Here is a 1,124,103-nt window from a genome sequence, read left to right on the forward strand (position 1 = left end):
CAAATCATTGGTCATAATTTTGCGCACACTACTTGACTGCCTGTCTCATCTTAGATTGCACGTCACTATGTGTATAAGTCGGCCCATATATTTACATCTAAGATCAAATGAGTGGAGAAAAACCACCTATTTTTACCAATTTGCTTGAACAAGTGTGAAGACAAGCACCTATTCAACAGCATCTTTCCTTAGTGGAAAAGTTGCTCTTTTCATGACACCTATCGAAGTACCCAAGCCCTAATGAAGCCATCAAGATAGAAATAAGCATAAGCTATTTGACACAGCCAGTATTTCTACTGCGTAGTTCTACTGTTGTAGCACAGTGCAAATGCATTCAAGGACACTTAACTTCTTACAGGGAAAAAACAGGACTTCTTTTCCATAAATAAAAACTCACACAGACAATTAGCTCCCCACCAAAATAAGGTGATACATATCACCTTACAAAGTGGAAGTGTAATGCAGAACCTAAGCTAATACGTTTTGTTGAATGGTGCAGTATTCATTCCACAGTGGCCAGACCAAGTAAAAGCAAAGGATCGGAAGGCATGCTAATAGCATGGGCTATCCCAGGGCTGGGAAAGAGCACAAGGGGAAGGGGGAAAAAAAAAAGGGGGGAAAAAAAAGGGCAGGGCAAAAAAAATCCCTCCAAAAAACCACATTGAAACCCACAACACACCATGAAAAGGGAAATACCGAGTAACTCCTGCCTCCTGATATCAACTCTCACAAAATTTCTGCAAAAGAGACTCTCTTTTCCGTCCCCTAAATCTTAAAATTATACCTCTTATACGGGTTTAAAGCTGTTTAAGTTTTTTGCTCATCTTAATTCTTAATTACATCCTCTCCTAACCCACCAAATCCACTGCTGTGTCCCACAATAATTAAACAAGCTTTGCACTTAATTTGCATGGTGCTAAGAAAAGCTATGAAAGTTAAATTAAATTGGGCATTAGTTCCAAAGCAGAATACTCTAAAACCTATTGATCTCATATGAAAAGTAATACATAGATACTGTTCTCACCCAGCCAAAAAAGGGAGGCTCTCTGTCTCAAAATTATTAAAAAAGCATGTTCTGCTAATACAATCTTCAAAATCCACATCATGTTATTAAAAAACTCCCATGTCTTTTTTTTTTTAAGGTGTTCTTCCTCATGGAATTCTATACAGCAGCATATTCATGAAACAAGCCAATAGCTTTCCAAGATTAGACAAAAAAAGACAAATTACTGGGGAAACAGCACATTCCTTAAATTAGTTCACATTTTCTTTTTTCTTTCTAATTTATTCCACAACAGATCAAACAGAGAGAACAGAAATTTATGTATGCCATACATCAGAGAGATCAATCCCTTCATCCAAACAATCTGAAATTTCCCTGTATTTTGGAAAATCCTCCATTTTTGGTATTTTTGATGAATCTCTATAATCACTCAGAATTTATTTCATGTTGCATTATATAATATTCCATGTTGCATTAAAGTGATTTCTCATCAAGGCAGAAGAAAATAACAATGTAATCATTTCTCATTCTTGCTTTTTCAACACCTGGGATGAAACCTACTCACTCAATGTGGCAATACTATGAACTTTCACTTAAAGATTATTATTAGAAAAATACTGTCCTGCATGTCTGTAAAAACAACAACAACAACAAAAAAAATCAAGATAATGATATGCAATTCATAATGCAGTACTTCCTTAGCCTCCTCAGATCTAAAACAGGAGCAATTTTTTCTTGCTTTCCCTTTTTTCCAACGTGCTGATAGACTTAATTTTATTTACTAGATTGTGGGCTTTTTTGTTTTGCTTTTAATGCTTAGGATATGCAACTGTGAATGTATAAAAACCTTACAAAAGCCAAGCAGTCAAAATGAATTTTGTATTTTTATCTTTGTAGGACAATTAATTGTTTAACCGTTCTTATTTTTCCCAGAAATGAAAGCCTTTGATGAAGCTCATTTTTCAGTCCCCACGTTCTGCTTGCAAGTCTCTTACCTCAGTGCTTCTTCAAGAAAGCTTGTAAGACAGTCAAAACTATACCCAAAGAAACTATAAGTCCTTCAAATACTTCAGGTCTAACATATGGCAGACTGCAAGATCAAAAGAGAAACTGCGAAAAGAATTCTTACAGACTACAAAGTTTCGTGGCAAGATGCCTAACAAACATTATTCCAGCTACCCACCCCTGTAGTTATAAAGAGCAGAATCAATAGAGAGGTGAGCATCTGGAACAACTTTCTGGATGCAGGCCTTTTTTTTTATTTTTAGGTTCCTACTGTGACGGAATGGACAATGGTACAAAATACTTATTCCTTTATCAGGGCTGAACCTGCTCATCTGACTCTATTATCTTTAGTTCTTGATTTTCAGTTACAATAGAATCAATACAATCTAGGCATACTTTAGCCTCTTCTTCAGTGCTGTGTTCAAAGATCTCTGGCCTAAGGGGATGCATTTACACAGTTTTCTGAAAAAGGCTGTCACACTTATAACCAGCTTTTATTCAAAAGGTATATAAAGCAAGGCATAGCAGAAACTTCTCCCACTCTTTATCCTGTCTTAAGCCTTACCCCACTCAATTCTCTGACACATATATGACCAGCTACTCAATAGTCACACTATCATCTGTATTTCAAATTACAAGAGATACTGGGAAAGCCTCAGCCCAATAAGATCAGTTACTGCCCTCCAAGCCATGCTACAACCTGAACTGAAATTCTTTAAAAGTGGCAGTAAAGCATCACTTGCATTACTAGGTATGGATTATGAGAGTCTTTAGCAAGCAAACAGTCTGAAATATTCTATGATAAACAAGAGTAATTTCCACGTGCAAGATATGTAAAGATGCAATTTTACATTTACCTTGGAGCTTTTCAAATATGATTTTATGTGATTTGGAACCACATTCAAAAATTTCACCTCAGTGTCACCTGTTGGGAGCCACTATCGTAAGAATAGCTTCAGTGTGAATGACAAATCCCAACTTAAGCAATTAAGAGTAATCAGAACTGTTGAAATAAAGGCATATGTTGCATCAAAAGCAACAGTTTAATGGAATACCCAGTGTGACTTCGCATTTGCAAGAAAATACAATAGGGTATGAAATCCAAAAAAGCCAAGTCAGTAGTTTTGGTAATTATTACCTATTTCATTGCTTCTCTTCAAAATCTCAAGAAAGATCAGTTTTACTGGAAACTGTCCTAACTATGACAAGAAAAAATATCTCTAGCTAGATTATACTACATTTGAGAAGAATTCCTATACAACCCCTATCTATTTTGTTAATTCAAAATGCACTGGATGCAACTAGATAAGCAAACTAAAGAAATCAACAAAATGTATTTTTTGTACTACTGCTATTAAAATAAATAGCAACTACATAAAATTCACAAATAAGGCAAAGCACTAGATAAGGTGCTACTGCTAAGCAATTCCACTGGCCACAGGACAGTTGCACTGCTGATTTTTAAGGGCTGAAACAAAACAGGAAACACAAAGGAGGCAAAATTTAAAAGCTAGCAGGAATATATACATTGCAGTAGCAACAAAAAAAATAGGTAGCTGTATCATTGATCGGGCAAATTATCAGGGGAAAAAAAAAATCAGCAACAGTCTCCTTCTCTTGAAGAAAAAAAATAAAAAAGGACTGACTGGTTGCCAAATAGAGATCACGAGTACAGCATGTATCCATTAGCATTTTTGTGCCCCGAACTGCATCAGATGCTCCAAACATTCTCTGCTTATTTATAAAATATAAAAGGGCACATGTTCACTCAGAGACAATGAAAGTTTAATAGTAACATAGCTTAGATGAATTCTAAAATATCCAATTCCTAGAAGCAAAGTTCAAATCTTGGTAATGTCAATATAAAGTTTTATTTTTCCAAAGCAGATAGACCAGGCTCCTATACCATTCACCATATTTGCCCAGCAGCTTTTTGGCAGGAAAATTTTTTTGGATAAGACTTCAAAAACTAAAGTCTTATTTGTTTTATGTTGATTTAATGTTTTCATTTCTTTTCTTCAAGAAACGATAGTTGGCCTGATGCCTCTGACTTAAATTGCCATTCTCTTTCTAAAGCTGGTAGTTTCTTTCCATCAAATAGGTCCTGCACAACAACCATAGACTACACTAACCAAACCTGTTGGAAAAACAAAGAATATTCATCAGTAATACAATCACAGTAGACTTTTAGCATGCTTTAACATCCAAGTTGCAGATACAATGTGAAAAATGAATGTGAAAATTCTCTTGTGCTGTATCACAAAAGCAAGATGATGATAAACTGAGACACAGAATATATTAACATAGGAAAGGGCACTTGAGATGCCAAGGTAAAAGTAAAAAAAAAAAAAACCCACGATTTTTCATGTAAGACCTAAAAGTAGCTGATTCACCCAGCAAGGCAGAGAAGTGCAGGAAGCAACTGGCAACAGCAACAAAGACAGCTCTTCCAATAGAGTCACATGGAAGGAGTGGGACTGATTCATAGTGAAGGAGAATCTGTGAAGATGCCTGAAGCAGATTTCTAAAAGTCACAATTCTCAACTACATCATAAAATGAATGTGAAGTTGAAGAAGTTTGAGGATAAAGGAAGTAGATTGGGAGAGGAGAGGGCAGAACGGAGGAAAAGAGAACATGCAAGAGATGGAAACAGTCTCAGTAGAAAGCAGGAAGTAGGAGTGACAGCCAAAACTTTTCCTGACAAAACAAAAAACAGAAAGCATAAACAATATTCTGTATCTGTCTACAGGCTGAGAAGGAGATGAATTAAGCAATATATTGTGGCAGGCTGTTGATTCAAATCTTAAAATTTAAATTGAGGGAACAGATCAAAGGAAGACTAATTAAAACAAAAATCAAATATGGGGTGTGCAATTCCTCTCCTTAATTACTCCAACTGTAAACCCCAGGGCTTCACTAAGTACTTCACATTAGCTCACTTCTTCCACAGCTGAGCTGTTCCAAAGGCAGCAGCAAAGGGATGGTTGCCTGGAATTAAAATGAAATGCCTGCGAGTTCCAGTATGGTCTTTGTAAGTGGATGTGGGCTTTCTCCAACTGGCAAAGCAAAAAGGCACCTCCTGCTGGGGAGACTCAATCAAAGAGGAAGAAGCTGGCTTCTTGGAAGGAAAAAAATGACTAGCTGCTAAAAGGATTTAATTACTCTCTAACGTGAATAGAGCATCCTGAATTAAGGACAGATGCAGCTACAACATAGAGGACTTGTCCTAATCATGAGATGAAGAGACCATGCTAGCAAGCAGCTATAATAATTTACACCCTCAAATAAAATTCCTGACACTTTTCTATTTCAGTCCAGTACATATCCATACAATCAGTCAGAAAGAGCAGTACTGAGAGATGAAACTCACTGGCAAATACTCAAAGCAAAACAAACCAAGAGGTAAGCTCCCTGCAAGCCACTTTGTTCAAACTCCATGCCAGGTAACACCTACCTAACATGCAGCATTTTTTTTCAAAGTATAGTGACAATCACATAAACATTAGTAAAGCATACATAAATGTCTCTATCTACTTGACAAACATGGTTCAAACAAAAATGAAAGATAAAGTTAGAACTCTGTCCTCTAGTAAAGAAATATCCTTTTTTGGCATTCAAACAGTTTTATGAATCCTAAAACCTGGAACAGGCGGAGTGATAAAACACCATAGGAAGACAACATAAATGAAGCTCATTTCTAGGTTCAAGTCCAACACCATCCTTGTTAAAATGAATATTATAAGAGCATCAGAAGAAAGAACGAACTGTGAACTATCATTCTGACAGGATATTATTGGAGAAGTTTGTATTGCTGCTCCAGTTCTGAGGACTGTCAGTCCATTACCTAATGCTAGTATTGAAAATGTTGAGAATAAACAAATGACTAAACTGTACTGTCTAAGGGTACAGCATCGAACACAGCATAAGGCAATTGCTTTGGAATACCCTGAATCAAATGTTTATATTTTGATTAGCAAAACTACCAACCTTGGTTATCAAACTTCGCTACAGTAAGGAGTGTGGTATTCAAATTGTTCTGATAATAAGACGATATTGTTAGACATCCACTTTGTTGGCAGATTTTTATCTTTCACCTGCTATCAGATGTCACATCACAAATGTTCTGATGGAGTAAGCAAAACTAGAAGAAAATAAATAAAGAACTTCTATTAGAGAATATGCTGTAAACAACAGATTACAAAACCAAACATTGGCAACACGTTTGAAGGGAATCTGGCACTATATATTTATGATTCAGACTGATCATGTCCTGCCCAGTTGTCTTTACAAAACGTCAACAAACTCAAAGACTTGGAGATGGCCTGCTTGTACTGAAAAAGATTTTGTGCATGTTTTCCTTTCTTTTTCTAGGAGTATTTAACTGAAAGCACAGCTCTGAAGATGCTCTTTCAATAAAATGTGCCTATTGCTACAGGCAGCTAACTCCATAACTGAGTTTGGCTTTCTTGCCTACATCATAAAATTAATGACTCAAGTGTCATCTACTGTGTCTGTACTCAAGTGGAATGGAAGACAGTGCCAAAAACATCATACAGAAATAACTCATCAATTTTATGCCAAATTTGATATCATATCTTGAAGTACTGTCCTCCATGAGATTAACAAACATACTATGCTCAGAGGACTAGACAGTCACCTTTGAGGTATGGAATTCAAGTTAATATAATGATCTAAACCAGATCTTCATATTTGCAATTAAATTAAAAACAGAACAAACAAAACCCACAAATAATTAGCCTAGCTTTCCTCTCATCTTGATTATGCTCTTAAAACTTTCTGTTTTATTTCACAAGATCAAGGTAATCAGTATGGGGGAAAAAAACTTACAGCGTGAAAATAATACTGCATTTCGCTACACAGGGGCTTGGAACAGAAGACACATGATATTTCAAAAATCCCTGGATTATCAATCTTCTAAGTGTACTGTTTTATTAGGGGAGAATTCCAACATTTCCCTTGAAGGAAAGCTTCTTAGAGAAGAAAAACACAAGGAGAATATTACAGGAAAAAATATAGCTTGGAGTTATTCACACAACACACAGCATTAACTATCTCATACAATATCTGCTATTTCATGACCTACAGAACTTTGCATCAAAATTACTGCTTCAGCAGTCAAAATACTCAAGACAGGTGTCCTTGCAATGCTGCAATAAAGTCTGCTGGTGGATTCCTTTCAGCTTTCTGTTACACCCTTTTCCATCACATTCTATTAAAAGACAGTTCATGGAAACTCACGCTCTTTTTCTCCACAGCATTCAGAGGAAGATGAGATTTGGGGCTAGAATTACCACCACATGCACTATTAACCGCAGACCATGGGAGTAGTTTCGCTGGGATGTTAGGGGTATATGGCAGGATGTGAGGAGTAGCAAACCCCCTTCTTACACTTGCTTACTATGCTGTAAATGCAGACATGCGGGAAGCAAACAAAATAAGGCCAGGGCTACAGAGCTGTAACCTCCCTCTGCAAACACAGCTCCCTTCACTTGTAGCAGACGGAAGAAAAAAATATAAAAAGACTTTCCTCTAATGTGGATGTTGCTCTTTCCAGAAGAGCTCCCTCTCCAGCTTCACTGGAACATAAAGAGAAATGATACACAACCCTTTAAAAACAAAATAGCCACTCTATCACTATCACCACAGTGAACCATAAACACCCAAAGAGTTTAGTGTCCAACAGAATCCAAACCCAGAGTGAATGAGAGGCTGCATTCAAGTGCCATATGTGTTTCAGCTTTCCGTTGAATATCAACTTTTTTTTAGTTTAAACTTATATGTGGTTATCAAGTAACAGGGAGAATTCATCCAAACTAATAAAATATAAAAGGTTGCCTCCTACTTATTGGTTCCAAAATAAACACCACAATCAGTATGTGTGATTAAACTTTGCTTCCAAACTAAACACTGTGTCATGCACACAATTCAGGGTTTAAAATACCGCAAATATTCTGAAGGGGTCACAAGGTACATAAAGACAAACATAAGACGAATTTACAGCAGGAAATTTGGCAGAGAGGTATAAGGGAAATGGAGGGGTGAAGGCTCACTATTCTGGAGGAAAACTGGTACAATATGGTGCACACCTGGTTCTCCTTCAGCACTCATTACCACTGTAACTGAAAGCGCACAGAGCTAGGAGGAGGACCCTGCACAGATCTCAAAACCAAATTATTCTGATGTACTCCAATGTCTGTAAAAGCACCATGCTATGAATACTCAAGTGTTCAGTCTGAGCTGACAACAGCCCTTTCCCTATCAGCTGTGTTTTGGATTTCATGCTCATTGCCAGAGGGTTCACAGCTGGGAATTACATATAGGTCATGTGAAAAACTCTATAATACTTCTGTTCTCAGGTCTTATTCTGCAATAGAGAACAATATTTCAGAACACTTTCCAGCTGCTCCATATTCAATTGAATTCACCTTACAAAGATAATCTATTATGTAACTAGAAGAGAATTGCCAATGCTATGCCAGTTCCCCTTCACCCACCCCCACAGCACTTGCCTAAACTACTGCACATGCTTCCATTTTCAAGCTCCTGCATAATTACAACAGACCTGAGCCTGACAGAAAAATTGTTGTCATTATAGGCATGATTTCACCAGATTCTCTGGCAGCATACATCCTCCCTGACCTGTACAACTTCGGTATTTCAGGGCAAACCTTTTCATGATTCAGCCAACATGGCTCAATTTTGACTTCTAAGCCACTGCCTTTCTTTTCTAGTTCTCAACCTCTGAGCATCACAGTCAGCCTGCAACCACAAAAGCTGGAAAAAAAACAGAGAATCACAGTGTTCACTTTATATTCAGGGAGAAAAGGATACACTCACCTCAGTATCTGAATTTCCCATTTCTGCCAAGCAACAGGCCAAAAGCCAACACAACTTTGTAAAGAGAAGTTCCTCTCCCTTTTGGTGATGAAAAGGCACCACCTTGTGGATGTTGCTCTCTAAGAAAGGCTTCACTAACTGGCAGAAAAAATTCCAGTAGAGCCAATATTGTCAGTGGGAGCATCGAAGGTTTGCATAAAGAAAAAAATCACCACTGAATAACAAATATCAGCACATATTTCAGCCAAGAAAGTACTCTGTCTAACCCAGGTATGTAATTAAGGCTTCCTTGTATTTAATCTCAAAGGCAATACTGAAGTTCTTGAGCTAAACCAACTACATAAAATCTTAACAAGGGAAGGAATTTAACTTACGACATACAAAAGTAAGCTTCTTCACTATTCTACCTATATTTATTATTTCTCCAGCAACCACTGATTAGACATTTATTGTAAGAATCTAAATTAACATAATTGATTTGCTTGTAAAAATACCATTTTTCCATAAGCAATAGCCAAACATCAATCACAGTCAAAAGCAAATTTAATCAGGCACTGTACAAAATACATGGTTGCTACCTTTGTCTCTGAAATAAAATACCCAAAGCCACTACAGGGCAGTATGTTGGACATTAAAGTATGAATATTGTACTCACTTCAGTCATTGAGCAAACAGTATTTGCCACAGAGAGAATTCTTCATCCACAGGCCTTTTCATTAAAGCTTCTTTTTCCTTTGCATGTCAAACTTGGACCAGGGGAGATACCAGACAACACAGCTAAGAACATATCCAAACAACTTCTAGTTCAATGTCTAGCTACTAGAACTTATGTTTTCCTATCAAAAGGCCATAAACATCTTCTGAAAAGCAATTGATGGAATACAAAATTAATGACAATGGGCTGATGCAATACAAAATAAATAGAAGAATACAATTCAGAATATCAATATATTTGGTATTCAGAAATATAGAAAACAGAAAATGCCCGTGATGGCTCTTTTAAAAGGTAGTCAGCTCCTTTTTATATCATCTCCATATTCTACCAACATTGCCAGAGCGTTTATGCAATTTACACAGAATGATCAACCAAATAACCCATAAGAATATAAAATCTGCTTCCAGTTCTTGAAAGTATTTCTATGGTTAATATTTTAATATAAATGCTAATATTTCAGTGTCTAAAAATATGAAGAAAAAATGGATTGCAATGACTTCTAGCACAGGGATTTAATTCTATCTTTTAAGTTCCGGAGCCAGTACCCATAGTTTCAGTATAATTAGCAACCCTTGATAAAATTATTTCTTGCAAATCACCTGCCATCCCTGTATTATATTATCTTAGTAGAGGAAACCCATCTGAGAGGAATTAGTACATTTAAGTTTAGTCTTAACCCATACAGCTGACAAACACATCTGTTGTCTAATTAATGCTCTAATTGAAGTGAGAGGAACAAATAAACCACAGCAAAACATTCAGTAGCAGCACTAAAAGTCCCCTGCACTTCCTGCTAAATGCTTGTGCATGAGGGCCATAAATGGAAGGAACTGACTACAATGGGACAGCATTAGCCTTCAAGAAGGTCTCAAAAGACTGGAGAAATACTTGCAAAAATAAAAAAGTGGCAGGGAAGAGATGAATTCAAGAAAGCCCAAGCTGCTACAAGGTTAACTAAGTTTAAAGATAAAGATCAGCTAGCAAAATGGCTGTTCTTTACAAAAGGGTGTAGGAACTACAGCAGAATACAAGCGAACAAGTCAAAATACAAATATATTGCATCCTTGCATCCAGGTGAAAAGGTTTTTCAGCAAAAAACCTGAAAGATCACTTTTCAGCTGGATCAGTTACCCACTCCAATTCACTATATAGCTGCACAAATGCTTCTGTAGGAACAAAAAAGGTAACATAAGGTGCATATTTGTGTATAATTACATATATATATATGCATATACAAAAGTCCACAGCATTGTCAAAAAAATTATGAGTTACGTTTTGCCTTCAGACTCACTAATATTTTATATGTGTGGTCAAGTCTGTTGAGCACAGCCTGAATTTTTCAGCCACACGTATTTTCATCCTAACTCGCCAGGACAACATGGTTGTGCTTATTTCAGAAAACAAAAAAATCCAAGAAATTCAACCATGACTAAATAGGCACTGTAAAACAATGGCTGATGTAAAAGCTGGCTAACAGCTCTTCAGCCTTGAACAGATAAAATGAAGAATGTAAAAAGGGGAGTAGAAAAAAGAAGACTAACAAGAAAATCACACAAAGGGGTGTACTTTAATTTATGCTGCCACTTTCATCACCATTTCCAAGAAAAACTTGCTCTTGATATTGAAATTAGATTTAATATTGTGACTGGTGTAACAAGATGGTAGATTTCAAGGTGCCTTTAAACCGGAATTTAGAGGGGATAAGAGAAAGGAACAAACCAATAAAAGAAACAAACCAATAAAAGACATTTATCTGCAAAACAGGACTCTATTTGGAGATACCTCTCTGAGGTACATACTGAAGCAAAGGAAAAAGAAAACCTTTAGGAGTAAGACAGATGTTCTCACTGGTACATACAACAGATGAAGCACATACACACCATGTAATGACAGCAAAAATACACACCAACCATGTAATGACAGCAAAAACCCAGAAAGGTCTCAGTGTCAGTTTTCAACTCCAATTGCTTTAAAATTTGGTGCAGGGAAGGGGAGAAGTGTCAGCTTTCTGCTTCCATTTCAGTGCCATCAAAACAAACGATGAACTGCTGTTCTACAAAATTACTTACACGTATTTCTATTTAAGAAAAAAAATTCCTTTATCTTTATTCTTCTGCTAGAACTTCCACATGCCTACACTAGGAGAATGGATACCAAAGGAAATTCATTCATGCCAAATGATTAAGCATATCAGCACTATGTGCTTTACTAGATTACTCACATACAAAGGGATACAAGCATTTGGTGTCTTACAGAGTATTACAAGCCTACAATTTAAACACAAATGAAATTTTCAGATTATATGACACAGCAAAACTAGGAAAGCTTAATGTCACTGCTCATCAGTAACTCCACAGAGTCTAAACTAGATGAAGGAATATTTACAGGCAGAAATATTCTCCTTTATTAGACCAACCAACAAGTAGGTTTTCCAAAGCCCCTCTTCAGATTTCTAATGAAGAGCTCTCCCTTTTCCTGACTGCATCAATTGAGCTAATAAAAAAAACTTTCACATCACTTCCTATTAGTAACTGGTCAGTATCACACACAAAGTACTTTGGTAGTCTACATACATTCTACTTTCTACATCAATAGCTATTTTTGCTGCAAACAATATACATCTTCATCCCCATTTTAATAGAGTGTCTCAAAACAAAAAAACCCACACATACTACCCATAGACCCATTCTTTTCAAATCAGACCTCTCTAGGGGCTCTGCCTTCAGATCAAATCAGCAATTGTAATTTGCAGAAAACGTTCTTAAAAATAGAACGACAAAATACAGGACTTCAACAGCTACATACAAAACTTCTAATGAGATTAAACAAACCACTATTACTCAAAACAACTGCTACAAACAATGCAGTTCAAACAAAAGAAAGAGCAGGAAAGTACTGCACGCCAAGTAAGTAAAATCAAGATCACAGACTTTCAAGTAGACTTGAACTTACAGTCTTGGACAATTTAGTAAGTTCTCTGTAAAATTTCCTCTCACTAGTAGACAAAACCCAGGAACTGTAGATAACTACATTATACAGACTTTTAAAGCAGCAGCTGCAAAAACTTTGCTAATAGTTTAACCATAGCATGCTGACAGATGGATATGAAACTATTAATAATGAAGGAACACAAGCAGGTTATGAACTGTACCAGCTTTTATGGGTTGTTATACATTTCATTCTGAATTTTAGCACAGGAAGAAATACTGTGGTTTGAAAATCTACTATTCAGCATTTCTGATCTCAGCTATAATTCATTATGGGTGGATAACTCAAAATACAGCATATTATGATGCATTTTAAAACCAGAATGTGCAGATTAAAACCAGGACACTGACCTAACGATACACTAGAGCCCTAAGCAATGTAAGGACAGGCTGTATGCAACCAGGCATTTGCTCACCTTCAGTCAAATTACAAAGTATCATAATAATGGTGCGTAAAACAGTCCTTCCTAGTTTAAAGAACGTTCCAAGCACCTAACATACTTTTTCTCTGCTCATTCGGAGTAGTAACCTGGCCATCATCTTTACTCATACTACCCTTTTTACTGAATATGTAGTTTTACATCCAAAATCTTTGCTGCTGCCAGAAACCACACGTTCCTACCACTTCTTTCTGCCTACCTTAGTGCCTGTTCAGCCGCACAATTGACCACTGCATTTTTTAATTCTGGTTTGGTTTTCTTTAACTGGTTTACATCCTTGTTCAGGCTCATCAGCAAGCATAAACCAGTAGCAAACTTGATAGTGAAATCAAGTACAAGGCAGGTAGAAAAGAAAAAAGCATGCATTATTCCCTTTTTGCTGTTTCATCTCTGTCATTGATTGACCACCTCTTGATTTTGGACTACTCACACTTTCTGTAAGCAGGCTCAATTAACCTACTACCCACACGGCACTTGTGATTTCAAGCAATAATTTATTTTGCTTGCAGCTTGTATCTGGTGGCCTTTCTTTCCTAGGGACAACTTCAGAATGACAACTGAAGTTCAGTGGATTTCCAGGCAGCAGCTTCATCACTTGGCTAGTGGTAGCTCTACTGTGACTCCCTTAAGTCATTTGGAAAAGGAGACATGGCAGTAAGCGTTGCTGCCAAACCCAAACAATATCTCTAGCCAGTAACTATCTCCTTTACTATTGTCAATCTGCTCTTCCAAAATATGACAAGCAGGAGCAGGCTTCACAAAATGTTGCAGCAGCCTCTTTTTGCTTCTAGCGGCTCCATTCAGCTTCCATCACAAAAGCTGAAGAATAGAGCATACCTCCTCCAATACACAGTATACTAGTCCTGTGCATATGCTCTGTACCTCCTCAAAAACTTTGTACTCACTGCCCAAGTATGACTGTTTTCATTACAATGCCAGGAGGAGCTGTGACATGGAGCTCTTCCATGCAACCAGAGAAAGTTAGACTGGCCCAACACATGCCAGCTTAAGGAGATGCAAAAATCTAAGACTGATAGAGAAAAACACATCGCCTTATATATAACTTCTAATTATCCAGTTGTACCTTGCTAGTATTGTTTATAAGCTTTACAGGCAAATAACTTTAGTTTTTTATTTTGAACTGCCAACATCTGAAGCCAGTTTCCTTAAACTAGTGTTCTTGAGAAGTACCCAGAGCACCAGCATGTGCCTGCGCCCTTAAGAAAGCCTCCCTTTTCCCTAGGGGAGACCTTTATGAAGTTACAAAAAGCATCTAAGCAGTAAGCAATTCTAATTCTCTCAAGAACTAAGGGGTTTTGCAAGAAAAAACAGTGTTTAGTTCATCTATTTAAACTGGTCTTGCTAACCAGCATATCATGAAAAACATAATACCACAGACTGCAGGGAATCCAGTCAACCTCAGATATCGTTGAAAAGTACTCTCTGCCTAGGTCAGAAGTACAAGATATACTAAATACAAAAGTAAAGTATGGAAAATACTGGAATCTGAAGACAAATAAAGTGATTTTTATGCTGGAGTGGGCAATGCAGCTCATCCAAATTAGATTATCCAAATATTGAGGGGGAAAGAGATACCATCTTACTAAAATTCAGATGTAGTCTCACTAACAAAACCAGCATCTCATTCATTCCTATCTAATTAAAACTTTGCAGATGACTGCTCAGTCGTATTCAATAAAAACCTCTAAATCTAATTTGTTTACCTAGTATATTACAACAGAAATACTATATTCTCAAATGTGAGATAGCTATGCATTTAGTAAGAGGAAACGTGACGGTTTTGATGAGGTTACTGAAATCATGTAGACTCTCACTGGGATCCATATTTGGAATGGATCTCCCTCAGTTTGATTATATCAAACTTCTGCCAAACGAATAAAAATGCTTGGTGTTAAAATGATGGATTTTCTTCTTTAAAGAGAAAATTAGGGTGAATAAATCAAAACATAGTTGAAACTTCAAAGAAAAATGACATAAAACATACTTGTTCTCAATAGAGAAGATAGAGTCTTCTTGTAGAAAAATCAGAAGGAAGTTGCTCAGGATATCATATGTTATAGCTCAGAGATTCCAATTCCAAACAAAACCAAGTAGCGAAACCAGAGCAAAACATACAACTCTTCTAATGCACAAGAGCCTCAAAAGTAGAAGAAAAAGTGCAGTGAAAAGCTTGTTCTGTAAACCTAGATACTCCTGTTTTCAAGGCAGCACAGGATCATCAACCACCTAGCTGCAACAGTTTTTAGTCTGTCTGTTATTACCATCCAACTACAAGTGGAAAAAGAGAGAATTCTGCAGACTGCAAAAGGTAGGTTCTGTAGTTAACAGCAGCAAGCAGATTGCTTCCAGATTATAACGCATCAAAATGCAGTCCCAACAGCGTACCTGGTTCCACACAACTGCAATACTCTCACAAAGCAGTCCTGTAAACAACACAAAGAGGGAATTGGTACCATCATCTCTACCACCAGTTTCCAAGAAAGTAAGGTTTTACTTTTGATCTCTGGGCACATTTATATTGTAAGAGACATATGCATTGCTCAATCTTAATTTTGTTTTACCCCCATTCCTTTATGCCTCAGGGGGACTGGTACAATATTATTTAGGAGTAACAATTGCAGAGCAGGTCTTCATTATTCCCAGAAACCTTGGGGCTGAGTAACCATAAAGCAAACAAACCCTAGGGAATCTGGAACTCAAATCACTCAGCTTGTACAGGTAAGATTTTTCTAACAACTTGTAATCTGGTCAACTATTCTTTGCACTGCTATCCTGTCTAAAGACTAGAATCACTTTCAGCTACACATTACACAAATGCAGAAATATTCCTAAAGAACGTATAGTTTAAATAAAATCAAAGGACAATGAGGTAGCACATGAAAAAATACAGAAGATTTGAATACTCAAAATATAACTACTTTTCTGCAGAGCCACAAATAAATTATTGGCCTAAAGGTTCAGGCAGTTTTTCATACAGTCAAAACAGTACATCTTGTCAAACCCTAAACTCCCAATACAAGGCATAAAAAGACAAAAGACACAAGAAAGAAACTGTTTATTTATTTTGGAAGAAGTCTTTCAGAAATTCAAGTCAAGGCAGATATTAGGAAAAGTGTCTGCCCTCCTTTATAGCAAGTATTGTACATAATCATATAACAGATCAAAACCAAATCTGGTAATAAAATCTCACTCCTCTCAAGTCCCTCTCCTATGTTAATCCTGGTCCATTCCTTCTACATAATTTCATATGTGCAATTGTGCAGAATGATAGCTTTTGGCAAAGTCACTTGCACTGTAAAATGGAAAAAGTGAAATACTTAAAAAGAAAAAGCAAACTGAATTCAAGTATCATATACCTTTAAACTACCTCCTTTTCTATACTTCACCACCACATGAAAACAGGAAACATTGCTCTACCATTTCTCATTCCTTTTCCTCAGCAGTATTAAACATTTTATGAGCACAGATGGTCCAAAAGGAACACTGTATTGGGCCATAAACTGCAGCAACATATATTCTCCAGACACACATAAAATAGAACACAAATGGCAGCAGTACTGAAGACAGTTAAAATTATGTTTTAAAGTCATTTTAAACTAAAACAAAGTTGTGGCTTATTGATGGAGGGGTATAAACATAAGGCATACAGGCCAATGTGGTCAGCCATATGTTCCATTTATTATTTAATTAAGTCAACTTTTATACAGTTTAGTTTGTTTGGGGCACATGCTTACAACAAGGTGATTGGATAGCTCAGACTGTACACGCGTCTCATGTCTCCAGTTCATTGGACCTGATGTTCTGTCCACGCGATCTGAAGTCATAGTTGGAATGTAGAGGCCTTCCTAATTAGGAACTTTCTGAAATCTGCAGGTGCACCCTTATCTATACTTTCTCAAGGCTTTCTTGCTCTAAACATACTATGTTCTCAAACCTTATAATTAGACACACAGCTAACAAGTATAAACATTGCATATTTTCACACAGTCTATAAGCATAAACATTACAGCTTACAGCTTCTAGTCATGTCAAGCAAGGCCTACAGAAATGCAATGGAAATTGTTCACAATTTGAACCCTGCAACAGTGGCTTCCGAAGATAATTTTTAACAAATATATAATAATGGCCAGTCTTCGCGAACGAAGATTTTGGGAAAGGTCTTTTACCTTTCCAGCCTGCGCAATGGATTTTTTAGGTGAGACACAGCCTGCGCTGAACTGAGCCCACCCTTTAATCCTAAGGTTCATCTGCCGGGGCCAAGCGAGCTTGGACAATGGCAGTGAGGTCCTCAGGACGTAGGTTTGTTTAGAGTGACCTTCTCATAGATGGATGGCCTCACAGGGCTAACGGGCTCCATCTGCCCGGGGGACTGGGATCAGAACCTGGGTCGCAGCGGTGAGAGTCCCGCATGCTAACCACTAGGCCACCAGGGGTCCCACTAACAAATATACAAAAAGACAAAACCATCTAACTTTGCCACTCTAATAGCACTTAACAGTTGAATTAACTCCCTTTTATCCAAAGTATTTTTTGCTCAGTACTGCAGAGTGGAAGGATAATTGAAACACAAACAGTCTGCCAAGAGAAAGTGGGTTTATAAAGTTTTAGCAAGGGCAAAGAAAGAATGCTACTCTATAAGTCCCCTTTAACCATTTTGGTTTCCCAAGTAAACAACAACAAAAATTTAAATTCATTCCAAATCACACTTTACAAACAGCAGTGTTCAAATGTATGTGAAATTCTGACACTTATTTTTTAAGCCAGTATTTGTAAGAAAACAAAGGGTAACACTATAATATTTAATTAAAAACCCCAAAGCTATAGACTCAGTTCTGGGCATGAAAGTACTGCTAAGTATAACATGGCAGGAAATCTTAACATAGAATGGTTTGGGTTGGAATGGACCTTAAAAAATCACCTAGTTCCAACTCGCCTGCCAGGGGCAGGGACACCTTCCATTAGATCAGCTTGCTCCTGCAACCTGACCTTGAACACTTACAGAGAGGGGGCATTGCAACTACTCCGGGTAACCTGCTCCAGTGCCTCACCACATTCATTTCAGAGACTATTTGTTATTTAAACTGATGAAGCACACTGAACAAGGTTAGGTTTTATACCAAAATACTGTGTGTTTGAAAGCAAAAATTCTGATACAGCTAGCACAAACAATTTTCTAATGTTGTTAAGTTCACCACTTAATGAGGACATGAACACCAACACGAATTTTGGTGTGGGGAAAGCGAAACATCTTCAAGAGAACAAGCATTGTCTTTTATAGAAGAAAGTTAGTTTTGAAAGTAATCTCCCTGACTTAGGAAACAAATTAATTGCTGTTTTCCATGGCTTAAAACAAAGTTAGGGCTACTCAAAGATTCTTTGTTTCATACAGAGAATAAAGTCAGCAAATTCTGCAATATCTACCTTATTCTAAATATTTATGCTTCTGTAGATAATGTTCACAGTATGATTAGCATAAGACAATTGTATCTTTTCATCCTATTGAGTTGATCAGAGATAACTCAGTTTCTCCAAGAAGCAAGTGAATTATCTTAATAAAATTCAAAAGCTCTGTGTATTCTAATCAGTCACATACTGTTTTAACTTTCATGCTGCTCCCTAGAGAAATATAAAAACTTCATGAAAAAAAAAGCATAAAAGTTACTCATATGGAAGGGAGGAGCAAAGGAACAAGTAGCAGTCCCAGACTGAAAGGAGAATTACATTATCACGTAAACCTCAAGCTTTCACAGCAAGCAGATGGCCAGGAGTTCAGTGTGATTAAGTAGAAACAAAAAGATGCTTCTATTAGCAGTTGGGGAGGGTATTCAAGTTCACACACATACAAACACAAGATACACTTGAAACTTGAGTGACAAGACACCATACATAAACATCAGCAGCTTAACAGAAAAGGATCTAGACTTTCCACTGAATTCTTACCACTAGAAATGGTTTGAACCACATCTGGTCTAAGTATGGCTAGTAAAATTCTGGTAACTCAGTTCCAAAATGTTTTCTTCTGTTAAGGTTAGCTTCTCATTAAAGAAACACATGTTTCAATGTGGCACAACATAGAAGAGATTTCTCTTTTTAGAAAACTTCAAAATGGAACATTTTGTTTGTGCTAAGTTCTCTAAGCTTTGCAAATAAGTTTCTCTTATTCTAGATTTAAAAACCTTGCAAAGATAATTCAATTACTGTTTCTCTAACACTCAAACATACCTTTTAATAGCAAAGTATAAAAATGAATTTTGCATTTCAGCAGCTTACAGTCCAGACAAATTCATCTGAAAGTCGAATGTATCCCCATAGTTTTGGAAAAGTCAGCATATGGTGTTGTTACACATGTAAAAAATCAACCATCCATTTTTTCAAACTATCTACATATTTATTACCAATTGAAAGGGAATTGGTATCTAAACAACTTTTCTTCAGAAATCTTTCATTTTTGAATGTGTTTAGCTCTCCATAAACTAATATTTTCAAATATCAGAACAGCAATAGCAAAGGTGCAAAGAAACCATCTATGTGAAAACAGAATAAAATAGAAACAAGAATGAGGCCATATGGGAGAAAATAACAATTTGAGCATTCCCTCTGTGCCAAAAGCAGCACTTCAATCAAGGGACACTTTATTGCAGGAAGCTGAGACAATGCAATTAAACACACTTAAACAAAGACAGTAGAAAAGGCACTGCAGAAGTCAAGTAATTTGTACATATTAACAGATTTTGAGAAGAGAAGGAAAAACTTACTCAACCCAAAACCAAATATACATTTAGCTAACTGTCCGGCTTTCTAAAGTAAATGGAAACATTGGGGATAAAGTTTACAGAGTACAATGTGTAAGTGACTGTGAAGCACTGAAACTAAAAAAATATGAGATACGAGTATGAAAAGAAAATTGACTGTGACAGATTTAATTGCTGTCATATTAAAAATATCAAGTAAATTTTTAGTTTTTAAATGGAGCATGTGGCATCTAAAGGGGGAAAAATATTACCTGTGGAACTTGTAGGCTTCTTGACTTTTTTAGCATAGAAAATAAAAGCACTGAAGAGTAAAAGAAAGTTAATTTTGTTTGATTAACTATCAAGCTGTCCTTCTCAATTTCTAGCAGTCGCTTTTGATCTGACTGGTTAGTTCCAGCCAAACCTGGCAGAAATAAAAGTATGTTTTGGTCACAGCTCTTTGCAGGAAAAGGGAAAACGGGACATTCCTACATAGTGCCCCATGGAGGCAGAAGCTTCAGTGACTGTTCAGTCATCAGTATGGCTGCCTGGTCGCCTGTCAATAGACCATAAGTGATCCAAACCCCGTGCTGCCTCTTGCTCTGGCATCATTTATAATGCCTCGGATGAAAGCAGGCTTACTGCTAAGTTACATGGAAAAAAAAAAAACAAACAAAAAAGGAGATCAGGCATTATACTTCACTTTTTGAGAAACAGCTTATGCTTTACTAATGTCCATACACCACAACAACAACAAAAAAAAGCTTTGTTTTTCTTTGCACTTTACAAACAAAACAAAACAAAAAAAACCCCCAAAACCAAAAACATTAAGTCAAACAAAAAATGAAAAACACATACCACTTTCACTGGCTTCATTGACTGGCTAAGATGGTACCATTCAATTAATATGTTTAATATTTTTTTATCTCAAAAGATGGATTAAGGTTTAATTTACTACAACTTATTTAAATTTTACACTGAGGATGGCAATTGCTACTTTCCAATGACCATCTGTATCTTGTTCCTGGACTCGGTACAAGTGCTTTCTCACTAGTAATGACTCTATCCTCACAGTATCCTCTCAATAAACAGCTCTGTTATTCCATTTTACAAACTGAAAATAGAGGTGCAGAGAGATTACTGAACAGTGACCATCAGTTTTGATGCAATTAAGGTCAACTTTTCTCCAAATATTGCAGACCAGACAGAGCTACTTGGGTTTGAAACAGCTCCCCTTGAGTTGGTAAAAACTATGAGTGCTAGTCACTTTTGCAGGTCAAATTCTATAACCTCACATCATAAAATATGATATCTGTATGACATGAAATATACATAATCATAAACAGATTTTATAACACCAACAGAAAGAACAGCACTGAAATCCTCTGAACTCCAGCACAACATGGTAGCACAGGGTTTCCCCAAATTTAACTCTACTTGAACCCATTTTCTTAAGAAATGCAGGAAGGGAAATGCCCACAAAAAAATACTCAGTGATAAGCAGCTATTTATGTGTAGTAATGCATTCCAATGATTAATTAGTCCAGTAAGAACACACCCATTATTTGAAGTCTGAACTTGCTTAATTCACCTTCCAACCACAGAACTGTGGTACACCTGTGTCAGCTGAAGAGATGCTTTTATCAAATACCTCTTTGCCAAGTAGGTGCACATTGACTAATGAAGAAACCCTTACCATTTCCTTAGCTAAGCTAAACAAAGTAAGTACCTTATGTCTTTATTACTAAGACCGATCTCCCCCAGCCATTTTCAAGACTGTTCTCCGGAAGCTGATTTTTCACCATCCTTCCTGGTCTGTCAGCACCAGATGTACTGCTCCAGTGACAGTTATAGCTGATACCTCCTAATTCAATTCCCTTGCTCAACTACTCAAAATTTTTTACCACACCTTTAGCTACAGCCAAAAGGATTGACTTCAAGTTCAAATCCAAATCCTATAATTCATCAACTCCAAACTTGTTGCCCAACTTAGTATTTAGTTGCACTGATTCTGCTATGAAGTTATGTGTCCAATTTATTAATTATCTAAATCACTTTGCGACCTTACTAATGTTCTTAAGTCCCAAATTTATGATTTTCTAGGTAGGTAAAAACATCTGAAATAATTCCGACACAGTTATTTACAATGAGAACCTCCGAGACTCTGTTGCAATGTATGCAACAGCAGACTGATTTGTAGTATGTGCCAACATCTGCAGATGCATAACACTCTGACACTGGATTTTGCAGGTTAGTCATACACAGCCTCACTTAGGGAACCATGTTTGCAAGAGCGCAAATCTCTAGCCAAGGCTCTCCTGGAATTCTCAACTAATAGGACTTAGATTTTATTTTGTAACATAAAATTTAGCAAATCTTTAAAATACTCCAGAACCAACCAACAAGCAATGTTTATTAAAGATGATGATGATGATGATAAATGAAAATAGAGTTGGGTTTTCATTAAATAAATTGATAAATCTAATCAACAGGTGCTTTAAAAATATACAAGCTTTCCATCTGTGTATTTACATGTCATTATACAGCTCTATAAAGATTTTATTTAAAAGGCAAGACCTTTCAGGGACCAGTTCAAAAAGATGAAGGCTGTGACCACAGCACAAGTTCTTGCCCAAAATTCCAGAACTCCTTACCAAAGTGTTCACAGTCAAAAATAGTAACAGACCAGCACATCAGGTACTGCAGATGTCTTAAAGCAAACATATCAGCTCTAACATAATGGAAGCCTTTAGATGTTCAAGGTTTATTTTCTTCTTACATAGGGAAAATTAGGATCACAGTCTCAGGCTACTCCATACCGTCCAATTTTAAGACTTTTGTGCATATCAACACTGTCACTCTGACTAAGCAGGACAGCAGCCTGAACTGTCAGACATTCCAATCCAGCTCAGCTTCACCATTTCTGTGAAGGCGGAGGGAGGGGCAGGGGTTGTCTAAAGGAGAAGAAAATACAGAAATAGAGAAAAAAGTATCTTCTTATAAAATTTCTCCCCTTTTTCAAAGCACTGCTTAACATTTTCTCAAAACATCAGAGTGCACATACTTACACACAACTTCTTCCTGGCTTTTTAAAGCATTGACTAGGAAGCTATCTTTTGTTCCTGAACCTTAAAGGCACTTACACAGGGTTTAATCTTCTCCATCAAAAGTCTTCAGAAATCATATGGCAGAAGGAAATCTATTCCTCTTAAACTACATCAGCCAGTTCCACACCTCCTATTTCTGGTGTCATAGTTTCTGTGACCTCAGGAGTGTCAGAGTGAAAAGGCCCTACCAGTCTTACTCACATTCCTACCTCAGTTTCTCTCTTACACTGGAGTGATGAGTAGGTTACCCATGCCAGGAAATACTTGTCCCTTATTTGAAGTCCTAAATTTAAAAAAACAAACAACAAAACAAACAAAACCCCACACAAAAAAACCAAGAAGCAAAACCGTTACTGTTCTTCCATTTCCCAACTATTTTTCAACTGGTACCTGTCAGAGACTGAAACAGTTAATGATTTATGAGTTCTAGGATTGCCAGGAGACTTTTGCAGGCTTTTGAAGGACTTTTGCATTATACCTATGATGGGCACTGGGTCCATCTCCCCCTCCAGTGCTGCTGAAGGTGTCAAGCCCTGAAAAGGCGAGAAGAGCCGTGTTTACCATGCCCTCCACATGAACTCTGCGCTGGGCTGTCTGAGATATTGGAGGTTCATGGCATGACCCATCAAAGCCCATCCTCCCTCTCTGCCAATCTTGAAAGGCGGGAAAAACCCTTTTACCAGGCCCCACACAGGGACTCTGAGCAGGCCCAGGAGACTTTGGAAGCTCGTGGTATGGCCCGGGACACTATCCATGGATGTAATAACTCATAACTTCTTTGAGTGTGGGGGCTTCCCTCCCTCACCCTCAATGGATTAAGGCCACCACTTCAACAAACAGACATGGAAGCTGCAACTACCAAGTTTCATCGCTGGACCCTGTGGGCGGTGACTATATACATCTTTCCACTCTCATCTTTTCTTTCCCTCACTCTCCCTTACCCTTATCCTGTTTTTCCTTCTCTCCCTTTTGCATTTTCCCTTAAGGTTATCTTTATGCCATATTGCTGTAAGTGATAGGTATAGATGATAACACCCAAAATGCTAACATACCTGTTTACCTTTGAAACAAAACTGTTCTAAAATAAACACTACATATATATGTTTTCAAACACGGATTATTCAGTGTCGTTTCACTCTAATCCATCCCAAGGTATTTATTAATAAGAACCTGGGTAACCCCCCACTTTTCTGGGGCAGGTTGTAACAGTACCTGCTTGAAGATTTCTGCTAGAATAGTTTTCTGGTTGTCATCTTCCTGTCATTTTCATTCTTTTCCAATTTTATGACTTCATAGTTTAAGGTAAAAACTTAAGCAAGGAGGAAGAACTTACTGGTATTGAGAACTCCTCTGCCAAATACTTCAACACTGATGCTCCTCTAGTCAAAAAGTTACTTCTCTCTGCCAGATTGCCTTGAAGTTTTGTGTCAAACTCCTTTCTGACAACTGAAGCAACAGAGTCAATTATTATGAGTTTAACTTTCTTTGAAATAATTTCTTCTTCCAAAGACATAATCCTAAAAAAAGAAAAAAAGAAAGTCACTGATAGCGTTATTTACACAACAGAACCATTTTATAACTCTGAAATTGTTTAAATAAAAGGATTCCTCTAATAAGCTGAAAGTCAGCCCTTCTTTTTCCCTCCTCACACACCACCTCCATTAACATCTACATGTATTGAAGAGATTTGGAAAGGAATCTGAGGCTCACTGGTCCACATAACTCAAGGCAGAATCTCTCCAAAAGAGAGGATTTATAAGAATGTCTAGTTAGCAAGACTATGCTGTACCACCCCTGAATGGCAGATGGCAAGTGGACGTGGAAACTGTGCCTTTTAGCTCACAGTATATGCATCCCATGGTCCACTCCAGATTCCTTGGTGTCTATGTATGCAGAAGGTCAAATGCATTTTCACATAACTCCAAACCTAATTTGTTAATAAGGATGGATGCCATCCAGAGGGACCTGGACAAACTTGAGAAGTGGGCCTGTGAGAACCTAACGAAGTTAAACAACTCCAAGTGCAAGGAGCTGCACCTGGATCAGGGTGGTCCCAGAGACAAGTAAAGACTGGAAGAAAGTGTAATTGAGAGCAGCTCTGCAGAGGACTTGGAGGTCTGCAGACAAAAAGCTGGGCATGAGCCGGCAGTGTGCGCTTGCAGCACAGAAAGCCAACCATATCCTGGGTTGCAGCGAGAGGTGTGGCCAGCAGGTCAAGGAAAGTGATTCTCCCCCTCTAACCTGCTCTCATGAGACCCCACCTACAGTACTGCATTCGGCTCTGGGGTCCTCACAAGAAAGACATGGACCAGAGGAAGGGCTACAGTGATGATCAAAGGGCCAGAGCACATCTCCTACAAAGACATGCTGAGAGAGCTGGGGCTTCTTCAGCCTGGAGAGAAGGCGGCTCCAGGGAGACCTCATTGCAGCCTTCCAGTACTTAAAGGGAGCTTATTTACAAGAGGCAGAGCGACTTTTTACATGAGCAGGTAGTGACAGGACAAGGGGAAATGGTTTCAAACTAAAAGAAGGGAGATTTAGATTAGTTATTAGGAAGAAATTCTTTACTCAGAGGGTAGTGAGGCACTGGCACAGGTTACCCAGAAGAGTTGTGGATGGCCCACGCCTGGAAGTGTTCAAGGCCAGGCTGGACAGGACCCTGAGCAACCTGATCTAGTGGGTGGTGTTCCTCACCATTGTAGGGGGTTGGAAGTAGATGATCTTTAAGGTACCTTTCAACCCAAGACATTCCATGTTTCTACAATATGCTACTAGCTGTTCTTTGATAAAGCTGTATTAGAAGATAAAAGTATCCTTAGAATAATTCTCTCACTAACATCAAACACACAGTATGATGCTAAAATATAACTTAATTAATTTTCATTGCAAAATATGTTCACAAATTAACATAAGGTAACAGCATGACAATATAACACTGCCAACAACAGGATTCAGGCTGATGACTCTTAAACAATTCCTTCCTCCCACAGCTGGAAGGGTTCCTGTCTTCCTGGAAGGCAACTGTACTTTGGAGGAACAAGATCCTCTTTGATGGACAATACAACTCTTATACTATGGTCCCTCCACAATCCAAGAGACAACCTGTCTCATGAACATCTCCTTTAAAGGCTTACGGGGATCAGATGACATAGAAATTGTCTATCAGAAATTTAAAATCATCAACCAGATTAGTCACACGCTATGAAATGAAAAGAGCAATGTCAATCTTTCTGCAGTGCTACTTTGCTGGAGACCATGCTGTTATCCACATGAAAAGGTCTCAAATAAATTAATTACTCTTCATAAAACTTTGATATAAAACCAATATTATTATAGACAAGTCAAAGTGGTGTTGTATTTTTATTTTAAAATCTGGAAAAGAATACCTCTGCAGTACACTGCAACAGGTCAGTTCTCGATAGAGGTGAATGCTACGGGTCATGCAGAACACCTTTTCATCAGAGTCAAAATAAGTAGGGAATCTGTTTCCTGCTATCTCAATCAACCTATTAAAAAAAAAAAAGGCAAAAGCAGAAGGTATATCCCAGCAAAAAGAATACTGTAGGATAATAAGTCATCAAATATTCATGAAGCAAACACAGCAAACCTCTGAACTATAAGCAGATACCAAGTAATACTGGAAAGCTTTTAAAAAGGAAAAGCATACTTTATCAGTCCGACTGAAATACTGGAAGTCAGAACAGTTAGGTTCTCTTCTCAGTGATGCTCAGTCAGTGGTACACAAGGGAAAGACATAACATGTCTGTAAACAAAGAAAGAGAATATCTCCTCTAGAAGGAAACTGCAAAGTTTAGTTACTCAATGCAAAGTTCTTCAAATTTTATACAACAGGTTCCACTCAATGATCAAACATTATCCTATTCTAATTATTGTATCTGAATACTATTTTCATTTAAACAATAGTACTCTCCAACTCAAACCATCTTCCCTTTCACCTTTATCTTGCGGTGAAATCATAAAGTGTCACCACAGAAATTTAACAAGCTGGTAAGAAACAGAAGATCCAGCCAATGTGGAAGCAGGACTGTAAAGAACAGAGCCAGGTTCGACTTCAAGTACTTATGCAAGCAGTACATATATGGAAAGTTTATTTGACAAAGTGAAAATCTCTCCTTAAAAACACAAATAAGGTCATTTGGATGGGTGACTGTTTCTGTTTTACCAGTTACCTATTTGTAAAAATGGCTCAAAAAATGTTACAAAAATCTACTTTTTAGAACATTGCAAAAAAACCAGAAACCAAACAGCATTGTGTCACAAAGTGACTGAGGCTCCAGCTGTCCGGCAACTACAACTGAACCTCTATCCACTCAGATACCACAGGTACAAATGGCATGACTTGATACAACAAAATTACTAGAGCATTTAAGTGTCTGCTTTACTGATAGAACTCAATGTGGGATTCCGTGATTAAATGTTCTCCATTACCTTATTAGCAAATTCAGAAGCCTTCAAAACCTTGAATTACAGTTGCTAAGCATACCACTGTTTATTATCAGAGTAGACTAAAGAAGTATATCAGATAACTGATAACACTGAAAGCAAGTCAGAGGAAGTTGGATTTTTATTATTTGTTGTCAAAATACTTTAATATTCAGAAATTATGACTTGAAAAAAATCTCATGGATGTAAAACTAAACAATTTTCAGTTAAATTGTATTTTATACACAAAATCATTGAGGAAACTAAATGGCATGCATTTTAGAAATGCTGACTGCCTACAAACTCCTACGAAGCCATTGGAAAGAAGTTCCACTCCTCTGAACACAAGGCAATTTTATCTCGGTCCTTAAAGAGATGATCCAAGAATTTAACTTCGAAACTCATAGTTATAATCTGCACACTGAAATTTTTTTCCATAATGAAAGTTTTATTTTTTAATAACAGAAAATGCTTAATTGTTTGTATTTTAAGCAGACATATCCCACTACCTATAGCTTGAGTGGCTTCTAGTGGATTATACTTGTGGGCACAACTTACTGTTATTATCTCAATGCTTTTGATTTAGACCCCTTTCATTAAAATATGTAATGTTAAAGCTATTTTAGGAAAAAAAAATTAAAATCCATTTTATTTGGTTTAAAAACAAAAGCACTAAGCTTGAGTGTTAATATACCTACCCTGAGCAAACAATTTCATTTTAATAGCTTGATTCTCATTCATTAAATACATTACTTATTACACATAAACTTGTCCTGCAGAACTTCCAGAGACAGAATTTTGTCTGCCCACCTGCACAATTAATTATGCAAACCATTTGGGCAACAGTGAGTAGCCATTCAACAGTCTGCAAGAAATGAGATTCCACTGTGCTGTCTAACAAGTGCACATCACAAAGAACATCGTTATACCAAACAACATAAAGCGATACATGAAAATCTTGCCAAGATTGCAGCACTACTCTTAAGAGTTCCATGTGGGTTTAAAGTTCTTTAATATCTAAATCCTGTTTGTCATGATGAGACAAAAATCTCCACAGAACATGTTTTCTGCAATCAGAGCAGATCTATTACCTATCCAGATAATCTGTTCTCAGCTTTGGTTCACAGAAATTTGTACCTACTGTTTTTCACAAGCAATAAGTATGAGTAGCAAAAAAAGCCAACCTAACAAATTCTTTTCAGACTTTCTGAGTATGTCTGGTTTGTTTTCAGTTAATAGCTGGCTACTACAAAACTGATGACAACAATTAGTAATAATGTTATTTTCATCACATTTCCATTCTATGTAATATTGCATTTTCAGCAGTTTCATTTTCATGTTCACCTGATTTCCTTTTCTTTAGCATTCACTTCTAAACAACAAGTCTTAACTCACTCGTTGGGTCCTACACTTTTTTACTATTTACATTTCAGGGATCTGAAATGAAATCTAAGTGCTATATAAGGGGGGAAGCACCATATTTTGCAGAGCCATTGCTTGAAGCTTTTTTTCTTTGACATATTACACTTCAAACTTTTGTGAAATTAACTTGATAAAAAACAGGGTTAGAAACCAAACTTTCTCATCCATAACTTCAAATGAATAAACAATGCAAACAGGTTTGCTTTGATACTCCAGATTCAGGCCATGGCTATAATTACAAAATCATCTGAAATATCTTAATTCTTTCAAAGAATATTTTTCTGCCCATTTTTCTACACAAACAAGCATGTGACTACTATACTTCTTGTCCTTTACCAGACCCTTATGAACTTTTGAACTTGCTCATTCCAAACAACAGGGAAAAAGGAATAGAAATTTCAAAAAATATTAAATCCTCATTGTTTAGAAACATTGGTAGTTAAGTAAAGTAAATTAGAGCTACCTTTAATGAAACACTGCAGGATTATTTCAACAGTTAATCACTCAGTCAACATGGGGAAGAGTGGCAACCAATACATGCATACATCTGTTCTCTCAAGCAAATACAGCACATAGTGTCTCCTGTCCATTCAGAACACACTGTAAGTACACAGCTGAGCAGTTTCGGTCACATGGGCCAAACAGGAGATATCAGAAAAATCAGAGATGTTATAGAGGTAAGGTAGTACAGCATGGCTGCTAAGGATAGAGGAAAAATGCGAGCGAGCTCAGAAGGAAACCAGAAGTGCAGAAGGACACAAGGTCCCACTAAACAGAAGTATGAAAGAAATCTGAAGGAAAACTAGCTATGTCAGTCCTACTGTTCACCAAAAAATCTCCATTTCCTTTGTAGTCAAAATGATGGGCCTTTACACCCTCAAAACCTTCCCCTTAACTCCACAAACTAAATTGCGAAGAAAGATTTCAGGTACAAGACTGATAATAACATCTATAAATTGAAGAGCACGCCATCCACCTTGCCATACCAGAAATTGTAATCTGCAACATCATTCAAATTAGGAAGGTGAGCAAACCATTCTATTAAATTAACTTCAACATCTATAATAACTGCATATACCAGAAGAATGGTTAATAACTACCATAGGTATCGAAAAATACATCATTATTGCTCAGAATAATTGAAGGCTCCAAGATAAAAGGTCCTAAGAAGTGCGTACTTCAGATTTTTGCATCTTACCTTTCAGCACTGAATGCAGACTCTGTGTCAATGTATATAACCGCCCCATCTAGTCCTCCCATGCTTAGAGGCAGTGTAGCCAGAACACTCAGCATAATACAAAATTGAGTTTTGCCACAACCTGGTGGGCTAGTTATCTGGAAGAAAAAAGATTAGTAACATAACATTCATTTTACATAATTGTACTTTTATCTTCAACGCATCAGACCATACTCAAATTTTGCTCCTTCAGCTACCACAAGAGGAGACAGACATGAAAAGATAGAATGCAGCCCACAAAGAGCAACTTCGAGTTACTGCTTTGCAGTCAGACTCATCCACTGAAGAATAAACAGCTTTACGGACCCGGCATTATGCTTGCACTTTATTTTTTTTGACATCATTATTACTTTTCAAATTTGTGGTCCTCTACTCTCTCCCTCACTCACAAGATCTTCCCTAGAAACACTTCATTCTCTTCCATCTCTGTGCTACCTTCTAAAATAGAGAAGAATTAGAAGATTCACAGTTGACATTCACGTGTCACCAATGGCCTTTAGAGCTGAAAACAAAGTCCAGAGCTAATGAGCTCACAGATGTAAATGACTGCTTAGGAATCATCATTACTTTGGTTAAACCAGGTCTCCCTTGGAAATCACAAGGATAATTGCTTATATCTGGTAAAGACTGAATGTTCAGTGTGAACCACACATATACATAAAACAGATTTTATCTGCCCCAGAGACTACACTCTGCTCTGTAGTATGTATTCTTTCATTGGTGTTAACTCCCTATTACCATATTTCAACACCAACACCATTCAATGATCCAGACCAGCTTGCCAATTCTAAGCTTTCACCTGTGCTCACTGAAAGCCCCCTGTGGTAAAGGTTCCAGTACAATTTTAATTGAAGAGAAAAACCACAGGGATCCAAAGAACACATTGTTTGATGAGATCACTAGTTTCTGAGAACAATATTTTTCTACTAGAGATGGCAGTCTGCTGTTCTTTATCCACTGTAGATTTTGCAGAGATTGTAAATGAATGCTGGGCTCTGTGTTCAGATAATTGTAAGTTCATTACTACTATGGCGAGTCTTTAAATACAATCCCACATTGCAACTGCTTCTGGGAAGGGAGATGATGAAATCTTAAATACTAAGAGTGAAAAACAGCTGAGTGACTTTAGGCACTAGAAACAGAACGATGGGTTCATTCTGATGCTAGTAAGTAAAAGCAAGCCTCTCCAGGGAAATTAAACTCCAAAATGAAGCATACCTCCTCAAAACACCTAGTATTGCAAAAAAGAAACCTTAAAACAGAGAGACACTCAAAATTAAACTGATTTTTGAGACTACACACACTAGAGTTTGGTTTTAAGCACAGACACCCTTTAACCACTAGGTATTACAATATTGCTATGGTTTTAAGTAGCAGCAGCATGAGTTGAAGCACAGAAAATTTACACGGAAAGACTGCATTAGCTACAGTTAACAGTTGGTTAAAATCCCTTTAATCACCTTTGTCTTTAAGCAAGGCCTGAAAGCCAAGCCATATCAGTCAATCTACTTGAAGCTTTGATGCAACAGAAGCTTTAGATGATTTTTGTTTAGAAGCACACATTGCATTTAGAGAATGAGAGATCAGGAATCATCATATTCATGCAATTATCTGTCCTTCAGCCAGTGCACTTAAATTACAGAATATCATATCAACAATGGCCACTACATTTTATTCTAAACCCAAAGCATATATAAAAAATGCAGAGGCAATACACATTCCTTAGACTGTGATGGCCAAGGAATCTCACCAGCTGTTTCTGGTTAAAAAGAAGACTTGAAATGAATGAGGGGAGGGCATCAATCCAATTGTTAAAATAAAATGTTTAGATGTGAGGATACTCTGTAAAAATGCTTGTAATTTCAGCCTTGCCTGGGAGGTGCACTGGAATCAACGTTTCAGTGGCTGATGCAGGAACTAATTTAGCAGAGTTGCTATAAAAATGTCTGAGGATATGAGCATCATATCAGAGAAAGAGAAGGAACTTTGCAGGACAAGCTAGTATACGGAAGCAAGCCAATTGAGCAGGAGAGCATTTCTATTCCAAAAACAATACTTCATCTTTCATCAGCATTCCTTTAAAGGGCATTAAAACAGACTTTCAAATAATCCACAGTAAACAGTTTTAAAAAACTACAATTTATTGTAGTTACTACAGGTTCAGCAAGTGTTTTTGAACACTAGCATCCTAATTAAAATTCCTCTAATATAATTTAAATTGAATGTCAGCAAAAAGTTTGCTTGGTTTGTTTCACTCTGAATTTGCTCAGGAAAAAAAAATCAACCAAATAGAAATGTGAAGACTACAACAGTTTTTAATTTATCTCTGCCTAATAAAATATACTTTTATTTTTCAATAAGCTATATATTATTTTCTCTGGCACACCTGGAGGGTTTGGATGAAGTCACAAGGAGCTAATTCTTCTTCAGCTACCAGGAGATTAAATTCTTCAATATTCACAAAGTAATTAATTTAATTTTTCCTCAGATGAGTTGGCCTAAAGTTCTGACATTTGACCACAGAATTTCAGCTATGATTTAATTTCCTACTTAAAATCTCATAGTGGTTTGGAAAAAAAAATGGTCTGAGACAGTGTAACACAAATCAAATCAAATCTCTCTGGTACTCAAAACACAAGCAGCTTTGGCTGTAGAAGACACCACCACAAGTCTTAATCTTGTGGCTCATGTACTCAAATTCCAAGTTTCCAGCCACCATTACTGCTGGGTAAACCAACAGGAAGACAATGATTTAGCCACACCAGTCAGGAAGTAAATGCTGCACCAGCATACTTTTGAACAGAACTTTCTACATTTAATACCTGAAAAGCAAATAATTTTTTTAGACCCCTCTAATCTCTTGAGTTATTCATCTAATTCCTGGAGTCTACCTAGTTCTCCATATGATATTTCTGACTAAATAGTTATTACGTATCAGTATTGTCAACCAAGCCCAAGGTACAGGTGAAAGAGCGCAGTGCTGGCAGTTCTTGTACAGACATCTACATCGCTGTCCATCAGCAAGATCCCCCATTGAAGAGAACTGCACCAGGCAGGTCTTCTCATTCTTAACCAAAACATGTTAGAATACAAAATACATTCAAAAGCTTTTTTTGCAGAAGAAAACTTAAAGTGAAACACCTTTCCTGGTGCAGTGCTTTTCGTTTACAATTAGATAGAAGTTCAGCCTATCTTTGAATATATTAATTTCCCCCAACTAATTTTAAATACAATGATACACAGAGAGTATGACCATTGTTAAAACAGAGATTAGCAAGTTTCCCAGATTTCCTCATATCTAAAGAGATAAGTATTTTAAGGAAACACTGAGGTTAAAATATTAAAATTGGGTATTGTGAAAATCAACCAGGCCACAAAGTAGTATGAAATACACAGCGCTGCAAAATTAAGCATTCGTATTAACTTCCTGTAAAGCATTATTTTATACCATCTCAGGAAAATTATATTTGACATCCACAGTTTAAGATCAACTGCTTGGTTAGCTTACTTCAAAATAAAATTAACAAAAAGGAAAAAAGAAAAAAACACCAACACAAAACCTAGAAGTCAAAGGTTAGCTAAGCTCCCCTAAAACTCCCAGCATGTCAACCACTGCTTTTCCCAGATCTCCCTCTGAAGCAATGCCAAGAACGTGGCAATCAGCAAGCCTGAATTCTGTTATGCTCCAGAGACATTCTACCTGGTCTTCATGCAAGAACATGCCAGATACACGGCACTGATTGCTGAATGATAGCTCCAATTTAGGATTAAAAACAAAGACAAATATTCATCACAGCAGCCTGGTAAAATAACTGTGTGGCTCTGTGGACCCAAAATCACATCAACTTGGTTTTTAAGCAGAAAAAAATATTCTATATTCAGTACTCCAAATATTTGGGCACCACTCATGAGCCAGTCAGTCCTATCACAGAAAAGACACACCTCTATTCTATTTTTTTTCTCCCACTTGCACAGCAGTGGCCCTGCATTTCAACTAAAGCACAATTCAGACGTTTAAGCAACATAAGCATGTGAACAGCCATTCTCTGCCTTCAGAAAAAAAAGGTTAGTAGACCACATGGAAATCCTGGAAATCCACATCCTAGCTGAAAGCGAGCATCATTTCATTTCAAACATGGACTATGCTATTTCATCAGTTCACTGGATGAACAATAACAGATAGGAAAAGACATCAAAGTACACCTAGTGTAGTCACTGCTTTGCTGATAAAAATATTTTCAGGAACCAAAAACTCATCTCCTGCTGAAGGCACTATCCTCAACAGCAGTACAGTTACAACGTCAGGACCATGCATACCACACTACTACATACAGGAACAGCTCTTTCTTCTTCAATTAAACAGACTTCCAGTGTTGATCTTAAGTTCTTCTGATCCAAATTTCTTATAGTAAATTGACAACAAAGTTAGGCCTAGATATGAGAGATCAATATAAGTTCTTAATCAGTATGTGTTCTTAAACATTTTTATGACCTGAATGGTGTATATTCCTGTACATCATATACAAAAAGAAAGACTCAGAATCTTTAAAAACTAATATCCCCTCATTACATAAGAGTTTACTAGAGCAGAAACTGTTTAGTCTAAACTAAGTGTTGCTTAAACACTAGTATGTTTTAAGTCACTATCTGTTTTCATAAGTCATTTCTACCTGAGATCAAAATCAATCTAGCTTGATTATAAGGTGTGGAAAAAATTTATTTTCTTCACAGTATGATTTTCATAACTTCTCACTTTTAGTCCTCTACAAAAAAAAGCACTTGTTAAGGACTGTTAAAGTGCTCAAGGGAAAAAATTGTTTCAACTTGTCTATATTCAGAGCATGACTCACACAATATATAGGTCTCCTACAGGGCAAAGCTGACTTCAGAACTTTAAGACAGCAAGTACGGCCACACTGCATAAAAGTGCTAGCTCTGGATTTGTCGCTAACAAGAACCTGCAACAGATAGGTAGGGAAATAACCTAGGAGCAGGGCACACATATAATGATACTCCCTCCAATATATGTTTCTCCAACTCCATTTGCAGGTCAGCAAATTCCTAAGCCAGAGATTGTATCTTTGTATTTTTATAATACTCTCTGACTCCTACGAGCATCTACACAAATCCCACCTTTCCGGATTATAGAAACTATGCACGTTATCACTTTCCGTGAGACCATAGAGAAATCCAGATACTAGAACAATTTAATTGTAAATAAAATTTAAAGAAAAAAAAGTAGCATTATCCAAAGTCTAGAGAGTAACAGTTACAGATAGAGAGATATGTAATCTGTAGTTCTGCAACTTTCCCACTGCAAAATCCAGCCAACAATTCTCCCAAATTTCCTGTGAAAATTTTCACTTTTTTTAAAGGATGAAGTGAAGGAGTGATTTTTGACTTCTAGGTGGAATGTTCAACTGAAGTAACATATATTAAACAAGTTACCTCTGTGAGGGACCCACAAGGTACTCCACCATGCAAGACTCTATCCAAACTATGCAGCGTGGTGGATAAAAAGGCTGAAGAGGGACTGACAGACTTCCTTAGTTTCATTTCATAAGCCTACGGAAGGAGGAAGGAAAAAACAAAAGAGAACAAACAAATCAGAAAATGCCTTTTTTTAATGGAAATAGGAAACTTGTACTTGCTTTCATCAACCTGGTATGACAACAGTTGCCAATGAGCAAAGTACTCCTATCTTCAACTATAGTCTGTTTAGTTCATCACACTTACATCCCATTTATATCTCACAGAGTAAACTTTAAAGTCTTTTTTATTTCCCTCACCACAATATTAAATAATAAGCCTTTAATAACGGAATGACAGAAGTTTTCTCTGCTCCTATTCAAAAAGGTTTGCTTTTAACCCATAAAAATCCAAATTCTAAATAAGTAAACAGTATATGTATGGTTAGTGACCATTATGAAACCCTCACATGAAATCTAAAAACAAAAACTCCCTCATCGACATTCATTACCAATTTGAAACTACGTGAGTTGAAGGAAAGTTTTGCTAAAGAGTCCCAAGTCTTTGAATAAGCCTGTGTAGGTACTCTAACCATTCATCATTTTCCACTTTGCCAAAAGAAAATCCAGCCACTGCCTTGCAGCTAATGTGCTTCCTTCTTGCACTCCCCCCAGTTAGACTACCCATAAGAGTAAGGCACACTACAGCTCATTAGAAAAAATCCTCAAGAAATTATTTTCAGGATCACTTCACTTCTTGGCACAACTTTTATACCTAAAACCAGTTCATACTGAAATTCTTAGTCTTTTTCTGTATTAAACAACTTGTTATTTTTTTAGTTGCAGGATCCAAACTAGAAGCAATTTTTACATGCTGGATAGAAAGATAGGATAATATATTTCCCTCCTGCACTCAGAACAGATGCTGCAAGCCTGAACAATCTCTTGAGGCTATAGTACCTAATAAATGTAACTGCATCAAACTAAAGTGTGTCAGAGATCTAAATTTGAAACCAAAAATATTACTTCATTGTGCAATAAAACCAAGACGCTCTATCTAAAAAGATGAGTGACAAGGTTCAGGTTTTTCCCAGATATTGTATCAAAAACAGTATCAACACAAGTATACTTACTGTCTGCATTTTGGGAGCACAAGCTCGGCTGACTTTACAAAGAAGCTTCTGCACTTCATAATAGCTCTGTCCCGTCACTTTCATTAGCTCCAAGAGGGAAAGACATAAAAAGTCCTGAAAGATAATAAAGCAGTTCAGAGAGCTCAACCTAGGAATCCAGGCTGGGGACTAAACTGATGCAATCTATATACAACTGGTACCCATTCCACAGGTTTACCAACTCTGCCACGTTATACACTATTATGATGTATCTCTCCTACCTTTTCCTCATACAGTATACTAAAAGAAATTGTATTCATATTTTAAAAGACATGGAATAAGATCTGTGTGATGGAACTGCAACAAGATAGCACCTTTTTGCCCACCCGAAACACATTAAAAACACATTTAAGTCTTCCAAATTGCAGTGCTAGGCAGAGATTCTGTATATATGATGCATATTGCTGAAATACATAGGGCCTCTTGGCTCACGGACAGCTTCTTGTCCACCAAGGCCCCCAGGTTCTTCTCTGCAGAGCTGTTTCCACAGCTTCCCTACCTCCACAGGGGTAGTAAGTCCATAAAAGTTTAAATGTTTTAGTTAGGCATCTACCATTTTAAAGCTCCATTTTTACAAGGCAGTAGGCCAGATGGTGTCTGAAATGCCCCCTACTTCACAGAAAGTAAAGCTTCCTGTTTAATTACAAAAAAGTGAACACGATGTGCATTAAAACAACACAAACACACACAAAAAAACCACCACTAAAATAAAAACCAACCACAAAACAAACACACCCTGTAAACAAAATAACGCTTTCACCTGACAGGTAGTGATCTGACAGCGACCCAGCCTCTCACACAGCTTCTGAGACAACTGTGCTCTTCTTAGTTTCTTAGCAGCCATGCTCCTCAACCTGCATAGCAAAGAAAAAAAAAATTTTGAAAGATGATTTGAATGTGACTGTGCAATTTTACTCACTCCTTGCTAAAGAACATGAAAGTGGGCACACGTGTGCATATATATAAATTATACAATGTGACACAGATTTCCCCTGTAAGTCTGCATCACATTAAGTTATATTACCACTCTGAAACCACTTCTGTTAAATTACATCTCCTCATATTTGACCATGTATGAGATCATGCCAATCAGAATGGAAGAGTCAGCAATGTTTATAGGGCAGATGTTTCTGGGATGTAAGAAAGCTGGAAATTACTCAGTCGTGAGCTGAACAAGAACTCCTCATGCTATACTGCACTGGAAAGAAATAAGTTATCTTTGGATGCCTGAACATGAATTGTAGCGTAACCACAGTAAGCATTCAGTCCTAGAACACACACTCGGTTCTGGTGACCCAGGATTCATGACTGGTGTTAAAAGAACAGAAAGCTTGAAGGGCTGGAAACATATTTAGAATGTGTGGCAGTTTGAGCCACGTTAGAAATCTAAAATCCAATTTTCAGGCTTTCCCCACCCCTTCCCACAATTATCCTAACACCGGAGAGAAACTTTCAGATCAGAGGCTTCTGTAGGGGAAAGGGGAAGTATATACATTTATTTACACAAATAAATAATATACAAACTAAAGACAACTATGCCAACAGTTCCGGTGCTGTGATATATGATTTTTTAGCAGAAGTGAACAACATGAATGGTGATTGGCCCTCTAGGGAACACTGCCCTGGCACCCAATCACCCCTGAGCCCCTCAAACTCTCAAGGGGGGCCAATTTCAAACCATGACAGCATGCAAGAGTTAAGATGATCAGTCAAACTCATCTCGTAATGTTCTATGTAGAGCTTACAAACCAAACACACTCAATAAAGAATTCTTTAATTTAGCCAAATATGTAAAAGAAACCAGAGGCCAAAGCTGAGCATATGAAGAAGATAACTACAACATTATTTATTCAAAAAGTGAACAAAAATACCACTGCACCAAGACAGCAAAAATTGTGGTATATTGTGATTGAGACCTAAGCAAATTGCATTTCTGAGATTCCTGCTTAAAGAGTATCTGATTATCTCAGATTAAGACTATTTTATGTAGCAGGTAAGACTATTCTGCAGCTATGGATCCTTCTCCCCCTCAGTTATGTACATTTGTCCTCTTTTTTTTGTCATTCCATTCTACTGAACAAAACCCCACAGGATGGTGTTTGGCTCAGTACAACCCAAAACACACATATACGTATGTTTGAGCACATCGCTGTTTCACACATACTCTTTAGACAACATTCCTAGTATTAATACAATTAATACAGACATTTAGGCAAGACGAAAGGTTTCATAATGCAGTAAGTGCAAAAACTGTAAATATTTGCCATGATGCAAAACTATTACAACTTCGCAGACGCACAGGCCTCCACATCTTCACAAGAAGGAAACTTCATTGCCCCCTCTGCAGAAAATGCTCCCTAAACAGGAGGAAACCCAACCGTCTGACGCACCCCGGCCGCCCAGCCCAGCGGGCTCCGGCGCCCGCCCGCCCCATCGGCCGGGACCCCGGGATGCGCCTGCAGCCGGAGACCCAGCTCAACCCTCTCTCGCGCCGGGCAGCACCGCGAGCACCAGAAAACCCGCTCCCGCCGCAAACCAGCCTCACCCCCGCGACTCGGGGGCGTCCCGGCGGGCCCCGCTAAGCCGTAACAAACCCGCCCGCCCGCCCGCCCTGCCGGGGCGCAGCGCGGGCCCCGCGCACCTGAGAACTTTTTCAAAGCTTCCCCGCGGCGGGCGCGAGGAGGCGGAGCCTCCGGGCCAGACCCATGCTCTCGATTGGTTGAGCTCCCGCCAGTCCCCGCGCAGCGCTGGCGGCAGGCGGCGCGCGGGGCATGCCGGAAGCGGTAGTTTCGGGGGCGGGCGCGAAGGCGGGAGTCTGACCCTGTGATGGCGGCGGCTCTGGCCGGGCAGCGCCCTACTGCACCCGCTCCTCTGGGGGGAAGGAGAGGCGCAAGGGCTGTTCACTGTTCATTCCGCCCGTGAAATTGAGCGCCTCCCCCGAGGCAGGAGCCTTGCACGGCGCTTCCGTGCTGTACCCTAGATATTCCTGCCATCCTTTGCGCAGAAAGCATCAATAAACCCCGGAAGTCTCTCGTATGGAGAATGCCGTGCGTGCGTTCAGTTGCTAGTAAAGAATATTGGATTAGTGGTTCTCGTCTTGAAACTGAGGGCTTACAGACACCTGGTGAGCTACCCGCTGTGGGAGAAATGCCTTTGGCGCTGAGGAAACTATTGCCCTGTAGTGTGAATCGGAATCAATTAGGTAGGAAAAGACCTCTTGAGATCATCGAGTGCAACCTATGACTGAACACCACCATGTCAACTAGACCATGGCACTAAGTGCCACATCGAGTCTTTCCTTAAACACCTCCAGGGATGGTGACTCCACCACCTCCCTGGACAGCCCATTCCAATATCTAATCACCCTTTCAGTGAAGAAATTCTTCCTGAGGTCCAGCCTAAACCTCCCTGGCACACCTTGAGGCTGTCCTCCCCTGTCACTAGTTGCCTGGGAGAAGAGACCACCCCCATCTAGCTACAACCTGCTTTCAGGTGTTTGTAGAGATCGATAAGGTCTCCCCTGACACTCCTTTTTTCCAGGCTGAACAACCCCAGGTCCCTCAACCGCTCCTCATCTAATTGACTCTCTAGACCCTTTACCAGCTTCATTACCCTTCTCTGGACTTGCTCCAGCACCTCAATGTCCTTCCTGAATTGAGGGGCCCAAAACTGGACACAGTACTCAAGGTGTGGCATCGCCAGCGCCAAGTAGAAGGAAAGAATCACTTCCCTAGTCCTGCTGGCCACGCTATTTCTGGGAATGTCTGAGTGTAACAGGTAGAAGCAATCATAAAACATGACTGACGTGAGTGGCTATGGGGTGAGTCCAATTCAATACTAGAAAGTATTGAAGTTAGTACTGTGTGCATATGTTATCTGCATAATCTTTACAAGTCTACAAATTAAACTTAATTGAAGAAAAAAAATGGGCCAATGTTATCTTGGGTATCTACTGAGAAACTGCGCATTGGGAACTGCATGGCCCAGGTTTTGTCTGTTCTGAAAAAGAAATGCCACAGCAAAGCTGCAAAACAGAACATTTCAGTCACTTTTCTAAATGAGTGATCAGGAGAAACAGGAAGAAGCTATCATGAAATGCCCAAAAACTGTCAGCGGAATCACTGTTTTTTTCATACCCTGAAGGGGGCTTACATACCCAAAAGAAATTCAGAGGATATAAGAAGCTAGACAGATATAAGAAACAGCCCATACAAAAGCAACTCAGAGCTTTAGTGAATAGGTAGCTGAACGGGGAGAGATGGCATAGAGGAAGAGCTCCTCCTAGTGTAGTTGACCTTTAAATGTTGACTTGAAAAATGTAAGTCACAATAGAGAAAAGCTGTCTGAGGAAAGAGAAAGGATGTCTGTTGCTGCAGTTTAGTTTCCATGTAAACAGGAGGACATGACCATGGTATAACTCATCATGAACTACTCGTGGACTATTTCCTCCTCAACACAGCAGTAGCAGGAGCCTGACCTTCTCACCTGAGGTGCAAGAAAAAGGAGGATTGCCTTGATGACTTTTTTCCTCCCACAAATGCATTGGGGCTTGCCATTCAGCTCCAGGTCAACAGGCTTCCTTTCCACTTTCTACAAAAACAGAATACCTGAATTAAACCAGAGAACTGTTCTGGGATGTTGAGCAAGGGAAGCAAATCTTAGTAGCCAAGTAGTTAAAAAAATTCATGAGCAAAATCAGTATACCCTGGTAGCTCTCCTGCAAGTGCTTTAAATCTCATTTCTCGCTGGTGTCATGACTGTTCAACTCTCTGCTTCTCAGATCTGCAGATACACTTTTAAACCTACTGGCAAATAACTGTGCACCGTCTTCTCTGTGTAAATTGAGAGAAATAATATTCAGAGGATAATCAGAGACGTGTTCACATACACAGCAACACAGCAGGCAGCTCCACAGCTTCCATATATTTGACTAGGATAGTAGTTGCTAGGGAATCAGGGCCCTCTGCAAACAGCTCTGCTGTGTGACCTTGGTCAAGCCCCTTCACGATAGGTATCTGTTTTCCTTCTCAGTTTTGCTTTTACCTATTTAGTCTGCAAACAGAGTAAGTAGTGCCAACCCAATAGACTTAAGTGTCAGGCATGATACAGCAGAGAACTGCTCTAGTCTAAGCCTTTTGCTGCTTCTGGAACTTATAATAAGAAGGGATTAAAAAGCTAAGATATAATTACTTTGTAAGAACTGAGTTTCACCACATTAATTTAAGAAGGTCATTTAAACTGGCAACACTGGAGAAAGACATACAGAAAGGCGAAGCATAACAGCACCAACAAGCTAAGTCTCATAAAAACAGAGTGATCTAACATCAAGCACACCAATTAAAATAAAAAAGGGAATGGTGATTAGCTTTCTAAGGAGCAAGCAAAAAGGGACCGAGTCTGATTTGAAGGGCGCATGATGAAATACTTATCAGTTTTTACCCAAATAAATACTCAGCAGTTAGGAATTCTGCAAGTCTAGAATTGAAAAGATAATGGCAAGATTTTTGCTTTCTGGAACAGAATCCATGGAAAAGTTTCTTCCTCAAACCCAAGACAGCCTTTTGTGGGCATTTTCAGATAATAGTTTGCATTCTGGAACATTTCAGGTGATTCATATAATTACTAACACAATATCAGCTCGCTGATACTGACTGCAATCCTCAGGTTTATTACTATTTTCCAGCTATCAATTCTTGCCTTAAAATTAGCAATGTTCCCCTACCCCGTGAAAGTGTCTCCCCAAAAGAGTTTACTTTAAGAGAATATAGCTGAGAATATAACAATTCTGACTCACAAGGGTAATCCAGATATTCAGAGCAATTCCCCACCTTATGCTTGCTGACTAGTGTCTAATTAGTCTAATATATTCTTATTCCTTGGGGTTATCTATGTGATGCCTACTACATTCTTTATTAGAAAAAAAATTACTCATGAGCTCCTGAGATTGGAAAACAGTTATAGATCAGTCCCTGCTTTCCTGGGATTAAGGTCCCAAGAGGTTGCTCAATGACAATACACAAAGGAACCTCCAATGAAGTATACTCTCCATTGCTGTCTCCCCAAGGGAGTTGGAGATTTACTTCCAATCCTTTGAGGTTCCTCCATCTCAAAAAAAGAAATTCAAAGGATCTCATAAGGAGGCCTGCACCCTGGTTAAAAATGGTTTATATTCCATGCTGTCCATACGAACACAGCTTTAGCAAAGCTCCTTCAGCTTGAGATTTTGCCAGCCACATCTGTTTCAGGGGTGGGATGGAGGGAAGGGAAACCATCTTTCTGTTGTTTCTACAAGCTGTTCAGCAGAACCCTGCTGTCATCATCAGCTATAATAAACAAATCAAGAACAACAGACCTGTGAAAAAGTAGACCATCTTTTTATTCTGTCTTATTATCCCCCTCCCCCAGTCCTCTGAACAGTCGATGGACCAGATAAATGCTTCTCTCAGAAAATTAACCTTTTTCCTCCTGCTCAGGAGGAAAACCCAATTATAATGAATCCCCTCAGGTATTAGTGAAGACCTGTCTCACCACACACCTTTACACCCAGAAAAAAGAATATTTTTTTTCTCAGGACAGGCAGAAGACATTTCTCTGTTTTCTGCCTCTTCACGCATCCTCCTCTGAATCCAGAATTATTCATCACCCCCAAAACTATTTCAGAAATATTCAGCAGCAATGTAGAATTTTTTTGAAAGGGAGCGTCTGTACCTCCTACCCTTTTTACAGAAAAGGAGACTAGCCACATTCACTGCTATTGCAGGCAGAAGGGCAGACCCACCTGCACACTATAGCTTTGAAAAATTCAGCTGCATTTGCTTTCGGTCCAAACTACTACAAACGAAATGAGACTTCAGGGATTATTCCACTTTTAGCCTGTACTCATCTAAGAAGATTACCTTCCAAGATCAGCTTCCTACTTCATTTAGCTTTTTCTTGTTAGAGCAACAGCAGGAGTCATTCAAGTCTTTGGGCTTTTTATATTTCCCATTAAGTTTCTGTTAGATGAGAAGCCCATGAACTGGTACAGCAGCAACCTAATAATCTATGTGGAGTTGTTTTTACCACTGTTTCGACGGTGCCTTACTCTTTTCTGCTGCCTTGTCTTGAGTTTCCATTTACTGAGGTTGCTGCAATTGTCCCAGTAGCGCTCTCTGCAATCATCAGGCCCTGCCACTCTTGGCACAGAATTTCCTGCAGCTTTCCCTGTGATGCTGAGATAGACCAAAAAGCGACAAATATCACAGTAGCAGGCCTTTAGGAGCATTGCACAAAGCAGGTTATATCTGACTGAGGTAATCCTTAGGTTCCCCACTGCAGCTTTTTGTTTCTGAAGCATGGAAAAACTGCACCATACTCTATTACTCAGAAACTGGACCTAAAGTTTTAGACTTTTGTCCTGTGAAGCAGATCTGTTTCATTGTGACCAGCTATGGAAGCAAACAGTAGCTCAGCCCTTTGATCAGACCAGTTCTCTGGGGACATGCGCATCCAGCATGTCACCCTGTGATGCTTTACAGCAGCCAGCCTCTACTGAGAAGCTGCAACTAGACTAGAAAAATCCAGTGACCAGTAGTGAAAGTGCACTGTGTACTCCTTGTCATCACACTCTGAGTCAAACACCATGAAATTAGCACTGACAGTGGCTGGTTTTAGCAGTTAGGGTAGGACATCTGCTGCTTTCAGGTACAGCCCTTGCTCTATATGCAGAATTCTTCAGTGGAGAAAAGAGACAATGGAAGCCAGTGGACTTTCACAGAATCACAGAATCTGACAAGTTGGAAGGGACCCACAAGGATCATTGAGTCTAACCCTTAGCCCTGCACAGGACCATCCCCAAGAGTCACACCATGTGCCCAAGAGTATTGTGCAAACACTTCCTGAACTCTGTCAGGCTTGGTGCTGTGACCACTTCCCTGAGGAGCCTGTTTCAGTGCCCAACCACCCTCTGCATGAAGAACCTCTTTCTAATATCCAACCTAAACCTCCCCTGACATAACTTCAGGCCATTCCCTCAGGTCCTGTCACTGGTCACCACAGAGATCAGTGCCTGCCCCTCCTCTTCCCTTCACAAGGAAGTTGTAGACTGCAATGAGGTCTCTCCTCAGTCTCCTCTTCTCCAGAATGAACAGACCAAGTGACCTCAGCCACTCCTCACATGGCTTCCCCTCAAGGCCCTTCACCATCTTCATTGCCCTCCTTTGGAGGGCTCTCTAAGAGCTTAATATCTTTCTTACATTGTGGTGCCCAAAACTGCACACAACATTCAAGGTAAGGCCACACCAGTGCAGAGCAGAGCAGGACAATCCCCTCCCTCCACCAGCTGGCGATGCTTTGCCTGATGCCCCCCAGGACATGGTTGGCCCTCCTGGCTGCCAGGGCACTGCTGACTCATATTCAACATGCCAACGACCAGGGCCCCCAGGTCCCTTTCGATGGCACTGCTTTCCAGGATCTCATTGCCCAGTCTGTCCATATATCCAGGGTTGCCACATCCCAGGTGCAGAATCTGGCACTTCCTGTTGTTGAACATGATATGGTTGGTGATTGCCCAGTCCTCTAATTTGCTGAGGTCCCTCTGCAGGGCCTCCCTGCCTTCGAGGGATTCAACAGTTCCTCCCAGTTTTGTGTTGTCTGCAAACTTGCTTAGTATCCCTTCCAGTTCTGTGTCCAAGTCATTTATGAAGATGTTGAAGAGCACAGGCCCTAAGATGGAGCCCTGTGGAACCCCACTAGTGACAGGTCACCAGTCTGATGTCACCCCATTCACTATTACCCTTTGTGCTTGACCCACGAGCCCATTGCTCACCCACCACATGATGTGTTTATCCAGCCATGGGCTGGACACTTTGTCCAGAAGGATTCTCTGAGAGACAGTATTGAAAGCCTTACTGAAGTCCAAAAAGATTGCATCAACTGGCTTCCCTTGATCAGCTAGGTGGTTACCTTGTCATAAAACTTTACTGAGTTGAGCTTTTTTTGCCTGGACAACACCAGCAGAGAAGGGTAGATCCCAGACATTCATCTCTATGCAGTTGCCAGAAATGTGGGAAAAGGAGTTTTCATTTTGTGATGCTACAGATTAATCACCCTGATAACCCAGCAGCTGAACTGAGCCCAATAGCTCTTATTTCAAACAACAAACACACAAACCAGCAAGCAAACAAAGCCTGGAACATTTCATTCCTTAAATTGTTTCAGTCTGGGGCCTTTGGCTGTTGCATGCTTTTCATTCTACTAATTTTTAAAGCAATGGATGAGATCCCTATGGCTGGGACTGCAAAAGAAACTGCTCCAGACATCCTCATCATCCTCCCCAGAAGATGTTGCTAAACTGTTTCCAGAGGTGGCTGAGTGGCCTGGAAGACAGAAGAAACCACCAAACGTGGGCAGAGAAAGCAGGGAAAGGTCTCCACTCCAACGGCGTTTGTGCCTTAGAGTTTTCTGCTTGCCCCCAAAAGAATGGGACATCTTCATGCCCTGCAATTGAATGTTACTCGGTCTTACACACCACCTATAAGGAACTCAGCAGTCTCAAACAAGATCAAACCACAGACCCAGTGTCCTGTGTCTTAGCAGTGTTGGTGAACAGATGGAAGAGATATCCTAGTGGATAATTATAGAAGAATTTAACCCCAGAGGAAAGAAGAGATCAAGTTAATTCTGTGGTGATTATTTTTTATCTTGAAGCATGGTGCTTCTTATCTACACAGCAATAATATATTCAAATATCACCCCAAGACTGCACTACTACAAACTTAATTACTAGAGAGAGTATTAAGGCAAGCGTGTTTGTTATTCACTGTTTGGGCATCATGCCATAGCTATGACCACATTATCCTTACCCTTAGTTGACTGCCCATGACAAATTGATTTCACAGAGCCATATCTATTTTTTAAATAAATCACTACAGCAAATTATATTAAATTAGCTATGCAGGAAATTAATCCTATACTTAATTGAAGTAAAATAGGACATTTGTACAGCAAGAAGCTGAATGCATGATTAGCTGTTTTGCTGAACCAGGGTCCTGTTAATTGTCTGACAACCAAACTTCTGTTTCAGTGGTCTTTAGGATATAGGCTTATAAATCTGCATGAAGCATCAGAGTCCAATCCAATTCAGTCATTGCAGGAATATTTTCCCAAACCTCAGGAGTTTTCACACCCAAGAGGGAAAGAACATGAAATGAGAACACTCCCATTTATTGCAAAATAAAATGCACCATAAGTAAAGGTGCCACTGAGATTGACAGAAGATAGAGCCATCCTGCACTCATCACTGACTTTTATCATAGGTGTGCTGTCATGGCATCAGGAGGGACAGCTGCATCCTGGGCTGTGTGACTCAGTAGCTGTATAGTACCAAAGGTTTGATTCAACTGGCTCTCATTTGGCTTCTACTGGGAACTGCATGTTTCCATGACCTCACAGCAGGGACTCACCAACTCATATACAAAGTCCAAATGACTTTTAAAAGCCTCTGATATGAGCTGGCTTGATTTTAGGGCTTCCAGCTTGAAATACTTTCAGCCCAGGTATTGCACAGCTGACATATTTCTAACTGGAGTCATCTGAAGAAAATCAGGATAGAGATGTCCCAGCCTGGTAAAACTTGAGTCACTCTAATCTCTGGTCACTTGTCAAATATCTGGGCTTGAATGATAAGATCAGGAATACAGACAAGTCATCAGGGCTCGGAAATGGGCAGATGAGCATGAGACCTGTTTGTCTTAACACTCAATGTCATGTTTAAAACAAATACTCTTTCAATATATCAGTTGAGTTCCTTGTTACATTGGTAACAATGTAACAATGGTTACAATAAGGTCAGTGAAATTAATAAAGCTTCGCAAAGCAAGAATAAGAACAGAGGTTTGGGTATTAAAAATACAGACCATAAACACATAGTTTTGGTTGTTTCTTTCTCTCTGCCTTTAATCTGACAAGGGGAAAAAAGAAGCTGGGAGTATGAATGAATGTCAAATGTGAAGAAAATCTTTGGGCTTTCAATTCTCTATTATAAACCAAGACTGGAATTGTAAAAAGCAGGAGAGGTCAGAAATGAGTCAAAAAGCAGTATACACACTCTTATTCCTGGAATAATGAAAAAAGACTCTGGGAGAGAAAAGCCAGAAATAGCAGAAGGGCAAGATTTGTACTAGATCTACGTATGGTTCACTCTGAGGTTTTGTAGCTCCAATTCTGAGAGCCTGGCATCTGCCACCCCACACCATAGTCTCCTACCTAAACCACGGAGCAAGTGCACATGCTCTGCTTTGTCTTCTGGGAAAAGTTAGAAGACGAAGAACAGTTCTGGAGCCACCCATAAGCCAAGACCTCTGTCTCCATCCCAGAGTACCCAAGATGGGTAGACGTTTCATTTCTGTTGGATTAAGCTTTTGGCTGGAGATTAAGCTTTGTTGTGGGTTAGCTGCTCATCTTAACTGGATAGCTTGCCTTCCTCTCTGCCAAACATGCCTAGAGTAACACACCAGCTCTTTTCACCCAGACTGTCAACAATTGAAGTCAACACATAACTTCAAAACTACATATTTTAAAAGAAACGGAAAAAGTAATTTGGGACGGGCATGAATTCTCTCAGTCTCTCCTCCCCACTGCTAACGTCCCCTGCTTACAAGTGCCTCTACTTCCTTCTGCCCATTTAAAATGTGGAGCAAAAAGGAAATTGCTGCCACCACTTCAGCCACAAAAGTGTGGAGGAAATCCAAGAGGAGCAAGACTTTGTTCATGTACACCAAGGCAGGAGGACTGATGACTTGGTAAAATGAAATTTATTATTACATTGTTTCTCAATAACAGGCATACCCCTCAGAAACTCATTTACTCCTGAGCCTGAAAAAGATTAAGTCTAGATCAGATGTCATGGCCAAATGTGGCTTTTGTATCTGGTTTGCTGACAGAGGAAGCTCAGAGAATTAGCACAGACCTCCTGTTCCTCTAGGAGATGTCACAGGGATGTCCTGACCCCTCTGTCTGCTGAGGCTGACTACTGCAGTACTGCTGATCCCTAGCAAAGGGGTGGGCTAGGTGCCAGGAAAACACATTCTGACAGGCATCCTGAACCATCCTTTTTCATTACTAGATTTATTCCCCTGCAAGGGGACTATAGCACATGGCAGCTGAATGCAGGGTAAAGAGAAAAATCAGGGATAGTTGTGACATTTATTTAAGGGCTCTTTTATATATATGAAGCCTCTCTTGTGATCACTTCTTTATCTAACCATAGTTTCTACATTCCACAGCAGAAACACCTCCTGACATTTACCGTTTCTGGCACCATTAAACGCTGTGCATGAGGGTTGGGGGAACATATGGGGCAATTCATGTTTGTAGGCCAGCAGCACTACAAAGCCATACCGATGCCTCAAATGGCTCTGTGGGCTCTAGAGAGCACCTGTTAAAACCAGCTCCTTGTGCAAGTTTCAGCACTTGAAGTAAATCCTGGCATCCTTGGTTAATGTTTTTTCCTTAGGAAAACACTCATGAAAATTTGAAGCAGCTTTGTCTGAGGCAGGATTTAGTAATGAGGTCTATGTTCCCTTTGCTTCTCATCCAGTGCTGTTACTCATTTCACCATTCAGTGAGCACAAAACATTCCATTTGTGATTTAGTAGCATTTTACACTCAGCCTGCAAGCTATGAGTGACTGCATGAAACACAGAACAATGGAGAAATTAGTCCGGACTGAGGACACCATGTTTTCCTCTTTTTGAGTAACCAGTTGTGGGAAGGCCCATGTCTGTATGCTTTTGTCTTGCAGACGGCTGGGCTGCACAAGCACTCCCTGTTGGGATAGTCCACCTTCAGCATTTGCTGGAACCTGGGTGAGTACCCCTGCATGTGCAGGGCCAGGCTGGTGCCAGAGGCTCCTGAGCACTTTGGCTGCGAGCTGGCACTCTGGAGTGCCTGTATCTGCACTTGAATTGTACTGATAGTTACAAATATTCTCAGGACTGGATTTTAGAGGGGTTGGTGTCAAGGTTTGGATTGCTAAATCCTGTGGAAATTCCTATGTTAGCAGGGCTTGCTCAGACTTAATCCTACAATATACAGAGCAGATAAATTAACTGTCACATGAGATTGGGAGTAGGAAGAGGCAGCTTCTTTGTAAAGCCTCGTTAAAATATCTCTGTCTTGTCAGTGTGTACAGTGAGAACCCCATGGAGGCTTTTGTTGCATCTTTGGACATAATTGTCTCCCTTGCATGGTCTTCTGAGCTAGCCAGCTGATGATTTCATTGGCCAAGATATCTGCATTTCAAAAACACCATACTGTGACGAAGGGCCCATTTCTGCCTGTCTTTACAGAGGCAGACAGTTTTTCCATACACAAGAAACCTTTTAACAGTTCAATGAGTGACTGCTGCTCCTCTGTTTAGGCTTAGCCCCGATACTCGGCCTGCAAGGTGTGGTGGTAATGGGGATATTTGATCAACTGCTATTATTATAATAAAAGCTATCCCTGACATAGCTGTAGGTAAAATCTCTCTTGGGAGCAGCATTTCCTGCTGACTCCATATAGAAGGCTTGGCAGAATGCCCTGCGCTTTACAGATAGTTTTTGCTGGTAACAGAAAAATCCTCCTGCAGGGCTGTAGGGCTGGCCCCCTAAAGCCCTTGACCCTGAATGTGTAATCTCCCTGGAGACCCAATGCACATGAAGAAATATAATCTTCTTGGAGCATCTGCTGTCTGTGTTGTGTTAAAATACGACAGGGATGCAACTGCCAAATCTCCAGCTCACTCATTGCAGAATCCTTTACAGGACAATAAAATATCCCAGCCTAATCTGAAAGAAGCTCTTGCGAACAAAAGGATCTCTCTCTATTGCTTTAAGGAGGGATATTTTATCACAGCTGCAGCCTGAGAGATTTCTTTGGTATCTGACAGACATTTCACATGCTTTTGTGTCATGGGAAGGTAATAGCACACAACAGATGGGAAATGGAGCCATTTCAGGAGGTCACTGTAGTGGCATCACGTGCGAATCCTTTGCCCACTGGGACCCGTATGGCACATGAGCTGTGCTGAGGAAGTCAGAAAGAGCTTTCCTACTCACACAGTGGCATTCAGCAAGGAGGCCTGGGAGGGCTGCCTTGGCAAATGGATCGGTCTGACAGATCAGCTTTCCCACTGGGAGTGAAAGGGAAGGAGAGGCGTCTCTTTTCACAGAAGACACAGAGAAAAGGGTGTATCCTGTTTTTTCTTTATACATTTTTCTGAGCCAGTTGGAAGATTTGGTCTCTGCTCTAAAGACACAGGTGCAGGGAGCAGGAAAAAGTGAGTGCTTAAATACAGAACTAGCAAGGAAATAACATCAGTGTGGCTTGCCAACGATACTCTGATCTGCTCTTGTTTCAGTTTCCTATATTTTTTTCAACATTGTAAACTCATCTCCTTGAAATCTATCCTGACCTTGCTCTCAGTCTTCCCCCCCCCTTCCCTTTACTGCTGGTGTCCTCATTTCCCCTTATGTACATATGACCCTTTCACTATGCAGGGATTAGTATCTTGCTCATAAATATGTGAAATAGATACGCAGATGATTTAATTTGCTGGGTTTTGTAGGGTTGGCAAGACAGACTGTCATGGGAAAAGGGCACATTCTAGCAGGTCAGCTGAAGAAAACATCTTGTGTATGGGAGGAGTAATGTGAAACACGTATACAGAACACCAGCACCAGTCCAGCAGGGAGACCTCAAGGGGACAGGGACAAGGTGGTAAGACATAAAGGCCAGGCAAAGATGGAAGAGCAGAAGACAAGGTCAAAGATGTCTCTGCCTCTCCCACTTGTTATATGTCTGCCAGGGAAAAAAGCAGGAAACATGAGAAGCCAAATGGGACCGGAAATCCAGCGAGGCTATGGCAGTTTGAGTTGTTGGTAACTCATTCAGGAAGAGATGCCAGAGGAGCTGAGAAAAATGCTGGTCTAGAGAGATCATGGCAAGCTAAGAGGGAGGCAGAGGTCTGAGACATGGAGAGGAGATGGCAGTAAAAGCTGTGTAACTCAATGTGTGTGCCCAGATGGGGGACACAGCTGAGCTGAACAGGGATTCCCAAGGAGGAGGAGAGACAACAGAGTGGCTGTGAGAAAGAGACAATAAAGAGCTGGAGATAACTGTGCTGGGAAGCCCCAGTCAAGAAAAAAGTATCAAGTGGCAAAGATTAAGTCACCAGATCTAAACTAGGAAATTGAGATGAACACCGAGGCCCTAACAGACAATAAGGCCTTGCCAGAAGGCAGCTGGTGAGGCAGAGAGGAAGGACAGGAAGGGCAATAGAAGTTAAAGCAGAGAAATAGGGTTTAATAAACCATACATGACAGCAGCCAAGGCCAGGCTTACTGCTGGCTTTGCCAGCAGCTGTAAGGTCACAGGCAGCCTTGCTGGGACAGTATAGTGGCAACACCACTTTCACCACAAGCTTCATGCTGGGTGCATGCCTCACTCTTGCCCAGAGTGGCCAGGACAACTGCAGCCTATGCTGGCGTTTGGAGGTGTTTGTGCTACTTTCAGCAGTCATGCTGCACAAAGCCCCACGATAAGCACACTGCGGAGCACCGTGCTACATTTACTGCGAGATCAAAGGGCGGCTGTGCTTTGCCATCACACTTGTCAACCAAAATATCATTATCATTACCAGGCTAACTCCAATCAGCCTCTTATGAAGAGCCAGCTGATCATCCAATAACATTAAAAATCTTTTTTGCTAGAGCATGCCATCATCTGGCTAGTGTGGACACCTGTGTGTCATCTGAAGAGGAGTCTCAGGGAGGAGACTCCAAGTTTGCCACTATGCTCCACTCTACTGGCATTCCTGGCATGCTGAAGTCATTGGCAGCAATTTGCCTTTCTGCATGACGCTGGCAGACAAGGCTGGATGGAAATGGACAACAGAGGTGCCACTCGGACATTTTGGCCAAGCTGTTTTATTAGTGGAACAGAGCTGGGATGTTTACTCTTATCCTTGAAAATTTCAAGAAACTTTTTTTAATGCTTACTATGATATCATAGCAATTACAGATCCTGTTGGGGACATGCTCACATCAATGTGACAACCAAAAAGCAAGGCCTGGCCTGGAGAATTTGCAACATGGCTGAGATTAGAGACAGCAGATAGGTATCAATGGCCAACAGATGGAGCAGCAGCAGAACAGGACGTCTAAGATCAGCATTGCAGCCTGGGTGGGAGGGAGTACTTTCGGTGCTTTAGCTGAGGAAGAGGAGTGGATGGGGTGGCTTTGACAGGCTGCTCTCATTAGCAATAACAGAGTGCATACAGAGTGGAAGCCAAACCCTAGCAAAGACACCAGAAGATCCCCAAGTGGTAACTCCCTTTCTTTTAAAGATGAAGCAGGATAGTATGAGATGTTTGCCTTAGACATGGTCTGGAAGGTACAGCAAATGCACTGAACAGTAATGGCAAACTTGCTGCTATACTTGTGCCTGGAGGCAAGTGTGTAAAATGTTTTCTGCCTTCCAAAGCACCGACAACTGCAGCTGTTGTGGGCTTCAATGGAAGATACAGCTCATCAGCAAACATTTAACACAGCATTTGTGTTAGAATTGCCTAAGATGGGGTTCAGATAGGAGGCTTAGGATACCTGTCATTGCAGCATGGGTTTCCAGTGGGGGTAAAGCATGGAGAAGGACAGAATACCCCAAAGGAGATGACAGAGAAAGAGGAGCGATAAGAAGGGCTACAGTATCAGATGAGAGGTCTGACAACAGAAACAGCATAATAGGTAAGCTCTGCAGTAACTGCAACAACACAAGCTGGTAGAGCAGATGGTCACCTCAGTTTAGCCTTTAACATAGCTTGTTGTCCCTAGCAATATTTACCCAAAAGTACTCTACTGATGGAGATGGGATTATGTAACAGACAGAGGGAAATCAGTCCTATTTTATACAAGATAGAATCAGGCTGCCTATCGGCTCCGACAGTCCCTTCATGTACTGGCTTTAACTTGGGCAGAAAGAACAATGTGATCATTTCTGGGACTGCTGTAGATGGTGGAAACCAGGTAGCACTTTCCCAATTTCCCAACTTTCTTGGTACTTTATTAACTCACTCCTCAAATTTGGAAACTTGGTTAACAGGTCAAGTGTTAAAACTCCCTGTCCCAGGACTGAAATGACCATCTGGGAACTGTCAGGACATTTTCATCAGCTCCATCAGTGCTGTGTCAGAATATTTTCATCAGCTCCTGGTCAGTGCTGTTTGGGGTTAATTCTGACCTACTTCACTAATTCTTCAGAAGTAAGAATTATTTCACTAGTTTGTGAAAAGCACTTAAAAGATCCTTCAGTGAAAAGTGAAAAATGCACTATAGCATTAAAGCAGGACAGCATGCCACACAACAGTATAAACAAACAGCATCACCAGATACTTAAGGGTCTTTAGCTCCTAAATTGACTAAAGCATAAATACAAACTGACGTCAAGCATTTGGGATTACCATTTAAAAATTGGTATTTTCTGAGACACTAATGAAGGACATTCATATCAGAAAATCCAGTGGCTACAAAAGGAGGAGTGAGCCACCCAGACTCCGGAGTAAGGAGTCAAGGAAATAGTCTGCATCTCTTAAAATAAAAAACATGCCAGTTTGCTTTAGACCTGTGAGAAGTGCCAAATAGAATAGGGAAGAGCTTCTTCCAACCTGTCCAGCTCTTGAAGATTTGGGAATGCAGACATCACTACGAGTCCTTGCTCTGCCACCATTACCAGCAGCATTTTTATCACCCCCTCTACTCCTCACAGTCCTTGTATGGTGGAAGCCCATCCTGCCTGTGCATTGGAGCTGCACAGCACACCCTGTGCAATGCAGTGCACAGCTGTGTGATACTAGTGACATGCTCCAGAGCTCTACCAATTCACTTTCCACAGCTGGTCTCCAGGGTCTCAATTAAGTAGCTGAAACTTTAAACATAAGCAGTAATGAAGCTTATATAGGATCTCAGTCTTTCTCCCTCTTAAGCATGGAATTAAGAGTACATTCTATAAGGCAAAATGCATTCCTGAGTAGGTGTTTGTACTAATTCAGGTGCTGAACTGGTATAGGCAAATGGCAGCACACCTGAGGACCAAGGTATTCTGCTTTTCAGCATGATTAACTTAGCAGGATGGAGCACAGCGCTGTATGGCTTTTAGTACCTATACTGGCTTAATGAGCATTAGCTTACATATCCCTACGTGATGTATTTTGCCACAAAGTTGTAAGTTGGGAAGTGCCCAAAGAGAAAGAGGACTAGAGATTTAAAGCATTCCTTCTACTTCAGACTAAGTTCAAGCAATCATACACTTTGGGGCAAGCAAACAACACTTGAGTTGCTGCAGGTAGTGAAGATCTCAGTGGGAAAGCACAACTGTGTACTGGAAGAAGTGGTGCCCTTGGACACAAAATAACCAGTGCATCCCCAGCCCCTCCCTAGGACTTCTATCAAAACAGCACTTTTTCCTTTGGCATCTGTTCTAGCTGCCCAGGGCCAAAAGTAGAGCAGGTACTGGGGGCACCACCTGCTTCTGTAACTTCACTCTTGTTCACAAAGCAGTGAACTAAGTAGCCAAACCCTTGATGGAGCAAATATTTGCCATCCTAGAAGTAAGCCATTCCACATGGTACAGATTCACTGTCAGACCTGAGGGAGACTTGCTAGTGATGAGCCAGAAGACCAGCGCCTTGCAGCTCTTAAAATCAATGTTCCCCTGCCCAAGTGGAAACAGACCTGTGTTAGCTTAAAACCTTGAGTGGTGCCAAGGCCCCCCAGTAGCAGCAGAGCTTGCTCTGTTCCCTGGGGCAGAAGGTGAAAGGAAGAGAAAGTCCCTTCCCCAGTGGCTGACTCAGGACACTGCAAGGGGCATAAGGGAAGATAGATTCAAGTGAAGGCCATTTGCCAAAGAAGGACGACACTCATCCATTCTCACCTGCTGTGTGATCCGACTTGATCACTAGGTGCCAAAGCAGCTGGGTGAGGTGATGCATACTACTAAGAGTGTCTGGTTTAGCAAGGAGCTGGACCAGAAGATAAATTTCCTTCTACAACAGGGGATGGACCACAGAGGGATTTGGTAGCTGCTGATGTGCTGGAAGGAAGGGGAAGAGAGTACTGTCCCCTTCAGGTGGTTCAGCTCCAGTCTGCAGGCAGAAGGACTGGAGGAAAAGAACTCAGGTCTGCAAGCCCCCCCCTTGAATACGGGGCATATTCCATGTATTCAGGGCCTAGGATAAACTAAAATAGAAAAACATTTGGTTTCAGTTCACATCTTAGTGGTGGCTCATGTTTTATTTACAGAAAGGGCAGAAGTTTCCATAAGCAAAGAAATCCCCTTTCTTTCTGTGCAGGTTTTAGAAAACCAGTCAGCAGCAGAGCAACGCTACTGAACACAAGATTTCAGTCACCTGCCTCCTAATTTTCAAAACAGCTAAAGCCCTGCAGTCTTTTTTACCTTTTATAGTCACAGGACTAGTCAAGCAAACCCTTGATTGGATTATTCTGCTTTAATTACAAAATGCACTCAGACCAAAGGCGCAGTAGTACCTGGTACATATGTACACATTTCTCTCAATTATAACACCAAAGACCAAAATGCCATCTGGTCCTGCTGTAAATCAAACATTTCCCTCTGGCAAGATATTTGGAGTATGAATAGGCATCGCAGTAATGCTTGAACTGCCTCTTCTGTGCAGGACACCAGACTCTGTATTTATTTATCATTACTTTGAGATCCTTTAGGGTGGACCGTACAGGAGATAAGCAAGAGAACAGACGCAAAACTGGAACCCTTGGGTAATTAGAGTCCATATCCTACCACCCCCTGGAAAAGAAAGGCAGAGATGGGTCACTCTCTGCTTGCTGCAGTTAGGACAAGGTAGATAAATCACAAGGGTTTTTTATTGCTGGTGAACTCAAAACAGGCAACTTTAATCTACTGAGGAAGATACACATACAACAAATGTTAGGCCTTGTGCGTTTTTTTCTTCTTAATGTAAATGTCTCTTCAACTTCAGTCCAGCTCCGAAGCTCTCACTGAGCTGCCACCAAAATCCTGGTAATGTGCTCTGAGCAATTCTGCAAGATGTTGTAAGAAGCATCACGTGTATTAAAAAGGGAGATTTTGCAGAAAAGACGAAGCTCTGACTGCAGCCATGTTGCTCAGAACGGAGAAGTCTGGCTAATCCTGCTGCATTAGGTATGTGGTGTTATACATAATTAATTGATTTAAGAATTTGCCGGGTCCTTTTCTGTTTCTGGTGTGCAAGCTGCAAGTAAAGTGCACTTCTGGGTATAAATTACCACTCTATAAAGATGCAATAGCTGGGTGGTACACGTCAGACATCAGTGGAAAGCAGACAAAACAGTTGTTACAATGACACAGGCAATAAGGAATTATCCTCTAGATACTAGATGCTGCTAGGAAACCCCTCCATAGTTTGAGCATCTAAATATTACCCCACTGAGCAAAACCAGTGTCATTTAGTTGGGACCTTCTAAAGTACAGACAATAACAGACACATAGCTGTTATTGTGTACCAGGTCAGCTCTGTGGACAGCCACTCCTCCAAACCACACTGCTAACTCCTTTTAACCTTTCTAAAAAGTTTTCTAACAGCTAAGGAGAAAGCAGGGATCATAAGGATGTTTCTATGAGGCTGAGGGTTTTACATGATGTGGGGGTGATGTAGGAGGCAGCACAACACCACACTTCAGCTATGCTATGAGAGGACAACCCAGCTTTAGACACTGTGTTTGATAACCTTGACAGAACCAGGGCCAAAATGGTGAGATCCCACTCTCATCTGCACCTTGCAATTCTTGTTCTGCTCCAGTACAGCTCATCTACATTATCCCATGCACAAATCTCTTTTTTTAACTCCATGTACAGTGTCAGGTGACTATTTTGCCTGGGTCTATATGCCTGAGACCAACAAGGCTGACAAACTACATACTGTTCTTCTTATTTCATAATACTGGCATCACAGCATCAGAAGAACTATGTGTTCAGTGTTTGTTCTCTTTTAATTTAATGAACTATAAAAAGGAGACTCTAAATACCCACCTAAGTATTCTCAGTGCTTCAGGAGACATTGCATACCCAGGGCAGATTTGATTAACTCCTTGCACCACTGTTTTCCTGTGTCCATTGCCAGCAATGGATGCCACATGAGAAAGGGGAGGGGAGGAATAAAATAATTGCTCTCTGTGTGATACAAAAAAGGATTAACACTGCCTTCATAAGAGCAGAACCAAGAAACAATTCAACTCACAGGGCCAACAGTGCTTTTCCTCTCAGGAATGGCTGCCGCAGGGCAAGAAGCAGGTTCACAGCTGAGCACCCCCTTCCAGAGACAAGGGACCTACACAGAAATAGCCCAACTACTTCCAAAACAAGAGTGGAATCCTACAACACATTTGCGTTTCAAGCCAAATTGATCCCTGGTACAGCTCTGCTGACTATGGTGGAAGAACACAAAAAATTAATCTGGCCCTACAGGGCAACTACAGCAAACCTTCCCCATAACCCAGCTCAGGAGTGAGACATCTGACAGCTGGAAGCTCTGTGTTTGTTGCCAACTTCAAAAGCCAAGACTTGCCTGAGTGAACTGTGAACTTTTGGCTGCCACTATCAAAAACCTTCCCTGTACCACAATTGTCCTTGTACTCCATAGATGTTCCCAATAGATTAAATTTCAAACTGTCCCCAGTGCAGGTAGTTCCACAGTGAAGCCACAGCACTCTCTTCTGCTCCACCTCTCTACTGCTGCTCTTGTACGCTAACTCAAAGTCTCATTCAAGCAGACCATGAAGAATTAAGTGCTCTTCAGAGAAGGGTTTTTTGCTTTCTTTTTTTTTTTAATAAATGTATCAGGCAGCATGGTATATCTCTTGCTGCCTCCAATCATTGTCATGACAATATTGTTGTGGTTATTTAAAGCAGAATTTGGGAAGAAAAAGCAAATCCACTTGATATACTGAGGAGAAAACTGTGCAGAACTGAGCCAAGGCCTGCCAGTGCTGAAGGGACATGAGAGTCAGTGCCAGAGGACCAAATCCCAGATACATTAGCCATACGAAGGTTTTGACCTCCAAATACAATGGGCTGCAGCCAGAATAAGTCACCGACATTACCAGAAACAGAGAAGTCCCTGGAAAGGAAGGCAGAAAACTCTTGTGGCCTGTATAGTCTCTACAAGGTTTGCATGGATGAGATGGGAGCTGGAATCTGAAGCAGACTGTTAGGCAAGGTCTGCTTTGGGAGTACAGAGGAGATGGGAAGACTTGCACTATTTCTTGCGCCTTTTGCCAAGATTCAGATTGCACAGATTATGGTAAAATTCACTTGGCAAAAAAGACCTTCATTAAAAAAAAAAGAAAAAAAGAAAAAATTTCTAGTAAGTATCAGGACTGAGATTTCAAAAAGTACAAGATCTGTATAAATTCAGCAAGATGTCCAGCACCAGATTATTTCATGGTGCAAAAAAGAACCTGGGGAGAGGCCAATGGGACCTGGCGAGGGTAACACCATCTACCTCCCCAGCAACTGCCAGTCTTAGGTTCTTCTCAACAGCAGATGGATTTTCCTTGTTCCTGCAGCATCTCAGGTCCCACAGGAGGTATTGGTTGCAAGCAAGCACCTGAATATTGCCTAATGGAGTAAGCCAATCACTAACTCAGCTGGCGTGTCCATGACCATCAAATAATTCGGTGTTTTTGGACGCACTTCCACCGTAGCATCTCTTTTTCTTCTTTCTCCACGTTAAAGTGTAAGCAAAAGGACTGCTTTCATCTGTAATAAGTTAAAATCAGAAATGACCTAACTAACAGGTAACTGATATTGGTCCTTGGAGCCCAAAGAGTAAAATCCATAGAAAATCTACTGGTTCCATTTTTTCTGGTATATCCCATGCACACCCCCATTAGAAAAATGGGGTTTATGAATCTTATCATACAGCAAGGAGCAGTACCTCGGAGCCAGAGCTGACAGTCCGTGGTAGCGGTCTGGGCTCTCCCAGATTGCTAAGTGTGATTCTAAGTCACTGCTCAATCTGTCTTCACGTGGCCATTGGCCAAGGCAACGGGGACGGTGGGAGCCCCTGGCTCAGCAGTCTCATCAAATCGTAAGCGCAGCGTGTTTCTGATCACCAGCTGTTCCATGATGAAAGAAGCACAAAACCATGGGATGGCATATTCCAGAGTGATCAGGCCCATGAAGTCAAAATCAAACTGGGAATAGTCCCATGGGCAGGCATTAAACTGGCGTAGGATGAGGCCAGTGGTGAACTCCCAGAGGTATGTCCAAAGTGTGTAAATGAAGCAGCGCACTAAAATGTTACATTTGTCTTTGAGATATAGATACATCTTCTCCACAATAAGGATGGAGGTGCCATAGATGAATAGTGCCCACACACTGGTAACGCCTGGGAACTTCCAGTTGAAGTTGACCACAAACTCCCAGGCAGCTGTGAACATCACCTCACAGAAATAGCCATGGATGGCATAGAGGTACCATCGGGAGAAAGCGGTCAGAGGTTCTGCCGCAGCCATTCTTCTGCACTCACCCCAGCAGCACTCTGAAATGAAGAGGGAGAGAGAGAGAGAGGAGTCAACAAGGGTGTCACAAGTCCTTATCCCCCAGATGGCAACACAGAAACTCGTAACACCCCCAAAGGATAAATATGAGAAATAAGTGAATTTTAAATTGTCTAATTTTTACCACAGCACATTTTAAGTCCTGGGGGAAAGTGGCACCGTATAAGACTCCATGACTTAGAATGGGCCTGAACAACGTAAACTGCTCTGCCTGAGAAATAGGATGCCACTGGTATTGCATTGGTGGTAAGGAGAGAGTTGACAGGTACAGGGTCTTTGTCAGGAGTGAGGCTGCCAAAGAATTTACTGGTTGCAAGTCAGTAGAAAAACACAGTCATCTCACAAGGAGCACACACCACCTGTTTGCTCTTTTCAAGAAACAGCATTGTCCCTTACTTTTCTGATTCCAATATGGAATAGATTAGATGAACACAACATTGAAAACCTGGGCCTTTCCAGCTGTCACCTACAGTCTCTATACCCAAAATGTTTGCTGTAGTGAAAAACAGAGCTTTGATGGGAGCTACAGCAAGGGAACTGGAGTGGCAAATTTCAGAGATTTTACACCTTCAGACACCACATCTTGCACCCATTATTCAGCTGAACTTTTACTTTGTCTGTTGAAGAACTCATGCACTGTATGGCTAGCATTTGGAAAATAATTTTCTTATGGTGTCAGACTGCCTGATACCAAGTTAAAAAGCACAGCAGAGCCATTGAAATCCATTCAGATTTAGCTTCAGGACAGCAAAACACAAAGGAGGAGAAAAAAAAAAGAACAGCTGAGCCTAGAGAGAGGTAGTCATGATAAATAGGAAATGAGAACAAACTCTAATTGCGTATACAGGAAGAAATTTGGTGAAGAGATTTTGAAAAGGCACAGTTTGCTTATGACTGAACTGTTTCAGCACAATTAGTTTTACTTTTTGTAGAGATTTACAAGTCTGCCATGGTACAGTCACTGACACAAGGTGATTATAAGCATTATTTTACTGAAGCCTTACAGATTTACATTACAGGGTGAATTTGCCCTCTTTCATTCTTAGAAACTTATGCTTTCAAGTTGAGTTTCTCTTGACTCTTTATCAGGCACTATTTAACTTGGCTCTGCACTTGTCAGTTCTGTGGCACAATGTGCTAGGAAAGGACCACATTAACTTTATGCGCAGTCATTCCATGCCATCTGGAAAGAGACTGTTCCCACCCTGCCCTGTAAACACAGTGCCCCTCTGAACAAAGTATTAACATGCAGTATGATTGGAATTCTGATAGGAGATGAAATAAGAGAAACTTCTATAAGGGAAAAAGGAACTATAATAACGAACACAAAGAAGACATGCACAGGGGAATACTGAAAGTGGAAAGGACAGAGCTGTATCCACAAACTGTTCACTCCTCTCTTAAATGGACACACAGCCAACCAAAGCCTTGGCAGTTCATGTGATGTGGGTGCTTGAGCAAAGACCCATTTTCTAACGGCACAATCCATTTTACACAGGACACTGAGCCATCATCAGATGCTACAGATATAGGTCAACAGCACAGTGTCAGTTTGGAGGTGAAAGACTAAAGAATTGCTGAGGATTCCCTCTTGTCTCCTAACAGCTCAGTTCCAAGAGACCCTGCAAGACAGCAGAGGAGGTAGCACATGAGAAATATACAGGAGGTGTATCTCCACATAGTCCACAAGAAGCTGATGTGTAAGGGCACTGCCAACTGAGGAGAATGAGTTAGTGTAATGTTAGTTGGTTAGTTTTGCCAGCACAGTTGTTAAGCTTAGGAGTTTGAATCCTCGTATCCTTCCTCCATTCTCACATAATTTCAAGAACAAGTCAAAAGTGAGAGGTACAGAATTAAAGGAAAGCAGTAAGAAGGTGCCATGGTTTAACACCAGCCAGCAACTAAGTGCTACACAACCAGTCACTCACTGCTCTCCAATGAGATGGGGAAGAGAATCAGGGGAAAAAAACAGTGAAACTCATGGGTTGAGATAAGAACAGTTTAATAATTCAAACAAAGTAAAATGTAATAATAATGTAATACATAATGTCATTGTCCATAGAAGAAAATTATTGTAAAGATTTCACCAAGCTGCCAAGGGATTGTATAGTTTTTCTCTCTTTTCTATAAGGCTTTCTAACTTTTTTGCTTGTGCTCCTTAGTCCTTGTACTTCCCTCTACAGCTTTACATGAAATGTATTTGAACTGTTAGCTGGGAGCATTCACAGCATGCAGTGCTATCTCTATAAGGTTTGCCTTGTAATTTTGAAAATCTCTTCACAAAGTTGAATCAAATACGCAGAAGGTCCTTCCATCTCAGTCCCTCCCTTCCTATTCCAAGGATCACCTCACCAATTATTTCCATTGCCTTACACCTCCCTACAAAAGCCAAAGACTCACAGAAACAGTCAACAATCCACATCTGGTTCTACCCTACATTATTTCCTCTGTTCAAAGAAGATTTCTCTCTCCTAGTTCTATAGCATATACTTAATAAAAATCTATTTATTCTCTGTTTCTTTTTTACTGTTTGGAAAATATCTAGTCACTACACTAGAAGTCTAGTAACCGAGTCTAGATCAGGTCTGGGACATTACAGTAAAAATTAACCAATTGCAAAGACCACTGTTGACTTCTTTTGAATTCCATGACTTTCACCACAACTGCAAAGAGGCAAACATAAATGCACTGGCACTGTCTCAATATTTGCCTTCTGTCATGTGCCCAGTTGGCCCAATTCCGATGGTAATTACTTCTTACAATATGCTTGAAAGTCCTCACAGGCATCCTGGTGATTAAGAGCATCCCAAGAAAGGGCAGATGCCAAACTGTGACAGTCCAAACATAAAATGGTTCCACTGTGCTAGGCACTAAGCAAATCCACAAATCACAGTTCCTCCTATAAAATATTTCATCCAAAATAAAACAAAAAGTACATAGTAAGACACAGAAGGGAATGGAGGATACACTTAGGGGGGCTACCACAAGCCACAGCACATCACTGCATAAGCTGGGGACTATACAATCTAATGTTTACAAGTCACTTGAGTATTTATAAAACAATTAAAACTGCGGCTTTTCCAAAGCATCTTATTTCCCAGCCACACCAAACTGTTTGGTGTCTGGTAGGCAATACTGCATAAGAAGGTCTCACGAGGGATGTAAAGGAGAAAAGTGTAGTTTATTGGGCAGCAATTCATGATAAAAGGATCAAGCTGAAAAGCAGTTGCATGACATTTACTGGGAGAAGCATCCAAACAGAAGGCCAAGACTGGATTCAGTAAGAAATGCAGATTTGTGAAAAGCCTCAAGTAGATAAGTGAACTTGGTGATGCAAGACTTTTAATGCAGTGACAGTAATACGGACCTAAAGGCTCTGAATGTATGATTGCTATTCAGTCTCCTGAGGAAAACAAATGACATTTACCACTGAGGTACTTAGAGTGGGATGGGCAACGGCTTCCTGAAAACCAGAAACACAGCTGCCACCTATGCAATTGTCTCAGCAGAGAGCAAACAAGTCATGAAGACTGCACGTGGATGGCCATGCTTGCACTGAGGCTTCTCACACTGCTGCTTTGGGGAAAATAGGGAGATTCTAAATTCAAAGTTTTGAAAATGCTTTCCATCATCAGCAAATTATATTTTAAATAGCTAAAGTAGAAATAGATCCTCTAATCTGATGTTATCAGGAAGCCTGAGGTAGGCCAGCACAAAATTTTCCCCTCTTTCTCTAGGAGGACCTTCTTTTCTAGCTTGCTCAGAGAAGAAAAAAGGCAAGTCTATGGAAACCACACACGGGACATCTCTGAGGAACATGCAGTCCTTCCCCCAGTTGCCCTGTCTGTGTGGATAGCTCTGCTGGCAACGAAGGGGCCAAGAGTTCCCTCTACCTACAGAAAACAAGCACAGGCCTAACAGGGGGAAGTATATGAAGGACTGAGTTTATCTGAGAAATCTGGTTCAGAGCATGAAGTTGCAGAGTGCCTCCTCAGCAGTTCACTGATGACAAAAAGCTGGTAAGAGTGGGTGATCCTCCAGAGTGCTGTGCAGCCTTTCAAAAGGACCTTGACAGGTTCAAGAGATGGGCAGAGAACTGTCTGAAATTCAACAAAGGCAAATGCAGGGTCCTGCACCTGAAGCAGAATAACCCCATGCAAGGACAAGAAGCAACAGACAGAAACTGATGCACAGGAAGTTCCACCTGAACATGAAGAAGAACGTTACTGTTTGAGTGACTGTGCACAGGAAGAGATTGCCCAGAGAAGTTGTTGAGTCTTCCTCACTGGAGATACTCAACATGTCTGGACACCATCCTGTGCAATGTGCCATAGGATGACCCTGCTTGAGCAGCAAGGTTGGACCAGATGACCCACTGTGGTCCCTTACAACCTTACCCACTCTGTGATTCTGTGATCAGGGCAGGAGTTTGACTTACAGCGGTAAGAAAATAATACTGTAACAGCATCAAGATTACATTTTATATTTTAGAATTTCAACTCTGAAATAGATATTAATAATCCCCTAGGTTGAGGTAAGATACAGATAAGCCTGATGCACTAGACCAAGCAAGGAGAAAGGACTAACATCCCAGACTGCCCCACTTCACATGTTAAACCCTGCTGTGCAAGGGGAAGCACCTCCATACTCACATTTGGTTTTGCAGGTGATGCAGCCCAGGCAGGCAAGAGGGAAGTGATTCAAAAATGGGCTGATGGTAGACCAAGAAATAACGGCAGATTTGTCTCACACAAGCACTGCAGGGGAGACATCAGTGGATGTAGTATTCATGAGCGCTGCCTGGCTCATTTTTTTCCAAGCTCTCCTTTGCAGCGGCTTTCTGCCCATTTCCCTGCTACCAAGCCAAACTGCTTTAAAAAGTCCTCACAGATTGTCTTTATTCCCTCTAATCCAGCAGAATTATTTAGACTCACAGCCTCTGGATGGGTGTAATGAGACTCATCAAGAAACTCTGAATTAACTCTGAAGTGCCAATAAAAGAAAAACACAAAAAACCTCCATGAGACAATTTCCCTTCTTGGTGATGTCCTGAGGCTATAAGTTCTGTCAGCTACTTGATCCACCGCAGGTGAACTTGAACTACTGCTGCAAGTTCTTTACTTGTAGTGCCTAGTTATTTCTGGAAGTTAAAAAATTAGGGCACAGTATTATTTTACAAATTCATATTTGAAGTATTTAGTTCCATAACATGCATGTTCATATTTCTAAGAAATGCCTTACATACATCTGTAACCCTATTTACATGTCATAATTACTTTGAAATTTGAAAGAGTAACTGCAAAGGAGGCACATATGTAGTAGGATACTTCACTCTTTCCAAATGACAGGACTGCGAGCAGCAGACAGTGCTGAAGTAAAGGGCACCTGCCACTCCCTGCCCATAAGCTCTACTGCTTGTATTCTCCTGCCTCAGACCCTTATTACCCAAACAGTACTTTTGTAAAACTAACTGTTCTTCATGACTTTTAATTACTTTCATTGGCGTATCATTGTAGCTACTGTGTTCTTCCTTAAGACTGGGAGAATCAGACGCATATCTGCTTTTATGTTTTAGCAAAGATTACAGTAGATACAAGGATGTTTTGGTGCAAACTGATATGCATTTTTGGGCAATACCTTTTTTAATTTAATTATTCTTATTTTGCCTTTTCCCTGTGAGTAAACACCATACAAGCATGCCTTTGCAACCATGGGCAACATTCAATGAATATGCTGCAAATCTGGCTTAAACATTTTCATAGAAAATCTTACTCAAGCCCCTAGGAGTGAAGATTTACAGAACGCTAAATGTGTACAGAACACTAAGTGCTAGATTTGGCCGCAAGACATTAGTTCATCAGTGTTTAAAGATTTATACAGTAAAGTCTTAGTGGTACTTATGTGCTGAAGTCATAACTCTGAGGAGATATTCATCCTTCAGGTAACTGAGAGCCTCAATTAACTGTGGCTCAGAAAACAGAATTTCAACTGTACTGGTGTGGAATAGTTCCAGCAGATCGATTAATCAAGCCCTGCAATGAAGATAAAAGCATTCCACAGACGTCTCCAAATACAGACTCTCAGTGCTTTCAGGATGGATCTTGAGCCCTGGGACTTTGGTCAGTTCTGAATGTACGAGTCATCTGGTTTTGCTGCTTCTCTGTCTGGACTCTACCTCCATCAGGATGCACATTGTCTCCCTTCCAGGTACTGTGGGTAAGAAAGCACGGTCTATTTCTTATCTGCATTTCCCCCTCATTTTGTCTCTTTCCCATAGAAGGCACATCATTTCCCTGCCACTCCTTGTTTCCTTGTTCCCTTGCCCAGTTCACTCCGTACCTGCAGGGAGCCTCTGATCCCCGTCTATCTTTCAAATCTGTTCCAAAGAGAATTGGAATACAGTAAAAAAGAATGACGACAAAAGGAGATTAAATTAATCCAATTACCAGACTAAGCCAAAGGGATGGGGAAGCGTAGTTCTTACCGGTAATGCCTGTGTGTGGGCTGCCCAGAAGCACCATTTCACAATGGGAAGGAGAAAGGTAGGGTTTTCTTGGCAGGGAGTTTAGGGGGGGGGGATTTCAGAGAACAAAGAGAAAAGATGAAGGCATTGTTTGTTTAAAGAACAGTTTTCCAACTAATGTGATCTCATGAATGGCATCTGAAGTGCAGAAAGCGGAGACTTCCCATGGCCTGCCTCACACAAAGCATCATGTTACCCAAACACACTTACCCACAGTGACCACTCCAACCTGAGAACAAATTAAGACAGCACCTCTCTACTTACAGTGACCAAGAGGGATGTTTCCTTTGATCCTGATGAAAGTTAAGACTCCCAAGAGTCACACAAGTAGCAGATTGAAAGACAAATCTATGAAAAATGACTGAGTCCAAACTTTACATCTAGAAGTATTAACCCCAAATCACCCCAGCATCTCTTTCAAGTACAGTCATGTCCTTCTCCAAGCCTGTCGCTGTAAGACTCTTGTACCTTACCTGCTGCCCTTCCCTGTTTGGAAAAGCTGCCCTGAGTTCCCAGCATTTGCTGATACTACAGTTCTCAAACAAGCAAGTGTCCAGCAAGGGCCCAAGTGCCACTGAAGTTGCTCCAGCACAAAGCAGAGACTTTGAAGCCAGGACTCTGCTGTAGGAGCAGGCAGAGCTCTCCATTACCACTGTAGAGGAGGGAGCCAGCATTATAGAAGTTTCTCCCACTAATGCCCATCAATTAGCATAGCATGGGTATTAATCATGCTATCACTGGCTTGCACAGTATGTAATCAGCAGTGAAAATATATTGTATGTGCAAATAAATTAGCGCTGAGTTTTGTACTCTATTGTTCAGATTTATTTCAATTCAGAAAAAACAAGCAGCAGCCTGTAAGCACATCAAGTTGGGTAAATCTGTCTTCGTAGACTAGTCAAGTTTCTCTGGCCTGAATAACAAGTCAACAAAAACTTTGGTTTTCAGGCTTAGGTCCTACACAGCAAACATACCGCCTCCACTGTGTTGGGTACTTCCATTGTTATTTACATCTTTGCAAAAGAAGGCTTACATTTTTAGCACTGTTATTTCCTCAAGGTATCAGGAAGCTTAGCATTCAGGTTAAAAACACAAAGACAACATCTTCATGTTTTATGCACACCTGTCATTTTTCTCTTTTGTAAATCTGAAGCATCAGATCTGCCATAAACCCCTAATGTTCAGCTGCTTATGAGTCCCCTTTGAGTCAGATTCATTAATCTGATTATGTGCTGTGTGTCCCAAGAAGGAAGCACAAGAGCTTTCCCACAGGGGAATGTGACTGAAACTCAGTCTTCTGAAAAGTAGCAAGTTGAACACTCACAAGCTTTTTTAAAAAAAAAACAATAACTCAACATTTGTGCCCCACACAGAACTGGTATTTGCCAGGATATTTCTCCCTGCCTTTCAAGGAAGCTTCTTATCTCTTCAGACATTGATTTCTTAACTCAGCATTGGTCCATAAGCTTTTACTGCTGCATCCTACAGCTCCCTTCTTTTCTAATCAGTCAGCTTAGGAAGGTAATGTTCCAGGAGTGTTTCCCAGTGCTGTTCTTCCAGCTGTAACATGTGCTCCTGGCTGCAGCTTCATGCACTCCAGCTCATGAGCCAGGCAGCTGGGTCATAAGGATGCTCCATATCACCTCTGAGCTGATGTCACCTTGGTTCTTTTCCAACTCTTTCTGAGCTTCTTACTACCTCTCTCCCAAATCACAGAACTGGACTGTTCTCTGATGCTCTGGTTTGCACTGCACCACAGATAACTGCTTTAATGAAGGCAAATCAAACTGATACATCCACATAATTTTAATTCTATCCACAGATGTACAGATGTATAAAGATATAGAGACAACTTTATACGTTGTCCTTATTGATTTGCCGATTTGCCCTCTCTTCCCCTCTACTTGAAGGGGATAGGTTTTTTTTCCCCCTATAATTGCTTCTTCTGACTTTGTTCATTTTTGTGCTGAGGTGACATTTTACAAACACTACAACCACTACTACTGGATTTAGCCTGCCAATTATGTATCACAACTTTAGAGTATGCTCACTTCCAGCCTTTACAGAGCCCCGCTGAAAGTGGATCCATTTCATATTATGTTTATAACCTTCTTTCACATTTCCTTTTGTGACTGCAGTGTGTCCAAATGACCATGCCCTACCAAACAGTCTCCACAATAAAACCAATAGATTCATTGCTCCAATATAGGAAAGCATTTTCAAAACTTGTCTGTATTTATTAGTCTACATAAGTGTAAGACTTTGGGTTCCTTAAGACAGAAAAGTCAATATATATGTGCAGAGTTGCTTCAGATTATTCTAAATGCCTGAAGTCCAGGAATTTATCTGTAATAGTACAGCCCAGATCATGAAATAACACAATACCACAGCTTTGGACTGCTTTATAGATCTATCACTTTATGGCTGAGACCCCACTCCTATTCAAACCTTTTCTCAGATCCTACATATTCAGCCTTCTAAAAAATTCTAAATCTAAACCATCTCTTGCGAGTAACAGCTAACATGCATCTGCTTCAGGACTCATGGAATTTAACTGCATCATGTTAATACCACCTACTTGCTAAATACCTGAAAAGGAATTAAGCTTCCACCTTAGAAAAGAAAATCCTTAAGAACTGCTAACTCTAATCCTAAACTCAGCTAGGAGGTAAAAATACCACTCACCTCTTCACTTAATTGTCAATCTGCACAGAAGACATTTACCACTCAGCTGCAGAAAGATAGCACAGTTGCAAAAGGTCAAAGCACAATGATAAAAGGACACTTGAATTTGAGTCCACACACAGAGCTACTGCAGTAGAAGGCAGAGCAATTTTCTTGCTTGGGTCTTAAAATTACTACCATATTTGCGTGGGCTTCTATAGGACCCAGTGAGCCAAAGCACAGAAAGAGAGAAAAAGCTGGCAGGAATTTATTTGGGAAAAAGAACCTGGCTTTGAGAACAGAATATGGAGTTAAAAGAAATAGGATAGAAAGACCCTGGAGTATTTGTAGAATAGAGGGAAACACAGAAGAATGGACAAGTAAAATTTTAAGTGTATTAGTAGCAGAAGACTAGTAGGGGCTAGATATCAGGGAAGTAAACTCATCACTGTTTCCTAATCATTAACATCACCTAAGCAGATAATAATGAAGATCCATAGATTTACACAGCTACTACAGTGACAAGATAAAATCTGGATACATCATTCCATATTTCTTCTGATGACAAACCCCAGTTTAACAGACTCCTTCAAACCAGCCTGGCTGGGAACCATAACAGGGTTGGAAAATGGCCTGGAAAAGGTAGGTTATTTTCCTCTCATTGTTAAGCAGCTGAGCAATCGCTGAGAAAAGGCAACATTCAGGTGTGGGCAAGACATCTGAAGTCAAGAGATTGGGAAGGCACCTAAAAACACTCTCTCTGTGGCCAAATATGGCAACAGACTTAGGAAAGTTACATCGGAGCAGATGAACCACATCATCTTCCTGCACCAGTGCTTGTAGAATCAGTGCAGCTGGAAAAAACAATCAGTTTTGCTCAGTGGCCAGGCTAAACTGGCAGTATAGATCCACACTTGGCTAAGGAGAGATGCTCTGAGAGACTAGCTTGGAAGCTGCTCCAATATAGAATAATGGGAAGAGGAAAATGAGAGGCTATGGACCAAAAAGCTACTCTGGGATGATAAACAACCTTGAGAGCACTGGGAGAAAAGTTAAGGTTATGACTCATGACTGCATATGCTGAGACCACTGACAATAACAGATGCGAAGGTAAACCAAGACTGTTTCTCTGTAGATGACTCTGCTTAGAGGGCTACATTAGTAATAGCTTCTCTTGATATAAGACACAATTTTAGTTTTACTAAAGTAAATTTACTCTGCTTTGCAGTCAGGAGCTCCCTGTGCTTTTTTACTTCAGCATTCTCTTCTGTCTGAAGCCAAGCAGCTGCTGCATGCAGAGGGAAAATGACAGCATATAGCCAGACTATCTGCACTGCCCAGTGTCTCTGTCCAGCTGGGATTGTGATATGCACAATCTTTCCCCACTGCTGGGATCCACAAAAACTGCTTATGCCAGGAATAATTAGGACTGCAGATCCAGACTATGTTTTCAGTAACTTTGATCTTACTACTTTGGTCAGATCAGAGACAGAAGCATGATACTCAACTTGAAACAGTTTCAAGCCCAAGATGGCCTGAGTATCTGTAACTTATTGCCTCCCTTCTACCTCCCTTACAATATCAGTTGATTCAGCAAAACAGATTACATCTCCTTAGAAAACTATATTGCATTTATTCTTTGCAGAGAAGGGAATACGGAGCTAAACAGACTTCACCTGGTTCCCAGAAGAGGCTTTTTGAGGTTACATGGCAGCCTAGCAGCTGAATGCTATGAAACACAGGACACTCTCAGCTGAAACACTGGGGCCTAGCAAGCACAACCAGAAAGGAAAACAACCAGGGCTGTGCCATACTCTGCAGCATGGAGGCAAACCTGCCATTCTGGAGTCTCATCCAAAGGCAGTAGAGGACTTTTAATGGATGGTCAATTCAACTGGCTTCCTTTCATTGATCTGTAACCTAAGGCTTTACCCCAGCTACCATGTAATTGTCCTTTCGTATTTAGACAGCGGGGACAAGAATCACAGAATCTCAGAATGGTTTGGGTTGGAAGGGACCCCAAAGATCATCCAGTTCCAACCCACTCACCATCAGAAGGGACACCTTCCACTAGATCAGGTTTCTCAGGGCCCCATCCAACCTGGCCTTGAACACTTCCAGGGATGGAGCATCCACAACTTCTCTGGGCAACCTGTTCCAGTGCCTCATCACGCTCACAGTGAGGAACTTCTTCCTAATATCCAATCTAAACCTACTCTCTTTCAGTTTCAAGCCATTACTCCTTGGCCTATCACTACATGCCCTTGTAAAAAATTCCCTCTCCAGCTCTCTTTAGATACTGGAAGGTGCTATAAGATTACCTTCTCAGAACCTTCTCTTCTCCAGGCTCAACTACCCCAGCTCTCTCAGCCTGTCTTTATAGGAGAGGTGGTCCTGCCCTTGGATCGTCTTTGTGGTCTTTCTCTGGACTCGTTCCAACAGGTCCCTGTCCTTCTTGTGCTGAGGACCCCAGATGCAGTACTCCAGGTGGGGTCTCACGAGGGCAGAGTATAGCACTGGTCCCAATATGGACTCCTGAGGGACACCACTTGTTCCTTGAAGTCCATAGGGCCTCTGAGCCATTGACCACTACCCTCTGGATGTGACCATCCAACCAGTTTCTTAACCACCAAACAGTCTACCCATCAAATCCACGTCACTCCAATTTAGGAAGAAGGATGTTGTGGGAGACCATGTCAAAGGCTTTCCAGAAGTCCAGATAAATGACATCTGCAGCCCTTCCCTTGTCCACTGATGGAGTCACTCCGTCATAGAGGGCCCCTAGGTTGGTCAGGCAGGACTTGTCCCTGGTCAAGCTGTGCTGGCTGTCCTGAATCACACAAGAGCATCCTGCCCTTTTAATGATTGGCCACAGAGCTTCCAAACAGGCAGGACATTCCCAGGGTTACACTATTTACTGGCAGGGACTTTCTGCCCAGATCTTCATTTGTGATGCCTTTAATTCTCAACTTATGTTTTTAGCTTTCATTCTGCCATCTCATGAAAAGTTTAAAGATATACTCTAAACAACTGGTTGTTATTTTAGGAGGCACAGTTGTTAGTAAAGCAGTGAGGAGCTGATCCCCCCTTTGAGCAGACACTGAGCTCTCACTGACTGAAATGCAACTCGGACAGTGACTTGTTTGCTGAGATTCAGCCTCCAGTGATCTGTCTTACACTACTGCTGGAATATGATACCATTCTAACAAATTAATTATTTGCATGACACAGTTTTACTAGCTTTTGAATTTCATATAAACATATTATGCACACACACACACACATGCAGAGGCCCAAATTAATTTCAGGCACTTAACAAAGGTAACTTCATTACAAGCTTGTCTCCCTAGAGGCTCCCATTTGTAGTTACTAGATCCTGTGAAGGTAGCTAGAGATGGGCACATCCTGAAGACAAAAGTGGAGTTTGAGCATTCCTGATGCTACCTTTCCCGCATTTTTCCAGTGACTACTCAGAGGTGCTTAAAGCACTCTACACTAAAACAGTGATTTATTCACCTTGGTGAAATATTTGAGGTTACATAGGGTAATTTCAGGTCTTATCAAACAAGATTTTTTTCTTTATCTTGCTTTCCTTCAGGGCAACAATAAGTACCTCACACCTCTGGGCAAAACGCCAGCTGACAGAGATGCCAGTTCTCATCTGTGTGTTGGGAACTGTCTTGTGATAAGACTAGAAAAGAAGTCCTCCGTTTTAAGTAAAATGGTTTGATACTGCTCACACTGGCCATCAAAAAATAACCCTCTCCAAAAACCCCAAACCCTAAATTCTTTTTAAACCATTTTTAAAATCTGCTCAACAAACAGAACATCAGGTGGCCCATAGCAAATGGAACCAGAGAGGCACCATATATTATCTTGTCCCTGTTTATGTAAGATGCTTAAGAGCTGTCATTTCACGCCTGAATTGTGCATCTACTATTGGTAGTCCTGGAGCTACACATTCTGGTCAGCTTGTCCATTCCTTTTTAGAGGTACACAAACCTGCAGCATGCAAGGACTTCTATGACAATCACAAGGTATGAAGCAATATACTGTTGGCAGGATGAGTAAGAATTTACATTTTTATCTCCTGCCATGAGTAAAGCAATCTAAATATCCTTCCATAATAACTAGTCATGACACATGGAACAACAAACCCATCACATTACACATAAGCTTCTATTTGCACAACAGTTCATAGCAATGCCGAGGTGTTCAAAGTGTTAATATTTTAAGCATGCTCATTGTGCATAGGCTTGTACTAACTTAGAACCTACTGCAGCTAACCAATTTGCTTTATTGTACCTTCACTGTCTCTCAGAGTTCCCACAGCTGTAAAGACATGCAAAGTTAACTTAAATGCTACATATGCAAAGTGAACTTTTAAATGAACATGCCTCAGCCAAGACAGTGCTGCATATGTGGAGCACAGATACAAGTTCTAGCAGTCCACATCTGTTCCTGAAGAGTAATGGAGGGTAACTATTATCAGCATGGGATGGCAAAGTCTTCTTTTCAGAGTCACCTACACTAATGACACTTAAACAGCACAGTACAACATATGAAGTTTTGCACTGCATCCACAACATTGACAGATCTTCCTTCCTTCTCCTACTGTAGACCTACTGGTCTATAATGATCAGTATATAAAAGCATAAGGAGCATTTTCTTATGGAAGCGGCATCATTCAGCAGGCTTCCCCCACCATTTTCCCTGGTAGAGCCACCGTGTGTAAAGAATTCCAAGAGTCTGGCTAAGAGCAGATTCAGGAATTGGACTGGACATCAGGGGATGCTACAAAAAAGCAAAGCTCTTCTGCAGAGCTTCATGAAGGCTTAGCACTCAAAAAGCAAGGAAAGTTAGAGATCCACCCCAACTCTCATCCTGGGAGTACTAAAACATCATCTAGAATATAGTAGCTCTCCCAGGGCAATTCTAAAAGGCACTGAGATTTCTACAACAAAGGGTGAAAAAAAGGAGTGAAGCAACTAGAAGCCAGGACTCAGATGGAGAAGCAAAAGGACCTTCCTGAGACAGTGCCAAGGTAGATACATGGATGGGGTTGTTGAGCAGCTGTGCTGCCTCATGAAGCCATATCCAAACTGATGCAAGTCTTGTGAGCTTTGCTGGCCCTAAGAGAGGCACAAGGAGCCAAACAGTGCAGTGCACTAACACAGGACTGACAAAACCTCTGCTTTATTACTAGGTTTGTCGTGATCTGCAACATGACCTTGGACAAGTCACTCCACCTCTATGTGCTTCTGGCTACCATCTGGATAATTAGACTAAACTATTTAGTGTGAGGGCTGCATCTAATTATAGATTGGTTTGGCAAGTGGCACAATTGGTTACCGATACTGACAAAAGTCATCAAGCAAAACTGGAATACAAAGAGCAACTGCAGCCAGTCACTTACAGAAGCACAAAATTGACACCGAGTCAAAAGGCTGCATGACTAGGCAGCTCTCAGCACCAGTCTCATTTGCTCAGTCATCTGTGTCACACGGATTCCCAAGCTGACCAAAGTATTTCTTTCTGGGAGCCTGAAGGAGCATCTCTAAGCCAGATACAAGAATTTGTACTTAACAGCATATTCAATAAGCTTCTCTGTACAGCACTTAAGAGTGAGTAATTAAAGGTAATATTGCTGCAGTAGAGCTTCTCATTAGCAACCTAATTAGCCTTCTGAAAATAATTAACGTTCCTTTCTATAAAGGGAACAGATGACCCATTATATCCATTAGACAAGCAAAACAAATGCTGAAGGTAAGGGAGATTTGTTCAGGGAGACAGCAAGAGAAGCGTCCAGCAACACTACAAGTAAAATGGAAGAAGACAAGGCACAAATGCCCATGAACCACGAAGACTAGACTATGTAAGTGGGTATGCAGGACTAGCATACACCTAACTGTCTGATGTATGCATCCAGCATTCACATTGAGCATTTTCATTCCTCTACCTCTAAGATTACCACTGGTAATCTCATCACTAAGAAACTGAAAAATTCCACCTCCAGCTTGTTTTGAAAGCCAGAATTAAAGGCTCTTAAATTCAACCATTCACAGTCACAAACAGCTGTCTCCATATGCAAATATTCCCCAAGGGTCATGTATTTTGACTATTAAAACACGCTCAAAATGGCCATTAAAATAAAGCATGATTTAATGTCAGATAACAGGAACAAGCGAGTTGATAGCTAAGAACAGCATGAAGTACACTTCTGCAAGTTTCACAGGGTTTCACAGGTACTCTGATCAGTTAGCATGCCCTGAAAGAGTTAGGTATACATTTCCTGACCAGTGCTTGTGTGAAATCAGTGTGGGTGCAGAGTCACAGGCATCAGTGTTCTGGGATGTGTGTGAAAGTATGGGAGAGAAAGCAAAGGACAAAGGTCAACTTATCACTGCCTGCTGCAGCAAGAACTGTGGTATCAATATAGTTTGATGCACTGTTTCAGATAAAGAAGAAATAAGCTGAGCTTCTGAACATGCACATATTCAGATAACATAGCAAACATAACAAATCATGAAGATGCAGTTGCATTTTCAGCCACTGACGTGTTTGATGTATATTTACATTTCCCTGAACACTCATAGCCTTCAAGTGTGACTGCAGTGAGGGCAAAGCTCAGCCATACAAAAGCTTCCACAGCTACATCACTATGGAAACCACAGATCCATTGCCTGCTCTGTTTGTCTACTTCTTTCACTGATTAAAAACAAAATAAAAATGTATGCTTCCAGTTTATCACCTTCTTACTTTGGTCAAGACCACAGGACAACAAACACCTTTTACCTGCTTCAGAGACAAGCCTTTCGTCCTTGACAGCCCTCTTTGTGAAACCTACGCAACCTCTCAACCCAGCTCAGCAGTCTTCCCCCTGGATGCTTTCACCACTTCTTTCAGTGAGGCTCTTCAAACGCAGTCTGGGATTTTATCTTAGCCTCCACACCTTCCCTCAGCTTCTGGACTAGGACAACTCCAAAGGTGACTCACTCTAGGGCAAATCCATCTAGCTGACATAATGAGAAGCTGAAAACTGTTCTGAACACAAGTTACGGTGTCTTATTTTGACTAGAGTTACATTTTCTTCCTTTCTGCGAAGCTCTTAAGAACATTTGAAGTGCTCTCAAAATGGAGTAGGGCACATTACAAGACAGCTGTAAATGCAAGAGTTACATTTTTCCTTTAAGAAGCCCATCATTTCTACAGTTGTTGCTAGTTACAGGTAGCTTTTCCTGCACTAAAAATCTGAACACCTCTCAGCAAAAGCCTAATAGCCAAGAGCAACTCTGAAAACTGTAGAAGGAAAATAGGGAAAAATGCTCAAAAATCTGCAGTATGGCATGCATGATACAGCTTGGGCATGTGAAGTGGCTGAAGGAATCTTCATACCAATCACTAGGAAGGAAAAAGCAAAAAATACTCAAAACTCCTCTGCATCTAAGTATGTGCATTTTATGCTGAAGAACAGCCTCTGAACAAACCATCAGCAACACCTTCTCTCACACTGGGCACCTCTTACCTGAGCTCAGAGCAGTTCATGGAAGAGTTGGAGGAGAATTTAGTCTCTGCAGCTTCATAAGTCCTCGGTGCCTCTCACATTCAGCTGCCAATTGACAACCATTACACAGAAAAATGCCCACTAGTCAATGAGTTGAGAAAAACTAAGCGTTTCACAGATGTTCCCAAACAGACATAAAAATACACTCCTCTCCACTAAAGCACTCTGCATGGACAGAAAAATCCCGCCTGTCCTCAGGGAACTTTTAGCAGAGGACACTTTGGCTTCTCAGCAAGACAGAGCTAGGAACAAAGTGACATAGTATAAGTTCACTTAGAAAACCCAAAGCAATACTACACAAAAGATGCAGCTCTCCTACCTCCCTTTTGCATAATGGGCCAGAGCAGGTAGGGCTTCCATCTTGGTCCTTACTCATTGCCCTCACCTCACAGACAATTCCAGGCTGGCATTACCAGATGCGTCCCACATTCACTGGTGTTACAAGAATTCCTACCAACAGCCCATGGGATGCTCAAAGGTTACTTCTATGTCCTTATGGATGTCACAATGCCCAAGCCAGTTTCATCAAGCACAAGCTGAATGGAGTGGTGATCACAGTCTGCAGGGTCATGCCCCCATGACTTTGGCAGCAGATCTGTCTGCAACTCCAGCAGACAGCATCCTGAACAGCCTGAGTAGATGGAACATACAGGAGGCATTGGAGGAATGAATAATTCATAGTCTTGTTCTGCTGCCAATGGATCTATGTTTTCTATGTGCCCATATGGCACTCTGTTTTTTGTTTTAACAGTAATAGGAGACTTCTGCACTTTCTTTGATGGTTCCTGAGGGCAGGCAAGAAGCAGCATTTGCTCTACTCACAGCATTAGTACCACACAGCAGAGCGCTTGCCAGACACAGCTTTCTTCAGAAATACTCATGACTGCATCACTGACAAAACTGCTGGACTCATACAAGGCTCGGTTAATCACCAGCAGCCTTCTCGGGAAGCTGCTGACACTTGCTTTGTCATAACCTTGCAGCACTGGTCTGGACTTTACTGCTCAACAGATGACACTTGATGAACAACTGAAGCCCTGTATTCAGCTGCACAATGGGCAGCGAAATCACAGCTGGAGCTCGAGGCAGCAGCTGACCCTGCTTATCCACACCGTTAGCACTGCCACAATTAAGTCTGCTGCTTTCCTTCAGCAGCTGACTGGGTCTCCTTCCCAGTCTCAGAGAGGGACAGGGGTCTATCAGCAAGAATACCCACAACAGTCGAACAACAGAATACCCCAATGCAGCATCTCTTGGGCACTACCACAAGAGAGGGTAATGAGACACCCGAGACAGGACAGGCTGAGGGAGGAAGGTGCTACATGTATCTGAATTTTATACATGTAGCACCTATATATTCAAAGCAAGTTCCCAGTTAAAGTACTGTGCACAACCTACCCATGAAACCTTATCTACAATAGGGAAAACAATACAGTAGCCTGAACCCTTGCATGCTGTATCAGAGCACGATTAACATCCTGCGAGGGCACCACTCCACATACTGCAGACACACAGAGCGTGCAAAAAATGCTGCAGGGTCTGGAGATTGTTGTTCTGGTCCCACAATGTCCAGCTCATTTACCAGAATCAATATCAAGTTTTCTCGTCCTTTCAATTTGATAGCATTTTACATGCAGTCTGTGCAAACGTAACAGACTGCCACAGCACTCAGGAGAGTGGCAAGATGAGGCTAAAAAGATTAGTAGAGTAACACACTGGCGAATCAGGTGCAGAGACTACACTGCTTGTTAGGGCCAGGAATAGATTCCTCATCATCCGACTCACACCTGTGCTTTTACAGGAGAGAACAACCCTCAGTTCTTTACCTACTGCTCTGGTTTAGCTCAGAGATACTGCTCCACTGTCCTGATTGTTTTCACTGCCTAAGGCTAACAGAGTGTGAGGTTTTTAAAGAGACAATAACACTGAAAAGTTTGGCAGCATGAACTACAAGCAATCAGAATGATGTGACTCAAAGTAAACAGAAAACAAGGGTGATGTATGCAAATGGAGATTTTACACCTCCAGAAAACAACTTGAGTCTAAACCAAAGGAAATAACTTCACAGTCTACATACTTAAATTTCAAAGTCCCATCTACAATGCAGTCAGCTCTGTACTCAGAGAACTGCTCTGTTCTTCTGGTCTACAAGTGCAGTCCAACCAGTTTTACCCTCCAGGCCTTACCTTTTCCAGGGAAGGATCCTGGAGCTCTCCCACTTTTTCGTCAGCTCCTAGTTCACAGCATCCACAGGTAGACTAGGTTGCCTTCGGCAAGTCCAAGGTGTTTCAGACGCCAGTCGCTTTCAGACCAAGTGTATGTGACCAACAGCTAACACACCAACCAGACAGCCTTCCTAAACCAAAGAAGTACAGTTTAATCTTAACATAGCACAATGCAAGGGAGGCTTTAAACTCTGAAAGAGCTATGGGTACGGACAGCTTAGCTCCAATACTTTGGGCTCTGGAAGACCTGACTTCTTCAGAGCCTGCAGACGAGCACCTGTACCTGCCCCTTGCCCAGGGCAGCTCCCTGACAGCTGCCTCTCCTCTGGTGAGGCTGAGCCTTTCTACTCTTCACTTCAGCCACAGCAGACACATGGAGCAACTTCACTGGAGCCAGTGACCAAAGGTTCACTGCTACCCCATGTCAGCCAAGGTCTCAGTAAACCCTTGAAGAGTCTGCCAGAAATTACTTTATCTCTATTTTCCCAGCCAATCCCCCAATTTTTTAAGTAAGACTCACTGTTTACTCCTTTTCACCCCATCCTCTCTCTCCTGACTTTGCCTCCCTAAAATCCAAGTACTTGTCTATACATAGCATTTTTCTGGATTAATTGCATATGAAGAAGTTAAAGCAAGGACACTCGTGTCAGACTGTGTAACAAATGAGCTCTTCACACTATCTTACGGAATCTCAGAGGTTTTGAGCACCAAAGTCCAAGAGGAATTCAAGAGAAATGTTTTCTTAAAAAAAAAAACACAACAAAACAAAAACCACACCTACACTGTTTTTACTCACATGACACTACTACAAAAACACTCCAATTAAAAATGCAGATTAAATAACTAATCCTCCTAAAAAAACCTTCCCACCAAGATTAACAGAGCAATGAATAGCATAAAACCACTAATTAAATCAATGTAACTTGGGTATTATAGAGACACATTTAGCACCTTCTGTCTATGCACCAAGGCTTGCATCTACTTTGGAGTCTCTCTTATCATGAGAATTAGTTTCTACTTCAACAGCTAGGTATTTGTATATCAAACTGGGAAAGAACTTGTTTGTTATCTAGCTTTGCTATAAATTACTGTCATTTTGATGTTCCTAAAAATTATTTGCATGTTATCTATTTTCATTATATGCATTTTGTCACCATTGGATATAGGTTTCTACTGAACTCTTTATCAGATACATGCAAACAAAATTTTAAAAAGCATTTGCCTAGAATCACAAGAACATTGAGAATGTTTTTTACATAGTCAGATATACATGTATATAATTTGATACGTAAAAGACTGAGGAACAAACTCATACAAAATAAGCAACTGCAACACACTCCCAACTCCTTCAACAAGAAATATGAACATTACAAAATGTTTCAGGCCAATCTAACATTAGGACAATGCAGTCCCACTCAATTCACCCCTTTTCCTGGCACAGGCACTCAGGCCATCCATGGGGCTTCACCTGGAACCAGATCAAGGAACTCATCAGCCATCTGAACACTACACCCATGCTACCCTAATGCCTGTTAGTTCTCAGCTGTATCACCTCCCAGATTTGGCTCACAGCACACCACTTAGCAGCAAGAAGTTCCTCTTTCACAAAATACTTCATTTCTATGAACTCCAAGTATTGATAAACTATACTTTTAGCCACACATGTATCTGCACTTGAAAGAAAATACTCATTGAAGAAAATCTTCATTAGCAAAGACTATGTCATAACACACATGAGCAGAGCAGTAGAGCTGAAGAGAAAGGTTCAACCTTAAAGCTCGCATGATTAATACAAAGCTTAAGCTGTTCAGAAAAGGAGATTTGTTTTTCATTTTGTATATAAATGAACTTTCTGTGTAAAAATACTAATGATTAAAAATGTGTAATGTTTATAGTAGAGGGAAAAAAACAAACAAACCCCCAACAACGGCAGTGTGACCATTCAATTAGCTATATAAAAAGAGTTAAAATCTAAAACCTCAGGCTTCCCAAAACTTGCCCCTGTTCTGACTGTTCCTCTGACATAGACACCAACATTCGTCGTGTCAGCAGGCTGGGGACTGCACATGAGCATAATTTAGCAGTAGTGCTCATCAAATGAGAATACAAAGAACAAACAAACAAAAAGGAAAGCAAATTCCTGACTGGAAATCGGTTAGTAGTGCGTCCCTTCAACTGTCTATTTTAGTATTTACACTTCTTCATTATTTCCACAGGGCTCTAAAAAGATAGGTCGGGTCCATGCAACTATCCGGCGATAAACTGTTTAACAAAGAAACCAAGTCACAACATTTCTCCATGACTTATCTGGGATTCTTCTGGGAAAAAAGTGCCAAATTTGGAAATAGAAAGTGAGCATGTGTCTTCTCAGAAACTCACCCTGCTCTGGCAGGACTTGCATGGAGGGTGATGCAGATTTCCCTTTCAAATGAAGTCTCACCATGTCTTTTGATGAGACCTTTTGAACCTGTTCCTACACTGGACTGAACTGCCTCAGAGGGACACCTGGGGCACGCACTGCTACACAGTCCCCCACCTCTTGAAATGAAAACGTCTTTTGTTCCTTCTGGAACAACAACAACAAAATAATTGGAAAACCAACTCTGGAAAGCAAAAACTTGCAGTCACTCAAGGAAAACAAGTGATTTCCAAGGTTATGTGCATCCTTTCCCAGATACATCCAGGTGGGTCCCCTGTCTCTACTCCAAACTTCTGTCAAAGCCCTGAGAAGCACACTAGACCTCCAGAGGTTCAGATTTCTTTTAAAAGCCATGCCACTACCCAGTAGTTGAAGAGGCTTGGGCAGATGCTGGCATCCCCATACAACTACAGTATCTGCAAATGCTTCTGTGGCTATTTATTGCCGAAAGCCAAAATACATTTAAAATAACTGCAAAGAATCTTTATTTTTTGTTGCCATCTTGCAACCTGTTTAAAAAAAAATTAAACTCAGGTTTCAAACAAACACACAATCCAATTCCCTCATGCTGCTGGATCTGTCTGACATTATTAGTCTCACTTTTTCTTTTCCTCTGTGTACACTCATCCCTGCTTATGTTTCTTTCATTCTGCTCCTGCTAAGGTAATCAAAATGAACCAGCTGGGTTTACATTCATGTTTTCATGCATTACCACAGCTCTCAACATTTTTGGGCCAATGGGCCACTCTGAACATTTTAAGACTTCTCACAGCTCGCCATGTATTCCATCTACCTTTTAACATAAATCTCTTGTGCATTTTCTTATTTTTCATGGTCCCAAGGATGAGCTATGGGAGGGGATGGTTATTTACTCATATTTATTCACATACCTTTCATTATCTTTAAGAGCTCATCTAACTTGTTGTTGTTGTTGATTTCAGGTTCTGTGAATATCTTTCTATAAAACTGGTGTCAAATCTGATCTTGCAATACGGCAGGTTAAGCAGGAGATGTGTTAAAAAGGAGCAACTCTTACAAAACTCCACCTACACTTTCTTTATGAAGAAGTAGAGAGCACATGTTACATCATAAAAGCACACTCATTGGCTTTTTGGTAATTGAAGGCAGGGTACTGTTGCCTGGCAACTTATCTGATTACCATTTTTTCAAGTATCACATGCACACTTAGATATGTTGCATAATAATATCTCACTTTTATGCAGCCTAACCCAATGGGAAAAAAAGGGGGGAGAAAAAAGCTACCAAAATTAATTCCTTGAGTCTATTTTCTGGCAAAAAAAAAAAAAAGAAAGTACAAGATTGTACCTCAAAAACAAGTTGAAACATTAGTAGTCCTGATTTTTATTCCTGCCTTTTTCTGGCTTGCTCAATGTGCTTATACAAGCATTTTATATCTACTTGTCTTCAAAATGACACTAATAATACCAGCCTTACAGAGACACAGTGAAAATTTATTAAGAATAGAGAGATTCTCAAATGAAAGATGCAGTGGAAGTGCTGGTGTTAGCACTTACAGCTTTTTAATACCCCAAATGTTGCTAAGCCCTGGTCCAAAGCATAGCAAATTTTCATCATTGTCATGGCATTGTCCAGTCCTTGTTTCTCAAACAAGGATCTCAAACCAAGAAAACTACATTTTTTGCATCAGAATGGGACACTTTCCCACCTTCTGTGTCTGATATATAGCTGGGAAAAGAAAAAAAGAAAACAAAAACCTACTCCCACCACCCCACATGCAAGGTAGCATACCCCAACTTGAAGTTGGAGTACTAAGCATTATTGCAGCTCTTGGAGTTTGTACCATAAAAATCAGAGGGAAATCAGAAAATGTGCATGCATGGCCTTTTTAGAAATCAACATGCTCTAGTTATTGATCTGATCTTTGAAAACTAATTACACTCTAGCTAATCTATGAAAAAGTAAGCGTTTAATTGCCTTTATGGTAAGCAGTAATGCCTTATAATAAAAACACTAAAGTGAGGCATTGTTTCCAAAAGGCTATCATTATATAACAGGAGGACTTAGATTCTAGAAGTAAACCTTTTGTAAATCCACAGGTTATATGGCAATACAATATAACATAATGAACTGCCTTCTTTATATATGCACCTGAGTGTTCCATTGCACAGAATGGAAAGTGCTTAGCTGCTCAGGGTGCTCTTAAATACCATGCTAACCTCTGTCAGCTCAAGTGGCTGAGGCTGATGTTTTGGAAACTCAATATCTCATCTCCATGGTAAAGTATTAAGAGGCAAAGGAAAACCAAAAGCAACAATGGTCAAGCTCAACATTGCTAAAGAATCATTACATTACCTTCACAGCAGCTCCTCTCTTCATAGTAGACATTTGGGCATTTTTATAAACTGTGCCCTACATCCTGCAGCTCTTGTGCAAGTCCACTTCCAATTAAAAGATTAATTGTGAGATCTGCCTTGGAAAGAACTGCTGGATCAAAATAAACCAAATCACATGGTATGTATCATGCCACTAGGGGAAACTGTACACATCTTGAAAACACCAGAAATGACAAAAAGAAATAACTCTTTCTCTAGAACTTACTGGAAGCATCCTTACCATAAACCTCTGCTGATAAAAAATACAAAGAAAATACATGGGTCAAAGTGTCCCATGTGTTACGCAAGTGTCTCGGCTTTCCCATGTTGGTTAGCAAGAGAGGAAACAGCCAAATATACCACTATCAGCAGGCACACTCTGCCGTAAGCAGAGACGAACAATTTCACCGAGAGCTCTGAATAGACACAGCCACAGCCAAGACTTAGCCCAGACTAGGCTGCTGGAGCCAAATGAGTTTGGCTCCACCAGCATATGCATGTATTCACAATGAAAAAAATCAAAACAGACTCCCCATCCCCAGAAGGCACTTGGCAGTACACACAGCACTATGCCACAGCTACCCATACTAAAGAGAGAGCTTGCCCCTTCAGAAGTACTTCATCATCCTCATGCTCCCAGCGGAATCAGAGAAAACAGGACAGAAAGGTACTTCAGAGAAGTTTTTCATACAGGCTACCTTCAGTATACAGCACACCTGAGAGCAAAGATCCAGCAAGGAAGGAGTCAAACAGCAGCTTCACCAGGCTATGATATAAACACTTACCTAGTGACTACTAATGCTTGGATCTTATGCAATGAAAGCAAGACAGCAGCATTTGTGGTAGGGAAGATTCCCTCAGTCATTTAATCCAGCTTTGACAGAAGCATGTGAGGGCGGGGGAGTTTTGAAATAAGGTTGTGGTGAACTCTTATGCACTGACACCAATAAAAATCCAGAACAAAAGAAAAGGTAACATAAAACACTTCCCTCTTTTATGCAATGATTAGACACCTCTGACCTAGTAACTGATAGGTATGCTCATGCAGATATGCCTACAAACAAACCTCTAAAGCAGTCTAACTGCCTCCAAGGACATGTTAAAGAGCAGCATGCACCTGCAAAGTCTTTTACACTCATTTTAGCTGGACTGTGAGGTGCATAGGCTCTGGCTCACACTAGACATTATTGGGTGTATCATTTACAACCAGGAATGTAGGGCTCTGACTAACCAGAAAGAAAGCGTTGTTCCAAATTGGCACAGATGTTGGTAATCTGTTCCTGCAGAGCCAAAGCCTTTGCCCAGTCTGGCTTTCTTTCAAGACTCCTTGTAGTCGCCTGCACAACCACCCTACCTAGGAGCTCAGGAACCATCTGCATACTCCTGCCTCACGTATCATCACAGAAATGTGAGAAGCAGACCAGTTTATTTCTGACGTACAAGGCTAACCAGCCCTCTGCTCCCCCACCCAGTCTATACCTGAGCCTGTAGAGCTAAGGGCAAGCAACATGGTCAGGTGATAAAGTCATCAGAGAATACTAAAACACATACAGGAAGCAGATCTGGGAAGCAAAAAGGGATCATTTACAAACCTGTACCAAGCAAGCCACAAGCAGGTAATACCTTCTGTGTTGGAAAACATTAGCTAACTAGATGATCAAACTTCTTTCAAAAGAAGCAAGGAAATATGCCATACTTCACCTTTCACCTTAAGCAAATTTTGTTTTGAATCAGAACTCCCACTTGTATTGTTCAACTTCACCTCTTTCACCTCAGGAACAACCCAGGAACACTTGGACACTGCTTCATTTGCAGCTATACAGGCACACACAGGACAGAAGGGGCAACATACAAGTTTGCTCAGGCGCCATTTCCCCATCTGCAGGACACGGCTCTGACATCTGAAAGCTTAGAAAGGTACTGCAACTGCTATGGAGGTAGGCAGTGCTTCCCACAAAAGGAAGGTGAGGAGTGGGAATAAAGGCTTTTCCTGCCTCCTGTTGGCAAACAATTTCTCTAAGTAATTGACCCATTTTCTACAGAATAAAAAGCTCTAAGGAATGAAGCACTGCTGCCCTTTAATTAGCCACGTCATTACCTCTCCTCTTACCATGTAATAGCAGGCTGCTTGAGACTGAAAAAAGAAACAAAACAAAACAACACAACAACTTAATTTCGTTTTCTTAAACATGGCATTTGTTGAAGACAAAGGTACAATTTGCAACAATAACATCTCCCATTATTTCTATGATTTCATCATCAGAACAAAAAGGTCTCCTCTATGCCACCACTCTTTAAGCCTCCCCAATATATTAAGCTTTTCCTTTTTAGAAGCTTTTTCAGGATGCTTTCCAATCACCTTCTATGAGGAAAAATTTCTATTCACTGTCAGTTTAAGAACAGAAAGGACTCCTTTGCCTAAAACCTAGTCAAACCTCCTGCATATCATTTTATTAAAATGTCATGCAGTTTTTTGCAACACAGCTCAGCAACTTGGATAAGGACAGAAGTCCTTTAGTCTAAGGAGATTAGATGTGCATACCATGAACAAAGAGCACAAAAAACCACACCACAGCTATGGTGGCAAGTCTAAAACTGGCAAAGGACTGTTCAAATGAGTGTCACACAGATGACCCTTAGTGACTGATCCCATGCTGCGAAGAGAAAACCTACAAAGCCTGGCCCCAGATTCTGCAATAGCTACAATTCTGAGGATGAAAACAAAACATGTGAAGATAGTAAAAAGTTGGGGGTCTTCCCCTGACCTGGGAAGAGTGCATAGTCTTCTCTCCCTCTCCCCCACTTTCCCCCCAGATGTCCTTCTTCCTGGTATGCTTCACAGAGCTGTTACCACCTTGCCTGCAAAAAAAATCAGCTCCTGCAGGGATTGCTTTTTTTTCAGAATTAAGAGGGAAACAGGACAAACCTGTCAAACAAACGATGCCAGAGAACAATATGAAGTATTTCACATAACAGAGTTTTACCGCGTCTGCTGTGTAATTAGGAGGCTTAACAAGTTTGTACATCCCCAGTAGTTTTGGACCAGCAATATGAAACGCTCTCTAGGAAGTCCCAGTGTAATGCTCCAGCTCAAGATGAGTGAGACAGAGCAGCCTCCCAGGATCCCTGCTCCTAAGCAGCCTAGAGACAATTTTCAAAACCCCAGCGTAAATGGTGGACAGGAGAAATCAAATTTTCCATTTCGCCAAAATTCAGCTATTCTGAATATTTTTCCCAAAAATTGAATAACAGCGAACATCCTGAAACTAAATTTAAAAAAAAAGGAAAAACTCTCATTTTTTAGCTGATTGTATTATCTGTATCCCTGATCTCTGGGCTTTACGCACAGGAGTCATTCACAAGGTTGCTGGTAAGTCACTGAACGGACCAGAGCCAGCCCCCACCTCCCAGTTTTGCTCTGCAAACGCTGGGCTGCCTCAGAGCTATTTCCCCTTTCCCAGAATAAAGTTTTGCTGCAGTCAACACAAAAAGATGTTTCGAGACATTCCTTTTGTCAAAAAAGGCACTTTCCAGTGAAAAGCACCTTCGATTTCAACAACCCTTCCACCCTGCTCCCCCAGAGCCCCGAGAACTTCGCAGCCGGGGCCGGGGGCTCCCAAGCAGAACCCCCGCGACACGCACCGCGCCCCCGCCCCGAGGGGCTGTGGGGGCGGCAGGGCCCGGCCTGCGGGAGCGGTGCCGCTCCCGAAGAGGGGGCGACACGGCGATGCCCGGTGTCCCCGCGGGGCCCGCCGGCGGCGGGGAGGCCGGTGCTTCTCCGCCCGCCTTTGTCTCGCTCCGGCCGGCGCCCGCCCGGCGGGGGCGGCACGGCCCTGCCGCCGCAAGAAACCGAAACCAACGGCGCCGGGCGCCATCCCCGCCCTCTGCCCCGGGCAGCGCATCCCCCGCGCCGCTCGGCTTGCGGGGAGGCCGCCGCGGGCCCCGCGCACCCACCGGCGGGGCGGCCGTAAGATCAGCGGCGGCCGCGGGCAGCTGCCGGTGCCGCCGCTCGGCCCCCCGGCCGGCCGGCCGCGCCGCGGCTCGTGGCCTCACCGGTGTCCATGGGTGCCCCGCGGCCGGCGGGAGGTGAAGTGTGCCAGTGACACTCGCCCGTAGTATGGATGCGGTTTCAATCTGCACATGCTCGCTCCCGACAGCCAGCCTGCCCCGCCACCTTCCCTTAACTCTTTCCGCACTGCCTCGCACTGCCTCCCCCGCGCTGGCCTCGCGCCCGCCAGCCGGGGTGCAGCCGGTCCTCTCGGTCCGCACGCCCGGGGCCCCTCCTGAGGCCAGTGCGGGGGAGAGAGCCCGAACACGGCGGGGACCCACGGGAGGGACCCGTCTCCCCGAGAGAACCGGACCCTGTCGGTGTGTGCTCAGGTGCGTGTCCGGAACACCCTGCCCAAAAAGCTCCCCAAACGCATGAAGCGTTTGCTGCGGCTGAGGACACGATGTCGCACAGCGCTCCTTGACTGGTGAGCCTGCGGTACGGGTTCTTCATACGTACTCCTCTAAAGAAATCCGTAACAAAAAAGCAAATAACCACCGCACTCCACCCCCACCCCTTTTAGCTGAGGGATGTAATGCGCTTGTTGTTGGATCTGGACGCTGACAGGACATCCCTGCAGTGAAGGAAATCAAATATAGGCATCAAAGGAAGTATTTGTCTGCAGCTTCACTATTAAAATAGTGAAACATAATCTCAGCAAAATGTGTTTTTCCACCCAGAAGGACCTCTTCAGATTCAGAAAATTGCCCGAGGAAGAGGATTGAGAAAATAAAGCATAAGCAGTAAAAATAAACTAAAATCCCTTCTCTGGCTACATTAACTCTTCGGCAGCACAAGAACACAAGAAAAAAATGGCTTTCTTTGGCATTAGTAATCAGGAGATTGCAGTCCTGAACCACGGTTTGCAAGCAAACCAATGACTCCTCTGTACCTCTGGCTTCCCTCTGAAAAAATGGAGGTAAAAGCACCTCTCTGCAGTGAGGAGTAGCTGGCTAGTGCCTCTGAAGTGCCCTATAGTCTTCAGACAGAAGTGAGGGAGGTTTTTGTTTCTGTCCCTTTACAGAGAGAGAAATTAACATATCCTGGGGTAAAATGGTAACCTGAAGTGACACCAACTCAGAAATGGCAATTGATCCTGAGCCCAGAGACCCATCTTTAACCAGCATCCTGCTTTTTCTAAGGAGCTACTGGCTTTGGGCTCTTCTCTGGTCTTCCCAGGCCCTTGATGCAGTCCACATTTTCTTTCTCACAAGCACAAGGATTCCTGGTTCTCTCTTGCCTTCTGTAGTACCAGAAATGATGAGCTAATGTTTTTAGCAGAATAAGGGTGTTTTTATGACCTCTGTTTAATGACTCAGCATTTGTGGTATCAATAATAAATGGTCCAAATGATGAGGCAACGTCAGATCTGTGCAGGCCCCAAGGCAATTATAATGAAGAATTCTCAAGATGTCTGGCCACAGTGACTCTGTCAAAGGCAGGTATTCTCTTGAGAGGCTGCTCCTTCAGCCCCAGAATGCCAGGGCCAGCAGACGCTGCACAAAAGCAGCCCAAAGCCTCCCGCGGCTGTGCATAGCTCTGCATAACCCGGGAGCGCCCGGGCTGCTGTCTGGCGTTCCCTCTGCACTTGCCCGGGAAGGTCTGTGTACAAACCTCTGTAGCTGCTCCAAGGATGCCACAATGCAGCAAACCAGCCTGTCACCAAGTCACCTGATTCCACAATCTCACTGTGAGAGCTGGAGATTCAGAAAGATGGAGCGTTTTAAAGGGGAAATGGAGCATAACACACAGCTAGCCCTACCTCAGCAACCGAGCTGTGCAAGCTAGGGCAGCACTGCATGTGCTGGTGACCTCAAGCTGGATGAAAAAAAAACCACAATTACTTTATATAAATTTCAACAGAGCTGAGAAGGAAAATGCTAAGATAACTAAGGCATCTTTGATGTTCTAAGAAGCACCTTTAAAATACCATATCAGAATAGGCAGTTAGAGAAGACAGCAGCCTGATGCAGTGCTTATGTATTTATTGTGAAGTAGCATCCTTTAGAATGCACTGAAGACTGTGCTAGAGATATAGGCAAGGGAGAGCATGAGAGAGATCATTTCACAGTATGAGACAGCATGAACGTTTCACAGCATGAGAGGAGAGAATGCTTTACAAGGAGCAGAGAAAAGGTCAAAGAGAGAGGAAGAAGAGAGCTAAGAGATACTCACCTACAAGAAGAAGAAATCAACAACCAAAGATGGACTGGAGAAAATGAGAACCACGTCTAGGGAATACACAAATCTGTATTCTCCTGTCTAGTCACAGCATGCAGAGAGAGGAAGGAGGAGGTAAGGAGAAAGGAGAGGGCTCCCAGAATGAGGAAGGACGAGGCAGCGAGGCAGGGTGAGGGGAATGAAGACAAACACTGTACTGTGCTGAGGGGACACACAGGAGAGTGAAATGCCAGAGCAAGCACCTGGTAGTGGTGTTTTACACCTGAGAGCTTGTTCAACTCTCCCCAGCTGTAGTAGCTGCTCCAGCCTTGTTTCTTTTAGCCTGAGCTAGTAACAGAAGAGGAAAAAAAAATGAAGTTGAGATTGTAATACAGTGAAAATGGGAGTAGGATGAAACCTGGGGACAAAGGAGAAACAATTTCTAGAAGTGCCCTTTTGTCAGGCATTCACCAGGGGGCTTGAGCTCTCCAAGGCCTGGTGCTGGGAGAGAGCACCATTCTCTGCAGAGTATCCAGGCTTGTGCACAGAAAACTGGCTCCAAGATGAAAAGAGTTTGTGGTGACTTAAGTATGCTCTAGCCTCTCTGCAGCCACTTTTAAACAGGCACAGGAGATGCAGCTGATCTTCTTAACGGTCTCATAATTCCTTCATGTGTGTGTTGCCTTTTTCTGAAATTACAGAGATCATATATAACACCTGATCTAGGTCCTCTGTATGTGTGCCCCAAACCAGCTCAGATGTCTCTGCACCAGCCTGGCTGGTTCTGGAAGGATTTCTCCATTTGGGTCCAGCATAACACCTGACTGTATAGAGACATCTTGGAAAGTAGCATAATCATTTTTTTTCTGCTTTATTCTTGTATTTGGGCACAATAAGGAGTGCAGTGCAGCAATACCCAAGCTAGTTCCTCACTTATCCATTTTTGTGTTTTATTTGTGGCATATTCTTACACTGAAAAAAAAATGACTTAGATCTTCAGGAATGCTTTAATGTGGTCATTACACTGGTATCTGAGTGCAGCACAAGCATCGCTGCCACTGTAGTCATTCCCAGTGAGGTAAGATCTCATTCTGCAGACTGGGCTTTGAAGTTCAGACATGTTTCAGTTACAGGGAATCCTAAATTTTAGATTCATAGCATCTCTCTTCCCCCAGAGAATTTAGTTTTATATGGCTCCTTGTATTTAAATTCCAATTGTGGATGCTCATCCCTTCTGGAAATCCAGTCCCCGTCTAGAAAAAGGAGCACCTGGAAATTAATCTTACCAATTTAGTTCAAGTGGTTTGTCTGACACTGCTTAGGAACTAATAAGGAATGGGATTCATCTCTCCAGAGCAGAGTTTAACTATCTGGCTTATTAAGTCATCCTTAGCCTAATTTCGTGACTCACTTTCTACATGCTAACAGGTTCTGTAGCAAATGAAATGAGAATCTTGCCCTATAACACTCCTTGCTCTCTACCCAGGCCTGGTTCAGTATGACTTAGGCCAGCCAGTGCATTGAAGGAAACACTTTCATGAAAACTTCATCACAATTATTTAAAACCTCTCAAGCTTAAGTCAGGGTTTTTCCCTCCTTGGGGAAGTTTGGCTCTTTCTTTGCTGTTTGCCTGAGGAGGCCCTGCAACTGGGAATTAGGAATTTCATCTCCTTGGGTATATAGAATAGAGAGGAGATGCTGTGTGTTTATTTAATAACCCCATACCCACACAAATGTACAACCAAAACATGGGCTTCTCTGACAGGAAACTGAGGAACAAAGAGCAGTCTTGAGGCTTGCAAGGAAATCAAAGAAGGAACTAAATTTTTTTTTTCTGAGGGGACCACAGTCACTGTGGTGACAAATGTTAGTCAAATCCACGGAGTAGGAAGTGAATTTTGAAGAACACCAAAAATCACGTGCTGTCTCAGATCAGCTTGCATAGGTCTTCATGCAATAGCATGGAAATTGCTTCCTTTGTCTCTTTTTGCTTTTGGTGCTGGTAGAAAAAAATACAAGCTATGGATTTTTACTGCCTTCACTCATCTGGTGAGTTTATTGGAGAAAACATGAAGGAAATTTTCAAACATGATTCCTTCAAGCTGGAGTAAATTCCCTAGTCTGATGGTCCCTCTCCTCCTCTTTCTTTTGCATGTATCAGGCGCTTGGGTTCTTTCTGTGGCTTCAGGCACTAGCGCCATATTCATCAATTCTGAAAAAACACAACAAGACGCAGGAGTTAAGTCCACAAAGGTTCTTGACTTATCTCTGCCCAAAATTGAAGGCGTTTAAACATTTGTTCGTTTAACCATGTGTGTGCCGGTCTCTGCCAGTAAGGTGCTGTTCTTGGGATCAACCTCAAATGTTAAAGCCTAGGTAGCAATCCACAAGGAACCCAGAGCTATTTTTGAAAACTCTGGCCTTTCTCTCTAGGATTGGTGAAATCATTCCCTTACTCAGAACATTTTCTTTCCTCTAGATATAGATTATAATAGTAAAGTTTGCATGAGTATTTAGTTCTGCTTTCCTTCAAGGCATTTTTCTGTAATGGATACCTGCCATGTCTTATGGGTTGGTGAGAGCCTGGCTCTGAAATAAAACACTGCAGATAGGAAACTTTTACTCCTAACAGATGTGACTGAAGTGCCATGCAGCAAAACATCTTTTACTGTCACAGTACCCTGTTTAGGAAAGCCCTCTCCAGGGCTGTTCTGTTCAAGGTATCCATGGGAAAGAATATTAGTAAGACATTATTTTATAGACACTGTCAAAGCTGTTGTTCAGGGATCATCTCTTTGGACTGATGGAAAAATTGCTCAGCAGAGTCCTCCGCTGCCTTCTGCCATCTTTGCCACCATGTGGATTAGATGCCAGAAAAGTCTTTCAGAACAGAGCAGCCTGAAACTCCTAGAACAAGCAGCAGGCAAGATTTACCTGAGATGTGACTGATGTCTGGCTAAGTAAGCCTGTGTTTGCTTGAATTTTTAATGAAAATAAATAGAAGAATCCCTCATGGTTTCTATTCTGGATTCAGGGGCAGAAGAAAAGCAAATACTATATATGTAGAAATTACAAATCCCAAAGCGTTTGGAGGTAACTCTGTTTCTGTTATTTTGCCACGTTTAACAAAACATAGTTTTGGGGAGAGACAAGCCACTTTACAAACCTGCACATGTGCAGTTCAACTTGATCCAATAACCTGTTTTGGGGAGATGTGTTTCCCATTAAAAATGCCAGGAGATGGGAGGTTTGGGCTTTTGTTGTGTTCACAGACAGGCTTCAGGCCTTCTCAATGTCCTCAAGTTCACCTCTCTATTTTCCTGTTTGCTCAGCTGTGAAAGAGGAAAGACATTTCCTTTGCTAGAAGGCTTTGAGACAAGCCAATGGAAAACAGGATAAACAAAGAGGTGTTACATTTGAAGAGTTTCTGGAATGTCAAACAACCCGATGCTCGAACTTCACTGACACATCTTGTAACTCTGAACCAGCCAAGAAACTGAGACAGAGAATAGAAAAGGCACATGATTTACCTAAAATGCTTTTGAATGTCATTGCCAGAGATGGGATAATTATGATAAATAATTTTATTTCATACAATGTCTCTGTTTCATATTATACTGCAAAATATAACTGAGAGACTAAATATTTCTAAACCTGTTGTTTTATTTACACAACACAACATGTGCAAAGTGATCAATAGTAAACTGACAAGTGTCTGCTCTAAGTCACAATGCAGTTCTCAAACATCAGTCAAGTAGTGATAATAAACCAGAGAGAGGAGGGGAATGAGTAAGAGGAAGTGATGGAAAAGACAAGGTTACAATATAAAAAAGAGGATAAATGAAGAAGGTTGAGAGAAATGACATAATATGAAGGAAATTGAAAAAGTGTTCCTCTGAGATTTGAAATTATTGGAGAGTGGATGTGTCAAAGGAATTCATAAAAGTGATTCAGAGCTAAAAATCATGGTTCAACTCTCTACTTTCACATTTCAAATATCCACAATGAGCTGCTCAAGAACATTCCACACGCCAGGAGCTTTTTGAATAACAAAAACATCTGAGATTAACAAAAAACATTCACAAACAGTGCTGAAGCAGCAAGAGTGGTGGCTAAATCTGTCAGATAGGCTATCTACTATAAATGCAGGTTATCTACCCTGCTTTCTCCATTCACAGAATTTTCCTATCTCATTAGTGATTACATTCTTCAGTTCCCTTCTTTAACTGCTGTTCTGAAATGCTGTGCACTGTGAGTATCACCCATGCTTTGCACTAGAGCCATGGAGGCCTCTAAAGTGCTTTGGGATTATATAGAATGAAAGTTCCCATAGGCCTGCTTCTTAAAAGCATTTAGACACCCAAATATAGAGGTTGCTACTACCGGGTTTACCAAGATAAATTAGCAACAATTCATGCCTCTTTGTTTTGGTGATCCAAACATCAAATGTCACTTTGGCAATGGAGGTTCCCATGTTCAAACATAGAAATAATGTCAAAAACATTGTCTTCTCTGGCAATCTTTCTGGGTTATGTTTTTTTACTTTTTTGAGTAAGCACTTAGTTTTAGCATCCCTACTTTCATTCATGTCTTCAAAAAAAATACTTTGGCTATTTTTGTTAATACAATGTGTGCATGAGGCTTATTATAGGTGCATGTCACAGCCAAAGAGAGAAGTTTCTGGACAGAGGAACAAAGAAGGGGAAAGGAAGTCACCCAGTAACTTATATTTCCAGTGTATTATGCCACTCCAGTTGGTAAAGTGACCACACGCTGGAATGTCTAAAGAGAGAAAATCAATCATGGACTTTTACAGTCCTCCAGTTTCCTTTATTAGTTATCTTGGCTACCTTAATTCATTTTGTTATCATTAAAGGTAGTACTTAAAGGGCAGAACAGAGAGAAAGTTGCATGTTTAGCTTATTGACATAATCATAATAATTTATAAATATATATCTCTCCTACAGCTTAATGGAATCTCAGATATTACTATCACCTAGAATGACCTCTTAGATATCATAGAACATTAATTTTCATGGACATATTCCAGTATCAAAAGCTACAACTCATGCTTGACAATTTGCAGTTGGCTGTAGGACAATAAAAAATGTCTTCATTTTGGTGAAGACATAAGTAGATGAAGAATTCACTACATTAGCCTGTTCTAGTAGTTTATAATTTTCTGTGTCTCATTCTTCACTTGAATTTGTCTGGCTTAATAATTCCTCCACTCAGTCCTCAGTATGACTTAGTCTGCTCAGAGCACTTTCCTGCTAGTATTTTATGCCTCCAATAGTACCAATTCATTAATCAAGCTATAAATCAAGTCATCTCCTTTTCAGTAAGTCAGACAGGTTGAGCACTGTAAGGTTTCTAAAATAAGGCACTTTCTTTAGATCTTGAATAATTACCAAGCTTCTTTTGCACCTTCCCCAGCTTTTCAACAACCTTTGAAAATAAATATCCTGCATATGATTAGTCCCATGAGTACCACCACAAAGGGAAGAAAAACAACTTGGTACTTCTACCCACAATTCCCATGTTTATGTATTCAAGGATGGATTTCACCCTTTTTACCACAGTATCTCATTAGAGTGAAACTGCTCCATACTCTGATGACCCTGATCCTTTTCAGAGCGCTGTTTTCCAGGGTAGAGTTTCTGATTACACCTCTGCTAATCTGCTATCTGGTTCCCACATGCATAACTTTGCATTTGGCTGGAGTAAAAGGCTTTTTGCTTGAACATGTCTGATCTGCTAGGTGATCCAGCCTGCCCTATATAAATGCTCATCATTGCCATTCCACCAGGCTTCGTAATACCTGCATATTTTATCAGCAGTGAGTTTCTATTTACTTCTAGGGCAATGATGGAAATGCTGAATAGTACTGAACCTAATACCTGGCTTTTGCAAAGCACAGGTGACATGGCTTTATTCTGTTCCATGTCCAGCAGACAAACTTACCTGGACTGTTTTCCCTGTGCTTCAGCCATCCTGTGTCCTCTGTTTTTCTCTGAGAATGGGAGCCATTCAGGTACAATTGTGCAGTGTTGCTCCTGATCCGGATTCAGTGACAAAACATTTTAAGAAATAAAATCAAGCAGAATTCACAACCCATACATGTATTCAGTCCTGTCCAGTGAGGACTCTCTGTTGGTTACCATGTTATTTATTTATGGAACTACATAAGGTAGGGCTAGAAAGACCTTTAAGAGCAACTCTAGTCATCTTCCTGCTCATGGCAGGATGCTTAAATTATTCTTTTGTTTGGTTGGTTGGTTGGTTTGTTGGTTGTTTTTTTGTTTTTTCAAGATTATTGTCATGCTGGGAAGTACATACCTGCATTTTCTTATTCTTCGTCAAAGAATTCTCTTTTGGTTGATTTTTTTTTTCTATGAACTGCCATTAGCGTTGCTGGCGCACATCTATTGTGATTGTTGACTTTGCCGTTTTTCTAATATTGCCATAGGACAGACACTCCTTTAGTATTCTGCTATTTTCTTGCTATTAGAGGATTTAGAATATATCAATATCAACAGGCTAGAGAATCAGTTAAATAAGCTCTATTAGTATTCCCATGTAAGCCATCCAGACCTGCTGATTTTAAAATATTTACCCCCAATACATACTTTACATTCCTCCTGATCACTGATAGAGTGGAAAATTTTTCATCAGCCCATGTGATATAAATTCATCATCTTTCTTCTTTTCAAATGTACAACAGAAATATGTCTAGAATATTTGCCTTTTGTGCAACATTATAATTTCATCATCTGCATCAAGCAGCAGCATGTACCCTTGTTAAGACTTCTGTTGTTCTTAATATACTCTTAACTCATTTTAGTGCCTTAAGGCCTGCCAGCCGATGATTTTCCTCTCCTGTCTTTTTTATTTTGTCTATTTTTATATTCTATAACTTCTAATTTATATTGATTGCTAAATATTTCCCATTTAACCATTTGCTATGTAGACTTTTTATTTTCTAACTATGCCTTCACTTCATACATTGATCCATGATGGCATTTTAAACAATATTGTTCTCTATTATGCTTATGAAATTGCAACCTTTTTAAAATCCAGTGACTCTTAAACAGCTTTTGTTTATCTGCCATATTTTTCAACCTGAGTTTCTATTCCTCAGCTTTGATGTGTTTTGTCCTGTTCTCTAATCTGATTCAGTGGTCTCTGAGGGACTCTTCTTCCACAATAGTGTCTTCTGTTTTGTTATTATTTAGTATGTTAAGCCATTATGCACATCAAAGCACCTGTGGGTCTGAGTTACTAATAATTCCAAAATACTCAAAGGTTGTACTTAAGAGAGAGCATATCCTCTTTATGCTCACTTTTTCATTGTAGACAAACTAAACCAAGAAATTTTACTGTATAAATTATTACAGCAGTTTTCAGAATGCTGGTTCAATTAATTTTCTTCTTAACAATGAATATATGAATGTCTTTCTTCTTAAGAATTAACATCAATTAATATTCTTCTTAACAATGAATATATGAGTTATACAACAGTTTCACTACAAGCAGAGTCCTTTTGCAGCGTTCATTGAATACATTAGCTGATATTTCACTGTTATCTTATTTTTATGTCACTTTCCAAATGCATTACTTAGGAATATTTTTCCCATTCAACCAGATAGTCTCAGGCCCAGAGAATTATGAAGTTCATCACACAAGACTGAAGATAATATCCAGAAACCTGGACAAGCAGCCACCTAATCTCATCCTGTATTTCAGCTGCCATATGCATGCATATGATGAAGAATACACAAAAATGATACACAGGGAGTTTACTGCACTATTTTAAAAAGTAGCTTTTTCCTTTCCTTCCTTTGCTTTCAGATCTTGTCACTGTGCTGGTAGCAGTCCCACAATAAGCACGTGATCCCAACAAATGTCAACATGTCAGGAGGGGTAGGAGTCAAATGGTCCCAAATCTCTTTGATTACTAAGAAAAGTCACATGATAAAGACCATCTCTCTCCACAGATATGCTAAATAAATAATTACTTCATCAAATATTCATCTGTATCTTATACAGCAAAGCTCCCCATTGATAGCATAGACTGCATAGGGAAGGCCATGATATTGTCTAAAAAGTAAATTTTCATTTTGGAAAGTTATTAAGGAGACTTTTTGTGTAAAATTTAATGAGATTAAAGAAATACATCGTCCTGTAGAATATTTAGTTCATAATATGTCCAAAAGAAATTAGATTTTCTGTCATATTGTAATCTGCAATTATCAGATATGACACTGACTATGAATGCTAGCTTAACAATATTCAGTCCAGTTATCTTTAAGCTCATAATTTATAGGACTTTCTATACTAGAAGAGACCAGAAATGATGCTCCAGATACCAAATAATCCTAGTTATCCTGCAAAACTTCCAGTTACAACTAGTATAACTGATGTTGGTAATGAGAAATCAACCTCAGAAATATAAGCACAGAATCAGATCAAGTGAGCTGAACATGAGCAAAGGTCCTGATGCACCTTTGAGGTCCCCAGCTGTGAAAATCATCTGCACAATTAATTCTGACTCTTCATCTATGGACTAATCCAGTTGTTAACAGTACTGCTGTAATTCCCTATTTACTCAGTCGTGAGAACTGGACACTTCTGGATGATGATGCACTCCATCCTAAAGAGAGTAAACAAGTTCATCTATCCCCACTGATGATAGATGGAGCCAGATGAGGAGTTCAGGCCCATTTCTTGGCTTCTGGGTAGCTGAAGTCAGGCAGAATAATCCCAAACTGACAGTCAAACTATGTACATTCTGTTTCATAACATCTTGATTGACTACATGGGACAGGTCCTAAACTGGTCAAATGAGAGTCAGAAAGAAGCCCAAATTAGGCTCTGATGCATAAGTAAATCTCACTTTCATAATTTGACCTCTGTCATGTCAACCATGCTTTCAGAAGTTTGTCTCATAGTTGTCTTTGCAAATGGGAACTAAATGTCCTCTTTTACATCCTTCCAAAGGAAAAATACAAGCTAAGAGAGGAGTAATTTGAGAGTAAAAGTGTCAGGACTGAATTTCGCTTTTTCAGAAAAAAAATCCATAGTTGCTTTTTGGTTCAAAGCCATTTTAAATTTTGTTGTAATATTGGGCATGCTATTAGGCAGAAATATTCTATCATACTTTAACACAGCCAAAGATGATATCAGCTTATAAAATCCATTTGGAGTCAGCTACATTATCAGTAAGCTTTTTTCTTAAGGGATATCTATCCTAATACAAGCAATTAAGGATTCTTTATTAGCCAGTCCCAGAGGTACAGACTTCACCATCAATTGATGTTCTTCTCAACCCCCTAATAAGACCAGAGGACAAAGAAATAGTACATCTTCCCCAAATAAGCTGTTTCTCTAGCATAATCCGAGACACGAGCCAGCACTACTAACTGTATCGCACCGCCTATAAAACATTTATGTGCTCATAATTCTGTGAACATTTAGCTGTTACTTGCAAACGTCACTGCACCACAAATAAAACTTGGATAAACTAGGAAATCACAGGCCCCGCTTCTTTTTCCTTACGCTTAAACAGGTCTATTACCTTTCTGCCAATTTTTACATTTCCTGTATTCTCACTGCCCTTGCCTCATGATCAGGACAGGGAAAAATGACCAAAGCTCATTACCAGGTGAGCATCTCAGCAGTCAACACCTTCTGGCAAAGCAACTTCACTAGACTTGTGCTAATTATCTTCTTTTAGGGCATTTTTGGCACGTCTGTACGATGCCTTCTGGATGTCCCAAGAAGCTATGTTTACAGAATTAAACTTAAAAATGTCTAAAACTGATGTGCACACAATCAGTGAAAAGATGCAGCCAGATGAGTCATTGTCCAAGCTGCCCCCTCCTGCTGACAGCAGTCCTGTAACCCCAGCTGGCAACTCCAAGGTGCAGCAGGCATTAGTGAGCTTCCTGTGTCCCTTTGTTGTGACCCGTGAATATTGACACTCTGACATCCAACACCTTTTTTTCCGGGAGAGTAAAAAGATGGCTCTGTGTTCCCTGAGACTGGCAGATGCCTGTATAAAAATTAGAGCAACTGGATATGCCCTGAATTGTGCACAAGCAGACCAGGCATTCTCAGGGAACCATACACCCAGTAACCCTATATTTCACTGGTTTTGTTGGTCTTCTCCCACCTGCTGGATGGCAGAGGGAGAAAAAATTATCTGCAGAAAGTTCTTAGTGTCAGAACAGCAATCTGTGGCTTTTGTCCATGCTGATATCTGGTATCCAAAGGTAATAATTAAAAAAAAAAGTACATGTTACGAGGCTGAGTAACAAATACAAACTCTATCACTGACAGAAGCTAATAAAGATTTCTGCATGACATTGAATAATTTCCAGCAATCTTATCTGGAAGCAACTCCATCGGCTAGCCCTTAGTCAGACTCCAGAGTTGGCTAAGTACATGGTCTTTTAGCTCTATCGTCTGAGGAAAACAACAGTTCTGCAGAGCTGTCTGCGTCCCCATGGAGCAGGAGGTCAATGCACTGATAAATGCTTCATGTGTGCACTCAGTGAGTTTAAAAGACCAAAACATGCTGGAATTATCTCAACAAATTTCAGCCCCTGACTCCAGGGCTTTATGGGCACTGGGATCTGAAAAAGGAAGCTTTGCTGGATGTTATATTACAGGACCAAGACCAATCCAATTTACAGTGACTAAAACCTGCAGCCTTAGGTTTATCTGAGCAAAGCTTTTTGAGGAAAATTTTTTTCCAGGTTGCTTTATACTTACCTACAGTAGTTGGAATGTGTCATATAACAGTGGAGTTTTTCTTTTAAAATAGGCACCAAACCCATTTCAAGGAGTGTTTCTTTTGTTCACTTTAAAAGATATGAAGACTTCTTTCAAAGAATGTGAACACATTGGTTGCACAACTTTACAATGTACAGAAAATTATGGAATTCTATATAATGATAAAATATTAGAACTCAAAGCAAATAGACCAATTTGGGGTCATCATACAGTCTTCATTACTGTGAATAACATTGTCATGCAGAGTAAATTTGTGAGATGGAAATGAGGTCAAAGTTTCAAGGATAGTAAGTGAAACAGATTGTAACAAGCTTTCTTGAAAGGATGAAAAGAAAAAAAGCTTGGCCTTGTCACTCTGTGTATCATCAGATGGCACCAGGAAAGAAACTTGAATCCAGGGACTATCCTGTGAGGAAAATATTTATAATAGCATAAAAAAGTACACTATGCAAAACCACATTTGAATGATCATCATTAGCCTTTGGCACTTATGGTGGGCAGAGCTGCGTGTGTCATCCTGTACATTTTTCATTCTAGAGAGGTAGATAGGTCTTGATGCTTTCTGCAAGTGATTCTCCAGGCCTGCAATAAAATAAATAAATAAATAAATAAATAAATAAATAAATAAATAAATAAATAATAAATGCTAGCCCTATATGTTCAGATGGTCAGTTATGTCAATATTTGTAAGGTTTCAGTGTGAAGTCTGTTATTTTTTTCTCTTTGACATTCGTTTGCCTGTCCATATGTTCATGAACAGTTCCTAACAATGGACCTATTAAACAGTCATATGGGGAAGTTTTGTCATCAGAAAATACACTGATATTGCAGTGAGACATGAAAGGGCAGCTGTTTGAGGTATAGGGTCATGTGTGCCAAAACCTTGCTTCTTTTCGAAGAGTTGTCTAGTTTTAAATAGAGCTACTTTTGATACTAAAAGTCTTGGGAAGTTTTGGAAATGTTGATGCAAATGCAGAAGATGGCTTATTTGTATGTGTGAGTTGCTCTATTTCATATATGCTCACTGACTCCCCAGTGAGTAAATGATTCACATTTTTCTCTCCAGCTGAGTGTCAAATTGAAAGGAATTATACCACCTGACCACTTATGCTCAAGTTTCATGTCTAGAACGCACCATTTATGTTGAATTTATGGCACTGCTGAATTTTCAGAACTTCTTACAGCGGTTTTGTGTGCTTACACTGGGCTATCTTTGGTTAATAGTTTTTAATTTTTTGAGTGTCACTTCTACTTATATGGAGTTGGTCGGGTTTAACACACAGGACTACTTTCAACTTAAAAAAAAATTAAATTTCACAGAAAGAGGCTTGAATTGCATTGAGCTTGAGATAAAATGCTCCCCTCCTCTGTAGCCCCAGAATAGAAGGAGCTTAGCATTCTGAGAGTGGTACAAAGTGGTATTGTTTAACAGTAGCTAATTAGGATTGGATTTCATGTTGCTAAGAGCTAAGTCTTTGGTATGCAAGAGAGCCAAACAGCAAGGGCAAAGTGTAACTATTTAAGGGTGAAGTTTGCTATTTAAAGGAAAATGTTCATCCTTGCCCTAGCGTTTGTTGCAATCAGGAAAGTGTTTCTGTTCCAATGACAAGATGATGGGCTGTCACGATTCCACCCAGTCAGTCCAGATCAAATGTGCTCAGGATATAAGCCAAGAGATTATTTTTTTCCAACCTGCCAGCATCAAAAGCACCATCTGTGATTGATTTTGTGATAATGGTGTAAGCAGCTACTGGAAATTCAGGGCAGTTCCCAGAGATTTTGGTCTCTGGGAGGAACTAATATGAACTTTCAGGAGTAGCATAGCTGGTGCTATCCAAAACATGCTGTCTCTTCTGCAGAGGTTGTAAGACATGACCCTGCAGAGGTTGTAAGACGTGACCCAGTCACAAATCCATGTGAACATAACATCTTGCAAGCAGGTGGATGTTGCTTGAACCGGTGCAAGCAAAGTGGTGGAAGATGTCCTGAATCCTCTCTCCTTTTATGCCTACATGGCTACAATTCACACAGTATTTTTTATGGCAGCAGGCTTACCTTAAACATAAATCTAATCAATATAAGCCCAGGTAGAAAACTGTGGGCACTGATTTCAGACAAGATTATAGAAATCTGGAGTCAGTATTCTGCATTTCTGTAAGGCTTCTTTGCAGAGGGAATGTAAAGTTAGCAGTACAGGCTCAAAAGCTGTCCTAGATTTAAAAGCAAAAGCAACCCTTCCTTGTGGTAATGGTGGCATTATTTTGCTTATTAGAAGAATGACATTATAATTTTGATCCAGCACAAAAATATTTTGTTAAAGTTCTTAACTTATAAAAGGTTTAATATAAGCCTTTTTATTTCTGTGATGTCTTCTGAGAAGCTAAATAATCTTTGGGCAAATATAAATGGTAATGGCTTATGTCAATTTGCCCTTATGAGAAAAAAAATCAAGGCTGAGAGGAGACAAGTGGCTTGTACAGGAGCATCAGGCTTGAATTTTGACCTGTTGTAAGAGTGGAAGTGGGTCCAACTGTAATGAAAATCAGGAAAAAAAGAGTCTTAAGGTGCTTTGCATATTTGCATCAAAGAGAAAAAGGTTCTTTGAACTAATCCCTGAACTGAATATAGCTAGTGCATGCAATCATTGACTTAGGAACAGCTTTTCAATTCCCCTACGAAGTCCCGTATGTTTATCTGGTAAAACAATTCCATGGTTATCTGCTTTTTAGGAATAATTACCCGGGTGCCTGCTAAATCAAGATTATGTGTTAGCATGTGCATCCAACATATCAGAGACGTGGTTTGGGCTAAGTCTTAGCACCCCTCCAACAGAGAGCCCATAACATAACAAATTATGGCCCTTTCTCCTCAGAGCTCTATCTCCATGATGCTCCCTAGGAACAGCCTGAGTGTTTGTCTGATCCAAGGTTTCTACTTATTCCAGATGAAGAAAGATCTCTATTAGATATAATTAACAGAGCTTGTGTTTATGTCTGTCAGAGGGCAATGCTTTACTTTCTCACTGGGAAGTTTGTTTCCCTGGTAAGGCAGAAACCAGCCAAAGGCATTGCCCACTCTCAGAACCCTCGTTTTTGGGGAGTGCCCTCGGTAGACCAAAACTAAACACGCCGGAGACCCGCCCGCCGTGCTGCCTCCCGCCCCCAGGTGGCGCCGGAGCACAGCGCCCGGCCCCTCGGCAGCGGGCGGGGCCGCAGCGGGATCCTGCCGCTCCTCGCTGTTGTGGGCTCACATCGTACTACTGCTGATTTTAAAGAGAAGTCACTGCTGCTCCAAAAATGGTCTCTTCCAGGGCTTAATTTGATGATATCCCATAGCTTTTTTCTACAAGGTTTTCTTTGCAAGATACATAGCTGGTTTCTTAAAACTGCCCTGCTTTCACTGTTAACTTGCTATATCAGTCCTCATTACTCATGATTTATGTAATAGCTGATATTATGATGATATAATTGGAATAGCCCAATAGGAATTCCATGCTGCCATGAGTACACTTAGTGCTGCAACATATGAGCCGCTTTGCCGTTATACAGATAATGTGTGATATGTATGCAGCATAGGTACATTATTACACATAAATGCAAACACAGATACATAAAATTATCAGTATATTTTATAATAGCTGCAAATTTTAAAGACACTTCTGACAAAAAGAAAACCCCAAAAGGGAAAGGTTGAATTGAACACCCCCAATTTAGACACCTAGAGCAAGCCCTTGCCTGTGGGACTGTGGTGCCCATGCCTTGGGAGGGTGGCTGTGCAGCCAGGAAGGTGTGGCTAAGATCTCTCCAGTGCAGAGGGGTCCCAAGGCGCCCACTAACCCCCTCGGTGGCTCCCCAGATGAGCTTCTTTTAGTTCTTGTTCTCCTCCTCCTTCTGGTCCAGAAAAAAATCCCCGGAGTTTCACTCACCTGCTGTGAATGAAACTGCCATCATGACAGCCAAGTGTAAATCCCCCTCCTTCTCCTGCTCCTCGACTGGTGTTTCCAAAATGGCTGGGGAACTCGCACTTCATAGCCAACTGAGCATTTGCAGGCTGAGTTCTGACCTCCTACTGTGTGCAATTAACACTAATTAAACAAATAATTAAAAATTACCCATGACATTCTCTGCAGAAGGTCCTAACTCAGTTTTGTGTTGGAGCTGCTCGAGCTGTTTTAATTAGCTGTCTGTCTAGAGCTGCATCCTGGCATGGGCTTCTGAGGGCGCAGGGAGACACAGTACTCGTTTACACCAGGACTGAGATTACAGGGCTGCCCCAGAGCACGGGAGGCAATCACGGACAGAGGGAGAGGCCAGGCAATGACCTCAACTTCAGAAGCTCCTTTGCAGACTCACAGGATTCTGGGCAAGGGAGCACAGCATGAGGAAATCAGTGGGAGTCTCTTACATCTCTTACATGCAGTCAGTGCAATGAAATCCAAGCACCAGTGAAATCTACAGTTAAGGTACCATTTCTCTTACAAGGATTTCTGCCTCAGACAGCACATAAAGACAAGTACTAGATCAATCCCTGAGTATCCCAAGGAGTGTTCATTGATAGGAAATTACAAAATTTAAAAAAATAAAATTAAGATAACATTTTCAAAAATGGCACCTTTTCCAGGTCACCCTGTTGCAGGCACCCTGAGATGGGTTTTCAGAGATACCCAACCCTTGAATTTCCCAGCACCTTTGAAACCAAGCCAAGAACATTTTGCCCAGAGGCAGAGGCACACAAAATTAGGTTTCCTTTTTAAGATGCATGTTGGCGGTATTTGAAAGCCATATTATCCTTTATAACTTTTACCCCTACCCTTCTCCAGAATTTTCTGGAAACTGTAAACTGCATCACAAAAATGATGCAGATCAGAAAAGCTACCCATCCACCCATTCCCTCCATGTCCTTTCATCCAGGCAGCTGTGCTGTTTGGCAGTTGTTGCTGCATGCAAGGGGGTGGGTGGGGGGTATCAGACAGGCAGGCACCTCCAAACTGCATGGGGAAGAGTGTGCTCACTAACACTTACTGCTTCTGTAATGAAGCTGAGGGCAGGGTGAGACCTTGAGGGCAGTGGCTGAAGTCTTGGTGGCATGATACTGTGGTAATAAGACTGTGAATTTGTTCTTGCATTTGGATAGTTTCTCTCTATGACCAAGAAGAAAGGTTTGAGATTTTGTCCATGTACTTTTAGACATGACAGGAGACAGGGCAGAGTGCAGGTTTTCTCTTTCGGTTGACAGGTATGTCATAGAATCATAGAATCATAGAATCAGCTGGGTTGGAAAGGACCTCTGAGATCATACCTGTGTATGTGCTTGCATGCTGGGCCCTGTTGTGGTACATCTTGGGCTCCTCATCAGCACTTCCTGCTAACCCCAACCAATCCAAATACTATCAGACACTGCTCATTTGGGCTGCCTGCTGACATCATTTGCCAGTGCTGTCCATTAAAATCAATTTGAAATACCATTTGAACCTGCCTATGGCAGCTTGCGACACCTACAAGTGGGAGCTACTGCTTTGAGCCCTTTGGGAAGGGTACAGAAATGCTTTCTTTGACAACTCGGGGAGGTAGGGAGGCAAGTCCCAGAACTGATCCCAGAACTCAGTTGACAGTATGAAAGGGGGGCTATTTCCTCTCCCCAGGCATATGCACTATCACATTGTGTTATTTGTCTTCCAAAAGAGATCTGTGCTTTTCTGCTGGTTTGTTGGATCACCATGGAAACTGCCAGGAACAGAGTCATGCCAGAGAAGCTCAGCAACTGTTGCTCTGAGAGTGCATTGTCCAGGGGTCTCATCTGTAGAGAGAGAGAACCCTCTCCAAGGCTCCTTCCCTGGAAGTGACCCATCCTGGGAGAAGCAGGCAGAGGGATCTTTCTAGGGCTGTTGACATTTCCACTCCCCATGTGGAAGTGAAATAATTCCTTCCTTTATGCAATGCCTTGACAAACCTGAAAGATCCCAGAGCAGAGATCACAAACATCTGGAAGCTGTGTGCCTGGCTCTGGTGTGAGACCAGGAACAGAGCCAAAAACCTCTCCAGCTAATGCAGCCTCCCTCCTGCTCTCCCATGGAGGACAGCCTGCCTGCTGGTTTCAGCAACATAGGCTCTGCAAGTAGGAGTCCTGGGGCAGGGAACCGTGTTCCTCTCCACACCCCATCCTGACATCTGGCAGCTGTAGGCATGACTTCAGTGCAAGACTTGGAACACAGACAAAACCCTTCCCACAGACCAGCGCCATCTTTTACTAGTGTCTTCTGTCCCCCACTCCCAGCCAGTACAGGCCAACCTACTGGTTGTGGAGATGCAGGGATCCTCCATCAGAGGCTGTCTTTTGCAGCCTCTTCTCCTCTGACCACAGAGTTGCCCCAGGTGCCCAACAAAGTCAGCACCCAAGCAGAGGGCAAGCTGGGACCTACTTTCCTCTTTACTGAGAGTATTGATTTAACAATTTTTGAAATGGTATTTCCCCCAGCTCTGCCATGGGCAAGGACAACCCCTTCTCCTGGCCTACCCAAGCCTCTTCCATCCAGCAACTCTTTTCACAAGTCTAGTGAGGATCAGACACACAAGTTCACTCCCCATGATCTTTTCTTGTCTTAAGTTTTTGTTCTGAGAAGCTATTTGCAATGATGGGTCAATGCAGAACTGTAATGAACAACAGCAGTAATACAGGTCTATGTTATACCATGGAGCTCCTCTGGTGACCTGCAGCACACACTATTGCCTCCTCAGCACTCACTCCTTATAAACATGTGCCTCAGACAGGTGATGTTTAAGAACTGGGCTGAGATGACCAGTCTGTCCATACATCGGTCACTGCTGCTGCATGTCAGAGGGTAGCTGACCAGAGGATATTTCTTTTACTTGGCTTGAATTCAAACCAGTAATCTATAACCAGTTCCTTGCTCCCCTATTTTGTTTGGGTCTCTTTCTCTGGTGCAGCTTTTTGCACTGTGCTTCCAGAGACAACTCTGTAAATAGGTATTTGCCTATTTACATTTCACAGGATACCTGGGGAAGCAAAATTACCATAGGCTGCTGCCTACTTTGCCTGAGCTTCCCTCCCTCTGGAAAGGGAAGGACCTGTTGCTGCCTCTCAAGGAAGGGCTGAGGGATATGGACTCTCTCCTGCAGCAGAACTGTGGCCATCCCTCACATCACTGGGGCTGCCAGAGCTACAGGTGCAACTCTCCAGGGCTCCTCACAATTCCTTCCAGCACCTTGTCACAGCTCCACCACCCTCTTTCGATGCCTTCTTTACCTCAGCATGAGCAGCCGGGCCCCTCAACCTTAGAGCAGCAACATTCAGTTTTGTGAGTGTTGTTGAGCCATCTCTATCTGCATAGTTGCAGCATCTGGACGTGATACAGTTTACCTGTGACATACATCATGTACAGCACCAGTTGCACAGCAGTTACTGCTGTAGGCTGTAGACTCAGAAACAGATTCAAAGAGTGCTGTGGTATGTGGGAACCTTTTGGGCTGCATACCAGCCAATGCCAGGCACAAAAAGACCACACAAAACAAATACACTTGCAAGGACTGTTTTCCTTCTCCTCAGCTTGAAGACTCCCACATGCTATCCTTCTTTCTTTCCCGCTCTGAAACAGGAGTTGAACACACCAGCATGCTGATAACAATCCCAAACTGACTTTTTAAGCACCAGTTGTCTAATCTATGTTCTAGATAAACCTATGAGAATACAAGCATTAGAAAACAATAATTATTTTGAGAGATGTTATATCTGTGTATTTTTATAGAAGAGAAAGTTAAGTTTTTTATCACAGGCTGCTTTAATGATAGTTGATGGCTTCTTATTCTATTGGGAAAAGACATAATGAAATCTGGTATGTGGAAGCCGAAACTGGAGAAATCCAGAGATGAAACAAGGAGAGAGCTATTAATACTGAGAATAACACTGAAGTTGCCCCTGGGATGACTCCCTAAGGAAAATGGGAATTTTCCATTGTTTTGCTCTGTGCCAGTCAAGACTGTATATATAAAACATATGCTCTTGCTCAAGTTCTGGCTTGAATAGTAGACATAAGTGTCTTTGTGTGTGAAGTGTGACAAGATGACCATAATGCAATGAAAACCAACTGACAAAGTACCTGAGGGCAATGGTTTCCTGGCCCTCCCACTGGGTCCTCCCACGAGCAACTAGTTTATGCAGTGAGGTGATCCACAGCTGCCAGTCTCTTATTTTTCTGCTGCATGAGCTTGTCACTGCTGATTAGAAGGGAAGCAAGGCAGGGGGTTGCAAGTCTGTGTTCTGTCTGTCAGCACACTGCAAGCCCAGGAGAAAGAGAGTAAAGGAATTAGGCACAAAGGCTATTTTCAACATCTTTAAGCCTGTAACATCGGTGGAATTCAGAGAACTACAGTATGAAGCCTAAGTTGCCTGTGAAGAGAGACAAGTACCTCAAACAGGTGTTTCAAGGTCCTGTCTTGTTTTTGTGCAAGTTTTTTTCCCACATGGGATTGAGCCTTCTGTGGAGCTCTGACGCATGGACTTCTGGTCTGGCTGGTGTCCTTGCCCCTTTGGTAAGTTTTCAGCAGTGCTGTGTCTGGAACGCAATGCTCTCTCCCACCTGCAGAACTATGACAATTTTGCTTACTAAGAGAAAAAGTTTCTTCTGCTCTCATCTTCTGACATCTCGTTCTCATTTATCTCTTTGTCCTTCTATTTAGGTATCTTGGATATGGTCCTCTTAACAAAGCAGCCTGTGCTTGAGTTGTGATAATGATAGTCTAACAGTGCCAAGCTAGTTCTATTGGATCTGCCAGCGAATTTGTTTTGTTAGTAAGATATTTGCTGTTTATAGTAAATTTTATTTTTTGCTGAATGATATGTCTGCAAATTGGAAAGACCTGATATACAGTGCTTGAGCAGCCATATTAAAGATAACTGCCAAAGGAAATCACTTGGGAACGATGAGATACTACTGGCTCTTCTTAAAATCTTCTCCCTCTGAAAACTGGTTTTCTATTTGCATTGTTTAATGGAAGCCACAATTTTATTTTTTTTAATAATAATTTTTTAAAATACTTTAACAGAAGCAACAGAAGACATAAGGAGGCACAACTTTGAAGAATAATTGCATTAAATACATGGCAGCAGGTTGTGTGAGTGCCAATGTGGTTCTGGGCCTTCAGGGGTTAAAGCAAGGTGTGTGCAGGCAATTCTTGGGGAGGTACTTTGTATAAAGTTCAGTGGCTGAGGAATGTCCTGGCAGTCAAGCTTCATTGCCTGGGAAAAACACAAGGCCAGATTGACATTTCAGTAAGTGATACGATCTGGTTGGCTTTGCTGGTGCAAATGAGAGAACTTGACCAGTGCCTTTAAAGGAAGAATAAAAATACCTCATAAAATTCAGATTAAGAAGTATTGTGGTTGCATGCTGTGGCTGAAAGGAGCAGGAATAGGATGGGGAACATGAAGGGAATAGCTGCTTTTCCCACTTTGTCTTTGGTCAGCCTCAGTTCAGGAGGGGATTCTGTAAAGGGTGAAGTTAGCTTTTGCTCTCTGAAATACCTAAAGGGAGATACAATTTGTGCTGCTTCTGGTTATTTATTATAATTCTTTGATCACTGGGAATAATGATTAATACAGGCTCACACTCAACATACAGACTGTAGGCAGCTGGAGTCCCTTCCACTGGGAATTGGCAGAGAAATCTCTTTTGGTGATACTGTCCCAACAGCCAGCTCCATCTCTGGCTGTATTCCTGCCTGTCCTTGCTCAGCTGGCCAAATGAGAGAGCTCCTCACCAGATGCCTATTTCTTTTCAGTTCTTTGCCTGTCTCCATTTGGCTCTCCAGCCACCTCTTTATAGTGCTATCCTGCTCCCTGCCTGAACCAGCTCCATAATGTATGCTTTGTCTTTTAGCTAGAAAGGAACAGGCAACTTCATTCAACCAAATTCCCATGAAACTGGAAATGGATGAGAAATCTAAAGCGAAAGCATCTTTAGGAAACTGCAGGGTCCTCAGAGTCTTTGGAAATCTGACTACTTATTTGGATAATGAGGTGTAGATTTCAGAGTCTGCCTTTATTCACTCCAGTGTCCAAATCTTGACCTTATGTTTTTAGTTATATTTTTATATTTTAACCATTTATTCACATCAATCTTTTCATTTGTGCACAGTAAGTGATTTGGTACCCACTGTTTCTCTGCTGAGATATCAGTGAAAGCACACTATCAACACAAGGAAAGAATTTACAGTGCAAATTTAATAAACAGAACAATTAAGATCTTGTTTAACCAAGACTAGTGAATAGTGTTGCTTACGGTACTAGGAGATACTTTTGTTCAGTTCTCCTGCCTCTTCCTCCACAGATTGTTGAAGCCTGTTTATTTCAGCCTGCCTTGTTTTGTGAGAGCTCATTTGCGTGAGCTCTCAACAGAAGCCGAGGTACAGTTTCAGAGCATTCGTGAATCTCTCATAATCGCTCAAGACATCATCATTCTGGTGCAGCCCTTCCCGAACAGGCAGCGAGATTACCAGCTCTTTGTATAAAACACGTAATATAAATTCCTGTAAGTCACTATATATTCATATAAGGGATTGCTGCATGTGAAGTAGCTCTATAAGTGGTGGCCTGATGACTGAATAAAATATTCTGTGTGCAGGCAACTATCATTAGAAATGCTTGAGGCCCTGGACCTGTTTGTTTGAGCCATTTCATATGGGAGATGGCACAAGTACGTGGGGCAGGATGGTGTCCTCTGGTCAGGAGAGGCGTCATTACACTACTTGGGTTTTAACCTCTATCCCGGCACCAACCTCATGCCCTGGGACTGCCTACAAGCAGTGAAGGGTGCTTCAGCTGGAGCCTGGAACGAGCCACCAGCCCCTCAGGGCTGCAGTAGACCGCAAGGGCAGCGTGCTGGCGTGGATGCCAGCTCCCTGCCCGGCTGCTCCACGAAAAAACATCACAGCTCTGGCGGTCTGGGGACAGTTTGGGAACATCGGCTCGGAGGGCTGGAAGGTAACTGCAAGGGGGATCTCAGGAGACTCGGTGGCAGCCCCTGAGGGTGTAGGGTGGGCGGAGAGGGCCATGTCTCCGCCCGCGGCAGAGCGTGGCTGCCGCTCTTCTCCTCCGGGCCGGGCCGCCCCGGCACCCGACGCCGCCCGCCCCACCTGCCTCGCCGCCGAGCCCGAGAAGGGGTTAAAAGCCTGGGGCGGGTGATGTCAGTTCCTGTGCTCCTCGGGAGGGCCGGCTCTGATATTTGAGCCGGGCTCTCCCGTTCGAGGGAAATCAAGGAGGGAATGGCAAAGTGCTGAATGGGACAGGAGTCGTGCCGGGCACCTGCCTGCCGCCCGGCGCCGCGCAGCCGCCGCGCCCAGGGCCGGCCCCGCCGCCCCGCGGGCCGGGAGCCCCGTGAGGCCGCCGGCTGCGCCCCCAGCGCCCTGCCCCGCCGGCACGGACCCCGCGCCGGCCAAGGTGAGCGCGGGCGGGGGGGCGCCCCGAGCGGGGAGAGGGCGGCCGAGTGCTCTGGAGGGCGGGTCTGTGCGGGACTGGCTGTCACAGCCTTTCTTCCCCTTCTTATCTTTCTTCGAAGGTGATGGTAAGGGGACTGGCGGGAGCGTTCTGGAGGTGATGTTGTGTCATCTCTGTTAACCGAGGTTTGCCTTCGGGTCTGGGACTTGGGCCCTAAAGAGGCGTGGAAGAGATGGGGGAGGGGGGAGAGGAATGGCCACACGAGGGGTAAAACGCAGCTCAAGTGTAAATGTGTTTAAGTCCTGCGGTTTCTTCTGCCTTTCCGGTAAGCCTCGGTGTACGGGGCAAGACCTCCGCAGGTAAAATGGCACAACCGGGAGCCCCTGTTCCTGCCTCCTGGCACTTTTAGTAGCCAAGCCACCTGCACTGATGTAGAGGGGAAATTATTCCCCGCTCTCCACCCCCCGGCTCGCGACAAGCCTTGCCCTTCTCACGGCTTTTTGTGTTTGTTTTTTTTTTTCCCTTCCATGCTCTGCGCATCCCAGGCCGCACTCCTGAACGGGAAATGACTGTGTGGCTGAACAATTCCAAAGGCCTCAGGGCTAAAAAGCTGGGGGGCGAAACTGGTTATGAAGTGGAAAATGAAGTGGCTGCGGACAGAGAGTTGATTAATAGTACGGGACTTCTCCACTGAGTTTTGCCCGTACTGCTGACCCCTTTGGTGTTGATGCAGTGGCACGGGAGGAAACCTCTCTTCCTTCATGTGTTACATTTACCACATTTCTACTGATTCTTTTATAGTAAGATGGTAGCTAAAAGTTAGACCAATATTCAGGTCTGGTGTTCAGGCAGGATCTGGTGCATATTACTGGCAGGTGCTCAGAACTGCAGTCCTCCTGTGCTGACTGAATCCCCTATGACAGCCTGGATAAACTGATTGCTGAGCTGAGGAGACACTTGTATTTGAAATATGGAAATAGTGTTTCACTTGTCTTCTTTGTTTGCACTGAATGAACAAAGTGCAAACACTTTACTTGCATTTATATCTGCAACTGAAAGTCTTCATGTTGATTAATTGTTTTTATTCTTAAAGGGCATTTCAGGTGGAAATATACAAAGTCTCTGAAGTGTTGTGAATTCTAGTCTGGATCCACCTACATCTGGGAAATCACTTGATCCTGGTCTAAAAACAAACAAAAAAACGAACCTCAGAAAAACCTCAAAAACCCAAAAAACAGCCGTGTGGCATCTTGGTATAAATTTTAGCTTCATCAGAATTACAACTGGATATGGGCACTCCAAATAAATATTTATTTTGTATATTACATTTAGTGTCAGAACTGTTTCTGATGTTGGTCAAAACATACAGATATATGCATGATACTTATAGTTTTGACTGCATTTAGCAGTTGGCTCAGTCGTTTTCCCCCCACTGAGTTCTAAGGACTTCGTAGCTCCCATTATCTTCACTGACAGTTTAATATGTTTGATACTTAGAACTGAAAATCAAGCTGCTCTTTAAGAAGCAGCTGTATGCATTTAAGAATGAAGTTTTGAAAATCTCAGCTTGTTTGAACAAAGTGGCTGCTTCCTATTTTCCAAGTTCCTAAAGTAAGAGTACTGCATCTGAAAATATCTGACTCCCAACTTATTCATATGCCTAGGGGAAAAAAGAACCAGTTTTATATAAATGTATAACCATAAATATATAAATATGGTTTAGATAACCATATAAATTCTTTATCTGATATGAAAAGGACCAATATCTGTGAGAGGCAGGGGAATCAAAGAATGTAGTGAATAAAGACTGTTAAGAATTATGAAAAAAGGCATGTGAAATGGCAGATCCAATAGAAAGGATTTAAAGTCAGTCTATCAAAATAAAGTTGATACTGTAATTCAGAGAGTGAGACAAACTGCTTACGTTTAGGAGAATGGGGGAGAAGGAACAATGTATTTTAACAGTAAAAGAAGTTTCAGAATAAATTTTGTAAATAAAGTTGTAATTTAGGGCTAAATATCAGACATTGTGATACAAAATCTTTTTCTGAAAAAGCATAAGGTTTTTGCTAGAGGGGAAAAGCTGTAATTCTAGTCTCTAGCCTTCAGAAATAATTTGGTATGATGACACATGGGGAAGTTATTAGCTTAAGTGGAGGAGATGGGGATTAATAGAAGAATGGTAAGACAGACAAATGACAAAAGAGAATGTGACAACACAGTGGTGAAGAGGGTTCTGTTGGATGGTAGGTATTTTACTAGAAGAGTTGACTGACAGAGGGGATTAATCTAATGACTCAAAGTAAAATTGTGCATTAGAAGTAGTAATAAAGTGGGCATAAAACCTGGAAGAGCACTCTTTAAAATCAGCAGAGGAGGAAAAGATATGGTTATACTAATCGATCACAGGGTAACCATGGGCCTGTTGAATTTTGCAGTCAGTTGGTAAGGTTGGAAGGGACCACAGTGGGTCATCTGATCTGATCTCCCTGCTCAAGCAAGGTCATTCTATAGCACATTACACAGGATTGCATCCAGATGGTTCTTCAATATCTCCAGTGGGCGAAACTCCATACAGTAAAGAAGTTTTTCCTCATGTCTAGATGGAACTTCCTGTGCATCAGTTTCTGCCCATTGTCTCTTGTCCTTTTGTGTGATACCACAATGGCCAGTAGTACAGAGAATATTGATCTTTTAGAGATCTGACTCAGACATGAGCTTTATTAATCTGTTCTAGTGCCATTGTAATTACCCTCCTGCACTCTGAAGTCTGGCATTTGCAAAGGAAAAGCCCGCTGAGATTCTTCTGCTCCAGTTGTGTCAATTTGTCTGTGAATGTTGACCACCAGTGTAATATGGTGGAAAGTGCTAAATGCCTTTACACAAGGCTTTGGTATGGGTGCACACTGCCTTTCAGATGCAGTTGTGGTCACCCATGACTGTGAAGGGGAGGGAGAAAGATAAAACCTGGCCCTTTTATATGATGTGCTCTGAAGCTGTAACAGGTGCAGAGCGAGAGTGGTGAGCTTTTCTTAGGAGACTAGAGGAGCCCCTTATCTCTAGCCTTGCAAAGTCAGGTCTCTAAGGGGAAGCTTTTGATCTTTACAAACACATCAAGGGGTAAATATGAGGGAGGGGAAAAAAACTAACTAAGCTGAAGGGTACTAATCTACAAGAATGAACAGATACAGGCTGATTATGATTATATTTATGCTGGTAACTGGAAGGCAGCTCGTTAGAGGGGTGAGGTTCTAGAACACAGGAACAGTGGGAGCAAAACTGCATGCACAGTTCTAGGGAAGAGAGTGTTCATTTATGAAAGGGTTTATATGATGCAGTTGTCCATAGTGATAAGGAACAAGGTGTAATGATTTAGGATATCTATCCCAGTCTTAGACTTCCTATTCAGAATAGGGTATTTTAGTTTGACCAAAAGTTATGGACTATATGGGAAAATTACTTTTGCTCTGGCATAAGCTGTGTGGTACATCAGTTTCATTTTGCTTTGTGCCATTAGAGTTCATCCCATTCATTTATATGTCCTTTTTGAACTTAAGCTTTACGAATAAAGACTAAAATCTCTTTATGCTTGTATGAAAGAGAACAAAATTTCATTTGAGAGCTGAATTATTATGTACAAAACAGAGTTAGCTGTAAACAAACTTATGGTGATGTAGCCTCCTTCCATGACTTAGTGCCCTCTTTTGGCTTGGGAAAGACTGATAGCAGTACCTTAGAGGGAAACCCTACAGTGTTGTGATGTGTACCAAAGGTAACCTGGTTAAATGCATGGCAAGGAGCTAGGGCTAGAGATTAGATCAATGTGCTGGATGGGCTGTGGAAAAGGATGGCCTTTGCTTCTGTAAAACTGTAGGTGTGCTGCTTGTAGAATAGTGGTTTTCTTTCCTATTGCAGAATGTTTTCAGTGATGCAGTGCTGGACACATGAGTGTGCCTTTGCCTTGTTTTACTTAAACCTGCCTTCTGACCTGGAGTAGTATTCCATAATTCATTGGAAAGGTAGGCAACTTGCTGTTCTATTACTGAACAAAGCAACCTGTCCATAAAATAACTTGCAGGTAGTGTTTGTAGCTAAAGGGTATAAAATGTGTCTTCCTTAAATCGGAACATCAGAGATAAAACTGAATAGAGTGGCTTGCTGTGTTATATATGCTCACACTATTATATATTCTCAGGGTAACTTGAATCTCAAGTCTTAGCAGCAAATGACAAGTGGGTACAACTAGAGGGACATCTTAAACTTTTCCACTCTGCAAAGGCAGATGTAGAGGCAATGAGGCTGAATGACTTCATTGCTCTCTCTCAAGTCTTGGTCTGTTCCTTGGTCTGTCACAGCCTGTGACTTGCAAGTTGGTCTATGAGCAGGTGAGAAGCTCCTTTAACAAGTAAGGATTTAATTGTTTTGATGAAGTTGAACTAATAGCTGTTCTGGCTATGTAAACATTCGTTATTGTAGAATAATATAGCTGACCGCTGGACTACACACACTGAGTTGATCTTAAAAACCTTTTTGTTCACAAATGCCTTATTACCTACATTTTATGTATCTTTTACAATAAGCACAAAGTATCTGAGATGTCTAAACAGTTACTGAGTGGGAAAATAAAACAACTTCACAAACTACAGCTTTCTCCACTTTCTGGATTTGTATATATCACTTGATGTCTACAAGGACTTAAGTAGAGCAGCATGTTTTGTCTTAAGCTTTAACTTATTCCTGGATGGGTTCTCTTTATGTTTTAACAGAGCAATTGTTTAGATATTGGGGCACTTCCACTCTTACTGTGGACTGACTGTATCAAGTAGTTAGGGATTGGGAACAGTGTTGCATAATCCATCACATCATCTTAACACAGTCTGCATGAGATAAGGCACTGGTGCCCCTAGTTAAAAATATGTGTGTTGCGTGTGTGATATGTGAGTTACATTTAGGAAGTTTTAATGACTTGAGAGTTTATAGCCAATGTGAGTTACATTTAGGAAGTTTTAATGACTTGAGAGTTTATAGCCATACTGGTACTAAGAAGCCAGAAGTAAAACTACTAATCTCTGGGTAGAAGCTGACCAAGACTGTAAGGGTAGCGGTAAGGCTGTTTCTGGAATATACAGTATGATGCATTAGTAAATTATTTACTCACTCTACGGGTAAAAGTTTATCCATTAAAAGTAACCTCTGCCAGAGGGCAATATCAATAACTCAGGATAGTACCACTTCATCTTCTGCTTGGGGAAGAAATGGCCTTTGTTACCAGTTCTGTAAGATGGACCAAGGAAGACTAGACACAGGGGGTGATAAGTTTGTCCTTCTAAAATACATATTTTTTTTCCTTTCTATATTGTAGGTTTTTTGGAGCACCTCAGATGACATCCTAAATGGATGATTAACTTCACAATGGCAGAACTCACACTGGAAAATGGCAGCTATATGGACTGGCAAAAGCGATGCCTTGTGTTGGAGTCCCAGCTCTTCAAATTCCGCTTGCAGGCAAGCAAGATCCGAGAGCTGTTAGCTGAGAAGGTGAGGCAGTGGTGATGACTTCTACTTTGCAATAAGTTATGACATGAAAGCAAAAAGTCTGTAAGTGCTGAGCTATCCAACAGAACTGTTACTTGCAGTAATGATTTCTTCCTTGATTACAGTATGTTTTTGCACTCTGCTTATTACTCAAGATGCAGAGACGTGCCTGAGTGACCCAGGTGTGGCATTAGTGAAAATAAGAATTTGGCCTTGTTTACTGCAAAATCACCAAGTATTTGGACTCTGGTGGAAAACAGTATATCAGCAAGATTCTGGATGTCTAAAGTGACTGAGGCAGCTGCAGAGCAAAGATGGATGCTGTGGGTTAGAACAGCAGTATTGGGACTTGGCTGGCAACAGAAAAGCTTATAAGAGTGCAAATTATGCTATAATGTTAAAAAACTGGACAGGGGTACATGTATTGCCATAGTGTTAGAATAACATTTTATATCCAGTCAAAACATTCTGGGGATACTGAGGAGCAGGTTCAGATATTTTGAGATCTGAATGTTAGAAACTTGCATAGCATCTGTGGTTTTAGAGGTATCTCCTACTAATCTCTTTCAAGTGTACTCAGTGAATTTGTTTACATCCTAGGGGAGAGGACTGGCAAGATTTGAGGGTTTTGTTGGAGTTTTCTCTTTTGTTTGTCTTCATCATGGTGTGAATTTTTTGTGTTTTTTCTTTACCTTAGATTGAGTTGTTTTTCAATTTGAATGAAAGCTTTTTTACTAAATTTGTATAAAATCCAAGTTTGTAGGTTGCTGTGGAGTTCCTTCTTTTTTTTCCAAATGTGGCTTACATTATCACAGTCCAGTCCAAGATTGCTCAGATATTGCTCAAATATTTACTGCTGGAAAGTGAGAACAGATTCTTTCAGTCACAGTTTACTAATGATATTAAAATCTGTACAACTAGCTGCAGTTTACTGTAGCTGATGACAGATATGTTCTAAACTCACTTTTGCCCTATTTTGTATTATGTAACTTCTGTGTATATTCTTGTTTGTTGATTTTTGGATGTAAAAACGTCAAAATGTCAGCTACTTCAGAGTGGAGTAATTTTCATCCCTGCTTTCACTGTAATTGCATTTTTAGTAATGCCATATAGTGCATGAGACATTCATTCTACCCATCATATTTTAATAAATTATGCAATTTTAATCACTCTTTTCATCTCTTCAAGGTAGCTTCTGAGGTGGACCTTGGTGATTACTTACCTTGAAAAACATTGAAAGTAGCTGTAAAGTCCATTTAGATAAAGGCACATTAAAAAAATAATTTATAGATGTGGCCCAGGTCTGGTAAAGAGAATCAGCATTCATTTGCTGTGTTATGGAATCTGTGTCCTTGTGCTTTCTTAATATCTGTTTTGAGAAACTTCCTGACCACCCACACACAAAAAAAAACCTATGTAGAAGACTTTCTTTCTGGAGAACAGACTTGCTAGATATCTTTTGACTATTTCTTTAGGGAGGGGCTCCATGGCAGCGAATGAAACTTTCATCTTCTTCAGGGGGCTCCTCAAGGAAGGGACCTGATTGCCACTAATCCAGCCTCTCAGTCAAAGCAATGTTCCCTTTGTTAAAATTAAGGAGTAGCTTGGTTCAGTGATCAGGTTATTCTATAACTACCTGTACAGAACTGTTGTAGGCTTACTTGAAGGTTCAAAGAGCTAGCAGGCTTGCAATTCCCTACTCTGAATGTCATGTGGGAAGGGGAGAGCCTCGGGGACTGTGGGGCAGCTCCAGCAGGCCCTCCTGCTGCAGGTGGACTCAAGGCACCAGAGCAGTTGGTCTGCACACAATGCTCATGCTGAACACTGTTGTTGGGAAGTGTCCTCTGCCTCAGGTTCCCAAGTGGTCTGAAACAACTTGCTCAGAGATCCTCCTTCCCTTCTCAGTCACCACAGGGCTCCCCAGCAGTCACAGCAACAGGGGCTTGTGTCTGTGCTGCATCCTTCTCCCGCTCGGGTGGCCAGTGGTGCAAAACTGAAGGAGGTACATGGTTTATGATAGTGATGCCAGCTTTAGGGATTTTTATCATAGATTTTTATCATAGATTTTTATAGCAACTGTGATTTTTAATCTTTTTTTCTCACTGTTCTATCTGAGAGAATCAAGAGATTCAGACTTATTTGAGAGTACTGCATTTCAAAAAAGGTTTTTTTGAGGTAATGTGGGGGGGATGATTTTGGAGAAGTGTGTAGTGGGCACAGTTTGAATCTGTGTTGCCAACCTGTGGTGAACATTGTCCTGAGATCCTCTCAATATGGTTTGTAGCAACAGGAAAATTATTTTTTAAAAAAGTTATTTAGATGGTGAAAGTGAAGAACAATGTTAACAGTGGTGTGATACTTGCTCACCAGCCAGGTTGTCTCAAGGGTTTGGAAGTTACTGATTGAAAGGCTTGGAAACCTGATCCCCGTTTAAAATTTAAATTTAATAATTTAAATTATTCTTTATAACTAATTTTATTACTTAAAGACAAATTTTACTATTTGAACTCACAAAAAACCCCAACCACTCATGCCTGGCATTGGTAGTACAATGTGCTCCAACAGTTTAAGTACTTGAGATTTTTAAAATCCGCTTAGATTGAATAATCTAGATCGCAGTTCAGAACATGAGGAATTTAAAACCCAGTGGTTTAACTGCCAGTGCCCTAGTTCACATGGTGTGAAATTCCACATTTATAACCTAGTCTCAGCTATCGAACAGAGCTGCCCAAGCTGGGCAGAGCCTGGCTGTTGGTCAGTACGGCAGAAAGACCCCAGCCCCTGATCTCCCAGACAGAGCCCTGCCATCCTGCTGGACCCCCATAGGGCACAAGACCCCTGGGTCCTACCTTGTTGTGGACATTAGCAGGGATCTATTCTCTTTGGAAACAGGCAGTTGTTTTCACTCTGACTGTCTTGTACACACACACTGAAAAGGGATACTCCTCTGTTGGTGAGCGGCATAGAAGATCATTGCCTTGGCAGCAAGTTGGCCTGGTTAGGAGTGAGCACTGGAACAGAACAACAGGAGGAAAAGGAAGCTGAGAGATGCAGGACTTTTTTTCACTCAATTTTATGTAGCCTCTTCTGAGCCATCAGGAGAGGGAAAGCCTCTGTGAATGGTTGATCGGAGGATCTTTTGCAGCTTTTAGAAGGGCCATCTGGGTAACATTTAACCTGCTTCTATCTTACTTCAATAAACAATGAACATTTGGAAAAAGGCTCTTTTGTGTCATTCAAGCATGGCTATTCAACTAGTCCTGTTTCTCCCATACAAACTGTCTGGGCTGATGTTTGGGAGAAGAGTTTCATGAATTTGGCTTGATCACTAAGTTGTTTATATGACCTGGGTCATGTTGCTTAGTAGCATTTGTCAAATTATAAAGCATTTTGAATGGAAGGACCCATGTAAGTACCAAGCATTATTATTAATTCATTGGGGGATTTGAAAGAGCCTTACAAGCATGGGTGTATTAAATCTGAATGTGCTCCAGTGAGACTGCTGACACAGGGGATGAGCAAAATAATAATTTTGTGTACATGAGAAACACAGTTCGTAGTAGTAGGACGACCCAACAATGTAGTACAGGAAGTTAAGAAAAGTACAAGTTCATTTAAGGCTACAGAGGGAATTAGGGTGACAAAAGTAATTGATTTGACTGGAACTTAGCCAAGTCATCCTGGTTGCAAAAGAACTTTTTAGTGATCAGGGATGGTCCCAACATACATTCTCTATCCTGATCAGGATCTAGAACTGCTAGCAATGCAAAGCAAACTGTCATGAGGCTGGGACAACAATGAGTTTTTCAGTCAGAACAGTGCTGTCTTAAAATAACCCGAGTCTTTCATGGAGATTGCCCACCTTTGGAAAAAGGCTCAGAGTTCCGTCTGTGCAACTAACGGAGATCATTGATTCTGAAGCTACTGTCTTAAACAGCTCTTGTTTCACAAAGTGTATTATGTCTCCATAATAGTTATGTTGGCATCTGTCTTTTGCCGATGTATTTTGCTGCTACCTATCTGTGGTGATGACTATCCAGAGACTAACAGGTAAATGCATGGGTACATCACTGTTCCTAAGGGACACATACTCGTGTTGTAGCACAGACCACTGCTCTCAGTGTTAGATTGCCTTGAGCTCAGTCTCCTCCAAGACTAATAGTCTTTGGTTAGAGCGGTGTTGTCTGTGCAATGTTCTGTGGCATCTCTCTGATCCTCTGCCAAGCAAGCATCCTTAATTTGGATATTAAGCTACATAGACTGTGATATCCTTAATTGCTGTACTGAAAAAGTAAACCTGAGAGGTATCATCCTAAATGTGTCACTTTCTGATCTTCATGGTTTGAATTTGTCATTGCTTTTTTAGTTACATGACTACTGAGATGTCTGCATATATGTACCTTTCTGGTATGTTTGTTGATGGGTGTCAGTCTGCTCTTATGATCAATGGGTGCAAATAGAAAGAAGAGTTGTTGCTGTCTGCAGGAAGGGAAATGGAAAGGCAGGAATGCTGCCACATCCATTCTGGGTGATCAACCCAAGAGGAACAAGTCTCAGAAGTACTGGTTTGGTCCTTTTAGTGACCAACCTGAATACTTTACTCCAGTGCATTATCAAGAACCATAAAACACATTGGAGAGAAAAGGAGCTCAGTTCCCTTTATAGTTAGTTTTCTTCTTGAAGCTTGATTCTTTTAATCTTCTGAAGGTGCTTCTGTGTCATTCTTTCTGTAGTAAAATACAAGTAGGTGCTGGAAACTCCATGAAGCATTCTTCAAATTTTGCAGCTTAGTGGATGGTACTTAGTGTCACTGATTTCATAATACTGGGCATAAATCTGAGACCCGTCGAAGCAGGGCAGATGGTGAAAGATGACCTTGAAAGCACCAAATTAGATAGTAGGTTGCTTTAAAAAAAAAAAGAACACCCTAAAAAATGGGCTCTAGTGGTAAATTATTAGAGGAACCCCAGGTATGGGAGGTATCTACATTTCATGAGAGTGAAGTGGTTTATGTACACTTAGGATAAAATTCTATTCAGTGTCTTTTGACTTCAATAGCACCAATGCTCAGATGTCAAATTGTCAGTTTGCAAAGCTGTTTAAAGTGCAGAGAAGCATAGGAAAGTTAAGATCATTGTTAATCTTATGAGTTATGAGCCTATGATGCTTTTGAAGGCAATGCAAAATATTCATATGTTATAATGTGGCATCATAGAGAATCTGCCGTGAGCTTTCCAAGATGTATTAATTTTTATTTACCATTGTGAATGAATCCTAGCTAAAATAAAATCAGGGAAGAATGGTGCACTGTAGACAGGCTTCTTGCAGGGACAGCCCATGGTGTGTAAATTGTAGAGTTGAGGTCAAGACTTTGGGGCTATTCCTTTGACCCATGTAATGAATGATGAAGTTCACTAATGAGACAACAGTTCCGGTAAATTCAAAGTAGAGTAGAAGACTGGGAAAGATCAAAGGCTTTTTTTTTTTCCCCTTGGTCAAAGCTGTCCAGTTAACCCAAAAGATGCCGAAGAAGATCTGTAGACTTGCACAAGAAATGGTAGATTCCTGAGTAAAACAGGTGAATTTTCAGGTGATGTTAATTTCTTTTTTTTCTCTCCCCCTCTTCCATCTTCTCTTCTGGCTCTGAAGATGCAGGAATTGGAGCAGAGAGTGATAGAAGCAGAGCAAAGAGCCGAAGAGGCAGAGAAACAGGTAAGAGATTTTTTTATGGTTGCTTTGGTACAAGTCCACCAGTAACTTCCTCTTAAGTTCCTTCTGGCCTGGCATACAGACAGCACTCTGCCGTGCTATGCCCTGCTAGGGAAACATTGATTTACAGTAGTGAATGCATTTTCTGGTCTACTTGCCAGTCTTTGAGCCTTAGCTGTGACCAGGTGCCTGAATATGTTGAACCCTAAGTGAAAAGTAGCACCTTAGATCTGCCTCTCAGCATCACAGCCTTTATCCCCTAGTCTGTGGTAGGCATGCTTGGTTATGGAAAAGGAAGAGGATGTTGTATCTCAGGATAAAGCACAAAGATAGAGCTACCTGGCAGGTCCTCAGAAAACAAATACTTAAGAGTACTGGTAAGGACTTGTCTACAAGTAGAGAAGGTTCTATGAAAGAAGTAGGTTTTGCAGACACACCCTTATCACTTATTTTGGACATTCTTTATAGTTAATTATGCTCTGGCTTAGGAGCCCATGGAGAAAAACAGTGAGTTGGATTCATTGCCTGTTACTGGAACCATCTACAAAATTAGGCATATTGTCTAAGCTAGTCCTTCTGTGCTTCTTGAATAATGGAGAAGGGCAGAGACAGCAAGACTTCATCTTGTGAACAGGCTATAAAGAACAAGGGACCTTTGGGAAGCAGACTGTTGTACTGTAAGGAGTATTATAGAAACAAAAGAGCCAAGAAGGGTGGTCTGGGCTCTTGCATCACTGCAGAACACTGCTGAAGAGAAGGTTTGAAGTGAAGCAGCTCCCTCCAGCTGGACAAGGCTGCAGGACTGAGCATTGAGTCAGAGATTAAAGCACAGAACTAAAAGCCGCACAGGATGGCCGAGAATGGCTGTCAAAGATGACTTCAATAGTGAAGGACTGAATAGGCAGTGTTATAAGCACTGGGAAACATATTGCCTAGGAATCAAGAACTTGAAGTACTGGGAAAGGTATTCTGCAGAACATACTTTTTCATGCCAGTTTGATATTGACATCAAGATTTTTTTACTGACCATTTTAATTATAGGAAAGATGCTATGTCTAGACACCACACTGTTGGCTTCTATGCTAGATCAGCAACTGCCAACCAAGAACAAGAATTGAGAGTGGTATCAGTAAGTTCACACCCAACCAAGACAGGCAAAGGTAACATAATACAGACAAAAATGACAGCTGTGACAGCACTAGCAAGAAATACAGTTATTACCACAGGCCAGTGAAGAAGGTTTCATACTAGCAGACACCTCAATGATCGGAGTACAGTGTCCATGATATGGTAAGATGCAATGACAGCAAGGGAGAAGATGGAGAGCAAGTCAAATCCAGGTCCAAGAATGGGCAAGAAAGGGAGAACTTGTCTGGGAAGGTGTAGCAGAAATGAGGGTTGCCTTCACTCACCTGCCACCTGCAGAAATGAGGGTTGCCTTCACTCACCTGCCACCAGCAGTTCTGTAGCCATATGTTGGCAGGTCCTAAAGACTAGCAACCCTCAGTGTTTGCCTTTACAGCAGCCTTATCCACATCCAGAGATAAGTGTTCCTAGAGAAATACTTCATTGCTTCCTGACAGCCTGAAGAAGTGACAACATAAGAGCAGGACTATTCCCTTTCACTAATGAGTACATTCACCATGAATGAGAAGCAGCTGACAAATGAGAGGGCTCCACATCAAGTGCAAAATCCCTTGTTATCTTTCTCTCCAGGAGTCTGGGGGGTTGGATTTATTAATTCAATGGACTCCCTGTAGCTGCCAACCTCAATTAAGGAAATCACATGTTTGCAGTCCCCTTGCTGAGCCTCTAGTACAGAGTCAGCATTTGGGCATCAGACAGAAAGGAGGGGCCACTTCTTTTTACTGTAATCACCCTAAACTCTAATGAAAACACATCCGACTCAGCAGGCTTAGTTTTCTGGCTCAGATATTGGGCGCCTACCTTTCTGATTTAATATGAGGAAGAGGCAGTTGGTTTCTCTGCCTAATACAGGCAGACAGGAGGACAAAACACAGCTTCTGCAAGTATGAAGTGTAGGCTGCTCAGCAGAGCATGAGTAACTCTCTTGCACAGACTCTGTGAAGTGCTCAGATTTCTGCCTGCATTTTGTCTTTCTGGTTCTAAATTCATGTTAAATTAATGGTATCTGGAGTTGGTTTCTTTACAGATTTAGCTTCTTTGGGAAGAAGCTGGTGTTGGAACCAGATATTTTCCCATCATCAAATTCTGCAATTAGCACATTTGAGTTAAGTTAAGGGGATTCTGTTTATCTTTAGAAATGAAGTCTTTTAATCCTTTGCAACAGAATGAAGTAACGGTAAAATGAAGTGACATTACTGAGAGACATAGGTTTTGAAGAAAGCAAAGAGCTTTTAAAAATTTTCTGAAAACCTGAAATGCTTCAACAGCAACTAGATTTTAGTGCATTGAAACTTTGTAGTGAAGGAGCATTACAATGGTGTTTCTCTTGCTGAGATGAAAAAGTGTTGGCACTGGCAGGAGCTCAAAGATAGGCAGATCTTCTGAAATATCTAGCATGGTAACTCCTTAGTAGGTCTGGAGAAAACACTTGTCAGAAAGATGGGAATTGCTGAAACACTTTTGGTTTGTTGAAACACATTGGTTTGTTTTTTGTTGTTTTGTTTGGTTTTTTTAATCTCCTTCTGATTATTATTATAGGTCAGAGTTATGGAAGAGAAGATAAAACTAGCCAATGTGAAGACTTGTGAATCAGACAGCACCCTGTACAGGAAATACCAAGACCTGATGGGCACAGTGCAAGGAAAAGAGGATCTGATCAGCAGACTGGAGACACAGCTAGCAAAACAGGTAGGAATATTTTCTAGAGGGAGACCTGCAGCTTTCATGAGTTAGAGAGATTCTGTAATGTGTGGTTCAAAGGTATGGATTATATGTTTTTGCACATTAGCCTCTCAGTTGCATTCAGATCAGCTCTACATTGATGCCTGCTGAGTACAAGATCCTTTCTTCCTTTTCACACAGAACATCCGCTCTGCTTCAGTAGTCCATGTCTCTTCATTACAGGAGATCGGTCAATGTGTTTAAAGGGCTTCCGTATGTTAGTGTTGAGACCCTAAATTGTAATGCTATTGTCTGGTCACAGTGTTTCTCTAGCTTCCTAGCATATAGATTGCTTTAAAAAAATCATTATGTAGCCCATCTCTGACTCTGTTTATGCTGTTTCTTGGGAAGGGTCTTTTCCCAGTCTTCAGCAATCCTTTAGCATAGTTCATCTTGGAAGAAGCATACCCTGGGAAACAACCCTTGGAAACAAGGGGGTCCAGGAGGGATGGATGTGCTTTAAGCAGGAAGTTTTGAGTGCACAGGAACAGGCTGTACCGGTGTGCCGAAAGGCAAGCCGGCGGGGAAGACAACCAGCTTGGTTAAACAGGGAGATTCTAAAGGAAATCAGGGATAAAAAGAGAGTTTACCGACTATGAAAGAAAGGGCAGGCTACTTACGAAGAATTCAGGAAGACAGCTAGATCATGCAGAAAGAAAATCAGGGATACAAAAGCACAATTTGAAGTTAAATTAGCCACTTCTGTTAGGGATAATAAAAAGTCCTTCTACAAATACATTAATAACAAAAGGAGAGGCAAAGAAAACCTCCATTCTTTGAGGGACTTGGAGGGAAACATAGTTAATAAAGATGAGGAGAAGGCTGAGGTACTTAACACCTACTTTGCCTCAGTTTTTACCAGTAGGACAGGTGGCCCTCAAGGCAACTGGCCTCTGGAGCTGGTAGACAGAGATAGGAAACCAAATAGTCCCCTTGTATTCCAGGAGGAAATAGTTACTGACTTACTGAGTCATCTGGATCCTCACAAGTCTATGGGACCAGACGGGATCCATCCTAGGGTAATGAGGGAGCTGGCAGAAGAGCTTGCCAAGCCGCTCTCCATCATCTTCCAACAATCCTGGCTCACTGGGGAGGTCCCATATGACTGGAAGTTGGCAAATATCACCCCAATCCATAAAAAAGGCTGCAAGGCTGACCCGGGTAACTACAGGCCTGTCAGCCTGACCTCGGTGCCTGGCAGAGTTATGGAGCAGATTATCCTGTGTGAAATCACACAGCAGCTACAGGACGGACAAGGGATCAGACCCAGCCAACATGGGTTTAGGAGGGGCAGATCTTGTTTGACCAACCTGATCTCCTTTTACGATCAGGTGACCCACCTGGTGGACGAGGGAAAGGCTGTGGATGTGGTCTATCTGGACTTCAGCAAAGCCTTTGACACTGTCTCCCATAGCATACTCCTGGAAAAGCTGGCAGCCCACGGCTTAGACAGGGGCACTCTCTGCTGGGTCAGGAACTGGCTCGAGGGCCGGGCCCAGAGAGTGCTGGTGAACGGAGCTGCATCCAGTTGGCAGCCGGTCACCAGTGGTGTTCCCCAGGGGTCAGTGCTGGGCCCAGTCCTTTTTAACATCTTTATCGATGATTTAGATGAGGGGATTGAGTCCATCATCAGCAAATTTGCAGATGACACCAAGTTGGGAGGGAGTGTCGACCTGCCGGAAGGCAGGAGGGCTCTGCAGAGGGATCTGGATAGACTGGAGAGATGGGCAAACTCCAATGGAATGAAGTTCAACAAGGCCAAGTGCCGGGTCCTGCACTTTGGCCACAACAACCCCCTGCAGCGCTACAGACTGGGGACAGAGTGGCTGGAGAGCAGCCAGGCAGAAAGGGACTTGGGGGTGCTGATCAACAGGAGGCTGAACATGAGCCAGCAGTGTGCTCAGGTGGCCAAGAAGGCCAATGGCATCCTGGCCTGCATCAGGAACAGTGTGGCCAGCAGGAGCAGGGAAGTGATCCTTCCCCTGTACTCTGCATTGGTGAGGCCACACCTTGAGTATTGTGTTCAGCTCTGGGCCCCTCAGTTCAGGAAGGACATTGAGGTGCTGGAGCGGGTCCAGAGAAGAGCAACGAGGCTGGTGACGGGACTTGAGCACAAGTCCTATGAAGAGAGGCTGAGGGAGCTGGGGTTGTTTAGTCTGGAGAAGAGAAGGCTTAGAGGCGACCTCATCACTCTCTTCAACTACCTGAAGGGAGGTTATAGCCAGGCGGGGGTTGGTCTCTTCTCCCGGGCAACCAACAATAGGACAAGGGGACATGGGCTCAAGCTCTGCCAGGGGAGGTTTAGGTTAGATGTTAGGAAGAAATTCTTTACAGAGAGGGTTATCGGGCATTGGAACGGCCTACCCAGAGAGGTGGTGGATTCACCATCCCTGGAGGTTTTTAAAAAGAGATTGGACGTGGCCCTTAGTGCCATGATATAGTAATTGGAGTTGGATCAGGGGTTGGACTTGATGATCTTGGAGGTCTCTTCCAACCCTACCTATTCTATGATTCTATGATTCTATGATTCTAAGTTCTTTAGGGAGAGTGATTGGTCACTGGAATGGGCTGCCCAGGGAGGTCGTGGAGTCACTGTCCCTGGAGGCATTTAAGAAGAGACTGGATGTGGCACTTTTTGCCATGGTCTAGTAGACAAGGTGGTATTGGGTCAAAGGTTGGACTCAGTGGTCTCAGAGGTCTTTTCCAACCTAGTTGATTCTGTGATCTCTCGTCAGATGTCTTCATTGTAAAAGAGCAGCTGTTTCCCAATATGGATACTTCTTAGTCTCTTCCATTTTCAGTTGGTTGAAGGAAGGAGCTAGTTCTACAGCAGGGTTTCTCTTTTGGCTCTGGTAAAGGCTTTCCCCTGTGGTTTTTATAACATGAGGAATGAGGTATGTGTTGCTAAGTAAATTACTTTTAAATAGAAATAGCTCAGTAGAATTTTAAACCAAACAAAAAATGGCCATTTGAGTTACATTTAACTAATTTACACCATTTCAAGGATTGTTAGTAGAAATCTTCCTGTCCCAGCAACAAGAGGCAAAATGGGATTCTAGAAATGAAAGCCAAAGCTTGACAATTCCAGAGAAGAAGCACTCTTTGTCAGAGTCACTGGTTTAGTTTCAGAATGGGATGAGATGGTGGCAATGCTAGAAGGTCACTAAGGATCCCTGTAAGGCATCCTATTTGTTTTCACTGGGATAGGAAAAGCTGTGGAGTTCAGAGTGTTATTAAGGGAACACTGAGGTCATGTCTGGACCACACAATAGTGTGGGACACAAAGAATCTCTAATTGCCTTTGGATCTTAAAGCACAATAACTGCTATGGGTGCTGTGTCTCAGTGAATTGGTTCTGCTTAGAAGCAGGGCTTACTAAGCTTGGTGACAATGATGGTGTCATACCGCTATTCTACTTTAGGACCCTAAATAAAATCTTGGCATTGCACTTTGCCATGTAGCACAGTAATATTCTGAATGTTTTACCTCTTAGACCCTGATTTGAGACAAGTCCAGGTCATTAGGAATTCAAAGCCATTTCCCATGTGATGGATATTCAGAGATGGTAGGTCTACTGTATGTGCCAGATCATTTCAGACCTGTAGGCACATCTAGTATTCTGACTCCAGCAGAGGTTGAGACCTGATGATTAGGAATGCACACAGTCATATAAAAGGGAAAAAAGCTTTTATTTCATTATGCTCAACTACAAATGTTACTGCTACCTATAATGTTGCTAAGGCCTGTTTTAAAGTCAGCAAACATACTTGAATAGGAACATTTAAATGTGCAGTTGTGGTGATAAATAGCATGTAGTGATTAAAAGTGATGTGAAGATCTGGGGAATTTTGCACAGTCTACTGTGTATTTATATGGTATTCATCATTTTGAAAAACTTAAAGTGGGGGGATGCACTGACATTTTTATTATCATAATTACTAGTATTTTTTCACATCAGAAAAAACAATCTAGCAGGGAAACCACCAAGTGCTACCAAAAGTCTTTGCCCATTAACTGGAGAAACCACAGCTGAATGTGCTATGTAGCATATATTCCTCCTCCCTCCCTCCCTTGCTCCTGGAATTGATTTCTTCTTGCAGATGTTTAAATCATTATGTAGATAGGAGAGCTTTCAGTGATGTTGCTTCTGATGAAGCTACACAGGAGATAAACAGAAGGCTTCAGATGTTCATGGTTTTAATCCAGCATCTTTCAAAGGAAATTTCCAGAAAAGTTAAAAACATGGCTGAGAAAACACAGCTGCGAAAATGATGTAGCAATATTGCACAAGCAGATATTTGGGGGGAAAATGTTCATTGTGCAAACAAACAGTATTGCCATAACACCTCTGTGTGGACTAGAACCTGTTTTAATGGGTGTGTAAACGTACAACCACTTACACCATCTGAAAACCTCCTAGCAGGTCTTAGTGTTTCAAGGTCAAGTTTTGGAGCTGGGTTTTTTGTTGTTTTTTTTTCTTCCCCCTAGTTTACTTTCTCAATGAAAATATTGTGTGTGTGCATGTTAAATACATTGTTGGTATTAGTTTCCATCTTGTGTATCTTGAAAGTCTGTGCCCTGCACCTGTGCTTACAGCAATTGAATCCCTTTTACTTGGAATGATTAGATTTTATAAAACACTTATAAGTATTGCTTAATTCTTATTAACTGTGGGCAATAATGTGTGTGTAGGTTGGGGTAACACTACAGATGTCAATAGCAAACAGCAACATTGCAAAACCATCTAAAACAGAAAAAGTTGCAGATTATACTCAAACTCTGGTAGGTGAGCAATCATTACCTGAGCTGGATTTTGCTATTCCAGAACAAACTCTTGAAACTCTCTGAATGTAACTCCAGAGACCATGTAAGACAACTTAGAGCTTGATTTTTTCCAAAGGCCAGCTAAATAATAATATCCAATTAACAGTCTTAAATCTTATATCTGGAATGGGAGTGTCAGTGTTTCAGTCACTCCCGGTGCAGTAACTTACTGAGAACAGTTAGTTGTACTCTCCTAATGTGTGTAATGTTGATTTTGGTTTTTTGGCACAGAAACAGTTGAGGACTGAAGAAGCCAAAATTGTTCAAGAGAAAGCTGCCAAGATCAAAGAATGGGTAACATTTAAGCTCAGGGAGGTAAGTCTAGCTTGCTGCCAAGTTTCAAGGCCTGTGAGTAGGTACAGTGGCTGCACTGCCAGTGGGCTCCTGTGTAGGACAGTACTTTGAGGACAGTCAGTCTACCACAGAGGCTCTCTGCTTGCTTGGCCCTACGCATACTCTGTTGTAGAGCTAGGGTCATCACTCTTAGGTGAGGGCTATTGACTTTATTGGGCAAACTATAAATGACTGTGAAGTCACCAGTGCCCAAAAGCAGTCTCTGAAGAAGATTTAGTAGTCACAAGTGGCTTTCACCTCGCTTTCCTCTGCCTTTCCCTTTTTTCTCTGGGTGCAGTTTCTGTCTTTCTGACAAACCAGCTGTAACACAAACATGTCCTTTGCTCTGCCTTAATTTACCATCTCTGACTAATGGTGTTTTCCTACTGCCCAGTATTTTCTCATCTCTATCCTTTCTGTCCTATCCATCCTATGGACTTGTGCCTCTATCTGGGCCTACCCTCTAGAAAAACAAAGATAGCAGTGGGTCAGCGTGCAGTTTTGCAGATGCAGTAATAGTTTACAACTGGGAGTGGGGCTATCTGGTCTTTTATTCCAAGTTAAAGACATGTATTTCCCAGTTTATGCGAGAAAGGGAATTTCTTGAAGTTGGAAGAAGCAGTCTTTGTGGGCACTAATTATGTTATGATGGGACTTTGTAATATCATTGAATTGCCTAGATATTTCACCAAGCTGCTGGGCTGCTTCTCTTTCATTTTGCTGTATGAGATAACTTAAGGTGCATTTACATTACTGACTGGTGCAGCACAAAGAAGGAAGCACAGGGGTTAATTTGGTGTTGTCTGCTATGAATCCAGGACCATACATTCACATTATGTCTTTACTGCCAACGAAGTTTGTTCCACATGCTGATTCGAGGTGCGTACCATGCAAAAGTGGAGCACTGCCAATTGGAGAACTTGGAGTCTGTGTTGCAAATGGGTTACTCTAGACAGCACCACTGGTGTGGTTTCAACTTTGCCATCAAGAAGGAAGCCTGTCTGGGTGCACCACTGCTGTGTTTATGAATGGATGCTGAGACACTTAAAATAAAGGCATAAGGCAAATTTGCAAAGAATCTCTCATGCCCTAGCTGGAAATGTAAATGCACCCTTAATGTTTGTTGGCTTTTTTCTTTGGTCCCCTTCTTTACTATATACAGGATGAGATGGAAAAATGCTCCTTCAGGGTAATGCTTTTTTTTATTCTCTCTTTCATGACAGTTATTTCTGCAACAGGAGTAAATGATAAACAATATCATGGAAGTAAATTAAAAGACCTATTTGAGAAGTGCAATAGTACATACAGAGGCTGTTTGAGAAAGCACAGCAAAATGTTTAAGTGGGTTGTCCAGTGCAGCTGCTGAGTAGAAGGATTTCAAGGTGACTGGTAGACTCACGCATCATTTTTTTCCTTGTTAAGACACTTGAATGTGATAAAGATGAAGACGTTCTGTATAGTGGATCACTTGCACACACTGTTTTGCATTATGTTTCAGTTTTTATTATTGTCATTTCATAGCTTGAGCTAGAGAATTACCACCTGAAAACCTGTAATCAGAGGCTGATGGAGCAAATTGAAGCCCTTCAGGATACATTGCAAGGTAAATGTGTTCACCTGGCATTGTAGCCTAGTAACCAATACAAGAGTGGAAGTTAGCATTCCTAGATTGTATTCTTAATTTTGTAAGAAATTAACACTTGTAACAGCAAGCAGTGGAATTGCTCTGTTCCTCAGTGGATCTGTTTTTAAGATGGGAATACCATGCTTACCTGCCTTAAACTCTTAATTGTTTTCCCACTAATGATCGAACACAGAACCCTTTTTTTAAAATCTGCTTTTGCCATTAAAATAAACCACTGAGCTCCTGAATTAGAAGCATTCATTGAAGTACATAGTAAAACTCTCCATTCACTTCAGTGCTGGAGGGGAGAAGTCCCTAAGTATTTCACTTTACTTCCACATGAGTCATTCTCATCCCCACAGAACCTCTGCTGGCATGTGAGCTGTGTACTTGAATAATCCAAGGCAGCAGATGTCTGGTCTGCCTTTTGGAAGCTGGGATCCTCTGTGCTATCAGGTTGGATTGGATAAAGCTGCTTATGGTGTTTGGGCTTTTGCAGTTCTTCTCTGGTGGACAGATGGAAAAATTTAGTCTCCAGGGCTTGTATTCAGCACCTTTCATTGCAACACACTTTGCAGAGGAAATTCTCTCTTAACTATTTTCTTCCATTTAGTTTTTCATGAGCTTGGTTTTGTCACAGTAAGATGGCTGGTTACCAGAACTTCACTGGGCATGTGGGCAGGGGGCATTTCTTTCCTGCAGAAGTCTTTCTGGCATTCCTATCACTCCACACAGCAAGGGAATAGGGCAAAATTCCTTCTAAATCCTGCCATGTTTCTAGTGAAATGCTTTATGACTGGGTTTTTCTCATCCCCTCTGGCTCTGACTGTTCACAAAAGGAGAATGCCTGGTAAGCTGCATTAATAATCTGGTATTAAGTGTTCCCTGGATCCCAACTCTCTGGGCAGTAAACAGCACTGCCCTCTCTTCTTATGCCTCACTAGTCTCGCTATGCCAGGCTGAAGTCAGAGGCCTCTGCAGAGAGACAAATCTCTTCTTGCTTGCTATGCTAATAGTAACAGCTTCCTCTTCTTAATCTCCTGTCACATTTAGGAGGCTGCAGAAATACCAGCAATATTTAAAATGAATGGCCTCTTTTTAGTCTACACTAATGATTTTCCTCAGGGTCAGGGGAAATGTGTGCCAAGATTTGTGTGTGCTAGTGGTATGTGTTAGCTTTGTTAACATTCAGTTCCTTGTGACTCAAGTGCCAGGGTCTCATGGTTCTCTTTTTCTCAGCAGGTTTCATCCTCTCCACTGTCAACAGTAATGTATTCTACTGTTTGCTCTTCCCTCTGTCATTTTGTGTCTTCAGTTTGTTTCTACTTCCTAATTCCTTAACCACTGCTGGTTAAGCAATACCCATAGAGTTTGATTTTAAGGCAGCGTTTTCAGCAGAGTCACGCTCACCCATATTTTGCAATTTCCAAAGCATCTGATGATTTGGTGCTTTTTCAGTCAGGCAGTATATAAATGCCAACATCAATCAAACATCCTCTGCCACTCCAAGTTTTATCACACTTTCTCATACCCTAAAGCTACTATTCAGAAGAAATTGTAGAACTGAGATAGTCTTTAAATCTGGTGATTATGGAAAAGAAGTACAAGAATTATAAAGCATAGGTACTAAATAGAAAAAGGACAATGGAAGCTATCTAGGATCTATTTTTTATGTCATCTTCTAATATAGCAACTGAAAGGGCAGAGAAAGAACTAAGGAAAAAAAAGATTTTACAGCAAAATCATGTAAGAAACTATTATAAAACTTTGTGACAAAAAGCACTGCGTGGGTCATATAGCACAAAAGGATAGCAAAAAGCTCTAGGGAAATTTTTGAAAAGAGAGTAACCTCACTGATTGGTGTGATGCTTAAGAAGATCTCCATACCTTTCCTGGAAGTCTCATGTAGCCCTTGGGAAGGGTGGAATCATACCATCTTATTTGATGACTTAAATCACTGTAGGTCCACTAAAGCAAAAGCAATGCTAAGCAGTGTTCTGGCCACTTGGATGTTTTTTGACAGTATTATGTGGGTAAGTGCACTTCCTTCTCATGGCTGTTTTAAGAGAAGAGACATAATTTTATATAGGTAAGAGTAAAAACTGTTATATTGCATTAGACTGAAAGCTTGCCTAGGCCTGTATCCCATCTCCTGGCTGGCTGTGGATGTTTCAGGAAAGAGTGTAGGAAATACTGCAAGTAAACCTGTCCTCCTCTCCATATACCCTTCCAGTTTCTGCTGTCAGTAGTTTAGGAAGTTTCTAGGCCAGAGCTTCCGTACTACTGATATATTAGTTTTCTGGCATATCTGCAGCATTGTATTTCCTTTTTTATCTGGAAAAAACCCTTCCTTCTGTAAATTTCAAATGTGCTGCTTGATAATTTCATTAGGCACCCCTTAATTGTACTTTTGTAAGAAACAGTGATTAATCATTTCCTGCTCATCTCCTCTATGCTATTCCCAGTTATAAATGTATAGCACTTTTGTTTTAACTGTGCCCAGCAATTTCTTTCCTGTTCTGTATAGTCCTAACCAGGCCTGGGGTGTTATTGAAATACAACTGGCGTGAACATACACTAGGAAGCAACAATTAAAACATTAAAGCATTTGAATGCCCTAACCATATGTTCTCCTCCCTTGTAGATATGACCAGCATTCCTCCCTTTGAATCTCTTTGGTGCTGTAATTCCCTGAAGCCTAGAGCATCACAAGCCTCTTTTGCTGAGAAGACAGACCAAGAATCTGTGCTCCTTGCACCTGGTTTCAGAGAGCTGCGTCAGACAGGACCTACCAAGCATGTCCTTTCTTCAGCAAATACAGTCCTTGCCAATGACACCTTTACTGAGAATGGAGAGGATAAATCTCTGCTTTCCCAGAGTAAGCTGAAGCTCATGTGTGACCCATCAAGCTGGAATCTCTCCACAGAGAACGATGTATTCCCAGCCATAGGTTCTGAACACGGTTTAGGGTGCTCTGATCCTGTATCAGTGGATCCTCCAGCTGAGACCACAAGAATTCTTGAGGCTTTGACCTTCCAGTCATCTTTGAAAGAAAACTGTAGTGCTGTGAGCACCTTGAAAAAAGTGGGTTTCGATGGCAGCCACTTCTCTGATGATCTGAGTGCCAGATTCCACTCCCACCGACTGGATTCCTCTTCCTCAGGAGAAATAATGAGCATGCTTGAGGGCCGTCTCCAAACTGCTGAACCACCCCTTGTTGTGTCAACATCAACTGTTACAGCACATTCCTCCTGTGCAGGGAGGGAATGCAGTCTTGGGACTAGTATGACCTTTCCAAAAATACGAACACCCAATACACCAAGAGACAGTATTCAACTGGCCAAGAGACATCACAGCCAACCACAGCCAGGGGCTAATTCTTTCCATTGTGTAATGCACCTAGAGACTAGCACTTTCCAGCCCATAACAGACCCTCCCGTCTGCCATGGGCTCGTGGAGGAGACAGATATTGATGATGATGGAGTATTGGAGAAGATGGATACAGAATGTGGACTGCTGAGGGAAGAAGCTGGAGCATGTGAGGAAATGTACCACTTACCTGCAGGGCAGAGAGAAGCTGTGAGTTCTGAGGCTGGCATACTTGACCCAGGAGGTAAACCTCCAACACCACCGCTGCACAGATTCCCATCATGGGTAAGAAATGCAAGGACAACAGGCTGAGAAGTGCTGCTTATCTTTGAGTAGTGCCCAGTAGTTAGGCTACAACAGCTCAAGCAGTTGTTACCTGTGGACATCACAGGTTACATTCTTGAACCACCAAGTCTGACAGTTCCAGCATGACAGGGGCATGCTGGTTCCACTGACAATTTTTTCTTCTTTTTTCTTTATAAGGGGAAAAAAATTCATGGAAAAAACCAGTGCTCAAGAAACACAGGAATATAAAGGAAAGTCAAGAGGTGCTGCATTGTGGTTTATCATTATGGGTCATCAAAAGTTAGTCCTTAGTTCTGTTGTCACATGTGTAAGATAGAAAAATGACTCATAAATGCAGTGGACCAGACAAGATAGCTCCAGAGTGAGAAAAATCTGTGAATACTAGAATAAATAAATGGATTAGATCTCAGCATTCCTAGCTCATGGTATGCTTCTGCTATTAGGAAAATTTTGTGAAAACCTTTGGTGGTATACATGTCCTGTTGCTTACAGTACGTGAGAAAGGGGTTTGTTGTTCTTGCTTTCAGTTGCTTGTTAGCTGGATTGTTTGCTAGTCATAGAATTGTTTAGGTTGGAAAAAAGAAAAGGACTTCCCCTCAACCACTGACCAGGTTACCTTGTCACAGAAGATCAGGTTGGTCATGCAGGACTTGTCTTTCATAAACCCATGCCAGCTGGGCCTGATCAATTGGTTGTCCTGTACATGCTGTGTGATGGCACTCAAGATGATCTGCTCTATGACCTTCTCTAGCACTGAGGTCAGACTGACAGGTCTGTAGTTCCTCAGATCCTCCTCTGGCCCTTCTTATAGATGGGTGTCACATTTACCAACTTCCAGTCACCTTTGACCTTCCCGGTCGACCAAGACTGCTGGTAAATGATGGACAGTGGCTCAGTGACCTCTTCAGCCAGCTCCCTCAGAACCCTCCTGTGGATCCCACCTGGCCCCATTGACTTGTGTGTGTTTAAGTGATGTTAGCAGGTGAGTGAGCATTTTTCCTTGGATTGTGGGGGCTTCATTCTGCTCCCTGTCCATATCTTCCAGCTCGGAGGGCTGGGTACCTGAAAAACAACTGCTTTGCTATGAAAGACTGAAGCAAAGAAGGCATTAAGGGCCTCTCTTATTTCCTTATTGTTTGTCACTGTGTTTCCTACCATATCCAATAAAGGATTATTATTCTTCTTTTGTTTCTCATGTATTTATAGAAATCTTTTAGTGTCTTTTACTGCAGTAGCCAAGTGAAATTCTAGTTGGACTTTGGCCCTTCTAATTTTCTCCCTGTATAACCTGCCTGTAGTCCTTCTAAGTTGCCTGCCCCTTCTTCTAGAGGTCATAAACTCCCCTTTTTTTACTGGGTTAAGCCAAAGCTCTCTGTTCAGCCAGGTCGGTCCTCCTCACTGTCTCATCTTTCAGCACATGGGGACGGCCTGCTCCTGTACCTTTAAGATTTCCTTCTTGAAGAATGTTCAGTTTTGCTGGACCCCTTTGCCCTTCAGGACTGACTCCCAAGGGACTCTGTCAACTTTGGCTCCTACAGAGGCCAAAGTCTGCGTTAGTCTAACCTGGTGGAAATCAATGTAGTATCAAAAGAGATGATTTTGTTGTTTTTATTTGCTGCATAGGCAAACAAGTGATTTATTGAAGGTGCAAAGTCAAACACTCGTTAATTCTTATGTTTTATAAATTTATTTTCAAGGAAAACTAAATGTTAATTGTGGTCTTTGGCTGTATCCTTTATGATACCAATTTAAAACCCAGTATAATCACATCTGCTTTTCCAAAGGAATTTCTTTTCTTTCAGTCCATAATATGGAACTGTGCTGGGAGTGTGGTGGATAGTGTGGTAAAAGAAACTGCAATTTCTCAAGATGTTTGTTTCATTCACTGCAGAAGTCAGAAAGGTGTTAATGAACTCACTTGGAAGAAGGGAAATATGACTCAGAGATTGGCTACTATTCCCGTCTCTGATCTAGAGTTCCCATATAAAGTTCTTCTAGTCTCTTAAGCTTGATTTTTCACAGGTGATTGTCAGCTCCACACACATCCTTCTGAATGTCTAACTTGAATTTGGCAACTAGATTTGTTTACAGAAGCGCTGATTACTTCTCTGCTGCAACTGTATTAATTTGTTTTCATTACAATGTTATATGATGCTAAATTCTCAAAAAGTCACATCTTGGACATCTTGAAATGGGTACTCCAAATTATTGAATACTTCAAAGAACTTATGTCTGAGTTCTTCTGAAAAACGCTGATAGCGCCCATCACTGTCCCTCCCAGGATTAATGTAAATTTTTTTATTAATTTTTGTGAAGCATTACATTATTATTGTCAGTATCACATGAGAAATTCAGTATTTTTTCTTCAGACCAGAGTCAAGTAAATGTATCCAAGTAGGGCAAATTTAAGTATATCAAACAGTAAGTCATGAATAGAATAATAAATAGTAGCATAATCAGTAAGAAATATCCATTACATTCCCTGAATAGGAATTGTCTGGGGAAAAAGATTCACATAGTGTTTCATTAGAAACTAAACTTCAATGCAAATACATACAGAAAATACTTATTCTGTAATTTCTTTTTTTTTTTGTGTGTGTACTTGACTTCGAAGTCTTAGGTACTTTCATATGTATGTATCATGTGCTATTTCATAGTGATTGGTTTGTATGCTTTTAGGAGCAGCAAGAGGTTTCCTAGCTTTGGATTTTATCCATTTCAGAGTGGTTAATGTCTTAGTCACAATACTGCATTTAGATACAGATTTGGGTTTTCCCACTGGAATTGTTACCAATTCATGAAGCACTTGGAGATCCTTTGAACTGAAAGCTCTGTATGTTTTTATAACTGAGACACAGGCTTATTGAGATCATTCCAGGCATTTCTTTCATTCCCTTATCAGAGAATGGGCATCCTTGCAGGTGGTGACTCAATACATTGTCCTGGTTTGTGGCAGTTCTTTATTCATTTTAATGCATTGTTTATAAAGTGGAAAACTGCCATCTTTTTCCAAGCTGTGATTTAGTAATTTATTGATAATTGCATGTAGGTGTTCCAGTCTGTGATATCATCTCTGTAGCTGGGGATTCACACAGAGTAACATGCTTCCACTAATGGTCATTCACACAACATAGGGTGGAATACAGCAATCTCAGAGAGCCCCTCCTTCCTGCCCAAAGGTGTGACTGTGGTGTGATTCTGTGACATGAGCATTTCTTTCTGCAAGAATCACATTTTTGTCTGATCACTGTTGTTCGTGGTATTATTGTTTCAGGAGAGCCGAATCTATGCTGTGGCCAAGTCTGGCATGAGGTTGTCTGAAGTGGCCATGGTGAATGATACTTCCAGATGCTGTAAGTTCTAGACAAGATCCATCCTTAGGGGGGTTTATGGTGACAGTGTGGTACCTGGGCTTCTGGCTGTTCACATGTCTTCATTTCCTTCTCTGTTTTCAAAGTAAATTTGATCTCATAGATAGCCATGATAAAGAAAGGACTGGAGGAGGACACATCTGATCTCAGTAATGGTGTGTGCTGGGCTGTTTGTGCCTCTACGTTCCATGACATGTTCAGGGATTCCATTATCTCCTTTGTCACTTCTGTAGCCACTCTTCTGCCTCTGCATGTCTGTGGCCTGCTTTTAGTCTTATTCACCATCACTGTCCCCTGTTAGGGCTTTTATCTGTTTGGACATGGGGCACCAGATTGCCATTGTACCATGGAGTGGGTAAGAGGTCTTACAGGCTAAATGGAGAGAACTTTGCAGCTCTCTGTGGGAGTTGTATGTATTTAATAACACATTCCTTGGCCTTTTTGAGGCCAGATTGTCCAGGATGGCAATCCTTGATATGCTTCTCCATTAAAACCTTCACTTTTTCACCAGTTTGTATTATTTGCTCTCTTGCTTTCTCTCTGAATTTTTCCAGTTTCCAATTTCTCATGTTCAACTGCTGGGCCATTTACCTGTCTCATCTACAGAAACGTCACTGTGCCAGTCTACACTACACTGAAGGGGGTAAGGAGTTACCTCACTTTTCCTGTTATGAAAAGCATGGTCCAGGCCTGCTAGTAATTTCAGAGAAAACAGGATGAAGTTGTGCAGCAAAGGAAAGAAAATTAGAGAATCTCAGGAAGCACTGGACAGCAAAAGAATGCTGAAGGAGTAGCAAATGATAAATGTGTTTAGGAATACAGAACACTGCAGCAGTTTTGGTCCAGGAAGCTGCAGTGTGCACTATGAGGCTGAAGAAACCTAGAGGTGATGGTGGGTGCAGCCTAAAGAATGAAATGGAGCACAGGGCTTGTGGAACAGTATGAGGGTGTAACCAGAGGAGACCCGAACAGATGGGACTAGACAGTCCAGCATGGAAATTCTCAGACCAGAAGGGGAGGAAATGAAGAACCCCGGGGCAGAAGTGGGCAAGGTGGTGTGAAAATGAAGGGCATTGATTGCTCTGCCTCCTTACTGAGCAGGGATTGTCCTGAAGAAACTCTTCTCTCACACGCTAACCAATACACGTCTATTTTCCAGAAAGCCACACAGATCAGCAATGTGCCTTTCTTAGACGAATCTTCAGGATCTGACGATGACTGTGGCTCCCATGCCAGCTTAAGGACTTCTACTGCTGGATCCGAGAACAGGAAAGCTAGCATGCCAGGCAGCCCTCGTGCAGTGAAAAGAGGTAAAGTGGGAGCATTGCTACTGAGCAGGATGAACTCTTGTCATGACAGGAGAGGCAAGATGCCCTGAACAGCATCATCAGTGACAGGCAAATGCTCAGCCATAGTGATGCTACTAAGGAGTTCTCCCAGAATGTGTGCAGACATCAACAGCTACTCGGTAGAAATCTGTTCTCTTAGGTGGTTTTTACTGCTGATAGATTTCCATTCAGGCAATTGCTAAACTTAGATTGTGGAAAGGATTGTGTCTCAAATTCATCACATATTCAGTCGTCTGTACCTTTTCTGTGACTTTTCCTTGAAAGTAAGCTAGTACTGGCAGAGTAAAGAAAATGCTTTTTTTGTCTTTGTCACTGGCTGGTAATTTCTTGACCAATAAGGAAATCTTTCCCATCTTTGAGAGGCATCAGGTACTTTGCATACTGCCTAGGACATTTTTTCTTACCTGCTGGGAAGGCTAAACTGGATCTTTGAATGGAATTTTCATTATAATTGGTAGTCAGTAAAATAGAATCATATTTCATGTAGTCTTAACGTCTGTTGTGATGCATTGGCTGATGTATCTCTGCATTGCCATGGACCAGTGGTGGAAGATTCACAGAAAGCAAAGCCTTGTTTTTAGTGACGGAGCCTTTTCCTTAGTTGGAATCTGAGGGGCTTTAGACTTTCTAATGTATGTTTAGAGCTGAAAACAATCTGTCTGTCCTTTAGATAACAAGTCTGTTGATTTTTTTTTTAATTTTTTTTATTCTGTCTTTATTCAACAATAAATTTATTTCACTGTCAGTGTCCAAAACTCACTTTCACTACTCATCTTCCTAGGGAAAAAGAGTTCTCAGAAGTCTAGTTAGTGGGGTTTGAGTTTCCAAAGTCTGATCTGATTTCTTCTTGAACAAAAAAAGCCTTAGTGGTGAACTCAGAAACTTTTTCAGAGTGGGAAAATGTTCAGTGCATGCCTCTGTCTAGCCATGATTCTCATTCCTTCCTTTATTTTAAACAGGTGTATCTATGTCCTCATTGAGCTCTGAGAGTGACTATGCCATCCCTCCTGATGCCTATTCCTTGGATGATGACTATTCAGAGCCAGAACATAAGCTACAGCGAACATCTTCCTATTCCACTGATGGTGGAATCTGCACTGTAAGTCTTGCTACATTACAGATGTAAAGGAATGCAAACAGAGCCTTGGCCTTGAAAAAGCATAACTACAATATATTGAGTTATCCCCTGCAAAGTGATGCTCTGACAGACTGGGCTGTTGGTCCAGCTGATAGGTATCAAAAGACACTATCTGATGTTTCAGAAGAAGGTGCAATTTCTCTTATGTGATTAGATTAAAGTATGCGCCTCAAGGGCTGTATTCTTTTCTGATGGCCTGTATTGATTTCCTGTAGTCATATTCTACTTTAATGATGGCCTTACACTTTTGGGACAAAACAAGTTTGGAAATTCAGAGGAAGGAATGAGACAGGATGTAATATTTTGGCCTAGAAAAAAACCTCAAACACGGGTAGCATTAAATTCTGTACTCTTGAATGTAAGAGATCAAGCAGACAAGGAACAGGAGTCTAATCATGGCATAGAGACAGCCTTCACTTTTATTTGGAAAATCAGTGCTTTGGTAGAAAGACAAGTAAGTTTACAATGCATCAAACAACCAGTGAAATTATCTTCAGATGCCTTCTTTACTAAAGCAGCACAAAGTGGTATTTGCAGCTACACAGATAGTTTAGGTCTCTCTCCAAGCTGACCTTTGATGGCTGCTACTAAACAAAGCAGAAAATGATGGAGATGCAGAAAACGTCTGGGCTTGACTTCAGCACACTTTCATTTGTATTTTGAGAGGTGCAGGATAATCTCCCCTCCCCCTTGTTTTTTGCCCTCCAGGAACCCATGGAGAAATCAGGTTACTTGCTGAAAATGGGCAGCCAAGTAAAGATGTGGAAGAGACGATGGTTTGTTCTTAGAAACAGACAAATCATGTACTACAAGTCTCCGGTAAGTCACTGGGATACATTTATTATTCTCTGGAGGCACAGAGAAATACTCATCAGTCAGTACATGAGGTTCTGAGGAAAACTACAGCTTCCATGGGGAAGAAAGCTAGATTCTTTCATTTTTCACCCTGGACATGGAAGTACTAGAAAACTAGGGTAAAATTGAAAATAAGCTTTCATGCAGACAAAATTTGTATGTACGATAAAATACTGCTATTGTTTGCCTTCATTATTCTGCTGTATTTAGCTACATTACAGAGAATTATACTTACGGATGTTCACCTTCCACAATCTTTTCTTCTGGACAGTAATTTCCTCCATACCTGCATAATTACACAGTATTTCTGTGTTTATACACATCTTTGCTTACAAGTCAAGAATATTGAGAAGATTGATTTTCAACTTTTTCATTTTCTCAGTTGTCATATTCTAACAAGAAAAAATACATCCTAGGGGACAGGGCATCTTTATTTCTGACACTGGGTTTATCCATCAGAATGCACAAGCAGATTATACATATATATTATATTCATATATATATACCATATTCATATATATATATATAAATAATTTAATAAATATTTAGAATTTAGACTGTTGTTGGAAGTGATTTCTGGAAGACCCTCGTCCAACTAACACATTGAAGAAGGACTGTCATCAGCTGTAGATGGTTTTGTCCCAAACCAATGGTTTTGTCTAGCCCAATCTTGAAAACTTCTAAAGGTGGAAATTCAGCCACCATCTTGGTACGTGTTTGGTACTGTATTGCCTTCCCAGTGAGAAAGGCTTTAGTCTGTTGGTGGTTTGGATTTTTTTTCTAATGTCCAATTTGAACTTCATAAGACAGTATTTGTCACCATTACCCTTGTTATATTGTCTGCCACTACTGAGGAGACTTGCGTCATTGTTGCAGTGGGATAGTCAACCTGGCAGGCTTCCGCTGTCCTTTCCATCTCATGAATGCAGACTCCGACCTGCACATGCATATTATGCTGTATATAAGTACTCTAAGATCCATTTGGGGTTTCCTGCTGAAAAAACTGCTTTTCTTTCCTCAGAGCGATGTTATCCGCAAACCACAAGGGCAGATGGAGCTGAATTCCTCATGCCAAATTGTCAGAGGTGAAGGGTCCCAAACATTCCAGGTAGGCATTGCTTTTTATCCTGCAGATAACCATCACTCAGTGGCCGTGTGAGATAGTACCTAGGATCTCCTCTTTTTGAAAAACTCTTATAAGATCTCTAGCGTGATTTTACATGCCTGGAGGATCTGAAGAAACATCTAAAGTGTTGAATTTCTACTTTTGAAGTACTAGAAGTTAGCCCATCAGTGGATTCAGTTTTACATCATTATGTTAGGGGACTTTATAATAAAGGCAGCAGTTTCTCTCATACTCTGAAAGGCACATGACCTGACCTGTGAGCTACCTTCTGCTCTTATGGAATTGAAGTTGCTAAGACTTAATGCTATTAAATTCGTTGCATCTTTCCTTTCAGAGTCACAAGGTAGTGAATGCAGAATGCAATACAAAGTGAAGGCAGCAAAAACCCCACATTTATGTAGACACCTTTAAAGTGAAAAATTAGCAGCAGCACTGAGAAACAAGAAAAGATGAGAGAGGACATAAAGCCTCAATATCCAAGAGAAACAGCAAGAGAGTTCATGAGAATTTGATTGATTTGTTTCATTTCTTTCACTTGGGCTTTGAGGATGAGCACCTTTTTTCTTACTCTCAAAAAATCCCTCCTGAATAACCAAAAAAAAAATCTGTATGGGATAAAGAAACTCAGCAGCTGAAGAAAAGATTTGTAGCTGTGCAGATTTATATTTTCTCGCTCCTTTTCCTTCCAGCTTGTGACAGAAAAGCGGACCTACTTCCTGACAGCAGACTCGCCCAACATCCTGGAGGAATGGATTCACGTCCTACAGAGTATCCTGAGAGTACAAGTGACCAGTCCTGTTGGTGTTCCTCATAGTGATGATAAACCTACTGTGAAAGGTTGGCTAACCAAGGTAAAATAATATTTCGTACTTTATTCAGTTTAGATCGGCATTGACAGTGTACCAGCTTCTTGGTTTGTACAGTAAATGTGAGCAAGAAATTAGTATTTCAATACTCCTTATAAGAGTAGGGGAAGAAAGAAAAGTGGCAGTAGATTTCTGCATTTCAAAGCAAAACATTTATATAAATGATAAGGAATGGGACAAACAAGGCTACTGAAAGATACCAACTTTGTCAAATAGTAAGTAATAACAAATATCTAGCTTATGTATGCTTTTCTTCAACAGAATTCACAGCATATCACAGCAAAAAAATCAGGAAACTGTTAAATGTCACGTTTCATTGGTCTGTAACTTGGAGAGTTCCAAGGAAATGGCTTGTATGGTTCTAGGTTAGCATTTATTCCAGTCATAACAGACTGCATGTACATTAGTGCAAAGTACAAAGGGTGAGAATTCTTATGCTTTATACCGTTTCCATAGATTAGTTTTGCATTGCAAGTTACTATGAATATTTTAATATATTTCTGATCAACTTCTAAGATGGCTAAAGACAACCTGCATCTGAAGGTTGTTTGTCTGCAACACAGGTTGCTCCCCACTCTACAGGTTGACTGGTCTTTTCCTGATGAGATGAACTGATTTGGTTTTATAATTTTAAATAGTTAATTCTTCATATTGTATCTCAGAATACAGAAATTCTTCATATTGTATTTCAGAAATGATAAGTTATTACGAATGAGTAAAATACTTCACAAAATCTTAGATCCATTTCCATAAGCACCTATGTCCCATCTACTTAGATGTACTTTCCTGCTTTTGGAAGTGGTGCCCTGTATGTTTGGAAAGAAGCTTTATATTAGCATAAGACAAATAACATATGCAAGGTTTTAAGGGAGAGTTGAATTGGAAGTTGAAATTCTAGAAAATTGTTCCAGCACAACTGCTGATGTTTAAAAAAGCGTGTATTTCTTTGTCCTCCTTACAGGTCAAGCATGGTCACTCTAAGCTGGTCTGGTGTGCACTGATTGGAAAAACTTTCTACTACTATCGAAATCATGAAGATAAAGTAATTCCTTTTTCCCTTTTTATTTCTGAACTCTCTTTTCCCATTTCTCATGAATCTTTCTTTCCTTTTACTGCTTCTGTGTCTCATGCTTCGTGCTCTTCCTTGGTTGTACTTTTCCTCTTCTAACAGCATCTGTTCCACAAAGAGAATCAATATTTTCTCTGATTTTATTTTTTTTAAACTAGAATGACAGCAGACTTAAAAGGTAAGTGATTGAACTTTCTCACATCACTGTGTGTTTCTCACTTTCTTTATTTGGTCTTGTCAAGCCTTTAGAGCAGACTTTAATACAGCAGCTGACATATCTGCATACTGTCATGAAAATTAATAGCAACAATATGGGAAAAGGGGGGTCATTTAATTAGTATAATGTGCTTCCCTTTCTGGAAGCTTGGGCCAATAGTACATTGCTTTGTCCTGGTGATCTCAAAACCCAAGTTTTAGAATATCAAGAAATACTGTTCACACTTGGGATTGACCTCCAAAGTTAGCACAGCAGATATCTTCTCTTTGTCTGAATCTACTTACTTATGTAATTTTAGAAGTACTTATTTTCCATTAGCAAGCAGAAAGTCTGACCAGGATCAGAAAACAGTGGTTCAAGATACCAAGTAACTGACATCAAGTGGAATGGGAAGAAAACAGTACCTTATGGGAGAAGCCATCATTTTATTTGCATATTCTCATTCTGACCTGTAGATGCTCTCCCAAGAAAAATAATAAAAGTAGTGGCATACTTTCTAAGTGTCACACTTTATGAAAGAGAAGAGATTCTATAGAAATGCAAGATTACATTAGCTAAACACTGAATTTATTATTTATTCCTTACATTTTACAGAACTGCCAACATTTTGATCTGGCTTTTCTTTCCCAGTATTCCCTGTCTATACTGGAAGATTAGCTATACTTACCTAACTCGCTTCTGCTCCTTATAGTGTCCCCTAGGGCATCTGCCTATGCGTGAGTCCAAAGTGGAAGAAGTAGACCGTTCCTGTGACTCTGATGAGGATTATGAAGCCACTGGTGGAGGATTTCTCTCATCCCACTGTACACTGGTGATTCACCCACAGGACCAGAGTCCCACATACTTACTCATCCGCACCAAACAGGAGAAGGTATAAAAGACAGTCTTTTTTTTTTGGAGAGAAGAGTCTGTTTGGTAATAGTGAACAAAGGGGTCATACAGGCTGAACCTGTTTGTAGAAAAGAGGTCTGAATTGATCCACACTGTTCTCATCCTTATGCCTAGAATACCTGGCTGTACCATCTGACCGTTGCAGCTGGTAGCAGAAATGCCACAGTGGGCACATCGTACGAGCAACTCATTGGAAAACTATTGGATGCAGAGGGAGACCCTAGTAAGTAGAAACCACAAACTCTTCCATGGTAGCAAAGTATTAAGACGAGTAATTTCAACTTTCAGTTTTAATCCAGCCAAAGGTAAGGGAAGGGGATTTCAGTAGTACATCATATTATATAGTGTCCTTCTCCCCTAGTTCCCAGACAAGTCCATCTCATTTGTCACATCATTTATCAAAGCCTCTGAAATGTGTGTAATGTTAATTCAAATGAACATAAAGAACTGGAGGGGTTTTTTTCCTGGTTTTGTTGGTCTTGATTTTCCTTTCCAGGGAATCTTGACCATACAAACACATGGTCTTTCCTCTAAATACACTCACACACAATTACCTTCACATCTGTTTGTCTGCATGTATAAACCCTTACGCATACATCCATGTTTGTCTGTTCCTCCTCATCTTTGATACGTGCTCATGCATGTATGTTTATGCACCATGTTCTCAAATATGGATTAACCTATGCATTCCTACTTAATCCTCTTTTCCTGCACACTCACGTATTCCTGGACCTATATGTGAACCTTGCTTACTGTTGAACAGTGACTTGCACTAAAAAAGAACAACACCAGCAGGCAGCTGCCCTGGCAGGCTTTGTGTCTCTGGTTTGAACACACAGCTGAACAGCTTCTTACCAGAAGAGCTGATGAGAAGCTCTGATGTAGCACAGTTGAGGATGGCAATACTTTCTGCTGATGGCTAATGCTGCCGGTGACTCCTTATCTATGACAGGCTTTGCTGAAAGCAGTGAAGTGTCACCAAAGATAACATGGCCTAGTGCAGTGCTGCTTCCTTGGGTGCTCTGCCATTTCAGCAAGGCTCCTCGTCAACATGGGCACTGTTGTCTTTCTTCTGACACTGCATGTTTTTGCCCATCTCCTACCTCAGATTCTCCTCTGTGGAAACATCCTATGTTGTGCTACAGTAAAGACGGGTTGCACACATCCCTCACCACTCTGCCATCAGAGGCTCTGCAGACTGAAGCTCTGAAACTTTTTAAGGTATTTAAAGGGACATTGCATGATTTTCAGTTATTTTGCTCTGTTGTTGGGGCAACAACAGTATTTGGTCATGTTTTCACATTTACTGTCGCTATTGGTTGCTTTAAATAAGCCTGCTGGGTTATTTAATTACAATAGGACAGTTGAATATTAGGTGTCATTCATTCTTTGGAGGTTTAATTTTTTTTGTGCGTAATCTGGATTTAGGAGTACTGTCCCCCACAAACTTTATCCTTCAAAGTTAGCTTTATCTTCCTCTTTCCTCTCCAGTAGTTGAATTGAAGGAAATAGAAACAGTTTACTGGCAAACTCAGTAAGACCAGTGGTGAAGCCACTGGAGATTGCATTTTTGCACTCTACAAGTGTAAGATCAGCAGTAGGACTGGACAGTGTGAGCAAGGTAAAGCATGGAAGGCAGAAAGCACATTTTCCCCTTGATTCTCTTGCTGACTTGTAAATTCTTCAGACTAGGGGAGGTTGAGTGAATTTTCTAGTTGCCATAATTGAAGAGGTAGGAATAGGAATTAAGTATTGATTCTTCTTCCTCCTCTCAAGGTTATTTATTAATTGTCTGTAATGCATCTGAAGAAGCTGGCCTGGAAAGTACCAGAGAAGAGTTGCTGTATTCATGGCATTGACTAACTTCCATTCTTTTACAGTCCTGTCAGCTGTTCATCAACGTTCCCGTGGAGGCATCCTCTATTGATTACCACGTGTCGCTTGCCCAGACAGCACTGCAGGTCTGCTTGACCCATACTGAGCTGCAGAATGAAATTTACTGTCAGCTTGTTAAACAGACCAGCTGCCGACAACCCCAGAACCACTCAGTCATTCAGGTCAGTTCCTCTTCTGTTACTTCCACTCTGCAAATACTTGTTTTTAATAATTAGCAGTGGGACTGGTTCTCACAAAACTGTGCTAGTGCTAAAGGTGTGCTAGAGGAAGGAAAATCTCGGCACTGGTGTGCACAGAAAAACACTAAGAATGTAACCATGTGCAAAATAAGTTTTAGTTTAAATGTAACCATTTACCCGTTGCAAATGGTTTGTTCAGACCATATTCAGAATCGAAATTCATAGCTTGTGTTGGCTAGCTATAACTGTCACATGGTATTAATTTTGTCTTCCATTTTAGATAATCAACAGCACACAAATCATGAATATTACTATTAAGAATGAAATCTGAATTTTGCACTATAATTACTGGATAAACTAAATAAATAAGTTACAGTATGAATGGACATACTCAATTATAATATTCTCAGCTCAAATGAGAAATTAAAATCAGGTTAAAGAATAATGGGTCTAATTTGAAGCAAAATAAGGATGATATCCAGTTTTATGTTCACAGTGCTGGCAACTCCTTGCTTTATGTGCTCCTCTATTCCTGCCTCAACATCACTTCCTCTGGTACATCAAACAGCATTTGCAGCGACATGCAGACCCCAGGTAAGGACTGCAACAGCATTTTCTTCTGCTAAGCCGACTGCCTTTTGCGTCCACAACAAACAAAGAGGGAAGCATTTGTAACACACACCTGCAAAAACATGTTGAGAGAGAGGACAGGTTTCCAGTGGTATAAAGCTGTGTCCCTTCAGTCATTCACATTAATTCGTTGCCTAGATTAAGCTAGTTCACAAAACAGAGTGACCTATATTAGCAAAAGAACTTTTTGCAGATATAATTGGAGCTACATAGGGAGATGTTTTCCTAATGCAGCAACTTTCTTTTGTTGATAAAAGACAGACCAAAGTAATTATTTAGAATGAATTATTCAAATTTTAGGTGATAATACACTGCTGTCAGGTTAGCAGGCATACTGACAGAACAAAAGTGAGGCAGAAGACATCTCAGGAAACTGTAAAAATTTAGGAAAAACTAACAAAACTGAAATAAATGCTAGTAATGTTTTCTGTTGCCTCTTTGGCATGTAACATTTTCCCCTGAAAGAAAACAGTACTAGATCTACAGTAAGGGCAGTAACTTTTTCTCCATTGTTCATACTGTGCTCTTGGTTTGTTTCCATACTGATCTCATCTTCAACATATCTCACTGTGTCCTTATGGGGAAGGTCACAGCTAGAGATGTCTAGTTGTCTGTTGCAACAATATACTGTTGTTAAGCCATAGGTAAAAGAGTTGTTTCCTTTGAAACAAATATTCATATTCTAATAATAATTCTAAGTCTGCCTTGGAACTCAAGCCACAAGTTTCCTGGCACTGCAAAGAAATCTGTGTCCTCCTATCAAGTCTTTTTTATTTTCTTATATGCTGCCTCACATTTGCAATTTCTTCTCAAAAGTGAAAATATGGATATCAGGCACTCCTCAATGTTCAGGTTCTCTCTCTGTTTGCTAAGACAACATGTTAGGGATCTTTTGTGTAGGATTAGAAACCATCTCTTCAAACCTGTGTGCATTACCAGCTCCCAGACTGGCCCATTCAATCCAGTAGTGAAGCTGCTGTGGGGGACTGTTGAATTTCATAAGGATGTGCTGGACTCTGTGAAACTGATCTGTTTAATCAGTTTCAAACATTACTATGCTGATGGTCTACCAGGTTCTTAGCCCAAAAGTACCTTTATCAGCAAATATACTCTAAGCAGAAGCAAAGAGGAAATTTATTTACACAATACAGCTATGAAACAATTATTAGGGCTAGAAAAAAACAGAAATTACATGAAAACGTGTCTATATTCATCTGTAGTTTACATTAGATTTAGAGCAGTTGCTAAGTATGACTCAGCTTGGTTCCTTCTGCCTAGCTCTAGGAATACATATGTCTCTTTGGCTGTTTCTTGACTAGTTAAATAGATATACTTTCCCTGTTTCACACAGCAAAGCAAGATACTCGAATGTTTACACTGCATAATGTTTATGGTCTAGATTTATACTAGATCTTAATTCTAGGTATTGTTTTTCATGAAAGGTGACCTTAGAGTATATCCAGTCTCTTAAAGAGGAAGCAAAGTGGGGCAGAGTTCTAGGTGAGAAGACAACAGGGCTCAGGAGCATTTGGAAGCCAGATACAACAGGTTCTTGTTGAAGCAAGATTCTCTATTTGAAAATTGTCCAAACGTATTACTGGGGAGGTAAGCAATATATTGCTGCAGTGAAAAGCCAGAACGCCTGACTTCCATGTTGCTTGCAGGGATTTAACCAGAGGTTTAATCATGTACTGAGCTGCTAAGGGCATCTTGAATGGGATTAGTTTCCCCTGCAAAGTGATAGCACGATTATAAATCTATATAAGTCCTTCCATTTCAAAAGTTATTCAATATATACATTCTTAACATTTTTTAAAAGGTATAATTGATCATTCCTTCTTGGCTTTAGAGGCACATTTTTTTGGTGCTGTTCAATGGAGCACTCTCTTTAGTAGGCGGTAAACTATAGCTATCCTTTATTGAACTATCAACAAATCTAAGCTTGCTTTGGATCTCTGTCAAGTCTCTTGACTGGCAGATAGGGTTAATACATGGAACTTATAATTTGTATAAAAATGTAAATTGATAAATACAACTTGTGTAATCCTGTGAGACTAATGCATTACAATCTATTATTAATATTTACCAGGACTTGATGTGATAGTAACTAAATTCCACTGGCATGACAGCAAGTTGGAGGGTGAACAAGTCTTGGCTTAGTGGATACTATGATGGCAACAGGGTACAGAAGAGAATATTCCTATACTATGTCCAGTCCACCTAGAAGTAGGGAATGCTCTTGAGCTTCCTGGAGAGTCCGTTGTCTACCTTAATTTTACAGGTCCTTGGAGCTCAGGTTTGTGTTGTAGCTTTTCACTTGAGCTGTTAGTCTGTTGAGATGAACAATACACCTGCACAGAGATATATCTTTGCTTGAGAAAAAGCCTGAGGGAGGAATGCTTTGTCATGGCATGGGAAATTGAAGAGGACATGGCACTTAGAGCATGTTCATGTTTTTCTCCACCTCTTCACCTAGGAGTGAAATAGGCAAGTATGCCATCTACTGCCAGAGATCAGTAGACCGCACGGTGCAGGCTGGAGAGCGGGAAGCCAAGCCCTCCCGGATGGAGATTGTGTCCATCCTGCTAAGAAATCCCTACCACCACTCACTCCCCTTCAGCATCCCAGTGCACTTCATGAATGGAACCTACCAGGTGAGCCACCACAGCTGCCTTTCTTCTGGGCACTGGAGGACTGCACCATAACCTGCCTCCTTCATATGGGTGGAACCATGGTAATTACACATATCAGATACTGGGAGATAGACACTACTTCTCCTCCATGTCATTTTAGCTGTTTTCCCTGAGAAAATGAAAGGAATCCAGCCCCAGCTCTACAGGTCTTAGGAAGAAAAGATAGCTGGGGTAAATGGACAGATGTCAAAAGTGTCTCAATATGGGAAAGAATGCAGTGTGAAGGGAGACAATATGCAAGTGCTGTCACTGGAGCTGGCAGTTAATCCTGAGACATTAATCTGTAGAAAACCAGCCTTCATTAGTTGTGATACCCATCAGTGTCATGTTTCTTGAATTTTTCTTGTATCCTCAGTTAATTCCTCTTTCATTGCAGGTTATAGGTTTTGATGGTTCTTCAACAGTTGATGAATTCATCCAGCGACTCAACCAGGAGACAGGAATGAGGAAGCCATCCCACATGGGATTTTCTCTCTTCACAGATGATCCTTCTGGCAGGAATCTGGAACATTATTTGCAGGGCAACATGAAGGTATTTATTTTTCCCCTCCGCTACCTTCGGTATACATCTTTGAAGAATTGCCGAATGGTTAATAAACTGCTAAATAGCTAATAATTTTTTCTTAATGAATCAAGATCAAATAAAGTTGGATACGTCTATCAAGATTTATATTAACAGATGAGATACTAATTCCTGCACTTGGGTCACAACAAACCCATGCAACCCTACAGGCTTGGGGAAGAGTGGCTTGGAAAGCTGCCCAGAGGAAGAGGGTCTGGGGGTCTTGGTCAATGGCCAGCTGAACGTGATCCAGCAGAGTGCCCAGGTGGCCAAGAAGGCCAATGGCATCCTGGCCTGTGTCATAAATAGTGTGGCCAGCAGGACCAGGGAAGAGATTATTCCTGTGTACTTGGCACTGGGGAGGCTGCACCTCAAGTACTCTGCTCGGTTTTGGGCCCCTCATTACAAGAAAGACATTGAAGTGCTGGAGTGTGTCCAGAGAAGGGCAATGGAGCTGGTGAAGGGTCTGGAGAGTAAGTCATATGACAAGTGGCTGAGGGCGCTGTGGTCATTTAGCCTGGAGAAAAGGTTTAAGGGGGGACCTTACTGCTCTCTACAACTACCTGAAAGGAGGCTGTAGGGAGGAGGGGGATGGTCTCTTCTCCCAAGTAACAAGTGACAGGATGAGGAAATGGCCTCAAGTTGCTCCAGGGGAGGTTTAGATTGGCTATTAGGCAAAACTTCTCCGTGAAAGAGTTGTCAAGCATTGGAACAGGCTGCCCAGGGAAGTGGTGGTATTTGGAGGAATTTGAAAGACATGTAGATGTGGCACTTGGGGACATGGTTAAGTGGTGGACTTGGCAGTGCTAGATTAATGGTTGGACTTGCAGATCTTAAAGGTCTTTTCCAATCTAAATGATCCGGTGATCCTATAATTAGCTCAGTCTAATCTGATATACTCCTTAATACAAAGCAAGTTCTAATTTTAGTAGATGATAAATTGGTCAATTTTAAAAAAGACTTTAACTCAGATTTTAGCACATATTAAAGTTTAATTTGTCCTGATGGCAAAATTGAAATATGACTGACCTAGTCAGCATGAGCGTGATATCACAACCGACATCAAATGTGACACTCTTAATTGAGACAAATTTATGTTAGGCTGTGAGTCTTTTGGCATGTCTACATAAATTCCATGTATTGGATTATGAAGTATCTCCTTGCTGTCTCCAGATAACTCAAGCTTTCACTGTTGATGAGTGTACTTAGCAGAGAAAGCTCTACTGAGTATGGCTTAAGAGTAGAGTGCCTCCGATCAAGAAAAAAGCAAAGCAGATAAAGTATTAACATCTGTGTCTTTTATATGGAGATTTTTACCCATGCTGCAGCTGAATGACTGCCTTAATTGAGTAGGCTACCCACCATGAATGAGACATCAGATTTTGGTACAAATCTGGGAGAATAATTTGTCATACAGAATTGATGGAAGAATAGTTGTAGTGGCAACTTTGAATAGACTCTGATACCTCTATGGAACTTAAACAATCACTGTTACACAGTGTAAAATTTCACATTAGGCAACAGAGGGAGAAGATACCAATAACTTTGAATTAGATGATTTGAAAAGGAAACTGCCACAGACAGTGCCAAATTATATAGTTTGCTTTCGTGGCCTGATATAGATCAGATAATCTGGAGCTTTGCTTGTAATTGGACCACCATTTAAAGAGATGAGGTATCAGAGTAAACAAAGGAGCTTGAGACAATCAAAGGCATCACTTTTACTAGTTATTATTTACTTGCCAAGGCAATCTCAATAGCTTCTTAAGAGAGGTTTAGAGATCTGATTATGTATTTCATGTAGATTCTTATGTTCACATTCCTTTTATTGAGATGCCATCAAAAGAGAAGTAGGGGTCTTCATTAGACCACTTATAAAAGGACTGGAATAACCAATAGGAGCTGAATGGAACTGAACAAATTAACCATGTTATTACTAAAAATATGTCTGAGTTACAAAATTGGAATCCAGGACCAAAGTTTGGACATTTGCATCCAAGGGTTTGGTTTAGCCATGCGTGTAGACAGCTACTGTTCAGAGGATACATTAGTGCTTTAGTCTGGCTTGGGAGGGCACTTCTGAGGCAAACCTACCAATCATTCCTATTAACCACGCTTTGACTCACATTAAGGAGTAACCTGAGAGCATGAAATTGATTCCTTTTATGTGAAATATGAACTGGAAGGTGTGACCCAAAATACTAGTGAGCTTTCAGGTCACTTAATCAGACTAAAGCTGATCCAGTGGAAACCCCTTTAAAACTCATATAGTGTGGGCATAGAGATTTAGGAATGGGTATTTCTCTGTGTGTATCTGCTCCTCCTGAGCTTTGCTATTTGCTAATGTAGACATAACCACAAGAGTTACTACCAGACCAGAATTCATTTAAACATGCCCCCCTGCACATAAGAACTGGAGTTTTCAGTTGGAATGCTTTAATTTTTACATATTGGGTAACAGAAAAAAGTGTTTTGTCACTTTTGGTTGTGTTTATGTTGATCCAGTCTGTTTCTTCAATCTTCTGTGTTCCACAACACTTCATTCACGTACTTTCCCCTCAAGCCTTAGCTATACATCTCATCTCAGTTTGTGTCTCCTCTCTCCTTCATATTTTTTAAAGATCTGTGATGTCATTTCTAAATGGGAACAAGCCTTAAAAGAATTGCACCCTGGGAAATACGAAGGTGGCACAAGAATTGTGAAGTTGACCTATAAGAACAGGTACTGTCGTTTGTTAGGTGGCCTCACTACTGCTGTTAATAAAATATTCTAGACTGCATATATCTCTGTAGATATATCTCTGACCAGTAACTTATAGTATTGTTAGTGCCAAAACTATTTTAGCTAAGATGCATTTAAAACCTACATGAGATGTGATGACTCTTGTGTGTTACATATACAAAAGCTTATGGCCTAGAGGTAAAACCCAAAACACTTTGCAATAGCAGAATAGACTTAAAAAGAGTTAAGAACTGGCTCTAGTACTATAAGACATACTTGGACAATTTCATTTGCCTAGATCCTAAAACATAATTAAATAATGTGTGTTAGGTGAGAGGAAGAGAGACCTAGAGGAAAAATCACCAGTGAAAACAAATATGCTGAAACTTGCAATTAAGTGAACAATCACAAAGATGAAAAAGATACAAGAACATGTTCTAAATCACATGAGCTGTAGAAGCGACATAGTAGCAGTGCCCAAACTTTATAAAGAAAGAAATGTTAAAAGTTAGATGATGAAAGACAGTAGAGAAGGGAAGTACAAGACAAAGATCTAAATAAAAAACTGGAACAAGTTCATCACTTATAATACAGAGAAGAATTCTGAATTACAGTGAATCAAGAACTGTACGAGAACAAGGAATGGCGTTCTGCATGTGAATTCTCTGTGCAGGCAAAACAAAGGCTACTCCAAAACTGAAAAGAGACAAAGTTCTGTATTGAACATATGAAGATTTTGTTGACTGTAAAAGTGGAAACAAATTTCTGTCAACTTTGTTCGTTGGTATAATAGAGGTGGAAGCAGAAATTACTGCTTTTGACCTAGAAGGCAGTATTTGTTTCAGGCGTGAAACAAATATTATTTTGTTGGACTGAAATGTGCCCAGACTGGACGGCAAGGATGTTTTGATATGTTATTTCCAAGGTTGGGCTGTTCTAACACCAAAGACTCTGATAAGAAATGTGTCAGGTCAATATGGTCCTAATGGTGTTGTTAATCTCAAAGTGACATAAAAATAAACAAACTGATCCACTGGAATTAATATCTCATGCAGTATTGTGGAATAGATAGCCATAGATGCAGCTTTAAATTAATATTTGAATTAGGTGGTATGCACTGTAAGTTGGCATGCATAAGTAATGGTTCTGGGAAGCATTCTCCAAACTGGTGTCTTAACCCCCATTAGTAATCTTGCTATACCACATCAAAAAAATTGCAAGTGTGGATGGAATAAAAAATAGTAGGAAACTTTGATGTACAAGCATGTTTCTATAAGTTTTGAAATAAAGCCTGCTGAGTCTCTTATTTCCTGCTGAAGCAAACAGAAGACTTATTAAAAAAGTCTTCAGTGTAAGTGGTCAAATCCAAGCTGGCAAGTCTACAAGGCTGTCTTGTAGAAACTTATACATGTAGAGCAGAGCTAGTTCTCTTTTCTGTGATAAGCACAGAAGGCCATAACTTAAAGATCGCCTGTCAGTGCTTGATGGGGACCAATGGACACTGGTTTAGCTGTGTTTAATAAGGGTTCACTGTCTAGAAGTGGTTGGCTTACAGAATTCAAAGAGCTTCCAAAGCTAGAAAGGCTGTTTCAAGCCTCCTTGCCCAAATCTTGCTCATAATGTAAGCATCTCAGCTTCCAAATCTGTCCAGTACCCCCTCAATAAAAAAAAAAGAATAACCCACTTAAATTTTGCCTCCCCTTGATTAAAGTTCCCAGCTGTACTTTCAGTTCACTATATCTTTGTACCTTTACAATCATCTCTACTTTTTAGACTATATTTTCGGAGCCAGGCCAAAGGTGAGACAGACCGTGAGCGGTTGCTACTGGCCTTCCAAGTCAGCAATGAAATAGCCAATGGAAGGTTTCCTGTTAATAAGGAATTAGCTCTGGAAATGGTGGCTCTGATAGCTCAGGTGAGTATGGCTGTGGGCAGAAATCCTCTCTTTTGTCTTCCTTCAGCTGTACACTGTGTATCTTTGACTAAGCAGCTACCTTTTACATCAAAAGTGCTTCTTCTTACCACACATACAGAGGTGCACCATGCCAAATACATTATACCAGTATACATATGTTAGAACACCTTTTGCTGTAGGGAAATTTAGTCTAGGAGTGCCTGTCCTTTACTTCTCAAGAAAAATATCGGAAAAAACAGCGAGGCTGGAATATCACCCAAACTGCTCCAATTAGTACCTTAGCAGAGATCTGGAAATAGTACCACTCCTAGAATACCACTACTAGAATTCCATTAAGAGTAAAAACTTTCCCTGTTGCACTGCCAATACCCTCTTGCTCAGGATGAGCATGTTGTAGGATCCTCCATTAGACCTCTAGGTTTGCATTTAGCATTTTACCACATAAAACACACAATATGGGTTGTGGCCATGATAAGCAGGATAATATTTTCTTACTGAGCTGAAACTGATTGTTGTATTTGTTGAAGCATTGTAAACTGAGATGAATAACCTGGGCATGGGGTCCAAATATGCTGTTGTTTTAATTGGCCAATTGAAATTAACCCTCAAAGCCTGGCAGTTATACAGATGTGTCTCCTTACAAGTATCTGGCTGAGATCTTGTTTCACTTTCTTAGATCAGTAAATAATTCCTTGGGCAGTCATGTTCCCAGTAGTTCTCTTTTGTATATATTTACTATGGTAAATCTGTAGACAAAATTCCCCAGCCTAACTATGTCTTTTTGCATGACTAAATAAACACAGTAGTTATTGGTATGGGAATTCATGGAATGTTCTAGTGCATTAAAAACACCATAGTTCTGTTGCACTATAAATAATAATGTTGTCTTAGGTGGAATATGGGGATTTGGATCGATCAGGATCTTCAAGTCCTGGGGGAACATCACAATTAAAAATGCAGCATCTTCTCCATCAGGTCTTAGATAAATTCTACCCCAAACACTACAAGCAAAACATTACTCCTGAACGGCTCAGGTAAATTGTTGGTTCTTCAAAACTTTGCGCTGCTTTTACTTGCAAAATTCTGTCTTATATTTAAGTAGTTTCAAGGAGCCCTGTCAGGATTATTTGATGTAGAAACTTAAACAAAACACAAGTGTCAGGAAAAGGTTCCCTTAAAAGAAAAACTAATATAAAAATAGCCAAATCACCAACTAATTTTCCCCTAGACAAGAAGTTTAGGTCTTTCACTTCCAAATTAGGCATCTCAGTTCCAACAAATTAACCTAAGCCTAAGATGAATTCTCTTCCTGAGCTTTTGTTTTACCTTTTCCCCAAGTGTCAATTGAATCCAGATGCCTAACGTTTGCAATGAGTTATAATGCCAGCACATATGAGTTGCTTCAGGCCATGCAGTAATTCTGGTAGGACATATTTTGGTAGGGCTTTTTGATGTTCTGACTTGGAAATTCTCACACACAATGCAGAGAGCTCAAGTACAGAATTCAGATGCTGCCACGGATCTTGGATTTTTCTGTTTTAAAGTGAGAGAATGGTTTTATTCCAGAACCTAAGCTACTTAGGAATGCAGTGGTGTAGCTAACACAGTTACCTCCTTTTGGGAGCAAATTCCATCTGCATGTAAGCGAGGTAGCTGCCAAACCACACTAGTGAGCCAAATCAAGAGTGAGTTAATATATATTGCCATTCCATATAGAGCATAGTTAATATATATTGCCATCCCATACAGAGCATACTACAGCAAGGTATGAGGAAGGCAAGAGTATAACTGAATATGAAGACAAGCTCCGCAGGGTTTTACTATAACACCTGACCCAGTGTTTGTAGTTAAAGTTATTTAATATATACACCAGTGAGCAACCCATATGTGAGTAGGATTCCTGGGCATTACAGTACAACTAGTAATAAAATAATTATGAAAGTAGAGAAAATGCTAAAATAAACTCATATTGTACAATCCTTTGAACTGATAGTGCTAAGAGCCTTGTCTGTAAGAGCTGTGTAGAACAGCCCTTTTGGAGTAAAGAGGTACATCTATTAACTGTTATAATTTTACACACCTTTCCTTGGAAAACATTAGTAAATAATACTGTCTTGTATCTTGGATTCTGAAAGGCAACTGTCAGACAGGCTGGCAATGAAGTGGATGGTGCTGCAGGGATGCTCTCCACCAGAATGCGTTCGAATTTATTTGACGGTGGCCCGGAAGTGGCCTCTCTTTGGAACCAAAATATTTGCTGCTAAGGTAACTGGACCATACCTTTTTCTGTTGCCAAGAGTGAACTACTTGAGCAGAAATATACCTACAATCTCTGGTTACATGGGTTGAAAATGCTGATACTTCAGGAAAGGAAAAAACTGAACAATACCCTGTTCTGAACAAACAGCCCTGGTACCACATAGGTTGAAAAAGAAGGCAGGCAAGTATGTTCTAAACACTAGGGGTTGCTAGCGTTCAGTAAATAAATACTGAAGGTTCTGTGGCTGTGTCAGTTGATCGTGATAGAGTACTACCTGTCCTTACAAACCTTGCCAAAGCTTGCTTAGGCAGGAATTTTCCTGGTCAGCACAGCTGCAGTGATAGTTTAAAAAATACTATTTACATACCACCATGGGGGTGGAAGGGAAGAGTCCCCCATAAGTCACACCTGGCAGCTGATGCTAGCTGTAAGGACAATGGGTATTCCAGTCCTGTTCTCTGCTTGACACAGAGCTGAATGCTTTCTTTGCCATATGAGAGAGGCAAGCACTGCTAGTGTCCTGCTGCAGAAACAAAAGCTGAAGCATGTATTGGGTAAGCTGCCAGCCCACAGGCATCAGTAGGAGAGCAAAGAATATCTGGAGAGAATACTTCTCCCAGGAGCTTGTACCATCCCTCAGTCAATCCCAGGCTAGAGCTCTGTACCCATCACCCTTGCCTGATGTCTTAGCACATGACAGCTGTCTGAGAAATCTTATTCTGGCATTAACTATCTTCCCCGTCCCAGCAGAAACTTCCCCTGTTGAAAGCTTGAGCTAGGTCTTCTTCATGGTTACATATCTCTTGCTTTGAAGTCAAGGCTGCTGTAGTTATGGAATAAAGTCTAAGGATGAAATGGACCTCTTGAGTAAACATACAAAAAGTTTTTTAAAAGATAATTATTTCCACTGTCAGAAGTAAAAGCAGAAGTAGTTACTGGTATTTAAAGTTATGGATGCTGAAGAGTCAGAATATAGAATAGTTCCACCCACAGTTTAAATAATGTTGGTATTTCTGACGATCAGCATATTTTATAACTTTTCAACAGTTAAGCAGCAAAGCCTATGGCAATAGCCATGTAATTGCTGATTCCTAGGAAAGAATTATGTCATTAGCCATAATAATTGAGATCTTTAACAGATAATTGATGCACATTTGTCTGTAAGACTCTGTAAGAAATGAAATTGCATTGATGTGATGGTACTGGGTGCACTGGTGTTTACAGAAACCAACAGGCTTCACTGCCTGCCTGACCGACAGGAGCAGTATAAAAACATGTGCAGAGCAGAGCTGCATTTTATTGCTCTGTCCTAGCATTTCCCTCCATTTTAACTACACCAATGGAATCTAATTAATCTCAAGGCCTTTGTTATCCTTGTATCTTTTGTGCTACTACTCTGAAAATTGTATGTAAATCTGAAAATATTATTCCAGATTTTGAGAAAAGCCCTCTTAAAAATCAAACCAGGTCACACCAGTAAGCCTATAGGATTCTTTCTCATCATCACTTTATCCTTAGAATCCAGCATTTATGTCAGAAACATCATTCTGTGGTCATCAAGAAATACCTGAATTAATAATTTTCATTCTGTCTAGCCTATTTTGCCTTCCTCATTGGAAGACTGTCCAGTCTGGATAGCTGTGAATGAAGATGGTATCAGCATACTGGATTATAACACAATGGTATGTTGAGGAACACTGTTTAAGAAAAATACCTTACCCCGCCCTGGAAAGACATTCCCGAGTCCACTGAAAGTCTCTAAAAGTTTGTCTTTAATTTCAAATGGATCCAGAAGCTAATTTCTAAAAGTCAGATGATGGAAGTCAGTGCTATGTTTGAACACTGCATACACAAAGGAAAATTACAGCTGCAGTGTAAGGCAGGCTAGCAAACATGCTCATACATCTTTGCAAAATCTCAGTAATGTGTGTTTTACTACTACCATCTGGGATATAACAAAATTTGGACTATGAAGCAGTGAGGTATCGAGCAAGCCAGGAGAAAATGAGAAATGCAATTGTTACTTGAGCTTTTTCTGCCAGCTGTTACCCATAGAGCCTGTAGTGCCTGTTACTGCTGGAGATCTGGTGTTCTTGCAGGAAGCAGCAATATAAATTAATATATTATTATAAGGTGGGCATTTTGGTTTTTTTACAGAACTATGACTTTTTCAAATTCTCTACCTGCAGCATTTGAAGGTCTCTTATTCATACTCCTCTGTGCTGACCTTTGGAGGCTGTCGAGATGACTTCATGATTGTAGTCAGTCAAATGAAAGAAAACAGTTCTGGAAAAAACAGCACTGAAAAACTCCTCTTCACAATGGCAGTTCCTAAGGTAATTACAAAATGAAAAGCGAGTTTCTTTCCAGCTGGCAGCATCAGAGCTGGGTGTTTTGTATAAGCCCTGGGGACTGGTACTTGTGGGTGCTGCACTAGCTATACACATTCAACAAATCCCTTGTAAGCTGGAACCTTTGACCACGAGACTTATTTTACGTAACTCTTAGAGACAGATTTTTAATTTCAAAACTGAACAATTCCATGTGAGAAAGCTATTTATAAAAGTTAGGCAGTCAAATAGGTTCTAAAATTCAAAGGGCACTTTTACCTCTAGTTGACTTACAGTTAATCATTTTCTTTTTTCCCCAGATTGTTGAAGCAACACTTCTTATTGCCAGCTACATTAACTACCGCTCGTCACCTTCACTCCTGTCTTCTACACAGCCCTCCCAAAGCAAAACACCTGCTAAAAAGCTCTGGGAGACTGAAAATCGGTGCTTTTTATCTTCCATGCCCCGAAGCACTAAGGGACCCACCCTGCTCTGAGGGCTCATTCCAAATGAGCTATGATTCTTCTGGTTACACACCACTACTTTAATGTGGACTCTGATTCTTTTTCCATAATAATAGACAAAGTTCCTTAGAGGTAGAGGCAGTGTCCTTTCTCTTGGGCGGGAGAGGGGAAGTTATTTTGGGGGACTGTGCAGGAGTTTCCTTTTCATGACACACTCCATCCAAAATACCATGCCTCAGGTCATTTACCTGCACAGTGCTCCAGTAACATTACATCTGCTCTCTTTCCTTATACTGATTATTCCATCTCGTACCTTTCTGCTTTGCCTTAAAAACACATACATTTTCTTTGATCCCTCACATTTGCAGCTTGCAGAAGACAGTAACTTTCCAAGTCCTTGCTCCAGACATGAAAAAAGACATTATTGAGAAAGAAGAGGAACTAAACTGACAAGAATAATTCCAATGCAAGTCAAGGGTGATTTTAAACCTGAAATAGGGAGTACAGAATTAGAGTTCAGTGGTACTTAAGAATGTTTTCAACTTTAAATGAAAGTGGAATCCTAGTGTCTTTAGATGTTGAGGACTCAGAACAACTGAGACTAGAACAGCATCAGAGCATGTCAGCTCCTGCAGGACTGATGCATTTCAGAAGCTGACACTGTTCTACACAATAGAGGAACATTGATGCTGCAGGGCTGAATGTGTCCCATGCTCCACTGTCAGACAAGCACTTTCAAAGACTTTCTGCTAATCACTGTTGTAGATGTGTTTGCACATTATCTCAGACAAGGGAAGATAAGACAAGCAAATGTTGTACTTTTTCTGTCTTTCAGCAACTAGAACAGATCTTGTGCCCAAATAAGCTCTGCCATTCTGACTTGACAGAAGCTACTCCTTTCAAACTCCTGCTTCCTTCATGCTACCATAAGCAAGGAGGAGGTAGTCAGCAAATGTGTACTCAAGTACTGTTCTTCTGACTTTCCTAAAGAATTGTGGTAGATTTAATTTTTTTATCTGTTTCAAAGGGACTTTGTTTTGAGAAGGTTATTGAAGTTTAAACAAGTAAAAGAAAAATAGCAATTCTTCATGAAAAATCTAAATCTATATAGCTTGAGTTCAGCTCTTTTGATAGGCATTCTAAAAAAGCTAAGGAAAAATAACTGTACTTTCAAAAGTACCATGTGCAACTTCATAATAATTACGCATTCCTGGGCAACTTTCCCAAATTAAAACAGTGTGAACCCAACCACTAGAATGAATTCAGTAATAGCAAACCAAAGCTACGAACAAAGCAAATGAACAAACTAACCATACCAGTGTACCTGCAGTGTACCTGCAGTGTAACCATACCAGTGGCAGTGTACCTGCCACCAACCTTGAAACATCCAACTAATGCACACAAGGGAGCTGATACATCAAGCTGATACATTTTTGTTTCATGCTTAGGTGGGGGCAAAGCCACAAATTAGGAATATGGGACAGACAAAAATTGTTCTTTGTAATATAAAACAAAAAAAAAATAAATAAAAATCCCCAAACAACCAAAAACCAACCCCAAACCACCCCATGGTGGGTTATGGAAACACTATAGCAGACATAAGACAGGAAAAGATTGTATGAACAGTGACCTGATTTGCACATACTGTAATGTAGCCACTTGTTATGAATTTAAAGACCATCCCTTGAAGGTACAGAAAAGGGTAGCTTTCTGAGCCGAAAATAATTTTAAGAAGGTATTTAGTCTTTTTTGTTTTCCCTTTGATACTTTTGACTATATATCCTGATAGTAGTTTGTATTTCCTCTCTCTCTCACACACACACACATACACACAGTGATATCAGTATAGTTATGTCAGTTTGAATACATGAAGTATTACTCTTCCTCACTCAATCACCTGTGCCTAACAAGTTCTCCTGTAATTGAAGGTCTTTTTGGCAGTCTGCTTCTGGTATCCCACCAGTGACAAAGCTGCTTTAGAATAGGCTGAAGTCATGTGATGTCCCAGCTGTCATCAGTGCTGGAGATGCTCAAGGCATAGAAGTCTCCAGTTCACAGTTCAGAGGCTGTATTTCCTTATAGTGTTAAGTCATGTCCTCAGAGACTTGTACTAGGGTAAACAGGAAGCAGAGATGTTAAATAAACAGGAGCTGTCCTGAGCTCATTATTTTCTGCCATAACTGCACTTTAAACTGAGAAGCATGACATATAGAACTTCTTTTTCTTCCTTATTTCTTAAAAATATTCATCAATACTTGAGTATTTCAGGGACCACTCCACTCTGATGGTTGCACATACCCCTCCTATTTATAAGCTTACCTGTCTTCAAACAAACAACCCACCCTGTGTAGATGTCTATTTTGTATGATTCTTTGGTAGAGAAAACAGTTTTTTATTTTAATCAATGCTTTTGACTATTGATGCAGCATAGAATGAGATGACAAAAGCCTTTGTTTTCCTAACTGCTGTGTGTATATGAAAGGCTGCCTGGAATATACTGTGAGATTTCTGTTTGTTCTTAATAAAATGCAGCTATCATGAATTAAACTGTATTATTCTCAGAATGAAAGAAACTATTTTAAAAGCCAAAATATTTTCAATGTAAACAAAAATGAACAAAGATTGTGTTTGGTATCCAGGCATATACCTAGTGCAAACCTGCCCTAGTCTGATTCCTGTTTCTCTCTGCTGATTTCTCAGCTTCAGTGGATGACTAAACTATGGGCACAGGATATTCACTCCTTCAAAAGATTGCTAAAGCAATCTTTCAGACTTCCTCCTGTGACACAGCTTCTTGGTAATTTCTTCAGTGCACATTCTGAGGACTTCATGGGATTTTTATAGCATAGTCAGCATTCACTGTACACTCTTAAGCCTAAGACTCTGTTCATTCTGTTAAGACATCATTTATTTTCTGACACAAAAGCCAGTGGCACATCCCCAAGCTGCTGCCTTTCACTTGGACAACCAGAATACTTCCTGTGACATGAGCTAACCTGTGTCTTTCAAACTTCATGGCACCACAAAAAAACCAAATCACCTTATCTCTACCCTATTGCATGATGGTATGTTGACACATGCTTTTATTTACAGATAATGTAGACAAGCACAATACAGCATTGTATGCAAATGAAGCATGACCCCAGGCTCCTGCCAACTTGTGGGTTTAGCTCAGTTATATTACTAAGGAGTCATGGAAAAAAAAAAAAAGAGAAAAATACCAGTTAAGGGTTACAGTGACTTTTAGCTTACCAACAAAGAAGAATTTCCCAACTTTAAGTTACTCCCAAGAGCACAGATCAATAAAGCTTTATTCACATTGTCATTACCATGATTTTCAACAACACATCTGCCTCCAAGCTGCCTCATATTCTTGGAGTAATTGATGTGGCCCTTTTAATGCCACATCTTTTCCATGTTCTGTGTCACCAGGTCCCTGCCCCATTCAGCAATGGGTTCACATTTTGCCTGTATTTCTTTTGATACTTAAGTACTTACTGAAGCCATCCTTGTTGCTTTTGACATCCCTCAACAGATTCATCCCCAGACAGTCTTTAACTGTCCTAACCACATCTTGAACAGTGTTGCTGTATTCCTCCTAAGTTACCTATCCCTAATTCCATATTCTGTATACTTCCTTTTTGTGTTCCAAGTTTTGCCAGGAGCAACTTGCTCATCCATGCAGGCTTCCTGGCATTTCTGCTCGACTTCCTGCTCATTGGGATGGACGTTCTTGAGCTTAGAAGAAATGATCCTTAATTATCAGTCAGCTTTCTTTGACCCCTCTTGCCTCTAGGGCCCCATCCCATGGGACTCTTTCAAGCAGATCCCTGAAGAGGTAAGTCTGCTCTTTTATTTCATTAAACGTAACTGAATGCAACAATATGTTTTCATTTTCTGTAACTGTCCTTATGAAATTCTCCCGTGATCAGGAATTTCCCATCCCAGCCCACACAACAGCTTTGGTATTTAGAGTGTTTTTTTCAAACAAAGGGTTAAATAGGAACCAAAGAATGCATCTTTTTGGCAGTCCAGCCAAAGTTACATTACGATTTTAGCATAATTTTCAGATGCACAAAAAAGTAAACAATCAATGCATTTTTTGTCTTCCTCTGCCCCATTTCTCCATAATTCTTTTCTGTCTAAGCCTAAAAAGTTCTGCTCACCTGTCTTCATAGCAGAGGATTTCAAGGTTCACTTCTGTGCTTGAGCTGACATTTTCTCTAACAATTCTATGAAGCTCTGCAGGCCTTTAGTCCTAACATCACTGCACCACTTTCTACTCATCTAATAAATAAAAGCCATGAGGTGGTTTTGCTTGCTTTTCCATGGGTCCCTCTGAGTTCTGCTGAAAGTCTGCTGCCTTGTTTGGGGTTTTTTTCAGCTATTTTATTCCACTTGACTGTGGAGCTGTCTTCCTCTGCTCCAGGATTTCTTGACAACTTTTATACACTTCTATCAAGCAGTCCAGACGTGGCTTGGAGCTCTAGAAGTCAAACAACAGAGAATCAGGTTCTGGACTGGCTGTAAAAGAACTGGAAAGCTTGTAACTTCCCACTAGTGAGACAGGCAGAGGTAGGAATGTGGAGACAGCCGACAAAGCTAGCAGAAGGGTGTATGTGTAAGGAGTGCAACAGTAACACGCCTGTAGCTCCTTAGCTTTCTCACATCGAGTCAATGGAGACTTGTACATGTTCATTGAGAAATAATCCAGACCTCCGGGAGGTGTCTGATGTAAGCTGGTGATATAGGAATGCAAGGTCATTCCATAAGCCATACCTGCTCTGTGATGAAAAACACCAGTCCCTAAAGTTGTCAGGTCAAGACATGCAGCACCATTCTGCAGTTAGCCTGAATCTCTCACCAAATCTGAAAGCCGCTCCTTTCTCAGCTCAGAGTTCACAGTGACAGCATGGAAGAACATCCACACTTTCCCACCCATGACCCTATCTGTTAGGCCATACTCCCTCTAGAGACTAAAGAACAGCAGATTTCCATACATTGGATCTACCATCCTATAAGACCTCCACCCTCAAAAATCCACCTTCAGGACAGGGAGTTTAGACACCTGACCCTTGGCCTCTGCTAGTACTGTCAACATAAGGACAATGGAAGGTTAACTGAAAACATCAATTAATTTTACACAAACAGCAAGTGGTGGTCAAAGGATAATAATTTTTCATCAATTCTAAACTGCACTAGATTAAAACCAGCAAGGAGGTGAAAGTTTCACAGTTCCACAGTCCCTATGATCCCATGACTTCGGAGCTCCCAAAACAGCATTACTGTGTAAAGTCCATCAAATGCCTCCTTGCAAGTGTTTCTTAAGAGAACAAAAGGTCGATTCAGTGCAGAAGGGCCCTGGGCTCAGTGACACGGGAAATTGTATTTTTGAAAGCTGACATAACTTACATGAACCTAATGAAGGTGACACAATACAGCCAAATAATCATTGCTTCTTCAAAACTAAGTAACATACTAACTTGCACGTTAAAGTAAGAATTACAGACAGGTACTGAATCGCAAACTACCACAGTTCTGTAGCTCCTTTGCTGGTGAAGTCAACTCTAGCAGTACTAAGATGTTTCCATGAAAATAAAACTCTTCAGAGTTGAGATAGAAAAAAAAAAAGAAACTATGCAGATGCCAGGCAGCCTCTTTGAAGCTGGAAATGAGCATATCTAACTAAAACCAGGTTCCTGAATGCAGCTCTCTGGAATTTATTAGTTGTTGATTTCCAGCAAATCCCTTCTTTCCCTTGTCTATGTGTGAAATATTTAATTTATATTACTGTTAGTAACATAGTCTTTACAATTGTGGGACTGAGTTAGCAGCAAGAATCAATGGAATAGCCTATTTATACCTGTAAGTTTTTAGAAGAAGACTAACTGTATCCAATCATAAACTGTATGTAGATTACAAAATGATAGTCACTAACAGCAGATGAATTAAGGACAGAGAGGGCTATACGGCTCAGTGGTCTAAAAAGTGAAGTACCTCTGTACTGCTTACCACCACTCACGGTTCAGGGCATTCTTGTGTTAGGCATGAACACACACAAAGAAATTCCATCCCAAAAATGGGATTATAAACAGTCAGAAAACAGAAGAGAAAGGGGAGATGGGGTAACAGTAACACAAACAAGTTATTATACATTAAGCAAATTGGTCACGGCTTGTCCTGTGATCTTTGTCAATGGATAAGACAGGGGAAGTCATTCCAATGCCAAGGAGGCTTTATGAACACTTTTGGCACACCGAGCTGAGAGAAAAATCAACTGCAGCACAGTGCCATAGGCCAATCGGTGGGATGAAGATCGCAGCAGAAAGCACCATACTATTCTGTAACACAAGCCAAATAAAGGCAGACCTCTGGTCTTACAATTATTTGAACACAGCTTTAAAGAAAGTAAAATTAAAATTGCACAGTAAATTATAAAAGAATAAAGGATGGTAACACTGAGCACAGGACTACACAGAAAGCTGTATGAGTCCTCAGTACCCTACATGAGCCAAAGACTTCTAGTTCATGCAAACTCCTGGCTGGGTTCAGATTGACACAACTCCCTGTTCTTTGAATGGAGAGCAAATGAAAAAAACATCCCCAGTACATAGTTCTATGAGGCTTCTAATACCACCCACCCTGACAGCCCAGCCAGGGAAAGGCAATAGTAATCAGCTACCTGTAGTGGAATAAAGATGTGCTTGGACAACTGGTGTGCACACACAGACCACAGATCTGGATTTTTCCACCATTCAGTCAAACTCACCTGAAAGAGTGGCACGACCTCAGATACTCCCTGAGGATCTTCAGGGTCCTGGAGGAGGATACACAGGTAGTAGATAACTTTTTGCTACAAGACAAACAGACACAATCATTGGAGTTTGAAAAAGCTATCAAACTGCCTGGAGTTAGCACAGAAAGAGGAACTGTTTCAACTCACTGGGCTGAAAGCCAATCATCCCAGGCCACAGTCAAGTCTACCAATTTATATCTATAGCTTTCACACAATAAAAAAATAACTTTACCTGGGTTTTTTTCTATTCAATTTTTAACCTGAAAAGAACACACATATGCTGGAAGGGTAAGGTCTGCTCTTCTACAGGAGCTTTGCAGAAAACCCCAGCAATGGGAAAAATCATCATTTGTGCCTTCTACCTCCTCATCTCTGTCTTGACTACATACAGAGTTGGCCATCAGGATTTGTGAGAACAGCATAACATAAAGAACTAAAACCATTAGCTCAATGTCAGTGGCATTGTCTAAGGGATGGATTTGGCTTTTTGAGGTTTTTCCTTTGGTTTGAGTTCTCGTTTAAAGGTGAGAGAACAGATCAGAAAATAAAGAGGGAAATCCGAAACAAAGCTCTTGATGTCAGTAAAGCTATGGATGGTGCTGTGTTTAATTGCTCTGGTAAACCATGCTCATGAAAATACAATGGATGTGAGTGTGCCCACAGAGACAAGAAGAAAGGCTGTGTATGATTACCATATGGATGGCTTCGTTGATAACCACATCCTTCACCCGACCCATCTCAATGAAGGTTGTGCTCTCTTTTCCTGAAGCGTAGGATGAAGTCACCTGAATGCCGAGTGAGCCAATGACCAACAGGGATTCCTGGTCAATTTTGATGAAGTGCAGGTATACGATCAGGCCAATCAGTGAGATGAAGATGGCAGCAGAAAGCACCACACTATTCTGTAACATAAGCCAAGCAAAGGCCGAGCTCTAGTCTTAAAATTAATTGAACATAGCTTTAGCGAAAGTAGAATTGCACAGTAAATTAAAACATTAAAGCTACAGTTACAAAGCAATTTTAAGTGGAGTCAGCCCTTTTATTCACCGGGCTGGCTGACACATGTGTAATGAAATTTAAATCAGTCTTCACAGTATGGACTGAAAGAATTGGGAATTGAAATTGAAAACTGCGAGAAAATTCTATTCTCGTAAATTTAGTGCAGAAATCTCAACCAACACAAGCTAGTTATATCAATGACTGTGTATTATACCAATGTCTATAGGGATGATGTCATTGACAAATAAGTGTTGTGAAAGAACCGAAGGTGGATTCTCAAAGGGGAAGAACCCTCCTCCAGGAAAAACCACTGACATGGTGGTTTTCTTCTTACGAACTGCAAGTCTAAACTTGTTCAAACCTCACTGTCTTCCTGCCTTAAACACCAATCTAAGGAACATTTGCATTCCCCTGTGCTTTGTCTCAGGACAAATGTCTTTTGCATGCTGCAATCTTGGGATTGCTGTTACATTTTAATATATAACTGATGAAACTATAGTCACCAGTAAGTCATCTGAAGACCTTGTAATAAATTCTCAAGGTCTGCAACGTACAATCTATTTCTGGGACATGTTTTAGAGAGCTCCAGGCCACATATATATGAATCAAAGTTCTAACTGACACTTCCTGAAGGACCAGAACTGCACAGCCCTACCACTCAAGCTGGGCCTGGACCACCATGTGAGCTAAGGAAGCCATGGCTTTGGAAAACATACAGGACTCCAAAAGTTTGTTATCATGGAAAAAGAAACCCATCATGAACTACAGACACCAAAATCCACACAAAGAGAGAGACACCTTCAGACTTTCTGATCTGGTTCCTAGTGAAAGGAAGAATTGCAGTCACTTGCATATAGGCTGCATGAGCATGTGTTCAGCCAAGCAGCAGGAGAGTGGGTGGTAATCACTGGTTGGGGTATATGCTTTTGTAAAATATGAAACTGGAACAGAGGTTCTCTTCCAGGAAGAGGAACATGAACCATCTTTTCATATCTGATGCCTGCTAACTGACTCACATTGCAATCTCTGTCTTCATTGCTTGGGAAAGATTACTGAAAAAATGTGCAACAGTCAAAGCACAGGTCAAAGTGACCAGCTTCTTTGGTCAAGCTACCGACTTCAGTCTGGAGATAACTGGTCTGGGTCCAATTTTTGATAAATCCAAAGGTATTAGTTCAGATAGCAGCAGCTTTTGAAATCTGTACTGCCAACATCCTTCCCTCAGCTGTGAAATGTGATGACATTCACGGTGCAGTGCTCTCTGAGTCACTCTGGAAAATTCCTTTTGGGAATTAACAATCACCTTCTTCAACACACCCTTTATTCCTGATTCCCACAACTTGTCTCTTCAAATAGCCATTACTTGTTACGTGGACTCACAGGCGTGCGCCAGGCATCACTCAGCACCCATTCGCACATGTACCCTTATCTATCAAGAGGCTACAAACCAACAGAGGCACTCGAGAAGCCCCTAGAGGCTGGCGGGTGGCAGCCCGCCGCCCTCAGGCTGGCAACAGCTCTCTCTTTTTCATCATGCAACCATCACGCCCGGCGTTCCCAGGGCGCGGGGAAATGCCCAGGAAACGCGATGACCGCGTTCCCACCTCTCCGGCTGCCCTCCATCTCCCGGGCGCCGCTTGGCGAAGGCTGCGCGGCTCCCCCAGCCCGGCGGGATCTGGGGACACGCGCGGCCGCCGAGGCCCCCGGGTGCCCCTGACCGCCCCGGTGTGCCAGCGGGACGGCGGCTCCGGGGTGCAGCCGAGTCACCGCTCGGTGCCTGATCCGCGGAGGGGTCCGAGGGCGGCGGGCAGGGGTCGGTACCTCGCTCAGCGCGAAGAGCCCGTAGGCCGCCAGCCAGACGGCGGAGGTGGCGGCGCTGAGCGAGCGGAGCTGCAGGCGGGGCCCGCGCACGGCCAGCTCCCGGCAGGACGCGCTGTGCTGGCGTTGCCGCAGCGCGATGGGCGCCCCACAGGCCGAGCGGAACTGCCGCTCCTCCGCCATGGCGGGAAGGGGGAGCCGAGGCCGCGGGGGCCGATCCCGCCGAGCCTGGCCCTGCGGAGCGGAGCCTTGGAGTTACCGCGGCCGTGCGGGAGGAGCGTGAGCCGAGGGAAGCCCTGCAGGCCCGGCGCTCTCTCCCCGGCCGCCTCCCGAGCAGCGCCCGCCCCGCCGCGCCCGGCCCCCCTCTGCCTCCAGGGTGGTGCCGAGGGATTGTCTCGCTTGGTTGAGCCTCGCTAGGCGTCCTTCCTTAATCCCGATGACATCAGAAGTTTCCGCGCTTTGCACATGTTGATAATTCACTGCGTGCTTCCCTCTGTCTTTTGAATATCAGTTTTAAAGGACACAGGTTTTAGTGGTGCTGTGTGTGTCTCTTGCTGCGATGAAGAGACGGAGGTTTTCATAGAATCATAGAATGTTAAGGGGTTGGAATGGACCTTAAAGATCATGGAGTTCCAACCCTCCTGGCATGGGCAGGGGCACCTTTCACTAGACCAGGTTGCTCAGGGCCTTATCCACTCTGGCCTTGGAACACTGCCAGGGATGGGGCATCCACAACCTCTCCAGGCAACCTGTTCCAGTGTCTCACCACCCCCACAGTAAAAAAATTTCTTCCTAATATCTAACCTAAATTTCCCCTTTTGAGATTTGTACCCATTACTCCTTGTCCCATCACTACAGTTCCTGACAAAGAGTCCCTCTCCAGCTTCCCTATAGGCCTGCTTCAGATACTGGAAAGTTGCTATGAGGTTTCCTCGCAACCTTCTCCTCTCCAGAAGATTCTCTTTCCCCCGTTCATCTTTACCATTTGTGACTACATAAATGTATTTTCTTGTCTGTACCATGCTTAGCTACAAGCTCTTTTGAGTGGTTTTTTTCAGTAATTTTTTTTTCAAAGTTTAAAGCAGTGTTTTCTGGTTCCTTCCCAAGTACATAATGAATTGGAGACTTGGCTTTGCGTACACAGACTTAATGAGTCTTTGTATTGTGTTCTCTATAATGCATTTCGGTTATTACTTCATGTGACTTACCTGGCAGTGATATAAAGCTACACCTCTGTACTTCCAAACTGCCGTCCTGACTCCCTTGGTCTTTTTATTATTTCCCTTCTCTCATGGTTTTGGAGTGAGTCTTAGCTTTAATTGCAGGTGCCATCTTTCTGTGAGCAATTTTCTTCATTCACAGTATCTTCAGAGATCTTGGGTAGATACTATGTATAAAAACCTATTAACTTGTTCTTGTAGGGGCAGCAAAGGAGTCTTTAAGAGACATGAGAAACCAAGGGGCATTGAAGAATTACTACCAAGGTTTTTGCTTGGTCTGGAGGAGTGGGTGATGGTTGGCATTAGTGGGACACTCATGCCGTACGTCCAGGATCTCACTGTGACACAAGAGACCAGGTAGAAGGATGGGCTGGAACTCTGAAGAGGAAAGGTGAGCTGAAGGGGGAAAAAATAACAGCAGGCAATGAACTGCAAAAATGAAGGAGAAAATGTTGAAGTTCAAAAGAGGGTGAAAGAAGTTGATAGATGGAGTGAAAGGGGAAAAAAGTAATAAATTGAAAACTGTTATAATTTTTTAGAAGAGGGAAGAAAGACGAGAAGGACTGAAATAAATAAGCTCTGGTATGACAGCCTCAGAGATGGGGACAGGGAGAAGGGGAAAGAGAAATCAGAGTACAGGGTAGAAGAGATAAAAGCAGTGTGAGGAGCAAGGTCATTGATAGAAGGAAAAAGAAACATGAGCTCCTGGAGGAGCCGTAATGGTAATTCACAATAGTGACAACACATGGGGAATTACTGAGATACAGAGGCAGGGAGAGGACTTGGAAATCTTAAGAGGAAAAAGCAAAAGTTTGCTTGGATTTTTTTTTTGTGTCAGTGGCAAGTCCCAGTTTAACCACGTTTGTGCCCTGTCATCTCATGAACACTGTCAGCTTTTCTTTCAAGTGTGTACGTAAGACTGCACATTTGTCAGCGGGAGGCCTGTTGCCTTGTCACAAAAGGAAAAAAAGGGGGCCTTTACTCGTTTTGAAATAATTTGTTAACCATCGTTGAAATATGCCGTGAATAGGAACAGTTGGAGCTTTCAGACTTGAGAATCGTCTCAGGCCACAACCCCCCTGAGACGAGATACTCGAGGCAGGTGCTGGAGAGGTGGCTCTTCACTGTGTTATCAAGGTCATCAGATGAGGAGCGTCACCCCGGTTTTCCTTCAGTAAAGCCACGGAGCAGCGTTCCCGCACGAAAGCTCTCGGGAGTTCTGCGTGGCCGAGATCCCGCTTATCCTCCGAGCCCTCACCGCGGATGCCCCCTGTCCCGCTCCCTGCCTGTTCCCCCGGCAGCGCGAGAGGCGCCGGTATCGCACCTGCACCACCGATGGGGCTGCGGGGGGAGCCAAAGGCACCGCCGTCCCGCGAGGGCCTGGCAGCCCTGCCCGCACCGGCAGCGTGATGAGGCGGCTGGGAGTGGAAAAACCCCGGGAGCAGCAGGAGGAGCAGGACGAGCCGCGTGCGCCGCGGGGGGGGGCGGGACACACCTCCGGGCGCGCGCGCTGCCGTTGGCCGGGCGGTGCGGGGGTCTAGGGGGCGGGGCCGCGGCGCGCGCGGAGAGGGGGGGGCACAGTGAAAGGAGCGGCGCGCGGGCGGCGCGCGGCAGCATCGCCCGGCACCGGTGGGCAGCGCGCGCCATGTCCCTGCGCGGCGGCCTCGCGCGGCTCCTGCGCACGCGGGCGGACGCGGCGCCGCAGCCGCCCCGGCGCGCGCGCTCCGTGGCGCTGGTGGGAGCGCCGCTGTCCCGGGGGCAGGTGGGCACCGCGGGGCGGGGGGCGCCTGGCTGCGGGCAGCGCCTGGCTGCGGGCAGCGCTGTCTGACGCGTTCCCCTTCTCTTTGTCTCGCAGAAGCGGCGGGGAGTGGACCACGGCCCCGCGACCCTCCGCGCCGCGGGGCTGGTGGAGCGGCTGGCCGGGCTCGGTGAGGCACCGCGCGGCGCGGCGGGGCGGGGTGGCGGCGGGGACTGCGGGGATGTCCGCATCGCCCCCCTCCCCTTTCGGGAAAGCGTGACTTAGCCGCTCGCTGCGGGGTGCGGGGAGACGGGTCCTGCTTCCAGTCCCCCTGGGAACCCGCCCTGCCCTGGGGCCGGCGATGCCCGCAGCCTGGCCGCGGTTCCGGGAGGGAGAGGCTTGTCGCATTCCGCACCCGGCGGAGTCGCGTCGGGGCCTCGCGGGGTCCCCTAGAACAAAGAGAGGCCGATGCTCCAGCTCCCCGAGCGATGCGCTCCGGCTGCTCGGGAGCAGCGGGGAGCCGGGAGCGGCTGTGCCGCACAGCGAGCGCTGCTCCGGCACGTGGGGCGTGTGCTGTTCCCGTGGTGACTCCGGGAAAGCTGGAGAAGCCAGAGGCCATTCGAAACGCTCTGTGCATCCAGCCAAGTAACCCTTGACGAGATCCTCGGTTTCTCACACTGTATGGGTGGGGGGTTTGGGATTTTCTTTCGTTGTTGTTTTTTTTTTTTTCTCTCCCATGTACCTTACCAACTACGTGGCTTGTTCCTAAAATGCTTGTGTGCTTTCGGGTGATGAAATTCAGAGCTTTCTGGAGAAATCTGCAGTTTTGTGTATGAGGTCTTGCCTGTACCTTTACTTTGAAAACTTGCAAATACCACTTTGTGAATGGAGAGTTTCTGGCCTTTTTGTGCCAGGAAACCCATGCACTTATTTGTGATTCAACTTCTCCATCTGTTCCTTCTACGAGCTGAGACCTGCAGAACACTGTATCACAGTTATTAGAAACAGGACATGAGGGATAGAAACTTGTAAAGCCAAACTCTGTCTTGGAGAATCTTTAACCTAGGAAGTGTTAACTGAAAACAGTATGATGGGGATGGATTGCAGGGCTGGACCACAGAAAGAACTGTTATCTGCTCTCTGTGTGGTTAGTCAGTGGAGTTAAGATGCATACAGAGATAATCGCCTAATAATCCTCTAGAAATTTTATTCTGAATTTTAAGATCTTTTCAAAACAAAAGCAATTATTCTGTGTAGTCCTTATTCTGGTAAGTCCTGTAGGCTTATCCTGCATATCTTGTGATTCATAAGTTGAAAAGTCCCAATTTGCAATGAGGTGAGTAGGCATTCTCTTCCTGTCTTGTTTTGTGCAAAGTAGAGACACATGCTGTCCTTGGCAATATTTGAATTCTACTGAGCATGGTATGTAAGCTCAGAAAATGTTGAAGAGGGCATCTAAAAGAAGTTTTATATACTGGAATAGTTACTGAGCTTAGAGTTTATTTAAAACTAGCAAGTTACCAGATTTGAAAGGAGGATGTTACTCAAAATAAGACTGTAGGCAACAGTTTATTTCATATTAATAACAGACTTTTATAATGGAAGGCTTGGAGTTCTCTTTCAAGTGGTTCAGAGCTAATATTTCCATTTTGTAAGAATTCTTTAGCAGAAAAAAAAAAAGGAAAAACCACAAAACCTGACAAATTTAAGAACTGGGAGAAAAAGCCCTCTCACTTGCATGACATAAGCTCACTTCAAAGGAACTTGTAGAAGATAGAAAAAAAAGAGAATTCAAGTTTTTTTCTGGATTCCAGTGACAAAATGTTGTGGGGATAGAAATGAAGCAAGCTAAACTGAAAAAAAAAAGGGGGAAGGTGAAAAATACTTTGACCGTTTAGTTGCTTATAGACTGTTTGCTCATCAATCAGTAATGCTCATGGAGGTATTTTGTTGCTGTTCCCTTACAATTTCTTCCTTCTGCAATTGCAGTTTCCTATTGCTGGCATGTTCTTCCACTAGGGTAGGGTTGGTCTGTTTTTGTCAGTCGGGGTTGGTTTACTGCTGCTTAAATCTCTGCAGCTCTTTAAAGAACAGGTTCTACTGTGAGGACCCATCCTGAAACAATGGCAGTCACCAGCATGCACAGAGGAGTGGTTTACAGAGCAAAGACAATTTGCTTGAGGGTAGGGTGGTAGATAGAGGAGGACACTACCATGTAGCCTTTTCTATTGTACACATATGTTGTTCATGGAAACTTACTTAACAAATGCTTGGTTTTGTGTGGGGGCTGTTTATTTTTCTTTCTTGGGTTGGCAGCATAGCTTTGGCTGTAGTACTGTGATGATAGTGCCATTACTTGGAGTCCTGTGGTATGCTGAAGTGGCAGTAAAACTTTAACTGCTTTGTCTTTCTAACACTATATTTTTCTTCTCATACTTTGAAGAAGGCAATGGAGCCACAGTATTATTCTCATTATTAACTTGAATGTTCTATTTATCTGTTTTGTTACAAGAGTTAATAATTTTCATGAGATCTTGATTGTTTTCCAGGAACAGGCAAATTATACTGCAGCAGACCATGTTTCTCCACTAAAAAGAAATAACATTTATCTAAGATAGAGGTCTTTGTCAAATTGGCTGATTTTGAAGCATTTGTGACCATAGGGTCTATGGTGTGTGTATGTGCATGTGGAAAGTGTTTGTCGTTGCATGCCCTCATTCCCTCCTCAGATGTGAGAGAATGCTGTAACTTTGATTTTCCTTGTCATTACAAGTTTGGAACCAGGCGTGAGGTCAGATGTGGAATGATGCTTCCCAGTAGAAGAGCAAGGGTGGATTCTGGGTAGTCTAAAGAAGTATAGATGGAGGAAACAGGCAGTGTTCCTGTAATGAAAACTCTGTATTAACAGTAACTGTCAAAATTGCTCTTGCCTTGTTTGAAGTGGAAGAGATTTCTGGTGACCAGACTCTTCTGTTTGCCTGGAATTTTAAAGTTTGGTTTATTAATTTTCCATTCGTAATTCAAGTTCAATTCAACCTGTATAAAATGAATGTGCTCTGGAGTGTCCTCTAAAAGGTAGCATTCAGATAGTGAGATGTATGTACTGTGTTTGTTCCTTTGAATATGGAGCAGCCACATGGCTTTTCATATCCATGTGTGCCTGATTCAGTGGCTTCAGTTTATAGTGCTCAAGCCACATCAGAGAGAGATATTTCTGTTTCCTCTTTTTGCATTGTTTTGCACTTTGATTTCACTGGCTGGTGTATTTGGGAGACAATTTTGTTGTTCCTTTCATCCTATCCTAATTTCTGTTCTTTCATAGTCTTATTGCAGTGTTCTGAGCTCTATTCTGTTTTTGGGGGGTGGGGGGATCCCTCCCTTGAAAGATTGTGTGACTATACTTACATGGTATGGTAACTTCTTCACTGCCTCAAGTAGTGACTGCCTATGAATGGCTTGTTTATGCTTAGGCTGAAATACGAGGAGGGAGCTCAGAGGCAGATGTTATCATTAGTCTGCACCAGACTGTCAGAGATGAATCTGAGCCACCAACTTGACTTTCATCCCCTTGTTAGAAGCAGAGAGAACACTGTTACGTGTTGGTAGTAGCTGGAGGTGTACTCGGGAAGAGAGTTACTGTAGCAGGAGTCCAGCTCCCAAGCCAAAAACAGTGAGTGTGCAAGTCTAGCAGGGATAATTTAAGATATAACTGACTATGCCTGTGGGGATTTTTATTCACCTTGGTGGTGTTTGTCTGTTGGCTTTGTTCTTCTCCTAAGGGAAGCTAAAATATTATCACCTTAAAGGACCCTTCCATCTTGCCAAAGAAGTAAAAGTGCTACGTGGAAATAGAGACCCATAACTCCTTGGCATGGGGGAGAAAAGCATGTAGGGCTGTGTATTGCTCTGACAGTAAACAGAAATAGGTGCAGTATGTGGAGTCTCTTGGACTTTTGGTGGGAAGGAGTGGGGAAGATAAGTAACAGATGCACTTGACCTAAGCTATAGAAAGTGCTAAGTATGAAGGTTTTTAAAGTGAGAATTTCTTGGACCTCTCCTGTTTGCTGCAGATTAGGCAGAGTATCTAATCAAACTTTAATCCAGGGTGTTGCCTAGTCCTCTTACTTGAAGGAAAGAAGGATCTTTCTCAAATTTTTTTAAAAAATGGATAGCTGCTGTGTCTTCTGTAGCACCTGATGTGACTTAAAGCACCTCTGCTCTTGCTAACATGGGAACAACTTTAGTATGATTTCTTCCCAAGTATTCATTCTTGTTGACTGTTGTTGATTGTTGGATTAAATTTTTTTTCTTTATTTAGAGCTGGATACAGCTGGGTTGCTGAGTTTAGTCAGGCTTGGATTACTATAGAATTGATTAACAAAGTTTGGATCTGAGTTGCTGGCTTGACAAGTTGGTGGACTGCAGAGACATGGCTTACACACAGAGTAGAACTGGATTTGTCACAGAGAATGAACGTCATCTCACTATTCTTTTGTTTGACCAGAAAAAGTTCTTCAGCGATAGGTTTCATGAGGTCAGAATAGTGACTCAGAAAGGAGTAACCTCCTCTAAAAGAGGAGTGGAGCTGCTAATCCCCATATCACTGGAGTTATGCTCCTGCTTTGCCCAAAACCATTGGACTCCTATTGACATCTGCTGCCAAAAATAGAATTCAACTTTGCTGTCTCATCAGCATAGCCCATATGGTTAGTTTCAGTCTTACCAATAAATCATGAAGCAGCTTATTCTACATATATCTCCTCTTTTTCCACCTAAATCTTCTTGAGTGAAGAGTTTAGGAGGAAGATAAGCAGTTTTTTGATTATGTACCAACTATGCATACAGGTACTGGGGTTCAGCACATGTGCAGTGGCAAGAGTCACAGCTGCATTTTTGGGAAAATAACTTTCATCAGTCCATCCAGTAAATATGTGTTTAAAGAGTTGCCTGTATCCCTGAAGAATTTGATAATTGTATTATTCTGCTTGCCTATATTTGAGTTAAGATTGCATTTACAGTCTGTAGTTTGACAAAGACCCATTTATGTTAGAAACAAGATCTGTCAGGAATGCAGTGTTCTTGGATTAGATTCTAGTTTAGCACTAGCTCTTACCTCAACTGTTTCTCTTAAAACCTTAGTATTTTAGGCTCGTAAAGACATTAGTCAAATATCTCTAATCTGTAGAATTCCAATAAAGTCTAAATTCATTGTATAGATGGCATCAAGATCTGGCTCTTTTAGACTGTCCTCACATTTTCTGCTGTTGATAAAGTTGAAATGGGAGACAGACAAAATTTTAAACAACTGCTGGCACTTAAGCAACATGTTGTTTAGTTAGATCTCTGCATTGCTGAGATAAGAAATGCTACTGCTGGTGATTTTGTTTGGGTTTTTTTTGTTTGTTTTTTTTTTTTCTGATTGCATCTGGTGTCAGTACTATCAAAGCTAAGTATTCATTTGCTAGGGACATTCTCTGGGAAAAATGATTTTGGATATAGCATGAAGAGGTTAGACTAACAGCTAAGTCTTCTGCCCTACAAAGCAGAAATAGGAATGCACTTTTTTTACCCAGGCATGCTCTCTCCCCCCCCACTTTTTCCCCCTGAAACAGAATGGGTAAATGGCAGTCCTCTTTCCTTTCTTTCCCTTAGACACAAGCATGCCTAAACACTTCTGTTTAATAATAGCAGTGAAACATGCTTATGTAGTACTGTAGCATATTTTTGGAACTAGAATAAATTACTTTTTTTTTTCATATACAGGGATAGATAAAGATCCAAGACACTCTTATTCTTGTTTACTTCTCAAACATGGACTAGCCATGATTGGTTAGCTTCAAAGACCAGTGGTTTGACAAAAATCAAAGCACAGCCAAATGGGCTGGTTGTAACTGGCATTTGCAATGAATCTTTGAAATTATGCCAGTTGTCAGAATGCATCAGGGCAGGTGCTGCTCCATTCCATGAGGGAAGGCAGCCAGGAACCAGCTCTGATGACCAGGCAGGCAGAAGGAGCCCTGCTGGGGTTTTGGAGGAGAGCTGTTTAGGAAAGCCTCTACCGAGGCTGTTTTTAGGTTACTGCTTCTCCACAGACCTCATCTGCTAGCTTGCCTTGAGCATGAGAGGCTGAGCTTCTAGAGCTGGAGAAGTGTGCTCTGACAGCAGTTATGGTTTACCCTTTGGAATGCTGTACCTCTTGATATTTGCAACTAGCCTTGGAAGTTACAAGAAAAATGCCAACAGTGAAAATGTGTAGAGTCAGCAGTCCTTGCAGTAGGTTGATTCTGATTATCTTCCCTTCCCCACACTGAGGGAGTGTAAATCTGCTTGGTTTTGCTTTGGAACAAAAAGCTTTGTGTCAGTCATTGATTTGATGTTTGTTTTTCCCTCTTCCACTTGGCTGATGCACAGTCGAGGTTATGAATTATCTATGAAGTTGGCTTTAAAAGAAACTTTGTTAATTTGGGGTAAATGTCACTTGGTGCTTTAACTGTAATTGTTTCATGCATCAGTTTAATTAAAAAATTAAGCTATGCTGATGAAGATCAGGGAATCTGAACTAATTATTTCTTTCTAATTTTTCAATAAAGGGAGACTAGATTCAAGGACCAATGAACAGAGCTCTTGGGGGTTTATGTTGATGCCCTTCAGCCTTGATATTTTTATATTATAAAATTAGTTTTAATACATGACAGCTGAATTTCTGCACATATATAATTCTCTCTGGATTGGAGTAAATTCAGATCACATGCTGTTTTATTTTTACTACTATGAATGGTATTGAAGGAGTGGAGTTATTGGGGAGGGGCACGAAGGGAGATGACAGAGGGAAAACTTAGGTAATGAGTTAAGTTTCATTTGAATAGGAAGAAGTGATTAGATTAGTGGTTAGTTTCTTGCAGCTGGAAGAAGGCAACTTCAGCAACCTCTGATATATTCTACTCTCCCTTCCTCTCAAGTGTTACCTGTCTGGGTTAACTAATATAATAACTACTTAATTCTGTAGCAACCTAAAGCACAAGGTGCTTGTTGCTGAGGAAAGTTGTTTTGGCATTATGATTCCCTGTGGCTGTAAGTCTCCCACTGTGCTCTAGTTATCAGGAACTGCTTCTGGGTTAAGCTTATTTGAGGGAATTAGAACTTGTGCAGGGTTTGGTTATGTGGCAGACGCAATAGCTACACCCTTCTCTCTGATGCAAGCCACAGTGCAAATGTTTCCCAACACCCGATACTGACGTTTTTGAAGACCTCTTCAGGTCAAATGTACTGGATTTCATAAGAGATTGAAGTTACAAGCAGTTTTCAAAGGGAAATGAGGTGGCTGCTCGATTTGGGGTTGGCAAAATACTTTTTTTTCCTCATTTCAAACAAGGGACAACCTGAGACTAGAGGCTTATGGTAGCAGTTGGAATTGGGTTTGCTTGTTGCTGTTTTATGAGCTGAAGCCTTTAAAATCATACACTACAGAAACTTTGTCTTAAACCAGACCTTTCAAAATTCCAAATGGGTGGGAATTGCTCAGACAAGAACTTGCCTTTTAGGAAGTGAAATTTTAGAGATGACGGAAACTTATTTAACCAATGTCTGTATCCAGTAGGAGATTTCTTCCAGCAGATACATATTCAGTTTAAAGAGAATTAGATGCTGTGTAATGAACTTCCAAGCAAGAAGGTTATGATTAAACTAGGCTGCTGAACTCTGAGTCTCTTGTAGTAAGAACCTTGCTAACCTAGTTGCTAGCCTAACTTTGCACTTTGTTTGTATAGTTTTAACACACACACCCCCTGGATAATGCTGGATGGTTAAAACTGTCTTTAAAAAAACTCTTCGGAATGCACTGCTCATAATGAATTGAGCCATTTGTTTGCTGTTGTGTAACATTTTGACAGTGTCTCTGAGAAAGGATTATAGAATCTGCACCATAAGCCAATAGACTTATACTACTGAAAAGGATGTTAACTTTGTTTTGTTCACGGGAAGTAAAATGTTAAGTTTGTCTATAAACATTGTTCATGATAGCCATTGCTTCTGAAAAAGCCTTTCTGTATCTGGTGATTTGATAAATGGGTCTATAATCTGAGAAAACAGTTTGCAGGAGTGGTGCTTTCATGTAAACAGCTTTATATAACACATAGTATGAAGTAAGCTCTATTACCTGAGATTTCCAGATTCTTTTGAAGTAGTTCACCCTGAAGAGGAAAGATTTACTTTTCCCATTAATTTAGGACTTTTTAAAATGTCCAGCGTACAAAGATCCAGTGTAAACTGGCAGTGTTGGGAGACCATTTCTATATCATGTTCCATGTAGTTTTGTTCCAGTTCCCATTTGCTGCCTTGTAGAGCTGTAATATTTGTTATAGGAGAGTGCCATGGGGCAATGTCAGCAGACAGCCTGGATTTGGAAAGCTGAATCTTCTACTGTCAGTTTGCTGCTTCTATCACCGGTGCAGTTTCCTAGTAGAGGAGGACTGGAGGGGAGGCTTTCCCTGCTGCTGCCCAGATGTTTTCCAGTTAAATGCCACCTGTTTTTACAGAAGAAAGTTGTCTCTAAATCTGTGCAGGGAAATTACTGTAGTAACTGCTGCCTACTGTGTGTATTTTGCTTAAGATGATAGGAAGTGATCTTTAGCCTTGCCTTTTAGCAAAGCTATATGACATCTTATGCCGCTGTTATAAGCATCGAGTTGAGCCCGAGTACTACATCAGTAACTTATTTGAAAAGGCATGCAGGGAACTTTATTTTCTTAAGTATGTTTTTAATTAGTATTTCTACCTTTTTTTTTTCTTTAAGTCTGAATAAGGCTTCTAAGTAGCAAAAATGTGGATTTCTTTTACCTGGTACAGGTAAGGTTCTGGTTCTGGCTGTGCATGCCGGATAAATGACTGCTGTCCATCCCCTGGTCTGCTGGTTGAATGCCTGCGTGACCTTTCCCTAACCTATACTGGTCAAAAGAAGTTAACCTAGGAATCTAGGTTAACAGGATCTACTGTACAAACTATTTCAAGTGAATTTATTAATTTTTGGCTGAAATACGCTGCCAGGCAGCGCTGTTGATGAAACTCAGTCAGAGGGGGGATTGCACTCCTAAGCCGTAGAAGAGAGGGTGCTGCCTTTACAAGCTGGTCATTCATACTGACAGGACTGTTGTGTATATGTGCATCTTAGTTATGGAACTATACTGTGTTCATACTCAGATTGCACCTTTATCTCCCTGATATCTTTCACGCTCCTGTAACAGAAACAGACTATTCAGGCCTGCTTTTTTGTTTCTCTCACTTCAAAAAGGGAAAGGGATCTCCTCTTAAGCTAGAATGCTGATGGAGCTGACTTGTATGGATTTGGTTGTTATAAATTTTCTGTGTTATAAATTATGTGCTGTTGATAATTGACTAATGGATCAAACAGAATATACTTTTCATTTGAATGTAATTTCTGTTACAGCTTGAAAGTGTGAACAAAAGACTTTTGATCACATTTAATTTCATATTATTTAGTTACTAGCAAAATGTCTGTAGTGTTTACTCCGTAAGTACTGTATGGTAGTTTCATTTTAAAAGAACTTCAATTCTGGCTAGACCTAATCTGTTTTACTGACAAATGGTGTGGATGCTGTGCTTTCTAATGAATGTAAGGAAGCTGGCTTTTCTATCTGCCCACAGCTTTCCCTAGCTTTCAGGACTTGCATCTACTGTCTTTTAAAAGGCCCCATATATTCTTCATCTTAACTTTCTGTGCTGATTTAGAAAGCTGTTAATTTATAAGTGTTAGTATCTTATTGCCCCAACTACAAAGAAAGTAAGAGGATATTGCTTGGTCAGGTACATCATAAAGTCTTTCACTGATGGCCAAATAACAGCAAGATCCACGACATTGCAGTGCACTACAGCATGTCTGTTCATTGAGCAATTTCTGTGTTGCGCAAAATAATGTAGTTGAGAAAGTTTAAGTTTTTTATTTCTTAAATCAAAACTACATGCAAGCAGGCAGATGAAATGGAAAACAATTCAGGTCTTTAAGTTTTGGACTAATATCTGAGAGTGTAAATAGAAGCTAAGGAATACGTCAATAATTAATAATTTGACATTAACTATTTTTCTTTGTTTGGTAAGCATTAAGACCAAAGTCCATGTTGATTTCATCTCTTTATTATCTGATCAGACAAAAAAAATTCACCGTATGTGGTTAAACCATGTATCCCAAACTGATCAGAAGTGTGTATGCACGTGTGCACATTTTTTTTGTTTGTATACTATCTATTCACTAAGCTTTCCCTTTGCCCTAAGGTCATTTAATTTTAGATTTCAAAACACTAGGCACAATTAAAACAAATAGTAGGAAGAGAAGATATTAATGTTTGAGTATTGGATTAGCATGTACTTCTGAAATTAACTGTATCTTAATCAGATAGCCTTTGGATAGTTGACTGAAAACATTCATCTCCCTGGGAAACTTGAGCTGTCCTCTGCAAGCACATAAAAACAGTGGGCCTAAAGAAGAGGGATGCACAAAACTGAGAAAAGAAACTGCTACAAAGTTTATGAACCCTAAGATAGTAACAAAATAGTAGATAGTAGTAAAGAAGATAGTAACAAAACCTGAAGGCATCTAATGTCTTTAACAGACATTAGGCTTTTCTATAAAAATAATTAGAGGAAGTTATGAAAGTACCATGTGTACAAAAAGTGGACAAGATCATAGAATTTTGGACCCCAAAATTCTGTCCATCTATCTCTACCATAGCCACATGTTAAGGTATATGAACCTGATGTGATCCTAGGAAACTAATGGCTTTTTTTATTCAGAAGCTGAACAAAGTCTTTTTGCCCTACAATGGGAACAGGGAGGATGGCAGGGTAAAGTAGAAAGAAACTCTTGAACACTTGATACTTCTCTAAACACACTTGCTAGAATCTGCTGTGTGTGGCCTGCCTTTAAAGTTTTAACCAATTCTTTAAAGTGCAATGACAGATGGCATGGTTGGGTCTTTGTTTTACACTAATCTGAAGATGGAGCTTCATGATACAATTGCCTGGATTTTTTTGGGCCTTGAAAATGGAAGATAACTGTTAGGACTTGGATGTAGTTAGTGAAACGTGTAGTCCTAAGCATCTTTGAGCAGCTGAGCTCATTTAAGGCTGTATACTATCTAAATGGGAAGGAAGATGGCAATACAAACTGTAATTTTTCATGTTAAAAATGGCCAAGAAATAATTAAAAACCCCCAAACTGTTTTTCTAAGTGACTTTTTATGACTGGCATAGCTTAGCTTATCGCTAAATTAAAGTGATAACGTTGTCTTAAGCTTTCTAATCTATAAAGCTGTGACAGTTTGCAAGGGCATGCAAAGAGTCAAATGGATCCATTCCCTTCCTGTTGTTCCTTTCATACTTTGCCAACTGATTTTCTCATTTTGAACATTTTTCTGGGAACTTACCTGAGTAACTCACTTTCTCCTTTTGCTGCTGTGTTCCCAGGATGCCAAGTGCATGACTTTGGAGATTTGGATTTCACTCAAGTTCCCAACGATGAACTGTACAACAACCTGGTTTTGTATCCCCGGTCGGTGGGTTTGGCCAGCCAGGTACTGGCTGATGCTGTCAGCAGAGCAGTAGCTGCTGGACACAGATGTGTGACGCTAGGAGGTGATCACAGGTGAGCTGAACTAAAAGCAAGTAGTGGTTCATGCTGCAGGTTGACATTTGGAGTGTAAGAACTTAATTAAAAAGAAGGAGACTTACAATTTGAGGTAATTTCCTGGCAGTATCATAGAGTATGGGCTTTTAGGGTGGAACATAGAAGACAGTTACAAAAACCTGACCTTCTAAGACAGTTCTGCTTAGTTCTAGACTGGTCAGTGATCTGCAGACATACAAATGAGATTTTCCTGTTTGGGAAGGTTTGTGTCATCAGGTTTCTTTATAGCAACTGCTTTAGTTTCTTTACTGTTGAATATTTTGTGACGTCTCTTTTGCCCATCAGCTCTTAGGATAGGTTTGTAATGCCTGCACACAGACAATTTTGTTATAGATCTTATAACATGTGAATCTTTTTCCTCTTTTTCACTAACCTTTGGCCTGAGAATTAGTTGAAGAAGGTAGGGCATGTAAGAATGAATTGTGGGCAGAGGTGTCATGACTAGAATGAAAAATGGGTGAATAGCAGACTAGATTTTCTAGATCATTTGGATCTAGAGCAGGTGAAAATTAAGAGTGTGGGAAGGCTGACAGCAGCAGAGCTAAGAGCTCTGTCTTATCAGTCACTACAAGTATAGTCCCATAGAGTTACTTGGGAGTCTCCTGGAATCATGATAGTCGCGTGCCATGCAGTTTGTATGGGATGCATCTTTTATTGTCACACCTGTCTGATGTATGGAAACATGACAATATGGCTGAAGTTGCAGAGACTTCCCAGTTTTTCTGAAGGAGAAATGGTGACTAAAGACTTTGCTACTGTACTTCTAGCTTGGCACTTGGTTCCGTCAGTGGCCATGCACGGCAGTGCCCACACCTTGGAGTGATCTGGGTGGATGCACATGCTGATATCAACACGCCTCTCACAACTCAGTCTGGAAGCCTCCATGGACAACCTCTCTCATTTCTTTTGAGAGAGCTTCAAGATAAAGTAAGTATCCTGGTTGTACAGTTAGCCTGTATGGCATCCTCATAACACTTTACCATTTCTGGTGTGAGATACTTTCTTACCTGCTGCAAATGCAGACCTTTTCTATCTGAGCACAACAAAAAACATGTATTATTGTGTGTGTATATGTGCACATGCATGCACACATATACACAAGTGCCACACACACATGTAAATATAGATACACACACTTAGAAACAAGAATAAGAAAAAGCTTTCCTGCATGTTGTCCCCCTTGTGGGCTGTACAGTGAGCCAGAGTTCATACCAGCTGTATGCAGCAGCTGACTGTGGTGTTGCTTCTACATAATGAGGGGGGTTGTTGCCCAGGCTGGGCAACGGCAGCACTGCTACCAAATGAGCAGGAACCTCCCCCCAGGCCAGCCTGTGAGAACTGTGCTGAGCTCACCTCCAGTGACAGCTGGTTCCCGTATACCTGGCATGCTGCTTTTGCTTAGTTTGGCTTCTCCATGTTTTGACAACCTTGGGGCCTGAAAAGGGCGGCTCCTGCATGATCTAGTCCCTGGTGTTGGCTCGACTGGCAAATATTACAAATCAGAACAGCTGTACCTGCTTACAGTGTGCTTTTAAAGAGATAGTCTGGGAAAGAGATCAAATTTATCAAAAAGAGCTGTTTACTGGGACACGTGGAATGTGCACAGCCTGTTTTTACTGCTGTCGAGATGCTTAACAGTAGGTTGACCTATGGCCTGTGAACCCTTTCTGGCTTGGCTGTATTGCCCCGTTCAGGAACCTGTTCAGAACAGCATCTACTGAAGATGTGGCAGTGGCAGCCAGGGCCTTTGTAGTAGGGACTTAAATACAACAATCTGCTTCTGCTGAAGCTTAGGCTGGAGAGTGGGAGCAGGATCAGGAATTGCATATTGAGAATGGATGCTGCAGAAAACCTGGCCACTTTATTCTGGCACTCTGGATTGCTAGTTATTACTGTTAGATTTCTCTTTTCTCTCTGATAAATTTTGGGGGTGCTGTGTTGCTGAAAGTATGCTGCTTCCAAACAAGATCAAGCATGTTTAAAATCTTTATGGCTACTAAAGATACCGCTGTGTTAGTACCTGTTCAGCATGGCAATACTGCAGTTGTATACTAAAGCTCTTCTGCTCTTCTCCTGCAGATTCTTTTGAATGATTTCCATCCACAAGTCAATAGAGTCACTTGGTGTTTTTACATACCTTCCTCTTTCTAGTAATTCTTGTGTGGTCTATACAATTTGGAATTCCCAAAGTAATGCAAAATTAATGGGGCTTTTTGGAATACCCCCAGAACATGAGAAAGTTAATATAAAAGGTTACTGTATTTCTAGTTTCTTGCCCATAAGTTAAAGGGGGTGATTTTTTTCTTTTTGGCAACTATACCCACTTTTGCAGGAGACAAAGGAAGAGCAAGAGAAAATTTTGTGAATTTTGGAGCTCACCTAAGGTGAACAGTTTGGTGAGAACAGAACAAAACTGTTCTCTGATAGCTGAGAAGGAGGAGAAATTGGCTTCCTCTGTATCCATTACTGATCTCTGGTGTGCTGAGCTCCAGTTCTTGAGCAACACAGAAAAGCAGTAATTTTTTTTTATATTTCCCCTTGCCCCCCAACATGCTAAAAGATTACTGTGAGCTTTCTGGGGTCAGTGGGGGAGCAGGACTCTTGCCAGTGGCAGCAGTAAACAAAGAGTAAGATTGGGCTATGCTTAAAGACAAGCTACTCAGGCATGGTGCTGGTTCTGAGATCTTGTCACAAGTCCACCTAAGTTCTAGCAGTCAGGATGCTGTGCAGAAGCATCTGACACAAGCCCCTTGACCTGGGTGTGCAGCTACACAAACGTGTGTGCACTCAGTCAGGGGGTTTTCTTACCCTCTTTAGAGGAAGGAAAACCAACATATATCCTGCTGGTACCACAAGGCTTCTACAACAACATAAATTTTTAAACAACTGTTTAGCAGTAGCAGAATGTGCCTCGGCTTGTCTGGTCAGTCATTTGCCTATAGTCTGCCCAATAGTTTGTCTGGCTAATACTTGCCTTGACTTTCTGGAGTGAACCATGATATGTGTGCACAAGTGCATGTGGCTCACTCTCATGTAGTAGAGCAGCTAAGTCGATAATGGGACAAAAAAATTGACTGTCCTCCTTTCCTGACTGCTTCAGGGCTCCTGGAACCATTCAAACTCACAAACTGCTATTAATGCCTTACCATGAAAATGCCTGCACCTTTGGTTTTACTACCAGCAACTCCTTTTCTACTGCAACAAAGCAAAAACACAGCCTGCCAAAGGCAGTTAAGGCAGTTTTATTTATGTACAGTCAAAGAGGTGTACTTAAAATTGGCAGTATTAAATCTGCTGAATCATTGATACTAGAGAGTATCTGACAATATTATCAATACTATGCTCAGTTTATGGTATGGTGATGGGTTTTGCAGTTGTTCATTTTGGAAACCTGAATTATTTTTCGTAGCAGTCTCCATTTATCCTTCTTCTGAATTCATAGGTCATTGCCCCAGAGTAACAAATACTTTCATAATCTGTGCCAATTTAATCCCAATGTAACTAAATATAGCTATGTGTGTGTTAGCCTTCAAAAACAAATCCAGTATTGTAACTAGAATAAAATTAGTAATTGAGAAGTATAAGAGGGAAACAAAACTGCCTTGCTGCATGACAGCTGTGTTGGCTGTAGCCATTTTCAGAGCAGGGAGAAGAAGAGAAACATGAGTTAATTTAAAGCACTCCTAAACTTAGTAGATATTACTAACTGAATGATTTTTATATTGCATAACATGACTACTTAATTACCAAAGCTGAAAAATGGTGATTTCATAATCTTTCAGTTGCTGTCCTAGATGTGCTCTCTTCAGTTCTGTTTTAAAACCAGTATGACGTAGCCCACTGTGGAGGCCCAATGTCGTGTCCTGCTCTTTTTTTTAATCTTTTTTGTTTTTAACTTCCTACTTTGAATTTGTCCATTCTTAATACTGGTTTTGGAACAAAGTTTCCATAACTTTGGTGGTTCTCCTAAAAAGATACAGGTGCCTTGGTTTTCATTTTTCCATTTAAGCCTGATGTACTGGGTAAGTTACACATCACTGCCATTAAATGCACTGGGTAAGTGATCTGTATCTGGGTATCTAGTTTCTTATCATTCCCCCTTACACTCACTGATGATAATTACTTACTGCTTGTGGATTTGGGCTTTTTATTCCTCCTCTTCAAACTGGAGAATGTAGAAGAGTTAAAAACTTCATCCATTAACATTCAACTCAGGTAAAGTTGTACCACTTTACCTGAGTTGAAAGGACGGACTGATTACATCAGGATGCCACTCTCAAGTTTCTCTGTTTAGAGAAAGGATGTTATAAATAAATACCAAGTTCTGAGGGAAGCATTAAATACAGTTTTGTTGTATATGTCATTAAACTAACATAATACCAAACCATTGCTTTCAGGTACCACAACTTCCTGGCTTTTCCTGGATAAAGCCCTGTCTTTCAGCATCTGATATTGTGTACATTGGTTTGAGGGATGTGGATCCTGCTGAATAGTAAGTTGGTTTAGATTAAAGGGTTTTTTGTAAAGGCTGAAATCATGAGCTTGAAATCATGTTCACAAGCACTGCTAGATTTAAGCTTAGACTAGTAACAATTGTTTTTAAAAAATTATTTTAACAGCTATATTTTGAAGAACTATGACATCCAATATTTTTCCATGAGGGATATTGATCACCTTGGAATTCGGAAAGTTATGGAAAGAACATTTGAACAACTGATGGGCAGGTAACAAACTATTATCTGATTTAAACTGCTCTTGTTGAATATCTACTTTCCTGAAAGTTATTTAAGTGAAGGTCACTTGATGTCAGGCAGCTGTACAGAACTGTGACAATGTCCAGTAAATTGCGAAGTCTTAGTACTGACTTTAGTCCTTGACTTCCACATCTTGACCTGCAACCATTTCACAGTGTTTGGCAAAAAGCTATGAGACAGGTGACATTAGTCAGTACAGTTGTGGCTCTGTTTTAAACATTTTGGTTCTGTTTTTTAAGGAATTCTGCATTTTTCTGCAGTTTGATGTTTGAATCAACTCAGAGTCCAGGATACCCACTACACTTTAAAAAATAATATAGCAACTTGACAGTAACTTGAATTCAGCTGTTAGTGTGTGAGGTGGAAGCATTTAAAGGCTTCCTCCTTAGACTGTGCTCACCCATGCTGTCCTGGTGGTGGCTGCTACTTTCAGTGCAGCTGGTAAAGTTCACTGTAACCACTCCCTTACTGCAGTTCACTACTGCTGTCTCTGCTAACCTTGTTCAAGTTTGGGGAACTCAGTCAGGGAGCATATCACGATAGTCAAGGAACAGGGAGAGGGTCAGAGTTAGAAAGGGTAACCTCTCACCACAGGTTAGGACCTGTACTGCATGCTGTTGTTTTCTAAAGGTGTACTCACCTTTCCTAGCTGCAGCTGTGCCAAGTAAAAAAGATGCTAATCCAGATGCTTCTCCCTACTGAGCATCTGCAGTAAGTTGGAAGTACACAGTCTACCGCTTAAATAACTCGTGCCAAGCAGTGTCCAATTTATTAAGCTGTCAGCAGTTGGCAGACTTGATATAGTAACTAACATTTTAGGTTAGAAATTATCCTTTATTTCTTTATCAACTAGGCTACATGGTATGGTTTGGAGGCAGTCTTCAACTATGGACCTGAAAAATGCTCAACTTGCTGAGCCGTTAGTGAAATCCTCAAGCTTGGTGCTTCCTCCATCCTAGGTGCCATGCACATCAGTGGTTCAGCCTTTCACCCTAGCCTTCTGTACAAAAGGAGAAAAGGCTGGATTGTATCATACATTTCTCTACATTTTTCCAACTAAGGAGACAAATATCAGATAAAGTGGTTAGAACTAAAGTACTTATCTTCAACGAAATCACACCTGAGCAGATGCTCAGTCAAGCTAGAAAGATGAATTTCAGTTTTCCCGATGTGTACTGAGCTAAGAGATGTTTCAGAGTCCAAAGATATTTAAAAAAAAGAATCCTTCTAAATGTATATGAGACATGGTATAGGGCATAGGGGAAGCCTTTAGCATCACGGAGCTCAACGCTACTTTGCTGATCAGCCTGGACAGTAGGAAATGCATGTAGAAAAAGTTAAGGTTCTGAGATTGCTTTTCTTGTTTTATTCTGTCTCAGGAGACAGAGACCAATTCACCTGAGTTTTGACATTGATGCTTTTGATCCCTCACTGGCTCCAGCAACGGGGACTCCTGTTCTAGGTGGATTAACTTACAGAGAAGGCATGTACATCACAGAGGAAATACACAACACAGGTAGGAGCTGACCAGCAGTATGGGGCTAAGCAAGGACAGGACAAGATACATAGAGCTCATATTGGTTGTTTTTCCTGCTTAACTAGATAAGATAAATGTAGTCAAAGCAAAGGTGCCTGTAAAGTCAATTCAGCCTTTAGTAAGGACGAAAGTAGTCCAATGGTTGAGCAATACCCTTGGTGTTGGAAGCAGCTTAACCATCAACAACTTCAACTTACAAAAAGGAAATAAAATACACAATATATTAACAACTAATGTCAAAAGTGTGTAATACTGTTCCCTAATCCTAAAGACGTAAGATGTAAAAATGGGGATCCAGAATAAAAAAATGGGTGCAAACAATTTTAAACAATCTGAAGTTCCATTCTAGGATTCAAGGCTAACAAATCAAGCTTTCACAAAATATACTGCAGTTGACTCGATACATGAGGACTTTTCATCTTATGCCATGGAGATTTTACTTAATGTGTTTAAACAATGTTATTTGTAGTAAAAGACACTAGAGTCAATAGAATCATGAATAGGATGGCAAAAGAATACTAGGTGAGATTTTTTTTTATATCCCCTCATTTTTGGACTGGGAGAAAACAAGATTAAAAAACATTTCTCTCATAAATGTGTATGGAACAAACTTAGTTTTCCTGAATGCTAAAAGCATGAATGAATGAGGTAGTGGTGATGTAAGAAAGAACCAAGTTAAAAACACAAACTTGCATCTGAGAACAATAACCTCATCCCTCACTTCAGAGCCAATCTTACTTGTCCAAGGAGTAGAGTAGGTCACAAGCCCAAATACCAGACTTGCTGCAATGAATAAAAGGCTACTAAAGAGACCTTGCAGGATGTTGTACCCTCTGTCAGAGTAACAAAGCTGTGAATCACTTTCACAGGAATGCTTTCAGCTGTAGACATGGTTGAAGTCAATCCATTGCTTGGAGCTTCTCAAGAAGCAGTAAATGCAACTGCTAGTCTTGCAGTTGATGTGATAGCATCGTGCTTTGGGCAGACAAGGGAAGGAGCACACACCGCTTTTGATGGACTCCCAACACCCAATTCTCCAGATGAATCTGACAGTGAAGAGCAAGTGAGGATTTAAGAACCCAAAGCAGTGGGTATACTGGACATTGCAGAGCTCGGCTGAGGCACTTCAGTGGACAGATTGTCAACACTTGGCAAATACTGTTAACTTCCCAATTTTTAAATAAACTAGCTTTTCCATTGATTGGTGGCTACTTTATTACATACCAAAATTTATTCATTTAGTTAAGTATATACAAAATGAGACAATAAAATATTTATTACCTTCTTCTTAATCTTACCAGTAGTTCAAGTCTATCTCTGCATTTTCCTTTTACTCCCATTCTCTGTCTTTTTAGTGTCAGTACAGTTTCAGGTGAATGTGCTGTCTCACCACTCAGTTCAATCCTCAGACAATCAAAGGGAACAGACAGCCCATCCTGTTCCTCAACAGTGGAAAAGTTCATCTCCATCATGAAGATTCATCTGCTGCGGAAGAATTTGTAGTAGACCACACCTCCTAGGATGGCCAGTTCCAGGATGATGATAATTGACAGCAACAACTTATTAGTGGTTACTCTAGAGTTAAAAAATAATTAAAAAAAAATCAATAAAAATCCAAGATAGCTTCCCCCCCCCTTGTTTATGAAAGTAGATTCTAGATCTAGATCACCATCTTACCTTCTGTAAGTATACTGCCTGTTTCAGCTAGACCCCACAGTGCTTTTCAAATAGCTCTTAACAAGCAGAAGGGGACAAACAGCAATTTACTACTCATGTTTTCCTGGAAATTGTTTAAATCTATTTCAACAGTAGCAGTTCTGTCCCTCTTCCCCTGCCCCACAAAAGATAAATAACTGCTCTATCTGTGCCTACTCATTCAATTAGGCAAAGAGGAAAACAACAATTGAAGTCTTTAATGTCACTTAAATGCTAAATCCTTTAATGTCACATAAAGTCACTTAAATACTAAATCCTTTAATGTCATGTAAAGTCGCTTAAATGCTAAAACCCTCATTGTGGTGCTTTTCCCTGGAACTATGTGGTTGAAGTAAAACTAAAATATAAAAATAATAATGTGCTTTTACTATTGAAAATTATACAATTATCGTAACTTCCTTCAGCAATGGCTGTAAAGGAAAGCTTGTTAGGGGATAAGTACCTACTGGAAATATAAACCAGTTCATGGATTGTAAGGCCAACTGAACAATATAGTTAAGAAACTGCAAATCCACTTAAGCATCCAAGGCTTTAGTCATCAAAATAGTATATGATGAGACTCAGAGTGTCTCATAGGATAGCCTAGCTACTCCAGGGCAGTGCTGTGGCCTAAACAGATTTGTCTGTGTCATCAGACATCTAACTCGCTTAATGCTGCAGTGATTTATGGCACAATTTTTCCAACCTGAATAAGGAGGAGTTGCACCTAAAGTCACCATTAGCAATTCACTGTAACTTGTGTCCTCACCACAGTTTGGATGGTTAAAGATTTCACATTATCCTGACTGAGCAGCATAATTCAGTAGTGTTCAACTGCCTGTAAGTAACTACCAGGGAGGAAAACACACAAATTAGCATCTGCATGTGGGCACACATATTTACACATTCCCTAAAACCTCCCTGCAGTTCCAGCTGACACTTACACTTACTTTTTTCCCTCTAAAACCAGCAGGCAATAATGCTCCATGCGGCTGTCAGCCATGCTACTCACCTCCTGGACATCGAACGTAGAATCTTGCGGCTCTTGCTCAAGTTCTCACTTGTATTCACCAACTAAGCAGAGACAGAAGTTACTTGAACAGGACAGAAATCAGCTGAACAAACATACACCAGCTCTATAAAAATGCACCTGAAAGCAGCTGGTGTTGAAATGTTGCAATTAATAATGGGACCAAGCATAACCATATACTCTCAAAATTCTGAGACAACATTGCTTTCTACACACAACACCATCTGGAATCATTGCCTCTTTTCTAAGGAGGAAGTAAGACTTCTGTGTATACTTTCTGTGAGATACATACAAAGATATGCAATTTAGGACCTCTTTCTGCCCCTTTAGTTAATCTAGAAATATCAGAAATTAGCTCCTTTCATTAAATTTCATTTCATTATTCTAGTTGAAAAATAAGAAAATTATACTGACATGTTCCCTCCCAGCGCATATCGATCTGCTTTGAAATGCCTTTCAGTTTCTAGCAAAGAAAGAACTGTGTTGCATTGACAGGTCTAAGTGACCCAATAGCAGCTCTAGCTGTTAACAGATGATCCATTTCAACTTTGTAATGCTCAGAAATTAACTGTCTAGTGTATCCAGTCAGCTATTAAGAAGCACGTAATTAAGTGAGGTTATAGCCAACTAAAAAAGGTGTTGCCTCACAGACAGAGGCAGGATCCATGATGTGTGGTCTCCAGGTAAGATTTTACTATTCCACTTCCAAACCTAGGGAAGTGAAAGAGTAAGCTAGGTCTTACATTGCAGACACCTGCCTGCACAACTCCTCTGTGGTTTAAACTATTGCCCTCAACTGGAAAACTGGCCCTGCACATATGTTGCTTTGCACTGAGACGGACTGGATGAAGCTGGGAAGAAAACTACCAAGTCCATTCAGAGCTTAGTAGATTTCCAGTCTTCACTATGAAAGAACAAACAAGAAGAAAGTCTGCTTCCAGCTGAAACGTGTAGTTCACACAATTTAGCAACACATTGCCTAAAAGGGTCACAACAGTTTCGTGAAGAACACAGCAGTGCTGGGTTAATGGCTGGACTTGATCTTTTCCAACCTAAACAATTCCATGCTTCTATGAGCAATCTGTTGGTAGACTGAGACCCTTGAAGGACATAATATTTTTTATTAGAAAAAGGACAAAAACTATACCTACAAATCTTAGGATAAACTTCCTTTCCTGCTCTCCAACCCAAATTTGGGAACAGGACAAATCAAATTCTGACTGAAATGACAGATGAAAAAGCTACAAGCTTTGTTGAAATGAGTAGAGAGAACTCCTAAGAAAAGGGGTATGCTTTTTGTTTTGGCTGAGTGTGCTTACTTGCCAAACTCAGTCATCCCCCTACAAGTCACTCACCTAAAAGCTTTACACTCAGGATCCCTTGTACACACAGAAATTCCCATCAGCTTGTTACTTCAAAAATCAAATTTTCAGTTTTGCATATATGTGTAAACAAAACAAGTGAACTAGTTTTTGAAGCTTTCTTGAAGCAGAGTCTTGAACCAAGGATGAGGAACAGGCATCTTGTCTGACACCACTTTCTCCCTCCCTACAAATATTGGAAGGATAGTAATTAAGTAATTATGCTTCTAATAAATTTAATTTAATTACAAAAACTTGCTAAATTTGCTTCCTAGATTTAAATTTTTACTAGTAGTCTAGTGGTGGGCAACTCCTTAGCAATTTTTTAATCTGTAATATTTTCAGTAATGCTATTTTTTTTTTAGCAGGTTTAAAGGGCTTATATCTAATCTTGTACAGGCACAGCAGCAGCATTTGACCACCATGCTTTGGGCCCTTCTACAGTAATTATTTTCCTTTTAATGAGGACAGCACAGAAATGTGGCAGTCTGGATTTGGTCTGTAGAAACATCCCATTGGATTACTATGTCTAGGGGAGTGTCTCAGAGTAATTATTGGCATACACTTCCCCCAAAACTACCATCAGGTTGTTTCAAAGCAGTGCCAACAGTTTCCCTGCTTACTCTGCTCTTGGTGCGTTCCAGCTGCTCCCGCTGCTCCCCAAGTTCTTCGATTATATCGGTGCCAATCTGATCTGTTTCAGCAGCAATTCGGTGCGAGCGCTCAATGCTCTGACTGGCTCGGTTCAGACTGTCTGTTCCCTGGAGAAGCAGCACCCTCTGTGACTGCAGATTAGTCTGAAAAATAAAGTATGATTAACTATTAAGCACAAAGACAGAAGTATTAGGCTTCTGACATATTAAAAAGTTAGCATGTGACTCCATAGGCCATTCATTTGTATTAGTTGTACATGCTTCTTATGTTAAATGATGTGACCCAGTTAATTTTGACACAGCCTTGTTTATATGGTAGGATTATGGCCAAATCTGGTTAAATCTCAAAAAAGGATATGCTTCTAAAGAGTTAAAACAGTTACAAAAAATTGCCTTTGCAACAATTTACTTTTCCATCAAAGAACATTTACATGAGAATAGTATCTTTCTTTCCAGATGCTACCTTGTCCTTCCATTCATATCTTAAAGTCAGCCTTATTTGTGAATTCACAGTTGGTTGCCAGGGAGATCAGTAAGAGTTTACAGTCAAAAGGATTAGAAACAAACAGCACTAACAGATGGACTGCTAAGTAACAAAGATCTTCTTTTCATGCCAGTAGCCTGGGCTAGAGGATAAGGAATATTTGCTGACCTTGGGATCAAAAGGTAGCTCAAAATACAGTACTTTCTTAAGCTTCAGAAAGCTACCACCCTGCTCTCAAGTTTTAGGGGATTCAGTCAAGAGGGATGAAATGCAAAAATTTACCAAGCTACCGCAGAAGGAAATACTAAGGAAAAAGCCTCCCTCAAACCTTCCTTATCTAGGGCAGACAAACAAAAAGCCAACCTCCATGAACTTTCTGTACAGATCACAGCACTTTGAAAACAATGAGGAGATTCAGTCTCACTAGCTCAGATATCTCTATGCATATCTGGTAAACAAAGAAATTGGTATATTTCTTGCACTGTAGCAGCAAAACCACAGTGAAAAAAGCACTAAGAGGATCAAGAGTTCTTATATTTTCTTAAAATTACTTACACTGAGATTGCTTAAAAGAGAATTTTACCAAAGAACCTATACAATGCATGATTCACACTTTGCTAGTTTTGGAGACTAAAACTAGGTAAGTTAACCTTTTTTTTCAGTCAGTAGCATCACTTTTATGTTTTCACTTCTTTAGGGGATAATTAAATGAAGCATTTCAGTACAGAATGTTGTGCAAGTTACTAACTGCATGGCTTTCAGGGAATTCCATTTTGATTATACTCCTATCTTTGTTTTAGAACAGCAAAACTCTCCTCTGAGTTCCAGGTGTTCTTTCTCCTGCCTGAGATATTCATGTTACATGCAGAGAGATATACGGGGAGTTATAAAAGCACAGAAGTGGTTTAAAGTAGAAAAACTGTAAACAATACATCTGCAATATTGTTTTTAAACAATCACAGCAAAGTTAAATAAAATTTACATCTAATCCTCACACTTTGTTCATTTTCTGTGGAGAAGATTCCATATTTTATATTGCCTTGACTTCCATGGCCCAGTCCCAAATCTGTGCTTCTCATCTCTCTCTGGAACATGGACAAGTCTCTTCTGTACGCTCGGATTTTGCTCATCATTTGGTTGCGGAAAGGCAGGGGAGCATACTTCAGTTCTTCCTCCATTTCACGCAGCTTTAACAAAAGAAAGTATGTTTATTTTTTAAAGCACCAAATCTATTCTCAGCAGCAGCTATACTCAGAACTCACCATCAGATGAAGGGATTCATATGTTTTTATTGGACTGGGTGAGGGGGATTAACCTGAAACCCTATACCTCTATCTAGTAACAAGGACAACAACGCCCACATGGATTTTCAGACACAGAACACCTCAAGAAAAAAAAAAAGTTGCCAAGCTTAAGTGCTTGAATTTTTTTCCCTGAAACATCACTCTAAACTTCAAAATTTGCAGTTCTCACTTTCTTATAGTTTAAGCATTTATACAATGTGGGATCAAGCTCAGCCAGATGCACCTGGATTCAGTTGATTAGAACTGAAAGGGACTATTTTGGCTTTGGAGCTGAGAAGAAGTGCGTGAATCAAAACACTGAGTTTGCAAAAAGTCCTGGGAATTCTAGTTAACTGAATAGCAACACCAGGTGCTGTTTACCCAAAGAGGTTAATAAAGGGGGAATGCAGTGAGGGCTCCGCAGAGAATCCCGAAAACCAAATAATGGTGTGTACAGCCTCATTTCTTCTGTGCTCATAATACAGTGGGTATCAGCTTTGTATCATATCTGTGCAACACAGATAGAATCACAGAATGGTTTTTGTTGGAAGAGACCTTAAAGATCATTTAGTTCCAATCCCTACGCCATGGGCAGGGACACCTTCCACTAGACCAGGTTGCTCAGAGCCCCATCCAAACTGGCCTTGAACACTTCCAGGGATGGGGCATCCACCACTTCTCTGGGAAACCTGTTCCACTGCCTCATTACCCTCCAAGTAAAAAATTTCTTCCTAATATCCAATCTAAACCTATGCTCTGTCAGTTTAAAGTCATTACCCCTTGTCCTATCACTACATGCTCTTGTAAAAAGTCCCTTTCCAGCTCTCTTGTAGCCCCCTTTAGGTACTGAAAGGCTGCAATAAGGCCATCCCAGAGTCTCCTCTTCTCCAGGCTGAACAATCCCAATTCTCTCAGCCCTTCCTCATAGCAGAGGTGCTCCATCCCTCTAATCACCTTCATGGCCCTCCTCTGGGCTCATTCCAACAGGTCAATGTCCTTCCTGTGCTGGGGACCCCATATCTGGATGCAGAATCCCAGGTGGGGTCTCACAAGGGTAGAGTGGAGGGGGAGAATCCTCTCCCTCGCCCTGCTGGCCACGCTGCTTTTGATGCAGCCCAGGATACAAGTCACTTTCTGGGCTGCATGTCCAGCTTCTCATCTACCAGCACCCCCAAGTCCTTTCTGGCAGGGCTGCTCTCCATCTGTTCATCTCCCAGCCTGTTCTGATACCAGGGGTTGCTCCGACCCAGGGGCAGCACCTTGCACTTGGTCTTATTAAACCCCATGAGATTCCCAGAGGCCCACTTCTCAAGTTTGTCCAGGTCCCTCTGGATGGCATCCTGTTCTTCAAGTGTGTCAAGTGCACCACTCATCTTGGTGTTGTCTGCAAATCTCCTGAGGGTGCACTTGATCCTACTGTCTATGTCTTTAATGAAGACTGGTCCCAATATGGACCCCTGAGGGACACCACTTGTCCCTGATGTCCATCGGGACTCTGAGCCATTGACCACTACCCTCTGAATATAACCATCCAACCAATTCCTTATCCATCTATAGTCCGCCCATCAAATCCATTTTTCTCCAATTTAGAGAGAAGGATGTAGTGGGGGACCATGTCAAAGGCTTTACAGAAGTCCAGATAAATGACGTCTGTAGCCCTTCCCTTGTCCACTGAGGGAATCACTGCTCACAAGAAGACCAGTGGGTTGGTCAGGCGGGACTTTCCCTTGGTGAAGCTGTACTGGCTGTTTCAAATCATCTCCCTGTCCTCCATGTGCTTTAGCATAACTTCTAGGAAGATCTGTTCCATGACCTTCCCAGACACAGAGGTGAGGATGACAGGTCAGCAGTTTCCAGGGTCCTCCTTTCTACCTTTTTTAAAGATGGGTGCAATGTTTCTCCTTTTCCAGTCACCTGGCACTTCCCCGACTGCCATGACTTTTTCAAATACATGGAGAGTGGCTTAACACAGCAGCCAATTCCCTCAGGACTCTGGGATGCATCTCATCAGGTCCCATAGACTTATGCACATTCAGGTTTCTTAGGCGGTCATGAACCTGGTCATGCCCTAAAGGAAGGACTTTGCTCCCCCAATCCTCATCTTGCAGTCCACTCATTCGAGAGGCGTGGGAAGACGAGGCTGCCATTCAAGACTGGGGTAAACAAGTTATTGAGTACCTCAGCCTTCTCCTCATTTGGATCCATTGCACAGGTAGCCATGCCACTGAATTCACACTTTGACCATCCAAGCTTGGCAACTGGAGCTAGGATTTCCAAATCCTGAGATTTTGGATGCACGAATTTTCACATCAGCTTCTAGTGACAGCTATAACAAATTCACAGTGCTTAAAGCTGTATGCCAACATGAGCTCTCTCATAGTATGAGCTCCATGACTCATACATCACCTACACAGATACCCGTCAATAAGCCCCAGAAGTTAGGGGAATGAAGCATCATGTTCAGCGGTGACTCAAAAACAACCCAACAAATAGTACCTGAATATGAAAAGAAAGCTTAATCCATAATGTCTGGTTTAAAAAGACAAGTCACATGGTTGCTTTGGTGCTCCTTCGCATCACCTGCTGTCCAGCAAGCATATACAACAGAGGTTTCAAATATTCAAGGTCCCTGATACTTAACTATCAGACTAGTTTAGAAAGATCAGATGGGCTAAAACCAACATTAGGGGGAAAAAAATCCAAGCAGCAGATTCTCTACATGCTTGCCCTACAATCTCTAGGAACTTCAACTGCACCTCCATCATTCTCCTTTGTTCAACAAAGCAAAGGTGCTATCAAAACCAAGTACTCAAAAACTCCTCAAAATGCACGTAAGAATATTTGTCATATTTATGTATCTATATAGTTACATACAACAGTCTTGATGAACAGACACACCTATCTGAGCAATTAATCAAACATTAAAAAAATAAAACATCTGCCTGCCAGAATAGAACCCCAAAAAATTAACATTTGGAAGTACTGTCCTTTTAGGGCCACAGTATTTCCACTGTCAGGAAGGCCGGAAGCCCAGTCTTACACTTACTGTCTCATTGGCTTCGCGCTGTTTATCGTCAAATTCTCGAACCAGTTTTTTCTTCTCCTCTGTGAAAGAAAAAGAAGTATATCAGATAAACTACACAGAAATGACAACAGAGCTCCAACTCAATCCATTAAAAACAAGGAAGCTGCTACAGGTGGCTGATTACAGAGACATCAAGTCAAAATTTAACTCAAACAGGAACAGCCTGTTCTTATGACAACTTTCCAAAAGAGAGTGGAGCAAGACAGCAGCAACCACTCTTCCAAATGCTGGCCACTACCTCTGGTAGACAAAAGAAGTAATTTTCCAAACTTGAAATATTTTTCTGACCTACTGTCCCCCAATGTCCACTGACAGAATTGTGTGTTGAAAAATATTTAGTGTGGAAGAATAGCAAACAGAACACATTGGTGAACAGCTCATAAATATTTATCATTTTTTGCAAGTATTTGGCAAGATTACTGAAGGCTGAAACTATAATTTGGATTTGAACAGAACATCAAGTCAATCTACATTTCCAAGTGAGCCCTGAAGTTCCCGGCAGACCCAGTACTCTGCATTCTCACGGTCATAAGGTACCTAAGTACATGCAGTAAGCATTCTAGACTTCTCTAAGATAAAAGATGCCATCAAGATATCACCTCAGGTTCATGGATTAAAGCCCAAAGGCCTCCCTCTTCTGGAATGACATTAGTTGTTTGGATCAGCCAACAAAACTATACATTTTAGTTGTTTGAGACAGTCATTTACTAAGATCCATGTGCCTAGGGCTTTGGAGACCAAAGAATGGGTTTCACTGCTGTTACTCTATTTTTAAACAAAACCTTAAGACTTGTATTTTTCATGTGTTAAAAATCTACCATATCTCTCTAGCATCCATGATCAATGAAAGTATAAATCTGAAAATTCCCTTATCTCAATGGAGACAAAACAAGTTCTGTAAGCTTTTGCAAAAAAATTGAAGATGAACACCAGAAGACTCTTGTAGAGTACTGCAAATGAAACCAAATTTTATCAGGAGTCTGACAAATATCCACCTAGCTTAATTCATCTCTCTCTCAGAAGAGTATAATCAAGTCTTAAGTAAAATTTTGGGTACTAAAACATGTAGACTGTCATCTTGGTAAAACTCCTCTAATTTGATTAAAGGCAAAATTAAATACAACATTACAAAAACTTCATTGCGGTAAAAAAACTTATTTGATAATACCTTTTGGTAAACACAGTCCTCTGCAAAAGAAGGAGTTTTTAAAACACTGAGCTCTCAACAGAAAATAGGAAAAAATTTGAAGTGATCAGAACATGGTTATATAGCTCCTCTCACATACACAACACGCCTAAGCTGTAGGCTTTCCTTCTCAGTTCAAATTCATATTAAGCCCCAGAATTTGAACTGTAGAGAGCTTAAGACAGAATTAAAAACCATAATCTAAGAAGAAGTTATGCTCTCACTTGGCACAAGGAATTATTACAGACTAAGCTACATCAGGACACCAACTGGTATCAGGAAATACAGTTTCACATCCCAGTTTATTCAGGAGGAAATGCTGACTTATAAGGTTCCTAAATACACTCTCCTCAACTTCTTCCATACGCAATTGTGCTGATGCCCTTGTTTGTGTAGCTGGGTTGCAAGCGAAATCATGAAGTGCAGACAAACAGCCTTCGAAAGTCAATAATTTGTTCCATACAGGTCATTTCACTAATCCAATTTAAGCAGTGCTCTCTTAAACCCACTGCTGCCTCAAACTTGTGGAAACCCGACGCAGAACTGGAAAAGCAGCATTTCCTCGTTTCGTGTCCCCTGCGCGGACCAAGAAGATGCTGCACTTATGAACATGCAGCCAAAGAAATGCCAGCTTCCAAAAGGGATAGCATCACCGAGTGGTTTAGGTAAGCCGAGCAGCAACAGCTCGAAACTTTTTTGTTTATAAGCCAACAAGAAATCTGGCAATGTAGCTTGAAGCATTCCACTGGATCTGTCCAGTGCACAGAAATGGTGAAACACACTGAAGGGTTCAGTTCCCACCCCTCCGGATTGAACTGTGACTCAAAGTGCACAGACAGATGCAGCAAAAGTACCCACTCCACAGCAGTGCTATCCACATGGCCATCAACATTCACCTGATTCATTTCCAATCAGTTAGAAACAGATTCAGTTGTAAAGTACAGCGAACTGAAATAATTTAGAGGAAAATATCTGTATTTGAAATGATTCAGGCTGTTCAAAATGCTTCTTACAAATTTAGAAGGAAAAAAAAAGTGTTTCTAAAGTTAGGAATTTGTCATCTTGTTTATATAGAGTGAAACAGCATTTCCAAACCTTTGATCCTCAAAGACATCCCAAGGACTACAGATTCTGTCTTCCCTCAAGTTTTGGACTGTGTCAATCATCTTAAAAGAGTATTCCAAGGTACCTTTTATCATCTCCTGAATATTTCAGGATCAGATAACTCAAAAAATAAAGATATACTTCCCTTCCCATAAGTAAAAGAAGCAAACTAAACACATTAGGAGAGTGGAATGCCTACACCAGATAGACAAATTCCTGATTTATCTTAAACTCTCCTAGAAACACTTTCAAAAAATATTATCAGGATTTTTGCAGGAACAAATTTAAAGAGCAGAACAGTCATAGTAAAATTCCTTAGCATGTCTAAAAGTTGAGCTTGCAATTACTTGGAATCTGTTGGGAAAAAAAATAACAAAAAAAAGCATTACAAAACCTGTTGCCTGCAAATACTGCACTTAAGCCAATGGCTCAGAATTCATTGCTCAAGACTACCCCAGTTCCAAGGAGACAAAGTTTTATTTCACCAAGAAACTGACCATTCCCTGTTCTACAGGGAAATAGGGATTTCTACCAGAAAGGGTATTTCTTCTCTTACGCTTTTTATCCTGGTGAAATTAAGTCAGTTTTGAAATTATTTGCAGGTTTGAACACCTTTCTTGCACCAAACTTTCTGGAAATGCTGATGACAAGGATTGTGACCCTGAATTTAACTCATTAAACAGAAAGCCAGGTAAGAAACAGGATATTAAGCTTTTCATAGCCTGTGTTATCTAGCACAGCCTGGTATATTCTGGATAACCATTTTTATGATTCTACACAAAATTCATCAACTGTGGGAGAATGAGATGAGAGAGCACAGCATGGATGACAGACCCTACCCATTGCTGGGGTACAAAACCCGAGCTGAGCTACAGCAGCGCATGACAGCCACGTATCCTGTCTCTCATAAGAAGGGTTTAACCAGAGGCATTCAGTAACATTGGTAAAATTCTTCTTGTCAGATCACTTCCCTTTTCAGTTCTCAGAACACTCCAAATATCGAGAACTGAATCAGAAGCATAAAGCCTTACAGAGAAGTGTTCTGCCACTGGTGTGATATAAAGAGTACCCAAAAAATCAGGTTGTGCTTCCAATACCACTTTGAGTGGCTAGATACATAGATTTTTTCTATTTTGTGGATAGGAAGTGCACAAACCAGACTTTTAAAAGAGTAATTTAAAATGTAAACCTTCTTCAGTAAAGAAATGCTCTACAGATGCTTGTGGGCACTTGTGATAGTAAAAACTAATTTTAATTCTGTCGATGAGATTTTAAACATGAGCCCAACACACATACACACACAAAAAGGAAAAAACTCCAAAACCAAAACCCCAAGGGCACTGCAGTTGTTACAAAACCAATTAGGTTGGAAAAGACCTCTGAGATGATTGAGTCCAACCTATGAGTGAACACCACCATGGCAACTAGATCCAGTGCCACATCCAGTCTTTCCTTAAACACCTCCAGGAACAGTGACTCCACCTCCTCCCTGGGCAGTCCATTCCAATATCTAATCACCTTTTCTGTGAAGAAAGTATTCCTGATGTCCAACCTGCACCTCCCCTGGCACAGCTTGAGGCCAGGTCTTCTTGTCCTGCCGCTTGTTACCTTGTGGAAGAGATCAACCCCCACCTGGCCACAGCCTCCTTTCAGACAGTTGTAGAGAGTGAGAAGGTTATGCCTGAGCCTCCTCTTCTCCAGGTTAAACAACTCCAGTTCAACTAGAAACAGCACAAAACAACATCCAAATAACACCACCTCCTCAGAGGTGATGCTTTGAGCCCAGCACGGCTGCGCTTGGCTCTGGGGTTGAAATTTGCCAGCCCAGAGGAGCTGCTCCAGGGCAGTAAAGCCACACACCTGCAAAGCCACCAGGACACGGCAGCAGCTGAAAACAACACATGGCGAGGCCAGACCTGGCATGGCCACCCGCCCCCTCCAAGCAGGCGCTACCGAAAGCGAGGTCCCGAATCCCTGCGATTGCAAATCTCCCCGCACACAGGGTGTCTCGGAGGGACTTTGCCCCCCCGCGGCTACACAGACACGTCTGTCTGACGAGCAGCACCCGAACGACCCCGACAGGGCCTCGCAGCCAGCGAGGCCGCCCCGGTTGGAGGGACCGCGGCCCCGGCGACAGGGACCGGGGCGGTCGTGTCAAGGGAGCGGCCGAGCCCCGCTCCCGGGGCAGCCCCGCCCGTTCCCGTGCCCTCACCCCGGCCCCGTGGGACGGCCGCCCTCTCCCACCGCCTCACCGGCCGCGCTGCCCCGCAGCCGCTCGGGGACGCCCCTCAGGTCTCCGTGCAGCCCGCGGAAGATCTCGTGCAGCCGCTCCAGGTGCTCCGAGGAGCCCGTCCCGCGGCCCGCCATGGCCCCGCTGCCCCGGACGGTCCCTCGCCCCGCCCGGCGCTTCCGGCACCAGGGGCGCCCCGCGCTGCCTGCCGGGAGCTCCAGTCCCGGGGGGAGTGCCCGCCCCGCGCGGGGGCGCTCCTGCGCCGCCAACACCGCACCGGCACCAAGAGCCGGCACCGGGAGCCGGCACCGCCCTGCTGCTCCCGGGCCTCGGCCCTGCCTGCGTGGGCATCACTGCTTGCGCTCTGCGAGAGGGAATAACAGAAACCTCAGCAGGGGGTGTGAAAAAGGTGTTCCCAGCGCCGCTGCCGACAGCCGCCGCTGCGCTGCCTCCGCAGACACTTCGCGGCTTAGTAACTGCGGAGTGCGAGTATGACGGCGGCTTCAGGATGAACACAGGGACGCGGGTCGGAGCCGTGCTCTGCCCGGGGTAAAGAGCAGCGGGCTGCTGGCGTGAAGCCGGCCGGCCTCCCGCTGCGCGCGGGTACTCCCGGCAGGGGCACTCCTGCACCGGGGAGCGCGCCCCGCCGAGTGCCCGGCGCCGGAGGCCCCGGGAACATCTGGCGCGGCCGGCTCGTTCAGGAGCGCTCCGCGTGCCGCGAGGGGCGTGTCCCGAGGTGTCGTGGGCGTGCCCCGGGCGGGCGGTGCCGGGCGGGGCGGGGCAGGGCGGTGGTGCGGCCGCGGAGCGCCGGGCGCCAGCAGAGCGCGGGTAGCGGCGGCAGCAATGCTCAACTGCTGGGGAGCTGCACTGGGCGCCGCCGTCTCCGTCCCCGTCCTCCTTTACGTGGCAGCGCCCTACATCAGGTGCGTCTTACCGAGCGCGGCCCCGAGTCTTCGCGCGCGCTCGGCCCCGCGGAGCGGCGGCGGGTGCTGAGGGGCGCGGAGGCGGCGCGCGTCGCGTCTGAGGGCGGCCGGGTGTGCCCGCCCGTGTGAGTCAGTGTGTGCGCGTGTGCGTGTGCGTGTGGCGGGAGTGCGTTCTCCAGCCGGGAGAACGGGAATCACGTTCTTCAGCCCGCGCTGCGCTCAGGAATCATTCAGGCTTCCCCAGCTTCAGTGCTCCGGTGCCACTGACGCGCTCACGGCAGGAGCTGGGATGCTCGGGGGACGGGGCTCAGCCCTGGCAGCCAGAGCCCCCCCCCCCGCCCCGCACGGCGCTCCCCTGAGTCTGTCCCGGCCCCGCACCGGCGGCGCTCGCGGAGGGGCATCGGGGGGCGGGGCCCGTGTTCTCCTTAGGGCGCGGCGGCGCAGCCCATTGGACAAAAGGCCCGGAGCGCGCGGCCGCAGCCAATGGGAGCCGTGGTCCCACTTGACGCACGGGCGGGGCCGGAGGGCAGGGCCTGGCTCTTCAAAGCGGGGGGCTCGGGGCGCGCTCCTGATGCCCCGGTCGCGACATGGCCGTGACCGGCCTCCCCAGGTGACGACGCCCGTGAACCCCCGGGGCCCTGAGCGCAGCGGTGAGCCCCAGTGTTGGGGCGAACGCCGCGGCTCTGGGCGCTTAGCCCCGGCCCTAGCGCCCTAAGGATGCTGAGGTGACAGGTGCCGTCCCCTCTTGCAGGAGGTATGTCGCTGGAGGACGGTGTAAGTCGACAGCAAAGATGGAGGGGAAGGTGGTGATAATCACAGGAGCCAACACAGGCATCGGGAAGGAGACTGCCAGAGACCTCGCACGGAGAGGCAAGTCACAGTTCATCAGCAGGAATCCCTGTGCAGCTGGGGTGGCTGTGCCTGTGTGCCAGTAGTCCCTTTTCTGGACCTAAGGGAGGAGTGTTTCATGCTTACATTGAAGTCAATTTGATTCCACAGTTATTGCAGATGAGCCCAAGTGTTGGTCTTCCAGAGGCTGTAACTACTGAGGTGCAAGTCCCCAGTTCCTCAACTGGTTTCATTGCTTGAACTCCAAAAATGTACCTTGGGTACATGAAAATGCTCTGCACTGCAACTGGTTTGACAGGACTGGGGAGGTTCTGCTTGTCATCATCATGGCTGGGCTTCGCGAACAAAGATTTGGGAAGGGCTCTACCCACGTTTGTTGCAAGCGCGTTGGTGGCTAAAAAGGCCAATATGAGATAGGCACGTCTGGTTGCAAAAGGCACAGCAGAAAGACGCCTTAAGTGGTATATTCTGCAAGGCACGATTCTTTCTGCGTTGTCTTTTCTCCTTGAGAGTGATCAGTTCTGCTTGTATGAAGCTGGGAAATGCTACAGGTCCACTGCTGTATGCTTTACTTATTCACGTTTCAAGCTAATTTGGTTTTTTGGGTAACTGATAAGAAGATTAAACTACCTGTTCACAATCCGTTTAGAAATTACGCTGGTATCCAAGTACCTTTATGTGCCCCTGATTTGACATTCTCATTATAGGGGCAGATTAACCCTCTCATACCAGTGTTGTGGTACGTACTCTTGACCTGGAAGAACCTGCACAGAGGCACTTCAGATGTTTCTTCTTGGTCTGAAAGCATCCTTTGGATAAATCGTAGCTTACCATATAGTAGGAAAGGCTTTGTCCCTTCCAGCTGCTCCCCTGACTGATGCCAGTTCCCCAAAGAAAAAATATATTGTTCGTAATGCTGTGCATAGTCAGCCTGCTTGTTGTAGCCTTGATCATCCAGCGTGCTCCAGTGATCTGTTTCTGTTCTTGTTGTTCTCCCCTCCCCTCCTTGCAGGTGCAAGGGTGATCATTGCTTGCAGAGACATTGCAAAGGCAGAAGCTGCAGCCAGTGAAATCCGAGCTGAGACAGGGAACCAGCAAGTCATTGTGAAAAAGCTGGACTTGGCTGATACGAAGTCCATCCGGGAGTTTGCTGAGAAATTTCTAGCAGGTACAGTCTCTAGATCATTCTTTTCAGTGAAAATATTTTACCAAGGACTGCCATCTGCTCTTCTAGCCAATGCTGAATCCCTGCCCTGTGTATCTCTGTACCATGCTGGGTACTGTGGTTCACAGCAGGGGCAGGTCAGAGGCCATGAGCTAGTTTGTGGTAGGAGACTTATCCTTTTTTTTTTTATGGCGATGTGGCTGCAACTCAGACAGCAAGACGTTTTTTGGCTGACTTGTGCTGTCTGTCTTCATTCTCTGTTTCCCTGATTAAGGATGTCTGTTGTTTCTTGCAGAGGAGAAGGAACTCCATATTCTCATTAATAATGCTGGGGTAATGTTATGCCCTTATTCCAAGACTGCTGATGGCTTTGAGATGCATATGGGAGTCAATCATCTTGGTAAGGCCAGTGGAATCATGTTTATACTCAATATGGAATCACAGAATGGTTTGGGTTGGAAAGGACCTAAAAGATTGTCATCTTTCAACACCAATATCTGTGGCAAAATTCCAAAGGAAAATCCTGCTTTCAGATTTTCTCTTTCTTATTCTTCCTTCTTGGGGAAGGATGGAAGGCCAGAATTAGAGTTCCGGAGATGCAGTGTGGTGTATTTGCTTATCATGGATCCAGTTTAAGTATCTGTACATGTTACTTGGGACATTTTGAAATGTATGACAGCTCCAACTTTTTGAAGATGAGGAGCAGAACTTGAAGGCCCCCAAAAAGTTTAGCTGTTAATTCCAGGGGGTTTTGTTTTTCCTGGTCTTGAAATGAGGGCAGCAGTAAGATACAACATATAAACAAGCAGGGGGACCCTTCAGAGGATGACCTTTCGTCTCACCCTTAGGTCATTTTCTCTTGACTTTCCTCCTGCTGGAGCGTCTGAAGCAGTCTGCCCCAGCCCGCATAGTGAACGTGTCCTCACTGGCTCATCATGGAGGCCGAATCCGCTTCCATGATCTCCATGGTGAGAAGAGCTACAATCGTGGCCTCGCCTACTGTCACAGCAAATTGGCTAATGTGCTCTTCACCCGGGAGCTGGCGAGGCGGCTGCAAGGCAAGTTCCAGAGCCAAGTGGAGTGTTTTTCTGCTTGGGTTTTTGTACACCGTGGATGGGGAGAGTGGATTGAAGAGAGGTCCGGAAATCAACTATGCAGAAATTGAGTGGTTTTAGGCAAGTGTCACTGAGAGCTTTTTGCAGGAAGAAAGTATCTCCCATCTGTGGAACCAGGAGACTTCGAACACTAATTGTCTTTACAACAACAGGACAGAAGAGTTTAGTAGCTTGGCACAGTTGAATGTATGTCCTTTTTCTTTGGTGCTTGTCAAAAACTAGCTGCATCCATGCAGACAGTTGTGGTATGTGAGTGGAAGCTGAAAACAGAACTACAACTGCAGTCTCCAAATAGAAAAGCTAATGCACACTCAGTTGCCTTAAATGTTGGTGGGTGGTAGAACAAGCATAAGACTAGACAGTACCTCTTAAGTCACAGCATCTGTCACAGTCATGTCATTCGCTCATCAACTTAAGTAGTATTTATTTACTAAAACAGAAGCAGTGTTTTCCCTAGGAAATTACTATTAGAGTAAATCAAAAGAAACAGGTGTTCTCAAAAGCCTGATGGAAACTGCTGCTGTTTTAGCACTTGGGCCCTCTAGCACTTTGTTTTGCAGAAGGCATGTAGTGACTGCAGTGTTTGGAAGGGAACGAGGGGATGCTCCAGTGTCACAGATGAGTGATTTAGAACGCTTAAAGAATCACCATCAAAGGTATTAGCAAAAGTGGTTTTAACATGATGTCATAAAAGTATGACTTAACAAAGTTCGATGGCAAGGTTCACTCTATTACTCACTACGTGGAAGAAATTTATTAAGAAAAGTTGAGTTAGAATGATTCACACAGGTCTAGAAACACAAAGGGTAAGGAAGACCCTCCTGTTGAGTCATGAAGTTCAGATTGGACCCCCTGGCTTTCTAAACTCCTTAGGGAGCCTAGATGCGGCTAGGTCCAGTCTTAGTCTCAGACTTGGACAATGATTTATGTCTAATGGAATTATTTATACAAAGTTTATAGTAATTATTACTGAGTAGCTATATGGATTAGTAATGTTTCCTCAGTATTAATTCAGCATGCCATCAGTCACTTACTGAGGATCTGTTGCAAGCAAGGGTCTCTCTGCCTGGGTAAGGAAGGCTTTCTTAGTCTCAGGTAAGGAATCTCTAAACCTTGAGAGGCACCCATGCTCAAGGGGAGGGTCACCTGGTGTGCAGTCCAGTTGCAGTTTGGGCTCAGCTCCAGATGGGCTCATCCAAAGGTATGCTGTTACGAAAAGGTCTCTGCCTTGAGGAGCAACCTGGAGAAGTGACTCAGCTCAAGGGGAGATCGTCACCATGCAGTCACACTGTCTGGTAGGGAGAGCTCAGAGAAGGCTCACTTTGGCTGTCATACTCGTGGAATAAAGTGGTTGGCTTGTAGTCAAATTGCATACAGTGGGAAAGGTACACATGAGACTCATATCCACAACTCTCTTTGTTCCTTGATAAATCAGTCTTGGAAAAGCCACATGCTACTTGTGTTAACTGCATGATGCTCTTCCAAATTCCTGTGCACTAATGCTCACTGTCCTCTTTGTGGGTTTTCTAGAGGAGTTCTTGGCCCAGATAGGGCTCAGGCCTTTACCAAACTACTGCTGGTTTGGTTAAAAGGTCAAGTGTATCCATGACATTCAGCAAGCAGTAACTACAGAGGACTTCCCTTAGCTCTCTCTGTATCCAAGTCTGGACTCCTCCTTTAAGTTACAGAATATCTGCAGGTAGAATTGAGGAGTATATATATATATATCTTTTTAAAGACACTTTGATGCATATAGATTTGTCCTGAACTACTTTATTTTGCCATAGGCACTAAAGTCACAGCAAATGCTCTCCATCCTGGTTCTGTCTATTCTGAGTTGGTCCGGCATTCATGTCTAATGACTTGGCTGTGGAAGATATTCTCCTTCTTCTTGAAGACACCTTGGGAAGGAGCTCAGACCAGTGTCTACTGTGCAGTAGCTGAGGAACTAGACTCTGTGACAGGACAGTATTTCAGGTGGGTGCAAGCTGAAGTAGTGATACGCTGTGGAAGGCTACCTTGTTGGCTGGGCAATATGAGAGTTACTCTCATTCTTCATTAAAAAGGGACTGGGTATGAGGCTGTCTGGTAAGACTGAGGGTGACGGATACTAGAACATTACTCCTGCCAGCTCTGTTGCAATTGTGTTAGAAAAAATCCCTGACCTGTGTAACACCTCACGCAATAGCAGGTCCTTTAGTGCCAGGAATATCAATGTACTCAAAGTACAGGAACGGCTGTCACATGCTCAGAGCTTTAATCTGATCTGAGACTTGGGAAAAATCACTTTTCTGTAGAACTGTTCAGTTAATGAGGTCACTTGAGTCAATTCTGGAAAGACCACTTCGGTTCTCTTTGTAGTTTCACCCCACTGGAGCAGAAGGGGCCTGTGCTCCCAGGTAGCTGTGAGGGCTGATGGAGCTGTAGAGCTAAGAGGTGAGATTTTCAGGTCTGGCATGTGACAAAATAACTTGATTCTGCAGTGTGACAGACCCATGAGCTGGCAGGGACTCCTGCTGGGACACTTGTCACTCTATCCTGAAAATGGTCTTGTGTAGCTCCCACTACAAAACCTGTTATTTCTTGGCTACTTTGACTTACTCCAGGACCCTGCACAGCCATGGCTTTTCCCATCACCAAAGCTACAGCCTGGAGCAGTTCCAAATCATCATCATCCTAGATTTGAAGACTGCCATTTGAACAAATTCATGCAGATATGTCTGTCAACTTCCCACTGGGTGCAGAGAACTGTAACAATCTCATTTTTTGGGAAATGAATGTGAAAATTTTTCTGTCTTCCCCTCACCCCCCTCCCATGGATGCCTTTGGAGCCTTTGTGTCTTTGCAGAGCTTTCCTCTTGTGATTCGTGACCAGATTAGTCTCTGTAATGACTTTGCCTGATCTTTATTTGGGAGTTTGTAGTATCTTAATCAGACTTGAACATATAAATAGATGTCTTAATCTTCCCTGAATGACTGTCCATCCCAGGATAAAAATGTAGCATTTATGTGCTGGAGTACAGAAAACTCTGATGGATTTTAAACTCAGAAAAAAAGGGAGTTTTGGACTTGGTGGGAAATTAGTAGCTTCAACAGTAATTCACAATTACCATTGGACTAGCCTAAAATCATTTTCACTTTCCAGGCAACAGAGTATAAAGCACAAGTACAGACATTAAGAAAGGAATTTGCATGCTACAAGAAGAGAGGTGGAGTCCACCAGAGTCATTTCAGGAACATCAAAGACTGTGCACTTGGAGTTCTGAAAACACTGGGCTGAATGGAAACCTTACAAGATGCCATTTCCTCTGTGCTCTGAAACTCCCACTTATTGCACAATCTAGCATTACAGATGAGAACACAGGATCTCTATTCCAGACAGAGTGCTGAGAAGAAAGGAGCCACAGTTCAGAGGATAATGGAAAAGGGGATAACCATGCATGGTTATTACAGTGTGATTATTCTTGGGCATATCATGAGATGAATAGGATGGGATAAATAGTTTAGAATGCAGGACTGTTTGAATGGCTTTTTTGTAGTGTTTGCTAGAAAAGGTGCCCTGAAGAAGCTGGGTTAGCATTAATAGCCCATTTTAGTGGTATTAATGAGAATGTAAACTAAAGAGATTTCTTTAAGAGTTAAAACAACAGATAAAATTAGACTTGTTCGTCAGTTCTTGGTGCTGTTGGGAGAGATTCTTCCTTAAAAGCTTTCTCATGATGGCTTAGCACCAACCCTTGCTCATTTGCTGTATAGCTTCCCACCGTTCTTCAACTGGTCTTGAATTAAACTGATAGAAAGCAACTCCCTTATTTTAACACAGACATTTCAGTGTGCTAATGCAGATGAAGATCTTTGACTTAACAAATTAAAAGAATGTTCCTCTTACAGTGATTGCCAGCCAGCATACATATCTCCACGTGGCCGGGATGATGAGACAGCAAGGAAGCTCTGGAACGTGAGCTGTGAGCTCCTTGGCATCCAGTGGGACTGAGCAGCGCAGACCTCCTGTGTACCTGGCTGAATCCAGTGAAGCTTCTCTGGGGAAGAGCACTGATGAGAGACCTCAGGAGTAGAATGCTGTAATTCAGCTGCCCCAATGATGGCTCTGTGGGCACAACCTACTTTGAATTTCTGGAATACTACACTTAAGAATTGAGATTTGTAAGCAATCACTCCCTCTTCCTAGCTGGAGAATTAAAGCACTGATACAGGGAGCAACCTTTGCTTGGTATCTCACACAACAGCCCAAGACTATTGTCCTCTGGCTTTAGAATAGAAAGGGAGGTTGCAGTCTTAGGTTTAGATTGTGAAGAAAAAAAAATCACCTTAAATAAAGTTTGGTTGTGTTTTCTTTCCTAACAGCAATAGTAAAAAGGTAGGACTCTAAACTTATGATCTAAGGTTATGTTCAGTTCCTACAGTTTGACTTGGCAGAGTGAAAGTACTCTAGGATATTGAATTTTCTGGCAAGTAAATGCAATACAAATGCTCTCAAGCACACAGGAACAGGTGTGGGCCTTTCTGTGCCAAGCAATAGGTAAAGTTTCTAAGTGGAATAATTTTTCTCTCTAAGTAGCTGGACTCTAGCCACTGAGGTATCTTGGCCCTAAGTGCCCACTAATTGCATTAAGTTCACTGAGGGCTGGGCATATCTTCTGAGAACTCAGGTCTCAATGCAGGTGACTGGGAGGTTAAAAGTTGCAGGAGCGCTGGAATTGTGCATGGCCACGTTATCTTACTAAAGAAATCAGCATCTCTCCTGTGAAACACTGAGCAAAGATGGTGTAAAAATTGTCACAGTAAACCCCCCAGCTGCACTTCAAAGGACTATAGAACCTAGAAAAGACAGCGAGTAAAAAACATCTGAACCATGTTAAAAAATATTAAACAACTTCAGCTGAGACTTGAGCTTTAAATGACACCAAACTGCTGAGCTAAATAGCTGAAGCAGGAGTTGGGACTATCTTGGTATTATGGTTGAGCTAGCTACAGCACAGGAAGGTAAGATATACAGAAATCCTGGCATTTGTCTGCCCAGCAGTTACTGGCCTTGGCTGGCCTTGGCTGGCAGTCTGCCTGAGCAGGACCACACAGCTTGCACTTCCACAGGGCAGCTGGGTCAGTCCACATAGCAATGGGATTGCTCCCTTGGACCTCTAGTGCTACTTGGGTGCAAATTGCTAGAGTCTGATCCATAATCAGAGATTATTTCTGAAAGAGTTAAGCAGTCAGAAACCAAGTGCCACATCTCATTGGATTATCTTCTGCTTCTGAAAAGAAGTCTGGAAATTTTTGGACTTGCATATGAGCCTGCGACTCTGACCAACTGCCAGTTTTGGGAAACAAATGCTAATTCTAATTTTTTCTGTCTGGATGTTATCTATGCAGATCAGTCCTGTGCTACCTCTGAGCAATACTAAATAAAGCTATTTTCCTTTTACAACAGGAGACCGTATCTTCTTTCAGAAATGTTGAATCAGTTTATTTGGTGTTGCTATTATCTGCGCCTGCCTTACTAATGTAGAGAACTCAGTTCAGGTAACATTTCAGAGTCCATTTGTGTTTCTCCCTGTCACTCTTTTTTCCCTCTCTCTTTCTGCTTCACCCCGATTATGAAGCTAAATCCACAACTACAGTGTAGCAGTAGAATGCTTCCTAGCATTGGAGACTAGGCTTCCTTTCTCTGTGTGATTCTCTGATCTTGAAAGTAGTTTTCAGGAGCAAGAGAAACCATTTTTTAAAAAGCAGAAAGTGTCTCTAGCGTGAAATATTTTTGCCCTTGCAGGTCAATGCTCTTCGCAAAGAAGTCTAATTGTGGATTTAACTTAAGACATATTAAATTACACATTTCCATAGAGAGACACCCACTCATTTTGACCTTGAGCAAGTCATTTATACATCTCAGCTGATCTGTAAAAAAATGAGGGAACTAAAGCTCATTTAGTTGTGTCAAAGGGAAGCTTGTAAGGAAGAGTTAGATTAACTAGCAAAGCTCTCTGAAGAGGATTACTAAGTACACGTATGAGGCTGAACTAGCTACCTAGCTACTGGGAGGACTTCTAAAGGTGTGACGTTCCAATTGATCTAAATGTTGAGGACACTGTAGCAGATTTGGCACAACAGAAAAATTATCCCCCTTCTAATTACTTTGCTAAGCCTAGGCAAAAGCAAAATGCAGATCAAGAAAGAGACCCCCAGCTATGCTGAGATAAAAATTAAATAGGAGATACATTAACAGTCACAATACTTTATTCTCTTTTATCATTGTAAACAAACCTTAGTCATTAACAGAGAAGTTCTTTTTAACTGGCAGTAGTCAATCCCTTTTTGCTGACAAAAATTCAAACCCCCTTGATAATTGCACTACTCGTGACACAAGGCAGCTAGTCAGGATCAAAATTCCAGGTTCTGCTGGTATGAGAAAGATCCCTATGATTCTGGGTTAAGAACATCAAATTACAGCAAACACTATATAAAGTGCATCAGGTACAGTGCAAAGAGGTCAGGAAGAAAGGCAGGTATGGAACTGACAGGTCTGCACAGCAAACTCCACTCTCTGTGCTCTGTACAGCTGAAGGAACTCGAGCAGAAAAGGTGTTACAGAAATGCAGATCTGGATACCCACAAACAGTAAAACCTCCTCCCCATAATTAGAGATTTAAAAACGATTGAAGACATAGGTAGTGTCACGTTTTAGGATTAGCCTAACGGCTGTAAGCTGATGGAAAGCTACGTCAGTCTGGCCAAGGAAGCAAAAGCTTTCATTAGTACTGCTCACTAATGGGATAATGTAAATCTGTGGTCAAGGGATTCTGAAAGCTCCATGTGGTCATTTCTGACTGCTTTACTCAGACATTTCTAGCTCTGTTCTAGTGAGCAGAGTGCCTCCAAAGAGAGGTGTTTGTGTCAGTGGGGCACTGCTCTTGAAACCCTGAAGATGGACCAAATCCTTTCCAATACCATGAAAGTCTGTTCTTTCATTACAGTGAGCTTGGGGTTAGTGCAAAACTCTTACTTGACAGTCTCAATTATTTTATGTAATAAAACTATTTACAATTCAGTTACACTTCAGAAAACCTGTCATTTCTTTTGAAGTAAACAACTTTTTAACAAAAAAGTGAATTAGTTTTCCTACTTCTGCTGAAATATATGTAAACAGTGAACACAAACTGTTGTGTTTTGTTCTGGTTTTCTTTTTTTTGAAGGTCATACTACTGTCTACCACACTTCTGCTAATTTTTCATGTCCCAGTCACAGTTGCAGGGAAGCAGCTGCTTTTTTCAGCATCCCTCATTACACAGCCATTATATGAAGACTGCTGCTTTTTTCATAAAACTGATTAACCTAACACTTCCAGAGCAAAGCCTGTCTATACAGTAGGTCCAGTTTGGTGTTCTATTGTACTTAACAGGGACAGATTATTCTGGTAATAAATAAATAAATCCCTGTGCGACAGGGATAGAAGACCACCTGTTGAATTTTGCCACAGCTTGCTTTATCCAATATTCTCTGCTATACCTGATGAAAAACTGTGGAAGTTTACTGTCAACTACTCAGTCATAAAGCTGCATGACAACAATTTTTTGGGTATTGCCATAGCAAAGAAAGAGGTACGTGATTTTTCAGATATTTTAAAGGCTTATTTTCCCTTTGTACTCCCCTTACAGCATATGTCTTTTATAGCTTCATTCAACTAGTGAGGACTGAAGTGCCATATGTGTGGCACACATCACACAGTGTGACTGGTAAGTACAAACCTGCTATAAAGAATCAGTTCCTACCTTTTCAAACAAACTAAAGAAACTGGGTACATTGTACTAGTAGAGGGAATAATAAAAAAAAAAGAAGTAGCAATGGTTTGTATAGAGGCTTAAAAAAAAAATCTCTGAATTTTAGTCTTTGTAACAGAAGATCTCTCCAATCTTGAAAAATTTTACAGGAAACCCATAATCAGAAAGTTTATCCTCTAGGCTACATTGAGTTGATAAAATTTTTCTGTCCTCTCTACATGTTTTCTGGATAAAAAATAAACCCCATATTATTAAGTTCAGTGCTTTTCAAAAAATATCAACCCCCCCAAAAAAATTAAAAACTAACAAAAAACCAAAAGCCAAAATCAGAAACAGAAAGAGAAGTGCTCTCTTCATACACCTAAATCCTTGCCTGTTCAGTTTGAAACTGCCCCCCCCACCTCTGTCAGAAAAAGAGCCAAAAAACACCCTGAGGTAGCGACTGTGTCAAAATACAGGACTGGCACTTGTAATTTAGTTCCCTCCCCACCAAAGGCACATTAGCAGCACCCATTTCCCACCAACATGAGTCAAGAGACTTCCATTTTACCAAGAAGTACTGAACCAGACACCTTTGAGCTGTCTTGAAGCCTTCTCCTCCTGTATGATGGTGAATGTCAATTACTTATTACTTCCTGGTGCCCTGTGCAAGCCGATTTTTCATCTTGGGCTGGTGCACGGAGAGCCACTGGGCACAGATGGCCTTCACAACGTCGTCGCCGCTGCTCTCGGCCAGCTGCCGCACGTGCTGCACCAGCTGCACCGCTCTGGCCTTCTCCTGCCTCACCGAGACCAGATATGCAGAGCGCAGCTTGTTACACATCACGTAGGCCTGGATCTGAAGCAGAAGAGGCAATCAGACCTTGGTTAGAAATCTGTAGTAAAGTAACTGAACAAGCCTAAGCAAGGATTCATGGGAAATACCCAGTTCAGAAGTCTGTATTACAAGGTGGTAGTAGTACCATATTACCAAACAGATTTGGCATGAAGCAAATCCCAATGAAAAAGGCAGACAGACAGCTGTATGTTATTACGTTTGTGTCTTGTAGAAATTCCTTTATTGTAAGACCTTGAAAATAGCATCACAAATCCTATCTTGTGCATTAATTTACCATATCCTCATAGCAAGGAGTCTAAACCTGTCATTTTCTTCCATTGCTGTTTCTAGAACAGCTCCCATCTTCCAGGTGATAGATCTTACAGAAAGGCACAATTAAAAGCCCATTTGTAGTAGGACAGAGGACAGTCACAAATCTTAAGATTTCATTCCCAGCTATGCCAGGATCTACAAGAATCCACAAACGCTGAGCCACAGCCACCTCTATAAACATGTATCTATATTTCACATATTTATGTGTGACTCTCCAGTGGCTTGGCCGGCTGCTATGAAAGCTAGCAAAGAAACAAAGTAGTTTAGGCCTCACTTCCTCTAAGAGAAAAAAAATATCAGAATTGAAGAAGTTTTACCATCTAACTCTTGATCACCATAAAACAGTGTAATCCTGAAACAGTAAGATGAAATGGTCATCATTAGCTGTCTGCTGTTACTAGAAACTTACATGCACCTATGTGAAAAGTTGAGTAACAAAACCAAAACCCCCACCAATGTGCCTCTCTGAAATACTTTTCCTCTCACTATAGCAAATGCCTAGCTCTCACTCTGAGGACTCTGAAGTTGCTAACAAGGATAGTACCAGTTGTTACCTTCATGTCACAGCTCTACAGTCACAAACGCCAGGGCCTTGAGGAATTCACTATGATCTCTACAATTTAGGAAGTAGCCTTCAAAAATCTGGCTTGCATGAAGATGAGAAAGAAGATCGTGAAAGAGAACCCACAGGCTGTAGACCAAGACTTGGCTGTTCAGCTCTTGCTAAAAGAGTTCCTCTACTGTACTTTTACTTACCTTGTTTTCATCACTGTCCATATCCTGAATCAGATTATCGAGATCCTGTATCCAAAGAAGGGAAAAGGTGTTCACATTTAAAGTGACAATAGTCTGCAAATCCCCATCAGGGATCAAACCCCTGTGAACAGAAAGGGCTGCTGAGATCACAGCAGGCAGTTACGCTGTCCCAACTGCAAAGGCTGCAGATGTAGAAAATACAAAAAAATACAAATTCCAGTTCTTCCCTCTACCACAGCTTCTCCTGCCTTCCATGTCTATGGGGTATCTCTAGAGAATGCTATGAGCCTGGGAGTCCCCCAGGGACATGGCTCATGTTACATGAAATGAATTTGCAGGTTCTCTGCACCCCAGCAGGAGTTGGGCCCCATGGCCCACCCTGACCCAAAGGGTGGATTGTGTCCCCTAACCTAATTAATAGAACAGTAGAGTGCGGCACTTTCCTTCACTGTGATGGGAAAAAAACTGTGGTAGGCAAAGGGAATCATAAAATTGTCTCCTATGGAGGCAGAAGGTTTCTGCCTTGACACATTCTCTGTGTTAGCCAGGGAAGCTTCATTGAAGGGAACACCTCCCACTCCAAACAGCAGCATTTGGCAGGATGTTGTGAAGCAAAGGTTCTCTCCCTACCATGGGTATTCATTTGGGAAGTGCAGGGTAGGAGCATGATGCAGCTACTTCTTGTTTCCTCTCGGTGTACCTTGTATAAGGCAAACCACGCACTCCCACCTTTAAGCTATGCACAAAGTACGGAGCCAGAAGATCTGAAAAACTCATTAGAAGAGCAGCACAGCAGTACCAAATTTCCCTGCAGGCAGTATTGTATATACCCATTTTACTTCAAAAGGGACACAATCCAGGATGGAATTACCTCAGCAGGAATGTTCTTGAACTCATTTAGACAGTTTAGGATAATGTTATCCCCATCATTTTTTGCTGCCACTCCAGACTCATTGACACACTTCAGGAGCTGCCGGATCTCACTGTACTTCTGCTGCTTCACCAGCTGCTTGGCCACTTTGCTGTACACTTCTGTAGCCTCCAGCTGGAAGTCCTAGAGGTAGTTGGAATATTAGAGCAATACGTTTAATGTTCTCAGCAGGTTTTCTCACAGGGAGTCTATACAACTGAGACAATCTCTCCTAAAGACAAAATAGCACACCATGCTCCAAAAAGTCAAAGCTGTTTTGGGGGCCTCTGGTCTTCCAGTCACTAATGCTCAGGGTTGGCTGAAAGGTTTTCTATAACCAGACTGGTAAAAATCAATTTTGCTTAAGAACAAGAGCGCTGTTAACACTTTCTTTTCAGGGTGGCAAAAAATCAGTTTTATTTCTTCTGGCAAAAGATCTTTCCTAGGTCCCTACCCACCTCTCCCTCATTTAGTATGTTCCCACTACATTTCTCCAGCCACTGACCAGCAGTCACCCTTTGTGTACTCCAAGCAACAGGAGGCAACTGACCATTGTACATATGAACTGACCAGCTCCCATATGAAGGAAGAGATGATAAAAATTGTGGACTGATCCTGCCATGAATAAGGCAAGAAAAAAAGGATGGAAACAGAAGCTATGCTGGGCAGCTAGATTCGCTGCTCCATTTTTACTGGGGAGTAGCGACTGCTGCTGCTAAGAAGTGCTATTTTTCTAAGGCTCTTCATCTCGCTACAAACAGGTGTTCTGCCTTGTACATCGTGACCTGAAAGAAGGAGCAGGGCCTGCCACATCCATAAATACTCTTTCAGTGTGCCACCTCTGTCCAAAAGTGGCCCTCCTCTACCATCCTACCATATGGATAAGAAAAACTCTGAGAACTTTTGAGGCTCATGAGCTATGCTGACTGATAAGTACCTCAATTTCTACCCAGACATGAGGAAGGAGAGGTCCCCAGAGAGTTTCCAGTTAATTAGCTTTGCTGTCTCAAATCAGGAGAATAGTACAGGGATAGCCCTGGCCTTATGTACTCATTGTGTCTTTGCATGGCTCTCATGAACTGCAGAGAGCTACTACGTCAGAGCTCCCCACACATGTCTATGACTGTGGTTTGCCAGTGTTAAGGCACTGAACAAGGTGCACAGCAAAGGAAAAGCTGTACTTAATTCCTTTGTAGGACCTAATTAGTTTGGACATGTCCTACTGAAGCAGCATCTTAATTTCCTTACCAAGTTTCCTCCAAATACATGGACATGTAAGACTTGAACTTGTGACTTTTCTTCACAAGAGGTTTTTCATTTTGGGGTTTAAAATACATTTTGGGGGAAAGAAAAAAGGGCTTTTGTTTAAACAATTGCTACTTGCAGGAGTTACTTTGTAATAATATTGCTTGTTATATCAAGCTTTTCCATACCTGGAGAACTCTAAATGCAATCCCAAACCCCTCCTCAATGTTTTTGCCTTCCAATATGACCTGAAAAGAGAGGTACAGACAAGTCTGGGGATGCACATGCCTTTTTCATCACATGCAGTTAAATAATATTAATGCAAATTCAGATTTTGCCCAGAGGTCAAAAGACAATGCATTACTTCAACAGGAAACAGCACCATCCCAACAAGTACAGCAAATATGGGGTCTGTTGTCACACACTGATTGATTCCCTGTGGGATATTAGGTAACTTAGAGATGGAGATGAGCTAAAGTTAAGAATGGTTAGAATAGCGGCAGTATTTGCCTTGCTTCAGAACACAATAGGATGTATAGTGAAAAGGCATATTACTATTTGTATTTGGGATCCTCTGCCTCTGACAACTGGAACTTTGAGGAGAGGAGCTCCAAGTTCTCATGTTCTCTGCTACTTTCAGGAAAATCATGAGCTTTTCATAAATGATGGGTTGCATGCATGCATAAGTAACCTGCCCATGAAAAACACAACTGGCTGCCCCAGCCATCAAATGCTTCAACCCTCATATCAAGTTAGTATTGTTGATGAAAAATAGAGCTGTCTTTAAAACAGCAATAAGTACCTTGCAAGCAACATCCATTTTCATGTTATTGTTTCCAAAGAGTGTGGGCAAGGAGGAACCTGTCATTTGAGATGTTCCTGAGCTCTCACACTGATGCAGGAATTTTGTTACTTCCATCTGCAGATCAACTGTATTGATGTGCCTAGAGAGTGAGAAAATTCTGACTTTATTTTGCAATAGAGAAAGTGTCAATTATTATTTCTGTGAACTTACTAATTTTTTCAAGAAACTTCAAAAGAAGATATAAAGAATTATTTTAGTTATTTTTTGACTTTGTCTTTTGTGCAGCCAAGTCTGCAGCAATGAGATTACCTTTCAGATCTGTGTGCTTAACATGCACGACAAGCTGAAGTTAAGCAATTGTTCACATTATTTCAAAGAAGTGAGCCAGAGAATCTGGATTCCAAATAAATATCCACACCCACTTTTTCATCTCATCACACACACTCCCCCCCAAGTTTAAGTGAGTGTCTAGCCTAAAAAAAGAAAGAAAAAAGCCCCTAAGAAAACCAAGATATAAACCCCCAAGAACGTGAGAGATTTGGCTAAATTTACACTTTAATTTTTGAATACAGGGATTCTATTATCTCTAGCACCTATAACTTGTGCATAGTTGAATGTTGTGAGTTAACTCCAGTAGACAGCGAAGCACATAAAGCTGCTTGCTTTTTGGAGAGGAAAGGAAGAGGAAAAGAAAAAAAACTTGTGGATTAATGTATAATTGTCTATGCACTGTAGGGTTTCTGGTTTTTAAATTAAAGGAAGATAATCTGATACACAGACATATTTTTAGTAGAAACAATCAACAACCTCCTGGGTTGGGTTGTTGGGGGAAAAAGTGATGGGAATCCTATACTTATAACTACATAGAAGTCATAGAGTGATAGAGCATTTTGGTCAGGCACAACCAGCATATGTTAGCTAGAGCCAACTTATTAAAAAAATAGATAAATTTGCAACCAATAAAAAAAAAAGAGTCTAAAGCCTGAATTTCCCCTCTCCTATAACTGAACTTTTTGTTTATAGATACCTCGACACATCTGTAGCAGACATTTTCTTCCGAAAAGTGAATGCCATTTTTTTCCTTCCTGAACTTCTTGAGACCTCCTGCAGGTAGACTTTGAGGTGGTCCTTGATCTTTAGAAGCCATGTCTGTTTTCCTCCCAGTTCAGTGTAAGACTTTGCTCCATGAGTGAAAAATCTAATGCAGGTCATTGCAGCACGGACATGATCCTAGAAAAAATGTACTGAAGATCAGATGGACCAAACTAATCGTTGTCTGTACTAAAGCACTCACACAAAGCAGGTAATGCTCTGTTTTCTTCTAAGCACAGTTAAGTTACTGCAATGTGTCAGATCTATGACACAAACAGCAGGTCAGCTTCAGTGAGGCTCAGCCTTTCTATCTGTTTTTTAGGACCGTAAAGTAGCAAAAATATACTTGTCCAACATGGAGATTTCCACCAAAGTAAATCACCCAAAGTCTGACAGTATTCAACATTTCACTGAAAAAGATGGCGCTGTCCCTCAACTTACCTTCATGAACTGTTGCAGCTCATACAGAATATGGTAATAGTTCTTTCTTTGCAAGTGTTTGCAGGCTGCAATCAAGTAAACTCCCCAGCTCTCCAATCCTGGATCAATGGTTTCCAGCAAGTTCTCCAGCATATGCAGTTTTCCACTTTCATAACTTGGAATGAAGATCCCTTCAATAAACACTTCTGATGGGGATTCCTACACAAACGAAAATTAGCTTGAAGCATAGCCACTGTAGCTTATTTTCCTTATGTAACATAAAGGAATATTAAGTGACAGAGATCATAAAATTAATAACTAATTTATATTGAAAGGAGTCTCTCGAGGTAATTTTGTTCAAAACACCACTCAAAGAATGACTTCCAAGTTAGGTCACATTGTTCTTGGACCTGTCCAGTTATTTTCTGAGCATGACAAAGTAGGGTGATTCAACAGCCTCTTTGCAGCCCAGTTCCCATGTCTAAATACACGCACTGAAAAAAACCTTAAAAGTTTTCTTTATATCCAGTTGGAATTTCCCTTGCTTCAGACTGTGTCCACTGTCTCTTACCCTTTTACTGGGCGCATGTGAGATAAGCATGGCTCTATTTTCCCTCTAATCACCCACTTGGTAGCTGAAAACAGCACATAGATCTCCTCTTGCCTCCTTCCACCTGGAAAAACCTGGCTCTATCACTCTCCTCTTACATCATGTGCTTCAGGCCCCTAGCCATTGGTGGCCTTCCATTAAACTTGCTCCACATTGACAGTGTCTGTTTTGTACTTCAGAACCCACAACTGGGCACAGTAGTCCAGATGAAACCCCACAAGTAGTGAGCTGAGGGGGATATTTACTTCCCTTGTTCTCTTGACTATGGTCTTGCGAATGCAGCCTCACATATGCTTCTTTTCATAGTAACATTAATATGTGTCAACATGGCCTGCATATATGTTTTAAAGACTTGATATGAAATTTTTTGATTTTTTTGTTTTAAATCTCAGAATAAGATACAAGTATACAAATAAAATGTTTCCAACCAACTGCAAAATGTTTCATCAGAAGCTCAGTACCTTACAGCTTCAGGGTAACATACTCTGCTCTCTAGTTTGCATGATCACTACCAGTTTCCTTGCCAAAAATTACCCATCAAATTGTATGTCTAGAGAATTTTCTAAGTCTACTACTTAACCAGTGAAATTATGTCACTAACATTGCAAAAATATGCAATTTTTTTAAAAAGCAAATTTAAACTGGTATAAAGGACATATTTGAAAGGCAAATTTTCCATGTCCTCAGAACTGTATGACAACAGTCCCATGTTTTCAGCTTTTTAGAAAAAAAAGACAAAGTGCTGTTGATGCAGAACATCTATGAAAAAAAAAAGAAGCAGTGTTTTCTCCTCTCTAGAAACTCCTGTTTCAACACAATGTGGAAGAGAGATTAAACACAAGATATAAATATCAAAGTTGTTTTTTCATGTGATTGAACTGTCAGTCACTGGATGGTTTGTATAACAACATTCAGGACCTCAGAAAACTCCTGTGCAGAAAACCACCCAGAACACTACATGATGCTCATTACCATTTTTCAAATTTCAGTTTCAGTGATGGCAAATAAAATTACTCACCTTATTTAACAAGTGAAGCAGTGCTTCTCTCATACAGTCATGCCTCATATAAAAGCTTATTATCGCCAGATTAGTGCCATAACTATGTAAATAGAACAAGCACTCCTGATAGTAGCTGTTGTGTTGAATCTTCCCCTCACACATCATCTCCAGAGACAGACTTCTCGTTCTCAGTGTTGCTTCAAGTTCCCTCAATGTGGCAAAGTAATCATCATCCTGCCGTTAACACAGAGAATCAATGAGAGGTGGTAAGAGGAAAATTCTCTTCTCGGTTAGGTCTTGTCACTCAGCCCTAAAGCATTTCTGTTATTGTTGTTTTTAAAATATGTATCATTTTAGAGGGATAAGAATCCAGTAATGCTTTTTCTAAACACTAGATTGGAACCTTGCTATCAACAGAGGTGCTGAATGTTGCTGTAGCCAGCATGGCTGTTTCCAAGGACAAGCAGAAGGCTTATTTAAACACAATTCCACTGCCTACAGCTACTTAATAGCCCAGTTCAAACTGGCTTTTTCATTCTCCTAAAATATGTGCTACTAAGTGGTCTTAAATCATTATGATTCTGCAGTTACTTAGACCCTAAAAGTAATTTTTCGGTCCCTAATCCGAATTTCCAGAGCTAATTCCAAACCATGTAATAGTAGTTTTTCATGAGAAAAGAAGAGTGGACAGCATTTGAAATTCTCCTTCGGATTCCTGCAAAGTTATCAGAGTTTCAGTAGAAATTGTAGAATCACAATATGTTGCAGGGATTGAGTTTAGCTTCCTCAAACTGTAGTAATAACATGTTAAGCAGTACAGCTTCTTTCCCCTCCACAAAGTATGCCCCAAATTACTATCAAATCCTGTGATGAAACACCTAACAAATTTTTCAACAATATTCAGTTTGCGATATGCAATCATGACAAAGAAGGAAAAAAACCCTAACACCTGATATTGCAACATGCATTGCTATAAGATGTGTATTAAAACATCATTACTTGGTTTTGCTATAGCCCTTCAGAGCAGACAGAAGATTCTTACTGCAATGAGTATTGGTTTCACTGTGGCCTCCAGGTACTGTATCACATCCTGGAGAAGCCTTGAACCATGGTTCAGCTGGTTTAGGTCCATAGGTGGCTTTAAACATCGGTTAAACTTCTCTCTTGCTGAACTTAAATTTCCAGCTTTAAGGCAAGCCATGCCCCAGGCATGCCATGCTCCACCTGGATCCAATCCAGATTTCGTAGAAACCTAAAATCAAAATAATTTGTTATTGCAAATGATGTAAAAATGTAATGCAACACAGTCCCACTACAGAAAATAGGAAAACTGGCTTATCATACAGTCTGTGATTGTGACTTTTAATTTCCCATTAAAAACAAACAACAACTAAAAAAACACATGAAAAACTCGTGCTGATTATTACCATATTACTGACACAAAAGGCCAACTACCAAAACACTCATGATCTCCAAATGTGGAAGTATTTTTTATCGTACAAGTTTAAACTACTGTTTATCCGGGAATTTCAGTTCATCAGTTTTAAAACATGACATTTTCACACGTGCTTTTCTAAAGCAGCTGATTTCTACAGAGCAGAATTCATCAGGTTTGTGGTTTTAAAAAGAGCAACAGAAGATGCTTCACGAACCGCCAGGATATTTTTTATTTCATACAACTTTGCTGATAAAATTTATTCCTGATTTTTTTCAGTAGACCAGCTGCTTTTAAACATGAACAATTTTTATTCATATAGGTCATCTATTTGTTAATATTTTTTATTCATATAGGTCATCTGTTTATTACCCCTTAAAAAATCATAATCCTGTTTGTAGTATCATAATCCTGTACTTAACAAATTGCAATGCCATCACACAGGATTACAAAATCCTGGGAGTAGGAGTAAGACAGAATATGATAAACTACACCAGATGAGCTCTGATGCACTGATTTGTCAACATTGCTGATTTCCAAGTAAACACTCAGGAAAGGTGCCTTACTTTTGTCTGCTGTGGGATTATAGACAAAATCAAACATACAAGCTTCAGATAAAGTCCTGCCACAAAGGATGTCTCATCCCTTCTACTGGATGCAAAATTCCTCCATTTAATTACTTCCTTGCAGTTAGTCCATTCCAACCTTAACTGTACCAAGCAAGGTCGCTACCTTTCCCTTCTGCAGCTTGCTCCACAGCAGGACTTTCCCTTCTCAGAAATTTTTTCTCCTGTCCAGATAATTATTTCTTCCTTGTCTACAAACTTAATCTCAGTTTGTAACTGTTTAAATATTGTCCATTCACACATCACATCCATCTGAATTCAGGAGGGAGAAGAACAGAAGCCAGTACAGAGGCATTAACACTCACATCACTCCATTGGCATTACCTCTACAGCTAGTTGATAGTACTCTGCTTCCAGAAGCTGATTTCTTAATCTTGTTACTGCTGCTGGGAGAAGAATCTGATCCAAAGACGGTATAGGACGGTAGGCAGCAGCAACCAAAATATTCAACACATCCACTTTGCTGATGTAGCTAGAGGTTAAACAAATACATACACTTTCACTATTATCATACAGTAAAGAACTTTGTGTCAATGACATCTCTTAGAACAGTGGTTCCTAATCACCAGTGTACCAGGTTTCTCTATCCATCATACTATCCCATTCAAACCACTTGTTATTGTTTGGGGGTTTTTGCCCATTCAGTGTAACGTGCTAATTGCAGACACCATCTATATCTTACCAAATCAAAACAGTACATGTGAAATTTATGTATTACACCTGCCACCTCAAGTTCTGTAGGACAAAACTTGAAGAAGTGTAAAATGTTCATTCATAGGAAGCACAGGTTTAAAATCCTGTATTGAAATATAGACTGAAAGCAGATACACAATATCAGAAGTGAAATATTTACCTTAGTCTTTGTGAATCATTTCTTCCAAGTCAGAGAATTTCCTCAGTAATTATTGAGTGGTCATATTACTTGAATTTCTACTATTTGAACTCTTATATTATTATTACATTATGAACTTCTTGTTTAAAATGTCCACAGTACAAACACAAAACAACCCTCCCACCCTCCACTCCAGTAAAAAAGGATAATGCTCTCAACAGTATCTCAATACATCCTAGTGAACAACTGATTAAGTCACCTGTCACAGAGAGCTAGATCCTGGCTCCTTCCAGCTTTTACAAACATCATTTTGGCACTGAAGAGCAGTTGTTTCATGATGTCCATAAGGAGACCAGTATCCACCTCAGGATTAGTGAGCCCCTGGGACAACTTGCAGCAGTGTTCTATCAGTTGGTGGCCACACGCTATGCTGTCACTGTGCAGGCTAAGGATGGCAATGCACAAGGAAGAGCTGGGAGCCTGACAATTTGAGGAAAGACAGACAAATATAGGTATCGAGGTAGTTCTCCAGGGAACTGCTTATACTGCATTCTCTTTCTCACCTGTTCATAATAAAATTCACTGCGTACAATTTCATTCTCCTCTTCATTCAGGGAAAAAATCCATTCAAGCTCAGTTGCCTTGGGTGTTCGCACCACTGTGGAATATTCATTATTAGAAGTTTCTGCAGCAAAAAAGAAAACACCAGGTAAAATCCTTGTACAAGAAGTAAGAAACCTGGCTAAGGGCACATAATGCAGAGTATTCCTACACTGTCCTGCAACTGCTGTCTATAATCCTCTCATTGTGTCACTTCCTACCAGCATCACATGTCCAGCACACAGATTACAGAAATATTTCCATTCCTCAGCAGGCTGCCAAATTGTACCTAAACTTGCTATAACTGTTACCAAAACCTGGTTCCAGTAACACATCTTCAAATGATTATCAAACTCTTATCCTACTGGGCATCAAGCACAGGAAACTCCACTCTTTAGCCTTCCCCTCAGACAACTCATTAAATATTTCTGAGGAGGCAAGTGGAAATATGAGAGCTGTGGGTTTTGGCTCAAAAGGGAAACAGAAAAACCAGTTGTAAGAGAAAGGCTAAATTGACTTAAAACTGCTTTTATCTTCTATAATTCAGGTTATTTGAACATATAGTCCAGGAGCTTTAAGCCAAAAGATTGTGAGAAGATGACCTAACTTCTAATGTTAGATTTTCATATAAAACAGTACTGCAGAAAATTGGAGTTTTGACCAAATGATTCAAGATGTTTAATTTCCATGAAAAGTCATTTTCTTTCCTGCAGATTAAAGAAAAAATCTGTTTTGAAATTCATAACCCAGAATAGCTTCAAATCAAATACTGTCTGTCATCTGAGTGTAGGTGAGAATGCACATGCCCTCTGATGCTTAAGTTTGTGACCGTGGTTCCAAAAAAACAATGGCTAATCTCACAATGCCAAGAAATGGCGAATAATGCCAATTTGCCCTGATCAACTTCCTCTGGGGGAAAAAGAAATGGAAAAAAAAAGAAAAAAAAAAAGAAAAAAAAAGAAAAAAAAGAAAAAAGAAAAAAGAAAAAAAAGACAAAAAAAGGAAAAAAAGGAAGTCTCAAAATTTACAGATCTAGATTTCACATAACTTTTTAGAGTGTTGAGTAACTCTAAAACCGCAGGGTGAATAAAAATAAACAAACAAGCCCCAATCCAAAAGCCAGCATCCCCCCACCCATTTCTAAACTTTCTTCACAATGTCATCAGATAAGTCAGAAAAGCAAAATAAAACTCCTTCCCTCTTAAATCTGAGGATTTCCACATTGTTCTTATTCACTCTTATTGAATGGATCTTATAGGTCCAGTAATGTGTAGAAATGCTGCAAGCTAAGAGACAGATCTAACTAGAAGCAACAGCTAAAAAACTGCATTTTAGCTGTTTCAGACTTGAAACAAAGGTAGCAGTAATGCAAACTTCCATCAACAGCAGGGGAAAAAAATGCTCAAATAGCCCATCATACTTAAAAAAGGAACAAGTGAGGAAAAATATTCTCATTTGCTTTGTAGCACACACGCGAATGCAGATTTTGCACCATGTTTCATGTCACTGTTATAACTTCAAATAACTATATCTTGTTCTGACAGAATTTCACATCAGTGTAGGAAAATTTTGCAGACTGACCTCAAACACTAGAACAAGGAAAAAATACAGTAAATACCTTCTGGTATGGCAGAGAAAAAGTCAATTAAATTTTGTTATTATTCCTGACACTTTATGATATTAGATGTGGAAACAGACATTGAAGAAAAATTACTATATTCACACAACCAGCACAAGAAATGGAACTCAGGACCCAACCAGACCCATGAGAGGGGCCTCATTCTGTGCGACGTCCAGCCAGCATGGGGTATAAAACACCACAGTACACTGCAGTAGTATTCAGAATTGTACTGTCATGGTTTGTAAAAAGAGAACCACTCAGCTCTATAGTGGGATAATTAATTCCTACTCATACCACAGCCTCTGACTGTTTCTAGAATGCAAAGTGCATACTCCAACTGCTGTTTTTCAGTTCCTTTCTTTTACACCCATCCAACACATTCAATATTGGCTCAGACATCTCTGCTAAACCTCAATTTACAGAAGTTTGGAATGCTCCTTTCCATCTGTACATGCAAAAATCATCAGTGATATTATGTAACTGAAGTTTTGATCACCCTTCAGCTGCAACTAGATATTTCTAGGTGTATCAGCTTCCAGTTTCTAACTCCTAATGAGGAGCTTTAAAATATAGAGGTTTAACAGTACTCCATTCCTTACCTTCCACTTGGTCCTGATCTTCTGTTCTGCTGCAATAAAATGACAGAAAGAACCATCATGCCTACTTCAGCACACTGGGGGAAACATAGTTTTAAAAGACATCACTGTGGCTAGCCTTTTCAGAACACTGTTGTGTAAAAATCTAACATCTATTCCTCCCTGTCCTCTCCAACCCACTGCCCTGCCACTACCCCTTCTGTCTGGAAATCTAAGATCCCGCCTCTGCAACTGCACTTAGTAACTGGCTCTTATGACCTTCTGTAGGAATAGTACTATAGCTACACACATCATAAAAAAGGAGACACTGCAAATGAGAACTGCACAGTATCAGGATACGTCAAAGCTAAAATGAAGTCTTTGGCATCCAGGTCTCTGTCTTTAAGATGTAGTTGGTTTTGATACACAAATAAGGTGAATGTAAAAAAGCCCAGGCATTAATGAATTAAAACATGAAGGTGGCATTCAAGCTCACAGCTAGGCTCTGCTGACCTAATCTGGCAGCATAAGCAACTGTTCTGATGCAAACTGGTTCAGCTAGAAGTGACTCCTTGTTTTTTTACAGGTTTCTCTTCAGATCTGCACAGTATTGATCTTTTCCTAGGAAGCCAGCCGATACTGCCATAGTGGTTACTGCAGGCTTGCTAGGAAAAGAGGAAATGCACCTGAAAGCATGGCTGGAAAGAGTAAATCTTACTCTGTGACCTTGTCAAGCCTGCTCAAAGTCACAGAGAGTAAAACTCTTTTCAGTTGCACTTCTCAGCAGCTGACCTACGTACACACAACGAATTTCAGTCCAATCCTCAGCTTAAAGCAACCACATCATAAAAATATGTCATCACAGCTGTCCCTTTTAATAAAGGCAGTTTCAAAGCCTATCTAATCACGAACTTGCTTTTTAATCCCCAAGGGTTCAAGGAGTCAAAATCAAGGGATTAAGGAATAACACTAAAACACTGATATGTTCAGCAGAGCTTGTCAACATGCAATGTTAATCCAGGAACGAAGTATACCACAAGAAACTTTGTCACACTGTAGCAGTATGCACTATGTTTTGCATCAAAGCATTCAATTCTTAGGTTAATAATTAATTGATGCTTGAAAAATTCAAGACTTGTCTTGCTCTCCAGTGTCCTTTCTAACATGAAAAGTAAACTTAGGCATAAGGAACATTCCCACGCCTATTAAACCTGGAAATCCCAACAGCTGGAGGCCAAAAAACTGATGTTATTATATTATCCAGATAAACCAAATGCTTATGCCTCTCTCATTCCATTCACGTACTCTGCTGTGTACATGTAATTGAGGAGAACTAGAGCAGAAGGACTCACCGGCTTGTGTCTTGCACCAAGCCAGGCAGACCTTCTCTGTTGTAGTAGCCATAGCACTGATCACACACACGAGACAGACTTTCTCTGCAAGCTTCTACTGCCATTTTCTTGGTGGAGCAAGAGCTGCACACCAGCCTCCCACAGCGCCTGCAGTGATGGCGCCTGTTAAACTAAGCAAAAGAGGTTATGGATGAGACACAAAAAATTTACTGAAGTCCCCTCCTGTATCTATCTCCACTCATGAGTAAACTTACTCCATTTGAAGAGAGGAAACACCATGCAGGATAAGGCTTTTCAGAACTACACAATGATTGATTCTCCCTGTTACAATTCCTTTCTGAAGAGGACATGGCAAAGGAAAAAAACCAAAACCCAAAGGCCAGTATTTAAAATACGTTTGCTGCAGTCTTGGGCTTTCCATTATTTAAATTGTCCCAATTTTTATCATAATCAGATCATCTCTTGGAAAAGTTAGAAAGCTGTAGGCTGTTTTTCTGATACCATCTTAGTAGTTTCAAAATTCAGATGCAACAGCTACTTTGAGAAAACAGTACTGTTTCTAAGCAGTAGAAGATAACAGACTGCCTGCAAAATTAAAAATTAATCTTCTCCCTTAAAGCACCAATGCAGTTGCTTAAATACTCTGAAACAGTACGTTTTAGAAAAGTTCAACCAACAGCAAAGATTTAATTTTCTATATTGGTAATCTGAATTATATGATGATCATGGTACTTCTTACCAGCACAGTCAACTAGACAGCCTTCTGAAATATTAATACTGCTGTTGTTACACATTTTTGAGATCTCATAGTTGTCTCCTCTCTGATGACCAGATCCTCTTTAGGTTCTATCATTTCACAGAACTCTACAAGGAGCTAACTGTTGCCAGTCTCCTCAAATACACTAAATTGAAACAAAAGGTTGAATATCAAAGGACTGGTAATCTTATCAGGCCTATGGTGATGCAGATAACCTTGCTTAAACTAGCCAGTGTCTCTTAAGAGAGATTAGAGAAAGTGTTCATATTAAGGTCACAGTTCTAGGATTGTCTGTATTTTGTTTTTGTGCCTTACCATAGTAAAGCGTTCAGTTTTGCAAACCATACATATCGTTTCAGTGTCATCAGGTATCCATTGCTGCCTTGGTGGTGGCTTCTCAGGAGGCACAAATTCTTGAGGAAACAAATTCTGCTGCAGACTCCTGTCTCTGGGACTTGCAGATATGGTTACACCTGAAAATGAGCCAGGCCATGAAAAGCATGGAATGGGATTTAAGCTGTGTGATGGTGTCTTGAGTACCAGAAAACACTACAGACTTACTGAGGCTCTAAGATCTTTCTGGCTCACAAGATGACTACCATCATCTTTCAGCTAGGCATGGTAGAGTAACATTGTGTAAGCAATACATACGCTTTAATCTAAGACTGTAAATTTACAGTGCTTCAATACTGATAAGCAAGAGTACAAACTTATTAAGAGAGCTTTACCATAACAATTAGAGAAGACAACTTGTCAACATCTATTCTTGTATAACAAGCAGGGACTTAGAGTGGGAAGAAAAAAAACACCATGGTCATTTGATACCTAAAAACAATATAGCATAAAATAGAATCTGAAGTATACCCAGTGTTGACATTCCTGAAGACTGAGAGTTTCCTTTGTAATCTCAGGAGAGATGTGGTATGGCTAGCAACAGCACATGCCTCCCTATTCTGGTCTTTTCAATCTATTGTGAAGAAATCAGTTCAGACAGGCAAGAGTTTAAGCCTTTGGCCTTTGGGATCTTTGACCCCGACAATTAAATACTCACTGAATCAAGTTTAGAAGCTTTTAGTTTATATGATATGAGTCAGTCACATGAGAGGCTAATTAAAAAGTGCAACATGTCATTGCAGCCCTACAAGCCACCTTCTGTGTACATGAATACTAAACCAAAAGAGAACAAAAATGTCCATTCCACAAAAGCTAATTCATGCTCCTCCAAGTAGATACCACATTGCAAATAAACATTTAAGGATGACAATGCATTCAAGTTTTGTAACAGCATACAGATACTAAGCTGACCATTACAAAAAAAATGAAGAGGTACGCAGGCCAATCCAAGACACTGCTGTCACTTAACGTAGGCAAGAAGAGTCTTCAGTTCAGGATACAGACCAGGAAATAGTTCAGACACCCTCAACTGTAGATCAGGTTATCACAGTGCAGTTCTAATTCAGGCCCATCACTTGCTGAGAATGATCAGCCCTGGAGGTCTGAGGACATTCTTTGCTAGCCTTTCTCTGGGAGCACACACTTTGCATCTCTTACAAAGAGAGCATCTCTTGCATTAGATGCTGAACAGAACCTACAGAAGAATTTGTGGTTGTTTCCTAGCTACAAATATTCTTCAGTTGTTTTGGCTTAAATTGTTTAAGTTTATATTTCTTTGTGCATAAGAACTGTGAGTGGAGCCTCTCAGAAAAAACAAGGTGTGCTATTTTCCTCAGGTCACAGAAAAAAACTAAATTTAAGGACCATAGAACAACATCCCCAGTATATGAACTAGGGAAAATTTGCTAGGAGGGGCTGATCACTGCTGGGGAATGGGCTGGGCATTGGCCAGCAGGTGGTGGGCAATTGTATTTTGCAGCACCTGTTTTTCTTGGGTTTTATTCCTCACTTTCTTATATCCCTTTTCATCATCAGTATCTTCATCATTATTGTTATTGTATTTAACTTAATTTCAGTTATTAAATTGTCCTTATCTCAACCCACAGGTTTTACTCTTTTCCAATTTTCCTTCACATCCCACTTGTGAAGGGGCTGGTGGGGGGAGTGAGTGAGCAGCTGTGTGATACTTAGGTGCTGCTGAGGTTAAACCATGATGGGCACCAAGGTCTTTATCTTACCAGTAAAGCTGACAGGGGATAGTTCCGATGATCCCGACTTAGACGATGCTTCACACTCCAATACCTGATTGAGACTTTCTTGGATACGTATCAGAGAATCTAGGACAAAGGGAAGAAAGGAAAAAAAATTAGGACAATACTGGCCAATACATCTACCTGTTTTCAAGATTAGAGGAATCCATTCACAGGAGTACATAAGAATGTCAGCACAAAACAAGACTATTTATGTAATTAAAAATTACTGTTTTCATGAAAATGAGTCCACAGCAATTAATGCAAAATTATATTAATTTCAATTACCTAAAAAACAAAGAAAGGAATCTTTATCAAAGCAATGAGTACTGATAGGTACAAGAATAATGCAGCAGAGAATAAATCTCAGATGTAAAAACAATTGGTTGACACAAGATACTCATGGCAAAAAATGCTTCATATTGCAGTGGAAGGAACGTACATACTTTCAAAGTTATGGGTCATTTGGCAGGAAGAGATAGATAATTCTGATGCTTTTATGTTAGAAACAGCTGCATCTTTAAATCACAAAATGAAGTCAACATTCGGAAACTGGCATAATGCAAGTTGGTACCATATCTGTAGGTATAAATAGATACAGATAGGTACACACATCGTTTTTACACTTAAAGCACTGGCCTGGATCTGCAGCACCCTCTGCTGTTCCAATTCTAAAACCTTAATAGGAGCCAAATGCAGGAGAACCAAAGACAACCTGGATGAAAAGGGATTGGCAAACCAGAAGGAAGAACCATATTGAGAATGTTAAACAGAATTACAAGTTTAAAAGTCTTCTATATGAGAAAAAGGAATAGGACTGGGGTAAGAGAAAATACTACAGAAGATTCAATCCCCATTCTACTTGAGGGAAGGTGCAGTTGGCTGCAGGTTTTAGAACTGCTTAAGTCATCAGTGACTTCACTTTAAACAGGAATAAAATAAAATTGATCAGTATTGTGCAATAAAAGAAAACCCCAAGAAGGAGCAACAGAGGAAAAGTCCAAGAAATTGCTGAAGCTGTTGGTCCTTGAAAATATCTGTTTACAAGAAAGGCAAAGACTTGAAGAACATGATCTGAGATAGAGGGAGACTGGAGGCACACATCTAAAAATGTTGTGGCATGACTGCTGAAATGATTCTGGGGGGATATTGGCCCTTCTTTCCAAAATGAAAAACAGCATTCTGATAGGCAGTCACCTGATCTCTTTTCTTTTAATGTGAAAGGGAAGTTGAGAGCTTTTTCTGCATACTTGGAAAGCAAATTGTTAATGTCTTCTACAGTAAAACCAATTTCCTGCCCAGCCAAGAGCTGATGCAGTGTCTGCACAGCGACAGCTACCAAGTCCACCTTCATATTCATGAGGAGCTGTTCCAGCATGAGCAGTGGCCTTGAAGAGAGGTGGAAGTAGTTAACACGGGAGAGCTCAGGTAGAGTCAGCAGCACCTGAGACACAAGAAAAAAGTGTATGACAAAACTTCAAATCTGTGTTGACAAGAAACTAGCACAGTAGCTTATGCAGAGAATGGAATAACAGCTGGAGGCTAAAAAAAAAAAGGAGGTGGGACTTCTCAGACCCATTCCTACTTCTGTTACAAATTATTGAGTGGATTTGCAGAAATTACTTAGTTTCCACTTTCTGTTCTATAAAACACTGCCTCATTTCAGAGGATATTGAAGAGTAGAAAACCTTTTGTGACCCTGTGACAAGTATGTTGTAGCAGAGTACAGCACATTTTCTTACTAAAATAAGCTTATAAAAAGCATATTAGCTGAATCCTTATCCTTCCATCATTTGAGGAAATGTTAAGAGGAGAAAATAAGAGCAATTCTCCTCTAGATAGACAGTTAATATGAATACTTTTCAAATTAAATAATATCTTCAAAAGGAACAAGTAAGGACACAGGAAGCCCAGCAGAATACTGTTGTGGCACACACTGGAGCAAGTTGCTATTTGTTGTCCTACACCAAAACAGACATTACACTATATTTTGTTTACATGTAAAGCATTCAACTAAGGTAATGTACTGATTAATGCATCTATTCCCAGGTTGAGCACAGAATCTGCAAAGACAATGGCCATCCAGAAAAAGGAGTGATACTGTCTGCCTCTGGAAGGCACTTGGGAGAAACATGACATGTCAAAGACACCATACAGGTGGGCATATGTAGGACACTTGGTGTTTCTGACACAGAAAGTAAGCTGAGGATACTTTTTTCTTCACTTGGGACAAAGATAGCAACTGTTCTGATAAACACCACAATTTTATTTTATTCCACCCTACCCTCTTTCAGCCTGTGTGTTCTTCTACCCCCTACAACTCAAACGCAAGACTGCTCTGTTCCTACTGGGAGTTAGAACCACCTCATAATATGGAACTGCAAAGATGGAGAAGGGGAAGAGAAGTTTTAAGGCATCTCTAACTTTCCTTTGGATTCTGAGACTCAGGACCTTAGACCTGATATGGTGAGAATGCTCTGGTAATACCTACAGACTTTTTATATTATGACAATATTATGCATTATAAAATTACTTATACAATTCTATACTGCCATTAATCCCACAGTGCAAGAGTGTTACTCACCTTGGATCCTATGTAGAGCGCCTGGATTTCATTGCGGCGTGCTGTTGTCAAACTTGCGTAGAAGTAAGCTGTGAGGTAATCAGCCAAGAAGTGAGAGGCTGCCAAGTTTGGATGCTGGTCAAGGGACTGTTCACTGATGGCAAGGCAAATACCAGGGTCTTCAATTCTTTGTAAAAGCTACAAAAGCAAACAAAATACATTGAAACTCTATAACATTCCTGGAAGGCAGCCTTATAAAGGCAGTCCATGACACATTATTATCCTACAATGTTCCAGCAAGCAAATTAATTGGTACAAGTGTCTTATAAACGTAAGGATGATTTTAAAAATCCATTTATAGACTACTCACTGCCTATTTTCTCCATTTATTAATCAAAATACTTTTAAAATTAAAGGAAGAAAAAAATTATGCAAGGAACAGGACAGAAGGAGTAGTGATGAGAAGTCTTCACTTTGCTTTGAGAGTATTTTCAAAGCTATGTAGGCTGAGAGAGCATTCACTTTATTTTACACACTCTGTTATAAGTGACAGCTTCATGATTACTAAAACCAAAAGAATTCACATTTCACTAATTTGGGCACTGAAGCACAACCGAGAAATTCATGTAATTAGTTTCACTCCTGGTTCTTCTACTTAAGCAGCATAGACATTTTTCATTATTATTTTTCAAATAAAAGAAGCCTTGTATTTCCACTTACATCCATTGTAAGTGACACTAAGCTATAAGGTCCAAGAATTAGATTGCCGAGCTCAATTTTCACTTAAGCAGAACAGGGGAAAGCCAGGATCCTGAAAGCGTATCTAAGCAAATAGTATCTCTTAAGGGTGGAACCAAAAAGATCATGAAAACACACACAAAGAAGGCAAGGAAAACAGTTGTCAACTTATCTGACCTGTGGATATAACACTGAGAGAGTATTACTATTACCTGCAATGCTTTTTCCATGTCTCCCATCTCCAGTAAGTGGAGAAGGTGCTCATGGTGCAGGTTGATCAAGTCTTCTCTTGGGACAGGATACAAGTGTCCCCATTCCTCACACAACTCGTAATCCTAAAGAATTAAGAAAAAAAAAAGGTAAAAAATAAAAATAAAAGGACAAACTCTGCCCTTCCTGATCGGCTGTTTCTCCCAGAGTTCTGATGAACTCCAAGAAATTCTGTAGCTTAGACTCCTCTACCACATGCAGAAAGTAAATAATTACATTGACAAGGGGGAGAAGATGATAGTCAATTTTGTCAGCCACAGCCTGCATTGAAAATACCTTCTCATCTCATGGTAAGCAAGTTGGTTTTTTAGAGAGACACTTTTAAAGCCTGCCAGATTTGCAGTGTTAGCATTTACCTAATAATCAAGGCTGTATTATGCCCATAGTAACGCTATTTTAAAATCTGCAAAATTGTATAAGAAAATAACAGGTTTTATCTCAGAGTAAGAGTTACAACTTAAGAATTATTCGGTACATGTAAATCTTGACATTAAACAAAGATCTGCATTTGTTTCTGTAGCACAGAACTGAGTAAAGAAATCCTTCCTCCCAAGGTAATCTCCACTGATCCATGTTTTAAGATGCTATTTCAATGAATTCATCTACTCAAAGTTTAATGTATTCTAATCCAAAAAAATTCACTTAATGATGCCTAACCTTTGCTTTCAGAATGATATTCATGACAGTCTGGGGGTCATCACTGCAGGCTTTTTTCAGATCCTGCCAGTCATTCCACAATGGTTCGTTTTGCACATTCAAAATCTGAAAAAGTTAATATTAGAGTAGCACAAATTTTAAAAGTTTAATCTACAGCAATCAATAGCCTATGAAAACAGCTGACCTGATCACTTCAAGAGCTGCTTCATAGAAAGAAAAAGTCAAAAAGGAGACCCACATTGATCTTTAGCCCTTTTCAGGGATGATGAAATGCCCTTGTACTCCAAAAAAACCATGCAATTGTCTCAGAGGCACGAGTCTACAAAGCACATTTATAAGGGAAGTTTTTTCTAAGATTATATGGCAATAATTATGGATGTAAAAGTACACGTACACTGCAGACATTGCTGGTACTAACAGAGAGACAACTGAGCTGTCAGCAGAATCCCCACTAGACACAGCTCAGCAAGGATGATTCCTCTTTTTGCTCTGTTTGGCTTCTCAGTCTATGCTGAACTCCAGCCCAGCCTGTCTGACTCAACTTGGGTATCTGCACTACCCTGCAGTGAGAAGAACTGACTGCAATACAAACTCATTCATTGGACCACTAGTCTTGTATACCGTCTGCACGTCTCTTATAAAATTATGAGTTGCCATGGAAAGCTTCTAGAGGCTGTAGCATTTGTATAGAATGAAAAAACAAATACTTTGCAAAACAAGCAGACTCACATAAATGTTTACATATAATCACGTTTGCAGACCTGAATGTTAATGGGAGAGTGGGACAGTTATGAAGGAAAAAGCTGAGTGTTAATTGGATACTTCATTACTTAACATGAACTGTTTTGGATGAAAGACTTGAAAAACTATCATGATCTAAAACAAACGAAGGGCTAAAACTTTTCAGAGGGCAAGCATATTAGCTTCCTGCTGCCTATTTCATCTCACTGGTTACCTGAACAATGACTTTGTACCTTTTGATAAACCTGAAGCTCTTTCTTCCTGCTCTGCAGGCTGGCTTTCAGTTCATTGGTTACACCCTGGTCAGAGATGCAATAAGCTAGGATTTCCAAACAGGCATCAAGGGGCCATTTGTCCAGACAGCGCAGGGCCAGCCTACTTCTCAACATGGCATTTTTTACTGGGAACAAGTATTGCCAACCATCCTTATCTGTGGAGGAAACAAAACACTAGTTTGAAATTCAGTTTCTATAATTTGGAAAATAAAAATAAATCCCTATCCTTGCTGGATCACACCACCAAAACAGTACGGGGCTGAAAAATTTACGTAAGAGTCATCCCAAGCATCAGATTCATGGGAAGTAACCAAAGTTAGCATCAGACACTTACTATTCAGACTCCAAAAGGCACGTCCTTTCACAGGACACATCACCCATGCATGACAATGACACTGCTGTAAGAGGTGTTCCATTAACAGTACAATGATCACTGTCTCCCGATGTTTTCAGCTCTTCACATAAAAATAACACCACAGATGCATTCCAGTTCTCTCGTACTAAATTGGTCAGGATTTGCACATTTGCAAAACAGAAAGTACACCATCAGAGAAAGAAAATTCAGGACAAAGGAAGGAAAAGGATCTATTTCCATCTCTGGATTTGCCCAAGGACCACTACTTTAGTTTCTGCATTCTTCATTAAAAAGAAAAAAGATGAAGGTAAAAAAAGTCTGACTTAATCCTTCTTACCTTCAGCAGCTGCACAGCTCAGCACAGCATCCTTCACATTGATTACTTCCTCCACATCTTGACTATACAGATCCAAGACCTTCAGAGCCCTGTCCCAATCCTTCGCAGCGAGAGCTTGTTCAAAGACTTCCGCTAATACTTTAACAGCTGTAGTGGAATGTAATCCTAGGAGAACCAGAGATATGTATATCTTGCCAGAGAATACAGTAGCCAAACTATTACCTTCCTCTTGATTCTGAAGGGGCTCGATCATAGCAAAAAAAAATCGTTCCAATATTGGGAACTTCTTCAACAATGTCTCACACTCCCTGGAAATCTGTTCCAAACCTAAGGGCACCTCCCGTTTGCCCCGAAACTCCATCCAAGACAAACTTGATTTGTGAATTTTCTGTATATTAGATGCACTTAGACATGCCACTGTGGCCATTAGCTTCGACTGAGACTTTAGGAAGTCCAGGGAGGAGGCAGTCAGTGTGTGCTGGCTCAAGTCATTCAGAGAGGATGGGGCCTGAGTGGAGATATCCTCAGAGGTCACTGCAGAATTGTGAATAGGTATTTCAACATCTGGCAGGCACTGGTAGGCACAATGGTGTGCCAAGTTGCTGATGTTCGTCAGAAGAGACTTTGCCTGGCTGTTTTGCCTTGCACTGCACAAGGACAGATGTTCACAGCAACAGTTAACAATAACCTGCTGCACATTCAAGTTCAACTCTTCTTTAGCCAGGAGAGAAGAAAGTCTGTAGGATTGAAAACAGAACTGGCTTACCCAGCACAATTTACACTTACATATTTTCATAAATATTTTAAATGCTTTGAGAAACAAGCCCCCTAATATTCTTCCCAGGTACGTACAGAGAAAGATTACATATCCCATTTTTACTCAGTATGAAAAAATTGCGTAGAGCACAATATCGATAACTAAGGGCTTATGCTGACATTCCTTTACAGAAAAGGAACTTACTCCTCAAACACTGACTTTTACCAACGCAAACCAGGGCAAGAGTCATGCCTGGTATTCTTAATAAGCCCTACTGGTCTATTTTATTTTATTACATTGCTAAGCTGCAAGGGCACTCCTCTGAACTGTCACGCATTCGGTTAAAAAAAATCCACATAAATGCATCCTCACTTCACAACAGACAGTAATTGTTAAAAATATGGAGCCACTGTTTTCCCTATCAAAAAATCTTCAGGTAGGTGGAGAAGCCAGTGACTAAGCCCTTCCCTACACACTAATCCTTGCAGCATCAAGTGATGAGGTGGTGGGACACAGTAGGCTGTACCTGTACTACCTGTGATAAGTAGCCAGAGAAGAATTTAATCACGTTTGAGGTACAAAGTCAAGAACACCAAAATAACCTACAGAAGTATATTATCTGAAAAGCACCAACCTGTCAGGATGAACTTGCCTCTCAAAAACAAGATGGGAAAGCAGCTGAGATGGACTCTGCTGCAACAGTATGAAAGGGTTCCCCACTTTAACTTCTGAAGATATATCTTAAAAAAAAATCAGAATATTTATTATAATACAAATACATTAGCTTAATACATTAACCAACTCTTATTTTAGAAACATAAATTTTAAGAGCCTGAGTCTGAAACCACTTTGAATAAATTCACAGAGGTCTAAATTCACATTAGAGTGGTAAAATGCAGAGTAAATTGCAAGGCATTTATGATTATGATATGCCTCTCAAATGTAGCACCACTGGTTCACATTTTACTGGACCTATTACCAAAACAGGCAGAGTGGAGATTCTTTGGAGTGCCTTTAAGCAAGATCTAGATTCAAACAGTTTAGCAACTCTACTTCAAACTTGCACAAAAATATATTTCTGGTGAGAGGTAGAGAATGTGCGGAATTAGTTTCTGAGGAGTCTCTGGATGTAGATTAATGAGACCATGCTCTATTCAAGTCAGTTAGCAAAGGCAGAGGGAATCACAGGTGTACAGCTACTTTTACAAAAGGAGTGAAACCCTGGCCACAATTGCTAAAAAGCATTTGTATCCTCTACCAAGTTATGTCAAGTAACTCTGAACATATTCTCATAAGTTACCTTTTATCTTCCAGTACAATAAAATTTCCCCCAAACTCACCCAGTCCCTAAATATTGTGCAATTTTTTGCTTTGGCAATTAGTCAGTGAGGACTGAATTATGTCCAGGCAGAAGTTACAGTTGGCACGGCAGTGATCTGAACTGAACCAGCATGGCTGTAAATGGATCTTCACCCTTTCTCCTTATTCTCTTGGGAAGGTATTCTCTGAAATCAGTACTGTGGTATTTTACAGTAGTGCAGCTCAATTACTGTCAATTTTAAAAAACAGACAAGCATTTTTTCTCCTAGCACAGTAAGTTGTTCCGTTCTTCTGACAGCTTTAAGTGCTAATGGTGCATTCCTTTTCATGGACAACCATCATCTGCTGATTCTATGAAAAAATTCTGCCTAGTTACCTCTGCATGGCCTTCTGCACATTCTTTGCTTATCCCTGTGGAGCAGAAGGGCACTTGCTGCCTCTAAGGGAGCTGTAAAGTGTACAGTATGCTGATCCACTGCACGTGAAAATCAATCTCGCCTTACAGGGTAGTGCTAAGAATTTTTGGAGGTCAGGGGTTGTTTGTTTTGTCTAAATGGAGTGCAGAATCTGTTCTCATTTTCCTGCTGCCATCGGCTATTTTTATCTGAGCTGTGGGTGTCCTAGATGTTAAGAAACAAACTTGAAAAAATGTAATAATCAGTGGAAATCAAAAGATCTGACTATGCACAGGTAGCAGGCATGTTTGGCAAGGAACAGTTTTTGCACAATTACCTTCCAGAATCAGGCCAGTCTGGGTACCTGCACCTCAGCTCAGACTTTTCTGTAGAAACCTCTTACCTAGCTCTGCATTCAGGCTTCGTAGCACAACAGCAGCCAGTGTACTGATGTAGTCAAGGAAGGCCTTCACAAAATTTGTCTGTGTGTTGCTCTCTGGCATGGTTTGGGCATGTTGGTCAAGAGTTCTCAGCAGAAGCTGTGTTTGATTCCAAACAAGGTGCTTCTCCAGCTCCACAGGTTTGAGAGAGCCCTGGTCCACCAAGGTGCCAAGAAGACTCCCTTTAGAGTCTGGTTGAAGAGAACAGATGTACATCCAACATTCAAGGATTAAATGTCAAGAAGGGGGGGAGGGAGTTTGGGGAGAAAGAGAGAGAAATGCTTTAGGTTAATTTTCTCTCTGCAATTATAGATCTCAGTACAGGCATTATAATTTAATTGAAAGCAAGAGAAGTTTTCACAGCAGAATAAATCTGTAGTTCATCTAAATTGGTAACCATGACCCAAAATATATCTAGTTCTGTGTTGTTAACACTTATTTTAAAACATAAGTGTTGACCAGTCCTTGTGCTCCATAACATTTAGCTCTTAGAGCTCACTTAAATTTTTTTCTTCAAATATTTTAAAAACACCAAAAAGCCATTTAGAAATTTGGTGAATGGGGGAAAAACAATGGAAAAAAACCACCAGCACTATATAGTGAAGAGAGGCATGAGAAAAAGCAACTGTGGAAGAGTTCTTCTGAAAAGTTTTATGAAAGCTCTATGAAAATTAGAAGGTATTACGATATTACAAAGGTTTTATAAGTTTATTTCCATTTTCTTTTTAAAAAAAAAGAAAAAAACAACAGTAAGGATACACCTATTTATCTATAAGTTGCTGTATTAAAATACACTTAAAGAATTCCTTGCTAGGACTGAAGAGAAATAGGACAAATAATAACTTCTCTGACAAGTTCAGAACTTTAGCTTTGAAAACTAATGCTCAGAATATAAGAATTACAGATAAATTTTACACTTTGCATTTCTGATTTTTAAAATATATATTCATGCATATGTCAAAGAGCATTACTACCAGATTTATTGTTATCTGGAAAGGCCAAAGCAAAAATTTAGAGCCATATATCAGTCTTCATGATCACAAAAATAACTCACCCACAGAACATTCAACACATGTCAGTGCTTTTAGGATTTGATCCAGATTTTGTGATAAAACAATTTCATTAGTAATACTTTCTTCAGTCAAGGCAGGGTAGCAAGCTTGGAGAAGGTCTACAATACTGCATCGAAAATGACTCCCTATTTTCTCATCTGAGAACTCTACAAAGAGGGAGAAAGAAATGGCAACTGTAACAAAGAAAGAAGTATGTTTTGCATAGAAAAAGGCCCACAGAACCAAAACTGTATTATGATACAACAAATTCAAAGCATTTCAAAGTTTATTCAGACTTGAGCTTGGGTCATGGTCATCTCCCCCCTCTGTTTTTTATTTTAAATGTTAAGCTAAAAAATGGAAAGTTCGAATATCCATTGCAACAGAAGGCAAAAATTTGATTTAAGCACATTTCAGCAGAAAGCCTTATCAGTAAAGTATACTACCTGGCTTGGATTGACCTTGCGATGTGCAGGAATAGTTGAGAATTTTACTTATTTGCTGGAGAACTGCTGGGAAACCTTTTACACCTTCAGAGTGCAGTAAGACAAAGTCAGGTCGGTGGCCTGGAACAGTCATTGTGCAAAAGTAGACAAAGTTAAAGTTAGGAGTGGAAAAAGGAGAAGCTAACATGAAAGTACAAAATGAGATTTAATTAAAACTTGTGTTAGCACAAACGATGCAGCACAGAGAGACACTTTCTGTTCCCAGGCCCATATTGATAAACACAAAAATCAAAAGCCTACCCCGAGTTTCCAGGCTGTGGTACAGTCTTCTTTCTGCTGTCTCCAAAAGTTGTTTGCATGTCTTCCAAAGATGGCACTGAGTACAAGCTAGGTCAAACGCTGCCATTGCTGAAGGACTGAGGTCCTCGAGGGCTTCCCGCAGAGGATCAGTATGCTCCAGCTGGATGTTCCTGATCCAGAAGTTTTCTTGGAAAGCAGGGGCAAGACTTCCAGAAGTTGCAAGCAATTTATCAGTAACATCCGAGATGGAATAAAATACCATACCTACATGTGTCATCAAAATACACAATCACTAATTAAACAGCATAATTATCTCAGATCCTCTCATGGGTAACTATTTTTTAATGATTATAGAAAATAATTCCATAGGTGGCCTGCTTCATGGACCAAACACCATAGAATGGATACAATTAATTTGGCATCAACAGCGAGTTTCAGCATCCTTAGTCTCCTTTTGACTCAAAGAACCAGCACATACTCTTCTGAACAAACACTACTTATTTTGAAAGTATTTAAATTGCTTTCTCCTGTTTTCCACTTCTCCTTCACCTTTTATGAGAACAACTGAAAAAGGCCTGTCCTTACCAGCTGCTGCTGCATTCCCAATAGCTTGCAGAGTTGAACGGCCACCGCCAGATTTCCTGATGCCTCCAGTGCCATCTGATACTTGATTCTCAATATTGTGCTCCACTCTTGCCATTTCTCGTACTGCCTCTTGGTAGCGCTCCATGAAAACTAATTCACCATAGCAAGGGGAAGTATCCAGATTAAACATCAAAGCCACCTTACAAAAACAACAATAGATATAATTACGGAGCATGTCAAAAGAAGTTTTCACAGGTCAGAAAGCTTTGGTGGGTTTTAGAGATGAAGGAATAAAATAAAACAGGTACTTTAACTGAAAAATGTCCCCATAGACACAACAAGCTGAAATGGTGGGGTTTTTTTCTAGAGAGTTTTAAAAAGGACCTTAGAGACATTTTTCAATTATTTTTATAAAGCTCAGCTATTATTTGCTGCAGGGCTAGTGCTGAATTAATTTCCATAAACCACAGCTTTCAGAACGACTCTTCACGATTTCAATACACTATGTAACAAGAGAAATCTATTAAGTTTGCCCTCCAAAGTAAACTATTTTAAACAAATTCTTATTCAGCAAGGAATACCTTCTAGAAATTTAAACACAGAGTAGCTAGGCAGAGCTGTGCAAGTTCCTGTTACCAAAACAACAGAACGCAAACCAAGCTTAAATTCTTTATCATCAGCGATACTGAAAATCAAGGCAACAAAGCAAAACAAAAAGTTTCTTTGGCCCTGCAAGTAGGGAAAAGATGAAGTGGCAGGCTTGGCATCAAACAGAACTAATAGGTTGAGCACTAAGCTGATGTTAATGCAATGCTTAAATGATCTTAACTGCTCTGATATGGCTATCTGAAACTTAGCCATGTCACTGCTTTTTGCAGAAGATCCAATCATTTATGCACATCAAGATGTTTCTTCAGAGCATCAACCCAAAAGCCACACAGACAAAGGTATGTTGTCAAGGAACAAAGAACTACAAATGTGCAGACTGTCAATTTCAGTTTTCAATACCACGAATTTAGCCTCAAAACATACCTCTGTCAAATAAATGTAATCACCACTTTGGCTCTGCTTTGGGTGAGGAATACATTTGCATGTTTCTGCCAAGCTTACAAGTGGCAGAACGTCGTGGTTTTGAATCACTGACTAACAAAAGCAGTTCAGATGCTGCTTTCTCATGAGGCTTTACACGAGCTCTTTGTGTTCTTCATTCAGCTGAAACACTGTGCTTGGTTAGCTCTCATCAAGCATATGCATGCTTTGAGAACCCAGGTTTAGAGAAAAGTATTTTTATATAATAAGGCAAAAGAACACCTGAATCCTTGGGATGTTGGTTTGCAATATCTTTGTTCCTTTTACTTGCTTCTACTTCTGAAGTGATTCTTTCATTTGGAATGCAGATGCTTCAGCCCTTTGCTTGCTAAATGCAGAAGAAGCAGGAACTTCATTCAAAAATCAAAATAGACATGCAACTCATTTACCTGATGGGCTTCTAAGAAGTTTCCTCTCAAAACACAAGAAACTAACAGTGATTCTGGAGGGGAAAGCATCATAGGAATGAGGGGGTTCTGCTGATGTGGTCTAGCCCTGCTTTCCAAATCACTCGAGCCAGACACACTACTGGTACTTCCCTCTGCAAGAGAGAATTAATCAGTACATAGCAAGGAAAACACATTTCACTGGATAACAGCAACCTATTAGATAACAGCATTTCATATATTTAACACAAAAATATAGGAGCAGTTACAAGCAAGTTTTAGGGTAAAGAGGTCAACATCTTGTTAAAAATTCTCATAATATTTCACTATTTGGTCAGAACTTCCAGTTTAGATCTCAGCCCAATGGTAACATTGTTCAGCAGTTACATAACATGCATGCAGTGCTAGGGCACTGGTTCAATCTGGATAAAGGGAGAAGTCTAAAGTATGGGACCTATTAAATCAATCCAGCATGCCTAAGCATGTTTTAGGTTACATGGTTGTGGCAATGGATGTTTGGAAAGAGTCCTGCCAAAGGTGGATTGATGAATCAGAAGTTTTTAATGTTGTTTAAACTCATGTTAAGAGGGCTCTTTACAGAGCCACTGCGTTTTCCCCTATACCTCCACTGTAAATCCCTTATCTCTTGGGCAGGAGTGTCCTGGGAAGATGTCCCAAGGTGTTCTCATTGGTCCTTTGTTAACCCCTTCCTTATTGGCTGTAAACCCCTTACCTTGATTGTGACCCCTCACCTGTGATTGGTCCCCAAGGGCTATATATATAGCCCCCTCCCACATTAAACTTCCTCTTTGGTCCTTCCCTCCCTGGTGGTCTGTGTGTGCTCCGTGCGGGGTCACAGGGCCATGTGGTGGGGGGAGGGTGGAAGGGCATACTCCTTCCAGGTGATGGACTGAAACAAGGCCTGAAGGATCTCTCCCATCCAACAATCTACCGTTACATGGTTACCAGTCCACTAACTTTTTTGATGGTCTGCACATCACTACATTGCATACTGTTTCCTGCAAGCCAAAGATTGCAAGAAAAATCTAATTTTTTTATTCCAGAAGAAGATATATATTATTCTAACTAGAAAAAGTCAGCCAAAAATGGGAGCTCTGAGAAGTGAAAAGTTATAATTCTGTCCTGTACAGAGCAGTAATTCACATTAACTAGTCAAGCAAATACTTCATCGTGCACATTGACAAGACAAAGAAATACTACTTTTGTGGGTTAATACCTGAGGTACTGGTGCTTAGCTCACTACTTGTACCTTCTAATGATGGACTGGAAATTCCCTCTTTCCCATCTAAAATGCAAACAAATCAAAACCAGCATATTAAATGCACTTTTTCTAGAAAAGGTAATTAAAACTTACTGCAAATAACAGATCGGGCAACCTCAAGAGATATTCAAGAGTACCTCACAAATCAGCCACCACTGATGTCTATGGTAAATGCAAAAACTGCTGATTTGAAGAAAATGCTGGGCAAGAGACTATGTTGGGGTGGTCCATCTGACTCACGTCAGGTACTTTAAAGCTTCTTATTTTGGAACATGCCACTCCAAAACCAGATATGCCTTTTAAAGGCTAAATAGAGAAACGGTGAGGAACACAACTTTCTCCTGAGGCTGCCAATTTACACCACAAACTCCTGCAAATTCACATCCTAGATAATACTGTGACAGGAAAGAAAATATACCAAACAGTCATTGGACATAGTGGAGAAAGGGAAAAATTGGTACTGCAGTTGAAATCCTCCCCTGCCCCAAATCAGACTATGTATGGAAGAAATTATTTAAACAGGTGAGTTTTAGGAAAACAATCTCAATCCAAGTGGGACTGGACTAAGATACTTCAAACCAGTCAGAAAACCAACAGGAATAAATCTAGTTCTCTACTCCTCGGTCATTAAATCTAATTGCATTCAGCTGTGAGCCCAGCAAAATTATGTGCGTTTCAGAGATGTCTTCTCCAAGTCACTTTTTCAACCCACCTGCCTTGTACCTTCGAGATCTACTCCGTTTCTTAAGGCTGGAGCGCCTGATTAAAGAGCAGTATCTCCTGGAGGCTGCAAGTTGATGTTCTGTGAAAGATTTAAGCAAAAACATTACCAAATGGCCAACAACTGTTATTTGTCTGTCTTAAAGAATCTAGCAGCACATCTACATAGGTAGAACTCTGATGGTAAATCTCCAAAGGAAACACAGTTATCTCAGCTAAGAGCTCTTCTGCAGTAAAGTTTAAACCAGCACCTTGATGTAATTTTGATGCGATTCAACCAACAGTGTATTTTTCACATTCACATCCAAAGTTGCTTGGAACATACTCTACCTTCTACACATCCTTCATGAGTACTAACGGGCTTTTCCAACTTAAATGATTCTAACTATACAGAAAAATATCTATAGTCTAAGTATATAAGGAGCTAGAAACAAAGCAAAAATTATAAGAATTATAACAGTAAAAGAGAGAGTTTGACTTGTTTTGCTGAAACAACGGGGTTCTTCAGTAATGCAGGGTAGTATGAACCCCGACCCAGGCAACAACTCTGCTACATGTTCCTAAAATTTCCAGACTAGGTTAAATCAACACTGTCCAGAAATGAGCTGAGACTATTTGGCTTGCACTAGATCCAACACCACCATGTGTCTTCATATCACTGCACTGTGACTTGTGACAAAGAAGTGGGAGAAAGACAGGCAAACAGAAGCAGTGTGTCCACAAAGAGGAGGGAAAACAGAAAACCCAAACTTCTGATTGGCATAGAGATTGCTCCTGTTGGAGAATGGTACAAGAACCTAGTGATCTTCAACTAGGTCACTCTCCCAGTATCTGCCAGAATGTGCTTTCTCAGTAAGATGCTCAGGAAATTTAGTCTCTGAATGAGATCACTGCCTGGACAGTTGTAAAAGAACAGTGTTGATATATTAGAAAGTGCAAAATAGAAAGCCTACCTGCATTTCTGTTACTCATCACCACCTTGAATCGCCAGTGAGCTTCAGAAAGGTATTTGGAAAACTGTAACATGCGACTTCCAAAGGTATCTCTGCTTGCAGAAAGGTTCAAGCACTCAGTAAGCTCCAGTTCTTCACGAAGCACATTACTGGAGTCCCATGGGAGAGAACTCTGAATTTCTTCCAGATGGTTGAGAAGCAATGTGAGGAAGGCATCCATGGCCACATCATCCACTAAAAATCCAGTAACATCATTGGTGAAGTGTTTCAGATCCAGGTAGCTCAGCTTAAAGGTTTCACAGCTTTTGCCACCTAACATCGAGTCACAAAGATCTCGGGTATCTGTGTGAACTGTCTGTGCAGCCAGCAGGTGCCCCTCTAACTTCTTTTCAGCCTCTATTAGGTGTTGTGGACTTTCTGAGGTGGAAGACCAACAACTAGCACTGCCTTCTACAGTCCTAGTAGTACTCTTTTTGTCAAGGTCTTCATCCTCTGCATAGTCCTCAGGTAGAAGAGTCTCAGTATAGAGGTCACTGTAGGAAATAAAAAGTAAGGAGAAAATATTCTCCAAAACCTCCAGGCGCAGAGGAGCAGGAACGCTCCTTAAGAACTGCTGACACTTCAAAATGTACTGAGGAAATACTGAAGACCAATCTGTATAATTAAAAAAAAAAGAAAAGAACATTTACTACATTTTTCAGGGGTTCCTTTTAAGAAAATCCTAGAAGAGGAAAGTGTCCCAGTGGCTCAGACCAAATCACTCCTCCACAAACCAAGTAAATATATGTCCAATATTTTACATTTAAAAAGGTAGTGTGCCTCCTCCCTCTGAGTAATGCCAATTATCACTTTGTTCAATGATGTGCAAATTCAGATTACACCCATTTTAGCTATTGAATCAGTTTCAGCTCTAGGAAATCAAAACCTCTTACAAAAGCATCCCTGCCACTACCATCCTATGTCTAATATCACTTTCTTTTTGCACTGTAGTTTTTGGACAATTACCTTAAATGTTTTAAAACAAGGCAGGTAGCTTATTTATATCTGTTATTACTAAAGATAACAACACCTCAAAGAAATGCCACTATGCTTGTTTGCAAAGCATCCATAGCCCACTGAATAAAAACACCGTATGTACACAAGGTGCAACATTATTCCAATTCAGAGCCCAGCAATTGGAGAAGCACAAGCTACTGAACCTGAGAAAGGAGGCCAATCACCTGCTGGTTCCCCAGAAGTTGCATCCTCAGGGATATGACCAAAAAGGCTGCGTATGCAATCCTTGCACTTGGAATGCTTATGTGAATTCACACAGAGAGCATAGATAGCATACTTCATGGCACAAAACGCTCGGAAGAGCGCCAGATTGCGCTGCTGACTCAGGGTGTTAGCGAGTGTTGCTGCTGTGGAGGGAAATCAGAGCAGTGAGGCGGTAGGACGTAGACAAGAAAAGTTAATTTTCTCCTGCAGTTCCTGCACAGCAATATTTATCCAGTCTTTCTTCCTCAGTGTCACTTCCACCTCATCTTTGATCTATCTCACTGTTAATTTTGGAAAAAAGACCAAACAACCCAACCCACAACAGATGGGCACAGAAAAGTCAGGTCTGGATCCCTTTCTAAAAAGAAAATTTTCTCTGCATTTGTGTAACAGGGCCTGGCTACAGCACAGAATGACCAAAATCTGCTCATAACGTGTCTCATTAGAAGTATGTGGTTAAGCTATACCGCTTCATTTACAACAGAGGGACAAACCCTCTGTCATTTCAGCATCTCAGAATTCTGTGTTCTAGTACACAGTAGATAAGTAGGGAGACAGTGTAGACTGGCTATGATCATTGTGAGAATAGAGTACCACCACTGCTACAGATTTGTGCTAATAAATAGGTATCGCAGTTGATTCTACCCACGATTCAAGAAAAAGTACAGTCCCACAAGTCTCCTTCATACATTTATGCTAAAAGTGACTTAGAGAAGTACTGCACTTCTCCCTTTTTTTTAGGAAACGTATCACATGCCAGAGACATGATCCCTTAGTACAACAGAACAGCAGAACTGCAAATTATGTAAATTCACATCATCATCCCCTTCACCCAGTCACACAATGTTGTGTCATATGTTCTGTTATGAATTATCCAACTACTGTACAAAGGTTAAAAAAGACAAAAAGCCCACAACAGACAAACAAACAAAAGACAACCACACACAATCACACAGGGTGTTAAATTAGTGCTTGCAATCCACTCTCCTGTATGCTTATACAAGGGGTAGACTGTCCCTCTGCCTACTGTCATACAGGGAAAGCATTAGCCAAGTTTTTTAAATGAAGCACGAGTACGAAGCACAATGTACTGATAATGTCCGCATCCAAACCCTGGGACTGAACAGCATTACTTAACCTAGAAAGTGTTTCAGCACTGTCCTCCACAAGGTTTGAACATGATTGCAAAAAAAAGCACCAGCCTGAACTCTTCTGAAAACTACAGAGCAGCCAAGACAAAATGACTGAGAGCACAGTTGGAAACCACTATTCCCTATCACTGTCATTCTAAACAGCAACAACAGTGGAAAGTATAGACAGAACTGAGGAAACACCCAAGTACGAATCCTTTGCAGAACTCACATGGCCATGGAAATGCCACAGTTCACCAGCAGCTTGACACTGATATGTAGACACCCAAAAAGCTCTCAATACCACTGTCTTAAGAGGACTTCAGGCAGGTAAAGCCTGAGATTTGACAATCCTCTGAAACAGAGAAATAGCTAGCTGGAGATACTACAAGATACACACTGGTAATAAAAAATAAGTTTAATACACTCTTGCTTCGCATGTGGAAAGACTTGGATGCAGTGAGTCTCTGTCAGTATCTCCATCTAAATGAATCCTTTTCATTGTACCAATACTGAAGAATTATTCTTTAATGATAAATATTTTTCTTCCTATGCCAGAAACCTTATTCTAGAATACTGTAACTCATGAGGAAATTGCTATCCACCATTTCTTTTGTTAGTGTGACTGATCAAAGCCAGTGTTACCCATGGCCTGAACGCAAGTGTCTACCAATACCACTACTTTGGTTACAGTAATGCAGCTGACAGATGTCTATGAGAAAGAAGGGGAAAAAGAGGAAGTATGTGGGGTGAGGGGAGGAGGCCTGTTAACACTACCATGTCAGATGAATCAAAACTTTATGACTCCTCTCTTCCTTCTAAGTTTCGAAATAGATTATTCTAAAGGAGATTCTAATAGACTGTGTTTATAGAATTATCTGAATTTTGCAATAATCACTGAGTTGAAAAGAGAAGGAGGACTTATCTTCCATTAATTAGTTCCATAAATTACTGTGATACAAAAAAAAAGAAGAGAAACCGCAGCCAGAGTTATTTTGCTACAGTCATGCAGTTCCCAGAAGATATGATGGGACTGCCTCTTCCTGTTTTTGAAGTTTTGACAGAATTTAAGCAGAAGAGAAATAAAATGTAAGAACTGGTTAAAAGAACCCAAAACCAACACCAGCAGCAACAAAACAATTTCAGAAAGCAGGACACTGAAAATTAAGATCTATATAGAGTCTCAATAATTACATCTTTTGAGACTATTCAAGACAACTGTTGTGATATTTTTAACACCAAAACCTGTAAAAGTAGAACTGGGAACCAACATCACAATATGATACTGGAAGGAGACAAAACTGCTTCCCACTAGGCAACCTGGAAAAATCTGTGCAAGATCCATCACTGAGAGCTCTCCACACAACTTAGGTTGAAATTACACATGTACAAATTCCAAACTATAGAAGGAATAAGGCACAAAAAATTGCAGCTTCTTAGGTTCTAGTACACACAGGAAGACTGAGCTTCTACATCATTATTCAGAGGCCCTAAGAGAAAACAGCCTTAAAATAGCAGCAGCTGAACATGGACACGGGCTGCAATCAAGAGTGTCCAGGGAGAGTCACTTCTAAGTGAACTGATGTGTTTAGTAATCTCAGGTATTTTAGGCACCCAAGTAAAACACGGGAAGGTGAGAGAAGTGAGGCAGGAGTTATGTAAACACAGCCTGTAGGTACACCTTACTGATTTAAATATTGGAGTAAAGTTGGTAGCACTTATTATTAGAAGAAAGAAAAAACAATTTGTACCTTTCAAAAATGAAAATGTTGTAGTATGAGATATTGTCTATTTCATCTGGTTTTGCCCTTTGATTTTAAATTTAAGTGCAGAGGTGACTGAAATCCAAACCATACACATACACTTCAAACTAAGGGTATTACACAGTACAGAAGTTACAATGAGCAGCACATTTTAGGAACATGTACAAAGTCTTGTTACCATTTTGAAGCACTTTCAGAGATCTCTGAGATGCACAACTCCTTCTTGGGAGACAATTTACTCCCTAAAAGAATTCTAAAATAATTTCCACATACTCTCTAGATTTCTTCCCCAAAACAGCTGACAAGCAGTATCTTACACAGTCACAGAAGCAGGTCAAAAGAACAGATTCTTCCTGGCAGAAATACTGAGCATACACACTCGATGGATCAGGAGTTTTCTGTGTTCTCACGACCCTACACATTTACCCTGCATCTGTTGGTCTCTAGCAGGAACCTTTTGAAGAAGCTCAATAACATCGTCTTCATTCAGTGCCAGAAGATTAGTGAGATGATGCAGAGAGTACACTGCAGTGTGGCAATCCAGAGTGTGCAAGTGTTGCAAAAGAACATTCCTTGGGACAGTAATACTACAAGAGAGAACAAAGAGGTGGCACAGATTTAGATCTCAGTCAAGTTTAAAGATGTAACTACCACTCTAATTCTGACTGAACCAAACTACTGCAGTTAAAAAGAAAAACAAAGAACATAACTGCAGCCCATGAAGCAATTTCGAGCCTTTGTGATATACGGTCACTGTCAGATGATTAGCCAAGAAAATAACACCTTTCCTATTTGCATACATAAACTAAGAGGTAGATTTGGCAAGACAGTTTGGAAAAAGTCTTTCTGATCACTTTACCTGTTTTGCTGCATGCACCATTCAAGAACTTCCACATGAGCCCACAGCCCATCACAAAAATCTTTCAATACTGAATCATTGCACAGATCCTAAATGGAAAGACAAATAAAAGAACCTCTTTACAACAAATCCCTCAATCAGACAGCAGAACCCAGCCTGTGTCACATATGGTATGTTCCTAAGACTTCTTTACCCAGATAATAACTTTCAAATACAGAAAATTACCAGTTTTATTACAAAGCCAGCAAAGAAGGGTTATTCTGATGGAACATAGAGGTCAGTCAGCCTCCCCCTGACACATCTACAGACCACGGAAAGGTGGCTACATCTGTTTTCGAGATGAGTTTTTGAAATGCAAATTAATGCTTCTTAGTAACAATCCAAAAACTCTAGAACTAATCATGTACTAGAACAGATGACATACTGGGTAGCAGACAGTTATTCTCCTTTTCCATGTGCTTTTCTATTAAAGATGACTGCCTGCTAAAATCAGATCTCAGAGTTTCACTTTGTGGAGGCTACTGAATAGACAATAACTCCCTTAAGGCAATATCAGTCTCAAGCTGCACTATGATCCAGCAGTACAAGGCTCATCATTTCCACACTTCTGCCATCTAAGCCACTTGCCAGCCAGAAGACATCACCTGAAGTGCAACTACACCCTCAGAGCTGGAACCCTCTCTTCTGCACAGATGAAGGCTGTCCCTAAACAAGGCGGATCTTCCACTCACAACTCTTGTAATTTATCGTTTCACTGTGAGAATAAGTATGGGGAATTTCCAAGCTACTCTGTTGCTGAACTCAGGCTAGCTGTGACCAGAATTAGCCACTATCCAAGGATGACTCACTGGAGGAAATTACACAAAACAAAGACCCCCAGGTCTTTTCAAAACATCAATAACCATTGCTGTTTTTCTTTCTTTGTTAACAGCAAAAGCTGTAGAGTTTATGCATGAGAAACTTTCAGAGTCTCCTGTGCAATCACACTCCCTTCACAGCTGACCAGTAAGAAGGAAGGAAAGTGTCCAGTTATGTTACCTACACATAACTGTAGCATCTTAGCTTTCTAAAATCCCATTTTGAGAAAGACCAACATTCTCACTGAAGACTCTCTGGTTTTACTTATTTTTGCAAACAAATTGCATTATCTGGACTCAGACTGGGATACTGTCACTTTCTTTCACCTGAGTTTTGTGTAGAGTCCTTAGCAATGCTTTTGCTGATTCCAAGCTTTGACAATGAGTCCATCCTAGCAACACTAAGAGGCGGCTAAGGGGGTTGAATTCTCTCCTCAACAAACTGTTCAGGCTTGAGTAGTCTTCTCTTTTCAGTAAAGTTAATGCAGTCACCTAGAAAACAAAAGGAATAAGTATTTATTTTTCCAAAATGTAGAGACCCATAGTACTGGCAGACTATGTAAGCAAGTAGCCATTTCAATATTAGCTTCATTAAAATAGTGAAGTTCTGCATCTGGACGTTCCCTGAACTTACATTTTCCAAACCATCAGATTACTCATCAGTAAAGTTGTCTTAAGGAAAAAAACATCATTTCAAATGCTTACTAAAGAGCCAACTCACACTCACTCTACATTATCTTTACATTCCTCCTAGTGATTATGTCTCTGTCAAGGGCATTATGTAGGAGACTTCTATGACCATATTACTTAAGAGTGGAAATATGTTCAACCTTCAAAACTCTCATTTTAATAGTGACCACCTCTCTGCATTTTACTTTTTGTATCTATGTAAATACATTCAAATCAATAAATTTCAAACACTATTTTTCATCAGGTCTTCAAGTTCTTTAAAACATAAATTTTTAAACATAATTTATTAACATAAATTAAAACATAATCTACCATGCAAACTAATCTCACACCACCCCCAAGTCTAACAGCATCAGAAAAGCAAAGCAACAAGTTCAAGGTAATGAGGTAAATTGAGTATCCAACAAAATTACAAGCAGAACATGGGACTTCTTAAATCCTGAAGACTTAATCTTCAGTCTGCACGAAGATGAGCTCTTCCCAAAATCTCACTAGCTGTTTTATGTTCATCACACAGCTGCAAGTCGGGGAGTTAACACCAGTAACCCCCTTGTTCCAATTAGTCATAACCCCTGGTAAACACTGTATGAATACAGAATGCTTCTGTGCACCACCAAGATATGATCAATACGGGGACTGACTTTGGCCTCCATTGGGTTTCCCTGTTAATGATTTTATGGCTGTACCAGAATCTGTTCCAGAAAGTGCTTGCTGCTGCTCAAGCAGTAGAAATAGGCTGTCTTCCAAGAAGAAGCTTCTATGGGATCTGAGAACAAACTCATCACAGTTCGCTCTGTATCCAGCTGCTCAGATGAACCTAAAAAACATCACAACAAGATGTTTCCAGTAGAGAGGGGTACCTTTAACAGAGGCATAATTGCTACTGATTTAAACTGAGAAACACTCAACATTTTCTCAAACACTAATCAGCTGTTATATGTTAACAGCTAAGATTCTCAAGTATTGTTACTGGATAAGAAGAAGGCCAAGCAGAAAAATTTGATAAAAAGGTCAGACTGGAAACCAGGAAACTGTCTGGACAGTCATTAACATAGCAAGAGCCTGCTGAGCACACAGATTGTTTGCATCAGCTCAGATCACCCTGCCTGACTTTGTTTAGCCATACACATATTCTCTGTATGTTTCATGAATTCTCTCTTGTGCTCTGAGATGCTGTGCTGCTTTGCAGGGCCTTAGCAAGGACTTGTGCAGCACAGGAACTTCTCAGATCTGTGCAAAGTGAGAGTGAAGGTATGTGGATCTCCATTTCTCTTCCCCCACGAGGAAGCACGAACTGTAGTTATTACCAGAAATGCTGGAGTTGGCCACACTAGCCCGAACTTCCCTTCAGGAATCCCTATGAGGGAAGGGAGAAGAGAGGATACAAACCCCAATGACTTACACCTCCGTGTACAGAGGCGAGCAAAAGAGGGTAGGCATTCTAGTTCTTCCTCCTTGCACACTTACTTGCCACTTTACTGTCAAGATCATGGGCATCACTTGCCATTCAGTTTCAGCTGAGATCCTCATAGAATATGCTGAGTTGGAAGGGACCCATCAGGATCATCGAGTTACAACTAAATGTACCAGTCATAGGGAGCTAGATAAAGGTTGTGAAGTTATGGCTGGTACAAAACCAACAGCTGGGCTCTGGCAAGTGAGCAGGTAATCAAACTGCATCTTCTTTCCAGATGGGATATCAGCCCACTCCACATCTCCTTCCACTTTCAGAAGTTTACTTTTCCAGTATTAAGGGGTTTGAACATTTTGAGATTACTGAGGTAACTGAACTGTTATTGGCCAGAAACAGAACATCCTCCAACACGGATGACCCTGAGCTGGAGTCATACTTTACATACCTAAGGACTGTCAATCTTCTTACAAGCAAGGTCTTCATCAAGAGAAATGCTGAGCAGATTGAAACAGAGGGGTGGTAAAGGAAGTGATCAGAAAAGAAGATAGCATAGACTGCAGAAATGTAGAGAGAGAACCGGTGTTCCTATGCCAATTCCTTGCTTTAAGGATCATTTTAGCATCAACTTTCACAAGACCCTGCGGTTTATTAAGGCACCTTAGCAAGAACACTGTCTGACTTCATGACAACTTGCCTGTTGTATGCCTTAATGGTTTTGTTAAACAGGAAATTAAAACAAAGCAAAAAGTGAAACAAACCTTTTTGTATAGATTTTGACAACAAAAACTTCTCTCTTGTTCTTTCTGTGAGAACACTGCTATAAAGGCTTAACAGGCCATGGCTCTGTTTCCTCAGCATACAGCCTAGTAGCTTCTCCTCCCTCAGTGGGCTTCCCTCAGCCCAGCACACATCCAAGAGCTCCCTGAATAGGTGCCTTACTTCATCTGCCTGATGTTCCACATCAAAAGTCACTATACTGAGAGCAGCATAAATTGTATCTACTAGTTCTCTTTGATCTAGTTTGACTGAAATCTCAGAACTGCCCTGGAGCCTCTGCAGAGATTTCAAGGAGTCAGAAAGAAATTCAACAAATATGTTCTGTAGAGAGCGATACTGCTGGAGTGAAGAGCTGTGTGTGCCTTGTTCCTCCTGGAAGAACTCCAGCAGGGCTTTTGCCCTTTGGGGAGCCCGCAGCAAAAGCTTCCGGAGAGCTGAAACAACATCCAAACTGAATTTGTGAGAACAGTCATCTCTTCTTTTGCTGTCTGTGATGTGCTTGTTCTGGGTGCACTCAAATGCTTCAAACAGTTCCTGGTAGGGAAATAATAAAAGAGTAAGCCTTTTAGACTCCATTAATATATGAAATTAATTATTTAAAAAAATAAAAGAAACTTGAAAGCAAACAGATAAATCAATTTGGAAACACCGTACTACCTAGGAAATCCATTATTTATGGTCCACCTTATCCAATATCCTTCCTAGAAGAGTGGATATGTCTGAATATGTAACAAAATATAAAGAATCCTATAACACACAAGTACACTATAAGGACCATGTGCAAGCAAGATACCATAGTTCACAGGCAGTCCCTATGGGGTGGCTGAGGCACCTCTTAGCAATATACTGATGTAACTTCACAAGCCACTAAGAGCATAATGATTAGTGGGTTTTTTTTAATCCTACTTTTTCAGATTCATACTATCTACCAACCACATCATTCTCATCAATTTTCCCAACTTGTTTAAAACTGACCAACAGATTCAGAAGCCACTTCTTTCTTAAGCAACAATAATTTTTCTTCCTAACAGAAGCACATCTACAATCCAGAACAAGGAATGGGAAAACAAGCACAAACAAAAAAAATCCCAGTTAGCTCTCCCAGTAACGGGTGGGAAGGTGAGGGACAAGCCAGTTAAATAGCACTTAAGCAGCACTTGTGGCACTACTGGGGAGAGGTGGTTGGTGTGCATAAAAAAAATGAGAAGTCCACAACACCCATTTTTTTCATTTGCTGGATCACAACATAGCTCTACCTACCAACATGCCTCTGACAGTAACTGTGACAAAGAGGTGGCTGAATCTCATGTTTCTGTGCAACACTGGTGGACAGTGTGGACAATGGTGGAATCATTCATGACCTTGTAGGTTAGATGGCAACATGCACAGACTTCATTACTCATTAACAGACTTCCAGGAGATTTACTTAAATCAACATTCAAGTTTACCTTGATTGTTTTCATCCTGTAATTGCTAATTCTGTATCTTTAGGAAAATATTGAATATCTTTTCTTTATTCATATTTAAAAGTTGCCAAGAGCTTCTGAATATAATAACTTTCCATTTTCCTCTTAAAAATGGCAAACAAAAAAAAAATCTTTAAAGAGTTAGAATCTATAGGACTAGAAGCAACATCTTATGACATTTCACACACCATGTCAGGTCTAAATCTGTTGTAACTAACACCAAATTAGGGCAGTTCTATAATTAGTAACTTTCCTGATTTTCTGCTCTATACTTTTTTTTGATATTAATCCGTCTTTGCATATTTCCATGCATTTCTCAAATAAATCAGTCCACATGTATTAATTAGTAATGGAAAAATGGGTTGTGGACCTCAGAGCACACATCATACCAATTACCAAAAAACACCAGTGATAACAGTAGAGCATTCAAAAACTTCCAGGAACAGGGCAAAGGGGTGTACAGGAGATGAAAATTAAGATCTCAGGAGGAAAAAAAAAGAAAATAGACATAATTTTAAAATGTGCTTGCTGACTATAATTTATTTTCGCTCACAGGTGTCTATAGATATAAAACTGTGGCAAGTAGTTGCAGTCAGGACTGATGTGTGTTAGAGATACCATGTAGAAAAACCTGTGCTGCCTGCCTGCAGCCTCCACTCTGACCAGAAAAATCACTTGCAGGCACACTGGATTAACCTCAGAAAGGGATCTGAATTACAGTCTCTTTCAATTGCCTGGAAGATTATTAACACATTAACCTCTCAGGCAGCCAAATAAGCAAGAAGCATTAACTTCGATCCCACATTCTGCATAACTGGACATTCTACATAACTAACAAGAAGAAATATGGCACAGAAGTAGCTCACCTTTAAGACTTCCTCAGAAATATCCTTCTGTAGTTCTTCCAAGAACACTAAAAATTCAGTTTCTCTCTGAAGAACAACTGGAACAGTTTTCTGAAACCATATATGAGTATGGGAAAGATGTTAGTCAATAAAGCTTTTATTTATCTACATTACCATATAAACCTATCTTAGCTATTTCATTAACATTGTGAGGTAGACTGAAATATTGCTCTGAAGATACCTTATTCTCAGTTAAAGGCTATTCCACAATTAGGTTCTGCTTTGACACCACCTGATTTTATTCATCCATACGTTTGGAAACAGAGATAAGTGTCACTTTGTCAAGAATTACAAACCCATCAGTTCCTCAGAACGTAAAGAAAAAATGCAAGCCTAAGTAGTGACAAGGACAAATTAATTTTAAAAAAAGTACGCACATCCCTCACCATCTAAAACTTATAAAGAATTGTCTGATGCCTGAGCTATTTCACTGTTAATGTAAGAAGGGTGCTACACAAATGCAGAAGTTGATACACTCATGCTTTTCTTTTGTATGAATGCTCAAAGCTAAAACGCCAAGTTCCAATATCTTGAAAAAAAAACCAAAACAATTTTTCTCTCCTATGTGAAGATTAACAGTTGTTTCTTGACAAATTTGTTAAATGTAAAAGCAATGCACATCTCCAGATACCTTGAGAACTTAGTTCCATTATAAGCAACTGGGCAGACATTTTGCACTTGGAAGTCAGCTACAAGTCAGAGCTATACACTGCATCTGCAAGTCAGCTAGATGTTTCTGTACCTGATTCCTGGCAAGCCATTTTTCCAGCACAAGAAGCCAAAGCCACGCTGTTCTCCATGGGCTAGAATTCTGTCCCCATCTACAAAAGCAAGAAGTACATACACTGGATTATACAAGGTCCAAGATCCAGGAAAACACTGTCAGAGATCATTTTGATTTTTGTATTTCTTTGTGCAAAATAAAACCAAAGATGACTGAAAAGCTGAAAACAAGTGAGACAGAAAAGAATGAAGAGGAACCAGAATATTGGTGCTGCTTGCACATTAACTCAGTGATTTCTGCTGTGCAAATAACTGCTTTTAGATTGGTCAAATACCACAAGCATAGTTCTTCAAAACAATTAAATTTATTTCTGGTCTAAAGTTCAGTCTGTATAGTCCTCTTTGAGCACTTCAGCAGATTTCTCTGAAATGTGACCACTTGCCAGGCACTGCTATTTCTATTTCCTGTTTTGTCTACTTCTACCCGAAAAACTGAAACTAAGTTTTAGGTCATAGCAGCCCAAGTGTAGCTCTATGCCCAAACTAAAAGTGAAGCAATGTACCAATTAAACAAAGAATCCCTCTAATTTTCTTCAGCTTTTCAAGTGCTCTAGTATTTATATACACATCCCAAAGTCTATACAGTTAGGAAACATATTCAGTACTGTCAAAGGGACTAGAAAAAAGAAAAAGCACAATATATTTTACTGTTCTTTAAAAATCTCAGCACTACTAACTAAAACCTTTAGATGTGATAGCCTATCTGTCAAAGATAAAAAGATTGAAAATGCTTATAGCTCACATGGCTATTAGCAATATTCATCCAACTATGTGCACACCTTCCTCCAGACTCTTTAACTGCTGTTAATGTAAATTGTTTCTTGGAACCTTTACCAAAATGTTACACAAACTTAAACGTGAAGAAGTATAATCATCTGATTGTACAGGGGGAATACCAATGTTCTCTGAAGTGCCAGAAAGTCACCCTTCATATGCATCTACTTGAAAAGCAATGATAAAACGTAACTAGGATTGAGTAAAACAAATAGCATTTCAAATTCTGGTGTGAGAAAAACAGCACAATTTGAGGTTTTTAGAGTTTACATTTTTAGAAACTGTGAGGTTTTTCAAGAGCTGGAAACAAGAGAACATTTTAAATAACTACAGGGTTCATCTTGGTGGTTCCACTTCTAAATTAACCAAAGCTCAGTGTCAAAGGAATGTAATTTCAAGAGCTGTTTCTTTCTCCTTCAATAAAATCTAACAAAATCAGTTCTGAAATGCTTACAAGTAGTTTTAAGCTTGTCTCAATCATCATGTCAGCCACATAAATGAACACAGCTCGTTATCCCAGTGGGCTGGGAAGCCTGCTAAGTTCTTGGTCAGTGATAATGTGTCAACGTTCACATAACAGCACCACTAGACACACCGAAGGCACCTCAGCACTGAAATAGGTGCTGCTTCCCAGATCCTACCTGGCTCCCCACAGTCAACACTAAGCTAACTGCTCCTCCTCACTTCACACTCAAGTCTGCTGAGCCAGAGCAGTACTTTACTTACCTCAACCCCACGGGGCAAGCTACCAGAGCCTGAAGAATTGCCTCCACCTTCCCAGGGCCATCGCCGTGCCCCTGGCTCAGCTGGGGCACACAGGCCTGCGCCAGCTCCCAGTGCCCATGCCGCACGCACTCACAGAAGAACCCAAAGAGATGCTCCAGCGAGACCGCTTCTTCGCTCCCAAAAGAATGCATCTTTCCTGGACGAGGGGCAGGGGTGACACAGGCGCAGGCGATGCCGCGTTCCCTGCAGGGGCAGGGCGCGGCCGCCCCGGCGGCGCTGGGTTCTACTGCACAGCCCTGGCACCGCCGCCCCAGAGCGCCACCATCTTGGCCGCCGCCATCTTGGCCGCCGCCTCAGCTGACCGCGCCGCCGGGCGGGCGGTCCATTGGCCGCGCCGCGGAGGGATGTAAATAAACCGCCATCTTTCTTTGGGGCGCCTGACGCCGCCGCAGGAGCCCGAGCAGCGCCAGCCCCGCCCTTCCCCGCTAACCGCGCCCCTCTCCGCCCACCGTCACACGCGCCAGCTCTGCCCCGGGCTCGGGCCTCGCGTGACTCTGATTGGCTCCCCCCCCCCCCGAAGCTCCGCCCCGTGGCTGGGACGCGGGGGTCCGCGAGGGGGCGGAGGGGCTCCGGCGGGTTTTCTGAGTGCTCCGTCGTGGGGAGATGCGTGTGGGGGTGTACAGCTCTGTGTACGTGTGTACAACTGTACACACCGACACAGAGAGAGAGGTGCGCATACAGGGGTATATACACGTCTGTGCGCGTACATTTATCCCTTGTGTAACTGTCTAACCGTGTAGGTATACTGTATGTATACTTCACTCTGGTAAATACATATACATATATATATATATAGACACACGCATATCTATACCCACATATATACACCTATACATATATGTACCTATACATATATATAGGTGTATATACCTACAGCGTATGCACCCATATATAGGTGTTTATATACGATGTACCCACCTAGACCTGTATAGGTGTATACATCTGTATATAGGTGTGTATATATAGCCCTGCAAGTTCTGTATAAATTTTTATTATTATTATTTTTAGCCCATTTGAGAGAAGACAGAACTGGTATCAATAAATAAATGACTTGGGGTTTATATGTATTACATATACAAATACAGTATGTTATGCACACACACACACAGAATTTTAAATAGTTGTGTAAAAACGTGTAGGTACAGGTGCAGACACAGCTCCAGCCATGGCTGGCCAGGCGCTCCCATGCAGGGCGGCCGGGCCCCCTGCCTTCTCACCCTGTTATTTGTGAGCTCCCCCAGTGGGACGAGGTGCAGAGGGCCGTGACTCAGCTGCTGGGCTGGGTGGTGTCCAGCCGGTGTTTAGCAGAGATAAGACCCCCCCCCAGCATCCTCCCTTTATTCCGGCTTTTTGTTTGCTTTTGTCCTGACGCACAAAACAAAAACTCCTCCGTGGAGTGCTGCGGCGAGGCAAGTGTAAGAGGCAGAGCGGTGATGACAGAGGAGAGGTGTGCCAAAGTAAGTGACTGAGCGAGTCCCCAGGGCTCCTGAACGGAAAATACGGGAAGGGAGCTATGTCCATGTGCATATGCTGGGACCCACCAATAAACCGCATAAGATGCTGCAGGAGTTCGTACCATTACCTCCTACAGCTCCTGAGTATTTTTCACCTGTACTGTCAACTCCACATCAGCAGATAAATGGTGTGTGGGCAGTCATGCCTCTGAACTTTCTCCAGCCATGCCAGACGAGCTGTAACTTATGAGACCACGTCGTTGTCGTTCAATCTATTGAGTTCTTATACCCTGTGCCTTTAATGATGGTGCTTACTATGGCACAGCTCTGCACAAGCAATTTCTCAACCTATACCTTCAGTCTGGGGTATTATTTTGTATCTTGTCTCTTCTCTAGGCAAGGAAGGAGCTTTAGCGGGACATGGAACCTGTATGAGGATGGACTTCATTTATACTGGGATCTTTTATGCTTATTACCCACTCTAATTGATTTATCCAGACTCCTTCCTTGACAAGCTGCTTCCTTGTGTTAGACATGTCAGGTGCTTGATGCTTTTATTTTTTTTTAAAGTTCAAAACATACCCGCAGGAGTCACCTGCCCACTTCTGCAAGGGTAAATGTACATTATTAACAGTCAGCAGTACTACTGTCATTTTTGAAAGTATTTTTTAATTAATTGCTTCCAATATTGTTCTTGTTAGGAATTAGAGGTTTATTAATATATCTGTGAAGCTGTAAAGGTAGCTGGACGTAAATATCAAAGCGGGAAAATAAATTGCATAAGGTCATCTTAGCAGAAGATACAACTAGTATATTGAAATTAGGAAATGAGGTATAGGCAAGACGTTTTTTGTCTTGAATTTACGTGTGCTTGTTGTGCAGGTCTTCTAGCAAAACTATCTGAATTTTTACCTTGGAACACTAGAACGATAAAGCTCTTTTTATCTAAAACACGGTCTGTTGTGCATTGCCTTGGAATATTATCAATGTTACGCAAGTTGCTAATAACGTTTAGTGTTTCATAGCAGCTTCTTTCTAAGTGAATCTGCATAAGGAGTGATTACATGCTGCAGTGTGGTATTCTGACATTTACATTTGAAAGCCATTTCTGAAACTGAAGTCTCAAAATGTCCCTATCACTTGTTTCCAAGCTTTCTCTTTAATATTTCCGTGTCAGCTATGGCCTGTATTATTTCCTCCACTGACCATCAAAGCTGTTAGAGAATTACTTGAAAAAAGTGAACGTAGCTCAGATGTTTGGGTGGAGTTTGCAGCTACAGGTCTCTGTGAAATGGACAAAAGTAGATCCACCAAGAAGCCATTTTCTGCCTTTGAAAGAGTACAATTTTCAGTCACCTGTGAGGGTGTGGTGAACATGCAGCAGCGGGGCAGCATCTCTGTTGGACTTGCACTTTTATGGTGGAGCACAGAGGCTGCCTGGCCCGGTGTAAAGCCTGCTGGTGCCAAGTTAGCCCACCAAAATCTGGTAACGAATTTGAGCTGGCACACTAAGTTCATGCAGTCTGTGCTTTGCATCATGCTGCCACAATGCTTTTCATCTGCTGCATGGAGCACTGCAACGAGTTTTATTGTGTCATCAGACCATAGCAGCCATTGCCATCTCATCCCAGGTGTGCCAGCCATCTGGGTCCCATCCCTCGTGAGGCACACGGGCCACCGCGGTTCCTGCAGTACCTGCTCTGGTCTTGGGGAGTGGCATCAGTCACCTGAAGGCAGTCCTGGCTGTTTCCAGAGCCGTGCCTCCAGGAGCCTCTGTCACACAGGTCACTCAGGTAGAGCAAGGACAGCAGACACTCCCCTTGCTGACAGCAGTTTTGGTCGGACACTGCCCAGGGGGGCCGGCAGTCCTGTCAGGCAGCCAGTGCCTTGTCACCAGGCACTCAGTTATGGCAGCCCTCTTGCTTCCCTCAGATACCAGAATACAGAATTTATACTGAGAGTGCAAGAAGTACTTCAGGCCAGAAATATTTTTGAATTCTTTTGTACATGTAAAAAGAAAACCAATCTATATCAAGTGACCAAAGCAGCCGTTAAAGCTTCTTTACCTGCATCACCAACTGCAGCCATTTTTTTTCACTGTTCCCTGCAGGTGGAGCAGTATGTTGGTGAAATTAAAGGTGGCCTGAGACCAGCCATGAAACTCACAGTCATAGGGATGGTACACTCCAACCCAAAGAGGTAGGTGAAGGTACTGGTGGGGGTTTCACCATGTCATACATGCTCTTACCTATTTTCTAAATTCAGAAGCTTTCTTGGAGGTCTGTGCTCTTTGGAGGAAGAAAATCAAACAGGTTAATAATTTATGGCTTTACTTAGTTTTCCTGCACTTAGATTAAAGGTCAAGGAGGAGTTTACTCTTTGACCTTTCTGGCTGCCCTGACAGGATTTTCTACTCCTTGCCCTTATCTAATGTGAACTGGAAGGGAGCACACAAGTGGCATTTCTCCTCCAGGAAGAGGTGCAATTCTCAACCTGCATCTTGGTTGTCTGCTGGGGGTTGGAATCAACACCATTTAAAAACCAGTCTGACATGAAATCAACAGCTGTCTGTAGTCTTTAAAAGCATCTGTCATGTTCACCATGTCCTTTAACATGTCTGAAAGTTCCAGTCATTTAACTGGTTTTTTTTCAGTTTTTCAGTGACTCTGCTCTGTGATCCAGTGGATGCAAACAAAGATGTTGGGCTGTTATTTACAGTTAACTTCAGTGAGAAATCCATCACCCGAAATGCACGCATTGGTGGGAAATGGGGAAGAGAAGAGAAGACTATTCCCTACTTTCCATTTACAGCAGGTGATACATTCAAGGTAATTTTTAGGCTACTATGAATACAGTAGAGAAAAGGAGGGGAGAAAGGCTGAAGGCTATGTGACCACAAATAGCTAACTACTGACACTGCCAGGTTAACTAGTCTAGTGTGGCACAGACAGCAACAGTTCAAGCCCCGATGGGAGAGATGCATTCCTTTCTCTAATCTTAGTGAGAGTACTCCTTGCAAGGAGCTTTGCAGTATCATCTCAGCAGAGGGTAAGTTATTTATTAGGGGATTTCAGAAGAAATGGTAGACTTTGTGCTTCACTCTCCCCATAACAATTGGATCTAAGTCCATGCTGGTGAAATCAACCCTGCTGCTGACCTCTAACACCCTCCCCTGTCATTTTCCATTGCAGATGGAGCTCTTATGTGAACACCAGCAAATAAGAGTCCTGCTTGATGGACGGCAGCTCTGTGACTTCACTCACCGCATTCATCCTCTGAACTTGGTTAAAGCTCTGCAGATCTCAGGGGACATCAAGCTTACCAAAGTGGCTTGAAAATAGGAGACCTCAATATCACCAGGGGACAGAGGAAAATGTACTTTTTCTTGTCTGAGAAATGTTTTATCTCTTTCCTCTGGTTGATTCTGGAGAGTGGGAACTATATTTTTTTAATTTGCTGATGTGTTTGAGATATAAGCTTTTTTTTCTCATACACAGTCAGCAATTGCAGAGCTATGGCTGGTCTGGGTAAATCTGAGACTTGTTGCTGAGATACACTTTTGGCCTCCCAAACTGCAAGATTTGCGATGCTGTGCAGTATCTCACATCCTTATGATTCCTTAACCTCCCACGCATGCCAGGTGACAGAGCTCAGTCCTCTATGGTGGGGTGGCTGTTAGCCTTGTGACTAGAACTGGGCATTATGCAGGTAATGGGACTGAGAAAAGAGAAGCAGGAGATTTTCTTGTAAGTCAATAAGGGAATCTGATGGGCCCCAGCAAGGCTCACATTGTCAGGAGGGAACTGTTTTTTCTGGAAGCTCTGCTCAATCAACACAAAGCCATCTGGGCTTCCAAGTACAGAGCAATAAATTCCTTACCAACATCCCTGTCTCTTCCAGGTAGCTTTTCCCGAGTTGACGGGTTTCAACAGCTGTGGATTTCACAGTCTTCTCTGGACCAGGCCTAGGAAATGTGTCTGTAGCTGAAACTGCATTGCCCAATTTATATCTAATTAAAACTGCATCTTTGCTGGCAAACTTCTTTAAATAAACTCTGTTAAGTATTTGAACACATGTAAGCATTGCTGTTATTTCATTGCTGTAGCTTTTGAAGAAAGTCCTACATACATGGCTATTCTAATAAATATATAAGCATATATCATATGCTGCCTTTGGTGATGAGACTTTTTTTTAGTACACAACTTGGAGAACATAAAATCTGCAAAGAGATGGATCTATGGACAGAGTCATTCCTCTATGACTTCAGGGAAGATATAGCATGTTGCCTTCAGAGGGCTTTTGAAGGCTCTGAAGAGTTTGGCTGTCAGATACAGGTACTCAGATAAAACAAGGAATTTTATGAAAATAGTATATCAGGTGTTTTAATAATTTCCTACATTCCATTTTACCCTCTGGTGTCTCAGTTTATGTATAAATCTAAAATTACAGTGAATGAAACCATTATTTTTCATATACTCAAACTGCCCTCTGAGAAAAATCATATCTCTAAAGAGCACAGGATATTCAAATGCACTGGTTTTGGGGTTTGGTTGTTTGGTTTTTTTTAATATTTAATGATATCAAAGACAAATAATGGAAGAAGTAATGACCTAAGATAGAAAAAGCAATAGCCATATCTGCTACTGTAATTCTCAGTCCAAATGGTTCTCCAACATTAATGAACTTATGGTGATAATCGAAGAAAAGTCTTGCTTTTATAGCTGAGTGATTTCTTCCCATATATTCAGCACCAGCAATTGTCTGGAACTGCCACTGGTCTGATTTGATACTCAGGATCCTGTACTGCTCTGGTATCATTACCAGCACAAGAGCAATCTATATAGTGGAGAGGAAGATGCTTTGGGTTTTTTCAAGTCTAACAGAGAGCCAAATAATAAAGCAGATGGATGGACAGACAGATCCCTTGTTTGTTTTGCAGTACTGATTATCCTGGCAGCTGGATTGTGGCTTAGCACAAGATTCGTGTGGTATACCAAGAAAGGCAGCCTCAGACACCAGCACCTTTCATGACTTTGATGTTTCAGTCTTAACTAATTAATTTATGAGCCCCTTTATAAAGGGGAAATGAGCAAGATATTTCTGCTTTAAGATAAATCACAATGTGGATCTGTCAGGTATAAACTGAATACTTGTACAAAAGATTCTTTTCTTCCATCTTGGAATATTGTGTCTCATCATTTCATTGTAAAGCCCCATTTGTCTGTATCCACCTATTGTCTTTTGTCTCTTTGTTAGACAGTAAATTCTTGATGGAGAATTATTCTGGATCTAAATGACTTTAAGACACCTAGGCTGCTGGTCTACCAGGAATCGCTAAGTGTTATGGTAATTCAAATAACAGAAATAGACTATCAAGGGGATAACAATACTCCCAGAAAATGAGAGCAGAAAACTTGGTCACAAATGTGATTTGTCATTTGGCATGGAGTCCATGTTACTCATGTCAGCGGTTTAATTGCCTCAATCCACTGCACTCGCTCAGCCTTGGAGCTGGCCTGGATATAATAATGAATGTCATTTTTGGTGATGATTTTGAAGAGATTGCCTTGCACATTGCCTTTCACTCCTGCAGAGAAAAAAAAAATCAGGACAGTGCGCAGAGAAAGATTTTCTGGCAGATATGAAGCTTCATAGGGAAGAATTTAAATTTAGTGAATTATGCAATCAAATCTTTCCTTTTTGTTATGGATAAGACCTCTAAAGCTCTTGCATCTTTGATTTTCTTTCTGCAAAATCCCTGGAAGTGTTCAAGGCCAGGTTGGATAGGGTTTTGAGCAAACTGCTCTAGAGGAAGGTGACCTCGTCCGTGGCAGGGGAGTTGGAACAAGATGATTGCTGGGGTCCTTCCAACCCCAACTATTTGATGATTCTGTGATTCTATGAAAACAAAGATATAGTACAGACATTCCTGCCATAGATTGTATGAGCTACTGTGCACTAGGCAACATATATATAGTAGTCTCTCTTTAGATGGAGACTATTACTCGAGTTATACACTGGAGGGATGAACTCCCTACCAGTTTGTACAGTAGATAGATTTGCTCCTGCCCATATTTGGGTTTCTCCTAGCAGGGAAATCTGTTGTCTATCATGTCCCCCTGCTCCAGACCAAAGCTTTTTTAGACCTTCTCTTTAAAAGATGTTCAGTATTTGAGATCCACATATTGTACTTGCTCTCATAAAATAAATTGCTTTCACAGCAGAAACACTCATCTGAGAGGCCAAGGTTTTAGACAAATGCCTAAGCTAAGCATATGCTCTCGCAGAACTGTTTTTTCTATTGCTCTATTTATGTCTCCCCTACATTTGGATTCTAGCAGATCAAAAAGGAAGAGGTAATAGCATAAGCAGAGAGAACATGCAGAAAAGCGATGGCATCAGAGGATGCCTCAAAACTTTGAGTTAAACAACATCAAAAATGAAGGTGTTTCCTCTTTGTTTGTTAACTCTGAAATATTAATCAGTGTCTTAGGACTGTCTCAGAGGTCATATAACTAAGAAAAGCCCATAAAAAGCCCATAAAACCTTGGGAACACCCAAGGTATGTGGAAATAATGCTAAAAAAAGTCCCCTTTGGTGTGGACAACTCAGCAGCACAGGGATTTGTGACATGCCTCTTCTCCTGCTTGTGAAGGGAAATTAAGGGCCAGCACACTTTTGCATACAAACAGCCATACACACAAACCCATACCTAAAGACTGTATTGCTGTATCACAAATATGTATGTACAAAAGTTTAGAGGCTTGTGCTTACCTGCTGGGACTCCATTGTCCTCTAGAGCTGAGACAAGACAGCCTCGGAGGGAGAATCCACCGACTGGCTTGTTTTCTTCCTGCAAAGAAAAGGGAGACAAGACTTAGCTGGAAAATATCATTAGAATAACTTCCCAGAGCACATACATTATTTTTAGGAAGTTTGGGATGTAATGCCAATCCTAACACGTATGACACATCCATGTCACAAACAAAGTCAATTAGAACATATAATTAAATGTATTACTATATTCTTTTAATCTTAGATGTTTATCTGATGTAGCTGGGCATGGTGGAGATCAGTTAAAAGCACAAGGGTAGGTAATCACATTTCAAATTTATGTATAGTTTTATCAACAACACACATTGAATATTATATATATTTCTGCAAGTTTTTAGCTTGCTGCTTTTTGCTAAGACTGTATGGGAAAAATCTGACTGTTTTCACTAGTTGGCTGGTGCTCTTGTTTCTTGCCTTCAGGTTCTGCAATTTGAGTTTATAGTACGATAAGGGTGAGTTCCAGTGGGAAAAAAAACAACACAAAGGAACAGGCAGTGTAGTACCCTGTGCATCTGGGTTGCTCATATTGATTATTATATCCATGAAAATGAATTCTACTATTCCATGAGCAAGTTTAAAACTGAGTAGTAGAAATTCCTATAAATACTTTGTCATCAAGGAGACCCTATTCAATGTTAGAATGTAAAAAATCCCGGTACCAGTATGACCCTCAAGTGGTGGGATATCAGCCCAGAAAGATCACATCCCAGGAAAAATCCCTGCAGGACCATGGTCCCAGACTGTGTGGGTGCAGCAAAAGACCAATTCCAAGAAGACTTCTGCCCCTTGGCTAAAGAAAAGGAATCTCACTGTGAAAAAGACAGGATGGAAGATGTAGGATACAAAATCCTACAAGGTCAACCTCCTAGGGTAAGGCCAGAGAGGTCTAATTCTCCAGGAAATGGACAGAGGAACCCAGAAAGAGATCTGTGTGAGAGAAATATTTACAGCATAACTGTATTTTCATTATAATATTTAGGTCTTCAAGAGGATTTCTAGGGGTGGTAACTTCCCACTCACGTACCTTAGTGGGGTCATAGTAGTGCAAAAAAGCAGGATCAGCTCTCAAAACAAATCTCCTCACCTTCCAGTTTTTCCTCTTGTGCCCCTGAAAAATGGAAGAATTAAAGTTACCACCTCCTGAAATGACCATTTTCCTGCAGGCTGTAGGGGAGACATAAATATGTACCAAAAAAAGAGCTTTTGGAGCCAACAGAGAAAAATCTTTCCTGACATCTTGGTAGTTCCCAGAATTTTCTCCTTATCTTCCTTCTTCACACATTGATAATTCCTTCCTCTCTTCCTTCCCTGTGCTGAGAACTAAGAAAGCAAAGTGACAGGACCAAATGAATATATCCCTGATTCCCACTTTTAATATTAAATATGGGTCTCAGATTGAAAACTCATGCCGTGCATGCTCTGAAGGGATTATGTCAGATCCTTTGGCAGCTCTGGTTTTGAGGTTCTGGGGGCTGCTCCTTGCTGCTGCTCACCACGGGAAGAAGCTCCTGGACAGTTCTCATGTCCTGTGGTGATGGAGGGGCTGCCCTGGCAACCTGTGAGGATCCCCCAGTGCCCCACCAACCCTTGTGGCACCCTGGCAGCTGGAGGAGGGAGGGTTGGGAAGCATCTGGTGATCCAGTTTGCACAACACCTAGGTCAGAGCTCTGGGTACAAAGCTCCAGAGTAGGAATGTGGCCATACAGTGCAGGTAGGGTTCTGTTTGCAGGTGGTTGTGTTATGCTTTGAAACAGCATGATTGCCCCTCATCTTGTTCACAGCAAGGGTCAGAAATTAAATCTTGCAGACCAATCCTTTAAACAATTTTTGCCAACAGATTTCACCGCCACCAGAGCACCCACATGGACATGAGTGACTGTCCACAGGTAAATGTCCACTTCATAGCAAAGTCAAACTACTCAGCTTTGAAATTTGTCTGTGGCCAGCAAAGAATCGTCACTGCTCACACTACCCAGATGGGATATGTTAAACCAGAGGAACAGTGCCTCTGCTTCTACCTCTGGTAGGATTTGGAGTTTATGTGGGACTTTTGCTTCTGATACTGTTTTGTACCTTTCGGTATACACTCAATACATACAGAATATCCAATTAATCTTGCCTGAGCAGCAAGTTCCGTAGCTCACTTCTTTAAAACTAGATCCTCTTCACTGCATTATCTCTAGTAGTAGTTCTGACAGGCAAGCTAGTTCTACTGGCCACTACTCTTCAGCCCTGCTTGTGTAAATCACATTTATTCTCTAAGAAACTCTACTAGCTGTCATTTTTTCTGTTTCCTAGTGCAGGTTCAAAGACTGTGCTTACCTGTTTCACTAAGAATCCTTGCTTCACAATTGTGCCGCTTAATTCAGAGATGTTAAATTGTACCTCTTCCTTGGAACTGGTATTTTTCTTACTGTTCTCAGCCTGCAAATAGGGTAAAGATGGTTTCATTTTTTTTTAATCTAAACACACTTTTAAGTACAAAATTCTGCATTTTATTTTCCTTGAGCTGTTTTTAGCCCACATTTCCTGAGTGAATTCTACTCCATAGCTCTGCTGCTAAGCCTTGTAGTCCCAAGATTAACAAGCACGTGTACATGTATTGTGACCCTGAGTCGAAGCAGAACTGCAGCATGGCCTCCAATACGTGCAGACACAGCACTGCACTCCAGGGACACACCCCTTTTAATGCCCAATTATGTAATTTGTAGATCTCTCCATAACCATGTAGCTACTTGCCTCCAGCAAATGTACCAGTGTTAGTACTACTAACAGCCTAGAGATGATCCTTCTGCATATTTACTTTCTCAGCCTGCATATTTTGCCTTTGATTGCAAGCTTTGTGTGTCCTCTTCACCACTGTCCCAAATCAAGCATGTGACAGGGGGCAGAGGATGTGCTTCTGTTGGCACTTGCATCACTTACAAACATGTACAGTGCGGTGGAGTCGTCAAGGAATTTCTCCGAGGGGTCGCTGAAGCGCATGGCCTCAGTGCTGCGGGTTCCCACAGGCCTGATGAAGTTCTCATCCATCAGCATGGATGCCAAGGTGACAGCCTCGAATCGTGACACAGCAAAGCTATTGGAAATGAGCCAGTCTACCAGGGCAGAACCTGCAGAAAGAAAGGCAGCTCTCATAGCAACACAGTGTGCTCTTCTGAGGCAAGGCAGATGGTCTCCTGCCCCACGTTTTCACTTGCTGAAACATTTTGACACCATCACAAAGGCTGTCAATGAAGTGCGAGGTTGACCTTGTGTGGGGTCCTATGAGTGCTTCCATATATCCAAAGAGCCAGAGAGAAAGGTGGTGGAGAGCTTGGCTGCACCACCGGGCCACAACTGATCCCACTATGAAAGGCAGGATAGTAGTTCCCTTGCCTCCATAGTGTGGCATGTCAGATGTGAGGTGGTTCTTTGCCTGCAGTAGATGTACCTGTGAAGGTCTCTTTATATCTGTTGCCTTGATCCAAGTTGCGGGTCAGCTTAATTCCAGTATTGCTGTCATACATTCTCTCCACTATGTCACTGTAAGCGAGAGCACAGCATATCAGTAGATGAGAAAGACAGGCAGAAATTGCCATGTACTTCTGTCAGCTCCTCATAATTACTCGTATAAAGATGAGAAGCATTCTAGGTGCTCCCCTAGAATATTTGTCCTAAACAAGTTCTAAGAAAACTTCATTCTCCCAACAGCAGCACTAAACAAGATGCCTCACAAAGTATTTTACAATTTAAAGTACTTCAAACTGATCTATAGTCAGCCTTGATTTACCTGCTCAAGACAAATAAAATTAATGAAATTTTTCTATTTCCTAATCAGTTCTCTGTTTCCTCTTGTTTAACATGAAATCTTAGCCTGGATTCCAGCTACCAGTTTTGAAAGCTCACCAACATGGCATGAACAGTGTCACTACCCAGTCTTTCCCTGATAATTCATCTTCAAAGGTAATACATCTCCCCAGTGAGAACATTTGCAGCTGACTAGGAAGGTCTCCAAGCCAGCAGTGAGGTGTTGGTGCAGAATCCACCTACTCCCAAAAGATGATGGTCGGGAAAATGTGCATTCCCTGGCAAAAGCATGTGCAAACCTGTGACAGGGCAGCCAGTTTAGAGCATCCTGGCCACATGGGAATGGATCAGTGCAGAGTGGAGCTTCCCTTGACCCTCCCCATCCATCAGCTCAGGTGCTTTGTGAACTAGAGCAATAGAAGGAGAAATGGCATACACTTACTGGAGGCTGATATTATCTAGCAGTTTGAAAGAGTTCTTCATTCTGTGAAGTTCTTGTACCTGTACTGGGTGACCAGCATGAATAGCTCCAGTGATGTCCAAAGCCCAGGAGTCACGCTCCTCCCTGGAGCAACATTCAAGGAAATAGTCTGTATTGGTTTTTGTCTTTAGTTTGATGAGTAGCTATGGAGAAAGAAGTGCAAAGCAATAACATTGTTTTAGCTATTTCCCTCCTCTTGCATTTTGCTTCTTTTAGCACTGGCCAAAGAGACACAAAGAAGTCTGATCCCGCCTGAGCAGTTCAGAGCAATTCTTGTTCAGAAGGATTGTGGGCACAACTCTGGGTTAGGGTTTTTTTGTGTGTTTTTGCTACCATCCCCCTCAAATCCCCGGATTTTCAATTCCAAGCATGGTTGGCATCCATGGAGGTCGCAGTACTTAAGAGAGCAGACCACAGAATGGATTACTGGAGTGTGCTGCTGACTGTGGAGCTTTTCACATCCAGGTCTCAACAACTACAAACCACCACTAGGCTCTTTCTGCTATGAGAAGTCCTGAAATAATCAGCACTTCCAGTCATTTCCGTTCTGGCCCCATGCAGAGGAAGTCTGTATTGCCGCTACCCATGGGCAAGCAGAGAAGCACAGGAGGTACTTTCCATTCCAGAGCCCTCTTGCTGTAAAATTTCTACAGCAGCAATGTGCCATTGATGAAGGAAAAGGGAGATTGATCTGCCTGCCTGGGGGCACCCCATGGATACAGCCATGTTTTAAGGCAACTACCATAGATAATGTTTCCCCCTTTTTCCCATCCTCAACTTTTACTGAACTGTTCATATCCTGTCTCTGCACACTGTTGGGCTGATGCATTTGCATTTTTTCAATGAACTGTGTGCACAGGAGTAGTGATTTTTTTTTTTTTTTTGTTAATGACTGTGACTCACATTTGGGCACATGGAAGAGCAAAGACATAAAGAGAGGTTTCATTGCCTGTCCGGGTTACATTGCTAATGGTAGCTTGCTTTTAGCTGGACCAAATTCTGAAAGCACCCCAGTGGTATAGTTGCAGTAATCAAAGAAGTCAGGAGGAGAGGAAGAGACTAGTGAGAAGTTAGAAAGTGAGTGACATTGAGAAGAGATACATATTTTCAGTCATACCGGTCTGTTCTCATATTCCAGGCATGGACAGGTAATAGTGCAGCCATCCAAAAGGATCCTGCCCTTTGGAGAAGGCTCCTTCTTGCCTCCTTCAATTTTGTAATACAGCAGCTTATCCTGAAGCAGGACAAACCATCTCACTTTCCAGTTACGAACAACATGTCCCTAGAAAGGAAGAAATGCGTATAGCTAACTTTAATATGAGCATAGAGAAATTACCATATTTTCTTTTTTCCCCTTCTTTTTGTTTTGTTGTGAAAATACCATGAACTAATAGGAAACTGTATGAAAACAAACACAAAAAGTCACCATGAGTCCTGTTCTCCCTGAAATATACTTATTTAGTAACAAAATAGAACAACTCCATCACTATAAAATCACAGAGCAATAGAAAAGTGCTTTGCTCTTTTTTCAGCAAGGAAAACTTCTTTGATGGCAAGAATTGTTTCTTGCAAAACTCACATGAATTATGAAGAGCTGTCATTTAGGTACACACCTGCCTGCTGACAGTACAGGCAGGAACAGGGCTAAATACAAAATGTGTGAGGGCTCTTGACAACCAATTCCTCTTTTACAGTGACCCTGGGGGAAGTCTTTTTTTTCTTCATTTTGTTGTGACTCTAGATGCCAAGTGGTTTTGCAAATGGTTTGCTTGATGAATTAGCTTTTCCTTACCTACCCTCTTACTACTAATAAGTAGTTGATTTCTATCCTACCTGCCTCCAATCTCCTGGGCTAAAACATTCCCTGTGCTACTGTTTCCTGCAAAAGAAATATGTTTTTTACTGACAAAAGACTGAATAAATGCTGCTGTTGAATGCCCCCGGAGTGATATCAAAATACAGACAAAACCTCCTATTTCCTCTCTGTAAACAGCCCCCAGCTCTCTCTAATCTGGCTAAAGGATGAGCAAAACCAGTGGGGGCTGGCACTAGCAGGCTCAGTCTTGTCAGATGGTGTCAGGTCCAGCTTTGCCATGTGAGGACCTGACTTGTGTTTCTACAGGCAGTGGAATATTACAGTCAGCAGGCAAAGCATGAGGTAGGGAAATCTCTGACACCTGGGAGAGGGTGGGCATAGATAGAAGAAAGGAAAATGTAAGGTCCAGTTGTGGCAGGAGTCAAAGGTCATTAATTCTCTGTGAATGAAGGGGAAACTCAGCCATTTCCAAGTAAAGGTGGGGTAATGAGTATCTAAAATCCAGGGCATTTTAGATCCAATGTCTTCTAGTCTATACTAAATACAATTTATCTAACTTGGGTTTGTTCTCCTTCCCTTTGCATCCTGTGCTGTAAAGTCCCTTGGACATTTTTCCTGTATGTTCTTTGCTATGGCTCTTTTTTTTCCTTCTTGGAGATGTTCTCTGTTTCAAGAGGCTGCCTTACTTTTTTTGCTTTATCTTTGTCTGACTTCCACACATTTAATTTGTATTTATAATGCATTACAATACATAATTCAGTAATTTATTATCCATTTAGATCATCTCCTTGCTTCTGCTCTCTTCTTAAGAAAGCTCTATTTTCTTTACCTGATCCCACTCCTTCCTCCTTTTTTCTCTCTGGATCCCTGGATACCTTCTCCCTCAGTTCCCTTAGTTGCTTTCTTTGGGGTGTCTGTCCTATCAAACTGTATGTCTCAGTGATGTTGTACAGACTGCTGGCAGTCACAGTTCAGTGTGCTGTGATAACCTATTCCTCTCATGCGCTTGGTGCCTTGGCTTCCCATCTTGAATTCAGTAGTCACTTAAGAGCCAAAAAATACAACTATAGCTCAGAAAAGAGACCAAGACCTGGGTCTGCTCTGCCCTTTCTGCAGAAGGGAGGAAGGGGAATAGCCCCTTCTCCACATAGAGCATGGCTTCATGTGGCCAGTGACTGGCTGGCTGACTGGCTGGGAGCCCTGCCAGGAGAGCTCCTGACCAGGATTACCTTCATGTTAGCACCAGAAACGCTGCCACGTACTGTAGAAAAGCATTTCCCAAGGTGTGGCAATGCTTTGAACAAACCTCTGAATCACATTTTTTGTATGAAATCAAGGACCATATTAATCATTGAGACAGGGTCATGGTACTAAGAGCAGTTTATGTCACTTCCTAAATTGCCTTCTTGTGTCCCAGCTATGACTGACTTGATCTTACGGGGAGAAACATTGGAAGATTGAAATCCGTGACACCATCTTTCAGCTCTTTTCACCACGTTTTGGCTTGAGGTTATGGAAGAAAGAAGTTATTTCAAATGCATTTTTATGTTTGCATTGCTCTGAGCCCCTTCAAAAAGGATAATCTATTCTCCATTCTCTCATATGAAATGGGAAACCTTGCTCAGCTGGATCACTAAAGAAGGCACAAGCTATCTTAAGAGACTGTCAAAACATCTCCCCTCTCTCAGTCCTCCCATGGTCGCTCCCACTGCTGCTGCGTATGTGCTCTTTGCAGAGGTGTGGGCGAGGTGCAGACATGTTGGCTTTCTAACACCTGAGCAATCCTGATAGCTAATTCACTTTCCTCTGGGTAAATGCCAACACAGGGAAACTTGAGGGTGGGTAGTGAACACCTGCAGTTCATGCAGCTCCCCTGGCAAGCATCTGCACAAACCTGGAGGAGTTCCTTTCCCAGGAGAAGGCAGGAGCCCCTCAAACCCAGCACCCAACAGGTTACCTTGCCATGAGTCCTGGCTCGATCCAGTCCCTGCTCAGGGGTTGCTTCCGCATTTGAGTAGAACCACACGAAGGGGAACCGGAGCACTTACCCGTTTGACAAGGAAGCCCTCCTTCAGGACTCCAGCTTCTTCCTGCATCATGGCCAGCAGGGAAGAGAGCAGAGCCACTGCAGAGGATTGCCTGGCAGCCTGTCCCTCTGCACATGATTTGTTTAAGAAAGCTCATTTTTCTTTGCTCTCCTCCTCCTTCAATGTGACGTACTCTCCCTACCCTGTTTTTTCCCTCCCTCCCTACCTGTGAGACATTAGTTAAGCAGTGAGCTGGCTCATACATTACCTGCCCCCTGGGAAGTAAAACAAAGGGATGTCTAAAAAAAACCTTGAAAGAATTTCACAGAATTTAGTAGACAAAAGCCCACACAGAATGCGCTGGCCAATATAAGTAGCCACATGATGACAAATCAGGTATTGCATGGGAAGGAAAAGTAGAATTATAAAATAGCATCTCTCAAAACTTCAGACTAATCAACTTGCTTAAAATTTCTCATCTAAAAAACACATCTCACAGGAGTTCTGCAGATCAGCATGCTGTATAACATATGGAATATTAAGATTACAAGGAGACTTTTACAAACCTTACAGTAACTTCTTCTGCTAGAAATTTATTTTACAGAAGAAGGACCAAAGCACCTAAAAGCCCGCTCTAATTTCAGTGACCTCTGAGCATATAAACCAAGACTCTCAACCTAATATCCTAAATCCGTACATAACTGGGCTTTCTGTAAGGCAGTCTGATTCATGAACACTGTGCAGTGACCTCTTGTACCTCCTGAGCACCTCTGAAACAGAGTGCCTTTGTGTGTCTGAATACAAGCTTAGATGTTTATTGCATTTTTGAAGACTTTGTCTTTTGTCCTGATGAAATAAACCAGTATTAGTATTTCAGACAGCGCTGCTATTCAGAAATAATTTGTTGTACTGTTAGCATTCCCTGACTTGTACTAAAATTAAGGTGATATATGTGGGCAGAGCTATGGCTGTGATAAGAAGTACAATGTAGAGTATAACAAATAAACAAAAGCACTTGTTGCTATGTAAAGAGTCCAAAGGTCAGTAAGACAAAGTGACTCAAATATTATGAGGCACACTTTCATGCACTGAGGAAACGGAACAAACAAATAATCTCTTTATCTCTATGCTATTTTTATAATTTTTAGGAATAGCAAGACACAGAAGAATTGAAACTAACATTGTACAGGACACAACCCAGAGAACAGTTCTGCAGAGATCATGAGAACATGAGTGACTGAACACTACTTGAAGTTAGGAAAAAAAAAACATGCTGGCTGAGTTTTCAAAAGCAGGGTGATCCATATGGAAGTTACCTACACAGCTCCTACTGTACACCCTTTGCCTCTTGGGAAAAAAGCAGTCAGCCACAACGAAACTGGCTCCATAAGTCATTGCCCAGTATGTTTGTTCTTCAGTCCACCTAAAGTAAGTACAGTAAGTTTAATAGAATACTTAGAAGAGTATTTTTTGCTGCTGGTATGTAGTATTTTAAAAGTTACCAATGGAAATTTTTGTAATTAAAAAAATATTATTTTGCCTTAAAATAAAGCAGAAATTAACTGAATGAATTTATTTTAATTGAATATCTCTGTGTGTGTGTATATATATATGTGTGTATGTAAAAAGTTGTATTCAGAAGCAGAATTTTGGAAAAAAACCCCAATGCAGTAAGCAGAGAACATAAAGAAGATTATTTTCAGCTCACAATGTTCAGTACATCAGAATTAAACTGGAGAAAAAAAAGAAGAAAACTTGAGTCTAGGTATACAAGAGACATTACTGCTGCATGCATTTCCTGGACATGCACTCTTTATATAACCTGCTCCAGGAATACTGTGTTCCACAGTTTGGTATTTGAGGTTTGAATTACATTGTTCAACTTGTTACTGCAGGCGATTTATTACAAAGTGCTATTTCATACTAGAGAGGGCAGGTAGGAGCTTGCAGGGGGCTCTCACTCAGACAGTGATCTCAGAATTGTTCCATAACCAGTCGTTGCTGAGGATCTGACAAGCTCTTTTTCTCCAGCATGCAGACCACCCACAGCCCTGCAGACGGATCTTGGCAAAACTAAAATTAGTAACAAAGAATTCTATTGTCAAACTGGTGGTGAATGGTGAAGCAAACATTGCTTTAGCTGGTCATTAAACAATAGGTTTTGTATCAACTACTTTTTATTATCTAGAGCCTTCACTTCTTTCAATACCTCAAAGTATTTCTTCAACACTTTGCATATTTATCATACATACATCCCTTCCCCCTTCTCATTCTGTACTTAATCAAGGTTGAAAAACTGCCCTTATATTGCTCCCTGAGGCTGAGTAAACACAGATCTTGCAAGGTCATACAGTGTAAAATGAGTCAGTAGATCTGGACTGCCGTATTCACACATGGGCTAGGGAGGCAAGTTCTGGCATTGAACTCCTCTGGTGGAAAAGGACATGATTCATTCCATCTGTATAAACCTAGGGAGCTCGATATCTGTCGCAAGGGGGTAACTGTCGTGGGGTCTTGGTCCAGTGGGGGAAGAAAGACGCACAAGACACACAAGACACACAAGGATGGTGAGACGAGATGTCTGTCAGCTCAGAGCAGCAGGCAGCCTTTTATTGAGTTAACTAACTTCTACTTTCTCACACTCAGAACATAAACATATTCCCACAACAACACCCAGGAATCCAAGCACCTGCACATTATCAAACCGTCTTAACCTTGTACTCCCTGCAACCCAAGGCCGTGTCCATGGAAACCATCTAACCAGCTCCACTGCTTGCATGGAACACGGCCTCAAACTTTAATTGTGGGGCTTCACCCCACAGATATCAGGTCTTCTGTGGGACTTAAAGTCATTGAAGGAGGAGTACCCATGTCCTCAGATCCATTTTAGAGTGTTTTCCACATGTCCATGTACCATTATAATAACATGAACAGTTGAGTGCTTGACATTTTCTTCCATTCAAAGTGACCCCAAAATACTTTGTATACTATAGAATATGCATCAGAATGGCCAGGAAGAGCCAGCCAGCTTCAAGACCACAGGAAGCTAGTCAGGGTTCCAGAGGAGGGCAGGAGCAGCCAGCTCCTGAGTGCAGACTACGCTATTTCAGCTGACTGACCTGGCAGACATTGCTGGTACCTCCCAGGCAGTCCTTCAAGAAGCCACAAACAGATGATTAAGAGAACCTGGCCAAAGGAAACCTCCGTCGCACGCTCTGCAATGCTCTGTGTCCAGCATCGTGTCACATGGGGCATTGCATATACCAGCTTTTTCAAACCAGCTTCTTAAGGTGCTAGGACTTTGCCCTCCAGTGTAAACTCCATTAAATATTTAGTTCCTTAGTGGATTAGGGGTGAAAGATGATGAAAACAAACCACATCAAAACAAAGAATGATGAAACATTTCTAGATAAAAGTGAAAGAAAACAAGCATTCAAAAGAATTCTGATGTAACAGCACTTTTAAAATCAACTGTAGAAAGGTGGAGTGTTTGGAAACAGTGGTTTAATTGTCTAGGCTCTGGAACAAACAAACAAAAAAAACCTATCAGAAATTAAACCCCAAAGTTCAGATTCTGCTATGAAGCACAACATGCCAGCTCCACTGCACCTAAGGAAAAAAACCCAAGGGCCAGAATCAGAGAGAAAAAAGCAAGGAATTGTCACTGTATTAAAAAACAGACAAACCACAACAGCCACAAGCAAGCAGGGCACCCCTTCTTCAGCCACTTTTTCCCCTCACCAGAAACAGGATACTGGGCTATGTGTTACTGGACTGTGAGCTGGTAACCCTGTTTAGGGTTTTTTTTTATTAATGAGTCCTTATTAGATGCTGTAAGTAAAACTCTTCCCAAGCTGTCAATCTTACAAAATTAATTTGGGGTATGAAAGTCAAGCTGAGGTCCTTACAATTAACACATCAAGCCAAGCCCTGTCCACAGGTATACCTGTACTTTTCCATTGACTAGTCCATTGTCTACACGAGTGCAAGTGGAGATGTTGGCCTTATGATTAAAACTGAGTCAACAGCACAGCAGCTAATGAGCAGCAGGAATGTGCTACCCAGCTTTAGCAACTCAACAAAGGCATTCACATAAAACCCAGACCCTTATTTTAAGCACTTGGTAAGCAAAGGCAGTTCCACAAATAGAAAAGAGACAGGCTGAGATAGAAGGTATCATCTCAGCAACTCTACTGTCCTTAGGTGATGGAGCACAGATGACCCCCAGCACTCCGTTGTGCACCCCTTACTGAAAGGCCTCCAGAACACCCACCTTACACCTCCTCCTTCAAGCTTCTGCAACGCATGAGGAGGATTCACCAGGTTGTCTTTTGTATTATTTAAGCTTCTTGGTTAAAATCTGCTCAGGAGAGCAAATCAGGAGAGCCTGGTTTTATCTGTCAGGATAGTGAGTGATTGAAATGCATTCAGTTGAATCTGCTTTGTTATTGCCCCCACCATCTTGGTAATTTTTTTCAGGCACTCAAACCTGACACAGAATTGTGCCCACCAGAGTGCTCCAGCTCTAACCAAAAAGGCTCTGGTAGCCACTGAAAAAAATTTAGCAAACTTCTGCATAAGTTACTGACAGAAACAGTGCTCATCTACTGACACACTGAAACAGCTCTCAGAAATTGTAACAATTGTAATCCCTTGACAGCACTCCTTCCTCCCTTGGAGCACGTGCAGCTGGTTTTTCAGTGCTTTTCTTTACAGCATTATTTTGCCATGCAGATCATATGGTGACAAAGTTTTAAAATACCTTGCTATTTAGTCCGAGTACCCACCTATTGTGTTTAATGGAAGTCAAATCACTATTTTAGCAAATGGGCACAGTTTGGAAGAGCTGTTCAAACAGGAAACTTACATTATCACAACAAGGCTGTCATACACAGCAGCTGAAAACACAATTTGAGAAAATAACCATTAAAAAATATTTGTTACTTCATTCTGTGATGGCACATTCAAGTATTTTCCCATATTCTGCAAAGACTGAAAGTTATTTGACCTTCTTGGCTTTGCATTACTTTTAAGAGTTGGGTACACGTGAATTTTCCTGATATCCCAGTATGGATTGCAATATATATGCCCTTTGGGAATGCCTTTTGTTACCAACACCACAGAGCAATTATATTGTTTGTACTGTGGCAATATTAAAAATTCCTACTTAGGGCTCAAAGCCTAATTTTTTGTGCATTTTCCTCTAGCAGCACAAAATATTAAGAAAAAAAGGAGATGGGTAATATGCAACATGACAATAAAAAAATATATGAACGTGTTTAAAAATTTAGCAATTTGGAAAGGTTACTTAAACAAGCCCAACACTTCCACCTCAATTACCACTGACAAGGAAAACAGAATTTTTTTTAATTCCAATTTAGAAAGCACATCTTGTTTCTCTTCTTCAGAGAAGACAAACAGGTTGTTTTTAGAGTGAACAGCTCAGTCCAGTATAAATGGGATTTAGGGTAGGTAGAACTGAAGGTCACGCAGCAGTGAGGTCACAAGACAGTGCTGCCCATTTTGAAGTATCAGTAAGTTCATTAAAGTTCCTGCTATATTCAGCTATAGGATCAAAGTGCAAGTTTACGTAACTTTTCATTTATTAGCTATGTTTATTGGAATGATAACAAGCTATTTTCAAACTTTTCAAGTTCTCAGTCCATAAATGCAGATGATGAACAAAGGAAATGCTCATTTAAACAAGTCTGTATCAACAAACTTGCAAGACAAACGTTTTGTACCACTCATTCTTGGCTTGATTTAAAGCAAACAAAAGACCTTTCAATGTTAAGAGGGAGTCACTCATTGATTATACTGTTCCAGGTTTTATATTCATACCACTCTAGGCCATGTGACAAAAGAGGAGAAAAATTGCCAAAACCTTAGAGTTACATAGCCCAGAAATTTATTGAATATTTGCTGAAATACATTTTGAATAGAACTGTTCAGCTCGTTTGTTTTTGCTGCTCCCATGACAGATCATTAACAGATGCACTGAGCTGTAATCACCAATTAGGAATTTTTACGTATGCAAGTGTTAAGCATGAGATTGCAAACTCCTTCTGGACAGATCTGTGACTAGGAACCTTCCTTTCACAGGATTCAATTTGTGTAAGTTTTTGCATCAAAGGTTATTTAGAAGAGCCTTTTACATTTTGGTCTTTTTAAAACGGTAAAACACTTCAAGTATTTGTATTTGAAGTTTTCAATACTGTAAAACATTTAGTCCAGAGTGTTTGCAACGGGGTTTCTAATTTTTCATGAGGTCTCTCTTCTAAGTATTCCAGAACATTTAGTCTTCAGTTTTGGCTTCCATTTCCTCGGCATCATCATCCCCATCCACTTCAGCATTTTCCCTCTCCAGTCTTTCCAACTGCCTTGCAAGCTCAGTCTCATCTGTGTCAGTAACCACCTTAGGCTGAAAAAAACCAAACCAAAACACGTGGTAAACAGTCAAAGAAACGTCACATGTATTTGTAGACTCTGATTCTACATAAAGAGCAAGAGATAAAATATATCCTGAAGTCATACAATAAAACTCAGAAAGTTAGAATTTTTGGCCATTTGTTTATTTAAGGAATATGGAAGTTCAGGTTTGTTTTTTTCTTTAATACCTTTTCGCTAAAATTTCTTATAGAGTTACTGATCTTGCTCTACTTTAGAAATATTTCAAGGAAAAAAAATTATATTTTAGAATGTAATTTGTTCTTACCTCCATCTGCACGTTAAAGACTCCTCTCTTCTCCTCAATTTTTTCTTTAATTACAGCCATGGCTTGATTCAGAACAGACAGTCCTTCAGTTCTCTCCAGTGTTGTAGTAGTCATCACATAACGAGGAGGGGCTATCAGATTAATCTATCACGTTGTAGGGATTGAAGGAAAAAAGCAAACTCAGTAACAAAGCCAAAGATGATATGCTGATATGTCTATTTAGATAAAACAATTAAAGGTGTTACAACACGTACTATTTCTTATGACGACTGAATAAGTAAACTTTTTCTTTTGTTACAAGAAACTATTATAAGAAATAATTTTCAAAGAAGGGAGTACTTTCAAGTTTTTTTAAAAACACTTATTCAGTAATACACTTAATTTCCTCAAATTGTTGGGGAAGAAAAACCAGGCCTGGCTACAGTAGCCATTCTATCAACAGTCAAACATAAGTGGAGCAAACTTTCATTTTCTTACACAATCTTATACCTGAAAATAAAATGCATTGCTTCCTACTTAAGGCTGCATAAAGGAATAGGAGGTATGTAGTGTGCCAATACTAGACTTCGACAAATTGAACAGAATAAATACAGTTTCTGGAACCTTGAAAGCCACTGCACAGTTATAGGAACAACTGTCAGCACACAGCTGAAAGGAAGTGTGTTACAGACCTGCTAGAGAAGACCTGGAAAGCAGGCTCATGGCTCCCCAGGCTCACTTAGGTGATTGAGATAAGAGCAATTGCATGCTACTGGTACCTGAGGGCATCAGAAAACTTTGCTTTTAATTCCATTATTAAGATTGGCACTTACTTTAATGGGCATGTTCTCCGTGGAACAGTTCAAGCCTGCTCTCAAAGCTTCTTTTACTGCATCTATGCCTTCATAACCATAACAGGCCACCTCAATATCTAGGACAGAGAAATACAAATAATGAAACTTTAAGGTTACCAAAAGCTGTAAAATCTTTAAAGCTTTTTAACTTTAAATCTTTTTAGCAACCAGTGTTTATCCACAATGAGAGCCTCAGTAGCTCCCAAATCTGAGGAAGGTATTACACTTCCTTGATTCGTAAGTTGAGGTAAAGGTCTTCATAAATTCTTCAGACATATAACATTTTACATTGTGCTTTGAAAAGCCAGGATACAAAATTATACACCCACATTCAGTCACTTCTCATCCAATATATTCAACAGGAATGATTACGTATTTCACATAGAGAGATGAAGATATAAAAGCAATAAATACCAGCGAAAATGAAAGATCAAGAAAAGTGAAACTTGAAAAGGAACACATGTACAAGTTTATGGAATTCTCTCAGCAATTACAACAGAAGTAGAGAGGCATCACTCAAGGAGCATTAAAATTTCTTTTTAAAAGGTAAGTTATATTAACACACAGTTACAATCATAATTGGCTATGGCTTTTTGTAGATATTTGGAAATTTTTATCTGTAATACCATGAGCAGTGTAAAGACAAAGATTTCTTTACCCATGTAGCAATGGTACAAGGCTAAGCTACAAAGAAGTTGGTCTCAGTTCCAGGTGACTCACAGCAACCTGCTAATTCTCAGCTATCAGAAACAAGTTCACAGAGGTGTATTCCAATCAGCCTTAGGATGAGAACAGAAGCCAATGGCAAATTTCTACACTTGTCTTGATGACAAAATGAACAATGACTTAGACCATCACAACAAAATAGGCACCACGAAGGAAGTATGAACACATGCTCATCAAGTAACTTGATTTTCAAAACTAATGAAGGGCTATTCATGTTAGCAATTTCATTCTTCAGGGCAGTCAAATCCTACTTACATTTTTGAAGCCTATGTTAAGTCCTGGCAGTCTAAAGTAATAGGGAATTTTTCATGACCTTACTTTTTGTACTCCCTTCTTGACTTCAGTGTCATGTGGATAAGGCTTATCTTTTCTCTCCACAGCAATCAACGAGTGTTAATGCTCTTCAATATATCCTTGCAGAGCAGAGGCAATTTCACAATCTGGTTAAAAATGTGACTCTGATACACTGACTATCTGTTTAACAGCAAGTGGCTGTTCAGCCAGATTTACAGTTTTGAAGTATGTCTTCCTAAGTAATGCAGTCCTGTGCTTTTTCTGCCCATACTGAATTATTAAGAGACACAATTAGCTCATATGCTTTATGAATACATCAGAGGTGTGCTAGGCTTGAGCTGATACATCCCGCTGAATGATTTGCAATCAACCAGCTAGAAATACCATTTTCATATGTCCATGGACAAGTGGCTAAAATATATGCTGTAGCTGTGCTGACAGAGATCAATCATACTGTCAGGGAATCAATTCATTTAAAACTCTGAATAACAAAAAAGAATATTGCAGATGCAGCAATAACTATAAAATATTTAAGTTCATTGTGTGCCAATGCAATATGAAAACTGCATTATATGTCATGACTACCACTTTGTGTCCCAAGGAATCCACAGTTCCGGAGGAAAAATAAAAAAGCCAAACCACCTTGTACTTTGGGGTAGAACCCACAGAGACATTTTGAAAGCAATCCTTGATTAAGATGTCTTAATTCTGAACAGTTCCACTCAAATATCAGCATTACAAACCATTAGTTTTAACTGAATTTATAGTTTGCGACAAGATACATTAAGTGTCAAGATGTGTTCAATGAGCATCTGGGAAGAACTCACCAGCTCGGATTTTGACTGCTTGTGGTGTCAGACGTCTGTTAATATTGTCAATCAATACACGTCTCTCTTCCTCTGTCAGATCCAGGCTATCCAGGATTGCAGGGTCTCTGAGCCAAGCAAAGCAATGTTACAGAAGTTATACTGAAGTGGAATATAACACAACATTAACTTCAGGTACTATTTCTATATTTTTGCAAATAATCCTAGATATCTGCTAGGCAAACAAAACAGGGAAGTTTCTAAAGAGCTCATTGAAACACTGGAAGAAAATAAATACATCTAATTTCAAAATATTTTCTATTGGGAAACAAAGCAGATAAGTACCCTATTCAATCTGTTCCTGGAAGGAATAATCTGAATGATTTTTAAGTTTTTTTTTAAAGCAAAGGAATGACTTCTGTCCACCTCCATTTGTATATGATACATGGAATGAGACAAGTATCTATTGATACTCGATATTTAAGTTTCCTCCAATATGAAGATAAACTCGTATCACATGAAAGCGAATCCATGATAAATTTGGGAGTTTGAATTTTTTTAATGTTTCAAACACAAGATTTTTGTAATTCTACAAAGTAACCTATACTCACTCCATGTTATTCTGTACTCCTTTTTAACAGTAACTGGATCACAGACAGATACTTAACTGCTGGCTACATTCTTGGCTAAAGAAAGGACAAAGGCTCTTTAAATTGCAAGCTAATAGTTTAAAATTCGGAGACCACAGAAGCAAACTCCTCTGCTGTTCACCAATATAAATTAGCAGTTCTTGTTTGAAGAAGTGGTGTCAATTTTCTATTGCTGTATTTAACTTATCCCAAATATATCTGAAACCGAGAACATAACCAAAAAACTCCTCACTAAAACTGTTGCTGTTCTGCAGAGACAAGAGTGGCAGTTTTCTGAAAAAAACACCAGACCACCTACAATATTACCAGCAGGCAAACATGAAACAAAACAGCCCAAAACCCAGATGCAGTAATGGAGATTGGTCTCTGCTGCTAATACAACATCATCTTTCATGCTTTTGTATACTCAATAGAGATAGTAGAAGGGCAAAACAAGCAAACAGAACCAAAAAATATGACAGGTTTAACACATCAAAATATGAACCTGTATGGAAGAAGTGATTTATGTGACATACAAATTCTGCTTTATTTACAAACTATCCTGTTAAATCTTCAAGTTACTTTTCATAAGCTTGGTAGGCTTTCACCAAATAGGTTCCCAGTGTTTAATTTTTTACTAATCAGAAGGTAAATATACTTTCCAATTTTTGCTGTCTAAAACCCCCAAACACTAATCCTCATGAAAGGAACAGTAAGTCAAATTCTTAGAGGGAACACTCACGCAGCACTTCAGCAAGAATAAGAAGGCACCAATATCCACATTTCTCTGCTCTATTGTTATAGGTTTATGTAGGAGCACAACATGAACAAATAAAAATTGCAGTCCATTGTCAGAAACCTTAAGGCATTATTGATGGAAAGATGTTTTGAGAACAGACAGTTTCAGAAGTTTGTGCTCCAAAGTGAATAGCAAATGAGCAACAAAAGGCCTGTGCTCAGGAATTTTCCTGAGTACAAGAAAACCTAAAACAGCCAGTGTAACTATAGGGTGGGTTTGTTTTCTTCCAGTATAGGTGCTTAACTAAGAATTTATCAGGTAAGAGTTATCTGGAATTCCTTTTACAGCACTGTATCCAGATTTGCCCTTTACCAATAAATTTGTTCTCATCAGAAAATTATTATTATATGAAACAAAACACAGTCTAAACAAGGATAGAAGCTGTCTCTTCCTCCAAAACATAGAGATGGTTTTGAGCTATTTAAAAATACTATCAAGCGCCCTCCTACTTCCTAAAGTCAATACAATTTCTGAAACTTTTATTACTGCCATCTAGCGTTCAACTCCAACTCATGTGGCATAAAAGAGTAAAACTAAAAATGTTTATTGAGAAATCTAGTTTTGGATTGACAATTTCACAACAGATTATTTAGAGGGAAACCAAATACTTTAATTCTGAAAGAAAATTACAATATCAGACTATTAAAAATATAAAAGCAATCTATCTCAGTATATATTTCCTTAGCATCACAATTTACATCTCTTTCTGTTAAAATTTCCATTTCTAAGTTCGTGATCCCACTCTTTAAGTTTGGAAGTGTAGAGAAGTAATGAGCCAGTTTGTTGCATTTAAAAAAAAAATTGTCACTCTTCCACCACACAGGCAGTGGAAGAGTGACAATCAGCCCTGAGTAGAAATATCTTCAGACACAGAGCTAGATATTTCTGATAAAATCTGCTTGGGACAGACAAATTCTGACAGACAAACCAAAATCAGTGCTTTTTCCTGTTAGAACTTTCACAAACTCATCTGTAGCAATAAAAATCAGGAATTTGAAAAAAATCAGTAAGACAGAGAAACCTACAATAAGCAACTGGAAGACTGATACAAAAATTTACTAGATTTACTTGATCAGTATATTCTCAATACTGACTCTGGGAAAGGAACCCAAACAAAATAACCCAAAAGAATGTGATGATAGTTCTATTTCAGGAAACACTTCTCTGCAATTTGAAATAAGCCCCTAGAAGTATAAAAGTTGTCCTTACGAGACTGCATGCTTGAATGCATCATAAGCACCATATCCCGGTCTTTTGTACTTGTCATCAAATACCCAGGCAGTTCTCTGGAACAGACTCTCAAGCTGCTCATCCTTAGTGTACTCCAAGACTTCAGCAACATGGCGAAGGATGCTGTAAACCTGGAACACAGGAGTGTTACAAAAACCAAAACAAACACTGAAAACAGACAAAAATTTCTGCTCAGAAATGCTTAGACCATACAGCAGTAAGGATGGAAGCCTGAAACTATGTGCGTGTCTTTTTAATAAACAGTTGCCCACAGCGTGCTAAACCAGCATATACTTTCGGGTTTAAATAAAATCATTTAAATACACCCCTTTAAATCATAAATTTTCAACTGACATCTTTCTTGATCTATTCATTAATTAAGAAGCAGTTTACCAAAGAACTCATGAACAGATGAACTGGTTATATATCCTTGCATGGGTAAATGAAAATTAGAGTATGCCTAATACACAAGAACAATACTTTATTTTCATATTATCTTATGTCTGTGCATTTTGGTCATTCAAGAAAGAAACTGGAAATACATAGTGCCTGAATACAGACACGCAACTTACAGTCTTTGATTTTGTGAATTTGTCTTCACATTTGATTGCCTCCTCTGGAGATACTCTTCTTTTTGACAAGTCAATATAACCTATTGAGGAAGATGATTTTGAAAGTGTCAGCCATAGTGCAAATTAAGTCTGACTGCTTCAAGAGAAACTCATAAACACTCTGGCTCAGGATTTGCCCCTTGCCTACACTATCCCTATATGTTTCTACAGAAAGTAACAAGACCAAATCTCAATGGATTTGAACTAATTGTGATCCAAACTAGGATATAAAATTTTTCTTTCAACTTCAAATACTTAAAATAGCAAATACTTTGTATGGTGTTTCTTTAAATTACTGCCTTAATGTTTTCTCTGCAGACTTTGAACAAATTTTCATAGTATCTCAGCAGTCTGTGATCCATTTGTATGTTGCTGTACACAGTTTGGGAAAAAAAAACATAGCAGCATACAAAGAAGCAAGTTTAATGCATATTTTTGTAGTGTTCAATGTAATTTCAATCAAGGCTGGCACTCCACCTGTTTAGCTCTGAACGGTTTCCTAATAAAATAGGCTTGGCCTGAAATTCTGACTCTAATTTCTTGGATACCCTTTTGGGGGAAATGCCCGTGTAAAAAATTCTTTTGAACCACCTCTTCTAAATTTGAAAGGGCTTTCACTTATTTCTCACAAATTATAGGTTCCTCAATATATTCAATAAAAGACCACTAGGTGAGTTCCAGATGTGTTTCTCTGTTAGTATGAGAAAAAAATTAACTTGTAAAAGGAAGTATTCTCTCATTAGAGATGCGGGGAAACTTATTTCACTTCAGATCTATCTCAAATAAGTTTATGTTTGTCTTTCTTTCCTCTCTGCTTTTCCTCATCCTGTCATTTATTACTGAATTTCAGAGTTAACTGCTGTTTCAGAAGTATTCTAGAAAAGCCTATTACTTGAGAAACATCATACCAACAGTAACACTTCTGGGAGATGTGCTCAGCCTTTATTATTTCTTTATATCTAGATACAGATTTTAGAGATTGCATGGAACAGTATTATCAAAATCTAACATCTTCTAAATATAAAATATATTTAAAATTTTTTTCAAAGATTCAAACGTTTGAAAGATAGGAAGAGACAAAGTTGCCTGTACAATATCAGCTTGCAGCCTACAGAGGTAATGTGGCACAATAATTACATACTTGCCATCTATTTTATTGACAAGGTTTGAAACTTGTTAATGAACAGGACAGACTGTGAACATTAAATGCTTAGCATCTACATTTTTATCTCTACAGCATATGATCCTTCTCTTCGGTTAAGACTTGAAGATATCAAAAGAAAATTCCACTTCACTTTGGTTCATTTACTGAGCTGGTGAGGACCCACTTGAGCAAATCTTTACTGACATGAATCATCTTCATTAACCCAATTCCCAAAGAACACAGAGGAACAGAAGAATGATCATAGGTATCAGATGGCACAATGATGGTCTATTTTGCTTAAGTGCCCTAAAAATAAGTAGCCCTGGTAAAACCCACAAATACCTAAACTGCTTAGTTTATCTGCATTTCTCTCTATGAATTCAATCTTGATATACCCACAATATCACCAAATACCTTTCTCTTTGTCAACCCTGATGACCACAACACATTCATTCCTCCCGATGCGGATGAGTTTGTTAATGGAACGAATACGTCTCCTGGACAGCTCACTGAGGAGGATCATGCCTTCAATGTTGTTGTATTCCAGTAGGCTGACATAGGCGCCCATTTCAGCAATGGACCGGACGTTGACCATCACTACATCTTCCACCTCTGGAAATTTATGTTGGTAGAATCTACAGCTTAGTCCCGGCATTCTGGAATTCAAGCACAAAACCCAAAGATTTTATTTCACAGCACATTACTGCCTTCTCCTACAAACATGGCAACAAATCAGCAAGGACTGGGGAGGACAGAGAACAACGCTGACACAAAAGATTGTGAATTAGGATAAGGCTTGTGCCCAGGTTTTAACAGAAATTACATAATAAATTAACTAGTATTTTAAGTAGTATTACCACAATCATTTGCTAAGATGCCAATTTTTTTGCACTAAAGTAGAAAAAGTTTTCTACCCAGACCTCATTATCCACTTCAACTGTTGTACTACCTAAACACAGCACACTGGAGAGGCTTCAAGTGGTGGAAAGGTGGCACTTGCACTCATCTAAATTCACAAGGTTGTGTAACATTTTCTATTGGCTTGTAAGATCAGGAGGACATGGGAGAGAAGAAGGCTGCAGTGCTCATGAAGGTTTTTGTGTGCACATAATAAGACAGCATGAGAGGCTAAGAAAATAAGAGGCAGAGGGAAGTTCCTGTAGTACTGAGGAGGAGCAGACTCCAGAGGATGACTTTCTACACTCAGATAATCCTGTAAGACCTGCTCCAGTGGCCAACTGTCAGCAAAGCAAACAAAGGCATTAATCAGAACAGAACTAGCCTAGCCTGAATGTAGCACTAAAAAACAAAAAAAAGCACCCCACCAACAGACTGCAAGTCAGGAGGGAAGAAAAAAACCGCCAAAACTATATGAAAAAAACCCAGATTCCTTCATTATACTTTCAAAAAAAAAGTGCAGAAATAAAACTTCATAACCAAGTAGTGGTAAGAAGGAAAGCTTAAACTGCTTCACTTTTCTGATGATGAATCCACATGCTTTTAAACTTCTAACAAGGTTAGTTCAATTTCTTTTGTCTATGCCTTGAAGTTTCACACAGAAAATTTTCTACAGCAGTAGGAGCCTGAGATGCAGAGTCAAATGCATCATTCCTTCAGGTTTGTTGTAGTCACCATTTTGAAGTTTTAGTCCTGATCTTTACAGCAGTACCAATGCTTTCTAGCTATACAAAAGTTTAAAAACAGAGTAGGATGGTAATGCCACATGCTACATACACACAGCCACAAAATTCAGAACACTGTCCACTCTTATTTCCATTCTTAACTTTCAGAAAAGTGAAATACAGACTGGCAAAGGATTATAAAAACACTCCTCTAAAGGTTTTGTATAACTTTATGTAATGGGAAGTTGAACATGGAACTCCAATGGTACAAACAAAAACTTTCCAGTTCTCTTCTCAAGTGAGAAGTGCAGTGCAGCTCTGCTCAATCCTACAGGTACTTATAGGATGCATAAGGAAGCGGCGCTGCAAAGAACAACCCCGGGCCACAAAGAGCGGACAAGCACGGCCCTGCACACACAGCACTCTCCACAGTCACAGTTACTCCTCTCTCCAGTCACAAGGTTTTTATTTTGGCCTTCTGTGGAAGATTCCCAGGAACAGCACTGCGCCCACCGCGCCGGAGCCGGAAATCATCTTTCCTCGAGATTGGACACGCCTCGGCCGAGGCTTCGGCCCTGGCGGCCGAGCCACTCCTGCGGGAACGGAGCCAGCCGTGCCCAGCGCCGCCGACTCGGGCGCTGCCCCATGGCTGCCGCACCGGAGAGGGGGCCGGGCAATGCCCCTCGCCGGCACGGCGCGGGCGGGAGGCGAGGGACACGCGGCCCCGCCCGCTGCAGGGCTCGCGGGCGCGGTGCCGGTCCTGTCCCGCCGGGCCGGGCTCTGAACTGCGCGGGTCCCAGCCCGTCCCCGCCCGGGCGGTGCCGCGGTGCGGCGCGGGCGGTGCCCGTGTACGGTGCCCGCGGGCGGTACCTGTGACTGCGGCCCGGGGGGTCCCGCGCTGGCCCCGCTCCTGCCGCCGCGTGCTCCCGTTCCCCGCCGCACCACTACGCAGGCGCTACAGCCGGGGCCACGGCAACAAGCCGGAAGGGCCGAGCGCCGTCGAGCGCCCCCGCGCGGTGGGCGGAGCGGGAGACTCAGCCAATCGCACCCCCTCCTCGTCGTTCCCGGGGGACACGTGACGGCCGGCGGCGCGCGCGGGACCGCGCGGGTATCCGGGTCTGCTGCCCTGCGCGCGGGGGCGGGGCCGCGTCACGTGACGACGGCGGCGACACCGGAGCGGCCCCAGCGGCGACAGCCGTGACAGCCGGACCGGGCTCCGCCACCGTCATGTCGGGCAAGGACCGCATCGAAATCTTCCCCTCGCGGATGTGAGTGTCCGCCGGGCCGGGCCGGGATAGCGCCGAGCGGGAGGCGGCGGGGGCGCGGGGCCTGGCCCGGGGCAGCGCCGGGGCCCGGGGCGGCTCGCGGGGCTCTCAGGGCTTCTCTTCCCGTCAGGGCTCGGCGCTGGCCGTCGTTCCGCCCGTTGTGTGTCCGCTTCCCCCGCGGTGCTGTGACGGAGCACTCGGAGGCCGCCCTTAGTTCTCTCCTTCAGGTTCTGTTTTTGGGCTCCACATCAGCTCTGTCGGCCCTCAGAGGGCCGTGGCGGGGTCCGGCACAAACATGCCCGGTGTGGAATTTAAAATCATGCCATTACGCAAACCTGACTTAAAAAGGAACATTTTGTAAAATGTGTGGGTAAGGGGAAAATGGACAAATCGAGCCATAGCTTCCCTTAACTTTGCAACAGACGATACTGCTGTGCGAGAGGTTGGCCATAAAGCGTTAAAAAAGAAGAAGGAAGTAAAATGCTCAAAGTGTAGTGGACAGTCAGGTAATTTTCCAGATCCTAACAGCAGACTATTTGTCATTAGATCATATGTCTCCTGACAAGGCTTACAAAGCTGCCAACATTGGAACAAACACAAACAATTGAACAAAATTGCTGTTTTAAAAATGCTGTTCAGTTTCTCTTTAGAACCCTCCAGGGCAGAAAGACTTTGCTTTAAGATGAAAGGCTGTTTCAAATCTTGCATAAAAGTGGGTTGATGCCTGCATGTAATCTTTATAAAAGCATGCCTTGCAGGACAGAAAACCTCAAATGTAGAATAATAATTATTCCCCCATGTGTGAGCTCAGGACAGTTTATATGGAAAGATTAATACATTACATGGTAAAGGTTCTGTTTTGAAACTTAGTTCAGGAATAAACTGTTACATACACAGAAATGAATTATTGCATACACTTAAGTCATCTGGCCTCACTCCCGCTCTTTGGTAGCACTCTTTTCATTCAGTTTACATGTCCAAGAGGGGGCACTTCAGTCGCTTTTAAAAAGTATCTGGTTTTGTGGGCTGATATGCCACTGTGGCAGGAGGGTGGTCATGTAGAAAGGCTTAATATTTACAAGCATTGCTTCAAAGGAGGTAATAGACCAATAATGTGGCTAGTGTTTCCAGAGGAATGTAAGTTAGAATGGTAAAATAAAGATGGCCTGTGTTTGCAACAATTAATTTTGTTAACTGACAGAAGAGAATTTCACAAGGTTTGCTTTTTTTGTTGTTGGTTTTTTTTCTTGTTGTTTTTTTTTAATCTTTATGAAGTTGCTTGCTGATATGAGCCTCTTCTGTGCTGGATATCATCAGTTCAGAAACTGCTCAGTTTCTTTGAGAGTAAACGAGATGTTGTTTAGTGCACTCTCGGAGCCGGTGAAATCTTGCTCAAACTAGAAGGTCAGCCAGTCTCTGGCAGGTGGTGAACAGAAGGAACAAGTTAGTTCAAGGTTAGTTCAAGACAGCTGCTGGTTGGAAAAGTAAAGTTGCCTTTTTACTCTGAGTGTTTTTAATCATAAACATTCATAAAGTATTTGTGATTTTCAGTTATAAGTATTTGGTAGATGGTAATGGAGCTATTCTCATCACATGCCAGTAGATGTGGACAGTAATGTGTAGATAGAATCTTAGTCATACTTACTTTTTCCAAGGTCAGAGTGGAAGTAAGGACTTGAGTGTTGTCCTTTGTGCACAGTGGCTGCACAATGGTAGCTTAAGTTAGCACAGCTTGTCCTTTTTGTAGTATAACTCCTGCTATTCTAGTTAACTTAAATAAAAAAGATTCTTCAGATTAAAAGATACTGTAGAGCAGAGAGGGAAGCAAGGTTTGGATTCTTCTTCAGTGCATAATTTCATACAAGGAACCTTCAAGAGTGCTACTGATAGTAAAGGATATACAAACTACAGATAACTCACTAATATACCTCTTCCTGTTATGGAAGTGCTGAAAAATGTCTCATCAATTTTCCATGATCTTTGACTTTACAGATAACAACCTTGTAGTTCTCATTGATGATGGAGATAAATATAATCAATTCCCTTGATTTTAAACGAGAATGTGAAACCCTATCCTGAAGTGGCCAACCTGCTCTGCTGCAATGATGTTTCTTGATTGCTTCATAATTTCAGTCACATCCACGTCAGAAAACTTTGCATAAATTTTTTCCTAATCCCTTCAGATGATGCAGAACATTTTTATTTATTCCTCTGTTTAACAGGGCTCAGACCATCATGAAGGCTCGTTTAAAAGGAGCCCAAACAGGTCGTAACCTCTTGAAAAAAAAATCTGATGCTTTGACACTTCGATTCAGGCAGATCCTTAAGAAAATTATTGAGGTAGGTAAATCAGAATTTTCCTTTGTTTGGCTTGCTTTATTTGAAATCTGTCTGTTCTTTCAGTTTTGCATTCCTGTTCTGCTGACTTCATTAGCTAGGCTGGAACATAGGACAACTTTTGGATAACCTGTTTTTTGTAAGCGAGACTACTGAGGACTCACGAGCAGAATTATGTTTTTTTTGGCTGCAGTGGTATAGAAACTTTGGAAGAGTTAATATTCTTCACCTCTTTCCAGACAGTCGTAGGTTCTGCTTTGGTTTGTGTTCCAAGTTCCTTATCATCTCTTCTACATTACGGGGACTTTGCTCTGATGCTGCCAAATAGTTTAGGAGTGGTTTTAACATGTTCTGTAGCCCCATTTTTGTTGCTTTATCCAACTTAAGAGTATACTGCAGATCTATAATGTTTCCTGCATGACTAGGTACACTAGCAAGCAGAAGTTTTGTCCAGATTGAACTTGCTCCTTTATGAGGAAACAGAGCCCTGCTTCTTCCTCTGCAACACGGATGACAAATCTAAGATACACAGTTGAGCCTAATATGTCTTGTGTTCCATCATGCCAGACCAGATGGGTTTTAGCTGTACTGTTTTGGCTGCAACTGCTACAATATCCATGGTTAGCAGTAGTGCTTTGTTGCCATGCTGTAGGCAAGCTCTCAGCACTCTTTATATCATTGTTTCCTACAGATTGTCTAACACACAAAGGCTGCTGTTTCTCAATAGCATGTTTTTTAACTACAAGGACTACAAATCTGTAAAAATTGGGAAAAAATGGAGTAGGAGGAGAGTGTAGCTTCACAAAGCCGCATACATCTGTATGTTGAAAAACAGCTTCACCTGTCTCATAGTATTCCATGCAATGTGAAAGAAGAGTGTTTTCCTAATGAGCCACTTTACTGTTGTGATTTAACCCCCATGTAATAGAATTTTATGATTATGAAGACAGGCAAGTCTTTTGCTGGATCAGTGAAATAGCTGAAATATTATTTTTTTTTGCCAGTCACCTGGGAATTACAATTTGCAGTTTAAGAGTAAGCTATCTATACAGAATTTTCTCACTCTCTTCAATTTCTTTCAGTTTTCTTCTTGTTATGCTGTTAGTTATTTATGCTGGAAAAGGAGTAATGATATGCCTTGTATTTGCTTCCTTTTTATTTTTTTTTTCATTTTTTTAAACAGACTAAGATGCTGATGGGTGAGGTGATGAGAGAAGCTGCCTTTTCACTTGCTGAGGCAAAGTTTACAGCAGGAGACTTCAGGTGAGGATTGCTGAGCTTGTAGATGTCATACCCATGGGAAAGAGCAATTGACGAATTATTATTTTCTCTTTTGGAAAAAGTAAAGTTCTTAAATGCACTTTAAAAAGAAAAAAAAGACAGTGGACAAGGTAGGACAGGATGAACTGAATTCCCTTAGCTAAAGGTGGGAGACATCACTGCAGGAGAGAAATAAGTTGCGTGATGAAAACATAGACTCCATTGGAAGCTAAACAAAGTGGAAAGACTAACTGAATTTACCTAAAAGTCTTTGATTTGAGAAGGTGTTGAATTCTGCAGCTTGGAATCAAATAGGCAGGGAAGTGAGAATTTATAGCAGAATATTGGAGTATTTGTTAATTTGGTTTTGCTTGTGAATTTGAGGGGCAGGTGTAATGTGTGTTCTTTTCTCCCAGAAAGTCACACAGTGATTTTACCAGTTGTTCTAATCTCCTGTCTCATTGACCTCTTGTCTCACTAGGGCTCATGAGGGCTGTATGCCATGAGGGGAAACAAATCTTTTTCCTCCAGTAGGATATTTTTAATTGTATATAAATAAATTTCAGTTCTGTCCAGGGTGTTTGTGTAATTCATTCAAGGGTGCATAGACCTTGTGAAATAAAGTTGGAGAAGTGTTAATGATTCAGCTGATGGTACTACCAACTAATGGAGAAGAAGTGAGTGATCAGACACAGGAGTAATCTGTGTGCTGCTGAAGAAAAGTCTTTTTGGCCTTTCATTTGGATGTGATGCTGTTCTGTTTCCTGTCCTAACTAGTCACAGTGTTTAGCTGTAAACTGTAGTCAGATTCCACCCTGTAAAGTAAACTGGACTTAGGCAGAAGAGTTAGCCACAGTGACGCATTCTCGGAAGACCTTGAGATACTTCAGAATTTTTCAAGATGAATTGTTGTACAAGCACAAGTTTATTAATGTCCTAGTCAGTGGGTAAACATACTCACTGATGTTCTGAAAGAACAAATACATACAAACTAAAATGAATAAAGTGTTGTGGCCTTGGTCTGCATTAAAGCCTTGAAATTTCTTGACTTTTATTGGGAAAAAAGTCTCACAGGTTGATTAGACTCAATGTTATTAAAATAATTTGCCAGATAACTGACTAGTTTTAGCTATGCTTTATATACTTGGTCTAAGATATTTTTAAAGTTACATTCACAGACTCCGTGTCTTTTACATTTCCAGACATTGCTGGAAACCTATTTCTTTCAAAGCTTCTGTGTTAGCTTCAAAGTCTGTGCAATGAATTGCATAGAGAACTGAGCTGCCAACAATTTCCAGCTCTTTACAGCTATTTGGTAACTGCTTCATCTTGTATATAATGATGACTTAATGAACTACTTCAGCTTTCCTGTATGTTTTCTTCCTTACAGTACCACTGTGATCCAAAATGTGAACAAAGCACAAGTCAAGATCAGAGCTAAAAAAGACAATGTAGCAGGTGACTTTTCCAGGCCATGAGTGTTTTGACTCAAGGGAATTGTGGAAGGACACTTGGAAATATGCAGGAATGTATCCAAACGCTGTCTACTCGTCTTTATTTCTCTTATTTATCTAACAGTAGGAACACTTGTAAATGGTTAGGGGTTTTTTCACATACAGTGTATGATTTTTATATTTAGTTATTTACCTCTCATAAAATTAAATGAATGTGTGTAAACTGCAGTCCAATTTCTAGATCTTTGGACAAAGTATAAGTTCCATAGAGCTTTACTGAAAAATAGATTGGGAAATTAAGTACCAAAATTAAATAAATTTCAGGCAATTAAATACCAGTAATTGTCTATGAAGAAAAAACAAAAAAGATGACTGAATGCTTAAAATATTCCTTAAGTAAAGGGAATACATTACCAAACAGAAAGGTAATAAAACTGAACAAACTGGAATACTTCCCTGAATTTTTCAGGGTCTAGATCTCTGTGATCTCAACACAATTCAGAAGTTCCGTGTTATATGTGAGCACCAGCATGACCTAATTGTTTCAAGCTATATAGGAAGATTTTGAAAAATAATCTTACATAATTGGAAGCAAATGGGTGTAAAAGTGATTTGTACTTAACAAATCTGTAGCCCTTTATGTCTCTTACATTTTTGTTCACTCCTGTCAGGTGTAACCTTGCCAGTTTTTGAGCATTACCAGGAAGGAGGGGACAGTAAGTACAAACCAAGTGTTTTTTTGTCTTGCACAAACTTACACAATTCCATGCTAATACAAAAATACTTGTCATGTCTTGATGGTGGTAAGTCAGTTTACATCATAGGCATGGCTTTACTTCCTTCCTTTAATGCTTTGCCCTGTTTCTGTGACGTGGAAGGATTATTAAGGACTACAGTGGGTTTTACTTTTCTAAATCAGTGAGTTTTTCAGATGAGGAGAAGACTTGTCTTTAGGTACCAGATTTTGAGACTGCTAAGTCTTACTGTGGACATGCACAACAATGATCTGTAGTAACATAAACCACTATAAAGATAATTTGTTAATAGGTAAAGGCTTTAGCTTCTGTGGTGGTGAAAAAAAGTGTTTTTCCCCCTGGAGTTAAAAAAATGGTAACCCCCGAGGGGGTGGTGTCTTGATGTTGACCCAATCAGCGCCCCTGCAAAATTTAAACATATCACACCAGACCGGAAAAGAAGGATGATGAGGTAGTTGGAGAAGTGGCCATGTTGTGAAGCCACGAGGGGAGAAGGGGCAGGAGCCCCGCTGGGGGGGTCACAGCCCCCCAGCCCCCAGCTGGAGCTGCAGAAACTGGGAAACAGTGTTAAACTAGACCAAGTACTGTAGCTAAGGGCTGGGGGAAGTTTCCTTGATGTGAGTGGACAGCCAGAGATACTGAAAGCGGCAGCGGAGCAGCAGTGAACGGAGAACTATGGCTGAAAGCCAAGAAGATAAGAAACAAGCAGCAAAGATGGCATACAGCTAAGCAGGGAGACACAGAAATGTCTGATGGGGAGAGAGAGAATGGACTAAACTCAACAAAGACAGTTTTGGGGTAAGAACTGGATCAAATCCCCCCAAAAACCCCTTTGAGACCCCTCCTAGGAGGAGGGGGTGGACTCCTACTTGATGGAAGTCCTAAAATGCAACATGCAGCAGAGAGAGAGAGGAGCTAAGAGCTCAGAGACGTCCTGAAAGCTGGACTGGGACGGCCGGATTGGAATGTGGAGGAGGTGGCCTTGCCCCCCTGCTGCTGCTGCCACACTGGCAGTTTTGAGACAGAGCAAAGGAGCTCTGATAGAACGCTTAGAGCAAGGACTGAACTGAAAGCTGCCCTAAACGTTCTGACTTGGGGGTAAATCCCCTGAGAAGGGACTGTCACGATGATCCCTGCACTTCGTGATATGATGTGGTGAGGCGAACCTTTGTCCTGGTTATCGCAGTCCACAGGAGAGAGACCTTTGCTTGGAGTAAAAGGGCTGAGAGGGGTGAGAGAAGACCCCCTTGTGTGTAATGGAAAGAGATCCAGCTACAACTCCAGCTACAACTGCTGCATTGAAGAAGAGAGAGACTGTTGCCCTGAAAGTGGAAAGGATCTTTCCTTCTTCCCTTCTGGACTTTTATTGGAGGGAAAAGAGATTTGATCCAATGTAAATACTGCTTTATCATAGGAGAGAGAGTTAGGATTATGTATATAATGTATTATAATATTTATTTGTGTAATAATTGTAATATAATTCCCTTCCCCCCATATTGAGCCTTGCATTGTGTCTGGAAAACCCCTCTCACACTGGGATGAGTTGTGGGAGGGGGGCTTGGACTCGGAAATTGGATTTTTGGGGATCTCAAACCACCACAGCTTCTCACTTGCTGAGCTGTTTGTATTGCTGTAAAGTATTAAATTTTATCTAGTAAAAAACCACTATAGTAGCAATAGTAACAAAAGTTATTTTTTTTCAGGCTATGAGCTGACTGGCTTGGCCAGAGGTGGAGAACAGCTGGCTAAGCTGAAGAGGAACTACGCCAAAGCTGTGGAGCTGCTTGTGGAACTGGCCTCCTTACAGGTTGGTGGGAAGAAAAAAAGAAAGGCATCATTAATTTCTCACTTTTCTGAAAAGAAAGTAACATGTCTCAGTAATTGTAGCATAGTCTCAGTGCTGTACAAAGTTGCAAACCTTTTTCAGCCATAAAACAATTACCACTTCAAAGAAGGCCTTATTCCTTAATACTAGGAAGAAACTTTCTTTGGAGAGTGGGTAACTGCTGATGTGCAGTTAAAAAATTCTGCTTCTCTCAAGGACATAGTCTGTAAAGCTACATTACAGACTTGGCTTTCAAGTGCCGTTCAGTTTTCCATGAAGAATTGATTGAAATGCTGAATTTTTCTTGTTATGTATTAATTATTTAATCCTATTCCATCAGACATCCTTTATTACTTTGGATGAAGCCATTAAAATAACAAACAGACGTGTGAATGCAATTGAACATGGTGAGTATTTTCCATTTGGGATGCAAAACATTTTTCTGTCTCCATGCAAAATGAGGATCAGGGTCAGGGAAGCCACTCATTTGACCTCTTGATTATTAGTAGAATTTCTAAGCAGTTCAAGAACTCTTTTTAGAAAGCATTACAATGAAACATATTGCAAGAAAGAAAAAAATGAAAAGCCCAGTAGAATGGAGTACACAGAGATAAATGAATATGCAAACATAAAAAAGTAATCAGGAAACTGTATTGAGAACTTGAAGGACAAAAGTTTCACAAACAAATTCTGGAATCTCTGCTAATGACTTTGATTTAATTGGTCAGATCTGTTGACTAGAGGCAAAAGATATGTTTCTAAGTGTTAAGATTTTCCAATAGCTAGCATAATAAACTTTAAATAAGTTCAAAATAGATTTAACTTTAAATCACTTTAATAAACTTTAAAATTGTAATAGTGTTGCCCAGTGAGGAGCTGTTGACTTTTTTTTTCATTTTGGATGGAACAGTCCTTATGTCAATACCCTGGTATTTTTCTTTGATGTGAATTCTTTATCCTTACTGTTCTTGTTTGTAAATTTAATTCTTGTCATTTCTTAAGTACTACTTCAACCAGAATATTGCTGTGATTCCTTTTGCTGCAGTGTTTGATTATTTCAAGTTCCTTTCTGAGTTTTTGATAGCTTAGATTTAATCATCTTTGCATGTATGCAATAACTTATTTCAGTCTGTGTTTCTAAACCGTCCTTTTCAATACTGTTTTCCATAGACTGGTTCCTTTGAACATGCAGGCCTTAACTGCAGCTTATCATCACTCTTGAGAATTTTACTTAGAAAAGGTTTCCTCTGCAGCCTTCCAAATAACACTGGTAGTGCTGATAACAGCTTTCTCCTTTCAAAAAGGGATTCTGACACATAGCTTGTCCAGTTGGGTGTTAAAGCTGTGTTTAGTGTCTTATCTCTTCCCCTGTGATAGTGTTATATTTGAATATTTGTTTTCATGATGGCCTTTTTAAACCTAGATAATTCTGTGAGTAAAAGTGCTATACTGAACAGAAGTTTCTCAAAGAATGTGATGGGAAAAACAAACCTTACTAACAACCAGGGATCAGTGCTTACTGAGTCCATTGCATTTTTAAAAGAACATGCTGTGGGAGATTTTATGATGTTCAGAGTCCTAGCTTAGTCCTGGACTTACTAAAGAAAACAATTCTGTGTACTTGCCCATCAGAAAATAGTATGATTTTCCACAAAAGACATAAATTTCCCCTTGTCAAAATAATTAGTAGATTGACTTCAAACAACATCTGTGCACTCTGTTATATAACTTCCTGGCTAATATAACAGCAGTCCAAAAACTTCTTTATTTATGTTTTTAGTGATTATTCCCAGGATCGAGCGTACTCTTTCTTATATCATCACAGAACTGGATGAACGAGAACGAGAGGAGTTCTACAGGTAAACATCTAGACTAGACTGGTCTCCTTCTGAAATAGACCATTCCTCAGAAGGGACTTAGGAGAACTATTCACCAAATCTGGCAACAAACATTGTTAAACACGACCTCATTCTTACTGCATTTTGAGTTTCCTGAGCTGGGCACTTGGGCATCTGCAATTATTTGTCTGAAACTTGTAAATGAATCCCTACCACTAAGTTGCACATAGCTGTCATCATTCTTCCAGAGGGAATGATGTGATACAGTACACTGAGGTGTTCTGCCTTAAAGACACCTCTGCTATAGAGGTCAGCGTTCTGGGCTGCCTGAAGCAAATAATGTCAAACCTGAAATGAACGAAAGAGGAATTAACTTCATTAAAGACAAACAGAGTGGTGTTTAGGGTCAAGAATATAATTTATAGTTTGGATGAAGTTTCTCAATTAGATCAGCTAGCAATAAAAGCCTTGTATTTTGCCATTTTGCCAAATTTGCCATTTGTTACAGAATTTTTATTTCCCAGAGAACTTTTCCAGGCAGCTTTATCATATCCAGGTTGTGTGGCACCTTTATTGCCAGCCTGTTTTATGAAAACATATTTGTTTTACAGATAAGCCGCATTTCTCTTCACAGGCTGAAGAAGATCCAGGAAAAGAAAAAAGTATTGAAAGAAAAATCTGATCAAGAACGGGAGCTGCGGAGGGCTGCTGGTGGGGAAGTTGAACCAGCCAATCTCTTAGCAGAAGAGAAGGACGAAGACCTTCTCTTTGAGTAACCCTGCACAGTTGCTGTGTATGGAGCAGGGGGCCCAGAATACAGAATGTCCAACTACAATATAATTCAAGACATGTTGCCTACAAGATACTTATGTGGCTTCTCATTTGGTGTCCAAGTCTTGAGTTGAATGGATTGTGGATTTCTCCTGGGAGATTAGAAATCTGGGAACTTGACTACAGCATAGGAGGAAAAGGAGAAATGTGTCAGATGCTTTACTATCATCCAGGCAAGCCTTCTATGGTCAGCCTGTTTCTTCACTTAGTAACAATGACTTTTGATAGCTATATATTTTGCAGGATGGGGCTGGATTTGCCTAATCAGATTCCTCTTAAATTGCTCCCCTTCCTCATACAAGAGGAGGAAAATGTTGCTTAGGGTGGGAGAAGCACGTAATATTCTTTACTGCTGAACTGTTAATGTTCAAGTTGCTTAAAGCCAGTATTGGCACAGCTGAAGTCAAATGCCAGTAAAGGAAACTCTAGTTTTCTAACCTGTTGATGAAATCCACAGTCTTCTGTTATATATTTTTGTTGCACGATTGCTACCATTGGCCTAAAACATTTAAGTTTTTAATTAGAGGTTCTGCCAACTAGTGTACTGTCTGTGCTAGAAACAAGTGTAAATTTTAAATGTTAAAATACCCGGTGTCTGGCCCAAGTTGCTAAAAGGTGGTGGTCTTAAAAGCTTGTTGTGTTGATTTCAAAATAAAACTTCTGCTCAGTTTGAAGGGGTGTTTTCCTAAAGAAAATCACAGAATCATTTAGGTTGAAAAAGACCTCTAAAATCACCGAGTCCAACTTTTGACTGATCACCACCTTACCAGCTAGTCCATAGCACTAAGGGCCATGTCCAGTTATTTCTTGAACACAAATGGTTGGGTTCTTTGTTCTGAAAGACATTGCTTTGCAATCAGCAAACCGAACACACACCCCAGAGCTAACACTAGTATATTCTCTAGTACTACCAGTCTGTTCAAGGTAAGCATCTTGTTTTAAACATGATCCAGCACTTAACTGCAGATGCAGGGTAAGTGCAAGGAAATGAATTTCTACTAACACCTTTAAAAGTCATTGTAAAACTGTATGAAGCACAAGGCCTCTTCTTTTTGGAAGCTGAACACAGCACAGCTGAACAGTAAGTCCATACTCTGTTGTAAGATACAGATTAGTTTCAAAGAAAGACGTGTTGGACATGTTGTTACCTCTCCCATGGGATGGATGGTGTCAGAAGGAGCACAGGACATCCCCTAGGGCACTGATGGGTCACAGCATATTTCATACATTCAGCACAGTGGCAGAAAGAAGACTCCCAAGATCCGGTACGAGAAATAAAATTGTACAGTGATTTATTTTAAATCTAGAAATATTTTACATTTTTACATTAGTGTGCAGTTCATGATGTCTCAAAATACAGAGTGCAGATACATGTATAAAAGTACAAGTGGGGCTAACCACAGGTCTCAGTAAAGTTACCTTAATTATTTAAGGCATGAACCCCCCTATGTAATATTTTGAAAAGTCACATTTAATTACATTCAAAAATTCTTTTATGCAATTCAGCTAACATTTATTTTTAATTAAATCTGGACTGGTAAAAATGCAGATACCCTCATTTCAGTCTGATACAGCTCACTACATAACCTGTGATAAAGTCAGAGTTTCACCAGTGAAGTCTGCATATTTTCTTTTACTCTCGAGGGAACTAGCACACATTCTTCATTAAAGACAATGATTTCTTACACAAGGTAGTTCCAGGTCCAAACTGACAGCAGATTGACAGTACGTATTTCAGTGCTGCTCAAACCCCTCCTTTCAGCAGGAGACATACCTAACACTAGTTATAAACTATCATAGCACCTCTCTACATGGATGTCAGCAAGTACTGTGTGCCTTGGGAATTAAGAGAGTAAAGCTGAACTTCAAGCAATATGCTTTAAGTCTACATTCAAAAGCTCATTTGTAAAAAAACATTCTGTACAACATTTCAGAAAAACTGGGGAGACAAACATTGGTGAAATAACATTAACAGCATGATTTACTGAGACTGATGCTGCCTATGAACACAATACCTACGGGACTTCAGCAACCACCTTGAGCTGATTGGGACTGCAAGAATTTGGACAGCACCTATGTAACTTGAGCTAGGTTACCCTTACTCAACACACATTTTACTGCTTCTCACCTTCTTGTCCACCTATGAAACAGTCAATACCCAGAAGCCTAATACATCTGACAATCATCTTTCTTAATGGGTAGAATCAATAAAGTATATCCAATATACCTGAACATTGTAGTTCTCATAAACTATGGATGAAACTGAGAACATGCCTGCAATGTGAGGCAAAAAGCCATTATTTTGAATATCCATTGTTATTTCTAACACTAACTTGAACTAAAGATATTCAAGTTTGCACCTCCTTTTCTTTCTGAAGGGTCATTACTAATCCCCACTAATTGCTTAATTGCCTTTCAGCCATAAATACTAATTAAACTAGCAAATCAATTTGCTTTCTAACAAGATAGGAGTACACTCTATCCTTCCATTTTTCAATACAAAAATGTACTGAATATTTGTTCAGTACCTAGGATAGTTATCTGACAATTTCTTTATATCTGCTCTACACTCTGAGCTCTCTAACTACAGGTGTGAATTTGTTCCATTAACGTTTGAAGAAAGAATACATGCAAGATAGAATGGAAAACATTAACTACTTTTTCATCCTTTAACATGAGACAGGAGTGAACTACACACTGACATAACTCCAGTGTTTTACCTGTAGGAACAAGGAAACACTATGGCTAAAATGAAAAGATATTCACAGTTAAGGTTCTTTGTGCTACCCAAAACCCAAATAGCCAAGATACTACTATTCAGTTAGGGTCAGCAACAACAGCCCTACTGCAGACTTAGTAGTTAAACCTTCACAGCCAGAATAATTTGAGGATGCAGAGATGTTCCCATCTGCTTTGCAGAATGCACCAGGATACAGACAGACCTTGCCTTTTGTTCCCTTGTTTCAAGTTGGTTTTTTTTGTTTGAACCATTAAAAATATTCCCCTTTCTTGTGACTTCTCAGTCAGTTACCAGTGTTTTACACATATTTTCACTGCAGTACTGAGCAAATGCAGACAATAAGTTGGCTAGTGAATTACAATACTCATAACATAGTAGCTACATTCAGCTATTTTACTTCCAGTTAGTTGTCCATTAGTCCAACAGCCACAACATGAACCATTTGCAGAGATTAAAAAACCACACTGTCTTCCAATGTTCAGCACATCAGTCTATTTTAGTCAGTATTCTGTTATAAAACATGAGAATTTCAGTTGACTTTCAAGTAGCGTGTCTTATACTCTCCCTTTTCACAAAAATATAACCTCTGCCTTTCTAAATATCTCTACAGATCTGTGGAAAACAGTGGCTCCAATCAGTCAGTGTTTTAAAGAAAATACCATAAAAATATCACATCTAAAAGATCAATATAACAGTCATCTTTGGACCTAAAATTACTGCGCAGTCAAATCTGATTTTTAAAGTCTGACTAAAAAGATGCAAGGATTGAAACATTTACATTATACACATTTTCCAATTACAGTGCTATTAGAAAGCGGAATGTCTGAGAATTAAAATATTAACTCAAGCCTCACAGGGCAGCCCCAGATCAGAGCAGCATCTTCATTCTGTGTATTTTTTGAACAGGAGAGGTTTCTCATTAATATTAACATTTTTCACATGTAGATGATATCTCTGCCCAGTGATCTGTAGAATGCTCTTGAACTAGCATCATGTCCCACAAAGTCATTAAGTGTTAAATAATATTCATATTTATAACTATGTGACAGCATGGACTATATATATATACACACAAACACACTTAAAATCTTTGTTGTAAGGGTGACTCTAGGTTAAAAAAGGTGGACTTATGTATAAAAGTAGCTGCTAGAAAAATCTATCTAAAGCCTTAGAATTTAGTATTGACACAGTCTCCATTTCTAGACCACAGAGAAAGAAAACTTGGACAATCTTTAGATCAGTTAAATTGGCTCACAAGCTGAGTAGCGTATTTTTCGTTAATACGCAATTTCACTGGCAAAGGATATGCAGCCACTGAGGTCGAGAGCTCACAGCTCACATGCATTTATACTAGAATTGGGCAGGCCTACACGCAATCTCCTTGGAAAGATAACTAGATTAAAGTCCACTTGTCCCTTGGAACTGCTCTCATCGTAGCCAGGTAGAGGGCACCCACTGGGGTTCTGTGTCAAGCTTGTTTATTAACCGAAGTAATTCTTGATAGGCCTTATCAAGGTCAGAATTCACAATTGCTGTATCAAAGTAGTGGCCATTGTTCTGTTCCATCTCCCTTGTCTTCTCTATGATTTCTCTCAGCTCTTCTGGCTGCAATCAAAAACAGAGAATTAGTGTAGGTGTGCAAGCCTCTCACAGTAACAGAGTAGGGAAAGGTAACAACTCAACTTTTTTACACAAATTCTCATGGTGTTGCTATTGGCTATGGAAAAGTTTACAGGAACACTGAACCATGATATGTATTTGAAAGCTAAGGACATTCAAGACAATCCTGTTTGATTTGCCATAAGTGGCAAACTGTAAATAACTGCCCCAGGCTGAGGAAAATGAGGAAGATCCAGCACTGCTCATTGCACAACACTGATCTTACTGAGGTTCTTAAATCATGTTTCTGAAAAATAAGTGAGGTTGCTAAGCTCATTATCCTTTCTGAAAAAGGCTGGAGATGGCAGAGACAGTGTGAGAGAAAGACTGAATGGTGCAGAACAAGACAACATTCCTCTGAAGGTGCAGCATTACAAACGCCAACAGCCGAAGGCAACAGCTGTCATTGGTGAAAACTGCTCAACGAACAGCAATGAGAACCACAGGGAGAGTTATATGTTTAAGCTGACCAAATCACCATAACATCCGGTGAATAACATTGCAGAAAAATGAAAACCACCATTTGGGAGCTGGAAGGGACTATGTCAAAAGCAAGAATATTGCAGATGTAGATAAATGATACAAAGGGAGAAGCAGAAATGTTTTGCTTTACTTCAGATTTTTTTTTTTACAATTAGCTACTAGAAGTGTGTTTATTTTCCTCTTCTGCAACTTAGTTTTCTATTGTATAAAGGAATATTCAGGTAAAATTTTTGAGTTAATTTTCTAGAAAGGATAATTTCAAAAGGGACTTCAGGCCTTCAAGATTTTTTTCTTAGTCATTATATACTCTTGATAAAATCAAATTAACATACAGGCATACATGCATTTTCTTTATTGGGGAGGGGGTTTAACATGAGAACATGTACCCCCTTGAAATAAATACAACTCCAATACAATTAATCAGAGAGAAAACAGGCATTCTTTAACACCAAGAAATGTATTCCTTTTTATTGCAAATGGATTCCTTGACTACTGCAGTAAGAATCCAGAACCTACATAAGACGCAATGTTTATATAAAATAAAGTTTCATTAGTTGCATAAACATGAAGGAGGAAACACACCCATTTAAAGACTATGATTCCATTTGACTTAGGGGTGAGGGGGGAAGGAAAAGAGAAAAATCCCTCTCTTTTAACACTTGGATTTTAATGGACTTCTAGGTCTTGCATCCAAGTAAGCAAAACAACACAGCCACAGAACACAGTGAGGTTTGATCCCTGACCAACAGCCATGTCAGGAGTCCCTCTGAGTTATGCTGGGAAGACTGTTTTTCCTCAGTATGAACCACATTATGCTCAGTAAGTACTCTGAAGATCATTATCATCATGGCTAGGCTTCGCGAATGAAGATTTGGGGAGGGTTCTACCCACGTTTGTTACAAGTGTGTTGGTGGCTAAAAAGGCCAATACAAGATAGACACGTCCAGTTGCAAGTACTCTAAAGATACTGTGGTAGCAAAGGGCTCCCACCAACCACCGCAGGATAGAACTCAGTTGAAAAGCTGATGATGAACCTACTTCATTGTCCTAGCAATAAGCCCTTTGTATATCATAAGCTGATAAAGACATTTTCTGAGCTTTCAGATGTCCTGGTTTAATCTATGGCTTTTGAGTCCATTCTGCAGAACTACATTCTCAGTAACTAAACTGGATCTTAACTGGATAAGCTCAAATCTTGGATATGTCTCTGGCTGAACATGAAAAGTGATCCTACAGGATCAAGCATTAAAATAATTTTATCTGAAGAGTTTCAAATTTTCAAGCAAATGCTTTCCCAAGGGCAGGTAAATTCTCAAAAGAAAAACAGTATTCCTTTGCCCGACAGAATTACTCCCAGGTTTACTTGAGGAAAAAGCTGGGTTTTCTACAGTTTTGAAATAAAAGTTCATATTTTTGTACCCAAATGCAGGGATCCCAATGCAGAGACCTTGTCCCCCAGGATTACTGATTTAGCAGTGCATTTTCGTTTCTAATACCTCTTGCATCACATTGGACAAAAGCATCCTGAACCCTTCCTTTAGTATGGTCTGCCTACTAACCTGGAACACACAGATCCCAACCACACTGCTTCACTGCAGTGGTAATTGTCAGGATCATTACTGGGTCCCAATTCCAAAGAAAGTGCACGCATTTACCAAAGCCAACATGGTTTCAGAAGATGTGTAGGACATCTTACCTTTGGGTTTTTCCCTTCTTTGGCCAATAAAGCTCGTAGTCTTTCTTGTGAAGGTGGTGCAACAAATATAATATATGGCTTCAAGTCAGAGTTACGTAGTGTCTTCAATGACTGCAGAAATAGGATTTATTAAATATTTAACAATTCCACCCATGAAAAGGGCATTTAACGATGCATTATTCATGTTATAATTGATAATATACTCTTCAAACACGAAAATTGTACAATATATTAACAGCAATATAATTAATTAACAGTATTATCATCACCACTCACAGTTAAGCCACCTTTTCCTACAAAATTGATATTCCAACATTTTTCAGCCTCATGGAACTGAAACATTTACTTTTGTTCAAGAATATTCTTCTTAACTAAACTGAAGGAACGGATCTTTTGGTATCCAAAAGCAAAGAAAAAGTCATCTGCATTGAGGTAAGTGTCCTTAGAATGCTAAGGAATGTTATGAGCTTTGAACAGAGAGAAGAGTCTTTAAATACTACAGTTTACTTGAAAGACTATAGTTCAACCTTTTCTGTTTGAAGATTAAAATACAAGTATCAGATACACTACTACTGTATGCATAGCATTTTGTTTTGTCAGGTTACATTTATATTGAGAGACAGGAAGTAAAGAAATACAAACTGTCATTTGGTTTTTCCAAAAGGCCTACTCTCTGGGTCTCAGGACAAACAACTTGTCTCTGAAATAGATTTTTTAGCCACAGAATTTAACAAATTTTTAAAGAGTTGTGAATTTTCACTTTATGACATGCTTTGACAAGGTATTCTAGTAAAGTATCACATGGTCCCAACTGGTGATGACTAATTATAGCTTCAATACTACCAGACTTTACTAATGTGTCTGAGTTTTAGAGGTTCTTATGCAGATCTACAACAGCAGCAGACCTCACACAGATCGTGTGCATCAGAAAATGGGCTGTGTTCCAGAACTCTGCCTCTTCCTATGATTGAATAAATTTCCAAGTTGAGGTCTGCAAGCATAGTTTTCCTCTCCATAACGAAAAGGTCACAGCTAAACAGTTTTTCAATATTAATGATGTCATATACTTTAATCCTGAACTGGATTTGGAAACTGCATTAACAGTCCCAAAAAACACTTTCCAAGTATAATCTCAAACAATTTCCTCTCCATCTTCAAAAACCTCAGAGCTCACAGAATAATTGGAGGACTGAGAGACACAAATCTTATTTGAATTCATCTTCTTAATTCAGATGGTTTCCAGATACTTAAAGCTGGTGAAAAGGCCCCTATTACCTGTAGCGGATAAAGATGTGCACATTTACAAACAAGGAACAAGAAGGCTGTATAACACACTGTACAGTCAACTGAACAACACTGAAAGAAAACTTGGAATAAATATGAATATGGACCTTGAAAACACACTCATTTTATATATAAACCAAATAGAGCTCTGTAGGTTCTTACAGCAGCTTCTACAATTAAAACATGAGGCAACATTTTTGCCATACCTGGGTATGAAGATTTAAAAGGCATATCTTGCCTGAGTTGATTACTTGGCGCACGGAGTCTATGCTAGTACCATAGAGGTTCTTTTCAAACTCTCCATACTCAATGAACTTCCCTGCAGCTATGTCACTCTCAAATGCCTGTCGAGAAACAAAATGGTAATCCCTGCCAGCTGCTTCAGTCTCTCGCCTACTCCGAGTAGTATCTACAAGCGAGAGCAACAAAAAAAGACATTGAGAGAGTGATACACCTGTAGAACTGAAGAAAAGCAATCAGCATTTCTCTTAGGAGAAATGTTGCTAATCAAGCAAAAAAAAACCCCCACCAACATATGAAATATCCAAGAAATCCATGTATTTTATTTTATACAATAAATGTCTATGGTCAGATTAAGTTGTCAGACTTAATTTGAAGATTTCACTTACACTACCTAGAGGGCAAAAAAATAGTAAACTACGAAAGGAATAGTTTTAACTGTGCAGCTGTGATCTGAATGTAAAAACAGCCATTAGTTGTTTATAACAATATATATTGCTAAGCTGTTTGTAAACATAATCTAGGGTACATGAGACATTAAAAATATAATCGTCACTGAAATATAAGTAGTTTGGAAAGGCACTAAAGCCACCTAAACTTAAATTTATGCAGGACATTTGGTTAAAAATTCTTTGCCCTATATACCAGTTTCTTTTTTAAACTTCTCTAACTCCCTCCAGTTTTATGCAAACTGGAATAAATGCATGCCTTATAATGCCTTTATAACACTGTGTTGGGACACTGGATTTGCATTAACTTACCAAAGCTATTTTTTGCCATACAAGAGGTCACTTTCCTTGCCCATTTTTTAAGAGCTCAATATATGCTGCTCAAAGCTCCCAGGATCCTAATTACTATTTTCAACACAACAGGGTTTGTCTGCAGACAACGTTTAGAATACAGAATCTTATCTGCCTGTCAAACTTACGTGGAACTGCAGAGGCAAAGCGATCCACTTCATTATTCATAAGTCTCTGCCGCAGCTCATTTTGGCCGCAGTTCTGCGGGCCAATCAGGACAATGGGCCGCTTCCTATTTGCTGGTTGATGATACAGTGACATTTCCTCGTAGGTCAAAATTTCTTCATTGTCATAATCTTGACAGAGAACAATAAAACAGTCACAAATACTTTGCTAACAGTTGCACGTACTGCCTGTCATGCAGTATAAAGTTTCAGGCAGTTCCTGAACTCTCTGCCCAGCATCTCTGAGTCACCGAAGCAACAGAACCCCAAAGATCATCACTTGCCCAGTACGATCAGACTTCTTTTTCTCCCTTTCTTGGGAAAGAAAATGTGTCTTCACTTACTATTACTCATATAAGTAGTAGCATAAATTCAGGAAACAACTTTCTTGCCAAGGAACAAGTATCTAGTATAAGAATAACACTTTATACCCAATAACAACAATCATCCCAATCCCAAAGTACTTGTGTAAGAATATAGTATAAATAGCCTATAAAATCTTTGTGGAGAAGGTTTTTGTTTACTAAATTATGGAGAATGAGATGACATTACAAAACCATAACAAATTAGTTCACCATTGTAAAATTATGAGTGCTTCCATGCCTAAAAAGCTATCTATTTTTTACTCCTATAATCTGGCCTTTATTAAAGACGCTAAATGACCCTACATATCCTGTCACCTCTTTTACATCTTTCACTAAATGCTATAACAAAACATATTACTGCTCTCACACAGAACTTCATCAGCTATTATTTCTAACATCATATCCTGAATTTAAGCATTGTTTTCACAAGGCTAGTTATGGAATCTTTTATAGTTCTTCTAAGTACACATATTCTGGAAAACATGTTACTCACCATCATTTTTATTTGCATTGTATAAAATCTTTTTCCGTTTCTTTTTGTTCTTCTTCGCACACCAGAGTTTTCCTGAAAATTTTATTTCCAAAATAAAAATCACCATAATCAAACACCCATACAGTAAAAATCCTCCTATTCTACCCACTATCTGGATCTTTAAAGCAGAGAATTTATTCTGCAGTTTTGAAAAGGCATAATATCCTTCTGCTGATTACAGTGGTCTGGTGTATTAAGCAAATGTTCATGTCAAGAACTTCAACTGAGTCATGGCAGATAAAATTCTTTAAGAAAAAAGGGGCTTTCCAAATTCCCTACATCATCCTAATTACATTGCACAGTTACAAAAAATCCCACGTGATTTATACAACTAAGTGCTAAATTCAGACCCATAATTACATGAAGACTTTCAAATAATCATCCCACTTGTATTACAAAAAAACAGAATAATTTTCTACAACTCCACAATGACAAGGTTCCATATATATCACTAATTAGCACCTCCATAAAGGATTTTTTTTCCCTTGGAAAACATATATCCAACCTGATTTTTCAGGCTCCTTGTCTTCTTCTATGGTTTGCTTCATTGCTTCTCTTTGTTGCTGAAAACTTTTTCCTTGATGCATTAAAAAAAACCAAAAAAGCACAAGAGCCATTAACATTTAGAAACCATTTCCATGCTTTTTCATAATGACTTACTCATTTGACTTTTTCCTAAGCTTTTACATCTCTGAAGGTTCCAGCAGAATAAAACATACAAAAGAAATTTTAAAGGAGAAATTAAAATTTAAAAGGAGAAACTAAAATTACTACAAAACTTAATACTTAAAATAAGTATTAATCAAGAAAGACTTGCAGAGCATTTGCAGCCTGGAAAGATTACATTTTCCCACTATGATGCTATGGTTTTCTAATTATTTTTGTATGTCAAATGTGTTCTATTTATATGAAATATTTTGAACTTCAGTTTAAAAATATTAGCCTATATTTAAATCAGCGTTTCTCTCAACTTATTCAAACATCATAAAGTAACAGTGGGATATTTTATGGAATTTGAAAAGTCTCTTGTTCGCTGTGTTTAACAGATCAGCAGATCTTAAATGGACTAGAGCACAATAATATTGCAATGCAAAAATTATAAACTGACTTGAAGTCAAAACTCTGAGAACCCTGTTACTTGAAGGCCCCCAACAAAGAGAAAGAAAGCCTGACTGTTACAAGCAACTAAAGCCCTTTGGTAAGTGAAAACATGCAGAAAAGTCACCACAAAAAAAGATACTGTACCAAGTAGTTTATTTGAACAAAGTAAGAAACCTCACAGCTGCACCCATCTCCAGAGAACTGGGTTACAGTCCCCTGTCTCTGCTGCAGCCAGAGGGAACTCTGAATCCAGAGTCCCCACAGGGTGGAGGAATAAAGGAAGAGGACATTAGCTGTTGAGAGGTGACCTGCAGTGGCAGCAGCAGCCTTACTGTGGTTTAACAGCGATACACAGTGATGCCTTTAAAAGGTCAACTTTTAAGTGACTTACATAACCAGCAGTAGGCTCTGTTGCAAAAGGTTCAGTGCCTCAGACATTTGAGGCAACGGATATTTAAGGGTATACAAGTCTTTGAAAACCTGACAGCTCCTGTGGCTATGAGAACTGTCAAGCTTTTTCTAGAGCTTTACTTACCAGGGATAAGGCCTGCCAATGGCTGGTTATCTTCATCTCCATCTCTGTAAGCCTGCCACCAGTTTGGATCTTCTTGACTGATCACATGGAGAATGTCGCCTTTTTGAAAAGACAGGCCTAACTCTCGGCAGGGGACATAAGGGTCATCAGAGGGATCATAGTCAAAATGCGCTTTCACATGTATCTGTGGGAGATCAAATGTAAAATCAGAAGAAAAACACCCCAGTGACTTCTGAAGAATTACATCCCCTCTTCCTTGACTGCACTGGAGCTCCAATATATTAAAACCTCCAATATTCTATAAAATGCAAACTTTATCTGGGGCATACAGGAGTACTGGAATGAAAACATTACCTAGGTTAGCAATGGAAAAGACACACTTCTGCTACGTTGGACATAAAGGCTTGAATTTAACTCTTGGTAATTCTAAAGTCCATGAAATTGCCTCACCATTTCAGGAGGCAACCTCCCCCTCACCCCAACCTACTGATTTTAAGTTCTTTGCATTCAAAAATTATCAGAGATATTCTGATTGGCTAAAATACCTAATAAACACACAGACTGAAACCAATATCCTGGGCTTTAAAGTGAAGTTTCACTTGTACAGTATTTTGTCACCAATCACTAATGTCTGGGCATTTTTTCTTCAAACTGTTAAAACCATCTCAAGAAAAGTATGTTAGACAAAAAGAGAATAAACAAAGCTTCCAGTATACAAACTTTTCCTCCCAAAGCATATTTGCAAGTTCCATTGATACATTTTCTTTTAATACATACATGCATATATATATATATAAAATAAAGAAATTCGTAAATTCAAAATAAATTCAGAATCACACAAAGTTCTACTTTTACAATTTCTTGCTATTTTAGAAACTCAGTTAAAATCATACTAAGAGTTTCAGCTTAAGACATCAATAATTTTCAACAGTTAATTCAGGTGTCAGTCTGGTAACAAATCAATTTAAATGTTTAAGTTTTGGTTTTGTTCCACAATGTAAATGACCTAGTGAAGAACTTTCTACACATTACTGGTAAAATAAATTATGTGTCACCAAGCACAAGAACACACTACTTACAACTGTCTCCTTCACAGGAGGTGGCTTGCTCTGCTGACTGGGAATCAATACAAAGGTCAGAGTACCGTGCATGTCGGCCTGAGAGGAAAAATACACTCTTCATATACAGTATCAAAATATGGTTTAACCTTAGGAATTTTAATAAATAATGTATTTTAGGAAATGCTTTAAAAACCCCCATAAAGGGTTGCTCCTAACAGCGCATCATCTATCCCTTAACTGGTTTACAATGCATAGTACAGATACAGATGCAGTGATTCTGTCAGGCTAGAAAGCCAAATGCTGATACTCAGATTTTAAAAGCCTGGCATTCTGCTTCTATTTGAAATGGTGAAGCTGGAATTCTGTCAAGCAGAGACTCAGGAGAAATGGATAACAATATTCTCTTGTTCTGTTCAAAAATACCAACAAGTGGATCTACACTGGGAAGAAAAAAAATATATTAAAAATATTATTTTTCTAGACTTATTTAAATGGAACAGTATATTCAAATCTAAACATTTCTACTACGACTTTATGCTGTTAGCATTATTAAAGAGCGCAAAACACTGTTTAAAAAATTAACTAATATACTCAAATCCTGCATATGTGAAGTACTTCATATCAACATTGTAGTCACCCTTGCAAATGCATGTATCTCAAAAAATTCAGACCTAAGGCTTAAAAAAAGTAAATGTAACTAAACATAACATGATGAGGCTGCTGGAAAGGAAAATCCACAATTTTCAGTCAGCATGCACATTTCCACGAGGAATGTATATAATCTCACAGTGATCATGTGAAGAGTCTAAAGTCACATGTAGTTTATTATCATTTGACTAGCAAGTAATGAGGCAAAACTAAGGAGGTCAGTAATTTCCTTCTCCAGTGCTTAAGTATTCTGGGGGGTCTAAAGTGTTTTAAAACTTTATTTCTACATTAAAAAATAAAAGTGACAACATATAAAGAATTAAAAGTATTATTTTAAATTAATTGTATTAAAATATATTTAAAGAAATATAAACATAAGGTTATATTTATTTTTTTTAATTTTCAGCAAGTAATTTTCTCTTTTGCTAATGTATTGTGGCTTGAAATCTTTTATTCTTTAACCCTAGGTTGCAGGAGCTGCTCAGGAGCAGAATAAGCTCTCTGCAGAGAACTTAACTGCCAGAGTTGAATTACCTGTTAATCACCTACACAACACTATTTTCAGAAGTATAGGACATAGCTAAATATGGCTTGAAAAAAACCCAAACAGATGGAAACAGAGACAATTACAGAATATAAAGAATCTCAGATATCTCTGATCCAAAAAACACATGGACATTGAAGGCTTTTCAAAGAACTGTAAGAATCTTTCTAAACAGCATAAAAATTAAAAACAATATAACAAAACCCTCCAAACTCCACACATTTCTTCCTCTGCTTCCTTCCACTTGAGCTCATTGCATGAATCAGCTGAAAAATTCTATCAGCAAATTTCAGAAAAAAGTCCAACTGAAGATGAAAATTGTCCATTAAAAACTAGTGTCTTAGTGTACCATAAGACAATTTCATCTATGGATATTGCTGCCTGTTCTTCCTACAATGACACAACTTAGAGCAGAACCCAAGTCTTTTCCTGATTCTGTATGCCTGTAGAACATAAATCAACTAAGTAATGTGAAGACTTACTAAATGTATTTTTCGTCTCTTTTTTCCCCCCAAAGAACCCTATTAAATAAGTGCTTGTTCATATTTCCAATGTTTTGTGTCAAAGTCATAAATTAACTTCAAAAAGAATTGTCATTTGCATCTGTTTTCACTTGGACAGAATGGTCTTGCCTGCTGCCAATTGAACAACAGATTCCTAGTTAAGTTCCAGGTGTCCCATCTTGGACACTGATCCATAGTAGGTGCCAGGGAAAACAGAAAGCAAGTGCAACTGGGCAACAGAAAACACTGGTAATTGCCAGCTTTTGACATTCTGTCTCACAGGACCTTTTTGAAAACAAGTACCTCTGCATTTACTGATTCCTGACTGATTTCTTGCCTGCTGCTTTTCAACTGAATTCTTGTCATGAATGGTGTAATAAACAGAAAAATGTCTATGTTAGCAAACTGCTAGACAAAAGGGCTTTTATCAGGAGGGAAAGAATAAGAAGTCTAGTCATGTAAAGATCCCATGTGATACAATTTGTGGTGGGTTAAGTCTGGTCTGGCTTGCAACTTAAGCATTTATCAGCTCCTAATGCACTCCCGCTTCTCAGCAGGATGGGCAGAGAATCGGAAGATCAAATGCAAGAAAGAAACCTCATGGGTCAAGGTAAAGACAGTTTAACAAGTGAAGCAGAAAAACCCCAACTCAACTAGTGATGAAAAAGCAGTCACTCACCACCCAGTTTTTACTGCTCAGCATGAAATAATGTGGCAAGATACATCACTGTGGTCAATTTGGGTCAGCTGTTCCAGTATGTCCCCTCCCAGCCTTGTGCTCACCCCAGCCTACTTGTAGGCAGGGCATAGACTGAGAAACAGAGAAGGCCTTGACACTGTGCAAGCACTGTTCAGCAATAGCTAAAACACTGGTGCTTATCAACACTGTTTCAGTCTAAAACCAGCCTAAAACACAGCATCATATAAGGTGCTATGAAGAAAATTACCTCCATCCCAGCCACACACTACCACAATCACACAGCTACACATTTATTAACTGTGGACTCAACCAGAGACAAAGATGAAAAGTCATGGCTTTTCAGAGCTAAACAAAGGTTTTCTTAGAAATCATTTTAAGCAAGTCTAAAGATAATAGCTTGGTTCTTCCACACTTGTGGGTTTCACTTTTGCAGATAATTGCCATTATACTTATCAAAATCATCTTATGCATCAGAAAGAAAACTTGAAATGGCCCTATATGTATGAACACCAGCTACTAGAATGACAATATTTTTGAAGCTAAATATGAGTAAAATGACAAGTAGAGCGAACAGGCATTAGACTTATGAAATGACTATTTGTTACAGAGAAAACAAGAAGTGTTTCAACTTACCAGCAAGTCAAAAACTTCATTGACATCTTTTCCACGAATCTCAATGCCATTGATCTCCAGAACTTCATCCCCTTCATGTAACAGCCCACTCTTCTCTGCAGCACCTCCTTTCACTATTCGACTAATGATAACAGAATCCATTTCATTGCGAACAGTAGCACCCTGTGTAGTAGCAACACATTCTGAATTTATTATATATATGAAACTCAAAGCCATCTATTGTATATATTCCAAGACAGTGAAGGAACTATGCTGAAAGAAAATGCAAGTTAACAGCTCAGATGTATACACCCAATGCTCCAATTCAAAAAAACACTGCTTAACTCCTTCAAGCTACACTAAAAACTGAAGAATTTAATTGCTCCACACCATAAGATTATTTTTTTTTAAGAAACGTAGTCCTAAGGAAACATTTGAAAGATGCAAATAGGAGATGATATCACTAAAAAAAACACCAAACCAAAACCAGAAACCAATCAACCATAAAAACTCACACCCAATTGGCACAAGGCTCTAAGCTCCCCTTCAGCCAAGCTCGGTATAGTGACTCACGTCAAGAAGATCTGTCCAAATCCAAGCTGACAGAAGTTGAACAGATTTTACATGTTCATATGGCTACTGCTAAATGAAGTTAAACACAGGTTTACCGTCTGTGCTGTTTCTCATTTTGGAGGGAAGGAGAGAGAGTGTTTACAAGTTAAACATTGCCTTCACATTCAAATTCCAAAAGTTTCATAGCAATCTGAAAAGGATAAAAAAAGCTTACTTCCTTTACATATAACTTAGTGAGTACCAGTACTTACCAATGGAATATCCCGGGCTTTCTCAATGCGAACTATTTTAACCGTCTCCCCTCCGTACACACCAACATTCTCATAAATTTTTTCATCTGTCATAGGCTCTGGTTGCATTTCTTGTTCTGCAACTTTATCATGAGCCAGTAAAAGTGCCTGGTGTTAAACAAAATCAACTCAATTACAGAAAATGTCACACTTGATATGTATACAAAACAGTACAGTTCAACGAAATTCTGCAATTTCAATAGTCTCTGCAGGTTATAGAATACTGCAAACTGACTCAAGCAACAAAAAAAAAAATTATCACAGCTATGTAGCACCTACTGCTTTTCAAAACTTTTCTTTCAAATTGGAAAATAATAAAAAAGCAATTTTGAACACAACTATGACTGCACTTCTAGCTTCTCTGTACTAAAAAAAAAACAGACACTAGTTTACTATGTATGTGACTGCAGATTCAGACATAATAAGTTTTGCAGTGAAAACCAGCTACATCACCACCCCAGGACAAAATTCCCTTTACGCATCCTATGGTAAGCATGAAACAGCTGTCAAAGGTGAAAACATAGATAAGCAAAGCAGCTCATGTGTTGCCCTGCTGCTACTGATCAACTGCTACATTGTTTATGTGCAAATTACCCTGTAAAACTTGTAGACTGTAGCAAGGGCTAAATATAATAATAAACTACACTTGATTAGAAATTTTCATTGGTTTCTGGAAATAGGAAACTCCTCATCCTGGAAAAATTAAGGTTGAAGCATAAAATTCATCCTTGCCCAGTCGGCCCAAGACAGTATAACTTATTTTTTTGCAAATGAGAACAGCAACAAGAAATACATCCATTAGATTAGAAGTTTCATTTTGTTTCACCTGCATGTGAGGGGCATTCAGCAAAGCATTAAGCTCTTGTCCATCCTTATGGTGGCTGGGTTTCAAAACACACTGTACCTAAAAAGAAATCAAGTAGTAAAACTCTTAATCTACCCAGTGATTCATCAACCCTCCCTTGTCTACTCAAGCACAACCCTCTACTTGCCATTACTCATTTCACTGAAAATAAAGTATATCCGTGTAGTTACACTGGCTGCAGACTGAAGTTAATCTGGTACACATCAGGAAAACATGCAATGACACCACAGGACTAATCCAGCACATCTTGCTTCAGTAATTATCTACCAAATCTAAGCTGGTACCCAGTATATCACACAGATTTGTCAATACCAGAGACTGGCAATGAACTCAGGTATCACAAAAATGCACACAAAAACAATTAAACTCTAGAAAGTTAGTGAAAGTTAGTGATTTCATGTTAGTGGAATCAATCACAATGTGGTATGTGAATATGCTGGGCTTTTAACCTGGAGTAATTTCTTAAGGTGACAAGCCTGTCTCTTCCTTAAAAGAAGACTATGATATCCTTATTACACAAACTATTTCCACCAACATCAAGGCCAAAGATTCTAAGACAGGTTTTGCAATGCATCCAGAGCTCCTGTCTCAGGAAGTGTACAAATCAAAACTTCAAGAAGTCCCTCCCTGAAAATCTGGTTTCTTCAGCTGGTTCCAAAATCATCTACCTTAACACAAGTACAGGTTTTGCTCAAGCAGCTTCCATTGCCAAAACAGGTTTTCTGTCTCATACAGTTACCAAACAAGCCTTGCCATCATCTCTTGCAAATACTGGTATGCTCATAGAGAAAGCCAGGAGCAGGGAAGTCCTCCTTATGCAAAGGTGAGGCTGAAGAAGATACTTTCCTCTGGCTTAATCTGACCAAAGGCACACAAGTCCAACAGCACAAATGAATACAGACACATCAAGAGCAGATTATACATATCAGCGCAGCAGCTTTCAGAGAGATAGAAAACTTTTTGTTCAAGAGCTTTTTACTCTTACAGATGAGGTAACGTGCCATCAGAGAATCGAGAAACTAAAAGTTTCAAAGAGAAAAATAAAGCATTTTGTATGATCTAACAACATCCGAGGGAAAGCCTCTAGCCTAGGAGCAATTATCTACATAAGTGCTAACAACTCTCTTGGATGCAACTAGATGGCAGTACTGAGAAAAGTCAAGAAAATTTTAAATTCTAGCAAAAGCCTCTAAATGAACTGTTTCCATGGAGCAGGATCCTCACACAGCCAACCAAACACTGCTACATGAAACAAGTTCCCATGCTTAGCAATAAACCTGGCATAACCTCCTAATGCCTTCCTTTTGACATCCCTACAGCATATCTCATGGTGAATGTAGTATACCTCAGAACAGCCAAACAAGAAGACAGATTTAAATTATTTTTAAGTGATTTCTTTAAAATCCTAGAGAACAGAAAGAAGTCAGTTTCACAGAGGCCTGACTTCAGTCATACCTCTGAATTAGCCAGGAAGCTAGTACGCCTGGCTTAGAGTAAATTTTAGAGTGTCATATAGCAGACAGAGCTCTGTAAAGGACATATTTCACTAACAAGTTCTTCTGTGTAAACAGAAAACATTCTTCTATACAACAGACTTTCTCAAAGAGGCTTATTTAAGGTCTCTTAACTTTCAAAGGACTTCAAATTCCTTTATTGAAGAAGACACAAGAAGCTTTAAAGCCTTTTTTATCCAATCTTTATGACCTTTTTACAGGAAAGCCTACTCAGAAAGCAACTTGGAAGTCTTGCAAGCAAGACAACCTTCCGAATGCAAGGTCAGAGGCTGGGAATTTGGCAGTGGAAAAGAAAGCAACCTGGTCCAACCAGTTATTCTGTTTGTGGTGAACATCCCTTATTCAAGTTGAATTTCGTCTTTGAATAATTTGATTATTCAAAACTTTATTGCCTCCTCCCTGCTTTAAGAGAAAGATACATCTCTTATTTATTTAATGAAGCGCCAGGAAAGCTTCAGGCTGCCAAATACACCACCTATTACACCAGTATTGCTGCATGTCAGAGTCCTTTGTAACTCATGGTAATGAATCCCACAGCTTTATCAGACTAAGAAATTTGAAGTAGCCTGTCATTCCAGAAGTGAAACACTAAAAAAAGCATGAATTGCACTGAATATGTGGCAATAATTGTATTTTCTTAACTCTTCAGACTAGTTTTCATTGTTAATTATGTTAACTTTAGTTCAAGCAGCCCTCCAAAAGCTATCAATTTGGTTTCATTATACACACCACAGTTTGGAGGCATGTATGGTGGAGGCATGTGCTGGAGTGATATTAAACATTCAAAATTTAACTGCACCTGCAAAATCCTGTTTTTGTTTACTCTCAGGTGAGCAGGACTGTCAGATGGAATGTACATACACATCCTAGTGCACTTACACCAGAAGTTACAAGCTTCCAGTACATCCCCTCAAAAGTACTGATCTGGTTTATTTGCCTGAATTTGCAGAAGCAACAGTAACAAATCCAAAACATTTAGAAATATAGCCTATATAAACTGAACCTATTATGTACACTTAATAGCAAGAACATCTTTAAGGTATTTGGTATGTCCTGTTACAGGCCAAAAATTATAAACTGTCTTGAATGTTGCATCAAATATTCTCACAAGGTCAAGATTCAGACCATGTTCCCATAATCCTTGCCCCCATCTTGGTCAAGTTTAAATGGATTTAAAATTAATTTAATTACACTTGATGTTTACTGGCTATTTTTATTTAAGATTTCGACTACACCCCATTACATGAAGATAAGCTTTCTCAAATAAATTCTTTAAGCTCAAGTGCTTCATTCCACCTTTTTAATTCAATTAAAGTTTCTTTAAAAAAAAAAAGGAAAAGTCTTGAGCTATTTCTGTCTGGTTATCAGAATTGGTGGGAAAAGTTAACTGTACAGGTGTACTACTAATTTTAAGTATTTTCAAAAGAGCAATAGAAATTTTTTTTTAAAAAGTACACTTACGTAACTAATATTACTTCTGTTTTAAAAGCAATGATGCTTCATGTTGCCTTCTGAAATTGTGTTGCAAACTGTCTTTGCCTGTTAGAGCTCTTCTCTTCCACAGCATATAGCCTCAAACAAAATATGTCTGTAGCTTTAAATGAGGGCACACACTCCAAAACAGTTTCAGAGTTACACACTGTCACTGATGACCTGCGTACTAAAATATGCATACTAGCACTACCTGCCATTTAAAATTCATGTCATGCATGTATCTGCTATTTTTCCTCCTTGTAATGTCTTGTGGCTTATCATGAAGATGTTAGTATCTTAAATCCAGGCTTCTGCAAATGTCTTTTCAAAAACACTCTGAAGTAAGTAAATGAATTGCTTTCTGGGGGAGCCTCCCATACCCATGCTTAGGGATGGAAAAAGCAAAAGACAACAAAAAAATCAGAGTACAAGAAAAAACTTGGGCACACAAGACAGACACGTTGTCAGGGTTAAAAAAACCCCCACACCAACAACAAACCCCAATACAACAAAACAAAAACACCACCAACTTTTTCTAAAGCAGAAATAATTTCCTCCCATACTGCTACCATAACAAATACAGAAGCCTTTCCAAAATGAATAAAAGATCTGAAAAGCAAACATAAGATCTTCTATTCAGACAAGACAAGGAAATATAGAATGATGCGAATGAAGGCCTCAAGGTGTTCCTCCTCTCGAGACACTTCTGTCAGACACAGAAATATTTGTCCTGAATTTCTGGCTCTATCATTTTAGGATGTTATTTAACATATTGCAAAATACAAGTCACTTAAATACATGAGAAGCTGAATCACTAGGAAACTAGATTACATCTGAAAACGGGCACAGACATATGCAAAATATTGACTTTTCAGGAATTTCAAGGCTGGACAAGACAGATGGGAGATGAAGAATCAAAATGAGTGCAGTGATATGTTTGCCTTTTATGTAATAGTCTTGCAGGTGATGATCAAATTGTGTTGGTTTAAAAACTTTGGATTAATGAAATATTTTCTTTTTGCTTAACCTTCTTCATGGACTGGTAAGAGACACAAAACTGGCTTTGCACCACCTTCTGATTTTAGGATTTACCAAATCACCTGAAAAAAAGAGAAGAATATGTTGGGAAGGTAAGGAGTAGTGAAAAATGGGGAGGAATGTGAAATTTTGAAAACAGACCTAGAGTCCTCCTAGGCATATTTTCTTCTTGGAAACTTCTATTAAGTAGCAAATAAACAGACATCATATTCACAAAGGGGAAAAAACAGCTTTCTTAAGAGTTAAATCTTTCTTAAGAGTTAACCCTTAAGAATTAAATCTGTAATTACAAAAGGCGGTTCAAAAATTCTGGCTTGTATTGAATGAAATCCCAAACTAGGCCTAAGTATAGTGGATGTTTGGGGAAGTAGCTTACAAACAGAAGTTAACTGAAAAGGTTCCTTCAGACTTACAGACACTGAAGAAGCCTAATGAGGATTCTGAAGCAGCCTACAGGCTGATGAATAAGATGGAGGGAAGCTCATACGTAAAATACTCCCACCTGGTTTTGGCACAGTCTTACTGACAAACCTAAACAGGAAAATCCTAAGCTGCAGTTTAATCAGCAAGTGCAGCTTTAGGTAGCATTTAAATGATGTCCCTCAAGAATCAGTAATTTCTTCCGCAAAAGAACTTCAAGCTTGCTACAATACTATTGACTTACAAGGCTAAAGTCTAGAAAAAGGAAGGAGAGTGGAAAAATCTGTTGAAAAAAAATGCCTCAGGCAGAAAGAAAACCAGACACTAAAACAAACAAAACCAAAACCACCCACCAACACCCACAATCTGCTGCCATACCGAAATACCCTCACCAGTGTACATGAGTCAGTTTGGTTCACTGGGTGCTAAATGCTGGAGACTTTATCCAGCCTTGAGATCTGGTTTTGCTGAATTACAGTGCTAGACTTGCACTGATACTGGTATTTAAGCTACCTAGTTCAAAGTTAACAAACAGATATTCATCTCAGATGTAGCCACACTTCACTGCAATATATACGTGAACCAGGAAAATTGTGACAAAAGTTACTGAGCAATCCCTCAGAATATTTTAACAATTTCTAAAAAACATCAAAACTTATAAAAGAGCTGTCATCTGTCAGACAAAAAATTAAGTGTAATCTGACCATCACAGCAGTAATTAAAACACTGAAATTAAGTATGTTGCTCACTTTAAAGCAGAATGCTTGTTTCCAGTGTGGTTGTATTTTCAGAGATGCTTCCCCATCTAAGAACCATGGTTCAATTCAGAGGAAAGCCACAGTAAGAGAGAACTGTAACTCAATCCCTGAACGTTTGAAACAAAGAATATCGATGGTAAGAGAGTTAGATTTTCACAACCGCTCCTTTTTCCTATGTTTAAACATAGTACCTTCTCTGTTACATATCTATCCATGCTAAAAATGGAGTCCCTATCCCCCAAATATTTTTCTGGTTACTGTTTGGAAATCTGGAAAAACCAGATAACAGCAATCAGTGACTATTATAATTCCTTTCATATTCAACATTCAGTAACTCAGACAAGCTTGACGAGTACATATTTCAACAGCAGCTATGATTATAGGTTTCACATATATCACAGGGATGCATACTGTACATACCTCTTGTGCTAGTTCATGTGCATTGGAGATGAGAGGATATGGAGGACTGGCTTTGTTCATGTGCACAGTAACAGCATTGTGTATCTTAAATGCATTCTGAAAATCGCTATTTTGGACAAGCTGTAAAATGAGCGAGATGTCCTCTTGGCTCTGAGGGTCTACCAAAACATGCTGGATATGCTTAAGAGAAGTTAGCAGTTCTTCCACTTCTAGGTAAGAAATAACAAAATACAAATAGGATATGAGTTATCAAGATAAATAATTAAGGAATGTTTATATTAAGATTTATACTGCTGTTCAGTTTTTAAATCAGTAGTGATGTATACAAGTTTATTAGTTATCCATATTCACTCTAATGTTTGGTAGCAGAATGTAACTGAATTTAAAAAGTAGGAAAAAAAACAAACAAAAAACCCTCAAGTCAGTAAGAGAAGAGAGAAAAAAGCTGATACACTGCTCAAATTTAAATTTCTATTGCAGGAGCAGTTCTTCCACAAAAGAAACTGCTGATACGTGAAAGATCCCATAACTGCAGCTCACGTATAGCTAAATGTGAAAGAGGGACTACACTGCAATACCAAAATAACCACTTTGCTAAACTAATCTTGATGCACTGAATACTCACTGATCCACCTTTCCATTTGCATCTGCCATATGTGGTAGATATGTATGTATCTCAACCAAATATTGCCTACTTATAAAATGTGTGTTTGATAAGTTAACTACATTCAATTTATAAACATAAAATTATGCTCAGTCTTAGCACATTAAAATAAAAACAATGAAAAAATATCATGTATGAACATCTATGAGTTTTGAAAGTTATCTACACCAGAAGAAAGTCCATATCTTTTACCTGCAAGAGTATGGGTTCTGCTGGGGTAATAAAATATTTTAACATTTTAATAACCAGTTTCTATATGTTTGTAAATACTACACATGTACTACATTCTTGAGTTTCAAGAACTGATCTGATGCTTTACAGGTGCTTTTCAAAGACTTCTATATTTTTTTAAACCAATCCAAACTTCTGCAAAGTATGTCACTTCTCAATATTAAGTACTTGAGAAACTACCTGACACAAGGAATATGAATCAAACCCAGGTGAAAAATCCTCAAGCAGACCCAAAAAACAGTGGATGTTTTGAGCCTGAAATAACATACATGTTTTCACACATTATCTGAAAAAAACCTGTTCAGCCACAAGAGGCTGGTCAGCTATCTTATATTTTAATAAATGCAAGTAAGTTTGAACTTTTGAATATTGGTGGTTTTAAAAAATTAACAACAAAGGAAATCCCAAATTTTGACCTCAGTATCAACTGAGAATTTTCATCTCCCTTACTGATATCAAAATATCAGCTTTGAGAATGATTTAAGTTTTAGCAATCTTCATTTATTCATTATGAGCTAATAAAATTAGGAATGCTAAGACATCAGCTAAGTTGCTTTTTACATGAAAAAATCATAGTAGATTCTGTTAACTCACATGAATACTGTTAAGAAGTTTCCCTTACATATTTTTAACCTCGAATTCATCAGTCCACTGAACACAAGCCTAGATTCAAAACTGTTGAGAACAAGATGAAAAATGGTTGATAAATGGGCACATGAAAACCATATGACCTAATAAAATATGTATTTCAAACAAGTTTAATGGTTTTTATTTCGGACAAACCATACCTACATATCTGTTGCCAATTCTGAGTCTGCAAGTTAGTCTTCTGTATTATAAGAGGAAACAAACAAGCCAGAGCTACTACTCTTTACTGTCTGCAGGACAACAAAAAAAAGTAATAAAAACCCCTCCAAAACCATTTCACACACGCTAAAAACATCCTACCCACCAAAGGTCAAGGGCTTCTTCCTGTAACCACCAAGGGAACAAAGGGCAGTAGTTGCACAGAAAGCTTGGATACCAGCTGTGCAGGATATTCCACAGGTGAAATTCAGTACAACTCACAACACTAATTAAGGTAGCCAATGTCTCACCAGGAAATTGTGTACACAATATACTGCCTACCACATGGGGAGAAATACCATTTGCAGAGAAGGATAAAGAACACTCTACAAGTCAGAATATTTGCTAAATAGGATGATGTCAGCTGGCAAAAATTCTCATCTAGTGGAGTATGCAGAGAACTAAAGCATCTCTGCAACTCATTCTCTCGAGTCTGAGGAAGGGCGCTATTTTCAAGCATTAAGAAAAAAAGGTGTGTAAACCAGACGTTACTGTATAGCTCCCATTGATACCTATTCAATTAATAAACATATCAACTCAAAGTTCTGTTATTTGTTACTTTTGCTGGATTCAAAAAGCAGTAAGGTGCTAGAGAAGAAACTGACTTTTTTAACTCATCCTGCAATTGTTATTTTATTCCATTATTTCTGAATTTTCTCTCCTTCCTTATATATCTGAAAATTCAAATACATACCATATACACACACAGTTCTTTCTAATACATATATAAGATATAAATTCATATAGAAAGACATATTACACTGTATCTACAACAAAGACATCCTGTTCCTAGATACCTTTATATATTCTCTTTTCAGCACTTTGCTAGTTCCTTCTGTGCTGCCCTTTCTTACAAACTACCACAGTACTCTCTTCACCATATAATTCCTTTCTATAGTGAGGCTTCACCTGCTGGATGCCAAAGCCTTATACCAAGTGATTTCCCACCACCACAAAAAAGCAAACAAATTACCCCCTCAGTACAATTATAAAAGAGAAATAATGCTTGAAAGGAGTGAAATTAAATATTCCTCAAAAGATAGCAATTTCCTAGTCACTTGTTTAATTAAAAAAACATACACATAAAACCACATACAAATCTGGCTTTATGCATGCCTAATTCTCTCTAGGTTCCTGTTTCTAAATTCTAGATTACAGACTAGATTTTGGTGCAGGGTTTGGTTTTCTTTGTTGGTTTTGGCCTTTTTAAAATAACAATAATTTAAAAAAAAAAAAAAGCCAGGTAATAAAAGACTCCATCTCTAGCTATTTCCTGTTGAAAGGTTGTCTTGAGGAAAAAAAAAGTTCAGTAAAAGACTAACATCTGCATTTACTCACAGAAAAGTCAGGGTTCTTTTGCAGAATTCCATTTTTTAATCGTAGATCAATTAGCAATCAAATACTGATTTTTGTCAAGTCTTCTTTTACAAGAAGTGTTGCAGCCTTTTTTCCATTAGACTATGAAATGGCTGGAATGTGACTGAGCACTGTGCAATATACGCATTAATCAAAGACTGCCAGGGCAGAAGTATGCAACTGCAGGGGAGGACCCGCGGTTACAGCTTAACATGTTAGATTAGAAAATAAGGAAAAGAAAATAAATGTTGTTTATCACCCAAAACAATAAGTTAGGAACAGCAAGCTTAGAAGATAGGTTTTATTATATGTCAGCACCAATATCTTCATTCCCAAGCCTTTTTATAGATCTCTAGAGTACTCTATGTGCTGGTGCCATCACTTTAATTCTCCAAATATAACTTGAATCATGGGGCTAAGAAAAAGGAGGTTTGGATAAAACAATATTTCTGAAAGTCTACTTATAACATATTTATAAATAAGTTTCGGCCAAGGTATAAAAGCAAAAAAATAGCTGGCTTTTCCCCTAAAAAAAAATTCACTGAAGTCAGAAAGGATTTACTTATGTGAAATGTCAGTTACTCATTTAACTAAGGTACCTGAATGAACTGTAGCAAACAAAAAGAGTCTACATTTTACAGAAGCATACTGCTGTGAAAAAGTCTGTTAAATACTTATATGCACATGTTCTAGGTGCACAGAATGTTATTTCCATTGAGACAGCTGTCTAAATCATATACTGTTTTGATAATAAACATGCCCTTTAAAATTACTTTGATTAAGTGCCCTCCTTTTTGTAAATAAAATCTGATTTGTTTAATCTAGTCTGCTTTTTTTTTTTATTAAGAAAACATTAAAGACTTGGCAAAGATCTGCCAAATTAGACATTGGCACTTAACAAATGTTTTTAAAATTAAAAATACAGACACACAGGTCAATATTCTTACCTAAAAGACGTATCTTCAGAAGAAGTTCTATGGATTAACACACATACGCATGCACAAAATAAAATCAGTATTTTAAAAAATACTGAACAAGGGTAGTTTAGCACCTCTATAACTCACTAGCACCTGTCCAGGCTTATTTGGGGTTTTCTAATCAAGCTCAGAGATTTGTGAAAGTGACTAAGCACTCTAACCTGGACATCAAAACTGGAAAGAGGGAAAGAGCAGGAACAGTGTAGATCAGAAATTCAGTAAAACCAAAGAGACAACTACAAAAAATTTCACATGCTAGCAGTTGTTTTTTTAATAAAGTCATAAGCTAGTAAGTTCCTTAGAGACCAAAAAGTTGTATATGTAAATTTAAAAAAATCTGGTCTAATTCAGGTTTTGAATAAAAAAGCAAAAGTATTAACAATGATAGACTCAAATCCCCTCTATGATTCTGTATTATTCTGTGAGTGTATGTGTATATAAATACATATGCAGAAGACAATATCCCTAGCCTTGATACTAATCAGAAACAGACATCTTTCCGGGGGAAAAAAAAAAGTACTCTTCCTTTGAAATTCAGCATTAGTGTCAGATGTTAGAAAGATTACTCCAGAAACTGGACATGCTTAATAGTAGAGGAAAATTTTGAAAGAGTTCCAGCTACTGCACAAGCACTTTGCTAAATTTAAAATTTAACCTAGTTTTCATTCTTTAGGGACTATAGATGTTAGAAGACTGCAGTGTTTTACTTACAACTATTTTCTCCTATGTTTGCAACAACTCAACATCACAGTTGAGTATAATCAAAAGCACCACTCTTAATCACAGAATCACAGAGTGGGTCATTTGGTCCAACCTCCCTGCTCAAGCAGGGTCATCCTAGAGCACATGGTACAGGATTGCATCCAGACAGTTCTTGAATATCTCCAGTGAGGGAGACTCCACAACCTCTCTGGGCAACCTGTTCCAGCGCTCAGTCACCTGCACAGTAAAGAAGTTCTTCCTCATGTTCAGGTGGAACTTCCTGTGCATCAGTTTCTGCCCAATGCCTCTTATCCTATTGCTTGGCATCACTGAGAAGAGCTTGGATCCATCCTCTTGTCACCCTCCCTTCAGATACTCATAGACATTGATGAGGTCCCCTCTCAGTCATCTCTTCTAAAAGCTGAACAGGTTCAGGTTCCTCAGCCTTTCCCCGTGAGAGGTGTTCCAGTGCCTTAATTATCTTTGTTGCCCTCCACTGGATCCACTCCAGGAGCTCCATGTCTCTTTAGTACTGAGGAACCCAGAACTGGACACAGCGCTCCAAATGAGGCCTCACCAAGGCTGAGCAGAAGAACTGGATCACCTCCCTTGACCTGCCGGCCATGTTCTTCCTGATGCACTCCAGGGTACTACTGGCCTTCTTGGCCATAGGGGCACACTGCTGGCTCACAGAGCGCTAAACTATAAATCCTCTCTTCTTCAATCTTAAGACTATCCGATCCAAACAATGACAAGAACCAAACTTTAATTCCAAAAGCAGAATTTTTTCTTGTGGACAAAAATCATATAGTCATTTTCCTTCAGGATGCATCCTATATCATATATTGCTATTTCCTAATTTACCTCTTTCCACATACACACCTCTGTATTCTTCCTGTCTCCAGTGTTTGGTGTTTCTCTTTTCTTACATCAAGTATTCACAGAATCCTACTTTGATTCACAGCAATCTCTCCCCTTCTACACTTGCTGAGCCAAAACTAGTTTCCTCCTTCCAGCTTTTCACAAATACTTTCTCTGACAATCCCTCAGCTTCTTCTGCAGCCTGTACCCTTTTTAACACCTCACTGAAAGATTTTAAAACCAATCTTTCATCATCACAGTTATTTCTTCACCATTATCTCTTCTGTTCAAACAGCTTCAGTCTATTGCAACTCCTTACTGGTTCTCAAGCATATCAGACCCATACATATTACTCCTTTCTCATCCCTACCAGCTTCCATGGCTAGCTGTTTTGCCCACTGGTTTGCCCGCTAGCCCTCCCTCCAAGTTCTCAGCATCTCAGCCATGAAAGCTAGCCCCAGCTTTATAATTCCAAATTACTCTTTCCTTCCTTTTGCAGTTCCAATTTCCAATTCCTCCAGCAGTAAGTCTTCAGAGCTTTTGAGCTTGATTAGAAAACCCCAAATAAGCCTGGACAGGTGCTAGTGAATTACAGAGATGCTAAACTACCCTTGTTCAGTACTTTTTACAATACTGATTTTATTTTGTGTGCGTGTGTGTGTTAATCCATAGAACTTCTTCTGAAGATATGTCTTTTAGGTAAGAATATTGACCTGTGTGTCTGTGGCTAAGCAAGTCCCAGCTGAAGTCACTTCTACTGTTTGATGTCCATCTTTGCATTTTCTGCTTCGTGTTCCCTCTAAGAAGCAAATTTCACAATCGAATACCTAACATTTTCCAAAGTTAATGAGGGAATCTGCTTCTTGCAAAGAGATGTCTCAGAGAGAAGTTGACAAGCTGTGCACTAAAACAAGGCACACCTGCCTTGTTTGTAACTGACCCTGCTTTCCACAGGAGGTTGAACGGGATGACTTCCTGATGACCCTTTTAATCTAAATTTTCCTAAAGAGGGATTTGTACAATAAGGATTACCAGAGGCTATGGAGCTGAGACATGTCTTTAACAGAAGTGTTGCTTGAGCACACAAATAGATGAAGTAAAAAAAATAGACTGGCAATTTCATAGCTATTTTTCACTCTGTGTTCTCAACTACTGGCCAATAGGAAAAAAATTGCAAGAATGTTTAGTGCAGCCCAAAGAAAGGGCTGCCTTTTTAAAGCAGTCTGGATCTCCAAGCAGGTATAGATTTGGAAATCTGAACTGGACTTCTACAAACTCCAAATGCCTCTTTTTCACTCCGGTGACACAACATATTTTATTTTAATAGATACTTACGTTTGAGGAAGAAACGTTAGAAACATTTTCTACACAAGCACAGTTAAAACAATGACAGATATGAAATGGAAAGTTTCAGCATCTACTTCTTAAAAAATTATTGACATTACATTTTCATCTATGTCTAAGGGCCAAGGTAAGCAGATTTTCATTAGCAACTTTAAGAGAAGTATTGGTATGACATTTATATTAGATGACAATTGACAATATAACAGAGTGAAAAAAAAAACACCAGCATGTTTCTCTTTAAAATATTAAAACCACTTGTATTTTTATTTTAAATGACAATCTGTGTTTATTTATTGCTTATTCTGGTCTGTGGTTCATCCAATGCCACAAAAGTGGGTATTACTTGCATTGTTTTCCCCAGCCTTAAGAAGATAAAGACATCAACTGAATTCATTAGTTATCTACAAGGTATTTGTTTCCTGAACGCATCAGTTTTGAATAGCCCCTTTGCTGAGGCACATAGTCTGATGTTTGACTAAATAAAAAAATGCAAGCCACCAAAAATCCAAAGGACCAGACTTTAAATCTGTATAGGAAAAATTAGCTGACTTAGGTTTTCAGTGGCCTAAAAGAACATTAATATCAACTAAATATTTATTCCATTAGCCCACTCACTGCATTTTACCTACCTAGTGTCTTCACAGTGTAATGAGGACTCTCCAAAACAATTCCTTCCTCTGTGTCAAATATGGGATTATCTATACCAGTTTTAGGAGGAATTTGTGCCAGTTTCTTTAGCCTCATGGAAGCAGTAAGGTCCAGTTCTTGCTTCTTTCCCTCTTCTTCTCGTCTGCGCCTTATGTCCTCCTGTTGCTGACGGATTCGCTCAAGTTGAGCACTCCGCCGCGTGGGCATCATCCTGGAGCCCAAGTCCCCAGGGCAATCAACAGCCATTTCTCTGTGCTTCTGAGGTTCCTCAAGAGATGTAAGATCCACATTTTTTGTCTCACTGTCAGAATCTTCTGTGATATGTCCATTCATATGAGAAGTTGTCATGATTATTTGTAATTACGCTTATGCTCTTCAAACACAAATGCTGCTATTTGGCCAGTTTTCGTTAGGATGTTGTGTGAAATCCATCATAAATTCAAAAATGTTTCCCTTCCATCACAAGATGCTTGAGAAACATCCGGGAGGAAAATCTAATGAAAGATATTCAAAAGAAGTTAATGAGTAACTGGATTAATAAGAAAACACCTAAGGTCTCCCAGGCATCAGGACAATGGAACTTTTCGTCCATATTTACATAGCACTTCTTCTCCTACTAAGAACTACAGAATCCTTATAAATCTTTTTCACACATTTTAGTAAACTTCATGTGCCAATGTTAGAAAAGGAACACTGTTTAAACTAATATTAAAGCCTCTTACATTCCCCAGTGAAAGCAGTGGCGATTCTGAACTTAACACAATTGCAAACCAGCAGTTTTCTGAGCGTTCCCACCCAGTTTGAATTTATTCTTTCATTCTTAAAAATTCTAAAACAAACCATGCTTACAATCCTAGAAACACTAAATATGAAAAACTTGTTATAAACAACATACTCATAAGTAGTTTAGGATGTTACACACAAGTAAAGATATTTGCATTTACTGTTACACAAATTTTTATGTAAACATTGCTTTCCAGGTTCAGAGAAGACAGGTCTGGCAGAAAGTTCTTCCAAAAGATACTATATAAAGCGGTCTGGAACTGCACTTACACATTTCCAAATAAAGTCCTAGGAAAAGGGTTGGGCAGTCCTGGTTACCAGCTACTCTTAATACTTCCTATAGGTACACATTAAAGCAGGAAGAATTAAATACAAGAGTAAAAATCCTTGTGTGGGTGTAGGGATGTACAGATTTGACAGAGAATAACAATTAGTTTCCACAGTCAAGTAGTGATGGTCCACTATACCCCATTCATCTTAATCTGGTTTCTTATTTCTGATGATTCAGGCTAAAGAACTTAAGTGTCTTGATAAATTCAGCTCCTGAATATACTACATATAACAGTGAGTCTTGTTCCACATCGCCTTTCTGTATTACAAAGCCAGTGATTCAATTAGACTGAGGATAATGTAACGTCATAAAATTAATAGATAGTTGTGCACCATATTAGCAATATACTTAATTTTCCAAGTTACCCTTAATTTTTTTTTTTAAGTTACTGAAAGGAAATACTAGAAAATATCTCAAAGTTTTATTATACACTAGATACACTGGAAGCACCGAGACACAAAACCCCCCAAAACAACCACCAACTTTCTTAAACTAAATGTTTGTGTTTGGAGGAGTAAGAGAAAGATACCTATGTTGTAATTAAGTTAAAAATTAAATATCTGTAGTAATGTTTTGGAGGAGCAGCAATAGAAACTCCTACACAAATTTCTGCCAGCTTGCAATTCTAAGTAAGTACAGCTTCTCATTTTCAGAAGGAGAAGCACACAGCTACATACAGCAACATTGAAACAATTTCCTGTATTTGTTTCCTGTCTAGGCAATACTGAAATAGTTATTACTAAAATCTTCGAAGAAGAAAATTAAATTAAAACATTGTATGGTAGTAAAAAATCCCTTTTTGGCCATTAAAAGACACTTAATTGTACTGCACTGATATGTTCAACATTCCCACATTCAGGAAAAAACCCCCAACAAAGAAGTCAATCAAAACCTGCATGGTACTGGGGCCAGCATTGCATGTACTTCACAATTATTTAGTGCCTATACAGCTTTCAGATAGTGTCCAACTTAAAAAGAACAGCTTTTCCAAGAATAATGTCACAAAGTTAGCATTCAGATAGGGTTAATATAAAGCACCACGTTTAAAAAAAACAGTCTCAAATTCAGAGAAAGGCAGATAACAATTAAGCAAAATGATCCTCGGAAAGCCACATTTCCCCTTCTGAAAGGGCAACTTCACTGTACAGAAATACCAATCCCCAAAAAGGAAGTCTCATTAGGTACAATAAAATTGCAAAGAACTCTAATTTAACTGTGGGTGGAAGATTAATTCAAATTCTTTTTCATCCGCATTGTACTGGTCGTAGCTTGTCTGAAGACTGAGCCTTTTCAAAGTTACACTCATCTCTTTTCAACTCTGACAAGCTGAGAGAAAACTCACATTCCTCAGTCTATATGGTACAACCAACAGGTGTTGAAACAATTTGAGGGAATGAATAATATCCATTTAATCAGCACTAAAAAAGTCAAAACCAATATCTGAGGATATGCAGTAAGTAAAATGCAACTTTACACTCAATCATGTGTAAGCTAAATGACGTCACTCACTAAAGAATCTTAATCAGAAAGAATCATCAGAAAATTAAGTGGATGGCAAATATTTAATAACTGATCAAAAATATTTACAGTGAGATTAGCTACATCTCCTCCATCAAATTTAAAAGTACCAGCTAAAAAAGGGCACACTTAAACCTCAAATATTTGTATATAGCATGAGAAGATTTAAAACCTCTTTAGTTTAGTAATAAGCACTGAAGAAAAGAGAAACAAAAATATAGTCTGAAGTAAATATTAATAGGCAACCTTAGTAACATTGCTTACACTTAAGTATAACCTGCATGCAAGACACAAAGGGTATATAAATTCTTGGAACAGGGTAACCAAGACATTTAAGTGGCCTGTAATAATAGCTGCTTACTTTCGGTATTTAAGATCTGAGTCAATCAGGTAAGAAAGAAACAAAAGTTACAGAAAATTAGAGCTCTCCTGTAGTCACACTTTTACAGCAATAGTCAGAAAACCACAATAAAAATTTAAGAGAGTTTTAGAATATAAATACTAAGTATTTTAGATATCCTAGAAAGCCAGATACCTCCGAAACAAGCAATAAACAGTACAGCAAAAAAACCGCTCTGATAATACAACAGATGATACAAAATATCACAGATCAGGCAGCCTAAAATTTGATGTTACTGAAACATCAAACCAACTACATAAAAACCAGATCCCCCAAATATAACCAGTTGGTAATCCATAAAAGCATAGGCATGCTGCAAGTCTGGAATGTTGAACAACTTCCTTTAATCAAAGAACTTTTGAAAACAGGTGACCCCTTCCAAGCCTAAGCCCATTCTTCCTTCTACTGTCTCAAGTCTGCGTCAGACATCACAAAGCCTCATCTCCAAGAGTTTTGGAAAAATACTACTGCCCAACTGTGACAAATGCAATAAGCACATAAGGAAAAAAATTCAGATCATCTCCGAAGTCCCTCTCTACAATGGTCCTAAGAATGTAAAATGTAAAATATAAGACATGACAATGATAAAATGTTAACCTGGTCCTCAAATTAAGGGTGTGGTGTAGCTGAGGTTAAAAATAAGATTCAGCTTAAGGCAGGTACCAGGAACATAAAATTTTATTCTAAGCAATAAGCATGGCATCAAAAGTCTTACTATGAATAATTTCAGAAACTCTTGGCTTTTCTTTCTGAAGGTTTCTTTTGCAATTTTAAAATTTCCATGATAGCAACGATAAGGGAAGGTTGTTATACCAAGTCTGTTCTCTGTAAGTTGTGGATCATCCAATAAAACAGCTTTTCAGGCCAAGAGAGGCTTATTTTGCTAAATTAATACTTAGAACTATGGAGGACAATTTACAGACATATTCAATAATACAATTTTTACTACTTTATATGTACAATCTATATAACAACATTTGTAATTAAGAGAATTCCTTTCCACTTTAGAACTTGGTAGTAACAGTTTCTATGTTTTCTAGATATGTACAAGTCTCTATTACACAGAGTTTGGTTGCTCAAAGTTTAATAGGGTTAAATCGTGGTTTTGACCATCTTCCTTTGAACTGCTGATATCTAACTGGGGAATCAGGGTTTCCACATGACATGTAGAGCTTTCCAAACAAAGCAGATTTATGACTCTCTCTGTCCAACTTCATATCACAAGTCTTACCAACACAGTCCTGGAGAGCACATGTGAAAGTTTCTTCTTCACAGATTACTTTTACTTTTGGCTTACAGAGGAGGGTTTTTATAAACTGATAATGTTAGTACAGCCGTTGAGAAAGAGCACTTCAGTCACTCTGATCACCATCAGGCATCACATTCTGACTATGAAGTAATATCATCATCAGATTCTGACTATGAAGTAATTATGAACAGCAAACAAACCATATTTCTGATGAAAGTTCAAACCAGCAAAATTAAAGAAAAAACCCACAACTACTGTCTAGCTAAGTATACCTGGTGCTCTCAAAAATACTGTATTTTACAATCCACCAATCATTCTTCATGCTGAATCCTATCAATGTCAGGTTTCTATCATCTTTTTAAACACCCTGAATATACAAAACAAAGCAAAGACCCTGAAAGCTCTGTCAAAGAACAAACATACATAACTGTGATCACCTTGGTGTGCAACGTAGATGCTGGTATAAAATACACACTGACAGGGACAGCAACAGAAGTGCTGTAAAGTGGTTTACATTTTCACTTGCTTCCTGGGGACTGTGGCTGGTGTGCATAGCAATCCTAATTGCTTTAACAACTAAATTCTGTACAGTAAAATTAAATTTGTTTTGCTTCAGCAATTTCCAAAGAGCAAAAATGACATTTTCTGGAGGCTGAGGTTTTGTGTTACATTTCAGTGGTGTTTAAAATTCTTTCAGTGCTAGGAGTATGATTAGATCTGATAGTTCCCTTTGTAAAATTCATTAAAGCTACAAATTCTGAACAACTGCAAGGAAGTTCAGTGCTTACCTCCAACTGAATGTCATTAGTTATGGCACAGATTACAGTATAAAAGCCCAGTCTACATCTGTAATTATAATATAAACACAAGAAATATATATTTAACATCAGCACAGTGCAAAAGATTTATCATCAACTTAAAGCCATATACTATGAGAGACATGGTATATTAAAACATTAATTAAAAACAACTGGAAGATGAATCCTAGGCTGCTGAAGTGAATTAGAAGTTAGATTAAAATCACATACAAGATGTTTCCTGATATCCGAATTACTAATAAAATATGAGCATAAAATTATGCTACAGATTTCTGCCATGTATTATATTAATGGCTCACATAATGGTGTGCCTTTTGGTATTTTTACTCAGTATTTCAGATTTCTAAGGAAGCAAAACCTAAGTCATAAAAATTACAAAATAACAAAGTAAAACACCTCCACAAATTGAAGCTCAGTGTAGAAACAAAAAATAATTCCCAGCTTTCCTTGCATCATCTCCCATGCACCATTTTTTCTTCAGTGGTGAATTTTTTTCTTCAAATGAATCTCCAAAAATAAGAGCCTTGGAAGCCAATTACATAAATCAAAACACAACACAAACCACGTTGCACAGCATAAAATTAATCAGTATTTGATGAGAGTTAAAATTGGACTTTATGATACAAAATACTTCAATATTTCCTATGAAGCTTAGTAGTACCTGAAATAACTGGTACAGACTGGAGCAGCCTGATGTTTTTCAAAAACAAGTTACAAAATCTCTGACAACTTGATACTTTTTTCTTTAATTTAAAAAATAAAAATTTAATGGAAAAAATAATTATCTTTACACTAGCTCTGCAACACATTCAAGAATGTGACTTCTGGTGCAGGTTGGTTTTTTCAGTCTACTATTATTATTTAGACTATTCTTTCCTGTAATTAGATGTTCTAGCATAGACTTGGTATTGGAAGAAAACTCTTCCTTTAATATCCAGCTGACTCTTAGTTCTAGTAATTTCAGAACAGAGATCACTATAACACCTGTCAAGCACAGTAACTCCATACAAGGTGAATTTCAAAGGGCTTTCAGACATGCCAAGAGGTTTTAACATTCCATGCTCACTTACATGTGCAAGATACGTGGATCAACAGCAAAAAGGGCTAATGCCTCAAAATGAACATAATTTTCATCGTTAGCACTTTCTAAATAACAAAGCACTTTCAAAATAGGAATATTAACTTACAACATTAAAGCACAAAGAAATTGATGAAACTGAAAACTGAGATTCTAAGATTAGATTCCACTTTCATAAATTTTATAAACAAATTGCTCAACATGCAAGCCTGGGAAATTATAAGCACATTTTTGTATCACACTGGTATTACATTTAACAACTGTGGTCTATTTAGACATTTAATTTTATTAGGTTTGTTTATTTGTTAAGGCAGTGACACCAATCAAAAAAGTAACAGCTCAAGAACTGGACAGTCTACATTATCAACTTCAAAAGACACAGGTCTACTCCCTACAAAAGACATATGAACAGTGTTTTCATGAAAAAACATGCATTGATAGGAGAAGTACATCATGTCAATCAACATCCACATCTCTGGGACCTCTCTACAGCAACTGCACCTTTGCAGTAGAACAGATGCAAGATACTTTTGCAGCAGTCATATGAAGAGGAATGAACAATTAAAGCTTATTTAAATTCTTGCTAATCTCTCTGTGAAAAACATATGCTGCACACTCTATTAGCAGCAACCTTCCTTGGTTAGTATTGCAATAGTGAGCTCCTTTAATCAGTTAAAAGTGATAGCACAGATCAAACAGGAAGCTTTCTTTACTTGTAACAAATCCGACTTTCTACTGCATTTATCAATGCTTTTTTTTTCAGTTACATGAATAACTAAAATGATTCCAAAGTTGACTGAGATTAAAAACTGCTGAAAACACTAAGAATAAACATTTTACATGCCATAATTCCTTTTTCGTTTAAAATATACACAACCACTTACACATCATTAATTTCTGCTTTTTAGACCAAATGAAAGATAGACAGCAAGAGGAATAAAGTTTCAGCTGGGCTGAGAGGGAATGACAATAGAAACAAATTTGAGCAGGCCTCAAGGAGGTTATTACTAAAAATCACAGCTAGACAGAAAAACTTAAAGACTCTTGCCAAGGTCATTTAAGCATATTTTACAATTCAGTAATATAGTATTTAAGTTCTGTACATATTTTGCCATCTGTTTTCTCAATAGAGCCCTGACATAGTCGAACACTTAGGTGCTGACAAGCCCTAAACTGTTGTGAGGAGCACAGCAGAGGGCAGTCTCTGCAGCAATTAATGAGAACCTGAGAAAAAAAGAACAAAGCTATTTCAAAAAGGAGCTCACAGAAACATCCAAACTACAGCTCATTAAATGGTCTGACACCCACATCACCCCAAAACAGCACACAGATACGCCACTCTAGCATCCCACTATGGCTTAGATTAATAGGCTACAACTATGCATACTTTTGAATACCCATATCTAATCAAGTCTTTAGCAACAACAATCCCTGTGACAAGAAGCAATTATTTTATACATAGATATGAGTAGATAAGATGGATGTCTGCAGGCTGCAGTGAAAAGACGACAGAACAGTGAAAATAAAAAGGAATTACCTTAATTTAGCAGTTACTTAAAATGTTTAGAAACCTTCAAGCATAACAAATGAAGACTAAAGAAATTCCTAGAATTCCAGGGATTGTTAACAGATCTCACAGGACAGCAAGAAGCATGATAACAAGACAGTCATTTCTTATCACCTATTCACAGTTTAGACTTCAGCTTTCATTGTCTTAAAAGTAAATATGCCTGTCCTTGCTTTAAATAGGGATTATACTCTCTGTGAAATTAAAAATATTGCTGCTATTTTAGTTCTCTAGTAAGATTCCCCTACCCCCTTCAAACTGTATCCTTGTTCACTCAGGCTCTTGCACTCTGTATTTTTAGCAAGTTATTTTTAATGCCAATGCTTGCCACTGCTTCAGTAGTAAGAGTAAACATTCATGGGTACTAGTATGTATATGACACTTTCACTTCAAAGAGGTGACTGAACCGAAACTAAACTAATCCCAAATTAAACTGAAGATACAATTGAAGTTCCATAATTTCCATCTCATCTGACATTTAAATTCATACAAAACGGTTTTAGTTTAGTCCTCCATAGCAAGTTATCCTTAAGCTGTATTTACAATACTCTAAAGAAAGATAAATTTCTTCCTTATCTGTTTTAATATTCCAGTACCCACTGAATTCAATAAACATATTTAGAAACATAATCTAAAGAAAATGGGAACATAGCTACTTCTCTAAAGCTTTCACCCAAAACCTCCAAAACATTAGCTATCTAATTCAACAGTCTTCAGAGAGTATACAGGGATCAAGACTGTCTTCTAATTTTATATGATTGAGCTATAGGCTTTGCAAGTTCAAAAAAACAGTCTCCCACCATTATGTAACGAAGATTCACGTGCTAGCTTCTTTCATGTGGTCATCCTCCTCAGGCTCTTTTCAACTCTATTTTGCAATATTAACAGAATGTGTGTCAGCAGTGATTTTTAAGTTTTTTTTAAATTCTCCCTAATGATTTAACCTGATTAGCCCTGTCATTATACTATTCATAGGTATGTGGGAGGGGAGAGGACAAGGATCTTCTCTTTTTTTTCTGACCATGAAAGTAAGTTGAGACTTCTAGAGATTGACATTATGAAAAACAGAACATAAATCACAAAATTATACAACTGATGATCTCTGCACTTCACAGAACTCACAGTCACTTACATACCACAAACACAGAACAACCACATTTCATTTGAGCTCTTCTCTCGTTATTTATAGGATAGAAAACGCTAAACCACAAACTATTTTTGCTACTTAGGTCTCTGATGTCCCAAGTTTTTCATTCCTAAGCTCATCTGAGATAATGGTGACTGCTTCAATGAGCAAATCCCTAAAAAACTGCTGCATAAATTTTAAAATTTTCCTTCTGAAGTATTTTCTCTTCATGGACATAATTCCCTAAGGTTTTCTCTTTCTAATTAATATAATCTGTAGTTGATTTTTCAGGAAGACACTTTAAGCAAGGCATACCAGCCATGCATGTTGATTTTTTTCCTATGATATCTGTTTCGACATTACAACTATGATGAGGTGTCCTGTAAGACAAAGACGACAAAAGCCCTTGCTACTACAGAAGAAAGAAACCATCCTCAATCAGAATAAGTTGAATGGATAACTATGGCAAATATATCCCCCAAAGAACCAACTCGTGACAGTCAAAGTTTGCAGAGGATTATGCTTAACTGAATCTGTGCCCATGAAACCTGCTGGGATTCTTCTCACTCCTGAGAAGACAAGCAGCAAAGTCAGAACTCAGAATTTTGCAGACTGAAACAACTACTCAGAATTTGCAGTGCTGTAGTTTCTTAACACTGTGTCAGTCACATTGCAAACATTTTAGTAATTTCTTGAGGGAACTCACATAATTCATGTTTGTGCGCAGCTAACTCCCCGACTGCTAGAACAGAACAAAGCTGAGTAGGCTTTCAAGTGTGCCCTACTTTTGCATCCTTCCAAACAGAATTCATAGTTCATGAATTTATGACAAGAACCAAAAAAGAGACTGTCAGTATGATTGTTTGGACTGTTAAGCTGTGCTAGTTTGCTGCTGCTAAAGGCTTGCAGTCTCATACCTCCTGACTGTTTCCTTACCCTCTCCACTTTTGGGCTGTACAGCCAATACCTTCTCTCATAGCTTCGAAGCCTGTCAAATCCATCACTAAGTCATTTTAATTCAACAAGACTGCAGAATGTCATAAAATACTTTTGTTTGTTCGGTTTTGTTCAAATTTGCATGCTAAACCAGATCATAATAATCTGGAAGGTGAAAAGACTGACACAAGGGTTAGGAGCAAGTGGTTGAGACCAGTGAGGTAAAAAGGTGAGGACAGAGGCAAGCAGCAACTCCTCACCCCAGCCGCAGAGGGACAACTCCAAATGGGACTGCACCTCATGGAACCATATTCTGTGAGTTCATCCACTTCCCCTCACCCCTCAAAAAATCTCAAACAATTACCCATTCTTTTCATCCTAAAAAACACAAACAAAATCCACAAAAAAACCCCACCACAGAAAAGTAACCACACACCTATATTTGCATCTCTTCCTGATGATGTGAACAGAACAGTTAAAAGAAAGTATTGGTTTCTCTTCAAAAGCATACTCTGAAACACTGTGGGTGTAAAGCACCACAAAACTTGCATTTCTCTTTGAGGATATTTCCTCTCAAATAAAAATGATAAATTAAACACCCAAGTGTTTAACATGGTGAGTTCAACAGCTGAACGTCTCTGCACATTCATTACTTTAAGATACTCAACTAGTATTCTCAATCTATTACCTTTGTGTAAATAGTATAAACACACTAGATGAGAATCCAGGACTCAGAAGCAAATGCCTTTTTTTTTTTCCAGTGGACAGCAATAACAGATAAATCTTAATTTTCTGGGTACTTGAAGCAGAAGGCATAAAAGCACACCTACTAGATGAACACTAACAGAAATAAAAAATACTACCTCAGGCATAAAATAGAATTTATATATGGAAAACAACTTGGGAATGGACAAAAATTAAAAATCACTCTTTCCAGCATTTATCCCAATGAGCTGTTAAACTTGAATGAACAATTTCAACCACGACCAAAGAACTTGGTACTGATTTCTTGGTCACACTATAAGGCAAGGCTGATGAACAAACTTATACCATCCAGTAACTTAAAACACAGATCACAAGGAAAACCCATAGAAAAATACTTTATGTAGAATATTACAAAAACTTCACTATAGGATGTGAAAATCAAATACTCTGTAAATAACCTACATTACTAGAGCTCATAATAAAAATGCATGAGAAAGCTTCACAAGGCTATAAAGACATAACATTGTAGAGACCTTCTGTGCCTTATAAAAACAGTCTCTTTCCTATTAAATCTAAGTGGACTCTTGGGCCCAATGTTAGCAATCCGTTACACAAATTAAGATAAAATTCTGACAGGAACGAATTCACTTCCGCAAACTCAATTCAAGAACATAAGCACTGTGGCTGCAGAGCTCTTTCATGGTTCCAGTCTTTCACTAAATCAAAGAAAGTACATTTGGTTTCTAAAACCTTGTTAAAGCATAGGTTCTTTTTATTAAGAAAACATTAGAAATTTGTGATAAATTCACAAGAATGTAAAACTCCTTTTTATGTGAAGGTAGACAAATTTTTTTAGTACGTATTGGTGCAATAATCCTGTCCAGAAAACCGTGTCATCACTTGAGCTGTTGAACTAATATATATTAAACATCACTATGCAAGTCAGGGAAAAACACTGGCAAGCTAAGTGATCCAAGTCCCTCCTCAGAACTCTCAAGTCATGGTAAGAAACAAAGATTCAACACTTAGGAAAGTGCAATTCAGCTGAAACATTTCTTTGCCTAAGATCATGGAGTGAATCTTTTAGCGTAATGAACTTCCATTTGAACTCAATTCTTACAGTAATCAACCTGAAGATGACTCTTCAAACAGTGGTGGTGTAAACTCTGTTTAAAACCTTTTCTTTCCTTGGTAGCATCTTTAAAGCCTTCTTCTCCTCACCAACTTGAGTGTTGAAAGCTGAATACTGCATTTTGTTTCTTATACAAAAAAAAATTCTCAGTTATCTTTAATATTCTGTGCCAGTGAAATGGATAAACAGTGAAATGTATGTTAACCCATACTATACACTTGCTTGTATTAACAAGCACACAGTAACTCACTAGAAAACAAAGACAAAAGCAAAACCCCAAAAAATCTCAAAACTCAACATAAATTTTGTCGCATCATTAGAACTCTATAAAGTAGTTTGACAACTAAAGTTATCAGACATAGTCTGACAACTAAAACTTGTTCCATAAACTCATATTATCTACTACTACCCACTGTAATAAAGAAAATGGTAACAGCAAGAGAAAATGGAAATCTCAATCCAGAAACAGTCTTCCTAGTTTTATGTACAAGTTCAAAATTCTTCTTCTCACTTTATCTTTCATGCATTTTTGTTGTGTCACCCCTGAAACAAGTTTCTCAACAGAAAAGTAGAAAACAGATAAGTTATTTGGATGTTGCTTTGAAATGAGTGTGCATAAAAATTAAGCTGAATCAAAATCTAATGGATGCAAGATAAGAAAGCTCCTCTACAACAGTTTTACTCCTGGTGCTAATATCAGAACTCAGCAATTCAAATAATGTGTAACAGGAAAATAGGAAGAGAGGTAAGACCACCTTCAACTGACGAATGCAGGATATCTTTGCATTTTACCACTGAGTAAATTGCTTAGGTATTATACAAAAGGGCACTAAACATTAAGAATACATTCAAAACATTTACGGAGCAATACTTGGAAGAATCCATCACACACCCAACTGCTTAAACAAACACCTAAAGATTAAGCTTGTACAAGTTAACGCATACCAGTGACGCAAACACATTTATAAGCATTACACCAACACAGCTGATAAATCTCTTTAAAGAAAACAGCACAACACTTTACTACCCCAATATTTATAACTTGGTCATCAGGTACTTCTGAATCAGAAGGAACTCAGTGTCCCAAATCCTGAAGATGTGAACTGTAAACTGTCTCATTTATAGCTACTTTAGATGGCAGCGACTTAATCATTATTTAGTTTCATTCCAGAATCACTGTAATCTAGACTCCTTTGGAACACACTTACTAGAAGTTTGAGCTTCGTAAGAACATAATGATGCCACCCAACTGAACACAAACTGCTATTAAATTCAAAACTCTAGAGCCAAATTTCCCTAATAAAGCTTATCTAAGAATGTAAGCAGCATATTTGGCAGTTCTCCTTTGGGTTAAATAATAAAGTCTTCAGTAAATTAGTCTTTAACAGGTTTTACTATACTAATCTTTTGAATAAAAAGAACTGTAACGCTGGGCATAAGGTATTTCTTTCTTAAATTCACATTTACGTAACTGTAAAAATATGAACTTTTGAGTTAAAGTATTACTTAAGTCCTTCAGCAAAATGAGAATCCTGGATGCTGCCCTCTCATGCTGACACCACACAGACAGGTGTTTTCCTCTAGAGATGGAGACAAATCAGTAACCTAACACCAGTCTTATGTACAAGGCTGCACTGGTACTATGATACCGAAGGATTCCGGAAACTGTTACAATTATGAAGTTATCCTATCATTACTAAAATATGCCACAAATACTGGCATTCACCATCAATAACAGTCAGGACAGCTTGAAATATTCTTAGTGCTTCTGACCCAAAAGTGGCAGCCTTGCCCTATTGCAAAACCAGGTGTCAGGACTTCAATTGCTGCTCCAGACCACCACCAGAAGCTGCACACAATATGAAATGCTAAGGAGGACCCATCTTGTTTTTCCCTGAGAGAAGCCAGAGAAAAGAATGAAAATGCAGGGAAGAAAATGGGGAGAAAAAAGGGAAGAGTCTAGAACCAAATTATATAGAGAGCAGCTCATTATTGAAGAAACCAGAGTAATTTTTCATTTAAGCAATAATCAAAAGAATAGCAAAGCGGAAGTACTCTAGATTCCCTGCTTATATAAAAAGCAGAATCCAGTGTCAAAGGGCAAGGCTAAGATGACAGAACAGACAGCAAGAACACTAACTGGATATGGGGCTCAGGGCCAATATCAGCATTTCAGTATGCTGCTTGGGAAGCTGCCACTGTCTTTACACAAAGTTTTTCAGATCAAAGAGGTCAGCCAAACGGTAACAGAAAAGAGTGAAAGCTGTAGTCCACTGGAAGATATAAACTCTGTTTCCTCTCTATGACAGGGGAGTAGAAAGAAAGAAATAAAGCATATATTCTCTGATTTAGGTATGAATCAGAAATGTGATGAAAAGTAAACTGAAAAGGTTATGTATGTAGAAATTAAAACTACCCACTCTGGTGCATTTACCTTGTAAGTAATAAGAAAAAGCAACAAATTTTGAAGACAAAACTCCGAATATCACTGTGAAGCACTAGAGCCGTAACAACAGCACAACACTCTTACACCTTCACTGCAGTGCCCCTAGGAAAGAGACAGGTTTATCCAGACCCTAACCATAGCATCTGACAGGCTGCAAGTACTCTAGTTACTACTTGTCTGTGCATTCGTGACTGCTGTCAGTGACATTTTCTTAAACGTTCTAGGTCACATTATGAGGAAAATACTTGATCCTTTCATCTAAAAAAAGAAACTAGACTAGTTTCCATTTAATTTCATCTATCCATTAAGATAAATGAATCAATATAATTTATAGAAGATAGGGAACACTTCAGTTCTGTCTTATGTAAGGAAACAATGCACACCTTTCACCCAGAATAGGTTTTGCTTATTTTCTTAAAAGAACCAGAAGGGTCTAAAGATTAGTAGTGTAAATTAGAAAGACACAACAAGATTTACACACAAAACAAAAGAAATACACAAATGGATGTACAGATAATGAACAGCCTACAGAAGTTAATTCATGCATTTTTAATTAAAACGTTATTCGACAAATGTTAAGAGCAAAAAAGTGGTTTGCTTACAAAAGTCATTAAGATTTTATTAAGGGCAGTGCACAAAAGGAACCAAATAGTTGTGTGAACTGAAAAAGACATGTAAATATAATAATTTTAGTCAAGCCACCACATAACTGTAGCAGATAAACAGTATTGTTAGGGTAATGCTGCTGGCTCTCTTCATCCCTCATGTCAAGGGGAAGGGTGTCAGGACCCCAGACTGTCTCAACAATTATTTTTTTTTTAACCAGTAAATTTTTTTCACCACAGGACTGAGGGAGTATAGTCAAGAGGACTGACATGACCACAAGTCAATTAAAAACAGTTTGCTAGCACAATTTTCAAAGTTAACTTAATGGCCAGTCTTCGCGAACGAAGATTTGGGGAAAGGTCTTTTACCTTTCCAGCCTGCGCAATGGATTTTTTAGGTGAGACACAGCCTGCGCTGAACTGAGCCCACCCTTTAATCCTAAGGTTCATCTGCCGGGGCCAAGCAAGCTTGGACAATGGCAGTGAGGTCCTCAGGACGTAGGTTTGTTTAGAGTGACCTTCTCATAGATGGATGGCCTCACAGGGCTAACGAGCTACCATCTGCCCGGGGGACCGAGGAATTGAACCGGGGTCGCAGCAGTGAGAGTCCTGCATGCTAACCACTAGGCCACCAGGGGTCCCAATTTTCAAAGTACCACTCAGTATAATGGCTGAAACAAAATCCATTTTAAATCTAAAATAAAAATATTGTAGTGAATTTAGAGGACTAAAATCAAGTGATACTGGGAAGTTCTTGGGTCAAGCACAAATGACCATGGCCTAAAATTAATAAACCATGCTAAATTTAATTTCTGTCCCTGCTATGCTAACTAGGCTCTCCAAGTTCTTAACAACTTATTAGCTCAGGCACCTGCATTTTAATCACAAGGGCTCTCAGAAAATAGACTGCTCCCTCCCTGGCACTTCAGTACATCCGGCACTATGGTTCTGCAGGGTGCTGGCCAGGTGACAGGTTACTGTCTGGGCACCAACTTTAAATTCCTTTATTCACTAGAACACGCAACTGTTGTTTCTACAGACACCAAACAGTCCAATTATAAAGCCACTGAATACGGTCTTTCAGGCAAAGTTGGGTAGTCTGAAAATACTAACAAAGAATTTTAACTGAGATTTGAAATGCCACATAGGAGGCCAGTAAAATCAGTTCAGGAATTATTTTGTCACAATAAGAAAGTTCCAAAGTAACAACAGATGCTATGGTTTTATATTTTCCATTTCTGTTCTTGAACAGGCAGCAATCACAAGTATTGAGGTCATGCTACTGAGAACGCAGCTGCGTTGGGCAGGGCATGTCTCCAGGATGAAGGACCACCGCCTCCCTAAGATCTTGCTTTATGGTGAACTTGCCACTGGTTGCCTCAAGAGAGGAGCCCCGAAGAAAAGATACAAGGACTCCCTGAAGCAACAACTCAGCCTCGGGCATATTGACCACCATAACTGGTCTACTCTGGCCTCCAATCGGGAGGCCTGGAGACAGACCATCTATAATGCTGCTGATGCTTTTGAGAAAGCACGCAAAATCACTCTTGAGGAGACAAGACAACGCAGAAAGAATTGAGCCTTGCAGAATATACCACCTGAGGAGTCTTTCTGCTGTGCCTTTTGCAACCGGACTTGCCTATCTTGTATTGGCCTTTTTAGCCACCAACGGGCTTGCAAGAAACGTGGGTAGAGCCCTTCCCAAATCTTCGTTCGTGAAGCCTAGACATGATGATGATGATGTCAGACGTACAATAGCAAATCTTTGTGGCTTAGGGTTCCTCATGAGAGGGTAGCAGAAATATGAAGCAGTATGTTTTCTCAAAAGCCCAACAGGTTAGCCCAACTTCTAACCCAGCATGCACACTGTGAACAGCACCGGTACCTTACTTGAAAGCAGCTCCTCTGATGATTGTCCTAATGCCTCACAGACAGACATTTTTCACTAACAGTTTTGCATATTACTTTCTTTTTCAGCACCCCTTTTGAGCACTTGTTACATGCACTCTGTGTGATACTACGAAAAAAAAGCAAGGTTCCAAGACTACACTTTATAAATTTTGCAGTCAGAACATGGGTACTTATCCTAAGGAAGTATTTAATACTGATAATTTTTCATAGATGGAAAAAACAGAAAAAGCCCCAAAACCATCTACTTTTTCCAAAGAAGCCAGGAACACTATGGTGACTTCACCATTTTGTCTGGAACTTGAGCATATAAAATAGTAGGCACTTTTTCAAATAATGTCAGAAGAATACTGGCCTCCTGAACAAGAGATGCAACACTGTTCATATGGCAATTACTCAGAGGGGCAGGCTCCGATCTCTTCTCTTTGGTCACCAGTGACGGGACCCAAGGCAATGGTATGAAGCTGTTGCCAGGGGAGGTTTAGGTTGCATATTAGGAAAAGGTTCTTCATCCAGAGAGTGACTGGGCACTGGAACACGCTCCCCAGAGTGGTCACAGCACCAGCCTGTCGGAGTTCAAGAAGCATCTGGACAACACTCTTAGGCACATGTTGTGATTCTTGGGGTGTCCTGTATAGGATCAGGAGTTGAACTCAGTGCTCCTCATGGATTCCTTCCAACTCAGGATACTCTCTGATTCTATACTCAGAACAACCAACTGGCAAGACTGGTCAATGGGTTTAATCTTTAGAGCCAAATCAACCAACTGTGTTAGTGAGGCAAATCAAAGCAGGTATATCTGAGTCTTGATGGAATTTCTAAACTTTATCGTTACTTTTTACGATCAGCTACTAAGGAAACTAATTTTGGAATGTAAATCAGCTATTATTCATTATTTCTGTTTTGTCACTTCAAACACTTATTACGATGCATTTTAGGTCAGATTAAAACCTTAAATCCACTTGAAAATTTGAAAATGATCAATGCAACAGCCATTGATGATTATCACTGGAAACAACAGACTAATCACCAAGGAAACTTGGTGATTACAATAATGCCTTCAATTTTTCAAGAGATGTCTACAATTTTTTGCTTCAAACCTGCAGAAATTAACATTTTTGAAATCAAATCAACCATTTTATCTTTATGACACATCTGTTTACCAGAGACATTCTGTTAATAAAATGGTTTTATCCCACTCAATTTAAAGAAAGCATTTGAGAGCAGTTGTAGTTCTCCCCAGAGACTGCAAATCATCTCAGTAATGCAGGCAGAGGCTTTTGTTCCAGCACTATCAAGGCTAGAATGCCTGCAATAACAAAATTTTTGAAAAGCAGAAATAACAAAGCAAAATTAGGAAGGTTTAGATATGCCACAATTTGGTAAGTTTTAGGTAACCCCACAGGCAGTCCACCACTTCCAGGAGTTTTGAAACTTGAACCAAAAGCTCATATGCCTTTTTCCAATTGACCAATTTGTGGAAAGATATTTGTCTGTCTGAGATGTATTTACTACCTGAAGTTCACATTTTATATTAGAAAATTATTTAGTCAGATTTATCTACAGAACTTCCAACAGTCAGCATTCATAATTTTTTTTATTCTTGAATTCTAAATCTATGAAAAGAGACATCATTATTTCCAGATACTTAGTTATCATTCACAGATTAAAAACATGATTACTTACAGAAAAAACCATGTTACAAATTAAGTATTGAAATCAGAACGTATTATTTGAGGTCAATGAGATTTATGAATACCTTCATGCTCCACTAACTCAAATCATTCTAAGTATGCACCTATACTCTTTCAAGACCAGTTCTGGAATTCTGAATACAAACAAGGGGAACTTATTAGAGAACTTTCAGTTTTAACAAGCTAAACCCATGAACATACTTTTAATGCTTTCTTATTCCTCTAAACTTGAAGCACCTATTCACATAGCTCCCATGCACAATATTTCAGTCAGAGAGTAGTATGTCTTAAACTTTTTTACCCATGTCTCTATTTGGCTTTTGGTTCTCCACACCCTACGGTTCTGTATACTGAATTGATACAGTGCATTTCTAGATGGTTTACCTGTTAAAAAAAATTTTCAGAAACATACCTGTACAAATATATTAATATAATGACATATGAATCTGTGCTACCTAAAATGGTGTAATGGTCAGCAGTAATATGCTTGCTTATGGGTTTCTCAAAGTACAGGTCAGAAGCTTTTGTTGTGGACTTTGTTGTGAAGAGATTATAAAATAAGGTAAATTATTATATCTCCTTGCCTTATTTTTTTTCAATAAAGAAGAAAATAAAACTTCATAAGGGACTGAACTAAAAGAACAGCGAACTTAAATTAAACATGCTGATAGACAAGCTCTAGCAAATCTTGTTGTAGCAGATTAAGTTACTATCCTCAGCTGTAGACTGCTCCCATCAGAAGTCACTGATACCAAAAGTAGAATTGTCAGGAGGAAACATGTGCTGACACCTCAGCCACCTCAGTGCTAAGACTGGCATCGTATTTTCAGTCGGACAACACAGTATGAACTGTAATGACCAAGGAAAAAGCAACTCTGTTAACTCTGCAAATGAACTGGAGCAGAGGAGTTGTGCAGAGAAAGGCATAAAACTGACATCACCAAATCAGATTTCCCAGAGCTATAGTTGGAATCTAAATTTTTTCTGAAGTAGCCAGAATCAGCTGTGCCAATTGTCACAAATCCATTCCAGAATAAAAAACACGCTCTTGCCAAAAAGTGTCAGAAGCACAATGTGAACTGTTAAACAATTAGTTATTAAGTTTAACAGGCAGCAATTAGTCATGTTATGTACTTAAAAGGCTAAATATTCAATTTCAAATCAGCCTTAAGGAATTAAGAACTGAAGATCTGTACGGAATTTTTTTATCACATGAAGTCCCAACTACAAAATTTTTAGGGACCACTAAAACATGCAATACCAAATGAACAGCATTAAATATCTTTGCAAGATTTGACAAGAGTGTGACTTAAGAGGGAACACAAACTAGCCTACATTTACTACCCAACCATTTAGGTATGCAGCTGCATTCATTAAATATTTGTATAGAAAAGACTTTAAAAATATTGACATAAGGAGAAATTGTATGAAGTTCTCACCAACAGAAGTTAGAGACTGGCTTAGGGGACAAAGTATACATAAATTCAAGTTTTCAACTCAAGTTGTTAAATTTAAAAAAAATATATGCAAATATTTAATCCTCTCCCACTACAGATGTCCTATTGCAGATTTTATACAACCCAATAAGTAAAATTCTTATTGCCTTAGTAGCTTTTATTAAAATGAAACACATACAACGTTTACTTCACATAAGATTTATAAATTATGAACCACTACTAATTAGCCATGAAAAACACACTCGAAGCTTCAAAAAGAGCTGAGTACACAATAAGCAGGCCTAACAATTTCTGCAGATTGCCCCATCCCAACTTTAACTGAGGTATTTAGCTCCTAAGACTGCTTTTTCAAACAAGTGCATCATACAGATTCGAAGTTCAGCATTATGCAGATTCATTTATAACACGAGGCCCTACCCTCCTTTGCACACTTGCCACTGATCAAAACTGAGCCATCAACACAGAATCCTAAATATGACATTTCATTTTAGCAGAAAAGAATCCACAGTTATTGCATTATTATATTGTTGTTGTATTGTTTTGTTAATCTCCTATTGAGATTTTCCAGCTCTTCACTTCCCCCCTTTTTGAAAACTAACCAACCTAAAAAAAAAAAAAAAAAAAAAGCAGCTTGTTACAATCTTGTAGTCCAGCACAGCACAGCATCTAGGTGAGATAATCTACCATATTTTTATGGGACAAATTTCAGCAAGGTATAAAACATGGTTTCTAGTAACAACATAGAACCCCCATGGTGTGTCAGACCAATGGTCAATCAAGCCCCAAAGTCTCCATCTGACAGTGGCAACCAGACGTTGTTTAGGGATAACTCATGCATCCAGAAGTTCAATTATTGCAGGACGTCCCTGCATGGTGCTACATCCCTGCCTACTCAATTATGAATGATTAAATATATCTGTCAGTGGATCTGCTTGTCTGGAAATCTGTATAACCCCATTTTTAAACTTGTTGATATTGGTTACCTCCACAAATTTCTGTGACAACAAATGTCAGTAGTTCCACACTCAGTATGTGAGGTAACAGCTTTGAAGAGCACCTGTTCCAAACCTATGATTTTAATCAACTGCATCCTGCATTTTTAAGATCCACCGCCTCCACGGCTTTTTTGTTTGTTTTCTCTAAAATCTCACTCACATACCCTTTGAACGGAAGGGTTCCCATCTTTCTAGTCTGTTCTTGCAAGGCTCCACCCCTTGACTGGTTTTGTTGCCCTTTTTTATCTTTTTTACTTCTCCTGCGTATTCCTTTAAATGCAGAGACCTGAACTGTACACAAGAATGAGGACAGCAGGGTTTTGCATAGCTGCAATATGATGGCTTCTGTCATCTTAATGCCTTTCCTGATACATTTAGCATTATGTTAGCTTTATGGCTGTCACACTACATAAAGCACAACAAACAGACAGTAGAGTTAAAGATAACTTTCTTGACAGTTCTACAAAAGCAAGGAGTTTGGTTCAATTTTATTGCACTTCACAAATATCAAACCATCGCACCACTCACTAAAATTATTTCTTGAACTCCTAGCACTGAACTACTCTGCTTTGCACAGCACTAGATAACACTCATCATTATGTCCCATTAAAACCAGTATTTCTGCTTAATGTCATTCTTATTACAGAAAAAAATTCCCACTGAAACAGAACAGGTATCTGAATATATCAAAGCTGTAATGAGAGGTAAGAGAACACAAGCACTGGAAGATCAAAAGGAGAACCAGGACTGCAGAAGGAAAGAAATGCTAAGTATAGGTATTGTTTTACAAGCCAATCCATCCCGAAGACACAAGGCAATAACACGATGAGAAAGAGAAAGCAAAAGATCATAAGACTTAACAGAGTACAGAAATTACGTGACCCACACACAGAATCTTTTTTTCCTTCCCAATATTGTCCATCTTCCCTATTTGGAGAGAGGAGACTGAGAGAGACTCATGTTTGGAGGTCTGCAGAAGGAAAGAATGCATGAAGATGAGCAACAGATAATGTGCCAAAAAAAGCAGCATCAAAAATATAAGTTCACACTAAACCAGGAAAGATCTAAGAAAAACAGTACATCATGACTCTTCAAAACTGATCACATGACTAATCACTAATTGCAGTAGGTTTACTAGTCTGGATAAAAAAGACATCAAAAAGGAAAGTTTAACCTAAAAAATACTTCATAATCTATAAACAAAAAATAACTGCTGCTTCAAAGTATCATATAATTAGATGTCCTCTTTTTCAGTCAAGAAAAAACAGCTCTCCATTGCACTTCATTTTTACCTCTCCTTACTTAGCAAAAGCTTAAAGATAGTAATGACCTACAAATTATGCCAAAATAACCAGTCTTTAGCTGAATAGCTTTTTGCCTGTTTTATGTTATCCTAAAATCCAGGATTTTTTCTTTTGGGAGGAAGGACAAGTGACATTTACTTTTTCAATTCCCAGCTTTCCTTGAGATACACTTTCAGTCCTTAATATTTACATCTTGCTTGATGAGTTCAAGAAGAAAGAAGAAATTTAAGTAAGCTAAAAGGCAGTAAAGTGTCTACTCAACTGTAGAATCCTCAGATTTCCACTCTCCTTCTCTTTCCACTGAAGCCAGGTAACTTGCCTCTTCTGAGTTCTCATCTAGCCCTTATCATACCAGTTGAAGCAACACACTTCACCACAAAGTGGTTGATGACAATAGGTAAAGTCTTGAGAGAAGATCCCAACTCACACTAAATTAATATTCTATGAACAAGCAAAAATTAAATTGATAATTCAGTAGAAAAAAGTCTAAAAAATCTGAAAAGAATTTAGGCTTACATGGATTTTTAGTGCTGTTTATACTCTTAAAAAAATAAATGTGCGCAACAGACTATTCCACTTGTCAAAAACAAAATCAACGCTGCTGGACTCATAAGTCATTTAGTCAGGCAGCCCAAGAAGACAATGTCAAGCTGATCAGCTTTTACCTCACTTTATGCTAAGACACTGTGGTAATTCCTCCCTGTAAGTAATTAGGTTACTAATTTAGAACATATCTTGATTACTGAAAAAAAAATGGTAAGAGCTTGTCTTATATTCTTGTACAATAACCACCACCTTCAAGTACATATATCCAGTTCCATTGCAACCCAATTTCCTTACCTCCTGCATTTGACGACTTCTAATACCATTCAAACAAAATATAAATGCCACTGCATAGAGGCACTAAGCAACTCCAGCACCACTTGATCCTACAGGAACTGATCCTGCAGAACGCACGTGATGCCCACTAATGCTATATTGTCCCATTAACAGAGGACTAAGTTTGTCTGCTGACATCACACAGCCTTTCAGACACCAGGAAGAAGAGATTTGCTCTCTGAAAACAAGGATATACGTCCATAAGAAGTACAACCAAAATGATACACACCTAAACAATCCAAACCCTCATCTGTTTGAAAGCTTGATACTTAACCCAAAAGCTTGAGCTTGCCTTCAGAGATGAGAGAATCTTTAGAAAGATATACCAGAGGAATTAGAAACATGCTCTCTTAGCCAATACAAGATGCAGTTAATTTCTACAGCACACAATGCAGTTATCTGTAACACAGTTTTTCTACAAAACCAACTTGAATTTTCTTAGCCAAGGTACACTGAATTAATCTATGATTAATCTACCTCAAGTTTCACTAACAGTAGCTGACAAGTAAATGGCAATTTGAAAAACAAAACAAACAAGGACAATCAAGTTCTCAATCACAACACTGCAGGAACACAGCATGTAAGGTGAGGCCTTAGCTTTATACACAAAGGCATCACATTCTAAAGAAGTTGCCATGGTACCTGCTATGCTAAAGAATTTAACTCAGTACTACAAACACCATGCAGAAAAATAGGCTTCTCTCCCTAGTTTTCTCCTCTGCCACACTGAAGACCACTTTCTAAATAAGTGATTAACAGAGAAGGCATTACCAAAGCATACTACCTTCATTGACCTTAACTGTGAAGATCATCCCAGTCAAGAGAACACTTGGGTTTACATTTGAATATTCAGATGAGGGCTGACTTGCTGATCTCTGCCACCCAAACCAAGATCAAAATTTGGCTCCAGGGAAACATCAAAAGTAATTTCTCTCCATAGTGTTTTCACCAAGATGTCATGCCAGTTATATTTTACCTGCCTTCAGCCTTGAACAAGGTGAACTTTCTAAAGTTCCTCTCTAGTATACACCTCAATAAACACAAGTTACTTCTGTGGCATCATACTGCTAACAACCGCTCTGATATGTATCACTTGCATTCTTCATAATATACTGTTAATATGAGAAGTGACTTTTAGGGATTGGCATACCTGGTCCTCCTTTGAGCTCACACACTTGTACTTGGAACTCCACTCAACACTACTGGTACCTAAATGAATACTTTTCCAGTATTTCCTTCCTGCCTATAAAAATACACACTTATCCTCGGAAAAAGACTCTGAATGCATACAGTCACCTCCCAGCACCACTGCCAGGTCAAAGAGCAGATGCTGAGGTTGCACTGGCACTTTGCAGTTATCAAAGGTTTATGGTTTTGCTGAATTGAACTTTCTCCAGTGCTTGAAGAAACCACTGAACAACCTCACACTACACAAATAAGACAATTCACACTGACTATTCAGTTAATTCATGTACACAGGTCGATACTTTAGATGCTAACATACTGACTACTGCCACATTTGAGTACTCATAATGCCTTTTGTAAAGGATCACTTCACTGTCTGAATATATCCTTGCCAGAAATCATTCCTAGCTTTAAACTGCTTTTCCCCAAAAAACTCCCAGATTTGAATCTTCTAAATTATCTCTTATGGCCAAATAATCAAGAATGGCCTTTCAACAGCTTGCCCAGAAGATGAATCCTGATACGAGAATGAAATTTAGGGTTTGGTTTCTGTTTCATTTTTCTGAAGAATTATCTTTTCCCAGAATTTCTACCTAACATCTATTCTTCTGTTAGACCTCTGCAAGACATGACGAGTTTACTGTCTATGCTGGTAAAGTATAGTGAATTCAATAAGAACCATGAGCTCCATGGTCACATGTATTAACTTTCAAGGCTTTTCTCTAACCCTAGGGTCGAAATTTTAAACATAAAACACTAGGGGCAAAATCAAGTATTAAAAATGATAACATAAAATCACATTAACTATTTCTTACTCATTATTTTTTCTGTAGAAGACAATTATGGTCAACCAGAACAGATACATGATGCAACAGGCAAATCACTTAAGGAAACACAAGACACTGAGGTAACCTTAATACAACAGATGATAAGCATAGGTATGTCGAAACAATTACATTTCTCTGTCCAATTATTTGGCATCTTATAAGAAAGCAGAATTAGATCCACAAGAGAATCTAAATGTTATGCCACCTACTAGACTCCACAATCCACAGATAAGCAACCAAGCTCCGCCCTACAATGAAAAGGGCATGTTATAGGTGCTGTTCAAATATCTAATATTCAACATTAGTAGGAATTGGCCAAGTTAGCCAAGAATAAACAAAGATCAGAGATTTAAGTCTCCAGAATTTCATGTCATGCTGGGGAGATAAAAAAAAAAACATTACCAAGAAGAATCTCTTTCATTTGCTCTTTCTACACTTTGCCTGTAACAAGGAAATCTGTGTCCATATCATTGATTTGTACTTGATCAAGCCACTCCCTGGGCTACACATGCCATTCACTCTTTTCCTAAGTGAATATTACGAATAAAACTGCCTGGTGTATAAAAGCACTTCACACCCAAACATCCAGTGACCTGGCAGTTTAGGCATTCCCTTTGGGAACTGGCAGCTCCCTCCAAAAGCAGGAGGATTTGAACCCAAATCTCAACATGTTGGGCAGGTACTTAAACCATTTATGCACCTGTAAAGAAATGCAACATCCTTTTTCTGCCAAAAGATAAGTGTGCACGATTAGGCCTTTCTGTGTTTCCTGCTTCACAGAAGTATTCCTTGCAGAAGTGTGCATTACCAATGGTAGTGCTGTTTGCTTTCTAACTTAACTGATGCAAGCCTTAAGTTATAGCATTTTTTCTTCCCACACAGCTATGTGTTAGTGTGCAATTAGACACTCCAGCAGTATAAAACAAGTTGTTACCAACAGACACACACACCTGATTACCTCTGATTAAAAAAACACCAAACCCCAAAAACTCACTTTATAATATTCTGCAATATAAACTACTTATTCAGTTATAACTTCCTTTTTCTCCTGCTTCATACTTTATCCTGAACTGTACCCAAGACATTTTGTGTAGCTTGTCTAGCTATACTAGGAGGGCAGGAAGTAGAAGGTGTACATAAAATTCTCCTGCTGTCAGAATAGCTGTATTGAAGAAAGCTGCGAAGTAGATAACTACACTAGAAAAGTAATTCTGCCAGCATAACTGATGTTAAACCATCACGTAAACTGTTTCCACTGAGTCTTCTATTGCAGACATGGCTGCAAACCTTTTCAAATATACAAATGCCTCTCTTTACCCACTAATAAAAGGAAAACAGCACTATTTAATTAATATTTACAAAAAGTCTTGAGGTTTCCAAATGCATGACCAAGGCAGTAATTAAGTCTTCCAAATACCGTAATGTCAAGCCCTTCTGCAACAATCCCTGTCACGCTGAGAAAGTACTTAAAATAGTCAGTTGACAGAACATTTAAAAATTTTAAAAGACACATGAACACAAAAATAAATCCTGTTATCTAAGAAGTAGCAGACTGTTTGAAATTTTATCCTTCAGCATTCTAAAAGGCTAACTCTGTAAAAGGAAAGTACTTAAAAGTGAAAATTGGGAAAAAACAAATGGTAGCTGAAACAGGTAGTTACAACTGTTAGCATGTGATGTTAAGTCCCAACCTTAGATGATACATCATAACAGAATTTGCATCCAAAAATGGTGCAGGTTTTTTAAAAGCCTGCAACTTCAAATTATAGCAGATTTTAATTAAAAAGCAGCAAATGGAGGTGTTAGGAAAATGTAACTATTTACATGTGAAAATAAATGGATGCATATGAACTTCAGACTACATTAAACTTTCTGTGTCCATAGCCCTTGGTATGAATGCTAACCTCTACATCGCATTTCCACAGTTTTTAAGTCACATAAAGCTGCGGTACTTAAAGATGCCTGTCATCCCTCAATGGCCTGAGAAACTCCTGCAGATTCCTAAGGCAGATAAATCAGTCTAGTGAAAAAATATCTTGATGTTCATTTCTAAGTTCAGAACTTTTGAGAAGAAATTTAATAAAAACTAAGTAAAATTACAGTCTTTACCATCACCTAATTCTATACAGAAAAAATTACCATTCACTGTTATTCCATACATTGCAAGGCAACATGACACACATTGGAAGGATGTAAAATCTGAAAGAACAACTTTGAAAAGAGTTCAGTGATCATGTATTAACATTTAACTTTGTGTAAGTTTATTAACAGTAATGTAAATTAAATTTAACCTTCTGCTACACTGCTTCAAAGTGCTGTAATGTTTGTGATGCCTTGTTAAAAGTATCTACTATACTATTAGCTGAGCTTTAATGTGTAAAATATTGATTTTTTTTTGATCACAGTACATTGGAAAAGAGCTTACATCTGCATAAACCAGCCAGACACTAAAGTGTTTGACATTCAGATTTCTAATAACAGTTCTAATATGATCTTAAGAAAAAAATGTCTACTGCATGTGAAAGTTGTGATGACAGATTAAAACCAAAAGCTTGTGGACTCAGATGTCTAAAGACAATACAAAGATATCCTATTTTTTACAAAGTCAGTAAAAACACCTCAATCCTCCAAAAAGGCAGAGAGGTCTCTTTAAGGCATAGGAAGCTGTACACTGAAGCAGCAAACACATAAAAAAGATCACCAGTTACTTGGTAGAAGTCTGACTGCAGTCACTGATATATCATCATGTACAAAAAACCCTCACAGCATTGGTTGATATTTACCCCTTGTAATATTCCTCATTAAGTTATTTTTCGTGGATCTGTTTCATGGGAGACATCTAAGAACATTCTTATAAATATTATTCAAAAAGGTCAACTACAAGTTAATTTAGTCTTCTCATGCGGTCTGTCTCACTAAGCTCACAGTCACCGCGTTCTTTGTTGCTTGTCTGTGGAGTCTCTCCCACCACACCGCCTCGGTCCAGCCGTAAGGAAAACACCAGCACCGCCAGGGCATTATCACTACAGCCTTTCGGAAAAGCTGTTCCGAGCCGGGATAACTCTAACTACTGCTGACTATAAAATACGCACTGGAAGTCGCCCATGTTCAAACTGTTTTAACTTAGCCCTTCATAAACCAAAATGAAGCCACCTATTTACAGAGGCACCATTTCCGAACACAGAGCTGCCAAGGGATCAGAAGCAGGGGCCCTCAAGTTTCCCCCCTCGCTAAAACACTCCCTATAACCACGCAGAGAGAATGCACAGCTAGGTGCGGGAGGTTTCCTTACACCTCCCGGGCCTAAGCTCCCGGGAGGCACCCGAGGGTGGAAGGGAGGGAGCCGCTCTCGAGAGGCCGGCTGGGCGCCCCCCGCACTCGGGCAGCGCCGCCGGCACCTGTAGCCGCCGCGGCCGGGCCGCCCCGCCCGGCTGGGACTCGCGGCCGGGACACAGCCCGGGCCGTCACCAGCGGGGAGCGGCGCCGTGCCCCGAGAGCCACCGAGCGCAGCTCTGCCCCGCCGTCGGTCCTGGCCGCGGCCCGGCCGGACCCCCGGGCCTGCGCGGGCGCCGTGGCCGCGGGGAGGCTCCGGCCAGCCCAGACTCGCGGCCCCGCGGCGGGACCTGTTGCTCGCACGCCGGGCGCAGGCACGGGCGCTGCGCTCACCGTCCGTCCGTCGCCGCCGCTGACACGCTCCAACCCGGCCGCCCGCTGGAACTCGGGGTCTCCCGCGCCTCGCGCCGTCCCCTCGGAGTCGCCCGACCACAGCCCCAGCCCCGAACACAGCCACAGCCCCCGCCCCGCTGCGCAGCCGCCGCCCAGTCCGGCCCGGCCCGGCCCGGTTCGTCCCCGCGCCCGCCCCTGCGCCACCGCCCCGCCCCGTCCCGCCGCGCACGCGCGTGGCCGCCGCGCTGCCGCCACAGCCGGGCAGGGCGTGCATGGCTGTCCGCGGCGGCTGCCGCAGGGCAGGGGGCAGGCGGGGGGTGCCCTCGGCTGAAGCGGACACAGGAGACGTGGCACTGCTGCCGTATCTCCTTCCTCACGGACTCACAGAATCAGCTAGATTGGAAAGGACCTCTGAAATTGTCGGGTTCAACCTATGACCGAACACCACCATGTCAACTGGACCACGGCACTGAGCGCCCTATACAGTCTTCCCTTAAACACCTACAGGGACGGTAACTCCACCACCTCCCTGGGCAGCCCATTGCAGTCCAGTCTGTTCCCTCCGCCGTCTCCCACCTCCCTAGCACGGCGCTCTCTGCCGCCTCCTTCTCGCCGCAGCTGTCCCGTGTCCCGGGGCTGCGCCAGGCCACTGCAGCCCCCTTTTCTTCCACACTCCTTATCATCGCCCCGCTCCCCTTGTACTCCTGCTGCAGCCGCAGCCCAGGCTTGAATGCCTCAGCCAGGCTGGAGCCTGCTGTGGGAGAAAAAGTGTTTAATCTCTTCCGAGAGTCCAGTCTGCCTTCGGGAAGCTGAAGCATAGAAGGCACCCATGACAGTGTCTGGAAGAATTAAGGGAACAGGAGGTTAAAAGTAGTTTTACCGGGTTGTTTGTATCCATAGCTGCGCTGTACAGAAACAGGGAAACATATTTTCAGCGTGCTGCAGTTTAGTTTGACTTAGAGCTGCAAAGTGCATTCACTCCTGGTTTTTCAGTCTGGCCCACCCAGATCATTGCCTGAGGCTAGATCATTGCCTGAGGCATTAGAAGAAATGTTCCATATAACAAGACAAGTAAAAAAAGGCTTTCTTAGATCACTAAAAAGTCCTAAAGAGATACTTATTTAGTCCATCTCTCCTTTCTTCAGTGTAACCATATTTAAATTTGTGTCATTTAACTCTGTGTCATTCTTCCCAGTGAAATCCAGACTTTCTGTAGTTATACCCTATACTATGTTTTCTTTTGGATCCGTTCTAAAGACAGACACAAAGGCCAATTTTATAATTTTATGGTTTTCTTATTGCGTGGAAAGGCCAGCTGAACCTGACACTGAGGTACATCCTATCCATCTATCTGCAAAAGAAACTGAAAGTGTTCTACCTTTTCATATCGTGGGTTAAACTCCCCAGGATATATTTTTGTTTGCTGTTTACAGGGCAGCAATGCCTTATAACTGCTTTTAACCAGCTGTTTCTGTTCTGATCAATAATGGGGGTCTTTTTGTCAAGTGAGCACAAGTGCAGCACTGCAGGAAATACAAATTTTGGACTGCAGAATTATTTACTTGGGAAATAGAAAGGGAGGGAAAATATGGCACTGGTAAGTCATGGGTGAGCAGCACCAAGCATGGTTCTTTTCACCTTCATATGAAAATGGTGAAAGTTCACGTGAATCTTTTTTTCAAACCACTTTGTCAAAAGACATGAGAACCAGAGGAATTTTTCAAAATGTGATACTTGCCTAGAAGTTATAATGAGTGCAAGAAGTAGGTAGGTTCATCAGTTGCCTCTTTACTGTTGTCATCCTCATCCTAACTGACCACTAGTTTAACTTTCTTTTCTACATCCAAGGTTGGGATGATCAGACAAAAAAAGCCTGATTGCAGTTTCCCTCACTGACAGCATTTGTACTTCCTCACACAAAAAATCTCATTGCCTCCAATTTGCATGTTGTCCAGTAGCCGGTTTTCAAACCAGGATAAGGGAATTTTCTTCAATATTGTGTGTAATTTGTCATAGAGCAGAGAAGGATTCACATCAGTTCTAGAATTTCCATTCCCTCCTTTACTGTCTTACATCTGTAGCTGAAGTGGGGTTTTTTGCCAGAAGGGGTTATCAGACCAGGTTAAGACTGAGCTTGGGATAACTCTTGGATATATCTGCTTAAAGATCTGTTTGTTTCTTTGGTAACCAATCTCCTCCCTCTGGCCTCCACAAACCCTAATATTAGCCCTTGCCCAGCTGGCAAATCCATTCATAAGGTACTTGAATGAGGCGTGCTTGGCTAATTCTATCCAACAGATTAAAATACTCTGTCAGGCCAAGAAGTTGTCATACCTGAAAACAATTCACAATAGAGCACAGGATCAGCAGCATTATTTGTAAAGACACAGTTAACCTTTCTGTGTTGAATCATTTAAATAGACAGCTCTGATGGTTCATTTTGCCTTGTGGGTGCTATTTGGTGGTATGCTGAGAACACAAACATTACTGTGAGAAAATCAACATTTTTGCTGGAATTTAACAAAATCTGCAAATAAAACAGAAAAGATACAGATAAAGAAAGTGAATGGGAGGATGAGGAAGAACAATGGAAAGATGATTGGTAAGATCAAAGTTTTTAGTTTTCCTTTGTTTTGTCTTAGCTGATTAATCTTTCCTATGAGGATCTACTAAGACAGCTTTTAAAAGAACTGAGAAAATTACTTACCAAAGTACTATAAGGCTTTCTATTCCATCTCTTGTTGAATGTTTTCAATTATTATTTTTAAGCAAAAAGGAACTGAAAAGAAATATTAAAGTGGTACCTTTTGTGAGCTTGGATCTTTGAACATTTTGGTTTTAACCAACATTTTTCTATTATTTTACTATTTGGGATTATGGAAACATTAAAGCATGCTTGCAGCTACAGAACCAATGTATTTAGGTAACTTTATTTATTATAAAAGAACCTTCTTTTTAAGATTGATGCATTCATTCTACAGACAAATTTTTTTAACAAAGAAAATGTTCATCTTTGATGAATTGAATTTGACATGAATTAGTGTGACTGTTTGCGAGCAAGGTGCAGATATAACTGTTTATCAATCTAAATCTGTCCGATTGCAATCAATAGAAAAGAAAAAAATCGATTCTGACTCAAGCTGAGGCATCGGCCAAACATTGGACAAAATGTTTTCTTTGAAACCATTGCCCTCTGGAGGGGAAATGAAAAATCACTGAAGGATCAGGTAAAAATTCCTTTTTATCTTACTGTGAACTGAATTCATGCTTTACAGCCCAAGAATGGTTGTACAGAGAGACAGAAAAAAGGAATTCTATCAGAAGAGCCACACTGGACACAGTGCTTATGTCAGTGGGCTGGAGAAGTAATCCCCATCTGTCTGCCCCATTACTCTCCTCCCCTTTATCTCTAAACTCTTTATCTCTAAACTCACTGAACATCCATTCTACGGCAGATGTACTTTCTCTTCCATCTCGTCTTGGATACCTTCCAAGCAGGTGTCATCCCTCTTTATTTGCCAAAATATTTTTTATGCAAACCCTAAAGCATTCTTGTCTGCTTGATGGCAGAGTCTGTATTCCATCCTCTTTCTTGACCTTTCTGCTATTTGGTTGCTTGGTTGTTTTATTATCTTGGTTACTCTTCTAGATCTTTTATTCTTGCACAGTTTTGGGAAAGTGTGTTCTCTTCTCTTTATCTCTCTACTTTCATGTCTGACATCTACCTGATTAGACTATTTTCCTCCTGTCTCTGAGAACTTCACAGGAATTTTTCCATTGGCCTTTAGGCATTGATGGCTTATACCTTGGTTAATCACATTTAAATGTCACCTTTAACTGAATATGAGTGAAAGTGAGCTCCTTCCTGCTCAGACTTTGTCTATATATTCTTCATGTGTTTCAGGAGAAGTGACAGCATCTCCCAATGAACTTTCCAGTTTGATTTATAGCAATCTGATACCTCCTGTTTTAACCCTAAGTAGGACACATGCATCAGCCATCTGAAAAAATATAACAGGAGCACTAGTCCACCTGTAGAGCTGGTTGTATCTGGTGTTTCAAAGAAGAGTGCAAAACACAAAAGTTCATAAGCCAAATTCTGCATTAAGCAAGGAGAAATCCCTAAAAATTCTTGGCCTCTACAACCGAGCAACAGAAACCCTGAATTTTGAAATTAAAACAGCAATCCAGTTTCGTTTCAGCCTTCCTTGAACTAGGACAACAAATACTAAGTATTCAAACATAGTTAGGTTTGTCTCCTTGATAGCATCTAGAACTATTCCTTACTTCCTATCCAATAATCTCATTCTGTATTCACTTTCATCTGGGTGGCCAAAACATCTTCCTCTCTAGTATCTAGTGTCCTCTGCCACTCCTTAATCCTTCAAATCCAAAACTGTACAACTCTAAGTAAGGTCACAGTATTTACAAATAGGGTCATAAAGCCAGCAGAAGTTCAGCTGTAGAAAAAAGTTAATCTCCAGAAGAGAGGTCTCAACTCTGAGAATACTATTCATCTCTCAATGCAGGGTCTCAACCCTGAAAATAGGAATCATTCCCAGAAGATGGGTGCCTCCAATAAAAACTAGAAATGAGACTGTTAATGTAACAGTTTGGGGCCCTATTTTTAATCCAGACAAATAATGGGTAATAAAAATTATCTTTCTTCCACTGTTTTCACTTCCCCTATTAAGTTATACTCAAATTAGTGATTACCTTATCTGTCTCTTTGTATCTGTTTATTGATTCTTGTTCTTTCTATATTTGTGAAGAAATAAAAACCTATGAGATAAATCAGACATCTGTGATAAAATAGGGGAAGAACCAACAAAAAGAACCAACAAAAAGGTTGATACTGCCTAAGGAAAATATTTAGGTGGTAAATCCTATTGAAGTAAGACATTTGTGGTTTTTAGGTTCTCCCCATGTGTGATCATCTTTCCTGAAAGGCAGCATAGTAGTGGTAATTATGTTAAAGACAAGACCTTCTGATCTGATAATGCTGCACTGTATAGCTTGAGCTTTATATATTTATCAACCAAAACTGTGACAATACAGTATATTGTTCACATATACTATAAACCTGAAATGCAATAAATCTTTCTCTTGAAAGCAAACTAGATGTACAGTTAAACAGCTGTAAGATACTGTAAAACATACATAAACAACATCATTTTCCTTCTTGTTCTCTTTTTCTAAGTTTTCACTGACATAATCTTGCATGCTATGCTTTATTTAACAGTCTTATTTGGCATAGGTTTTTAGTTTGTGCATCTCTGTGAGACAACCCTCCCTTAAGGGTTGTCACATCCCTCTTATATTTTAATAACTGACACAAGAAGATTTGTGGCTATTCTCTGTTGTACCTTTAACAATATGAATGTCTGAATCATGAAAGGCAGAATCACTTTCAAAATTATTCTTCTTAAAACCCTTGTTCAAATATTCACCTAGTTTTTGAACTTCCTTTCAGCAGATTATAAATAATATCTGGGGCAGTTAACTGCCAGCCAGCAAGTCTGTTGTTCCTCAGTGTTTGGATTGTTGCTTAAAATCTGTTTTATTTGGATCTATAACTGTGTAAGTTTTATTGGAAATATTCTGAAACTGGGACCAACTTTTTTCCTTTGAGAAACATGCTCAGAAAAATCCTTCTTGTGTCATTTCCTCTTATGCATAAAGCTTGAGTGTCATGGCAGAGACGAAATTCAGGTATGTCATCCAGATCCTCTGTAGGAGTCCATGCTGACCCCTACATAATATCTTCCTTATAAGATGCCAACAGGTTTCCATTAACACCTCTTGAGCCATAGAGGCATAGCTGCTTGATTTGTGAGAGTGAATTATGGAAGATAAATATGTTTGTGATATGTTGCCATAAGCAAAGCTGGTATACTTAATTACCTTTAAGAAAGCAATAGCAGCTACACAATCGTGTTTAAGGAAGGAAGAAATTGTTTTGATAGTAACAGAATAATTATTTCCACATAGCCATGTGGAGCTATATGGTTGGATGGTCTTCATTATCCTTGGATAAATCTGTAAGCTGCAGTGCCAATTCTTTACCATTCTCATGAGCCTGCATCTTGATAGAAAGTTGCAAAAACTGATTTGGATTATATTGCATGAATACAGCTCTATTTCGCAGTATTTCCTGAAAAGCCTAGTCAAACACATTATGCTTGGTAGCTCTCCTGCTTGCAGGACCTTCAATGGCTGTCACTCTCCCAGCAGTAATTTTTCTTTCACAGGAGCTGATAGACTATTGGCTCAGTGAGCCAACACTGCATACCAGTCTACTGACTCAGCTCAGTATAAGACTGTTTTGGTGTGTAACCCAGCAAGCATCCATGCTGAGTTATTTTTCTTTGCTCCAGGCACAGCAATTAAGAGGTGTTTTTTACTGCACTTGCAATGCAGGCAATTCATCCTTCCCACTGTTGTAGTCTGGGAAACACAAAAATCTGAAGTTCTTTGTTCTTTGCAGTATTGCCTGAAAGCATTTTAGATGGGATTCCAGTAAACTGAGGCTGAATAGTAGTTCCATTTGCATGGTGCAGCAGTCCTTTGTCACACCCTGTCTCTTCAAGCTCTGTCAACATCACCACATATTAAGGTGATGTAATGCATGTAAGAGTGACAATGTTTGGCAGCACAGTATATTCTCAGACTAATCCTGGTTTCTGCAGGCAAAGGACGATTTCTACCTGGCCAGTCAGACAAGAGAAACAATGCTCAAGAGTAGTTATTCTAGTCTTGCTTTGCCACATCAATGACTTCTGAACAAATGTCCTGATCTTTGTGGGCACCTTTGTCTCATTTACCACAGCATAAGGTAAATCTTTTTGGAAGTATTTTGTTAGTTCTTCAGTCCTGGGTCATCAGTTTATCTTCTGTTGTGACAAGTGCTTGTAATTGGGACAAATGCGTTTACTTAGCAGCAATTCAGCTCTGAGAATTCAGAAGACTATATCTCAATAATGTTGTTTCCCATCTGAAAATCACTCTTCTCAAAATGTGCCTGGGTATCTGATCCCTGTATTTTGATGGATTTAAACATTTTCCTTAGGACGAGGTTATTTTTGATGGCCTTAGTGTTTGCATCCAGACAGGTTGTTTGAATGCAAACTAAATGTATCATTGTAGGTAGTGTGCAATGCTTCTCCAGATGTGGCATTTAGCTTATGAGGGAGGTATTCCTAATTAAATATTTAATTTATTGCATTCCATTTTATTAGTTAGTATATATAGCATATCTTCATACATTATTCAGTTTTTATCTCTGTGCTGGCAACATTATTGTTCTGATTAATACAAACTGCTTTACTCTATCTAAGAATATTCAAAATTTGTATCATCAATTTACCGGCATTGTACAATTTTCATTTCACCTTCACTTCTGGTGTGTAAGTTTAGTGTGAATTCACTGTTGGTAAGCATCTGCACCCAGTCTGTGTGTAGATGACAGTGAAAATACAGTTACAGATCTGTATTTTTGGAATATTTTAAACTTGTTCTTGTATTGCACAGCAGCACTTCACAAGTCATGTGTCATTCAAGTACTTACTGCTCCTGGAGCAGAAAATATGCTGTACAACCATTTTGTCAGGGACTGCCTGAAAGTTTCTACCTTGTACTTTGCTCTTTCAGTAAACAGAGTCTAGATTTTTTTTCCCCCATGGGACATAATGTTGGAATTTCCAGTTATGTTGAATAGTATTTCATTGTTGTTCACAGTAAGGGTGCTATCTAGAATTGGAATTTGCCACCACTTGTTTCTTACAGCATCTTAGACTGGAATCTGATTACACGTGAGCTGCCCTCAGAGTATTAAGTTAATTTATATTCTCAAGGAACTTTAGATTGACATTTGTCTCCTCAGAAATTGTGAATTATGTATACCTTCTGTGCTCATTTGTAGGAAAGCATACTGCATCTTCCAACTCCTATACTTTGCTGTGTGTGTGCAGAACTTACACTTCAAAACTTCAGTAAAATACTGCACATGCTGTGAACTACACAGAAATGTCCCAGTGATGGGTAGCAAGAGCAGCAGCATATACTTAGTTTGGATTCTAGTTCTGGATCTTGACTTTAGTATGTGGAATCAGTAGTAACATTGCCTGTACACTCAGGAGCTGAGATTCATGTCAGGTCAGTTTATGTCCTGAAATTGGTACAAGGATCTAATCTTTGGCAATAGAAGAATGGTGGCTCTGTAGGTATACTTGAAGCAGGAAAAGATCAATTAAGAAATTTTATAAATACCATACTTACTTTCTCACAATCTGTACTTCTTTCTCTTAACCAGAGATGTGTCTGTACTGATTTTTCAGTCAAATCTGAGTCTGACACTTTCTGTAAGTGTAACCTGAATGTACTAGTTTTCCCTCTACATTTTCTTCAGTTGTCCCTTTACCTCATCATTGATTTTTCTTGAAAGAATAATTGTCACAGTTCTGTCCTCTTCCAAAATTATATTTTTCTAGTTCCCTCATATTTTTTCTGCTGTATGTGCACAGAGTTATTCCTTCTCTCTGCTACCCATGGCCAGGGAGAAGATGGGAGCTCCTGAGTGCACAGAAAACAAGTACATGTAGCACTGAGCATTGACCATGTGATTTTGGTTTTTTCTTCTCCCTGAGGATATGCCTCTGCTCAGAGGAGAGCTGAGTTGGCTTAAGTGGGAACTAAAGACCAATTAATGCCTGTGCTGACAAAATGCTTGCTTGGAACTTAGGGGAAATAACTTTAGATAATGTTGAGTAGCATCGTTAACCATCCATTTTCCTTTCTAACTGTGACTTTAAGATAAGAGGTCCCTTTTGACTTTTAGTGAAATATCTGTGTGTGCTGTTCTCCTCAGGACTTCCTGAAGCATTTTTGCTGACCCTCACCGTTCTCCTTGTGTCTCAGCTACAGCAAACAGCCTTCTGCCTGTCTGACTGCTTAGTGTAGCATTTACCTCAAGAGCTTTCTCTTTGTGTCCTTTGAATGGATCAAATGACTTTGTCCTCTTCACTTATTAGTTGTCTGTCCCTGCATGGTCTGTGCCATGTCTTTCTTTCTCTGCATTTTTCCAGTGGGTTTTGGAACTCAGTCAAAAAGAACCATTTAAGAACATAACCCCAACCAGGAGGGAAAACTAAACACCGAGGAATAAGTAATATGTTATTTATTGATTTGTAAAAATTTATCAGGGCTATGGTGTGACTAGCATCCTCACTCCCATTGCCCTGAAATTCTGTAGGGAGTTTGCAAGTCAGCTTTTTTTTTTTTTTTTTTATCTTCGTTCGCAAAGCCTGGCCATGATTTTGATAAACAGAAGTGTAGCTCCTTCAAAGCACGCAAAACCTTTGACTTGAGAGATATCAGCACAAGTGATACTTTCTAATTCGTCAACTTGAACTCCTTATATCTATTTGCTAAAAACTTGCATTTCTTGATGGGTTGTTGGGGCTGGCAGCTTTCTTGTGACAATTGCCAAAATTATTGCATTCTGCATTGACTTCAATATTGCTGGTATTTTCTGGGGATCTCAAGAGAGAGATGAGCTTCAGCCAGAGCTGGAATAGGCATTGTTGGTGCTCTGGCAGGGCACAGAGCTCTAAATAATAGGAATGGCAATTTAGTAGTTTTAACTTGAGGCAATGCTTATCTCTGCTGTGAACAGAGTTCCACAAGGTTCAAGGAGAGCCTCTATCTGATTCTGGAAGAAATGCTGGTCAGCAGTGCACAGAACAGAGGCAAAGGACATTGGCTTCTCTACAATGCCTTTATTCCACTGTCTTATTCCCTTAGAATCCTATACTCCCAATCTTGCTACCAGATTTTAGCTTCTGATATATTTAGAAAAAAGTTTATTAAGTATTCATAGCCACTACCTGTCTATACACATGTGGGTAGCATTGGCCTGAAGGACCAAAAGGTGTGTACTTGAAATTTGTTTCTCCCAGCTTTATGATGTTAGTGCTGAGACAAAGAGCCAGTGCAAATATGAGGTCTGTTAATAAACTGAACCTTAAAAGAAGAAAAACATTGTATGGAAATGGAAAATACATTCATATTTTTAATTTACTCTTCAGAGAAATATTTAACCCTTCTCAGTGCTAACTCACCTGGTAAGTTCTAGATGTTTCCTGTGGGATGGCTGCTGTGAGAGTTTCCAGAAGTTTGTCATGCTTTCCTGTGGGGACATGGGCATCTGGTGTACTATCAGCATCACACTGAGCACTGGGGAACAGGGATTGACAGCACGAGGCCAATGATCACACAGTTGGGTTGGTTATGGATAGAAATTGATTTCCCTTTTCGATTAACCTGAACAAAAAAAAAAAAAAGCCCCTTCAGTGCTGACATTTGCCATATGATCTGTCAGAGAATATGTTACTGATACATTTTGTGGTGTTTTGGCTAGGTGGACTAGAGCTTGTGTACTGTGTTGGTGAGGAGAGAGGGGAATGTGGAATAAGGAGACAGGAATATGTATAAATGAAAAGAAGGGAAAGAACTTGAAAAATAATAAAGGAGGACTGGATATCACTTGTTCTTGTGTAATCAGAATCATGGGATATCTAATTGCTGTGGTCAGAAACCTCTTAAGTATCATTATCATAAATTTCTCTTAGTGTAAAGGTGATAGAAGAGACAGTTCTGATGATTTACTGTCTTTGTCAGCGTTACTGTGATGTTAATGGGACCTGGTTATGAACCCGAATCCTGCTAGATGCTATACTAAAACAGACCAGAGAAAGATCCCAGGTAATTTATGTGTAAGAAATGAAATTACAGAGAGAGAAAAACAAAAAATACAAGAAGGTGAGAATAAGCTGATAAGTATAATTGAATCACGTTATGTACCATTTTCAGGGTTTGGTTTTGACAGGCATCAGGAAAAAATGTGATCTAGAGAAGGAATTTGAGGGAGAACAGTGCAGTAAATTTGTGGATGTCTATTAGAATCTCCTCCAAAATGTGAGAGACAGCATGTAAAAAAGGAACAAAGGCTATTTTTTAATTTTATTCTAATGTAGATGAGTCAGTGATGGAGTTATTTTCTTGGATTGATTGGTTAAAGCAACTATCTCCTTTGTAGTAAATTAGGTCTGATAAATAAAGCAGGGATAAATCATAAAGTACCCTGAAAATGGAGACTCATAGCTCATTAACATTCTGCATGTGTACCAACAATGCAAGGTTTAATTAATCAAGCCAAGACCAAAGGATGTTGCAATTATCACTAAGTAAGGTAATGAAACCCTATGAAAAACACTGTTGAGATTCTTCATGTAAATAGAATTCATATATTTTAGACACACTGTGAATGTGGAATAGCAGGAGTGTAGACTGTTGCCAGAGTCCTGCATGGTTCTTTGGCCAGTGCTTAAGGTGACAGGGAGGGTCGTGATAGTCCCTGCAAGGATATTAGAAATTACAAGTGGTGGGAGATTGCCCAGGAAAGACTGGCTTTGATTTTGACTGGGTTGAGTTGACATTGATGGCTAAAAACCTTAATGAGGTAGCACAGAACCATACATTTTTCTGTCCTAGCTGAAAAAATTTTCAGTCCTAGCTGCTGCTACAGGAGAGTAGGGACAAGGGCGAGTGAAAACATAACTCTTTGTCCTTCTCTAATTTGCAGCACTGCTGCTGCTGCTGGGTTTCTGAACTATTGCCTTTAAAGTGTGAACAGAATAAGTCTATACAGAGAAGGGAAATATGTCCATACATGTGTAGTAAACAGAGAACAATACTAGTGAGAGAACAAAACAGAGAACAGTAATAGTAAGAATAAATGAATGAGTAATCCCTGTTGAGCTGAGGGAGAAAAAGAAAAAGGGTAATATTCTCCTGGTTAAGAAGTCTCTGAAGATGTTCTTCAAATCAAACTTGCTATCCTATCCACAAAACAAAAATAAATTTAAAAGTTAAAGGCAATAAAAATAAAAAAGCTTATATGTTAAAAAAACCAAACATCCCCCCTCCAATGATTATTAAAAGAAACAAGCATAATGCTTCCTCTTAGGCTTTATTATACTATGAAACAGCAGAACCTCTTCCCACAAAACACACATTTTTAAGAACATGCAATCTCAAGAGCAAAAGGGAACTTTGTAAGGCTTTCTAACAGCTCTCAACTCCTCTTTTACTATTTATTTAAAGAAAAAGGGCCTGTGAATCTACAGACATACTTTGCATATGCTATTCTATACTTCAGTATATTCTTTTTGTTCATAAGTATTCTTATATAGTTTTGACAGTTAAGGCAATGTATTTTTTACAATAGTATAGTGACATACTTTGCAAATAACAGTACAAACACTTGGACTATTCTCAATGTTAGATGGTGACTTTTGTCTTTGGATCACATATGTTTTTGCCAGGCATCAAGAAGAGGGCAGGACTCAAGCAACGCTCTGAAGTTGGAATTCTCTAGCAGCTAATCAAGCTGACTTTAACACAAAAGCTGGAGAACAAGTAACAAAATTAATTCCCTCTCTGGGGGAAACAAAACCATTCAAAGCTAATAATTAATTACATTTCATAAATCTTTATTAAACAGCTAGTTTCTATTAACCTAAGTGATGGAATGCCAAGGAGAATAGAAATAATTCACCTCTAGTCTTTTTAAAAGAACAGATGTAGTAGATGTCTGCTTCCCAATCATACCTTGTTTCACTGAGGTCCACTCATTTCTTTTGCAGGGGATAAGAAAAGAGGACACAAGTGCGCTAGTCCTTTCTGCAGAGACCACTGGAGTTCTCCCAGTATACAAACTCACAATTGGCAGCATCATCAGGCACTGTCTTAATGATATGGTTTCCCTGGTTGCATTTATGTAAGTGATGATGTGAAGAGAAGTGGTGCTTGAGTGCATGTACACGAGGCAGCAAGTTTTATCAGGCAGGGTGGTTTGGAAGAACTCAGACCAGTCACTGCTGATGTTGTAAAGCATCACGCACTTTATGTTCTCACAATTCCATTTCTTGGTTGTATCAGGGCATAGTGGTAACAGGTAGCTCATATTCATCTTCAACATGAGGATGTTAAGGGCATGATAACATCAGAGGTTTTTACACAGGTGTTGTCCAGGTGTTGCAGGTTGCCAGAGAACAGCAAGATTCGGTCTGCTCCACAAGGGATGATGAGCTAGGAGCCAAGGAGGGCCTCAGCAGAGTCATTGTTTTGAACAGTCAAGGCACGGTCCTCCAGTACTGCAGAATTCCAAGGGAATGGGCTAAGGATGGTGGTAACAGGATCTGCTGGCAGGCACAGACAAGACAAGATACAGAATCAGATCTGGAGTCTATCCTGAGACTCTGCTTCAGGAGTCCAGTTAGGAGTAGCAGGAGGCAGGACTGAAGACAGAACTGTTATGTTTATCTAAGAAAGTCCAAACAGGACTCAGGGCTGACTATAGATACAGCTATAGCCTCTCTCCAGCAAGGACTAGGTACCAAGCTGGGGCCAAAGTGTAGCTCCCAGCCCCATGGTAGAGGGTATGGGGTGGAGATCCCAGGTGATGCTGGTCAGAGGCCTATTAAGGCCTATTGGGGCACTGAGGGCCCTGGCCTGAGAGTTAACAAGCCAATTTAAAATGGAGCTTGTAGTCGTATGTCTTGCTCTGGATATACAGCACTCACACAAACACAGACAGCACCAATGGCATCATCCTCCTCTAACTGATCAAGATGGAGAGTAATGGAGATCCATTACTGGGAAATACAAGCATGTATACAATGTGTAGTCCATCAGCAGCTGAGCTCAAACAGTCTGTCCAGTATCTGGCCTCTGGTTACCAGTCTCCCCAGCTGCTGGCATCTGGATGAGCCCCTGAGACTGCAATCCCACTCTTGTTGCTGATACTGACCCCTCACTCAGACACACACACACACAAGTGCACATGTGATGGGCTGATGGCTTCTGTGATGGGCCTGGGGAAAGCTGGGACAGTGTTATTCAGGTTTGCCCACCCACCACCCCCTGTGATCCTTTGTATATCTGCTTTTTATCCTACCTCTTAACAGAGGTTTGGGGCTTTTTGGTGTGGGTTTTGTTTGTTTGGTTGGTTTTTTTTGTTTTAATCTAACCCTTGTCACCACCTCATAGAAAAACCAGTTAATGGAGAAGACTGCAGCCTGACTCCTTAGCAACACATCGCCAACAGCATATTAAATCCTATTTTCTGCTCTGTTCTCTGGCTTTTCATAGCACATTGGGCAAATTGATTGGATTTGGCCATTAGGGAGTAAATTACAGAAAGTCAGTCATGGATGTACAGTGCCCGCTAACTATCTTTTATTTAGATAGGCTCAAATATCATTGCACCTGCATGTGTACCTCTCCCCCCATGAAAGACTAGCAGATAAATAGCTCTTAGGCCATTTTTATTTTCATTATTCAATACTTTATTGAGGAATAGCTACCTAGCTTTAAACCAAAAGTTCTGGCAGGCTGTGCTTGCAGAAAAACAGAGTATACTACAACTGACCTGCTGTAATCAGCAGTGGCTCCAGTTGACTCACCTACATGTTCCTGTGAGCTAAATCCTTTGAGTGCAGCATATGCCCCTAACCATGGAACTCTGCAGAGCCACATCCCAAAAGACTGACTGCCAGTCTTCACCATGAACAAGCCTGTTCCAGCAGCCTCACCCAAATATAAGAAAGCTAATGGGACCCCTGGTGGCCTAGTGGTTAGCATGCGGGACTCTCACCGCTGCAACCCAGGTTCAAATCCCAGTCCCCCCGGGCAGATGGAGCCCGTTAGCCCTGTGAGGCCATCCATCTATGAGAAGGTCACTCTAAACAAACCTACGTCCTGAGGACCTCACTGCCATTGTCCAAGCTTGCTTGGCCCCGGCAGATGAACCTTAGGATTAAAGGGTGGGCTCAGTTCAGCGCATGCTGTGTCTCACCTAAAAAATCCATTGCGCAGGCTGGAAAGGTAAAAGACCTTTCCCAAAATCTTCGTTCGTGAAGACTGGCCATTATTATAGGAAAATATTAAGCTCAGTTCTTTACTCTGCAGCATCTCCATGTATGTGTGAGGATGGTCTTGGTCATCTGGCAGTTCTCCAAAGCAATGCAACAGCATCCTAAAATGAGCACAGCTGAAGAGGCTGTCAGCAGCTGTGAGCAATCCAGCTGACATTTAATCACAAGAAAAGATCAGGCATAATAAGGTAAAGTATCAATATTACAGCATAGCTGTCAAGCCACCAAAACAGGTCTTTTCACACAATATAGAACAGATCCTCAGCTGAGGTAATCAATGCAGTCTCCATTACCAGATTGAACTAAAATCAACTAAATTACAGGAAGATACCTATTTACCAGGACCAAGAACTGCAGACATCATTCAAAATTGGATGGAAGTGAATTAAAACAGCTAAGGAAATTCAACACAGATAAAAGTAAAATGACGCATATGTGGAGAATATTTTATTAAACTGTAATTATAATTACTGTTCCTAGGTTGACTACTACCAATAAACCATGAGAATTTAATGTTATCTGTAATTTAAGATACATAAAATCACATTGATTACAGGCACTGAAGAACAAAAATTGTTAGGAAGTAGAGAACAAACAGAAGTCATCATTATGTGGTTACACGAGATAGTCGCCTTTTAATATGTATGCAGTTCTGATCTCGTTTCAGACAGAATATAGTAAACCTGAAGAGGGTGCAAAGAGGAGCAACAAGAATGGTTGATATGGTGTAAATGGTTTAGGGGTTACAGAGATAGTGCTGGGTTGATGATTGAACTTAATGATTTTAAAGGTCTCTTCCAACCTTGATGATTCTATGATTCTATAACAGAGATCATCCAATCTACAGACCCTTGGATATGGACTGTAACCACAAAGGGCAGACTACATAGATTAGGACTTTTAATTCAGATGATAGCCATCTATAAAACTGTGGGTGGCAAAGTGAGGGTGACTTCTCTTTATCTACTCTAACACAAAAGCTGAGAGGCATCAAACAGAACTAGGAGGTGGCAGATTCAGAATAAAGCAGAGGCGATGCTGCATCACACCGTGAAAATGTGGGATTTCTTGCCACAAACACTGTGGTAGTATTTGAAAGATGGATAATTATCTACTTGCCATGCATTTATACTTCTCTTGAGAGAAGTATTGTCAACTATTGGCCACTTTTTTGCACAGGGCTAATTTAAAAAAAAAAACAACTAAAAAAATAAATTACCCCCCCCCAAAAAAAAAAAAATTGAAAGGTGCACAGGCCACAAAGTGCAGGGATGTTTCTAGCATTATGTTGTTTCCTTCTCAGTAATTTCTTAAGTAGTCCCCTTCTGTTAGTACCAGCCATTGCAAGTGTAGAAATGTGTGTGTGCAAACATCTGTGTTGGCTTCCCCTTGGCCAAGTGTCTGGTCTGCCCAACATTGCAAAATTGGGTCCCCCTTAGTGGTCCATCCAGCACAATGTTTCAAAATGATGAAGTCACCGATTACAGTTAGGAAATGCTCTTGTCAGATACGTAATATTGTGTTGTTTTTTAAAAGCTTTTCATCCTTGATGTGCTGTTATTTGTCCTGTTGATCTTTCCAATTTTTGTTTGGCAATGGCATCCTTTCAGACCATCTTGGAACACAGTAGAACACGTGAGAATGATAGGTACCAACAAAAATCAATTCTTCCTTGTCAGTCTGGTGGGACAGATTTTCCTGTGCTAGTGGCTGGTAATATATAAGTGTTGCAATATCACTTTTTTTTTTTAAGGGAAGCAAATGCATTTGGTAGATTTTGCACATATATATATATATTTATCTATATACACACCTTCCATTTTCTCTTATACTTTTCTTGAAATTACTTTACTTTACTTTTGAATCCCTGGTTATCAAGATCATGACAGTAGATTTGCTTTCTTTGGTATGCTTAGATTATCTGTGGAGTTACTAGTGTACAGTAAGGTTTCAGTTTTGCTTGTGAATTAACTCTGCAAAAATTAAGTAGTTGCCTGTATTTTTAAACCTAAACTGGGTCCATGGAAATGCAGTTCTTGCATAGGGACAGAGCAGTCTGGATGTTGCTGAACAGTGCTGGGATGGAGCAAGTCATCCGAGCCAGACCAGTCTAACAACCAGAGAGCTACTGAGCCTCTGTGCATCCCCCTTTTGAAGGTTTTATATTGCAAGGGCTTTACCAGCTTGTGTACAATATGGCACAAATGCACAGAGCAAGTCTTAATCTAGTGCTGAATGAGTCACTAAGCCCTTTCAGAAAACATGCAATTAGCAGCAGCTCACGAGGGTGTAACATTTGCAAAATGTGCAGGCTTTTTCTCCCCACGAATTACCCAAGATTTGTCTGCATTTCAATGCTGAGTTTAAATCTGGCGTGGTGACTCATCTTTCTGAGTGGAGGCTGGGATAGATTTAATAGAAAACAACAGTCAAGTTTGAAAAAAAACAACAACCAAACACACACCAAAAAAAAAATCCATAAAAGAAAACACAGAAGAAACAGCAGTGTGAATTTTTTCAGTCTGAGTAAATATAGAAGTCCAGCTGCTTACAGTATCATACTGAAAGGGTGTAAATGCTGTGCTTTGTTTTTTGAGACTGGCTGGCACTAGGAAGGCGAAGGGGTTACAGTTAATAGAGATCACATTCTTCATCTTGAGGCTAAGGCACTTCATTGTGATTTATGGACCAAATACTGCTATGGGAAACTATACCTTGTTCTACAGATTGTTGCTGTAATGATCACCAGCTGCTACAACTGTTCTCCCCACTGCAAACCCTTTGTCTTCATAAATAGCTGTGACTTTGACCACCTTGTTGTCCTCTTCTAGAAGTGTCTCTGTTTTCTTTGACTACATGCATAAATGCCCTTCCATGTCTAATCTGTAATCCCAGAGTTCAGCTTTTTCATGGGAAACACAAGCCGGCTTTAGCTTCAGGAAGGAAACTATCATAGATATAATGCATTTAAGCGAGGAATTTCTTACCTGGAATTTTGGGAAATGTGCAAAATAACCTCACAAAAGAAATATTAGGTTGGAAATATACTTCTGAGTTTATTTGGGATGAAAGTCTATTAGAAATGTTTGTAAAGTGTCAGCAAAAATGACAGATGATTTTCATGGGTTTTTTTTTTCCCTTTATACATAACATTGTGCCAACTGTTCTCAGCAACATTTGTAAATGTAAACCAAACCTAAGAATTTTCTGGCTAGGTTTCCTCACATCTCTCTTTTATCTTTATCTAACATCTTCAATTGCATGAACAATCTTCCCTCAGGTTGTTGTTACTGGTGTCCTTATAATTTTCTGATTTTCATTACATATGCTGCCTATAATAACCCTTAACTATATAATAATATTAATCCTTTGAATTATAATAGGCAGTCTTCTGCATTATTTCTCAGAGATGACTTAATTCTCCTCTCTCTTCCTTCTTCTGTGGTTTACAACTTTGCTATGGTAAACACAGGCATACATGAATTTAATTTGGTATCATCCTGCTGCTACGTAGAGTGATCACAAATGTGGACATGTAGTCCAGAACAAAGAAATATGATGAACAAGCTGTCTTACTATTTTTCTGAACAATCAGTCCCTGGATTGCCTTCAAACACACCTGACTTCAACCTTTGCAATGGCCTGTGCAGGGAGTATTCAGGCTGTTTCACTGCAAACAAAGAGTTTCGTTTTAAAACCAGCCTCAGGGATGCCCTGATGCAGTTATAATAGAACTACAGCTCTGGTCCACTGTGGCAGTCAAGATTTAAACCCAGTTTTCTGTGTTCTCCTTAACTAAGTCTTCAAAAAATACTATAGACAAATGTTCTGGCTTCATGAATGGAGATGATGGGATAGCATTTTACCCAAGAACTCCATGAAGTAAGTATGTTGTAGGGCACTGCTATGGTCTTAATCCCAGATGAAACGTGAAATTACCAAAATATAATCTGGGGAGATCTGAAAAGTCTGTATCTCATGGGGGGAAAAAAGAAAGAGGAAAAGAACTCTTTATCAAATTCCACACAGTGCAGCACAAGGGCTGTTTGCAATTGCTATGCAATTTAGATGGGAAAAAGAAAGTATTCTCCATCTTTGACTAGTCCGATTGTAAATCCTACCCAGCAAACACTGCTTCCATTTTGTTCCTTGGGAGGTGAGTGAGAGAGAGCTCACTCTGTAGTTTTAATTCACCCGTGATAATGTACATGAAGTAAGGCCCCAGATTGCACATACTATTTCTTTTCCTTCCTGTCCTCTTCCCCCACCCCAAATACCCTCTTAAATCACTACTTTTTTGTTTCAAACAAAAAGGCTGAACAGGTGAAATTTTAAATAATGATTGAGGATTTTTTTATTCATTTAAGTTTCAATATCATTACAGAAAATGTTATGGTACAGAGTTGTGTAACATTAGTTTTATTTCTTTGCTCATTTAATTTCCACATGAATGCTGGTAACACTAATATCTGTACAAGATCAGTCTTTGATTTTTTTTAGTTTTTAGTTCTGTACATTTTTAAATGTATTGGTTAAAAAGGCTGTCAGCACTTAAGGAAGCAATTTTTTTGTTTGTTGAAATAAAAGGTATCCAGTTACTGCCCAAGAGTACTGAGCTGGGTGGCTGCTGGGACAAGAGAGATCCCTGAACGCACAGCGAGGTGAGAAAACCTCGGGGCTTCATTGGGTTCCCAGTGCAGCCACTCTGCTTTTGGCACTGTGCACATCAACACGAGATACAAGATAAAGAACAAGCAGAAGCTCTCTGTGAAGCGGTTATGAAGCATACTAATAAGGGAAATCCAAGTGTTGTCTACGCTAGTATAAATAAGCAGACAGCCTTGTTTTAAGAGCATAAGTAGTTGTATCTTAAAGATGAGAAAAAACACAAGTTCTGCAGGCACCTACTGCTGTCTACTAAAAGCTACCGCTATTAGAACTAGCATTGAACACACAAAGCAATTGCAAGGAAAGGAAAAAGTTGCTTTGATATAATCAGAATAAATTTCTTTGTTAAGATTTGTTTTAAAGTTTTTTTTAAAAGGTATTTATTTAAATTCCATTTGAAATATATTTCAAGATGTTGACTATACTGATCAACTTTTATCCAAATCAGAAAAACTAGCTGTGCCATTGCATATTACAGGATACAGTCAATGATATGTGGACATGCATCAAAGCTTCGCTCTTGCTGGTGACATCATAGCCTTCCAATGACCATGACATCCACCACCTCCCCCTTGTGAAGCTCCACATACTGCTCTGTCTTTGGAGGTAGCATCAACAGTCCATTGGCACTGCGCATACTCATCAGACGACTGCTCATCTGATTCCCTACAGGAGATAGAGAACAATTTCAGTTATGTCTTCAGTTAGTTCCAAATGCTGTAACACATCACACAACAAACAAAAGCTTTTATTACGAAGACATTTATGTGGCTAACTTATTCATAGAGCTGAGATCTTCCTGTTCCAAGGTGAATGGAAACAGAGAGCTCTGTGGAGAATTAGTCAGCTTCTCATTGGACTAGCTCTCAAAATCATCACTCCCTTTGCTGATTGCTTTCCTATCTAGCCTTCCACATTATCTGTACATGTATCTTGTCCTAATAAATTGCTTTTCTGTTCGAATTTCTAATCTTATTAAAATTAGTTTTCTACTTGTATACCTAAATCCAGCTGTACAAACATTAAAATCATCACAGTCTAGAATATTTTTAATATATTGTTATAGAATAAGTTTGATTAACTTTATTCTCTCTGATTAGAATCATCTAGATTGGAAAATACCTCCAAGATCATTGAGTCCAACCTTTAACTGAACACCACCATTTCAACTAAACCACAGCACTAAGTGCCATGTCCAGTCGTTTCTTGAATACCTCCCGGGACGGTGACTCCACTTCCCTGGGCAGTCCATTCCAAGGCTTAACCACCCATTTAGTGAAGAAATTCTTCCTGATGTCCAACCTGAACCTCCCCTGGTGCAGCTTGAGGCCATTTCCTCTTATCCTGATGCTAGTTGCCTGGGAGAAGAGACTGACTCCCACCTTGCTACAACCTCCTTTCAGTTGTAGCGAGTGATAAGGTCTCCCTTGAGCCTCCTTTTCTCCAGGCTAAACAACCCCAAAGCTGCTTCTCATAGGACTTGTGATCCAGATCCTTCACCACCTCCATTGCCCTTCTCTGGACACGCTCCAGCACCTCAATGTCTTTCTCATAGTGAGGGGCCCAGAACTGGACACAGTACTCCAGGTGCGGCCTCACCAGCGCTGAGTACAGGGGGACAACCACTGTCCTGGTCCTGCTGGCCAAACTATTGCTGATACAAACCAGGATGCCATTGGCCTTCTTGGCCACCTGGGCACACTGCTGGCTCATGTTCAGCCAGCTGTTGACTGGCACCCCCAGGTCCTTTTCTGCTGGGCTGCAGAATACTCCTGTTTAGCATCAGTAGCTTAGCACTAGTAGCTAAAATAGTTGAAGAGCTATTATAGTTGAAGAGAGTAAACTTTTCAATAAAATCAATGCTGCTAGCACAGAACTAGCTGAATCTGGCAGATACGAGCAGAATGGAGAAGGTAAGGATCAAGGAACCAATTCCATGAGAATAAGGTAACTTCAGAAAAAGGCCAAGCCAGCAATGAAGAAAATCAATAAGAAATCAAGAGGCCACTGACCAGAATTAAGTGATTGGATTTTGGGATCAAGTGCTGGATGGTACAAGTATAACTGGAGGGTGCGATCTGGTGTAGGAGTCCCTCTCCAGAGACACCCAGCTCAAGCTGGACCCTGAGAACCACCTCAGAAGAACTGGGCTTCACAACATATCCTGAATATGAACAGTATCATATTGGTTGTACTGACAAAACCCAAAAATGCAATAAGAAGTCATTCCCTTTAGTTTCTTAGTTTTCAGACTTCCAGACTGACAGAGATATTATTCCATACTGTCTGTTTGTATAGGGAAAGAACTGATGCACAACAAAACAGAGATAAACCAAACACAGCATTGTAGATCTAAGTAATAACTTGACTTATAGCTGGAAATGTGTTGGAGGCTGTGTGATGGAATCAATAGTAAGAACTTTATCTGCGTAAACAATCAGGAACTAATATTTTCCCTGTGGAGACATATATAGAGCTTTGTATTAAACAATTTCGATGTACCAAAAAGACAATTAGTTGTTTAAGGACCTGAATCTCTTGTGAAACTGTCAGTCAGCCTTCTAGCAGTACACAGCTAACAAAATATTAAAATCTAGTATTTACCTCAACTGCAGCTGAGTATCCTGAAGTATCACTAGGTGGCAAACAACTAATAAGGCCTTGGTCTACTTTAAGAGAACATATACAGTCTCTGCTATCTCTTCTATTTTTCCAGTTCAGCTAGAATCACATTTCTGTTATTTATATTGCTCCTACATATGCCCCAACTTGTGTTTGTTTAGTACATGCACAACAGCACTAGGAAGCAAATGTGCCTGAGTGCAAGTAAGCATGGTGGTTGTTTATAAAAAGGAATTTGTGCACATATGCAAGCATACAGATATAGTGTGTGTGTGTGTGTGTGTAAAGACAGGTTTATTCAAATAAAGGAAGTTTTAATGGTTAGGTTCGCAAGTCATATCATGACTGAATTTTGTACTAATACACATGTATGGGTGCACAAGTATGTCAGTAAAACAGTCTGCATAACTAAGGTTATATGAAAAAACATGTGCCCAGGTTTGGTTGTTTTGAGATATATGGGTAGGAAGGCAAGGACCTGTGTGAGTGTCTGTCAGTCTGTGTGACAGGGCACTAACCTGTACTCTGTGCCCAAGGTAGTGGTTCTTGGTGATGCCAAGTCAGTATACACCGATGATATTCTGGGCGGGGGTCCAATTTTACATCACATGATAACTGCAGAAATAAAAAAGAAAGGATGAACATGTCATGCATTCACATTGCAGCGTCTAAGATAGTGGAACAATCTGTTCAGTTGTTTTTCCTTAAAAAAAACTTGCGTTTTGAGGTCTGATGGTATCTAGTGCAAAATTAGAAGCTGTACAAGGCACAGACTGCAGTATTTAAGGAAAACACAACTGTGATATTATAATATCAAAGTTTGTGATGGAGTATACATGCATTAAGTGGAATATTCCAAGACTGTTCCTTTACTGGGAGTTTACAGATAGTTTTTCTCCTGAAAAAAGCATTTCTGATCTCTGGATTACATTATCTGGATTAAAGATAACAACGTTAGTCACATTGAAAATCCTGCTAGCTCTGACAAAAGGGAAATGGCCAATCTTTGAAATGAAGAGACATACAGGAAATGGCTCACAATGGAATTTAATGGAACACATTGGAAAATGAATGCAAAAGTGAAGGTCACTACAAATTGCTTTCTGTTTTAGAATATTTTAGCTGTGAGGTAAAGAAAAATCTGGATGCTTGAGGAAGCACAAAAGAGAGACATGGGATAAGCAGTAAGACAAAAGAGCATAGCCAAGAACACTAGGAAAACTCCAAAACATGACGTGTTCCTTCGTGTATTATTTGAATCAAAAATAGAAGAAAAATACATTATAATAACATGCCTTGCATCTAGATTAAATAGAATTACAGTATTCATGATTTCTTAGAAGAGTGAATAGTTTAAGGGATTTACATTGCTTAGGGTGGGGGTCATGCGGGTTACTTATACAGATAACAGAAAGGCTTTAAAGTTTGTATTTTCTATCATTAATGCAGAACTATCCAACTCTAGGTATTCACAGATTACTCTGCATTTTTTTACCACAAGTTACAACAAACACTTTTTTTAAACAGAAAAGTGTCCTTCCCACTTGACTGTCAAATGTCTGTCTCTGCATCTGTATATCTCGCTCCATTAGATGGCCATCTAACTCTCAGAAGTTATGGGACTGATTATTACAATTAACAGAGATTGAGAATGTATCTTTGTGTGAACTTCCTTCAACTGCCAGAACTAGTCTAGGGCTCAGATTACCCAAACACGGCAGTCTTTCAAAGCCTAAAGAGCTGTGCTTCAACATCTTGAGAGAATTTTTTAATAGAGGACAAGCTTCTTACCCTGGCTTTGATGATGGTGGGCCGAGGATCCAGGATACCCTGCATTTTCCTCAGTGCAGGAACAACAAAGAGATTGCAGGTGACGACAGCTGACACAGGGTTGCCTGTAGAATAAAGAACAGTTGGTGGTGACTCCCTCTTGATTTACTCTGTGAATTGCTAAAAGTGAACTCATGTTTTTATACCAATTTCACTCTAAAGAACCCTACAGGGCTTTTCACGCTATGTACAGGAAATGTTTCATTCAAGACTGCAGTGGCATGTGACAAGTACAGCGGTTGAAAGCTACACTCTGGATGATGGTGTGCTGAAATCCTGCTCTGACCAGAATTGCCCCATGTTACTCAGGCCCCACCATTTGCCTCTTTTCTTCCATGGCCTTTGTCCTATGCCTAGATTTGTCTGGGGCTGGGGCAGGGTTTATTGTGCACAGGTATTGGTTCTATCTCACAGGGCTCTTGATGCATGACTAATGGTTCCCAGACACATGGAAAAATTTCAATTCCCTAACAGAGTGGAAAAATGGTATAAATACAAATTCTGAGGAGAATTCTACTGATTTATATGTTTTCTGTTGACTCACCACAGAGGTTTATGACCACCTGTCAAACACCACTGTCTTACACATCTGGACCTCCCCAGATGACAGTTTTAAAGTAAATACTATGATTAAACAGAGGCTCCATTGATCTCTCCCCTGTAAGAACATGTACTACAGCAACTAAAGCAAGAGAGGGTAAAACCACTAGAGATACATCTGAAAACCACCAGCTTATCAAGAACATGATTCTTTGTGTATTTCTGTGTCAAAATTCGTGGAAAGCCAGAGAGATACGAATAAAATAAATTCCTCCTGATCAGCTGTGCTGCCCTCTTTTGGTTCCACAGTAGGAGCATGATAAACAAAAATATTCTGTGACATGTTCCTTGGCACTCTCTCACTTTTGTCTGTTTTCAGTACATCAGAGTGGATGCAATGACTTACACACACACAGAGGATATTTACTGCAAAGGTGGAGGAAGCTAGAGGAAAAAAACACCCTTATAAAAAAAACCAAGGAAACTGTTGGATGGAAGAAATAAGACCTGTACACCAGCAAATTCTGAGGACAGGAATAAAAGAGAACTCCTTAGTACATTCCTGTAAGTCCATTTCTTCTGTAAATTTCTGAGAAAATCTTACAAGTACCTTCCTTAGGGATGGCAACACCAGGCACAGGTACTGTGTGATGTCACTATTCTGTTTCATGTCTGTCATCTCTGCACAGCAACAAAAGTAATCCACAAAACATCTTACCTGGGAGCGCAAAGATTATTTTTCTTACGCCATCAATATCCAGAGTTGCAAAAGTTGTTGGCAAGCTATGGAAAAGGAAAGTTATTTAATATCTGCATTAGACTTTGACTTAACATTATTATATCATATAAAACATTTGGAAAAGAAAACAAAACAGAATATCTCTCTCTCAGCAGTTCACTAGCACCTTCTGCTTATTCCACACTGGAGGTATAATCCTCTCTTTGAAGTGACAGAACAATTAGTTTTTCTTGGTATTCAGCTATGAAGTTTTAAGTAGATGAGTTTGCTTCTGGAGAGGAAACATTTAAAGGAGATGAACTAGTAATCAAAAACCTAATTCTAGCATTGTCTTCATGCTAGAAGCCAATCAATAAAGAAGTAATACTGAAATTATGCAATAACAGAGCTGTGTTTGTTTTCCATACAAGAGTCTCCAAATTTTTACAACATTAGTGACTCCAATTCTCTTACTCCAGTCTCTACAGCAGTAGTGACAATAGAACAGTATTTCTGACAGCAAATGCTAGCTAGTCTGCAGATGAACAAATTCAGATCCACAGCCAGAGCTGCAACCAGGTAAGACCCAGGTCTATCAGTGGAGAGTTTTGTTTGCCTTTCAGAGCTGCCTCCGAGTCATCTTTAGCATGTCGTTATGAGGGCTATTACAGTTATACAAATAGAAGAGTAATGTTGACTCAAGAATGTGGCTGATAAAGAAAAGAGACTCATCATGAAAACAGAATTCTACACACCTGTGTTAATGAAATCATTTTAAACATTAGAAATGATACCTTACAGGAGCAATAGCTAGGCTGGGTTCCTTGGCTTCATCTTGAGCTGACCAATTTCACCTGGTCAGCAGATGGTAGCTGATGACCAGAAGCAACTTTGGAGATTTGCCACACTTTGGTCATTACCAACTAGTTATGTATGTGCTAAGACTGATCAATATCCTATTTTACCAAGGGAAGTTAATGTTTGATGTTTCTGTTTCAAAATGTTTCTAACATGATGGGAACCAGACCGGTGGTCTGGTATCAGACTGCCAACTCTTATAACCAGTGCACAAACCAAGGTACAAAAAAATCTAATTGCTAATTCATATTTACTAGAAACTCTGAATTCTCATATGAGATTTCAACACCATCATTGGTAAAGTCTTCCACTACTTTCTTCTGGCAGTGCTGCTAGGCAAGACATAACTTTACACGAACTCAGCAACTTTCAGATCAAGTGGATGGATGGTAAATCCCAGGCCCTAGTCTACATTCATGTAGCACATCAAAATATAGGCATACAACAAATTCTGACTTTGCTCTTGGAACTTACTTAAGGGATTTTTTCCCAACTCACAACTCATATCTAAGGTCTTTTATGACACAGTTAATAAAACTCAAGACACATTATTTGCTATTGCACTACAGACAATGAAAATGAGAGTGCTTAGATTAAGAACTGATGACCAAATGTTTTGGTAGCAGTAAAAAATATCTTTCTTGTGGCATAAAATGAAAATGAATATTTGGGGGAAAAAAGATTTCTTGAAGGTTTTTTAGCTAGTTATTGAAAGTTTATTGCTACAAGCCTACAGAGGGCTCACTAGAAGAAAGAATTATGCTCGCTTTCAGATAACCCAGAACTAGAATTTAGTATTTTGAATTCTCTAAATCAGGTTATCCATTCCCATCAGCAGCAGAGGCTAGAGTGCAGATCCCAATTCAGGGACTTCGCTACACCAATTGTAGGAGTATGACAGAAGCAGTGAGCAATTTCCATGCCTGGGCTACATCCACCATGGGAAGAAACACGCTTCCAGCTCACTCATTCCTGTTAGGGAAGGGAGATGGTGGCAGTAGCAGCACAAGCACTAAGTCCACATGCAGGATTGTATGCAAAGGCACTAAAAGTATTTATCTGTTTTCACAGCAAACACTCACTTTCAGTTCTGCTCCCTGGCAACAGTTATGGACTAGAGGGAATCATTTCTCAAAGCTGTGCTTGGTCTTGTGTTGCTGGACCATGCCAACCTAGCTTGCAAACAAACTGCACTCCAAAGCGAGTGAGGTAGAGCTGCAGACATCTTTTCACTACTGCACTGTGAAAGGAAACTATTTTCAATATATGTAGTTTTCATTTCCTCTATAAAGCAGACTCATTAATGAGCAGTACTACGGCAAAGGAAAGCAATGCTGAAACAGTTTCCTGAGGTGAACTAAACACATAAAGGATTGTGCTTACTTTAAAATTACTATGCTCAATATGCCAATTAGACAAAGCTTTGTAAATTAGCTGTCATTCCACCTCTCTCAAGGAATTGCTTGTTTGTAGGAAGATAATTTATATGAATTCTGAAGTGAAATAAGATACTCTTTAAGCAAACTAGCAGTTTAATGTCCTTATATTTCCTGGCTATCTCATAACAACGTCAGTGTGAGCTCTGTGATCACACTGAAGACCGTGGCAATGTTTATACCATGCTGGTATACCACCAATCCCCAAACCTGATTTGCAACAGTTATCAGAGAAGTATCGCTTACTGATAAAAAGCAATTTCTTTGTTCCAGTTAATTTCACCCATAAGGATGATAACTAATCTGAATAGCACTGATTTTGCTTATTTTTCCATATATATCTATTCTGTGGTTTTTAGTATATCTGGAAAACTGAAATCTACTGAAGCACTTCATTAGGATGTTTGACCCAATATAGCCTCCATTTAGGCTGCCTAAACAAAAAGATTTCTTACCCTGGTTTCATAAAAACTCTGCCAAAGTGAATCTGTGCGTGAAGATCAATATCCAGTACCTGTTTAAGATAGTCCTGTTTAAATTAAAAAAAAAAATCAATTAAGTAACATCAAAGTAGCTTTACATCATCCAAGCATTCATAGCAATTAATTAATATCAAGTGAAGATGAAAGACTTTCCATATCCTCAAAGTGCTACAGTCCAGTGGGGAATTTCCAGTATTTGAAAGCAAGTGTTTTCAAAAAGAAGAGGTAAAGTATAGACTCATTTTAGGTGCCAAACCAGACTCCACAAGGACACAGTAACATATTTACTTAAAAGTCACCTGCAACATCAGAATCTTAGAGGACCCCACAAATACCTAAAACATTTTCTATGTCAAAGATGGAAAAAAACCTTTATGGTTCAAAATTAGGACTTAAAATCATCAAGTTATTTAACTTTTGCCATGGAACCTATTTAGCAGTAGATTCAGAGATCTCCTAGTACTTTTGAAATCAGTACTGTACTGTACTGTAGAAATCATAGTTTTCCAGGATACTGTAATTATTGTAATTTTCTGGGGACATGGTGTAATTCACGGTGGTTGTATTTAACATTCCTTAGAAAGGAAAAACTGTGGGTGACTTGTATGTGAGTTAAGTTAAATGATTTTGCATAAACACAATCGATCCAGTTATTAAAACAAAGTGAATTACTTGTTTAGTCTTTATTGAAAATGGCTGTGCTTAAAGATGTAGTACCCTATCTGTTGTGTTTAGTGAGGTTAAAGACACAGACTGTAACAGTCATCTGTTTTCCCACCTTTTTTTTTTCTTGATGTGTGTGTGTTCAAATACTTGGAAAGCAGCAATTCATTTCAGCCAGGCATGAAATCTCAATTATTGATTGCATGAACCCCATTTTTATTTTCTATTTACTTTTTGGATGTTCACAGTTATTTGATTAGAACTCAGTAGAAAGAGAGTAGAAAGCTCAGTATCAGAGGGGAGACCACCAGTGGAATATAGAGCCTATTGATTTTATGCTGTTGCCTCAAATTCAGACTGGGGAGAAATCAGTCAGAAGGCATGAATGTCTGTCCAGTCACGTTCTAGTGTTCCTATCTCTGTACTATGTCACTACATTCCCAGTTTAAAGACTAGCACTTGTCCTTGGTTATTTTTCTAAAAATACTGAAAACAACTGGAGTAATTGAAAGTGGTTGGCACTGGTTTAACTAATTACCCATTTTCATGATGTAGTCAACAATAACATTTCTACTCAAAAAAGTGACAAAAACTCATGTTTGCCATCTCCTAATGACCGTCTTTAGTATTTGTTAGTTATAAAAGGAGAGATGTTTCTTTTACCTGCCAAACTCATAGATTCAGCCTGAGACCAAAAAGGAATTTGAGTTTTCCTTCACATAAGTCATGATTAATAAATGTCCCGAAGGTTCATTTATGCCCCACCAGCATCCATGTATCCCTATTTTCTTTGATGGTTTTGGCACAGGGATTACCAACAGGAACTCAAACAACAATTATGTTAATGATTCAAAAGGCAAATATATCCACTCACTAGGTCTCATATGTATTGCCTCTGTAGGCCTATCAGGTGCAAAATGTGCTAAAACTATTTTTGTAGTTTTTGGCATATTCAGGAAACAGGTGTGCTGAGTAAAAAAGAGCTTTTTATATACTCAGGTTGCTTTTCCAAGTACTTTTAAAGTATCTTAATTCAATCTACATTTTACCTACTCTAAGAACAAAAAGAAGTCTGTTGCCTGCATGTGCTATTAACCAAGCACCTTCCTCATCAAAACTACACAAATCATTCCTTAAATAAAAACACATTTGTAAATCACATTAAGAATTAAAATCTTCTCTGTTGTACTGTGTCTACTATAGTACAGTAACAAGAACAAAGGGAACAAGGATAGCATTGAAGACTATTTTCTTAATTAATTCACATATAAGTGTTCCAAGAAAAGTAGGATCCCTTTTTAATAAACATTACACAAAGGCAGTAGCTCTGATGACAGACTCCGGCTTGAAATTCTTACATATATTGTAGCAAGTCATACTTAAATTTAGCATACCTTTTCCCCCATGGATACGCCTCCTGATGTAATGATCACATCAGCACGGCTGATACCCTCATTCAGTGCATTCAGTAAATCATCTGGGCTACAGAAAAGAACAGGCAATCAGATTAGTGGCATGGAACTATTATGAGTTGTAATGTAAATGAGTGTCTGTGTGCACACATACAGATGCATTTATACACGTGTCTTAGGAAAGAGATACTGGCTCTAGAATAATACAAGATATTTTCCTTCTTAAGGCTCCACACTGTTCAATTGAAGTCAAGAACTGCAATCTCATTCAGTGAACGCCACACCGTTTGGCACCTTTTTGTCTAGGAGCTTTGCAACAGGAACAGTGGGATACTTTAGATCAGGACTGAAGAGTGCTAATACAAGTGTCTAAGAGTATTCAATTGGCACAGTAGGTAGCAATACAAATGATGATTTAGATGAACTGACAGGGCTATATAAAGGGACTTGACATATGAAAATTACTGGCCACCAAGCAGCCTGCAGTACTACCTGTCTAGCTTACTTGATATGTGCAAAAATGGGGAAAGGCTCCACTTCAAACTTCTACCACCGAAAGAATGGGAGTAAGTCCTTTGTTTATCTTCTCTGTTAGAGGGCTGTGCAGCAAATTCAGCTGTACACTCACTTCATCTTGAAAAAGCACAATCCATCCTGTTCAGGAGTCTATTCACCTTCATGAAAAACAGTGTAAGGGGAGCTATGATGATCCTCCATACAAAGAGTATAACTATGAAGGTGAAGGATGTTGGTGTCCTAACTCCTTTCTATTTTAGATCTAAATGGGAAACTTTGAACTGGGCATTAGACATCTAAGAGCAGTACTGATGCTAATACAGAGGTTCAAGGCACGCAGTGGAGAAACTCAGTAATATAACTCACACAAGGCCAAAGGAATCCAAAGGAATTTCCATTTTATTAAATGTGTACTTTGCATTTAACGTTTGTGAACGACCAGAAGTTGACCAATTGCTATGACCGCGTGTAATGTTTCTTCAACAGTATGTTTTCACTTCAATGATCCTGAACATTTTTCATGAGAGGCTGTTCCTACTTAGAATGCAATTGAAAGAATGGGCAATAATGCTAGTGACTGTATGAAGGACTTCACCTGGAATACAGCATCTCAGATAAATGGCACACTACAATTACAAAATGTCATTATGGGTTATCAAGGCTTTGCGGGCTGAAAATAGCATGTGGGCTATCCTTCTAGAACTTTGTCTATATTTCACTAAAAGTAGAACCACTGCAGTTGTTTTGGAGTTTGATCTCAAAATAGTAAAACTAGAAATATTATGCAAGTCCTAGTTGACCTTTTACAGACTAGCAGAAATTGTATGTTTCAAAAGGTCTCAAAAAGAAAAATTCTTTCTTCTGAGCATCCTTTCTTTGCCCATGGTTTAGTGAAATGTAAGCAGCAGTTAGCATGTCATGGTGCTCTGTGCACTACAATTTATGTGACACAAGAATGACTGCACTCCCTCACTGAGTAGATATCTTAAGTGCATGCAACTCTGCACACTCCTCATCTCACTAGAAGCCCTCAGGTGTCCTCTACCCTGGTTATGCCTTACAGGTAGAAAGACTCAAGACCCTTTTCCCACTATGTCCAGTGACTGAAGCAGTATCCTCTTTGGCATGATAGTGTGGTTATCCTGCAAACTGTTATTATTTGTGTTGGGTTACATCCACTCTTTAGGGTCATATTGCTTTGTAAGAGGCAGGCAACAAGCTACAGCAGAAAGAAGAGCAGATTGCTGGTGCTATAGACTGTTATCAATAAGACAGAATTACACACTACCCCTTTTTTAAAGAGAACAGTGGCTGCAAATATTGTGGCATGCCATCATCACTGTTGTTTAGGGTACTGGGTATCTTGGATACTTTTAATGGCCTATAATGAATGGCTAAACTGTTTTCTTTGGGAGAAAACATAAAACATACAGACTCAAGCAAAACCATCTCCTTTATTCTTTAGGAAACAAAGACACTTTATCAGCTGCCCCTTCTGAAATCTTAAGATCATTTTCTCCAAAATGCAGCACAAATTATTGAAGGAAAGGAGAAAGAAGCAAGTCTGCTGTTGGCTACTGTCAGTATTTTCTTCAGAACCAATTCTTTCATGTCGATTGTCTAAGTATTATCTGTATGTAATAAGATACTGTTTCAGAATATTATGGAGTTTGTAATAGGAAGTCTCTCAAGGTATAAGTATTCCTTAATCCTTGCCAATGAGAGTGCAGATTGGAATGCAGCAAGGAATACATATTCATTGCACATACTGGCATTTCTTAAGCTCAACAGTCAGAGACTAATGCCACTATTACTAGCCTAAGACTGCTTTCAGTACATTTTACTTTCATGTCTATCTCATATTGGCCTTAGCCACCAATGTGCTTGTAACAAATGTGGATAGAGCCTTTCCCAAATCTTCGTTCGCGAAGCCTAGCCATGATGATGAATGTCATTTAGTGTCCACATGTCCTGTCCATTGGTCACTTAGTGTAGCATGGCTTGGGTAAAGGGGGGTAAAAGGAGCTGGCACTTATTAGGTGGTGATGGAGTTGAGGACCTTATCTGGAGCTTGCCCCAGGCTGGTTCTTTCATTTTATCTTGTTAAATTATTTCGAAGTTATTCATAGGTAGCAAGACCACCTGTCTGTGGACACGCTAATTCTGGATTATGAAGTGTGCTTGCTTTTCGTTGTGGTTTGAGAATAATAGAAGGAAAGTAAAAAGCAAACAAGTATATATTTAACTGTTGTTAAAGTTAAATAGAATGGAAGTGCTGCTACTTACATCCTGAACTTATCTATGTGTTTGTATATTATAAAACTACTTAACAAAGAAAAAAAGAAATTAAACTTTCCTCCCCCCCCTGAAAATAAGCCCAAACTCAAACCAGATGAGGACTCCTATTCTCACCTTTCTTTATGAGGGTAGCATATCACTGGAGTAGTTCATCATTCAGTTTTTTATTACATCACGTAAAAAGTTGAATATTACTGGACTTGGTACATTTTTTAGCATTTCCAGTAAATGATCTGTATAATATACCCTTTTCTTTATCATCTGCATAATGCAAGACATTTAAAAATTCTACCCCTAAAACTTTATCAAACTAATAGCACTGCATATCATTTTTAGATAGTTGCAAAATGCATTTAATTCTTCCAAAACAAAAGATGTGATAGAAATTTTGTTGTAATAAACTGAATGATTATGTTAGTTTGATTTTTATTCTGAAGAAAGGAGACATTTACAGAATTCCCTCCCTTATATTTGTTCTTTTTGCCATTTTTGGCAGCCTCCGTTTTGTCACTCAGGTCTGCCTGACTTTATGAGGTACTTCAGGCTGGTAGTTTCATGACTCTGCAATTAGCACGAAGCACTCCTTATAGGAGTCATCTGTTGCAATCTTCAATCAACACTGTATAAACATTTTCATTTCCTTCAGTGGATTTAATGCAGTTATTGCTCAAATTGCATATTAACACTAATTTGATATAATCACATAACAAGATACTATTTGTTTCATTTGTTGTGTAACAGTGAGCAGCTTCTCCTTTGGATTGACATGGAAAGGGAATAAATAATGAAAAACAATAAAATTCTGAAAGAATAGACAAGATAACTTTGGCATCTGAGCATAACACAACATGATAGTTCTAAATGGCATGTGACAAATCACCATGAAGCTGAGAAATAACAGTGTCTGAGCAGGTACAAATCAGAAGCTGTATTCTGAAGCCCTAGACATTGCTAGGGGCAGGATACTGGACTAGCTAGACTAATGGTCTAATTTACCATGATAAATCCTTTAAAATGTCTTGTCAAAGTGCTATTCTTGGATTTTTTTCCTTCATGGACAGAACTGTAATAGGTGCTCAAATATAATGGTAAATACTTTAATCAATGTAAAGTAGATTTTGATGGGAAGTCTCATTTCCAGATGGGAAAACTATTCTGTTTCATTTGGTGATTTTCAAAGTCAGAGTGACATTGTGCACAAAAAGGAAGTGTGCTTATCTAACATGCTGCAACTTTAAAAAAGTTATACTCTCTATGTTTCAGATCACATCTGAGCATCTTCTGTAAATACCTCGAAGTATTTATTCTATATTCTATAGTATTTATTCTATTTGTTCTATAAGGACTGCATAGAGTTTATGAAACTATTCGTATAGATAAATAAGGACAAATCCAAACTTTCTCTAAACATCTAGAGCAGATTGTGTCTGCAGAAATATTATGTGTACTGTACATACCTTTTTTAAACTGCAGACATAATAATTTGTATAAAGAGTGCATGTATTTTTAAGTATATCTTTATATTCTCTGCTAATTTTGCTAGTTTGATAAACAGAGTATCTACTTTACTATCACAATTTCCTGACCCTCTTTGTTCAGTTTCATGGAACAGAATGAGCATTACAATCTGGAAATTAGTTGGAAGGTAACTTGTATAATGGCAGCAGCATGCATCCAGTAAGCAGATGCATGACATTGCAGTTGACATGCCACCTGATTTCATTAATTTCAAGAGAGGACTTGCAGGATGGCAATATAGCAGAACAGGGACACCTTATGGTTTCATAAAAAATTCTGATTATCAAAGCTACTTTGCGGAAAACTTATGCAACATTTGATTACTGAGCCTTTGAACTGAAAAGATACACAGGAAAGCTTAAGAGCTTGAACAAGAAAATAATGCAAGCCTCATTAAAATACACATCAGCCATGTAGATTTTTTCCTTTTCACTCTCAAAAGAAATAGCTATGTTAGAGTAAAGACCAAAGAATCCTCTATGTTTTAAGTGCCATTTTGAAGTACCCTAAATTACAGTGTAATTTTCTCTTTCAAATAGAAATCAACATCTGTTAATTCACTTTAGTTGATCCTATTGTTGTGCTTCACTGTCATTAATTATAAATCTGTCAGCTTTTCCTGTGATACAACCCTTAACAGCAGAAGTTTGATACATGAAATTAAACTTCTCAGTTTTAAACTTTAATTTAGAAAACAAATAACAGCAAATGGTGTTCTGCATCACCTACCATTCTGGAATAAAACGAGCGATCCCTGTTAAAATTGAACTGCAACCTTTAGTTAGGACTGACTTATGAAGCCATTGTCACAGTACAAAATCATAGTTCATTACTAATTTCCAGGACCATTTCCATCATGTTCTTTGCCACAGTACTCTCATTCATTCAAATTGACCTCATTACCTGACAGTCATTTCCAGTCCTTGCTGTCCATTGTCATATACAGCTATTACTATTGGGTGGCTAATCAAAACACTTGTGATTTTTGTATTTTCCTATGCAGCCAGCCTGGGTTTTTATATACATAGGTCTTCTGGAAACCCGTACTTGCAAAATTTGTGCATGCAAACCATCACAGTTAGCACCTTAAAACTGTGTGCTTTACAGATATATTGGACACGGACACAGAAAGATACACATGCACCATAATGCACCAGATGCATGCAGAAGTGTCTATTGTGAGTTCAAAAGCTCAAAAGCAGACCTGGGCAACCTTTCTTGCCTACTGTTTTACTTTATTTGAAAGTATCTCAAGTATTTCAGTTATATGCTGAAAGATATGATCCTTCATAGATTCAGAGATGCTACAGATTCCTGGACACACAGTGAAAACTGAAGTGCTAGCAGTGATCCTACATCAATCACACCAAAAACCGAAGTAGACCAGCTGCTCCTCAAAACTACAGTAGTTAACTGTAAACTTCAAAAGACTATGTGCCATCTGGAGGTGCCCTGAGTTCAGCACATTCTGGCCATGTCCCCACAAACTGAGGACAGTGGTTTGTATTAGTTTTTGTCTTATGAGATCTCTTTTCTGCTAAACAGGAGGCCCTAAAGAAGAAAAGGTTTAACTGAGGTACAAGGACCTGCCAGAAATTCCCCTTACATGCAAAGATTCCTTTCAAGCTTCTAGTTTGACATCAGAAAAAAACCCTCCACCTCCAAAAAACCAAGGAATTTACCAAAGAAAAACTTCTGCCAAATAACCAAGAGACTGTACTTATTGTACTCATATAGAGATCTCATCATGCTCAATGACATTTCTTTTTGAGGAAAGATGGGATAGGGATTTGATCTTTTATGATTAACTCTCATTTTTCTTCTTCTGCTCATCCAGTTGAGGTGACAGATTTCAAACTGAATAGATAAATGCAGCTAGGCATAAAGACAAAGTCTGTCACCCACTTCTCACCTCATGGCCAAGAGCAATATTTTACATATCAGTAATTTGCAGGATGCAGAATGGTGAATAGATGCCATATTAGGTTTAGCCAACTAAAATCCAACTTCTGTAGAATGTAATACTGAATGTAAATCGATGAATATATTTCAATAAATGTAATTCAATGAATGAATATTTGAATGCAATAGGAATTCCGTGTTTTGACTAGTATGGGTTCTGAACGAAGAACAAAATCCAATTTTGATGGTGTACGTAGTAATATACGGACACTCTTGTGAAACTGTATTTGTTTCAAAATTCTCAAGTGTATTTCATCACGTTCTCATAATGTTTCTTCCTTCTACCTTCTGTGGTATTTCCCTGGATCACTTTGAATAGATGCAATGTTTTCCCTAGGAATATAGGTCAGCTTGTGAGGAAAGCTGGAATAATTACAGCAGCTTTTGGCTTGTTCAACATGACTGTGTAAGTTTTGTCTATTTGATAGCAACATAAAAGAGTCTGTCTTCGGTACTTTTTGCTGCTCCTTTAATTGTTGCTGCTATAAATAAGAATGATATTTGCAGAGTATTCTTTTTTATGTTACATTTATGAACTCAAGAGATTTTGCTTAGAGGTCTTCATTGGAGGTCTTCAACTCTTTTGCTGACGTTACCATGAGATCTGTCTAGTGCTTCAATGTTTTCTCTGTATCTGGATAACATCTTTTTCTCCATTGTTTCCATTAACTGTTTCAGAAAACTCCCACTCATATATATGCCAGAATGACAAAAGACCGGGGAGATCAGAAAAAGAGATAGCCATGGGAATGCTACAGGAAAAAGTCTCATGCTGTAGAATCTAGGTTTTATGTACTATGGAGCACATTCCTACACGAAGGGTCCTGTATCACATTCTTGTCTGCTACTTGCGTATATTCATCTGCAAACATTTGCTTTTGAACTGTAGTGAATTTTTCCACCAGTGCTGAAAGAACAGGACCAAAGCTTTGATAACAGTCATCTTCAGGTGCTGTGCTGTCGTAGTAACCCATGAGCACTTTATTCACTCTAAATCCAGGATAGTGTATGTCTCCTTTAAATGTAAGAAGCAGCCTGAGAACTGCTGGTTTCTACTAATTAAAAAATTATCTCTGGCTATTTTACTGTCTGAGGACAATGAACCTTATCACTATACTTACCAGAAATCCATTAGTTTTTCCAATAAATTGCATGGGACTACACTGATAAAGATTTTTATTTTATCTTCCTTCTTACAAAGGAAGTAAATCAATATGGATTCATTGAAAAGTTTGCACTTTTGGAATGGAAAATATTCAACAGTTGTAGCTGGGTTGTAACAATATAACTGAAGATTACACCACACAATACAATAATCAATGTCAAAGACATGTCAGTGCACTGCTGAGTCTGAAGGGTAATTGTGGTTCTCCAATTATTTCACTCATGAAATATGAGAATTGGCTTATACTGATGTCCTAGTTAGAGCAGCCGGGAGACTGAAATAACTGAAGTTAAAATAATATGATGGATGTAATTAGTGGCAGTCATTTATGTAAAGCAAATAGTATTGCTTTATGCCAAATTTATTGCCAAATCTGACATATGGTAAAATGGTATTGTTACCATGTAATTTCTTACCATTTCATTTTAATTTAGCCTCAATTGTAAGTAAGAGTAAATTTTAAATAAATTTGAAGTGAATTTTAAGAAAATTCATCCCCCATGTAAACTAGTGTAACTGCTACTGGACTACAATATAGATGTCTCTATGACAGGTAGAAATGGAGTCCCTAAAAGCAATGCCTCAAAATGAAGGCTTTCTTTAGAAAGCTCTACCTTTTACACAACCATAACTTAGCCACATGAAAAAATGTCTGTCTCCAGGAGAAAAATGACTTGGAAGCCACAGGTCAGAGACAATATACAAAGACCTTTTAAAATTCCCTGTCATCAGCTGTGTCCTAAAACAAACAGCTATTTTTTAGAAAATGTGAAATGAAATAATGACATTGATTTTTGTTTATTGAAATATACAAGTTTCCCAAGAAGAGTAAACTACAGTATTAGAAATTAATGAAGAGAAGGAACTGAGAAACTTAGCCTGTTTGAGACCAGCAACTCAACTGGCCAAAATAGCCCCATGCAGTGCTACAGGCTTCCAGAGTGGCTGGAAAGTGGCCCAGCAGAAAAGGACCTGGGGGTGCTGGTCAACAGCCATCTGAACATGATCCAGCAGTGTGCCCAGGTGGCCAAGAAGGCCAATGGCATCCTGGCCTGTATCAGCAATAGTGTGGCCAGCAGGAATCAGCAATAGTGTGGCCAGCAGGACCAGGGCAGTAATTGTCTGAGGCCACGCCTCAAGTCCTGTGTTCAGTTCTGGGCCCCTCACTACAAGAAGGACATTGAGGTGCTGGTGTGTGGCCAGAGAAGGGCAATGGAGCTGGTGAAGGGTCTGAAGCAAAGCCCTATGAGGAGTGGCTGAGGAAGCTCCAGTTCTTTAGCCTGGAGAGAAAGAGGCTCAGGGGAGCCCTATCACTCTCTACAACTACCTGAAGGAGGTTGTAGCCAGGTGGGGGTTGGTCTCTTCTCCCAGGAAACCAGTAACAGGACAAGAGGCCATTGTCTTAAGCTGTACCAGGGGAGGTTCAGGTTGGACATTAGGAAGAAATTCTTCACAGAAAGGATGATTAGATTTTGGAATGGGCTGCCCAGGGAGCTGGTGGAATCACTGTCCCTGGACATGTTTAAGGAAAGACTGGATGTTGCACGTAGTGCCAGGGTCTAGTTGATATGGTGATGTTCTGTGATAGGTTGGATGATCCCAGAGGTCTTTTCCAACCTAATTGATTCTGTGATTCTGTAATTTTTTTGACAGCTGTTAATCAATGGAAGGAAATTTCATTTGTCTGTACAATACTGGACTCTATTCCTTAAAGTACAAAGATGTTTTTAGTGTAAGAAAATGCCCATTGCATCTTTTTGTGCTTTGGGAGCCGAAGCATTTTCTTATTGCTCATGCTCTGGGTAGCAAGGCTTATTTTTAGGGGCTGTTTTTGATTGATGCTTGACCCAGCACTGCTTAGAAGAGCCAGAAGGCTCACTTAATGTTTCAGGCTGCTACCAATGATGTGTGAATTGACTTGCATGAGAAATTTCAAGTTGGTCACCTGCTGGTAAATTCCAGCTTCTAAGCAATTTCAGATAACGCAGACAGTCTACATCATGTTCTTCACATTAATCTAAAACGTTTTAAAGACTACAGGTTCTTTTAAATTAATTGCAATTAAGTTTTTTGGGATGTGTAGAGTATAGCAAAAGATTCGAGTGGGTTGATCTCTAGACAATTTCATGAGGAAAACCTAGATTTATGACAACCTGGCTTCAGTGTGAACAACCAATTGTTAAACAAGAACCAGTTTTTTGAGAGCTAAGGATATAGCAGATGGATTCAGTAACGAGAACAGAAACTTGTTTTTACAGCATGCAAAGTGAACGTTAAGCTATAAGCCAGTCTTCCAACCTTGTTATAAAAATAGGTCCACTTACCCCAGTGAGGATCCTCATGTTTAAATTTTCAGGCACTAGGCTTCTATAGGATTTTCATTACTTTTCTACCTATTTTTAATTCCTACAAGAATGAAACTGTAGAAACTTTTTTTTCCTGTTTATTAATGGAGGAAACAACAGGTGGTTTACTTTCCCTCTGTTATCACTCCTGCCCCTTTGGCCTGTCTGTGTTAGAGGGCAAGGTCTGTAAATTAATCTATATTATTAACCATCTCCCTAAATAAGACGTGTTATATAATTGTACATGTATTTTGGAAAAAATGCATAGTGGATAGTTTAGAGATTTCATGAATATTCCAGTTAGCCTGCTTTAGAGACGATCAGCATAGTAGTGGAAAACGAAGTCTGAGTATCATAGAATCGCAAAATATCCTGAGTTGGAAGGGACCCACGAGGATCATTGAAGTCCAACTCTTGCTATGACTGAAGTCATAACAGTGACTTCCCTGGAGTTGTACTCCACTACTACCTTTAAACAGCTTTTTTCCTAATTTGCTCTATTTTTAGAAAGGAAAAGTCTTGGTGGATAAAGATGTTTGCTGCTACTGACGAGTAATGTAAACATTCTTGATACTAACAGAATTTAAAATTTTTCAATATCATGGAGCCATGTAAGTCTACAGTGCACTGGTGCATAAGAACTTAACTGACAAGGCAGTGTTACTTAATGGACAGAATAAAACACCATTTGCTTCTGTATGGCAACCATTGGTAGAATCCATGCTCCAAGCTCTGCACTGACAGACACCCAGCTGAGCCTGTCTGTGAGCATGCATGTGCCTCAACGTCCCAAGTGTTTTAAAAACAGTGCTCACCAATCTGGTAGGCCTGTCTCCGCAGTGTTCTGGAAGCTCTGTGTCCCTTCTTCTTTAAAAACATCTGGCTTCCTGAGGGTAAAGGAAGCAGAAGGGGTATAATAAAGAGCCAGGGAAGGAGAGAGTCTCCTGGGGTCAAAGGGAAGCTCTGTGCCCAGCTGTGTCCCCTTGGTGGCTCTGAATATTCAAAATCCACCATGGGAAATGCTTCCTCTTTGCAAGACCAGCCAATGGGAGAGAAAGGGATTGCATGGGAACATATTTCTATTACAGTTTGGACAGGCTTCTCATAAGGATTGAAAAGTGAAGTTAAGGAAGGATTTAGGCTCAAATGGGCATGCCAATAATGCATAGTTCATTTTTCCTTGCAGAGTCTATGGAGAAATTTCTTTACTCTTTACTTCCAAACAACACAAAATGAAGTGTTAAACAACTTGACATTTTGGAAGGAGGATCACAGATAATGGGAAAATATTTGGAGATGGGCCCCACTGAAACATTTTTACTCACACTTTTAGCTTCTTATTCAGGAAATAGGTCTCAAGGCATAATACCTGTCACCTTCTTGACTACAAGGGGGAAAGAGCTATTTATCCTAATTTTATAACTCCATAGTCAATAAAGATGCCACTTCATTCATGAGAAGCTTCATACCCAGCAATCCTTTTGCAAGAGGCAGGATCAGAAAAAATGTCCAAAACTGAGAAAGTTACTCCTATCATGACCTTATGTTAAACAATTAATGTTTTGCTATGAATTCCCATTTTATGAAGGCAGCATTATTTTTTACATATCTTTCCTCCAAGTTAGTTTTACTGTAAAAAAACTATTTTTAGATAGTGCACTTTGTAACAGAAATATAAAATTAATAGAAATCTATGTTTTTATACTCTAAAATGTAGGACAATTAAATGTAACACATAAAAAATCTTCATTTGACATGAAGATATATAGATATACCTTTTTTAAAAAACTAAAATACGATATTAAAGATTGAAATGGACCATGTCATGAATCATCATTGTGCAACTCTTGAATCCATTTTTCTTATCAGCTGTCTGGACTGTTAACAACGAAGTCAACATTCCTCCCCAGTTCCCAGCCCAGACTCAGCTGTTCCTGCACAGAGCAGCTTCAGTCTGGCATTTCAAAGATCACTTCTGGGCACACACAAGTCCTGTCTGACTGCAGAATGAGAGGATAAGACTGGGTCAATGCCCCTGCACTACTGTTATAATGTTACACGTGCACAGGGTCATTGCTAACGTGAAATCTAAAATCCTCTTTTATCACCTTGTAAATCCCTGCCAAGCTTCTTCTCATATGTCATCACAGAAAGCGTCTGTGAGATCAGATGCATACTAATGTTGCTTGGAAGTCATGGAAAAATACTAAAACTATTCAGGTTATAAGTTCAGATATCCATTCCTTTCTGACAAGTTTCCCAAGACAGGCATTTCCTAAAATGGCTTCAGTCCCTCATTTGTTCTTCTATTCATTGCCAGAGAATAAAGTCAATCTTTATTTCTCAAAATAGGGTCACTGTGTCAGGAAGTGACTCAGAAAAGATTTTCAAGTTTCATAAATAATCCCACCTTCTGGTTTACTCATCAACACTATGGACAGCAGTTTCAAAAATCCAAACCTTTTTCCAGCTCTATTGTGTTATTTCTGCTGGCACTGGTCTTCTGAGTTTGTGCTTCTACATATTGTCCATTACTATAACATGAAAATTAACTTAATTTTCTGAAATAAGACTTAAGAGATTACTTGCAACCAGAGGAATTAATTTTCATTTTTATGACTTTTATTTAGGATAGTCTGAGAACCTTCCTGAACTTGCTTCTGTTTGAACTGTAAATATATATCCAATCTCACTTGGAAATGAGTATCTATCAAAGCATTTGATACAGTTTCCTAATTATTATTCTTGTTAAAATCGTTCTTTACTTACAGTCTGAATTAGTCTAACTTGAATATATAGGCATTGCTGCTGAAATAGAAACTTTATTCAGTTTATTCTCCATGTGGCTCAGTATTATTGGAATGTAATCAAGTCATCTTGTAAGAATATCCTGTTAAACTAAACAGCCTGAGTTCTAATACTTTGGAGTACACAGTCCATCTTTCAAGCATGTAAGAAATTCAATGGTTCTTGTCCTGGGAATACACAGGTAAGGTAAAAAACAATCTTCGAATTCTATAGGAGACAGCTCTTTATATATATGTTAGAATTTGTATTTAGACGATTCTCAAATCTTTTCCTAAATCTCTACTTCTCAGGATATAATCCTCCATCCTGTAAATTTTACTTACATTCTTCAGTCCTATATATGTGAATTCATACTTGGCTGTATTAACATTATACTTAAACCAGTTTTCTAACTGATTCCTATCACTGACACAGTGACCCATCTTCAATGTTCATCACTTCTATGATTGGTCTGTATCTACTGCCTTTATTAGTTTTAGTTATTTTCTTCTAGGGTATTAATAGTAAAATTTCAATCCTCAGAAATTTCTCAGTGACTTGGGAACCCAAATTCCTATATATACTCTAGGTATTAAGGAAGTCATTTAAGTGAATGGTATTTTGACCTCTAGAAGCTGAAGCTCTCTTGAAAACAGAACTTATGAGGAGAACTTATGTCTCCAAGTATATTTAAAATAGTTAATAAATGCCTCTAAAATAGGCCACAGTAAGTTTTCTTTCCCTCCAACAAATATATTCCCTCTGTTTTCAGACAGGATTTTCATAGTATTCTATCCTCTTTACTATTTGCTGTTTAGCATCATATTCTACTACTGGGCTGCAATTCTATAAATACTAATTCAGGAAGAAGTCCATGCTTGTGTTGAAGACAGTTAGGAAAATGACACAGTGTTGTGTATTAGCTTTGCAACTGCCACTTCTACAACATGAAATTTTATAACCTGTCACACTACGTAGCTTCCTACTAGTACAGAAGATTCCCTGGGATTTTCACTGCCCCGTTTTGCAAGTTCTTTTTTCACCCCTGTTTTGGCTCAGATGTTTCTTTGTGTTTTCGGAATATGCGCATTAGACTAGATGACTTGTCAATAAGACAACTTACTTGAAGTTTTCCCTAATGATTACCAAGAGTTGTTGTGACAGATATTAAACATTTCTGCTTGAAAAGGAGAATATTCTTGACAGGGCACAATGAAGGAGACGAACTCCACATCTGAATCACCTGCAAACCATTACCCTGTGTCCCTGTGTTCATTAGTCTACGATCACACTATAACACCATCATTCTGTAAGCAGATCTAGAACTGAAGTCACTTTAGCAAAAACTAATATTGTGAGATTTAAGGCCTTTAACAAGCGTTTTCTTGCAGTCATTTTTAAAATGATACTACTACTACTACTATTGTTCACAGCATATTTGATTGTACCCAAGCTGGTGCAGGGAGAGGCTAGGATTCTGTGCCTGAATTCTGCCTGTAACTCATATTCTAACTCATATGATGATATATGTCAGGCTGATATTGCACGAGAAATTCTAGTGTTGGAGCAGTTTCTCTGCTTTTCTCCCTCCACTCCAGATGTTCCATCAGAATTATAATACTGGTAATTACATGCAACCCACACAAGTACAAAAGATTTAAACCTTTTTTGTTGGATGGCAAACATTCAAGAGGACTAAACCCTTGAATAAGATCTCAGTATCCCTTCCAAAATACGAAGGGACTCCTTCAAAGCCTTTATTTTAGAGATATTATAGAGTGATGCTGTCACAATAGCAAGGGTGATGTACCTGTCATTTAGAAGCTCTTTGTCAAGCAATATGTCAAAAAGGGGAGGTATATAAATAAAAGACTAAACACTTCTAATGTAGAAAAGCTCTCATTTTAGGATTTATCTCATACGATTTAGTAACTATTTGCATAAATTTTTAAAGCAAGTGAGCAGATAATGTGAATTTCCTAAATTTTTCTCCTAAGGAGAGAGAGATTCTTTCTCTCTTCACTGTGAAATCACAGGCTCATAAATGAAAATGCCGCTGGAAGCAGCTAATGTTATACATGTCTCTGAGAAAAATGATAAGGGAATTAGAAAATAGGGAAATGAACATAGAGAAGGGGGAAATGCACTCATGTAAACAAAGGTAAAAAGAGAGGAAACTGAATTCATTACATATGCAATCAAAATTCTTTAGCAAGTTTAATAAGAGAGTCTCTCATAGAAGAAAAGCCATCAAAATGGAAGATGACTTTCTAGAACAGAGGCCCAGAGCAGATTTTGCTAGGGCTAAACTATACACTTCAAACAAACAGTGGATAAAAAGAACAACACAAATGAAATAATCAGACACAAAAATATCCTGATAATTAGACTTCTATAAGTCAGATCAAAGTCTTGTTCTTATCAATGGATTTTAAAAAAACAAATAATTTAATAGACTATAGGCAAAGGAAATTAAATTAAAAGCCTTTTTAACTTGGTCTTGTTATTAGGAGGCAACACTCAAAAGTACATTGGAATACGAGCTTTAACTGGCCAGTTGTTTTTTTAATTTTTTAGCAAGTATTCTGAGATTCAGACAAAAATGTAAGACACAACAGTAAGAACAACAGGAGAATGGTTCTTCCTTTTCTTGGTTTTGCATTTGTTTCTTGTGTTTGGAGTAGTTCTAGAAATGGATATATCTTCCATTTCTACTCAGAGATGTGTGCTTTTCAAACAGCTTGGGTTTACTTGCTAAGAACACAAGAGAGAGAATTTTGGCTTCTAGCCAGACATAACTTCATGTATTGCATTTCCAGGTCTGTTCTTTTGTCCTACTGCTTTCTTCTAGGATTCCAACGCTATCTATGTGTTTTGGAATTGCTGTTTTTAATTTTTGAATGTTGAGTCATATACAATTTATGAGAACAGAAGCAAACAATGATAGAAATCATTAAAATGCTCCCAAAAGAAATAAAATATTGGTTTCAAAAGAAAATACACCTGTAGGCTAGGTGACACTCGAATGGTCAGTTCAAAATGTAACTTCACATATGATTAATATGCAAAAGTACTTTTAAAATGTTTCTAACAACTCTTCAGAAACCCACAGACATTCTGTGTGCTTCCCTATCCTTTCATATTCCCTCTTGGAATGTGTTTACATGTATCACAATCCTGGGCTTTGAAGCAGCTGGAAAAGCTATTTTTCTACCTAACCACCTCTGAGTGATTCATATGCTGAAATGACATATAAGAATACTGATCTCTAAGTTTGTCTTTGCAAATATTACTCTAAAACAATTTTCATGCTTGAATATTAGATCTGCAAATATGAACAGGATTCATTAAAAAAAAAAAGGAAAAAAACACTCTAAATCTAAAGTATGGGAAGGAAGAAATACATTACCAGGATACAATTAAAAAAAGAAAGTACAAGTTTTTAATTTTTCCTTCGGAAAAATATGTTTGCCAGTATTTTTACTGCACCCGTAGGTATTGCAGGCATTGCAGGCATATAAAATCTTTCTGTTTTTCAATTTCTGGATACATTTTATACATACAAAATGCACATATACATGAGTACACACAAACACACATAATCTATGGTTTAACTTCAGTAAACCATAAAACAGACACTGAAGGCTTGTTCATCTTTCCTACAAACATGTTAACTAAAGTGTCAAAATTTTACCCTTTGTAACATCTCTCTGTAAGTCTACTGCATTTGTTCAAGTGCCATGGTACTCCATCAAATCAGTCACGTTAGTGCAAAAGATATATACTGAAATATCCGTATGGGCAACATTCTGTTAAGTAGCTTTATTATGTAATGAAATAATGCCATACTTCTTACCAAACTAATTTACAGAATCAGATCTTCCTTTCAACTGAAACAGAACTGCAGATGCATTTAGCTGTATATATATGGATTGGGCATGTGAGTGTGGAAGAACTTTTAAGCAGAAGACTTTTAAGACTAAATCCTAGTATCAGGTGCAGAAGACTTTTGGCTAGGACAACAGTACTGAATAATTCTTTCAAAACTTACTGCAAAGTACAAAAGCACTCTAGAATTGGAGGCTCATTATGTCTATTCCATGAGCTAAAGTAACTACCTCTGGAGAAGTGATTCTGGAAGCATAAAACTAAAAAAAGCATGAAAGCAAAAGTTTAAAAAGAACTCTTACTACCTTTGCCAATGTAATACTATCTCAAGACTCAGAGATCATCTTAATAGTGAGGATTCAAAAGCATCAACTTCTTTCATAACTGAAAGCAAAGCTGCAGACATTGCTTTTGACTGATATATATGATTGCTGTCTGGTTTCCAGCTAGCATCTGACAAGTAAAAAAGGGTCACAAAACATATTTGTGAAAAACCAGAAAAGTAAAAAATTTCTCTTGGGCCTTAAATCTCACTACAAGAAAGACATTCTAAAGCTGGTGAATGGTCTGGAGCACAACTCCTATGAGAAGCAGCTGAGGGAGCTGGGGTTGTTTAGCCTGGAGAAAAGGAGGCTCAGGGGAGCTTTACTGCTCTCTACAACTACCTGAAAGAAGGTTGTGGACAGGTGGGGGTCGGTCTCTTCTCTAAGTAACTTGCGACAGGATGAGAGGAAGTGGCCTCAAGTTGCACCAGGGGAGGTTTAGATTGGATATTAGAAAAATGTCTTCATCAAAAGGATTATCAAGCATTGGAACAGGGTGCCCAGGGAAGTGATGGAATTTCCATCCCTGGAGGTATTTAAAGATGGCACTTTGGGATATAGTTTAGTGATGGACTTGGCAGTGCTGGGTTGGACTTGACGACCTGAAAGGTCTTCTTCAACCTAAATGATTGAATGATTCTAAAATTGGTTGCTATCTAGTACTGAGAGCTTTCAAGATTATTTATCTTCACAAACGCTCCATGCCTAGGAGGTCATAGAAAAAATTTCTGCAGGCAATGTAGTACAGTTTTGCACAATGACCTTAAGTTAAAATCTCCATTTGATAGTGTTGACTTTATAGCAAAGTTGAGACTATACTTATTTGATCACGACAAGGCCATAAAGAACAAACATGTTCACACTCCTATTGTTCCAGAGGGGACGACCAGGGAAAGCATCTTTTCCATTGGAATAACACATTATTAATGACAGTATGTAAGTTGTCATTGATGACAATATTCATAACAGTAGCTGTTACTTTTGGTCCTGAAGGTGGTAAAAAGTTCCACCTACAGTATTTTGCTGACTATCCTTCTTTTACATGTAGATAACTCTCAGGAGCTGAGAGCCTTTTCATGGCTTTTTTTTTTTTCTCAGCTATGCAAATCTAGAATCCATATATAACAGTTTTATTTGAAAACTTCACTACCTATGTTTTAAAGTTTAAAATGGTCCTTATAATATAGAAAACACTCTAGAGATTCAGGACATTCAGATACCATTCCTGGAAAGAGCAGTCTCACAAGTTTAGACTCTGTATGAAATTCCCACCTGAAATTGGAAGCATTCACGGGCAGGAGGTTTTTGATATTTATTGCTCTTTGGAACAGCAATGATGTTCTGCTAGGCCAGAAAAGCAAAAATGATGCCTGGATATAGCGAGAGTATCCAGAAGGGTTTGCTTTCCCTAAGATCACAACAACAATTGCCAGTTGTTGTTTATCACATTCCCTGTATGAATACCTCAAATACACCTGTATTTCCTGCAGCCACTAGACAGGTTAGTTAAACTACTGTAAAACCATGCAGTGGTTGGCTCATTCATATACTTTCTGTCAAGCTAGTGATGTTTTGGATTGAATATTGCACTAGGAAAGACTGGTTTTGAAATGACCTGCTCCCTTGCAGTAACCTTGTCTCCCTGGTTGGGACTTTGTCATCAATCACTGTGAAATGTGGGTGCTGAAATTCACTATCTCCCTTCTTTTTTTTTTTCATTTTGAACTACCCAGAAGGACAACCTGAAAAACTCCCTATCAGACCAAGTCTATCAGTTGGTTTGATACCCAAATTGAGAAACAAGAAAGCCTGTTTAAAGCCTCTAGGGCTAACAGATTGAGGAAATATGCTGAGGAACTCAAGTCATGGATGGCAGGCACTGCAGAGTCTTGCAAAGGACAAAAAACTGAACACTTCAATCACTTATCCTAGAGCTCTCAAGATAGGACTTCACTACCACTGGGAAACAAGGAGCAATCACTGTCAGATGAACAGAAAGACTGATCAGTAGGGTGCTACTCTGTGGCAATCAAAGTAAAGAGACCAGTAACTTTTTTTTTTTTTAAAAAAGCTCCTTTTAAATTCTTCCACATATTTCTGGAAATGTCAAGCAACATGCAGCAGTGGGGCCTTCCTGAAAACACAGTTACTCAGAATCTGACAAAATTTTATACTAAGTTAATTTTGGCATGGAAAATAAACTTGGAGAGAAACTTTCCTTCTCTGTTTATTGGATTAGAAAAAAAAGCATAGCTGCTGTAGAATTGTCTCATCTTATGTGTATTAAGTACAGTGCTTGGAATCATACTGCAGCAATAAATTCAAATTGCAGCAGTAATAGATATCTGTGTCAACAAACAGAAGGCAAAACAAAATAAACAATATTAAATAAAAACTTCTTCAAATGATTTGTCTTGATATTAGAAAAGACTTACTTATTTCTCTAACAAAAAGGGTGAAACACCTTCTCCAAGATGTGCCCTGTCACACCACTGTGACACTAGCAATGAGTGACATTTTCTCTGGTATTCCTTTTTTCCATGGATGCCATAAAGTGCATCGCATGAATATGAAGTGACATCTTTACTAACATGTGGTACTTACTTATCACCCACAATTCCCAAGTTGATTGTTGGATAGCCATGTTCTTGGATTGTAGCTAGGAGAGTTGAACGGTTACTGTCCCGAATCTTTCCTGGTAAGAGGTCATCTTCAGGATTCAGTAGCTATAAAACCAGAAACAGTCTTAGTCAATCTCCTTGGAATACTGTGCTTTTACACAAGTGAGAATTTTCTTTTTCAGATTGGACAGGATATTTTTAGACACACACATATCATAAAATATATGTAGAAAGTAATTTAGTGAATTTAAATTAATAATAATTAATATGTAAAGTACTTGTTTAGTCCAATCATCCATGTTGTTTCTTTCCTTCCTCTTGGTTCATGTCGGCAAAACCTTCTTTCTCATTATGAATACCTGGCTTCTAATCTCAAACATTAGCAATCAAAACAAAACAAAACAAGTTCCCAAGTTATTGCTTCTCTTTAAATAGTTTTAAAGGAACCTCATTGATGTTGCTAACTAGATTTAAAGGTATTAAAGGAAATTTTGAAGTTAATTGTCTACTTACCAATATGTTTTTTAAATACAACAATCTGCATTAACAGAGAGAAGCTTAAAGCTTAGTTCTTATATCAATTACTGTTTTGGAGGAAAAACTTTCTCTCAAGATGGTATCATGGCAATTGCCTTACATGTGTCATGTATTTTGGAAGCTACACTACAAAACATAGATATGTAAACATATGTTTTATATATATTAGGAACTCTTTTGTAGGACATAGAAGTACAATATTGACAGGAGATAAACAATAATACTACTAATAAGAATGTATCTGTCAAAATTACAGCCATAACATCATGTAGTAAGGTAAGAATACCCAAAGGCGGAGCAAGGCTAAATTTTATGTTTTGGCTAGCAGCTCTGTTTCTGTGCAGACTTTCATAGAATGTTTAAGAAACCCACTGTGCAGGATCTTTTTTAATATGAAACAAAAGAGAATGCCCACAAGGTAAAGGACCCTTTGATGACATATAAGAATCTACAATCATACAGAAGTTACTAATCAGCAAATCACCATCTCATCTCTAATCCTTGTAGCTCTGTGGATTTGTTCTTTAGTTAGCCTTATGTTTCCTGCATGCCAAACCCTGTCTATGCTACAAAAGCTGGCAAGATTCTGTCCCAGCAAAGCTGGCCTCAGCCACCCACAGTCACCTTCACTGGGATTGTGGAAGTTGTAAGGACATGGCCAGATGACAAAATTCAATATATCAGAAGTTTTCAAAATCTTTCAAAATTCAATATATTCCTGCTTTATGAGAATACAGCTATTGAGTTAATGTTTGTGTCTGTATTTCCAAAAGTTTGTCTCAAAGGACAGTCAAAACTTCACGCTGTCTTTAAACTTCAAGCTGACTTTACCTCAAATCACATGTTGTTTTGGTTTTGCCCTTCTATTCTTTCTCTGCCCTGCTGCGGGAAGGATTGAGCAGGCACAGTTGCTGGCCTGGGTCAACACACAACATATGTAAAAGTAGTAAATTAAGTTAATCTTGAACCTGATTTTTCTGATGTAGTTAAGACAAACCAATTAGAAAGCTGGTCTGGAGTTCTATCAACAGGAGAGAGTCTGAATTTCAACATATGCTACTTAGAAAAAATATTACGGCACAATACTACAGCAAGACATTTGGTAGTACTATTCAGTTTTTAAAGACAGGTTATCTGCCATTTGCACTACAGGTACAGAGGAGCGCTGCTCAAAAGAAACTACTCTTCCATCATGACTGACAGTATGAATTAAAACCCTGACTACTCCACAGGTTTTCCCTTGCTGGCAGGAGGAAAGCAGCTGGCACATGTTTGGATACATTATCAAAATTTTGGCAAAGATAGTGGGTGAGAACTGTGAGGGAGAAAACACAAGCAGCTGATCATGGCTTGATCCCCCACAGAAGTATCTCATGTCAGCATGAATTGCAGTTCAAAAAGTGAGTTTGCTTGGGAATAGGGTGGAAGTCACTATCCAAAACACTGTCCCAAAGAAGACATATTATTTCAGACCATAATTCTAAACAAACTTTTTTTACCTCATTCCCCGTTGACATTACTGCAACCACTGGAAACTTGTTAACTTCTACTTCGGTTACTCCAACAGTTGCTAAGAGACCAATCTCAGATGGACCCATGTGGGTTCCTTTAGCCAGCACACATTCACCTCTTTTAATGTCATGTCCTATAGGTCTGAAAATCATAGCACAGAAAAAAAACATGAAAGAGAAACAGAATGAGATTCAAAGTATCTTTCCTTGATTGGTCTTGCTCCAGGTGAGGAGTGTCCATGGATGTTCATTAGTCAGATTGTCAAAATATCTGTACTATTCATTAGAAAATGAGCTTAAAAATCAATAGCCTTTCTATTCCTTACAGAGATATTTTATTGTTTACGAATACAGACCTGATATCTTGGCCTGGTCGAGCTTGCACCAGGATTCGAACCTCTAGTTCTTCAGTGCCCTACAAAGACAAGGACATCAAATAGAGTCAGCTGAGCTATTCAAAGAAGATTAATGTTTAATTTGTCACAAGTCTACACAGCTTAAAGCACTCGTTACACTGAGACTTCATGGTTTAAGCATCATATTTCTCTCCTGATTTGTCTGTCAAGATTGTAATACAATGTATGCTAAAACTGAACAGCATTATAAGAAATTCTCTCTTTAATGAGCTCACCATGGAAGGGCCAGCACTGAGTATGTAGTTTTAGCTTCCTTTTTTTTTTTAATGATACTTGTGTGGGAAGAAGCTATATGATTTAGCTCTTTCAGGATTTTCATGTAGATTCCTGTAGCGGAAACTCCTATTTGAGAGCCTTGTACAAATCATAAAGAGGCTTATTCATCTTGTTTATTTACTGTGAACCAGAGACAGTGGCCTGAAAAGTGTGATGCATTTACTTCTTCAGAATGTCAATGGTCTCGTGATTCATTCAATACCAATAAATGGCATATGACCTATATTGTTAATATTTAATTTTAAGCCCTGCAAGTGGGTTGATGATATATACACTCAGCTTTGAGATAGTGCCAGACTGTCAGTAGCACTAAATCTAAACAGATTTTGTTTTTACATTATCATGTAGTGCTTCATATTTAAATACCTCAAAGTTATAAATCAGACACTAACATTAGAAGACAAACTAAGCATGTCAGAGTAATTTAGAATTTTTAGAGGTACAATAGTGTTGTATAGGACACTGGGACTTGTATCTTTTCTTAAAGGTTATATGGACAGCATTTTCTGAGTTCAAACTAAGTGCTTTAAACTTAAGTACCCAAAGTTCAAGTTAATAAATCTTTTATTACAGATTGTGATTCTGTTTACCTACTGTGAAAATTTAAACCCCTGAAAACCAGAAAATTACTAATTTAAAAAATTCTTACTTTATCCCAATATTTTCAAAATATGCTTTTATTGTAAATTCTGTTTCTTTAAACCTGCTCTTCTTGCATAAGAGAAGAGATGATTTTTGGCTCTGAGTGTTTAAAATGGCGTGCTGGTGCCCAGGATGGCCTTTTATCCCCCTTATTGCCATCTGAGGCTGTAAAAGCTCGTGATGAAAATTTGGGGCAATGGTTAGTCCAAGAATGATTTTATTTTTATGACACTCTGGAATGGTTGTCCAGTCATGAAGATTTGAAATTTCCATATCTTTGATAACATTTAAAGATAGATAGGAAGATTTTAAGGGAATCAAGAGGAGAGCCAATGATACATTTGAGTAATATAAAAGGTCCTATTTAGGACTCCTGGATTAGGGGAAACAAGAAAATAAAGGCTTCTGAGAAATTCAGTAATCCCAGGTTTGAAAAGCACCATGGAAAGTGTGACTGTGGACAATATGTTGACGTGCAGAGACTGTTATTTATGGAACTGATGGATATCTGAGAATCCTTAAGGAATATGAGACAACTCAAGGTGGCTAAAGATAGGGCTTGCAGAGAGGTATGGCATTTTGCTGAGACCATCTTTCATTTGGTGTGTGTCAGGTAGCTTTCTTCTTGCTGTGTATTAATATATTTTGAACTATGTCTGAGTGGTTTGTTCTGATGGTTGTTAACAGTCAGCATCCATAGTGACGCTTGGTCTTTTTCTGGTTGATCACACTGGACTCCTTTCTCCTACAAGGTGACATAAAACCTCAAAATGAAAAGGATGTAGATATGTTTCTCAATTATTGTGCATTTGGCAAGCTGATGAGAATTTTTCTACTTGATGGATAATTGTAATTCCTTTCAAGCCTATGACTTCTACAGTCATTTGGGGAATGCTTGCTATGAAATTTAAGTACTGGTACCACAACCAGAAGTGAAGGAGTTCCTTTTAAAAATAATCTCTTTTCATAAGAACATTTTTTAAATATTAGAGATTTAATTTCAGTTAAATCCCAGCCCTGAAGGAGTTCTTAACACTAAAAAGAAAAATATTCTTGGTGCAGCCACCCAGACATGAAAAGGGAGAGAAAAAAATAACATATTAATTAAACTATACTAATTATTATGAGCGGGATTAGCAGAGTGGCATATTCAAAGACAAGCTGAAACTGAAGAATTCTACCTCACACTTAGATGCAGAAAAAAGTTGAAAGTGGCTGACCATTCATGAAAAAATTCAGAGTTTAAGCACATAGCCAGATAACCTGTTCTCACATGCAGAGGAGAACACGTACATAAGAAGTGGAAGACAAGACAGAGACATCCAAAGAAGTAGAAAATACCAGGTTATCATGTATGTTGTTCTGCAATGTGATAGTCCTCTCATGATGAGGTGGGCAATGGCCACAAAAAACTTGCTCACTAAGGCTAATGGAATGAGTAATAAGCAGTGAAGGCAATGGTGTACTTTACAGGATGATATAATCTATACAAACACATCTGTAACCTCAGAGCAGGACTGACTCAATAATTTCTCTGACAAGAAGAAGGACAGCCTAGACAGCTTGCTGAGTTCATTAGATGTAAAGATATATACTATATTTATACTATATATATATACTATACATTTATAATGATAAGGCATGAGAAAGGATCATGAGAGTATGTTTCAGTTTTTGCTGTCTTCATCAGCTCTGAACACTAGAATTCATCTGCTTATAGCCCGGCTGCAATCAAAAGATAGCACAGAGATATGGTGAAATGGAACACCTTGTCAGAACAGCAGCAGAAGAGCAAAGACTGATTTGAGCAGAGAACCATACACATAGTTCATTCCAAAACTGAACTTGGAAGTTGTGCCAATAAGAGACATATCTTGCCTTAAAATCTCTCAGAGGGCAGCAAACGTGATGATGGTATCCTGAAATCACAGCTGGGTAAGTGAAAGTAATGATTCAGAAAGAATTCTCTGAACACAAAGGAAGTCCAAGATGGACTCTTTGCAATAACGGTGTTTATAGAGAGCTCCTGGGTTTCGTAAAAAGCACAATTTACTTTGTTAAGACAACTGTGCATACAGAATTAGTACTACATATTTTTTCTGTGGTATTTTGCAGCATCTGTAAGGTAGTGCACTAATATGATTTACAGGTATACTGGAAAATCTGTTCAAGTCAAATAGAGTTAAGTTTACATTCTGGGGGCATATGCACCTTACCCACTTCCTGAAGATTTTCCTTCATTTTCAGAGGTCTTAAATTTATCAATTTTCTCATTTTAAAGGAGCACAAAGGTCTATTTAAAAAAATTAGTTGTGGTTTAAAAAAATTTGGGAGACACTTACTTCCCCTGTTTCATAAGAAAACCCCTTATTCTAAACAGATGCCTTGGAAGGTATGCATACAAGACATTCTCCCAAATCCACCAAATTCACCTTTGTTGAAATAAGACCAATTCTGATAATACAGAATTATCTTCATAACATAGTTCAAAAGAACTGAAGTCATCCCATGGATTTTGCAGCACTTAAAACAGTTCACTTTCCCACAGAAAACCATATTCAGCTTTAATTACAGCAGCAGTATTGCTGCACTGTAATATTTCAATGTATTATTCTGGGATCAATATGTAATTTAAGAAAACTTTTCCCCTTCTTGCTTGGTGAGATTGCCACTACTCTGTATTTTAAAATGTGAATACAGTAGGCACTCAAATTGGACTGTAGTCATGAATCTCCAGAAGGCATTTGCCTTTCACTCAAATCATGCTCCCAAGTGTTTTGGTGTCAGCATTTTTTTGATGAAAAATCAGTCTGAACAGGTAGGTCTGTGGCACTGTTATCACAGCCTGAAAAAGTGAGAATTGCCACTAGGAACCCATGCAAAAATCCTCAAACTTCTGAGACTATTGAAGAGCTTTTCTGTAGAACAATCTTTCATATTTACAGGATTGTATCGTGAGCCATTTTCTGCTGAACACAAAAGAAAAATGAGGTTTTTAACTTGTGACTCACATCATCTGATTCCCTGATGAGCTCTGTATCTTCCACTTGCACCACTGCATCAGCACCGCACGGAATTGGAGCACCGGTTGTAACGCGCATTACCTGACCAGGCATCACAGTCTGTGTTGGCTGAAAAATAAAAAACCAGAAACTAATCTACTTCTGAAAAGAACACTTTCAAACCACTTGAATTTTATGCAAATAATCTGAAAGACTAGAATTCTCACTTGCAGCATGACTTGATATACTGCGAGTGGTATCAACAGGTATAATAAACTCCAATGTATTTAAAGATCATTAGGTCTTTGCTTCACATCTGGCTTTATTTATGTGGTAGTATATTAGGTGGCTTCAGTTTTTTCCCCTTAGATTTCTATCACAAGAATAACTTTCAGAAGAAGCAAGATACTGATACTCTGGTTGGCTCAGAAAAATAACTGGCTCAGAAATTTAGCAGTAGATTCCTCCTTGAAACTTAGATGTGGAAAAACCTAGTAATTCTCTGTGCATATATATGTTTTGTAGAGTACTCTAGTCCCCAGGGTTGAAATTTATGTGCTTTGGTTTGGTTGGGTTTTTGGTCTGTTTTGTTTTACCAGCACACTGTATATGAAAAACCAACCAACCATAGCAATGTAACCAGTTGCTTCATTTTTAAGCAGATTTCTTCACACTGAGAGACAGCTCAATACTAGTTCACAGAGAATATCTATCTTTGTCAGGGTCAGTTTAGCAGAGCATAAAATTGATAATGTTCTACAATTATATGAAGTCACAGAACATTAAAAATTTCAGCAGAAGCAATGCAAAGAATAGAAAAACATCAGAACAACATGATAAAACAAATGACTTGTTTTTAATAATATTTCTCACCAGGCAAACTATTTTAACATACACTTTTAAAAATCCAGAGTAAAACTGTAATTTGACAATAACTACTTAATAAATAAATAAATAAATAAAAGAAAAATTTCTAAAAAAATGCATTTAAAGAAGCTGATATGATGACAGCACTGCTGGCTCCCCATGGCACTGTAAGTAAGCCTGACTTGTTTAGGCTTTACTGTTATTAGTGAACATGTGCTACACACAGACCTACACAGCTGTGATCAAAGCACATATAATTCATGTGCAGATTGACTCTATATTCCATATGCAGCATTGGAATATATCCAGGCCTTCTCAAACTGTGATTAGCACATATTTGACAGCAATCCACAGGCCTGCAGGCAGTACTGCCCAAGTACTGTTACCTGTCCTGCCCAGCAGTTCTTTACTCCATGACTTTTGACAGGAGGCTATTGACACCTGCAAACTCTAGATCACTGGCCAATATTTCAGCTGCGTAAAGCTGTTTGCCTTGCCCATTCTTCTACTCCACTTTAGCATTGTCATAGCCTCTAAAAGGTATTACTTAGAAATGTGTGTATTTCAAAGACTATTTATTGGGACAGAAGCCCTAGGAAAGGGCTGGGAATGGTCTGTACCTGGCTTACCACAGATCACAGTGACCTATGTATCCCAAGAAACAACTGAGCCTGGAGCTGATTGAATCTTGACTCTTTTCTACAGGCAATGTAAATCTAACATCCTTCAAGAACATAAATCAAATGCTAAAATAAATTTTTAAAAAATCACACTTGCCATATGTCATGGTTAGTGTGTTTTTAGGGCAAGATTCATGCTATCCTAAAGTAGATATCCAAACCAGATGACATAAAAATCCTACTTTTTAAAAATAGTATTTATTTCCCACCACAGACTATGCAAGGAGCTGTGGATGGATAGCAGATACCACCATTTATGCTGAGGCTGCTTAAAAGGGAAAATAATGTTGTCTAGTGTGTTATTTTGATTTTTATGAAAAGAAATGTTGCAAAAGGCAAAGCTTATGCCTTCGATTATGGGAGCTGTTCTGCATATTGTTGTAGATATAATCTAAAGATTTATTACAAATAGGTTATATTGGTTTGAACTAAGTATCGCTGACTGGTGACAATTTTCAGAGGAACAATGTATTACATAAAAAATGTCTCCCATTTAAAAAGCGCCACAAAGAATACAAAATGTCTACACTTACTGCCACAAATCAGTGCCTATGGTGATAAAATGTGATGTAACTAACTGTGTTTTTGGAGTTTACTATTAGATGAGTTAATTTTTTGAGATGCAATGATGTGATACATTTAAACAAATTTATGATACAATAACAATTGCTGTTAGAATTAGTTATGTTGCTTATATATTTAATTTCCTTTTTGCCCACTGGGAATTTGATCAGATTAACTTTATGAACAAAATTCAACCATCATATTTGCGTGTGAATCTCCAGGGCTGTGTTATTCTGTGCTAGAGACTATGAAGATAAAGAAATGATTGCTTCTTAGAAATTAATATACAACAATTTCACAGAAGCTCGTTTAAAGGCCTTTGAGATCTCGCTTTTACCTGGAATAGGGCAATACTGGTTTCTGCCCTTTGCCTTCATCAGTGATAATCTACTCAATTTTAGTCACTGAATAAAACCCAGAAATAATCTACTAAGCACAGCCTCCATCTCAGGCATTTTCTCTTACATGATTACACCTCTCCTGTGTGATTTACAATGAGCCACGCTCCTTTCTGTAAAAACATACAAGTCGGTGGAACCAGGGAAAATGTCTGTTTTTCATCCTGTATTGTAACTGCCTAGTCACAGTGCCTCTTACAAACATCTTTAGAAAGTCTCGCAGGAAATGTTATGCTCCAACTATGTAAGTCTATAGGAAGAAAACCAATCTTCCCCATCTGTTTCAAAGGCTGTGTGGATGGCTTGTCACTAGTCATCTCAAGTGTGCCCTAATCTTCCCAAAGCAGGATAGTGTCTGAAAGTTTTCCTTGATACAAAATAAAAAATGGTTGTTAACATGAACATGATCACCTGGAAATGGAATTCAGAAAACAGTACATAATTTAAAAACTGATACAGAAATGTCCAACTTGGCTATATGGCCTCCCAGCAGTTCTCAGTCCCATTTTTTTCATTTTTACTTAGTACTTACATAACCTTTTTCCCTACAGGAGGAGCCAAACCTAAAACCATTTTGAACTCCCTGCTGTGAATCATTCTGTTAATTGGTCTGTAACATGAAAGGCAGAATGTTGCTGCTGACAGTGGCTGAAGGGTGAAATGAGACTGAGGAGCCTTTCAAGGCTATAAATAATTTCTTCCGAAGGAGATGAACCTGAAGATGTGTTGGCCCAAGAAAAAAACTTTGACCAATTATTCAGAGGTCAACAGCCTCGTTTTTCTAACTTGCCACTGCTATTTCCAGAAATACGCTCTCTCTGCATGCTTCCTCCCACCCAATTTTTGTTCCTTGCCAGAGAGGTTTCCTATTCCCAGTAATCTGGGAGGACAGACTGTCCCTGAAGAGGGACATTTGTGAGCTCTTGAACTTTGTAGGAGGGAAGCAAGTTCCCATTTGCCCTTTTATCTTTTGTACAAACCTGCTGAACTGATTAGGACACTGAAACACTTTAGACCTCTAATGGGCAGTCCTCCCCACTAGAGACAGCTTCAACAGTACTGCTTTCAAGCACCACTGTGCTGTGATAATATAATGGCCAGTCTTCGCGAACGAAGATCTGGGGAAAGGTCTTTTACCTTTCCAGCCTGCGCAATGGATTTTTTAGGTGAGACACAGCCTGTGCTGAACTGAGCCCACCCTTTAATCCTAAGGTTCATCTGCCGGGGCCAAGCAAGCTTGGACAATGGCAGTGAGGTCCTCAGGACGTAGGTTTGTTTAGAGTGACCTTCTCATAGATGGATGGCCTCACAGGGCTAACGGGTTCCATCTGCCCGGGAGACCGAGGAATCGAACCCGGGTCGCAGCAGTGAGAGTCCTGCATGCTAACCACTAGGCCACCAGGGGTCTCCCTGTGCTGTGATATTTAACTAGCAAAATGATGATATTGATGACAGGGGAATAATGATAGGAGTGATAATTCAGCGGGTTGCTCTGCTGGTTCTTGCTATTTTATAGTGTCCATAGAAAGGGTTTCTGGACTAATGCTTGAAAATGCAGTCAAGAAGGGTTAAAAATACAAGGCAGGTTAAAAAAATTCTGAATTCATTAGTTTGCCCATTTTTTTTTTTTTTTTAGAATTTAAAGTAGTTTTTACATATTTTGTACTACAGATTCATTAATCCAAGTTCACATGAATATCAGTATTGAGAAGGTGTCTGTTATACCAAAGTATAATTCATGATGACGGATGGGACTTAAAGCAAAAATAATTTTCACAGTTCTCTGTATCTGTCATGATTAGCCAAATTAAAAGTCTGTTACACATACAGAGGCAGTTCAGCTCCATTTAAAAAAAATTGAATAATCCTGCAACTGGTAATACTTCTAAAACCTGACACAACTTTTGAAATATGTCAATTGTACTTGGATTTTTTTTGTTTAGAAGTCAAAATGGACACACTAAAATCCTCATTAAAACCAATCAATCCTTTGTTTTGCCTTCTACTTTTCCCCTTTCTCCATCATTTCACATACAGCACACAGAATTATAAACGGGGACTTGAAATAGCTGGAGAAATATTTTAGATTAACTTCTGCTTTCCTAAACAGAAGGTGGCAGGTAGGATTAAATTGACAGAATAACAGTGGTTGAACATAACTGATTTTTTTCCTATTACCCCAGTATTAATACAGGAATTTCATGAAATGTAGTCTTGAGTTTGAGAGCAAATTACAAATTGTGTCTATATATGTATATTTGTAGAGCACAGCAGGTCACAAATGGGTCCTGCCTCAACTTGCTCTTGAAATCAATCCACACATCTGCTAAGGTGCACAAACACTCTTCTCAAACCAATCTCAAACAAGGCTGCTGCCAGGCTTCCTCAAGATTGTTCTGATCATTATTTATCCTTAGAAACTTCATGCTAAATTTTTACACTTCATTTTGCAGGTATCAGTGTGGAACATGCAAGCATCTTATGGAAACAGTTATTGGGCTGACACCCTTTAAAAATCTGTCAGCAAGAAGAGGTTAAATTAGGCTTTTCTGTGTTCATGAATAGTTCAGCAACTAGAAATCTTATGTCCCCAAACATTGTACTAGGGCAGACCATTACTCTGTGCACTCCTATCAGACATGTCAGCACAATGCTCTGAAGTATTTTGGGATATCCTTGTTAGTTCCTTACGTAACTGTACTACCTCACTTTCTGAAATCACGTCCCAAGGCACATAGCAGGAGGGTCAGTACAGCTGTGTCCTAGTTCATGCCACATCCAAGAATACTGAATTTTGGAGCACTAGGAAGACTTGTAAAAAGACAAAGCAAAATATTACAGAAGAAAAATATATAAAAAAGAAAGAAAAAGGAAACTGTGCTCACCTGCTCACCGGCCTGGGATTCCCCTATGATGAATCGATCTCCCGGGCCATCAGCAGCTGTTAAGATGGACAATACAAATGGTAAAAGATGAACCAAAACAAATGATGACATTATAAATTAAGAATGGGAGAAATAAAGATGATTTAAGATTCAGTTCTTCAGTGTCAGCATGACTAAGGTTATAGAAGTTTTGAAAACATTTTACATTTTAGGTCCTTTGAGTTGTATTTATTATTTTGAAAATTACAGGTTCTAGAGAACAGAGTATTTTTAACTAAAAAATTTCTGGGCAATATGGGGTCAAGTAAATGAAGATTAGGAGGAATTACATTAATAACAAAGATTTAAGAGTGTTCATGAGATTATTTTTATAAAAATTTCCACCGTGAGCAAATCTTTTTTAAATGAAAGCAACACAGGGGAATCACATGTTTCGCAAGTGTATTATGCACTTCTTTTTCTAGACAACAATGGAATATTGACATTTCTAGATTCTATCTCTATCTTTGGAGGAAAATATGGAAAAGTGCAATGATTACAGACTGCATAGATCACCACACAGTCGTGAAGAGGAATAGGGCTAAGATAATGCAATCTGGACTGACACATTAGAACTTTGAGTCCTGTTTCTTTCTGTAACTTCAGATTAGCACTGATCTAGCTACCTTACACTTCTCATTGAAGCAATACTGAAAATTAGGAGTCAGAGATCACTGATTTAACAAGTCTCCAGGACTTCCAATTTAGCAAATCTGTACTTTTACAGGGACAAAAAAGGCACTATTACTTATGAAATTTAAACTCCTGACTGCCTCAAAGGTCTTTCAGGAAGTTGCATTCATGGTATTACAGGCTTTACGATGATGTAAAGCATGTATGAAGCACAAGCAACTTTGGCTTTCCAAGCACAGCTGTCATGCTGCCAAGAGTGGTCAGAAAACCTGGGTTTGTATGATCACAAATATGTATTATTATTAATTTTAAATCTGTAGCTGTCAAAAGTTGATTTACCAGAGATGAAGTCTTATCAGTGACAACCGTTATCTTAATACGTTCTGTTTTACTTCAAGAGCCCTGAATATACACCTAGATAACCTTATATTGAGAAGAACTGCTTTCAGGAAGGATGCTCATTCAGCCTGCATAATGATTTATCACATTTGTACTCAGGCACTGGCTGCAGCTTTGCAGATAATTATCTATGGTACTTAGTCATGTTTGAAGACTAATAATTAACGTAACTTTAAAAGCCTATCAAACATACCAATCTATGAGCTTTAGAACAAAATCTAAAATAAGAAAGTAGAAAAGCACTTTTCAACTAGTTGTCCTTGAATAATGCATTTAATACTAGTGAAAACAGTTGTCAGACCTTCACTGAAAAAAATGCACTTGGATGATCCAGCAAAAGAAGAGAAAGAAATCCCTAATAGCAAAATTATTTTAAATCTGATAAAATACTACTGAATTAGATTTTATTTCCCCACTGGTAATAATATGAAGACAAAGTTTGTAGATGATGTACAACTGACATAACTTGAAAAAAGGACAAGGTTTTGGGCAGACAGGTTTATGTCACTGAAAGTTAATCCTTAATTTTTTTGTACGAAATATCCAATAGTTAATATTGTATTTAATATTGTCTCTGCCTACAAGCGTTTTTTTTCATATCCTAAGATAACAGGTCACCCTCTAGAAAGTCTTTTCCAGTGTTTGACCACCCTCTTGGTAAAGAAATGTTTCCCAGTGTCAAGTCTAAAGCTCCCCTGGCACAGCTTTGAACTGTTTCCACACATCCTGTCACTGGACACCAGCAAGAAGAGATCAACACCTCCCTCTCCCACTCCTCAGGAAGCTGTAGAGAGCTGTGAGGTCACCTCTGAGCCTCCTTTTCTTCAAACTAGACAAACCCAAACTCCTCAGCTGCTCCTCATAGGACATTTCTTCCAATCCTTTCACTCAGCTCTGGACACACTCAAATATTTCAGTTTTACTCTACTTGAATCCACTGCAAAAATTAGGGTCCTGTGTGTTGTTTCTGACAGTTGTTGAAGACAGTGTTCACGATCATTCTGTTCATTCTGCATGTTTACTCAGATTGTACTTGTGCTTTCCCTTACCCTGCAGCAATCAGGTTGCAAGACAGCATTTGCTTGATCCCAAGGCCCTTGTCACTCAGCGTTCTACTCAGAGCTCACCCTCTGAGCTTTTTTCAGTGTCACATAACCTGTATTTCTCTGGCTACATCTGCACTCCCATTTTGGTCTGCCTGTCTCTCACACATAGACCACAGACAGCTGCAAACTCATCTTGTAGACCTCAAATTTTATTTTTATATCAAATCTACGTGGAAGCTATTGGACTACATCCATTGCCTGCGTTTTCAGACTATTTCATGGACAGTTGCTTTCCACTGTTTCAGCTGCCAGCAACAAAAAGGATATTTTAATGTCCCCAGAAGGAAGTTGGGTATTGTGTACAAATTTCAACACGGTGTTACAACGATTCGACTGCTACCACGATTAAATCACTACTAGTATAATGTTCAATCCTGTATATTTTAAATTTTCTTCATAGATATCTGAGGTGAGCATCATTAGTGTTACTTTACAAAGAAAAAAACTGATGCACAGAGAAGCAACTGGCTCAAAATGATGCAGCACTTCGTGGCAAAGCACAGTATGAATTCAGGTCTCCTGGGAAACCATATTCACTGCTTGCAATGAGTAAAGTCACGCTACTCATTTTCACAGAATACTTCACTGAATATTCTGAGTTGGAAGGGACCCACAAGGATCGTCGAGTTCAGCTCTTAAGTGGCCCATACAGAGATCAAACCCACAACTTTAGTGTTATTAGCACCATGTTCTAACCAACTGAGCTAATCTCAGGGTCATATATGGCAGCTGCAATATTTTTAAAGTAAAAATCAGTTCTTCTTTTGAGGTGTGTCCATAAAAGAACATTCTTGTAAGTTTTTTAAAAAATTCTCTAATGCAATCAATAAAATATTCACTAATAGGAAGTTGGATCTGTAATAGTTCAAGAAAGTAACAGATATGTAAGAAAATCCCCATTAAATCAACAACAGAAGAATACAAAAAGAATCTGTAATTCAGAAACAGATGTTCCATTAATCTCCTGAATTCTTAAGGAAAGGCAAGAAATGTACTAGCAACAGAGCTAGTCTATGAGCACACATGGATGTACATTTGCTTGTGGACATATATATCCACTTAAAAGATCTGAACTCAGCTTTATGGCCTTCCTTCAAGACAGTTGCATTCTATGTAACTGTGACTTCAGCAACAATCTGAATCAAATCTAAAGGAAAATAACCATTGCTGGATCCAAAACAGGTGAACTAACATGTTACAAAGTGGTTTTCCAGACACTGTCTACAAAGTGAGTGTTTACCTCTGACAGCGTAGCCATCTTTTACTGATGCTGGAAATGGTGGTAGATTATCTTTTGCATATACATCTTGAGCAAGGACTCGGCCCATTCCATCTAGAAAAGAGAAAAGACCATGCTCCATGTCATTACAGCTAGTGAAAGGGGGAAAAAAGTTAACAGCCATGTGCTCTGATAGGTGAAATGCGTATGTATGGGACACATAGATCTCTCCGGCTTTTGATTTTTGCCTCTACATAAAAGAAAAAAGACTGGAGTCTGAAAGTACTGATAAAGGATTTGTTCAGTAAGTCTGTGCTCCTGGTTATGGTTAAATTGCTCATAGTAGATTTGAATGCCAAGTATCCAAACCCAAAGGTTTGGATAAAAGCTCTGATGTAGGGTCAGACAGAAAAACAAGTATTTCCTTCTTTAAGACAAGTTTTTCTCCTGAGATCTTTTAAAATTATGTATTTTCCTTTATTTAAATTTTTATAAAATTTCTTTTTTAAAAGCTTTTAAAATGACATTTCAGAAATGAATCTTGTGTGCAAAAGGTGAGAGGTGATGGATTGAGGACTCGACAGTAACAATGGACAAGTTTTCATAAATTGACAAAAGTTTTGCAATAGACTAGCTTTGCCTAATTGCTGAGAGCATTTCTGCTTAATGGAGGGTGAGTGAACATAAGTGTCAGGATTATTTATGTAAATTTACACTGTTATAGTTCTAAATATTTTAATAGCTGTTTCAAACAGACTCTTTCCCTTCACTTAGTGACTATGGCTGATGAGTTGTAATTTGGCTCAGCTTCCCTGTAGAGACTGATATGAATTACTTCACCCTCAGTCAAGTGGCTGGTACTTTTATGGCACCAGCAAGAGCCTTTTTTTAGTGTAATGTGGAACAGAATGGAAAATATGTAACTTACCCCTTCATACAATGTAAGCATGAAAAAGCATATTTATTACATGTGTGATTAGATGGATTGGAAAGGGGTATATGGGTCAGAACTACTGAGATCGGCTTGATTCTGGTATGTCTAAGTAGAAGAAGGGAAGCTCAGCTCATAATAGAGGCCACTGTTCCTAGGGTGCACAGGAAGGCAATATCCAGCTGAAAGTATGAAGGAATGAGAGGATGCATGAATATTTCTACCAGGAGAATTTGCATGGGTATGTGCTTTAGAGATTATGGTCTTTGAGACACACCGAAAAAGAGACATGCATGAAGTATGTTTCTTATTTTACAGACAGGGAAATCAATGTGGTTCTAGATTCCTTGGGAAGGCAGAAGGCTTAACACTGCACACTAAATGGACAGGTTCTGTTAAAAAGTGCACATACTCGATTTGAAAGTGTTCAGCTCCAGTGAAGTGGTATTATAATGAAGATTTTACGTATTAATACAAAGTGATTTAGCTAGCAATTAATTATCATAACTATAACATCATTGTGTTCACATCCATATGTATTAACTTTCAGCCTGAATTTAATATTCACGTTGCATTTCTGAAATAAGTATTGCCATGAAAATGCTGATAAAACCTGTTAAAGCAACTAGAAAAGCACCTTTGTGATGGACATTAATTCACCTGTGCATTACTGCGTATCACTGCCTGTGATACACAGTATACAAGTTATTAAAAGTTCACAAAAGCTCATACACTTACACTGAATAGAAGAATGCAGAAACAGACATTTAAATAAAAGCACAGAAAAGGCAGCTATCAAAGGCCTAGTAAAAACACCCTTTGTTCCAAGATGCATGAAATCTCATACAAAAGTGATACTTCTAATTTTAGCAGGCATGTTGTGTCTTCCTTTTGCTTCTTGTCTGCATGCAAAATCACACCAATTAGATCAAAGTTGAACAGTATGTTCTTGGCAGAATGCCAAGAAAGGAATAAATGGGCAGCCAGTAATGGGAATGAATTTCATTACAGGGAGAAAAATGTTAGAATTACTTGGTGAAGCAGCCTTAGGCATTTAAAAATGAAGCAAGTCAGCAACTTGGACAATCTGAAAAGTACCTCTGTACTCTCTTTTACTTAAGCAATTATTCTAAAAATACAGTTTGACCTTATTTTGATTAACTGTAATTCAAAAAGATGTTCTGAATTATTTTAATGTCATCAAACTACCCCTTGTGATGCCCATAGCTTTTAACATAAAATGGAGAACTACATTAAACTCACTTTTCAAATGTGGCTATTTGCTAAAGCTTAGGTGATGGCACTGGTACAGTTCTGCAAAAAACTTTGGTTTCTCAGGGTATTGATACTGGGGCACAGCAAATAGACAGATCTTGTACTAAAGGTGATGGATTTTGTAAATACTGCCCTGGTAGCACTTCACTGTGATATGAAAAGTCAATGCTATAAAAAAAATCAGCTAGGCTCTTGGACTAGACCTGCTCTGTTCTCAGGCTTAAGCTTATGCTTAAGCTCAAAAAGTGTAGATTGCTTCTGCACTGCACTTTTATTATCAATTAAACTTCTGTATCTTCTTAGTTTCAGAAGAATAATCATAATCATGTTGTCTAAAAGCTTATATGTGTACAGAGCTATGCTCAGGTAACTAAATTTAGTTGAAATAAAAGGCTAATTGGGGGCTTCATACCAGATATCAATGATGGCAGGTGGGAAATATGCTTCAGATGCCTTTGGTTTATGGCAGTTCTGTAAAATGTTTTAGGACTGTCCATTTTTTATTTTAATATGAAAGAGGTTAAATGATCTATTGAGTCACTGAGCAACACATTTACCAATGTGAAAGTCATGTTTAAAAGATTACTTATCCTCCCCCTCATGTTAGGAGAGAATAGATAGATTTGAGAGACTGCAGCATACTTTGACTTAATCAATAATAAAATCAGGACTTTACTGACTATTTGTACAGAATAACATTTGGCAGCTTTATTTATAAGGATGAATGATATACACTATGTTTAGTAATGTAACTGAATCAGGTTAAATTAATTCGGCAATTTGCAATCCTAGAACTTTATACATTTCACTTTCCTTACAGAGAGATTGTGCTCCTGAAAGATAGTTTTGAGGTGCTCAGTGTTAATTCAAGACACAAAAACATACAGAAAACAAACACAGCACAATAGTGCTTTTCTGAGTACAGTTTAAGACCTCCAGGACTACATTTCTATTATTTTCCAAAATTAGAGGTATATGAACTGAAAAATAAATGAATCCATAACTAAATGAAAAACTCAATCTTAATTCATTGCATTCTTCAAAATTAACATCAACCATACATGTGCGTACACACATGCACACATGCACACATACACACACGTACACACACACACACACACATATATATGCCTATACAAAATAATCCTATATCCTTGTCTGTATAACATTATGGCGATCACTTAAGAACTTCTGAAAATGAGTTTTTATCTTGAGATTTTTATCCACAGATTAAGGGAACTGAATTTGCAGCATCACAGACACAGATATGTCCTTTAGGATGTCTCCTATAGGCTAGATCCTGAAATTTCATACGATATACTTGAAAATCTTACAGTGCTAAAAAAAGCGTATACTTCTTGAAAAATAGTGAGATACAATTTTGCACTACACTGCAAAAATATGAAGGAATATGTCTTTGTTAATATCTTCATTATTGGTACATTTATGTGAACATGAAATCAGACTCTATCTCTGAAGCTAACAGGTGTGATAATACATACAGTCTGCTAAATCAGTATGTCAATATGAAGATATCTTGAAAGTTTGTGGCAGCACAAAGATTTGGTGAAGAGTATGAAAACTTTGAACTTTCAAGCCAGAAGACAGAACATTCCATTCAGAAATCATTTGGACCTCTCTGCTATCTGCAGTCCACCAATGTCCTAAACCGTTTGCCTCTTGAGGCTCATAGTTCCACTATCTCTTTGCTCACAACCTTACCTTTGGACAATCTGGAAGAATCCCTGGAGGAGGTTTCCTCTCCCCTACCTACTTTAGGTTTACTTGTCAGCACGCTTCCAGTCACGGTTTTGTGCCAAGAACATTCTCCCAGATAATGGACAGGCTTGGGGTAAGGGATAGCAGAAGCAAGGGAAGCACCTAATAGGCATTATGAACACCCTACTTCAGGACGGAGGATAGTTAGCTGAATAAACATGAGAGGTGCCCTGCTAATTCCTTTTAAGGCCAGAAAATGGCTTCACCTATCCCTACTTACTTATGAGTATAGACACAGTCACAAAGTCTGTTATTTTACCTGCTGTTTGATGTCTTTGTTTATTATAAAGACTGTATAAATCAAAACCAGTTACCCTTTAATTACAAAGTTTTGATAAATTAAACATTAAAAGGAAGTAAGAAAATGATCAAATGTAGTGGTAGAATAGAAAAAGAATTGTTGTGTTTATGAGAAGAAGGGGAAAATTCTGTAATGTGTAGTAGGGTAAGTAGAAACTGGAAAAACAGACTGAGGCGAACTGTTAAAGATATAGACATGGAAAAAAGTGACCTGGAATCAATAATCACTTTCCTTTGATCATTAATCTCAGATTGGAAAGGGGTTTAGTGAGAATCTCCCATAGTAAAAGAACAGAGAAGCCAATCACCGTACAACTTGGAGCTACTTGGCATGTACAAAAGTCCAGTGTTAACTCAACCACTGAGGCAAATTATGGTTGAGTATAATATGTTTGCTGCATATAACACAAACCAGAAGACAATTCATTTACACATTTTATTAGAGTTCCATTACAGACTCCTTCAGGGAGCAGCACTGAGGTCAGTTGACATTCTCCTTACTTTGAAAGGAGATTTCCCATATTATTGGCATTTTCTAAAGCAGCTTCTCCTGGAGAAAGCGTTGTTTCATATACCTCACAAAATTAGTAAAAGAGAAAGTTGTCAAATATGGAAATAACCACCCTAATCCTCACAAAATATCCAACTTAAAATACCTCTGTAATTGATGATTTCTGTTCCAAGCACTGGGGTCATCTCCAGAACTGTGATGAAGGCCTTGTCCATAGATGTCAATGGGAATGGAGACATGCGGTGTCTTCTTGCTACCTTGGTAATGTCAACAGCACTGTGACCTGCAATGAGAAAGAACCAAGTTTACGTATGCTACAATGTGCAGATTCACATAGTGATGTTAATTTAAACCACTTTACTGAAACTAATCTGGCACTTTGGAGTAAATGAAATTAGTTAGTTATCATCATTGAGCATTCATGTCAGACACTGGGAAAGCACTGTATTCAAGTAGAATCAACAGAGATTTAAAACAAACTGCAATTTACAATTGAAAAAGTTCACAGAAGTGTATATCCTTATTTATAATGAAAAACATACCAGAAGTCTTGATGAGCACAAAAGGATTGGTTAATCCAAAACAGAAACCCTTCAAGATGGTTCAGTATTTTACATTGAGGATGATAATCTGAGACTAATTCAGAACTATGAACTCAGGACGATTCACTCCATTCTGTTCTCCACAAATACATCTCAATATGCTCTGTGCCATGCACAGATAAAACATATAAATGGACATTGTGCCAGTCTGTAATCCAAGAGTGAGATGGGAATCAAAAGGTTTGAAAGGAGGATAGAGAGAGCTCAATGAAATCACTGGGCAGTCAGCACAGCAGACAGTGTTTCCAGCTAGTGGGCATCTTACCTATTGTCAAGATTTTGTAGTCACCATAGCAAAGTGTTGTTTAAATGTATAATTTGAGTGAAGGCAGCAAGACAACTTAATGGAAGCTTACTTTTCCCAACTATGAGGGACAGGCAGGGAGAAAATATCACAGAAGTTGTTTGAAAATGAAGCCAGCAGCATGTTTGATTTCATGATACTTACTGAGAGAGTAAACAAGGAGACAACAAACTTTGAAGGATTTTGGAAGTGAAGATAAGCAACTGAAGAGAACTATTGCACGACTACATAAACTAGAGTAACAGATACAAACCAAAAGATTAAGACAATTACAGTTGCAGAATATCTTGAAAGGATTTACCTAGAACAAGAAGGTATTTTTGAGAGCCAAAGTGGATGATGTTCTACATGTGATATGTAATGATATTCCTAAAGCAACATAAATTATAATAAGAAAGCACTAACAAATAATAGGAACTAATTGATAATTACATGATTTTGCTTTGCAGTAGCTACCTAAATATCCCATTTGCTGCTGCACATGCCTTCAAATTCTGGAAAAAAATAGATTATTGTTTTAAGTGCAGTCTTCTAATAAAAAATAACTAAAAAATAGTAAAACAATCACACAATATAAGTTCTTCCTTCAGAAGAGAAGGTTTCCTAATTAATCTGTATATCTGATACTTCTTTCAGCACTAACACATGCTTGCCTTTTTATGTGGTAAATTGTTCATTGACTATTTTTTGCTGTCAACACAGTAACTATCTTTCAGAGGAAAAAGTAGAGACAAGGAAAACTGCCCACCTAATTTTCCTAAGAAAGATTCTAGAAGAAACTATTTTAACAATCTCTGTATGTATTTAGAAGATACATGACCATAAAACCACGCACTGTGAATTTGTCAATAACAAATAATTTTTAATTGACTAAATTCCTGTCCTTAAGATTGCAGTTGGCATTCTGTGGAAGACAAAAACAGCCAGTGAGGTATATTCTAACTATATTAAGACTTTACACACTCTTACACCTTACTTTCTCATTCGCAAACTAGGGAGAAGTGATCCAAATTTAACTATTGTAAGATAAAAGTGTAACTAATGGAAAAAACTGCACTCCTGGTTCTAACAACAGGGATCTTCCTAGCAAGCTTGCATTTCCAATTATTATGCCTGTATTTTGTTAACAACCTCATTAAAAAGGAAAAGGAAAGGGAAGCATTTGTCATATATAGTCAAACTTCCCATACCCTTCTCTGTATAGAAAAAGAAACCCTGCTTAGCAGCGCTGTAAATCCTGCAGGTCCAGCAGATTCCACACATTTTCCTAATGCTTTCTTGTAAGTTGGGAAAAATGAAGGAAGATGCTAGGAAAAAATATGTGTGGCGGCGAACAACCTTGATGCTGCAGCCATTAGATGCTTTTGTGTTTTAGTGCTACCTAAAACTCACTGTAAGCTACTTCAGAGACTATTATTTTACTTCTTTAACCCTTAAAAAGTGAATGAATTCAGAGGTTTTGAATGCTTTGAATGGTGCCCAGAGTACTACCTTCAGATTCGCAAGGCTGTCCCTAATACATCATCATTTGCTTAAACCAATGGTTCTGTTAAAATTTGAGAAATCTCAGAGAAATCTCTGACAAATCTGTCTTCTTCAACATAGATAAAGTTTCCTAATCTCTGACACCTTTGTTCCAACACCAAAAGTAAACCCCATTATTACTTCAAGAGAGGCCAAGAAAATAAAGCATCTCTAGGTTTAACACTAGCATGAATAACCTTAATGAAGAAAGGAAGAAAGATGCAGGTGTAACTACTAACCCTTCTCTCTCCCTATTTATTCCTACAAACAAATGCTAACTCTTCTATTAGAGGTATCAGACATTTAAACAGATCCAAGAGACAAACAAATAATGATTTTTTAAATTCTAAAATTACTAAATGGTACTTTTTACTTACAAGTAAGTGACATTAAACAACTCCTCACACTTTCCCAAGTTATCTTTCACTAATGTGAAATGTCAGATGGCTCTAAAAATAACTACTTACATTAAGCTGCATTTTGTATGACAAAATAATCCTCTAGCTTAGAAGTGGCTAAGTCAATTGGTTGCATAAGGTAGAAAATTCCTGACATCCTTCTCTTTTATCACCAAAACAACTTCCTATTGGTGTCATTACACATATATGTATACACACACACGCGCGCACGCGCACACGTATATGGTGGATCAAATTTTACACTAGAATAATTCCCATAAAACAAAGGAAAAGAATTGTGCAAATTAAAGAACACATCATTTGGATAAATCTGAATTCTTAATCTTTGCATTTTTTTGTTTGGTTTTATGATCCAACATTCAAATTAATCCTCATGAAAATAAAACTCATGTATAGTCAATTTGGAAATTTCCATTTTCATTGTCTTTGAGTATTGATTCTTGTCCATAAAACCTGAACACGCATGATCATTTACAACAATACATCACCACAAACAACACAGACCTCCATGTCATTAGAAAAACAACTTGGAAGAATAAATTAAAAGATGATGCTCCATCAATACATGAACAATGGGAGCCGTTTACACTTTTATCTTTGGACTGAATTTCACTGTCTTAAGTCATTAAATTTCATCTACAAACCCACTTATGTCCCAACCATATACTTCTGATCTGATTATCATTTGCTGCCTCCTGAGCAGTCTTAGTTTCTCAGTAGAGCTATGAAGTTTCAGTACGTACTTGCTCTGAGGATGTTCTCCTTGCTGCTGCACCTAGACTGGACCTGCAGAGAGAGCACAGATTCTATGAGCTACAGAAGTTAACAAGAATGCAAAATACAGAGATAAAATGGGCAAGCTCCTGGGATCTAAGACAGAGGCTATACATATTTTCAGCAACATTCTTACATATTTTGCATGAAATAAGTATATTTATGCAGAACAGTAGTAGCTGATGGTCAGAATCTGATACAACCAATTTGATTCCACACCCTTCTCATATGAAACAACATGGCCTAAGGACAGTAATAGGGAAAAATCAAAGAACAGAGTGTTTAAAGTCATGTCTTAAGCTCCAGTTTTCACCAAAAAAATCCACATTTTCTTATACAGTTGTAATTACAGTAGCTCTGAATCTAGGTCCTATGATTAGACAGAACAGTAACATAACTAACATATATTATTATGACTTAACATTCTATTGTTGATATATTCAGGTACTATAGAAAGAGTTTAAAGTATTCAATATTCAATTTCAATTGTGTTGATTCTGAAAATGTTTAATAAGAATTCTTCACAATTGGATAAGCAACTCACAATTGTATAAACAGCTCCTGGCTGGAGCCAGATAAATTTACTCAGCTGTTCCTGTTTGGTTAAAAGAAATGCTATGTTCAGTATAAATTTTACAGTGCAATTCTAGTTTAAAAAGTAACTTGTGTGAGAACGGCAAATGGTTTCTCAATAAATTCCTTGATGCTTAGCTGCCACTGTGCTATTCCAGATAGTCTGATTTCAGGGAAATTTGACAATTCATATTGGTCTAATACTGTAGTAAAACTGGACATTTAAAGTTCCATCTGCTTACCAGGAAGATTTAAAAAAGAATTGTTTTTTTGAAGAGTATCAGCACTGCAAACACAAGACAGTATAAATATTATCTATACTGAGGCATCAGCTCTTGTTAATTCTTCTCAGGTTGGGAAAGATAGCACAATGTATAATAATCCTGAATCTGCAAGATTTTGGATGAACTACTGGCAGGCCAGCTGACTGAACTGGCAGCATTTGAATAATAAACATTTTGCGTGGACAAAACCCCAGCTAAAGTAAACTTCACAAGAAAACCTCTGAGATAGTAAGAATGGAATCCTTCTCTTTTTTACTTTACTGACAAAGGTATTTTAAATTTCAGTGAGAGTATTAATAAAGTAAAACTGTGTACATGTGGTGAAAGAAGTGGAACAGCACAGGTGATGCTGAGGGTGTAATTTCCCAGCAGAACATTTGTCTCTGCTGAAAGAGCAAAGGAGTGAATCCAGATTATCTTTCAGACCTCACCTGGAATTTGCAGTTACAGAAAAATTGCCTAGAAAGTGAATAGGTATAATCTAACAACTGATGAAGAATAGTACACGCTTAACCCCCCAAAAGCTGTCTTCAGAAAGGAACAACCATGAAAGGTTGAAACCAACTGTGCCCCAGCTTCTAAACCTCTTTCTGTTCCACAGCAGCTTGCCCCAAATGTATATTCACATAAAAAGATTGGATTCTACAGCGCAACACAGTCTACTTATTGTAATGGAATAACTTATGGAAAGTAATGTTGCAACTTAGAGTGGGTTATGGTGTCCTTCCCTGAAAAAAACTCTTGTTTAACAAAAACAAACAGAAAAAACCCAAGCCCTCCCCCCTTCCCACCAAAAATACTATACAAGAAAACTGCAAACAAAATATTAATGATGTCCAAATTTGGCCCAGAGTTGTTTTACCAGATTTTAAAGACATAATATGAACTCTCTCTGGAAGAAGTAAATATTTACCTATAATTTACCAAAGGACAATTCTGGACCAAAAAGATGATATAATGGTAGGAAAGAAAGCACAAAAAAAAGAGAAGCACAGATTAAGAGAGAGAGGGAGAGAGAGAAATAGAGAAGCAGGATGGAGGTGGGAAGGCAGAAGATGGTGTATGCAAAAGGAGACATGGGTCTATGAGTGTAAGACTACTGTTTAAAATGGAAGAGGCTCTCTTATTTCTCACTGAAAAACATATGAAAAGAGAAAATGAGGAAGGGGCCTGCTGCAAAATAATCAAGCGATTCAGCAAACTGTGGAATGAAACTCAGTGAGATAACACAGTCCTAAAGAAAAAGGCAAAAAAACCAAAAAATACAAAACACAAACATTTGAAACAATCTACTAAAACAAACTAAGTAAAATATGTGATCCAAAGGACACAGATAAAAGCTACTAGAGAAGGAGGAAAAATGTTAGCAGACAAAGACAGTGCTAAAGAAGTAAAATGGAAGTCAAGAGAGAGTCTTCAACAAAGTGGAGGAACAGAAGGAGCCCAAACCCATAGCGCAAAGCAATGTTTGCGAATGGAAAACAGCTCCTTTGAGCAGTAATAGTTACTCTCGAGTTGTAGCCTCTATTCCTCCTCAGTTCATCTTTAAGCCCTTCCAACCTATAGTGGAGCTAGTGTATGGACAAAAACAAGAGATTTATAATGAACAGAGCAGCTGAGATTTGCAGATCAAATCTTCTAATATAAAAAACGTGTTGACAAAGTTTTGCTCTACAATGTCCAAATGACAATGGCAACAAAAGACAGCTGGCTTCACATACAGCCTCTTACAGGTCATTTTTTTAATTCTGTGCACACAGAGGACTTTATATTTACTTTTTGATTTCTTACACCCAGCCTACAGTTTCCACATTATCACTCACCTGATGGGCAACATATGCAGTATGAGAAATAATTTGCTTCCCACAAATTTAAAAGCAGCTGTGGAAGAGGAATCCATGATAATAAAATAAAAGGCTTGATCAGCTAGACTTGATCGTTTCCCAACCTATGCTCACAGCTGCAGAATACAAACCATGTTTTAACATAACTGACATCAAAATTAGTCATTACATAATACTTCTGTTTACTATGACTTGCACATTCTTATCCTAAATGTTATTTTTAATCAAAACTCCAGTAAAATGATTTTGAATAAAACCCACCAATTTCCTAACACACACAGTTTTAGCAGCAATGGAGCTTTGTATAAATGGGGTCATGTGCTTTAATAAGTGCCTTTTATCATATTCATTATTTGTATGTTTTACTACTTTGCTATTTGTGACATTTACAAAAAATCTGTATTCTTTTCACAGCTACTGTTAAGTGAAGAATCCATATTATATTACATATAGTACCATGACTAACAAGGGAGAGTTATTATTAGTAGTATTTACTATAATTCTTCTCATTCACAGGCAGTTACAGAAATAACAACCTATGGTTGTCTTTCCTTTCACAGGGAAAGTATAGATTTATTGTTTGTCCACTCTACAGTCTCTTTGCTCACAATCTATCTTGGCAGAAGATACACTGGGCTACCAGCCAGTATCATTTTCCTGCGTAGTTCAGACAGAATGTAATCAAACCCAAAGCATTCAGTTCACATTACTCTGTTTTTTAAGCAAATTGGATTTTATGTTCTTGAAGATAAAACTTCATCATGCGGAATGTAGAGTAAGCTTTCTCCCATAGGCTGAAGTAATAAACAGAATGTGAAATAAAGTACTCAAAAATAAATTAAGGGAATGGTAAAACAAAGAGTTCTGCTGACAGCTTCTATCTATCAGTCATGATTGATCTGAAAAACGAAGTCAATGACTATACTAAATTGGATTCATTTAAATTTACGTGATATGTTTTGCTGCAAATAAAAATCTGTCCACAAAAAAATTTTTTACAAGTAAAATAGAAAAAGACACAAAGAAAATTTCATGCTACAAGTGAAAAATTAATGTGAAAAAAAATGAAAAAAGAGAACTGAGAAACCCTTTAACACTTTACTGTTAGGAATTGTTAGAGAAATTACTTACCTTTTTAAAGTCATAACAAGATTAGCACAGAGTATTAAGTCAGCTCTTCATTATGGGAGGTACAATTAAAAGCCATTGGTTATAATAAAACAAATTGCTACACGAAGATGAAGATTTTCCAGCCCAATATGAAAAGCTAACTCTTATGGGAGTACATTTCAACTCAATATTACAACACGAAGAACATTTCGGAACAGTGACATCAAAACATGATTTATCACCAACAGAAAGAGCCCATTTCTCAGGAACACAGAGCCTATAGGAGGCTGACCCATAACCTTTAGCATTTATGGGAAAGCACATTGCTCCACTTTGAGGAAAGCATGCAGAATGTGGAACCACCAGCAGAAATCCAAATCTACACAGAGGACTCAGGTACAGCAAAGGGAATGAGTTCGCCAAGCTGTAATGAAGGAAGCAGGGAATGCAAAGCACAGCAGCCGTTAACAATTTAAGAACTGTATTCCTCTCAGTGTCTCATGAACACCAGGCATGTTTATGAGGTATTGCACCTACTACACTTACTGCTGGTGAGAATGTGCATTAACTCATACAACCTTTCCTTGAAACTTCAGCAGCTTTATGAAGACAACTTATTCTCTATGATGTGGGAAAGTATGCTGCTGCTGTTTTTTTCTCTGCATGTGCTTTATTACTAATTACATCATCTGAGTTCTGTACAATATACAGTGGCACATGCCATTTCCATGGTCTCTGAAATATCTGCCTGCTTTAAATAGATTTCAAATCACATGTGATCTGATTTTTTAGCTGTGGGGTTTGCACAGTATCTTTTGCCTAAAATACCTTTCATCCTCTAACAGTGCAACATACATTATTCAGTGTCTTTAAATAAACACATAAGAGAAAACTAAACCATGAACCAATAGCTCAAACTGGTTATAAAACAATACTTCAAGAATTGATTTTGGCCTGTTATTCTAACTAAGACCAAATAAAAAAATGCAATGAAATACATTGGTTAATTAATTAACCAATTAAATTAAAAGAATATTTTAAATCTAATCTGAAGAACAGAGAGAACTGCTTTAATTGAATTAATAGGGAATATATTAATGAAGTTATTAAAAAAAGATTCACAGGAATGGCTTGGGTTGGAAGGGACCTTAAAGATGATCCAGTTCCAGAAAAAAAAAAGTATCTGGAATTATGCACTTCAGAAAATGTTCAATAAGGTATTTAAGGATTAAATAATCCCATTACAACATGCCATCTTCCTATTTCAGAAATGCATTCTTATTCAAACAGCACTTTTACACTGAGCTCGTGAACACACAAGGTCTTAAGAGAATATTTTATGGCCATCTGAATTAGGACTAAAGTCAGTTCAAAACAACAGAATAATTTTTCTTGTTATACTGAGACCACCTCTGAAAGGGAAAGAAATATGATATCCCCAGACATTACTCATTAACACAATTTTTAAAACAAACAGCAGTGATGGTGGGATTCACCTCACCAAAATTTAAAGACGACTAATGTAGTATTCCACACAGGGAATCACTCATTTGGAGTCAGCTCTTTTGGGAAGAAAAAAACAAAAAATCATTTGAAGCCAAAATCATTTTAGGAGCAGATTTTTACCACTTCTTAAGTGTTATGCTTATTAAGTGTTACTGGACACCGAACAAAAGTAATTTTCAGATTTTGAATATGTCGTTACGTCTTCATCCATACATTACTGAGTTCTCTTTTCTCAGTTTTTCTCTAGTCACCCACACTTTACATACAGATTTTTTTAATTTTGATAATTGTTTCCCAGTAGACTATGAACACATATATGGAGTACTATGGTCAGATTATGATTAATCCTAACTACTGTTCAAACAGGATGATGGAAGTGATTGATGAATACACTGCAGAAACATGAGGCCTGAATTGGTTCCTTTTACAGGAGCAGTATAAAAGAAAGATATTATTCAATATTTGGAACAATACAGAATGAAAAGGCAAAGGGTAGTTTTCTGGGATTAGTCATCTCTCAATGGAAACTGACTTTGTCCTGGAGAGGCAAAATCAAAACATTTATTACTAGAAGAGGATTCAAATAAATTTTACACAGCAACTAAAATCGCAAGCTGAACACCTCACTGAATGAGAAAACAGGAAGATCTATCAGCAAAAAAAAGGAGACAAAATAGCAGGTCAGTAAGCTAATGGGAAAGCAAACTGGCTCCTCCAAACTGGTAGTGTAGGTTTAATAGTGGAGAATAAAAAGAGGCAAAGAGGGATTTATTTTCTTCGTAATTTTAATGAAATGTTTACATTTATATGAGAAAAAAAATGAGCTGAATTTTGTGTTCTTCAGAGCATGGGACAGCATACAGGCATGCCATATGAATAATACTGGAAAGACGGCACATTTCTGTAATGTTTTAGGGACTATTCACAGCTTATTTAATATCAGAGTCTTTTTGTTCAGAGAAGCTGCATTAATTAAAATACCCAAATATGAAGAGGTTGTGCACCTTGTATAAGCTAAAGCCCACATTAAATCAAGCCATAAGCTTGACTTCATTTTTGCCAAATTTGTGCACAAACTCCAACTGATGCTACGAAAATTCAAGTGGGATTTGTAAGACACAAGAAAACTCTAGGAACACTGCACTCAGAAAAATCAGAAGTTCTGCTCCTTGCATTATTAGGTATGAACAAGATCTTTTATTTGTTTGAATGAAAATCTTCAACATTCCCCAAATGCCTCAGAAATATTCTCCAGTTTGAGAAGTAGATAGTGTAAATAAAGGCAAAGAGAATAGGTTGTATTTGCGAAGAGATACAAGGGAAAGAATTCCCATTGTCCTTGTTGTTTGCCATAGAAAGGGTTTGACTGACAAACCATTTAGCCTTACAAGTATATATTAGATGCCTGACTTATAGTCCATCTGGCCAGCATTAAGACTTTTTAAACTATTTTAAAAGACATTTTTGTCCATTCCATATTAACCAGTCTTTTAAGCTACTGTCAATCAAATGTCAATTAGATACATAAGAGATGGATAGAAATTCTTGTCTTCAAGCACACTATAAATTACTCTCTAACCCTTCATATACACTAGTAAGGTTGACATTTTAAAAAGCTTCATTTGTATTACAAGTATTTTGCTTTTCAATGAAATTTCAACTAGTTTCACATTTCTATTTCTTCACCCAGCAACAGCCAATTTCAATGAAGCATTAAAACAATGAAATATCCATACTACTGCAAAAAAATGGAAACTTGAATTGCATGACCCTCTAAATAAAATTTTAAAATAAAATCTTCATTCAAATATAGTCAAGGAAAATTGGCAAGTTTAAGTGAAACAGCTTTTAGGACAGATCAACGTCATGTGTGCAACTCTTATTTTTACTTTGACAGGTAAGCATTGTGATTTCATCATAATAATTTTCAGCATGGCTTCTCATAAGACCAGATAAGGCTATTTCATTTTAATCTCCCTGCTCAAAGAGTAATTTCATGTTTTACTTACTAAATGTTATCCAAACCATCTTGTATATGGGGAATAATTTAGTTCTTTATAGATTCCTCTCTTGTGCTTGGTTCTACAACATGAAACACTGTAATACACATGAAGGAATTTATTTTTACAAAATCTTTGTGAAGCAGAGCCATGACTTGATTTTACAAATGGGAAACTGAGACCCAGAGACATCTAGACTAAATTTAATTTGACGTGCCTACAAGACAATCCAGTTGGATTACAGATATTTGATCATCAGCTGCCATTTATTTCAACTACATTTGGAGTGCTCAGCATAGAATTCTAGAATTGTTTGCATTGGAAGGGACCTTAAAGATCATCTAGTTCCAACCTCCCTGCCATGGGCAGAGAACCTTCCACTAGACCACGTTGCTCAAGCACCATCCAGCCTGGCCGTGAATACTTCCAGGGATAGGGAGCCCACAACTTCTCTGGGCAACCTGTTTCAGTGCCTGACCACCCTCACAGTAGTTTCTTCCTAACATCTAATCTAAACCTACCCTCTTTCAGCTTAAAGCCATTCACCCTTATCCTATTACTACTAGCCCATGTAAAATGTACCTCTCCAGCCTTCCTGTAGCCTTTAGGTACTGGAAGGCTGCAGTGAGATCTCCTTGGAGACTCCTCCAGGCTGAACAATCCCAACTCTCTCAGCCTGTCTTCACAGGAGAGGTGCTCCAGGCCTCTGATCATCTCATGGCCCTCCCTGGATTCTCTCCAGCAGGTCCATGTCCTTCCTGTGCTCAGGACTCCAGACCAGGCCACAGTACTCCAGGTGGGGTCTCACTAGAGCAGAGTAGAGGGACAGAATCCTCTCCCTTGACCTGCTGTCCACACTGCTTTTGATGCAGCTCAGGATACATTTGGCTTTCTGGGCTGTGAGCGCACATTGCTGGCTGTGGTGTGACATGAACATTACATAATATGTAACTCAAAAACGACACACAGAAAATGAGTAGTCCCGAAAATGGTGCAAGACGTTTTTCCAGCATGAAAAGTGAAGTCAGCACTAATATGGAGAGAAAATATGGCATAAGTTTCCTTGGTACCCATTCAGGCCTTCCTGCTACAGCACTGTGCTTTCTGTTCCACCACCATTCAACCCAGCTGGAAAACACAATTCCCTCCTGGGAAACACAATTCAGTTCTCTTAATATCTAGTAATTGTCAATATCTGAATAAAGGTTGGTGGGGAAGAGGCAAGAGGCCAGTTTTGAAATTTTAGCATTACTGTTTTTGCTCTTATCTGCTCCTAGGCCTGCGGGCCTCCATCCCTTTAATCTAAGGTCTGTGGAGTGAAAACCATCTCTCCACTGATGTTTGAAGGAGTCTGACTCAAACTTGTAACTGCTAACAAAGTCTACAACCCATATTTCATGCTTACAGTCTTATCTTCCAGGAAGCTGACCAAACAGGTAACATTACTTGCACTTCTATGTGAAAGGAATATGAACACACACAAACAGAAACAAAAAAATCAAAGACTGTAGCTTCAAAAGCCACCAATCAAGTGAACAGTTCACCTTCAGGCCCAAAAAGTCAACAAAAGGCCATCACCCAATTTCTTATATTTTTAAATCATCTTTAATTTTCACCTTTTTCTGCTGGTGTTTACCAGCAGTTTTGGTTGGAGATTTTTATAGTTATTCTAAAGCAAATAGCTGGACTACTTTTTAAACTACATGAGGAGGAACAAAACATGTTTCCCCATGTGGTATGATCATAAGTTCTGCACTAGCATAACTCCAAAGCAGTTATTTTAGTTAAGCTTAATATTTTTATTTGAGCTGGGAGCATCAAATTTGAAAGGCTTCAAGTACAAGAGCTAAAACTAGTAAACACAGGGAACAATAATCTTATATATGGTGTATATTATAATCACTGACATATACAATATTCAACCAAAATCTCAGACTTTCAAGTAAAAATGAATAAAGTTCTTTTAAGTTAAGCTTCAAACAAGTGTACAGGTGTACTTGAAGCCCTTCAAATTTGATGCTCCTAGCTCAAGTAAAAATATTGACCTTAACTAAAATAAGGAAGTTGTTTCCATGTTACAAAACTGCATTTGAAAAACTGGAAAAAAAGGAAGATAACATAGGGAGCACTGATGGGAACCCACTGACATTTGAGCTATGCATTACTGATACTGACACTGCTGTGTATATCTGATTTCCATGTATTAAAACAGACACTGCCCACTAGAGATACATGTAAATTAGATCGCATGTACAGCATTTCATATCAGTGATTACTTCAAAAGCCGTAACAGCAATGTAATAAAAGCTTTGCTCTACTTTGATTCATTGCTATTTCAGAATCTAGACTAATTTTTCCACAGATTCTGTTACTGAAGCTGACTGAAGATTTAGATTGCTTTGGGAGCTGAACCTAGAGCACAGTTGCATTAAGTGTTATTACTAGTGTAATAGAATGCAAAATAATGTCTGGCTTTTCAAACAAGCTGATTTAAGTAGTAAACAAGTAAATTCTAAACACTACATGCTGGTGAACAGTTTAATACTGGATTTTAAAAGAAAACAGAGGTTGTCTAGAAAAGAAATCTCACAGTTATATCTAATCAAGTCAATTTTATTGCCATACAGTCAAAAAAATGGTACAGCACAAGAAAATGGAAAAAGTCCTCTGCATAAATGGATGCATCTTTAGTGAAATAATGACAAGACTGACTTTGGAAAATGTGAAGGAGTCTAAGCTATAATCAGTCAAAAGGAAAATGACATTCATAGCTTTCTAGCTTGATCTAATTTGTTTCATAAAGGACTGCACATCTCTAGCAGGGTGAAATGTGTCCCTATTTTGTGGTACAAGAAGCAAGGGGAAGAATTTATTAAAAACTGAAACATAAAGATTTGTCTTGAAACAAAAAGTAAGGAACTTTAAAGTTCCAAATGGGGAAGGATGGAAATTATTTCTGAATTACTTGGGTTTTAGAATATAGAAATGTATATTACATTATCTGGAAAATAGTTGTGATTTTATCATTCAACTTCTTAGTGCCTATGCTTCCTAATAAGCACTTTAAACTTTATTTGTTCTTTCTCTGATAAATGCAGAGCTGGGAAGTATTTTACTATAATGAAAATCAATCAAACTATTGCAATTTTGTTAAGTTGAATAGGTAAGGGTTAAGCCAAAATCTGTAAAATGAAATGAGATGCCATTCAAAACCCCTTCTTTTACCACTCTCCCAAGTGTTAAATAGTTCTTTGTAAATGAACTTAGTGCTTGAATTGAACTTACTAGAAGAGAACAAAATAAGTCCAAAGGATTAATATGAAGGGATAATTTTATTTGGCAGAAGTCACAAGGTAAGTACCATGCACAGAGAAAATGTAGGGTTAAGCACAATTTTGCTTCTATTTTGAATGTATGAACTAATAATGGATCTAATTAGGAGATTCAGCAATGGGTAAACAAAGATAAATAGTATTTAAAGTACAAATACAGCAATATTTCTTAATTACTTTTAAAATATTTATTATCTAAGATGTCATTAATCAAAGCTATTAATGTATACTTTGATAAATTACTGCAATAACATACTTTCCTTCCTAATGTAACTCGGAAGTTTTGCCATACTTTGTTGTCGTATGGCAGAAAGAATGCTAGAGAAGATACTAATGCTAATCCTAAACTAATCCTAATATCATGAATGAAGATAGAACTAGCGAAACTATTTTCTATGAATAAAGAAACTAGATATTGTTTTCTCATAAATTTTTGCACTTTAATGTGCACATGTTTCTCTAAAAGTAAGAATTTTAATTCATTCATTTTCTTAAGCCTAGAGTAAGGTGGTACTATTAGCAAAGCAAAATGCAATCCTTTAAATGGCAATTGCCAAATAGAAAGCTCTGACCTGTTGTTAATGTTTAAAAGAGAAATACCTATAAATTCTAATTTTACTTAAAAACTCATTATTCTATTAGCAACTGCAAAAAAAACCCCAAAACCTAAAAACTCAAAAAACCGAAACCACAGAAACCCAGGACTAGATTGTTCCAGCATAGTTGGACAAATCCCAGTTGATTGGTGGATCCTTACTGGCTCTGTTGGGTTCATTTATTTCTTGGAAAAACATTCCAAATTTCGAAAAGCCTCTCTACAAAGTATATGGTGTTCCTAAGGCAACAAGATAGGCAATCTCAATTTAATGAAGGAATTTTTGTTCAATGGCTCAGTATACTTATGTCAGATGTAAGGAACCAAATTCTCTATCTGCTGGACTTCTGCATGAAATCAGAGCAGAAAACACAAACTGCTTATATTTACTTTACTTTTGCTATGTAGAGCAGATTTACAACAGATATCAACAGTGAACTTAACATCCTGTACCTAAAACTGAATTCTAGGTTCCGTGCTGGTGGTAAACATGTGAAAGTCAGCGTTGCAGTTCCTGGTCTTTCAGCACTGCCTTCTATTCAATCTAGCCTAAATAGGAGAACCAGTCTCTTACCTGTCTTTAGACCTGTTCTTTTACAGAATAAGATTCAGTTATTAGCAACATTTTGTAAGGTATACTATATAAAATAGTTTAACCTAGAGCACTTAAAAATCTTCATGTGGTCTCTGAACGGTCTTCTGAAGTCAACTACCTGCTGCAGGAAACAGTATTGACTCTTGTTTTCTGAATACTGCAACTTAATTCCCTGTACTGGTTACCCCGTATAATTAGATAAGACAATACAGGTCTTTGTTGTTTTATTAACAGTGCTAAGTGTACAACCAAATCAATAAGTATGCAGCCAATATATATTCTAAAACTATTTTTATGGAAATAATTACATTTTGTAGGAGAGAAAAGTAATATTTTGCAGATCTTTCACAATAAAAGGCATCATGTTCTAACCACTCAATGAGGCTAAATAAAACATATGACAAGCTACAGACCTGCGTGTCTTCCTCTTTGAAAAACTTAATTTGTTTAGAAAGTAGGAATAGCACTGCAGTAAACATTTTGTTGCCACTGTCCTTCCAACAAGCAGATCAACAGGTTTCCTTCATTACGCTTTTAGCCAAACACAAAGCGCATGCAAAAGCCAGAGGACAGGGAGAGAGAGGGAGACAGAGGGGGAAAGAAACTGATGTTGGTAATAGAAAGTCTGAGACACAAATGAGAATAAAAAATGGGGCCATTGCATAACACTACCTAAGTGTAATTTTATACATTAGGAGACTATGGACCTTCATTGGACAATCTGTTCAATTTACATTGTGTGTGACATTTTTAAGATACAAGTTGATGTCAGAGTACTTCTAAAAATGTAAGTGAAGTCAATTTGATGCAATAATTTCTTAAGTGAACTACTGCTAATTAAAAATAAATTACTATGTTTTGTGACAACTGGATAATAAGTAAATTACAGATATATTATACATATACTATACTTCACAACTGCTAAGTCATTATTAGTTCTAATTAATAATTTTACTCTTAGGCAAATCATTTAAGTACCCCTGCTAACATTCACAAAAATTACAGGCATTAAGCTAACTGGTTTTCATCAAGGGTGAAAAGCTTTATTGCATGCTGTGAAATTTAAAGATAATATGAACGTATATTTTATCATTATAGCATTTTAGAGCATTAAAGCTTTACTTCTCTTGTCACAAGGAAATCACTATTTAAAGAAACTCACTTCAATTTCACTGAATTGAACCAAAGACAACATCTGATTCTAGACAAGTAGAATTGTTAAGGTGCTGACTGGGGCTAAATAGGTATATAATACTACTATCCTGTAATGCCTGGAGCTCAACAAACCAGGAAAACCTTTCTGTACCTAAAAGCAAGCATAAGTTTCTAAAATCTTTCTGCCCATTCCTCTCAAATAGGCATCAGTTGACCACATCTACAGTTTCATCCATGCAACTGGTGACAACAAAAAGGAACAGGTGAAAAGTTTTTTCTCGTTTTAGATTTAGATGCAAAATAGCCTCTACAAGAACATTTTCTATGAAAAAACATAGGCAGCAAAATCTGCCTTAAATTCTTCACAATGCAGAATATGCAGGTACTGTTTCTCTTCTGCTGGAAGATCTTCTACTTCTTTAATCAAAGACCTCCTATGTGACAGCAAATCCTCGATAGTACACTCACTTTCCTTTTTGGCAATCTGAGCTGTACCAGTGCCAATTAATCCAATTCCAGAGCTTTTCTTAACAACGAAAATTGTGAGGAAATTTTTTGTGATTAATCTAATACATCTATTTCCTAAAAACAGAATTCAGATACCATTTATATGAGCTTCTCCCTTTTATCTTTTGTTGTATCTTTGTCAGAAGGCACATTCAGCTGAATTCCCACAGCACTGATTCCATTTCTCTCGTCACTGTGTTCCTGATATCATCTGAAGGTCCAAAGCTATTTGGTGATGACTTGGACAAAGAAAAGTAAGAATCTCCAAACCTGGTGCTTTAAGAATTAGCTTAAGAAAAATATTTTCTTGGAATAAGAACCACAGAAATAGGTGTGGACATAAGAAACAACCTTGAGATCCTATCAAAAATGTGGTTCTTTTTTCCCTCCTGCATATGAGACATTATACAATACAATATTACTCATTTTCTTCCCCTGATCAAAACTGCTGGCAGGTTTTCGGACTTGATTTAACAATACTTCAGTTTGGGAGATTTCCTATCATGTCATTTAGAGGCCAAGATGTTGTTTACTCATAGCAACCTTTCCCATTTTCCAAAATAATAGCAGATGACACTGAGCATTGCTTGATATGCATCCTGACATTAAGTTGTATTTCCAAATGAAGAGTCTCTCACAAAGATAGAAATGAGACTACAAATCCTTTACAGACCCCAGAGAACCTCCAATCCCTTCCTGCCTCTTCAAATAGCTACAACTGCCACAAAGATCTTAAATTTCAACTGATTTGTTCCTTTGGATCTGTCACTGGCTCGAATGGCCTATTCAAAAATACACAGGGTGCTATCCTGCCACCAGAGAATAATGTATCTGTATTTTTTTTAAACCTTCAGTTTGCAGTTTAAACAGGGCTGTTTAGGTCTTGCACTGTGTGTTCCATGAGTATAAAATTCTGATTAGCTAGAAACTGCATCACAAGATCTGGTTCACCAGATGCCTGCATTTTAGATAGGAAGATCTTGCCCTTGGACAGAGTATAAAGGATGAATTGCTTTCACAGTCTTGCAGTGCCATCTTGATACTTCAGCTAGCAGAGTCTTTTCTACAAATTGCAAATAAGTGATAGCTTCGGAGAAGGCAAAAAAGTTTTTGGAATCTGATCAAGGAGGAGACCCATACATGTTGACTAGTCACCAGTTGCAATACCCTAGTTTGTATTTCTTTCAAAGACAGCGATCCCTCCATAAAGTGGAGGGGAGGACCAATTACTAAAGTTGCAGGCAAAGCATGAAGAGTCCAGTTTCCTGAAACTGACTTATTGATTCATAATCTCTAAGAGCACGTTCACCATTTTTGCTGATGGTGATCCACTGCTTTTCCCTAATTTCATACAGATCATTCCGAAGAACGGAGTGAGGATGGCTTCTGTCTTGCATCTGTAAGCACTAAACTTAATTTCTTGCTCCTGTATTAGCTCAGAAAAAAGTGTCTTTGTATGCACATTAATTTAGTATAATTTATTTATTCTGTATTGGTGTTTTGATGATAATGATAAAAACAATGAGGCTTTCATACAATACAGTAATGAGTTACAATAAACTGCAGAATACATATCAGGTGCTTTTAAGAACACATACTTGATTATTTTTAGAATTACTTGTCTTCTGGTGCAGCCAGACAACAACTATTGATCCATTACAGAAAAACTGGTAAGCATCTTTCTTCTTCAGAACTGTTCTATTATATCTTCTGCCTATTCATTCACTGAAACTAGGAAAAAACTTTCTATTACTAAGGATAAGGAAGTGCTAGAAATGATTGCTTGAGAAGCTGAAGATTCTGAGAACAAATTACACATCAGCAAGGTACTGGTTACACACAGATCTTTCTGTTTAGGGACAAACTGATCGAGTAGGTGAGCTCTTGATGTTTGCATTTTGTATAATTTTCATGAATAGAACATTCAGATCAGGTCTAGAACTTGGCCTACAGTGTGAGGTAGAGCGAACTGTTAACTTTTTATGAGATCTTGTCAACTTTAAGGGATTATTTTAAAATACAGAATAAATAACTATGTCTGCTCAAGACTGATTCAGTATAGAAGAAAACTTCAAGTCCATCTTTTTGATATTCTTCTATTTATCAATTATAATAATATGCTGAAGCCTAATCTTTACACAGCAGGTAATGGTGTTAATTTGACAGTATTTTATAAACTCTGTTTCTATCCCATGATATTGTGAATTCTAGTTTATCTTAACATACTTCTTTTCTCTCCATTCTAATTACAGTTGAAAGTATTTTTATTTTCAAGTCCTGTTAAGATGGTACTATACCTCATTGTAGAAGATGATCATGAAGCTGATACAGAAGTATTTAAAATGGTATATGCATTTTGGCAGGCCGTGACCCAAGCCAGAGCTTTGTGAATTAATAATGAACTTCAGATATAATGAACACACCTATATCTAGACAGGTAATTAGTAATTATAACTTGATGGCCATCTTTACATAGTCTTTCCAGTTCCACTATCTGAAAAGGGGTCAGATTAACCAGTGCAGCATTTGGCATTTTGTTATTTTTATTTTAACGTAAGAGATAACTAAGGATGCTTTATCATACAATTTCAGCTCGTGTGCTATGTAGCAGATGCCTAGCTAGACTATACATCATGGTGGCCCCGGACTGGTACAGTGATTTTAAAACCACGCTGAACATGGTTGCAGATTGATCATGCAAAATCTGCCCCCCAAGCTGATTTTTCCCCACTTGTGCACAGTGCAATGCAAAAAAAAAAAAGGAATAAAAGTAAATGAAATCAAAAAAGTGTGATGGGTGAGCAGGTCGACTGTGTGAGAGAACACGTGCAAAGTATACCTCAGAAACACTATAGGTGGATGAGCACGAAGGGAGTCGAGCCTGGTTGTGCAGTGGGGAAAAGAAAACATTGTTAAAAAAGAAATGGTGGCACAGTAAGGGTCTCAGAAAGTTTTCTGTATAGGTGGTTCCAGCACTGAGATAGTAACAGGGGGTTCATAAAGTTTCCATGACCAGCTATTTCATAGACTCCAAATTTATGCCTTTTAAGGTGGAAGCTTCTTAAAAGAAAAAAAAAGTGTTGTATTTGAAAAATAATTAAAACTAATGATGAATCTGAAGACAACTATCAATCCTTCCTTCTCTAAATAACTGACAACACTATCCTTAGGACAATAAGGTGTTCCAGGATGAAACCTTACTAATCTCTTTAATTTAAAACTATTAGTTTTATTCTAACTCTGCAAAGGCTACAGTGTGAAAACCCATTTGAGGTCCTGTATATCTTTATGTGTTGACGTACTCAGAACCAGCATTTTAACAGTGGAGGTTTTTCTTCAATCTCACTGCCCCAAAAACCAGAATAACTTGCAAAGTTCAATGACTAGTGGACAAATATAGGTTGGTAGAAAACTGCAGATTATGCCTCTATGCAACGTAAAGTCTGTGATTCTTGAGGGACTCTGTCCACTATCAGAAGCTTGCAGTACAAACACAAGTCAATTGGTAACAGTAGTTTTACTGATTGCTTAAGACACATTTTGTTTATATGGGATAGCCAATACTCTAAACTATTAATCACCCAGACATAAATCAAGTATTAAAAAAGGACTCTCCAGTAGTTTATAGGAAAATCCTTTCTTTGGGTGAAAATATTTCATGTTTCACTGTCTGTGAAGAATGAGTAAAAGCAGCCTAATAAGTGAAAATTAAAAAGACGTGGTTCTTATAAATGCACTAAAAATCCCCTCTTGATTTTTTTTCTGGGGGGGAAATATTAATTATGAGAAGCCTTAGCAAAACTTCCTTAGACTTAAAAAACTGTACAGCAGTTTAGATATATTTGTGGTAAAGATGAATACAGCAAGAATTTCCACATAAGTTATTAGTGACCACTTGCTGACTTAGATATAATGGACTGAGCAGAGAACATGGTATTCATAAGAAGTCTTTGAAGAATATTCTTCAGTCTCAAATGTGTATTCCATATTTTTTCATTGAAATATAAAATATCACTTCTACAGTCACATTGGTCTGTGTTAAATTATGCCTCCATTATATGTTTCTATACAATTGATTTTTCCTCCTTGAAAAGTTTTTAATACTCTGAAAGTATTTTTGTTCCTTTCTTGCATTGTGCATTTCATTTGCTCTTCCAGATAACACTACCAAGAAAATTTGAATCACTTCACATCATCTTAAATATTCACATCGTCAGCACTTTCTTAAACTGATGAAATGTTTTTTTTATGTTGAAATGATTTGCAGAAGGATTAAGACAAAACCAGAAAATTCCTTCAGACAAATAGCAAGAGCAAACCCCACAGTTTTAAGAAATCAATTATTATTCTTAAACAGTCTATTTTATAATTAAAGAAAAAAAGAAAAAAGAGAGAGCCTCTTCTGACAGAGCAAAAACTGTTCCTAGAAACATTGCTTTGAAATCTTTCTAAGAAAGACAGGTGTGCTTTTGCTCAGAACACGGGTGTGGCTATTCACCTAAGACTTTTGGATGAGTTTCTAATTAAGATTCTCATAAATAATGTCCAGCCATTGTTCCCATGGTTTGTCTTTCAACAGCATGGAAAAAAACATTAGCTTGGGCTTTGCAGGTGAGAATCCAAAGTATGCAGTAATAGCAAGAATCATCACAGCATCAGTTTTTAAAGTCTGAGCAACTAGATTAACAAAACCAACAATGGTGAGGAAGTTTGGAACTATACTCCATAAAGATCTCACCCTGTCTACTCCTCACAGCAATTTACAAGGGGTATGGTAGAGACTTGTGTACTTTAATCTTCTCTTAGACAACTACTACAAGTAGAATACTATTACTTTCCTTGCCAAAGTATCCCGTAATCTAATTATCCATATTTTCATTAATAATGAAACCATTTAACTTCATTTTTATTCCAATTAGAATTTAATAACTGCAAGTAATTTTATAGTTTCTTTTTTGTAGTTCTAATTCTATAGAAGCAATGGTAATATTCCTTTCAGCAAGATACCAGTATATTTTATTTCTTCCTATGCTAAAAAACATACACACACACAATTTTCCTTAATCTCCTAATCTTACTCCAAAATTCATTTTTTCTTATGTATAGCCTCTCAATGTACTCATTTAATTTTCTCATAATGATGAAATCAAAGGTATACTGAAGTGTTCTAGTCTCAAAATGACCTAATGTTCGTGAGGAAAGGATTATGCTCACAGCACACTCCTGCACATGGGGATTGCTGTGTGTTTTATCTTCAACTGGATCACACAATGTGACTGTTTAATCTGCTGCAGACTTACAATTTTGTGATCATTTCTATGTGTTGCTTTCTTGCTAACTAGTCTCCATTTTTAAGCATCTGCCCAATTCCAAGATTTTGTAAGCTTCTGTGCTATTAAAATTAAATGTCAGTCCTTTTCCAAGCTCCTTGGATGTTTCTGCAATCTATCACCAACTCTACTTAAAATTTGTTGTCATATATGAACTTAAGTGATTGTTTCTTCCAGTTTGACAGAGGGGGCAGCTCTCCTTATTTTGCATGCTACCAGACAACCCCTACATATTATGCTAGGTGAAGCTAATGTGCTAAAATGTGCTCTTTTCCCCCCATGAACATTCAATTTAAGGGCCAAATTATCAGTCAAAGAAATTCCCCACCATGAGAATGATTTAAGAAGAGCTATGCCTATTTACATCAACTGAGAACCTGGTTCCAATGCTGCAAGAGCAATTTGTTGTCAGTTGGAAGGCCTTATTGGCTTGACTCAGATCTTTAATAATGGAATATTAGGATCAAGAACAAAAATCATGTAAATGTAATCCTTCATCATGGTCAAAGAAGGTGGGTACTTAAAGTCAGACAGAAAATGCATGCAGGAGACTGTAGACTCTGAGAGACACATGCCTGTCTGAGAAATTATTATCCTGGTTTCATTTAACATCATCTATTGACAGTATTTGGCCTCTGCTATGAATTCTGAGAATGTTTTTCCTGAACAATCCAGAATCTCTAACTTGGAACCATACTGGTTAAAAGCCACAAAAAATTGTTTGGCATATCACTTGGGAACTGTGTAGAACTTCTATATTTAGATTTAAATTTTTTTCTGATGGGCTTTCCATAATATTTTTCTGCAGAAATTAAACTTGCATTTAAAATTCTTAGCCTGCACAATTACAAAAAAAAAAAAAACAACCCAAAAAATCTCCAAAGCACAGACTGAAGCATTATTGTTCTGCTGAATTTCAGAGTAATTCCACACTTTCATAAGGTTATCGGTTTTAGCAGGTATTATGAATTCTAAAATATAAACCAGTCAACTCTTTCACTGTTGATCATGTCAGTAGCAAATACACTTGCTACATTAATTTGAACAGTGGGGGAATGCTAACATATCCAAGTGACAGAACGCTATTTTTTCTCAACAGTTCAGTGTCAAACTGGTCTCTGGGAGGGGCCAGAGGATTAAGGAATGAAAATAACTTCAACATGAATGAATTTCTCAAGAAGAAATGCAAACCCAAATCTTAGGCCAGGATTAATTTTTTGTAAATGGTTATGTGTTACTGCTGATATTAAAAGATATCAAAAATGAAAACTACTCAACCTCCAAAATTGCTTAATTAACTCAAATTTTCATGCATTTTTTCAGTGCAATTTTATTTCAAATATCTGGCAGGCTTTCTAAACTTTTGGTGGCATCAGGGATATTCTGCAGAATTCCAATGTTTCCTACATATTTCCAATAGCCTTTGAATTTAATCCGAAAGCATGTCTTTGCAATTCATTCTGGAACAAAGGTTCCACCTTAATGGTATTTTGCAATACACAACTGTGCAATAGCATTTCATTTTCACTTACGGAGCTGGTCATCAGATACTACATGCTTCCCCTCCCACACCATTCAATAGTTTTGCCATGTTGTAGGAGTATCAGTAACTTACATCTAAAACCCTTTCCAAAAGCATATGGAAAAGATGAAAATTATTTTAACAATGAATTATTAACAGATTCCTAATTTTTTTTTCTCCAATTCTCCCCTATTGAGAACTGTCCAATATTTCTTTCCTTTCATCAGTAATTTGTATATTGTTTTTTAAAATGCTGTCCTGTCTAAAATATCCATTATTACTGCATGAGTCAGAGCAGCAGTGACAAAGCAGTAAATTTTAGCAATGTGCTCTGCTTGTTTTAAGAAACTTAAAGGCGTATGCAGAATATGTGTAACATTTCTTTGTTTAATTACTTACATTCTTTACTGACTGACTGACTTAGATCACGTAGGGTATGGTCACGAAATAGTAGATAAATTGGCACAGAGGAACAGGACAATTTCATGACAACTCATGTAGTCATGTTGTCATGGCTAATGTAGTCACAGCTTTTAATCTGAAATCTTTCCCCATGTGACAATCAATGAAATAATGTGTGATTAGAACATCTTTTTTGTAGTACAAGATTTCACGACACAATTTTTTTTCCTGGTTTTATATTTATTCTTAAGCATTAAATCACAAATTTAAGAATGAGTAGTTTAAAATAAAGGAACTTGCTTTGTCTTGATTGTGACTAATAAATATGAGTTGCCACCAAATCTGAAATATGGCACAGTTTATTCCCCTCAAAACTGGATTCTTAAAAGATTTGCCAGGAAAAAGATACTGTCCTTTAATCAAATTTATTTTATAGAAACTGCAAAATATTAGCAGTTCAATTTTCTTGTATTTGACCTGCAAAAGATTATAAACTCAAGAACTTGTATTTGACAATAAGCAGTAATCATCTTTATGTCAGATACATAGCTGGATAAGCAAAAGCACCCAAAGGGGTAAAAATTATCAAATCATTATAATTACCAAAATTATCTTGCACTGTATAACCTTAGTGGATTATGCATTAGAATGATAGTGCTGAGAATGACAACAATCATAGTATATGGAAGACAAACAGGACATGAATCCAAAGAAATTATTCAGAGAACCTTCAGTGAATGGATGTGCAAAGGGATAAAGGGTTACTAAGTTTCACATCTACTATGCTAAGTGTCATTTTTTCCTAATTTTCATTATACACAAAATTATGTGGCTTAAAGTCACTTCCACAGAATTGCTGAAAAGCTGATCTTAATTTATGAGTTGAACTACTAAACATGAGGTACTGCTGTCTGTAGTGTTATGCTGGTTTTAACTTGCTTTATTAAATATTTCTGTGAAAAATGTGCAACTTTATAGGGTGTCATAACATACACTAGATTCTAATTATTTTTCACATTTTTTTTCATTAAGGAATAAATGTAATGCATAGGAAATATGCTGCAGAATTTTATGCATTAGTCTGCTAAAAAAAACAAGCAACGAAATATTCACAGCTGTCATTCAGCCAAATATTAACCTAACCCAAAAAGACTGAAGCTAAAGACAGAGGTACATGTGAACCTATATGCTTTTGGGTTACCTTATATTAGCCACAGTTTTTGGTTCAGGTAGGACTATCAATCACTGGCAGAAGAATTATCCTTTTAATTAAGGGCATCTGTTCTATTTACTGCTAAGTTTAATATTCAGGAAACTTTTAAATATGCAACTTTGATTTTGGAAGTTTTAGATATGCAACTTTGATTTTGGAAAGGGATTTTTTTTTTAGTTTCTGTAAAGCCAGGCAGTTTGATTAGCAATGATTAAAATGCAGTAGGATATCCTTTTAAACAAGCTGTCAATTAGATCAGGTTTCTCATACACAATAAAATGAAGCCCCAGTTAGAAAAGAAAGAAAACACAAAGGGAGAAAGAGAGGTAGAAAGGAAAAAGATGGGGATGAGAGGACAAACCAATCATATTTGGTGTTACCAGCCAGCAGAAGTTTTAAAAAAATCAGATGACCGAGTGAAATCGTACATTTACTCGGAGAGAGCATCCTTTGACATTGCCGTCTAGGTGATCTCTGAGCTCCTTCCGCTTTCGACGGAGCTACATGTAAACATCAGGAAATGAATTGAAAAAGCAACCTGTTCTCATAATTGTTTTTTTTTTCTTCATTTTTATTTTGTTCTTTTTTTCGTGTTTTATTTTGTTTTTAATAAATCATAGCTTAACGCATTTCTCACTGCCTCTGCCAAAACATTTCAAGACATCAAAGTGCTTTGAACAACATGGACATACAAGCTCAGTAAACTTGGAATCTGGAAGCAAGACATCTTTGCTTAACATGGCTACAGGAAAAAATATTGAAAAATCAAGAGAACTATCATTCTAAAGCTACTGAATTTCTGCTACACTGTTTATTATGTACGTATTTATTTATTTGCTTGTTTATTAGTAAGGCTGTGTCTAGAATTTATTTCCATAAAGAATAATTTTTAGAGGTGAATTTTCATGTTTGGGAACCTCAACTAGGGTTTCCCATTTTCTATAAGGAAGATTTTGTGTCTAAACATGTATTTTGGGTCATAGAATTAAATCCTAGGCAATCAGATACAGAAATATTCATCCAAAATTAGGTATCATTGGGTGTCCATAAAAATAATAGGTGAAATCCACCACATAAATAAGCTACATCTTCTGCATATATACATGCATTACAAATCTAGAATTGTATGTGATGACCCAAGCCTTAAAACGTGCAGGTTACATACACAATTTTCAAAAACAGCATAGAAACTGTGCTGTCTTTTATTTTCCTCTATGTGAATTCAGTGGTCTGAATGTCTCCCACTGAAACAGTGCCTCATTCATACACAGTGCTCTTCTCATCTACACTGTAATTAAAACCACTTCCCAAATCACAAGATGAAAAGGTAAAGCCTCACAGACAGTGAGGAATGCTACACATGCCTCTAGCTAGAACTTGTATAAACAAGTAGCAACTGCCTTCTTTTTCTATGTTGAGATCAATTAAGTGGTGGCATTACTGGAAAAAGGTACATAATTAACCTTTTCCCTCCCCTTCTTTGTGCTCAGTGAAATAACATTTTCACAAAGAGCAGCTGTAGAACAGTGTTAGAGAACAGAGAGGATGGCTTGTCCTGGAACAAAGGCAATACATTCATATACAAAACCAAAACCAAAACAGCGGTAAAAAAACAAGAAGGCAGAAAAGGCAAGGAGAATGTACAAGAAAGAAAAAAATAGTGCTTGAGAAAGTGCTAAAAGGAATTAAAGTAGGGAAAAGTGAAAAATTGGATAGTTGAAATACAGACAACTCTTGAAAAGGAACCTAAACAAAATGGCTTGGACTGTATATGATCAGCATCTTGGTTCTAAACCATTTATCAGGGTGTAACACTACGCATGGTGGGTACTGGTTTAGATATCTGCCTGTTCTGTTAAGCAATCTAAATATTTGGGCATGTTTATACAAACATCAAAAGGCAGAAGATACTAATTATCAGCAAAACAGTGGCTCCATTCATAGACTCTTGTGAATCTCTCATTTCATCTTTATTTACTCTGGTATTTTTTTCTAATTTAAAGGCTACATATATATGAAATATTCAACTATCATGTAATGGTGTTTTGCAGAATTAAATGCAAAAAGTGTCAACACTATAAAAGTTTAATTATGTTTGAAGATGGGAAGCGGTAGTTTGAAGATGAGTAAGCCACTTCTCCACGTAACAGGCAACAAACAACACAGATCAGAGAAGTGGTTTAATCATGAGCACCAAATTACAGGCACTTCAAGAAAGTTGTTACTATCTCTTATTTGTAGTGACATCCAAAGCTACCTAACTGGCAGCCTGCCTTCAGTAGGTTGTTCTATGTGTAGCACAGAAACAAACAAAATGTGACCCAACAGCAATAAGAATACTGAAATAAAAATGATGGGATGGTGAGAAATGGAAAAGCCCTTTCCCTCCCTCCCCTCACCTCCCCCTTCAAAAGGAAAAGTGTAAGCTATAGAAGAAAACTTGCAAAATAAATGTTAGAAACATATTTACTTTGAGGGATCCAACTCTACTAGCAACTCCTTTGCTTTCATCCGGCCGTCTAATTTGCTACAATGGGGGAAGATGGGTAAAAAAGACAGAAGAATAAAGAAAAAGTGAACTTAAAAAAATTTCCACACAATCAGTTAGCAGTACATGCAAGACATCAATTTGACTCTCTGAGACACCTCTAGAGGACAAAGACACAGACTCTTAATTTCTGAAATAAATGATGCTTTATCATGGCATTTTAAACTTCCTTTGTTGATCACTTTTATCTCAATGTATTACCAATCCGGCACACATGTTGCATGCTAAATTCACTAACATTTCTGAAAGAATACGTGTTACTTATCTGATTTGGATATTAAGAATAACAAAGCTCTTAAACTCTCACCAAAGAAAAAGCACCCTATAGGTTCTACAAATCATATGATCAGAGTATGCTATAACTGAGAGCCTGCAAGTATCATGACTGATACTTGACAGAATGCAATACAGATTCCTACTGACCCAGGTCTTGAGATTTTAGCCACTGCTATCAAGATTCCCAGTTAAAAATTATGCTGCCCAACCAGAAAATTTTAATGCCAGACCAACATTAGATTTTTATTTTAAATATTTAAATATACCACATATATAATCTCCAACATCTTCTACCTGATTACTTCTTTATTATATACATTTTTTCCTATATGATTCATAGTATGGAAGAAACAAATCAGGTAGATTCTCAAAAGGATTCATAGTTTTAGAAGCATAAAACACTCATTTACAGCAAAAGTTCTTTTCAGAATTGCTGAATCTGGTAAACAAATGTCTTTTACTGATAGATTGAACTTGTGTCATCTGAAACAGAGAAGATGACAATAAAAATTACTTTAGCAATATCCTTCTAGTCTGAGTCAAGACTGAATTTAAAATTTTTATTATTTGATGGTTGTTTCATAGCTTAAGTAAAACAAAATCCCACACAACTGAGGTGAACCCTTTCAAACCACACTAATTGTTTTTTCTTTAAGAAATATCATCAAGGAAGCCAAAGATTGAAGGAACCATGGAAATTCAGTGATGCCTTATGCTCTCTGGAGGACACTAGCAGAGGCACAAGTTAAATTGTCCTGTTTCTTTTTACCTGACCCATGTAAAATGAAGAAATTCTTACTCAAAACTCAGTCAACAGAATTTTTTTTTTTTTAACTTGCATTTGATTTTCAAGAAAACAATGCAACTAAACAATATATTAACAATTTAAGTATTTAGTTCTGATAGAGAGTCCATTAGAAAAATACACTGGAAATACTTATGTTAATCGTTGCTTTCCTTCCCTGGTCTTACGGCATTAAAATAACATCTGATTTGAACTCTCAAGTGAAACACCCACATTACTGTTATCATGGGAGTCCAAGTAAATCTCCAATCAATTCTAATATACTAAGAAGAAACTGTCATTCTTAAATAAAATATGTCTCCTTTAGAAGACATATTCAATTAAAATATATGCAGTTATAACCTAGTTGCTATATATTTCCTAACTAAGGAAAAGGAAACCTCATTTGGGAAAAAAAGATCATTATCTGAAAAGAAAACATCAGGATCTAGAGCAAAGATACTTTCCCCAATATCCTGGTTGAGATACTACCAGTTCCAGGAAATAAGACATAATCTAGCAGAACCCTAATTCATCTTACCAATTTAAACTTTTTTCAAAAATAATAAATTTAGTGTTGTTTGGAAAAATGAGAAATAGGAAAAAAATAAATGCTTATGATCTCACATGGAATGCTTATAATCTCACATCGAACTAGATCATTAAGAAAAATGTTACATAACACAGAAACCTGAGGAAAAGTTCTAAGTGGCAACAATATGCATTGCACTTCAGGGAAAAAGTTTTTCTTGAATTACTCACCAATATGGGTATTGTGGCTGCTCAAGTTGTGGTGAAGGGTTAGGATTCAGTCAGAAATGAGATTGGAGATACTACAGGTGCATATAACTGATATTACTTACTCTTTCTTTCTTCAAAATATATATAGAAATGCATACACAATGTGTACACTACAAGCAACGAAGTTATAAATGCTTGGACATATGAATTACAAGGAGATAGCCTAAGGTCAACTCTTGTTTTACATCCATGGCACTGTTAATATACATGACAATGTGTTTTCTACAGGAACCTTGCAGAGTGCAACTTGAATACTTCTCAAGGGATGAATCAGTGTTATATGAGTATTGGACAAGCTACACTACATATGTCCTGGGAATTAAATAGCGTACTACTAGGAAGGCAAGGGACAGTAGGAATAAAAAAACCACATTTTTTTTTTCTCGGCAAATACCACAGAAAGGAATGCAGGTATATTCTTATCTTTCTCTGGTAAACTCCTGTATGATGATCTAGAATTTGACAGATAAAATACTAATTCAGAAAATGGCATGGATTATACACTCCTTGTTTTTCAGAAACTCAGACACAAGAACCCCATCACAGATGAACACTTGTAGCTATAAAAGATTACGATGAAAGGTGTGTAAGTGTTCTAAATCAAAAGTATCTATACCATAACACAAGCTAAATAAGTGGATTAAGAGATGAGGCAGGAGCAACACCAAGTAGTTATTGGCAAAATGCTACCTAAATGACATGAAGGTTTTGGAACACTGAAGGTGGTGAATTAAGATACTCAATGTGATGAAGAAAGAAAGGTGCTGTGTAGGCAACATTCCAGGAAACTAGCAAGGTATAATGCACTGACAGTTAAGATAAATGCATTATATTTACAACCCTTTCTTATCACAAGGCAATAACAGTAGGATTTAATAGCTAAAGATTAGCCACAGGTGTCCCTATCCTGATATCTGAAGAACAAGGTGGAGTTACAGTTGGAGCAGAATGAGATAGGAAGCCACTGGAAGAAAACTTAGGAAGCAGGGAAACCAGAACCAAACAGTTAGCAAAGAGGAATGCTCAAATATACTTAATGAACTTGTTAGAAGATGAGTGAACAGAAAATGTTTTCAAAGCAGAAGTCTTGCATATGGTTTCATTATTATTCCTCTACCTTCTACTTAATAAAGCACATGAGAAATGTACCTGTTTATCTTCATCCTAAATTTTACTTCAGAAAAAAGAATTTAAAATATCTAACCTTAAACACATATCTAGACTAGCAGTTATACTTGTCATAAAGAAAGAACAGCTCTGAACAACTAGCTAATCTGAGACTCTGCCTTTTGTTGGATTATTTAAAGGAAGAGTTCCATGACAGGAGAAACAGCCTCAAATATTTAGCACTATCCATCTTAGACTCCTTCCCCTTTCTGATAATATACTCTGTGTGGGCTACTCTAAAGTTTCCCTGCTTACACTCTGACAAAGAAATTGGAATGTTGCCAGATATAAAGCTTTCAGAAATGTGTTCTCCCATCCACATTCACCAAAAAGCTAAACTTCTGTCAGACTTTTTTTTGAAATCCTGGCCAATACATGCATGGTTCATAATGACAATAACTTTTTGATATGATCAATTTACTTAATTCTGAAATTGAATAAATGCAACACTCACAATGGAAACTCTTTACAGCAGTAGTTTAAAAAGATGTCAAGCACCTCATTCCATGGTTTGGGCATGCAATATTGGAATCACAATAATCAAGAGATTATACTACATAGCATCCAAAACAAGTTCAGATTATTTGCTGTACACATAAGAAAAACATAACTGTTCTCCCACTTGATTACTACACAGAGATCAACGATGAACAGTGAGTAAAGACAAAATATAGAAGAAAAACAAGGGCATGAGTTTCCAGTCCAGGTTAAAGAGATATTCTGTGAAAGGTAGGTGGATGTATAAAAAACAAAGAGCTTAATATATTTTTAATGTTGCAGCAAATCAATTTCTTTCAACTTAAAAAATGCATTATGCATAACTTTTACATTCATGCACGAAAAATAGACTTGCACTTGAAAGTATTTTTACTTCTGCACTTTTAGGTCAGACAAACACCAATTAGATGGGGCTTCCTAAATAAGCAGGGAGTATTTTCAAACAAAGGGAATACAGGCTTCTATAAAAGAGACATATATTCTCAACCAATAAACATACTCCTGCCTGTGCATTATACTGCAGTATGGTATAAAAGTTTTATTATCATTGCTGCACTTCATAGATAATGGTAAATCTACAAAAGCATAATGTACATGAATGTTAATGAATGCCAATAAAACATCATTATCAAACTATCACAAATTTTGCTCACACTACCCACATTTTTTTTAAATGGGCACTACTCCTCACACTGTTCCATGTGCAGACAAGGGAATAAACACAGTGCAGCTGGAACAATCAGTGGTAGAAAGCAATGTAATTTTGTTGCAGTATTGAAGTATCATCACTAGATCAAATGCTTTGTTAACAAATATAGTGGCAAAGATAATGTAACCATGTCCTTATACAAAAGACTTGGTAATACACTGGTTATTTTACACCAACATGTGGCAGCCTAGTTCTTCAAAAATATCTAGTGACTTAAGTGAAATTTAATGGTCAGAAATCAAATCTAAAAGTTGGTAGGTAAAATGCACAGCCAGGGAAAGACAGACTACAATAAATACAAACATTATACAGTTTGTCTCTATTTGTAGTTTGCAACTGGACGTGTCTATCTCACATTGGCCTCTTTAGCCACCAGCGCGCCTGTAGCAAATGTGGGTAGAGCCCTCCCCAAATCTTCGTTCGTGAAGCCTGGCCATGATGATGATTTGTAGTGACTTCATGTCCTAAGTCTCATTTAAACTGGAGATCTGGGCATATGAGAGCTGGGTCCTCACTTTCATCATGCAGTTAACAGTTGCACAACCCTCCTGTCACATAGCTGAAGGTTCGCAAACCCTTCTACCAGCTCAAGGCTGCCTTCCTCCCAGCTCTTCCTGACCACAGCCCTTTCTTTTCTCATAATGCTATTGCTGCCTCCCACATCCAAGCTACTTCCTACTCTTCTTCAAACCTCTCTAAGCCCTGCAGCCTCATCACTCAAGAGCCACAAATACTGCTTTGCTTCATTGTAGACCTTTACCACACAACCTTTACATTCAATTTCACATCAATTCAATATTTTAAATCATTGCATTTCAGAACTGCTTGAACATTTTTTACTGTCTGCTGGCACATTTTGTTCCCCACCTATGCCTGCAGCCTCATTTATTCTCTTGCTTTCCCCACAAAGGAAAGCAAAATTTGCACCTCATTCTCCTAGTAGAGCTTTTCAAAATCCAAACATCTGTTGCATATATCAGAGATCTGTCTTGGCAAGCAGAAAGGTCATATTTAAGGAAAAAATAAAGACATGTTAAGTCCTAGGTGGAGAAGTTTTGCATTCTTTTTGCATACCTTTCCCAAAATGACAATTCACTTATGAGTGTGCTGCTATTTTGCCTTGTTGTCCTAAACTGAAGTTCTAAAAGCTGCAGCACATACAGAACTATAGCACATCTAGTGGAGGATAGAGTCCTTTAAACATTTTTAGACACTAAGCTAGCTCCTATCAGAGATACCTTGGTGGTCACGGTGAAAACTGTTGCACCAATGAAGTCACTTAGAAGTGACCTGATGGTGCAACAGGCAGGTTATAAAGCAAATCAGCTCTCTGGTAGGGTTATAAAGCAAATATTTGCTCTCTTTGTCCGCTTGTAGTAGCAAAATTAAGGGAGTGGTGTTCACACTGGGGCTCAGTGTAACAAGGAGGATCTCGTCTTTTTGAAAACATATGGGCCAGTGGGACTTTAAAAGGAAGAGTAAACCTGTTTGAGGACAAGTGCATTTAAGATTTGTTCTCAAATATCTGTTACAGCCAAGTATCTGTTACTTTTGACTAGACAGGGCTGTGTTTAGAAAATCTGTATAAAGCTTCTTGTCCCATGTATTTCCTCACATTTACATGTCCTGAGGAGTTCAACTGTAAAAGAGGAGCGGAAGGGTTGGTAAGGATACTGGAAAAGGGTGTAGCCACTAAAGCCATAGGAAACAATTAAAGCAGTGAGAGGACCTTGGAAGACGAAGTTAAGGTGGAAAGATCTGGGACTCAATTCACTTTGCAGAAACTTAAAACAATATGACCTTTAAGTGGCTAACTACTAGCAATAACCTGGGAAGCGACTAAGGTCACTTTGCCCATACTGACAGTGCTGTTGAGTGAAACCATTGTCCAAGGAGGCTGCATAGAAAACTTAAAGCAAACCAAGTGTTGCAAAGAACTGCTGTGCCAATGCATATGAACTCCTTGCTCAAAGGCACTCCCCACATTTTGTAAAAGTATTTATAAAAGAAAAAAGCAGTCTTAAAAAATAAACTGCAATGAATGGTGCAAATTTGAAAATAGCCAACAGCTGTTTTGAAATCTTGCCAAACCTGTCACTGTTTCTTACAGAATAAATCTACTGTAGGGTAATCAAGTGGGAAGCCCCATTTCCAACAAAGTCATTGAAGAGAAATATGTTTCAAACGTAAGCGCTTTGAACGACTCACCTTCAGGACCCCTAATTTGTCATAGATTTTTTTCATAAATACATTCCTATAGTCTCCAGTATTGCTAGTTTAAATAAAAACCGACATACTGAAATGTATGCAGGTTTCAGTAAATGTAAATATCAATAAATGCCTACAGAAATTCTTGTCCAGTAATACGCAATGATAGTGTGAAAGGGATCAGAAATAGAAAGAACACTTCCATTCCTTTCAAACAAGCAAACATACTGTTGAAATCTAATTGAAGAAATCAAATTCTACCCTATTCATAAATGCCCCTTTTAAAGAGATTATACATATTTTGCCTTTTAAAATTAAACTAAATTGGTAAGCAAAATAGAGGCAATTAATTTCAGATATTAAAGATGATTTTGAGTGTAATAAAAATGGGGATTCATTTGGATAGTTGCCATCACTAATAATCATCAGAACACATTCTAACACCAAATCTTGAGGCATCAGCAAATGGAATAATATGGTCATACAATTTTGAACTTGCATTTTAACATGTCATCAGGGTTTTGTCATAATTTGTACTGCTACAGTTTATTAATTTTTCAAAGGCAGAAATCTAGAAAAAAATTAAATACTATTTTCTTACATAATCTCTTCAGGAAGCAAACAGAATGAGTTTGCTCAACTAGTCGCTGATATTCAAAATGGGACAATTCCCTGAAGCACTATAGTGCCTTCTCCCTTTTCCTGTTGTAGAAAATTAAAACAGGAAGAACAATCTTTGATTAATATTTTACTAAACAAAAAGTGGCACAACTAAATAAAAATTTTCTCAAACACAGGCAATGCACTTGGCACATGCTAAATACTCTTTGCAGATCCAGGATACAGAATTGGATAAGCATTGACCTAAGCCTTACACGGTTTTATTTACAAAATAAAGGGCTTCTAACTTCCATTGTGAGAAGGGAGGTAATTAGAGTGGTAAGCAGACAAAGAAGTTGAATTTAACAGGGTGAACTGTATTAACAAATTTAGAATGGTTGTTTATGAGGAGGCTGGACAAGCGATTGCAACAAATGTTCTTTTGATTCTAAAAACCATTACCTTTTCCATCACATTTTCCTCTCATTTCCTACCCCTGTTTATTGATGCTTAGTGATTGTTACAATTTAACAGGATTATTTAATGGAATGGACTTGGTATGCTAGGGATTACAATAATGCTTTCAAAGCTTTCCAGATAAATTTATTTCATTTAATTGCTTAATAATCACTGTTCACTTCAGGTACTCTAAACTGTCATCTATTGCACTTAGAACAGATAGAGTAGGACCACACCAAAGAAATATAGCAGCATTAACTTAGTAAATCCATCTTCCTCTGGTATGGTTACACAGTAGACTGTAAACATGTGCATAGATTTTTTTTTTTTTTAAACAATCATCCTGAGGAATAGCGAGGCACAGATTGAGGTAGAAGTGAGAACATTAAGCCACATACCAAGTTCTCCTTTTCCAGCCAGGAAATAAGGCACAGGAACTTGGCAGAAGAACGCTAAAGAGAAAGCATCTTGTCCATTTTTCTAAAAACCTTGTGGGGAAACACTTGCTAAATATAGCTACAGTACAAAAACTTGGATAATCAAGATGATGTAAGTATCTTCTTGACAAATGAAACTCTCAAATGCTGCTAGCAATTGCTCAGGCTAAGTCCTAAAAGAAAATGCCTTGCCTTGTTTATCTTGGGTAAAAAAAAAAGATGAATGACTATATTCACACTTGATGCATTGCTGTACCGACCTACAGATGCAAGGGCAACATGATTCTGAGAACTAGCTTTTGTAAAAGTGAAAGCTTATCTGCTTCGGTAAAAAAGACACCAGAAATGAGACTTTGATATGAAAGAGTTATTACAAAAAAATTCTCAAAATTGAGATAAGGTTTATATTTCCTATGCCTTGTAGAAGGTACATTGTAAGTGCCACACAAAACCATATGATGACACACATATTCTAGAGTAAATCATCTATATGAGCCTTGCATTATATCTGGTTTCAGATAAACAATTTTTAGATAAACTTTTTTTTTAGATAAGCTAGCTTTTTGGAGAGTTGCTTTTCTTACCACATCAGATCAAGAATGACTTCACATACTGTAATGAAATTGCCTGATTGCTTGACTACATGAAGATAGACTTGCTCTGGAAGAGGAAGTATTTTTAATATGGATTCAACAAATTCCAAGTGAACACGTACTCAATTCAAACAAGACTGATCTTGAAAAATACATTTTTCTGTATGGAGATAAAAGTTTTATCCACCACGGGCAACAAATGACCACCTTTCATCACCCTTTTTCAAAAGTACCACTCTGACTTCAGTTCACAGCACTTCATGCAGCTTCTGGGGATACCCCATCAGTAAGAGAAGACAACCTAAAATGGTTTACGGAGCAAAATAAAGAACTGAGCCACTGAGAGATACATGTTGGAATGATAAAAAGCAGGTTTAGATAAAGAGAACACAGTACAGTAAGAAAATCTAACATATTCAAGAGGTGCGGCCAGATGGAGAGACAAATACCCCCTTAACTGTCAGCTCCTAAAGAGTATAAAGGGTAGATTCAACACCACCTTAATGGATACTGGCATAAGAAGGATGCTAGAGAAGCTGTGGAGAACATTGTAGCTGGTGTCACACGTCCTCTCCATCATTTCGGGTAATCCTGACCAGAGCAGGTGGGTACACACTTACGAACCCTGGACAGACAGTGGAATGTATGTATTTTTGTGCTCTTGAGTACATATATATATGAAAGGGTGAATGAAATCCTTTTTGTTTTAAAATACATCACCTATCTCTCCTATAATACCTGGCATCGAACTCTGCTACAGCATCATTAAATTATTTGCTCTAATAAGAAAGAAACAACTAGAAAAAGATTGTTGTTTATCCTTACAGGTACATTTTTAAAATTTCTGATTATTTTATCAAAAAAGAACACAGCAGTAAGTGATGTGGACTATTTATTATGTCAATAGTCAGTGAAGAAACAGAAGCAAGCCTTCCCGTACCTGAGCTATTGATTAAGATCAGGCTAATGTATGAATGGACTAACACACTAAAGAAGAAGAGTAGAAGAAAACCAAATTCCTACAAACAGAACATATGATTATATGAAAATACAGCCTATAAGATGCATAGTTTTACTCCTGAAATCGTTCTCTATAAACAAGATTAAGTCAATTGGCCTAGGTAACAGGAACTAATATCCCCAATGAAAAAAGAATGAATGGAGATTGGAAGTCAATATTCCTCCTCCAAGAGGCCAACTCCAAAAGGCATCAAAATGATCACCAAGCACCAACAAACTCAACAAGCATTGGTGAAAAAACAGAACTAGATATATTGAAAATGGAGCTTGAAACAATTCTGTAGAGGTGCATTCAGAGTAATTTCTAATTGAAGACACTGGATGAAAGACACATTGCTGTTGTGAAAAAGCCAAAATCATCAAACAAACCCAAAAAACCTCATCTTGCATTATATCAGAATTCAAACCAGAGATTTGCTTTGGATAGGTACTCAAAAGGTGTAGGTAACGAAACTAATGTGAGAAGGATGCACATCTTTTTCTTAAGGAAATGACAAACTGAAGTTATGAGAATTTGAAAAAAACACTTGGCCTTCAAAGACAGTATAGTAAGAAATGAAAACTCTTGATCCCAAGACTAATTGAAAAAAACATTTCAAGGAGGAACTGACAAGTTGATGCAACATAAGTATACATGCAATGCATGTGTGAGCCAGGATGTATGTACTGAAAGATTATTCTCTTCTGAAGGGACACACATGCAGAATAGTTACAACGTGAAAAAAATAATTTTTTCCATGGAAAGCCTGAGAAACTTTTTTCTGACATGTTTGGAAGTTTCACTGGGCTCAGGAAAAGAATGAAGTTCTGTAACTTAATAAAATACCAACTGATTACTAAGAAAGAGAAATGTAGGGATATTTTGCACATTAGAGCTTCTTTGTATGATTCAATATATAACAGGTGTGAAAAGTAGCTGATTCTATGAATGCAAGAATTGTTCTGGAACTTCTGGACCTGATGCCAGTTCCCAACTACTCTAACATCCTTCTTTAGTTCTGTTATAAGCAGTTCTTCAGCATGAGTAAGAGAAGGGAACTAGATTTTGGCACTGCTATACTATTTATCAATATTATTATTATCAATATTACTACTTTTATCAATAAATATAGCACTACTTGAAGCACAGATATTCAATAAATAAAGCTAAGTCAAATAAGTACTTCCACTGAAATTCAATGTTCAGCTTGCACTTGATCCCAGTCTTGATTCTTCCTCTCCAGAGACTTCTTGATGGGTCTATTTTGGTACAAACAAAAAAACCCTAAAAGCCTACCCCTGTAGTTTTGACCTTCCTACAAAGTGAATCTTTGATTTTAGAGAGGATTTTAGTAACTTTGTTTTTATTATTTATGATGTATTTGAAGGTTTTTTCATATCCCAAGCACACCAAGCTGCTTCTTAGTTACAATGTCTCACTTTTGAAGCTGGAGCAGGTTGTTAACTAACAACCAGGGTTTGTAACCAAAATGTAAACTAAAAATAATACCTGCTAGGGCTCAATTATCCACATGTTTTGCCAGGACAATACACTCTAAACAATAAGGGGAAAAGGCAGTGATTATATGAAAATATGCTAATATCTTAATTAGTAATTGATTTGAAAACCACTGCTGCACCGTATTGAGAAGAACCCAGGGGGATATAGTAGTTTAGTAGCATTAGTAAGCAGGATTCCTCATCTTGAGGCAACTCTGGCTACTTTCTGCTCCAATATACATTCTCTCAGCATCTCTTTTTACTAAATATAATTTTCTGTAATCCTGGAATGTGCATTAAAAACATTTTAGAGAAAATTAAACCCAGAAATAATCATGAAAACATCAGAATTTTTAGCAGGATCAAGTAACTAACTATGCCTGTTTGTATTTTTACAAGAAAAACCAAGAAATGCTTGCAGTGCTTGGGGTGTGATTTCTTCTATGTAGATGATCCTAACAATTTAAAACATCCTTTGCACTTTCCTATGGTCCTCAACCATATCACAGATAAAGAGCTGTGCCAAAGCACTTGCTACTTATCCGAGCAAGTTCCATGCAAACTTAATAAATAAAAAGGAAACAAACCTCACTTGGAAATTTAGTGTTTGTGTTCCAGCTTTAAAATACATTCACATACTTGCCCTATTGCTCTCACCTTGATGATCACCTTAAGAAGAAATAATAAGAATCAAGATGAAAAAAAAATTATGCACTCAAATGTATGAAAAACATCTCATCATCATCATGGCTAGGCTTCGCGAATGAAGATTTGGGAAGGGTTTTACCCACGTTTGTTACAAGTGCACTGGTGGCTAAATAGGCCAATACGAGACAGGCATGTCCGGTTGCAAAAGGCACAGCAGAAAGACTCCTTTTCTCCTCGAGAGTGATTCTGTGTGCTTTCTCAAAAGCATCATCAGCATTACAGATAGTGTGTCTCCAGACCTCCCGGTTGGAGGCCAGAGTAGACCAGTTATGAAGATCAATATGGCCAAGGCTGAGATGTTGTTTCAGGGAGTCCTTGTATCTTCTCTTCAGGGCTCCTCTCTTGCAGCAGCCGGTGGCAAGTTCACCATAAAGCAAGATCTTAGGGAGGCGGTGGTCCTTCAGCCTTGAGACGTGCCCTGCCCAGTGCAGCTGTGTTCTCAGCAACATGGCCTCAATACTTGTGATTGCTGCTTGTTTAAGAACAGATGTATTGGTCACATGATCTGACCAGTGGATGTTTAGGATTGTACAGAGGCAGCGTTGATGGAAGCATTCTAAGAGTCGCAGTGGTGGCGGTAGATGACCCATGATTCAGATCCATATAAGAGAGTAGACAGCACTATGGCTCTGTAAACACTGACCTTTGTGATTTTCTTCAAGTGTTTATTTCACCAAACTCTTTTATGAAACTTTCCAAAGGCACTATATGCCTTTGCTAACCTGTTATCTATCTCCCCGTCAATCTTACCATTCAAGAAGATGAGGCTACCTAGGTAATTAAACTGCTGGACTGATTTGAGTTCTGATTGGTCAGTGGTGATGTGGGGATGACGGGGGACTTCCTGAGGTGCCAGTTGATAGAGAACTTCTGTCTTCTCTAAGCTGACTTCCAGCCCAAAGAGCTCAGCAGCATCTGCAAAGCAGGATGTTAAACGCTGCAGAGCTGCTTCTGTGTGAGCGACAAGGGCGGCATCATCAGCATAAAGCAGCTCCTGGACAAGATGGTTTAAGGTCTTAGTATGGGCCTTCAAGTCGCCTTATAAAAAACATCCACACTACGGATAAAACTACAGCTTGCCAAAACATGTCTTGAACAGCTGCTTATTATTAACTAACAATTTCTGATAAGCATCCCGCTCTTCCTTCTACTGAAAAATACTGAATATTTCTACTGAAAAAATAGTAACAACAATTGACAAAAACACCTTCCCAACTCCACCTGCTCCCATCTGCTAATTTCAACATAGCAGTTGTATATTGAAAGTCAAACACTAGACTGAAAACATAAATCATATTTAGGTTTAATATAAATCCATAGCTCATTTGACTGTGTGGATGTCAATGTACACATTCAAACATTAAATCTGTGGCTCATGACAGGTGTTCTAAGCATCATCTTTCATTGGAAGCAAGCATAAGAAATTACTAAAATAATAAGATATTTTTTGTCACTGAAATAACTCTCATCAGCCTTTTATTTTTTTAAAAAAAGTTTAATGTATTTTTTCTAGGCTATCTAATTTCAGAAATTCTCTGCAACTGAAACATGTACATAAATTACAAGTATCACACTTTTTACATTGAGAATATTAGGTCTTTAGGTGAATGTCAACTTCTCAATGATAAAGATAAGAGTTCTTCAAAGGAGGCACTAAGCTACAGAAAGTGATCAACTAGCAGAATTAAATGCACTGTGCTACAAAGAAGGTGGGATGGCTGGAGTGGTGGACAAATGAGATGACCTGTGACTGGAGTGCCCTGTTGGATGGTTTCAGGCTCTTCAGGAGGGATAGGCAGGGCAGAAGAGGTGGAGGGGTGGCACTGTATGTAATAGAAGGGATAGAATCTAGGGAGCTCACGATTGGCAATGGCACAGTTGAGAGCCTCTGGGTAAGAATCAAGGGGCAAACAAATGATGTGGATGTCACTGTGGGAGTCTGCTATAGACCTCCCAGCCACAGAAAGGCACCTGGGGGCCCTGGTTGATGGCAAGTTGAATGTGAGTCAGCAGTGCCCTGGCAGCCAGGAGGGCCAACCCTGTCCTGGGGGGCATCAGGCAAAGCATCGCCAGCCGGTCAAGGGAGGGGATTGTCCCTCTCTGCTCTGCACTGGTGCGGTCTCACCTTGAATATTGTGTGCAGTTTTGGGCACCACAATATAAGGAAGATATTAAGCTGTTAGAGAGTGTCCAAAGGAGGGAAACAAAGATGGTGAAGGGTCTGGAGGGGAAGCTGTAAGGAGAGGCTGAGTTCACTTGTTCTGTTCAGCCTGGAGAAGAGGAGACTGAGGGGAGACCTCATTGCAGTCTACAACTTCCTTGTGAGGGGAAGAGGAGGGGCAGCCACTGATCTCTCCTCTGTGGTGACCAGTGACAGAACTTGAGGGAACGGTCTGAAGTTGTGTCAGGGGAAGGTTAGGTTGGGTATTAGACAAAGGTTCTTCACCAGAGGGTGGCTGGGCACTGGAACAGGCTCCCCAGGGAAGTTGTCACAGCGCCAAGCCTGACAGAGTTCAGGAAGGGTTTGGACAATGCTCTTGGGCACATGGTGTGACTCTCGGGAATCGTCCTGTGCAGGGCTAAGTGTTGGACTCTATTGTCCTTGTGGGTCCCTTCCAACTCAGCATATTCTTTGATTCTGTGACTGTTTTGTTAGACTTGAAAAAACTTCTGAAAAGTAGCCTTGCTTGCTCATTTTAGCTGTAAGATAGAGCCTATATACTTACATAGGAATCAAAAGCCATCTATCACAACTACAAATATGTAAGGATCTAACTTATCACCAAAGGTTTTGTCTGGTTCAGTGTAACTAAAAAATGGATAGCTAGGGATGGGACAGTGTAGTAGTTTGAACCAGGTTTTCCCCCTGAAACTAAGAAAGTGGTAACCCCCAGGGGGTGGTGACCCTTGGGGCTTGACCAATCAGTGCTCCTGCAAAATATAAACATATCTCTGGAGACCGGAAGAGAAGCAGTGGTACTTGTTGTGAGAAGAAGAGGTGGCCATGTTGTAGAGGCCACGAGGAGAAGGGGCTCTGGCCCCTTGGGGGCCTCTGCCCCCCCCAGCCCCCAGTTGGGGGGCTGCAGGGACTTGGAACAGTGTCAGACTGGACTGAGTGCCTGTGGCTAGGAACTGGGGGAGTTTTCTCCCCTGTAAGTAGAAGTGGGAGACGCTGGGAGCAGCGACGGAGCAGCAGCGGAGACAGCAGCGTCCGAAGAGCAGTGACAAAGAGCCAACTGATAAGGACCAAAAGGAGCAACACAAGCCGGTATGTAGCTAAGACAGACACAGAGGTGTCTGAGGAGAAGGAAAAGCAGCAACAAGACAAGAGAACCAAGCCAGCAGCAGGAACAGAGTTTCGCGGGGTAAGAACTGGATAAACCAAAACCCCCAAACTCGCTAGAGACCCCTCCGAGAAAGAGGAGGGGGTGGTGGACTGAGAGGAGTCCTAAAGTGCAGTATGCACTGCTGAGAGGAGCTAGGAAGCTCATGGCCTCCTGAGAGATAAGCCAGGACGGCCGAAGGAATGTGTGTGTGGGGGGGTGACCTTGGCCCCCCCCCCTGCTCCAGCTTCAGAGAAGCTGGCAGCCATCTTTGAAGCAGAGCACAGAAGCTCTGTGAAGGGGCTTGATTTCCCCTGAAGATACCAGACTGTCACGAAGACCCCCGTGTTTCGTGATATGACCGTGGTGGAACGACCTTGTCTGGGGTTACGTAGTCCACGGAAAGACCCTTCGTTTGGCGTCGAGGGGCCGAGAGGGGCTTGGAGACCCCCCTCGTGTGTATTGACATAGGATCCAGCTGCAACTGCTGCCTGAAAGAGAAGAAGAAAGCCTACTGCCTAGAGAGAGACCTGTTGCTCAGAGACTGGAAGGGGTCTTTTCTTCTTCTTCTCTCCTGGACTTTTATTTGGAGAGAGAAGAGATTTGGCCCACTGTAAATATTATTGTCATGGTAGAGATAGATATAGAGTTAAGATTGTATGCAGTGTATTATAGTATTTATTTATGTGTATAGTCTTTGTAATATATATTCCTTCCCCATATTGAATCTCGTGTTTTTGTCTGGAAAACCCATCTCACATGGGGTTGAGATGTGGGTGGGGGGCTAGGAATCAGAATTGGATTTTGGGCCTGCTCAAACCATGACAGACAGAAAACCAGCAAGTAAACTAGAGAGAGACTTTTTCTTATGCAGAATATAAGAAGTTATGGCACAGAAGTAGCAAGATGGAAAAAGAAAAACATACTCTCATCTTAAAAGTACTATTACAAGTTCCTTAGGATCCTTTGGGATAACACTGAAAGAAACTTTGCACGTTGAAGTGGAAGAATTGAACATCACTGAGACTGATGATCTTGCGAAGTGAAATCCTTTGAACACTGAAATGTCACTGAAATGAATTCCTGGCAATAATTTAAAATCTGTCCTTGGTCTTCTAAATCTGCTTCATTTGACTTCGACACACAACATTGCCAAAAATTAAATATTGATTACTCCATTTATATAGAAAAGTGAAGACTTCAACTTGAAAACTGTAATTTTCTTTTATACCAACATCATCTCCCTAAGAGGAGAACAAAATTAGAAGTTTGAAATAATGACTCAGTCATTTGCTCTGGATATATTCTTCTAAGTTATCTGAAGTTATAGATATAAAATTTTATACTGTAAGCATAAAAAAACCCAAGCGTCAACACAAATGGAAATATTAAAAAAAAAAAGACACTAGGTAGTGTATTGCTTTTGCGTCTGAAAAGAACATTGCATTTTACTTGATGAAAACGCCAACCACAAACACACACAAAAATATACTAAGATTTTAGAATCTGAGCAGCTACTGGAAATAACAAGAAAAATTTGCAAGTCACACTGTGTCATCCTAAACTTTTGTCATGCGAGTATTCTGAAAAATCATCTAACCTTGTTAAGAAAGCAGTAAAACTTTCAAAAGATCAAAACTATATTGTAGAAAATAAAAATATCTGTCACAATCAGTATCAACTTTATGGTTGAATGACTCAAAAAGGGAAGACTGCTAGTGCAGTTTTCCTCTGAGTAAAACTTAGATTGCCTCTATATGTGAATCCATCTACTATGAATATGGTTTAAATGCTCTTTGAGCAGTGGTCGATTTTGTTTGAACCTCAAATACAATTTAGAGAACAAGAAAGGTGTTCTACAGAGATTTACTAAAAGCTAACAAAAGCTACTTTGCTTAGTCTTGGGGATGTACCTAATGATAGGCAGAGTAGTCCCAATGGCAATTTGTCTTGAGAAGTTTCAACCTCCCAAGAGGCTAAAGTGAAAAATATATCATACAAATCATACAATAGCTTGAGTTGGAAGGGACCTTTTAAAGGCCATCTAAGTCCAACCCCCTGCAATAAGTAAGGACATCTTCAGCTATAGCCAGGTGTTCAGAGCCCCATCCAAGCTGACCTTGAACACTTCCAGGGATGGGGCATCCACAGCTCCTCTTGCAACCTGTGCCAGTGCCTCACCACCCTCACAGTAAGGAATTTCTTCCTAATGTCTAAATTGACCCTCCTTCAGTTTAATACCATTCTCCCTTGTCCTATTGCATCAGATCCTGCTAAAAAGTTTGTTCTCATAATTACTTCTTTTACCAGGAAATTACATTTTTGAAGACCGATTGAAATATCAAGGTTCAAACTCAATATTCATCATTTAGTACTTTGTTAGAAACAGATTTTCAGAAAACATGGACAATTAAGTGTAAACAGTAAAACAAATTTAAAATTAAATGTTGTATTTTGTCTACATGATCTGTTTTATATATAAACACTAGTTTTCCAAAATACCATTATGAAAAGGTAAAGACTTCTCCTAACAGATCAATCAGGAGCATTAGTAATGCATTCTCCCACACCTTCTCTCCAATACCCTCATGCATTAGTAACCTGCTACTTACATTCATTTAATAGAGGTGCTCCCGTTATTGCAGAAGCTTGATTTTTTTTCTGAGGCACACACAATTTTCTGCTATTCACCAAATTCAGTAAGAGAAATGTAAGGTATTATATACTTAGGACAAAAAAACCACATGAAAATAGTACAACAAAATAAACTGGAATACATAGTTGACAAAGAAATATAGTGCCACTAGCTTTGTGGCTAGACCACCACTCCAAACATATGTATAATCAAAGAAATAATTTTTTTCCACTGACACTTCTTCATTTTTGTTTCACCTTGTAAATACACATTTTGGAGCCCTGAAATGAGTTCCTAAACTAGCAAATGAGAATATTGAAAAGATATACATTTGCAGATTAAAGAAGAAAAAAAAAAGCACCCTGTAATATCAACTGGATGCTGAAGTACAATTTACCTTTATTTTCATTATTGTGTGGATCAAGAAGTCCAGTGTGAACTTAATTTATATTGCATTATTAGAATGCCAGGATCCTGAAGGAAAAACTCACTAAGTGAAGACATTTAGACATATTGATAATCTTGAAGAATATGAATGACCCATATTTCTTGACGAATTCAGATATGTTTGAGAACTTGAGGGTACTGAAAAGGGCTGAACGAAAAGATATAGTGTAGTTTCTTTGGTTTTTTAAAAGTAATATGTAAAATGAGCAAAGAGCTCTCTAAGTGGCAAAGAAGCTTACAGTTTTGTGCAAAATCCAACCTCTAGGCAATAGGAACAGGTGACATCACCTTTCAAGTTTATTTTCCAGTTGGGCTTTTCTTTATCTTTGCCTATATCAGCTTGTACCACCCACCTTTGAAAGACACCACAGAAAATCTAGACTAGCTAGATGTTGCATGGAGATTCCTATTATAAAAGTGGTGTGGTCTCACACATTTTGAGCAAAATCTATTTTTCAGTAATACATGAAAATCAGGTCTCAACATGAAATACCAAAGCATGATCTGATTATGAAATGAGCTCATCTCACCTAGTTTCCCAAACACAGTTTCAGTTTTTTAGTCTGTTTCAAAGTTCTTGTAGATTCCTTCTGTATTCTCTGAATCTTTGAAGACAGTCTAGAGGAGTACATTCTGCTTCATAACAGATAAGCTTTACTCCTTTCCACTGTGATAAACTTCCTGAAAACACATAGGCTTCATGTAGAGCTATTTCTCAGCGGAGCTGTCTCTTATTTATGCCTGTTACTGGTTTTCTTTGGACACTCTCATTTTGTCAACAGGCATAAAACTCAGTGCAGGTTCTCTGCTTTGTATTGCTCTTCTGCTCCAGATTTTTATTTTTAAGTCATTAGACAAGACACAATTTTTTAGAAAACAAATGAAGGAGGCACTTACAGATAGAATTCACTGAACAATCTTAAGAAAAGTAGACTATATAATGAAGCTCAAGTTTGCTGGCTATCAGAATAATTTTGATTCTATTACACTGAAGGTGAGTACTGCATAAAACAATCCCATAGTTTAAACCAAAATATTTATATGGGTGGTTGCCAATAAATCTTGTTTGCTGATAGAAAAGAATGAGACAGCAGGAAAGAAGAACTAGCAGATGCTGGGCAATCATTTTAGCAAGCAGAATAATCCTCAAGGATCACGAATTAGATAAGGAAGAATGTTATTATTTGCCATCTGCTACTGGTCTATTAGTATGTCAGCATCTGGTGCCACAGAAAGATCTTTGTGATGTGAACACACAAAGCGAATGCAGACAATTTTCTTCTGCTGAAAGGAATTCTGCCGAAGGTAAACATTACAGGCCTTGCCACTGGTCAATTTGCTTAGTTTTTCATGTATGCTATTTAAAGTTTGATAAAAAGAGCATATTAATAGAGTTCACCTCAACGATTAAACAGTATAGTGTAATCAGTAAGAATTGAATAATAATCCCACAAGGTTGGCATTAAAACTTTCTTTCTATTCAATTTAGGCTGGTTTTTGTTTCCAAATGTCAGGCAGCAAATATCTAAGTTTGAGCAAAGCCAGTTGGTTTGAAAGTGTCTTAAACTGATCAATAATAAAGTGGGGCACAGATCTGCCCCATCTCAGGCTAGAAATTTGCCCATATATTTTGTCCACAAAATACTACTTGCTCAATGTTGCTACTCAGTGGCAGGATTATCTATGGTCCTGGGGATACTAAAGCATATTAAATACATTCAAGGTGCTAACAATTTCATATTCATGACAGATATTGCAAGAGAAAACATGAAACTTCAGTAACCATAAGGTGTTGGTGGATCCACATATTAAATTGTGCAACAGTATACGTGGAACAAGCTATACTGTCTTGCGTTTATCTATTATGTAGAATGACACAACCTTGCATGCGAACCAACCTTGTTCAGCAGAGGCAATACATTAACCTGATAGATCATATGGCCGAGCATGGAGCTTGCAAGGCATAAGTGTACTTACTTTTGGTGTTGGGCAGGATGCAGTGGAGAGACGAGAGGTGGCCTGGGCACGAGGAGATTCTGAAGGAGTAGTACTGAGGGAGGCTGTATCACGTGGGAGAACCTGAACACCACGAGAAATGATGGAATCTGGAATCTTAAAAAGAAGAGAGATAGACTTAATAGTAAAAAAATATACTGTATGTAAAACTTACTCAAAACCTTACATCAAAAACATAGGAATACCCCACTCCTCCATTTGCGTACCTCCTCATACTCAGTTCTTGGCAGTGGTTAATGGCATTTTCTCCTAATTTCAGTAACAAATTCCTAGCAAATATATAAGATCATACTCTAACTGAAGTAGTACAAAACATATTATTTGCCCTGAAAAACCTATGAATCAGACAACAGCAAATAATAAGAAAATAATAGTTTTCCTCTTAAGCCTCTGTTTCAAACTCAACAATGACCAAGAGTGATTTCTGCTGTGGCATGAAGGGAGGTAAACTTTCCATTCTCTAACTATGGGATAATATTCTGAAAAGAAAACCACTTGTTAGCAATGACTGAAACCCTCTAAAGAAATGTCATGCAGTGAGAAAATTTCTCACAAGAAATCTCATGCAGTGCGTAAATACTCTTTATTCCATGAAGACTTTATTTCAGCTACAAAAATTCTTGATCTAAGGTTTGTGCTGCAAAAGCTGCAGGCCTCTCTGGAGGGAATAAACTCAAAGCCAATACTTGCTTTAAAATACATCCTGAGGCAAAAAATAAAAATTCAATCTTTTTTCTTTTCCCCACATAATATATTAGAGTGCCAGTTAGGAAAGCATATCCCCTGTGATGAACATCTGGCAAACTGATGAGGAGAAGGTTGAGGCACTCAACAATTTTTGTCTCAGTTGTCACTGGCAACCTCTTTTCCCACACTTCTTGAGTGGATTGCCCTTAAGCCAGGGATTGGGGGAGCAAAGATGTGTGGACTGTTATGTGGATGAGGAATTGGTTGGATGGTTGCATCCAGAAGGTAGTGGTCAAAGGCACAAAGTCCTGATGGACATCAGGGACAACTGGTGTCCTTCAAATGTCTGCATTGGGACCAATGTCATTTAATGTCTTTATCGATGACACAGACAAAAGGATCAAGTGCACCCTCAGCAGATTTGCAGACAACATCAAGATGAGTGGTGCACTTGAGACACTTGAAGGACGGGATGCCATCCAGAGGGACTTGGACCAACTTGAGAAGTGGGCCTGTGGGAATCTCATGAGATTTAATAAGACTAAGTGCAAGGTGCTGCCCCTGGGTCAGGGTAACCACTGGTATCAATACAGACTGGAGATGAACAGATGGAGAGGAGCCCCGCTGAGAAGGACTTGGGGGTGCTGGTAGATGAGAGGCTGGACATGAGCCAGAAATGTGCACCTGTAGCCCAGAAAAGCCAATTGTATCCTGGGTTGCATCAAAAGCAGTGCGGCCAGCAGGGCAAGGAAGGGGGTTCTCCCCCTCTACGCCGCCCTTGTGAGATCCCACCTGTAATACTGTGCCTAGCTCTCACGTCTTCAGCATGGAAAGATATGAACCTGTTGGAGAGAGTCCAGAGGAGGGCCACAAAAGTGATCAGATGGAACACCTCTCCTATGAAGACAGGCTGAAAGAGTGGGGATTGTTTAGCCTGGAGGAAAGAAGGCTCCAGGGAGACCTTATTGTGGCCTTTCAATACTTAAAGGGGGCTATAAGAAAGATGGGGACAAACTTTTTAGCAGGGCCTGCGGTGATAGGACAAGGGGTAATGGCTTTAAACGAAAAGAGGGTAGATACAGACTAGATATAAGGAAGACTTTTTTTACAATGATGGTGGTGAAACACTGGAATAGGTTGCCCAGACAGGTTGTGGAAGCCTGATCCCTGGAAACATTTAAGGTCAGGTTGGATGGGGCTCTGAACAACCAAACATAGTTGAAGATGTCCCTGATCATTTGTAGGCGTTTGGACGAGATGGCCTTTAAAAGTTCATTCCAAACCAAGCTATTCTATGGTTATATTTCTAAGCTTGAATTTTAGTGACAGATCCTTTAGTTGGTGAAAAAATTGAAATTACACCAACTTACAACAGTGAGAAAGCATTCTTATTTTCAGTTATAAAAGTGAATCTATCATTACTTTTTATTTCTGTCCCTTCTGTTCAGCTTTAAAGAAAAGAGATAGAGGAATGAATTTGAGAATAAAGCTTTCTTAAACTTTATATGCTGAGTCTTAGAAAGTTTGTTGGCTTTTATTACTGTAGTATTTGGGTCCAGTCATGTAGCTATCACACCAGCTTTATAATTGACTAGTTTACTACTTTAACATAATGATTTATTTATTTATTTATTTAGTGTAAAATGTTAAGACATGGAAATTATAAATACCTCAGATAGGAGAAGTGATCTCTAACATTAATTCTACAACTCAAAATGCAATAGATTCTACTACAATACACTGTTTACAAAGGGTTATTCTGATTTTGTTTTCATTATTCTAACCCCTTCCTTTTTCAGAAGCAGCAATTCTACCAGATCACTTTGCTCTTATTTCCAGCAATTCACTTCTCTGTCACAACAAACCAGAAAGTGTAGACATTCAGATCTTTGAGGGTATATACACACACATATCTTAAGATCTTTCTCCTCATTAAGAATTTCTGAGTTCAGCCTGATGTTGAAGATCCAAGTGAACCACCAAAAGAACCCCCGTGTTTGGGGAAAACGGCAGTAGCAGACAATAAAAGGAAGGAAGAAATGAAGATCCAGTGACAAGCTAAATCACTAATGTTGGGTATTTCCAGATGGGATTTTTTTTAAATGGATATGCTGTTATGAGTCTGCATCTAGGCATTTTGAGCATTCTTGCCTTGTAAGACTTGAGGGCACACAGAGGCCAGGAAGAAGCTTGAATCCTAGCTTGAATCCTTTATCTGTTGCATACTTAGGACATTAAGACAGCTTTGTTGCTTGTCTCGGTGTAGTTAAAATAACCCATCTTAATACTCACATCATTAAATACTTTTCTTTTAATGTCATTTCCCACTCCCTCAACTTCCTTGGTTCCCATCTATAAATAATGACTATGTCTAACTTAGCAACTTTGACTTAGACATAATGGGTTATACCTAGGAGATTTCACCATATACCCTCCTCCACATATTAAGAGTTTCTCATGTTTATAACCTGTTCATAAGTTGTGTGAAAACAGATCTTGTTCACAGTGTGCCACCAACTGCCTCGTTTCTGCTCTACTGCTGTGTTTCTAGACTAACAGTGGTTTTTTTGATTAGAGTCAATTTCTTTCAGCATTTAAAAATCTTAGTGATGTACTTAAGAGGTTAACAAGTTCAATGATATTCTGAACATTCAAACAGTTTGTAGTCAGAAGTACAATTTGCCTTCTGTTCACTTTTTCTCCTGAAATCTCATCTTAAATTTGTTAAACCCAAAAATAGGCTGGCATCCCTAAGTTTTATACTGGCATAGATACTACCTACAACTTTCAATGCTTCCTTTTAATCTCCATGCCTAAGGATAATACAGCAAAAAATTATATCTTGAGAAAGGTATAAAATAAAAAAAAGTCAGTAAAAGAACAGTTTTAAGTCTTTAAATAAGACACCTTTTCTTTACACTCCTTTGATACAAAGCTGCACACATGTTGAGATGATTGTGTATGATCCATTACCCTCTTGTACACTCCAAGACCCCAAAACACAAATAACAATACTGTTTTTGCAAAAGATACCAGGATCCAGTTCTCTCGAGTTCACTCTGGTTACTCTAGAGTAACCAGATATTTCACATTGTCTCATGCTCTTCAGGAAAGAAAAGGGTTTTTTTTTATTTTCCACCATATTGATCAATTATTGCTTCTAAAATTTTATTTGATATAACTTTTTTCATAATAAAAAACCTCTCTCTTTAACAAAGTGCCTGAGACAACCCCAGTTTCTACTGAACTGCCTGTGTAATACTGGTTTTTGCCTGTGAAAAAATTAAAGTTTAAGTAAAATTTCAGTCAGGACATTAATCAGAAAAGGAAGCTGAAGATAAAGGGAAAAGATGATCACAGGTATTTAATTCCAATGAGAATTATTGCCTAATCACTACCTTTACATAAAATACAATCCCTAGAAAACAATTAATATATAAACCTGTCTAGAACTCTAAGTTCTAGAAAAAAATTTCACTGAGAGAATTAAGTTAGTTCACAGTTACAAATTTTGCTCTTTTTCTAATATGATAGTGGAATGTGCTGTATTGCTAAAAGGAGAACTAATATTCTCTTTAAATCACTACAACCTGCTGTATTCAGAGAAGGTACTATTATGTACACTGCATAAACAGAAATATATAAAATTATAATGTGATACGGGGAGTTTCTGCTTTTTCTCACCTATATTTAGTTTTTTTTCCTTTAAAAATTAACAAATTAAATTTAGGCAATCTAAGTCTCTAATCAAGGCAACTTCTTGCTAACCCTGTTAAAGAGGTTAATGAACCCATAAGAAATTTCTGTGCTTCCTGGAGCATGGAAACCTGCAATAAAGAAGGGCAGGAATATTATTGCATTTTGGATAGACTTTTTTTTTAACTTTCACAAAGTCACACTGAGCATTTATAATGTCTCTCTCTAAAAGTTTTTACTCATTTTCCAGTTTCAAATAATTTAATTGAGGGTAGAGATCTCAAAACCCTAAGGAAGGTACAAAAAGCCTCTTCATTCAGTGAAAATAGTTTCTGTTTGCACTAGCTGGGGTGGAAAACCTGTTGTAACGTACTGATGAAGAGAGAAATGAATGAGAAATGAATGAAGTGACAGAGAAAGACATTCAGTTTATCCATCAGTTACTGCTTCCACACGTTTAATCTGACCTGGCCTTTCTGTGAAATACTTCTATATTGGTTTAAATATTTGCGTTTTCAGATTAGAGAACTAAACATTGACAAGAAGGGAAAAAAGGAAAATATATGAGTTCTTTATTCTCTTCTGCCCAGCACTGGAACAAAGATTGACAGTGCTGGTGAGGTAAGAAAATAATCAAGTAGATGGTAATTACTATGACTGCTATACAAGAGGAAAAAATATCTTAATAACATAGAGAAAGGACAGCTTAAAAAACCCCAATAACCTGCAAAAAAACTAGCCACCTTCTGCTGAGTTTCAAGATCTGATTTGGATTATAGAATGCACAATATAATAGCTCAAGAGTAATCTGCAAAAGGGCACATAAACGTGGATGACATCTTAACAGCATGCTTCAGAGAGGTTAAAATCACCTTCCTACTGATACTGAAGAATACGGTGCAAATTCTAGTTTAGTAACCTCAACTAAAAAAAATGAACTATTGCAATAAATGAGTGTATGTATGTATGCATGTATATGTATGACAAAGCTATGTATATAGCTTTATAATCAGGTGTGTGAACTTTAAAGTCTTCCCATTTCCTAAGTGACTTTTCAAGAGACATAGAATCATGTTTTAAATACAGAAGTATTAGGCGATCTGACTGATGGTTTAAATTACTATTTGCCTAGGGGAACAGGTCCTTTCTACCGTTCATTGAAATAGTTGTCTATTATTCACTAAAATCCAGTAATTTATATTAAGACCACTGTATCCTGACTCCTGAAGTCTTCTGTTTTTGAGAAATTCTACTTCTAAACAGAAAATAAAAATGAAGGAGAAACTGCAAGTGATGAAAGCAAATTACGAACATACAGTGCAAATGCTGTATTGTGTTGACAAAAAATCTATTGAGAGAAAAGCAGCAAAGCAAGGCAAACAAAGGGGAAAAAGTTACAATTTCATAGCTCTAAAGCAGTGATTTTACGAGATTATTTTAATTATATTAAATTACTGAGTATAGTAGATGATAAAGCCTATGACTAATCAGAAACATAGGCTTTATAGCAATTATTATCTCAGCAGCTGAATGATTCAAACTGACAAAACACATGAACTTTACCTTGTTTAGCCCTATATCTTAAACAGATATTTTCTGTAGCAGGTGCTCTAAAAGATAGCACTAATGTGTCTTTGTTAGAAGAAAATAACTAACACTGTCTGTTCACACATAGACTAGGAGGCAGGCAGTGTATTTTTAGCTAGAGTGTTAGTGCAAAAGCCTCTTGGAAGTGTCTCTTACCAGTTCTCCTGCACTGCCTGCTGCGTGATGGCAATAACTGATGAGACCAGGGATGGGCTGTTCACCTTTTGCCATGATAACAGCTGAACTGGTGTAGGATGGATGCTTCTAATGCACAACACATAACAGCTATGAATACAGTGACACGAAAACATGAAACTATACAAGCAAATGACCAAAAAGGAATGAGGTGAAAACGAGTGTGACACTGAAATGCCAAGTTATGTGAACATAGCCAGTTTAGATCTCAGGTATTTTCTGCCATTAAAAATGGCACATATTATTTGTCTTTGCCTATATCACAAGAAATTAAACAATTTAAAGTTTGCATTAATAAAAACTGATACTTGCAAGTGATAATTACCTTAATTCATCCCTGTAAAGACATATGTAATCAGGATTTCCTGTATATTGGGAGATGATCTCCAGCTGCAGCTGTCTTAGAAATGTCAAGATGTCTCAGACCTGAATTCACATTTCTGGAGTTAGAATGTTGCTGCTTTATTTTAAAAATTGTTTAATATAATTTTGAGTTAGTTAGACTTTCAATTCGCATAATAGGAATTAAAAGCACAATTTGTGGAGTAAATATAGAACAAAGCAGTTTGGAAAAAACCTTTCCAAACACATAGGGATACACTGTCTTTTCACTTGAAAACTGAAGATATAAAACTGAGATAAATATTTATATATTGCTTCAAATAATACAGTAATTATTTGGAAAACATTTAAAATTTGAACAGAAATTATTTACAGGTGTTTTCTCCTTTTTTTTTTTGGAGTCTCCAATTTATTATTTTAGTTTGAGTAATGCAAGGCTATAAAGACAATATGATGATATTTAGTTTGTTGGCAGAATTTCACATCTCTTATGTGGGCATGCACGCTGGAATACAGTAATCTGGATAGCTTATTACTTAATCTGCTACCTATCTGTCATACTTTTTATCAATGTTTTCAGAAATCAACATTTTAATTTCAAATTAGATATTACGGGTTAGAAAATTTTGTTGCGATTCCTTAACATGCCATCTAATGGACTTTGCATGTTCAGGTGTGTGAGTACTTTGAATTAAAAAAAAACCACTAAAACCCATCTGTCACATCAGAACAGTATCATAAAAACATATGCTAACATCAAGATAATAAATCATATATCTCCCAGTAAAATTTGAAATCACCTACTGAAACAGAATCCTTATATTTTTGAGATGTTATATTTCTACAAAACGTACCTAAAATACATCTGTTTGACCACAGAGATCTCAATATACAGTCTTAACATGCAAATGAATATTGGTGGAAAGTACCTGAGATAGAAACGAAAGGGGTCTCTTAGGGAAACAAGTCAGACTCACCTTAGCTGCGATAGCTGCTGCTGTTATATGTGAAGAAGAACTGTCCTCTGTTGAGGCAACTCCACTATCCTTCTTCTCTTCCTCCTCTTCCTCACACTGTACTCCTTTGTCTTCTGTCTGTTTGTGAGGGCTGGTGGTTGGAGGAGGAGAAAGAGGAGGTGGTGGTGAAGGTAGATCTTCAAGCTCATCGTGTACCTCCTTTACTTTTACAATGGCGTCCCGCAAAAGATCAATGGCGTGAGGTAGGGCTGGCAGTATAAACTGAAAGCATTCCTATGCACAACAAGAAGAGAAATGACTATGAAAAGTTACCTGCAGAAGTAAATAAGGATCTTTCAGATTTACTCTTAAAATATATTTGGGACTTAGATGCATCTTTTCACCCAGTCGTAAATAAAACCTTACCTGTCCAATACAATTGATCATAGAGGGTAAAAAAAATAAACTCAGAATGAGACCTGCTGACTATTCTGTATATTTTTGCCTTTTTTTATGCAAATAGAGTAAATTGCACAACAAGGCTACTGTAATTAAGCTACTATTGTATTAAAACTTCAGAAAACAAGAGTTAAATTTTTGTGAATATGTAATGCAGAAAACAGTTCACAGCAGCTGGCAGAATGCTACAAAAATGCAGAATAAAAACATTAGCTATATCCCTACAGGGATATTAGCTTCAAATCATTCCTATTATGCTCCTTCACAATTAGAGAACAATTCATAAGGGTTTCCATAATTAAACTTTTATACAATTATATCCTTTTTTATTCATGGACTTATCCTATATAGTGGAAGAATTACAAACTACACTGATGTTATTATAATGCTGTGTAACTCAGAAAAAATAGTTCATAAATAATCTATTTTTCAAACCTCTCTTTGCTTTATGATCTTAAAAACAATTAGAAGGTTTATTTTATATGGCTGGAGAAAGCAAAAATGCAGACACTGTGCAATTTTCTCATTCCATAACGGGCATACACATATATAGCTACCTATGCTGCTAAAATATGCTGGCATTTCATCAAATCAAAGAGGAACCCCAGGATGTCATGCTCTGCAGCTGCCTGCTCAGATCAGGGTCAATATGAAATTGAGACAGGCTTCTTAGGGCTTTGTTCAGTCAAGTCTTGAAAAAAAATCAAAGACTCTACAATTCTTCTTGACAACCTGTTCTAATCCTTAATTAGTGTTTTTGTTGGGTTTTTTTGTTTGTTTGATTGGGTTTTGTTTCATTTTGGTTTGGTTTTCCATTTCTTTTTATCCAGCTGGATGCTACCTTCTTCAATTTATGACTAATGTCTCTCATTCTCCTGCCAGGCGCCTCGGTAAAAAGTTTTCTTCATGTCATTTGAGGAGACTGCATATAAACATTAAATTATTGGAAAATAATGGCAGGATCACAAGAATGAATTGCCATAGTGATACAGTCAGTTGACAGGCAAAGCTGGCAATTATTCCTTGTGTTGCACTTCATTTTCAGTTTTGTTTCAAGCATAAGGAAGATTTTAAAAAATGTATTCTGAAATTTTAGAGTATCTAGAAAATAAATAATGATAAAATTTTATAAATAGATATTGAAATAAATTCTTTTCAATAAATAAAAATGACTATATAAACAAAATAAAGAGCAAAGCATCCATCAGAAATTACTGGAGTTTATATAAGCCACTTTGTAAGTAAAATATGACTCACAAACACTATTTCCTCAAAGCTTCTAAATAAGAACACATCTTTCAGTTACTCCTTTAAGAGTAATGAATGATGTCAGACCACTTCACAGATTTATAAATTCTTTAAAGGTTCAGTTTGGTGCTGTGAAGAATTGGAGTAAACTGGATTATTATAAGATGCTGTATAAAATTAATATATATTAAAACATATTTGTAAAGATAATAAAAATTATGACTTATAATCTAATTGCAAACCACAGTTATTATGCCACCTTAGTATTACTTTTAAAATGGTTTAAAATAACGAAACATACAACCACCATTACTTCAGCAAAAACACAGACCTCAAGTAAGTGAAAAACAAGGACAACAACCTCTGAACTGACCAATAATTGTGAAAAAGTACATTAATAATTGACTCATTAGAGAATCACGTTCCCCACTCCTACCACTGAAATAGAACCTTGTTGGCTTGATTGTTGATGCAATGGTTCTCAGTAAGTACTCTAAAAGCTCATGTTATTTGTGAAACTCATTGTGTTAGGCAATTGTTACTACACTTATGAAAACTGCCATAGACCAAATGATTTTAAGAAGCACCTGGCAATTTCACACTTTACCCTCTTTCATAACATTAGCTATCTTTTGCAAGGCCAAAGGAAAAAAAAGAGACCAGAAAAAATGGAAGTATTCTATAGATCTGGATTCAGTGGTACATGCCACAAAAATGTTCTCTGGAGAAAACACATTTGGCATGCGGTTAGTTTTTGAGATTAAGCATTTACACTGCTGCCATTAATATTTTAATATCTTATTAAAGTAATATGTATATTGCTGCAATTTCATAGTTTCATATAAGTTTCTTATATAATTATATTTATACAGTGGAATGGAAATCAGTAAGTCATAACAGAGAAAAATGAGAGAAATTCCTGGTAACAATCTGTCCTTTTTGGTTCTTGAGAGTCAGCCTGTTAGGGAACAATTTTTTCTACTATTCATCTTAAAAATCTTTGCTGAAATCTGATACTTTAAAGATGCTTTGTACTAAAATAAACTGTGACAGGATAGAGTATCATCATGACAGGAGCAAATAAAACATCAGTTTATCAAAAGCTTGCTTGTATAATGCAATCATATGACATTTTTTTCCTTTCCAGCAGAATTTCCTTTTTTTATTACTTACTCTATATTAAACTATTGTTAAAATACTTATTAACACTTTTTCATTTCTTTTCTTCATTTCTGCAATTTATCTGTCTTCACAGTCTGATTGCCTCAGGACAGAAAATGACAACTGCTTCTGTACCTAACATGTCAGTAGTGCTACTGAACACAATAAAAACCATTACAGATTGTAGGCTATTTAATCTCCTTCATAATTCAACAAAAGAAGTACTCACTTCTGAAATAATCTTCTTACTGGTGTACCAGTTCTTTAACATGTGTGGGCCATTGGTATGTTAAATACATGTACATCCCTATGACTTCCCACTCATACCCACTTCAAGAAGGTATACTTCACTTCTACCTTAGCATCCTTCAACTCCTGTTGCATGATTTGAAGACTTCTAAATTTCTTTTTAATTCCAGTCTCATTAGATTTCCTAATAAGGGTCTAAGGAATGGTAGAATCATGAGGGCTTACTGAGTCCTTCAACTGAAACATGTTGAAAATGTATCTGAAAACCTAAGGTGGCTTCTTGAGATCATAGCATTCAAAACATTTCCTCTTCAACTTCCAGATGACAGCCCACATAAACGCTGTTTACTTATCTCCAGAGACAAGTCTTTCAAAAAACAGTGACTTCAGGGCTGTGCTGCTAAACACATTAGTACTGTCTCCTCTGTGACTGGGTGTTACTGGTTCAGAAAAAGTCTACCAGATATGCATTTGTTAGAGGTCAGAGGTACAGACATTTTTTAATAAGGCCACTGATATAGTCTGAGCCCTGAAGAAATAGCTTCTTGTGATGGGACAATCTACCTTAGCAGTTTTGTATCAGGTTGTACAGCCCACTATTCAGCTTGGCAGTATTTGTGTGAAGACTGTTTTCCTATCAGTGAACAACACAGAAATGAGTGAAAGATCTAGCCTTGCTAACTCACACACACACATACACAAAAATTCCTGCTGAAATTTGTGTTACTGTCAAAAAGGAAGAACAAATAAAAACATAAAGCCTAACATCTCTGTCCAAACTAAGCAAAATGCAGGAAGAAAACAAACTGTATAAAGGGTGAAAAGTCAGACAGCCATATTGAGAAGATTTTAAAAAATCCTCAAATGCTCAAAAATTATGTTCCCTTTCTTCCCTCTTGCTGATCAAAACTGGGAATGTTCCTCATACTCCAGCAAGTTCTACTGTTCTGCCTTCCTCTTATTTCTGTGTGAAAAAGAATGCTTTCTTGCTGTAGACAACCCAGAGATCAGGTACAGGCTAACTACAGAAGAAGGAGGAAGTGTAAGAGACTATTATAGTCTTCATTAGTACTGCCTGCTAGAGTGAGTGGTTGCTTCCACTACATGTAACACTGTCCTGGTCACACAGTACCTTCAATCAGATTGGAATTGTACCATCCCTGGCTGAGGGTGATGGTGTGTTCACTTACACGAATATGCATTTCAATTCACTTTTGTAAAATTTGTTGTAGTGGGCGCTTTCTACCATTCAGGACAATGAGAAGTACTCATCATGGTTCCTCACTAGCAGATCAGTAAGAACACTTCTTACCTGTGACCCTTTCTTGCTACCTGGTAGATTAATTATGAGAGTTTTCCCTCTGATTCCACACACAGGTCTGAAAAAAAAGAAACACAGACTGAAATTCTTGCATGCAACTATCTCCACTGTCAAAACAAAACCAAAGTATTTAAGATACATTCAATGATTTATCAGATTTTGTAAACCTAATTTTCAATATATTTGCTGATAATGTTCTCATAAAAGAAGTGAGCAGAAGCTAAACTGAGAAAGCATCAAACAAGGCTGACAGCATCTAACATTGAATTGATAGTATAAAGACTAGACAGATTTCCATCTTTATTTAGATCTGTGTATCTCGCTTAATCCTATTGTTTACTTGTATCCAAAAAACTATTTGATATAATCCCTATTTGATCATACACATGTTCCTTTGCAATGTAATTGATGGTGTCAAACACTATGTCCCTGGCCAAGTAAAAATACTAAGTCATGCTTGTTGCATTAATTCAAATATGTCCTTTTTTTTAAAAAAAAAAAGCAACATAGGAAATGCGAAGAGGCAGTAATTATCGAGTGAAAATTGCACTTATACAATTCAAATCTAATTCTTCCTAACAGTTTTTCCCTCAAGAAAAGACAAAACTAACTATCAAAGATGGAAGTTTTTATTTCACTTTTTTTGTCTTTAGGGAATTCCTTTGGTGTTCATGGAAGACTGAACTTAAACACTCCAGCACCAAATGCTTTCTGTTGTTTAGTTTGACTCTTCAACAATTTATTTAAATATTTAAAAAAAAAAATTAAAATTACTGAGTTTTGTCTTGAGGTTGTAAAGAGTGTTTCTGCTGTTTATGAAACCAGTGGTGAAAAACACAGGGCTGGGATATAAGGATAAGAAAAAAGTAAACCAAACCACAAAGACACAGAGGTTACAGTTAAGAGAAACTGTGACAATCACTTTACTGAACAAAAAACGAGTTACAAGTGAAGATGGAATAGAAGAGAAAATAATTTCCAGTTATGGCATAACCAAAAGTTTTGAGCCAAAGGACATGGTTTGTTGGGTAGCCAACTTCTCTGGATTCCTTCTTATACAAATAATTCTCAGTGATGAAAGTCATTTAGTGGTAACATGGCATTTTTTATCAGGGTAGCAAGTATTTCCAAGACAGCTGTCATAATGCTCACAAGTAAATAGCAGGGAGATCATTTTTGTGCCACAAAATAAACTTCTGATATCACAATCAAGCTAGCCTGAAGAGAAGCCTTACTTTCAACTGGCAGTTTGAATATTGCCTGACTCCTAGCTTCTGTTTTCTCATATTCACTTCTTTCACACTACGTACACTCAGCTCAGAAAGAATACCTGCTAGCTGAGGAATGCTCTACTGCAGCACAAAGATGAAGAGCCTGAGTTAAAGAAATGTCTTCATTTATTCTTGTTGCAGTTGTCAAGCCTACAGAGCACAAACTCAGTCTAGCAATAAGCCATCCTATATATGGCTTATAGTTTATGACAGATTTAAAACAAAGGAAATAGGAATTGTCCACAGAGAAATAAAAATGAGGTGGAATTGTGTTTGGCAGATAGCTCCTTTAATAGTCTTCTCGGCTCTTCTGTTCCGCTTTAAATAATTTTGAACATTATAAGCTAAATAACCAGTACAATCAACTGATAATAAAAAAGGGATTAAAACAGCTGAAAACTGGTTTCTCCTGAAAACTGCAAGTTTTGGCTGCCAATAATCAGATCTAATGGCTCAAGAGAGAAATGAAGCTGACAAAAATTTATCAAGAGAGCATGCAAAAGTAAGTAAAAGTACCTAGGAAATGCATGGCTTGCAAAAAAATATTATGCGTGCTCACAACAAAAGCACACAAAATGTGAATGCATTCTGGATACTTTGAGAGATAAATTAGTGATATTCCTCCAAATGTAGACCAGTTGAGGGGGATGATGTGGATCTCATTCTCAACCTTGTGGTGCAGTGGACAGAAATTTTAAGAAAAAACATAGAAGACTCAGAAAAAAGAATATGAATAGAAGCAAGGGAATGGTAGGAAAAACTGGGTGTGGGAGAAAAGAAATGCAGGCTGAGAATGAGAGTGTCGCTGTCCCTCATTTGCGCCCCACCCAGCCTACAAAATAACTTGCCAATGCGGGCCCTAAGGCAGAAAGACAGCCTATAACTTGTAACAAGTTTTAAAAGTTCATGTGATAAAATTCAACACGACTGACCTAACATTTCCAAACCTGCAGGTGATTTATAGATGTGTCAGCTTAATGTTATGCAACGGAACTTCTGCTTTTGTTTTTTTATTTGAAAAGTCAAAGAAATTACAGGCAGAATTATCCATTAGGACTTCATTTCAAAATGAAGTCAGTGTAGGCTTAGGGTAAGTGACATTTAATGTTATATACTTGAAAAAATTAGGACTTACATTTCCCTAACTCGGTACCTAAAATTAGTGTAAGTTCCTGACCTCTCTTACTGTGTGCCTTAATTTTCATTGTAAGAGGGGATTACAGCATTACCTCAATTTGCAGAAAGTATATGAAAATATATATTAACAATTTGGGTCTTCAAATAACAATTGATGTAAGAAAAATACCAGAGAAAGTGTGCCTGCATTCAGAGAAGATTCTGAATAAAGAGCACCAATACTCATAGTATTACACACAGGACAACAAACAAGAGAGAAGTAAATTTCCTTTCCCCATCTTAAGCATTTGCACAGGAATTCTACAAAAAATTCTAATCATAATAAACACTGCATTCACGCTGAAGTGAGATTGCACAAGAAATCACAATGCTGTAATTTTGTGTACTTAACTTTATGACCTGAACAGTGTTATAAAAATAATGGCCTTTTGTATGCTGATTGCTTTTAGGCCTGTTCACTGGGAATTTTTTTAAGGCCTGATTGCATGCAGCATCTTCGCAATGTTATCTCCCATCATTCTCATTAATAACTACTGAAAGAGGCTGTAGTTTAAGGGTCATTTTCTGTCTATATGTACAGAAGAGCCAGGACGCAATCCAGCATTTTGGTTCCACTGCCATTACAATATCCATTCAGCCACCCTGATCACACCACATCCTAGATCAAACTTGGTAGTGGCTATCCTTTTCTTGGTCAGAAACAGAACAGCTAAATTAGCCTTTCTCTCTTTGAGTAGCATTCTGTTATCCTTTCCCTTCAAATAAATATAAACTGATATAAAAAATTTTATCAGATAAAAAAGTGAAAATACTTTTTAATTGGGACAGAATTTGAAGGCGTTAACTTGGTAATGTTGCCCTTTCAGATATGTGATACAGGGTATGGAAAGTTTTAAAATACCTTGTTGAACCATTAAACCTCATCTAAATGTCCTTTAAAAATGCAACTATCTGAATACAAACTTGTATTTTTAAAAGTTTCTTCTTTATTTCTTATATAATTATTTTCTTGTTATACCCTCATTATATGAGAAATCAAAAACCTGTAACAGCCATTGTTTCTTACTTACCTTGAAATAATGTGTAAGTGCAAATTAACTTATGAAGGGTATTGATATTACTGTCTATCTAGGTAAAATGAAGCAAATTGACAGAATAAAATAAAAATCAACTCCAGAATAAAATACAGAATAAGAGGTATCACTTATAAAAAAACAGAATAACTAAAGGCAGAGAAACAGTCACTAGTTATTTAGCAGGAAATACTAAACTCTAGGAATTAAAGTACAATATCTGAAAACATAGGACAAAATACCATTTACCTTCTACAGAGAGCTTCTCCTGCTACTGGAATAAAAGCAATATCAAAATAATACATTTGCCTTTATCAAAGATTTGGGGTTTTTTTGCCAAACAAGGCATTTTAGTACTTGATGAACAACATAGAGAAAAATTCTTCACTCACCACCCAAATGCCACAGTTCTAGAATGAAAAGACAGCTATTTAACAGTGTTCATCAATATTACAAATAACATGGATCAGAAAATACAGGAAGATACAGTTTCTAATAGAGACAACTAAGGGAATTAAAAGAGAAAATGCAATTATCATTCTTGGAATTTGGCAACTTCTCTGAAATTAAGACTTTTAGTCTTGATAACAATGGTAATATTCAGGAATTTGTGCATTGAATAACAATGTGTATTTCTAAGGAAAGAGTTCACCTTCTATTTTTAAGGAAATAGTCTTACCTGGAGAGCATGCCCAGAGGAGTAACATTAAGTGATCCCATCAGCATTGCCAGGGCCATCCCTGGGGCTTCTCGCTCTATTACTTCTTTAGTGGCCTGCAATCAAAGATTAAATAGCAAAGTGAATGACAAAGGACAAGGACGAGAAAAAAAATGTATAATACTGGATAAAAATTGGGTAAGAATATCTCCTTATTTTGTTCTGTCAAAAAATGTTGCTGCTAAATTTTCAACACTGAAATGCACTATAGAATTTTCTCTTGGTTGTATAAAATAGGGAAAGACCAGGGAGTTGGGAAGTAGTACTGTTAGCTGACTGTGAAGATTCCTATAGAAAATTATAAAAGTCAGGACCCTATAAATACAGAAAGCGTTAACCAACACCACAGAAATAACAACTGCCTCAAACAGAAAGGAAAAAGTGTTTGAGAATAAGCAAAGACAAGACTGCCTTCTCTTCCTCATCAATCTTGTGCATTTTCCTGTTGAATTTTCCCAGGCATGAGAAGGGTAAATCAGACTGTGAGACAAAAAAAAAATTTGCGAAGGGAAGCCCATGTAGCAGGCAGGAAAATATTAAAATGGTAATGATAGTGGCCAGAGGCTGAGGCCTTCCCTTTCAACCATGTCAGTAAAACAGTGTTTCCAAATAAGCTGATGGCTTTTATTCACAAGCAGTCCATATGCAGTGGGCACGGAGAGTCTGGAAACAGAGTCTGAAAATTCTTGTCTTTTTAGTCAAGATTTAGGGAATCAGATGGAAAATCATGCACAACATTATGTCCTTACTTCCTAACACAAATTTTCTTGAACACACAATGCGTCCAGTCTCCCAACTTCCAACTTTAGTTAGTACACAACATCTTAAAGACTGCTTACAGTCCCACCCTCTCTTCATTTCCCCCACAGTAGTTGCTGTTCAGTGGATCACACCATTTCATGTTCTGAAACAAGATTCTAACTTATTTGGCATAACTAAACTGGTAGCAATGATCATAAAACTGTGAAATCCGTGGTATAACAGACAGTCAAACTACAACACTTGGATGGTACAGCTATCAAAATAGAAATAGAAAAGAGCATCTTAAATATAAGGATATGCCGAATAAGCTGAATTTTCTTGGCAGTTTGATATAGCAAAATAATAAAATGGAAAAAAACCAGGCAAAATATTTTGTGGGAGAGATTCAATTATAAATCGCATCTTTGTATTTTTGTAAGTTTTTAGTTTACAAATGAAAAACCAAAGTCCTAGAGAAGGAAAATGACAGAATTAACCCAATCTAGGCATCCCTATAAGAAGGATCCAGAAGTCCTATAGTAGTTATATGGATAAAACGCTTGCAGGAGGCAATAAATAAAACAGAAAAAAAAAATCCTTGAACAGTGCAGATATTCATGTGTCCACATTCTCAAACACTGTCACTAACATTTAACATGTTTTAAAGGAATATGCCAGTATCAGAAGACATCAGACACAGCTATCATGTAAACCTTTGGGTATTTTATTAATAAGCAAACTGGTTATGTGCTCAGTTCTGGGAAGCTGGAACTTTGGTTTATACAAAACCAGCCAATTTCAATTCAGTAGCTGACACCAAAGCCTCTTTTATTTGAAGCATAGCATGTTGATTTTAGTATCTGCCATCCTATACTCAGAAACAGAAAAGCCGTATAAATAAAACCCAGTGACAGTGCTTCTACACAGGGGAAATGAGAAGAAGTGGTCTTGGAATGATGTAGACAAAACTAAAACCTCTCCATGGAGGAAGATTACCTGAAGGATAGCCTGAAGACGGATACCTGCTGAGGTATCAAATTATCAATCACATTAAAAATTCTTAAGACTATCCACAGACCTGATGATTTTTATAATATGGAAGAAAAAGGCATTGCAATGGTGAAGAGACACTGCTGACAATGAAGAAGTTGGTGAAACATGGAATTCTCTCTGTGTGCATGTATAGGAAGTCTGTATCTATGCCTTTTATTTTCAGCTAATACCAAGCTTCAAAGCTATTCAAAACCGGTTTTAAAGTGCATTTTGAAATTTATTTTTTGCCCTTGAGCACAGTGACACTTTGAAGATATCATTAGTTAAAATTCTAAACAGGCTTCAAAGGTAGTACAAGATGCAAGAGAGTTCCATAAACAACAATCCTGCAGCTCAGGGAGTCCTTCAATGAAATTCAAGTCCATTCTCCAACTTCACAAGAAAAATGACCTTCACAAAATGTCACTGCAAGCAGGCAATATGATTATTAAAAATATATAGACTAAGCAACAAAATCTGAAAGGGCACGAAGTCCAAACAGCAGTACATTCCTCAACAGAAGTTTCTAAAAATACTTGTTTCAAAATATATATGCTTATATTTATTTCTGTAGGCAGACCTCTGAAAACATGGGAATGCTTCTGGTTTTCATATTTGCAGCCTTACTGCATAGATGTTAAAAAAACTGCTGCTGCTAAGTAAACCACTTTTACAGTGACATCTGCTCTTGAAATCAGTCACTGGACAGCCCACTTTTGGGATGCCCTCAAATAACACAACTTAAAATGTGCAGTGTACAGGAACTGAAATAACCATCACGCTGGGAAGGATGCTCTTAATTAGCTATACATATATGAATGAAATTAACAGTGCTGCAATGATTGACAGATAACTTGTGTCTATCTGTTACAACCCTTTGTTTCACCTAACAATATACCAAAGTGCTAGTGGCCAGGTTTTCTAATATTTCTTTCAGTATTTTTCCTTTGAAAGAAGGGTGGAGGAGAGATGTCAAACCTAGATTTTCATCTGTGTCCAGTTCACGAGTTAACTGTCTGGTACCAGTACCTGCCTGCATGGAAACGAATAAAGAACTAGTGATTCAGCACCTTCACATTTTACTAGTACTCTAGCAAGGCTGAATTAAGACTGTTCAGCCTTGTTTCATGGGCAATGTTGTTGTTGGTAGTCCAGCCAGCTGTTGCCTGCTGCAGGGGCCATAGTGTTGGCACAGAATGAATCACAGATAAGGCTGTTGACACTGGCTCTCTTACAACAGCGATGACGACACTGCCGGGCACAAGCAGGAAAAAATGAAGGTATTTCATTCAGAGCTGTCACACTGATGCCTTAACTGGGACTGAAGGTATATACTGATTTTCAAACCCAAGGCTGATGACTATATAAAAGGTAGGTGAAAAATACTGGAGTAAAATTGCATAAAATACTAAAATGACAGCAAAGAAGTGTACCCAGTTTCTCAAGCATAAGGTGGTAATGCAAAAAAGACAAATGCATACGAGAGGGACGTAGGTGGAAGAGAGGGTTTCCACAGAAGCAGAAGCACTTGAAAATAAAAGCAAGAGTTCAGGAGACAGACAGAAATGCAGAAAATCCAGTTTGGAGGTTGCAAAGAAAGGCAAGGTTTGTAGTTTAGATAGGAGAAGGGAACACGGGAAGAAGGAAGCTAAAGTGGAAAGGCAGAATTGTGGAGAGGAAGTCCCAGCAGTAGGATTGTCAGAAGGGCAGAAATGGGAGTAGAATGAGAGCAAGTGAGTGAAGTGAGTGGGATGGAAAATAGCAGGGGAGGTTGGTGATGATATTTAAGGTCTCTTCCAACCTAAACCATTCTATAATTCTACAAAGGAGGACTGCACAAGGTGGCCTGGACAGACAATACATGAGGGAAAAACTCAGATGAAGCAAAAAGTAAGGCAGAACATGACAGAAGTGTCAGGCTGTGGGGGAACCATGGAGATAGACAATGGGACTGAAATAAAATGCTAGTTTCTACTCCAGAGAGGAGAAGCAGGGACAAACAATTTAATTATTCAGGATTTACTAACAATGTCTATGAGAGCAGTACTTCTTATATTTCATTGCTATATGAATAAATCCAACTGATTTTAAAGCACATTTTTGATTGTTTACAAAATGCCTTTTTATTGGAGTTAGGGCATTATGTTCCCAAACCAACTGATATATTTTTAGATATCTTTGACGTAGTTGCTGTTGCTTAACAGATGGCTCGCTGCCAACTGGTTTCACAGAGTTCTCTGCTGCTTCACTGCCTTTCTTTGCCTCCACATAAATTAAGTTAGTTCAGTTCCTAACCTGTGGAAGCCCTCCCAGGCAGTTTTTGGAGGAAATACCCACTGCAGAGTGATTTAATTAAAAAACCTAGGACTACTCTTCTTGAAATGTTCAGAAACTCCTTATCTTTGTCTTTCAGGTACTAAACATAGCAAAGTTTGACCTCAATAGTAAGTAATCATTTGAGACATTTCATATACTCTTCAGCAGTTTTTGGACAGTAATATAGTTTTATTTCTTCAACTAAAAGGCAAATATGAGACTCAGAAGTCATAATAAATTCAATTAAATTAAGATGACAGAGACTGCCTCTGTGGAAAATATTATTTCTGTAGAAAAAGTTAAAATCTATGACTCTGCATAGCATATCATAGAGCTATATATGCAAATTAATGGACAAGTTTGCAGATAATTTATGTTTAACAGACTATAGAATTGACACTGATAAAATTTGAGCTTTTCACTGAAAGCTGAAATCTTGGAAGGGCCTAACGAAAGAAATACTTATATATCCTCTGCAACACAGCTCGCAGACCACAGTCAAAATTCAGAACAGCACAGAAAGGACTAGAGAGACAGATCAGTCAAATATGCAACAAAAAGGTCAGTCATGTCTGTCAACCAGTTGTGTAAGTGTATACTCTTGGAATAAAAATTGTATCTCTCAGCCTGGAGACAAGATGCTTTTTTCAAGGTTATTCGGAATATGTGTGCTGGAGAAAACACATGTGCCGGTAATTTTTATTCACAAGTTAGCTATTTCAGCTTATTGCCTACTTCCCTATTCTTATTTTGCAGGGGAAAAAATAGAGCTTACATGGAGCTAGACTGATCAGAGCTTCTTCCCTAAAAAACACTTATCTATTTCTTCTCCATGTACAATACGAAATACAAGTTTCAGCAGTTGGTTTCTTTTAACATACTGAAAAGTTTTTGGATAAGGATCAGTTTTGAGTAAACTCATTCTCACCATCTTGCTGTCTTTCCTTGAGTTCTTCCTATTCCCTGCCACCAATAACCTGTGTGATGATAATCTGTGTCTTTTTTTTAAGGATGTAAGGCTTGACAGGAACTGTGCTCTTTGGTGTTTTCCAAAATCAAATTTCTTTGGCTAATTGCTCAGTTAACTTGACAAGTGGATAAAACCGATCACATATGCTATTGCTGCAAAACAACCAAAATCAAGTAGGTTTGTAAAAGTCTCTCTTGTCATCAAAGTTAGCAATCTTCTAACAACATAGTGGCCCTAACACTTTAGAGTACTGCAGTAAGAGATACACTATGCAATGGCTGTTTTTTCATATGTATGCAATTAGCATTATCATTGATTTAGCAACGTCAAATTATACAGATCCATATAAGTCAAGAGGGCAATGTATAGCTGCTTGGAAGTAGGTGTTTGTTGTCATTTTAGAGCTTTTGACAGATTCACACCCACACCAATGAACCACATGCACCTTAAAAAGGTAATAGCCCGACAGTTGTAATTTCCTCTAACAATAAATTATCCATTAGTGCTAATGATTTGGGCCTGTAAAAACCCATCAGCAGCTGTATAGTCCCAGGGTAGAGAGAACAACTGATGTAAAGCTAAATTAAGCAGCAATCACTATGTTTGGGCTCACAGGATGGACTGGTGGTGGCTAGGCAGACATCAGTCCAGTGCTGACCCTGATGTGTGTGTTTTTCCTCCTCATGAAGTGATTATCAGCTTCTGTCTATTTAACTGGACAGTAAGAAACTCAGTCTGAGATTGAGATTCTATTTTGATGTTCCTGTTCGGTATTTTTGATTTTAAATGCAGTTATCTGTGTCAGACACACACAGACACATACTGAGAGCACTCTAAGCATTTTATATATATTTTTAATGTAAAATAAAACAAAACATGTCTAATCATATTAGGGTGGCTTACTCTACCACCTTTACCTCTTATCAATAGTGAGCTTGATACATACTCCTCCAATAACTGACCTGATTCCATGTTCTTTTTCCTCTTCTTCTCCCAACTTCACAGCCAAAGGTGAATTAAACCCTGATTAATGTAGCTGGCTAAAAATGAACTCTACAAACTGGTGTATCTGCCCACACCAATAATGCACCGACAATAATTCTGCAGCACAAGAATACTGCTTGCACTCTCAGCATATTTGCAGTGATTCTGCTGCTACCAAGAACCTAAATATCACAGAACGGCCCTACAAAATTTATCTGGGCAAGGAACAAAAATGTGACAGCAATAACTGCTGTTAGATTAAACATAGGCTCTGTTTTCTCTATTTCTGCCTATATCCATGATTCTGCCTGCAAATTGCCTGCTCCAAATTCCCTCACTGCCTTCACTGGGACCCATCAAATCATTTATTGTAGCCTAATGCCTAGGGCATGAGACTCAGGCGTCGGGAGCTAATTCAGTGCCCTCCATGTTTATAAACTGGTATCAGTGAACTATTTTATCAGCACAATTCCACTGTGTATATGACTGGAGGTACCTCTGACAATACGCAGTGACTTATGCACGACCAAGCCATGAATATATCTAATTCTCAATAGTTGGACTCCATTGATACTTATTTTTGTAAACAAATAATTATATATTATTATTATAAATAAAATATAAATAATATTAGTTAATAAAAATCTTAGTATTTATTGTAACTTTCCTTAAAAGCTCATTCTCTTCAACTGAAATCAAACTAACCAAAATATTTACTTAATAACACTGTTTCTTTTTTACTTAGAGGTTGCAAAACATTTGGGGGAAGATGTTTGACACTTTATACACAATAGAGAAGCCGAAAGTTTAAATTAATATACTAGAAAAAACAACATTGTTTAATTTGTAAATTGTTCCTTCACTTCAGCAGATCTATATCTAAATTTTGAGCTAAACCTGGTTGCATCTGATTTACATAAACTTCTTATATCAGTGATTTGTCTGCCCCATTTGCGTAATTGAAATGTTAATGAAATTGATGTATTTGGGCATTTTTAAAATATCACTTCTAATATATATTAAGTGTTAATTTTTTTTTATTCCTGATTGCTAAAGGAAGTTTTAAGATCATAAATGTGTATAAAATATTTACCATAAAACCTGATCTTAATTTTATGACACTGCCTAGCCCCATACATTGCCATAAACCCACTGGAACAATCATTTTTACTAGCTGTTAAGCAAACAAACAGGACACTAAATGCTTTTCTGCACTATAAGAAATGCAATTAGGGTCTACAAAGTTGCATACAGCCCACCAGATGCATATGTTACAGCTGCCTAATGGTGTGTGTTGAGCCAGTGTCAAAAGGCAGATTATTTGCAATGGTGGAGAGGTTAGGAGGATTAGCTTGTTAAAACAACAGCTGGAAACAAACCACTGCACTTAGTACAAAGAAGGGTCAGGTGTCTACTTCCTTTTTCAGCTCTCTTTCATGTGCGAACTGCTGTACTTCCCACTTGAACTCCACTTTGTGCAAGAACAAATCATTTTCTGTTCAGTAAAAATAGTACAGTTGAAGACTTCCCAGTAAAGACAGTAATACCATTCTGCTATTACAAAAACTGTTAAAATTTTAGCTATTAACAATTACTATTCGTTTAAGTTCTCCCTCAGTTACTTCAAACTGCTTTATATTTAATACAAAATGTAAAAACCTAAGAAATCTAGCCTGACTTTCACATAATTCTTTAAAATTTGAAGAAACGAAACAAAACCTGAGAAGTGGAAAATTTTGTTCTCTGCAGATCATGGAGTCATGCAGCAGAAATGAGAGAAGTATGGGTATCTACACTATGTCAATAAGAATTCTACATGACTGAACTGTAGAATGTAGGTCATTCAGATTCTCATGAATGTAATGAGCTTTAACTAATAGTCTAACAACTAGGAAGAACTGTCTCATAAAAAAGTAGCCTGGACAGTGCTTCTGATTATGTATACTATCTTCTAGACTATATATCTATACCAGAGTGGAGTCAGGGTACAGTTAGCTACATTTCAAAACTAGTGCCAAACTTAGATTCTTCTATACAGGGGAGGGAGGGCGTGTTTGTGTGTCGGGGAAGTATACTAAGCAATGAAGTCTAGAACTACTGTGATATTAGGAAAAGAATAGGCACTATTCCTTAGAGATTCTCATCAGTACACATAAAGAATGAGGTCACCACGTAGAAATGCACACTGCTTTCTTTCAAGAACTTGCCCAGTCTCTTGGTCAGTGAAAGAACCAAAAGTTTTTACTTGCAATTTCACTGCTGTAAACAAATAATTTTGAAATGCTTCAGCTCTAGCACATTAGTTACTGAAACTGAGATGTGGAACTCCTTTCTTTTGAGAATATTGTCTGATGTTTCCTAACATATACTACCTTCCGCCAAGAAGAACATGGCATACGAAATTTTGCACTTCTAAATCTCCAGTTTCTGCCACAGGTAAAGCAGCTCCTCCAAACAATTTCAGATTTCAAATCATCAGTGTTGCAGATTTAATAAAAACCAACACTTCCTGAAATACACCTTCTACACTACAAAGGATGGACTAATGAGCGATGATTTTTCAATAACACACTATGGCAACACAAGAATTACAAAAAGTACTTTACTTTCTCTTAAGGTTCTCTTACACAGTATCTTTACTTTCCAAGTAAATGATAAAGCATCTCTAATAACAGCAGCTTTAAAGTACTTCTGCCATAACCTAAAAATTCTTAAAAAGGATTCTTTTGTGACATCCACTGATGCAATTCATGTGTTCAGAGTCTGAACAGTTGTCAATTTTGGCACACATAAATGATGCTTTTATTAGAACTGAACAACTAAACAGATTTTGAATGACCTACTGTGCATTTTGTCAAACAACTTCCTATACAGGATTATTTAACTTCTGGCACAAATTACATTTTTTTCCTCCAAGATTCTCATGGAAACAACTGAATGAAAACGTTTCTCAAAGAAGATGGAAAGTACCTTGTTGAGACTGCTGCAGCACACAGCACTGAAATAGAAGACAGCATTCCTAATCTATACTGAGTGAAGAAAATTAAATACATGGAGTTAACCTTTTCCTCTGGAATTTGATTTTACTATTTAATTAATGGTTTACAATACTTTACAGTAATAGTTAACAATATAAAAAAACCCCCAACCCAGTATAGAATATATTCCCTTTTTTACATGGCTACTAAGATGTTTACTATACGTATTTTCAAAACTCCAGTTTCTTACAGTTTTAGAAGACGTTAAAGTATCTTTCATACCCTAGGTAAAATCAGTTCAAACATTTATTGACACTACTCAGCTGTGACAGAGCAATGCTTTTATTACAACTTCACATTGTATAGACATATTATGCCAGTTTACTTCCCAACTGCACACTCTTAATTTTGAAACCCGGAAGTTGTTATAATGTACCCACCTTTCCATTGATATAGCAACACAGGTATATAAGCACCTCCCCTCACATACACTTCTGCTGTGCTTGAAGCAGCAGACCATGTTGTGCTGAAAAATCTTTTTGCTTTTTAATAAAATTCACTTGGTGTCCAAACTTTTTCAGCAAACTGATTTTTATACCAGCAGTGTGCAAGTAGATCACTGAGAAAAGGGAGTAGCTTTTAGAGAACTGGTAAGGCAAAGGAGATCCTCAGATAGGCACAGTGCACAAGTTAGCTCTTGCTCCGTGTACTCAAAATATAGACAGGACTGGACTCTTGCAATGAATGCTAAGCATCTCACTACCACAGCAAGTTTCTCTGCAGTGTCAGGGCAGGGTATTCAGCATGCTGGGTAGGGAAAGTGGGTGAGAACCTGCTGGTGAATAGCCTGAGGCCCTGCTGGAAACTGAGAGAAGAGGAGAGAGAGGTTTGGGGCAGGGGAGGAAGGAGAGAAGAGCAGTAACTCAGTGAGCATCCCCCTTGGAGGTGTCTGCCCACTCTCCCCACCCCAGGGAGCGGTTGTGGTCCAGATGGCAGGTACACACCAGCCCTGAGGGACATCCCAGAGCTCACCTCACGCAGCTGGCGGGGCTGGGGTGAGCTTTTATCAGCACTAAGGGGACACCATGTCCAGGCCTGCCATAGTCCTAACATCCCTCAGGGCACATGGGTAAGCCCAGGGGGTGCTAGTGGAGACACTGTGTTTCCATATAAGATATACGGGTGATGGAAGACAATAATTCGGAATAACGAAGAAATCAGATGCGCCTAAGGTTAGCTGCCCAATACTATCTATCTGACTAAATGAATTATATTTTCAAAAGTCCTCTTTTAAAAAAAAGGTTAACAAGGAAAAGTTAACAGAGACACAAAATATCTCTGGAGAAAATATTAGACCGTCTAAACAGTGTTAAAGCTATTAATTGAGAAAACCCCACAGCTCTAGCTAGGTTAAAAATCCATCTTTCTTATCCTTAAGAAAGGTCAAAAGAAAGCATATTCTTGCCAGCAAATGGTAACGATGAGATAATACCAGCTTCTCATTAAGATGCTGTGGGAAACAAAATTCTTAGGAGACAAACGCATCTAAAAGAACTTTGAGCCTTTCTCTGTTGTTCTCATCCAGGAACAACCAATGCTGACCAGCAGAAATCAGTAAAATATGCATGATTCATAGGAGATCTTGAAAGAGACCATAGTGTTAGGCCTTACTGTTCATGGGTTAATTCTGTATACCACTTGATACATAAGTATTATCTGGTTTTAAAGGAAGAACTGGTCAGCTCATTGTAGGAAGTGGCAATAACCCTATCATTTTTCACTCTTGAAAAGGGAGCTGTAGCTCAAAAACTCAGCCAAAATAAAAGGTGCAATGTATAGCTTTCATTCAGCTTTGAAATCTGCAAAATCCTCCACTTGAGTGATGTATGTGATTGCAACACTACACAAAATAAAGCTTATTTCCTACTCAGTCTATCTGCAAAAAGGTTACAAGAAAAAAGTCTACTGAACTTGTACAAATATTTCCTGAAAGCAAATAGTGAGGGTGGAAAAGATTGACTAGTGTTGCTATGATGTTCTATGAAAGCAGTGAAGGCCAAACCAAACAAAAGCTTAGGCGCAGTCTCAGATAAAATTTCCCAACCATTACATAAATCTGACTTCATCAAACTACCAAATGAAATGAAAGAAGCTCCAGCAAATCATACAATAGCTTGAGTTGGAAGGGACCTTTTAAAGGCCATCTAAGTCCAATCCCTCTGCAATGAGTAAGGACATCTTCAGCTATAGCCAGTTGTTTGGAGCCCCATCCAAGCTGACCTTGAATATTTCCAGGGATGGGGCACCCACAGCTTCTCTTGCAATCTGTGCCAGTGCCTCACCACCCTCACAGTAAGGAATTTCTTCCTAATATCTAAATTGACCCTCCTTCAGTTTAATACCATTCCCCCTTGTCCTATTGCATCAGATCCTGCTAAAAAGTTTGTTCCCATCTTTTTTATAGTCCTCCTTTAAGTACTGAAAGGCCACAATAAGGTCTCCCTGGAGCCTTCTCTTCTCTAGGATGAACCTAAAACCTGTCTGGGCAGAACAGCAGCAAAATGTATTGGGGGGAACAACTCTGCAACAGTCACTGATACACTACTTTGCGTATCCATCTGTAGGAATAAGGCCTAAAGCCATGAGATATGCGGTGAGATACGTGGTAAAGGAATTATTGTGGGCATGATGGCCTGCTGATGGAGGTGTGATACCCCTCATTTATATACACAGTGGCTGCCCTCCACTTATATGATGACAGCAACAGGATATTTGATTATAATCTCATCTCCACTTCTCCCAAAAGTATAAATTTTGCATTTGAAATCATCTTTGGCAGAGGATGAGAATACAACCCCATTCCGCAGACAAGTCAACAGGCTTGGTCCTCTCTCCTCCCCAAAGATGAGATGCCTCTTCCTAAGATTTGTGCCTCTGACTCCATCGGAGCACATCCGGGAAGACTTGTACATAGCACTATACATTTACATTTTGTAGATCTAGTGCATTTATCACAGTCAATTTACCAAGAATCTATAACATGTTGCTTCCATGAACTACACTACTTGTGAATCTGTGCTTGTGAAAGTACTTATCGAACACAACCAGACTTATGGTACCAAACTGGTGGCAGTCAGAAAGTAAGCTGGCTGCACCTAGCCCCTCTGATCTCTAGGGAACAGCTGGAAATCAAGGGGATTTATTCTCTGCCAAATTTCTACACTCTTAATGCAACATCATGTCCTCATTTTTACAACAAAAGCTATTTACCTGCTAAGTAAAGAGGTAACACAAGAGAGACACTTGAACTTACTCAGTATCAAAATTCATTCAGCAAACTGTTACATGAGTTGTAACATCAAAAGCCTTTGTCCATGATGACAATGCACAAACCAAAAGGTATATATGTTCTTTAGCACAAGTTTCATCTAAGACATTCTTGTCTAAAATTAACCAAATAAATTTTTCAGACTGAATCCAGAAGCAATATACAGACTTAAGAAAATTTGAAGTTGATTCCAAGTTGATATGAGTGTTAGACACACTCACTGTCAGACACATTATTTTTCAAAGAATAGAAAACTTCAACTGAAACTGAAGGCAGTAATTAAGTGGATCAGGGCAATGAAACATCTCCTGGAAATTCCAAGGGTAAGAAAATAATGATACACCTATCTTTCTTTTTGAGTGCAAAAGGCCTGTATTAGTCAGGAAGTTGGTTTTTTTTTTTCAGAAACAACTGAAGAAATTAGTTGCTTAGAGGCTGCAATGTTGCTATAATCAGAAAGTATTCCTTTAGAAAACAGAGAAGAATAAAGAAAGTGAATGGTAAAAAAAATAAATGGAAATTAAAAACTAAACCAAAGGGAAGAAGATATACGAAAAGCAGTCTCTCTCCTGACAAATGATTTGTAGGATTTAGATATTGTAGTTCAGGAAATGACTATGAGAACTGTAACAGGTTTTTTTTTAATCAGAGATAATAAGGAAGGAAAAGAGTCTAACGAGGAATAAAACCGAGATACAATTAGGCTGAAAACAGGAAATTTAGTTATCCTGGAAAGGGAAACTCTATGAGCTGGAAAGACTTGTAAGTCTTCATGACTGTTCCAAAAGCTAATTTTTGGTTGAAAAGTGCAGGATAGACTAAAGAATACCTTGGGAAAAAAACCCAGAAAACAATAACAACAAAAGATCAATCCCCCACACCCACCCTATTAAAAAAAAAAAAAGTTGTATATCACTGTTACAGGGATTTGATAGAGAAGACTCTACTCCCAGGGCTTTGTGTGCAAATTTTTCATTGCTTCTTTAACCAAATGTCGACTCGTTTATAAGACAAAACCTGTAGTGTATTCTTTCAACTTACCACAGATATTTTTTAAAACTTATATTTGTACCATGGTCACCACCAAGTGACCATTTGATTACTTCAGATGGAAAATTGATTTATCTTGATATGTTACAGTGAAGCTGCCTGAGACAGTATTGCATCAATGCCCTGGTAGGTATAGTTTTCAACTAAGAAAATTACACATATTCAAGAAAAAGCATTGTGTTGATTTTACTCCAGTTTCTGCTGCTTTTCTGCATGTGGAATTTATGTACCCTGAATACTACTTGAAAAAAATTCCCGCATTTTTCTGAGATAACACTAAGTTTTAACAAACTATATTCAAATAACTAAAATGATACATTAAAAAATTACTTATGGTTCTTGGGATAGGAAATGAGTTCTAGCAGCATCCTGCAGCCCTGCAGTACTAGAGTGAATATTCCTCCTCCTTTCCAGCACCTGATACACCTCTCAAACAACAGCCTAGGGAAGCATCACAGCAACATTGTGACTTAAAGCTTGGAGAAAGATTTACCGCTGAGATCTGTTCTTGTCACCACACCCTTCAACAGCATGAAGCTGGTGGGAAGTGAGAGACTGCCAGCCTACCATCTTTAAGAGTTTGTGAAGTTGTGAAAAATATATGCTCGAAGAAGCAAGGGAGGGTTGGGAAGGCTGAGAAGAGAGAGGACAGAAGAGCCTATGAGACTGTAAAGGAGTAAAGGTGGACATTCATGTCTCCTGGTTCCTTGGAGCAGAATACAAGTTTACTGGCTTCTAGAGGTTAATGTGAAAACTGGGAGAAGGATCCTACTAGCTCTTACTAAGAATATTGTCAGCTGTCCTGGGAGCCATCCTCCACAGCAGTAAGCTGCTGTTGGGAGTATGGGAACAAGGTGCTCTCCCACAGTCTTCCTCTGATTCCACAGCTGGTCTCGCACTTGGTGAAGGAGGCTACTAACTCAAGGGTGCTGCCCTGCGTCTATGCTTAGACATAATTTCACATATTTAAGGTACCTTTGAAGATAGCAAAAGCAGTATTAATATATCTGAAGAGATTAAAATCTAGAGTTAAAAGAATATTACATGAAATTTATTTAAGTGTAGTAAGAATTTATTATGAAATTATGACAGGATTCATTACGACAGAATATTTTCTCCAGTTCCTAGTTGGTACTGGAATCAAAAGCGCAATTAAACCCACACATAACAAGCTAGAAACTGTGGCAGAGCTACAAAAAGACAGGTCAAATAAGCTGAATTAAAAGAAGAGGCAGGAAATCCTGCTTCTTCTTCTAAGATGTGACAATGATTGATTCCCTTACTATGGACCTTACTGATATAGTCAAGTCCTTGTTCTTAATATGTGAGAGAGTGGTAAAAGGTTTCTGTAAACTGGCAATTGACCATTCTCCCAATACAGAAAGAGTGGGAAGCAGCAAGTAGGATACACTGTGGTTTGACAATACTGTACTGATCCAATGGCTTCTTTAGATTAGCTGCAACCCTTTGTTTTAAATTAAGAAGTCTGTAAAATTTCTTACTTAGCTCCTTTGATCCACTGTGTTTAATGAACATAGCTCTACATTCAAACCTTAACCTTTCTGAGCCTCAGCAACAGATTGTTTTTTCCCCCTGTTATTACCTACCTTCCATGGATTCTGAGAATTACTGTGGGTAATATTAGCATTGTAGTAATTATTTAGTATTGAATTTAATACTGAATACGGTATTACTGAACAGTAATACACCAATCAAATAAAGTGATGGAAGCAAAGACTAATAAAATTCAGGCTTTTTGCATTTGGTTTCTTTTTTTTGTAAGGTCAAAAGGGTTTTGAGCAGTTCAATGAAAAAGCTGAATGCTGGTACTGAGATCAGTTTTTGGTTGGTATGTTAAACTGAATCAGATCATGAAGGAGCCAGACAATATTTTTTCCCCATTCCTTACAATTCTTCTTAATCTTTTCAGACTGGTACATATTTAGAAATAAAATCTAGGCAGATGGGCAGGACAATGTGATAGAAATGCCAGGCATAAAAGCAAGTGGACAGGACAGCAGAAGAGCAAGTATCAGTGAGTAAGCAGACCCAAAGAGCAGCAAAGGGACACTGCATTCAAGGATCAGGTGAAAAGGCAGAAGGAAAATGCCAAACATTCAGCAAATTGCTAAAGCAGTACCAAACAGTCAGCATGTGTGCCAAGCAGCAAAGAGCAATTTCACTCAGCAGAAAGGCAATGCCAGGCACTTGGAGCAGGAGACAGGGCAGCAGAAGGCCAATGCCCGTGTACAGTCAGACTGAAAGGACAGTAAGGAGGCGATACATGCCGTTCAACAGATGGACGGGGCAGTAGGTAGTCAGTGTCAAGCAATTAGCTGGCCAAGAGGCAATGCCAGACAGTCAGGCAAAGGGCCAAGACTTCAGGAGGACTATGCCACACAGCCAGCAGGTAGAGAGAATAAAAGACAGTAGTAAATGCCAGGCAGTCCCCAGACAGACAAGTCAGAAAAAGACCAAAGCCCACAAATAATCAGATGCAACTTTCGGCAAGGACAAAACATAAGCTTGCCAAATGATCAACAGGGCAGCAGGGTGGCAGTGCTTTTTGAATAACTTAGGATACCATGAGTGAAAGAGTCCCAACAATCCAGACGCTCACCCTTTGGTAATATCATTTGATCAGAGTGAACCATGAAAATCCACAGGAGAATAGCACACAAATGGAAACAGCAAATGAGTCTGACCCTAGCACTTGGGGAGGCCATGGGACCTTCCTATAAAACAAAAATATGAGAATCCACAAGAAAATCAAACAAATGGGAAAAATGTGGCTAAAAATTGTTTCTGATGATGATTAAAAAAGCAAAAAAATACTAGCAAAGAATTAGTCTGGAAATGATTGGGTGGGATTGAAGATGTTGCTTACCCCTCTCTGGAGCCCACATAATGGGAATGTTGGGAATTTCTGCAGCAGAAAAACAGAAGAGAAAAGGGATTTCTGACTCCCAGTTCAAGGAAAGCATGTCATTTTAGGACTGGGTAATCTCTTTGGGCAAAAAATAAGAATTCAACTGAATCTTTGCCCATCCCCAGATACATGCCTTTATTGAGGTTTGTGAAAAATTTAAGAAGACCACATCACTTTCATCTCATGACCTCCCACCCTTGATCCCCAAAACCCCACTTACCTCTAGCACCTCTAATATAAGAGGGGAAAGGGGATGGTCTTGTGAGCTCATTCCCACAGCCACTGCAAAATAGGTTGTGAAGTTGAACAGGAGTACCCATTAGCCACTGTTGGCCATTTGTGAGATAAACTGGAGTCATCATTAGCTGTTACTCATTATTAGGGTATGATGGTGTTTGAATTTGGCTTAGATACATCCACACTCTAATGAAAAGAATTAGTCTTATGAATCTTGTAGGGTAACCTTTTTCTAAGCGAGAAACTTAGAAGCACCTTTTTGTTACCTTGAATATCCTCTTCTCTTTAACTTAAACACTCTGTTATTTAACATGGTTGTTTTTTAAAACAAATTAAACTATATTTCAAAATCTTAGCTGCTGCTCTATTTCAGAAACATGTAATGAAGTCTGAAATGTAAGAACTGAGAAAATCCCAGCAGTAATAAAGTTCAGTAATTTGACTCATCTGTCATTTCAGTCATGAGTCTTTTTATTTAGTAAGTATGTTCCTAGTAACTAAAAGTCAACCAACCAGAAATCAAACTTCACTATTTCTGTCCAATTTGAAGTCCACATTGTGTGTGCATTTATTCACCTGCACATTAACTTTTTACTGGCAACACTAAAAACCTACATTCCACTTTGACAAGGTAGTAATATGCAACAAGAAGCCAACTCTTCCCTCTTCTGCAAACTGTAGAGAACCCTAGATAATATAAAGGCATCATTAGCTCTGGTATGCCCTGCTGAATCAGGATTTGGAAAGGTCACAGAGAGAATCTGTATGAACTTGCCATGCACTCATACCCAACAAAGATCTTAAGGAATACAGTAGCGACAGGCTAAGCTGATGGAACAGTATTTATACTGATCCTCTGGGTATCACCCACTCATTCTTCTTCCAGCTGAGCAAGGTACAAGAATAATACAGGTTAATACAACTTCAAATTTAGAAATCAGGGTCATAGAAAAGGAATTTTTCCCATATCCAAACCTTCCTGTGTCAAACACTATTATTTGGGCTTACAACAAAATGGTAGGATATTTAGGCAGAGAAGACCAAGAGACTTCCATCATATGATTAGAAATGGCATAAGCCAGCCAGGAATTGCAAACAAAAATTAGACCATGAAGTAATTATAAAATCTTGTGATTTTGTGGCCAGCAGCAACTACAATTAGCTGCACCACATCAAGAACAAAATTGCTATCACCTTCTCTCTGAAGGAAGATCTTTCAAGCTCAGTGAAAATGAACTATGACAAACTGATCTCAGCATACCATAAGAAAATGTTTATTTGTGGAGGAAAATCTGGAGATTTTTAAATCCAGTGAAAGTTTAAATGCCAACAATTAGTAACAGTAGATTATGCACCTCACTATTAATTTAGGTATTCCAATTAAAAAATAACTGAGAAAAGAATATATGCATGAAGGGACAAGAAGCTAGAATACAGTCTAAATTAAGATAAAAAAAATAATTTTCTTGTCCATAATAAGATAAGACTTTCAAGCCTGAGTGCAACAATAGTCATTTTGGTTTTGTATTTTGGTACTTATACTGAGTCAACATTTTGCTAAAGCTTCACTGCTCCACGTGGTAACAATTAGCAAAAGCAGGTGAAGGACTAGTTATAATCCTAAGAATAACTCCTGAAGCCAGCTGCTTTCCAAAACTCTTCTAGTTTCTTTTCACTTAGTGGCTGGAAAGGCTCCTACACAGCAGGCAAGCAGCAAATGAGAAATTCTCTATTCTTTAATAAGTATTAGTTTTAATGATCAACTATGTTAATAGTGAGTCATTTTGCTATTCTGGTGTGCTTATGTCAAAAGGACTAACTCACTCAATTTTTCACACATCTTAAATCCAAACTAGTATTTGCCCTCTAGTTATCATGTCTTTAAGCTGCCGTCACAAAGAAGTGTTCCTAACATGTCTATACAATTTTTTTATTAATTTTCCCCATATTAAGCTTTTACTCTTTGCAATAGACCATGACCAGAAAAAAATGACACATTAAGGGCAAAAATTGTGTAATTACAGGCCTGACAATGTTTTCAAGATTATTTTGCCTTAACTTGATGCTTAATTTTTTTTTTCAGTTTCCTATTATCTTCTCTGAAGTGATGCTTTAATGGAAACTATTTTTAGAAATGCTTAAGAGAGAAAAAATTCCAAAAGTTCCAAATTTAAAATTTATTATGCAGAAGTCCTATGGCAGGCCTATTTTTCTTTCCACAGTTACAGAAAGGACTGCAAAATATATTCACTGTTGTGGCTACATTCCTAATAGGAGACAAGCCAGTTAACAGAGACAGCTGTGGGCTCTACAGTGAAAACATGGCTAAAAGGCATCAGTAATACCAAGAAGAGGAGAACTCTTCTCTTTAACTCAATAAAAAAGCAAACTATAATCATATTGTTCTTCTGGCTGTATTTTTGGAAGTATTTGAGTTCACTGGGATAGGAACCATTTGTCTATTCGCAGGACATGCCAGCCCTCTTCCAACTTCCATTCTGAAATTACCTTGGAATAAAAAACTTATTTTCAAAATTTAAGAATAAAAAAGTGAGGTTTCCTGGCTCATTTTATGGAACATTCAAATCCCTCACTACTGTTTTACTATTCTTTTCAACAGAGCTTGCAAATATTTCATACATGTTTGAGAGTCAGAAAACAGAACTTCTATTTGCTATTCAAGAGTATCAAGGACAGCTAAAATAAAGCAAATAAAAGTTGATCCTTAAATGGGCAAAAATATCCAAAGGTGCAAGAGGAATTCTATTAGCTTTATGATATGATGGTCAGACAACTTTACACAGAAGGTTAATACATTAGTTAAGTAATTTAAAAGTTATTTGTCCCAGCATCCTCAGTCAGTATTTTCAGGGTTTTGCATTTTCAAAAAAGAGGCAGAAGCAATTAATGTGATCCTTTTGAATTCATGAAATAAAATTGCTTAATTATTAATTTCAGGATCCATTTTAGTCAAACTATCTTCTCATCTAACACACACAGAACATAAAGCCAGAATCTAGTTTGGCCTTCCATGCAGGATAATTCATTCAACATCATCCATGACTTCTGTACAGAGTACAAGATAACTTGAATTCTATAAGACATTTCTCCCACTATCAAATACTTTTGATTTGACAGAATTAAAATGAAGAATACAGGTCTTCTTTAGGGAATTTGTTTGTGTGATTAATCTCCTAAACAAGCAAACCAACCTCAACACATAAAAACCTTCCACTATTTTCTTATTAGATTTTTCTGGCTCAAGCTCTCTATCACCAGCTATTTTTACAATTCTCTTAAGTAGGCAAAGAAAGCCTTTGGTACCTTATAAAGCCTTTAGTGCTGTATGTTATTATTTCCCAAAGAAAGTACAGGTAAAACCCAAGATACTTCCCAGTTTTCTTTATGATAAACTAAACAGACTGAGTTGCATAACTCTCACAGAAAGCCATCATATATTTTTTTGACCTTTTTCTGTATCCACTGTGACATCTGAAACTTTTTAAAAGGGAATGTCAGAAAAAATATGCAGCTTTGCATTTTAGACACATCAATCCCATATACAGACAAGTATCCTCTGTATTACAACACTTCTATTTTCCCCATATTCTTCATAATTGTCTATTTTGGAAAATCTAGACACAAATAAGTTGAGAGACACACATTCTTTCAATCTAGTATCTCAGCTGGATTGACACAGACAAAGAAACAAGTCAAAACCCGCTGTTTATGCAGCAGAATATCAAGAATTTACCAAGCCCTCTTTATTTATCAAAATAACCATTCTCCAGGAACACACTCTCTGCATCTATTTTCTTCATCCTTTAGGGGTTTTTTGTTTATTTGGTTGGGTTTTTTTGGTTTTATGGGGTTTTTTTGTTTGTTTTGTTTGGTGGTCTTATTTTTTGAGTAACCTCTGATATTTGAGTAAATGAAGCTGAAATGGGATCAGGCTTTCTTCTCCCTCACATTTCTCACTATAGGTGCCCTGGCAGCTTGCAGGTGTTCCCATGCAGTGACTGCAGTTGATGATAGCAACCAAGCCCTTCAGCAATGATGGTGTGTTACCAAGCTTCCCTGAGAAACTCAAACAAGAGAAGAGAAAGGCACTTTTTAGCCCTTCGTAGGTCAGCTAAATCAGTGTGGAATTTCTCAAGACACAGGTACTTTTGTAATCTGTGTAGTGCAAATAATTTGTATATTGCTTCTCGAAGAAACTGGTAATAGTTGTAAGTGAAAAGTATTCTGCAACTAAATATATCAATTCTGTTATAATAGCTTGCCTTCCAAAGAGAGATTTAAAATCTAAATAAAGAATTCTTAATTAAATTATTAAGGCACATAAATATGGATTTTTGTAACACCAAATACAGCTTTTCAAACAAAACATTTGAAAAATTAAAGCAGATAGGATAAAGGTCTAATCATACAAGCTAAGAACTGTCTGGAGGACTAAGAAAAAGGCAATGGTACTTTATAGAGTTGCTGCTAAACTTCTAACAGAGTAGTACAGAATTTGGAGAAGTGTGTCACAGAGCAATCTACTCCATTTAAGCACGTTTGTTGCTTAGATGCACGTGGCAAGGTTTTCTAATTCAGACCCTTTAGGAGCAAGCTGGGTTGGAAACAATTTTCTAAGAAATATGAAGGCCTCAAAAGGTCTGATGGCAAGTTACAGGATCAGACATCATCCATACACAGCATACTTCATTATATAATAGCTCAACCTAGGAATCAAACAATGTGGAGCAAGACCTCCATTAAGAAATATGGAAAGCTACAGTCTTTAATATAGACTACAAAAATATATATATGATGAAAAAGGCTATTAAATTGGAGGGTACCTGGAATATTGAAGGGTGAAAGATTGAAACAACAGCCTGGGTAATTAGAGGTCGTAAATTTCATATTATTCCTACCACAAAATTACTTATGTCCCATGTGAGATGAAGGCTCCATTCCTCCTCAATATGGAGCCATGCTGAAGTGACAATTTGTAAAAAGAAAATCCATTTCTTTTGTTCCAGTGACAACACTAAAATACTGCTGAAGAAGAATAGAAGCACTCCTACATCCACAACAAACAATAGTAGAAATCCTGCTGCTCTGAACCAGGGAGGACAACCCCCTCTCCATCCCCAATATATTATTTCTAGTTTAAATTATTGCCTATTAAATGGAAATTGTTATTTGAAAGTTTAAGTCTCAGTGGATTTGGGTTAATCTGAGGGGAACACCTGTTGCTGTGAGAGCATGTTGTGTCACAAGCATCTTATTTCATTAACAGCGTTAAAGGGAAAGTAAACAAACAGACAAAACACACAAAATGACAAATAATAGAGATTAAGAGGGTTGCCAACACTACTTGAGACAGAGAAATTGGAAGATACAGATATTAAAATAGTCTGTGGAAATAAAATGGAATTTGAAGAAAAATCCTGAGAGACACCTTAGAGAATGGGGGAAAGCCAGGTGATCGAAAATTTGCAATTGGTAACAATTATAAAAATGCTGTTGCAATTTTGAAGTGAATATACAAAGACTTATATCACAGCAGAACTGGAACCTTCTTCCCTCCAAACATGGCTTCTGTGTGGCTATGTTTGGAGCCTTTTGTTCATTCTGAGCATGGTTTTTTCAGAAAAATGCTGACAAATGGAAGGGAGTTCCAGACAACAATGAGCTCTTTTCATGGACTAGAGAACTCTGATGAAAGAATAAACAAATATGCATACATTGTCAGATTAAATGAAAACAAGAATGTATCTAAATACACTTAAAACCAGTCTATAAGTATTGAAGAATATGAACAGCAAGAACCAAAAGAAGCATTCATAAATTTTCCAGAATGCTGGAAAAGGAGGAAGCCTATAAGGAAACACCTGTCTGCTTTTACATGCTGGAAAAGAGCTCTTCTGCGTTTCTTCTAAAGTATTATCGTAAAATTTAAGGACTGAAAATTATCTGCAGTGTGGATGAACTATTTGTGAATACACATAGCAACACAGCTCAAGAATGTATAGCATCAGTTGAGGCACAATAAGTTGTTTTCTACTGCTATTACCTAAGTACATAAAATTAGTCTCATAGCTGGGCTAACAAGACTTGCACAGAATCATACTAGAGACAGAGGATTAAAAAAAAAGCTAGAAGGGAGGCAGACGTGACTTTTTTAGAAGTGCACTTTTGCAAAAGAGGAAATGTAAAAGTAGAGAAGACAGAAGACAGAAACTGAGCAGAGCACCTGTATACATGAGATTTTTCCTTTCCCTTTTGTACTAACCAACAGCAACAGAGAAAATACATTTCTATCTCAGAAGGATACATAGTGATTGATAAAAATGCTGCAATAGTATTTAAATTTTTTCACAAAAGTTAACATATATTATTATCAACGTTCTTTAAGAACTACCACTAAAATATTGTAGTTCAAAGGAAAAAATGTTTGCACCAAGAAATGCTATATGTAAGTTCTGATATCTGTCCTGCAACAAAGACTTTTAAATCAAGAAGCAGACTGTATGTGCAGTTCCAGCAGAGACTTAAAGACTATCTCCATAAATTATATGTAAAATAAGACTGGAAAAAAAATTTGGCTGTATCTACAAAATTAAGCCTACACTTCAGCTTTAGTCCAAATGCAAACTACCACCAACTGCCATAATAAAGAATTCCAGCATTCACTAATAACATCTATAACACAGTTACTTTCAAATTCAGCCATCCATTGAGTGCATTGGTTTTTTAAATACCCACATGCATTTCATAATTTCTAGTCATGTAGTCAAGAAAGTGAAGGATATTCACACTGCTTAATTAAACTGACCTTCAACCCTCAAAATGTGAATTGTAGGACTAATTCAAAAGCTTCTCTCCACCCACTGACTAGACCAAGGCTACAAATTTAGGGAACAGAGACAGGTAAGGAAAATCAGATATTGCAAATATACCTAAAATCGGTTATTTCTGGTACAAGAAAAAACGTCATTACACATGATGGAAACAACTGCAATAACCTGGTTCTGATATAGTGTTCAAAAGGCAAAGTGAGTGGGGAAACTACTAATTTTTTTTGAAACCTAATGATACATTTCTGAGGTATCAAGAAGCTATTTTTAGCTACATTTTGCTAGGCACTGAATTTCAATTTTATCAATAATTACAAAATTCAATTAACATTAAGTCTTTGGCCTGTAAATACTCTTGGGAACAACCTTTATCGTATATGTACAATAGCAATTATATATCTATAGTCAGAAAAGAAAGCAGGAAAACATGCTTTCTAATCCAAATTACAGGAGAATCAGAGAGAAGCAGGACGGAAACATACCAGCTGAAATATGACCCATGGGACTACTCTCCCTATTCTCAGGAAAAATACTAAAACATCTTCCATTATCAGATTGAATTCTTAACAGTTTTAAAATCACATCTTAAAGATGACATCTCAGTAACACAATGCCATGATCACACCCTTTCATTATTAGTTCAGCAATGACAGCATGCTGGACCAATATCTCACAAAGAAGAGATTAAAACCACTTCCTGCATCAACTCAAGTTTTCCTAAAGGCTTGTTATTGCACATTTCATGTTGACATAACGAATTTTCCATTTTGAATTGGCTTTCTCATTGACCCAGGACATAAATTATGGGAAGAAAACTTATGCTTCTTAATATGTTTTTGGTATGACACCTACTGCCAAACTGATTTTCTTCTCTTAAAGAATTTGTTTGAAAGAATGATCTAATAAATGCTATCATACAAATGACCCTTATCATTGCCACTTTGTAATAAAACCTGGGATTCAATCTCTCCACTGTGATTTAAATTTAGTACTGCAAATTGATTCAACTTAATTGAGTGAAAAGTGAGTAAATACTCTTCTATGAAAATTCTTTTTAAGTATGGGAATAATTTGACAGTCAGAACACCCGATTCTGTTATGACCAGCCCAAGTCTTGCATATCTGTTACTTTTAAAAACAATGCAGTTTTTCTACAGCACAAGTCATTAATTATTTTTATATCAATGTGTTTTTATTATATAAAGACACATTAACAACTCAGATTAACTTTCAAAACTCATCAACTCATCAAAACTGATCAAACAAGTCACCCCCACCTGTCTTCATTAGTTTCAGTAACAGCAACGCAGTGTAAGGAAAATACTGGGTGTTTATGTGCAGAGTTCTCATTTGTTTATTTCTTGTCCCAAATGCTGCTTGAGAATCTGTGGCTAATTTTTGGCACTGGCTACAATGCTTTCTCTGGCACTACTGCCTAGGCTCATCCCTGCACAAAGGAAAACTGAAGAAAAAATTCAGTCATCCTTCTACACAGTCCTCTTACTACAACCTTCAAAATCATTAAGTTAGTTTGCAAGCAAGATACAAATTTAACCTACGCACTTTTCACTTTTGGTGGCTTTAGCACAGTGAATAATCTGCAAAATCAGTTTCACTAGCTAGCACACTGTGGTCATCTTACACTGTTCCCATATTCTGATAAAGAGACCCCAAAGTTTTACTTACTCAAGATTTCTAGTATATAATCTAAAAACAACAGAAGTAATGAACAGGAGTATTTTGGTTACATGTTTCTTTAGTTACAGAAATTTTATACAATAAATTAAAAAATGTTCATAGATTTCTAATGGGAAAAAAATTAAACTGCAGTCATGTGACAGAACACATTTGTAAGTAAAAAGCATTGTAGATATGCTATAAAGAACTCAAATCAACTCCAACATGGAAGTCTAAGCAATTTAAAACTTATATGAATACTTAAGAGAAACCTAGATCTGTTACATTATGCAAATATACACTTCAGGCACTCAATCTTAATTCTGCCCTTTAGTGAACATAAGCAAATCAAATAAAGTATGTAATTTTAAAAGTTCATATTAATCTAATTTGGAACCATAAATACCAAAATACTTCAATTGCAATCACACAGTAATTTCATATGACAACTCAAAGCCATGAGGTCATTAGGTTCAATTTCCCTTTTTTCCTCTTTACTTCAGCTCTGTATAAGTGGAATGTAATCAGATTTCCTGTGCAACATTTACTGGTGCAGGTTGCCTCCATCTCTGTGCCTGTTTAGGTTTTTTTTGACAATGTGGTATCAAGCAGATCAATGGTAGCTTTGCATGGAATTTTTTCCCCCTACTATCTGCATCTCACACTCCAACCTATAATGCAGTATTCTGCAAGGGAGAATTAAAGGATCTCTCTTATCCCACTTTTCCTTGTGGACATAACAAGATTTTGCTTAGCAGTGTTGTACTGCAGCGCTAAGGAAAATTACATCAAAATGCCATCAGAATTTTGTTTTGTAAGGGGACTAGAAAACTATTATGCTATACCACATTTTAGTTGGAAAATTGTTTTGGGTCAGAACCCAAGGTCAGAGTTATTCTCTTATGCTATACTCTCTATTGCTTTTTTCTGCTTCTAAGTTGTGTATCCCTTGACCTGTCCACAGATACTGCAAAGTGAAGTTACAGAGGAAAGTAAAAAAAAATCCGCCCCCCGCCTCCTCCAGAGTCATACATTTCTACACCAAAGGGCAGATTTTTCTATTCCAGGACTATCTCACCTCTGGAGTGACATCTCGTGGTGCAAACCCAGTTCCTCCAGTTGTTAAAATCAAATTAAGTTCCTTTTCATCACACCAATCTATCAGCGTCTCCTGAAAGAGAACATGAATCCTGTCAGATCTAGCAAGCAGTATGTGGGATGCAGTTATCTCAGAAAATACCCAAAGACTTGAAATGTCTTAAAAACAGAGGCACACACAATAAATACAGGGAATTGTAAAATCACTCATGCTTTTTACACAAACATTTTAAACCACTATTTATAACCAAGATAAGACAGAATAATGCAAGTATCCACACAGTATTTTTTTTGGAAATGGAAATTGAAATTCTGTTCTCCATCTCTTGACCTGAAATGGAAAACAAGAATTCACAGTTACTAATTTCTATCACTGTTTATTTTGATATATAAATATAATATCCTTTGACACATGCTAAGAGAGTACGTGCATTTAATTCAGATTACATTGTTGATTCTTGTCTCAGTAACTTTGGTTTCCATGCTGCACTTTTTATTAGCCTGAAAAAAGCAAGAACCACATATTTGTAAGCTTATCTACTACAAGATGCAATAATGCATCTGATGCAGCAACACAAAAAGATGATCTATAATCACCTTTTCTACATTCCCTGCACCATCTCAACAGGAGTGTGTTTACATATTCCAAGGCTGGACTAAAAAAATCTGTCATGTAAAATGACTTGCAATACTGGATAACTCGTGAAACTAGAGAACTGTTTAATTTTATTTGCATTCATTTTTCAAATGACTTTTTAAACAAGGACTCAAGCTGTGATAAAAATTTGACATAAGCAGAAAATTTATTTAATCTCAATGTGATTATATCACTTATCCTTCATACTCTACTGTGTGTTAGCACAGCAGCAGCATATCTGCTTGGAGTGCAAAATTAGCTGTGTTGCCTGAAGTACACTCACGTATTACACAGTAAAGTATCCATCTGCACAAATCAGATCAATTACTTAGAGAACTATCCTTCTTACAGCAAAGAAACATCATTCTTTGAAAAAGTTTATGGCACATTTAAGTTTCTGGAGTACTATATTGGGGAGCAATGAATAATATTGGTGACTGTTGGCTTGAAGCTTCTTATTTATCATAAAATTAGCTCTAAGAAATATACTGATATTAAAAGCTTGAAATAAAACTGTCCAGATCATTTTAAAAAGTATTACCAATTTAGATTAATCCTCAGCTGTATTTTCTGAGGGGTTAGTACTGCTATGTAACTTCCATTTAACAGAAGGCTCATATACAGATGCTTCCAAATTGCAGCTAGAATACACTTGTGTCTGCCTGCAAGCCCCATCATGCAAAAGTATCCAAGGATTACTTGAAGAAGTGGCAAAGCCAAAGGTTCTGTGTTTATTTCTTCTTTCTTTACACATCCTTCCACTTTCTCTTTTGCGTTCTCCCTTGTCTTTGTTAAAATCACATTTGTCTTTTTACTCTATCCCTTTGGAGGATGGCACTCTAACGGGGCTGTAGATTACCAGAAGTTCGTTACATGAACATTTCAAATAAGAGAAAGGAACACAGATAATGTCTCAAACCCATACATAATTGAACCACTAAGTCAGGCTTCTAACTTACATTTTGAAAAATATGTGAATTATGGTAGTAAAAAGCATTTTAAGTGTTAAAACTGTTTGTTTCAAGAACATAGATACAGATCAGAAAACTTATTTTAAAGAGGTTGCATCTTCTCTGTTTTATCATCTAGAAATGTATTTGTCTTGACTTCAAATAGGTAGAAATTTCAGAGAATATTTCAGAGAAGTTCACTGGCAAAGTTAGACTTTAATACTGCATGTATTTGAAAAATTATTACAATCAGGAAAAAATTCTCAGTATGAAACAGGAGGGATATACTTTGGTGGTTTTGTGTTTTTTTTTTTAATGAAGCATTTATCTTTAGATAAAATAAAACCTGCCAAACTCCAACTGGTTTTACAGAGAAAATAAAAAAAAAAATCCTTCCTCTGTTCTCATTTTGCTACAGTTCAGTAATACTCTGGTTAATAAGGGGGAAAAGAGCAACGTAACACCCTACAATAAATTAAAGAAATCAGCACCCTAACTCCTTAATTAACTGAGCAACAAGTGCCTTTTCTTGCTACTCCATCAGTGTACTTAGGCAGACAGAATTCTCTATCAAGTTCATGTTATAGTCCAGCATCTTTCAGCCTTTCAGGAAGAATACCTTTCACTATAAGGCAGTAAGTTTGGGTTTCATTATATTTTAGAAGTGCAAATTTATAACTTAAATATTTTAAAACCACAGAAAAATACCTGAGACTGATATTCAGCTTATTTACTTTTTCTCTAGCCCACAAAACTGTTCCACAAAATATTCTCATTGATGTTTTAAGTATTTAAAAAAGGAAGCCCCGCACAATTGTGGACAAATAGTGGACTCATATTCACTTTGCTGCTGACGGCAGCCCAGCTAGATTCTCCACTGGCTTTGTAGAAAACTGAATTTTCTATGTCCTCAAACGAGAATTTCTCTATGCCAGTGACCTGATATTTGGCTTCACTGAAGCTATATAAGCAAAATTATTATATAACATCTCAACCAAAGAAAAATTCATTTAATAATTTTTATGCATATTTCCATCCCTTCTATTGTTTCACTAATGATAAGCTTTCAAGAGAAAATGAGACTAGGTCAACAGATTATGTAAATCACTGTCATTTCATTCAAGTCAATGGAATGGAGCTGATGGATACAAAATACGGTATCTGGCTCTGAAAACTGCTGTAAAATCACCAGCAAATCTTAAAAAGCCAGAACAAAACTACAGACCTCCAGAAGAAAAACCTTGTCTCATTCTTTCTCTGAGTTCTTAGTCCTTCATATGTAAATTTATTGATTTTAAGACCAATAAAGATCATTTCCTCATGGAAAAAATGCCTACAAGTGTATGGCACAGTGGAGAGACCCTTTGTTTATCACAGACCCATGCTTCCAAATTCATATAGGCACTGTCACACTAAATCCAAATTCTTCTGGCACCACACCTAAACTAGTTCTACCTGACATTTCAGTCACTGAATGCCTAGAACACTTACAGACATATTTCCTTCTGCATAGGTAACTTAAGCATCTCAATGTCCAAGATGCAAAACTACCTTTAGTCTAAAAGGCAATGGGCATGTCACAGAATTCTGGTCAGTTCCTTCTGTATTTAAAACAAATTCTAGGACTCAGGCTCTTCAACTAACCACCCAGCCTTGATCTGGAGGGTTCAAGACAGAAAAAATACATAATAATTTAATTTGGTAGGGTTTTCTAGCAGCTATTCATGATTATCTTGAATATTGTTGTGTTTCTAGTAACTCTTCCTTACTAATAATTTCTGTGGGATAATGCTCCACCATGATACATAAGAAACCTGCTCACAGAATGCACAATAACAGTGGTGCTATTTTGTAACTCCATTAATGAACTATCCTCTAATTTCTATTAGTAAGTGAACAGGAAAAACAAACAAGGATTCCTTACTGAAATGAAAGGAACAATTCCCTGATCTTTGGAGATAAATGAAGTTTATAGATTACTTATTTTAGTAAATTTTTGGAGTCTCATACAATAAAGCCTTATTATAATAATGGACACTCTACATTTATGTCCTTGAGTGTTGCTTCACTTAAATAATGGAGTAGAGCAGTTGTATATGTGTATGAATTATTTCCTTTTCAGATTGACAGAGGTCACACATTCATTGACACGATATCATAAACCATGGTGTTAGTCACAAATTTAAACTTGAGACAGGTTGCAAGACTGCTTGAGTTCTCTTATCACTACTGTATGGTGGTCTTCCACACAGATATTGAGACTATAACCCTTATCTGGAGCAGAGGTACTAAAAAGCACACAAAAATGGTCATTGGGGATCAGACTAAATGCCTGCACAGAAGAGCTGAGGTCCTCAGGGCTGTTCTTTTTCTTTGATGCTACAGTCCACGGTGTTTCTTGTCTTTTTTTTCTGTCCTATTTTTGCCATCACTTTGCTGAGAGTGTGATAACACTCCCACGTGTTTATGCTTCCAAAATTACTAGAATGCATTCTTTCAAGTCAGTACTCTGGTGCTTATCACTTAGATGCTATGTGCTACATGTATAACTTTTTCTTATCAATACATAATTTACTTCACAATACAAAGATTGTAAAAATAATTATCAATACATATGCATATTTTCATACACTTGAGCCACTAGAATAAGACATGTACACCACTACAATTTAAAACATCCAGAAAGAATAGGGGAATGCTAAAAACAATATGAACATGTGGGTTTTCATAAAGAATCCATACAGAATTCTTTCATTCTATATTCAGTATTCAAATTGGTTAAGCAATTCCATAGTTAATGAAGATGTTTGGTATTTTGGCACATGCTAAATTTTTCTAGCACGGTGCAAATTTGAAGTTATTTCACCTTATATGTAACACTAATCACATATTAAGGACCATTTAAAATATGCAAAAATTTAACTGAAATTGCAGAACAAATATTAATGTTAAATATGAAGTTTAATTATGAAACACTATACATTAATTTACATTGGACTTCGAAACACAAGTAAATTAGTACAAGCTGGTTTATAGACATGCACACTATCCAGAAGTTCTCAAAACAACTTCAAGTGACTTAAAAGACCATTGTGGCTTCCAGGAAAAAATTACTGATAGTGTTTAGAGACACAGAAGTCTGTGTTCCCCAGAACAATCTCAAAACTACAAGCTTTGTAAAGTTATGTAAATCCTATATTTGCAAGTAAATCCTGTTTACTCTAGGAAAGCATATTTCAAAATGCAAGGACGAACATAGAACAATATGTTCCTAAAACTATAATGATGACTTTCCTTAGAAATCCAAGTTGAATAAGGAAAATTCTTATATAAAAAGCCATACTAAATATCAATTTAACTTTCTTTCAAAATTTTTGGGCTCAAGCTAAAAGAGTGTCCGAGATAAATTTCATTTAGGATGATTTAATATCATTATGATGAAAAAAATTATAATGAATGACTATACAGAAAAATGTATCAAAAAAGAGAAAGTCTGTATAGTCACAGATTTGCTAAGAGAACTGGATGTCATTTTGACCACTGAGTTTCAGGAATACAGGAACTGGCACATTAAGATCTCATAACAACCTTTACCTAGTCACGTGGCTTGAATTACTCCAGACCCCAGCTCACTAAAGATTAAGCCTGGTACTACGGCATGAGAGAGCATATATAACTGAATGAATCAGAAATTCATGTCACAGCACATGAAGCAGGAGAAATGAAAAACGAAAGGTAAAAGTAACCCAATTGTTCCTAACTGTTACATTATTTAGGAGTTTGAATCTTCTCTATTCAGTGGACCATGGCTTGTCTATTAATTTTAATAGATGCTTGATGTTTTCTTTTATTTCCATCCTTTTTTTCCTTCCCCCACAAGCAAAAGGCAGAAAGTAAGAGAAATGTTAGGATTATGTTCAGAGTGTAATCACTGCAGTAAAGAGACTTGGTTGAAATGCAAGTACATATCTCAATGTGCCTATGGACCTTTTCATATTTTGAGGTTTTACAGAACATAGTAAGTAGTCTTCTGAAGATTCTACAGATATATTTGCAGCTTCCAGTATCACACAAATTTCGCAGTTGTTTTTCTAAATAAAGCTAATGTATTAGCAGATGTCATAAAAATGCAACTGTTCTACTGAAATGCAATACTAAAGGAGGAAAGTAACAAAAATGTACTCTATAAATGGCTTACTTCTTAAATGGAAATTTAATTAAAGGCATTTTCCATTTAATGTAAATTGCAGCTATCGAATATTTCAAGGTTCAACAGACCTATGCAGTCTGTAACATAACCTTTTTTCAAAAAGTAGTTCACATCTTCTAAAACCTACTATTCATGATAACTATTCCAAAAACAGGGGAAAAAAAGTAGGCAATGCTCAACAGAAGTCATCTATCCAAATGAGTAGAGAAAAGTCAAGCAGAGAGATGTGCAAACACTGAAGTGCTTCATCAAACCACCAGATTGAGAGTGCCAGCACTTTTAAGGGCTGGGACTGACATAAGAATTTCGAACTATTATGATGGAGAAAGATAAAGAGAGACAAACAAGACTTGACTTCACAAAAAAAAGGTGTGGTTTTAAGTGCCTTGTGCTGATTTCCTCTCAGAAAGACAAAGGAAGCATTCTGAATTCAAGCTAACTACCTTGACATATTAGTCTTAGCACATTTAAGAAAACCAGTGAATTTATTGTATGATTTAATAAATTGCACAAAAAACTACAAGGAGGTCTAGGTCAGAAGCAAACCATGCGTCTACATGTGCACCAAGGCACAAGACTTATTTACTTCTGTAGAAAGTCTGTTCCCATCTAATGTTGGTACCAGTGGTGCCCTCCTAGAGTGTGTGCTAAGGTCTTGAAATGGCTACTCACATGAAAGGATCGGGCACTGTAGCATAACAGTTTTCTTCAGATGCCTGGAGGAAGGGATGGAACTTAGAGCTGTCAGAAGAGTCAGAATTAGATATTTTCCAAACATGTCTGTTTTTTGAAACAACTTTCCTGAAGACTCTGAATTTGGCAGATATATATGTATGTGTGGGCCTATGTGCACATGTGCTCACCTTTACATAATAAAAATGTATTAGCAAAAGCACTGAAGTTCAACATCTCTCATTTCTGTCATGTGTAAAAGGCCTCTCTAAAATTTAATGTTCACTTGCTAAAATAAATATTACAGAGTTATAAAAATTCCATTTTTCTTAAGAATTTATTTGAAAACAAAAATTTAAGAAAAACATAATGCCTCCTTGCCAGTATTATTTTTCCTAGTGAGAATCTTGTAATCTAATATATATGTCTTTAATTATTCCTACAACAATACAAGTTAAAACAACAACTGGAATGAAAAGGGGGAAAAAAAAGCATAAACCCAATTAAATTAATCCAATACTGCTCACTAACAATAGATAAAGAGAAACTTTCTCTCTGCTTTTTTTTTTTTAAATTTAAGCAGCACTTCAAAGACCTTTTTCACAAAATATAAATGCTTGGTTTTATAGCCATAAACTTCAAATTAATTGTGCAGAACAAGATGGCTTTTTCCACATTTTCTTCCCATTTGCATACATTAGTGTTCATCTAAGGTTGTTTAAAAAACTGTTTACTTCGGGTTTTCTTCTCAGAATGTGAAAAGGCAGCTTGGTATTACACAAGTCAGTAACTTTCTAAAACTAGAGCTCTTCATAATATTTTATCTATGTGTACCAACATCTACAGCACACGTATCTCATGCACCACAGATCAGAAGTTTCACCAAACTTTAACTGGCTGTAAGCTCAGAAAAGTTACATCTTAATCTTACAGAAATGGCAAAGGGGCAGAATACCAACCATAAATTTCTTTGAGCTGCCAAGACAACACTAACTGCTTCAACCCTAAGAAACTGTTAAAAGCACGTCCACCATACTGGCAAAGGTGATAGGTCTCAGAGAACTCTAAGTACAAGCACCTCAGACTCATATTTCCGTAATAGCCCTCAACTCATATAACCTGCACTTCTTAGAAACTATACTTGAAAATAATCACTTGCAGAATTTGCAAGTACGTATTTGCACACAGGGACAACTACAACTCCAGTTTAAGCCAGGTTATACCCCACATCTACTTGTTTAATTGGCAGGAAGTGCAGTGAATTAAAAAATTACTACAAGGCTTCTGTGATTAAAAAGAAAAAAAAACACATGAGGAAGCCAGCTGTGGAAAAAATGTTTAAATTCAAATGCTGGTTTTTCTGCAACTACAAAGTTTTAAAGAAAAATATTCTGGTAAAAATATAATTTGATTCTTACAGAACCCAGTTCAGTTTCTAGCTTCACTTTCTAATAGTAAATACAATCTTACATGTTACTTTCTGCACTTAGCTACAATTGTGTAAGACATTTCCTTTTATTTTTTAAATAATATTACAACTTATATGATCTCAATTTTTGGTGTAGTTTTCAGTGGAAATGACAAATTGAACAGAGCGAAAATATTCAAATATCTAAAAATGTTAGGATAGGGGGGAAAGACAAGAGTTGAAATCATTAGCGAGACAGGGAGCTACTCAGTGTAATGCAGTTTGTGGCATAAATTTCCCCCCATGTGTATCGTTCATGCATATCATCCATAGAGTCAATGAACGAAACTGTTTTTAAAAGAAATTCTACTGCTTTACCTGTGAGAATACAGTAAAGAAAATTTACCTACCAACGAACAGCTGCAGTACTTTGAGACACTTAGTCCATACATATACTCTAAGACTGAGTGGGCGCGTGGCCTGCCCTGGAGTGTCCCGGGAGGGGCACTCTCACTCCTCCCCTCTTCCTGCTTGAGGCATTGACACACAGGGCAGAGTGCATCCGCCACCACTGCAGTTCCTCTTAAATGCACAATCAAACCTGAAAGAGATCCAGAAAGAGGGGAAAGGCAGGTAGGAGACTAATGTACATGCAGACTGTACCTCTCAAAGAACACCAGTTACTGACAAGTAACCTTTCTTCTTTGAGTCTGCATGTACATTCCCACAACGACTCGCTCTGATCAATTAACTTTGCCTTTTCCCATCCAGGAGAAGGCCTGAGGACTCCCACAAACAACTGCATCATCACTCCACTGAAGGCTGAAACAGCCCTGGATACAATTAGTCTAATACAATGCTGGAAAAAGCAAAGAGAGAATTCCAGTGGCCTTAGCAAATGCCTAAATACCATACAATACAAATACTAAGTTTGCCCAGAGATCTAACAGAATTTCAAACAGTGCAACAAGCAAAGAAACAAAGTAGAAGATTTGGACTTTTGAAGAGAAATTATGAAGGCCTTATGAAATGAAGAAAGTAAAGCATAAAATTCAATCAAAGAAACATAAGATCTGGAAATTATTACTGAAGGACTAATTTCCTAGCTACTCTGTAACTTTGGCATCACTTCAAGAAGGACTTCTGGATGACTGAAGAAGACACACTCCGCCCATATACAGGTAGTATGTAAAATAAAAACCATAAGGACCCATATACTTCAGTAGTTGGCTGAGAAAACTTTCATAGACCCAACCAGAAGGAGTAGGCAGAAGTAAGAATTTTAGAGCTCAAAAGGGGAGAAGGAACCACTGTAATTAGTGGTTTTGCACTGCATGAACAGTGGAAAACTGTCATCAGTCATGAACAATTCAATACATCAGCTGTTAGGAAGATGTGAGTTGTGACACATGTGAACATCAGTGTACTCAATCAGGAAGAGCAACCTGGTACCCTCACCAAAGTACAGAAAGAAATCAAAGGAACAACATGGAACAAATATTCTGAAAGGGCTGAGATCAAAGCAGCAAAAAACACACCATACAAACAATACTGTTTTCTCATACAGTATGCACGTCTAGATTATACTTTCACGATACTGGCTCTGCTCATAACTCTGGAGAGTAGCAAAAACTGACTACCCTAGAGATTGATTAATGTTTCTACTTGGAGGATCCTAAGATTGACACAGATTGAAGAAAAGCCAGGGAAGAGCTGAAACACAACGTGTATGGAGACTATGAAAGAAATCTGACATAGCTGCCTATGACTACACCCACTACCAGAACGTGGTAACTTACTGAATACTTCTCTGTATGTGTGCCAATCATGGTAACTTACAATCAATACATCATAAAAGAAGAACCATTTTGAAAGTCTAATCCAAACAAAATTGCTGCATGGCTCTATTAAGTCAGGCATCTGCATGAGACGCCAAAACAATGAGTATATTTTAGCAGAAGCACCGGCAGTATTGCAAAGAACAGACTTAAGTCCTCTAAAGAATACCCCTAAATGAAACAGCAAGGTCAACTGTTTCCTCACAGAAATTTCCTTGGGAAAGTCTAGTTTATCAAATTTTAAAGAATATACTAAAATGGGCCTGGATGGAATCTCAGTTGTTCTCTCTCTCTGTCCAGTTTAGGATTATATTGTCATCCCCAATAGACATCTGTCTTCAGAACATACTCTTAAAGATCAGTAAATGTTTTACTTTTGGACAAATGACCAGTGGAAGAGCAGGTGAATAAATTGGTTTAAACAAAAATCCAAACTTTTGGAAGGAATGTAGATATTTGGTCTAAAGTATCATATCTATCTTCCAAAGGACTGTAAAGAGAGCCAAAGCCACTTATAGCAGGGGTCACTGCCTTATGTATGCAACAAAGAACATTGTTATGTCAAACAAATAGCACTCTGAAGAATCACATTAATATTCCAAACTTGAGTTAACTCCTCTACTTTAAATGGAAGTCTGATAATCAGCACAGGATTAATACAGTTTACATGCAACCAAACTGGTGGATGAAGTGTGGAAAGAACTGCTGGATGTATACTAGGCTCGCGAGTTTCCAATAACTCTAATATTCTAGAGTACTGAGAAACAAGGCCTTCACAGATAATGGATTCTCCCTGAGGTGAAACCATTGCCATTTTGTAGCATATGTAAAGGTCATGGACTCTTTTGTACCCAAAATATGTTTATTTTGTTTAAATAGTCAAATATGTTATTACACTTCAGTGTATGAAAATTGAGGCCTCAGTAATGCATGAGTCTATTGGTCTGAATGACCAATGTGAGGAAAAAGGAGCAGAAGGACTATAATAGATGCTCACAAGCTCCTGAATTTCAGGTACTGATACTGTTCAAGTCAGAATGGAGTCATTGTAGTGACTTGGGCACTGCTTTTTCTTAACCACAATAGAATAAGGATACTGGTAGATAAGCACTGATCTGAAATGCATGAAAATGAAAAGGTATCTCCCTACCAACTCAGATGTTCTTTCCCTCTAGATATCTTTTAATTTCTTAATGTTATCATAGATTAATTAGTCTTTGGTGAATAATACTGGCAATACTATTGCCTATTTATATTTAGAGAAGTAGCTGTTAAGAAGATGTGGAAGCATATTTTGAAGATCCTGAAGATAATGGATTGTAACAATTATATTAAGTCAAGCACATCAGTTCCATAGAGGAATAATTACATAATAGATGGATCTAGCACCTCCATGTTTGCTCACATAGTGCACTATGATGGTGCCATTCACTCAAAAAACATTGTTCTGCTCATCGGTGTATGGATACAGAACAGCACTCTGATATTGCCTAGTAACATTTACTAGAATTACAGAATATCCTAAAGATGTTCCTCTTGTGCAATAAAGAAGCCAGCCTAACTGACACCTCTACATATTTGTAGTGGATCCTTCTATCAGCTGAGAGATTTTGAAATTACTACCTATCAGCTGTATTAATTCTCTGACATATAATTATAATGCAAAAATGAAATGTAAGATGTTTCAAGTCAACTAGTGTATGTACAGGCCATATGACCTAACAACTAAAGGTATGATCTTATTGTGATCTATGATAGTACCAATTTTAGATGGTAAATGACCTTCCAGGTCTAATAATCAATGTTAGATTTAGCTTCCAGAAGATAAACCACCAGTAAAGAAGCCCCTTCATCCAAAACAAAGCAGTGTTGTTCAGTTCTCTAAATATAAGGAAGATGTGGACATCCTGCTCTGATATATTCTTGTGATAAGGTATACAAACAGTGAAGAGAAAGGTATATGCAAGAAAAAAAAGAAGACTAGAGTATTCTGGAACTGATTACACTGTCTGCACTTCTCTATTATCTGTTGAGTAGGAGTAATCCTGGAGACTCTGCAAATGATTCTCAAAAGCAATAAGGAAAGGATAAAAATCAGTTCAGATTCATTGATGGTTCTTAATGCAAAGAATATATTGACAGCTGTTGAAGGTAATGAAAAATAAATAACTGTGATCATTACAGAAAAAAGCTTTTTCCCTATGAGCCTTTATTGGTTTGTTTTTTTAATAAAGATAGAGTAGAATAAAAGAATAACAGAATGAACTAGTAATAGGTTGCCTTGCTGATTAGGTTACTGTTTATTCTTAAGTGAGTATAAGCATACAAAGAGTAAAATGTAGTGAAAAAACTTTTGGTACTTATAAAACAATCCATTACTGAACTGAAAAGGCCATTCTCTTCAAAGGGAAGACCTTTTCAGGATTCAGTCCCTGCAGAATCTCTCTTATATGCCCAAAGGATTATAACTATTACATAATACTGGGTGAAAGCTGTTACCATAGAATTTGATGAGCCATCATCTGCTACCATTGCAGCTTGCAGAGGTGTCTTAGCATTAGATGATCCCCCTGCAATACAACTATTTTACTTGGGAGAAAAATTATGCAGAACAACTCACATTAGAAAGACTTCTTCCCCTAAGAGCTGAAACTTTCTGGTCATTTCTCTTTTGATATGTTTTTAAAAGATGCTAATTTTTTCTTGATACATCCTAACAACAAAATTACTTGGAGTCAGGTGGCAATAAAAGCATTCAAAATCTTAAAGAGATTTCAAAATCACCCTCCAACTGTTTCTGCGGCTGGTATAAAGGAAACTAAAATCTGCCAGGGTACTAAGGTTGTTAAAACATGCCTTTTTGGTGTTGGAAATCTCTCAGGCAAAATAATATACAAAATATCAAAAAACCTCCAGCACTTTTACAAAATTCTTTGTAGTCCAATCTCCATTGTTTCTAAGGTCCTAAATTATTGGAAACTATTTTGTGCTACAAAGAAACATACACTATCACTATTTTTATGTTAAAGATTATAGGTATGTAAAAATAAAATATGTATATCTTTCTGAGCCAAGTAAACTGGAGATAACTTTGTAAGAAGTCTTCCTAATTTGATAAAGTAGCTGAAAATGGGCAAACAGAAGCTCAACTGCTTCACAGAAGAAGCTCAACCCAGTCTCAAAATGCTATAGTTGACTAGGACATAAAGTTCAAAGAAATACATAAAAGGAGTCAGAAAGGACAATTCTAAGCAGAATCACTTGTCATTTCTTGTTCTTCTAAGGACATATGCCAAACTTCACTTACTAAATGATAAAAGAAATACTAATCAGTAGTATCAGAATGAGAGAAGTATAGAATGCTTTCTCCTTACAAATGTTTGCAGTGATTGTATCAAGTCTCTTGACTGCTGTAGAGATATTCAAGAACTGCCTGGATACAATCCTGGGCAAGGGAGGGCGATTCCACAACCTCTCTGTTCCAGTGCATGGTACCCGCACAGTAAAGAAGTTCTTCCTCATGTTCAGGTGGAACTTCCTGTGCATCAGTTTCTCCCCAGTGCCTCTTGTCCTATTGCTTGGCACCACCGAGAAGAGCCGGGCTCCATCCTCAACACCCTCCCTTCAGATACTTACAGACATTGATGAGGTCCCTTCTCAGTCATATCTTCTTGAAGCTGAATAGGTCCAGCTTGCTCAGCCTTTCCTTGTAAGAGAGATGTTCCAGTGCCTTAATCATCTTTGTTGCCCTCCTCTGGACCCACTCCAGGAGCTCCATGTCTCTTTTGTATTGAGGAGCTCAGAACTGGACACAATACTCCAGGTGAGGCCTCACCAGGGCTGAGTAGAGGGGCAGGATTACCTCCCTTGGCCTGCTGGCCATGCTCTTCCTAATGCACTCCAGGATACCATCGGCCTTCTTGGCTACAAGGACACACTTCTGGCTCATGGACAGCTTGTTGTCCACCAGCACCTCCAGGTCCTTCTCCACAGAGTTGCTTTCCAGCAATTTGGTCCTCAGCCTGTACTGGTGCCCAGGGTTATTCTTCCCCAGGTGCAGGACCCTGTACTTGCCTTTGTTGAATTTCAGACAGCTCTTCTCTGCCCATCTCTCCAACCTGTCGAGGTCCTTCTGAAGGGCTGCACAGCACTCTGGGCTATTGGCCACTCCTCCCAGCTTCGTATTATCAGTGAACTTGCTGAGGAGGTATCTGCCCCTTCATCCAGGTTATTGATGAATAATTTAAAGAATACTGAGCCCAGTATTGCACACCGCTAGTGACAAGCCTCCAAATAGACCCTGTGCCACTGATCAGAACCCTTCTTGCTTAAGCATGAGTCATTTCTAGAGTTGTGAAACCACAAAAAGCCCTCTGGACTAGGAAGTACTTGTTTGTTATTTTAAATAATATATATCTTACATTGTAGCAAATGTGGGTAGAGTCCTTCCCAAATCTTCATTCGCGAAGCCTAGCCATGATGATGATGATGATGATGATATCTTACATTAAATACAATTTAAGAAGACACACGGAGTAACCTTTACAAGAATCCAGAGTTATTTATATAGTTCAAAGAAGAGTTGCATAAGAAATAATGAGTCTTTTCAACTGTGTATCTCCTGCTTTATATACCATTATTCTAACATATGGTCCGTTACATGAAAAAGTTTATATAAGTAGTTTTTGGTTTTTTAATTGCAAAACTTACCTTTCTGGACAAGTTCAATTCACATTACAGTTAACTGCTCAATGCAACTTAGAATAAAGGCATCATCTCAATAATTAAAAATACCATATTGCCCCTTTCAAAGAGTTGTCTCATCTCCCACACATTCTACTTTGAGGATTATGATGCATGCAGTATATATTATCTCTGGACTACTGCTTTCTCTTGTAGAGACAATTGCCACTTTAGTGCTGGAGAGTGATGAAGAGCCTACACAGGCAGCACAGTCATTCAGATAGTATTTTCAGTAAGAGAGAGTAGGTGGCATTAGTGGATGAGGAAGATATGTAATACATTTTATCTGTGAGCAACAACTGGGCAACACCCTCTCGAAATTAGGGACCACACAATGTTCTGTTTATAACACTTCTAATATTGTAGTGCTCCTGACCAGGAGACCATTGTACATCAAGGAGTTAGCATTCCACATAACAGTTCCCCAGAAGTTCCCACAGAAGGCTGCCCTGAGCACTATGCCCAGTGTGGTCTTCAAGGATGTGTCATGCTGCACAAACCCCTTTGACCAAAGGACAGACTCGTCCACCTCAATGCAAGAGCGCTCCCACTCAGTACTGGTGATTACACCACCAGCATGGGTTTCCTTTACCTAAAAGTGTAGTAAGAATTTCTCAGGAGTAGAGAAATCTATCCACAGATTGTTTTGATGCTGCACGAACACACAGTTCCCAGCATCTGAAGGGAGTAAGATTTATCTGCTATCTATATTCCTCCTCTTATTCTGCTTTACAAAAGCAGGTATTTTATTCAGCTATTTGTTGTCAGGCCTTTCTTACTGAGATCCAGAACACACCTGGCACGTCCCTCTCTCACCTTCCTGCCCCAGTATAGCACAAACACACACACACAGAGAATTTCCTTTCCATTTCAACACTCATCCCTTCTGACTACAGAAGGAGAAGCCCTTGCTTTTTCCTTGCAATTACTACCCAAGTCTTTTCTGTCCTCTAAGTTTTCTCTCTGGGGCCAGTAATACCTATGATATTTGAAGACATTAAAAAACAACCAAAGATTTTTTTTCTTCTTCTAACAGTTATAAATTTGTGGTTAAATATCAGGCCTACCAGGAATCCAATAACTATAGCAGCAATCTTCCAAGAGGCTTCACATTTGTACCCATGAATCTAAGCACAGTATTTTGGTTTTGCAGCTGTAACCATCCATAGCGATCAAATCTAAAAAATTAAGCCAATTTCCAAGCCACTATAGCTATTCCTTCTTAAATGTCACAGATCATTCAGTAGTCCCTTAGGTCTTTAGCCGCTGTTTCAGCTTCCACTTCTGTTTAACTCCAGAAGTAGAAATATTTTTAGTAGGAAACTAAGCATTTTTTGTCTGTCACTCAAATTTAAAAATATCACCAAGAAAACATTATAAGACATTGGATACACTAAATATATTTCATTTGAATGAGAAGCATATAGCTTTCTACCCTAAAAAACAACAGCGATAAAACATTTTTTTTGTCAGACAGCTCCTTGTCTTCCATATTTTTGAAATTGGGAAATTTGAAATTCATGTATTTTATGTAAAACTAATAATAACCATGATAAAACTAAGGCACAGGAAAATAGACTACCACTTCAATTAAATATACTCAATTGAATGTGTTAATTAGCAAGTTAACATCTGGCCATCCTAATTTACAGTAATGACAAAAGAATACTATTTTGCTCAGGAAATAATTGCAGGCTAACAAAATAAACATGCTTCATGCTTTTAGGCTCCTTCTATTATAATGATGCTTTTGTAGGGAGATATTAAATTTCTCACTGACCTACTTGTAGAAAAAATTTCATCAGTAATCTCTGTTCTTTGGATAGATTTCAGTGTTTGACTGAGGTTTGATAGGAAAATGTTTAATTCTTTTGCAACTCTGTACTTTGGATGTTACCTTCAGTTCCCGGCAGATAATCTATGACGGAGAAGAGAGAGAAATATGGTTTTCATGGAGAGTTTTTGTATGAGAGAAATAGCAGTGATCTAGAGAACCATTTTAAATTAACTGCTTATACCACTGTTTCAATTTTAAATTGATTTTGTTATTTTTATTTTTTACTGGCATTGGTAAGCTATTATCCACCCTCTCTGTAAAGTAAACTTGTTTTTGTTGGTGGGCTTGATGCATTGAATCTTATTCCTGATTTTGAAACCTACAAGTTGAAGTGATTTAAGCGTAATGTTAGGTGTGCAGTCAGAGAAAAACTTGTGCCCAATGTGTTAATTTTGAAGAACCGATGATGTGAGACAGATAACAAAGCTAGTGAAGGGTCTGGAGCACAAGTCTTATGAGGAGCAGCTGAGGGAACTGGGCCTGTATAGCCTCGAAAAAAAGGAGGCTAAGGGGGAACCTTATTGTTCTCTACAACTACCTGAAAGGAGGCTGTAGTGAGGTGGCGTTTGGTCGATTTTTGCAAGTAACAAGGAGTAAATAATAAATAAATAGGACAGGAGGAAATGGCCTCAAGTTGTGCTGGGGGGTTTAGATCAGATATTAGGAAAAATTTCTTCACCAAAAGGGTTATCAAGCATTGGAACAGGCTGCCCAGGGAAGTTGTAGAGTCACTGTCCCTGCTGGTATTTAAAAGACATGTAGATGTGGCACTTGGGGACATGGTTTAGTGGTGGATTTGGCAGTGATGTTTACACTTTGACACGATGATCGTACAGGTCTTTTCCAAACTAAATGATTCTACGACAGAACAGATTCTTAATTTCAGACAACAAAAGGGGATAAAATTTGAAGATGGCTGATCACATGTTAATTTCATGTTTCATATCTATTCAAAATGCATTCAATATTCAAAAGGACAGTTAGAATATTTCCTCTGGTTTTCTTTCCCTACTATTTAGCTACCCTCAGAAGGCAACATAAGTGCTCAAATATGTCCAGTATTGTTTTCACTGGTAGAGATCTAGCAGACTGAATTCAAAAATCTTTTCGATAAAAGCTAGTCTGAAATTCGCTGTTTATTCCATCAGAGAGGATCTCCCTTTTTTTTTCAGTCTATATATTATGAGATTGCCATGGTGTTAGATGAACTACACATAATTAGCTCAGTTTTTGCTGTTGCAATACTACAACTCTGCAAAAATACTATTTGTCCAAATATAGGATTGTTTTTTAAACAGTTTAAGATATTAAAATTGTGCAACAAAATACTGAAAAACAGAATATTCTGAAAGTGCACGCACAAATATCACATTAAAATCTGTATGTTGTTTCATATAAAACATTTCAATATAAAAACACACGGTAAAAGTGCCCGGGTGCCAAAATACATGAGGTGTAGCTCAGTTGTTTTAATTAAAACAAAAGGGCAAATGTAGGGAACTGTGTCATTATGAATAAAGCCTGATGCCTGTTTATGGACTATTGGCTGAAAGGCCAGAATGCTTGTTGCAAGCACTTTCCATGGTTAGGTCTGCAGAAAAGACTTCATCCTAAGAAAACTCATAATTTTCCATTATCTGTGAGCTTTGATTTCTTATTTCTTTTGCTGGGTCTCTCAGAAGTCAGCTAAGGGTATCATGTATGTAAAAGCTTTAATTACACTTAGAGCATAACACACAAATACTCACTTTTTTTTATTTTTAAAACACAACCATCCCTTTCGATTTCTCACCAACAGAAGCATTCACAGTTTGGAACAATACTTAGAGGCATTTGAAGCTTTTGTATGTAAAGCAGTTCTTTACAATTTCCTGATTTTAGTCATCTTTCCTTCAAAACAGCCTGAGGATAATTGTGTGCTGTCATTTAGAGCCTCAAGATACTCTGTAAAACTCAAGTGTTAGCTTCAGTGTCCCAAATGACAGTCAGCTTTATTTTTACACACTGCCTGTTTTACCTAGCATTTATTCCCTAGAAATACTTTGAAAAATGTAGAACACATTCCTTGCTCCAAATACATAAAGAAGGGTTATTTGCTGCTTTATCAAAGAAGGACAAGAATTTTAAAACATCTCGATGTTAAGCTCTTATCTTCATAAGATACCCTCAGATACTTAGTTTCATATTCCAGAATGATAAATCTTAGGTAATTCTCACTCATTTTAAATTATGTTCAACTACCAAGAATGGTAAGAATGCAGAAGAACCTTTTAAAATGACAGGACTGAGCAGTAAAAATTTCCATAGGGGATTAGCCTAATAGAGAGGTTTATGTCATCATGCTCCTGAGGTAACACAGTTGAAATATTATAGTATTTGTAATTTTAAAATCAAGGATATTTTGATAGAGTATAACAACAATAATGAAGCAGGTTATAAATAATAAGAGAAAATAGAAATGTCATTCTATGCAGAAATGGTGAAAGTGAATATATGTGTTACCTTTGCAATCTTAGCATTCCACCTAATCTTGTCATAATGATGATGCAGCTGAAATTGAACACAAACGTTTCTGACAGAACAATCCTGGAAATCTTTGTGTAAAACTCTGCAACAACTCCACCCCTACTGAACTCTGATGATTCAATGGCATTGTCTCCCTTATACATTTCCCTGATGACAATTAAGTCACAGAATTTCTGAAATCCTACAATAATTGAAAAATACAGAATTACAGTAAACAATATCAAAATGCTAGCTATTTTATCATGGAGGAATCCAGAAAAAGAACATATCAAAACCACAGGGGAAATGAAAAGGAGAGACATTGAAAATTAACCTTACATATCTGTTTAATTTGAAAAGAATTGTTTTTCTTGCCTAGGTAGGTGCATGCTAAGAAATACTTCAGTAAGGAGCTCAAAGATAATCCAGGAGAGTAAATATTGTGACTTCAGCCACAACAAATTACATTATATGTATTGTATTATTAAAACATTCTGTTTAGCAAAATACATAATCTTGCATCCAAAGATATATATTATTGTTGTCCGGTCAAAAACATAATCAGTGTTGTCTCCACACACCACAGCAAAAACAATTGGCTTTTGTTACAATCATAGCTCTCTGAGATTTGTGCATATAAACCCCATTTCCTTAGGAATCTGATGCTTCCACCCAAGATGCAGCCTGCTCTTACATCTGTCGTCTTCTTACCTGGTGGCATCACTTCTTATTTCCTTTATGTAAAAGCCATGAAGAGAAATAGCTCCGCAAACTGTAGATCACACAAACTAAACAGCAGATAAAATACAGTGGTTATCAATGTTAATTAACACAATAAGACTTTATATCTTAGAAAAAAACCCCAAACAAACAAAACAACAAAAAAACAGAGGAAGCTCTTGGGAAACCTTCTTTATTATGTCACAGAAGCAGACTTCAAAGGAAGAATTCCTTTCATCCTGTTAAGAGCTGGACCTCCTTACTTAAAACTGTTGCGATACAATATTTTAAATGTGGAGTAGACCTCTTCCTACCTTTTTTCCTGGATCCTTTTAATAACCTACGGTTTAGGGGATTTCCGTGAAGATCCTAATGTTCAAGTAACATTTCTGTGGGTTTTTTTGCAATTTTATAAATACCTCACATGAAATTTTGAATGCTGTGATTTTCAGTAAACTATGACAGGCTGTATTGGGTTTGTATGGCCAGGTTTTGGTAGCAGGAGGACCTAAAAGGTGGTTTCTATGAGAAGTTGCCAGCTTTCCCCATGTCTGGTGGAGCCAATGCCAGCTGGTTCCAAGATGGACGTGCCACTGACGAAGGCTGGGCCAGGAATGATAGTAACACCTCTGTGACAACATATTTAAGAAAAAAAAAGTTATTGTGCTGATGTAATTGTGGCCAGAGAAGAGAGGCGTGAGAATATGTGAGAGGAACAACCCTGCAGACACCAAGGTCAGTGGAGAAGGATGGAGAGAAGGTGCTCCAGGTGCTGGAGCTGAAATTCCCCTGCAGCCCGTGGTGAAGACCATGGTAAGGCAGCTGTGCCCCTGAAGCACATGGAGTTCCACCAGGGTGCAGAGATCCATCTGCTCTGGCATGGGTCTCTTCTATGGACTGCAGCCCAAGAGAGAAGTTGTGAACCTGTGGAAAGCCCATGCTGAAGCAGGCTCCTGGGAGGGACCTGCGGACCTGTGGAGAGAGGAGCTCACGCTGGAGCATGTTTCCTGGTAGGACTTGTGACCCTGAGGGGGGCCCATGATGGAGCAGGGGAAGGACTATTCTCCTGAAGCAGCAGCAGGAACAATATGTGTTGAACTGACCCTAAACCCCATTTCCCTGTGCTGCCAAAGGGGGAAGAGGTAGAGCTGAAAAGGAGAGAGGGGTGGGGGAAGGTGTTTTTAAGATCTGTTTTAACTTCTCATTGCTCCTCCTCTGATTTTGTTAGTAATAAATTCTACTAATATCTCCAATTTGAGTCTGTTTTGTGATGATATTTGGTGAGTGAACTATCCCATGAACCCTACATTACATTTTCTCTCCCCTGTTCAGTTGCAGAGGGAAGTGACAGAGTAGCTTTGGTGGGTGCCTGGCATTCAGACAGGATCAACCCGCTACACAGGCACAGAAGAAAATAACTTCACTCAAAATCAAAGTTATGTAAACCAAAAATATGGGAGAAATTAAAATGCCTCTTAAGAATTCTATTATCTACAGAGTGATTAGTACTGAACAATCCAGAAAACAGCTAATCAGGGTGTGTTTTCATTATTTACTGTTGTGATGCTCCCGGAACCAGTAAATCATTTCAGTAGTCTAGACTAGTGGTCTCCAAAGTGGGCTGCATGCAGGATGACAACTAACCTGATCTCCTTCTATGACAAGACGATCCACTCAGTGGATGAGGAAAACACTGAGGATGTCATCTACCTGGACTTCAGCAAACCCTTTGACACTTTCCCACAGCATTGTCCTAGAGAAACTGGCTGCTCATGGCTTGGACGGTGCACTCTTCACTGGTAGAGGGATCTGTACAGGCTGGATTGATGGGCTGAGGTGTGAGGTTCAATGAGGTGAAGTGCTGGGTCCTGCACTTGGGTGACAACAATCCCAGGCAGTGCTACAGGCTGGGGACAGAGTGGCTGGAAAGCTCCCCAGCAGAAAAGGACCTGGGGTGCTGATCAACAGCTGGCTGAACATGAGCCAGCAGTGTGCTCAGGTGGCCAAGAAGGCCAATGGCATCCTGGCCTGTATCAGCAATAGTGTGGCCAGCAAGACCAGGGCAGTGATTGTCCCCCTGTACTCAGCACTGGTGAGGCCACTCCTTGAATCCTGTGTCCAATTACGGGCCCCTCAGTTCAGGAAGGATATTGAGGTGCTGGAGTGGATCTAGAGAAGGGCAACGGAGCTGGTGAAGGGTCTGGAGCACAAGTCCTATGAGGAGAGGCTGAGGGAACGGGGTTGTTTAGCCTGGAGAAAAGGAGGCTCAGGGGTGACCTTATCGGTCGCTACAACTACCTGAAAGGAGGTTGTAGTGAGGTGGAGGTCGGCTTCTTCTCTCAGGTAACAAGTGACAGGACAAGAGAAAAAGGCGTCAGACTGAGCCAGGGGAGGTTTATATTGGATACTAGGAAAAATTTCTTCACCAACAGGGTTATCAAGCACTGGAATAGGCTGCTCAGGAAAGTGGTGGAATCACCATCCATGGAGGTATTTAAAAGATGTTTACATGTGGCAATTAGGGAATTGATTTGACGATGGACTTGGCAGTGCTGGGTTGACAGCTGGACTGGATGATCTCTGAGGTCTTTTTCAACCTAAACGATTCTATGATCCACTGTGGTGCAGCGAGATGTACTGATGTAGTACATGATCAAAAAGTTTGGAGACCACTGGTCTAGATGACCTTTTTTTTTCCTTTTAATAGTCTGCCAGGAGGGATGGGCACTTTTTAATTACTTAGCTCAGACAACAGTGTTTCACTGGTAACGACGGTACTATATTATTAATTTCATATTTGTAACCTTTATTTATTGTATTACGAGAATACATGTGCTGGAGGCTTGGGACTGTCATGGTTTGAAAAGGCCCAAAATCCAATTCTGATTCCTAGCCCCCCTCCCACAGTCTCAACCCCATGTGAGATGGGTTTTCCAGACAAAAACACAAGACTCAATATGGGGGGAAAGGAATATATTACCAGACTATACAAATAAATATTTATACTATAATACATTACATATTATCTTAACTCTATATCTATCTCTACCATGACAATAATATTTACAATGGGCCAAATCTCTTCTCCCTCCAAATAAAAGTCCAGGAGAGAAGAAGAAGAAAAGACCCTTTCCAGTCTCTGAGCAGCAGGTCTCTCTCTAGGCAGCAGGCTTTCTTCTTCTCTTCCAGGCAGCAGTAGTAGTTGCTGGCTCTCTGCCAGCACACACGAGGGAGGTCTCCAAGCCTCTCTCGGCCCCTGTCTTCAAACGGGGGTCTTTCCGTGGACTGCGTTTCCCAGGACAAAGGGCGCGTCACCACGGTCATATAGCGAAGCACAGGGGTCTTCGCGACAGTCCTTATCCTCAGGGGACTCAAGCCCCTTCACAGAGCTCCCATGCTCTGACTCAAAGATGGCTGCCAGCTTCTCTGAAGCTGGAGCCGGGGGGGGGCCAAGGTCACCCCACACAAAGACACATTCCTTCGGCCGTCCTGGCTTATCTCTCAGGAGGCCATGAGCTTCCTAGCTCCTCTCAGCAGTGCATACTGCACTTTAGGACTCCTCTCAGTCCACCACCCCCTCCTCTTTCTCGGAGGGGTCTCTCTAGGGAGTTTGGGGGTTTTGGTTATCCAGCTCTTACCCCCGGAACTCTGTCTGTGCCGTGGTCTCGATTCTCTTCCTGCTTCAACTTTCCCTTTTCCTCAGACACCTCTGTGTCTGCTTCGGTTTGCATGCCGGCTTCTGCTGCTCCTTTGGTCCTTATCAGTTGGCTCTTTGCCACTGCTCTTCGGACGCTGCTGTCTCCGCTGCTGCTCCCAGCGTCTCCCACTGCTCCTACCAGGGAGAAACTCCCCCAGCTCCTAGCCACAGGTACTCAGTCCAGTCTGACACTGTTCCGAGTCCCTGCAGCCCCCAACCGGGGGCTGAGGGGGGGGGGCAAAGCCCCCAGGGCTTCTGCCCTGGCTCCTCGTGGCCTCTACAACATGGCCACCCCTTCTTCTTCTCACAACAAGAACCACCAGTACCACCTCTTCTCTTCCGGTGGAGAGATATGTTTATATTTTGCAGGAGCACTGATTGGGTCAAACCCCAAGGGTCACCACCCCCTGGGGGTTACCACTTTCTGAGTTTCAGGGGGAAAAACCTGGCTCAAACCACTACAGGACATATCTACCATAGCCTGTTAGTTCAAAACAGCACTGCACTTTTATATAGCCCTCTGCTTACCAGGCTTTGGCTCATATTGCAAAGTAGCCTTTGAGCATATGAACTGAAATCCTTTCAATTAAAACTTATTTGGAAAATGGACATGCAGAACATGGAATCCACTCCAGCTGTTAAGAGGCACACAGAATAATGCTAGAAGCTGTTTGAAATAAAACATACCGAAGTACATACTATGTGGATGCTGTATCTCCAGCACCACATGCTTTACTTTATAGATAGATGCATTTTATTGCTTTGCATAACTTGGTAACACAGACATGATTCAAGATAATTCAGTTCTTAGCACCAGGGATGTGGTGGCTAGGACTAAGGCAGGCATTTTTAAAATTTGTCTCTACACACCTTGCTCTGGTTTTGTTTAGCTAGAAGACACCCATTTGTGGAAGCCTTTAGGACATCACTTAACATTCTAGCTCTGTGCACTGTCAGAGATGAAAAGAGCCACTTAAACAACATATTCAATAAAACATAGAATCCACTTAAAACTTTCCATTTCACATTTGTGCTCAGATACAGCCCATCAGCACGAAATCTCATCTAGACCAATTTTGTGCATCTGATAAGAGAAAGCATCTGAGCAAATAAAATGCCTCTAGCCACATGGTTCAATATGTCAATACTATTTTACATCATTCCTTTATGTCTCCTTGAAGGAGGTTTTTGGTTGGTTTTCTGTTAAAAACATATCGTCTTTCATATTCTGTTTTAGACAGTGGACCTTACGTATGACAGTCACTAATAGGATTAGGACACCACAAAACACAATTAATCATCCGAGAAGTTTAATTAGGTCTAATCACACAGTGAAGTACTAAGCATCACTCTATTAACACAGTTTGCAAGATTGCATATCACAGGAAGGCTTGTGTAATTTTTGTTGTCTTACTACTGTGGTTTCCAATCAAGACATTAAAATACAACATTAAAAAATATCTAGAAAACATACTATGAAAGCAAAATAAACTACACTACTCTAGTGGAATTATCTGCAGTCTACCAGTTAAAAATTTTTTTCAGAAAAATACAGTTTATTAAGCTGGTTTCTGATAGAGACATGACTGCTGTGCTTTGTGTGTTTTTTTTTTTTTTTCTTACAATCAGTACATTATCAACCAATGGAACACATATAATCAAAACTTTGACGCCTGCTTTCAGGCAGTCTTACAATTTGCATAAATTAAGTATGAGAGTTAATTTTAAAAGTGCAGTAGAAATAAGTAAGAATGTTGCTGAAATGCAACCAAATGTGCCACTTGTGGACGCTTCTGTCTCAATCTCTTTATCTGTTCCTCATACAGAAGTGCTTCTATAAATTAGATAATTTTTATAATCTGACTCCAAATGTTTTTCAGTCCTACTGTGTCATTTTTGTAATTAGGGGATCAGCCCTTTACACGCCATTGTATATGGTCTGGCACCAGAGGCTCATACATAACAGAAAAGATTTACCGTTCTGGTCTTGGTTCCTTTCCTAATAATCCCTCAGTCTTTCCCCCCCGCTCCCACGCCCCCACCCTTTCAGTTGCTCCTGCACACTGACCTAATAGTAACCACCTCAGCACACTTCTCAGGATCATTCTTGGATCACAGAAGTCTAATTAGAGACTTCTATTTTATATGCAAATTGGGGATTTTTCTATGTCTCCTACACACATTACTTAACATTAACCTTCCCTGAATTTCATCAGATGGTTTGTCAACCAATTAGCATTTCAATGTCCTTATGTGCATTAATACTTCATTTCTCTACAAATAAAAATTTTCATAATTCACTAAGACACTACCTGTGAATAGCTGTAAAACCTGGATGTTATTTAAAAAAACACCACAGACAAACAAAGAAAAAAACCCCCCCAAGCCCAAACAACAACACGACTGATCTCTTTTTTCCCCTATATACAAAGGACCAGCACGTAGAACCTGAGAGGTTTTTAAAAAGGGTTTTTAGAAAGATAAACAAAACCAAGAAAACCTGATCTCCTTTTTTTCCTATATATACAGGACCAGCATTCACCTATTGTGACAATCATAAAGAAAAAAACTTCCAGAAATCTATTTACCACAAGGAAAGATCATACTGTAGATCTCAAACTCAGTCAAGCCCTTAACCAACTATGACATTATCACGTATGATAGGACAACATTAAATTTCCTTCATAGATCCCAAAAAAGAATCATCAGAAAACATTCTTATAAGCTAAATATAACCAAACAAAACTTAATGTAACAGGTCACATGGAAAATTATTAGGGCTTTTATACAAACTTGATTTACTTATATACTTGCCAAAAGCTATTTGCTGCTTAATGAAGCTGAGTTATGTTTCCTCCTCTCATTCAGTCTAAGTGACATTGCATTTAAGAAGTGACTTTTCCAGTGAGAACAAAAGGCACTGAAAACATTTCCCAGCATATGGGGTCAGATGAAAAGTAAAAAAGTCTGTGTTAGAGCTGGTCAGAAGATGCCCCAAGAACTAACTGGGTTTCAGGTGATGGCTAGTACAGAGATATGTAGTTAGCAAAAATCGAAAATGAAAGAAAGCCAGGAGGAAGTTAGACAAATTGGTTACTATGGTCACAGGCAGAGATATTTTCTATGCTGGAAAACAAGAAGAAATTTAAAATCCTGTTTCTAATGTATTTAATGAAGAAAGACTGACTAGACAAACAGGACTGTGGTAATGAAAAATCTGATACACATTATTATCTCCTCTTAAATGCAAGGTAATCAGAAATGCCTGAAGGATGAGCAATATATTGGTCTGTCTTGTAAATTAGCTTTCAGCTATTTTTCTTCTCTCTTTATGGGAGAACTAAAGAACTATTCTGTTTGCTTTAGAAAGTAAATAATAGCATTACTGAAACGATACTATGTCATTATCACGGCATTTCAACTTAAATGGATGGACTATCTTCCTGCCCTTCCCTTCTCCATGCTGCAATATTCCATGATCTGCACAAGCTGAACTTCTGTATGTTCATAAGACTAAATTACACAATAAAACATAAAATACATTTGTTTAAATTCTTCTCACATTAGAACAGGAATTAATAACAGTGTTTCAGCATTGTCTATATTCAAGACAGCTTGTAAGAGTAAGGTAGCTTGGTGAGGTGGTCTCATCTGCCATTTCTAGAGCCACTAAGTCTGTGAGCCCATGAAATGTAAGATGGAAGACAGCAAGAAAACAAGAAGTGACAATTCCTATTTTCATGGAGAAAGTTAGTGAGTACACTTTTTCATCCAGAGAGTCTAGGCATTTGATGCCCTTGCCAGAAGGGCAGAGGAATGCTCTTGATACATTCAGCAGTCCTAATAAAGATCAGAGTTAAATCAGTAACAGATGTAAAGAAATTTGGGCCACCCCCACATATCTCTTCTAAAGAAAGAAAAGTCAATTGGCCTCTTCAGTGCCATATGTCAAAAAGAGCAGATACTCAGCTTCCCTGCTCAGTTACTTGGTTTACATCACCCACATCTCTCAAAACAGTAAAGAAGCAGTAAGGCAGAGAAGAATAGAGTATATCTGTAATACTGGTAATGTCAGCAACTGCCCGGACCTAAAAGAAATCCCAACAAATGCCCGGAAACATCCACAAGGGCAGAGCTGAATCCTGTTGTCCAATAATCAGGGAACAGTGATAGACATTTCAGTCATCTCTCATTTTACATTCTTTTGTAAAGATTTTTTTTTGGTTGAGGGTCTGTAATTGCATCATCCCTGGAAGATGAGAGAAAAAGATGAAAAGCCCCTTCAGTGAGTACTCCCTAAGGATTTTCTATACAAAAACTTGAGATAGCAATAGCTACAGTATTGAGAAGAGTCATGTCCTTCAAGCAAAAACAGTCTCAAACCTATCAGAGCGGAAAAAACCCAGAAGTCAAAACTGATATTCACAACTACTAATGGTTTCATAGGTGGGAAAAAAAATCCCACAATAGAAAAGACAGTCTTATGAAACACTCATATTTAACTGGTGTGAGAGTGTGCCTGTATAGTGGTTCATACTTGCACAGCCAGGCTTGGCACCAAAAACCTAGACCCAGAACCCTGTGTAATACAGACTGCACCTTCCAGAAAAAGGGGCAAAATCAGTCTTAGAAGAAACAAAACTAACTTAGATCAACAAAGGACTAGAAGAAAAACTGACACAGCACAACAGACAATGAAATCACAGTCAACTAGAAGCAATATGATACAATATAATAAATATAAATATAATATAAATATAAGGCTATAGACAAGAACTTAAAAGAATGAAGCACAAATACATGGCTAAGAGTACATTAACAATACTGCAAGGGGTGAAAATCTCTAGCTTGTAGCATGAATGCATACACATGGAGAGACATTAAAGGAAAGTAATTTTTTGTTTTATATAAAGTTTTTGACAATTTGTCAAATCATCTCACACACAAGCCTTTAATTCTCTCCAGTATGGAAACAACAAAATCTGTAACATCATTTACGGATTTATACAGCAAGTAAAAAACTCAGAGTTCTTTCTCTCATTTAAATGACGTAATTTACACTTTTTTTGTCATATGTAGCTTGGAAAAGAATACTAGTCAGTGATTGACTCTGCTAATACAGGATTTGGAAACGAACTCAGGAAGAAATCTACATGTACATTAGGTGAACTTTAATTGCAGGGAAATATGATGAGACAAAGTTGTTTTAACTTAACACATTTCACTTCTTAATTGTCCTTGTTGGATTCATGGCCATAAGAAACTCTCAATCATGAAAACCCAAGAGGGAGGAGATCCAAATCTGCAAGTTTATCAGGGACTTCATACACTAAATTGAGATCTCAGTGTCAATTTTTTGTTACTAGTTAGGGCATTTGCAAAAGCTTCTAGAAACTTTCTTTTCCTGGATCCAGGAGCACAATGAAACTGTCTACTGGACAGTCAGATTCTGAGTGCATATTAAGAGAGTTAAAAGATAAGCTCTCAGTTTTAATGAACTCACAGTCCAGCATGACTAGCAATCTAATCATAGAATAACACATGACCATAACAAATTGCCTTTAAATCTTTCTCAACTTGTATCTGTAAGCTTTAGAGTCTATGGAGATGCTACTCACTAGACATTCAATTGATAATACACTTTCATGTCATGCTAATTAATAAGGTCTCTTGTGCCGTGAGTTAGTAATTATAATCTGAGAAGGGGGAAAACACTGGGATGTATATACTTTAAACAGCTTGAGTCTCTTCAAAAAACTCTTATTCTGAGAGGGAAACCTATTTTTTGTTTGTGCTGGATCCAAACAGATAAATAGAGCAATAATCTCAGTATTATTACCAAATTCCAGTGCCTCCCATGGTAAACCTTGGGGAAACCTTGTGTGAAGATCCTCAGCCAATGCTGATACACTTAGCAGATGAACTACAGGACTACAAACCAGCACTTGTTGACAAATTACTACTTATTTTTGGCACACATTGGCAAACATGAAAATATTTTGAAGGATCAAGGCCAGTGTCTCTTGGCTGCACACAAAGGTTGCATGAGTTTCATCAGCTACTGTCACTGGCAAAAAGATTCTGGGATGCAGTATTATGCAGGTATATGACACCATAAAGTTAAAAAAACAAATAATTTCGAGAAAGTCTCTGAATAGACTGATTTTATTCATAATCATTTTAAAGATACATATTTTTGATGGCAGAGAGTCTAGTTTTGCTCTGAAATACAGCTGATAGTGAAATCAGCTTACTTTGTTCACAAGATGTTCCTAAATATGACTATGTGGAAAAGTAAAAATCTCATGAATTCCTAAGTCATTTAGAGCAACTCAACTCTAAGTAGACACAGTGTTCCCCATTTCCCTTCTGGTTACTTCTCTCTCCCTCATAGTTTTTATCTTTTTTTACTCTTCGATCTTTATCAATGGAGTCTGTTGCCTCACAGATCAAAGACAATCTAAGAAGAATGCATTTCAGCTATTCATGGAAATAATTTTCATCTATTAAACTAGTAACACATACTTCAAAACAAAAAAGAGAGCTATCCTATCGCTATTCAGGGGAAAAGCTGTGTCTTACATGTAGTCTTTAATACTTTATGCATATACTTTCATTTAAAGAGCACCTACAGAAGAATTACAGGTGTTCTTTGAGGAGCATAAAGTGTGACTCTGTGAGAAAGGGTGCATAATGGAACCAAAAAAATTCCCATCTTCCTCCAGAACTGCTTTACATCTAAATTTACAATTTACAATCAGTACTAAGAAAATATTTCTAACAAGATTTCTTAAAATTAACTACCACAGGAGGCAACCATTGAACCTTTTTCTCTACTCTGGAATATCTGTCTCATGCCACAAATATTATAGGCATGAAATAAAATGGCAATGTCTTTCTTTTGCATATTACTTTCATGAATTGAACACCTGCTACAAAATTAATTTCTGGTCTTGAGATGATGAGATGCATGCATATGCCTATATGAAAAGCATGTGGGAAAGCACATAAAAAACCGCAAGACAAAACAATTCAATTCCTTTTTGCTGTTGACTTGCAAATCCTAGCAAACCAAGTATTTTTTTAGAAATCTGTTAATGAGTGGACTTCTCACTCATTGAGTCTTCCTCTAGAACAATAATCCTTCACTATATCATGTATTTCCTTTCTAATGACAGAATGCTGCAATCAAAAAGACCATTTCTTACCGTAAGACACTACTGCTGACATAAAACTATCTACAGGCACACCATGCAAACTTTCCCTAATCAGTCACAAATTGCTCGTTACTCTTGAGAAAAATTTCCATACTGTAAGCAAAATTGTATTTTGTCATGAATGTCATTTACTAGAAATAAAGAAACGTTAAGGTTGCTGCTTTTCATTTTCTTTTGAATGTAACTGCTTTAATTTCCAACCAGATGATGTTCTTCAAAACCAGTGTTGCCTGATATGCTCACCAGGCCCTATGCACACAAAATCATTTGGCTTAGAAGACCTCTCTTTTAGGCACAACATACTACTACAGTGGGTGAGGAGCACGGCTGAAATCTGACAGTGCATTTTTGCAAGTTTGAAAAGCTTCTTGCTTACAGGACTAAATAACTCTGATGAGAACAGAAGTCTAGAGAAAGTCGAAACAGTGACACCTTCTTAGAAATGTGTTGCAATTTCCATATTTACTGTCTTCGTCAGTTCCAGAAGTATTTTAAAACCAGCAGGTACTGAAAATGAAGTGACATTGTTTTAACCGGTATAGAGGAATGACAAGAATGCAGATGGTAGTACATCCATTTAGGCATTCACTCAGGTGTTCCTCCTCTGAAAGCTTCTCTTACTGAAGCATGGGTCCTGAAGATCCTGATAGAAGGTGACAGAAGACGCATCTACCTTCTAGAAGAGTTTTCAGCGGAGAAACCTGTGATGGTATCTTAATAAAGCTACCTGTTGAGTGCTCTCACTTTGGAAACCTAAGCACCTACGACAAAAATTTAGGCATGGTAAGTTTCATGACACTTCATTTCACACTGATAGAGATGCTGAGGAACTGTAGTGGTGATTGGTTCCACACAATTCTTCCTAACCTTGGTATGATGCATGAGGGTAGTTAGGGTATATGCTATCACTTCTGCCATATATACTCCTCATCCATATGCCTATAAGATGCCACACATCACTTAATTTTGGCAAGTGAGATCCACTGCTTCAGTTATACCCAACACTCATTCAAGGAAATAGGTACACGTATGTACAGGCAATATTCTAGACACATAAACCATATAAAGTCTCATAGTACATATATACACAGAGTGAAATCACACTCATATGCAAAAATAAATACATTCTAAACACTCCAGAGTAAAAACATTATAAACACATGTTAAAATTTGTGTAGTACTGCAATACAGACAAATAAATTCCCACAGATAAAATACAGGATATTTGAAAATTACTAATACTAATAAACATTCACTTCATTAATCTTCAAATGATACTTTTCCGTCGACAGATATATTAAGGCTTGCAGAATTTTTCCTCTTCCATAAACTCAGAGATACAGCCTCTGCTTACAATGATGTTCTACCTAAGATGTAATTACATGAATTAACAAAATAATAAATCGGTTTTCCTCATAAGTCATTTTGAGCTGTAGAAGAGGTTAATCTACCACCTTTCCTGCACAGACACTACCTAAGAGACTTCTTTTTATTTGCCTCAGAAATTATTGCTCTCTGTCTGATAAAGTACCCTCCTTTGCCATTTAAGCAAGCAGTTTACTTTGTAAGGACTATCAGAAAACATAAATATTACAATTCCTATAAATATAATTCAGCAACCCATCAAGTTAAATCAGATTTGAAAAATGGAGCTATTCTTTTTGCATATTTCATCAAATTACCCCCTTAAGATTTCATGTTTAAATAGAGGAGAGATAGTTGTGAGGCAAAATAACAGAACTATTGTGCATGGAATAAGATTATGTTCTCTCTAGAAGTAATAAGCTCATTTGCCTTCTATTTCTCCTCTCTTCTTTTTCTACTCAAATCTGCTGGGAAAATCTTTCAGAAGGTAAGACTACTCCCTATATTTACTGCAAGGACACTTAGTCTCCCAGCCTTTCAGCTTCCATTTAAAATACGTATATGCAAAATAATACTTTTCCATATTCAGTATATGTTTGTCCATTATTCTCACTGCTGGTGTGTCTTAGCATCATCCAGCACTGCCTTGTTTCATATGAATAACACCTTTTGTATTGCAGCTTAAGAAGTTCAATCATCTAAGGTGTGAGAGGTGGGCTGACCTAAGTCACATCATCAAAAACCCATTACCCGAACAAGAGAAGACAGCTACCAGGAACAAGTAAAGGAAGGGATTTTTCCCCAACACTTTAAATAGCTCTGACTTAGAATAATACAATCCTTCCTCCACACTTATTTGCTGGCACAACTGAGACTAATGAGTAACCTGTCCTTTGCTGTTTCGAAGGATCTCAAGCACTTAAACATCAGCTGAGTAAGAAAAAGCTGAAAATTCAGAAGAAGTATCCTCAGGAGGTTCAGGTAAAACCACATTCCTGTGACTACTGATCTTGCATTAAGTTCCTAAAAGTAAAATTATTTCTTATTTTCCAACATTCCATTTTTCTTTGTTCATTGAACTCAGTTTAGACAATGAAGCCAGAAATATGAGCTTTCTTTATCTTCAACATTAGCAAAATGTCAGTGGGATTGGATTCCCCATATTATAAAAACAAGATTGTGGTTTAGGGTCTTTGTCATTTTTTAAAGAGTTTTGGAGAGTACTCTGAACATCATGGAAATACTATGTAACTCTAACAAATTTTGAAAACCTTCTTTCTTTCTGTCCAAGACCAAAGTCTGAACATTGGATCTATCCTAATAAATCATGTTCCCCTTGAAAATTCAGGATAAGGGAGTCCATGCATCTTGAAGGAGAAAAAAAATTTTGATCACAATGGTGTGATAACTTTGACTGATGCAGATACAGGCAGTCAGTGTTTTTCCTTGCAGTGCATTTGATTCTAATTGAGGAGGAATAAATTCTCACCACTTTACACACTGCAAAGTCATGTCTACATCAGATATTACGTAATCACTTCCCTTTACAAGATTTTAAAACTACTCTTAATTCTCTTTGCACAGCTGAAAATGAGTATATGAAACAGCACAACAGGTTAAGCAATCACAGTGAGCAAGCAATATGTCAGACTGACCTACTAATAGTCAAACAAAGAACCAGCTACACAAACCATGCAATCAGATCTAAGCCAAATTCCCACCCAGTACCCATCTTTCACCCCACTGAAAAACAAAACTGACACAAATTGCTGATGCACTTTCCACAAGTAGACTTGGCTAAAGTGAGTTTTGTTATAATGAACATTACATTGGAAGTAAACTTCACAACTTATTGTTGTCATTACTCAAAATCAAAGAGCTTGTAATGATTTTGAGTACCAATGACTTCATACTATTGCCTTAAGACTATTGAAAAATACGGATGTGCTTTTGATCTCAAAAGCAGACAGACACTATGATTATTTTTGTTATGAAAATATAACTCAGTGTTCACCAGAGTTTTGTTACCAGAAGAGTCCTGCCTCTCTCTTCTGGTAACAAAACAGAAATATGTTGAATTATGCAAGTTTCTGGCATTAAAAATCCTGCTGAAATCAACTTAAGGCTGAAGGTAAACTGTACTGGTAGAAATTACTAAAATTCTATTTTAGATTTGTAAATATGGATCTAACAACTTTACTTTAGACAATTTCCCCTCTCCCCCATAATACACTTCAAAATAAAAAATCATATGGCTTTTTAATGTAACCTTTCTGTAATTTTTCAAACAAAGAAATTCAGTGTTGAAATGCAATAATACTGTACCTTGATTTCTTCTATTTCGTCTGGCACTATCTTGTATGCAGATATAGTCCCACCCAACCTGAAATAAGGAGAAGAAAAATGTTCTCAAAATCAGTAACAGAAAATGCAACGTGTTAATGGTGTCATGACTTGTTCCAAAACACAAATATTCCTTCTACCAATTTAGAGGCAAAACCCACTAAGCCCCAAATCAAGAACAAAAACCTCCCTCTCTTTATCCAACAAAAAACCTTTATGTTATTAACATAAACACTAGAAACAAGGTGTCCTTCACCTTAACAATTAGGTCGACCAAGCAGAATTACCATTACCGGGATGGTATTCTTTATATTAACAGCCATCAATCATCATATTCTATGATTTCTTGTTTGTGGCCTAAGGCATATGGATGAGTTTAAATATTTGAAGCCTGATGTGCTTTGTGCTCAGTATTTCACTAAGCTGCTATATAGTCTTAAAAGCATCCAAATACAATTCTAGAAATTGAATTTTTTAAATTAAATGTGCATGTACAGACCTCACAAATCACACAGGCTCTATGGCCTCCATGTTTGAAAAGTCTCTGCAGTTCATGACTGGTAATAAAAAGTGGGTGATGCGCAATACCTGGCACTGATGGAGAAAAATAGGAGGTTTTGTTCCACATTGAACTCATTGAAATTACTTTTTTAAATCCTGCAAAAATCCTGGTACAGAATAGTTTACATACAGAAGATGCATGAACAACATGTACTATAAATAGTGATAATATTACATTTTCCCCAGAGACATGCAGATATGGTTTCTTTCATTTCATGAAGCAGTATTACTGATAGTGACAATTCAGACCTAAAAATGTAATTGCAATTAATGACCTTCTGCTGGCTCTGCACAACAACACTACTCTTCTGAGTCCTACAGAAATGGAAATCACACAAGAAACTATTTATTGTAAAGCAGTAGACAGCTATCAAATGCACATTTGTATTATTCTCCCTATTATTGAAAATTTTCCTTCCAATTGTCAGCGTTTCTACACAGATCTATTTCCTTATATTATATCTTGAAATTATTACACATACTATTTACTCAACTGAAAAAGGGGAGAAGAGAGTAATACAGAAAATGCATTAAGATTTTCTGCATAAGGCCTGCCTTTCCATATCTCTACGAGTAAATCACTCTCATAAATGAACTGTTGAAGGCTTTAGACAGAAGATAAAGTCTGCATAGGAAAAGTCAAGTCTGAAGTCCATCACTGCTCCAAGTAACATCAAGTATGATTTCTGAGTACAGATAGGGTTCAGATATTACAGCGTTCAAATTCATCATGAATGATGAGTATACTAATTGCTTTCTCCTCTGCAATTTCCATTGCTGCCAGTCATTAATTGAGCTTAAAAGTTGGAGAGAACTGAAACTTTTCTTTGCCAGTGCAAGTACAAACATGAGCTTTTATTTTTCATAACCTTTGTTCAACTGGTGTTTCTAGGGATAGCTACAGGAAATTGTTTTTAACATCATGATGAAGGATTACTTCATCAAACTGTGACATGAGATGGCTCAGATGAATGTATGTTAACATTGCACATGACCAGCCCTATAGTTGCTGGAATGAGGACCATAAGATACAAATTTTTATTGAGTTCTTTCAGATCCATTCTTGCCTGCATTATGGAGTACTCAAAAAAATAACTTCATTGACCTTCTACCCTCTAGCAGAAGGGGAGGACAGAGCCTCTGCTGCCAGTAGTCCAGCAACAGGGAATTCCACCTGGCAGATTTCATTACTGGCCACCCTCAACGCAACTATTAAGCACTTTCTTGGAATATATTTGAGAAAAAAAAAGAAAAAAATTGACTCAGTAAACTCATCTGGCTTGCTTAAACCTTTAGTTAACATCACTTTATGCAAATACTTCTGTAAAGTTTTGTGTCAAGAGTTTAACACTGAATCTGCTAAGTTGCAGTCCACAATTACACATTTTTGAAAGAGAAAGATATATTACAAGTTACGTTACTGCTTAAATAAAATCTCTCACTGATAGCTCCAGCTCACATATCTCTTAATATGTTTACAATCCTACACTGACATATTTAGCTTAAAAATCCAGACCACAAACATAAATAATAACAAACTTGAAGCCGAAAGAGAATCATAGACACAATAATCTACAATTTTATAAATGCCTAAGAGTTGAAATGAAGTTTTTAAGGAAGTCTATATTTTCTTCATTTCAGAACATTAGATTTCATTCTATCTTATAACTTCCAAAAGAGAGATCCACCACACATTATAGTACCAGATTTAACGGACAAAGGACATAATAAACACATTTGACTTCGTGTATAAAGTTTAGCTGTGAGTTTCACAGAAGTTTAAAGTCATCACACACTCTGGGAGGATGCAGTTAACACAGCCTGAACTCTTCTACTGGTCATAAGTGTGATATATAAGAAATAGAATTTTTGTTTTTACTATGCAATAATGTATCTATAAGAAAAAAAGGATTTAATCTGCCTATTTGGTAGGCTGTGAGTAATGAAAATGAACATATAGATACAATTTAAAAGCATTATGCTTTTTTGACTGATAAAATGTTTTGATTAGCTTCAATGTCATGCAAAAACTATTATGCTATACAATTTACTCGCAAAACAAACTAAAGAGGCAGAATCTGCTGTGAAACATGGTGCATACTCTTCCCTTAAAGACCATAAACACCAGCTTATTGCTACTTCAAAGCAAATACTCTGAGAAATTTGAAAGCATTTAGTTTGGTGTTACCACATCACTATTACAAATCTCCCACAGTCAGGTTAAGTTCAAAGTGTAAGGGACTAGACAATGTTACACACACACAAGTTACTGAGAAAAACAAAAACATTGTGATGAGTGGTAAGAAAAAACAGTGAATCAAGGCAAACAGAAAATCAATGTGTTAATTGATATGTCCAACTTGAAGAAAACTTTATATTTCAAGTATTTCTCTGAATGGCATTTAAGTGTCAATATCACTTGTGGCCTGTCTAGAAGTTTATTTGTTATTTTGCAAGTCCTTGATTTGATTACTGACATCATAAAGAACAGAGACCAGACAATTACACGCAGGAGACTTCAGCTACAGGATGACATAGACTCTGACAGAGGACTCGCACTTGGCATGTTTTTTCACTTCCTTGTGAACAACCTCTCTGTGCAGGCTGGTATTTTTAGAACATTTTACACTAAAATTTTTAATCACAATGTTGCAAGCAGTAATTGCACTGCAATGAGAAAAGCAAAGGACCAGGTAGCATGAGGGAGTACACATTAACTACTATGGGCGCTGTACGCTAGAATATAATGCAGCAAAGAACATGTTAGAACGGCCAGAACTCAGATCACTACAGACCCAATTTTTGTGCAGATTCACTCATCTTTCACACATTTTAGTTTTATTACAGACTTTAATTATACTTCTCTCCAGCTGAACAACACAACATCCAGCATCCTCCAATGTAAATGGCATTTCTCTCAGAAAATATACAACCAACCAAAACCAAAGCTAAATATACAGTCAGCTACTTCCAGTACACTGAAAAGACAGTCACAAACTTCATCTAGAGAGACCTAATGTGCAAAGGCTTTCTCTCCCAAACTGCAGTATTTTCACACTATAGCAAGCCACATTATTAAATAGTGAAATTATTTTAAATACTAGTTAGCTTTAATATTTTACGTGTAAATGTAAGAGATAATCTCAAAGGTCCTGGAACTTATATTCAAATTCTGATAGACATCATCAGCTCTGTATCAGACCCTGCATGTAATAGAGACACCCCAGTTTTTGCAGAAGACAAGTGAAATTATTAGTAGATGTAGAAATTAGCGCTGACACAATAATAATGAAGAACCACACCTTTAATGGGCTAAACTGGTGAAGGTCTTTGAGGAGAGAATCAGAAAAGGTAAGATAGAAATTTCATAAAAATAATCAGGAAATAATAAATATCACATAAGTATTTGTGCAGGGGTTTTAAAAATAGTAGAAGCTTTGTATCTTTATTTTTTTACACTGGGTTCACAGAAAGTTCACAAAAAGGATTCAGGAGAATGTGAAAAACAAGGTTTCTATAGCAACCTAAGAAATTAGTAAAATACTGGAAATAAACTGAAGTAAGGCCAACACAGTTGTATTGGAACAGATGGAAGCTTTACTATTTCACAAATTAAAGCACAACATCACTGAAGAGGGAAAAGTAACTCCATCCAAATTAAGGAAAGTTAAAACCAGGAAGATCTGTGCTCAAATGGAGGCAAGAAAAAATGAACCACGGCTCAAATTGAGAACTCAAGACAAAACTAAAAGAGAAATAAATTACAACTCTGTTACAACAGCAAACCATCCTTTATTTTAATAAGCTATCCTTTTATGACCTGTTTGCTGTTTAACACTCTATCTAAAACAGAAACTTAATTTCTCATTTTTAAAACATTAATTCTGGATATAAGGTCAAAATTATCACAGCGTTACTTTCTATATATTGGAAGTTGGACTTCTGATTGATTTTCCCCTGTGCCCCTATATATAAGCATGTTCAGATGGACTCACTGGATTATTACCGCATAGCTACATCTTGTGCAAGACACTTGCACACTTGGCCTGAATCAATATGGGTCAGCTTTTATAATTTGAATTCTGACCAAAGATATGAACACAGTCTTTATATACAGTTCCATATTCAGTGATTGCAAAGAAGTTATTGCTTCATCTGTTGACTTAATAAATGAATCATACCAAACAAATGAAGTCAATTTTCTAAAAATAGCTTGTAGCCAGTTTGGCTGCTGTCATCTGCTGAAGTACTCCAATGCCACTTTAATTAACATTAATCTTTCTTCAGATAGATCACTGTCTAAACAATATCAATTTGTCACTAAACCTCCCAGTGAAACTCTCCTTCATCTTTTAATGGAAGCAAAACTCAAAATCCTCCACTTGACATTTTTTTTCCAGATCCATCTCACAAATATATTTCTTATCTGCATCAGGATATTCTACCTTTTGACTGAATTATAAACCAAGCAGATTATTCAAGAGAGACTGTTCTTAGGAGCAGATCAAATGACTAGAAGCCAGAGTGGCTATTTCTAAGGGCGTGTTCATTTTATCACAGGCTACTGAATGAATACTTGCTACAATATTTCTCCTGCCAGTGCAAACTGACCAAATCAGCATTTTTAGCCAATTCAACTGGACTAGATTAATGCTGACTGCTGTGACATCAACAAATCAACTCGCCTTGGATCCTCACACACAGCCAAAACTTCACAAAATATTCCAGGGAAAGAGGTAGGAGGACGGCATTTGAAAGCAACTTTATTCTCTACTACCTGAAAGAGCATACATTAAAAGCAGACACAGACCTACGATAATTGATAACTAGTTTCTACTGACCTTTGAGAAATTGTTAAAGCACCCTGAGGGAGGCAATAAGAAGGCGTTCTATTTTGGGTACCCTTCCTACACAACAGAACACTGGCAGCTAGAGCAAGCTGGGCTGCAGCTCCTATTGCCAGCAAGGAACTGTGCAAAACAGCTTGCAAAGTGGATCCCGACAACCGTCTCACTCAGTGTAGAATTATGTGATGAAGATCCACCTCATTTTTTTTTCTTTTTGGAGTTGCTTTTGGAGGCTGGGTTTTTTTTTATAATTTTTTAAATGGATTCTATAATTAGATGCTTGAAAACTTACTTCCCTTCCTGCCCCCATCCCCCATTAATCTTAGGCTAATTTCAACATGCTGTACTCAAAAACTTCACAGAAATCAAATTATTGCAGACATGCCCTCTGTCAGTTCTGTCAGTTCATGTATGTCATGAACAACAGCTCTGAGATTAAGACATCAAACTTACAGGACTCTTCCTCACTGTGTCTCAAAGATTTTGTGCACACACAAAACAACGAAGGAGGAGGATTAACGCAATGTTTTAAGATTAACCCTACCTTCTTACTGTTTTAAGAGTCACAAGTATACCACATCTTTCACTGTCTTCTGCCTTTTTTTTTTAATCAACCAAAGCAACAAACTACATGAAAACATTATTTTTAAGGAGGAAAACCATGTTATTTTTCTCTTTCACTCCTCAGAGTTTATTTGGGGTTTTTTGTTTGGTTGGTTTTGGTTTGTTTGGGTTTTTTTAATTTTACTACAGGAAAAGCAAGAACAAATCAGAAGAGGATAATTTTTCAGACACCTCCAGCAAGAAAATACTATCACCTCAACAATCTGTTATTTGAAAAGACCACAACATGGGTATTTGTTCTCAATATATGTCAGAAATTCAGGATGCGGTCACATGAAGGTCACTTGGCAATCACATGACCAGGAGCCACTCTCCCCTTCTAGCAGAATAAATCTGACTTGATTTAATTTTGGGGAGGAAAGTTGGAACAGTTATGACATAAAGAATATGAACTTAAAATACACACCTCTGTATAGCTATCAAACATGAGTTCGGAGCTTTGCATAGTTTTCTAGGGGGTATCTTTGGTTTAACTCAGTGCATGGGACACACCTATGTATGACAGTTTGGGGTATCACCACTGCCAGCCAAAACAGAACTCTCTCCCCTCTTGAAAATGTTTATCAGTTTGCTTACTGCCTAATAAAGACACAGAAGGGGAGCAGGGAAGGCACCATCCCCAAGAATTTTTGGGCTTGCAGGCACTGGTACCCAAAAGAAACAAAATGGATGAAGAGGACACTGAAAACACATGGACTTTTCAGTGGCGCAATTTTTTATTTTTTTTTTTTAATCTCAGTATGGGGAGGAGCTCTCTGTGCAAAATTAGGAGGAATGCTGAACTTTCATGAGAAGCAAAAACTCCTTAAGTTTTGATTGCCATTAAACAAATTAATTAATAATTGCTCAAAAGTCCTATCATTAATGCTTGTATGCTTCATGGCAAGGGTTTGAAGCATGCAAACAGCAAACATTTAAATATTTTTTAATAAAAAGAAATTAAATATAAACAATATGGATATTTATAACTTCAGCTTTTTTTACGGATTTTAGCATTTAACTGCTAAATAAATACTTCGTTATTTGTAATAGACTAGTTCTACCAGATTATAACAGAGAGGGGCACTGCAACTGAAATGAGCTGAGAATAAAGTACTGAAGACTAATTCTGCACTCCGAATTTTCATTACAGATTAAAAATTTTATTTCTAATTAAAACTGACTTATAAAGTCTTCCCAAATGCCAGCAGAATCTGAAAATGCTCTTGCCATGTGGACCAACAGCAAAAAAAAGCCCACTTCCATGCGGGATGCATGCATGTTTATAGCGCAGTGGAATGATTGTACTATGCTCCATCTGATTGGTAATCTAAATATGGAAATCATACATTAAATCAAACAGACAGAAATGTCAGCTAGATTTAAGTAAAAATGTGTTCAGTGACTTTGAAAGTTCCCACCGGGGCATCAGATGCTTGACCAGCCAGCTCATTAAACAACATAAGCAAGATTGGAAATTTCCTGAGAGAAGAAATATGCAGAAGCAGACAAAAACCATTATCACAAAACCAGTAAAAGTCTCACCATTTAGACAAAGATATATATATTTAATATCCATGTTGGGATTTAGTTGGTAGACTGAAGACTTTAAAACACTGTATGAAAAGTATTTATAGTAAGTGCCAAGGCAATAATAAATGTTGATCTTACTTTGTCCTATAGGAAATACCATAGTAGGGCAAAGTATGTATTTGCATTTTTTCCAGCAAGTACATACCTAGGAGAGATACAGAGCATTTGCATATATATTGCTAGCAATTGCCTGTCAAAAAATCCTCACCTACCTCAACTGAAAGCAGAATTTTGGGGTGCTAAAGAGTGACCTTTTCCCTACCTTGGAAGGCATTGCAAATTAAAGGATTTAGGCAATATGATAAGGATTGCAATGATCCGCCTGGAAACGAGAGATTTCACTGGTAAATTACCATAGCAGCTTGTAGAAACCTATACAGGCAGATACAGCTATTTTTGCTGACACTCCTATCATTTCAGTTGAGCTTTATTTGCTTCTACCCAAATGTAAAAGAGAGACCATCTGAATCAAATATTAAGAAAAAGAAGATTCCTCCTAGGAGAATAAGTTGACCCAGAACTAGTACAAATGATAAAGCTAAATCTTGTATAAATTAACACTGTCTACTACCCTACAGACTTATCCAATAAGAAATGGATTTTAAAAGTATGGCACTTCCCCATGAACCCTTCAGTTTTTTACCATGTATGTTTCTCACATCCCACTACAATACCATAATTTTCTTTTCAATAACTTCAGTGTATATTTGCTCTTCCATTTTAAGATGCTCGAGCACGTGCACATTCTTGTGAAGCATGCTTAGACACACAAAGTCCATGTGCCAGCTTATGCCAAGGTTAAAAAATATTATGTGTTTATTTTAAGACAGGAAGTTTTGACCAAGATACGTAAAATCAGAAGATGGAATATCAGCAACACAGTAACACCTATGTTGGAGAACAGGCTGGAATGAATTGCAGACCACAGGTTGAAAAGACCAACCATAGTATTTTCTATGATTAGGCAAAAAGACATTCAGAAAAAAATCTTCATTCCAAAAAATACCAATAAGATCTAACAGCGAGAGCAGGATTACTCAAACTAGGGAATAATAAACTTTGGAGAATATGTGGGAATGGTCTGATCACTCCAGATTCTAGAACAAATTTGTTCTTTTCAATTTAAATCACAGGGCTTATGGAGGACCATCAGAAGTTTTAAATAACATTTTGAAAAAAAAATAAAATCCTACAATACTGATATTACAAGAATGATAGAGGAGTCTCAGAGACAAACAGCATCCAGAAAGGCTACCACACTAGTTCATACAATTCTGCACCTTCTGAAGGCTCTAATGACTTGTTTTTCTCCACCACATTCCAGAGAGATGTAAAGTATGAATACAATCCAATATACAATTAATGACAGTCTTGTTATGTCTATATTTCTCCAGACAGTAAATTTCAGAGTCAGAATTTGCTGGTTTTCTTTTTCCTTTGTACTTTAGTGTCTATGCATATATATACATATATTGCCCTGTGTGGCCTAAATAGGTAAATTAAATTGTGTTTAAAATAGTGATCTGACTCAAATGGGGTTTTCTTACTGTATGCTATGTGCTGGGGAATATGAAACGGAAAAAGAAAAATCTGTTTAGCTACAGAATGGAGTCATAGGAATAAAACAACTCCACGTTTGATCTCTCTCTCTTCATACCTAGAAGGAACTTCCTATAGACAAATAGTATTTCTGATGATACTGCAAGTAAGATTTTATTCCATGTCTCAGATAATTATCTCTACTCCAGATAATTCACGGTTACTTGTAAAGTTGTCATCATCCATACTTTACACTTGCTTGTAAAATACATCTACAGGATTCAAAATCAAGATATTGAAAAACACTTCATTGTTTTTCATATATTATTAGCTATATGGGTTTTTTAGAATTAATTATTGTTTTCTGTAGTTGTCACTCCCTTTTTTCTCTGCATATGATCATTTAAATGTCAACAAAAAAGTTTCTAGGTGAATTTAAAAACTACTGAACTTCTGATGTATTGTCACTATCACAACACATTACATCCTGACTCATTATTCAAATACAGGGTAGGCTGGAGACATGTGGATCTCAAACAACTTAAAAGGTCTTTGATTAAGTGTATTTATGAATTTTGTTCCATTCAGGTTTTAAAAATAATTATTACTTTTAATTTCTAAATAGCTTGCACAAACATAATCCATTGGCAAAATTTAACTATTAACTTCTCCTTACTTGCATCATTAATTCACCTTGTAACTCACTATCAGCTATGTTCTCTTTCCATCTATTCTGTATAATGTCCTCTTAGAAGCAAAAATAATAGATAGAACAATCCCTTCTGTTTCCATTTTCTGAAACCCTTCCCCTTTTTATTTCTCCCCCTGTAAGTATGACATGTAGGAAGAGTAACCCACCTCATGGTAACCGAAGACTTCTTTTTTTTTAAAATATGACTGCACAAGGCTGCTGAATACACTACAGTACTTATTATAATCCTTTGGGCAACAGTGACCACAACATGCCCCATAACTTCAAAATGCCTCCAGTAATCCCTGAGTTGAAGAACTCAGTAATCCCTGAGTTAAGAAGAGATTCAATCCCTTCCTCAGTTTCTGCTTCAGCACAGGAGTGAAAACAGGTAAGGTGAATCCTGGAGTTTACATTTCTGTAAAATAACTTCCTTGAGTGCTGTCATGTATATTCCATGTCAGTGAGCCCAAGTCAATTTCCCTAGATAAATATAGCAAAAGTGACAGGAGGGCATCTTGTCCAAAGCAGAAATTTAGTCTAGAAGTCTCTGCCACTTACAAATGTATTTGGAAATTATAACCTCACAGAAGTGGGGGTTTTTTTTAATTAAATAGTAGAGATCTTTCATTTTTCAGTATGCCTGTGTTGGTCTCCATTGTCTCACAATCAATCAATTTCATATATCTGGAGAACAGTCCTGAAAAATGTTCAACCTACAATCCCACCAGCAAATAAAGATAACTTAGAAGTGTTTCTAGGCATCTGAAACAGACACTATGTAGATTATAATCATAGATTCACATTGTAAAAGATTAACCACTATAGATTTTGCTTACACTGTACACCCAGAACCACCTTATACTAATTAAAGGGCTAAACTCCTGACTATGAACAGACATATGACTAAGGTGACCAACACTAACATTGCCAATACTTCTGAAGTACTTCCTGAGCCATGGTGCAGAAAGGAAATCAAAGATGGTTAGGGCAAGTCTATCTGCAAACTGTTAGTGAGGACAGTACAGCATATGCATGACACTGATATCCAAAAAAATATGAGATTTGTGTACAGAGATACCAGGGCTTTATGAATAAAACACTGTAAGAAACTGCCATTTTCTTGCCAAATCACAACTTACTGTTTTACTCCAAACAAGCACTTATTATTATGTAACCTGCCTTTTCCATCCAAGACTGGCACCCTCACCCTTTACACAGTAACAGTAACAACCACAAAAAGCTAGTTATAAGAGCGAAGAAATAATCCCAACCTGTACTGAAAAGAGTTTAAGTGGCACCTAAACTAAGGAACTGAGCTAAACTGCAGCATTACATTAAGAAGGAACATTTAAAGAACCGGAAGGATCAGAATTTAAAGAACTAATAGAAAAACCATGTAGATAATGTGAGTAGAATACATTTTAGGACCTTAACTTCTGGTTAAACTGCAAGATCATATTTTGCTAACAATGCCACAAGATAATTGCTTTACAAGGTTTTGCTTTATTTTGGAATTGCATTTGTGATCAAAGAGCTTAGAGGCAGGTGGATAGTGCCATCAGGTCAAGCAATGAAAGAACAAAAGCCCTATCCTGAGAAGTACTGAGGTTCAGTACAAATCCAAAAACCATTAAACTAATACACATATCTCTTTCATTTAAAATGTAAAAACTGGATATAGAAAGCAAGTGGACTAAAGACCATTTATAAATTACGAGAAAACTCTAGATTTTGTATCTTATATTTCCCCTCCAACCCCTCCAACAGAATATCATGGGTAGATTTTACTAGATTATTTTAACATAAACTCTGTTGTCAACTATATTTTCATCCAAAACATGTCAGGACAAATAGTGGTGCTATCCCTCCACAACAACAGTCAATGCTTTAGCTCCGATTTCCTCCAGCCATATCACCTGACTTTAAAAGCTCATTGATGCATAACATTACCCTAGATAAGTGTCAAGATACATTTCATAGCTGCAGTGCCTCTATACTTTAAGCTGCTAAGAAGGCATGTGCAGTGGGTTGACCCTGGCTGTATGCCAGGTACCCACTAAAGCCACTCTATCGCTCCCCTCTGCAATTGGACAGGGGAGAGAAAATATAATGTAGGGCTCATGGATTGAGATAAGGTCCAAGAGAGAGATCATTCACCAGATACCATCATGGGCGAAACAGACTCGAAATGGGGATATAAACGGAATTTATCACTAACAAAATCAGAGCAGGATAATGAGAAGTAAAAGAAATCTTAAAAATGTCTTCTCCCACCCCTCCTTCCTTACCAAGCTCTACCTCCTCTCCCCCAGCAGCTCAGGGAGACAGGGAACATGGGTTAGTCAGTTCTTCACAGGTTGATTCTGCCACTGCTCAGAGAGAGGAGTCCTTCCTCCGCTCCAGTGTGGGGCCCTCACAGGAGACAGTCCTCCATGAACTTCTCCAATATGAGTCCATCCCCCAGGCAACAGTTCTCCATGAACTGCTGCAACGTGGGTCACTTTTCCATGGGGTGCAGTCCTTCAGGCACAGGCTGCTCCAGCGTGCGTCCCCCACAGGGCCACAAGTCCTTACCAGGAAACCTGCTCCACTGCGGGCTCCTCTCTCCATGGGTCAGCAGGTCCCTGACAGGACCCTGCTCCAGCACAGGCCTCCCACAGGGTCACAGCCTCCTTTGGGCATCCACCTGCTCTGGCATAGGTCTCCTCCAGGGGTTGCAGGTGGATCTCTGTGCCCTCGTGGTCCTCTGTGGGCTGCAGGGGCACAGCTGCCTCACCATGGTCTGCACCACGGGCTGCAGGGGAACCTCAGCTCTGGCACCTGGAGCACCTCCTGTCCTTCCTTCTCCACTGACCTTCGTGTCTGCAGAGCTGTTTATATGTTCTAACTCTGCTCTTCTCTGGCTGCAATTTTCATCTCTGCAATAACTATTTTTTTCTTCTTAAATATGTTATCACAGAGGCATTACTATCATTCCTAATTGGCTCAGCCTCGGCCAGCAGTGGGTCCAGCCTGGAACCAGTTGGCATTGGCTCTGTCGGACATGGGGAAACTTGTGGTAACTACTCGCAGAAGTCACCCCTGTAGCTCCCCCGCTACAGCATGCTTCTCCAAATTCAGTAGTGTTCTTCAAACCTGATTACCAGTGCACATTTACTTGTCTCCATAAATCAGACAATAATTATAGTAAATGGCTTTTTAAAAAAAGGAGAGTTCTCATGCTCTAAAGTTTAGATTACAGATGTTTTAGTATGAAGAACAGAATATCCTCTTTCATCTTACTTAAGGAAAAATAAACATTCAGTAGAAGCATCTCCCCACTGATTCAACTTTTCAAGTATCTTATATGATAACTTGTCCAAAACCTACTTGTAGTGAATTCAAAACCATTTGTAATGAAGAAATAAAATGTGGTAGAATCCTTTTACAAATGAAAGTCAAAGTTGAGTATCTGATACACACAAATGTTCATTCCAAGGTTTTCTTTCTGTCTCATTTATTGATTAGCTCACAGTTCAGCTGATCTTTACTCCACAGTGGGCAAATCTTTACAGTGGAGCATAGTGACTCCACTTCTGCCATATATGCCACTAAGACATAAAACTCTGAATTTCACATTGAGTTTACACTAATACATTAATATTGTAGATTTATTGACCTTTCTACTTTTGCCTCAGCTCTGTTTCATCCTCAGAACTACACTGATACGTGCATGAACACAAACGCAGAATAAAGGTTTTCTAGTCCTCCCCATTCCCCCCCCCCAGTCTTTCCCCCTTCTAAAATTAGCTGAGTAAGTAGCTATAATATAAAAATACTTTAGGGAGCTTGCATATTATTGGAGAGTTCTGTTTTACAGAACAGTTCAATCATGACACAGTTTTGCATTAAATTGCCTTGAAGAAAGTACAAGGCACTAGAAGTCTTCTCATTTTAAAATAAATTTAAATGATAACCCTAACTCTGAACAATCGCTAGTGACAGATACTTGAATGACGCACCATAATGCAAGCTAGCTGCTTGTTTCTTAAAATGTTTACTACCACTTCTGCCAGAATTCTCAGAGCTTTTATTAACAACTGAACTATTAAACATAGCAGATGAAGGAAACAAAAAAACCCAAAACCTTGAGTCTGTCTATCTGTTATTTTCAGGGAGCTATACCAGCATCCCACATGAGATCACAGCCAACACTGTACCACAGTTAGAGTGGCACTGAGCCACAACTAATAAACCATGCTGAGAGGGAAAGCATGTTGGCTTGTACTCAGCAATGTGCTGCAGACATCTATATTATAACCAGCCAGCTAAGAGTCCAGAGTACTTGCTTGTTCTTATTTGTCAAAAGCTATTAACAAGGCAATATGTAAATGATATTAATTATCTGAATATAAAATGTATTAAATATGTAGCATTTTATAACAGTGTAATTAGAAACAGTGTGCTGTTCCATGAGAATGATTTAAGTGAACAACTGTTAGTAGCAAATATGGCTCATTTATACCAGTTTATACCATCTATACCAGTTTCATATAAAACTTGGTTAAGAGCTACTTGACAAATGTTCAGTGAATCTTTTTCACCTAAACATGTAATTCAATTAAAATCAAAAAGTTGTGCATCGTAACATTCCATCAAAGTTCCTCACTGAAAGGCTTTATGAACACTTTGACCTGAAATCAAGTTTTATGTTTTTTGGTTTTGCCAGTTTAATTTTGTGTTCAACATTTCACTGATTTCAATCATTACTGGCCAAGTACAAAATATTTATTGCTTAGTTCATCTGCTTTCCTCTTCCTCATGAACTTAAGGGCTTGCTTGTGTTTTCTTGGTATTTTTAGCCGCACTTGATCACACTGGCATATTAAATTTAACACTTAAGTTATTCATTCAGTATTTCTCCCTTAATCCACACCCCTCAACCCACTCCACTATTAGACTTTTATATTAATAGCAGTTGTAAAGGAAAAAAATTGCCTTATTCCTTGACATAACTTTCCTTTCACAAACTAATCAACAGTATCGGTCAAAGTTTTATTTTCTGCTGCTTGAAAACATGAACTATAGCTGTGAAACTGAGTGTTTAGGAAGGCTCTCGATTATTACATTCTGGTCAGAATGACTAATTTTTAGTATTTTCCCCAAGACCAGTCTGTCTGCGCAGCACAAAACCCTTTAAACATAATCTTCCTTTTCTCAATGCTGAGGAACATACATATACATATGACCCTTTCTTCCAGTGGTTGTGAGATTTTCCTCCTGTAGCTAGCTACTGCAGGAGATGGCTTATTTTATCCCATAAGATTGTTACAAAAGCACTCTCAAAAGAAGGAAAAGAGGCTGACCCACTGCTGAGCTGAACACAGGAATAACACACACTAATGATCAATAACTTCAGTTAGTATTTTCTTCTATGTGCTTTACTTCCATGAAGTAGCTGTAAAATCTGAATAGTGCAGATATATATGAATGCATTATTTAATCATTCATTCCTGTTCTAGTATAATAGAATATCAAAAGATTTTCTGATAAAGTCTTTCCTCAAGAGCAGCTTTTGCTGAGAGAGAAAGGGCACATACCAGCATAGAGTCCAACTCTGCTGAAGGAAGGCACATCACTTCTGGAAGCACTCAAATGTGTACAAACCTCCTTGTCATAAAGCTGTCAGTAGTTTGATCTTTCCCATTACTCAGTATTCCTTAAAAATGTCTTAAGAAATACACATTGCTTTGTAACACTGTAATTGCAGGAAACTACAGATGCCTACTTCCTTGTACATATACTTACAGTCACAGTTCTTGTCCAAATACGTTGTTTCCAAACTTGCCCTTAGTGAGCCTGATTAATGATTACCAGCATTTCATCAATCTCTTCTTTCTTCTTCAGTGATAATTCTGACATAAGACTTCTGTAAACTGGCTGAATAGTATTACAGAGGGCAGGGTAACACAAAAGCTTGCTATTAGGGTAGTTAATAATCTGGGAATGAGACCCCTGGTGGCCTAGTGGTTAGCGTGCAGGACTTTCACTGCTGCGACCACGGGTTCAAATCCCGGTCTCCTGGCCTGATGGAGGTCGTTAGCCCTGTGTGGCCATCCATCTATGAGAAGGACACTCTAAACAAACCTACGTCCTGAGGACCTCACTGCCATTGTCCAAGCTTGCTTGGCCCCGGCAGATGAACCTTAGGATTAAAGGGTGGGCTCAGTTCAGCGCAGGCTGTGTCTCACCTAAAAAATCCATTGCGCAGGCTGGAAAGGTAAAAGACCTTTCCCCAAATCTTCGTTCGCGAAGATGGGCCATTAATCTGGGAATCTAAGTTCTGTTAAAACTATTCAGCTTGTGTTCTGTCTTGTGCAGAAGAACAGAAATAGTACAAAGAAACCACCACTTCACATGCCAAAGCAGCACCAAAAATTCCTGGTCTTGAGAAAGCTCTGTATATATAGACCACTGCCTCAAATGAAGAGGAACACTGAGGCAGAGAAAGACAGAAAGAAAAGATGTGAAAAATAAAGATCCCTCTGATAAAATAAGGAACTCCATTAATGAGGATGGGCAGCTCTCATCTGTCTGTTTTTTCACATAACTTGAGGTTTTCAACAGAGACAGTTCTAACTCATCTGAAGTTAAAGAGTCAAAAAGTTCTAACTCATCTGAAGTTAAAAATGGAAGTACAAATCAGTTCTTTGTAGGGGAATGAAAGTGATAGCAATCTTCAGCTAAGATGCCACTGAAACAAATTTTAAGAAAAGTCATTGCTGCATTAGAGAAATAAAAAGAAAAAAAACATTTCAAAGTACTGCTAGCTTGCTAGCTTTGTCACAGATTACTGCTGTCCCTTCACAGTAAGTCAGTGTATTAAGCTATGCAAAAATATCCATGTAATATAAGAATACTATCTGACTTTTAAAAATAGCTTGTGTATATACATGCTGCAGTCATCTCACTTTTGACATAATGTTTGCTTCCTCATTTACATAATGAAAATAATAGTACCAAATCAAAGATGATAAAACCAGTGGCTGACAAAAAGGGGTTTCAATCCAAAGACAACTGAACTTATATTAGAGGTCTTGAGCACAGTAAGCATTCACAAGCTCTAAAAAAAACATAAGCAAACCCTGTTGTTTAGCACAAACAATAAACTGGCTAAAGATATTAAAAGGCTGGGGAGTGTGAGAGTTACAGTGCTGGCTGGAGCATGTGCAGGAGAAGACAGAACAGGAGGAATTCCTAAAGGAAGATGAAGAAAAAAACTCATCCTCCTAAATGTAGAATTCACTGCTATTACTAGGATTTCTGAACAAAACCTTGAGCTGATAATGTCTTTTTCTACTAGATTAAGAAAAACTTGGGGGTGTTTTTGTTTCACATATATATCTTCAAAATGTTCTGCTCAGCCATGCAGACAGAAGCAAACACACTTCTCACCGTGTCTGAGACACTAGCAAAAAGGGGAGTTTTCTCAGTTTTAACTTCTTTAAAACACACTTCTCAAAATTCTTTCACAATATAAAACTGAATTATTTGCATAAATGCAAAATATTAGAGTTAAAAATATAAAATTGTTCTGAAATCTCGAAATCTTTACTAGTTCATCTATTACTAAGGCCTATATAAGCACTAGCAAATAATGAAATACTCCATCTATTTGAACATAAAAATTACCTTTAATTCTTACTCAGCTTTTGGTCACAAATTCACTCCTTGAGGATATATTTTTAAGGTTGTTAGCTTTAAAAACATGAACCAATCTGTCATGCACAAGAGTACTGCTTCATCCCCCCACACACAGAATGGCCCTTGAGAAGCTATCTGCCTAAGGGTTATGGCAAGCAGCATTCCTTCTTAATCCAGGAAGAAGTAGTAAAAAAAAAATTAAAATTAACCATATTTCCTTGCATTTTTCTGGCAAATTCCTGTTTTCATAAGGGATGCAATGCTAAAAGATTCTGAAAAAATGCATTTTAAAGTAAATTGCACCCAAAGAATACTGACTGACTACAGTACAGTTAACTTTCTTATAAACCTACAATACTTCATTGTAACTATACTTATGTCCGTTTTGAAAGTAAAGATTCTGAGAACCATTTAGATGGATTTTGGGTAAAGGTATTTATTGTAGGTTGGTGGAAGGCAAATTTTACAATTGCTTATACACACAAAACCAAGATGATCCACCAGTAGATAGGGAGGACTGGATGAGCATCATCCCACAAGGGATGAACATTTTTTGCTTTTTGTTGCTTATTCTGTGTAAAAATGGACCTCAGAATTTTAATGTTTCAAGATTATTGAAAACTCAAATACCTTTTTCTTTTTTTACTGGTTCTCACTCTGCAACAGAAACCTGAAATACTACAGGATGACACTCCTGAAGCCTCTGATTTTCCCCTGAAATTCATGCAGGTTTAGATGAAGACGAGGTTCTAAACTGTATGGAAGTGTTATGATAAATTGATCAACACTTGTTCAAATCTTGTTGCCTAATTTTCACAGCATTGCAAATACTGTAGAGTAGGCACAATACAGAGTTTCCCGAACAAAATGCAGACAATATGGGTACAGTTAGAGCTCCAGGCACAAAAGACACAACAGCTGCTCATGGTACCATACACTGCTTCTCGGTCCTGAATCCAGTAGCCATTCCAGAACTACAGTGGTAAATATCTCGCAGTCATATTGTATTCTCTTTTATGTGAAAATGAAAACAAATTTACATATTAATGTATTTGCTGGATTATTCACAATCTATATAGTGAATGACTGTTAGAATGATGGAGTTTTTTATGTTAGTAGAAAAAAAAGAAAGAATCAATTAAAATTATCTTTACTTTCAAGCACATTTGCATCTTTTAGTGCACCTTTTGGAAAAACGGAACACAATAGACTAAAAATCACTACCTCGTAAGTTTGGGGTTTTTTTAATTACAGAAGCAAATTAAATATGTTTTTTTAAAATGGAGAAGACTACACATTCCAGTTTTGCATTCCCACAGTCCCCCCACAACCTACTCTGTTGTTGAACACTTACCATTGATCATTTCGACATACTATACTGAGCTATAGAGCACATTCGTTGTGCAGAATGCTTGCGACAATGAGAGAAAAATACTAAATGAAGGAGGGTTAAGGAAAAAAACGAGCTCTTAATGTGCATTTTTTAAATATGTGTTACAATCAAAATGACATTCCAGAGCAACCTGTTTTTTCTGAAACAATCACCTACCTAAAAATGACACCAATAACAAATTTAAAAAGGAAGAACTGTATTTCCAATAAAAATATGGACAAGATAAATTCTTGTATCTGAAATTAAATAACAAATAAAAATAAATTTCATTAGAGTAAAAATTTTTATTATAATACAATGAAGGGGATAAAACTGGAGGTAAGAAGAGAGATGCTGTAGCTAAAGAAAAAGCAAAAAGTTTTAACTAGAATTAGTAAAGGTATAAAGGGAAGCATTTACTGTTGTAGTAAAAGTGTGTTTCTGACATAACTATAGTGGAAAATCACATGAGGTAATTTTTGAACCCTTAATATCTCAGTTTGAACTTCAATGCTGTCATCATCCATAGAAAATATACTTAAGTCTTGGTTATGCTCTTGTGATGTTTATATGTTAGCATGGATAATTGGAAAAAGTGAAGAATCCACGGTAAAATTCAAATTACAGTGAAAGAAGATGAGAAAATTGTACATGAAAACAACACAAGAATTACTGTGGAATAACTACACTTCTGTCTTAAGCCACCATCTGTATAGATTTCTGCTGTACACTGCAAGAAAGTGATTATAAAAGTCTCCCAGAACAAATTATGACAGGACAATTCTAATAAAGAAAGCAAACTAGAATTTAAGTGCAGTGAGTAGGATTGCATAAAAGCATGAAAACATCTGTTTATAGCAATTTTCTGTATCTCAGTGTCAGAAGCATTCCTAAGAATGCAGCAAATGCTTCCTTTACACTTCTGTTCTATTACAATATTTCAGTAGCAGATTATCCAATTTCCCTGATAACTTAACCTATGCTGCAAATAAGTATACAAATTTCATAGAACTCTTCTCTTAATAAGGCACTCTTTCAAGTATTTATACCTTTGACAAAATGTAGCCTCTCCTACAAAGACAATCACATCCAGGACTCAGCTCACAAGTGATTTTCAGAGCATTTCAGAAGAGCATTTAGTAATCTTAATAGCGAGATTAGAGGAGAGGTGTTTTTTTAATGTGTAATAAATTATCCAAATCCATTTGTTGAGAGGCTTTTATCCCTCCAATACTGGGAGTTCCAAATTTAAGTTTAGCCATGTAGGGAAGCCCACTCTACTTTGAAGGACAAGTTAGTTCACTCAATGGAAAAGCTTTTTGAGTTTGTGGCTGCTCGACTACTTACGAAAGTACAATTTATAAAACAAGTGTATAAAAACTGCCATAACAGCTCAGTCTAAATGTGCACACAACTCAGTATGATTTTTCTGGTGCTAAGAAACAAATGCTTAGGGAATAAACAGATGACTTAGAACATGATTTGTTTCCTGTTACACACTTACTACCTCTTGCCATCCTCATTTCAGGAGCTTTGCTTACCTAGATCCTGCATGCAGATCATCAGCTTTAATGGCCTAGTAGGTCCATCACTCTAATTCCTTTTTTCGTATCTATCATTTATACTCCAGCTGCCATATGATGTTACACCAATTATGAAATATTCAGTTCTGTTACACTTGAACAAGTATGTATTGTTATTAATTTTAAACCTGCTGCTTGATTTTTTTCCTGTCACAATTGCTCATCTGTGAAAAAAACAGTGAATAACTGCCTCCAACCTTTTTCCCTAATGCTATTCATTCTGTATACCTCCACCATACCTTGTTTCTTGGTTAAAATGAAAAATTCTAGTCTATTTATTTTCCCTTTGTGTGGAAGCTGTTCCAAATCTCTGCTTAATATTATCATCCATACCATACCCCTATTAGAAGTTAATACAGAAGTCAAGATGTAAGCACATCTGAGGTTTATATAGTCATATAAAAAAGTCTTCTGTTTTATTCTTGATTTTTAGTAAGTCTTTATCTCATATTTTCTCTTCTGAATATGCAGAAACACACTTAACACACTGCTGAGCATTAAGAGAATCTTTTCAGAGAATTATCTGAACCACTGCAGGTTAAGCTAAGTTAAGCACTGGACCATCTCTCTCCTGTAGATACATATATTTTTCTTTCCAATATTTAAACGCTGTGAGAAGATAGCCCCTTTAAATACCCAGAAAAAGATTTAAATACAAACAGAAACAAAGACTAGAGTTAGAAAGAATGAGGTCAGGTGAAACGTCAGGGTAGTTGAGATTTGGATGATGCTTAGAGGTGGCAAAATGGGCCTAGAAGAGGTTGTTTGAGTTCTGGGAGACACAGATCCTCAGAGAGTGGAAAGCTGATGAAAATAACAAATGCAATGAAAACACCCCTTCAAAAAAGCCTGAAATTAGAAGATCAAGAAAGGTAAGATAAAGTCACCAAGGTATGACTAGAGAGTACTACTACAAGCTGCAGTGAATCTGGGTTGGATGAGAAGACAAAATGCAAAGCCAGAGAGATGTACAACATAATCCCTCAAGGAAGTCCCTAGCATTACACATTAAGATTTTAAAAATAATTTGGTCTGTGATTTTAAAAAATAGAACATTGACCAGGAAGCTGGGTATGCTATTAAATTCCAAAGCAAATGATGGGCTGTAAAATTATATTCAATCAAAAGAACACTTTATATTCTACTCAAATCTATTCTTATTAATTATTTGTGCAAATGATTACAGAAAAAAGTCTTCTGGTACTTAATTCTGAGACTGTGACAGTACTTGGTACATACTCAATTTTCATACTTCTTCTCTACAAGTCATTTTGGCCTGATCCTTAATATACTCAGACACACAGAAGGCTTGTCTATATTCCTTCCAAATGCAAAAGGAAAACCAGCACAACTGTAGTATTACTTACATGTGTACTATGTCTGGATGGGATGGAGTTGACTTTCTTCACAGCAGCTGGTATGTTAGAGTGTTTTGGATTTGTGATTGAACAGTGTTGACTACACACACCAATGTTTTAACTACGGCTGAACAGTGCTTGTATAGCATCAAGGCCTCTTCTTTCCCAGTTCTGCCACCCCAGCAATGGGGTATTAAGATAATGGGATTTAAAAAATTACAACTGGAAAAATAAAAAACTGGCATGAATTCCAAGTCACAAGCAGAGTGGACAATTTTAAAATAAAGGTATTAAACACACATAGAGACAACTTTTAATCAGTTTTGTGAAACTGCCTAGATATAAACTTGTTCAAGATTTCTGAACCTGTGTCCTATGTATTTTTTTTCAGACATCAGATAACAAATATAGTGAAACAGAGCAAAAAGAGCATAGCTTTTCTTTAGAACCTTTAAAAAATATTTTCTAAAGATTTCTAAAAATAACCAACTTTAACTCTGAAAATGAAGGATCTAGTAAATCTCCATAACCAGTGATGAAGTTTCTTATTTCAACAAACATCATATCCATTTACAGCTGCTAGTTCCAAAACAAGCCAGAAAAAACCAAACATTTCTTAAGAAAGCCCCTTAAGAGACTGTGTTTCACATGTACTAAATTTAAAACTTCATAACAACAAGGAGGATCCCTCATTACAGATTCCATAAGTACAGAAATTCCCTAAACACATTTAGATAGAGGTCTCTTGCTAACAAGCTTCCAGCAGTACATCCCTGCACCACAGAGAAGTACAAGAACTAATTCATAAACTAGTACTAGAACTGAAAAGCCAGATGGAACACCCAAGCTCATCTGCCATGCAAATGAACAACACTTTCCCCTCAGCAACACCTACCAGCCCAGACACAGCACTGGGGCTGCGCAGCCTCTGGTTCTAGAACAACTTTTTCAGTTGCTTGATTAGCTCAAAAATTTCTTAATTGCAAGGTACCACAGGGCATTGCAAGAGCAAAAGGAAGAAAACTCCTAAGAATTTGAAAGCTGTATGATGACAGAAGACATGATTGTTCTGACATGATTGTTGGTAGATAAAGCTGACATGGAGCTTTAAAGAGGTTACAAGAGACTGCTTTGGGCCAGGAGGTAAAAATTATTAGAGTTGAAAGTTACTAAGTGCTTAAGGAAGACATTTTCTTATGTTCTGCTTTGCCACTGTCTACTCGTAAGGGTTTGCTTCAGACAGAGGAGGTTGTTCCTATGAGTTTATGAGTCACTATGCCTAAACGGCCAAAGGACACATGCAATATTAGCAATTTTTGCTATAAACTGCCAAGGAATCTCGTACATTGAGAAAATTCTTTACTTGAAGTGCAAGTAACAGAGAAAACATTTAGGGACTTGTTTATATGATTGTAGATTAAAATTATTTGGCAAATGAAAAGGAGAACCACCTCTGTGATACATTTAATGTAGGTGGGTTGGACTATGGAGAAGCCAAGCAAGGAAACCGGCCTGAAAAGAAACCTTGGCCACTTAAGCATATTTTAATTGTCTTGAAGGGGGGGCAAAACCAATTTTTTCAGGCACATGCAAACTCTGCTTGCAGTTGAAGCAGATAAAGTTTGTTTCACTCAATCCCCCAGATCCATGAGAAACCATCAGGTTAGCATGAAGCCACTTCCACATATATCAACTTTGAGAAGTGCTTATTAGATTAGACTCATCATCATGAATTCCTTTAGGTAAGTGTCAGACCTTTGGAAGTTTGTCAGGTACAACTTTTTCATTAGATGCAATACTTAAAATAGGCAGCACTTCTGTAATGCTCAGCACTTCTGCGTAACAGAATACTCTGGGCTACCAGAGACAGTCCTCCAAAGATGATCTTTGGAGGACTAAAAAAGATCACCTGATAAAATCCTTTCATGCTTACAGATGAACTCAGGAGAAAGAGAAGCACAGAAGTATTTTTGTAAGCCAGGCGTATTAGGGAAAACACATGCTAACGGACAAACAACTGAGCATGCACTCCCACTAGAATGCTGCTGCAAAACAAGATAACAGCAGACACAATTACAGAAAAAATGTTTCCTCTCTATGCAGTATTACTGAGACTGGCAGTTAAATAAAAGAAAAAGGCTCGACATTCATATATTATAACAGGCACTATAAAACTAGAAAGGCTGCACAAAGAGAAGAGGGAAAGAACTGGTGTCATCACCATGTTGGATTTGTAACCTTTAGCGAGACAGTTACTGATTTTCAAACGATGAGCAAAACCCAGAAAGTATAAACTCCAATACTTCCAGTTATGCTAAAAAACTGATAGACAGGTTCCTCCATGTGAAGATAGAAACTGAAATTTTACATCCACAGACTTATTAGTGCGTTTATCAAGTCTTCAATCACAGAATGGGTCAGGTTGGAAGGGATCACAGTGGATCATCTTAAGAGCACATTGCACAGGATTGCATCCAAACAATTCTTGAATATCTCCAGTGAGGAAGACTCCACAACCTCTCTGGGCAATCTGATCCAGTGCTCAGTCACTCACACAGGAAAGAAGTTCTTCCTCATATTCAGGTAGAACTTCCTGTGCATCAGTTTCGGTCTGTTGCCTCTTATCCTATTGCTTGGCATCACCGAGAAGAGTTGGGGTCCATCCTCTTGACACCCTCCCTTCAGATACTTACAGACATTGATGAGGTCCCTTCTCAGTTGTCTCTTCTAAAAGCTGAATAGGTCCAGCTCGCTCACCCTTTCCTTGTAAGAGAGATGTTCCAGTGCCTTAAACATCTTTGTTGCCCTCCTCTGGACCTACTCCGGGAGCTCCATGTCTCTTTTGTATTGAGGAGCCCAGAACAGGACACAGCACTCCAGGTGAGGTCTCATCAGGGCTGAGTAGAGGGGCAGGGTCACCTCCTTGACCTGCTGGACATGCTCCCCTTGATGCATCCCAGGGTACCATTGGCCTTGGCTACAAGGACACACTTCTGGCTCATGGACAGCTTGTTGTCCACCAGCACCTCCAGGTCCTTCTCCACAGAGTTGCTTTCCAGCAATTTGGCCCTCAGCCTGTACTGGTGCCCAGGGTTATTCTTCCCCAGGTGCAGGACTCTGCACTTGTCTTTGTTGAATTTCAGACAGCTCTTCTCTGCCCATCTCTCTGACACAGGTCCTTCTGAAGGGCTGCACAGCACTCTGGGCTATTTGCCACTCCTCCCAGCTTTGTCATCAATGAACTTGCTGAGGAGGTATCTGCCCCTTCTTCCAAGTCACTGATGAATTAAGGTAAAGACTTCTGAGCCCAGTACTGAATCTTGGGGGACAACATTAATGACAGGCCTCCAACTAAACCCTGTGCCACTGAGATCTGTCGTTCAGCCAGTTCTCAATCCACCTCATTGTGCATTCATCCAGTCCAGACTTCCTGAATTTGCCTATAAGGATGTTGTGAAAGACAGTGTCGAAAGCCTTGCTGAAACTGAGGCAGATAATATCCACTGCTCTTCCTTCGTCCAACCAGGTAGTTGTTTCATCCTACAGTATAGCTTGTGTACTCAGTAAGCTAAAAAAAAAAATAAAAAAATCGGAGCTCCTCAAGAATTCCTTCATCTTCAGTCCTTAAGTAACAAATTCTAAAAGTGTCATGACTGTTTCCCAGAGAATTACCTAGCTGCTCCTTCTAAGGTTGTAAAACACAACATGGCAGTAATAAAGATGACTTCTGTCAGACTTCTATCTCCTGTCATGGACAAATGAAATTCAGAGTTAATCCATGCATTTCTAACACAGACCTATTAACATTTTGGTTGTCTCTGTAATACAATTACATGGAGGGCAAATAACATTTTCTTCTCACAACATTTACAGAAAAAAAGCTCTATTACACACTTATTAAAACAACTTCCTATTTCCTGTCAGAAGTTACCTGTGCCTTTAAGATTTATCTATTCCCTCATAACTGAAGTCAGTCTGAGGGAGACATGAAACACAGTTTAGATGTGACGTGATTTTGCCTAGAAAGAAGTTATTGAGAATCTCTCGGATATTAAGTTTATCTCGGCTCTGAAAATGTTTCCAAAACAAATGTGTATCAGTGATTATGTGCAGCTGCAGCTACTGAATTGCACAGAAAGATTAAAAGCATACTCCTTTCTGTCTAGACAAGTTATAAACTTTATGTCTATATACAGACTAGGGCTGAAAGGAACATCTTATGAAGTGATGCTAAGAACTAAAACTTAGGAATGTCTATACACAGAACTTCTGCTTGAAGTAGGTGGACATTTACCTAACCTTCTAATGATCTGACGGTTCACTCTTCACAGGTGTATTTAAATAACTTTTAAATAAAGTCAGTAGTAAAGAACCTAGAAGGAGTTTCAGGTGATAGTCATGTTGAATACTATCTAACCCATTTTTCTGCTGAGCACAGACTGGATATTGAGGGTGGAGACAGAACAAGAAAGAGGGTAGCATTCAGTCTGCTCACGAACAAGGGATCAGATGAACTGATCAATATTTTTATCCTTCCTTGAGCACCAGCTTAAGAAATTTTGCCTTGCTACAGAGCCTCAAAGATTTCCCAACGAAAGCACCTCAAGCTAGCATTTTAGCTCAGCTGCATATAGTCTGAACAACATCTGTGCCATGATCTAAGAACCAACCACTAGCCTAGTTCCTCCAATGACAATTCATGGAAAAACACCTATAGTCTTCTCATGGAGATCAATCTCCTCTGTAGAACGCAACATTTTTTTATATCTTTTATGTGTTACTGGAATGGTAGGCAGGGCTGAAGTTGGAGCTTCATCTAAACCAAATAATAGGATTTGAATATTCATAGCCACATTAAGTTACCTTTATAGGAATACAATAAACTCCACCTGGGTTTTGGTCATATTAATTACATGGATGCCAAACCAGAATGCATACACTTTCATAGAAGAAAAAGAAAGAAAGGAGAGAAAAAAAAAAGTTTGCCCTTTCAGCTCTCTTCACTTACATGATGAAACACTTAGACAGGATCCAATATGTAGACTGTAATCTGCAGAGCTCTCCCTGATATTCTTAGATACAGATTCTAGTTTCTTCACTACACTGACATTTAGAATTTTTTCAAACTACCCAATCAATCTTGTCTGCCATAAATTGAACCAATTCTTTCTCATCAGCCAAAAAGAACAAACCCCTTCATCTTTTATATACTGTAGACAACTCATACTTCCTCTCTTCTGCTGCTGTTTCCTAAATTAATTAACACCTGTCACACATTGCACTTTCTAACTGCCTTCTGCTCTTGCTGTTCTCTTACACACCTCTAGATCTCTAAGTTTTGTGTCCCAAACTGTACACTGTATGTAGCAGACACATCACTGGGCTCTGGGCAATCTGAGGTAATTGAAGACATCCCCGCTCACCGCAGGAGGGTTGGACCAAAGGAGCTTTAAAGGACCTTTCCCACCCAAACTATTCTATGATTAGCTGAAATGAATAAAGAACAGCACTTAACTCTCAAACCATCTTTACAGTTGAATCTCCAATCAACTTTTTGCAGAAATTAAATTTTTCTGTAATTAACCACAAAATGAAATTTAATTTTAAAGTTGCTGCATATTTCCTTCTCCCACAGTCTATAACCCCTTACTTCAGGTTTATTTGATATGCTTGGTGTTTTGTTTTTTTTTTCCCTTAAGCAGCATTTCCATTTTTATTGACAGAGTAAAACACATAAAAGTATAGATGATCAAACTTCTGATTTGAGCAGCAGAGCTTTTATTAGTAATGATGAGAGAACTGAAAGCAGATCAAGTTTACAGATAGCTCCATCTGGGAAATCAGCTGGGGAAAAAAGACTACTCTAACAATTAGGCATACTTGATATAAATCAGACACTAATCAAAAAACCAACAAAGCTATCTATTTTATAGAGTTTCATTTCAAAGTAAAGACACACTTTCAGCCCTCCAAAAAAAAGCCTTCTGCAATAACAAGAGAGAAGTTGTCTGTGACAGAGCCAAGAGTGGCAAACAATAAGGGAGAGAGCATTTTGCAGAGAAAGAATTAGAATTTTTTTATGTAAATCTAATGTTTGTATCTGATATTAGATTACAAAGAAAAGAGGCAGTTCACCTACAGTCAACATAAACAAGCACCAAAGAAATCCTAAACTTTAAATATTAAACTGGTAAGAGGATGAACCAAATGTTATTTTGCTATTTCAGGTATTATTACAGGCAACAATCTTCACAGAATCACAAAATATGCTGAGTTGGAAGGGACCCACAAGGATCATTGAATCCAACTCTTAGCTCTGCACAGGACCATCCCCAAGAGTCACACTATGTGCCTGAGTGTGCCATCCAAATGCTTCTTGAACTCTGTCAGGCTTGGTGTTCTGACCACTTCCCTGGGAAGCCTGTTCCACTGCCCAACCACCCTCTGTCTAATATCCAACCTAAACCTCCTGACACAGCTTCAGGCCATTTCCTCAGGTCCTGTCACTGGTCACCACAGAGAAGAGACCAGTGCCTGCCCCTCCTCTTCCCCTCACAAGGAAGTTGTAGACTGCAATGAGGCCTCCCCTCAGTCTCCTCTTCTCCAGAATGAACAGACCAAGTGACCTCAGCTGCTCCTCATATGGCTTCCCCTCAAGGCCCTTCACCATCTTTGTTTCCCTCCTTTGGACACTCTCTAACAGCTTAATATCTTCCTTATATTGTGGTGCCCAAAACTGCACACAATATTCAAGGTGAGGCCGCACCAGGGCAGAGCAGACCGGGACAGTCATCCCCCTTGACTGGCTGGGGATGCTTTGCCTGATGCCCCCCAGGACAGGGTTGGCTCTTCTGGCTGCCAGGGCGCTGCTGACTCATATTCAATTTGCCATCAACCAGAACCCCCAGGTGCCTTTCTGTGGCGCTGCTTTCCAGCAACTCATTCCTCAGTTTGTATGTATGTCCAGGGTAGCCCCATCCCAGGTGCAGAATCCAGAACTTTCCTGTTGTTGAACTGCAGGGCCTCCCTGCCTTCAAGGGAGTCAACAGCTCCTCTCAGTTTTGTGTCATCTGCAAACTTGCTTAGTATCCCTTCCAGTTCTGTGTCCAAGTCATTTATGAAGATGTTGAAGAGCACAGGGCCTAAGATGGAGCCCTGTGGAACCCCACTAGTGACAGGTCACCAATCTGACGTCACCCCATTCATTATTACCCTCTGTGATTGACCTGTGAGCCAATTGCTCACCCAGCTCACGATGTCTTTATCCAGCTGTGTGTTGGACATTTTGTCCAGAAGGATCCTGTGAGAGACAGTATTGAAAGCTTTACTGAAATTCAGAAAGATTACATCAACTGGCTTCCCTTGATCCACTAGGTGGGTTACCTTGTCATAAAAGGAAATCAGGTTGGATAAGGAGGACTTTCCTCTACTGAAGTCGTGCTGACTCTGACTGATGACTACGTTGTCTTGCAGGTGTTTTTCAATGCCTCCCAGAACAGTCTTCTTCATAACTTTACCAGACACTGGAGTGAGACTGACAGGCCTGTAGTTTCCAGGGTTCTCCTTCTTGCCCTTCTTGAAAATCAGGACATTTGCCAGCTTCCAGTCAGCTGGGACCTCTCCAGATTCCCAAGACTGCTCAAAAACCATCAACAGAGGTTTTGAGACGACATCAGCAGTTCTTTGAGGATTCTGAGATGAATCCCATCAGGCCCCAGAGATTTGTAAAAATCCAGCTGGAGCAACAGATCCTGCGCAATTTCAAGATCAACTGGGGGTTGATCATTCTCACAGTCCTGGTCCTCCAGCTCAGGGCAGAGAGACCCCCTTGGTCCGTCATCCATGTTGCAGACAGAGGCAAAGAAAGTGTTAAACACCTCTGCCTTGTCTCTGTCCCTGTTTGTGAGGTGACCATTCTCACCTTGTGAGGTGACCATCCTCACCCTGTAATGGGCTGATGGTATTTCTACACTGCCTATTGCCATTAATATATTTGCAAAAACTCTTTTTACTGTCCCCCACATTTCTGGCCGGCTTCAACTCCAGCTGAGCTTTGGCCACACGGATTTTCTCCCTACAGCAGCAAGCAGAACCTCTGCATTTTCATGTCAAGAAATACTCTCCAGATTTTAATTAAACTTTATTCTTACTTCAAAAAAGGTTAAAACATCTCTTTGGTTGGCACTCTCGTGCTTCATCCCCATGCTGTCCTTTGCATGACAAAGAATGAAGATCTCATGGGACTTCAACAGTCACCTACAAAAGGCTAGATTGTTTCTCCATTTTGGAGATTCACTCACACTATTACACATTTTGCAAGAACTCTTAAGACGCACTTGGTCATAAAACTGTAAGAATATCAATTTGGAAAGACAAACTCAAGCCTGTACATTCCTATCATTAGGCAGAAAAGAGACTTCTTGCACTATAATCTGTCATACAACAAAGTATCATAAGCAGTCCTTGAAACCTAAGAGATGTATTGAGACTTTATTCAGTTTTTCAAAGTGACAGAAATGGCTACATTGCAGTCATTTACGCTTGTTATGCTATAAGCAATAGAAATAAATTAATTTCTTTTGAATGTTACAATAATTTATTACAATATTCAACATGTAAGTTACAGTCAAGGAAGAAAACTAGATTTCATCACTTTCAGTAAACAGAAAGGAAAATGATCATTTCACAACAAAGACAATTCAACTTTTCTGAAAGTAAACTCCAGAGGTACAAACCCAAAACTATATGTAGCACACAAGCATACCTGCAGCTCCAAAAACTATACAATCCTGAACCCCCCCCAAACAAACAAACAAAAAAACAACCAACAAACAACAACAGAAATCTCACACTGCCAACAGACAAATTTTGGTTGACAATTAAGATCTTTGCACAACACTTATATAGTTATTGTTAAAAATTTACCTACTGCATTCATTCTGTGCATCTCGAGCAACAATTACACCTGCCCCTGTATCTCTATAATTTCAGATGTATAAATCATCAACTGCATATATTATGTCAAAATTTTCCAAGAATGCACGTATATATGCATGTCACTTACTTGTAGCAACGTGACAAAGCAAATTCTGTATCTACTTCATTACTAAAAATCCCCTGTAACTGAAAAAGATGTCAAATACACCCTATTTTTTTCACTACTTCTCAACCAACACCGAAAAATCTGCTCTGTCAGTATCAAGTCCCATCACATTAGAACCCACTGTGGAATGCAGCATCATTCATTTTAAAAACATGTGATTTTTTTCCTTCTTTCCCTTCCCTTATACCAAGTGGTACAGTCACACACTAGCAAGAGCATTTGCAGCTAGTACTGAAGTTAACTGAACAGAAAAAAAACACAACAAAAAAACCCAACCAAGCAAAAAATCAAGCAACAAAGAAGGTTTGATACAATGTCAAGTATGGCTCAGAGCTCACAAAATTGAATTTTATTTTAAAGAAAGATACAACACTGACAAAGACCAGCAGTCTTTCCATGAAGCAAAATTTAGATCATCTGCTCAGACACTTGAATCAAAACAGGTAGTAGAGGAAGAAGTAAATATGAGCTGTATGAAATCAGATAAAAAGAAAACAGATTCTACACATTAAGATAACTGACAATAACAGTTATCCAGTAACCTCCTAATTTATATGCAGTTCCTCCTTAAAAAATGAGGGGCAACAATATGCATACAAATCCTCCACAGAAATACCAGCATGCACCATCTGCTACCTCTGATGACTTTTTCACCCTTTACCATATGTGGTATCTGGATGTTAGTTCATAAACAGAATTACACTAAAAACAAGGTGGTATTAATAATATTTGCCTGTATTGAAGACTAACAACTTGGCAAGCATATTACCACTAAAGCACTATGTGTACTTCGTCATACTACTTCTTTATATAATTACAAAACTACTCACAAGGATATCAGGAAGAAGCTTTTCTTTGCTTAGCAATAAGAGCCAGATACTCACAAAGAAGGGTCTTGGACCAGATCTTTAAGGTTTATCCCACTACGATCCTCGGCAAGGTTCCTGAAGCAACTGTCACTCACTAAAAAAAATAGAAATAAAATTAAAACAAAAAAAACCTAAAAAAACAAGGAGAAAAAGAGGTAGAAATTTAAGAACGGAACACAGTTCTTCTGATTAACTAAAAATGCTTTTTGGTGTTGGGTGGAATTCTGAACATTCATATATAGAATCTGATTTTCACTGAGGTCTCACCAAATTCAAAGATAAATCAAATAAATGGAAAATGATAAATACAGTATCACAGCTTAAGTGGAAACAGTTTCAGCTGGTGTCCCTACTACTTGTCCACCTGGGACTAGAGGAAGTCAAATACAAATGGTGGATGCACAGGTATACACAGATATCGATACACTTAACAGTAGAATCTTTAATCATGCACTGGTCACCATACCTAAATAGAAACAATGAGAGCTGCTATGTATTTAAGTTCATAGTTGTTCATGGGTTAGCAAAAATGTTTAATATGAGCAATAACCAAAACAAGTCCATTAAGAGTAAAAATTTATTCCAACAACCTAATAATTAACTTATAAAGTGCATGTAATGTAGCTAGTTACTGTAATAACTGAAATTACAGTAAATTTCACAGACATTTAAAAGAGTATTAGTGTGCTTTTGTTTTCTTCACTACTATAAAAAAAAACAAACAAGAAAAAAGATATATTTAAACCTGAAACTCCAAATTTGTTCTCTTGTCTCTCAGCACATGTACCCCAATCCTACAAACCATCTCATTCCTCTTTAACCTCTTTAATAACACCATAGTCAATTTGAGAGGTGGGAAAAAAGTAGTGGCACAAATACTTTTTAAAAAACCCAGCATCGGTTTAGAGGAATTAGAGTTATATCTGACTGCAGCAAACTTTCTGAAGGACACAGGGGTTGTGATATGGAAAAATCAGTGTAAGGATAAATTTGCCACAACTAGCAAGGTAATCTGTCAGATAAAACAGAAGAGAGTTTATAGAGAAATGCATTATTGCTCATCTTCCAACACAGAACACAGCCTCATATTTAGTGAAAGGGGATGTGTTTAAAATCATCTGCAAAAGGAAGTGTTCCTACTTCTTTCTCTCTACATGCAAAATACTCTCTTTAATTTACATCTCTAAGTATTCATATGCATCACCAGCATCAAGAAAATGCAAATCATTCCCAAAATATATTGTTTTCACAGATTACAACACATACAGTGACAGACCTACCTAACACACTATGAAACTGCAAAATGTTTCTACTAGTACCCCTTATTGCCAATGCATTCACAAGCTTGAAGACTGTTAAGTCTGCTGGGAAAGACAAGTATTGGAAGAAAGCATCCCAGAAGAGGAGTCTCGGGTACTGATGGAACAGGTACTGGCCCCAGCTCACAGGCAAAACCTGACAGACTATGACAGTAAAGGCAGTATTTGTCAAGTGCTGAAAACATTAAGAGGTTTACCTGCTTTGCACCTCAACATTGTAATAACCAGTTGATATCCTAGGTCTCTCTTATCCACTGTCTCTGAAAACAGTACCTAACAGTTGCTGGTTACGCACGATCCCTGAAAGCCAGTCAGTATATCCCTAGGAGGCTCTTGTTTTGAGGTACTTGACACGGATCTTTAGTTTAAACAGCAGCTATTTGTGCTAACTAAGCCCAGAACTCTTGGCTTGTTCCTCACATGACAATTTAATCACTGTCTGTATAAGTTTGTTAACTGAAAGTTACCTGTACTGAGTTCACAAGCACTGCCCACATTTCCAGGGAAGCTCTCCCTGAGCACCTTGAGCCTTAAGAAATTTTTTATTTCCATGCTCATCTATTGCATTTAACCCAAGACCCTTGAGGGGATGTCTTTACTCTTGAGTTAAAGCAATAATTCCAAGATCAGCAGACTCACAAACAACCTACACTCTAGATTTTATGGGAGAAAAAATTACCACCTAGAGTTGATATTTTATAGTTTATATTTGCCTCTTGTCAAGTTTGGCAACAAAATAGCAAACAGAACATTTAATCTACTGTCTCATCAGAAATCCTACACTACTGATATATCAATATATCTCCTACATTAACACAAAACATCATGAATAAAAATTACAGTCAATACTATTTTTTCACTACTAACAGATCAAACATTTCTTAAGCATTAAATATTTAATCTAAAGATGCAGCATTTCTTCTACTGTCTTCTCCAATCTCCTCATTGAAAGTAATCACAATGAAGTATCAAGCAAACTACCACGACTGTCTCAAAACTTTTTTAAAGGGAAAACGAAAAATGACAACATAAAACTATCTCATCAGTAAAAGTGGCCATTATTTGTCTGTGTGTAACTCATGTTGTTTAAAAAACAAAATGTGTTTCAAATAAGTGTTTAGAATGAATGTCTAGATATGCCAGAGACAACCTATGTCTTATTTGTCTCAACATAACTCTAACATTATAATACTCTTGAATTTTAAAACTGCAAACCTTCCTTCTAGTTAGCAGAGCTCGGCAATACAAGCTTTAGCTAAAAAAAGCTAATTCTACATCAAATATCTAGAAACTCTGAAAAAGTTATCAACCTTGTCTCCCTGGTTTTCTTCTTTGGTTGTAGGAGAGCTAGAAAACTGCAAAGCTGCAAATTTGTAAGCAAGCCTCTTCTTAAGTTACCGTTCTAGCCAGATTCAGAAAACAGAGAATTGAAATAAATGTGAAAAATTTCAAACTCAGTTTTAACAACCAAGAATTCCAATAGTTTAGTTAATACTAACATTTTGCAATAACTGTCAATTAAATGACTAGCATTCATAGGAATAGGAGTTTCCAGTGAGAGGAAATCATTCAGTTGAATAGGGTGGAATAAGACCTTGACCTGCACACAAGCACAGCCATGGTCCTTCACATCTGTGCAACCTCTCACCACAAACAAATAAAAGAAATGTTCAACAATAAATATAGGGTGGAAGCAATCAAGCAGAGCAGGTACTATATTTCTCACAGCTTAGAAAACCCTAAATCAACACTGCACATATTTTTAAAAAACCTATACTCTGACTGAAATGCAAGCTATTTATTTTAAACAGGAGATAGGAGCATGAAACTTTGTTTGAAGGTATGACAGAAATACCAGGGTGATCAATGGTGCTTTAAGGTTGAGAGAAGAAAAGACAGAAGAAAACTTTGCATCACAGCCATAAATCATACTACATACACAATGGCCATGCCTAATTTCTCTTTAAAGCACAACCAAGGGATACTTTTGCATTGGACATCTATATGAACACAATTCCCATACAAGATTTTATTGTCTTGCTTCAAAATTAAATTTTTATTTTTTTTAACCCTCCAAAAGCTTATAAAAGCTAGTATTTTAAGCATTGTTGAGTGAATGGTTTATGGAGAGATACAGAATTGTTAGCTGCTCCCTTCTACATAAACTCCAAGTGGCTGAGCCTCTGATCTGCATTACACCCCCCAGATGTACTTCCTTGAAGACAAGGCAAATGACAAGAAAAAATAGCTCCCTAAAGCACATTTCCTTCATGGAGTATTGCACAGTCAGTGACAGTCTGTAAGGTACTAGAAATGGTTTTAAGAAACCAAATATTGGCACAAATATCACAGGCATTGACTAAACAAAATACATAGCCTAAAAAACATCACACTAAGAAGACATCCTTAAACATCCCTTAAACAGTTTGACTTCCAAGTGAGCTGTTACATGTATCAAAAGCAAACAGGATTTAGCAATAGCTCCAATTTTCCCAACATTCGCCCTACTTTCAGCTTCTGGTTTCTATCACTGATGTTCTGTTTTTGACTCCTGTCTAGTCTTATGCCTAGGAAGCAACAGAGGTGGGAAGCTAATAGGGGAATATAGTTCTCACCTGTCAATTACACAGCATACCAAATTCCCCACAGAAAGGTTAAAATCAGTATTCACACTCTTATGTGCAAACATCCAATTTACAACAGTTGTGAAGCCTTCCCACTTGGCATTTGTGAACTTCTAAATTTGTCCATATGATTTTTTTTCCTTTGCTTTCTTTAGCAGTTTTAAATGAGACCATACTGAAGAAAAACCCATTATTAGCCTGTTGATTTCCAAAATGAGAAGTTCTTTTAACTCTGAAGGTAAACTAATATTTTCTTCAAGTATAGGCAGGACATAATCTACTGTGAAATTTATCCTTTTTTTTCTTTTTTTTTTAAATATCCTAAAATTTGAAAACCATGTAGTTCTTTAAACATGTCACATAATCTCTTACCCCACACAGTGTATTCCCAGTAAAAAAAAAAACAAAACCCTCTCTTTAGATCCAAGCACTTCCAAATCCATAGCTGTTAACTGTCATTTTAATGGCATATGCTTTAGACAAAATGCAATAACTGCCCTCAAAAAATGAAGGAATATCTACAGTTTGGTAAAGCAAACTAATAATAAAGTTTACATCCCCCATACGTAAATATGCAATTCCAGAAAACTACTGTTACCTGCCAGATTTTCCTCTTGGTTCCCAGAATTCAGAACTGCTTTTAGATTAGTTGTGACTACCTGTTTATAAAAATCACCTTGACAACAAAAATGCTACACTCACGAAGATAGCCACTCATAGTGATACGGTATTAGTTTGAAAATACATGGACTACTACAACATTGAACACTATGTACTGAAGAAAAAGATATCAATGTCTTCTATTTTTGTCTTTTAGTGATAACATTTCCTAAGTTCAGTTCTTTTTCTTAGGACCTCTTCATCTGTCTGTAGTATTTTTGCAGATCTCTCTTCCTTATCCCTCTTTTTATAGGATTATTTATATATTTAGGTTTTATAACGGATTCATTCAGCAGATAATAAATATAAAACATATCTAGTACACTTGGGATGTTCTGAAAAGTACTGGACTGACACAGCATTGTATTCTAGCCTGGTTTTGCTTGCAATAAAACATTATTCAGAAATCTCATTTCAGATTCAGGTAGTCCTGTTCCATGTGATGCATGCAAACACAGCAGGATTCAAGTATTTTGCTTTTACAGGCCCAACCTTATACACATGGCAGCAAGCACATTCTTTTACCTGTTGTTGACTTCACAACATAAGAAACTCTGTTAAGGAAGCTTAAGATTTAGGATATAAGAAGGTAACAATTTTTTCTCAAATCTCAAAACATCTCTCTATAAAAGCCTATTCTCCTGAAAACACAGAGTTCCTGTCCTATAGGCATACTTTACAGAAGGCAAAGGAATGAGATAGTACCAGAAGATTGATTTTCTTAATATTAAAATAATTTTAAGGTATTTTATAGGTTCCATGAACAGTAACAGAGATAAATATCCTGCCTTTTTTCTCTGCTACTGTCACATTTTTCAAGTGAGTGCATGTCAACCAGAAAACACACATAAAACAGATGGCACATTACAGAAATTTTGTAGCACCTTCTCCAGATCTATCAAAAAAGACAGCAAATTAATTTTAAGTGCACCACTTATGGTATTTGCATATCTGCACACAAATCTCTGATGTATTTGCAGATTAAAAAGAACTACAAGTCTGCATGCAAACTGCAAATACTTATAACTACTAAGGAAATATACTGTCTGTGAGTAGCAGAAATAAGGCAGGCTGGTTTCCTAAGAACTTGTGATCTAAACACCATTTGCTATCACCATGATAAATCCAGATTCCCTTTGATACCCACATAAGGAAGAGAGCTAAAGCTAATACAAAGCCATGCATGTGAAAGCATCTGTCAACACCAATCTGCCTTCTCCTCAGTGGGACTAATAATCTGAGTCTCCTCTTTGCCTGGCTGCTAATGTTCACTAATTTATAGATAACTTCAAAATTTTCTTTTTGTTACATTGTGTTTGCTTTCCTATTACACTGTTATTACATTTTTCATATGTGGGTTAAACCAGTTTACCAGGGGGAACCCAACAGACTGATGGAAAGACACTGTCTTTTGATCATATAAACCTTGTTCTCCTATGGCAGATAATCTAAAAAACATTTTCAGAATTGCAAGACATTGATGTACATCAACTTAAGAGAATGAAATCATAAAATGGCAACACTTTTAGTTTTAACCCACAATTATTTAACAACAAAAATAGTTGCAGCACTGCAATATAGTTATTAACAGGTTGTGCATTATTTGCACTGTGACAACACATCACAGTGGAAACAATTTTAAAAATTGGGTTAGAGCATGGTGGCATTTGCAGCACACAAATAAAGAACACTCAAGGACTTGCTTTGGTGTGACCAGGGTCAGGTGACAGAAAACATGCCATCCCCTCCACAGGTTCACATATTCTGACCAGAGAGCTGTGCAAAAAATGATAAAACGTTTTATTTAAATGGAGCATTAAAAGAGCTAAAATAGCTACATGAAGAAAAAAGTGTCTCTTTTATACATATTGTATTTTAACAAGTTCAAAACATTGTCCTGCTGAAAATAAGTTGTGCAGGACACACAGTATCAGAGATGGCTAACGCTCTTCATGTAAGTCCAGATTCAAATACTTTTTTTTTAAACCCACGAGAACAAAAAATCACATTCCAGAAATAAGTGCAGCATTCCTAAGTCAGTGTTGAATCCTTTTAATTTACATAACCTCTTATTTTCTACTGCCAAAGAAGGTGTCACAAACAGTAGCAGTTCCAGAAAAGTGAAAGTAGCTGAGAAGGTCCTGATCACATCACTGTTTGAGATCATTTTCCTTTTATCTTTGAAATGTTTGTCATCAGAAATACAAAGGCTGAGGTACAACAGTTTAGAACAAGTTATAGAATGTATCTACCAATGGGAATTTTTATTGTAAGAAGCAATGTAAAAATCTCATACAAAACCAAAGGTTGCTTCTGCAAGCTATCAGATGAAACTTCCAGATCAAAGAAAGCTCACTCTTGAGATTAACCCATCTGAAATAAAAGAACAAACCAGTAACTTCAACTTACACAATAAAATTTATTTTCATTGGGCATTCAGAGTTAGTCATAGTATCATAGTATCATATTAGTATTACAGTATTTAAACTGTAGTTTAAATTCTTATATAATAATTCACTCCCAAATATAAGTTCTCAGTAGACAAGAGCAAGAATACATTTATTTTATTCCACCTATTTTGATTCACCAAGATCCCATAAGTGGGCACTTTCTCATCCACCCAGTGAGAACCTTCTGTTTCCTTATCTCATCAGAAAATATCAACGCAATGTATTTGTCCCTATTCTCTCTGACAAGGTAAAGGCTGACACAGTATACAAGCTATCAGCTTCACAGATCTTGAAGACAAGACTGCAGTGAATAGTTTGACCCCCTGCATATAGCTGCCCTGCACGCCCGATTAACATTTCTGATATTTGCTTTGTTTTTGTCATTATACTAAAGCATATAGAACTTCTAAGTTTATTTATTCAAGACAATAAAATTTAACATCCACCTTTATGAACGTCCCATAGCAAGTTTTTCAATATGTTTTACTGGATTTCATACCAGAGCAAATCTTCTCTCCCTTTCCCTTCAGACAAAGTGTTATGAAGTGCAAGAATGGTATCCTCAAAGAATGACAAAGGAGTACTACTATGAAAAAGGAGATAATCCACTGGAATGACAGAAGGGAAAGGTTCTGGTGACCTACTGAAAAATAGGGTGATCATCAACAAGAAATACAAGTCAGACATGTGAATTTATGATTTTTGCTAGAAAACACAGGGAAGCACTTGTAACCCAGAGGTAAAGGAGAGCTATTGCAGTGATAAAGAAAAGTAAGACATATTTTCACTTTCTTGATTAGCTTAGCAAAAAAGAAAGCATTAGATGGTTGCTGTTGGTGTGTTTATATAAATACACCAGCAAAACAAACATCAGAGGGAGAGAAGATTAAAAAATAGCATAGCACAAAAAAATAACTGTGAGGAAATCATAAGAAACAGAGCACAAGTTTCCCAAGACTTAGAGAGGTGAACCCTCACAAATAATCCTTCTGTAAGAACAGTGAGGGCAAGGAAAGTGCATAGACTGGTTCTCAAGAGATTTAAGAATTGACACAGAAATAGTTCTTGAAGACCTGAAGCATTCTGTACCACAGTTGCTAATGTTGTAAAATTTATGTTAGAGCTTCTCTGAAGGCCATGAACTTCTAAATCACCCCCCAGCTCTCTCACATTTTCTAACAGCAATTAAATCTGAGCCTTTTTTTTCTGTGTATCCATTAGTCTAATGGGTTATGCCTCTCTCAAATGATTTATCATTTGAATTTTACAATATTTGTGTGGCCTTAGGCTACAAATTCTATACTGGTTTTAATCTAATATTCTAACAAGCTTGAGTTTCAACTCAGTCACACTGTCAGTGTGATCACTACAGTGATCAGGTGAACTTCAGACAAAAAAAAGAATCAAGCCATTAAAGACATTCAATTCTTTGGAGATGTAGCATTAGCAATTTGTTTGTACCCAATAAAAAAATTAAGTTCCTTGAAGCTATGAATTCTAAACACTTGATGGAATTTTTCTTTGGGCTCTTGTTATCGCAGATAATAAATTTGTGTTTTGTGTGAGTTTTTTTACTATCAAGTATTTCCTCTAAGAAGTTTTAGTTTTATTTTCTTTCACTATAAAACCATAAAAAAATCCAGGGTGGGAAGGAAAAGCACATCCAACAGAAGGGAAGAGTTAAAACAACAACAAAAAGCTAAGTACCTTTGAAAATTATTACCTCGTTTTAGACTTCTCTGAAATTATTAGTTCTATCACAGGTTACAACAGCTGTACTTAGAGCAGATGCCAAGAACCATTCCTTTAAAGGGCAGTCTTTACAAGGAGGTCTTGATTTACAGCAGGCCCAGTTTGACAGCTTACATGGATCCTTGACTGCAGTGTACACTAAGCAAGTCTACAATCCATTTCAGCTAGATGCACTTTCATATATGACAAAGTATGCCTATGCAAGATGCTAACACATTTCACATCTTATCTGCCAGCCTGATTAAAATCCACAAGAATCACGTGAAAATCAATACTCTGTTTTCCTAATGATATATTCTATCTATAAACACTGCATTTCTTTTGTAAACCACTTCAGTGACCTCTCCAATATTATGGACGTGTGACCCCAGGTTTGCATCACCAAATAACGATAGGATTTAAGAAACTCAGCCTTACACTATGGCTTGGAACAACACCCCTCTTTGCATTGCTGCGTTGCTGCATAGCTAAATGCATACAGACCTGCTAATACACAGATAATCCTCCAGGACTAACCCACAGACCCCAGGGCCTCAGTGTCCTGTCTTCCCTCTGCTCATACAGCCCCAGACACCAGAAATCAGGTAACTTGTCATCCTTAAGGAAACAGGTATTTTCTGCACTGTTCAACACAGCCTGCCAAACACTGTTAAAAGAAGCCATCTCAAAAACCCATAGTAAAAAAGGAAAGGGAAAAAAAAAAAAGAAGGTACTTTGTTTATGATATTCAGGTCATTGTCCAGTGTTGTCCAGTACCTGAAGTGCCTAAAATGTCATAGCTTTAAGCAAAAACCACAAACTTGAGGATTCAAGGTCAGAGGAGGTGTATCCCCCGATATACTATGCTGGAAAACTAGTAACAACAGATGAGGAGAAGGCTGAGACACTCAACAACTTTTTTGCCTCAGTCTCCAACGACAGCCTCTCTTCCCACACCTCTCAGTGGATGGACACCAGGATGGGGACTGGGGCAGCATCCCACTGTAAGTAAAGATCTGGTTCATGGCCACCTGAAGAACCTGAACACAGATAAGTCTATGGGACCTGATGAGGTATATCCCAGAGTCCTGAGGGACTTGGTTTATGTAGTTGCTAAGCCACTCTCCATGGCACTTGAAAAAGTCATGGCAGACAGGGGAAGTCCCAGGTGACTAGAAAAAAAGGAAACACTGCACCCACCTCTAAAAGGAGTAGAAAGGGGGACCCCAGGAACTACTAACCTGTCAGCCTCACCTTTGTGCCTGGGAAGGTCATGGAACAGATCCTCCTAGAAGCTAGAGTAAGGCACATGAAGGACAGGGAGGTGATTTGAGACATCCCTGGTGAAGCCATGCTGGCTAAGTCCTGCCTGACCAACCCACTGGCCTTCTACAATGGAAGTGTACAAGCGAAGGGTTACAGATGTCATTTATCTGACTTCTGTAAAGCCTTTGACACAGTTCCTCACAACATCCTTCTCTCTAAATTAGAGAAAGATGGATTTGATGGGTGGACTGTTCGGTGGATAAGAACGTGGGTGGATGGTCACATCCAAAGGGCAGTGGTCAACAGCTCAGAATTCCAAATGGCTTCAGTGACCACTGGTTTCCCTCAAAGGTCTGTATAGGGACCAGTGCTATTTAAGATCTTCATTAAAGAAACAGATGAAGGGATCAAGGGCACTCTCAGCAACTTTGTAGATGACACCAAGCTGAGTGGTCCAGTTGTCACACCTGAAAGATGGGATGCCATCCAGAGGGACCTGGACAAGCTTGAGAAGTGGGCCTGGAGGAAATCTCATGAGGTTTAATAAGACTAAGTGCAAGGTCCTGCACCTGGGTCGGGACAACCCCCCATAATCAATACAGGCTGGGGGATGAAGACATTGAGAGCAACCCTGCCAAGAAGAACTTGGGGGTGCTGGTGGATGAGAGGCTGGACATGAGCTGACAATGTGTACTTGCAGCCCAGAAAGCGAGTTGTATCCTGGGCTGCATCAAAAGCAGCATGGCCAGCAGGTCAAGGGAGGGGATTCTCCCCTGCTACTCCACTCTGGAGAGACTCCACCTGGACTTCTGCATCCAGCTCCTGGGCTCCCAGCACAGGAAGGACATCAACCTGTTGCAAGTCCAGAGGAGCCCATGAAGATGACTGGAGGGATGGAGCACCTCCCTGATGAGGAAAGGCTGAGAGAATTGGGTTTGTTTAGCCTGGAAAAGAGAAGGCTTTGGGGTGACCTAATTGTGGCCTTCCAGTACCTGAAGGGAGCCTAGAAGAAAGAAGGAGAGGGACGTTTTTCAAGAGCATGTAGTGACAGGACAAGACGGAATGGCTTTAAACTGAGAGTAGGTTTGGATTAGATATTACAAAGAAATTCTTTACCGTGAAGGCAGTGAGACACTGGACCTGGTTGCCCAGAGAAGCTGTGAATGCCCCACCCCTGGAAGTGTTCAAGGCCAGGTTGGATGGGGCTCTGAGCAACCTGGCCTAGTGGGTGGTGTCCCTGGTCATGGCAGGGAGGTTGGAACTAGATAATCTTTAAGGTCCCTTCCAACTCAAAACATTCCGTGATTCTATGGTTCCCCTAGTCATTGTATCTATGGTTTGAGAAGATGTCTTCCCTGAATCCAGACCTACAACTATGTACTACAGGACTTTCATGGAAGGACAGTATGAATTTTAGATTACAGGAAGGCACAAGGGAAACACAAAGACAAGGTATGGAGCTGGAGGAGATCCAGGATCAGATCACAAAGCCAGATGTCTGAGTATTATGAGTTCGTCTTCTGAGCAAGTGAAAGCTAAAAGCCACCCACAGTACTGGACCAGGGGAGTGACACAAGCCAAGATTAACAGAAATTAGGAGAAAGCCGAACACTAAACATGTTAATGAGCTAATAAAATTGAAAAAATCCCAATGACAATCAAGTGCAACTCCAAACTGAATGGAGAGTGTTAAATCATAAGCAGCCGTAAGACTTCAAACCCTGAAGCGGTAATCATAGCAAAACAGTGCCAATTACCACACAAACCAGAAAATAAACATGTATTGTGGACAAACAACTTCACTACAGGCAAGGACTTGAAGAAAAAGACATTCCCTCCTTTATTTTTTTAGACAAAATTAGCACCTGAGTCCAGTCTGGTGTATCTGTCCCCTTTAGTTTGCATGTTGATGGAATCACCTGGGACAATTACATAATAACCATTTATTTGTCATAACTCTACATGCAAGGCTCTGAACTGGGGCCTTGCAAACACCATACTGAGCTACAAAAGGCATTATTTTCTTCTGGTAGCAGAGATGATGAAAAGACGTTGAGATGAAAATTCAGTTGTAGCTATTTATTTATTGGATATAAGGGTGTCTATTCATGAAAAGGCATCTTTAAACTATTCCCTTTCATAATTAGAAGACTAATTATTTAAAGAAATCTATATAATTTAATAACAAAATGAGAATATGAGTTTAAAATAAAATTTAATAAAGCTACTCCAAGTATGTCTCACTTTGAGACAATTTGACAGGGTTGAGACCTCGGACAGAAGTCTTCTCCCTTGGATTTAATACCCCTGGTTTCTCCAATACAAAGAGAGAGACCAAATATACCTGGATGCAAGCAAAAAAATAACTCTTTACCAAGAAGAAATGCTAAAAACAATACTGATAAAATTGGGTTAAACCAACTGATGAGGAGAAACTTCCCAAGCCCTGCCCACCAAACCAAATCGAGATGGCAGCTGGCTTCCCCCACCTGGATAAAACACACATGGCCACAGGACAGAGACAGGATGGCTGCCCTTCCACATGGTTCGCCGCCCCCAAGCCTGGAAAACCTTACAGGAACAGCTGGAGAGTCAGCGGTGGCAGGAAACAGCTGGCAGGAAACAGCAGATAGCTGGGATTCAATACTGACAGATGCTTGTGTGGGGCTGGAATGAGGCTGTGGTGTTGGTACAGGCAGTCGGAGCAGGGCTGCGGACCCCCCAGGGGTGACTGGAAGGATGCACAAGACACCCACTGGATCCAGCGATGAGACTTGGTTGTTGCAATTTCGTTCTTTGTTGGTCAAAGTGGTGGCTGTAGTCCCGTTGGAGTGGTGGTCACAGTCCAGATCCGTTGATGTGATGGAGAAAGCCTCAGGTGAGGGAAGCCCCGAAACTCAGAGGTATATACGCTCAGGTTCAGGTGGGAACACCTCCAGTACCTCCCCTGGGGCGGGGAGCTTTTCACTGGATGATGTAGTACTGTGAGTCACCGGATACTTTGGGAGTCTTTGACACCTTCTAAGATGTTGCACCTGCGTCTTGTGTCAGTGCAGCTGAATCCATTATGGCCTATTGTGGCTCATCAACAAGAGATCAATACCACCAGGCTGGGTGTGAATGTTTAGGGAGTTATCACAGCTGACTCATCTCTGTAAGGAAAAAGAAACACTACCCCACTTTGCAGGTTTGCCTCTTTCCTTATCTTGTTTAACACCCAACTTGTAGCCTGAGGTGTTGGATGTGCAGCCTTCAGCCCCTGGCCTGAGGGGCCACTCTGCACATTGTTACCGAAGCACTGATGATTGAGCCACGAGCACCAACAGTCCAGTCTCTGACAGCACCTGGGTGGTCACTGCAGGTGGTCAAATGTTTGAGTCATCACAGCAGTTCAGTCTCTTTAAAGAAGGCAAAACCCCAAAAAGGCATATTTGGAGAAAAGACATAAGAAAAGGTAGATACCAGAATTTTTCTGTAACTCACAACAAGATACTAGTTATCTAGTATAAATAAATACTGTTAAGATGGTAATACAGCTGTTTTACTTTTACTACATCTTATTATGAAGTAAATTATATCCACATATTTTCAATTCTCTGAATGTGAATTTTTGATAGTTTATGGGAAAATTCTCCATGGAAGTGGGAAAAACAGTAGTACTGAAAGTCCTTGCAATAATCCTTAAAAATAGGACAGTTCCTCTTTGTCTAAAACTTAAGTATTTTCTTTAGATATCTTTTTTGTACTAGGACTCTTAAGCTTTCTTAGAACTAGTGCTAGTACAAAACAGACTGTTTCAAAAAATAAATATTTTAACGAGTAATTTTAAACTCTATCTACAAAAAAAAAAGAAAACAAACACCCAATAGCAGAAGTGGTCAAGAAAAATAAAGTGAATTAAGATAAAACCTTGCAGCTTGTTTAACAAGCAACTACCACTCTATTGTTTTCTTTTTATAATCAACTTTCCATTATCAGAAGTAAAATGAGTAAAAATTCTTCCTCAGATAACGGAAGAAAAATCCCCTGCAGACAGTTATAACTGAGCATGCAGTATAACACATTAATCGACACAGCCCATTCTGTTCACTGGGTTCAACCCAGGCTATCACACACTGTTTCTGGTAGGTCTTACTTGCCCAGATGCAGCACTGCATAGGGACTTATTTAATTGGCAAGAGCTCTGATCTGAGGAGCCTTGCTAAATCTGGACCATAAGGCAGAGGCATCACATTAGTAACACCAGCACTTGGATACAGCAGGACTAGCACTGAGGCACATATATTAAATCCTGATCAACCTTCACTGACTTTATACACTCTAATGCCACTATATAAGCTAGGTCGGGAAACACCAAGACAGATACACCTAAGCTAATGTTATATGGTGCCAACTCAGCCACGACTGGGTTTATCAGCTAAGATTTGCAGCGGTGTAAAGGCATCAAAAGTACCCTCAAGCTCTTGGAAGAAATATAGTCACACTGACACAGAGGTGAACTAGTCACTAGTCACTAATCACAAGCAATGGGAAACTGTTTCTTCATGATGATCTGGAAATGCACCACAGGTCTTTCCAGAACAGTGAGCTGCCATTCTGGAATTGCTAAGAGATCCAGCTACATTCATCCCTGAAAAACTACTGATAGCAAATCCTATAAAGGGAAGTTCTAAACCCTAGAATTTTCAATATTCTTTACATTTATTTCACTGCTGTCTCTACTGATGGCAGTCATGAAGACCTCAGCGGGGCAAGTTCCACTCACGTATCATGGGACAAGAGGATATCTCACAAGAAAGCCTATATTTCCTGAAACAAAGAACTCTATAGGAAACAAAGATTTATCCATTACCCCCAATCTCTAAATCAAAGAAAATGAAAAGTTTTAAACTTTTTTCCAATGTTTTGTTTATTTTAATGTTATGCTTATAAACTGTGCCTATTCTAATAGCTCTGGAGCTGACTACTTTTCAGTGAACTGGCTCATAGTACTGGCATTATTGATTCTTCATCTCAGTGTTGTTTCCACATGTCTGTTCCTAATGCTTATGAATAAACTTTGAAAGCAGGAACCAATGCCTCATCATTTCTTTCAACTGGAAAGATCCTGAAAAAGCTTTAAATAGTTGCAACTGAGCCAATTATCTCAGTGAGCTGTGATAAGCCTGAAAATCAGTCTTAAAGCCAAGTTTTTCCATCACTCACTCATTTAACTAATTATTAAAATTACAATCTCAAATGATTCCAGAGTACTACAAGTCATGCCTCATATAACACCTGAAACACACACTCCATCAAACCTGAAATATAGAAAATAAAGACAGGGAGATTAAAAATAAGCTAAGAAATTATGCCAGGAGTGAACTTTACAATTGTGCACCTTTATTTATGCTCACTTACTGAGTTTCAACATTCAAGACTATGGAGTCTTGATTCCCAGTCCCTGATTTCAGGTCCTGATTATAGGGTGAAAATAGAAGCTCTATCTCAGTTTACTGTCCATTCCCTTTCTTCAATCTTGCTATGCTCTTACAATCAGATATTTTAAACAACAATTGTAACCGGCAAATCACGAACTGCATATAAAATATTTTATTAGTTCAAAATTTACTTACTTTAATAGTAGGTGTAAGGCAGTAAACAGAATTGCTTTCTAGCCCTATGCAGCCCTCATCTGACATGAGCCCACAGAACTCTAGCCCAGTGATTCCTCATATGGACATTCCTCCAAGCATTTAAGCATGTTCGCTCCCAACATTCTATCTGTGCTGGATTCTTTTTTCAGCTACTGTATTTCAGCCATGCTCAAAATTGCATTCCTTATTAGTTACAATGAAATGGGAATTACTGATGTGGTATGTAGCCTAAATTATTTCTGCTGTTTGTTTTAGCTACCTAAACATGATTTTTGACATAATCTTGTTGCTGATTTACCTAACTTACTTTGTCTTTCAGGGACTCACAGTCATTTCTATTCCTAAACACCTTTGCAACATGCAAATGTTCTTATCTTACTGCTGTCCCTGTTTGTTTAATGTGAATAAATATATAATATTTTTCTTTGCCCGAACAGAGAAAAATTTAGATATTCTAGAAATAATCTTGTCACGCAATTGCTTACTCTTAACTGTTAGTTCCCTCTCTTTGCTGATTCCAAATATTTAACTATATTCAACTCTAAGCCTACAGCAAGCAACAAAATGGGAGATGTCTTTAAAGCCTATACAGCCTGTCATCTCTCATATGTTTGCTTATCCAGGCAATGAATCAAATCAATCAATCAGCTGTCAGGACCATACCAAGCCATTCTGGCATTTGTAGGAGAATGACACCCCATATGAATACTTTCTTCACTTCATTTAAATTTCTTGCAGCTCATAAGAAACCCAGCAGTTGCCACATTTGTAACATGGCAAGGGTTCTCCCTCACTACCTTCTGCACCCAGCCAAGACAACAGTCCTGGAAAGGAGACAAACAGAGCAGCAGAATACTGAGAGGTTCCCATTGACAGAGCCCACAGAAATAGTATTCCCTGGCAATCACAGACCCCCCCTCCTGCCTGACTCACTGGGTTTGTTGTCTCTGCCTGCTGGCATGCTACAGCACTTGGCGTTACAGGTTCTGATAGAGTCTCAGGTCGTGTGTATGTGTGGCTGTCTCGGCTAGGAAGGGTAAATAGGTTATGTTCCATTTCTTACCACCTCTTACAGCCCTACCAAGAATAACATGTTCTTGTGGGCCTTCTGAAACTCCAAGTCCTATATATATACTGGTTTTCCTTATTTGCTCTGAATCCTCCCTGCTTGATCAACAACGAGGGGAAGGATGACTAGAATGATAGCATTATCTTCATTATTATTTACTGCACCTTTAGCAATCCTCATGGTTCACAAATGGCCAAGAAAAATAGATGCAAATGGTATATGCCAATGAAAAGTTTGGTGTATTTTCTATCATTATAGAATTACTTTTGTTCTTAATGAAACCTTTGGGCTATCATGTTTTAAAACAGCCATTTGAAGATTATAAAAACGGAAATGGATATCAAGGTTAATTTAATTGAGAAAGAAGAAAACACTTCTCCACCAAACGCTTTTTTTTCTTTTTTTTTTTCCCACAGTGTATTCTGAGATCTGCAATAGTGTTAATAGTAATATCATTCCTCCTTAAATGAGCTGCTGAGTGGATGGAAGACTGAACGGATTGTGCAATTTCCTAGTGGATTCTGGAATTTCTCTCCTTGAAATCAGTAGCCATAAAAAAAAAAAGGTCTTAAAATTTATAGGTATGCATGGTATGCATGTTTGCCATGCAGTTTTTCTGAATTCCACTACTAACTTCTGTATATTTACAGAAGTATATTAATATAGCATAACATATTAAAAATGTTCCTAAGTACCTGAAAAAAAAATCTCAATGTCTTACTGAAAACTATCAATATAATCACTATTAAACAACGAAAGCCCACATTTGCAACTTGACCAGTTCATTGAGAAAGGCCATTTTGCTCACTCAAAGAACTGTTACATAGATACGGAGCAGACAAGCAACTAAACTTTTAAAAGCGTCAACACTTATAATTTTCTAAAGTGCATAAAGCTTTCAGCATTGCTGTGATAGAAAAAAATCTGACTGCCAGACTTACATGCTAAACACATGTTTTTTAAATTCTTCAGTAAAGATATCTGCTTTTGCCTATAAAAATTACTTAAATGCTGTCCATCCTTCTCTCTGTGCTCAACTCCCTTTTCTCCTTCCCTCGTGTTTCCTTCCAATTATTGTTTTTTTTAACCTGACGATCAACTTCAAGTGAATTTTACAAAATTAGAACTGTCAAAGCTTCTAAGTCATTATAGAAAACTAGAGACATCAAAGACAGTATGATAGAAAGCATGGCAAATCAATGGTTGGAGAGTTGAAAGGCCAATTAGTACCCCTTCAAAGACAGGGCTCTTATCCATTCTAGTCCCTCACCAGTCCAGCAGTGGTCAATCATGCAAAACATATACAGCCTTGAATCACTGCAAACATAGGATGAATCCGGAATTACCTACTGTGTGACTTTGTGGTACCACTTTTCAGCTTGCTAAACGATTTATAATTTAGTATTTGCCTAGTTCCTAATGAAGTAATACTTAGAACAATGCAAAAAAATTAAGCAAATAGAAAACACTCAAACCCAAGAACTATTTCTAATGTTTAACATTCCAAAACAAGTTGGTGTAATTATGAATGTCAGTGTTGGTGTTCAACTACTTAATGTATACATATTCAGCAGCATATTAAAAAACTCGGTATCAAAATGAGTATCATTCAAAGGGAAGTTAAAATGTATTATGGATAATAAGAAAAGTTCTAAATTGAGACACAAGCAGTGCTATTTTAGGAAGTGAACAGATGGCTACAGAAGAGCAGACCTAGAAATCAAGAACAATGTAGGGAGTCAGAGCGGTGGGGCTGGGATAACGTATAACTGGAGAACTTGCTTTTCTAATTTTACTACATACACTTCCTGACAAACTCAAGATACTACAAATCTACAACAGAAAAGACATGAATTACATTTACAGGACTGGTTATTTTGTTCCTCCTCTCTATACATACAAAAATTCATACGCAACCATTTAGAAAATCTCACTACTTTGCAAAACTTCATATACTTTTTCTATGATTGCAGAAGTATCAGGGAAACTATTCAGGTTCAAAATGTTGTTTATTTGCTTTAAAACATTTCTATACAAATATTTGTACTATAAACTTCTAAAGAACTTGCTAAAGCCAAAACAGTGCATACAACCTTTTCAAAGAATACCAAATTTCTATCTCACTGTCAAATCTGTAATTATAATCCTTTAAAATTGGTAAAAGCTAGGAATACCAATTAAATGTGCAAAAAGTCCCATAGCTCAATAATATCACCTTACATTTCCAAGAGAAAAAGGCAGCACTTCCTCTTCTTCCCAAATATGAGGTGCTTTAGAGTACAGGATATCTCAACGGATTGAACTAAAAAACCCACTAATTCAAATTTGCTTTTCCTGAGGAAAGGAAACAATCGTTGTTGTCTTAGTTATTACTGTAACCTTAAGAATAACTTCTTTGTTCATATTTGTCAAATGGAAACATGAAGTATTTTAAGAGTTGCATTAGACTGAAGAAAATTCTTATACAAAACCAGTAGGTCTTGGCTTCAGAGACAAGTTGGCTGGCTTATTTCTCCAGTCGTTTACGGTCCTTCTGGATGACAGCATGACCCTCTTACATATCTGCCATTCATCCCAGTTTTGTGCCATCTGCAAACCTGCAGATGAAGATGTTAAACAGGGCTGGACCCAGTACTGACACCCTGAGTACACCACTAGCCTCCAACTAGACTTCAGGCCACTGATCACTACCATCTGCAGCCAGCCATTCAGCCAGTAACTTCCATATATTAAGGACAGTAGTTTCTGTGTTCCCATTTTAACTGTGGGTGAGGAGAGCTTATACAAATCTTCACTTGTCTTCTAAACATCTTATTTATTTTATTTTTTTTTTAAAAACAAGAACAGAAGCAAAATAACATGGCTGTTGCCAAAAGAGAGGTAAGAAATTTATTCAAACATATATTTTTAGGTGACTAAATGGAAAACTGCTTCTGGCGCACAGATCCAAAATCACTAATCCTAATCCATGATTCATGATCAGTAAAGAATAAAATTAACCTATAATCTGGAAAAGAAACAACCGAAGCTCTGTATGATGCAGGAGGAGGTTAGGAAGCCTACTTAACTTTCTGAAAGATATCTTCTGAAGCCATTGACAGTCTACAGCATGTTACATACTCCATAGAGAAGAAGGGTTTTTCCTTATGATTCTGAAGAAGTTTAATTATTCAAAAAAATTGCATGTAATGACACACTAAACAAGCTAAAAGATTACATTTTTGCACTGACAGACTCTGGAGTTCTAAAGCAGTGCATAAAGGATTAAACTAGCTCCCTGTTGATAATTTAAAAATCAAATAGAAAAGACTAACAAATGTATATGACCACCTATACAAACATGTTTTACTCATACTTTGAACTGGACAGACAGAAACCAGACTTCGTCCAAAAGCCAGCCAGATCCACTGAAGAGGTGCTATGCCTGTGTTGAGCTGACAGGTCTGCCAAGGTCAGCTCTGGAACTACCTACCACGTTAACACTGACATCAGCTACCTAGACTGAAGAATGGGCAAAGCAACTGAGGTTTGTCTACAAATAAAAACCTAAATATATCCAGCACAAATATTCAGAATTAGAGTGACACTAATTGGATATCTGTTTCATAATTCTAAATTGTTATATTTCCCATCCAGCAATTTTCTTACAAAACAACACATTTCTCTTTGTGTTGTAGAAACAAATAATGTTTATCTCAGCCTTGTGATTTCAGTGGCACATTCATACCTAGAAAAAATCACCTCTACTTATTATCCATCTATGCATTTTCAGTTTTAAGGGTTTCATGCCTATCAGCCTTTTTCTTTGTTTTAAGTACAGAACTGTAAGAAAAAACCTAACAGATTTACTTCTTCAGCACAGTTATCAGAATTACCATGGTCTTGACATTTCTTGATGCTTATGGTTAGCTGAAAAGCCAGTACTATACAGGACAAGTAGTTAAAAAGCTCTTACAGCAGGCATTGGCAGGCATTTATGTGGGAGACAACTGTGCTCAGCATCCCAGCTGATGCCCCTAAGCAGCAGGGAGCAGACAGTGGCTGCCAGAGGAAGCTCTCGCTGAAGAGACACCATTCTGAGACCAAACCTAACAAAGTTCTGCCATTAAGCAGAGCTGAAAGAAAATGCTAAGCCGAGGAGACAGCTTCTGGCTTTTCCCATTTATTTTATGAGGGCTCCTCGGCCTCTAGGGCCAAAGGCAAGGTGATTGCAGCATGCTGTGAAGCCAGACACCCTGGGAAGCATGAAATCATTAAAACACTCATTTAGACAGAAGGAGAAAAGATGAGTGAGTACAAATTCTAAGCTGGAAAAAAAAATCCTCTTTGTATAACATCTTGATTACTGTAACACCTAGTCACCTTTCAAAAGTCAATTCAGTAACATGCTTTAGATTCTTCCTCTTTTGATCCATATTTTCTTTTTTCACCCCAGATATTACGTGGCTTTAACTATTTTTTTTTAAGACCAGTGTGTTCCTCGTACTCCTCCCCCCCACTTCCATTACAAAAGAAAGAAAAATACCTTCCAGTTAAGAGAATGGAGATGTTCATTTTTGCTGCTCTCATTTGAGATCCTGCTTCACACCCTTGGATAAGCACCAGAGAAAACCCTGTGCACTCAAATAGATTTTATCCTTGCACTGGACACTCCACTGTGTCAAAGGAACAGTTATTGACCACCCACATCATCTCTAAACTTCAGGTGACAAGCTAGGTATGCTGAGCTCATTCCGTCCAGCATCTTCAAGTTGTTAAAGACCTTTTTATTTGAAGATTTATATAGAGAATAGACTGAAAAGAATGACTGACCTTCACAGCCCTCACTGCATTACTACAATTCTTTAAAGTAAACTTTCTTAAGGGTTTATGTCTAACTTGCTCATACATTATTAATGCAATATTATTATTTAGCTGAAAGGTAAGAATTCTACAAAAGGCACATTCCTGGTTTCCAGGACTGAGCAGTTTTCTTAATAGTGTGATATGCTAAACAACATTAACAGGAGATAACAGAACAGAAATCACTAATAAGAAATTCTAATACTTCCAACCTCGAACACTTAATGAGTTCTGTATGTAGAATTCAATCAGTAGCAACTCTGTTCCAGATGCAGGCTCCCAAAAGGTTTGCTGCTGTCAGCTTTTATATCGCCACCTTTTCTGCACTTTTTTTAGCCTGCTGCTAGTTTTCTGTAATCATATCTCTACCATAATGAATTAGCTGTTTTCTTAAAATGTGAGGTAAAGGAGGAAAACCAGAGACACTGAAACTGCTACAACACTGAAAAAGTTGTGTAACGGAAAAAAAATGCCATAGTGGTTGCTTGGATTTAATAGGTATACATCAGATATATCTTTAGTAAATTATTTTGCATGGTTTGAAATATTGCCTCTGTACCGTCTGAAGAGCAGAAGCAGTCACATTTTACTAGGACTTTAAATTCACCAGAGCTTTCAGAAGTGCAAGTTCTCAAAAACAGTTTAGCAAATATAAGACAGGAAACAGTTAACTGCTTGCCTGGATGAATGCACAAGTAATGAATGCAGCACATCCCTCCTTCAGCTAGATGTCTACAGACTGGTCTAAGGATCAGACACTAAAATAAAATAAATTGGGTGAGCCACATCACACAGTCAGTGACCTGGTACTCTTTGTTTTGGACTAAGTCACCAAACTTGCAGACAAGTTTTGTTCAAATCTGTATAAAGTTAAAATAATACATATACCTGGCAGACAGGCCTGAAGTTATTGCATCTGCTCCCAGCTGTATCTCAGTAGCAGCAAGGGAAAGCTACTCTAAAGGGCCAACAGAGGCTTTTTCATTCTCTTATCAACAAATCTCTAATCCACTGCAAAATTAAAACTCAAACTACATTAGAATTGTCTAGTTGCACCAAGATTTTCACTTGGAAAACTATCACTGGGTCTTTTCCCCGTACTTATCCCCACTCAGAACAGAGCATCCTCTTGCCCATGCCAAGACACTGTGTTGGGAGCCCTGTGGAAGACACCGTGCTTGAGGATTTAGGGATCTTGAACTGGCAATGCACACTCTGTTGGGCCTTGTACTTAAGTCTCGAGAAGGCCATATGTCAGAGCATGAGCAGCACTGTAAGGGAACCTGCTGGCACGCCCCAGGTGGTACTGGTGGATGATATGACAGAAATGCCATGCCAGGCTCTCAGGAGAAATGACTGTTTATTACACAAAATAAAAGGCACTATGAGAGGGAAGAGGAATCTCTCCACAGAGAGCATCTGCATAGCACGTCATGGGAAAGTCCACGGAGGGTCAACCTGAGGCTGCATAACCGATAGGATCCCAATCTCTGAAGAGACATAAGATTTAATCACTATGTTCCTCTTTTTATTCTTCCTTATTAATAGGGCTATTCTATCATGCTGTTCACTGGCCAGTCTTAGTGAGATCCAGAAAGAACTCTGCACCATCTCCCTGTCTGCCCTGGTGAAGAATTAATGCAAAAAGCGAACAAAAAGAAAAATAGCTGAGCTACGTGGCCTCCATGTCAGCTGTTTCAATATTTTCATTACCTTTTTTCCCCCACTCTGCATTTGTCTTACAGTTTCTGGGCTCTCAATACAATTTTAGATACTCTACATAATCTTTATATAAGCTATACAGTTTAATATGTATATATACAGTTTAATATATTGTTGGTTGGATCCTCCTGTATTATGGAAAAATATTTTTTTTTAATTCTACCAATGAATATAATGAAGTTGGAAACAGCAACTCAATCACCCAAATCACTCAAAATTAATATTGCTTTAAATTGGTATTGATTTAAATGTTCTCTAAAACCATAAAAAATAAAATATTATAATAAAACTGTTTTGCTAATAGAGAGACTTGCAATGATATTCAACTGTTAATTAAATCTAAGTCCAAAGTCATCATGTAACCCAACAACTCACAAAGAGCACACATTCTGCCAAGACATCCAGACTATGATCAACGAAAGGGTAAATCCAACACAGCACTGTAGCACTTCACAGCCAGAATTCCAACACTCTGTTCTCCTCCTGTAAACACAAATGTTGCAAACAACTACTCTCAATATCATATGTAAACAAATTTTTGAGAGTAATCTGAAATCAAGATGTTTATTCAATGCTCTGCAGCTAATTGGAGACAACTGGTGATTACAAACAAATTTAGTTTTCTTAACTTAAGAATGCTCATCAGAAGATCTGAAACACCTACCATGATAGCAAAACATCTAAAATATTTGTGGAAGGGAGGAATCAGCGCTTGTGTTTAATTATTACAAAAAACCCTGAACATACCACAAAAGACAAATAAATTCCAGCAGAACCACAGTTGTAAAAGTAAGGGACATATCTCAGAATAAAATAGGTTTCAGGATTTACAGGCTCTTCAAATATTAAGCTGTTAAAGCTAACACTGCACTTTCAAACCTGACAGAAGTGAAATCTGCAACTAGAACTATGGTTACAATCTGTGTCATGAAAACTAATGGAACACAATTTCCAGGAAAATAATGAATACTTATACACCCTATAATCTCATTAAAAAAAAAAAAAGGCAGTAAGCAAGTTTCTAAAAAAACACCAGTGAGAAAAGATGGAGATAGAGGAAAGAAAGGAAAAAGAAGTAAAAAGTGGGTAAATCAATATTAAAGGCTGTTTTAGCAGAGAAGTCTCTCCCTTCTAAAGCTCCTCATCTTAAAATAACATCAGAGCTGTTTTTATCACTTATACCATATATGAATGACAACACTTATAATCTTCATTTACAGGAACTACCCCTCCGAAGCCAATGGTAACTGCTTGACTTCACTCTGTAAGATGACTCACAAAACTTGGTATTATTATAGGTTGATATTTATGATTACTCAAAAAGAGACTAAGGATTCACACAGACACACTTTCACCAATGCTCTAGAAATGAACAAGTCCCACCTCCATAGTATATTTCTCTTCTAATTTTACAGTCTTAATTTCTTAGAACTTGGCAGGAAAAAAGGGGTAGATGTTTCCCGTCTCTCATTTAGTTACAATCAGTGTACACATCCACAGTCATACTGCTGGCAAGACCACTCAGTCTGCTCCCACCCAGGCAGTACGTATTGTCCTCAACTGAAAAACCTCAATGGAACAGCTCTAGAACATTCACGAAGAGCCTGAAATAATGGTAACAACACAAAGTTTTTAAGTATGACCAAAATAACATATGATTGATTCAGAAGCAGAAGTTAACTTGATTTAAAGTGTAAATGTAAAACAGAATTATGGATAAATCATGAGGAAAGAAGGATTCTGACTGCATTGATAGCCACCTCATAAAGCTTGAATACAGTAGAAAGTAAATTACTGGTGTGCAGTAATGCTAGGCAAAAACTCCAATAAATACTGCAGGCAAAGTCAATCCTGCCTACTTGTTCTGAAAAAGAACAAAAAGCTTCTTCCAGGAATTCCATTCCTTCCTTGTCCTCCACCCACCTATTGTTAATTGCTTCTATTTCTGGTACTTTCTTGCCTAGGAGAGATCATGAAGAGGACAAAGGACTCAGTCCCCGAATAAACAGTCACAATCCTGACTGCGACACTAAGGCTGCCTGCTTCAGAGCGACTGCGTTAACAGCCCAACAGTAATCCCAGCAGACCCAAGGCCAGTGATGCAGCCCCTCAGCACTTAATTATTCAAACTTGCCACTCCTCATCCTCCTTCATTTGTTTGTTTGTTTGTTAATTACAAATACTAACATTTCGTTGGAGTTTGAGCTCTTTGGGCTTTATATTTTCATTATTTTCTTCATAATATTATCATCATATCATATCATCATGGCTAGGCTTCAGGAACGAAGATTTGGGAAGGGCTCCACCCACGTTTCTTACAAGCACGTTGGTGGCTAAAAAGGCCAATACGAGATAGACAAGTCTCGTTGCAAAAAGGCACAGCAGAAAGACTCCTTAGGTGGTATATTCTGCAAGACACGATTCTTTCTGCATTGTCTTTTCTCCTCAAGAGTGATCCTGCGTGCATTCTCAAAGGCATCAGCAGTGTTAAAGACAGTGTGTCTCCAGACCTCCCGGTTGGAGGCCAGAGTAGACCAGTAATGATGATCAATATGGCCAAGACTGAGATGTTGTTTCAGGGAGTCCTTGAATCTTCTTTTTGGGGCTCCTCTCTTGCGGCAGCCGGCGGCAAGTTCACCATAAAGCATGATCTTAGGGAGGCGGTGGTCCTTCATCCTTGAGACGTGCCCTGCCCAGCGCAGCTGTGTTCTCAGCAACATGGCCTCAATACTTGTGACTGCTGCTTGTTCTAGAACAGACGTGTTAGTCACATGATCTGACCAGTGGATGTTTAGGATTGTATGGAGACAGCGTTGATGGAAGCGTTCTAAGAGTCGCAGGTGGTGGCAGTAGATGACCCATGATAATATTAATAACTAGAAATATTGCAACTTAACAGATGCCTCTGTAATAACACAACTCCAGACTTAGGTAGTTAGAGAAGAAAATTTCAGTATTTAAACAGTTTATTGCATGGAGTGTAATACCCGATGTCCAGCATTCAGTGTAATAACACAACCACAAAATAAACTAAATCAATCCAAAATTTAATAAACTTATTATGCTCCTTTAATTTAAAATTAATCTGTTTCTGTCTTACTGTTTCTAATCTTTTCATATAAGCCCCAATAACTAACCAATCAGGAAAGCAATTTATCAGACCCAGATATTGGCCCACATAGCATCATCTCCAAATTACAGTGAAATTAATGCCTCTACACCAAACAGAATGCAAAAAAGTATATGTGCAATTGTTTTAGCTGCACTGTAGTTCTCAGTATTTCATAATGAAAATGTTTTCATTTTTAGCCTTCAGTCTGTATATTCATATGCTTGTAAAAAAAGTCTACCTTGATTTTGTCTTTTAAAAGAGAACAACAGCAAACTTTAGTTATAATTGAAATCTTTTGACTAGCAGTACTAACTCCTTAAGAATTAAGATCAGCTGATAAGTTATTAAGAGGTAAGCCTATTAAGAGTAACAATTATTAAAGTTAACAGATACATCAGACTATCTCCAGCTATCTGATAAAGTTATTCAGGTAGCAAAGGTTAAAAACAAATAGTCTACAAACCAAACTAATAAAAACATGGTTACTGCTCAAAGAAAATTAATTATTTATTCCAGATGTATTGTAAATACAGTTTAGGAAGTACATCTTTCTAATACACCAATTTGAAACAATACATACAATTTTGTTGGCAATACAAATTTTTTTCCAATTTCAGTATTTGGAATATATCTTTGTTATTAAAAATGAATGCTATTCCTAGCAGAGTGTTTGTAAGGACTGGCACAAATTTTCTGCAGGAATGAGAGAAGAAGCAAGCAGCAGAGTTTGACTTAGAGAATTCATATATGAACAGGAGATAAAATTATTTTCAATCATGGCAACAGCTAACTTTATGTGCATTGTTTAGTGCTGTTAAAAAAATATGCCTGTTTCTCATAACCTTGTCCATAATGAGGTATCTGATGATTCCACATATTTATTTTAAATTCAGATTTAAAGAAAAAAAAATCTAAAAATTACACTTTCATACAAGAGTCTTAAAAATTTTAGCAGGTAGGCAAAGATCACATAAGAATGGAGGTTCAATGCAGAAATACATCACAGAAAAAAACCCCTCCAACATATAGCTTTTTCAGTTCCTGTTGTAGGATACTGCATAACTGCAGGTACATCATAATCTTTGAGCAATAGGAATATGCATTATGGGGAAAGGAAATCCAAGAGCAATAGAAGTTAAAAACGTTTGTTTCAATGGTAGTGGTAGATAATTGTCACTGCAGGTCCTTTACTCACAAGCTTATCTACATCACTGTGAGTTCAAGCAATTCAGTTTCCTGAGTACTCAGTGAAACACTGTAATAAACAGAACTAATTTTGATTACGTTAACAATTTTTTTCCAAGCTTTGAAATAATTTATCTTTTTGATTCACATTAAGGTACATACTTTTAAAAAACAAGGAAGTCGTGAAGTATTTTTAAAAAACTTTCTGCAAAACCAAGACATGTCTGTCTCTCTTATGACTTCACTATACATGGCAGTGATTTTGCAAGAAATAACAAGAAGAGAAAATTTTTTCCAATATGTATTCTACATCTAGAAATCACACCAGAAGAGGGCATACAGTAATGAGAGCTATATTAGGAAAGCAAAAATGAGAGCTTCTTCCTAACCTTAAAATACAAAATGTTCCTACAGTTTAACAGGACTGATGGACAAAGTTCATATCTTCCAGTTACTCATCTCAGTCTTCCTTTTAATCTTGGCTTGCCACAGATTATTTTGTGTACATAGCAGTAGCCGTAATGTGCTAGTATTTTCCAGCCATTCAAAAAAGGGATGGTCCATGCTCCTGGGAGCTCACACTCTGAAGACAGGCAGGCAGGTAGACAGAAGTCAGGAAAAACAAAATTAAAAAGTCAAACAAAACAACTACATTCACTATTGGTATCACAACAAAATTGACCTGTAAGCTGAGAAGGTGACAAGCTGAAAGGGTGATGGCTGGAGGGGAAGAACGACCAGACGAATTCTGCTAGATTGTGCAGTGCACTGATGCTGCAGAGCAAAAAGCAAAATTGAGTCTGAAAAAAGCCAACAAACAAGCAAGTAGGAAGTTTGACAAGAGAAGTGTAAGCAGAAAGTGATAGTTATATATTGTCTTTCATGTTCTAGTTTAACTTCTGTCCCTTCTTAACTTGTAAGTAATTCCTTTAATAAAGCCCTAGTAACATAAATCAAAATCACTTGGGCTCTGTCAACATTCTTGAAACATTAGTTTCTTATATCTCACCCACACAAAAATAGTTATTTCAACAGAAAGGCCATTCTGTTATCTTCATTGAGGATATCTATCGAAGAATGTGCTGGACTTGAAATGCAGTCCTTCCTGTAAGACTGGAAATCCAAATCAAATTTGTATCTTATTTTTCTGAACCATTTTTTCAAATTTAATAGGTTGAGTGTACAAGCATTCTTATAATTCTGCATACTGAATGACATAACACACCAGGTTTTCACAAAGCAAACCAACTGTCCAAGACTCTCAGAGAACTAGTAGAAGGGAGTCGCATGAATACCAGGTTTGTGTCACAAGTATAGTCTCCCTGTTTCTGTCCTTAATTTTTCCTCCTTACTTGCCAATGAATCACGACTAAAGTCTGCTAACACTTTTTTTGTAAGTTTGCTTTTAAAAAAATTAAATATTTAGCAGTACGATCAAGGCTCTGATCCAAAAATCTCTAAAAGCTGTTCAGATTTCCACAGTATTAAAAATGTTGTCGTAAGAACTTACTGTTTGAATGACCTACAGAAGATTTTTATGATATGATAGAATGTCTGAGGCTGGAAGGGATCCCTGGAGGTCACCAGGGCCAACCCACCTTGCCTCAAGCTGGGCCACCTAGAGCCCAGGACCATGTCCAGACTGCTTTTGACTCTCTCCAAGGATGGAGACTCCAAAACCTGCCAGGGTAACCTGTGCCAGTGCTCAGTTTCCTGATGTTCAGAGGGAACCTCCTGCATTAGAGTTTGTGCCAATTGCCTCTGGTCCCATCACTGGGCACCAGTAAGAAGTAAGGTTTGGACTTCTTTGCACAGTTCCTTCAGATATTTATATACTTTGAGCCTTCTCTTCTACAGGCTATATAGTCCCAGCTCTCAGCCTTTCCTTCCATAAGAGATGCTCAAGTTCTGTACTCATCTTTTTGACCTTTGTTGGACATTCTCCAGTATGTTCATGTCTCTCTTCTACTGCAGAGCCCAGGACCGAAAACTGGACACCAGGTTTGGCCTCAGAAGTGCTGAGTAGAGGGGAAGGATGACCTCCTTCAACTTGCTGGCAATTCTTTGCCCAGTACAGCCCAGGCACCACTCATCATCTTTATCACAAGGTGCACTGCTGGTATATTTCAACTTGATGCCCACCAGGATCTTCACGTCCTTCCTGCAAAGGTGCTTTCCAATTGACTGTGGTTGTTCCTCCCCAGCTGCAGGACTTTACACTTCCCCTTGTTAACTTCATGAGGTTCCTGTGGGCTCCTTTCTCCAGTCAAGGTCCTTTTGGATGGCAGCACAACCCTTTGGTGTATCAGCCACTCCTCCCAGTTTTGTGTCAGCTGCAAACTTCCTGAGGGTACACTCTGCCCCATCCTCCAGATTACTAATGAAGATATTAAACAGGGCTCAACCCAGTATTGACTCCTGTGGTACACTGCCAGTTACTGGCCTCCAACCAGACTTCATGCCACTGATCACTGACTGTTCTACCAGTTTTCAACCCAGCCATTTAGTCACAGAAGTTTATTACTGGTCAAGCATTACTTCCCCTTGGTGAATCCATCTTGACTACTCCTGATGACCTTCTTGTCTTTCATATGCCTGGAAATTTCAACTCTTTACAGACCCTCTTTCCAGGCAGTCAATGCAGTTGGAATATTAATGTACACTATATACCTGTGAAGCTCTATCTTTAGAGCAGCCAAGTGAAAGAAGCATCACACATTGGGATGCAGTGAGCAATCTTAATGCCATGCTCTGAATTTCAAAGGATAACATTTGATAACAGGTAGCTGGGCTGCAGTATTTGTTCAAATCTGACCAACGTGTTAGAATTACAGACTTCTAACCAAGATTATAAGTAAGCAGGTATGTTCATATTCAAAAAATCCATTTTCCAAAGGCAGTAAGCTAACAAGAGCTGCTCTTAGGAAAAAACATGTTTCTACATAAAAAGGAAGTTAGACCCTTTATGTAGACTTAGTTCTCTTGCCGGCTGTACTTCAGGTCTCCTGTAGTCACTAGTAAGACATCTCCCTGTTCTCTGGCTTGGCTTCCCACACCCTACTACTACCATTCTATCTATTTTCAATGTAAGCTCTTCCATCAGAGATCATGTGCCATGAAAAGTTCATTCCCGATCTTAATTTGAACCACTAGGTGCTGCTGCAACACAGGCAATAAAGAATTGCAGCATAAACTGTCCCATAAAATTACCTGGGATCTACACTCTATGTGACAAAACTGACCTTAGGACACTACACGAGAACTTCAAGTAATGTCATCCTTTTGACGTGCTGAAACAGAAAATGAGCAGTTTCCAGCCTGGGGACTGATCTTCTGTTTTTCTTGCACTACAAGGTTTACTCACTGATCTGAATCTTTATTCACTGATTCAAAAGCCAGACATGAAAACACAGCATAGATCAGTCTGTCTGCCATTGTGCTCTCCTTCTAAGCTAAGTATATAATGGCCGGAAACATGCCAAAGCTCACTCTCTGAAGTGAATTTTCCAGCAGAGCATGTAGCAAGTAGTATACTTGCTAGTCAAGGTAAAACACCGGCAGCCTGGCCATCAGACAGGGCCTTTCCTTTGGACCTCCAATCTCTGAGAAACTCTAGTTATCCAACTCTTACCTAACAGAATATTTATCAGCAGTACTAGCTTATCACAGCTCCCAGGACAAGGAGTCACAGGATGAAGAGCTCTTCTATTTGCATTCCCGCAAGCCATATCAGGTCTATCTGGTAGTTAGCAAGTTGAAAAATTTAACAAATGGAGAATGGGCTGCCCCTACCAGACTGGTCTCTCCAAGAAATTGATATGATTTGACAGAAATGTTATGACACTAATATAACAGGTATGTAAATATGATTTTGAAGAACAAATATAGTTGTAACCATAAGACTTTGCTCAAATAGACAATGCAAACTACTAGTTTTAAATTTCTGCTTTTGTTTTTGCCAGGATTTTAATTCCAAATAGAATTTGAAATAAAACTGATGTCTTCTGTGGGATACAAATTACAGATTTTAAGTTGACTCTTTCAGTTTCACGATGAAAGTGCTGACACTTTCCAGAGGTCATTTCTTCTCCAAACAGAAAATCCAAGAAAGGGAAAATACAGACTTCCATTCTACATTCTTTTTAGAATGACAAATACAACGACACCACTAATTTTAAGAGCTGTTGCCTTAACAATCACAAATATTTCTAATGTTCTAAGTACTTATTTGTGAGCACATAAACAGTGTATAGAAAAAGTCCATCATAATATAGCTGACAGTCATCAGTGTTAAATTATTTTTATTGCGCAATTTTGATTGAATCTCTGGAGGTCTAGGATGAAACAGTTTTCAACGTGGGCAAGAGTATCTTAATTTCCTCCTAATATCATGGACTAAATGAATTTCTTTTTTAGGAGGGCTTAAACTTTTCACTGCTGCTACCAAGAAACTCAAAATCATTCCTGTAGGAAAAGGGAAACACTAGCGGATTTTGCTTAGAAACCTCTTCTATTCCAGTGAAAAAGTGCACAGTCATATAATCACACTGTCAAAATCCCTGCCAGTCTCCCTACAGGAAAGGGAAGGTAGGAAAATCATTAGTAAGAGGCAGTTGACTGACTACACTGAGATGTAGCATACAGCTTTTGGGTTAGCAGCCCTGCCAAGAAGGACTTCAGGGTGCTGGTGGATGAGAAGCTTGACGTGACCAGTTAGTGCATGCTTGCAGCCCAGAAAGCCAGCAGTGTCCTGGGCTGCATCAAAATCACTGTGACCAGCAGGTGGATTCTGGTGATTCAGGTGGAAGGTGATTCTGCCTCTCTACTCTGCTCTCATGAGACCCCACCTGGAGCACAGTGTACAGTTCTGGCACTTTCAACATAAGAAAGACACCAACCTGCTGGAGCAAGTCCAGAGGAAGGCCATGAAGATGATCCAAGGGCTGGAGCACCTCTCCTATGACAACAGGCAGAGAGTTGGGGTTGTTCAGCCTTGTAGAACAGAAGACTGACTAGTTTGAAGAATCTGGTACAAAGCTTTCTTCCCAGAACAGATAGGGAACAGTTGTTTCAATAATGATAAATGTAGCCTGAAAAAAATTAAAATTTTCTCCTGTATCCTCAGTCTGGCCCTTATGGCTGCCGAAGGACCATGCTTTCAGTGGAGATACCTACCCTCTTCTCAGGAGTCCTGACAAAATTTTTTCCAACTGCCAATTACCCCAAGTCTTCTGCATCTCATTCTGGAAACAGATTTGTCTGGCATTTGTTTATATAGACTCCTGATCCACAGTTTATCTCTTTATAAAGGAATCCTGGAAAGGAATCTGGAAATACTGATCCAGGAGGACCTGACTACCATGCTCAGTGTAACTGTCAACTGTCTGGTTTTGGGTTTGGAGTTGGGCCTTCTTCCTTCCAAGATCACGGGACAAAATAAACAGTGGTGACCTTAAGCAGACTATTTCTCAAGGTTTTAAAAAAAGACTCACCACAACCTAATTTTTTAAGTTTCTTTTTCTTAGTTACATCACACTGACAGCCTACACGTACTCAGTTAATACGTACTCAGTTCTCAAACTCACTCTTCTATGCCATTTTCAGCTGATAGAAGAAAACTTATTGCAACATTTTTCTAGATATCAAGTACATAAATCCGCATTATGCATCATCTTAACTTTTTATGTTAGTCCAGGAGGACTCACTTTCTTCTACATAGTATTTTGCCCTGTATCAGTGATGTTTTCCAGCTATTATTGTCCCAGTGACAACACTGTTATTAGGCAGAACTAGAAGTATATTCTCCCAATGTTCCAATCTCTTCTACTTGTGTCATGTTTAAATAGTTTTCTACAGAACAAGATAAACCCTACAAACACATTCAAGTCATCATATAAAATGTAAAGACACTACAACCAAGGAATTCTGCAGGGTAAGTACCAGTGGTCTAAACCTAACCAATTTAACCAAGTTCCCATGTACAACCATTATTGCTTGTTCGATTGAAGATCAGCCAAGTTAAATCTAGATTTACTTTGCGGGACAAAGAAAATCTGTACAACTTAACAAAAGAAAATCTTAATAAAATCTACTTGTCAATGCTGAGTTTCATGCTCCTTTCTGTTTGCCTCTCTATTTTGAATTATTCTGTCATTAATATTTGAATATGACTGCCCTTTAGTCAAACTAAAACACCTAGTTATTCCATCCCTAGCTAAAGGCAGGCATAAAAATTTATTATTTTGTAGTTATATGGCTATATGCCCCAACTTATTTAAAATCCTTGCTACCTATATACAATACTGGACTATGCAGAAAAACAGATTCTTTCTCTACTCCACTTCAAAGGAAACTCCTGATATAAAATTCATACGCTTATGCTGCAGATTGCAATCAACATTTGGGTCTTAAGTGTCTCCTTCATCACCTTCTTTATTTTTGTCTAATATAGTAAGCTTCTAAATGCGAATCAACATCACTTCAATGTGCAGAAGAGCTCTCCTGGATCACAGAACAATTTGATTCCTCAGAGCATTCATTTCTACTCTTGCCACCAATTTGTTACAAATCACTGGACCAAGTCCCTTCCACATGTGGTGCCTGACATGGGCATCCCTGTAAACCAGTCCTAATTGGCCATGCCCTTCCAACAGCTACAGTCATCAAGGCACACTGGAGAAAGTAAATATGCTACAACTATGAAGAATTTAGAAAACTAGGAGGTCTCAAGGCAAACAAAACAACATGACACTTTTGACTAGACAAACTTTAAATCTCCACTTCTCCATTTTCCATTTGCGGAAAGGAGTAGTACTTCCCTACATCAGAGAAGATAAACAAATTCCATTTTCATACAAACTGATATGCTGAGATGACAAATCATAGAAAATCTGCAAAACTCATTTCTTTTTACCACTATACTCCTGGAATGGTGAAGAAGGCTTATTGTGCACAAAAACTGATAACGTTATAAAGAAATGCATAGCTATGCATTCGCAGCATTGATGAATGAAGTTCACCGGAGAACGGAAAAAAATTGGTAATTACAGACTAACACGATGTTCAAGCTTAAGAAGATGGGCATTTTAAATCCAGACGCTTACTGAATTTGATGTGCTGAGGTTTATAATTACAACATTTAACATAGCCTTTAAATGCATAATTAAAGTCTGAATAAGGTTCCTAGATTCAGTAATACTTGGTGGAACTGCATGAACATTAAGTTTTACAGCATATTTTTTTTCTGTAATTAAGAAAATATACTTTGCATTATCTTTTGATGTTATAAACACAAAGTAATCCAAAGAAGCCTCATTGGGTTTGACTAACATTCTTCTCGGTAAATATATTTCTGGCATCTAGTATAAATTTTACTTTTATGGACACTCCTTGTAATATGTTCTATAGCAACACTCCCATTCATATTGTCCTGATAAAAATTTTAATTTAATATTCAATTTCACATTATCTGTAAGAACTGTATTCTGCTTTATAAATCAATTAACATGACTTTTGGAGAGGCAGGAAAACCAGACTGGGTAGCCTTAGTACAAAAATTCCTGTTTGCAGTTTACAAAAGACAGCTGAATGAACAGCAAATGGAAAAAAAAAATTACTAAATTAAAAGTATTTGCTAAACACCTGTTATATATCACCATGCTATTATTTTCCCCATATGGCTACACATCTCTTAGAATGAATATTAGAAATTAATATTTCCCAGAGCACAAATTTTCTAAGTACCTATCCACGTCTTAAAAGAGATGTTCATATCAAAAGAACAATAATTAAAAGCTATTGTTACAAACTGGCAAAAACATATTCCCTATTATCTTCCAAAATCTTTAAGAGTTTCTCTTTTTCCCTAAGAGAAACGACCAGAATCTTTTGTTCCAAGAGAACTCTACTTATCAGCTCCATCACTGTAACTAGCAACTTTGCGCAGCTCTACTTTTATTTCATGCCTACATCCCTGGAGAACAGTACTGCAAAGGCAAACATTCCAAGAGCAGTGCAGTATTTTTGTTTTAAGAACAACTGCATCAGGATTTCCCCCAAAAACCATACTGTCCTGCCTGAAAACAGTGTAAATACAAGTCAAACATTTACTTGCAATACTCCAAATAAAAACAACCCCAATCCTATGGGTTACAAAGAAAGATTAACAGAAATTTTAGAAAGATGCTCACATCTCTGAGGTCTGTGAGATCAGATTTAAGACTGTTCCTAATCTTAAATATCATTCTTTCTTTATATCATTTCTTTCCATAATGAATCAGATGTCAAGACATTTGCCATCCATGGAACCCATGAGCCTTTCCTATGCAAGACTTGCACCCTCGTATTAGCTGAGGATTTGAGGGATTGTGATAAACATACACAAGTCTGCCTTCTTTTTCATTTGAATTTAAACCCTCACTCTCCTTTTCCCCCCTCAAAATTACTGATCACCAGCTTTTTTAGAAAGCAGTTTCAAAATGCCTGTCCTGGATTATTCAGTGACTCAACCATTCGGGAAAGAATAATTGCCTTTTGGAAGTCTACATGCAATTGCCTCCTGTCGCAACAGCTACCAGAATCTTTTAATATATATCTTGACATCCAACTACATGAAGATATCAGTAAACAATGGTTTTGCACTGAAAGAAAACAGTTTACTTTTATACTGTGGCAATATTCAAAACTCAGCACAAAGTTTTTCCACGTTACAATTCCTAAAATTTGATTTATTTCATGTCTGTATTTCATATAAAAGTTTGCACTTTAAATTAAGAACCACACTTCATTCAACCTACACATGGGATTAATGTATGCAGCTTATCAATGGATTTTAATTTGGGCCAATTACCAGGAAAATCCATAACTTTTAGTTAGTAAAGCAGAAATAGGCTCAAGATGATGTAACAGACATGAATATCTACCTTTGAAAGAAGGAGAAAGAACTTGAAATGTCTTTTAACTGTTTGTATGTTTTCAAAATGCTTTACTAAAAATAAATAAATAATCACAGGCCCACATAAAAGCACACACTGAGAATTTAAAATTCTATTCAGCAATACTGAACAATCTCAGATATAAAACTTGCTATGACCAGTTACTGAGCCTTCAAAAAATGCATGAGAGTAACATCTCAGTCAGCTAAGACATCTCCTTTGGTTTAAAGAGTAAACATTCTTCTAATGTAGAATATGTGCTCTACAATAGGAAAATTCTAAGAAAGCATCATTTTTTATTATGTATTGTGGTATTACTGTGGAAGAACACAAACACCAACCACTATTATTCAAAATAACATAATTCAAAAAATTATTTCAAATGTTTTCCCCCTGCAAACTCTTATTTCAAAATACAATGGGTATTGAAAGACTGACTCTTTGAGATGATAAACAGATTTTTTTTTCAATCAGAAGAGAAGCCAGCACCTACAAAAGTCTCATCTTTTTAAAAATCCTGTTCACTTCAAATGGAGCTGTTTTCAGAAAATTAATAAAAGTCAATTGTAAAAGCAAGGTATCAGTTTCAAAACACCACACATGCTACTATAAAAACAGTTCTTGGCAACATCAGAATGCTCTGAAGGAGATGGCTGAGAATGGAGAGTTCTTAGAGAGGAAGAATTACAAATAAACAATAACCTTCTCTAAGGAAACACAACCAAAAAGTCACTTGTCCAGAAACTTTGCAAAGTTTCTTCAGCTAAAAGAGGTATGAAAAAACAATGCCCCACAGGAAGTAAATATTTCTGAAAAGCAGGACATTATTTCCATTTTCTTTGCCTAGGTTTGCTTCCATGGTACAATGGCTCAAAAATCAAACCCTCACTGAAGTGTGGAGTGCACGTGCATAACAGTGTCCTCCTCAATCTATGAAACACAAATAAATGACTGTGTCCTGTTAAGTGACAACCATCAGCTAGGGGAAAACACTAATTTTTTTACCTCCTATATATTTACACCCTAGTTTAATTTACACCAAGAGGAACTTTGTGAATAAAATATCCTATCAGCTATGAGAATGTCACTCAGCAGGGTGAAAGAAATACAGCTGTCTAGTTATGGAGTAGCTAAAACCCTGGCAAAATGTTCCATCCCAAATTCCACTGAGCACCTGCACATCACGGTAAGGCACATATGAACCCATTCAGAGACTTGGATGTACATATGCAAATTTTCTTTTAAATCATGTAAAAAAAGTGTTGTGAACATTCAGGGAAAAAAGTATCACCCCAACAGTTTTAAATACGTAACAGAGATAAAGGAATGGCAAGACTACCCTGAATAGTAGAATGCAGAGGGTCAGAGATAATCTACTACTAACTAATATTATTACTATTAATATACTATTAAAAAATAGTAGATGACTCCACCATCCACCTCCTCATCAATATTTTTAAGTATTGATGATGTTTGAGTGGGGTCTGCCAAACTGTGCATACGCTGTGTTTTCTGACTAGAAGAAACAGAAGGAAGATCATTGCCTTTTGATGTTTCTTAAACAATAAGAGTACTTCAGAACAATGGAAGTAAGACTTGTTTGCAAAGGGTTCAGCTATGTTCACAATACATTTTATTTCTCTTTGACATATGAACAAAAAGAAAAACTACGATCAGAAAGATTAACGTGGCTTTACTCCTTCTTCTACGGTCTGACTAGTGCTCCTCCTACCTAGGGAAAAATATTGAAAATTAAATCAATTAAAATTAATTTTTAAACTACTAGATTTAGGGTGTGATCCCACTCTTGAAATCACCCAAGCAGAGTTAGATAGCAAACTTCTTTCCAAGTTTACATTTACATAAAGGACACATGAACTATATCCAACTGTTTCTCCTGGGTAGGTCAAGCCTTAAAGGACAAAACAGAAAAAGTAAAAGCATGGATTTCAAATGAAAAACTATGTTGTTGGAAGCATATTTCAAGAAAACTCAAGTTCCACTTCAAATAGAACTGTATCTTCACCGGTAGGTTGACTGAAAATTATATCTCTCCTTTTCTCATTTATCTTCTTTATTATGGCTTTTTCTTGCTTTTCAAATGTTTGGCCATGTAAACCAGACATTATTTGTAGGAGCATAGCAAAAGCTACAAATGTTTACTTCTGATGGAGACTAGTTATCTTGAAACAAATGCTGCCTCATTTGTGCCTTATTCTTGTACCTATTATTCCAGACAAAAAAACAGTTTAGTAATAGGTTACTCTAAAATTTAAAAATTTCAAGATTTTTTACCACTGCACAGATAGAAAACATTGTGGAAAAAAGCACTGGGGAAAAAAAATCCCCGCAAGTGATCAGGAAGAATGTGAAGTGGCTCCCTAGCCAATTCTGCATGTCATCTCTTCATTATCTGTCACAGTGTTGTAACTGATCAGAATGTAAGATCATTACCTACTAGATGCAGGGGGGAAAAAATCAATTGCTGTTGCTAAATGAACTGTACTGAGAATAGTATGATAATGATAGTGATTGATAACTTTTTTCTTCTCTAACATCACATCAAGAGCATTCCATAACATCAATGCCATTGCTCTTCCCCACATATTTAAGTAATCTTACATTAAGAACAGAAGAATGATTGTGCTGGGTCAGACAAATATGTGTTGAGCTCGGGCTCTCTAACAGTGGCAAACAGAAGACACGTAAGAAACATTTAGCCCAGCATGCAGTGATATTGCTACAGACAGCTCTGTCAGGTCCCAACTTGATGGAGACTCCAAAGACCTGAAGCAGTATTTATACTTATTTTCTCCAGTGAATGTTTCTTCCATCAAGTTCTTGAACATAAAACATTAAATATCCACAACACTGTACAGCAAGAAGCTACATACTACACTGCATGCTGAGAACCATCTCCATTTGTTTGGGCATGCTAAATACTCCTTTTATTTGATGGTCCCCACTTCTTGAGGTGAAAGTCAGGCAGTGCAATGACCTCTCCAACCAGGGCACAATCCCATCACACCCAAGTTAGAGCAGAGCATGTCAGGGTCAGCAACCAGGGGCAGTTGCAATCCAGCAATGTGTATCCAGCCCAGCTGGCCTTGACCACAGGCAGCCATGCCTGGAGTGTCTTCATTTGCATGTGCTTTCCATGATGCTGATGCAAGAAACTCTTTAATAGACAATTATGAAAAACACTGGAGATCAAAAGATTTCTATGGAGCTAGTACTGACTAGTTCTTGAGCAGAGGAATTTTTTTAAATTTATTTTAATGTTGTATGAACAATCATATAATTTACAGAAGTGGTTGCAGAACCCAGTCTTAAAGCTGGGGCTCCAGCACCAGAAGCAGCAGCAAGATCACTTTCCTGCATTACTGAGAAATCATCAGGAAACAGTATAGCAAATTGGCAGCCTGAAATAAAATGATTATAGTTCAAAGGAGCCAGGAGAACATAATTAGTATGCATGGGGTTTAATGCTGAACTAAAAGAATAATTATTTAAACACTCCAAATTACAATTCCTTTTATTGATTTATTTAAAATAAAACTTGTATATTCTGTGTGTTAAGAGGGGAAATTCTCACCTACAGGACCCAAATACGCTTTCCAAATGCTACAAATACAGAGACCTTATACATCAGGTGGAAGACTGTCTTCCGGGAAAACAAGAGGATAATTAATCCTCAAAACCCATGATATGAAAAAGCAGAAACTCCTTGAGACCCCAAAAAGGTAGAAGGCTAGGCATCATTGTTAAAAACTTGTTAAAAACCTGCTGAAAACTTCAAGACAAAGCAACAAGCACCACAGATGGAAGAGGTATGCCTTAAACACTTTCTCTTTTGACTGATCTACACCATGTTACTCCTGGTAATAGCATTATTAAGGAAAGAACTGCAGGTGAGAAACCACTAGGTAAATAAACTCCAATACAAGATTACATTCAGTCCACATGTTTTATAATCAACTTCACCACATCATTTCCAAGCAGCAATGCTAAAGCAAGCGTATGAAGCAAACTCATGATATGAAGCTTTTTTGTTCCCCAGAAGGAAATCACTTCCTTGCATAGAATATTCCAAAGGCATTAGCATTTTTCTTAGTCCTTCCAATATTCATCTCTATACAGTAAGCAATACTAGCTTACAGAGACAGGGAAATTATCCTGTTTGAATTGTAAAGTCAGGAAGAAAACTAGAGGAAGTATTTGACACCACCCAACAAAATCAGAAGTTTTCACTTAAACCAAAGCAGTACCCTGAGCTTCAGATATTTAAGCAATTTTTGAGGAGGAATTTTAAAAAGTGAAGGTAATGACTAGATTTTCTTTCCATGCATAATTTGTCAGCAGATAAAATATAATAAAGTGTTTGAGCAAGAATCTGACAGTTGAACAGTAAAAACCAGTAAGGTGGCACAAACAACATGGGAGTATCAGAATAAACTGCAATAGAAGGAGACATGAACCCCAAATCTGTTATGAAAACTATGTACATGAGATGATTTTGCTTATACAGTGATATGTTTCAGAAATGTTTGTTTTCCGCAGCATAATACTCTTGAAAATCTGATTTTCTTTTTTGGCTATATATTATGAAAAGTATAACAATTAGCTAGAAATAGTCTGCTTTTATTTTGTTTTTTGCTTAAATAACTTGTGACTTTTCGTAAAAATTTTAGTGAAACTCGTCATCAGTCAAACGTAGCAACAGTAACATGTTAATTAATATTATCTAACCTTTCTCTTACCTGTCAAGACCTTAAGCATGTTTAAAATGATAACTAGACAGCCACAGAGAGATTAGAGGCACTGGGTTTGGCTTAGATGAAGGAGTCGGTTCATCACTAACGAAGTATTTTAAAAACTAGCAGCAGAAAGATAATTGTAACAGATATTTATTTCAATGTTCTCCCTGCCATTGTCTAAGATCAGACCTTGTGAAGAGGAAAAAAAATAAAAGAAAAATACATGAAGTAAAAGCACCAACAAATCACCTACAATCACATTACAAAAGCAAATGAAGGGCAACAGTTCAGAAAGTAGAAAAATATCACAAGATACAGAGAGCTCACGGACAAGAAAGGGGTTGAAATTTCACAGAAAAGAGCCCAGAGTTTTTGAGCAAATTGTTAGCAGAATTGCTTTCACAATTTCCAATGCCTAAGCAATTGCTAGCGAAATTTTGCAGGATAACTGACTGATTTTTGATTAGTTAAAAAGCTAAAGGAATTAAGTAAATTCCTCTTTCACATAAAGAAGTGGAACAGTACATTTGGGAATTTTTTTTTTCTGCTTTAAGTGTTTTACAAAGGCTGCTTTTTCAGTCAAGAGCCACTAAATGCATATGAAAGACTTCTGCCTTTACTAACAAGGCAGAGCATCTGCTACAACAGAGATTCCTTTCCCTGCAGTGAAATTTTAAAGATTTCTTCTTCAAAACCAGCAAGATGACTAATTAGGAAACTTCTCAGTATAAATGCTAAACAGAAAACGTTAACACTGTTATGTAAACACTGTTACAATGGTTAACACTTCACTCCCAATAGGGTGTTAAAAAATACCCCAAAAACAACACCCCACAAAAACAAAACCCAACCAAAAATTGGCTTAACAGATGCAAGATGGATCTTCTCTTCTTACGACACAGCTGTGACTTCTGGCAACTGAGTTACACAACAAATGTATACTGGAGTTTTGTTCCAGACCCTGAACAGAACATGTTTGAGAGAGGCAGCTGTTCACCGTGACAGCTACCACATCATCCAAAGAAAGGCAACGAGCTAAAGCTAAGATACACAAGGACACATATGATACTCACTGAAAATGCGCAAAAAACTTGGATAGCAACTAGACTTGGAATCTAGCTGAGATTAAATCCACTTTAAAAATAGATAGACAGGAATAAACAATTTGAGAGTTTCAACATTTGTTACTCTAAAGAATCTGGTGAAAAAAAGCCTCTGAACTGCAATAGCAGGACCACAAGTCAGTCAACACTTTGAGATAAAACTTTCAGAATTTTCTCCCTGAAATGAGAATAACAAAACCACAGCAAGAGGTCTGCATCTATACAGCTTTCTTTTTCTAGGAAAATAAAACTGTAACAAGGAAGCTTTGAAATAAGGAATCTCAGATCTGCTGGATAAAACATAATAAAAGCAAAGGGTTTGAAAACAAAATCATAACCTGTGCCTTTGAGGGGATGGGATCTTCCTTTCAGGCTTCCTCTCAGTTTGGCAATTTTCTGGATTGAAACAAACACCACATGGTTCCCTGAGATGCTCTGGAAATTCATCACATCTTAGCAGCCAAGCTAAGATTTGAGGTATTTTCTAAGCCACACGAGCCATCACTCATTAGTTTGCAGCTATTCACTGCAATAAATAAATTGGTAGTGGCATTCTCAGATCTCCTGCAGCAAACAAGTATGCAAGCATCTCATATGTTGCTGGATTCTGAGCTGCACATTTATGAGGTTATCCCTTCACTTCAATCTAGCACAGCAAGATCCACTTCAGTTCCATGACTATCCAGATGGAGCACTTAAGGACTTGAAAACAAACTATTTCAATAATAAATAAAAACATACACACACAGCATCTCCCCACTACCAGCAAATTTCATCTAGGCATGAGGGGAGTCAAAATAAACGAGAATACAATTATTCCTTAACTATTCCTTAGCTACTATTAATAGAATAATGCATTACAATTGAGATCATAAAATTTAATGAGGCATAAACACTGATGACATAATATGCAGAATAGCAATATTTACTTCATCATTATTCTTTTCATGAAATGTTCGTAACTTAACACTGGTGCCTGTAAACTTGTTACTCAGAATTCACAGTTCACAGTGCTCTAGTATCAATTGTTCACTCCACCACAAAACCAATTTATTAGCAGAACTCAAATACTACAAAAAGCTTTCTGCAGGTGCTGACAAGGTTCAAAATAAATAAGGAAAAAATCTCTTTGATCTCTAGTTGTTTCCTTCTTAAATGTCACCATAACTAAAACTGCTCCAGTTAACAGATACTAGAACTGTTACAATTCTCAATGAAACATTGAACTGTTTTCCAAATGGCAGTTTTGACTAGTGAAAAAAGAGAAAAAAACACAAGGAATTTCCTTTTCTCCTAATGGGAATGAGTTTTTTACTCAAACTCAATAGGCAATAAAACATAAAAGCACAGAGTCATTTGCTGTAGAACAGTATACTAACTTGTTCCCATATTAGAATCACTAGTTAAGACTGCATTTTTTGGAAACTCAATTATTTCAGCTACCAGCTCCTTGTGATAAATCCTATCTTTGCTGAACCCCCCCAAAAAAAAAAAAAAATTGTGCCTAAAATCCAATGCACCTTCAATATGATTGAAACAGCTATATTCCATAAATGAACACCGTATGATGCACAATTTGCATTTCGAACACAAAAACATACCTGTTAAATTGAACAAGTCTGCAAACCAGCAGGCTTCCTTTCCAAATCCTGACAGAATTTTTAAATTTTAGAATTCATGTACCATTTGTGGCCCTAGGCACGGGAGGCAAATGATACAGCCAAGGAAAGATTTTTTTCTTCTTTAAATATCAGCTTGCATTAGGAGTAAAAGTCAGTTCATATTTCAGCTATCGTCACCCCTTCACAAATATCTGAATTGTCCAATTCACCAGTCTTCCTGAAATAAAGAAACTACATCAGGCATTTTTCTGGACAAAAATTTTGATGAAATGCCATTCATAACTGACACTTATTATCCAAATTATCATCATTCTTACTAGAATCACCCCCTATTTCACCTTACTGTTGGTGTATATGATTGAGAAGTCTGCCTTCCTGCACTCTTCCCTACAAAGTACAAAAAAGGAAGGGGAAAGAGAGAGCATATCTGTAAGGCACATTTACTGACAGTTTGGTGTTCTGAATGAAATGTTGAATTATGGGGTACAGTGGAAACATTTATATTACTGTCTAGTCTTTAACTCTCGCAACTACACTTCATCTTAAAATTTTCTTTGGTCACAATTTACTCCAGGTCTCTACACTGTATATTTTGTTTAAAATACTGCACAGCCAAAAGGAAGGCTGTATGTTTATTGTGTCTTGCTTGCTGTACTCTGGCTCAATTCCAGCCTCTCTAAGAAGACCTGGGCCTGGTAAGCTCCTCAGGAGCTTCTCAGCAGGGGAGGAGAGCTACAGGGCAGCTAAAGGGAGAGTCTACATGCCTGCGAGGAGCCAAGCAGGGTGCCTGCAGCACGTACACAGACTGGAAGGCTTGCAAGAGGAGAAGGCTGTTCAGCAATCGCCCAGAAGCATACTGAATTACAGTGCTCATGCAACCATAGCCTCCAGCCTCCATCACAGCATGATTTCTTTACTAAGAATAGCTGCAGTGAGCAGAGCAAAGGCTTGTCTGTGATTCTGTGTTATTATATGGCTCCTCAGACCCTCACCAATAACAAATGTCTAGGAAGCTGTGAATACCGAGACCACTCAGACCTTTCCAAGGGTACTCCTGTACCTCCTGTCAGGGCTGCAGGAAAACAGCCAGGCTGCCAACCAGGCCCAGGCTGGAGCTTAAGCTAACTGAGCAGGACACAAGAAACTGCTGGGTGTCAGAGTCAACAATGTGAGAAGTGACAGAAATCGCAGATGGTGCCATGAGGAACAGCTGGATTTCACATCCAGTTACATGAGAAACAGCCAAGATTCTCATCTAACTGAGGGGGAGAACTGGGGACCTTTCGAGGAGTAGCATCTTGCCAGGACAGCAGTTGCTACCTAGAAGTAGTACCATACAAACATGAACTTCCCTTGGAAACGGTATCAAGGCCCATGAAAAAAAAAATGAGGAGAAAGTAATTAGGGGTGAGTTCTTAACTTGGAAGAAGCCTGGATTAGACAAAGAGGTAATGAAGAAGTTAAATGAAGGGCCAGAAAACTGGAAAATTTGTATCAAGGCATGTAAATTATATGATCACTGCTGTCCAGTAATATATGCTGGATGGCTCTGCATTTGAACACCACAGTCTCAACTGGGACAAACCAAACCTGTTGTCCTGACTATTCCATGTGTCGTGAAACCTGCTTCTGTAGTCAGGAAGGAGGGAACAGTTTTCCCTGTTTGGCAGGGTGGATCAAGCATCTCAGTGGCAGTCTTCATGCCATACCTCCGAGAGTGTCTACCCACCACATCCACACACTTCCAAGACCACTCTCCCAGCTTCCCAACCTTCTGCTTTAGGGACTTCCTGAGCAAGAAGTGACACCTGTGTATTTAACTGCACTCAGGGATTTTTCTTCCATTCATTTTTCTAATGATGTCTCAATGTAGCAGATGTAACATTGTATGGCAAAAACCCACCAAGATCTACAAAAGCATCCTTAAATCTCTAAGCAAGCAAGGTGAAACCAACATGAGTGCTGATGAGTGCAATGCATTATCCATAGAGCAGACAGACTGAAAGAATAGTTTGTCCTTCTAATCTGTGCAAATGCCAAGCCTACTTAAGAAATGTTTTACAGGATTCCATGTATATGGTGTTGACAATCATCTGTGGAAACTGACAACTAGTCACCTGGGAACACCAGTCCTGTAGTGCTGGAAATACAAATCCTCCTTATCTGTTTTACATTCCACCTCTGCTAAACTCTTCCTCCACAGAAAAATGGATATAAGTACAACCTCTTAAAAATTATTCCTCCTAAAAATAGTTACAAATGTTTATCTACAGATTGGTGAAATGGTTCTACTGTACAGTCCAGCTTGCAAAAATAACTTCTGATATGGCTTGAAAGATCTTGACTAGTAGGTGAAAATATAAGTATGATATTTAGAAACCAATTCTAGTATTCTGAGCAGTATAGACTAGGTTCAGGTTTTAGACATTGCATAAATTGCTAATTTAGGAATTGCTAGGCATTCAGCTAAGGCCTGAAAACTGTACTTAGTCTGCATAACTGGAAAACACATGAAGAAAAGAGGCTGACAGCCCTAGTTTTTCACAAGTGTTAAAGCTAGGGTGGCTAAACATCAAAAGAAGACTTGAAATTGCCCTATTAGTTTTCCTCCCTAGTCCCCCAGCTCCTCTCACAGTGAATTAGTGACAATATCAATACAAGTTTCATGCTCAATAACCCAGCCACTTGCAGGGCCAACAAATTTACACAGAGTATTGTGGGTCAGGTTTTAGTCACACCAGCAAGAATGAAAAAAAGGAAATGTCAGGAAAGAACGAGAGAACCAATCACTCTAATGTTTCAACACAATGACATTAAGATTCATGATTTCAGTTTCCCATTAATCATGCCAAACAAGATGTAAAAGTGAGTGCTCTCCCTCTAAACTCACCACAAATTTCCCATTTCTTTTGCTGAGTACTGTCACCATTCATCTCCATGGAAACAGCTGTAATGGGAAAAACTCACTGGTATACTGTATCACCAAGTGAATCAGACAAGACTAATTAAAGGCAACTCTTTCTAAATATACACACAGCCTGCAAGCCAGGAATACTAAGAAAATATTATCAAAATGGTCTTATAGGCACAGTTTAACTAATACTAGTAAGACAGTTTCATGGACAGATGCACAGAGTTACATTACAGGGTACACCTATCAAAAACCCCCTTTACTTAAAACAGTTCAAAACCTCTTGCTGATACAACATCTATATATATAATCTTTTAAAAAGACAGCTGGCAATTAATACCTATTAACCACTGCAAACTTGTAAATAATTATATATACAATGTACTTTGCAAACTCTCCACATACAATGAGAGTCATACATTTTTTTCCAATGCTGGAAGACATCCCATGACATTTATCACTAATAGAAATTGCAAATATACTGTAGAAACACACTCACAAACAGGAAACAGGCCCTGGGTGTACCTTTTTGTGATTACAAGAGAAAGCTGCCATGACATGCCCTCCATACAGCCATCCTGGCTTTTCTCTTGGATATTTTCACAGCTACCTGTTCTTTAAGCCACCCACCATTTCCTGTGGTATTCATATACATTCATAAAACTCATCAAATACGAAAGGGCATGAACTAAATCCAAAAAACCACTGTGGAATTCTCCTATTGCAGTATCTCATTTTCAGCTGAAGTAGTCACTCAACATTAAGGGTTTACTTAAGGATGAAAGATATTCCACAATTTCAAGCTGACAATCAATTACCAAACAGCTTCACAAGCTTTCAGCTCCTATTTTTCTTTCCATATTAATTAGGCCAAATTAAAAAACAATATAAATCACAAATTTTATTTTTTTCTTTAATGAATATAAGCATTAATGTAGAGCAAGGAAAAAAATCTTTATTTAAATTGAAAATTACATCAAAGTTAGATGACACTTCAAGGTCCAAAAAGTAATGCATAAACTTAGAAGAGAGAGAAGGTGTCTGAATGCAGTAGGACTTTGACAGAGTCTCTTCAAACACAACCTGTTATCTCTTCAGGAAAGGGCTTCTTATCTCAGGCACAGACTCACCCTAATGTAACTGTACTATTCCCATGCCCTGTGCTATCTCAGACTCACCTCTTCTGCCACCTCCCACACCACATTTCATTGTACAACATAAATATGTCCTTACACACCTGTAGAAATTTTTAGACACATTCTAAGAAAACCAAGTATTTTACATTAATGCATTCATAGTAGCAAAATCAAGTGCCACCTCCAATTCAAATTATGTGCTAACAAAATGCATTTTTGTGCTTCATATTAATAAAGATGATACCACAGGATATAGTATTTATTGACAAATTTATAGTATTTGGAATCTTGACATATTAGTTGGATGCAAGACACTAAATTTTCATATGTACAGCTGCATGACACAAATTTCATGTAAATGTAAGCAAGTTGTTCAAGTAATAAGTGTTTCAAATTTGACAACCAGAAGAAAAGACTACTGATTTTTTTCATGCTACCATGTCAGAAGGGATTTAAACCTTTTCTGCATGACTTACTGTCTTCTCCATTCAACATGTTCAATTCCATTAATTTAAATGGCTTTTTATCAGCTCCAATGTATGCACTCTTTACAAATAATGCAATGTACATACATTTATGCAAAATAAAATAGCTGATTTCATAGCTGAAAAAAAAGTCAAAGCAATTAACAATGACAAGTGCAACTATTTTTCTTGCAACACCAGCATAAACTTGTCCTTTTCAGATGCTTCTTAAAAACTATGCATAGGCTATCTACGCAAAAATGAAGATCTAGTTATTGAAAAGGAAATTAATACACCTAGATGTGAACAAAAAGATAACAGAATAACTGGCACCTCAGGTGCTTCCCATTCAGTGCAAAACAAGACATAAGACATATTCAGGAAGACAGAAAATTTGTAAGCACACAAAAGAAACATATCAGAATGCAGTGTGATGTAAGTGTGCAAAATCTCACAGCCAGGTACCACTAACCAAAAAAGAAAAGCAATCCAAAAGTAGTTTTTCTTGTAACACTCAGTTAGTATATAGATCTCAAAATTAACACAAGTAATTTTGGAAGATGTTTGATATGGGACATTCCAAAATATATGCAAATGTCCTATAAAAAGATCAAGTTTGCAAGGGAGTAAACAACCTTCCAGCTTTGGAACACTTCTGCTGATTTCTCGAACACTTGTAATTAGTCACTATCAGGATCAGCACAGTAAAGTAGAAGGATGTAAGATTTGATAAAATATGACAATTCTATGTTCTTATTTAATATCAAATTATGACCAACAGTAGTTTTACATGAACTAACAAAATTAGTTCATTTAATTCTGATTTCTGTATTTTCTAACTTTTCTAACATTAAATATTATGCATATTTACCATGCCTTACAATTTAACATGAATGCATGGCTCAAAAGAGTTGGCTGGTATTCTTAGAAACAAAGTTCTTGAAGATTATTCAATTTCACAATGAAATATGAGCACAAAACAAACAATTAACAAAAAAAACCCCAAAACACCGAACTCCAACCAATGAACAACAGTAAGCAGAAAGCTGTTTATGACTTTACTATGCTACCAGAAGGCATCTATTTTGGATGCTTATGCAAATGCATCATATTTCTAAGAAAGTACATAAAAACACTAACAACACGAGAGTCACCTTTTGCTTGACAGAAGTATGTATTCATATAAAAATTAAAGATCCTTCACTTTACAACCCTAATATTTATTTTTCCACATACCTTAAGCATTTTGACAGGAAATTCTCCTTGCAAAAAACTTTTCAAATTTTTTTATATACCTGAATTGCTAATGCTCAGGAAAAAAAAAAAAAAAAAGAAAAACAGAACCAACTACGTTAGAAGCCATGCACAATACAAGGTAATGATGTGTCACTGTGTCTTTAATAATGAGACTCATCAACAGTAGCGCTCATAAACATTTTAGCTGTTCAACAGTATTTGTAGGGAGTTCCATTTTTGGTAAACACTCGCATAAATCAACAGATTGAAAATCAGAAGTTTGAGGAAGAAAAGCAGCAAATTCTAATCAAATGTATCTGAACCGATTTTTAAAAAAATTAATCATTTCCTGCAGGTTCAGAAGTTAAAGATAGATTACTGTAACTCCAAAACCTAGGAGTTAATTTAGAACACACAGCAGTGACTTTCAAGGAAAATAACTGTGGTCAGCCAGTGAATTGTCTCCTTCTCTCTCCTTGAAAATCTTGAAGCAGTTTGCCCACATAAGAAGTAGGCCCTACGAGATTAGCAGTTATAGTAGGCCAGTGCAATGCCAAACAGTTCTGAAACATGCTTTGGTAAGATGGTGCAAAAGCAAACCAAAACAAAACCACATCCAAACTTTTTGTAGTAATCTTATAGGTTGTGGCCCCTTAACCTCATTCAAAACTGATGCCAACATACATATTGCTTGCTCAAAAAAAAATTCTACAGATTACAGGGAAGTAGAGATGGATGACCAAAAAGTTTAGCAATGAAATAAAAAATGATGACAGTAAATAAACTACACAGGAAATAAGACTTATCTGTCATTTCCTTCAATTCCAGTTCTGAACTGGTTTAAGGGGGAGAAAACCATATTAACTTCCTCTTGAGACCATCCGCCCCAAAAAACAGTCAGCCAATGAACCCCTATTATGGCCACAGAATGGAGAGAAAATGGTGCCCGAATGGGTGGTTTTGGCAGTACTCAGGAGCAAAGGTTTCATTTCCCCAATTCTTATAAAAAAAGTGCTACCAAAGTGAAAGCACCTTTCAGTTCTAGGGATCAGAGAGGTTCAGGAAAACAAAGCAATGATGAAAACTAGACACACTAGAAGGAAGTAACATAATCTAATGAAATACTTTTTCCTCAGAGGAATCCTTGAGTAAGGCAACAGATCCAAAACAACGTCCTGGTTTTGTAGAGATGAACAAAGCGAAGAAGTCACGAAGAATACAAACTTCTACTCGCAACATTAGGCCTTGCCTTGAGTGGAAAGAAGGGAAGAATCAAGCCTGATTATGTGAACAAACAGCTAAACCAGTTTCTAGGATATCAGACTAAAAAGACTTATCTCAGAAGTGAATTTAGAAGAGTAGACAGGAAATGTCTTAACATCAAAAAGCTTCCATGGGATGCAGACAGAAACGCACATGGGCAGCTATGTTTTTCTTTGGCAGATGTTCTCAAACATCAAGGTATCTACAAATAAAGTATTTAGTGTTTTGTGAAAAACCTGTTAAAGACAAATTTCTGGCATCAACTTAATTAATTTGCAATTTTTTATTATAGCTTGTTTCTGCTCTGCTTCAAAATCACTTGTTCCTGATAAAAAGCCTTCAGATCCAGCATGCTGATTTATGTGGAATACATACCCTTGAAAAAATTACCAAGTATCCAGAGCTTACAGACAGCAACTACCTACACTTGTATCCAACAGAATAGAATAGTTTACATACATATTTTTCCCATTTACAGCTCAAAGATGGTTTACCTTTGGTGGGCAGCAGATCTGACACTTTAGCACATTTTTCTGACAGAAAAAAAGGAGAGGATTGCAACTGCTGTTTTAATAAAGACAAAATTTGTCACACACTGTGAGATCTCTACATACCGAAAACGTTCCCAGGATTCACCATCACTAATAAATTAGTGAACATTATTCCACAGTGGAGGTTTTCAAAATTATCTCAACAGAGACTTCACTTGTCTTTATTCCAGATCTAAGAGGGAGACAAGGCACCATATATTTAGACAAAGTTTTACAAGGTACATTTCTAAAATAAACTTCTCAATGTGTAATTGACTTTTTTTAATAATCTCAGTCCAACTTTCAAGCTTGACGCTATTGGCCTATGACTAATTATTTAGCCATACCATTTGCTACTCACTTTTCTATTTACTTCTATTTACTATTATCTTGAAACTTATAACTTGAAATTAAGGTGTAAAAGTGCTTCCCCAAAGAGAAAACAAGAAACCTTCAAAAACTATTTTAGCTTCCGAATAAGCAGTTTGTTTTAAACATATTTTTATTACTGTACCTCTACTCATTGTAAGCAGCCCCGATTAACTGACAGAAGCCTACAGGTGTCAATACTTCACCTGTTCCACATGAAAAGAGAAGACAATAGTGGGGAAAAATATCCATTATACATCAAGACAGGCAACAGCCACTACAGACCTTGTACCAAGTCACATAACAAAGCATCAGTTCTTAGCACAACTCAAGAAGCAATTTTGATGCATCCTGGGACTGACATGTATTTTCAGCAGCTAGGCATTGCTAGGACACAGTAATCTCAGGTATATTCCTCAAATGCAGAGAGAAAAGTAGGAAACAGAAGACAATAGAGACTTTTTAGGACAGAATTTCCTGCAAGGAGATTCTCTCTTCCTGTCAGATAATGCAGATTCTAACAGTTTTGTCAAGGTATCCACCCAGAAGGGTGGAAGGAACACCAGCATTCCAAATACAGAGACACTCTTCTGACATGCTTTTCATGTCTGCATTAACAAACAAGATTCAGGTAACAGATTAGGGGATTCATGATAGTCAGGCACACACCAGACTGATGTGAAACTTCATATCATATACATACCATAGACCTCAAATAATTTTCTCTCAGGATAAGTGTAGAAAAAAAGGTTTTTAAAAACTTGATCAGATGAAGGAAGTTCTGTGGAGCTCTGGGGTTTCCGGAGCCAGTTCTTTTCTCCGTTAGTTTGAAGTAATGGCTTTCAAAGCTGAAGAATAAAGTCTTAAGTGCACTACGTTACTTAACTTCAGCAGAAATGTCAGCTTACAGCTTCAAATTCTTGCCCCTTGCTCCCACCCTGACTGTCCCTTTGGCTGTGCCAGCAGAACAATTTATGCAGCAATTTTATAAACAGTTGACAAGCCAAACACAGTCATTAAACAGTCAAAAAAAAAAAAGTCAGAAAAGATGCACTAATCCAACTTACACTGCAGCTCCACAAACTGCTGTGCTGGCACAAACAGGAAGTGGCCTGGGTATGGGAACAAATATCCAATAAAGGAGGGGGAAAACAACAATTGCTACAAAAGGAAACAAATTTCATGGTTTCATGTTTAATCTTTGCGATTTTAATGCTGCTGATCTTCTGAGACAACTCCTTATCAAATTGCAAGCAAGAAAGGATATATTTTAATGAATAAGTAATATAGGATACAGACAATAGTCCATAATTCTTGTAATTAGAAAAAAATAATATGGAGTTCTAAAGCTGACTTATACACTGTGGGATGCAAGAAGTAGGGTGTAATATTAAAATATGACTCACTAACCCAGGGGATATTCTGTATAAGGTGTGCCATGTATGCCTGGCAATTCAGAGCAGAAATATTAATCTCTATACTAACATTAACCATGCCTGGTTCATAACCCTGTTGTATTATTTATAGAAGCACTGCCATTAAAAAATAAAGTCATGTCTCTAGAACAGTTTTGGAGGTTGTGAAGACTAATTTACTATCTGTAATTAGAGTTTTGCCGAAGTTACCAAGATGTAACACCAGGCATAGACAAATTATCTGGAATAGAAAGCTTTACTTGTAAAGATCTCTGGAACAAAAAGACCCACTTAGAATATTACATAAGAGAAAGCAACATCTGTAAAAACCATAGTTACTTCAGAAAAAAGCCAATCTGAACATGTTGGAGAATGTAGCAAAGTCTGCTCTGGACTCTCAACAACTCCCTTGAGTCTAACGTTCAACAGCCACTCTTGTCTCTGCTCCAGCCAAAGTAATGCTCCACAAATCAGAAGTCCTTTTCTGTCCTTGCCAACAATTCAATGAATGAAAAATCAAAATATCTGGACTCATTATATTTTTCTTAACATTAGAAATTGAGAAACAGACCTAAAGGAGTCTTTCTGTTACAGAAGTCAAGTCTGGGAATTGCAATGTTTGAAGTATACCAAGAACAGTACAAGAGACAGGCAAAACATAGCAACAATAAAGATGACAGAAACATGTCAGAAACAAAAGCTATTTGACAGGAGGGGAAAGGTCCTTATTCAAAAATTATTTATATCATGAAGGCAAATGCATATGTAAATGTAAACCATCCAATGGCATACTACTAAAACTAAGACTTCATCAGTAGAAAATTTAATTGCCTGGCCATAAGTGTCATTACATAGCTACTCAGCATAACAAACTCATTTTACAGGGGATTTAAGAACTTCATTACAGTAAACTAACTCCCTGAAAATAACTTCTTCTTTCACTTTGTGAAATTGAAACTAAAACTCTCTCAAAGCTTGCCCTTTGAGGGCTACACATATGACTGTCTTTCATACATAATTGAAAGAACTTTTCAACTCAACAAGTTGATATCTTATTTTTCTCTCACAAAAAGGTATACAGATATCACTAGTGGGACTTAAGCAGTAGAGGGTACTGAGGAAGGCAAAATTCAACATAAATTCTATGTTGAGAAAGAAAGAACTACTACTGCTGCTGATAACTGTAAAGTTATCTTTAAATAACCTCTCTGCGGGAAAAAAGATCAAAGGATTTGTGTTGTTAGTGTTGTTTTTGAAAGACAGCACACTTTCAGCACTCCTAATTTTCTTCCATATAATGTATTTTCTGGCCATGTAAATACCATGGCTCCTAGGGGCACTGTTCAATTTCTGGTTGGGTAGATCTTTTTATCTACCTAGAAAATATCAATTCCCCTGAGACTTCCTTGTCCACTGCTGACAGACAGCACAAAACAAATAGAAGAGCTTCAGTTTGGTCCAATGAAAGTTTCTAGCGCTCTCACATCTAAAATATGCTTGTTCTATGGGTGCTTCAGGCATGGACACATAGTAGGCAATAGTCATAACAGGAACACAAAGTCCACTTTGGAAAACAAAGATCTAGATGCCTACTGTTATGTTGTAGAAAGACAATTCAGTAGTAAGTATTCCAGTTTTTCTAAAGGATAGACAACAGCTGTATATAAGGGGAGGATTTATGCTTTTAAGGTCACACATTTCCGTTCTCAGAAGACTGAATACTGAAGTCCTTGATCCTGAAATAGGATTCAACGAACAAAGAATATTTAGATTTTATTAAGAGGCATTGATACATTGCCACTTAAAGCTGAAACTTCCTCCATAATTGATTTTTCTCAACTACCATGTTTTAAAGTCTAATGATTATTGGTACTATTCAGCTCAAATAATAAATTCGGATTTCTCCTAGTTAGCAGAGGTAAAATGATGTTCATGACAGACTAGAAACACAGGTGTAAAAAGCTGCTTAAAACATGCTTTGCAAGCCTTGTACATTGATAGGAGTTACATGGTTTACTGGAGATACTTTTATGAATCCCTTTTATTTTGGCACATTTTGCTTAATTATAGACAAGCAATATAAAAACTGTGTCACTAAGAGTTCTATTAACAAAGCAAATGGTGAAAACATTCTCCCCTCTGCTCCTCACAGAAGTCTGAAACCTGCTTGTCCATACAGTTAGGGATAGAGTGCTCTCTTTCTACAAGAAGATGACAAGAGTGGAACATACAAGCAGAAACAAGAACAGGCAACAAAGGAGGAGAATAAAAGCATCACTCAGTGACAAGAATTGGGAAGACTTTTGTTTTGCTGAACATAAACGAAAACAAGAAAATAATCTATGGGTATTGTTAGTAAAAAAGGAAGTTCAGGAAAACAAGAGTCTTCCGGTGGATGCTCTCTTTTGTCCTGTTCCATACAGACAAGGCATGCTCGCAGATGACTGCAGGTACCAATATGGCTTGGGAAAGAGCAGGGAAACCAACAGTACAGGACCAACAGTTTTGGAATACTTAGTGCAGCTGTATTCAAACCCTTGGACCTAGATGGCATTCACCTAAGGGAGCTGAAAAGGTTGGCCAATGCGATTATGAGATTGCTACCAGCTACCAAAAATTCTAACAGTTGAGGTACTAGAGAGGTTCTAAGGATTAAAAAAAGGTTAATCCCTAAGAAAGGCAGATAAGAGACCCATAGAAAACCAGGCCAGACAATCTGAACTAGAAAATACCAAGGAAGACTGTATGGAGCATGTCCTCCTAGAGTCCATTTCCAAACACAAGATGGACAAGAAAGTAACCACAAACAGCCAACGTTGTTTTACCACTGTCCAATTACACCTGAACAACCTGACTAACTACTTTAATGACATGACTACTTACATAGCTAAGGGGAAAGCTACGGGTTTCATGTAACCAAATCTCAATGAGTTTTTTGGTACTATCTCACACAGCATTGTTTGGAAGCTGAGAAGCACAGGATGGAGGAGTAAACTGTTAGCTAGATCGAAAATTAGGCAGACTGCCTAGATCAAAAAGTAACAATAAATGACTTAACATTCACGTAGCAGCTTGTAAAGACCAGAATACCAAAGGGGTTAATAATGGGCCCTAATGGTTAATTTTAAATTGTTTTCCGTTCTTTTGTTTGCCTTTTCTTTTTTTTTTCTTAAATCAGAATGATAAGACAGCCTAACTCCAAGAAATTTGCAGAGAGCAACCCAAGAAACTTTAGGACTAAGCAAAATAGGAAGGGTGCCCAGCAGATCTAGGCAAGTTACTGCTCCTTTCTGCTCTGCACTTGTGACCCTGCACCTGGAACAGTGTGCTCAGTTTTGGATCCCTAGCTTAAGAGCACTGTTGAAAAATTAGAGAGAGTCCAATAGGGAGCACCAAGATGGTCAGGGAGCCAGAGCACATGCACAAAGAAGACAGATTGTGGGAGTTGATCTTATTCAGTCTTGCAAAGAGGAAGCTAAGACTTTACCCAATAGCAACATAAAACTACCCAAAATGGAATTACAAATTTGATTGGGCAATGACAATATAAATGTGGCTTGGCTGTTCAGATTGAACACAGACTGAACCAGAGAATCTATCCAAACAATTTCTATTATTCCATATAGTGGCCTATTGTTCTACAAATTCTAGAGACAATAATGACTCATTTTTAAAGACATACTTGTATATAAGTTACTTACAAAATGCTCCCACTGTTAAGGAACTCAGTCATCCTAGGTAAATATCTTAACGAGACTTGAGCTCAGGAGGATGTTTGAGCATCCTTGAGCAAAGAAGGATGTTTGTTATATTTCTCTTGTTAAGAGTTATTATATATCTCCTGGCTTCATCTGGAATAGAGTTAATTTTCTTCTTAGTAACGGTACAGTGCTGTGTTTTGCATTTAGTATGAAAATAATGTTGATAACACACTAATATTTTAGCTGTTACTAAGTAGTGCTTACTCTAAGTCAAGAATTTTTCAGTTCCTATGCTCTACCAGTGAGAAGAGGCACAAAAGCTGGGAGGAAACCTATAGCCAGGACAGCTGACCCAAATGGCCAAAGGAATATTCTATACCATAGAAGGTCATGCCCAGTATATGAACATGGGGGAGTCATCTGGGAGGGGTTGATCACTGCTACGAAACAGGATGGGCATCAGTGTGGTGAACAAAAAAGTACTGTGCAACACTTGGTTCTCTTGGGTTTTATTCCTCTTGGAATAAATGTGAATTTGCTCCTATTGGGCCGAATAATACAGGAGGGTTGATGGTTTTTTGGGGGTTCCTGTAATTGAGATTTGACAACAATGGTTTTTCAGGCCACCATAGGTATTAGATAAAGGCCAAGTAGGAATTATTATGGCATATTTTGTGCTTTTCTTGTCTTTGTGTTTTGTTTTGCGAGGATTGGCAGTTGCATCCAATCTTGCACCTTATTAGGGGGTAGTGGGTTTGGTGTTGGTGTCTGGTGCACGGTGCAGAAGGCTGTTGAGTTTGAGCATCTCTTTTGTATCATTAGTGTTATTTATGGGGTTTTTGGGTGCGATATTGGTGGGTTTTGTTTACTCTGTCTCTTTAGCAGTAGAGCTCTTTCCTGAGACTTGGGGGGATTGACGGGTTATCTCTCTCTCTCTTTCTTTACTATTATTACCATTGTTATAATTAGTATTATTATATTTTATTTTGTTTCAGTTATCAACCTGTTCTTATCCCAACTTTTTTTTTAGATTCTCCTCCCCTGTATTGGGTCTGGCTTAGCTGGAGTTCATTTCCCCACAGTAGCTCTCACAGTGCTGTGCTTTGCATTGGCAGCTGGAAAGGTGTTGATAACACACTGGTGTTTTGGCTGCTGCTGAGCACAACACCAACACTGTAACATTCCTTCCTTAGTTGAGGGCAAGATCCTGGGAGGGAACCCAAGTAGGCCAGCTGACCCAAACTGACCAAAGGGATGTTCCATACCATATGATGTCAGCTCAGATATAAAAGCTGAGGCACGGAGCAGGAGGGTGGGCATTCATTGTCTAATGGCTGCCTGCTAAGAAACCATCATGCGCACCGAAGCCCTGCTTCTCAGGAGTGGCAGACCACCGCTGCTCGTGGGAAGTTAGAGAATAAAACCTCCTATCTTTCACTTCTGCGAGCGCAAGCTTCACTTTGCTTTTTGCTTTAAATAAACTGTCTTATCTCAACCCACAAGTTGTTTTCTTTTTTCCCACGTTACTTGCTCCCCGTCCCTCTGGGAAGGGGAGTGATAGAGCAGTTGGGTGGGCACCTGGCGTCCAGCCAAGGTCAACCCACCACATCCCCACAGAAGGGAAGGTGAAGGGAGGGGAAGTGAGTGAGCAGATGTGTGGCTACTTAGTTGCTGGCAGGGGTTAAACCACAACAATGATGCACTTCATTAGATAGCCAAGCCTGAGATCTCCAGGAAGTGTATGTTGTGCTACAGCATGACCAAATTCCACTGAGACCTTTTCATAACCATTGACCTTAAAATGACTTTCAAACATGCAAAACCATGTTACAGCAAAAAAATATAACTTCATTAACAATGCAGAAGAGTTACTCAGCACATTTAGACAGGCTTTTCCATAATTTACAGCAATCAATTGTTGTACTTTAGAAGAATTTACTTACAAATCACTGGTGAGTATTGTGTCAATTGGTCAGAGTGACAACAATCAAGAGGTCTGAGCAAAAAGCAAGCACTATTGCATTCCTGGAGCAACAAGATATCCTCCTTCGCAAGGAAGAGCTACTGAAAACAACATGCAGTTCTACATTCGTAACTCTAAGAAAGGTGAAGAAATAAAGTAACAGAAATGTACAACTACCACCTGTTCTTTCTTACAGACAGTATTATACCTTTGTGTCTTGTCACCTTTAAAATATTTTGATATATACTTTTATATATAGAATTTTTATTTCAAAAATTACCGCTTCAAAAATCTAAAACCTGATAAGGCATGCTTAGCATTGTAAGAAAAAGTTTTACATTTTATACATGCACATCTCTCAAAACTGTCTTTTGATATCATCTCTCAGACTAACTCTAAAATTCTAAGCAGAAACTGAGCAGAACAACAGGTGTTTTTTAAACCAATGCCCTTCATTATCTGTAGAGCACAGATCCGAATTCTCACAAAAAGCTACACAAGCAAGTTACAGTGTCCAAACTGCCTCTCATGAAATATGAATACATTTTTGAGGTCAAGAAAGCATAGGTGTTTCTCTGACTATACATACTCTAGACCTGTTCTTTGCATTCAAGTTGTCTATGGCAGCACTACCCCACAATGGTAATGAAAAAAACAGCAAAATAAACCCAAACCTTTAAAACAGACCGTAAAGCAAAATGAACATTATTAGTCAGTGGCTTGCACAGAACTTTCTTGAAAAACATCAGCTTCCTTTTCACAAAACTACCCACAGCCTGCCAAATTTATGATGGCAAAATTTCTTACAAAATAAAAACCAGACAAACTTTGCTATTTCAGAAGGGAAAAGCATACCTCGACAAGCAAGCTGAATCGATGGGATTCTGGAGAACAACGTTCAAGTAAAAAATGATGGAGTTTTTTTTATAAAATGTTAATTTTGAAAATACTTAAACCTGCTGCACATTGAATAATTGCTATCTACTATAAGAATTTTTTTCCCATGCCTAGAGACCAAAACTGTAGTAGAATAATGGCTATACAAAGCACAGGAAGCTTAAGTTGCCAAAATCTCAAGGCCAAGATTGGAAGTAGGGGAATGGGCATCAAGAATACTGCCAAGCCTTGTATCCATCTATTAATTTCTACTACTTGAAGAAAATAAAACTGAGCTCTTTTACTTTCTTGCCAAAATTCGGGTGAAGTCTGTATCAGAAGGCAAGAAGCCAGTGTTTACAGGTGGCCAACATGCTGTGCAACCCTGTTTTGGTTAAGATCTGCATTTTCCTGCACAACCCTATGAAAGAATGATGTTACACTGATGGACTGCATGAGCCAAAGTCTACCCTAGAGTTCTGAAATGCACAGCTAAAACAAATACGGTAGTTCAGGTTATTATTTATTTACCAGTATTTCAGATCACGTGAAAATTATAATGGTCTGAGATTGCTGAATACACACCATGCACACACCATCCTGTACCCCAGGTCTTTCACCAGACCCAAGTGAGTCAAATGCCTTATCAGTATTTCACATTTAGGCCAGTTATGGCACAGATTCTACCTTCATCTCAGAAGGCAAAAGCAATTGTGGGTGATGCAGGTGATACTTTTTTTGTATCCATCATTGTCACACTCCATTCTCACACGGATTGCACTTTTTTCCCCACCTCTACTGAAAAGAATTTAATATTCAAATCAAATATTTTGTTTGTGCAACACAGCTGCCAGGTTCAAAGCTGTTCTGCAGCCAGGAATGCTTTTGGTTTGCTACTCCTGTTTTGACTCTGATACATGACTGGTATACACATGCATACTTTTAATTCATAAATATTACTGAACATAAGTGCTATCAATACCAATCATAAGCAAGTAGCACGTAATATGACAGCAAAGGAGAACTATGAAAAATTAGCATACTAAGTAAATGAAACAAAAGAGTTTACAAATTTCTAATCTGAAAATAGCTCACTGCTGAAATACTTTCAGACTTTCATGTAATTCTCAGTAGGTTTTAAAACATCAACAAAACCCTAGACTTTGCAGCTAATGTTACACATTTGTCTTTGTACTGAATTCAGAAAATATATGTCTGTTATAATCTGAAACTAAACTCTATTTACCATTTAAGGTGCAAAGATGCTGGCTGTTTGCTCTGTTGGTCCAGCGATGCACACAGATTACTTGCATGCTCTCACCACCGACAATTATAGTGGCCAATATGTGCTGTTACTTTGTGCTCTGCCAACTGTGTTCACTTGTTCCCTCACCACTTACAGCTCAATCCTGTGAACACTTAGATATTCATTTCCCCTGAAAGCACCAACATGTTTAATTGAAGTTAATGGGAAAATTCACAACAAAATGCTAAATACGTACTAAGTCCTCACAAAGCTCTTCCACTCCTAAATTTAGGACATTTAAGCAGCATTTTTTCTTGTGTAAATACAGTTATAACAGTATTTAAGCATCTTTAAAACAAATTAGACAGTGATAGTGCTTCCAAATTGTAAATATGACTTGCATTGCAATAGCAGTCAGTTGTCCCAACTTAGATTAGGATTTGCACTCTAAAAAACCAGACGACATAGATAGACAATTAAGCAAAAAGGGTTATATTACATAAATAAGACTGAATAAAGAGTGTGATGTTTTGCATTCATATCAACTCCAATCTGGGGACAGTAACAGTTGGTGTTTATTACGAGGTTCTTTTGCAAGGAGCTTAGACATTAACATAATAACATTCACCATTTATTTCCTCCCAAGTCCTTGGATTCTATTTCTGTCTTTGACTGGCACCAAGTATGCAGCCTATTCTTATATAGAAACACGCCCAGTGATTCCGACAATCCTAGGAAAGTGAACCACATTCACAAATAAAGACAAAAAAGGTACAACTGTTTCCAACCTAGTCTGTTAAACAACTCCTACCTAACGCCGAAGCAATAACCCTGAGTTTAAAACTAGGACTACCAGTAAGACCATGGAGCTTTTGGAATCATTAAGAACAATGGGAAATTCTCAGTTTTAGTGGCAATCAATAGCAAATGTATTTTACAGAGTAAAAAATTGTTTTCAGGATTTCAAAAAGAAACCAGCAGAACCCTAAAATACCTGCCATTTGCTGATTTCTTTTTTTCATACTCCAGCAAATACATGTGCTAATTTCTATAAAATTATGTAAACATAAAAAAGGTATATGCAACTCTGATTCTAAAAATGGCAAGCAAAGTCTCCTGACAGCTACTATAAAAAATTAATTGATCACTACTACATACTATTACTATGGAGACTAAAAGTACAAATTTTATCTGAGTACAAGTTAACTTTGAAGACATTGCAATGATATGTATAACTAAAATTACTAACCCATAATTTCACTTATGCCTTCTACTACTTGCAATACAAGAAGCAGTAAGCAGAACAGAAGCTGTTTTGTGTTATCTTATGTTAACAGTGACAGCCTGCAGAGCTCATCCCTACCTAATTCTGTCTGTAAATGCTTCTACTGAGAAGTATGACAATTTATTCCTATACTTTTCTAATTATTAACTGACTATTAAGAAGTGGAAGGACTTTGTTTCTTATTGCAGGACACTTTAATTTCTTCAAGAGCTGTTTGAAGCATTTTGAAAATGCAAATTTGTAATATCATATCCCTCATATTGAAGGCATCATGAGACATTTAAAAAACCCTCCAGCAGACTGGGCAGAATTAACCTCAGGGAAAGCTTCCCCAATGTACTAGCAGACATGCTGAAAATGTATTAGCTTCTTTTATAGCTTGTGAAGAGTGCTCAATGCAGAATTCAGATTTCCTGGTCTGAAGTTGTTATAATGACCAGAAGTATTCCCTTAAAAAAAATGACCAAACACTTCCTTTCAGAGTTCTGTTACTTCAGAATCAGTAACTTTTGTGAAAAACCTTCAAGGTGAAATTAACATCATGTTAAAACAATAAAAACAAAAAACCCCCACACGCTTTAAAATAGTAAGCTCCTTTAACATAGTAAGCTACAAAGAATACATTGAACTTTTACATGATGGTTTTATTTCCCTCAACTGCTACTTTTATGTCTTGATCATTACTGATCCCACCAACACTGATAAACTTTCAGCTCCCTGATATACATAAGCAATAGTTATTATTAGGCATTATGCCATTAGCAAGTTGATTCACAACAGTCTTTTTTGGACTTGTCCTCTTATTTTTGTATTTAACTTCATAGTCTCTCTGATCTATTTTCCTCCTTTCTATTACATCTTTTTATTACTAACAACTTCCTTTCTCCTGAAGTTTCAACATGTCACTTTTTATTTTCTGGTCTTCTGATACTGTATCAAAGCCCAGGGAAACAGAGGAGTACTTTGTAGTTCTTAAAGAGTGGCTCTTATGATGGCTACTTACCAGTTCCATACTGGGGGAAACAGGACCTCTGCACACCTTCACAGCTTGGTTTCCACAGAATGCAAATAAAGGTACACAGGCTAAATGGGAGATGCAGGGCACAGTAATGGTCTTCTGATCTAGATAAAACTGAGACTAATACATTGTGCCATTCAAAGTAGCTGGAGGTCAGCTAATTGAAGCCTTTCCTTTTGCAGCCCATGCTCCAATTCTGAGTCTCATACAATGACTTTAGACAGACTGCACAGTATCACTGCACAGTATCATTCAGCTGCTCTTTCTGACTTCCCTTTAGCTAGCTGCCTCACTTCTATATATGCTCACTCTGATTTTTTTTGGTTTTTCCCCTTTTATGCAAGCTGAACTTGACTAAAAATTACAGAGTACACCTTCTGTACTTAGTAGATTCTAAGTGAAATGTTATTTCTCCTCCTACAGTTCGACAAACTACTTTTTCCTAGAAGTACTCATTTCAGCATCTAGAATTTTGGTCCTTGTATTCTGCACCAATGTAATCTTAACTTAGATTCCATGGGAGTAATATATTTTTCCCTTATAACTACCTTTTCTGCATTTTTTTCCCCAAGAGTAACTGCAGTGGGTGAGGAAGAGGATGTGAGTGAAATGGCAATCACAATTTTTGGGGTTGGGTTAGGGACAGAATAACAGATGCGAGCATGGAAGTGACTGGAAGAAGGAATTACAATGAAGAAGGAAGAAAAGCAAGATAAAAGCAGAAAATGTTATCACTCTTGTTTAATGTTATGAAACTTCTAGAACACTTTTTAGAATACTGAGGGTTTTTCAGAAGGTCACCTACAGAGAATATGACATTATGAACGGCATATTAAGCAGCTCTTTGACATCTGCCAGCTGCTATTCAGTCTCTACTTAATTTTTGACCATGGACATTATATGGAAAACGAAAGTTAAGAAGTGTTAGTTACAAAAATAAAATATGTTTGTCATAGTAACAAGAACAGTAAATTAAGAAAGACAAACCTTGAGTCATTATTTCAAGGTTTTTAAGTGCAATATATTGGGAGAGAAAAAGTGTCAGTTCCATATTTTGGCAACTTGAAAAAAAAAACATACATAACTTGTGCAAGGAGAGACAAGAGCTAGAACACAAGGAGTATAACCCTGTATTTGCTCATTAAGTTTCCTTAAAATAAGAAAAATAAATAAAACTTTAAAAAATTTTTTAAAACTCTTTTTTTTTTTAATTTAAGTTTTACAACTTGTGTAGAGACCTTGTTACCTCTTCCTTTATGGTGCAATGTCATCTCAGTTACAACTCACTTTCCTTTCTCATTCTACACCGCAAACTGATGAGATGCATTCAGTTCCAGTCATGTATCTTTTGACAGCAAAGTGTCCTGCAACTCAATGTCCGATTACAAAATAACAATTGACAGAATGTGCCACAGAGATCAAGAGTTTAGCAGGACTGAAATAGGCAAGCCATTCCTATGAATAAAGGGAGCAAAACTACATAAAATATTGAATGCGCACACTTACGCCCTGCACCAATTTACTGTACTTCAGAAGAATATTTTTTCTGGAGGTGAACCGGCAGTAACTTTGAAACGTTTTGTACTGGCCACTGTCAACAAGTAAATTATAAAAAATATTTATATAGCTTTACATGAGGTCCCAACAAGAAGCAAGCAAATACGTATTTGAATCATCTGTGTTTCACTCAGTTCATTCACTAAAAAGAATTTCCATGGGTGATGGAATAAATCAAACGCCATTTGCCTTCACGGGGCAAGTAGGGAAGAACTCACACAGAAGTCTTCTCCTTGCTGGATATTCCTTCTACCAAGTAAGACATCTTATGGGTGCCTAAAATTTTCAATACTGCTATTCCTCTATCAAATTTGATTGAAAAAAACCAAAGAGCTCAAAAATAAGGTAACAGCTCCTGATTGCAAAACTCCTCCACAGGAAATACAAACTGAAAAAAGGGAAGACATGCTGCTAAGTAGACATATAGCAAAATATTTTTTTTAAATATATACATTTGAAGTCTCCTAATTAATCAAAACATTACTTTCGAAACACCATTAAATGAAATTATGGCTATAAAAGTGTTAAAATTACACAGAACTATAAAGGTAAGATCTAAACTCTAATCCATAAATATTTGTGCAGTTTTATCAGAATAAAAGCCTTCAATGAAATAGCAGAAAATCTGTTCGTAGGAATTTGTTTATAATATACAAGATGGAGGGTTTCAAAATAACTTCCAGGTTAAATCCTATAGAAAAAAATTTAAATGCTATTTCTGGCATTGTTACAAATACTACTTTACATGCAATTTTCTAATTAAAGGTGATCAAGAAACATCAAAGTAAGGGCAATAACAGAACAACTAAATTTGACTAAAAAAAAAATCTTGAAAATAAATGTCTTGTTTGTGTTTCAATAAGAAGTGAAGCTGACATGCAAGAAAGGGAAAAATAAAAATACTAAGTAACTAACCCTAATGCCTATTATAAGATGGTATTACACCAAATGGATTCTAGTCTAAGACAGAACTGTAATTACATTTTCCTACAGAACGTAAAGGAAGACAGGAAAAATAAGTATTATCTGACCCTGGATATTAATTTTATTTTTCTAATCTAAGTAGAGAAACAGAAAACTTGTCACATGCATGTTAAACCATGCCAGGACCACCTGATGAGAAGATTACCTTTATTATTCACTTTAGAAATGGCAGGTTGGAAAATTGGTATTTATCCTATTAGTGGAAACTGAAACAGCAAGTTGAAATGCATACTCAATTTTTTTTAAATGAAAAGTGAGACTTGTCAAAAGGCAGTATTCTCTTTCACATTAAAAAACTGTAAATAGAAGATCACTGACTAATTGCCATTTGATATTAGTACAGAAATGACGCTAAAAGATGTTCATATTCTTCATACAACCTAATGAGCCAGTATCTACCTTTTAACCCCTCAAATGAGTCCTAATTCAGATACGCACTGGTAAAAAAACCAACAACAACAACAAAAACCCAACAACAAAATCCACACAAAAACAAAACCCAAAACAAACCAAAACCCAAAACAAACAAAGAAACAAACAAAAAAACAAAAAACCACCTCTGTTATGCAATTATTTTTCAAGAAAATAATATGATGGATTCAGGATATATTAGACAAAAATCAAATTTTTGTCCCCATCTGTCATTTCAGGAGGCAGCACACACCTATCCAAGTAGAAACCACTGGGGGCTGGGCAAGCACAGTTATCCCAGCCTGGCAACTGTGGCACACGTAGTGGCTTTTTATCAGTCTACTTTCTCCTCGAAGAGAACAGATCCTTCATTACTTCCATTCAGTCATTACTTTAGAGTTGAGACCTTTACGTGATTTTTATTAATTCTAAGGAAAAAAAAATCATAAAAACCAAGCAGACTACAGAAATTGCCGACAAATTACATTGTAAAGATTGAATTCCCAATATCCCAACCTTCAAAAGCTAAAGTTAAGAAAAACATTTAAAAAAACAAACAAAAACCCAAACCAACAAATAAAAAAAAAACAACAACAAAAAAAAACCCCAACTTAATGTGTCTGTGGAGACATGTAACTCACACAGACCTGTTGTTGGTTTGGGTTTTTTTCTGGCACACCAGCAAAGTAGCCAATACTGCAACCACAATACAGCTGATTTAGCACTTCTGAATCAGCTTAACTATTGTTAAGGAGAGGTAAGTTTAAAAATCTTGGAGGTGAATTTCAGTCAGTTAAAATGTGTGCTATTGGCTTTAGAAATCATAGTGCAGTATTCCAGAACTGTTTCATTTTTAATTAAACTCTTTTCTATACACAACATTTACAGAACAGTGAAAGCAATACAACCACTACTAAACAAATTCAAAAACACAGAAGAATATAAGAAACTCTGAAATAGGGTGGACCAAAAAGGGCACGGCTTGACTGAGATCCATAGAATCAGGCAAACGGTACTATTAACTCACATTTCAAGCAACCAATTCAACAGGTACAGGGTAACAGGCTGATCTCAGAAGGATTCACTAGCTCCTGATAGGTCCCATTTTACACTACAGTCCATCACACAATACTCAGATTTATCTGAAACTGAGCTTCAGAAACATACCCCCACAAACACTGTCAGCAAACAAGCAAAGTTCCTCAAGCTACACTGGTACTGAAAATCAAAACAAGGACATATCCATCCCTCAAGTAAACTTTGATGGACTAACTGCTTCACTGAACAAAAAACAATATTAAGCACATTAAAGAAAGCAAGTTATTGCACTTACTTAATGTTTTCTTCAAAACATTACCTCCAATATGCTTTCATTTGTGTTCTGCTCACATGAAATGCCCTATTAGTCATGCAGGAAATGTTCCTCTTCATGTTTTTTCTGGGTTTTTTGGGGTTTTTTTTCTCCTTTGAACCTGTGAAGTGAGTGTGTGTACAATGCATCTTTCAACAGAAACACAAGAAATAGCCTACAGGGTACCTGCCCACAAAAAAAATAGCATGACTAAACACTACACTGTTTTGAGAAACTGCATCTTCTGAGTAATTTTTAATTTCTTGATTGGATTTGAATCAGTAGACTACCTCCACCAGAATTACTCTTAACATGTCAAACCTGCTGCTAGGAAGGACCTCTCCACAAAAATATTCCTGCAAAATGCAGAATTCCAGTACTTACAGAGAGATGATTTTATCACATGCATAGAACAGAATGCTTTGCAAAACTGTTACATCTACTTCCAAAGAAAGACCTCCTTTTCACTCACAGCAGATCCCCACTAATTAAACCTTAAAAACGCAACATTGCTTTAGGAAGTTGCTATGTTCCTCAAAAACAGTTATTTTCATGTGTCAAAGGCTCAAAGCCTCTGATACTCTGTGGTGATAGCCTTTTAAACTTATCATAGCAAATTATTTAATCATTCAATTCTGGCTACACACATATTCACTGCACTCATTCATTAAATACAGTGTCCTAATTTTGTAACAGAAGACTGCAGAGACCTAAAGATTTCTTACCTACATTTTGTTAATGTAAAAATAAGCAAGCTAGGTGAAGTCAGTCCCCTCTGTGCTCCATTTTCCAAATTTTCATTATTCCCACAGGTCACTTCAGAAATAGTGATGTGTTCATAACACACTAGAATTAATTATATTCAGGTAACGGGAAGCACGTAGGAAAGCAGCATAGAAAGAAGGTAAAAATACCCTAGTCCACCAGAAGATGTTATGGCTCATGACTTAAAATATTTAGCTTAGTACTAGGCTTTTCTTCTTGTATTAGTACTAATCTGTATTATGGTAGTACACAGCTATCCTGTTTTCTAAGTGCAATATAAAGCTAGAACAAAATGGTTTTTACACTCAACTTACAGTGTATGTAGCTGAGTGTTAAAGATCTTCATTCAAGTTAGCTGTTCAAATACAGCTAATCTGAACTAACAGGTGTATAAAAACCTGTGCTCACCTTATTGTGGTCCAGTCAATACACATTAACTGTGCAGAGTATCCTCAAACACTTTCAGGATCCTTGCATTCTGGGAAAATACAGAGTTGTCCAGGAGCAGCATACTAAAGAGTTTTCATCTTAAAACTTGCCCCTTACAACTATTGTGCTCAAATGAAATATATTTTCTTGACAAACTGAAACCAGTGTCAAAATAGGAATGTTCAGCGAAGTGATCGCATGCTCAGAAGATTTGATCATAAATTTCCATAACACATGCTGCAATTTCTAACAGCCATTACAGTGTTAAACTTGGAATAGTCTTTGAAAGTTCTGCCTAACTAGGTGGGCCACAAGTTTGTTTGAGGAAGTCTTGAGTGTTTCTTTTGTTGTATGAACCTGTTATGTGGACAAACATACAGACAAATATGAAAAAGAGAGATTATGCTATTGGGGTTTTTTTGCTGCTAAGGTTTTTTTCTTCCTATTATGCAGATTAAATAATTACTTTTTCATTAGTTCTGTTTTGATCTCCAGAACGTCATTACTTTGTAGACTTTCTTCACTCCAATCCAGTATTTTTGAGTACAAGATTAATTATAAGAAAGTGCTTCTGTCCTTTCTTAAAATAGATTCTGAGTGGGAGCACATGCCATCATGATGCTGTAACTCATCAGGAAATTATGACGCAGTACCATCTTATTCTAAAGGCACCTGCTAGCTTAGATATGGACAAGGTCATGTCAGCACTTCTTATGTTTTTCAGAACTACTTTCCTTACCAGCTTAAAAGAAGTCCAGCAAGCAAGAAAAGACACGGTGCACTTTTTCTAGAATAAACAAACAAACAAGCAAAAAAGCAACCAAAAACCTCAAACCAAAACCTTGACACCAATCACTTTGAGTAACTTCCATTCCGATTTTGCATAGATGCTCCACTACCAAAAAAATTAATAACTGCAAAAACACTAAGTGTATGTAATTAAAAAATACAATTAACTACACCAAGGATTTATTTAACTACACCAAGGATTTATTTATCTAGGAAAGCAACAAACTGAGGGGAGGAGAACAGATTTCAAATTATACTTTCTATCTTCTTTTTTTAATTGTATGGCACATAAATAAGGGTTTGGGGAAGACTGTCAGGGAGAGCTCCCCTCAACTTATTTTCCTGCTTGTTACAATCTTCTTAAGGCACAGACAAATCATTTGTGTTAAGGGAAGACACTGAACAAGACTGCATCAGAGAAACCATGAAAGAAAAATGTTTCTAAGAAAAACAGGCAGTTATTTTTCTTTTCTTTAAAAAAATATTTCTTCTTATTTAACTTAAACAACTGAAAGGAAAATCTGATTGTCCAGCAACTTAATTCCTTCAGGTGTGTTAATAAAGCATACAGGCTGGGTGATCCCAGAACTTTCTGAATGCTAAGATATTTTTATTTAAATGGCAACAAAAAACAGTGCTCCTATTATTACCATATTCAAATATTTCATAAACATTCTTGATGTTTTCTCATCATCTGCATGGCTTCTGAATCCATGGTAGCATGTAATAAGTGTGGTTTTGCATAGAAGTAAAACTCAGGCCCTGAAGTTCTATGCAAAGCAATCCAACAAACACCACAGGATTTCCCTACACACAGAGATAATACATGCACTTAATTTTTCTGGTGGAAACTTTACAGAAGGCTAAAGTCCACCAAGACACATGCCAAGAAGCTCATATGCAAGGTAACACAGAGATTACACCTGAGGCAGCACACACATACCCTGTGAAAGGATGGTAGTAGGTGCTGTGTAAAAGCACTGCACAAGGGCCTACAAATGGCTTGGGCTCATCAACCCAGGACTTTTTCTGTAGATCCATACTGGATTACAGCAAATACCACAGAGGCAAGGAACTTGGGTTTAATTCCCTGTTAACATACGGGGATCCAAAACCACTCAATAATTTCCCAGAAGAGTACTTCAATTAAGAAACTAAAAGGATGGATGGTAACAAGCTTCTTATCTGCTAAAGCTAGGTAACTACCCAGTTAAAAATTAAAATGCTATGGTATCTGGACAATCAACAAGAATCACACCATAGCCTTATAGCTGGGGTGCTCAACTGGGAGAGAAGACCTAGATTCTAGTCCCTGTTCCATGTACTATTTCTGTTTAGTTACTTGCCCTTGAACACGAAAAGAAAATGCAACAATAGTTTAAAATGCAAATATTTGAACCCTGTTCTCTTCCCTCCCACTGTGTCATCCAAACTATTAAGTTTAAAAGACTGAAGCATCACCGCACCTATGTCTCTCTTTGGAACTGGCCTATGAGGTGTTACAGATACTTGTTTTTGATTGACTACTTATCTCTCTCTTCAGAAATACAAGATTTCTTAGAATTTGGGTATGTCTTCAGCCATGAAGCCTTTCTAATTTCACAAGTGTGTGGCTAGGGATGTAGCTCTTAATAGCACTGCTCCACAGAGAGAATAAAGGCAATGCATTCCATTTTAAAGAATATTTAAAGCTGCTTCTACTTTTAATACAGCATTCATTGGAGCAATGAAAATATTCCCAAATCAGTATTTGCAGAACTGGATCAACAGAATATTCTCTGCTCAGGAGCATACAAACTCTAGTAGATCCACCTCACAAGTCTAAAACAATGACTTAACACCCTCCTCTGCCCCCGACATCCATCATCACACTGTATGTTAACGTTAACCACCTTCTTGTGTCAACTGCAGCTTTTCTTTCTCTTTTTTTTTTCCCAACTTGCATCTGGTGGATCATGTACTATTTTTTATTTGTCTTCATTCAAAAATCTTCAATCTACCCTTAAGACACAAAAGAAAGGTAATGTTCACATAGATTAATCAATATGACAAATTAATTGTGAAATGTTTGTTCATTCTTTTAGAAATTATTATATACTTTTATTAAGTTAAAACTAGTGGTGCTTCTTCAACTTCTCATCTCAAATTCTTATTCCCTGAAGCAAGGAGGGATGCAGTCAGAAGTAAAAGCTCAGATGTAAAAGGAAGGCAAAACGTATCATTCCATGTATGTCATTTCCAGTAGACTAGTAGTGCCTCAGTAAATTAAGAGGTTTGTAAACCTTAATTATTAAAGAAATATATAGTTATTACTCTTAGAATACTATTTTTTTATTTCAAGTCTTTCCTTTAGTTTAATGACTGCACTTTAGGCCTCATCCAAAAAGGGTAAAAAATTGGTAATATTGATTATGACAGACTATGAGGAAAAATCCAAAGCCTCTTGACTCTGTTATAGCAAAGTATACAACAAAAATATACATTATGTAATTCTAATATACAGAATTATACTTCTGTGGACTAGCTAATATGAACAGACTAGTGAGTTCATATGGGCATTTCTTTAATACAGAGCAGACAAACTATTTCTACAGAATTTTAGCTATTCAGCTAACAAATTCTATATTAAAGTATGCTGCAAAAAATGAGAAACTAAAGAGAATGAGACCAAGGACAAAGCTGTGTCCATGTAATGCTTTCAAGACATCTGATCCTGTTTACTTGATGTGAAAAGGCTTAGTAAGAAACAATATTCAGGTACAGAAAAATCCGAAAAAACCACTGTTTCAAAACAGAAGAACATACATTATTATGTATGTTCTAAGACCATCTCTGAACTGCTACATTTTGTTTTTGTAAATATTTAATAAATGATATCTCATTTAATACTCAAATTGACTGTGGCCTCGAGGGATGTCTTAACTTATATATTACAGTATACTAGTTCTCTCAGAAATTCTTAAATACCCAAGAAGTGTGTTTTACTAATAAACCATATTTCAAAAGTCAGGATAGAATAGCCAAAGTTAACTAGGCAAAGTTAATTATGAGAGTGAATCCAAGTTAAAACAAAAATCAAAGTTTATTCAAGGACCTCTCATATCAGTTTACTACTGCGTCTTGTCCTCCAAAACTTACAAAACCTTTTTTTTTTTTGCAAGTAGCCTATCTGGCATGTAAGTTTCAAGACTTCCTTTTTACCTGAGAATTCGGAAAGTACTTATGTAAATACAAGAAATGTACAAAATGTATAAATAATAAATAATGTATTTTGGCAGAAAGAACTTCATACACAGAGAACAATGCTATCAGCCACAATGCAGTATCTAAAATTACATCGAATATAGAATAAATCACAGAACAGTGTTATGTTGTGCAGTACTGTGAGCTTTAAACATCTTTAAAGCCATCCTTATTCAAATGATCTCATCTGAGCAGCCAATGAAAGAATTTACTTCAATTACATTCAAACACATTCACATGCATAGTTTAAAAAAATATCTGTATCTCAAGAAGCATCATCAACACAGTAATTGACATTAGACAGTTGTGTAACAGCCCGGGGACCATTGCAAATGTATTACATTGACTCAAATGGAACTAACAGTTACAATGTATACTTTTCATTGTCTTTACGAAAGAAACCCCTTGAAAGTATGGAAGCTGAATTTCCATTTCTGATTCCAGTGAAGGGACTAGAAAAATAGATGTATCTCCAAAGGTTTATCAACAGCTACAAAAAACTAACATGAGAGAAGCAGAAATGCTACTCACCAATCGTAGAAAAACCATTAGCCAACAATGCAAACAGATAAAAGATGTTCATAAAAGTCTTTACAGGATGTGTACCAGATGGCAAAGCCATACAGTGGACAATTCAATTGTCTTGCCTCCTTGCACTGACCTATAAACTGCCCGTATTCCTGAAGAAAGGGGGCAGATAGATTAGTAGAACAAGCTATAAAATTTCTTATAGGTGCTCTCCATCTGGAAGAAGGCCACATACAAAGGAAAACTATACTTTTCTACCTGTCTGACTAACAGCAGAACACAGAGTTCAGCCTAACAAAATCTACTTTCTACAAGGAAATGACTGGCTTGGTAGACAGAGCAGTGGATATTGTCTACCTTGATCTCAGTAAGGTACACACCTTTCCTTCACTTACTAAACTGATTATCTCAACCAATGGGTTTCCTCAGTTTTGCTTTTCTGATTCTGTCCCTCATCCTGCTTGGGGGCAGTGAGTGAGCCTCTAGGTGGGGGCTTAGCTGCTGGATGGGGTCAACCCACACAATCACCTTCAGTGATTTCTTTCAATTACTTCCTTTGTACCACATTAAAGAAGTACATTCTGCAGATATATCCTCCTGGACAAGAGACTAGTAAAAAGCTCACTGGTTGCAAAATGAAATAAACACAGGAAAAAAATTAAAGTCTTGAAAGAATCAACATTAACACCATGGTCAAAAGTGGTAATATTTACAAGCAGTTTTATACAGGAAAACACATCCTTCTCAGAGCTATGCTAATACAAGAAAGATGGAGTTTGGGAAATAGAAGTATTTCATTGAGTTGCCTAAGAAGACATTCAAGAATGTGAGGTAAAGTGGGAGATATGCCTTGCCATCTCTTAGATTAAAAAAAAAAAGGAAACAATAAATTGAGAAAACAAATATAATTATGACTATGGACCTGATAACCTGATAATGAAATCCTGAGATTCTAGGAGATGTCAATTCAAAGCAGTTACAAACAAAAAAGTTCCGAGAAAAGAAGCACTTCACATTTAGTAGAAATTCTATAAGAAAGCCTTCAATCTAGTTGCATTCAAGAGGTTGACTTTTTCTTCTAACACCAAAAATAATTTCAGTGAGATATATGATGTATTTGATCACCAAACTGTATCAAGTCATGCCCAAATGAAAATAAAATTAAACAAAAAAACCCCAATACTGTTAAGAAAGATTTCAGTATAGCTTGTCATGTCACAGGCAACAAAAGATATTAGTCAGTCCCAAAGGAAGTATGCCTTTGTCAATTCACAAAAGAGTAAGACTTACACAAGAACAGAAATAACAGTAACTGAAGAGTATTTCCAATGCAAAAATAGCAGGAAAGCACTGAAAAGCCATTTCCAGAATTTAGCCACCACAATTTAAACCAAATGCAAAGATTAAAAGTCAGACATGGAAGAAAATGACAGTAAAGGAATCTGTTGGCCTTACTTTTTTATTTTCCATTGTTTTTAAAGAAGAGCTAAGGCTATTAATGCTTTATTATCTTGCAATCAATAAGAGTAGTAGTATGCTCAAGCATTTTGCTCCACGGTGAGAAGGTGAAGTGAAAAAGGAACTGCTGAAAATCTTGGGAGTACTTCCGTATGCCCCGCCTTTTTTGTAACAGTTGTAATAGGAGCCATAATTAAATTCTGAAACCTCAGCAAACACTCAATAGTTCTATACAGGTTAACAAAGATAAGTAATTAAAATAAACAGAATCTAATGTTCTTGTGAAGGAAGACATTAGTAAAGTAGGAGCAGATTCACAGATCAACCAGACACCACCAGAAGTATCACAATTACTTCCAAACCAGGAAGCCAAACATTTTTTATCCAAAAAAGAGAGAAATATCCCACAAACTCAAAACCAGCATATGCTTCTGTGAGCATGATTAAGCGAATGACAGTTCTGGACTACTATAGGCAGCCTCAGGTCACCCACTCTGAAATTGCTATCAGTGGCCAATGGGTGGTGCACAAGGCTACCAGATGTAATGGTATCCATTCAATCTTTTTGAAGAATGTAACTTCTGATTTTGGTAGAAGTGCACTACAGTAATAATACAAGTTTTGAAGGCCTGGTAACAGTATATTCCCCAAGAACATGGGCCACTAATGTCTTGGTCAAAGACTAGTTTTTCTCATGCATTATTAGCACAAGAAAAAACCCCTACCTTCTTTCTACTGGCAGCAACTTGTTCCCATCTCTGCTGTGTGGGCACAAGCATTTACTCATAGTAAACTGAAAGAAATTCACTGAAAACTAGCTTGGCAAAATACTATCATCTACATCAGTTCACATTTCATTCACCATATATAGGAACAATATGGGATAAATGAGAGCTCATGGACACATGACAGCTCTAAATGGGATTAATTTCGCCATTAATAAAATGGAGTAAAAGACGAATTTATAAAGAATTGCTGAAAGATTCAATATTTGTCAGCTTCAAGTAAGGCTCAGTAAGGGATTTTTAAGGAGAGACTATTGGGATTACAAGCCTCTGGTATATATGTTTATTACTCTATTCTTATAAAAACAATTTCCTAATTTTGCCCTTGTTAAACTTTTCTAGTGAATGGGACACTTGTAGATACCTACAGAGGCATAATCTACCTACAGAGCACACAAATCTTTTCCCCCTGTTAGCTGGTCTGCTGTCCGTTAACAGCCTTTATGCCTCATTTGTATAACCTCGGTCTCTACATTCTTTGCTAGAGGCTATTATTTATGATATGGTTTTGATTTATAAAATGTGGCTATCAATTTCCTCTATAGTTTCTTTTTCTCACACTTCCCATAAAATTCCATTTTTATTATTAATCTATAACTTTTTTTTAGACAAAGTGGTTTTTTATGTTATGATTGCTTTTTCAGTGACTATAGCATTTTAGTATTTTCTGCTATTTTTAAAACCACACTTCCACTATAGATGTACCTTAATGCTGAAGATGCTGCTTAGATTGCAACTCAGTTTAGCTAGCTGCCTTTATCTCCAAACACTGCCTTTCAATACCAAAACCACAGTCTGTACACAACAGCCATGGAGGCAACGGAAACATACAATATCGGACAAATGCATAGACCAGCAGGCTTTTGAGTTGCATCAAATGCACATGGTCCACAGACCACAGTTATACAACTAAACTATCCTCCTTCTTCATCCCAATCCCTCCCCCTTTTTAAGGAAATATCAAGAATCCCAAAGCCTAACTTACTCACCTAGCTGATGCCTTTGACTGGCTGTTCCAGTTACCTCCATCACATGGTTAACAGTCCACTCAAAAGAAAGGTAATGATTCTGCTCAAGTCAGCAAGAAGAAGGCACGCAAGACAAAAGTGAAATTAGAAGATGATCTTGCATGCAGATGTTTTATATAGTTGGTGTACAGATAGATGCCCAACAAAAAAATAAGTCAACAGCATATCAACTGCCATTTAGTACATATCAGGTTAGCAGCCTCAAAGTTTGCATAATAGTTAATTTGATTGGTAAAGACATGCTTAGAAAAACTATATACAAAGAAGTCCCTCAAGCAGAAGGCAAATTAGATCTGGTAAAGATGGGTAATGTTTCATTTTTTTTTAATTATTGATACATACTATAATAAATGTTTATGTGCATATCTATACTAATTATATGTATATAGTCTTCAAATTAGTTCTGTCAGGAGTACTATAGTCAATAAGTTAGAAAAACGAAATTAGAAGTTTTGACTATTAAAAATTAACACATTCATAAAAAGAGACCCTACTTGCCTGTAAATGTATAACACAGTGTTCACCTTTTCCCAAATTTAATACCGCAGAAGTCTAATGTTCAGCTTTTCTAGTTACCTAACATATGCAAGTTCCCAGATGTTCAGTTCTTCGTTAAGCACAAATGCCTAGCACAGCCTTCATACTCACCTAGTTACTACTCACAGGAATCAAAGACGTTTACATACAAAACAGGAAAATACATCTTGACTACACCCTCCTCAAAAAAATTTCCTATAATGCACAAAGCCCATGGTCTTCATGAGCTTTGAGGTCCTTTCCAGCCCAGGCCATTCCATGATTCTATGATGCATCTATCTGATGCTCCTATTCCTGACAAGTAGATGGGAAAATCTAGACCAGGTGAAGCCAATCAGGTGTCCAAGCTGGTTCCTGGGGTAATAATGGCAGAACAGAGCATTAAACACACCTTCCCAGCTCCAGAAGGCCACTTCGATCGAGGCTGAACTCGATGATCTTGGAAGTCTATTCCAACTTCAATTATTCTGCAAAATCCTTCCCTTCCTTCACTATGGTTTTTTTTAACTGCTTATTATTCAGCAGAGGCTTTGATCACAAAAAGCTAGTAAATATCATCAAGAGAACACATGGCCTGACAAAGCAATACTTGCAAGAAAGGAGACAACACAGCCAGATAAAGGAATATTAAGACTACCTTCAAAACTGACGCAAGTGAACTGCACAAAACAGATTACATCTGTTTGAGCTGTGTTCAGAAAGCAGAAGTCCTATCTCCTACATTTACCTATCCCACCTGTGCAAGCCAGCTCCTCCCTCAAACTGGCACTCCTGAGGTCCCTTGCTGAGTTGATTCAGTTTGTTCAGGCTGCAGAAAACTAATCTCTCAAAGAATAGTTTTCCACTAGCTTAGCCAGTTAAATTTCTTTTGCATAGAGGGAAAAATGGCAGGATAGAAGAGTACTAAGAAAGAACAGAAATGAAAAAAAATTGACAACAGAGGTAAAATATTGCCAGCCTTGCGCACCATCCACCTACTGGAGCAAAAGTCTGCAGAGCTCAGTGTTGAACCAGATCACACAGCTGATTCAGCTCAAAAGGATCCTTTTTTTTCTGGCAGATTCAGTTTTAGCTGTTTCAGTTCCCTGCCTGCACAGCCACATAAAAGGTTATGCCAGCACAGCACAGCATGGCAGTGAAGAAGCAGCACTGATGATATAACCATTGCCAAAATTCCATATGGCATAAGATTAAACCTGGACAGAGCCCTGTTGGGCTCTAAAGCTGTGACCATAGCAGACTGCATGGTACACCTGAAGAAAATTATCTCTGAATAACTCACCTTGAGATGTAGTGAATGCAGGAAGATAAAATCCCTGACAAGGTGCTGCATGTATTTTCCTAACAGATGAGGCAGGGAGGGCCTGTTCAAACTAAATATTAGTGTAAACACGCTTCTTCTGTCATTTCTTCATCTGTAGCTTTGATAACAATTTGTAATTCTATGGCTAATTTTGGTCATTTGAAATACTTTTACGTACTAGTGAACTTAATTTCAGGCTAGTTTAAGTTAAGAGTAATTTCAAGGCTAGTTTAAAAAATGCATGTCTCACTTTCTCCAGAGTATCCAAAGGTTATGCCCTAATCCACATCCCTTTCACAAAGGAACAGTTCAAGAGTCAGTATCTTTCTGGTCACTTTCCACCCTTAGGAAAGTCTCCTCTGTGCTGCCCACTGGAAGATGTCTCTGGCATGCACAAGAATTCTAAGAGGTACACACAATCCTGTGGAGGCAAAAAATAGCAAATAGTGTGTATATATTAGCTCTTGTGCTTGTGGTTCAAGAGTGTGGCTTTCGAGCTACTCCTGACAGTCCCCGGTCAGCACACTTTGATTCACAGTAAAGAGAAGAATCAAAGTAAAAACACTGAATTCATTTTGAACAAAACTAAATGAGATGTACTCCAAGAGTGCACCTAATGCACTCCAACAATGACTGATGTCACTTCATGGGTTTTGAGCTAGCGTGAGGCACAACATCCTGAACAGTGCGAATGTGAAACTCCCAGTACAAAGATCTGCTTCTCTATGGCAGCACTACTTGCTAACATAGACTTTACTTAAATTGAATGAAATCACAAAATTAACTTAGCAAATTACAGTCAAAAGACTTACATAGGTACAGCACAAAATACTTTATTTTTTTTAAAATTGCCTACTTATCGTTGCAGAATTGAGAGTACCTAATTATCCAAATATAAAGAATTTCTGCATTTGCCTGGGCTTTTTTTTTTCCTGCAATGGCTGCTACTTGTAACGTCAGCATCTAAGGGGTGTTAAGTTTAAATTTATACTTTGAAGGAATTACAATATATATTTTACTGTTGCATCAAATGGCTCCAGGCTCATGTTTTCACAACATCTTAAAACATCGAAAAAGCTCCTGAATGTGCCCCAATCATTCCATACTTTCTAGATGCTAATAAGATCTCGACCATTCATTTTAAAGTAATTTTTCTCCACATATTTTTTCATACCCACAGCTGAATTTGCTTTCTGGAGGCTGTAGCACAGGTAAAACATTTTTAGCAGGTGTTTGTCCAGTGCAGAAAAAGTATCCTAGGAATAATCTGAAGACTTGCTAAAATTATTCTGGAGTGTACTAGAAGCTGCTGCTATTCTGGTAAGAAATACTGAAAATTATTATTATTGCACATCTAAAATCTCCCTTATCATTTGATGAGTCCTCACAGCAACTTACACATAACAATAATGAAATACAAGACACGCTATCAAGGAATTAAGAGATTTTTCTAATACTAAAGATAATCCATGATGTCCCAGTTTAATGCTATACAGAAATTTGCCTCAGATGCCTTTTCCAGAAAGATGTTCCGTTCATCAAAGGACTCAAAAAAAGTCTACTTGAACCCTTTTCTGACAAAACAATGGTGAAATGACAACTAGTATTTTCACTAATTCTCTTTGATCAACTGCCAAGCCAAAGAGAAAAGTCATGTACTGAAACCATTGTGCATGAACTAGAGTTATACCCTTCGGAATAAAGAAATAGGAACAGGCAGGTGAGCTTCCTTGAAGCTTAATGATCACAGGAAATTCTTCATCAGTTGCTTTTTTCAGCAGTTGCTTTTAACATGAACTTCAGAATTTCCATTTTGATCTTTGATGCTTAGGAAAAAAGCCTGAGTCTCATGCAGATAAGAAGGTCCTGCACACTGGAGACACCAGTAATAGCTTTAATTCTTACCATGCTGGAATTTAACTGGCAAGATCAGACCTAAAGATTTGACAGCTTACCTAGGAAGAGGGCACATTTCTAAAAAATAGATGTCAGAACAGTATTAGATTCTGAAACAGTTCAGGTATACTCAACCTGAAACACATCCATGTTACTGACGTGACCATTTCCAACTTTTTGAATCTCTGTGCTTGCCATCCGTCCAAAGAACTATGTCATACAGCACTACCCTACAGTCACATTACTCGAAAAAGTTCTAAGTTTTCTCTCAAAAAAATCTCAACATGCCTCCTAAGACTCCTGGCTTATTCTACATATTCTACTGGTTTGTTCTTTTCTTTATTTTGTTAAAAGAATGTCAGAACAAATGTCTGGATGACCAGAATGGGAATGGTTTGGAATCCCTCACAATGGCAGGTTAGGAGGGAAAGCAATTCCCCCTGCAGCCTTTTCAGTCTGTTTGATTACAGTGATCATTAAAAAAGCCTATCATCAAGTATATTTTACAATAACTAGAAGTACTTTGATTTAGATTTAGCTAAAGCTAGTAGCTCAAGAGTTATACCTCACTGATCTACTACATCTATCAAGGCAAAGGAACACCATTAGAGTAACCATCTAAGAAAGAATTCTTTTAGGACAGCATAAAAACAGTAGGAGAAAAACTTGGAGATTACAAAAACATTCCCCAAAAACTCCACTTTATATCCTATTTGTCTCATAATATTCTCTCGAATTTTTTCAAAGTGTGAAATCAGAGTACACCAGCCATAATAAAGTTTTAATGAGCAGGAGTTACACACATAAGAACACCTGTTAAAACTTTATCTCAGCATCCCTGGAGTTTTCTGAGCATTATCTACAGAAACACTTTGCCCCTGCCCTATCTTTAAAGATATGTTTCGCAACTTTTTTCCTCAGTATGCTTAATTTACAGCTTATTTCTCCAAGGAAGCTGATTTTGAGAATCCTTCATTTGCTGTAGGCTTATTTAATGCCTCCCCTTGAGTATTCACACAACTAAAAAGGGAAATTAAGCTAAAAAAAGAGGAAATGAGAAGTACGTATTCCCTTTAATCTTACAGGGGGTTTTTGCCTTTTTTTTTTTCTGGAAACAAGCATTTTTCTTAACAGATACGTACTTACTTTAGGCATTTTGCTGCTTTCTCCCAGTTTTTTTCCTGAGGTGAAGTTTCTGACAGGGAGTACATAGTAAGCCTTTGGCTTCTCACCGTCTACATTGCTATGCCACCACTCAACAGCATATGAAAGGACCACGTACGTGGGAAACTACCTAATACCTGTCTGAATACCTGGAAACCTTCTTCCAGAAACATACTGCCACGCCACACTTTCCTAGGACAAGATTTGCAGGTACCTGGGTAAAAGGATACATACCTGCCCAACAATAATGTCTTCTCCTTTGCAGTCTGCTTTGTCTTCCTAAACCCATGAGAACTGTCTCAAGAAGGGGTTAGAAACAGCAGAGTAGAAGTGTATTGGTTTGCAGAATTCCTAACTAGTACCACATTCAATGTTTCTTCAACAATTATCAAATGAAGACTTTACAGACTTCATCTCACGTCTTGCTATCAATTCCCTCCCAAGTGGTCTATCCTGGGACATTAAGAGCAGCTTGCTAAGAGAAAAGGGGATTTTTCTTTTTAATGGCAAGCATCATTTGCAGAGGTCCTAGAAACCTTTCCCTTCTGATGTAGATCTGCAGGACACTTTACTGCAATTAATTTTAATTCCTGACATATGCATATTATTTTCCATTCATACAACTTCCCATAAGATGATTCTGAATAAACAATTCACTTCCTAGATTTCAGTATGAATATAAATCCTCTCCACCATACATTTACCAAAAAAAAAAAAAAGAAAAAAAAAAAAACCAAAAAACCTCCCCCCCCCCAAAAAACCCACAAAAAAAAAAAAAAAAAAAAAAAAAAAAAGCCAATAATCCTCTCTCCCCCCAAAAAACCCCAAAACTCTAAACTAAAAAACCAGGAAAAAAACCAACAAAAACCCCGACACCATATACTTTAACATATACTTCCCACTTTTAACTCTCAAAAGTCATATATGATAGCAAGGAAAACCAAAAAATACATGCAAGAAAGATTATTCAAAGGAAAAATATTCCACATAGATTTTAAATTCCCTACAATACACAGGACAATGAAGAAAACTAACAATTTCATAACTACACAGTAAGTACTAAAAAGCCCCAGAAGTATTATAGTTCAAAGCCCACATGTATTCTGCTTCTTCGCTTTATTACATAATAAGTGATGTAATTTAATTAGAAAAAGTATTTCTGAGAAACATGTATTTCTACAGCTGTGATCCTAAATACATAAGCAATACTTAATATATTTATTATATTGGTCTACGTATACAATTTGTATGTTGAATACATAATGAAGTGTCATAATACATATAAAACTATTAAAGATTACTGCTCTAGGTAACTCGCATATGGAGCTAAATTAATGTTGAGTCAGTTCTTTCAGGTCTTGCTATATATCAAAAAACACTTTACTGCTCAAAATAGATTTTCTTATACACAGCTATTCCCTAATCATTGAAGTCAGACAGTGGAACTCTGGTTTATCTCATAGTAGAAGGAACAGACAACACATTTTATTCCCTACAAAATATCATTCACCCACATTGTAACAGTGGGATAGAGCCCTGTTTTACCAGATTTTGCAAAATGTACACAGAATATTATTCTTAAGGGATTATGATATTTTTTTTTCCACTTGACAAGTCAGGCATAAAATAGGCCTCAGTAAATTAGTATGAAAACAAAACAAGTAAACAAAACATCACATACAAATCTCTTACTTGCAAAAGGAGATTTTCTAAGATAACTGCCAAATTAAGTCTATTTTTCCCAAGCATTTTTCCATGCAATTATTGTTCCTTTTAAATTTTAACTTATTTTTCTCAATTATTTTTCTTGAGATTTAACAACAAAAAAAACCCAACCAAACACAAAAACCACACACAACCACAAACCTGAAAGGCTGTTCTACTTTTTAATTAATTAAAAACATTCCACAGGAAAAAGGTTGCTCCCTGATCATTTACTTTATGATTATTATCCTCCAATTCTCTAGGGACAGTTTTTTCAGGCATTCTGCTAAACTTTCAAGAAGAATTCTGTCATACGCAACACTACTAATACAAAACCATTTCAATTTAAGCAGTAAAGAGTTGCATACTACATCTGCATATAGGAACAGAATGTAAATTATTTCTTTTACTTAATCCACATTCCAAGACCTTATAAATATTTAACAAGAACTAAAATTTGTTCTCATTTTTATTAATCATGTCCTCCTGTTGCATAACAATCTCATAAATTGCAGACAACAGAAGTTATACTTGCTTATCTACAAAAAAAATAAATTTAAACCCTCTCAGCAGAACTGTTTCAACCATCAGAATATGAAAAGAGATTTTCCCACATACTGAAAATGAACTTTTTTAGCTGTTAAAGTTAAAAATAAAGCAAAGTTAAAATCTTAACTTTTACTTCACAAAGGCACTGCACAGCAAACTTCTTTGCTTTTGAAGTGTAATAAATTTCAAGATAGACATTTTCAGAAAAGCTGTGGGTGAAATCCTAATATAATATAAAAGTTCCTCTCAACAAAGATGCACTACTCTCTCACTTGAAAAACAAACAACCAGACAGATATGACTAAATCAACATTAAAGGTGGAATACTATGTCTGCATATCAGGCTTTTGTAAGCTAGACTCTCCAAAACATGGCCTGATGATCACATATTCTGTTATTGTCCAGCTAACAAGGCCAGCACACCAACTAAAGGTTTTCCCAGAACTAAGCCAGTTCTCATGAAATTCACAATCACTAACTTTTAAGGAAAATAACACGGAAAGTTTTCCTGCAGTACCAGAAAAGGAGACAAATACAAACCCAGAAAAGTAAATGAAAACACAATGTAATGGGTATGCTCTGTGCTGCTAAATATGAACTACAGATATGGAGCATGGGTGAAGATGGAAGTCTTTCAACTGTATATGGATAAGTAAAGTCCAAATCAAGAAACACTGAGTACACAAGACTTTTTACCCCTGTTCTATAAAAACACATAAACCTCCAAATTAATTGCCATTTCTTACATAAGTAGGTATTAATTATTTCCCAACTACACAGGGATGTTTTAATCTCTTGCTTTAGATGCTCTTAATTTCAGTGTTTCCATTTCTTCCCATTCAAAAGAAACAGTATTGTAGCAAACAAACTAAACTAAGTACAAGAGTTTGCTGTATCAGTGGGATTTCAGTCACTTATTTTTGTTCCACACTGCACATTAAAAAAAACAGAGGGAAAAAGCCAGGACTTTCTTCCTCTTTTAGTTTAAAAGGTAAAGCACAGATAAAATATAAAATGGAAACTGGGTAATTTTATGGATCACATTCATGAGACATTAAAGCTTATCATCACAGTCATATCAAAAATCAGAAAGAAATGCTTTTGTGACGTACGGCTACAAACGACAAAGAGGGAGATCTAGTGTCTACAGACAAACTCAACATCATGACAGCCTTATAGCTGAGAAAGATGAAAATCAATGTTGCCCCGAATCCAGAATGTTTTACTCTTAATGGAAGTGCAGCATTTCTCTATGTCCAGAATTTTCCTGCTGTGCTGAACTAAGCTTTTGGAAGAAAACTAAGGCTTCCAGGAAAACCTGTTGCCTTTAATCTGTTTTGAAGATGAGTGCCCAACAAGGCATAATTTTGGAGAGAAAGTCAGATCACAAGCAAAAAATTAAGTAACTTTGATTTAGACAATTAGACAGTAAGTCCCAGCAAACCTACTGTCAGTCCTCACCCTCCCACACACACCTCTATAAAAAAGTTTATCACAAATTCCAATGCATGTCCAAAACATGACTAGCATCACCACTGAGAAAAGATCTTGCAACTTGCATGTTATTAATAAAGAGTCTTGGAGGAAAGTCATGAGAACGTACCTCATAAAATAGGAGACAGGCATATGACTTTTTAGTTAGAAAACAGACAGCATACATATTTCTAAAACAGTCTGACCAACATAAAGTGACATTCTCAGTATATTGTTCCCCATGTTTCTCAAAGATAATGTTTACAAAACACTCATATCAGTGAACTTCAAATCTGCCCAAGTAACTTCTTTGGGTGAGGTTGTCAAGTAGACAACACCCTCACCATCTGAGAAGCGAGTTTGCTTCAAAGTGATGCATTCAGATACCATGTCCACACTGTATCATTTCAAAAAGCTAAGCGGTCTCAGACCCATGTCATCTTTCACACTGCAGCGTGAAGAGAACAAATAAGGTCTGAGGTTACACATTCACTAATATTTGCTTTATTGTCTAGGCCTATGGCAACAGCTATCCTTCAAAATATTCTAATCTTTACACAGAGGAAGAAAGGAAAAACAATATACCTTAAGAAGAAACCATTAGTGAAGGGTTGCGTTTCGCCAAAACCCCTTACTCCCTGTATAAAATATTTTTAGAACCAAAGGTGAAAGGCTGTACCACTATATGAATGAAGTGTTATTAGCCAACACAAAATTTGACAAATTTTTATCAGGAATATTCGGGGGGGGGGAACAAAACAAGAAAAACATGTAACAAAACCTCAAGTTTTGACCAGCTACATTAGATGCTTACTGGAAAGAAAACAAGAAGAGAGGTAAATAAGAAGAAAATGGGGATGGAGAGGAAAAAAAAGGCAAAATAAGAGCAACCAGGGAGAAACAGAGTATGGTTTTTTCCATCAGGCTAGTGGAGATGGCAACATCATTTAGATCTCTCTGGATGGTTCTAGTCAAGGGTCTGCTTTAGCCTCTCAAAACGAGAAAGGTCACAGATTATGCAACTTTTACCAATGTCACCACCAGTGAAGGTGGACCTAATACTGATTCAACTCTGGGCACAGCACCTTTTCTCCCCTTTTGTAGCCAAATTCAGCATTACAAAATTCTGTACTTACTAATCCAGGTTCAATAACCTGACACCACTAGTAACTGATTAACAACTGTTCTGTTTGAGATATTCCAAACATAAAAGGCTTGCAAGGGGCTAACCAGAATAATTCAGATTTATATTTTACTAAGGAAGCACTGGTGCACAACAGCACATACAGAGCATACATATAATCCAACCTTTACCATAAATGCATACATGTCTCCTCTTTTTCATTTGTTTATCTACCCCACATTTCTTGTCACTCTGTATATGTTTCTTTTTTAAAAGAAGGTATCAAGAACATTTAAATGACAAAGCTTTGGCCATTGTTAGCCCAACTCTGTTACTCCATTACAAAAAAAAATCTCCCAATCTGACATTTAGCATTGCAGCCCTTTTAAAATCTATTTTAACCTCATAACAACATAACACTGAAGCTTTATTATTCGCTCACGTGCCTGCACTACATATCAAAGGTAGGAGACAGAAAACCTAGGTTTGGAACCTAAGTGAGCAGTATCTTTAATTTGAACACTTCATTAAACACTGGGGCTGAGTATGACAATTCCACAGTTGCACTCTTTTCACAAATTGCAAAACTTCTTAAAACAATACCACACAAATACTGGAACGCAATTTTCTACCCACAAACTAGTGAGACTTCCTATTCAGATAAGACATAACCCTCTAGTTTACAAGTTTCACAGCTTTGCAATCTGTCGTTTTGATATTTCCTACGGTTTCAGTAAAGAAGCTTAACTCTACAACTTTCCGTATAGCAACTCAAAAATAAATATGAACGACATTTGCAAATCCATAGATGCTGTATACACTAAAGTACTTTTCCTGATTTCAGGAAGATAGTTGAGAAAAATGTCCTAATTATGGACTCTATTCTTATCATTGACTCATAATTAAGAGACCTTGACAGTTTGGATATAAGAGAAGTTAACAAGCAATATTTGTAAAAAAACTCAAGATGCTACATTCTATATAATTTGACCACAGTAAGTTACTTTGGGTAAACAATAAACAAAATTTCTATTTCTCTAGTCCCTTGTAGTGGCCTTAATTTGTCACAAGTGAAAAAAGTTTGTTTCTAGATGGAAAGTAGCAATACACACATAAACACAGAGGTCTACCAACCACAAAGAAATACAGTAACTTACCCCAAACAAAACTGAATGCAATGAAACTAAGCTACATGGCAAACTTTACTCACTCTGTATTAATATACTCTGGAGCCATGTGCATCAAGCTCTACAACAGACAAGACTAACAATGTGCCCAAATAATTTTTTATAAGTCGTCATTTAAAATTAAACACAGAAATTTACTCCAAATTAATTAAACAGAGTTGCTTCTAAGTAAATTTAAATTCCATCTGCAAATGACCATAAGGTGCAGTAATGATTTTCTAAACTGCGTATACCAGATCCAACAGGAACGTAAATCTGTATGCCTGTGCTGGTAAGACCACAAGTATATACTGCTAAGAAAACAAACATATGGCTATGATCTTAATTTGAAAAGCTAAAAGATTCATGTTATTTATCTAATTTCTGATCACTAATCTATTCTAAATGATAAAATAAAAAAACCCAGTTTGGATACCTAATCTTTCCATTTCCACACCTATTCCTCCACACCAGCCAAGAAGCAATTATTAGTTCATTTCTATGAGAAAAATTCAGAAGAGTGAATTTTTTAATTTGCTGTCTTTCCACAGCTGAAAAAGCACAAACAGCTAGGGGGTCCAAACCCTCCAAAGTACAAATGTTCTCTTTCGGGGTTAAAGGAAATGCCAGAGTGAAAAATAATTAAGGTTAGTCCAATGTATGCTATTAAAGTAACACATTTATATAAAATTTTATTTCATGTCTAAAAACATACAGAAAAAGGGGGCTAGGAAGATTGTTAGAAACCAAGGTGAGCCCTTTCAAAATGGTAAAATAATTCTTTGCAAAAATGTTCAGCCTGGAATTCAAAACAATTACATTAAGGGGAAAAGAGTTGAAACTGTTCTGTTTGGTTATGACTTTTGGTTTTCCTTTAAAAACAAAAAATTAAAATCAGGCCACAAGCTCTTCTCAATGGAATTGCAAATTATGACACAAAGTTGAAAGAGTTTAACAGTCATCAAACAGGATTTATAGTACAAAGTAAAAAACAATATATTCTGAAAGATTATCTGAATCTATTGCAAGATTTAATCGTTATTTAAATTATTATAACACTATATGTATCTGGTATTGCATTCTGAGAACAATTACATGTGAAAATTATTACAACTCATTGATCAAAAGAAAATAATAATCCACGTTACAGAACATCAAGTTGTACAAAACGTGCAAAGAGCATTCTGTCAGCAGGTACTCCATTCTCACTTTAACTTTTACAGTAGTAGATAGCGGCAGGCATGTCCTAGCCTTCAGGAACAAAGGGAACAAACCCCCTCCCGTCTGACTTTTGCATCTGGTCCAATCCACTCTGTCCTTATTAAGGATCTGACTGCCTGGAACTTGAAAGCAACGCTAAGGATTTCCACTTGTATCATACCCTGCTTTTCTAGCAGTTTACTGTCAAAATCATCCTGCGGCCAAGCGCTTCTCAGGGAAGGGAAGGAAGGAAGGGCACCATCCCTCCGGCACACCTCGCACTCCCGGCGGCGGGATCAGCACCCGGCAGGGGAACAGCGCCGGGGGTTCCCGCGGGCACGGGCGGTTCCGAATGTGCCGCTCGGGTTAAACACTGACAGCGGTAACAAATAACTCTCGGGTTAAATCCAGGCCTCCTCTCCCATGAACGTACCCCCTTTTCACTCCGAACATCCTCCGACTCCTAAGCGAGCTCACAACGCCTCTTTCCATGAACAGTCATGTCTTCCCAGGCTCCCGGTGAAACCTTCCGAGCTTGACGCCCAAAAATCTCGCTAAAATCTCTCGCGCCTTCCTCGCACAGGAACGCTATTTACGCCCTGATACTCTGGAACCCCCCGGGGCTCCGCTTCTGAGCGCAACGCGCGCCCCCCGGAGCGCCGAGCGCTGCGAGGCACCGAGATACCCGCAAAGGCCCCCCAAAGAGACTCCCCGGCCTGCAACACACGTACTGGCTCCGGGAGCCCCTCTGTGCAGCCACAGCAGGTCATGCGCCAGGGGTTTATTAAAGGATCATCCGTGCGCTATGAGAAGCAGCATCATAAATGCCCTCCTCCCCCTCCCAACAGGGAGCACACAGGCATCCCCCTCGCCCAAAGAAAAGGCCAGAGAGGGGGAGGGGAAGGAGCCATCCCAAAGGAGCTGTCGTGCGGAGCGTGCCGCGCTCGGGTATTCCCGCAGCCGGGAGCTCAGGCCGCCTCCCGCCCGGAGAAGGCAGGCCCGACACCTGCCGGCCCGCAGCCGGCGCCAGCCAAGGGCTCCCTTCTCCAGCGCTTTCGCACTCACGGCTCCGCCGCGTTCGGAGGCAGCACTGCCGCGTCCCGGCCCCTCCGGCAGTCGCCCACCAGCGCGCCCCGTCCCCTCGGCGCGGTTACCCCGGGGCAGTCCCGGGGCTGCGGCGCCCGCCCGCCTGCGGCAGCGCTACCCAGCACCGCCCGGCCCCGCGTTCACGCTGCCGCCGGCGGCCGGAGCGCCGCCCCCACGCCCCGACCTCGGCCCCGGGCCTCGGGTACCGCGCGCACGGCGGAGCGGCGCTCCCTGCGAGGCGGCGGCGGCGGCGCCACGGGAGAGAAAGGCGGCCGGCTGGGCACCCCGCAGGGCGGCCCGAGGCGCGCACCGACCCGCGACCGCCCCTCTTGTGCCCCCGGCGCCGCGGCCGGCGCGGGCCGTACCTGTGAGGACGCCGACGCGGATCTGGTGGTCGTGGTTGGTGAGGATGATGCCCTCGGACGCCATGTTCGCGGCGCAGCTCCGCACTGCCGGGGGGGGAACGGCGCGGGCGCAGAGGGGGCGGGGCGGGGGCGGGGCCAGCGGGCACAACGGCGCGGGCGAGGGGAGCGCGCGACCCGCGCGCTGCGCCCGGCGCAGGCAGCACCAATCCAGTGCCGAGAGGGCCGGCCCCCAGAAGCGCCGTCTAGTTACGCGGAGCTGAGAATTAAATTCCTCAGACCTCGGATAGTGGGAAAAGATCGGCAGCAAGGAGGGTCATCATCCTGGCTTTTGGCTAGCATGAAATCACAGAATCCCGGAATCAGTTAGGCTGGAAAAGACCTCTGAGATCATCGAGTCCAACCTATGACCGAACACCACCCTGTCAACTACGCCATGGCACTGAGTGCCACATCCAGTCATTTCTTGAATACGTCCAGGGATTGTGACTCCACCACCTCCCTGGGCAGTCCATTCCAATGTCTAATCGCCCTTTTTGTGAAGAAATTCCTCCTGATGTCCCATCTAAACCTCCCCTGGTGCAGCTTGAGGCCATTTCTTCTTGTCCTGCCGCTTGTAACCTGGGAGAAGAGACCGACTCCCACCTGCCGCAGCCTCTTTTCAGGGAGTTGTAGGAGTGAGAAGGTGTCCCATGAGCCTCCTTTTCTCCGGGTGAGAAATACAGAGACACAAAGTTTTTCCACCAACTTTTGAGTCCCCTTGGGCTCAGCCAGGTGTTTTTGGAACTTTCTCAGGCCTCTTTCCTTCCCTCACCTGTGAGACCTTCCCCTTTCCTCTGAGATTAAAGCTAAAGCAACAGTTGTTTAGATAAAGCAACTTATTGTCATAGCAAGTATCTTTTTTTGTCTTACTGTATGACAGTGGAAACTCTCAAAAAGCAAATATTTAAACTCATTTTGGATGTGTAGGCAAATGTCTTCCACATTTAACAACAACATCATCAACTGCAAATGACAACTCACTGTCAAAATTCAAGCCCTCTTACTTCAGCAGGTATTTATATTTTAGGATATTCCAGTTGAGTTTTCAAGGCTACCTTGTTAATAGACTCCGTATTAGTCTCCTTTTGACTGCATACTAACAAGCAATTATTGAAAGAATTTGTAATTTGCGTAGGCATAAATGAACCATTTCAGGAGTTTTCTCTAGCATATAATTTTCTTAGATGGACAACTAGCACAAAGGAAAACCAAAGGGCTGAAGAAATATCCTATATCTCAGGGAAAGTCACACTAGTAGCACTTTGATGGGGTGGTGCACCAGCACACGATATCAGTATTTCTATATTGGCACAGCAGCTACAGTGTGTGCAGCCATAGAGACTAAGAATTCAGGCTCCAGGGATCTCTGGTTATGCAATGGTATAATACAACATATGTGGGTGGGTGTAAGCCTGAACCCAAAACATCATGGCTACTGAAGATATACTGCATCGCTGGTGCTCATACTGCTGTTCCCTCACGGGTTCAGTCACTATGTGTTGAATATTCTGCCTTAGACAAGGAAAAAAGATTTTTTTTTTTTTTTGCAAACGTATCTGAAATTATCTAAAGTACAAGCAAATAGCTTGACATTTTGTAGCTTCCTGCAGAGGATTCTCACACCCTACACTAAAAACAGTATTGTTTATTCAGAGCATCTCACAGTCTCCCCGTGTAGCCTGTTGATTTGTTGCTCTTGTGGATGGTAAGAAGGAGGGACAGAATTCAGATTTCACTGACAACATTAGGTTTATTACTTTCTGGCTTATAAATGCCTACTAGTGTGATTTGTATTAGATTTTTTTGTATAGAGATGTAGTAGATGATTGTATTAACATAAAGTAAGTTTACAAATTTTTTGAAGACTGAATAAAGAAGAAGCTGGGATTGATAATGGGGGTTTGTTACTGTGATGTGAAAAGATGGTTAATATAATGGATCCATAATAGCTCAAGAGAATGGAATGATGTCCTGCAGTCAGATTTGTGACAGAGTAAGGAAACAAGTGTGTGTGATGCAGAAACCTTTTACTGCAGGGAGAAATTCTAGGAAATATGCTGGCAATCCACACCAGAGTTCACGTTGACTGTCCAGAGAAAAACAAGTTTTCATCATCAAAGTCAATATACAGCTGATAGTCACATTTTGTCCCGGTCATGTCAAAGTATAACTCAACTTTGTAACATTTCAGCAAACTTTTTACCTTACTTTACCCACCAGCTGTTAATTATCAATACCTCTCCAATAACTAAACCAACACCCTTTCATTAAGCTGGCTCTGCCAGACATGTTTATTGCATGTAGTCTTAGTCTACTGGCCAACATCAAGGCCTTTCTTATTTTATGAGCACTACAGAATGACATATTTTAATTACTCCTTTGGCTGTAACAGTTTTGGCATACAGGAAGCACTTCCTTAGTTACCTGTAGAAATCTTAATTAAAAAAAAAATAGACTTCAGTATGATTACAAGAAGATACCAGTTTGTTCTCTTGATTACAATGTGGGCAAGGATGATTTAAAAACTCATTGACAGTTCATATTTAGAATAGGTGTTCAATATAATTTCCATAGTTTTGTTGTCACATAGGTTCGATTTTTTTTTTCAATGGCTCCTTAAATGTAATTTATTAACTCTATTCTTTTTTATTTTCAACTGGTTGGCTAGCTGGATCAGCAGTGGAACATGGTTCTTCAACTGTGTGCCATTGGTACAAATCCTACTGAAGTCATGAAATACCTGGCTTAATGAATCATTAATCAAATTCAAACCATTTTATTTCTGTGCCATTTTATTTCTGGTGCAAATCCAAATAAGATTAAGAGACTAGCTAGCTCAGTGGTTAAGTAATAGGAAACAGTACTAGGAAACCCCCAGCTTATTAATGTGAGTCTATAAAGGGTCAGAAAACTAAGTTTTGAGACATTAAAATACAAAGATTTTCCAATGCAGCCATTGTTTTAAAGTAGTCTACTACAGGTTATTAGTTTCTGATACATTTAAATAGTCCATATTGATCTATAAATTCTGAAAAAGAATAGTATAAACATTTTATGTGTAGCCACTGATATAGCACAATATTCATCACTCTAAAAGAAGGTACAAGAGGTGATTTCTCCAAACAGTTCCTTCCCTTGGGAAAGCATCTAGGGAATATACAGAACATGCACAACATATTAGCTATGTAAGGTTAAAAAACCATCTGAATGTCCTAGTGGCCCATACCATAGTCCATCCTTGACACCCCACCTTTTCCAGAGGCCTCCTGAGAACCCTCTCTGGGTTTACACTTCCAGTCATGAGTAGGAACCCAAATTCAGTGATTGTCTTAACTATTGTAGGAGGGAAATGTGTTTTGTTTATGGTAAAAGTGCATTATTGTTTGCACTGCACCAACATTTGCTAGGTCAAATTTGTCCATTAAGCAAATAGCCTATGTCTGTGAGATTACAAAATGAGAGAAGCTGTTAACTCTTTCACTTGGTAACAAACTACATAACAACTTAGCTTAACAATTTGCAATATGGGCATTTGCAGCAATGACAGGCATGTGGAAAACTCTGAAGGAAAGGTGGCCTTGACAGACATCCATGCATACAGCTTCTTTCCCTCCCTGCCTCTTCCTATTCAGCTGCCTACTGTGGTGTAACTTTTGAAATGGCACCATATGCTCAGGGATACAACCTCACATATATTCTTAGGAAAAAGAAAACATCTGGAAGATTGAAGCTTACTGAGCTTATATGGTATGACTTTGGTGGCTCTGCGGTAGTGATAACCACTTGAGTTGCCTCCAATCCAAATACATTGCAGCCTTTTGGTTTTTTACTCTCATAGCTGGTCAGACCAAAATAGTGAAACAAGAGCCAGGCCTAAAAGAGTTAACTGAGATATCTTGGCCTGCTAAGAAACTCCAATACCTGTGTTACTGGAAGAACATTTTAGGAGCACTGGTTAATACCATGTTCTGTTCTGCTCACTGGACCAAAGAATAGAAAGAATAGAAGTAATACACACACAGTAATAAATTAGGTAAACTAGACGTTTGAATAAGATCTAGAAGGCCCAGAGCCAGGATTTTGCAAGCTTGAAGAATTCAGGTCACCTAATTAAAGAGGTCAAATTGAGGAAGACATCCATGGTGACCACCAGAGGGATTAAGGCTTGAGGAGAAGACCCCCAACAGTAGAAGACTGCACATGTCTGGAAAGACTCTGCCCAGAGACTAGCCTACTTATTAATATGTATAATAAATGATGTAACCATGTATCTAAAGTGTATAAAATACCTTGCTTTTGCACTTTCAAGTTGAGCAAGTTTATCCAGCGCGAGCTGGCTTGCTCCCAACGTTGAATAAACAAATACCTTGCTGCTTAAAGATAAAAAAACGTCTCTGAGCAGTCTTTTGGGCTGATTTTTTGGATTCAATAGCAAAAGCTCTTCCTTCCCCATCATCCTTCCCATGATAAAGGTTTTAGTAAAACCATATCTTCTCATTATTTAATGCACGAAGTAGATCTACCCAGCTTGTCTTTTCTTTATCTGAGATTTCAGATTTTGCTGTTTTGCTTTTCAGTTGAAGAAATGTTTCTGTTTCCATGAGTCTTTGGAAAAGAATGTTCTGTAGATCTGTGTCCAGGGCATGTTGGACTAGTGTGGTTTTTTGCATTATGCAAACATACAAATTTCTGTCCAGACTTTCCCTGACAGAATTCAAGAAGTGCCAGGCAGGGAAGTTCCAAATTGAAGTATACCCTCAGCTTGGTAACAAGGGCTTGAATCCATCACTAAGGAGAAGTGGAGATCCTGCGATAAGGATTATCTTTTGATTCACCATCATTACCATTTTGTTCATCATTCATTGAGCTGCTCCTACAAGTCTTCTTTCTCGGTCCCACCTTAAAGAAGATACACCGGATATTTTGCTATAGTTATTCTAATCTGTTCTGGGCTTTTCTTGAAGAACAGCCCTCTAAAAAAGGGTTTCCTTTCTTTCAGAATAATTTGGAAATGGGGCCAGCCAAAGGCAATCTTGATGCTCCCAGGTGCCAGTTCTTCTGGGTCACTGCAGCCCTTACTGCAGTGTACAACCCATCTGAGAGCCGAACTAAGGTTTTGAGATAGATATGGAATATGTGTGACATCTGACTACAAATGCAGTGCCGTTGATTCACTACTAGTATGGGTTCCTGACAAAAATAAATGAATCTTAGTGTGACTCCACATGAGTGGTGTTGACACATTCAATTGTCTGTGCTTCGTTTGCTGCAAAACAGTAGCTATTTTAGAAAAGCAGTTGATGAGTTTAGCATACACAAAGAGTAGACAGATTTAAAAGACATCTTACTGGAACATTCTATTTTTGAGATTTCACTTTGACAAAACTGCCTCATTAAGGTCTTGGATATGAAAAGCAGGAAAATGCTTTTGTATCTCATGTAAACTAAATTCAGAATTCTGATGAGCTGAATCAATTCTTTCCATACATTATTTTCCTTTATCTGTATTTCCCCTTGTTTCCTTGTAAGAGATGATATAAAACTTTAAGGAATCATTATCTTGTTTAATAAGGAAGACAACTCCAAACTGTATGAAGTAAGGCAGAAAGAGAAAAGAGAAGGTAAGTATTTTGAACCCAAATTAAATTATAATATTTTGGAATGAACTAACCACAAATGGTCATCACGTACTGTGGCCAAAAGTGAAAAACTGTCAGCTTGCTTCTGCAGGAAACCATGCCATATTGTTTGCTTTGACTTAATAGAAGCATTAAAACTACTAGAATAGATCCACTAAGAAAGAGAAGGATACTATGTGGTGAAGGGCAGCTGCAGCCTCCTGCCAGCTTGACTGAAGGCAAATTTGCCAACATTCATTGTCCAATATTGTGTTTCAGGTCTGAACTATGTGACAGTGACTTTCAAAGGGTTTGTCCACCTTCAGGCATATGTAACTGTATCAACAAATAAAATTCAGGCAAAAAGCAAGTAGCCATGGCTTCTCCAATGTTGTCAACCCTGATTTAGGACATTAATGTCATATTTATGGTATGGACTGATTGGCTTGTAGTGAAATTGCATACAATGGGAAGCAAGAGACTCCTTGTACCCACAACTTCCTTTGTTTCTTGATAAATGAGTCTTGGAAAAGACATCCATTATTCATGGGCATACACATGATCCATGTCCCAAGCTTATGTACATCATGCTCACTGGGTCACTCTGCTCCTTTGTAGGTGTGTCTTCTAAAGGAGTTCTTGGCCCAGCTATGGCTCAGGCCTTTACCTTCTTTGGAGCCTGTACTAAACTACTGTTGGTATTTCACACCCAGAAATATTTTTTGTTGTGATTCATAGACTATATCTATAAAACTAATTGTGTGCACTATCTTTAAGGCCTAGTCAATGATGGTATGAGAAGATTTGATACCTGTTCCTTTTCTTTGAGTTTTCTTGGTTTTCTGCTTTTCAAGATCTTGATCCGTACCTTATTTGCTGTTTCTGCTTATACATCTTTGCACAGTAGACCAGTAGAAGAGGCTTGCCACCTATGTGACTACGAAATTACCAAATGACACAAATGACATAGCACATTTACGAGCCATTTTATGTAGTCACATTAAATGCGAGAAGATTTTAATACACATCCTGTGTGTACTATTAGGGTTTCATATATTTTTGGTTTAGATGGGGCTAAAAATCATTGGATACACTTTGTAGTAGTTTATTTAGTCTTGCTCCAGAACTCTTTCTTGCCTCAGCTTCATCTCAGATACTTCTTTAATTTCCAATATAGTCAGGCTGTTGGTATCAGTAATCTACCTCTTCCACAGTTAATCAAAGTTCAAGCAGAAAAACAAAGAAAAATAAGCTTTCCAGTAAGAAACCTTTCTTTGTGTCTTTGCATTTCCATGGCACACTTAAGTCCTGTATGGGCTTACCTGTCCTTCTTCACTGCTTATTTGAAATGCTGATATTAAGTCATTGCTTGAGTGTCCAGATATATCACAATCAATGTACTTATCCTGATGAAAGATTAGCCACTACTACTCTGGTTTTATAGAGAGGAGGGTAACAGAGGTGCTGGCTGCATCACAACCAACTTGCTGATGGACGCTGTGATGTTATGGTTTCCTGATTAACAACTTGTCACAGTCTTCTTGGCTGCAGCTGAAGCAGCATACGGACACACACTTGGATTTCACCTTCATAGAAAGGCAAACCTGGACAGGGCATTCAGCTGGGACCTGAAAGTTAAAAAGTATTTCAGCTCTCCAGTCAAATATTGGCTGAAATCTGGATTTAAATCTACACCTCCAAGTGTTCTAGAGAGCAAGTTCTGGAAGCTGTTCTGGTTTCAATCCTTCTTGTTTACAGGGTTTGTACTTTGAGTAAGTAAATAATTATTCTTAAGCCAGAAGGTGAATACCCAAGTGTGACTGATTAATTGAGATATTAAAGAACTCACCTGGGAAAAGGGAGACCTGGGTTCTAATCACAATTTTAATCGACTTCTAATCTAAAACTGGAATAGAGACTGGAAGTGAGGTGTTTCTGTTTCCAGATCCTCGCTTCTAAGATAATCATATTCATGACCTAAATCAATTTTTCTCTCTCCCCCACTTAACTGAAATCCTTCTTGTCCCTTTTTACTCCACCTGTCAATACTGAAGTTTTAAGTCCAACCTATATAAATTTATGTACATTAAATATTACTGTCATTAATTAAGACAGTTAAATAAATTAAGCTAACCATTCTCACAGAATCAATCCCATCTGAAAAAAAATCCAAAAATGTTTTAATACATTATTGGACAAATGCAGAAGTTTCTGAGCAAAATAAGAAATACTAAAAAGTTATTTTGTACTGAATATTCAGTTCAACCACAAATGAAATATTGTTTTTCTCTTTGATTTTAATTTAGATCTTATTTGATTGACTTTTATTAAGCCATACTGGCAATTTCCAAAGAGGAAATAAAATATGGTGAAAAGAAAGATTAAAATGTCTTTTGAAAATTTTAGCATTTCAGGTCCTAGTGTTGCTATACCTAAGAGAGGGGATTTAAAGTTGCAGGTGAATCACTGCATCATCCTATTCCACTCTTCTTGCCCCCCACACCCTCTCTCCACACCTGATCCTTACTCCTCTCTGGCACTGCACTCATCAGACTCCTCCATCAGCCAATGCATTTCACTCCTATGGCAGAAATCTGTGCAGGATTTAATACGGTCTGGCAGGAAACTCACTCACAGATGGGTCTGAGGAGTGCCAGAGACAGCACAGCAATTAGTATGAATGGGAGGCAGGGACCAGTTGAAACTTGGAAAAGGCACAGGTCCTTCCTCTTTGGTTTCTTTCACTGGCTTGGCACACTTCATGAAATGGCATCTCAAAGGACAATAACTGTGGAAAAGAGGTAGTATTTCTAACTATACCAGCAGTTTGTATGGTCAAACTCTTGTTCTTTTTAGCCAGTTTTATTAGAAAAATGGATATTTTACCACTTCATACAAACCTGGTCTCATATTTAATTGCAATATTTCTAAATTTTTGTCTATTTTTCTGGGACTGTAACTGCTTATCAGCTTTGAAACACAGTGATCACTTCAAATTATATTTTACAACAAGTAACTTATTCATCTAGAAATGGGAATTACAAGTAGTTAGGTAAGAATGTGCATATTTATTTTTATTGTATAATTCTGACATATCAATCTTTGCTTGTATGTTTTGAATTACTTGGAAATTGAGATCTGTCACCCATCTTTCCTAGATTAAGAAACTTAATCAAAACTACATGTGTCCAGAAATCTTCAATCCCAGTTCAGTAGCTGCTTAGGCTGACTCTAATAAACCACTTAGAGAAGTTCAGAATTACATATATAGGAGCCCCCGAATACAATTATAGGTTCACATAATTAAAGTATCTTACACGTATACAATTTTTAATAATCTGTATTTTACCATCCTCTTGGGTTCTACCATTCTACCATTAGGTGTACCTAAATTTGTGAGTCTGAGTATTACTCCATGCTCAGGCATGGGTTCACCTCTACACTACATATAGAGCTGTTCCCCTAAACAGTAGCATAGTGATTTAGTGTATGCTCATTTTATGGAACTACTTGAGTGAGAAAACAAAGTAATTTTATTTCATCAGTTTTCCAGTAACTCCATTTAGAGTAGGTGACATTAAGGTATTCTTGAAGTAACTTTAGATCAGTGTTTATAATTTATAACTTGGCAGCACAAATACACTTTTTACTGACCTTGTTCCTAACTTTGTATGATTTACATACTTTTTCTAGGATATTAGCTACTCTGCCTCAGGAAAACATGTTAACCAGTGACAGAGTAGCAAGGACAAACTGGTATTGGATAACACCATTTTCCATGTATTCTACTGTTCTCTGTTATTAACTTGATTTCTTCATATTAAAATATAATTATTTTCAATGTATAGCTCATAAGTAGGCAATAGATTCATACTAGGAGGACTTTTCATATTTGTCTTATTCTCAAACTAAATCAAAAATACAGCACTGTATCAACTACTAAGAGGAAAATTAACTCTATTCCAGCTGCAACCAGGACATTATTTTACAAAATTGTCTCTCTGAAATCAAAGAAACTGCAATGTCATGTCAATTTCCATTTTGGATAAAAATAATTCATTGGGAGACTTACATGCTGTCAAAATAAAGCATTTTCTTAGTTCTCAACAGCAGAAAGCTCAGCCTGTCTTACAACTTTGGTCCTGCAATTTCAAAATATTTACTCTGCAGCAATGTAGTCTGCTTTTGCCAGGTAGCTTCCTCTCTGATTACAGTATTAGCATCCCAACACCCATCAATCTAGCAGATCAGTCTCCTAGAGCAAGAAATCTTCACTTTATTTCTATGTTGGATATGGACCTTCTTATTCCCTAAAAGAGCTGTGCAGGAGCTCTGCTTAATTGGTTTGGCATTATTTCTTAACTGTTGCAGAATTTGAATTGTCATCACAAAACCCCCCTAGATTCCCATTCAGGCGACTTTACATTTTTAATGTTCATAGCTTACAACACAAGATCTTGGAAGTCCTAAATTTGGATTGCACAGACCAATCTGTCACACTGTTGGACAACTACTTAGAAAGTCCTTTTTTATCTAGCTGACCTTTTGACGTTTGACATAGGTGACAAATAAACTTGTTGTGGGGGCATGATATCCTTTTACTTTCCTCGCTGTTTTTAGACTATACTCAGATTTCAAATGTCAATCACTTCAAGGGTGTGTACCTTGAGCAGTAATGCAGATGTTTTCTCCCATATACTACAAAAAAATTGCATTACTTTTTTAAATGACAATAATTTCATGAAATATGAAATACTATGTTGAGGGCTCAAACCTCTTCATTTGGGACAGTGTCTCTCTGTATATGTAGATATGTCTAAAAACATGAATATGTATGTTCATGTGTGTGTATTCCAAAATTATTTTTCATTTCTTTTATTGTTGATTGTACAAATAATGAACCTGAGGAGTCAGGAACTGTGGTAAAAATGCCAGTGACTGTTACCAGTTTGATCGCCCTAAAACATAAATGACTTTGTGAGATGCTGAGCATCCACCTATCAGATGTCTAAATGCATTTTTGGCTTCGAGAATCCCAGCATTTGCAAATGTATTTAGAAACTATGAGCTGCTCTAAGATCACATAATATTTCAGAGCACGAAGGAGTATAAGCATTTTGATGTCCATGATTTGCTTCAGCCATTTACACAATAGTATCTGTTTTAGTTGAACAAGATATTCCCAAGCTACATTTAGTAAAGAATTCTCCAGTTCTTTACATGAGATATAGTCATTTCTCTTTGTAGATTAGTTGAGTATTGGGTTTTCAGGAAACCAACAGGAAAACTTTCTGCTGGTACATTGGAATTTCATTCTTTCCACCTGTTCTTTCCACCAGTAAGGAAAGACAGTTGACCTATAACTTTGAATTCAGTATTTAAATACAGACAGGTAGTACATATTTGTACTACATAGGCATACACATATGAGTATCCCACCTCACTATTTGAAAATACACTTTTCTTAAATGTGACCTGAGTGCAATTCTTTCTTGAACTTTGTTTTGAAAGAGATTATTTACCATTCATTTTCTGTGTACTTCAGGAGAATATCTTCATATCTCTGGAACTCCTTTTCTGTTTTCAATGGTCAGGCTGCAGTATAACTTTTAAAAGCTGCTAAGTATAGAAAAATATCTGTTTAGTAGGTGAAACCTCTGAAGGATTTTCATCTTTGCTTTGTAGAAACAAACTGTTTGTTTGGGTTTTTTTCTGTTACTGTTACAGAGGTAATCTTTCAAATAGAAAAATCCTGGTATTTCCTCACTGTAACATCAGTAAAACAAATAAGATGCCTTGAGAGATGCTCATATAAGAGATCTTCTAAAATATGTTTTGTATATTGATACAAGGTGCAATTGATGTTAGAAGGCAGGTAAAGTTGTATAAGCTATTCTGGTGAGGACAAATGCTGCATGTGATCCTGAGTTTGAGATATCATTGATTGTTGGAGATACTGATAGTTTTTCACCATCAATTCATATAAATTCATCGATTGTGTTAAATTTATACAAAGCTGTTCTTGACTGTGGAATGGATTTTTGTAATGGCGGATTGAAATTTGCAGCAGCTTGAAAGTACTTTTGTGCCCTTCATTGCCTAGGTCTTTTAGAGAAGCTCTAAGTCCTGGTAGATGTTGTCAGTGACCCTGTTGCACAGTGCAGAGTAGGGCATAGTGCCTGAGGGGGTGTGGCTGTACTGCAGCCAAGCTGCCTGATTACAGCAATAACTCACACATAGTCTAGATTATGTAAAATAACATTTTCTTTTTCATGTCTGATGCCTTAAGCCCCCTAATGTTTTTTTTTTATTTTTCTAATTTTGTAAGCCTTACAAGTTTTATAGGTAATAGAAGTAGATTTTAGAAACAAACCCCTTTCTCCCTCCTCCCCTAGCACCCCTTAGTTTACACATTCCTTAATCCTCTCACCCCATTCCATACTCCCCATATCAACCCTATTCGCATATCCAGTAGAAAATGTTTAGTCTCTTAGTCAAGGCAAACCTGTCTTGTTTGGAGAACGCTTGTATCTTGGCCTAAACCGCAGGACAGAGTCAAGGAACTGGGTGACTCTGCTCTCTGTACCCCGAAGATGATGAAGGATGATGAAGAGGGGGTCCCAAAAAGCCCCCCGACCCAATTCCAGGAGGCGGGCCAGGGGGTGGACCAGGCCAAAAGTTATAGGGTGGACACACTTGGGATTGGCCAGATATTGTTATAAATGTAACATCTCGGGCACAGCCCAGCGCGCGCGTCGTGTAACATCTTTGCCTTGGCACTATTAAACCCTTTCTTATCTCACCCCAGCTAATGGCTCCTAGATTTTTTTCCTTAGCACCAGCTGAGCAGGCATCATGTCTAATAAATTTCAGTGGCATCCAATTGAGCATATGGTCAAACTGGATCTTCCTGCTTCTTTTACCCCTCATAGCTGTGTTTTCCAATCCCATCTTTTGCACTGGCTCTAGCAACTGCATGTACACAGAGGGCATCAAAGTCACCAAATTGCACCAATGGAGTAATCATATTTTTCTTTTGGTGGTTCAATATTCTGTTGTATCAATGAATTGGTCTAATTCATTACTACGGTCATTAGAAAAGGAGTGGAAAAGGAGGGAGGAAGGAAGGAAGGAAGGAAGGAAGGAAGGAAGGAATGGGCTTGTCCCCTTCAGTGGCAACATAACGTGAAACTTTACCCCTAAGTAAACCTAAGTTTTTAATTTAAAGATGAGGTCAAATATTTAACAATTAAGGGTCTTTTCCTTCTTGTTCTTTGGGTCATCGAAATAGAGTTATTACCACCCTGAGATTGTCTCAATTGTTTGGAGCATGATGCTAATAACACCAAGGTCATGGGTTCGATCCCTGTACAGGCCATTCACTTCAGAGTTGGACTCGATGATCCATGTGGGTCCTTTCCAACTTGAAATATTTTGTAACTCTGATACTCTGGAGGAAAACATACTCCTATAAATACTCACAAGTGACACTGAAAAGCAGACTAACTGCATCAGTTATCTGTCTCAGAATTTAGCCATTTCTCTCAAAAATTATTCTCAAAATGTATTCAGGAATGTGTTATACATAAGTTCCTTCCTTCCTCCCTCCCAAGAGGGAGTTCTCTAAGTTCTAGAGGCTTTTTAGGCAAGAATCTTTTCTGCCTAATAGAATATTCAATAGCACTTTGTGTTTCTTTAGCTGGCAAACAGATATAAATACACTTGGTTCAGAAGGAAAGCCTGTCTGATATATGCATACTGTATAGGATCAGGAGCACTTTCATGAATAAGCAAACTGATCCCAACATGGCAATTAATATAAATAAATGCTGTTCAGTTTTAGGGAAGATGGTAGAGCAGCAGAGATGGCAACCATGGTTATTTAATCACAAATCATGTGATATTTTATTAAATTCTCTGCTCCTTGAAAAAAAATCTGAGTTTTACTTCCAGCATTCTTGGCTGGAAAAAAAACCTGAGAAGCTGAAATGACATTTTGAAAATGTAATCAAAAGAAAAAAACAGCTTCATTTTTCCCTCAAGGTGTCTAAGCCAAACTTTTTCTCAGATTTTGATTTCTTAGTTTTGAAATGTTCAGTTCTATAAGACCATCCACAGCGGCACTCTGTGGCCAGATTTTCTAATCCTGAACAGCACTACAGGAATGCTTTAACTGTTGTGATGTATAATATATAGTATCTTTTGTGTTAGGTGTTGGCACACCATTCTCAGAGAAAGGGACTCACTGGGGATCACACAGTTGTGTGAGAGGAATTCCCACCACACTAACTGGCCTGAGTATGGGGCAGAGTAACTAGTCTTAGGCTTGGTGTACATTAACAGTCAAGATTATGATTACGGCTCTAAGGAAGGGACATCTAAGACCTGCAGTAGGGCTAGCACTCAGAAGAGGTTGCTAGCATAATTTAAAGTAAGGTTGAAAGCAAAAGCCTCGTTTTTTAAATCTTGTTTGTTGGTAGAACTTTTATTCTTACATTTTCCTTCTTGCTTTGTATTACCTACCTGTACATGATAGTTCATGGCTTTTTTTTTCAGTCATGAAACTCACGAGTCACAATTCTGATAGATCTCAAACAAAGGACCTAGTGTTGGTCAACTGAGAGGTAAATCCATCTTGCTTCTCTCAGATGAGTAAAAGAAATTCCACATCATCAAATAATTCTTATTTTTTAATGCAAGCTCTCAAAGAGTTGTGTGGATTTTACTTACAGCGGTTTCTTCTACCCTTAAGTGGTAGGTACAGCTGATAAAACAGCTTTAAGAATATGAGGGAGGATTTTTTACAGAATTTTTGGAATGTACACCTCCTCCAGTAATCTCAAAAGTAGGCAAGTTGTATAAATTTCTTTTACAGTTAAGGAAACTAGGAATGGAAAGTTCAAGTGACTTATTCAAGGACATAAAGAACTTTGAACTTGTTGAATATGTTCAAAACTCTTGTTCCATTTTCTTTCCTATAGACTGTTTCTATAGACAGTAGAACTATTCCTCATTTATTGAAGAAAAAAGTTTTTAAAATATGTCTTGTAGTCTTAAGAGAAGAAGAGGCTTCCCAAATCAAACTTAAATTGAATGGATTTAGGTAATACAGGCAACTTAAAATATTGATTACATGTCCACAAAAATGTAGGATGCCCTTTCCCTCCAATGTTATAACACAGGTTTTCTTCTTCTAAATCCTTTCTACATCACCCCAATAAAACCTTTTAGTATAGTTGAACTGAGACTAACGAGATTTGTATAGTGCTATACTAAAGCTCTAAAAACAGAAATGGATTTCACTTTCCTTTATCATAGAATCAGAGAATTATAGAATCATAGAATCATAGAATCAACCAGGTTGGAAAAGACCTCTGAGATCATCAAGTCTAACCCTTGATCCAACACTGCTGTGGTTACTAGACCTGGCCGCAACCTCCTTTCAGGGAGTTGTAGAGAGTGATGAGGTCTCCCCTGAGCCTCCTCTTCTCCAGGCTAAACAACACCAGCTCCCTCAGCCTCTCCTCATAGGACTTGTGGAGGTTAGTCCTTTCTGACTATTTTTACTCATCTTGAGAGCAGGGGGAAGTGGTGGAATGGCAGTGTCTTTCCCTCATCCATTCACACAGCACTGTAAAAGGATGCAAAGCTAGTTCCGAGCACTTCAATGTTTTCATGAGAGATTTTCTTTTCTAGGTATTCTAGTTCTTCTTCAGAAAACTTACTCCCTTTCAGATTTTCCTGGAGAATTATGTCCACTAGTTTACATTTCAAAGCTTTGAACCTTGAAACTAATTAGACTAATGACATTTTAAATTTGTTTCCAGAATGTTATGGATCATGGAGAACTAGAAGTGAGGAAACAGACTATATGCCTTGTTTATCCCAAAGGAGGGGATAGGGAGCTGTGGAAAGGGAAGGGAGTTATGACACAATGAAGCCTGTGATCTGCTTGAAGGTAGACAGGGAAGACCCAGGAGAGGAGGACAGAATTAAGAATGAAAGAGAAGAAAGAAAGTCATGAGGATAGTGTGAAGATATTATAGTCAGACAGCCAAAAGATTGAGCAAGAGAAAAAGACAGCTACATCACAACTGAAAACAGGTGTGAAGGGTGAAGGGATGGCAAATAAGTGGAGAATTCTGCTATTGCCTTCTGGCCAGCAAGTAATGTGAAAGGGAAGCAGACAAAGGAAGATGATTGAAATCTAGAAGATATCTGAAATTGAAAAAGTGGCTACAATGGCTGAAGACATGGGAACCTTACTAGAACAGTAGTTTTGACTTTGGTACTGTGACTTGTAAATAATATATACAGCTTCTGTGAGTGGAAGTACATTATTTCCTATTGATGGCATAGAGGATCTGCTTCTACAGTTACTGCAGCAATATATGAGAAGCAGTTTTATAAGTTATCTCTTCTCTTTGTTATGCTCTGCTGCTTTGTCACATTTACAATTTTACAGATGCAGGCATTCATTTGACACAGTAAAGGAAAAAAGACATACACAAAGATTTATCCCTCACTGATTCCTTCAAGAATTTTGATGGATTTTTCTTTCTTAAGAAAAGCCCTTGTTAGAGCATTTTAGATGGAAGTATATGGATGTTTTTCAGTAGTGATTACACTATGCCTATTAGCTATGAAAAGCTTCTTTAACTGATGTAGCATGGGTCATTTTGCCTGTAATTTAAGGACAGAAACAGATTACACTATCCCTATAGTGCTCTTTTTCATCTTTAGAAGAGAAATTTGTAAAAAGTCTCTGATGTGGAGGGCTGTTTGCTATACAAAGAAGCAAAGTCAGAGGGTGTTTGACACTCACTGCAAACTATTTTTGTTCTAAAATGTAAAATAAAAATCATGATAAGGTGAGGCATGTATACAGCATGCACCTGGATCCTGGATCAGAAACAAGTAATTATAAACATGATAAAAGCTCACAGAAAGTGTGAGCTTTTATCTTTAGTGATGTCCCTGTTTCACAATTCAGTGTCCAATAGTCAGGAACCTGCTCACTCACACAGCCCCTAAACAGCATGTTTTTCCACAGTAGCTTGCATCAGGCGAAGCGGCCCATTGCAGAGATGAGCTTCCTACTCCCTCTAGTGCAGCAAGTGCACATTCAGGCACTGTCTGATACTGCTTTTAAAAAAGGGTTCAGTGATCTAAAAGAAGTTAAGGAGTAACAATTTTTGTGATAGAAGTGGAATCAGTTTGTGTGTTGATTTATGAAGAATTCAGGAAAACTGTCATAAGAAAAATATTTTTGTCAAGTGATTTGACTGATGTGGTCCTTAATGGTGCATACTGGCCTAAAAGGTGAGGTATCCTGGCTAAAACCAGATCTGAATATTATGAGGGATTGGAGGTTAGAAGCTGTGTTTCTAAGGTGCCATAACTTGGAAATTACAATTCAGACGTAGATACCTTGATTCTCTGTACAGAAAATAGATGTGAGACCAAAGATGCAGCAGCTGGAGTGGGGAGCTGCCTGCAGGTAGCCAATATGGATTTGGATTTTTAGGAAAGGGAAAAGGCATTATATGCCCAGTGTTAACTCCTGTCTCTCACTTCCCTGTGCCTGCGCTGGCATCACTTGCATAAGTGGAGCTGGAGCACTTCTACAAGAACATGAGTAAATCTGCTCTCCTAGTCATTTCTAGAGTGCATGCCTAAACACTCAAGTGCCTGTGAGTGTTCTTTACACTATCGCAGAGAGAGATCCCCATTCATTTCTAAAATGCAGCAGGTGATGAACAGAGGCCAGAATTGTTTCCCTTTCCCACTGCCCTACCGCTTGGCTAAGTACTCAATCACTTCTTTTTACATTTCTCTTTTTAGCAGAAGTGGTGGGACAGCCAGGATTGTTAGGGTATTGTCCTAGAAGGTAGGAGGTGGTGGTTTGAATATCTGCAGATTGAAGGGTATAAAAACTTCTGCTTCTCTGGTGAGTGTTTTAGTCACTGGCTAAAAATATAAAAGTTAGGCGTGTTGTTACTGCTTTGACTGAAGACAATGGGCCGGTCCTCTGAACTCACGTGAAAAGTAGTATAGGCATAGTACAGGCATACTATAGACTTCTTGGTGACATGAGTGATGCTCTGCCTCTGGACTGCAAAAGGCTTAGATGGGAAACAGGTGACTAGTTATTTGAGCTGGAACAGTTCTGGGCATGCTGAAAAGCAGAACAACAGCCACCTAAGGAGTGATAGGATAAAAAGGTTGCACCCAGAAAGCCAGTTCAACTGCAGATCACAGATCATGGCTTTCAGCTTAGGCAACGAAATCCATTTGTCATAGATGCCATGATTTCTCTTTGGATCAGTCTTTGAATTCTTCTTTATCCCCTTTTTACCTCCTAAAAAATAACTTTCACTTTCCAGATAATAAAATGCTTGTTCTTTTTATTTCATGTGAGAGCTAGCTGTTGTATTTCACGAAGAGGTAAACTGCATCTTGATTCTGCAACACTAACTGCAATTAGCAGTTCAATCCAATGCAATCAGTCTACTGACTGGAACCAATTATATGTCACTGTGCAAATTACTTGAGATCTCTAGAAGAGGAATTTTAAAGAGCATATTGACTGTTTCATGCAAAGCTGTGTGGTTTTGTCTATGCTTGACTACACTTACGCTTCAGACTTCAGCACATATCACATACCCACATATGTGGGTTAAATACCCACATACCAAAAATTACAGATTGAGGCCTTTTCTACAAAAATCTCAGAATGTACTGGTGGAGGTCTTATGTTAATGAAATTAAGATACCCAGTACTGAAAGTAACTTGGGAGAAGTCAGGATAGTTCCTAAAAGAGCTTCTAAAAGATGACACAAGTACCCAGTAGTAGCTCTAAATTCCCACTCCATTCACCCCCTGAAGACTCTGATTGCTCTCTGCTAGTGCTGCTATCAGTACCTTCCCTTTCCATAGCACCTACAATTCTAAAAAAGCCCCCAAATTTGTGGTATGACAGAGTGGGCTGCAGAATGGCCAAGAGATCTCTAGGAAAACCCTTTATTTTCCTTATGTTCTGGTCATACAGTATATATGGACAAAAATTCATGTCAAAGAGGTATGACAGTACTGATACCCTTGAACTGTCAGAAGTATTTTGCATTGAATCAGGTTAATGTTATTTTAATCTTTCTCTTCCTTAGGTTACTTCGTGTTATTTCTTTTGTGTCTCTTGATAATTCTTTTCCAATCAAGTCTTTTTTTCTGGTCCCCATAAAACTCATGTCACCTCCCTGGCATCTGGTGGCTGACTACTGTGGATGCAGCAGGGGTAGACAGATCTCATTTTGCCATTAGCTGTGACCTTAAGGGTGATTACATTTGCTTTCCCTTCTATTTTTAAATCATCCCTTATCAGAGTGTTTCTACAATTTATATATCTAATCCCTTCTGACTACTTAATATCATATAAGACATTTTAACATATAATCTGTTAAATAAATGATGTCCTACAAAGTTTTCCGCATATTAAGCATTGGCAACAGAGATGACATAATTGTTACACGATGCTTTGCTCAACTGCTCTCTTCCCACTACTGCCAGTAAAAGGGGCCCCATTCTCCCTTACAGTAAATATTTTATTACCTGAGTCACCTGTTGTGTCACCTGTAAGAACATGCCCTGAAGGATGTGGGGATATGACTCTCTCAAAGCTCCTAGTGCATAGCACTTCACCAGGATCCACTACCATGAGGGAGACGAGGTGAGACAGGCAATCTTAAGTCATCATCAGGGACATGGCACTTGCATGGTAAAACAAAAAAAAGATTTTTTAGTTATAGTGTTGTGGTGGTCATCACGGTTTAACTTCTGAAAAGAGAGAATATAATTTATTAGATCATGTGAGATCCCTGGAATAAAAACAGATGGACTTCAGACCGCATAATTTAAAAATTAGAAACATGACTTTGGGAACCATTTCACAGCTTTGGGAGATAAGCGTTAAAATGGTAAAACAAGCTAGAAAATTAAATGAGAGCTTCAGTTTGGCAGCCATGTTCCTTTCCACCTGCTTAGCATCTCTCCAAGAATTCTTGATATGTGCTTAAAGTTTTATCCAAGTGAGGGGCTGTTCACAGCAACAGCACATTTTCAAGTTCTTAATTTCAGTTCTTAATAACTTCCATTTCATTTTGTGGATTCAGGCTTTGGAAAACAAATGCAAATGACCTAGATGGCTGTACCTGGAGCCACGCACCTAGCTTGATTCCTCTCTTCAGATCTTTCTTGCTCAGGCAGGAGTATGTCAGCTATGCCAATGGCAAAGATGGTTCTCATTACGGTCAAGAAGAGCTGGAGCTGAGCAAAACAATTACATGTGCAGACAAATAGAATCATTTAGGTTGGAAAAGACATCTGAGACTACCAAGTCTAACCATAAACCTAACACTGCCAAGTCCACAACTAGACCAAGTCCCTAAGCATCATATCTACACATCTTTTAAATACCTCCAGGGATGGTGACTCAACCTCTTCCCTGGGCAGCCTGTTCCAATGCTTTATAACTCTTTCCTTGAAGAAACAGCCAATCTAAACCTCCCCTGGTGTAACTTGAAGCCATTTTCTCTCGTCTTAACACCTGTTAATTGGGAGAAGAGACTGACCCCCATCTGCCTGCATACTCCTTTCAGGTAGTTGTAGAGAGCAGTAAGGTCTCCCCAAGCCTCCTTTTCTCCAGGCTAAACAACTCCAGCTCCTTCAGCCTCCTCTCCTCAGACTTGTGCTCCAGACCCTTCACCAGCTCAATTGCCTTTCTCCAGACATACTTCAGCACCTCAATGTCTCTCTTGTAGTGAATAGAAATATTTAAGCAAAGTGATTGTCCTGGTGTAAGTGGTCTGATAGAAGGGAAAGGAGGGCTAGTCGCTGTCACAAGTTGCTAGTTTTTGTCTAGATCTGTTTTCTGATTTGGCTAAGCATGAAGCTACATGAACACTGCAACTAGGTCATGAGAAGTACTGAGAGGAGAAATTGTTCCTTTTTAGCAAAAGTCAACTTTTGCCAGGTTATAAAGCTTGTGCTTTCATAGCCTGTGGAGTCTCTGGTGCAAGGTGAGTGTAAGTCAAAACTTAGTCTGTTTGGTCCTTAAATCCCTCCACTGAGACTGCTATAAAAAGTGGACAGTAAATGCTATTTTTCTTGTAATCTTGGTAGTCTGTTTTATATTGTCACTATTTTTCCAGTATGTAGGTAGATGTTAACAAGTCACTGAGACCCTAAAACTTACTAGCTAGAAATTATTTTGTTACTTTCTAAACAAAATAACTTATTTCAACTAAACAAGGCATAGTATATATTCTGCACTTCTTTTTTCCAAGTTCATACACCAGCTAGTGGTTAGCACAAGGTGTACAGTAGGTGTCACCTGGCCTAGCCAGTGAGCTGTGTGACATGCACTATTTAGACGGTTTGCCCTGAGCTGGTCCCACCCCAGCAAAACACAGGTGGTTCTAAAGATCCATTATACATTTTTTTCCTTGCCACTCTCATTACCTGACAGGTTCATCCCTTTTTTTTAAAGCCTGAAGAAAACTGGAAAGTCTTATAAAAGTTCTGTACAATGTCATTCATTTTACTGTGTCTGCATGTAAGACCATGGCTAGATATTTAAAATGAAAAGGATAGTGGACATCTACAATTTCCAGGTGTCCCCAGAAGCCACAGGTACTTAACGTATCAAAATCTGGGCCATGATTTCTATATTTATGAGATTCAAAATTCTGAGTTTTTAACAAAACTAAATTGTGTTCTGTTGCCATCAGAATCCACTGTGATAAAGTGGGATCTGATAAAGCACTGGGAAGTTTTCTTTTTGTGTATAAATATTTATGTATGTAAATGGATGTATGGTTAATTATAACTGACAAGAAGAGACTGACACAAACTCAGATCCTCTGTCCCTACAGACAGATACAAGTTGCTTGTTGAAGTGTTATGGCATATCTCATGGGCTGTGTACTGAATCATTGATTAAATGCCGCAGCATGTGGATAGCTGAAATGCCAGTGACTCTTGAAAAGGGAGGGAGGAAAGAATGTGCACTGAATAAGAATACAAAGAGATCACCTGGTCTTTATTTCTTGATATTTCATAAATTGGTCAAGAGCTGAAAGGTTTCCCTTTATATTTTACTAAATGTTGGATAGAAATCTTCTTTAGTGAAGACTGCACAGGCCATTTAGCTCACACATGCACACAGAATAGGGTCCCTTACACAGGAAAGAATTAGAAAAGGATTTAATAAGAAGACAGGACAGGCTGCACTTGACAGGCACAGGCCAGTTTGAAAACAACTCTTGAATGTGGCTCTTTGTACACAGGCAGTGTCCCTGAATCTGCTTACATATTTGGAAAAGGTTTGCATATAGCTAACACTTTTGAATGAGGTTTGAATATTTTTTGTTTTCTGGTTGGGTGTTTTTTCATTCTTTTTATTACTGTGTGTTTTGTTTGCAGGTTAGCTATTGTCTCTTCTGCCAGGTACGTCACAAGGAGAACTCCATTTTACTTCTGCTTTTACCTTTTAATAGTCTTATAATGCTGCCTGAAGGGAAATGAAATATTGAGATTAAATTTACAGAGCTGCTGGAAATCAGAGAGGTGTGTATTTAATTAAAAAAGTGTATCTAATAACAATATGAGCAAAGTATAGTCATGTGTAGCCGAAAAGACAGAATTCTTCTGCATCATGTTTTTGGGTCATAGAGGAGGAGTATTTCCTTTTAGTTCTTCAACTTTCTTTTCCAATGTGGCATCATGCACTGCCTGTGCATTCCTTGAAACAGTAATTTTTTAAGTGTGCTACATTTTTATTTTTTTTATTTTTGTCATTTGACAATGAAAGGCCACATAATTTCAAATGTGACAGAATGATAATAACATACCACTATCCTTCTACATGTTTTCTGCAAGACATTCCTTTACTGGATGAAAGGCTGTTAGATTGGTATTTTTTTAATAATAGCATGCCATGTGGTCTATTCCTGTTCTGGAGACACGTCTCAGCTCTGTCTTTGAAATATCACTTCAAGGAAACATGGAAAAAAACAGATTGTACCAAAACATACACTACTATGAAGTTCATCCTGGAACTAAACCCATGAAACTGTTTTGAAATGCATTTTTCAACAAATGTCCTGCGTGTGTGTGTAATGTAAGTGGATGTAAGGAACCTGGTGATTTGCCTCATGGCTGATCTTCTATGTAGAAGCAGAGATAGCTACTGACCAAGTGCATGGCACTTTCCCCTACCTTTCCCCACAGATTTTATTTCTACACGTGGTAAGAGACAGACATGGCAAGAAACAGACTCAGCAATTACTTCTTGGAAACAAAATAGAACTAAAAGACCTCCAGCTACAAAGTCAGCTAGTGCTCTTACAAATCCAGTATTTTGCCTATACTGGGTTAATGATCTACATGGTCTCAGGTACAAGGAAATTAGTATACCTAAGTGCTAATAAACGCAGGAGTGCCTGACAGGAAAAACATTACACTGCAATAGTTGTTCAATATTATAGTAATTAATTAGAAAGATGTCTTTTACACATTTTCTCATGGCACCTTTCCCTTCCTTTTCTTCCTTTGCAGCTTACTGGCAGATATATTCCCATATTGCAAAGACAACATAAATAGTTTCTTTTTTACCCCAGTGGAAGGCTTAAGTATACCGAGTTGCCCCTTCAGACTTTGCTGAAACCCTAATGGGCCTAGAGAGGCAGAGTAGCTCTAGTGTTATACTCTTCATAAACCCAAGTGGGTACTTTATGCTAAAAAATTTGCAAGGATGATGGAAGTGCAGCTGGCTTTGTGGCCCCTATTCCAAAGCCTTTCTTCTTCCAAACTTATACTTTGCACTGCACACTTTAATTAAGTTGGGATGTCAGTATGTCTTTTTTCTGTCCTTCCTGAAAGTGTTTGATATGCTGGGTTCAGAAGTTACTAATAAAAATTTCACCCTTAAGGCATTCCTTTAGGTACGGTGATTTTCAAGTCAATCTCCCATTTGTGCTATTGCTGCTAATGGGGAATTTGCTGCCATGCTTTTACTGCCTTCTTTTCTTGACCTTTTATAGTCCTATCAGCCTGGCTTCTTTTCATCCTCCTGTGTCAAGGTAGTTGACAGCAAAAGCTTTTATTTTCTTTCTAGTCCTTGTCTTCATATTCTTTTGCATGTAACTCATCTGCTTCTATTACACAGCTCTCTTCTAGAGCTTATCTTCTTCTGCTATTCTCAATCTATAACTATTCCAAATGACCTGCATTCCATTGTAACTTGAATATTATACTGTGGCGTTAAGGGGCTTTAATGAGTTCATGGAATCATATTGTCTTGTGTGTAGTTCATTTAAATTGGAATCCATGACAGGAGATGCACACAGGGCAGCTCATGACTTTTGTCATGGTTTCAGCAAGGCCCAAAATCCAATTCTGATTCCTAGCCCCCCTCCCACATTCTCAACCCCATGTGAGATGGGTTTTCCAGACAAAAACACGAGACACAATATGGGGGAAGGAATATATTACAAAGACTATACAAATAAATAAATACTATAATACACTGCATACAATCTTAACTCTATATCTATCTCTACCATGACAATAATATTTACAATGGGCCAAATCTCTTCTCTCTCCAAATAAAAGTCCAGGAGAGAAGAAGAAGAAAAGACCCCTTCCAGTCTGTCAGCAGCAGGTCTCTCTCTCTCTCTAGGCAGTAGGCTTTCTGTGTCTTCTCTTCTAGGCAGCAGTAGTAGTTGCTGGCTCTCTGCCAGCACACACGAGGGAGGTCTTCCAAGCCTCTCTCGGCCCCTGTCTTCAAACAGGGGGTCTTTCCATGGGCTGCGTAACCCCAGACACGGCCGCTACACCATGGTCATATCACGAAGCACCGGGGTCTTCGTGACGGTCTGGTATCCTCAGGGGAAATCAAGCCCCTGTGCAGAGCTCCCATGCTCTGCCTCAAAGATGGCTGCCAGCTTCTCTGAAGCCTGGCAGCAAGGAGGGGGGGGAAAAGCCCAAGGTCACCCCCTCCACACACATTCCTTTGGCCATCCTGGCTGAGCTCTCAGGAGGCCGGAGCTTCTTTGCTCCTCTCTGTAGTGCATACTGCACTTTAGGACTCCACTCAGTCCACCACCCCCTCCTCTTTCTCGGAGGGGTCTCTAGCGAGTTTGGGGGTTTTGGTTTATCCAGTTCTTACCCTCCGAAACTCTCTTCCTGGTGCTGGCTCGGGTCTCTTGTCTTGCTTTCTGCTGCTGGCTCTTTTCGTTCTTCAGACAACTCTCTGTCTGCTTCAGTTGCATACTGGTATCTGCTGCTTCTCTTGGTTCTTATCAGTTGGCTCTTTGCCACTGCTCTTCGGACACTGCTGTTCTGCTGCTGCTCCGTCGCTGCTCCCAGCGTCTCCCACTTCTGCTTACAGGGGAGAAAACTCCCCCAGCTCCTAGCCACAGGCACTCAGTCCAGCTAACAACACCATTCCGAGTCCCTGCAGCCCCCCAACCGGGGGCTGGGGGGGGCAGAGGCCCCCAAGGGGCCGGAGCCCCTTCTCCTCGTGGCCTCTACAACATGGCCACTTCTTCTTCTCACAAGTACTACTGCTTCTCTTCCGGTCTCCAGAGATATGTTTATATTTTGCAGGAGCACGGATTGGGTCAAGCCCCAAGGGTCACCACCCCCTGGGGGTTACCACTTTCAGCTTCAGGGGGAAAACCTGGTTCAAACCACTACAACTTTGAAGCCTCCATTTCCAATCTACTTAACTGGGTTTTTTTGTATACAGCAGTTCTGCAGAAACTTAGGCAATGGGTATAGCCAAAAGGCCTTATAAATCTTACACATTTTAGGAAGATGCATTAAAATATTGCTATGGAAATTCAGAAATAATTTTCTAGTGCAGAAGATAACTAAAAAAATATTTGAAGACTTCTTGGGTCAACCTCAGCTTTTAAATTTCACAAAATTGATTCTCCATTGCCATGTATATATCCTTCACTGGTGTTTTTAGATCCAGCTGTAAAATCACAGAATCACAGAATCGCAAAATATGCTGAGATTGAAGGGACCCACAAAGATCACTGAGTCCAGCCCTTAGCCCTGCACAGGACCATCCCCAAGAGTTGCACCATTTGTGAGTGCTAGTAAATTTCCTCATGGATTTAGTCACAAATTACTGCTTAAAGAAAAAAGAGATAAAGGCTCATGGAGTAAAATCATTGTGATGGGGGCACCTGATGGACTTCATTTGTAGAAACCCAAGTTCACTACTGTTTTGACTACAGAGTCAGGACTGCAGATACACAACAGCTAAAAAAGGAGAGGAACTGCTTAAATTAGCAGCTAAAACTTGAGGATACCCCAAGTATTGAATACTTGAAAGAATATTGAAAGAATACTGCAAATTAGGATTGAGGTTTAATATCAGAATATGGGCTATGACTGGAGTAGCTATCCTGCAGTGAGTAAGGATGGATGAAACACAGGAGCATCAGCAAGCAAGTCTGGAGATGCCAGACTTTGATGAGCAGAACACAACAGATGAAAACTGAAGTACTGCAGCAGGCGTGGGTGGAGGAAGAGCCTCTGGACCCTGGACCAGAAGATCAGAGATTGCTGTGAGTTTGTTTAAGAGGCATTAACAGGAAGTAAAGTTTTGTAATGCCTGCAAGTGAGAAGTAATAGCTACTACAGTTTACATTAAAAGTTTCAAATTTAAGATTTTTAATCAATTCTTTGTGATGGAAGAGGAGTTGATTTCAGTCTCAAAATTGTTAAACTGGTTGTTGCTGCTCTTGCAAGATTTTTTTTTTATAGAGCTGCCTAAAAATAGAAATAAAAAACCTATCTTTAGCTTTCACTGTCCCTGTTAGGAAAGTTTGGTCAAAGGCCTTTGGCAGAACAGTGTAGTTTCCTCTGAACTAAAATAGCTGCCTGTCAGAATGCTTGAACAGTTCCTTTCTCTTACAGAAGGAATACCTCATACCTAGTTTACATCTGCTTCAGTATCCACAAGTAGTAAAATCATCCATATCTTTTATTTTAAAAACAAACTAAGTAGCCACTAAATGTACTGGTTTTAACAGTAAAGCAAGTGGCAAGATATTGTAATAGATGTGACACTGTCTACACTTGAAATAGTAAGATGTTGGCTTCTTTTTGGTTTCAATCCAGATGAAAATATATGGAAAAATGGTTTTATTATTATTTTTAAAACATCATTTTTTATCACAAATCTGGATTTTTTTCACCCTAAGAAATGTATAGATGTCAGCTGATGGACAACTGCTAATAACAGTATTTTCCCATGTTTGTTGGCATCAGTTTTCTGTGAATAAAAGATACTCTAAACATTCTTGGGAAATTTATCACTCTGCCTTTTTTTTTTTTTGTTGGGGATGTATTTATAATGTGTGCTATAAATGATGCTGGAGTAATGGAGTTTGTTTAAATTCACCAGTACTGCTCCACAATATTCTATTTTATGCTCTGAATGTAGTAAGACAATGACCAAATAAGTCACTTTACAAGACCAAAAGACTTCTGTAGTTTGCTTATGCGTGAAGTCTGTACCTGGCTCACTTGCTACCCATCTCTTTTAGACTGGCCAACTATTGGATTTCACAAAGTAAAGCATCTTGTTTCAGCTATTTTGTGAAAGCTACTTCAGCTGTAGCAATAGTGATTAAGCTCTTTTCAGAACAGAAGGAAAAAGCCTCTTCCTCACAGGCTATGCAACTCTCACTAGAACAGTATATAGGACATTAGTATCCTTGGGTACTAATGGATGCTAGTCAGCTAAATAAAATAAGATAAGCTTATCTTTTATTATGGCTTTTAGACCACCCAACGTTTCAGTTTAAATCAATTACATGGGATGCTGACTCTTGTATTTAATCCCATGACACTTTCTGCAAGAATTGGATCACCACATGAGAAGGCATTTCTGATAGATAGGTTAGTCACCATATTCTTTTCTTTCTCCTGCTCTCAAAATGCTTGGGAATTTCTCACATTAATTTACTGTATCTGTTTGTGAATTTATTTGGAAAATATTTTCCCTACATTAATATCTTGTGATCAATTTGTTGTGAATATTTATTATCTAACATTAATTATTATCTAATCCATTAATTCAGTGTTGGTTAGCCATTTGAGGGATACAGTTTCTGTACTGAATTACTTTGCATCTTACAAAGACATTTCCCATTTAAAGAATTGTATGAATAATCAAATTCAACATATATTTTGCTACTACTTAAGCTTTTGCTTAAATTCACTATTACAAGCGAAAGTAAACCCTGACTGTTTCAGAGCTCAGATTGAACATCAGTGGCATTTTTCCCATTGCTCAGGCAGGTCAAGTAATTACAATCTTCTGACCCAGATTATTCTTACAGACTCAGATCAGTACAGCGTTCTTCACTTGGTCTTTTCCATTGCTCTGTAAGTCCTTATGGGCTGTGAAGCAGTTGTCACAGTCCACTCCAGAAATGGCTTCATTGCAGCGAAACATATTTTTTAAATCCTTTGGGATCTTTCCATGTAGAGCCCTGAGATGTAAGATTTCTTTCACATGCTTTGCAACTAAAGAATACAGTCAGACACTATTAAGCCTAAAAAGGTCTTGCTTAAAATCAGGCATTTATGTATGGATTTATATGGTTAAACAGAATAGCTTTATTTGTCTAACCTTCACGTCATCTTCTGGTTTCTGTAAAGTCAGTGAGAGACATATACTTAACAGTTATTAAAATAAATAGGGCTTCATATTGTTGTATTTAGGCACTCATGCTTAATAATTTTGGCTCTAGCTTGTCAGTGCCTGTATGTTTGCCTAACTGTAAACACTACAATTCTTTCATTACAAGGTGCCGTCAGGGCTGTGTAATTCTTTAGAAAGTACTTTGAGATAATCAAATGAAAGACAATTACAGGAGTGCAAGGCATTTTTAATGTGTTTTCTCTAAATACTGATTATGGACAGAGGCTATGTTATAATAACTTTCCATGGACAGTATCTTGAATAAACTTTAATTGAATCTACTTTGAACTTTAATTCAATCGTTAGTATCTGAAATAAAAGTTCAATCTGTAGAAGGACTGTAGAAGGGTTATGCAGGCTGGTGGTATTCAGATAGCTGTGAAGGATTTCCCCTAAAGACACGGTGGAACAACAGACTCTGTAGCAATGAACCACCTTGTTTCATAGGTGGCCAAATCCTTACTGCTGCCAGCACTTCCAGTTTATCTCTGTGCAGTTAAGAGACTTCTCTCTTGAGGCAGGAATCCAAAATTAGCAGTTGCTTGGAGTTGTTTTCCAGATGTTGGCGGAACCAACAGGGAGAGCAGAGAAAGGAATTTGGCAGCAAAGGTGAGGGAGCAGATTATTGAAGGGAAGAATCTAGTGTTTGCATTTTCAGCGGAAGGCTTCCACAAAAGAATAACTGGGAGGGAGAAAGACATCTTGGGATTTGAAGTCTGAAGTATCTTAGGATACTGAAGGGTGTTCTGGAACACTGAGAACAAATTTTCTTCTTACAAAATGTAGTCCGGAGCTACTGATTACTTCACATCTGAAATTTTGTAAGCAAGAGCATCAGAGAATAAATGTATCAGTGGTGTTGTAAAGTAACTAAATCTTTTGTACCTATGAATAAAGTCTCTTACTCTGGTGTTCTCAGCTGATATATTCACTGCCTTTTATTGTTATATAGGAAGATTATGCCATTTTGATGAAATGTTCGTTTATGAATCAACGTGCATCTCCTACATCTACAGGACAACAGAGCATCTTGCCAAGACTATTTTTCACACACAAACATGTGATGTCACTCCTTTTTGTTCTTTTACTCTTTATTACACAACTGCAGCAGCAATTTTTCCCTCAGACTTACTTTTTATCTTTAACTGTTGGGTATTCTCCTCCCAGACATCGCTGCCTCTGCCAGGTCTTCGCTTTAACAGTCAGAAGAGAGACTGAAGAAGACACCAGAGCAAGTTATGTTCTCATGACTGATTTTTTTCTGTTTGAGGACATCCATGGCCCTTTAAGAAGTTATTCAAGTGGCTCATTTTATTTGGTAGATAGAGAATAACAGGGTGGAAATTTTTACTGCCATTTTTATATGTTAAGACTTTCACTGGGAGTCATTCTGTGACCCTTCAGTCTTTTACACTCAGGTTCTCCCCAGATGTTTCTCCATGCTCTTGAGTCTGAATGAGTGCAATGTTGTGGGCATTTTCATAGGATATCCCCATGAGGAACTGACACCCAGAAGCTCACACTCCAGACACGAAACATGAATATACAGTGTTCAATATATCTGTAGCTCATTTATACAGCATTTGTATAGCTCTTCTTACAGATACTTTATGCAACATCACTCTATGCCACCACTTTTGGTGCTGCTTCAAACCAGTGTTGAATGCCAGTCCCAGCCAATATACTGCCTTTAAAAACAAATGCAAAAATGTGTCGCTGATAGTGTTTGATGACTTTTCCCTATATACACCTATGTTTCCATTTTGATTTCCTCTATGCAATTTAATTTCCTTATTACAAATATCAGTTTTTCTCAGCCTTTTTGTTTCTCCATATACAGAAACTCAGAAGAACTGCAGCAGCCTCCTAGAACATTTTGTCCTGGGACAATTCCACCCAAACACTTGATATTGCTGGGCAGTTTGTAGTTGTAATTTGAGAGAACCACCCTCAAATTTATTGAGTGGAGAAGACAGGAGACATTCCCTTCAGCCTCTGTGTGAGAAACAAACCTAGATCTGAAGGGAAAAAGCTGGCAGTCAAATTAGTGTGTCTTGTCAAGTTACCCTATTGAAGCCCATCAATGTCAGCTTGTGCTCAGACACAGGAGCCTCTCAACAAACTAAATCTATTAACAAAACAAGTAAAAATAAGGGGCACAGTTAACTTCCTAATCCTGCCACTCCTTGATTATGGCTCAGTCTATTTTGGACCAAGAATTGTTTTTTAGTATTTCCATTGATTGAAAAATGTGTAGTTTATTAAGCTGAGAAAAGTAATTGAGATGAAAATTTAAAGAAACGGTACAAGAGCTGCAGGCAGTGGAAACATTCCAAACAGAGAAAAGCAAAAGAGAAAAACTGAAAAGTAAATAAAATGGAAACAAAATACACATACCACTCATTTTCTGCTTCTGTACTGTATAACTTTCTCTTGTTCCTTTATTTTTGTTTGAAGAACTGCAGTCCATCTGGCACAGAGGTGTATCTTCTCCTTTTATGACTCATGTAGTTTGAAAAAATTCTAAGCAAACATCAATATTTTACAAAGTTGAACTAAGACAGCACTTGCCCGCACAGGCTTGCAGCATAAACTCTTGTTGTTTTTACCAGAATATATGTAAGTTATTTTAGAATGTTTTACGGTCAGAGATTTTATTTAAATAACAGCCTGTCCAGTTACTGATGCTTTGCCTGAACTGTACAGGTTTCCTGGGAACTGTGCATGTTCACTGAAGGGGAGAACAGAAAAAAAAGGTAGCTATTGGCAACAAAACAGAAAGGAGAAATCCTTCTTAGGTTGTTAACTCTACAGATCTCATCCATTCAGGTGCTCTGTCTAAACTATTGGCCCAGACCTGTGGCGCCATGTGTTCAGCAAAGGATGAAAAAGACCCACACTTCAGCCTCTGGAGGCTGTGCCCAGCTGCCTATGCTGGGGATAGAGACAGAGTACCTATATATAGGTGTGGCCTGGGGCGTGCAGGGGACCACACACAGGCATAGTGATATTCCTCAGAAGCAAAATAAAGCTGCTGCTGCCTGTGTGAATCAGCTGGTGAGTCAGCAAAGCCTCTGCCAAGAGAGCAGCAGGCACAGCTGTGGCTGAGGAACCATGGTTACAGCACAGCAAAAGGGACGCTAGCTCGGTGTCTCCGTTTGAGACCATTTGGAGGGGCGGAGACCTCAGACAGAAGTCTCCTCCCTTGGATTCAATACTCCTGGTTTCTCCAATACAAAGAGAGAGACCAAATATGCCTGGATGTAAGTGAAAAAATAACTCTTTACCAAGAAGAAATGCTATTAACAATACTGATGAAATTGGGTTAAACCAACCAATGAGGAGAAACTTCCCAAGCTCTGCCTACCAGACCAAATCAAGATGGCCACCACCTCTTCACCTGGAAAAAACACACATGGCCACAGGACAGACAGAGGGTGCCACCCTTTCATGTGGTTTGCCTCCAAGCCTGGAAAACCTGGCAGGAACACCTAGAGAGTCAGCGCTGAAGTGAGGCTGTGGTGTTGGTACAGGCAAGTCGGAGCAGGGCTGCGGACCCCCAGGTGACTGGAAGGACCCGCCAGACACCTGCTGGATCCAGTGACAAGACTTGGCTGCTGCAATGTCAATATTCATTGGTCGAAGTGGTGGTCACAGTCCGGATCCATTGAGGTGGTGGTGGAAGCCCCAGGTGGTGAGGAAAGTCCCATGTACTGAGGGAAGAAAACCTAGTGTTCAGTGAAGTCTGAGTGTGGTCTGTTATTGCACGTAGGAACACACCCGGTACCTCCCCTGGGGCAGCGAGTTCTACACTGGATGATGTAACACTGGATCAGAAGACATTTCTGGAGTGTTTGACACCTTCCAAGATGTTAGTTACAGCTGCCTGTTAGTTCAGCACAGGTGATTCTATTATGGCCCATCATCAGACATGAATATCTTCAGGCCATGTGTGAATTGTTCTGGGGCTTCCTGGGAGGGGAGTTATTTGCAGCTGAGTCATTTGTGTAAGGACAAAGAAACACTATCCTGTCTCAAAGGATTTGCCTCTCTCCTTATCCTGTTGAACACTGTGCTTGTAGCCTGAGGTGGCAGGAGTGCGCACCTTCAGCACCTGAGTGGTTACTTTGCACATTGTCAGCTTGCACCTGGATTGTCTGAGTCATCAGCATTCCAGTCTTTCACACTTGTGGATACATTCTTCTCCTAGGATAATAGTACCACCGTTCTCTTATCTCAAGGTCCTGTCACAGTCCAAATTAGTAGGCATATTTGGGGAAAAAAGAAAAGGTGTATACCAGAATTTCTGTATAACGCAGAACAAAAAGTAATAACTTTTTTTTGTGCCTTTTGTGTTGCAGAGAGCGAAGAAATGTGCATGGTTTGCTGTTTCACAGGGTGATTTTACATTTGACCTGGCAAGTTCTTCAAAAATTTGAGGAAAAACATAACTGAAAGATGTTGCAGTGCTATTAGGACAGTATGAAGCATTATTGAATGGTGTCAGGCATGCAAGGTTAGGAGTGTTTGATTTTTGAAATTTGGAAACTGCTGTCAAAGGGACATAGGAGAGTTGTCTGGAGTGCCCTGGAAGTATCTACATCCAGGGCAGATTAGAGAAACCAACATCTAAAAGCTGATTTAGTTGAGGAAGTTTGTTTTGGGGAAAGAAGCATCTTTCCCCAAGTCAGACAGTCATGATGCTGGTTTTCCTTAATGGTCAGCTGGTCATTGCACTGGGACAGTAATGCTCGCCATGTAGTTGTGCCTGGGTTTCACAAATGCAGGAGAAGTGCAGGAGCTTGTCTTGGCACATGCGAGGTAAAGAGGAAGCAAGGCCAGGTGAGTGGGACACGGAAGCTCCTGCAACCGTGGTGTGATGAACAGGAGGTGCACAGCTCAATGGGGAGCACAGTCTCCCAGAGCCAGTTGAAGGGAAAGCGAGGAAACCTACAGTTCTGAAGCAGGATCAGCACCATAACTGGTAAAGAAACAGGGATGTGTATGAATGGATTGTTGAATACATCTGTGAGAGTGGGAAACACTGTTTCACTCTCTCTCATGCACACATCTTCCCAAAGCATCCCATGCACCTCTGCACGGAATAAAAACATGCCAAAGAGAAATTAGAAAAGCACTACACATCTTCTTAACTGTGCTTGCTTAGTCTTCTGATTTGATGATATGTGTGCAATTCCTTCGCAATACAACGTAGGATCTTTATTCTCTCGAGTTTAGCAATGTTGAAATAATTTCCCAGCTGTACCCTCCTATCCTCTGCTTACTGGAGGCTTACCCTACTTCAACTGCAGAGAGGTGGAAGTGATATTGGTAACATTCACTCCATCAGAGAAAACCATAAGAGCATAAAAGTAGAGCCATTCCTTCCACAAACATCTGCTGGTCTAGCATAGCTCTCATCTATTTTGTCCTCACAGCTTTGATTCTAACAGGAACCAGGAAATAAAAAACCACAAATAATTAATTTTCATTTATGATTTTGTGATTTATGCTTATTGTGATTTATGCTTATTATGATTTATGATCTTTGCTTATTATCATTTGTGAATCTTCATGATTGGACTCACTGTACATGACCATGCAGTACATGGGCACAGCTTGTCCTCTGCCTCCCAGATCAGAGAGTGCCCCCACAAAGGACAAAGATTCATGAAACCTCATCTCACACCTCTTTTCCCTGGATTGGGCAGGGTGATTTGTTGAGCACATACATAGTAATGGTCACGCATACAAAGAGCAGTGGACGCAGTAACCAGATGGTGAGCTCAGGCACATGGTAGAGGGGGGCAAGTATGCATGAAGTTCATGGCTCATCCTCCTGCATAAATAAAGTCAACTTAGGTTAACAGAATGCTAATAATTTTGCTCTTCTTATGGCTGTGGTTGCAGGAAGATGGAATTGTCTTGCTTATGAGTCATGTCATTACCAAGTATTTGAGTGTTAGCAGCCATGTATTGAGAATCTTCTCAACCTCATTTAACTAGACCTGGGACTTGCATAAACATTTGGGTGTACTGGAAAGCACGAGTGCTTTAGTTGACTGGAAAGGGGTAAATTAATTCAGAGATGAAACCACCTTTCAGCTGCAGACGTCATTTGCATTCAAAAACAATATTGTAAATAACACTGTTTCAATGTTCTTTATGAGCAAATGTGTGATATTATTTTAACTGAAAATTTGGGGAGCCTGCCCAATATAAAGCAGCAAACCATTTTTGCCTGAAATAGATTGTTCTTTAAAGGTCCAAAGATTGGAAAGAGATTTATTTGCTCTTGGACAGCTGGTACTAACAATATGGATAGCAAAATCTGACTTCTTTATTTTTAGAAGAAAATTATTACTAAATAGTCTGAAGGCTTGAAAAAATAGAACTGGCATCTCCAAATAATTGAATTCTCTGATCTGAATTATTTCATTTCTCTTAATCCTGGTAAATGGTTTAATGGCATTATTACTATTTAAACCAAATGCTTAATATTATGAGGTTTTCCTGCCTGCTGACTTATGAAAGGGATGATGTTTTATTTGGCTTTGAGATTTTAAAGAACACAACTAAAGCCTTGGACAAATTCTGCAGTGACTAGGAGATACCTAAGCCTGAGCTTGAAAAGGGTGTGGGAAGTGGACGACAGTTGAACAAACAGCTCTTAAATTGTTGTTTTGCATGAGGAAGTAAAAAATAGGAGTTAAAGGTGGCAGAGGATTGCAGCAGAGAATGTGAGGTAGGAGAGGTCTGAGATAATGGACAAATAGGGGAATACTGACAATAGATACTCAAACTGTTCACTGTCCCTGGACTAGAAGTTCAGTTGTTAGCTGTCCATGGTCAGTCTATCTGAACTGCCGATTAAACCAGACATTCAGAGGTGCCACAGCTGACTGCAAGCAGAGCTGGCCCAGGTCCCCAGGGTGGGCTAGCTCCCACCAGCACCATGTAAGCACAACACAGCTGTGGCCCATGCTCTGGTGTTTGATGAGTACCACTTAGTAACTCTACGGCAGAGGTTAAATTCATTTCTCCAGCATAACATGTAACTACCTAACTATGGAGCTGTTATTTCTTCATCTTATTTCCATTGCACTTGGCTTGCTTTCTTTAACAAAGTAGGCACGCTGTCCCCCAGACAGTGCTTTCTCGGCTACATACTGCATCATCTCCAGAGCAAAAGTGCCTGTGGAGGGAAAACTAGGCATAAATTAATTTTATGCCATTTATTTTGCAGATGTGCGTTTGCATGTTTTATGTATAGATGAAATGAACTTTACCATGGATTTAATCTAATTGCCCATGGCCCAGTTCTTGGAAAAAGCTGAAATGGATGCATGAAGCCTGCATTCAAGATCTGCATTTACAACGTTTGCAGTTTAAGGCTGGCCTCAGTCATTTCTGGAGAACAGCATGTGTTCCAGACACTGTCAAAGGCAGCAAACTGCTGAAAAAATCCTGCCAAAGCAACAGCTGAAGCAATGAGAGCTTTCAGTTTTTTACAACTCTATTTAACTGTGTGCTTAGGAGCAACTCATTAAGTAGCAAGCAACCATGTGAGGGGATGCCAAGGATTAAAGGAATCCTGTCATGAGATAGCGGTGACATTTGCCTGCTGCTTTCCAAGCGACAGCGCTTGCCAAGCCTGGGGGAAGCCGGTGACAGCCCACAGTAGCAGCAGCAATTTAACCAGCAGATTGGCAGGAACAGTGCCTGCTTTGAATATGAGAGTGCTTGAACCATGGTTATGGTAGGTCCAATTTGTGAATCCTGTCAGGGGAAAGAGTTTTACAGAAATCAGTTATCTTTCACACACATTTGCGTGTGTGTACCCATTCAGGTGGATCTAGCTCAAACAAGCCTCATGCACTGGTATGTCAGCCCCTGTAGTGACAAGCACAAAGTGACAGGGGCTGTTGTGCTGCTGTCTCAGAAGTAAACACAAGGAGCAGTTCTCTCCCACTTCAGAAGTTTCTGTGAGTGTCATGACCTGATGGAAACACAGAGCAGCTCTGACCTCTGGGAGGTCAGAAGGCATCCAGTGCTCCAGACACCAGCAGACTCATCAGGACATCATCTGCCCTCTGGCTGGCTTCCCTGAGCTCTTTGAACCCTGGAATTCCAGGCTTCTTCATCTGTGTGACTCCAAGCACACTGAGGTCTGTGGAGTCCATTGGCCATTCTAGCAATGCCACATGCATGGTGATCACCTCTCATCCAGGATGAATGAGAGCACTGAAATGGGACTTCATTACTATGACAAAAATTTTGTGAGAGGTTTCTTTTTGTGTTTTGGTTTGGTTTTTTATTGAAGCACTACAGTACTAGTACTACACAGAAAAGGCTTGCTGAATTTATGAACAATATGCCTCACTGACATTCCTTACAGTTAGCCTCAGGAAAGTGAAGCTTTTTTAGCGTTCTTATTGAGATGTACTGCTTTAGAGAAACAACCCAGAAAGACCATGAATGCTCTGCAACTGCTCATATCAAAGGGCAACACTTCAATGCATAAATTGCTATTAACATCTCTAATTCTGATAACTTTCCAACATTCATAGAACTCCCAAGCCTTCCCCTTCAGTTACTGTTTTATGTACTCCCAGTTATTTTTAGGAATTTCAAATGTTCAGTCCCAAAGTCCCAACATTGTGTAAAAAGTCCTTGTTCTTGCTCTGTACAGCAGAAAGTATTAATTTAGCTCAGAGCAAGAAAACTTGCAAAGAACTGTAGGCTTGAAAATAAAACCAAATTGCATGGTTGCTCTGAAAAGAGTAACAAAGTCTTTGGAGGTTATGCTACCACCTAGAGAGTGAAAGCAGCTACTTGAAACAATATGTACATAGCATAACTACAAACACCAGGTTTTTTCCTGGTACCTATTTTTCTCTGACTTCCCTATCCTGTTTCTTACATCTTTGCTTTGTATTCTCAAGATAAACATGTGTCCAGTGATGTCATGGAATGGTGCAAGCTAAAGTAGTCCCTAGAGAACAAGCAGGTGGAGCTGATTTCCAACTTCCACAGCTCTTTCTTTTCTGAAGTCTCTAAAGCCCTTGTTTTATTTTTTTAGCTGGTTGGTACAGATGTCTTGAGCTTTAGTTAGATTTTTCTGAGTATATAAAACAGAGATAAGAAGAAAGAACATGTTTTTCCTGTAAGAGCAAGAAAGAATTTTCTCTTAGTCCATAGTAGCATTAGCATAGATAAGTACTTGGGTTTTAAAGAAACCCCTGAGTATTGCTTTGGTCGCACTGATAAGAATGATTTATCTCCTTAGATAATGACAAAAATCAATGTATAGTGTTGGTCTAGAGAGCACTATCTTCTGGAAGTGGGAGACAACACATCATCTAGGTGACAGGCAAAACTAATATAGCCTCTAGACTAATAATTCCCTTCCATTTTACATAAGAGAGAAGGCAGTTTGTGATTTGTTTCTCCATTTGCCATAAATTTAATTTGATTGAGAATAGTTCATTGTCACTTGTCCTGAGCTAGCACTGAATTTGTATAGCTACTCATAACAGCACTCCAGCTGACAAATGGAAGCTGTATTTCAGCTGCACTTCAGTAGTGGCTTTTATTCCTATTCAGGAATTAACTCCATCTGTCTTCATGCAGCATTTCAGTGAGGGCTGAATGCACAAGATGACTGCAGGATCAAGATAAATATCCTGTACATCCAATCTATTTTCAAACACTTTTGAGTGCAATTGCAACACATCCATCTTTGGTTTCAAATTCACTAGGCAGATATCTAAACACACATACGTTTTTTCAAAAATATTATGCTTACTTTTATTGGACACAAACTGGTCCAGCCTTGCATTGGACTCAGGTAACATTTTATGATGAAGGCACAGTAACATTGCTGGGCTTATTTCAGTTATTTCAGAACTCTATTGACCATATTTCAGAGAATCACAGAATGGGTAAAGTTGTGCATGCTCCAATATGCATGCAGGTAACCAGAGAGCTAAACCATTAGCTTTCAAGTATTAAAGGAGGTTCATTTCAGAAACACTATACAAACAGTGAAACTCACAGCCAGGTGGAAGGAAACAACACACACTGAGCTGGGCTTCTTGTCACACATATTAAAGGCCCAAGGTGTGCATATACTGCCCTCTGGACTGTTTTTTGCAGTTTCTTCCCTTTCTCTCTCCTCTTCCCTTCCCCCATCTGTGGAAAAGAATGCTTTGATGCAACTTGCAAACACCTTCCTTGGTAAGGGTTTGCCTGTTTTGTCTGTCCTGGCAAAAAACAGCTCAAGGGAAAAAGACAGAATGTCACTATTCTCACACATTCTTCCAGACTTTTGTCTCCCGGCCATAAAAGGTCTCCTGAGAAAAGAGAAATTCCCAAACCAGTTCATCTCCTCCTCCATTTCTTACATGGGGTCCCCTCAACACCCAAAAATTGGGAGGGACCACAGTGGGTCACTTGGTCCAACCCCCCTGCTCAAGCAGAGTCATCCTAGAGAACATTGCACAGGATTGCATCCAGATAATTCTCAAATGCCTCCAGTGAGGGAAACTCCACAACCTCTCTGGGAAATCTGTTCCAGCGCTCAGTCACCCACACAGGAAAGAAGTTCTTCCTCATATTCAGGTAGAACTTCCTGTGCATCAGTTTCTGCCCAGTGCCTTGGCACCACTGAGAAGATCTGGGCTCCATCCTCAACACCCTCCCTTCAGATACTTATAGACATTGATAAGGTCCCCTCTCGGTCATCTGTTCTTGAGGCTGAACAGGCCTCCAGCTCCCTCAGTCTTTCCTCGTAAGAGAGATATTCCACTCCCTTAATCATCTCTTTTGCCCCCCACTGGACTGCTCCACATCTCTTTTGTACTGAGGAGCCCAGAACTGGACACAATACTCCAGATGTGACCTCACTAGGGCTGAGTAGTGCCAGGATCACCTCCCTTGACCTGCTGGCAGTGCCTCTTCCTAATGCACCCCAGGATACCATTGGCCTTCTTGGCCACAAGGACACACTGCTGACTCATGGACACCTTGTTGTCCAGCGGGACCCCCAGGTCCTTCTCCTCAGAGCTGCTTTCCAGCAGGTTGGCTCCCAGCCTGTACTGGTGCCCAGGGTTATTCGTCCCCAGGTGCAGGACCCTGCACTTGCCTTTGTTGAACTTCAGAAGGTCTTCTCTGCCCATCCTTCCAACCTGTCGAGGTCTTTCTGAAGGGTTGCACAGCACTCTGGGGTATCGGCCTCTCCTCCCAGCTTTGTCATCAGTGAACTTGCTGAGGAGGCTTCTGTCCGTTTATCTAAGTCATTGATGAATAAGGTAAAAAATTTCCAGTAAACAGGGAAGGATTATGAGGTTTGTTATAGTTTGTTCAGCAGGTTCCAGATTGCAGTGCCTAGCAATCACATCACACAGATCTAGAGCTGGAAATTACTGCTTAACATGAACTTCTAAAGCTTTTTAACGTCAAATATTCTTACAGCTCAAGTTTGCCACAGTCACAAGCTGCTGTTGTTTATAAAATCAGGCCATTTCAAGAAGCAAAACACAGTTATAGAATAAAACAAATTTGGAGGTGAGAATTGCTTTCTAATCCTGTCTTCAGTTCATGGAAAGAAAAATCTTTTTCTGCCTATCCTAAACAATTATCTCCGATGTGAAAGTGAGATTGTACTGAATGTACAATAGATGGAGAATCCTTCCAAAAAATATTATGAGGAGACAGAACATGACCTGAAACTGAACTCTTAAAAATAAGAAGCAAAACAATCTGGTAGATGCCAAGAAGAAGAAGAAGTTCATTTGTCTTCTGTACTTGTTGTTCAGGAGAAGAAAATGCGATCTCATCAACCAGCACTTCCACAGTATAAAAACAGAGACAAAGCTAGAAATGTTCTTAATTGCCACACAAGTGGGGGCTCTCCATCATTTATTACATCTTCACACCTCAGACATAATGGGGTCATGTATGAAACTCATACTTACTGAAGTGTTTGACCTCATTATTTTTCATTTCTGTTACGAATGCCTAGAAAAACTCTGACAAGAAAGTTTTGCCAAGTTCTGTAATCCCAGGGTTTGAAGGACTTTATGTTTAGTGTCTTTAACTCTCCACTACAATCTTATAGTCCTGAATTGTGCTGCTGAGCCTGCTGCAGGCCCAGTGGTCTCTGTGCCTTTCCAATATGTACAGTTGTTCATTGCATTCTAGTATCCTACAGGTTACACCTAAATCCATGACTGATTTACATGCAATTCCAACATGAAATACTCAATACCCTCCTTCCCACCCCAGTTATCAAATTCCCTCTGCCTTAACATGAGCACATTTGCAATTCTCCTGACAGTGTTTCCCATTGCTTTTGGTATAGGCAGTATGGATTGCATCCAGCTCCAGCATCACCAGTATCAGCCTTTAAGTCAAGCTGGACTTAGGTTAGCTCACACAGCCTACAAGTATCTAACAAATACCATCTTACTATGATCTGCTCCAGTCAACTTTTCTCCCTCCCTCAACACAGATTCCTTTTCATTTTCAAAGATGCTTTCTTTAAACTACATGTATACACGTTACAAGTCCATGAGCACACACAATACTACAATTAGCTGCAGAGCAGTATGGTTACGTGTTAATAAGCAATCACACCTTCCATTTTGGAGACAGAGTTGGGAAAAATTCGATGCCTAATCAGATTCACAAGGTTTCACACTGGGCTAGTAGCAGTCTGTTTTGTAGTACTAGAAGTAAGTTTACAGGAAGGGTGCACCTTAAAAGGGGGAAACAGAAAAACACATGGCAATTTCATTGCAAGTACAGACCCAAAGAATCCCTTTGAAACACGCTTGAAGCTTTGGAGGTGTTTGGGCCTTAGGAGCCTATGAAAGAGTGGTACAAAACAAAAAGCAGTCATTGTGGAATCAGACATGTCTGATGGGCGAGTTTCTGGAGAATGTTCTGTTCCTGACAAGCTCAGCAATAAAGTACGGAAATGACATCAAGTTTCATTTCCATACTCCTGCAGGTGGCAGCAGTACTTCAAATTTCAGTGCCACAGCACTGGATATGGTAGAAGCTGAGCCAGATTTCTGTAGTGAAGGTACTGTTGACTGTCAAACCTTTGAAGGGATACGTGTTGCTATTCATCAGCAAGTTACTGATGATTTTTTCCATTGGAAGAGGAAAATTTTAATATTTGCCAAGTAGCAGAAAGATGTTCCTGAGCCTTGTGGAATCCCTCTTGCTTCCCAGCATAATCAGCATAATCTTACCCTGCTTTATCTCAAGTGCTGCAGGTGTTATTTTAAAAACAATTTATATTCTTCAAGCTTGCAACAGCATTTGACTTTGTTGGCTTGGAGGAGTGCAGCACAGTAATAACAGTAATACTTCAATAATAAATTCAGTTGTAGCAAGATGTTGCTTTAAAAAATCCTTTCAGTGGCAGATAGCTAGCCCTAACAAATACAAGAGAAGCGGGATGATCAAGCAGACCAAGATACCTCTTTATTCATAGTATACACAAGGTTTGAAGTGCTGTAATTCAGCCATCTGGAACTTTCTGTGCCCTGCACACTTCGGTTCTTTGTGAATCCTAAAGAATCTGAATTTAGATGTAAAAAAAATCCCCACCCCCACCCCAAGATTAACGTTAACAATACCAATTTTCAGTCTAAACATCAATTGGGGTTTGAGTAATGTGAGAGCTTTTGCCTAGCTTTCTTCTCTACTGCCAGCAGAAACAAAGGGACGACGAGCAGAACATACTGGGATATGCCTTTTACCAAGGTCCAAACCTGGTACCTATTCTTGTGGCTGTTGAGTTGTTCAGAGAGAAGGACAAGTAAAGAACTGCACTCTCCCAATAAAGGTGGCAAACAGTCACCCAAAAGCCCTCAGTCTGTCTAAAATGCTACTAAATATTGCTCAGCTTCACCCCTGGCAGCTTTCCAGTCCAAGGCTGAAAGTTCCGCTGAACATTTAAGCCTGAAAAAAAGTCTGGCTCCCAACCTTCCTACTTCCTAGTGACATGCAGAGACTTCACGTGAACAACATGGCTCTTGGCCATGGGACTCTGTCAGAGGCCCAACGTTCTTGTCCACCCTGACAGCATATAAACAGAAAGATGCCAGCAAGGAAAGATAATGCCAATTTCTGCAGTGGTTCTAAAGAACAACCAAGAACTCCTGTATAAATTACCTATGAAGCATGATATGAAAAACAGTTCAAGTGACTTGAAGTTACTGCTAGTTATCCATATATACAAGCTTTCCAAGTCCCAGCAGCCTGTGAGGCACATCTTGGCAACAACCACTTCATCCTCCTGAACTGCCAAGGGCAGCTTTCATGGCTGTCTATTGCTATTAGAAAAGAATAGACTGTTTCAGTTGGAAGGGACCTAATATGATATTAGCTCTCATTCAGCTACAGATAAAGAAGGCCCTGCAGAGCAGTACAAAACAGAAGAAATTAGGGTTTCAACTCTGCATCCCTGACAAAATATCCCTACTTATTTAGTTGACTATGAAGTATTTTTTTTCCTTCTTCTAGCTCTGTTGACCTAAGCTGACATCTTCAGCTTGTACAATTACATGGGCTCTTCCTTGCTCTTATGTCTCTCTCCTTTCTGCCCTTCTATCTCACTAGAAATAGTTCAATAAATTATTTATATTCAGTGATGACAGTAGATCTGTCATCATTAGAGATGAAAAAAAATTCATCTGTAGTTTTTGTTTCCTACATTTACCTCTTCATAATTTCTGCAGTTCCTAACACTGAATTTTATACTACAAACAATCCAGAAATATAATGAGCAATAAACCTCATACAAGTAAACCTATTCAGGCAAGCTTACAATTTCTTTCACAGTAGTTCCTCTAACTTTAAGGACCAAATTTCATTTATTATTTTATATCTATTCAAGATTTTGGCTGTAAGCTTTGGTTTTTCATTTACCTCTGCTACCAGTAGCAATGAGCTACTGCTTTCACTAGCATTGCTTTATGTACCTAGTGTCTTTTTATTTTAGACACGAAGTCTTTGTACAACAAGCATGATGGCATGGCTGACCCTTAGTGGATAATTGTCTATTTCCACATCATTACCAGTGTTCATGCCATTTTCCAACTGAAATCAAAGGGGCAACACAAATGCAATAAATAGGGAATCATTTAATATCAGGTAAAGTAAAACATGGACTGTGAAGTCTGAACTTTAGATTGTTGTGTGGATTTCTTTAGGGCAATTTCAGAATTGGATGGGACAAATTTTTTGAGTTATTTATAAGATTTGTGTCTGAGGCTGTACACTTCTGCCCACTGCTAAGATCTGTTCAATAAACAAATAAGTAATTGCTAGCTTAGTTTGGTCTTAACATTTTTCTGTTCCATCCCCTGCCCTATACTATTTATAATGTTGCTGGGTGCTTTGAAAGATTGTGCTTCAATAGGAGGGGAAACTATCCCTGTAAAGCCTTGGGATTCATCCAATGAAAGGTGCTATGTAAGTTGCTACTGGGTTTTGTGTTTAATATACTGTAAATTGATGAAAGAAAGCAAGACAGTGATTGTTACTTCTCAACATAATATAATTTTGCCTTAGGTGGGAACACTGTTTACTGAACACTTCATTCACCCAAAGTGAAAAACCAATGATGGCAGTTGCTGTTTTCATAACAACAGGAGAATGCTGACTCTGACAGGCTGCTACCTCCTGATGACTAAATAGCTAAGGAGAAGTAATGTGAGAAACAACTCTGCTGAAAATAACTTCAGCCATCGTCACTGAAGCACAGGGACTTGTTCCTGACACGGGTTTGTTTCCCCTGCAGCAACATCCCTCCTATTCCCCTCCCATAGTCATACATTATTGCTCAGGCTCTCTTTAGCATTGTCAGTTTTGTTTTTTCCCTTTATTCCACTGTGTAAACCACAAGACAAAGGGGAAGGCAGGAGCTGTCAAAAGCAATGTGCCATTCTGCTGAACGACTGAGCAAAGGGGATATTAATAAAGCTGAAGCTTAGGTGCCTAGATGTTCTGGAAATTGGATTCAGAACTCTGTTTCCAGCATATTTCCATTCTGGAAGTCAGCGAGAGAGTGCGAGAACTGCACTGTAGCTACCTACAGTGAAGGAAAGTCAGGCAGAAAAAAAAAAGAAAAAAAATCAACAAAGACAAGAGGAAACAATAACACTGGAAAGCTATATGGGACTAGTAGTACAACCCAATGGAAGACTTCATCAACATACATGTGCAACAGCTGATTTCAGGCAAGCCTATGAACTGTTCACACCAATCGGTCTGCAAGTGTAGCACTAGATGAACCACTGAGAGGCTAATTGTTTCATAATCATCCAAACTTTAACATATAAGACAATTACTAAAACTAAAAGCAAAGGGTTAATATCAAAAAAACAACAGCAGGGCGAAGCACTCAGTTGAGAATTCTGGTAGCTGTTGGTGACCATCCAAAAAAGCGTCCCACTATCTGTGTTTTCCATCTTTCTTCACTTACTCCATCACGCAATGTATTTCTTCCATGTCATGATGGACTGTAATCAAAGTCTGTTGTCCATTTTCTTGAGCTTGTTTCAGCAATCATCTCAGGTTTTCACATTGTAACAGTTTTTTACCAGTGTGATGTTCATACCAATGGCAGTAGGCTACAAACCTTGAATGAGAATAAAACTAGACTGTATATCCTAACAATTTTTACAGTCTAAAACAACATCTCTTAATAGTGACAATTATAAGCACCAATATTAGAGTGATTACTTGTATCTACAGTAATGTTACCCAGAAATACAAAATCACAAGTGCTTCTCATACAAGTGCATCCTGTACCAATATATAAAAGTACAGTTTCCAGGTTTTCATTAGGGTGAATCTCAAAATTACAAACATTTTGCTCAGTATCAAGATGAATGTCTTGAGCTTTGATGGTGTTACTTTCACAACTGAATCCTTGTTGCTCTCGTGTGATGCATGTATTGATATCAATAGTCTGCCATTTATTTCCATCTGTTTGGGCCCATACTCTATGCTCCAGAGGATATAATTCCACTGTGATTTAAACCTAATGCAATGATTTGGTACATTTTATATACTGAAGCATTATGTATTGATAACACAAAAGCTGTGGCTACACTGCTGATGGGATCATAGGTAAAATTGACTAGGTACCACCAGAATTGGAATTTCTTTTCAAATTCAACCATATTATCCCAAATTACCTTTCAAATTTCAATGGGTAAGGTACCTTCTTTACCTTCCCTTATGATTGCAGCTGTCATTGACTGCATCCACAGCTGAGCTTGGGTACAACTAAGAGCCAAAGAAACATTTGTTTGAACTACACTATGTGCATCTGTGATCAACTGATGGTCTTTTTCATTAATTCCCTTCCATGGAGGAAATATGTCCATTAGGAACAATTGATTAGTTCCCAAAGCCAAAAGGGAAGACTGTAGAGGGTGTTTCAGTTTATTGAAGTCACTAGTTATTGTGTCTAGTTTGTTCATTTATACCTCAGCGTCTATGCCATTTAGAACTCCCAATCCTGTTCACAGGATGCCAATCACATCCCTCTGGGTTCACCTGGAGGAAGTGAGGGCTCGTTTATGCAACCATGCTGTCATGAGCCTGAAGCCATACGTCACTCCACCCTTTATCAAATCTGAGTCTTTCGTTAAACCTTTCATTAAATTTAGACTGTCAAGTGTTGGGTTGGCAGACTCACCAGGTACAGTCTAGCAGCTTTTCTGCAGATTACTTATTGTTCCACCCATATGATGCCCATAATTTTGTACTTCTTGTACAAACTCATCTCAAGTGAGGTTGGGGTCTTGCTGACTTCATCTGCAACTACAAGTACTGTGTCTGTTATTTTGCAGATGGTCCTCAATATCTGCAACATACATCTTAAGACTTTCAGGGGGTCCACGAACGAGAGGGGTTAACCATGCTAGGTCAATAAGGGCTTGCATCAGAGATTTCCTTGTAGCATCTCTATCATATACTGTCTGTATGCACGCTGCCTTGTGCACTGATGCAACCAACTCAGAAAGGCCATTAATTTCGATTACCAGTGGGTTTCCTCTATCCTGAGGCTCTATATCACCTGCCCAGTAGGCAGCCCGTGCAGTTAAGTAGTAATCATGGTCTCCCAGTGTGGTAGTTAGAAACACTCCACGTCCCCCAAAGCCTCTCACTTCCTCCTTACTCAGCAAAACTCAGTCCCCTCCCATAAGAGAAACTTGCCACACATATTTACCTTCGGATTCAACTGGCTGCCTTGAATATTTTTCCTGTAATTTTGATAGCTCAGCTGGCATCCAAGGGATTGTACCCATCATGGTACAAGTCTCATCATCACTATCAACAGCAGTCTTGGTCTTAATTAACAGGCACAAGGAAATCAGCTGAGAATTGGAATCTGGGGTCCCCATACATTCATCATCATCACTATCACTCCAAATACCCCCATTCCAAGTCCCAACATCCAGATAAGATACTGATATATGAAGATGCCTGACCAAAACCAGAGGCTATTTTTCCAGCAACAGTTTCCTTCTGTACTCTGCTGCAACAAGCAGAGTTTTAAGGTGGTGTGTTGGGTTTCTGTGGCTAGGTTTTGGTAGCAGGGGGATCTACAGGGTCGGTGGCTTTTGTTAGAAGCTGCTAGAAGCTTCCCCTGCCTGCTGGAGCCAATGCCAGCCAGCTTCAGGATGGGCTTCCTGTCACTGGCCAAGGCCGAGCCAATGAGGAATGATAGTAATGCCTCCCATTTTAACATATTTAAGAATAGAAAGTTATTGTGCAAATGAAAAATTCCAGCAAGGGAAGAGCAGAGTGAGAACATGTGAACAACAACATAGACACCACGGTCAGTCAGAAGGAAGGGCAGGAGGTGCTCCTGGAGCCAGAGCTGAGGTTCCCCTGCAGCCCGTGGTGCAGACCGTGGTGGAGCAGCTGTGCCCCTGCAGCCCATGGAGGACCATTGGGATGCAGAGACCCACCTGCAGCCCATGGAGGAGCCCATGCTGGAGCAGGTGGATGCCCAAAGGAGGCTGTGACCCCGTGGGAGGCCTGTGCTGGAGCAGGGTCCTACTGGGGACCTGCAGCCCATGGAGAGGGAAGCCCACACTGAAGCAGGTTTTCCCTGGTAGGACTTGTGGCCCCTGTGGAAGACCCATGCTGGAGCAGCTCATTCATGAAGAACTGCACCCCATGGAGAAGTGACCCACAGGACAGCAGTTTTGTGTAGAACCGTTGCCCATAGGATGGACTCACTCCAGAGAGGTTTGTGAAGGACTGCCTCCTGTGGGAAGGACCCCATTCTGAGCAGCAGCAGAAACAACTGACCATAACCCCCATTCCCTGTTCTCCCTGAGCTGCTGAGGGGAGGAGGTAAAACTTAGAAGGAAGGAGAGGGGGGAGGTGTTTTTAAGATTGTTTTACTTCTCACTCTTTTGCTCTGATCCTGTTAGTAATACATTTAATTAGTATCTCCACTTTGAGTCTGTTTTGCCTGTGTTGGTGATCAGTAAGTGACCTCTTCCAGTTCTTAACTCATTAATCCTTCACTGTTTTTTTCTCTCCTCTGTCCAGTTGCAGAGGGGAGGGAGAGAGTGGCTTTAGTGGATACCTGTCAGTCAGCCAGGGTTAACCCACTATAGGTGGTCAACCTCAGTTTTGAGATGCTCATTTCAGCCACAAGTTTATTAACTCAGGCTATGAATTTCTCTCCCAAGTTCCTTTCAAAAGTTAACAATGACTTCAACACCTCATTTTCTGATTTCAAAACAATATACTCTACATCAGAAATCCATTCAGAAGCAAGTGAATCTTTAATTTCTTGTTGTGCACAAAGCAGGCTCCTAAAACTGCACAAATGGCACCTTTACTTTTTCCTTCTTTACACTTCTGCTCAGCATTGGTTAATGCATTCCACCACTTTCTCTTCCTGCTTCCAAAACATTTGAGCCCACTTCTCCCCAGCTTGGGAATGGGCACATTCATACTTTTGCAGCAGACTATCAATGGCAATCTTGCTGACTGCACCAATTTGCTGTCACATGAAAAGGTGAGATTTCATTGATAGTGTTTGATTTGTCTGTCAGTGCCCCAGGAAAGCTGAGACCATCATTCCTGATTAGTCCATCAGCATATGTAATGGGGACTGTATCCAGGCTTAATTAGATGTTGATATTTTTGGTCTGTGTTTGGCCCAGCCACCTGTTACAGTCTATTCTTTTCCTGCCAAGTTATGAGAAAACAAGCACTGATAAACGAGAACTTCATCCTTGAAGGGAGCATCTTGTATAAACTATAGTTAATTAATACCTCGCTATTGGTTGACAGCCCTCTAAGGACATTTGAAGAAGAAAGTGAAAAGGAGGGTGATGAAGTACACCCCCAGACTCATTTAGAAAAGACACCCTGAGGTATAGCATGTGCAGAAGAGATGCCACTTGCGTAATGGGGGGAGGGACTGAAGGCCTCTAGCTGGGCGGTGCTGGCCACACCTGCCCAGGTAGATGTCACTGGCAAATTGGATAAAAAGCAGATAGCTCATGATAGGGTTATGCAAGCTTCACATCAAAGGACAATGCTGCCTTTTGCGGGGACACCCGCTATCTTGTAAGCCTGCCCACTTTCTGAGAATGCAGCTTCTGCTCTGGGTAATTCTAGGCATTCTGGGTCAGTAAGATAACTTCATAAGCAACACCTGGGTGACTGGAGGAGTCATACTGAGGGCTTATTTTTCTCCTCCTTCCTCTCTCTTGGGTTTTTTCATTTTGTTGGCCACCTCTTAGTAATAAATATTGGTTTTGTTGAGTTTTCAATGGTGTATGGTTTCAGTTTCAGCATCCTTCCGAACTTTCCCTGGAACGGGGACCTTTTACTGAACAATTCTGCTGATCTGAGAGCCGTTCAACTGACTTATTCGGGGACACACACCATCAGCATAAGGCAGGTCTTCCCACTTTATGACCCTTCAGCAGGTCTTCCACTTTATTCAAGTATGTTACCTGTGCTGGCGCCTCCCAGCACCCATGAAGGACCCACACTAACATCATATGGAATAACACTCTTTATTAATAGAAAATTGTGACAGGTTAAGGTTCTAGGGTTCTTGGTGATAGTATCTGACTGCAAAAACATATTCAAAGCGACTCACAGACAGCTGTAATCCCCAATAAAAGTATTCAGCATGCACAGAGTACAGGCTTTACCCAATAGGTGTCCCTATGGGGGAAAAGACAAGTTCAGCCCAATGACTGATCCCAGCAGTTACAATGGAGTCTTCTCTAGCTTCTCCCCCCTTCTCAACTTACTTTTACACTATTTCTTTATGTTTAGGTGAAGCTTGAGTGACTCTAGTAATGCATTTCTTTGTTACTGACCAATGTAAAATTCTCTTGCTTTACTCTTAAAGAAATAGTCAATAAAATATAGAGCGCATGCTCAGTGATGGGTAGTTATATCTCGGAGGTGGGTAACTTTGGGATGGAGGTGTGTGTTAATATTACAGTTAGGCTTTAATGAACCAAGGTCATCTCAGAAGAGAGATTTCACCTCAGCTGTTGTCTAAGCATCAAGACATCTCCTATCTCCCTTGGTTGACAGATGCTATGTGGTTTATCAGCTGCAAAGTATCATTGAGTTCCCCTCCCTGCAAGAATTTCAACAGAGCCTGGCCATGGTGTTCCCACTCTGCTCTACCCTCTGTTCCATCCCCCTTGGCAGGTGCTTATGGTTGCAGATTGTGGAATATGTTTTGAGCATGCCATCCACATTCCACTCAGGGAGCAGCAACTGTATTGTACCCTATAATTTCCAAACCATTATAACTTCTGTTAGGATGTAGATATAACTACTCAGTTTCCTCTAATTTTACCCTCAGCTGTCTTTCCAGAAGCACAAAATCCGGGACCCCCTACAAAGTAAAACTGCTGTGATCAAGAAACCTAACAACAGCTGCCAGAACTGAAAAGTTGTCCCAGTAAAACCCTTTTCAGCCAACAAAGATGGAAGTGATGGACAGGGTGCTTACTGTGGAATTGTGTAGAGCTGGGTATCAGGAGTACTAAGAAATTCCAAATGCATCAAAACAAGAGCCATAAGAGGAAGCCAAAATAGCCTCCACTGCCTCTGAACAAAGAGTTTCTCTTGATTCTGAGAGAATGAAAAAAACCTGGCAAGCATGCCCAGCAGCAATGCAAGATCTGAAGGTATTCCTGTGAAAACACCTGTCAGTATGGGCAAGAGTGATTAAACACACCAAGATCTGAGACAGGCTTTTCAAAAACCTCAGCAGTCAAATTTTGCAGACTTTGTATATGTGGTTATTCGCAGTTATATATGTATATTATCCTGACTGGTATCCAGCATAGGATATCTGGAAGCAGCACTAAAATGCACTGCATTCAGATACAGTCAAGAAATAAAGCAGAACAGGGCTATACTTCAGGCCATAGCTTTCTAACTGACACTTTCAGAGGTTTTAAAAGCACTTCCTTATGCCTAAATTACAGTTCCTTCTCTGGATGAATTAATGTGTTTTGCCACAGATACTTTGACAACTGTTCATGGAAGGGAAATAGCAATACAGGTGGATTGGTTTGAGTTTCTTTTGAAATTACTATTAAGAATTCATTTTCCTTGGTGCAGAGACTGTATGCAAAATTGTATTTTGGCTGATGAGTTAGTCCAGGAACTGAACTTAGAGCCAAAGGATAACCTGCTTCAGAAATAAGAAAGAAAAATGTATGTTTCCAAGCCAAGAAACACAAATGAGCCTGATACAGGCCATCTGGCATGCTACAAGAATTGCAGACACATCACAGAAAACTGTGCATCTGGGGGACAGTTAAACCTTCGGAAAGGGCAAATGGCTTCCCACCAAATACAGAGTTAAAAATCCCTTTGCTGGTCTGTTGGCCTGATCCCCACAGGAATTTTCTCAAAGTTGATGGGCTTAAGGCTGCAGAATGAACTCATCTTCATCAAAACAGGAGCAGCTTAAATTTTGAATCCGCATGCTTTTCAGGTGCAATAATGGTCAAAGTTGGAAATCTGATGGAGATCTAACTTATGCTTTTGAAGCTCTTATCTGTCAAATCTGAGGCAGCAGGGTTTGGCTGCCACACAGTCAAATTGCTACACTCATCCAATATTAAGTACTCATATTTTCCATACCTTCCTTGCATCAGCACTCCTAGAACTCCTGAATGCTTCATAGTAAAAGAAACAACACATGTTGCACCATCTTCTCTGGAAAGGAAGCCATGAGGGCATGTAGGAGAGTGAACAGGCTGGAAACAATTTGAGTGACTGAGCAGAAATTATTCCTGGGGAAAAGTACTCAGCATGCCACAATGACAGCCAATCTCTAACTAGCCTAAAAGCTATTTGAGAGAAAGCTGGTGGTGGTCATGGCTGCAGTATCTCTGACAGAAGTGCACTGTTGCTGGGACTTTCTCAGGAAGAAGTGATTACTACGTAACTAGGACCTAAATTCACTAGTCTTCCAAAAAGTATGACCAAACTTTTGCAAGCACGTACAAATAAATTTTAAATACTGAACTGTTGTGTCTTACAATCAACATGACCATCAGTAGTCTGGTGCACTGCAGGCAGAAGTGTGCTGCTAGAGAGCCACTAAGGACATAGCAGGGGATAGTCAGGGAGAGAAGAAAAGACTGGGAGGGAAGGTGGCTTTGAAAAAGCTCTGGCCAGACAGCAGAAGAGACAGGATCTGTAGGAGTCCAAGACCCCTGAGCGCCGGCTGCCCACAGGTCATAGCTGCTCAGCTGTGCCTCAGCACATTGCTGTCCCAAAGCTGCTTGGGGGCTGCAGTAATATTTATCACAGCTGTGGGTTCCTTCTGCTCTTTGCCTTTCTCAGTTTCTCCTGTAACACTCTCTTCCTTTCTCAGTCCTTTTCTATTTCCTTGCCTGGTCTAGAGATTTCCCCTTGACTGCATTGTCTTTGCTCTTATCTCTACCTGCCAGTCATTGAGCCAAACTTTGTTGGCAATAGAAACATACAACATAGAACAGTTTCAGCTGGAAGAGGTTTCCTGAGGTCATCAGGCTTAACCTCTTGCTCAAAGCAGAGCTACTTCGGATCAAGTTGCTCAAGGACTTCTCCATCTCTAACAAGGGATTAGACCACATGCCCAGAGAGGCTGCACAGTATTTGATCAGATTGCACGGAATATCAGAATTTGCCTTGCAAATGTCACCCCTGACTCTCACTCTGTGCTTTTCCAGAGAAACTTTCACTAGAAGGATCTGACGCAATGTGCAAGTGGAATACATGCAAGTAGATGGTTTGATTTTTTTTTAAGTTCAATGAACCGTTTTATAGAGCCTCACATTGCTTTGGACAACTCAAGTATTCAGTATAGGTAGAAGGGGGAAAATATGGCATATCATCCTTTATGTAAGTTTACCATAGTTTTAAAACATGTAGAAGATTTTACATGTAAGGTGAGACTCTATCTAAACTCTTTTCAGAGCCCTGGAAATAGATTAGAAACAGGGGGGATGTGTTTCAAAGTGCATTCCCTAGCAGAATATAGTGCCTTAGGCTGTGCCAGACCTTCACTAACCAGCAGCAATGAAAACTGTCTCCTGACTTCCCTGCCATGCCTTCATGTAGCTGACCAGCGGACAAGGAAGGAAGATGGGCACTTCTGGAGACTGATGGGGATGCTTACCGCAGTTTTCCCTGTGGGATGATTATGGACTGTGATGGGAATAGTGAGTGCCAATTTTAGCTGACCTACTAGTCCTGAAACTTCATGTACAGGTTATCACACAAAGCAGAACTTGGAATTTGATTTCATGAAAGCACAGATATTTCTTGCTGGTGCTGAGGAGTGTTGGCATTTTGTCACCTCTTAAGCAGGTAGTTAAGTTTTACAGTCCACTCTAAGGATGGAATGGTGAATCCTGAGAGAAAGAGCCCAGTTCCTTGCATTAATATTTTTGATTTGCTGGCATGTTCTTAAAGCTCAGGTCAACTGTTTACATGCCTCTCATGAACATCTTGTTTCTCTTCCTGTTTCAGGGATCAGCCGCCATAGGGAACCCACGCATTTTTTTCCATTTGTTGAAGACAGCTTTAGGACAATCCCTATAGGCAGTCTCAAGAAGAATTACGTACACACAGGACAGTTTTAGTCAGTCAGTGAAAGCCTCCAATGAAACTGAACTTTAAAGACCTAACAACTTTATCTAACTACTGAATGGCCTCTCAGACAAACTTGCCTACTAATCTTTCTTACTAAGCTTACAGCTGAATGTGACCCTTAAACAAGTGTTATTTTGTGAATCTGCAGTAGCAGATTGCACTCACACCCCCAACCCATAACTTCTCTAGGTTTGCTTCAGTTTGTTTATATCCAAATAAAGTGTATTTAACTACTAGTATTTCTTTTCATTTTGATACCTCTGGCTCAGTTACACTCAGTGAAATGGAAATTCATAGAATCATAGAATGGTTTGGGTTGGAAGGAACTAGTTCACCCCCTGCAATGAGAAGGGGCATCTTCAACAACATCAGGTTGTTCAGAGACCCATCCAATCTGACCTTGAATGTTTCCAGAGTTGAGGCTTCCACAACCTGTCTTGGCAACCTGTTCCAGTGCTTCACCACCCCTCATCATAAAGAAATTCCTTCCTTATATCTAGGCTGAATCTACCCTCCCTTAGTTTAAAACTATTACTCCTTTTCCTATTACAACAGACCTTGCTAAAAAGTCTGTCCCCTCCCTCTTACAGGTCCCCTTTATTGAAAGGCCACAATAAGGTCTCAGAGCCTTCTCCAAGCTGAACAACCCCCAGCTCTCTCAGCCTGTCTTCATAGGAGAAGTACTTCAGCCCTCTGATAACTTTCATAGCCCTTCTCCGGACCCACTCCAACAGGTCCATGTCTTTCCTGTAGTGAGCACTCCAAAGCTGGACACAGTACTCCAGGTGGGGTCTCACCAGAGCAGTTTAGAGGGGAAAAATCCCCTCCCTCGACCTGCTGGCCACGCTCTTTTAATGCATCACAGGAGACAACTGGCTGTCCAGGCTGCCAGGCATACATTGCTGCCTCACATCCAGCCTCTCACCCACCAGCACCCCCAAGTCCTTCTCAACAGGGCTGCTCTCAATCCATCCGTTCCCCAGCCTGTATTGATACCAGGGGTTGTTCTGACTCAGGTAGAGGACCTTGCACTTGGCTTTGTGTAACTTTACAAGGTTCCCATGGGCCCACTTCTCGAGCTTGTCCAGATCCCTCTGGATGGCATCCCATCCTTCAGGTGTGTCCTGCACCACTCATCTTGGTGCTGTCCGCAAATCTGCTGAGGGTGCTCTCGATCCCACTGTCTATGTCACTGATGAAGGCATTAAATAACACTGGTGCCAATGCAGACTCTTGAAGGATATCACTTGTCATTGATGTCCATCCAGACGTTAAGCCCTTAACCACTGCCTTCTGGATATGACTGTCAAACCAGCTCCTTATCCACCTAACAGTCCACCTATCAAATCCATCTTCTCTAATTTAGAGAGAAGGGTGTAGTGGGGGACCATGTCAAAGGCTTTATAGAAGTCTAGATAAATGACATCTGTAGCCTTTCCTGGTCCACTGAGGGAGTGACTCCATTGTAGAAGGCCACTGAGTTGGTCAGGCAGGACTTACCCTTATTGAAGCTGTACTGGCTGTTGCAAACCATCTCCCTGTCCTCCATGTGCCTTACTCTAGTTTCTAGGAGGACCTGTTCTATGACCTTCCCAGACACAGAGGTGAGGATGACAGGTCAGTAGTTGCCAGGGTCCCTCCTTCTACCCTTTTTTAAGATGGATGCAATGTTTCCCTTTTCCAGTCACCTGGCACTTCCCCTGACTGCCATGACTTTTCAAATACCAGGGACAGTGATTTCCCTCAGGACTCTGGGATGCATCTCATCAGGTCCCATAGACTTATATGTTTTTCAGGGTGTTTTTATTCTACCTTGAGCACTACCCTTCACAGGTTTTAACAGACAAGGTTAACATAGGCACAAAACTGCTGATAAAAGTCAGTTCCCCCACCCCCCCCAACCCCAGCCACAGGGCTCTGGACTTTGGTGCTAACAAAACCTTTCTTCCCTCTAATTACCAGTTTGTGGGCTTTCACAAGAGCTTCCTGAGTCCCATCTGAGACCCTGATTGAGTCTATGGATTCAGCCCCTTATTATTTCGTTCATTCCTCTGAGATCTTCACGCTAAGGGCCTGCCTACTTGGGAACTAGTCAGAGCTCTGCATCTTACTGCAGTTGTTAGATAAGTATACAGGAAATAAATATGTAGCAGCTCATTGTTATTTCAGCTTCTGTTGTCATCAGTGGTAGGTTGTCAGTGTTCATCCCTCAAAATCTGAGTATGTTGACTCCAAGCAACAAGAATGCTGCAGAGACCATCCACATCAAGAAGAATTTGCTATTTCTTTCCCATGCTAAGGGCTTGTCTATGAGTGGAAATTTACTACACTTGGACATTCTGAAATGGCTCTTGGTGCGAATCTAAGCTTATAATAATAGCTCTAGGCTTATACCAAAGCAGTTATTCCCTAATGCCTGCCCTGGTTATTTTAAGTACAGATATCTGTAGCAGTAGCTCAGCCAGAAGCAGCAGCTAGTGTGCTGGAATAAACAGGGTGCTGACAGCTGCTGGTGTTTTACAGAGGAGGTCAGAGAGCTCTGTTTTGAAGTGGGACTGCTTTAAATGTTAGTTGCTGCCTGAAACACTGTTTACAGTAATGCTTTCTCCTCTGAGGGGAACTGCTGTTAGCAACAATAGAAAATTCTAATTGAAAAAAAATTAAGTATCATTAGACACAGCTAAAGAAAAACCATTTAAGGAAATTACAATAGCACTTTTACTTCTAGAGAAACACTTACTTGGCAGTGATACTTGTACAGATTAGTAACTACTTAAATTGAGTTATGCAGTCTCAACTATTATTTCAAGGGCAAGGATAATCTTCCAAGTGTAGTTTATCTACACATATTTTCAAAACAACATGTTTACCTGATGTAAGTTGCATCTCCAGCAGCTCCTTCCTAGTCTGTCCATTTTGCTCCCTTTCCAGATTGATGTCTCTAAGTGCAGATGCCTCCTCAGCAGGGACAGGCTGCTAACCTCAAGGGAAAAAACTATGTCCCTGAAGTCCTGCCACTGAGCCTTTCCCATGTCCCAGAGCTCTAAATTCAAGTGCTAGTAACTTGTCTGGGGCCCTCAAACAGCCAGTGGCTGCCAATGGGCAGGGTTATTCTATGAGACATTTCAGAATTTGTTTTCCTAGAATACAGGCACTGTGAATCTCAACCTTCCCCATGCAGAGGTGCTTGCCCTGCAACTTAACTCCTCTTTGCCTTTTGAAGCCAGACTTAGCTGTGACCCTCACACTGAATTGCAGTTCTGCTCTCCCTCATTGATTACCCCAGCACTTGCTCTGCCCTGTCGTGGTTTGAGCCGCCCCCCCCCCGCCCGGGGGGGCTGGAAGTGGTTGGTCCCAGGTGAGTTTCCGATGAGGGACCACTCGGAGCTGTATTTCGCCCCTGTGAAATTAGCATATTACAACAGCCGGAGGAAGTTGTGGGCAGTGAGAGAGAGGGATTCGGAAGCCATAAGGTGAGAGGAGAGAGAGGCCTGCGGGCCCCTTGCGGGGGGCCAGGCCCTCTTCCCCCCGCCCCCGGCCGGGCTGCAGGGAGCCTGGAACAGTATTATAACTGGACCGGGTGCCTGTGGCCAAAGGCTAGGGGTTTTTTTTTCCCCTCCCAGATGCCCGGGAGAGGCGGTGGCCTGGACTTGAGAGGCCAGCCAGGGGGTTGGAGCTAGCTAGCCCCCCCGGCATTGGAGCCGAGCCACAGACGGGCCGAGGGGTGGCCCGGAGCCAGAGAAGCAGCTGCAATCGTGAAGAGCTGGAAGAATTCCAGGCAGAGGATGAGAGAAAAACTTCAAGCAGTCTCGCTGCTACCCCCCACAATGGCGGGGGAGGGAGCGACCTGGAGCTGAGACTGAAACATGGAGTCGGGCTAAGGGGCTCGGAGATTCCCTCGTGGATTTGGACGGAGTAGCCGAAAACCGAAGGAGGAATGCGGGGGGAGGAATGCCTCCTGTGACCCATGGAAGTCGAGTTGAAGCTGCAGCAGCTGAAACAGAGAGAAGCCAAAACAAGCAGGCTTTTTCTGGGTAAGGACTTTTGGTGAAAAGTATTTGGGGTATAAAGACTGAGCAAAACCAGAAACCCTGCACCCTGGAGAGCAAGAGTGGACATCTTATTCTCTGGGAGGAACCTTCACGAACAGGAGGGAAAGGACTCAAAAGCTGACCCCCTGTAAATCGTGATGAAGACCTGGTAAAACAAGTGTTCCCTTGTAGTCCAGGAGGAGACCTCGGCAGAGGCCAAGGAGCTGGTAGGGGTGCGAAAGACCCCTTCCTCGATACCCCAATGAGAGAGAGACTTTAGCTATAGTCCTGGAGGGTTCTTCTGGATTGATGTGGGAGAGCCCCAGGGGTGGTAGAGATTGTATTAATACTGTGTATTTATTTGCTTTTTAGTTTCTATAGTATTTATTATGTTAGTAATAAATTCTGAAATAAATTTTGATATAACTTCCCCATGCTGAGTTGTGCCTGTCTGAGAACTTCTCTTTTACATTTGAGGCAAATTGTGGGAAAGCTTAGAAATTGAATTTTTAGAGAGCTCAAACCACAACATGCCCCCATGCTGAATGCTGCAGTTAATGTATACTTTTGAAGAGTTTGTTGCAACAAACCAGTTTTGAGAAGGTGGAGTTTGAAGGTATTTAAATTACAAAGCCTTCTTGTTTCAACTGAGCTTTAAATAAAGAAGCATACATTAGCGAATCAGAGCTAAAGAAGAAAGTTATGCTTCTACAGGACAGAAAGGAAACCAACCTGAAAGCTTGGAATAGGAAACAAAGGATGTACAATATCACCCTGCATTTGTATATAGGTTGCAATGTTACAACTTTCTTATTGTGAGAGTTACCCAAGCCATAGATATTTAAAGATCCATATACGCAAGGGCATGGAGATTCTGTTTCCTGGTTTACTAGTACTAATTCGTAGTAAAGAAATTCTTATAATCATATACTTATGATTACTTAGACTCATCAAGTCAATGAGGTTGGAAAAGACCTCTAAGACCATTAAGTCCAACCCATTAACCCAGCACTGCTAAACCATGTCCCTAAGCACCATTATGAGATCTAAGCCATTTACTCTTCCCCTTATTGATTAGCCACCATTTTCACCACTTTTCTGCCAGAACTCCAACAGGGCAGAGTAGGAAGTTACCTGGCAATAGTAACAGCACCAGAGAAGGTGAAAAATGTCCACTGTGTCCATTCATCACCTAATACAGATTCACTGAAACAGGTCCGGTCCTGGCACAGCCTGGCTTCCCATCTTAAAATTCAGAGAGGTGGGGAGAGAGAAGATTAAGGCTAAGAACAGGAAAACAAGTTGGGAAAGAACACCACCTTCTCCACAGTACACGTAGGTCTCAGGGTAAATAATAAATGGCCTATTTTGTACCAAACAAAACCTGATTAAGAAAAGTCACCCTCGGTACAGGGATACCTGGAAGAAAAGAAGCAAAGCCTCTAGAGTTAGTGTCCTGCAGAGAGTTTGTGTTCCTCTGGAAAACAACCTCAGATGACTCTTTGTGGAGCTTTCCTTGTCACCAGAACTTTCTCCCAGTACAAAGTGTGATCTTTATCACAGAAACCGGGGAAAGGCAAGACCTATTTAATTATCCAGTGTTGCACCCAAATAAGTGAAGGATTATTTCTTTTGTAAAAAAAATTTTTTTTATTTTGGGTGATTCAAAATCTCCTCTCCCCAAGGGAGCATTCCATTTTCAAGTAAGATGCTTGCTCACAGAAGAAACCCAGGATGTCCTACTGTTTTTAACATCTTTCACTATTCAGAAATGTTGAATAAATTCCAGTACAAGACTTTCAAATAAGCACAAAATTTTGTTTGAACTTTTCACATTTCTGAAGACAGTTTAAGCAAATTCAAGCTCAGACCTACATAGTTGTATACGTACTAAAAAAAAAAAAAATACTCCTCAACTTGCATATTAAATACCATGTATCTTGAATGTTTCTCATTTGCATTGTGCTGCAAAGTCTTCAGTAGGCAACACAGACGAATCCTACAAAATTATCCTACATGCTCATTTTCCACAGTTGAGCAGGGAGCATTTCTAGAGTCAAATAAAGAATGTGTAGAAGTGCAAATAGACTGCAGGTTGCTCAAGCTTAAAGTACCCCCTGAGGAAGGGCTTTGGCATTTTTTTTGCCCTTTAATTACAGAAGGGTAGAAAACTGTGGCACTATAAAGCCTTGACTTTCTTGTTAATGCCTGACCTGTTCTCAGCTGCTTACACTGTTCAACCAATAGGTTGAACTATGCTTGTGCCAGCTTTATACTTTGATATTCTTAGAGTGCTACATCACCTGATCTGGCACATATCAGCTGAAATAAGTCAAATCTAAGCCAGAATGATGAGCTGAAGAAGCTTAGCTTCAATTATAACTGCAGTCATAACTTAACATAACTCCATAAGACTGCAGTCATAACTTAACCCTGGTTGCAGTTGAAGCTGCCTCAGACTGCCTTTAACTGCTTGCAGCTTCACTTACTGAGTTGCAAGAGCCCAACATTCTTTCTGATGTGCCAAAGCCATGCATGTATTTTCTTCCTAGCCTAGTCCAACTGAAGTGATCCAATGTTAAACATATTTATGCTAGCCCATATGATATAGGCTGAAGTGGGCTAGGGAAGCAGTAATATGGGCAGATAAAAAAGAGAAGTAAGGATAGAAAAATTGATATAGAAGTGCAGTACTTGTCTATCTGAAACCTAATGTGTTATTTAGAAGAGGAGCTGCTGAAGCAGTAACAAAAACAGAAAAAATGCTGAGTCTGCAGGGCCTAAGCTGTGCTGTACAGTGAGAGAGACTTAATATGACTATTAATTTACATCTATTTTTAAGATTGATAGATTACTTGCATCTTAGCTACGGAGTTTACACAACAAAATAAAAATCACTGTTCTAAAAGGTTACAGAAAACATTTCTGACATTGCATATTATAGAGACAGGGAAACTGTACAGTTTTTCTGAATCTCCCACTAAATAGCATCCTCTTATACTCAAAATTCCATACAGTTATAAAGGAGACAGTAAGTCCTCAACCCAAAAAGGCAGCACATACTACAAGAATGAGAAGAGCTATTTTGGAAGACTGGTCTGAAGAAAGTCAGGATTGTATGGTGTAGCCTGAAGGAGATCAAAAGTAACCATGTACCACTCAATGCAACCATGGTGTTGCTACCACCACAAAACAGGCAGAAGAAAATAAAACCATTAAGACAGTTATCAGTTAGGATAAGATGCCTCTTCCAGCTGTAACAAAGCAAACATTAGATCCAACACAGCAGGTTGCAACGCGTGCACATCAGATAAACCAGTTACAGGTACCTGTCTCTGAAATAGAACCAAGCATATCAATTGAACTAGCATTTACACTACCCTAAAGGTATTAGACAAACAAGACCTGCCTTCATTGCAGTTTAGTGGCCAATATAAGCCACTTGCAAAGCATGCAAGACAATTTTACTGTTGCAATGCATTTTCTCAGCACCCACACAGAAAGTGGTTTTACTTATCGTAGCCCATAGGTAGTAAATAGTGAGTCCCTGTGCTCTCTCCAGTGCAGCTTCCTTCCCTTTCTAGCCTACCATCTAGGCTTGAACACCCATTTTCACTCCTCATCCAGTGTTTCCTCTCCATTTGCAATCATCACACAACTTAGCACAAATCGGGCCCTTTTTCACCAAGGGATTAAAGACTAAACTTGATACAAAATTGGTATTTCATTTGCATAGCAGAGCCCCAAGTTTATTTTGATAGGAAATTCAAATCCCTTGTCAGGGAAGGGCAGCAGGCTGGGGCAGCAACAAGGCAATAACATCCCCCTCCCTACTCCCCCCAACAGGGGTACAGTCACAGTGTACCTGAGCAAGAAAAGGCAGGAGCAGCAGTAGCAGGATCACTTAAACCCAAAGCACAACACACTAACACTGCAGTTCCAGTAAAATTTAAGCCCCTGGGGTTTAAATGCAGCTCCAGGGCCAAAGGGTGCACGGGTGGAGGCCCATGTGAGGCTGATGAGGGTAATCAATGCCTGCTGACCTGCTCAGGGCCCTGCCCAAGCCACACACTAGCCCCCATCTGCCTCCTGTGGGGAAGTCCCTGTGGGGGACCCACAGTGGTACAGCTCATTCATGAAGCGCTGCACCCCATGGAGGAGTGACCCACAGGACAGCAGTTTGGGAAGAACTGCTGCTGAGGGACTGTCCTATGGGAGGGACTCCATGGGAGCAGGGGAAGGACTTCTCTCCCTGAGCAGTGGCAGAAGCAACAACTGACTGCAACCCCCATTCCCCATCCCCTTGCACCACTGGGGGGGAGGAGGGAGAACATGGGAGGAAGGAGGGGTGGGGGAAGGTGTTTTTAAGACTGTTTTATTTCTCACTCTTTGGTTCTTATCCTGTTAGTAATAAGTTTAAGTATTATCCCCACTTTGAGTCTGTTTTGCCCACAAAGGTAATCAGTAACTGACCTCTCCCAGCTTTTATCTCTACTCATGAATCCTTAGCTGTTTTTTTTCTCTCCTCTGTCAAGTTGCCCAGGGAGAATGAGAGAATGGCTTTAGTGGGTACCTGGCATCCGGCCAGGGGCAACCCACTACAGAGAGACTGCAATGAGGCCCCCCCTCAGTCTCCTCTTCTCCAGGCTGAACAGACCAAGTGACCTCAGCCGCTCCTCATGCAGCTTCCCATCAAGGCCCTTCACCATCTTCATTGACCTCCTTTGGACAATCTCTAAAAGCTTAATATCTTTTTTATTTTGTGGTGTCTGAAACTGCACACAATATTCAAGTTGAGGCTGCACCGCAAGGTGAGTGCAGAGCAGAGCGGGACAATCACCTCCTTCGACCGGCTGGTGGTGCTTTGCCTGATATACCGCAGGACACAGTTGACGCTCCTGGCTGCCAGGGCACTGCTGACTTATTCAGATAATCTACTAAGCCATCCTTTTATAAGACCTGTGTGCTGAGTAAGAAAGTCAGGGATCTGATGGGTGATGGGTTTTATAGATTCTAGCAGCCAATTTACCTTTACTCCTTCAGATTCTGGTAAAGTTGCTGAAGAGGAATGACGTATCACACTACTCTGGCAATTCTACCTTGGCAATGGCAATCATGTATCTTGTGCCATTTAAAACTATGTAGAAAATCTGGTAAAGGTTGATATGAAATTTTATGTTCTCGCTGGCTTGTTTATTTTACCAAGCCAGATGATTCAAGCTAGATTTGAACCACCTTGTGCTTGCAAGGCATTATGTATAATAATCTAGCTGGGGACATAATATTAAGTACAAAACAACTTTGAGACAGTCATGAAACATCATAAAGGATTTTGAAAGACTTCATGTAAGGACTGACACATCATCGCTTGCTTTTCAGAAACCTTTTGAAATTTGAGAGTATAAATGGCAATGGCTCCACCTTTGGAGGAAACTGGAACATCTGAACCTCTCTCGTCCAGCATTTTGCTTGCAAAGGAGGTCATAAGATTGCAAGAAACTGGGTTGCACTAAGTGTTATTAAGACTGTCAAGAGAGACTGGCAAGCAAGGCAAACTTCAGTTTCTTGGGCACAGCAAGAAACATCTTGTGCTGCAAAGCCACTGACCTGATTTCAGGTGTTGTTTGCTAAAAGTGAATTGGCTTTTGACAGCTTCCCTTCATCTGAGCAAGTGATGGCTTGGATTGCACGGAGGTAAAGGCGGCTTGCTAATTGCCCTCTCACAGTGCTGTTTGGCAAACCTGCACTGTCTTTGTGTCAGCAATGAAAGTGTCAGCCAGAACAGCAGCTTCTTGTCTCTGTCTTTGAAGGGAGTTATATACAGGTGACAGAATCTCAAAATGCTCTTTTGCCAATTTAGTAGGCCAGTGAGGATTCATGGTACATTTTTTTTCTAGTAAAAGAAGGATGCAGGCATGCACAGACAGTAAGTTCTTGTTTGTTATTAAATGTTTTTATAGCAGTAGATCAAAGGAACCTCAAGAGGAGTAAACCTTCCTTTTAGACGTGCAGGAGTACTGCTAGAATTAAAGGTGTCTGAGTGATTGACTGTCTCATAGGCTGGATATTGTGTACTCAGGATGTTTAAATAGCCTTCACAGTGTACTAAGAATTTCCTTTAAAAGGAAACTTTTTGGTCAGTGAAAAGATGAAATTTTAGATATATACTCACTGCCAAATAGCACAGTGTTCCCCTCCCAAAGCTGCAAACTGGATCAAATAGGGACTGAAAGCTGGGAATCTCTTATGCCTTATTTAGATAATTGGGTTATAGACGTAGGTATTGATATACATCTACCTACATGTATGACTCTTCAATACAGATTTTATAAAAACACATAAAAATAACTTCATGGTTTCAAAGTTCAGATCTCAAATCTTGGGAAATTTGAGAATTCAAGCTGCATATACATTATGATATAGATGTGACAATGTACAGTTACTTGACCTTTTGGGCCTTTCTCAGAACACTTGCCTCATCTGACCCTAAAAGGAACTTGTTTTTCTATTAAATGGTGCCAAATAACATCATGTATAGGTAAAAATACAGTTTAAAAATGTTACTAATGTGGGTAAAGTAGGTCTAATCTTGTTTTTCCTTTATTTTGAGTGCAATGGGAGAACACAGCAATTTGCAACTGCAAATTGCATCATCCCTAACTAATATCAGGTAAAACAACCATTACTCTCTTGTTTAAATACCTGTTATGAGAAATTCAGAAGAGATCCCTAACAAGAACTAATTAACTAAGTACTTCTGATGAGTTTCAGTAACATCCTAAGAGTTATAAAGGCTTACTGTCCTATGGGAAAGGAGACAGAGAAGAATCCTTTGGCAAAGCATAAATCTCATTTTAAATGAGATTATAAACATGCTGACTAGCTGACCCAATTTCACTTCTGCATATAATACTGTGTGCTCTTCCTTGCTTACAAAATTGTAACTCCTAGTGATGTCAGCAGTATCAGTACTTATTTAATTTCCAAAGCAACAGAAGCCATTTTTGCTACCACTGTTGCAAGAGAACTCCACAGGATAGCACGAGCATATTTTAAATGATAGTAGAACTTCCAAAAATTGAATTCAAGCAATTTGCCCTTGCAAAAAAAGAAAACAAACAAACAAACAAAAACTCCCCAAACCAAAACAAACAAAAACCAAAACAAAAACCAAAACCACAAACAAGCAAACAAACACCACAAAAAGAGAGAGGAAAATAATAAGTGTAGGGAATAAAGGCTTCAGGGGTAGGTAAAATGGTAAAATGTTCTACAGTTTAATCAGTCAAGTCTGCACATCTGCAATGGAAAACACAATTTCTAACTTGTGCTCTGGGACAACTGGGAGGGAAGGCCAGAGAGGAAAAGTTTTAAAATTGCCAGATGAAACTGACATCTGAATGCATCTCTTCATCTTTGTTGCTGTGGTCACTGGAAAACTAAAATCATGTATGATACTTAGGGAAAACCAACATTGCATTAATTCAGTTACCTTTTTTTCATTTTTCATCCTCAAACTATGGCTGCTTTTTTTGGGACTTTTAAAACACTCAGAAATTTTCATTTTTGTGATAATACACTTTATATTTTTTCAGATTAGACTTTTACCTATTATACTTTTTCCTGCTTTTTTTCATGCTTCTATCTTATTTGTTCCACAAGTATTATCTACCTGCCTTGCTTCCTTTTCTAAGTGAAAACAGATCCACTATATCTCAGCTTGACGATCACCTCTTATTTAGACCCTTCTTTTTTTTTGCTTTGAGATAGCAATTATTGGATGACTAAGAACCTGCCTGGAGAATTATGTTATTTAATTTAGAAAGAAGGTTACAAAATTACTCATGTGATTGGAAAAGACAGGAAAAGGCAGAAAAAGTAAAGATAGAAGTCTTGTATGAAGCAATACAGCCCTAGTGAGACATCATCACAACTGGCGATGTGCCCTCTCGTGGTCATGCTGCTACAAGAGCAGTGCCTTGTTTTCATTAAGAGAAGGCTACTGTTCAGCTAGTACTTTAATATTTTAGTTTGGTAAGACTGGTTTTAAAGCACATGTGATAGCCCTAAAGTGTGAGTTGGCTGGGAAGAACAATGCTACAAGCAGAGTAATATCAGTTAGGAAAAAGTGAAATCGTGTTGAAATGTCACCACAGTTTTGGAGTACAGTTTTTGTGGTAGTATCCTGGAAATACAGGTCAACTTTCCCTGTTCACAAATGAAAAGAACTTTATCAGATTGTTTGACTCCCAATGTTTCATATTGAATCCTAAAGCAAAATAGACAAACTTGGAAGACCTAAGATATAATGACAAGATTTAATATCTTTCCAAGTGTCAGATGCTGTTTCTGGCCTGCAGTTGAATATAGATTAGAAATACAGATTTAATCTGCAGGTAAATATTGTTGATTAGTTCCACAATTGATTCTTACAGAGAAAAACAAGATACACTTGTTTTCTAGGATAAAGCACTCTGACTTAATTAGGAATATGCAATTATGTTACTCTTTGTGTTTAGTACACATGGATAGTACACTAGTTTTAGAGACTGAATCCAAAATTATCTGCAGAAGATGAAATAGCTGTCTTAGTTTAGTTTGAGTTAGGCATCACAACCTTGAGTCACTGCAATTTCTGCCAGAATTGTAGTCCCTGGTTGCTCTTGCCACAAGTGGGCTGAATGATGCAGTAATCAGCATTACATCTGCTATTACACTACTAGTTAAAAAGTATTTTAATCCCCTAAAAACATCAAACATCATTTTCATTCTCTATAGTTAGACATACCAATAGATACACGTGTAAGAGAAGACAAGTTTTATTTGCAATGTAAAATATCTGAAAGTGATGACTATAGTGTATATAATTTCTAGGAACACCTTTGGTGCCCATCATTCAGGAACTTGGCCTTCATGGGAAGTGCAGTTATATAAAGGAAGTTGCATTGCTTGAAAAGTAATGGCCTTTACAGTAGTAAGTGTGCTAAAGGTTCTTAAGTGCCAAATATATAGATATTTACAAAATATAAAGTCAGAAACTCTGTAACTTCATTTTTGTCTGTCCCTTGTGAATTCTTCCAGGGGAACCATATATTTTCTGTAAAGAACAGGAAGTCCTACAAGAACAGTAGTCCTACAGATGTCTCCATCTTAGTATTAGGGCAGTATAGCAGAAAGACTTCCACTCACTGTAAAATCCACAATAGCACAATGCCATTTTCTGCCTATTATTACCCCAACTGTATGTTTTATTGTTCTTGCTTGAGGCTTTTAAATGTTTGTTTATCAGATTTATCTTGGTTTTTTCTCCAGAGCTTATCTCCAGTTTTCAAAAAGATCTTGATTTCTGATGCAGTCATCCAGCATGTGTTTTTTTGCAGCTGGTTCACTGCATCAGCCCATGTACCATCTCCACATACATTTATATTAAATTATTCAAAATTATTGCAGGCTGAGGAACTCCTAGCCACTGTTGTTGGAAATGGCAACCTCACTGCCTCAATGAAGTAGGGCTTCTTGAGTCAGAGGCTAACCATGGCCTTTTTTGTTCTCTTTAAAAAGTGTTTTCTTAAGGCTGGTTTATTCCTTCTAGCTTACTGCTGTCTATATGCTCACCATATGTGCTCCAGTGGTATCAGCTTCCTCTAACAGTAGCCTGGTGACACTGCAGCTTAGGGATTCCTGTCTATATTTGCTGGTTCCCAATTGCCTTCCCTGCCAGCAGCCTGAAGGGCAGGAGAGAAACGTCTAATGCATCTCTTTTTCCATTTTGGTGCCTCTGGAAAATGCCCCCAAAGCAACCCTAGTTTTACCAGCTGTGGAGCTTCTTTGTCTTTATAGGACAAGAGAGCAAAGCAACAATTTTAGGATAAGTTCAAGTCTGAAGTTAAAAAATCATCATAATGCAAATTGTCTATTGAGTCAAACTTCCATGTTTTCCAGAAATACATCAGTAGAGCAGCCTGCTAATAGTGGCCGGATGACTACAGTTATTGAATATTTCTAAAGAAAAAATGTCCTTCTGTATTTTTATTACTGTGGATACTTTTTCAGATAAAATAAAACAGCTTAGACTTACAAATCAACCAAAAAGATTTAAATAGATGAACTTAAAATAAGACTGGAAGATAAGTGCATAAAACTGCTCTGAAAAATCTAGGCCGTCGTTCGTATGTCTTTGATTACGCACTTGTAAAGAAGGGAAGTGCTCATTGAAGTTAATGAATATTTTGGTTCTTTATCAACTTGTGGATCAGAGCCTTGATATAAACACAGCTGGTGTGTGTTCAACCACATCTTCTACTGCTTTGCAAGTTATAGGATGTTATTTAATGAGGAGGTCTTCTGAGGATGCTTATCAAGTTAGCTTGAGTTTGGCAGAAGTAGATGATGTAATCACTTTACAATAGAAACATACACAAAATATGCCTAGAGCTTTTAAACTTCTTCCCCAAAAATGCAATTTAAACAAAAAACCTGTATATTACATATATCATAAAATATCATAAATTGCACATGAAATTTGTGGGAAATGGTTCATCTGTGACAAAGCAGTAATTAAAATTTATATTTAGTTTCACATCATAGTACATGTGTTTGATTTGATTTTAAAATTCTCTTACTGCAGACTAATATTTGACGTCTATTTGAGCTATCCATGGGAGTAACTTCTATGGGAACAGAGGCCCTACCTAAGATATTGCCATGCTGTACCCTGTGCTGCAATGGAATGGATGTCTAAACAGTTCAATACTTTTTCAAAAGAAAAAAATTAGTGCTCCTGTTTATGGAATTTCTACCAAAAATATGGAATTTGTTGGATCTCAAAGTTGGGCAATATAAGAAAACTATGAAAAATATCTTAGATTGGGGTTTAAGTGGATGCAGTCTGTTGTCACCACTGGGTAAATACCATTTGACATTTATTTTAGGAGCACACAAAACAAAGGATAGGGAAATGCTGCCACTGCATCAGCTGAAATTAGAAGTTTCCTCTCCCTAGTCATTCATGGCATCTCCTATAAACCCGCTACCTGTCACCTAGATGCTTCGTCACAAAAGGCATGTCTACTTCGTCATGGTTAGTAATGTTGAGGTCAAGGAATTAGTGCATCAAAAATGATGACTAAAACTCTCCGAATGCTCTAACTGGCTGACCTGGGGGGGAGGAAAAAAGGAAAGCTCAGGGATTCTTGATATGTAAAGTGAAGAACTAAGGCCACTTCTGATGGTAGCACTAATTTTATTCTCTATTCAATTCTGAGCCTAATATGCTGATCTTCGTGTATTTCATGTGTTTAAGTGAATTGACTTAACTCCCTGACTTTAGTCCCACAGCCCTTGTAATACAAATAAGCAGAATAGCTATTTTTATGGGCAAGAGACAGTATCAAATTATCTTTAATATTACCACTGGTAGTTACTGTTGGTTCTGATCATCTGAACAAAGAAAGGTTGTGCTGAGTGTGTTTGAAAATCCCACTGACAATGTTACTGTTCAGAGTGAGGAATCGTTTATATTTATATTGTATCTCTGCTCTGCCTTACTCTTTTCTCTGGAATCAGCTCCAGTTACATTGCCAAGTTCCTACAACTCTGGACCGGACATGATCTTTGTAAGTTAAATTAATACATCAGCATCCACAAATAAGTCTCCTTTAAGAAAACATTCCATGGCCTCAGTATGGTAAAACATAGTGTAGCTATTCTTTCTGCTTTCTACTAGCCACTGCAACCTTCTGAGAAAACACTAGTGAATGACTCAGAAAAACTTTAGAACAAGTTTTATCATATGAGAAGTAAAATATAGGAAACATTTCATAAAGCAGTATTCCCTCAGCAACCTCTAAGCTTTTCTGTCTAATGCAGAAAACCAAAGTAATAATTTCAGCATGTACACAGGAAGATATATGGAGTGGAACAGAAAACAGGCACAGATACAACCTGATTTTAACATTTCATTTTCATTGTTCTTATAAAGTAATAATTCCTTTGTTCTCAGAGTGAATGTCGGACTTAAGTTGACTCGTTTGCTTCCGTAGTTAGGAATTCTACTTTCTTTTTGAGGGAAACCCCGGCCGAGGTTGACGCGGCGGTGAAGTTTTCCCTCTGGCCACTAGATGCTCGCACAGCCCCACCGCTTTGGGCGCCCGCGGCCCCCAGGCAAGAGTAGGGCAGGAGCCGGGTTTTTCCCGCTAAAAACAAAACAAAAAAACCCTTAAGCTAGAAAAATACCAGGAAATTTACAAATTCAAAAACTTGAAATTCAGGAATTTACAGAATCAACCTGTGTATATTATCTTGATTTGGTCCGTGTGTGCATACATGATGACAGTCATTAAATAATAACCAAATCTTTTTCTAAAGACTGAAGACCTCATTTAGAACACATAAAATGTTAGTTTTTTATTTTTCTTCACTTCAGCACATATATACTGCTCAGCATTATTTACTGTACAAACCCTACAAGTTTTACTTTCAATATAGAATTTTCTTTCTCTCTTCATACCATCCTCTATCTTCACAGTATTCTCATTTTCTACCTGCAGTTAATAAACTTTCAACTTTTCTGGATGGCACCTAGAAGGCCAGATGATCATATTCTGATCTTGTGAATTAGAGGCTGAGCCACAGAGGGTAAACCCATCATTTCTCAGTGAAATTATTTAATCTCATACCCTGTATGAGAAATCGATTCTACGAGCTTTGGTGGCTCTTGAACATCTTGTAATGCACTTTATGTTCAAAGCCCAAACTGGCTTTGTTTACTGCAAGGGATCAGTACCTTTGCAGGACGCATCCCAGATTTGAAAGCCAGAAGGAACACGAGAGTTTGTCCCTGTGTGATGCTGAACAGATGGGGTGGAATTCATTTCTCCAGAGAAGCCCCCAGCGGTCTTGGGTAGTCCCTTCATGCCTTTCTTGACACCTGTGGCCTGGCCTGTCTGTTTGGGCCCTTCTGCAATAAATAAAGTGTAGGACACATTCCTGGCACAAAGGCTGCCCTCTTTACCTCATTTAGAGGTCTTGCTCCGAACCGATGGCACAACAAACACAGGAAAGCAAGTATGGTGTCAGCCCTGTGCTACACCACGATCACATCACCGAGGGGCACTGTTGCCTTTGGTTAAAGTACCAGCTCTGGAAAATTACGGTTTGGTGTGTAAAGGATCTCTGTCCCCAGGCCTGGCGCTATCCAAACAAGCTGCCCTGCTCCATCAAGGTTGCCCTACCCTGATAGGCAGGAATATTTCAAAATTAGAGAGGGGGTAAGTGACCTTGTTGCCTAGTACTTGGGCTTTTTGTTGAGATTACTTCTTACTACCAGCTGTGAAATTGCCTCAGAGATTTATCCACTAACAGAGACCAAGTCATTTTGCATTCAGTAACTACTCAGTGTGATTCAATTGATCTGAACTGAAGTAGAGGTAACAAGCAGCATCACATTTCCAGGCTCTCATACCTTCATTTCTCAAAGAGATACCAAACTTTAAATTTAACAAAACTGATTTATCTGTTTCATTTCAAACTCCTTCCATGAATTCTGCTGACACTTTAGGCTCCAGATCCTGATCTTGGTTGCTGTGAATGTGGAGTGAAAAAACACCAGTAGCTTCAACAGATTTATATTAGATTGGTTCCATTTGTGCTGAACTACCACAAAACTGTTTTAGCCTTGGAACTGGCAGCTTAGTTACATGATTGTGAAGGTCCTGGTCACTGCACCAGAAATAAGATTACAGAAGGCTTTTCCTTTTAATAGCATTTCTGCCAGTTTGTACTTCTGGCATGAATATTGTTTTAAAATAGCTCTCTGAAGGCAATTAAGGAAAACAAAAAAATAAGGAGAACAAAGAGACTGTCATTAGTAATCCAAGTAGGGTTTCGTTTCTGAGAAAGGATTAACAATGAAGACAAAGAGCAGAATGAGAAGGCAATTGATGTTGTCATTATCAGCAATTTCTTCAAATTAAATTGGCAAGTCTTGTATTCAGTGTGCAATATTCATTGTGGATTGGCATTCGAAAAGATTTGTAAGAATTAAAAGTAAGTCTTTAGAGCAAGGCAGCAGAAATATGGTCTGGATTACAACCTTGGGTAAAATCCACGAGGACTTCAGTGTAGCTCTAGCCATGTCACTTGGTCCTAGGGAGATCCTGTATCTTCTCACTGTTCTCCTGATCTCTCAGGAAAAAGTTAAGCACATGAAGTTTTTGGCAGACCAGCCAAAACCGGAGCTTTGCTTTCTGCTTTGCAGATCTATGTAGAAACAATGTAGCAGACCTCATCAAAATTAAATGAGTAGCCTGTTTTAGAGTGAGGGAAGCATTAATATTACACTGAAAGAAACTGAGCTGGGAATTTCTTTTTTTTGCAATAGTGAAGAGCTTCACCATGAAACTAATTGCGAATTTTAATAGAGTATGTGATAGAGATGGCTGAAGAACTTCAGCGAATTTATATCATAATAGGTTTTGCTCGGTGGGGAGCTCACACCAGTGAGAGGAATGAAATGTCACTAAACGTGTGGAATTTCTAAACAAAAAATAGTAACTAATGAACTATGGTGCAATACTAACACTGGCAGTCTTCTTCAGCTCATATCATCACGAAGATGGGAAATGTCAGGATATGGCCTGTGCCCATCCTTCATTTCCAAGGTACTGCCCCAAAATAATGGGCTGGTGGCTCCTCAAATCTGCACGTCTCTGGCTGTGCCAAGGAATGCATTGAAACACCTCGATACAGAATGAGTAAACTGCACAAAGTGTCCCAGGTGGCGAGATTTGTTTAAATAATGTCACCAACAAATCTGATGTCTTTGTCCTTCAATATCTTCCAGCTTTGCTTAGCCAAGGCCACCGAGTTCACAAAACAAAACAAGACCTTGCTATTGTCATTCAGCCTGCACACTTGCTCCTTGCAGTGCTTCTCTTGGCATTTCCCACCATTCTTTCATGTCTTGCATCTCTGTTGCTCCTGCCTCTTTTCCCCTCTGCTTTCCCTGCTTTCTCTCCTGCTTTTGTCTGCTGCTCCCCACTGCGCCTCTGTTGATCCTTTTGTTGTGTCCCTCATGCCTGTGCGTGCCTGTGTGTGCACCACTCCTCTGTCAGCCTCCCCTGCTCCTCCTGCTTCTTCTCGCTGTGCATCCAGCCACTTCCCCTCATATATCTGCCGCTCTGCCATGCACAGCTGCTGCTCTTCTCCCCACCTCCACCACTCCCGCTGCTGCTGCTGCTCCAAAAACAGTTTTGACCAGCTCTACTTCCAAACAATGAGGCTTTGACCTCTTTCCCCTGGGAGAAGATTTCACAGCCAAACACGTCTCACTGGCAGGAGCTTTTCCTGATATTCAGCCTGTTTCCTTCTCCCATTGCTCTTACTTAAATCTCTTTATATTGAACTAACAGCTCATGCCTCAGGCTAGATATTTTACCCCTCCTTTTCTGCCTGTTGCAGAGAAGGGCTGGATACAGATATTGAGGCCAAAATGAACAGGGACACCCTCCTAATGTGCAGCACTGTCCGTCCAAGTAAGCAAGCTCCTGTTGTACCCAGAAGGAGCAGAACAAACACACTTACCATAATGAAAAATAGGCCACATGCCTTACAAAAATTCACCAAGGGCCAAATCTTGATCAGTTTTTATCCATCTGAAGTAGAGATACTTGTACGGACAGCTGTGTCAACAGCCTGTGAGCCAGGGACTGAGTGAATCTGAGCTCCTGATGGGGGAACAGTGATCTGAAATAGGTGAATAAGGCCCAAATGGAGTACATTTGGATGCAGAGGGAGAGGTTTGAACCCAGGAGGTAGAGGAGAAGAACATTAAAATCACAGAGTGCAAAAGCAGGAGAAACTGAGTTTAGGTAGCACAAAAAAAGGGGAAGAAATACAACAGGCTGTGTGGAAGGGAGATGGGTGGGAGGGGTGTTCAAGCAGCTGGACATGGGATGAGGTGCATTAGGTGACCTGCAGTGGGATGACAAGGGTTCAGTGGGGCCAAAGGTGAATGCACCCCTCACACACAGTCAGGACAACAAACTGTGGAAGTGACAGAACACAACTGTGAAAAGGCTTGTGTTTTAAGGGCCAAGACTGTCTTTCAATGAAGTATCAGAAAATTGCTTGGTTGAAGAGGAGATTAAGATTGATGCTAAAGTAATAAATAATTGTAATTAACAATTTACAGTTTCTAAGGTAGCCAACTGATGTCTATATACTTGTCTTGATGGCTGGTGTGAAACTGAAGTGCTCATCTACCCACACAACCATTGAGACTTCTTGCTAGGCTCAACACAGATGCCAGGGATAGAGAATGCAGTTTTACTGGGTAAAGTGAGCCAATGTAACTGCTGAAGAAAGGTGGAGATTTTCTGTGCATTCCTACACTGTCTCCCAGCTGCACCTTCCTGACACTTACTGGGCTCTGGTATTTGTTTGCACCCTTCCATCAGCTGACCTAACTCACAGAACAAAAAGCATATCCATTTCTTTTTTGTGATCATTTTTCTGCTGGCTTAGTAAACTGGTGCATAACAAGGGTTCAGAGAGCAGCAGTTTTAAAGTAGGAACCGCAACTGTACAGCTGGGCACAGGATAATGGAGATGAAGGGAAGATGGAGCATGATTATTTGATTTTTCCTCATCAGAGGCAAAACTGGAACCTAGCTGGTGTACATGGCACTATAACCTGACTGAGCATCTTCTTCTTTTTCTCAGGTGCTTTAAAACGTGCTAACCAATATGTACCCATTAGCACACTGTAAGAGCTGCTCATTTTCCTAGTCTAGACAGGCCTTTCAAGCAGACATGCAGATCTGCCTTCAGGCATTTTGTCAGGGCAGTCCTCAAAAGCACCTTTCAGAGGCTCGACAGACAACTTCAGATGGCAATTTGGAATCTTATTCTTGGTGGTTAAAATAGCTTATTTTGGCCAGTCCAAAAGCTAAATTATTAATACCAGATGAATTAATAACTGTGAAAACTGCTCATTAGAAATTATAATGGCACTGAACACCATAACAGATCCCCTATAGTGTAAATCAACCTTCCCCAATTTATTTAATGAAGCTACAACTGCTTACGGCAGCCAAAGACCTGCCCCAACATTTTCTTGTTTTTGCATGTACCTAACATAACATTGCAACCTTCTTGCTCAATTTTTCTGCCATTCTTATAATTTTTCCCTTAGAGGGCTTCTTTAGACATAGCAAAGACTGCTTGGTAATTTTTATGTCTAGCCTCCTATTTCCCTTGCTACTCCCTCATGCAGTAATTTGTGTAAGAAAAGGTAAATCAGAGCCACATGTTCCCTTCATAAGCCTGAGATAAAGGGCAGCAGCAATATCATTTGCTGTGAATTCACCGGGATTAGTCAGAGTGCTGTTAACTATGGAGATCACAGTATCAGCATGCTTCCTCTGTTTTTCATGTTACTTTGTTGGGGAAAGCTCATTTTCTTCTATCAGTGTAAGAGGGAGCTGACGGTTGTGGTAAACATGTCCTGGACTTCCTAGGCAGAGGGCCCGCTGCCCTCCGACAAGCTGGTACAATTAGATATGCCATGCTCAGCCATCCAAACACGCTGCACCTAGTGAAGAGTAGGCACCAGCTGAAGGTACGGAGAAACATTTGAAAATTCTTAATTACTCCCATAACAAAAAGAGCTAGTCAAAATCAGAATTTAGTTTGTTGGCCAAACAATAGGAGAGGGGGATAACACTGGGATTCTTTTCCAAGTAAACTGTAATAGTCTTGTAAAACTGAAACCATGACATTTTTATTTTGAAATGCTACTATCGTAGTGTGCATGTGTGTGTTTTTAATCTGTTTTACCTCCTGTATTGGAGAGGGAATTGTGTATCACTTGCACCACTGGTTGCATCCCACCATGGGAGATACGGTCCAATCAGTTTCTGCAGCTCTAGAACAAAGATGGGCATTATTACTGGATCAAAGAAAAACCTCCTTTATTAATATCACACCTAGGGACTCATAGTCCACAAGGTCACAGCATGGACAACCATATCTATTCCAATGAACTGAAGAGCAATGGAAGTCAATTCACTGTGGAATTACACTTACATGAGTGCAGACTAAAACTCTTGGTCTTATTCTGGCTCTCATATCTATTCCTAGTTACACTAATTAGCATTTCCCTGAAGATTGATTAATCCACCTATCTCCACTTGAAGATAAGCTGACTATTTAAACAGATATTTAATTCTTCCCACCAGATATTTTTAGGAACTATATATTTCATCCCACATTTCCTTAGTTTTGCATCTCTGTTTGAGTTACGTATATGCAAAAACCTCTGTGTCTCCTGTGCTTACATCTATGCTGGAAATAAGTTAAATTCACAGATAATTTTAGCATTTCAGGTAATGCTCTTACACTAGAGCTGCTGGTCAGTTCTTGTTTGTAATACATTTGCTTAAAATCAGTGTTTTCCAGAGTGTTTCAAAAACCAGTTATCAATAACGTTTAATGAACACTCAGCCGTCCTGGACTAGTCAGTTGTACCACTTGTAAAAAAGTGGCTTCAAAGGTGAGATTTTTCTGCCGTTAGAGCGACTTAGCCATTGCTGATACCAGTACTGGAACACTTTTGCCCAAATCAATACTGTTTATTCATCTCAAGCTTAAAGACTTGGGGGATGTTTTCTCCCACTTCATTTTGGTCTCTGAGATGGGCAGCACTCTTCTGAAGCTGCTAACACTGAATCTCAGTGTATGATACCTAGATGTGTTTGCTTTGAAGACAGAAGAAATTCTTACAGTCATACAGTGGGACCTCCTAATACTTCTCTAGGGCACTTCCATCACCTAGCACAAACTTTGCTCAGAGCCACCATGCTTTGCTGTTGGCCTTGTTTGACACAAGGTATTGCACCTGGAGTATGTAATAAAGCTTATCAACATATCTATCCCCCTTTTAGCAGAAAACTAACTACAGTTGCAGTGTAAAACCCCAGCCAGTGTTCCCACCAGCTTGCTGGTGTAAATGAGGATAGGGTCACATCAGCTTACAACACAATGAGCTGGGATATGAACTGAAGAGCACCAGCACCAGCTGCACGGTGCTTACCTGACAAGCAGTCACCCAGCAGAGCCCAACTCAAATGTGATGTGGCTGCCTTTTTTCCTCCTCCCCGGACCAAACATTCTCAGGTTACTCCATGATGGCTGTGGGCAGGCGTATGTCTCTGCACTGGAAGTTTCACAGCCTTTAAAGATTAACGTGTCTGTACCCTGAGGACAGAACCAGGTATTCCTGGTTTTCAGTCACAACCTCTGATCATTTTAAAACGTGCTTAGTTCTTCTCTACTCATTTCCTTTCCACCTTGCTGGCTTAGTCCAGGCTTTGGTCAGGTGAGATGGCTCTGGGAAGCTTTCCCACTGTGGAGGTAGCTACTCCATTACCTCTGTTACTGTACATTTGTTTAATTAATTGCTCATTTTGTTCCTGAGCTGTTGTCCTGGCCCAGTGCACTTACGGTATGCATGAGTGCCTAAAAGGTGACGAGCCTCCTAGGGATGACTCTGTCCCTTTCATTTATTTATAGAAGTTGAGCACATGATCCCTTATTAATTGCAGGCACCATTCGCTCAGCCTGACTGTAGATACACTGGCACAGGCTCCAGCTGGCAAGGATGGCAAGTGAGGCAGCAAAGGCCATGCTGCAGAGAGCAGGACTGATCAGCCCAGATCAGGAAAGCAATTAAACTTTATGTGGCATATGAACTGTGGACCTGAAGGTGCACAAAATAGCCTTTGGCCACTCTAAGATTTTTTTAAAGTCCTATGACTACTTAACAGACGTAATTGTAAGAGCATAAATCAAGGGTTCTGTTATTCCTCGTGAGGCCAACATTTATCACAGTAGACTTTAAAATTAATTTGAAGCACAGAAATTATGAGAATTTATGTAGCAAATGACTTATTGTCAGCAGGCCATGTAGCAGAAGCTTCAGCAAGAGTAGCTAAGACAAGCAGCCTCATCAGTATGGCTTATATTTAAGCACTGAACTATGTCAGGAGCTGACAAATGTTTCTTCTGGTAGGAGTGCTGGGTTAAAGAACCCAAACTGCTTGTTCTTATCCCTGAGCTGCTCTTTCAGATGTGCCTTGGAGCAAACAAGGCCACTTGGTCAGTTTGGGTCACCACTCAACCCCACAAACAGCTACAATGGAAAACTAAGGAGGAGGTGGCACAGGGTAGGAAGGAGAGAGGGTGTGAGGACTGCCTGGGCCAGCAGCACTGCTAAAAGCTCTCCCTGTCAGATTGGGTTCTAGCAGTCTGAAGCCCTGGGATCTTTGCTCCTTTTCTGCCTACAGCCAGCTTTGAAGGTTGCCCAAGTGTCAAGCTGGGCATATCTAGGCACACTTCATCCTCTTTCCCAGTCCCTAGTGCGTGAGCAGGGAGTGGGCAGAGTGGGATACTGAAGTGTGGGGATGTGCTGCACCTATGTAAGACACAGTCAATAGAGGTTTCACTAATGTATACTTGGAGGACAGGGGATGAGAAGCAGTTGTCCTCCATAGTAGATCTATGTGTTAAGGGAGTCCACTGAGGCATAAAACCTTCCTCGTCAGGCTACCTCAGGTCCAATGCAGAGAATTTATTGTCCTGGATCCAGGCCCAAGGAGTGCAGCTCTGGCTCTGCTGCTATTTGAGTAGTCTGGGACCAACATTTTACCTGTAGTTCACTTTTCGCCATCTGTTAAACGTTTTAAGACATTTGTGCTGAATGTCAAACATGCTGGGTTCTGTATCAGCTAGATTATAATTAATGAGTGGCTATGATGTGGCTGTTGGAAGACTTCCACAGCAAGTGGAGCTTCTTTTATCCACAGCAACTCTGCTCCCCCTGTTCATCCTCTGCACATCACCTGTGGGTAAGTGTAGCCGAATCACATAGTGCTGGATTTCCTTGTTTGTAAGCACTGCTTTTTTCCAGTACAAAAAGGAGATGCCAAAGAAGGTTGATGACTTTGTGTAATTTCTGTGAGGTGCTCAGATACTGAGTTGCTGAGCACATTCTTGATAGATGAGATAAGATAAAGAAGAGGTGAGATCAAATAGCAGTTTTCTGTTACTGCTTTCCAGACAGTTGAGATGGAGCTCAGATACCAATATGATGGGCATCCTGGAAACACCTAAGACAAGTCATTGAGAAGCAACTGAATAAACCAATCTCTCCTCCTACAACTGCAGCTACACAGACACTTTTCCCCATCCTGTTCAACTCTTCCCTGTTCCCAAGAGGTGGCAATCTGGGTCTCTATAGGTATAGTATTTCTGGCTATTTTTTTCTGCCTGCAGTGACTGTTGGAAAATGGGTTTAAAGGGGAGTAAGTAGCAAAAAAGCAAATTTGTACATATGAAACTTTAAAAATTCATTAGCAAAAATGCTATCCCTTTTTAAAATTAGCAAGAATAATTATTCTAATTTCCAAGGTATTTGATTTGATAGCTAGGAAATTTGCAAAGTATACTTCTGCTAACTGATTGAACTCGACACTGTTTTGTGAACATTGGAAAGGCTTTGATATATATTTTGTTCAAATGAATGGATTCTACAGAACACAAGTTATCAGTAGCCTGTTAGCACTAAATAAGTTCAGAAGAGTGCTGCTCTATTGGGATTTAAATTTTTATCTCAGTAGTAACCATTGATCAATGGTTAGAAAAGCATAAAAAGCATAACTAGCTTCCAGGAAAACCTTCACATAAGCTGTCATATGAATTATTTTTTGCTGAAATGCTTGGAAGCATTTTTGGGATAGATGTGGGGAAAAGATGGAGAATTTAATCTTCCCAAATGAAGACAAAATATTAAAGAAGAATTCCGAACACTTTCATCCAGAGACATTCCAGGTCATCCTCCTCCTCTTCCCCTTGTATTTCCCTTGTTCCCCGGTAAAGTCTTTGATACTGTCTTCCACAGAATTCTCCTGGAGAAGCTGGCAGCCCATGACTTGGACAGGTACACTGTTCACTGGGCTAAAAACTGGCTGGATGGCTAGGTCCAGGGAGTGGTGGTAAATCCTACCACCTACATCCAGTGGTGCTACATCCAGTTGGTGGCTGGTAAACAGCGGTGTTCCCCAAGACTCAGTTTTGTGGCCAGTCCTGTTTAATATCTTTATCAATGACCTGGATGAGGGCATTGAAAGCCCTCTCAGGCAGTTTGCAGGTGACACCATGTTGGGCAGGAGTGTTGATCTGCTGGAGGGTAGGAAGGCTCTGCAGAGGGATCTGGATAGGCTGGATTGATGGGCCAAGGCCAGTTGTATGACGTTCAGTAAGGTGAAGTGCTGGGCCCCACTATATAATAAATAACCAGAAAGTGAGAAGCAATATACCTCATTTACTGATGGATCCTGCCATCTTGTGGGAAAGTATCAGAGATGGAAAGCAGCTGTAAGGAGTCCTCTATGACAAGTCACAGAAACTGCTGAAGGAGAAGGTGAATTGAGTCAGTTTGCAGAGGTTAAAGCCATCCAGTTGGCCTTAGATATTGCTGAATGAGAAAAATGGCCAATACTTTATCTCTGTACTGATTTATGGATGGTGGAAAATGCCCTGTGGGGGTGGTTGCAACAATAGAAGCAGAGTAACTCTTAGCATAGGGGTAAACCCATCTGGGCTTCTGCATTGTGGCAAGGCATTGCTGTCTGGGTGGAGAACCCAGTTGTGCAGGTATGTCATGTAGATGCTCATGTACCCAAGAGTCAGGCCACTGAAGAACATTGGAACAACCAGCAGGTGGATCAGGCTGCTAGGATTGAAGTGGATCAGGTATATTTGAATGGGCAACACAAGGGTGAATTATTCCTAGCTTGGTGGGCCCGTGACACCTCAGGACATCAAGGAAGAGATGCAACATATAGGTGGGCTCATGATTGAGAGGTGGACTTAACCATGGACACTATCACACAGGTTATCCATGAATGTGTAATGTGCTGCAATTAAGCAAGTCAAGCGTTTAAAGCCTCTCTGGTATGAAGAACAATGGCTGAAACATAAGTATGGGGCAGCCTGGCAGATTGACTATATCACACTCCCCCAAACCCATGACAGCAAGCACCACGTGCTTTATTGTGGAAGCAACCACTAGATGGCTGGAAACATACCCTGTGCCCCATGACACCACCTGGAACAGCACCCTGGGCCTTGAAAAGCAAGTCTTATGGCAACGTAGTGCTCCAGAAAGAATTGAATTAGAAAGCAGAACTTATTTCCAAAGTGACCTCATAGACACTTGGGCCAAAGAACATGGCTTTGAGTGGGTGTATCACATTACCTATCATACACCAGCCTCTGGTGCATAATCACAGAGCAAACAGTGTAATGGATTGTTAAAGATTACACTGAGGGCAATGGGTGGTGGGACCTTCAAATGTTGGGATACACATCTAGCAAAGGCCACCTGGTTAGTCAACACCAGAGGATCTGCCAATCAGGCTGGCCCTGCCCAATCAAAACTTTTACTACTGTAGAAAGGGATAAATTTCCTATAGTGATCATTGAAAACACGTTGGGGAAAACAGTTTGGGTTATTCATGCCTCAGGCAAAGTCAAATCCACCCATGGGATTACTTTTGCTCAAGGACCCAGGTGCACTCGGTGGGTAATGCAAGAGAATGGGGAATTCCAGTGTGTACCTCAAGGGAATTTGATTTTGGGTGAGAATAGCCGATGAACTAAATTGTATTATATTAATAACTATGTAACACTGTGTATTACCACTTCTGTGGTGGCTACGTGTGCATCACCTCACTGAGCACCTCACGGCATTGATCTTAACCACAAGTGCTCTGAGGATCTGAGCCTGACTTCCCTCTGATCGTCGCACTCACACCAATGAAGAATGAACTTGTGCACTGAACAAGTGCAGCAGTACTGGAATCAAAATTGACTCAAACGTGCAACATGTAACAATCCAACAACCTCACACCATCTTTCTTTCTTGAAAGACCAAGTATGAAGGACAAAGTCATAGATTAAATGAATTCAACAAACTTTTTTTTTTTTTTTGGTGGACATTTTATGGAAATTTGACAGAGGTGTTCCATAGACTAAAGGAATGATGTCTGTATATATAGCTATCAAAACAGATAAATAGGGAAGGTGAGTGTAAACTTGGCATGACATAAATGGTATGGAATAAGGGGTGGATCTTGTCCTGGTTTCAGCTATGGTAATTTCTTCTCAGTAGCTGTTACAGTGCTGTGTTTTGGATTCAGAATGAGAATGGTGTTGATAATCCACTGATGTTTTGTTTTTTTTGCTAAGTCACATTTATCATAAGTCAAGGACTTTTTTTCTTGTCTCATGCTCTGCCAGTGAGGAGGTATGCAAAAGAAACTGGGAGGGAGCATAGCTGGGACAGGTGACCCAAAGAGACCAAAGGGATATTCCACACTGTAGAACATCATGCCTAGTATATAAACTGGGGGGAGTTACCTGGAAGTGGTGCCAATCTGGATTCAGGAAGGGGGGTCCAGCATCGGTCAGCAGGTGATGAGCAATTGCACTGTGCATCACTTGTTTTTGCCTTTTTATTATCATCCCAATTATAATTTACAATTATTACTGTATTTTACTTTATTTTTAATTATTAAAATGATTTTATCTCAACATACAAGTTTTACCTTGATTCCCCTACCCACTCCACTAGGGTGCAGGGGACAGAGAGGGGAGTTGAACTTTGGTTCTGAGATTCATGCAGTTCAACCACGGTGTCTGAAAGTTAGCAACCAGGGTTGTGTTCTGGATGTGAGAAGCAAACTGCCTCTTCAGCTCAGAATCTAGGCTACAGAACATGCCTGGAGAAGGACAGCATTTGCAGAAGATGGTGCTTACAAAGGCTTCTGCTGTTTTCTTGAAGATTATCTTGTATACCACAAACTTCTCTTGGAGTTCCTTCTTGAGGCAAGTCCCTCAGCCTCAGAGATTAGCATGCAATAGAGGCAATGCCAGCAACAGAACAAAGAAACATCTCCCTACACTGAACCAGTGCAGTAGCAACATCATTAGTTATTTGAAGAAATTGCCAGTCAGAGTCTCTAGACTGTGGCACTGCTGAGGCTGTATTGCTGCCTGTACCATTCAGAGCTGCAGTGCCAAAGAATGAAAGTATCTCTAATATCATGTCAGCTAGCTCTATTCAGGGATGTTAACACTGAAGTGAGTAAGAGGAGATTTCTACAGTCTCTCATCTCCTGTGGCATCACTGCTTCAGAAGTCCTAGAATGCTTTCCTCAAAAGGAACCTTCTGGCTGTCCTTGGCATCACTGATTGATCTGTTTGTGAATTTGTGTTTAGGCCCTGGACTGGTGCCTGATTTTCAAATCTCATATACTTTGTGCTAGGAGGGGTGTCCCTTTCAACCCTGGAGTATTTGTTCCACCTTGGGCTGAGACTACAGAGGTTTCATCCAGAAACTTCTCCATTACCTCTCCTGTAAGAGTCAGTTCTTCCGACGAGACATGGTCTCCAGAAGTTCCCCGTGTGGTGGTGTGCATTCCAGATTCCACTTCAATTATTCACACTGGACTGCAGTGTGCTACCTGCCACTCAGACAGCTTCTCTCTCTCTCATTTTCCTTTTAAATAAGACATGCTCTCCTCTAAACACAGAGAAAGGTCTCGGGAGCTGACATGTATTTACTCTAAGTGGGGTTCTTGACCCTACCCTTTTGAAAAAGAAATCTCCTGTAAAGTATCAGCTGCGACCCCAAAGACCATTTTGGTGGAGCACGTTAGGAGAGACTTGCACCATTTGAATTGATTTGTCAATTAAAAAAGAGCAAATATATAGATCTCTGTCCCTCAAGCTTTGGGGACCTTGGGACTTGCATCTGAGCTTAGAGGCACTTATGTTCTGTATATTTAATATACAGTGTTTTCTCTTTTAAAAACACAAGAGCCCTGTACCTGTAAAGCTGTTTTTTGTGCCGAACGATTTGCTCTCCTTGACCCTGAGAATCCAAACCAAACTGTTCCAAGCTTGGTCTTAGGACAGCTGTTGGTTACTTGTGACCTGTCAGAAGCACTTTGTTCTTGTGCTCACACACCTCAGAGAAGATCAATGACTGGCATCACTGCACAGGAACCCTGCAAGCAGCAGCCACCTCTGTGCAGCACAGCTGGGGTTACTAAATGTACAAATGATCAGACAGAGAATATTTCTTGAACACTAGGAATTATGCAATAGGCTAATTAGAGATGACATTTAGAAAGGGATCTTCCATTGTAGTCCCAGGAAGTCTCATATTTCACCTATAAAAGAGGTACTCAAGGGCCACACTTTGCTCATAGAAAATTTCTTTGCTTTGCTGGAGATGGGGGAACAGCTGCTAGTACTGCATGAACAGTCCAGCACCTGAATGACCACTACAGTGCCTGTACATAATCAATTATTAAGAGTCAGGACCTGCCACTGTTGCATCCACATGACCAGTAAGACAGATTGTGGGGAGAGGGCTGCAGAGGGATTTAGCCAGAATCACCTGGAAAGGCTGTATTGTACTACTCATGGCTAGCATATGTGGGGGAGCACACAGTTTGTTTTACACTAGACTGCTAAGTCAGACAGGGTCAGCAAGACAGTAGATCATACAGCTTTTAACCACATTCAAATCCTACAGAGCGTTGTAAGAGATAAAGGGGTGGACTGGAATCAACTATATCAGTGCTGGTAGACTGGCTGGCTTTCTTCTGTGTAGTAAGGGATTGTTTGTACTGTCTGAGAGCAGCTCTTATATATAAGCTGGGAAAAAAAGGTGCATTTTAATACACCAAGCCCAGACATAGTAAGTCTTGGTTTTGCCAAACATCTTTGCAGCTGCTTTATGGGCACTCGCTTTTGAGTTCCTGAGTCCAGATTAGATGGCCAACGCCTTGGAGCAGCTCATAGCTGGAATAAGATTTACAGCAGCCAGGGTGCTGGGCAGGGGAATACTGGAGGAAATCAGAAAAGCTGGGGTGAGTGTGGAGCCTTATTGTTCCCTAGGACTTAGCTATTTACCTGTGGCCTTGAATTAGATAGCTGCTGCATACAATGGGGATTTATGGCTGCTGAGGTATCTCCTAAAAGTAGTCATCCCTTTAGACACAAGTGACCGGCTCATCAGGCACGTACTTGACATTGTAACCAACCTAATCTTTAGAGCAAGGCACAAGACACAGCAGCTGTAACCACTTCCATCCAAAAGCGAGGCTGGAAGATGAGAGAGCCGCATGCCTTACGTGTCATTGCTGGTGGATAGCTACCACAGCAAGGAAATGTCGGGAAACAAAGCGGACTCCTTGAATCCTGGTCCTGCACATCTTCTTCACAGCCCATGCAAATTCTCTGTGTTAAGCATGGTGTAGCAAGAGCCTGGCAGTGATGTAGTGTGTGAAAGCCATCATGCCTCATAGGCTATGCAAAGTCCCCTATTCAAGTGCCTTCCCGGACACTCACTTCTTCAGTCACATTCTAAAGAAAGGCACATATAAGAAAAATTATACTCTTAGAACAACTTTTCCTAAATTTTCATCCCTTCAAAGCCTGTGTGTACCATCAGGCTTGTTTAGGTTACACATGAATAGCATAGACTCATTTGTAACACTTTGTACTTGTGTACTGCACACCTGCCTGACCACACAACACAGTACCGCCTTGCACCTCTGCTCTGACCATCTCTGGTTGTTCTAGTTGGATCACAGCACCAGCTTTGCTAACAGTATGTTTTCACTGTGGTTGTACATGGCAGTATCAGTATCAGCAATGCCAAATACCTGGCAGTCAAGAACCAAGCCACAAAAAAGCAAGAGTTTGCTTTAAACCCATATATTTTTAAGAAGTAATAAGTGTGTAGGATTATTCCTACCTGACTTCTTGCATTTCAGTATTGAAATTCTTCCTTTCAAGTTTTCTCCTTCATCACCATGGTTAGAAATAATATTTTGGTCCATGAGCTGGGCGTGCCAGAAACCACTAGATATCTTGAGGCTCCCAATGAATTGTTTGAATTGACAATGTTGTTCAGCTATTTATAAGACTATCTGGTATTTAAACCCAGTGCACGTAAAAATCTGAAGTGGGTAGAAAATGCTGTCAGACTGGAATGGTAGCTGACTTTGCAAACGTGTAATGGGCAGTGAAGGATGAGTGGTGCCAGCTGCCTGCATGGTCCCTCACCTGCCCTGGACCTTCGATGTGGCCTTGAGCAAGTCACGTGCCTTCCCTGGGCCTCAGTTCCTTGTCATTGTAAAAGGTGGAGCATTTGCTCATTGCACAGAGGTGCTGGGGAGATAGACATGATACAAGGGAGATGGGACGGGGCAGTACAGTTTCTAAGATTTGTTCTACAAGGTCAAAGTAATAGAGAGCCACCAAAATAATGGTTAGCCTCCATTCAAAAATGGAGATTGTTTATCATGTTAAAATTTTTCCAGGAAACTAAGACATTAAGTAAAATAGTTCCCCCCCCCAAAAAAAAATTCTACAACTTGATTCTCCAACAGCTTGTAAAAAGATCTCACTTGCCTTTTTCATCAGCTGCCTGAAACATGATTGCTTTTTGTGCATTTTATTCTGAAATTAAAGCTGCATGAGCATCTTTATTTAGGTATAAAACAAAGCTACTTGGTTAACATTAATTGGTGGGCCTTCAGTTTATTTCTCAGCCATCTCCCTCAGGGACAGAAATGAAAAAGATTAAAAAAGGTATTGCCGAGTAGGTTACAAAGCCAAGTTTGGCTTTGGAATTTATCAAATTGAATAAATTAGCGGGAAGATCCCTTCGGGCCTTTGCACTTCAAGGGAAATAGCTCCACAAGTCTGCAGTGCTGCCTTATTTCAGGTGAGATGTTTTAGTGATGCCTTCAGTCTGTCTGTTCTCCTTGCAGAAAAGAGAGGCCACGCTCTGTCAGTGAGACTCTTCCTCACCAACCTCAGCTCAAGTGGCTCTGTCTGAACCGAGCCGGGGACCTGGTGCCTCACACGGCCACTCCGGATTCGGCTGCCTCAGAGCTCACCACAGCTCCCATCAGCCTCTTTTGCTTTTCCCCATGGATCTCTAATGAAGCTGAGTTAAAATACAATAAAGGTGGACCTAGAGGAGAATGAGACCATATTTTGTAATCAACCCTCCAAAACTTTTGTGGGTTAGCAACACAGTTCCACTTTTGACTCATCTCTAGAAATGAGCCTCCTTTCTTCCTGCCAAAAAAGGTGACCTGCCAGCCAGTCTGACGCAAAATAATTTGTCCTGTTTATCTGATGACTTTGATAAGGCATAGAGATTACTGCTCTTCCTTCATACTAAAGTAGCACTTTGTTTACATGCTGTAATCGTGACTTTTTTTTACAGTGAGAGCTTGAACAGGACAATAATTTGGAGAAAAAATCTTGGTTGTAAAACTAAAAAAAAGCACTTTAAATATGTTCTTGGTGTATTTTCTTCCAGCTTGCACATTATCCCTAGTCCTGGCCCCTCTCAGCAGTCACCAGATAAGCTTCGAAGAAACAAGGTTGTTGATTGACGGCTCATTAGAAGTTGCAAGAGCAACAAAAGGAAGCCTGCAGCAGCCGGAGCTCACCGCCTGCCCGGCCATGAGGCTGCTGGTCAGCACTGGCCTGAGAGGAACAAAGACTGCGGGAGACACGGGAGGAAAACAACATGAAATTTTCATGGTGCGCGAGAAAGGCCAGGTGTAATGGATCAGGGCCAAAGCCTCCCCTGCCCCCACTGCCCCGCCGCATTAGATTGACTTTCTATATATAGGCACTAAGGGAGAGTATAGGCTGTGCCACACTGCACGTAGACATGTGCACAAATTCAGGGCGTCATGATTTCTCTATGCTAGACTGAATTTGTCTGTTGATCCATTTACAAATGAAAGGATCCAAGTACGTACAGTGTTAATATCTGTACATATTAGATGTCATGGCTACAGCCTTAGATAAGGTCACACACTGAGCCAAACTCACCCCTGCAGCATAAGCCAGGCAAGGCTTGCTAGGAATGAATTTGGCTTAATGTGATTGCCTGCAGTTATGTTTGTTTTTACAAATCCTGTTTATCCCTCATGTAAGCATTTCCTCATAGTTAGGAAACTTCTACCAGGCACATGCCAATCCACCTTCAACCCCCAAACTGGAATATCTGTTTCTTTAGCTTCCCTTAGGGGAAGCCCCCTGATTCGTGTTGAAGGGCACTTGCTCATCAGACATCCTGGCTGGTGACAGCCCTCCCTCAATCCTCTAAGTGCTAAACAGTAGAGACACGTTCATAACAAAATGATGCAAGGAAAATTAGCCTCTGCCCTTTGTATACAATGTCATCTGAAAAAAGTTACAAGTGATTTTTTGTTAATTTTCCAGTGGAGTATTTTTCCTCAAATTCTTTTTTTTCCATGCTGAGGAGTATTCTGTTTGACGTGTAGGTAAGTGTGCTTGATATCAAAAATCATATTTTAATTCTTGTAGGTCACTTCATTAGACTTCTTTGGTAAGTACTCAGAAAAGCACAATTATCTGTCTTATCTAGTAGTTATCTAACTTCTAGTAGTTATCTAACTTCCAGTTATGTGCTTTTCGTGAACAGTCAAATGCAAGGACTTCAAATTTATCTTTTGTAAGCTTTCATACTAGTAGAAATTCACCATGCAAGTGGATCAAAATGCCTGGATTATGCTTTTTTTTGCATATTAGTACATTAAATACGTGCAGAAACTTTCATAGGAGACTTCTAAATCTGGGGCACCACGGAGAAAACACTAGACTTGAAGAGAAAATCAGTAATAGAAGATAGAGGTGGGCTGCAACAAGCTGCTGTTAGACCCTTTAAGCTTAGAAACCCTCACATTCTGCTGGAATTTAGGCAATGCTTCTATTCGCATAAAGACTTTACAGGTTGAGGAGAGCCAGTATTTTTTGAAATGGATAAACTGACACCATAGACATTATTATGCCATGAAATTTACTGATAAAACCTAAATCTATTACCTCTGTTCTTCAGTAAACATAACTTAATATTAAATTCCCTTAACCTAGTAGTGTTGCATGGGCATAAAACTGGGGTAAACACAGATATAATCTAGAGCTTGATTTCAAATTAAGAAAGTTACCTTTTTATAATACATAATCACCATTTTTATTTCTTTAATATGCTTCTGTTCCATTCTCAGAGTTATAAAGGTGATACTTAAAACTGAATCTTTATTTTAACAATATAAACTCTGAGTCCTGAACCAGGCAAGGCAATTTGCCTAGGATCACCTACAGATTCATTTTGAGCCATATTTCACTCCTTTGTTCTGCCTTCTGCTCATGCCAGATCTAATTTTGCTTTCACTTAACCATTGAATTTACTTGTAGCTAGTTCTTCAGAAAAACTTCCAAAGTGCTATCTGCTGTAAGCCATGATAAATTTCTGCATACAGAAATCTGCTGATTTCACTAGAAGTTTGGGATGGGGATTGGGAGCTCTCAGAGAATCACCTAACACACAGCTATAACTGAAAGCTTGCAAAAATTGCTATCGCAGCACAGCAATACACAAAAAGGCATGAGATGTAACCTTTCTCCTATATTGTAATCCACCCCTTACCAAAGTGGCCACAGTGAATTGAAGGGAAATATTGAAGCAAGCTGCTCATTCTTCTGGCATTGGGCTGTGTGGGCTTCCTCGAGCCCTCACCACACAAAGGTGAGGACTGCTCTGTGAGGACCCAGTGGTCCCAGGGGGGCCCCATGTGGGAGCTGCCATATCCCTCTATTGTGATTTCCCTTCAAAAATAGTCTAGTACTTTAAAAAAGCCCAAAACACAATAGTGTGACTCAGCAGTTTAGATCTGCAGGCCACTAAGCCAGCTCTGTAAAGGCCATGTTGCACTGAAAGAAGGGAGATTCCAGTGCCAACCTTTTGCACCTCACTTAGCGGTCAGCCTTCGGCAAAGGAGACTCATATCAGTGCTGTGTTGAGCTGCTGGGCACCTTGGGCAGATGCATCAGCCAGTGTGAGATGCTGAAATAACAAGCATTGAAGGAAAACATACACAAAAATAACATAATTGTCAAACCTGCCCTGTGATTTTGGGAGGCCAGCTAGCGTCTCAGACTCATACCACAAATCATTAGGCAAGCAGATGAGGCAGCTATTTCAGCTTCACTGTAAATAAAGTAGGTTGGACAGTGATCTGCCTGCATCTCAGTTACCATAACAATAATATCTGTATTGTGCTTTGACAACAAAAAACACCGACTACAGCTAAAAACTAGAGCTAGTAACACTCTGTGGTGGTGCTGGGGGCCAGAGTTGCCAGTCCCCTTCCTTGGCATGAGAAACTAAGAGAAAGACAACTGAAAAATGAGACGAGGTGGTGGTAGAAAGCAAAGGGACTGGTGGAACAGCAAAGGAGATGAGAGGAAGAAAAGATGAGAGGGGACACAGCATTAGCAAACAAGGTGAAAAAGAAGAAGTAGCAGAACACTGTAACAGAAGAGATGGAAAAGGGAGAAAGGATATGAAAGTTGATTTCACCAGAAATAGTTGTTCTGGTTAGTCTTCCTGGAAGGTGAGCAATGAGTCAGGTCAGGCATGGGGTTGTGCAGCACCAGAGGGGAAGGCAGGGTGCTTCCCCAGGGAGTGAACAAACCAACCCTGAGTCACAAATGCAGAGGCAGGGTGCTGCCTGCCCATCTTCTCATAGCTCCCCCCTGCCTCTCACCTTGCAGCCACCAAGAGGTGGGACTCACATCTCTCCACAGCTGTCTGGCTTCTACCCCCTTCTCCACCCTCTCTCCTCCTGCCATTCCTCTGAAACCAGCAGTTAGCCTGATCTCTATGAGAAACCCTCCGGAAAGATTTACTTGCCCCAAGTTTGTGGGTGCCTGAACAGCTTTCAACCTTCCCATTTTGGCTTCCCCACTTTGCTTTCCCCCTCAGTTCACCTCTAACCAGAAGTTCTAGGTAAGATTTTAAAATCTGAGGCAATGCTCAGGTGGAACTTCTGCACCCATGGTGCAGATGCACATTGGAAAAGCTGACTGTTTGGGGGTTTTAAGCCATTATGTTAATCTTTCCCTTTAAAGAGCAGACAACTCTTGTGCTTCACTGGTTGGGTTTGTTTTGGTTTGTTCTTTTTTTTGTTGTTGTTGTTGTTCCAGACTGCTCCATTTCCAGTGAGCAACCCCCTAATTTTTCTTTTCTTTTAGAAAGAATTTAAATAATTGGAAGCAAATAATGAAAATTGGTCCAGAGAATTTCATGTTCTGAGTTTTCCACATGTGTCAATATGCTCTGCTTCTGCACATCCTCAGCACCAGTCAGGGAGGGAGGACGGAGTCTGAAGGAAGACAACCTCCCTTTAACAGAATGGAGAAAAATACTATTTGCCACTCGCTGGCACCTTTTGAAGGAGCTCAGTATGTTTTCCACCACAGTATTGTCCATACTGTACACCTGTAAAACCTGAAGCACAAACCATGTGGGTGGGTCCCACTGCAGTATTGTGCCTGGGGCAGAGCTGGGATGCAGTTATCACCTCCCGATTTCCATGCCCACTGCAGCTCTTCCTGCCCTGTCAGTCCCAGCAGTGGATGACCTGCTGGATTTTCATGAGGTAGCTACAAAAATAAAGATTGCAAAAAAGAAACAGCGACCACCTCTCCAGATTTAAGGAGATACTTTACTGTAGTTTTGTAAGAGGATCTCATCTATCTCTTTAATAAGTAAAGAATTTGGGTGACACAGGACCTTCTTGTCTCCAGTGGAGAACATTTTTTCCCTGGGGAACCTGAAGCTCAGTTATTAAAAATGAAAATCTGTCTCAGCCTTTCAACTCTGTTCTTGGAAACACCATCTGTTAAAAAGGGGAGAGTTAAAAAGGAGCCAAACAGAGGGACCTTTTCCAGATAAAGCTTTCCTGTGATCTTGGTACCAGGACGGCTGCACCCAGCTGCACAGGGGAGAAGAGGTGAGCTATGATGCTTGTTACATATCACAGGAAAATGCTGCTTTTCCTCTTAGGTGCTGCCTATCTGGAGTGCTGTGCTGCACATTCACAATTCAAACCCCAAAAAAACCCCTCTTTCCAAAACTGCCTAGTGCAACTCCCCAGGCTGGTGTGGGAAATGGGTTTTCACAAGTATTAGAGGTACTGAGGTGAAGTGGTGAATCATTAGTTGCAAACATTCCTTCAGGAAAATTGTAAGGCGTCCTGCTCTGCCAAATTCTTTTCAGTCTTGTTTTCCAGGTTTTGAGATCTATCAGGAAGCTGTTTGTATTTTCCTACCCGAACTGTAAAAGTCTATCCATCTTAGTTTTACTGGAATTTAGAGATGATTTGCCACTGGATTTACTGCAAGAAGAATAAGGTCCTCAGTTTTATGTTAGTTCTCATAAGTATGCATTAAAAGATAACTGCATTTCCAATGAATGCAGTGAAAACAAAAAGTCAAGGCAGCAAAAGGAAACTTTTCTACAGACAGTAGATTTTTTTGCCTTCATAGCAATCTTTAATTTTTGTATTTTATTAAAACACTTCTAACACACGCAGAGTACATTAATGTCATTAGCTGAAGACAATAAAGACAAAGATAAAAAATTACTTTAAGAATATTCTCTGAGAAGTGAAACGGGACATCATAGATTTACATATGAAAATGGAGGGTCTGAATTTACAAACAACAGTGTCCTCAGACAGAGACTCTGCTCAAAGGTATTCTGAGTTGATTGAATATTCAATGCCCTATAAGCCTTCACGATAGGAAAACCTGCAACTGGAAAAAAAACCAAGTCAATTTTATATTTTTCTATTCTATATTTTTAATATTTATCTTTTCATATATTTTTAAATAGGTTACAATGTGAAGCACTCAGCAGCTTCTAGCACTAGATCTTCCTTTTGAACTATTGACAGAACTAGGCAATTCTGGTTTTATTCTCACTTTTACTTTCCAGCTCCAGTTTGAATTTTATTGCACCTAGGACTTAATGCTCCACTGTGCTGAACACCCTGAATGGTCCTGTATTGCAGCAGAAAACATAAACAGTCAGTGCTTCAGGTCAAGTTTCTCTGCTATATCTTCACATTCAGAATTGTTGAGCTTGACTTTTCCACCATTTTCCATCTAAATATGAATGTTTTTGAGATCAGACCTCAAGAAATAACATTGACCATTTACCAAAATAAATGCAATACTCTCTGCTGGTTCCAGCCAAAGGTCTTTGTAGCCCAATGCGCAGTCTTTGGCAGTTCTTTGCCAAAACGCATGACACAAATGCAATGTTCCTCTTCTGTAAGATGAGAACAGTGATACCTCTGTACTCTACAGGGATTATATGCAATGCACTTTGTTAGGACCAGATTCTGCAAGGACTTCTGTCCTGTGAGTAGCACTGAGAATAACGAAAAAAACGAGAATTTAGAATCTGTGTATGGACCCCAAGATAGGAACAATCATTGTCATCAGGTTAAAAAGCAATGGAAAAAATAAAACTGGGGTTACATAAAAATGTATCAGATATTTTGAACTTGAGATTTCAACATAATTTTCCATCCAAGCTCATTCGCACTGGCACAGGTTGCTAAGGGAGGTTATGGAGTCTCCATCCTTGGAAATATTCAAAAGCCATCTGGACATGGTCCTGGGCCACCAGCTGTAGGTGGCCATGATTGACCAAAGGGGTTGGACCAACCAGATGACCTCCAGAGGCCCCTTCCAGCCTCAGCCATTCTGCGGTTCCATGATAACTGAGCTCCAAAACCAAACAGTCTCAGCCAGAGAACCCTTGCAGGCAGTGAAGTGTGGTGTCAAGCTTCAAGGTTACACATTAGCCAGCTGTGATATTTAACAGCACCATAACTTTTCATGCAGTGATATAAAGACCTAATTCTGCCCTGCACTGAGTATATTTGGTGAGTCCTGAGTATATTCAGTGTTCATTACCAATCACACGTAAAAATGTTCTTGGTATTTTAGAGTCGGATCTTACCCCTCTGAAGTTAGTTTGCCCTTGGCAAAGAGTGGATCAGGCCTTAACAGAATGAACTTGCAATTCTGTAAAGATTAGATATAGATTTTACTTTAATATCGAGCCCTTATGAAGTCTCAGTAGTGGAGTCAAACATCTGAGGAATTTTATGCTGCAGGAGTTGGTCCAGAATCCAAGAAGGACAGATGATGAAGGAGAAGCAAACTCATAAGAATGAGACAGGAAAAAGCAGAAGAGAGAGTATAAGAGAACAGAATCAGGAGGAAAAGATGGGCCACGTAAGAAACCAAGAGATGTGAGCAAATGCTGGTTTTGGTCTCTTTTTTCAAAAAAAGGGAAGAGAAATCTTCATGGGAACTTCCCCCACATCATTAGCAGGCTGTAGAAATTCTGTTCTGTGCAAAGTCTGTAGAATTGGACAACTGCCTAGAGAAAAGGAAATTGTATAGCGTTTATGAGAGGAAGAGAAAAAGGAAAGAGAGAAGGAGAGAGAGAGAAAGAGAAAAAGGAAGGAAGGAAGGAAGGAAGGGGGAGATAGAGGGGGAGAGAGAGAAAGAGAGAATGAGAGAAAGAAAGAAAAGGAAAGAGAGAAAGAAAGAGAGAGAAAGAAAGAAAGAGAGAGAGAGAAAGAAATAGAGAAAGAAAGAAAGAAAGAGAGAGAAAGAAAGAAAGAAAGAAAGAAAAAGAAAGAAAGAAAGAAAAAAAAGAAAGAAAGAAAAAAAAAGAAAGAAAGAGCGAGTGAGCAGGGAGAAAAAATTCAGGCTGACCCCAGCATATGAGAGCATGTTCAGTAACATACAGAAATGTGGATGCCTCAAGCCTGGTTGACAGTGTTTCCTTCAGCCCCATTGCCTTTAAGGCATGAGTGGATTTGCAGGGCTGACAGTCGAAAGGCTGAATGGAAAATGCAAACGCCTGTCTTTGGTGTTTGCAGTAGGAGTCAAGCACAGCACCCCAAGAGAGGCTGAAGCATTTTCCCAAGGCAGTGCCATTATCTGGGGAGAAAAAAAGTGTTTCAGTTTTGGTTTCAGAAGAGCAAAAAGGGGTAACCTTGGTGAGCTGCCTTAAAAATTTGCTTCCTTCAGAAAACAACTCCAACAGCAATATCCTCTCACTTTTATATATAGTCAGCAAGTGATCCTGCTCCCAAAAAACCGATTAAAATGTGCAGCACCTACTCCTACCAGCACTGGGTGCTGAAGCCAGTGAGCTCTTCCATCAGGACAGAGGCCAGCCTTCTCCAAGAGGTTGGCTCATGTAAGGAATGCACAGGGATAGTCAAAACTTGAAATTCAAGACTTTTTTTTCTGCCACACACAACAATAAAATGTGGCAGAACACAGCAAGCCCTCTGATATGTGTCAGGGCAGAAGACAGTGTTTTCCAATCCTTGGAATTCAGATTGAGCCCCCTGAAAAATCATCCAATTGACCAAATGTTTTCAAGATAACAAAATAAATAGAATCAACCCTGCATGGTTTTTTGTTCATTCTTTGCTTTATGATCCATGAGGCTACTCCTAATTTCCCTATTCCAACCATGAGAGCTACAAAAATAGAAAAATAGAAATGAAAACTGAGCTCATCGGACAAGACTACCCCCACCAAAGTCACGTTGGCCCTGTGTGGGTTTTGGAGCCCACCCAGGCAGAGCAGCTGGCAAGACCCATGCCTAAGATCACAACATACTCTGCAATTACAGTACAATGCTGACAATAGAGTTTTGTCAGTAAAATAAGAAGAAATAATTCTGAAGACATGTAGGTGATATGTAGGGGAGGCTAACTAAATAAAAGAAGCAATTTTATTCACTATTTTTATGAGCAGCAGAGCAGGCTGACAGAAAGGTTATAGGATGGCACAGTATTTCCATCCACAGATGTCACAGGGACACTACTGCACGTGATTTAAGATTAATCTCTTGAATCAAAATGCCACCATGTACACTAATGAGCAAAAACTTCTCAGAGTACCCATCCCTGGGGCTCCCATTCCCAGGTAAGAAGCTTGTCTCCGTACTATTGTAGAAACTCTCTCGGTAGAGTGCAATGAGGTTGGTGGTATAATTTGCCCCCAGTTCACAATTTTCCATTTCAGACTCGCTGTCTCTGTCTTGGTTTCGGTCTATTTACTCGGAGCCATTTCTTAACAATGTCTAATTTCCTCAAGGAATCCCTCTGAGTCCCCTCTCTTAGAAATGCTGCCATATCTTTTTTTTTAATCACTGAAAGGCACAAATATCCTTCCTGAGCCCTCTTACCATCTAGCCTGATTATATACATAGATTTCAGTTTCCATACATTTTCTACACAGTAGGAGTTCCCAAAATGCAGCCTCTAGGGATACAAAGTGTGGCTCAATGAGATGAAAACAAAGCCAATCAGGTACTGTTCTTACTGTTAATGAGCCTAACCAGCAGGCCATTATTACTCAGTCTGCAAGACATATGTGGCTGGAATCATAGCACATTCATTTTTTATTTATAGTGATACACATTCAAATTAGAAATAGCCCTCCAGCAGCTGGAATTTTGCCAGGGCCTGACCATCACTGTGATAAAATTTAAATATCTTGAAGATACAGAATGCTTTTGGTCGCCTTTTTTTTTTTAATAGCGTTCTTCTCACCTCCTACTCAGAACTCCTGTGACTATCAAAAGTGGACAATGAGGCTTAAATTAATTTAGGATCCTGGCCCTTACTGAAAATGAAAGAAAAGAGTCCTTTTGCTTTCTTACTTGGTGGTGATGTAAAAATCAAACATGAGCTGATCTTCTTGTAAATAAGCAAAGGCTCAAGCCTTCTGGCAAATAAAAGAGTAGAAATGAACGCTTGGACAAGAACCATAAAGAAATGGGTTCTTGGAGGAAATGAACATTACTAGCCTATTAATCTATTAATGGCAACTGTAAATACCTCACCCAAAATCACAGTGACTCTGAAACATTTAACTGGAGAGCCTCACAGAGCCTGGCCAAGACAATGTGATACAAGGAAACCACAGTAATTAGCCTCACCTTGCCAGTCATCGGTTTCCAATCTAACCCCTCCCCTGAGTTTAAGTTACAAACCTCAATAACTGTGTGGCAGACTTGACAGCAATTAACATTACTCAGCTGCCAGCTGGGTTTTAAAATCTCCCTTCCAAGAGATCTTGTTACGTAGGTTTTAAAAACATCCTGACAGGGTGCTGCTGCACAGCGAGGACCTAGGTTTTGCCTCGCTCAGCTCGGTGAGGGATGAATCAGTGGGAGAGGAAGGATAAATGGCACCAAGCTGTTGTTTGGAGCATGAAGCTTGGCTTTTTTTATGGGTTTGTTTATGGTTTTTTTCTGATCTTCTCATCGAGGGGCTTCACAGAGAGCGCTATTGAGAATTTTTCTTTATTAGTTTATTCTTTAGTCCTGTGTATTGCTACTCATCTTCACGAAGAAGCACGACATGCTGCGAAGGACTCCTCCGTCACACCTCATCATTCAAATTTTACAAGTCAAAGAGAACTTTCTAACTCATCTAAAGCCAAGAAATCAGGGTTTTGTTGGAAGACAACTAGCTGGAGTCATACTCCCATCAGAGTTAAAACTAGCCCAGCATGCGGGTGGCTCAGCCCCTGGTCTGATCCCGGCTCCATGCCTCCGTCCCGCTGAGAGCTGACAGGCACTGATTCCCTCCCCGCTCCCACCTGGATCAGGATGGAGCGGTTTCGCCCCCGCCGCTCGCGCGCGCCGGCGACCCCGCCCCTCCGCGCCCATTGGCTGCGGGGCGGGGGCGGGGCCGCCTTGGAGGGCGGGGCCGCCGTCAGCTGTTCGCGGCGCGCCCGGCGGCGCCGGCCGCACTTTGGCCGTGAGGAGGCGGCGGCCGCGGCTCCCGCGACGCCCCGTCCCCGCGGGACGCCCGTCCCGATTCTCGGTGAGTGCCCAGGAAGCCCGTTCGCCACTGGGGCCGGCCGCTCTGAGCCAGGTCTCCGGTCAGCGCGGCGCCGAGGCCGGGCGCGATCGTGACAGGGAAGGAGGTTCGCCTCGGGGCAATCTCCCGCCCGGCCGGTCCTGCCCGGAGTCCCGCGCCTGCGGGGAAGCGAGGAGAAGGAGGGAGCGGGCGGGCTGGGAATGAGCTCGGCTGGCACCGGGAAGGCAGCGATTTGCTGATGCAGGCGGTGGCTGATTCTGCAGGCAGCGCTGCCCCTCCCGGGCCGTCCCGCAGGGCTCGGGTGTCTCGTCCCGCGGCGCTGCCCGAAGGAGCCGCGTTTAAATCTCTTGGCCGGGGACACATCTGCGAGGCTGGAGCCCGGGCGGGGAGGAGTTGAGGGCGGCCGGCGGTGTCGAAGCGAGGCCGGCCAGCTTTGTTTTGGGACGCTGGCACGCACGTGTGCGCTAAGCCCTCCCTCCGCTCCCGGCCCGCCGCCTGTCAGCGCGCGCGTGCGGCGGCCCCGGCCCGCGGGGTTTGGCCGCTGGCTCGGGCAAGGAAGCGCCGTGGGTCGGACACGGCGCCGGGGACGCGCGAGCTCCCGTGCCCGTGCGCCCGCCGTCGGGCAGAGCCCCGGAACCCGAGCTGTCCAGTGTCCGCGGTTCCCGGCGTGAGCTGCGTTTGGAGGGAGTGGAAGGAGTTTCAGTGAGTTGTAGGATGAGTTATCCTTCACGCTGCCTCGGCATTCTCTCTTCGGCATTTCCGAGGAGCTCTTCAAAAAAGGTCGGACTGTATTGCAGGAGGTTGAGTTAAACTTCTTGCTCTCTAAACCCTCTTTTGTTCAGTGTTTGCTCTGTGCCTTTGCTGCACTTTCTTTGAAGAATTGCCGTATCCCAGCGGGTCTGACAGATGATCATCCATGACTGCCTCTTGGGGCCCGTAACTCCTTTCGGTATGCTTCTTTAAGCCATGGATGAGAATGCTATGAGTGCTGTGCCACTGCTGTCATCCCGCAGAGCTGGACCAACTGTGGGGCTGGTACTTGTTCTGCTCTCAAGACACATTTTTGGGAGTTGTCGCTCAGCTGAGTGAACTGCTGAGATGCAGCAACTTAAATAACCATAGTGCCCCCAAGTTAGAGCCCTACACAAATAGTTCTTGCACTGCTCAGTCCTTTTGTCTCCTCTAGAGTACTGGTGTCCTGAGTGCTGCTCACCTGGGAGGAGATGGGAGCACCAAGGGCAGCGCTGAACACATCCTTATAAAATTATTATTAATGTCTCCTTCAGGCCTGAAATTCCTCTTGCTAGTCTTCCATTCTGTTAAATGCTTCGCAAACCAGAGCAAAGGAAGAGACATGAAGAGTTGAATTTCACTGCCTTGTTTGGAACTGGGTGGAAATCCTGGAGATGGATCTCTTAGGAGTCTGTCTTCCAATTGGGTTAGATGCACAGGTAACAGTAAAGGGACTTGTGGCATTTTTGGTAATTCTGCTTCTAATTGCTTTATGTTTGCAAAGAACTCTTAAATAGTGATTTAGGGCTTATGGGGGTTTTTCCCCTCCACCATATTTGTCCAACTCTGTACTGTAACAGAGCTCAGGAATGTTTACTGTGGCAACTACAGAAGTCCTGCTTTAAACACTGAGACCAGCAATGGTTTTCTTTAGTAGTAGGGTGAACCACTCCAGTGACAGTGCATGTAGGCTTGAGGGTAAGAGGGGTAATGAAGTGACTGCCTTGCCAAGTTTGGGACATGTCTTAAGTGGAGCTAAGGGAAGAAATGAGAAGTTGAAAGGAAAGTTGGCTCTCACTGGGACAAGTAATGGAGAGCTTCACAGAAATGGCTTTGCCAGCTCTCGAGTTTTGCAACCACTGAGTTTTGTTAAAAATCGGGCCTTGCAGCCTTGTGATTACAAGAGTTCTTCTTCAATAACCAATAGGCAGGAAAAAGTGAATGGGGTATATACCATAAAGTTCAAATACAGCAGGCTAAATCAAAGCAGACCCCAAAGAAGCTGACTGGCCACAGGGCTTTTGGAAGGATTGGGGTTGCCTTTTAAAACAATGTCTTTTCAGTTTCCATGTGCTGAGCGGTTGGGGGTTGGCTACCTACCTGTGAGCACTTGTAGAATTAGAGCTGTCAGTGGACTGTTACATGTGTGAACTTTGTCTCTCTCTGGCCCAGCACTTGAGGACTTCTGGCGTTCACCACAAAGTCACTCACCTCTCCTGCTCATGCAGATGGGCAGCACTGGGAGGGAGGTGTGGTAAAAACAGTTGTGTTTTATTGTTGGAGCAGAAGGCATTATCTCCTGGACAGCATTCTTGCTGTGTCTTAGCTGTTTCCTCAAATGTCCCTTTATTGCAGGAGCAATGGATCGCCCCAGCTACCTGGAAGAGGACTATTCTAGCCTGGATGGGCTGGACGATGACGTGTTTCACTCTGATGACTTTGGACTTGCAGGTCAGCCTGGTGAGATGACTGCAACTGGCTTTTTCACACAGAACCAGTCCTACAGCTGCCTTCTGGGGAGGTTTCAACTATTCCCCCTCACACACTGCTGTGGTCCCGGTATCAGGCATCCTGAGCAGCAGGACAAGGCAACTCAAACACTCAGCCCGTCCTCTTCCAGTCAGGATGTTATGTTGCCTTGTGGAGTCACTGAAGAGCCACGGAGACTCTTCTATGGTAAGAGCACTCCAGTGTCACTAGCTTTGCAGCAAGGAAACTGTCCCTTTAGCATTTCCCCAATCAAGCAAGGTTTCTTTCATTAGGGCATGTTATTAAAGGACTGAAATTATTTTGCTTTGGTCCAACTCCCTCAAGAAAGACAACTTATTTTCTTACCTTTGCTTGTCCACTGCAGGAACCAGGCACTTGCTCATTGCTTCTGCTGTCTTTGATATTCCCTCTCTTTCGCTTTTTGACTTTATTTTATCAGATTTGATTTTACTGCTAGATGTTAAAGTGCTCACTGTACCTTATATCCTACAATTTGCCTACATTTTTTAACTACTACTGGTCTCATCTGCACAGGAAGACTCCTAGAAGTTTTCAGTGGAAAGAAGGAAATGCAAAAAGTTAGAGCTTTTAGGCTCTTTACCAGAGTTAAAGTTGGTGAATAAATAGCATGTCCATGCAGTATTTTACTAGCAACTGAGGCAACACCATTCAGTTTTGTGTATCCAATTCAGCTTTAATTCAAATCAGTACCACTAAATGCCAGAAAACTGAGAAAAGTATGAGAGAAAAGATATTGCAACCTCTAAGAGGAGACAGCTTGAGGCAGAGATCATCTAAACCTGCAAAACTGTCATCAAAAAAACCCAAGGACTTGACTGAACTATAAACAAGGAAAAAGAACCAATTGTAAGATCCTGCCACCCATTTCACTATGGGAAGCAACACAATGCTCTGCTTAATCTATATAAGTCTATTTAAAAGCTGAGCAAATGTTTTACTGCATGATTACGGCACACAGTCATTGTTTGGGTTTCAGGAACTGGACTTTAACATGAGTCAAAAATTTAGGATTATGTGCAGCTCTTTCCTACATGAAGCGTACTGAGTAGAAAAGGTAATCTTCGCACTGGACGAATTACTCTTCTGATCTCTGCTTTGTAGGGAATGCTGGTTACCGTTTACATGTCCCTCCAGCTGGCTTTGGGTTGGATCCACACCTCCAAGAGGAACCTCAGGAAGGTCAGCAGGAAGCACGTGCTGAGGTGCAGATTGCACGGAAGTTGCAGTGCATTGCCGACCAGTTCCACCGGCTCCACATACAGAGGGTAGGGTGTCTCTGGAGGGGAAGATGGGAATTTACCTATCCAAGAGTGGTACTCTAGAAGACTGGCTCCAGGTATCAGCTAAGTGGGCTGTACTTCCAGGTAGCAGACTGCCATCAGCAATAAAATGGCAGGAGTATCCTGATAGATTTTTGCTTATGCTAGGTTGCTGGCTCTTCCTAAAGATTGGCAAGGTGGAGGGAAGAGAATGTGTGGGATTCCATTTTCTGCCTGGGAAGGTAGCTATTTTGTGTTAGCTGCTGCTATTCCAGCTCTTCCAGTTCATCAGCAGTGGGGTTTATGAGGCTTTTCCCAGGGATCTCCTCCTTTCTTTCTATTACAGCTTTTACTCTTCTTCTCCACTTTCGTCACCACCATCTTCTCTTCTGTGGAGTAAGTGGTCATCTGTGGCTTATGTCAGCTCCTCATCTTGGAGATAACAAGAAACCTGGAGTCTGTTCTGACACTCCTTGATGTCTAAGGGTAGTTCTATGTAATGTTATAAAGTATATTCAGATTGTGCTAGACTTGCTAGCAGGTCCTCTGTCAGCCAGTCCTAGCTAGCATCTCAGACTTGTGAGTAACTTCCTCACAACAAAAGACAGCTGTAAGGTGCCATCAGGTCTGAAAATCACACTCCAGATTCTTGATTTTGTTTCTTAAAGAAAAAAAAGAAAAGAAAAAAAGAAAAACCCTGTTATTCAAAGAAACAAAATAACCATCACCCCCAAAATCCCTGATTCTTTCTTCCTTGCCCTCCTTCCCCTGTTGAGTAAATGGAAATCTCAGCCCATGCAGAGCTGGTCAGAGGTTGCAGAAGTTTGGCAGTAGGCAATAGTTTGCCACTTCTATGCAAGCCCAACAAGGAGAGTGTGTATCTGCTTATATATGAAGAAATTTTGCTGACTTCAGAGTGGGACAGAAAGTTTATCTCACTCCAAGTGAGCTGCTGCTCTGTTAACTGTGGAATCTGTTGCAGCCCTTCTCAAAGGTAAGTGAGGATCTCTGTCCTGGCCAGAGAATTTGGCTTGTGGCTGGGCAAAGGTTTGATCCTCTCTGTGTCATCTGAGACATAAGGGAATTCTGCGACTCATCTCCTAATAACAGGAGGATTAAACAAACTGTAAAAGGAATATTACTCTGTAGAAATGTAGATGGGGCTATGAATGTCATTTAGCAAACTGCAGGACTAACGAGTTACCACGAGATTTTTAACACGTGTTGTTTGTGGTTGAATGGGGTTTTCCGCGGTGGCGCCTTTTCGCCAGCGATAGCTGCAGACCCCACTCCCTCGCCAGGCTCTCACAGGAAAGGGAAGGTTTAACCATCTCGCCGGAGGAGCCCTGCACTGAACTGGTGGAACTGGTTGTAACTTGACCCCTTTCATCTCGGGGGAGTGTCCATATCTGATGTCTGTGCCTTGGAAACGCGTCCAGGAGCGCCCACCCGAGCCGGCCCCACTAAGGCTGCCCGGGGTCGGGCTCTTTGCTGGCCCGGAACTCCCGGTGCCCGCCCGGCCCCGCTGCCACGGCCGGCGGCCAGCCCGGCGTGTGGGAGCCGTAGTAAACAAAGGCGTCCGGCTGCGCTGGGCGGCCCGGCCCGGCCCGGCCCCTGGGGCCCGGCAGAGGAGGGGCTTCGCTCTTTGTTTGAACTGGAAGAGCAACAAGTTGTAAAGGGGACGGGAGCGAGGGCCTTCGGCCATTTGAATTTGAAAACAAAGCATAAGGGAAAAAAACCCAAAACAACCTGAAAACTTAACTTGAGGACAGAGTAGTTCAGCCAGTGGTTATCCACAGTCTGACCCTGGGATAGGCCTTGGTATTTGGATCTGTTAAGGGATTCTTTCTTGTTTGTCAGGAAAACTGAGTGCTGAGCCACATATTGGTGTCCAAGGCACTGTTCCCCATGGAGTGTTTTGTTGTCATGCCCAATCCCTTCCCTCCCAGCCCTGCATGGAGGATTTCCTTTGGCTTTTGGCAGAGATCCCGTGCAGAAGCCCCTCTATCCTGTGGGCAATGACTTTTCCTAGCCCGTTGCTGAAGAAGCAAGCGGTCTGCCCCTGGAGACACGTGACTGGTTCACAATGTGCTGTGGTTTGGAAGGGGAAGCCTCTGAGACATGAAAAACTGGGCTGTCGTTTATCTTGCTGTGAAACTAATCTCTGATTTAGATGCCCTGTTCCAGCTTGTCTCAAACATTTGGTCAAAACCAACTTTCCAGAGTGGTGTCTTGAATCAGATTTAAATACCACAAAGTTAGTCACACCAGTGTGGTCTTGTGAAGTTCTGAGAGAAAGCAAGCTGGTTTTCAACAAGCTGTGCCTCTTTTTGGAGCCTACAAAACATCTTATCTGTGAACCTGGGAAAAGAAAACATGTGTGCCCTTTCAGTGGGAGTTAGGAAAGACTTTTAGTATTGGAATAGTGCATCCAGTTAGCTCAAGAGTTGCACTCTCATGGCTCTTGAGTTCTGTGAGATTCTCCAGCAGTTCAGGTATGGCCCCCATTCTCCTGCTGCAGCAGCAAGTCTGTGTTGACACAAAACTTGCTGGTTAATGTACATCCCTGGCTGAGAGAGAAACTGAGCAGGCAATAGCTGCTGAGGTTGACGTCACTGAGTTGTCATTGGACTCAGCTGCATGCATGGTCTAACCCCATCCCACCCTGGGAACCCTGGAGAGTCACTGTTATCTCTTCCCTGGGCTTCTGGAGCTAAATGGTATTTATTCTGTGGTTCTTGGCTATACAAAAGATTCTTGGGTATGCATTTCGTAAGAATAAGAAAGTTGGCTGCACCTATGCTTGCTTTTGGCATGTACACCATTTTCAGGGTTTCATTTCCTATTAATATGTTAAACAGAAAAAAGTAGTTTAAAACCTGGCTTTTTCATCTTTAGAACAGTCTAGAGCAATAACACAACATTCCCTAGAACTCTGTGGCTTTTATCTCCTTAAGATGCTGAATTTATTGTAAGAGGGGCTTGAGCAACCCTCTGTGTTCCTAAGTAGCAGAGCCTGTTACAGGTTGATCCAGTTTGCAAAAGTTCTGCAGAATGACATGCGAGAGTCATCTGTGTTTTCTTGAGTTCTTTACTACCTCTTACCTGATTGAAGCTGTGTTGCTTCTGGCAAAGTTCCCCTGTTGTACTTTTTTCACCCTGCCCCTGGAAAACTAAGCTAGAGCCAAGCCGTGTTTTCTTCAGGAGAACCCAGGACCTCCCACCTCCTTCTTGGTTTGAAGCAAGTGTGCCTTTGCCTGTGAACTGCTTGCTGTAGCCCAGTCTGTGGCTGAGCTTAAAGACTGTACTCTGAGATTATGGAGAACAGAGCTGAGTTTAGGGGATCTGCTGGTTGGTTGGCTGAGATGTGCTGCCCACGCCCCATATGCCCAGGCTGTGGCAACAAGTGCTTGGGCTCTGCTTCAGGTCCTGAGCAGGTCCTGAGTGAACTTCAGTTTCCTTGCCTTGAGGAGGGGCTTCAATCTGTGCTGAACCAACAGTGTATTTCACGAAATTATGCGCTGCTAGCTGGGATGTGAGTAGACAATCAGGGACAGCGACAGCGGCAGCGTAAAGCCACCCCAGAGTAGCACAGGGCTATACAGGGGTGGGGTGGATGACACTGTATATCAGTATCACACCCCTTCAGTTTGACTTGCTCCATTGAGACACTGGAATGCTACAGCTTTTTTCCAAATAAAATAACTCTTTTTAAGCAGGCTGCAGCTTTGAGGGGACTGCTTTTATTGCATCTCTTCTTCATGGAGATAAGATCACTTCACAGGGGATAAAATTGTCTCTTTAAGAGCCAAGGAGTGGTAGCCTTGAACAGTTCTGGGCTCAGATCCAAGCAGAGCCACTGACTTGCTGTATGACCTCAGACAAGTCTCTTGACCTCCTTGTGCTTCAGTCAACCCATCTGGAAAGCTCGGTTTAAAAAAAGCTGAGCCTCAATGAGAACCAGATGCTGAATCAGAGCTGAGCTTTCTTGAGTAAATAAGTGCATTACAAACAACAACAAAGCCCCTTTCCAACACATCAGGAATCCTGCAGTTGATTTGGATATGCTGACCATGCTCAAAAAGCCTCTGTGGATCTAGCTATAGAAAAGTTTGTTTCTCTGAATTCCCCAGTTGGTTCAGCAAATAATTCTCACCATTGCTGCAACAGGCTTGAGCAGCCTGTGGAACACAAATGCCTGCATCCATACTGGCTGTGGGCAGACAACTAGGCATGTACCTGTTTGCCTCAAGCTAATGACAATGAAAATGTCCAGGAGGAAATGTTATTTTCCTTTGAAAGTGAAACCTGTTACAATTTGCATATTTTTTCTCCTCTGTCTCTCATGAGAGTTATCAAAGTCCCCTCTGAGATACTTCTGCTTATGCAACAGGAGTCTGTGTCTCTTTTCAGAAAGTCATTGGCATGAGAGAGTGGGCGCACAGTGCTACATGTGCATCATTTATCGCAAACTTCATCAGGCTTTTCTTCATTGTTTATTAAGGGACAACCATGGAATTTTTAACAGTTGCTTTTTTTACACTGGTATTGTTTGCAGGAGACCATTCTTTATGATGACTTTATGTTTTAGGAAGAATCTTCAGAAAAGTTTCCTAATACTGTAGTACAGAGACTCAGACTGTCCTGCAGCTGAGCCTGTAGCACCGGAAGCTCCATACTTTACTTGTACCTGCAGTCTCTTTGAGACTTGGGTAAGTGTTTTCAGTCTTTTGTTTCCCTAGCAGGTCAGTATGTTTCAGGATCTTCCCAGCTGGCTGGTGCTTGCTGGTCCCTGCTGCTGCTGTGCACAGCAGTGAGTCACCTCTTCAGCTCTGCTTTCTGCGCATTGCCTATCAGTGCAGGACTTGAATCTCCAGCTGAGGATGCAGGAGCATGGTGAGGGAGTGAACTCCTGAAGGGAGTGAGCCTGGTTTAGAGGGCAGGGGGTAGAGTGAGTGTGAGGTTGGGAAGACTGAGATGTAAAACAAAGTTCTCGCGGGCTATAGAACTGGAATCCTAGGCTTGAGGAAAGGAGGTTGCCATAGGGGGAAGAAGAATTCTTATGGTCAGTGGTGTCAGAAACTTGAGATGAGGAAGTGGAGACATTTTTTTTGCCTAATGTTGTTAAATTTTCATTCTTTTTTCTTTTTTTCTTTTTTTCATTTTGACCAATAACAATGAAGGAAGAGGTGGGCTTGGAAGTGCACCTTCCCCTATGGATACAAATGATACAACAACCTATTGCCCCTTGCCTAGCACCCGTTCAGAAATCCTGCTGCCTGTGGAGCTGATTACTTGACATTTAGGTTAACAGAAACTTGCTGAACCCTTTCACATCTGATCTGAAATGGTATTCTTTGCTATGTTAAGAAACTGAGAAAAGTACATAGTTATGCCACTGTATAAATCCATGTTTCTCCCATATCTCAAATGTTACATGCAATTCTGCTTTTCTTCTTCCAAAAATGATGCAGCAGAACTGCATCTCTGAAAAGGTTCAGAGAAAGCCAAGAAGGATGATGGAACTTCCACATGAAAAATGAAAAAATGGGCTAGGACTGCTAAGCCCAAAAAAAGACACAAGAGGGAAGCAATATTAAACAGAAATCAAAAGTGACATGAAGGAGATGGATAGACCAACTTCTCCCAGTACAAGAACTAGGAAAAATCAAGTCAAGCTAGTAGGAGCCAGTTCAAAGTAAATGAAATATTTTTTTTCATGCAACAGGTAGCTCTGTGGAGTTCCTTGTCAAGGCATATTGTGCATCCCAGTGCTTTATCTGGGTTCAAGGGGAATCGAGACAAGTTTATGGCCACTGAAGCAGACATTAAATAAACAGAAACCAGATCTGACTCGGGAAGTCCTAAGCTCAAACTAGTTAGATGCTGAAAGAGTATTAGGGGGACCTATTGCATGTACTTGCCCTCAGCTTTTCCTCAGGCAGCCATGTAATGCTGCTGTTGGAGGCTGGGCTATGCAAACTCTTGATGCAAGTCACATACAACCACTGTGTATCAGTTAAATAAAAACCACAAAACTTTTGCATCAGCCTAATCTAGCTTTCTTCTCTATGCTTTCAGCTGACAAGAGATTTAAATATATTATGGGTTTGTTCCTGCTTAAAATAGGGGATAATGTTAAAAAGCAAAACTTCCTGCCTAGCTCTGGTAGAGGAAGTGGGCAGAGCATAAGGGAGCTGGGTGGCAGGAGAGCCCTGCAAGCTCTATGCAGTGGTGCACCGTGAATCCTTCACCCTGCCAGACACAAAACTGCGCTGTCTTCAGGCAGTGGGGCCACAACCTCAAAAGACCAGGACTGCCCACAATAAAGAGCACAAAACAGTTCTCCAGGACAGCACAGGTGAATGGTTTTGCAGTATTTCTAACATCAGTGCAGTGACATTAGTGTTCAGTGCTGATGTTTCTCCAGTACAACCCCTGTAGTCTCCACAGGCTCTTTTGCCTTTCCTCAGCTCTCAGAGCACTTTGCCGGCTGTGACAGTGGTAACATGCTTTGCCCTTGTAGCAGTGTGACAGCTGAGAAATTATTTTTCAATTAAGAAGGAATTGCAGTAATACCCCACTTCTTTTTTAGTGTGGGACACTAGAAAATGCAGGTTATAACTTGATTGAGATCGTGTAAAGATTGCTCATTGGAACCCAGTTGTTCTGCCTCCAGTCCTCGGCTTAGGTTGGTTGATCTTATTAAGATAGTGCCAACTCCGAGGGGGATGATGAGATGTTTGGACTGATTATTTATGGTGAGGAGTGTGTGTTTGTATTTTACTCAATTAAATTTTACGGTGGAAAAGCAGGAAAGCAAGTGCCCAAGTGCAGAGTCCTCCTTTGTTTCAAGCCATTGAGGAGGAATGTCCCGCCAGCCTTTTATAGTCTCCATTTGGTTTTTTTTTTTGTTTCTCCTCGATAGCTACCCTTGCTAATTTCAAAGGACCGGACCACAGCAGAACAAATAGTGATCCAAAAAGAAAAGTAGTGAGGCAACTCCTGTTAACCTAAGTTAGGTTTTCCCTGGTACATGGCTGACCTGAGGAGGTGCTGACCCTGGGCTGGAGCCCCCCGAGGGCCAGCGGGCCCCGGAGGCCGGCGCGAGGAGGAGCGGGCGGTGCGTGCGAGGGCCCGGCCGGGCCGTGTTTGCGCTCGGCGGCTGTGTTTATATCGCTCGCTAAATTTAGCCTCTGAGTCATCGCCACTGCTGACGAGAGGCTGCGCTGCCCGCAGGCGCCAGCCCTGCACCTGCCCTCCCGTCGCCTCCCCGCGCAGCCGGGCGGCCCCGCGCCCCCTTCCTTCCCCCCCGCGCCAGGATATTTTTCCTGTAAAAACTTTTAAAGTGTTATTTTAACCAAACCCCGAGGCAGACTTTAATCACTAGGGGGGGTCTCCGCAGCAGTGAACAGTTTTGGGAGCACCTCCCTTCTGCTGGCGAGGAAACGGATGCCAAACACAGGTCAGTGGGTCCCGCGGCCCGTGCAGGGCAGGGGATGGATGCGGTGGGCTGTGGAACAGCTCTGCCCCATCATATGCAGGCTGAGTCAACAAACCCGCCCGCTCTTGCTGCTGCCGGCCGTCGCTGGGGGGTGTGAGGTGTCCTCTCCTTGGCATCTCTTCCAGCACCCTCACACACACCCCCAGAACATAGGGGCGAATCCCCCCGGACCTCATACCACAGGTAGAAAGTGGTATCAGGTACGGCTCTGTGGAAATGCAGGTCCCTTATTTACGGTATTTGTGGAAAATAAGCCAGCGCTCCCCCCCCCGGGGGAGGGGCAGGAGGGGAAGGCCCGGGGGCCTGGGAACGCGGTGGCCGATGGTTGCCCTTCCCAGGTTGCCGTCAGCTGGCTGTTACCATGGCGGCTGTCTGCTTCCCCTTCCTGCCCGCTCCGGAGAGGAAAGCGCGAGTGGCTGCATGTTTGTTTTTGAACTACAAGAAAGTTGAGAAAGGGCTCACCTGCGCAGCTGTGCCGGCAGCAGGTTTGGGGCAACAGCCGTCGCCGTTTGCTGCTCAGACCCAGCGCCTCAGCAGGAATTCGTGCTGCCCCTTGTGCTTGGGCTGGGCAGCCCATAAATGGGTTTTGGGGGTCTCCTGTGCCCCATATCCCTTCTGCAGCACCCGGTCCTCTATATCCTCTCTCCATAAACACATGTGTTGCTTATCTTGATGCAAAGTCTGATGGAGGCTCATGAGAAAGGAAGCAGTACTTGAGATGACACCTCCTTCTACCACAAATTTAGTCCCATGTAAGAGCTATTGCAAGCCAGAAAGGTGCAGATCCCCAAGGAAGATCTCTCATCCTCCTCTCTGTGTCACCACAAGAAATCATGCCCCTAAGCTCCTCTTTCATTTTTTTTCCTCTGTTACTGTCTCATTTTTTTTCCTTGTAGTTTTTACACATGCATTATTTTTTGGTCATTAGGAATCACAGCTGGAAAGATTTGTATTTGACTTTCACTGGCCTGCATTTCTCGCTCCAGTGGGGGACACCTTCTGTAACCTCTGTTGCTTTGGGGACTGTGACTTTTTAGTCTTTCTAAGCTAAAGCATATATTTTGGTAGCACAATATGCCTCCAGCCACCTGGCAGCCAAAACAGCCTTTGGAGATTAGTCAGCAACTGCTCCCAGTGTGCAAGTATTTTTTTATTCAGTGAATAAATAAAATCCCAGCAACTTGTTGCTAATACTTGTATTAGTCATTAAAGGAAGAATGGTGTTTTTATGTACACACATGCTATTATTCTTCTTTTGCTCTAATAGTGCCATTATGACCGTATTAATTCTTCTAGTTAAGATGGGATCAGAATATGACCCTTAACCATCTGGAAGCTATGAAGCAAAGTCAGAAGCTTCCCGTGACATCAAGAGGGTAGACAGGTACCCTGCTGTTTATGTGATAAAAATCTACCAGACCCACATACAACGTGTATATGATGAACATATTCTTTACGTTTTTAAGTAGGGATATTAATGGCATATATGTATCAGGTGGAAAAGTAAATCTTACTCATCTTTAAACATTTATGCTCAAGGATGCACAGAGCTGTGTCAGAGGAACAGTATTTTCTTTGGGGTGCATAACCTGTCCTGATCTTCCCTTGATCACCACGTGCAAGGGCGCAGCAGGAGTAAAAAGGTTTTGATGTCTGGGTGCCATTTGGGAGATATATATCTGTATGCTTACAGTGTGGAACCTGTATTAGGAATTAATTAGGGGAGGGAATAAATGTCAGGTCACTCATGTCCCTCTTTCATTTGCTTCCAGTAAAAGTCTTGCATGTTTTTTTGTGCTTGTTTGCCAGTATTCTGGCTTTTGGTTCAACACAGTTCATGGAATAGGCTTCACTAATGTGTACTGTTGCTGCAGAGGACATTTTTCCTGTAAAATGGCCTTTCCTTGTGACTCATTGAAGCATTCATGTTAATGCTTCAGACAGACAGTCTCTTAAGGATATCCCCTTTAAAAAGCAGCAGCTGCAATAGGAAATGGTTTTATGTGTTTCCAGCTTTGTGTTGACTTACTGTATTCACAAGTCTAGTCTTCTTTAGTTACAGTTAGTAAAGAGGGCAAAAGGGGCTTCTTTCCTTCTTGGGAAGGGAGCCACAAAAGGGTCATTTTGTCACGACTGCATGGAGGTGACAAACTGTTCATCCCTGATACTTTTGTGCAATAGTGACTCTGAGGACTGAATTATTTTGATAAAGGACAAGTTGGCATAGTGAAGCTTAGGGAAATTATACACCAGTGTTGCAATAGTTATGAGTCTTTAAAAAATGTCTTGAAACATATCACCTATAAAAAAAAATAGTTACTAAATTAATGGAATCAGTCTTCTTGGTTTTCTGTCCTTCCTGGTAACACCAAAAAACCCTCAGTCTTGAAATATTTGAGAATTTTGATCTTGGCAGAGGCGTGTCTGGGGAAAAGATGCAGAAACTTGTGAAATGGACATTTTTTATTTCTTTCCATAAATTGTTTACTGCAAAAAACATCTGCCATTTCCATTTTGTGGTTCTTGTCCCATATTGAATTAGTACCACCGAAAGCAGATCACCCCAGAAGTGAAGCCATAACTCTAAACCCCATTGGCTAGGCTTGCTGCTGAGGCAAGTAGTCCCATCTTGCTCCTCTTCACAAGCCACCTTTCTGTTGTCCTGGCACAAGCATCAACCTGACTACACAATGCCATGGATTAGGATGACGTGTTCAATAGTAAAGGCAATTTATTTATCAGATTATTTCTGGCCTTAATTGTTGTCCGGCTCTAGTTCACTTTCCTGCACTGCTATAAAGAGAGGACAGTGTGAGTGGGCTGCTTCAGTGGGCCAGTGAAAGTGTGTATAGGATCACAGTACTGTGGAAGGAAATGCTGACTGAATATGGACTCATAGAAATACAAGCAAGCCCTAGGTATAGGAATAAAACCTGGAAAGCTGCCCTCAGTCTCGTGCTTTATTTTTTCACTTCAAAACAAAATTAATGGTGTCAAAGTCCTTCAAAAAGTTATTTGAGATGTTATGCTTCTTATAAGCAGGGGAAAACAAGGGTAAAGTACTTCCTATTCTGCTCTTGCATGGAAATCTCTTTCAGCATATTAAGCATATTAATATTCCCATATTAAGCAAATATGGGAAACACTTTTAACTGGAAAAGGACAAAAATGCTGTACAAAAAAGTGGCTTCAAGAGGCAGTGAAATAATCACAATAGCACATGAACTAAAAAACATATTAGAGTTTTTCTCACTATTTGTCATACCACATCCCATTGGTTATCCTTCAGGTCTGTAATCTGTCTAAAAGTACAGCTCTAAAACTCTTATTTACGAAATAAAAACAAAACCCAATACCTTCCTCAGAAAGCTTCTCCTCTTCAAAAAAATGGGAGGAGTATGAGCTCAGTCATTCCACTGTGTTTTCCAGAACATGGTGTCCTTTACCTATCCCTGCAAAGAGCAAGTAATCCTTTTCTCCTGAGGTGATGAAGAATTTGGAGGAGACAGAATATTTGGAAAACTGTTAAAAGCACAAAGCGGCCTCCTACATGAAGTGGGACATTAATATGGGAGTTCTTACATGTGTTTGCCTCCCAACAGTGTGGAATAGTTGAAGTTGTACATGCCAGATCAGCACTGCTCTTGTCTGCCTCCAAATTAATCTGCTTTATAAAATTCCATGAGAGTTTCCATTAAAGAGGGCCCACCAGTGAAGCTGAGGCTGAGGTATATTTCAACTTTAGGATTTCTGTACCAATTTTTAAACATCCTTTTGCATTTCCCTTACTAAGTCTCTATAAGACACTTCTTTATCCTCTTGGCTGCCAATAGAATAGAATAATCTGACAAAGCAAATTGTCTTCAGAGCATCTGTAGTATGTTTGTCCACTGTGCTCTCCTAGCATAGTTCCCTACTTGTGGAAACTGCAGCATACAACTTTATGCTTGCATGCCACTTCATTGTCATCCTACCCCAAGGAGCAGTCTGCCTTAGCTGTAATAGCATGATAAAAACATGATATCTAGATGTCATAGGGACATTGTGGTTCCATGTGCATGTTTGAGCAGGTTTGGGAGCGTGGCTGTATGGAGGAGTGTGGCTGTATGGAGGAGGACGAGAAGAATCTCTGAAGTTTGATGAGGAAGGACAAACCTGGTCAAACTGAGACACCAGTAACAAAACAGAAAACATCTTGCTTTTTGAGATCAATTTGGGTGGGGGTTTTTTTAACTTAGCCCTAGGGGATAGTTTATAAAAGATTGTTTTCACCTGTAAGCCTAGAAATGCCTGGGCAGTCAGGACTGATTGAACCCAGGGCTGGTTACTTTGAAACAGGTGATAGCAGGCTCTAGAGCCACTGTCTCTGGGTTATGCTCCGAATGCAGTGCTGTTGAAATGTGTGATGGGATCTGTGTAAACTCTTCTAAATCCATTTCTTCTACATCCACTGTTAAGTCTTGAGGGTAAGAATAATGACCCACTGCTAAGATGCAAGATGAATACAGGTTTTCTGAAGCCTGTTTTGTATGTGCTTCTGATTTAAATGGCACAGATCTACTCAGGCTGAAATACGAACATAATTTAATGACTGTTTGGGAGGGCTTTGAAGAGCTGACACATCTCCAGTACACCAACTCTCAATTTCAACTTTTTCTTATTTGTGATTATGTTGTTGCCTAAAATGGGAGGAAAAAATTCTCCAAACAATATTAGGTATAGATAAGATAGAGAGCAGCTCTTTTAATGAAGGCTGCCTGGCTCACGGAGTACAAAGGTGCGCCTACATACAGAGTTCTTACACTTTTATATCTTTTACTAATTATCATATCTAATGGGGACATCCAATCCTAAGACCCCTTTTGCCCTGGTACCACCCTAGAACTGCCCCACTGGAGTCCCTCCAAGGGTCTTGAGTCTTCTATCTTGTTTTGTCTACCATATCTCTTGTTATTTCAGTCCAGGTGCATGTCCCAATGGAATGTTCTTGCTAAAAATCTGTTGTCTTGAAAAGAGGGTTAAAAGATGGTTAAACGGAAGCTTCAGGAATGTGGCACACAAACTGTGAGAAAGTAAGTCTAAAGTGAAAGAAAACTACGGCTACATTAAAATCTACAGAAAGCTAAAAATCTTAAAATTCTAAAGCATTAATGTAAAAAATGCCATGCAACCGTGTTGTTCTGCCCTGTTGGGCTAAGCTGAGATGAAACATCTTGTTCATATAATGTGCTTCAGTGCTCTTTTATGAACTTCTCTGTACTGAGACTAAGTTGTTGGAAGCCAGTCTTCTGTTTCCTTTTCTGCTGGGGATTGGGGAGGGGAGAGAGGGGGTGGAGATTTGGGCTGGTTTGTTTTGTTTTCCAGAAATTATCATGTCTGCTTAGCAAATATGGAATTCTGGATGAGTAAATGAAGACTGACTTCTAACAGAGGGTTGGTTATTGAGGTGAAATAGTATCCCAGGCTGGGCAATGTAAAGAGAAACCCACCTGTTTGTATGAGATGCCATTAAAGTGCAGGAAGGTGGGGGTATAATCAAGGCCACTTTTGCAGGGGTTATTACTATAACAAAAGGAGGAGCAGTGTCCCTGTCCCAAAGCTGCATTATATAGTCTGGTGTCCCCTGAAACTCAACTCCCATGTTTCTTCCTTGACAATGGGACCTGAAATAACCTCTTGGTTTTGGGTTTTTGTGTGTTTTCAAGTATGTTCTTGCTTAAGGTTTAATTGGCTCCAGTCAGTAGGAAAGGGCTCCAAGGCTGATTATTTATGGCTTACTGTCAAAAGTGGCTATAAAAAGGGCAGTATTATCTTGGAGATGCTGGGAAGGAAAATGTGGTGGGGGGAGGGTGGAGAGTGTGTGTGTGCACGAATGTGTTTTCTTGTACTAGATGAAATCAGAGTTTTGCTGTCTCAGCAGTGTGGTTTAAATTGAAGATTAACCCTTTGACCTTCACGGTGTCAAATCACTTACAGATGGATCACCAGTTATATTTTTTTCTTTTTTTTTACTTTCGGGGTGAAGGGGGGTTTTTTTTTTAAAAAAAAAAAAAAAAGGTTGTTTGTTCATGCAGCTGGGGCTTTTGAAAGGCTCAGAAGCCAATCTGATTAAAAACAGCACTTGGCTAAACTCTGCAAAATCCTACAAGCAAAAAAAAGTTTAATCCTCTTGTGCACAATGCATAAAGGTCTGCTCTTTTCTTTTTGTAATGTTAGAGCTACAATTATTTCTGGAGAACTTATCATTTCCCTCTCTCCCCTCATCCTTCGCTGCACCCCCTTGTTATGCTGATGGGATTAAAGTGTCTGCTCTTGAAAAGTGTAACTGAGTTGTTATTGGAAAAGAGAAGTGGTATGTTGCAATTTTAGAAATATAAATAACCTTGCTCCAACTGTTCTTGTCTACAGCATCAGCAGAACAGAAATCAAGTGTGGTGGCAGCTTTTTCTCTTCCTACACAACTTGGCCTTAAACACGGAGGCGAACAGGAACCACGCTGGGCAGAGGTGAGCTTCGCCCGCCTGTTTCAGGCCGCATCCAGTCTGCAGGGAGCACTGAACAAACACTGATTCGGGGGCGAGACATTGCACACCGCCGGCCGGATGTGAGGACTCTGACTTTCTGATACTCGTCTTCAAGTTTGGGTGTTTTTATGGACTCTTCTTTGCTGCTGTCTGCCTTGCAAGGCAGGGAGCTCTTGTCCAACACTGTCAAAGGAAAGCCAGAATGTGGGTGTGTTTGGTAAAGCTTGCTGCTGGTTCCCCGCACCGGTGACCTCTGTGCAAGGGAGGCTTCCTCTGCCCTGTGTATTAGGTGATGGTAAAGTGCAGGAGTGTCATTTTGGCTGCTAGTTAAAAATGATGCTAGTTAAAAATGATGCCTGGGATTGATGACTAAATGTACTTTGGGTATCTTTCAGAGCAGAGATGCTCAATGCCTCCACATTTTTAGCAATGAAAAGCATTCAGGTAGCTTAAATCCATGGGGTTGCTTGTTTTCTTCATTGGTCACTGTTTATTTCATTTCACCCTCTGTGAGAGAAAATCACAAAGAAATCTGACCTCTTCAGTCATTCCATTGGGCACCAGTTGCAGCTCTCTCACATGAAGTTGTTCTTTGTTATTGCCATCAATAGAAAAAATGAAACCTTCCTGGAGTTGCTGTTCACTAGTAGTTTCTGTCACTGTTTGCTTCCAGTTCAGTGTTCTCAGTGCCCATGAGCCAGCATGAAGCCAAAAACCATGTAACATGACACAAGTGTCATTCTTCTACAGTGCTAATGTATATGTTTTTACTAGTTTTATGATGGGTGTTTATTTTGTTTTGTCTTTCTTTTCTTTTACTGTAATGTGGTTGATCAGGAAGGCTTAGATCCCAGGCATCCAATGGTTTTGCTTCAGGATTTGACAGGGAAATTAATTAGCATCTAGTCTGATATGTACACTGTACAAGCAATCTGTCCATTACTCTATGCAGTGCTTGGAGGCTGCTGTAGGCATCTATTGACTAGCAGCAGTAATATTACTTCAAGGGAGATCTTCTAGCAGTTCCCAGTTTGTATGCACTCAGAAGTTTGTCCATATGGCTGACACTATTGGACCAGCACAGGGAAATTAACCTACCAAAAGGAAGTAGCCTTAAATATTGATAGCTACTTTTCTGTAGCCTTAAATATATTTAGTTCACAAACCCAGTGACAACTAGGGTAAAACGCAAACAGAAAAGCAATACAGTTTTTTTTTTTTGGACCATTTCCATATTGCCACTGCACCTTGTTCTACATCTCAGATGATACGGGCAGCGTGAGGCAGAGCTGTCCAGAGAATGGCTTTTCAGCTGTGTTACAAATGTCGACTGCAGGTGTTGAGAAATTCTTCTGCTCTTGGTCCACTCTGAAAAATAAGCATTACTGTACGGAAGAGTAGTTTACTTGCACATACTCTTTCCTTCTCCACCCCTCTCTGCATATTCTTCTCTAATTCATGCTTTCTCTAGTAGTTGTGTAATCTTATCATTGCACTGTAGTGTCTGGTAACAGTTTGCTGAACAGAGTTAAATTTGGACCTTCTCCCTCTCTCCCAGCCCTATTCTCTTGATTTGCATCCTGCTCTACTGTGGCAAAATGTACTTTAGCTCTCTGAAAGAGGTCCCTAAGCCTTTTTCACTTTCATATACTCACAGGCACTCTCTTTCAACAAAAGGAGAGTTTATGTGAGAAAAACTTTTTTTTCTCCTTTTATGTTATTTTTCTAGCTAGAGCTAGAGTAATATGTTTGTCCATGATGGTTAATAATTCATGTAAATGAATCTCAAGTAATATTTTGTGGGGTGGGTTTTATGGAGAGGGAGGGTGGGAGGATTTTTTAGCGGGGTATTGTTTTTGGTTTTGTGTTGTTTCTTTAAGCATGTGCACTACAGAGTTACCCGGAGTGATCTAAGTGATCGCTGTTGCTGACTTTGCTGCAGCAGTGTGGAAGCCACTCTCTGCCCATGTTGACAGAGACGAGGCTTTCCATACCTTGCTTTGCACAGTCTGCTTGATGTAAACGCTGGTCATTGGAGAAAGAGGACTTAAATGGTGGGGAAAGCCTGAGGGGTAGTGCAAGCACAGACTGAACTAGGGACTCCTGAGGAGCTGAATGTTAAGGAGAAGACTCTTAAATGAGAAGATCTTTAAGAGGCAGGAGTGCAGAGGCTCAGGAAGCAATGTAGCAATGCTGCCTCCCTGCATGGCATGCCCTAGGATGTGATGCTTGCATTTTTCCACTGGTTGCCAGGACCCCTTTATCAGGAACAGTCAATGCTACATCATAACAGCCCTGCAAACTATAAAAATTCAGCAACTGCTTCTGACACTTAAAAACCATTGTGAGCTTTCCCCTTCCCCTCTGCCTTGACTTGACGGCCAAACAGGCCAATAAGGCCTGTCTTCTGGATGAGTAAGCTGGAAAGATAGGTCTGGTACTGGTGCTTTCTGTTCTTGTGACCCAACCAGTTTATCTAGGGCAAGACTCTTAACATGGAGAAACAAGTACCTGAAATGGTTCCTCAGTCAGGCTGCCTGCTTCAATAGAGTCATTTGGCTCGGGGAAAGATACATCTTTGCCAGTCCATATTTCCCATTGCAACAACAGACTTATCAAAATTGGTCATGCCAGGGTCTCAAGTTAAAATCTACTTGAACAACAATACTTCATTGGAGACATAGAGCTAATGCTAGACAAAGGCCAACTTCCTGCAATATGCGTGTTGGTTACTGGTGCCAGAGATTTACAACCACTGATAATATATTTTAATTATATTTCATATCTGCATATCTTGGAGAAAGGAAGTATGCTCTGTCAACCCAAAAGTCTTACTTTGCTTCGTGTAGATTTGGAGGGGCAGGCTGGTTATTCAGATATGGAAAAGCAACTACTTCATACTTACAGTCTCACCTACTTGAGAAAATAGTGGGAAAATTTCACACATTTATCAAAAAATACACAGATGCACAGCACCCATGTATGTGTCACCCATTCTTTGTTATTATAAGGCCTCTTGAGCACCCACTGAGGAGATCTTGCCTGCAGAGTAGCTATTGCAGGGTGGCCATGGACATATGTCAATTATTTGGGGAAACAGTTCCAAAGAACATGGTTTATATCCTGTTGGTGAACGATTATGCTGAGGTTTTTAGGTATTAGTTTGTTTTGGTGAAAAGAATGGGACACAGTTTCTCTCTGTGCTGTAAAACTACAGTCTAACAATTTAGAAAAAAGAGTTGGATCTTTCTTCTAAAACAAATGCCTATTTTAATGAACAGTTCTTAAGAAAAGCTTGATCTGCTGTTGATGGTACCAGCAGCCTTGAAATATCTTGCTTCCCTTCCCCAGATCTCCAAAATGGCTTCAGACCTCACCTCTCTTTCCTTGAGGGATACCATTCTTCCTATCCCTTCCCAACTGCCCACCCTTTTGAAAATCTTGTAGCCTGCCCATTCCAGGATCCTGCGAGCCTGGTGCTAGTAGAGAATAGTTAGCTTTACTTTTGTTTCCTGCAGTTCTTGAAAGCTGAGCCAGTAATCACAAAGTGACTGCCCAGGGATAGCTGCAAACTGCTGCAAATAGGATACAACAAAGGCAGGGGAGAGGATGAAATTGCATGGAAAGGATTGCTGATGGATCTGTGTAGGGCTGCAGCCTTCTCTCAAGGTGCTGATAATCCCTGGTAGCACTGAATTCCTGCATAACTGATCACATATCTCAGTTTAAATAGCTGGTTGTTATTAAATATTTGTTGGCTAAACTCTTGTTTGAGGAGTTCTGAAAGAAACTTCCGTATCATCCTTTGTTTTGGAACTGTGTATCAACAAGAGAATAGAGGCGAGGAACCTAATCTTTCTTGATGTAGAAAGGGTGATGCAAAGGCATCTTTCTTTCTATTGGCTGTTTACTTTGTCCTCTCAAGCCTGGATATGGGCAATGTGTGCACGTGAGGTTACTGCAGTGCTGGAGTTGCTCCATGGCAGTCACTGGAGCTGTACCCAAGGTGGAACTTCATTCGGTGCGGCACTTGGCATTCTTTTGGGAAACAGCAGATTCTGACCATTAGTAGACTAGGGAGAAAGGTTGCTTTTTTTTTAAAGAAAAAGCAAAATTACTTGAGGCAGTTATTGCAAAGTGGCCCTGTCAACTCTACAATTAATTCCACCCTTCCACTGCTGGTCCTGTCCCATATCTCTGCTGAACTTGTGGGAATGGTGAGACTGTGACATGCTGAATGGTGTGGTATGTAAAGGGAAAAATAGAGAAAGCACTCAGTATAAGTGCTAGAATCAAAGGAGAATGCAGATTTGTGGAGGTCTTGCCTTGTTTTGCCAGCGGTATTTACTGCGGGATTGTAAGTAAAAGAACCATAGAATGCCCATTCATATTCATGGGAGCTCTGCACATGAACCAACCATTATTGAGTATTAGCATAATTTGACTACAAAGGTTTTAATAATGTCTTTCAAAAGAGTCCGTTTTTCAAACTGGCATTTGTGATCATTTGCAAAAATGCCTACCTGTTGCCTTTGTTTTAGCAAGAAGAAATACCTCAAGGAATTGATGAAAGGTCCTAGGACAATCTTTTACAGTTCCTAAAGACTTCAGTGGTCTCTGTTTCTTTGGTTTGCATGTGTTCACGCAGGTGTTACACAGCTCAGTTCTTCTCCACCAGGAAAAGCAGAAAAGACCAAACACATCAATGCACTGGAATGTAATTGTGTGTGTGCGCGCATGTGTGTGGGTGTGTGTTCTTGAACTGAATGCAGTCTGACATCCCCTAGCCCGTCTTTCTTCCACGTGCCTCACCTTCCCCCTTAGCCACAGAAAGGAGGGTCTCTTCCTGTGAATCCCATGCTGGAAGTTGGTTTCTGGGAAGCAAAACCTAATGTCTGTGGGCTGTTTTTTAAAGCCATGTTTCAGTTCTGTCTTCAGACTCTGTGCTGCCTTTGGGGAATGGAGGGGTGGGAAGGGTAGATTCTTAAACTGTTTTTAAAATCTATTATGGAAATTTTGCATGTATAAAGTTATTCTTAAATCTAAAGGAGTCTCCCCAGTTTGTGGACACAGCTCCAGGAGAGCATCATCACAGATTCCTCAGCTCAGTTTTTGATCAGACTATTGTGAAAGAAGTATTTGATGACAAAATGGGGAGAGACTGGTGCGTTGGAAAAACAACATTGTCAGGATCTCCTTATATACATGTCAGAAGTTGGGCTTGTAAAAGGGAAATTTCAAAATAACCCGAGGGATTTGTATGTTTCCACTGTTTCCACTGTGTGCATTTGAAAATCCTGCCACTAAATTTGAGTTTGGGTATGTAGATGATGGGGATTTTTTTGGTTAAATTAATCGTGTATCTCTTCTGTTCTCTTCAATGGTATGTAGTACAATCTCCCATGTTTCTAGGTGAAATTCACTGATGAAAATATTGTGAAATATGAATTCACATTTTCTTCCCTCTTCTTTCATGCCTTTTCTTCATTCATGCCTCATGTCTTTTCTACTTTGGTGGGATACTTTAAAAAAAAAAAAAAAGGCTTGAGAGTCCTTCATCTGGAAAACAAAAAGGGTAAGGTGAGCTAGAATTTGCAATGTACTTAGTAAACTTCGCCTCGATGAAGGGTTTCCCCATGACTTCTGATATTCACCAGAATATGATACTGTCCTGCTGCAGAAGTAAACCCAATGCTCTCCTGTGAGATTTCTGTCTGGATTAGTCCTGAAGTGCACACACCTTCTTTGCCATGGACTGAGACCCAGTGAGAATGTAGCATTTTGTTTATTCTGGTTGTGTGCCTCCAGGACTCCTGCCTGTACCAATGGTGACTGGGCAGAGCTCCTTTTGGTTTTGTATCTGTGCAGTATATTTGCTTTGTGCTTTCTTCTTTGGTGCTTTTTAATACTTTAATACTTGGATTTTTTTTTCTAATAACTGGTACAATTTTTAATAAAATTGTTAAATTCTTTGTCTGTGTTCTTTGTTTTATTTTCTTATGGATGGAGGGCATTTACACAGCCAGCCCATTCTGGAGTTATCCAAATCAGTGATACAATTTGTGTTGTTCAACTTTGAAAATATCTGATAGATCATTTTATGTGCACCCTAATAATAAGCCCTGCAACAAAGACAAGATTTCCTTTCCAGATTGGACTGCTCTCCTAGGGCATAATTTGATTTATAAAATAGTCTTTCAAGAAGATATATTCCCATGCTTGGACAGAGAACTGCTGCTCCTTGGAGTTGCACGGTTAACTTGCTGCTTCAATTCAGGAAGCTCTTGTTAAGACATACATGAGGTGCGTCCTTCAGATTTGCAAAATGTGAACTTTGATGACTGCTTTCCTACTGCCTACGCAGGTACATTCAAAGGCATTGAGGCCTTGAGAATAAACACTCATTGCTTGGTAATCCTACTAAAGAAGTATGGTTCTCACTGGTCTTCTGACGTAAAGGCAGCAGAGGAAGGTGGTCATGGCTTTGAGAGTGCTTGTAGAGTGGTAATGACTCCTTCAAACACGGCTATGAGAATGTCTCAGCCATCCCAGGCACAGCAAGACACGTGTTTTGGTAATCTTCAGGCCCGTCCTTAAGTTTTCCTCTGTTCCTATAAGGAAAACCCACCGCCATTAAGTAACAGTAGTTAACCTGGGTGGAGCAGCAATGGTGATGTGTGTATCATGAATTATTTATAATATAGCTGGTCAAATTCTTCAACCACATTCCTCCTCCAGTGCAATGCTGCCACAGTGTTCATGGGAGGCTTTAGGGAACTGAGTTAACAATCCTACCCGATGTTAAGTTGCCTTGGCTGGTGTGTGCATGTTACAAAAGGGCCTTTCATTCCAAGAACACATGATGTGTATGGTATGAAAAGCCACATGTGCATCTAAGACCACAGGGGGAAAAAGACAGTTTTTCTTTTCATTGTATTAGATGTAGTGAGAAGTGTGTCCCCTGGCCAGCCTCATGTGACCATGAAAGAGGCTGTTGTAACACCCTGATACGAGGGGACAGACATGAGATTGACTTAGATGGCAGGCTTGGCTCTGAATTTCCTCATTTTCATGTGGTTAAATTCTCACCATTAATTAAACTCTCACTCTTAAAAGCTTTAATAATTCTTGTACCAAAGAGAAGAATGGCTTTTAAAAAAGGAATGGTTTGTAGTGCTACCCCAGATGCATTGCACCTTGCTCAAAGCAAAGGCAAGTGCACAGATGTATGGACAGTCTCCCTTCCTTTGAGATCTCCCAGATTAATCTTGGCTCTTTGGTTTGGCTCTATCATAACCTGCTGTCTGTCGCTCACCTGTGACAAAATAGACTTAGGAAAATGGAAACATTTTCAGGGTTAGGCATCAGGACCAAACACTATAGGCTGGAACATTCCTATTCCAACATTAATACCATTTTTTTTGTGTGTGTAGTTTGAAAGAAACTGGATATCCTAGAAAATGTGCTTTAGAAAAGCTTTTTTTCTTAAAATACTAAGCCTGCATGCTAACAGGGCACTTTCAATTTATTTCCAGCCATGGCCCCTCACTTTCTGTACTAACATGACTAGCACTTTAAGAGAAAATTAGTTTTGTTATTAACTTCCTAGCTGTATGCTGTAGGGATAAGGTAAAAAGTTTAAGTAGGATTACTGCTTCAAGGAAAAAATGTTTATCAAGAAGTGCTCAGCCTGTCTCGTTAAAAATAATAAAGCACTCTGAGGACGAGAAAGTTCCTTAGTTGCGCAAGCTACTGCACAAAGCACTCTATTTTCATGACTCCGGCTGCTGAAGTTTAGAAGCCACTGTGGTGTATGGATTGGGGAATATTTTTCAAGCACTCATAATATTGTTTTTCGATGCAGTAAATGTGCTGGTCCTCAGTCTCTGCAAGGTATATGCAAGCTTGGAAGCAGCTCTACTAAGCAGCTTTCTCCTTGTGCTCTCATACCTGAGTAATTCAGATAAGATACAGCCCCATTTCCTTCTTTTGCTCGCACCCCCCACCCCCATTTCTGTTTATGGAGAGATGGGGATAGAGAAGGAAAAAGCATCCTGAAAGCAATTTTTTACAGATTTGGGAGGTTGGTGTTAAAGTGCAAGAGCTGCAACTGTTTCATTGTTCATATCGCTGGTTCCTGTTGAAAGGTTGAACTGAAAGAAACCTGCTTCCAACAGGAATCTAACAGAGCGGACAATAGTTTCTGGTAGCGAGTTGTCTTCCACCTGACATGATGCATGGTACCCTAACACACGTATGAAGTCTGACAACAAACCACCAGGCATGACGCACTGACATCAGTATTCATATTCCTCTCTGTAAGTCCTTTAAATCTTGATTTCTCTTAAATGAATTATGTTCTCTGTAACGTTCATAATGGACTCTTTTCTTTCTCCATTAAAGTCTGTGTCAGCATTCTCCTTCTCTCTGTTTTGCCTGAGGGCTCTTGATGTATACAAAGACTCCTCTGTTTTCTGCTCTTAGTCACACGCTTTCACTCTTAACCTCAGTGCTATAAACCAAACATCCACCCACTATGGCTGGAGATGACCCTGTTTACGTCTGCTGCTCAAATCACGACAGCAACAGTCATGAAACTTTGTTTTCATGGACACAGTTAGCTCTCAATAAGAGGACAATGAGGCTTGACTTCTTACAACACTGCAAGTTCTTGCAAAAATTTCAACAGAACTAAATAGTTGGGAAAAGTTAACAGAATCTGTAAAGAAATGGCTTGTTTCAATCATTTTACTTCACCACTTTTTTGAATTACTGTATATGATTTGTTGTAGCAGTCCACTGTGGTATTGGAACATACCAACTCAATCTGAGACAGCAAGGGCACAGGTACCGAAGTGGGGCTTATGTTAACATTTCAGGTCTGGCCATAGTGATCAGCCTGAACCACAACTCTCTGCAATGCCAGCAGTGAGTGTAGAACAGCAGGATCACCCACACCATTGAGAAATTCCCATTTTTGGATGCCTTTGCCAGCAGACTTACTGCCATGACTACTAAACAGGGATTGTTTGAGAGGACAGCTCTTCCTAAGGAGACCACCAGCCCACAGGAAACATGGTGAGCAGTGACAGGTTTGAGAAGATGAGAGAAAGGGGCAGGAACACTGCTAATTCAGTGTGGGACAACTTTTTTTGCAGGTGGCTGAAACAGGCTGTCAAGCTGTAGCCAGGTTAACCTCTGTGCAAGCACAACTGGCCAAAGTGTGTACTGGGAGCAAAGTTCAGTTCTCCTTGAGGGACTGCTGCTCTACTGGCTGGGTCTCAGTAGGTGCTGCTGGAAGCAGAGCCATCCTGGGCTGCTCTGAACACCCCCCCCCTACTCCCCATGGTCACCTGCTGCACTCCACCTTCCTTGTTGCAGAATCACAGAGTGGGTAAGGTTGGAAGAGACCACAGTGGGTCATCTGGTCCAGCTTCCCTGCTCAAACAGGGTCATTCTAGAGCACATGGCACAGGATTGCATCCAGACATCTTGAATATCTCCAGTGAGGGAGACTCCACAACCTCTCTGAGCAATCTATTCCAGTGCATGGTCACCCACACAGGAAAGAAGTTCTTCATATTCAGGTCAAACTTCCTGTGTGTCAGTTTCTGCCCTTTCCCTCTTGTCCTATTGCTTGGCAGCACTGAGAAGAGCTTGGATCCATCCTCTTGTCACCCTCCCTTCAAATACTTACAGACATTGATGGCTTACCTCTCAATCATTTCTTCCTGAGGCTGAACAGGTCCAGCTCGCTCAGCCTTTCCTCATAATAGAGATGCTCTCTTGTTGCCCTCCACTGTACCTGCTCCAGGAGCTCTACTTCTCTCTTGTACTGAGGAGCCCAGAACTGAACACAGCTCTCCAGAGGCAGCCTCAATAGGGCTGAGTAGAAAGGCAGGGTTACCTCCCTCAACCTGCTGGCCATGCTCTTCCTAATGCACCCCAGGATACCATTGGCCTTCTTGGCCACAAGGACACACTTCTGGCTCATGGACACCTTGTTGTCCATCGGGACCCCCAGGTCGTTCTCCACAAAGCTGCATTCCAGCAGATTGGCTCCCAGCCTGTACTGGTGCCCAGGGTTATTCTTCCCCAGGTGCAGGACCCTGCACTTGCCTTTGTTGAACTTCAGAAGGTTCTTCTCTGCCCATCCCTCCAACCTGTCGAGGTCCTTCTGAAGGGCTGTTGGGCTATTGGCCACTCCTCCCAGCTTTGTCATCAGTGAACTTGCTGTCGTCATTTGGCAAGAAGGTGTTGAGATGCTGTCATTATAAAAAGGATTTCAATGTCTTCTAACAAGTCTTCCCTGTGACCCTGCCCATCACTTCCAGTATTGGGGCAGCAGCTTCCTGGTGCTCCCCACACCACTCCCCTTTACACAGGGAAGCCCAGAGCTCCACAGCTGTCAGCCAGCTTTCCCAGTCTCCTCAGCACTTGCACACAGCACTCCTTCGACAGGACAGGGTCACAGAGCTCATTTTGCCTGTCAGTGCAAGCATGCTCCCCATGGAATATTTGCTGGCACTTTCATTAGTCTAATTTTAAATATCCCAAGTGAATGACTTTCTACATTTTCCCTTGAGAGACTACTGTACCTACTAATAAATCTTACTGACAAAAGGTTTTCCCCAATATCCATCCTAACTTCTTTTTCTCTTAATTATATTCCAATACCCTAGTTGTACATCCTTGTGTCACTTTTCAAGGAAACGTTACCAAAGTCATTTCTATAACTAATGCACCCCAGAGCTCACTGAACTCCTTGGCAAAAGCTCCCGCTGACTTCAATGTACTTGCAGCCAGCTTTCATGCAGAGCTCTGCCTTCCCCCTCAGTGCAAGCCTGTATCCCTGGAGCAGCATGGTGTGGCATAGCAAGGCTCAGTGTTGCCACCCAGCCCTTTCTGCTGCCCTCATTCCCTGTCTGCCTGGGACCACCAAAAACTTCAGTGAGTGTGAAAAAATGGACAAGATGTATAACCCAAGATATTTTTCAGGCTTTCTGAGGTGCCCAGCTGCCCTGCTTGCTGGCAGTGGCTCCACTGTGGCTCCCCCAGTGGGGCTGGCAGCCTGTGGGATTCAGGGCTGAAGCTCCAGTAGGATGGTTTGGTATGTATGTCTTGGGAGCAGCTCACCTGGAGACAGAAACCTGGCTCCACCACCCAAATACTGCTGGTCTGGCAGCCTGGCCGTATCCTTGCATGGCGATATCCCTGCCTGGGGTTACACTAGTAACAACAACATGACATTCATTCCTGCAAAGTTGGATGTAGTAAAGCATTTCCCCTTCACTTCCTTCCCTGTATGACTGTGACTCATGGTTCTTGGGAGCTGATAACAGGGGATTCCAAACAGTGCTTCGAGCTATGCCTAAACATGAACAAATACTTAATCGATCAGGGATTTATCAGAAAAAGAAATGTTTGCTGAGGTAAGCTGTTAAATTGGAGCTGACATGCTCATGTCATATCATGTAGTCCTTATGCCTGCATCTGAACTAGGCCACTTTTCCTTCAGGTAGCCTCATCCACAGAAACAGAACCAAACCCTTTCTCTCTCCCACTGCAGTAGTTTGCTTGCCCTTTGGAACAGAAGAACCAAAACAGAGTATCTGGCTTTGTACCAGCTGCCCATGAAGTTGGCCAGGGTGAGTTTCCCTTGCTGGAGGGGGGTTACCGCAGCCGACATCCACAGTAGAACTCTCCTTGACATGGTAGATGTGGCTTATAATTTATAACATCTAACTCTGTTGTAATGTTTAGTTAAAGGTGCTTGGAGTCAGTCAACCAATTTGGCACTTTATCAGAGCAGATACAACAGAGAAAGGAGGAAGGTGGGCAAAGGGATCATTACTCCTGGTTTTCAAATTCTCTTGTAACATAAGGCATAAAATTAGATCCAGTAAGGGGCATAGGTGCTCACCTATCCCTTTTGAAACTGAAGTCCACCCATACGGTCTCATCCAGCTGCTGCCTAACCCTGGAAGGGATTTTCACATTCCCCAACAACCTAAAATTCTGCCAGAGGCACTGAACGTCTCAGGACCAATCTCCTGCCAAAGTACTGTGTGATCTTCTAAGCTGGTGCTTTTCTGCCTCTCTCATTTGAGATAACCTGCTGGGGCAGCTTGCTTCAGAGTATGCCACCAAAACAGGGTTCACAAAAGGTGCAGGGAAGGGTGATCCTTTCTCTGCTGTCAGCCAGTAATTCTCATTTGAACACTCACCCAGAGTCGTCATCTGTGGCCAGATGGGATCTGAGCCTTGTGCTCTCTGTTCCCAGAGCATTGCCCTACACATGCGACTGGTCAGGATGGGTTGCTCTAAACTCCTCCTGTCATATTTGTAACACTTAGATATTTCGGAGGCCAGAGAGCAGGAAAGACAGTGAAAACAATCATCTTAGGGCAAGCAAAAGCATGGCTTGAATGTAAATTTGTGACCCTGTTTACACTCAGTTGAATTTGAGGGTTCAGTCTTTGAACCAGGTTGAGAGAATGCCTCCTTGTGAGATATTCAAAGTCTGGAGAGAAGTGTTTTATTGACACTCTTCTCATTTTCTTTGTGCCTCAGTGTCTCTCCCAGCTGATTCTCGGTGAGGACAGCAGCCCGGATGTCCTCTGCTCTTAGACATCTGCTGCTTTTTACATTGCCTCAGGGGCAGCTCAGGCACCCAGTTTAGGGTGGTGGAGCTGGTGGAGCAACTAGGCACCTAAAAGTTGGGTGTTGCAGAGCTCCAAGTTAGGATATTAACTTCCCTTTGTCATTATGCTTCTACTTGCTCATTACTGTGCAAAACAGGGTAGTGCATTTTGTTAATCTCAGAATAGACAGTTCTATAATGGGACATTACTTCTGTGCATTGCACTTCTTTGTCTGTGATAAGATATGGTTTCTAATGTCTCCTTTTTTTTTTTCAGTTGGTGCTTGTCCAGAGCACTTCTTCATCTTGCCAACTAGTGATTAATTGGCTGTACTGAAAGGTTCAACACTTTTCTGTACGTTTACCAGAGGAGGTAGAGGAATGTGTGCTCTATCTAGAGTAAAAGCATGCCCTAAGTGGGTTTAAAAATGGGTCATCACTTGCTAATTTTAGAATCCGTGCCCTTAAAACACATAAGGAAAGGTGCCCTACCTTTTTAATACAACTTTTTTAAAGCTTCACTTGAAATTTCCACGGAGTAGGAATCTCAGTGTGAAGTTCAGAGACTTCTGTTCATCTTCAGGTAAAGGCAGTACAGACAGCTCAAGCGCAAACCTCCTTGTGCTATGCTGGTGTTGTCAGCTGTCATAAAGAATGTGGTTTTGACCCTTACTGGAGGAATTTCCATGCTGATTATACAATTTTTACCTCCTGACCATTCAGAGGGAAAAAATTTACTAGAAACAGAGGGCTAAGTAGGGCCTTCTCAGCCATAGTTTCAATTCCAGCACCTAGATGTCTTTCAGCATGTTCATCCCTACAGTAAGGTTCTCGATGGGTTAATGGTCCACTTAACAGCTAGGGAGACATGAGAACTCTTTGAGCAAAGCTTGGAACAGGACTCAGCTCTCTCTTTCACAGAACTGCATCTCAGCTACTTGCTAGATAGCCTTTTAAAAGGAAATCCCAAATTAGGACCTTCTACAATCCATGTTGTCACCCTTCTGCAAGAGAACTTCATGAAGCAATTTGACCTTGTTCCTACTTCTATGTTAGCATTTGATTCGTTAGCCCTTAGGTTGGAAATTCATGCTCTTGCAAACAGACATCCATGGTTCACATCTTGCAGATGACCCAAACATGGGTGTGTTTCAGCTCGCCATGATGCTTGTAACCACCAGACCACAATCTGCTCCCAGAGCCAAGAATAGCAGCAAGATTTCTGATGTTCGATTTTAAACAAAGCAGTCTCACTTGCAAGACATTTTGGAGTGTTGGCAAAGTTGGTAAACTGACAAGGACCCTAGGAGTGGGCAGGTTGAATTGGAAATGGAAAGACAGAACAAAAAAGAAAAAGTATTTTTAAAACCATTTTCTAATCTTGTTTTTAGTGTAGGTTTTGTTTGGGGTTTTTGAGTGACTCACAATTTTTAAATTTGTGGTAGGTTATAATGTTGCCAAACCTAATATATCTTATCCTTCATCTAAACTTCTCTCCAAAGTTTTCATGCTTATTCAGTCCTTGATCTGTCTTTTGGGATGGCTTCTAAGGATACCAACCAGTAGCAGATGTGATAGCATTTTTTTTTTTATTGTGGACATCTCCTGAAAGAATTGCACCAAAATAACAGAATGGCAATAGCTTTTGGGGGCCTCCAAAGTCTCCAGATAGTCACTTCTTTTGGTCCTTGCCAGCCTAATTTGATTTGAACAGGGAACTGATAAAGAAATGCTGTCAAGCCCAGGCAAGTCACGTTTCTGCTTCTCCATCTGAATCATTTCTTGACTGCTTGTTGAATGCTTGAGAGCAAGTTGGGTGCCTTCCAAAACAAAGCAAAGACAGCCTCCCTGTCCCAAAGAAGTTACAATGCAAACAGAGACTACCCAGGATGTAACAACAAACTTACATGCATACGGAAGGCAAGGGAGGCAGTTGATCATATGGATTGTGTAGGCAGGACCTAAAGACAGATGTGTGGCCATATTAGTTGCTTGTCTGTGTTATTGGCCTATTGGAGTTCCCCAGTGCATGGACCTGAGCAGCCTTTCATGCCAGGGGCAGGAGGGATGCAGCCCAGGACAGGTCACTGGGCCAAGACACGTTCCACTAGTTGCACTATGCACATGCATAATGTTTTAAACTGAGCCTAGTAAAAGGATTTGCATGGATATCCCATATGATCCAAGTGGCCAAGGCTTAGTTGGTTACCAAGCTTTTCAACAGGAAAGGAGGCTTCTAGATCAAAAATTATAATGTTTCAGCATACAGAAATTACAGGTTCATTTCTCTACATACTGACAGTTATAAACAGCTCTTTCTTGGCCCTAGGTCAGAGGTATGGCTTTGACCATAATTACATTCTTTGTAGATAACTTATTTTTGTTTTGGTTACCAGAGATTTTGCAGGCCTTTGCATTACTGTTTGTGTCTCATGCTCCCTTTTTCTACCATGACTGCCACCTTCTGTAACCAGCCCCACCTCGGTGCTGGCGACAAGGGACATGCAGCATGAGTCACCATCAAAGGGAGAGGAGCTCAACAGATAAAAGCTCTTGAGTTTTGATCAGGACTTATGCCAGCAGAGCAGTGAGAAGTCCTGATGTGGTGGTGTGCAGTGAAGGGGGCTTAGCCTTGCTGCCGGAGAAGAAGGACGATGAGGAAGCAGTGTTCTTTATCACTTTTGTTTCCCTCAGTCCTGCAGTCAGATTTTCTGCTTGTTTTTCATTGTGCCCTTCATGTGTTTTCCATCTCTGCAGAAATCACTGGCTTTGTTTAAAATAGACTTCGAGCAGCTGCCAAGACTTTATCCAGAGAGAGAGAAAAACGCGCAGATGCCAAGTTCCTATAGAGTTATCAAAAGCTTTCAGTCCCCATAAAGACCTCTGAATACACCAGAAACCGGGTCTTCTCAAGAAGAGCTCTGCACAGTCACTACAGATCATCCTATAAGAGCCACCAAAGCACTTTCTGCCCAGGAGAGCACACCTCAGCTCCCAGTGGTGTCTCCTGAGATCCGCTTGCAAGTGCCCTTACAAGCCTCTTACATACTGGCACATTGGACTTTCTTTGCAGTGTAGTCAGTCTATACAGAAAAATCACAAAGTTAGAGGAAAATGGCTCAAAGATGTTTGACTCAGAATCATTTAAAGGTACACTCACAAAGTAATAGATTTCATCAGCTTTGTGCTGTAGGCTTGCAGCCAAGGAGGATTCACCTTGGGGGGCTTTGCTGGGTATGTTTGCTTCTCTTTATGCTTTACCATCTTTTTCTACCCAACCCTAAAGGGATTTCCTGCTTTGTCTCTGAAAGGAGATACTATTGTTAAGTAATTCCCAGCTGGGATCTTAGCATCTCCTTCTCTCTGCAACAGTTCAAGTCAGCAAGATGATAAGTACATGTAAAATTGAAAACAGAATCAGCTCCTTCATCATCAAAAGATGTTGAAATAGAGACAAAATTGAATATTCCTTGCTTTAGGTAGAGCAGTTTGATTTCACTCTGGCTTTTTGGACTTGCTTCCTAATATTTCTTGATCAGAAAAGCTTACTGAAAATACTTGAAATGGCTGGTGGCGGGAGACATTCCTAACAGAAGCAGCTCTTTCTGACAGAAAGTAAACAGTCCCAGAGCAGGCTTCATGAACACCACTCCTCCCACCAGGAGTGAAAACGCAACAGCTCAAAGCGAGCAGCTCTGATGTTTCGGTTGCTAGACTAAGCTGTGATGTATGGCTACAAGCTACCAGGACCAAAGGGTTGTTCCATGCATACTTTGGTTTCCAAGAGGCAGCATGGTCTCATTTTGACTGGGTCATGCCAGAGACTCTTGTCACCTACTCTTTTACATCACTAAACAGAATCAGGGAGGGAAAGCTGCCTTGTCTGAAGAAAAAGTGTGGTGGATGCCAGACTTTTTTGATGCTTAAAAGAGGGGAGACTTACAGTTTTAGATGAAGTGTAAAAGTTATGGTGTCCTGTTTCTCCTATTGCTCATCTCCCTGTTTCCCTTAAAGGCTGTCCTCTGCTCTCTGTTCTGTCACAGATAGTCTTGGTTTGGTGCAGCTGGTTTTATGTTCCTCTTCTTACTCTTCATAAATAACATCAACCTGCCACTATTTTTTCCTGCATGTTGAAAGAGACTGATACAAGCAAAGTCTTCTACAAGTCCTGGCTGTAGATTAGTGAAGGCAGCACAGGTCTTCTGGGAAGCTTGAGGGAGTTGGATGCCAAGGTCGTTCCCCACTTAGCCACTGGCACGGGTGCAGCATTTTCAGGGAAATGGGAGTGTCCCTGACTATGCTACTACCCCTGTACGTTTGTGTATGCCTACTGTGATTAAGTCTTCAATTATGGTAATCACATGGAGAACTCAATGCACAAAGTATGAACTTGTTGCTTTGAAAGTCTGGGCAATAACATCTTGATGACTCACTTTATCTCTGTAAAGAATGACTGAAAAATACTTATTTCTCAATAGTATTGTGAAGATTCAGAATACTTTAGAAAGTATTTTGGGGAAAATTACTGTTCCTAATGCTATTCTAAATTAAATCTTTGATCATTCACCGTATTCATGGTGCTAATGGTCAATAGGAAAGGAGTAGTAATTTCATAGCTTTTTTCCTAAAACTCTTTTTCTGCCACTTCCTGCATAATCAGGGAATGCTCATGTAGCCTAGATAAATCCTGAATCATAAAACATCTTTCTATCTAACTTGATGCACTGAATCCCTAATTCAGCACTGTGCAAAGTGGTGATTCCCCCAGAAAGCTCAGCATCCATTTCAGGAATTTGGGCTAAATGTTGTTAAGACACACAGTTACTCCCCAACTTATAGCGGGGAGAGGGGAAGGAGGTGAGAGACAGATTAACAGAAAAGTGCCGGTGCTGTGAAAAACAGAGTGAGGCATAAGAGGGAAGAGATACAACACCCAAGTAACCAGGAAGAACAAAGCACAAATTCAGCCTTTGCGCAGCAAACACAGATTTATAAAAGGCATCAGGCCAGGATGCTTCTTCCTTAGTTCTTTTTGAGCAGCTCTGAAAATGAAGTGAATTAATAGTTTCCAAATTTAACAGGTAAGTTTGCAGCAAGCAGAACCAGGAGAATAAAGAGGGTGGTGAAGCAATATTAAGAAAGAAGATTACATACTGGAAATTGAGCTCAGTGCAAAATCTTTTTTCTTTTTTTTTTTTTTTAGTTACTGTAACTATAAGCAAGAGATGTGTGCCAGAGGAAATGAGAATTTAAGAAAATATAGACAGCTTGGCAGGGCCACAAAATGAAAGCTTTAAGGAAACAAAATTTAGAGAACAGAAGGAAATATTAGTGGGAGAAATGATAGCAGCATAAAAACATAAACTTTCCAGAGATATCATTTTGTACCCAACTTTTTAACATCATTTAACACACAAATGGTAAGTTTTGTCATATTGATGCTGGAGCAGGAAATTATGTGCACACTTATCTTTAACCTGCTGGGAGAAAAAAATTCATACACAAAGGCAGGGAAAGAAGAAAGCAATTCCAGCAACTTAATAGTTAAGGTGTTGAAATAGTTACCAGACACTGTTTCTGTAGGAATGATGAAGCTGAGATTTAGAAGAAGTTGAAAGAATTGTGATTCCAAATGGCCAAATACACATTAGTGCCCCCACCTTGACACAAATAAACCACAGCTGCCTGGACAGCATAATTCCCTTTTGGCTTGAAACTGTATATGTTATTTAGAAGGCTCTTTGAGAATAGAAGTAGCCCAGTGAGACATTCATAGAGAAGCCAGGGATCTAAAGCTGACCCAGCAAATAACTGCTGCCTGTGCTAGAAAACTAAGGCAGTTGGATCCTCAGCAAAAGTAGCTGGAAATACAGAAAAATAAGCCCTGATCCTTTCCTCTAAGAAGATAACAAAGAGATAGCAGGTGCTCAGAGGCTGCAGGGAAAGGCCTGGTTTTGAATCCCTGTGGGCATGGAGCTTGCATTGCCATGTTGGCCTTTGGTTGTATATCAGCAAGAATCAGCATCTGGTTCCTCCTCATTCTGCAATTCCATGTAATTTTTAGTCTCTCCAATATGTGAAGTCACTGAACCTTCTGACCTGTTTACTCAGTGCTTCCAGAGGCTGCTCATTTCAAAACATTACCGTGTTACAGGTACATGGAGTCCCCAGTTCAACTCTTTATAGTAGTTATTTATTACTCTGGCTTGGTCTGTGAATGCTGAAGCTGCATTTTTTTCCTCCCCAGCTGTCCCACTGCAGAGCTGCACCCTCTGCCTTTGCCGCCCAAAACACCCTGGTCCTTATGTGAGAGCTGCTTTGGCATCTGGTCCTGGGTCTACAGCCCCTCAGTGTGCACACACACCTGCAAAGGTCATGCTGGCCAGACATGAGCATCCATGGAAGGCATCATGTGCATCATGCCAGAGGCAGGGACATCAAATGTTCCCCAAGGCCAAGAATGGAAAGGGCAGACTGCCTGTGGTTGCCTTTCATGAAACTTCACCAAGGGTTCCTGTGGAGCATACTCAGGAAAAAAAGGGGAAGAGTTTGGATTGCTTTGTACTTGTTCTCATGGTACGCCAGCTTCCAATCATTGACTGAAGTGAAAGATTGAGCAGCCTTTCTGGTCCAGGATGGTGGTAGAGAACAGCTTGTTTAGGCAGGGTCTTCCAGAACTTGCAGTCTACTCATAGTGATGTGAGACTCAGCCTTGGATGGAAAACTGGCCCAAGAAAACTAAATATTTGAGCAGCTAATCTGTGCTACATTATCAGTACTTGAGCTGGGTAATTAAAACTCGTTCTTGCACAGCTACAAAGTCTTTGGTCATGCCTTTACATCGGAATGTAGGCATCCGCTCAGGTGCCTGAGAACATTTACTTCCAGCCTCCCTTTGTAATTATTTAATGCGCTACATGCATCCATGTGGTGGTGTTTATTTAGTCAGACATAAATATTCCTGTGGATATGATAGAGAGCAATTCCTTGATGCAAATCACTGCCATTCATGATTTGGGATATTATGGTCTGAGAGGCGGCACTGTACTGGGACGGGCAGGTCACTGCTTCCCAGAAGGAAGCAATCCTGAATGCACTGCACACACAGTTTGTCCCTTTAATTTGCCCTTCAGCCTGCCAAGTGCTTTGGTAGCCTCACAACTGCAGGCATCACGTGACCAAATCTTTAGATATTTGCTCCTGTCAGGCCTGTTGGTTAAATATTTGGGAAAGCTCACTGAAATGCAGGAAGGATCTCAAAGTGTTTTACAAATGATATTTAACTCATGATTAATCCCATCTAATTGAACAATTTTGTCTAGAATACTTAAATTGAAACTTTGGCACTTTGGTTTAGTTTCTATCATGCAGAGCAAGTTGTCTAGCTACTAGAGATCCATAACCCACTGATGGGGTGCTGCTTCCCCAGCCTGAAATAACACCTCCATCCTGTATGAAGAGGATGGGGACCAGGAGGCACCCATCTTCATCCCACTGGAAGTTCACCTGCTTGCAGTGGGGTTGGGGGAGTGGGGAAGTGGTGTCTCATGGAGTACCCGGGATATGGACAAACCCCTCTATTTGCTGGCCTGGACTGCTTCACATCCCTGTCAGGTGTGATCTAGTGCACAATAGTGTGTGTTCCTTGAAATGGCAGTTCTCACAGCTGAAAACACTCTGGGATGTCAGCTTGCTTAGCCAAAGCTAGGAGAAGCAAGTTATTCCTTCACAGGAAGTCAGGGAAACCCCTGACTGCAGAGGAAAGGCTCAGAGGTGCTGCTGGTGGAGGGTACAGAGATGAGGTAAACCCACTGGCCCATGCAGGAAGGTTAGAAAAATGAGTCAGGAAGAGAAGAACATACTTACATAGCTGTGGGATCAGTGTACAGAAAGTCTCTGTGAGTCACAGGACAAGCTACGAGCTTCTGGAAAATGGTCCTGGGCCACCTCCTCCTGCCTGAACCCAGCTCAGAGCTTTTTCTGCAGTGCAGAGGAGCCAAAGTGGGGAAACGCTGGTGACCTTCACTGCTCTTGCAAGGTCCACATATTGTGCTGTCAGGAGAAGGATCACTTGTTTTAGGGTCCTGGGAAAGCTCTGCATGTCATGTGCTGTACCCCGTGTGTGTGCTCTGGGAAGATTTAAACCATCCTGTTACACAAGCCTGGAGCTTTGGGGCAGGGTGTGCTGGAGCTGCTGTGAGTCTCTCGAGAGTTGGAGTGGTTCTTGAAGATTAGTGGAACTGGATGTATCATTCTTTCTGCCTTAGAGAGCGGAAGAGATGGAAAAGTGAAGGAAGAAACAGTGCTGTAGCCATTTAAATCACAGGATTCATAAATTTAGTGAATTACAGACCAATACAGCCACCAGGCCCCCTTCCAGTCTTATTGCAGTGGCAGTGTATGATGCCAAGCACACCTTGCTCAAGAGGAGAAGTGAGTCCTCTGTGCTTTTTTATATGGAGCTTGATGGATGCTTTGCAAATGCCAGTCCTGGTGGGCACACGAGGGAGTACCTGTGCTTTCTCACTCAACTGGTCTAGCAAAATGCCCAGAATTTGCCATTCTGTCTGCAGATCTGCAGTGAGTGTCTGTCTCGGGGATGGATGGAGGTGACCTCACTCCCTTCAGTGCTGTGGTGGCAGTCCATTTTCACCAGTCCACTGCTGGTCCAGTGGTGTGCTGAGCCATCTAAGCACTGCCTTTATTTTTCAGATCCAGTATGTAATTCATCAGCAGACTCACTGCCACATCACTGTGTTCAAAAGTGAGTAAATGAAGCTAGATTGTCCTGTGAAAGAACATTGACTTTCAACATTAAATTAGAGATGTGATAAGAAGAACATAAATCAGACTCTTGCTATTGGCAACAGAGAAGCAATTTTCCCCAGGACAGATTACTGTAGAAGATTTCTTGCATCTTCTGGAAAAAGAAATGTTGGCTGCTGCCAGAGAGATGATACCAGAATAAACATACTGTGTATAGGTATGGCATTTCAGGTCCAGGAGTGAACGGGACCCAGTGGCAACAAATGGCTCTCACCCACTGCACAGACAAACATGTTTCCTGAAGTGAGAACCAAAGACTGTTGCCTGTGTCACCAAACTCAGGGGTAATAGAGACCAGTTGGCCATGGAAAAAGCCACCCTTGCTTTTTCCTGCTGCTGCCTGCAGCAGCCTGGGCTACTTGCACGGGAGGGTGATGGGCCCCCTGCTACTCGTCACAGCTGCTGGGGTCACCTTGCCCCCAGGTTGCCTTCTGGCCCCACGGCAGGGCTGCCTTCACCAGCTCCTTGGGTCAGAGAAAGCTCAGCTGCGTGTAATCTTTAATGTGATAAAAGTACAGGCTCTTCTTGTTACTCTGGGGCTCAATTAACAGGTACAAGCAGTGAAGGTGAATATTAAGAGCTGCTTAGAGGATTGATTTGTCATTAAGATGAATCTGTTGTAATTAAGCCTAACAGAGATGTTCATGCTAATGCTATGTTATTAATTGCCTGAATGCAATCCTTCTTTTTTTTTTTTAAGCATGTGAAGTTTCTTTACCTTTCTTTTTTTTCTTATAGTCTTGTATTATTTCTCCTTCTCCCTCTAGAATATATGTTGGTGTGTCTTTTCTTCTTTCAGTGCCTGTTTTCTCTCAAGACCATTTTTTTTCTGTTGTGTTTAATTGTTTTTCTCCTGATTTATTGTTCCAAGCCCATGCTAGGCAGTCTGTTTATTTATAATTTGGATTATTTTAAAATGGATACAGAGCTCTAGGTCAGTGTTTAAAAATTAACTAATAAAATACACAAATGAGGCCCAGTGGTCAACATAAGATTACACATCCTCTAGGATTCACATGCTGCTCCAAATAAACCACTGGGGAATACAGGCCCCAGGCCTAAAAGCATGGAAAAATCACTAATCTGGACTGAAGTGGGCTGATATAAAACACATATATGGGAACACTTCACTGATAGCACCAGGGCACTACTCTTAAGACTGAACCAGCAGGTGTTAGTATGGCCCTTAGGAGGAGCGACGATGGTGTGATTTGGCAGGAAAATGCTGGGCTCTGCCCAACCCAGGTGCCCACCTCCCAAGCACTGATCCTCTCACTTCTAGACATTTTGGAAGAATGGAGCTCAAAGGATAATAACACGATCCACACAACACAAGTCAGAAGACCAGAGGGTGCTGAACTTCTACTGAACCTTCTTCCTTCTACCCTGGAGGCTGCTGATTCCCACTGGAAAGGAAAACCCATGGAAGGCAATGTGTGCTATTCTGCACAGAGACACGAACCCACATCACCTGCTCCCTGTTTTGACACTACCCCACATGTGGAATCCTGACGATTATATCCCTCTCTTCACACTTCATTGCAAAACTTCTCCAGTAAACAAACAAATGGTATCAGCCACTGTGTGTATTTGGAGAGGTAGCTTTGGCCTGTGGAGGAGGACGGGCAGCAAACCTCGATAGGGAGCAAGCTGTGCAAACAGCTCTGCTGGCAGCAGCTGAAGGGGTGGCCATGACCCTGGCTCAGCCCCGTGTGGAATGGCAGCCGATGTGATCACATCACCCAAAGTGAAGCCCTTGCAGTGCTCACCCAGCAGCCACAGAAACTACCGTCACACACCCCCTGAAAACGCAGCTTCCCACGGCTGGTGCCATCAATGCTCTGAGGTTCACTGTCCCCCCCCTTCACTGTGCAGCAGGCTGGGGGGTGTCTTGAGGCAGCGGGGAGGAAGCAGTGCCTGTGTTCATGCCCAGAGAGGCCTCACTGGTGAGGCCAAAGAGAAAAGCACAAGGCTGTGGACTTTGCCATGATGGCTTGACAGCTGGGCACATTTAGTTGGTTTGCATGAACGTATGAATCAGTGGCAAGGGGTGCCCATGCCATGTGTCCTGCTTATCTCCCTGCAGAGGTGGGGACATGTCCACCAAAGACAAGAAAACTGGAGCTGCAGGAACTAAATCTACCTGCTCTGTCAGTCACAGCCTGGGCTGCTGCTTAAGACATAGGGGTCTTTCATAGTGGTGCAAAGTGGGAGCTAAACCTCCCCCAAGGACGGCTGTACCCAGACAGAGGCAGGGCCGGTGTGTGAAGATGCTGATGCTGCACACGAAACCAGTGCCGCTCCCACTGCAAACATAAGGGTGTTTTAGCTGTTGCCCCAACGAAAACAAGATCGGGCTTTTTAGTGTGGTGTTAACAGCTATGTTAAAATCCTCACACTTTCCAACAAAAGAAAGGCCCTCAGAGAAACCCAAACAAACACTCACACAAGCAACACTGGAAGCTGGCTTGAGTTACAAACACAGGAAATTAAATACAAAATCATGTTACAATAGCATTGAGGATCTGACTTAAAACAATCCAGACAAGAGCATGCACTGCTCAAATTGCTGTATTTCTCCCTACCCCCACTCCCAGGGGGATCATCTCTATAAATACACATATGCATATAAGTAGTGTATGTTTGTTTACACACGTACATGCATGCACAATTCCCACTACATTGAGTAAACCAGTAGAATCAAAGGAATACAGTAGCCTTTCTCTGGACTGAGCTGACCCAGGATACATGTACATGATGGTGCTTTATCCAGGACTGCAAATATCATATGCTATGGGGAGAAATTTTTTTTTGCTTTTTTCCTTCATTCCCAAAACAGATTCTTGCAAAGATTGAGCCCAAGCACAATTTCACAGCAAATGTAGGTGCAACTGAGAACAGTGTGAAGATGAGAGCAAAGACAAGAAGGCAGGAATTCCTTAAATAGGTTTTATTGCTGAAGAAAACATCATATTTAATCTTCGGCTTCAATTGTATCAGCAGAAGACACCTTTACTCCAACAGAAATTCACACCAAAGTTTATGCCCCTACAGCAGGATTACCTGGAAAAAAGTACCCTTCTGATGGACAAAGCTCTAGTGGGCTTTACAACTGGTCTTCCTGTGTGCCTTTTGGTACCACAACCAGCATGCTGCCATCAGGTGCCATTACATGCCCTGAGCAGAAGCCTCTTCCCACCTCCGGTTGCAGCCGCATGCTGCTGGAAGCTAGTGGAAAGGGGAGGGTGGCCTCAGGTTAACATGTCTTGACTTGTCCCATTCTGTAAGCAAAGCCCTTTCCCTTTGCTGCAAATCCCTATCTTGTGGCCTCAGTCTGAGGGTACATGCTTGTTTTTCTGCTTTTATCTTCAAAACACTCACAAATGTATTTCAAATGAGAACTCTGTTATGTTTTCCTTTCCTTTATTACACTTTGCTACAGTTTGTCAATACTAGCTACCGGTGTTATTTGAGGCCACACTTGAAAAAAAAAAAGGTTCTTTCCGAGCTCTGCACATTTATCTGAAGTTCTGCATAAGGTCACATGTCTCCTCCAGCAGAAGGTCTCACAAAGTTAAACAAAGTCCCCTCGCTTGCTCTGTCTGAGTAAATACAGACCATATTGGAGTAAATAAACAGCCAGGCAGTGTCCCAGACAATGGGCCTTGGCGATGAATTAATAAACTCTGCCTCTCGCATTAGTAGAGTGTGACTGGAACTGGCAGGAGGCCCTGGCGGGACTCCAGAAACGATTATTACTAGACAGAGCCAAAGGAGACTTGGCACGGTGTAGAGCCCACAGCTGGAGATTAGGTAACAGAGTCCGCCCGCTTGCCGAGCTGCCAGGGCGTTGGTTACCCTGCCTGAGGAGAGGGTCAGGGCTTTGTTTTTGTAGCTTGGATTCATGTAGGTTGCCTATCTCAAAAACTCATGCTGCTCCAATCTGTAATCCATAGATTTACTCTGCAGGATTGAATTGCCATCCCAAACCCAGGTAGTTGATGAACGTCTGTCTGGTGAAAATACAGAGGATGAGCCTGCACCATCCCTGTCCTCCGCACCACCCAAAGACTCAAGGCTTGGTGGTACTGCACAGGGGATAGCTGGGCCATACAGCAGGGCAGTGCTGTTTGGGGGGAGGAAGCAAGAATTGCTTCAGTAAAGAGAAGCTTTACCTGGGCTTGTCTTCTGAGCTGGGGGTTGAATCTAGAGGTCTGCTGAGGATGGAGCGGCTCCTAAACCAGCCTCTTCCCAAGCTAGATAAAATTGTCACTCAGAGGCATTGATGAAGGAGGTGTAAATAGGAAGGGACCATGGACAAATGGTAAGTTTTCCCCCCAGCTCCCACATCCAAAGAAATGGTGTCTTTGTTGTTTCATGGACTGTGGTGTTGCAGCCCCTGAGCTCTCTCCCAAGCCAGAAGAACCATCACCTTGGAGCTTGGAAGCCCAGCAACCATGCTGGATGAGTGCTGCAGCAACCTCAGGTAGCAGGTTCATCAGCTGGGCTACCTCCAGTGTGGATAGCCTGCTGACACAGCTGTCCTGCTTCCAAGACCTGAGCTACTTTCTGCACACTGTTATACTGGTTTATTTAGATTTGCTTCTTGGATCTCTGACATGGGTCTCCTCATTGCCATGCACAGACATGCCTGTGTTTGCAACTCACGTCCTCAAAATCAGCTATAAAGCTGTTAGCAACATATCAGGTGAGCTTGGCACTTGTGTGCTAGATTATAGGTGGAGAGGGAAGTGATACCTGCTCCTGCTGTGAAGCATTTTGAGAATTGCATTTTGAATGCAAAACTTAAGCTTTTTCAGTGCCTGCTGATGAAGAGAGGCTGTATGCTAAACCACTCTCTTCTCATTCATACATGGTGAGAAGAAGGTGGTCTGAATCCCATCCCTGAGGGCCCCAACACCATTTTGATTACCTTAATTTCAGGAACATCTCTGTTTGGAGCCCATGTCTTTTACATCTCAATGACTACAACTCTGAAAATGAAAAATAAGAAGAAGCCAGTCTTTCTTAGTGCCATCAGCATGGATAGAACTACCTGGATCACTTCAAAACCACACTTTGCCAAATATATAGTGGTAAGAGAAGTTACCATAATTAAGAGAATAAAGTCTTTTATTTCACATATATGCTATAGTAAATGGCATTTTCTTATCCCTATTTACTGCTGAATCCCCAACCTGTCCTGGACTGAATGCCTCCCGAGAAGAACAATAATAGTTTCCAGCTCTGAATACTCTCTTTTGTCATCAGGTTTGAAAGCCCTTTACAAAGGAGAGGAATCTCATTTTCTGTGTTTTTCCTCAGGGAGAAAAGGGGTCACGCAGGCATAGCCAGAGCACTGCTCCGCTCAGTGCCAGCCTGCTGTCGTGCCTTCCCAGGACATGACCATGCCCTCCCCAGCCACCCTGCTCCAGAGGCTGAAATGTTGCTTGTGCAGACTTGTCCTATAAACATTCATTGTCTATGCAGGAGACTGAAAATGCCCCTAGCTGATGGTTGAATCAAACAGAGGAGTCTTCCAGCGGATGCTGACTGGGGCTAAGGTAAAACTGACTCCTCAGCCCTTTACTCACTCCCCAAGCTCCTCCTTCCTCAGCAAGCAAATGGGTTTTTTCTTTCATAACAAAATTTGAAGCAAAGTATTACTTTCCATTACCCAAAGTGCAGATCTTGTCCTTCTCCTTAAATCACCTTCAGCCTGATGAGCATGGGCACTCCTTGCTGGTGCCTCTAAACATCGCCTGGAGAGAAAACCTCCGCGGAAAGTGAAATTCAGAAGAGCTAATAAAACATTTTCTGAAGGGTTTGAATCTCTCATTCCAAAGAAAACAAAAAGGTCGGCTGACCTTTCAACCTGACCCTTTTCTTTTTTTTCTAAGGCATTAAGAAAAACATTTTGCAAACAATGAGCGCTCGTGGTAATTGTCCCTCCCCTGTGCCCCAGTTCTTGCCAAAAGCAACATTTCAATGGCTATGGGGGGTGGAGGTTGAAAGCAAATGAGTGAGCAAGCAAATGCTGGCTTTCACACATCAGTGGCTGGCTACGCCCTGACCACATCCAAGGAGGTTCAAGGTGAGGGAGTCAAGCTCTCAGGCTGTTCCTCACTGAGTTTTACAGTTGCAGTATCTGAAATATTGCAGTTCAAGTATGGAAATCTGTGTCGGAAGCATTCAAGTCCAGTCAAAGGGTAAGAAAAAGGGTCACACAGCAGTAAAGTGAAGTATAATTTAGATCAACATCTCTTCCATCGACTGTTGAATTCCACCTTCATGTCACGTGCCACATCTACTCATCGCTCAGACTGTCACGGTCCTTTGAGTGTTGGGGAGAGTCCTGGTGTGAAAACAATTTCATGTTAGAAAAAAAAAAAGTGTGGTTTTTGTATGAGAAAAACCTTCTTGTACCATTTATGTCCATTGTTTCCCAGCACTAGGACCTGCAGTGGATCCTGCTGTGACATGTTTCCAGCTGCAAAAGGAATCAAAAGATTTAGGGTTGAGTTCCCTCCTGATTCTGGAACATGTTCCACTGTGCAATCTTTTGTAATATCTCTCTGCAATAAAAGCACTAATGCTCTCCAAGAGGCCTCCCCCTTTCACTTTCCTCATAAGAGGTGATGACAAGCTCCCAGCCCAATTGTCTGCACACATCCTTAACTGCATGAGCCAGAGATTTAGCTACCTTTCCTGGTTCTGACACTAACCTGTACACTGGTCCTGGGCAAATAATTTAATCTTTACTCCACCCAGGCAAAATTTCCATAGAAATCCCTTCTTGCTAATACTGGAGCAGAAGCGTTAGCACTGCTGGGAGATGGCCGTAGACAGGGAGGCTTTCAGCTGCCTTTGGGACTCTGATGCCAGAAAAGGAGGCCTGCCTATGCTGGGGCTCATCTTGCTAATTCTGAGGCAGCTGAATCTGTTTTGTAAAAGCACACTGGTACTGTCAAGGTCCTGCCTTTGAATGTGTTTCTCCAGCTGTAAAATGTGGATAGAAACACTGAGCCAGATCTGTAAAGGTCTGCTGAGATTTAAGCTATGTTGGCATTCTCCTGCTCAGTGTTAGCAGAACTGGCAAACACGAGGAGAGAGCAGGATTTCGATTTCTTCGAATCATGCTGCAAAACTCCACAGCCCTGAGAATAGACCTTGTAATTCCCAACAAGCACACAAGTGGGTTTAGGTGCTCGTGTGGGAGGAAAGAAGAGGTTTGGGGCAGGGAAGGGGGTTAAGTAAACAGTGCATCCAGAATCTTTTTACTTTTCCTCTTCAGCAGGAGTTTGTACAGCAAAGTGTAATTTTGTGGCTCTTCTTCAAGACCATTAACTCAATATAAAAATATCAGCACTGTTTTTATTATCTGAAAAAAAAGCTCTCAGAGCTGAGTTTTTGTGAGCAATGCTTGGTTCATTAAACAATCACTCAGACTAGGTTTTGTGGTGGAGAATTCAGCTTTTCCTGAGTGGTAGGATCAAGATGTTCTGTTTTCATGGTAATCTACCTTTCACCTCTCTTACGTTTCAAAATTCGTTTTTACCTTGATCCCACACAAACCTCTTAGTTTCTTGCTTTTGTTATTGTAAATTTTTTACTTTAGAAATGCTGAATCATGACACTGAGGTTAGAGAAAATCACACTTGTATTTAGAGTAAGAATTGTTCCCACATCTTCTGAAGATTCCTGGACTGTTATTTTTGTGTGTCCCTACATTTTATGGTTCAAAAAAGTTCAAGTGGCACTTGGCTTGGCCCTCCTCAGAGAGGTCCCAACCTGGACCTTTTACCCTAGAGATATTTAATTCTAGCAAATGATGCCTCTCCAACGCTACGTAGGAGGAACTGTGCCTGGACATGGGAGAGCTGCATGGGCAATGACAGTACTGCCTTCCCTCCCAGACCGTGTCTGCCCGTGCCACTGCTGTCCGGCCTCCCAGAAGCCTGGGTGGCAGAGCACTGGTGACTTCTGGGCTGCTACATGGGCTTCTGTTGTTTTTGAACAGCATGGCACTTGAACAGAGGGAGGCTGCAGTTCAGGGAAGTGCTCCAGAGTTTGTGTGAACACCTGAAGCTTATGTTAACACCTTGGGCTTGCAAAAATTGGCCTAGAAATCTCCTGAAAAAAAGGTGTTCATAGTTCCTAGTTCTTGTTTGAACAGAAACACAAGGTGGCTACAGTGAATGAGAATGCTGAGAGAGGGTGACTTGCATGGTGCTGTGTACCATACAACAGTGAGTGGCTACCAGCAAGTAGCTGGTAGACAGGGCTACCAGCCAGTCTGAGCCCAGTATCCCTTTCTTTTCCATTTGTAATAGGTTTTTATGAATGCAAGGTTGACATGCAGCAGGGCGGGTAGAAGACTCTGCATAATTTGCAATTTTATTTTCAAACTTTTTTTTAAAGCCATAATTTACACTTTTCTGTGTTATATATGCTTATAGGTGCCTGTTTTACCATCCTGCACACTGTCTATAGGATTACTGAAACGCCAGCGCTATGAGGGTAAACGCTGTTGGGATACAACCAGTGGGGTGGTGACAGCAGATGGATTTCTGCTCTGAGCAGCAGACAGACTTGCACAGTTCCTGCCCTCTCTTCTCTGAGTCAGTTAGTAGCCCACTGCCTCTACTAGCGGCCACCATCTCTGCTCCACTGAGCACCAGCCAGCGTGCAGAGAGCCAGACAGGGGCCACCTTGTTAGTCATTTAATGAGTAAACAAACCATTTCTCCAGGATCACTTCGCCTGAGCTGGGAAGCCAGCCTGGCAGAAAAGGGGCTCTTATTTTCATCCCCCTCTGCAGCAGCTGGTGAGGGGCTTCCATGCAAGCAAGCCCACTGTGTACATAGCACGTGGGACCACCCGTGCCAATGACTTTATCCAGAGGCCAGCTCAACCTGCATCAGTTAATCCATGTTTTCTGTGCATTAGACCTCAAGTTCTTTTATAGTCCCAGTGATAGTTGAATTCTCCATTTTAATGGCTCTCATCTTCTGTAGATGTCAGCAATACTCTGTAATTGTGGATTATTTGAGCCTCAGCACATCTTTAAGGCAGGTTTAATACCCTCCATTTACAGAAGGGCTGGGTGAGGCCAGGCAGCCGTGAGAGGGTATGTGCCAAACTGCATCATGGCCAGGGATAAAGCCTCATTTTCCTCTGTTTGTTTCTGTTATGGGATGTTGTTCTGTTTAATCTAGGCAACTCTGTCAAAGGACAGGATGGTGCGATGGTTTCTGAGCATGTGAGAGGCCAAGCCAAAGTCCAAAGGAGCTGCTGGCTTCTCCAGTCTCTAAATTAAACTATTTTACCTATTAGTTGCCCTGCTTTTTACAACCCTTCACATTCTCTGTGACCTCACTCTGTCATGGATGGGCTCTCAGGAAGTGCTAGCCTGCTTACAAGCACAGCTACATGGCAGTCATTTTTTCAGCTCAGGCTGTAAGGAGAGGTGTTGGAGTGCAGAGCTGTTGGGAGCTATAGAACATCAGGAACATCTCCAGTCTTCTTTTCTCCCAGGCTTTATCAGGATGCCATAAAGGCATTTGATGCTTGCTCCTGGTCTATACATGAGTCTTTGCCACCCTGTCCAGGAATCACATGGGTGCTCTCCCTGCCAGCTCAGAGGCAGCACTGCAGGCAGGCAGACCTCCCTTGTCCTGCTGCCCACTCTCTGGACTGGCAGGATGGGGAGAAGCATGTGCCAGAGGATTGGAAACAATGCAGGACTGGGGGGAGAGTGCAGGACTCACGAAGCAGGAACCTTTGGGTTGCGTGTTAGCACTAGAAAACTGCCAGAAATGGGACAAATGCAGGAGTGCAATTAGCGACCTGTATTCCTGGCTGTTTCCAGGGAGCGTTCATTCCCCCTTCCCAGCTGTGCTGGGGTGGAGGTGAATTTGCAGTGCAGCGGGAGCACTAACAAGTTAATGTTTAACATTATTATTACCTCATCTTCCAGAGGCTCCTTCTAAACATAACAATTGACGACAGGCTCCTGATAGTTCGGAGAAGACCGACCTCAGCCTGAAGACTATGATGAATATGATTTCCCTTCCCCCTCTGTTTTGATTTTCTGCTCTGTTACTCCAGAGCATTGGCTGGCCATGACCCCTGGCTGCTTTTTCTGTAATTACCAGCTCCTGCCAGATTTACTGTGGAAGTTAATGTCTGTTCCAGCCAAGTCAGCCCCACTGTTACATTGTACGAGACAGTAACCCCTTCAGTACAGGCACAGCTCTGGCAAAGCAAAACAAAAAGTCAGGAAAGGGCCTTCTTGAGGCCCTGGGGAAAGTTTCATGTGCTTTGAGGAAGGTGCTGCATTAACACTAGCACTTTCACTGCGCAGAAGTGGGCCACAAAATCTTCCTCAGGGTCTTTCGAATCCTGCAGAGCGTGTGGGGTGCTCAGAGAGGAAAGAGCAAGAAAACAACTCATACTAGAGTCTTACTCTGACAAACTCTCAGAATTTGCTCTTAGTCTGCTAAGCTCCTCTGGGCCTTTTCTTCAGAGCCTCTGCACGGTCTGGTGGGACTTGCTTTAATAAATTAACATTCTGGACATTTGCCCTTAAAATTGGAAGGATTTTTTTTCATATTTTGTTTTTGCAAACAATTTTTTACATGCTCAAATAAAGCTTGCTGAAAACAGCAAGATTCAGGCTCAAATGGCTGTCCAGTGATGCACATGTGTCTTAGCTTTGGTCCAGCCATCAGAAACACCTTGTCTTGCACTGACATGTTCTGCCTGGCTGATTAGAGCAGCTCCTGGGCTGCACTTATTGCAACAGTGTGCAAGTGCAAGAGCATTTTAAAGGTCTGTGGAAGATGAAGCATACTTGAAACATAGTCAAGAGCTAAATGCAGTTAAAATAAAGGCCAGATTCTGATAGAAATTATATTTAGCCATGTCTAGAATAATTCAGTCTAAGGCATTGGAGCTGTGGGGTGCAAATCCTGTGCCATGAGGTCATGGGGACATGAGATGAATAACCTTTGCACGGTGTGCACCACATGAGCAGAAGTGGCCACCACAGCAGTAAGCAACGTCAGAGACTTCTGCTCTAGACACATCTGGGAGATAATCATGAGGAATCATAGAGATCACGCAAGTACCAATCAGTTAATGTGACCTATTACTACAGATGGGAAGACACTAAGAATAGACCAAGTAGGCTTTAGTAACACATTTGTAACAAATTCTCCTTTAGGGCTCCCATATATCTGTTCAAGATTTTGCAGACAGATGCACAGCATGTGTGTGCCCTGTACAGTTATTCTTTGCATTTTAAACTGATATTTAGATATTTCGGGCAGTGCACATGCAGTAGGCCTGTGCATTGGACTTACTGGGGTGACTCCTGGGCACTTTTCTGAGACTCTGAGATGTGCTGCAGGTCAAAAGCAAGGGGCTTTTGACCTGATGGGCCAATGAAATATTCAGAAAACCATGAGAAATCTATAAAGCTTAAACAAAAGGAAAATATCCAGAAGGATCCAACTGGAGATATTTATCTGTAGAAAAAGAGAACATATCTGAAAACATAGATGTATGGGCAGCCCTAGTCTTCACCACAATTTGAATCTGTGGCTCATGGCAGATAGCCCACTCTTGAGGAAAAAACAGCACTGTCTTCTTCACCGGCATTGTCAGAGCCAACTTTTGGGTTTGTGGAGCTGCGAGTGGGACTAGGCACCGGAGCTGCTTGGAAGGAGAGGCTCTGTGCTTATTCCTGCTGTGGAAGCTGGGACTGGAGCCATGCCAGGACAGTGGGGCTGGGAGAAGCAGTTTGATATGTGGGGACTCACACAACCCAGCTTTTGGTTAAAAGACTGCCATTGATTATGGACATACCTCAGGCATGAAGTGCCACTGGTTTTCTGCATCCAGATTTGACAGGAGCTCACCTGCACCGCAGTTTCCATGGGGTCAGCGTGGGCCCTGGGCTCCCCTGGGCTGCATGCCTTTCTGCACTGATGGAAAATAGGAAACGGAGGTCCCTGCCACGGTGATGTTGGCAAAACACAAACAAGAGTAAATACAGAGTATCCCCATCAGAAAGAAGGGGAGATAAAAGTCATCAGCACCCTGGGTACTGATTCTGAATCAGAACCAGGAGGAGGCTTACCCACCAGACCCTCTAAACCCCAGGCTGGTTGAGGACAGTGAGGGGGACCCTACACGGGCCTCTCAGTGATGAGGCAGACCTCTCAAATCTTTTCTAGCCTGTGAAGCAACCCAGTGGCCTGTCACGCGATGAGGGGATGTGTTTGGCAGGCTGGCCCTGCGAGATGCCGGGTCTGTGGCAGGAGGCCACGGTGGCCTGGCTGCCCGCCAGCCTGTGAGGTTCGCCTCCTCCAGCAACCTGCCAATCTGCCGCCCCTGGACGTGCTGTCGGAGAGTGGGAGAGCAGCCTGGATGTGTGCTGTGCTCGGGCGTGAGGTATTTATTATCCCAGCAGTGAGAAGGCATGAGGTGGGAGTCGGATCTGTGAGGAACGCAGGGGTTGGCTCTGCCTGTGGCACAGGGGATGCCTGAGTTGAGGACAGGAGGGTGCCATGGGAGCCATGGATAGCACTGTGGATGGAGGTATCTGTCTTCTTAGGGTGCACCAGTGTGCCACAGGTGCCCGTTGCAAGTTGGCTAAAATAATCCATGTCACTATGGAGTGGGAGCATTGCCCTCTCTCTGCACTACTTAGCCTAGTTCCCTGGAGATCTCCCCAGGCTTCTGCCCTTGTCCCCCAGTCTGGCAAGATCTGCAGCACTGCCTGCAATATGCTGCACAGTGTGCTGGACACACTCAGGCATGTTTTCCTGTCCTCTGGATGCCACCGCAGGTTTCTGGGGGCATTCCAGTCTGCCACTGTGGGAGGCTGTGCAGACATAAAGAGATGCTGATCAGTGTCCCAGGGTGAATTGTGAATGGGGCCGTGCTTCCCCCTCACCTTCTCATCATGGATGCAGAAGAGGTGTATTGCATGAGCCGAGCTGTTTCAAGGCACACATGTGAAGCACCCACAGGGTGTCAGGAACTGCCCTGGTGGGACTGACTGCTGCTCTGGTCCCGTTAGCTGGGTACCTACCCCTGGCCATGGCTCATACCCACACTGCAGAGCGGAAGGAAGAGCTCGTTCTGCATCAGGGCAGTGATGCTGCACTGGACTTTGCAGACAGGGAGCACCTTGGGGTGCTGTCCATCTCGTGAGGGTACTGTTGCATCCATCCTTCATCCCTTCTCCCTTCGGTACAAGGTACATTGCTAGACATGTGGGAATCTTCCAGGTATTTTTATGTTAGGAATCATGCAGGATAGATAAACATGTGTTACAGGACATTTTCAACATCTTCACTTTACTGATGCAAAGTTTAAAATAGTCTCTGACAGCTGCAGCCTGTCATCCTCTTGCGTCCTCAAATAATTTCAAACCTTTAGCTTCACAATACTGAGAGAGCTGGATTGGCAGAAAACAAGAGCTAGACTTCCTTGATTTTATGCCACTCACTGTCTGTTTTTTAAAGTATATTTTCCAGCAGTATTGTAATGTGAAATATATTGTCAGCATCTTCTTAAGTGTGTTCAGGCACAAGCCTGATGATGGGAAGCCCTTGAACAAGGGCAGGAGTGAGAGGTAGCCCTGTCGGTCCCGTTTATAATGTTGACTGTGACTTTCGGCTGAATTTGTTGAGTTCGACTGCAGTTTTCTTTTCATTTTGGGGTAGGTATATGTTGTGTTTGAGCAACTATTTTAATACTTACAGCCTAGGAGAAGAGCTTTCGTGTCTGTAAATCCAGTGGTAAAGATGTGCAATTTGTCAGTTTGAAACATTGAAGGATTACACCGAACTGCTGTGTTGATATATACAAATACTGATATGCAAACTGTTTACTATTGGCAATTACACCTGCTGGAAATCCTGTATAATGAAACCCTACCTGTCATTAACATGCTCAGCTATGCAGTCATCAAGCTGTGGGTTTTTTCTTGTGGGGATGGAGGCTGACACCAAGCCCAGCAACAGAACAAAAGCTTGGTCAGAGGGAAGAGGGTTTACAGCGTATGAAGTGAGTTTTGATTCATTCCTGAGCTCAGATGTTGCTTTGGGAAATATATTCTCTTCGGGTCTCTCGCTGTGACTCTATAAACAGAGGCAACAACGGGCATTTGGAGGCACTAAAAGTGATTTAAATGATCCAGCCTGGGACTTTTGCCAAGGAGCACCTCCTTCTGTTTGCTGCCAGGGCTTTTCTGCCCTCCCCCTTGCCAGTGGGTTGGTTGTTGGTGGTTGTTTTTTTTTTTTTCTCCTTCCATGCAAAATTTTTTGAGACTATCCTTTGAGACAATCTCTTTCTCCTAAAAGACGAAGGAAAAAAAAGCTTGCTTCTCCAGATGGACAGCTGCTCCCTGCTCCTTTTGATGTTGCTTTTATCTGCCAGGCCAGTGCTCTCTCACCCTATTCCCTCCCCCGGAGGCAGTTTCCATGGGGGTCTCAGGGGAGCTTTGTCTCTCACATGTGTTTAAAGAGAAATGTGGAGCTGACACAAAGGCTCCACAGCTCGACCTTTCGCCCTCCAGAGTTATGAGGGCCATAAAGCTCAAATCCCTGGTAACAGCGCCGATGACCAGGGCAGTTCTGGACACAGACAGAGCTTTTTTGGCAGAAAATTGTTTAACTAAAAATAGTTCTAGGAAGGAAAATAAAAGGTTGTGCAAACTAAGCACAACCTTTTATTGCCTTATTTGGTGTTACTGGTAGTAGCATGAATTTCTTCAGTATGGCTAGAAGCAGATGGCTTCGTTACAATTAGTATCAGTTTTGGAATGCACGGGGCACAGATAAAAAGTGACACCCACTGAGGTGCTGGGGAGCAAGCCTGTGGTCGCCAGCCTGCAGATGCAAAAGGTGAAGGCTGCTCTGCTGCAGCACCTGGCAACAGGCAGAGCTCAGAGGAGGCCCTGGCTGAGGCACAGCCTCCAGGCATCGAGGGTTTCTCTACTAGGCAATGAGTGAGCTGCTTCTCCTTGCTAGAGGAAGAACTCCAGAGTCCAGCAAAGGGCTGAGGAGCTGCCAAGCCAGCCAACAAACAGCCTTTAGCTTGAAGTGTCACAAAAGCATTAGCTCCAGAGCAGAGGAAGGGATTGCAGTTCCCTTACTGCTCACAGCTGTGGGGCTCTCCTTGACTAGGTGTCCATGCTGGGAGCCTCCCACCGTGATTTGAGTCATTAACAGTGCCATCTTTCTCTTATTTTTAATTATTCAGCCTGGCTAGTAGCAGATGTTGGATCCAGGTGGTCCAGAGTTGAGGCAAAAGGTTCACTAGCATTTGCTTTCCTGCTGAAGCTCTTGCCTTTCACCTAAAATGTGCCAGACATGGAATGAAAGGGGAGAAAAATAATCTGATTCTCTTGCCTCCTGCAGAGGCTATTTTTTTGCAGAAGAGTTGCAAGACTGTTGTGTCCCTATGCATGAGTTATAACAAGTGGAAAAGCTTACACAAAGTGACTTGCCCAGGTCAGCTACAAGCCTAATGATGAAGCTGCTCTCCTCAGAGTTGCTGGATACCTGAAGAGAAATTCAGAGGTGGATCCTTCAAATCCGTAAGGAAAACTCTAATGCTTGAATGCTGGGTGTGCTAAAGGGTCAGTGACAATGAAGCCTTTTCCTCCAAGTTAAAACTTGCTGCAATGTGGCCTGGCTATTCAGACAAGAGTTTGACAGTGTAAATGAAGACTGAGCAGGAGTTTCAAAATCTTTATGGCATCTAAATATTGTGAGAAAAATGCCTCATTCTCTTTTGGGAGCAGGTTGTTTGGGAGCAGCAGCCACCTGTTACATATGTATGTCTGGGTGTATCAGCTTAATGGAGTTCTTATCAAGGCTTAGGGCTATGGCTGTAATAAGACATTTCCCAGGAATCTTTCCTATAACTTTTGTTCTTCTAAACCAGATAAAGTGAGGGTCACTTGCTGTGCAACAGAGGGATAGATTTTTCCTACTTACAAAAAAATTCAGGAGGTTTTATTTCAGCTTAAATAAAAGAAAGCCGAGAAGCAGGGGGAAAGGGGGAAATGAAGTCTTCTAAAGTAAGAAAAACTTCAGTGATTTATGCTGAGACATTTTGTGTTTTTAACCTAAATACAGCTACTGTTAGAGCAGACAGAGAGAATTTTTATACTAAAAGGTACACACAGAAAACACAGACAGCATCTCTTTGCACTTACATGATCTCTCACCCTGGTAGTCTTTCTGCTTGAAACCAGCAGCTTTGTGTGTGAACATGAAGTAAGACTCCCTGTGCAACCATGCACCAACAACCACATGCAGTAATTCTTCATGTAGCTACGTTTGTCTGCCTGTCTTGCATGATAAGGTGCACTATCATATTTCTTCCTATAAATCCCCTTTTCTTTTCAGAAAGTTGTAAACCTAAAGATAACAGCACACACTCTCTTAAAAGCAAGGTTGACACTGAAATCCTTGGCTTAAAAATGTTGCCTGGGGGAAAAAAGTCTCCATCAGTCCAAAGGCAGCAGATTTGGCTCATGTACCCATTGTGACTTTCCCCCCACACCGTGGGGAGTGTGCTGGGGGAAGGAACGGTGCAGAAAAGGAGTGCAAAGGGCAAGCAGTCCTTCGGCTCTGGTGATTCTTCAGTGGCATACGAGCCTTAAGGGGATCATATGATGGGAATAGAGTGAAACAACCATCTAGCTCCTCTAAATCACATCACCTTGTAGAATCAGTGAACACAATATCTTCCCTCCCATATATCACCCTCACACCAGACAGATCTCGAATGCAGAGGAGAATTGAGCACTTCTGCTCCAGAGCATGCGTCTGCAGTTAATAACAGGATCCTAATCACTGCTCCTAGAGCCCAGGGCTAGCTGATAACTCTCTCTTCTGACTACTGACCCCCATAATCTTCTCATTCCTGAGAGGGAGCAGATATTGTGAATGATGGGTTTTAGCAATTAGGACAAAAATAGTCCTCCTTTTGCTCAAGGAATTCAGATAGCAAACTAAGGGAGCAGCAGAGAGGCTGAACAGCCAAACTACGGGGCTGGGAAAGATCTGCATCGTGTCTCTGGATCTGCCACAGGCTTGCTCTCAGTGACCTTAGGAAAATTAGCTAGTCTCACAGCCTCATTTTTTCTTTCTCTGTAAAAATCAAGATAATGATTGACAGCAACTCCAGAATGGCACTATGAGGATTCATCATTAATTGGTATATTTATGTGTTGAATTTTTCAGTGATATAATATTAACAGCTGAGAAACACACTTTGCTGAACACATTTCTTTCCTCAGAGAGTGGTTTCACCACTTCTGCAGCAGCCCTTGAGGCTGCAGTGCCACTGAAGGGCAGCCTCACCAGCTCTCCACTTACACTTTAAGACCTCTGTGCAGGCAGCAGCAGAGTCACAGATGCAGCTGCAAGAAGAAACCACACACCACAGTTGTGCAGGTGCATGTGGGCCCCAGCAGGGAAGAATATTAACTATTTCCTGGTAATAGGGACACAGAGGTCCTTCACATGGCTAAAATAATCTCAGCACAGTTCCAGGACACGGCCTGTGTGGAAAGCTACTATCCAAATGAATGCATAATTGTGCTTAACAGATCCTACATGACTACAGACTAAATATTCTGAATTCTCTTTCAAATTCATCTAGGTTTGTGCATTGTGCCCTGTATCTTCAATGTGGCAGGGAAAGCTTTCATCCTATGACTTCCATTAATGTTAGTTTAAAGCTTTACTTCTAGAAGCTTTACTTCTACTTCTACTAATAGTTGATATTTACCCAAGTATTTCAAGATCAGATCCATTTTGTGTAGCAAGCTAATCAGATTATTTGCATCTCTCCTTGACAGAAAGTTGCAGCAAGATCATCCTTTGTCCCCACAAGGTACCTGGGAATTAGAAGAAAAATTTATAGTTGACCCTTTTTTAGAATAAAAACAGAACACTTTTTTGGAAGAAAATAGTTTGGTTTTATTCTTCTAATATATTCTTTAATTATAATTATTGTCTGAAATGGAAACTGCACGATTATTTGCAAAAGTAACAAGGCATGTTTCCCTTCTTTGAAAAGACTGAAGTGGGAATGAGGCCTCCAGTATGAATGTGTGCAGCTACATTTTAAAATATTTTTCTATGAAATCTCTTCCAGTTATCTGGTTTGCTAGACTATTAAGATGCAAATCTAGGCAAAGTAGACTTTTTTTATTCACTAAATATCTGTGAACCTAGTAGGATTGGCTAAGCTGAAGCTGCTGGAGGAGATAATGACATTCTGCTGAAACACAGCAACGCTTCAGTAAACCCCAATGATGATAACATATTGAAATAACATAATGTGGCATTGCAGTCCACCCACGCATCATCATGCGTCACACCAAAAATGTCATGATGTGCTGATAGTTAAGTTTCTTTTCTAAAATCACAAAGCTATTCTAGCTGCAGTTCTAGCTGCAATGCTCACAACAAACTATCCTTTTTTATTTCATGTCTTGCTGGTTTCCACCGGACTCAGGATCTTTCTTACTTGAGACAATGGTGGTGGATGCTTCATAGGCATTTAAAAATGGGATTCAGGAAAATATTTTTAGCCATCCAAGTTTCTACTCTTACAGAGCCCTACCTGAACAGTAGGAGTCTGTAAAATTAGGCAGAAAATCTAGTGAGAAAGAAGTCTGGCACCAGATTTCCGTGCCTTCTTGCAAGAAGTAGTCTCTGTCCTTTGATTCTACTGGAATTATAACTTCTTCAGGTTTTCCAAGTGCCTTTGCACTTAAAAATTTTTGAAAGCTGAGATTTGGCATAAGTTTCAGAAAAAGGTTTAGGACAGTAGTTAATTGCTGTTATGGCAGAAGTGGGATTTTATTTTCCATCTATGCCATGATAGTGAAATAGTTAAGAAAACTTTTTTTTTGTTTGCCTCCTTGTGTCTTTGATAAATAAGACAATGCATTCATAATCACCTTCAACTTTTCCTACTACTTAGGGAGCTAAAGTAAAGATGAAAAATTTCAGGAAAAAAATGCTGTATCAGGCTAAATCCAAAGAGGACCTGCCTGTATTAAGGTTGGGATCTGGATAGAGTTTTGGTTCCTATACCCTAAATTTTGATGTTGATAACCTCAGTTACTGCTTAACTCTGCAAAAACCTACTTTCAATAGTTCCTTCAACTCTTAACATCAAAAAAAAAAAATCCAGCACTCTTAAGAGACTGGGGTGGTAAATTTCTTCTCTTGTAGGTCTTCCAGCTGGGAAGGGAAATTAAACTGGATTCACCATGTCAGACAGAAAAAGAGTGGTTATGGCTATGATACCTACTGGCTAGGGCACTCCCTAGCCAGAGCCTTGGCTTCCTCACCCTGCTTAAGGATTGCTTCTGCATTTTGCATTAGGCAGCTATTGCATGAAGTACCTAAACATCTCTGAGATCAGCATGTGGAGCCCAGGATGTCCCTTACCATCTGACTGCAAATTAAACAGTTCTGTACTTTCCTTTTGGTTCATCTAATGGCCAGTTCTTTCCTAAAGTTGTCTTTCCCACAAGAGCGTTGGGGAGCACCCCTAATTTCTTGTCTAGTGGCCAGAGTACTCTAAGCAGCTGTGGCTTTATGAAGAATAGGAAAAGGCTCCACTGCATTTCACAGTTGTGGCCAATCGCACCTGCTAAGACACCATACACGTGAATTACACGATGTGACATGGGCCATGCGACTGCATGCTATGTATTTCCCTCTGCACTTAGATCCAAGATGTGTCTGTTCCTGCCTTCTAGTTCAGGACCTCCTCAGGGTCCTGGTTTCTGCTCCATGGGGCTGAAAATTTGGTATCATAAAGCTTAGCCCTGCAATGACAGAACTCAGAAAGTACAGTCTGGGAGTGAAGCCTAATTATATTTTAGTACCATTCAGCCCTCACTCTTCTGGTGATACTGCCAGTAATAACTGCAGTGATGCGCTTTTAGTTATGGCAGCAATATTTTGTTATGGGAGCTTCCATTCGCTGCCCCCTGAACTGAGCCTTCAGGTGTCACATTGCAAAGGCAAGGAGCAGTTCCTCAGCAGTAAGAGCTTTGGATGGCTATTAGGCACAGACAGGTTTAAAAACAGGGAAGAGTCTTATGGACCCCACTACTGGTCAACAGAGTCACTGATTCCTGAAGCATGGCTGGCATACAAGTATAAAAATAGATGTGACGCAGTGCGTGGTCTCCTTAGCGAAAGGACTTTGTGTTCGGGAACTTCCTGTACAGACATGGGCTGCATCTTCTCCTTGTATGTACTGCAGGGGAAATGGAAGACGAGAAACACCAAGGGTGGGAATTAAGACTGTGTTTTCATTTCCTCTTTCTTGTTTGTTACTTGGTCATTCTCTAGTAAAAGAAAAAAAATATAACAACAAAAAACCCAGCTGCACCTGGGTTTTTACATAAATGTTCTCTTGCAGTTCAACTTGTCCACCTCCTGGCAACACTGAACGCCAGCAAAATACAGTGCACTCTCTCTTTAAGAAAGACTGCTCCCTGCCCAGCTGTTGACTTGCCTGAAGGTGAGACCTCTGCTTAAATTCATGGCTCCAGCTGTCAAAAGCAAAGAAAAGCAGCTTTTCCTTGGCGGCTCTCTGCTTTGGGTAGAATTTGACATCTTCCTCAGTCAGCAGAATTTAATCAGCATCAAGTGCCCACAGCCACTCAGCTCCACCACCACTGGGGCTGGGGCTGGGGAACCAGACCTGTGGAGGAGAAGAGGGGGAGAGTCTGCAACGCAGCAGGCAAAGACACAGGCACAATCACATGGTTCTGTGGGAAATCCAAAACTTGTCACTGTTTAGAGAGAACCTCATTACACTATTTGACTTAAGAATTGCTGTTATCACACAGTAACCTTACCCAGCCTAGAGTCTGCTGTGTCCTCCTGAGCAGCCGAGAGCAGTAAATGGAGTGAGTTATTGACAGCTAATACTGATACTGATTTCCCAAAGAAAGCTGGTGAAATGCACTCAGGGATGTGGTTTCCAAAACTTGAGTGGACAAGTAAAGCCAAGGGAGCAACTCCTGATATCGTCCTGCCTTGTCTACCTTCCTCCTAGGGAAAACAGCACCTTAAATTATTGTCACATAGATGCCAACAAACGGAATGACCCAGTACACATAAGAAAATGTTAAACCAAGTGCCTAACCTATAAAGCCCTGCATTTGATGCATTCACGAACCTCAGATGGTCAGATCAGACCAGTGTGTGCAGACACAGGTACACGCAGATTGCCTATGGACATGCCACAGCAGGAGGACATATGCTTTTTGCCAGTACTGCCACCTGCTTCCTGCAACCAAGCTCCCAAATCCTGCAGAGTGAAACACACTGAGGAGAGGTCAGGATAAGGTGGCAGCCAGGGAGGTGAGGGTGTGGCAGTTCCCAATTCAGGTTTCGACTCTGTGGTGATGTGTCCTGGAGGACTGCACTGTGCCATTGCTGGAAGCCAGACTGGCTGCCCCAGACCCTAATTTCTCTCACCTGGAATACTGCATCCAGCTCTGGGGTCCTCAGCATACAAAGGACATAAACCTGTTGGAGCAAGTCCAGAGAAGAAGATGATCAGGGGGCTGGAACACCTCTCCTAGGAGGAAAGGCTGAGAAAGTTGGGATTGTTCAGCCTGGAGAAGAGAAAGCTCTGGGGAGACCTTATTGAGGCTTTCCAGTACCTAAAGGGTACAAGAGAGCTGGACGGGGACTTTTTACAAGGGCATTTAGTGACAGGACAAGAGGGATTGGCTTTAAGCTGAAATAGAGAAGGTTTAGATTAAATATAAAGAAGAAATTCTTTACTGTGAGAGTGGTAAGGCACTGGAACAGGTTGCCCAGAGCAGGTGTGGATGCCCCAGCCTTGGAAGTATTCAAGGCCAGGTTGGATACAGATGAGCCCTGAGCAACATAGTCTAGTGGAAAGTGTCCCCGCCCATGGCAGAGGGGGTGGAACTAGAGGATGTTTAAGGTCCCTTCCAACCCAAACCATTCTATGATTCCAGGGGGCTCACTTAGTGCAAGATGACTGCTGTTACAGCAGAAGTGTGCACAGGGTGTTTTCTCAAGGAGACCTTGCATTAGTGCTTACCCATTTAGAATAACCTATTCACAGTAAAAGTTATTTGCCCGTGTATTTTCAACACACAAACTCCAGGCATTCCTATACGTGTAGTTAATTTTCTAGCACCTGCAGCTGTTACCCATTTCCGGACAATATCATCATGCCCATTGAGGAGAGGAAGGACATGTTGGGTTGTTCAGTTTTTTTTTTTTTAATGTTTACCTCTTCCACCTGTTTGATATTAGTCTGCATAATGGCCTGGAGTTAAAGCAAAGGAGGCAACTGCTGGGAGCAAACAGGAAATGAAGCAATACCCAAGGTAGGGCAGGCAAGGGCAGCAGGGCTGTAAAGAAACAAGTGTGTGTGGGTATTAACTAGTGAATATCCACGTGCCTCTAAGCAGAGGAGTGATTTAGTTCTCCCCAGACAAGCTACTTATCAGAGGGACACTAAAGCACTGAATGACTGCAGCTAGGAAAGAAGAGGGGTGAGAAGGGAGATGTGTAAGGGGGGAGATGCTGTGAATGCAGGTGGTAGTGCAGGTAAAGGCTTGCTGCTCAGGGAGTGGGGGAGAGCTCGCAGGTGCATTGCAGTCCAGCAGCTTGACAGTGATCAATGCAGAGCTCCGGCTGTGAACTGTGTACTCTCACAGCCTGTAGCCATGAATGTGGTGGGTTTTTTTCCCCTGTTCCTTTGTATTTGGGGAATGAACTTCATAAAACCTGCATTCATCGTTTCTGCTCAGCCATATGACAAACTTCTACTGAACTGTGTCCTGGAGGGGTGATGTAGCCACAATAACAAGATCTCTCCTGCTCCAGTCATTAAAAACACTGCATTTCTCATGTCACACTGCTGGGGGAGGGGACCGAGAGCAGCCGGGGAAGCAAATCTCGTTGAGGATACTGTTACAATATGAAAGAGGCCATTAATCCAGTGCATTTACCTACAAAACTAATCAACAAATGTCCTACCAAAAGCCATACTTTTAATCTTATCCTAATATTACATTTTTCTGGCAATTATATTATTTGTGAAAGTGGTTTTCTACTGTCAGCCAAGTTCTGTGAATTTTGGGGGGAAAATTTTGTTATTGATTAATTATGTAGATGTGTATGTTTAATTATTTTAATAGTTCTTCCTTGCCTTCTGTAACTAGAAGAGATGAAATGCTCATTCATGATCAGATCCTCAGCCATCATTCATTACAATGCAGTTTCATGGCAGGAGGTGAAGTCTGTAACAAGCTGTGTCTGTAGGATTACCTGCTGTATAGCACTCTGCTTGCGGGAAATGGGCCAACTAATAATGTGGGATTACAGAATAGATGGAAATGACTGAAACATATTTTCTTTTGGGGTCAGAAATAATTTGCTAGAAGTTCTAGAATTTTCATTAAGTTTTGTGACAGCAACTGGCACAGACTATTTTAAAAAGTACACATTCAGCAAATGTCTGCAGAAAACTTTTCTCTACCAACTCCATTTTATCTGTGTTCTAGAAAATGGTCCTATACATTCTGACATAGCCAAGTTGCCGTGGCTTGCTAAAATACCAGTGTTGGCTGAACCCTGGTAATTGTACAAACATGTGCTTTTAGCTGGGGCAAACACAAGATGAATGACATTAACTTTTCTCTTGGGTATAGACTAACACATTTCACCTCTCAGGAGGAGGTGCGATTGCAGGTCTGGCAGGGCAGCTTGGCTAATGGGCAGTAACTCGCTGACTGAAGTTAGTCTGAAGATGTGTCTCAGCTTGATGTGAAAGTCCTTCCCAACAAGACAACAAGGGGCCTTCCCTCGTGCCTGACCTGCTGAGCACAGAGGGAAAGCGTATTATTAGTGTTATTTAATTTGCATTACTGTGATACTTAAGAGCTCCGGTTTGGATTAGGACTCTGTTGTGCTAGGCACTGTTTAAACACACATAAAAGCATGACACTGTCCTCAAGAGCTGCCTGCCTTACACAAACACACGTGGGAGTTAGGTATGGTTTTATGCTGAGGTTGGGCTTTGTCTTAATGCCTCGTGCTGTGCCAAGCATGTTGTCAGCTATTGCAAACCCTCTGTATCTAACAGCCCACACCTCAGCCTGCTCCTTGCTGAATTGGTAATTTGGCAAGTGCCCATGTTTGTGCAGTATGCAGTAGGTTACCCAGAAAGATACTTGAGGCTAAGCTGGGACAGACCCTGTGAGTCTGTTTTAAGAGCAGCCACAAAAAGACCCCAAGTACTGCAGTTCTGAGTCAGAAGAGCTTGAACTGGCTGAGTGTGGAAAATGAGCATCTAGCACTGGGCAACTCAGGGGAGGAGACTGAGCTGATCTGGCATGGACAATGTTACAAGACTTGTTGAGACTGCTGCATGCTTGATAATGATGAGCAGCCTGCAGGATGACTGAGCAGCCTGAAGGGCGGCAAGGCTCATCATCCCATGGGAAGCATCTCCCCACTGAACTCTGAGACAGGCTGTTAAAAAAAACCCCAAAAAATTGCCTTTGTAGGCAGCAACTAAAGCAGGACCATTGAGAAACAGTTAGTTTACTCTGTGAGAAATGTGTATTCATTTTCCCTGTAGGCTGTTCACAGGACTTCTGGCTTTAGCAGAAGAATCATAGAATGTTAAGGGTTGGAAGGGACCTTAAAGATCATCTAGTCCCAACCCCCCTGCCATAAGCAGGGACACCTACCACTAGACCATGTTGCTCAAAGCCTTAGAAACCCTATCTTGTTCGCTAAAACTTGCTCAATAAAGGTGAGTCATAAGCAATGTCTGTCTTTCCAAGCAGTGATCCTTCCTCACCCTATGTAGCAATGGTGGGATGATTCCTGAGAAGGAACAGTGTTGTCCAAACGCTTCTTGAACTCTGTCAGGCTTGGTGCTGTGACCACTTCCCTGGGGAGCCTGTTCCAGAGCCTGTTCTATCCTCCTTTTCCTAATATCCAACCTACACCTCCCCTGACTCAGCTTCAGGCCATTCCCTTGGATCCTGTCTCTGGTCACTAGAGAGAAGAGATCAGTGCCTGCTCCTCTGCTTCCCCCTGAGGAAGTTGTAAACTGCAAATAAAGTCTCCCCTCAGTTTCAGCCTGGATGAACAAGCCAAGTGGCTTCAACCGCTCCTCGTATGTCTTCCACTCTAGACTCTTAACCATCTTGGCAGCCCTCCTTTGGACGTTCTCTAATAGCTTTATATATATATCTTCCTTATAATGTGTAGCCCAAAATGGCACAGTACTCAAGGTGGGGCCTCAGAGCAGAGTGGGACAATCCCCTTCCTTGACTGGCTGGCAATGCTTTTCCTGATGCCCCCCCAGGACGCGGTTGGCCCTCCTGGCTGCCAGGGCACTGCTGACTCATATTCAACTTGCCATCGACCTTTCCACAGCACTGCTCTCCAGCTTAACTAGAAAACTTAATTAAACTTGATTAGAAAACCTATTTAGAAAAGCTATATTGCGTTTTATAGATAGCCAGTCAGTTTGGTTGTGTTCAAGACCTACAGAGTTCCTGTCTGGACAAAGTTCATCAGTGTGGCTCCAACATCACTTACATGCATGTTGTGTAGGTATGTGATGTGCTGCTTGCAACTGCAGTGTCTTGTGGGTTAAACAAGTGATGCGGGCTGATTGAGTCCAGGAAAGTATTTACATATCAAAGATGTAAGAATTCTCAAAACCAGTATAAGCTTACTAAACAAGTGTCCTCAGGTGTTGTTCAAGATGGTGTGGTTTTGTTCGGAAGGAAGAATGCAATGCAGTCAAGGTGGTGTGGTCTGACTGATAAACTAGTTCTGGTCAAGATGGGGCACAAAGCCTATACCACTTAGCTAACCTCACAGCAGAAGTGAAAGCAACTTGCCTTTTCTTTAATGTATTGCACTCTGGCTCACTCCCTACTAAAAGTACACATTTTTACTCTTGTAGACAAAATGTATAAACATTTGACCCCTGGAAATATGATATACAGCTAAAGACAGCCCTTGAAAAACCTGGAGTATGTACATGCATTATAAATTTCCCCTATCTCACAAGACCAGCATAGTAGAAAAAAAGATAATCAGTTGTCTCTCTTGGTCTCCCTCTCTACCCTGCTCCCTCATCTGCCTTGCACTCCCCCCTCCCTCCTGCTGCAGGATGTGCCAGCACTTGTCTTGGCAAAAGTCAGTCTTGGATCTTAAAAATGAAGGAGACTACAGTATTTTGAGACTAGCTCAGCCTTTACCAGGCCTCCTCTGTCCTCACCCCAGCCTGCACCACAAGAAGAATACGTGGTGGTGAATGTGCTCTGGGGAGATGCAAGAGAGGAGCACATGGCTACCTTGCAAGCACATAGCTTATGCTCTCATAAATTAGGGAGTGGGAAGTGTGTGTAAATGCATATGCCCCACTGGCAGAGCATGGCAGACACCACCAGCTGTGGGACAGTAAGAGGGCACTACCATTCACTTTGGTCTTTGTCTGTGCTTTCTACTGGGGAAGTCAAATTAACAAGTGTTTTGCAGGCAGTCATAGAGATCCAGATCCTTCTCTGAACTCAGGGCAGGTAACATCAGCTGGCGTGATTTCCACCCACCCCCTCCACTGCACTGCACACAGCTACCGGCTTGTTTGCTCTCCCTGTCCAGGCAATCTTTGGCATCGCTAGAAATATTGCCTGCAAAATTTACCACTATTACCGTTTTTGACAGTGGTGATTTTGGGACATAGAAAGCTGCCCATTAGAAGTTGCACAGCAGCTCATTTTCCAAAGGAGATACCAACCAACAGATTCTCCTTCAGCCACACTCAGGCTGGTCTGAATTTCAACGAGGGACCAAAATATGATAGGTTCCAGTTCTCACCCCCAGTACCTCAGTGTCTTGTCCTGATCATTAAAGATTAAATCACCCTATGAGTAAACACCCATGCTGTTCTTAATGCATATGCATCTGCAAAGTCCATGCCAGGACTTTAGATGGAAAGGGTCTGACTGGGCCTTCCACATCACAGAACATTAGTAATTTTTGAAGTTCCATCCTCACTCTATTTCACCCTTATTAAACATAATGGAAACTTTTCATATAAGCTTGTTCCCTTGGTCATTATTGTATACCATCTTCTTGTGTTAAGGTCATGGTTTACTTTAAATAATCAGTTTTCTCTCCCTGTTGTTTTCTCCTGTGAAATATTTAAAGGCTCCTGTCCCTGCTCACCCATTCCTGTTGTTTTGTTGCTTTTAAATCAGTTTCTTTTACAGTCTCCATGTCCCTGATCATCAGTTGTTGTGGAATTTTTTTTTGTAAATATGGTTGTCAAAGGCTGTATATGTTGCTCTAGATGATGTTTTGATACTTACACAATGGCAGTAATGCTTTTCTAATCAGCTAAAGTATCTTATCTAATACATCCTCTGACTGTGTTTACCTCTTCCATGGCTGTGTCCCACTGGTGGCTTAGTTATCTTGTAAAGAATGAAATGGTTTTGGTCTTTATTCACCACTGTTTCTTACAAATACTGTGTCCCTGTCTTTACAGCAGGAGCTTCTGCTGCCACAGGGTATGACCTTTCGTGCTGTAGATTCTGTAATTTCCAAAGTCATCAGATTTTTTCCAGGCATTCTACTCATCCTCTCTGTTGATGTGTTATCTCAGCTTCAGTAAATTTCATTAGCACACTATTAGTATTAATTTTATGCCTCCATTAGCCCTGCTTAAGGCAAATAATAATAAGAGCTCCTTAACTTTTGTCTTACGCTGTTCCTGATGGGAACCTCCTCCTTAACATTATAACACAAAAACTCTGTTGCAACTCCTTTTCACCAATGGCGGGAGCTATGCCTGCACCTTTGCCCATCTATTTCTGCTGAACGCTTTTCTCCAGTGCAAGAAAGGCAAGAGGAAAGCAGACCTCTTACCCATGCAGCAGAGAACAGAAGCACGCTGTGATATGATCAGCCCTGAGCAGAGCTGAGGGCGGGATCCCTAGATGTGCTTGGCAAAGCAGTTGACATACTTGTCAAGAGGGACAGAAAAGGACTTCTGCTACTTGTACATTCTTCCCAAATGTGTTTTGGGAGCCATTGTGGAGGCACGTTTTACTGGGGTCCAGGAATTCAGAGCTGTGTCCTTTATTCCACACAGAGAAGAGGCTAGAAAAAAAACCAAAAACAGTCTTGAGTTTGTGTGGCACTTCATTGTCTTCAGTCTGGTCAGCTCCACGGGGGAAGTCTCAGGGCTTCGAGTGCAGCATTTCCAAACACTGAGAACAAACCCTAAGCATTTGTAAAAACCACAGAGCATACAGTTAATACACCCAGATGTGCTGTCAGCTCCACAGCACTGCATCGGAGTGGATGGAGTGTGTAAATCTTGGAAAGGTTAAAGCTGAAAGACCAGTGATATGCATAAAGACTCATGTTCTTTCCAGGAGGAGGAGGGGGGTGAGGTGTTATCATTCTCCATTAATCACTTACATCTCCAACCTGCCTAAATCCTCTGAAAAGAACCAGCAAAGAAAACACCAGCTGCTGTAGCTCCTACTTTTTCCTATGTAACCACCAGTCTCCCTCCCACCTCCCTGCCTTCCCCAGATTGTGTTTATTTTTACTGCTCGTGAATCAGCCAGGAACTTGCTCCCTGCAACAGGATCAGCTGAGAACAAGCAGCAGATTGAACGTTCCCTGAAATCCTGGATTTGTTTCGTAGCTTAGGACCAGAAGCAAAACAGTGAAGAAAAGGAGAGAAAGTGATACCTGTTTTCTTCCTCACCCAGAGATGGGACTTTCATTCTGCAGAGGATGGGACTTCCCCAACTTGCTCTTTGAATGCATGGCAACTTTCACCAGAGATTTTGATCACACTTAGCTTAAGAAAGTCCCTTAAACTATGAGCACTTTGGGCAGGAAACTATTGGTTTATATAGACATGTCTAACTCCTACAGCAACCTGGACCCCTGCACCAAAACACCAGTGTGCACCATAAGCAGCACAACAGCTCTCCCTTTGGCAATGGCTGTTCCTTCTCACAGCGCTGCTATGTAAGAACAGTTCTGCCTTAAATAGCAAAAAGATTCACCTTCCAAGCTTGATCATGCCATGGCTACTCCAGCTCTGACATTAGTGCCATGGCTTGCACCAGAAGCATTGGCAGGGAAGTCCTCATGTTAGTGAGGTCACTGCCCTGCTTATTGAAAACCATCTGGGTGACAGCCATGTACATGACAGGGGGTAGTGAAGAATGGCAAGTGGTGACAGAGAAGTAACAGATGGGGAGGAGAGAAATGAGAGAGAGTGGAACAAAAGTGAAAAAATGAAAGGAAAGAGGAACTGAATCAACCCCCCCCCAAAGTGTATGTGGGAAAAGAGAAAAACAAAAGGCAAACTCATTCTTGGGAGAATGAGCATCTTCTTCAGCCAGAGCAAGGTTGTTTCTTTGGTGCCTCTCTGAACCCACACTGTTGAATCAGAACATCCATGAACACAAGACCTGTCCCAAGGTGCATTCTCCTGCCATGCAGCAGTCCTGGTCCCTAGGAGGGTCACACTATTGATCCCCAAGGTGTGAGACTTTGGGGAATCAGTTTTGGAGCCCTGTCCTCTGCAGGGCAGGGAAAACCTTTTTTAAAGAGCTGCCAAAATACTAGCTTTCTCCATACTCTTGTGTTCAAACAGTCCAAAGACCACCCCAACATTTGCCATCCGACAAATCATGTAATCCAATTTAAATCCATCATTTCAATTTGTACGCTTCTGAAAGACATCAAGTGCTACCCTTGTTGCCAAGCTGAACAGAAAAGCACTCAACTTGTGTAGAGGGATGCATGTCCCCAGGCAGCACTCTGCCATGGCACAAACTGAGAGGCTGAGCTGTCACTTTGGCACTGGCCTGGTGCAGAACTGCTAATCTCAGATTGAAGAGGCTGTTTGCTGCCAAGACTTCTCTGCCAAAAGATAACTTTATAATACTGATAATCAGGTGCCCTGTGATGATAAAATGCCTGATGCTTGCCTCAGTATGAAGTTTCTTGCTGACAAGCAGTTTATTATAGGAAACCATGTTAGTTATAGAAAAAGCAGTTTTTTACTGAAAAGTAGCAACAAAACCTTATCTTAGCCTAGAAGTGGAGAAAGGACAATTAATTAATTTGTTTCTGAGTCTGACCTGTAGACATAATAGATGTTATAGCACAGCTATATAATGCAATTATAGGATAGAGCAAGCCTATACTGCAGCTTGTATTTGGGTGTGTAAAGAGGAGTGAAAGACTGATGTTCAGTGTGGTCAGATGACTAATAGACCTTTAACAGCTGAAGTGGTCGAGCTGGAGTAACAGGCACCTGAGATAGCATTTGATGTCTTGCTGAATAATGATATTGTTTCCTATGTTGATTATCTTCCTCTAAGATAACTAACTTGTCCTAACAGCACTGAGTGCAACACAACATTCAAGACTGCTGCTCCATGGGTAGCTGGTGTCATGCTACTGCTCATCCCTGTGCTCTTTATCCTCCCTCAAGAGTACTATGGGATTTTCCCAGACTGCACACAGTAGGCATGGATATATAAACACGTGACAGATGATAGATGCCTTCTGAGAAACCTGCATTAAGAATACTCTTCAGTCTTGTTTGCGTAAAAAAATAAAGGAAAGATGAAGGTGAGAGAACATCATACCTTGATTGCAAAATAATGTTAGGTAAACCTTTAGCATAGATGAAGCCAGTTTTATGCTAGGACTTGTGGGGGCTTTTTTGGTCTTGGACATATTCTTTTTGTGATGTTCTTCATAAAGACCTAAGGCACTCTTCCTCCAATGGAATTCAATGGGGTTTTAGCTCTCCTGCTGTGTTCAGATGATGACAAAACAATGCTGGGTGATTATAAGGATAAAGCATGATAGATGCCCTACATTACTCTGTCTCACTGACTGAACTCTATGTAAAACTTCACTGTGTGCTTGGCAGTTTAAGTCCTGGAAATTTTACTGCTTTTTACTGGCACTATACCCCAATCACAACTTGTCTGAAAAAAGCCCAAACCAAAACCAACAGGTGGGGTTCTTAGATGAGGTTTTCCTTTAATAATAAACAAACAAAAACTTTAACAAAATAAATCCTTCAAATAGGAGGTTTCTGGCACACTATTTTGTAAACTTAGTGCAATACTTGCATGCTGTATCTTCAAACAATGCCAGTCTTGAACTTTGAAAGCTGTAGGATTCACTTGTCACAGGTTTTTAAGGCTACAGGCAATAACAAAGGAACTGTGTTTGTAATACCTGCATTGCTTCTGATAATTTCTTTGGCAGGATTGCATTTAAGGCTCCATGAGTTTGATTGGCAATGTCTGGGTTACCTGCTATTGCAAGCAGGAGTGACTCACCTGGGATTTCTATAGCCTGAGCGGTAACAAAGAGCCTGTGACTTCCAATCTGCCTGGGGCTCCTGTCTGCTACTCTGTATACCTTTGTAGACAACATATATTCAAAAACAGAGAGGAGGGCAGAAATAAAGGGACCAGAATAACAACAAATTCAGATTACAGTTTGAGTACCTGTGTTTCCTATTTCTGAGTGGCTCCAGTCGCAGTTACAATGCTTAGTTTCATCTGCTTTACAGAGGTACCCTCTGCAACCCTTAATCTCAGAAGAAGCTTTTGAAAAACAAAGCCAGTAAGTGAGGTAGGATTTGGACATGTACAGGCATCACAACAACCAAACTCTGCCATGTTAGCAAGGGATGCTGCCTGAGTGTGTAGGCAGTAGGAGGCAAGTAGGAGAGAAAGAGCACTCTGTGAGCTGATAAGAGAGGTTTAAGGATTTGGCACTGAGCAAACCATTAGAGAAGAAGGACTCATTTCAAAACAGCAGAGTGAGAAATCATGGCCAATGCTGTTCCTGCCCTAATGAACTGACCACTGCTGGAATTGGTTATCTCAGGATGGTGTTGAAAACCATCTAATATTATGGGCAAGATGTTTTAGGTGTTGTAAGAAGGCACAAGTGACTCTTGCTGACACTGATGCTCCAGAAGGTCTGCACATGCTTCTCTTTTTCTCTCGCATAGGAGGCAGGAGAAAGGATACAAACTAGGAATATTCAGCCTGCTGTTTCAGACTCACTGACAGGGGTCCAGGCTGTTTGTACTACTGAGATACCTTCCAGCCCTCATTACCTCAGCCTCGAGTGCCTCTGCCTCCTCTCCTCTGCTGCCATCCACCAGCCAGGGTGGGTGTGTGAGGTGGGGGCATCCGGACCAGAGTGGGGAGGCAGGCAGACAGCTCATGTAGAAAACAGTTTTGCAATGCTTAGATCCTGCAGTTTTTTCTTTCCCCCTATTGTTAAGTGGCATTGAGCACCAGCAAAACAGGAAACCGCTTCCTCCAGCCGCTGACCCAGCGAACCCAGGGCAGCTGCTGGCTGTGCAAAGTGGCCTCCCCACACCAATCTGTTCCTAGAAAGTGTCTGGACATTTGGAGGAGCGTTAGGGAAGCACATGAAATACCAGTAAAGCTTGAATAAGCAGGTACACTTGGCAGCTCTAATGAGAAGGGAGTCATACTGAAAATATCTGCTGGTAACAGTCAAAACTGTCTCTGTTTTTCCAAAATTAGGGCTTCTAGAAGTGAGAGCAATAATGTCTAAGCCAATATCTGTCACCTCACTCATTTGGTAACTGACTTGACTGTCTCTTTGTTGAGATGTGCAGATCTTGTATCACACATCCTTACCCGAGCGTGAAGAAACTATTGTTTTACAGGCACTGCAGCTTGTGCTGTGATCCTTAAATCTCAGAAGTTCAGCCAGGTCTTGCTTTGCTGGGCACCCTCAACAGAGGCAGGAAACAGTGCTGGTGAGGTGGTAGGTGACCCTTTTTTTCCTGAGACAACAACACCCCTCTGTATCAAGAGAATATATGTTGCTTGTGTTTCTGTCTTTCTGACGGGACTTCAAATGGAGGATAGCAAAGACCTTGTGGCTCTTTTTCTAATTACACATCCCCAGATGATTTCTAATATCAAGGACAATGTTGTCCTCCCTGGTGATGTTCTGTTGACCTAGAATTCCCACTGACATTCAGTTTGTTTTTTTTTTCTTCATTCTGTCCCTTAAATACTTACACAGTCAAAAAAAAATCCTGTAACCTCACTGGGAATGTCTAGTGGAAATTCTTCATAAGTGCATTTCTGTCTTTCTGAAAGTAGGGCACATAGACGTGAAAGAAATGATGCTTAACTCAATCTCTGTCACCTCATTACTCTTGAGCTCCAGCTTAATTACATCCCTGATGCCTTGCACAGCTCTTAACCAGACATTCTGTGTCTACTTAGAAATTGGCCATACAGAATGAAGTGATGACTATATACCCTCTTCCTGCTGGAGAGATGAGATGTGAGGTTTGGTAAACACAATTTCTAGAGCACCCAGAAGGTGTATCGTCTTGTACAGGCCTGATCCTGCACCACTGGAGTTCAGAGATGACTTACAAAGATCCACTGAAACCACACAGAGAGCTCATATCACAAAACCACGGTGCCATGCTCTTGGCCATGCAGTCTCTAGTTCACGTCTGTGCGTGCAGTGCAGTGTCACTTCCCAGCAGCAGTCACAGCAGGCAGCTGCCACCAGAGAGGCTGCTGGAGGAGGGCAGCAGCAGGGACAGGACAGGACAGCTCAGCTGTGTTACCTTACAGGTGCACTTCTTCAGAACACGCTGTTCTTAGACTCCACTTGCTCTACTCGCACATGAAAGTTACTGAGACCAACATACCTTCAAAACACAGTGTGGATGTTCAAACTGCATCTCCCTTTTTTTTTTTACCTGTTTTCCTGCAGTATTTTGCATTGGTTTTGGAGTCTGTGAGACTGTCTTTTGCTGTCCTTCAAAACTAAACACATACGGTGACATGTTGCTTCTTGTCCCTAGGCCCTTTCTTACACTCTGGGTGTTAAGTGAATTGGCTCTTCAATTTCACTGTTTCCAGAAGTGTGTTGTGCACTACAACTTTATTCATGGATTCAGTACACACCTGCCATTGCAGGCTTTCCCTAGAGAGCACAGATGAGGCCATCACTTGTACAGATGACCAACTCCACATCTGGGCTGCTTTTCTTTTGGCCTATTTCCCCCCATTTTTTTGTGGGATGAGGGCTTGTTACAAAACCATTTTGAGCATGTGTGAGACACATAACAATATGGTAAATATACATCCCTTGTCTTCCTTGACAGGGAAGCTTTCTAAAATACGGATGGTACTTCAAAACCATGAAGCCCTTTTCCAACAAACAATCTTTTTGTCTCACTCAGATAGGCTTCAGTTTGCACTACAACAGTAATATGGTGCATTAGAGTTTTAAGAAATTTACCCATACCTATTTTCTAGTCTCCCTCACAAAATATAAGTCACTATTAACATTGCTATTACACAATGAAAGTCAGTGCCTGTTGAACTCAAGGGTTTACTTAACCTATCTTTGAAACTCATTTGGTGTAAATGTAACATGATATTGAATAAGATAGGACAGATTCACTAAGATGAACAGAAATATTTGGGAAAGAGCTCAGGGTACATGAACTTGCTCCTAACACGAGATAGAACACCTCCTGTTTCTTGAGAAGAGCTCTTTGGAAGTTGGCCTTCTCACCAGGAGCTCAGCAGCTTTCCGGTGGCATATCATGGTCTCAGAAAGATCTTTCTAAAATGCCTTTAGTTCTCTGTTGGAATTTACACGGTATTCAGAATGTCTCTCTTTTTCTTACCAGCTGATCAGGCAAACAATACCGCTCTGTGCCTCTGTTTCTATCTTCTTCAACAGGTCTCTGATCATCATCCCCTTGTATGTCCTTTGTTTCTTTTTACAAGGGCCACTTACAAAAAAGGTTAAGACCCAGTCTCAGGACTGACATTCACCTCTACAAATGTAACCCAGTAATCACTTTGTTGGAAATCCACCTAATGCTAGAAAAAAGAATAACTGTTCATTCCTCTTGTTAAAACTTTTCTTCTTTACTTCTCTGGCACAGAGGATGTTTTGATAGCTATTCCAGGGTTAACAGTCTTTCTGCCCAACCAGCTGCTGTTAAATGTTGGCTCTGGAAGGCTTTTCCTTTGCCCATTAATCTCAGATCTGGTGAGGCCAGTAAGGCAGTGAGGTGTGCATCTCTGCTTTTACAGAGCTAATGATAGACTTGTAAGGGGGGGGAGGCTGTTACTGGGGTTTTGCTCTAACACTTTTTTCCTGCACATAGCTATACTTTGACGTGGTATGCTTGAACTTACAGATCAAAGAGAATTACCAGAATGATCCACTTGTGAATTGTGGGCCATTATCTGTTATTAACTCATCTTGAGCACTGTGGTGAGCAAACTGTAATTTACAGTATGTTATTACATTTCTGCTCACTGTAGTGTGCGGCAGCTGAATGTGTGTGTGGTAGTCCATAATGAGAAGTAATCTTTGCTGGCTAATTCAAATAGATCTTTGCCAACCTCCACTAAGGTTGATCAAGAATTTAATTTACTTCTAATAGTTTTGTTTTTCTGCTTCCTGCCCCTCCCACCACATTTAGAAGAGGAGAAGGTTTCACTCTCTCGTTTTCTCTTCAGCACATGCTTGCTTCCAGGAAAACTTGGAAGCGCAGCAACAACCTCCTCCAGTTCTCTGCCAGATTTCCTTCAGGATTTAATGATTCAGGTGGCTTCATTTGCTAAATTTTTGCCAAAAAAAAAACCAAAACAAAAAACTAGTTCTTCACTGACACCATATAATAAAGTTGAGCAAACAGGAGGGCTGGTAGCAGACTTATTTTTATTGCCTAGCCCTGGTCACATGACAGATCAGGTTACAAAATACTAATACCCCTGCCAACTCTCAGGATCCACCAATTCCTCTTGCTACTGTTTTAATCTAACCTGTCTTTTCTGTTCTTTCTTTTCCTTTTTTACCCCTTTTTTTTTCCTGAGGGCAGGGAGTGAGGAGAAAGCCATTAGACTGGGGCAGGAGATACAGTGAAAAGTGAGTATATCATGGTTGGGAGTATCCCTTTAGCTCCTTCAGTGTTTGTTCAGCACTTTTTCGCCAGCTGAATAGCTTATTCCCTTGGAGTGTTGGCAGCCTTTGGCAAAAGTAAAGCAATGTCAGCATTCCCCTGTTCCATTTATTTTTTGGAAAGGAATCGTTAAAAATGTTCCATTTTCACCTTGTTTGCAAGTTGTGATTAAGGCTTCTCCCCCAATTAAATTGTGACATTCTGGCTTGAAAAACAGCTTCAAGATCTGGAAGATAAGCTAACACACACGCATGCATGCAAAAAAATAAATGAAATCTCCTTTCTTGTGGAAAGAAATTCAGCAGTTCAGTGGAGCCACTTCTTTTATTAGCAGTGAGACAAATACATTTTCAAAAAAATTGCTGATAACAGATTTGAAAAATGTAAACTTTATGCAGCTCTCTGTAGTTCTTCACAGTGGTTTCCCCTTTGTCCCTTCTTCCAGCATAAAACAGAACCAGAGCTTTGGTGTCATGGGTTCCTGCGAGGAATCTACCTGGACAGGTAAATGCCATGTACTCCATCCTTGTACAGTCTCTGATGCAGTAGCTATGCTGCTACTGACACCCCAGCTACATCAAGGTGGGCACAACTACAGCCATGATGTCCTGAAGGGACACCTCGGCAACTGAAGTAGCACCTAATAGAGAGGTGACAGTTTCGTGCAAAAGGGAAAAAAACCCTCTGTGGTGCTCATCCCATAGGCACTGATGCTTTTTGTTATGTAAAAGATTTAGATAATAACTACATATGTTTCCCCACCTTTATGAAAGAAGAGTTGTGGCACAGGGAAGTTAGGAGACCAGTTCATGGCAACTCATGGTGAATTTGAGTCAGAATTCAGGTGAGAGTTGTAGTCCCTGTGTTTCAGCTATGAGACCACCCATCGTCTCTTTTGGCAAGCATGAGTGGAAATGTACTTCTGCCTTCCAGTGTCTGTGACCATGGTAGTTTCCAAGAGGGAGTATGTTGCAATTGTTTTAGTTTTTCCATTTCTGCTCTTCTTTCACAAGTTGCCTGTAAAAATCTGCAACACTCCTACATTGTCTATGTTCAGAGCTCTCTTGAAAGCACAACCCTACTCTGATTCCTGACAAAATAACCTCTTGTAGTGAGTTTGTTATGACTGCTCCTGCAGTGAGGCAGGGTTAAAGGAAGTATGTGTAAGCAGTGACTCCAAGCAACCACCCATCTTCACTTGTGGCGACTGACTGAAAGCTGGTAGGGGCAGGGACCATCACTTTCTACAATTCTACAAGACTTTGGTGTATCAGTACTTCCAACCACAGCACTGACGGTGTCCCCTTAGAAGGCCCATTTTCAGAAGACTTAAATAACATATATTCCACAGTTTTTTATGAGATTTTTAATGCCATGAGAAACAATGGAATTTATTTTGCTGAAGTCTTTCCTCCTCAACTGCAAATAACACAAATGCAAAAACATCAGGAGGACAATACCATCCACAATAAGGGAAAGGTAGTGTTGGATCTCTACACTCCCTTCGACTCTAACATAATGGAGTTACCTTAATAACCTGATAGATTTTGATAAACCATGGCCATGTTGTGATGACCTGCTTCTTGGGTATTTGTTTCCTTGTTCTTCAGGCAGTTTCATTTCTGTGTGTGCAATCACAGCACCCTCTACTGCCTCCCGCTTACCCTGCAAAAGGACAAAGAATAATTGTGAACTCTAAAAAAAGACTAGGCTCTGATTATCTAGTGTTGTTTTGTATATTAAACAACACGCCCACCATGAGAATGATAATGCAAGAAGGTATTTTAGTTCTGTCTAGAACATGAACACAGACCAGAGCTCATAAATGAACAGGACGAATTCCTCAGGGGCTCAAGCACCTATCAACCTGAGAGCAGCTTTCCCCTTTCATCTGTACGCAAGGCATAATCTTTCACTTTTCTTAGGTCCACGGAGGAAAAATAAATCTATTTTCCTAGTGAGAAACACAAAAAGGCAGTAGATCACACGCTATTTCCGTGTGCTCTGCGTCGACTAACCCGGGCCTGACAGAAAACTCCCCTTTCCCAGAACCCGCCCCTCAGGAGCTTCAAGTGTTAGGGATGCGAAGTGCCCTCTCGCCCCTGCCAGACGCAGGTTTCTTGTACAAGTCCAGGGATCTGGATCGTTTAGTCTCAAATCCCACCCTTCACCGCCAGCCGCGCTCAGCAGGGCGCTTGGCACCGGCCGCTTCAGCACTTCCCTGGGGGTCCCGGCCAGTTTCCGGTGCCCGGGGCGGAGGCTGCGGCACGTGCGGCTGCAGCCGCGCCCGGCGGTGCCAGGGGCGGTGCCAGGGGCGGTGCCAGAGGCGGTGCCAGAGGCGGTGCCAGAGGCGGTGCCAGAGGCGGTGCCGCCCCGTGAGCGCCCCCGCCCCGCTGACGTGGCGCTGCCGCTGCTCTGCGCCTGCGCGCGTGTCGGTTCCGGCGCGGGCAGGATGGTGCTGCTGGAGAGCGAGCAGGTGCGGGGCCGGGCGGCGCCGGGAGCGCGGGGCGAGCTCTCTGTGCCGCCGCGGGGGAACCGAGGGAGAGGAGGAGGGTGGGAAGGAGGGAGGGGGGCCTGCAAAGCCCAGCCGCGGCCCCGGCGGCGGGGAAGCCGCTGCGGGGGAGGGGAGCGGAGCTGTGCTCATTGACTCGGGCGGGGCGGGGGGCAGGAGCACCGGCGCCGCGGGAGGTGCGGGGAGCTCAGATCCCGTGTCCGGAGTTAGAGCCGCGGGCCAGGCCGGGCCGCCCCTGGCTGCGGCCTCGTGTCCTGCAGCTCCGGCGTGGGGAAAGCCGGGAGCTCGCCTTCCCTCGGCGCTGGCTCCTGCGGCATGGAGAGCCTGGGGCGAGGCAGGGGCTGCGCGGGGAGAGGGGCTCGTCGTTGTGTGGTGCTCCCTAACCACGGTCGGGTCTCTTTTCTCTTGCAGTTCCTGACGGAGCTTACCAGGCTGTTCCAAAAGTGCAGAACTTCCGGGAGTGTTTTCATAACGCTGAAGAAATGTAAGTTTTGAATCTGGTACTGGACTAAGGAGGTGTTCCTCTACACCTGATTGAGTGTTGTCAGCAGGTATTTTAAAAGATATAGTTGTAATCCAGGGTGTCTGGAAACAAGAGCGGTCATAGGGACAAACCAGTCAGCTGGTGTACTAATGGTACTGCCATTAGTAGTACTAATAAACTTTGAGTAAGACTGTATTTCAGAATGCAGGAGATATGGGACTTTCTGATTGTCAAACAATAATTGAAAAGTACTAGATTTCTATACAAGGAGAATTCCAGTGTTGCGTTGGTCTGTTCATGTTCCTCTGGTTCCTGGCTAGCTGGCACTACTTGAGAGGCCCTGTATGGGAGGTAGCAGGATGACATGCACTGAATGCACACTGCTGCTGGAGCAGGTGGTTATGGCATGTCGGGGTGAGGATTTACTTTATTTTTTCTGGCAGACGTAACTAATGGAACAGATCCTTCTGGGGTTACAGAGTAAGAGGTCTGTGAACAGTTTGTCAGTTCAGATGGTCTTAAATTCCAAGGAGTTTTACAGATCATGAGTGTGTTTTTAACATCTAATGCCAGAAGGCATCTGTTGATTTTAATGAAATATGGATAAACATTCTTTCAATACAGATGATGGCCGAACAAAACCAGTCCCACGCAAAGGCCATGTAGAAAGTTTCGAACCAGCAGACAATAAGTGTCTTCTAAGGGCAACTGATGGAAAGAAGAAAATTAGCACAGTGGTAAGTGACACCTTTTGAGTTAGAAAGATTAGTGGCCCTATGCGTCTTTGATTTAATGCTCTATATTTTAAGTAAAATTTCAGAAAATGTTAACTAGAAGTTGAAAACCTGATGTGTGTTTACTTTGAATGAGGGATTGGGAAAGAATTTAGCTGACCTTAGCTCTCCTCTGTGATGTGACACAAGGAAAAACGTTACTTTGAGAAATGGTTGAGCAAATCTGGGCTGCAGTGCTTTTATGGCCCTACAAGTTAATCAAACCTTCCTCTGAATGTTCCTTCACATTCTTCCCATTTGAAAACACATGGATTAGAGATGAATGGCCTCTAGAGGATTTTGTTAATCAAGTAGCATTTTCAGTTTTCTAAATGAGCAAAGTCTTATATCAGTACAGCCTATTGACCACTGAATGTGATGAGTGGACCCAACTGCTGCTAGAAAGACTAGATGCTATCTGGTGGATAAACATGTACCGATACTTGGTTTGTAATGCAAGCCAGAGCTTTCTTGGTTAACCTTCAGTATTACTTTTGTAGGTGAGCTCAAAGGAAGTAAATAAATTCCAGATGGTAAGTTTTGTATGCCTTTTATCTTCCTTTCATTGTTAATGGTCAGTTGGAAGCACTGCACAGCTGTGTAGGTTGATTCTGTGCTGAACTGCGATATAGATTAACCTCAGACTACTCATCCATCTGCATTTGTTTAAAAGATATTGTTTTATTTTATCTGGCTTTATGCATTGGTTTAGAAACAGTATGTTCGCAGTGCAGGGTGTAAGAGCATTATTCTGAGAAAATGCAGATAACTATCCCTTAGTAATATGTAAAATGCTACTTCTCACATATTATCATTTAAATATTTGGATTTTTTTAAATGGTTCCAATTGTTGTTTCAGGCATATTCAAATCTGCTGAGGGCTAACATGGATGGCTTGAAGAAAAAAGACAAGAAAAGCAAAACCAAGAAAAGTAAAGCAACACAGTGATGGAACAGTGTCCTACCATCACCATAACAGACTTGACCCTCACTCAAAGCAAAGTCCATTTCTTTTTGAGTTACCACTTGTCTTTGGCTTTCCTTCCAGCAGGATACTGGGATGTGATCAGTACTTTTGTTTAAACTGACAGCAGAGGTGCTTTCTTTGGATTGTTGTGTGACAGGAGTATGTACAGTGTTATACTAAAATAGTTTTAGACTCAGAAGTTTTGTACTCATACTGCTGCTGTTTGTAAAACCTGTTTGGGGGGTAACACAGGGTGAAGAGAAATGCACCATACTAGAAACAAAATAAGACTGGAGGAGGAGTCCCAATGACAGATGCCTAGTTTTATACATGAGCCTGAGTAATAACAGGGAAAGCAGATGCCAACATATTATCAGGAACAGCTGCTTTCCTGTTTGTGTGTCTTAATCTGAGGGACATGTCTATATGATGCAGTGTGGATATCCTTAAGGCAGCCAGCACAGTGCTCGAGCTCTTGTAGAGCCAGGCAGCTGTGCCTTCACTCCGTGCTGATCCAGCTGTGCTGTCCCTGGGTGGGGGGAGGGTAGGACTTTGCCTCATGTTCCCTTCAGACATGGCTTAAAAATGCTCATGTCATCTAAACTTTTATTTTTTTTAAACTTCATCCTTCAATATATTTGGGGATCTGAATTTTCCTTCCTTCATATGAGCAGATGTAAAAATACTTAATTGTTCCTATTAAACATAATGAAAAATGGATTTGGTTGTAATGACTTGTCTTGGTGAATTACTAGGAATGGTACAGTTATCTGTGCCTTTAGGATTGATTCTGCTGATGCTGCTTTGGGTGTTGCTGTTACAGAACTGTTCTCAGAAGTTCTTGGGTTTGTCTTTAAAGTTACCTCTTTACATATTTTAACTCTGCACTCTTCTTTACTAAAAGAGCAGAGCAGAAATTATTAAGTAGATATTTCTTAATACAATGAGCCTGCAGTGCTAATGGCAGCCATTTGAGTTAAAAAAGGAAAGAGGGGTAAGCTGTTTAAACAGAAGGCAGCAGGTGGGGAGGGATGGTAAACACTAGTATATTTCCAGAAATCTCTAACATTTCTGCATATTCATTCCATTACTTTGATGTGAAATACAATGCATAGTTAACTATGGCTGCTGTAATTCATCTTCAGATTCTCAGCTTCATTTTTCCTGAGGGGGTTGTGCTACTTGCTTCAAGAAGATAATTATAATATTCCCATCATTACTGACTTCAAACTTAATCTGACAACCCAGGTAAGGAAAGCTAGTTCAAAACTTTGGTTATGCCTCAAGCACATGCAGAGTACTCTTTCTCTTAGGTTTAGATCCTGCAGGTCTGAAACAAGCGCTTGCTTCTGTCAGGTCTTCGTCTCACAGAAGCTTGATTTAAATGCAAAAGTATACACAGGACAAGCATAGGCAGCCAGGCTTGTAACAGCTCTCAGCCTGAAATCTGCCATATTTTATATATAAACTAAAACAGTAGGTTTGAAAAAAAAAAACAAAAAAATCACACACCAAAAGCTTGTAATGCGTATATCAAGAAGGCTCAGTAGCTAAACCTTTTATTACATAAAAATTCTTCAAAAAAGTTTAAAACAGTTTGTCATAGTTGAAGGCAATTTATTCTCTCTAGGTCTTGAACTGAGGTTTCTCATTGCAGTACCACTGTTGCATAAAAGGCAGTCTGAAACTATTTTAAAAAATTAGTTTTACACCTGTACAGCTGATTTTTGTAGCATAAGGGGCAAGAATTACATGGTAATACATAGCTGTGGCTATAGTCAGACTCGCTCCTTAATTGCCTATAAAACATTTATTTCCACATTTTGACATAATACAGTTTTACATTTGTCATGGTTTAGGAATGATATTCTCCAATAGGGCTGCTGTGCTTTAGGAATGGTGTTCTCCAATTTAGTGCTTTCCAGTGAAACCATGTGCTGCTTGCTTCCCCTTCCCCTCTGGCAGGCTGGAGAGGAGAATTGGGAGCACAAAAGGGAAAGATCACAGGCTGAACTAAGAATAATTTACTGGAAACAGCAATGAGATATGAAAACAAACAGGAACAGCAACAATACTAATGACAGAGGATACAAGAAAGAGGCAAACGATTCCCACGGAAACAATACCTGACTGCTCCCTCTGCCACGCTATGCTGACTGGAAGGGACCCCTTCTCTTTGGAAGAGACCCCCTTCCCCCTATAGAATAATCTCTGGGTCCTGGCCCCACCTCCTCCCCCCTACAGCAAAAATTATCCCTGTCCTGGCCAGAACCAGGAAAATGTACGTGAAATTCAATTTGGACACAGAAAAAAGGCACTAGTTGCCCATCTTGCATTATTACAGCTTTTTGAAATTCCTTTTGACAAAACACTGTTGTCCATTTTTAAGAGCATCCCATAAAAGATGCCCTAAGTACTAAAACAAAACCTTGTATTCGTCTCGGTAACTGTACAGGACAAGTGCAGGAACCCTGCAGAGGGAAGGAAAAAAAGACAATTTTAAAACTTTGAAACTGCAGGTTCAAAAGTTACCATTCCTGTGACAAATCATCGCAAGATGATAACAGCAAAGATTGAGTAGAAAAAAATCAGTGAGTCTTTGTTAGGCTGTCACTGCAATTTTCCCCTTCATCCTTTTTCAATTGATGTAGCCTTTTCAGTTTTCATTCAGTGATCTGAAGGCTTATGACTAAGCAGTGCTCAGGCATCAAATGGGAAAGTAAGACTTCAGGGACTTCATTACATTCATACCCAACACTGTATGGAATATTATTTGTATGTAATAATTGAGTTCTGTTGCTCCCAGCCCTGCAAGCCCCAGGGAGAAAAAAAAAATGCTTCAACTTGCTCTTTAGTTGCCATAGTAAATGTTAGCAAATATGAAGGATTTTGGTGCATCTAAGAAAAAGGAACCAAACTCAGGTTTTAGTCTTATTTAAAGGTTAAGTAGTACATTCAAGTGGAACATAGGTTTAAGAAAATGCATAAATACCCAGGTCTCACTCACTTAACTGTACCAGTACATACAACAGTTGACAATTTGAGGTTTAAAACTGGATGTACTGGATGTGTCCAGATTATCTGGACTATCTGAGTTTCAGCCTTCCCAGAATCCAACAAGGAGACTATGAGTTGAACATATAAGCTTTTATGCTTAGAAAACAGAAATGGGCTTTACTGTACACATTTGCTTGAAGCTGGACACTCTTAGCTGTGCCTAAATGCCATTGTATTATTTCAAAGCAGGAGGAATTAAATGTGGTCATGAGTTTTAAAAGGCAAGCTGAGTCCGCTTCATCAGAAAAGAGGGTTTATTATGTAGCAGTAAATATGTGTGTATGTGTGTATATATATATACATGCATATATGTATACCACCATATACATACACTGTATTTACAAAGAAGTATATCTACTATGTATAGCAATATATCTGACTGCATATAGTTGTTTGCTTTTAAGTTTTATTAACACAGCAGCAAGTGGGATAAAAGTGGCAATATATTTTATAGTTTCTTGAAAAGGCTTATAAAAATGAAGAATTTACATGGCCAAGAATTTACATTTTACCAGTAAGTGAGGGTTAGATGACCACTAAACTCTTCCCATACTTTTCAAGGAACTATACTGAGTATTTATTTTTGCCTTAGGGAGAGTGGAAAAAGGAGGACAAAGTAGGAGCAGTCTGAATGCAGAAATAAGGCGGTTTATGTACCTGTCTGTAAAAGCTTAACAAATTTACCTCTTTTCCATTTTGATACTGTAAATTTCATCACAAATTGCTTGTAAGTATGAACATCTCTGTTTGGGCCATCGTGACATCAGCTGTCTCACAGTAGCATCAAAGGCTTGTCTATCTCCATCAAGCTAAGAAAAAAAATTGACAAGGAACTTGTCTTACATTCTCTTGTGAAGGAAATACTTCACCGGATAGCATGCAGTCTTCTCAATATTGTGTAATGTCAATGCTCCTTAATTAAACAGCTTTCAAAGAATATGAATATCAACAACACCTGCAACTTTAGGGATCATTTTCTTAACAAATTTTAGTGCTAAAAAGGCATAAGCAATGAAAACGGCTCTACCAATTTTGCAGTGCTCGACAGAATATAATAACTGATGTAACGGTGATCAAAAGTGAATGATGCAAGCTCATAGTGTGCATATATATTTAATTTTTTTTTTTCAACTGAAAGCTGATAAACTATCTCCATGATTTGGGCAGACTGGATAAACTAAATATTTTGAAAATGTCTTGAAATGTTTCACTGGGTTTTGATTACCAGACAAGGACTGCTTCAGAGCAGCAAATGAAAGGTCTGAAAATACTAAATGCACTTCCAGGATGCTATTCTTGAGTTTGTTTTTTTTCCAGGGGTTGGGGAGGCATCCATCTCCCTAGTAAGAGTTTCTGATATTAAACATAGTGCTGTCATTGGAGAAAAGAAGAAAGCTTTGCCTTTGGTGTTGTCATCCCCCCTTATCCACCACTGAGCAGTTCCCAAGTTGTTAAAGGTGCCAGTATATTATTTATACATTTGCTTTTTATCTTGGCTTCACTAAGAGATGTTTCAACTACTGTACTTGAAACAACTGCCTCTGTATTTTGGGTCTTCCTTCATTAACAGCTTCAAGAAACACCTTTGCTGAAATAGCTATTAATGTGTACTGGTTTCTGAAAAAGTGCAGTTAAGACTTAATTTCAGTTAACTATTCTTTGGGAAAAAAACCCAGAGCTTTGGATTAGGACTTCCTAATGCTGTCTTGTGTAACTTGGATATTTGACAAAAAGATTTTTCTAGTCTCAGTCAAGCTCCTTGGGTAAAAAAGTCCTTTCAAGTTTTAAAACCTAATTCAAACTCCCTGAAAGAAAAAAACTACAATGGGTGAATTTTACATTCCACTTCATTAGGAACAGAATTTATCATCTATTGTTTAATTAGAGTTTTAACAACAGTACTTAATTGCTTACCTCTAACGATAAGAAGTGTATCACAGTTGCTTTTGGCAGATCTACCTATAAAAATACCAAGAAATCGGTACTTAACAGTTCTCTGTACAGTGAGTCTGCCAAGTGAGCCAGAATTTTTGATTTCCAAAGAAGCACTCATGCTGATGGAACTAGGAGCTTACAATAATTTTAAACACAGTGTCCATTATGGAAAGTTCCAGATAGGTGCCAGCAAATAGGCAGTATGTTTCCTGAAAAGCATATACCATTTTAAAGGCCTTTGTGACACTGTCAGCAAAGTCTAAAAACTATATATAGACAGGAGCTATGTTGATTTAAATGGAAGTGCAAATCTAGCAGGAACAAGTTATTAAATATACCACAGTAGTTAGTGTAATTACAGCTTAAGAGCTTACAACTTAATACTTGTTAAATTTTGTTCTATGCAACTGTCCCATACATCCCTTTAATACTTTTCAAGTATTAAAGAAACAGGCCACGGGTCTTATTTAACCAGAAGTTTGATATCTCTAAAGTGAGGCGATTGGCAGTAGTTTGTTCCAGACAGGAACTGCATCATCCATTTCAATTAAAAATTTGGAATAATTCAGGTTTCTGCCAAATACTTACAGCTAAAATGTCAATCTCACTTGTTTTCTGTTGCAGGCTAGAAATGAACGTCTGAAGTCTTGTTTGCACCTGGGAACAAAAGATAGGCAAAATTAAAATATACTGCTTGTGTGACGATGGGTTGTAAGTGCTGATTTTCTATTTCACAGATGAGAACAGAAGAGGCTGCTTCTAACAGAAGATGTAGAACTGTATAATATTTAAATTAAAATTCATGCTTAATATAATTTCCAGTAACAATGTCACAATAATGCTTGATGAGCAGAGAGGAAGGAGACTGGGGCTGAGCCACTCTTGCAGCAATTGTAAACACTTGACAAGACTGGCATGGTGCTAAAGCTGATGGAACCAACTGCACGTTACAACGTGGATGCTCACATACCTAGTGAAAACTGCCTTTATGTTTCTGGGTGTTGGATAACTTTTCAGAGGAATGTGAGAACCTGTGACTGGATACAGTGAATCATCTCTAGTTGAAGAAGGACTGATTTTGAAAGTCAAACCAAAAAATGGGTCATGCCTTGTAACACTTTTCCAGAGCAAGCTAGTGATACTGCAAAGGTAGCACTTTACAAATGTAGTTAGAGCCTTGCATTATGTTGTCTTTCGTACCTTGGAAAAGTTGCTTTTACATATTCAAAACCTAAACCAGTAAGTCTGTTTAGCTCAAAGCCCAGAGAGTAACAAGCAGTTGTTTTTTGGGTTTCAAGAACTATTTATAGGGGAGATTTTTTGTTGCGCATCCAAGTTGGGGGAGAAAATTACAGTTCTGGTTTACCATATACTCTAAATATCTTGAAATTAATAATCCTAAAGGAGAAAACTCTGACATTTGTTTCTAGCATTACCGAATCTCTTCTACGTTACTATAATGTCATGTTTTAGGCAGGGCTGTGGGTTTTGATTTTGTGTTTGGTTGGTTGGTTTGGGGTATTTTGGTTTTTTTAAAGCTGCAATTTTTTCTTAGGCCTTTAGTTTTAAGGCAACAGAATGAAATAAAATACATAGAGTATCTGTTACAAACATACTGCAAATTAGAAGTATGATGAACTTGCACCTTTGTGCTGGTTTTGGCTGGGGTAGAGTTAATTTTCTTCACAGTGGCTAGCATGGGGCTATGTTTTGGATTTGTGCTGAACACAGGGTTGATAATACAGAGATGTTTTTGTTATTGCTGAGCAGAACCAAGACCTTTTCTGCTTTTTGTACTGCCACATTGGCAAGGAGGCTGGGGGTGCCTGAGAGGTTGGGAGGAGACACAGCCAGGACAGGTGACCCACACGATATAACACCATACTCAGTACATGAAGTGGGGGGAAGAAGGAACAGGGGGGACCTTTGTAGTGATGGTGTTTGTCTTCCCAAGTAACTGTTACACATGAAGGAGCCCTGCTCTCCTGGGAATGACTGAACACCTGCCTGCCCATGGAAGTGGTGAATGAATTCCTTGTTCTGCTTTGCTTGTGTGTCCAGATTTGCTTTCCCTATTAAAATGTCTTCATTTCAATTCGCGAATTTTCTAGCTTTTATCCTGGTGGGGGAGTGAGCAAGTGGCTGCGTGAGGCTTGATTTTGCTGGCTGGGGTTAAACCACAAGAACCTTTAACACACTTCAGCATTTAGGGATGGGGAGGGGAAGACAAAAAAGAAAAAAAAAAAGGAAGTTCCAGAACCATGGTTCCAAGTAAAATAAGATTTATAATATGTATGCACAAGAATGGCTGAGCCACAATATCACAGATAATCCCCAACATCCAAAACATTAAAAAAAGGTGGTCTTTGCCTTCAACCATTTGTGTTGTTCCTAGTTTATTTTATGAATAATAAACAAATAGGATAAATTTGTGTAAGTTAGGTAGTAGTGGAAATATGAATTCTACCATTCCTTAACTTTTAAGGAACACTTCTTAATATTTATTTGATGTGTCTGTACCTGAATTTCTTGACGACGCCTGGCACTGGCAGATAATTTTTCAGGAGCTATAACACTAACATTAGGCACTACGAGAGTTCCGTGTGATTCAAATACACCTAAAATGCAAACATAGATTATAAACTAAAACTTACTATATACAAGAAGTAGTAAGAAACAGAAAATTCACAAATATTAAGAAGATAAAATCTGGATATTCAGGGTTTGAAAAGCTGCTGAAAACCTCCAAAGTCTGACAGGACAGTGAGATGTGCATGTGAATTCTCAAATGCTCACTTCTGACTTTGAAGGACTGGTTGTTAAGACTACGAAATTTGGTATTTTACATCAGTTTTCCCCGAAACTAATAAAAGGTTCCAAATGGCTTGCAGAATTTTACAAAGGAATGCAGCATACCGAACATCAAAAAAAGGAAAGCTATTACAAGAACGAGGCAGCTATTTAATGCTCAGTACTGCAGAATCAATGACAAAACAAACAAGAAACTCCAACTCCCCTCAATAATTAAAATTTGAAACACCTTATTTTGAAATTCAAATTGCCACTTCTGGTAATTACACATACATAAAACCCCAAGTTAAACATGGCCACTTTTCTCCCTCACTGTTAAGCAAGTGTGCGTGTGAAATATTTCTTTAAAAACAACCACCATCACCCACTATATTAATAAAATAACTATCAAGAATACCAAACTTTATCCACACAATAAATACTTAGTATTATTCTTTATATACAAACTTGTATTATCAAACTAAGGAGTGCAAATCCATAGCTAGAAACATAAAGGCATTTTCATTTGAAAAAAAGAGTTATTTTTAGATTTTTTTAGTAGAGCAATGTACATGGGACTCAACACTGTAACAATCACAAGTCAAGTTACTTTTTATCAGGATGATATCTAATTTCTCCTCAGCTAGGAAAAGTTTGTGGGTTTGGCTTCCCCCCTCCCCCCCCCGATCACTGCATCAATGAATGCCTGTATGGAGAATATTCTGTTCACTGGTTTAAGCACTTATTTTGTTAGTTAGGAGAAAAATTCAGTTTTAAATCACTTGGAACAAAATTTGAGATTAAGAGGCAGTGTCTCAAACCAGAAGCTCTGCTATAAAATATCTTCTTACTCTGACTTTGGTAATATTTTTACAATTAATTGTTCTAGCAATATTTTCTTATAAAATAGTTTTTGAGCAGAAAGAAAAAGAATTTGTATGTTTTTAAACTAGATATTAAATACCTGAAATATTAGTAAACAATCCCTTTTGATTTGGTACTGGAAGATTATCTGAGGTTTCTCTAAAAATAAACAAAGACAGGTAAGGAAACAAACTTACAATAATAAAGAAATACTGTAATAAGACAATAGTTTCAGATTATCATTCATACTTATTTAATTCCAACAGATGAATTAGTTTACGGACACTTCCTAGCACATATCTGCAGATTAAACTCTTTTCTTGAACTGACAGGAAATCATACAAAATTACATAAAAAAATCAGGTGTAGAAGAAATGCTTCCTATGGATACAAAAAAATGTGCTCCCTATCATGCAAGAATGATTTAGATCTTAATACAAAAATATATTATGATAATATTCTCTCTAAATTATTAATTTATTCTACTTACAGGTTTCTGTGACAGAATACTAAGGTATCAAAGTAGCATTTATACTTAAGAGCATGCATATTCAAAGAAGCTTTCAATAATAAGTTTGAATTCATTTACTTTCCACATTCAAGAATCATTGAATACAAATTTGCCACTGTTATTACAATCACAGTTATTGCATTTCTCTGTTTAGTAGTACTAAACAAAGGTTTTTCTATTCTCTTTTCAGGGTCTAGAAATAAGGTAACTTTTAGAAAGAATGATTTTCTTTTACAGCTTCTGATAGATCCATTACAAAACACCTGAGAATCAGGTTAGTTGTGAAGTTAAATGCCAAGACTGGCTGAGGCCAGAAAAAGGAGAATGAGACATGGGTAGCAGGAGACATCAACGACCTGTACAAACTACTGCTTAAGTTCAGCATTTCCCACATGTTATGCTACTTACCTACTACTTCTTTCATCACCGGTTTTTGTTTTCAGCTTCTGGATCAGGTGATCTACTAAGTCAGATTCTAAAATCCTTTTCTCTGTCTGTCTGTCTTTCTCAAAGGATTTCACCTACGATGTAGTTCAGTGGTTCTTAAGATTGTTGATTCTTAAAATGGTATATGAATAAACTTATCAAGTTTAATCAAAACCAAACTGGATCAATCATCCATAAAAGGTGAAACAGTGAAAGGTAGAAAGGAATCATCATTACCAATCAATCGCTGCCCATTAAATCTTTGATTAGACTTCTTTTTTCCCAACCAACTAATTTTTTCTGTATTCTCAAAGCTTAAACTAGCTTGGCTACTTATACTTAATATGTGATAATTAAATTTTTAACAGAAGGGTTTATAGGTGTAAATATCATATTATTAATACCTTATTTTTAATTAAGCAATTATGTTAGAATAAGGCCACCTTTCAGTTTGCAAGAGTTAAACTAAACCATTCAAAACTTAGGAGTCTGCACAATCTTTACTGGCAAGAGATTAATCACTAACAACACCATTCACTTCATTAGCATATTCTTTCTTGGTTTTGCTTCAATAAAGCCATATTTAAGAGAATGCTCTGTAATAGTCTTGTGGAAGACTTTGATATATCACATTCTCATCATCAAGATCTACTCATTCATACAATTAATGCAGTTATTTGTTATCTCTGTTACAATAACAAAGAGAATGAATAACAAGTGAAAAATATTTTAGTAAGGCACATTGGCTTGGTAAAATCTCTGTACCAGATGCTGTCAAATGGTTACTATTTTTTTCAAAGAATTAATCTTTATTCAAAAAAAAAAAAAGATGTTTTTTCTAATGATATAGAATATTTTAAAACTTTTAACTTCAAAAAAAGGTAGCAGAACCACAGGCTGCAGAGTACAGAAAGTGGTAATTCATGTTGTGACACAGTCTACTCTTTGCACCTTAACCTAAGCTTACAGAGGTGAGCAGTGTGATTCTGACTCTGCCTGTCTGAACTACAGACTGAATCTAAATTCTTAGATTTATATTTTAGTTGTATTTATTTTGCAACATGAAAAGCTGCCAACTGGAAAGATCATTAAGTTAACTAACTCATTTTGTAGATTCAAAAAAATTAGAGACAAGAGAAACCTTGTTCCATATGAAACCACCAATAACAAAGTCAACCAATGTTTGCACTAATCTTTTGGACTTTCCTAGAAGAAAGTAGGTCTGTGAATAACAGTGTTATGAAGGGATAAAATGCAGTACTCTTCAGAAGAACATTCTACTACTTAACAACTGAAACTGTATTTACCTCAACTTCACCTACTTAAGTATAATTAATATTATATTAATAATAACAATCATAGAAACCCCAAATAACAACAGGTTATAAATCTGAAACACCATCAAGCATCGTCTGGTCCTACACTTACCTTCACATGACTTCCTTCTTTATCTGACACAAGAGCTACATATGTAATCCCAGAGCACCTGCAATATTCCTGCAGTTCTTCCTGGGACTAAAATTTGAACAGAAGAAGGGGAATGGGAAAGAAATTTGACAGATTATAAAATGACCATTTAAGTAATCAAAGTCTCCTATCTTTAAAATAACTTGATATGCAAGTTACACTGCTTATATAAGCTTCTGAGAGAGAAAAGCTTTATTAACTACAGGAGATGAAACTTCATTATGCATATATTTATTCACCTAATGCTCCTTAAAAATTGAAATCTAAGTCTACATTTAGACAAAGAGAAAGCCTAGGCCCTGCAGTCCTAGTTCTCACATGGAAGGGCTAGCTCTATCTAGAAGTGCAGGGTCTACATAACTGTAAAAATGTGCAGTGTAACATCAATCAACAGTTACCACCCTGCTGTCTTCAGCTTTCAGTAATAGCTCAGTCAGTCCTGCATAACTGGTAGGCTGTCACAAAAGCTGAAGCCAGCTGGGTTTCCTGTAAAACCAAGGCTGACTTAACAACATCCTCAGTGCAGAGCTTACTGAAGGGCTTGCTATGCTGACTTACTCAGCACTGGGTTACAGGACAGCATTAGACAGAGGCAAGAAATATCCAAATCTTCATTCCTTAAGAATCACCAAAAAAAACCCCAAAAGCCCAAAAACCACCCCCCAGATCATAGGAAAAGCATACAATCTGGAATTTTTCCATTTCTGAGGGATTGAAACTGTTGTAAATGTTATGGCAAAAGATTAGAAAAAAGTCAGGCAATTAAGTGAGCTCAAAACTGCATGCTCTGCAGCACATGACTCAGAATGGGCAACTGCATAGTATTTCTTTTGTTAGTCACCAACTGGCATACTTAAAGAGGTGAACCAGACTCATAGTCCTCAAGGTAACCACCACCACTATTAAAAGGGACTTCAGCGTTGTGGTGTAGCTCACTACTCCAGTGAGGTAGTACTGCCTAAATCACTGCTTTGTTTCAACTGGAGATAAAAGAGCACAACTCAGCTTGCCACTCTCTCTTTCTCCAGCCACACATCTCTCCAAGAACTACATGTGGACTATCTAGTAGTTCAGTTTGCTAAACTGTTTTTCTAACAGTACAATTGTGTTGGTATTCCCTCTGTACCTGATAAGTCTTCAGCCATCTGGATATATAAAAGTTAATGCTACCATTCTGTTCTTGATGTGCCCTTTATTAAATATTAAATTTATTAATTGAGGGATCCTTCACTGAGCTTTTAAATCCTCTGGAAGAATGCTGCAAGGCCAGTGAGACTTACTTAACATCACTGTAGCTGAATAGCACCCTACGTGTTCAGTACTATGAGTCCATAACTCCATAAAACCAGAAACAAACTTGAAAAAGTATGATCTCTGGTTGCACTTATCTTAGAGAACAAAAATACAGTTAGTTAACACATGGAGATAGAAATATTACCTGGGACCAGTCATACATTATTTCGGCTGGAATTCCTGCAGTCCAGAGTTTCTGAACAATATTGATAGCTCTACCCATTGACATCTGACCAACACTTACGACCAGCAGGTCACATGAACTGACAGAAACCTGAAGGGAAAGTAAAAACAAGGAGACAATATTAGTCACAAGACCACCTTTTCCCCTTCATAAGGCAGTTAAAGTAACAAAGAAGGATAAATATATCAATGTTTGTCAAAATGCATCAAACTAAAACAAACAAAAAACTACCCCAAAAAAACAACAACAGAAAATGGGTTAGATCCACCTCTTTTCAGAGCTACAATCTACCTAAGCATGTTTAAAAGTCACGGAGGCTTAATCTTTGACACAAAGCATCTTCACAGCCTCAGCTTGCAAAGTATTCCAGCCTATTCTGTTCTCTCCTTCCCACTCGGCTTAGCAATGTTCATTATAAAGAAAAATTAATAAGATACACATTCCACAACCAAATGAAGTTGTTTGACACTGTACAAAGTAGTCCATATTTTTAAAGTTTCCTTCCATCTCCACCTTCTATATTTTTATACAGGGAGAAGAAGTAGGGGAAAAGTAACACTAAATATCTACAGTTGTACTCTTCCATCTGAAAGAATACACAGGCTAAGAAAAATGGGACATTTAAATTGAAAATAAAAAGTTGTAAGCCTGAAAATCCCTTCTTCCCCTAACTTTCATTTTACTAAATAATTTTACGTAGAGAAACACAAAAGGAAACAGGTCATCTTGATGTCTGCCTTCTATTTCAGTATGGTATTATTTTACAACACATCTGAACGTCTTATTTTTTGCCCATCTGTAGCTACAATTAAGTTACTGAACTGTCAGAAGTCAACAGACAAATCCCCCACTTCCCAGAAAAAAGACTTACAGAATCCTCTACACTGGAAACAGCAGCAGTTATTTTGTCTATAGCTATGCTGACTCCAACAGCTGAAGGAACTGGTCCTACCATCTGTGGCCCTCTAAATTGTGGAATCTCAAAACAAGACAAAAACAAAATGGAAGACCAAAAAGTTATCTTGGCAAAATGACAAACAGGCTTCCCATTTCTTCATGGGTTAAAAAAAATAAATCTAAAGTCATTAAAAGATATGAGCACATACCAGATGATCATATCTGCCCCCTGCAGCAAGAATTTCAGGCACAGTTCTTTGTCTTCTTTTGATGTACGCTACAAACTGAAAGATAATACCATTGTGCTGCTGTATTTTGTAAACCAGTCCCAGATTTATAGAAATCTGTAAAATAAAAATGAGTATGTGCACATACATAATTAATTTCCTGTTAGCAGCATGAATTGAAAACACTGTTTTCGCACAAGGAAGACATATGGAAACACTCCTTATCTCCAGAAATTTAAAATACTATGAAAAATAAAGAGATGATGCTTTAATCTTAAAGCATCCCAAGAAACCTACAGCACAAAACCTAAACAGCAAGCCTCAAGGAAGGTGGAGGCCTTTAGTAGTCATCAGATTTCTGTATTTTTAAAATATTTACAGTTTGTTTTAAAATTTAATAAAACCCCTCCTTTATGCTCGAAATAATGCCTTCAATCTTGGTTGGGGAAAAAAAGTCTGTCATTTTATAGAAGATAAGCCACAGACTTCTGACTGGAAGAGGTCAATATTATCACAGCACTTTGATGTGCTTTTTCCGTTCTAAAATATCATTACTTTGTTTCCTGGCAAATTACAAGGCCCAGCAGCCTGTAAATCCATTAATGTATTTTACAAACCTGAAGTTTTATTCCCAGATGCTTTAACAGACCAATGATTTCCTCTAAATCCTTCATGCCATGTTTCAAGAGCTGAGTGACACCTGGCTTTTGTTTTATCATTGTGTTTAAAAATGGAAATACATTACTTGCTTCTCCCTTCTGCTCAATGAATTTGTAGAGTTGAGAAAGCTAAAACGGAAAAATAAAATTATAAACATATGTAGGAACACAGACAGTGCTCATAATAGGTCACATCTAAAAAAAAAAAAAAGAAAAATACTTGACTTTATATTTGTGAGAGTAAAATATCTGCCTTTTTTGTTTGTTTTGCTTAGAAGCCTGTTTTTACCTAGTGAATTGAGGAAAGGAATAGACAGACACAAGTCTCAGAGCGTGCAGAAGTTAACTTCAACTCTTTATGCACACTCATCAACATCCGCAGAATTTTTTTTTAAAGTTTGTCTCAGTTTGTTTTACTAAATACCACCGTACAGGATGGTATTAATTTCCACAGTCTGAAAAATATGTTTAAAGAAGAAACCTGAACAGTTGTGATACTGACTTCCAGAGAAAACAGAGAACCAAGTCAGACTACTTGGAAAGAGACTGGTCTATTTTGAACAGCACAAGTAACAGGTTATTTTTCTTACTCTCATTGATTAAATTACAAAGACAATAAAATATTACTGACTTATGGCAAATTAAAGGGAAATTAACATTGAATTAAAATTACTTACACTATTTGATGTGAGAGAAAGATTACAGAATTTGGCTTCCACTTCCCTTTTAGTTAGCTTTTCAGTCTACAGGAAGAACAGATTCAAATGGCATTTTATTGGATTTTATGCATTACGTACCTATTCAAATGAATTTCATCTATATTCTGTGCTTATAAATTGGAAAAGACCAACTTGATATTAAGATAAGTTTTAAAGTTTATATTGACTAGCCTGCTAGTTCTTGATTATACAGGTGAAAAATTCTCTCATAAATATACATTAAAAAAATCATCTTAAACCACCCCAACCCAGAAGTAACAGAAAAGTAATTATTCTATGTTTACAGCCCAAACATAGCCAGCCTTTTTATGTATCAACAGGATACCCCTGGTTATGCTGGCAATGGGCTTTTAGATAGCTCCACAAAATAGGATACTCTACAGTGGTGATTATAGAAATTAGATTAATAACTAATGCCTTACCACAGCATCATATAGAATGATGTAGACTTGATTGAGTTTGTCCTCTGGTATCCCACAGTGCAAAAGTATAGCTTTCAGTAAGGCCGTGTGGTTCAAGTAAATACTGTAATTTCTTTCCTAACAAAGTATAAAATAAAAAGAAAAGAAGAAAGAAATGAAAAAGGCAAGTTTTATTGCATTGTGTTTTGCTTAAAAAAACCAACCCCCCCCCCCAAAACAAAGAGGCTTCCTAAACGCTTAGTAATAATTCAAAACTAACTTCAAACCTCTTCTCTCACTACCTTACCTTCCATCTGTAACTAAAGAATGGCAAGTCTTATCCCATTCTACAACAATCACTTGCCTGACAGCAAAAAGACATTATTTCAATGGCACTGTAAAGGATTCAATTATTATTTCTTTTGCACATAAACCCATGCTTCATTTTAAGTTTACCTACAAAACATATTTTTGATTTAAATGACAGCGTTCTATAACTGACTATCGATAAAAAGTGAAAGTAGTTCTATACTTGTGAAGGTTAAACGAAGTATCCTTTTCAAATACATTAGACTAAATATCTACTTAGAATAAATTTTTAGGATGGAAAGAGAGCAAAAGGGCTGATCAGACAATCTACCTGTAGCACTGAAAACTCTTGAATGATTTCTGAAATGGCATAAATTGTTTCTGCTATAGGTAAAAAGCTATTTCCAGTAGATGTAACGATGTCAAATGCACATTCTAGGAGTTCTTTGGGATGACAGCGGTCTAACTTCCGAGGTCTGAAAACTCGCTCTATACAGTATCTAAAGAAAACATTGAAGAATGAATCAACCTCTTCAGGAGTCACTGTCAAAGCATGGTATCTGTGCAAAATATCACCTCTGTGTCTCTTACCTTTTCAAGTTCGATATGTTATTTCTAGCTACAAATCTTGCAAAAGGAATCTGAAAAACAAAATACAGGAAAATTGTTGAAACAAAACAGTCAGTCTGACTGGGCTCTGTACCTGGAGATGAACTACTACCGTGCAATTACACTTGTACTCTCACATGTGTAATACAATGCCTTAAATACTTGCCATAACCAAGTAATATTAATCTAATCATCCTTGCTGCAAATTTTAAATAAAAACATTATTTTCACCTATGTGTAAAAAAAAAAAAAGAAAAAAGTCTATTTCTTTAATATATCATCAGGGCTCCAGCTGATGACTGGAGTAAAGACTAGGGGTGAAAAACAGGAGTAGAGGAACAGACACAGAAAGGTACACTGCTTCAGCAGTCAGAAGAAGCATAAGCCTAAACCAAATTTTTAACTAGTGAATCAAAGGAATCTGCAAACACTGTAGCACACTTCAAACCAAGCTTTGCCTACAGAGATCATACTACTTACCCTGAGGTCATAAGGAAGCATTACCAGCATCCCACTGTGATCCATGAAATATGAAGCTTCGTTATGTTCATATAGTTTCCTATTTCTGGGCATTAGCAGCGGAGTATGAAGCTTGATGGCTCCTGCACAAAAATCAGAAAATACTATTCTCTCATTTCAGAAGTAACATCTGCTTTTTACAAGTTAATGAACAACCTTGCAGGGTATGATAATGTAAATCCATGCGTTTTAAAAATTACATTAAGCGTACTTAATAGACTTCCCTCTTCCACATTCAAACAAAGGCATAAAACAAACTTTGATGTTCTATCTTGCATATTTCTTAGACTCAGCAGGCAGCCCACAGAGTAAAAGAGGAGACTGCCAATTCCACAGCCCAGCAGAATCCTCATCTTGCCATCCCTCTTTAAACACCATCTTTCACAAAGGCATGGGGACCCCTGGTGGCCTAGTGGTTAGCGTGCAGGACTCTCACCTCTGCGACCCAGGTTCGAATCCAGCCAGTCCCCCGGGCAGATGGAGCCCGTTAGCCCTGTGAGGCCATCCATCTATGAGAAGGTCACTCTAAACAAACCTACGTCCTGAGGACCTCACTGCCATTGTCCAAGCTTGCTTGGCCCCGGCAGATGAACCTTAGGATTAAAGGGTGGGTTCAGTTCAGCGCAGGCTGTGTCTCACCTAAAAAATCCATTGCGCAGGCTGGAAAGGTAAAAGACCTTTCCCCAAATCTTCGTTCGCGAAGACTGGCCATTATTATTATTATTATATTATTATTACAAAGGCATGCATACGAAACAGATGAGAATCTCTGCAGTTACCAGTGGTACTTGCTTTAGTCTAGAGGCACTTCTATACAGAACAAATGTTGTCTTAAAAACATACTAAAAGTGTTTATGTATCATTTTAAAACCTCAAATACTTCTTTTTTCTGGCTATATTTTGCAACCATCTATCTGTATGAACCTCATCTTCATTGAAACCTTACTACTAATAATATCCGTAATCACTGAAACATATTTTCCTGTTTTAAATTCCCTAGTGATTCTCATAGAAGCTTAACTCATGTCTTCAATTAGATTTCAACAGAAACTTTTAAATTAGAAAGAAAAAGCCCCACATAGAAATTATTCTAACCATTACAGATGGCAGATACAATCTAATAGAAAAAAAAAAAAAAATGTACCCCCCCTTTTTTCCCCAAAAGAATGAAAACATTTCAGTTTCTAAAATGCTGACAAACTTTCCAAAGTCTGTCAAGCTTTAAGGGGGTGGAGAGGAGAGAGCAACTTATTTCTTGACTTCATATTTCTCAGTTTCCTATTCTTCTGTATTGCCAAATTTTAATCATGTTTAATGAGGTTATGATATATTAAGAAATCTCACAGTTTATATTTTAAAAGTCTCTATATTCATATAAAATAGTATCATGAACACCTGTAAACCAACACAATTTATAACATTGCAAGTGTGACAGTGTCTGCATAAATTTTCTTCCTTTCAAAAACTAAATTTAAGCAAATACTATTACTAATGACTGGACAGATTCCTGGAAATTAAAACAAAAGACTACTAAACATCATAGCATCAGCTTTGGCTCAGGAAGTTCCTGAACAGCAAGGCATTGCCAAGAGTAGTATTACTGAAAGTACCATTATATGCTTGCTGTTTCCACATTCTTTCTTATGTCTTTCCCATTCTGGCAATGTTCAGAGAGAGGTTATGGTACTACGTGGATGCTTGGTCTTTCACTCTAGAACTACCCTTATATTCAGATCCAGATTTTGCATAACTCTCCTTACTTAAAAGCTCATACTGACTTATCAGAACAACCACGTACATTCAAAAACTTAATTATGATTTTCACTGTTCTTTTTGTAGAAAATGTGAATCATTCAGATTTAAGTAGCTATTACTGGGATGACAAAATAACAATAAAAAATATTATAAAAACTTCAAATGATGTGCAGCTATTGAACATACTTTCTGACTCCTCTTACAGCAGTAAAACCATTCCATTCTCCACTCAATCACAAAAAAGGAAATGAATGACTTTTGTAAACACACCCACCGTGTCTTTTAAATATCCGGCTGACAATCTCACATACATGCTGCTGTATCTTGGCTGCCCAAACAGAAAAACTACCCTGAAACCATCACAAATAAAAAGTACATATATAATTCACATGCGATGAACACTCTGTGTAGGCAATCATTCCATGTAATATAGGCAATAAACATTCTGCTACCTTGTCCCACTACAATAAATTGCAATGCTTACAATAATAAAAAATAACTAGAGCTATGCAAAGCATTATTGTACTGTGCTACCTTGTATTTCTTTAGATTCAGAAATATTTAACAGTAGTTAAACCAAGAAGAATCACTTTGATTAGAAAGGGAAGAAAACAGTAAGAGGTAACACTTTCTGTTGGCAATCAGATGGAAGTACCACTAGTTTAAAAGAAATTCAGAGTAAAGAAAGTAATCATCTGGACATAAGCCTAAAGCTTTAGCTGCTAAAAACACTGCTGGTTTCTTCATTGAAGAAAGGCTCAAAGGCGAAGTGGCTATTCAAACACACACAGTACAGACCGTAGTTTTAAATGGGAACCAAGGTGAAGGTTAATCTTAAAGATAATGAAATTCTTTCAAACAGGTTAGAGTTTATCCATATAAACATATTCTTTTAAAATTCAACACAGGGAAAAAAGCCAAACCCATGCATCCCCTAAACACCTACAAACCTTCAGCATATCACTGTCATAGGTATAGTCTATTGCTGGAGATATACGCTGTGAAAATATCTGACTCATCATGGTCCGGTAGGCCTTGCCATCCACGTTTGCTAAGGTATGGTGGAGTACTTCATGGAGTTCAGACTCTTCCATTTGTGGTGGTGGAAGATGTTCACTTTTTAACAGCTCCACAGCTGTTGGTCGTGCTGCAGGATCATGGTTGAGGAGCCATGTAATAACTGATCTCTACAAATTACATCAAAATTTTATAGATTAGAAAGATTTTGTAAATTAGAGTGTTTACAACAAATCTTAGTCACATCACTTTAATTAAAAAATTGAGACTTGACAGGGGACAAAAAAAAGCAGAATCTGAATCTTTGGGGTGCATATTATTTGCTTATTAAATTCTAAGTATCTTCTATTATCATCTGAATAAATTTACTAAACTACAAAAATTATTAGAAATGTGCCTTCTGTGATGACAAAATACGTAATATCCTTATCCTTTGTTGTTCCATGGTGTGCTAGCTCTGGTATCTCTTTTTGTACAAAGTTATGAAAAAAACAGAATTGTGTGCATGAAAACAAAGATTTGAGAGATAAAAATACTAAAGAAGGGGGAATCTTCCTGGCATATTTCAGTACAATGTACAAGATGGAAACATTTTTATGGTGCTAGTAACATGCAGATTGCTATTCTACAAGCATAACAGACAAAAAATTAATACTAATGGTCAATAAAAGAGTTGACCAGCACAAGGGAAAAGCTATCCAGATGGTCCAAAAAAGATTACACTGCTCCTTATCATTTCAACACTCTGCCGTGGAGGCATCCAGAACAGCTCTTGGCAGCTCTTTCAAGCTCGGAGCAGCCAATTGAGCTTGCACATCTTTTTCTGTTATGTAACACAGATTTCTTTCAAATAGTTTAGGTTAAAAGTTAAACAATTTAAAAGTGCCATTTCTCTGAGCATAAAAAGTCAAAATTGTCTCTCAGAGCTTAAAAGGTGTGCCAGTGAATGCTAAATTTCTTTATGACTGTGCTCAGGGAATTTTGTGGGTAAATATATTTCCATGTCAACTCAGAATATTCTTTTGAGATTTTCTTTCCTTACTTTGTTCTAATGTTATGTAAGAACTTGGCAGAGCATACTAAGTGGAGAATTAAATGGGCAATTAAGAAGAAAAAAACATAACTCATGTTTCCTGACAGGGAATACCTAATAAGTTAAAATACCTTCAAAATTACCTGCTTTGCATGCTTGACTTCATCAAAGTCCTTGGGAAATACAATAGTGGGCTAACAAAAACAAAATTCACATACGAATTACAACAGGCAGTCCAGCTTGCTCAGATTAGTCTTATTTTTAAGTTCTACATATTTATACAGAGAAACTAAGCATTTTCATTGCCCATGCAAAAACAAAAAAAAACCCAAATAAACAAATAAACCCCCATATTGCAAAGTTAGTTTGTATAGCTAAAAGGAAAAGAATGCTTTAATGTTGTTTTGTATAACAAAAATACAACCCATAATCACAAGCATTTACCAACTAAAATACCACCTGATTCCTGAGAAAGACCCACCAGGCCTAAACCTAGGTATACTAAAGCTGTGATGCCTTTATCTGACATTTACACCTCTAATATTCTCTACTATAAACATTAGTTTCACAGATGGAACAGTGATGGCAATACCATTAGAATCCAGTACATTAAAGGAATCACAGAATCATAGAATCAGCCGGGTTGGAAGGGACCTCTGAGATCATTAAGTCCAACCCTTGGTCCACTACCGCTGTGGGTCAGTGCCAGCCTGAATTTTATTCTTCACTTTTCATTGTATGTTCTGCAAACTTTGTTTTTAAGCACTCCATATGGAAACATTTTTTGTTATGTTTTGCATGCTTTTACTTCTCTTAACAAACTATTTGATGCATAGATTTAGCATGTTTCATATCTGTGTACTTACCAGCCTTAGCTGACCAAGAACAAAGATCCTTTCTGATGCAGTATTCATAGGATGGTAAGACATTTCAAAGAATATTATACCCAGACTGAACAGGTCCACTTTCTAAGGAAGAAAAAAAAAGAAAAACTTACACATTACTATGAATTCTCCAAAGAATAGCAGAGGAAAAAAAATGTTTAGGTTAAATTTCACGGTGTATTACAGCTGGTGGTCTAGTGGTTAGGATGCGGCGCTCTCACCGCCTCGGCCCGGGTTCGATTCCCGGTCAGGGATACTCCCCCGGGCAGATGGAGCTCGTCAGCCCTGTAAGGCCATCCATCTATGAGAAGGTCACTCTAAACAAACCTACGTCCTGAGGACCTCACTGCCATTGTCCAAGCTCGCTTGGCCCCGGCAGATGAACCTTAGGATTAAAGGGTGGGCTCAGTTCAGCGCATGCTGTGTCTCACCTAAAAAATCCATTGCGCAGGCTTGAAAGGTAAAAGACCTTTCCCAAAATCTTCGTTCGCGAAGACTGGCCATACTTATTACAGCTGGAGAGAATGGTGGGGTTTTTTGTGCATCTTTTTGTGGGTTTTTCATTATTTATTATGCTGGGGGGAAAGGATGTCATCCAGAGGGACCTGGACAGGCTTGAGATCTGGGCCTGTGTGAACCTCATGCAATTCAACAAGGCCAAGTACAAGGTCCTGCACCTGGGTTGGTGCAATCCCAAGTACAAATACAGGCTGAGCAGAGAATGGACTGGAAGTAGCCCTAAGAAGGATCTGGAGATGCTGGTTGACAAGATGCTCAACATGATCTGACAGTGCACACTTGCAGCCCAGAAATCCAAACTCATCGTGGGCTGCATCAAAAGCAGTGTGACCCAGCAGGTTGAGAGAGGTGATTCTCCTCATCTACTCCACTCTCGTGATATCCCACCTAGAGTACTGCATCCAGCTCCAGGGCCTCCAACATAAGGAGGACATGGACCTGCTGGAGCAAGTCCAGAGGAGGGCCAGAAAGATGATTAAAGGGATGGAGCACCTTTCCTATGAGGAAAGGCTGAGAAAATTGGGATTGTTCAGCCTGGAGAAGAAAAGGCTTAGATTCCATGCTACCTTTTTTTAAGTCTACTCCAATCATACCTGATTGTATGCAGATTTAGTGCTTCCCTGGACCTCTGGGCTAACATACAGCGCAGTGCCAACCATCCCTGTCAAATTACCTACATGGCAAAAGATGAGAGTACGAGTTTCAAGTGGGAAAGAAATGCAACATCAAAAAAACCTCCTCTTTCTTCTAGGTTGGAGTGCAGTCCTTATTGAGAGAGACCCAGTTGAGAACAGTTGGCAAAACAAGACAGTCAAACTTCACATGTCAATCTACAGTAGATAAACCTATCTATTGCTATACAGATTTGTAGTAGGTCAGCACATAAATGCTACAACAAAATTTCATTTCCATTACACTCATCACTCATCTTAAGACATACCATGTACTAAAGTTTTCCCAAAACACAAAACTCAGCCTCTAAACAGGCTCGACAGTGTCAAAAAAACCCCCAAACCCAACCAAAAGACCCCGAAGTCTTGAAATTGTCCTGTTTAGGCAAGAGAACAAAAGTGTAGATGGAACAGATATACAGGATGTCTATATACCTCACCAGAGGAAATCACTGATCTGTGGCAGAAGGCTAGCAGTGGAAGCAAATTAATTTTTAGATAACAGGCAAAACTGCCAGATTATATGTAATATATCTACCCAAGAGTTGGTGGTTGATATGTCCTGCCCTGGCCTCAATTAAAAAAAGTATTATTTTAAAGAACAAAAGGAAGTTGTAACAGAGTATACGAGACTGCATAATATAAATGTCTGCTTAAAATAATTTAGAACAAGCTGCAATGTAAACTAACCTGATGGGTCAGACATAGCAGAACCATCAGAGAGATTTTCTTCTTGTTTAGAGAGCACCTGAAATCAGTGAAACAGACATATTGTAAACAGTACATGAAACACTTCTGTTGGCTTTTCTTTCCGCTTTGGTTGGTAGTACATGGTTTAATTCTAGAACCTTAGAAATTTAAACAAGTTTATGGCATTCACAGTATAAAAACATCATGCTCATTGGACTTTGTGTTTTATTTTCACCTTTCATGTAATTACATCACCATATTCAAGGATTTTTTTCATTCACTTCAAGCTGTACTTACTGCATTTGCTGGATGATCTGTAGCTAAACCAAAATCACCGATTTTCACATGATCATCTGAATCTAAAAAGATGTTCACAGGTTTCAAGTCTCTGTGGATCATTCCCTGTTACAGCAGGACAGTAAAAGAAGACCCACAGAATATTAAACAATCAATATAATTAAAAATAAAACTCTATATAATAGACTGGAGAATCATATTTTATACTTTTATTACAGTGGGAAGTCTACTGCTAAGTCACTGAAGAATAATTTTGCAGACAGACTGTAGTCTGTAGCCCAGAAGTTAGGAACAATTTTCAGTGCTACCAGCTATCTAACAAATTGTTTTCAAAAGATGGTAAAATCTTTATGACAAATGGGTAAAATCTGAAGTGGTTCATTATAAAATTCAAGTTTAAACATAAAATACTTGAAACCCCCAGAATAAGAAAAAAACCTTAATAAGAAAAAGAAAAAAACCTTAATAAATGCCCCAAACTGAATATTAAGAAACCCACAGAGAGAGAGGCATAGCACAGATATTATGGATAGGTCATAACTGTCATATTTACTAACCTTTTCATGGATGTAAGCTAACCCATCCAAAATTTCTCGGAAAAGCCTCCAAAGCCGACTGGTGTCTTCATATAACCCTTGGTCAATAGTGTCCCTTAATGTGCTCTTTTCACAATATTCCATCTTCATACATAGGGGACAGAGGGAAGGAAGAACAGTTTTGTCAAGACAACAGACTATCAGAAACTTGTGTCAGTAAGCATATTACTGCCATGGTTCGGGAGCAAGTAGTACCCCCAAAGCATGGAGCTGTTTGGAATTTTCCTGAGAGCTGTCTTTTAGCTAGAAAACATACAACCACTTTTGAGTCGTACTCCATTTTCTCAATTTTCTAGAAAAATGATAGCAGAGTAGCATATTCTCTAACATAAATGTTAACAAGATGAAAACAGCCAAGACATAATGGGTGTTTAACCCAAACTCAAAAGAATCTCTGGCTTTTTTTTTACTTGGCATCTTAACTCCTTATATTATGAATATATACAACACATGCAAACAAGCCTATTCCATTTAATTGTATCTTCCTTCTAGACAACCTCTAGCATTAAGTGCATTATAAAAAATTGCACAACAGTTAGCTATGATAATTGACTTTTCCCAGAAACTATCTAACTCCTAACACAAAAGAGATGCAGTAGTAAAGCCTTTAGTTGCAAACCTGCGGGAATTTCATTTTGTGTCCACTGTTAGAGCCACACAATGGCTTTGCAGATTACTGTTTTGTATTAAAATAAAGTGCATACACAATACTGTGCCATTGAAAAGAATGAGGAATTTTTCATATCTGTGAAAGACAACTCCCCCTCCGGAATTCAACACAGTATATTTCAACTCCACATTGGGAATTAACACCATAACCAAACTGAGGAACACCAGCTACAGCATTACGAGATTGGGATGGATATTCTAAACAAAAAACAAGCACAAGGAAAAGTAGTGCTTTGGAAGTCATGGTCTCAAAGGTTGGCTGGTTGGGTTGTTCTATGGTTAGGTCAGGAATTGCCAGCTTTTACTTGTACACAAGCAACAACAATTATCCTGTTAGGCACTATGGCACTACAAAACTGCTTTCTCCAGGCACAACTATAGAGCCTTGGAAGGCATAACAAGCCATGTGCACTGCACAGTGCCTTCCACCAGCCAAGCCTTTAGAAAACCAGTCTACTGCAAAAACAACATTGAACTTATTTGCGTTTTTAAAGGTCATTACTTCTTTCGTGAAAACCAGCAACTAGTATTTGCAGGTTGAAATAAACAGTATCTTTTTATCTGAAAACACAACCATGTTTGTACCTGAATGTACAGGTAATGCACTGTCTGAACGACTGGTGTCCTGTCTTCTCCTCCGTGGGTACTCTTTTCATTGCCTTCTTCATTCTTTATCACAATAAAAGTCAACAGAACAGTTAGCTACAGGAAGCTGTGCAGACTTTTTTATTATGTATACTACTACCTTTTAATTGTTGGAACACATTGATGAGAACTCACCTTCTATGGCTAGGTTTGAAAAATAGCAAAATAATATAATAACATTTTTGTAATGCCACTGCTTCTAAATAAAATAGAAAACCAGGTGTGACTAAATTCTCATATTCAAAGTGAAAATGAGTAGCATTTTGCCATCATTAGACGCTGGAGGCAAAGCATTCCAGAAGATCTAGACGAAACCTAAATTTCGTCTATGTCATGCTAATCTATGTCATGTTAAAAAAAAAGAAAAAAAAATAAAATTTGAAACTAAAAGATACAAAGCTTGCTTGATAAATAATGCAACCCCCACCCTCAACTAACAGTTTTGATATGGTACGTATATATACTATATATATGTATGTATAATAATATATATAATAATATGTATGTTTAATAATACGACAGTGAATTCTTTTGCCATTAAATTCTATACTGAAAACATTCTCATGCCAATGTACATTATAACAGAAAGAGGAAGGAGATGAAGCTTTAGTAAGAGCATGTTACAGATCATCAGGATTGGCAATGACGTATTCCAGATGCTGTAGAAAACTGTGCATTAACTTTCTAGAGATACAGTGCTGTGACACAAAATCTGAAAATCAACTAAAACCTTAGACGCTATACTGACTTCCCCTCTCTTTTTGACTGCTAGGAGTATGTATTGTGCCCACTTTCAAAAGTGGATAGTATGAGGAGATATATTGGTTTATAGCATCTAAAAGCAGAACAGAATTTCAACATTTGGATGATGTAAGGCCATGTAATCCAAAGTCATGTACACAATGAAGTGTTAAACTTGCAATAACCTGGCTCATGATTAAAAAAACCTAACATTTAATGGAACATCAACTTATATGGTTCTGTACTTACACCAGAAGCAAAACAAAACTTCCTAACTGACCTGTTTGTCAAAGACTATTTTATGATCTTTTAACTTTTACTTGCTTTATACTTACCGGGGAATGACCTTTACTGTTTTCATCCTCATTATCAAAAATTATTTCACTTTCGGAATCTGTAGTTGGCCTGTTTAAAAAGAGAAAGAAAAAAAACCCAAAACTTCTGCATACCAAGAAATATTTACTAAGAATTCTGGAAATTATTTGTGGGGGAAAAAAGAAAATCTAAGCTTCTGCTGAAGAACTAGATGCCTTAAACAAAAAAGCAAAAGAAAACAATATCCAGAAAAGTATCCTGCTTGCAAAGCAACACTTCCTTTGACAGCCCAGTCTCTAAAAGGGAAGGTACACATTTGCATCAGTAAAATTTAATTTCTATATGCAGTAAGTAAAACTGAGATAAACTTACTTACTTGCTTCAAAAAAAAAAAAAGTAATTGTGAAAGAGCCACACCATACATGGAGGAAGGTATGGAATACATTAGTAAAAACCAAAACAAAAAAAGAAAGGGCAAGTTTGGTATTTTTCAAGATCTGTAATATTTCTGTTATTGTTTATTAAAAACTCCTTACTCTCAAGGCTGGACAAGACAGTCCAACAGAAGGTAAACAGTCATGCATTCTGGCACAAATAATAAGAAACTTCATGAAGCCTAAACAAAAATTTTCCTCAAAGACCAACAAATTTTCCTCTTCCTGGCTATGTGATTGCTGGCAAATACACTGTTTTTGAACAAGGGGACAGAACAAAAATGCAGTGAACTACTTCTGACAAAAGACGCATGAATGGTAAAAGACACAAATTTGGAAAAATGAACTCTGTTCATGTCCCTGACAGTACCAATACTGAAGCCTACTTACAAAAATGAATGTGAGAACACGCCATCACCGTCATCATCGTCATCACTGGACTCCTGATCAGCTCCATTGAAGTTGCTGCTGGAGGATCTTTCACATGAAGTACTCCACTCAACTGAACTTGTCAAAACTGGAGGAGGAGCATTAGTTTCCACATCATTTGTCTCCTCAGTGGTAAGAACGAAGAGATCAGCTTTGGGGGGCATTCTTCTCTCTCCGGTTGTTTCAGATGATGACACAATGGGAACAGGACTTCCATGTTTCTCTATCCAAGCGTTGTAATACCTCACAATATTCTCATGGTTCAAGCGGGAAAGTAATGTTACTTCTCCCTTAATCCTCCGAAATTGCTTGCTGGTAGGGTTTACACGAATACGTTTCACAGCATAATAGCAACCATCAAGCTTATTTCTTACCTGCAAAATTTAAATTAATCTAAAGTCAAATGCTTACAAATGTCTTACCAAGCAGAGCCAGAAGTAGAATAATTTCATGACACAGGAAGTCTTCCTTCCATCTGGAAAATGACTACAATTCAAATGCAAGCTTCCCCATTCTGACAGGCTTCTCCGCAGATTCCCAGAAACTTCTTGCAAAACTTTTCAGCCTATTCAATTCCAGACAAAAACCACACTACAGACAGCACGTTGGCAGATAAATAAAACCATGCAAACATTGAATATATTGTTCTTCTTCAGAGAAAACAAACACCTCCAAAAAGGATTCTAGAGGAAATAATTTTTATACCATACCTTGATGACTGCTCCAAAAGCCCCTTTGCCAAGTAATTTTAGCTCTTCAAACTCATTGTAGTACCGTGAAAATTGTCTCTGTGTTTCTGTGAAGAATGAAGCACTGGATATCTGACTGCTGGGTATAACTGTCTCGATGCAATCTACACCTGCTGAATCTGTAATGAAGAAAAAGTTACCACCCGTGGTAATATGGGGATAAGTCATGAGGGACTGTCAAATAAGTACCACGAAGGAGATAAAACCTAAATAACTTCAAGTGCAACTAAAACCTAGAATACAGAAGTGCTATACTATGTAGAGTTAAGTTCTGGTACAAGCATAAACCTTAATTCAGTTTTTAATTACTAACATTATGCTAGACAAAGGAATGATTTTAACAAGAACATGACAAGCAAAGAAGTCTCATTGGAACACCATCTTCCAAGGATAAAGTTAGGTCTACATTTACACCATGAAGGAAGTGGATGAATTTACAGGTTTCATTAAAGCACGAGCTGCTTCTACTGAAGAAACAACAGTAGTCAGTCCACCCCAGCTGGTCATGGATAGAGAAGTTAAAGACCACACTAGCTTTTAAGTTAGTTCATGTAAAACACTCATGTCATCTTGTGAAGCTGTAGCACAGCTCAATTTTTCTGTTATTGCAAGCATGTAACCACTTATTTAGCAGAATATGGGAAGAACCAAGTTCCTTACCATCTAGATTTTCTTCAGCTACAGGTATTTTTATCCGTGGAATGTTTATAAAACTATGTTGTAACAACTGCTGAGGAGTCCATCTTTCTTTATCTTCCAAGCAAACACACCTGTTAGGAAACCAAGGACAGAACTATTTTATATCAGGCGTAAATGTTCAAAGACTTCTTGTTATATTTAAGAAATTATCACCTGTATCATTCAGATGGGACTAAGAAGCAAAGACAGACCAAAGGGCTTATTCACAGTGACACACGGTGGCAAAGCAGAGAAAAAGAGAGCAGCAGACACTCTCCCAAAAACCAATTAGCAGCCTGAGCCATGAGACAGCAATCACCTCTTCTCTAAAATCTACAACTAGCAACACAGGAGGGCTTAGCTGTTCTTTAAAAAAACTGTTCAAATCTTTAAAACAAACAAACAAACGAACAAAATACATGAATGCAACAAACATACTTTCCCAGAAAGTCTTGGAAGTCAGCAGGTAAATTGGTAGGAACAGCAACTGGAAATTCCTTGGTTACTTGGCCCTGGCTGAGTGAAAGCAGAAGCAAGCCCAGACGCCATACATCGCCTTTTTTTCCAGGTTTGTTGGGAAGACCATCCTCACTAAAACGAACTTTAGTTTGCTCAAAAACATCTGCTTTGCAGATATCAGCTAGGCGCTTGGAAATGCTGTAGTCTGTCACCTTGATGTTGCCTTCAGCATCCACCAGGACACTGGAAGCACAAAGAACTTTGTGCACTACTGAATTACTGTGCAAGTAGTCGAGAGCTGACAAGATCTGGGTCACATAATGACGCAACTGCTCAACTGGAACTGGAGTCTCTTTGTGTAAGTATGTAGAAAGGCTGGAACCACTTATGTGCTCCACTAAAATATCCACCACAATTGAATCGTCCCGTTCTTTAAGGTTCATACATTTATAATGTACTATGTTTGGGTGACTTAGCTTCGTCAGTGAGCTGAACTCTGTTTCTGCACCCTGAAGCTGGTAGAGAAACACAACATAACATGCATTGTGTCATATCTTGTGAACATACCACTACTAAAATATATAACATATAAAAAATACGTACAAAATATATAACATCCTCGTTCTTTTCTAAAAAAGAAGTACTGTACACAAGGGAAAGGTACAGCATCGATTTCTGACAGGTAAGCTTGATTCCCTCTTTCTTCAGAATTTTAATATTTTATTATTTTATTTATGCATACTTGCAAACACGCTTTCTTGCATTTATACTATTGTAAAGGAACTCCTGAATACCCTGTATACTCATCTTCTTTCGTGCAGATACTCTAAATATCAGCATTTTAAAGCTCATTACCACCCTCTCAAGTTTAATATAGACTAGCAGCCTCAAGAAAAGCACTGAGCCTCACCTAATCTTGATTAAGCCAAATGCAAAACATAGGCATTACCTGTTTCTTAGACTTCTCAATCTTTTCTATTTCATGCGTTGTAAGAAATCTTCCCATCTTTTTTTGCCAGTGCAGAACCCACTCATATATTAAAACAAAGTCTCCACTGCGAATTTCCAAGGCATTGTAGACTGATTTACCAAGTTGTTCATCCCTGCCTGTACATAAAGGGAGAGAAGAGGAACATGGCTTCTTTTGTTTCTGAGGACTTCACAAGAGCTCCTGCAAATGCTAAATAAATACCAGTAAGCCTGTTTTCCAATGTTCAGAAATATAAACCTAAACCTTACAACTAAACAATACCCATATCTATACAGTAGGTATGGCAAGTATCAGGTCTGATGAGACTGAACGCTATGCAGCAGTAGTCAAATGAAAGCAGTACTACACGGGCAAAAAACTGTTGCACATTTTAAAGAATTTCAAGTTTTAATACATGAACAACCTTCCTACTTAGCAAATGCCAAACTCTACACACAGTAACATAATTGTTCATCTTCAAACTGCAAAATAATAAAATTCCCCTTGCTTCAGAGACTTTCAGGCTGTTCACCCCTCCACTGAGGAAGTGCTGTGTTGAAAACAAACAGTGAAAACATATGATGGTCCATTCATGTGGGCACTTCATGGAGGCCTTTCAGCTCTGAAAGGGTGACTGTTTTTGCTAAACCCGCTGCTTTTATGCCATTGCTATCAGCAGCGATGGAAGGAGAGCAAGTATGCCCTTCCAACCCTGTGTTTATCAGCAGTTTCACATGCTACTGAAAGCTAACACGTGATGTCACTTCTTGCTTGGTAGCCACGTATATCTGACAAGCTAGCTATTTAAATTTAAAGGCAAATAGTTTTCAGTATTAATTTAGTTATGTCAAGAATATAAAATGTTGAGAGGGTAGTTTGATTTTTTTTATGGCTACTCAGTTATGTAATTGTACCTGGAGAAGCAAGTTTTTATTTAAAATAGTCTAGAAAAACATGAAACATTTACCACAAATTAACTTTTCCTATTACTCTTTCCCATTCTTATTGTGACATATCACAATCCACTATAGCACTCTCTCTTATCCTTGCTGCTTGTACCGTTTAATATTGTTTACGTTAACAAACAAAGCAAACTGTTAAAGAATACATTCAGTGCAGGTAGCTAGGTGTGCAGCTGCAGTGGAGCTGCAAGTTGAGCTCTGAGGGGCAGGAGTCCAAGTCTGAGGCAAGAGGTTGTGACCTGCTGACCCTTTGCCTGAAAAAGGGCACAGGGATCTGTGGCCCAGCCATGGACCCACACTCAGAGACAGCAGGAGCCGAGACCCCCCCCAGACTTTCCCACGCTCAGACTGTGAGGGTATAAAAGCCCAGAGGTTCCTTTGTTCGGGCTCCCTCCTTGGAGGCACAGGCTCTAGCTGTCAATCTTGTTATTTAGTTACTGCACCATGATTAAATTATTCTGATGATCTGGACATCTGAGACTCTGCCATGGGAAACCTGGGGTGGAGCCGTTAAGGAAACCTGGTCTGACTGTGTCAGTGTACGGTGTGTAGCTGTAAAGGCACTTCAGTCCCAGCCCAGGTGGTGCTAGAGTGACTGCCGAGAGTGCCTCCTTGATGGTTGGACAGGGAAGTTTCATTAACAGAAACCACCCAGAAAAAACAAAACAGGCAGTCCCAAAAACAGTATTTCAAGCTACAATTGTAATTTTGCTTACCTAGACATTTTCCTTTATGGACAGTAAGTTGTCCAGCACCACTTGTGTTGAAGTTCAAAACTTCATAATTTCCAGGCGGTTCTTCATTATTACTAACAGAAAGCTGTCGTTCTCGTCTGCAATGTGAACAGAACATTTTTCTCCAACTCAAAAAGAGAGTATTGTCACACACCCTAGTCCCTAAATATATTAATTCTGCAAGAGTATTAGCTTTCAGAGACTTTTTCATCCAATGATAATATCCATTAATTTCAAAGATACTGAGTTAGTGCAAAAATACGTGTCTGATTAGAAATCTGGTATTTTAGCAGCAACATCATGCTGCATTGGGTCTCAATATTTAAAGCCAGGAGTTGAATACAGACCTTAAAAATTGGAAAGGTCCAAAGTTATCCAGAGCACATGAATTAGTTAAACCATGCCAAATAAAAGGGCGGGGGAGGAAGAGACCAAAATGAACAGATGAACATGACACACTATTCCCTTGCCTTCAAATTTCACTTTGAAATCTAAAAAATCTACATGCAAACTGACATACTTTGAGCGTCCAGTTGAATTTGGTCGGTGTTTACTGTTCACCCCATGTTCCAAACAGCTCCCATTTAAGCGTGAAGCAACTTTATATCCTGCAGTGTCTCTACTGTGAGAATTTTCTTGATTTGTCAGAGCAGCTATTTCCAAACGTTCCTATAAATCAGGAAAGACACCAAATAAGTACAGAATCCACTCCTATCTTCAAAATATGTGAGTACTTAATTATTATTCTGTGAAGGCACTCAGATCACTTAAGTAATGTTTTCATAATAAATGTATAAATGAGGGCAAGGAAAAAAGTGCTGAGATTTCAGAAAGTACCTTTCAGCATTGCCCATGAGCAAGAATGTAAAGAAACTGGAAACATTAACATATCAACTTTTATTCTATGTGTGTTTGAAAATATCTTGGTACACTTAAAGTGCTAGTATATTCTAGAAATAAACCCCATATCATCAAGAACCTATTTTAACCTAGATCTATTAGGAGCACTGGATGAGAAAAGATGTCCAGGAAAATTTAGTCATGTAAGCCTCTCAAATTTTTACAAGCATATATTAGAGTTCTGGGAAGAACTTATTGCCATGTTTTTTTGCACACCTGCTTAGAAAGAATACCTGTTTGGCAATCTCTTTCTTTTTTCTTTCTTCTCTTTTCTCTTCCTCCCTTCTCTGAATCTCGTTAAGGATTTCACGTTGCTGAAATGAATCTTGGTGTTGTTAGAGATGAAACAGTACATGCAATGCAACTATTAAAATATTACCCTGGCTTAAAAAAAAGAGCTATGATGATTTTTCAAAAGTATTAAAGAGGATTCGTGGATGTCACAAGAATAAAAAAGAGAAGTCAAAATAGTCCTCCTAAGGAAGTTAACAGCATCAATTATATAATATAGGAGAATGGAATTATAGGCAAATGACTTCTGCCAGACCCAACAATAAAGTTTTATACACAAAAAAAGATAGAGGGATAAACTAAAACAAAACCAGAGCTATTCTATTCATATTCCTCACAGTGTGGAGACTCCACACTACTAGCCTCTGTGAGACCTCATTTCTAGTGAAGGATGTAGGTGGTCTCTTTAGATTAAATTTGTTGCTCTCTAGAGACGTCTGTCATAGGGAACATTCCAGTCACCCAACAGGTGAAAGAAGGTATGATTACCTGTCTGGATGGCTAATACTTCCTAGTTTAAGGTGGAACACACTTACTATATACACAAGTGTAAGCGAATGTATAACGTCCTCTTGATAAGCGATTTTCACAGCATCAGGAATCAACATTTAGGTTTGTTTCAGGCATAAAGATTTCTCAGGGTTAAAAACACATCATTAAAATATTACAATTAGAGCAATAGATAATTCATACAATGCATATTGGTCAACTCATACTGACAGTTCTGACAAGTTAATAATTCACTAAAACACACTGCTATGCAGAATGATTTTCAAATCATGATTATGTGAAGAATACAGGGTTATTCATACTTTGATTTCTCTTACCTCCTGCTCCTCTCTTCTCTTAACTTCTTGTGCCCTACGCAATTCCTCCTGAGCTAATCTTTCTTGTTCTTTTTGATGATTTTTTAGCATTTCTTCATGAAAAGACTTGGAAGGTGGTTTATTATATTCACTGAGAAATGACTGTACATGGTCGGCAAGTTCAAATATCATCACCTGAAAGAAGTACATCACATAGCCAAATGACACCCACTCAAAAAAGCAACACAGCAGCAATTTCCAAAGATACTGAAAAATTTGAGGAAATTTTTGGTTATTGAACAGAATGAACAAAACAGTACCTGGCTAAAACAGTTCCTTTTGAAGTATCTCCAGATAAACTGGCAATGAAAATAGTAGTATTCAAATGGAAAAAAGACTTGATGTGGCAAGACTGAATGACAGGCAGCCCTTGCCAAACCTCTAAAGTTGACAGCCTTAGGAAATTGAAAGCAAAATAGTATCCCATTTCAGCATATAACATCCACTGTTGTGTATTTCTCACTTTTTAAAAGTCAAATGGAGCTATTCAAATGTGTTCACCTGCAACATTTCCAAACAGCAATAAGAAACATACCATAAACACTGCTTTCACCAAGAATTCTTTGCTTGCTAGTAATTCTTTGAATCATTTCAGCCTCAACAAGAATGGAAATGTATTTGAAATACTAAACATATCTGAGGACTTATAAAATTTCTTAGAATAGACACAAGGTCTATGCTTCATGTTTCTCTTTCTCTTTTTATCCAATTCAGGAGAAACTCAAGTATTGCTATTCCTAAACACAGTAGAAAAAAAGGCACAATGGCATAGGGTGACTGTGCTACAGCCACAGAAGTCAAGTGTTGAGCTCACGTTAGAAGAGAGGTCTCCTGCCCTTCAGTTCAGCACTAAATGAACAAGATCCCATTCAAAAAACTCCCCAGGGAATTGCTGTTTGCTTAAACAGGTATGGCCTCTTACAATATTCAAATTAATCTGAAAAGTGCAGAAAGCTCTTAGTTTTAGAGTTAGTATTGCTTTTCATACTGTGAAATAACTCAGAACCTCTAAACCTAATAACATGAACCTTTGAACACGGATAAAGCTTGCACTGTTTACATAGGAACTGGATTTTAAGAGCATCCACAGTCCGAACTTTCGTTAATTAGAAACATTTTTAAGAAAGACAGTCCCTCTTTCCTTAAGAGCAATGCAACTAATACTTCCAATGTAGATGTATTCCACTATATTATACCATAAATTTTTAGAACTATTTGGTCCGGAGTATATTTCTCAAGGAAGTGAAAAGCTCTTACCTCTCCACGGCACTGTTTTGCCAGTTCAGCTAATCTGGATTTTAGTTCATTTATTTTCTCATTTGACAAGCCTTTTGAATTTTTTAATTGTATTTCAGGAACTCTGAAGGACAGCAACCAACATATAAAAGTCCTCATTAGAAAAACTCAGTGGAAAAAGCAACAGATTATTGATAAAAACAGTGTGTGAGGGTAAAGAAATGGAGTTTGTAGTCACTTGGCAATTACTCAATGCTCAAATAAACAGAATATAAATATTACATATACAACATAAAGCCAGAAATACTGTTTCATATTCTCTACCATCAAATTTTCTAGCTGCAGATTACCTGTTGGTTACACTTAACAGTAGAACTACCAAAGAAACCCTGCAGAATCTTATAATTCAGCTCTTCACTAGCAATTTACTTAACAAGCCTTTTGAAATATTACTAGCATAATGGATGTTTAAAATTTATTTATCACCACTATACAGCTTACACAAACCTCAAGAAACATATGCAATAAATAAATATCAGCTAAACTTAAAAAATATTTAAAATAAAGTGAACAAGCAAAGTGTCTGTATGTATGCTATCTCAGCTGTTATGTCCTTGTTACAGGGTATAACTGAGCTATCACTTAGTAAGGAATAGCACTTCCCTTGTACACCATACATGCCACAGCATAAATGGACGGACTGAAGGGAGTTATGCTTTGGACACTATTAGTGGCGTACGGACGGAAGAAAACTGGGCACAGAGCAACATTTAACCCAGAAATCACTTGCCAACCCAAAATCCTGGGGGAAGCTGTAACCTGCAACTCCTTCCACATTCTCTGTGGAGGACTCTTCCAAAAGACTAATCCAGCAGAAAACAGGACAGCAGACACAGCTAAGACAGCAGATGGCTTTAAAAAAGGAGATTCGGTTTATGTCAGCTGAAAGAGTCACAAGTTGAAGTTTAAGAAGGGCACTAAGATACTAGCATAGGAACACGTGTTCATGTATTTGCAAGCTACAAACTGGGGCTGCAGTCTTGCACTGACCCTATTATTCTCCATTGCACAAAAGACTACATCCAATTCAGGTGCCAAAGTTTAGAGTTGCATATTATAAAGTACCACACGTTTAATAAATACTGACATGCAGAAAGCCAGAGTAACACTGACGACTAAAACTACATATTTTTTCAACTTACACTTTACTATGGAAAACAGAGACAAAAGGTTATATTTTAATGTCCACTCACGTATCAGGGTAAGTATGTGGACACTTGACCCACAGGTCAACTTTGGCATACACTTCATTAGCACCAGTCAATCCCTGAGGACGCAGAACTAAATTAATTTCAGGAGGCTGTCGCACCTAAAATGCAAAACAAAAACTTCAGATTGAAAAGGTTTTGTTTTAATGAAAACATTCAACTCTAAACATATATTATAGTAGCATACGGGTTAGACCATCCAAATAACTAAAAAATATGTTAATACAGTGATATTGCTCAATGACAGTGAACTGGTCCACTGATTACCACAGTTTATCCAGAATATTTTTGCAACTTCCTCAGATAAATGTAGTTACAGTTATCAGAAAGATTATTCAGACTGAGCAAAAATGAGATTTTACAACAAAACTCTTGTATTGTGCTTACTGTAGACCAGTAGGAAGAAAAAATTAAATAAACACAGATTATTTATGGAATACCACATATTAAATTTATTATAAAACCAATATTGTTTCTTTCTGGTTTGGATCACTAACACCAATCATTATTTTCTGACATGGCAACAGACCATAACGTCACACTGACATACACTTTATGCGGCCAAACAAATGGACAGTATTTTTTTTCTAGTTATATTTTGGGGTTAGACATAAACCAGAATTCTAACAAGTATTGTCTTCCCACTCCCCAACCTGTTCAAATCACCTACTCCAAATCAGAGTAAAGTAAAATATGCCCATATAAACATTCTAACCTTTTTCTTTTCAATTAGAACTTAAAAAAAACTAACTACAAAACAAAAAAAAAATAAACAAACACCAAAAAAAACAATGAAACAACCCAGGCCTTAGTAACATGAAAAACTGATAGGGAAGCAAGACTACATGGAAAAACAAATAAGGAAACACATGGTAACTATCGCCTCTATTTTCCATTTGCATTTCCAGCAAGGAAGAGAACAGGTCCAGACAAGAGGATGTCAGGTAGGAGTTTTAATAAGGAGTGAGGTTTGCAACACTTCTGAAAACCCAACAAATAATTAAGAGTGTTCTCACCAAACTCCATGAAAAAAGAAAAAAAGTTACAAAGTTGCTGCAAAAATGTTAAGTTCAGATCTATGGCAGAAAAAAAAGACAGCAGAGGCTATGATATATTTTGTAGAAATTAAACACAAAAGAACGTAAAAAGAAACAACAGTATAAGTGAACTTTGAGAACAAAACAGCGTGACCCGTATCTCCAGGTACAGGAAAACAGTACCAAAAGCGTAGTTGGAAAAAAATATCAATTAGTAGTTGTAGGCACGAAAGTTAAATGCAAGAGAGTAGCGAGTACTAGACCTGAGCACTAACTAGTTGTAACTAAAAAACCCCAAACCTATAAAAATGAAAGCTGAAGTATTAAGTTATCATGGAAACAGCCACAGTTTGAGAAAACCACAGCATATAATAACCATGCAAAATCATCATATATACCGATGTGATTAATTTATTAAGCAGGTATGTAATTAGTCCGTTAAGCAATGAATTAAGAGGCAACTTTTTTAAAGGCTGACAATTCATTAAAATGCAATTTATAAACACAGCACTGCATATAGTGCGAGCACTTCTGTCTTGAGGATTAATCGCAAGGGCGATCCGTTGCACGGCTGGGGGGGAGGCGAGACGCGCCCCTCAAGGAAGACGTGGACCAGCACCACTGGGGCAGCGCCAGCCCCAGTCCCGCTCCGCACAGCGACGCGACCCGACCCGACCCGACCCGACCCGACCCAACCCGACCCGATCCGGCCCGCTCCGCCCCCCGCAGCATCCGCACCCTGCGGGCCCCACTCACTACCTTCCAGGCCTGGCTCTGCCGCAGATCCTGGAAGTCCTGCCCGTAAATGGACTCCAGCACCTGGAGCTCGTTCTCCTGCCGCAGCTGGTAGCTCTCCGGCGGCTCCCCGGCAGTCTCCGCCGGCATCTGCTGCGCGCCGCTGGCCCGGGCCATGTCAGCTGCCCCAGCGGGGGCGGGCGGCGGCCATCGCGGGCAGCACCGCCGCGCTGCCCCCCTGGAAGTGGTGCCGGAGCGCGGTCCCGGCACCGCCCCCGCGGGGCCGGTAGGAGGAGGAGCCGGGGGGGGGGCGACTCGGGGGGCCGGTGGTTCGCCTACCAGGAATATATCGAGTTGGAAGGGACCCATAAGGATTACGGAGACCGATTCCCTGCTCCTCACAGGACTACCTGAAACTAAACTGTGACTAAGAGCACTGTCCAAACTCTGGGAGGCTTGGTGCCATGACCACTTCCCTGGGGAGCCTGTTCCAGTGACCAACCACTCTCTGGGTGAAGAACCTTTTCCTAATGCCCAGCCTGCCCTCCCCCAAGATAAGCGTCTCTGTATTATATACCTATAATATCATATACCTATAATATTATATACCTATAATACAGAGATACGCAGCAAATACGACTAGTTACTGTGCAGATTTTTTTTAATAGACTTTGAGAAAGATTTGCAAAAGGGAAAGGTAACCACAAAATTCAGAATGAATTTAATGTAGAGCTGAGGCGGGATACAAGTTCCTGTGAAAACTATGAAAATATTTCCACTGACGATTGCCTTAGTGAATGATATCATGTGGAGGGCAAGCAGCCTTAGTCTTTTGCTAGTTTAACTGCAAACACAAAGTGAGGCCAGACCTGGTGGACACCCCTCGGCCCCTGGGTCTCCTTGGTGGAACTTGCCAGAGAGAGGAAGCTGGGGGTTGTCAGTAGAGCAGTGGTAACCAAAGAAGAAAATGTGCTTTTCTTTGGTCATGTCTTGTAGTAACTACAGAACAGGACTGCCACAAGATGTAGCCTCCAGGAAGTTTTGGGATCTTAATAAAGAAACCCCAAATAAATTCATACATACAAGCTTATTGACTAGGTGAGTAATCCCCAGGCAAAGAAAAATGTTACAGTAGTCTGCAGCTTGCTACCATGCACCCAGATATATAAATGGAGTTTTGGTGACTTTCACTTTATTCCCCAACCTTCCAGTACAGGCTTTTTGTTATAGACCACTTCTGGAGGGACTTATGCTAATGAACAGTTTCTATAGCCCTCAATTTTCCTTCTGAAATTGAAAGCTTGTTCCATGTGTGTGTTTATCTTTCAGTCACACTTAAATAATGTTCATTAGCATCTAACCAAAGCCGAGTATTAAATTGTATCACTGTTGTGATGCTGTTCTCTATTCCTTACCACTCCTGGAATGTGTCTTTAGTGGCAAGGTCTTTCTGTCTCATGTTTTTTGTGGGAAATGCATGACCAAAGCTGTGTAGTGTTTATCTAGCAGCAAGAGAGATCTCCTTTTGCTCAGTCAAATGTGACCTGGGGCACTGTAACTGACCACTGGAGTTTCCTCTGGTGCAATTGGGTATGCTTATCTATCAATTTGTATAAATAGTTTCCCTGTGTTAAAGACAAGAAATAAAAGTTTCTAGGGCACAGATTCATCTTCTCTCTCACACAGAGACACAGCAAGAATGGCCAATTAGAAGATGTGATGCAGTAAGGAATTAAGAAATGCAAGTAAAATTTCCTTTAACAGAAATTATGGGTTTATACTTCCTAAGCACATGGTGTGGGGCACACAGCCCAGCACCTGGGAAACTTCTCCTGTGTTACACTGTGTAGCAATGGGTGGGTTGGGCAACATTATGCATTGTTAAAGCTGCCCAATTGTTTCCATTCTTTGTGACTTGGCAAAATTTTAACGGTTTGGGATGAAATGTTCTAGACCAGATGTCCACCTCAGGCTATTTTTTTTCCTCTTAATTTCTTCTATAATGATTCATTGTTTCCAAGAAGAAAGGCAGATAATCATGACATAATCATGAAAACATTCTGAGAATTTATTTTATAAAGTCTTGTACCCCAGCAGAAGTGTGAAAATTTGATGAATGAAGGGGAAGAGACAACCTTTTTCACTGCTGTGGCTTTGCTAGCTAACCTTGTGAAAACCTGCATAAACTGAATTGAATTACATTACTGAGGGGAATACTCATAAGCTCCCCATAGATTTACTGGAATGCAATGAACATCCACCTGCCCTAAAGATGTGCAAGACTGCATCTGGACAGAAGCTTCCCTTCCAAAATTTAAGACAAAATTATTAAACCTATAATGTGTCACAACATTAAAATTTAATTCTAGCTATTAAAATTTAATGAAGTGAGGTGTGAGAATGTGTTTTCACTTCCCCATGGGCATAGTGAGGGGAGGTCAGTCTTCCTAGGTGAAGTGCAGGAGAGAGGGGAAGGGTCCCAAGTGTTAAGAGCAAGAAGTGTGGCACAAAATAAACCCTCTTGCATTCCGTCTTGTCCCCAGAGATCAGAGGGGCTGGGTGCAGCTGGGCTTATTCTGACTATAACCAATTTGTCATTATATGTCTGGCCGTGTTCAATAGGAACTTCCACAACCACAGATTCATGAATAGTGCAGTTTATTGAAGCAACAAAAATACAGAGTAGGAATTGCCACTGATAAATGCAGTAGCCGTAACAGATCTCTAATAATATTGTGTTAATCTGGGTAATAATAATATTCGTGCTTATCAAGGCAGCATCCCCAGTTGAGAGGAGGGAGAGCAGAATAGCCTGTTGGCTGTCTTCAGGGTTTTTCTCTAACAGGTGAAATGTCTGCCCTCCTCCAATCTATGCTATGGTCCTGCTATGTTACATATAGCATGATCTAAGTGGAGAGTTGCGTAATACAGTCATTCATGTGGTAGCATGTACTTCATTAAACTTATTAGCATATACAGGTGTATGCATTTTAATATTTAAATGACCTTTAATCCAGGCAAACATTTCTTTTCTGGCCATGGCATCCTTCAAAGTTCCGGTCATACAACTTACTTTTCTTCTGTTCCATTTGCCGGTCAAACTGGGACCATCCTATCTCCACAGGACCTTTTCCTTTAGCCAAGTCATCCTTTCTTAATGTCAGCTATGCAGATCTATGCAACAACAACATAGAGGGTACGCAGTGTAGGCTGTAGATAGCAAGCATTAGCCCTTGCCTGGGTTCTTAGTCATCATCCCGTCCTGAGGGAGGAGCTGGAGAAAGGGATTGCTTTATATGAGGAAAAGTGCCTTGAAGGTGGCTGGGAGGTGAAGGGATGGAGGTCAGGCTCTGGTTACAGAGAATGTGTCCAAAAGGAGGAAGAAGCCCATTTGGGTGTCTAATGAAAGACAAGATGAGGGGAAAGCATGGTGGAAGCTGCTGATTATTGCCTGGGGAGAGCAAGGAAAAAATGGGACTGGTTGGACAAGGTGAATGAGTTGAGCTGAGAGAAAAGGGTAAGAAGGTGATTGAGCCTGGGGCCACACTGAGAGTGAGTAGGAGACATTAATTACTGGAAAAAAGGCTGGAGCAATGAGCTGGGAGACTCACACTCCAAGAGGAATGAGTGGAGGCTGCAAAGGGCAGGGGCCAAATACACAGAGGTGCAAGCAGAGGTTTGGCCAACAGCCTTCAGGACCTGCGGTGGAATGGGGTGGTGGCAGTCCTCTATCCCTGTGGTCAGCAAACATCTTTGAACCCACGGCACAGCACCCAGCTCTGTCCTGTGTCACCCAAGTTCACATCACAGGTGACAGGATGTGCACCACTGAAATACATCTCGTGGGTGTCAGGTCCCCGAGGAAGCCTTGCTGTGCAGGGACCATGCTCATGGGTAGCTCCTCTTCTTGGAGCATTTCCAGATTGGCTGGCCAGTGGCTGAAAAAACTTTATTGTCTTGATTTTTAACTAGCCACCCTCCTTAAGTCTTCAAATTAAAGGCAAACGTGCACCTGCTATATGGATGCATAACTTTTGTACAGTCAAAGCCCAAACTTATTACATCTACTGAGGAGCTTTACTGGCAAATTATATATTAAAAGTATCTATTTTAACAAACAACATTAGAATCCAGCACTGTCTTTTGAAACCCTGTCCTCAGAATTACGGACCTGTTCTAAAATACAGATCTAGAAACGCTCCCAGCCACCGAGCGAAATGGCGGCTCCGCCGTGCGCGGCGGCCACGTGATGGCGGCGCGCCCGCCCCTCTGGAGCGTGGTGGCTCCTGCCCCCGCCAATCCTGCCCGCCCCGCCGGCCGCCGCCTCCCGCGGGATCGCGGCGGGGCTTGGAGGCAGCCAGCACTGTGAGCTGGCGGGGCCGCAGGTAGCGGGGGCGCAGCGGCTCGGCGCCCGGGCCGGGATGTTGGCGCACGAACGAGCGGGGTGTCGCCGCCAGCCGCGCTCAGTGCGGGGCGCGCTCAGAGCGGGACGCGCAGGGATCGTACGGAGCCCTCTCGGTTCATTGGAGGCTCGAGCGCCCCCCGCCTTGGGATTCAAAACCAAGTTAATTTTCCCCGAGAAATAGCTGACCTGTCACTGACCTTTCTGGACGCTGTGTAAGGGTCCTTGCGGTGTCCAGCGCCGCGCAGAGCCAGGAGGGAGGCGGAGGGGCGGGGGGGGCGAGCCTTGCCTCACCGCAGGAGGAGCGAGCAGGAGCTGATGGGCCGGGGGAAAACTACGTCTTCCCTCACTCAGGGCTGTGAGGAAAGGCAGCGGCAACACTGAGAGCGGAGTGGGGGGACAGAGCCTGTGGTCCCTCAACTTTTCCAGACCAGTTTTGATGTGCAGTGAGCCCTGGTGCGCGGGGGGCGCGCCGCGACCCTCGGCGGAGTTGGGAGGATGAGCCCCGGTGCGGGCTGTGATTCTGTTCACTGTGATTCCCTCATTCTCGCTTATTGCGGTAAAACATGCTGAGGAGACCTGTGGCGGTGTGAAGCAAGAAATATGGGAGAGCTCATCGCAAGGAGAAGCCTGGCTTGTTTTCTGTTTTCCTTCACTGGCTATCATGATTTACGAGGTGGAAACGCAAACAGCCGGCCCTGCTTCCCGGGACACAGGAATGTGGTGAAGATGCCTCCGAGAGTAGGGGCTGTATCCTTAGAAGCGCCTTTTTGCCTGTCCGCACCATTTACTCGCTAAAGGGAAGGGCTCAACAACCTGTGGTTATTAGGTGGTAGCAGAGAGGGCAGGAACTCCGCCATGGGGTACGACAAAAGCTGGATGTTGAGGAATGAAAGCGACCATGCCCCGTACCAGGCTGTCACCAGAGCTCTGGAGATGAGGAACGCCTCGGCCGGGCAGATGGCGTGGCAGGGCGGGAACGTCAGCGAGGCCGGGGCCGTGGAGAGCGAGGAGCACGGCGAGGAGCAGAGCTACCGGCACTTCACCACCACCGTGCAGATTGTCATCTTCGTGGGCTCCTTGCTGGGTGAGACAGAGTTGCTGGAGTTTTTTGTTGATGTGTTTTTTCATCCTTGTTGTCGGAGACTGCAGACCAAATGATAACTACATCATTTGATGCCTTAATCACTCTTCATTTTGCTTTTCAGGTCCTCAGGTGTATGATTTCAAGTTCCTTGTGGGTTTTGATGAATAAAGGCTATAACTGAAATGCTATTTATCACAGATGAGAACTTATACATTATATGTATGTATTAGTAAACTTTTCTATCAGAATTTAATGGGCAAAAATTAAATGGGTTGATTACACCCTTATTTTCAGCCCCAATGAAATCTGTTTAATATAAAAAAGGATGTGGGGTGTTTTAAACAAGTTTTGCTGAATTTCAGTTTCACACTGCGGTAATTTGGTGTTTGTGGCCTGCAGGTTCTAAATTAATCCTTTGAAAGTACTTTATTCTGTAAATATGTATAACCATATGCAATCTTGCCTAGTTGTTATCCTTACAGTAGGAATCATAGACTTTAGATATGTGGTAGTAAACTGTTGTCATATAACTTTACAAATGCATGTACGTTTCCTTTAGGGTGCCTGTAGTAGGTTGTTTTGTTGAGAATACAGATGTATACATTTCTTAGCAAAAAAAAAAAAAAGGAAGGTGAAATAAGCCTTATGGTCAATCAAGTTAGCACTGTTTGGGAGTTCAGTAGGCTGGATTTCAGTAAAATGCCACTACTATCTCAATTATTCAAAGCTGGTTACTGGAAATGATAAGGCTTTTCACACAGGGCTTGACTAACAAAGTGTCCAGCTCTCCTAGGTAAGTTCATGTGGACTTTGCTGATGGTCATTGGCTCTTATTGTCAAGGATGTGGTTTGGGTTTTCCTGGTCTTGAGTAATGCTAAAATCCATTTCTGTGTTCAGGGTAATAAATTCTAATATCTGTTTCATTTTGATAATACTTAGTACCACTTAAATAATTTCTAAGAAGGTGGTAAGCATAATCTTGGAACAGTGTTGAGCTTCAGTCAGTGATATACTTACTAGTTATTGCTGTAGGTCACTGAATCTTTTGGCATCAATTACTCCCCATGGTTCTTGCTTTTTTTCTGTTTAGCACATAGATAGTGTGGGGGAGGGACTCTTCTTTTTCCATATGTTGCACAGTACCTGGCACAAAATGATAGTCAGCAAATAGTGCCCTAAAATAACAAGGCTGGGTGAGAGAAGTCAGAAATTTAGTTCTTTTTTTTATTTTGAGCCTGAAAGAGGGCCATGAGCATGGATCCTCCAGTTTTATTTGAAGAAGGAAACAGACCCTCTCATGTAATCACTGCTTCAGAAGCTAGGAGTTTTGAAAAACCGACCAACCAAAAAATACCATAGCTACAAATTCTGCAAGGCTAATGTAAGTTATGGTTTGGTACTCCTGCAATTTGTTTTCAAGAGGTGAACTGTGAAAAGATTTGGACATGTCACAAGGGGTTTATTTGCAGATTGGATGGCTGGGAGGCTGATGAAGCTTCCACATCAGTAACTTCTCCAGGACTGTCAAAGAGCTAAACAGGAGAGGAAATAATGTGCTTTTTTTTAAATGATGAAAATGCACTAGGTCCAATGACAGATGTTAGCAGCGGGCTTCATGAATTTACAGTGATGGAAACCAATTCAAACTATTTTTTTGAAACTACCTTGTTTTCCAATTTCCCTGCTGCCCTGAAATACTAATTTAAGAACATTTATGATACACACTATTGTAACAACTGAAAACTTGTGAGTCTTTAAAAGTGTCTTCCCATATCATCCCTATGAATGTAGTGCTGTTTTCTCTTTACTGAATGGAAACAAAGCCACCAAGAAGCTGAAGCCCTGATATCCAGAAGGTCTTAGGACTTCAGCGCCTGCATGCTCAACTCTCATATGTGCCAGAAGTTTCACATGTGCATGTGCTGCACAGTATATCTGCATCAGCAGGGGATAACAACTTGATACTTACCTCACTCTTAGGCTTGCACAAACTCTGTTAATTAAGTTATCATTTATTTTCTGACATGGTCCTTAGAGTGTGAGTGTCATCCAAACTCTTTTCTCCATCAGGTGAACTCCTCACTTGAGCTGCAGAATAGCAGTTCTTTGGTCTGGTGAGTCTCAGGTTCCTCTTTACAGAGAGACAACCCTTAAGACTATCCTTCCTCCTAAAGCATGAGATGGGGGTCATGGCCCTCAGAGGTAGGATGTGTGGGTTTGAATCCTTTGTGGTTTGGGTGGATGTACAGCTTGTGCATTTCACAACATCAGTGTGTGCCCAAGCCACTTAGCTGTTGGATAAAATAGCACTACCCTTTTAAAGGAAGAAATTATTTCTATTTCCAGCTTGAAAGGGAACAAATGTATATGACTCAGTCTTGATAATGATTACTGGGATCTGACATAAGCAGTAGTCTACAGCATGGAGAGGTCCAGGTCCTAAAAGAGGGAAGAATCACAGTTGGTGTTGTGAACTTAATTTAGGTTCCTGCTGTGCAGAAGAATGTGATGTCAGTTGTGAGAGAGATGTACATTATGTTTTTTTATTCCCATTTAAGATCCCTGTTTGAGACCTGTGGGGAGACTTGTAGCAATAGGAGAAGTTCTTGTGTTACTTTTCACTGTGTTGTGAAAAACCAGTGCTGTGGTGAATGTTTTGTCGTACCTACTGAGGGCAAAGAAGAGTCAAATTGTTCTTCTTTACAGTTACTTTTAAATACATTGAAAGCTCATCCTCAGTTTATTTATCTATTTTAGGTAATAATATCAGTGGTAGTAGATTCTGGAATTTTTGTTTGTCGCAAGCTTGCCAAACCTTGAACCTGGATGTGACCTTAACGTGTACCTCAGAGGATCTAACTGGTTGAACAAACCAGAAATATTAAGACGAGGCTTGCTAAATGTCAGATTTTTTCCTATCTTTTTCCTAATTTTTAGAAAGTTTTCATTGTTAAAAAATTCTGATTTTGTGAAGAATCAGATCGTTCCATGCTTGGAATGGGCAGAACATAATTATTTAGTCATGAAATCACTAAATATTTAGGGCACTTAGAGATAAGATTTCTTCTGGTAACTTGGGTATGAGTTACTGAGTCAATGAAGCTATAATATGCTTAAATGCTACAGTTTTAAGTAGCTATTCCTGTGACTTTGAGTCTGTTCACACAAACTTTCTATTGTTGCTCTTCTACTGCTTGTGTGGAATTTCTCACCTAGCAGAGTACCTATGATGTTAATATTCAAGAACTGAGGAGTAAAATGAGTAAATCTGTGTTTCTATACTTTCAACCCAACTGGTACTACCGGTTATGCCCTCCCTTGACTGTAACCTACCACAAGGTTTCTGCTCAAGACAAGAAGCATTGGAAGGAGAAATGTGGTCAATTTAGTTATCCTCGTCGGCAGCTCAGTTTGCCTCTATGAAGGAAAGATTTGCAGTATATTTAAGACTTGTAAGCTATTTCTTTCTGTGATGCTGTATCTGAGTGCATGAACTGGGGAATTCATCTGGTGGGCTTAAATGCTTTGTATGTGTTGATAAACTTAGCAAATGCAGAAGCTGAGGTACCAAGGGTGTAAGAGACTAGGTTTTGTTAATGCTGTCTTCCTGTGCAGCTCCACTGCTAGTAATGGCAGTTCTCATAGTAAGGGCCTTTCCTAGCCTGCGAGCTAACAGCTCTAGGCAGGACTAGAATAAAACAGTGAAAACACATGCCACTGGTGTTTCTTGTTCCACTGCTTGAACTGTACTTGGGTCAGGGAATGTGGAACATGTTACAGAAAAGAAAGCAAGCATGGTGAACATCAACAAAAGCACTATGGAAAGAACCATGCCTCTCAGTACCACTTTCCTTTTCTGATCCACATGTGTACTTGGAACTCCCTGAAATCAAGAGAGTGGGTGCCTCAGGAACTCTGGAAGGACAAGTGCATGTGTAGAGAGATATGTTTCTGGTGTGGGGTCAGGGAAGTTGCACTCAGTAATCTGTTTAAGCCATAGCTTAAGGTACTGTATGACTAAATTTGTTGCTGCTAAGAAAAGTTACTATAGGAGAACAGAAGCCAAAATAGTTATGCTGCTTCTGACAGTTGTCTCATATCCATGACTGTTTTTTGAACCTCTCAACCACCTTACCTTAAATATGGGGGGAAGTGAAAGGCATCAGTTGGAAGAATTGCTGATTTTACTGACCACTGGAACGATACAGGTGGGAGCACTGTGACATGAGAAAAAACAGACTGTCAGTACTGATTCCTTCAGTTCACTTAATCCCGTGTGGTAAAAGGTGTCAAGAGATTCAAACTTTTCATGCCCTAACTCGTTTTGAAAGGATGTAGAAATCATCAATGGAAGAACAAGAAAGGTAAAGATTTTCTTTGAGATTGATTGTTTCACTTCCACTAATCCTGCACAGATCTCTCCACTCTGCAGTTCCCTTTATTCAGCCTGACTCAGGTTAGGTAATTTTTTATTGCCTTGTGAGAACTGTAGGAACTGTTTTGTTTTATTTAACCTCTGTTTCAGGCCACTTTCCTCCACCTGCTACCAAATGAATGTGACTAAGATGACGAAATCAGGATTACTTATGGAAGTGAATTACGATTTTCAGTCACAGTAATACTGGCTGGGTTTCTTAGCTGACAAATTCAAATGGCTGTTATCGAAGGGATGAAGTTGATAAAAGGAAAGATAAAATAAAATTTAGGTTTAGGACTACTACCTTGTCAAAAACTAAAGTTTTGATGATGGAGACCATATTCTCTATCCTCATGATTTTTTTTTTGGACATGTTATCCTGTTTGTCTGCCTCTGGGCTCTTGTTTCAGAGTTTTTCTTCTGAGTCTGTCCACTTCACAATGTTGTTCTGCCACCTATTGCCATATTAACAGAGTGCCACCAGTGATGCAAATTCATAATAAAAGTTTTTCATGCAGCTACTGAAGTTGCTTTTCTTTAAACAGGAGTAAAGTTCTGCTTGGGATTTTTTTTCCCCTTTAAATGAAAAAAAAAGGTTTAGTGAGTTTTGCTGATCGTGTAGGGATTTATTTGGAAGAAGACTGCTGCGTACTATTGGAATGGTAGAAAAGGAAAATTTGTAGTGTTCTCATGTGCATGGGAAGTTGATTTCTCTTGCTGGAGAATAGTTAGGCTTCAGCTTTTGTATGATTCGTTGTGATCACAAAGGTCAGCATGGCTCAGAGAAATGCAGGCGAATGAGGGTTGTGACCAAGACTCTTACTGTGCTAGGTTGTCTGTACATTTGCCAGGTATGGATAGAGCTTGTTCTCGCAGAGCAAGTACAGAAACCAGGAGGTTCAAGAGCCTATAAGGAGAGACCATTTTTTTTGCCTGCTACTGCAGTGAAGACAAGACTGTGGTTTGACTGACTGAGATCAATGGGCTAGGAAAGTGAGAATCTGCTGACTTTTCCTGTAGTGTCTAACAGACTGAGAGTTACATCTGGCTGTGCAGATACATCTGCGTTGGCTTTACAGATAAGAGGACCCTAAGGTAAAGAAGTTTCTACCATTTGAGAAGCATGCTGTGCGGCAATATTACCTTATGAAACAGTTTATTGCTTATTGTTTTCCATTCCTCCCTTTCTGAGACCTATGTAAACTGTGCATTCTAGGTATTCTCTTGTTTGTTCTCTCATCATGAAGACTCTATTGAGAGATGGAGCTTATGCAGTGATCTCACTCTTCCATTTCTTGGGATATATTTTAGGCTGTTTGGGCTTATAATATACAGAGCATGCTGTGAGGATTAACTACATCATGGTAGGACTGAAAGTAGCACTGCAGTGTTTCAGTAATGCAGAGCAGAGCAGGCAAGTTGTGGCAGGAGATCACTAGTGCTGTTGGTGTTACTCATCATACACTTGCAGTCAGAAGAAATAGAGGCTTCAGATCTTCCGGTCTGAGGTCAAAGGGGTAGATAAAATTTTATAGGTTGTTTTTCATTAGATTTAAAAATTTAAATTTGTAACCTGAAATTTATAGTATTTTTTAATTCAGACTATTTCTTCCCTCCACCTCCTCCTCCACATAAAAAGAAAACAAACAGCAACAAACTCTAATATATTCTTGGCTGCTATTCAAAAATGAGTAAGCAGTTTATGAAAACAGAGTATTTGAACAAGGTAACTGTGAACAAATACTAGCAATTTGGTTCAGAACAATATGGAGTTACTGCTTTTACTCTTGTGGCTAGTTTGAAAAAGGATACATGTGGTCAATGACTTGAAATAGGTGACAACTGATGACTGACAAATCAAATATGCTTTTTTTGTTTGTTTTAAGCTTAGGATGACAGAGGACTCCTTTTCAAAGTGAGTAAATTTTTAATAGGTTTCTTTTTATCAAAGATGATTCTTGAGATCAGTTTTGCAGTGCATATAGGAGTACAGCAGTACTGATCTACAAAGCATATTTTCCTCTTGTCATTAGAAGGAATCAGTCTGCAGTGACTAATTATTACTTTAGCACAGCGACCAAACCTTTGGCAGAAGGAAGAGGGTGTATTTCATCTGAGTTTTGGTGGGGAGAGGTCTCTGGAGGTGGCTGCAACTGCTTTCAGTTGAGTGAGAGCAGTGGGAGAGGATCTTGAAAATGAAGAAGAGGGTCTCCAAAGAGCCCTTGTAGCCAGGATACACAGTGAGTTTAGCTTGAAAGGGGGATAAAATTGATAGGTGAAATGCAATGGACAATAGTATGTTCTGTTATTCTCAGGAGAAGGGCAAGGATGACCAGGAATAACAGTTTTGAGGGAAATGAGGATATGTGCTCTCCCACTCTTAACACAAGTTTTTCCACAGTTCACTTACTTGCATACAAATTCACATACCATTAACTGCAGTTAAATGGAGGAGCTTATCATAGAATCATAGAATCAGCCGGGTTGGAAGGACCTCCGAGATCATCAAGTCCAACCGTTGATCCAACAGTGCTGTGGTTACTAGACTGTGGCACTAAGTGCCATGTCCAGTCTCTTCTTAAAAACCTCCAGGGATGGAGAATCCACCACTTCCGTGGGCAGCCCATTCCAATGCCTGATTACCCTCTCTGTAAAGAATTTCTTCCTAATATCTAACCTAAACCTCCCTAGCAGAACTTAAGACCATGCCCTCTTGTCTTACTCATAGTTGCCTGGGAGAAGAGACCAACCTCCACCTGGCTACAACCTCCTTTCAGGTAGTTGTAGAGAGTGATGAGGTCTCCCCTGAGCCTCCTCTTCTCCAGGCTAAACAACACCAGCTCCCTCAGCCTCTCCTCATAGGCCTGGTGAGTCCCTTCACCAGCCTTGTTTCTCTTCTCTGGACCTGCTCCAGCACCTCAATGTCCTTCCTGAACTGAGGGGCCCAGAACTGGACACAGTATTCCAGGTGTGGCCTCACCAGCGCTGAGTACAGGGGAAGAATCACTTCCCTGGTCCTGCTGGCCACACTGTTCCTGATCCAGGCCAGGATGCCATTGGCCTTCTTGGCCACCTGGGCACACTGCTGGCTCATGTTTGGCTTCCTGTCAATCCAAACTCCCAGGTCCCTTTCTGCCTGGCTGCTCTCCAGCCACTCTGTCCCCAGCCTGTAGCGCTGCAGGGGGTTGTTGTGGTCAAAGTACAGGACCTGGCACTTGGCCTTGTTGAACCTCATCCCGTTGGAATCAGCCCAACTCTCCAGCCTGTCCAGGTCCCTCTGCAGAGCCCTCCTGCCTTCCAGCTGATTGACACTCCCCCTCAGCTTAGCGTCATCTGCAAATTTGCTGATGGTGGACTCAATCCCCTCATCTAAATCATCGATAAAGATATTTAACAGGACTGGGCCCAGCACTGATCCCTGGGGGACACCACTGGTGACCGGCCACCAACTGGATGCAGCACCGTTCACCACCACTCTCTGGGCCCGGCCCTCCAGCCAGTTCCTAACCCTGTCCAAGCCGTGGGCTGCCAGCTTTTTTAGGAGAATGGTGTGGGAGACAGTGTCAAAGGCTTTGCTGAAGTCCAGGTAGACACATCCACAGCCTTCCCCTCATCCACCAGGTGAGTCACCTGGGTTGTGTTTTTACACAGCTAGGCTTGAGTGAGATTATATTCCATTATAGAATCATAGAATAGAATCCCAGAATGATTTGGTTTGGAAGCAACCTTAAAGATCATCTAGTTCCAATCCCCCTGCCATGGGCAGTGACACCTTCCACTAGACCAGGTTGCTCCAAGCCCCATCCAACCTGGCCTTGAACACTTTCAGGGATGGGCAGCCAAAAGTTATCTGGGCAGCCTGTTCAAGTGTCCCACCACCCTCACAGGAAAGAATGTCTTCCGTATAGCTAACCTAAATTTCCCCTTATCATGGTTTGTAGTTTATATTCTTTTCATATTACCAAGGTCTGAGAGTCTGCATTTGCTCCTGAGGTTATGCTCCTGAATCTCTTCACAATTTTCATGTTAGCCATGTAGATGAAACTGAATTTCTTCTATAAAAAAATAATTATTTTCAGACATTTAGGAAAAAAAACCAACCCAAAATTGATGGAAATTATAATGAGAAAGAGATGTCCTCTAGACATCTAGTATCTAGAGCTAGTGTCTGTTCCACAGATTAAATATGCATCTTACTTTCTGTGTATTTTTTACTAACTGTATCCCAAATAATCCCAAATCCAGGAAACTTTTCCAGGCCTTTTAGATCAGTGCCTTATTTGAGGTTTGAGGAATTAGGCTCTTTTTACTTGCTCTTTTGTCTTCCTAAATCTGTCTTGTACAGAAAGAAAATTCACTGGAAAGGCTGAGGATGCTCTGGTAAAGTTTAAACTCTATTTCAGTGGTTATAGCACTTTTTCAGAAACTGTGGGTTAGGTTGGTTACCTTCTGGTTAGCCATGTTATGATGATACCAAAGGGAGGTGTCTTTCGAAAGAAAACGGTGCCTTGAAAGAGATACCAGATTTTCACAGTGCAATGTGAGCCCCTGCTGCTTTCCCAGTGTCCTGCAGTGTCCTCCCTGCCCCTGAAGCTGCTTTTCTTCTCCCTGTCTTGATATCTGTGCAGACAGATGTAAAATAGAATTGTTACAGCAAGTAATTAAAAAGGGATTTGTACTCCTTCTGGAGTACAAACCCAAAGTAACTGGTGGTCTAGGTAATGTGCTTGCAAAGGTAAATGCATACTAGCATAAGGAATAAATATCTCTATCTTTGAACAGCTACCAGTGAAGTTTGCTACAGGCATCTTCTGTAAAGAATAGTGTAGGGAATCTTGCACTAAAAAAATACTGCAGACACATCATTCAAGTCTAGACTGAGAGAATTTTTAAAGAATGAGAGGGGCACGTCTGCAAGAGGTCCAACAAAAATTTATAGCCCTGCCCCCAAAAAGGGTAGAACCATCTGAGGGGAAGAAAAAAAAGGTTTGGGGATGAGAATGACGGTGTTTTGTTTCTATTGGTGTCACACAAAAATTGAAATTGTTTTAGATGATATCTTCTAAACCAGGCACTTTGCATAGATTAACTTAGTTGCTGATTAGCTGGAATAGTTAAAGTTTGGCAAAGCAAAAAGTGACTGAAAATTGAGTCTAAAAGGAAGCATCAGGCAAATGATTATATGGTGGTGTTTGCATGTAATAATAACTCCATAATAATAATGTATTACAGTATCATAACATTATGGTAATAATTTTGTCCTGCGGTTTTGTATGGGTGAGCCATGGACCCTGCAGCAGTAAGCCCACTTCAGGATGCACCTTGCTGAAGTCTGTCTAGAATAGGTATTATGCTTTTGCTCTTATGTGTGTTCAGGGGAGTGCCAAAGCAATTCTCTTTGGAAAAAAATTGAGTTTGAGGAGAGGGTGAAGAAGAGGCTTGTGAGAATGCTGGAGCCTCCGTTGCCATGGAGACCTCTCTTCTCCCCGAGCTTGGGCAGAGGTGCCTTGTCTGGCTTTGGCTGAGGGGCTCCTCAGATAGCACTGCTGCTGCCTTTTAAAAGGGAGGCATTGGGAAAACAGCTATTTACCTAGTCTGGAAGTGTGTGCGATGCAGTGATTTATACCTGAAATGCATGTGCCTGATACGCTGAGGATATTGTGTGCTGAAGAGTTCCTCAGTCATGTGCTGGGGGAGTTAGCCAATGTCTCTAAAGATCATGTGTGTCAAGGATGTTGAACTGATCCCCATTTATCACAGAGTCACAGAATATCCTGAGTTGGAAGGGACCCACAAGGATCATCAAAGTCCAACTCCTGGCCCTTCACAGGACAGCTCCAAGAGTCAAACCATGTGTCTGAGAGCATTGCCCAAATGCTTCTTGAAGTCTGGCCACCTGGTGCTGTGTCCAGCTCCCTGGGGAGCCTGTTCTACGGCACAACCAGTGTTCTGAGTGAAGAACCTTTTCCTAATATCCAACCTAAACCTTTGGTGACACAGCTTCATATCATTCCCTTGGCTCTTGTCACTGGTCACCGGAGAGAAGAGATCAGCTCCTGTCCCTCCTCTTCCCTTCCTGAGGAGGTTGTAGACTGCTACTGTTTCGGGTGAGACTCATTCATTTTACTGTCTGTAGTCCCTGTGTGAACACTTTAATGAGAGCTATGAACCACAGCTCTTTAAGTAAGTGACTGGATGTCATGATTTGCTTTTCATTGTGAGTTACATTTGCTGAAATGCCTACTGGTGTATATATCACTCAACTGTTTTGAACTTCAGTAAAGATCTAGATACGTCAAGATGTCGTATTGGATATTATGGGCAGTAAGTTACTATTTCAGGCATGAATGAACCCATGCACTTAACAAGAATTTTAAATGGTGCTAGTTCTGTTACAGATCTCATTTATTAGCTTGTTATTGGGCAGGCACCATGAGCACTTAAATGAAGGTTTTATTCTATTCTGTTCCGTTTTTAATAATTAATTTCTTATTTGTGTGATCTTGGAAAAAGTAAGTTTGCCACTTATTGGGAACATATTTCAAGATCTAGGAAATAGTATACTTTTCTTCCACTCATCTCCACAAAAGATTCTGGTAAGTATTCAAGTGCTGTTGAATCCTGTAGGCTGATAGAGGTGAACCTGCTGCAGCTCTGTGTCCCCAGAACCAGCCATAGCAAGGCAGGGCACACATTCCCAAGAGGCACACAATACATCTGAGCAGCTACACAGACTGACACAGAAAGAAATTGCAGCACTCATACAGACACAAGGCGCATCAGTGGCCTTGTCCTCCTCTTTTTCCTCTGGCTGCTTAGGATGAAAGCCCATTAGTATAAAATGTATAAGTATATAGATACATAAGCCCAAATGGATCCCTCTCTAGTAGCTGGTCTTAGGCACCCAGTCTACCCAGTAGCTGGCCTGGGATCCTCTGGTCTCCCAGTTGGTTCACACACAGACACACAGATATAGATGGCTCTCTCCAGTAGCTGGCTTGGAGGTCCAGGTCCTCTGCTAGCTAACTTTTAGAGCCCTCTTGTTCCCCCTGGTTACCTGCTCAGACTTATGGCCACACCAATACTTGCCTTCTAAGCATCTTCTCTGACTTGCTGGTTAGTCTGGCTTGATGTTCAGTCATGATCACACACTGACATACGCACCACAGAAACGCTTATTCGCAGGTCTCTCCAGTCATTGCCATCCTGATGCAGCAGCCCTGATGTCCCATGGTCTTCCTCCAGTTACTGCACTTGGATTTCTGTATGTTCACAGATCCATGGAGTAGAGAGCCCCTCACCTATGAGAAGAATTGGAAATGAAGTTTAATGAGAAGATGGGATAGACTGTGCTGAACAGATGCAGGGCATGGCACGATAAGTGTATGGCCCACGTGCCAGTTTATAGATGGCTTTTATCTCATTTTTCCTCTATTCTCCCACATTTGTTCCCACCTAAACCACTATGAACTCTCCTTTTACCCCCTACTATAAACATCCTATAATAGGTCGTGTACAATCTCAGAATGCTCATTCCCTGCATCCCACAATGACTGCCTTACCCCTGGGCTAAAACCTCCTACTGTGAAAAGAGACCTGGAGAGCCTCCCCCACAGACCCCTGGATGGGGGTGACCCCTGGGCAATGGGGCTGAGCGTCCCCTGCAACAGACTAGTGTCAGGAGTTAAAGAGCACAGTTGCCTGTCTCAAATACTGTTAAGGCCACAAAAGGACTTTGCCATGAGATAAGCACAGAAGGGAGCAACAGTATGCTGCTAACTCCAGGCCCGGAGATGCAAGATATATTTAGCATATCCTAGTTAATGCATCTGGGCAAAAATCCCACTGTGGCAAACTGTAAAGAAGCAACTGCTCATACGCATATCGCTGGTCAAACCATACCCCAAGTTATGGAACAAATGACATCTATGACCACCAATGACCACCAAAGCCCCGCTGAATATGCCTCGGTGGATACCTGAAACTTGGACTGTAAGATAAGCCACCATGGCAGGACCTTGAGATAAGATAAAGGTGGTACTATTGTCTGGGTGTTATCTCAGACCTAGGGGGAGTCTAACAAAGCTTGGGGAGAAGAATGTATCACTGGGGGAGAAAAATGTAACGGACACAAAGAATGCAGAATTTACAGTCCACAAGGAAAGTAACTCAGCAACTGTGCTGAAATCCGCTCTGGGTAAAAGGTTATGCTGGCAGGGGAAGATCCTGACCACTGACTCATGGACCACTGAGCCAAGAAACCCATGGACTCAAGATGAAGACTGAGCATGCAGAGTAATTAGCATGGGAAGCAAAGGAATCATTTAACCAATAGAATAAGAGAACTGTGTAGCCAATGAGCGTTAATTCCTTTGTTTGCTAGTATGTATAAATAGTGAAAAGTTTTGAACAACCTTGGGACCCCCACCACAAAGAAGCCCAGAGGGACCAACGGGACACCACTGGATCCACAGGTGGTGACTATCTTCTGCTTGATCTTTCCCTCTCTCCTTCCCCCCTCCTCTTCCCCTGCCCCCCTTCTCTCCCCTCTCTTTTCTGTTTCTTTCTACTTCTCTATCTCACATTCATTGTTAAATAAAATCCTTGTTACTGACTTCAGCATAGGGTCTCATTTTCTGGGGAGGGTTTGGGGCAGGGGCTTCTTTCTCTGAATAGGATTTTGTGGTTCCCATGCTTGCTGTTATGTCTCTGCTCCTTCATCTTCATGGAGGTGAGCCTGTAATCACATTTCTTAGTATAAGCTACAAACCACTTCTTTTTGATAATTTGGGTAAGATGAGGCTCTGAGGTCATGCAGGACATTGTATGTGTACTAGTGGGAATATCAATGTGAAGTGTTTTGCTCTGGAAAACATAAGTGGATTTTATATACATCATGTATATATTTAAGGAAAAATTCCTAAAGTATCCGGGTAATGCTTTGTATTCCTGTTGTACTTTTTTTAATCCCCGCACCCACCTGGCCCATCACAGAATTTGTAAATTACTCTAGGTAATCTTGGATGTCCAGTATAGGTGGCCACTGGGGCAACAGTTGAACTGGATGTCCAAAGACTTGGGATTTCTGCATATTATGTTTCCTGTATGTGCTGTCTCAATATCTCAAGAGTTCTCAAAATGTTTTGAGAGTAGCCTAGGTACTGCTAGAAAGTTTGCAAATGGCAGAAATACTAGTAAGGCAATTATTTTATTGTACCTCCCTTCATTTCACTTCTGATTAAATGCTATCCCTGTAGGAAGTACAGCCTTTTGCTTTCTGAACAGTACTGTTACATGTAAACCTTTTTTTATTTTTAGCATCTTCAAATTAGATTTAGCAACTGGAAGCAGGAACAAGAACTGGTGCCTTGTAGGCAGCCAGCTTCCATAGAAACATTGCAATAAGGAGAATATCCTGGACTGGAAGGCTGGCTGAATAAGAAATCGCATAACCTCTCATGGTAAGGCATTAGATTAGCCAGACAATGCAAATGGCAATTATGGTAGTAACAAAAGCAGTAGTGAAGCTGAAATGGTGATGGCAGGGAGAGCTCTAATTGTCTTATTCTCTGCTCATGGTCTTTTGCTGTTGTTGGCGATTGCTGTGGAGTGCTGCCTTTTAAAATACTTTATTAGCTTTGATATTCAGCACTGTAATGGGTATTCTTCTCCATCATGAATTGGCAGGCTTACTTCCTGGCAAATACAGTCCTTCTTTCTGTTTTGCCAGTTCCCTTGGGGGAAAAAAAAAAGCCTGTAATTGTTTGGGAAACAGAGACTATTTTTAATCTGCTTTTTTCTACCACCTTTGACTTACTTTCTTGTCTATCAAAGCAATTCCATACAAGAACTCATGAATTTCTTCCAGAAGACTGATGAAATATGAAGTAGTGTTGCTTCTTGTGTGACCTCTTGTATCTTTCTCCAGAAACCTTGTGTCATTTGGCATGTTTTCAAACTCCCACAGGCCTTCATCTTGTTGTACCTATATTTCTTATGGCAAAACTGGATAGTTTCTCTGATACTGTAAAACAAGTAAAAAAGTCACTCATACAAGGAGCTAAAATACATTTTCTTCTGCTGTTGCCTGGATTAAATGGAAAAAGTGGAAAATACTGAGGTAGGGTGGTTTTTGTTGCTGTTTCAATTTGATATCTGTAATTTTAGGAGTATCTGGAACAAAGAGGGTAGTCTGACTTGCCTTTTCCATTTGTTGTATTAGGCTGTTTATTTCCCATAGCCTTTTCAGAGGAGCATTAGCTACAACCAGTTTGGACTGTGTCAATCTGAATCAGGTATTTCTCTGCCTTATGGCTTTTCCCAGCTCTTAGTTTAAATGTTTCCCTGCAATTTTAAGTCTGACTCCAGTTTGTTTAAGATACAGCAAGCCTGTCCTTCTTTTACAGGTCTGTCTTATCCAGAATGGTACCTGTCCCATTTCTTAATGTATCTGAAACCCACTTCTCAGCATTCTCATCTCATTCATGCATTGAGACTCCAGATCTCTGCCTGCACCCAGCATATAGAGCTCTCTTAATGACAGTGGTTAGGAAGGTCCTGGCCTTCAGTATCCTGGTTGATTGCCTGAACTGAGCCTCTAGAACATTCCTTCAACACTTCCCTGAGTTGCCAGTACTGATACAGACTGACCATTGATCCTGTTCTCCCTTGTGAGCTATTGGGAGATCTCAGGAGGTGTGCTGTCTTTGCACCTGACAGGCAAGTTACCCTGTGCACCTTCCTCTCCAATGTCTCAAAGCCATCTAACTCTGTGCCGAGTAAAGCAACCTTCTGCCATCGCTGCTTCCTGTCCTTGGAGTTCTTTCTACTGCAGGTGCATCCAGTATGCAAGGGGATACTCTTGCCCAGGTGGATACTGTCTGTCCTTCCCCAAGACTCATGTCTCCAGGACAAGATCTGCTGCAGTGGAGGTGAGGCTGTATAGCAGTGTCCCTCTAGACGTCATCTGGAACCTTTTTATTTGTCTTAGCTGTTCCAGTTTAGCCATTCCTACCCGAAGAAGGTGAAGACCAGGAACTATTTGTACATACACACACCTCTCTTTCCCCACTGCAACCCCCCACAAAAAAGCCCCCAAACCCAACCACCCTGAGTAGGTAGTCAGACATGCTGTACTCTGGCCAGTAGCAATGTTTGTTCCTGTAATTTGACTGGCACATTGAGCTTAACGTGTTAGTTTTTTAAAAGTTTTATTAGTTTAGCTTGTCTTTTGCTTCAGTGATTAAGATTGCTGTCCTCCCACTGTACTGTAGGATGATGCCCTTGTGAGATGCTTAGCAGTGAAGTAAGATGTAGCCTATATGAGAGAAACTGAGGGGTGAGTGTGTGCACGTGTGAGTGGAGAAGCAGGTTTGTCTGTGCCTTTGGCAGTGCGGGCTCCCAGTGCACTCTTCCATCTTGGCTGCCCCTGTTCACTATGCTCCTCTGGTTATTTAGTATCTGCCTTTTGTCCTCTTGCTGCCTCCACCCTGGGTATGCTCAGCCCCTCTGGCAGGATCAAGGGACTGCCTTGCAGACCTCTTCACATCCCACTGTCGCACATCCTCTACAACAGTCTCTTGGCAAACACTCAGAGCAGCCTCAGCAAACTCCCGCTTACCCAAAGCACGTGGCCACCAAAGGAAGCGAGCCAGTCCCAAACTCACCAATCTTGCTTGCCTTCGCCCTGTTCCTTTTTTTCCTGGGCAAAACATCTTCACTGTTTGATTGCCCTTTTTTTGTTACATATGCTCCCACCACAGAGATAGAAGCATTCATCCTGTTTTGCTTGGAGTGCAGAGATACCCTGTGATGGTTGGGTGTAGCATCCATCTGGCTTTTTATATACATTGTGTCTCCAACTTGTTTAAATTAAGCGTGGGAAACTACATACACTTATAGGGTAACACTGTGTATATGATTACTAATCATCAGGAAATGATAGTGGGATAGTGCCACATACACTGTTCTCTAACATGTTCATATCTTTTTTGACCCTGCGTTTTAAAAGATACAGTTCTTATTTTGCCCGCTCCATCCAAAAATTGATGCATTAATAGAAAATGGGGACATTGCAAGGAACATCATGTACAGGTCAGCAGAATAACTATAATACTTAGAGAAAAAGCTGCAGAACTCAATAGTGTATTACAGAATGTTCACTTCACTTATAAAAATTGTTATCTATTATCCTTATTTTCATCCAGTACAGTTCTCTAGTGTTTATTCTAGATTTGGCTAAGTTCAGTATTCTATGTCTGCATTTTAATTGGGAAAAAAGAATAAATTGCCACCACACTAAAATTTTTCTGACTATAATAAACCTCTGTAATAGCAAAGACATCCTTTTATTTTATTTGTTTTTTTAAAGCACAGTCAGTAGAGGAAAAGAATCTGATTAAAGGAGATATTAAGACACCTATGCAGTGCAAAGGCTGATACTGCATGATGTGGTGCTACCAGCCTCTGGAGACCTATTTTGACTATTTTAAGCATTTAACAAGGTAAAATTGCACTTCAGGTTCCAAAGGAGCTGAAAAACATTGAACTACTCTTTGGATTCTGTTTCTCCAGTAATTTCTTAGTGCATAATGTGGACAGATCCAAACAAGTAGCTATCTCAGAATACCTTTTGTTTACTGGAACTAATTTGATGCAGAGGTGATTGCCTTGCAACTGAAAATGCAGATTACGTGGTCAAAGACATTTCTATCTGATAGGATCTAAAACAAACAAATAATATGTGGAAATGTCTAGGAAGGGCAAATAGAGCCCTAGAGCTTCTGTATACGCTGGTAGTAAGTGGTCTTTTCTTCATGTAAGTAACGCAGAGAGCTAAAAAAGATGGTAGCTATTTGCGTTATAGTTTGTTAATAATGTTACAGTTACATGTATTTTAGCATCATTATGAAGTGTTCTTAATAGTCTCTTTGGACTTTCAGAGATTAGGTAACTTCGCAGTCTTAAGAATCTGATATCTGGAAGAGAATTTCTTTGATTTTTGTTTGGAAGCTTGGAGGGAGGCTTGGTCCAGGTCTGTCCTGGGTGAATTAGGCTGCTCGCAGACTGTCTACAAGGATTCCCTGTGGACTGGGAGACAGGCAGGCTTTGAGTCTGCTTCAGCCTTCAATCAAGGCCATTTTCATGTATTGTATGATTATATACGTCCAGTAACACTAGTCTGGAAGGATGAGACCGCTCCTTCTTTAAACTGTTGAGATCAGGCTCTCTAGTCTTTTTGTGCTGTATATCCAGCTCTAACGTGCAAGTAGATTATCTCTTGGACCGGTGTAGCAGCTTGGGGTCTGATGGCTGTCTTAGATTCTGCAGGATAGAAAGAATGTGTAAACCGGAGCAGTAAGAATAGCCTGAATGTGAAGCGATTCTACAATATCATACTGCAAGTAAATGGCTCTATGCAGTCTGTTGGAGCCTTAGGTGGCAAAAAGTCTATTGCAATTCCATATACTCTCAGTTGCTACCATACAGTACAGCATGATAAGCAGCAGCTTTTCAGATAAAGTATTTTTTGCTTAATTGTTTTCTTTTAAGGAACAGAATTTTTCGAATACCTTTGTTTTGTTTTAGACATAGACTTGATGTGTTTGGTTTTATTACCACTGACTTATCCAAGCACACTAAAGAAGCACCCACTTTTACTGTGCAACAAATAAAATCTGTTTATCTACTCATCTTTTAAAGATGGGTTTTCTGAGAGAGATAGCAAACTATCCATAAAGTATCCGTCTTTGCACACATTTTTGCTTTGCTAAGTAACAATTGAGATTCTTTACCTAATACATTATCTCTCATATTTAAGAAGTAAGCTTTTATCTGGTGTCTCTTCTTATTCAGGCAATGTACTAGATAATTTGTATCTCATTATTTGTAAGCAGTATTTACACACAAACTTGCATCTTTTATATAACCCTGCTTTAAATGATCACTCTTATTCAGTGTAAGCACCTTTATTGAGATTAAAATGATGTTAATATTCAAACGGTCAAATATTCAAAAGTACCATGGGTACCGTGTGTGCCAGGGGGACATTTGAACTGAACTACCCCACCCTGGGGATAAGCATATTGGTTTCTGGTGCCTGGCTTTATTAAGTGACAGATGCTTTAACCATTTAGTTTAATCTGGTAGCACAGTCATTGCTCTTGAGCTTTGATACATTTATCATTAAACTTGTTTAACATCTTTAATGTCATAAACACAAGTTATTGGCACCAATGGTAAAAATCTCCCCTTCTTTCTCCTGCCTTCTCCAACCTCTTGTAATGTAACCTTTAGTTTAACATTGGGGAAAGAAAAAGACTTAGTGAATATCAAAGTAAGCAATAGCTATTTAGATTTCTGATAAGCATCTTCCAATCATACATGCACTCAAAGCTTACCAGTGAGTGACATGCAGCTCTTACACATGATGAGTTGTGCTCCAGGCAGTGCTGTCAAAAGTGTGTGTGGGAAACTGCGCATTTGAGTGGGTCCTGGTGAAAAGTACTATTCTTACTAGGGAAAAACACGGTGAAAGTCATCATCAGCCTTGTCATCTTCATCATCATAACCTGCTGCACTGGCAGGGACACCAGAGGGAGAACATTTATCTTGAGACCCTATTGCATCTACTCCCTGTCACCATGGGGCAGAGTTTTTCCTATTTCTCTTCTCTCCCACTTTTTCTCCTTTGATTTTGAATTTCTAACTTTGAAGTCCATGCATGGTATGGATCCCATGAATAATTTTTTGACCTTTTAAGCTGATGTCAAGAAGCTCTAGAAATTAAATTTTCATATACTCTTGATTTTAGAAAAAAACAAACCACACACCTACATCCACCCCCCAATGCCCACTCGCCCTTCTATCATTTTTCAGCTAGATTATTTTTAAAATAAATTTTGATTTGAAAAATTATTCACTACACTGGAAGAGACTTAATTAGAAAATCCCTGCTGGCTGTTGAGTGCTTTCAGCTATTCTGATTAATCGGATACTACCGCTGTGTGGAATAATTCTGCCATAACTTGGGGAGTCATTTGAACAATATGATGCTGCTTAGGGTTTCCCAAAAGATTGATTATAACTGAGACCATCACAGGGGCACGTAATAAAAAAATTAATTCTGTGCTTTTTTAACTCAGTTGCAAAGCCTGTACAGAACTGGAATAAAGACTGAAATCTGATTGTTGATATGGAAATGAGTTGCACAAAATTACTTTGGTCTATGGAGAAGAAAGCAGGCAGGCCAAAGAGTTTTCTTACATCTCCTTTTTCCTGTAGCCTTTTGACTTTCTTTTGTTGCTAAACCTACTGAGTGCAATCAGAGATTTTTTTTTTTTTTATATTTGCCTTTTTGGCATGGTAACTACTGCAACAGCAGCAAGTAATAGGAGTTGCAGATACTAGTAGTGTGTTAGTAGTCATAAGGGAGTATTAAATTATAGAATTGTATTGTAGCAATACTTACCCAAGAAATACACTCTAGAAAGTGCCATATAGGTCACTGAAGCAGTGGGGGAACCTTGGTTTGACCTTAAGTATAAATGAGAGCTTTTGATTTCTTGTTTTTAACCTACTTTCTTGTTAGGAAAACTAGCCACAGAGATAGCTACCCTAGCTGGAATAGAGAGGGAGCTTCTCTGGTCAATGTGAAAAACCTCAAGCTTTGTACAGGTTAAGAGTACATCTTGTGTGATATGTTTGCCGTTTTTTGATGTTCCCTCTCTTTTTAGGTGGAGGAAAGTGGCAACACACAGTGTTTAATCTCTTTAACTGGAAAATAAAGTGACATAGGTCTGAGATCCAGATCAGAGACAGGAGTCAAGCACACCTGCTGTGACTGTGTGCCCGGTTCAGAGCTTGAACGCAGCTGCCACAGCCATGAGTAGGGACTGGGGCTTCCAGGTGAGGCCAGTTGGGACCGCTAAGGCTCTTGTAGTCAGCCTGTGTGAAATTCACTTTTCCACATAACTGTAAACAGCACGTGTGCATGTTAATACATGACATCATATCTGTGTGATGGTATGTCTGCAGCCCTGCTGTGAGTGTTAGTGGCAGTGGTCAGTGCTTCTCTGAACTCCTTTCTGGCAGATCAAGGATGTCCTCTTTCTGCCTTTCTTGCCCAACTGACGTTCCTACTTAAAAAAATGAAGAAAAGTGATAGGTGTGGTAGCTTGCTAAAAACCCATCAGGCAGTGCAGCCAGATTTGTAATATGCTTCTCTCTTCCTGCTCTAGTCATTCTGGCACAATAAGGGGGAAAAGTATACTCTGCTCTCTGCAACATCTCTCACCCTCTGGTAGCTGGTAGGAGAAAGCGATGGAGTTTCTGGTGTGGCTGTTGGCATGGCTGTTGCTGGAGCCTGGGGCTGGCACAGCTGGAGAGGTGCTGTGGGCACTGAATCCTCCATGCCTGGGCGAGGAAACCAGTGCTGGCCGCTTGGTTTGCTTTCCTGCTGTTGGTCATGGTGAGGGCAGAGGGAGATTCCTGTGTTCCACTACCTAAGAAGCAAAGTGTTACACCAGGTAACAAGGGACGCAGAAAGAGAAGTGTTACAATGAGGTGTAGAGAGAAAGGGTGTTGGAGTGGAAGAGGCTCTTTCTGCATAGACATATGTGTAGGAGAAAAGCAGATGGGGTTGTTACTCAGAGCCCTGATGCATTGGTGGTGTTTCAGCAGGAGAGAGGGTGCTTTCTGTATCATCTTCTGTTGGAAAAAGAGACATTTTGCTGATATACTCTCAGCTATTACCATTAATGGGTGTCTTAGGTAAATAAAGCTGCTGGCCTCCCTGTTTTGTGGGATGTTACACAGGTCATATGCCCTTGCATGTGTTGGTCTAGTTCATGCTAAAGGCCTTGGTTACTTTTCCTGAAGGTCTTCATAGGAAGATTTATGTGGAAATTAGTTAACAGAGTAAAATGTTTTCAAAATAGAATAGAAAAAGTCCTCAAAAGTTCTAAATGTGACTTTATAACTGGCTACCCTTTTAATTGTTTACTGCTAACAAGGACAGCAGCCTATATGTTTTGGTAACATCTGAGTTCAGGAACTGTTGGCAGATATGAGTTTTCCTTTACAGGTCTAACTTGGACCTCAGAACTGTAACATACAAAGTGTGGGAGTTTGCTTTGTTTTTCCTTGCACAAAGAAGTAGGTGTCAAGAACCTTGGTGTCATGCCTGGAGCAATGAGACTGCTTTGTCCCATCTGTGTGGACTCAAGATAGAGTGGAAAGATGCTGAGGTGTTTTATCATCCTTTGCATCCAAAGGTATGAAGTCACAGATGTGATTTGTGCTTAAGAAACACACATTCAGACTCCTTATGGCTCTTTCTTACTAAACCAAATCTTTTTGGCACCTTGCAGTACTGAGAGGGCTCATTTTGCAATGTTCTTTCATTCCAGCAGATTAATGAAGTTTGGTGTGCCCTAAATCTCCAAAAAAAGAGAAATGTTTGATCTGCCTTTTTAGTGTTGTTAAAACATTTTTCTGCGTTTATGTAGGTTTTTCTTGATAAATGAAATTTTGTTCCTTAGAAAACATGGTTAAAGCTGTAAATTTGTAAATTTTCAATTTCTCCAGGGTAAAAAAGAGGTTGCCTTTAATCAAATTAGTTTATTTTCAGTGTTTATATTAATTGAGTTAATGTGATTAGAACTAAGCCTCTCTTGGCCTAGTACATAATGCAAGACTTTATTTTGAAAGGTGCAGAGTGAAGAACATGAGAGAATTCTGTAATGTTGGATTGTTTTATGTTCCCCTGTATTTTATTAATGTATTTTTTGCTAAAGATCACAAAAGTATAGATCTGTTTTGTCCACAGAAAGGAAAACAGAGAACTGCAGATGATCCTGCCACTGGTACCAAACAAAAAAAATTCAATTACACTGGCGTGTTACCTCCACCTGCTCTCATTGCAGGCTGTGTGGTATTGTGTGCAATGATAATCCAAATAGATAAAATTAGCTGTAAAGGCACATGAGTAAAGGTTTTTAGGTAAATATGCTGGAAAATGTCTGTGAAAAAAATGAAGTAGTTATTCCATGCACATGAGCAGCTGAGCTGTGTACACACTGCAGTGTTAATGCAGTATTTATCTCAATGACAGCATCATTAGAGTCATGAAACTTAGCTTTGAAGATTACTTAGTATTCACACTCTGCTTTATTTTGCATTTTGTTTACTTGCATTTCAGTAAATGTCAGAAATATCCTACTAGGTTTGGACTAAATGAGATAAAAAACAGCTGTTGTAAATAACAATGCAGGTCAAAGAGTACTAAACAACTCTTATGTCCAAGAGAGGTCTGTCTTCAGCCTGCAAGCTTCTCTTTCTCTTTCCCTCCAACTTTTGCTGCCGGTTTAGTAAAAGATTGCCTCTCATACCATCTTTGCCTCTCATTACTTGGCAGAGCTGTGGTTCTTGTTGGTGTTGTTGAACTGAAATGGTAACTTGAGATTAGGTTTTTTCCTGCTTCATTCTCTGAAAAGACGTAAAGACCCCTCAACCTCACCTGAAGAGCAGTTCCTTGAAATATACATGACTAATCCAATCTAGCTTTAGTATTAGGCATTGAAAATGTATTTTAAAAACCCCAAAAATTATTCAATTAATAATGTTTACAAACATAACACCTGGCAGAAAAAGGATACATTCAGAGAAAAAAAATTCCCAGTAATGCCTGTTGTAGCCAACAAACACAGCATGCAAACAATTTTTGTAAATCTTCATGCTTTTGAATGTCATAAAAAATGCTTAGAAATAAAAAAAAATACCCTAAGGGTACATATGTGGAAGAGCTGTGCATTTCTTCTTCAACATTTGTTCTGTTTTCCAACAACATGAAATTGTCAAAAAAATAAGTTAACAAAAGTTAGAATAGAGGAAAGGAATAATTTTAGTGCCAGTTGCATTGAATTGCAGTTTTTATGTATTTTCAGACCAGTGGGAATCTGGTAGTTGTATTATCTGTGTTCATCTAAATGTGCTGTTTGAAGGAAATGGAATCTTCTGATTCCTCTCATGATCTGTGGAGTATGTCAATGCTGATCGCACTGAGGTGACGTTAGGTGATGTGGGGAATGAACTGTTGTCACAAAAAGGGTCTTCTCGCAGCTTGGGTTAGGTCCTTTGTTGCAGAGAGAATTAAAAATGGTGATCAGATCAATACAGATCAGTCTCTTGAGTTTGTGCCTCTGGGAGGCTAAAGCTATGCTTTTAACATTCCCAGTATAATTTGGAGACTTGCCATGTGTGATACGCATACAGAGGATAGTATCTTCCTCTCTCCTTTTTTCCTCCCACTTTGTATTTAAAAGAAAAACACCTGCCTCCCTCTTCTATGAGTTGTATTACTTTTACTTATTAACCTGATAAAAGGGTTGAAAGAGTAGAAAACTGTCCATCTTCTTCTTCTCTTCATACTGTTGCCCAAAGCAGGGAGAATTAAGAGATGACCTGCAAGTTCTGCTTTCCTCTCATGACTTGTGTCACAGTCTTAGCATGGTTGAGAAGGCAGTAAGGTAGTTTTATGATCATGCTCCTCTAAATAAGTATTGGTACAGTCAAATTCATTGACAGTGGCCTGCTTGAAGGATGAAAAATGGCTTCAGGTCTCAGTTTTGCATTTTGTGTTGGTTTTATCTTTTATGAGTAGGTTTATTTATAATGTAAATCTCCTTGCATGTCCTACAGAAACACCATCACCTCAGCAAAGGAAAGCTAGTTATGAAATATTTTACAACTAATTCATAAATCAGGCAGCCCGGGATTGGTGGAATGGCAAAAAAAAGATAAAAATGCTTCCCAGTTAAGTCTGCTCAATGCCAACAAATGGAAATAGTCCTTTGGGTTCTCAAATCTCTTAGTGTGTAGCAATATAAAATTTACTTTTAATTTCCATTTTCTTTGCAGAGTATGATTATCAGGTCACCTTAAAAGCATACAGCCTTGAGAGAGTAGTGTCTTCTACTGATGCCTCTAAGGGAGCTCCCTGTACCCTGGTAGGCACATCTGTGGTCTGTGGTTTCAAAATATTGCAGAAAATAAAGCTACATGACTGCCATCATATTGTAATGACCCAAGTGGCAGAAATCACCAGCCAAGTATTTGGCCTGGAAGAGAGTTGCTTTTCTTTAAAAAAAAAGCAAAACAAAATAAAACCCAAACCAACCGACCAAAACCTTCCCCAACATCCCCCCCATAAACTCCATCCTTCCTCCGTCCCTCCTCCATCCCCCCAAAAAAAAACAAACCAAAAAGAAACCCCCAGACATGTTGCAAATTAGGTAGGAAATAATGAATGCAGTGTTTAGTTTAACTGTTTAAATTCTGAAAAGCTACTGACATAGTGGCAATATTTACTGCTCTGTACTGTCAGATTAAGACTATTGTAAGTAGGCTATTAATCAGCAATTTAAAACCAGTAATGTATATACAACTCTAACATTAATATTGCAATTTTTTTTCGCATTTATACATACACTAGCTGCTTTATGAAACATTTATCTAACCATCATTGTCAGTTCCATCTCTTCATTAGCATATTTTACCAATAAAGAATAAATGGTAAATTAGCTTTTCCATCTTTGAAATACGAAGAGTCTTTGATTGGTTGCCGCTGGAATACTGAGACATGAACAAAAAAGGTAATTATCTCCACTATAAATAATTTTAGAGGAATCGGGGAAGTCATGTAAATTCTGCTTGAGGATACAGGTGGAATGCTTTGCTCTCCTCAGTGTGCATGTTCTGCTGTGGTCTGTTGAGTAACTCACACAAGCAATGGTAGAACAAGTCAGAGTTTAACAATATGTCTTTGACTTCTGATGCAATGATTTTTTTTGCATTGTTATAGTGCTAATTTTTGAAGTTAAATTTTTATTGACTAGGCTCCAGAGGCAATTGCAGATTCTCAGTAAAATCTACAAAAGAACTGTGAGCTCTTTGTTTTTCTTTCTTTTCTTTCAGTCTAGACCATCTGCTGTTTAAACTTCAAGTTTGTTATTTTACTGATGAATCTTCCTTTACTATGCTTTTAGAAAAGAGGCTGCTTCTGAATGCACTTCTCATAAATTAGAGCTTTTAAAGCAGCATTGTAGTCACAGTATTAGAACAAAGATCCAAAGGGATCATGGATATGGAGCATTCAAAGGTTTCTCTGTACACAGAAGTGGGTTGGCAGGACAGGACAGAGGGTTGTCATATAGCTCCCTGTGCTGAATATTTTTCTAGGAGAACACTGGAATTGTTCAGTCTGTCAGTAATAAATATCTTTAAAAAAGAAAAGAAAAGAAAAAAAATCACTTCAAAAGAATCTGAAAGAAGTCCATATACTAGTTTTCTAAAATGAAATCCTCTTAATGAAGACATTTTGAAACACAGGTGGCTATTTTTCCTGCTATATTTATAAAATTTTCAAAATATAAGACAGACCTTATTAAAATTGTGTAATCTAAAATTACTATCACTGTGAAGCCTTCTGTTTGCTTGTATTAAACTTATCTGTGAGGCTTACACAGTGATTCTCATGTAGTTTCCCCCAGTACACATCTGGAAGCAGATTGTTTTAAACAGTGACTAAGTTGTGTCCCAGTGGAAAATCTGAAAGAGTTGAGATAACCTCTGAGAGTGGTTTGTCCTGTTATTTGAGTGTCTCCTTATTAAGCATTACTTATGCTTGCATTGGCACTTCAACACCTGAACATTACAATGTCTCTTAGTTGAAGAGAATTTCTGGAACGCCTTTTCATAGTTAAATTTTTTAATAAAATGTCCTCCCCAGATTGAATTAACATGAGAAAAACAACTCACATACATATTCATTAGTTTGTATTTAAGATTCTTTTATAGTATATCCTTGGTGTAAGCATGCTGATGCTTTGCTTTTGGAACTTCAGTGACAGTTTGGTAACATACTTGTGAGTAATTTTCTGTTATATAACATTGTATATATAACATGTACACTACTGTTTGGTTTTTTTAAACAATTCCATTTTTTTTCCTTAATTTTTTTTATTATATATTTTTGACAAGATTTGCTTGTTTCTAGTGCTAGGAGTATGTCTAGTAACTTATTTGAATAAAACAACCCAAATTATTTTACATTTGTATTTGTGAAGGTATTTATGAAATTGTTTTTGCAGTCATTGCTGATACAAATGAGTATAAGGGTTAAATAAAAGCCATCTAAAAATTCAAATAATTTTCCTCATAAATGAATCAAAAATACATGTTTCGAAGATATGTTTCATCAATGCATACAAATATCTTAAGGGCAGGTGTCAAGAGGATGGGGCCAGACTCTTTTCCTGTGGTGCCCAGTGACAGGACAAGGGGCACGAATTGACACACGGGAAGTTCCATCTGAATATGTGGAAAACCCCTTTACTTTGAGTGTGATAGAGCACTGGAACAGCTGCCCAGAAAGGTTGTGGAGTCTCCTCCTTTGGAGATACTCTAAACCTGCCTGGATGTGATCCTGTGCCACCTGCTCTGAGTGAACCTGCCTTAGCAGGGGTTGGACTGGATGATGTCCAGAGGACCCTGCCAACTCCAACCTTATTCTGTGATTTTGTGAAGCAATTAAAATTTTGTCCATATCAAAACTAATAATGTGAGGTTAAGAAAAGCTAAATCTTTCATTGCTTCTGAAAGGTTTCTTCTGAAAATTACCAAGACCACTTCAGTAAGGAAGAATTTAGTTTTTCGTGTGCAATAGCTCAAATTGACTAAGAGCAGGAAAAAAAGCAGAACTGGTTTGGACTGCCTCTATCTGATGTAGTATTGTTACTGTGGTCTAAGGATATAAAGCAAGGTAAGGTTTCTGAGGAGGAATAATATATTTGATACTACTGAGGGGTGTAGGTAGAAAAGAGCAGTTTCTCTTTTCTCACATGAGTTGAGAAGCAGACATAAGAACTGTAAAACTGGGTATTGTGAAATTTAATAAACCCTAGTAATGTAATAGTGTGGTGCCCTTGGAGCAAAGACCAGTATTTCTTTTAGGGTGCTTTAATCATAGCTTGGATTCTGCTCCCCAGTTAATTCCTGCTGGCTGCCCTGAACTCTAGGGATGTGTAGCTGCAAACAGATGCTGAGACTATGTAACGGAGACCTTATGAGTACAAAATTTATATAATTTAAGCCTTTTTTTTTCATATTCATGTTTCATTCAGACTGATCTTGGTATTTCTGTTGCAGGTCTCTACATACAAATCCTTAAATGGCTCAGGAAACAATCCACTACTTTTTAATGTATTAAGGTCTCAAGTTGAAATATGTCAAACACCTGTAGTTAAATTAACAAGAGCTTTTTCTTTTGCTCTTCTGTCTTGGAAGACCACCTGGATTTGTGGTAGTGATTTTTCAGGGACTAGTAAAATATGCCAACTTTATTTTGCTCTTCATATTCACTCTGAAGAGTGCAAAATGTGTAAATGGACACCTTTTAGTTCCTTCATGGTAGAACTGAAATCACTATAGACTTTTGGCATATGTTTTTGTTGCTACTTGGTCTACGGAAGTTAACAGGAATTGCTGGATTGTTTTTACTTTCTGTTTGTTTCTGTATGCTGTAGACAGATACCAAACATTTTCATCTGGTGACAGTGGATAATTCAGTACAAGAGAGGAGCAATTACATAAATGTGTCATCCCAACCAGTGCGACATAGTAATTTTTGCAGGAAAGCAAAAGGGAAGAAGTGGGTGAGAAATATAAAAACACGAAAGACAAAATATAAATAATACATGCCTTGGTTTGTAGGGATAGGTGGGTTGAGTGTTTAATAAGCAGAGGTCAACGATACAGCAGCTAGCATCTTGGTTATTTGTGGATTTACTGCCTGTGTTGCAACAAGAAATGTTGTTTTAGAGATGACTGCAGAGAACAGATGCAAGAACCCTGGAAAGCATTGCTAATGAGCGTGTATTTGAATATGTGTATAGGAAAACACAGCAAGCTGTAAGTGATTTGATGCACCCACTTGCTGATTTGCCCCAGTCAAACAAGTCACTGTCTGTGTGCAGTCCTCTTTGATAGAAGAGGTAGGATATGCATATATGGCTCTTCTCTCTCGTTCCTGACAGCAGCTGCTGTCCTTTACAGGGTAAGCTGTATCCTACATATGTCTTAGGTTCATTTAATTTTTACATGCATATGACTAATACATGGTAAACCTTTTCAGGTTATCTGTATGTAGCAAGACAATGAAATAATTTTTTACTTTCAGAAAATAAAACTATAAACTAATTTTACATTATATTGTTCCAGCTTTTTATATTTTTTCATATTGAAAATCATATTGAAATCAGTTTGATTTTAATATGCTAAAGGACCTAAAAATTCCATATATCAGCAAAAAGATTCTGTTTAGCTGCATCTATCAGCAAAACACAAGTTTCAATTTATATACTGCATATGGATGATTCAGGAGGAAGTTTGTGTCATCAGCCTATGTTAGGTTTTAAGCCCGCAGTAGTGCAATGAAACACATGGCAAAGTTTTGGCAGTATCATGGCAGGTTTCAGGGTAGATTATCTTCTGCTGTACCCAGCAATTTATGAAGTTCAAATATGGGTGTCTAACTGTATTTCTAACACTAGGGAAGAAAGAGAGACTTAAAGTAAAAATGACCACGTTTGCCAGTATGGCAGTCATCTTATTAGAAGGTTAAAAGAAAAGTTAAAAATTCTTTCCACACATCAGGGGTGTATTGGGGGTGAATGTTATGCAGTTTTACAGCTTATCTTCCTCTCAGAACTATTTTATTGCTAGAGGGTGTCCAGACCTAGAATTTAAAAGAATTTTCATAGTCCTAAGGGCAAAAAAAATGTCAATATTTCTCCAGTTTTTGTATGTGAATCTGATTCCATTTACTGCAGTCAATCCTGGGCTCTTGCGTGTTGCTCTGGATTTTGAGCCATCAGTCCTAATGATCTGAATTTCTGGCTTTTTTTAGTTGAAGGGAAGCGTTATGCACTAATGTTAATTTTTCTCAATGTTTTTGGTGAAAGCATTTGAAGACTGAAAGGTTATGGCCCATTTCACTAAGCCCAATGTTATTCTGGGTTTAACAGTACTGTCTTGCATAGAGTGGACCTGCAAACAGCATTGTTTCTTGCCGGGAGGATTTTGAGGAAAGAAAAGGGAAATCAGTTATTAAAAGAGTAAAAGAAAGCCAACTGGAGAGTGGACACTATGGAAGTTTTGTAGTGGAGTTCCGTAACAGATGTCGGACTGTAGAAAAATAAGGGAGAGGAAATCCAGGGAGAGTCTCAATTGAGAACTGTTTTTGTAAGTGAAATGCTTAATCAACAAAATCTCAAATTTTCCTGCAGGCCTCTATATGTTTTAAGAAAAAAACAAAACAAAACAAACCCCCACCTCTTGCATTGTGTCAGGCCAGAAATTCCACCATCATCTTAACAGTGAAGCACCTTACCTGCCCTGAGGTATCCTATCAGAACACATCTCTTCTCTTTGGCAAGTTGGAATAAATCTGATTTGTTTCTGTAAATTCATATTTCTTCAGTGAAATGCCACACTTTCGTAACTAAATGTAATATTTTTCCATGTGATTTTTTTTTAAATAGTGTATGTTTTAGGGTCATAGTGATTTTTTCAGTTTATAACTCATCGTATTTCATATGTGTTTCAGAGTCCTCAGCTCTACTTTTTTTATTCCTAGTGAGTATTGTTTTGCCCATTCACAGGGCTGGGAAGAGTGAAGAGAACTATTCATTACAGTCAGCTGTGGAGGGAGGGGAAAAAAGCCTGTTTCTAAATATAATGTAAATTATTCTCACTGTACAGGATGTATTAGGCATATGTAATTTCTGCCTGAAGACATCTGTGTTTGAAGAATCAAAAGCAAATATGCCCAGCTGGTGACCTGGTGAATGGCTGCATGGTGAAACTATGTAAAAAATAAAATTTTGTTTCTAATAAACTGGCACTTGGAGAAAGGGAAGCACAGGCAAACTGATGCAGGAATGCTATCAGATCTTTCTTATTTGTATAAAGCAAAAAAAAAAAAATCACATGACTATGGGGTAGGTCAGGAAATACCTTGAAAAATAATAAAGAGAGTTGGAGAGTTAGGAATGTAACACCTTGGTGTTTCAACAAGAGAAGTTTTTCCCATTCATCATATTGACCAAACCTGTAACTTTTTCAGTTAGTTTTTTTGATGAACAATTGTAGTGGCTACAGTTTCTAACCTTTCAGGGTAGATTATCTTCTGCTAATTTTCTAACCCAGTTTCTAACCTTTTTTGTGGCTTCCTGTTTTGTTTTTTCATAGAGAGGGCTGCCAGCTCCTTCCCTGTAGCAATGCAGGGAGCTGGGTTCTGCTAGGAAGGCTGGATCACTAGAACCCTGCTCTGGAGGGAAGAGAGCAAGCAGAGGAAGGCAAACTGTGAGGAGAAGGATTTTGCTAGAGTATGGACTTTGTTTTGATTCAATTATGCACTGATTAATGTTAACAAAAACGTAAGATGGATGTCATACCCAGCTAATGGATTGAGTTCCATGAAGTAATTGACAAAGAACAACATTTCTTCATGTCTTTTTTTTTTTTTTGGATGACTGCATGGTAAATGCATTTCTTTTAGACAACTGTCTCTGGTTTCCATGGGGATCTTCCTTCTGCTCGTTAAAGGTATTTTTAAGAATCTTTCACATTATTTGAAGTATTGCTAAGAGCTAGTACTTCAGAACTATTTCAGCTGTTGATCAACACTTTGCATCTGACAGTGAAATTCAAGGAGGGTACAGCTTGGAAGAGGAGCAGAAATATTTTTTGGTGGTTTGAATCAGACTACTGCAGTCTGATAACATTTCCTGGTCAGAAAGGACTTCTGGGCAGCATGCTGTGGTGAACTGTTGTATTTACTTGCTCGGTGTACTTCTGTGCAACCTAATGTACTGTGTGGCTGCTTATCTATGATATTTCTCAATTAAAAAACCGTAGAGGATAACTTGAAACAACCATCTTTTCAATCTGAATAGATTCAATCTACTTCAATCTGAAGTAGAATTGGTATATAGTACATGGAGATTTTATTGAATGTTGATAATTATGATAATAACAGGATAAAACAAACTCTGCTTGACTTAGGCTTTTAATGTGTTTGTTTCTAATGTGAAAAAAGCTGCTTCTCATGCAGTGGTTACCTTTATTATTTTATATTTCTCTTTTTTACTTGAAGAAATTGTCAAAGGCACAGACAAGCTCCTTATGAGGAACAGCTGAGGTCACTTGTTTTGTTCAGCTTGGAAGAGAGAAGGCTGAGGGCTGACATCATTGCAGTCTACACTTCCCTCAAGGTGGGCAGTGGAAGGGGAGGTGCTGATCTCTCTCTGGTGACTGGCGAGAGAACACAAGACAATGGAAGGAAGCTGCATCAGAGGAAGCTTGGATGGGACATTAGGAAAAGATTCTTTACTGAGAGCTTGATTGGTCACTGAAACAGGCTCCCAGGGGCGTAGTCACAGCACCAAGCCTCCCAGAGTTCAGGGAGTGTCTGGATGATGCTCTTAGTCATATGGTTTAGTTGTGGGCAGTCCTGCAAGGAGAAGGGAGATGGAATCAATGATCCGTATTGGGTCCCTTGTGACTTAAGATATTCTAAGCTGGATATTTATGTCCTGCTCAGACAGTTTGTATACTGAGAAGGTTGTCGGCTAAGATCAGGTGTAGTAAGGGTTTTATGTCGACATAGCTCATTCTCTGAGAAGACCAAAGATGTGCTTTCCATTTTTTAATTAAAAACACTTCATCTGTCTGTGTTAGTGGTGGAACTCTGTGCAACCAGTATGGGATATGCTTTGTCATATGTGATTGATTGTAAATGATACTTATGTCCCTGACAGTATTGACTTACAGGATATTGCAAGATGCTGCATTTTCCAGCTGCTTGTTCACTCTGGCTTCCCTGGATGCCTCCCAGCTATCTAGATTGTTCCAGTACAAGCCTATTTGGAAATTTAAATCCAATGTTATGTAGCTCCAGAGCAGTTATCTAGCAGAAACACTTCAGAAACTAAGCCATGGTAGAAAATGACAGCTTTGCCCACTGTGATGATGTGCAACAACCTAGTACAGTTGTAACCCAAGGAGAATAAGACTAGTGTCTTTCATGGGTTCATCAGTGGGTGACTAACACATACAGAATGGAAGAGAGCCTCTAGGCATTGTGAAAAGATTCAGAGCACAACTGGTATAATTCTTGTTGAATTGCCTTGTTGCCTGTAACACTGTTATCCTCTTCAATGGAAAGGAGTTGCTAAGGAAAACTGGGAAATTTTTGCAGTTTTGTTCTGAAGCTTCTTATATTTAATGTTGTGCAAAGTTTCTGGTGTAATTTTTCCTCTGAGTGGTGGCTTTGGGATGCATGAAGGGAAATACTTGATTTGAAGGCATCAGCAGGAACTGAAGCTGATCTGAAGATCATTTAAGCAGCTTATTAGTATGTAAGTTACTCATAGCTGCAAGTGAAAAAGAATGTTTCCCTGAGGGGTATTTACTGACTCATTTTCCAGTGTCCCAAGTGGACACTTCTGTCTGCTTATCCTTTTTTTTCCCTTTCAGGCTCTGACTTTATTTTGTCTGTCTAAAGAATGCTTCCTTATCTTAGAACCATTATCTTTTTTTACACTTCATTCTTTCTGTTTCCATTTAGGATTAGTCAGAACCAGAGCTAATTTCATTTCCTTGTGACTCTCTGATGTATAAATGACAATATGACATAGTTTGTAGAAGTAATTCAACAGCTGAGAATATAGAGTCTTGAATGAAGTTCCTCTGCAGGACCCTGAAGAATAGCTCAGTAGTTCTCTAGAGGCTTCTGAAGTATTAATGAAAATGCCTCTGATTTCTTTTGTTTTTCCATTCTTCATTTATATTCATTCTAATGGAAGTGAATCTTGCTTGGGAAGTAAGATTATAATATCAGTGCAATTGAAACTAGATGAAAGATTCATTAAAAACAAACAAACACAGCAAAAAGCCGAGCTTCTCCCTTCTCCAGGACATTCTAATAATATATTACTACTGTGTGAGAAGTACTTCTATAATAGCTGGAGAGTTAGAGAATTTTTGAAAGTAAGTGGTTTGATTGACTGAATATCTCCTAGCAACTCAGAAAACTTTACATAAACCTGATTGAATGCTGCCTGTGAAATACATTGTCAAGCCCAAAGCACCTGCCAAAACCAGGTGATGATTCCTTTCTTTAAAATACATCAGATAGCAAAGATTTAACTCAATATTTTGTTAGTACACAAAAGGAATTAGCATAAGACACGACACAATATGTAGAAAATTGAATCCCAAAAGACAGTCAAGTACTGCATACTGCAGACCAAAATAGTAAGTCTGTGAGGTAGATTTTAAAGTTAGTGTTGCATGCTTCTATTGAAACAGTCCTGTTTTATCAAGAAGCTGAGCTAGACTTTGTCCTAGTCCTTGGTACTTGCCATTTAGTATACACATTGGCCATGTGAACAAGAGTATGATCTTGCTGGCATTTTATGTAGGCAGCAGTGGGAAAACTCTACTCAGCAAGTAAAAGCTTGGGTTTTTTTATTGGTTAGAGGAAAAATCAAGGCAAAGAATGAGTGTCAACAGAGAGAAGTGTGTGGGACTGGAGCTGCTTTTTCATATGAGCAGCTTAACATGCTGTTTTGTTTCTTTGTGTCTGTTTGTAGGTAATGTACTAAAATGCTTACAAATCTGCCACATAAATCAATTACACTCAAAAGAGCTTCTGCTAAGAGTCAACAATATATAGTATCAACAACATACCATTGTTGGAATGGTCTGCAGTAAGAACAGTTTGACTTTCCTTGGAGGTGGGAAGCTAAATTCTACTTTGCACGCTCTCCGGCTGCAGCAGAATAAATAGAGTTGTCTTGTCAAGCAGTATTTGTATTCTTGTAGCTATGTGCTGATTGTACTGCACAGTATGTCTCTGGGATAAACAAAATAAAGGAGAAAAATAGTGTCTGTGGAGTCAGGGTTGGAAAGGTGGAACCAGGTTATGTGATGCAGAGTATGTGTGCCTCACTCAGCTGTGCTAGTGGAGATCCTCCTGCCTCCATAGATCAGAGGGTGGGAGCACCTGATCTAGACAAGCTAAGAAAGCTGGGGTTGTTCAGCCTGGAGACGAAAAGGCTCCACAGAGACCTCAATGCACCCTTCCAGTACCTAAAGGGGACTACCAGAGAGCTGGAGAGGGTCTTTGTACGGGGGCATTTAGTGCTACCACACAGGGGAAAGGCTTCAAATTGAAAGAGGATTGGTTTAGATCAGACATTAGGAAGAAATTCTTTACTGTGAGGGTGGTGAGGCACTGGAACAGGTTGCCCACAGACATTGTGATGCCCATCCCTGGAAGTGTTCAGAGTGAGGTTGGATGGGGTTTGGAGCAACCTGCTCAGTGGAAGGTGCCCCTGCTCATGCCAGAGGGCTTGGAACTAGATTTGAGGTTGCTTCCAACCCAAACCATTCTATGATTCTATGATCTTGCTAAAGACAGGTTTTTAAAGAAGGGAGAAAATCTCATGAGTTTTGTGGTATATTGATATGCATTAGAAAGGGCCCAGAGCTGCATGCACTTAAGAACAGATCGTTTACTCTTGTGATCTTGCTGTGTGAGGTAGAATCATAGGTAAATTTGTGATGGAGAATTTGTTTCTGTGTATATTTCTTTATGAGATCTGGATGGAATAAGATGCAATGATAAGGGAAAAATACTGTCATAACTAATGCTGATTTTTTTCTGTACTTCTGCTTCACTGCCATTCATTCACTCTATTTGAAATGAATGGGTAGGGCTTGAATATTCAAAACAGTGGGTTGCATTCTGTGTATATGACTGTGAAGTTATGTGCATCAAGTCCTTTTTTTTCTGTTCTACCTGTCCCATGTGTTTTGTTACATGTTATTATGTACGTATAGCATCTCTTGGGTGAGGGGGAAGGCACATTTCTTCTGGATATGGCTTCACACAGGCCTGTCTGTGCCATTGAAGTGGTCAGTGGAAAGAAAAGCAAACTGCTGTGATCCACTTACACATAGAGACAAATGGATTAAAATGATGTATTTATATTTATATTTTAATTATATTTGTATTTACTTACAGTGCATTTTTATCTTTAAAAAAGAATTATGCACTAATTATTCAAATATGAGCACTTTAGCCAATTCCTGTAATTTGAATACCCAGAGTGGATCATTTAATATGAGAATCAACATAAGCGTCAAAAAATACAGTTTGGATATTTTGCATAGGCATTTGCCTCTGAAATTCCCTAATTCATCCATTACCAGAAACTGGGAGGAGATAGCTGGGGAATAATAGTTTTCAGTCTTCTGGTTTATAAAGCCACTAGCTATTATAGACTTCCTAGTTTGAGCAGTGTAATGATTCAATCAGTGATTCCTGACAAATGCAAAGAAATTATTTTTATTTGCAGTACTATGGAACATTAAATTCTGTTAAGATTATTGTTGTTGGGGTTTGGGGGTAGTTATTTGTTTGTCTGTTTGTTTTCCTTTGTTTATGCTTCCTGTCTCTACTCACAGGTAACACCATGGTGCTGTGGTCAACTTGCAGAACGTCGCTACTTAAATCTGTAACAAGCCGATTCATTAAGAATTTGGCCTGCTCGGGGATCTGTGCCAGCCTAGTCTGTGTGCCTTTTGACATTGCTCTTAGTGCCAGTCCACACTGCTGCTGGTGGATCTATACGATGCTTTTCTGCAGAATTGCCAAGTTTCTGCACAAAGTCTTCTGCTCAGTGACCATCCTTAGTTTTCCAGCCATTGCTCTTGACAGGTAAGAGAGCAAATTTGCCATGATCCTGCATTTCCCTTTCTTCTTTCTCCCTTTGAAATATTTTTGTCCCTTTCATATTGTCTTGCTTTTGTTCTGGTGCTCTGTTTGCAGTGTACAGTTTCTCTCTAGAATGTTTTGGGAGAAATATTTTTGTAACAGTGAAAATCTTTAGTTTTCAGTTTACTCCGGTACCTCTGGACATTTATAAAGGACTTTGAGACTACAGATTTGTCTTTAGAGAAGTTTTTATATTTTCTTCCTGTTAATAATTCTTGGTCAGTAATGAACTTAAAAGCAGACAACTTCAGACTGTAGACGAGGTGCACATTTTTATCTGTGGAAATTGAAAGCCCTTGCCTGTTAGAAGGATTTACCAATGCCTGGAGGTAGATTGTCCATCAATGTCAAATTTCAAATGTAGATTTGTTTTAAAAAAACCAAACAAAATTAATACAACCAGAATTAGTTCAGAGAGTTTTTGTATGTAGATCAGTCTAAAACGAAAGTGGCCCTTTGGACTGGCTAAGTTTTTCGATTCCATTCATGTTGCAAATTATTATCAGTCACTGATCCCACCTAAATGCACAGCTCTATCAGCTTGACAGTGACTGTAAGTTAGATATTTTTAAGGAAGGGTAGATACTGGTTTCATACAGGACACATTACTAAAACAGTAGACTTATACATGTTAGATAAAATTATTGTTAGTCTGTTATCATGTCTCACCGCAGAATATGCTAGCTCTACAAAACCAAACTGTATACCTAATAAAGTGATATGTCTCTTACATGTTAATGTCTTGATAAATGCAGTATTACTATCTATAACGCATACCAGTGTTGCCAGTGGAACAGCATATCATTTGCCCTTCACCAAGAAAACTTGTGATTTTCCTCACAAAAAGCACAAACTCCTACCACTTATAATAATAAGTGTGAAAAGTTAGGTCTGTCATGAAAACTCTGTGAGCTTAAAAATCCACAGCAGTAGTCCAGTAGTAAGCAAACAATGAATCAATGTCTGAAATTTGACATGCATGTCAGAGATGCACTTTTTTTTAAATGCACACTGAATGTTCAGTGTTCAGCAGTTCTTGCTCAGGGCCTTGCTGACCACAGCTTGTGCAAAACAAAACACCACTGTACTTCCAATAGATGGATACATGTAATTTGTCACCAACAGCTTTTTCCAAATATCCAAAGAAAAAAATCTATCATAAAGCAGCTTTTAAAATTAACTATGAGTCTGACTGTTCAATGTGACATATCTGTGCCCCCATCATGTTTTTTGAAATTTTGAGTTGTGTGCAATGTACTGTTCTAGTTTACAAGTAAATGATGACATCTTCAAAATAATATTCATGTGCATCAGCCAAAGTGATATAGTCTCAGTTATTGAAAGAATTGTTCACTACCAATAATGTGATCCTGGAGTTTCAATATTCATTTTTTTTCTACAGACAGACCTGCAAAAGGAGACCATTGGGGTTTTTTTTCTTTCATAAGCAGGTACTCAGTTGACAACCCAGTTAGGTATTTGGGATGTTATGCTCAGACAGCTCCTGTGAGAAGTTTTTCAAAAGGACTATGCTCATTATAGACTTCACCCTTTGCATTGTATCAATTATAATTTTATTTTTGTTTTGACAGATACTACTCTGTTTTATACCCTCTGGAAAGAAAAATAACTGATGCAAAATCCCGAGACCTGGTTATCTATATCTGGGCCCATGCAATAGTGGCCAGCATTCCAGTATTTGTTGTGACCAATGTGTTTGATATTTATGCCATGTCCACCTGTTCTGAATCTTGGAGTTACTCCCTTGGCCACCTGATATATGTCATCATCTATAACATCACCACTGTGATTGTACCAGTTGCTGTGGTATTTCTCTTTATGATTCTTATTCGCAGAGCACTGAGTGCCAGCCAGAAGAAAAAAGTCATCATAGCTGCATTAAGGACTCCTCAGAATACAGTTTCTATCCCATATGCCTCCCAGCGAGAAGCTGAACTTCATGTCATGCTGCTTTCTATGGTTATGATCTTTATTTTCTGCAGCGTCCCGTATGTGACTTTGGTGATTTATCGCACCATACTCAATATTTCAGATATTTCAGTCTTCTTGCTCCTCACTGCCATTTGGTTGCCCAAGGTCTCTTTGCTGGCCAACCCTTTGTTATTTTTAACTGTTAACAAATCAGTACGGAAGTGCTTAGTGGGGACAATAGTACAGCTGCACCGAAGGTTTAGCAGGAGAAACATTGTCAGCTCAGGTGGTGTTGCGGATGATAATCTGGAGCCCAATGTGCATTCGGGAAGCCAGCTTCTGGAGATGTTTCATATCGGGCAACAACAAATCTTCAGGCCAATGGAAGATGAGGAGAATGAGACCAAATCCATTGGCTCTGGTGACTTGCAGCAGAAAGAAATTCCTACCACCAGTTTAGAGATAGGACAGACTTTGGTTCACAGATTTATACCACAGACAGTTGCAGACTCTGCAGCTCAGGTGGCCCCAGCTGTGCCCACAGAAGCTGATCCGATAAATGACAAGTATTCCATGCAGTTTGGTTTTGGACCCTTTGAGCTGCCTCCACAGTGGCTCTCAGAAAACCGAAACAGTAAGAAGCGACTCCTGCCTCCTCTGGGGAATACTCCTGAAGAGCTAATCCAGACAAAACAGCCCAAGTGTAAAGCAGAAAGAAAAGTCAGCAGAAACAATAAAGTCAGTATCTTTCCCAAGGTGGATTCTTAGTAAGAGCAGGAGCTTGAAGTGACAGAGGAAGGTCACTTTCTATTATATATGTGATCCCATGGATCTTTATTATGTTGAAATTTGTTTCAGGCTGATTTTTTCTTGTGCCAAATATAATTTAAATGAACAAACAAAAGGAAAATGTATATACAAGTGTTCCTTATTAATATGAAATATTTCATGAAAATAATATATTGAAATATGGAAATTCTTAAATTTTATCTCTGAAATCCTTACAATGATACCTGTCTGATTAAATTTCAAAAAGTATACATGGCTTTGGGAACTCTGTATGGCTGAATTATGGAAATACATCAGTCAGTTTCCTGGGAAATCTCATGTTGTATTAAAATGGACTGGGTATGAAAGTAACTTAATAGGAAAGGCTGTAGAGAGCAGAAGACATACAACATGGGTAGTTCCTGCTCTGGTGCAAATAGACATAGCAAGATTCTGCATATTTCATTAATGAAGTAAAATGGACTATTAAGTGCATTTGTTTTCTGTTAAGCCTATTTATTCAATCAGTGTTAAAGCTTACTGGATTTTTTTGCACAAATTAGTTACTAAGCATCTGCCAAACATCTAAAGTTTTTACAAACCTAAACCACTGTTTTCAGGCATAAAACTTCCACAAAGCCAAGGATACCCAAATCATCATGGGTGTGAAACCTGAGAAAGACCTTTTTTGTAAAGACCCCAGATATATTCTTGTAGTTTTAAATAAAAACTGGATTGGAGATCATGCAGGACAAATCCTGACTCCAATAAACAAGTATGTATGTGCCAAGGGCATAAATAGAACACTTTGATCCTGTAATAAAGGGCATATACAAATGTTCTAACAGTCTAATGTATGCATTGTGTAAGTAACAAAGGCGCAAACCTTAAACTTACCTGCTGATGCACTCTGCTGTTTTCTTATGGGAAAGCCAGCAAATGAAAGAAATGCGTTTGAAATGCTAGTAGCCTTTCTCTGAGTGTGACAATCTTAGTTTCTGAGTCTGTTTCACAGAGAGAGAGACTCACACAGATAGACACTGAGTGTCTCAGTGACAACTTAACTGGTGAGTGAAGAAGCTGGTAACAGACCTCTAAAGGCAAAGGTTTATTAATGCAGTTTCTCACAACTGACAGAGGTAGAGAGGTTTTTCTTCTACCTTCACAGGTACAGATACCAACCATCCTGCTCCACTCATCTCATGGAGTAGACCACCCAGTGTATGAACATGAGACTTTCAAATCTGGTGCCTGATTCCTGAGTGAGCCACAGTCATGCCATCAGCACACCAGCCTTTCTGTGAGAACTCAGGCATTGTGCTGCAGCTTGTCCCTCTGCATAACCACAGGCATATTGTCTTGTTTATAATGAATGTGAACTTGAAATTATATCTGTCTGTTAGGTGACCTAAAAGTATTGTAACCCTGACATTTTAATCCTTGTTCAGTTGCAAGTAGTCTTTCATCTGCAGTCACTGTTGTCTCTGTGGGTAGTTTCTTAAAAGCATAGTCTTACAACATCTGTTTATTCCTTGTGGTTTTCCTGTACTTTAGCCCTTTGCTGCATGCTGAACCGTTTTCTGTGGTTACTGTCTGTTTATGAAAGTAGTTTTCTTTAAAGCATACTTTTAACAGGACAAGGTGAAGAATCTTGACAAGTTCACGGTAACTTACTAAATCCAACCAGGTAATCTTAAAAGTGACAGAAAATTCTGCTGAAGCAGAATTTGGAGATGTACCTTTTCTTCCTTTGACATATTTGAAGAAAGTCACCAGCTTCTGATGATTCCAAGGTGGTGGATTTCTACAAGGCATTAAAAGCAAATGTTTTAATAAAAATATATTTAAAGAAAAGTGTGTATGTGTAAAATAAGTTTTTCTCCATTTCCTCTTTGGTTTCAGTGCACTTCACTTCTTGCTAGTTCAAGAGCTTCTCAGCTTGGGAGTAAGGAGCAGTCTTCAAGGGGCCCAGATATGAGACAGTAGATATAGCTTGCCTGAAATCAGACAGAAGAAAGATTCCAGAGAAAAGTGGTCCTTCTATGGCAGAGGTGGAAAAGTACCACAGCATGTATTTTTTTAAGCGTCAATAAAAAGTTATTTAAATATATAATTAATATCCAGTGTCTCACAAGAACAAAAGTGAAATACAAAGGAAAGCTGTGGGAATGTATGAAGAGAAAGCCTGGTGTACTTTGGCCTGTGCAAATAAATTTAAAGGCTAAATCTTACTACACAAGAATAAACCTGGAGAAAATAAAGTTAAAACTCATTATTCTACCACTTAGGGGAGGAAAATGGAGCACATATTAAACAAAAGAAAAAATTGTTTAAAAAGGATGAAAAGAGTATGGGGACAATGTCAATTTACTATTCTGAGATATCCTCAAGAAATACTGTTAAAACTCAAACATCATGTAAAAATAATATAAAAAACCCCAAACCCAACAAAAAACCAACACAGTCCTTCAATACTAAATAATGCTGCATTGGTTGAATACTTGAGAGCAATTTATTTTGCACAATGAGAAGAACTTCCACAGAAAAGCAGTCTTTTAGAAACTCTACAAGTATTCTACTGTAGAAAAGATCTAATTGTTACTGCAATAATTTAATGAACACAGTTGTTCTGGTTTTAAAAATACACCTATAGATAATGTTTTCCAGAAAAGGATGGCTATATTTCTGTAATGAGTTTTCTTCTATTCTGCTCCCTATTTCCTGGGATAATATTACTGCATCAGTGGACTCTAAGTTGAAGAACAAAGAGGAAAGTCAGGATGTTTTTCCAGATCAGTTGATGGGGACTTAGAAGCTGGTTCCAGCTAAACAGGATCTGTCCTGTAAGCTGTTATGACAGTAACTAACTCTGGACATGATTACATGCCACACAGAACTCAGGTTGTTCCTGTTGTTCATGTCACCTGACCTTGCACTGCATAATTTGATAAAGAATGTAAACATTAAAAAAGCAAAATCCTTGCCTTCTAATCTTACTTTATATAAGTTACTGTGTAAATGTGCTTTAACCTACATAGAAGTCAGTATATTATGTCAGTATGACATAATCAATGGGTTTATTTTTTTGGCCTTGAAGGACTCACCCTCCCCCCTCCAAAAGATATGGCCGAAGTCCTGGCTTCAGACTTAAAACTTCCTTACCTTTTCAAAAGACGACTCTTTCTTATTTTAGTTGGAGCAACTTTCTCTGTGCAAAGCAGGGATATTAGCAGGATTTCTAAACTAGTCATAATGATGTTTTTAACTATCAAACTGGGACCACAAGGTTAGTTACTACAATCTTGAATTATTTGTAATTCAAGGACAGTTTAGAAAAACAACAAAACACGACACATCTTGTGGAAAGCTGCAGAACTCTCAGATGCAGATGCTTGCACTCATGAGCAGGTTGATTCCTCCCCTCCCCTGTGTCCCTGGAGGACACAGAAGGAACAGCAGGAACCAGCCCCAAATGGTCTTTGTTCCACATCTGTTTTAAGTCTGCTAAACTAACCAAAGGTGGTGAAGGGTACACAGAAGCTGATTTTTCTGTATGGTTTCTTCAGGGATAATATAAGAGTGGCATGCAGAAGCATTCTTATGTCTGTGAAAGGCTCTCTGCAAGCACATAGCAGAGTTCTGCAGTTTCTGTTGTTCTTCCCTGTGAGGAGAAAGTTCTGTTGTTTATTCTCTGTGAGAAATCCATTCTAAACCTTTTTTTTTTTTAATCATCATACTGCAGAGAAGTATCTAGTTTAGCTTGGAATAAAACTGACCTGTTCCTGGAAAGGCAAAAAAAATCACATCTTTGGTTCTGGTCTTCTAGTTCAAGTTTCAATATAAGTACACCTGCCACCTATAACAATATTTGAGATTCTGTAATATTTAATGATGTTTACAAAGTTCAGTCGTCTTATTGGACAGGAAGACTATTATAGCCTGATCTAGAGGATTTGAGATGCACTCTGTGAATCTCTTCTTTTCCTCTCTGAGTCTACTAGGACATGTAACACTCATAGATTGTAAGTTCAACTGCAGTTTGAGATATCCTTGCCAAACCATTATTACTCACTCTCAGGTGTGACAGCCTCATAGAAAACCTTCACTAATTCCATATGACAAGCAGCAGTAAGGAGCCTATTCCTGCACCACTTTCAAAGGAGTTTTATGTCTGTTTTTTACCAGATTTGGAGCTGGATGTTCTCCTTTCTTGGACTTTTCTGAGGTTTTAGGCAGTCTGTAATAGGGAAGCTGATAGCAAGTCAAACTCTGTTAGCTGTTAAGTATATACACTGTACTGTAGAAAGAAATAAATATTGGGGCAGTTATACTGAGCTGCTTGCCATACCTCATTATTCATAGCTAATTTAATTCCTAATACAGCAAAAGCCAGATTTTAGTTTAGCCAGTTCTGAATGATATTGTCCATTTTACTGCTTTCTCATTGCCATTACTGGCCTTGAATACTTAAATACCTTAAATGCAGATGTAAATGTTAATTCTTCTATTTTTTGCTTCAAATCATCCTCTGCACCATCTGGAAAACACCACAGGTTCCTAACACCACTGTGGTATTGCATTAGCAATTGCAAGACTTAAGTTAGAATTTTAACATACCTGGAGCTTAGGAAGGAGGCTAAAACACACTGGGTTCACTAGTGCATTTCTTGTGTTTGTCTTCAGTTCTTAACTGTAAACCACATTGTATTGTTATAACACTAAATACGAGGAACAAAGTGCTCTCTTATTGGCAAAAGTGACAGTAAAATGCCATACTATAAGCATCAATGAAAACTCTATTACTTTGAATGAGATGCACTTATTCAAACTGTTTCCTGTAAATTTTTGCTGCCAATGAAAACCCACCTTGACGTACCTGAGTATCAAAGTTAGTTGTAGGAGCCAGTAATTTTGCAAGTTAATCAGAACACGTGAATTAACCCTCTCATTTTGTTTAAATGCAGAAAAGATATGAAAAAGGATGGGATTAGGAAGGCAATTACAGTCCCCTATTATTTAGATTCCTTACTAACGGTGAATATTCAAGTAAAAAATGGTGACCACAGTAATAATTTTAACGTTTATTTTAAAGTGATTCACCTATCCTTGTTGACAAATAAACCTGACACAATTAATGCAGGAGCCTAGACAAACAAGACTAGCAAAAGAAGCAATAATAATTCACAGCAGAGAGACACTGTTTAGAAGGGTCAGTACAGTAACTTTTCTGTAGCTCAAACGGGCCCGGCACAGCCCTGCGGGGGGCCCTTCAAGCAGCACTTCTCTCTGTCAGGGCGGAGTGGGCAGAGCTCCAGCGGGGCTCCCTGCGGCAGAGCTCGGTCATGCCTGCATGCCTGGGAAGGACGGCGAAGCAGCGGGAGCAGCCCGGCCGCCATCCACGGAACCGCCCGGGCAGTGCGCACGTGCCGCTATCGCGAGACCCCGCGGGCACGGTCGTCATGGCAACGGCGGCGGCGGCTCCGCGGGTCCTGCCGCCCTCCCGCGGTGAGAACGGGGCTCTTCTGTCCCGCCCGCCTTCCCTCCCAAAAAATCCACGGGTGTTGTGGGCCCTGCTACTGGCAGAGGCCTCGTGGGAATAGGGGGGCTCCCGGCTGGCCGCGGTGGGAAGAGGGGCTGCAGCTTCATCGGACGTGGAGGCACGTGGTGATTGGTGTGAAGAGGCCTCTGCGGGGGATGAGCCCGGGATGCACGAGGTGAAGTGAATGGATACAAACTACTCTTTTTCTTCTCTGCCCGCTTTTTATACCTTGTCATGTTACAGACCTGTGTACAGGACTCGGTTTGCTCCGTTTCTTGTGCTGAAATAAAGAGCTGTATTCACTTGGGCCTTCAGAGAGTTGCCAGTGCATGTCGCATACTCAAGATGTTTAGTTCCTGGGAATTCACACAGTTTTTGCAAAGAAACATGCATTTCTGTGGTTTAAACTCAAAACTGAGCTCAGATGGGGAATGTGATCATTTGGACTTGGGAACTTCCCCCGTTTAACATAAATAGCTTTTGGCTGCTTTAGTTCTGTTCTAGATGTCTCTAACATGCCCTAATTCTTTTGTTTGTGCTAACTTAGCCAGTCCAGTGGTTTTTAAAAAAAGAAAAAAAAGAACCATGATAATTTCTCTGTGAGATTACTTTTAAGATTTACACCATTTGAAGTTTCTTTGATAGTAAGCACATTTGAATACTTTGGTTGGCTTGATGATATAAATGTATATTTGCACCTATATTAAAAAATGTATAATTGAGTAGCAAGCTGATCTAAATTGGAAAGACCTCTCAATATGGAACTTCTAGAAAGGATTTGAAACTTGTTTGATCTACATCTGAAATAGTACAAGACTTGTATTGCTTTACTATGGAACTGATAGTTTGAAGGGTTGTTTTTGAATTTTTTCCCAATTTTAGGTAACAATGGACATTACAAGTGGGAGCGCAGATGACATTTCAAGGCCTGCATCTAGCTCAAAACCCAGTTGTAGATCTTTGAATACATCTATAGAGTTACTAACACCAGAGCCACATTTGCAAAAGGTAAGTCTCACCTTCAGCAGGTTAGAAACTCTATGCCTAATTCTTCATAAGAATGCTAAAAGATAATATTCTGCTTTTTTAGCTTCATATGCAGTTTTGGGCTCTGCAGGTGTGCTAAGGGCTTATGTGAACATTCATGAATGTGGTCTGCTCCTTATGCAGCAATGGAATAATTTTTAACTTCATTTTGGTGAATCTGTGTTACTTTTATATTTGCCACAAAAAGGATAATTTAGCACTGCAACCTGGAAAATTTGGTTGTCTTCCTCTTTATGTTTAATCGTATTATTAAATAAATTCTGTTTTAAGGTAAAAACATTTGAAATTCTGTCAGTAATACATAAATACACAGCTATAGGTTGTTAATGCATAAGCAGTATGTGAATAATTTCACTTTCATCCCATTTGTGCTCTTAAATTTAAATTGGAACAAAACAGATTTTGCTTATTAAAAGAAATCATTTGAGCAATCCTCACAAGTTGAATTTTTGACTACAAAGTTCTCTCAGGGTATTTTTGAGTTAAGTTTAAAAACCAATTCATACTATTCCAAGAAATTCCAGCTCTAGGAATTTAGCAAAGTCTATTGGAAGTAGGTGTTCATCCATCCTCTGAGAAAATTAGTATTGGGGATTAACTTAATTTTGGGGATGGGATATGAGATAAATTTGTTGGGATGTAGGAACTAGGACTTGGGAATTGGAGATTTAGATTGATTTACTTAGCTTAGTCCAATTTCGTTGTACCTCTGCTCACTTGTCTGTAGAATGGGATCATACTTAGATGCTTCACAGAAGTATTAAAATATTTTTTTATAGATTCACAGTTGGGTATTGACGTTAACAGTAGATAACTTTGAATCCAAGTTCTGATCTAAACTTACCGGCTATTGAATGGAAATTGTAATCTCTTGAGAGTGATGAATTAAGCATGAGCTTTTCAGCCTTTCTTTGTAGTATGAGCAAGAGATGGGGATGCTTCATGTTGCAGAGCACTCACAGTGTCTGGAAATGGATGAGGCTGTTGTACACACAGATAACCACACATGAGTCTGTGTGTACAACAGCCTCATTCATTTCCAGACACTGTGAGTGCTCTGCAACACATAACATCTCTGCTGCAGCAGAAATGGCATAAACCTTTGTAATAATTTCCTAGCCTAGCAGTCCCAGATCTGGCAGTCTGTGGAATGATGAGCTTGAGAATCAAAGTGATAAGTAAGGAACTGAGCTCTGTATCAGACTTGAAAATGGTTCTTTTATTTAAGAAGTACACTTAGGTATTGTGCAGAATTGTTGTCAGCCTTTGTGATAGCATGTGAGTATTGTGATTACCCAAAATCTTCTCCCAAAATATTTCTGTCTTTATGGTTGTAATAATTTGCATTTCATAGGTTGATTCACTTGTCAGTGTGGCTGATGGTTATCAGAGAGGCAGTCTAGAAGATTGCTGTCCAGCAGAAAACAAAAGAGAGAAATCTGATGTCCAGGCAGTAAGAACAGATCAGCAAACCACAGTGGAGAGTACGACCTTCTCTCTTCAGAAATGTATACAGAATCCCAACGAATTGTCAGGTGTGGAAATGACTAACACTTTCTTGTTTTGGGACTAGACCAAATATGAGGTTTGTATAGTTTGGGTAAAATTCTATTGGTGGAAGGAAAAGAGGTTGCAAGTAGGTAACCTTCTAGAAAAGAGGATGTCAAAATCCATACGTTCACTTCTCTTCACTATTTGGAATCCACCTTTGAAAGAAATGGATTATTACTCCCGGTAAAGTATAGCATATCTTTTGTGGCCTCGTAAGCTGTGATCTGCACCTTGGTGATGGCCTAAAAAATGGGGAGAAAGCATCTGTGTGTGTGCAGTGGGTTGACCCAGGCTGGACGCCAGGCACCCACCAAAGTGGCTCTCTCAATCCCCTCTGCAACTGGACAGGGGAGAGAAAATGTAACATAGGGTTCATGGGTTGAGATAAGGTCCAAGAGAGAGATCACTCACCAGATAAAACATGGGTAAAACAGACTCAAAATGAGGATATTAACTGAATTTATTACTAACAAAGTCAGAGCAAGATGAGAAGTAAAGTAAATCTTAAAAGAACCTTCCTTCCACCCCTCCCTCCTTCCCAAGCTCTACCTCCTCCCCTTCACCGGCACAGGGAGACAAGGAATGAGGGTTACAGTCAGTTTGTCACAGGTTGTGATGCTGCTGGTCAGGGATAAGAGTCTTTCTGCCCTCCACCGTGGGGTCCCTCCCATGGGAGACAGTCCTCCACGAACTTCTCCAACATGAGTCCAACCCATGGGCAACCGTTCTCCATTAACTGCTGTAACTTTTGCATGGGTCACTTTTCCATGGGGTGCAGTCCTTCCGGCACAGGCTGCTCCAGCGTGGGTCCCCCACAGGGCCATGATCCTACCAGGAAACCTGCTCCAGTGTGGGCTCCTCTCTCCATGAATCCACAGGTTGCTACCAGGACCCTGCTCCAGCATGGGCCTTCCATGGGTTCACAACCTCCTTTGGGCATTCACCTGCCCTGGCATAGGTCTCCTCCATGGGCTGCAGGTGGATCTCTGCTCACCCATTGGCCCCCATGGGCTGCAGGGGCAGAGCTGCTCCACCATGGGCTGCACCACGGGCTGCAGGGGAACCTCAGCTCTGGCACCTGGAGCACCTTCTCCCCTCCTTCTCCATTGACCTTGGTGTCTGCAGAGCTGTTCCTCTCACAGGTTCTCACTGTTCTCTAGCCACAAGTACATCTGTGCTATAACTTTTTTTCCTTCTTAAATATGTTATCACAGAGGCATTACTGTCATTCCGATTGGCTCGGCCTTGGCCAGCAGCGGGTCTGTCCTGGAGCTGTCCTGGACAGCTGTCCTGTCCATTGGCTCTGCCACACATGGGGGAAGCTTCTGGCAGCTTCTCACAGAAGCCACCCCTGAAGCCCCCCCACTACAAAACCCTGGCCATGCAAACCAAATACAGTGTGTTCCATGGAACCATGCTAGAAAGTGTATTCATTAAGGTGTTTTTGTCAAACGTTTCACAGAGATCATGATCATTTGTTAGAAACTGTGTATCCTAACCTGTCCAAAAAATTGGATTTATGGTTATAAGTTATAGTATTTAACAACTGAACATTGTTAATACTAATAAAATACTTTAAATATAAGTATGCAATATGTAATTTTAATTAAAGCACTCGCAGCAGTGCTTTGGATGGCATTCTTCTCATTCTGTAAATGGCAATGAATTAACTTTCTGGAGCTTCTGACTATTGAAAAACAGAGATGCAAAGGCCAGTATTTGAAGCAGAAGTTTGGATACCTTCTTCAAATTTAGTTAAGAATTGAGGCCAAAAGAAACGCCTTGATTCCTGCTCCTGCATTTAACATGAGTCCTGGTGTACTAGTCGATACCATTTTTTAAACTAATCCCTGCAGAGGCTCTGTGGGGATCCTTAACTCACAAAAATGGATCTGGGTTATTGTGAAAGGCTTTTTCCTGTGTTTTTCAGGATGTAGCTCTAATTCAGATTGTGAAGACACTGAAACATGGACTTTGAAATTCTGTGAACCTTTCCAAGGAAAACCAAGTACTGCAAAATCAGGTATTGCTTTTCAGGTGTATAGATTGAATAGTGCAATAAAACTTTTTCATTTTCCTTTTCTTATTAATGCTCCTAGGAGAGTTTGGGACTCAAATGTATTTGTGTGTCTATTATGTAGTTATAAAAAAATACTACAAATTGAAAACATATGCATTGTGCTATTCAAGAGGTGTTGGATGAATTCTTTGTTTAAAGATTGTTTTATTAATGGATATTCACTTTCTTTAATGTTATGATAGAATTTAGTTTTACCTACATTTGGTCAGTCTAGTCAGGCAGAATCCAGGGGTGATTCTTTCCAGTGCAGCGGTGCTGGTCCCAAACATGATACTTGTTTCTTCAGAACAGAAATTGGATAGAATTTAACCTCAAAACTTAACTCAGTAGTTTAAACCCATCTGCTGGGTTTAGGCTAGTTGAAATAAGAGCTCTTTTTTAACCATCTGTCCTTGGAGTTTCCCTGGAGCTCACTTAGATTTTTATAGCTATAAATAGCTTTCCCCTTGTTTTATCACTCGTCCTTTTTATGGCATAAAGTAGACCAATGCATCACAATAAATGCTTGGATCAACGACCTCAAAAGATCAGAAAATGAAAGAGAGTATTGAAGGACTCCAAAATTTGGAAGTCTGTGGGATAGGGACAGTGCTACAAGTGTTCTTCTTGTGATGTGGAAACTAAATTTGGCCAGGAAGGAGGACATAGCATGAGGATGCTATAGGAAAGGGAGAAGCTGAAAGTGATCAGAAATTGTGGTCTGCATATTTAGGAAAGAAAAAGAGACAGTACAGAAATCTACTTTAATTAAATAATGGTAGTTTTCATAATGTTTCACCATTTCTATTTTTCATAGCAACATTGTCAGAATCTGGTTTGTCTGAGATATAAGTCAAAACTGAACCTTCTGTAACATTTAAAGGTAGAGATATTAGAAGGTCTCAACCCCAGAGTTATTAATTTCAACATATATTCTACTTGTCAGATTGAAGACATTCTTTTTATTTTTAAGCTTACTTTGTGATTTTTGCTGATACTGTGGAGATGTTGTCAGTCTTCCATTATAACTTTGAATCAAATCACTTGCCCAAAATGGGTGTCTCTTCCTCTCCCACACCTCCATATCCAACTGCTACAGCTCAGAGGTTGATTCAGCATTCTGTTGCAAAGACTTCTGTATTTTTACCTGCTACAAACAGGTTTAGAAGTTAACATGATATATGTGCTTGACAGTAGTTGTACTCTTGTCTGTTGTTGTTAGCAAATTACTTGTTGTGCTTTTTAGTGCTCGTTTGGGTTTTTTTTGAGTTGACATGCTTTAAGCTAACATTAGTTTTAAATATATTCTACAGCAAACTTGAAATGTTCTGAAGACACAGATGTAGATCCTCAGATTCAAGCAGCTATAAAGAAAATGAATAAACTTGACACAATACTTGAAAAGCAACATCTTAAGGAGAAAGCAATTAAAAAACAAGGCAAAGAAATGAGGGCAGTGCTCTGGGAAGAACTTCAGGTTAGGAGTGTTCTGCTTATTTTGTGAATGGTGAATCTTAGACTAATGTCTTATAAAATTATATTTCACAGAAGCATTATTTTGATAATTAACAGTTGGCTAATTAAAGTGAAGAAATGAATCTTAAAAAGTAACATTGGATAGGTTTTAATATATATTGGCTAGGCAGGCTTTGAAAAAAGGCCGTGGTCCTTAAAAATTGATAAGACTGATTGTCAAATATACAGCTGTCCAGGTGTGGTCTACTAGCATAGTCTTATGCTTCAGTTCACTACTTGCAGGTATGATAAGTTGTGACAAGAGGTAGTGTCTGTGAACCCAGGATGAAAAGCGTTTATTCTGCTCTAATGTGACCATTCTTAAGCCCATCTATTTCAGTACTGTCTATTGTTGAAGAAATAGAGATGCCCCCTGAAAAAGGCATAAGAATGTTACAGCACAAATTCCTTCACACTATTCCTACTCTCACCTCTAGCAATTAAATGCCACTTTAAGCCTTGAAACAGGTTAATATTTCCTCTGAGGTTAAGTATTGTATATTTTGCATGAATACAAATGTGAGTTGCTAAAAAGACATGGCTGGTTTGACTGCATCTCATAATTTCATTGGATTTGGCTTTGGGGCCACATATAAGTTACAGAACTTCTTTGACTTGTGAAATGTGTCTCCAAATAAGAGACAATATGTAACAGGCTTTAAAGTTCCACTGTGCTTTTATCATAAATTCAGATGTTCAGATAACCTCAAGAAGAAAATAAAGTTGTAAGTAGATGTTGCCACTGAACAAGGAATTTTTAATAGGGTCTGAAGTTCATTAGATTTGATAAGCAGATTGTTTCACTTTAAAGAATTTATTTTAAATACATGCATGTATCTATATATTTACACTTTATTCCTTTTGAATAGTCTAACAGAACCAGAGGAGGCCACGAGGAGATAGAAAACACAAACCTTTTTTTAGCTTTGTTCTCATCATGGCAGGATACAGCTGGTAAGTAAAAAGAAATAAATACCCTTATATAATTATCCTATATTTTGATTACCATTCATATTTTTGTTGGATATGAGAAAAGTAAATCTTTCAGACCTTTACAATATAATAATATTTGCATGAAAAAAGTGTATAAATGGAATATTTGAAAAATCAACTGACATAATTTTTGCATTAGCACAAATGTAGAAATTGTACTTTATCATTAATTTTGCTTATAGAAACTGCATTTTTTTCAAAGAACTGGATATTCTAGAAGGGTGAAAGTCCAACAAAAGTAAAGACTGCATTTTTCAAATTGTTGGCAAACACACCTGACTTTTTGCAGGGGGAGGGAGAACAAAACCAGACTGAATTTGTTAAGAATATACCATCTCAAATCTTCTCGAGAATGATTTTTAAAAAATTACAGTTTGAATAATCTGTGTGGGTGCTGGAGTTCTCAGAGATGTGTCAATCATATGCACCTTTTGCATCCTGTCCTTCATCTGTATACCTTTGGTGAAAGGGTTTCTTGGCTGAAAGGAAACAGAATTTTGGTTCATCCTGTCTTTTTCCTTGTTGGGGAGAGAACAAAGATTTGAGGTCTGAATGGTTATAAATGAGCAGAAATCTCAGCTTGAATGTTGGATGTACATGCATAAAAATGGTAGCAATGTGTAATTAAAACATTTCAGCAAAACTTACTATTGCAAGTAACCTGGTTTTATTTCTATGCTAATGTTTGGGTTATTAAGGGAACAAAACAGAATTTGATACAGGTGATATTTAGAAAGTCTCCAGTAGATGTCAGGATATATTAAAAAAACAGTAGACAAGAAAGACTGCTAACGAACCTTATTTTTTTCAAAGGTGACTCCTGCATCATATGTTTTCTGGTGTACTTTACTGACACAACTCTGCATAGTTTAGATTTATATTTTTCCTCTAACTTGATCTTTATCTTAACTTTTTGTAATATGCTAGTGCCTTACTTTTAAGGTCTTATTTATTTATTTATGTATTTATTTATTTAAATAAGTGCCCTCAAAGCTGCATTTGTTGATACTGAAATGGAATGCAGTTCATATATTTTGCTTTTCAGAACTTGAATTTGATAGAGCTTTATTAAGTAAATTACATAGGGGAGCTATTTAATGATAGCTTTTAATGTGACTGTGAAATCAAACACAAGTTCCAGGTATAAAATCGTTGATAACTTAAGTGTCCCAGCCTGTCAGGGACAACAAAACCCTCTGGCACACTCACAGCAGAAATGTAAATCAGAAGTTAATTAAATGGCCTTAAATTCATTACCCAGTGGTCTGTGTATCAAAATCATACTTTTGAGTCCATTGCACTTCCTAATACTGGATATTGTTTGGTTTTTTCCTTGTGAAAAACACGTAATTCAAGTGGTTCTTTGCAATATGAGTTGTTTTCTGTAAGTGCTAGGTGTATAGACTGCAAGTTACTGCTGTATTTCTAGTTGATACATGTCAATACTATGATTTCTTTTCTTTGTGTGGCTGAAACAAGTAGAGTGCTGTTTTTGTAGACTATACCCTTGACCTAAGCCACTTGGAAGTCTAATAATTCATGCATAGGCAGACACCAGCTGTGAAGACCTGGATACATCATTTTCATTCAAATTTCTAGATCATTCGCCACATGGTGTCTGCAGAGGCATTTGAACTTCAGGGCCTTGGGCTATGTCTTTGAGAATGTGATTAATTGTCCTCTATGGGCAGTAGTTTTTAAAAACAAAAATACGAAACAGCGTACTTATTCATGAGTCACATCTTACACTTTCCCCCTTCTTTATTTCTTGAGAAGTATGGTGTTTATGTAATTTATCCAAGTGAATTTCTTTAACTTTCATGTGTGAGATCTTATAGTATGATACACATGAAGCTAGATCTTCTTTAAATGCACTTCAATTAAATTTTACTGAAAATATTCCTTGCAGATCCCTCCCATACTAAAGAAAATGAAATATGTACTTCAGTAATTCACACACAAATGAATCCAGAAGATTATGATTGTCATAAAGCCCAACAAAGCAAGGGTAAGCTTTATTAATTGTACAGTTTGTATTTTTGGATATGACAAAACAATGTGCAATGGGTGGGTAATGAAGACTCAGCCTTTGTGGATAGGCCAATGAAATGGTAAAAAGCAAGGTTGCTTACTGGAATGGCAATAGTTCTGACTTTTTTTGCAAATGATAAAAGAGAATAGTTTTGTGACTTATCTAAAACATTTTACTCAACATGCTAAGAAAATTTTTACTTTTGGGTTTATAAAACCATTTGCCTTTCATTTCAAAATGAAAAGGTGTGTAACTGATATATGCTAAAATGTATCATTGGTTCTTCATGGAAATTCTTTAAAATATTGTCTTTGCTCTTACTCTAGGGTATCATAACTTTAATTAGTAGGCTTATATTCAAGAAACCATCTAAAAATGATGAGTGGTGCTGTATATAGTTGCAACTGTTCTGTTTTGGTTTTTTTTTCAGCAGAAATTGTATGGATTTGTGACAAATGTAAATCTTCAGACAACTTATTTTATATTTTGTTATGCTGATTATTGTAAAGTCTGCATTGCTTTTATGGATTAAGTACTTTCTGGCAAAACTCTAACACCTGCTGATTCTTTTAGAGACCACTTGTTAACGTGTGCTGTATAGACATTTAAAATGCTGATAGTAGTGTAGTGCATACAACACTTTAAAATAAATGGAATTGCACCTTTATGCCTCTGTTGTTTCCCTGTTTGAAATTCAAATTTGCGTGGTTGAGTAACTTTTCACATTTGTTGTGGCATATGAAAAATAGCTTTGGCTGCCATTGCTATCACCTGCAATTATTTATTTCTTTGTCACCTACCTTCTATGTAAACAGTAGGACTCTGTCTTCCTGGTGACTGACTAAAATGACAGGGACGTAATAAACATGCGTTCTTGAAGGCTGAGCCATTGATGGCATCAAAATCTCTGCAGTTTGTAGAATGTGACTGCATGTTTTAGTTTTTGAACATGGACCTCATTTTATCACTTAGTCCACCAATATGCAACCTTAACTTTGTGGGCCAGAGCAGTGCTGTGCTTTTCATTTCTCTCTATTCCTATCATGTTGTTTTCATTCTTCCCTTAAAATGAAACTTGACCCTCAGCTTCCACCTTCAAGATGTCTGAGTTGTGCTGGAGTGCCACTGAATAGCGACATAGGTTTCATTACCAATATTCAGGACAGCACTGACTTCTGAAGCTTCCAGTACACAGGGGTGGTTGGGAGTTGCGATCTCTTGCTCTATTTTGAGATGTTCTACATGCTCCTGATTTGGGAACGTGTGAAGTAGAGATCGCTTACAGCTTGTAGGCAATACATTGCTTAAATGACTTTTACTATTTCTTCTGGAGGCTCGTGATGTGGTGTCTGAATAGCTAAGACTTGCTGTTTTGGTTGCTTTTGAATTTCTGTGTCACAGCTGTCGTAAAGGCAGACCCTGAACAAGAGGAGCTTAACTTGGGAAGAAGAATGTATGCATTAGTTTGATATTATTGCTTCAGCAGTCTCACTGAGATTTGTACCAAATCTTTGAAATTTGAACTAAATCTACCCAAAACTCATATGCAAAATTTGTTGAACTGCAATCCCTCTTTTACTTACCCATGTCAATCTTCAGTGTTTTCTTTGTCTTAGTGATCCTGTCTCTGTTCTTTACTTGAATGTTCTGAGATGTTCTGTATGCAGTTCCCTCTCAAAAACGCTATTCTACAGTAAGAGAAAGATGTAGTTTAAAAGTAATGTATATCTTGCATGTTATGTTGGTGTTTGGTGTGTTCTGCTTATTTCAGAATGCGACATCTCTTGTTTATATTGATTGGTAAGTTCTTATATGATCTAGTTCCTTGACAGATTCAAGGTGTTGCCTGGTAATGTTAAAGGTTGGGATGTTTTCAGTAGACAGTTGTGCATTTGAACTGTGGCAGGTTTTCTTGGTCAGATCCAACACTTCAGTCCTTTAAGGTTTTTGTGTAAAAGGATGCATGGAATTTATTTCATATCTTTGAGAGTTTGCTTTCAATCTATTCACTGTGAAAAAAATCTACTTCCGTGTAAACTTCCATAGCCTGTCTTCTATTATCTAACATGTCAAATTTGGTTTTTTGAAGGCAAAGAGCCCACCCATTTTTCAAATCTCTACTTTCCAGAAAAGCAAAAATACCATGACTACTTTTGAAGTAGTTCTTGAGATTTAGAAGTTGGTTGTATTTGCTTAGGCTTGTTATTTAATGTGATAAATATTTGCTGTTCATAAAGGAATTGTTATTTTAAGTCTCGTAAAAGTCTCTGGAAAACAGAATACGTGCCTACGTTTTTGTGATGGATAGAACCCATTGTTATTAGAATATCATGTGTCTGTTTAATAGATTTACAGCTCTATGATGAGGTTTATTTTTTAACAAAATTTGTTTTATAAGCTGTTATAATAATATCAACTATATCATCTGTTTTTCAGCTGTTTTATTTAGAAAAATGTACTTGATATGTCTCCAAATAGTTCTGTGGTTTTCAAAAAATTATTGTCTGTTTTTTCCTGATGAGAAAACTGCAGTGATGATAGGGTTTGAAGGAATGCCGTGGCTTTTAAGGCTGCCATGTTTAACATTTTTGAGGTCAGAAATCCAAAAGTATTTTAGTCTTTATAACATTGAATGATCTCATATAATAAAAAGTTAAAAATGAAAATAGATTTTGACAATAGCTATGTTTTAAATATAACCATATTGTTTATGTAAATAATGAAAACACCATACAAAAAGTTTGTCTATAAACTTTATGTTTGCTAAAGATTTAAATGGGATTGCTGTTATTACAGCTCTTACTGAACCAGAATAGGAATGGTTATAACTTAGGAACTTTTCTTCCTCAAACTTCAGATTATCCAAGTGAATTAGAAACAGAATTAGGAAAAACAGCAGAGAAAACACATAGCAAAAATAAAAGCAACCAGGATTTCATTAAAAAGAACATTGAGGTAAGCATTAAAGTGTCAAATCATTAACATTTTGTTAAATGTTAGCTAAATATTAGTCTATAAGTACTTCTGGAGACAGTGTTTTTAAATCAGGAACATTAAAAGCTAATTAGACATAAATTAAAAAAACCCCAACCTTTCTCTTAGAACTGTTATTTATGGCAGAGCACTATATAAGGTAGTTCTCATCTTGGATGATCATATTGGTGAGGATAATACTGCTTCTGTGTATTTGCTAAAGAGTACTGGAAACTGAATTGTTCTGTTTGTACCTGGCCATAGCTTGTTTTAAGCACAAATATTTCCTAAGACTTATATTTACTGTTAAGTTAAAGGAAGATGTTGTTATGTATGGATAAAGAATAGATATACAGGTTGTTCATGTATAGCGTGCATGGGTCCTCTTTTTGTCAGAAAACGCATCCCCCAATTTTTGTGCTTTTTTTTCCTTTGAAGACCTACTACATATAATGATTCCTCATCCAATGAAAAATATTTGCCTCCCTGCTATGTCACAGACTATTACAAGGTTATAAATTTATTATATGTGGCTGCTATATTTTTCTGTCAGTGATAATTTGTATTATGGCAATAAGCAAGTTTTGGATGTTAATTTCACAAAGTTTAAAAACTTTGTTTTGGTGGTGTTTGAGCTAATGGAGTTCTAAAGTGTGTTTATTTTTTCGTTTTTGTAAATATTTCAGCTAGCAAAGGATTCAAGAAACCAGTTTGTTATGCTTGAGGGAGAAAGGAAAAGGCTAATTGAACTATTGAAAGATACAGAGGGTGGAATTGAATTGCAAGGTCTTGAGGTATGAAAACTTTAATCTGTCCTGTTGTATTTAGCTTATTTTTACAGTAACTCTAAAACTGATCTTAGTCCTACCATGGAGTACCCTACTGAGGTAGGAGAGAAAAGCTGGACAAATCCTTTTGGATTTGTCTCCAGGAATGAATTCGCATTGGTTTCTTTGTTAATTCTGCTACCTGCAGAACTTAAAAGTTAGGCACAGGGGGAAGGAGCCTTAGAATTGCACTCAGAGTAGATGACCTGTTTATTCTGCATAAACTGTGAAGTTGTGGAGTATCAATCTGAATGGCTGGTGCTGTAGTCTCAGGCAGAAGGGCCAGCAGCTATTTTCAGAAAACTCCCAACAAGAGTTTTTTAAGGATATGACCTTAAAAATGCAGCAATTCAGGAAGTATACATTGGTGAAGCTTACATGTCCATTTAGAAAGATAACATGACATCTTTCTGTGGCTTCCAACTCACTCTGTCTTAAAAGTATACAAAGTGGACAAAATCTGCTTAAGTATTAGACATTTATGCTTTAATATAATATTGTTAAAGAACGTACAGTCTGCATACTGCAGCAGGAGCTGAAGCAGGTAAAAATACCTTTCCTCACAGATAGTAAAAAAGAATATTTGATTGTCCCACCAATCACTGCTTCTAGGAGAGTCTGAGCACCAAAATGATTCCCAGTAATGTGAAGACATCAAATAGTCTTTTAATCTCCCAGCTCCTTGGAGATGGCCTTTATTTCTTACTGCTTTGAGAGGAATATCACAGTGAAGATGTTCTTGGAGGCTCTGTTGTTTTACAAAAGCTGCTAGGATGGAAAGAGAAAATTTCATTTGAAAAATGAATCATACTAGGAACTTACAGTACTTTTCAACTATATATGGTATCGGATATGCTACAGATACATGTTTTTATAGAATGAACATCCTTAAACAATATAAACTTGATATAACTCTTCAAGAAACTTGCATTTTAATAAGTAAAAAGAAATGTTGGAAAAATGCTTTGTGTAAAGAAATTAGGTGGCTTTTCTAATTTGCTTTACATTAAAAATTACATTAAGTCTACAGTAATGTTATGAACTTCTTCACTACATTTGTAAGTATAACAATACTTACTACAATTTGTAAGAATAACAGTATCTAAGAAGAAAGATGTGAACTTGGCATAGATGAACAAAATATATCCAAGGTCCACTTTCTGTTTAATTTATACAGCTAAAAATGATCTGGAGTAAATTATTTTTCAGTAGGTTAAGTAACAACTTAGGTGTGAGAGAAACAAAAGCAAATCCAATAGTATTATTTTTTAGTTGTTTCTTCCCATATTTTAGTTCTATTTATATTCTTATAAGGTCATGAAGACATCCAATTCATTACTCTTTTCTAAAACATGTCTAAAATCCATCTTTATAAATTACTGTTTCAGGATATGAGGTAAGGAGATGAGCTTATTGTTTTTTCCATCTAAATCCAAACTGATTATGGAAACAGAGGACTAGCCTACCCATAGTTTGTGACATTAAACAGATCTGTAATTTACCCAACTTCAGTGTGATTTCTGGGTTGACAGTCATTGAGTCTATGGTTCAAAACTTCTTTTTGCTCTAGGGAAACTAGTAAGTACACACTGTGTTTTGGCATTTTCAGAGCTTTGTGGGGCAAATATAAGTGAAGGAGTCCGTATCAGTCAGGAAAACCTGATGGAGAAATGATTAAGATTACATAAATGTGCAGTATTTTAACAGTAATTGTTCTTTCACAGTAAGATAAAGTAGAAGCACAGATAACGTATCCTTTGCTGATCATCGATTGTTCATGTGCAAAGGTTTAAAACCATCGGCCACATGCAGCGCTTGTGTTCATCAGATGAAAATCTTCACATTCTGTAAAATTGCAGCAGTCTTCCTGTTTACCCGACATTTGTTCCCTCACTTTACATAGGATGCTAATATAATTTTTTTGAACATGAACACTGAGCTTGCAGATTGAATTTTTTATCTGTGTAAAATACTCATCAGTTAATAATGTTGCACAGAGGTGTTTGACTTAGCTGACATAGTTTAGCATTAAAAAAATGCAATGGAAGTTCTTTGTTGATCTGTGGTTAGGAGAGTTGACTTTTATTGTACTTTTAAGTTGTTGCGTATTAGAAGAACAAAATTAAAGCTCACTGGATCATTATTTAATCTTTTATCTGTGCATTTCTGAAAAGATTGAAGGTATTCTATTGGATCTGCTTGCAACAGATTTGGCATTGCAAACCCATGTAAGGGTGACAAAATGACAAAACTTCTTCATCCTGACTTTGAATAGGAAGAAACTGGAGGGAGAGGATTGTGGGGGATTTGTTTTTGTTTTTCTCCTCTTGTTGGAAAGGTCAGTGTTTGATTAACGATGCTGTCTCTTCTGTTCTTTCTTGATCAAGGATATGTTTCAATTTGAGGAGATGGTTCTCCTTTGATAAATGTCAGCATTTAAAGACCTGAAGATGTTTTAAACAGCCTTATGTTAGTAAACATAGTTTTCTGACCTAGGGAATAGTGGCCTTTTTAGTATAATTTATTTTACTAATTGCGAAAGTATTTTCTCAAAATGCGTAGTTATTAGGTTTTCTTTTTCTTTGAGCTGGTGTCCTTCACAAGATTCAGAGACATTTTTGCAGAACAGCTAATGCAAATTCTGACTAACAATGTGTACCTTTTTTTGCACCAATTCTCAAAGCATTGAGGCATCAAGGAAAGGGAAAGTGTAACCTTTACCCACATTTTGTATTTGGCACATGTCACTATCGTGTTGGCATGTATCTATAGAGATTTTACTATTAATATCTGCTATTAAGTAGATTGCCTCACAGGACATGTGTGTTGTTGCTGTATGTTCCTTATACCATGGACAGGAATGGTTTACTCTAGTCTATACTAGATCATCTCTTCAAAGAAAAAAGCTCCTAACTCTACTATCAAAATGGAATAAAAGAAAGGATAATAGTTACTTAAACCTGTCTAGTCTGGTGATTCTTCCTCTTCCACTTTCAATTTTATTATGGGTGAGGCATTTCCTATGGCTGCTTTGTAGCAAAGATCATGAGGAAATTATCAACTAGTGAGTAATCTAGACAGCTTCAAGCTGGCCCAGGTAATTGTCCAATTGATGGCCTTTTTCATCTTATTTTATTCTGACTTTTAAAAAGCTGGTGCAATCACATAGGCTAAAGTAATGTTTTGGAGGCTCTCAGTCAAGGCAGATCTGGCTATGCTGTGTGAGTTCCTCTGTATAGTGTAATGTGGATTAGATAACTTCACTGACTCATACTACTAAATATGTCAGATATCCAAACAGCACTTCTCACTTTTTGAAAAGGTGTTTTATGAGTTTTTAAAATATTTTACAAGTACATATTCGTGCTAATCTAATTGTCAAAGCTGAATCTGCAGGGGTATAATTTGTTTCAGATGTTCCACAGTAAGCACTGACTGTGCTGTTATAAAAGTATTGTTCTGAGTTAACACACAGGAAACATCGACAGGACAGAAGCTTATTTTCCAAGCAAAACCATCCTAAAAATACAAAAGAGAATGTATGAGTCCATTTCACCCTAGAGTAAAGTGACTACTGGTGTAATTTGGATATTTGGAGCATGGGATATAGACACTGAGCTGTAGCTAATGAGTCCAGTTGCATCTTAATGGACTCCTGTAGAGTAATTTCTGTGTTTTTGCACTGTGATCTTCATTCTCCGATTAGGTTAATGTGACACAAATGTAGAACCATGCTGGATAGTTATGTTTTGACGGTCACTGTCCCACCTGAACAGATGTTTCCAGAAAGCTGGGAAGCATCTAAGACATTTGTGAGTGGCTCTTTTGGAATCAGGTCGGGTCTGGTCAGGCTTACTGGTTGTGTCTCATCATACTTGTATAAGAAGGCATTAGAACTGATTTTGTTTCACAAAAAGGATTACTCTCTCTTGACTATTTTTTTTATTTTTTTTTTAAAGTTTATTATAGAGGCAATTTATGACAAGTGTTTGGAGTATGCTTTTTTCTTTTTGAAACTAATGTGCTTTAGGGTAATGGGAATGGACCACAAATGACCTCATAGCAGTGGTATTGTAATTGGAAGCTGATATTTCCTCCTCTTGTATGGATGCAACTGCTTGAATGGCCAAAGGACTAATCTAGAAGCTGTAGCGGAATAGTGGACATGAATTCCTTGCAAAACAGATGTTAGAGTCTTAGGGTAAGGTGCTTGCCATAATCTGGGTAGGAAAAAGAAAGGAAACCAGCAATACACTCATGTCCTTCCCCACATCCCTGCTCTTCTACGGTCCTATCTGCTGTTTCATTGTGGTGACGACAGAGATGTAATCTACTACTGTCATGCCCAGTGAATGATGGTTGTGCATACTTCCTTCCCTGAGTGTTGAGGCAGGAGTGCCAAGTTGCTGTGGAGAACCTGCATCTATCTGTGAGTATGAGCTCATTTGCTTGGGTTAAGTGGGCCAAGCTCACTCACATTATGCAACTGTCTGTAGTAGGAGTATATATTCATGTTTGTTATTCAGGTGTTACTGCTATCAAGAGGAAAAAGTCATGTAAATCACAATCAGGAAAAAGAACTCTCTGCTTTCTGCCTCTCCCAGTCTTTCTGGGCCTCTAGGAGAATGGCAGCTACTGACTTCAGAGCAGTTCCTTTGATGTCCTATGGATGCTGTGTTTCCTTCTTTGGTGATATGCTGCATCATGTTACATCTCATACCCTCCCTCTAGAACTTGGCTCTGGGTGGTTTCTGCCATAGCATCAATCTCTGCAGTTCCATTCCAAGCCTAGTTTTGGTCAGACTTTCTCTCTTTTTGACTCCTTTATCAGATGGAAGGTAGTTGTCCTATTAGACATAGCTGCTGATTGTATTTCCTTCCTTGACTTGCACAGAGGTCTGTTGCTTCCACTTCCTTCAGAGGACAATAGAGAGTAGTGTATTACGTTCCGCTTTATTTGGACTTCTAAAGTGCTGCTGTGAAGGTGTGTTTGAATATGTAGCAGAATAGATGTGCCTCTGCATTTGCCACCAGACTTTGAGATGCAAGTTTATTGGGGTTGTTCGAGAAGGTGTGTTTGGTGTAGATAAGAACATCTCATTATGCCTGTGGACTTTCATTTGTCTTTTTTAAAAACGAAAAATACCTTGCTGTTTCAGTTATGTGGTCAGCTCTCTGTACTGTTCCTTGTACTTAGTCTGTAAAATAATAAGCATGCAAGCAAGGAGTGCTGAGATGCTTGACATAACAGAAGTGATTTAGGGTGATGTTGAGGAAACTGCTAGTGCAGATTCTGAGGACTGTGCTTTTCCCCTTCAATATTAGCATTGAAAATGTGAGCTTATAGCATGTTCTTTGTGTTTGCTCTTTTAGGACTGGTGGGTCTTACCTCTGCTAGACACTTTCCTCTTCATCTCTATCCTCTACTATATCTTGCAAACACTTCTAAATTGATGGCAGTGGCATCAGAAAGTGATGCTTACTGTGCAACACTGAACAGCAAGATGTTTGTGCAAGTTAGGCAATGACAAGAAATTATTCCTCCAAAGGGGAGCTGAGTCTGCCATGTTGAACAAATATATAAACCACAACAGGGAAAGAGTTTGCATCTGTGGAAGGGAGCTGTGGTTGGCACAGTATGGCTTGGAACTGTCTTAAAGGTTTGACTAACTTGGCTAAGAGGCTATTAAGTGAGATGTATGGTTCAGAAAAAGGGATTGACTATCCAAAGAGCTTCATTTGGCTGTACAAGAACTTGATCAAGGTAGTTGTAATACCTTGAGAAGAATGGAGGGGGAACCTGGGAGCTGTCTGATTGTTTTTTGGCCAGCTGGCATGAAGGCAAAGCATCTGGCTTTAAGCAATTTTATTTTAGGGCTTCTGAGCAGCTAGTCTGTTGAGGAAACAGGCTTTGGACTTTGATAGAAATAAGTATAATAGTAGCAAAAGTCTGTTTAGGTTAGCACAGCAGTTTTTGCTATTAGATTTTTACAATGCATATAGATGTATGTGCTTTCTAAAAATAAAATTATATATATATATTTAAGTCCAATTAACTTGCTGCTTGGTTATATTTTAAAATGAAATATGTATGCCTATACTTGTTCTGTCCATATCTGCTTTTGAGTGGGAGATTTCAGCTATATACTGAGATGGGTGAAAATGTACATTTTACTCTTAAGTATGCTCATTTGAAAAGTAAATACGCTTGATGTGTAACTGCCTTTAAGGTCTTTTTCCTTTGGGAATGAGGTTTAAGTATTTTCTGTACTTTTCAATAGGAGAATGTGTCTGTCTGGCTAGCACCAGGAGAAGGGTACACACCTGAACCCACGGAATTTCATCTCCTAACTGAAATAGACATTAAGCTTCAAGCACTACTATCTGATGGGGATTTTTCTGCAATTTCCAGCTTTTTCTCAAAACCTCCAAGCCAGATTTATCAGGTAGGTTACAGAACAGAGCTTATGCTGCAGATTTTTTGTTTGAAGTGTGTGTTGAGATCAATACAGCATATGTCTGTCTGTATTTGTATCTTTTGCATTTTTCTTTAGTATCTTCTGTTTGTTCTCCCAGTATATGTGTTAAGGAATGAAGTGAAAAATTTTGGCTATGGAAAGATAATTTGTTGCTATTTTGAGTGGTATGTAGTTGAAGGACTGTCTTGTTTTTAGCATTTGTTGATTCCACACTTTTAAAAATTTTTATGTTCAGGAATTGATAGCAGACATTTTTAGCTGCATGAGGGTCCCGGTGGTTTTTTTCAACATAGTAACAAATGATAGTTCATCTTTGGGAATAAGAATTAGGTTTCTTCTTATCTCAGGATTCCAAAAGTGCCTCTTCACTTGTGATCAGAAAGATAAAGCAATGACTGTAGAAAATAGATTGGAATCGTATGCCCCTTGTTTTTAATGGTCTTCATCTTTTTCCCTTGTCAACAATATTAAGCACTCAAGAAGATTAAGAATCAAGGTCTCAGCCTTGGGAAGTGATTGTTTGAATTTTGTACTTAGAAGACTCCAGTTTATCCCATGCTCCAGTAGTGTTACCTCTACTATAATGGGGCATAAAATAAAAACCCATAATTCTTATTTTGCACAAAGCTTGTTTACTTCTGTAATATTTACATTCTATGGCCAGAACTGGTATATTAGAGACAGTTACCAGTGTATGAGAAACATTTATTTAAAAGGCTAAAATACCCGTGTGTGGGGGGGTTAACCCTCTTTTTCTAAGGGGTATTGACTTATTTCTGAACATGAGGTTTTGTTTTACCTGTAGTGGTATTTTCTGTAGCTCAGTTCTAGAGGAGTAACATTTTGATGTTGATCATTTACCAACTGGGATTTAATGTGTGAAAGAGCACCTCCCTCTAGTTGGTAGTGGCTTATGCAAATGCAGTTGTTACCCAATAACTTCAGGTTCATGGACCTGAGCTTGCCTGATCTTGTGTTCAATGTTACGAGACATCAGCTTGAAGTTAATGCAACTGCCTGTGATAATGAACTCTCTGTTTGGGAATGTTTGTTCAAGTGATTGTTGTTGCTTTCTTTCAGTTAATAGCTCAGAAGTATTTCAGTAGAAAGTGCCATTTAGGTGTATGCTGATTGAACAGTAAAGTATTATCTTTTTTTGAATAATATTAAACCTAAAAACCAAAAAGAGGTAGTTAATTCCTTAAGTTAACTTTCATTCGTGAAAAGCAGTTGCCCTTCAACTTTGTTTTGCAGCATATAAAAGGGATTTTCATTTTGAATTTTAGAAGTAATTAGCTTTGAGTTGCGTATTATAAAACTGCACATTCTTTTCTTCCAAGAATTGCACTTGATAAAACTTTCAAAATGGAAACACTTAATCACCACTGCCTCAGTGAGAGATCTGCTTTCTGACACTGATGAATACTTTGACAGGATATAGGAACCGTGCTGTGACTCTGAAATCTTTAATAAATGGCATTAATTGTAAAGAAACAATAATTTCTGTTTGGTTGGTTGTCTTAAAAGATAAGGTAATCAACGTTGTATTACCTTGAGGAGTTCTTTCATACATGTTTGGGATTTTTTATTCGAAAAATATTCCCTTTTTCAATTATGGAAGTAGACTATAGTTAACAGTTTAAAACTAAATAAGTACTCAGAATTATTAAAAACTTTAGAAGATACACTAATTTTTCAATTAATGAACTCTGATAGCCTATGCTCTTTGTCTCCACTTCACGAAACCAAATGATTTTTGTGGGTATATCTGTTTCAGAGCATGGTTAGAAGCAGGTTGATCGGCCAGTTTTATTCTCAGAAAGATTGTATGACACTAATATATTTCATTAAGAGGGATTTTGTTATTATTTATTTATAGAATTTTGGAGAAAAGGGAATGCAATGAATAATTTTAGACATACTCTTTTGCATAATGTTTGTTAAAGCTTTGTCTGTTGCTAAGTACTTGTATTTTATCTTGTGCAAACATATTTAACACTTATTATCTACAGATCTAAAAATCATACAAGGTAATCTCAAATGGACTTTCACTATGTACACATGCTATATAATTGAAACATAAAATAATGAAGTATTGAAATATTTGAAGTATTTGAAACATTGACAATAAAATGTTTTCCTTGATATAATACTTTCTGCATTTATTCTATGGTATCTTGAGAAAAATACAAAAATATTACTAAGTGAGAAAAGCCTTGACTTTACTCATATTGTGTGAATTCTGATCAGTTACTATTCAGGGATGAGAGAAATGAAACTGTAACAACTACTTCTGTGAAAGCAGCAGGTTAATGTTCCATAGTAGTCAAATATTCAAATAGATTATTAAGAATAATTATGAAAGCAATACAGAATGAAACAGAAAATGTGACTGTCTGTTATGGGAAAATTTACTGTCATTGGAGTACTGCCAACCATTGCTGATTTTAAGTAAGATTTGTACTGTGTTAAGTTTATTTTCAAGCAGCTAATAGTTTGACTTAAATGTCAGAACTCATAGATTTGCTAGATGTTTAGAAGTTGTTTACAGATATAGTTTTTTTGTATATTGTAGTTGAGAAATTTTGTGTTGAATGTTGAATTGCGAAGGTTGTTTTTCTTTCCAATTAGACATGCTACTTGGAATTATTTTCCTTGTGTGTGTCTATTAAGATTCCTTGAGCTGCATCTGAAAATAAGAACAAATAGAGTATGTTTTTATTATATGGCTGCCAATTGTTCTTTGGATTGAATTGACTATCAAGTTGGGTGGAGGGTTTTTTGCTTGTTTTTTTTCCCCTCTGCTGTTATTTGTATCCCTTGCATTCTTCTGCAGAATCTTTGGTTTGCAAGAGAAAGCTCTGTTTTTTTCCAATTGCAACGTAATTGCAGTTTTGCCAATACTTGTAGTTCTTAATGAACTGAGTTACATGTAATATTGAACCTTGAATATATTTGGGTCCAATTCAAAACAACTGAAGGATGTGAGAGTGTGTAATCTGAATCTTTAATAATGGTTGGGCAGCTAACTACAACTTACAGAGAGAGGATTACGTCTCATTTACCATGATATCTAGTAAACAAAAGCTATCATCATTTCAGCTCAATTCTTCCTTTCCTTTCTGGCTTAATTCTGATATGGTTAATAGGAGTAAGCTTTGAATCAGTCATTCTGTCTCCCCTAGTCTCAGTGGATTTTTATTGTTGTGGTAGAAATTAAGCATCAAAGTATTAGCTCTGGAGACTAAGAAATTCCTCTTAAAATGCAAAGGGGAATAATTCTTTTACTGAAATATGTCCAGCCTGATATTTAGCTATTGTATTTGAAAATGTGCATAATGAAAATTATGCATATGCAGAATTTGACATTGACACATTTCAGTGTTTCCTAGTAGAAATCAAAAGAACACCCATCTGACTATGCAGCAGTATAAAGTCATGTGTTTAACTTCTATCTGTTCTTTCTTTTGTCAGGAGTCTCTGGTTTATGCCAACAGAAGCCTCGAAACAGTTCCAGGTGAAAAGGTTCTGCGGGACAATAAGGAAAAACGTGATCAACAGAATCGTCTGAAAGAAATAGATCATCAACTGGAATCTCTAGAGAGAAATGTTGTAAGTGTCCTATTTTTGTTGAATTTTTCTTCTCTCAGTCTGAAAACTTCGGAGTTTATCATTCCACCTGTCTTAAAATAAAGTCAAATTTTGCAACCTTATGTAAATTTCTGGAGGAATCCCCAAAGAAATATGCAAGCAAGTTTCAAATAATTTTTCTTAATCTGGGAAATACATTTTTTAGTTGTAACGCGTGCTTACCATTAACACAGTGTCTTTCAAAGTGAAAGATACTGTTCTCCTCTCTTCCTCTCCAGAGGCGGATAGCATAAACATCCTAGAAGGATTTTTTAATGTCTCATATACTTCGGTGTTCTTTGAAGGACCAAGTCTGATGGAAGTGTTGTATACACTAAGTTATTGTGGTAATCTTTCTTTATTATCATTAGATTAAAGTAAAAATAGTATTTTTTAATGGCTGTGCATTGTAGAAATTTGTTTCTTGTTTGTAGCTGATTTTAGTGTTTTTCATGTAGTCATAAAAACATAAATATATGATTTTGTTGCATCAGATCAAAAATCCATCTACCCTACCTTTGGCTTGTGGAGGTCTTTATTCAGCAGCAGGTTTACTCTCTGCAATAATCAGAGTTAGGACAAGTACTGTTCCAGTTATCTTTTATCACCCTCAGAAAGGGATCCCCAGTGCAGATCAAAAGCTTTGTGATTCAGGTAGCAGCATAACTGCAGTAGTGTAATCTCAATTACCAATAGCACTGTTGCTCTAGTTGCAAAAACTTCAGCCACTCTACATAAGCAAAGTTTATTCTGGCAGTGCTGGAGTATATATGGAGTATGGCAACAAAGACTTCAGAAAAGGAAACCGTGATTGTTTTAGAGGCTGTTCACTTGTCTGCGTATGACTACAGTAAGGCAGCATATTTAATTCTTATCTGTTCACAGACCAAAACAATAGTAGAACTTTGTTTTAATACACTGCTCTATTATATTAAACAGTTAAAAGATGGGAGACAAGGAATTCCGTGAACTTCAGTATATTGAATAGGTTAATGGGTAAACAGATAAAATAAGTCTGTGTATTGTCTTTTTTTCATAGCCATTGACCTTTATATCACTTTTTGTCGCTACTGACCTTGTTCATGAGGCAAGCACAATCTGAGGAAGTGCGTCTGGGAATTGTATGATAGTCTACAGCAGGCCTGGGAAATGCAGTGGGCTGCTGACTCATTCAGATGTTTTGTATATATATGGGTCAGTTCCAAGTCTTGGTTGGGTTATAGCAGTTTTGTTCGGTATCATATTACAGCAGACTCTTGCAACATACCACACGTTTTTCCTTGACTAGATTGTGGGTATTTAAAGCTCTAAATTGATAGACTGTAATGCTGATTTACAATGTTTATAAATATAGAATGTTACCTGTACCAATGTGTAACTCATGGCCAGACTAACGTTGCTGTGTGCTATGCAGCACCTGGTAAGGCTTCTTGGGGGGGGGCACAATGTGTCTTCTTAACAGTTGCTGCTCTGTAGTATTTCTGAGGTCATGGTATATGGATATGAAATATTTGGTTTAGGTCATTTGCAAGGTACTTTGGTTGTCAGTGCAAATAATGTGTTCAAGTCTGAAAGAAAGTAGTTTTTTCCTTCTAATACAGTACAGTAAAATATATTAAAAATGTACAATTTTTTGTGTGAACAAAGAACAGCCTTAAAAGAGACTGCTTTTTTTTTTTTTTAATAAATGCAGCACACATAATTGAATAATTTTTTCTTAAATCAGATAACTTATGCAGTGTTGATGGGGCACCTTGTTTGTATACCAAAGTTATATTTTGGCAAAACTGCTCTCTGCCAGGAAACTGCGTGATGAAAAGCTAAACTGAATGCTTAGGTTGATGAAGGGAGTACACAGATGGCATGTTTCCAGAATAATTTAATGATTTCTGGAAATACTGTTTTTTATTCAATAGGTGGCACTCTTCACTGTATGTCAGAGAAGGAATGCGTAGGCATGGTTCTAGGGGATATTTTAACTGGTAAAAAAGTTGTCATTCCTGCGTAATAAAATACAGGTTGTGAGAGATTGTCTCTTACTTTTGGCAAGAGTCCAGATGTGCAGCTTTTAACATTGTTATTCTTCTATCCTTCTTTAAAATTGTCTATTTAAAATCCTTGTTTTTCAAATTCACACTGCATTTCAATTTCTCCTTTACTCTTTCCTCAACCACTATAATTTGCTGTGTAAAATTATAAATAAATTCTCTGCTCTGAGTAGAGAAGGTGATTTGCCAGCAGTTTGGAATTCTGTTTCTGAATGCATGGTTGTACTGGGCTTGTTATTTGTAAAATACAGTATTTTACAAATTTAATGTCTGAGAGAGAACTTACGTTAAGTATCCTTTAAAAAATCCCTCAGACAAAATATTTGTTTTTGTTTTTGCTTCCTATGTGGAAATTGTGGAGAGTTTAACTAAGCAGAATTTAGCTCTGTGTGTTGGAGAATAACTTGCATTATAGGTATAAAGGTAACGTTATTAGCATTTTTTTGTTTGTATAGTAGAATGCTATGTTTCTTCGCTACTGCAAAATGAATTATTCAAATTTATTCATGTAATAGTAGTTTTACTCTGATCTTCTCTTCAAGGGGGAGGAATACATTCATCATATTTCTGGAGGAGGCTATTTAGTAGGTGCGGGCTTCTGAAATTATAACATTTATGGATTCTTCCACTACAGTTTATCTCATGTATGCTGTAAGACTAAGTCTGGGGGTGAACTCACAAAACAAAGCTGGAAGATAAAACCTTAACCTACTTTACATGCGATATAAACCCAGAAAATCTGCTAAATATTCTGCTTGAATTAATGAAACTAAGGGCTTTGGAATCTGAGTTCCTCCTTTATTTTGAAAAAAATTGTCCCCAGTGAATTAATATACCAAAGAATGTATTGTATGCATTGATGAAATACATTGTGAAATTTCAATCCAACTGAAATGTATCTGGTTTCTTGCTGAATTTCTTTTAGGTTTTAGTTTGACCTTAGTTCACTTGTTCTTCATTTGAAATCATGTCTGACTCTCTCTGCATTCTTTCATCTTTCAGTTTCCTGGAAACCATTGAGCTTATCTTTGTTTTGTGAATTGCATTGTTAACTGCTGCTTAAAAAAAGAAGTTCAGCTGCCAAATGCGTGTTGCTGAGCATTAATGAAAAGAATTGTATATAGAAAGAATAATAAATGTAGTTATTTTTCAATTGTGGCTTCATCTAGTTGACCATTTTTGATAATGCAGTGGCACATTTGATGATGTATAGAGTTTCTTCATGACAGACAGTAGGTTTAAATGCACCTCAAAGCAAGCTATTAAATAAGATAGCTTCACCTTTGCTGGCTATATGTGTGTTTATTTCTAATGTGTTACCCTGGAAGCTGATTATTTCCTGCCAAAAATCTGCCCATAGATGTCTGTTTTGGGGTTTTGGTTAAATATACAAATTAAATTTACATAAATGAAAATATTTCAAAGCATATTGAATATATATATGCATATGATAGTGTGTATACATACACATATGTATAAATGGTGCTACATCTCAGCATGACCAAGATATTGATACCTACTTTAAAAAAAAAAGGTGTCGTCTTACCTGTAGTAAGTTTTAAAACAGGAGCTAAATCTAGTTTACCTAGTCTTAAATTTATCATCAGATGTCAGTACATCTGTAGGAATTATTTTTTCAGGTTCATGCTGTCTAGTGGCCAAATGCATTATGTGATTGCTAATTACTAAGGGTTTTTTTATGTCAAATAGTATTAGTAAAATACACATTCTGTTATCTGAATAGCTGAAATATGCAGGAACATGAGTCTGTATTAGGCAACTTCCAGAAAAGGAGAATAATTTGTTCCATAATTCCTTTTTTTCACCTTTAAAGGGAAGAAGAGGGCAAGATAAAGTCCTACCATATATTTGGAGAGCAATTTCTCAACTAGACAATACTGTAATGTGGTTTTGTATCACAGTGTCAGCAGAGGTTAGTGGCTAATACTTTTGAACACAGGAACATAGCCATATTTTTTAACTACTCTGTGCATTGGTAGTCCTTCTCAGTTCTTCCAATATGCTTTGCAGTAGCATATAAGTAGCAAACATCTTTATTTTAGTCCACATAGTATCATGTAGCGTCTGGGTTCTACATAAGCATATGTTATCCATAAAAGTAGAACTTGTTTAATAAGGCATTTTCATAACACATATTTCATTGCACCAAGTAAAGGGAAAAAGGACAACTTACGTAAATAAAATTGAGATATGCCGGTTTCTACGTTATTCCTTCAAAAAGTATCTTCCAAGTGCTAAGGTTGCTTACCAAGCTGTTGCCAAGCTTCAAACAGGTATCTTGTTTATTCAAAATTTTACAAGAATTCATTCTGATTATGTGATTGTACAGAGTTGTTTCAGAATGAAATGTGGTAGCATTTCCACCTGGGAGAAAATATCAGTATGAAAATCTTATTTTCTTCATTTAACAGCTACTACACACATGAAGAGAGCAATAAAATTAACAGCAGATTGACAAAATGTTAATGTTTCACCCATATGATTGAAATAAATTTCCTATGTATTGATTGTTTTTCACAGTACTGTGGATAAGAATGAAGCAGCCACTAAGAGTATTTGTAATAAATTATTTGAAAACTGTGAGTTGCACTAAGACTTAATGTAATTCAATAATTTTTGTATAAATGTTAAATTTTTAAAACTAATTTATACTAAAGTATTTATCAGTTAAAGTCTTAATGGTGCTTCTGGTTTATATTTATAATATTTACATAGATGAAGATAAATTTTACATGGATGCTGGAGCCTATTAAATGAACTGCATCCATATGATGGTGATAAGCAACATTGCCAGTTGCATCATAAGTATTAATTATGGGTTGATATTGTATATGAGAAATCATTGCTGGAATTTGATACCTGCAATGAGACCTGCTTTAAAACATAATGGGTTTCTATGTAAGAATGGTCAAATTTTTCTTCATTCAATGTATTGATCCTCCTTCTCCCGAAGTGTAATTTCCAGTTGAGGTGTCAAATCTACTATATTATGGTGTTTGCCATCTTAAAATAACAAACAAACCATCTTTGGCTACCCACCCATCTCTAAATTTGTTCGATCATTGTTTGATCTCCTCCCAGCATGACTTTAATTTGACTATAGTTGCACTACTTTCTTAATTTTCTTTATTTATAAATGGCATTCAATACCATCAAACAGATCATTATTGGAAATATGCTTTTTCTTAGACGATGAAAGAGTTCACGAAAACCGATTTATTTCTGTACTCTTGTGTTATTCATTCAGTGTATCTTTGTCACACCCTCTGTTCTCTCTGACCTCGACAAATATAACAGTATTCTTGTATTTGCCTATTACTTTTTGTATTACTTTTTGTTACTATGTCATCTATTTATCTGCCCCTGACCTCTTTCATCATGTATGAACCGGGTTCCATGTATCCACTTGCATATCTCTTCTCCATTCCTTCTCAACTCCCCTTCAAAAGGTCATCTTTAGTTCATGGTTGAGATAAATACATGGCTTCAAAGCAGGACAGCGTCTTTCATCCAGTGGCTCTATATTTAAACAATTTCAAATTGCTCTGCTTCCCCCGGAAGGGAAGCCTTCTGGTTTAAGACATTGAAGCATGTTGATCAGTGGATTTTCAGTGTTTTCCAAGTACTTGACTATCTGTGTAATTGTAGCTTTTGTATGGATATGCTTACAGGTTTGTTTGGAATTTTCATTACTCCTTTCTCTTCCAGTGTTTGTACAACATTTAGCATCACAGTTCAATGCAGTAACTATAGTTTCTAGCTGCAGTGATATTAAAGTAATGCTTAACAATTTTTCTGGTTAGTAAAGGTGTTGACAGCGTAAAATTTTCATTACTGAAGTGTTCATGTCCTTCTGAGGCGAGGAGAAGGTGTTTACTTGTTACACATCTCTACTGGCAAGTGCAGGAGTTCCTCATTCCTTGCTGCCAGTTAGCACTATGCTTTAATCCCTGTAGGAAAGAAGCGTTGTTTTTGTTGGTCTGCTTGCACCCTGTGCTCTAACAGACATAGTCAGGAAAAAGCCTCTGTTTCTCTGCAAATGTTGTTGGGGAAGGCTGTTTCTGCTTTGCCACAGGATGTCCCATGCAAAATGAGAAACGAAAAACAGCACTGCTCTGGAGGAAACCTTCTGCAGCATGTGCTTAGGTGTAGTTTATCCTTTGTGGGTATTAGCATCTTGACCTTTTGATAAGTAACATATGAGAGCATCTCTCTATCTTAGGGTTGGTGGTTTTGTAATTTTGAGTCTGTGATAGACGTCAACATAGAAAATTTTGGCTGTAAATTTCTCTTATACCTGTTGTGCATCTGTATGTCTGCATGTACAAATCTAATAGAGCTTTAATCTTTTCTTGACACACCTTAACTTACCAGACCAGGATGGAATTGTAATCGTACAGCATCTCTGAAAGTGGAAGATGTAAAGTATATAGCAGATGCACAGGGTGGAGATACTCCTGGAAGCTGCATCAAACTATTTGACAGCCACATGGGGCTCCTAGGCCAAAACCCACTTAAATGGCCTAGCAAGATATGACTTATATAATAAATATTTGTAATATTGGTGTTGACGTCTTATTTATTTCAGTTTAAGCTATATAATAGTTTATGTATTTTCACCTGTGAAAGGCAATAGTAGTAACCAAAATTTATTCTCAGTATGATTCCTAAGAATATAAAAAAAATGTTAAATTTGTAGATAAGATGGATATTGTAGTTAATATTTTATTGGAAACTGGTGGCATATTGATAATCAGAGTTGAAAGCTTGAAGTATTTCTGATGGAATTTTGGCTTCTAAAAACAGTTTCCCGTGGTGTCAACAGCAGTATTTCTAGCATGGTTGCAATAATTTTATTTTCAGAAATAGTGTAATCCTGTTTACAGAGTCAAACAGTTGGAGAAAAGCTTTGAAAGTTTTTTCTCATTGGTCTGAATAGTCTTGTTATACAGCATATTTTCTAGTTATGCTGCACAGTGCAGACCAATATCAGAAATACTTAGGAGGTTGGAATGTCCCTTTTCCAGAAAATCTTCACTTAAAATATTCCCTCTCATTAGGAATCTGAAGAGCTAAGGACATATAAACTTCTGATGAAAAAAAACCCTAGATACCTAACATTCTGCTATTTGTACTGATTGCCAGTTTGGCAGAGTTGGGCACCTCGTGGGCTGTCTCATGCCTAAGTCTGTTTTTTGATTCCTGGACTGAGTATTCCTTTTTCTATGGCCCCGTTTGCTACACATGCTCAGAGCATGACAATACACCCAAGCAGCCGTAGGTACAAAGCATGTTACCATGCATGATCAAGATTATGTCTATTTTCTTTCAGAAACACAACCTGGGAAGTTGGCATCTTAGAGTAGTTCTCCACTTTCTTCACCTTCAATAAATTCATTTCAGTGGCTTTATCTCCATTTTGCTTCAGGCAGGAGTCACCTAGCCCCTACATAGTTATTTTTCTAAGATTTAGAGGACAAAGGACATCATCTCTCCAATGATGAACTAAGGTATTCATCCAGGAACAAAGTATTCAGAGCCAAACCAGTATAAATTAGAAGGACACTATTTCTGTAGCCTGGTAATGGGTGGAATGCTTCTCTGAAAGAAAAGCAGATAATAATCTGAGCACTGCTTGTACAGACTTGGATTCTCTCATACAAAATGTATGAATCATAGAATCATAGAATAGGTAGGGTTGGAAGAGACCTCCAAGATCATCAAGTCCAACCCCTGATCCAACTCCACTTATTATATCATGGCACTAAGGGCCACGTCCAATCTCTTTTTAAAAACCTCCAGGGATGGTGAATCCACCACCTCTCTGGGTAGGCCGTTCCAATGCCTGATAACCCTCTCTGTAAAGAATTTTTTCCTAACATCTAACCTAAACCTCCCCTGGCAGAGCTTGAGCCCATGTCCCCTTGTCCTATTGTTGGTTGCCCGGGAGAAGAGACCAACCCCCGCCTGGCTATAACCTCCCTTCAGGTAGTTGAAGAGAGTGATGAGGTCGCCTCTAAGCCTTCTCTTCTCCAGACTAAACAACCCCAGCTCCCTCAGCCTCTCCTCATAGGACTTGTGCTCAAGTCCCTTCACCAGCCTCGTTGCTCTTCTCTGGACCCACTCCAGCACCTCAATGTCCTTCCTGAACTGAGGGGCCCAGAGCTGAACACAATACTCAAGGTGTGGCCTCACCAATGCAGAGTTCAGGGGAAGGATCACTTCCCTGCTCCTGCTGGCCACACTGTTCCTGATGCAGGCCAGGATGCCATTGGCCTTCTTGGCCACCTGAGCACACTGCTGGCTCATGTTCAGCCTCCTGTCGATCAGCACCCCCAAGTCCCTTTCTGCCTGGCTGCTCTCCAGCCACTCTGTCCCCAGCCTGTAGCGCTGCAGGGGGTTGTTGTGGCCAAAGTGCAGGACCCGGCACTTGGCCTTGTTGAACTTCATTCCATTGGAGTCTGCCCATCTCTCCAGTCTATCCAGATCCCTCTGCAGAGCCCTCCTGCCTTCCGGCAGGTCGACACTCCCTCCCAACTTGGTGTCATCTGCAAATTTGCTGATGATGGACTCAATCCCCTCATCTAAATCATCGATAAAGATGTTAAAAAGGACTGGGCCCAGCACTGACCCCTGGGGAGCACCACTGGTGACCGGCCGCCAACTGGATGCAGCTCCGTTCACCAGCACTCTCTGGGCCCGGCCCTCGAGCCAGTTCCTGACCCAGCAGAGAGTGCCCCCGTCTAAGCCGTGGGCTGCCAGCTTTTCCAGGAGTATGCTGTGGGAGACAGTGTCAAAGGCTTTGCTGAAGTCCAGATAGACCACATCCACAGCCTTTCCCTCGTCCACCAGGTGGGTCACCTGATCGTAAAAGGAGATCAGATTGGTCAAACAAGATCCACCCCTCCTAAACCCATGTTGGCTGGGTCTGATCCCTTGTCCATCCTGTAGCTGCTGTGTGATTTCACACAGGATAATCCGCTCCATAACTCTGCCAGGCACCGAGGTCAGGCTGACAGGCCTGTAGTTACCCGGGTCAGCCTTGCAGCCTTTTTTATGGATTGGGGTGATATTTGCCAACTTCCAGTCATATGGGACCTCCCCAGTGAGCCAGGATTGTTGGAAGAACAGATTGTTGTGTGGGGACTGGGACCTTCCTTTTTTGCAGATGACAGTCTCATCGTTGATCTAGATTAATGGTTTCTAACACAGTGAATATTTCATTTTCCTAGTGCTTTGTTTCAGGGCTGTGGTGAAAAGAGTTTTTATTCAGACTTGCCTGCATCCTTACCATCAAGATCTCTGCTTGTGAAAAAGGGGAAGTAGGTTGAGACTTGGAAATCACTTTCTGGACTTGTACTTTTGTAACTATGCAGGGCAAATGTATGTAAGAGGCACAGCCACACACTTTGTGATAAATCCTCCAAATCTTAAAGAAGCATGGTTGTAGGATCTTCCCTTTGGCTCTTTTTTCTGTTGTCTGGTTTAGTTTTGGGTTTCATTTCTCTTTAAAGCACAGTGCTAATAACACCAAGGTCATGGGTTTGATCCCCATACCGGCAATTCACGTAAGAGTTGGATTTAATGATCCTTGTGAGTCCCTTCCAAATCAGAATATTCTTTGTGATTCTGTGTGATTCCCCTCATTATTTCTTTGGCACTGTTCTGCTTACAAATATTGAGAAATATACATTGGTAGATAATACTGCATGATAGTGACCATTCTTTATATGTTCTGGACTACTTATTTATGGAGATATGCTTACTAAATGGTGTGTTACATTTAGTTTCAACTATTCAGGTAGTACCAAAAAAAAAGCCCATTATAATAAGTTGATGTTAGAAGACAGAAGATACTGACTGGACTTCGTAAGAAATGCTTTCCTCTGCTTCTTAATATGATCCATTTCTAGTTTTCTATTCTGCCAGTTATGCTTAGGAGTGAATAGGTTTATTTGAATTCCTTCCATAGAAGAAGTCCCACACTTCTAAATTATTCTGTTAGGAGTACTTCCACTATATCTTCACAAGCTCGTTTTTTTTCCTGCTTTATAATATAGTGTAGTTAGTATAATATAATAGTGTAGTTAGTTATCCAAATGCAAAAACTAGTCAAAATTAAACACACCTCCATACTAATAATCTCCCTTTGTATGCTGTCTGTCACTTCCCTTTTTTTGGAACGCCTTGCTATTCCCTATGCGGTTGTCTTAATTTTCTGACATGCAGGGAACTCCCCATCCCTTTCCGGTGGGATCTAGTCTTTGTTCATATCATATAGTCTTTGCTGCCTAGACTATTGGTGATCTTTGTTTAAAGGGTATATATTTTTCTTTTGATTGTATTTATCTTCTCTAGTGCCTTAATGCAAAGAAGTGTAATTATACTGTCGGAGGGGGGTGTGTGTTTGTGTGTGTGCATGTATACGTATTGAACACTAAACAATATTTGTTACTAAGAAGAGTATTTTACTCTAAATGTTCTGAATAGTTTCACTCTTTGGGATGTTAGTTGAAAAGAGATTAAAACTGGGTAACTGCTTCTACAAACATGAACATGTGGTTGTAGCAGAACTTTTTTCTTTCTAGCTGCTTTTCTTTCTGTAAATCAAAGCCTTCCTTCAAAGAAATATCAAGGAAGAGTGGTGTCGCTCAGCAGGGAGTCTTCATTCTGCAGGAAACAAACATTTTGTGCCTGTCCTCTGCTATTGGCTTAAGTGTAGTAGAAGCCTATTAAAAGTGTGCTGGAAGCTCCTGGTTTGTGAAGAGGACTTGGCCTTTTTGTTGAAGCCATGTGTATTACTTTCTCAGTTTCATTGCATATAAATATAACACACAGTAAAAGTTTTTGGATTTATCGTATATTCAACAGGTATATCTGTGTAATTGGAAAAGTATTTAGAGTTGTTACAGTTAGAATTGTCACTTGTATGCAATATCTTGTACTTACTTTTCGTTTAAGATAATTGATTGGGGAAATAAAATCCAGTGTAAATACCAACAAATGTTTTTATTACTAGTATTTTTAGTGGCAAAGCTAGAAAGCAGTAATTCGGTAAGTGACTTCAAAGTGATAGCAGTAACCAGCTAAGAATTTTTAATGTAAAAAAACAGCAAAAGTGATCTTTTTCGTATTGTGTGCAAAGCAAGGCATTGTGACCTGCATTTGTGAGAGAAATTTCAAGTATGGTGTGGTGATGGTCCTTCTCAGAAAGGCATGAACTTGAACTCTTATAACATGATAATAAATTTATGTTTTAAAATTACATTGAATTATGTGAATTCAAGAAATGACAAGAGTAAGTACTGTATAGAAGGTAGAGAGTATGGACTGATTTGTGAAGAAAGATTAGAAATAGTCATTATGCATACATTAATCAGACTCTTTATGAATTATACACTTAGAGTGTAACCTGTAAATAGAAGTATAGATATATGAATAAGGGATATATAATAAATTAATGCCAACAGTCATTATGCAAACACATGCCTTTTCAGTTGGGAATAGTATGAAAACTGAATTACCAGTGTTTGAAATTATTCTATGAATAACTATCATAAGTGTTTCAGTCTCTATGTCTTTACCAAGTGACTTTCAGTGACTGTCTAGTTTCTCAAGGGGAAACAGTGTTTCTCCCTTTTGAATGGATCCACCTATGAAATAATTTTTAATTGGAGGAGAATTTATGCCACGTGAACTAAGCCTTTAGTATAAGTTCAAATATAGAAGTGTTTTTTAAACTTTTCTTTGTATTCTTTATTTCTTGAATTACCTATACTTCCTTATCTGACACTTTGCTTTTTAAACCTTTATAATGCAATGGTTTTAGTTCATTTATGAAGCTTTGGTACTGAAGCTAGTGCAATATGTGATAGCCAAGAAAATAAAGCATTGTATTAGAAACTGAATTGATAATGTTAGCAGGAAAATCAGGTTCAAATTCAGATTTCTTACATTAATGACATTTTTATTTTCATAAAAATTAACAAAAGATAGATTAAATTTGTTTTATTGCTTCATGCTATAGGAATTGTCTTTTTTATTTTTTGATGCTTAATAAGAGGATGGTCTTAGTAGGAAAAGTAATATCTGTATCTTGCTTGTTTTAATATCAGGGGTTCACAACAGCATTTGGTTCCAGAGAAAAGTGAGTGGACAAATCTTTTAATTAACCTCCATCATTACACATCATGCCCTCTCATTAAATAGATGTAACAGGGAGAAAAGCCAGTTGTTTCTATTAATTTTCTAGTGCTTTTGTGGTTTGTATACTTCAGTGTTCTGAAGGTCGGATAGAACTACCAGACCATAAAATCCAGCCAGCGAGAGATTTGGAGCTAAGAGAGCTCAAGGATTTATTAAGTGATGTGAAACTCTATTGTTTTGTGCATGTGTTACATAATTGCTGTCAGTGCAAGGCTGTTAAAATTCCCTGCTAGTAATAACACGAATACCATTTTATAGCTTCAAGAGGAGATAAAAGAAGTTTCTTAGTCAGCACTTCAACAATATCACAGCACATGTCAGTTTTATTATTCCGGGGGCTTCAGTTTTGGCAGATGCTCTCCATTCTGGCTGTGGTGTGGTAATTACCATATAAATTAAGCAGTGAAATAAGCTGAGTGCAGCCTTATCCCTGCTGCCTGTAACCAGGTTGCAAGTACCACAGTGTGAAACAGGCATAATTCAGGCTGATTATATTTAGAAGGCCACGTTTTGAAATCCTGGGCCTTTATTTCTATTTGAGTCAATTTTAAAAGTAAATTGAAGCCGTTTATTTGCTGTGCAAACAGGAGGATCATTCTTTCTCCACAAGGTACTCTCCATAATAGCATTCCAGGAATTAGTTTAATCCATCCAGGTTTGATTCATAGACACTAATTATATTTCAGCATACATTCTAATCCTTCAAATTATATGTGTCCTTACTTTAATGAGTTGTAACTAGTCCTTAAATGGGGAGCTTTGCACTTTTCTTTTATATCTAACAGCCTTTACTTCAGATTTTATGGGATTAAGCTACTATGGAAAGTCTAGGAAAGTGAGCTGAAATTAGTGGTTTTATTTTGTTTTGTGTGGTTTTTTTCCTAATACAATTAATTCTGCTAATTTGGGAAGCCTTGGAAATTGTTAAATCAAGAGTCCAAATGCAAACATGTCATTAATGTAAGAAATCTGAATGATGATAGTGATAAACCAGATATTTTTCTCCATGTGCTAAGTTACTGCATGTGTCAACAGCGGGCAAAGAAAAAAAATGATGTGAGCGACTGATGCTTTTTAAAATCAGGAAAATTGTGTTGGAAAATAAAAGCCTCAAAAAAATGGTGTATTACATAATTTTTTTTCCTTTCTAGTGTTGCATTACAGAAGTCAAGGCATTTTAGAGAACTGGATGTGTTATGAATGGTGTAGTGGACACAAAAAACATGACCAGGGTTTCAGTGAGCAAGTGACAATGCTGATGATGTAACTGCAATCTTTTGATTTAAATTCTTCTTTTAAATTCAGTGTCATGGAAAGGACAAGAGCAGAAACTTGGGCCACCAGTCTTAGGCTACAGTTAATTGTCTTTTGCTTTGCTAGACTAATTTCTCTGGAGCTAAAATTTGAATCCACAAAACTGCTGCATGAGAGATAACTTCTGATCTTTTAATAAGATGGAAAGTAAACTTTGGGATTTGATTTTTGTACTTACATTTCAACTCTGAGGGATAATGTACAAGATATCTTAAGTTATCAATTAAAAAGTATTGTTATATTCAAAAGATAATAAAATTAGGGTTCCTATCTTCTCAGTTTTCAATTACTTTTGGAGTAAAAACTGTTTTCCCTGTTTGGTGATTTTATTCAAGTAGAGCAGCTGGATTTCTTTTAATATTCTTGACATGAAACTCGCAGTTTCAACAGTGAAACAGAACTGAAATAATAGGAATTTTATTCTTTAAATATCAGAATTGTATTTAAGTATTGTAGAAATAAACACCAATGTCAGAAGCCATTCCAGCTCAACTAATTTTATTATTCCTACTTAAACTCTGGTGTAAGGTATATCTTCTGCTCTGGTATGCTGTTTGGTTGGAATCCTTTTCCCCTTTTCTGTTGAGCATTACGCAACAGTTGACTGACTTATTTTCTAACTGACAATTTAGGTAGTGTCATGCAGCACTTCAATGACCTGTAGAAACAAAAGTGCTACATAAAAATTTTGGATTACTAAATATTTAAATTGTTAATACTAGGGTAGTCTTTCTGTGAGCATATTGAATGCACTTTGATATCATTGAAGAAAGAGAAGAGGCTCTTCCAATCTATCAAATGGATGGTACGTGGCATTAAATGACTTTTTCTGCTTTGGAGAATCCTATTTTTTTCTCATTTTTTTAAGCCCTTTCTGAAGACCATATTAGATAAACCATTTAAATAATTAATAATAATAATGGCCCATCTTCGCGAACGAAGATTTGGGGAAAGGTCTTTTACCTTTCCAGCCTGCGCAATGGATTTTTTAGGTGAGACACAGCCTGCGCTGAACTGAGCCCACCCTTTAATCCTAAGGTTCATCTGCCGGGGCCAAGCAAGCTTGGACAATGGCAGTGAGGTCCTCAGGACGTAGGTTTGTTTAGAGTGTCCTTCTCATAGATGGATGGCCACACAGGGCTAACGACCTCCATCAGGCCAGGAGACCGGGATTTGAACTCGTGGTTGCAGCAGTGAAAGTCCTGCACGCTAACCACTAGGCCACCAGGGGTCTCTTAAATAATTACTTTCTGTATGTATATCTACTCTATGCATTGTTATTAATTCTTGCTGTATAATTACCTTCATTAGGGCTCTTTTGTTTGCATTTTCTTAGAAATTAAATCAATTAAGACATGTTGTAATCCCACAGAAACTTTTGAGAATTCACAGAGTAGTATGACTGGCCATGAGATCTGCTTGGGCAGAGTAATTTTAAAATTTAATGCTGAAGTCACTAGTTGGTTTTGATACTCAGACCTTTCAGTAGATGAAAGTTTAGCAGCCATGCTTGGAATGTCTGGCTTAGTAAGACCCTCCTGAGAATATTTTTTGTGTGCTTGACAGAAATAATATGGGAACACAGTTATCAGTGGATAAAAATAATAATTGGTGCTGAGAATATGGGAAGTGAAGACCTTGGTTAATCAGTAGAGATATGTTACAGTTAAAGATTGACAAACTGTTGAGCTTGCTTCACAAGCAGATACATACAACAAAACAACTCCAAGCTACTAATTATATTATACTACTTGACTTACTATCTGGATTTTTGCCAGGTAGAAAATGATTAGGCCAAATCTTACTTGTACTTTCACAGTTGACCTCACTGTAATCCCATGGAGGAGAAAAATCCCAAAATAACAAAACCAAAACTCAACCAAAAACCTTGGTAAGTAATATTTTGTGGGGAAAAATGTGTTTAAGTATTGTCAAACTTAATATTGCTTCTGGAAAAATTGAATTCCACTTCCGTCCTTCACTCTTAAAGTTATTAATTCACAACTTGTCATTCCATTACCAAAAATACTTTTAAATACAAGTAAAATACTTGTGGGTATCTAAAACATTGGTAGAACCTGTTACAGACTGGATTATGTATTTGGAAAGGGCTCTTGAGAGCTTTAACTTTTGCTTTTTCTTCTCTACTGTCTTGCAGGCTTTCTGTTCATATTCTGTTTATTCTTATTTGTAGTGCTTTTCTTTGTGTTTCATAGTGTGTGAGGGCAGTGGTATATCTCAGCTGTTCCTCCTATGTTTAGTCAGTTTTGAATGTGGAGTAATATTGTTTGCTTTCACAGATTCCATTGAGCAGGCAAGTTACAGAAGAGAAAATTCGCTATGAGGACAAGAGATTTTAAGGTGCAATTTTAATCGTGATTTATAATTTTCCCTCATTTTGTTTCTAGAATACAGCATGCAGCACTTTCTAATTCAATTTGTTCTTAATCTTCTCAATTTAAAACCATTTCTGTGGTTTACCTAGTAATAATGTATTTGTAACTATAAACTGCCAGATGATGTGTAAATTCTCTGACTATATAATCTTTAAGGTTAGGTTAAATTAAGTAGTGTTGATGTGCAGTTGCAGTACAGGATATTAGAATCTTGTGCAGAAATACAGTGTACTCATGTTTTGATGAAAGAACAGTCAAATTGTGTTAATTCATCTCCATATATCATTAGACTTTACTAGGTCATTTTTTTCCACTAAAAATGAAAATTGTTGCCTTAAAAAAGCCTACACTCTTCTTCTAAATGTATCTAAATGTGATGTAGGCAAAAGAAAACAAACTATACAAAGTAAAGATGGGAATGACTTTCAGCTCTTATTAATACAACAAAACTGCTAATGCCTTTAATGGAAGTTGTAAAAGCAAATCAAGCAATATAGAACAATATAATATGCAAGATTGAAAAATCACATTCTTGAGGGTTTTATGGTATAGCAAGCTAAATTTTGAATTTAGTGATTTAACAATCTGTCTGGCTTGAACTAGCTAAACATTCTCTATAGGACAACATTTAAAATGCAGTCTAATTAATCACACAATTTTGTGCAATTAATGCCCCCTGCAATGAGTTTGCTTCATCTATATAGCAGTCACAGCTGAAAATTGTAGTTTCTGCTCTGAAGCAAAGTATTCAAATTGTGGATATGTGTCATTGCAAGAAAAAATTAGAAAAAAAATCTTGAACTTACACTTGATTTGTGCAGAAGTTGCAGGACTGTTCTTTGAATCATTGTTGCATAGCTGTCTAGTGTAAAATGCTTAAAGGTAGTTAACATGCATATTTCAACTAGATGGACTAATAAATATTACATTGGCACCAAAAACTGCAGTCTGCAAATAACTAAACAATAATTACAACAAGAATAAGCTTGATTTCTCTTTAGTGCTGATATAATAATTTTAAAAGCTGATATTCTCTCAGACTTTTGAGTTTCTTTTTATTAAGAAAGGAGAACTCTGCCCCAAGTTCTGCATACTGCCAGATCCTTCACAGAATGCCTATATACAGAAAGCAAAGTGGCTTATGCAGATTGCTCTGCTCTGAAGGTTTTAACTGTAGATGCAGTTAGGCAGGTGTCAGATAAGTTCAGAGACGAAGATCACTTGCATGAGATAATTTTTAAGCCCATGTATTAATTTTTTCCCTAAGTAATTAAGATTTTTTCCCCTTAATAATCTGCTAATTCATATTCTGTTAAAACACTGCATCTCAGATAAGATACATGTAAGTGCTTAAATCATGACAAGACCAGTCACTATAGAAAATCTTGATACTATATAAACAAGTGTACAATGCAAGAAAGTGGATTTCATTTAGTTGAACGTAGCCTTTGTTCTGCATGTGCATTCATATGCTGTCTGTGAAAGCTGTTTGTGCTTGGGCATCAGGTTGCATGAAATATATTAAAAAAACCCCTCATGTAGTTTCCCAGTTTGTACTTGAAATGTTTTAAGGCGCCTGCTAAAGTCCAAGTCAGTTTAAGGTTCTAAGCTAAAACTAGTCATAATCTATGTTCATTGCTGCCTTTAATAACATGGAAAAGTTCTTTGATTTTTACCAATTTACCTACTGAAGAACTAGAAAGTAGAGAACTGTCCTTTCATTTTGAGCGGAATACTGTTATTCTGTATTTTGAGTACAGGATGAGTATTATTGCTTGGATAAAATAACGACTCTCATTCTCAGGCCCATCCCATTCTAGTTTCAAGGAATGTGATTTATGTGGTAATTTCCTTCAGCATTTCTTTTCTGTCTAAATCTTGAATGTTAAAAGCAGTAACTAGATATGGAATATCAAATGGAATATATTACATGTGGCATAGATTTTAAAATAGTACAATGCTGACTATGTCTTTGGGGGGAGGGAGGATAGCCCAATACTCTGCTGCTTCTTATGCTTTCTTACAACTTTGTAAATTAGTAATTCAGAATTACTACTTTGAAAATTTTGTTTAGATATAAACATACATGCATAATAATCTTTATTTACAGGTAAACTAGCCAGTTGTTTAATGAGCTGTCATATTTATGGGCTTTGGAACAGAGTTTATCATAAATGTTCAAGCTGGAGAATTAAGAACCTTATTCTTTGTTATGTTGTTGTGATGCGACAGAGAAAAAGCAGAATACATATTTGAAAAAGAACATTCCAAACCGCATTAATTTGCTTAAAAACATTTATCTTCTTCCTCTTTGTGGATGTTTTGTGTTTGAGCACAGTAGCCTTAACAATGAATTCTGGAATAGAAAACTAGCAATTATAGAAATAGCGGCCTTGTACCTTGGGCTTCTGTAGTGAGCTGCTGGTGTACAAGTTGTTCAAAACATTTGTCTATAAACATCACAAATATTTTCATTAAACCTAGAAAGTATTGAATACATAGTTCTGAAATAAATGGAAATAAAAAAAAATTGCTTTTTCTTTCGTGTATAGTGTGGTTTTGACTAAGAAGGTTTGCATAGAATCATTTAGGTCAGAAAAGACCTTTGATGTCGAGTCCAACCGCTAATACAGCACTGCCAAGTCCACCATTAAACCATGTCTCTTGAGTGCTACATCTACACAACTTTTAAATACTTCCAGGGGTGGTGACTCAACCACTTCCCTAGACAGCCTGTTCCAATGCCTGACCACGCTTTCAGTGCAGAAACATCCAATGTAATCCTCCCCTCGTGCAACCTGGTGCCATTTCCTCCATCCTATTACTTATTACTTAGGAGAAGAGAACTGACCCCCACCTGCCTGCAACCTCCTTTCAGGTAGTTGTAGGGAGCAACGAAGTCCCCCCTGAGCCTCCTTTTCTCCAGGCTAAACAACACCAGCTCCCTCAGCTACTCCTCGTGGGATTTGTGCTCCAGACCCTTCATCAACTTTGTTGATCTTCTTTGATTCTGAATGACTTTTCTTAAATAGTAAAGTTATCAATGAAATAAAAATACTGTGGTAAGTCAAAAAGCATATTTAGTGTTTGAACATTAGTACTGCATCAGTTGTGCAAAGCAGAAGGAAAAAAGAGCTAGCTTTTCAAAATGTAATACGCTGAAACAGCAATACAGTACAGAACACAATGAATGACGCGTCTTTAGCTCAGTACAATACCTGTTTTGTATCTTTTCATTTTTTCAGAGTTAAAACTTAGGTTACTGGGTTTATTGGAGAAAGGGAATACTGGTCACAGAACTGTTAAAGCTATGACTATACAGACAATATTAGAAATAGTCTTCCTCTTGGAGTTTTTCATTCTGACAGGTTTATCAGGGCCATTCATATAAAAAGTAAAGTAACAGTCTTTAATAAAATGGGAAACCTTACTGTAAGTGGCATTTTGTTAGTGTGACAAGTAGACTAAACAGTGAAGATGATTAAATGTTAATAATTCATGTTGAATTTCAAAGTGTCTTAACTTCAGGGAAGTGCTATGGCGTTATCTTTCATATCATATATGAAAGACAATATTTCTAGACATAACTGTTTCCTCCCTTTTATTTTCACCGGTTTTCCTTCTCCAGAATGAACATAATAGTTCTGTATTTGGTCAGTATTTGTGTATTTAGGTGCTTCTGTGGTTCAGATTAAGTTTCATAGCTATTTTGACTATATACTTAAATTTACTGTGAAGGGGTAAAATGAGTGGTTTTGTCATAATTAAGGCACGCATGTTTAAGGTTGTTCAAGTGCTTATAGAGTTTGTCAATCTGTCTTCACTGCTTAAATTGATATTATATAGCCTGATCCTGCAGGTTCATGCTTGTAATATGAATTCAAAGAAATATTTATAATTTAATTTTGTCTTGTGTGGTTTTATGATGAGGTCTGTAATTTTCATTACTGGAAATCATCAAAGTGGCAGAAAAGTAACATAACTCATTATTGTGGTCTATGCCTAGGAGATGTTTTTAAAAAGTAATTCGACTGTTTAGATAATTTCAGAGATTTCTTAAATAGCAAAAATGCATGCTTCTAGGAGACAAGTGCAATTTTCTGGTTGCATGTAATAAGTGGAATACTCTTTTACATTTTCTTTATTACAATAACAATTATGAACTTGCTCCTGTTACACTGAAAGCTGGACAGAAATATTATGATGGTCCTCTCTGTGAAATTTGACCTTTGTGTGATTTTTAAATTATCATTAGATGAGCTTTGTAGATATATTTGTGTATTTAGATGTGTGTGCTTGCTTAGATGCTTGCTAATCAGGCAGTCTTGCTAAGTCTTGCCTGTCTTGCTTAGTCAGGCAGTAGAAACCAGGGCTAAATTTTCAAAAGACTGTTGTATCACTAAACTGTGCACAGCACACATTGGCTGTGTGCAGAATCATTTTCTTATGCAAATTATCCTTTGCATATCTACTTACTGCTTTTAACATAGTAACATGGAGATTTGCTTTCACGATAGGAAGATGCCCATTGTGTATACATAATAAATTAGATGCATAACTCAATCATGTGAAAAGAGTTTTTGCATGTCCAGATGAGACACTGCAAGGTAGCTATAGTCTCTTCAGATGGCTGGCTGTAAAAAGAGGCAGTGAAAACAGGATAGATATTCCTTTGTTTCTTCTTTGGTAGTCATCTGTTACCATTTAGTCATTTTGTAGAACTGAATTTAAAAAGTTTGTTTCATTTCTTTACTAGTCAAGAAATACCAGCCTTCTAATATGCAAATCATATAATTGCTTAAGCAGTGGTTTGTATGCATCAATTTTGTGTAAAGGAGGAAAACTTTTCTGCTGTGACTGTGTTGTTTGGCTGGATGCAGTTTCTACCTACACTGTTTAAATGCGCTATTACTGATCTACTTTAGGACTAACTATTTTCTACTTTTATGGGAAACAGACAGAATGTCTGGAATTCCACTTACAAAAAGGAATCTGTATCCTGCTGAGTAATAGCAAGACTGTTGTCTTTTTTTCCTAACTGCAGATGTAAAATTCAATACCCAAAGGCATGCAAAATATTGAAGGCGATTTACTGTTAAGATTTATCATTGTTTCTTAAATTACATAGCTATAAGGAGTATATCTGGCTGCAGGATTAATTTCAAGAGAGGTAGCTTAATCTTTTGTTGGAGAAATATATTTCTAAAAGGAAGAAATAAAAGTAATAGATTTAAATCTTTCAATTGCTCATATGATTTGTATTTTTTGATTCCATGCATTTGCTCCTGTTTATAAGCATTCATGTACACATCCATGTGTACTTCCTATGACTTGATCAAGTTTAGATACATAGGGCAACTAAAATTACAACACATTGCTGAATATATTGTGCTTATGTTGATGACAGCAGAAACTAGAGAAGCTTAGAAACTTGTTGAAAGATGTAGCTTTATATATTGCTAAAAAATTTAAATGCATTATTCTTAAGACTTAAATATCAGGCACTTATGAAGACAGCAATAAACCAAAATGTTACTCCACTTGCATCAATAACTATAATACAGAGAAGCAGTGCATATATAACCTTCTCTTATGAGCTAGACATGTCATTATTTTAAGGACATGATTGTATTTACACAACAAAATCCCTGACATCTCTTCCATTGATAGGATTTTGTTGGTATTTCCTAGTTTTCAGCCTTCTTTCTGGCGAAAAATGTGGTAATAATATGAAGATTTTGGAAATTATAAATGTAAAGAACTTCAAGCCATTATTCAATTTGCAGCAGATCTGCTGTGGTGAAATAACAATTACCCTGTTTCTTTACTCGCGTTTTCAAAGTCATATGGATTTTGAATAATATAAACTCTTTGATTTCATCCCCTGAATTTGAAGATTTTAGCAAATCATTGTTATTTTTATCATTAATTTAACACTTAATTTTCTTCCTTAATAAAACACTTGGGTTGGCAGGTGAAGTGATATTACCAGTTTTTATGTTACTAACATTAAAAATATTTAATTGAACACTGTTTTTATGTTAACAGATGCCAAATTTTAAATTTGAAGTCCTACATAAAGACATTTGAGAACTTGTTTGGTTTTTGTTAAATACTGATGGCAAATAGAGGCAAAAAAAAGACTGACAAGTTGAGTTGTTGACTACTCTTCAGAAGTACACCATATAAATACACAGTTCATAAAGGTATTTTTTTAAATTTAGAAGAAAATCATCAGAAGTAGCTTAGGTTTTGGATAAATGCAGGAATATTCACTCTCATTTTTTCTACAACTCTCTGGTTGTAGAAACCACAGGGTTAAGGACATCTAGCACTTGGAAAAATCTCAGGTCTCTAGGAAATAGAGTTAACAAACACATGTTTTTCATGTTGGAAGAACTTCCAAATTTACAGTATTACTTGTAAACTTGGGGTACAAAGTAGTAATACAGGATCATGATACACTGCAATGCATATTGCATCAAATGTCTAATACCATTTGAATGCATAAAACCTTTGTCTTCTACTGTTGTTTATATTTGTAGGAATCCTTTTCATGTGTAATTTTTACAAACATTGGGAGTAGAAGTGTGGGAGAACAAAACTTAAGTGTGCTGACTGTGTCTGAAGTCAAACACTTCATGCCTCTGAAGAAGTAACAATGAGATGTACGCACTGTTTTAAAGGGGGAAATATGATTTCTAGAGCTGGAAATTTGTTTGGAGTAATTAAAGCACAGAACTCATGCTGAAGTAATGGGAATTTAGTCACCTAATTAGTTTCTATAGATCTCATTGTATAGGGTTAAAATGCTTGGTTTCTTGACCTGTTTCATTGTGTCATTGATAATGATGACTCTGTTAGGACTGAGTGATTTAGAACCCTATACTCAGGTCAGAACGTGGGTACTTGCCTTCTTACCAGTTTGCCTACTTTTTGGATTTTGATTTATCCTTTTTTGATTACTTCCATAAATTTTGGGGTTTGGCTATTTAAACTATTTCAAGGAAGTAAGCTTGTTTTGCTACTTTATTTCTGCCATTTAAACCATGCGTATATTACCATGTAAATCATGCTCAGTAATGTGATTTAAGTGCAGAAGGAGGTATACTTTGTAGTTTCCCTTAAATAAAGAACAAGACTTTTTGAGAGAATGCTGCCACACTGGGGAAAAAAACCCCAAACAACTTACCACATATTCCCTTGACTAATTCTCTGTGGCTGAGGACGCGCTCTTACTGAACATTGTAGAAGTCATTCTAGGTATGAAATGTCTATGAGAATTTTGTGATTGGAAGTTATCTAAGAAACACTGTGCTGTAAAGGAAACCATAATAAATACAGTTATACTACTGACTCTATTTATTAAATATAACTTTAATATATTAAAAGCCTTGTAACACTGACCAGAGTGAAAGTGGATGCAAATACATCTCTATCCATTTGTTCCGTTATATTATTCTGCATAGAGCACACCAATAACAAGAGGCTCAAAACATTCATTTGGAGTGATGATACTGTTAAAAGAATGGTCAGCATTCATAGTGTTTTCTGAAAGTTTGGGATTTGCTTTTATTTTTTAGCATGAGTTGCCTTTTTTTTTTTGTTTAGTGCAGCGTGGCTTCTTGTGCACTGTCTTTTTTTCTCTAGGTAATTTTAGGTGGTAATGTAGCAGGGCAGTTGATGAGGTGATCAGAGCTGTGGCTCATTTGTGCCTCTCGACAGAATTTTGAGGCAAATCAACTGTTTTGATGAAACAGAAAATAATTTTTCAGTCTTTTTCCCTCTGTTCTTGTTTCTCAAATTTGAATTGTGTTGTATTTCTTAGTATTTCCCACATCAACTTCTGCTTACCTCTTCTGGTATCATATTCTTTTCCTCTTCCTATCTTTTCCTGTTTTCCCCACAACAGAGATGGTCTCTTTTGAGTTGTTATTGAACCATTACAGTGGTTGCAACCCACTCCTCTCTTGATTTCTTACAAAATCTTTCCATCATTAGTGCTGCCTCATGCTTTGCGTTGTCTCCTTTAGTTTATGTAGCTTCCTCCCTTGATCCCTGTATGCTCCTTCTCTTTCATGTCTCCTGGAAGAAATTTCTGATTTTTAGCCACAGTAGAAATTACTCTTTGTAGAGAAGGTAGAGAGGGGAGTGTAGGAATAGATGAGCAAAGTATGGAATCTCTTTTGAGCTCTTTTTCTCCCCATGTTGAAGAGAAAGAGGTCAAATGGGAAATTCTTTCCCTGCTCTCAGTACCTTCTTAGAAGCACTTTTTCCACTGGTAGGGAAACAGTCTGTAAAGCTTTTAAGTTCAAGCTTTTGGTTGCCATCAGTAAGACTGGATTCAAAACCAGGTGGCAGAGATGAATAGACAATGTCTGTTAACAGTGCTTTGAATTCTACATCACAATACCTACCCTGATGAGATCCTTTTATTCATGCTGAAATAAGAATTAAATAGTGCACAGTGAATCACTGACTAATGCTTTAAGAAATACTAAAAAAAAATGAAGTAATTGTTTTTGTATCTTTGTCTGTTTCTTTGTTGTCTAAATTCAAACTGTTTTTAATCCTTCAACCCCTGTTGTTTCTTGCATTATTGCTCTCAATGCACCTCACATTGTTATTTCTGCCCAAGTTCCCTTCAATGAGAAAGGCTGGGTCTATTGTCACTTCTAACTTCATATTGTGGGGAAGTGTTGAGAGTGTGAACTACAGAGATACATTTTTGTATTTGGAGTACCACTATGATTATTAATATAGCTGTATTTTTTCTTGTTCTCTTCAGTCTTTGTTGTCATGAACATGTAATTGGGTACTGAATTTGGTATTTGTCCTGAATGCTTGCCTCTCAAGAATATGTGACTCCTAGGGAGTAAAATTCTTCTACTGTGACATCAATTAATGGTATTGTGTTGTATAGTAAGTATGAATGGCAGAAATCCAGACAGGCAGAGGAGGCATGTAACTTCAGGTTCTTTTATTGTAATATTCAGAGTTGGTTTAAGCTATATACAAAGCTTTGGTTAGTGCATAAAATCCAATCACTTTAGAAAATTAAATAAGTTTTAGCTGCTAATTGAAGATGGGAGGGGATACGGACACTTTTCTTGAGAGTCTAGATTTTACTTAGTCATGGGATTCGTAGCTTGGATAATGTTCTCCATAGAATAGGATGAAAATGGGGAACATTATTTACATTGGTGATTATAAATCAGATTATAAAAAGCATTCTTGTCAAGTTGAAAGATGATACCAAACTGGGGGAGGGCAGAGAGGGTGGTGCGACACCAGTCAATACACTTGAGACGAAGGCTGCCATCCAGAGAAACTTCAGCAAGCTGGAGGAATGGGCAAACAGAAAGTTTATGAAATTCAGCAAGGGTAAAAGCAAAGTCCTTCACTTGGGAAAGAAGAACTGCCAACAACTGTTCTGTGTTTGGGGTTGGGGACCTACGGGCTGGGAAGCAGCTCCACTGAAAAGTACCTGGGTTTCCTTGTGGATGGGGGGGTTCAAGTTGCATGGGGGCCAACAGCGTGCCTTGACAGCAAAGGACAACAGCATCCTCGACAGCATCCTCAACAGTATTTACAGGAGCAGAGGCAGGAGAGTGAAGGAAGTGATTAACATCTCAGCTCAGCACCTGCCTAGATTTTATAGGCAGTCCTGGAGGCTGCAGTTCAGGGAAGACTGCAACAGAGAAATGTGGGAGGTGGAGCACTTGCCCTGTGAGGAGTGGCTGAGGTAAGTGGACTTGTTCAGCTTGGAGAAGAGGTGGCTACTGGTAGCAACCTCCCAAAACATATGAGAATCCAGACTCTTCATGGTGGTGGGACAAGAGATCATGGACGTGCTGTGAGACAAGAGATTCAGACTGGATGAAAGAAAGAGCTCTTTCATGAGATCAGTCAGGTGATGAAAAAAGTTGCTCAGAGAGGTGGTTCCATCTCCATTCTTGGAGATTTTCAAGACCTGACTGGATAATTATGACCTGAGTCATAATTTTCATTTCAGCAAGAGCAGAGAAGAAAGATAGTTCTAGATATCCTGAAGAGTAATTGAGGACTAACATAGACTGCCTTTGCTAGCAAGATGAAGATCAAGTCAAATTGAGAGCTCCTCTACTATGACAAAGCTAAAATTAGAAGTAATAGGTTGGGATATATATTAAATGTGTATTATAAGTATATATTAAATGCCAACTGAGGTACTGAACAGCCACTTCCAAATTGTGTTGGATTTGCCTTCTGGCAAATTTTTAATTTTTCTGCATATGATTATTTAATATTTTATTGTTTAAAACTATTTATCCTAATTTCCTGTCATGATTTTGTATTTATAAACAGTGAGAGCATTGTCGTTAACATTTATGTTACTGTCCATTTTAGAAATCTTTCTTCTCCAACTTTTGGTAAATTTCCTTCTTTTTTAAGAGCAGACTTGTATATGTGTGAAATGTGTTTCTCCTTCTCAGCATGTTCCCTGGAAATTGGGAATACTTCACATGAAATTATTGCCTTTCTTCCAGAAATGATTCCCATTATTCTAAATTTCTATGTCTTAAATGAATGCAAAAAGGTGTATTTACATGGTGTCAGTCCATTGTGGTGGATATTTTGTGTTTTGCAAAGAAAAAGCTTCATGTTTGGATGCTTGCACATTTATTTCTTAATAAGCAGTTGCTGAGGAATGCTGCAAGGCTCTGCAGGTGCTTTTTGAAAACATGAAAGATTGTACAGGTATTTAAACCTGTATTGGGTATTCTCCAGTTATAATCAACTCTTACCTTGTTTAAACTCAAATCAAACTTGCTAGTTGCCGTGCTAGTGAATGTCAGACTGGGGCATTAGGAAGGTGAAAATATATCTAGCAAATGGGAACCAAGTTAGATAGAAATGGCTTTCCTCACGTTACTGCATTCATATGTTTATAAATGTGTTTAAATATAAAGATTTACCCCCTCCCTCCAATTTTTAGTACTTTTAAGCTCTACTGACCTCTATCTCGCTTAGGCTTAATGCCTGGCACTTTTAAATCACTTTTGCTGTGTCTTACCACATTTAGCAAAAAAAACCAAACCAACCGGTAAATGTTACCCTTCACAGATGTTAGCAGGTTATAGCACAGTTATTTTAATAAAACACAGCAACAGCTTTGTTACAGGAAATGAGGGCAAATATCTTTTCCGGTGGAAACTATGGGAAGAATTTAAAGAGAAGGAATATTTGGGGGTTTTAGGTGGTAAACTTAAAACTTTTATGCTTAAAGTGCTGAGGGATCTCTCTAGCAGAGTTATTAAAACCCCCAGTTTTAGATCTAATTCCAGATGAGGCTGGTTGTATTATAGAACCTCTGTATGTGTCTGGAGGACGGTAGGGCTTTCTTATTCAAAAAGTCACCTGAGCTATGAACTAGGAGTTAATCAGATCTCTTGTACAAATTCTGAGTGGAATCTGATTCTGCTTTTATAGCAGACAAGATCAATGCCCGATAAGGTTATGGAGCAGATTATCTTGAGTATGATCACGTGGCACATACAGGACAAACAAGGGATCAAACCCAGCCAGCATGGGTTTAGGGAAGACAGATTCTGCCTGACCAACCTGATCTCCTTCTATGACCAGGTGACCTGCCTAGTGGATGAGGGAAAGGCTGTTGATGCAGTCTACCTGGACTTAAGCAAAACCTTTGACGCTGTCTCACATTGCATACTTCTGGAAAAGCTGGCAGCTTACAGCTTGGAAAAGTTCCCTCTTCACTGTCTTAAGAACTGTCTGAATGGCTGGGCCCAAAGAGTGGTGGTGAACACTCCAGTGGTGTCCAGTCACTAGTGGTGTCCACCAGGGATCAGTGTTGGGCTCAGTCCTATTGAATTTCTTTATTGATGATCTGGCTGAGGGGGTTGAGTGTACCATTAGCAAATTTGCAGATGACACCAAGTTGGATCAAAATGTTGATCTGCTGGAGGGAAGAAAAGCTCTGCAGAGGGACCTGGGCAGGCTGGATCAGTGGGCCGAGACCAGCAGTATGAGGTTCAACAAGACCAGGTACCAGGTCCTGCACTTTTTCCACAACAACCCCAGGCAGTGCTACAGGCTGGGGACAGAGTGGCTGGAAAGCTGTCCAGCGGAAAGTGACCTGGGGGTACTGGTCAACAGCGGACTGAACATGATCCAGCAGTGTGCCCAGGTGGCCAAGAAAGCCAGTGGCATCCTGGCCTGCATCAGCAATAGTGTGGCCAACAGGACCAGGGCAGTGATTGTCCCCCTTTACTCAGCACTCGTGAGGCCACATCTTGAGTACTATGTCCAGTTCTGTGCCCGTTACTTCAAAAAGGACATTGAGGTGCTGGAGCATGTCCAGAGAAGGGCTTCAAGGCTAGTGAAGGGTCTGGAGCACAAGTCCTATGAGGAGCAGCTGAGGGAGCTGAGGTTCTTTAGCCTGGAGAAGAGAAGGCTCAGGGAAGACCTAATCACTCTCTACAACTACCTGAAAGGATGTTGCAGCCAGGTACCTCTTCTCCCAGGCAACAAGTGATAGTCAAGAGAACATAGTCTTAAGCTGCACCAGGGGAGGTTTAGTTTGGACACTCGGAAGAATTTTTTCACAGAAAGGGTGATTAGATATTGGAATGGGCTGCCCAGGGAGGTGCTTGAGTCACTGTCCCTGGAGTTGTTTAAGGAAAGACTGGACGTGGCACCTAGTGCCATGGTCTACTTGATATGCTGGTTGGGTCATAGATTGGACTTGATCTCAGAGATCTTTTCCAACCTAGCTGGTTCTGTGATCACACGTCGTAGGTTTCTTTTCTGGTGTATTTCTGACAAATGATATTAAATCTTTGAATTTGAATATTACTTCTGATGATACCCTCAGGTTTGTGATATTCATCTTTAACTTCTTTTAGGAAAAAGGAATCCAGTATAATTTACTATCACTTCACCTATTGAGTCTTTCTAACCATTTTGGCATCTTTCTCATTAGTAATAAGTGATGTGAATATTAGTGCAGGAAAAGCCAAGGTATGGCTGATGTTTTACAAGCGTACTGTTGCAAGAATTATGCTGAATGAATCATATAATTGGAAGTCTTAATATGTGATTGAGGTATGTGACACAATTGATGTGATTTATTGAGAACTCATATGAGTGGAATGTTACTATAGTGGAATATTACTATACTTGGCCTTTTCCAAGTCAGGCCACGGAATCAGAAGAGAAAAGCATATGTATCAAAAATGTAGGGGAATCTAGAGTTTTTGAATGAACTGTTAAAGTCTGAATGAAAAATAAAATAAAGGCAAAATAAGCAGATTACCGCAGAAGATGATTAAATGGGTGCAGCATTTTGTAAGGAGTTAGCATTTTGTGTGGTAGTGTAAAGAAATGTTTAATTACCCAGATATCCTTTCAGAAATGTATAATAGAGTAAGTTTAACAAGCATTCACTGGTGACTTTTTTTCCTTTTAGTAATGTCATAGTGGGGTTGGTTTTTTTAGAAGGAAAAATAAAGCATCTTGCTGGAAAGTTTCTGTAGGTATAATTTTAAATAGTGAGAAACCAGCTAGAAATGGCTAAGTGGAAGGCAACTTGATTTATGTGACAATGAAATGATGGTGCTCACAATGTTCAGTAAAGAAAACGAAAGAGAAACAGTTGATGTCAAGAAGCACACTCTGAGAAATAATAGAACTAAAGATCTTGGGAATAAGGATTGGAAGGAAAGCTTTTTAAAAGACAAGAAACATCCCACCCCTCCCCCAACTTTCTAACTTATTTGAAAATTGAAAGGTTGGAAGTGAAGGTAATCCAGTTGCAAAGGAGGGATTGGAACTTGTTTGTTGATTTCAAGCATACTAAGGTACCATATAAAAAGGGAAATAATGTTGCATTAGTAAAGTAATATGGGTGAATGTAAAAGAAAAATACCAATTTAGAGAGATAATTTCAAAAAGGCTAAGGCTCATAGGAGCTAAAATGAGCAAGATATGCTCAAAGAAAGCAACATTGTATATTAGAAAATCCTTCTACTTAAAGGAGCCATGCTAAGGATCAAAGTTCGTAATACTTTGGGTTTTTTACATCACACTTGGATTTAAAAAAATTGTACGCAAGTGCTAACCTTACCATTTCTAGTATCAGTCAGCTAGCAACTCTATCCATAGACTAAAAAACACCCCAAAACTAAGGTAGATTCTGTGCATAGACTGGGTGTTTTCAAATAATCTGTTTGATGGGGCTCATCAGACTTAAATTACTGCAAGAAGATATCTCAGAAATCTTAGTAGTCAGAATTAAAGACGGCCACAAGAGTGGCTAACTGAGAGACTGGGTATGGCAAAATAGTGCTTATTTTTTAAAAATAAGGAAAAAATAACAAGGATGCTACAGCAAGGAGATTTGTCAAGAAAAATAGTATCAAAACAAAGAACTCCTTCATATGACAATGTAGCAAGATGGAATTTGGATAGAAGCGATACACTAAAGTTGGGTTCATATCTATTTACACAAGCAGGCCAGAAATATTAATTGTTCTCAGTGGAAGAAGTCAGTGACATGTGGCTCTGAAGGGATTTGTCCTTGGCTCAGTTTTATTTTGAATTTTCATTTATGACCTGAAAATTGAAATGAACAGTATGCTTATTAATTTTTGGTAGCATGAAGTTGACAGATATGTCAATATCTTTAAAAATGACCGTTGTGTAAAAATGATCCAAAAATAGTTAAGATGCGGTTCATCAGGGTGCTGTGATTATCAACAACAGCACAAATACAAAGGACAGTAACTGTTTAGGTGAAAAGCTTCTCAAGTTTATAGCAGCTCATGAACTGCATGAGTCATGATGCAAAAAATGTGAAACATCATACTGTGATGTATAAAAAAAGATATATTTCTGTTCTGTACAGGTTTGTTAGGTCTTGGTTAGAATCCCACATTCTGTTACGCAAACCATAGTAAAAGGGTGGTGGACTCTTTGGTGAGAGTGCAGAGGAGAGCATCAAACAATGTCTAGATACCTGGATCACAGACCACAGATTTAGAAAATAACTGTGTCAATATGGAAAGACCTAGGATGAGTAGGAATGAATGAGAGAACTCTTGGGAGGATGTGATAACAGTCTTCAAGTATGCACTGCTGCAAAGCGGAATGAATAAAATTGTTTTCATAGTGAAAAGACAAAAGAGAAATTGTGCTTGATTTGACGAAGAAAAAAATCTAGATTAGATATTAAAAAAACAATAAATAGCTCGGGTTTTTAAGTAACCTCCATGGACTGGAAGTGTGAAAAGAGATTAGACAAAAGTTATGTTGGAAATGGCATGAGGATAGTTAAATATTTCTAGAGGACTTGGAATAGGAGATCTCTTGCAGTGTGTTCAGTGGATTTTTCATGTTTCTTTTCAAAATGTCTAATTTTCCGTATAGGCAAGAAGAGATGTCTCAGAATTTCATACAAGTTAGAGCTAGATGCAGTCACAGACACTAGCAGTAACTGCAATTCTCCAAAGAATTAGTTATTGTAAGATCTAGAGTGGATATGCTGAATAAGACATTATGGAGAGTGTACAATTTCTCTAGGTAGTCAATACATCTGTACCTGTAAAATGCTGAATACAAACTATTGTATATCTGAAGGCAGTGCAATAACAGTCATCTGGGAAGTGCGTATAAAACATCCTCAGGTAGTAAAGAAGAGAAGATAAGCATTCATTCGCTAAAAGAAGGCAGATCAGCAGGTATTGTGTAGTGTAATTTATTTTTCATGGTATATTAACAGTGTATATAACATGGCAAAGTAAATGTTTTCTTTGGTGTATTTTATATTTTATTCCATTTTTAATTCTGCTGCATTTCAAAGCATTAAGTATGGATTTCATTCTTTGAGCAGTCATGAAGCCTCAATAAAAGTTAAAATGCTTTGCATCTCAGGTTCTGCAGTATTAACTTAACCTGACACCTGAAATTGTTTTCATAATGTGAATATCTTATTGTTATAGAATTAATAATTTAGGAAAAAATGTAACTCTGATGCAGAACAGTATTTTCTGACTCATTAAATCCAATTTTAAATCCAATTGTTGGCCTACTAAGGCATGTCTGGTAAATTTCTCATTGTCAAAGAAAACTCATAGAATTAGTAATCACTGAGACAAACTTCTCATTTTTGTACTAATATTTGAAAAAGGAGAAAGGGAGAAAAGCAATAGGGACAATGAAGAATTTGGTTGAGTGTTAGTAGTAATTTACAGTTATGAATAAAATTTATTTTATTTATGAATAAAATAAGAGTTTTCAGCCTAAGAGGCTTAAAATAACCTTTGAACTCTATGATTCACATGGATTTCAGGATGGCATATAGCAAACATCAATTTAGTTTTATTGCACAGATGTCATCTGTCTAGACTCTCATACTAGAAAGCTCTGGCATTTTTCTTAACTTGCAACCTGGGGCTTATTCTTTGTGGTTGAAGAAAGAAACACTGTGAACTGGAGGAGGTTGTGGCTCTTAAGTCACTTGTCTGTACGCTGTGGGAACAGACGTGATATTTGGCACAAGTCCGGTAAATGCTTGGTAAATCAGCTGCCCTTAAAACCATCTGGAAGAAAAAGAAAAATACATTTGAGGGGAGTGATCAGCAAGACTGGCAGAGAGGACTCCTGGTCCCCGGAGGGTGGGGAGGTAAAGCAGAAGTATGCAGTTTCTGTATGGGTTAATACAGCTTTACAGGTATGAGTCTTGTGTCACTCTCTGCCATCGCTCACTCTAGAGAGTCTGGAGCATAACTATGGCAGTGATGCTAGTTCTGATAATGAAGCCATAATTAGAATGGATTCACCGTGGAGTGCAGGTGGTGCCTGGAGATCATGAGTAGATTCCAAGATAGCTGGCCCAAACTGAGTTCTCTGTTGCTGTGGTTTTCCTTCTAAAAAGCTGTTTTCGAGGTAGTTTGTATATGGTTTCACAAACAGCAGCTATCCTACTGGATGGCAGTCCATACACAGCTTTAGACTCAGACATTTATTTTATATATTTGACAAAGAGCAGTTTCATACTAAAAAGTTCTTGGTGAATGTTTGACTTGACAACAAATTCCAGTATAAAACTCAGATGAATTTCATCCATTCTTTCATGTACTCAAAATTTAAGGTGTTTGTCTGGTTTTTTTTGAAGCGTTGTTCTGCTAGCCATCTTATGAAATCCAACAATTGGCCGATGACTTGGACTTTTCTAGAACAGTCAAGCAAATAGTGATTTTTAGCAAACTCAGAAGAGGATGTAAATATTTGTGAACAATGTGTTGTTAAACTGTTATGATGATTTACTGAAACTGTTAAAGGAAAATTAATTAACTTGCTGTTAGAAGATGAAATATGAGCTAGAGTCTTCCTTGTGCTTATTGATGGTGGCACATATTGTTTGAGTTTTTTTTAAGAAAGAGCTTTAAAATCTTGGATTGGTTAAGAGTATTAAATTCCTGACATTGTGTGAGTGATTTTCAGACACTCCTTTGTAAGTATTTCAAGGTTATTGAAGTTTAACTAGAATCAGAATGCAATTGGTGGAAACTAGCTCACAAATCATGCTTCATAAGCATTATTTTCATATCTTTTCCTGCAGAAAGCTGAAAAACAAGGTGTTTGTTTTAAACCTAAGGGGGAAAAAACCTCAACCTTTAAGAGTGATTGCACACCGGATCAGGTGTCTAAGAGATTGTGAAGTCTTTATCCTCAAAGACAGATGGAATCTGACTGGACACAGCCGAAACAACCTAATCTAGTTGACTCTGCTTTAAGCAAGGTGTTTGGGCTAGGCATCCCCAGAGGTCACTTCAGACCTCAACTATGCTATGATGCTGTGATTCTATATTTGATAAAATGCATTTGTATCTTTGAAGAAATGTGACTAAATATTTGATACCTACTCACATCAACTTCTTTGAACCAAAGGAATTTTGTATTTATTTTATTTTATTGGACATATTCTATTAATTGACTGTTTCATGCTGAATAAAACCAGACAAGCCCAGTATTCTTAATGTTTATGAAGAAAGGAGGAAATTAATTAAAAGCATAAATATGAGGTTTTTGCTTACCATGTGTATGAATACCATACTTCTTCACATGTTAAACTCCAAATTACATCATGGTAGTGTCTAATGATAGTAACCCTTGACTTTTGGCAAGGTTGGGATAAAGTACATGTCTACAATTTGAAGAGGGGAATATTGCCTAGATACATTTATCTTTTCCTTAGAAAATACCCTAGATAAAGGTGCTAGAGGATATATATGAACCCTAAAGGTGGTGTGATTTACAGGAAGAAAATCCTCCGAACTAGGGAAATACAAATAAGTATTTAATACTACTTTACAAGAATTTCCCTTATATGTAGATGCCAAGGGAGGTGATGAGCAGGAGAGTTGAACTACAGTGGGCCACCCTGTGATGGTTTTGAAGCACCTTGCCCATGAGCAACCCTTTGAACAAGCCAAAATTCTAAAGGAAAAAAAGTTTTTTGAATCCTTTTGCCCTTTACCTTCTGTAGGCTGTGAGTTCCTTGATACTATTAAAAGATGCATCAGATAATCTCACATCTGGATATTGTCAGTGTCTCTAAAACTCCTTGGTCTCCTGTATGAGAGGAACACTGAAATATGCAGGTGCAAAGAGCATATCAGTATGCCTTGGCACCTTGTGATATTTTTTATCATCTGAAATGTTCATATGTTTGAAATGTAATGTCCTCTTCAGGTAGCACTGTAGAATGTCCAAGCTAATCCCCTTCAGAAAGCTACCTTTGGCACTCATCTTTAGGAATGATTTTAGTATGTTTAGTAATGCTGTGATTTTAATTACAGTTCTCTACTTTTATGGTGCCAGACATACTGTGCAGTAGGTACTGTGTAGATAGTTGGCAATCGTAGGATATATAGTAGTCAGGATTAAACAGCAGTAAAGGAATCACTGGACTGCACTAACAAATCAGATGTGATTACAGTCTGTGTCAATGCATATGCAGAGATTAGAAGATGTGTGCTGCTGAATAGACTGTAGTCTTTTTGCTTATGCTATTTTTCTTTGTGTGAGGTAAAAGAAGAGAAAATGGTAGTATAAGTATGTGGTCCTAAATTACATGAAGTATTACATGAAGGCAGTAATAATTGAGGAGTTACAATAAACATTTCTTCAGTTTTGTGATGTACGTCACCTCTTGTTTTTAGCTCTGTTCATCAATATTTTCGTCTTTCCGTTATTTTTTAGTAATATTGCTGTTACATGGTTCTCAATAAAATACTTTGCTTTAGTGTTCAAATAATGTAAAATTTAATCACTTGAAGTGACCTACTGTGTCTGATTTGTTTTCAAAGCAATATAGAATGCAGTTTTTACAGTTTGGTTTTTTTGTGCTTACCTTTCTCAAATTCTAATTTTTTTTACTGTAGTCTCAGTTTTGCGATCACTTGTATGAATAAAAACACAGCACTGTATGAAAGGATTTGTAGGTCTGAATTCCCATTCTTAACATATGCAGTATTGCACAACTTGGCCATATTAGTATTCTTTCTTGCATCATATTTTGTTCAGGGAACTCAGAGTTCTCCAGCCAAGCTTTTGAGTGAATCGTTTCGTCCCTTTAATAGCAATTTTTTTTTCAGATAGATTAAATTGAGATAGAGTAAGTAGCTGAACAGAAAAAAAATCATATAGAAAAGCTAGGAGTAGAAATTGGATGGTAAGCATAATTTACCCTTTTATGAGTACAGGATCTTTGGTCTTTATTTCCTGCATAATAGAAACTGTATATAGGACTTCTAGTAGCAATTGAAGTTTAAATTGTAGCAGCTTCAGAATAGCCAGAGATGTTTTTTAAATTTAAGACTAGGTTCACTTTTGTATTAGGAGAAGAGATTTTATAAGATATATTGTTAGTTTGTTGATTCTCCAACTGTTCTTCCAGGATCTGGAAGAACCTTTTATACAGTGCTCTCACTTCAGACAAGCGTGGCTTTATACTGTAGCTATAACCAGACATAAGGACTGGGAGCATGGCAAGGCTTTTACTTGCCCACTTCGTTACAGTATTCCTGTTTTTGCATGGGCAGTACCATACTTGCCCCTCAGGGGTGTCCAAAAGCCAGAAGATTCTCTTCTTATAAAACTCTGAACCAAGTACTGCTCATCAGAAATAAAGAGGCTTCATTTGGAGAAGGGAAGCTGTCCTTTTAGTTCTTATTATATTTGTTGTATTAACAAATATCCACCACTTCTTTTTTTTTCCCCAGAGTAACCTTTTAAAGATTTCAGCATGAACTTTTTTCCTGTGTCATGAGAAAAATAAATCTTAAGTTTCTCATTATAGAAATTATTAGAATTTTTCAATGAGTCTTTTTATTATTCTTCAATATTTTTAAAAGATTGGGTTTTTTTCCATATGATTTGTTTCATTAACATATGGGTCCATTTTGTGGTTTGGGGAGATACAGTGATCCAGATTTTTTTTGTATGTCCTAGAGTGAAATATTGGGATTTAAAAAAATTATATAATTGTGTACTGCACAATAGGAATTTGCATTCTACACATCGACTTCACATTTATTCTTAATACTTTATTATTTTGTTCTGGTTTCATTTGCAGCCTTTTCCTGTGCCCATCCTGATATTTCTGTTTTTGTAAATAAGTAAATGATGAAATTAACTCATTAGGAGCATAGTGGGTATATGCGTACATGCTTACACACCCTCATCCCACTCCACATACAGAGATATAAGACAAGATAGAGAGAGACTTAAATCACTGATTCCTTTTTGTTAGTGAGCCTTTTTGTTGTTGTTGTTTTGCTTTGACGTTGTTGTTTTGTGGGATTTTTTTTGTTTTTAAACAAGAAGTGAATTTTAGGAACATTGTGAGAGACAGGTAGATAGAGTGGCTCAGCAAACTCTGCCCTCCCACTTTGGGCAAGTCAGTTAAAGCTGTATTGAGTGAATGTATGTTAATTCCTGGGCTTTCTCTGCACTTCAGAATGAGGATTGTGTGGGTTTAGAATAATATTCAGAGCAGCCAGTTTACTGAGCTGGAAACAGCCTAAGGCTGACATGTAAGAGAGAAAAAAAACCCCAAACTCAAAACCCAAACGCCTGTGGACTTGTGGACTCACCCTCTCTGGAGCTTAGGGATTTTATTTATTGTTGGCTTCAGTCAGGTGTCTTTGTCTTCTTAAGATCTAAAACCTAGAGGAACTTTGTAAAGCTAGGCACATTTAAAACATTTTTGTTTCAAAGAGGGAAGAGCTCTTCTAATTACTCAATTTATTTGATGGTTCAAACATTTGCTTACCAATGGTGGAGCTAAATTTAGTTCTTTGTAAGCCCACTGTTTCAAACTACATCTGTAGTTTCTAAGAGAAAATCATCCATCCTTGATAAGCTGTAAAATAGATTCAGTGCAACACTGCTTGTGGCTGTTGATGAAACTAGGCTCTGTCATGTGGAGAAAGCCAAGCCAAAGAGAGTATGCCTAATGAGGTGCAAGATGTTGTGACACAGTGCTTAGCACATCCAGCTCTGAGTAGGGAGACTGAACTGTCTTAATCCTCTTTCCCAAGAGTGACTTGGGGATAAAATATAAAAATACCTGTGTCATGTCCCTTGCCTGATTATTCTCTCCATATTCCATTTGATGGCTTTTTAATATGGTCCCTTACACCCTATAGCTCCCACTAGCCAGTATTACACTGGCCCACGTAAAACTAAAAATTAGTCACCCATGTAATGAATATTCTTCCAATGATGCATAAAGTAAAACATAGGCTATGTCAAATGCATCAAGTGCATTAAAATAATTCCTGTATCAGGTGGTTCTTAGTACTGTAAGGGGATACATGTGTCAACAGATTCTGTAAGGCTAGAACAAGTTGATTGTGTCTCCTGCCAGGCAGGCCAGTGAGATCCACAACAGTTCATTCTTAAAATTCCAGAAGAAATGGATTTCTGATGTCCCTGGAAAGGGTAGAAAATCATTGTGTGACTCAGATCCATTTATGTCTGTCTTATTAAAACCCATTCATTTTAGGAGTTAAATATAGCTCTCAAATTGCGCCAACCAGGCTGGTATACACACATGTAATCACATTGTAAAGGCTATACTACTACACAGCATCATCCTTCCAGATTGTAGCTTCATCCAAACTTGGTACTTATATAGACTTCTGTTTCTGAAACAACAGGTTAGATGTTCATGTATGTTTTTATTATTGTCATTAACATAAAATAATCAGTTACGTGGAACTTCCATCTCTCCTAATATCCTTTTGTTGTATTTTATGCAGTGTAATAGTGGTGGAAACTGCTGCTATGCTATGAGTTTTCAGAGGTGTTTATCTTTCTATGAGCATATATCATACTTGTCTTAGTTTGATATATAAACTGTGTTTCAATCTGATCCTTGTTACATTTAATTTGAATAATTTGCCAGTCTATCCTGAAAGTCCTTTAAAAGTTTGAAATATTAATAAGCTTAGTGGAAAAGCGTGTTAACCTAAGAAGTAGGTGTCCTTGATGAAAGAAGTTATGATTTTTAAATATTTATCATCCATCCTAAGCTTCTTCTTTTGTTTCAAAAAATATGATCTGTTCTTTTTTCAGTGTATTTAAACAGGAACTCTCTATCTGAGTTAGCCTAATGAATAATTAGCTTTCTCCTAACTGCCTGGAAGAAGCACGTGAAACACTTAACTCTGTCATTGCCTACTGATTCAGTAGCTGTGATTCCACATAACTGAGAGTAGTGTAGTGTCCTCTAAAACCAACAATGTCATCATTAATTCATCAGAAACACAGCTGTGAACGTTGATTGTTCTTTTTTACCAAAGCAACTGGGCAAAAGCATTCCAATGTGCAGTAAAGAAAGTTCCAAGCAACTGGGGTGCACAGTGCTTTGTGTTTAAGCCGTTGACCTTGTAATGTGATCACACAGACTTTTTGTAAATTAATCTTTCAGATCTTATGAGTGACATGTGAACTTTGACTTCATGGGCAAAAGACTCCGGCTTCAGCAGAGTCACCTGTATGCCAAATGCATGATAAATTTCCATAACTTTCTTTTGAAAAACATGAACCTTTTGGTGCAGTCATGTCTTTTACTAGGAGAAATAGTAGGCCTTTTTTTCCTTCTTGTGCAGTGGCGTACATCACTGAGTACAAATGGGATTGTCCCAAGCATTTAAAAATATATTTTAGCTATTCCTATTGCAAGTATACATTTCAAACTGCAAAATACTAACTTTTCTGTGAGCTACATGCAGCTGTATCATTTTACATTTTGGTAATTTGTTTGTAGTTTCTAGAATTGTTTTAATTTCTCTAAAAACAACATTTCTTAGAATCAACGTTTACTCAGCTGTTTTGAATTGCATTTTACATATGAGCACATTCTGCAGAAAGTGGGTGAAAAATTCAAACCTAAAATATTCTTATATCATCAAGACATTATTTTTTTAAGCCATGAGTCTTTTTACTATAAAGCCTTTAGATTTCTACATGGACATAACTATTTTTTATCGCTGGTATGCTTGTGCTTGCTTAGTATACGCTATTTGAGCTATCTGATTTCCTGTACATCAGGAAATCTGAGTCACTTGGCTTGTGGCATGCTCTTCGGTGGTGACGAAGAAGTACGAGAACCTGTCTCGTGAAATCGTGTGACCCGATGAATGCCGTTGTTGCTTCTAGTTACAAACATGTAGCCATCTCTTATTTACCAGGCATGGATTTACTAGGAAATGAGTAAGTGGAGGGAAGAAAAAGCGTACTACAGTGTTGCATTATGTACCTTTTGTTCTATAGCTTCCGCAGTCAAATCAACTTACTGTCTCTCTAAAGCGAACAAAGGCTTTCTTGCTTTTATCTGTATGCAGATACCTGCTTCTGCTTATAAGAATCAGGATAATAGCAATAAGGAACTGCAACACTTCGAATGCATTTACTTTTCTAGATGTCTTTGCTCTGGGACATGAGAAGAAAAAGAACCGAAGATGCTGAAAGTGTTTTTTATTTCTAAGGCCTAGTGAATTAAAATCTGTTATAAACTTAGTGGCATAAAGTAACTGTGAGGTTTTCCCTCATTGCCTCAGAAGAAAAATAGGGAGGTTTGCTCTCCTACCTGTTCTTGTAATATTTATACTGTTTCTAGTTTGGCAAAGACATAAAATACCTGGGGTTTGACTATAATAATATGCAAAATTTATCATGCCAGCAGAAATGTAGTCATTGGTACTGTTGCACATTTACTATTTGTAAGAAAAGCCTCAGGAAAAACTGTAAGGGTTTTAATCAAAACTGAAGTTTACTTTAACAACTAGACTTTCTGAGCAGTGCCCTTTGTAGTTAGGAAAAAAAAGAATAATATTATAATTTTGCTTTTTTGTATGTCTTTTTTTTTTTTTTCAAAAACAGCTGCTAAACATCAAGTAATAACAATAGATTATAACTTGTATTATCTTAGTCATACCTTTTTTATTGTTACATGGTAAATGTGAATTTTCTGGTAATATGTATTTGGATGTTTCAAGCTCTTAACTGCTGTTCTTGTACTTACTGAAAGGTTCTGTGCCTTGCCCCCTATCCAAAATCAAGAACAGGTGCAGGCAGGCTTGAAACTCCGAACAAAATGTTTGGGGCAATGTTGTTCATCACATTCTTCCTAAAGGCTGCCAGATGCAGTTACCTCATTTCAAAATACCCTTCAATTTTTAATTTAAATTCTTATTATTTTCTTTCTTTTTAAAAAATGTTTTTGCAGCACTCCATAAAATATATACCCACATTGACAAACACAGCTACAACCTGACATTCCCTGTAAAAACTTTGCATTTGCCGCACCAAACAGAACTTGATTTTCTTTTTCTTTCTCTGGCTTCTCCTAAGCAGAGGCACAATTATCTGTACCCTTACTCATTTATCTGTACTTATGTACAGGGATTTTTCCCTTGAAGGCAATGACAGTTTTATACGTTTTAGATAGGGTGTTCCTTTATGAGTGTAATTTTCTATGCCATGGATGGAAACATGGAAACATTTAATGTCCCAGTAAATGGGACCTTGATTCTTTTTTTTTTTTAAGAGACTTAATAGTCCTGAGACTGTTGAAATCCTGAGGTAGGATTCCATGCTTGAAATTCACACAACTACAAATATTGAAAACTTCTCTTTCTCATTCCCACAAGTTGTGTAATTTTTGGTACTGTTAAGGCACTAGATTTCAGCAGTGCCACAATGGCACTAGAATCTTTACTCCTGTTAAAAAAAAGACAAACACAAGCCTTTCTTTAAAATCGTAACAACTGAAAGATCAAAACAAGAAAAAATTACAGTTTCAGATATACTAGACCTGGTATTGGGAATAGTGTGGCCAGCAGGACCAGGGAAGTGATTCTGCCCCTGTACTTGGCACTGGTTAGACTGCACCTTGAGTACTGTGTCCAGTTCTGGACCCCATGATTCAGGATGGATATTGAGGTGCTGGGAGCGTGTCCAAAGAAGGGCAATGAGGCTAGTGAAGGGTCTGGAGCGCAAGTCCTATGAGGAGCAGCTGAGGGAGCTGGGGTTCTCTAGCCTGGAGAAGAGGAGGCTCAGGGGAGACCTCATCACTCTCTACCACTACCTGAAAGGAGGCTGTAGTGAGGTGGAGATCAGTCTCTTCTCCCAGGCAACCAGCAGTAGGACAAGAGGGCACAGTCTTAAGCTGTACCAGGGGAGGTTTAGGTTAGACATTAGGAAGAAATTCTTTACAGAGAGAGTGATTGGACTTTGGAATGGGCTGCCCAGGGAGGTAGTAGTCACCATTCCTGGAGGTGTTTTAAGAAGAGACTGGATGTGGCACTTTTTGCCATGGTCTAGTAGATGAGGTGGTGTTGGGTCAAAGGTTGAACTTGATGATCTCAGAGGTCTTTTCCAATCTAGTTGATTCTGTGATTCTTTGTATTTTTGGAGGTGTGCTGGCTCTCAGTGTTTGAGTGCTTGCATTTGCCAATAAATGGCAATACTGTAGATGCTCTTTTATTGAGCTTGTGGGATGGACTACAATAGCAAGACAATGAAAGCAAAGCTAGTGTAATACATTATGGGTCTTGTTATTTAAAACTAGATGTATTTGCAAATCTATACTTCAACATATTTATTCGCAACAAGGTTTTGAAAAGTAGTGTATTTTATAGCTTTTTCTAATACTCCGTGATTTGCCAAATTTCTTTTGTCATATTGATCTCTGCTTCTTCCCATTTATTCTCTTTTGGCTGAATATCCTTTTAATTGTGTTGTCAGAAAGGCTTCTTTTTTAAAACAGTAATTTGTAAGAAAAATTGTAAGTGCTCTGTCTTTAGATTTTAGCTGGGCTGAATTACAATCTGAGGTGCCGGTATCTCTCTGCCGCTTGTGAGGACCTTGGGGAATTATGGTTGACATTAGCACTTGGCTGAGGCTCTTGATTAGGTAGTGTGATTGTGAAACAAAGAAAGGATGTCAGAAACTCTGTAAGAAAACAACATTTATAAAAGAAACTGTGCTTTAGCTTAAATGGGATAATTGAGATTGTACACAACCTGTATTACTTCACCAGGGAACCCTGTGGGTTTCTGTATCTTCTTATTCTACATATAGCAGAACTTCCTTCATATCATACTTCTGCTATCAGAAAAGAATATTTGTCTTCAAAAATATATGTCGCAGGTCAGGTTTGCCATATACATAAATATGTTATGTAGAAAAAGTCAGTATTCAGAGGTGCCTGTTGCTGTTGGTACACAAGGCCAATTAGAGTCACTTTAAAAGGTACCTCTGAAGAGTATTGGAAAATATAGTCTGAACCCCTAGAATACATAAACTATTTTTTTTCTTTTTTAAGCTTCTATCTGAAGTTGCTTTAGATGAGTCTTTATGGCCTACTGCTCCTTGGGCCAGTCCTTTCCATATTTAGTAAGACTAAAGTACACTTAACTATGTAGGTAATCTAGATAATTTGTTTGTGGCTTCTCTGTTTTCATAGAATTATAGGATGGAATGGTTTGGGTTGGAAAGGAATTGGAAGGTCATCTAGTTCCAACCCCCCTGCCATGGCTAGGGACACCTTCCACTAGACCAGGTTGCTCAGAGCCCCATCTAACCTGGTCTTGAACACTTCCAGGGATGGGGCATCCAGAGCTTGTCTGGTCAACCTGTTCCAGTGCCTCACCACCCTCACAGTAAGGTATTTCTTCCTAATATCCAATCTAAACCTGCCATCTTTCATTTTGAAGCCATTGTCCCCGGTCTAACCCGTTTACAAGAGTTACATACCCTTGTAAACAGTCTCTCTCCAGGTCTCTTGTAGCCCTCTTGAGGTACTCAAAGGTGCTATAAGGTCTCCCCGTGCCTTCTCTTCTTCAGCCTGAGCAATTCCAACTCTCTCAGCCTTTCCTCATAGGAGAGGTGCTCCATCCCTTTAATGATCTTTGTGGCCCTCCTCTGGACTCACTCCAACAGGTCTGTATAAGAAGTTTTCCTTCTTATTTTGTAACCTTTCCAAGGTCTAAGACAAGTTTTCCTTTTTGTTAGATGAATTGTTAGTTTTATGGGTGTTTTTACACTTGCAGTGAAGTTTCATACATTAGGAAGTAAATCTCTGTGCTCTTTAGTTTTATTGCTGTTTATTTTCTGTTACCCAAGTAGATTATAGACCTGTAAGCATTCTTAAAATCTCAAGATACTTTCTTGCAGAGTTTTAAATTTGCTATGTGATACTGGGATCCAATATGCTACACTGTATCTATTTCTTGGAGGAAGAAGGAAGGAAAGCCAGCAAGCCAACGTGACCAAAAAAAAAAAAAAAAAAAGAAAAAAGAAGTGGGGTTTTGTAACAGAAAACAGCTGCAACCACATCAAGGCATTTTTGTCTACTCTAGTGGCTTTGCTGAAAATTAAAGCCACAACTTAATATTCAAGGAAGATATTTCTATGGAATGAAATCTGCTAAATGCTTAATAACAAACAGTTAAAAACACAAAATGGGATGTTTAGGAAACTGGGTTTGAATGCTAAATGGCTTAGATTGCAGAAGTTCTGTTTCTTCAGTAGAGGCTAGAAAATGAGAGTCTTATTCTGAGTGATGGATTGTAAATACAAATTCACGAATTTGTCTTACGTTTTCCCACGCCCTCAGTGTGTTCAATTAAAACCAGCTTGCTTTCTGACCTACAAAGACTTGAAACTGTATGAAATCAAGTGCTCTAAAAACAGGGAGCTATTTGTTGAGAAAGATTTTATAAATGAGAGAAAATTTTTACAGTGACTCATATACAGTAAAATGCTAAGTTTTTTTCTATCTACAAATGCAGTAGATTAGGTTAATTAGATTAACTTTGAACTAATCTGAAGTTAGAAGAACTGAATTCTTGCAAAACATCTGTTGACAATGTTGGAGTAGATGGATATTTAAATTCAAAGTTTTCAATTAGTTGAAAAATATTATTTCTTTATTAATAAATACATACCTGATAGGAATGTTAAAAACTTTAAACCTGTGTGACATTTTTGAATTCTGTTTCCTAAAATTACCTTCTTGAAATTTTGGTGAGAATGTACAAATTTAGATTTTAGTGTCCACAGCAAAAACTTCACTCTTAATATGTAGGCACCTAGAAAACATTACACAAATTGTAGATCAAAAGCTACCGTGAAATGAAGTTAAAATTGAAAGTAAGCTTCAGAAAATGAAGGGTGAAAAGTACAACTTGTAGCAATTCAGAAATAAAGGTCTTTGGATCTTTAAAAATTATAGAATTATTTCCATAGGCTTCCAAGAATAAATTCACACAGCCACCAAAACCTCTTAATTATATCCTAGTAGAGTACCATGTAAACTTTGCAGCTGCAAGCAATGTAGCTTAGTGTCTATAGTGTCAAATGAAAAGGATTCTGAAAAATCTTTTAGTTTCCTTTTTTATTTTTTTTTGTTACTACTTCTGTTACCTCTGGCAACCAGTTACTTTCTCTTTCTAAAGTTTACAGTGTGGCATAGCTGATGAAACAATTTCCCTTTATTTGCACATTCAAACCAGAAACAATTGACTTGATATTTTTGAGAAAGCAAAAATTAAAGCAAGTATTATGCCTCTTTGTAATTACTAAAATATGCATGATTATGACAAGTTCTTACAGCCAAAGATAATTTAATTATTTTTACCTGTATAATCTGTAGACTATCTTTAAAAAAATTAACTGCTGCAATTATCATGTCTCTTTTTCACAATTTTCATCTACTTTGCTACTCTAAATAAGAGTAAAATTGTATAAACTCATGTCTCCTTTTGATTTCTGTTAAGATATCTCTTTGTCAGAGGAAGGGTTTTTTATTTTCAATTTAAAAGTTCATTTTCTCTTCTGAAATTTTATACTTTTCTTAAATTAATTTTTTCATGGAGATTTTATATTATTCCATGAGGCTGATAATGACTTTGATGTTGTGGTTCTGACGGCTCATAATGTTGCAAGTTGAATTTTCTTTTCAGACAGTGATGTTACCAGATGCTCACTAATCTCATCCTTTTTGTTTGGTGCTTCTGTTTTCTTGCCAAGATGCTTCTGCCTGTCTACTTTCTGACTCTTAGCAGCAGCTCCAGAAAATTGACTACTAGACCTTTTCATTCTGCCCTTTCACAAACAGAAACAGTGGATAAAAATAAGAGAAGGGAAAATTTCACTAACAGAAGGAAAGACAGCAGTAGAAGGAAAAAAGCAAAAGCAGGAGGTTTTCTTCTGTGGCTCAGGAATCCTGTTCATTCTTGAAGATTTTTGTCTTTCCTGAAACAGTACAAAAGTCCCCAAACCCAGTAAATCTAGACGTAAGCACAGAACCACCAGATGGTAAATCCTGATTTTAGCATGAGGAGCTCTTAATTTAATGAATCCGTTATTCAGCTTCCAGTCTTAATTTTTAACACCATCAAATCAATACACATAACTGTCCTCTCCACAAACTCACTGGGTTGTGAGCATGTTTTTGGTCTACTCTATTTAACGTTTTCTCTCATTACATTCTGAACTAACCCTTCTGAAGTAGCCTTGCAGAGGAAAGATTAACTTTCTTCTTTTACATTCATTAAGCTTTTTCTCATAATGTAGTGTTTGTAAGACAAACAAGCAAGCACTGAAAGCAGTAAAATGACTTACTGGACACTTAATTTCTGTGTGAAAGTGGATGTGTGGGTCTCTGTACTGGGTTTACCTGGGATGTTAATGTTTTTCATAGCAACTGACAGGGTGCTGTGTTTTGGATTTGTGACTCAAACAGTGATGATAACATACCTGTGTTTCAGTTGTTGCCAAACAGTGTTTGCACAGCACCAGTGAAGAGATTGGAAATGTGCGATAGGCTGGGCTATGAGGCAGATGACCTAAACTAACCAAAGAGGTATTCCATGCCATATAGCATCATGTACAGCAATAAAAAGGGAAAAGAGAGGGTTCTACAAAGTTAGCCATCTTTTGCTCAGGAACTGGCTGGGCATTGATTTACCTGTGGGAGATGGTGAGTTAGTTCCTTTGCATGCTTGTTTTGTCTCCTTCTCTTTTCCTTTTGCTTATTAAACAGTTTTTGTCCGGATCCACAAGTTCTATTAGTTTTACCGTTCCTTTCTTCTTCCCCGGTCCCACTGGGGTGAGGGGGTGGGTAGTAAGCAAGCAGCTGTATGGTGCTTATCTGCCTAATGGGATTAATCCACAATGGTCTCATATTCCATTAATTTAAATTAGTTTACAAGTTATGGACACCAAACTGACTTCTGTGATGCAAAAGAACTTTGGGCTTTTAACATTTCTGGAAATTGTAAGAAGCCTTGTCCCAATGACATGATGTGTCTGGTTTGTATGTAATATATTAATAATATTCCGCAGTTGCGCTGACCAGTATGGTTCATAGACAAGTGCATGATGCTTTCTTGAGATGCAGAAAGGGGAGACCTTGGAGTTGATGGTGCACGTTGAGTTGAGTATCATGGAGATAGAAGGCAATAATTGCCTTTTCAAAGCAGAATAGAGCTGACTGAGAAACTGTTAATAAGTTATTAAGTAACTGAAACTTTCAAAACTCTCATGTGCTGATATGTCAAAAATCTGGACTTTGTCTCAATAGATCAGTATATTCTTAAAATGGAGTAGTTTTATCAGGAACAAAGCAGTTACTTTAGAATTGACTGTTGCAGTCCCACACATCAGTAAATATGTAAGCAAAATAAAGCATCAAAGTAAATTATTTCAAGCAAATAAAATATCATGAGAACTATTATTGTAATACTTTCAGACTAAGCAACAAAACTTGCATGTTTATAAACATGCCAGCTACATGAGTCCTTAAATAGTCCTGAATTACTCATTTACAGTGTGTCATTTTATGATTATTTCCTGTAATTAGAAAGAATCCTGATATACTAGCTTTCTCCACATGGTAAAATCTGATAAGGGCTTTCAGTGTTAGTCTGTTTTTGTTACTGTGTACATGTAGGAAAAAAACCTAAAGATTTGAACTTGGAAACTTGTTGTCACAGCAGGGCTGTCCACAGTGAACTACAAGTTTGCATTCCTACCACATGCAGTAAGGTTTTCTCTATAGACTCCTGTCACTGAGGAATTTAGCAAGGAACAAGAAATCTTCAGTCAGAGAAGGGCCACAAGTGTGTGAAAAGCTAGCCACACATAAACACTAAAGGTCATTAGCAGGCTCCTAAACTCCTATCTAGGAATTAGTTTTTTAGATCATTAAGGGTAAAAAGGCCTAGGAAATGAATAGGACTCAGTGTCCTATTAAAAATTAGCCAGAACAATTAAAAGGTTTTCTAGTTTTTAATGGGAACCAGACCTGATGCCTCATTTTCCTTGTCTAGTGGACTGTTTCTGCATTTTGAATGACATTAATTTTATGTCCTTGTATTTGTAAAGAAATATCTTGAACTACTTTTTTTTGTATAGGAGTTGTAAATTATTTACAATGAGGGCTGTGAAATCTTGGGAGATGTAGAATCTAGTGTCTCCCTAAGATTGTGTTACTGAATCCAGGTCTTGTGACTCTGAACTATTACAGTTAATTGTGATAGGATTGCTTCTGGTGTGTGCAAATGTATATTTTGCAAATTTCTAATACAGTTGCTGTATTTTGCAACTCTATGAGTTAAAATGCTCATTTGGCTGCAAATGCACAGCCTTTTTTGCTGTGAGGTGTCTCTCCTTATGGTGTTACGTGTTTCCCTAAACTCAGTTTTCTAATTTCAACAGCAGCCTTTCTGCTTTCATTTCAATGTAAATTCCTTGCTGCTGAGTGGATGACTGATAGTTATTTAAGAGCTATCTTCTCCTCCACTGTATATTTTTCCTTAAGCCTGTAGTCATCTCTTGACTTTGGCACAAGAAAATAATGAACAGTGCACCTTTAGAATTTTAGAATGTAATTTTTGGAGAGGTTTATTAAATACTTTCTTTCCTTATCTTTGCATCTTACATGCATGCCTTACAAAAAAATCCAGAGGGAGGAAGAGAGAGAAAGAAAGAAAGAGGAGAGAAAGAGAGAGAAAGAAAGAAAGAGGAGAGAGAGAGAAAGAGAGAAAGAAAGAAAGAAAGAGAGAAAGAAAGAGAAAAAAAACCTCTGTAATGTCTGATTTGCCTGCAGGCCTGCCGCTTTGGAGGAAAACAAGCCCACAAGTTCCCAAACTTTTTCACTCTATAGCTGTTATACTCATTTCCATCCCCATATGCCTTAGGCTCCAAATCTTCCCACTTAACCTTCTGGTAATAATCAAGGTAATCTATGAATACAAGCCATATGATTTTCCTCAAAGGATAAAAAAGAAAAAATAAATTTGGATGAGGAAAAGTGGACTGCAGATAAATGGGATGGGGATGGGGAGAATAAAAGGACAGGAGAAAGGCAGGTCAAGATGATCTTCCTCACAATCTTAATTTTGTACTTGGTCATTCATTTACTCTAGATGCAGAATTCCTTTCTGCAGTGAGTGAATTGCCCTGTCATTAACATAAAATTAGCTCCAAATGGTCTTGGCCAAGGGCTTTGAAATATGTTAGTATAGAACCACACACTCAAAAACATGTGGGAATCCATGTGGGCTTCCAGATGTGAGAATCTTCTGTGTTACAAATATAGTTATGTTTATATAGCCTAATAATCTGCTCAGTGGATATACTGTAGATGCAGCCGTGCTTCAGTAGTGGTCTGTTATGTGGCGCTCTGCCTTAGTGAATGCATCTTCTTTCTTATAGCAAGTCCATTCTGATAATGGCTACTTGTAAACAAACATTGGCATGCAAGTTAAAATACTCTGTCATGAAATGTAAGGAATTCAGCATGAGCTAGTAGATTGAATTGAGAGTGGAAATTTGAAAAATTTCATGTTTCATTTTTGATTCCTCATAGTATTTTGCTGCTAATTGTTTTTCCTTGTCTGATTTACGTTTCGTCAGTGAATACTTTCTGCACTAGGATTAAAACTTGAAAGCCCGAGAAAAGTTTGAAGAAGTCATAATGTTTTCTGTGTTATCTAAATAAGTGTTTAAGGTAGTGATTTGATTTCAGTTATATTATCAAAAATACAAGACTATCTGAATCCCAGTATAATTACCTGATTTTGTGTTCATCTAAGTAATGATCTCTACCCACAGAGATAGTCTGTTGATGCTCTTTTTCTTTCTTTTTTTTTTTTTATGTTTAAGAGCCCGTATTATCTTGATTTCTTTAATGCAGTTGTCTTCTGTTGTATGTAGTGTAAGAAGAGAACTTGGAGTATCTTTGGGAAGGAAATTGATCCGTGCAGGAAGACTAGTGGGTTGAATAAATCTATAAAGCTGAGCTTAAGCACATCAATTAGTGCCTGAACTCTGCAGTATTCAATCTGTAGCAGTGACTATTAGCTATTCTTAATCTTTGAATGTGTAAGTACAGAATGGTGACTGACGGTAACCTGAAATGTCATTCTTGTTCACTTTGTAGTGCCACCGAGTAATTTTTAGTAGGCACAAATTTTTCAAAGAAATTCTGTTCCTTTCCTGACTGAAAACTGTCTTTATTCATGAACATGAATATTCAGTTTCAGGTGCAATCCATACACCTTGTGCTACTTTGGCTGTGATCTCCTTATGTAATATACATCAAACAGGATCATGTCACTCCTGTAGTTGGATCAGAGACCTTCAGGGGGAAAAAAAATCAACTCTACATCTGATATTGATCTCTGCTCTGAAATGACAGTAGCTCCATCCTCTAGCACAATGGAAAGTAAATTCTCTGTAGTAGTCATTACACAATGAATAAAATTGTTGTTTGACATAAATCACTGTAGCCTAAGAGTTCATTAGACTGTCATCTGATCCTTTGTCTCTTGGAGGTTGGGTAAAACTGAGGCTTTTATTGTAGAAAGCATCTTTTTCCATTAAATTTTGCATATTGTTTCCAACATTTTAATATATATTATTATATCTCCTATATATCCTATTTCATGGGCAAGTGTATTATGCATATCTAAAATAGGTCTTGTACTTACCATTATAATCTTTAAAGTGTCAGGGAGTATTGTGCTTCTCTGTTTTCAGGAGCATTAAGGATTGTAAAAGCTGGAAGTAAATTCCCATTGCAAACCTCTTTGAGCAAAATATCCTTTGCTATTCATCACCATAACCAACTAATATCAGTTGTTATCTTTAGTAACAAATTTTAAGAAATGTCCAGGAAAGGAGACCTGTATGATAAAAAATGATAGGAGTGTGATACTCTCTGAATAAGAAAATGACTGTAAAGATACACTGAGCTACGCAGCAGTGACAGCTTGAAGGAAGCACTAAAACTGTCCTACAGAATACAGAAGAAGAATTTCTTCTGTCTCATGCCATGGGTTATGCTTGACATGGTTGAGAGAGGCTGTGTGGCGTTTCTACAGTGAGAGACTCTGAATACTTCAGTCAGTATGTGACAGTGTTTGTGGTCTGGTGCTGTCCAAAACTGTTTCTGACCCCAGTTGCATTGTCCCAACAGTCTTTTAGCAATGCGCTATTTTTCTTTCAGTAACTAAAATCCTAAAGTGTGTGCGTGTGTGTCTATGCATACATAACAAACCAAGATATATGAAAAAGTACATGCTCTGGTAATTAAAAAGCAGTCAGATCTAGTGCAAGACCACGCAAAGTCAAAGGCCTCAGTGCCTTGCAGACGTCAGACTTCTGTCCTAACTTTCAGCACAGAATCTATCTAGAACCTAGTGAGGATGTTACATAAATGATGAAATTATGTAAATGTATATTTAAATTAAGTTTGAATTGAAAAACATTTATATTGGTATAAGGGTTCTGCCAGTGCTTTTGTATCTCTCAAACTGTTTTATGGTGCTGCTTTTAATTAATTATATTTTGACAGAAGAAATTCTCTCCTTTTTTTTTTCAGACTGAAGAACAAATGAGCCTCTCTGAAGAGCAGCTTAAGACCCTTCTGGAAGAATGTATGCAGCCTGAGAGAACAATAAGTAACGTTACCATGCCAAAGTCTCAGGAATCTCTTTCTTTTGGATTAAGTCCCCCTTGTTACACAAGTCAAGACTCCACTCTTCACTCCACATCTACTCTTTCCAAAATGTTAGTTGAAGACCATATTGTAGGGATGTTAATGGCTCAGGAAAAGGCTGGACTTGAAGACAAAAGCTTATGTGCAGAGAGCAAAATCCCTGGCTACTATATCAGCAAAGCATTGGCTGGTAGTCACTTATCAAAGGATTCACTGGCCCTAACAGAGGAACCTGATGACCTAGAAGGTTTACAGAAGATGGGAGATGAGAGTATTACTGAAGGTTACTTTATGTCAAGAGCACTCAACACAAAAAGATTGAAGAAACCTTCTTTCTTGGGTGAACCATTACATTGCATCAGCATGAACAATGAGCCATGCACAGAGGCTGACATTCTCAGCATACCACTGCAAACCAAAGGAGGTGAGACTCTTAACAACCCTTTAGAATAGGCTTTTGATTATAAAGAAAAAAACCTAAGCAGGTTCTCACCAAAGATATGCACCAATACACACTGATTATTATGGTGGGCCAAGGATGTTCTTTTATAAAACTGTGCCAAAAATAATACGCACAAAGTAACAGAATGTTTATTAAAATTCTTGCTCTGACATAATTGACTAGGAGTTTTATGAAATACATCACTGACGTTGATTAATTCTGTCAAACAGTGTTGACAACACATATGGGTTATCTTTTTGGTAGTAGAAAGTCATGTTCCCTGTTCTGTGGAGAGTAAATATTCTCCCAGTAGTTGGTACAATAATTCACTGAAAAATCCAAGTGTTTTGTGCAAGTTTTTAATAAGGTAAACTCAGTAGTATAGAAATAAATATGACCTAGCTTTGTTAAAAATACTAAACTGCTTTCAGGGAGTTCAAATTTACATATAGAAGATACCAAAATTCATAAATACTGCACAATTTCTATATAAATTACTTCTAGTCTGGTAAAAGAAAGAAAGAAAGAATAGACTTTAACCAGCAAAAAATGAAAACCTCTACCTGATGTTATAAAAGGATTGTGGAAATGTCTCTGTTTTTTATGTCCTATGTGTACCAGAGTAATGCGAGGGGTATTTTGATTGTCTGTTTTCAGTAGTGACTGAGTAATGTTCAACTGTGTAGAACTCAGTTCTGTATGGTCAGTAAACATCTTGGGTTTATGATGGTTTTGCTTACCAATTTTGTTTTGAGGGGGGGAGTATTCTGAATTTTCGGTCTCTGATTTATTTTAATTTTTTTGATAAAAAAGTAAAAACAAAACCAAGGAGATAATTACAGATATTGTAATTTCATCAGGCTTTGAATTTTTGTGTTAGTGTCTAATTTTTTAAAGTGGTGTGAACAGGTAACTTTTAGGCATAATAAAAGTAAGTGCAAAAATAAAACCCCCTTCAGAGGTTTGTAACTGCTAAATATTTTACAGATATCCATGTTTAATTTTATATTAATTATATTCAGATGTATTGTATTCTGTTAGTATTAATGTTATGATTAAACAAACATCCAAAATTAGCATTTAAGTAGGCAGCAGTCCATTCTTATTATTTTTGTTAATGTACTGTTTACAAGTAAATGTATAGCATAAAACAGAAAACCCTGATACCTTTCCATGGAATTAATTTGTTTCCCACAAAGGTGATTCACTTCTGTCTGAAGCAATTATTCCTGGCCATAAGCAAAAGGGTGTGATGTTTGTCAAATCTGTAAAGTTGCTTAATGTATTCTATAGATAATCTGGTTGTTAGTTCAGACATGATTAGATATGCTAATTGTATTGAGGAATGGAGATCCCAGTGGAATCCAGTTTAAGGCAAATACATCTGCAGATGAAGGTGTGAGAAGTGTCAGGTGTTATTTTTATTTTTAAGAGATATTTACATAGTTGAGCTTTGTTATGGTCTTAATTCTAAAGGACATTTAAATGTGTATGCATAATCTTCTGTAAGTAGTTTGATTTTCTTGCTGACTTACACATGGCTTAAATTCTCTTTAGTGCCGGGTAAGCAAAAAAACCTCTGTTTGTGTGAAGCTGGTTTAGCACAATTTTGGTTTTGCAGTCCTTATGGTACTGTAGTCTGTGATATCGATATACTGTAATACATTAAATGATATTTTAAGAAAAGCATAATTATGAACATAATGCATATGTATATACTTGTGTATATATATGTCTGAAGGAAACTCTCATGTGCCTTCACAGATAAGTAATTCCTGTTTCTTGAAAGAAGCAGTAATCTGCATCCGGCTCATATGCATGTAAACATAGATGATGTTTAATGAGGGAAACAGAATCCAGACTTACCCATATACAGATATAAAAAGGCTGGTATTTCTCAGTTGTATGAGCCAATTAGTAATTATTTCCAGCTCTGTTTTGGGGGGCTATATTAAGTAGAAGTTGTATCACAAACTGTTGTTGCAAATAATGCAAATATTTGCAAATAATGGTGTGCTTACAGTGGTTCAGCATATTTTTCATATTGCAAATAATGGTGTGCTTACAGTGGCTCAGCATATTTTTATTTTCTTTTTTTTTCAGATGGTATGAACATTGAAATTTGAGGGGAGAGTGTATGCTTCTTTGCACAACTGTTTTTCTGAAAGTGTGGTTAAATTTCCATCACTGATATTATTCTGATTCAGTATGATTTCGAGCAACCTGAAGGGAATGAATTATCACCATTGAAAATGTTCCATGAGTTGACTTATTCTTAAGAGATAATTATTATTGTCATTATAATATATTGTTGCAGTTTGATTTCAAAATAAACTCTTGCATTTCATTAAATTAAATACCTAAGAAATAAATGTACGCACACATTTGTGTAGCTGTGTGTCTGACAGATATGCATGTCTTTGTGAAAAATGTAAAATAAAACTTGGAAAGTTCAGTATCTACTGATGGGGCTTTATTAGAGCAGATGTGAAATGTATATAATAATTTTATTTTTCTTCACACACACACAATCTAGATTTTTCATAAATGTAGCTAAAACCTGGCCTCTGGTTACCCCACTGCAGTTTCCTGGAGCTTGCAGCCTGTCTGAGTAAGAGCCCTGACTCAGGGAAGGACCCAGCTGTGTGCTAAGTTTTTTGCCCTGGGGCTGTCTGTTGGCTGGACAGCTGGTTTGGTTGAAGGTTTGACTTGCACAAATCCTCTGCTGGATTAGAGCATCAGCGCTTGTCTGCTCAGGTCTGCCTGAATCTTGCCTGCAAAGAGTGTAACCACACAGCAAACAGTGGTATCCTCTAGTTAAGAAATGTAACTAAATGAGGAGAAATTGCAGTCCCTGGTGAAGGCTTGGTGTGAGAGAAAGTGAAGGAGTTCAGAAGTTTGCCCCAGCAGTTACTGGATTGTGAAACATTATAGTAATGGCTACCTGAGGAGAGGGTAATGCAGCTGGCTTGTGTTTGAGATAATAGTAACAATTCATTACAGGTTTTTGATTGACTAGTCTTTACTGTTTTTCCTGATTTTCTCCTTATTTACTCAGCTGATGGTCAGTTTTTTATTTCATGCACTGCAGTGTCAAAATAAGAAGACATTATTAAAAAAACATGGTTCTTTCGAAAAAGTTCTTTTGTTAAGGTGGAGAGATATTCTAGCAAAGAAGATTCAATAGATTTTTCCTGTTGACAAACTCTCATGTGATTTGACCTAAAAGGATAAATTATTTCTCAGATCCTATACTAGCCATTTAACATTCACCAAGAAAAGATGTACAGATAGAATGTTAAATCTACAATGGCTGTTAGCACATAGGGCTTACTTGATCTAATGTGAATGTTTAAATCAATGCACATATTGGCCCAGATTTTAATCTAATTTACAGAGTTACCATTAGGAGTGGATGCACTCCTGGGGAAATGGTAATCGTGTGGATATAGCAGAGATCAGAATCTAACCTACTTGCTTTTCATTAAAATCAGAATGGGACATTATATTTGTAACAAGCAAGTGCTATTTCTTCTTTTATTTTCTGATATTTTTACTCACTCCGCAACGGCAATAACAAACCTGTGGATACTGGGTGTTCTGCATAGGATTGCTGTAAGCACGTTTCATGGAGCTTTGTAAATCTCACCTAGATGTATTTCTCATCTTCCTTAAAGATGTTAAGCCTGTGTCATAATTTCAATAGCATATATATGATCAAAGCAATACCAACAAGTTTTTTCAATACTATTTTCTGTGACCATATGGTATTCATGCATTACTGTTTGCTGGATGTAATCTTTCCACAGTCCAGTTATTTTCACATTGAACTTGTGTTTTATAGAGATCTTCTCAAAAACAAGTGTTCCAAGTGCTTGGGTAGTTTTTTAAAAAAATCAAGTTCTGTTTAGAGATTATATATAGTAAATAATTTTTAACTTTCTTGTTTTATTATGTTATCTTAACTCTCTTGTTGTTATGAAAAAGCTTTTCCTCAAGGAAGGGTCGCGGTTGCTGACTAAGCTTTGCAACATCCCTGAGGCCATGAATGCACTTTTTATTCACGTCTGGCATTTCAGGGATAGGGAGGTAAGTTTGAATGACTATTGACTTGAAGTGTATATTCCAACAGGAGCTGTGTGACTTAACTTTTAGTCTTGGGAAGTGCTAAGCACCCTGCACCAGTTGCAGTCACTGCAAACCACAGGGATGTAGTACTCATGGCCTGGTATTCCAAAGGTGTGTTGGGTCAGTACCCAAACTCAGAGACTGTCAAGAACTAGTGACCTGCTATTTATCTGTGCTTGCTTTCTACTGCATTATATTAAATAACAGGTTCTTTGGGAATATTTTCTTTTTTGCTTGATATTACAAGTGAAATAGCAATTCCAACCCTCTTTTTTTTTTTTAAACTTTCAGTTTTAAGTAAAACTGTAGGAAATAAAATTATTTGGTAAAATATGGTTACTGGTAAGATGTACACAATAACAGAGATATTCTAGACAATATGGTGACAAGGTCATTTGCTGAAACGTCACCAATACTAGGGTAAAAGGAAAGTTGAGCCCTGGAGGATTCATGGGTTTTTCTTTGTTTTTCCAGTTACTCTGTGTTGTGACCTGCAATAACCCCTCTGTCGGGGCTCACCACTTGAATTCCAGCTGCACTGGAATGTGGCAGCTTCTTCTCAGGGAGTGATGCTGCAGTGATGATTATGATATTTAAATGAATTTTCTTTTGCAGCCTAACTCAGGATTTGGAAACAGGTTTTCTGAAATACATACCTTCATTTAGTGTAAGTTGTATTTGGCAAAAGATTCTGTTAACTAGCTTCTTAACCATCTTTCCTAGCTCCTTCCATCCCAAAACACAGCAGAGCACAGGAGACTGATTTTTAAAGTTAACCTTCTGACATTTGGGCTTTGAGATGTTTGAGGAATAAGAAATTTTGTGTTTGCATGTAGGTTTATGCTGTTTGTTCTCCTTATCGTATTTCATACTATGATTTTACAGGTGAAATTTATTGGTGAAATCAACATACCCGTGAAGAGAAGATTTTGGTGTGCTTGTATCTAATTCTGAGCAATATATGACCAAACCTTTCTGTCTTTGTCACTGAGACCCTTCAGTAATATACATACAGTGCTGCTGTCTGTAGTGACCAGTGCTCAGCTGTTGAAACTGATTTCCTCAAGTGGTTATGTTTCCATGCTGCACGGTTTGCCCTTTTAAATTACAAACTCCACATTGTTTTCCTCTGAAAGTGGAAAATAAGGGTGATTCAATCATTTTCGTGAACCGTATGTGTGTATGTATATTATATATAAATTGTGTATTAATTGAAGATATAATTTACAAAATATACTATAAATTTGATTAGGATATTTTCAAGAAGTACTCATTGATTTCAGTATACTGTAGTGGTATGAGAAGTTCAGTCCAGCCTTACAGTTATGCAGATTTAGAGTGGTTTGAGAGATTTTTATGTCAAAGAGCAGTGAACAAACTAAATATCCTGATTAAAAAAAAGGAAAATTTTTTTGCATGTAGACAACAATAAAATGAAATTATTCTTACATGCCCAGAATTCAAGTTTAAATTAAAGTAGTTCTACCAAGGGATAAAAAACCTTTCAGTTTCATCTTAAAAAAAAAAAAAGAAAAAAAAAAGAAGAAAACGCCCCACAAAAATTCTCAGCCTTATGCCTTTTTCCAAGCCAGACATTTGCTGGTATCTACTTCGTGGATCTGTAGTGCATGCTTTCCCTCACTTCCAGAGCAGAACTCCTGCAGAGTCAGTGGGCATGCTGAGCGCAGAGTGAAAACAGGCTGTGCAAAAATTATCTGCTGCGTAGATCAGAGGAAAGGGCTGCTTAAACATGTCATCAGAGTAGCAAGGACTAGTCTAGAAATGCAAAAAATATGCCAGTAAATTCATGTGCTGGAAAGGGTGCGTTTTTACCTCCAGATCAGGGAGTGATATGTGAGAGGCAGTTGTTTGTGTCTCAATTTCTGTAATTTCAATAATTATAAGAACTTTTATATTTTATTAAACCCCCTTATTTGCTAGATAAAATTTCAGCAAATGAAATGAAAATGCACCTTTTTGTTATGCTTCTGAAGAAGACTTTCTAAGCACAGCTTTGAATAATACCTCTTTCTCTTGCTTTTTATATGCAAAATCTGCCACAGTTGACACCTCCAAGAGCTGACATTTCCTCCCCCACTTATGAATAAAGAGCCTCACCTCTGGTAATCTCATGCAGTTTGAAGGGTAGACACAGAAGACAAGGTGGTTTGGCAGATCCTCAGGAAGCTGATAAATTAGGAGGGTTTATGAAATCTGGGGAAAAATAACTGGTCATTTTCTTTACTTTTCGACACATGCATTTATTGAGAAATAATTGCTCCTTTATTTGTAGGGACATTTAAAGGTCAGAAAAATTGTTTCCTTTTTAGATAGAATAGAGGCACTGGAATGCCATAACCTACATTTATCCAATTATATGTTTCGTTGAGGGATTGGCTGGAATCCAGATGCAGTAGTTAGAATAAAAGGCTCCCTGTCATTTAAGTCTATGTGAAATAGTTCACTGCTTGCAATTGAATCTGCAGAACCTTATCTGTTAAGCTTAAAAAGCCCCCAGTAAACTGGAATACTCTCGAGTGTTTAGTGACTTCTAGAGTGCTAAAGTGCATGAATAATTTTGCTTTGTAGGCAAGTATTCTGCAGTTAGAACTTTTGAAAATACTGATCTGTGCCATTGTTTTCTTATTGTTTGCTTTGTGTATTTGATGTGCATAGTTTTGGTGGGAAGAGTATTGCCAGAGGCCTTTCACCCTAATTTTCCAATAACACTGAAATGATCTCTCCATATGCATTTTGTGAGCAGAGCCATCAAGGGAGACTGACACAGTATTTAAGCAGCACTCGATTTAGCCCTTGTACATGTTGCCTAGTCTAGCAGTTCCTGACTTTGAAAGCAGTTGAAAAATTAAAGACAAATGTTGTCTGGACTTCCTGGGATTTGTTTAAATTTGAAAATCTAAGTTTCTTTATGATACTTGTCTAATTTTATGGATTTCCTGTGGAAGATTTTATCTTCAAGACTTCTGCTTGCCAAATACTTTTCTCTAATGAGTTCTCTTCCTCTTTTTATAACTCTGCTTAAATATTTATACAACTTTGTGCACTTGTTTTTTCTGTCTTGGAAAAGATGAGAAATAAGAACTAGAATTCACTTTGTGGACACTTTAAGATGCTCACTTCTGTAATCTCAGCGATCCTTTCCAAAATGAATTTATGTTGAAAATCTGCCAATATCAGTGAAAATTGCAGTATTGTCATAAGATGCAGATTTGCTATGGTTATTTCCATCTTTATAGCTTATAAATATCTACAGGTTAAACTGCTACACCTGTTGAATATAGATTTGATGCAGATAACTGCCTTAAAATGTAAGGTACTGCATTTGCTTGGGCTCTGAGAAGAGCGTCCTGTGGTAAGAAAACACTGCGCTCTCTTCAGTAGCCTGAAATTCAAAGATTGCTCATGCAAAAAAAGTTGGCCAAATACCAAATAATGCTAGAAGTGGCATGCCTTGGTTGGTACGCTTGTCCCACTGATGAGTCTCCAAGGTGTTGGGAGCAGCAAATTTTTGACAGGCTTCACCTGCAGAGTTTCTGCCCTGTGAAGTGTGGCCATTATTCATGTTTTTCTTTGGTAGTTGTTTCTTTGGGCAAGTCAAGGCTGAACATACCTTAACTATGACTCCTACTTATGTCCTACTGTATTCACACTCACCAAGCAAAAAGTGGGTGGACTTACTTAAGCTATGGGTTAACACAAAGCACGTGGCTTGCCTTTTTTATTCTAGTGACAGTGTAAAAGCTACATAAATGCATGTAATAAATTTGTCCTTGGGAGGCAAGAAGAGAGTTAGAGATCAGAACTGCAGGAGATTTGGTACAGCAGCCCCAGATAAAATCAGATGGGTTACACTGACAGTACACTCCTAGGACCCGGTCAAGCAGACAATCCTGTAACTGGTGAGGGCAGAAATTCAGCAGTCCCTCATGTTGTGGAAACAACACAGGAGCTCTTTGTTTTGTGGGAAAAAAATAAAATATACATGACTGCCCTCAAAAGTTTAGTGACATAGAACAGGACTCTTTCTCCTCAGGAAAAGGAGACGTAAAGATTAATTTCTGGATCTGCAGGACCCCCTAAATACACTTCGCACGTGGGAATCTAGCACTCCTAATAGCACCTGGCTTTGCTGAGCAGCATGAGACAACCACTGCAAGTAAAGACTGAGCAACCAGTCTTAACTGCTCTTATTTTTAGCAGCATGTTCTGGAAGTTGATATAGTGCCATGTCATCAGCTTTTTGATCACACTAGCAGTTTCAGTCTTGAAGAGTCTAGATTCCTCTGCCCCTGCAAATAGCCAATATGCTGCCACTTTCCATGTGAAAGGGGGTAGGCCTGACTGGGTATGATTGAAATCCCTCAGTGTTTTGCCTCGTGGCTGCATCAAGAGCAGCCTGACTGTGTCTACACTTACAGAAGTCTTTTAAGTGCAGCCTTCAGAATCAGATGTGCCAGCTGCCCGCCCTGCGTGTAACTGTGGAAGTGCCTTGAAGTGGAGCAGCTGTTATACCCAGGGAACAGCTCAGGTGCATCGCCTCAGCATAGTTTTAATGTAAAGAGTATAGAGATATCTTGCATTGAAGCCAAATTTGACAAAAATAACACAGCAGTGATCCAGAGATTTATTACAAAACACAAATAAAACCAGAGCACAAAAGTATAAATATAAATGTCGTTGGTGGTTTATTGTTCTTTGTATGTAAGAAGCTTTATTGTACAACTTACACACCTTTAAAATGGAAAATGGTTAAAAATGTTTACAAAAAAAAGCATGTTCTTAGAAAATTATGCTAGCAAAAACATCGGGAGGAGGGAAGCAAAAAAATCTTCAGTGTGCAAACTTTTTATAAAAATAGAAATACTAACTCTACAGGTAGCATTTCATGATAAATTATTTAAATAGCCTATCTACAAAATTATGTGATTAACTATTACAATGGCAATGAGAAAAATAATTTATAAAAATACAAGCAATGGTATACGAGATGACAGGAAAAAATATAATACAACATTAGAAATTGTATTTGACTTTTTTTTTTCCAATGCCATTTCCTTATTGGGAATACATTTTCTGCAAAGAAATTTTGACTATGTACAGCATTAACTTTTTAGTACTACAGTAGCTTTAAAGTTTGTTAGACATTTGAACTCTTCTTAATCCAAACGTTTTTCTCAGTCACACAACAATGAGGTAATATTTGTACGTAAAACTTTCACCATGTTCTTTTCTTTCTGTTTTTTTGAAAAGACAAGGAAGTATTGTAGATATAAGGATGATGCCCCTTCTGTTGGAGAAAACAGTCTTTTAATGTACATCAAGCCCTCTCCCTCTTTTGCAAGGAGCTTCTGAAATTCTGTCTCGTCCGTGAAGAATTCCTTCTTTTGTAGCTGCACATCACTAGTTACAATACTTAGCATGCAGTGGCGCAAACAGCCGGTTTGAATGGTTACTGATGGCAGTCATTGTGCCTCTCGCTGCAATCTCCTCAGGGCAGGTATCCTGGCTTTGTGTTAGGCCCACTGACCCGTGGTAAAGCACCACAGACATTTCCCAGCACTGAATAACACTAAGATGGTAAATGGCATTCCCTCATCTCTAGCACTATGGATGGGACAGAAACTGCTACCATCTAAAGGGACTTGAATTTTAGCACTGGAGAACAGTTGCCTGCCAGGCTACTAACTGCCTTGCACAAAGAAAGGAAAAGCCAACATTGAGCTCAGACTGAGAAAAACAAACATCTCATTTCCCACCCCATCACTTTTCCCTGCACCTCAAAGCCTTTATGGGAAAATCGCTCTTTGTAACAAGTACATTAGCACTGTCTGCTCCAGAAAAGATTCTTTTTCCTCAACTAAACCCCCTCTAGTTTCAGTATAGAACAGAGATAATAAATAATCTGTATTTACAATCTTACAGTCATGAAGACTTGTAACAATGATTAGGTGGATAGTCTTGACGCATTTCTTGTTGTTTTAATCAATAATCCCTCAGTCATTATAAATCAAGAATAGGCAAAAATAAATATTTTACAATTTTATCTACAGGCCCCTTTTCCTCCCCTCCAAAGAAGTGAGGGGTTTAAGGCATCTCTGGCATGTAGAAAAGGAATGTTTTCATTACTGTTATTTTTGTGCCTCTTTAACCATAACAAGTGAAGCACATGCTAGTCTCCTGAAGGACAGCACGGTGCTAGCTGAGATGGTGGTGCTTTCTGGCACCATATCTGAAACACATTTAAAGGTAAGCAGGATCTGCATCTAATCAGGAATAAACAGAATCTAATTGTAAATCCCAGTTCTCCTAAAGCTGGTGTGATCCAGTGTACCAGTTTTTGTCCTCTTTCCCTCATCCCATGACAGAAATCAGTTTTAGGATATCTGTTTTGTCCTGTGTAGTTACAGAAGCTGATCTAGCTCACCACAAATAGAGTAAGGCTGTGTTTTCTTCTGAAAGATATGACATAAAAAACAATATTTTCTCCAAGTTCAATGGATGTAAACCAAGGTACCGCAGCCCTCCTTAAAAAAATTCCTCTCCCCCATAAAGAATAAAGATGTAGAGTTCCCCCTCCCACCCAAAACCCCTTTTCCCCACACAATGAAAGGTCTTCAGTTTAAGTAGTCCACAGCACATCCAAAGATGTTCTTTTTACAAAATGCTACTCCATGGGACCTCCAGTTAGAGAGGCAGTGACACTGCACTGTGATAAACAGCAAACAAATATCTTTCCTACTGAAAGAAGTGTGCTTGTTCAGTGAAGACAATTCTCATTTGCAAGACATTTGTTTCCTTCCATTTCAGCAGAGGTCAGATACCAAGTATGTTCTCACTTTCATTCTCTCAAAAGCATTCTCTTGAGGCAGGTCATGTGTTTCGAGTCCACATTTACGAAGAAAGAAGAAAGGAAGGAATAACATAATGGTCCCAGGATTTGTAAGGCTAAATGTTTCAAAAGGTGCAATTACCAGCATTTTTAAATAGTCTCTGAATCCAACAACCTTGTGATTATGGATCTGTGAAAAAGAAAAAATTGAGATATTTAAGTATTTCTGTGCATTATGCATGACTATGTCCAAGCCATTAATGCCTAGAGACATTTGTAAAGAAAATTCAAAGTGCTTAGGTACTTTGAGTTAGACTTCAGAAGACTAGAGCACCTGGAACTAGTTGTGTGCACTTATCTCCATTAAACTGCAAGACTGCAATATATGGACAATCTTATATTTTGCTTGCTTTTAAAAAAAAAAAATCAGTTTTTTGCTTGCTAAAGCCAATATTTTGCATTTCCACCTGTTTCACTGTTGTTGTTTCATTCTAGTCAGCATTTTAAAGGAGATTCAAGATATATTTCATTTCTGGAACTCAACATGGATTTCTGATACTTTGAAATAACACAGTAGAAATATACTTAGATTTTACACATTTAAACTTTTAACTGTGAAAAGTTTATCAAGAAGGTGTTCTGTATCTGCCTGCAGACCTTGCTTGAGGATTGAGCCATGAAAGATCAGGGGGTGAACTTTCCCTCTTATGTCTTGTCTTGATCCATTCTACTTTTCTTGACAGTGGCTTTCTTGAATTTATATGGGATCTCTTAAATACAATGTCATCCTTACCTCTGCATTCATATTTAAGATCTGAAAAGAACACCATTTCTTGAGAGAAGACAAATAATCCTAGCCGACCACCAGCATAGGTTTTATCATAGATTGGTCCTGAGTCTGCCATGATCTTCTTCCCTTCATACATTACAACCCTACAAAGAGACAATAGCTCAGCCATCTTTGACAAGCTTTTGTTAGGTACATCTTTACAGACATCACTTCCCTTGTGGATAATTATTTCAGATAAAAGGATGATGCCCACCTGATGTAGCCAGTCTTTGGTCTATGGCTGAGACGCCATCTGTATGCAGTGAAGTCTTTCCAGCCTATGTGCCGAGGGTCATGCCACAAAGTTCTCACCTATGAAAGAATATTTTCTTATTAACCAGAGGCCTGAGATAACATAGCCATTATTTTGACATAAAGATGCCTTGTCAATCATCATTATTACTATTAAAGGCTTCAAGTAAGTCATTAGGGGAAAATTACAAAGTTACTGGTCTTTGTCAAAAAGATTATGCCATTCTAATCAGCATGTGCAGACCCTCTGTAAGCATCTAACTTGTTGGAAGAACGGCCTGTCTTATAGTGCAGAAGAGTAGGTTATTGCATTGGAGTAATCATGTTATCACATTAAGAGTACTTTAGCATGTAGTAAGTGCCACTCTTACCTGGCCAGGAGTGTTTCCTGTGTGCCACAGAGCATTACGAAGGTGTTCTCCTGGACCAGTGGTGGAATTCACAACTTTGATGGAGAGACCTGAATAGCCTTGAGCTTTGGTTGGTGTGGAGTCCCAGTAAGACTGAGTGATCTGCTTCCACATGACAACATAGAAACGACTGCTGGATTGGTAGCCAAATACAAAGCCAGCATAATCATCATCCCTTTCTGTATTGATGAAGAAGGTACCACTGAAGTCCACAGCATTGAATTCATCAAAACCTATGGAAACATTAAAGGATAAAACTTTAGGTGCTGCTCTTTTGCAATTCTTAAACAACTCCCTAGTAGTTTCTTAGGTTCTCCTGACCCAACAACAACAAAACCAACCAAACAGCGCCCCCCCCCCCAAAAATAAAAACAACCCACAACCCAAACCAAAAAAAAACAAAAACCAAAACCCCAAACACCAGTGTAACGCCTGTTAAAGTTACATTTTTTCCCTTACCGACTGCAAGACCAGGGTCACAGTTCACCGTCTGAACCAGTTCTTTACCCTGGTGACGAACAACCCAGTTTGGATCATTTTGGGATGTTCCCTTGGGATCCAGGGGAATCATCTGAAATCTTCGGAAATCGGTCTCACTAATTTCCACATTTTCAGGGCAGATATCATCAATGTCTGGCACACTGTCTTGGTCAAAGTCATCTTTGCAAGCATCGCCACGTCCATCACCTGCAGGATAAAAGTAATTTTACCATTATATCACCACCTTTGTTTGCTTCTGAGTCTTACAACTTAGGAGTTTAATTGCAGAACTCTGCCCAGGTACTCCTGGCAGACACACGACAGAAGCTGCAACAGCTACTGTATAAATGCCCTTTCACTCCAGCCTGATAGTGACTTAGGAATAAATTGGGTATGTGGCCTTTTTTACATTGCTCTTTACTCCCGAGAAGCACTACAACAACAGTACAGACATCCTAGTTTTTTGTTACTTGGAAGTTTTGTTCAATACTGAAAAGCATGAAAAAAATATCTTTAAACTATTGGAAGATACTCTTAAAATGTTATTATGATACTGGCCATCTTACCATCAGAATCAGCTTGATCTGGGTTGGCAACCAATCTGCAGTTATCTTTGTCATCAGGGATACCATCATTGTCATCATCATGGTCACAGGCATCACCTTTTCCATCTTTATCATGGTCAGCTTGATTGGCATTGGGCACATAGGGGCAGTTATCAAGATTATTTTGATGGCCATCTTCATCTATGTCCTGGTTGTTGTCGCACTGATCACCTATGCGGTCAGAATCGGTGTCTTCCTATGAGAGGAGAAAAGAAACATTTTAAAAAGCCACTTAAAGAAGGCTGAGATAGGAGTCTCTGACATAGAATTTTTAATATCTAGAGTTAATTGGGGTTTCTGCTTGCTTTATCAAGAGCTAAGATGGATGTAGTGAGTAGATTAATACACACTTAAAGCTGCCTGTGCTACCTGGTTTTATCTTACTTTAGTCCTGCCCTGGTTTTAATTTGAATCCACAGTATCAGAAAGCAGCGTGGTCATCAGCTTATCTTCTCCCTTCTGTCACATGACTCTTCTGTCACTAGTCTGCTATATTGGATGCAGGGTACTTTACGTCTCACCTTGCTTGGCAGCAGCGTGGTTTCAAGGGCCAGACAAGGGTAGGACTACTCTGTACCTACTAAGTAGACACTGTAACATTAAAACAGACACTATAAAGTCTTAGTTTTACAGCTTCTACACCATATAATAATTTTCTTTATCATAAAAGCCTATAATGCTCTTCATGTCCCCTGATTCATCAGTCAAGACAATTGCTCCCATAGTGGTCATGGACTGCATTAACTGCTGTGCTTGCTGATTGCATATTTTAGCCAGTCATTTGCTTAATCAGCTTCTGAAATAAAAACAATCCCGTCATCCCTGAGGTTGCCTCAAGGTTTAGTCTAGTAGTCTTGTTAACACTGATGGATGACCCTGGTGTTGGTGTAGGCAGGAGGCATACCACACAGTTTGAATAGTACTAGTTCTGCCATTTGAAATCTAGTATCTCCACTTCTAGACCTTGATTAGGAAAGTGTATGGAAAGCCATTAGAGTCTTACATTAAGATTTCAAAGTCATAAGAGAAACGCTGCCTGAAAGGACAATTCCCTCCCTCAGGTGGGGAAGTAGTAAAACAAGTGACAACGACTAAGAAATTTTATATTATCTGTTTAAAACCTTTGAGCAACACTGCTTTTAGGCTACGTGACCACACTACATTACATTCCACTGATTAGCTTTTCTAACCCTTCAAACATGTCCCTGAAGATCTTAAACTTAGTCTTTTAACTGACAGGATAGCACAGGTTTTATCTACTTCTGCCTTCAAATGCTTTTGAACCAGTAAGTTGTCTGAGAGTCTGAATCCCCCTGTATCTTACGAAGGGAATTTTAAAACTGTCTGAATACACCTTTTCCTTAGAGAAGATCAACTTGTGCTGCCTTGGACTTACTGGTATAAAAGTTATCTTCTTAAATGCAGTTGCCTCAAGCTTAGAGACAAAGATTGAAGTGCAACTTTGTGTCTAAGTAAACAGAGCACTACAGGCTATGAAGAAGGTAGTTCCTACTACCTAGATTTCATACCATACTCCCAAAGTATTTCATATTCTCACTATGAGGATCACCACAACTAACAAACCTAAGAAATGTTTAGGAGACAAGTACAAGCAGTAGTCTCACAGATCTTCACTAGAGTTACTTTTCAGAAAATACCTAACAGCTGTTCAAACTGTGAGGGCATGTTATTTGATAAAGGCACTATTTGGGAAATTATTAAGAATGATTTATGACAAGTCAAATTTAAGGTGTAACTTGTTCAAATATTTTCTACAACACACAACATATATTTTTTTTTTATCAGACTAGTCCTCTACTTACACAATGCAAATCCCCTACCTGGTCAGGATTGTGTTCCAGTGGACAGTTATCACACTGATCTCCAACACCATCCAAGTCGGTATCCCTCTGGTCTACATTATAGACATACTGGCAGTTGTCCATTTCATTAAGCACCCCTGCAAAATTAAGAAAAGTTCACGAATGAAAGTCAGACATCTAAATGCTGCAAAGGACTGTGTAAAGCCTCACACACTTCTTGATACATTTTTGAAAGCATTTTGAACAGCATTTGAAAGCTCTGAAAACTTGACTCATCACTAGCTCTGCCACACACTTCTGTTCCTACTGCCTGTGAGAGTGGAGCTAGAATTGAACTGTGCCAAAATGTATACATTCCAAAGTGAATTTCCATTAGCCCTAACTGTTCCTTCAGTAGCCTTCATGTCCTGAAACCACCACAGGAGAACTTGTGTTCAGGGATGAAACTTTTGTAGGAAATCAGTGGTACATTGGGTACCTTTGATTCTTCAGTGAGTAGAAAACCATCTAAGGGAGTGATTAGAGGCCACCTACCATCTCCATCAATATCTACTGCACATGCATCTCCTTCTCCGTTGTTGTCAGTGTCAGTTTGATCAGGGTTGTGATTGTAGGGACAGTTATCACAGCGGTCACCAACATCATCCCTGTCGTAGTCATACTGCTGGGGGTTGTAGATGAATGGACAGTTGTCCTGAAAAAGCAAGACAGAAGTCAAGCTTTAAAAAGTCAAATTAAAGCTTTAACCAGAAGAAATAAAGGCAGGGAAACAGTTAAGACTGGAACGCTACTATCTCAAAACACCCCATTGCTTACATGAGTGTAAGAATGGCCGAATAAAAATGAAAATTCACTTCCAAAGCTCAAACAGCTGCAGAAAGTTAGATATGCATAACTCTGCAGGACAAAGGTTTCTAGGATAGCTGTCAGTGCCAGCAATTTCCTATAGTCCTCTCTTAAGATTAAGGTCAGAAGCTAGACCCCACCTTTAGGAAGAGGAATGAGAGATCCACATTCTCAAAGGCTATTCTTTTCTGTTGTCTTACCCGGTCATCAGGAATGCCATCATCATCATCATCATTGTCACAGGCATCACCAATCCCATCCTTATCATAGTCTTCCTGCCCAGAGTTAGGCAGATTAGGGCAGTTATCCTAGAAAGAATAAAGTACACAGATGCATTCACTCCTGGTGTGAATACAACAGGGATTTGAGCAGGTAACATCTAATACCTCAACGAGGTAGGTGTTACCTTACTGTAATTCTCTCAATTTAAGCTAGTCATTACTGTGATAAGTCTTAGAAAGCCACAGTGCAAATAGTTTTTAAAATAAAGATTGTGTTGCTTTTAAGAATCTTACCCTGTTTTTCTTCCCTTGGAGATAACTATATGTCAGAGCAAAGCTGATATAGGTATAGCCTAAACTAGAATTTTCCTAGAACATTTACAACAAGTTTTTATAATTGTGTCAGGCTTCATCTTTTCCCAGATGCAAGAATATATAAAGCAATACAGCAACAGCAAGAGCCTCCTAGCAATGCCTTGACAGTGGTATCCCTACACCTCCTCTATCTCTAGAGGGTTATTTGCAGACAAGATAGTTTAATAGCCCTAACTAGACAGAGACTGGCTTTATACTCCAAACCTAACAAGTTTTGTACATTTCTTACATAGTCAGGCTGTTATAATGGTAGATGGGAAAAGAGGATAAACTCACTTTTTTACAGTGGTAAGTGGCATTGGCAACACAAACAAGATTCTCATTTGGCCATCCATCCAAGTCAGTATCTTCTCCACATATTATGCCATTACCAGCATAGCCTGGTTTACATTCACAGCGATACATGGGGTCACTGAAGTGGCCAAGGTAATTGCATTTGGCATTCTTGTTGCAGTCATGTGTTCCATCTGTGCATGGATTACGTGGCTTGCAGACCTAGAAGACCATACAGAAATTAAACTCACTAAAAAAACATCATTTTATCCCTCATTTTCCCTTCAGAAATTCAAATAAATCCTTATCCTTCAATCAGGAAAGAAAAAGCCTCATGCATGACATTCTTCCAGTCCCCAACTCCAGTACCAGTCTTGGCACTAATTATTTCTCTTGTTCAACCCTTATATATTTTCAAATGGAACCAAGCACTGAGATACCTTTGAGGCACATACTGTTGTATCATTAGGGAATACTGATTTACTCCTAAATTACTACTAAAATTGTGTATAACATTTGAACCCTCCATGGTTGGGGAGAGCACTTATACTTAAAACTCATTCTGAACTCCAATAGAAACTGCTTAATGCTCCTTCTGTTCTGAATCACAGAAGATGGTATTTTATTAGACATATCAAGTCCTTCTTGCCTAAAAAGCATAGGTATTTTCTTTTTTTCCGTTTGTTTGTTTTATGGCGGTTGTTTGTTTGTTTTTAGAAACTTTGTGAGATTTCACAACCCAGAACAGTTCTCAAGTTGACAATACCTGTTTGTTAGTCATGGCATCCTCAACACTGCGACCAAATGGCTGTGTTCCAGTGAAACGTGGTGGACAAGGCAGACAGTTGTACCCAGGTTCAGTATTCTCACACCTGTGTGCTCCGTTGAAGACAAAGCAGGCATCAGGAACTTCTTTGCACTGAAACAGGAGTTTGAGATAGAGGAGAACAACAGTTAGCATTAGAAAACACTGATTCAATTCTCCCTTTCCATCTTTTTTCCTTCCCTTTTAAGGGCCAAGCTATATTCTTCTTACCTCATCAATATCTTGGCAGTGAACACCATCACCGTGGTAGCCAGCAGGACAGGCACCACACTTCCAGGAACCATCAGGGGAGCTGGTACATGTAGCCCCAGCGAAGCAGGGATTAGACAGACACCCATCTGTGAAACAAATCAGAAAATGTTACAGTGAGGGATTCTTACCATGCTGCTACAGTACTGTATTTGACTTATATCCTGGTTTAAAATTCTAGCACTTATGTTTTTACAGACTTATGTAAAATTTTTAAATCAATATTTTCAAGACTGTCAACGATCTTCAGATGTTTATGGGAAAACGGATACTCACCAATTGGACAGTCCTGTTTGTTGCAGACCTGAGTCCCTCTAGCTTCACCTACACAAGTCTTCCCACCATACTGAGGCTCAGGATTATTGCAGAGACGGCTACGTTTTTGAAGTCCTCCTCCACATGTCACTGTGCAAGCATCCCATGGAGACCATGGTCCCCAGTTGCCATTAACTAAAGGAAGATAGAAGTTAGAAGACATGTATAGCTTTAAATTCAGTGCTACAACTAGTTTCTACCTGCTTAGGACTATTATTTTTGTAGTGAGAGCACTTCAGACATTGTTCCAACATAAGTGACAGAATTAATGGGCTCCATGGAAGAGGCATAGAAAATAGTTTAGTTTCATCTGAAACTAACCTGTGAGGTTTTATGTAGCCCACCTCTAAGTTTAAAGAGAGAAGAATACTAGAACTAGGTTATATAGCAACTACTCTGAAAGTTCATTTAAGCTACCAAATAGTAGTTATCACCATGACACACTTACTTGGGCAAGGATCTTTCTGGCAGGCTTTGTTTTCTCTTGCCTCACCCTCACAAGGTTTGCCATTCAGCTGTGGTACTGGAGAGTTGCAGAGACGAATTCTAGTGATGATGCCCGTGCCACAAGTGACAGAACATGACGACCATGGTGACCAGTGACTCCAGCCACCGTCCTGTTTAACTACAGGAGAGAGATGTCTGTTATTAATAGTTTCTGAAGACTTCAGCTGCAGAGCACCTAGAACGTAGCCAGCACCAGAACTGCACCAAAGACTCCATATATAATGGATAGTCTCTGCACGGTCACAGATCAAGTTTTGTTGCTAAAGAAATTTCATAACTAAACTGGTGTCAAATTTTATCCTGGGAGCAGTGCCCAAACATGCCTGTTTACTGCACTATCTGCTTCCCTTGACCTGATTAATAAAAGTCCTTAAAGCTAGAAGCCAATGATCCACACCAGCAACAGAACTACATGGTAATCTTTGCTGTTAACATCAAGCCAGTAAAAGCAGCCTACGTTTTACTACCAGCATGAGTAGATTAAGTACTTACATCTCTTATCGCACTCCTGAAGGTGGCAAGTCCGAGTCTGCACAGAAGACCCTTCACAGCGGTTATTGAGACTGTCACAGGAACGTCCTCTCTGCTGAATTCCGTTACCACATGTCACAGAACATGAGGTCCATTCAGACCAAGGAGACCATCCATCATCAGCATAGTCACTAGCTGCAAAGGGATACAGCTCTGAATAAGACTCCATGTACATGTTTTTTCATAGTCTTTTCTCCCACACCTCTCTCCATCAAAAAGGTCACAGCTGCCCTCAAAAGCCACATGCACCTTCCTTTCTTGGACAAAATAAAACCCATGAACTCAAATATTTCAGTATGTTGTGCATTGTAGAAAATATTGAACGTGAACCACCTAAGTGATTAACTTCAAAGAGGTATCAGACTAACCGTACTTCAGCAGTGCAAAGTTATCCTTGTATATCCAGTTGTGGGATACTTTTGAGCAGCATGTGTCTAGTTAGATGAAGCCAACTGCTACAGAAGTGTGAATGAACTAAGTACTTACGCCAGCACCGGGGACAGCACTCCCCATCAGGCACAGTGGCATTGGAACAAGGCATAAGAGGACAGGACACTTTCCGGCATATAGTAGCAGAGTTCTATAAAGAATTGTGAGAATTGCAATAAGCAAGTGGAATATAAACAATGTCTAGAGTCTAGTTAAATAATAGAGATCTTTTCTGCAGCACTTAAAACTCAATAGCATATCTAAAAGAGATCCTTGTAGTTAGAGCTAATATAACCCAAGGGTAGTCCCAGGCATTTTCATCAAACTTCATCTCATTTCCATTCTCACACATTATTTTTTGGTTTTGTTTTGCAGAAGTTTATCAGGAGTAGCTAGCAGATCCTGGCTAGAGTAAAGGATTATTATGTGATTCCCAAAGTATAAGGTCAGACTTCAAGGAAACAAAACAAGAATGAGAAGCCAACTTTCTTTTCAGTTAATATGGATTTAAGCTAATTATATGGTAGAGATAAAATGAGATCAGTAGACTCTGCTCAAGAGCTATGAAATCTATAACTTATACTTAGAGGTTTTTGATCTGTAAGCCAAACAGGCAGGGTAAGAACACCCACCTCCAATCTCAATGAGAGCTAAAGGGCAGTCTGTAGTTTTGTTTCTTGAAGGTAGCAGCTTGGTCAGAAGAATGCTCTCATGATTACTATTTTAGTCTCCCCAAGCAAATGACTAGATTAAGGCAATTACAGCTAACACTTAGTAAGAAGGTCGGTAGGAAAGAGGCAGATGCAGAAGTCAGTATCATTTGGTGACTAGAAGACAAAAGATGTCAAGAGCTAAAGAAGCAGATGCAGAATTTGAGATGCCTTAAATTGCACACATACAAATAGCTTTTAATTTCTAAGGATTGGCAGGCTAGTTAACCCATTCTTTGGTAGACTGGTACTCCAAGAAGCTTTTGCTAGGGTATACTTAAATGGAACAAGCAAATAGTTTAAAGAAACCCTGAAACTGTGTGTTATGTGTATGTTTACAACATTCCGCAGAAGTGAAACAAAGCATAGATATCTTCCCAGGCAATCCTGGGATTTAAACAGCTAACCTGAAATCTGAAAGGGATTGCTGTTCCATATAATCTATAACAGTTAATAGGAAACAGCTAGAAACACTTGCTAGATAAACACCCCAAGTTTAAGTGCCTTTACTGAGTACTAGAACATCTTATCCTACTAAGCCAGCAGGAGGTTCAGTGAGGACAGAAGGTAGATCTAAAGTATTCCAGGAAACTATACATTTGTTGTATTGATGCTGACTTTTAGTTTACTTATGAACTTGTGTAAAGAATTCAGGCATTCCCCAAATTAAGGAACTAAAAGGGTGTTAATAGCCATATTAGAACAACGTTTTGTACAGTTTTCTAAAATACTGCTGTTGTAACACTGCATGAAAGCTGCCTTTATACCAGAGATCTAGTAGAATGAAACAAACTGAATAATTCTATGGGTGCTCTAGTATGCCCAGTTCTGTGTATGATTCACTCTTTCTAACAAAGAATATAATTTAGAAATATCTGTTAATTCCTCCTCCTGAGTTTTTATTCAGAAGATTTATGCATGTGAGGAATCTTACCTGGCAAGTACATTCAGTGCAGCTGTCAATAGTCCACTCATCTTTATTTTTGTGCAAGATTCCATTATGAATGCATGCTCCAGGAGTGATCTGGACCACTTTAGCAATGATTTCATTTTCTTCAGTCTTGAGGGGGGGGAGTGTAAGAAGCAAAGAGAAGATATTTAGAAGTTAATACAGAAAACATTGTTTTTCACAAAAGTCAAAGTAAATTTATTACTGTTTATACAGCCTCTCAAAAGGCAGGTTATAATTAATGCACTAAGTGCTAGTTATTAAAAGGTACCATGAATTTAACCAACACTCACCACTTTGCGAACTCTGTCTTGAAGTGTTGTAACCATGGACCGAAGCCCTTGCAGTTCCACAAACATATTTGTTAGTTCATCACAGGAAAATCCACAGACTGCTTGGATGTCCTTTGTTTTATGGCCAATGTAATTAGTGCGGATAGCTGGGCTGGAACCATTGATAGGATTGTCCAAAGTAATGATTGCACTAGTGGCTAAGAGAAAAACCAGACATAGTAAGTGCATTTTTTTACCATGTGCATCTATCATTCCAGGCTAACACCTGCTAAACAGCTGCCACCAGATTCACAAGGGTGCCTGCAGAAATATAATCTTATATCTTATGCAATGTGGATTTGCATGTCAGCATACTTCTGAGTTCTGTTTCAACTTGTCTTTCTAATTTAATGAGAAATCTTATTTTTAATAGGTCATTGAATTCAGAAGATTGTAAACTTACAGCTGGAGCAGCCTTTGTTCCTCAGGATAGTTTCCAGAGTTGTTCCAAACACAAACCGCACATTCTGCAGCAGTCCCTGTGGATGGAGGAAGAATTACAGCTACTTGCAGCAACCTCAAGGGAAAGAAGTACCACTTGCATGGAGAGACTGAAGGTCATGTAAGATCTTTAAGAGTAATTTTGTGACAGACATATGGAAAAGTGTTTTTCTAGTCTCTTTAATGGAAACAAGCCCTGCTTCCTAACAATCTCATCCTTGATCACAAGAACCTGGCGACTCTCCAGACAGGAAGAAAAAAACCCCACAAATTTCTGAACCTCATATAAAAAGCTGAGCAATGAAGTTACAACTACCTGTGTTGAAGCTTTAGTGCCTTCTTATTGCTGCACAAAGTTCCATCCCTACAAATCTAATACTTCATCCTTCAAATGGCATTATTAAAGTTTACTAGATTTAGAGGTCTTTGTAGCTTTTTAGGCTGTTTTGAGTAGCTAATGCACCTTCAAAGCAGATGACTGAAAATACTAGGCAAAAACCTTGGTGAAAGTCTTACCTGGAAGTTGTCATTGACTCCCCCTTTGGCAATACGGAGCCTGGCACTGCTAGCCAGGTCCCTAGTGAAGATGTTCTGGATGGGGATGTCCAGTTCAGCATTCTCCATTTTTTCACACCCCACATAGAGCTGAGCTCGGTCCTCCTGCACAAATAGGGTGATATTCTTCCAATGTCCTGTAGCTAGCAAGACATCCTCTACTGACACTAATTGCTGCTTGCCATCACCAGAAAGGCTCAGGTCCAGGGAGCCTGCCTTGCCATTTGATACTAGACTGAAGACATGACCAGAGCCATCTTTCTGTTCCACAGACAGGAGAGTGCCTCTGCTTTTCTTGGCTTGCCGGAGAGTGGCCAGGAGGATGAAGCCCTTCTCAGCATGAATGGCATCTAATAAGTCTTGGAACTTTGAATCAGGGACAGCAGGGATGCGACTGGCATCCTCAATGCGGTAAGCAGGGCTGGAGGATTCTGGTCCTTTCACCAGGTACACCCCGGGTGCCCGGCGCCCACCTCCCTTCCGCATGAAGCCAATGAGTTCAAAGAGATCGAAGACACTGTTATCATCGTTCCTGGACTCTGCAGAGAGAGATCAGGAGAAGCATCATGAGAAAAGGACAAGAAAAGGCTGAGTAGGTGCATATCTTCCACAATTACTTAACATTTTGGCTCCTGGTACACGTCGTGCATGGCAGAGCATCTCACATCAGAGCACAGACAGTAGCTCTGATGGTGCAGCAGTCCCACCAGGAGCTGCAGCACGGCTGAACATGTGCATTCTTGTACAGGAGCCAGTCAGCACAGGAGTGCCAGGTACCTGCTGACTGACACACAAAGGTAGCAGCCATTCTGGCACCTCATTATACTGTAGCAGAGAAGAAGTAGACAGCAAAGTCCTGACTGCAATATTCCTATGCTAGGACACAGCAAAGTGAGCTTGCTTAATCCAGCTGAAAGCCAGCAAGCACAGTAGCAGCTTCTTTATGGCACCATGATGGTACCCTACTGACCCACTCCTTCTTCAGACAGTTCCTACATTATATTCCCCCTTTCCTCTGCCCAATGCAGAGGTGGATACGCTACACGCTCAAGTCCTGGAGACTGCATTCCTATTTCTGAAGGTTACACAAATGCCACACCAGAGAAAGTTTTCTATTCCCAACTACCTGATATTCAGGTTGAAACGGTTTTGTTCATTGAAAGCTTTGGAGCTCTTCACCACCGAGCACAACTCCATCTGCCCGAACAGCCACCAAAGAAGCGTTTTATTTTTTGTTCCCCCTTCTCTGCCTGCTCCGGGACCAGCACAGAGCTGGCCTTACCTGCGGTGCGCTTGGTCTCTGAGCCGCCGAGCACGAGGAGCAGGAGGCAGAGCGCAGTCGCTGGCCCCATGGCAAAGGTCTGCCTCCGAACCAGCCTGGGGACACACACAGGTAAGAAGGTCACCGCGCTGTCGTCGCACCCAGGACCCCCCGCCGGGCGTCCCGGCGCCAGCGCGGCTCCCGCAGGCAGGGAGGGAGGGAGGAAGCGCGGCGGGGAAGGGGCAGGTGCCCCCAGCCGCCCTCGGACGGGACAGCGAGCGCGGCGGGAGCCGCCTCAGCACTCACCAGCGGGAAGAACGATCCGGGCGGTCAGCGCCGGCCTCCGGGTAGCGGCGACCAATTCCCGCGGGAGCCCCGACGCGGGAGGGCGAGAGGCTGCTGAGGCTGTGGCAGCGCTGCCGGGACACTGTGGGCGCCGCCGCCGCGCGCGCCTTTAAAGGGATGGCTCGCATTCCTGGGCGCGCGGCGGGCCAATCGGCGGCGGCGGGGCAGGAAGCGGGAGGCGGGAGGCGGGTGGCTCCGGGGCCAGGGACAACTTTCCGCAGGGGCCGGGGGGCGGGGGCGGGCGCGCCCCGCGGGCCGGGGCAGCGGTGGCCGCTGCGCCGCGAGGGGGCGCTGCTCCCTCGGGGCCGCCCGCCCGCCCGCGCCGCGGCCCCGCGCGACGGCGCGTCGTGGTACCTTCCCCGCCGGCAGCCTTCCCCCCCGAACCGGCCTTGAACTCCGCCGGACATCTGCTCCCGCCTGCCCCGCCGTCCGGCCGGCGTCCCGGCCCTGCCCTGCGGCCCCTTGGCTCCCTGCCGCTCACACCGGGGCGGGAGGAGCACTGGGGGCACCTCCCACCGCCGGCACCTGGCTGGGCCGTGCAGGAGAGTTGAGCCCGGACGCCACCGCCCCCGGCTGTCCTGAGGCGCTGAGGAAGCACCCTTCACTTAATTAACCCAATTCACTTAATGAGTGCTTCTCTTCCTGCCCACTGGTCACAATACACAGCACATGGGACACTGGGTCCACAAAAGGGGGAATATCGTGAGTTCTCGTTAGCTCTTCCTGACCACCCGTGGAAGCGACGGGCTGTGTGGGGCAAGAGAGGGGAACATGGCCGGGAGGACGTCAGGCTGAACGAGTGGGAGCCTGGCGTCTGCTACTTCTGACTTCAGCACTCCTTGTTGCTGGAGAAGGGTGTGGGGATGACCCTCAGCTAACAACTTGGCCTTGGGAGTGAAATGACCACCACTGTACAGCAGTTGAGACTCTCCCATAGCAGCTTTGTTTAATGAACAAAATGACTAACACTACTTCAGCTAAGAATTTTCCATGTAATCCGAATTTCAGGTAACAGGAAATCTTTTAAAGGTTAAAAGGCCCTACAGCATATCATACTGTGGATGACTAGAAGTGACTTGAACGTATGAAACGGCTTTGAAGTAATCGAATTCCAAAAATGGTTAATTCCTCTGCATTCCCTGGCCTTTGTATGCTTGGCATGTGCTCCTGTGGAAAGCTGAGTGTCAGCGAGCGAGAAGGATCTCGTCACGCAATTGTGTGTGTGGAGAGGGAAAATTGGAGTGAGCAGTGACTGAGTTGGACTCTAAACAGAACAGTGTAAAACGCATCAGACAATCAGACTGGCTAATGTATGAGGAGGCATTACTGCCCTACAGATTATTCCAGGAAATGCTCTGGGAAATTCTTGACCCAGAGAATGAGATAGCTGCAGTGCTGTGTATATTAGGGCAAAGCCAAAACGGTTGTCTGCCCTTTTAACTTAGGAGATAGAGTATACCATCTGAAGTAGGCTTCTTTACCGCACAATGATTCATAGAAGAAAAACCTCAAGCATCTCAAGATAAAAAACATGTCAGTAAAAAAACCCCAAAAGATCAGCAAGAAAGAGAACAAGCAAAATATACTGATTGCTCTTAAATGGACAGGTTTAACTGACAGGTAGTTGTAATTCTTAGTGATCAGCTCACTAAGCTGTTTATATACCAGTGAGTTTCTTTGATGGATATTCTCATGGAAGCCAAAGGGGCTGCTGCTTGTGTGAGCTTGTGTCTTGGAGCCTGGGGAGTTATGACCTTTTCTTTATGTGGCAGTAAGTCAAGATGAAAGGCTGTGAGAGAACCTCAAAAGTGTTCTTTACATCAGTGAGGAGTTTGGGCTGGCAACCAGTAACAGTCCATTTCAAAATGAAAAATAATATCCAAAATTTGTCTCTTATTTCATCCAAATGTGTGTGGATGAATCTGTAATCCTTTGCCAGAATACTCCTGCTTGATGGGTATTGTGAGTGTTTGTAAATTGTATTGTGAGAGTTTGTAAGTTGGACCCATCTTTAAATTTTAAAGAATGCGTTTAGAACATGAATTCAACTTTGAGCTGTCTGATTACACCAGAAATACACTACAGTGTTTGAGGTCAAATCCTGACCCATCATTTCAGCATGTCCCACACTTCCAGGTTCAAATTCTTACTACTGTATGTAGACCTAGCTTTTTTGACTTCCGTGGAGCTAATACCAATTTACACACTTATTGCTGATGCCAGAATTTGCCGCTTAGCTCTCCTCTAGTAGGCAAGAGATGATCGACTTGTCGAAACACTTCTAGTGGAATTCACCTGTTGTGTACTGGATGTGTTCAAGAATGTGAGCTCTGTTAAAACTGGTAGCCAGGTCTTGGGAGTGCATGGATGTTTTATGTGGTTAGTCTGTTTTTCACTCTCTTGTCATGAATCCTGGAGTCACATCTTTTTCCGTACTTTCTCTTGAGTTCAGGGTCCTTTTATAATTTCATTGAATGGTCATTGCAGAATATAGTTACAAATCCAAAACTTCTTATTATTGCTTCATTCGAGACTGTAAAAAAATAGTTGTAAAAAATGTATCTTCTAGTATCTGGAAGAACACTGATAATATTTTCACTTCTGTGAGTGTAAATATGGTCCCATGCCATTGTAGTTACTGACTCAGACTTAATTCATATGTTAATGATGTCCTCAGAACTTGAATAATTAATTTCTATTGCAGTTCCACTCCTTTAATTGGTGATATATGCAGAATTAATTTCGACTTTTACACAGAATAATTTTATTTACTACATAAAGCCTTGAGTGAGAAATGTAAGAGCTTTTTATAAACTTCTATGGACTTGAACAAACAGATTAATTTTCAGTGGGAAGGGTGGGACAAAGTATCAATAAAGGTATGGCTTCCAAATTGCCGATATTGGAAACAAAAACTGAGGAAATGTACAGTTGGATCTTCAACTTGTCTGAGCTCTTTAATAGCTCACATTTTATGCTAGAGATTATTTTTCTGCCTTCTTGCAGTCAGTATCCTCCTCAGCAGAAAGCTGAAGAGCATAGCGAATGGGATATCACATCATATCACAGAGTATTTCACATCCATAAGTATAATGGTAAAGTACAAGAAAGAATAGCTTATCTGTTTTCTGTTTGCTGGATTAGGAATTGGTTGGACGGTCACATCCAGTGGTAAGCGGCTCGATGTCCTGATGGACGTTGGTGACAAGGGATGTTGTTCAGGAGTCTGTATTGGGGCCAGTACTTTTTAATGTCTTTATCAATGACATAGATGAAAGAATCAAGTGCACTCTCAGCAAGTTTGCAGATGACACCAAGCTGAGTGGTGGAATTGACACACCTGAAGGATGGCATACCATCCGTAGGGACCTGGACAAGCTTGAAAAGCAAGTCCATGGGAATCTCATGAGGTTTAACGAGACTAAGTGCAAGGTGCTGCACTGGGGTTGGGGCAGCCCCCAGTATCAATACAGGCTAGGGGATGAACAGATGGAGAGCAGCCCTGCTGAGAAGGACTTGAGAGTGCTGATTGATGAGAGTCTGTGCTTCTACTCTGCTCTGGTGAGACCCCACCTGGAGTTCTGCATCCAGATCTGGGATCCTCAGCACAGGAAGGATATTGACCTGTTGGAGGGAGTCCACAGGAGGGCCACCAATTTGCTTAGAGGGATGGAGCACCTCTCCTACGAGGAAAGACTGAGAGAATTGGGATTGTTCAGCCTGTAGAAGGCTCTGGGGTGACTTTATAGAGGCCTTCCAGTACCTGAAGGGAGCCTACAAGAGAGCTGGAGAGGGACTATTTACAAGGGCATGCAGGGATAGGAAAAGGGGTAATGGCTTCAAACTGAAAGAGGGTAGGTTGAGATTGGATACTAAAATTCTTCACTCCATCCCTAGAAGGCTATGTTGGATAGGGCTCTGAGCAACTTGATCTAGTGGAAGGTGTCCCTGCCCATGGCACAAGGGTTGGAACCAGATGATCTTTAAGGTCCCCTCCAACCTAAACAATTATATGATTCTATGGTACCTGCTATGATAACAATATGCAAATTAGATCAAAGAATCAATCAGTGTGGTTTCAAGTGTGGTTTGATTCTAGGGCAAACAACAAAGAAATGCAAAATGGGTGTGATAGAAGAAGTGAAGTTTTCTCTAGATAAGACCTTCTGTCTAGAATCTTTTGATAATGTTATTCCTTGGAATGCAGAAAGAATTTGGGTTTTTTAAAGTTACATAAATGCAATAAGGAATCTTAATAACCTATGCTGAAATTGTAATTTAGGGTTAATGGGACAGGCAATGTGCATTGAAATGATGCTACTGAAATGAATGTTAAAATAATTCACACTGTTAAATCTGGTAAGTTTTAGTCACATAGAAGGTGAGCTTTAAAAGTACATAATATACCTTTTTATAAAGGTATAAAATATATGAATATGCATGTATAAATATGTAAAATATCAACTTCTTGACTCAGCATTGAAAATACAGAGTTGAGTTGTTTATTATTGTTATCATTTTTCAATTTAGCAAAGATCTAATAAGATTTATGATACAGAAAATATTTTTGACTTGTTTTTGATGGAATTCATTTTGCCTGGGATCTGAAAGGTAGACTTTTAGTCCCAGTTTGCTGCTTAATTCTTTCCTTTGTTAAACACCATCTTCAGAAGATCTCATTTATTTTAGGATGAAATGAATCCCTTCTAGAGGTGCTCTGTTGTTTCCTAAAGAAACAACTGATGAGTTTAGTTTTAGTGGCTGAAGTCAGATGAGAAGGATTTCACCATTTATAACTTTCTGGGGCATATCCTCTGTTGGTGTTTATTATCCTAACAGTAAGGAAGCTAATGGTTGGCTCACAGAGGAGGTAGATACCTGTTGGAGGAATGGAGATTTCAATTCAGGACATAACCCTTCCCCTCTGGAGTGGAATCCAGGACACTGCTCTTTGACAAAGCTATGTCTTGTCTGTGAATGAGTCACTCTACATAATTTGCAGTAAGAAAATATGTTGGTGCATATATGCTTGACAAGAATACCTTGCTTATCAGTGCTCTTTCTTTGCAGGCATATTCCATGTGCAAATGACAGCCATAATCTGTCTTCATACACCAGTCAGACTGGATATTTTTTGTCTACAAAGTTCTTGCATCAAATGTAGACCTTCTCCCATATGAAAACAGTGTGGGAAATTGCAATGTCTAATTAATGGATAGCTAACTCATTGAGCTGAGCCTTTACACCTTAATGAGGAGAGATGGATGTGCAGCGTATTTACTGTTAGTCAGATTTTGAGGTTGGCAAAAGGTACTCCAGTTTGATAAGAAGAATATGCTTTAAAGGGATTCATTGTAGTGACAGAATTTCTTACAGGGTTGCATATGGTTTTGTACCACTATAATATCAGTAGCATTTTTCCACCAGGAAAGGTGAAGCCATTAAATAATTTTTAAGCCTTTTTTTTTTCCCTGGAAGGAAAAAGCATTCATTTTTAAGAAATATTTAGAACTTGCAGCATGAAGAAAAAAATACTCCCCCTCTCTATTCCTGATATTAAAAACTGTACTTCAAAGTTCAAGTGAGTTTCCTTTGTCTATGAAGGAATAAAGAGGAATAAGCCTAGTATTCTCTGTCAAAAGGCTTTTTCATGTACTTCCTTTGTCAGCAGCAGATCAAAGGTAACCTTAGATATGGGCACCTAGTCTCTGCCTCAGTGAATTTCTGGTCAGTGTATCATTAGAGCATGTATTCAAATTCAAGCACATGGTAGAGTTTCCTTGGTTTTCATTAGAATTCAGGACATACTTGTGGACATGTGTTTTCAGATGTTTTATTCAGCAGAGGTGACCATAAGTACATATGTTTGTACATTTATATACTGGCACCTTTGATCCCATGAAGTGAATGAAAGCTGCTCATTTGCATCCGTTAGCAGTCTGTGTCCCTGTGTTTTTGTGTGCCGCTAACAAGCAGCTGCAGAGTTTATAATCCTCACAAGATAATCACAGATGGAGTGAAAACGAGCTTTATGTTTACCTATCAAACAGAGCATCTTTCGTCTCCATTATTAATTTCGTATTATAGAGTCAGGCAAGACTCAGTTAGACAGAACATACACATTTTCATCATCATCATCAAGCCTGCGCAGTGGATTTTTTAGGTGAGATGCAGTATGCGTGGAACTGAACCCACCCTTTAATCCTAAGGTTCATCTGCCAGGGCCGAGATACACATTTTACCACAACGTGAAACCACATTTGAACAAAATACCATATCATATACAAAACTTTACCCTGTTATTTTCTTCTTTTAATTAAGCAGAAGCAATCAATTATTCACAGACCCAATAGAGCACTCCTAATAATGCCGTTAATTACTCAATATTGCATAATTTCTTCTAAACATAAGGGAAAAAGGCATTGAAAGATCTGTGCAATACATAGCTGGCTGTTGCTGGCAGTCATGTGGTAGAGAAAGTGAATAACTTGTATATTAAAAAAGGACTGTGCTGTCATTACACAACTTGAAAGATATGCATTTAAAATAACTAAGAATTGATAAATAAACAGTAATGTGCTTATGAGAGGGAAGATTACTTTTGTGCTAGGAAATGATGTGCCTAGAGTTTCTTAAAGGCCAATTGGTTAAAACAGAGTGCCGGGGAAGGACTGAAGTATAACATAAAAAGCCTGTCTTGTAATTTCCAAGGTCTCTGTGTTATCACAACATATGTAGCTATCTGCTTTTTTCTACTTGCACAAAAACTGTTAGTGCATCCTATATTACAGTTTATCTGTCTTATGAACTTGGTCTAGATTAACAAGATAAGACAAATTCTGAGCTTCACTACTGAGCTGTAAAATAAAGAATACTGACATTTAGTCATTCCCTTATTCTGCACAAGTTTCTGCAGCAGTTTGATGCAGCAGCAGTTGCACAACGTGCACATACAGAGTAACAGTAGACACTTTAGGAAGAACACAGGCTGGAAGAGATTCCATTTCATGTTGAGAAAGGAGACTGAATAACAAAATTGCCTGGTATAGTTATTTGCAGGCTTTTATTATAAACAATGCCTTGGGGGCAGGGAAGTAAGATGTCTTGCCAAGAGATTATTTTGAGCAAATAAAATGATCTGTGAAATTTATGACTAAGAATCCTTGACACGCCCCAGTTGAAACTCCCAAGCAGTCCGCTGCTTAATGGAACTGCGAGCCACATAATGTATATACATGAGGTGAAAAGTGTATAGAAAAAATGGGTACATTTCTTGCAATTTCAGATTATGTCTAGCCTTTTCTTTATCCCAGAGGTCATAATAGCAGTGTTGAATCCTGCAAAGCCTTTCTCATTCCTGTAGTTTTCAGATACATCATTAGCCCGCTTAACTTTCTTACACAAATAAGGACTACTGGCATGAAAAAAATTCTTCAGGATCAGGTTCCTACAGTGCTTTATTACAAGGTGTCCTGATTTTGTCTGAGATAGAGTTAATTTTCTTCCTATTAGCTGTTACAGTGCTGTGTTTTGGAATTAGGATGAGAATAATGTTGATAATACACTGCTGTTTTAATTGTTGCTAGGTAGTGTTTATACTGAGCCAAGGACTTTTCAACTTCTCACCCCACCCCACCAGTGAGTAGTTGGGGGGGGGGACAAGAAGCTGGGAGAGGACACAGCCAGGACAGCTGACCCGAACTGGCCAAAGCTGTATTCCATACTATCCGGCATCATACTGAACTATAAAATGGGGGAGTTGGTCAAGGGGTGGTGGCCCACTGCTCGGGAACTGGCTGGGCATTCATTGATGAGTGATGAGCTATTGCATTGGGCATCACTTGTTTTGTATATTGTAATTATTTTATACAAATAATATTAATAACAATAATAACAACTATTATTATTGTTGCCATTCTTTTTCCTTTCTTTTTCTGTCATTTTAAACTATCTTCATCTCAACCCACAAATTTTACTTTTTTTACTTACGAGTCTCTACCCCATCCCACTGATGGGGGAGTAAGCAAGTGGCTGTGGGGTGTTAAGGTGTCTGCTGGGTTAAACCATGTCAGAAGTGCAACCTGCTGTGACTTCTATGCCTTCTAAATTCAAATCACATGTGGCATAATACCTATATCAATTACAGCCATCTCCCAAATTGTGTCACTTTAATTACGGATGGAAGGAAATTTTGAGAAAGATGTCTTTGCAGTTTGCTTGAAACCATAGTGTTGCCCACTTGCACTGCACGTGGATTAGAGTAGGCAGTTCTGGAAAGAGTCATGCAGGAGCTAGAAAAGTGCCATGTGTACCACATACCTCCTTCTCTCCTCTGAAAAAAATAAAACTAGTATTTTCCACTATCCAGCTACCTCTACATTCTCTGAAATAATCCTTCTTAGGATATCTGAAATAGAAAAATCTGGCAACTCCAGTAACATTAGAGACACCAAATAATTTCATCCTTAGTGAGGAAAAATTCTTATGGCCCTTTTGAGGCTAAAGACTTGATCTACAAAAAAGAACTAAAGCACAAACAGTGCTCTGCAACAGTTCTGCCTAGGAATGCTTTCACTCAATATTAGGGAAGTCCTCTAGGAAATGACTCTGGGACCTGTGGGCCTAAAGTCACAGCCTAGCATATTCTTTTAGTAGCCTTGCTTTGTTAGCAAGCACTTCAGTCCAGCAAACATAACAGTAAAAATAGTTGCTAGGAACTAAGAATGTAGACTTCAAAATTGCTTTATGTATGATTTGAATGGAGTTAGTAGGGGTAGATTTTTTCTTTTAGCCAAATTTTGTAAGAAAACGAGACATGTAATCATGCTCTGTGTCTGTTTGGCTATGTCTGTGTAACAGATTACTCTCTTCCTACCCCTCTGATAACTTTAAAACTGTTTTCAAACACAATCAAACACAAATTCAACAGAGGAGCAGCATTTTTAAGGAGGTCTTAACAAGTCACATGAAAATTTGCAGCTAGGTAAAGAAAGACAACCCAAATTGGGATGTCACTCAGAGGGATCTTGACAAACTTGAGAGGTGAACTCATGAAGTTCAACAAGGCCAAGTACAAGGTCCTGCACCTGTGTTGGGGCAATCCGAAACATGGATACTGGGGAGAAGGACTTGGGGGTGTTGGTGGTTTAGAAGCTGAACATGACCCAGCAATCTGCACTTGCAACTCAGAAAGCCAAGTGCATCCTGGGCTGCATCAAAAGAAATATGGCCAGCAGGTTGAGGGAGGTGATTCTGCTTCTCTGCTCTGCCATTGTGAGACCCCAGCTGGAGTACTGCGTCCAGCTCTGGGACTTCCAACATAAGAAATTTGTGGACCTGCTGGAGCAAATCCAGAGGAGGGCCATGAAGATGATCAGAGGGATGGAGCACCTGTCCTATGAAGACAGGCTGAGAAAGCTGGGGTCGTTCATCCTAGAGAAGAAAAGGCTTCAGGTAGATCTTATGGCAGCCTTCCAGTACCTAAAGGAGGCTACAAGAGAGCTGGAGTGGGATTTTTTACAAGGGCATGTGGTGATAGGCCAAGGAATAATAGCTTCAAACTGAAAGACAGTAGGTTTAAATTTATATTAGGATGAAATTCTTTACTGTGAGGGTAGTGAGGCACTGGACCAGATTTCCCAGACTCCATCCCTGGAAGTGTTCAAAGCATGGTTGGATAGGGCTCTGAGCAACCTGGTCTTGTGGAAGCTGTCCCTGCCCATGCCAGAGGAGTTGGAACTAGAGGTGGAGTTGTCTGTCAATTACTCATATGAACCACTTAGCTGATGGATGAGTGGTCAGCTGCTCCACTCAAGCTTTTTATTTGAAAGCACTCTTAACCAGCCCCCATGGTTGCTTCTTTTTTCCCAGACAACAGGCAGGTGAAGTAAGCAGGGAACTGAGGACATAGATAGATTAGTTTGTCAGTATGAGAAGGAACTAGGGCTGTCAAATGGTATCTCAGAGCACAGAGAGCTAGGTGAGATGAGAAGATATGCAACATGGCATAAAAATTAAAAGAAACCCAAATTACTACTTGTTTTTGTAAAAATTCTGTGTTGTAGGCAGTATACTAGAATGATACCAGCAGCGTGAGGGAAAAAAGTAGAAAAATGGGATTGAGAACTCAGATGATTGTCTGTCTAATTCAATCTTCTACAGTAAACCAGGATCAAGGACAGCAGACTGTCCCAATCGCCCAACTTGTTTTTGTTCAATTAAGTTCCACAGCTTCCCCATGCAGCTTGCTTACACTTGTAGACATGCTTTTATATTACAGTTTTCTTTATTGCAAATCACTGATTTCTTCTTGACCTTCCTTCAATAGACATAGAGATTGGTTACTGCCCCCTAACAAGCAATCTTTCATGATATCATGGCTTCCCTCAGTCTTCTAGACTAAACAAATCCGATCTCTTCAGTCTCTCTTCATAGTTCATATTTTCTGAACCTCTTCTTCTCCACTTTGGACTTTTTCCAGGTTTTCTTTAGCTTTCTGAAAAGCATAGTAACAAAACCTCTTATGCAATGCAATATTCCAGCTGAAACTTTAGTAAAACCTAGTGAAGAAAAATATTTACGGCCTTGTATATAGAATATTTCTGGTGGCATATGCTGGCATGACAATGGCCTCCTTTTTCTTTAGTTTTGTTTTTGCAAGTGTCACATCATTAATCTTTATGCTGTCTGTTTAATACAGGACTCAAGTCCTGTCAATGTTTTTTGTTGTCTTGCCAGTTATTTTTGCATTGTATTTGATTTCTTGTTCATAGGTACAGGACTTGTTCTTCACTGTCATGAACTTCCACTTAGCTATTTTGTAAACAAGACTGTTTATAGGATAGAGCTATTTGTATCTGAACGTGATTTTAGCCAACTATGCTAAGGTAAGTGAAGACCAAGGATCTGATATGCCTGCACAGAGCAGGCCAGGAAGGCTTATCTTCTGTTTGGAAGTCATTATCCGTATTACAGCATTTATTACAGAAGTATTCAAGAATATTCTTTAAATATTTGTAAATATAAAATATATGTAAATATAAAAACTGTATTATTCAGTTGCAGGGGTGGATATTAGAGGCATGAAGGAAGGTTTTGACAGTAACATTTTCAAAAACAGCCAATGCAAAATTTGTGTCCTTGCAGAACAGCCTTAGATGTATCGACCAAATGTAAACGATTTGCTGATAAGCCTGATTTCTTGCAATGGTGAAAGCATCCAAACTTGAAGGCTGTTTGGAAAATTTTGACTAAAGGAACCTACCTGAAAACATCATGCCAAGGCAAAACCTGGAAGGTAATTTGAGTGTCTGTATCTAGGAGTACGTACTATCTTAGCAACAGGTCTGACGTAAAATATATGTACAGCCTTGAAGCTACGCCTGGTAACTCCGGCACAGCACCAACCGGCAGTGTCTCTATACCACGGGTGCTGCATGTCTGGCTGGCTCAGTCCATCAGTGGGCTTAATACAAGACTATCTGCACTGTTCATTTAGACAAACATGGAATCTTTGTTTTCAGTCTTTTCCTCAGTGGGTAGATGAAGCACTGTACTGCCTTACACTGACAGCCTAATATTTCTCACAAGTGGTAAGAGAGTTGAGATTTGAGGATACCAACTGCAATTTTCTCTCAGAAGCTATTACCTACCTGTAGTTTCCCAGTGCAGAACGGTGCTAAATGTACTTATTAAAAGCATGATTCATCAATGCAGAGATACTCCTTTAAATTGGTAACTGTTGTATTCACTTGTGCACATCCAGTATCCTTGCACACATTCTCAGGCATATACAGATTTAAATGATATCATTCTTAATCCGAAGTGCCTAACCTTTCTGGTCATTGTAAATTCTTTCTCTCTGCTTTTCTCTCTCATCGCGGAATTTCCACTTGAGAAAGAACTCTCAAACTTTATGAAGTTTCTCTCTGAGAAACTGTGATTTTTAGTTGTAGTGGGTTTCTGTGGCTGGATTTTGGTAGTGGGGGGGGGTGGGTGCTGCAGGGATGGCTTCTGTTAGAGGCTGCCAGAAGCTTCCCCTGTCCCGTGGAGCCAATGCCAGCCGGCTCCAGTACAGAATTCCTGCTGCTGGCCAAGACTGAGCCAATCAGGAGTAATAGTAATGCCTCTCTGATAACATATTTAAGAACAGAAGGTTGTGGTGCAGAAAGAATTCCAGCCGGGGAAGAGCAGAGTGAGAACATGGGAACAACAAGGTAGACACCAGGATCAGTGCAGAAAGAAGGGCAGGAGGTGCTCCAGGTGCCGGAGCTGAGGCCCCTGCAGCCCGTGGTGCAGCCCATGGTGGAGCAGCTGTGCCCCTGCAGCCCATGGGGGACCATCGGGGTGCAGAGACCCACCTGAAGCCCATAGAGGAGCCCATGCTGGAGCAGGTGGATGCATGAAGGAGGCTGTGACCTCATGGGAGGCCCAAGAGGAAGCAGGGGCCTGCTGGGGACCTGCAGCCTGTGGAGAGGGAAGCCCACACTGGAGCAGGTTTTTCCCGGGTAGGACTTGTGGCCCCTGTGGGGGACCCACATCAGTACAGCTCATTCATGAAGCACTGCACCCCATGGAGGAGTGACCCACAGGACAGCAGTTTGGGAAGAACTGCTGCCCGAGGGATGGACTCACGCCAGAGAGGTCCATCAAGAACTGTCTCCCATGGGAGGGACCCCATGGGAGCAGGGGAAGGACTCCTCACCCTGAGCAGCGGCAGAAACAACAACTGACTGCAACCCCCATTCCCGTAACATGGAAGGAAGGAGGGGTGGGGGAAGGTGTTTTTAAGACTGTTTTACTTGGCTCACTCCTTGGCTCTTATCCTGTTAGTAATAAATTTAAGTACTATCCCCACTTTGAGTCTTGTTTTGCCTGTGAAGGTAATCAGTCAATGACCTCTCCCAACTCTTATCTCTACTCATGAATCCTTAGCTGTTTTTTTTTCTCTCTCCTCTGTCCAGTTGCAGAGGGAGAGTGAGAGAGCGGCTTTAGTGGGTACCTGGTATCTGGCCAGGGTTAACCCACTACATTAGTATACATATTTTCCTCCTAGGGCCCTTCCTACAAACATACTCCCTATGCGAAGAGGCCTAACAAAACCAGATGCTGGCTTTGTGGCAGTGAACAATTTTTTGCCATGCTGAAGAGAGAATACTATTCAACATACATGTGCAAGAAAATGAATTGCTAGAACGTGTTTCAGAATATGACCCATTGTAACAAATCAGGGAAATTGTACAGCCTCCAATTCACTTGCAGAAACATAAGCGGATAAAGTATGTGTATATTGCATTTAATATTGTATATATCCTCAGGGAGAGATAAACAGTATTTCTGCTTTTAGATAAAAGTAGACAGAAAAGGATTAAAATTAGGAAGACATTTAGTTTCTGGGGTTAATAAATCTGCATGTAACTTTTCAGTTCATCATAAGCTAGAAACTGCCCTTGTGTTGCTGAATAAATCACTCTGTGTTGCTTTGTGTCCAAGCTTTATTTCTAGCCAGTGAAACTTCATACAAAATAAACAATTTGTGAACAAGTGGGAAGACACGTTTAAATCAGAGCTTTCAGGAGTTAGAAACTAAAAATGCAATGGAATGTGGCACGTGGATTGGCATGAAAAAGTAGGCATTTTCCTTCGTGCCTTCCTTTTTTCTTTGTTGAAAGATGTTATTTGAGGTCAGGTAGCCCATGTAGGCTGAAGGGAAAAAAAAGAAAAAAAGCATAAATCCAAACCCCATTGCCTATAATACGTTAAGGAACGGCATGTTTGTGGAGAAATTCTCTGAGCAGCTCAGGTCTCTGGATTTTGGAAGTAAGCACCTAAATATATGAACTTATACTGGAAACAGGGCATTTTGCACTTCTTTTTGCACACCAACATGCATGACCATAACGTTGTGAGAGAGGGTTGGCTTTAACAGATTGGAATGTGATAGTAATCAGTTGTTGCTGTACCAGCTATGACCCTGATTTTGAGACCTAACCCTGAATGAGCTGGCTGCTGTTGACCGCGTTGCAATCCACATGTTTTTCATACATAATGGATTGTTAGTCAAAACACTGTTTTTCTTCTTCAATGACATCCTCAATAAGGGGAATACGTTGGTAGCCACGTCTTGTTCTGATGGAAACATGAGAAGTTTTCTTCATTCAGAAAAAGACTTTCTATGTCTTGAATTTCTTCATATATAAACAAGATACTGAGTATATGAATAGGTTAAAGGGGACTGTATAACTGAATACATAAAACCAAAACGCTGAAAGTATGTATATCAAGGTTATAGGGTTTTTAATTGGCATACAAATTCTAACCACAAAAGGGAAATTCTGACAGGGTTTATAATGCATGCATTGATGCATTTATGGAGGGAATGCATCTAGGTCATGTATGGTAATCCAAGTGCTTTTAGAGCATGTTGGCTTATTTTTTCTCCCTGTAAATGATGCTTTAAGGACACGAGCTTGTAGTTGTTTCATCATGCAAGAGTGGTAGCGACACCAAGAGTATTTTCATTTATATCCTTTTTATAGTTAAAGCATTTTTATAATTGCAAAACTCCTCTTTAATTACCGTGGTTATTTCTACAGTGGGAAGCTCACCCTGTTTCGGAATGTTGGTTTTGTTCTTGATTCTTTGCCTTCCCAGATTGTATAATTCTGCTTAAGCAATTATTAAGATGTAAACTTGTCTAGCAGCAAAACAGCCTCAGAGGTTTCCACATACTGTACAGGGAAGTAGGAAGTGAAAAATTTGAACTTGGGATGGAAAAAGGAAAAGAACATTTATAAGTACACTTGGTGGGAGTACAAAGGATGAACAGCCTACACATCTGGGCCTTGCCATTCACTTACTTTGCCTCCCATGTGGCAAGCCAAATCAATTTTCCATACCTCAGATCACCCACGCCTTCAATGAGGACCACAGCACAAATGGTAGGATAGTAATGAAATACATACAGCATATGAAAGAGATGATACTGTTATGAATTCAAAGTGTTTGAAAAAATTTTATCTTGTCAAATAGTGCATTGCTTTGATGGATAGATTCCACCAGACTTCTCTTTATCCATTTCAGTCAAAAGCCAGCAGGAAATAGAGGGTAGTTGTCGTGGGGTACCTGTCGTGAGGTCTTGGTCCGAGGGGAAAAGAAGGACACACAAGACACACTAGGATGGTGAGACAAAGATATGTCTGCCTGCTCAGCGCAGCAGGCAGCCTTTTATTGAGCTTGCCAACTTCACACACAGCACAAACATATTCCCACAACAACACCCAGGAATCCAAGCACCTGCACATTATCAAACTGTCTTAACCTTGTACTCCCTGCAACCCAAGGCCGTGTCCATGGAAACCATCTAACCAGCTCCACTGCTCTCATGGAACATGGCCTAACTTCTGCACTACCTCAAACTTTAATTGTGGGGCTACAACTTCACCCCACAGGTAGTGAGTTGTATTAGTTCATTATAAAACTGCTTTAAAAATAATTTAAAAAACAATGCTGTTGGCATGGGAGGTGTGAGGATGTTTCAACAGAGTTGCATTAGCAAAGTTTAAATCTTATGCAGGTGTCTGCAATGATGTAACAAGACATGGCCAAGATCTGAAAGTTCAGGGAGGTTTCTGGAGAGTGGAACAGTCAAAGATCACTCTTAGAGAGCAAGACTGATAGAAGAGGGCTGCACCTTTTTTTTACTTTGTTGTGTTTTAAATTTGTAAGTAGACTAATTTGCTCTTTGAAATGCTTTTTATCTCTTGCACAAAAACCTTGCAATGGGAAATACTTTTGATTAAGGATTTGATAATATTGATGGGCCTGCTGCTTTTTGCACACTTTGTGTTTTTAAGGCAGAAATTAGTTGCTATTGTCCTATCCAGAATTTAGCTGGGGATTTTGCAGACTTCTCATTCTGCATTCTTTGCTCAGCCCTGATCCTTTTAAACAGTATAACCTAGCTCCAACTTCCAGGCAACTAACTGTGCCCCACATGGGCCATATCTTTAGGGGTATAGAACAAGCCGTTACCAACCCCCTGGACTCCCATCCTGAATAACAATCTGAATCATGCTTACAGGGACTCCTTCTTATTTTCTCCTCCTTTCTGAGTGCACATATGGGAAATGATGCTAAGAAAATCACAGGAAATTATACTGGAGTGTTAATCTAGTAAGGCCAGAAAGCTGACGTGTGTGGCCTGATGATCAAGTGGGAGAATCCACTTTTTTACTGTCATTTGTATTTTGCTTTGGGTTATGTTCTCTTTCCAAGTTTTCAGTGAGAAAAGCATTTGTTTCTCAGATTTTAGTTCTTGGCTGGAGATGGAACTCATTATTCAAATTCTAGCAGAGTATAGCTAGATGTATGATGCAAAGCTGTAGTCATCGGTGCAACCAATGTGTCTGAATCCTATCACAGAACAGTGCGTAAGTAATGTGTGGTGGTGTCTGGAGTGAGAGGCTGTACATCTTAAGCTCATAAAACACTGTAATATTCTCATGAAGATATTGACCATTAGGTAAACTAGAATATCTGCAGCCATATAGTATGGGATTATATAAGTTTATTATATTAAAAAAGCACAAGGAAAATGTGGTAATTTTTTTCTGAAGGATAAGTTTTGCAGCTGCCGTTAGAACTGTATTGTTGCTCTTTTCTGGTCCGTTCATACCTACAGTCATAGGCTCTATGAATTTATTGAAACTATGAACAAATACATGTGTTTTCTCAGGATTTGCAACCAAACTGAATACATTCCCCAGAGGTACCAAGAGGTTTCACATCTAAAATGCTCAAATAAATATCCAGTCATAAGAATACTTAACCAAAATACTGTAAAGGCCATTTTACTAAGGGAAAAAAACAAAAGTAAACTTTTGTGAAGATTCCTCACAGTGGTGAGAGTTGGCACATGCAATGATATTAGGAAAGGAAAATAAGCATGCACAATATAAAGTATTTAGAATGACTAGGCTTTTCATTTTGTTTATATTTTTAAATATTACCTCATTTTCATACATAGAGAAAAATAAGAAAAGAAAAGCCATAATTTTGTTGTTGAATTATTTTTGGAAAAACAACTACTTCAAAGTTTCTTCCTTTCTGTGCATGAGTACAAACAAATGCCTGGCTATATAGGTAGTCTAGAAATGGTACAAGTACAGCATATGCTTATAGGGTGTGCATGGTCAAAATGCACTTTATGAACTGTCTATGGGCACAGTATTAATTTAATGAATACTGTCAGCTACAGTGTTAAATGCAGTCTGCTTACTGAAACATTTGGAATCTGCGCTGCTGAGAATGTGACCTAAAAATGTTGCCTTTAAACTTTTATATAACCTCATCTTGACCTGGCTGCATTTCAGCTGAAGTTTTCAACAGTCAGTAACTTACACTGTTTCATGTGAGCAGCAGAGAAGACTTTAGACTGGGGGACAGCAAGTAGAGAAATTAATTGTCTAAAAAACAGAGGAGGAAAAGGATGGAATGAGGAAAACATGAGAACAGAATTGCAGTGAAACTTGGTGATGATGACAGTAAGATTATTCTTATTGTTTGGTTTTACCCTGTGCCCCATAAAACTTTAATCCAGTCATGTGGGGAAAGGAAAGTAGATTACTGTACAAATTATTCATACAAAAGAACATACACTAGAGCACACTTTTCTAGCAAAAGAGTTTAGGATCAGCACTTGGGATGTGCAAAATGGGAACAAATATTTGTGTTTTAGAAGAACTCAGAAAGAAATACTAAATAGTCCTCTTGAGATGGGAGGAGAATCACTGTCAGTATGAGTGTGTCATATCATATGAAGAGTAGAGTGGTTACTTGTGTGTTGCAATGGCCAGAAAAAAGAACAGTTGCTGGAGAACAATACTTGTTATTTTTCCTCTGGTGGTGGTCTTTTAATTTTTTTTCTTTTTTCTTTTTCTTTTTTTAACCCTATCAGGTTTATAATATGATACTGTCTTTGATAATTTGTTTGAGGGTAAATGTATCTGCAAATATCAAGGCTCTTTGCAGTCGTATGAAGTTATTAACAAGTTTTTCTACAAAACCCCTCAACCAACCCAGATTTTCATTTTGGCACATATTCAATCATTAATTGGGTTTTGTTGCCGTTAGTAAATTGAGCAAGATAGTATTATGCTTTTTGAGGCAGGTTTATTGTTCCAACTAAAAGTCTGTTTTGAAGTTTCATTTGGGTCAGAAGTTGGTATCCATTCAAAGGAGATGGGAACACATAAAATGAAGAAAGTTCGTAAGTGTAAAATTCTTTAAAATGCTTGAAGCATCTTGGGTTGACAAGGGGTTTGTCCAAGCGAAACCTTCTCTAATTTTTTCATCTGTACTTTTTGGTAAAAGAACACTTCAGATATTGCTTGAACTTGTTTTTGGTGGTATTTTGTTTAGCATTGATGGTCTAATGTAATTTACAGCTTTAATGCAATGACTTGTAAAAGCGTAGAGAAACTGAAGGTGAACGTATTTTTTGGACATGACAATTTTGGCTCTGAAGTCCAGATAGTTTTGGCAAGTGTTCTCTGTAATCTGAAGTGCCACACTTATCTATGTGTGGTTTGTATATCCTTGATATAAAGGGAGGCCATTGGTATGGCTTTTGCAATGTCTTTGATCTTGTTTAGCTGGAAATAAACTGAAAAATACACACTGACACTCATAATTATTTCAAATAATATGACATCACTCAACATGGCAAGAGAAATGGTCTTTTACTTTTTTCTCCAATGTATACTTTTTGATAACCTTGTGATGGGATAGTCAATGATCAAAATGCCACCTTTCAATTCAATTATCATATTGCCACCGGAAAATCTCCTTGCAATAAAAGACTCTTCCTAAGTGTTGTTCACTTAGAAATTTCCTAATGTGTTAATGCCACCAAATGCTTCTTGTAAGTATCTTCTGCATGTGAATTAAGACAAGATGTCTTCATCTCTTTTCTAGACTGGATTTTAGAGGAGGGGCCTATGTGACATTCTAAACCAGCTGAGCATTTATGCCCTAAGTGTGTAAAATTACGTGTGGCTTTTGACACTGGACAGGGGAGAAACTTGGCTTTTATCCCTGTTAAAGGAAGTGATATATTCTGATGATAGAATAAAAAATTACCTCATCTACTTATTTAGATAGGCAGGGAAGACTGATGCAGGATCTTACACTGGTCAAAATTAAGTTTAAATAATTAGAATCCCAAAATTCCATGTAAAGTAAAGGTTTTCTTGGTGAGGTGCCAAAGATGTCATGGCTGAGATTTCCAGAGAAAGCTGAAATTCAGTTCTGTGGCATTTTTTTTCTGTTTTCAGTGTATACAGATTTTACAGTGAAATTTCTGGAACCATAGACTTTCTGTATTCCAGAATTCTTCAGGATGTGTGAGATCTCACACACACACATGTGCACACATGCCTACCCACCCTCTAGAATCAACACAGCATGTCACATCAGTCTGACAGGATTATGTTCATTAGATGTTCATTTTTGCTCCTGACCTCTACCCCCTTCCCCGCCCCCTTTAATTTTCATTGTGAAGAAACAGCTCTAATAGCAGGATTATTTCTGGATTAGTTGAGCTCTTTAGCATATTGTCTATGGCCTTGTTTACCTTGCAAGAATCACTGAGCCTGAGCTGTGTCCCATAGCAATGTCACAGAGCACAATGGCCTGGAATGAGCAATAGGCACAAAAACTCAGGACTATTAGCCTGGCATAGGGAATGGTAATGGTGAAAGGCTTCTGGCAGGTTATTTGAACTAGCAAGAGATTGAGAGCTGCTGCCAAAAACCCCACAGAGTCCAATTTCTGCAAAAGATGAGAGTGACCTGCCTGAGGAAACTACTGTGTCCATCTATCCTGTGCTAGATACTGGGAGTAATCTAAAATCTAGTCCAAGTGGTTTTGAAGAGCAGAAGAAAATGACTTCAAGATCTACTGTCCAGTTGTGGACCTAGGCAATGGGAGATACGGTCTTCAGCACAACTGAGATCAGTGAAAAGCTCTTGGGCAAATCCTCTCTTGATCTGCCAGTTCCCAGCTTCTGGGCCTGGAAGACCTCACTGAAAATGGATATCATGGGTAGTTTTCACTGTGGAGACCTCAATAAGGAGTGAGGTTTATTTTTTAAGTTCCAATAACAACTGTAGAAATATGGATGTTTATTTGGCACATGTATCCTATTTCTCTTCTGGACTGCTCTGTAAATTTTTGGGCTGAATCATTGCATGTGCTCATAGTGTGGCTCTCCATCCTTTTTTCTTTTTTTTTTTTTTCTTCACTAGGAACTGTGCAAAAGGCCTGCTGCTCAGCCAGGATCTTGCATCTTCCCTCCCTACTGTCTTTGAATGTTTACTCTGAGTGTTATGATTTGTCATCTAATTTTAAGTTAGACTTTAATGTTTAGATTCACAACCAAATTCCCCGTCAAAATAGCCACTTGCAGAGTGAGAACGTCATATCAGCCTATTGGTTTTTGTCTTGGGAAGTGAAAATACCGATTTCTAGCATGGCAGATGGCAATTGTTAGTTATGCACTGCATTTTCTTCTGCTCTTTTCCCTCCAAATGTCAAAGAAACCAAACTTATTTCATTTTGTCCCAATGTGGATTTTTTCAGAGAGGCTATTGGGATTTGACTGTGACCACAGTACTCTTGGCAGGCTTATAATAGACCTATAAAGTTCCCAGTTGTAGAGGCTGTTGGATGAAAGCATTAGTTTAAAGAATAGTTTCAGGGTATTCGTAGGAAATTCTAAAAGTCATCTTACCCAGCAGATTTTCACACAGTGGGTTTCACATCACTGTCACATTTTCCCCCTGATTTCCCCATTTAGTCCATTTGAGTATGACTCTTATTAACATATCTTTGTTTAGAATTGTCTTCAAGGCAAAAATGTAAAAGGATTGCAATTCCAGAATGTTTTAAATCAAAATTACATTAGCAAAGAAAAGTCTGGAAAACAGGGGGGAAAATCAACAATGAGGAAGAAAGGAAGACTGCTAGAAAGATGAGGAAGAGGACTGGACTCTCCCAGAGCTTTTGCTGAGCCCTTTGAGGCCCAGCCTGCTCCTCTGGTCTTCAACGTGACTCTTTGCTGCTATGCCGGTGTGGAGGGAGGATGAAGAGTATTTAAAGAATGGAGGGGAATTAATCTGCATTCAAACTACTCCCAGCCACTTGAAATGTCCCACTCGCTTTAATGACCTTTTAATCAGCACCCTGCCCTACTGCAGGCTCACAAGTGAGCCTCCACTTCCAAACAGAATAGGTGGCTTTGTTTAAGTCCGGCACATTGTAGTGCATCACTCATCCATTTGTTGCAGTATGCACTGCAGAGCTGTTTGTTCCAGAAATGAGCCTAAACACTAAATGCCAGATCCAGATTCAGCCTTTCCTAAAGTTCAGGCATGTTCCTCTCTGATGGCTGCACCAAATCCCTTCGTTTTTGCTATAACCAGTATCTATCCGTCTCTGTCTCAGGAAAAAAGCAATGCTATTGACTAGCACCGCTGTTGTGCATATCATAAAGGAAGCAAACAAGTTTAGAATTCAAATTTTAAAAGGTCATAGTTTTTTTCTCAAGAAAATGAAACTGAAAACCACACTTTACCCTTTCTTTCACTGTCCAAAAAATCTAATTATGAACTGCTATCTCAAATTGATTTCATCCTATGTAAGTGACTTTATCATGCAGGACTCTGGGGCGTTTTCAGTTTGCAGGCTAGTTGTTTACTAAATCTTACAATGTTTGCCTTTTTTTTGAGAACAAGCTGAAGCTGGGAATGCGAGTGTGCTGGGAGATTTATTGCATCTGGCAGCTGCAAAACAATGATTCTCAGCCAATGTGTTTATGAAAGAACAAGGAGAAGAAAAAGTTGCACAGTATATAGTAATAAATAGCATGGTTCCTGTGTTGTCCTTTGCCAAATAGCTGCTACAGTTTATAACATCTGTGAACAAACCATAGATTCGTATTAAATTTTTGCAAAAGGTTTGATAGACCTGTCTCTTCTTGCACTCTTCTGACCTTACTTGTAGCTGGCTTGATTCATGTCTTGTTCATTTGCCATTTTACTCCATGAGATCAACACTTCTGAACATCAGCAACTAGCTCATATGTTTTATTTCAGTGGATCCGCTAATTTTTCTTCTTGGCAAAGTAACAGAAAATTTGCTTCAGAATTTGTGAAGAGCTGGAAGAGATAAAATCTTTGTGTGACAGGATTAGGGCACATTGTCTCTTTGAGCCAGATCATTCAGTGGCAGAAATATAGCCTGACCCATCTGCACCAACATGTCTCCTGTGCCAATTTTGCATGCAGATACCAAAGTCAAAGCAAAAGCTTGATTTCCAAATGAAACCAAAGAAAACTTTCTACAGATAGCGTCTTGTAAACCTCCAGTGAGCCACTGTCATCTTTAAGGCATTTTAGTTGGACTCCAAAGAGAACCAGTCCTTCTCTCTTCAGGCGTTTCTCTCCTTGCTTATCAACTCATCAGACTTCCCTGATCTTTCAAAAAGTCAGACTCACATGTCCCTTGGAAGTAGAGCAGGGAGAAAGCATTTGCACATGATGGTTGTCCTGGTTCTGACTAAGACAGGGTTAGTTTTTGCAGTAGCCAGGAGGGGCATGGCTAGGACATGGAGGTTATTCTATACCACCTCACGTCATTGCTGGGGGTGGGAGGAAGGGAGTTTCTTTGAGGAGAAGGGGTCCCTTCCAGTCAAGTAAGTGTGGTGGAGGGAATGGTGGGGTGGCACTGTTCCGAGCTGGAGAGAGCGCTCAGGGTGGCATGGCTGTGGTCAGGTCGGGCTCCATGGTGAGCATTTTGCATGTGAATCACCCTCTCTCTTTTGTACACTTTTGTTATTGATATTTTTACTGTACCTGTCCATTTTCTTCTCTCTTTGCTGTTTCCAGTAAATTTTCTTATCTCAACAGCTGATCTTTACCTTTTGTGCCTCCAGTTCTCCTCTCCGGCCCACCACAGAGGAGGGCAGGTGGGGGCCCAGCAGCAGTGTGGTTTGGAGAGTCTTGGTAGAAGCACTAAATTGGGGAGTACCATTCCTAAACCATGACAATAGTCCATTGGTAATCTAGTTGCTGAGGTGGTAAAGGGACAAGCAATGTTGCTATTACCAATAGCATGTGATAGAATTTATTTTTTCCTTTCCTTTCATTTATGCAAAGTAGCCAGGAGAGATCCCTTAGAAATCATCGTGAAGTTAGTGTCTACACCCAACACTGGCTGAAGGTTTAAATAAACAAGCACACTGCTCTGAAATGTTGCTTATCATGTTTTTCTTTCTGTCGCAGGTTAGATTACTCACTCAGGATATTTTTTCTGTTTCCCAGTGTATGGTGTATGTCTGCTTACTTTTAAGTAAATGCTAAAGCTGTTAGTGATCAATCAGACACCAGTGCAAAAGTTCAAGTCCTGAAATGTTAATTTCTTTTTCTTTGTTATCACTTTAAGTGGACTGAGGAAGCCTATAGTTTGTTACTGCTGTTTCTCAGTGAGACTTGAAAAACCTAAGTGCATTCAGATGTGTTGAGTGAGACTCAGAAGAAATGTTGTCCTGACAGTATTTTAGATGGAAGCTGTTTTAATTTCCTTGCAGGCTCTTTGGCTTGTTAAGTTTGTATACATTGACATATATGAAATGGGATTGTTGTATCCAGAACTGAAATGATCATGTTTCAGCTGTAGCATTATGCCCAAGTATTAGCTAGGTACTTTGGTACAAAGAGGATTACTGGGAAATCATGAACTCATTGCAAAATCTCTGCAATTATAAGAAGTAAAAAAAAATGTATAAAAGACAAATTAATATTATTCTGTTCTGATATATAAAATTTAGCTTACATTTTTTAATATACTGGAGGCAAGAATATTTTTATTTTTATGTCATACAAAAGGCCTCTTAGAGTGGGTTAATGCAAGTCTTGAATATGTATTCATGAATCCTTGTTCCCCAAAGTGCTAATCAACCTATTTCTGGATTACACTCTCTATATGACAGCAACATTTGAACTTCATGGCACAAGGTCATCCTTCAACATGTCACCATAATGCTAAGATCATTAATTTTCTCCCCTTGAGGATACTGCATTTTATCTCTCTCTCTCTCTCTCTCTCTATATATATATGTATATATAAAATCAGGCAGTTAATTCCCCAAAGCTCAACAAGTGTCCCTGAATTCTGGTACTCCCTTGAGTAAGAACAAGCCTTTGGAAAACCAAATGAACAAAACTGAGCTTTCCTAAACCAGAAAATTTTCAACAAGTCTGATGACTAGAAGAACTTTTCTTAAACCCTCAAACATCCTTCCGCCTGCCAAAAATCCTCCCACCTCATATTCCCACAAACTTAAAATAGGAAATAATTTTAAATTTGTTTTCCATGAGAAACTTTACTGATTTACTTAAATGCTGCAGAACCAAATACCCTTGCAATACAAATGAAGTGACACGTAAAAATATTTTCTATTTTAGATCCATGCTAATTGCATTGTTGTGCCTGCTTCCTAGTATGATGCAAAGTCTTACTTGCTTTTGGTGTTACTTTTAAACTTCCTAATCCTATAAAACATGAACATTCAAGTCCATTTTTTATTATATGCCTGGGACTGAAAAGGCATAGGCATCACTTCACCTTTTAATGCAGCATGGTTTAAAGCAAATGTTCTGAAAATAATTTAACTTTGCTCTGTGAAAATCAGTAATGACCTTCCAGAGGAGTGATTCACTTAGCAACGTTGGAGACCACAGGTATGAAACCAAAATGGAGTAGGAATCCAAGGGGTGCTGCCCTATCCTTTGACACTGCCTTATAACAGTGCCTTTTGTAAGGCATGTTTTTCCCTCAGTGTTAAAAGAATTTTCTTCTGATTTTAAACAAAAGCATGATCTCAATTATTTGGCAAGTCCTTAAAGATGTTATTCTGCACTTAAGAAGAAGAGTGTAATAATTCTGGTAGTTTTTTCCCGCAGTTTGCCATGACTAACTCTTGAGTATGATCCCCTCGTGAAATGGTAAGGCTCAGTACAATGTGTTATTTAATACTACTGTGCCATGGAAAATGCCATTACTGCTCATTGACAGACAGTCATCTTCCATACCATCTTGTCTGCCTCTCACAGCTTACTGAATTGATTCCTGAATGATTTGAAGGTGCTTTATAGAAAAGCCTAAGCCATCTTAGAAGAAATGTAAGTTGATAATATCAACAGTTATTTTGTCATAATTGGTTGATATACTCAAAATTACTTTTAGAAAATTGAAATAAACCCCCCAACTTCAGATTTTTCTCACTATTCAGGTCAGATACAATTTCTAAAAGTGATCCAGAATAATTTTTAACAAGTGAAGCATCACTGAAATCAGCATGATAAATGCTGTTGGAAAACTTTTCCCCTCCAAAGGACAGAAAAAACCTAATGCAAGAAAATTATACTTTTTGCTTGCTTAGCATCTCATCATCTGTAGAGCATGGCAGTAATGTGATAAGCAACTGACCTAGTCCCATGGTACTGTATAAGGCTTGGTGGAAATGCAGCTCAAGGCTGGCTTTGTGCTTGGTCTGCATTACATCCTTAGCCAATTCAGCAGTGATATTACATATGCTTATGAGGGATCCTGTGTGCAGCCCTTTTTGCTAGGAAGGATAAGCTGCCTCATATGGGACCTTGCATGTGGGAGGAGTACACAAAAGAATAGGATGATTCAGAATCCTTAGAGAAGCAAAATATAGCATCAGACTGACTATTGGAGCTCTGTCTGGGTAAATTGGATTTGATTCTTCATGTAGCAGTGCTTACTCGAATTGTTGCTGATCTTCCCATCAGACTTGCATTTGACTTCCAGCCTTTACAGTGCTAAGAGTAGGGTGCTGTAAGGCTGTCGTTGTTGGAGGGCAGAAGAAGGGAACAAACAAGCCAAATACAGATTTTAGTGTAATCCAATTACCATAGTAGCTGCTTGTTTTTATTTTAAAAGGCTTGGATTAGTAGCGTCATTTTTCTTTTGGAAGAAAATTTTTAAAATAATTTTTAAAAAATAAATCAATACTAATAGGACATGTAAATATTTCTGTTCACTGCTTTGACATTTGCAGTTCAACCTCAGCCCTTGTGTCAGCTTACACTTCCAAGACATGTGTATCTATACTACAATAAAAAAGGAGGTAAATTTGCAGGTTTCCTTGAAGACATTCAACATCAAGAGACTCATGTAAAGTTCAGAAGGGAATCTCAAGAAAATTCAACTCTTTCTGGCTTAGTGAATTCCTACTTGCTCTTGAGTCAACCTAATCTTTTGTAAGGCCTCATATTTCTGGAAAAGCTATCAATGAACAACATCTGCTTATACCAGTGAACATTTTCTGTAAAGAACTTCTGTTTGTTGCTTTATGGCTTCCCCAGATACATCCCATGCCTAAAGCAGAAGGATGGCTGGAGGTATCCCAGTGCCTTTCATGCAATATATTAATACCCGAAAGCTACATAATTCCAGCAGTGGAGATGTAGGACCTTTAGATCAACTTATAACTGGATTAACCATTTCAGATGTTATAATTTTTTCATAGGTGCATAGAAAAAAATCAATGCAGATATATTTTTCTATGTTTGTCACCATTTTCTCCATTAAATTAGGCTACAGCATCAGGTGAGTCAATATTTTCATCATTATTTTAATCAGATGATGTTCATATAAACCAATAAGACAAGACAATTTTTTCATTGTAGTGGATCTAATAATAATAATAATAATAATGGCCAGTCTTCGTGAACGAAGATTTTGGGAAAGGTCTTTTACCTTTCCAGCCTGCGCAATTTTTTAGGTGAGACGCAGCATGCGCTGAACTGAGCCCACCCTTTAATCCTAAGGTTCATCTGCCGGGGCCAAGCAAGCTTGGACAATGGCAGTGAGGTCCTCAGGACGTAGGTTTGTTTAGAGTGACCTTCTCATAGATAGATGGCCTCACAGGGCTAACGAGCTCCATCTGCCCGGGGGGCCTGGGATTCGAACCTGGGTCGCAGCAGTGAGGCCTGCATGCTAACCACTAGGCCACCAGGGGTCCCCATTGTAGTGGATCTAGGTTACTGCAATTTTCACTAAGACACCAGTTGAGAGTAAAACATACGCTACTAATACTACAGTTTTGTGTATGGATTTAATTTTTAGGCTTAATATGGAGCATAAGTGATGTGATTATTCAGTCTTTTCTGAGTTGGTAACTCATTTAAGACAGGAGCTGCTTTTTGTGTTCCTTGAAGTAGCAATTGTAGGACCAACCAGTACATTGTGATTCTCAAATATTTAGAACATTAAGATAGTTTAAAATTTGTTATTAAAATTTGATAGTAATATATATTACCATTCTATATTGATTATATATATGACATATGTGACATATATATTTGCAATATTTCTGATATATATATGATATATGTGATTATATATATTGATTATATATGAGATATTATTACATATTATATATAATTTTGTATTATAATGTTGGAGCCTCTTAGTTTTATCTTCATTTTTGGTGACCATTCCTCATAGATGGATGGAAGCTAGCTGTTTTAGGGGGTCCAATGAGATCTAGTGGCCTGGATTTATATTAATGAAATATTTCCACCCCCAAACTAAAAACTATGAAAAAGCTATACAAATAATTTAAAAAATAAGGGAGCGACAACCTAGACAATGGTAGAAACAACACAGATTTTAGCATGTGATTAAATACTTGTGATGAAGGAAAATTCCACTGCATTTGTTCTCGTTGATTTTTTTTTTGCCTATTTTGAGCCAAAGACTTAGAGTCCAGGAGCTTTGATGTTTGCTTTATCACAGACCTTGGTGTTACTAATTCCTTCATGCCATGGGAATGCACCTGCCTGTCAGAGGTGGAATTTTACCTGATAGTGTGAGAGTATCCAGGGTAAATTCTGGGCTCCGTCAGGTATCCTGACTCAGCTCTTTTTCTTGTCCTAAGGCAAACACTCGATGCCAGAAGAGAAAGCATCAGGAGAAAAACAAAACTTTTAACTCAGATGTCTTCTAAAATATTGGCTTTCATCCAAGAAAGAGCCTCAGAGCCCTCAGTAGCTTAAGCACCATCACATCATCGGCAGCCAGAACTCCAGTTTGTGAACCAGATGTAGCACAAGGTTGGGAGGGAAAAGCTTAGGGCAGAAGGAGTGTGTTGGGATGTGTCAATGAGTTTATTTGTCAACTCAATGGAGTTCTACAGGGAAGTCTTCTTCTTCCTGCCTTCTGCCCCAGGGATTTACTTGCAAGGTGTACAGTCAGCTTTGCATGTTATTAGACATATTAGTAACTTGAAGAGACATTGGGATAGTGAATTGTGTTTTTCTGGCATGTCTTTTCTTCATCAGTTTAAACGATTTCCATCTTCAGCAGAATTGAATCCAGACCAGAACAGAGGATCTCAGTCTGCTTATTCTGTGTGAGGGCGCAGATTGGGATGTGGCTCCAGTCTTTCTGGCTTAAGCCCATTTCTTGTCTCTGTTGTGGTTTTATGAGTTGATATAGCAAATATGTGACATTTGCTCTCCTTTTTTTCTTCCCCTGGAGTTTTTAGAGAGATGAGAGTTCCTGCTGTAGTGTAAGGCAGAAAACAACAGAAGGAGTCTGAATAATAACGGGTATTCTGTGCAGAAATCTCCATGATTGGAGAACAATGGTTATTTGCAGCCTCCTAAAGGTTAAGGATGCGTTGGATGTATAGACATCTGTGGTTGTTCATGAAAAAGTCCCTTTTGAGGAAGAGAAGAGGCACAAACATCATTTTCTCCAGTGGATGTTACCAAACTACGAAGTCCCTTTCTATATCTCAAGAGTTTCTAAATGGACAACAATCCTAGGACAAAGAAGCAGTCTTACTAAAGATTCTCAGTACAGTAATGTGAAAGATCAGATTTGAGTTCAGACAAGTTGTTTCTGGTAGTTATTTAGAAACATGAAAAAGTCATCTGAAAAGAAAGTTTAAAGATCCTTTATTAGACACATAATCCCAGTGTTTATAGTCAGATGGAGATCTGATTTTGATATTATGAGTTTAGTACTTAGAGACCACTGATACCATCCCTCCTTCTGGGACAGCAGAGAGGAAATAGTTTGGATTTTGGAGAAAAGCTTCAAATAGAAGAAAATAGCTGATAGTCTATTGGTGTGTTAGGAAATTGTCAATATTGCATTTTAAGTAGGATTCATCACATCTAGTTTTAGGCAACTGAAAGTTAGGCTGCTAATCTAATCTGGTTGCCTGAGCATCTCTTCTATAGAGTAGAGAGAGGTGTAGTGTACACTTCCAACAAGTGACTTATCTCTGAAAGTATAGTGCCTGAAATAGCTGGAGGATTCACTTTCTGCATGGTTTTGTCATTTTCTAGTGGTTATAGAGGTAACATGGCAAACTAATATGGGCTAGACACCTTGATTTTAGATGACTTGAATCCCTCCCTATATTTCTTCCCACTGTGGTGTGGCGGGGCAGTGCCTCACTTAATAAAGATGCTGTGGAAGGTATTAAGTTGAACCAAGGTAGTAAAGAGTGGTAGTCTAAATCTTTGTGCAGCAAAGTCTGTAACACTGTATGTTTCACTTAAAAAGTCAGAACAGGTAAGCGAATAGTTGTAGTAGACTCCTGTCTAAGCAACAGGAACTTTATCTGACACTAAAAATTCCTCAGTACTGTGCAGCCATTACAAGTCTAATGATTAAAAGCCATGTCATTTAAGACTAACAGTTTTAGATATCTTGATTTTTAAACTTATCTACAATACTTTTGTGTTACGCTTTTGATGTGTTTTTTGTTTGTTGAACTTGTAATATTGCCACCCATGTCCCCTTGGTGGACATTGTCATAAGTTATGAACTTTAGGGCCTTTCCACAATGTTGTCTCAATAAACAGGGCATTGATGTAGAGCTCAGGCCTTTGTGCTGGGCCTTTGTGCAGCTTTGGACTGTAAGGAACAAAAAAAGATATATACTGAAGAGATTGACTTTTGGCTTTTTGGTGTTTCTTGGTAATAATTAACAGGTAAGAATTCATCCTTCCCTTTCTCCCTAGAGAATATGGAATATAAACAGAGTAAACAGTCAACTTTTTTTTTTTCCAGAATGCTTTTCCATGTTGTTCTACTTCCTTCATGAAATGTCAGAAGCAATTAAAAAAGAAGAGAGGTTGGAACAGTTCCCTTTTGGCCAGAGCCAACTTCACTCATGCTACAGTGACCTGGCTCTAATTGATACTTCCTTTGCTGCCAAATACTCTAGATAGCCATCTAAATTCGTCAAAGAAGTTCTACAGTGTGTGTATAGGCCTCTTATAGGTTTCTGGTGCATCTGCTTTGTTATACCTGCCTAAAAATAACAGCAGCATCAAACTGCTGCAGTTGAAAGGCTTGTCAGCCCTGTAGCACCCAGAACTTGTCTTGCGAAGATATTATGCAAAATGCAAAGAAATAATCATCAGCTACGTACTTCAACCTTGAAACCTCTACCAGTCTTCATACATCTGCATATATCTCTTTGATCTACAATCTTGTTTTCAGAATAGGGTTGAGCTTTATTGGGTATTTTACACTATGTTTAAGCTAAGGAAATCATTCTCCCCCTCATTTTGATTGCTTATATTCCTAGAACAGGGTTTGAAGGGCAGTGTATAAATATGCACTGATAGTTTTGGACTTTGTTTTCCATGTGTACAGAATCCTGGCCACACATTCTGCTGCCATTGGCACATATGAATTAAATACTATCTGCTATGTTTAGACACGTAAAGTTTCCTGCTGGCAAAGGCAGTACTTTGAGATAGAAAATAAAATTTCTCAGGTGAAACTAAGGGGAATTTTGGTGAATGCTCAAAGTCCCTTTTTGCAAGCACTGCAGGAGGTACCACACATACAGAGTTTGTTACATCCAGATGGCCAGTATTAAAATTGAGAGAAAAATATGTCCTGATTTAAAAGGAATAGATGATGCTAAATGCAATTAGATAGTTCACCAGTGTCAAAGAAAAGTCTCCAAATACAAAATAACCAGCTGGGAAAGGTAGGAAATTACAGTGATACATTGCCATATTACCATTTCTTTCCCTAGAAAATACTTTGCATTTTCTCCTATAACGTTGATTATATAGCTTGGCCTTCACCGAGGAGATTGCTTTTAGACACCAGTTTTGTCTATATGAAGAAAATACTGATGTGACAGAATTCATCAGACTGAATCTAACCAAATTTTCTTCTACGTGCTATATCCTTTAGTTGGCCTCAGCAGAGGTCATAACAACAGCAGACATGGCCCATTCTTGAGGACACCCAATAGTTCAACTTGTTCTTATGCAGAAGCCTAAATGCTGGATCAATTTGTTGGAAGTCATTTAAACAGCTCTTACACTTCAGGTACCATACAGAACTTTTTGTTTATTGCTCATGACTTTAGTATAGACTAGTCAAAAGAAAGACATGCTTGTACTAGTTTTGTGCCCTTCCTCCTCAAATAATTTCTTAATGTTTTTCCTGCAAAGACTAGGACTTGGTCAAAATGGTAGCATGTGGCATGTTCTGTAGCTGGATCTGAACTGCCACCTCAGCAGTACATCTCTGTGTTACATGCCTCAATTGTTACATCTTAGCTATGTGGTAGTTAGGCAGAATTTCAAGGCAGAAAGAATTACATCCTGATGATGTCTGAGGAAAGACGATAATGCTCTGCTTGTGTGGTGGTGATTGTCACAGGAAGGATGCCAAAAGGCATCCTGGGAAATGTAGTTCCTGATACTCTATTGCACATGCTTCGTGGAATACTTGTATATGATTGGTTGAACATTGTTTGTTACTTTTTAAACTGCGTATATAAGATGTTGTTGTTCTCAATAAAGCTGATTTGGACGCTTCACTCCAAGCGTCAGGGTCCCTGCCCACAGTGCCATCAAAACAGGTGAGAATTCATCCTTCCCTTTCTTCCTAGAGATTATGGAATATAAACAGAGTAAACAGAGTCAACTTTTTTTTTTCCAGAATGCTTTTCCATGTTGTTCTGCTCCTTCTCAGCCTATGCTGGTTTGTCAAATAGACGGACATAGGTTTGAGGGCTTGGCAGACACTGGTGCAGACGTTTCTATTATTAAGGATGCTGAATGGCCTTCCAACTGGCCTACAGTCTTCCCCGCTTCTACTGTTCTGGGGGTAGGAGGTATGCAGAGGCCTAGGCAGAGTGCACACTTGCCGACAGTGATAGGACCAGAGGGACAGATTGCCAGAGTTGCACCCTTCACAGCTCCTATCCTGTGTACCTTGTGAGGAAGGGATGTCTTAGTCAATTTGGCACCACCATGCAGATTGTCACAAGGAAAGATCAGGTTTTTCAATAGGGATCATTGGTCAGCCATTCCAGTGACTTATCAAATTAAAGTGGAAGACAGGGGATCCAATTTGGATAGACCAATGGCCCATAAAGACGGAATAGCTAGTCCACCTGCGAGGCCTGGTGCAGGAGTAGCTGGATGCTGGGCATATAGTACCAACTTCTAGCCCATGGAACACTCCCATGTTCTGCATCCCCAAGAAAAGTGGCAAATGGCATATGCTACAGGATCTCAGGGCAATCAACACAGTTATTGAACCAATGGGAGCATTGCAGCCAGGGCTATCCTCACCTGCCATGCTTCCTGCGGGATGGCCACTGCTGGTAATTGACTTGAAGGACTGCTTCTTTACTATCTTTCTGCATCCGGACGATGCTCCTTCCTTCGCCTTCTCAATTCCATCCCTTAACCATGCAGAACCTATGCAAAGATACCACTGGGTGGTATTGCCACAAGGCATGAAAAACGGTCCAATAATATGCCAAACAGTTGTCACAAATGTCCTACAGCCTGTCCGAAAGCTTTGTCCCTCAGCTATTATATATCACTATATGGGCGACATCCTGAAAGCTCAGCCCAAGAGACTGAGTTACAATCTGTTATGACTGCCTTTTAACTACTGTCATTTGAGAAGCAGGGTTGCAGGTTGCACCAGAAAAGATCCAGCGAACTCAACCCTGGGCCTACCTCGGATGGAGGATCACGCAGCAGGATATCGTGCTTCAGCCACTGACTTTAAAGGTAATGGACACTCTAACATTAAATGACTTACAGCGACTGCTGGGAGCCATTAATTGGCTGAGACCTATTTTGGGAATTATGACAGAGGAACTGCACCCACTCTTTGAATTTCTTAAAGGCGACTCAGACTTAAACTCTGTTTGATCTCTAACTACAGAAACGAAACAGGCTCTAAAAATGTGCACCCAGGCTATTGAGAACAGGCAAGGCAGATAACGACACCCCAACCTACACATCTGCCTCGCCATTCCAACCTAGCAAATTCCAACCCTTTGCTGTCCTTTTCCAGTGGGATCAGACAGAGTCTGACCCCCTAAGAATTCTGGAATGGCTTTTTCTACCCCACTTTCCACCTAGAACTGTATGGACTATTAATGACATGTTTGCTAAGCTTATCATTAAATGCAGAGGACGTCTGCAGGAGATGGATGGACGAGATCCTGAGACCATCTACATTCCAGCCACCAAAGACAATCTAGACTGGCTCATTGTGGAGGACACCGAATTCCAAGCTGCACTGGCAGACTATAATGGTGACATTTCCATTCATTTTCCAAAAGACAAACTTTGGGCAGAGATGGGAAATTTGCCTTTGATGGCCACATGTTGTGTGCCAGGTGTCACTGTCTTTACTGACACATCTGGACGGTCAAAAAAAGGCCGCCGTGACATGGATCAGTCCTGTCACAGGACATTGGGACAAGCAAGTACAGACAATAGACCAAGGGTCTGTACACGTCATAGAACTTGCTGCTATATGTATGGCTTTTGAATTGTTTTGTAATCAGCCACTGAATATTGTCACTGACTCATGCTATGCTGCAGGGTTAGTTTCGCATCTCGAAGCTTCCTTTCTTTGAGATGTCACATAGCGTCATCTATTTGCAGAAATACGTACTATGCGGTTCCTTGTCAATCACCAAAAACACAACTTTTGCATAATGCACATTTGATCACACATAGAACTGCCAGGGCCTATAGCAGAGGGCAATCAAAGAGCAGACACCGCTGATACGATTGCCACAGTCCCCAAAACTCTTGAGCAAGCAAAACCATCACATTAGTTCTTTCATCAAAAGGCATGCTCATTGAAAAGGCAGTTCAAGCTTACAATGAACCAGGCTAGGGATGACAATCATGTCATGTCCTGACTGTCAGTAACTTACCCCAATGCCATCTAAAGAAGGGGTTAATCCCCAAGGCCTAACAGCCAATGAAATTTGGCAGACAGATGTCACACACATGGCCGAATTTTGACGCTTAAAATATGTTCATGTCACAGTTGACTCACACTTCAAATACATTAATGCTACTGCACATGTTGGAGAAAAAGCGAAGGACGTTATCAGACACTGGCTTTAGTTGCTTTGCAACTTTGGGAATTCCAAAGACTATAAAAACAGACAATGGTCCTGCATATTCTTCTGCAAAAGTCAAAACATTTCTTGCAGACTGGGGAGTCCTTCATTCCACAGGCATTCTACAGTAACATTTTGCCGTAATTACCAGGCACACCTATGTCTCCTGTAGGAGTTGGAATTCAGAGAAAGCATTACTCTTCCCCTTCTTTGTTGGCATGGATGGTACAGACAGCTATTTTTCCCTACATTGAGATTTTACATTTGGTGCTGAAACTAAGTGCCTCTTCATGCCATTTGCCCTTAAAATAAGGCTAATGATAAAGATTTACATGATGCAAAAGTGAGGGCAGTCTATAAGTGGTTTATTTTCATGTCTAGAAGAACACAAATCATCCACAGATTAGCTGATGGTTAGCTGATTTTTATGCATAACTCCCTTTTGCCTATGTGTTGACACCGTTACAGTTCTGAAGTTGAATACCTGTTGGGAAACCCCAAAGCTTAGGTTGGCTCTTTAGTCTTAGTTTCTGCTTTATTTTGGCATATGCATTTCCAAAGCTTTTAATAATTGGTAATTATCCTTTAATTTTGCTTCTAACAAAATAATAAATACAGAGTACTTGAATAACATGGCAGGGAAGAAAACATCCAATGCCGTTTCTGAAGCAAATATGAATAGATATTATCTTAGCTCAGGATATACTTTTTCAGCAGCTGATAAAGACAGGAATTTTATTCCTTTCTGTAATGGAAAACATTATTGTTTGTTCTGAGCTAGTTTTTATTTTCATATTAAAAAGGTCATTGAATTCAATTTCATAAAACTCTAAATTCTGATTTTGATTAAATGGAAGGCATTTTTTTCAATTTAGTTTGTACTTTTTAGCTGTCATAGTAGAAAATATTTCCTTAGTTTCTCATATAATTTTGAGGAAAATTATCTTTTCCAGGCAGATGTTTCGAGGTCTCCAAAGAGATCAAAAAATGACCAGACTGTCCATTGAATGTTTCGATTCCAGAATGGTGCTACAGAATGACAATGCTATTGCCACTTCACAAAAAGATAGTATTTGTTGAAAATTGCTCTATGTACCATTTTCAAGCCACTAGATTTGAGGATTTATTATAACATTAAGGATGTACCTATGTATTACTTAATCTGCAGGAGGGGATTAACACAGTAACATGAGTAAATGAAAAAAGTAAGAGTGAAAAAATATGAAGTAACTTAAAAAAGAGATCAAGATTGACTTGTTCAACCTTTCACTTGAAAAAGTATAGCCAAAGGATAGGAACAGTAAAATAATATTTACATGTCAATAGTACTTTTGGCATCTGTTCTTTATTGATGAGAATAATATTTATTGCCATCTGGATTCCTAATTCATTTATTTGATATTGCTTATCGGGGGTTGTCATAGGACACAAACAGCTGGATTGAATTCCATCGTGTTGTGTCACTCTGACTCATTTATTTTTTCTTATCTGTGAAAATTTCTTGTTGTAAATAACGTCTCACTCTTTCCCTCTCTGAAGTACTTTGCACTCTTGTAGAAGTCATGTGGTTTCTTTCAATCTTTCTCTCTCTCTCCCTGCCTTTTCTGTTCCTGCTTTGTGTTATTTTTCTCTCTATCTCAGAATCTCCCTCTCTTTTCCTCTTCTTCTCTCCTTTTTCTTAGCTCAACAAATACTAAGTAGCTTTATAGGTATGTTTTAGCCTCATCTGTGGTATCTAAATATAAGTTTAATATTGCCTGAATAATAACAGTAACAATAATGACAATATACTAATACTAATAAATATAATTATGTGAGAAGTTAGATGAACTTAATGTTCTCAACTGAGATTTCAGCCTACTTAAATCAGAATCTTTGATCTGATATCATTGGAATAGGGCTTTATGGCTGATTCCCTGGAACTGTATAGCTGCTTGAACATATAAGGGATGGAAAATTTTATAGTTATGAAGTTACCTAATGTATTGGCTGTCTTTAATCTTTTGTAGAGTGTCTGAAGCCCATTAGTTCTGTATAAGATTGTAGTACCTACATGCAAAGAAAAATAATTGCAGAAATATGATTTATTAATTTATACAATACTTCCTTTGAAACTGTGGTTGTTTTTTTTTCTCTCGTGAAGCCTGGTATAAGGTTGCTGTGAGCTCTGGAGGCAGAGCTGGGATACTGAGGGGAGCACTCTGCTGTCACCACAATTTCTTAACATTTCTTTTTTTTTTACTTATAAAGGTATAATTTCCCACTTTGTATCATGTCACAAAACAAAGCCAGGTTCAATGTGGAGTTATTAAACACTTAATTTTCCTATAAGGGACTTTCCCTAATGACAGACCAAGAACATACCCAACTCATTGTGTGGGATCTTGACAGAGACTTTCCAGGAGTATTTCTGTGAACTAGTTCTGTTCTTTCACAAAAGCATGTGTGAAATGATGAGGAAAGGAAATGTACAGGAGTCAATTGTGTGCAAAAATAGCAGTAAAGGCTGCTGAAAATAAGATTTCTTCTCTAGTCTTGGTGTATTATAACTACATTTGATGTGCCAGATTCATTGCTGCTGGAACTGAATTGGAGTATTCTGTCAGATCATTTGTGTCAAGTCACATTGGATTTTAGTATAAATTCTAAAGTGCTTAAAGACTTTAGAAAGAAGTATACTGGATCTTCTAAATATCAACTAGTCATACTATTTTGAGTTCATTTCACAAGTTCTTGTTAGGAACTTAGTGATTAAAAGCTCACCTTGATACCATGTTCCCAGAAAAGCTGGCAGCCCACGGCTTGGACAGGGGCACTCTGTGCTGGGTTAGGAACAGGCTGGAGGGCCGGGCCCAGAGAGTGGTGGTGAACGGTGCTGCATCCAGCTGGTGGCCGGTCACTAGTGGTGTCCTCCAGAATCAGTGTTGGGCCCGGCCCTGTTTAATTTCTTTACTGGTGACCTGGATGAAGGGATTGAGTGTACCATCAGCAAACCTGCAGATGACACCAAGTTGGAGGGTAGTGTCAATCTGCTAGAGAGTAGGAGGGCTCTGCAGTTGGAGCTGGACAGGATGGATAGATGAGCCAAATCCAGCAGAATGATATTCAACAAGATCAAGTGCCAGGTCCTGCACTTTGGCCACAACAGCCCCATGGCTGGGGACAGAGTGGCTGGACAGTGGCCAGGCAGAAAGGGACCAGGGGGTTCTGGCTGACAGTAGGCTGAACATGATCCAGCAATATGCTCAAGTGGCCAAGAAGGCCAATGGCATTCTGGCCTGTATCAAGAATAGTGTGGCCAGCAGGACCAGAGAAGTGATTCTGCCCCGTACTTGGCACTAGTTAGGCTGCACCTTGAGTACTGTGTCCAGTTCTGAACCCCTCAGTTTAGGAAGGCTATTGAGGTGCTGGAGTGTGTCCAAAGAAGGGCAACAAGGCTGGTGAAGGGTCTGGAGCGCAAGTCCTATGAGGAGCAGCTGTGGGAACTGAGGTTCTTTAGCTTGGAGAAAAGGAGACTCAGGAGAGACCTAATTGCTCTCTACAACTACCTGAAAGGAGATTGTAGCCAGGTGGAGGTCGATCTCTTCTCCCAGGCAGCCAGCAACAAGACAAGAGAACACAGTCCTAAACTGCACCAGGGGAGGTTTAGGCTGGACATTAGGAAGAACTTCACAGAAAGAGTGATTGGGCATTGGAATATTACAGTGTATTTCAAACATTAGCAAATAGAAGAAGACAGAAATTACCATAGCTTTGGGTAGCAAAAATTGCTTTCGGAGTTTAAAGCTCCACTATGATTTTCTGTCTGCTTGTTGCAGTTCAGACATTTCCCTTCCACCAGTGTATCTGCAATGTGTGACTCTGATCATAACTGTTGCTCCTGCTTGCCCTGGGTCTGCTTGTTTTGGCAGTTTTGATGGCCGAAAATGCCGGGCCTCTTTCATGTGGTTTGTGTCACATGTGCTGCTGTGCAAGACACGCGCAGATCTTCGGGAGCGTTCGCTGCTTGCTGCTTTGCCTGCTCTCTTGTATGCTTCCTCTGCAGATGGCTTTCCTGGCTCCCCTGACCCTTTGTTTGTTCAGTTTCTTTTAATGTGTGTACACCCACCCCATGCAGTTCCAATGAAGTACGCGTTGTTTATTTCCTCTGCTGTCCAGCTCTAAAGGTTTAAATCTAAGGAGGCAGTCACTGACACTAAGTCCAACAGCAGTCCCTAATGCAACCTGTTCTTTTCCTGACATGCTTATTTTTTTCCCTCTTGGAAGTGTGGAAGTCTCCACTTGTCTTGTTTTTAACCCTGTAGTGACTAATTTTAGCTATCTTACAACAAAGCATTCACTGTGGATGATATATCTTCCTAAGGCAGGCCTCTAAGATAGGTGGACAGATTTGTCTCTCAGATGTTTTTTGTTTCTCTCCCCATTGATGTGGAGGAAGACTAGATGACAAACCTAAGCTAATTGGCTCACTTGGAGATAGCAATATCTGGGTGAGATAAATCCCCCTCCAGGAACCCAGTCTTTGTGGTGGTATGCATGAATGCTGTATGCTTACAAACTGCTTGCTGGGATTTTTTTAGTCAGCGAATCCTCCTATCAGCACTTTCCATACTGCCTTACTCATGAGGACAGAGTGAAGAGTGAGTGTCAGCGGAGAGACATGCGAGTACAAAAGATAAGAACTAAGTACTTCCTTACGAGTGGGTCAGTTCCAGACTCACATGAGTTATTTATTCACTATATGAAACAGAGTAGCAGACTAGCCTAGGTAAGAAAGGCAGGGAGAAAGTAGGTGAGAAAGTATTGGTGAGAAAGTGTTGATGAAAAAGTAGGGTGAAACCCCCAGAACCTCATAAACAGAAAACTCCTGGAACAGTAGGAGAACAAACCTCTGATGCTGAATGCTTCAAATGCAGCTGGGACATTTAGCAAATAGTCAGAACTTGAAGTGCAAGCTGAGAAAGATCAGGCTTTTCATAATGTTGGTGGTACCCTTGACATACTTCTTGAAAAAGCTGAATGCGTGCAATATGCTTTATTTATACCAAGGGCTATTCATTGCACCATCAAGACTGATGTTTTCATTAACAACTCTGCTATTTTTGTTCAAGAGTAAAATTGTGAGAACCCAGATACCAATGGTAAGTTTCATAGAATCATAGAATCAGCCGGGTTGGAAGGACCTCCAAGATCAAGTCCAACCCTTGATCCAACAGTGCCGTGGTTACTAGACCATGGCACTAAGTGCCACATCCAGTCTCTTCTTAAAAACCTCCAGGGATGGAGAATCCACCACTTCCCTGGGCAGCCCATTCCAATGCCTGGTTACCCTTTCTGTAAAGAATTTCTTCCTAATATCCAACCTAAACCTCCCCTGGCACAGCTTTAAGACCACGCCCTCTTGTCTTACTGATAGTTGCCTGAGAGAAGAGACCAACCCCCACCTGGCTACAACCTCCTTTCAGGGAGTTGTAGAGAGTGATGAGGTCTCCCCTGAGCCTCCTCTTCTCCAGGCTGAACAACCCCAGTTCCCTCAGCCTCTCCTCATAGGACTTAAAGCATTTCTGCTGATTCATCAGATTTCTATACAATTTTTTTTCAGAATTTGTACCACTTCTATGTTTAAAGGTGTGCATTAGATAAAATAACTAGCCACATCTATGAGAAATAAGACTTTCTCACATCAGAAGCAAAAACTTCCTTTTTTGGTATAACTGTTAAAATAATCCAGGCTTTTATATCCTGAAGTAGTATTGAGTAGTTCAAATAAATCAGTAGCAGCAGCAAGATTTTTATTTTGGCTGATCCTGCATATGAACTATGTGTGATAGTCCCTTTTATGCCAGTGGCACCTCTGCTCATGGACCAACTGCACAATCTGTTCCCACATGCAGGATGCAAGGGCTGTAGTGAAGGAGATTTTAAAACAGCAAAGTTATTACCTGGTGAAAAACTGGCATTGCCCTAACTCTGCAAATCTGTAGCTGTTACTGCATAAGGCAAAGAGCAAAAGGCAATACATGTGAATCTGTGAGATTTGGGGGAAGTGACAAGGTTTGTAAAGGTGTTTTCTGTTGTTGCTCTGGTAAGAAAGCAACTATAGAGAGCTATTATATGTCAGGGCAGATTTCTACTGCTTCATTTTTAATTTGGTCTGTATCCATATCTTAGGAGTTTCCCATACAAAGTTGAAGAAAAAAAAATCCTCCGTAATGTGAATTATATCTAAGGATTCAGTCCTATGCTCATACATCATCCTGTTGTAGTCACTCGAAGTCAAACCTGTAAATAAGGCAAGACTGGGCATGTAATCTGCCTTTAAAGAATGTTGTTTCTTTCTCTGAAAACTGATTAAAAATAAAATGAAAAATTATGTTTTTTGCCAGTGGCACCAGCTCTACAAGGCATCAAAGCAATGACAATCAAAGTAATCTCTAGACATTTCCTGACTGACTGCAAAGGTCATCTTGGAGTGACAGGGGGAATCTGAAAAAGAGTTATCCGAAGGCCAAATAAGGTGAAAGTTTCTGTGGCTAAAGTTCAAGTTTATTTACATAGAATAAAAAAGGCAAGTGAAAAGTTTGCTTTTATTTTCTAAAGCTTTGGACCGGTTCACGTAAAAAAATAAAGAAAACTAAAAATAAAGGGAGTAGAATGTACAATGACACAATAGAAATATCAGTTAATGATTATCCGATTATCCCTGGCAACTTTTCATTTTCCTTCTTTATTTTATTCTAACCCAGACAGTGGTATCTGTGATATTGCTGTTTTTTTCTAGCTTAGGAAATCTTTGAGGTTGGGACCTTCTTTTTTTTTTTTTTTTCAGCTTGGAAAAGTTGCTTAGCACAGTCTTGCCACTATGGAAGGAATATAAAATCTATACAAGCAGTGAAAATAAGGAAGTGCAGTTTCATGTAGGTTTATTTCTAGTTTATGTTTATAACATAATTCTGAACAACAAAATAATCTGAGATTCTCCTGCATTCCTTACAGATTTCCACAGACTAGTGACAGCATATTGTGGTAGTCTGACCTTGGCTGGATGCCAGGTGCCCACCAAAACTACTCTATTGCTACCCTCCTCAACTGGACAGGGGAGAAGAAATATAAAAAAAGTTTCATGGGTTCAGATAAGGGCAGGGAGAGATCACTCACTGATGATCATCATAGGCAAACCAGACATGCCTTGGGCAAATTTATTACCAGTCAAAGTCAGAGTAGGATAATTAGAAGTAAAACAAATCTTAAAAATACCTTGCCCGCACCCCTCCCTCCTTCCTGGCTTTAACTTCATTTCTGATTCTCTACCTTCTCCTACCCAGTGGCACACGGAGACAGGGAATTGGGGTCACAGTCAATTCACATGTTGTTTCTACTACTGCTTCCTCCTCAGGAAAAGGAGTCCTTCCCCTGCTCCAGTGTGGGGTCTCTCCCATGAGAGACAGTCCTCCATGAACTTCTCCAGTGTGAGTCCTTCCCATGGGTTGCAGTTCCTCACAAACTGCTCCTTGCCATGGGTCCTTCAGGAACAGGCTGCTCCAGTGTGGGTCCATCCTGGCGTTACAAGTCCTTCCAGCAAATCTGCTCCAGTGTGGGCTCCCCTCTGCATGGGGCCAAAGGTCCTGTCAGGAGGCTGCTCCAGTGCAGACTTCCCACAGGGTCACAGCTGCTTTCTGGCATCTACCTGCTCCATGGGCTGCAGATGGATCTCTGCTCCACCATGGACCTCTGTGGGCTGGAGGATGTCAGCCTGCCTCACTATGGTCTTCATCACAGGCTGCAGGGGAATCTGTGCTCTGACTCCTGGAGCACCTCCTCCCACTCCTTCTCCACAGACCTTGGTGTCTGCAGAGCTGTTCCTCTCACATGTTCTTGGTCCTCTCTTCTCTGGCCACAATTACTTATACGCAATAATTTTTTCCCCCTTCTTAACCATGTTATCCCAGAGGTGCTGCCACTGTTGCTGATGGGCTTTGTCTTGGCCAGCGCCAGGTCCATCCTGGAGCTGGCTGGCATTGGCTCTGTCAGACATGGGGGAAACTTCTGGCAGCTTCTCACAGAAACCAGCCCTGTAGACCTCTCACTACCAAAACCTTGCCATGCCAACAGCCAACACAATATACATGTGTGCTGAATATTTTGGTCTCAAATTCTCTGCTAACTGGCTGATTATCTGCTGTCAACCAGAATACAAAATAGCTGAATTCTACTTACCAGTCTCTCCCAGGGCACTAATTTGAGTCTCTCTCTTCTATCCACTTTAATGAATTTTGTAAAATTCATCTGTTATTAAGATGTCCACTCCATGTTCAAACTTTGCTGAAGATGGCCAGAAGGATCGAACATTCCTGGAGTGAGTGCAGATACACAGTATTGATCACTTAGTTGTCCCTTCTCTAGAAGACTAGACCAAAACCAGTTTCAGGTTATTGTTCACTCTGGAGATTACTTGTTAGCCGTGACTATTTACAGAAAAAAAATTCATGAACATTCATCAACCTGTCCTAAACACTAAGCAAGATTAAATTGACCTTATTCTTGCTTCCACAGATGCCCAACAATTCCTTTGCTAGAAGCTTGTTAATCATGTCTTGGTCCATATTTGTTAGAAGCAATATCTTGCTATGTATATTAGTGAGCAAGATGCTGGAAGGGACCCAAAACTCTGGATTAGATTTCCAGTTCTTTTTCCTGTGATCACTTTTTGTCCGTTTTCCTTCTATTGACTATGCTTGCGTCATACATAAGAGGCCCACAGTCTCCTCTTCAGCTTACGTGTGTCATCCTTACATTGCAAGTGTGCAGGTTGTCTTGAACATTTCAGTAGATGCTGCTAACAAACTTGAGTATTCTGGCAATCCTTCTTGGACCACAAGTAAATCCAGTCTTCTTGTGGAGAGTCTCCTGTTCTCTGTAGTGATATAATTGGCTATATATGAACCCCCCTCCCTGAACTTTTAATTCTTAAAAGCTAATGTCCCAGGATAATACTTAAATGAATAAACACAAATATAACCAAAACATTCCACAGTTGGTACACTTTCACTGGAACACAGTGCTGTTGTTCTGTTTTAATAGATGATAAATAGCAAAAGGGTTCTTGCATTGAAACATATATGATCATGCAAGTGAGAATGATAAAATTTCTGTATTTTATTGACTTTACTTTTTTAAGATAGATCAGCTATAAAGGAAAACAGGACCGTAGTGTTCCTGTATACTTGTTTTGACTACTGTGATAACTACAATTTAAATTGTCACCTTAGGAGAAAACCCATTTTGAGTCTTCAGGGAAACAAAGTTCAGCAGTTTGTTTTTTCACAGGAAATTACCATTTTAAGGGATAATATTAGGTAAAAAGAACCTTAATTGCTGTCTAATTCCTTATTTCATTATGACTTACTTTGTACGTTTTGGGATTCTGTCTGTAAATAATCCTCAAATTTGATGGAGATTTGGTGCCAAAACTGATAAAAAGTGACTCCAAAGATAGTTTAGATGAGGTACGCTGGTGAAAACAGTTTCCTCTCTAGTGCAGCAGCACAGAGTAATAGTGGCAAAGCTTCCTTTGGCATAATCATGAATATATTCGTATGGCAAGTTGGACACATTAATATCATCAGAGAATATTCTGAGTTAGAAGGAACCATCAGGATCATTGAGCCCAACTCTTTACCCTGCACAGGACCATCCCCAAGAGTCACACCATGTGCCTGAGAGCATTGTCAAAATGCTTCTTGAATTCTGTCAGGCTTGGATCTTAGGACTGCCCATATAGCACCAGATATTTGCCAATCTTGTTTAGCTTATTTATATTAATTGATTGATACTGCAGTCTTATAACAGTGTTCAAGAAAAAAAAAAAAGCCCTTCCCTACATGTATGCTTGTGTTCCACTGAGACACCTGTGTTGGCAAAAAAGAAAGCATCAAGGCCACAAGGGACAAATCTTACCAGACATTCTTTCTCCTGCAGCTTCCTGCCCCATTTCCATTAACTGTGATGAACCAGTGCTAACCAGTATCTTTGCACAAATATAATAGGTGACTGGATATTGCTAAGAGATTAAACTCCGCTAGCCAAACCCAACCAGGACCACAAGGAGTGTAGAAGGCCTATTACTCTGCTGACTGTGATTTCATCCTGAACACAGCAAGCCTAACATAGGTTGTTCATGTAGTGATTTTAGTCCTGTTTCCTGCTTGCTAGCTTGCCATGAACAGGCTGATTTTTCTAAATTTGTGAACTGTTTCAGCTGTTGAACATACACTGCATCCAGTATTAAAGAGAGACTTCTGCTAAGTACTCACCTGCTTATGTGGCACCCATAGATGGTGGGTTGTTTAGGAGCTGTTTGTAACTATTAACCACATGAGTTGCAGGTTTGCCTGGCTATGCTGTAAGGTATATGCTGCCTCAGCACTTAGAGCGTATGTCTTGCCCTTACCATGCTGACCAAAGAAAAGTGAAGAGAAATATGAAGGAATGACAGAGCTTTTACTTAAGTTTATTCATGTCAGATCATGCCAGGCACAGCTGCCAGACTGTCCTAAAAACTTGGAGAGAGAGACTGAAACTGAGTTATCTGTGGTATTGCATCACTACATGTCTAGGAATGGCAAGCTTTTGAAGTCCAGAAAACCATTTTAGTTACATAAAAATAGTGTTGTTTACAGAGTTGAATAAAAGGATTGGGGATTCTTCCTTCCTTCCTAGCTTCTTTTTAAATCTCTATAGAAAAGAATGTCCAATATCTGGGCTAAAGTGAGGGAAGGTGTTTGGGAATATGCATCAGGAGAAAGTACAAATGGAAGGATATCTCTGATCTTATTTCTGTTGATAAAAAGCAGGACCAAACCCTTTATTTGAACTGTATAAATGTGAAGAAAAAAACATTGTAGTAAGCACAAAGAATGAATGAGCAGGTCTATTGAGATTGTTAAGAACTAGTGTTTCTTCCAAGTTAGACAAGAACAGCAGTGGGGATTTTTCTTTCTGTGTATTTCAATGAATTAGCAACAGTAGGATCAAAGATGCCACTGTCATCCAGGATTCCCATCTGGTGTCACTTTTCACTGGCATGCAGCTGTTAGGAAAGAGAAGGCTATGAGAAAGCAATGAACAAGGGAATGGGTAAAGAAATAAATAGAAAGTCTAAAAAAAAAGAGAGGAGGGAATTAAAAGGTAGATGAAAAAGGAAAAAAATCAAATGGAACCCTCCCCCCCTCAGCTAAACAGATGGAGCCCCAACAACAGTGGTCTGTGAAAGGCCCTATGTTTTCTAAAGCTATTTTTGTCAGCATGCTGAACTTGCATCTTATCTTGGTAGTCCTAACAGTTTTTTGAATTGTTTCTTGGGGATTTGGAGGCTTTCTATAAAGCTCAGTGGGGCCGTCAGGGGTGATAGATACTAGCTGAAGGCTCTTCCCACATTTTCAAATGTCTGATCACTAGGATGTAATTCTGAGAGGTCATTGCAACATGCAAGTGTGCTTTAGAGTCCCCTGGTTCCTTACAGGAAGCTTACTGAAATATTATGCGCATGGGCAGAACTTAAGACAGAAACAGGTTAGATCTGTAGTAGGTATTTATTTCTATATGTCCTTGCTTAAGCTTGTAGTGTGTTGTTGCAAAATCGTAGCTTAGATTCATAGAATTCCCTGAGTTAGAAGGAACCCACGAGGATCATCCACTTCAACTCCTGGCACTGCACAGGACCATCCCCAAGAGTCACACCATGTGCCTGAGAGTATCATCCAAATGCTTCTTGAGCTCTGTCAGTGGTGCTGTAACCACTTCCCTGGGGAGCCTGTTCCAGTGCCCAACCACCCTCTGGGTGAAGAACCTTTTTCTAATATCCAACCCAAACCTCTCCTGACACAACTTCAGGCCATTCCCTCGAAATTGCGTATAACATGGTGAGAAAAGCTGTTTCACTGCAGTGCACATAGTAAGAGCAGGACAGCAAAAAAAAAAAAAAAAAGCAATCTAGGCGGCAAAGCCCTACCTTAAGCGCTAAAGATACGGAATGCCCCAAGATCAGGAGTGCTGTACTAAATGTCAATATCTATGATATATTAAGTGATTCTGGGAAAACAAAAGAACATCTCTCTAATGGGTACAGATGCAAACACATTCAAAAATCCTTCTTAGTTCTAATAATCCCCTTGATCTTCCCCTCATTCTACATCAGGGCACCTTATGTCCTCTGGGCTGGTGAAAATGGCTGTTTCCCATGGTTCAGTGCAATGAAGGCAGAACAGATTGCATCCATTGGCCCAGTTGTGGGCCTTGATTGCTACTGATCTCTACTTTTTATCCTTTATCTTTTTACATTCTTGACTGGCTTGCACAAATTTTGCCCAAGCATTCTTTTTGTTAAATAAAATTATAAATAAGGAGAAATCACAGCAGGGAGAAAATTTTGCCTAATTTATGGCTAGTGTCCTATACCAAAGACAGAAATGGCAGAAATTAATAAATACTGATGGTTTCACATAAGCTCCAGATTCTGACTAAATTTTTGTGGCTGGCTGTTGCACAGGTGTTGTGTGTGCAGTGAGTGGCAAGAGAAGGGCTAAGTGGTGAGCCTTGAGAGTCCTCAGCTGGCTGCTGTGATTGCTGTGGGGCAGGAGGGAGCTGAGTCTGGTGGGAGCAGTTGCGGCGGTACTTTGAGGGATGAGGTACTGCCTTCAGTGGGGAGGTCAGCCAGCGCTCAGAAGAGCCTCTCTTGGTAAGTTGGAGTGGGACCTTGTTTCTGGGGGAGAGGAAGCTTAGCCGCACTTGGAAGTCTCCAAGAATATCTCTGTCTTCTGAGGCTCCACCCCACAGCATAGGGTCAGTGGAAAAGTTGCAGTGATGCTTTCACTGAGCCATTGCAGTAGTTTTGCTTGTCCCTTGTGTTCACTGGTTGTGAAAAAGTGAAATTTGTTGTGTGACTCTCATGGTAGGAGGGAGGTGGACTTCTGTGTAAAAGTGGAGGAATCCAAGCAGATGCAGTCAGCCCAAATAATTGAAGAAAAGGGGAAAGTCATGGGACTTTTATGTCTGGTACTGTTCTGGAGCTGGGATACAGTAACTGCAGGGTACCTCTCACAACTATAGTAATCAGGGAGCAGCTGCCTGACCTGCTACTGCTTGCAGGTGCAACTGGTTCAAGCTCTGCCACATACCCTGCTAGGGGCTCAGCAGAGCTGAAAACAACTGCTATTTGCTTTTCAGGCAGGTGTATGGGGCAAGAAGTTCCAGTCCTGGTTTGAACATGGACTCTGGGAGGGGCAGGAACAGCAAACAACTTTAGAAGAAAAAGGTAAAATTCTGGTAATAAATTTGGACCCTGATGTCGTCCTTACCTGTGCATGTTTGGCTGTGAACCCACAGGTGTATAGTACAGTGTTAGGAGTGAGTAACTTGGAATACAAGGAATATTTGTGGCTCTCTGTAGGACCAATATGAATCTTAGTTGCTGATGGCTTTTTCTTTTGGAGTCTTAATCATGAATCTTTTATCAGATTGATATTACAGGAGGTGAGCCCACAGAGTGTGACCAAGTTGAGCTGTATTTCCAAGATGCTCTTGTATGATTTTCTGTCCCAGATATTCTCTCTCAATCATGGAGCAGAGAGCAGAATGGCTGCTGTATATCAGAGAAGCATTGCTGCCCCTGGAGAGAGGTTCTCAACTTTTATGCTAAATGTGTTTGTATATAAGGCTGCTGTTTGGTCCTCCCAAAGCTATCTATTGAACAGACTGGACAAGGATGATTCCCACAGCCTTTTCTCACTGGGCAAGTGCTCCAGCCTCAACCATCTTGGTGGCTCTCTGCTGAACTTCATGCACTTTATCAGTATCTTTGATATACTGAGGGGCCCAGAACTGGATGCAGGATCTAGATATCGTCCGATAAGCGCTCTGAGTAGAGAGGGTGATGGCTTCCCTTGCTGTTCCAGCTCTGCTCCTGTGAATAAAGCCCAGATGGTTTTGGCCTTCGCTGCTGTCAGGGGACACTGCTGGCTCATGAGCTGCTTGACCCCCCTCCCTGTCCAATGGGTCCTTTTCAGCAGCACTGGTTCCCAGTCAGTCAGTCACTCCAACGGTGCAAGTCTTTTCCTTCCCAGCTACAGGTCTTTCCATTTGTTCTCACTGAGTTTTATGAGGTTCTGTCAGTCCTTTCTCCAGTCTGCTGAGCTTCTCTGTATGTGGCAGCCCTGCCCTCAAGTGTATTAACTGATTTCTACTAGTTTGGTGCCATCTGCCAAACTTGCCTAACCTTCTTCATTCCATTGTGTCCTCCAGATTGTTGATGAAGATGGTAAACAGGATGATCCCAGGACAGACCCCTGCTGTTGACCCATCTAAGCCACCCACTTATTCAGACAGTAATGTCCCTACTTGGGCACAAGAATATTGTGAGAGAGTGTGCTTGAAAGCCTTGCTAAAGTTGAGATAACTAATATCCCCTGCTTTCCCTCATCCACAAATTCAGTCATTTTATCACTGAAGACAACCAGATGGGTCAGACATTATTCACCATTAGTAAATTAATGCCTTTGCAAGTAGAAGCAGTCATTGCTTGCATGAAACACCCACTTTAAGTACCTGAAGGGAGTTTATGTCAATTTTACAAGAGAGGAAAAGCTGCTTTTTTATGTTTTTTAAACAGCTCAGTCACTTCAGTGTTATAATTATCCTGGGATGATTGGTGCATAAAGTTATAAATATCCTGTAGGGAGTTGTTTCAGGCTTGCTACAGATTCAGGCAGACACTAATGAATTGGTTACCTGTACTCATATCAGTATGCTGTTAACGAAACCTTAAAGAAAGTTTGTATTTTTAAGCACAAGTGGAATCAAATGCTAGATAAACTTTTGCCAGAATGCTTCTGAAAACAATGGTTTTACAGCTTTTTCTTTCTTTTTTTTTTTTTTTTTTTTTGATGAGTGGAAATAGCTCCTCTTTAAGACATAAAAGATAGTTTTAGTCTTTTTGGGGAAATGGTATGTAAGTGCATGCAAGAGGAAGAGAGGTTTCTTTATGCTATTGCATAACCTGAGAAGCTTTGTAGTTAGATATCCTATTTCTGTTCATAATTAGACTGGAATGTGATGTGCTAACCAGAAAGTAATCATATTCTGCCCAAACCATTTTCTATGAGCTTGAACTGTGACAATTTACTTCCTCCAGGGTTCTCATCATTCAGGTACCAGTATGCTAGGTGAAGGAAATAGACAATTCACAATTTTTTTGAAGGTCCTCTTTGCCCTTCAACCTTTGAAAGTGTGATTCACTAAAGGAAAGAGAATGTGGTGAGAATCACTGAATGGCATCCAGACAAGGTGCAAGAACATAAGTTAATATCTTTCAGGCCTCATAAAGCATGCCATAGGAATGCTAAACAGCAGAAAGATTTGGGATGTGCATGCTAAGTAACCTGTCACATGCCTAGAGCAGCCCTACAGTGTTTTTCCCTCTAACCAGTGCTTTATTGAAATTGTCCTTTACTTTCAGCTTTGTTACTGCCAGCTTGTCTCCTGTTTCCAAACATCAGATTCTGTCAGCTTTAGTGTATCTGCACAAAACTGCAGCAACTTTGATTCCATGCTCTCAACCACAGGCTGCCATCTCATGGTCCCTTCAGTATCCAGCCTGAAGGAACTTATAGAGGAGAAACTGCAAAAAATCCAATAGTTGTAGTGGCAGGAAGCCTGAAACATCAAGCTGGAATTCTCTCTAGTGCAAATTGCCTTTTTTTTTTTTTTTATTTTTTTTTTTTTATTAACAGGTCTTTAAGTCAAAATACAGGATTAGGTAGAGCTCCTCCTAGAACCTGCCAGTCTTCAGTGGCTGTTATTTACAGATATATGCATAACCTTTTGAAGTAAAATGGTTTTAAATGAAAATGGAAGTCCAAGGAGGGATTTCTTTAAACAATGAAGTCTGCAAATTTTTCATAATATGATTGATATTTCCATTATTTTAAAAGTGGTTTAATCACAAAAAACAAAAAAACCCCAACATTTGATCTTGGGATATATTATGAAAACAACTAGAAAAATAAGTTAAAAGTGTTATGAATGATTGACTTTTTATTATTGGCTTTCCTGTGGCCTGCTTAAAAATTACCAAATCTATCTGAATCAAATCAGCCAGAGAGGTAAATCCTAGATTTAAAGACAAAGAAGGTCTTGGCTTTGGTTTGTTACTACTTGAATCTCAAGGTAGTAGTGAGAGTCCAAATAGTGTGGACACATTGCTGTTGGAATACAGCACTCATTAGTACTAAACAAAACTCTGACATTTATCTTGAATATACACTGTGTGCTGTAATTTAATGTTAATGTAATGTAAATATTATGTAATATTGTTCATAATGTTGTTATGAACAGCAGTCATAATGTTCAGACTTAGACATGAGCAAAAAAAAATGCAATCAAAGATTAATTTTAAATATTTACATGCTTTTCTACTCCACAGCTTATTTGTTACCTTTTGTTTCCGAGTTCATTTGTAGTCGTGTTTTTTTCACATTATGGCATTCATATCTGTTTAATTGGAGAGTGAAATTTTACATTATTTAATTACAGAAGCTTCAGTAAACAAGATTTATACCTTATTATTTGCTTCTCCTTGATCTTCTACTCTTGTAATAGGTTTTAAATACAAATAAACTAATACTATCCTTATAAATAATGAAGCCAGAACTCTGTGAAATGGTGGTTGGCGGTATTATTAGGTTAAATCTGCAGCAGCTGTTTTCTGTCTATGTGAAGTTATGGAGTAAGCTGAACTAGCCTTCACCCTGGGATTCTTTCATCTCCGAAATGCAGTCAGGAAGAGAGGTACTGAGAACAGAAAGAATTGTGACAATAAGTAATAACTATTTATTATTACTTGATAATAATTATTAACAAACAATCACATGTGCAGTAAAACAGTATTTATTTTGATACTTTGAATTTCTTTACATTTTCTTCATTGCATCTGACAAATGACAGGACAGGTTTGTTGCATGGACTAGTGCCTCCCTCACTATCAGGAAAAAATCCAAAGCTGTATTTTCTTCCTTCTTTCTCCTGTTTGTAATCAGAGGGACTGTCTGTCTCTATTCTGCTTAAGTAGAATGTAGTAGAATGAAGCTGTAGTAGACTTGCAGACGTAATTATTTGGCATTATGTTTTCATGGTTCATTCTCAGCACTTGAGAGGCTGCAATACTTCACTCTTTTTAGAATAACAGAGGTGTTATATAATTTTACCTGTTCTTTTGTTTTATCTTGCTAATGTGGAATAAAGTAATTGGTAGAAGTCATAGCAATGAATAGAAAATCAGGTTACAGAACAGTGATTTAACAAAGTACACAAGTCAAAGAGCTGAATCGTGAAAGATTGTTTACTCGACCTATTAATTCAAGAACTGCCAGTACCCTCCACTAAATAAATAAAACCTGTAGTCTGGACATGGACATGATAGTCTGGAAAGGAAAACAGATAATTAGGAGACAGAAGGAGAATTGGTAAGAATCCTGTCTGGAGAGGAAACAAACAGGAAGGAGTATACTTGGGTAATGATTTAAGAGTATGAACTTATGGTGTGAACAACCAGTAGTGAAATTATTTTTGTGTGTGTGTGTCCTGTTGTCTAATTCACTAGTGGAATTTGCCACTAGTTTACCTTGTTTCTCATATGTGAATGTCTCTTTCATAGGTTCAGATTTCCAGTATGATTTTAATTAGCATAGCAAAATTCCAGTGTGGTTTTGAAGTCCATAACTTCAGTACTGTTCACTCCTGCTGTGTTGAACAGCTTAGGTATCATACTGTAATAAAGTTGTATAGGTTACTTACTTAATTTCTTTGTCTTTTGAAGTAGATACCAGTTGCATAGTAGATGAATATTTGGCATGAGTTGATTGTTTCTGCATTGCAGTAAAAGGGCAAGCCACTGCAACATATTATTAGAATGTACTTCTTACTATTTATCAAAGCAGAATATGATAAAATACTGCATTTAAAATGATAACGAGCTAGGAGTGAAAATTAATGTGTATAATAGACTCTTCAAGCTCTTGATTTTATTTTTGAAAGTTTTTGTAATTTGTTCCCTCCTAAAGTAATTTGATCACCCTGACAGAAGTATCCTGAGCTTCCTTGCTTCATGATTTAAAGTGTAGCATAGTCAAGAATATTCCTTCAATGACATGTATACTCTGGGACAGCATATTTAAAAATGTAGTGAAGACATTAAAAAACCCCAAAAACTCTTTAAAAAAAAAAGAAGAAAAAAAAAAGAGAAATTCTTTCTCCTGGCCCAAATCCATGATAATATTTGCCCTGCAGTACACAGTGAAACGTCAGCCTATGTAGGTGTAAAATTTGGTGACGTCTTGAGCACTGGAATGACTTAGTGTAGTATGAATGGTGACATTCCTTTCATCAGAGAGTGGATAGCAGCCTGGAAAACTTGATGAGTTAAAGGGAAAGCATGTATGGTAACATGTTGTACGTCATAGGAAGTTACAGCCCGTGTTTCTACATATAAGGCCATAGTTCCGGTGGAAGCAGAGTATTTGTAGAAAAGCAACATTAAAAAAAAGATAACCCATCGTTGAATCTTTGAGCATTCCCAGATTACATCTGTACGTTTTCCAATAAACAATTGGCCTACGTTTCCCTGAAATATGGAGATTCTTTGGTTGTGCAGTCATGCCTTGGCTGATAGAAGGCTTCCTGTGAAATCTGTAAATCATCAGTAGTGAGATAACAAAAAGAAAACCTAAGAAGATTATTTAAGTTAGTGTTCTCCCAAACAGGATATCTCCCTAGAGCATTAATGCATTTATATACAGTATCACAGCTGCGGTGATCTGAAATGATTAGTGACTGAGAAACTGGCAAGAGTAAAAGGACAACAGTAACAGTTTGATGACTGCTTATAAGTAGCAGCTGCATTTCCTATTCCTTTAGTTTTGTGTTGTTTTCCAAATGAATTAGTTAAACCCCATATTACTGCAGTCTGACCATCTTAAAGGTTTTTTTTCTAAAGCTGAGCTAATAAACTGACCTATGCCTACCTCTCAGTCTGTTCTCAGCTGGAAGTAATTGCTATTCTTCATGTCAGTAAGAACACAGAAGGTAGAATCAGAAGGGGATGACCAAATAGTTGTTGAACTGGCCCCAGAGGCCAAAGTTGTCTGCTTAGAGATGATAAATGCAAGAAGATGCCATGGGTAAACCTTAGTTGTGGTTTGCTCTGCTGCCTCTAGAGAGGACTTCAGTCTCCACTGTTAGTATTCGAGAACCTTTTATTAACAATCAATTAAGTAAGAGATTATTCATTCAAAACAGAAGAAAATATTAGTTGTGGAGTCCTTTGGATTTAACTGTTTTAGCTGGAGCCAAATGGATGTACTAGCAGTGGAAATAGACTGTGGTAAGTTCTCGGCCACCACATTTGTCACCCTAAATGTCAGAAGAATAAGTGTGTTGACAGATGAGCCACAGATTATCTTGCTTGGTGGTTTGAAAAATTAAAGCCCAAGTGCTCCTATTGTTTGCTGGAAGTTGGTCTTTCCATAATAGGTTCAATGGGAGAGAATGATCTAGCTCTGCAGCTCGGAGGAAATGGTCAGACTTTGTGCAGGGAAGACTGAAATGTGTGCTGATGTTCTGACCCACTGCTTGCTGTGGGAAGAGTACTGTCATGAGACAGTTTGACGGCATTCGTGGATTAAGACTAAGAAACCCTTTTTGCGATTACTTGGATGTTTGTCATTCTGTGTTAAGGTAAGGTCTGATCAAGAAAAGAACTCCTGATTAACTCCAGCTAGTACCCAATCCTGTTTCAATTGGTTTTGGTGGTATTGTATATTTAGTCAAAGTCATACCGAATCACTTATCCGCCACAGAGATGAAAATTTACTGTTGTATGATATCAATACTAGTGACTAAATAAAGTAAAATTATCCTCTGGGTAGCACTGCTGCATTGTTTAACAATTTTATTGATGTTTTTCAATGTAACTCTGCTGGGAAGTTGCCCTCTTAAAACAGAAATTTTACCAAATATCCTAAGAATATAATTCAGTTAGTTAATTGAACACAACTTCAAAGACCTGAAGTGTAGAAGTGTACAGCAGCTCAGGATGCAGCATGACCTTAAGTAGTAAAAACTTTGACTGACCATTCTAAGTTTTAAAATATCTGCCTATATCAACCTTGATTTGAGCAAAACATGCTTCTGTCATATAGTTGTGACATGATGAAGAGCTGCTTTTCTACTAAAAGTTATAATCTTCAGGCTGCATTTATCTTTTGTTCTCTAATACTCTATTCCTACAATTTCTGTATTTCAGGATGGTAGCATGGTGTACAGAATCTACTGATTTGTTCACCAGGTATCTTTGTTGTTTGCATAATGTTGCTAATGTGGAGCTACTTGATGAAAAAGTTAGTAGTGGTTTATTATAATATGGCTTAATAGTAGAAAAATGCTGTGATAAATAGTGTCTTTTTGTTTGCAGCTTTCTTTAGTAGAATATTCTCTTTATGTAATTGATAGGCATGGCCACATGACCTAATGAATTCCAGGGTCTGGATTATTACAGCTGTGATTTTAAAGAAACAAAACCCAAAACCTCAAGAAATCCTGTACTGGAGGCTAAAGTAATATGCAGACAGCATGAACTCAAGAAACCTTTGCTTAATAAATAAATAAAACAACAAGGCAGTGAATTGTCACAAACATCTTTCCCTTGGTTCTGCTTATTAGTACTGACTAACGTTAGTCAGTAATGAACAGGAAGAAATTTCCCCATGTGTTGTTTAAGCTGTTGAATATGTTGACTCATGTGTTTAGAATGCATCATGCCATGACTTACCCTGTTATAGGTAGATGTATATTTGGGATTCCAGATGCATGAATAATCATTGATGAACTCTCTGTAACTGAAGGTTGTAACTGTGAAAGGAGACATCCCAATTATTGTCTGTAGGACCTGGACTTCACCTGTGAATGACCATATCATAAAAATTTGGGTATAAATAACAAACCTATTTTTGGTAACTGCTTCTTTTTGTACATTTAAGAGTCCTTTTCACGCTAATGTTCTCAAAGTCATTCCTTTCCTTCCACTGCCTCCTTGCTCCAGGATGGCTTAGTGCTAAATCATATAGTGAGTAGACTGCAGTTACTTTTTTTATTCTAGTGAGATTAACTGCTAGCAGTGTAAACAAAAAGCATTTGTGAGACTTTTTGAAGTTACTAGTTTGTTTTTTGCACTTCAGAAAGACCTTGTGTGGTGATATGGGTGATAAAAATGACTGACCTGCTCTGCGGCCAGGTATATCTATATATCTTCTGCTTTGTGCTGTAACAGATGCTGTATTCAGTTCCCTTCTCTGAAGTGCCTCACATGCTGGCTTTATAGCACACAGCTTGGTTATTGGTAACTTCTCCCTCCACGAACTATACCAATCTTATTTGGCTTGACATCGTGGCAGGTGGTTGTAATGACATCTGAGGCAACTCTTGCTTTTGGATGGCTATTCTTGGCTTTGCATGTCTAGTTTTAGTTTGTTGATTAGTTTTCTATAAGATTTACTTAAAAAAACCTCTGAAGTGATAGACAAATGCCAGAATTCTTACAGGATTTTTAGTATATTGAAAAGTTTTTTTTATCACATAGAAAATTAACCTTTCTAACCAGGTAAGGGATGGCTAAACCCACTCATTCTTTTGTCTGTGACCTCTAGAAACTGAGGATGTGATAAATAGGTCAAGCTCTTTTCAGTATCCAACTCCTCCTTTTTTCTTGCCCAACAAAAGTGTAAAATAGCTGTTTCCCAGAAGAGAAATGTTTTTTAATCCAGTTATGTGAACGACATTATGATTTCATTGCCTTGTTTAAAAAAAAAATTCCGGGAGCAACTCATTAAAGAAGGTCATCAGAGGAACAGTGCCTTAGCACACTCACTGGAGAACTTGCAGTCCTTTGCTGTTTGTGGCTTGTCGCGGTTGGAGGAGTCTGGCACACAGATGGTGTGGTGCAGAGCTTTGGCAGACAGATAGTGAGAAGGCCAAGAGAGTCTAGGAAGAATGACAAAGCAGGCTGAGCAGACCAAACATCTTAAAGATGTCTCACACATGCTCTCACCGCATGAGATTTTGTCAAATGTTCTGTCATGTGCCTTTACAAATACTTTGATGGAATGGATTATTTGGAGAGACTCTAGGGGAAAGGTTTGGCTCTATAAAAAGATTCTGGAACTTCAGTCTTAACTCTCCTTCATTTTTTTTCATCTTCTGTGTCAGTTCGATTCTTCTGTGTCAGTTTAATTCTTCTGTGTCAAGAGCTTTGACTAAAGGTGATGTGAATACTATTCTTGTGAAAGACACCAGTCTTTTCAAAAGTAATGAAAGTCATATTTGCTTTGGTGGCAACAGGCCCGGGCTGTGTTTAGTTGAAGTGTTTCTCATTTTGCAATGTGAGGGAAAAGTTTTCATTTTGCCAGAATTGTTACTAAACCCACATTGATATCAAGGATGTATGTTGCCTACTATCTAAGGGGGCTTAAAAAATTGATAAAAACGTTGGACTGGTAGGAAACCACTGTGGTCTTTTTTTGTATCACCCCATGAAGTTTGTGAAATTGGTTTTTGAAATGCACAATACTGAAAGCAGGACCTGGGTATCTGAGGAAAGCAGAAAGGCATCTTTTGTGTTGTACTACATTTTGTATTAAGAAGAAATGATGATATACCTGTTTCCCTTTAACCTTCCATGAGTCTGATGTCCTAAATGCAGATTTAAGAGAAGACTTTCACTTCATAAGAGGGTTTGAATTGACTAAGAGAGTTTGTCTTTCCAAATTCCATGATAGCAAATGTCTAATAGTCTGGAAAAAAATTTCACTGTCTTCCCATTTTGGAAAGTAAACCCATCTATCTGGCATATGCCAGATACATATTTGGGCAATACCAAATGTGTTGCTGTGCAGTATGCTAGCAGCCAGAAATGCAGTCTTTTATTTCTTGTGTGATTTAGTTATATTATACTGGAAAATCAGTCAGTTGATGCAATAAACTGTTTTCTAGTACTATGTTCTTCAAGGTTTCAGTTGCATTGCATGCTGTAGCTGGAAGGAGTCCAAAGTCACCTTCCATTCTGGCCACAAGACTTTTTTTTTTTCATGACATCTTCAACTTCCCTCTCCTTCCCCATCCTACCCTGATAACCTTTCAACTTTTGGTTTGCTAAGATTAATTTTGTTCACATCTACTAGTCTTACTGCTTTAGAGTGTACCTAGCATTCCAGTTCTTCTTGTGTTGTCTCTACAGCAATTATTAATATATATATATAAGAATCCTTTATAAATTATGAACATATGGGATGACAAATATTTAATCCCTTTCCATATATTTTGGGTTTTTTCTGTCCCTTTTGTTTTTTCTTCAGGGGATATTAAAATGATACATTAGCAGAAGTGTTTCAGAACTGGATTCCTCTGAAAGTTGTCATATCATAGACATCATATAAAGAGCAAATACCATTGTAAATCTGTGAAAGGAGCTCTCCTCTTCTGGATTAGATTTGTGTTTTTTTTTTCCTATTTATTTATGTTTTATTTATTTATTTAATTAATTTTATGTACTTGCAGTATCATCACAAAGCATGGCTGAAGTATTCAAGGCACTCATTGTCACAACTGGCATGATCTTTTCTATTGTGTTTTAAACTTTTAATTATTTCAGGTATTAAAGTACAAGCCTACTGCATTGCTTTTAAGTCTTTCTGTTTTCATGTTTTTCTCATTTTTTCCCCCTTTTTGGGTAATTATCAGATTTCCCTGATCGCATTGAAGATGTGAGTCTTTTTTGAAAACTCTATTAGTTTTGCAGATTATTTAAAGGGTGTTTCTTTAAGTAATGAAATTGCATTCCTTCCTTGAAAGGAATTAATTAATCTTAGAATAGGTGTCTTTCAAATTTGATAATCTTACTATCCTATAAAACCAAGTAGTTTTTCAAAATTGTTAATATGAATTAATATGATGTTTGAGCCATATTTGTGCAGAAGGCACATGGAGTTTGTAGATAAACAGGGTACCAGTGCTGTCGGATGAATTTGATTGCAATCTAAGAGCATCATCTATTTTAAATAGCTTAAGAATTGTGCTTGTGACTCAAGATGGCCAGATAGAGAATATAAGCTGTCATTATTTCATTGCCTTTAATGATTCTATACCAGCTTACACACAACATCCTTCAGCTGTATCTGTCTATACTGTCACTCAGTAACTTAACAACTAAGGATGTTACTTATAAATTTTCATACGAATGAAGAGGTGAAAGGAAACAGGTTGTGTATATGTCATTTATGTTGCATTTAATCAGATGTCAGAGCATTCATCAAATGAATGATCTATGGCTTCTGTTTACTCAGTACTTAGTAGTATGCAGTGAGTTTTTGGAGAGGCCAAGTGCTGCAAAAAATGTTCCTCAAATAATCAAAGAGGAACTCCAGCACTTTTAAGTAACAGCAGCAGCCAGCTCCAGTGGATATAAAGCCAAGTATTTCAGTAGTTGTTTGGCTTTCCTTGGTGTTACAGATCTAAGATTGCTTTCCAACAATCCATATCAGGTAGATTGCTATTTTTGTTCCTGTTCTACAAAGTGTACATGGCACAGCAGTTGACTGATTCTCTCCAGGCCATATTTTAAAAGCCCAACTATGCTAATTTCCAGTCCGAGTGGTCCCATTGTGACAGTATTTGCTGGATCAAATGTTCAATTTCTGTAAGGTGGATATGATTTTGGCAAACCCTACAGCAACTTCAGAACTGAATACTATTCACCTAATTTTGTAGAAATGTAAGTCAGTACAGCCTAACGCCTTAGCTGGTATTTCTCCTTTATTTAGGCTGATAATTTTGCTTTGTTGCTAAAGGTCACAGAATCACAGAATATGCAGAGTTTGCAGGAACCCACAAGGAGCATCAAGTCCAACTTCTGGCTCTGCACAGGACCATCCCCAAGAGTCACACCATGTGCCTGAGAGTATTGTTCCAACACTTTTTGAACTCTGTCAGGCTTGGTGCTGTGACCACTTCTCTGTGGAGTCTGTTCCAGTACCCAGCCACCCTCTGGGTGAAGAACCTTTGTCTAATATCCAATCTAAACCTCCCTTGACACAACTTCAGGCCATTCCCTTGGGTCCTGTCACTGGTCACCACAGAGAAGAGATCAGTGCCTGCCCCTCTTCTTCCCCTCCTGAGGAAGTTGTAGACTGCAATGAGGTCTTCCCTCAGTCTCCTCTTCTCCAGGTTGAACAGACCAAGTGACCTCAGCCTCTCCTCATATGGCTTCCCCTTCACCATCCTCGTTGCCCTCCTTTGGACACTCTCTAACAGCTTAATATCTTTCTCCTATTGTGGTGCCCAAAACTGCACACAATATTCAAGGTGAGGCCACACCACTGTAGAGCAGAGCGGGACAATCCCCTCCCTCGACCAGCTGGCGATGCTTTGCCTGATTCCCCCAGGAATCAGGTTGGCCCTCCTGGCTGCCAGGGCACTGCTGACTCATATTCAACTTGCCATCGACCAGGACCCCCAGGTCCCTTTCTGTGGCACTGCTTTCCAGCATCTCATTCCCCAGTCGGTAGGAACATCCCAGGCTGCCCCATCCCAGGTGTAGAATCCGGCACTTTTCCTTGTTGAACTTCATGTTGTTGGTGATTGCCCAGTCCTCATTGTGCCTGTGACATTAAATGGAAATATTTACAGTAGTGGAGTTGATAAGCCCCTCTCCCTTGTCTGTTCCTTTCAAAGTAACAGCCATACTGCATGCATAGCACCTAGCTGCTTAATCTGTTTTTTATGACCTGGCCACTTGCTCTGTTTTGTGGAACTTCAGGGGAAAAAAATCCTTCACAGGTAATTTGAAATAGAGAAAGAAAAAGAGAGGGTTTTTTTATACTAGGGGGTTTTTATACTTTCTTTCTAGAAGCTGTCCAATTAACCTTCCTATCAAATTATTTTTAAACCTGTGGTTTCATGTATGCATCCCACTCTGTAAAAGGAATGTAATCTGTTTACATCCCCCTTATTTTTAAAGATGTAAATCTCAACCAGCAACTACTTCTTTGTTTTTCCCTGCTTTATTTTCGTCCTTTTTTTGGCAGCAATATTGGACCAGGATTGCAAGTAAGTTTTATACTTTTTTCATGTCAAGCCCTCTACAAAGTGTCAAACCAAAACTGCCCTGTGTGTGGGTAGATGGGAGGAAATGCACTGAAGGAAGCTTCAGTCCAGTGTGGGAGTTAGATGACTGGACTAGATGACCATTTACCCTTTCTCCTGTTTTCTTGAGAGAATTTTGAATCCTTCATTTAAAGCTGAAGCTTTGGCCATTCTCTCTTTTTGCTACCATTTGCTACTTCTTTGTTTCTGAGGGTAAATATCTTGCTAATTAATCTATTTATTCAGTAGAGATCTGGGGAGGTAGGTTCTGATGTGAAGGGAAGCTAATGGGAGATAAAAAAACAGTCTTCTGATCTGCTTCCCTAGTTTATTTCACTTTTCCTAAATTAGTATCTAAAACAAGCTACTGTCATAGGTCAAAGGGGAAATTTGACTCAATTTCACAATTTTGCAGCCCTATTTCCATCCACAGCATTTGGATAGGCAAAGCCCCACTGAATGGAGACTGTTTAGTCTTTTTTTCATGGAAAGAAGTTTCAGTCTGTTGGAGGACTATTACTTAGAGGGACTGTTTGAATCTAGAGTGAGTAGCAATAGAAGAGGTAGCTACTATGTAGATTTAGAAAGATAGTTCTTAAAAAATAGCTACTGGGGAGGCATGAGATATTATAAAAATGTAACAGTAATATAAAATATTTGAATAATATGTAAGAATACTTATTTTTAGATGTCTGTTTAAACATAATCACTTTAGAATTTGCTTCTACAGTATGGGTATCTATGTTGTGTATAGATGTTCAGTGTTTAGTCATACACAGTAAATTGAAAATATGTAATAATGCAGCGTAGTGTTGTAAGAATGTGTAGGAAAATTCAGGTTGGAAAGAATCTCTCGTTGTCTCTAGTCCAATCTCTTGCTCAAAGCAGAGTCAACTATGAGGTCAGTAACCAAGTAGCTCAGGGCTTTATCCAAGCTTTCATCTTGAAAACATCTGAGGCTGAAGAGGACACAAACTATCTGAGCAACTTGCTCCACTGCCCGATTGTCCTCAAGGTAAAGATAATCTTCCTTATATCCAGCCAGGACCTCTCTTACTTCAAATGATGCTTCTTGTCTGTTGTCCTTCCTCATGTGCCACTATGAAGAGGCAGGCTCTGTCTTCTTGATACCTGGCTCCACTCTTCAGGTACTGGCAGGCTGCTGGAAGGTCTCCCCCAAGGTTGTCTCTTGTGCAGGCTGAACAAGCCTGATTCCCTCAGCTTTTCTTCACAGGGCAAATGCTCCAGTCCCCAACCTCTTGGTGTCTCTCTCTGCTGAACTCGCTGCCATTTATCAATGTTTTTCTTCTATGGGGAAACCCAAAAGGTATTACCACACGGAGAGCAGAAGACTATGCTTTATCAGTTCCTTATGTTTGAATTATGTTTCTTCCTTCTTCTTCTCTACTGCTGCAGGATATAAATTGTTCCTTTTATTTTGGTTTTTTGTTTTTTTTTTTTTTTAAGCTTTCTTTGCTTTAATGGATGTTAAGGTTCTTTCTTCTTCATTGCTTGGTTTTGACCAACAAATGAACTAATGGTAAAGCCTTCGAGATGCTGGACTCTCTTTTCCCCTCTACAGTGGATATACTGAGAGGAGGGCTGGGCATGAGATCTGTTATTACCTAATACTTGGTTTACAGATGCCAATGTTTTGTAATGATGCCTTAAGCCCCTAATCTTTTTTTATTTTTCTAATTTTGTAAGCCCTATAAGTTTTATAAGTAATAGAAGTAGATTTTAGAAACCCTTTCTCCCTCCTCCCCGTAGTATCCCTTAGTTTATACATTCTTTAATCCTTTCACCTCATTCCATACTCCCTATATCAACCCTATTCCCATATTCAGCAGATGATGTTTAGTCTCTTAGTCAAGGCAAACCTGTCTTGTTTGGAGAACGCTTATATCTTGGCCTAAACCGCAGGACAGAGTCAAATAACTGGGTCACCCTGCTCTTTGTACCCTGAAGAAGAAGAAGAATGATGAAGAGAGGGTCCCAAAAAGCACCCCAGACCCAATTCCAAGAGGCGGGCCAGGGGGTGGACCAGGCCAAAAGTTAGAGGATGGACACACCTGGGATTGGCCAAATATTACTATAAATGTAACATCTCGGGCACAGCCCGGCGCGCGCGTCGTAACATCTATTGCCTTGGCATAATTAAATCCCTTTCTTATCTCACCCCAGCTTTCGGCTCCTGAGTTTTTTTTCGCAGCACCAGCTGAGCTGGCATCGGTAAGAACATGACAATACATAGACAGCAATACTCATTTCAGTGTTTTCTCATCGCCAGAAATAGTTTTAGGGCACTCCATGAAGATTTCACTTGTCCTTTCTCTTAATCTGCAGAATCCACACAACTGATCTGTCCTTTGCTTATAGCTGTTTAACAGTAAGGGCATCTTACTGATGTTGTGCATGTCTTGGATTCTTAACTGACCATCATTAATGGGAAAACTTTTGGGGGAATTGAGTAATGTCTTGTGAGAGACTGGAAAGATGCTATTACTCTTTTGAAACAACTCTGCGTAGGGGAGGAGGCAGATAGGGTTGTGCCCAGGTGGAATGGTGCTCTGCTCCATTAACCTCATAATGCCACTTCCCTGAGAGCCTCTAGTGCAGCTATCAGTCACTGGCACACCTGAAACCCCACACCAAACTGCCTGGAGGCCCTAACCCAGATCCTGAATGGCTGGCAGACCAGAAGCCCCACCTGGAGGGTGGGTGGCCACAGGAGTCCAGAGCAAATAAAACCAGCACCATGAGGTCTCCATGTTGTTGCAGCCCTATTGTCCTTGGACTTCCGGTAGCTGGTTCTATGTTGAATCTAAGGTGGTAGTTATAATTCTCTCCCCTGCCCTCTCTGCCTCTTTCTTTGCTGCCTCTTCTTCTCCTGATTTCCTTTTCTTGATATTTGGGTAACTTAAACCTGTATGGGTTGGAATTTACTAAGTCAATGCTTTGTGAAATGCTTTATATTAATTGAATATTTGCTTTAAGCTTTTGCCAAGTTGCCTTATTTTCCAAAGTTTGACAGTAAAAGTGTGTTATTTTGACCTCCTGAAAATGTCATCCCATTTCTCCTGTGCACAGTCAATAAATCCATCCAGTGGATTTTTTTGGGCTTATATCTTCTTGACATAAAGCCCCTTTTATGAACTTGTGGAGGTCTTACGGGTGTCAACTTTGTCAGACTGTGAATTAGCCTGTCCTGAGTCTTTTCATGTGGATCACGCATGTGATGGCATATAATGAAGCCTAACCATGGAACTTGGACCAGCTTTCTGATCTTGCTCAAAATAGGAGACAGCCAATCAACCCTGGCTCATCAAGTGCACTTGTGTTCTAGGGAAGATGCCTCTAAAGTCTTAAGTCAGCTTCCTTGGGAACACAAATGTGTGGCCTAAAGTTGTCCCTACCTCACATTTCCCCACATCAATTTTTTTTTACCTTTCATCCTGTCACATCTACATCCAGGTCTGTCTCATTTCTGTTTTGTTGCATTTGCTAAGGTTTATTTCATTTTGCCAAAGTAAACACTTCTGCACTATAAAGAATTGTGATACTTCAATTAGAGAAAAACTGTTTAAATCCGGGCTGTGATGTCCTGGCTGTTTGGAATCTGGTTCTCTCTGTGAATATCCCATTCGCAGAACAACTGTGTGTTTGCAGGTGGAGTTCACAATTTAGCAGTGCCACTTCCCTCTACTTTGAATTTTCATGATTTTGGCAGTGCTACATGATGTCACATGGAGCTTACCAGAACTCTGGAGAACACAGAGCATAAACTATGGTCTTGTAAAGTGAGGAGATTCATTGGTATTCCTGTTGCTGACCTGCCTAACACTGCATGAATCCTTGTCCGTATAAATTATCCTTCGTATTCCATGAGCTTTGTTTAGTGAGTAAATGAGCTTGCTTAACTGCTGTTAGCAGGCTTTAATTTACTGTAACAGTAAACTTTTTTCCTTTGTGGAAAAAGCTTGAAGTTTCTAAACCTTAAAAGATTTAAGAGCAAAAGAGGTATTCACATAAAAGTATACGTACAAAATCTTGCAGGCTCAGGTTTCATAAGAGACTTGGCCTGGAATAAATAATTGCTTTATACTAAATGTAAGCAACTAATTGAGTGTTCTGATGCTGCTGTGACCTTGCTTGACTTAATCTAAAATGCTATATTTTAGTTGGAGTTTTTTGTGATGTAAAAAAGGGTATGCATATTTCAGTAATGTTGTCATTCAGAAACCTCATGCCTTTATAAGCTGTTCCCTATTTTTGGCTAAGAGTTTTGTGGAGAGTGGGTGACACACTAGAACTTGATGATCTACCCAGTACATTCTGTTCTTTGAACAAAAACTGCAAAACCCCTTTCTTTGAGATCAGTTTGAACCATTTCAAGAAGTTATCAACACAGATTAAATAGTAGTATGGATATTCCCTTCTGAACCACCTACATGATAAACTTTGAAATAACAGATTTTAAACAAACATCGCACAATGCAGAAGATACAGAAAGGCTTTTGGCTTGGAATCCCCAGGTGTCCAACATACCTTTGTACATGAGTGAAACCTTTAAGATTCTGGAAGTGTTCCTTAGAGTGTACTCCATTTATTTTTTTGGTAGTGGGGAGATATTGACTTCAAACTGAGTGGTTGAAATGACCTGAATTCAACCTGAAATGGTTAAGCTAATATTCTCTATCCTTTCTTCAAACACCACAGTCTACAATACTAAGTATCAACATTTCATCTGGCTTTCTTGACAAACTTCATGGGCAACAACATAAACTGTAGACTGCTTTCTCATAGAGAAGGTCTTTTTAGGTTTTCACTGGCACTGAGAAGGGCCTAGTCCAGTAGGAGGTTAGCAATAGCTTGTTGTACTAATAGTTTAAGTGGTAGGTTAAGGAGACCTACTTTTCTACTGCCTACAAAATGTGTTTTTCTGGAAAGAAATGGGTTTTCTACATACCTTTGTTTGTTTGTTTGTTTGTTTTTTTGTTTTTTTTTTCTTCTCATCTTAACTGTGTGTTAACATGTTTCTTTAAGATGTTTAGTAGTGCTTGTGATTTAATTGTGCTTCAGTGTTTAAGCATGAATGTTGCCCTTTAGAGACAAATCTGAGAGAAGCAGTTCCTGGCTGCTCTCCAGCATAAAACTAAAACAATTTCTGAGAAACTCTTGTTACTATCAGCTAGACTATTTGGACTGCTTTCACCCTCAGCTACTGAGGGTAAAATACAGGAAATTTGGTCCAGATACTGCGGAGGAAAAAAGAAGCACATGCCCAAGAAGTGAAGCAAAGCGAGGTTGTTCTGTGGGTCTTATCCCTGTGTGCTGAAAAAAATGAGGCTCGCAATTTGCTTGTTGAACTAATGAACTAATAGCAGCCGCAAGTTCCCATGATTTGTGTAAAGCCCTCTGAGTCTTCAGTTCTCCTTTCTGAGGACCTATTGTTGATCATCTCAGTAAAAAGATGAAAACAGCACTAACAAAGAACTGAAAAAGAGAGTAAAAAGGAGACAAAAGTAGTAGTTAACACAGAGGTCTTGTGATTCCTTGAAAAATATGTACATCGTGTGCATTTATAAATTCAATTAAGATTTTCATTTTCCATTTCTGATATCAGCAATACTACAGATGACTTTTAATATGGATTTGATAGAATCTCTAAATCACAACTTCAGAGTACATAGTATCACACTGTAAAAGAGGGGAAAAAATTAAGACATTTTCAAAGAGCTGTAAACAGAAGGCTAGAAAGAGCTGATTAAAGACATCTGGCACTTTCTTGAGATAGAGTGAGCTAACCCTAAGCATGCAATAGTCAAAGTAAGAGAATAATTTATGATCATCTACTGGTGCCAATCATGAAATGGCATAAGGAATAAGATATTTCCCAAAGATAGTGAAATATAAGAAAATGTGTTCCTTACATGTTTAGCTTTTTTAGACCATAATCTTGCAAGCATGATTCTGCAGGCTACTGATGTGGTAGAACTCACTCAGACTTTTCATTTTGCTTTGTACATGTAGATAGGCAAAATTGACTCAGTAGGTATTTCTGTTGTTTTTGTCTTGGGAAGAACTTGAGACCAAAACTAGATGTAAGTCCTAAATACTGACTGAAGATATAAATTAAAATTATTCAGTAAATATTGTAGAATCTAGTGTTCAGATGTTTTTGAGTTGGAAATATTTAACAGAAGTCATTTAAATATGATTCTGTTTTTTTCTCCAAAAATTTAATGTATCTTTGACTCAATCAGAAGTATCCAAGGCAGGATTAAATGTCTTTTGACATTGTATGAGGATTTTTCAGGAATTACTTTTCTAAAGGATACATTGTGCTTATTTTTTCTTTTTATCCCACAGATAGAAAACATGGCTTTCTTCTTAAGAGAACAAACTTTTTATTTCTTTTGTGAATTATGGCTTTGGAACTATCCAGGTCACCTTTTTTTATAAAAGACTCCACTCTGCGCTTGACCAAAAAAAAAAAATCTATCTTCCTAGTTTAAAGATTGCTTTTTGAATGAAGGGGTGTCCTAATGAACAGGACACTAGTTAACTGGTCTTGTTGGTTTATTATTAACATTTATTAAGAATGCTTCACTGAGACTGGCGTGGGTTCTGTTGATGAAAGAAAATCATCACAAAGCATGCTAGAATGAAGACTATCCTATAAACTTTCCACTCCAGATCTCAAATCTCTGTGTAAATCATGGTTCAAGAATGATAAATTGTTTCTGGTGAGCATGAATTCAGACGTTTGCCCATTTTTTTTCATTGTTTGCTGAAATTTTATTTTCTTTTTTAATGCCCTGTGAATCTCTATGGCAATGAAAAAATTTGTTGTGAAATATATGTCTAATGTAATTCCCCAAACTCCCTGACACAAGTTGTGGCTATTCAACTTCCAGGTGACCCCAGCCTATGTGTACTAAGCTCTTTGACGATCTGGCTGTCCACACATACGAACCGATGTAGGTTAAAATAACCTTGTGAAATAGGGGAGTATGAGGATTGTAGATTTTCACCCAGAAAACCAATAAGTGCAGTAATCTAAATGTCCATACTCATGCTAAGGAGGTGATTCCTATTTGGAGCAGAGTTTAGCAGGACTGCTAAAAACAGCTTCAGCTAGTTGTAGAAGGATGCTCTTCAATCTTGTGGAAACTTGTTGCCCAATATTTCTTTGCCTTCTCCCATCTTGACATCAACTACTGGACTATTTTCCTCTTAATAGGAGTTTTCCTCCAAGCAGCCTTTAGCCTTGGGAACTCATGAGGCCTCTGGTATAACTCTCAGATTAGGAGAAGGGATAATGCTTTGAAAAAGCCAACGGTTCCAATGAAAGAAAGTCTCCACCATACATTGAAACTCAGGTCATGGGCACTGTGAACCACCAGGACATCCAGCAGAGAAGCTGTTCAGGCTCTAAAGTGATGAGCCAGATAGAGCCAGATAGAAGAATATGTCAATATTGTTGATCACTGACAGCAGTGGAAAAACCCCCCTGCAAAACCAAAGAACATGTGCAAAGCTGAATGTACATCAAGAAATTATCATGTTAAATTAGGTCTGACAGCAGGGAACAAATGAAAAAATTCTCCACAGATGATGAAATTTAGAGTTAGTGGTGTAAAGTGGTACAGCTCCACTGACTTCACTCCATGTTATACTAGCCAGCTTTAAAAACAACTATGTTAAAAAATGTTAATAGCATAATTAAAATTGAAGCACACTGCCAAGGGAAAATCATAACATCTTTTTTCTTGTCTTCTCTCTCTTTCTCTTCCTCTAAAATGCTGGGATCTGAGGTCATCTGGTGAAAAATTGAGCACTGTATTTAATTTTAGCACTGTCTTGTGGACAAGGTTTGATTAAAACCATGAATTAAAAGTGTACAGTCCTGCAGAAGCCCGGAGATCAATAAAAGTCAGGGACTGCAGCTTCAGAGATGAGGTTCTGAGGAGCTCTTCAGCCCTGTCTCCAGAGATGGCCATTTCCAACCACATCAGCCATTTGTTGTAAGGACCGGCATACACCTCAGTGCTCTCAGGGCTCTGCAGCTCTCAGAGTTGGAGTTATCTCAAAAGCATTGCTTCAAGTACAAACTGATCACAGAGTGGATTAAACGTTCTTAGATGTGGCTGTATTCTCAACCTTTCAGCGACTTGCACGTATGTTATACCCAAATCAGGCATGGCACCTGCATAGTCCATGAAAAAGGACATTGCAGAAGCTCCTGATCATGTTTTTTAGAGGGACCTTATTGAAATGTTTTCCTAGATTCATTGTAAAATTAGCCTAAGTAAAATCAAATTTAAAGCAGTCTTTCCTTACCACTTAAAAAAAAAAAATGTATTCCTCCATGTTTTTGGAAATGGTACAATAGCATTGAGGCAGGTCAGGTAGTATTATTTTCACATCAATACTTTTTATACATAAGAGTGCTTTCCCAATGTTCATGGACAAGGAGAACTAAAAATAAAGAACCCTTGTTTCACTATTAGTACATGCAACAGACTGTAACCTAACTTTTTCTTATTACCCAGAGAAATTTAATCTAAAAATTCAAATAATAATTAAAAAAAAGTGCATATAATATTTCATGAACCAGCCAGCAAAGTTAACATAGAAAAATTCCAGATAGCCAAATAGCAGTTAGCAGCTAATAATACTATTGCTAGAATAGTACTGAGACTCCCTGCTCTTTTTATAAGTTTATGCCTAATTGAATAATAGAGTATACACTGAGAAGCATAGTGTCTACACACTAAACCACTCCGATCAGACAAAGAATTGCAGGACAAAATGGTGTCAATTGACATTTTATGAATAGGATAGCCCCAAGCCCTGATTCAAACACATGCCTGAAGAAATGGTAGTCTTTACTCGTTTTCAAGGGCTTTCAAGTATGATTTATACAGTTGCAAGACAAGCGACCATATACGTGTTGCTCCATCATGCCCCAGTGCATCCAGTGCATGACTGGGCCTGTATTCCTGACTGTACTTAAGCGTAAAAGGATTACTGATAAATCAAGACAAGCAGCATTTTCTAATTAACTTTTCCAGGTGACAAACTGAATGGGCTGTACATACTGCAGATTTGCTGAATACTCAGAAAATACGTCAGAAACTGAAAGCAGGCCAGATTCACAAAAATGCTTCCTCCCCACCCAAAAAATATTTTTGTTTCCTGTTACTATAGTGGCAATCTGGTCTAATATTCTTGACTAGCTACTATTGATTTTGATTTTTTTAACACATTTTTCTAATTTCTCTATCAAGGAGGGATGCTAACAGTAATAAAATAATAAGTATCTGAGGAACTAAACATATATTTTTATGTATAATTTAGACTGATCCAAAGGTTTCTTCAGGGGAGTCTGAGCAGTCTTATGCTTTGGGAGCTTGCAATGTTCATGAGAACTTAATAAAAATCAATGTAAGTGGCTACTGGTAAATACAATTTAGCTTTTGGAAGGAGCAATTTAAAACAATTTAGAGAAGTAGAAGTAGAAAATCACATTGCAGACAGAGGGTTCTATTTTTTGTGGTCAAGAAGTCATTTATGCCAGTAACATTTGAATTAAGTATTACCATTTTCTTACTCAAGACTATTTGAGGGATATTTTTCTTTGAAAATATGGGCAAAAAATCCAGACACCACCTCGGGTGATTAGTAGCAAGCAAAAAAACTTAGTTGAGAGTCACTGAACCAGTGACTTGGAGTATAAAGCTTAGAGTATTTGAATTTGGTTATTGCGCTCAGCAGCTGTAAAAATGATTGAACTGAGCTATAATACACTTTATGGTTTATTTTCTTTCTGTGAAAGCACTGAAAGCAAAATATACATCTAAATGATGGCTCAGACCCTGCAAAACAAGTCAGACTTTTTCCTGGAAATAGGCATCTCCTGATGTGGCTGTTACAGGTGACTTCTCCCTCTGCACCCCTAAAGGTTGTCTCAAAGACCCCTTTATAAAGGAGACCACAAGTAATACAGTGAAACATTCCTGCTCTCCATCTTTCCTGCTTTACAGTCTCTGTAAACAAACATTAGCTTAAATTAGAGAGTGTGGACACAAGATAACCCCTTCTGCAAACAGTGTATGACTTCTAAAGCTAACACAGCAAATATGTTTCCCTCTCTCTGGACTCTTCACTGGGGCGAAGGGAGTCTACTCATAACTCAGCAGTTAAAGGATTCCTTGATGTGTTTGTGCCTCTGTGCTGAGATCCCTGCTCAGTGACATGGGAGTGTTTAGGAGCTCCAGCTTTATGAGGCTGAAGTGTCAGGTCAGGCTGAGGCATAATTTGGAAAGTTTGCCAAGACTGTGTCTGATCTCAGAGTGCCTGTGGAACAACCAAAATAGTGCATCTGATGTACTGACGTGTACATAACACTGCAATGGCAAGTGTCTTTGATTGCATAAAGGGGAACTTTGCAAACTCCTGTGCCTGTGACTCAGAACAGATACTTTCCAAATGTCTGGGGCTTATTCTTTTAGAAACATCAAAAAGCAAGGATTTTCCTTTTATAAGTCCAAAGGAACATTTCACAATAAAAAATACTTTTTATTTTTTTAAACCAAATCACACTGATATTTTTAGTGTGTCTCTGAGCTCCTGATTAAGAGCCTAATCCAACTTTTACTGAAGTAAGGGGGGGTGTCTTTGACTGTTTTGAAAAGAAATGCATCTGTATCTATAGAGCTATTTCTAGCTCAGAAAATGCAAAATTCTTGAATGAGGTATATTCTTTAAAGGGTCCTTGTGATTTATTTATGTATATCCTTGCACTTCACTGTAGTTTTGTTATTTGTTTTGTATACAAGAATCTTTGAGGTGTTGGTTCTTTTCTGTTTACTGCTTTCATTCTTAACTAGGATTTTAAATTATAAGGGGATTATGGGAAACCTAGTCCCAAAGTAGGAATCTAAAATTTGGTACTTTTTCCCGTGTATAAGTTACTTATATAAGACAGGAATGGCCTGATTTTCCCTGTAATGCATAAAACAACTAAAATTATGAAGAGAAATAGAGAATTAACCAAATTAAAAAAAAATCTATTTGTATAAGTAGACAGCTAGGCAACATTTATTCTTGGGTGAGTCTTTTTAAAACCACAATAAGAAGAGGACAATTTGGACTAACACAAGAAGATCTTAAAGTTGTTGTTAGTGGTATCATCAGAGTTTTCTACCT

At 39.4% G+C, this 1,124,103-nt stretch overlaps 20 protein-coding genes and 2 long non-coding RNA genes across 83 annotated transcripts in view; 11 read left to right on the top strand and 11 right to left on the bottom strand.

Annotated features, from left to right (window-relative positions):
- RAD51B (RAD51 paralog B) overlaps nucleotides 1-39,307 on the bottom strand; it is a 439,031-nt gene extending 399,724 nt beyond the window's left edge. For 9 of the 12 annotated variants that reach the window (XR_003538278.1, XR_003538276.1, XM_027708196.1 and 6 more), the window contains exons 1-7: nucleotides 38,894-39,006; nucleotides 37,371-37,464; nucleotides 36,572-36,685; nucleotides 35,419-35,535; nucleotides 29,932-30,068; nucleotides 26,255-26,374; nucleotides 24,202-24,385 (exon numbers count right to left, since the gene is read on the bottom strand). Coding sequence is in view for 10 of the 12 variants with exons in the window: in XM_027708196.1 (XP_027563997.1) it covers nucleotides 24,202-24,385; nucleotides 26,255-26,374; nucleotides 29,932-30,068; nucleotides 35,419-35,535; nucleotides 36,572-36,685; nucleotides 37,371-37,464; nucleotides 38,894-38,943 (816 nt within the window). In the remaining 2 variants the exon portion in view is untranslated. Of the gene's footprint in view, nucleotides 1-24,201; nucleotides 24,386-26,254; nucleotides 26,375-29,931; nucleotides 30,069-35,418; nucleotides 35,536-36,571; nucleotides 36,686-37,370; nucleotides 37,465-38,816; nucleotides 39,007-39,251 lie in introns of those variants that run through there. The other 3 variants (XM_027708158.1, XM_027708149.1, XM_027708153.1) reach the window with 3 other exon arrangements.
- A 17,198-nt stretch (nucleotides 39,308-56,505) lies between these two features.
- Nucleotides 56,506-93,841, bottom strand: TMEM229B (transmembrane protein 229B). 8 transcript variants are annotated; one of them, XM_027708282.1, is made up of 3 exons: nucleotides 93,831-93,841; nucleotides 79,157-79,326; nucleotides 56,506-60,200 (listed from the first exon to the last, which is right to left on the bottom strand). In XM_027708282.1, the coding sequence occupies exon 3, from the start codon at nucleotides 60,172-60,174 to the stop codon at nucleotides 59,671-59,673; it is 504 nt and encodes a 167-aa protein (XP_027564083.1). In that variant the 5' UTR covers nucleotides 60,175-60,200; nucleotides 79,157-79,326; nucleotides 93,831-93,841; the 3' UTR covers nucleotides 56,506-59,670. The 8 variants fall into 8 exon arrangements, with proteins under 8 accessions (XP_027564083.1, XP_027564048.1, XP_027564077.1 ...); XM_027708247.1 differs by lacking the exon at nucleotides 93,831-93,841 and adding an exon at nucleotides 88,022-88,457; XM_027708276.1 differs by lacking the exon at nucleotides 93,831-93,841 and adding an exon at nucleotides 87,923-87,976.
- Nucleotides 93,842-112,396: 18,555 nt separating this feature from the next.
- Nucleotides 112,397-163,658, top strand: PLEKHH1 (pleckstrin homology, MyTH4 and FERM domain containing H1). Of its 7 annotated transcripts, XM_027708304.1 has the most exons (31): nucleotides 112,397-112,424; nucleotides 112,607-112,746; nucleotides 116,337-116,440; nucleotides 117,784-117,959; nucleotides 123,606-123,668; nucleotides 126,351-126,500; nucleotides 131,589-131,672; nucleotides 133,212-133,293; nucleotides 135,959-136,968; nucleotides 140,264-140,342; nucleotides 140,915-141,003; nucleotides 141,520-141,670; nucleotides 142,669-142,808; nucleotides 143,556-143,666; nucleotides 144,724-144,810; nucleotides 145,518-145,679; nucleotides 146,656-146,736; nucleotides 147,672-147,851; nucleotides 147,986-148,094; nucleotides 148,980-149,092; nucleotides 149,752-149,928; nucleotides 150,443-150,540; nucleotides 153,053-153,230; nucleotides 153,646-153,801; nucleotides 156,453-156,553; nucleotides 158,327-158,468; nucleotides 159,360-159,502; nucleotides 160,604-160,733; nucleotides 162,324-162,410; nucleotides 162,918-163,064; nucleotides 163,379-163,658. In XM_027708304.1, exons 4-31 carry the CDS (start codon nucleotides 117,819-117,821, stop codon nucleotides 163,553-163,555), a joined length of 4,368 nt encoding a protein of 1,455 aa, XP_027564105.1. In that variant the 5' UTR covers nucleotides 112,397-112,424; nucleotides 112,607-112,746; nucleotides 116,337-116,440; nucleotides 117,784-117,818; the 3' UTR covers nucleotides 163,556-163,658. The 7 variants fall into 7 exon arrangements, 6 of the variants coding, with proteins under 6 accessions (XP_027564105.1, XP_027564132.1, XP_027564113.1 ...); XM_027708312.1 differs by lacking the exon at nucleotides 112,607-112,746 and having other exon boundaries at nucleotides 112,408-112,424; XM_027708298.1 differs by lacking the exon at nucleotides 112,397-112,424 and having other exon boundaries at nucleotides 112,556-112,746.
- A 2,989-nt stretch (nucleotides 163,659-166,647) lies between these two features.
- Nucleotides 166,648-173,323, bottom strand: PIGH (phosphatidylinositol glycan anchor biosynthesis class H). Its single transcript, XM_027708373.1, has 4 exons — nucleotides 173,140-173,323; nucleotides 171,012-171,221; nucleotides 170,293-170,376; nucleotides 166,648-168,009 (listed from the first exon to the last, which is right to left on the bottom strand). The coding sequence occupies exons 1-4, from the start codon at nucleotides 173,317-173,319 to the stop codon at nucleotides 167,908-167,910; spliced, it is 576 nt and encodes a 191-aa protein (XP_027564174.1). The 5' UTR covers nucleotides 173,320-173,323; the 3' UTR covers nucleotides 166,648-167,907.
- A 2,673-nt stretch (nucleotides 173,324-175,996) lies between these two features.
- ARG2 (arginase 2) lies at nucleotides 175,997-195,372 on the top strand. The gene is made up of 8 exons (XM_027708343.1): nucleotides 175,997-176,118; nucleotides 176,212-176,284; nucleotides 187,570-187,747; nucleotides 188,557-188,716; nucleotides 192,187-192,281; nucleotides 192,409-192,513; nucleotides 193,923-194,059; nucleotides 194,950-195,372. The coding sequence occupies exons 1-8, from the start codon at nucleotides 176,002-176,004 to the stop codon at nucleotides 195,153-195,155; spliced, it is 1,071 nt and encodes a 356-aa protein (XP_027564144.1). The 5' UTR covers nucleotides 175,997-176,001; the 3' UTR covers nucleotides 195,156-195,372.
- VTI1B (vesicle transport through interaction with t-SNAREs 1B) lies at nucleotides 193,357-208,363 on the bottom strand. 4 transcript variants are annotated; one of them, XR_003538322.1, is made up of 7 exons: nucleotides 208,214-208,363; nucleotides 203,633-203,691; nucleotides 200,299-200,490; nucleotides 198,790-198,963; nucleotides 196,788-196,849; nucleotides 195,379-195,655; nucleotides 193,357-193,543 (listed from the first exon to the last, which is right to left on the bottom strand). XR_003538322.1 is itself a non-coding variant. In XM_027708353.1 (6 exons), exons 1-6 carry the CDS (start codon nucleotides 208,326-208,328, stop codon nucleotides 195,559-195,561), a joined length of 699 nt encoding a protein of 232 aa, XP_027564154.1. In that variant the 5' UTR covers nucleotides 208,329-208,363; the 3' UTR covers nucleotides 195,278-195,558. The 4 variants fall into 4 exon arrangements, 2 of the variants coding, with proteins under 2 accessions (XP_027564154.1, XP_027564167.1); XR_003538324.1 differs by lacking the exon at nucleotides 193,357-193,543 and adding an exon at nucleotides 196,545-196,623 and having other exon boundaries at nucleotides 195,568-195,655; nucleotides 208,214-208,361; XM_027708353.1 differs by lacking the exon at nucleotides 193,357-193,543 and having other exon boundaries at nucleotides 195,278-195,655.
- A 444-nt stretch (nucleotides 208,364-208,807) lies between these two features.
- On the top strand, nucleotides 208,808-217,689 carry LOC113981159 (retinol dehydrogenase 12-like). Its single transcript, XM_027708404.1, has 7 exons — nucleotides 208,808-209,114; nucleotides 209,866-209,984; nucleotides 210,976-211,131; nucleotides 211,424-211,528; nucleotides 211,977-212,186; nucleotides 214,031-214,220; nucleotides 216,135-217,689. Exons 1-7 carry the CDS (start codon nucleotides 209,035-209,037, stop codon nucleotides 216,235-216,237), a joined length of 963 nt encoding a protein of 320 aa, XP_027564205.1. The 5' UTR covers nucleotides 208,808-209,034; the 3' UTR covers nucleotides 216,238-217,689.
- A 784-nt stretch (nucleotides 217,690-218,473) lies between these two features.
- Nucleotides 218,474-267,375, bottom strand: ZFYVE26 (zinc finger FYVE-type containing 26). Of its 3 annotated transcripts, XM_027708380.1 has the most exons (41): nucleotides 267,032-267,222; nucleotides 265,491-265,569; nucleotides 264,710-264,799; nucleotides 262,359-262,911; nucleotides 260,873-261,003; nucleotides 259,824-259,988; nucleotides 258,640-258,728; nucleotides 258,207-258,367; nucleotides 254,848-255,030; nucleotides 253,628-254,281; nucleotides 252,667-252,756; nucleotides 251,910-251,978; nucleotides 250,676-250,827; nucleotides 249,198-249,396; nucleotides 248,613-248,876; nucleotides 248,313-248,432; nucleotides 247,869-248,033; nucleotides 246,778-247,005; nucleotides 245,294-245,399; nucleotides 243,903-244,639; nucleotides 243,169-243,365; nucleotides 242,195-242,299; nucleotides 241,480-241,602; nucleotides 240,551-240,727; nucleotides 239,164-239,410; nucleotides 237,955-238,053; nucleotides 236,138-236,295; nucleotides 235,066-235,235; nucleotides 233,738-233,766; nucleotides 231,481-231,602; nucleotides 231,177-231,397; nucleotides 230,410-230,557; nucleotides 229,067-229,276; nucleotides 228,043-228,258; nucleotides 226,436-226,633; nucleotides 225,930-226,132; nucleotides 224,900-225,041; nucleotides 224,286-224,345; nucleotides 222,814-222,996; nucleotides 221,943-221,987; nucleotides 218,474-220,874 (listed from the first exon to the last, which is right to left on the bottom strand). In XM_027708380.1, exons 1-41 carry the CDS (start codon nucleotides 267,220-267,222, stop codon nucleotides 220,665-220,667), a joined length of 7,689 nt encoding a protein of 2,562 aa, XP_027564181.1. In that variant the 3' UTR covers nucleotides 218,474-220,664. The 3 variants fall into 3 exon arrangements, with proteins under 3 accessions (XP_027564181.1, XP_027564185.1, XP_027564193.1); XM_027708384.1 differs by lacking the exon at nucleotides 251,910-251,978 and having other exon boundaries at nucleotides 267,032-267,375; XM_027708392.1 differs by lacking the exons at nucleotides 258,640-258,728; nucleotides 259,824-259,988; nucleotides 260,873-261,003; ... (2 more) ...; nucleotides 265,491-265,569; nucleotides 267,032-267,222 and having other exon boundaries at nucleotides 220,665-220,874; nucleotides 258,235-258,253.
- Nucleotides 267,376-267,615: 240 nt separating this feature from the next.
- On the top strand, nucleotides 267,616-272,624 carry LOC113981197 (galectin-related protein A-like). Of its 2 annotated transcripts, none has more exons than XM_027708473.1 (4): nucleotides 267,616-267,760; nucleotides 270,656-270,744; nucleotides 271,199-271,373; nucleotides 271,737-272,624. In XM_027708473.1, the coding sequence occupies exons 1-4, from the start codon at nucleotides 267,695-267,697 to the stop codon at nucleotides 271,878-271,880; spliced, it is 474 nt and encodes a 157-aa protein (XP_027564274.1). In that variant the 5' UTR covers nucleotides 267,616-267,694; the 3' UTR covers nucleotides 271,881-272,624. The 2 variants fall into 2 exon arrangements, with proteins under 2 accessions (XP_027564274.1, XP_027564283.1); XM_027708482.1 differs by lacking the exon at nucleotides 267,616-267,760 and adding an exon at nucleotides 268,415-268,548 and having other exon boundaries at nucleotides 271,737-271,994.
- Nucleotides 272,625-272,636: 12 nt separating this feature from the next.
- On the bottom strand, nucleotides 272,637-283,655 carry PLEK2 (pleckstrin 2). The gene is made up of 9 exons (XM_027708423.1): nucleotides 283,514-283,655; nucleotides 280,767-280,931; nucleotides 279,611-279,792; nucleotides 278,813-278,904; nucleotides 278,305-278,492; nucleotides 277,702-277,803; nucleotides 276,404-276,487; nucleotides 275,320-275,398; nucleotides 272,637-274,132 (listed from the first exon to the last, which is right to left on the bottom strand). The coding sequence occupies exons 1-9, from the start codon at nucleotides 283,562-283,564 to the stop codon at nucleotides 274,005-274,007; spliced, it is 1,071 nt and encodes a 356-aa protein (XP_027564224.1). The 5' UTR covers nucleotides 283,565-283,655; the 3' UTR covers nucleotides 272,637-274,004.
- Nucleotides 283,656-289,083: 5,428 nt separating this feature from the next.
- EIF2S1 (eukaryotic translation initiation factor 2 subunit alpha) lies at nucleotides 289,084-299,859 on the bottom strand. Of its 2 annotated transcripts, XM_027708437.1 has the most exons (8): nucleotides 299,772-299,859; nucleotides 297,694-297,935; nucleotides 296,097-296,176; nucleotides 295,504-295,655; nucleotides 292,888-292,994; nucleotides 291,020-291,117; nucleotides 290,208-290,351; nucleotides 289,084-289,913 (listed from the first exon to the last, which is right to left on the bottom strand). In XM_027708437.1, exons 2-8 carry the CDS (start codon nucleotides 297,932-297,934, stop codon nucleotides 289,788-289,790), a joined length of 948 nt encoding a protein of 315 aa, XP_027564238.1. In that variant the 5' UTR covers nucleotide 297,935; nucleotides 299,772-299,859; the 3' UTR covers nucleotides 289,084-289,787. The 2 variants fall into 2 exon arrangements, with proteins under 2 accessions (XP_027564238.1, XP_027564246.1); XM_027708445.1 differs by lacking the exon at nucleotides 299,772-299,859 and having other exon boundaries at nucleotides 297,694-297,938.
- Nucleotides 299,860-300,027: 168 nt separating this feature from the next.
- On the top strand, nucleotides 300,028-311,140 carry ATP6V1D (ATPase H+ transporting V1 subunit D). The gene is made up of 9 exons (XM_027708459.1): nucleotides 300,028-300,169; nucleotides 302,389-302,506; nucleotides 303,687-303,766; nucleotides 305,154-305,221; nucleotides 305,889-305,933; nucleotides 307,676-307,779; nucleotides 308,138-308,204; nucleotides 309,578-309,656; nucleotides 310,270-311,140. The coding sequence occupies exons 1-9, from the start codon at nucleotides 300,129-300,131 to the stop codon at nucleotides 310,409-310,411; spliced, it is 744 nt and encodes a 247-aa protein (XP_027564260.1). The 5' UTR covers nucleotides 300,028-300,128; the 3' UTR covers nucleotides 310,412-311,140.
- Nucleotides 311,141-311,741: 601 nt separating this feature from the next.
- Nucleotides 311,742-369,816, bottom strand: MPP5 (membrane palmitoylated protein 5). Its single transcript, XM_027708414.1, has 14 exons — nucleotides 369,723-369,816; nucleotides 341,095-341,607; nucleotides 333,485-333,693; nucleotides 327,823-327,900; nucleotides 326,958-327,104; nucleotides 326,155-326,316; nucleotides 323,145-323,222; nucleotides 322,066-322,249; nucleotides 320,935-321,006; nucleotides 320,391-320,462; nucleotides 319,497-319,664; nucleotides 318,535-318,737; nucleotides 317,045-317,155; nucleotides 311,742-314,811 (listed from the first exon to the last, which is right to left on the bottom strand). The coding sequence occupies exons 2-14, from the start codon at nucleotides 341,459-341,461 to the stop codon at nucleotides 314,635-314,637; spliced, it is 2,028 nt and encodes a 675-aa protein (XP_027564215.1). The 5' UTR covers nucleotides 341,462-341,607; nucleotides 369,723-369,816; the 3' UTR covers nucleotides 311,742-314,634.
- An 11,555-nt stretch (nucleotides 369,817-381,371) lies between these two features.
- LOC113981208 lies at nucleotides 381,372-385,876 on the top strand. Its single transcript, XR_003538353.1, has 3 exons — nucleotides 381,372-381,381; nucleotides 383,242-383,250; nucleotides 385,470-385,876. It is a non-coding gene; the product is annotated as an uncharacterized LOC113981208 (long non-coding RNA).
- Nucleotides 385,877-389,047: 3,171 nt separating this feature from the next.
- On the bottom strand, nucleotides 389,048-686,323 carry GPHN (gephyrin). 22 transcript variants are annotated; one of them, XM_027708513.1, is made up of 30 exons: nucleotides 686,213-686,260; nucleotides 683,998-684,060; nucleotides 595,890-595,968; nucleotides 564,052-564,109; nucleotides 529,908-530,000; nucleotides 520,026-520,064; nucleotides 503,701-503,795; nucleotides 499,532-499,598; nucleotides 495,124-495,396; nucleotides 493,766-493,873; nucleotides 487,601-487,735; nucleotides 467,402-467,458; nucleotides 465,360-465,431; nucleotides 459,304-459,345; nucleotides 445,329-445,391; nucleotides 442,933-442,975; nucleotides 439,486-439,623; nucleotides 434,566-434,658; nucleotides 431,149-431,204; nucleotides 425,764-425,883; nucleotides 421,775-421,833; nucleotides 421,407-421,560; nucleotides 419,354-419,475; nucleotides 410,567-410,638; nucleotides 399,930-400,017; nucleotides 397,846-397,919; nucleotides 395,097-395,161; nucleotides 393,800-393,903; nucleotides 392,527-392,623; nucleotides 389,048-390,052 (listed from the first exon to the last, which is right to left on the bottom strand). In XM_027708513.1, exons 2-30 carry the CDS (start codon nucleotides 684,008-684,010, stop codon nucleotides 389,919-389,921), a joined length of 2,613 nt encoding a protein of 870 aa, XP_027564314.1. In that variant the 5' UTR covers nucleotides 684,011-684,060; nucleotides 686,213-686,260; the 3' UTR covers nucleotides 389,048-389,918. The 22 variants fall into 22 exon arrangements, with proteins under 22 accessions (XP_027564314.1, XP_027564304.1, XP_027564310.1 ...); XM_027708503.1 differs by lacking the exon at nucleotides 683,998-684,060 and having other exon boundaries at nucleotides 686,213-686,323; XM_027708509.1 differs by lacking the exons at nucleotides 520,026-520,064; nucleotides 683,998-684,060 and having other exon boundaries at nucleotides 686,213-686,323.
- Nucleotides 686,324-783,721: 97,398 nt separating this feature from the next.
- Nucleotides 783,722-810,010, top strand: BMF (Bcl2 modifying factor). Of its 3 annotated transcripts, XM_027708665.1 has the most exons (6): nucleotides 783,722-783,795; nucleotides 785,079-785,243; nucleotides 786,160-786,480; nucleotides 787,417-787,580; nucleotides 801,487-801,584; nucleotides 809,780-810,010. In XM_027708665.1, exons 3-6 carry the CDS (start codon nucleotides 786,165-786,167, stop codon nucleotides 809,829-809,831), a joined length of 630 nt encoding a protein of 209 aa, XP_027564466.1. In that variant the 5' UTR covers nucleotides 783,722-783,795; nucleotides 785,079-785,243; nucleotides 786,160-786,164; the 3' UTR covers nucleotides 809,832-810,010. The 3 variants fall into 3 exon arrangements, with proteins under 3 accessions (XP_027564466.1, XP_027564485.1, XP_027564477.1); XM_027708684.1 differs by lacking the exons at nucleotides 801,487-801,584; nucleotides 809,780-810,010 and adding an exon at nucleotides 792,166-792,748; XM_027708676.1 differs by lacking the exon at nucleotides 785,079-785,243 and having other exon boundaries at nucleotides 783,735-783,795.
- A 51,596-nt stretch (nucleotides 810,011-861,606) lies between these two features.
- On the top strand, nucleotides 861,607-864,690 carry SRP14 (signal recognition particle 14). Its single transcript, XM_027708746.1, has 5 exons — nucleotides 861,607-861,699; nucleotides 862,147-862,219; nucleotides 862,844-862,956; nucleotides 863,493-863,525; nucleotides 863,852-864,690. The coding sequence occupies exons 1-5, from the start codon at nucleotides 861,676-861,678 to the stop codon at nucleotides 863,939-863,941; spliced, it is 333 nt and encodes a 110-aa protein (XP_027564547.1). The 5' UTR covers nucleotides 861,607-861,675; the 3' UTR covers nucleotides 863,942-864,690.
- Nucleotides 864,691-865,487: 797 nt separating this feature from the next.
- On the bottom strand, nucleotides 865,488-902,631 carry EIF2AK4 (eukaryotic translation initiation factor 2 alpha kinase 4). Of its 4 annotated transcripts, XM_027708693.1 has the most exons (39): nucleotides 902,431-902,631; nucleotides 900,620-900,735; nucleotides 899,388-899,490; nucleotides 898,092-898,265; nucleotides 897,207-897,287; nucleotides 896,594-896,742; nucleotides 896,056-896,171; nucleotides 894,357-894,514; nucleotides 893,387-893,922; nucleotides 892,931-893,040; nucleotides 892,232-892,389; nucleotides 891,483-891,895; nucleotides 890,679-890,748; nucleotides 889,543-889,626; nucleotides 888,250-888,372; nucleotides 887,693-887,797; nucleotides 887,396-887,453; nucleotides 886,628-886,707; nucleotides 885,498-885,599; nucleotides 884,775-884,825; nucleotides 883,532-883,768; nucleotides 882,856-882,931; nucleotides 880,788-880,909; nucleotides 880,290-880,339; nucleotides 880,030-880,198; nucleotides 879,411-879,527; nucleotides 878,947-879,012; nucleotides 878,228-878,398; nucleotides 877,593-877,727; nucleotides 877,358-877,465; nucleotides 876,448-876,576; nucleotides 874,971-875,057; nucleotides 873,525-873,637; nucleotides 872,706-872,764; nucleotides 871,472-871,569; nucleotides 869,540-869,608; nucleotides 868,931-868,975; nucleotides 867,701-867,825; nucleotides 865,488-866,430 (listed from the first exon to the last, which is right to left on the bottom strand). In XM_027708693.1, exons 1-39 carry the CDS (start codon nucleotides 902,581-902,583, stop codon nucleotides 866,376-866,378), a joined length of 4,971 nt encoding a protein of 1,656 aa, XP_027564494.1. In that variant the 5' UTR covers nucleotides 902,584-902,631; the 3' UTR covers nucleotides 865,488-866,375. The 4 variants fall into 4 exon arrangements, 3 of the variants coding, with proteins under 3 accessions (XP_027564494.1, XP_027564500.1, XP_027564513.1); XM_027708699.1 differs by lacking the exon at nucleotides 878,947-879,012; XR_003538385.1 differs by lacking the exons at nucleotides 865,488-866,430; nucleotides 867,701-867,825; nucleotides 868,931-868,975; nucleotides 872,706-872,764 and having other exon boundaries at nucleotides 869,584-869,608.
- Nucleotides 867,786-869,653, top strand: LOC113981390. The gene is made up of 2 exons (XR_003538396.1): nucleotides 867,786-868,473; nucleotides 869,576-869,653. It is a non-coding gene; the product is annotated as an uncharacterized LOC113981390 (long non-coding RNA).
- A 4,154-nt stretch (nucleotides 902,632-906,785) lies between the features above and the next one.
- On the top strand, nucleotides 906,786-948,770 carry GPR176 (G protein-coupled receptor 176). 4 transcript variants are annotated; one of them, XM_027708719.1, is made up of 4 exons: nucleotides 907,000-907,023; nucleotides 907,163-907,895; nucleotides 943,907-944,159; nucleotides 945,809-948,770. In XM_027708719.1, exons 2-4 carry the CDS (start codon nucleotides 907,667-907,669, stop codon nucleotides 946,914-946,916), a joined length of 1,590 nt encoding a protein of 529 aa, XP_027564520.1. In that variant the 5' UTR covers nucleotides 907,000-907,023; nucleotides 907,163-907,666; the 3' UTR covers nucleotides 946,917-948,770. The 4 variants fall into 4 exon arrangements, with proteins under 4 accessions (XP_027564530.1, XP_027564520.1, XP_027564526.1 ...); XM_027708725.1 differs by lacking the exon at nucleotides 907,000-907,023 and adding an exon at nucleotides 909,131-909,195 and having other exon boundaries at nucleotides 907,795-907,895; XM_027708729.1 differs by lacking the exon at nucleotides 907,163-907,895 and having other exon boundaries at nucleotides 906,786-907,023.
- Nucleotides 948,771-952,386: 3,616 nt separating this feature from the next.
- On the top strand, nucleotides 952,387-1,045,490 carry FSIP1 (fibrous sheath interacting protein 1). 2 transcript variants are annotated; one of them, XM_027708784.1, is made up of 13 exons: nucleotides 952,387-952,630; nucleotides 953,338-953,463; nucleotides 954,857-955,037; nucleotides 956,984-957,076; nucleotides 958,426-958,589; nucleotides 959,497-959,581; nucleotides 961,530-961,628; nucleotides 964,510-964,607; nucleotides 965,312-965,419; nucleotides 971,734-971,898; nucleotides 975,406-975,543; nucleotides 1,027,017-1,027,557; nucleotides 1,045,385-1,045,490. In XM_027708784.1, the coding sequence occupies exons 1-13, from the start codon at nucleotides 952,622-952,624 to the stop codon at nucleotides 1,045,393-1,045,395; spliced, it is 1,818 nt and encodes a 605-aa protein (XP_027564585.1). In that variant the 5' UTR covers nucleotides 952,387-952,621; the 3' UTR covers nucleotides 1,045,396-1,045,490. The 2 variants fall into 2 exon arrangements, with proteins under 2 accessions (XP_027564585.1, XP_027564579.1); XM_027708778.1 differs by lacking the exon at nucleotides 1,045,385-1,045,490 and adding an exon at nucleotides 1,029,679-1,030,030.
- THBS1 (thrombospondin 1) lies at nucleotides 1,036,334-1,052,182 on the bottom strand. Its single transcript, XM_027708765.1, has 22 exons — nucleotides 1,052,079-1,052,182; nucleotides 1,051,794-1,051,888; nucleotides 1,050,473-1,051,050; nucleotides 1,049,919-1,049,994; nucleotides 1,049,477-1,049,673; nucleotides 1,049,169-1,049,294; nucleotides 1,047,582-1,047,675; nucleotides 1,047,057-1,047,230; nucleotides 1,046,506-1,046,682; nucleotides 1,046,019-1,046,192; nucleotides 1,045,704-1,045,831; nucleotides 1,045,434-1,045,586; nucleotides 1,044,671-1,044,889; nucleotides 1,043,999-1,044,106; nucleotides 1,043,487-1,043,646; nucleotides 1,042,971-1,043,089; nucleotides 1,041,091-1,041,325; nucleotides 1,040,504-1,040,731; nucleotides 1,040,006-1,040,277; nucleotides 1,039,597-1,039,694; nucleotides 1,039,347-1,039,486; nucleotides 1,036,334-1,038,743 (listed from the first exon to the last, which is right to left on the bottom strand). The coding sequence occupies exons 2-22, from the start codon at nucleotides 1,051,861-1,051,863 to the stop codon at nucleotides 1,038,736-1,038,738; spliced, it is 3,534 nt and encodes a 1,177-aa protein (XP_027564566.1). The 5' UTR covers nucleotides 1,051,864-1,051,888; nucleotides 1,052,079-1,052,182; the 3' UTR covers nucleotides 1,036,334-1,038,735.
- Nucleotides 1,052,183-1,124,103: the final 71,921 nt, after the last annotated feature.

The sequence above is a fragment of the Neopelma chrysocephalum genome, unplaced genomic scaffold (genome assembly GCF_003984885.1).
Source record: "Neopelma chrysocephalum unplaced genomic scaffold, ASM398488v2 Primary Assembly neopelma1_24, whole genome shotgun sequence".
NCBI classification, from domain to species: Eukaryota; Metazoa; Chordata; class Aves; order Passeriformes; family Pipridae; genus Neopelma; species Neopelma chrysocephalum.

Bases quoted from the DNA above. Each gene is read 5' to 3' on its own strand.
- PLEKHH1 (XM_027708304.1), top strand. From the start codon at position 117,819: ATGATTAACTTCACAATGGCAGAACTCACACTGGAAAATGGCAGCTAT. The intron at 148,095-148,979 runs GTAAGTAGAAAC...CTCCTACCTCAG, and splicing joins GGATGCAGAGGGAGACCCTA to ATTCTCCTCTGTGGAAACAT. The intron at 158,469-159,359 runs GTGAGTATGGCT...ATGTTGTCTTAG, and splicing joins TGGTGGCTCTGATAGCTCAG to GTGGAATATGGGGATTTGGA.
- PIGH (XM_027708373.1), bottom strand. From the start codon at position 173,319: ATGGCGGAGGAGCGGCAGTTCCGCTCGGCCTGTGGGGCGCCCATCGCG. The intron at 171,222-173,139 runs GTACCGACCCCT...CTTATGTTACAG, and splicing joins GGCTCTTCGCGCTGAGCGAG to AATAGTGTGGTGCTTTCTGC. The intron at 170,377-171,011 runs GTAATCATACAC...TTTGTCTTGTAG, and splicing joins TCAACGAAGCCATCCATATG to CAAAAAGTTATCTACTACCT.
- ARG2 (XM_027708343.1), top strand. From the start codon at position 176,002: ATGTCCCTGCGCGGCGGCCTCGCGCGGCTCCTGCGCACGCGGGCGGAC. The intron at 176,285-187,569 runs GTGAGGCACCGC...CTGTGTTCCCAG, and splicing joins GGAGCGGCTGGCCGGGCTCG to GATGCCAAGTGCATGACTTT. The intron at 192,282-192,408 runs GTAAGTTGGTTT...TTATTTTAACAG, and splicing joins GATGTGGATCCTGCTGAATA to CTATATTTTGAAGAACTATG.
- VTI1B (XM_027708353.1), bottom strand. From the start codon at position 208,328: ATGGCGGGCCGCGGGACGGGCTCCTCGGAGCACCTGGAGCGGCTGCAC. The intron at 203,692-208,213 runs GTGAGGCGGTGG...TTTCTTTCACAG, and splicing joins GCTGCGGGGCAGCGCGGCCG to AGGAGAAGAAAAAACTGGTT. The intron at 195,656-196,787 runs GTGAGTAGCATG...TTTTAACTCTAG, and splicing joins CTACGTTCGATGTCCAGGAG to AGTAACCACTAATAAGTTGT.
- LOC113981159 (XM_027708404.1), top strand. From the start codon at position 209,035: ATGCTCAACTGCTGGGGAGCTGCACTGGGCGCCGCCGTCTCCGTCCCC. The intron at 209,985-210,975 runs GCAAGTCACAGT...CCCTCCTTGCAG, and splicing joins CAGAGACCTCGCACGGAGAG to GTGCAAGGGTGATCATTGCT. The intron at 214,221-216,134 runs GTGGGTGCAAGC...TTCCTCTTACAG, and splicing joins GTGACAGGACAGTATTTCAG to TGATTGCCAGCCAGCATACA.
- ZFYVE26 (XM_027708380.1), bottom strand. From the start codon at position 267,222: ATGCATTCTTTTGGGAGCGAAGAAGCGGTCTCGCTGGAGCATCTCTTT. The intron at 247,006-247,868 runs GTGAGTTATTTT...CTCTTCAACCAG, and splicing joins ATGTGTTGAATGTTCTGTGG to ACTCTAAAGGGAGTCTTCTT. The intron at 231,603-233,737 runs GTAAGGAATGGA...TTTTTGCTGCAG, and splicing joins AGATCAGGACCAAGTGGAAG to AAACTTCTAATAATGAATAT.
- LOC113981197 (XM_027708473.1), top strand. From the start codon at position 267,695: ATGCGTGTGGGGGTGTACAGCTCTGTGTACGTGTGTACAACTGTACAC. The intron at 270,745-271,198 runs GTAGGTGAAGGT...GTTTTTTTTCAG, and splicing joins GTACACTCCAACCCAAAGAG to TTTTTCAGTGACTCTGCTCT. The intron at 271,374-271,736 runs GTAATTTTTAGG...TTTCCATTGCAG, and splicing joins CAGCAGGTGATACATTCAAG to ATGGAGCTCTTATGTGAACA.
- PLEK2 (XM_027708423.1), bottom strand. From the start codon at position 283,564: ATGATGCAGGAAGAAGCTGGAGTCCTGAAGGAGGGCTTCCTTGTCAAA. The intron at 279,793-280,766 runs GTATGACTGAAA...CTTTCTCCATAG, and splicing joins TGGAATATGAGAACAGACCG to CTACTCATCAAACTAAAGAC. The intron at 274,133-275,319 runs GTAAGCACAAGC...TTTTCTCTGCAG, and splicing joins GGACAATGGAGTCCCAGCAG to GAGTGAAAGGCAATGTGCAA.
- EIF2S1 (XM_027708437.1), bottom strand. From the start codon at position 297,934: ATGCCGGGACTAAGCTGTAGATTCTACCAACATAAATTTCCAGAGGTG. The intron at 295,656-296,096 runs GTAAGTTGCGTG...CCTGTGTTCCAG, and splicing joins AATTCACAAAATCAAAGACT to GTTTACAGCATCCTTCGCCA. The intron at 291,118-292,887 runs GTGAGTTCTTCC...TCTCTGTCCTAG, and splicing joins AGCAGTCAAAATCCGAGCTG to ATATTGAGGTGGCCTGTTAT.
- ATP6V1D (XM_027708459.1), top strand. From the start codon at position 300,129: ATGTCGGGCAAGGACCGCATCGAAATCTTCCCCTCGCGGAT. The intron at 308,205-309,577 runs GTGAGTATTTTC...TTATGTTTTTAG, and splicing joins TGTGAATGCAATTGAACATG to TGATTATTCCCAGGATCGAG. The intron at 309,657-310,269 runs GTAAACATCTAG...TTCTCTTCACAG, and splicing joins GAACGAGAGGAGTTCTACAG to GCTGAAGAAGATCCAGGAAA.
- MPP5 (XM_027708414.1), bottom strand. From the start codon at position 341,461: ATGACAACTTCTCATATGAATGGACATATCACAGAAGATTCTGACAGT. The intron at 320,463-320,934 runs GTTGGATATATG...TAAAATTTTCAG, and splicing joins CAAGGAGCCTGAAAAATCAG to GAAAACTCTGGTGTGCGAAG. The intron at 318,738-319,496 runs GTAAGTTTGACA...TCTCGCTTGTAG, and splicing joins CTTTGCCTCTGCAGTTCCAC to ATACTACTCGGAGTAGGCGA.
- GPHN (XM_027708503.1), bottom strand. From the start codon at position 686,276: ATGGCGTCCGAGGGCATCATCCTCACCAACCACGACCACCAGATCCGC. The intron at 442,976-445,328 runs GTAACTATTACT...CTCTCTCTGCAG, and splicing joins ATAGAGGCTACAACTCGAGA to GTCCAGTCTAGGTGCAGCAG. The intron at 431,205-434,565 runs GTAAACACTCAC...CCATCTTAACAG, and splicing joins AGATGGCTACGCTGTCAGAG to CTGCTGATGGCCCGGGAGAT.
- BMF (XM_027708665.1), top strand. From the start codon at position 786,165: ATGGATCGCCCCAGCTACCTGGAAGAGGACTATTCTAGCCTGGATGGG. The intron at 786,481-787,416 runs GTAAGAGCACTC...TCTGCTTTGTAG, and splicing joins GCCACGGAGACTCTTCTATG to GGAATGCTGGTTACCGTTTA. The intron at 801,585-809,779 runs GTGAGCTTCGCC...TGCTTCCAACAG, and splicing joins AGGAACCACGCTGGGCAGAG to GAATCTAACAGAGCGGACAA.
- SRP14 (XM_027708746.1), top strand. From the start codon at position 861,676: ATGGTGCTGCTGGAGAGCGAGCAG. The intron at 861,700-862,146 runs GTGCGGGGCCGG...TTTCTCTTGCAG, and splicing joins TGCTGCTGGAGAGCGAGCAG to TTCCTGACGGAGCTTACCAG. The intron at 862,957-863,492 runs GTAAGTGACACC...TTACTTTTGTAG, and splicing joins AGAAGAAAATTAGCACAGTG to GTGAGCTCAAAGGAAGTAAA.
- EIF2AK4 (XM_027708693.1), bottom strand. From the start codon at position 902,583: ATGGCCCGGGCCAGCGGCGCGCAGCAGATGCCGGCGGAGACTGCCGGG. The intron at 896,172-896,593 runs GTATGTCAGTTT...TTCACATTGCAG, and splicing joins AATTCAACTGGACGCTCAAA to ACGAGAACGACAGCTTTCTG. The intron at 886,708-887,395 runs GTTAGTTTACAT...TTTGCCATGTAG, and splicing joins TGCTATGTCTGACCCATCAG to GTAATTTGACAGGGATGGTT.
- GPR176 (XM_027708719.1), top strand. From the start codon at position 907,667: ATGGGGTACGACAAAAGCTGGATGTTGAGGAATGAAAGCGACCATGCC. The intron at 907,896-943,906 runs GTGAGACAGAGT...CTCTACTCACAG, and splicing joins CTTCGTGGGCTCCTTGCTGG to GTAACACCATGGTGCTGTGG. The intron at 944,160-945,808 runs GTAAGAGAGCAA...TTGTTTTGACAG, and splicing joins CCAGCCATTGCTCTTGACAG to ATACTACTCTGTTTTATACC.
- FSIP1 (XM_027708778.1), top strand. The intron at 953,464-954,856 runs GTAAGTCTCACC...TGCATTTCATAG, and splicing joins CAGAGCCACATTTGCAAAAG to GTTGATTCACTTGTCAGTGT. The intron at 1,027,558-1,029,678 runs GTGAGACTCTTA...TTTTTTTTTCAG, and splicing joins ACCACTGCAAACCAAAGGAG to ATGGTATGAACATTGAAATT.
- THBS1 (XM_027708765.1), bottom strand. From the start codon at position 1,051,863: ATGGGGCCAGCGACTGCGCTCTGCCTCCTGCTCCTCGTGCTCGGCGGC. The intron at 1,051,051-1,051,793 runs GTAAGGCCAGCT...CTCTCTCTGCAG, and splicing joins AGAGACCAAGCGCACCGCAG to AGTCCAGGAACGATGATAAC. The intron at 1,049,995-1,050,472 runs GTAAGACTTTCA...CTCCATCCACAG, and splicing joins GAGTCAATGACAACTTCCAG to GGACTGCTGCAGAATGTGCG.